This window comes from Hyperolius riggenbachi, chromosome 11 (assembly GCF_040937935.1).
Source record: "Hyperolius riggenbachi isolate aHypRig1 chromosome 11, aHypRig1.pri, whole genome shotgun sequence".
Classification (NCBI taxonomy): domain Eukaryota; kingdom Metazoa; phylum Chordata; class Amphibia; order Anura; family Hyperoliidae; genus Hyperolius; species Hyperolius riggenbachi.
The window spans coordinates 136,462,712-137,501,753 of NC_090656.1; the positions used below are offsets into that span (position 1 = coordinate 136,462,712).

Consider the following 1,039,042-nt stretch of genomic DNA (forward strand, 5'->3'; position numbering starts at 1 on the left):
AATTAATTTTCAAAATATAGTCAAACTTGGGAAAGTATTAGTATAGCTATTCAAGATATATGGGGTAACATTTTAACTGTGACTAGTAGTAGAATGTATTTTAGGGTGTTTTAGGGTTAAGGGCTATGTCTTGTGTATTCTTTTTAGTAACAAATTGAATCAAAAGCAATAAAGATTTTGTATATTCTGTACCAAAACCAAGACTTGTAAAATGAAAACAAAGTGAAAGAATATAAAAGAAAATAATGATATTGTTACCTTAGGAATTTGGCTTTTTAAATATGTATGCCATGAGGGTATATTCCTCTTATTTTGGCAAATAAGGTTTTGTAACCATCGATGGTGTACAATGAGAAAGCAAAAAACACAAAACAGTTGAAAGGCAGCTTTATTTCCAAATACAATATTGTCACCTTACATTGTACTAGGAACATAATCTAAATGTTCTAATAACCAGTATGGATAGGCAAATAAAATGTGTTAGTTAAACTTATAGTTTGGGTGGTTTATTGTAAAGCTATAATGGATGTAAATGGAGAAATGTTTTCCCTTATTTTCCTTTTAAAAGGCATAGAAATATAAGGTAATTACTAAACAAAAATATTACTCACTAAAAGCCTAATTTGTCCTGAAAAAAACAACAACAATAAATTGATCATTTAGGTGTGATAAGTAGTAATAAAGTTATTGGCAAATGAATGGGAGCAGCACTGGTATGTGAAAACTGCTCTCATTCTGAAGTGGTTAATATATCTGAAGGTCTACTAAAAGGTGACAGTTGCAGAGTATACAGCTCCCCCTAGCTTTTGACTCTACTCATTGCAGCTAGACTGTGACCAGAAGAACTACATCACATGTTGCTAACACTGCTTTTACATCAACCCACAGAGCTAAATTCTGGTAGGTTACAATGCCCACTGAAAGTGTGGCTGTAAAAAGCATCTAAATTACTAGAATTCTTTATTAACCTGCTCGCCACTGCTTTGAGTAAAGCTGTCAATCACTGAAGGTGCACTCATCAGCAATGTTAAGGTGTCCATTACCAGATAGTTACATAGTTATTTGGGTTGAAAAAAGACATACGTTCATCGAGTTCAACCAGAAAACATAGTACAACACCAGCCTGCTCCCTCACATATCCCTGTTGATCCAGAGCAGCGCTGTCCAACTGGCTGCCCGCGGGCCTCCTACTGCGGCCCGCTCTTCTCCCTGAGATGCGCTATGGGCAGCATGCCTGCTCCCTCATATAGTGCCCTCTCCTGTGTCCCTGCTGCAGCTGCCTTACAGCTCAGACCTCACAGATCGCGGCGACTGAAGCAAGCAGAGTGCGCATGGTACCCGCATACACTGAGTACGTCACATGCGGAAGTGACATCATTAGTCACTTCTGCATGTGAAGTTCAGCCGCTTGGGTGCCATGCGCACTCTGCTTGCTTCAGTCGCCGCGATCTGTGAGGTCTGACCTGTGAGGCAGCGCCAGCGGGGACACAGGAGAAGGCATTGGCGGGCAGCGCTCAGCAGAGGTAACGGGCGGGTTGGAGGCACTGGACACTCTCGCTATATAACTGGGGGGGGGGGGTTTCACCTGTCTCTATTTAACTGGGGGGACACCTGTCACTATCTAACTGGGGGAACACCTGTCACTATCTAACTGGGGGGGAACTGTCACTATCTAACTGGGGGGGGGGGGGGCACCTGTCACTACCTAAGCTGAGGGGACACCTGTCACTATCTAACTGGGGGGAAACCTGTCACTATCTAACTGGGGGGGCACCTGTCACTATCTAACTGGGGGGCACCTGTCACTACCTCAGCTGAGGGGATGCCTGTCACTATCTAACTGGGGGGCACCTGTCACTAACTGGGGGGGCACCTGTCACTACCTCAGCTGGGGGGGACACCTGTTACTATCTAACTGGGGGGGGCACCTGTCACTACCTCATCTGGGGGGGGACACCTGTCACTATCTAACTGGGGAGGCACCTGTCACTACCTCAGCTGGGGGGGGGGGACACCTGTCACTATCTAACTAGGGGGGAACCTGTCACTACCTCTCCACCCGTGGCCACACCCACATTCTGGTCCATGGCCACACCCGTTTTTCGGCCGCACGACGGAACCCTCATGTTTTTCAGCGCACTGCTTCACCGAAATCTTGAATTGCATTTTGTGGAAAGTACTGCCAATCTAATTGTCCTGTAATTGCATTTTTTTTTCCGCTGGGGGCAGTGTCTGAGGCTCTGGCAAGAACCTTTGGCCCTCCACCATGGGGTCTGAAAAAAAAATGGCCCTCCATGCCCGTGAAGTTGGACAGCACTGATCCAGAGGAAGGCGAAGAAACCCTTACAAGGCAGGGTCCAATTATCCCCAAAAGGGAAAAATTCCGTCCCGCCTCCAGATGGCAATCAGATAAAATTCCTGGATCAACACTACTGGGCAATTTCCAGTAATTATAGCCATGGATGTCTTTTAACGCAAGGAAAGCATCTAAGCCCCCTTTAAATGCAGATATAGAATTTGGCATAACTACTTCCAGTGGCAATGCATTCCACATCTTAATCACTCTTACTGTAAATCAGAATCAGAAATCAGAATCAGAAATCAGAATCAGAAAACTTTATTTCGCCAAGCACGACTGGGTCGTGCCCGGAATTGGGCTTGGCACGTACAGGGTACTGATACACGGTATACAGTAGTTACAGATACAGGACATGCAGTAGTAACAGAACATTATACAGAAAAACAGAACATTATATAACATTTATGCAGAGGGAGACAATGGCATAAGTTACAATACAATAAAAAACAACCAAAAAAGTATGCTTGAGCTGGAGCGCCCTCTATGTGCAGAGTGCCTCAGTGCGTCATGGTATTGTGGGGTGGGGATGGGCATTTCCGTGGCGAGAGTTCAGGAGGTTGACAGCCGAAAGGAAAGAAACTGTTCTTATGTCTTGAGGTCCTGGTGTAGATTGATCGGAACCGGAGCTTCCGGCTCGAGGGGAGCTGATTAAAGAAGAGGTAGCCTGGGTGTGAGGGGTCGTTGGCGATCTTTAATGCTCTGGTGTACAGCCTGGAGTGGTAGAGGAGGTCCAGAGTGGGAAGGGATCTCCCGATGATCCTCTCTGCAGATTTGATGACCCTCTGCAGTTTGAGCTTGTCGTTGGCGGAGGAGCTGGCGTACCAGACCAGGATGGACGAGCATAGGACGGATTCGATCGTGGCTGAGTAGAAATTTGTCAGCAGTTTTTGGGCCATACCGAACTTTTTCAGTTGGCGGAGAAAGAAAAGTCTCTGTTGGGCTTTCCTCTGTGTTGAGGCAGTGTTGGTGTTCCACCTCAGGTCATTGGAGATAGTTGTGCCCAGTAGGCGGACACTGGGGACTCTTTCCACTTCCATGCCATCCATGTGGATTGGAGGCGGGGTAGAGGCGCGCCTCCTGAAATCAACAATCATCTCCACCGTTTTTGCTGTGTTCAGGACCAAACCGTTCTCTCTGCACCAGCGGCATATGCTTTCGACCTGGTGGCAGTAAAGAACCCTTTTCTAAATAAATGGCTATAACGTTTTTCCTCCATGCGCAGATCATGTCCTCTAGTCCTTTGTGAAGGCCTAGGGACAAAAAGCTCATCCGCCAAGCTTTTATATTGCCCTCCAGGGGCATTGCTAAGGCCCTAGGAGATCTGGGGCACTTTTGGGCAACAAGGACACACAGAGCTGCAGCACTCCACGTGCACCGCGACTAGAATGGTCTTAACCTTGTGTCAAAAGTTGGCGTGGTCATGGGTGGGGCCAAATGTGCACAATATTAACAGCAGTGTAACTTGTAGCTTTCTCGCTTTGCAGTACTGAGTTCCCGATTCAAATTCCAGCCAGGAGAAAATCTGCAAGGAGTTTGTGTGTTCTCCTCGTGTCTGCATGGGTTTCCTTTGGGCACTCTGGTTTTCTCCCACATCCCAAAACACAGAAACGTTAATTGGCTTCCCCCTAAAATTGACCCTAGACTACCATACATACACTACACCATACATACATAGACATATGATTAGGTCAGGGATTACATTGTGAGCCCCTCTGAGGGACAGTTAAGTGACATGACTATAAGCTCTGTACATTGCTACAGAAGATGTTGGTGCTATATAAATACTAATTAATAATAATACTTTAAACATTATTTGTTAAATATTGTTATTTACAGTGGCTTGCAAAAGTATTCGGCCCCCTTGAAGTTTTCCACATTTTGTCACATTACTGCCACAAACATGAATCAATTTTATTGGAATTTCACGTGAAAGACCAATACAAAGTGGTGTACACGTGAGAAGGGGAATGAAAATCATTCATGATTCCAAACATTTTTTTTTTACAAATCAATAACTGCAAAGTGGGGTTTGCGTAATTATTCAGCCCCCTTTGGTCTGAGTGCAGTCAGTTGCCCATAGAGATTGCCTGATGAGTGCTAATGACTAAATAGAGTGCACCTGTGTGTAATCTAATGTCAGTACAAATACAGCTGCTCTGTGACGGCCTCAGAGGTTGTCTAAGAGAATCTTGGGAGCAACAACACCATGAAGTCCAAAGAACACACCAGACAGGTCAGGGATAAAGTTATTGAGAATTTTAAAGCAGGCTTAGGCTACAAAAAGATTTCCAAAGCCTTGAACATCCCCCAGAGCACTGTTTAAGTGATCATTCAGAAATGGAAGGCGTATGGCACAACTGTAAACCTACCAAGACAAGGCCGTCCACCTAAACTCACAGGCCAAACAAGGAGAGCGCTAATCAGAAATGCAGTCAAGAGGCCCATGGTGACTCTGGACGAGCTGCAGAGATCTACAGCTCAGGTGGGGGAATCTGTCCATAGGACAACTATTAGTCATACACTGCACGAAGTTGGCTCTTATGGAAGAGTGACAAGAAGAAAGCCATTGTTAACAGAAAAGCATAAGAAGTCCCGTTTGCAGTTTGCCACAAGCCATGAGGGGGACACAGGAAACATGTGGAAGAAGGAGCTCTGTTCGGATGAGACCAAAATGGAACTTTCTGGCCAAAATGCAAAACGCTATGTGTGGCAGAAAACTAACACTGCACATCACTCTGAACACACCATCCCCACTGTCAAATATGGTGGTGGCAGCATCATGCTCTTGGGGTGCTTCTCTTCAGCAGGGACAGGGAAGCTGGTCAAAATTGATAGGAAGATGGATGGAGCCAAATACAGGGCAATCTTGGAAAAAAAAACCTCTTGGAGTCTGCAAAAGACTTGAGACTGGGGCGGAGGTTCACCTTCCAGCAGGACAACGACTAAACATAAAGCCAAGGCAACAATGGAATGGTTTAAAACAAAGCATATCCATGTGTTAGAATGGCCCAAAGTCCAGATCTAAATCCAATCGAGAATCTGTGGCAAGTACTGAAAACTGCTGTTCACAAACACTGTCTGGCTAATCTGACTGAGATGGAGCTGTTTTGCAAAGAAGAATGAGCAAGGATTTCAGTCTCTAGATGTGCAAAGCTTGTAGAGACATACCCTAAAAGACTGGCAGCTGTAATTGCTGCAAAAGGTGGTTCTATAAAGTATTGACTCAGGGGGCCGAATAATTACGCACACCCCACTTTGCAGTTATTGATTTGTAAAAAATGTTTGGAATAATGTATGATTTTCGATCCACTTCTCACATGTACACCACTTTGTATTGGTCTTTCACGTGGAATTCCAATAAAATTGATTCATGTTTGTGGCAGTAATGTGACAAAATGTGGAAAACTTCAAGGCGGCCGAATACTTTTGCAAGCCACTGTATTCCCTAAAATCTATAATAGATGCAGCCTCTGTGGAACCAAAAGGCCCAGCCTCATGTCCTACATTTCACTTCATGCTGAGGAGTTGCAGGTCCTTGTAGTTCCAGAGGCTTGTGAATCCATAGCAAGCAGAGGTTAAGAAAGCAGGGAGGAGGAGGATGATTACTAGCAGGACACAAGCTTTCTCTGCAAACAGACCTGAGGTCAGAGGCAAGCGGCTTCGCTGGATTGAGAAACTTCTTGTGAAGGTGGCTGCATTCTTAATGTTCCTGTCTGTGTACTCTGTGTGCGTCTTCCGGCAGCTACTACTTCCCCCCCCCCCTCTGCAGCTACTGAAGATGCCCAGGAGAAGTGATTAATAACCTCCCTGGTGTACTGATTTCCGCGGGTATTTTTTTTAACCTAATTTTTGTTTTTATCATGTAGCTAGCCTAGCGCTAGCTCCGATACCCCCCTCCCTGCTGAATCCCACCCACCCTTCCGATCGCCGCCGGCGATCATGCCCATCAGGATGATGTTGAAGGCCTTTGCAAAGTCCAAGTATATCACATCTACAGCATTCCCAATATCCACATTAGCGTTCACTACCTCATAAAAGCTGAGCATGTTAGTCAAACAGGACCTGTCTTTAGTAAACCCATGCTGATGCTGAGAAATAAGATTATTTTCTACTATGAAGTCATGTATAGTATCTCTTAGTAACCCCTCAAATAGTTTGCATACAACTGATGTTAAGCTTATAGGTCTGTAATTTCCTGGATCTGATTTTTTGCCCTTATTAAATAATGGGAAAACGTGGGCTGTACGCCAATCTACTGGAACTCTGCCAGTTGAAAGAGAGTTACAAAAGATAAGATAAAGGGGTTTATCGATAACTGAACTTAATTCCCCTAGGACCAGGGTCGGATTACCAACCAGGCAACAAAAGCAGTCGCTTGGGGCCCCATTTAGAGTCAAAGGGGCCCCATCAGCACATAAACCCGCCCTCGCCATCCTGTCAGCGGTGGCTGGATGGTATAATGGTTAAAGGGACTCTGAGCAGTGCAGTAACTATGGAAAGATGCATACCATTTTAAAGCTCTCTTTCTCTTTCCAATGATATATAAACCGCCGCCCTATGCCTTTTATTTTTCGCTATTTTTCCAATTGAAATCGCGACCACGCCAATTTCGATCACGAAAATAGCAAAAACTAAAAGGCGTAGGGTGGCAATTTATCTATCATTGGAAAGAGGAGAAAGAGACCTTCAAAATGATATGCACCTTTCCATAGTTACATTGTATTACACAGGACGACTTTTCTCCAAAGTCGGCAGCTCGATTCAACACAATGCAATAAAATATAAGGAACCCAGGGGGATATAATTACAAACATCATGCTGGTTGGTGTGAGGATGTAATAAATTAGTTGTGGGTATGCTTAAAGGCATACCCACAGGCACTGCTCGGAGTCCCTTTAAGGGCTCTGCCTCTGACACAGGAGACCAGGGTTCGAATCTCGGTTCTGCCTGTTCAGTAAGCCAGCACCTATTCAGTAGGAGACCTTAGGCAAGTCTCTCTAATACTTCCACTGCCTATAGGGCGTGTCCTAGTGGCTGCAGCTCTGGCGCTTTGAGTCCGCCAGGAGAAAAGCGCGATATAAATATTATTTGTCTTGTCAAATGATGCCGTGCGCTGCTGATTGTCTTCAGAGCCAGGCTCTCCTCCTAGGTCCCCCTCCTGCTACTGTGCGCTCTGCCGCTGCCCACCCCTCCCTCCCTTCCCACAGAGAACCACAGCTGCAGCAAGAATGATAGCAGCAGATGGCAAACTCTCACTCACCTATCCATGATCCAAGTGATAGAGATCCCGTCATCTAAAACCCATCTGTCTCTTCTACAGTGCAGCCGCTCCCTCTCAACTTCCTGATTCTCAGATCAGACAGGAGGTAGGAAGTAGTAATAGTAGTAGTAACAGAGCGGCAGCACTCTAGAGAAGACAGATGGGCTCCGGATGACGGGACCTCTATTGCTTGGATCGCAATAGGTGAATATGAGTCATCTGGTGCTGTCATTCTCCCCCGCTGCGGCTGCCTTCTCTGCTGGACTATCGTATTCACTGGGATGGAGGCTGCATAGTGACTGTCTAGTTTGGGGGGAAATCGGTTGTTCGGTGGTGGTGGAGGGGGTGTTATGTAATTCTGTCTGGGGAACGGCTTCCATTTTGGCGGTGTCCAGAGCTTTCTGCTATTGCCAGACTGGAGATGCAGGGGGAAAGTGCTGCTGCTGTGATATCTGGCGCCCTCTTCACAGGAGTGCCCCAGCCCCTGAGTGCAAATGCCCCAGCCATTCATCTCTCACTCTGCATTTTGCCGCTGCTATTCCCTGCGTTGTGCACCCACAGAGGAAAGCGGGCTGTTGCCCATAGCAACCAGTAGCTCGGCTGCCCCGGTGTGTGCGACATATTGCTGTGCAGCTGCATCTTCTGATTCTATTACGACATGATGGGGGGCCCAAATCAGTTGCTTTGCTTAGGGCCTCATTTAGCCTTAATCCGGCTCTGCTTAGGACCCGAGGATGCATGCCATCTGGGCCAGGTGCCTTGTCTATTTTGAATTTATTTAGACTTGCCTTCACTTCTTCCTGTGTTAAAGAGAACCTGAGGTGGGATTTAATTATGTTACTGGGGCACAGAGGCTGGTTGTGCACACTAACACCAGCCTCTGTTGCCCCATGGTGTGCCTCCATGTCCCCCCTGCGTGCCGCTATACCCCCCGCAGTGCTGGCAACACGCAGCGTGTCGCCAGCACAATGTTTACCTTAGCGCTGTCTGTCAGCGCCGCTCCCCTGACTCCTCCGCATCGGCGCTACCCGCCCGTGTCCCTTCCCTCCCGCTGATAGGAGGGAAGTGACGCAGGCGGGTAGCGCCGATGCGGAGGAGGTGGGGGAGCGGCGCTGACTGACAGCGCATAGGTAAACATTGTGCTGGCGACGCCCTGCGTGTCGCCAGCACCGCGGGGGGTATAGCGGCGCGCAGGGGGGACATGGAGGCACACCATGGCGCAACGGAGGCTGGTCCTAGTGTGCACAACCAGCCTCTGTGCCCCAGTAACATAATTAAATCCCACCTCGGGTTCTCTTTAAGTATTTAATATTACAATTGGAAGATTGAGACTCTTCTGCATCTGTAATTTGCAATAGTTACATAGTTATTTTGGTTGAAAAAAGACATACGTCCATCGAGTTCAACCAGTACAAAGTACAACTCCAGCCTGCTCCCTCACATATCCCTGTTGATCCAGAGAAAGGCAAAAAAAAACCCACAAGGCATGATCCAATTAGCCCCAAAAGGGAAAAATTCCTTCCCGACTCCAGATGTCAATCAGATAAAATCCCTGGATCAACATCATTAGGCATAACCTAGTAATTGTAGCCATGGATGTCTTTCAACGCAAGGAAAGCATCTAAGCCCCCTTTAAATGCAGGTATAGAGTTTGCCATAACGACTTCCTGTGGCAATGCATTCCACATCTTAATCACTCTTACCCTTTCCTAAATAAATAAGAACCCTTTCCTAAATAAATGGCTAAAACGTTTTCCTCCATGCGCAGATCATGTCCTCTAGTCCATTGAGAAGGCCTAGGGACAAAAAGCTCATCCGCCAAGCTATTATATTGCCCTTTGATGTATTTATACATGTTAATTAGATCTCCTCTAAGGCGTCTTTTCTCTAGACTAAATAAACCCAGTTTATCTAACCTTTCTTGGTAAGCGAGACCTTCCATCCCACGTATTTTGTAGCTCGTCTCTGCACCTGCTCTAAAACTGCAATATATTTTTTGTAATGTGGTGCCCAGAACTGAATTCCATATTCCAGATGTGGCCTTACTAGAGAGTTAAACAGGGGCAATATTATGCTAGCATCTCGAGTTTTTATTTCCCTTTTAATGCATCCCAAAATTTTGTTCGCTTTAGCTGCAGCAGCATGGCATTGAGTACGATTATTTAACTTGTTGTCGATGAGTACTCCTAAGTCCTTTTCCAAGTTTGATGTCCCCAACTGTATCCCATTTATTTTGTATGGTGCTAGACCATTGGTACGACCAAAATGCATGAGTTTACATTTGTCAACATTGAATTTCATCTGCCATGTATGTGCCCATATAGCCATCCTATCCAGATCCTGTTGCAATATGACACTATCTTCCTGAGAGTTGATGATTCCCCTGTGAAGACAGAGGCAAAGAAAGCATTTAATAACTCTGCCTTACCTTGGTCATCCTTGCGGGAGAGGCTCTCCTGAAAAACGCCCACTGGGGTATTTCACTGGGCAGCTCTGCCTCTCTTCCACCTCTCTGCACTCAGCTCTGTGATGAGATACATAAAGCAAAGCTTGCAGAGTCGAGACTCAAGGGATCACTGAATACAAAGTACTTTATATCTGGCGACAGGAGCAGCAGTAATTGAGGCTACCTGATCCAACTAGCCCCCCGGATCAGGTAGCATGTTTTTTCAAAAATGTCCACCTCGGGCTCTGTTTAATTAAAAAAAAAAAAATAACCCTTAAAGATGGACATTTATCTCAGTAGTGAGAAGCCTCTGGATAGGTTCCAGTGCTAAATCCCTCATAGACAAGCATAGATATCAGCACTGGGTATGTGCAAGTTCATGCATGCCCAGTAGAGGAAATCGCTAATGCAAACCTTCTTTCCTCTGTGCATGTGTACTTTCCTCTACCAGCATGGGCGGACTTTACTAGCATATGCCTGGTTGTGCTCGTCCACGGCCAAGCTTGTGCCTGGAAGAAACCTATTCCATAGCTCCCAACTGTCCCTGTTTTGGAGGGACAGTCCCTCTTTTGGAAACCTGTCCCTCTTTCTCCCTCATTTGTCCCTCTTTCAGGAACGATGGACAGATCTATGTAAATATGTATCTTCTACTGAAAAAAAAATGTGTTTATTTGACCTTTAACTTTATTCCCATCCTTTAAATTGATATATTTATAATATTCAAATGTTAATATAAAAGAAAATAAACCAGGATAAAAAGGACCAGTGTGGTTTGAATGCTAAAACAACATATTTTTCTTATGAAAGCTGTATGGTATGCATTACTAGGGGTGTTCCAGAAGTGTAATTAGGGGTGTTGCAGGAGTGTGGCTTCAGTATCCCTCTTATCTCAAAAAGTTGGAAGGTATGCCATTCAACCCAATGAGTCGAATAGGTATAGAGATACACAACACTAAAATTGCACCATATAAGATCATTTGGGAAGCCTCTGGACTACACTGCTGAGGTATCAATTCCCCGCTCGATTCCAGGGGCGATTCTCTTATCTTCCGCTCGTTTTTCTTATCTTTTTCCATTGTGTTCAATGCAGAATCGAGCGTCGAAACTATCAAGCCAGAGATCTGACATGTTGGAAATTATCTATCGAGCCATCTAAATGGCTCAGAATCGAGCCGTCTATTCCCAGCATCAGAGATGAGTCACGTGGCCTTTTTGTTTTTTCAGTTAGCCAGGGCTTCCTCGACCCCCATAAGCATGGATGCATTACTCACCGTCCTCCCGCAGTCCTCACAGAATCCTCCGTTCATCCGCAATCAACTCCCGGTACACGGGAGTTGATTGCGGAGTGACGGCAGCCAGGGTCTTCTCCGCGCATGCTGAGGCCACTGAGCCGTATACCGGTGAAGATTGCATGGAGGCACGCGGGAGAATGGCGAGGGACACATCCATGCTTAAGGGGCTGGAGGAAGCCCCGGGTAAGTAAAAAAATGGCCACATGACTCATCTGAGTCTCTATAAAGGTGGCCACACATGATACAATAAAATGATCCTATTTTATGGCAATTTGAAAGCTTTTTTTTCATTCGACTGAAAAATCCGATCGGATTTCCTGTTTTTTTTTTTTTTATTTTTATCGATCCAGAATGCTGGAAATATTTCTTCAATATTTCTAAAGATTGTATGGTGTGTGTTAGATCGTCAATTTATTAATATACACACCATGCCATTTTATCAGAGTTTCCAATCATTTTTATCATAATTGAGGAAAAATTTAACATAGGTATGTGGTACATTGGTCATATTTTTTAAATGTTACAATCAGTCAGAAAAATTGATTGCAATTCTTAAATTGAACAGATATTAAAAAAATGTAGAGTGTGTGGCCACCTTAAAAGAGGAACTTCAGCCTAAACAAACATACTATCATTAAGTTACATTAGTTATGTTAAGGTAATATCATCTCTTACCCACCCCTGTTTTAAAAGAACAGGCAAATGTTTGTGATTTCATGGGGACAGCCATATTTTTGTTTGAAAGGAGGTGACAAGGAGCATGAGACACAGTTCCAACTGTCCTGTGTGCTGATCACCCCGTCCAGTTGCTAGGCAACGATAACAACATCAGCAATCCCATCATGCTTTGCACAGCATCAGGGGAAAAATGCCCAGGCAGTTTTCTTTGATGGGGAGGAGCTTAGCTTCTGTACAGCAAAAAATAAGACTTTGCTGTAAAACTGTTAAAGAAACACCAAGCCTTTTCAGTGCTGAAGAGTAGATTTTTAGTCTGAAGGCTCCTACAGAGCTTAACCACTTTGTCCTCATTGACGTAGTTGTACGTCAAGGAGGACATGTGCGCTCCCGCTGCCGATGGCGCGCGTGCTCCCGGCCGCGGATCGTTAGCCCAGGAATCAATGAATCGGGCCATGGTGCCCGATCACTGATTCCTCTCCCCCACAGAAAAAGCGACAGCTTCTCTCGGAAGCTTCACTTTTTCTGTCTCCTATGTCCCTCTAAGCGTACATTGTACGCTTAGAGTGACATCATGTAAACAAACTCAAGGTTGCACTCTTGTGGCCAAAAAGTAAAACTACATCTAAATGTAAAAAAAAATGAAAATACACATATATTTACCCCAAACAAATACTCCCCCCCCCCCCCCCCCCCCCAAAAAAAAAAATACCCACATAAAATGTTTAATAATAATTAAAAAAAAAAAACATTGCAATAAAAAAAAAAATAAAAAAAAAAAACCCCACATAAATATTTACCTAAGGGTCTAAACTTTTAAAATATCTATTTAAAGATGAAATATTTCTATTATTTTTTTTATAAGCTTGTAAATAGTGATGGATGCAAAACGGAAAAAATGCTAATTTCCAAATAAAATATTGTCGCCATACATTGTGATAGGGACATAATTTAAACAGTGAAATAACTGGGACAAATGGGCAAATACAATACGTGGGTTTTAATTATGGAGGCATGTATTATTTTAAAACTATAATGGGCGAAAACTGAGAAATAATGAATTTTTTCAGTTTTTTTCTTATTCTTACTGTTAAAATGCATTTACAGTGAAGTGGCTCTTAAAGCGGAATATAACTCTGCATTTCAACTTTGCTCTAAAACATTATTTACAGCATATTATATGCAAAAAGCATTTTTTTTACTAGACCAGCATTGGAAGGGTTAAACACAGAGGTTTTAAGTTCCGTGGAGAGATATGCAGACGTTTAGATAGTTACATTCTATTTAGTTATATGTATATATTTAGAAATGTTACACACTCTTTGGCTGTCCTCCAACTCCTTCTCAGTGAGAGAGATGAGTCACATTCAACACTAATGCCACGTACACACATGCGACAACGATCGTTCATTGAGAACGACGAACGAACTTTTAATTGATGAAAGAACGACCTAAGTAAAGTTAGTTTTAAAAGGTGTGTAACGATCTGATCATTAGAACGAACGTTACATCATGCAAAGCAACTATTGCGCCTGCGCATAAAAATGAGAAGTTTCAGGGAGAAATAGTGAAATGCGCATGTCAAGCCTAGTACGAACGACCGTTTCCAACGATGTACTACTTTTGCAAACGATCGTCGTTGGTTAAAATCTGCCGAGACAGAACTTTCTTTTGTAGCGATTTGGCTCGTTCGTCGTTTGCCTTAATAGTCGGTGGTTCGTTTTTTTTAACGATCGTCGTTGGTAAAGATCGGGGAACGATCGTTACAAACGACTATAGTCGCATGTGTGTACGCACCTTTAGATACATTTATGTAAACAAAATGTATCTATCTCAAGTTCGGATGCGTCTGCAGAAATCTCCAGGAACTTTAAGACCCTGTGTAACCCTTCCAATGCTGGTCTAGTAAAAAAAAAAATGCTGGTTGCATATAATATACTGTAAATAATGTTTTAGAGCAAAGTTGAAATGCAGGGTTATATTCCGCTTTAACAAAATGTACCACCCAAAGAAAGCCTAATTGGTGGCGGAAAAAAGAAGATATAGATCAGTTAATTGTGATAAGTAGTGATAAAGTTATAGGCTAATGAATGGGAGGTGAACATTGCTCGGATGCATAAAGCGAAAACGACCGAGGGCTTAAGTGGTTAAATAACTGTTGCTAATGGTGCCCATATATGGTACAATTTTTTTCATCCAATCTTACTATTTCTATGTAATATAAGGAAGCTGCCTAAATGATCCTTTCCAGTGGTGTAGCTAAGGAGCTATGGGCCCCGGTGCAAGGTTTACATGGGGCCCCCCAAGCGCTCTATACATAACAATTGATACGGCACACCAAAACCTGCCAAGGACAGCCAGTGTCAGAGGTGCAAGAAGGGGATGGGGAACAGTTTGGTAATGATTACTACTAATAAAAGCACCTATAGAAGTGATTATTACCAGCATAGGACCAATATAGAGCTAATACTGTGGTTGAGGGAGGGCCCTTCGGGGCCCCCCTGGCCCAAGGGCCCCGATGCGGTCGCTACCTCTGCACCCCCTATTACTATGCCCCTGAATTCCTTTCAGTATGTTCACTTAATTTACCCTTATACTACATAGAAATGGTAAGATGTTAGTTGAAAAATATTGTACCATGTATGGGCACCATTATAGAGAGATAACCATTTATTTCGGAGACAGTTTTAGGAGTAGTTGCTAAACAGACAATGCCGTACAGCCTATCCTGTTCTATGGAGAGAGAAGGGGAAAGCAACGAGCAAAAGAATAGCAGGTGCCAACTTCCAAGTAATCTGTAAATGACGTTCTGGAACACGATCACACACTCTGTCATATAATCCAGCAAAATGCAGAACCTGTACATCAGTCATCTCTCAATTAAACCACGCTCCAATGTCGTTGTTGACCACCAACGTTGATGGCCACCAATGGTAATCAACCGGATTTGCAGCTCAGAGAACAACCGCATTCTGTAGCTTAGGAGCGGTGTATCACACGGTGTATCTATTCCGAACGTTCACCACAACCAGTGCAGTTTCTACAGTTTCTGGGCTAAAATGCACCCAGGGCGAGGGTGTAAAAATTGCGCCCACCCCCCGAAGCAAGGTATGGGTGCCCGCAGTGTAGGTTAGCCAGGTCTAGTTGCACTCAGTATAGATTCCCCCAGAATAGGTACCCCAGTATAGGTAGCCAGCTATAGGTCCCCCCAGTATAGGTAGCCAGGCATAGGTGAGCCAGTATGGTTGCCTCCGGTATAGGTTAGCCAGGTAGGTGCCTCCAGTATAGGTAGCCAGTATAGTTGCCCACAGTATAGGTTAGATAGGCAGGTGTCCCCGGTATAAGTTAGATAGTTAGGTGCCCCCAGTACAGGTTAGCTAGGTGGGTGCCTCTAATATAGGTAGCCAGAATAGTTGCCCCCCGCATAGGTTAGATAGGTAGATGCCCCCAGTATAGGTTAGTTAGGTAGGTGCCTCCAATATAGGTAGCCAGTATAGTTGTCACCTGTATAGACTAGCTAGGTAGGTAGGTGCCCCCAATACAGGGTAGATAAGTTAATGCTCCCACTATAGGTTAGATAGGAAGGTGCCCCCCAGTATAGGTTAGATAGGTAGCTGCCCCCCAGTATAGGATAGGTAGGTGCCCCCCAGTATAGGTTAGATAGGTAGCTGCCCCCCAGTATAGGTTAGATTAGGTAGCTGCCCCCTCAGTATAGGTTAGATTAGGTAGCTGCCCCCTCAGTATAGGTTAGATTAGGTAGCTGCCCCCTCAGTATAGGTTAGATTAGGTAGCTGCCCCCCAGGTTAGATAGGTAGCTGCCCCCCAGTATAGGTTAGGTAGGTGCCCCCAGTATAGGTTAGATAGGTAGCTGCCCCCAGTATAGGTTAGATAGGTAGCTGCCCCCCAGTATAGGTTAGATAGGTAGCTGCCCCCCAGTATAGGTTAGATAGGTAGGTGCCCCCCAGTATAGGTTAGATAGGTAGGTGCCCCCCAGTATAGGTTAGATAGGTAGGTGCCCCCCAGTATAGGTTAGATAGGTAGGTGCCCTCCAGTATAGGTTAGATTAGGTAGCTGCCCCCTCAGTATAGGTTAGATTAGGTAGCTGCCACCCAGTATAGGTTAGATTAGGTAGCTGCCACCCAGTGTAGGTTAGATTAGGTAAGTGCCCCCCAGTATAGGTTAGATTAGGTAGGTGCCCCCCAGTATAGGTTAGATTAGGTAGGTGCCCCCCAGTATAGGTTAGATAGGTAGCTGCCCCCCAGTATAGGTTAGATTAGGTAGCTGCCCCCTCAGTATAGGTTAGATTAGGTAGCTGCCCTCTCAGTATAGGTTAGATTAGGTAGCTGCCCCCCAGGTTAGATAGGTAGCTGCCCCCCAGTATAGGTTAGGTAGGTGCCCCCAGTATAGGTTAGATAGGTAGCTGCCCCCAGTATAGGTTAGATAGGTAGCTGCCCCCCAGTATAGGTTAGATAGGTAGCTGCCCCCCAGTATAGGTTAGATAGGTAGGTGCCCCCCAGTATAGGTTAGATAGGTAGGTGCCCTCCAGTATAGGTTAGATTAGGTAGCTGCCCCCTCAGTATAGGTTAGATTAGGTAGCTGCCACCCAGTATAGGTTAGATTAGGTAGCTGCCACCCAGTATAGGTTAGATTAGGTAAGTGCCCCCCAGTATAGGTTAGATTAGGTAGGTGCCCCCCAGTATAGGTTAGATTAGGTAGGTGCCCCCCAGTATAGGTTAGATTAGGTAGGTGCCCCCCAGTATAGGTTAGATTAGGTAGGTGCCCCCCAGTATAGGTTAGATTAGGTAGGTGCCACCCAGGATAGGTTAGATAGGTAGCTGCCCCCAGTATATGTTAGATAGGTAGATGCTCCCCAGTATAGGTTAGATAGGTAGCTGCCCCCCAGTATAGGTTAGATAGGTAGATGCCCTCCAGTATAGGTTAGATTAGGTAGGTGCCCCCCAGGATAGGTTAGATAGGTAGGTGCCCCCAGTATAGGTGAGATAGGTAGGTGCCCCCCAGTATAGGTTAGATAGGTAGGTGCCCCCCAGTATAGGTTAGATTAGGTAGGTGCCCCCCAGTATAGGTTAGATTAGGTAGGTGCCCCCCAGTATAGGTTAGATTAGGTAGGTGCCCCCCAGGATAGGTTAGATAGGTAGGTGCCCCCCAGGATAGGTTAGATAGGTAGCTGCCCCAGTATAGGTTAGGTAGGTGCCCCCCATGATGGAGGGGAGAGCCGCAGCCGCGGGGAGGGCAGCCCGACCTCTCCCTCCCTCTCCCCGGGCCGCCCTCCATGTATAGAAAACTACTCACCTCGCTGGCTCCAAGCGCTGCTCTCTCGCCGCCAGTCTCATCTCTGCCTACACGCTGATACACACACACACACTGCTAAACAGGAAGCAGCGTGTGTGTGTATCAGCTTCCCTTCGCATTACTCTGCACTCCGTCCGAGGGGGGATCGCATGGAGGGCGGCCCGGGGAGAGGGAGGGAGGGCTGCCCTCCTGCCCTCCCCGCGGCTGCGGCTCCCCCCTCCATCACAGCGCCCCCTCCCAGCAGCGCCCCGGGCGGCGGCACGCCCCGCACGGCCGTAGAAACGGCCAGTCCACAACTTCCGAAACAAATTGTGTCATGTGACTACTTACGTCACTTCACAGTTCCAGCGTGCTGCCGTAATGCTTCATGTTAGGCCTCGCTGATTGGTTGTCTGTCATCTCCATGCTGTGCTGTGCGCGCCACCACAGTACATGGCAGAGAGCGGGAGTTTTCAGGGGACAGAAACTGTATTGTTACATATTCGGGTGCACTTGTACCGGGTTTTGCAGTGAAGGTCTTTGAGGACTAGTATCCGGATTTACTCCTCAGGTTCGTTGCTAGCTGCTACAGTTCGGCTTCTGTACTGTATGATTCGTATTATCTCTGAGCTCATTGAATTTGTGTGTTTGTCTATAGTGTCCCTAACGTTTGTTTCTGCCCTCTCTTTAGTCAAGCAGAGTGATCACTGTGTATCTGTAGATCCTGTGTGGACCGCATGATTCATCGGCAATAGGCACCCGTTTTTCTTCTGGATCAGCAGACTGGTACCATGCCAATCTCTGAGAAAGCTATATTGGAGGAGCTGACAGTCTTCGGTGTCAGTTTTGAGGATGAAGTACCAGAAAAATGTAAGCTTAACCAGATTAACCTCTTGCTAACTTTGACTCAAAATATCTGGTGCTAGTCTAGTTTAGTTTAGGGGAGCCAGCAGGACACCTCATAGGGAAATTCTGCTCCTCATAGGAAAAAATTGGGTGGAGAGCACCCTCTCGAACTGCTAGTTTCAGGTTGCAGTAAACTACGCCCACACTATTTGGCCAATCACAATGCTTTAGAGGGTGCTGTGATTGAAGAACTGCTCCGAATGAAGTTTCCTGCTGTGTCACCTAAACAAGACTAGCGCCAAATAGCCATCAATTGCAGTTGTAAAGATGATGTTTATTATTTGTATTAATTATTATTTAACCCTTTTGGACCAGACAGCTCTTGCCTCAGAGCTGTCCTTTCCTTGTTGTGCCCTGTGATTACTGTGATTGGCTCTCCGTAATCACAGAGTTAGGTGCCAATAAAATTATCACTGAGACAGCAGAGTGAGTTGTTGCGGCCATGAATATTTCGAATCTACGTCCTGTCAGAGCTGCTCAGCCACCAGCAGGATGTAGATTCCAACTGCAGTATGTCAGTACAGAACCAGCTAAAGAGTACCTAAGCTTGAAATAACAGAATGACAGGCTATGTCTTAATGTGGACTGAAGGGAGGGGAAGGGGGGTGGGGTAAATATGCACCTGCCCTGATGTCTTCAGGCTACAGGTGATGCTCTACTCTCCTCCTCGGCTGCACAGTTGCAGCTGTGTTTCCAAAGACTGCCAAAGCTCCTTGGAAACCTCCACCTGCATTGCCCGGCCTGCCCCCAGTTTGGCAGCCACCAATTTGGCAGCGGTTGTACTGCGCATGTGCGGCCCCTGGCAGAACACCCCTGGCTATGGGAGCGTGTGCTACTGGACAAATTTAACAAGGCAGTGGAGGATTGGGGAAGCCCACAGCTTGAAGGGGGCTGAAGAAAACCCCAGGTAAGTATCAATTCTTTTATTTACTTGGTCTTGGGTACACTTTAATACAGAGCATGACATGAAACCTGGATGTTCAAGAGGGTGCTGTCCTCCCAATCATGTTAGTGGAATTTCCCCATGGATTTTCTCACTTGCTTGCCTCAACCATACTAGCGTCTAAGTGTGCACAATTTTATGTTGCTTTGCAGAGTATGCTGAAAATTCACTTCAGATGTTCAGCCTTCTAGACTTTTTTTTTTTTTATGTGTGTAGTAAATATGCATTATTTAGCAATGTATAATGGTTTGGGAATTGCACATCTGTACTTTTTACGATATTTATTACAATTACCATGGTTATTTCATGCTCACTGTTGTGCGGCATCTGGTGTCTTGCAGCACTCATGGGCTTTGCTGTTTACTTCCTGGTTGTCCTCGGAGGTCTGGGCGCATGCGTGTGCGGGTACGCAATAGCTTGCATGGGAAGGTACGCGTTCACGCTGGTAATGTGGACGTGTATGTGCATGCGTAACTTTCAAATCTCGTGCTCAAACGAGCAGCCGTCTATTTAAGCCAGCCCCATCTTGTAACCAGTGCTGACAATTCGTTTTCAGCTCTGGTTAACATTAGCTTGTGCTTACCTGCCTTCCTGTTTGATTACCTGTGTTTGACCCGACTTGTTCCTGACTATCTGTGATCTCTGGTATCCTGACCCTTGGCTTCTTTCACCCGACTAAGGCTGCTATCCGCCTGCCCCGATCCCTGGCTTGTTCACTGACCTCGATTGCTTGCTGCCTGTCCTGACCTCTGGCCTGTTTACCGACTACGATTTACGTCTCTTCCTGTGAAGCTTGTTCCTTCTGATCCTGAATACCATCTCCTTACTGCAGTGTCAATTGTTCTCCAAACCACTGTGGGGTTATCTGGGGCACAACCTGGTGGGCACTAGGCAGCTCAAAGTCCATCGGCCCTTACGGGCCGTTTTGGTGAAAACCCGTGGTCACTTAGACTCTGTGCCTGTGTGAGGATCTATGTGGTGATGATATGTACGGTAATATGCAGAACATGGCAGCCATATTGTAGCTTGTGGAAGCCATATTTTCACATTTTCTTTCTGTGTCATGTGTATGTCTGCTAAAACCCAGTCTGGCTTTGGGGGGGAAGCTGTGATTGTCTGTATGTCAATGACAACTACATTTGCATTTAGTCCCTCTGGTAGCAGGGTGCTGCTAATTAGCAGCCACTTGGCAAAGAATAGTCTGGGTCTGCATGGCTTTTGAACTCTGTGTACATGTAGACAGCCCATTGTCCCAATATACAAATCAGGACCAACTGAGTCTGGAAACGTCAAAGGGTAACAGGAAAACTACTATTGTCTGCATTGAATAGATCAATTAGGGACTGTCTACCTAGCCTCTAATTAAGAGATGACTTAGTCAATAGCCAGTCAGGCCCTTACCTTTGATCCGTTAGGAAATACTGTCAATGTGTTTGTCACCTGGAGTAGGGAAGTCCATTTGATGTGTGTTAAGATACAAATGTCTGTGGTCTGAATATTGGGCTGGAAGCGTTTGAGTGTTTTGAAGTCGGCAAAGATCAAAAGTGGGATAGGAAAAACCTTTGAAGTTGCGTGTCACAGCCAGAGAGGATATGACAGGCTCCTGGATCTGGACATTTGAGTGGCCCCGGGCCACATATTTTGCTATAAACATCAGCTAGGATAGTCACAACTTGTAGTTCTTTGGAGATAGCAACGACGCTAGGACTAACCTGGTTCCTGACCAGACCGCGTGCTCCACGCAAACAACGCTCTGTTTATGCTGGTAACGTTTATTCCCGTTTTTATTTTATGCAAACTGTCTTGTGGTGTATCTTTGTAACTTTTATTTTGTAATTTTTAATTTGTTTTTTGTAAATCTTGTGTATATATTCTTTTCTGCATTGTTCCACCTTTTTCTGGAATATTAAATCGTTATTTAATAAGTTTGACTTCTGCTGTACTAAGCCAACGCTCATAGCCTAGAGAGCCTGCAGTGTAACTTGCGTTACAAGATTCAGTGCCTGATTGTGCCTTGCTACTGTACTATTGTACTGTGTGTGTGTGTGTGTGTGTGTGCGTGGCGTTCCCGTATTCGTCCTAAAGCGCAAAGCTGACCCAAATATGAAAACGCGGACTGCGTGTAGATTACTCGACAGCAGAGTGGAAGTGTCTAGCGGCAGATAGTGGCGGCAGTGAGAAGTGTTTGAGGGGTCACAGACTTGTTTTTAGCTTGAATAAGGCTGCTTCCCGCTTGATCTGGTCAAACCCGCAGTCGGGAACCGTATCTGTAGGCTTGCCGTGGGGCCGGTTACTGACAACCACCAACCCCCGACTCCAGGTACCCAAAATGGCTCCGACTCCGTAGTCTAATACTTACCAGGATTGTGGATTTGGTACAAAAATCCTCTGACTCTTCAGTTTATGGAACCAATGACTCCGACTCCAGGTACCCCACATTTCTCTGACTCCACAGCCCTGTCCCTTTCCCAGGCTAAGTGAGGGAAGTGGTTTTAGCTGGCCTCTAATAATTCTATGAATGGAAGTCAGAAGTTTAGTGTAAACAAGAATTTCTATAATTGTGAATAAACACAGTGATGTCCTGGTGGTATCAATTGTCCATTTATGACACCACTAGTCTACTTTAGGGGACCCAGCAGGAAACCTCATAGGGAGATTGGGATTGGGTGGACTGTTCCCCCTCAAACTTATAGGTTCAGATAGTAACTACGCCCACACTATTTGGCTAGTTACAACAACGCTTTGTGCTGCAAGAGGGTACTGTGATCGGAGAATGGTTGCCTATGAGGTTTCCTGCTGGGTCCCCAAAAGTAGATAAGCTCCTTTAACTGCACAATCATGGTATAACATGCCACAGCTGGAATGATGTGCATGCACTTAAGATCATGAAAGATAAACTCCGACCACAGTAAATTTCAGTGGGAATGTACAATATAATTTCAGTGCATGTCAGAGCTTACCATCAGCTAGTTGATAACAATCAAACGTAGGGGCATATGCAATTCACTTTTTCTCCTTAAGGTCAGTACACACGCCGGACTGGAGGCAACGACGGGTCCGTCGTCACCTCCCGCTGGGTGGGCATTCCAGCGACAGTCCGGCGTGTGTACAGTCTGTCTGCAGACTGATACGGCTGTTTCTGAGCGATCCGCCTTTAGTTTTCTCCTAGGTGATATTTTCACACCTTATCAATAACATGCCTTTTAAGCAACGAGCAAGCAAGAAAATATTTTTGACAGTACTTTTTCACCTACTTAGGCATTTTTCAATTGCAGAGTGCTGAAAGGTAATTTTAAAAGATGGTCTTGTAGGAGAAAACTTAAGAGAAAAAGTGAATTGAATAAGGGCTGTAGTGTGCTCTGGTGTCCTTTTGATGACAAGCTCCATCCGTAATTTAAATTCATCTGGTCCAGTGTTTGCTCTGTCTACAGTGGTAGTCTGTGCTCTCACGCTGCGCATCTTCAGCACTGATGGCCTCAGCCTTAGTGCACCTTCAGTGGTTGACTGGTGGCTGGCAGCTCATTTATTTGTACAGAACGAGCAAGGGAACACTGTAGTACATGCTATGTAGCTGGCTTACACCAAGAAGTATGCTGATTCAGAAATGTTTCTTGTTAAATCAAAACTGGTCCCAAGGGTACATACACACATGCAATTTTGATTGGCCATCTTTTTTGGTTTGTTTTAAAGGACAACTGAAGGTAGGGGGATACGGAGGCTGCCATATTTATTTTTAAGCAATCCTAGTTACCTGTCTCTCCTGCTGATCCTCTGCCTCTAATACTTTTAGCCATAGACCCTGAACAAGTATGCAACAGATCAGGCGTTTCTGACATTGTCAGATCTGACAAGATTAGCTACATGCTTGTTTCTGGTGTGATTCAGATACTACTGCAGCCAAATAGATCAGCAGGGCTGCCTGGCCACCGGTATAGTTTTAAAAGGAAATAAATATGGCTGCCTCCATTTTCTTCTCAATTCAGTTGTTCTTTAAACCTCTGTGTCCTCTTACACATATTTTAGACGTTTTGTTGACACTGAAAACTAATTGTATTTATGAAGCTGATAACTGTTTTCTTATATAACTTTAATATAAAAATCAATTGCTTTAACAAGTGTTGCACCAGACCTTAATATAACTGCAATTCTTTTATGTATGTAGTGGTGGAGCTGTGTTCCCTTCATCGACTCAGTGAGGAACAGATTGTCAATGAATGGATGGCCTTCAGTGCAACTCGAAAGTTGGAACACCTAACAGTTAATAATCTTAGTCTTCTGGAGCATGAGGTAAGCTGTGTGGATGTAGGAACAAGATAAATAAGATACTTAAACAGACTCTGAAGTCTCAAAAAAAAATCTTTTTATTTAAGAAATCTGTTTAATATGTTAGCCCTAACTAAACCGCCGCATTCCCGCCTAGGGTTGCCACGATATACCGGTATTACGATATATCGCGGTTTTATTGTGCACGGTAACAATACCGTGCACAATCACGTTTTAAGGGGCGACCGGGAGGGCGGGGACACGACGCAGCGACGAGCGAAAGAACAGCGGCGGGGATAAAAATACTCACTTGCGAGAAGCCAGCTCGGTCCTTCAAGATGTACCCGGGCTTCATTGTACTTCCTGTTCTTGCATCACATTTCCTTGAAACAGCGGCCCCTGGGTGCTATTACAAGATGATGCAAGAACATGAAGTACAATGAAAGCACGTACATCGGTGAAGGACCTGGCTGCCGGCATGTGAGTATTTATCCCTGCTGCTGCGTCCCCTCTCCCTCCCCCCCGGCTCTCTGTGCTGCAGCCACCTGTTTCTGGCTACACCTATCTCTGGCTACTTATGCTGCAAGCACCTTCTACTGACTACACCTATCTCTGGCTACCTATGCTGCAAGCACCTTCTACTGACTACACCTATCTCTGGCTACCTATGCTGCAAGCACCTTCTACTGACTACACCTATCTCTGGCTACCTATGCTGCGAGCACCTTCTACTGACTACACCTATCTCTGGCTACCTATGCTGCGAGCACCTTCTACTGACTACACCTATCTCTGGCTACCTATGCTGCGAGCACCTTCTACTGACTACACCTATCTCTGGCTACCTATGCTGCGAGCACCTTCTACTGACTACACCTATCTCTGGCTACCTATGCTGCAAGCACCTACTACTGACTACACCTATCTCTGGCTACCTATGCTGCGAGCACCTTCTACTGACTACACCTATCTCTGGCTACCTATGCTGCAAGCACCTACTAGCTACACCCATCACTGGCTACCTATGCTGCGAGCACCTACTACTGACTACACCTATCTCTGGCTACCTATGCTGCGAGCACCTACTACTGACTACACCTATCTCTGGCTACCTATGCTGCGAGCACCTACTACTGACTACACCTATCTCTGGCTACCTATGCTGCGAGCACCTACTAGCTACACCCATCACTGGCTACCTATGCTGCGAGCACCTACTACTGACTACACCTATCTCTGGCTACCTATGCTGCGAGCACCTACTACTGACTACACCTATCTCTGGCTACCTATGCTGCGAGCACCTTCTACTGACTACACCTATCTCTGGCTACCTATGCTGCGAGCACCTACTAGCTACACCCATCACTGGCTACCTATGCTGCGAGCACCTACTACTGACTACACCTATCTCTGGCTACCTATGCTGCGAGCACCTACTACTGACTACACCTATCTCTGGCTACCTATGCTGCGAGCACCTACTACTGGCAACACTTGTCCCTGGCTACCTATGCTGCGGCCACCTACTACTGGCTACAAGGGGGGGCCCGGGTCCAAATAATTGTACAATTCCATATACCGTCATACCGTGGTATTTTTTTTGACGGTTATCATACTGTGGAATTTCATACCGTTGCGACCCTATTCCCGCCGATGTACACTATCTAAATTCCCCCTAACTCGTCGGGGGGCAATCCGGGCAGCGCTTCAGTGAGAGGCAGAGTTCTGAGCCGCAGCTCTGCCTCTCAGCGCGTCTGTCAGCCCGGATAGCTGCCTCTCCCCCGCCCCTCTCAGTCTTCCTTCACTGAGAGGGGCGGGGGAGAGGAGGAGATCCGCCGCTGACAGACGCGTGTGAGGCAGGGCTGCAGCTCGTAGCCCTGCCTCACACTGAGGCGCACAGGGCAGCAAAATCCACGACCAAGAAAGTTGTGGATTTTGCAGGGGAGAGGGAGGGCGAGTTAGAGGGGGATTTAGATAGATTACAGCGGCGGTTTAGTTAGGGTAAACATATTAAACACATTTGTTATATAAAAAGATGTTTTTTGTTTTTTTTTTAAACTTCAGTGTCTCTTTAAGGGCTTGATGCAGTAAACTCTGGTAAATTTACCATGCACAGGGAGCGCAATGCAATTTTGCTGTTTCTAGCACCGGGGGAGCATCGGCCATTAATCCATTAGAGCTAGGGGTATTCCAGTATAATGTCGTTAAAGTAAACTCTGAAAAACATTCGGGTACAGTACCTTCCGCTCCAGATCCCAACCGATCTCCATAAGTCTATGGGAGCAACGCCTGGTATAGTAGACTCGGATATAATAACATTTCTATTATAGTAAACCTGAATTTTGGCTCCTACGTGATGCTGACTCTGGATATAGTAAACAGTGGGCAGCGCATGCATCATATGTCAGTGTAAAACCCATGGTTGGCTGCTCTTTTCATGCTGATTGCAGGTGAGATGATGCCTGATAACATTGTAAGACAAGAAGAATAGCACGGGCTCTGGATATACATTACTGTACTTATAAGCAGCCCCGGGAAATGGAATAATGTGAACATAAATAAAAGGGGATGCAGTGTTTTCCAATTCCACTTTGCAATCATCGATTAAAAGTATTGTCACAGTCCTTTCATGGGATTGTATGGACTACCAGGTATCTCTTCCCTTGTTAGCGATGATGCTCCTGGTAGCGTGTGGAGTGCAGTAAAGGCTACTTTCACTTGTAGTGCAGATCAGAGCGGGCCTACTCGCTGGAAAACTAAGGAGAGTGGAGAGCTACTGAAAGTATCGCCCGCGGAGGTATCAGTCACCTGCATTACAGATGTAAGTGGCTTATTATGATAAGCTGCATTTTGAAGAGAGGCCTCATGATTGGCTCAAATGTGAGAAGAGTTTTTCCAGGCCACGTCTTGCAAGTCCCTCCCATGGAGGTATCCGAGCCACTCACAGGAAGCAAGTGGCTGCCTCTATCCAGTGACGGCTAGAATTTTTAAGGAGCCCTTGATACTGTACAAGCAATTTGTCCAGCCTGGCCATGCAGCCCTCAGGTATTTCTTGACCTTGTAGTCCACCAAATGTGCTTGTGCTGTACCCCCAAAGGGATGAGTTGCTCCTTTGCAGCAGAGAATGTACCAGGGCATGCTGGGCCATTTCTAGGACAATTTCTGATATAGTAAACCACTTTTCCTGGTCCCTTGGAGTCTACTATAACAAGATTACACTGTACTGGGTTAACATGTGCGTTGCTATGGTAATGTACGGGGTAAGTCAAAAGACGCACTAATAGGTTAATGGCCGGTGTTTTCCTGTGCTAGTAACGTTAACATTGTTGTGAAGTATTCATTTCTGTCCTGTTTTTTCCTGGTATTTGTAGCTGCTCAGTTTTTCTCCAATTACGTTATTGGTGTCTTGTTTTTGAGCACCTTGGAGGTTCCAATTCACAACTGTTTCCCCCTCCTTCTCAGTGGCCCCATCTCATTTGCATAAACCATGTCCTATCCGATGAAGTTCTATTTTATTTCAGTTATTGTTCATTACAGCAATCCATTCTTGAGTTGTTAAAATGGTCATTTTATATGTAGAACTCTAAATTTTTTACTCTTTTCAAACTGGGTAGAATTTAAAAAAACTTTGTCTGCTTTCTCCTAGCTTATACATCTTCTTCAGCTCCTTCTGTTTAGGCTAACACACTCCCCAGTCTGGTGAAGAAGGCCACACTTTCTATTTCCTTTCCTGCCATCTTGAGACTCATATCTGTATTTACATTATACCTCGACTGATGCTTCTTCCTCAATTATCCATTTATTTTTCTGAAGTGTTGTTGCAGCCCATCATCCACCCTCAATTGCATTTTTCTTTCCCTTGCACCAATCTGTTCCATAACTTGAACACCTGAAATAGTAATGTCAGTGAGAGAGCAGTGCTGGGTAGCCCGTAAGTTTACAGTAATCGAGTTACTCTCATGTGAGAGCTTCACATTTAAAATAAACCTTTGTACAATTCTTCGTTTGTGGTCTTTATTGGGAAACCAGCGGCGTATAAGACAACTGGGCGTATAAGTCGACCCCCCCAACTTTTCCAGTTAAAATATAGAGTTCGGGATATACCGTATATACTCGAGTATAAGACGACGAGGATACAAAAAAATGCCACAACTACAACACCACTCATAGTCATGACCTGTCACAACCATACATGGGAAAAGTAGCATAAAGTCAGCAGGTAGCAATATGGGTAATATTTTCAGCCATTTTTGTGATTTGTGCACCTCTGCTACATTACACAGGCAAATCATTATAACTGGCCCGTTAATCATAGTAATGCATTGGTACATACACTGTGAGCCAACAGTTTAAAATCATCATGCTTATTAAAAATGGCACAAGCAAGGCTAAAATAAAGATGTCCCCCGACTGTGTCCCCATCATGTATGCGTTATAATGGTGCATCTTTAGTTCCCCCCGAGTCTCTTACCAGTGCCAGAGCAGAGTGATGTGCTGGTTCCAGGCCGGGGTTAGAATGGTCAGCGCTGCGTGCATCTTTGAGCTGTGCCCCTCCCGAGTTTCTTATCAGTGCCAGAGCAGAGTGATGTGTTGGATCGAGGCCGGTGCGGCTATAATTGTCAGCGCCGCATGCATTTTATCTGCCCCGACTCGGAGTCTCTTACCGAATGAAGGGAAGTGTTGGTTCCAAGCTGGCACAATGCATTGCGGAGCACAGCATTCACTCACAGGACCACGCTGGTTTAGGAGTCTCTATGACGCCCTGCAGTGGAGCACGTAATTAAAGGCGACACTGCAGGGCGTCATAGAGCTCAGACTCCTAAACCAGTGTGGTCCTGTGAGTGAATGCTGTGCACCGCAATGCATTGTGCCGGCCTGGAACCGAAACTTCCCATAAGAGACTCAGTCGGGGCAGCTAAAGATGCACGCGGCACTGACAATTACAGCCACGCCGGCCTCGATCCAACACATCGCTCTGCTCTTTCACTGATAAGAAACTCGGGGGGACAGCTCAAAGATGCATGCGGCGCTGACCATTATAGCCACGCTGGCCTCGATCCAACACATCGCTCTGCTCTGGCACTGATAAGAAACTCGGGGGGACAGCTCAAAGATGCATGCGGCGCTGACCATTATAGCCGCACCATTATAATGCATTCATATGGCGAGGGACACAGGCGAGAGATGAGGAGGCACTCCAGAGCGCCTTAGGGGACACATGTGACTCGAGTATGAGCCGAGACCCCAACTTTTTATGCACTTTTTGGACCTAAAATCACGGCTTATACTCTAGTATATATGGACCTCGCTGTATAAGACTACCCCTGTTCCAACTCACACCAAATGAAAATAAAAAATAAATAAATCATATACTGGTGCTATGTATGAACAGATACTGGTGCTATGTATGAACAGAAACTGGTGTTGTACTGTATGTGGTACCCAGTATATATAGGGGATTGACTGGTTGGATTGGTCAATTCTTCCTCTCCCTAAGCAGATTGGTCAGTTCTCTCTGTTTATCAGAGAGGTATGCCCATAAAACACGCCTCTTTCACCCTTCTGGCCTGCCGTGTATCCTATTTACCTCCTTTTCTGCCTCTCAGATCTCGCACGTGATCGCCTGCGCCGCTTCACTACAGTCCTCAGCAGCGAGATCTGAGAGGCGGTAACAGGATTGGGTGTATTGCCCGGCATCAATGACACCCAGCATATAAGACGACCCCCAACTTTTTAGAAGATTTCAAGGGTTAAAAAGTAGGCTTATACACCAGAATATACTGTAATCCATTTTGCCATTCACTGCTTTTTTCACTATTTATGTGGAATACCTAAATCCCATGCAAACACCTGTGATGTTTTTAATGGACAACAGAAATGAAAAGAATATGGAGGCTGCCATTTATTTCTTTCCTTTTAAACAATACCAAATGCCTGGCTGCCCTGCTGATCTATTTGGCTGCAGTAGTGTCTGAATACAACCAGAAACAAGCACGCAGCTAATCTTATCAGATCTGATAATAATGTCAAATGCCTGATCCGCTTCATGCATGTTCAGGGTCTATGGCTGAAAGTATTAGAGACAGAGGATCAGCAGGATAGCCAGGTAACTGGTATTGCTTAAAAATAAATATGACAGCCTCCATATCCCTCGCCCTTCAGTTGGCCTTTAAAATTCTGCTTCTTGTTCCCGAATTTTTAAGCAAACCTGTGGGAAATTGAGTTGAAAAAAAAGATACCTCGGTGGATCCTCCAGAGGCATCCCCTTCCACCTTGCTATTCCAGCGCTGGGAGCCACACAGCTCACAACAATGCTCCTGTACAAGAACAGGCATGGCCGCATTGTGCAGATGCATGATGGCTTATGCTTGTGCAGTAGCACAGAGCCACTGCCTGGGCTCAGGGGAAAAAGCCAAGCTATTTCGCCCCCATGCAGCTGAGCTCAATCGACAAGCCCTTGTTGACGAGCTTCTGAGTGTTCCAGCGCAGGAACGGCAAAGTGGAGGGGGCTGACTATTCAAAACCAGATAGTGGCACAGCAGTTGAGGCTGCCAAATACAGCCTTCTGTCCTAAAAAAAAGTAGAGAAGGTAAAACATTTTGTATATGCTGAGAAAACACTGCTCATACTATTTTAATATTATTATTAGTTGTATTTATAAAGCACCAACATATTATGCAGCACTGGACAATAAATAGGGATACATACAGTACATTGTAATAAGGGGTGACAGACAGAGTGGTAGCAAACGGTTTTACAACATAGCGCAAGGTTATACATACAATCAGGGTATAAAATGCGTTTTACAGAGACCTAGCAAATCAAGTCCGAGTTAGTCCATGAGAAGGGTGTCATTGCTGGGGTAGCAAAATTAAGGACTGCCCTGCCAAAGGCTTACAATCTAAAGGGTGGGGGAGGGACACATAAGGTAGGGTTGTGGAAAGGTTGGCTGACTGAGAGAGTTAGATTGTGGTAGATGTGAGTTAGACCATTTTTAAGGAAATGTGTTTTGAGGGCTTCCTTGAAGGAGTTGAGGGAAGGAGCGTGTCTGAGGGGGGGGGGGGGGTGGAGGGGAGTTCCATAGGGTGGAGCAGCTCTTGAGAAGTCTTGTAGGCATGCTTGGTATTGAGAAATGCGCGGGGGGGGGGGTGTCAGGCGGAAAACGTTGGATCATTTTAGAGCTGAAAAGTTCAGAGTCATTTGCAGCTGAAGGAAACAGATTTTATATCAGACTGTCATGGCTGCTATTTAGAACGCAGTCCGAAAAATTCAGCCGTTAAAATAAAAATAGACGCTGCTGTATGTCACTTATGTTCTGTCTATCGTTCGTACTACACATACAATTAGTCAGTAGTTCATAGGTTCATAGGTTTTGTCACAGGGCCCCTAGTGGCCGGACCGCAAAGTGCCTTCCAATCGGTTTCAGCACACAGACCATGCAAGCTGTGGTCGCAATTGGTGCGCAGAAACCGCTGGAATTTTGGTAGCAGACCGACTAGAAGGGAGCCTGTGAGTTACGGTAATTACAAATTACACACTATTTCAGGGTAGAACTGCCACCACCTCTGTTACCATGGGACAGAGGAGCCCACTGACTGGCTAAGTCTAGACCTGCAAATAAAAACGGTTAAACACACTCTATTCTGTCTAGCTAGTGACAATAGTAGCGACTCTGCAGAGACCAGGTTCAGTTTGTGCGGCTGAATAGCAGGGTAGCTGAATAAACAAAATGACATTAGCGTTGTTTTATTAAAATGCAATATAAATAATATATACAGAATTATTAAAATCAACAATTAAAGAAACATTAATAGCCAGTATGAAAATAAAAAGGGAGAAAATACTTAGTTCATGGAAATATGTCCTTCTGGGAAAACTCATAAAGTTCTTTGTTTCAGTTCAGTAGCAAAGTCCAAACAAACCAGGTGCCAGCATGTCCTCAAGCTGGCAAGGATAAAATCAGGATGATGTTCAAAGTGGAGGACACTGAGTTTGGCTCCTCTGCCATATGCCCGTGATCCAGTAGGAGGGAGTGAGGGCGGGAGCCACACACCCCCTTAGAATATGAGAGGAGTCCTCCCCTTGTCCTGGAGACCGGAAATCATATCTAACCATATATGGGCTCTATCTCACTGAACCGTACAGGTCAGGGCAGATTTACTAACATTTTCAGGTCTGTCTCGATTTACCCAGCAGCCTGATACCAAACATTAGGGGTAGGACCCCTGTGGTATCATCAGGGCACTTTCGAACTGCCTAACTGGCAGTCTTTACCTCAGAATGTTCTGAAACTTTTTCAGCACCAACGCCAGACCAGGCCCAGCATGCTCTGTGAGTTTGGGGGGCCTGCCAGCCTGGCAATACAGGAAATATGACACATATAGCAGTTTATGGAATATTATATACATCTAGGGATAACAGCAGGTCAGTTCTAGGTGAAGTCTCTTTTGAAGCTCAGGGCAGCAGGCTACGTGTCAGCTCCCCTGCTGGGATTGTAGCCAGAGAGTCTGACTCTTGCTCTAGTAAATTGGTTCTGTCAGGCTGCTTATCAACTTCATCTGATGGATGGGCCCTTAGCACAGCTGGGGGTGCCTGGGACACTTCTGCTGAAGGCTCCTGCCTTTTGGTGAAGGAGAAAAAAAACTGTCTTTTAAAATAAGGAAAGTAATTCTCTGATCGCTGCAATGACTGGCAAATCTAACCAAGGAAGCAATCAGAAAATTGACTGTGAATCTTCCAGATTCGCCTGTGTTTCTCTCGGCTGTTCCGTGACAGGTTTAATTTCAGTTCAGGTTTGCTTTAAGCACTTGTGAGGCTCCCTATGCTGATCAACTTTTACTAATCAGCACTTGTATTGGCCTGAGGAAGCGTGCTATGACCCGTGAAACGCGTTGCCTGTGCTTAATGAATTCTTTGTTCACTCAAAGATTTCGTCATTGAGGTAAGCTACCTCATCTTCCAATTTTATTGTGATTTTAATCCATTTTATATACGCTTGGGCTCCTCTTTTCCCATAAATAATGGTTGGGCTGTTGCTACAGTAGAATATATAGAGCATTACATATTTATGCTTGTTAAATAGAGAAATGTTTTATACAGTTCAGAATTGGATGGTTATTCTCTAAAGTAGTACTGTTGTATTTACTGTTCGGCCATCCAAATTAGTATGGGCCTGTTGAATCAGTGGCTATCTTTTTGCATTGAGATGTCGGTTGTAAAGCATGCTTTTAGTACATTCTTTTATGCCTCTAGAATTGAAACTCTGTTGAATATGGAGTCTTGCTTACAGGTACATGCCGAGAAATGTAGAGTAACGTTTTTCTTTCGGTCGTTTTGGGTCCCAAGGTTTTCAAGTGATTCCCTTTTCCCCACTTCTTTCACTCCTGTCTGTCTGTTTTAAATTGCTTGTGCGTATCTTGAGTGTGGCTCCATGGAAAATTCATGAGAGGTTTATTTGTATTGCTCTACTAGAATAACAGCTTTGGAATTTTTCAGCTTTTAAATTAACTAAGGTGTGTGTTGGTTTGTTACTTAGTTTACTCTTGCTACCAGTTTCTTGGAATTACATATTATATGGAAATCTCTTCCCTTTATATGTAACATATTGACTGTAAATATGGTATACATTATTATATACAGTTTAGTGTAGTTACCCTGTACCAAGATGAGATATAAAGGTTGACATACTTTTAAGTTACAGTGATGTGAAAAACTATTTGCCCCCTTCCTGATTTCTTATTCCTTTGCATGTTTGTCACACTTAAATGTTTCTGCTCATCAAAAACCGTTAACTTTTAGTCAAATATAACATAAATGAACACAAAATGCAGTTTTAAATGGTTTTTATTTTTTAGTGAGAAAAAAACTCCAAATCTACATGGCCCTATGTGAAGTGATTGTCCCCCTTGTTAAAAAATAACTTAACTGTGGTTTATCACACCTGAGTTCAATTTCTGTAGTCACCCCCAGGCCTGATTACTGCCACACCTGTTTCAATCAAGAAATCACTTAAATAGGAGCTATCTGACACAGAGAAGTAGACCAAAAGCACCTGCCAAGAGCCAAAGAAATTCAGGAACAAATGAGAACAAAAGTAATTGAGATCTATCAGTCTGGTAAAGGTTATAAAGCCATTTCGAAAGCTTTGGGACTCCAGCGAACCACAGTGAGAGCCATTATCCACAAATGGCAAAAACATGGAACAGTGATGAACCTTCCCAGGAGTGGCCGGCCAACCAAAATTACCCAAAGAGCGCAGAGAAAACTCATCCGAGAGGCCACAAAAGACCCCTGGACAACATCTAAAGAACTGCAGGCCTCACTTGCCTCAATTAAGGTCAGTGTTCACGACTCCACCATAAGAAAGAGACTGGGCAAAAACATTATGCATGGCAGATATCCAAGGCGCAAACCACTTTTAAGCAAAAAGAACATTAAGGCTCGTCTCAATTTTGCTAAAAAACATCTCAATGATTGCCAAGACTTTTGGGAAAATACCTTGTGGACCGACGAGGCAAAAGTTGAACTTTTTGGAAGGTGCGTGTCCAGTTACATCTGGCGTATAAGTAACACAGCATTTCAGCAAAAGAACATCATACCAACAGTAAAATATGGTGGTGGTAGTGTGGTGGTCTGGGGTTGTTTTGCTGCTTCAGGACCTGAAAGGCTTGCTTTGATAGATGGAACCATGAATTCTACTGTCTACCAAAAAATCCTGAAGGAGAATGTCCGGCCATCTGTTCGTCAACTCAAGATGAAGCGATCTTGGGTGCTGCAGCAGGACAATGACCCAAAACATACCAGCAAATCCACCTCTGAATGGCTGAAGAAAAACAAAATGAAGACTTTGGAGTGGCCTAGTCAAAGTCCTGACCTGAATCCTATTGAGATGTTGTGGCATGACCTTAAAAAGGCGGTTCATGCTAGAAAACCCTCAAATAAAGCTGAATTACAACAATTCTGCAAAGATGAGTGGGCCAAAATTTCTCCAGAGCGCTGTAAAAGACTCGTTGCAAGTTATCGCAAATGATTGATTGCAGTTATTGCTGCTAAGGGTGGCCCAACCAGTTATTAGGTTCAGGGGGCAATTTCTTTTTCACACAGGGCCATGTAGGTTTTGAGGTTTTTTTTTCTCACTAAATAAAAACCATCATTTAAAACTGCAGTTTGTGTTCAATTATGTTATCTTTGACTAATAGTTAACGGTTTTTGATGAGCAGAATGACAAACATGCAAAAGAATAAGAAATCAGGAAGGGGGCAAATAGTTTTTCACATCACTGTATGTCTTGTAGTTGCCTGGTAGTCCTACTTCTCTTCTGCCACCAATGCTTAAAGTGGTCTGAAACTCTGACATAACATGCAATAAAAATGTGTTTTCCTACGTTTTATTACTCATACAGATATCATTAGCTTTTGTGCACAAGTAATATTATCTGTTTACAAATTACAAGTTTTCAAAGTATCGTTTTTCTTACCCTGAAATAGGGCTGCACGATATATCGTTTCAAAATCGATATTGCGATTTGCGGCAAGGCGATTTCCTAATTGTCAAAGTGATGATTTTTTCATGCGTACAATTTTAAGTGTGCGGGCTTCTTACGCGTACTTTTTAAAGCATTCCATGCGTAAAATTGTTTGTGTTGGCCGTGCAGCATGCGCACTTTGCTTGTGGAGGAGAAGGTTCTGCACATCTCCTGTTCTGCACATCTCCTGTTCTGCACATCTCCTGTTCTGCACTTACACCCTGTCTCCCGTGGTCACAGTGTACTGTACATTTGCTCACTGCCCAGGATCTGTTATCTCTCCAACTGTCACGCAAACAAATTGGATCACCACCACTGCCCAGTAAATGGCCACTGCCCAGGATCTTCTGTGATACTCAGCTTTACATTTATTATTGTTTTGGTAAATTCACAATGCAGTAACATTTATAAACATGACAGAAAATGACATCATACTATAAATTTGATAGTATGTCATTTCCTGTCAATGCATTTTTGTAAATGTTACTGTACATTGTAAATTGAATGTTAAAGCTTGATTTGAAGAAAATTGTGAAAACATTGAAATTGCATTTTTTGACAGAAAAAAATCGCAATTAAATTTTTTCCTAAAATCGTGCAGGCTTACCCTTAAAGAGAACCCGAGGTGGGGATCTTAGAACGAAATCTATACACAGAGGCTGGGTCTGGCTATAGTGCCCAGCCTCTGTTGCTATTTGAATCCCCCCTAAGTCCCCCCTGCGCTCCACTCTCCCCCATAAATTACAGCCGCGCTGGCGACACGCAGCGTGTCACAGCGGACTGTATTTACCTCCCTAGTGTCACTCACGCCGCTTCCCCGCCTCATGCAGAGCGCCGGTCCCCGCCCGCGTCCCTACCCTCGCCGCTGATTGGAGGGAAGGACGCGGGCGGGGACCGGCGCTCTGCAGGAGGCGGGGGGAGCGGCGTGAGTGACATTAGCTAGGTAAACATTGCCCGACAGCGCGGCTGTAATTTATGGGCTAGAACGGAGCGCAGGGGGCACTTAGGGGGATTCAAATAGCAACAGAGGCTGGGCACTATAGCCAGACCCAGCCTCTGTGTGTATAGATTTCATTCTAAGATCCCCACCTCGGGTTCTCTTGAAAGCTGGCATTGCATATTATTATTTTTCTATTATAACTGCTTTTCATTATATATTAAAATCTTCTAATGAGCTATTCTGAACACTTTGTGTGCCTGAAGCAGAGACAATTTCTCAGTGTGTTTGTTTACATTCCAGTGTTTATACATTTTGTGTTTTAACAAGTGAAAAAGATACTGTTATCTCCAGTTTGCATGGGGATTTGAAGCTGAATAGCAGGAGAAAGTGCTTTGTTTAACCATTTCAGTGATGTTCTGCTAGAATTTTTTTTTTCTTGGATAGTAGCTTTCAAGTTTTGAGGAATCTCAAAGTAGAAATGCTGGCTTTCAGACCACTTTAAAGTAAACCAGAGATCATGACATAAAAAGAATCGATACTTACCTGGGGCTTCCTCCAGCCCCATAAACACATGCGCGTCCCTCGCTGTCCTCCCACGGTCTGCAGTTCACTTGTGGTCAGCCACTGTAATTGCTACAGTCATGCCAGTTTGGGTCTTCTTGCATGTGCAGAAGACCCAGACTGGACCCGACTGAGCCATTTACCGGGGCTGATCGCGGCTGAACGGCAGACCGCGGGAGGACGGCGAGGGACTTGCACATGTTTATGGGGCTGGAGGAAGCCCCAGGCAAGTATTGATTATTTTATGTTCTCATCTCTGGTACACTTTAAAGTTAACAGAGCACCAGGATTTTTTATATAATTTTAATCCCCGATGAGGGAGGTTCGTAATGAAAGTGTGGTTGGAAAGGTGGGGATGGGGTAAGCTTCATTACTTAAGAGTTGCTGGTCCTATATAAAAGTTTCATGTGTACACATCAAATACAGTCACAATCTGAAATGTATATCTGACTTGAAAATATGGTGACTGCTTTATTCCAGTTGCACAAATAACTTGTTTTTTGATTGGTTTATTTTTGTTGACTTAGCACTGCTATTGCTGTGCATATACACTCACCTAAAGTAATATTAGGAACACCTGTTCAATTTCTCATGAATGCAATTATCTAATAACCAATCACATGGCAGTTGCTTCAATGCATATAGGGGTGTGGTCCTGGTCAAGACAATCTCCTGAACGTCAGAATGGGGAAAGAAAGGTTGTGTGAAAGAATGGTGTGAAAAGGGAAAAACATCCACTATGCGGCAGTCCTGTGGGCAAAAATACCTGGTTGATTCTTGGGGTTAGAGGAGAATGGGCCGACTGATTCAAGCTGATAGAAGTGCAACGTTGACTGAAATAACCACTTGTTACAACCGAGGCAAGCAGCAAAGCATTTGTGAGGCCACAACACGCACAACCTGGAGGCGCATGGGCTACAACAGCAGAAGACCCCACCAGGTACCACTCATCTCTACTACAAATAGGAAAAAGAGGCTACAATTTGCACCAGCTCACCAAAATTGCACAGTTGAAGACTGGAAAAATATTGCCTGGTCTGATAAGTCTCGATAGTCAGAATTTGGCGTAAACAGAATGAGGACATGGATCCCTCATGCCTTGTTACCACTGTGCAGGCTGGTGGTGGTGGTGTAATGGTGTGGGGGATGTTTTCTTGGCACACTTTAGGCCCCTTAGTGCCAATTGGGCATCGTTTAAATGCTACGGGCTACCTGAGCATTGCTTCCGACCATGTCCATCCCTTCATGACCACCATGTACCCATCCTATGATGGCTACTTTAAGCAGGATAATGAAACAAGACCTTCAACCTCTCTGTGATTGCCCTCACTCCAACCTGTGAGTAATCCTTTATCCAAGGCATATGCACCAAGTGACTATGTTCCACATTTATTTTATCATTTATCATCTAACTCTAAAACAAGGAACTTTACTTAAAATAAATCTATGATCCAACTCTGTGTAGGAATGAAAGCATCTTGCACAGATCCCCTTTGATCTCAGCATGATTCCAGAAGAAAAAGCTATCTGAACAAGTCTATTGTCTCTAATGTCAACATACAAATACTCATCAAAGGACCTTTTCTCTGCCTGCCCTCTCAAGGAACAATTACAAATTAACACCTCACTAGCTCTCCTCTTAAAATCCTTTGGGATACTCAGGAAACGCAGAAGGGGGCGGAGAGGTAGTGGATCCAAACATAAACACCAGGGAAGCCACACCAGGCAAAGGATAACAAGTTTGACAGTGAAGCCTAAAAAACATAGCTGTCCCCAGCAAAGCTCAATCACAGCCACACTCTGCAATGCCAGATTGATAAATAATAAGACTGCAACTATACATGACCTAATAGAGCTCTCTGATTTGACCTTTTTGACAGAGACCTGGCTTGGGAAACATGCAGGCCCAACTCTTGAAGCAACCGTGCCGTCCAATTATTCAGTCTTGCACTGTGAGAGACAAGTCCACAAGGGTGGGGGTGTTGCCATATGCTTCAGATCCTCTTTGAACATAAGGCCCCTGGCCATAGGCCCCACTGAAACCTTTGAATGTCTTGCAGCCCAACTGTCAGCAGAAGTAAACATCAACATATTGCTCATATACCGCCCCCCAAAAAATGGTCCAGCCTTTCTTAAAGAAATCTCTGAACTCTTATCCTGCCTTACAGTGGAACACCCTAGATGGATCATTCTGGGAGATTTTAATGCATGGGTGGAAGATAACTCCTCACGTCTAGGAAGTGAACTAGTTCTCATAATGAGTGAGCTGGGTTTCTCTCAGGCTGTCTACCTCCCCACCCACAAGAAAGGGCACACCCTGGATCTTATATTTCATTGTGGACTTTTAATATCACACATGGATATAAACCCAGTGGTATGGTCTGACCACCACACCATCCACTTCTCTCTGACAGCACCAGCGATAAAACACAGAGGGAAAGAACTAATAAAATACCGTTCTCTGAAAGATGTCTCACCCCAGCACGTTCAGAATATCCTCAACTTCGACACATTAACCAATCATTGCGCAGACCCAGACTCCATGGTCCTGATGTACAACCATGCAGTGTCATCTGCCTATGACGCCCTTGCTCCAGTTCGCATTAAACGGTCTACACCACTTCACCATGCACGGTGGTTTGACAGCTCACTAAAGGACCTAAAGAAAGAAATGCGCAGACTAGAAAGGAAGTGGCGAAAATCTCAGAATCCAAAAGATAAACACACCCTTGTCTCTCACCTGGAAAGCTACCAAAAAGCGATCACCAAAAAAAAAATCCTCCTACCTATCACAGGAGATCGCAAAGGCCGCCAACAGACCAGCCCAGCTATTCCGCACAGTTGATAGACTATGTAACCCATCCTGCCTAAAGCCTACTATAACTCCCTCAAAGGAGCTATGTGAGAAATTTGCTTGCTACTTTGCTGTCAAAGTATCTTCTATTCTGTCTCTCATTCAGTCCACAGCACCCAAGACTCATGCAACTCCTGGAAATAGCTGCAAAAACAACCTAACACCCTGGACTGACTTCAAAAGTATTAGTGAGGAAGAGATCTCAGACATCCTCTGTCGTCTCCGCCAGACAACCTGCGACCTGGACCCTGGACCAACTAAACATATGCTGAAATGCCCTGACCCGCTTGACCCAGCATTTCACAAAATAGTAAATTGCTCTCTGCAAGCAGGGAGGTTTCCTACCTCTTTAAAAGAAGGAATTATCAAGCCCCTTCTTAAAAAACCTTCCATGGATCCAGATGCAATGAGCAGCTACAGACCTGTCTCCAACCTCCCCTTCTTAGGTAAAGTTATTGAAAAGGCTGTCTATCTGCAACTTGAAACCAGGCTGTCAGTAAACAACATCCTGGACCCTCTACAATCTGGCTTTAAGAAACACCACAGCTGTGAAACAGCCCTCATCCAAGTCTGCAACGATCTGCTCATGGCAAGGGACATAGGGGAATGTTCCATCCTAATCCTGTTGGATCTCTCAGCGGCTTTTGATACAGTTGGCCATGAAATCCTGCTTAACAGACTGCAGGAGTACTGTGGCATCAGTGGATCAGTCCTCCAGTGGTTCAGATCATTCCTGGCTGATAGAACACAGAGAGTATCCCTAGGACCTAAAGGCCTCGATTCATCATTGTCTTTGAGATAACTTTTTCCAGTTTGTTAAATTACCGAATTCGAAGTTTAGCGATTTCTAGTTGTATTCATCAAGGTTTTTCGGCATTCGGTGTGAATTCGATAACAATTCGGTAAACATTCGGTAACGTGTCTATTTCCATTTTACAGCGGTAATTTAACACAAGGCCATAAGATTCCCATGGAATTGTGGGTAAAAGGCAGTCCTTTGAGCACTACGTAGCAACATTCTAAATAGGGTGTAACACCTGGACCAGGATTCTGGAAGTGGTTGGGACAATCCCACAATTTGATAGGAGCCTTTTCTAAAAAATTATAGTGCAGCTAGCAAAATTAGTTAACCCTGGCACTGCCTGTGTTCTCTTACAAGATGATTCAAGAGAAATGCAGATGTCGTGTTATAGCAAATAAATCTATTCTCTTACAAATTTATATGGTTGCAGACCTTATTCTTGCCCTTCTGCGCCTTTGAATCACTCTCAGCTGATACATAACCACTTCAAATGGCTCCATCTTCTCTGTCAGCAATGATCTGACAGGAATAACGACAGAGCAGTGAAGGAGATAACTAATCCTAAATGTAACGCTAAACCACGCCCACTTTCTTTTTCATGAATTGCACTCTCTTCCGTTTTAGCGAATCGTTACCGAATCGTTAACGAATGTTCGCTGACAGCTGTAGATAACTTTGATGAATCCTGAAATGAAGTTAACAAATTCGGTATTTTACCAAACTGTTGTTAACAAATTTGCTAAGTGTTGATGAATCGAGGCCATAATGTCCAAACCTGCACCTCTACAATTCGGAGTGCCACAAGGATCAATCCTATCCCCTCTGCTGTTTGCAATCTACATGTTGCCACTCGGTACACTTATCCAACGACATGGCCTGACGTACCACTACTACGCCGATGACACACAGCTATACCTGTCCTTCAAACCTGGTGGAACAGACCCTACTCTAAAAATAAACTCTTGCTTAGCTGAGCTACAGGCAATGATGAATAACTGGTTGAAACTGAATACTGACAAAACTGAGGTCCTCTTTGTCCAAAGCCAGTGCTCGCCATCAAAACCGCTCTATCCTAAAGCAACACCAATCAGGATTGGGAATTCAGACATAAACAGCTCCAACCTTGTGCGCAGCCTTGGCGTACTAATCGATGGGGATTTAAGTTTCAGAAACCAAATTTCATCTGTAGTTAAATCTTCCTACTTTCATCTGAAGAACATTGCAAAGATTAAACATCTGATTCCCCCAGAGGATCTTCCAACCCTAGTTCACGCCTTCATCACATCACGGCTGGATTACTGCAATGCCCTTTATGCTGGCCTCCCCAAAAAGGACCTGCGTCGACTGCAATTAGTGCAGAATGCTGCTGACAGATTGCTAACAAACCAGCCTCGTCACTGTCACATTACACCGATCCTTCGCTCACTGCACTGGCTACCAGTAGAATGGAGAATACTCTTCAAGATTGGACTGCTGACATTCAAATCCCTGCACAATCTGGGCCCTGGATACATGAAGGACTTGCTGAAGCTGCACCACACCTCTCATAACCTCAGATCAGCAAGTTCTATAAACTTGGTCACTCCCAGAGTGCACCTCAAAAAATCTGGAGATAGAGCCTTCTGTCATGCTGCCCCTACTCTTTGGAACTCCCTGCCACACCCAGTAAAGACAGCACCATCCCTGGAGCTATTCAAATCCAGACTGAAAAGCCACCTATTTAGCCTGGCATTTCCGGACTTTTAAAATTCTTCCTCTGTACCACGATGGTCGGAGCCATGCTTATGCGCTTTGAGTCCTGTGGGAGAAAAGCGCTCTACAAATGTTATTTGTTGTTGTTGTTGTTGTTGTTGTAATGCACCATGTCATAAAGCTTGAATCGTTTCAAATTGGTTTTTTGAACATGACCATGAGTTCACTGTATTCAAATGGCCCCCACAGTCACCAGATATCAACCCAATAGAGTATATTTCGGATGTGATGGAACGGGAGCTTCGTGCCCTGGATGTGCATCCCACAAATCTCCATCAACTGCAAGATACTATCCTATCAATATGGGCCAGCATTTCTAAGGCATGCTTTCAGCACCTTGTTGAATTAATGCCTCAGAATTAAGGCAGTTTTGAAGGCGAAAGGGGGTCAAACACCGTATTAGTATGGTGTTCCTAATAATCCTTTAGGTGAGTGTATGTTATTTATGGTGACCATTATCTGAGAAATAGACTATTTGATCATATTTTCTCTTTTAAAGAGACTGAAGCCTAGAAAATAAACAGGTTTTTAGTTTAAAAACCTGTATAACATAATTGCCCCACCTAAAACGCTGCATCCCACGGCTGAAAACTCCATAAATCACCCCAAACTCCCTGGGGTACATTGTTGGGGCTCCTTCCTTGTAGAGGCAGAGCTTTGGGCTGTAGCTCTGCCTCTACTCCTGTCAATCGGCACGGATTTCAGCCTCTCCCCGCCCCTCTCAGTGAAGAAAGACAGAGGGGCGGGGAGAGGTGGAGATATGCGTGGATTGACGTGCATGGAGGCAGAGCTACAGCCCAAAGCTCTGCCTCCCCCCGGGCACTGCTGGCAGCAAAATCCACGACCAGGAAAGTCGAGAATTTTTGCCCAGGGAGTTTGGGGTGATTTAAGGAATTTTCAGCCGCGGGGATATGTGGCGTTTTAGGTGGGGCAATTATGTTAAACAGCTTTCTAAAGTAAAAACCTGTTTTTTTTTTTTTTTTTTTTTCTAAGCTTCAGAGTCTCTTTAATTAGGCCCGGTTCACATTAGCGTTCCCTGTCCGGATCCGCATGATCGGATCCGGACCGTATACTGTACAAACGGAACGTACGTTCCGCATATCAATGCAAAGGCTATGCGGACGTTCACACGCGTCCGTTCCGTACAGTATGGAGCCGGACCGGATCCGGACTCCGGACACTTTTCCAACATGCGCTATTTTTTGGTCCGGCTCATCCGGCCCACGCACCCGGACCGGAGCCTGACTGCACCATCCGGATACAGAAAACCAATGGGAAACGGAAGCACAGAACACACTGGAGACAACACCGGACGTTCTACCCCACTTCCTATGAGGATTTATAGCGGCCATTTCGGATGGGGACACATGAGCCCAGGATATCTGGAGTGGAGCAGCAGTGACACACGTGCTGGAGCTGTTTTGGCAGTATGTCGGAGGTGGAGGTGAGGCCTACAGCGGAGGACCTGATTCTACAGGTGCACCTTCTGCAGACCCCAACAAATTTTAAGTTTTTTTTGTTTTTGTTTTTTCCCCACGGATCCGGATGGCAGCCTGAAGCAGTCCTGATGCAAACGGACCGGATCCGGATCGGAACCGTACGGTTCCAATCCCGATCAGGTCCTGATACGATCCGGTCCGTTTGCATGCCAAAACGCAAGTGTGAACGGGGCCCTACGGTCTACATTTATTAGGTGTCTCTAGGTACCCAAAGATTGCTCCAACTTCGACTCCACGGCCCTTTTGCAGTTTGAATATTGGAGTTTTGGGGACTTGAGGTGTACTTTAAAATCTCAGTATTTAATATTGATATCAGTATTTAATATTATTTTAAGTTTTTTTTTGTTAGAGCTCATAAATAATAAAGTATTCCAGCTCAGGTACAGTTTTTCTGTTTTTAAAGGACTTCCGAGGACAGATGGCCAAAAATAGATCAGTACCTGGGTGCTTTTTGTCCCCATAGAGGGGTGCCACCCGCACCCTCTGTTACATTTCACCACCATATAGTGGTGACTGAATAGTTTAGTGGTTAAAGTGGATCCGAGGTGAACTTTTACTCACTGCATAATTGTGTTCTTTTCCTATTGTTTATAGAGCATTCCTCAAGCCAATTACTTTTTTGTTTTTGTTCTAATACTCTAATTCCCTATAAACTAAATAAACCACGCCCACAGGTTTTCAGAGAGCATTGGCAATAGCAAGGGCTCATGGGAGCTCAGTCTGGGCAGGAGGAGGAGGTGTTACTAGCCATTGATTTCAGAGGCAGAGGGGAGGAGGGGGGGATTAGGTTTTTTTCACAGGCTTAGTGATCAAGATACAGATAAGCCTGCCTCTGTGTAATGTTTACAAACAACATGGCTGCTGTCATTGTATCTGTGACGCCGGGCGACGCCCAGTTGGCCAAAACGCAATTGCGGTCGCTTTGCGACACAAATCGTTAAACCAAGATTTGATGTGTAGTCTCCCTCTGCCTAGGAACAGCTGGGGGATTTGTCTTAGCTGAGTAAAAGCCTGGGGGGAGGTGTTAATTAGCTTGGACATATTCCCTGTGGAAGGCAGAATAACATGGAGGCATGAATTCTATTTTCTGTTCTGGGAACCAGGTGACACCTAGCTGATCTCATGTAGATGTTAATTAACCAAAGGGTGATAAGGAGGCCTAGGTTCAGCCAGGCAGGCTACGAATCCCCGGGAGGTCTTGACACCTTGCTCCCTGGTAAGGATCAAAGGGAAGCCAGCTGCTAGCAGCTAGCACACATCCTGAATAACCTGTTCTCATAGCATAATCAATAACTTCCCAGATCTGTCATATTTCTGTGGTTCCTGAGATGGCAGCTTCGCCAAATGTGGGGGAAGTGTAGCATGAGTCCCGGTGCTGGTTCTGAGGAAGTTTCAGAACATTCTGAGGTAAAGACTGCCAGTTAGGCAGTTTGAAAGTGCCCTGATGATACCACAGGGGTCCCACCCCTCATGTCTGGTATCAGGGCGCTGGGTAAATCGAGACAGACCTGAAAATGTTAATAAATCTGCCCTGACCTGTACCGTTCTGTGAGATAGAGCCCATGTATGGTTCGATATGATTTCTGGTCCCCAGGACAAGGGGAGGGCTCCTCTCATCTTCTAAGGGGGTGTGTGGCTCCCCGCCCTCACTCCCTCCTACTGAATCAGGGGCATAAGAATGGCAGAGAACCCAAACTCAGTGTCCTCCACCCTGAAACATCATCTTGATTTCATCTGTGCCAGCTTGAGGATATGCTGGCATCCACCTGGTCGGAACTCTGAACTTTGATTGAAACCAAGAACTTTACAAGTTTTCCCACTAAAGGACATCTTTCCAGGAACTAAGTATTTTTTCTCCCTTCTTTTATTTTTCATACTGGCTATTACTGTTTTAATTGTTGATTTTAATAATTGTCTGTATATATTAATTATTTATATTGCTTTCAATAAACCGACGCTATCGTCAGTTGTTGTTCTAGCTACCCTATTATTCAGCACACACACCGAAACTGATCCCAGATCTCTGAAGAGACGCTACTATTGTTTGTTGTTGGCTAGACAGAATACAGCGTGTTTTAACCGTTTTTATTTGTAGATCTAGGCTCAGACAGGCAGCGGGCTCCTCTGTCCCATGGTAACAGAGGTGGTGGCAGATACCCTGGAATCGTGTGTAAGTTGTAATTACCTGTACCTCACAGGCTCCCTTCTGGTCGGGCTCCTGCCCAAATTTCTGTCGGTTTCTGCGCAAAGATCGCGGCCAAAGCTTGCATGGTCTGTGTGCTGAAACCGATTAGAAGGCAATTTGAGGTCTGACCACTAGGGGGTCCTGTGACAGTATCACAGGAAGAAATAATCATTTTCTATTACAGCTGTTTGCAGCTATATTTGCTGTGTTAACTATCTAAACTTTAGATAAAATATATAGACAAGTTACTTGTTACAGTTAGTTTTTCATCTCGGATCCGCTTTAAAGGGAAACTGAAGCGAGGAACATTATTTAAAACAAAGGCATGACATAGCTGCAAATGCATATTACATACTAACCTCACCGTCAGTTCCTCTCAGAAGCTCACCATTTTCTTCTTCCAGTGATCCCATCCAGTTCTGACAATATTTTGTCAGAACTGAAATATACCAGTTGCTGTCAGTTATATATCAGCAGCTGTCAGTTACAACTGAATGTGCAAGGTAATGTCCATGTTTCCCCATGGCTCAAGTGGGTGATATTACAGTTTAACAGTGTGCTGACCAGAAAACTGTTAGGGGGTAATGGCCATTTTCAAAATGGAGGACAAAGAAATCCATTGATCACAGTGAACAAACAGGATGCGGGAGAGGAGAAAGAGATTGAATGGTAGACTACACAGGAGGCAAGTATGACCTGTGTATGGTTATTTTGACTTTTTATTTTCAGTTCAGGTTCTCTTTAAGGGCTCTGCCTCTGACACAGGCGACCTGGGTTTGAATCTCGGCTCTGCCTGTTCAGTAAGCCAGCACCTATTCAGTAGGAGACCTTGGGCAAGTCACCCTAACAATGCTACTGCCTATAGAGCGCGTCCTAGTGGCTGCAGCTCTGGCGCTTTGAGTCCGCCAGGAGAAAAGCGCGATATAAATGTTCTGTGTCTTGTCTTGTCTTGCCATTGTTTTCATAGTACTGGCCCCAGGTCGGGTCCCACCTCCACCTCTCCCCGCTCTTCTCAGTGAAGGAAGACAGAGGGGTGGGGAGAGGGGGAGAGACATGCAGTACTCATGAACGCAAGTACGGCTGCTCAGCTCTCTTCCAGCTGCGTGAAGTGATCGATGTGAGCACTCCCGATGGACGCATAGGAGGACGCGGCTGGAGGAGGGCTGAGAGCTGCGCAGCCGCACTCGCATCCATGCGTACTGCGCAGCTGCGGCTCAGCTTGGCAGCCATTTTTTTGAGGGGAATAATGAAATAACCCGTGCGGTGGGGTCGGGACCCGACCTGGGGCCAGTACTGTGAAAACGATGGTGGCCAAATGTAACGGAGGGTGCGGATGGCGTCCTCTATGGGGACAAAAAGCACCCAGGTACTGATCTATTTTTGGTCGTCTGGCCTCGGACGTCCTTTAAGAGAAAACCTACCTACTACTTTTTGTTTAAAGACAGCATACACTGGTAGTTGAATCACTGTTTGCAAGTAAACTACGTATGGGGGGAAAAATAACCGGTGTAACAATATGTGTATTATTATTTTCAGGTTTTCAATAAGAAAAATGTAAAACGCCAGAATGTGAAGAAGGAGAAACACTGTGGCAACAGGGATATTAACAGCATTCAAGAACTGTATCCTTCTTATTCATGTTTCCAGATTTTATATGATTTGACATGTACACTACTGTGGCAAGGAAAGGTGAGATTTAAAGTGAATCCGAAGTGAACTTTTACTCATTGCATACTTGTATTCCTTTCCTATTGTTTATAGAGCATTCCTCAAGCCAAATACTTTTTTTTTGTTTTTGTTTTAATACTATAATTCCGATAAACTAAATAAACCACATCCACAGGTTTTCAGAGAGCCTTGGCAGTAGCAAGGGCTCATGGGAGCTCAGTCAGGGCAGGAGGAGGAGAAGGTGTTACTAGCCATTGATTTCAGAGGCAGAGGGGAGGAGGGGGGATTAGGTTTTTTTCACAGGCTTAGTGATCAAGATACAGATAAGCCTGCCTCTGTGTAATGTTTACAAACAACATGGCTGCTGTCCTTGTATCACAGGAAGAAATAATCATTTTCTATTAAAGCTGTTTGCAGCTAGATTTGCTGTATAAACTATCTAAACTTTAGATAAGATATATATAGACAAGTTACTTGTTATAGTTAGGTTTTCATCTCGGATCCGCTTTAAAGAGGAACTATAGTAAAAATAAAGTAATGAATAAAAATTTGTTTCTTTTTTTTTGTCCTTTTTTTTTTTTTTTTTTTTTTTACTATATGCCTTTATTTACTCACTGTTTGCCCATTGTAAAATCTTTTCTCAGCCCGCTTTACATTCTGAAATGTAGCACATGTGGCGACCTCTTTAGTTCTGCCAGATGATCTCTGTAAAATGTTTGTCTGCTGAGCGTTCTTTGCACAGATGGAGATACTGCTTGCTTGGCAGTTGGAAATAGCTCTTTTTTTCCACAATGCAACAAGGTTCACAGACAGCAACATTTTAGGGTCATGGCCCTGACTTCACACTGTGGGGGGGGGGGGGGGGTTATCACAATGTTAACAATATAGATGTCCTGTTTATTCGAGAAAAGGTAAATATTTCTCATGGGAAATGGGTATTGGTTGCTGTTTGGATTGACGTTCAATACTGGGTACACTTACATTTTGTTTCTTGTATTTGCAATTAAAGGAGTTGGAGGTACCATAAATAAAAGTGGGAGGTGAAGGTTTTATGTACTAATTTCACAGTCTTGGTATAAACATAAATGAATGATATGCGGGCACCCAGAAAGCAATCCCGTGCTAAAACAGCATGGCGCCGGTTTAAGTGTTTCCAGGTCAGAGGATAGAGTTATTAGATGAGGTGTTGGAAAGTTAACCGGCCTGGACACTATAAGGTGGGAAAATAAATTACGGGTGGATGCGTAAGGTAATATGGTGTGCAAGTCATGAGTGTTAAGTAGGTGATGATGGGTTTGAACACAGTACGGTCAGTTAAGATATGGTTGGTGGACAAAGTGATGTAAACGGTTGGTAGGTGAGTGAAGATGAGGTAGCATAGTGGAGTGAAATTATAGATTGGGGTGGATGGGACTCCGGAGGGTGGAATAAGGGAAGTGTGGAGGATATATGAGGGGGAGGAAAGGTAAGATTTTAGGAGGTTTGGATTAGATGAAGTGTGGGTAGGTAACGGTTATAAAATGTGACATGTTGACACATTTGGGTGGAATGGAAGAATACATTAGAGTTAGAGTAAACATGTTGGACACAGTGCTATTGACGGGTATGTAGTTTAGATGAGGGGTGCTATCATTTGGCACTTTCTATGCAGGCATCCCTCTTCCCTACCTACACTCGTCTGTCTTGTGACAGTTCCCGCTAATCTAAGAATCCTTTCTGCTGTGGTAACATCGTTTTAATGCATTGGCTGAAACCATACACTTGAGCTACCGGTAGTTTAAGATGATGGCTGCTTGCCAGCTCTGAATATGGCTACAGGATATGTATGATTTGGGGAGGTGCAACAGCATAACAAAGGAGTTGTGCGGTGATGTGGTGTGCACTTTGTAAACCTTTAAGATTTAAAAGTGCCCCTATGGGGTACTTTCCTCGGGAGGGTGAAGCCTCTGAATTCTAAAGAGACTGGATCTGCAGTTCTGCTTAGCAGTGAGGTTGCCATATATTTGCTACCTGTATGTTTGTGTGCCCAGATTTGGAAGTTGTTTGGGGTACATTACATTATAAGCTCTGTTTTTACAGCTGGAAGAATGTGTCTGGCATTGTATACATCCTTTACTCTTCTTACAGTATTGAGGTAGAAACTGAAGAGGAAAACCTGCTGGATTCTTATACCACACCTTCAAAGGTCAGTATTTGCCCATTAAACACTTGAAATTGGAGTAAATGTGTAAAATTGTCAGGCTTGCTCTTAATTCATTGTGCCGGTAGTTTGATGGCTACAGTGAGCATGAACTTTCTAATTTATGTGAAATGCAGATATCAAGAGGTGTATCCACACAAAACAATAACATTTCTATAACGCTTTTCTCCCATATGACTCAAAGCGCTTAGGCTCTCTCACATTCAGTAATTGGTTGTAGGATGAAGTATTCAAACAACAAAAATTATATTTCTGCAAATGCCAAACTGAACAGGTGCGTTTTCAGTCTGGATTTAAACACGTCCAGAGATGGAGCTCCCTTGATCTGCTGAGGTAAGGAGTTCTATAATGTAGGAGCGGCATGACAGAAGGCTCTGGGACCAAACGTTTCCAGGTGGACTTTGGGTATGACTAGATTATTAGAACCTGTGGATCTGAGATTGCAGGGATTGATACGCAGCTGCAACATTTCTTTCATATATCCAGGGCCCAGATTATGTAGTGATTTAAATGTCAGTAGGCCGATCTTGAATAGGACCCTCCCACACATAATTTAGATGCCTTCCTGAGTACCTGAGAATTCACAAATGGAGCACAACAGAAGTCCTGGTCTTTACCTAGCTGTCCATGAGCAACCGTTAGTCCTGTGTTGATGACCTTTCTGGACAGTGAGGCTCGGTTCCCATCTGTAGCATGATCACGAGAGGCCAGCGGGAGCGGACAGTGTAGTGTCCGCTCCGATTGTCCACTGTCATCCGGCTGTAGCCTGGGACAGATGCATTACCTCCTGTAAAGATCTGTGCATGCAGATGCTTATCAAGGCAAAACAGGAATAAGAGATCACTTGTAAAGAAATACTGAGGTCTGCACAGATTGAATTTAAAGGTGAATGAATGTGTTTATTCTCAGAAGTGCAAATTAACATGTATACACATACAAACAATATGCATGTAATCGTACAATATGACCACAGTGCCCCGATATCACCCTGACTAATATTTACAGTAAATATGCAAAAACACGGGTCACACAATATGTACAATAGCAGCAATCAGGAACACTGATTACACAATATATACAGTAGCCACACACAGGAACCTGGATCACACAATAGCCACACACAGGAACCTGGATCACACAATATATACAATAGCAATAATAATACAATATATACAGACATGTATCAGCACACAGGAGAATAGTAGTACAGGCCAGGATTAATGATCAGAATATCAGACGTATACAGACAGTGGGCAAGAGAAAAGTCAGACAAGGCAAGAGGTTGATACCGGGAGATCAATACAATATACAGGAGGCAAGGAGCTAGGAACAAGGATGGGTGACCAGAGCACAAGGCCTACAGCACAAAAGGATCTAGTGATGTTCTTCTGCTAGAGGCAGCGTTAAATACTGCACAATGGTCAGGTGACCGTTCACAGAGTTCTAGAGATGAGGTGAGATCTCTGCTGGTGGACAGCAGACGTTCATGTAAAGTCTATAGTGTGACACCAGCAGGAATTCAAACAGCAAGCAGCATGACATTACCCCCCCCCCCCTTTAAGAGCAGCCTCTGGACGCTCCCCCAGACCTCCAACTTACACCCACCTGGGTCCCAATAATCAGGCAAAACGGTAGGCAGCAAATACCATGGCAGAGCAGGCAACAGGTGCCAATTCTGGGTGGGCAGGGAGGGATATAATTCAAAAACAAAACCACAAATCTTTGGAGACTGAGCAGCTGGACACTGGAGAACCTGGACAGTAAGTGACTTGAAAGAGTCATGCAGAATCACCCATCCTTGCTCCTAGCTCCTTGCCTCCTGTATCTTGTATTGATCTCCCGGTATCAACCTCTTGATAGACTGCAAACCACCAGGCAAAACTGTAGACTTGGCAACAGGCTGGAGATCATCAGATGTAATGGGCTGGGCAGCAAATTGAGCACCACCAGGAAGAACACTGAACTGGATACCATCGGTAGGGACAGCAGACTGGAAGTCATCAGGAGCAGGAACAGCAGACTGGAAGTCATCAGGAGCAGGAACAGCAGACTGGAAGTCATCAGGAGCAGGAACAGCAGACTGGAAGTCATCAGGAGCAGGGACAGCAGACTGGAAGTCATCAGGAGCAGGGACAGCAGACTGGAAGTAATCAGGAGCAGGGACAGCAGACTGGAAGTCATCAGGAGCAGGGACAGCAGACTGGAAGTCATCAGGAGCAGGGACAGCAGACTGGAAGTCATCAGGAGCAGGGACAGCAGACTGGAAGTCATCAGGAGCAGGGACAGCAGACTGGAAGTCATCAGGAGCAGGGACAGCAGACTGGAAGTCATCAGGAGCAGGGACAGCAGACTGGAAGTCATCAGGAGCAGGGACAGCAGACTGGAAGTCATCAGGAGCAGGGACAGCAGACTGGAAGTCGTCAGGAGCAGGGACAGCCGACTGGAAGCCATCGGGAGCAGGAACAGCAGAAGCAGGAACAGCAGACTGGAAGCCATCAGGAGCAGGAACAGCAGACTGGAAGCCATCAGGAGCAGGAACAGCAGACAAAGTGTGTGATAGCTGTGCCGCAGTAGAAGTCCATAATGTCCAGGTAGCAGTAGGAACACAAGTCTGTAACAACTGGACAGCAGCATAAACGGGAGGAAACTGAATGCCAGCACGAGCATGTAGTAATTGAGCATCATCAAAAGTCTTTGCAAACAGGATGCCAGCAATAGCTTGCGGGAGCAGGGTGCCTAAAGTCTTTAGGGAATGCATGCCAACCAAAGTTTGCATAAATTGGGGGTCAGCAGAGAACCATGAAACTGGCTGGATCCAAGGCTGAGCATCAGGAAGCTGGACGGCAGGAGGCCAGAAAGCATCCGGCAGAACATCAGGCTCAACAATGACCTGAAGACCAGCAGGCTGGGAAACATACTGTTTAGTTTGAGGCAGGACAGCAGCAGGCTGAGCAACTTCAGACAGGGAGGCAGCAGGCTGGTGAGCTTCAGACAGACAAGACAAGACTAATAACATTTATATTGCGCTTTTTTCCTGGCTGACTCAAAGCGGAAGGCAGCAGGCTGGTGAGCTTCAGACAGGGAAGCAGCAGGCTGAACAACATCAGGGATCTGGACCATTGGCGGAGCACCTGGCTGGGCCCATTGGCTGAAATCCCAATGAAGCCTGTGCGGGCTGGAGCGAAGACTGTGCGGGCTGGAATCAACACTCTGTGGGCTGGATGCAACACTACCGGCTGGATGCAAGTCTCTGAGGGTTGGATACAAAGCTCTGGGGCTGGATGCAAGTCTCTGTGGGCTGGATGCAACGCTCTGCGGGCTAGATTTCTTGCTGGCACAGGAGGAGATTTGGAGTACAACATTCCCTTCCAGGCTGTTAAGAACACTCAAGCCTTTTCAGATTTGCATACTCGTGAATCAATTAATGATTGCAGGGAATTGACAGTGTAATGGTTAAGGGCTCTGCCTCTGTCACAGGAGACCTGGGTTTGAATCTCGTTCTCTGTTCAGTAAGCCAGCACCTATTCAGTAAGGAGTTCTTTGGGCAAGACTCCCTAACACTGCTACTGCCTACTGAGTTCGCTCTAGTGGCTGCCTCATAAGCGCTTTGAGTCCGACAGGAGAAAAGCGCTATACAAAAAAAGGAATTATTATTATAATACAAGCTTGCATAATACTTTTTGTCTTTCTTGAAATAAAAGTCAAAAAGAGACCCCCTGTCATCTTTCAGAATAGTAGTCAAAACTGCAATATCAGCAGGGCTAAATGGTGGATCAAGAAAATTATCCTGGGAAATGTACTTTTCAGCAACCAATTAAGGACCTGCAGCAGATCCTGCACATCTTCTGCAAACAAGATTTTCTGTTTTACATATTTTTGCAAAATTAGATCTAGAAGGTTGTGTTCCCACTTGAGCTGAGAACGGACATTCTTTGTTCGTTCTCTGCTCATCACAGAACTGACATTGAACGGCTCTGATTTTATATATAGAAGCTATTCACATTAGTCAGTCTGCATATATGATGTGTACACAGGAATCTCATATATACGAAATAACATCTATGCTGTAAGTATAAAGCCTAATGTGTAGCCGTGTCACTAATAGAGATGGTCAATGAGATGGAAATAATTCTGCGTTGATTCTGATTTACGCAAATGTACGCACTCTCTTTGCTCATGAAATCAAATAATTTGATATGTTGTTAAAATTTGGTTTGGTGACTACGAATTAAAGGGTACCTGAGAAGGATGAAAAGAAAGTTTTATACATACCTGGGGCTTCTTCCAGTCCCCTTCAGGCTAATCAGTCCCTCGCTGTCCACCTCCACCACCTGGATCTTCTGCTATGAGTCCTGGTAATTCAGCCAGTCAGCGCAGTCCGGCCGCATGCCGCTTCCACAGCCAGGAGCGCTCTGCACCTGCGCAACAGTGCTGCGCAGGTGTAGTACGCTCCCGGCGGCGGAGTGTGTGCATGCACACTACGCCAGACTGGCTCAAGTACCTGGACTCATAGCAGAAGATCCAGGTGGCGGGAGGACAGCGAGGGACTGATTAGCCTGAAGGGGGCTGGAGGAAGCCCCAGGTATGTATAAAACTTTAATTTCATCTGTCTCAGGTTTACTTTGTTACACAGTAGTACTATACTCTACATATGCACTCTCCACAAAGCTGCAGGGAATCCACTGAGAATGTTGTGCACATTGAACACAGAGGTGTTGTTTATCACCCATAAACCTGGTTCAGATTGTGCATGAAGAATGTGTAATAGAGGAAGAATTTGCTTATTCCCCTGCAGAGTACCTGCGCATCACTCTTACATGTACCCACAGTTACATTGCCTATGGCCTGATAGATGTTCTTTGTTCCAGCCTGTACCTTTTACAAGTACGCTTACCAAGGACTAGTTTTAGTCTATGACTAAAGGGAATAAATATGGCAGTCTCCATATCCTTCTCACTTCAGTTTTTTTTTTAAATTCCTAAGGGTTGGCAGTTAAGAGACGAATTTCATGTTACATACTTTCAATCAACAAGATTGTAATATGCAAATTAGAGGAGTCGGAGTGGGTGGAATCCTAAACCGAGGAGTCGGAGTCAGTGGATTTTTGGACCGACTCCACAGCCCTGGAAATAAGGCTGAAAATTTTGTTACAGAGTCTCTTTAACCAACAACTGTAGACTGATATGGAGTCTGACATATTTATTTCCTTTTAAACAATACCAGTTGCATGGCTATTATGCTGATCCTCTGCCTTTAATACTTTTAGCCCTAAACCCTGATCAAACATATGCAGATCAGCTGTTTCTAACATTGTCAGATCTGACAAGATTAGCTGCATGCTTATTTTTGGTGTTCTTCAAAAACTACTACAGCCAAATAGATCAGCAGTAAAGCCAGGCAACTGGTATTGTTTTAATGGAAATGCATAAGGCAGCCGCCATATCAATCTCACTTCAGTTGTCCTTTAAAGGATATACGAGGTGAGGCATTAGAACTATATATACCTGGGGCAGAGCCGGCCTTTGGGGGTGGCAAGTGGGGCAATCGCCCCAGGCCCCGCGCCTGAGGAGGCCCCGCACCCTCTGCAGTGCTGGGGAGAGCGGGCGTAGTTGTTAAAACTCAAGTGTCTTCACCGATGCTCCCAGCTACCATCTATTTCCTCTCCCAGCATCTGTGCATTGGTAACAGCGCCCTCTATGATTACGTGACCGCATGTCACCACAGGGGGGCACTGTTACCAATACACAGATGGCGGGAGAGGAAATAGATGATAGCTTAGCTGGGAGCATCGGTGAAGACACGTGAGTTTTTAACAACTATGCCCGCTCTCCCCAGCACTGCAGCCACCTTATCTAACCTGTACTGCAGGGCGCCTACCTATATAATCTATACTGCAGGGCATCTACCTATATAATCTTTACTGCGGGGCACCTACCTAGATAATCTATACTGCGGGGCACCTACCTATCTAACCTATACTGCAGGCTGGCACCTATCTAACCTACCGTATACTGCAGGCTGGCACCTATCTAACCTATACGGCAGGCTGGCACCTATCTAACCTATACTGCAGGCACCTATCTAACCTATACTGCAGGCTGGCACCTATCTAACCTATACTGCAGGCTGGCACCTATCTAACCCATACTGCAGGCTGGCACCTATCTAACCCATACTGCAGGCTGGCACCTATCTAACCTATACTGCAGGCACCTATGTAACCTATACTGCAGGCTGGCACCTATCTAATTTATACTGCAGGCTGGCACCTATCTAATTTATACTGCAGGCTGGCACCTATCTAACCTATACTGCAGGCACTTATCTATCCTATAGTGCAGGCTGGCACCTATCTAACCTATACTGCAGGCTGGCACCTATCTAACCTATACTGCAGGCACCTATCTAACCTATACTGCAGGCTGGCACCTATCTAACCTATAATGTAGGCACCTATCTAACCTATAATGTAGGCACCTATCTAACCTATACTGCAGGCTGGCACCTATCTAATCTATACTGCAGGCACCTATCTAACCTATATATAAATTATCTCCTAGGAGAAAACTCAGGACAAAAAGTTAATTGCATATGGGCCTCACTGTGAATATGTAGCACAAAACCTTAAAGAGACTCTGTAACTTCAAAAAGATCCCCTGGGGGGTACTCACCTCGGGTGGTGGAAGCCTCCGGATCCTAATGAGGCTTCCCACGCCGTCCTCTGTCCCACGGGGGTCTCGCTGCAGCCCTCTGAACAGCCGGCGACAGGCCCGACTGTAATTTCAATATTTACCTTTGCTGGCTCCAGCGGGGGCGCTGTGGCTGCTTTCGGCTCGGAAATAGACGGAAATACCCGATCGCCATCGGGTCCACTCTACTGCGCAGGCGCCGGAGACTTGCGCCTGCGCAGTAGAGCGGACCCGACCCGACAAAAATAACTAAATCTCTTCTTTCTGAGTTTTCAAATGCTTAATGACCTTATAAAATGCAGTATGTGAAGAGAGATGAAAGGGGAGGGGTATAGAAAGGACAAAGGCTACCATTATAAGTAAATTGCATTGCCATTAGAGACAGTTGATCAGAGCTTGCCCAGTCTTTTCTGCAGAGCAAAGCATGTGATTTTACACCCAATAACTCCAGATCTAGTTGGAATTCTTCTGAATGTTGCAACTAGTGTATGTGAGGTCATAAGTTGCTATGTGGGGTCATCAGTGGGGAGGGTTGCTTGCTCCAGTGTAAGAGAATCTCACCTCTTGGATAACAATGTTTTAGTTGGGTCTGTCATTACAGGCTTTAACTTTTAAGCAGGCTGAGGGTAGCCTTGTTTACTGCCCTTAACCTCTCTGGCAGGGCATTTCTGTCTGGAAGTCAAAAGGGGTACATTGTTTTTCCAGAATTGTAGGCTTCCAATAAAAATTATGGAGTAGTCAAAATCCAGGCAGAGGTGCACACACACACACACACACACACACACACACACACACACACACACACACACACACACACACACACACACACACACACACACACACACACACACACACACACACACACACACACACACACACACACACACACACACACACACACACACACACACACACACACACACACACACACACACACACACACACACACACACACACGTTCTTCAAAGTAGCCACCTTTTGCTTTGATTACTGCTTTGCACATTCTTGACATTCTCTTGATGAGCTTCAAGAGGTAGTCACCTGAAATGGTCTTCCATCAGTCGTGAAGGAGTTCCCAGAGATGCTTAGCACTTGTTGGCCCTTTTGCCTTCACTCTGCGGTCCAGCTTACCCCTAACCATCTCGATTGGGTTCAGGTCTGGTGACTGTGGAGGCCAGGTCATCTGGCGCAGCACCCCATCACTCTCCTTCCTGGTCAAATAGCCCTTACACAGCCTGGAGGTATGTTTGGGGTCATTTGTCCTGTTGAAAAATAAATGCTGGTCCAACTAAACGCAAACCGACTGGAATAGCCTGCCGCTGCAAGATGCTGTGGCAGCCATGCTGTTTCAGTATGCCTTAAGTTTTGAATAAATCTCCAACCGTGTCACCAGCAAAGCACCCCCACACCATCACACCACCTCCTCCATGCTTCACGGTGGGAACCAGGCATGTAGAGTCCATCCGTTCCCTTTTTCTGCTTCGCACAAAGATGCAGTGGTTGGAACCAAAGATCTCAAATTTGGACTCATCAGTCCAAAGCACAGATTTCCACTGGTCTAATGTCCATTCCTTGTGTTCTTTAGCCCAAACAAGTCTCTTCTGCTTGTTGCCTGTCCTTAGCAGTGGTTTCCTTGCCGATATTCTACCATGAAGGCCTGATTCACACAGTCTCCTCTTAACAGTTGTTCTAGAGATGTGTCTGCTGCTAGAACTCTGTGTGGCATTGACCTGGTCTCTAATCTGAGCTGCTGTTAACCTGCGATTTCTGAGGCTGGTGACTCGGATGAGCTTATCCTCCTTCCCTCTCCTTAGGTAAGTATCTGTTTTGGGTTTTTTTTCAATTAACATTGACTTTAAATTTATCATATGTAGCGACATCTTTATTTTTGGCAAGGTGCACCACTGCAGAATGTTTGTGTTCCGAAGTGAGCAGAAACAACTGGCTAGTCTCCCAAAGTGTACTGGAAAGCTTGTGACTGCTTAACCTAGGCTAAGCATCACTGGGAAAATGGGGTTACATACCAATATACAGCAATATATACACTTCTCAAAAAAATAAAGGGAACACTTAAAGAGACTCTGTAACATTCAAAAGATCCCCTGGGGGGTACTCACCTCGGGTGGGGGAAGCCTCCGGATCCTAATGAGGCTTCCCACGCCGTCCTCTGTCCCACGGGGGTCTCTCCGCAGCCCTCCGAACAGCCGGCGACTGTGCCGACTGTCATTTCAATATTTACATTTGCTGGCTCCAGCGGGGGCGCTGTGGCGGCTTTCCATTCCGAACTACACGGAAATACCCGATCTCATTCGGGTCCGCTCTACTGCGCAGGCGCAGGAAACTTGCGCCTGCGCAGTAGAGCGGACCCGACGGCGATCGGGTATTTCCGTGTAGTTCGGAGCCGACAGCCGTCAGAGCGCCTGCGCAGGAGCCAGGAAGGTAAATATTGACGTCACCGCTGCCCGGACTCCACGGAGGGCTGCAGCGAGACCCCTGACGGATGGAGGACGGCGTGGGAAGCCTCATTAGGATCCGGAGGCTTCCCCCACCCGAGGTGAGTACCCCCCAGGGGATCTTTTTATGTTACAGTTCCTCTTTAAACAACACAATGTAACTCCAAGTCAATCACACTTCTGTGAAATCAAACTGTCCACTAATGCTGGGAATACACGGTTCGTTTTTGCCTTCGTTTAAACCTTCGTTTCGATTGTGCCTTTTGTCCTTTTCGATCCCGAAATAATCAGTCATACGGTTAATATCACCACCCACGGTTTAGTTTTTTTTTCCGATTCTGATGGTTTCGTTTTTCCAATGATCGAAGGCTGCAAAGAAACGAAACGAAAATCCCTTTTTACAGGGACGGACTAGCATAAACGAATATATAATCGATCTGAACAGCCATCAAGCCTACCAATGGCTCGATTAGATGGATAAAGAGAGATAATATCAAACATGTTCGATCACTAGTCGTTCGTTTTTGGGGTCTATTAATCGAAACTATAATGAGATTATGACTATTTTCACATACGTTTTCAACACTCGATTCGTTTACCGAACGAATCGAAGGTTTAAACGAAGGCAAAAACGAACCGTGTATTCCCAGCATTAGGTAGCAACACTGATTGACAATCAATCTCACATGCTGTTGTGCAAATGGAATAGACAACAGGTGGAAATTATAGGCAATTAGCAAGACATCCCCAATAAAGGAGTGGTTCTGCAGGTGGTGACCACAGACCACTTTTCAGTTCCTATGCTTTCTGGCTGATGTTTTGGTCACTTGAATGCTGGCAGTGCTTTCACTCTAGTTATAGCATGAGACGCAGTCTACAACCCACACAAGTGGCTCAGGTAGTGCAGCTCATACAGGATGGCACATCAATGCGAGCTGTGGCAAAAAGGTTTGCTGTGTCTTTCCGTGTAGTGTAGAGCATAGAGGTGCTACCAGGAGACAGGCCAGTGTATCAGGAGACTTGGAGGAGGCTGTAGGAGGGAAACAACCCAGCAGCTGGTCCGCTACCTCTGCCTTTGTGCAAGGAGGAACAGGAGGAGCACTGCCAGAGCCCTGCAAAATGACCTTCACCGAGCAGCAAAGGTGCATGTGTCTGCTAAGGTCAGAAACTCCAGAAGGAGGACTCAATGAGGGTGGTATGGGGGCCCGGTGCCCTCAGGTGGGGGTTGTGCTTACAGCCCAACACTATGCAGGACGTTTGGCCTTTGTCAGAGCACACCAAGATTAGCAAATATGCCACTGGCACCCTATGTTTTTCACTGATGAAAGCCGGTTCACACATGACAGATGTGACAGAGTCTGGAGACGCCATGGAGAATGTTCTGCTGCCTGCAACATTCTCCAGCATGACCATGCACAGCCCTCCATGTGCTCACCAGTGGAAGCGTGACTGCCGTTAGATACCAAGATGAGATCCTTGTGAGACCATATGCTGGTGCGGTTGGCCCTGGGTTCCTCCTAATGCAAGACCATGCTAGACCTCATGTGGCTGGAGTGTGTAAACAGTTCCTGCAAGATGAAAGCATTGATGCTATGGACTGGCCTGCCCGTTCCCCAGACCAGAATCCAATCGAGCACATCTGGGACATCATGTCTTGCTCCATCCACCAATGCCACGTTGCATCACAGACTCTCCAGGAATTGATGGATGCTTTAGTCCAGGTCTGGGAGGAGATCCCTCAGGAGAACATCTGCCACCTCATCAGGAGCATGCCCAGACACTGTAGGGATGTCATACAGGCATGTGGAGGCTACACACACTACTGAGCCTTATTTTGTCTTGTTTTAAAGACACTATATCAAAGTTGGATCATCCTGTAGTTTGTTTTTTCCACTTTGTGAGTGTGACTCCAAATCCAGACCTCCATGATTTGATAAATTTGATTTCCATTGATAATTTTTGTGTGATTTTGTTGTCGGCACATTCAGGTATCTAAAGAACAAAATATTTTCTTGTAATAAGAATATTTTATTCATTCAGATCTAGGATGTCTTATTTTGGTGGCCCCTTTTGAGCAGTGTAGATTTCAGTACTGTTTCTGATGCTGAAACCAGGATAATTATAGTAGAATGTAATACATTATTCAGTATACCCAATTTTACTTTGTTGTTACAGTGCCTCTTAGTTTTAGAATGTTGGGGTCTCTGTCTTCCTTACATGCCAGGATACATGCATGTACTGTACTATTGAAACAATTGAGGAAAACAAAATAGCCTGGCACTGCTGTTATGCGATTATAAAAACAATGTGCTTTCTTGATAAGGCATGGATATGGTTAGTCCTTCCAATTAGAGTGAGCATGCACAGCAAGTGAAAACATACCAGTGATGGTGACAGAGTTGGTCAGCGGTGGGTGCAGGGCCATTCACATATTCAGTAGATCTAACCAGGACTAGTCATCACCTCCAAATAAATCTGTGTGGCTTGGCATCTGCACAACCATATTATCAATGATTAGGGACTGTCACTCTTCATTCCACAAGTCACTTTAACCCTACTCTTTTAATGTATGCAAGCGTTTATTAATGCTTGGATCAGTAAAGCTAGTTCATTTGAATAATCCAACCTTTATTATTTTTTTTCCTTCTCTACAGGGGTCACAAAAACGAAATTTATCAACTCCAGAGAATCCTCAATCGAAACGGATCTCCATAAATCGAAACATTCAGATTCTATTTTCACCAACCAGCTTCTCACCTAGGTATCACTTCTGCATGAATTATAAAACGGCAATGCATCCACCCAGCAACCTTGTTAAACTATTGTTATGGAATGAAAATGAATACAGCAAACAATAGCTGAATGAAATGTCTGCTCTAGATTGTAAATGCAGGGGTGGGTGCAAGAGAATATTGTGATGGGGACCGGAACTCTATGAAAATATGTATCATACAGCAGGCAAAAGCAAAAAATACCTCTGTGATACTTGCAGTGTTCTTTTCTCCAGAAAATGATGCCTTCTAGGAGCTGTAGAGCCACCAGTCTTTTTCAAATAATTTACAGTACAACGTAAGTCTTAGCTAAAGTGTCAGAGTATATGTGGTCAACATGTTAAACTAGGTCCCTGATCAATAATGCAGTATACTCTATTGATTTTAGCCTGAAATGGTGCCCACTAATGATACTATCTTGATTGTTAATCTTACCAGATCTATGTATTAAGACTCATACACATGTACCAACTACCTGTCCAACAATCTTCCAAACTTGTCCGTTGGAAGATAAGTTGGGTGTGTACGGCTGGCAAGATCCAATCAGAGGATCAACCTGCCCAACTATAATGCAGGTTGGAACGTTTGTACAAGCCTTTTGAACATCTTTGTTTTTGAATGTGGTCATGTTGTGAAGTTTGTCATGTAGCTTGCAGGGCCGGTTTAAGCAACAATGGGGCCCCAGGGCAAAATAAACCTGGGCCCCCCCCAACATATACCCCGGAACCAAAATCGGCATTAGGGGACCTTTTTTGCAGCTGGTATAACACGGTGTGAAGTCCCAATCGGTCGGAGCTCTACATTCTGGCTATCCCAGCCTGCATGGGGGACAAGGGGTTAAAAAGTTTCAGGAGGGGGGACCCCACATAATTGTTTTTAAAAAAAAATTCGCACACTCTAAACATAACATTTTTTTGGGAGAAAATAGAAAAAAATGACTGGGATCTTCATACAGCCATATTGCGGCTGTATAGCGATCCCTGGCCAAAGCGTTGCAGCTGCGTATAGACCCCCTGGAAACCCCGTCAGGAAATTTATTGCGCTTTCGTTTGATGCATGTAAAATTACACTACCGTTAGGTTTGCTACTAAAAGTGACATTTACCGCATTTAAAAGTATACTTTTTTCCTTCGATACTTTAAAATCGATTTTCTCAAAAACTATAAGGTCTTTTTGAAAAATTGTTTTTTTCCTCTTATTCATAATGATCTCCTTAACATATCCTGCAAATTTAGGGTTTCTAGCATTTAAGGTGGATTTGCTATTAACCATTAAAATCGGCAGGTTTTTAAATGTGTATTTTTTTTCCTTTGAAACTTTAAAATCGATTTTCTCAAAAACTATAAGGCCGATTTGCAAAATTTTTTTTTCCTCTTGTAGCCACTGGGGGCCCCTACAAGCTCTGGGGCCCTGGGGCAGCTGCCTTCTTTGCCTTAATGGTAGCGCCGGCCCTGGTAGCTTGCATGCATAATATTTAAGTGAGTTGGTTGTTTAGTTGGTTAGCATGTTTGTACGTACTTGACAGGTAAACAACTTGTGTGGCTGGTCAGGTTGTACGGTTGGTTGTGCATTGAGTTGTACGTGTGTATGAGCCTTAGGCCACATACACACATCAGAACATAGTCTTTTGAAAATGAAAGATCACAGACCAATTTTACCCCCTTCCATGTAGTATGAGAGCCATACCTACACAGTCTTTTCTATGGAGCTGAACTCCCCATCAGAAAAAATGCACACACAGATGCTGTACAGACACAAAAAGATCATTATCTGCAAAAGATCTGTTCCTGCCAAAGATCCGTTCCTGCAAATTGCATTCATAGTCTATGAGATCTGCAGATCATCATACACACCTTGCTTAACTGACATTCATCTGCAGATTAGGCAATCATCTGCAGATCTGAAAATCCATCCTGGTGGATCTAATCTGCAGATGAATGTCTGTTAAACAAGGTGTGTATGATGATCTGCAGATATCATAGACTATGAATGCATTTTGCAGGAACAGATCTTTTGCAGATACTGATCTTTTGAATGTCTACAGCATCTCTGTGTGCAGCATCTTGCAAAGATTTTTTTCTGATGGGGAGTGCAGCTCCATAGAATAGACTGTGAAGGTATGGCTCTCATACTACATGGAAGGGGGTAAAATTGGTCTGTGATCTTTCATTTTCAAAAGACTATAGTCTGATGTGTGTATGAGCCTTTAGAAGAGTAAAAGCAGTGAACATACTTTGTATGGATACTTTAGGTAATCCCTCATATTACATAGAAGTGGGAAGATTTTACAATCAAGATTGTATTAGTGGGCAATATACTGCTATGTCACCCACAGCATGCAAAGTGCTGTTACTTTGTGACTGTAGTGAGTCTGGTGATATCACCTCTGCTTGAAAACTGGATTCTAAAATGTTTCCTCACAACTTTTAAATTGTCCTCCCTGCTCTCCTTACCCTCCATTTGCAGATTGTTTTCAGCACTGTAGCATATACGGCAGATGATATATGGGTAAGGCAGTAGTCAGGTTTTTTTTTACTACGAATGTCCTTCAGTCTCTTAAAACAGGACTATAATGTGTTGCAATGCATGTGTGTTGCATTAGTCTTCAGTTACTTTCTAAGGGACTAATCCAAATCTTCAATCTGGGCATCTGTTCCAGTCTTACAGCAGTTTTTTTTTTTTTTGGGGGGGGGGGGGGGTGGCCCTGGTTTTGATAAATCTACATCACTATTCTGATGATTCAGTTGTATGTGTGCAGTTGCATATTTTCCCCCACCCATGTCATTCCCATTTTCCCATTAATTGCACTTTTACCATGCTACCAAGTTAAATAGATTTATCTTGAATTCCATCATTTGATTTGCATCCTATCTGCATTTCTAAAAGCTTTGTTCTCTTTTGTCTGATTCCAAAATCCACCAAACCTATGACGAGTGTATATTTATTTTTTAACTTATTTAACCTTGTTTATGGACTGTGATGCATATTTAGGCTTACTATGGTATATAGTACATAAATAAAAAAAATTTATGGAATGAATTGTGGCTAATTTGATATATCAGCTACTTTGAAGCTATCAGTATTCCTGTCATAACTGTGATATTGGGGTGAAAATTTTAAAATTGTCTCAAACTATTTGCAGAGCATAATTTACCTACAAAGGTACATAGCTGTGTCTCCTGTAGACATGGCCTAATGTTTAGGGCTTTTGGTTGGAAATTATAACTTTAAATAAGATCTTTAAAGAGCAAATCAAGTTATATATGGAGGATGACAAAATTGCCATTTTATTTTCGAATTGGCTGTTTCAATTTTGTATAGGAAATAAATAGGGATAGGACTATTCAGTGCATTGGGCATACATCACTAGGGGGTGTGCGCTACCTAAAGGAGTTATCAGGCATTTTAAAAGAAAATAAGTGCTACTTACCCGGGGCTTCCTCCAGCCCCAAGCTCCCAGCATGTCCCTCGCCGCTGCTGCCTACCGATCCCCAGGACGCAGCGCCGGAAAACGGCTGAAGGCGGAGCTGCAGCGAGGGACATGCTGGGAGCTTGGGGCTGGAGGAAGCCCCAGGTAAGTAGCACTTATTATTTATTTTCTTTTATAATGCCTGATAACTCCTGATACACGCATTCAATTTTGATTAACCAACTGCTGGCCAACTTTACCAACACCATGTGAGCTTACCTACACAATCTGTTCATAGTGCTTAAAATATGTTGGTTCTCGTACTACATGGATGTGGTAAAATTGGATGTGTTTATGCACCTTTAGTCTGTGTGGAGGTAGGACATGAGGAAGTAAGAGGCTACATAAGGCTTGACAGAGAAGAACACAAGGACACCGAGAGCCCAATGGTGTAGTACGTATGGGAGGCGCTTAGTACAGACCCGGACAACTAATGATATGTACTCCTTTTTGAATTAGGTGAGGTGAGAGTTATGAGATGGTGATGTAGTCGGCACTAATCTGGGCTCTTTTTTTCCTTCATTTTTTTTTAAATAAATGTTCTGTTGATAGGTTTAAATACTTACAAATGTGATGCATCAACCTGCAGGATTAAATTAAAAAAATGGCTTTTTCTTCATTTAGTGCCACCCCATCCCAAAAGTACAGCTCTCGAGGGAACCGTGGTGAAGTGGTGACATCATATGGAGAGGTGCAGGGTACGTCGTGGAGTGGTGGAGGTGGCGAGTACACATCAGTAGAACTGCTCACACCACAAGAGGAGTCGCTGACCAAATCTTACAAATACATGTTCCAAAAGCTCATGGACATCCGGGATGGCAAGTACAGAAAGACTTTCAGTTTAGAGGGAATATTCTATGTCTGTGAGCCAAAATTGGTTTTCTTACTTACTTATCGTTAAAGGTAATCAGACAGGCTACACCTTTCAAGTGTCCATAGTTCTGAAGTGCAGCGACCTGTGTAAGGGTGCAATAGATTTGCATTGTCATACCGAATGGAATATGAATACAGTACACATCTTAACTGCTTAAAGAGAATCTGTACTCTAAAATTCTTACAATAAAAAGCATACCATTCTATTCCTTATGTTCTCCTGGGCCCCTCTGTGCGGTTTCTGACACTCCCTGCTGCAATCCTGGTTTGTAATTAAGTTTTAGGCAGTGTTTACAAACGAGACTGGCTTCTAACCAGAGTATCATAGGCTGAGAACTAGCTTACTGTGTGACTCATGCAGAGCTTTGAGGGGGTGTGTAAAGCTTCTGCCAATGACAAGCAGTGCTGCACATTCCACACATTCCAGCCTCAGCCCGACAGACACGACAGAGGAAAGGAGATAAGATTTATTACAGAGACAGTGCAAGTAGGAAAAGCTGCAGTAAGACAGACCACATTAGAACAGTAATAGGAACTTATAGGACAGAAGAAATAAGGCTCAACATTTTGTTACAGAGTCTCTTTAAGAACAGCCATCAACCGCACAGTGGATGTGTGAATGTCTCTCTCTTGTGGATTATTGGAGGGTGTTATTTGCCTTAAAGCTTATTCTGTTTTTTTAACCTCTAGTTATGAGCTGCAAGATTGAAGAGCTTGGTGAAGTACTGAAGGATCATTACAATATTGAAGAGTTCACCTCTGTATCTTTTCCAGCTCAAGTAAGTCTGTTCTTTACTGTAATGCTCTAGATTTTCTTATTAGTATTATTATTAGCATTAAATTGGGCAATACCATCCTACATAAGCCATCCACATTAAGCCAATAGATTAGAAATTATTATGAATTATCATCGGTAAGCATGAGCGAGTGAAACTGAAATGGAGCATTGGCCACTGCCTCTGGCAGCAGCGCTCTATACCCCGCTCCTGATATTTCCTCCTTCTGGCTGTGAAGGAGGAAGTATCGGGAGAATGTAAAGGGTCATGAAGCAGTGGCGTAGCTAAGGAGTTGTGTGCCCCGATGCAAGTTTTACTTGGGGCCCCCCAAGCACTCTATACATAGCAATTGATACGGCGCACCAAAACCTGCCATGGGCAACTACAGTGTCAGAGGTGCAAGAAGGGGTTGGGGAACAGTTTGTTAATTATTACCACAATTCAAAGTAGCTATAGAAGTTATTATTATGAGCACAGGACCAATAGAGAGCTAATATTGTAGTTGAGGTAGGGCCCTTCGGGGCCCCTCTGGCCCAAGGGCCCCGATGCGGTCGCAACCTCTGCAACCCCTATTGCTACGCCCCTGTCATGAAGCACTGTGGCCAGAGGCAGCAACCAACAAACTGTAACCCCCTCTGCATAGACCCAAGTCCACCGATGCTCATTTTAAATTATCCTTAAACAAAAAATGAATTTCGCTTTCACCCGCTCATCCTATATTAGTACAATTGTCCTCTGTGGTGTTGCTCAATTCATTGGAAAAAATATGTAAGAAACGCATGGGGGGGGGTTTTCCACTTTATTTTTAAAGGGACCCTGAGGTGACAGACATATGGAGACTGACATACTGTATTTGCTTCCTTTTCAACCATGAGCATTGCCTGGCTGTCCTGCTGAACCTCTGCCTCTGATACTTTTAGCAATAGACCCTGAAAAAGCATGCAGATCAGATGTTTCTGACAAGATTTGTTACATGCTTCTTTCTGGTTAGTAGAGTCTGAATCACACACCAGAAACATCAGCAGGACTGCCAGGCAACTGGTAACTTTTAAAAATAAATAAATATGGCAGCTTCTATATGTCTCTCACCTTGGGTTCCATTTAAAATGGAATACAATTAAATTACAAACTTCCTTAATTCTTTATGACAAGTTGTCCATAAGATGTCGAAAGCAATTTGAGATTCTGGTCATTTTGACATGAGTGCGTCTCACAGTTTGTGCAGATTTGTTGTCTGCACTTTCATGCTATGAATTTCTGGTTCTGCAACATCCCAAACCTCCATCTGCCTAGAATGTTTACACAAGGCATATTAGGTCAATGATTTTGTACTGGTGGTGTCAAATTCTGGCCAATGGAGTTTATGCATGAAGCTGCAGTAATATTGCTGTGTGCAGGCAGCGCATGGCAATATTACTGTTACTACCCACAGCAGGTCACCGCGAGTTGCGCGATTAATGTGACCTGTGTTGCTACGGTAAGGAGTTACTGTACCAATGTTCGTGGTACTCTAAAACTGTGGTTTGTGCGGTAATAACGTAACTCGTGGTAACCTGCTGCTGGTAGTAACAGTAATATTGCTGTAGGTTTATGCATCAACCTCTAAATCATTTGTGCAGTGACATTTCAGTATGCAAACTTTATGGTATCATATGGAGAAAACACCCTAACTTTTTCATTCCCACTGACCTGAAGGGGTGTTTGAAATACATGCTATGTGGCATTATACATTCTTATTATTACATTTGCTTACGTATATTTTCATCAATGGTATATTTGAATGATTTACCACTTCATCCCAAGGATTTTTACCCTAATGGACCGGGGCAATTTTCATCTGTCAGCACTCCTCCCTTTCATTCGCCAATACGTTTTTCCATACTTATCACAACTAAATGATCTATACCTTAGGTTTTTTTGCCACAAATTAGGCTTTTGTGGGAAATATCTGTTTTTCAGTAATTACCGTATTTTTCGTGGTATAAGACGGACTTTTTCTCCCCAAAAAGTAGGGAGAAAAAGTTCCTGCGTCTTATACGGCAAAGGCAGGGAATCCCCGACTTAAGAGTGCCCGCTAGTATGAACCGTGACCCGTCGCCACTTGGGGAATTCCCTGCCTGTCTGTGTATACTGTGCCTGCTCCCGATGTGTGCCTCTGCCCTCTACCCATGTCAGCTCTATGTGTCCGGCGGCGTGTCCCTCATGAGTGTATAATATGCTCGCTCCCGCCGTGTGCCTCATCTCCCTCCACCTTGTGGTTGCTGGCCCCTCGAGTGTTAATCTGCAGCGGGTTTACCTCTCCGCCATGCCTGCGAGGATTTTAGACCTCCTTCACAGCCGTGTGACTCCCCCCAGTGATCGGCATGTGATGGTTGCGTCATTATCACATGCCGATCACTAGAGCAAGCTGCGTGGCTGTGAAGGAGGTCTCCAATCCTCGCAGGCATGGCAGAGATGTAAACCCGCTGCAGATTAACACCCGGGGACCAGCAATCACAAGGTGGAGGGAGATGAGGCACACGGCGGGAGTGGGCATATTTTTCACTCGAGGGTGACACCCGGCTGGACACATAGAGCTGACATGGGGAGAGGGCAGAGGCACACGTCTGGAGCAAGCACAGTATACACACATGGGGGAGGGGGAACACATGCACATGGGGTATGCATGAGGGACACACGGAGAGGACACATGGGGCAGGCATGGGTCACACAGAAAAGATTGTTGCGATTGGACATCACTACCTTGGCTGTGATGGGACTCTATACATTCAAAGTTTTTTGTTCACTGGATCGATACTACCATATGGGCCCTCCTTTTTTTGATCTATGGTTACTCTTTTTCATCTTTTATAGTGGCTGAACATGGGGTGCTGTGCATTACTATACCGTGTTTCATACTGCCTTTTTCAGGGTTTTTTTTTTACACTGTTAAAAATGTTTTAATAGGTTAGTAAATATTTTCTACATTTATAATTTACATGACTCATTGAATGCTTTGTTCTGCAGATTGGCATCTGCCTTTGTTTGTTTTCTACTTCCTTGCTCAAACCACTCGGAGTCATGTATGCTTCAGTAGTTATTTAATTATCCTGTAGTGGTTGTTGTTGTTTGGAACACACGTTTTTTCTTAAAAGTTAGGCCCGAAAGCCTGGCCAAGTCGTGCTTCATCTCGCATGCGCGGCCCAGGCCGGTGCGCTTCCCCATCACACTCCCTCCCTATGAGCGTTTGGCCAGGCTTTCGGGCTTCATTGCCAGGGACCGAAGGCACCCGGGGAGATGACGAGGGACGAGCGGCCCTAAGGGGGCTTAAGGAAATCCCAGGTAAGTATGGAACCTGAAACGCATCTTGTCCGAGGTTCCCACGAATGCATAAGCTTTTTCAGCGGTAGATGTTTTAAAACCATTTAGAGGGACCAACAGGACGTTTTAATACTACTGGCAGTCCAGTAGTGGTTAGTAAGAATCAGTCTCAGTAAGATAAATAGAGCAGCATCACTTATATTTGGTTAAATTGGCAGAGGGATAACATGTTACTGTCTTCTGGCAGCTTTGAATAGTATGTAGCACTTTAGGCAGGCTTATAGGGTTTAGGTAAATTGACTGTTCTCTGTTAGAAAAGAATAATCTTCATTGCTTTACTCCTCTCTTAGGAGACTGTGACAGTGCTTGGACAGATCGCCTGTGACAGTAATGGGAAGATGAATGCTAAATCAGTGATTCTGGAGGGTGACAGGGAGCACTCATCAGGGATGTTTGTCCCAGTGGATTTGTCAGAACTTGAGGAATATTCACTATTTCCTGGACAGGTAACTACACAACTCTGAGAAAATAAGAGTACTCCTTGGAAATTATTGACGTTTTCATACATTCATATATTTTGGTTTCTAATTCAACAGTTTTGATAAAGGTAACAAAATAAATTTGACACAATTTACATTTTGTAGTCTTTTGTGTAACCTACCTAAACAGGAATGGAGATTTTGTATGTGGTTAAAAAAATAAAATAGCGCAACTTCATTTATCACTTCCCCATGAACTTTGTCCAAATGTATTTACCAATTTGTTCCAGTTTTGGAAACTGTCCCTATCTGAAGGTGAGCGTTTTTTTTTTTGTTTTGTTTTTTGTATGCCAGGTGTGGTGTATAATCACTTTAGGTTCCTTTCGTATTTTGAGATAGCAACTCAAAAATACTTAGTTTGCCAAATGATTCCCTTAAAAAGATACTTTGGCCCAAATTATGTGCATATATTGAAATGAATATTAAAGGAAATCTAGAGTCAAAATAAAAAAAATCAGTTTAGCTTACCTGGGGCTTCTTGGAGCCCCCTGGAGTCTTCCTGTGGCGTCTGTCCTAGTCCCTTCGGCCAGCAGCGACGACCCCCGCAAAGCTGTCCAGCTACGCACCTCCTCACTGTGCTCCCGCGGCCGGGAATGTTCTGCGCATTCGCAGTACATAATCGCTGCTGCGCATAGGCTAAGTGCACTCAGCAGTAGGAGCATGATCAGGGGGCGTGCGGCTTGGTGACGCTCAAGTGCAGTACTCTCTGACTGACCACGACCGGCTAGCTTTCAGGGTGACTCCGCTACTTCATGTAGGGACTCTGCTGGTGCAGGCACAGAATGAATCCAGATGGCTGCAAGAAGCCCCAGGTATGTTTAAACTTTTTTTTATATATTACTTTAGTAACCCTTTAAGGTTTGTCTCCTAGTTAGGCTAAACTATATAATGTATCTACTATTTGAATATATACAGTATAGGATTTCAGCAGATGAATGGTAATATGTGCCAAAAAAATATTGCTGCCCCTTTTTTTGTTATATATTTTTTTGTTATATTTGCTTGTAAAATATGAAATCTTAGTCTGATTTGTGATAATATTCAGGATGGCTATGCTTGCTGAAATGTCTCCTCGAGGTGAGCATTACATCAGCCCCACATTTCTTTATACCATGGAAAGCATATCTTCATTTTACCTGGTGAGTTAGAGGAGCTGTTAGGTATAAGGTCTCAGAGAAAATAAACACATATATCAGTAGCTAAAGATTGGCTGTACTTACATTACATATGCATTTCACTGTCCACGTTTGTACTTCACAGAATTTTTATATAGTATATGCAGAGATTGATGCTCCTGACAGCTCATGGCAGGTTCCATGTTTTTCTGTCAAATGTGTCGTCATGTCCTGCCTGCTTCCTGATCACAGAAAAGCTCGTACTGAATAACACAGTGTGCAGTGAATATTAATGAGCCATGTGGCTAGGAACAATAGCTGACTCCTGCAGTGTACTCTGCCCGGAGATTTATCAGTGCTACGCGCTGGGCTGATTACAAGCTGCTGTAACGTCTCATTAGCAGCCGAGGGGAGGGCCCCAGAATGCTTTGCAGTATAGTATGCGGCTTGCGTCCTCTTAGGTCTAACAGCTTTTCTGATAAGAACACAACAAAGGTAAGAGAGATTTTTATCTTCAATAATGCCTTTATGGCTTCCTTCTAAACTGTTTAACACAGGAGAATAGAGGTTTAAATTAGCTTCTGCAGCCTGACAGTTACTCTTTAAGGCTTCTAGCCTTATAGTACTATTAGAAGCTGGATATCAGTTTGCAGAACTGCAAAACTAACATTTCTGCACCTTCCTGTGGTGTTTTAGTATTCCAGAACATTGTCCTCAATGCCTGCCATACAAAATCTGCTACATATCATGCCATGGGAATATTCTTCCTAAAGAAATGCACAATCACAATAAATCCAAGCCTCCATTTTCTCCATGTTGTAGAGTTACAGAGTACCCAACAAGCTCATGGTGAACCAGAACTCCTAGGAGTGTGTATGGGGCTACAAAGGACCTAAAAGCCCTCTTACTAAAATGCTATGGAAAACAAAAATTTGCTTTCTTAAAATAGAAAGTGTTTGCAATAAGTCAGGTTGGAGTGAGCTCAGAAATGTCTCCCAGTGCAACACTTCTGATATTTGCAAATCGCCCATTGTTGTCCCTGTAAGCTAGCCACACATCCAGATCTGCTGGAATGCAATGATGTCAGCTTGTTAAATATACAAAATATACAGAGCCACACTAATCCAACATGCAGACAGACTGTTCCGGATTATTTTATACTCATCAGTATATGGCATGGATTAATGTAGCTCTATGGGGTAAGACTTGAAACACTGTTACAGTGTACCTAGCAAGCTCATGGTGAACCAGAACTCCATTTTGTACATATATCCTTTACTCCCTTCATATAAGCCTCCCCAAAACCCTTCAATTTTAGGTTTTCTCTGCATCTTAGGTTACTGCAACTATCAATTATCAAACTCATAACCAAATAGTGCTTTCAAAACCTTCAACCTATTTCTGTACAGTACATTTCTTCTGATTTATAACACTGGCTGTCTGCAACACTCATCTATTTACAATATATTTTTATTGTCCCTAAAATATACTAGTGTTAGTTTGCATGTAACCAATGCTAGGCTAAACAAATGCGTTTCCTAACTGCTGTAGTTGTTCCAGGGCTCTACATAGTTCCTGGATATCTTTAGGTCTAGTATAATGCTACTGCCCTCTTGTGGCTGTAACGAATATGCTCTGTACACATTCAAACACATTAACTGCTCAGGAATTAACTTTGTACAGTAGAATTCCTTTATAGTAAACTCCAAGGGAGCTGGCTATGTACTTTACTATATCAATCAAAATTAGTCATGCATTGTGTATTCATACAGGCAAACTTTTGGGACTTGGAAGACTGAGTTTACTATAGTCAGAGGTTTACTACATCAGAGTTTAATATAACTAGATTCTACTGTAGTCTTATGGTAACCCAAAAACAAAGATTCCTGTGGTTGTTTTATAGAAATATACCATCCAACCCATTGTCAAATAATAATTGTTACATTATTCATCAATTCATATTATTTTCATAGGGAAGTTAGAATTTTTATGTTTAAAGTGCCATACGCATAGATCTGTGCTATACAAGTCTTTTTTTTTTTTTTATTAACTGTTAATAAAAATTATTTCTATGATAAACTGTAGTCAAGTAATCTATTCCATACCTGACAATACGCTCAACTTGCATATCTTTGCAAGCATGACAATAGTACAGTATAACCTTGTTATAGTGAACTCCAGGGGAACAGGAAAAGTAGTTCATTATATCAAAAATTGTCGTAGAAATTGCAGCAGAGAATGTACCAGGGCGCATGCTGGGCTAAGGAGCAACTTTGTCCTCCCATTGGAGGTACAGTACAAGCACTTGCACATTTGGTGGACTACAAGGTTAAGTATGCCTTAGGGCTGCATAGCCAGGCTGGACAAATCACTAGTACAGTATCCAGGGCTCCTTAAAAATTGCAGCCGTCACTGGATAGAGGCAGCCACTTGCTTCCTGTGAGTTGCTACGACACCTCCGTGGGTGGGACTTCCAGGACATGTACTGCAAAACTTTCTGCTCACACTTGATCCATTCATGAAGCCTCTCTTCAAAATGCAGCCAATCATAATAATCCACTCTCATCTGTAATGCGAGTGGCTCTGATACCTACACGGCGGGACTTACCACTCTACTCTCCACTCTCCTTTATCTGTACTACAAGTGAAAGTAGCCTGTACTGCGCTCCACATGCTGCCAGGAGCGTCACCGTTAAAAAGGGGAGAGATACCAGAGAGTGCATTTATGTCCACATTTTGTTTATGTTCACATTACTAATTTTCCCTATTTATGTTCACATAATTCCTCATTTTCCCCAGGCTGCTTCTGTGTACAGTACTGTATATCCTGCGCCAGTGCCATTGGTCTGGTCTTACAAATGTTACCAGGCAGCAACTCGCTTGCAACCAGCCTGAAGAGAGCAGCCAACCATGGTTTTCACACTATGACGCATGCACCGCCCACTGTTTACTATATCCAGAGTCAGCATCATGTAGGGGCCAATAAAACAGGTTTACTATAACAGAGGTTTTATTATATCCGAGTTTACTATACCAGGCTTTACTCCCATAGACTTAGAATGGAGGTTGGCCAGGATCTGGAGAGGTAGCTTTACTATACCCAAATGTTTACTTTATCAGAGTTTATTATAGTGAGATTATACTGTGCTATGTTTGGAGTACAAATAGCCATTCATGTTCAATAACTGCACTAGTCTTTAGATTGGCGACTTTGAAACTTCCGCCTGCTGTGGAATGGCTGTGTTTAATATATAAACATATTTCTAGAACATAGAAACAAAATAAAGCAAGCTGACATATTTGCCGTTTATTCTTGCACTATACAGAGCTGAACTGAATGGATTGTGTTTCACTCATCAAAATTAGGACGTTCTCTTTGAAAAGGGACTGCAGATGTTTCTTACAGCTGATAATTTTCACAGTTAGAAGTAGTAAAATATAGTCTGGAAACTCTGAATAAATGTAGTTTTTCTGATTCCCAGATGGGGAAATGTTTTCCCTTGTAAGCTTGCAAGGGGGTTCTCTCACCCATTTGGGTCTTGGAAATCTGTACACATTTTGTTAGTCACATTACATTTGTCACTGCAATTGCTGTGATGTCTATCAATTCTGTATTATGCATCAACATCAAGATGTTTAGTATACTATTATTATGGGTTATTATGTACCCCATCTATGTTTCCTGCTCTGTACAGGTTAAACTGACTGCTATATAGCAACTTCCTTTAGTAGCTTTGGCTAATTGAAAACATTTTTTTGAGTAATGCCATGTTAAATACATTTCGGAAATAGGAAGCTTATAGAAAGTAATTTCTTTGGCTGACAGCTTCTGATATGGCATATCAGATATGCTATAAATTATTATTGTAGATAAAGAATGAGGAAGCCGTGGTTGGCAGCTTCTCTCTTATATAGTATAAATGATATAAAGAATGAGTGTAGATAAAGAATGAGGAAGCATCAACACCGTGAGTCCTCCTGCAGTACTTATTTATGCTGTATCCTTGTCTTGCTTCTTAACCCATAGTGTATTTAAATAGGATTCTTCTGTATTAGTAATTTTCTCACTTTAGGTTTTTAATTTAGGGATCATGTCAACTTTTTTATGTTTTCTTCAGGTTGTGGTTATGGAAGGTACCAACAGCACGGGTAGAAAATTTGTTGCCTCAAAGCTTTATGAGGTAAGAATGCCGTAAATGGACCATTGCGACCATAGCGTCCAATGTCATGGTTTTATAGCACCAGGCACTTGCAGATATAAGCAGGAACCATGAAGTTCAGCTTACTGCAACTTTGTTGTTGCTGAATTGCCAAGAGTAGTATACCTCTATGTCACATTATATACAAAAGTATTTTCTGCCTGAAGGCTTCTTCTTTTTACGCTGAAATGTACTTTATAATATGCTTCATAATTCTCACCTGATAAAATAATTCCAGGTGACTAGTTTTTTCATATTCAAAATTTTTATCGAAAGTTTTCAAGATAAGGATACAACACCAGTATGGGATCAATATTCACCCAGAACTGGGCAGCATGACCGTAACCATGTTAGCATAACATTTTCACAAAAGCGGAAGGTGGCATGCCGCACAGTGTCAGATAACGAGATAGGGGGGCTAATTGCCGGCCCTTAATTCAACCAACCGAGGATTCCGGCCCAGAGCGGCCGAGTTCCCCTAGAACCTGTGAACTTAGTCCCAAATCTGGCCCATACCCCTCCCCAAAAGCCCACCCACCCTTTACCCACCCCCCAACCCCAAGAAGAAGAGTAAGGACAAAGGGGAAAAGAGAAAAAGAAGAGAGGGATGAAAGGAGAAGAAAAGAGGTGGGAAAGAAGAGGGAAAGGGAAGGAAAGACTCAGGCACTAGAACCGCAACCATACATTCTCGGGCACCTATGGACTCCCTAGCATCACTGGACTTATCTTCTACCCGTTATGGTCAAATTATCCTTCCATGGCTGCCAGATCTTATCGGTCTTAGACGACCTATCCAGAAGAATCCCTGCTAGCTTGGTGACTAAGTTTTTTTTGACTGAACATTGCATAGACATGATTTTTGGCCACAACCTAGCAGCTTGTTCTGTTTGAAGAGAAGGGGCATGACAAGCAGGGGTTGGCCACCCTGTGACTGGAAAAACAATGAAACACGATATTGATCATCATTTATTAATTTTGTCTTGACTGATTACCCACAGCTGTATGGATGTTAGCATTTTACACAGGAAAATCAAGAATGATAGGTTATCATAATACGTTGTTAAGACATAATTAATGACACATTAATAAACCTAAATATATTAGTATGTGCTGTGTTAAGAGTCAGGACCCACTAGCAGCACTTTCCATGCGCTTGCTATGTGCCGGTGATTTGCAAAGCGCTAGGACCAGGGGATCCTCATTAGGGTGACTCCATTACAGTGATTGCAATTTGTTGAAATCCTGAAAGTACCGCCAGCAGTGCATTTGGAGCCATTGTGATTAAAGGAATGCAGGACAAAAATCACATTTCTTTAAAACGCTACAAAAATTGCTTTGAAAATGTTTAACCGATCACAAATGGTTAAAAATTGATAGTGAGTTCCAGCCCTTAGGCCACATACACACATCAGACCATAGTCTTTTGAAAATGAAAGATCACAGACCAATCTTACCACCCTTCATGTAGTATGAGAGTCCTACTCTACACAGTCTTTTCTATGGAGCTGAACTCCACATCAGAAAAAAAATCTTTGCAAGATGCTGCACACACAGATGCTGTACAGACACAAAAGATCAGTATCTGCAAAAGATCTGTTCCTGCCAAAGATCCATTCCTGCAAATTGCAATGATAGTCTATGAGATCTAAAGATCATCATACACACATGATTTAACTGACATTCATCTGCAGATCAAGCACTCATCTGCAGATCTGAAAATCCATCCTGGTGGATCTGATCTGCAGATGAATGTCAGTTAAATCATGTGTGTATGATGATCTGCAGATCTCATAGACTATCATTGCAGTTTGCAGGAATGGATTTTTGGCAGGAACAGAACTTTGCAGATACTGATCTTTTGTGTCTGTACAGCATCTGTGTGTGCAGCATCTTGCAAAGATTTTTTTCTGATGTGGAGTTCAGCTCCATAGAAAAGACTGTGTAGAGTATGGCTCTCATACTACATGAAGGGTGGTAAGATTGGTCTGTGATCTTTCAATTTTCAAAGACTATAGTCTGATGTGTGTATGAGCCTTTAGTCAGTGGGATTCAAACAGAGTAACCAAGCAGCTCAGGGTGACCCAAACTACTAGGAATGTGTAGGGGGATAAAAGGGACCAAAAAGCCCTCTTACTAAAAAAGCAAAGCTTGGTGTAATTGCCTTCTTAAAACAGAAGGAAATTTGCAATAATTCAGTTATAAATGAACATTTGTGGTTACCCACAATGCACTACTACTAAATATGCAAATTATCCCTTTTCGCCCTTGTTAAGCCAAGCAAACATCCAGAACCGCTGGTATATAGCAAGCCTATAGCTTTAAGTTTTACACAGCCATATCAAACCCACATGTAGACAGCCTGTTTTGAAACAGGCTGTCTACATGTGGGTTTGATATGGCTGTGTAAAACTTAGCTATAGGCTTGCTATATACCAGCGGTTCTGGATGCTTGCTTGGCTTAACAAGGGCGAAAAGGGATCATTTGCATATTTAGTAGTAGTGCATTGTGGGTAACCACAAATGTTCATTTATAACTGAATTATTGCAAATTTCCTTCTGTTTTAAGAAGGCAATTACACCAAGCTTTGGATTCAAACAGGGGTGCTTATTAAACACTAGCTCTCATAAGGGATGCAGTATTTAACTACTTAAGGACCAAGGTGATTGAAATCTACGCCCTGGTTTTCTGGTTACCTAGCTGACAGGGCGTAGATTTCAATCACCGCCACAACACGCATCTGCCGTTTTCTGAATCCCCGCAGTGTCCCATCGCAGCTCACTTGCTCTGCCTGTCTCTATGGCGGCAGAGCCGGCCAGGAGCCGATTTCAATGGCTCCTGGCCATGTCTTAGTCTAAGCAACTCCCATAGGCTTACATTGATAGACACGGTCAGGAGCCAATGAAAGCAGCTCCTGACCGGCTCACATGACTCTGTCGTCATAGACATGGCAGAGTGGATGTCCTGAGGATCCCGGCGTGCGGCGGTGATGGTGGTTGCGGCGGGTATATGCATCGATTCGTCTGGATTCTGTCATTGTACCAGCAGTCTCTGGTCCTTAAGGGGGAAGAGACCACTGGTACTTAAGTTGTTAATAAAGACTTCCCTAGGTCATCTATGCTAAGCTTTTACAAACACTGAAGTGAAGGCAGGTTCACTAGAAGCTAAGACTTACCTAGGTCATCTATTAGTGCTAACCTTTTACAAACACTGAAGTGAAGTCAGGTTCACTAGAAGCTAGTCGCACACTTGAGACGACATTTAACTGTTAACATCTCACGACCACAGCTGGTTTTTTGGTATAAACATCTCACAAAAAGTTTTCCCTTGTTTTAGGGACTCCCTCTTCCTTTTTACCAACCTGCAGAGGTTTTGGAAGGTAAGTCCTGCATGTGTTCTTTGCTTAGTCAAAGCACTGGATTTTTCATTTTTAAATTGTTTATTATGGGTCAGCACTATATAAATGAATGATGATTTACACCGTAATGGGAGTACACACATGCAACCATGAGAAAGCCACTTAAAAAAATACTTTAATGTACATATTTACAATATGTAGTTAGTATAGCAACTTTTTTGAATGGGATATATATATATATATATATATATATATATATATATATATATATATATATATATATATATATATATATATATATATATATATATATATATATATACATGCATAGATTTTCTGAGAGTTTAGTGAATCAGACTGTGCCAGTGAATGTCACAATTCTTTGATAAACTGTGGCGCTATCTTTCCAAGATAGTTCTCTCATCCTATGCAGTTATTGATCCTGTGCTTGTGCAGATGAATACCCAATAATCACTCAGAGTGTGGGAAATGAAGGGATACGCTCTAGTCAGAATCAGTCGAAAACCTTACGTAAACGTATAAGGTATTTAAGTACAAAATTCACATCCATGCCCTAATGTAATTAATATAATTAGGATCCTGCAGCTAAAATTTGCCTTCTACAACCCCACCCACTCCACGCATTGTTAACTCAATCCTAGGCTAACCCTACCCACCATACTTGTGCCCGACCTTGTCCACCAGACTCTCACCAGTTGCAGAATGGAGGGCACATAGGGCAGCATCTAATAACCTTGACTCCGCCCACATTTCCTGCAGTCACGATTGTGTTGGGACGAATTGCAGGGAGGAGCCCAAACACATGGAATCTTCATAAATTAATTTAAAAACATAAATCTCCACTGTAATCAGTCTGAATGTATGTTTTTATTGTATACTAGGTGTTTTTTCTTCTACTATAGCTGATCAAGCTGCAGAGCTTCATCAGAAATTCCATGCAGGAGCCAATGCTATTGAAAAGCAGGTGATGAAAAGCATCCTTTGAAACACAGGAAGAAGTGTTCTGATATAACTAGAATATGTTAGAAAATAGAATTGTGGAAAATGTGTTTTTGATTGGTTGTGCATTATTCTTGCTGTATGGCACATGCTTTTTTTTCTCATTTTTGAGCAAATCATGAAATGTAATAATTGATCTTATGCCAGTAAAGTTCGTGTACGTTGTTAGTGGAAGCAGGAAAATCTATAGATAATGGATATTTTTTATTGACTGAGCAGACTGCAATTGAAATATTTTGAGGCAGCTCGGATTTCGTCTTCAGAGCTGATGTAGATTTTGAAATTCCTCATACATGGTATACAGTACACTAGAGCTAGTACAGTAATAAACTTGTGTTCACAGGACATTATTTTCCATAATTAAGCTGTATCCCCAAGAACAGAAAGAACTAGTATGTTCTGGTTATACAATGAGCATCAAAAGCCAGTTTCTTTTGTGCTTCTACTCTGCATTTTTGTAACATATATATGTTACGTGGTTTCATTCTTCGGTCTTACCTGTAAAATGCTTCCTCTTGCGGCTTGGCTGTCATAGCTACAATGATAAGCAAGCTTTTGTGGCTTTTTCTCTCGATGTACAGAGTATATGCCTGCCTACATTCAGTCTGTCACTTTCTGCTTTGAATGACCCAGATTCGTAGCTGAGCTTTGCTCAAAGTCATACTACAAAAAAGTCAGTAAAACGTGAAGCAGAACTGCACAGTTTACATTAGTGAGTTTCCTTTCATAGAGCATCTCTACAGTGGCTCTACAGATAGCTAGCATCTAATCAGGGGTACTTCTATCCTTTTTGTCATTCCAGGCAAGAAATCCTGTCTTCCCCCCCCCCCCCCCCCTCCCCTCCTATTGTTAAGAAAGCAAAAAGCTTTTTTTTTTTTTCCTCTCCAGACCCTTAAAACGTTCTCCTAGGACAGGGAAAATATTTTTTACCTGGACTGACAGTAATTTATTGTGCCTTTCCCCATCATTGCGCTGCAAGCCACCGCCTGGACTGTCTATAGGTTGAAGCGCCTCTGCATCTAATACACGCATGGGCTATTGCTGGTCTCATGGATGCTGTGAAAACTATTGGAGTGATCCAACACAACTTCCACAGCCCCACAGGGAGGGATAGGGATATCATAAATAATGCTAACCCTTGAGTGGTGACTTTTTTTTTCTTGTACTCAAAGCGCTTCAGAGCTGAAGCCACCATGGACATGCTCAATAGGCCACCCTGCAGTATTACAGAACATTGCCCAAGGAATTCTTACTGAATAGGTGCTGCCAGGATTGGTGCCATAGATAGATAGATAGATAGATAGATAGATAGATAGATAGATAGATAGATAGATAGATAATATCAGCAGGTGTATTAACCTTCCTCGGGCTATGCCACGCAGGAAGATATCTCAGCCCCTGGTGGGGCGATTTTCACAATTTAAAGTGCTGTGATCGCCCGCACGCAGCGGCAGAAGAGGGCCCCCCCCCCCCCGCCAGAGCCCTGCGCTGCCCGGACCAATGAGTTCCGTGCAGCGCTATGGGCTGGATCGGAGGCGTCTTGACGTCAGGACGTCATTCCGATTGTCGCCATGGCGACAGGAGAAGCCAAACAGGGGAGTGCGTTATATATGCATTCCCCTGTTTGCTATTGATGCCGGCGACGATCGCACTAGAGGGACACATGTGCCCTCTAGTGGTGTTTCATGTAGCTACCACTCTGGTAGCTTTACATGAAACAAATTTTTTTTTTTTTTTTTAAAAAGGATTTTTGCCTATTTGGCAAAAAAAATTAACCGCCAGGGAGGTTCACCTGCCTAAGCCTGCACTGTACTCAGTTAAAAGTAACCACAATTCACTTTTACTTGTTTTTGACAGGTATTTATAAAGAAATCTAAAATAAGATTATCATTTTGTAGTGCTCCTATGACAGGAAACATGAAACATGGTCTGTCCATATTTCCCACTGGTCTCAAGATTCCCAAGAAGACTTTAAACCCCTGACATGCTGACATCAAACCAACAAACATTGATTTGTGTAATACCTTTTTATGACTAACTATAAATGGTTAGTTGCAAGCTTTCGTAACCTTAAGTTTCTTCATCAGGCATTATACACAACTGGATCAGAATGCCTGAAAAAGAAACTTGACATTTCAAAATCTTGCAATAAACCATGTACAGTTAGTCATTAAAGGTAATACCTGAATCAACCTTTATTGGCTTGATGTGAGCATATCTGCTCCATAACCAGCATTATATCATACTTCACCTAATTTACAACCCCAGCAAACTCTAACATCCGTGTTATGTATAAAGTTCCTGAGGATCAGCTGTGCCCTACTCCACTTGGATTCTGCACCTGTTTTTTCATGTAAGGATTGCTTGGCGCCAGGGGCGTAACTGGAAATCACTTGGCCCCTCCCCCCCTCGCTTTCTGCACAGGTAAACTGAGAACCAATGTTATTAAATTGACTAGTGCACACGTGAATGTGTTTTCCCCATGCAGAGAGAAAGACAGACAGCAGTGAAGCACTGGGAGTATTTTCTCTATCAATTACATTAGCTTCTGGGATAAAATGTGCATGTTTTCACACATACAGACACATATGGTATGCAGAAAACGCATAAAGAAAACTGACAGACAAGTGTGCTCCCAGCCTCAGCTTATTACTTGCTCTGTCCATCCCTAATGGAGCAGAACTGGCTCTGCAGACTTCTCCAGCATCACCACAGTACACAGCACTTGAAGAGTGAGTAGAGAGGCTGGGGCATGGCACCATACACAAGATCCTGTTGAACACTAAATAGGGACTGTCTACAAATCTTTGTCTGCAAAACTTTGATTCCTTATCAGTGGCTGAACAGATGCAGTCATTAGAACCATTGTGCAGACAGCAGAAAGGTTTTTTTTCTCTCTGTGCCCTTAGTTGTCAGTCTCTTAGAACAGGGAAAATAAACTTCTAACCCCACAGGGCCCCTTGGGGCTTCTGGGCCCCCCTACAGCTGCATCTCTTCCCGGGGCTATTGTTACGCCCCTGCTTGGAACCTTTGTCATCACTCTGCAGTGATGACCCATTAATGAGGCAGGAGAGGCTGAGCCATGGCACCAGTTTGGGGTTACATCATTTGTATAATGTATGGTGGAATATTTGAGGTTTTAAAATTCTGGTGGTGTCCTGAAAGTTGTTGAACCACTGCACCTCCAAGGGTTTTTCCCCTTAAAAAATCAGAGCAATTTTCACCTGTCATCGTTCCTTCCATTCATTCGCCTATAATTTTATTACTACTTATCAAAACAAAACAATCTATAACTTGTTTTTTTCACCACCAATTAGGCTTTCTTTGGGGGTACTTTTTGCTAAGAATTACTTTATTCTTGTGGTGGCTGGATGGTGTAATGGTTATAGGCTCTGCCTCTGACACAGGAAACCAGGGTTCAAATCTCAGCTCTGCCTGTTCAGTAAGCCAGCACCTATTCAGTTGGAGACCTTGGGCAAGTCTCCCTAACACTGCTACTGCCTATAGAGCGCGCCCTAGTGGCTGCAGCTCTGGCACTTGAGGAGAAAAGCGTGATATAAATGTTATTTGTCTTGTCATTTTTGTCTTGTCTTATTCTAAATGTGTTTTAACAGGAAAAATAGGAAAAAATGTATTATTTCTCTGAATTTGGCCATTATAGTTTAAAAATACCTGCCATAATTAAAACCCACACATTTTATTTGCCCATTTGTCCTAGTTATTGCAGCTTTTAATTTTTTTCCCTAGTACAATGTATGGCACCAATATTCTATTTGGAAATAAAGGTGCATATTTTCAGTTTTGTGTCCATCCCTAATTACAAGCCCATAATTTATAAAGTAACCGTAATATACCCTCTTGACATACATATTAAAGTTCAGTCCCTAAGGTAACTATTTATGTATTTTTTTTATGTAATTTTACTATTTGGCCACAAGATGTCTTCACGCATAACTTCCCTATGTGTAGTATTATGCAGAGAGGAAGTAATGTGTGGCTGTGTAAGTATCGGCTTTTGTGAATGGCAGCGCAGTCTCATAGATGTCGGCGGTCATTCACATGGGGACTTAGATCAATGCATGGGAATTGTGTTCCCATTCATTGATCTCCTGGCTAAGGATTGGTGTTGGAAATGATTGTGGGAGCACCGGCGAGCAGGAGGGGATGAAGTAGCTACGTCCCTGCAAGGAGATATGGGATTTTGCAGGGGGTCCTGCTGTAAGTATCACTGAAAGCTTGGCTTTGAGGGTTCTGCTGTAAGGATTACTGAAAGCTTGGCTTCAAGGGGGACTCCTTATGAGCACCATTGAAAAAAAACATGTAGATAATGGTGTTTGCTGTCAGTGAAATTACAACACCCACTTGTTTCATGTTAACTGCCCAAGTCAATTACTCAGATCATTGAGGCTTTCAATGTAATAGCTAAATAAGTAGCATTTATCAGAATTAGATCGTATCAACCTCTCCATAACTTTGTGTCAGCACTGGTTAATGTGGGGGAAAAGGGTGTCATGAAGATGCTTAAGAAGGAGCTTTACTAAGGCTTGAACTTCATCCTAATCAATAGCTGATACCCCTTTTCCCATGAGAAATCTGTCTTTTCTCTAATAGATCATCAGATGGCGCTGATATTCTGGTGTAACGCCTCCCACAGTGTGCTGTCATGACTATGGTCCTGACAGTTTGCTGTCTGTGAACCTCGTTGCACTGTAAGAAATAAAAGCTTTTTCCAACTGCCAAGCAACCTGTATCTTTCTCTGTGCGTAAAACTCTCAGTAACGAATATTCCGTACAGATCACCTGGCAGAACTGAAGATGTCACCACCAGTGATACATTTCAGAATGTAAATCAAGGAGAGGAAAGATTTTCCAATGGGCAAACTCTGATTAAATATTTTCACTACAGTTCCTCTTTAATAACTTTTCAATGACTGTACTCACTGGTAAGATCGGAAAGTGTATGAATATAGATGAGAGGCATTCAAAGAGCTTGTTCAGTGTTATTCAGGTATGCAGATACTATTAAACATCAGAAAGAGTTTTCTCTTGAGTGCTCTGTTTGGCTTCCTAAGACTTGATGTCTGCATACTGCTAGACATGCCAAGTCAGTAAATGAAGGTGCAGTGTAATTTACACCATTATATGCCAGAAGGCAAACTGCTATAAATCATCCAGAATAAATGCTGTGAAACGTAATGAAGTTTTCTTTTCATAACTACTGTTCATAGCAGCTTAAGCGCTAAAATCTGATAAAATCAGTGTTATACTTCTATACTTAAATACTGAAAAAAAAATTAAACTAGATTATAGCAGCTAGAATCCATCACTGATTTTCTCTACTTGAAAAGAAGCTGGGTCAATACGCCTGCAATTATGGGGTTTATAATATGTAAACAATAGTATATCGTATAATCACTCATAGCATTTTGTTCTACATTCCAGAGACGAACTAGAACTAAATGAATTGATGAACTAGATGAACTAAAATTTTACAATGTTACTGTAATAGTTTAGGAGTTGGGACTGGTGTAGATGTTTAAAATCTTTAATATGTAAACTGACCATTATACTGCATACTGATCATTAAACCCTAAGCAAGCCCAGTTGTGTATCGCTGTGTACGTAATATTCAACCTACATCCAGAGTCTTATAAACCAAAAATCGTGTTTTACATTTCGTGTTTTGGGATTTTCACTATGTTGGCCTCAATGGAAACGCAGGAAAAATGCAGCAGAACTACGATTACCTTTTTAGAAAATTGGAAACCCATTCTGCTGCATTTTTCCTGCGTTTCCATTGAGGCCAACATAGTGAAAATCATGAAATGCAAAATGAATTTACGATTTGCGTTTTGCGATTTTTGGTATGAAAGATGTATCCAAAAGCCTGCAGAACTGTTTGATGCATGTTTTGTGGCCCTCATCGCTGCCATAGTGGCTCCACTATGTTTAGTCTGCAATTCAGAGAAAAACATACTAGTTAAGGGCCTGTTTCCATTGCATTGCTGTCGAATGCATTTTTCACATGCAGAAAACAAGTTTGAACTACCCCATTGATTAAAGGGACCCTGAGCTGTCAATAAAAATGAAATTGTCAGCCTACAGTTGGGCTTCCTCCAGCCCACTGTAGGCTGACCGGTCCCGTTCCCACTGGCGGCTCTGTTACCAGTGACTTTTGGGCTGAAAGTCGGCAGTACACTTTTTCTAACTCCGATCCGTGCATGCGCAGGACTGTCACGCCAGCCGGCGTGATGATGAGTAGCGTGCCCATCCAGGAAGTTTACTGCCGACCTTCATCCCAAAAGTCACTGGTAACGGAGCCACCAGCGGGACCGGGACAGGAGCCAGGAGAATGCCGGGGGACCTTGCAGCCTACAGTGGGCTGGAAGAAGCCCCAGGTAAGTACCAATTTCATTTTTGAAAGTTCAGGGTCCCTTTAACATTGGTTGCAGTTTTCCTGTGCAGAAAATGCACAGAAGAACGGACAAGCCGAGACAGGCCTTTATACTGGTCTTCTTATTGGTCAAAAATAATACAGGTCTTGTAAAGATATTGTGCAGGCAGGAGAATGTATGCCAGTTAAATGCCTCAAAATGTGTGTCTGGCTCTTTTGTAGGTTTTTGGATGCATGTATATTAGCCACGAATAATCCAATTGAGTTGCTGATCATACTAAGTGGATCTGTGCCCAGATTGGCAATTTTATGGACAGCAATTGTATGTCACATAGGGCCATATCCTATTAATAAACTTGACAACGATGAGCGCTGGTGAGTTCCTAAACTAGGTGATGGGAGCAATCCAATAACATTTAACACCCTCCCAGGCCGTAAAGAACTAAGCAAGTCTAAACCATTTAACGCAAGTGTTGCAACACTGCATGTGGAGGTCTCCTTTAATAATTAGTCTGGCTGTCTGTAATCACCGTAGGCCTCCACAGCTGAGGCAGGCACCCCTGAGTAATTTTCCATCAGCCGCCAGACATCTGCCGCCTCTTGCCGCAAGTCCTGACACTGTAATTGCAGTACTTCGGAGCCCCGACAACTTTGAATCTCTAATCGGGGCTCCCCATTGTCCCACTGTCTGGACCATTTTCATTGGGAGATTAAGTTTTCAGCATTGGCAGGTGGATGGTTGAGGTAGAAGTAGGGTTCTGTGTGAGAATAGGGTTTGGTTTAGTTGTAGTAAAATATCAGCAGTATTTACAGATATTTTACTATCGTAATTGGCAATTTAAAAAGTAGAATATAGGTAAATTTGCTGAATTTGGGCGCCAAAATTTCCCGCTGCTTCTTTCTTACGCATGCCGGTTACTCTTCTGTCTGATTTGTTGAGCCCAAGCAAGTTCCTATGGGTTCCTGTTCTTATTACATTACATTGATGGACTTCTTTCACATGCACAGATGCATGAACAGTCAGTATTCACTGTCAAGTCTTATTGCTCAACAGCTAATAAAAAAAATGCTTATATTGGTCTGCAAAAACAATTGCTTCCAGTGCTCAGACAATCCAGTAATTTAATTGGCGTGTATGTCATGACTGAATGTTGCCTTGTGTGTACTAGGCCAGTGTTTCTCAACATTTTATTGTTATGTACCCCTTTTAAAACCCTGTATTTACCAAGTACCCCATAGCATAGTAAACATTATCACAAGTACCCCTTGACAAATAAATATTTAATCGTAGTACATAATTGGTTCCAAACAATTTCCAACCATTTAATATAGCTTATAAATGGCTAAAACACAAATTTGATGTTGTTTAAATAAGATTTATAATTTTCTAAAACTCTAAATTTGTTGTTCTTGGTGAAGTATATCAAGCCCGAGTACCCCCTGGAACCATCAGAAGTAACCCCTGGGCTATGTGTATTACACGTTGAGAACCTAGGTACTAGGCCTTCACTCATCAAAGGGCAAACTTGATAGACGGTGCTGGTACTGTGCTACACCTACATCACCACAGTATAGAAAATGTATGTGAAATATCATATAAGCAATACAACTGATATGCCATATGTTATTTTGTTATAGGTATATGAGCACTACTAAAAAATATAGTGAGCAGTTTGAGAGCATTTTTATTTTTCTGGTCTGGGGAAAAAAAAAAGTAGTTTTACTTAGCTCTGTTATCAATTATTGCTTAACCACTTCCCCTCCCCCAGGATGAGTAACTACGTCCCTGCAAAATGCCATATCTCCATGCAGGGACGTAGCTACTATGTCCCTTCCCGCTCGCAGTCCCCTTGTGGCTGACCGCAGCCGTCTGAGACTGCGCCGCCATTCACAAACACGGATCCTTACACATCCACGCATTACTTCCACTTTGCGTAGTACTACTGCGCATACAGAAGATATGCGTGCGGACATCTTGTGGCCAAAAAGTAAAATTACATCTACACCCTTTTCTTTTTTTTCTTTTTTTAAATCAAAGGACGTTTTTTAACATTTAAAATTAACCCCTTACCTCCAACACTCCCTAATAGTTACCCCAAAAATTATATATATATATATATATATATATATATATATATATATATATATATATATATATATCTATCTAAAAAAAATATATATATCTCTAAAAAAAAAAAAATATATTTATCTATCTCAAAAAAACTAGTTACCTTAGGGACTGAGCATTTTTGAGATGTATATCAAGAGGGTGTATTACTGTTACTTTATAAATTATGGGCTTGAAATAAAATATTGGCTACATACATACATACTAGGGAAAAATTTTAAATGTTGAAATAACCAGGGCAAATGGGCAAATAAAATGTGTGGGTTTTAATTACAGTAGCATGTATTATTTTAAAACTATAATGGCCAAAAACTGAGAAATAATGAATTATTTTCCATTTTTTTTTTATGATCAAGCACATTTAGAATAAAGTAATTCGTAGCAAAAAGTACCCCCTAAAGAAAGCCTAATTGGTGGCGAAAAAACATGATATAGATTGTTTTGTTGTGATTGGTAGTAGTAAAGTTATAGGCGAATGAATGGAAGGAGCACTGACAGGTGAAAATTGCTCTGGTTTTTAAAAAAGGGGAAAAACCCTTGGAGGTAAAGTGGTTAATTTTTTTTTATAACATTTTTGGGTCTGTGAAGGCTGATCTGTATAGATACTTCAAAGTGCAGAATACATAGCTCTAGCATATATACAGCATAGAGAGAAATATGCAGCAGAGGTTAGAGAGGCAGATTCAGAGAAGAGCAGCTCCAGGCAATATCCAGCTTTCCAGTAATTGTAAATGTCTGACTGACCTACTGGCCCCCTCTCCTGTCCCTGCAAGTGAAACACCTGGTGTCAAACTAATATGTCTCCAAGATCAGTCATGTAAGGGCGTCATGTAACATTCGGGTTACCAACATCAGATTATATTAAACCGGAGACCACACATGGGCTGATCCAGACATTCAATCCTGAGCAATCATACTGGGTGGTCAAATTGGAGCGTATGGACACCTCCAACTCATTACACTGAGAATTGGATCTGAAAGTACCCCTAAACTCAGGTTAAACATCTCCAGCTGACCACCAGGCTAATTTAATAGCTGTAAAACTGTTCTAAAATTGAGATGCTCCAATGGCTTGATGGGTCCACACTACAGCAGAAAGATACCCTTATATTCTCCCCCAAATTCTCCCCCACATTCAGGCCTCTGAACTGAGGCATTGGGGGAAGAGGTCACTAGGTGGCATGCCCATACTACAGCTGTCTCCAATTTTGCCAAAAGTATTTTTCTGTTTTTGGATAGTGTGGAAAGGTTTTAGAACATTTAGGAGATTTTATTTCTGTCTGTGTTCATCTGGAAAAAAGTCATTCACTTTCTGTTCTAATAACAAATAGGGTAAATCTGTGACAGAGCGCAATAAATTACATATATTTTGTCCCTGCTCTAGAAAAAAATAGAACGGCTATCCTTGTTTTTTACCATTGACCCTGTTTTACAGGGTTGCCAGTTAGTTCAATTGGGTGGTTGACCTGCGGGGTTACCATGATATTCAGCTGCGCAGCAATTGTTGAACGAATTCTTACTCGGTTGTTATGTGATTATCCTCACAGATGATTGGGTTCAGTAGTTGCCAGTTACTGATCATCATGCGCTTACTGCACATATAAAACCACCTTTTGTTATACCTGCTGGCCAGTTACCACCTGGATGCCTAGAGTCTGCTCATTTGGCTCAATGTTGTAGCAAGTGCTGTACCATCACTAGCCACTTGCCGAACAAACATCTAAACACACATGCTTGTTTTCTTGGCAGATTATAATGCTGTCAGCCACCTGTGTGAGCCTACTCAAGGTGAAAATAAACTGATGAGATAAACAATTATATCTATCCTCCTCCTAAAAAAATGACTTTTTCAGATATGCCACAGTTTTATTTTATATTTGAATCTAGTTTTTACTGTTTCATTGTCTCTGCTCAATGACACATGTGTTGATGTATACCACAGCTCAACTCTATTAACTATTGAACCTTTTATCTCTTAGAAGCCATTTACTGACAGGAAAGTGTTTTATGCTGGGCATACACGGTTAGATAGTTCTTATCAATCGAGCCGCTGATGGCTCGATTGATGAGATCCAACCTGTCCAATCACCGCGGCGGATTAATACCGCGCTCGATCCAAAATGAAGCGCTGATAAGAAGCGTCCGCGGGGACGAGCGGGAATCGATCCGCGCAGACGACCGGTGACGCGTCCGCATCGAGCCGCTGGCTCGATACCGGCGCATAAACGAACCGTGTATGCCCAGCATTATGGCTGTAATTTCTTATCAACGAGGGTAACACTATAGTCCGACCTGGTCCCGACCCAGACAGAAACTGTTACTTGCATCCCTGATGATCCCTTTTAGGCAGAGAAAGAAAAAAAGGAACACAGCATAGTAATGTGTGTGCTTGGCACTGTACGTACATATGTCTATCTCATTATTTCACGTCCCCTCGTTTGTTCTTTAAGCACCTGATGCTTCAGGAACAGAAAGTAAGAGAAAATATTCCCAGTGGGGTCTCAGACATCAAGAACAAAAGTCATAAATCTTCAGCTTTCTATCCTTAAACATTCTAGTACAATTAAGGAGAAGCAGCGCTGAAATAAATGTAAAGGGAGTCAATGATACCTTTTTAATTAATTTTTTGCCTGTCATACTTCTGCGGCTTTAAAGGACAACCGAGGTGACATGTGACATGATGCGATAGACATGTGTATGTATAGTGCCTAGCACACAAATAACTATGCTGTGTTCTCTTTTTTCGTTCTCTGCCTTAAAGAGTTAAAGGGTCACTTAATTCACACACAAAAATGAGTTTTACTCACCTGGGGCTTCCACCAGCCCCCTGCAGCTGTCCGGTGCCCTCGTAGCCTCGCTCCGATCCTCCTGTCCCCGCTGGCGGCTACTTCCGGCTTCGGCGACAGGCGCCGACAGGCTGGGAACACAAGTGATTCTTCGCGTTCCTGGCCACAATAGCACCCTCTATACTGCTATTGCGGCCTTCCTTGCCGCAATAGCAGTATAGAGGGTGCTATTGTGGCCAGGAACGCAAAGAATCACTTGTGTTCCCAGCCTGTCGCCGAAACCGGAAGTAGCCGCCGGCGGAGACAGGAGGATCGGAGCGAGGCTACGAGGGCACCGGACAGCTGCAGGGGGCTGGTGGAAGCCCCAGGTGAGTAAAACTCATTTTTTTTTGTGTGACTTAAGTGACCCTTTAAACATCAGGTATGCAAGTGACAGTTTCTATCCAGCTTGGGACTGGGTCAGACTGGATCAGACTATAGCATAACGCTCACTGATTACTAATTACAGCCATAAAATACTTTCCCGTCAGTAAATGTCTTCTGAGAGCAGAAGAGAGATAAAAAGGGTCAATAGTTCATAGCTTGCTCTAGAATACTTCAATGAAGGTGTCATTGAGCAGAGACAATGAACACTAAAAACGTAAAAATTATATTTAAATATAAAATAAAACTGTGGGATGTCTTAAAGTCATTTTTAGGAGGAGGATAGATACAATTGTTTTTCTCATCCTTTTATTTTCACCTCGGATGTCCTTTAACCTCTTGCCGACCGCGTCACGCCGGTGGGCGTGGCCGAGGCGGCAGCCCCAGGACCGCCTAATGCCAATTGGCGTAAAGTCCTGGGGCTCTGTTTTGCAGGAGATCGCGCACAGGCTGCGCGCGCATCTCCTGCTTGGGGGGGGCGGAGCTCCGCCCCGCCTTCTGTCTCTGAGCGGCAATAGCCTGTTAGACGGCGTGGAGACTGTTAGACGGCGTGATCGCCGTCTATTTACATGGTGCAGCGCTGCGATCAGCAGCAGCGCTGCACTGGGGACAGCCGTGTGACACGGCTGTCCCCCTGGGGGACAAGAGAGCGATCGGCTCTCATGGGCAGAAGCCTATGACAGCCGATCGCCACAATTGGCTGGCTGGCTGGAGGGAGGGAGAGAGAATTTAAAAAAAAAAACAATAACATTGATTAAAAAATAAATAAACATAGGGGGAGCCATCAGACTCCACCAACAGAGAGCTCTGTTGGTGGGGAGAAAAGGGGGGGGGGGGAATCACTGGTGTGCTGTGTTGTGCGGATCTGCAGCTTAGTCTTAAAGCTGCAGTGGCACATTTCACTGAAAAAGGCCTGGTCACTAGGGGGGTTTAGCACTGCAGTCCTCAAGAGGTTAAAGCGTAACTGTCAGGCATAAAATAAAAAAATCAATTCTTTATTTTTATCTGGTAAACGAGTAATAAGGATGCTAACCAGGCAATCCAAAAGTTAAAAATCATTCTTAAATTTCTTCTTCATAAAAAATCATTGCCCAGTTTCACTGGCTCTTATTTGGTATATCTGCCTTAGGCCTCTTGCACACTGCAAGCAAATCAGATTCAGATTTTTAATCTGTTTTTACATCCGATTCCGATTCAGATTTTTAATCTTAACTGCATGCTGCGTTTTTTGATCCGTTTTTCTATTGAATGTATTCAAGGAAAATCGGAAACGGAATCGGAAACGGAATCGAATTCGGAATCGGAAAACTGATTTGCAGTGTGCAGGGAGCCTAATAAAGTTAGTTGCAGGGCATGCTGGGTTTTCTTTTTTTTTTCCTTCTTTACTTCCCCTCAGACATAACTAATGCAGCCTGATTGGCTGAAGCCTCTTTCCCTCCCGTCCCACTGACGAAAAATCACTAAAATCAAAATGTGGACAGTGCAATATATGTTATGTAAGTAGAGCAAGTATTTATTTACTTAGGGGTCGTTTCCACTATCGCGAATCCGCATGCATCCAATGCATGCGGATTCGCACATGGTATGCAAGTGAATGGGCCTGTTTCCACTGTTGCGTTGGTGATGTGCGTTTTTTTGAGCGGTGAAAAAACGCACAAAAGAGCCAACGAATTCGCCTGAGAGTGGAATGCATGCGAATCGCATGCAATGTATTTAATAGGGAAATCGCATGCGTTTTCCCCATGCGTTTTTGCCGCGAATTCGCATAGGTACCGATGTAAATTCACACAGGCAGTGACATGGTTAAAATCGCATATACCCTCACCTATGCGAATTCGTGGCAAAAAATGCATGGGGAATCGCATCCGCATGCTAATTTATCAGCGGTGGAATCCAGGCGATTCCGCACCGCAATAGTGGAAACGAGCCCTCATACATTTTTCTGAGATAGTATCGCTGACAGCTCCTCTTTAAAGGACAAATGAAGGGAGAGGGGTGTGGAGGCTATCATATTTATTTCCTTTTAAGCAGTACCAGTTGCTTGGCTAATCTGCTGATACTCTGCTTCTCAGGGCTCGTTTCCACTATTGCGGTGCGGAATCGCCTGGATTCCACCGCTGATAAATTAGCATGCGGATGCGATTCCCCATGCGTTTTTTGCCGCGAATTCGCATAGGTGAGGGTATATGCGATTTTAACCATGTCACTGCCTGTGTGAATTTACATCGGTACCTATGCGAATTCGCGGCAAAAAACGCATGGGGAAACCGCATGCGATTTCCCTATGAAATACACTGCATGCGATTCGCATGCATTACACTCTCAGGCGAATTCGTTGGCTCTTTTGTGCGTTTTTTCACCGCTCAAAAAAACGCACATCACCAACGCTACAGTGGAAACAGGCCCATTCACTTGCATACCATGTGCGAATCCGCATGCGTTGGATGCATGCGGATTCGCGATAGTGGAAACGAACCCTAAGGCCTCGTTCACATCAAATGCGGTGCTGTACGTTTTTTCCCACTGCGGATGTGTGCGTTTTTTTAGTGCAGGGCAAAAACAATGCATTGCTATTCGTCTCGTTCACATCTATGCGTTTCCAACGTACGCGTTTTTGAAACGCATAGATGCATGCATATGTGTGCGGAACGCGAACAAACGCATAGCAATGAAAGTCAATGGAAACGCAGATGGCCGCATGACCATGCGTTTTTTTATGCGTATTTGGCGATGCGTTTGGGGATGGACAACGAGAAATGTCCAGGTGTCCAAAAACGCATACTAAATAAAGACGCACACAAACGCATTTAAAAACCGCATACAAACGCGTACAAATGTACGCGTTTTGTCCATGCGTTTTCTGATGCGTTTCCCAAGCACACCAAACGCAGAATATATGAACGAGGCCTAATACTTTTAGCCAAACACCCAGAACAAGCATTTGCAGATCAGGTGTTTCTGACATTATTGTCAGATCTGGCAAGATTATCTGCATGCTTGTTTCAGGTGTGTGATGCAGATACTACTGTAGTCAATGAGATTATCAGGGCTGCCAAGCAACTGGTAAGAAAATAAATATATAGCAATATATAATAAACTTATATATGATATATAAGTAATAACATGTTATGTTAATAAACTTATATATACGGTAACTTTATTAGCAATGGCATACTGGCATACTGATAAAGTGATATCATCGAATTGTTTGCAAAGAAAATATATCCGCCTCAATATTCTTCTCACTTGTCCTTTAAGGCTACATTTACACTAAACCTCGGAAATTCACAAAAATTAGGGTGACGTGTGTCACAGCATATGATACCTTGTTTTCAGCCATTTAATAAGTTTCATAAGGCACGCTGTGTCCAGTACTGTGCATCTTTTATTATTATTATTATTTAGTATTTATATAGCGCCGACATCTTTGTGACTGTTACTACGACGGAATGCGAAGCACCACATGCGACAATGTGAATGCACCAATTATGGAATCAGTGAGCACGTTGCTATGTGGTTACACATTCTTTATACAGCAGTGCACATAGTCAGAACAAGTCTCACAGTGTCTGCATTACTGACTTTGTATGTAGCTCAGGTGCTCTGATTGCGGCAGCATGCATGTTCCAGGTGGGTGACTCTCAAAACTGAAGCCAAAAAGATTGGCATGACAGACAAGCAGGCTTCTGTATCTACACAGACAATTTAAACTCTCATTGCTTCAAAAGAAAACATTGTTTTTTTCTGTCATTGTTTATTTCTTCTGATAACGTGGAGAAGTCTGCATATCTGATCCTGATCAGCTGGAGAAATCAGCTGTTACCACCGCACTGTGATGTCACTGGATGCATGCATGCTGCAGATCTGTGAGCCATTGGTCTCACTAAGCTTATCTCCTGTCTTTAATAACTCTTCTAGAGTTGTTACCATGGTGATGAGGCATGTAGCATTCAGGAAACATTTTACCTCAGGCAAACCTAAAGTTAACTTTTCTGTCTTTAAGTTAACTCTTTAATCCTTAAAATAACTCCAGAGTTAAAGACAGGCTGTTCATTAACTGCGTGTGAAAATAACTACAGAGGAAGTAAATTAACTACAGAAGAGGTAACGTAAGGAATGAAGAGATAAGATAACTCTTTTACTGTGTGGAGGTAAGTTTTCTCTTGCCTTATTATCTCCAGCATGATCTTAGTGAATTGAGGCCATGTCTTGCAAGCCAAGGATTAGCAGAACTGCTGACAGCATTACTAGAATGCAGACTCTACGTAATTCTCTCAGCATAGGTTGGCCATAAACATAAAGTAATTTGTGACCCATGGTCTACCTTGCTGGAGTTTCCGGCTTGAGTTTTCATCATTTAATTCTTGTTATGTGAATTTTCAGCTTCTGCTAAAACAGCAACGGCTGTTCTAATGCAATTACAAAAATAGACATTGCATACAGCCATGGAAGTTCCAAATGCAATGCTATATCCTGTTAGAATGGATATAATAAAAATGCAGTGTGAATATGACCAAATCCCAGTTTCCCCTTTGATACATTCTGAACACTTCTTTGTTACTGTTTTTCTATTGCAGAGTATCCCCCGCAGATGATAATCACAGCCTGCGGCCCTTTCACCACATCCGACACAATCGCTTATGATGCCCTTAAGGATCTGATTGATGTGATCAATCGAGACCGACCCGATGTTTGCATATTGGTGAGGACATAACAAAAAGAAAATAAAAAGATAGAAAAGACAATAAAATGTTAATGCTTATGTGTAACTTCTATATATGAAGTCATTTGTGCTATTTTGTTTTCTTCAGTTTGGACCCTTTTTGGATGCAAAGCATGAACAGATTGAGGTAAATGGTCCATTTTGTTTGCCCTCTATTAGGTTCCCTGTATAAACTAGTGAACAGCCTTCTAATTATTTACACGAATAAACAGCATCACATAGCAGGCTCTTTTTATTAACGTGCCTGTCAAGCCAAATACAATAAAATGTGATTGCAGTAGGTGTACAGGATACTGAATATTTCTGTCTGCTGTAGTAATCTGGTTACCGGTATAAAGATGGTGGTAACCTCCCTCCCTCCAAAAATAATAGTGGTAATGCTGTGATTAGCCCTGCAGAGCTTCTTCCCTTGTGGTCAGGCCCACAAGGTAAGGCCGGTTTTGCTGGCTGGTGCAGTGATATTAATGTGAGTCATAGCTTCTGGTGCACATCCTGTTCCTATGCCACCAACGTGATTTGTGTTCAATACAGACATATTACATTAATCAGCCAAGAAGACCAGTATTAAGAATTTAGCTTTTTTTAGGAGTAGGAGGATAGATATATATGTTTATCTCATCAGAGAAAAGTTGGAAAAACCGCTCGCTCTACTCCAGGACAGTGCCAGGACAAGGACAGCCAATCCAATTGCAGACAGGTACAGAGAAATGCCCACACGATGTCCGTAAAATCAATTTCCTTTATTATAGACGTATCCAAAAGCCCTCACACATCAACAACTAACATGTTTCGGACCGATTGGTCCTTAATCATAGCTTAAACATGTTAGTTGGTGATGTGTGATGACTTTTGGATATGTCCATAATACGTGACATCGTGCGGGCGTTTCTCTTCATGTCATCAGTTTAATTTAACCTCGAGTTCACTTTAACTTGCTAAATGAACAATATTAGATTAAACATCGGGACAGAATCTTTCAGCTGCAGGCACGTGTGTGTGTGGGGGGGGGGGGGGGGGGTGGACTCTTGGATTTTTTTTATTTGCAATAAGTGTCCCTTTTGCCGCAAAAAAGAAGCTCTGACTGCAATAAGCCCAACTAATGGGAAGCTCAGCCCACTACTAGGACACTTAAGAGTTGCGACGCAGCCCTAACAGGGATAATAAAGCGGCCAAGCTTAAAGAGAACCCGAGGTGTGTTTAAAGAATGTTATCTGCATACAGAGGCTGGATCTGCCTATACAGCCCAGCCTCTGTTGCTATCCCAAACCCCACTAAGGTCCCCCTGCACTCTGCAATCCCTCATAAATCACAGCCGTGCTGTGAGGCTGTGTTTACATCTGTAGTGTCAGTCTCAGCTGCTCCCCCGCCTCCTGCATAGCTCCGGTCCCTGCCCCCGTCCCTTCCCTCCAATCAGCAGGGAGGGAAGGGATGCAGGCGGGGACTGGAGTTCTGCAGGAGGCGGGGAGAGCAGCAGACTGACACTATAGAGATAAACACAGCCAGCTCTGACAAGCTGTTTGTCAGCAGCATGGCTGTGATTTATGAAGGATTGCAGAGTGCAGGGGGACCTTAGGGGGGTTTGGGATAGCAACAGAGGCTGGGCTGTATAGGCAGATCCAGCCTCTGTATGCAGATAATAATCTTCAAACCCACCTCGGGTTCTCTTTAAGGGTGGTGTAGCAAATCTGCTATCTAGGGGGTCGGGTCAGGACATAATGTCTGCCTGATACAGCTATCAAGAAAAGGTGGTGGTGGGGCAACAAAGACTGCCTAATACTGCTTTACGGGGAAAGAGAATTACATACTTAATATCTAACTATTGATTGGTGCCCCTTTTTCAAATTTGAGAACCCCCACCACCACCTCCTCTTCCCCTTTTAGGATCCTTTGCATGGCCCTATTCAGCAGACAGGCATTACTCTGCATTGTCTGTGCCCTTGCTACCCTATGGTCTGCGGAATAAAGTTTTATGTGGCCAGCTTTAGAGTCAAACCAGTAGAGTTTAAAGTGTGAGAGGCCTATTTTGGATAGGACTATAATAAATGGAATAGTGTGCTCAGAAACAATCAGTGTATAGTTTTGGAAAACCGTAGCATGGTAATGTTTCCCTGTGCTGTATTATAAAACTTTTGCCTTCTTAGGCATGTGAGGACTTGTCTGAAGAGCTCTATAGAACAGAGAAGACCAGAGAATGAGGCATCTCAATGCATGTCCTAAACTTTTCCTTTTTTTTTTTTCAGAACTTACAGCTGATGGTGACGTTTGAAGAGGTGTTCAAATCATGCCTGAAAATGATCACAGAAGGAACACGTCTGTAAGTTGTACTGTCAATACAGGTGATATAGAGCATGAACAGAGTTATCTTGTAAAACAGGCCACAGGCATGTGAGAGAGGCTGCATGATCTGCGATCTTGTTTACACAAGCTGGGGCTTCAAACTCCAGTACCTGGCTCTGCTGTTTGTGCTGTGGAGAGAGCAGGGAGACTTGCTTTATCCATGGCATCAGGAAAAACTGCCTGCAGGATAATATTGAGTGTGCGGAGGATTGAGTTTGACAAACTGCATCTGCCCTAATCCTCTTTTGTTATAAATAGAATCAATTATCAATATTGATTAGGCCCAAAACTGCCAAAGCATCTGCCTAAGCAGAACCAACAATGATCAAATAATAATAAATAGTTGGTTATTTTATGTTATTGCTGCTCACCCACATTGCAGCCCCGTCTGTACACCAGCACGCTAGTAGTGTTATATTAAACACCTTGATTAGTAAAGACTAACTGGCATGTTGTCTAAGGGCCCGTTTACATTACAGTGGAAATCGGGCCAAATCCACAGAGTTTCCCCGCAGGCAAATCACGCGGGGAAACTCTGCCATAGGGGACAATGCGGCAGCCGTCCGAATCACAGAGATTCGGCTGAGCATTTTTCTGTGCGAGTGGCAGTGAATCCCATAGTCTCTGAACCCAAGGGTACTGTAATATTCTGAATATTTTGGCAGATTGAATCCCAGCCAGGGCACTATCTGCATGGATGTTCTCCCACTGTCTGTGTGAGTTTCCTCCTGTCACAGTGGTTTCCTCACACATCCAAAAACATACAGATAAGTTAATTGGCTTCCCCCTAAATTGGCCCTAGACTACAATAGGTTCACACACTACACCAGTGTTTCTCAAACCTGTCCTTGTGACTCCCCAATGGAGCATTTTTTCAGGCAACCTCACCTATGCACAGGTGGGGCAGTTAGTGTCTTAGCTACATGGAATCCACCAAGCAATACACCAATTACCCCACCTGTGCATAGAGGAGGTTGCCTGCAAAACATGCAGCATTTGGAGAGTCACGAGGACAGGTTTGAGAAACACTGCACTGCATAATACATACATAGACATGGCTATAGTAGGGATTAGATTGTGAGCCCATCTGAGGGACAGTTAAGTGACAATATACTCTGTACATCGCTGGGGAAGACTGTGGTGCTGTATAAATACTAAATAATAATAATAATGTTTGGTAAGTTTCCCAAATGTTTTCATCCTCTATTTCTTTCCATCTGCATAAGGTAGATGGACTATATCAGAGAATAAAAAACAAATGTACCGTAAATAATGTCTTCTGTAGCTCTGAATTTCTTTTCTGCGACCTTGGCTGCCATTGTGTTTGATAGTGTCTTGAATTTTGACATCAGTATTGAATAGGCCATTTAAATTGAGTCTAGTCACACTGAGAATTGTGCTACTCCTACTGGAGCTTGCCACATGAATGGGTATCTTTATTCCCAAGAAGCTCTCCTTGTAGATGTACTTGTAAAATGTTGACAGTCCTAATATCCAAGAATATCCAAGACATGCCCATTCCGAGCACTGTTCTCTCCATTCAAGATGCTAGCATTCTAGCGCTGAGTAAAGAGTGACACATGCCAATAAAGTGTTGTACTGTGTTACGTTCTGTAATATTGAATGATGTGCTGCAGCTCCAGCTTGAGCCAGTGTGGCTTGTCGCTAACCACTAGCATGTGTGTTTTCAGTAGTGATGACAACAGTACAGAGATAAATACCAGAAGGCACATGTCAGTAGCAGAGAAAAATGTTTCTGTACCGTTAGCCAAGAGTCATACGTAGGGGCATTTTAGAAAGCCGATTATTTGATGCATCTGTTGCAGAAATCTTGTTGTTGGTGAAACTTTAGTGTGGAAATAGTCACTTTGCTGCATGTAAAATGCATTAAAAAAAAGAGGAAAATACAGAAATCTGTCCAAACCAGAAGTCCTCTTTTACTTCCTAGACTGATGTTTCCAGATCAGAGATCTTTCTTTTTTTTTTGTTTCTATACTTTGCATTTTATACCTGGTTTACACAATGCTCCTTGATCTGGTTTCCAATCATCATTTTTCGGATGCTTTTTTCGATCACTTCTATACAAAATCGTTCTAAAATCAGATCGGACCTGTCAGAAATAATCGATTCGACCGTCAATCTGAAGGAAAGTTTGCATCATGCACACTAATAATCCAATCTTTTTTGTCCAATTTTACCATTTTTATATAGTATAAGTGACTGCCTAAAGTATCCATTTATATCCACTCAGTTTATTCTTCTACTACATAGATTTGGTAAGATGGGACAAAAAAAGATTGGATCGTTAGTGGTCAGCATAAAGCTATGTACATATGGTAGGTTTTTATCACCCAACACAATAGCTTGTGCACAACTCATGTCTAGCATGAGTACTAGTGTCATGGCACCAGTCATTGGTAATCCCATTCATGATGGTAAGATCCTGAAGTGAGGTACTCATATTGGTCCTCCCTCACATCCCTTCTCCATAGATCAGAAGCCAAACAGCATGGCTGTCTGTACGGTGATCATTCCTAAACTGTCACCTAAAATAATCACCAAAAAAATAATTTTAGGGAATGCCACTCTAGTGTCTCTGCATAGCTTTGCTCTTTGTTGTTCCTTTCAGATAGATATTCTACAAACTTAAGCAGCAGAACCTGAATGTGTGACCCAGTAATTTATTGAGATAAGTTTGTATTTAGTGAAAATTGGCATCTGCACAATAAGTGCTGACTGCCAAAGTAATGTGCAAATTTGGCTTTTCTTTTGAGGTTGAGTTTCAACTTATGCCATCTCCCTGCTGATCCTTTAGGGCCTACTTCCACTGAGGCCGAATTTGGCCAAATCTGCAGCGTTTCCCCGCATTGGAGAGGGGCGGGGAAACGCTGCCTATCTCTTCAGTAGCTTTTCATTTAGATCACACTGCGATACGATTGTGTAAGGCATGCTGCATATTTCGTCTGGGGTTTCTGGATGGCTACGCAGCAGCATGGGAGCTGCAACCGAATTGGAAAAGGCCATGGCTCCTAGTAGAAACCCACCCTATATGAGATGGTGGCTCATCTGGTAAGCTACAGCTGTTCAATTAACTGCGCTTTCAATATACCCCCACCTCCCCAAGTAAAGAAAAACATAGGATGTCTCCTAACCTCTAATTTAGTGGTGGTTGGTGTAGGGATGGGTGTGGCGGGAGGAGTGCGTAATCTTCAGAAATGGCTTTCTTCCAAATACACCTAAAAATAAGGTTAAAGTAACCAGTATAGCATTTGTGTGGGGAATAGAAATGGGCCAGGTGTTTTAGGAGAGTAGAAGTGAGGACTGGGACCCACTAGCAGCGTTTTTCTAAGCGCTTGTGATTTGAAAAGCTCTTGCTAATGCAATGCAGTGTGTTTGTGATTCCACTTGAGGGATGTGATTTTTAAAAATTCCCCCATAGCATTGCATTAGCAAGAACTTTCCCAATCTCAAGTGCTTAGAAAAGCGCTGCTAGTGGGCTCACAGCCAGAGAGGTTATAGTGTTGCTTCTTTAAGTATGATATTTGTTCTCACCAGGTCTGGGTCTCATTTAGTTTTCGTTCCCTCTATGAGAGATGTTCTGCAGGATCCTGTGTACCCTCAGCCACCTTTCTCCCGCTATGAGCTGGCTAAAGAAGATCAGCAAGTAAGTACAGATCTTCTATTAACGTTCTTTTTTTTGGCTATTTGGCTAGAATTAATAAACTTCTTTCTAGTTATCTGTTTATCTGTCTGCCTAGCTATCCAATAGTCTATATAGTATGTATCAGTAATATAGTACAACATAATACAAGCACAAGTATTAGCTGTTTATATCTCTGTTACAAACAAAATGACCACAAATAGAACTGCACTGTCCATTCTCAGATTCATGTGAAGTTTTAAGGTAGCCATACATCTAGGGATTTTGGTATACCACTATTTGCCGCTAGTCACGTGGGGCCGAATGTGGAACTGGGGTGTGGACAGCAGCAGGTAAAGTATAACTGGGCTGGCACTTTTTTGGTGGGGAGGGAGGATAGACAGCGGCCAGGGTTTAAATTTCCTGTTCACGGCAATGTGCCAGTGCATCTGAGAGACATTTTAGAGATTTATGTTTTGGATGAGTATTTTCACAGTACATGGTTTGCATCTTGGACATCATCCGCGTGCATGAACATAGTAAAACTAGTGTAAACCTGGCTAAATGTCATGTGTTCAACTGTCTAATTTGCCCCGTAACCAAACCCTGGTCTCCTATGTCAGAGGCAGTGACCAACCAGTGCACCATCCGGCCTCCAACATTATAATTGTATGGAAGTATTCAATAATAATAATAATAATTAAGAAACAGATAAATGGTTATTGGCCAATCTATAAATTGTTTTAACTGCACTCTTCACCATAACACCAGGAAACGTATCAATCCATCAAAACTCACCTCTATATGACCACAAAAACCTCTCCATGGTCCATAGCTCTCAAAGCATATTTATTACCTGCAAAATTAGTTACCAATTAACTTTGGTTGCACACATCTTAATCCAGGTGAATGGGAAGATTATGTAGTAGGTAACTGCTACTTCGTTACGGCCTACCTAGTGGAGAGAAGGAACCCTGGCAGCAGTTTTGCTTCCAGGGTTTTATTGGACTAGCATTTGTATATATTAGGAAACCAAAAAACATATCTTTAGTGGTGCACCACTACACCAATATTCGCCAGTGTGGATACAAGGGTGTATGCATAAATAATTTGAAGAGACAAAAAAAGTCCTTTTAAAGAGAACCAGAGACGAAGCACTGATAAATGTATTACATTTATCAGTGGGAACATGACAGTAAACACCTACCCTGCTTTTAGTTTCATTCTTATCTGCTTAATTAGTCTATTAGCAGCTGTGATAAGAATACCCGACTGGCTCAGTCTAGGTTTGACCTGGAATCATTATAGCTGAGTCACTCTTCTGTGGAGTCTTTTCAAGCCTAAAGCCTCATCTACACGCGTAGATGAGGCTGCGATCCGGCGGCTCGATTAGCCGCCGGATGGCTTCTTCCGCGCGTGCCTGCCGCGTCCCCGCTCGCCGCGCGTGTGCCGCATACGATTCCCCGTTTGTCCCCCCCCGGCGCCGCTTATCTTCCGCTCGATTCCCTGCCGTTGTCCCCTCGCGGGGAGCGAGCAGGGAATCGGCGGAAGCAAGATCCATCCTGTTGGATCTTATCAATCGAGCTGCATCAGCGGCTCGATTGATAAGGAGCATCGCGGCCGCATCTACGTGTGTAGATGCGGCTTAAAGGTCCGTACACACGTCGGACTGCAGGCAATGACGGGTCTGTCGTCACCTCCCGCTGGGCGCGTTTTCAGCAGACAGTCCGGCGTGTGTATAGTCCGTCGGCGGACTGATACGGCTGTTTCTGAGCGATCCGCCGGGCAGATCGCTCAGAAACAGCCGTATCAGTCTGCAGACAGACTGTACACACGCCAGACTGTCGCTGGAACGCCCACCCAGCGGGAGGTGACGATGGACCCGTCGTTGCCTGCAGTCCGGAATGTGTACGGACCTTAAGCCTGCCACCTCCTGGCTCAGATTTCCTGCTTTGCATACTGAGAGCTGTGATGACATGGGAGGGGCTACTCCTGCTGAGAGAGAAGCTCTGAAACAGACAAGTTTTCAGAGCAATATGATCTGTGTGCACTGACTGCATAGATACTGATGATGACTGCAGTTTCATTCCTATGAGAGACACTTCCTACAGGCAGCTGCACATCATACCAAAATTAAAGCACACAGATGAAAGGCTGCAGCAGCCTTTCTCATATAGCCTAGATAGCAGCCTAGTCTCATATAGCCTAGACAGCACATCCAGAACAACTCATAACCCGGAAGCAGAAGGGATATGAGCCGGCGACCATATTTGATTTTTCCTGGAGCAATAATGGATAAAAAAAACACTAAAAAAGGCACACCAGAGCGGCGAAATTATCAGGTAGAGCATTTATTCTTTACAAGCTATCGACTGATATGTTTATTTTGTGTGAAACGTTCATCTCTGGTTCCCTTTAAAGATGAGCTTAAATATTTAATGTATCAAAATGTGCAAAAATTGATTCACAGATCTCCAGAAAGATTAATCAAACATCATCCCATAAAAAGGTGCAAAAAATCACATAGTGAGATCAATTGTTTAATAAGGCGACAATGTCAACGTGTTTCAGGTAGACCCTTCTTCAGGCCCTCACAGTAGGTACATCTAAAATATAATATACGAAAATACAACATTAAAATACATCGACCAGAGAATGAATGGTTCCAGCACCAAAGAGAAATTGATGAACAATGCCACCAATATAGAAATGAAAGCAGAAATATACAACTGTATATAATTCCAGGTACCGAGAGGATGGAAAAGAGCAGTGAGACTAAGAAACCATGTCGCAGAAAAAACTGCGATAGTGAAAAATAAGAGGGCCCCCTTGAGTAAACTGCAAGGGAGGGATAAAGATGTAGATAATAAAATACCTACACTGTATATAGTAAACAGATGAAACAGATGGAGCAACATCTGGACAACAGCTAAGCCAGGAATCACCACCTTAGATAATATTAATGTATGTAATATATATCAATTAATATATCAATTAAACTCCGCCCAGTAAAATATAACGGCACAGAGCCAACAAGATAGTGAACAACTGTCAGGGACCAAATAGACCAACAAAGCAATGTATACTCGCTTTCACTGTAAAAAAGACGCCGCACACAGGCAGGACGGACCAGGAGAGAGTGGCGACTAATTGTAACTGAGACCACATTATATTATTAAACTAATAAAAAATGATCAAACCCAGCTGTTGAGCGTGTAACTTTTATTGGACTAGCACAGTTCTCTAATAATTATAAAAACAATTTACAACTTCTATAACAATTTCTTGAGGAAGGTACCATGACCAATGGAGCAAATGTGACTTATATTTGCCAAGAAATGTTTAGATAGGCTTAATTATTGCTTGAGTTGGAGCTGAGGGTGTCGTCATTACCTGAGGATTTCATTATTTGGGAAATTGTTACCGAGGTCGGTGTAACATTTGGGCTCCCAGCCTGTGCAATAGGTTGTAGGATCACTGTGGGATTTTGCAAGAAGGGCTAAACGGGTTAGACAAAGATGATGAATAATTGACGGTTACCATATTTTTCTTAATGCCTTCACTGTACTCAGAAAGTGGTTTTTGAGTGGAGAACTGAGGTGGTGAATTTGGGTGTGGCTTTTTGAAATGGACTTTGGCATTGTGATCATGCGGCATCTTTAGTCACTGAGAATATGACATGGCCTCAGGGAACTGCTGGCATAATTTCCATTTTGCATGTAAATAATCTCTGAATGGAAGTGAACATAGATCACAGAAAATAATCTTCTTATGGAATGCAACAATACTATCATCTCCCCTTCCCTTTATTTTGCTTGACTGCAAGGTCTTGTTCCATGTTTTTTGTAAAAGACTGATAACACTAGTGGCCACTTCTGGGTTGCTTGTAGTTTCTGTATATTTTCTAGAATTGCCAGTCTGTAGAAACGTCTTCAGTGTTAACTAGGCACCAGTCTGCCCATAATATTTTATGAAAAAAATATAGTACATTACAGTACAGTAGTTGTTTTGCTGCTTACCAGCTATGTTTTGTGCCCAGCTTTCCCTGATGCCAGGAATGCTTGTGCAACTTCTGTTCTGTACAGCAAATATGGGAAAGTGTCATTATCTCCTGCCCCCACATGCCAGATCCTTGTACAGATGTCTACTTTGCTAGCTGTGTTCCATGGGAGAGGCACATTGGTGGGCACTTCTCTCTTAGACCTTCCGGAAATGGACATGCATCGAGGTTCCTCTGCCTCTGTAGTGGGCCGAGTATCGTACATTGGGTACTTTGTGATTAAAGAGGAAAGAACCTGATTCCAAAGTTGATTCATGACTGTTAATTTTGATTGATGTTATACCAGCTTTTTGATCGTATATCTAAATCCAATTCATGCATGCTGGTCTTTGCAGATGACTCACACAGGAGACAAAAATGCTCTATAAGACTGTCATCACAACCACAAACTCTCTGCTGAGTGCACAGGAAATCCTGTTACGTGTCATCATTTAGCCAAGTTTTAGAACTGCGTTCAATCATGAGACTAAACCTGAAATAAAAGTAGCAACACAGAGTATGTCATAAGCCTGGGTAATAATGTGTTTTGTTATGCCTTTGTTTTATTTTCATATGTTTATTTTCTTTTTAAGGATGAAAAAACTAAACCGAATTACAAACACGACTACCCAGGAAATGAATAATTAAAAATGTTGTTTGCTTTTAGAGAGTCCATTTTGTGGCGGATCCCTGCACATTGTGTATCAATGGTGTAGTTATCGGATTAACATCCACAGACTTGCTCTTTCATATGGGTGCAGAAGAAATTAGCAGGTACAGTTCTTAACTAGTTACATTCTAGTATGTTGGCAGGATCAGTAATGCTTACTGGTCCCATGATTCCAGTAATTTCCTAGTATTCAGTGTGGACTTTCAGCCAATACAGTAGGACATGTTTTTATTGCTGTATTTTCAATTGAGAGATTATCCTCACTCTCTTAAGCTGATCGGAAATGAGTGAATATCTCCCAATGAGACACAGACAACAATAAGGGCCCGTTTCCACTACGCGCAGTGCTATGCGGAAACTGCTTGTTTCCATTGACACAAATTTACTTTACACATTGAGGTTCTATGCTGTTAAAACCCGCTATCTTCATTCCTGCATATTGCACTGCAAAGGAGATTTTCTTAATTTTCTCCAGTGTTGCCTCAGGATGTGATGCAAAATCTCCATAAGATGTGAACAAGGAGTGAGCAAACCGCAATAAAACCAGACGTGATATACAACTTAAAAAGAGAGCATTTTGGCAGGAGTTCCACTTGAAAATTTACACTATGCAGCTATAGCAAGCAATGATTGAATTCTTACTTGTAGCAATCACATAGTACCGTATATCCCTGGAGTAGAAGAGGAAGCTACATGCATATCAGTCTTGGCTACATTAAAGAGGAACTTTAGCGAAAAGGGTAAAAATAAATCAATACATTGCAAAGTGAGAAGTTAAAAATAGAGCGATCAAGAAATAATTTATATTTCCTGTGTAATTTGTTTATATTGTTTGACTCACAATTTTTTTTTATTACAAAGAGGGGGAAGGAGGCTGGCACTGCTGATATATACTTTAATCACAAATTGCGCTGATGCATAACATTATACATTTTATACAACATACAAGCTGTGTATATATTTAAAGTTCCACGTACCAGCATGTGTCCATGGTGTCAGTGGGTGCTGGGCACTAAAGCCATTTTTTTTTGTTTGTTCTGAATGCTGCCATGTCATACAGTCTATCTTTTCACTTTGGTGTGTGGAAAATAGTCATGTAAACGGTTTGTCGTGGGGTCGGTCATGTCATGGAGTTGGCTGTGCACTTTGAGCCTATAGACCCTGAACAAACATGCAGGTCAGAGGTTTGCCTGGATTAGCTGCATGATTGTTTCAGCTGTGTGATTCAGGACACTACCGATGCATGAAAGATCATCAGGATTCCAGGCGATTGGTATTTTAAAAGGAAATACATTTGGCAGCCTCCATATCACTCTTACTTAATTTGTCCTTAAAGTCATGATGAGATGCATAATAATATCCTGAGAGGAGCCATAAGGATAGCCAATCAGCATCTCTTAGATGGAGGCTGAATGTTGATTGTCACCATTGGCCATCTTAGAAAATGATCACAAATGACCATGTATTATAGTGAAGTATAAGATGTGGTTATTAAGTCTGGATGTCAGATAATTATAGACTTCAAATGTACCTCCATTTCTCTCAAATGCAGCAGGTATGACATTATAATGTAGAGTGAAAAAGTAAGCCTTGTGTATGGATAGAATTATGAAATAATGTTTTTTGCTTTTATTTTGTAATAATTCCAGTGGCTCAGCGGGCTCTCCAGATCGGTTCAGTCGGCTTCTCCGGCATATCCTCAGTCAGAGAAGGTAAGCGAATTTCGATGAAACTTTCGTGTGGTCAAAATTTTAAGTTATTTCAGCAAATTAGTATCGATTGGGCATTGGTGCAGGTAGAACATTGGAATTACATTTGGACAAATGAGCGGTGTTGGCTGAGGGTGAAGGAGCACTGATGAGGCTGGGAAGCACATAGGGATGTTGGGTTGGAAGAATTAGTAATGCCTCTGGTAGTATAGTAGTTGCTGTCTCTAGAAATGTCCCTCGTGGTGGTTAATGTCTTTAGAAATTCTGGAATATTCTGGTTAATAGCTCTGGAAATGTTCTTGAACCTGGCCATACACTCATCGATTTTTCTGATCGTATTCTGACTGATTTGATCACCTTGAATGAATCTGCCATGAATCTATCGCTTCAAAATATCTGTCTAATTGACTTTCAATCAATTTTGGGCAGTTTATCATTTGAAAGTCTGATTGGATGTGTTGGAAAATCCCTCTGTGATGGTACACAGAGTAGGGACACCAAGAGCCAAATATAGTGTAGTATGTACTGGTGGTTGAAATGAAGTATGATAGAGTAATAAGCTATACTCACAAAGCAGGGTTACCTCAAAGGCAACCATTGTATAGGCAGGTGGGGAGATTAGACCTGACCCCACTCAGGATTAAGAAGTCACTCTCTGTAGATGAGGGAAAAAAGGGGGTAACACCCCTCCACCAAGGGTGGACTTAATATAGCATAGTATGGATACAGAGGTGCCAAAAGGATAAAAGTGTCTAAAAAGTTTAAAACCTGAGGAGGTAGTGGTGGACTTGCCTCCTCTAAACAGACACAAAAATTGCCAATGTGTTTGTCAAATAAAACAAGTTTATTTACATACTCCGGGGGACAATGCAATGCATTTCGCAGGTTTGATCTTGCTTCATCGGGCAATAACAATGGAGCAATAGCATATGTGGTCAGTAGAAGAGCAAGGCACCTTTTTTAAAGCGCTAGTGCTTTGTTACCCATTGGCAGTGTTCTCACTGACGCAATTGGCACCGATCGTGGGCGTTTTGCGATTAGTGCCAATCGCAAACATGTTACCAGCAGCATTTTGGGGGCGATTCTGGAGTGATCACGGTACAGCGCTTATAAAGCACTGACCACAATCACTCTAAAATCGCGGAAGTGTCCAGTGATTTTTACTGCGATAATCGTGGTAAAATCACTTGCGCAAAACTTTAATATTTTCAGATGTGAACGGGACCTCATTGGACATTCCCAGAACATATGCAAAGCCGGTACATTTTAATGAAGGCAGAATATTGTGAGATATGGGGAAAATAATCCAGTGCTTTGTGGAATGAGATTTGGATTTCAGCTGATGTTTGTCTGCATCCATGTTGTATTTTATCATGATAAACCATATTTATCAGTAATAACTTTGTTTTGTAGCTACTATCCCTTGTACCCACCAAGTGAGGAAATAAATATAGACTATGAAGCAGTTTATAATTACGCTATGATGACAGTCACGCCGGATGTCTTTATCGTACCATCAGAGCTCCGCTTTTTCATAAAGGTTTGTAATAGTGTTCAGGCTTTTTGTTTGTTGTGTTTTGTAACCTTATGATGGATGAAAATGCAACTGTTGAACACTACAAAGTGTGTACAAGGAGACCTGAAGGTTCATTACAAAGGCTGCCAGTTCGAATACTTCACTAATTAAGTCATACGCTCTTACAAGAGTACATCTCGTGTGGAAAAACATTATATCTGTGACACCTGTATGCATCTGTCATAATTGCCCAACCATCTTTATGCTGCACACACAAGTGTCAGTGTAACACATTTTGGGACTTGAAGATGGCTAGCCTTGACACTTTTGCAGCCATGGGATTTCTGTAATTTTTCACTTGAATTTATAGAACACAAAATCCTCCAACACTTGAGTTCATCTATATTAGGTCTCTTGCACACTACATGCCGATTTTTTTATTTATTTATTTTTTCAATACGATCCGATTTTTGGTTCCGATTAAAAAAGTACTGCATGCTGCTACTTTTTTTTAATCGGAATCAAAAATCAGATCGTATAAAAAAATTGGAATCGCGTGTAGTGTGCAAGAGGCCATAAAAAAAGGAGGATGTGTATATTTAAAAATAAAAATACTGATTTTATACATTTTTTCCATACTTTTCAATCATGTCAGTAAGTGTTTCTCAAACCTTTCCACATGACTCCCTAGCGGTGCATGCTTTGCAGGCAACCTCACCTATGCACAGGTGGGGTAATTAGTGTCTCCGCTACATGGAATACACCTAGCTGACACTAATTACCCCACCTGTGCATAGGTGAGGTTGCCTGCAAAACATGCACTGCTAGGGAGTATTGTGGACAGGTTTGAGAAACACTGAATTATGTGTATCAAAAAGATGTTCCGTAAAACAAAATAGTTTTCAATGTACCTAAATGCAGTGTGATTTTCCAATGTCTTTCTAAATAAAAAAGGTAATTTATGAATGTTATGGAAGTGTTACCTTTATTATTTTACCAAGGTAGTAAAAAAGCCTCACTCATTTAATAATGGGCACTAGTCAAGTGGGCTGGTTTCTGGCAGCAGTTGTGGACAAGCATGGTCACGGGGTGGCCCGTGACCACGCCTGTCCACAACTACTGCCAGAAACACTCCCACGTGTCGCCCATGCATGTTAGGCAGCTGGCATGGACACAGGAATAGGGGAATTACTATATAGGACTTGGTTCAACACTTTGGGCTTGATTCACTCAGACAAATAGCATGCCTTATCTGAGTTAACACACCTTATCAGAGATAACACTCCTTATCTGAGTTAACACTCCTTATCAGAGATAACACACCTTATCAAAGTTAACACGCCTTATCAGAGTAGTATAGCGAGCGCTACGAACCAGGAGGGGCTCAGGGCAAGACGAGTGGAGCTCTCTTCATTGCCAATTAGCAGGCATAAGTTCGTAGTGCTCGCTATGCTACTCTGATAAGGTGTGTTAACTTTGATAAGGTGTATTATCTCTGAATAGGAGTGTTAACTCGGATAAGGCATGCTATTTGTCTTAGTGAATCAAGCCTTTTGATATGAGGTGCCTGATGCCGTGCTGGAATAAATCCAGAGGCGGCACAGGCACCTCTAATATACTACACTACATAGGCTCTTGATTATTCTTGTGTCTTTCTAGTTACTGTAGACCTAACCATAGTACCCAGGAACCCTGTTTCTCACACAATCCAACTATGGGCTTGACTACTAAGCCTTTCTTCCCTTCCCACCTTACATCTGCCTAGTCTAGGCATTGGTGCAGAGGCCAAGTGATTTTGCAAGCAGAAGGCCAGGAGATTGGCTGGAATTCTTCTCATCCCAATACCGGGACTTGCTGGGCCTTAGCAGAGCCTTGGCATTGGTCTGTGTTACTACAATAGCACCAGTTTGTTATCTTGTGATCCAGTACAAAATTACCTGGTTTAATATAACATTCATGTGATTAGTCTGGTTTAATATAATGTAATGCCTGCAATTGCTCTGGTTTAATATACTTCACAAGCAGCCAGTCTGGTTTAAGGCTACATTTCCACTAGTGCGTTGCCTTTCCATTGCGGAAAACTCGTAAACGAATTTCCATGCGGATGCGAATGTATGTGAATTTTAATGAGAAATCTCACAAGTTTTCGTGTATTTTTGTAATTATGCGAGCCTTAGAGTGGGGCAGAATGGGGCAATCCTGTTTTTTTCTGTTTCCTCTGATGCCTAGTACTATACTTGAGTGACTCTATTGTCACTTGTGTCCTCTGCACTAATCAGGTAGTGATTGACCAACTCACTCTATGGCCTCGATTCATAAAGCATTACCTCATGCGGTAATGCTGAAAACAGCAGACTTTACCGACCACTTAGCAAAATGTCAATTCATAAAGGCTGTTACCGCATGAAAAGCTGACATTACCGCCCAGGGAGATAAATTACCGACTTGGCTGTAGTTACCGCCAACACATGTCAGTAAATTGTCAGCAAATGTCAATTCATAAAGCCTGCAACAAGCGGTAAACCTGGCGGTAGTTACCGACACCTCTGGTGAAGTCTTAACAAGTTACCGACAGCTCTGACAGCTCTGATGAATGCAAAGTGCAGAGAGCCGAAGTCTGTTTGATTCATCTGTGGAGAGAGCCAGAGAGCCCTCTGTGTGAATCATTTCAGCAGGCAGGGAAAGACTGTGTGACTCATCTGTCAAAGTCATCAGTGGAGAGAGCCAGAGAGAGCCGTCTGTGTGATTCTTTTCCGCAGGGCAAAGAGAGAATCGAGACACTGCTCTACTCTACCGCTCAATGGGCTGCGGTAATTTACCGACCTCCAAGGGCAGCTGGGGAAATCTTTATGAATTAGCACACAGACCGTGAAAATACCGAGTGGGGTATTTTCCCGACAAGATTTTTTTATCGCACTGCTGTTTATGAATCGAGGCCTATGCCTACAACTTTCACAACATGTGGAACCTCTGGACATTGCAACATGTGGACAGTGCAACCTGGTTGCACTGCCACTATCTCTCCAGAGGGGCAGTAGTTGCTGCCTCTGCTAGGTGGCTGGTTAGTGCATGAAGTGACTGTGTGGCTTTTGCACCATGTTACTTGACATGGAACACCAGAGAAATATAATTTACATTCACACTCATTCCATCTTAATTGTCAAACAGAGGGAGGCATTGCCTATATTTTGCAGACCAAACCCAATGTATACAGGTAAAGCTAAAAGGCTGCAACACAGGGTTGACACACAAAAATGATCTTTTAGGCTCCTTTCCCACTACATCTGTTTCATCACGAAACAGCGGATGATATAATCGCATCAAAATGTGATAAAGTGCTAAACTCTGGTACTGTATTTTCTAGGCTTCCAGTCTACAAAGTTTGTTATAGCCATGGTCAAGGGTCAGACAAATGGTTATAAAGCTACTTCATTCATGTGTTGTCAATTCCATGCCTCCATATCCCGATTACACAACGATGAATAGCCTTAGTATTCTTCAGATGCTTGCATCGTGGCTTAAAACACAGATGCCATTATTAGTATCAGTGAGGCTGGGTGCAAGCCTGAAAAATGCATGCAATTGTGCAGTGTGCTCCCAGCTTTAGACTAATACACATGGGTTGCACAGCATGGAAGACACAGATTAATCTCACCCATATATGGATGGCGGTAGCTTGTTACAATAAGCTTGGCATACTATACAGAGACCTGCAGCAAAGTTATTTCTAGCCAGCGCACACACTCTGAGCTATCTCCTCAATTGTTGCCGCTGGTATATTATAACATACTGTGTATACAGTAAGCCTGTGGAAGTAGAAAGCAGATGATACATGAGAGGTTTATTTTGAGCCAATGCAAATTTTGTTCATTACATGCAAATTATGCAGCATGGACCTGGAGCAATCAGAATTATTACATACTACATTTAATTGGCTAACTCCAAGCTACATAAAATGTGCATCAGCTTGAAATTATTAGCATTGCACTGATAGTCTGCAGTAGGCAGTACAAGGAGCTGTGTGCAGAAAGCATAGTGGCATGCAAATGAAGGTAGGGTGGGGATGGCCACAAATTCCACTCCAACTACTTTCAATTCGTCTCTTAGGGTGCGTACAGACATGCGACTATAGTCGTTTAAAACGATCGTTACCGACGGCATTGCCCGACGATCGTTCGTAAAAAGTGCACTAACGATCATTAAAACGACCGGCCAACGAGATATGTCGTTGGTAAAGAACGATCCATTCTGCCAGATCTTTTCCAACGACCATCGTTCAAAAAGTAATGTCTGTACAACGATCGGTCGTTGATCGTTCGTTCTCAAAGCTTTGCACATGCTCAAACAGTTCTTTTTGACACTTGTGTTTGAAATCAGTTTATACATTATGTTGCGTACGCAACGCTCGTTCCAAGATCGTTCGTACACGAACAATGTTCAAAGTAGCCTTTCTTCAAACGATCATCGGCCGATACCTCCTTTAACATCGTTCGTCGTTCAGAACGAACGATCGTTATCGTATGTCTGTACGTACCCTTAGAGACTTGATCACGTCTCCAGGTGGCCTGCATGGAGTACTGCAATGACTAGGGCTATCATTCATAAAAGTGTTGTCGGTAAAGTAAATGCATGCGGGAAAACACAGCTGGCGGTATTTTAGACTTCTGGGTGCTTGCGATAGCAGTGCGGAGATTTCCCAAACTAGGCTGGCAGTAGGCTTGCGGAAGCACAGAAAGCTGCCGAGTTGATACATTTCTCTGTGTTCCGCTCTACTGCAGCTGCCTGGGAGGTCTGTGTCTCCATTAACTTAACACTGTTATCGCCACATCCAAGGGAGCTGTACTTCCCGACCTCACACAGCTTGCGGTAATCTTTATGAATTAACATATTGTTAAATTTTTTACGATAATCACCGCACAAGGCAGTGATTTATCGCTCTGCTCGGTAATGTCAGCTTTTCATGCAGAAAGAGCCTTTATGAATGCAGAATTTGCTAAGTGTTAAGTGGTCGGTAAAGTCAGCTGTTTAAACATTTCCGCATGCGGAAATGCTTTATGAATGATAGCCTAGCTCTTACATATATTTAAGCTTTGAGAATTTTTTTTTTTTTTTGCTGTAGGTTTACCCTTTTTTGTAGATTCTCGGGAACCACACTGCATTATGAGTGTGAAGATGTGTGCAGGCAGCTATCTCTTGGTGCTGACTGGTACACACTAGATTGGCAGGATCAGCCACTTGGTCGTCCTCTCTGAGGTGGAGTGGAGCTAGTAGCTTGTGTAGCACCAACAAGGTTATTTAATTGTTTTAACATAAATGTAGCTTTATTTTAAACCTGTCCAGCCAATATATCCACCCAGGTATGTCTGCTTCAGAAGTGTCCACATACTGTATGCCTCTCCTCGTAGTCAAAAACTGGAATGATTCCCTGATCCAGGTTTTCATGTTCACTGTAAAAGCCTGATCTCTAGAACTCTTCATGGGATCATAATACAATGTCCACTGGTGTCTATAGCCAGTTTAAAATACCTGTAGATATGGTAGTAGTCTGATTGCATTTGGATCAACCAGGCAAGTGTTGTATCTATAGCTTGTCTTACACATACCACCACTGAATGCTTTTGAGGGAAAACCCTTTACATTATATTGTTTCCAATAGTAGGCTGGCAATTTCTAAAGCTATGTACAGGTAAGCAATATTTCATTGTTGGCCACTCAAAACACTTATAGGAATGATTGATATGGCAGGCTAAGCACTTCGCACTCAGCAATAAGCAAGCTTTCCACTGTGCTGAATACATTCAGCTCCAGTGTAGTTGGATGCAGAAGAGGGAAACCCAGTAAGCGTGATGGTTGCCCCCAGCTTGCTAGTCTACCCTACTTGCAAAACATCATTCCTGCTGTTAGACTCTCCTGAGACCCCTTCCACATTGGTTTTATTATTATTTTAGTATTTATATAGCGCCAACATCTTACGCAGCGCTGTACAGACTATATTGTCACCAGCTGTCCCTCAGAGGGGCTCACAATCTAATCGCTACCATAGTCATATGTCTATGTATGTATCGTGTAGCGTATCTATCGTAGTCTAGGGCCAATTTAGGGGGAAACCAATTAACTTATCTGTATGTTTTTGGGATGTGGGAGTAAACCGAAGTACCCGGAGGAAAGCCAGGCAGACACTGGGAGAACATACAAACTCCTTGCAGATGTTGACGTGGCTGGGATTCGAACCGGGACCCAGCGCTGCATTGGTTTAAATTGTATTAAAGTTAGAATTGATACCTGAGCTTGTGGTAATATTTTAAGTCTTTGGAGGGTCTTCCCCAGGACCCCTTCTTCATCAGCTACCTTGATTGCAGTCTGGTGCATTTTTAATTGAATGCAGTCTTCTCCCTGTGCTGCTGGCATATTTCTACAAGAGGTCTGTAAGAGCGCTTCTGCTCAGCCAATTTCCCCCTGCCATCTCAACCTCTGTCTACAGGTTCAGTGGTTCCTTCTGGTGATGATGGTTACTCTAGCCATGGTGGTGGGAAATTCAAATTAAATTTCATGCCATGGCCAACTAGGTTAGCCCTAGTTGGCCATGGCATGATGACACTTTTTTTTTGTAATCAACTTTGTAGTTGCAGTACACATAAGGAGGATGTATATAAATGTTTTGTCTGCATCATATTCTGTGTGTATTTATAGAAACCTTGAACCTTTTTTGTCCCATAGGACGTCTGTGGGTGTACCTGCATTAATCCTGGTCGTATAACAAAAGGACTAGTTGGAGGAACATATAGTCGATTTTTAGTGAAGAAAGAAAACGCAGACACAAAGACAAGGAAATCCCCATGTATATCTGCTCAAGTAGTAAAAATCTAACAAAATTACTACGAAGAGGTTTGAGGGTAACAGCCCTTTATAAAAAGTGGACTGAACATACAAACTAAGTAAACATGGATACAATGAAATATATCTGAATAATGACTGGGTAATATCACTGCTGCTTGGATGAAATAATACCTACAACTTTTCTGTGGGGAAAATGAATGTTCATTGTTTTGATAACCTGTTGAACTAGCTATGTACAATAAACTAATGACATGAACACAACCTGGTAGCACATTTTGATTTTGCATTTTGTAAAGAATGTTCAGAACAAATACAGCCACTTTTGTGGTTAGGGAAGTTGCCAGTTTTGAACTGCTTAAAAGAAGTGGCTGTGACACCAGTCATGTGAACAAATCATTTAACCTCCTCTAAAGACTCGTACACAAGCTAAAGGAATCCACCAAAACAACTGTGCATTGTCTTGGCTGAGAATCTAGTGTGTAACCCATGATCCTATTTATTGATCCACACTAAACCACGTCACAAGACCACGCTGCTTGCTTCTGTGCAACCCATTCTCCCCTCCAAAGATAAACAAGGACCCTGTAGCTTTTGGGATATCATAAGCATGTGTGGTGCTGTGATATTATTTTTATCATTTTGAATGTTTTACTCACTGATTTTTGTGCCAAAGAAGGGAAGGCGTGATGACATTTAATTACTGTATTAAAGGGATACTTAAGTCAGGTTAAAAACTGCAGTTTTACTTACCTGGGGCTTCTACCGGCCCACTGCAATCGGCCTGTGCCTGCACCGGTACTTTAAGATCTTCCAGGTCCCCCGCCGTGGCTCAGTTTCGGTGACTAAGCCTGTCACCAGCCCTGTCCATGTATGTCCTCGTTCACGCTCCCGTGGCTGGGAACGTTCACGCGCAGTAGAGCTTTTCTTGTATTGGATCTGCACAAAACGCTTGCAGCGATGTGAGCATGAACGAGGACGTACTGGCTAGCGATATGCTGGAAATACACGGTACGTTTCTGTACCGTGTATCGACCAGCTGATCCGGCCAGCTGATAATATTCAGCTGGCCCGATCAAGCCGCTCGACTCCTGCCCGCTCGATCCCCGCCGGCGGACAATGGCAGGGAATCGAGCGCTGATAAGGAAGCGCCGGCGGGGACGATCGGGGATCGATCCGCACGCACGCGGCTGGGGTCTAGCCGCCAGATCGACCCATGTATTTCCAGCAATAGGCTCAGTCTCCGAAACTGGGCTGCAGCAGGGGACTGGAGGATCCTAGTGTACTGGTGCAGGCACAGGCCAAATGCAGGGGGCCGGCAGAAGCGCCTGGTAAATAAAATTGAATTTTTTAACCTGAAGTATCCCTTTAAGATGTTAATATCTCATAAGGTAAATTGCAGTAGCCATGCAGAAGAAGAAACATTCTCCTAGGAGAAAACTTGGGAGAAAAAGTGAATTGAACAAGGGGGTGGACAAAATAATGGAAACGCCTAACATTTTGGCATCATAATCTTTGAACATGTTTTAAGCAATCAAAACTTGACATATGTTAATTTTTTTTTGGGTTATTTTTGTTATTTTGATATGTTTAATTAAAATAATTGTTTTTACAGATATTTAAAAAAAAGTTGGTTATAATTTATAAAAAAACGCCGATCTCTCAGACTTTTAAAGAGGCCAAATTATTGGTGTTCGTATGGCAGGCGCTACCGTAACAGAAACTGCCCGAATGCTTGGCATTTCAAGAGGTACTGTCTCAAAAGTAATGGCTGCCTTTGAAAGAGAAGGAAAAACATCCTCAGCACAGTTGTGGCCAAAAGTCGAAGTTGTCTGAGAGAAACAGTCAAGACTCTAAATTGAATTGTTAGAAAAGCTTGCAAGACCACGGCTCCTAAAATCACTGCAGAGCTGAATGAACATCTACAGAACCCAGTTTCCACAAAAACTGTTTGTCGGGAGCTGCACAAATCTGGATTCCACGGAAGAACTGCAAATAGAAAACCTCTGCTCTCAAAGACTAATGTTTCAAAGCGTTAGAGTGGTATAGAAACCACCAGAATTGGTTCCTTGAGCAGTGGAAAATGTGATTTTCTCTGACGAATCATCGTTTTTCATCCAGACTGCCTTCTCCCAACCGTAAAACATGGCGGGGGTTCTGTGATGATCTGGGGTGCAATTTCTTGGAAATCTGCCGGGCCAATGATTTCCCTTCATGGAAGAATTAACAGCCGAGACTATTTAGGAATTTTGGGCGACCAAGTTCATCCTATGGTTCAAGAACTGTTTCCGGAGGGGAATGCCATCTTTCAAGATAATGCCCCAATCCATACAGATAGAATTGTTAAAGAATGGCACGAGGAACATTCTAATGAAGTTGAGCATCTCATCTGGCCACCACAATCCCCAGACCTCAACATTATTTAGCATTTATGGTAGTTTTTAGAGATTCAAGTAAGAAGTCTATTTCCGCCGCCATCGTCTCTAAAAGAACTGGAGGGAGTTTTAACTGAACATTGGGCTAAAATTCCTTTGGAAACAATTCACAATTTGTATGAATCAATACCTCAGAGAATTGAGGCTGTATTTGCCACAAAAGGTGGACCTATACCATATTAAAATATATTTTGCAATTTTTCAGGCTACGATAAATACATGCAGTTTTTACGTGCATTGTTTGCTCTGCATTGTGTACAGAATATAACGCTTGCATAGTGCAATTTTGTGGTCTGAGGGAACTGCAATTTTTTGGGGTTTGAACTGGAACTTTGCATGGAGCTTATGCATGGAAACACACATCCACACATAAAGTAAATTGTAAAGTAGAAAAGTACTAGGAGTGTTTTGTGAGTAAATTATTAATAGTTTCTGAGTTAGAGATTGAAATTCAGTTTAAAATGGAAGAACTTTTTTTTTCAGTTTGTTCTTCCACGAACCAAAGTTCCTGAATCCTCCCTAACCTGGCTCCGTCCCTTGTGGCCTGGCTGTTGCTGTTTTTTTTTTTCTTTTATATAGACGTCGGTGACATTGCGCAGGTGACATGCTGGAGCTTCTGCACCCCGTCAACTGTAATGGCACCATTGGGGGAAGGGAGATCTACATTGCAATTATTACAGTACACTGAGGGGTCGGATTTGTGTGCTGCTGTGGGCAGGCCAATGAAGCAGACACGGAATTGGGACATTTCTCAACACCGCTTTACCCACAGCTTGGGACATTTTTGTACCTTTTGGGGACACTGGGATGGGGGACCCTAATTCTGGGACTGTCCCAGGTAAACTGGGACATTTAGTCATCATTCTACATACACGATAGATTTAATTTGCCCGATGTGGTGAGAATTCTGTATGTGTACAGCGCCCATGTTCCCATTCGACAGGTGATCCTTCACATGATAGATTTAACTATTTTACAATCCAAAATCCTCACACTTGCCTACAAAGAACTTTACAACCAAGCTCCTTATCTAAATTTATTTTTAGATACCATCCTACACGCAATCTCCACTCTACCAACAATATTCTCCTGTCTTCCTCCCTGGTCAGTTCTTCTCACTCCCGCTTACAAGACTTGATGGACGAATGTCTTTTTTCAACCAAACTATGTAACTTATCTCGATCCTCTCCGCTCTTCTGGAACACCCTCCCTCAACACTAGGAATGAGATGCAAATAATTTTGAGTTGATGCAGTATTATGCTAATTTATTCTGCTAGAAAATGAACCAATCTGGTGAGGTAAAAATGTGGTTGGTAAATGTTTAAGCTTTAGAAATTTGCATAAAAAATTAGCATAATCCTGCATAAACTCGAAATTATTTGCACCTCATTGATCATCCCTCTCAACACATCCGCCACACACTCACAGTCAAGGTAGCCACACACTTTACAACTAAAACATTCCATTTTATGCCAATTTGATAAAAATGATTGAAAAAAATCTGTTTTTTTGTTTTTTTTTATTCGATCAAATTTGATCGAAATAGCCATTTTTCTAAATAGTTGTTGATCAGGAAGAGTGGAAAAATCAGATTGATTTATTCAACGATTGAGGCTACATTCACAGTGGGATGTTATGGAACGACGTTAGGGAAGCATTTCAATGCGGAAATCTGCACTGCAATAAGTCTGTGTGAAGTTCATGTTGCGATGTTAACGTAGCGGTGTTAAGATGTTGCGTTATGGTAATGCATTGCTGCAGTTTGCTACTGCTAAAAGCACACATTAAAGTGGTCTGAAAGCCAGCATTTCTACTTTGCTCTAAAAGATTTCTCACAGCTTGAAAGCTACTATCCCAGAATTCTTTTTAGCAGAACATCACTGAAATGGTTAAACAAAGCACTTTGTCTTGCTATTCGGATTCAAATCCACATCCAAACTAGAGATAACATTATCTTTGTTTACAATGTGTGTAAACACAGTGTAACAAGTGAAAATGAGCTCTCTGTGAAGCTCTCTGTGCTTTAGGCACACACCGTTCAGAAAAGCTCATTAGAAGATGTTAATATAGAATAAAAAGCAGTTTGAATAAAATGCAATGTCAGCTTTCAGGGCAAGATAAACTACACTTTGGAAACTTGTAATTTGTAAACAGACAATATTACTTATGCACAAAAGCAAATATGATAACTGTATGAGTAATAAAACTTAGAAAAACACATTTTTATTGAATGTTATGTAGGAGTTTCAGACCACTTTAACGGGTTAAGCATTCTTTTTTATGTTTTGCATGCTGCACTGTACCTCTCTGTATGTGATGTAACACGTAGTATGACTGGTTGAAGTTACGGGACCCGGTACTGGAGCTGCAGAAGGCTGAGGACGGTGGCGTGGGAGCGATCCGTGCGCATGGGGCTGGAGGAAGCCCTAGGTATGTATAAAACTTATATTTTTAATAGTCTAGTATTTTGAATAGCTTGACTGAGAGGAGCAAAAGAGGAAGAGTGAAAAGAAAGATAAATGAAGCTAGCAGCCAAGTTCAGTACAGATTGGAGCGGTGCCAGGCTGTTGGTAGTCCACAAAGTAGTATGTCCAGACAAGATATTATAAGAGCATGTATTAACAATTTAGTTGTGTCCTTAGTGAGAAAAGGTTGGAGGTGCGAGATATGTTTTTAAGTTAGAGAGGACAGGAGCTGGTTAGGGAGTAAATGTGAGGAATAAAAGCGAGAGAGCAGTCAAATTATTACCCCTAAGCACTGTGCTTTGCGAACGGAAGCCATAGAGAGGTGTTCTTACCATTTATTGTTATATCAGGTAGAGAAGTGGACAGAGAAGGTGGGGAAATTAGTTCTGTTTTACTCCTATTAAGTTTTAAGAAGTGAGATGTCATGAAAGAGGATATAGCAGACAAGCAGTCAGGAACAAGTCAGGAGGGAGTTTATGTATGGGGCCCAAGACGTACAGTTGTGTATCGTCCATATATAAGTGGTATTGAAACCCAAATGAGTTAAGATGCCAAGACTGTGCGTGTAGATAGAAAAGAGGAGGGGGCCAGGGACTGAGCCTTTAGGTACCCCCACAGACAAAGTCAAAGTCTTCAGAACTCCTTGGAGGGCGCTTCACAGTGCAGATGGACAATGACCCAAAGCATACTGCAAAAGCAACCAAAGAGTTTTTGAAGGGACAGAAATGGATTGTTATGCAATGGCCAAGTCAATCACCTGACCTGAATCTGACTGAGCATGCAATTCACTTGCTGAAGACAAAACTGAAGGAAAAATGGCCCCAAAACAAGCAGGAACTGAAGACATTTGCAGTAGAGACCTGGCAGAGCATCACCAAGGATGAAACCCAGCGTCTAGTAATATCTATGCGTTCCACACTTCAGGATGTTATTGACTGCAAAGGATTTGCAACCAAGTATTAAAAAGTGAAAGTTTTATTTATAATTTGTATTCTGTCCCATTACTTTTGGTCCCTTAAAAACCACTTAACGACCGCCTAACGCCGATAAGCGTCGGCAGGTCGTTAGTGGTTTAGCATGGAAACGGCTGCTCATTCGAACTGCCTTTCCATGCCAGTTCACAGAGGGTGTCTAGGTGAACAGTCTGCGAGCTGCCGATCGCGGCTCGCAACGCTAATTGTAAACACGCGGGGAAGAAATCCCTGCTGTTTACATCATACGGCGCAAAAGGAGATCGCCGATCCCCGGCCTCTGATGGGCCGGAGATCACCGGCATATGATAGACTGAAGCCTGTCAGTGCCGGCGCAGGAAGGACATCCGTCCTGCGCCGCCCAGGGAAACGAGGGGAGGGAAAGCCAGGGAGGGCGGAAAACGCTGCGGAGGGGGGCTTTGAAGAGCCCCCTCGCTACCCACAAACAGCTGGTGGCGATCAGACCCCCCCAGCAGGACATCCCTCTAGTGGGGAAAAAAGGGGGGGACGTCTGATCGCCCTGCTGATCTGTGCTGTGGGCTGGAGAGCCCACGCAGCACAGATCAGCCAGAATGCCCCTGGTCCTTAAGTGGTTAACAGGTGGAAGGCACATATGCATACTGTTGTAATTCTTACACTGTTCACCTGATTTGGATGTAGATACCCTCAAATTAAAGCTGACAGTCTTCAGTTAAAGCACATCATGTTCGTTTCATTTCAAATCCATTGTGGTTGTGTATAGAGCCAAAAATGTTTGTTGATGTCCCAATATTTATGGACCAGACTGTAAATCAATAATAGAAGGAGCCTTTATTAAGGTTTAGGTAATATCAAAGTAATAAATACTAATGATTAATCATAGAATGTACATTTATTATAATGAACCACTTTGTATTCCTGGGTTTTTACCCCTTATGATTCCTGACAAATTTAGCATATCAGCTATGTCGCTTTTGATACAGCAATACCTATACCATCAAAGAAATACATATGTATATTCTGTTTTTTAGGACAATCTAGACTTTCTATGAGTAATATGTTTTCCAAGTATTGTTTAATTTCATAGGCATTTTGAGGAAAATTAGGTGTAAATGCAAACACTACACATTTTTCATCCCTCCTAATTTTTACAGGACAAGTGACAGTTTTAAAACACCTCATAATTATTATTATTGATTTATAAAGCGCCAACATATTCCGTGGCACTGTACAAAGAAACAAACGAACTTGGTGTACAAAATAATACTGACAACGATAGACACCAATCCACAAAATATAGAGTTGGTACAAAATACAGAATCAGTACAAAGTAGAGTCTGTAAGAACAGTGACAGAATTACTATTTATTTATTGTATTTATAAAGCGCCAACATATTACGCTGCGCTGGACATTAGTTAAGGTTACAGACAATATTTAGGTGTTACATACAGCAATACGACAATACAGGAATACAATAAAAACCAGATCACTCAGAACAGTAGGAGTAGAAGAAGGTAATGCTTAGTCAGTCACTGGATGGGAGCATGGGGATTAGGCAAGTTGAGTTCACTCAAATACATAGCATGGGTGTATAGTAATTTGAAGTGCATGATCAGGTAGGACACAAAAGGAGGACCCTGCCCGAAGACTTACAATATAAAGGGAGAGGTAGTGACACGAAAGGTAGGGACCAGAGTTCAGCTGCGGGGTTTAGAGCACTAGTGAGGGGTGGTAGGCCAGAGTGAAAATGTGAGTTTTGAGGGCTTTCTTGAAGGTGTTGAAGGAGGGGGCTGCCCTAATGGATGGAGGTAGGAAGTTCCATAGTGTTGGAGCAGCTCTTGAGAAGACCTGGAGGCGTGCATGGGACTGGGTGATGCGGGGGGGCGGTCAGGCGAAGTTCATTGGAGGAGCGGAGTGAGCGACTAGGTGTGTACCTCTGAGTAAGATCGGAAATATAGGTTGGACAGATTTTGTGAACAGATTTGTAGGTCAGACACAGTATCTTGAATCTGATTCTGGACTGGATAGGAAATCAGTGGAGGGATTCGCAGAGGGGAACCGCTGTGGTGGAGCGACGGGAGGAGTGGATAATTCTGGCTGACTCATTCATGAAGGACTGCAGCGGGGCAGTTTGGGTCATAGGGAGACCAGACAAAAGGGCATTGCAGTAGTCAATCTCTAGTTTGTATATAGATAGCGCTCCGCTTTCGGTCATATATCACTCTCCTCAGTTAGTGGAAAAAATCCCCTTAGGGACTGCACTCACCCCTCAGGTGTGACCACTGCTAGATTGGTCAATAGTCGCTTGTTGTTCTCCTTGGCCGACTGCCCGATCCTGGGATGTGATGTCTTCACTGTACAGGCTCCACTGGTGAATAGTATCGATGTTCCTCAGATGAAATAAAACCTCACATAGTGTGACTCCGTAAGTTAAAATCACTAGTTTATTATAAATGGGTACTCACAAATGTGTGTGCATTACAGGGCATAGAGTATTGACGGGCTTTCCCCCGTGCCTCTCCGGATAGGCTCGCCGGTAAGCTCCGTCAGCGCCGCTGTAGTTCTTCCTGACCGTCCTGTTAGCTCCTCCCCTACGCGTTTCGTCACGTACGCGTGACTCATCAGGGGCGTGTCTAGCTTCCAGGACGTCAGGTGTATTTGTATGGCTCCAGGGTTATCCCCCTCCTCCGTGCGCAGTTGGTGCGCCATTTCCCGGCGACATCTATTTCCTGGTGTGTAGGGAGCGTCATGCGCTCCATTCAGCGGAAGTGGTCATCCCTCAGTGCGTCCTAGTCGTCGCCTAGGTGACCGTGTGCGTACCAGTGCAGTTTGCGCCGTTGTCTACCACTAATGACGTTTGCGCTCCACCCGTATGAGCTTCACACTAAAAATTCCAAAAGTTTAAAACCGCATTAGAACACACTTTCAGATAAGGGGAAAGCCCGTTTCACATAGTATCTCAGTGGTATTACCTTATGCATAATCAAATGTTTCCTTCTCCCTTATACATCTTTTGATTGCCATCTTGTTGTTATATTTCATATGGCATTTGTTACAAAAACTAAATCTGCTCGATGTGTAAGGCATATCAAATCACTAGGGTTTATATCACATATTGAACAAATGCACTAAATGGAATTAAACATAATAAAAATAATAACATAGAATAGATAAAGTAAAATATACGGAATACATCACATGTATATAAAATGTATTACACCCTTCTACAGTACACCTCTATTGCACAGGGCCCTACTCATGGTATTCAACTATTGGCAATATAACAATTGAGATCTATCTCTACATTAAGCCCCCTACGGTTGTAGGGTGCCCAAAGGACAGTTGATTAGAATCAGAAGAAACTGTAGCTATATGAGAGACTACACAGAACAAGCACAGAGGCTGGCTGACCAATTTATAGACAAGGGGTATAATGAGGTCGATATTCAGAGGCAAATAATGGAAGTGGGAAGGATTGATAGATCAGAACTGATCAAAAAGGGACCGAGAACGCAAGAAAATGGACAACAAATAGATAATATCCCCTTTCTGAGTGATTTTAATTGTCAGTATAAGCAAGTGGAACATATAATAAGAAAGCATTGGCCCATACTAAAAGAGGATGTACAGTTAAAGAGAGCACTACCAGATCGCCCAAAATTCATATATCGCAAGGCAAAAAACCTCAAAAACTACTTAGCACCAAGCTGTGTGAATCCCCCAAGAGAAATAACCCCCTTCTGGCAACAGAATGGCTTCTACCCATGCAGGGGATGCACAGGGTGTAGAGAAGCCAATCCAACTAAGTGCAAAGAAGTGACATCAACTTCAAAGAGGAGCTCCTTCAAAATAAAACAGAATATCACATGTAACACCAAGGGGGTGGTGTACATGGTCTGGTGCCCGTGTAACATACAATACATAGGCAGAACCACCAGAAAACTGAAAAAAAGAATTGGAGAGCATATAGGCAACATAAGACGAGGTCTGATAGGACACAGTGTATCAGACCACTATAGAGTTCATCACCAATCTGACCCTAGCTCTCTTAAGTTCTGTGGAATGGAAAAAACCCCGTCACTGCCACATAACGCCAGTCCTGCACTCCCTTCACTGGCTACCTATAGAATGGAGGGTCCTATTCAAGATCGGCCTACTGACATTTAAATCCCTGAATAATTTAGGCCCTGGATACATGAAAGATATGTTGCAGCTGCGTAGCAATCCCCGCATTCTCAGATCAACAGGTTCTAATAATCTAGTCATACCCAGAGTCCACTTGGAAACTTTTGGTCCCAGAGCCTTCTGTCATGCTGCCCCTACGTTTTGGAACTCCTTACCTCAACAGATCAGGACAGCTCCATCCCTGGACGTGTTTAAATCCAGACTGAAAACCCACCTGTTCAGTTTGGCATTTGCAGAAATATAACTTTTGTTGTGTGAATACTTCATCCTACTAATTACTGAATCTGAGAGAGCCTAAGCGCTTTGAGTCCTATGGGAGAAAGGCGCTATAGAAATGTTATTGTATAGAAATGTTATTGTAAAATGAACTACTCCTGGAGGGGGTGTAATAAAATTCGGGAGATTTCGAAAGCGGAGACGAAATGAATATATCATATGGGCACCCTACAACCAGGGGGGGCTTAATGTAGAGATAGATCTCAATTGTTATATTGCCAATAGTTGAATACCATGAGTAGGGCCCTGTGCAATAGAGGTGTACTGTAGAAGGGTGTAATACATTTTATATACATGTGATGTATTCCGTATATTTTACTTTATCTATTCTGTTATTATTTTTATTATGTTTAATTCCATTTAGTGCATTTGTTCAATATGTGATATAAACCCTAGTGATTTGATATGCCTTACACATCGAGCAGATTTAGTTTTTGTAACAAATGCCATATGAAATATAACAACAAGATGGCAATCAAAAGATGTATAAGGGAGAAGGAAACATTTGATTATGCATAAGGTAATACCACTGAGATACTATGTGAAACGGGCTTTCCCCTTATCTGAAAGTGTGTTCTAATGCGGTTTTAAACTTTTGGAATTTTTAGTGTGAAGCTCATACGGGTGGAGCACAAACGTCATTAGTGGTAGACAACGGCGCAAACTGCACTGGTACGCACACGGTCACCTAGGCGACGACTAGGACGCACTGAGGGATGACCACTTCCGCTGAATGAAGCGCATGACGCTCCCTACACACCAGGAAATAGATGTCGCCGGGAAATGGCGCACCAACTGCGCACGGAGGAGGGGGATAACCCTGGAGCCATACAAATACACCTGACGTCCTGGAAGCTAGACACGCCCCTGATGAGTCATGCGTACGTGACGAAACGCGTAGGGAGGAGCTAACAGGACGGTCAGGAAAAACTTCAGCGGCGCTGACGGAGCTTACCGGCGAGCCTATCCGGAGAGGCACGGGGGAGAGCCCGTCAATACTCTATGCCCTGTAATGCACACACGTTTGTGAGTACCCATTTATAATAAACTAGTGATTTTAACTTACGGAGTCACACTATGTGAGGTTTTATTTCATCTGAGGAACATCGATACTATTCACCAGTGGAGCCTGTACAGTGAAGACATCACATCCCAGGATCGGGCAGTCGGCCAAGGAGAACAACAAGCGACTATTGACCAATCTAGCAGTGGTCACACCTGAGGGGTGAGTGCAGTCCCTAAGGGGATTTTTTCCACTAACTGAGGAGAGTGATATATGACCTCTATATACAAACTAGAGATTGAACTTCGGTGCTTGCTGGACCCAGCATAGAGCGCATACGCAAAGAAGGATCTTGTTGTTTTAAGCACCTAGATCCACATGGAACTGTGAACTTTACAACCAATATTCTTTTATTTATTTATCCATGTAATAGCTCTGGTTAAGCATTTGTTTTTATGCAACTGTAGCGCTGCACACTATATACACATTGCAGTAGTCAAGGCAGGAAATTATGAGGGTATGGATGAGGAGTTTGGTGGTGGTAAAGGTCAGGAAAGGGCGAATCTTGCAGATGTTACGGAGGTGGAAGTTGCAGGACTTTGTGAGGTTTTGGATGTGGGGAGTGATAGAGAGCGGAGTCCAGGATGACACCCAGACAGCGGGCTTGAGAGGTAGGGCGAATGGTAGTGTGGTTAACAGTGACATGCACATCTGGGAGGTTCATGGATGGCCGGGGACAGAAGATCATAAATTCCGTTTGGTCCAGATTTAGTTTCAGGAATCTAGTGGACATCCAGGAGGAGATGGTTGATAGGCAGGAGACCTTGTCCATGGTCAGATAGGTCAGGGGTGTACTATAATCATAATACATTATTTGGCTTGTCCTGGTTAAAATGATACAATATACGGTATGCCATATTCCATCATCAGGTGAGGGGGGAAAAAAAAACTTTGCTCACCTGGGGCTTCTTCCAGCCTCTTAAAGTTTTTCAAGTCCCACGTTGTGGTTCCATTCTCATCCAGCCAGCTGCTTTCGGTTTCGGAAGCTCGCTGACCCAGCCCGGGTTGTGATCTTATGTGCATATGTGGATGAGTGCTCTGCGCATGTGCAGAACGCTCACGCTTATCGTGGATTGGAATAATAATCCACAATAATTTTACTTTCAATACAGTTTGTTTTATTCAATCGTTTTTGGAGTGATTGGCTACAATTCACAAACACGTGTTCGGTATAAAATACCTGTTTGGGAAAGTACTGCATGCGGTAACTTTCACTTTTTCTCAATTCACAAACATTTTGCTGCATGCGGTAATTTCCTTAGTGCGGTAATGTGCTGGTGTTCCTCGCTGCCTGGATTGGTCTGTAAGGAGGTGTGCCTGATGGACTGCGTCTGCAGCACAGGCTGTCGGGGGCATGCCATGTCTGTGTGTAAGGGGGCTAGTGAGTCTCCTGTGCTGTCACCTAGTCCAGTCTCCTGAGGGCGCTGCGATTCCCTTTTGTTTATTTATGTAAGTCCCACAGTGCAGCCTCCTTTGAAGTTCTTTCTCTCCTACAAGCCACAGGATTCCATGTTTGTTTATTTAGTTAAGCCCCGCTGGATATCCTCCTGTCTTTCTGCTGCTGTTATTACATTATACCGCACAGGGATAGATAGCTAACGACAGCTTACAGCTGGAGGTAAACACCGAACCCTTTTATGTTTACTGAAGGATTTAAATTTTGTGAATTAACATTTACTGACATTTCTTGAGGTATTTACCGCACAAGTCGGTAATTTTCCTTTTCAGTGCGGTAATAGGTTTAGTGAATTAAACGTTGACAACCTGTTTGGTAAAATCAGCTGTTTAGTGCATTGCTGAATGCGGTAATGTTTAGTGAATTGTAGTTATTGTCAAAATCAAATGTGTGCCGATAACCGCCTCAACCATTAATCAGGCGTGTGTACGGCAGCCGGCGACCCCCAAGCGATCAGCCGAACGGATCTACTCTACCTCAGCGATGCCAATTCCATTGTTCGCTACATGACGTCACACGCGCTACTCGTTGGCCCTCCGTTGTCGCTCCCCGCATAGCAACACAGCATGTCAACAGCTACACAGCTGACACGTGTGTTCGGCCCAGCCCAGCTACTGATTCCCAATGGGCGACGAGAAGTGAGTGGTGTATGCGGCTTAAAGCGGACCTGAACCCAGAACTTCATCTCAGCTCTAAAACATAAGCAACAACATAATAACCTTTAAAGAAAAACAATTATTTGTTACAGCTGATACAAAGCCTGCAATAAATCTGCAGTTTGTCTACATTCTGCTTTTATGGAAGCAGACATATTAACACCCTGGGTCTACAAATGAGCTCTCTGCCGTGGCAGTCAGCTGACACAGCTAAGGGATCAAATTACAACTTGTGCTTAGTCACAGATGAGAGGGAATAAGGCTCCCTGCACACTGCATGCAATCCCGTTTTTTTAATCGGTTTTTACATCCGATTCCGATTTTTAATCGTTACTGCATGCTGTGTGTTTTTCCTCCATTTTTTTTAGTTGATTGTATTCAGGGAAAATTGGAATTGCAAATCGGAAAACGGATTTGCAGTGTGCAAAGAGCCTAAAGCCCCATCTACACGATACGATCCTTTGTGCGATTCGATTACGATTCTATTTACGATCCAATTAAATCCGACATGTCCGATCGGGATTCGATGCAATTTGCCATTGTATTGCGATGGCAAATCGAATTGAATCAAATTGAATCCCAATCGGATCGTAATTAGAATCGTAATTGAATCTCACAAAGAATCGTAACTTGTAGATGGGGCCTAAGACAGGTTAAGCTAAGTACATACAGGGTGCATTTCTATACATTTTCCTTCTGTCCAGTGCAAGAGTTCAACTCCAATTGGCCAAGGCTCTCCTCTGCCTTTGTCTCGCAATGCTGTGTAATGTGCATGCATATCTTCCACCATTTTGTAAAAACCTGTACAGTATAATCTCATTAAAGTAAACTCCAAGGGATGGGGAAAAGTGATTAACTATATCAGAATTTTACTATATCAGAAATTGTCATAGAAATGGCTCTGCATGCCCAGGTACATTCTCTGCTGCAAATAACCTACTCTGTCCTCCCATTGGAGGTACAATACAAGCACTTGCACATTTGGTGGAATATAAGGTCCTTAGGGTTGTATAGCCAGGCTGGATATATTGATGGTACTGTATCCAGGGCTCCTTTTTTCAAATTTAACTTTTTATTGGTACTTGTTAGAAAACAATTACAGCATATGCATTATATTGTATCGGTAGAATTTCCTTAAAGAGAATCTGTATTGTTAAAATCGCACAAAAGTAAACATACCAGTGCGTTAGGGGACATTTCCTATTACCCTCTGACAAAATTTTGCCGCTCCTCGCCGCATTAAAAGTGGTTAAAAACAGTTTTAAAAAGTTTGTTTATAAACAAACAAAATGGCCACCAAAACAGGAAGTAGGTTGATGTACAGTATGTCCACACATAGAAAATACATCCATACACAAGCAGGCTGTATACAGCCTTCCTTTTGAATCTCAAGAGATCATTGTGTGTTTCTTTCCCCCTGCATCTCTCATGCACTGAAGTTTCAGGCTGCTCGTTTCTTCCTGCAAACAGCTTTGCCCTTGTCTAATTCCTCAGTATGTGAAAGCCCAGCCAGCTCAGAGGACGATTTATCCAGCTTGTAAAAGATAAGAGAGAAGCTGCTCTAATCCTAAATAATACACAGGCAGTGTGCATAGAGGGGCCTGGAAGGGGAGTTCATAGCAGAACCACAACACTGAAGAACTTGGCAGCCTTCCAGACACAGGCCGACAAGTCTGACAGGGGAAAGATACATTGATTTATTACAGAGACAGTGATAGTATAAAGTGCTGCAGTAAGCCAGAACACATTAGAATAGCTTTTTGAACTTGTAGGATGATAAAAAACAGGATGCAATTTTTGTTACGGAGTCTCTTTAACATCAAACATTCGATGAAAAATACAAATAAAGAACAAAGTAGTACAATGCTTACAGTACTCGCTATATAACATTGTTACTAAATAGCTAAACCTTTACACATAGCTTTAGCTGATCTGAAAATTGCAGCCGTCACTGAGTAAAGGCAGCCAGTCACTTCCTGTGAGTGACGCTGATACCTCTGCGGGTGGGAATTGCAGCAGCAGCAGAACCATGGGTTTCAAATAAAACTTCTGTCAGGGCTTGTTCACACTAGGGGTGTTTTTGGACTTTTTTCAAGCGCATGCAATTTTTAAAATTTCCCCCAAAACGCTTGTGCAGTGAATGTCTATGAGAAGGTTCATAGCGCGGTTCCTGCGCTGTGCGTTCAGCAAAACTGTGCCTGGACCATTTTTGGGGAGGTTTTGCTATAATGGAAGGTATAGGAAGAGTGCTAAACGCTACCGAAATTGCATTGTGGGGCGATTGCGTTTTATAGAATCAATACATTGTATTTATTTTTTTCCGGGTCAAGTTCACCTCCTGACTTGAGTTAGGGAGTGAATTAAAAAAAAGCTCGGAAAAAGAGCTTACAAAAGTGCATTTCACAAAAACGGAACACCCACCCAAGCACCGGGAATCAGAAGAATAAATTGCGACAAAAAAAAACAAACGCTAATGCGAGCGGAAAGCAATGTGAATGAGCCCTCACAGTAAACATGTTTTCTGGCTTCTACATGACGCTGACTCTGGATATAGTAAAATGTGGATGCTTTGCACCACCCACTTTTTACTATATACAGATTCAGCATCATGCAGAGACCAAAAAACATGTTTACTAAAGCAGAAGTTTTATTTTATCCGAGTTTGCTATACCAGGCATTGCTCTCATAGATGTATAATAGACATTGGCTGGGACCAGTTTACTATAACCGAATGTTTACTATACCCGAGTTTATTATAACAAGATTAAACTGTATTTGTTCTGTTCACTGCAACTCACCCACCACTGTCTTGTACTGTTAACTGTAGTGCTGTATTGTTACACCTTGTAATCTATTCTACGGCACCACAGAAGATGCTGGTGCTACTGTATATAAATTAATATTAATGATTTAACTTGGCCGATGCCTTGGGTGAGAATCCCGCATGTGTACAGGGGGCATGTTCCTTATCGGCACTTCATCTGCCTGGAGAATAGATTTGGCAGAGGGCATTATTCTCACTTTATCGTTCGCCACTCCCATCAGCCCTTCTCCCACTGCATAGCAACAAAACATGTCGCTAGCCTGCATGATAGTGATACATCTTTACAGCCTCATGCTCTCACCTGACAGATCGAGTCCCAATCCCGATCGGACATGTCAGATTTAATCGGATCGTAAATAGAATTGTATCGTGTAGATGGGGCTTAAAGGGGCTAAAAGCAAAAGGACCAAAATGCCCTCAGAATGTTATTTTGCATAGATTTCTAGTTGTATTTCAGTTTCCTGGAAGGTGGGAGGATATCACTGATTTCTGTTTAAACCTCTGCTACGCTATCAAACATTACAGTATTTCACCTAGCCTCTCCATAAGTGCCCAGATTCTCTGCGACCCGAGCAGCGCCCCCTTCATCAGTTCCAGAGAACAGGAAACGTTGCCCAGTTGAAAAGTTTTTTTTAGCTTTGTATCAACGTTATACGTCCTCCCACACACTACAGAAACAGAGCGGTGTGGCTCGGGCAAGAAGCCTAGGCTCTCCCCTGGGCAGTGCACCTCCTGCATCCGATTCCGATCGGATTTACTGTCTGTGTGCCGCTCAGTAGTCAGTAGAGCCCGCCGTGAGTTTGTGCTCCACCCCTCCTGTGTGAGAGCGCTGCTATTGGCTGTGGCATGTACTGTGATACGTCGCTCTGCCTTGAGTCTTGCTGAGCAGTCAGTCACGGCTGTGCTTGCTGTAGCTAGAGGAGGGCGGTGTGTTTTCTGCCTCGGACTCCTGTGCCTGCCATACCGTACTGGGTGGGTGACCAAGAACCGGAAGTACTGGCCACTCCCAACCACGTCTTCATCTGTCTAGGACCAAATCTGGAGTGGGTACCAGCAGTGAGTGCCCTATAGGTCAGTGTTCATATGGCTGAAAGTTACATCTGTGGAGCTGCATTACTTTAATGAGTATAAGCAAGAATACGCGTGATGCTGGCAGAGCATGCAGGCGATGCCAGCGGGGTGGCATAGAAGTGGGTGTCACCAAGACCTGAGCTAAATACATTGAGTAAGCTTACAATTGTTTTCTGTTTCCGTCTGACTATAATATTTTTTGTGACCGACCCTGCCTCTTCTCTCCTGGCCAATGCCTACAGGCTGTGTGAGAATCACATTTCACAAGGTCAGTCCACACCCTGATTTGTCTTTAAACCCAGCTAATTAAAACGTGTCTGATTACTATCTGATAAAACAGTCCTGGTTGAAAGGTGTTGCATCACATGCTAGTGGGGGTTCCTCTGTATGTTGTGGTATAACAGCTGGGGGCTGTTTTCATTTGAATGTGGCTACTACCCTCTACCTATGTGATACAGTGGGATTCTGCAGTCTGCCAAGTTAAGATTGAGCAAAAATGTGCCCATGCATAGAGGTGCACTACATCCAGTATACACTGTTGTTTGGGTATATAATCAATATCTTTCTGATAACCGTTGTTAATCTGTTCTGCCACCTGGCTTACACCAGTACATTTTGCACAAGATTTTAATGCTTGTGTATTACAATAAACACAGTATAGCTGCCTGGACTTAAAGTGAACCTGAACTGACTTCAAAAGTTATGAAGTGAAGATGGCCCAATGTAGTAAGTTGATTACACATCTCTCTCCTTTTTGGTATAGTGCTGTAGTGCTGTAATCTCTTCAGTCAAATTGTGCATTTCTGCCAAATGTTCCTTGCCAGTTCCCATGAGGACATGGTGAGCAGGGATTTAAGTTTCTGTGGGTGGAGATGGGAGGATAACACTGCTTCCCTGTCAGGCATGGGTAGCTTCTCTGACAATCTGGTTTGAGAGAGGCAAACTACTGAGAGAAACACAAACTACTATTGATTTTTAAAGCACCAACATATTCTGTGGCACTGTACACTATAAGTGAAGTCAACCCTCCTATATGGGTTGTAGTCACACTATTGCTTTTATAGTCACTTCAGGTTCAGTTCAAGTGCTACACAAGTATATATAATTTTCCAAGACTGGATGTGAAGTGAAATGTCAGTTTTGCAAGCATCATATCTGTTATCTTTGGAATAATGTCCATGTTTCCGTGTGCTTAATTTTTTTTTTCATTGTGTTTTAGGCCTCTTTTCCACAGACTGTTGAGCTGTGTGCTCAGCAAGCAGTTATCAGGCAGCAGTGAGCAGTTGTGAGAGTTTGAGAGGCATTTCACTGCTTATCTACAGTCTGTGGAAAAGAGGCCTTAAAGTACCCATTGTAGAGAGAACATAGAGAAATCCACCCTGTATGAGAGTTTGGCCTGTTTAATGGCAAAAAAAAATTAAAATATGTGCAAACATAAACAAATAAGTACGTTTTTTTTACAGAGTAAAATGAGCCATAAATTACTATGTTGCTGTCACTGACAGTGGGTAGTAGAAATCTGACAGAAGCAACAGGTTTTGGACTTGTCCATCTCTTCAGGGGGGATTCTCAGGGATTTATTTATTTTCAAAAGCACTTTGGTGAATCCAAAAACCTGTAGCAAGCAGGTAGGCTGGCCAGCATCATTGTTTAAATACTTTTTAGGGAATATCTTTATAAAGAATAAAAGCCTTGCTGAGAATCCCCTTTGAAGATATGGAATAGTCCAAAACCTGTCGCTTCTGTCAGATTTCTACTACCTACTGTAAGTGACAGCAACATGGGAGAAAAGTAATTTATGGATCATTTTACTCTGGAAAAAAACGTACTTCTTATTTGTCTATGTTTGCACTTATTTTACATTTTAAACTATTTCACCATAGTGCCTCTTTAATTCCACCTCATCTGTGACTAGTCACAAGTGTAATTTGATCTCTCAGCTGTGTCAGCTCAGGAATCTCAGAGCAGCTAATTTGAAAACACAGGATGTCTGTGTCCGTGAAAGCAGGAAGTAGACACACTACAGACTTATTGTAGGATTTCTATCGGCTGTATCAAGTAAATGTTACTTAAAAGGTCATTATACTGTTACTTATCTTCTAGAGCAGAGAAGAAGTTCTGAGTTCAGGTCTGTTTTAACTGCCAGGCTTCCTTTCTATATGTAGTTAATGGACCCCACAAGGTTCTCCATCCGCATATCTGTTACCATGCTCGGCGTCTGGGTTCCCGTCCTAGGAATCCTGCGTCCACGCGCGAGCGTGCGTTGTTATAACTTCTGGGGACGCCGTGGTGGAGTACGTCTGTGCACGCGCATGCGTACTCATTTACGCGGCTAACGCACACGCGTTAACACGCATGCGCGTACAAGCTGACGCGAAATCTGGCGCAGATTCAAAATCACTATATAAGGATACTGGTGACAGTCCTTCAGTGCTGTTACTTCATTGCAGCTTGTTGGTGTGTGTCACTAGCGTTATTTCTGTTCCTGATCTCTGGTATTGCCCTCGGCTTGTTCCTGACTTACGATTACTCCTGTCTGCCGCCTGCCTCGACCTGTGCTTGTTCTGTTTACCAGATTACGCTTGTCTGCCTCGACCTGTGCTTGTTCTTCGACCACTCTTCCAAGTCTCTCACAGCGGACTCGGTTGTTCTCTCTGCCTCCGGTGGGACGATCCTGGGGGTCGCGACCTGGTGGCTAATAGGCAGCTGAAAGTAGTCCGTTGCTCACTAGGGGTAGCGGCCCATCATCCCTTGCGAGGTGCTCTCGTGAAGACCCGTAGCCACTTAGACTCCGCTCCCTGGGAGAGCCTACGTCAACCATTGGTGTCAGGGCAACAGCCCATCAGTCCCTGTAACAATATCACAATAAAGATATTACGATACAAGCACTAAAAACCTAACATAAATCCTTTTTTTCCAAGCAAGCTTGTCCTTGTCAATTTCAGTTGGTTATTGAAGTGTCAGTGAAGGTGGCCATTCCTTAGGTGACTTCATTCGATTATCGAATCTGATGAAAATTGGTGCCGCCAAGTGCATGCCTGATCGGCTTGAAATTGATTGCATTGATCGTCGGACATGCTACAAGATGTTGACCCATCATGGTTGGTAGGGTGCATGGCGTGCGATTTCAGATAAAGTCAGAACCCCCGGAAGCTGACCCCCAATGGTCATTGTGCTCCCCCCGCTGCCCAGTGGTACATTACCTGCTCGTGGCTACTGCTGGCTCCGGGCTCCTCTGTCCATACATGCGCCCCATGTGGTTGCTGGTGTACACGTAGGGGCGTGACGTTACAACGGTAACCACGTGGGGTGCGTGTATGGACAGAGGAACCCAAAGCCATTGGTGGACAGGTAATGTATAGTGTATTGGGCACATTGACCAATAGGGGCCGTGGATGTGGTGTAATAAAGCAGATTCTGGATCGACTTTAGCATGAAATTGATTGGGAATCGGCCTGTCATGTATGGGCAGGGAACGGATCTCACTCTAATCAGAGAGATTTGTCTCTTGGTCGATCTGCCCATACATCATCTGGTGTATGGGCACCTTCACTGCTTTCAACTGACTATGCTGTAATAGCATGGTTCTATATCATCTTACTGCCATCCCCAACAACCATGTCATTTCTGCATTTATCCCTTAGGCCTCTTACCCACATACTGCAATTTCAGGTGCATTTTTGGGAACACAATGTGACGGTTACTATTTCTAATGCTGGGAATACACAGCTCTATTCTGAGCCATTTAGATGGCTCAATAGATCATTTCCAACACGTCCGATATCCCGCCCGATCGTTTCGCCGCTCGATTCTGCATTGAGGACAATGGAAAAATATAAGAAAAACGAGCAGAAGATAAGAGATTCGCCTGCAGAATCGATCGAGTGGGAGAATCGGGCAAATCGAGCCGTGTATGCCCAGCATAAGTGTTATAAGCAGAGCAGATTGAACCCATTGTCAGTGCAGGAATTTCTAAGTGTTCAACAGTTGGGGTCTGAGTCGTCTATAGATGTGTTGCAGGTCTCCAGTAATCTGTCAAAAAAAAAAAAAAAAAAAAAAAAAATCTGACTCATCAAAGAAAAGTATAGGGTGTCGACTTGTCCACATGCCAGACCTACATTTCTAAAGGGGGAGGGGGGGGGTCAGATCCGCCCCTCTGAATAGTAAGGAATTGGGAGGATTCTGGCTGCACTGACTACTGCATGCACAGTACAAAGCCACCCCTCTTTGGGAGCACTGGGGGACATGAGTGCTCCCGAAGCCTTCCAAGCTCTCCCTAAGCAAGAATACATTATAACATCTACATCTTTATAGCTGCCTGCTTTACCACTACAGAGATTCAGCCACTACTTGTTCTCTATGGCAGTGTTTCTCAACATTTTATTGGTATGTACCCCTTTTAACACTCTGTATTCACCAAGTACCCCCTGGCATAGTAAACATTACCACAAGCACCCCTTGACAAATTTATATTTAATCGTAGTACATGATAATTGGTTCTAAACAATTTCCAAGAATTTACTATTGCTTTTAATTAGCTAAAATACTAATTTGGTGTTGTTTAAATAAAAGTTATTTTCTAAAACTCTAAATTTGTTATTGTTGGTTAATTATATTAAGCCTGAGTACCCCCTGGAACCATCAGAAGTACCCCCTGGGGTACGCGTACCACATGTTGAGAACCTAGGCTCTATGGTGTGGAGTTTCCTCACTTCTAAGTTTTTATCCATAACTCTCTGCGATTCCATAGTGCCTTCCCGGTCCTCACTCCACCCTGTTGTTCCTGCACTATCCCTGGTTGAAGTTACTTGCTAGGTACATATGCACTTGTCTTTGGGACTACTTTGGTATGTAAATAGTTCTGAAGTCTGCCCGAAGAGTGCTGAACAGCTTTTTGACCTGCAGCTTGAAAATGAACCAATCAAATTTTACCTCAGCAGTATTTGATTTGTTCATTTTCAAGCTGCATAAATTCAACTCGAAGTTATTTATTATTATCTACTTGACCATCACTAATTGGAATGATGGGACAGATCACGGACCAGGAAGGCTCTATAATATCCAGAGCTTTCCCTCTACTCGGGTGTGCATCTAACCTGGAGTGAGTCTCCTCACTTCAGTATACCTCCTTAGCGGTAACCCAGAGTCAGGCTTGGAATGGAAATCCGCAGCTCAGAGCAATAATCCCGAGTCTGAGTGAGATCTGCTGCGTGATGGTTCAGGATCTGTAACTAAATGTATTTGAGGCAATGGATCAGCAGGACAGCCAGGCAACCAGTATCGCTTAAAAGGAAATAAATATGGCAGCCTCCATATCTCTCTCTCTTCAGTTATTCTTTAACCAGAGAATGGAGGAAGATCCGCACAATGTCTCCAACAGATATATAAATTTTATTCAGGACGTATCCAGACCCACATAAAAGCACTCGACTAACATGTTTCAGACATAAAGTCCTTAATCATAGTCATCCTTACAGCCCTCTGTGTGAGGTTTAAAAAAGAGAGGATGGTGCAGTGAAAGGCGGAGTGCGGACCACCCACTAAGGGAGGGGTAAATCAATGTTTGCCACTCGCCACCAGGCACTGACACATCCATAAAACACTTTTAAAATCATACAGAAATTAAAATTAATGTTGTCATACGCAATGCTGACAAGGGAGGGGCTGTGGTCAGTTTAGACTACAGGACAGAGGCCTTGAGACAGGTTGAGGATCCCCAGACATACCTCAGGTTGCCAGGAAATCCAACCCAGGAATATCAAAACCAGCTCTTCAGTCTTCTTAGTTATGGTCGGAGTCTTGGAGTTCTGGACCATAGACTTGCTGACTACTTGAGGGTTGATTCACCTACTATTCCAGTATTCCACCATCTTCCGAAAATACATAAACCAGGCGCCCCCCCCCCCGGAGGGTAGGTCCATTGTTGCCGGCATTGGCTCTCTGGGGGAGCGTCTTAGTGATTGGGTGGATTCCATGTTGCAGCCCCTGGTGAGGAGGCTGCCTGGATACCTTAGAGATTCTAAGCATTTGTTGGCCAGTATGGAGAGCTTTAGGTGGGAGGATACTTTTAGTTGGCTCACAATTGATGTTAGAGCCCTGTATTCGTGCATCCCACACCACCTAGCCTTAACTGCCCTCCAATATCATCTTGCTAGGTATTCAGGGTATTCCTCTGATCTATGTATCTTCATTTGTGCTGCCACAGAATGACTATGATTAAGGACTTTGTCTGAAACATGTTAGTCGAGTGCTTTTATGTGGGTCTGGATACGTCCTGAATAAAATTTATATATCTGTTGGAGACATTGTGCGGATCTTCCTCCATTCTCTTGCTGTCTTTGGGCTTGTCTGCCCGTGATCCAGCACTGTCCCATACGGTGCGGTGGAGCGGTACCTCCAGATTTTTGTTTCCTATCCTTTAACCACTTGAAGACCGTAGGCTTACACCCCCCTAGTGACCTGGCTATTTTTTACAATTCAGGCCTCTGCAGCTTCAAGGGCTCGCTACAGGGTTATACAACTCAGCACACAAGTGATTCCCCCCCACCCCCCTTTTCTGCCCACCAACAGAGCTTTGTGTTGGCGGGCTCTGATAGCTGCTGCAGGCATCTGTTTGTTTTTTTTAATGTATTTTTTTTTATTGTCCCTCCCCCTGCCTGCCAATTACTACAATTAGCTGTCATAGGCATTAGCCTATGAGAGTAGATCGCTCTTGTGCCTCCCCAGGGGACAGCCAAGTGACACGGCTGTCCCCAGTACAGCGCTGCCGTAGATCGCAGCGCTTTACAATGTAAATCTCCTAGTGGCGATCGCTCCTGGTAGACTGATGACGCACAAGCAGGTATGCAAGCGCGATCCCTTGCAAACCACACCCCAGGACTTAACATCAATTGGTGTTACGCAGTCCTGGGGGAAATGCCGCGTTCACGCCTATCGGCATGACCTGGTTGTTAGGTATTTAAACATTGTTTTTTTTAATCCACCTAATGGTGGCTAGTAAAGCACAAGTACAAGTAGTTTGTCAGCTGTCATCAGTGGAAAGCAGCACTAGACATATGCTTCGGAGGACCCATTGACTTTAAGCCTCATCTACACAGGTAGATGAGGCTCCGATCCGACGGCTCGATTAGCTGCCGGATCGCCTCTTCCGCGTCCCAGCTAGCCGCGCGTGCGCCGGATTCGATTCCGCCGGCGCCGTTTATCTTCCGCTCGATTCCCTGCCATTGTCTCCTCGCGGGGAGCGAGCAGGGAACCGGCGGTGGGGAGATCCGTCCTGTTGGATCTTATCAGTCGAGCCGCATCAGCGCTCGACTGATGAGCCACATCGCCGCCTCATCTACGCGTGTAGATGAGACTTTATAGTTACAACTAAGGAGACAAGTGTGCACTACTTTCCCTCTATATTGGGCTAGGCTACCTCTCTACTGCTTTTGCTGTCAGAAATGGGGTAAGACCACTCTCTTCCCTTCTATCTAAGTATGGAAGCCTTCATTCTATATACTTCTCAATTATGGTTATAAGGCTAAATGATGAAAGATGAAGCTTGGATATCTGTGGACACAAGTGTGGTCCAAGCCTAAATAAGATAAAGCTAGATAAGGTACCTGGCCCAGATAGCATCCAACCCCAGGTATTTAAGGAATAGAGCTTAGTGACAGGCCACTATAGGCTCAGTTCATAAAGAATACATTATTAGATGTGCTTTATTTCTGCTCTGGATATAGTTTTCCAGCAGACAAAACAAATAACACATTTAGTATGTCAATTCACAAACGTTTATATCTCATGCATTATTTTAAAGTAAACCTGAGCCGAAGCTCGGGATCAAAATCTGATACATTCCTTTAAAGGGAAGGTTCAATCAAAATAAAAAAATGAGTTTCACTTACCTGGGGCTTCTACCAGCCCCATGCAGCCATCCTGTGCCCTCGCAGTCACTCACTGCTGCTCCAGTCCCCCGCTAGCAGCTTACCGACCTCGGAGGTCGGCGGGACGCATTGCGTACATTTTTACGCATTTCCACTAGTGCGGGAACATTAACACATACATTTTTACGCGTTACTGGTTCAATGCGTACATTTTTAAATGCTTGTAGAAGCCCCAGGTAAGTGAAACTTATTTTTTTAATTTTGCTTGGACATTCCCTTTAAAGTGTACCAGAGCTGAAAACAGTAAAAAGATTTATACATACCTGGGGCTTCCTCCAGCCCCATCCGCTCGGATCGTTCCCACGTTGGTGTCCTCCGCTGCCCGCAGCTTTGGGAACCATCACTTATGTCATTCGGCTCCAGTTTACGCAGGAGAAGTGCGCCCTCTACATATCTCTCCAGCGATCAGAGTGGATGGGGCTTTAGGAAGCCCCAGGTATGTATAAATCTTTTTACTGTTTTCAGCTCTGAGTCCCTTTAAGAGGGGGAAGCCTCAGGTTCCTATTGAGGCTTCCCTCGCTGATCTAAAGCCCCCTGCTGCTGAGAACAGCCCCCCTCCACATTGGGGCCGCGCAGCTCTTCCTGAAGTGGAGCAGCCCCGATATGATTAGTGACAATGCCTTGTTGCTTATCTTCCGGGGGGGCGCTCTCAGCGACGGGACAGCAGGGAGGGAAGCCTCAATAGGATTCTGAGGCTTCCCTCTCTTTAGGTAAGGATTTAATTTTGTACTGATTTGTTATTCAGTATTTTACGGACTCCTGCAGAATTTTATTCATTATAGTAGTGCAAGGGAAATGGAAGCCAACTTTGTAGAGTAAAATCCACTCCTAGTAACCTTCAAGGGACCTGGCGGGCTGGTGAAGTAGTTTACTATATCAGAAGTTTATTAGGATTGGTCATACTTTGTACATTCATACAGGCGTATGGTCGGGACCTGGGGGCGGCATTTACTATAGCCAAGGGTATACCACGTTTGCGTTTACTATAAGGAGATTGTACTGTGATTACCATTTGTTGTTATACCGACACAGGAAATGCATTGCTTTTGGCCTGGTTCACACGGGCGATTGTCGCTTAAGTTTTGCCTATTCTATTGAATTGATGGTGCTTTTTAAACATCTGTACCAGCTTATCCCATCCGCTCAAACGTTGGGCTCAATACTGTCTTGTTTTTGTTCTGGGTGCTGCATGTAGCTTCCAGGATCAGTTATGCTCTGTGCTTCCGTGTGTGTTCTGGGGAGGGCACTGGTCCTGTGGATTTTTTATCATACAATATGAGTGAATTTATTACACATATCCCTCCCAACCCTCGCTACAACCTCACAAATGGTTGGTAACAACAGTCCTAGAGCAGAGGTAAAATACCAAACATCTTACTTGTAATACTCAGGCTAAGTTCACAGTGGGAGATGCATTCCCTGTGAAAACAGGAATGTGATGTGCACACGCTACGTACAGTGCAGGGCTGTGGAGTCGGGGCAAAAAATACTCCCGACTCCTAATAAATTTAAACTGTAATTAAAATAGAAAATATGATAAAATGTTCTATTTCTCAGATAATAGTCATCAAATAATTTATACATACAGTAATAGCTGTGCTTAGTCCACACAAATGAAATTAACCAATCAAAATGAGTTACTTGTGCTGCTTCAGTAAAGCAGTCCCCGTAGTTTTAAAGTCAAATACCGTATATACTCGCAAGCAAGCCGACCCCCAACTTTTGCCTGAAAAAATGATAGACCCTCATATAAGCCGGGGGTAGGAAATGCTGGCCGCATGATTTCCCCCCCCCCCCCCAGTGTGTCCCAGTATAGCTAGTATATTGCCCAGTATGGGTAGGTAGTGCCTCAGTATAGTTAGTAAAGTGCCCAGGATAGCTAGTATCATGCCCAGGATAGTGCCCAGGATAGCTAGTATCGTGCCCAGGATAGCTAGTATCATGCCCAGGATAGCTAGTATCGTGCCCAGGATAGTGCCCAGGATAGCTAGTATCGTGCCAAGGATAGTGCCCAGGATAGCTAGTATAGTGCCCAGGATAGCTAGTATAGTGCCCAGGATAGCTAGTATAGTGCCCAGGATAGCTAGTATAGTGCCCAGGATAGCTAGTATAGTGCCCAGGATAGCTAGTATCGTGCCCAGGATAGTGCCCAGGATAGCTAGTATCGTGCTCAGGATAGCTAGTATCGTGCCCAGGATAGCTAGGATCGTGCCCAGGATAGCTAGGATCGTGCCCAGGATAGCTAGGATCGTGCCCAGGATAGCTAGGATCGTGCCCAGGATAGCTAGGATCGTGCCCAGGATAGCTAGGATCGTGCCCAGGATAGCTAGGATCGTGCCCAGGATAGCTAGTATCGTGCCCAGGATAGCGAGTTTAGCGGCTTCCTGGTTACTATGGGAACCTCTCTCTGCACTTCCTCAGTCATCACGCAGCAGCCACCGTGGGGCGAGCTGCTGTTTAATTAAGAGCAGGACAGGGGAATAGGAAGCCGCGGAGCTAAGGTAATAGCAGCGGCCACGGGGGGAGCGACCCTCAGGCACATCACTCGCAAGCAAGCCGACCCCCCAACTTTTGACCCACTTTTTGTGGGCCCAAAATTCGGCTTGCTTGCGAGTATATACGGTATACACATCTGATTGTGACTGTATACAGGATCTTCTCAAAAAATTAGCATATTGTAATAAAGTTCATTATTTTCTATAATGTACTGAAACATTAGACTTTTTTATATACTTTAGATTCAAATACACACAACTGAAGTAGTTCAAGCCTTTTATTGTTTTAATATTGATGATTTTGGCATACAGCTCATGAAAACCCAAATTTCCTATCTCAAAAAATGTGCATATTTCATCCGACCAATAAAAGAAAAGTGTTTTTAAAACAAAAGTCAATCTTCAAATAATTATGTTCAGTTATGCACTCAATACTTGGTCGGGAATCCTTTTGCAGAAATGACTGCTTCAATGCGGCCTGGCATGGAGGCAATCAGCCTGTGGCTCTGCTCAGGTGTTATGGAGGCCCAGGATGCTTCGATAGCGGCCTTAAGCTCATCCGGAGTGTTGGGTCTTGCGTCTCTCAACTTTCTCTTCACAATATCCCACAGATTCTGTATGGGGTTCAGGTCAGGAGAGTTGGCAGGCCAATTGAGCACAATAATAGCATGGTCAGTAAACCATTTACCAGTGGATTTGGCACTGTGAGCAAGGTGCCAGGTCGTGCTGAAAAATGAAATCTTCATCTCCATAAAGCTTTTCAGCAGATGGAAGCATGATCCCACTTTTGAACCAGATTTCAAAAGTGGCACGCGGAAGAGGCGATCCGGCGGCTAATCGAGCCGCCATATCGCTGCAATGTCCCATAGTGTAGATGGGGCTTTATATACACTAGTATACTACTACTATGTCTATGCTGTAAGTATAAATCCTGATGTGTAGCCGTGTCACTAATAGAGATGGTCAATGAGATGGAAATAATTCTGCGTTGATTCTGATTTATGCAAATGTACGCACTCTTTGCTCATGAAATCAAATAATTTGATATGTTGTTAAAATTTGGTTTGGTGACTACGAATTAAAGGGTACCTGAGAGGGATGAAAAGAAACATTTTATACATACCTGGGGCTTCTTCCAGCCCCCTTCAGGCTAATCAGTCCCTCGCTGTCCACCTCCACCACCTGAATCTTCTGCTATGAGTCCTGGTAATTCAGCCAGTCAGCGCAGTCCGGCCGCATGCCGCTTCCACAGCCAGGAGCGTTCTGCACCTGCGCAGGTGTAGTATGCTCCCGGCGGCGGAGTGTGTGCATGCGCACTACGCCACACTGGCTCAAGTACCTGGACTCATAGCAGAAGATCCAGGTGGTGGAGGAGGACAGCGAGGGACTGATTAGCCTGAAGGGGACTGAAGGAAGCCCCAGGTATGTATAAAACTTTAATTTCATCTGTCTCAGGTTTCCTTTGTTACACAGTAGTACTATACTCTACATATGCACTCCCCACAGAGCTGCGGGGAATCCACTGAGAATGTTGTGCACATTGAACACAGAGGCAGGGCTGTGGAGTCGAGGAGTCGGAGTCGGGGCCATTTTGGTTACCCGGAGTCGGAGTTGGAGTCGGCGTCGTGGCTTCATAAACTGAGGAGTTGGAGTCGGAAGATTTTTGTACTGACTCCACAGCCCTGCACAGAGGTGTTGTCTATCACCCATAAACCTGGTTCAGATTGTGCATGAAGAATGTGTAATAGAGGAAGAATCTCCTTATTCCCCTGCAGAGTACCTGCACATCACTCTTACATGTACCCACCGTTACATTGCCTAGGCTCTGTACCTTTTTACAAGTACTCTTACCAAAGACTAGTTTGTCTATGACTAAGGGCTCGTTTCCACTAGAGCGATCTGCATGCATTTCCTGCATGCAGATTTGCTCAACCAATACAAGTGGATGGCGCCGTTTCCACTTGTCAGGAATTCTGTGTGGCTCGCTAAGCAGAAAAAATCTGCACAGCAGAGCCGTCAGAATTCGCTCGACGCACACCCGCATTCGAATCGTCGGTCATGTAACTAAATAGGAAAACCGCAAGCACTTCGAGTCTGGCGGTTTTCCCAGCATTTCCGCGTGCGATTTCATTTGAAAAACCCATGTCAATGCTTGCCGGCATTGACGGTTAAAATCGCGAACGATTCCGCATGGAAACGCCAACGAATCCGCAAACGAATGCGGATTCGTTGACTCGTTTTCCGCGAGCAAATCGCGCCGCACAAGTGGAAACGTACCCTAAAGGGAATAAATATGGCAGCATACATATCCTTCTTACTTCAGTTGTCTTTTTATTTCAATCGTTTTTATTGGATTTTATAAGATAAAACATTAACATAAGTCTGCACAGACTATAAAGACATTGGCATTTGGTTAGGCTGTAGGAAAGTTTACAGTCATGTACAGGCTTTAACATCAATAACAGTCATAACAGGAGTAATAGGGATAAACATAATCAAGTATCAGTGGTATTGTCGACTGGCATATATAAAGCAACCAAAGGGTTGTGGTAGTTTAGGGCATTGCCTTCGTTGTATTATGTAAAGATTAGTCATGGTGGCTATAATTGCGACAAAATGTCTCTTGCCCATTCATGGAACCAAAATTTTGGCTGGGCATGAGCCTATTTTGTTCTGATAGTGTGGTTAGCTAATGCTACCTGTCTCCCAGTGGAGGCAGGGATAGATATCTGGAGGGCCTGTCTAACAATAAGTAAGGAAAGTAGTAAAGGAGGAAAGGGGGGAGAGAGAAAAGAAAGACGTGAGGATAGAAAGAGAAGTGAGGTAGAGTATGGGACGAGGAGAGAGTCAGCTGTAGCAAATCAGCCTGGGCAGTGAGGGCCAGGGTGGCTCTTTTAAAGAGACACTGAAGCGAAAAAAATATGATATAATGAATTGGTTGTGTACTATGAATAATTACTAGAAGATTAGCAGCAAAGAAAATATTCTCATATTTTTATTTTCAGGTATATAGTGTTTTTTCTAACATTGCATCACTCTATAATATGTGCAGATAACACAACACTCAGCATTCAAAATGAGTCTTTCAGAGCAGTCTGTGAAGTAATGAACTCTCCTCTAGCAGAGAAAAAGTAAACAGTTCAATTACAGTTGAGATAATAAAAGTCAGATAACAGCCCTCTCCACGAGAGCTTAATAGCTTTTTTGCATAGAGATAACTGGAGTTTCTCAACTCTTCCTGTACTGGAAACAATTAGACTGATGTATCTGATCTTAGGGTCCGTTCACACTGCACGCGTTTCCAGCCGCGTTTTGGAAACGCGTGCAGGTGGCCAAAACGCACGACATCAGACATTGCATAGAGTGCAATGTCTGATGTTCACACTGCATGCGTTCCGGACCTGTGCGGTCCGGGAACGCATGCTGCACGCAGATTTTGCAAAAACGCGTGGCTGTCCCATTCACTTTTCAGTGATGGGATCAGCCACGCAACGCACACAAACGCGGATGGCCATGTGTTCGTACGCGTTGCGGCCCGCACGCGTTCCGCACGCATGGCCATCCGCATTTCTGATCTGAACGGGCCCTTAATGTTTTTTTTTCTTAGCTGTACTACACATACAAATCATAATATCATCATTTTTTTTTCGCTTCAGTGTCTCTTTAAAATTCCTAAGCGTTGGCAGTTAAGAGACGAATTTCATGTTACATACTTTCAATCGACAAGATTGTAATATGCAAATTAGAGGAGTCGGAGTCGAGGAGTCTGAGTCGGAGGAATCCTAAACTGAGGAGTCGGAGTCTGTGGATTTTTGTACCGACTCCACAGCCCTGATACAGTGAGGGCCTGTTTCCACTTGAGCCGCACGCATCTGCGAGACATGCGGCGGCACTTCCAGGTCTGCGGTTACGTGTCTGCATGCATGGCACGGCTGATGGGATTTGCAGCCTCCCGCACCATTTCGGATGGCAATGTCAGCCAAATCGCTAGCGCAAGTGATTCGGCGGGCGGAACTATGGCAGAGTTTCCCAGCGCGATTTGCCTGCGGGGGAAACTGTGCGGATTCGGAGCGGAATCCATGCCAGTGGAAACGGGCCCTGAAGGAAACTGCCAATAAGTACACTTCAGTGCCACTGCTATCGTGCACGTTATGTGGAAACTACACACGCTGTTTTGGAATACTGTAGACCATTGGATCGCATTGCACCAGATGCTCGCTGAACTTCGCATAGCTTTACAATTGCAGTGCGACTTTCTGCGTTAAAATGCCTCCATTACATTGCACCGCAACACCATTGTGAACGTAGCCTGAGGCAGGGAACACACTTGACTGTTTTTGCAGAAAAGAACTCCTGTTAATCAATGGGCTAGTTCACACTTAATATGTTGTTTGTGCACAGAAAAAAAACTGACATTCTGCATCATGATTCTGCACATTTTGTCTGTTTTCTCTATCAATTACATCCGCTGCTGTGAAAAAACACGCATGTTTTCCTGCAGAGAAAAACACTTGGTGTGCAGAAAATGCGCACAGAAAACTGAAAGACAAGTGTGTTCCCTGCCTAAATGTTTACCTCTATTTTTTTTTTTTTTTTTATTTCTCATGCATTGCAGTCTTAAAGTTGCCATACATCAGGCTACTTAGCGACCCATCGACCATCCGATTCGATTATTATAATCGAATCGGATGAAAATCTGTGCTGCCAAGTGCATGCCAGACCGACGATGCGACCAATTTCGGTCCTGAAATTGGTTGCCTAGTTGATCACGCATGCTGAAAGATGTTGGGCCGACTTGCTCGATCGGGTGCACGACAGTAATGGCGTGCAATTTTGCAACAATTAAACGCCCCCGGTGCTGTCCCTCCTAATAATAAATGTACTGCCCCGGTGCCCCGTTCATGGTATACAATGTGGCCTCAGTTCTGGTAGAGTTATCATACAAACTATCTCATATGAGGTAATTTACCTCATGAGGTAATGACATTAAGCAATTCTGGTAGGTTTAAAGGTACATACACACATCAGATTTTTCCAAACGACTGGTTGTTAGGACTGGTCGTGTGGACGTCAAATTGTCAAATCAGCCGAACGACCTTTTGTATACACTCCCGATTTGACGTCCGAACAACCGGTCGTTTGGAAAAATCAGATGTGTGTATGTATCTTTCATAGCTTTCATAGGTTGCTACATAATCAAGTACACCTTCCGCCCTCAAAAAAAAAAAAAAAAACTCTTCCAAAGACTAACCTAACTTATGGAAGACGATTAAAGACTTTTTACACTGGGCAAATCATATACAGCAGGAAGTGAATTTAATAGCCCTTATTTAGAATCAGAATCCTTAGGGCTAATTCACACTGGGGGCGCTTTGCTGATAGCCGGCGATCAGCAAAGCGCTGCTGCTAATGTATCCCTATGGATACATTCACACTGCTTGCAGAGTATTGGAAGCGTTCGTGCTGTGATTCTTGTTCTATTGAACAGGAATCACAAGCGCAAAACGCGGAGAATCACAAGATTTTGCCTGTGAATCGTGATCCCGAATGCGATCGCGGGCAAGCGCTGAGTGTGAACCAGCCCTTATTTCACCAAGCATAACAGGGTCCTGCCCGGAATTGGGTTTGGCACATACAAAGCTCACCATCCACAAAGCATGGCAATAATGCAAAATACAGAACGATACAGGATTAAACTTAAAGAATACAAGATAATGATAATAGTCTGTGTATACTAAGCACTTGAGAGCAGCCAGTGAAAGTACAGTTACAGTCCCATGCAGATAGAATAACTATGACAGGGCCAAGTCTGTGAACCTAAGAGGGTGGTGGTGGTACGTGGGTGGAGTTCAGGAGGTTGGCGACTGAGGGGGAAAAAAAGAGTTCCTGTGCCTTTTTAGTCTTAGTGAAGATGACCTGAACAGAGGCGACTGAAGTAGTAATGGCCATGGTGAGAGGGGTGATTTGCTATCCTCAGCGCTCTAGAGCGCAGTCTAGAGTTAGGCCTGGTGCACACCGAGCGGTTTTTGAAGCGTTTTGCAAACCGCTTCCGCCTGTGAAAATGCTTTCATTGTATCTCGATGGGATGGTGCACACCAGCGGTTTGAGGTTTTTAGCAAACCACAAACGTGGGTCCTGCAGCACTTTTGCGGTTTGCAGAAGCGTTTCTGCCTCAATGTAAAGTATAGGAAAAGCGCAAACCACTCGGAAAAACGCTAGATCAGAGCTGTTTTCCAGGCGTTTTTGTTACAGTAGCTGTTCAATAACAGCTTGACTGTAACAATATATGAAATCTGCTACACAAAAACGCTCCAAAAAACGCTAGGCATGTTTAGAAAACATCTCTAAGGGCCCATTCACACTAGAGCATTTTGCCCCGATTTCGGCAAAACGCTGAAATGCTAGCGCTGGTACTTATCCGTTAGCCGGGCGCATCCGGCAGGTGGCGACAAAACTCCACCAGAGTTATGTCTTTCCCTACTATCCATGGCGGCCTGGAGGGGGAATAGTAATTAGCGCCACCTGCCGGATGCGCCCGGCTAACGGATAAGTACCCTAGCGCTTTTTAAAAGCGCTAGTGTAATAAAACTCTTATGGGCCCGTTCTTACTTGGGCGATTTGTGATAATCGTTGTAAATCGCACAAAAACGCAATCGCGGAAAAATCGCCACAGTGTTCAGTGATTTTCCGCGTGAAATCGCTGGAAAATCACTCCCGCAAAGATCGCTGGCGTTTTGCGCTTTTAAGTGTGAATGGGCCCTAAACATGCCTAGAATCGCTCTGATAATCTCCTTTAAAAACCTCTAGCATTTTGTGGATCTGCTAGCGGTTTTGATGTGCACTGGGCCTGAGGTTTTCCGATTATTTTACCTGCTGATCTAATGACCCTCTGGAGTTTGTGTCGGTCACTGGCGGAGGAGCCGGGGTACCAGACCAGGATGGAAGAGCAGAGGATAGATTCTGTGGTGGCGGAGTAGAATCTTTTTAGAACCTGATGGGGCATGCCAAACTTTTTCAGCTGGCAAAGGAAGAAGAGTCTTTTCTGGGCCTTCGCTTTTCTGGTCTTATTCCAATGGTGTGTACACAGTTGAAAGATTAATGAAAGATATCAGACTAATTTTACCCCCTTCCATGTAGTATGAGAGCCATACTCTACACAGTCTATTCTATTGAGCTGAACTCCCCATCAGATAAAACACTTTGCAAGATGCTAAACACAAAGATGCTGTACACATTCAAAAGATCAGTATCTGCAAAAGATCTGTTCCTGCAAAATGCATTCATAGTCTATATCTGCAGGATCTTCATACACACCTTGTTTAACAGACATTCATCTGCAGATCAGATCCACCAGGATGGATCTTCAGATCTGCAGATGATTGTCAGATATGCAGATGAATGACTGTTAAACCAGGTGTGTATAAAGCTGGCCATACACTGGCCCGATTTGCCGCCGTTTCGACAGCAGATTCGATCACTGGGATCGAATCTGCTGCCAATCGTTCACGCTACACGCCGAATTTCGATCCATTCCGTCCAATCCCGTAGATCGCACCATGCGGAAAACAACCGTCAATCGCCCGCGGGTAAAGAGCGCATCGCTAGCGGCATTCGAGTGCCCGACGACCGACGCAATAGAGACGCATACATTACCTGCTCTGCCGGCACGACTCCCGGGTCTCCGCTCTTCTTCTCCGTCTCCGCTCTGGTCTGGTCTGGTCTCCGGCATGCTTCCCTTCTTCCTGTCCCGGCAGGAAGTTTAAACAGTAGAGGGCGCTCTACTGTTTAAACTTCCCCCAGACAGGAAGAAGGGAAGCATGCTGGAGACCGGAGCGGAGAAGAAGAGCGGAGACACGGGAGTCGCGCCGGCGGAGCAGGTAATGTATGCGGGATGGGGGGGAAGCGGCGGCAGCACCACCACCACAGATTGTGAACGGTTTCAGGCTGAAATTGGTTCACAATCTGTTTGCAGTAAAGGTAGCCATACGATCCCTCTCTGATCAGATTCGATCAGATAGGGATCTGTCTGTTGGTCGAATCTGATGGCAAATCGACCAGTGTATGGCCACCTTAAGGATCTGCAGATATCATAGACTATGAATGCATTTTGCAGGAACTGATCTTTTGCAGATACTGATCTTTTGAATGTGTACAGCATCTTGCAAAGATTTTTATCTGAAAAAAAATCTTTGCAAGATGCTGCACACACAGATGCTGTAGACATTCAAAAGATCAGTATCTGCAAAAGATTTGTTCCTGCAAAATGCATTGATAGTCTATGATATCTGCAGATCATCATACACACCTTGTTTAACAGACATTCATCTGCAGATCAGATCCACCAGGATGGATCTTCAGATCTGCAGATGATTGTCAGATATGCAGATGAATGTCTGTTAAACAAGGTGTGTATGAGGATCTGCACATATCATAGACAAAGGCCTGGTGTACACCAAAACCCGCTAGCAGATCTGCAAAATGCTAGCAGATTTTGAAACGCTTTTTCTTATTTTTCTGTAGCGTTTCACCTAGCATTTTGCGGTTTTGTGAAGCGTTTTTTGGTGTAGTAGATTTCATATATATTTACACAGTAAAGCTGTTACTGAACAGCTTCTGTAACAAAAACGCCTGCAAAACTGCTCTGAACTGCCGTTTTTCAGAGCGGTTTGCGTTTTTCCTATACTTTTACATTGGAGGCAGAAACTCCTCCGCAATCCAAAAAATGCTTCACCTCGGGAGTATGCGTTTCAGCAAAACGCCTCCCGCTGTGGTGTGAACCACCCCATTGAGATACATCGACCAAGCATAGCCGCAAGCGGCTGCAGAAGCTCTCAAAACGCCGCTCGGTGTGCCCCAGCCCTATGAATGCATTTTGCAGGAACAGATCTTTTGCAGATACTGATCTTTTGAATGTGTGCATCTTTGTGTGCAGCATCTTGCAAAGAGTTTTTTATCTTATGGGGAGTTCAGCTCCATAGAATAGACTGTGTAGAGTATGGCTCTTATACTACATGGAAGGTGGTAAAATTGGTCTAAGATTTTTCATTAATCTTTCAAGTGTGTATGTAGCAAAAGGAAAGGTGACTATACAGTCCTGGCCAAAAGTTTTGAGACTCAAAAATGAGTTTTCACATTGTTTGCTGCTAAACGGCTTTTAGATCTTTGTTTCAGTTGTTTATGTGATGTACTGAAACGTAATTATAAGCACTTCATACGTTTCAAAGGCTTTTATTGACAATTACATGAGATTTATGCAAAGAGTCGGTATTTGCAGTGTTGGCCCTTCCTTTTTCAGGACCTCTGCAATTCGACTGGGCATGCTCTCAATCAACTTCTGGGCAAAATCCTGACTGATAGCAACCCATTCTTTCATAATCACTTCTTTGAGTTTCTCAGAATTAATTGGTTTTTGTTTGTCCACCTGCCTCTTGAGGAATGACCACAAGTTCTCAATGGGATTAAGATCTGGGGAGTTTCCAGGCCATGGACCCAAGATTTCAAAGTTTTGGTCCCCAAGCCACTTGGTTATCACTTGCCTTATGACATTGTGCTCCATCGTGCTGTAAAATGCATTGTTCTTCACCAAACTGTTGTTAAATTGTTGGAAGAAGTTGCTGTTGGAGTGTGTTTTGGTACCATTTTTTTATTCATGGCTGTGTTTTTTGGCAAAATTGTTAGTGAGCCCACTCTTTTGGATGAGAAGCAACCCCACACATGAATGGTCTCAGGATGCTTTACTGTTGGCGTGACACAGGACTGATGGTAGCGCTCACCTTTTCTTCTCCTGACAAGTCTTTTTCCAGATGCCCCAAAAAATCGGAAAGGGGCTTCGTCTCAGAATATGACTTTGCCCCAGTCCTCAGCAGTCCATTCACCATACTTTCTGCAGAAGTAATCTGTCCCTGATGTTTTTTTGGGAGAGAAGTGGCTTCTTTGCTGCCTCTCTTGACACCAGGCCATCTTCCAAAAGTCTTCGCCTCACTGATGCGCTCACACCTGCCTGCAGCCATTCCTGAGCAACCTCTGCACTGGTTGCACTCCGATTCCTTAGCTGAATCCTCTTTAGGAGACGATCCGGGCACTTGTTGGACTTTCTTGGACGCCCAGTAGCCTTCTTAACAAGAATTGAACTCTTTCCTTGAAGTTCTTGATGATCCTATAAATTGTTGATTTAGGTGCAATCTTAGTAGCCACAATATCCTTGCCTGTGAAGCCATATTTATGCAACGTAATGATGGCTGCATGCGATTCTTTGCTGGTTATCATGGTTAACAATGGAAGATCAATGATTTTAAGCATCAACTTCCTTTTAACATGTCAAGTCTGCCATTCTAAGGCCTCATACACACATCAGACTATAGTCTTTGGAAAATGAAAGATCACAGACCAATCTTACCACCCTTCATGTAGTAGGAGAGCCATACCAACTCTTTTCTATGGAGCTGAACTTTACATCAGAAAAAAATCTTTGCAAGATGCTGCACACACAGATGCTGTACAGACACAAAAGATCAGTATCTGCAAAAGATCTGTTCCTGCCAAAGATCCGTTCCTGCAAATTGCATTCATAGTCTATGAGATCTGCAGATCATCATACACCCCTTGTTTAACTGACATTCATCTGCAGATCAGACAATCATCTGCAGATCTGAAAATCCATCCTGGTGGATCTGATCTGCAGATGAATGTCTGTTAAACAAGGTGTGTATGATGATCTGCAGATCTCAGACTATCAATGCATTTTGCAGGAACAGATCTTTTGCAGATACTGATCTTTTGAATGTCTACAGCATCTGTGTGTGCAGCATCTTGCAAAGATTTTTTTTCTGATGGGGAGTTTAGCTCCATAGAATAGACTATGTAGAGTATGGCTCTCATACTACATGGAAGGGGGTAAAATTGGTCTGTGATCTTTTATTTTCCAGAGACTGTGGTCTGATGTGTGTATGAGCCTTAACCCAATCAGCCTGACATAAAGATCTCCAGCCTTGTGCTCGTCAACTTTCTCACCTGAGTTAACAAGATGATTACTGAAATGATCTCAGCAGGTCCTTTAATGACAGCAATGAAATGCAGTGGAAAGGTCTTTTTGTGATTCAGTTAATTTTCATGGCAAAGAAGGACTATGCAATTCATCGGAACACTCTTCATAACATTCTGGAGTATATGCAAATTGCTATTATAAAAACTTAAGCATCAACTTTTCTAATTTACAATATTTTTGACAAAACTTTTGGCCAGGACTGTAGTACACTGTAAATTGTGATGGGCTACATGGATGTGGAGGTAATTTATAGACCATATATGGTAACTGTGAAACGGCTGGTAAGAAGCTGAAGGAAGTAGCTGTTGTAATTGATTGTGAAAGTCATGCAAGATGTCTGAATAAAAACAGGTTACTTGCCATGAACTTGTTTTGCACATTGGTAATGCATGTGACTTGTACATTTTTATGTTTCTCACCACTAAACAACTAAAACAGCCGTGTTTCCCCGAAAGTAAAACCTACCCCTAAAGTAAGCCCTAGCAGATATCAAGCAGTATGCTTGAAATATAAGCCCTCCCTGAAAATAAGCCCTAGTGGCAGCGGCAGTACCGACCCCCTCCGAGCTCCCGCTATGTCGCCGCATTACCTCCTACTGTCCCCGCTTTCAGAAAGTCTCATCCCCGTGCTTGTAGTCAGACCCCCAGCGGCAATTATTCCAAACCGCAGATCAGCTGGGATCTGTGGTGAAGGCAGCTGCAGATTCAGTGTAACAGTACTTCCGTATGCAGGAAGTAAACAGAGAAGCCACTTCCTGTATACGGAGGCGCCGTTACACTGAATCTGCAGCTGCCTTCACCGCAGATCCCAGCTGATCTGTGGTTCAAATTAATTGCCGCTGGGGGTCTGACTACAAGCACGGGGATGTGACTTTCTGAAAGCGGGGCTAGTAGGAGGTAATGCGGCCACGGTGGAAGGGGTGGGGGCGGGGGCTGGCGTAACGTCTTCACAAGTGGAATCTGGCTATACAGTTGGGGGGGGGTTATCTGGCCAGCAAGGGGGTGTCTGGCCATAGACAAGAGGGGGATTTAGCTATACATTGGGGGGGGGGGGGGCTGGTTATACACTAAGGGGATGGGGATCTGGCTGTACAATTAGGTGGGTCTGGCCTAGCTATACTTAAGGGGGGATCTGGCCATAAACAAGGGGATTGGGGATCTGGCTATAGACTTGAGGGATCTGGCTATTCACAAGGGGGTTTTCGCTACCCCCACAAAATATAAGACCTCCCCGAAAATAAGCCCTAGCACAACTTTTGAAGGAAAAAATAATATAAGACAGTGTCTTATTTTCGGGGAAACACGGTAACTGCTGAGCTCTGCAGAAAATACCCGAGTCATTCAAATATGAATATGTACTTAAGAGAAACACTTGCACAGAAAGTACTATGATCGTTTTTAAATAAGATAATATTCAGTGATGCCCTTTTTTATTTTATTTTTTTAATTTTATTTATTTTCTTCTATCCAGCTCAGTGTTAATTTACTACTTATTTTACAGATTATAACACTTTACAATGGCACAGTGCAGACTCAGCTGCCAGGGATAGTCAATGCAGAATGAATGCAAGGTTATCACTCAGTCTTACCACCGTCCGGCGGGTGTATCCCGGCAATTCACGCTTCTTTCAAAGTTCCTACTGCACCTGTCAGTGCTGTGACTCAGACTGGCATCCATGCGGTGGATAGCTGGATGATCGGTTGCGTGTTCCCCCAGGCTGCATGGCTCATCTTCCTCCTAAGTCACTCTCAAGGGCAGACTAGCCGCATGCTCCAAGGAAGTGAAGGGGGGGGGGCTAGGGGGAGCGCAGACTGTGCAAATAGTTGGTTACGCGTAAGGTACCCCTGACAAAGGTCCTAAAGCCGAAACCCCTGGATTGGGAACAATTTTGATGTGCTAATAAACAAGCTAACTTTTAGTGAGTATTCTGTCTACTCGTGTGTAACCAACTATTGGTGCAGTCTGCACAATCCCCCCCCCCCCCCCCCCCCCCGGCTTATGTGCCCTTGAGAATGACGTAGGAGGAAGGAAGGCCATGCAGCTTGAGGGAACACGCTGGACTTGAAACCAATCATTCAGCCTTCCACCGCGCGGATGCCCGCCTGAGTCACAGTGCTGACAGGCGGAGTAGGAACTTTGAAAGGTGCATGAATTGCTAGCATACACGTGCCGGATGGTGGTAGTATCGTGACTATTATAGTGCCAGGATAACCTATATCGTATTTATTTTAGATTACTGTCCTCTCACAGCAAACATCACCTATAATGCTAGGTACACACAATACAATTTTCTGGCAGATTTACCTGCCAGATCAATTTTTTCCAACATGTCCTATCTGAATTTGATCGATTTTACGATCGATTTCCATAAAAGTTAATGGAAATCCATAGAAATTCAGATCAGACATGTTGAAAAAAATCGATCTGGCTGGTAAATCTGCCAGAAAATTGTATCCTGTGTACCCAGCATAATAGGCTTAAGCCCAATACACACGCTCAACCACCGTCTTTTACAGTGAACAAAAATCAAACATTTTGGGCTAATTGAACAGTCTTCACATGTAGACGTGTGGACGACTGAGCGAGAACGACAGATAAGAAGAGGTTGAATGATTCCGGTGTCGGATTGATTTTGGAAAAGATGGTGAGAAGACGTCTGCAAACTGTGAATGTGTACATGTATCTAGTACAATTATGCTATATGCACTATGGTGAAGAGACGTCGCTGTGGGGTTTTAACGATATGGTTAACACGTCTTAAGGAATTTGCTCGTTTTGTTGTGCGATAGGTATTATGGTGTGCACGTCATGGCGTATCTTTTTATCGCTTAAATTTGTCTTCTCTTTTGTACTGAGTGTCCTTGGTTGAGCGTGTGTATGGGGCTTTAGATCAAAGGAAGGGTGGTTTCAATTACCTTCTGGTCATTGTGTCCTTATCTTATCTGAAATGGAAAGTTTGTTATTTACATTTTGAGGTTAAGCGTGTTACTGTAGCATAAAAAAAAATCCCACAGTCCTGTTGACACTGCACAGTTCAGCTAAAGGGGCTCATACACCTAACGATTTTCCCGCCGATATACAGCAGATTCGATCACAAACTCTGACAGAACGATCGATTTCTGTCCAACATCAATCATTCCCGTCGATCCGTCCGTGCAGGAGATTTTTCTTGATCGCTGGCGGGTCGGGAGTGTGTCGATATCGGCGTTCAAATGCCCGACAACCGACGCAATACAACGGAGATACATTACCTGTTCCGGCCGGCGCGACTCCCCCGATCTCCACTGTCTTCTTCTTTGCTCCGGGCTCCATGGCTGCAGCTTCACTGAACTTCCCGTTCCGGCAGGAAGTTTAAACAGTAGAGCGCCCGCTACTGTTTAAACTTCCCCTGGACAGGAAGTTTAGTGAAGCAAGCAAACCGGACAGGAGACCAGCGCGGTGAAGAAGACAGCGGAGACCGGGGGAGTCGCACCTGCCAGATCAGGAAATGTATACTTGGCGGGCAGGCGGCAGCTCCACAGATTGTGATCGGTTTCATGCTGAAATCGATTCACAATCTGTTTGCAGTAAAGGCAGCCATACGATCCTTCTCTGATCAGATTTGATCAGAGAGGGATCTATCTGTTGGTCGTATCTGATGGCAAATCGACCAGTGTGTGGCTACCTTTAGGCACACAAAAGAAAAAGGGGTTTACATATATATTTGGGGCATTAACTATTTTCAGGTGTGGTGTTGTGGGTTTTTTCTTTTTTTACAACCCCATTGTTTGCTACAGAACATGTGATAGGATGTTTTAAAAGAGGCAAGATGAGTAATGCTGATCTGCAGATGTTTTCTTTTAGTTTTGGTTGGAGCAGTGAAGGCTTTGTCTGGCTTTTATTTTTGACTACGGTTAGGGCTGGTTCAGACGGACGTTTGGAGGCGTTGCGTTTGCTGGCGTCGCGTTCAGCAGCGTTCGTGTGCGTTTGGATGCGGTCGCGTTTTTTCTTCCCCTAGGGGGACATTAGCCGTCGCGGTTAACCTCCCCTGGAAGCTACATGTAGCTTCCAGGGGCTCCTTGAACGCCAGGGAAAATCGGGACCCAAACGCCGCGTTCGTGTAAACGCGCTTGAACGCTTGGTACAAACGCTCCCATTCACTTGAATGGGAGCGTTTAACACCAAGCCCTGAACGCTGGCTGTAAACGCTCTGCAAGCGTCCGTCTGAACCAGCCCTTAAGGTGGCCATACATCAGACGACTTGGTGGCCAATCGACCATCCAATTCGATTGTAATCAAATTTGATTAAAAATCTGTGCTGTCAAGTGCATGCTCGACCAACAAAGCAACCAATTTGGGGATGGAAATTGGTCGCACTGTCGATCACGCATGCAGCAAGAAGTCGTGACAAAGTTGGCTGGTCAGGGGTGCAGCAGTACAGCAGCCAATTTTGGAATGAGCGACGACACCCTCGCCGCTGCCGCCGCAATGTATACATGTGCCCCAGGTGTGCATTTATACATTACCTGTCCGGTGTCAGCCTCCACGCGGTGACCGTCCATCTCACTGGGTTCTGCATACACGCTAGCGGCACATAGCGTCTGACGTCAGCCGCTATGTGCCGCTGGTGTGTATGGGGCTGCCCGGCAAGATGGACTGTCACCGCACGGAGGCTGCTACCGGACAAGTACCGGGGGGGGCAGATTTATACATTTGGGGAGCAGCGGCGGTGCAGAGATGGCGGGCTCAGCCGATACCTTGAAGATTTAATGCTGAAATCAGATGGGAATTGGCCTGTAGTTTATGGACAACGAAGAGACACATTTATTTGATTAGAGATACATTTTTCTCTTTGCCGAATCTGCTCATAATAGTCAGGTCTATGGCCACCTTCAGCCAGATTGCTGTTACAAGCCCCCTAAGCCCCACCCCCACCCCCATTTTTTTTTTTTTTGATTATTATTATTTTGCTCATCTATTGATTAATCAGTTCTGTGCAAATATAATTTATGCGTACACACGGCTGTAAATGTAATGTTTTGTATTTGTATTGGATAACCTGTATTTAATCTGCATTCCTTTAGTGGCCTGCGGCATGTTTCCGTGAACATGTACAGGAATGTCAAAATAGGTTGTGCTTGTTCTTGACTTGTGGCTTTACATATCTGATATGATACATCAAGTAGCACACACCTAATATACAATCCCATAGAATACTTTACAGATAGTGTTACTTGGCACATGAAATGTTCTCAAGTTTGTAAGCTGCACCCCTTGCATAGCACAGTGTTGAAAGTATACTGGCATTTTATAAAAATAGGATTACCGTGATAAGGATACAATGGAACAAATCTCAAGTGTGACATTCTGGTTGTCTTATCACCTTTCCAAGCAATAAACTTTGAAATCAGTTACCACTTCAGAGGTGACTGTTGCATTCTAACAAGCCCCATACACACACTCAACAGCAGTCTTTTATGCTGGGTACACACGGTGCATTCCCGCACTCGATTCCCGGCCGCTCAAATAATTTCCGACATGTCCGATTCACGTTTCGATGGATCGTTAGGTCGATTTGGCATATTTTACATGAGAATCGACCTAACAATCATCGAAACGGGATTGGAAATGCTCGGAAATAATCGAGCAGCCGGGAATCGAGCGGCGCATCGAGTGCGGGAACGCACCGTGTGTACCCAGCATTAGGCTTTCACAACTTTTCTTGCCTAAAACAATCTCTTGCTATTGTTCAAGCAGCTGATAAGACTGATAGGGCAGCACGGTGGCGTAGTGGTTAGCTCTCTCGCCTTGCAGCGCTGGGTCCCTGGTTCGAATCCCAGCCAGGGCACTATCTGCAAAGAGTTTGTATGTTCTCTCCGTGTCTGCGTGGGTTTTCTCCGGGCACTCCGGTTTCCTCTCACATTCCAAAAACATACGGATAAGTTAATTGGCTCCCCCTAAAATTGGCTCTAGACTACAGTACTTACACTACATAATATAGACATATGGCAATGGTAGGGATTAGATTGTGAGCTCCTTTGAGGGACAGTTAGTGACAAGATATATATACACTGTACAGCGCTGCGTAATATGTCGGCGCTATATATATATATACTAAATAATAATAATAATACTAAATAAAACCCAAATGTTTTGTGTGTGTGTGTATATGGGGCTTAATGCTGGGTACACACTGAGATTTTCTGGCCGATTTACTGTCAGATCGATTATTTCCAACATGTTCCATTTGCTTTCCGAGCATTTTCCTACCTATTTCCGTTAACTTAAATAGAAAATCGATTGGAAAATGCTCGGAAAGCGATCGGAGAGCAAATTGAACATGTTGGAAATAATCGTTCTGACAGTAAATCGGCCAGAAAATCTCAGTGTGTACCCGGCATAATGCTTGTGTCTTATCACATAAATATCTTTCATGAAGGTGTTCAAAGACGTGTGTGTGTGTGTGTGTGTGTGTGTGTGTGTGTTTTAAAATTAATATGTCATGAGGCTGTAAGGTACATACACACGTCAGATTTTTCCGAACGACCCGTTATTTGGACGTCCAAACGACGACCGGTCGTTTGGAAAAATCCGACATGTGTATGTACCTGTAGTTACCTTGATACATTTGTCACCATTTCCTTTTTATTCCCTAGACCAGCCTTTCTCAACCTTTTTACCTTGGAGGAACCCTGTAAATAACTTTTGTATCTCAAGGAACCCCTGCAAACAATTTTTCAGTCTCGAGGAACCCCTACATTTATTTTTTAGGAGGCATGGTCTTTAAATAGGTTAGGCTGCTAATTTTACTATCTCCTATTACACTGCCACTCATTTATACTGTCTCCTGACCCCCCAATTTAGTGCTTCTTGTTACAGTACCACCTATTATAGTGTGCTCTATTATACTTCCCCCACGATGGGGTAAAATGCCAAGGAACCCTTGCAGAGTCCTCAAGGAACCCTGGGGTTCCAGGGAACCCTGATTGAGAAAGCCTGCCCTAGAAGCTACATTCTAAACTGCTAGGGACTGAAACATTCAGTTGTGCTAATAAGAGGTTGCATGTACTACAGTTTCTGTAGTAGGCAGGTTTTTTTTAACCTGGTAAAGCTATAGATTGTTGCAAAAATGAATATGTAACTCTCTGGAACGTATCGTGCACGTGCAGCAGCTCTAGAAGAAACTGTTCCCAGAGTACTATTGGCTGCATGTCAGTAACTGTAACCAAAACTCTCCCTGAATCAGCACATTGTGTTTTGAAGCAAAACAGAAAGGCATGGGTACTCTGCAGTGCAACGCATGATGTGTGCTTTACAGGGTTTACTTGCTTAGTGTCTGTATGCTTTGCTTATTTTTCTATATTTTATCTGTGGTTTTTGCTGTCACAAATAAGGTGTTGTGTGTTTTTAATGTTTTCTCTCATGCTGGGAATACACCGTTCTTTTTTTAAGTGATTAGATGGTTCGATAGATAAATTCCGACATGTCCGATCTCCCTTTCGATTCCATCGCCGCTTGATTTCTAATAGAAGTGAATGGAAAAAGCAATCAGCGATCAGCAAATCGCTGCTACAATGTATCCCTATGGATACCTTCACACTGCAGCGTTTGTGAATTCGATTAATTGCAAATGCGCTGCATGCAGTGCAGTGTTCTCCCCAGGGTCTTTTAGCCGGGTGCTCCACCCGGCTAGTTTTGGTGAGAACCTGGCTGTCATCGGCTCACCTCCTATGCTATAAGCAGAATTGCGCTCGGAAGCACCAGCCCTGCATTCTCTCATATTGCCCCACCCGGCTACTTTTTCATGCCACCCAGCAGAAAAAAATTTCCAGGGAGAACACTGCAATGTTTTGGGGCCAATTGTGCTGTGATTGCCGTTCTATTGAACGGGAATCACAAGTGCAAAGCGCGCAGGAATCGCAAGACTTCATTAAATTTGCGATCGCCAGCCGAACGCGATCACAGGCTAGCGGCGCTCTGAGCGCCGAGTGTGAACTAGCCCACTAGCCCTAAACAAGCCCTATGGGAATTTAAAGTGGACCTGAACTCTTGCACAGGACTCAAAGAATAGACAGAAATGAACCCTGTGTGTTTTTAGAGAGTAGAGCCTGTGTAGATTCCCCTCTTCTGTAAGTAATCACAAGTATAATTTGATCTCTCAGCTGTGTCCGCACAGAGATTCGGCAGTCTTTGGCAGACACAGCAAATATGCAAACACAGGATGTTAACCCTTTGTCTGCTTCCAGAAGCAGGAAGTACACACTGAGACACTCTGCAGATTTATTGCAGGCGTTCTGTAAGTTGTAACAAAATAAATTGCCTTTCCCTGCACTGTACATTCCGTATTTTCCTGTTTTTTCTAGACAGACATCCACTGTGAACCGACTCTTTCATTGTGGTGATCCGGATGATTCGACTCACAAAAAAAGATCCGGATCAAATGAACGATTTGTTCATGATCGGACAAGACTAGGAGTCCCACCACGAGTCACCACAGTGCAGTGAATATTAATTAGCCATGTGGCTAGTCACTGCGCATGTGCATACAATCTAATCAGCTCTATAGGGGTAGAACGTACAGCATGCTGCACTTTCATTTAACGTGCAGCGTTCTACCCTAACGCAACGTGTGCACTGTGAACAGCAGATTGATTTTACAGTGCTGTGAGTGAGGCTGCGTTACTGGCTGCTGTAACGTGGGACTTTAACGTCCCACTGTGAAACCAGCCTTAAGGTCCTGTTAAGGGCCCGTTTCCACTATCGCGAATCCGCATGCGGGCAACGCATGCGGATTCGCACAGTCAGTACAAGTGGACAAGTGTTTCCACTTGTGCGTTTCCCCGCACGTTTTTCTGTGCAGAAAAAATCTGCAGGGTAGGGGCCTCAGAATTCGCCTGCGTGTGGAATGCAGGCGAATCGCACGCAATGTATTTAATAGGGAAATCGCATGCGTTTTTTGCCGCGATTTCGCATGCGATTTCGCATAGGTACCCATGTTAATTCACACAGGCAGTGACATGGTTAAAATCGCATACAGCCTTACCTATGCGAAATCGCGGCAAAAAACGCGTGCGGAATCGCACCCGCATGCGATTTGCCTGCGGTGATTCGCCGGCGATTTCGTAACGCTATAGTGGAAACGGGCCCTCACAGTGCTCACTTGTGTTGCAGAATAATTATGCATGTCAACTCACTGCCCATACAATTCTATGGGGCTATTCAGAGTAGTGCGTTGTAACTGATAGTGTTATTCTAGCTCGCTGCATGCAGGGTTTATATTAGTCTATGTCCACTCTCCATTACAGTTCACATTATAACACGTCACGGGTTATGCAACTGACCACTGTAAACCTAGCCTAAAGATTATTCTACTGTTGCATATCTTTTAGAGCAGAGAGGAAGTTCTGAATTCAGGTCCGCTTAAAGGGAAGGTCCAAGCAAAATAAAAAATGAGTTTCACTTACCTGGGGCTTCTACCAGCCCCATGCAGCCCTCCTGTGGCCTCATAATCACTCACTGCTGCTCCAGTCCCCCGCTGGCAGCTTGCCGACCTCGGAGGTCGGCGGGCCGCATTGCGTACATTTTTACGCATTCCCGCTAGTGCAGGAACATTAACACATACATTTTTACGCGTTACTGGTTCAATGCGTAAATTTTTACGCATTGAACTGGTAACGCGTAAAAATGTATGTGTTAATGTTCCTGCACTGGCGGGAATGCGTAAAAATGTACGCAATGCGGCCTGTCGACCTCTGAGGTCGGCAAGCTGCCAGCGGGGGACTGGAGCAGCAGTGAGTGACTACGAGGGCACAGGATGGCTGCATGAGGCTGGTAGAAGCCCCAGGTAAGTGAAACTCATTTTTTAATTTTGCTTGGACCTTCCCTTAAAGAGTGGTGATAAAACCCTTATTTCTAATTTCACCCTCTTCTTGCAGGGTTCACACTTATTAAAATTTGCATGCGAATGTGCCAAACATGTAATGAAAGTCAATGGAGAATTGCACTTTTTTGCTTAAATTTACAATATTGAAGCAAAATGCGCACATCACTGCGATTTTCCTTCAAATTGTATTCGCTGTGGGTAATAAAAAAAAAAAAAAACCGTGAAACTTCACTAACGAATGTGAATTTTAATGAGGAAAAAAAGCATGCAAAAACTTTTGTTTGCGATGTGTGAACTCTGCCTCACAGAAACCTTTATAAATTCATAAGAACCTTGCAGCAGTGTGCAGCTACTTTGTCTTCTATCAGCCCGTTTGCTACACCTGAAGTTTGAACATCATGTGATCCTAGCTGAAGAGTAAAAGGATGCATGAATATTCTGACCCCCATAGTAAACAAAGACTACTAGTGTTGGGTGGGATTGAGCATAACTCAACCCCCTGAGTGGGAAGGGAATTATGACTATCTCTAGTGTAGAGCAATGACTTCACCAGCCTGAGGCCTCATTCATACCTAAAATCGAAACGCAAACGTTTTGCGTTTTTGTGTGCTTTTTTTCCCCCCTCCTGGCGCTCCACTGCGTGCTGCGTTCCTGGTAAAAGCGCTTTTCCAAAGCGGTTTTGTAATTCACTTCCTGGCGCAAGTCAGTAAGTGAACTCTTTGAACCGGAAAATAATAATACAATGTATTTATTCTTACAAACGCAATCGCTGCACAAAGCGAATTTGTGAGCGTTTTTCCTATACCTTCCATTGAGGCAAAATCGCCTCAAAAATGGTACAGGCAACGCTTTGCTGAGCGGATCGCAAACGAACCGCTCAGCTGTGAACTCTCTCATAGGGAATCCTTGCACAAGCGGTTTTAGGGGGATTTTGAAAATTGCCTGCACTTAAAAAAATGCCCTTAGTGTGAATGGGCCCTGAAGGTGGTAAAGCTATCTCAGCAAGATGAACTGTTTATAAAGAGCAGGCAGTGCAGAGATGCGCAATTACATTTTATACATCTTCATAAATGGGCAACCTGGTGATTTATAGTACCAGCAAAGGGTGCCATTAGGTCTTGAAACTATAATGAATAATTACATTAATTAAAATGGTGTGGTTTCATATACTCATATGCTGAACTTCCTGGCTGTACTTAAAGTGGATCCGAGATGAAAAACTAACTATAGAAAGTAACTTGTCTATATATCTTATCTAAAGTTTAGATAGTTTACACAGCAAAAGTAGCTGCAAACAGCTTCAATAGAATGATTATTTCTCTAATCGCATTCCGGGACAACAGGAGATCCGGTCCCTCCTCCGGATCTGGGGAAACCATAATCAAGAAGGATTAAAAGCTCCCGCCCTCCCTCATCCCTCAGTTCATCTGTGTTTCCCTCCAGGAAACACCTTCAAGAAGAAGCTCCCATTTTTTATTTTTTACCTTACCGGAGGGTGAGGTTTTTTTCTGTGGAAGCCAGGTCCGAGAGGGGTTCCAGAGGGGATTCGGAGGACCCAGGTTTCCAGTGGGGGAGAGAGCGCCTCAGTAGGGTATGGAACAGCACTGCTCCCCGGCCTCCCGCACGCAACGCCGGCTGAGCTAGGCGCGTGTGTCGGCCGCAAAGACTTCCGGGAGGCGTAACTGCGGAGGTCGTGACGTCAGACGCCGGAGTATTTCGAGGAGCGTGATGACGTCACATGCGGCGGAAGGGGAGGTCTCTAAATACGGAAGACCCAGAGAGGAAGAGTGGCTGGCGTCTTCCGTGCATAGGAGGCAGCATGGACACACAGCAGGGGACAAAGTCTTCCAGCCAGCCTCAGCCCCAAACGACAGCAGCAGTTTCTGGTGGGGTGAGTCCTCCGTTGGAGGAGGTTTTTTCTAATCTTCTTTAGACTGAATTAAGAATCAGTGGTTTGTCTTTCATTCTCCATTTATAGGCAAAATCTGAGCCCAAAACTTCAACTACAGCCCCGGAAAGGAAATACAAACGTTGTGGGTTTTGTAGTGTAAAGATTCCTATTGAGGCCCCTAAAAACGCTTGTCAGACATGCATAGATGCCTTGATAGCCTCTGAGACTTCCAGCATTTTAAAGGGAGTTATGGAGTCAGTTAACATTAAAATGCAGAACACCTTGGATAAATTTAAGGAGTCCTTTATCCCTCCACCCGCAGAGGTTAGGCCTGGTCCTTCCTCTGTTTCTCTCCCGGGCCCTTCGGGGCTTCCATCACGTCCCTCCGCTATGTCTGATGTTTTGAGGGGAGAGGGGGAGGAGGATTTGGAAGAGGAGGAGGAGGGGGAAGACATGTCTGAGATCATTTCTTTAGAGGAGGGGGAACAGGTTCAATCTGGGGAGTCGGACTCAGAGCAGTTAGTCCGAACCCCTAGATTTTTGTTTTCCCCAGATGAATCTTCTGAGTTACTCAAAGCGGTTTATGCTACGGAGCAGATTAAAGAAACTGTGTCTGAGCCTACCCCCCAGGATCTCGTATATTCGGGTTTAGCTAGGCCCGTGGGACGGGTTTTCCCTATCCACAAATCTTTGCAGGAGATTATTTCTTCGCAATGGCAAGACCCTGAAAGGCGTTTGTTTATACCGAAATCGGCCAAGAGGAAGTATCCTTTTGCTCAAGAGGAGATTGATAAATGGATCAAATGCCCTAAACTAGATGCAGCTCTAGCCAAATATTCAAAGGATTCTGACTTATCCTTTGAGGACGCAGGCACCCTAAAAGACCCTATGGACAAAAGAGTGGAGGGGCTTTTGAAGAAAGCCTGGGAGTCAGCAGCATTTGCTTTCCTTCCAGGGATTTCAGCCACATGTATTTCTCGAAACTTGCGAATTTGGATGGATAACCTAATTTCTCAGATCTCAAAAGGGGCGCCTGCCAAAGATTATGCAGCTTCCTTACCGGTAGTTCTAAGGGCAGTAGCTTTTTTAGCGGACGCGATTACGGAAATGGTCAGAATTACGGCGCGCACTACGGCGCTCATTAATTCGGCCAGACGGGCAATATGGCTGAAAACCTGGGAGGGGGATTTAACCTCAAAGAATAGGTTATGTTCCATCCCTTTTGAGGGGGACCTTCTCTTTGGAGCCGAATTGGATAAAGTCTTATCCCGGTCGGCTGAGAAGGGTAAGCAGTTTCCGAATAAAAAGAAAGTACTGAAGGGGAAGAGACCTTTTGTGGCTAAGAAACAAACTACTGATCAGTCTTCTTCCTGGCCTGTAAAGAATAAGAATGTGCAGAGAAAGTGGTCCTTTCCGAAAGGAAGGGGAAGGGGGGGGTTTCACTTTGGGAAACCCCAAACCTTCCAGTCAAGACAAATGACGTCTTTCCAGTGGGGGGCAGACTAACCTTTTTTTCATTTGGAATGGGAGAAATTGAATCCCGATCCCTTTGTGTTGCAAATTATAAAGCGGGGTTACCGCCTTCAATTTTCCGTTTGTCCTCCCCCCACAGAATTTTTGTGAATCGGATTCCGAGAGATCCAGAGAAGGCTCTGGGCCTAGAATCGGAGATCCACAGGTTTTTGGAGAAAAGTGTAATAACCCAGGTCCCTCGGTCAGAGGAGTTCCAGGGTTATTATTCCCACGTGTTTTTGGTAAAAAAGGCAAACGGGGATTTCCGATTCATTCTGAATCTGAAATCCCTGAATCCATTTTTGGACTACAAAAAATTCAGAATGGAGAGCATTTATTCCGTGAGAGCTCTCCTTCAGGGTCAGGAATTTTTCATTTCAATAGATCTGCAGGACGCGTATCTGCACATACCCATTTTTTCAGGCCATCAAAAATATTTGAGATTCGCGATCCAGGATCATTCCCGGATTCGCCATTTTCAATTCCAGGCTCTGCCTTTCGGCATTGCATCAGCCACCCGCATCTTTACCAAGGTGCTGGCGGAGGTGATGAAAGAGCTGAGACTGCAACAGATCTCAAATGTGCCATATTTGGACGATTTACTGGTGTTTGCCCAGTCAAGAGAACTTTTACTGGCTCACAAAGAGATCGTGATACAGTCTCTCACTCGGGTTGGGTGGATTATAAATCATGCCAAGTCTTCATTAACCCCAATTCAGCAGATAACCTTCCTGGGTTATCACATAGATTCCGTGAGGCAGAAGATTTTTCTGCCTCAGGAAAAGATTCTAAAGATTCAGAAACGGGTAGAAAGGCTTCTGACGCCGAAGGATTGTTCCCTTCGCCAGATCATGAGTCTTTTGGGTCTTTTTACAGCCGCAATCCCGGCCGTGATATGGGCTCAGTCACACGCCAGGCGATTGCAGAATCATCTTTTATCAAACTGGGACAGGTCCCAGACCTCTCTAGACCTCCGGACAATCATTCCGGAGCAGGTGAGAACAAGCCTATCCTGGTGGTTGATTCAGGAGAATCTACATCAGGGGAGATGGTGGAGGCAGCAGAACCCAATACAGATCTTCTCAGATGCGAGTTCATGGGGCTGGGGTGCGACAGTTCAAGGTCAACATGCACAGGGCTCCTGGGATCCTGTCGTAAGGAGAAAGTCGTCCAATTTCAGAGAGCTGAAGGCAGTCCAGGAAGCTCTCAGATCATTTCAAGGAATGATAGAGAGCAGACACGTTTTGGTTTTTTCCGACAATATCATGACGGTGGCTTATCTATCGAAACAAGGGGGGACGAGATCCAGAGATCTCATGGCCCTTTCCTCAGAAATATTCGATTGGGTAGAGCTAAAGGTTCTGTCTTTAGCTGCTATCCACATAAAAGGAGTATTGAACCGGGAGGCGGACTTTTTGAGCCGCCACCAAGTAAATCAGTCAGAATGGAGCCTCCATTCACAGACTTTTTCAGAGGTAACAGAGATTTTCGGAGTTCCGGACATAGATCTCTTTGCCTCCCCAGACAATGCAAAGGTGAGTCTTTTTTACTCCCTTTTCAGGAGCCCAGGGTCTCTGGGATTGGACGCACTCAGTCTCCCATGGAATTTCAGTCTATGTTACGCCTTTCCTCCACTGATTCTCATTCCTCAGGTACTGGTAAAACTTCAAAAAGAAAGAGTAAGGATGATTCTAATTGCCCCTATGTGGCCAAAGAGGTCATGGTACGCAACCCTGCTAAGATTATCGGAGAAACCTCCGTATCCTCTCCCAGAGCGAGAGGACCTACTGATGCAGGGGCCCCTGAAACATCCCAAGCCCCACTTATTCAAACTGGCAGCTTGGATCCTGAGAGGGTAATTTTAAGAGGGAAAGGTGTCTCGGAAAAGGTTATCGAGACTCTTATGAAATGTAGGAAGCCGGTGACTCAGAAAATTTATCGGAAGGTTTTTCTGGCATGGTGTGCTACTAAAGATAGAAACAGGGAATTAACTAGCTCAGTATTAGATTTTCTTCAGGATGGCTGGGAAATGAACCTTGCGCCTAGCACCTTGAAGGTTCAGTGTTCGGCCCTGTCTATTTTATTAGATAGACACCTAGCTCAGGAGGAATTAGTTAGGAATTTCTTTAAGGCTATTCAAAGATCGACTCCTATTAAACAGAAGATCTTCCCACAGTGGGATCTGTCGTTGGTTCTAAACAACATTATGAGGTCTCCCTTTGAACCCATTGAGGAGATCGACATCAAACTACTTTCCTTTAAATTGGCCTTCCTGATTGCTATCACGTCGGCAAGGAGAATAGAGGATTTGCAAGCATTGTCCATTAAGGATCCGTTCTTAATTATTTGTCCCGATAGTGTTCGACTAAGGTTAGACCCAGCCTATCTTCCTAAGGTCTCTTCAGAGTTTCACCGCTCTCAGGAGATTATTTTGCCATCATTTAGCAACAATTCATCCCATAGTAAAGAGAGGGAGTTCCACTGTTTGGATGTAAGACGTACACTTCTGGTATATTTATCTAGATCTAGAGAATTTAGGAAGTCTAGTAATCTGTTTATACTGTTCACGGGCAAGAATAGGGGTCAGCAGGCATCGAAACAGACAATAGCCAGGTGGATTAAGCATGCCATAGTTCTGGCCTATCAAAATAGTGATTGTCCTATACCGAATGATATTAAAGCCCACTCCACACGTTCTTTGTCTACATCGTGGGCGGAAAGAGCAGGGGCAACGATACAACAGATCTGTCAAGCAGCAACCTGGTCGACGGCATCTACGTTTATCAAGCATTATAGAGTGGATGTGTTGTCTCAACAAGACCAGTCGTTTGGCAGAAAGGTGCTCCAGGCAGTGATCCCTCCCTAGGTGGGTCTTTTTGTTTAAAAGACTTCTTGTCTATCTCTCCTGTTGTCCCGGAATGCGATTAGAGAAAGACTCCTATTAGACCTACCGGTAATGGAGTTTCTAAGCGTATTCCGGGACAACGCCTATAACCCGGCCCTGTCTATAGGGCACCTTTCTATGGGGGAGTCAGTATGGAGCACTTGTTGGTGTATAGATTTCTCTCTTCATTTCCGGTGGTTTTTTGTCGGTTCTACTTTTAAATGCACTGAGGGATGAGGGAGGGCGGGAGCTTTTAATCCTTCTTGATTATGGTTTCCCCAGATCCGGAGGAGGGACCGGATCTCCTGTTGTCCCGGAATACGCTTAGAAACTCCATTACCGGTAGGTCTAATAGGAGTCTTTCTTCCTGTGATTCAATGACAGCAGCCATGTTGTTTGTAAACATTACAACCAAGCATGCTTATCTGCATCATAAGCACTCAGCCTGTGAATAAAACCTAATACCCCCTCCTCCTTCCTCCTCCCCTCTGCCCCTGAAATCTCTGGCTAGTAATACCTCCCCCTCCTCCTGCCCAGACTGAGCACCCATGAGCCCTTGCTACTGTCTGAAAATGCCAAGGCTCTCTGAAAGACTAGGGGCGAGGCTTGTTTATTTTATAGGAAATTAGAGTATTAAAACAAAAACAAAAAAGTATTTGGCTTGAGGAATGCCCTATAAACAATTGGAAAGGAACTCCATTATGCAATGAGTAAAAGTTCGGATCCACTTTAAGACATCCATTCCACACGCCTATAAAAATGTCACACATCCTCAGTCTGTAACATAACAAGGCAATATGGTAATTGTATCACTGTTTATATACTTTATCGGTTAATTGATTAATACTATTTAAAGTATAGTTGTGAATTCCTCCTCACATTATAGCATTTTTTTTAGAAGTGCCTATAATGCTAGGTACACACCATGCAATTTCCCGTCAGATCCATGGGTCAAGCCAATAATATCCAACATGTCCGATCATTTTTGTGCAGTAGTGATTTGAAAATCTATCCTGTTATTGATTGGGTTACAGGTCGGACTTGCTGGAAATTCAGTTTGTCTATCTGATGGGCAATTGCATGGTGTATACCCAGCATAAAACCTTTACCCAGTACTGCATATACCACTTTGCCATCTCGGGTCTATTATAAAAAGGATAATGTTTTCTTTTAAACATTTTTTAGATGTAACTTGAAAGAGGTTGTGTGAAATACAGAGCAGAGAAATGATACAGAGGATTGGCATCTTGGCATCAATTAAAGGAATACTATCAATGCCCAAATGTTCTGAAATTCCAATGTACAAATAATGTCTAAGTAGCATTGTAAACATTTTCCTACTTTTCATGTTAACTATCAGAGGCATACGATTTAATTTATTGAGTAGGATTTAGCTATATTGGGACAAATCAATTGCAGAAGGGTTGTCTGCTTCAATGCACAGCCAGTGTTACATATCAGACTACAGAGTATTTTTCTCTGAAAGCAAAAACAGTATCAAAAGCTGTGACAATTACAAATGTTAACAAGTTACATTTCCTCTGCTCTCTTCAGACACTTCAGTCAGAACACAGGAGCTGCAGCTGTTGGGAGCTTTCTCTCTCTCACACAGTTACACACAAAGATAACTGATCAAGTGTGAGGGGAATTTCCCCCCCCCCCCCCCCCCCCTCATGGCTCATTCTGCTGTCAGGCTGCTTTCACAGTGGGACGTTACAGGCGCACGTTAGTGCAGCCTGTAACGCAGCCCAACTCACAGCAATGTAAAAGCAATGGGCTGTTCACAGTGCCCACGTTGCGTTACATTGTAACGCTGCACGTTCTGTGAAAGGGCAGCATACTGTGCGTTATATGCGGCTTTAGCCGCGTTAGACTGCTTGCCCATGCGCAGTAATTAGCCACATGGGTAATTAATATTCACTGCACTGCTGACGTGCAGTGTTTTCTTCCTGGAGCGGCTGCTTTGTGCGCTGATTGGCTGGCGGTACCACGTGATGCGGTGTGGAACACTCGGCATCACGTGGTCCCGCCAGCCAATCAGCGCCACAGAGACGCAGTACGCACAAAGAGGCGCAACGCCTGGTGGTGTTCAAAGAGGACGCCAGAGTGAGCCGGCACGTGAGGGGCACGTTATGCGACCATAACGTCCAGTGTTCTCCCCAGGGCCAAACAGGTGGGCGCGCCGCCCGGGTAAGATCAATTACCGCCCGGCTGTCACCAATGCAGTCAGCCGCCCTGTCAGCCACCCCAGCGCATAGTCACAATCCATGTCCGTGCACGCAGCCAGCCCTAAATGGCTGTCGGCTTAGCCTCACACTATCACCGCAGCGTGTCCGGCTGTTACGACACGCCGGGATCTCTAGCAAACAAAACAAGCCGCGCTACTCCTGAATCAGTCTCTTTGCATGAGATCTCGCGCTTCCCAGCGAGCCCGTGCATTCATTGGCTCAATGCACGGGCTCGCTGGGAAGCGCGAGATCTCATGCAAAGAGACTGATTCAGGAGTAGCGCGGCTTGTTTTGTTTGCAAGACATCCCGGCATGTCGTAACAGCCGGACACGCTGCGGTGATAGTGCGAGGCTAAGCCGACAGCCATTTCAGGCTGGCTGCGTGCACGGACATGGATTGTGACTGTATGCGCTGGGGTGGCTGACAGGGCGGCTGACTGCACACCTTAATGTTCTTTCATATGCAGCATGATATTACCAGCGGTCATGGTGTTGGGGGTGGCGTGGTGTGGTATTGAAGACAGTGCGCAGGGTCTATATATGATCATTATATACGGCCCCTGCACACTATCTGCAATACCCCACGAACACCCCCCTCCGAGGGGGAAATCGTGCATATGAAATAGCATTCAGGAAATATAAAAAAAAAGTAAAAAAAATGCTAAAAATATAACTGGAAGGATATAGTGCGAGCAATCTCCTGTTGCTCGTGCTAATAAATCAATGCAGCTTAATTTTGTTTCCATGCACAATACGCGCTAGTGTGCGTAACTAAATAACGGCCGCAGCTAAGAAAAGCTGTGCCGTAGTGATGTATAAAGCTGTGCGGTAGTGATGTATTGCTACCACGATACTTCACTAGTTCGGCCACTACTATAACTACTGTGCACCTTTTGTAAGCAGCGGCTGTTGTTTAGTTATGCACACTACACTAACACTAGAGTACGTAATTGGTGCACATTAAATTTTCCACACCGCCAAATTTCCCTGTGCCGTGCCATCCCAACCCACCCGGCTACTTTTTTATGCCACCCGGCTGGAAAAAAATTCTGGGGAGAACACTGATAACGTCCCCTAAAACGCAACGTCTTACTGTGAAAGCAGCCTGAATTTAAGTTTGAAAGTATTTTGATAACAGTAAACAAAGAGGTTGCCAGTGAAATGTATACACCAGTACTTAGCAGCACTTTCCAAACAATTCCTATCTTAATTGAAAAAAATATGTAGATCGATAGTGTTCCTTTAAGACTAATCTTGCAAATATCTGGTACGTTGTAAGTGTTCTTAAAGGAAAATTAATTTTTTTTATTTTTTTTACATATTTTGATTTGGTTTTGTAAGGTTTGGGGTAAAGCTGTCTCTTTTTACTGTTAGGCCTCGTTCACATCAATTAGCACAGATGGCTGTTCGATCGGAACGCAACGCGTGCAATCGCACGCCACTTGCGCTGCACTGCTGATCCCATTCACTACAGTGACTGGGTCAGCGCTGCAATTCTTGAAAAATGCATGCAACAGTACGATTGCGCATCGCACTGCTGTGCAGAGCATATGATGGGAACGGTAGAACGGCTGTCTAAGCCCTTCTACTGTTCTTGCGTGTCACACACTATACGCACTGCGAAAATGCGCACGGCAGCGCGTATAGTGTGAACGAGGCCTTAAGGTCCTTTCACGCTGCTTCATTTGCATTGCAGAATAATTCTACAACTCAACTCATTGCCCATACAATGTAGTGTACAAGATACAGAGGCGCCAAAAGAATAAAAGGTAATTAAATGAACTTAAAAAACCAACTGGTTAAACAGAGGAGGCAGCGGTGGTCTTACCCCCTCCAAACAGACACAGGCAAGGACTGCGATTCAGACAGTCAACAATTTATTCGGAACTCCAAAAAACAATGCAAGAGAGGCGCCGAGCTCGCTGATATAATACAGATGCTGTGACTCCTACTGTATTTTGCCTGAGGAAGCGGGATGTATGGCCCGTGAAACGCGTTGCATTGTTTTTTGGAGTTCCGAATAAATTGTTGACTGTCTGAATCGCAGTCCTTGCCTGTGTCTGTTTGGAGGGGGTAAGACCACCGCTGCCTCCTCTGTTTAACCAGTTGGTTTTTTAAGTTCATTTAATTACCTTTTATTCTTTTGGCGCCTCTGTATCTTGTACACTACATTGAGTCCACCCTGGGTGGAGGGTTGTTACCCTATCTTCCTGTCTACAGAGAGCGACTTTTTATTCCTGAGTGGGGTCAGGATTGTTCTCCCCACCTGCCTATACAGTGGTTGCCTATTGGTAACCCTGGTTTGTGAGTATAATTTTAACTTCTCATTTATTTTGTTGTCCCCAAGACGAATTACACTATTGGGGCTCTTGGTGTCCCTCTGCTTCATTGCCCATACAAAGCTATGTGCCTATTCCCATATTAGCGTCATAACAGCATTATTCTAACTCGCTGCATGCAGGCTTTGGATGAATGTCTATGTTCAGTCTCACACACATTACATTCAGGGCTGTGGAGTCGGTCCAAAAATCCTCCGACTCCGACTCCTCAGTTTAGGATTCCACCGACTCCGACTCCTCTAATTTGCATATTACAATTTTGTTGATTTAAAGTATGTAACATGAAATTCGTCTCTTAACCACTTGAGGACCTAGGGCTTTCTACCCCTTAAGGACCGGCCACTTTTTTTCCATTCAGACCACTGCAGCTTTCACGGTTTATTGCTCGCTCATACAACCTACCACCTAAATGAATTTTGGCTCCTTTTCTTGTCACTAATAAAGCTTTCTTTTGATGCTATTTGATTGCTCCTGCGATTTTTACTTTTTATTATATTCATCAAAAAAGACATGAATTTTGGCAAAAAAATGATTTTTTTAACTTTCTGTGCTGACATTTTTCAAATAAAGTAAAATTTCTGTATACATGCAGCGCGAAAAATGTGGACAAACATGTTTTTGATAAAAAAAAAACCCATTCAGTGTATATTTATTGGTTTGGGTAAAAGTTATAGCGTTTACAAACTATGGTGCCAAAAGTGAATTTTCCCATTTTCAAGCATCTCTGACTTTTCTGACCCCCTGTCATGTTTCATGAGGGGCTAGAATTCCAGGATAGTATAAATACCCCCCAAATGACCCCATTTTGGAAAGAAGACATCCCAAAGTATTCACTGAGAGGCATAGTGAGTTCATAGAAGATATTATTTTTTGTCACAAGTAAGCGGAAAATGACACTTTGTGAGAGAAAAAAAAAAAAAAAAAGTTTCCATTTATTCTAACTTGCGACAAAAAAAAATGAAATCTGCCACGGACTCACCATGCCCCTCTCTGAATACCTTGAAGGGTCTACTTTCCAAAATGGATCATTTGTGGGGTGTGTTTACTGTCCTGACATTTTGGGGGGTGCTAAATTGTAAGCACCCCTGTAAAGCCTAAAGGTGCTCATTGGACTTTGGACCCCTTAGCGCAGTTAGGCTGCAAAAAAGTGCCACACATGTGGTATTGCCGTACTCAGGAGAAGTAGTATAATGTGTTTTGGGGTGTATTTTTACACATACCCATGCTGGGTGGGAGAAATATCTCTGTAAATGACAATTTGTTAATTTTTTTTACACACAATTGTCCATTTACAGAGATATTTCTCCCACTCAGCATGGGTATGTGTAAAAATACACCACAAAACACATTATACTACTTCTCCTGAGTACGGCGATACCACATGTGTGGCACTTTTTTGCACCCTAACTGCGCTAAAGGGCCCAAAGTCCAATGAGTACCTTTAGGATTTCACAGGTCATTTTGAGAAATTTCGTTTCAAGACTACTCCTCACGGTTTAGGGCCCCTAAAATGCCAGGGCAGTATAGGAACCCCACAAATGACCCCATTTTAGAAAGAAGACACCCCAAGGTATTCCGTTAGTAGTATGGCGAGTTCATAGAAGATTTTATTTTTTGTCACAAGTTAGCGGAAAATGACACTTTGTGAAAAAACACAATTAAAATCAATTTCCGCTAACTTTTGACAAAAAATAAAATCTTCTATGAACTCACCATACTCCTAACGGAATACCTTGGGGTGTCTTCTTTCTAAAATGGGGTCATTTGTGGGGTTCCTATACTGCCCTGGCATTTTAGGGGCCCTAAACCGTGAGGAGTAGTCTTGAAACGAAATTTCTCAAAATGACCTGTGAAATCCTAAAGGTACTCATTGGACTTTGGGCCCTTTAGCGCAGTTAGGGTGCAAAAAAGTGCCACACATGTGGTATCGCCATACTCGGGAGAAGTAGTACAATGTGTTTTGGGGTGTATTTTTACACATACCCATGCTGGGTGGGAGAAATACCTCTGTAAATGGACAATTGTGTGTAAAAAAATCAAAAGATTGTCATTTACAGAGGTATTTCTCCCACCCAGCATGGGTATGTGTAAAAATACACCCCAAAACACATTGTACTACTTCTCCCGAATACGGCGATACCACATGTGTGGCACTTTTTTGCACCCTAACTGCACTAAGGGGCCCAAAGTCCAATGAGTACCTTTAGGATTTCACAGGTCATTTTTGTTTCAAGACTACTCCTCACGGTTTAGGGCCCCTAAAATGCCAGGGCAGTATAGGAACCCCACTAATGACCCCATTTTAGAAAGAAGACACCCCAAGGTATTCCGTTAGGAGTATGGTGAGTTCATAGAAGTTTTTATTTTTTTGTCACAAGTTAGCGGAAATTGATTTTAATAGTTTTTTTTCACAAAGTGTCATTTTCCGCTAACTTGTGACAAAAAATAAAATCTTCTATGAACTCACCATACTCCGTACGGAATACCTTTGGGTGTCTTCTTTCTAGAATGGGGTCATTTGTGGGGTTCCTATACTGCCCTGGCATTTTAGGGGCCCTAAACCGTGAGGAGTAGTCTTGAAACCAAATGTCGCAAAATGACCTGTGAAATCCTAAATTGGACTTTGGGCCCCTTAGCGTACTTAGGGTGTAAAAAAGTGCCACACATGTGGTACCGCTGTACTCAGGAGAAGTAGTATAATGCGTTTTGGGGTGTATTTTTACACATACCCATGCTAAGTGGGAGAAATATCTCTGTAAATGACAATTGTTTGATTTTTTTACACACAATTGTCCATTTACATAGAAATTTCTCCCACCCAGCATGGGTATGTGTAAAAATACACCCCAAAACACATTATACTACTTTTCCTGAGTACGGCGGTACCACATGTGTGACACTTTTTTGCAGCCTAGGTGCGCTAAGGGGCCCAACATCCTATTCACAGGTCATTTTGAAGCATTTATTTTCTAGACTACTCCTCGCGGTTTAGGGCCCCTAAAATGCCAGGGCAGTATAGGAACCCCACAAGTGACCCCATTTTAGAAAGAAGACACCCCAAGGTATTCCGTTAGGTGTATGGCGAGTTCATAGAAGATTTTATTTTTTGTCACAAGTTAGTGAAAAATGACACTTTGTGAAAAAAAAACAATAAAAATTAATTTCCGCTAACTTTTGACAAAAAATTAAATCTTCTATGAACTCGTCATACACCTAACATAATACCTTGGGGTGTCTTTTTTTTCTAAAATGGGGTCACTTGTGGGGTTCCTATACCGCCCTGGCATTTTACAGGCCCAAAACCGTGAGTAGTCTGGAAACCAAATGTCTCAAAATGACTGTTCAGGGGTATAAGCATCTGCAAATTTTGATGACAGGTGGTCTATGAGGGGGCGAATTTTGTGGAACCGGTCATAAGCAGGGTGGCCTTTTAGATGACAGGTTGTATTGGGCCTGATCTGATGGATAGGAGTGCTAGGGGGGTGACAGGAGGTGATTGATGGGTGTCTCAGGGGGTGGTTAGAGGGGAAAATAGATGCAATCCATGCACTGGGGAGGTGATCGGAAGGGGGTCTGAGGGTTTGGCCGAGTGATCAGGAGCCCACACGGGGCAAATTGGGGCCTGATCTGATGGGTAGGTGTGCTAGGGGGTGACAGGAGGTGATTGATGGGTGTCTCAAGGTGTGATTAGAGGGGGGAATGGATGCAAGCAATGCACTGGCGAGGTGATCAGGGCTGGGGTCTGAGGGCATTCTGAGGGTGTGGGCGGGTGATTGAGTGCCCTAGGGGCAGATAGGGGTCTAATCTGATAGGTAGCAGTGACAGGGGGTGATTGATGGGTAATTAGTGGGTGTTTAGGGTAGAGAATAGATGGAAACACTGCGCTTGGGTGGTGATCTGATGTCGGATCTGCGGGCGATCTATTGGTGTGGGTGGGTGATCAGTTTGCCCGCAAGGGGCAGGTTAGGGGCTGATTGATGGGTGGCAGTGACAGCGGGTGATTGATGGGTGGCAGTGACAGGGGGTGATTGATGGGTGGCAGTGACAGGGGGTGATTGATGGGTGATTGATAGGTGATTGACAGGTAATCAGTGGGTTATTACAGGGGAGAACAGATGTAAATATTGCACTGGCGAATTGATAAGGGGGGTCTGAGGGCAATCTGAGCGTGTAGGCGGTCGATTGGGTGCCCGCAAGGGGCAGATTAGGGTCTGATCTGATAGGTAACAGTGACAGGTGGTGATAGGGAGTGATTGATGGGTGATTGATGGGTAATTAGTGGGTGTTTAGAGGAGAGAATAGATGGAAACACTGCGCTTGGGTGGTGATCTGATGTCGGATCTGCGGGCGATCTATTGGTGTGGGTGGGTGATCAGATTGCCCGCAAGGGGCAGGTTAGGGGCTGATTGTTGGGTGGCAGTGACAGGGGGTGATTGATGGGTGATAGGTGATTGGCAGGTGATTGACAGGTGATCAGTGGGTTATTACAGGGAAGGACAGATGTAATTAATGCACTGGCGAATTGATAAGGGGGGGGGTCTGAGGGCAATCTGAGCGTGTGGGCGGGTGATTGGGTGCCCGCAAGGGGCAGATTAGGGTCTGATCTGATAGGTAACAGTGACAGGTGGTGATAGGGGGTGATTGATGGGTAATTAGTGGGTGTTTAGAGAAGATAACAGATGTAAACGATACATTTGGGAGGTAATCTGACGGCGGGTTTGCGGGCGATCTAATGGTGTGGGTGGGTGATCAGATTGCCCGCAAGGGGCAGGTTAGGGGCTGATTGATGGGTGGCAGTGACAGGGGGTGATTGATGGGTGATAGGTGATTGGCAGGTGATTGACAGGTGATCAGTGGGTTATTACAGGGAAGAACAGATGTAATTAATGCACTGGTGAATTGATAAGGGGGGGTCAGAGGGCAATCTGAGCGTGTGGGCGGGTGATTGGGTGCCCGCAAGGGGCAGATTAGGGTCTGATCTGATAGGTAAAAGTGACAAGTGGTGATAGGGGGTGATTGATGGGTGATTGATGGGTAATTAGTGGGTGTTTAGAGGAGAGAATAGATGTAAACAATGGATTTGGGAGGTGATCTGATGTCGGATCTGTGGGCGATCTATTGGTGTGGGTGGGTGATCAGATTGCCCGCAAGGGGCAGGTTAGGGGCTGATTGATGGGTGGCAGTGACAGGGGGTGATTGACGGGTGATTGACAGGTGATTGACAGGTGATCAGGGGGATAGATGCATACAGTAAACAGGGGGGGTGGTCTGGGGGGGGGGGGGTCTGGGGAGAATCTGAGGGGTGGGGGGTGATCAGGAGGGGGCAGGGAGCAGGGGGGGGGGATAAAAAAAAAAATAGCGTTGACAGATAGTGACAGGGAGTGATTGATGGGTGATTAGGGGGGTGATTGGGTGCAAACAGGGGTCTGGGGGGTGGGCAGGGGGGGGTCTGATGGGTGCTGTGGGCGATCTGGGGCAGGGGGGGGAGAAATCAGTGTGCTTGGGTGCAGACTAGGGTGGCTGCAGCCTGCCCTGGTGGTCCCTCGGACACTGGGACCACCAGGGCAGGAGGCAGCCTGTATAATACACTTTGTAAACATTACAAAGTGTATTATACACTTTGTATGCGGCGATCGCGGGGTTAACATCCCGCCGGCGCTTCCGTATAGCCGGCGGGATGTTGCGGCGAGCGGTGACAGGCGCCGGCGGAGGATCGCGTCACGGATGACGCGATCGCTCCGCCCATGCCCTTAAATGGACCGCCGCCTCTGTGGGTGAGGCCGTCCTGCAGGGCTCCACTTCCCCGCCGCCCCTGTGTAGTGGGCGGTCGGGAAGTGGTTAACTGCCAACGCTTAGGAATTTTACAAGACAACTGAAGTGAGAAGGATATGTAGACTACTATATTTATTCCCTTTAGACTAAAACTAGTCCTTGGTAAGAGTACTTGTAAAAGGTAAAAACCGGAACAAAGAACATCTATCAGGCCCTAGGCAATGTAAGTGTGGGTACATGTAAGAATGATGTGCAGGTACTCTGCAGGGGAATGAGGAGATTGTAAACAGACAACACCTCTGTGTTCAATGTGCACAACATTCTCAGTGGATTCCCTGCAGCTCTGTGGGGAGTGCATATGTAGAGTATAGTACTACTGTGTAACAAAGTAAACCTGAGACAGATGAAATTAAAGTTTTATACATACCTGGGGCTTCCTCCAGCCGCCTTCAGGATAATCAGTCCCTCGTTGTCCTCCTCCACCACCTGGATCTTCTGCTATGAGTCCAGGTACTTGAGCCAGTCAGGCGTAGTGCGCATGCACACACTCCGCCGCCAGGAGCATACTACACCTGTGCAGCACTATTGCGCAGGTGCAGAATGTTCCTGGCTGTGGGAGCGGCATGTGGCCGGACAGCGCTGACTGGCTGAATTACCATGACTCATAGCAGAAGATCCGGGTGGTGGAGGACAGCGAGGGACTGATTAGCCTGAAGGGGGCTGGAGGAAGCCTCAGGTATGTATAAAACTTTACTTTTCATCCGTCTCAGTTTCCCTTTAATTTGTAGTCACCAAACCAAATTTTAATAACATATCAAATTATTTGATTTCATCAGCATTTGCATAAATCAGCATCAATGCAGAATTATTTCCATCTCATTGACCATCTCTATTAGTGACATGGCTACACATCAGGCTTTATACTTACAGCATAGATGTTATTTAGTATATATGAGATTCCGGTGTACACATCATATATACAGTCACAATCAGATATGTATATCTGACCTTAAAAATACGGGGACTGCTTTATTGAAGCAGCACAAGTAACTCATTTGATTGGTTTATTTCATTTTTGTGGACTGAGCACAGCTATTACTGTATATATAGTGTATATATACATTATTTTTAATGACTTTTATCTGAGAAATAGAACATTTTATCATATTTTCTATTTTAATTACAGTTACAAATTCATTAGGAGTCGGAGTCGGTGCATTTTTTCCCGACTCCGACTCCAGGCACCAAAAATTGCCCGACTCCACGACTCCGACTCCACGACTCCGACTCCGACTCCACAGCCCTGATTACATTACAATCCCTTTCTAGTAAACTCCAAAGGACCAGGAAAAGTGGTTTACTATATCAGTTTACTATAGTTTACTATACCAGAATTGGTCGACAAGATTCTACTGTATAACTAACAAACAAACACAGAACATTTATATCGCGCTTTTCTCCTGGCGGACTCAAAGCGCCAGAGCTGCAGCCACTAGGACGCGCTCAATAGGCAGTAGCAGTGTTAGGGAGTCTTGCCCAAGGTCTCCTACTGAATAGGTGCTGGCTTACTGAACAGGCAGAGCCAAGTTTCGAACTCAGGTCTCCTGTGTCAGAGGCAGAGCCCTTAACCATTACACTATCCAGCCACATAATGCATGCATTATGCTCATGGAAAAACATATGATTTGTTTGATCAGGTGACAGATATCTAAGGTTCTGATTTGCTGTGATCAATTCCTTATTTAGCCTACACAGGAAACAGATTTGTAAGGCATGATTTGCCTGATCATGTGTCACTTCTATTACCTGTTCAAACTAATTTAGTATGTTACTTCAAAGGCCTCAAAATGTGTGGCACTCTCAGGGCTAGCATTTACTGTCACAGGGGCCCTTGGGCAAAGGTAAGCTGGGGGCACCTTAGTCTTTCCCACCAAGAAAAATCAGCCTCTGGGCCCCCAAGCTGGCATCCACCCCGACTTCCCTGGGTGGTCTCCCTGTCTGGGGCCTCTGCACAATATGTTGCTGTGTTGTAATAACTCACCTGTCATGCCGCACTGCTCTGTCCATGCTCTTTATCCTTGTTGCCTGTCTCTTCTCCATGCGGCGTATGTTATGCTAAATAAACAGCGCTAGATCATGGAGAAGAGGCAGGCAACAGGAATGAAGACAGAGCAGCGCGCCGAGACAGGCAGCCACACATTATGCAGGGTACTCGGGAGCAGTCAGGGGAAACCACCTGGGGGGTCTGGTGGGGTCCTGACAGGCTTCAGGGGCCCTGGCGCAATTGCCCTTTTTGCCTTAGTGGTAGCGCTGGTCCTGCACTCTGTCGGTACTAGCTTTCAAAGCAAACTACAACCCAAGGCTTACTATTGTTCAGTCAGTTAGTAAGTATAATGCCTAGTACACATCATACAATTTTCTGTAAGATTTTTCTGTGATGCTGGGCATAGAAGAGTCGACCCGGCGGCTCGATTAGCCGCTGGATCGACTCCCGCTCGTCCCTGCGGGCGCTCCTTATCTTCCGGTCGATTCCCCGCTAATGTCCGCCCGCGGGGATCGAGCGGGGAATCTATCCTGCGGGTCATCGGACCTGTCGGATATTATCAATCGAGCCATTAGCGGCTCGATTGATAAGGAAGAATCCTACCATGTATGCCCAGCATTAGATTTTATGTAATTAGATTTTTTGTAAAGTACTGGTAGAGAATGGTCGTTATCTCTGGTGCATTGTCTTCTGGCTATCTCCTGCTGACTAGAACAATGCTTAATTGCTAGGCAGATAGATGGTTAAAATAATAAAATGAAAATCTAAAGCTCAGTACAAGCATCGTACTTGCCTCCAATGTAATGACTCAAACATTACTAAGAATTTACTACACTCCATACACGTGTGCTGTGGTCACGCCCACTTCCATTGAAAAGTGCTGCAAGGTTGGGTAAGGAGTGTGTGAGCTGCGCACCTGACCTTGCACATTTCACCTGAAGAAACCGTGAATCACAAACTGGTGTATAGATTGTTAGGACTGGTGATGCAGGCTCACCCAGGTCCAAGGACCCCACCCTGCAAAGGATGATTGACCATTATGAATAAGTATAATAATAAATAGTAAAATGGTATAAAGCACTTGCAAAAATTAACAAAACCTTTTGATACAATGAAGTTGAGATCCCATGTGCACTGCTGAAACATTTTCCAATCCAGTCCAGCATCCTAAACCAATGAAACTCAAACCAATAAAAAAAAGTTGTGGATCTGCATGGGGTGCAGCATGTGCATATAGAGTGACTTGTATCAAGACATACAGTAGCTCTCAGAAAGGGTGTATACACACACTCCCTATGACAACGTAGCAAAAAGGATTACAGTTGTGCTTACAAGTTTACATACCCTGGCAGAATTCGATTTTTTTTTTTTTTTTTTTAAACCATTTTTTATAGAATATGAATAACAAAAACTTTTCTTTCACTCATGGTTAGTGGTTGGATGGAGCCATTTATTGTCATACATAATTACTACACAAACTACCCAAATGACCCTGTTCAAAAGTTTACATACCACGGTTCTTAAAATACCTTAGTCTTAATTCTCATTCTGATTCACCAGCGGTTCTTTGTTATCCGCACTCCGCTGGTGAGCCGGCTCACGTACGAGCGCATAACAAAGAACCGCTGGTGAATCAGAATTTGTATTCTGATTCACCAGCGGTTCTTTGTTATGCGTTCGTACGTGAGCCGGCTCACCAGCGGCTCCTCAGTGACTCTCTGCTCAATATGAGCCAGCGGCTCTTCAGTGACCGCATGTCAGCATGCCAGAATTCCTCCGAAAAAGAGGGTAGAGTAGATGTGCTGGCTGCTCGGCGGGTGGGGGAAGGGAGGCCGCGGCGTGTGAATGGATGATACCGGCAGGGCTGCCTACTATAGCAGCGGCTCCCTCCTAGCAGTGACTCACAGCTGGGGAGGAGCCGCTATGTGACAGCCACGAGTGTAACACATTGCTATTTAAAGCGGCAATTCTTATCTCATCAGTTCAGGCGACCCTGCAGAGGATTTAGATAACAGAGCACCTGAAACTGACAGGGGAGGCACTGATCGTCTGCCCTGAGGTCTGATATTGCAATAAGGTAACTAACATTTTTTCTAATATTCGCCTCGTAAGTCCTTTAAAGGAGTTATCGGGCAAAAAAAAAATAGTTTCACTTACCTGGGGCTTCTACCAGCCCCATGCAGCCATCCTGTGCCCTCGTAGTCACTCACTGCTGCTCCAGTCCCCCGCCGCCAGCTAGTTTCGTTTTTGCTGACCTCGGGGTCGGCGGGCCGCATTGCGTACATTTTTACGCATTCCCGCTGATGCAGGAACAGCAACACATAAATTTTTACGCGTTGGTGGTTCAATGTGTAAAAATGTGCGCATTGAACCACTAACGATTAAAAATTTGTGTTGATGTTTCTGCATCAGCGGGAATGCGTAAAAATGTACGCAATATGGCCTTGCCAACCCACAGGTCAGCAAAAACAAAACCAGCTGGCGGCGGGGGACTGAAGCAGCAGTGAGTGACTACGAGGGCACAGGATGGCTGCATGGGGCTGGTAGAAGCCCTAGTTAAAGTGGACCCAAACCAAACATTTTTTTTTATTCAAAATATTTAGTTGCACCACTCTGACACATACAAAGATAAATAAACACTCCTTCAAACCTATGAGCATTTCAATGCATGCTTTTCACCCTTCTCTTTTCATAGCTAGGGTTATACTGGGGGCAGCCATTAGCAATTTCTCCATTGCCGGACACCATCTACTCCACCAGTTTGCCGGAAAAATCCCGGCAATTTGAAAGGAAGGGAGGGGTTCCTCCAATAAATGTAAAATTTTATATTTGTCATCATGCAGCTGAAAAAAGGCTGCTATTTATTATTAGAATTTAGAAAATGGATTTTATTTCTGAAATCTTGTATTTTTAATTTGGGTCCACTTTAAGTGAAACTATTTTTTTTTTTTTTTTTTGCCTGATAACTCCTTTAACCACTTGACCTCCAAGGGTTTTTAAAAATAATGAAAATGTATTTCATTTTTCTATGGTAAGGTGAATAATAGGGTATTTGGATGTGGTTTTACTTTTTGGCCACAAGATGGAGATACAGAATTGTGTGTTCTAAAAATAGAAACAGAGCCAAGTGTTTATTATTTGTTTAGATTTATGTATAACAGGTGTTTGTAAACAAGACGTAGAAAAGCGTAGCAAGGGAGGCAAAGTGGTTAATACCATATATTGCCCCTTTAAAATCAATGACAGCTTGAAGTGGTATTTGTGGATGAGGCTCTTTATCTTCTCAGACAGTGAATCTGCCCATTCTTCCTAGCAACAAGCCTCCAGTTCCTGTAAACTCTTGGGCTGTGTTGCATGAATCTCCCAAGAGTGACTCAATAATATTGAGGTCAAGAGACTGAGATGGCCACTCCAGAACCTTCACTCTATTTTGCTGTAGCCAATGACAGGTCAACTTGGTCTTGTGTTTTAGGTCATTGTCGTGTTGTAATATCCAAGCACGTTTCATGCTCAGCTTCCTGGCTGATGAGTGCAAATTTTCCTCCGGTACTTTTTGATAACTTACTGCATTCATATTGCTATCAATTCGGACCAAATTTCCTGTGCCTTTGTAGCTCACAGATCACCAAAATCTCAGTGATCCACCACCATGTTTCGCAGTAGAAATGGTGTACCTTTCATCACAGTCCTTGTTGAGTCCTCTACAAATGTAGCTTTTATGGTTATGGCCAAACCATTCAATTTTTGTCTCATCACTCCAAATGACTTTGTGCCAAAAGGTTTGAGGCTTGTCTCTGTGCTATTTGGCATATTGCAAATGGGATACTTTGTGGCCTTTGCGTACTAATGGCTATCTTCTGGCAACTCAACCATGCAGCCCATCTTTCTTCAAGTGCGTCCTTACTGTGCATTTTGACACTGCCACGTGATATTTTTTCACGAGTCCTGTTTTTTCACCTGATGTTATTGGTGGGGTTTTTCCTTGCATCCTGAACTGGCAGTCGTGGCTAAAATTTTATTTGGTCTACCGGACCGTGGATTGGTTTTAATAGAACCTATAATTCTCTTGGCATCTTCAATTCCTTGGATATTTTCTTATATCTCTTCCCTGTTTTATAGAGTTCAATTACCTTTTCCACAGATTCTTTGACATTTCATTTGCTTTTCCCATGACCTAAGGTGCGTACAGGCGCACTATTGTATCAAACGACGGGTCTGTCAGATCCTCCCACGGCGCGGTCATTCTGCCGACAGATCAGTCAAACACAGTCTTATCAGTCTGCCGACAGCCTGTACTCACGTACTACTGTCGGCAGAACGACCGCTCCGCAGGATGGTGTGACGGACCCGTTGTTTTTTTTACAATAGTGCGTGTGTACGCACCTTCAGAAGAATTCAAAAAACATCAGTGCAGCACTGGATGAAAGGGTCTTGTCAGGAGTAAAAAAAAATGCATTGACACACCCACTAATTACAAGCAAATAGATCACAGGTGAAGATGGTAACCAATTTGTGTTAAGTTGACCATACATTAGAAGATTATGGGCAGATTCGACCAAGAGACATTTATCTCTGATCGAATCTAATTAGTGATAAATTTGTCTTTTGGTCGAATCTGCCCATACACTACAGGCCGATTTTAGCATGAAATAATCAGGGAATCGGCTGAGCCCGCCATGTCCACCCGGCCGCTGCCCCAAAAATGTATAAATGTATTCAGTGTGTGCATTTATACATTGCCTGTCCTGTAGCAGCTTCCGCACGGTGTCCGTCCATCTCGCCGGGTAACAGCCGCATACACGCTAGTGGTTCATTTTAATATAAGAAAGTCCCGGCAAGTTAATGGCTGCAAGTGGGCACTAGGAGGGGGTTAACATCTGCACTGCATAAAGAATTGCAGCCATTAACCCCTCCTGATCCCCAGTTGCAGACATGGACCCCAAGTGCAGCCCCCTCCCCCTTCATAGTTAGAGCAGCCAGTGTCTGAACCCCTCCTCCCCCCTTTTGTTAGATAGTGCAGTCAGTATCCTCTCTTTATCCTCTTGTTTTTCTGATTGATTCTGTATAGAAGTGATCGGAAATCAGATCTGACCTTTTGGAAGTAATCGATTTGACCATCAGTCTGATGGAAAATTGGATCATTGGTACCAGGCATTAGATTTCTGTATGACTAGTATCTTTCCACCACCACCCCTAAGGCCTAGTTTAGTAAAGTAAGGGCTTATTAAATCAGGCCCTGTATATCAGGCTTTGGTTGCTGGACACATGGTGAGTTTATACTTCTTTTAACACCCCTGCATATCTTACACAATGCTTAACACCCCTGGCAGTAAGCCCGAGCTCAGGGTAGCTAAAATAGCTGCTACAGCTGCTTACCTGGGTCCCGCATGCGATCAGCGCCTTTCAACCGGACTCCAGGACTCTCCAGCCGGCAATCGGGATCTCAGTGGCCAATCAGCGTTGGTTCGGTTTGCAGCGGTGTGGCATGATGTTGGGGGCAGTCCGGAAAAGTTAAAGTGGACCTGTACTCTTGCACAGGACAGAAGGAAAACAGCACCCAGCATGCATATGGAGAGTTTTGCCTGTCTAATTCCTCTGGACCTAAACTTGCACAGGGTAGAAGGAAACTGAGAAATGCACACTGTATGTACATAGAAAGTTTAGCCTGTCTAATACCCCCTCATTTGAGTCTAATCACAAATTGTAATTTGATCTCTCCCGTGTGTCACATGACATGGCATGGCAGATAAGCTCATTTGAAAGTACAGGATATTAAAGAGAGTCTGAAGCGAGAATAAATCTCGCTTCAGACCTCATAGATAGCAGGGGCATGTGTGCCCCTGCTAAACCGCTGCTATCGCGCCGCTAAACGGGGGTCCCTTCACCCCCAAATCCCCTCTGTACAGCCGGGGTGCCCTTCCGCATTGGGGCAGGCCTAACCACCGCAGCCCTGCCCCACGCGCGTCTGTCAGCGCGTATCTCCGCCTCTCCCCCGCCCCTCTCAGTCTTCCTTCACTGAGAGGGGCGGGGGAGAGGCGGTGATGCGCCGCTGATAGACGCGACTGGAGGCAGGGCTGCAGCCGTTAGCCCTGCCTCCAGGAAGAAAAAATACACGACCAATTTGCGACCAAGGTTTGCGGGGGTGGGGTTGGGGGTGAAGGGACCCCCGTTTAGCGGCGCGATAGCGGCGTTTTAGCAGGGGCACACATGCCCCTGCTAACTATGAGCTCTGAAGCGAGATTTATTCTCGCTTCAGAGTCTCTTTAACAATATAGCCATTTGGTTCCCAACTGCTTCTGAGCTCAGTGCTTCTGCTGATCTGCCTAACTGTTAAAAAATTTTTCCTGGATTTTGACTACTCTCTGCCTGCCACCTTAGACTGAGAGCAAAGGTGAAAAAAAAGTCAGAAAGGAATCGCGCTTCTACTGCCCCGATTGTGATGTCGCCCTCTATGCCATTCCGTTTCAAATTTTACCATACGCGAAAGGTGTATTAGGTATAGATGTACATACTGTATAGTATTTTGCCTTATTTGTACAGTTTCACAATTTTTTTTTAAGTTTATTCGTAAATTTTTATTTATTTCAACAATTTTGTGTTCCAGTCTCTTATTATAAACGGGATGTCTAAAAGACCTTTAGTCTGACATATTTTGGTGAGTTATGACTTAAGAATTGGAGGCCTAAAATTCTTGAAATTTTTTTTACCACTTTTAGACCCATAAATCCAGACAGAAATGTACCGCCAGGGAAGTTAAGTTTAGTTCACTATTTCTATTATAAAGATCGTTTTTGTGTTTCTTTCCAAGATCTGACCACCTTTTTTATACATTTTATATAATGCTTCCTTGCGTTCTGATAGGAAAGATAAGCTTATTTTTGTTTATGGGTAGTGCATACCACTGGTGTATCAGGAGGGAAACCGTGTTCTCATACCACCCTTCTAGAATAACTTTATGAAAGCTCTGCTCCATATTGCAGTCTATGCACATTTATAACCGGACATCAGTTTATTTAATGTTTACCATTATGTGAATGAATATCTTTACTGTATATATGCTTTGTATTTTAATCACATTCATTGTTCTTTTTTCCATAGGACATTAGAGCTACGATGTGAATGAAGCTGTTTTTTATTCCACTTTACTACTCGAGTCTGAAAACATGTCTACAAAAGCTCCAATCTACCTAAAAAGAGGCAGTCGGAAAGGAAAGCTTAGAGATGTGTTGTCACCAGACATGATCAGTCCTCCTCTTGGTGATTTCAGACACACTATTCATATTGGCAGTGGGGAGGGAGATGTTTTTGGGGATGTTTCCTTCCTTCAAGGTAAATTCCACCTCCTGCCTCAAAAGAATCCTGGATCTTCCACTTCATCTTCGCCAGATGCAACCCCACCTCTCTCCCATGCTGACGTGCCATCACCAGTCCTGAAAAATGCCATCTCCCTTCCCGCTATAGATGAACCACAAGCACTTTCTCTTCTGCAATCACCACCACCACCAAAGCCACCACGTCTTCATTTAGAAGAAAAGGGAAAGAGTCCAATTAAAGAAATGGCTTCTTGTTTCTCAGCCGAGGAAAGGGAAGAAAGATTTCTTGCTCATGCCGGCTCTCTCCTCTCTCTGCATGTGGATTTAGGACCTTCCATCATGGATGACGTGCTGCAAATCATGAACAAAGAGTAGATCACGTCCACCTTGGTCTAGAACTAATATTTTCAACCAGTTTTTGCCTTACACACTACAAAATGTTTTCTGAATGGACGTTAAAAAAAAAGCCTTTGCTGCCTGAGTATTTGTACAAATGTGAATTTGTACTGTACAGGCTGATGTTGAGCATCTATGTGGACATGCTGCAATGTATAGTCTTGGGACCTTCACTGGAACTGAACTGTTTGAATTGTCTATAGTATATTTGGTCATCATATATATGATGATATACTTTATTCTGTTAATCTGTGAGGTTACCGTATAAGTGCCTTCTTGCCATGAAATGACACTTTATTTTTTTATTTTTTTCCTTCTTATTTTTTTTAATTGTGTATTGGACCAAATACAGAAGAAAAAAAACCTATTTTAAGTTCTGTTTATTTCTGCAATATCATAAAGGCTATTGCTGCTCCAAATGTAACCCTAAGCATTCTGATGGTTTCTTACCCTCCTGTATGAATGTGAATGGTAAATCTATGACTATTGTGACATGGGCCTCAATTCACTAAGCTTATCTCCTGTCTTTAATAACGTTTCTAGAGTGATCACCATGGTGATGAGCAATGTCGTATTCAGGAAACATTTTACCTCAGGCAAAACTCTTCAATCCTTAAAATAACTCCAGAGTTAAAGACAGGCTTTTTATTAACTGCCTGTGAAATTAACTACAGAGGAGGTAACTTAAGGAATGAAGAGATAAGATAACTTTTACTGTGTGGTGGTACATTTTCTCTTGCCTTATCTCCAGCATGATCTTAGTGAATTGAGGCCATGGTCAAAGAGTAGGTTCACACTAGGACCGGGAACATATCCGTGGTTGTGTTTTTTAAAACCTAATGAAAACCGGAGCCACGGATAGCAATGTTCAAAATAGCAGCTATCTTGACCCAAACAAAAACCAGATCCATCTGCGTTTGCGGGGCCCCGTTTTCAAAACCTGACCGGAAGGTCCGGATCTGCTTCATTTTCCCGCACTGCATATGGATCCTGATACACATGGGTAGTGGCAAGCAATAGAAAATTGGATCCCCCTCTACACAGGCACATTTGGACACAGAAACGGATCAAATTCTGTGTCACAGCCTGGGGGGGGAGAGGGGGCTGCCATGCTGGAGGGGAAAGTAGGCAGGGCGGGGGTGGTAGCGGTCGGCGGGGAGGGGGGTCGCCACCCCTCACCTGGGTCCCCCGTCCCCGCTCCTCCTCCAGCTACTTGCACAAATTCTTAAAATATGTCTGCAGCGAGCGGGGAAGATTACCTTCTCTCTACTTCCTCAGCTCGCCGCGTCACTTCCTGCAATGCCACCCTCCGAAGTATAGAGGGCGGCATTGCAGGAAGTCTAGCGGGGAGCAGTGGAAGTGGAGAGAAGGTAATCTTCCCCACTCGCTGCGGACATTATATTTTAACAATTTGTGCAATTAGCTGCAGGGGGAGCGGGGACGGGGGGACCCAGGTAAGGGAGGGGTAGGCCACTCCCCCTCCCCACCGCTGTGCCCGCAGCCCCCAGTCCTGGCTGCTACCTCCTCCATCATGTTTGTTTTTTGTTTTGTTTTTCTCAACATGAGAAATTTTGTCCAATCAGAGAGGAACAGAGGTGTGGGAGGGGAAAACAGGAGGAAAAGAGACTTCAGCCAATCGGGCTGCATTAGTTAAGTCTGAGGGGAAATAGACAAGCAAAAAAAGACAACCCAGCATGCCCGGCAACTTCCTTTTTGCGCACCAAAGAAGAGTTGGGTTAACTGGGAAATGATCATTTATTAACAAGAAAAGTAATAGTGATTTTAACTTTTGGATTGTTGGTCAGCATCCTTATTGTTTACCAGATAAAATAATTGATTTTTGATTTTATGCCCGACAGTTACACTTTAAAAGGGGATAAAATTCAACTTCAGGTACAGTTTTAGATAACCATACACAATATCTGATGCGCTAGCTGTCTCCGTTTGCCCCTTGGTCAGCCTGCTGTTGATGTACCTCCTGCTTTTTTTTTTTTAACAATAGTACAATTATACTCTGTACAGGAGCCACTAGTATTCCAAATAAGTCATTTTGTGGCAATTAAGTCTCACAAATTACTTACGTACATAACATGAAGTCATTTTCCTCCTCTGCAGATATTTCAAGGTCCCTCTTCTTGCATATCACAGTACACCTCCACCACACCCAATCAGAAGACACTCACCAGATGTGATGACCACCAGGTTCTAGTAGCAAATTCTGAATAATTCCATCCGCCGACCTCCACGATCAGATACAATCCACTTTTTTATTCCACCTTCAATATCCCATTCATGACCAATGTGATAACTTCAAATACAAACCTCATACTAATACTGTAAAACTATTTAATAGTATAAAAGGGTATTGTACTCACATAAATTGACTTGTAAAACAGTGTTGAGTTTTATATAGGGCTCCTCCCCGTTCAGGTGGTCTTGACTGGCTCTTTCCGATGTGCTGTCCTCTGAGTGTATGGGCAGCTGCTGAGTGCACAGCCTCTATCTCACCGCTTCCCCACTCACTGCACTAGTACTTATGCACTTCCACATCAGACAGACCCTGGATGTGGAAGTACACGAGTGCTGTCCCATAAAAGTATCGATGGCTTCAGACTGCATAAGAGCCCACTGCTTCACATGGCCCGCCACTCTGTAAAGAAATGTGTAGCACAACAATCCAATTACTGGTCCCCCTACCCCCCCCCCCCCCCCCCCCCACCATGTTCTGCAAGCCCTGCGGAAGCAGCAAGACAGTGACCTTGCTTCTCTGATGTTCACAAGTGCTGTAATGTGCACATGCGGGAGCAGAGCCCTCTGACTGGATGTTTGCATCATCCAGTCTCAGGGCTCTGCGTGTGCATTACAGCATTTGGGCACATTAGAGGTGCAAGCTGGCTAATTTGCGTCCATACAGCCTGCAGAGCGTGGTGATCAGTATTTGGATTCTGCCACACATTTCTTTAGCGAGCGGCATCCTCTGTGCAGCAGTGGTCTCTTCTGTTCTCCGACACCATCAGTACTTTATGTAACAGTGTTCTGCAAGTATAGCGAGGGGAAAGGAGCCACTCATTTTTTTAAAGCTACAGTCTTTTAGTACAAAGTCACTCCCATTTATTAATGGCATCCTGAGAAAAAAAATGTATTCTTTGATAGTTAACCCTTAAAAGAAACCAGAGCTGTTCTAAATAAAACATTTTTATACATACCTGGGGCTTCCTCCAGCCCCATACGCACGGATCTCTCCCACACCGCTGTCATCAGTCTTGAAGCTCCGATACCGGTTTCCTGCTCTTCTGTCAGTAGGAGCCAGTCTGACGTAAGTGAAGTGTGCTGTTTGCATATCTCTCTAGCAGCCGCTGGAGAGATACGTAGAGGACGCACTTCTGCGTAGACTGGCCAGACCGACTGAAGTGCGGGTACCCGGTATCGGAGCTGCGAGAAGACCGAGGACGGTGGTGTGAGAGCGATCTGTGCGTATGGGGTTGGAGGCCCAGATATTTATAAAATGTTTTATTTGGAATAGCTCTGGTACACTTTAAACGTAGCGCCCCACTTTTTATTATAAACTAGACTTTTGAAGATGCATACCTCCTCCTTGACAGCACCGTGTAGGAAGATGCAAGAAGTTGGTGGGCAGGGCCCTGACCATTTTCTAATGTTCTTGGCACTCTAAAATCTGTTTCCTAAAGTGCATCAGAAGTGTATAAATATAAGCTGTGCCCTTTAAAGGATACCCGAGGTGACATGTGACATAATGTGATAGACATGGGTATGTACAGTGCCTAGCACACAAATAATTATGCTGTGTTCCTTTTTTTTCTTTCTGCCTGAAAGAGTTAAATATCAGGTATGTAAGTGGCTGACTCAATCCTGACTCAGACAGGAAGTGACTATAGTGTGACCCTCACTGATAAGAAATTCCAACTATAAAACACTTTTTCCTAGCAGAAAATGGCTTCTGAGAGCAGGAAAAAGATAAAAAGGATCAACAGTTCATAGATTTTAGCTCTGGCGTACTTCAATGAATGTGTCATTGAGCAAAAACAATAAAACAGTTAAAGCTTAAAAAATAGATTTAAACATAAAATAAAACTGTGGAATATCATAAAAAGTCATTTTTAGGAGAAGGAAGATAGATGCAATCATTTATTTCATTCGTTTATTTTCGCCTCGGGTGTACTTTAAAGAGAACCTGACGTGGCTTCCTAAGAATGAAATCCGCACACAGAGGCTGGGTCTGCCTATACTGCCCAGCCTCTGTTGCTATCTCAATCCCCCCTAAATTCCCCCTGCACTCTGCTATGCCCCATAAATCACAGCCGTGCTGTCGACACGCAGCGTGTCGCAGTGGGCTGTGTTTACCTCTGTAGTGTCACTCTGTGTGCTCCCCCGCCTCCTGCATAGCTCCGGACCCCGCCCGCGTTCCTTCCCTCCCCGCTGATTGGAGGGAAGGGATGCGGGCGGGGACCAGAGCTATGCAGGAGACGGCGAGAGTGACACAGAGGTAAACACAGCCCGCTGCGTGTTGACAGCACGGCTGTGATTTAAGGGGCATAGCAGAGCGCAGGGGGGATTGAGATAGCAACAGAGGCTGGGCAGTATAGGCAGACCCAGCCTCTGTGTGCAGATTTCATTCTTAGGAAGCCACCTCGGGTTCTCTTTAAAGGCTACATGGGACTAAGGAGTACACTTGTGCTCAGAGGTGGGCATTAAAGGTTGATTACACTTATGTAAAAAAAAGTAAAAATATACAGAGACACATGTACGTTCACAAGACTATTTTTTACTTTGTTATTAAAAGTTGCCGTTTTGTTTTATGCTTAGGCTGCAATAATTTTCAAATGATTGTAATTCTAAACCATGCCAAACATATATAGTTTTCTATAACAGACTTTACAGAATGTTTACCTTTGTATTATAGGTTCAGGCTTTGGCTATAAATCTTCACAAAGTGGAAGTACAATATCAGACAACCTGGCGACTCTAGGTTTACTGTAATGGCCCATTCATTAGCAAATGAAGAAAAAGATCCGAACCACCTTCAAAGAAAAGCTTAGTCTATTTTATTGGAAAAAGACATACACAAGTTAAAAAGAACTATAAGGCAAGACAGTCCACTGTTTCGGGCTCCTGCCCATCTTCATGCTGCCTAGTTCTAAAATGGCATACAAACACACCAACATATATACAGAAAAACAACCAATCACTGATCATATATTAATAAGAGGACCTGATGGGAAACAGCCAATTTAAATATCTAGTCACACCTCCAACTCCCCCATTGGTGGATCCAACCCAGATCCAAACATTCAAAAAATGACAATAAATAAAGGCTAAGGAAGTGATCAGGCATACCTCATGAATGTGTTGGCAGAAAATCTGCCAGAACACCATGATGGCATAAGCTAAATGACAATAAAACGTCCAAAAAGTTACATTATACTAAGGAAAACAAAACGCCAAATTACGCATGGAAATGACGTATGTACGCGTCAAACACAACGCCATAACGTACGCATACAGATGACGCAATTGCGCATACCGTCTATCTGGGCCACTAACGGACAAAAGTACGCATCAAAATGCCGTACCTACGCATAAGCGCGATGCATCAATATGACGTGTACATGCATCAAACGTATGCCTAAAATTGACGCATAAACGCGTCCCTGCTTTACGTAGCCATAGCAACCAAAAGTACGTATCAAAATGACGTACCTACGGCGCGTTAAAAAAACATATGCATCAAACGTACGCCTAAAAATGACGCATGAACGCGTCCCAGCTATACGTAATCATAGCGACCAAAAATACGCGTCAAAAAGGTTAAAAAATATATTATAAACGCATACCGTCAAAATGGCACCATGCGTCAAAAAGGTCGTGAAAAATTAATTTAGAAAAAATTGTCAAATCGGCATCTCCCACCATAGAGTATATATAAAATATCATCAGGAAATTGATTGTATAATAAAAATACCCAATAATACTGATAACTTATAGGTACATCTATAGGCCTTATTGGCTTTTTCTTATTGGGTATTTTTATTATACAATCAATTTCCTGATGATATTTTATATATACTCTATGGTGGGAGATGCTGATTTGACAATTTTGTCTAAATTAATTTTTTTCTAAATTTTTCACGACCTTTTTGACGCATGGTGCCATTTTGACGCATGGTTTTGACGGTATGCGTTTATAATATATTTTTTAACCTTTTTGACGCATATTTTTGGTCGCTATGATTACGTATAGCTGGGACGCGTTCATGCGTCATTTTTAGGCATACGTTTGATGCATATATATGTTTTTTGAATCCGCCGTAGGTACGTAATTTTGATGCGCACTTTTGGTTGCTATGGCTACGTAAAGCAGGGACGCATTTATGCGTCATTTTTAGGCGTACGCATGTACACGTCATATTGATGCGTTGCGCTTATGCGTAGGTACGTCATTTTGATGCGTACTTTTGTCCGTTAGTGGCCCAGATAGACGGTATGCGCAATTGCGTCATCTGTATGCGTACGTTGTTATGGCGTTGCGTTGTTTGACGCGTACATATGTCCTTTCCATGCGTAATTTGCCGTTTTGTTTTCCTTAGTATAATGTTACTTTTTGGATGTTTTATTGTCATTTAGCTTATGCCATCATGGTGTTCTGGCAGATTCTCTGCCAACACATTCATGAGGTATGCCTGATCACTTCCTTAGCCTTTATTTATTGTCATTTTTTGAATGTTTGGATCTGGGTTGGATCCACCAATGGGGGAGTTGGAGGTGTGACTAGATATTTAAATTGGCTGTTTCCCATCAGGTCCTCTTATTAATATATGATCAGTGATTGGTTGTTTTTCTATATATATGTTGGTGTGTTTGTATGCCATTTTAGAACTAGGCAGCATGAAGATGGGCAGGAGCCCGAAACAGTGGACTGTCTTGCCTTATAGTTCTTTTTAACTTGTGTATGTCTTTTTCCAATAAAATAGACTAAGCTTTTCTTTGAAGGTGGTGCGGATCTTTTTCTTTTGCTACAGTTTAAGTCCCATGGTGTCTGGGACTATTTGATCTGCACACCTGACCATCTGAGATCGATGGAAGCCAAGTGAGTGCGACTCCATACCAAAAAATGGCCCATTCATTACACTTTTAACAGGGTATAGGTTTGAAGGGATGCCAGGTCTGCCATATTTTTCTACCAATAAGTTATTCCAACACATTATGAGGACAAACTGGTATCGCTATAATACTGCTTATTGTAGTGTAGAGAACTCAAGTGACATGAAAGTGTGAGTGGCTGTGCCAGAGAGGAATTATCGTGTATGTGTCACGTGTCTCCCATATATGGGCTTTTTCCCATCCCAAGATTTAATGTTTTCTGGGAATATGACTTTAGTGTCCTCAAAGGACATGTATGAATTGTCACCATTTTCCACTCCACCAACAGAGGAAAAGGATCTATCTGAAGCATTTATGATTGCATAAGTGTTCTTTAGTGGCTACAGTTATGAAGTGGTTTATTTGTGTGAGCCTGTCCTGACATGAAATGCTATGGGCAGAATCCATCTTATTTCTATTTCTGCCTTTACTGGAGTCATATGACATATCTGATTGATACTGTAAAGTCTGCTGCTGTTCCAAATGTTCACTGAAAACACCTAACCAATCCGCTGGCCTATTTTATGTTTACATTCGTTGTCACTGTTCCAGATAAATATGAATTTTAGATTTATCTCTGCTGTGACATGGCCTGGGGTAGTGAAACTTGGCAGAAGGACTTAAAGTAACATTGAAGCGAAAATAAAAATGAATTGTACATGCAGTATGGATAATTATTAGAACATTAGTTGCAAAGAAAAGTCTATTTTCAGTTCTATAGCTTTATTTATAACATTACATTCTAAACTACACTATGCTTTTTAAGCTGTTAAGCCTCGTACACATGCCTGACTTAAAGAGAAACCGTAACCAAGAATTTAATTTCATCCCAATCAGTAGCTGAGACCAGACCCTCTTTCCCATGAGAAATCTATTCCTTTTCACAAACTGATCATCAGCAGGCTCTGTATGGCTCATCTTGTGGTGAAACCCCTCCCACAGTGTGATGTCAGGACCATGGTCCTGACAGTTTACTGTCTGTGAACCTTGTTGCAGTGTGGGAAATAACAGCTGTTTCCAACTGCCAAAAAAGCAAGCAGCATCTCCTTCCAGTGATATCACCTGCCAGCAGTAAAAATTTCACCATCTGATAAATGTCAGAATGTAAATCAGGGAGAACAAAGATTTTACAATGAGCAAACACTGACTAAATCATTCATACATAATTATTGTAAAAATAATGCACTTTTTTTTACTACTATAACAACTAGGTCCAAAATATCTCTTACTGTTGTATAAACTTCCCAGGTCTAAGACCTTACATTGACATTTTATACACAAGCAAGGATGGGAAGGAAAACTAAGTCCACTGGAATATTATAAAATTATCAAAATATGTATTTATAAATCCTTAATAAAAGGTTAAAATTTAACCTCAGCACAAACACATGGTGAAAGATACATCGATTTAATATCCACTGTTTTGGCCACCCGGACTGAAGTTGGTAAGTATCTATGACTCGTCAGTCAATTAGATGATATAATAACAGCTGTTCAAGAAAAACACAATAATCTACAATCTTCTAAAGCCTTAAGAAAGTTCCAGTATTCAATCCAATATTGGTACTTCACTCTTGTAATTGCTAAATAACATTGCAAGATTTTATAGAACACAACAGAAGGGGATATTGTACTCCACTAAGATTTCTCCTTGTGTGGTGGACACCTGAAAAATGGTTAGTCAGTCGAACAAAAGAGTCCGCCAGGATGCAATCTTTGTGCAAATTTGACTGTATGAACTTGTTATTGCTGGAGTTGTTCCTCTGCAATAGTCATTCAAACATAGTCCGCCAGGATAGATCCTTATGCAGCTTAGACCACATGGGAACAAGTTTCATTAAAGATATTGTGCTTGAACTTCTGTGCAACCACTCGCAAAGGTCCCAGAGCCTTTGGCCATATAGACTTGTTATTGCTGAAATTGTTACTCTGTATTGGTCAATCAAATTTAGTCCACCAGGATAAATCCTTGTGCAGGTTAAACCATATGAGGACAAAGTTCATTAGAGATATTGTACTTGGACTTTTGTATAAAGTGCAACCATTCGCAAAGGTCCCAGAGCCAGCTCACACAAGACAATGTCATAATATCACAATATATTAGACATAGTATATTTCTCCATCTTAATTAAGATTGTATATTGCATTACTTCATAAACAGTCCGCCAGGATATAATCCTTATGCAGCAACATCCCCAAAAGTGACCACTTAAAGGGATACTGTAGGGGGGTCGGGGGAAAATGAGCTGAACTTACCCGGGGCTTCTAATGGTCGCCCGCAGACATCCTGTGCCCACGCAGCCACTCACCGATGCTCTGGCCCCGCCTCCGGTTCACTTCTGGAATTTCTGCCTGCGTTGCCGTGTCCTCAATCCCGCTGATGTCATCCTGGTGACATCAGCGGGAGCGAGGACACGGCAACGCAGGCGCAGTGATTTTCTGACTTTAAAGTCAGAAATTCCAGAAGTGAACTGGAGGCGGGGCCGGAGCATCGGTGATTGGCTGCACGGACACAGGATGTCTGCGGGGGACCATTAGAAGCCCCGGGTAAGTTCAGCTCATTTTCCCCCGACCCCCTACAGTATCCCTTTAAGGGATTTTGGTCGTGTTTTAGGGAGTGGCAATATATATATATATATATATATATATATATATATATCCCTCTGGGTCTCTTATAGGCATCAAGATCACTGTGTCATGAAGATAAAGTGCTGTATAAATCAAGTTCATAGCATGGCAATAGATGTCATATACTCATCCAGAGCAGATTGCGCCATAAACTCCTCAGATCCAGAAGCCGTACACAGTGCAATCTCCCGTGTGTTGTGCTGGGCCTATAGCGTGAGCCCAATAGCCAACTGGTTTCACTGGTAAGCCACCAGCATCGTCAGGACAGGCTCAAGGTGTGCTGGCTTGTAGTCCGGTGTCAGCCTAAAAATGGAGCAGGGCAGTCAGGAGATGCCAAAGCCGCACCATAGCCCCTCCCCCCCAGCGTGCCGTCCGCGTCACCATGTGGGTGCGCCTGGGCTCTCAAGGAGGGAGGGATATAGAGCGCTGCTGGCCATGCTCACCTAACGCTCCTGACTCAGCGCCTCCCGGAGGCCAGAAGGATTGACCATCCAAAGGTGCGCTGCTGCCCGGAGCGCATATGGAACGCAAGACCCGGAAGTGGCAGCCAGCAGCGTCGGCTGGTTGTTATGGAAACTTTGAGGGCCCCCGGCCACCCATACGCGACTCCACCTTAGCCAGGTCGAGCAAGGACACCCTGCCCGCACCCGCAAACTAGGAGAAGGCACCCCAATCGGGCAGTCCAACCCGAACAGGAGGATTCCCTCATTTCAGATCGGGTGGCCGCCCCAAGGGCGTTCCCCGGTCCAGCCCCAGTAACAGCGTCATGCCGGGCAAAAGGTCAGTGCACACCCATAAGACCGAGGGGGCCATAACACCAAAACCACCAACCAGCACCATTTATTAATTGAAAACATAATTATAGGTTGGACTTATCCTAAATTCCTAAATCTTTAATGCAGAAAATCAATAAATCAATCTTTAAATAAACTATAAATTCAAAAATACAAAAAAAAGTTTTTATTTAATTAATTAAATAAACAGTGTAATCAACCTGTCCTTGCAAAGGGTCAGATCTAGTGGGAAACTTTTACCCTCCCTGATGTTACCAGAATTCAGCCCCACCAAGATAAAGGAGGGGGAGGGGAGGGACTAGAGGCGGGGCCAAACATCGAACCAGTCCACCCCACCACAGTCAAATATCCAGAAACTATGTATACATAATCAACATCAGTATCAAAAGTCACAGAAATGATACTTGCATATCAAAGTAAATCAAAAGGAAAGGACAATCGACCTGGTAAGAGGGCACTCGGCAAGAGGTAGTCAACCAGCCTAAACTCACAAGAAGGGGGCAAAATCTATCCCATCATTTAGGCCTGGTGTTCTAAAGGCTAATAGTTTATATATCCAGAAGGCCTCGCATTGAAGTAGTTTACCATCCCAATCGCTGCCCCTGGGGTCCCGATGTACCCTATCCAATCCAAAAAAAGAATTTTAGACAGGTTTGCATTTTGGCACTTTTCAAAATGTCGAGCAACATGGGTTTGGTGTCGTTCCACAATATTATATGTATGTTCACATATCCGCCTGTTAAAAGTTTACCCGTTTTTTTACTACATTATTTTCACTGGAGTTCCTCTTTAAGTTGGCTGAGGCAGGAGATAACGACCACCTCAGCCGACAATCGGACGTGTGTATGGCACACGACGACTCCCACCCCACAAGCGATCTGCTAGACAGATTTACTCAACCCCAGCTGATCCCATTGTTTGCTTTGGTCCCCCCTCATACCAACACAGCGCATTGTCAGCTTCACAGAGGTGCCAAGCTATCAATATACTCAGAGCTGTGAGATACTCCGTTCGTTTATTGCCTGATGAAGCGGGATGTTTGCCCGTGAAACGCGTTGCACTTTTATGTAGGAGTATGTGAATAAATTGTGAATTTTTTTTCTACAATCAACAGCGATTTTTGTCTGTTTGTGTGTGGACGGTCCACCACCGCCACCTAAACCGTTTTAAACCTTTTATCTTGTTTTATCCTACTGGCGCCTCTGTATCCTTGCATATTAAGTTGTCCACCCTTGGTGGAAGGGTGATATACCCTCTTTTCCTATCTACAGAGAGCGACATCTTAGTCCTGAGTGGGGTCAGGCTTAATCTCCCCACCTGCGTATACAGTGGTTGCCTTAGAGCAACCCAGGTTTGTAAGTATAATACTTACTTTTAACATTTTTCTCTATTTATACAACATACTACACTATATTGGGCTCTCGGTCTCCCTTTTCTCATTGTCAGCTACACAGCTGACACGCATGTATGCAGGCTGGCCCAGCAATGTTGCCCAAGGGCCAAGGGGATCAGCTCCAGATCCCCAGCAGGTGATATCAGTTGGGCATGTGTACAAGTCCTAAGACTAGTGACCAGAGGCGGGACAAGGTCCTCCAGCGCCCAAGGCTGAGACACCAAAGTGCGCCCCTCCATCACTGCCACCCCAGCCGTCACACACTGATTGCTATTAGACTAAGAGGTGCCACAGGGCCCACAACCTCCCCAACACCTCAATATCTAGTTATCTGGCTTGCAGCCACTGCTATGTATCCCCTTTTCTTATTTATCTCTGCTTCAAACACAATTAAGAATTACAGCTGAATGAATTGTGCGCCCCCGGGGCGTGGCTAAGCACGCAGTGAAGATGGACGCTTAAGAGCTGAGCTCCGGACCCAGAGCTAAATCAAACGAGCAGGACTAAATATACAGCTCACATCCTAATACCTGGGCATGCAGACCCGTATCAGAACCAACAGCGGGGCTCAAAGAGACAATTTCGGCCCGGCGGGCAAGACGGTTCCAGAGTTATTCAAGTCACACCAATCCCGGAGCCAGAGCAACGCGGCAGGCAAGATGGCGCAGACCCGCAGTGAAACAACAGCCCCCTCCCCGATACCCTCGGGAGGCTCTCCAGACAAAAGTAAGGGCTCGCCTAACGCCATTCAGACAACTAGAACAGATCTGCCCACAATGGACGATATGAGGGCACTAGCAGAAGAAATCAAAGCTACCATAACATCAGCCGTGGGAGGAGTAAGAGAGGAAGTAGCCGCCATCAACATCAGAATACAAGACATAGAGCAGGCCGGGAGGAAGAGGGACACTAAACTAAAATGGCTGCACAACACAGCGGTCGCTCACAACAGACGTCTGATAGACCACTGCAGGCACCTGGAAGATTTAGATAACAGGGGGAGAAGATCAAATATAAGAGTAAAGGGCTTACCAGAAACCGTTACTGCGGACTCCCTAGTAACCGCCCTTACTGCAATTTTCAACGAACTCCTCAACAGAGCTAAAGAGACACCAATAGAGTTCGTCAGAGCTCACAGAGCCCTAAAACCACGCGGCTCCGACGGAGACCCCCCGAGAGATGTGGTCTGCTGCCTCTCCTCGTTCCAACTAAAGGAAGACATAATGAAGGCAGCCAGAGCGCAGGACGAGATTTTTTTCAACGATACGTCCATCTCTCTCTATCAAGATTTATCTTTAATCACCCTCACGAACCGAAGAGCGTTAAAACCCCTCACAAAGGTACTTCAGGAGAGAGGCTTCCAGTACAGATGGCGATTCCCTTTCGCCCTAACGGTTCTACACAAAGGCCGCACCGCCATCTTGCGCACCCCACACGACCTGACGGGCTTTCTGAAGATCTTAGGACTGCCCAGGGTCGCCTTGCCCGACTGGTATGAGGAATACCGCCTTGCAGATCCCAAACCCGTGAACATAGAGGAAAATGAGGATTTGCCTCAATCCCCGGCAATGTCACACAGGAGCAGGGGATCACCTCCTCACAACGAGGCAAGCCGCTCGTGCTCAGAAGAAGGAGACGTGGCCTAACAGATCTAGCGAACTGTAAGTTTTACCGCTCAAGCGATTTAGCCCGCTCCCGTATCCGCAGAGGCTTAATCCTCATTCCCTTCCCCAAAATTTAGCAATAATCCTCGCCCTCTGCATCATCCCCAGAGCAAACTATTAAGACATAATGAACACCTCTTATAGTCCCCCGCACTGTTGGGCTTTGGAGCTACGGACATGCGGAAACAACCAACACAAAGGGACGACTCTTATATTCCGTAAAGAAGCCAACATGCGGCTGAGGCCTCAGCATCATAATAGACTGTAAGCCATAAACCCCGCCGCAAAAAGTGACAGTCACCTCGGCCTCTTCATAGGCTGTGGCCGGGCCCCTCTCCTCTCACAATCCACTCATTGAACGCAAACTATCCATCCACGGATGGACACCATGAGAGAGGCCCCTACCCCCTGCGTACCCCTATACAGATTATGTAACTAACACATTCTCTGATGAGATGGTATGTTTCATTAACTTTTCTACTAGGGGATACTAACACAAAGATGCAATGTAAGAATTATTATATGATATCTATGTGTGGGTTGCTGCTGGGGGAGGGGGGAGGAACTGGGCTGCAGCGTGGGTCAATAAGACTAAGCAATACCTATCAAGTTGTCCCTGAAGCGACTAGCTGGTAGAGCCTCTCAGAAAATAGAAAATAAACACTATCTACACTAATAACGCTAACACGGAGAGCCCTGGATCGCTGCACCCCCGGAATCCGCCCTGTGCGGAGACCGGGGACACCTCCAACACTGCTACACTAAAGTGACTCAATAGAAAGACAATCTAGTGAAGGTTAGAATGATCAGCACACATATACATACCAACACCCATACACCTAGCAAGGAACTACAGATTCCTACAAACCCTAAAGTACAGAAAAAAGAGGTGACATCCCCAATATTGAGCAACACCATCCATCTGCTCAATATGCATAACAGCAGGGCACTCCACTCCGCCACAGCAATTACACAGCCAGGAGTTAGGAAACTGCAGTATACATTCTGGGCCAAAATATCTCGTTCAAATAAGGGTCCTATAGTTAGTTGCTCTTATTACAAAAAAACTTTCCACCTCTCACTTGCGAAGTGTCAAAAATACACCATCACCACCCCACACCAGAGAGCCTGCTATACAAGCTCTCTGACAACACCCCTAATTGAATTTGAGTAGGTACTTGGGGGTGGGTACTGGTTGCCCACCTCAAACTACCTCTCAAAGGGGATTCCACTCTTATCCACCGTACAGATAGTTTGTACTGAAACTCATCGTGTGACAGTGAACCTTTGCAGGAGAACCGGTCCGACCGAACCCCTTAAAACAAGCAGAGGCCACAACCAAAGACAAGCAACCCACCAAACCCTTTAGGGAATAATGCCATCTAAACAGGGGGACCTCCATGCTGAGGGAAAGGGAGTAAAATGGAAGGTGACATCATGGAACATAAATGGCCTAAATACGCCTGAAAAACGCTCGTCCCTATTAAAATTCCTACAAAAACAAAAAACCTCTATTGCTATCCTCCAAGAAACGCATTTCAAAGAAAACAAAGTCCCAGTCCTGAGAGACGGGAACTTTACGCAATGTTACCATGCCACTTCAAAGGAAGGTAAAAATAGAGGGGTGTCCATTTTAATCCACAAAAACTGCTCATTTACAGCCACAGACTGCAAAAAGGACCCAGAGGGCAGGTATCTCCTCATTAAAGGCAACCATGGAAACAGAGTAATCACCATAGCAGCCCTATACGCCCCAAATGAAAAACAAGAAGCTTTCATAAACAGAACCACTAATATACTACATGATTTCGCACAGGGCATGATTATTCTAGGCGCAGACCTGAATACACCACTAAATCCCAGTATAGACACATCAAACGGCAAATCCTCCCTACCCTTCAAAGCCATTAAAAACATCAAGCAAAACCTACTCTCTCTAAGACTCATGGACGTCTGGAGACTCCAACACCCACAAACAAAAGACTACACTCATTACTCAGACCCCCACGCCAAGTACTCTAGAATAGACTACCTATTTCTAACACAAGCAGACCTGGAATGGGCAATTGATACCAACATAGGACAACAACTAATATCCGACCACGCGCCAATCTATCTAACACTACAATTCCCCACAGTCAGATCAAACCAATTCATATGGAGACTTAATCCAGATCTGCTAGACACTGAAAAGTCGCAGGCAAGGATAAAGGACTCGCTAAAGGAATACCTACAAAACAATACGACCCCAGACAGTACACCTTTACTGATATGGGAAGCACATAAACCAGTGGTTAGAGGAGAATTCATTAGATTAGGGAAGGAGAAGAAGATAGAAAAAGAAGCAAAACTAAACTCTCTAATCTTAAAACTCCAACAACTGGAGAAAAAACATAAAATGAAACAAGCGGCACAAATCCTCACTGAACTTACTACTACCAGAGAGGAAATTAAACATTTATTGCACTTATCAGCAAAAAAGAGAATATTGAGGGCTGAAAAAACAATCTATGAATGGTCCAATAAAGCAGGAGCATTTCTGGCTAGGAAACTCAGGAAGAGGCAAGCCCAGCAGCAGATAGACATGATAATAGATAAAAAAGGCCAGAAACACACAATCTCCAAATCCATTTTAGAAACATTTAGACAATATTACGAGGAGTTGTACAATATAGACCAGGGAAACTTGTCTGCCCAACAAAAAACTACCAGACAACACAAAATCCAAAAATTCCTATCCAAATATGGCCCCACCCCTCTAGAAAAGATCAAAGCAGAGATGCTAGACGCACCAATTACTAGAGAAGCAAAAATCTATTAACCCTTCGCACACTCACATGCAAATGTTCACACAATTGCATTCACAGATTCACTCATCCAGGCACAACTGTTATCCCTACAGCTAAATTAAAAGCCAGGGTTTTAGTTCACAGAAGAATGCATTCTTATGCTTAATCACCTATACTGCGCAGAAGTCCTAACTCTGGCCCTGTAACATGCATAGTGCAGACATGCAAACACATTCATTGCATCAAACCTATCAATGGATTAGGAGCACACATCCTAACTTCCTCTCCTGGGAAAGACAGTGCATCTTACCAATCGCACAAGGGAGCTAATGTTATGTGTCCATGTGCACAATGCGCATACACCAGCATAAGCTGTCTGCATGCTGACAAACATACAGGGGAAGGGGGAGTGCACTGAATTGGACCCTAGCCACAGGGGTCAATGATAAGAATAAACATACATATATCCAGGCACATCGCCTCTAGTTAGGACATTAAATAAATTATTAGGGAAAGGGAGGTGCTGAAGGGGGTGTGGCTAGAAAACAGCAAAAATCTATTAACCCTTCGCACACTCACATGCAAATGTTCACACAATTGCATTCACAGATTCACTCATCCAGGCACAACTGTTATCCCTACAGCTAAATTAAAAGCCAGGGTTTTAGTTCACAGAAGAATGCATTCTTATGCTTAATCACCTATACTGCGCAGAAGTCCTAACTCTGGCCCTGTAACATGCATAGTGCAGACATGCAAACACATTCATTGCATCAAACCTATCAATGGATTAGGAGCACACATCCTAACTTCCTCTCCTGGGAAAGACAGTGCATCTTACCAATCGCACAAGGGAGCTAATGTTATGTGTCCATGTGCACAATGCGCATACACCAGCATAAGCTGTCTGCATGCTGACAAACATACAGGGGAAGGGGGAGTGCACTGAATTGGACCCTAGCCACAGGGGTCAATGATAAGAATAAACATACATATATCCAGGCACATCGCCTCTAGTTAGGACATTAAATAAATTATTAGGGAAAGGGAGGTGCTGAAGGGGGTGTGGCTAGAAAACAGCAAAAATCTATTAACCCTTCGCACACTCACATGCAAATGTTCACACAATTGCATTCACAGATTCACTCATCCAGGCACAACTGTTATCCCTACAGCTAAATTAAAAGCCAGGGTTTTAGTTCACAGAAGAATGCATTCTTATGCTTAATCACCTATACTGCGCAGAAGTCCTAACTCTGGCCCTGTAACATGCATAGTGCAGACATGCAAACACATTCATTGCATCAAACCTATCAATGGATTAGGAGCACACATCCTAACTTCCTCTCCTGGGAAAGACAGTGCATCTTACCAATCGCACAAGGGAGCTAATGTTATGTGTCCATGTGCACAATGCGCATACACCAGCATAAGCTGTCTGCATGCTGACAAACATACAGGGGAAGGGGGAGTGCACTGAATTGGACCCTAGCCACAGGGGTCAATGATAAGAATAAACATACATATATCCAGGCACATCGCCTCTAGTTAGGACATTAAATAAATTATTAGGGAAAGGGAGGTGCTGAAGGGGGTGTGGCTAGAAAACAGCAAAAATCTATTAACCCTTCGCACACTCACATGCAAATGTTCACACAATTGCATTCACAGATTCACTCATCCAGGCACAACTGTTATCCCTACAGCTAAATTAAAAGCCAGGGTTTTAGTTCACAGAAGAATGCATTCTTATGCTTAATCACCTATACTGCGCAGAAGTCCTAACTCTGGCCCTGTAACATGCATAGTGCAGACATGCAAACACATTCATTGCATCAAACCTATCAATGGATTAGGAGCACACATCCTAACTTCCTCTCCTGGGAAAGACAGTGCATCTTACCAATCGCACAAGGGAGCTAATGTTATGTGTCCATGTGCACAATGCGCATACACCAGCATAAGCTGTCTGCATGCTGACAAACATACAGGGGAAGGGGGAGTGCACTGAATTGGACCCTAGCCACAGGGGTCAATGATAAGAATAAACATACATATATCCAGGCACATCGCCTCTAGTTAGGACATTAAATAAATTATTAGGGAAAGGGAGGTGCTGAAGGGGGTGTGGCTAGAAAACAGCAAAAATCTATTAACCCTTCGCACACTCACATGCAAATGTTCACACAATTGCATTCACAGATTCACTCATCCAGGCACAACTGTTATCCCTACAGCTAAATTAAAAGCCAGGGTTTTAGTTCACAGAAGAATGCATTCTTATGCTTAATCACCTATACTGCGCAGAAGTCCTAACTCTGGCCCTGTAACATGCATAGTGCAGACATGCAAACACATTCATTGCATCAAACCTATCAATGGATTAGGAGCACACATCCTAACTTCCTCTCCTGGGAAAGACAGTGCATCTTACCAATCGCACAAGGGAGCTAATGTTATGTGTCCATGTGCACAATGCGCATACACCAGCATAAGCTGTCTGCATGCTGACAAACATACAGGGGAAGGGGGAGTGCACTGAATTGGACCCTAGCCACAGGGGTCAATGATAAGAATAAACATACATATATCCAGGCACATCGCCTCTAGTTAGGACATTAAATAAATTATTAGGGAAAGGGAGGTGCTGAAGGGGGTGTGGCTAGAAAACAGCAAAAATCTATTAACCCTTCGCACACTCACATGCAAATGTTCACACAATTGCATTCACAGATTCACTCATCCAGGCACAACTGTTATCCCTACAGCTAAATTAAAAGCCAGGGTTTTAGTTCACAGAAGAATGCATTCTTATGCTTAATCACCTATACTGCGCAGAAGTCCTAACTCTGGCCCTGTAACATGCATAGTGCAGACATGCAAACACATTCATTGCATCAAACCTATCAATGGATTAGGAGCACACATCCTAACTTCCTCTCCTGGGAAAGACAGTGCATCTTACCAATCGCACAAGGGAGCTAATGTTATGTGTCCATGTGCACAATGCGCATACACCAGCATAAGCTGTCTGCATGCTGACAAACATACAGGGGAAGGGGGAGTGCACTGAATTGGACCCTAGCCACAGGGGTCAATGATAAGAATAAACATACATATATCCAGGCACATCGCCTCTAGTTAGGACATTAAATAAATTATTAGGGAAAGGGAGGTGCTGAAGGGGGTGTGGCTAGAAAACAGCAAAAATCTATTAACCCTTCGCACACTCACATGCAAATGTTCACACAATTGCATTCACAGATTCACTCATCCAGGCACAACTGTTATCCCTACAGCTAAATTAAAAGCCAGGGTTTTAGTTCACAGAAGAATGCATTCTTATGCTTAATCACCTATACTGCGCAGAAGTCCTAACTCTGGCCCTGTAACATGCATAGTGCAGACATGCAAACACATTCATTGCATCAAACCTATCAATGGATTAGGAGCACACATCCTAACTTCCTCTCCTGGGAAAGACAGTGCATCTTACCAATCGCACAAGGGAGCTAATGTTATGTGTCCATGTGCACAATGCGCATACACCAGCATAAGCTGTCTGCATGCTGACAAACATACAGGGGAAGGGGGAGTGCACTGAATTGGACCCTAGCCACAGGGGTCAATGATAAGAATAAACATACATATATCCAGGCACATCGCCTCTAGTTAGGACATTAAATAAATTATTAGGGAAAGGGAGGTGCTGAAGGGGGTGTGGCTAGAAAACAGCAAAAATCTATTAACCCTTCGCACACTCACATGCAAATGTTCACACAATTGCATTCACAGATTCACTCATCCAGGCACAACTACTAGAGAAGAGTTTACCAACACTGTCAACAAACTAAAGACAGGGAAAAGTCCGGGTCCAGATGGACTGACTGACCTATATTATAAAACTTTTGTGACAACATTAGCAGACCCTTTCTTGGCAGCGTTCAACTCAATAGGGCCCAACCCCAACCCATCTCCGCAGCTCTTGGAAGCCCATATCACAATCCTACACAAACCAGGCAAAGACCCCTCAAACTGCGCAAGCTACAGACCCATCTCCCTACTAAACAATGACCTAAAAATTTTTGCCAAAATTATTGCAAACAGAATCTTCCCCCTCCTACCAAGCCTAATAGAGCAGGACCAGGCAGGATTTGTCCAGGGAAGAGAAGGAAAGGACAACACCACTAAAGCCATAAATATCCACCACTGGCTTTCTCGGCGTGCCGTGGAGGGCTGTTTTGTCTCCACGGACGCCGAGAAGGCGTTTGATAGGGTGGCCTGGGACTATATTTCTGAAACAATCAGATACTTAAGTTTCGGACCAAGCATGACCAACTGGATCAACTTATTATACTCCAGGCCCACAGCAAGAATTAAGGCTAATTATTTGCTATCTGATCCCTTCTCCCTCTCAAATGGAACCAGGCAGGGCTGCCCCCTCTCTCCCATAATTTTTATTCTCACACTAGAGCCCTTTCTAAACCAAGTCCGTCGAAACCCCTTAATACATGGGGTCACAATAATGCAAAAGGAACACAAAATAGCCGCTTTTGCGGATGACATGCTCTTCTTTATTACTGAACCCTTGGTCACTATCCCCAACCTAATTAAAAGTCTGGAAGACTTTGGGACGATCTCAAACCTAAAGATAAACTTCTCCAAATCTAGCGCACTTAACATCTCTTTACCTCAGGCTACATTGAATCAATGTCAAATATCCTTCCCCCTAAGGTGGGAGCTGATAGCCATCACTTATCTGGGAATCAAAATCCCCTCAGATCTACAAAACATATTCGCCCTAAACTACACTTCCCTTGAAACAAAAATAACTGCAGATCTGGAACAATGGGGTAAATTGCAAGGAATCTCGTGGTTTGGGAAAATGTCAATAATAAAAATGAACATTCTGCCCAGATTTTTATACGTGTTTCAAAACCTTCCAATCAAGATTCCCAAAGCGTATTTAAACAACATGCAAAGGAAGCTCACTGAGTTCATATGGAACAAACAAAGACCCAGACTGAAGTTTGACATCCTCACAAGACCTAAGCTCTCTGGAGGGACAGGCCTCCCAGACCTATCCAAATACCATCTGGCCACACACTTAGTTAGGATCCTGGGTTGGACAGAATCTAATTCTAAAAAGGACTGGGTCCAAATAGAAAACGCTAGCATTCAACCCCAGATCCGAAATATACAATCCCTCTTGTGGGATCCTATCCCCTCCCGCTCCAAAGCTACCCAACACCACCCCCTAATAGAGCCAACTCTGAAAGCCTTTTGGGCATGTAACAAAAAATACAACTTAACAGGTAGGGGAAGCCTGTTGACCCATTTACTCAACAATAGAGACTTTCCCCCTGGTTTAGAGAAGAACTTCTTAACAGGTTGGACTAAAAATTCAGCTCCGAGAATAGCGGATTTTACACACAGAGGCGAGGTCCTACCCTATCTACAAATAAAAGACTACACTACTCCAAACAGCATTCCAAAATGGCAGTATTTTCAAATAAGGCATTACATAAACTCTCTAAAATCCAAGAAAATACTAAAATGCACTACCACAGCCTTCGAAGAGAAGATTCTCTCCGATAAAACACAAAAACATCTACTAGCCTGGGCATACGCTATCCTACACACAAATAAAACCAATGAACTCCTACATTATCAAACAAAGTGGAATCTGGCCCTAAAAAAGAATATCACACCAGAACAATGGGAGACTATAGCGGCCAATACTCACAAATCATCTAGAAGCGCGTGGGCGCAGGAGCAGAACTTTAAATTCCAGTCCCTGTGGTACAAAACACCTGAGGCCATCCATAGATTCGCTCCCGAGACACCCAACAACTGCTGGAGATGTGGAATGAACGATGGGTCCTTCATCCACTTAACTTGGCTTTGCCCGGCACTGCAAACATACTGGACCAATGTCCACAATATAACGCAAAAAATAAATGGCTCGTCTATTCCATTTGAACCCGACACATACCTGCTGCACAACAGCAACATACACCACAAGGAGTATAAAAATTCAATCCTACCGCACTTGATAAATGCAGCCAGATCTCAGATACCTGCCCTCTGGAAACAAAAAGCAGCACCCTCGATCCAAGGCTGGCTACAAAAAGTGAGCAAAATCCAAAAAATGGAGGAACTAATACACAGTACCCAATATTCATTGGATACATTTCACCAAATATGGGACAGATGGACAGATTTCACCCAAACAAAGGACTGGCTAACTTATCAGACACCACAAGACTAGAGCAGCAACTGGTAGGGTAGATTAATTTCATACACATAATAGCACCCCTAGGCCACACTAGATGCTAAACTAAAACGAGTCAAATCACCTCAACTAGGACATCCTAAGGTCTTGCTGGATACCTCCAACTAAAGGTATTCAGGAAGAATTATGACACCGGGGCGTTCGGTTCGGAAACTTAGGGCACTGCGTAGGTTCACAACATAAGGTCACAATATGAGGTCACAAGTTGGGTCACTAGAGTAAGTTAACTCAACTTAACAAGATTTATTCTAGACCCGAGAAATGACATCGTAGGTGGAAACAAGGTTAAAGATTAATGTTTATAAAGTTTCATAGACGTTTAACATGTTTTTTAAAGTTTCTAGCTTGTTCACAATAAAATAAGCTGTTAAGCTCAGGTTAAGATACAAACTACAACAAGCAATTGTACCAAAAGTGTAACACATGCTCTTATGATGTATAACTCAACATTATATGTACTTGCACCAAAGAGATGTAACATCAAGCATGTCCAATTTATCGGTTTGTATGTATGCTTAAACTATGTTAATGCTTAATAAAATATTGAAACAGAATTGTGCGCCCCCTCCTACACTGCGCCCTGAGGCTGGAGCCTCTCCAGCCTATGCCTCGGCCCGGCCCTGCTAGTGACCCTTTGAACTTTACTGCAGTAATATCTCATAATCGGTGCAGAAAACCGATTGCTACTGCGTTTTTTCACTGCTCCTTCCGTGACACTCACCTTACACCTGTAGGGGAAAAAGTACCCCTGGGGGGGGGCTTACCTCAGCCGATCGGGTTCACTCTACCGTGCAGACTACTGACACCTGAGCAGTAGAGTGGGCAAGATCAGGCCCGGCTATTTCTGCCAGAGCCTGAGAGGAGAGGCGCTACTGCGCATGCACACACGTTGACAAGCGCCAACAAGGAGATCTTCCCCCTCCCGAGGTAAGCATTCCCGGGAGCTCTTTTTTCCCTTACAAGTTTACTTTTATCTAAAGCTAAAATAAACTTAAGAGATATATGCCTCAATTCACTAAGCTTATCTCCTGTCTTTAACCACTTTACCCCCGCCCGTACGGATTTCTCCATCCCTTTTTCCATCCTTTAACCCCCAGGGACGTGAGAAATCCTTACTTTCCGCGCTCCCGCCGCTGCCCGCGCTCCCGCTTGTAAACCCGCCGCCCGCCGCTAGTAAACACGCTGCCGCCCGCTCGCCCGGAGATCAATGAACGGGAAAATCCATTCCCGTTCGTTGATCTAAGCCCCGCAATGATCCGCTGCTCTCCGATAGGCAGCGCGATCATTGTGGAAAAAAAAAAAAACCACTCACAGCCTCCTACTACTTCCTGCGAGCTCGCAGGTCGCAATAACCAAAAAGTTACTGTTGCCATCTTGTGGCCAAATAGTAAAACTACACCCTAAGCAAGGACCGCCGCATGCACAGAGGCGGCGGTCCTTGTACGGGCATGGGCGGAGCGATCGCGTCATTCGTGACGCGATCAGCCACCGGCGCCTGGCTCCGCCCCGCTCGCACTGTAACCCGCCGGCCGTTCGGAAGCGCCGGCGGGTTACTAGCACCCGGATCGCCGCATACAAAGTGTATAATACACTTTGTAATGTATATAAAGTGTATTATACAGGCTGCCTCCTGCCCTGGTGGTCCCAGTGTCCGAGGGACCACCAGGGCAGGCTGCAGCCACCCTAGTCTGCACCCAAGCACACTGATTCCCCCCCCCTGCCCCCTGATCGCCCACAGAACCCTTTAGACCCCCCCCCCCTGCCCACCCCCCAGACCACTGTTTGCACCCAATCACCCCCCTAATCACCCATCAATCACTCCCTGTCACTATCTGTCAACGCTATTTTTTTTTATTCCCTTAACTGCCCCCTGCTCCCTCCTGATCACCCCCCACCCCTCAGATTCTCCCCAGACCCCCCCCCCCCTGTGTACTGTATGCATCTATCCTCCTGATCACATGTCAATCACCCATCAATCACCCCCTGTCACTGCCACCCATCAATCAGCCCCTAACCTGCCCCTTGCGGGCAATCTGATCACCCACCCACACCAATAGATCGCCCGCAGATCTGACGTCAGATCACCTCCCAAGTGCAGTGTTTACATCTGCTCTCTACCCTAAACACCCACTAATTACCCATCAATCACCCATCAATCACCCCCTATCACCACCTGTCACTGTTACCCATCAGATCAGACCCCAATCTGCCCCTTGCGGGCACCCAATCACCCGCCTACACGCTCAGATTGCCCTCAGACCCCCCCTTATCAATTCGCCAGTGCATTATTTACATCTATTCTTCCCTGTAATAACCCACTGATCACCTGTCAATCACCCATCAATCACCCCCTGTCGCTGCCACCCATCAATCACCCCCTGTCACTGCCACCCATCAATCAGCCCCTAACCTGCTAACAAATTAGCACCCCCCAAAATGCCAGGACAGTAAACACACCCCACAAATGACCCCATTTTGGAAAGTAGACACTTCAAGGTATTCAGAGAGGGGCATGGTGAGTCCGTGGCAGATTTTATTTTTTTTTTGTCACAAGTTAGCAGAAATGGAAAATTTTTATTTTTTTTCTTGTCACAAACTGTCATTTTCCGCTAACTTCTGACAAAAAATAATATCTTTTATGAACTCACTATGCCTCTCAGTGAATACTTTGGGATGTCTTCTTTCCAAAATGGGGTCATTTGGGGGGTATTTATACTATCCTGGAATTCTAGCTCCTCACGAAACATGACAAAAGTAAAAATTGCATCAGCAATCAAATAGCACCAAAAGAAAGCTTTATTAGTGACAAGAAAAGGAGCCAAAATTCATTTAGGTGGTAGGTTGTATGAGCGAGCAATAAACCGTGAAAGCTGCAGTGGTCTGAATGGAAAAAAAGGGTCTGGTCCTTAAGGGGGTAAAGCCCGCGGTCCTCAAGTGGTTAACTGCGTGTGAAAATAACTACAGAGGAGGTAACTTAACTACAGAAGAGGTAACGTAAGGAATGAAGAGATAAGATAACGCTCTTACTGTGTGGAGGTAAGTTTTCTCTTGCCTTATTATCTCCTGCATGATCTTAGTGAATTGAGGCCAATGAATTTTATGTGTAGTACAGATAACAAATATAAAAGTCTCATGTTGTTTTCCAGTACAGGAAGAGTTAAAACACTTGAGTTGTTACCTATGCAAAAGAGCTTCTCTGAGCTGTTTGAGCAACTTTGTTGAACTCATTCCTTTTTTCTAAATTGTTTAAACAGCCAAGAAACAGTGAGAGATAAGGTTCTACTGCAGGAGAGTTCAAAGGGTCATTGGCTCTGCTCGGTTTTACAGCTTAACCAGCAGCTGCAATTGTGGCAGTATATCTACGGCCTGTGGGAGTACTCTTCCCATTCCAGGGTCTTCGATACTTCACTTTTGAAGTGTATGCCCCCCCCCCCCCCCCCGCGGCAACAGTTAGAAGACAGATTGGTGAATAGAAGCATATGTTCCTTTAGCCAATCTAAGTGCTTTATTATCAAATAATCTCTGCTGTAAACAACAGCAGAGCTTAAGAGGCCCATACACTGAGCCGATTTTCTGGCCGACCGATCGATCCAGATCGATTGAAAATCGTTCGATCGATTTCGATGGATTTCTGTCGAACTGGCAGGGTGGAAAATTTAGGTCGATCTGATGAGATTGCTTATCATTTTGCATTGGCCTTAATGGAAATCTGATGGCAAAAAAATGCCATCAGATTGAATTTCAATAGATTTCAAACTGAAATCTTTTGGAATTCTATCCTGGTAAAAAATGTTCTAAAAACGCATCAGATAGATCATCAGATGCATTTCTTATCTATCTGCTGCCAATCTGACGAGTGTATGGGCACCTTTATTCATTGAAAGTGTATAAAAAAAAACAACTTGGCAAAGAAAGCTGTGATTCCATCTAGTGGACAAATTTAAAATTGCACACAAACAAATCCTACACACAAAAATTAAAATTATTTATCCCTTTTGGACAGTAGTGCATCACTCACATAGCTAACAAAATCAGTAACTTGTAATAAAAAAAAGTAACAGCATTTAAAAAATGTGGGGAGGTGTGTAGTCCAGAGGAGTCCCAAGACTTCCTGCGGATACAGCAAAAACACAGAGAGAGACCAGGAGTAGTATATTAATGTCAGGTTCTGGATAAATACTAAGTTATGAGGTACTCACAAAGGTGGGTTGCAAAACCAGCAACAACAGTATAAAAACCAGTGAGGAATTCCCTTCCCAGCTCGGGTTCTTTGTCTTCAAATGTATGGGTCGCACTCCAGAAAAAACGATTGTTTGAGTACACAAAACAAACAATCGACGGCAACCTCTAATAGCTAAGGGGCTATAAACAACATCACTGGGATGGAGAAGGCACCCAAAAAAATAACCATGGATGTAATAAATAGGAAATAGCTTACCTCTAAGGAGATGGGGTAACACCAATATAAGAAAGAAATTTTAATAATCACACACAAAAATAATGCGTTTCGCAGAGCACAGTCCACTTCCTCAGATCAAATAAAGCAGTGTCTGGGTAGCCAAGGTGCAGAGCTTGTAGTGCCTAAAAAGGCGCTTTTTTTTAGGCTCTCCAAGCTCTGCCCCTTTGCTACCCAAACACTGCTTTATTTGATCTGAGGAAGCGGACTGTGCTCCGCAAAACACGTTATAATTTTTGTGTCTGATTATTAAAATGTCTTTCTTTTATTGGCGTTGCCCCTTCTTCTTAGAGGTAAGCCATTTTATATTTAATACATCCATGGTTATTTTTTGGGGCGCCTTCTCCCAGTAGCATTTCAAAAAGAATACATAAATTGTTACGTTAGTGACTTAACTTTTTATATACAGATGCTATAAAGGTGTATTATTGTTATATTAAATTAGGGATTGTAGTTATTAATAAAGAACTTTGAGAAAACCAAAAACCCAAAATGAAAAAATACACCCCTGTTGCCAAATACCGTAATACATTGTCACCATACATTGTACTAATAATTTCAATGTTGTGATAACTGGGACAAACTGTCAAATAAAATGGGTGGGTTTTATCTACAGTAACATAATTTTAAAACTATAGGGGTTTAAAATGGAGAATTAGGGCATCTTTTTCAATTTTTGCTTATTTTCCACTCTAAAACGCTTATAATATGAAATAACTCTTAGCAAAAAGTAACCAAAGAAAGCCTAATTTGGTGCCGCCCCCCCCCCCCCCCAAAAAAAAAAATATGTCTGTGTGATAAGTAGTGATAAAGTTATTGGTGAATAAATGGGAGGAGCACTGAAATGTGAAAATTACTCTGGTCCATAAGGGGAAAAAACCCTTAGTGGTGCAGTGGATTAGATGCAGAGGGGTTGATTTACTATAACAAATAGCAAGTGTTACCTCCTGTAACGCTCGCTATCTCCTTTTGCTCCCCTTTGCACGCTTAACGTGCTTTATCAGAGTTAACTTGCCCTGCCTGTCAAGTTTCCTGTTAAGTGACAGGCAGCCTATTGGGCCAATCAAAGTGCTGGGATAATGTCCTTTTAAAGAGACACTGAAGCGGGAAAAAAATGATGATATTATGATTTGTATGTGTAGCACAGCTAAGAAATAAAACATTAAGATCAGATACATCAGTGTAATTATTTCCAGTACAGGAAGAGTTGAGAAACTCCAGTTGTTATCTCTATGCAAACAAGCCATTAAGCTCTCCGACTAAGTTAGTCGTGGAGAGGGCTGTTATCTGACTTTTATTATCTCAACTGTTCCTGGACTATTTACTTTTCCTCTGCAAGAGGAGAGGTCATTACTTCACAGACTGCTCTGAAAGACTCATTTTGAATGCTGAGTGTTGTGTAATCTGCACATATTATAGAATGATGCAATGTTAGAAAAAACACTATATACCTGAAAATAAAAGTATGAGAATATTTTCTTTGCTGCTAATCTTCTAGTAATTATTCATAGTACACAACCAATTCACTATATCATATTTTTTTTTCGCTTCAGTGTCTCTTTAACCTCCCTGGCGTTCTATTAAGATCGCCAGGGAGGCTGCGGGAGGGTTTTTTTTTAATAAAAAAAAAAACTATTTCATGCAGCGAACTGAAAGTTGGCTGCATGAAAGCCCACGAGAGGGCGCTCCGGATGCGTTCTTCTGATCGCCTCCGGCGGCCAGAAGTAACACGGAAGGCTGCAATGAGCGGCCTTCCGTGTTTCGCTTACCTCGTCGCCATGGCGACGAGCGGAGTGACGTCATGGACGTCAGCCGACGTCCTGACGTCAGCCGCCTCCGATCCAGCCCTTAGCGCTGGCCGGAACTTTTTGTTCCGGCTACGCTGGGCTCAGGCGGCTGGGGGGGCCCTCTTTTGCCGCTGCATGCGGCGGATCGCCGCGCTGCAGCGGCGATCAGGTAGCACACGCGGCTGGCAAAGTGCCGGCTGCGTGTGCTGCTTTTTATTTGAGCCAAATCGGCCCAGCAGGGCCTGAGCAGCAGGCTCCGGCGGTACTGGACGAGCTGAGCTCGTCCAGACCGCTCAGCAGGTTAAGGACTACTGTAGGGGAGGGGGGTTAAGGAGAAAATGAGTTGAACTTACCCAGGGCTTCTAATGGTCCCCCACAGACGTCCCGTGCCCGCGCAGCCACTCACCGATGCTCTGGTCCCCGCCTCCGGATCTCTTGTGGAATTTCTGACTTTAAAGTCTGAAAACCAGTGTGCCTGCGCAGCCATGCCCTCGCTCCTGCTGAGGTCACCAGAAGCGTACTGCGCAGCCCCAGTACGGTCTGGGCCTGCGCAGTACGCTTCTGGTGACGTCAGCGGGAGCGAGGACATGGCTGCGCAGATGCAGTGGTTTTCCAACTTTAAAGTCGGAAATTCCAGAAGTGAACCGGAGGCGGGACTGGTCCAATCACTTCAAAGGACTATTATAGGGGGAAAAAGAAAAAAAAGAGTTGAACTTACCCAGGGCTTCTAATGGTCCCCCGCAGACATCCTGTGCCCGCGCAGCCACTCAACGCTGATTGGCTGCGCGGGCACAGGATGTCTGCGGGGGACCATTAGAAGCCCTGGGTATGTTCAACTCTTTTTTTTCTTTTTCCCCCTATAATAGTCCTTTAAAGTGATTGAACCCGTAGGGGCTTAGGGCAGAACGAGTGGAGCTCTCGTCATTGCCAATTATCAGGCATAAGTTTGTAGCGCTCACTATGCTACTCTGATAAGGCACGCTAACTCTGATAAAGCACGCTAAGCATGCAGTAAGGGGAGCAAAAAGGAGATGGTGAGCGTTACAGAAGGTAACGCTCACTATTTGTTATAGTGAATCAACTACAGTGGTTTCTGAACTGCAAATATGGCAGAAAGATGTAATGTTATAAATAAAGCTATATAGCTGACAATAAAAATTACTTTTCTTTGCTACAAATGTTCTATTCACTATTCGTACTTCACATACAATTCATTATCTCATAAGTTTATTTTTTCTTCAGTGCCAATTCAGCCCACAGGCGTTTTCACCTCTAGGACAGAAGCAATTTTCTTCTGTCAGTGCTCCTTCCATTCATTCGCCAATAACTTTATTACTACTTATCACAACTAAACAATCTATACAGTGTTTTTTTGGAAATAAAGGTGCATTATTTAGTTTTGTGTCCATCACTAATTACAAGCTCATATAGGCAAAATATATATATATATATATTAAAAAAAAGTTTAGTCCCAACCTTCTTCAAGTTATGAAATGTCACACCAACCATTCCAATACTCATGACACATCACATATGTATAGTAGGGGACAAAACAAATAAAAATGTCAGCTGGTAATTAGTGGCTACTGCTTCTGCTGGCACAGTAGTGGCTGCTACATCTGCTAGCACATTGGTGGTGAGAACTGAGTGATAGTAAGGCCTGGCTTAAGGTTCAAGTTGGGGTGAATGTGCTGAGTGGGTTTGCAGAGGCAATTGAGGGTGCGGGCTTGGGATGAGAGGGTACTGGCAGGAAAGAGGCAGGTTGAGAAGGTTGAGGGTGCTGGCTGGAGAGAGGAGGGTGCTGGCTGGGGAGAAGAAGGTATTGGCTGGGGAGAGGAGGGTGCTGGCTGGGGACATGAGAGTAAGGGTACTGGCTGGGAAGAGGAGGTGTTGGCTGGGGAGAAGAGGGTGACTGTGCTGGCTGGGGATGAGAGGGTGCAGGCTGGAGACAGGAGGTTGAGAGTGCTGTGTGGTGATGAGTGCAGGCTGGGGACAGGAGGGTGACTGTACTGGCTGGAGATGAGAAGAGGCATGCTGGGGACAGGAAGGTGAGAATGCTGAGTGGAGAAGTGAGGGTGAAGACTGGGGACAGGAGGGTGACTGTGCTGGCTGGGGGTGAGAGGAGGCAGGCTGGGGACTGGAGGGTGGGGATGTAAAGGTTGAAGGCTGGGGACAGGAGGGTGACTGTGCTGGCTGGAGGTGAGAGGAGGCAGGCTGAGGATAGGAGGGTGAGAATGCTGGGTGGGGATGTGAGGGTGAAGGCTCGGGACAGGAAGGTGACTGCTGGCTGGAGGTGAGAGGAGGCAGGCTAGGGATAGGAGGGTGAGAATGCTGGGTGGGGATGTGAGGGTGAAGGCTCGGGACAGGAGGGTGACTGCTGGCTGGAGGTGAGAGGTGGCAGGCTGGGGACAGGAGGGTGGGAATGCTGGGTGGGGATGTGAGGGTGAAGGCTCGAGACAGGAGGGTGACTGTGCTGGCTGGAGGTGAGAGGAGGCAGGCTGGGGATAGGAGGGTGAGAATGCTGGGTGGGGATGTGAGGGTGAAGGCTCGGGACAGGAGGGTGACTGTGCTGGCTGGAGGTGAGAGGAAGCAGGCTGGGGACAGGAGGGTGAGAATGCTGGGTGGAGATGCGAGGGTGAAGGCTGGGGACAGAAGGTGACTGTGCTGGCTGGAGGTGAGAGGAGCAGGCTGGGGACAGGAGGATGAGAATGCTGGGTAAAGATGTGAGGGTAAAGGCTGCTGACAGGAGGGTGACTGTGCTGGCTGGAGATGAGAGAAGGCAGGCTGGGGACAGGAAGGTGAGAATGTTGGGTGGGGATGTGAGGGTGAAGGCTCGGGACAGGAGGGTGACTGCTGGCTGGAGGTGAGAGGAGGCAGGCTGGGGACAGGAGGGTGACTGTGCTGGTTGGAGGTGAGAGGTAGTGTTGGGCGAACATCTAGATGTTCGGGTTCGGGCCGAACAGGCCGAACATGGCCGCGATGTTCGGGTGTTCGACCCGAACTCCGAACATAATGGAAGTCAATGGGGACCCGAACTTTTGTGGTTTGTAAAGCCTCCTTACATGCTACATACCCCAAATTTACAGGGTATGTGCACCTTGGGAGTGGGTACAAGAGGAAAAAAAATTTAGCAAAAAGAGCTTATAGTTTTTGAGAAAATCGATTTTAAAGTTTCAAAGGGAAAACTGTCTTTTAAATGCGGGAAATGTCTGTTTTCTTTGCACAGGTAACATGCTTTTTGTCGGCATGCAGTCATAAATGTAATACATATAAGAGGTTCCAGGAAAAGGGACCGGTAATGCTAACCCAGCAGCAGCACACGTGATGGAACAGGAGGAGGGTGGCGCAGGAGGAGAAGGCCACGCTTTGAGACACAACAACCCAGGCCTTGCATGAGGACAAGAAGCGTGCGGATAGCATGCTTTGTACCACCATGCAGTCATAAATGTAATAAAGATAAGTGGTTCAATAAACAGGGACCACGCGGCAACGCTAACCCAGCAGCAGCACACGTGATGGAACAGGAGGAGGCGCAGGAGGAGAAGGCCACGCTTTGTGAGACACAACAACCCAGGCCTTGCATGAGGACAAAAAGCGTGCGGATAGCATGCTTTGTACCGCCATGTAGTCATAAATGTAATAAAGATAAGAGGTTCAATAAACAGGGACCACGCGGCAACGCTAACCCAGCAGCAGCAGCAGCAGCAGCACACGTGATGGAACAGGAGGAGGCGCAGGAGGAGAAGGCCACGCTTTGTGAGACACAACAACCCAGGCCTTGCATGAGGACAAAAAGCGTGCGGATAGCATGCTTTGTACCGCCATGTAGTCATAAATGTAATAAAGATAAGAGGTTCCATAAACAGGGACCGGCAACGGTAACCCAGCAGCAGCAGCAGCAGCAGCAGCAGCACACGTGATGGAACAGGAGGAGGCGCAGGAGGAGAAGGCCACGCTTTGTGAGACACAACAACCCAGGCCTTGCATGAGGACAAAAAGCGTGCGGATAGCATGCTTTGTACCGCCATGTAGTCATAAATGTAATAAAGATAAGAGGTTCCATAAACAGGGACCGGCAACGGTAACCCAGCAGCAGCAGCAGCAGCAGCAGCAGCAGCACACGTGATGGAACAGGAGGAGGCGCAGGAGGAGAAGGCCACGCTTTGTGAGACACAACAACCCAGGCCTTGCATGAGGACAAAAAGCGTGCGGATATAGCAGCAATGCTTTTTGCCGCCATGCAGTCATAAATGTAATACAGATGAGAGGTTCAATAAACAGGGACCGGAAACGCTAAACCATCCCAGATGTTCATCGGTCATGTTACTTGGTTGGGGTCCAGGAGTGTTGCGTAGTCGTTTCCAATCCAGGATTGATTCATTTTAATTTGAGTCAGACGGTCTGCATTTTCTGTGGAGAGGCGGATACGCCGATCTGTGATGATGCCTCCGGCAGCACTGAAACAGCGTTCCGACATAACGCTGGCTGCCGGGCAAGCCAGCACCTCTATTGCGTACATTGCCAGTTCGTGCCAGGTGTCTAGCTTCATGCCCGGTTTCAGGTCCAGCGGTGCCAGCCACAAATCCGTCTGTTCCTTTATTCCCCTCCAAATTTCCTCCCCTGTGTGCTGCTTATCCCCAAGGCAGATCAGCTTCAGCAACGCTTGCTGACGCATGCCAACAGCTGTGCTGCACTGCTTCCACGATCCTACTGCTGCTGGTGCTGGGTTAGCATTTCCGGATGAGGTACAGCTTTGAGATGCGTTGGAGGAGAAGGAGTCAGAGAGGTAGGTGCTGCTGTTGTTATCCAGCTGTTTGCGGCGTGGGCAACACCCGCGCCGTAGCAGGTGAGGAATCGCTGCCAGGCTCCACAAGGTTCACCCAGTGCGCGGTAAGGGAGATGTATCGACCCTGGCCGAACGCACTCGTCCAGGTGTCAGTGGTGAGGTGAACCTTGCAGGCAACGGCATTCTTCAAGCTTCGGGTTATTTAGCTGACCACGTGCTCATGCAACTCAGGCACTGCAGAGCGCGCAAAGTGGTAGCGGCTGGGAACAACGTAACGTGGGATGGCCACTGACATCATGCCCTTGAAGCTGTTTGTCTCCACCACTCGATATGGCAGCATTTCGCAGGCCAGAAGCTTGGCTATGCTGGCTGGCTGTTACTGCCACGGCCCGGGGGTCATTTGCTGGCAATTTCCTCTTGTGCTCAAACATCTCAGAGACAGACAACTCAACCGTAGCGCTGCACACCGAAGGGCTGTTGGTTGTTGTGTTTGATGAACACTGGGAGACCTCAAGAGCACTAGTCCGGAAAGTGACAGTGTCAGCATCGTCTGATGTTTGTGAATGTTGTGAACCACGCAATGGCTGGGCTACTGCTGCTGCTGAGGCGGGTCTGGTGGTGAGTCTGGTGAACCCAAGGGAGGCAGTGTTGCTGGTGGTACCCTGTCCTGCCGCGTTTGCCCACAGAGTGGGATGTTTGGATAGAATGTGGCGGCTCATGCTGGTGGTGGAGAGGTTGTTAATACTTTTCCCCCTGCTCAGGCGGGTCTTGCACACCTTGCAAATCGCCATGGTAACATCCTCAGTGCAGTCTTCAAAGAAAGCCCAGACTTTAACTGGCTGAGGACTCGGACCTCGTGCGTGATGTGCTGGTGCTGCTTAACCCACTGCTGGACGCTTGAGAGGTCATCCAAGTAATTATCTGGTCCTGTTCTTTTGGATCTGTGAGGGTTGTTGTCCTGGACAACATGGGCAGTATTGAGTGGGTTTTCTTGGGTGCTCCCCTGTGGCCTGTACGTGAACCGTCAGGGGAAACACCTCTTCCCTTGCCCCTCCCTCTTTCACCGGATTTCTTCCTCATTTCACTTATCCTTAAAGTACACGCTGACTGGCAGCAGTACAGTGGCAGTACAGAAATGCTATACAGTGGTGGGTGAGCGGTGTACCACTATTGTCAGCAGTGACACAGAGCACAATGCTATACAGTGGCGGGTGAGCGGTGTACTACTGTTCCCAGCAGACACAGAGTGGAAGTAAACACAATGCTATATAGTGTGGCTGAGCCGTGTACACAGAGTGGCATTAAACACAATGCTATATAGTCTGCTATATAGTCACCCCGAACAGGGTGATGTTCTGCAGAACCCGAACAGTGGCAAACACTGTTCGCCCAACACTACTGGGAGGGAACGCAGATTTTAGTACCTAAACACACGATACAACATGTTTTCCGGGGTCGGACTCTGAGGCACATACAGATGGTCCCGATCATCATCCTCATCATACAACTCTTCTCCTGAGTCTGACCCACCCACCACCTCTGCCACCCCAACATCCCCAGACACAGACCCCTCATCGTCCTCAACATTAACTTGGGATGCTGGCCTGAGCCAGACCTCCTCCTCCACATCAGGCCCCATCATCTCCTCAATGGCAGCCCTCATTAATCGCTCTGGCGACGGACTGATGGACACAACGTTCTCCTCCGGGGAGGGCTGCTGCTGACCACTGGCTGCTGGGGTGGATGTTATAGCTTGCGTGGGGCGTTGGCTGTTGCTGTTGTTGGGAGTGCTGCTCACAGCGGAGGTCTCTGGGGAACTCATGTTGAGCTCATATAGTGGTTGACGGTGAGTGGAGTATTACTGATCCCAGCAATATACACACTGACTGGCAGAGTACGCAATGCTATATAGTGTGGCTGAGCGGTGTACACAGAGTGGCAGTAAACACAATGCTATATAGTCTGGCTGAGCGAGCGGTGTACTACTGTTCCCAGCAGAATCAGAGTGGCAGTAAACAATGGTATATAGTCTGGCTGAGCGGTGTACACAGAGTGTCAGTAAACAATGGTATATAGTCTGGCTGAGCGAGCGGTGTACTACTGTTCCCAGCAGAATCAGAGTGGCAGTAAACAATGGTATATAGTCTGGCTGAGCGGTGTACACAGAGTGTCAGTAAACAATGGTATATAGTCTGGCTGAGCGGTGTACACACAATGCTATATAGTCTGCTATATAGTGTCAGTAAACAATGGTATATAGTCTGGCTGAGCGAGCGGTGTACTACTGTTCCCAGCAGAATCAGAGTGGCAGTAAACAATGGTATATAGTCTGGCTGAGCGGTGTACACAGAGTGTCAGTAAACAATGGTATATAGTCTGGCTGAGCGAGCGGTGTACTACTGTTCCCAGCAGAATCAGAGTGTCAGTAAACAATGGTATATAGTCTGGCTGAGCGGTGTACACAGAGTGTCAGTAAACAATGGTATATAGTCTGGCTGAGCGGTGTACACAGAGTGTCAGTAAACAATGGTATATAGTCTGGCTGAGCGGTGTACACAGAGTGGCAGTAAACACAATGCTATATACTCTGGCTGAGCGAGCGGTGTACTACTGTTCCCAGCAGACACAGAACAGTGAACAGAATGCTATATAGTGTGGCTGAGCGAGCGGTGTACCACTATTCCCAGCAGACACAGAACAGTGAACAGAATGCTATATAGTGTGGCTGAGCGGGCGGTGTACCACTATTCCCAGCAGACACAGAACAGTGAACAGAATGCTATATAGTGTGGATGAGCGAGCGGTGTACCACTATTCCCAGCAGACACAGAACAGTAAACAGAATGCTATATAGTGTGGCTGAGCGAGCGGTGTACCACTATTCCCAGCAGACACAGAACAGTGAACAGAATGCTATATAGTGTGGCTGAGCGAGCGGTGTACCACTATTCCCAGCAGACACAGAACAGTGCACAGAATGCTATATAGTGTGGCTGAGCGAGCGGTGTACCACTATTCCCAGCAGACACAGAACAGTAAACAGAATGCTATATAGTGTGGCTGAGCGAGCGGTGTACCACTATTCCCAGCAGACACAGAACAGTAAACAGAATGCTATATAGTGTGGCTGAGCGAGCGGTGTACCACTATTCCAAGCAGACACAGAACAGTGAACAGAATGCTATATAGTGTGGCTGAGCGAGCGGTGTACCACTATTCCCAGCAGACACAGAGTGGCAGTAAACAGAATGCTATATAGTGTGGCTGAGCGAGGTACACAGAGTGGCAGTAAACAGAATGCTATATAGTGTGGCTGAGCAAGCGGTGTACTACTATTCCCAGCAGACACAGAGTGGCAGTAAACAGAATGCTATATAGTGTGGCTGAGCGAGGTACACAGAGTGGCAGTAAACAGAATGCTATATAGTGTGGCTGAGCAAGCGGTGTACTACTGTTCCCAGCAGTGACACAATGACAGGGGGGACCCTGGCTAGCGTGGCTGGAGCGCGAACTACCCTGCCTGCCTACCCAAAGCTAAACCCACAGACAAATGGCGGAGATATGACGTGGTTCGGGTATTTATTTACCCGAACCACGTGACCGTTCGGCCAATCAGAGCGCGTTCGGGTCCGAACCACGTGACCCGTTCGGCCAATCACAGCGCTAGCCGAACGTTCGGGGAACGTTCGGCCATGCGCTCTTAGTTCGGCCATATGGCCGAACGGTTTGGCCGAGCACCGTCAGGTGTTCGGCCGAACTCGAACATCACCCGAACAGGGTGATGTTCTGCAGAACCCGAACAGTGGAGAACACTGTTCGCCCAACACTAGTGAGAGGAGGCAGGCTGGGGAGAGGAGGGTGACTGTGCTGGCTGGAGGTGAGAGGAGGCAGGCTGGGGACAAGAGGGTGACTGTGCTGGCTGGAGGTGAGAGGTGGCAGGCTGGGGACAGGAGGGTGGGAATGCTGGGTCGGGATGTGAGAGTGAAGGCTGGGGACAGGAGGGTGACTGTGCTGGCTGGAGGTGAGAGGTGGCAGGCTGGGGACAGGAGGGTGGAATGCTGGGTGGGGATGTGAGAGTGAAGGCTGGGGACAGGAGGGTGACTTTGCTGGCTGGTAGAGATGGCCCGAACGGTTCCCGGCGAACTTCGGTGGTGGTTCGCAAAGCGAACGTGAACTTTTCCGGGAAGTTCGATTCGCCCCCATAGTGCATCATTAGGGTCAACTTTGACCCTCTACATCACAGTCAGCAGGCACATTGTAGCCAATCAGGCTACACTCCCTCCTGGAGCCCCACCCCCTTATAAAAGGCAGGCAGCGTCAGGCATTGGACTCGCTCGTGTGCCTGCAGTAATTAGAGAAGGGGGAGCTGCTGTGCAGAGACCTATAGGGACAGCTTAGTTAGGCTCTTGTAGGCTTCTTAGAAGTGCAGAGGGAAACCTCTGAATGCTCTAGAGGCTTCCCCTATCCTCATTGATCCCTCCCCTGCTTGCCGGGACCCCCCTCTTAATGGCCAGGCTGTCCTCAGTGTATGAGCCTGGCTGCACAGCACCGCTGCCAGAAGGGTTTTCACCTGCGCATGTAGCCAGGCATATAGGTGTCCCCAGTATATGTAGCCAGGGGTATATGTCCCCAGTATATGTAGCCAGGGGTATAGTAGTCCCCAGTATATGTAGCCAGGGGTATAGGTGTCCCCAGTATATGTAGCCAGAAGTATATGTCCGCGCAGTATATGTAGCCAGGTGTATAGCTGTCCCCAGTATATGTAGCCAGGAGTATATGTGCCCAATATATGTAGCCAGGCGTATAGGTGTCCCCAGTATATGTAGCCAGGCGTATAGGTGTCCCCAGTATATGTAGCCAGGGGTATATGTCCCCAGTATATGTAGCCAGGGGTATATGTCCCCAGTATATGTAGCCAGGGGTATATGTCCCCAGTATATGTAGCCAGGTGTATATGTGTCCCCAGTATATGTAGCCAGGTGTATATGTGTCCCCAGTATATGTAGACAGGTGTATATGTGTCCCCAGTATATGTAGCCAGGTGTATAGCTGTCCCCAGTATATGTAGCCAGGCGTATAGGTGGCCCCAGTATACATAGCCAGGCGTATAGGTGTCCCCAGTATATGTAGCCAGGGGAATATGTCCCCAGTATATGTAGCCAGGGGAATATGTCCCCAGTATATGTAGCCAGGGGTATAGTAGTCCCCAGAATGGGTAGCCAGGTGTCCACCCAGCAGGAGGGAAGGCAGCGCAGAGAAGGGGAAGCGGTAGGCACAGCGGCACGGCATCTCCCCCCCTTCCCTCACCTTAGGGCTTCCCCTCCCTTGCTCTCCCCTCCAAATATGAGCGGCGGGCGGCAGGCCGGCAGCAAAACACTTACTATATTCCCAGGGCGGGAGGGAGATCTGTGCGTCGCTACTCTGGTCTAGACTAGACCAGAGTAGCGGCGCACAGATCTCTCTACTGCGCCGGGAATAGAGTAAATGTTCTGCCGCCGGCCTGCCACCCGCCGCTCATATCTGGAGGGTAACGCGTGGGAGGGGAAGCCCTAAGGTGAGGGAAGGGGGGGGGAGACGTCCCCCTTCCCCACCGCTGTGCCTACCGCTTCCCCTTCTCTCGCCACTGGGAAATCAAATAAATATTAAAAAAAAGAAAAACTCACAGGCACGACTGGGCACCCCTAGGGACCCAGCGCCTGGGGGCACATGTCCCACCACGCCCCCCGCCCTCAAAGCTATGCCCTTGCCTGTGCCGGGACAAACCGATCCTCCGGTCCCGCAGCAAGTTAGTTTTGCTTCTGTCCAGTCGGTGGCCAGTGCATTTGTGTGGCCCTGGCCGTGCACGTTCTCGTTCATGCTCCTGTCGCCATCCTGCGCATGTGCAGTAGGAGAAATATAGGCAACTATGGGAGTATAAACAAGGACGCGCATAGCCAGGGCCACACGGGGCAGTACCCCACCAACTGGCCAATCGCAAGAATTGAAACTGGCTCGCTGCAGGGGACCGAAGGAACGGTTTGCCCCAATGCAGGCACATGACGTTTGCAGGGGGCCAATGTGATGAAGGATTTTGCAACTCATAACATTTTGCAACTTGAGCATAACTGCGCTCGCGCCATCTTTCCCTTATCCCAACAGTAAGATATTGCAACTGTCGGGGGTGGGGTCTTAGTAGCTCAACAAGGGAGGGAAGTTATTAGTTCTCTTCGGGGGAATTATTAGTTGCCTGCCAAGGGTGTGTTACTCTCTCCAGGGGGGGTTATTAGTTGCCCGCCAGAGGAGGCTTCTGTATGAGAATAGGGTTAGGTTGGGTTTCATTTTCTGACACTAATACATTAAAGTCAGTGGTTGGGTGGCACTTTATGATACGTACAGCATACCTATAAATTAATGCAACAGTTGCAAAAAAATTTCACCACAGTGGTAGAAGCCCAAGGTAAGTTAAAGCTGATCCGAGATGAAAAACTAACTATAACAAGTAACTTGTCTATATATGTTATCTAAAGTTTAGTTTACACAGCAAATCTAGCTGCAAACAGCTTTAACAGTGTATGAATATTTATTCCTGTGATACAATGAGGGCAGCCATGTTCTGTTAGTCACATTGTCACAGGCTGAGAGCTGGAGATGCTATCAGCTTACCTGTGAGTAAATTCAGTCCCCTCTCCTCCTCCCCTCTGCCTCTGAAATCAATGGCTAGTAACACGTCCTCCTGCCCCTGCCTAGACTGAGCTCCTATAAGCTCTTGCTACTGTCTGAAAATGCCAAGGCACTCTGAAAAGATGTGGGCGAGGCTTGTTTAGTTTATAGGGAATCATAGTATTAAAATAAAACAAAAACAGTTTGGCTTGAAGAATGCCCTATAAACCATATGAAAGGAACACAATTATGCAATGAGTAAAAGTTTATCTAGGATCCACTTTAAACTCCCTGCCCCCCCCCCCCCCCCCCCCCCCCTCAGTTAAAGTTCATTCTAAAGCAGGGCTTTTCAACCTTTTCACTAATTGATTGTACCACTTTTATCGCCTGAAATTTTTCTAGTACCACCAGTGTGCCTGCACAGTAGATTGGATGCGATCAGGCTGGGCTGTTTCTGCTGGAGCCTGAATGGAGAGCAGCTACTGCGCATGCGCACACACCGACGAGGAGAACTATGGGGCTCCCAGCACTGGCTTCCCTCTACTGTGGAGGAAGGGGGAAACCTCTTTAGGATGCAAAGGCCTCCCCTACCCTAAGGTAAGTAACCACCGGGGCACTTTTTTCTTACAGGTACACTTTAAGAAAAAAGGGCATATGGGATAATAGTAGGAGGCATTGGTGGGGGGAAAAGACTACAATTAGATTGCTAGCCTACAGATTGTCAGTATTGGCAAAATGGAGGTAGATTGCCAATATAGGTAGCCTTACAAGTTCTCCCCCCCCCCCCCCCACCCACACTTAATTATAGGTAGCCTGGCCCCACCACCAGAGAGCTGAGAGCTAGGCAGTGAGTCACACCTCAGATCATTGGTAAGCCAGCCGCAGTGAAGAGACAGCCAGGCAAACGGTGCACGGTGACGGCGTGTATACTTCAAATACAGGAAGTGAGCAGTGATGTCACTTTCTGTATCTGCGCCATTACTGTGCACCATTTGCCTGGCTGTCTCTTCCCCACTGATCTGAGGTCTGAGGTATGCCGCAGAGTAGCACAGCAAGGAGCAAGGGAGGAGGAGCCAAACTTTGTGGAGACAAGATAGGACCAGGACAAGTGGCATGCGGGCAATAAAGTGGCAGGCAAACCTGGTGTGTACCACCTGGCCAACAGCAAAGTACCACCGGTGGTACCCGTACCACAGGTGCAAAGCCCAGGTCTAGGGAGATTAGCCTGTCTAATTAGGCCTTATCAACAAGTAAACAGCAAGTGTGCCATTTTGTGCCATAGTTTGGGCTAATATTTAAACACAGGAGGTTAACCCTTTTGTGCTCCTAGTACACCAGAAATTAAACACTGCAGGGTTTTTGTAAGATTTCAGTTGTAACAAAGAAATGTTTTTCTTTAAAGTTATTATGCTGTTGCTTATCTCCTTAGAGCAGAGAGGAAGCTGTGAGTTTAGGTCCGCTTTAAAATCTGACAGGACCAACAGGTTTTGGACTAGTCCATCTCCTCACGATGGAGTCTCAGGGTTTCCTTTGCTTTCAAAAGCATTTGCTAAACGGCCATTGTTAAGTCTAACTGCCAAAATAGTGTGCAAGCGAGTAGGAAGGCTGGCTGGTATCTTACTATTTTGGCAGTTAGGGTTAGCAACTGCCATTTAGGAACTTCTTTTAAAAACAAAGAAAATCCCCAATGATGAGGTAGACTAGTCCAAAACATGTTGGTTCTGAAAGCATTTAACTGCTTACTTTTTCACTATAGTGGGCCTTTAAAATGGTCATTTGATAACAACCGTGAAGGTCAGGATGTACTGCTGCATTGCTGAGCTTATTTCAGTAATGTGTCTCAGGCTCTCGAGTTGTGCAGCAGTGTGTTCTGACAATATACTGCTGCATGCATGTCTGTGCCAACACACTGCTGTCTCATTTCAATTAATACTGCAACGCAGAGCAACACACGTGCCATACATTTTTGTAAAGAGAAGTAAGTGGTTGGCACTCCAAAACATTGGTACAGAAAGATCTGTAAATTCATGTTGCAATTAATATAATCCAGCGTTTCAAAGCAACAAAGTACCTCTTTCATCAAGAAATACAGTGCAAGTTCATCTGAAAAACAACTCAGCAACAATAAATCACCACAATGCATAATAAATAAATACATTTGAAGTAAACCAAGAAAAAGAGAGTCACCATCGTGGAGGAACATGAGTACCAAACACTGTACAGAATGTGTGGACAAAGGTGGCTAAAAGTGCTAGCCCGGAAACAGGGGCGTAACTAGGCCCCACCGGGCCCCCCTGCAGATTTTCTGAGCGCCCCCCCCCGGGGCCCGCTCGCGGCCGTTTTGTGGGTGCTGGAGGGGTGGCAGCATGAGGGGAAAGCCTTGCCCACAGTCGGCGGGGAGAGGGGTAGTTCCCCCCTCTCCCTCACCTCGGGGCTCTCCCCTCTGCGCTCCCCTCCAGCTCGTAAGTGTCTGTGGGGCTGTGGTGGGCAGCGAGCGGCGGGCAGATACATACCTGCTTCCGTGCGTTCCATCGGAGACTTCTCCCTCTAGCGGCTGACACTTCCGGAAGTGACGTCAGCCGCTAGAGGGAGAAGTCTCCGATGGAACGCACGGAAGCAGGTATGTATCTGCCCGCTGCTCGCTGCCCACCACAGCCCCACAGACACTTACGAGCTGGAGGGGAGCGCAGAGGGGAGAGCCCCGAGGTGAGGGAGAGGGGGGAACTACCCCTCTCCCCGCCGACTGTGGGCAAGGCTTTCCCCTCATGCTGCCACCCCTCCAGCACCCACAAAACGGCCCCGAGCGGGCCCCAGGGGGGGGGGGGGGGCCGGGCCCCCCCGCGGGCGCAGGGGCTGCAGGGCCTATTCCTACGCCCCTGCCTGGAAAGAGAACCACTATGAAAGTTGAAGCCAATAAATGAGTCATTGGGAGAAAGATAGGAAGATAAAAAGCCAACATAGGCTTTTTCTTCCACTCCCTCTTCACAGTTATTCATATCTGACACCTGTGACTGTTTCATCTGGTTATGGACTTTGTGGAGATTGCCAGTTTTAAATTGTGCAAATCATGATGCAAATCTATCCCCAAAACATAAAATGTGGTAGCAAATCAACATTCAACATTGAGGATGAGGACCTCAAGGCTTGTGTTTGCAAAATAAATAAAATAGGGAAGGAAGAAGGAAACAGTTGGAAATAGTTGAAAAATGGAAGTTGAAAAATGACAGCTGGAAAATGACAGTTGAAAACAACAGTTGAAATTTGGCAGTTGGAAAAAGACAGTTGAAAAATGGCAGTTGAAAAAAACTGTTGAAATTGGGCAGTTGGAAAATTACAGTTTTAAAATGGCAGTTGAAAAATGACAGTTGGAGAATAAGTGTCAAAAACAGTTGAAATTTGGCAGTTGAAAAATGACAGCTGGAAATGGCAGTTGGAAAATGACAGTTTAAAAACAGTTGAAATTTGACAGTTGGAAAATGGTAGTTGAAAAATGACAATTGGAAAATGACAGTTGAAAAATGGCAGTTGTAAAATGACAGTTAAAAACAGCAGTTGGAAATTGTCAGTTGAAAATGGCAGTTGAAATTTGACAGTTGGAAAATGGCAGTTGAAAATGGCAATTGGAAAATGACACTTGGAAAATGACAGTTTAAAACAGCAGTTGGAAATTGGCAGTTGAAAAATGGCAGTTGAAATTTGACAGTTGAAAAATGGCAGTTGGAAAATGGCAGTTGAAAAATGGCAGTTGGAAAATGACAGTTAACATTTGGCAGTTGGAGAATGACAGTTAAAAACAACAGTTTAAATTTGGCAGTTGGAAAATGACAGTTGGAAAATGGCAGTTGGAAAATGACAGTTGGAAAATGACAGTTGGAAAATGGCAGTTGGAAAATGACAGTTGGAAAATGACAGTTAGCATTTGGCAGTTGGAGGATGGCAGTTAAAACAACAGTTGAAATTTGACAGTTGACAAATGACAGTTGGAAGTTGGAAAATGTCAGTTGGAAAATGACAGTTGGAAAAATGGCAGTTGGAAAATGGCAGTTGGAAAAAGGCAGTTGGAAAATGTTGTTGACAGGTCATTTTCCAACTGCCATTTTCCAACTGGCATTTTCCAACTGCCATTTTCCAACTATAATTTTCCAACTGCCATTTTCCAACTGCCATTTTTCAACTATAATTTTTGAACTGTCAAATTTCAATTATCATTTTTCAATAGCCAAATTTCAATTGTTTTTAAACTGCCATTTTCTAACTGTCTTTTTTAAACTTTAATTTTCCAACTGTCAAATTTCAACTGTTTAAAGGACCACTACTGTGAAAAAAGTGAGCTGTTAAAAGAGAATTGAAGTGAGAGGGATATGGAGGCTGCCATATTTATTTCCTTTTAAGCAATGCCAGTTACCTGGCTATCATGCTGATCCTCTGCCTCTAAGGGCCCGTTTCCACTAGCCCGAATTCGCATGCAGACAACGCATGCGGATTCGCATAGGCAATACAAGTGGATGGGACTGTTTCCACTTGTCAGTTTTCATTTGCGTTTTTATGTGCAGGATTTTTCTGCACGGTAGACCCTGCAGAATTCGCCTGCGTGTGGAATGCAGGCGAATCGCAGGCAATGTATTTAATAGGGAAATCGCATGCGTTTTTTGCATGCGGTTTTTCCCGCGATTTCGCGTGCGATTTCGCATTGAAAGTAATGTAAATTGACACAGGCAGTGACATGGTTAAAATCGCATATACCCTGCCTATGCGAAATCGCGGCAAAAAACGCATGCGGAATCGCATCCGCATGCGATTTTGTCAGCGGTGATATGCGGCGATTCCGCACCGCACTAGTGGAAACGGGCCCTAATTCTTTTAACCACAGCCCCTGAACAAGCACATGCAGATCAGGTGTTTCAGGAAACAAATATGGCAGCCACCGTATTCTTTTCACATCAGTTGCCCTTTAAAGAAGACATAAACTTAAGCACTGCAGTCAAGGAAAACAAATATAGTTTCTGAGAACGTGTGTGGTGTGTGTGTCTAAAGCAGGCCTTTTCAACCTGTTCACTAATTCTACCACTTTTATCACCTAAAAAGCACAACCAGTGTGCCTGCACTGTAGACTGGATGTGATTGGGCTTGGCTGCTGGAGCCTGAATGGAGAGCAGCTACTGCGCATGCGCACACACTAACAAAGAGAGCTTTGGGGCTCCCAGCAGTGGATCCCATCTACTGAGGAGGAAGGGGGAAACCTCTTTAGGATGCAAAGGCCTCCCCTACCCTAAGGTAAGTAACCACCGGGGCACTTTTTTCTTACAGGTACACTTTAAGAAAAAAGGGCATATGGGATAATAGTAGGAGGCATTGGTGGGGGGAAAAGACTACAATTAGATTGCTAGCCTACAGATTGTCAGTATTGGCAAAATGGAGGTAGATTGCCAATATAGGTAGCCTTACAAGTTCTCCCCCCCCCCCCCACCCACACTTAATTATAGGTAGCCTGGCCCCACCCACCAGAGAGCTGAGAGCTAGGCAGTGAGTCACACCTCAGATCATTGGTAAGCCAGCCGCAGTGAAGAGACAGCCAGGCAAACGGTGCACGGTGACGGCGTGTATACTTTAAATACAGGAAGTGAGCAGTGATGTCACTTTCTGTATCTGCGCCATCACTGTGCAGCGGCCGCCTGGCTAGCTCCTCCCTGAGGTAATTACCCCCCCCCCCCCCCCCCGGGCACTTTTTTCTTACAGGTACACTTTAAGAAAGAGGGCATATGGGAGGGGAAAAGTAGGAGGCATTGGTACGGAAAAAGGACTACAATTAGATTGCAAGCCTACATATTGTCAGTATTGTCAATCTGCAGGTAGATTGCCAATATAGGTAGCCTTGCAAGTTCTTTCCCCCCACCCCCGCTCAATTATAGGTAGCCTAGTCCAACCACCAGAGAGCTGAGAGCTAGGCAGTGACTCACCACAAGCTCGGCTCCCCACTTGCTCACTCCTTGCTGTGCTGCCCCGGTGGCGTAGTGGTTAGCTCTCTCGCCTTGCAGCGCTGGGTCCCTGGTTCGAATCCCAGCCAGGGCACTATCTGCAAAGAGTTTGTATGTTCTCTCCGTGTCTGCGTGGGTTTCCGCCGGGCACTCCGGTTTCCTCCCACATTCCAAAAACATACGGATAAGTTAATTGGCTACCCCTAAAAAATTGGCCCTAGACTACAGTACTTACACTACATAATTTAGACATATGGCAATGGTAGGGATTAGATTGTGAGCTCCTTTGAGGGACAGTTAGTGACAAGATATATATATATACATTGTACAGCGCTGCGTAATATGTCGGCGGTATATAAATACTAAATAATAATACATAATATATATATATATATATATATATATATATATATATATATATATATATATATATATATATATATATATATATATATATATATATATATATATAAAACAATGACCATCACAAAAATAAGAAGTTTCTGAATCTAATTAGGGTATTTATCCGTTAGCCGGGCGCATCCGGCAGGTGGCGCTAATTACTATTCCCCCTCCAGGCCGCCATGGATAGAAGGGAAAGATGTAACTCTGGTGGAGTTTTGTCGCCACCTAGAGGATGCATCCGGCTAACGGATAAGTACCCTATTTAGCTCTTTGTAAAATTCTGCATCTGCCCACTTTATTTCTGCTTCCAGAGCTGCAAAAAAAATCAAATTAATTCCTATGTTTGAGCTCATCTCTATTTCCATATAACCAACAATCAGTGAAAACGCTCTTCATACAATATGGCTGGCCTGGAACTGAAGGGGGCAGACTTTCACCAAACAATACGGGACAGCTATTGTATGGTTGTACTGCGCCTGCGCTATGTGAGCAGCAGACCTTTCTCAGAAACTTTGTATCGCATGCGAGCGTCATGCCGTATGTATACGTGTGACGTCACAGCGCAACTGCGGCGGCGCCGAGACTGCGTGTGTCGCGGGAGAGACCGAGAAGATGGCGGCGGCTGTAGAAAAGATGTGAGTAGAGGAAATTGGAGAAAGTGAAGTGGAAAAACTCCGAACGCTGCAATCTGTGAGGGAGTTGTGGCTGTAGGGCAGACACCATTCCCTTAAATGGCCAGTACTATGAGGGACAGGGACTGCTTGTTAGGATAATAGGCTGAAATGCTTGTATTGGGAGTTCTGCTAATTGTGCCTCTCTGGACGAGACTACAATACCCAGTGTGCTAGTTGGAGCGGATGAGGCGGTCTAGGATCATCTGCCTATGAGTTTACAGTATATTATGCTTAGAACAATTATAACAAGTGTCTTATTTAAATCAGTGCCCTGCCTCTGTGGGTATAGAAGTTTTGGTACTTCTGAATGTAACATCAAAACAGAAGTCCTTATCTGAGATAACAGTGTTTACTATCAGGAAGCAGAGATCATTTGTTTCCTGATACTGTGAAAAGAAGCCTCCTGGCCTGCTTGTTATGTGCTTGCTTTCTTTGTTTGGTTGGCTTCTGCTAGCTGAGTGAAATGTTCTGTTATATCCAACTAATAGATGTAATTGGTCTGAAATATTGGTGTGAAATATCAACTGTATATATTCATGTAGATTAAAAGAAAATAAAACCTAGTTTTAAACGATTCTTCACAGGAGTTGATTGAAACTGGCAGTTCCTTTACTAGTTTGTTTAGTTTCTTGTAAGGGACTTTTTTTTTTTTTTTTTAAGAAAAAGTTGACTGGTTTAGCAAGAGGTTGGTCGGCACCTGTTTGCAATAGGTCTGATGGTGGCTGGTAGGTAATAAGCACCACCAAAATATCTGCAGCAGTAATTTTAGGATAGTTAGTGTTAACCTTGTAGTGTGAGCTGGTATCCTTGAGAACAAAGAAGTTTTCATTGTCCTGGCATTTTGCTAATGTTTAAGAAAAAAAATACTAACAAACTAGCTCTTAATATTTTTGTTCAATTTCATTTTTGCCCTTTTATGTGAAATAGCCTTAAAGAGACACTGAAGCTGAAAAAAGAATATGATATAGTGAATTGGTTGTGTACTATGAATAATTACTAGAAGATTAGCAGCAAATAAAATATTCTCATACTTTTATTTTCAGGTATATAGTGTTTTTTTCTAACATTGCATCATTCTATAATATGTGCAGATTACACAACATTCGGCATTCAAAATGATTATTTCAGAGCAGTCTGTGAACTGACCTCTCCTCTGGCAGAGCAAAAGTAAATAGTTCAATAACAGTTGAGATAATAAGTCAGAAAACAGCCCTCTCCACAACTTTGAAAGTCGTAGAGCTTAATGGCTTTTTTGCATAGAGATAACAACTGGAATTTCTTAGCTCTTCCTGTACTGGAAACAATTAGACTGACTGAAACAATTAGTATCTGATTTTAATGTTTTATTTCTTAGCTGTACTACACATACAAATCATATCATAATTTTTTTTTCGCTTCAGTGTCTCTTTAAAGCGGACCCAACCCTTTTTTTTTTTTATTATTTTTTTTTTTTAATTCAAAATATTTAGTTCCACCACTCTGACACATACAATGATAAACACTCATTCAAGCCTATGATCATTTCAGTGCATGCTTTTCACCCTTCTCTTTTCATAACTAGGGTTATACAGGTGGTAGCCATTACTTCTGAGCTTAGTAGGAGGTTTTAGATCATGGGTGTGTTTGTCATCAGCTACCCTCCCTCACAGGGGAGTCGTCTATGTGAAATGTCACACAAGCTGAGATCACTCCCCTGTGACATCATCAGTAGCAGCCTGTGTTTTGTTTTTTATCTCCTCCACCAGTCTGCCGGATTCTGTCCCGGCAATATGAAAGGAAGGGAGGGGTTCCTCCAATAAATGTAAAATACTTTATATTTGTCATCATGCAGCTGAAAAAAGGCAGCTATTTATTATAAGTTAGAAATGGATTTTATTTCTGAAATCTAGAATTTTTAATTTGAGTCCACTTTAAGTTTTATAGTCCTGTGTGAGTTCTTCTTAAGCTGTTTACAGGCATCTAATGGTACTTTGTGCATACAGGATTGTAGTCTTGGGTTGCCTGCTCCTGCATGTTAAGGCGCGTACACACGCCATACTTTAGCAAACAGGTCCGTCAGACCCTCTCGCTGGACGGACGTTCTGCCGACAATAGGTCGTGGGTACACGCTGTCGGCAGACTCATAAGACTGTTTCTGACAGATCCACTCAGCGAATCAGTCTGCCGACAGACTGTACACCAGTTCTACTGTTGGCAGAACGTCTGCCCAGCGGGAGGGTCTGACGGACCTGTCGTTTGCTAAAGTATGGGGTGTGTACGTGCCTTTAAACTACTTGTAGACTTTAAAGATTTGGCTGTTAATGGTAAGTTGACAAACAACTTTGGCTTAGCCAAGGTCTGCAGATACAATGAACCTTGGAAAACCAACACGGAAACAGGAGCCCAGATGGTGTATTACGTAATGTAAATGTAATGTGTGTGGCAGCCCCGACCCGTCATCAATTCGCCTAGCAGATCCACCCCCATGGGCTGGCAACTCCTTTGAAGACACCGCTCCTTCGTCTCTCTGCTCTACATCCCCGCACGCATATTAACAATCAGGGCTATGGAGTCGGTACAAAAACTTTCGACTCCTCAGTTTATGAAACCACTGACTCCGACTCCAGGTACCCAAAATGGCTCCGACTCCTTAGTCTAATACTTACCAGGGCTGTGGATTTTGTACACAAATCATCTGACTCAGACTCCTCAGTTTATGAAATCTCCGGCTTCGGGTATCCAAAATGGCTCAGACTCCACAGCCATGTTAACAATACACATTGTCAGCAGCATAGCTAACATGCATCTGTACTGGCAGGCCCAGTGATGTTGTCCTAAGGGCAACATACATCACAGGTGTGGCCACACTTTAAAGAGGACCTGTAACTTTAAAAAACGTCCCCTGGTGGGTACTTACCTTGGGAGGGGGAAGCCTCTGGATCCTACCGAGGCTTCCTCCGTTACCTGGTGGCAGTGCTAGCGGCCCCTGAACGGCGGCCATGTAAATATTAGCAGCCAACTTTCCTTTGGGCTGTGGTTTCAGGGGGCCCAGTGAGACCACAGTGGGATGGAGGGGGTAGGCCTCAAAAGGATCCAGAGGCTTCCCCCTCCCAAGGTAAGTACCCCCCAGGGGTATACTCTAGTACTATAAGCGCTTTTAATAACACTTTAATCCACACTACAAGAGCTTTTGTAAGTGTTTGTTTAGCGCTTTTAAAAATTGCTCCCATTCACTTTCATTAAAATCGGGGTAAAAATCACGTAAAAATTGCAGCAAAGGCGATCACAATGATTTTTACCGCAATTTTAATGAAAGTAAATGGGAGCAATTTTTAAAAAGCGCTCAGAAAGCTAAGCAAATGCTCCCTAAAGCGCTGATAGTGTGGATCCGGCCTAACCAAGGATTGAACTTTATCCCAATCAGCTGATACCCCTTTTCCTATGAGAAATCCTTTTCCTGAATAGATCATCAGGGAGGTCTGTATGGCTGGTATTGTGGTGAAACCCCATCCACAATGTGATGTCAGGACTAGGGATGACCAATGATATGCAAATATATATTTCTGAGTTTATGCAAATGTATGCCGCTTGAAATTGTACCAGTCAATTTAAATCGGGGAAGGCCTTGCTTGGCCTATTTTCAAGCTGCATGTATTTGCATACAAATGTACGTACATTTGCATAAACTCAGAAATATTTGCATGCCTTTGATCATCCCTAGTCAGGACCTAAGGCCTGACAGTTTTCTAGCAAACAATATAGACTTGTGCTCCACTGAAGCAAAAAGGTCCACGCTTAAAATATCCTGGTATGGATTGCTAGGGCAGCTCTCAATGTTGGGAGTATAGTGGAAATCTAAAGAAAATAATAGCTCTCCATAGTTTACCAGGGGATATTTAATACGCACAGGTTAAAATCTACTTACAAAGCCTTACAAACTTTAAAACCCATCAGCGCACGCAGTCAGTCCTGGAGGCATCTCCTCTCTCAAAGTGCAGGCGAATTCACCGATGGCACGTTCCAGACCAGGACACGCGTGTCCGTAGTTTCTCCCATCTTCCAGCATCTTCTCTTCACTTCCTGTCCCGTCCTGTGAGAAAGTGAAGTTCAAACATTAGAGGGCGCTCTACTGTTTGAACTTTCTGCTTGTGACAGGACAAGAAGTGAAGTGAAGATGGGGTATGCTGGAAGAAATGAGACTGCGGGGACTCGTGCCGGCAGACAAGTAATGTATTGCAGCTGGCCAGGGGAGCAGTGGCGGCGAGCAGGCGGCAGTTCCACAGGTTGTGAATTGATTTTTCATGCTGAAATCGATTTAAAATTTGGTTGCAATGTATGGGCAGCCATTAGATCACTCTCTGATCACATTCGATCTGTTGGTCGATCTGGTGACAATTAACCAGTGTGTGGCTACCTTTTAGTTCCTCCTTTAACTACTTCCCGACCGCCGTATAGACAAATGGCGGCCGGGAAGCAGACGCCGCAAGGACCGCCGTATTGACAAATGGCGGCGGTCCTTGTTTGGGCATGGGCGGAGCGATCGCGTCATCCGTGACGCGATCCTCCGCCTGTCGCCGCTCACTCGCCGCAACATCCCGCCGGACATACGGAAGCGCCGGCGGGATGTTAACCCGACGATCGCCGCATACAAAGTGTATAATACACTTTGTAATGTTTACAAAGTGTATTATACAGGCTGCCTCCTGCCCTGGTGGTCCCACTGTCCGAGGGACCACCAGGGCAGGCTGCAGCCACCCTAGTCTGCACCAAGCACACTGATTTTCTCCCCCCCCCCGCCCCAGATCGCCCACAGCACCCATCAGACCCCCCCCTGCCCACCCCCCAGACCCCTGTTTGCACCCAATCACCCCCCTAATCACCCATCAATCACTCCCTGTCACTATCTGTCAACGCTATTTTTTTTTATACCCCCCCCTGCCCCCTCCTGATCACCCCCCCACCCCCCAGATTCTCCCCAGACCCCCCCCCCCCAGACCCCCCCCCCCCATGCACTGTATGCATCTATCCCCCCTGATCACCTGTAAATCACCCGTCAATCACCCATCAATCACCCCCTGTCACTGCCACCCATCAATCAGCCCCTAACCTGCCCCTTGCGGGCAATCTGATCACCCCCCCACACCAATAGATCGCCCGCAGATCCGACATCAGATCACCTCCCAAATCCATTGTTTACATCTATTCTCTCCTCTAAACACACACTAATTACCCATCAATCACCCATCAATCACCCCCTATCACCACCTGTCACTTTTACCTATCAGATCAGACCCTAATCTGCCCCTTGCGGGCACCCAATCACCCGCCCACACGCTCAGATTGCCCTCAGACCCCCCCTTATCAATTCACCAGTGCATTCATTACATCTGTTCTTCCCTGTAATAACCCACTGATCACCTGTCAATCACCTATCACCCATCAATCACCCCCTGTCACTGCCACCCATCAATCAGCCCCTAACCTGCCCCTTGCGGGCAATCTGATCACCCACCCACACCATTAGATCGCCCGCAAACCCGCCGTCAGATTACCTCCCAAATGTATTGTTTACATCTGTTATCTTCTCTAAACACCCACTAATTACCCATCAATCACCCATCAATCACCCCCTATCACTGTTACCTATCAGATCAGACCCTAATCTGCCCCTTGCGGGCACCCAATCACCCGCCTACATGCTCAGATTACCCTCAGACCCCCCCCTTATCAATTCGCCAGGGCATTATTTACATCTATCCTTCCCTGTAATAACCCACTGATCACCTGTCAATCACCTGCCAATCACCTATCACCCATCAATCACCCCCTGTCACCCCCTGTCACTGCCACCCAACAATCAGCCCCTAACCTGCCCCTTGCGGGCAATCTGATTACCCACCCACACCAATAGATCGCCCGCAGATCCGACATCAGATCACCACCCAAGCGCAGCGTTTACTCTCCTCTAAACACCCACTAATTACCCATCAATCACCCCCTATCACCACCTGTCACTGTTACCCATCAGATCAGACCCTAATCTGCCCCTTGCGGGCACCCAATCACCCGCCTACACGCTCAGATTACCCTCAGACCCCCCCTTATCAATTCGCCAGTGCAATATTTACATCTGTTCTCCCCTGTAATAACCCACTGATTACCTGTCAATCACCTGTCAATCACCTATCAATCACCCATCAATCACCCCCTGTCACTGCCACCCATCAATCACCCCCTGTCACTGCCACCCATCAATCAGCCCCTAACCTGCCCCTTGCGGGCAATCTGATCACCCACCCACACCAATAGATCGCTCGCAGATCCGACGTCCGATCACCTCCCAAGTGCAGTGTTTACATCTGTTCTCTACCCTAAACACCCACTAATTACCCATCAATCACCCCCTGTCACTGCTACCTATCAGATTAGACCCCTATCTGCCCCTAGGGCACTCAATCACCCGCCCACACCCTCAGAATGCCCTCAGACCCCAGCCCTGATCGCCTTGCCAGTGCATTGCTTGCATCTATTCCCCCCTCTAATCACACCTTGAGACACCCATCAATCACCTCCTGTCACCCCCTAGCACACCTACCCATCAGATCAGGCCCTAATTTGCCCCGTGTGGGCTCCTGATCACTCGGCCAAACCCTCAGATCCCCCTCAGACCCCCTTCCGATCACCTCCCCAGTGCATTGATTGCATCTATTTTCCCCTCTAACCACCCCCTGAGACACCCATCAATCACCTCCTGTCACCCCCCTAGCACTCCTATCCATCAGATCAGGCCCAATACAACCTGTCATCTAAAAGGCCACCCTGCTTATGACCGGTTCCACAAAATTCGCCCCCTCATAGACCACCTGTCATCAAAATTTGCAGATGCTTATACCCCTGAACAGTCATTTTGAGACATTTGGTTTCCAGACTACTCACGGTTTTGGGCCCGTAAAATGCCAGGGCGGTATAGGAACCCCACAAGTGTCCCCATTTTAGAAAAAAAGACACCCCAAGGTATTCTGTTAGGTGTATGACGAGTTCATAGAAGATTTTATTTTTTGTCAAAAGTTAGCGGAAATTGATTTTTATTGGTTTTTTTCCACAAAGTGTCACTTTCCGCTAACTTTTGACAAAAAAATAAAATCTTCTATGAACTCGTCATACACCTAACAGAATACCTTGGGGTGTCTTCTTTCTAAAATGGGGTCACTTGTGGGGTTCCTATACTGCCCTGGCATTTTAGGGGCCCTAAACCGCGAGGAGTAGTCTAGAAAACAAATGCCTCAAAATGACCTGTGAATAGGACGTTGAGCCCCTTAGCGCACCTAGGCTGCAAAAAAGTGTCACACATGTGGTACCGCCGTACTCAGGAAAAGTAGTATAATGTGTTTTGGGGTGTATTTTTACACATACCCATGCTGGGTGGGAGAAATTTCTATGTAAATGGACAATTGTGTGTAAAAAAAAAATCAAACAATTGTCATTTACAGAGATATTTCTCCCACTTAGCATGGGTATGTGTAAAAATACACCCCAAAACGCATTATACTACTTCTCCTGAGTACGGCGGTACCACATGTGTGGCACTTTTTTACACCCTAAGTACGCTAAGGGGCCCAAAGTCCAAAGAGTACCTTTAGGATTTCACAGGTCATTTTGCGACATTTGGTTTCAAGACTACTCCTCACGGTTTAGGGCCCCTAAAATGCCAGGGCAGTATAGGAACCCCACAAATGACTCCATTCTAGAAAGAAGACACCCAAAGGTATTCCGTACGGAGTATGGTGAGTTCATAGAAGATTTTATTTTTTGTCACAAGTTAGCGGAAAATGACACTTTGTGAAAAAAAACTATTAAAATCAATTTCCGCTAACTTGTGACAAAAAAATAAAAACTTCTATGAACTCACCATACTCCTAACGGAATACCTTGGGGTGTCTTCCTTCTAAAATGGGGTCATTAGTGGGGTTCCTATACTGCCCTGGCATTTTAGGGGCCCTAAACCGCGAGGAGTAGTCTTGAAACAAAAATGACCTGTGAAATCCTAAAGGTACTCATTGGACTTTGGGCCCCTTAGTGCAGTTAGGGTGCAAAAAAGTGCCACACATGTGGTATCGCCGTACTCGGGAGAAGTAGTATAATGTGTTTTGGGGTGTATTTTTACACATACCCATGCTGGGTGGGAGAAATACCTCTGTAAATGACAATCTTTTGATTTTTTTTACACACAATTGTCCATTTACAGAGGTATTTCTCCCACCCAGCATGGGTATGTGTAAAAATACACCCCAAAACACATTGTACTACTCCTCCGGAGTATGGCGATACCACATGTGTGGCACTTTTTTGCACCCTAACTGCGCTAAAGGGCCCAAAGTCCAATGAGTACCTTTAGGATTTCACAGGTCATTTTTGAGAAATTTCGTTTCAAGACTACTCCTCACGGTTTAGGGCCCCTAAAATGCCAGGGCAGTATAGGAACCCCACAAATGACCCCATTTTAGAAAGAAGACACCCCAAGGTATTCCGTTAGTAGTATGGCGAGTTCATAGAAGATTTTATTTTTTGTCACAAGTTAGCGGAAATTGATTTTAATTGTGTTTTTTCACAAAGTGTCATTTTCCGCTAACTTTTGGCAAAAAATAAAATCTTCTATGAACTCACCATACTCCTAATGGAATACCTTGGGGTGTCTTCTTTCTAAAATAGGGTCATTTGTGGGGTTCCTATACTGCCCTGGCATTTTAGGGGCCCTAAACCGTGAGGAGTAGTCTTGAAACGAAATTTCTCAAAATGACCTGTGAAATCCTAAAGGTACTCATTGGACTTTGGACCCTTTAGCGCAGTTAGGGTGCAAAAAAGTGCCACACATGTGGTATCGCCGTACCGGAGTGGGAGAAAGATCTCGCCGGAGTGGGAGAAAGATCTCTGTAAATGGACAATTGTGTGTAAAAAAAATTAACAAATTGTCATTTACAGAGGTTATTTCTCCCACCCAGCATGGGTATGTGTAAAAATACACCCCAAAACACATTATACTACTTCTCCTGAGTACGGCAATACCACATGTGTGGCACTTTTTTGCAGCCTAACTGCGCTAAGGGGTCCAAAGTCCAATGAGCACCTTTAGGCTTTACAGGGGTGCTTACAATTTAGCACCCCCCAAAATGTCAGGACAGTAAACACCCCACGAATGACCCCATTTTGGAAAGTAGACCCTTCAAGGTATTCAGAGAGGGGCATGGTGAGTCCGTGGCAGATTTCATTTTTTTATGTCGCAAGTTAGAAGAAATGGAAACTTTTTTTTTTTTTTTTTTTCTCACAAAGTGTCATTTTCCGCTTACTTGTGACAAAAAATAATATCTTCTATGAACTCACTATGCCTCTCAGTGAATACTTTGGGATGTCTTCTTTCCAAAATGGGGTCATTTGGGGGGTATTTATACTATCCTGGAATTCTAGCCCCTCATGAAACATGACAGGGGGTCAGAAAAGTCAGAGATGCTTGAAAATGGGAAAATTCACTTTTTGCACCATAGTTTGTAAACGCTATAACTTTTACCCAAACCAATAAATATACACTGAATGGGTTTTTTTTTTATCAAAAACATGTTTGTCCACATTTTTCGCGCTGCATGTATACAGAAATTTTACTTTATTTGAAAAATGTCAGCACAGAAAGTTAAAAAAATCATTTTTTTGCCAAAATTCATGTCTTTTTTGATGAATATAATAAAAAGTAGAAATCGCAGGAACAATCAAATAGCAGCAAAAGAAAGCTTTATTAGTGACAAGAAAAGGAGCCAAAATTCATTTAGGTGGTAGGTTGTATGAGCGAGCAATAAACCGTGAAAGCTGCAGTGGTCTGAATGGAAAAAAAGTGGCCGGTCCTTAAGGGGTAGAAAGCCCTAGGTCCTCAAGTGGTTAAAGCATTACTTTTGTTTAGTTTAGCAAGGCAGGTTTGTCACAGTTGATGTTTAGAATTAAAACTGTGTACACTAACTCGATTAAGCTTAGCTTATAGTTGGCTGATAAGAACCGCCTCTGTAGGAAATCTAGCGAGAGTACAAGGACCCCGAAGCCTCAGCTAGCGATGAGCCAGGCAGATGGATTGTACCTCACACACCACCAGGGCTGTGGAGTCGGTACAAAAATCCACCGATTCAGACTGACTCCTCAGTTTAGGATTCCTCTGACTCCTCTAATTTGCATATTACAATCTTGTTGATTGAATGTTTGTAACATGAAATTCATCTCTTAACTGCCAACGCTTTGGAATTTTAAAAGACAACTGAAGTGAGAAGGATATGTAGACTGCCATATTTATTCCCTTTAGTCATCAACTAAAACTACCCCTTGGTATGAGTACTTGTAAAAGGTACAGACAGGAACAAAGAACATCTATCAGGCCCTAGGCAATGTAACTGTGGGTACATGTAAGAGTGATGTGCTGGTACTCTGCAGGAGAATGAGGCGATTCTTCCTCTATTATACATTCTTCATGTACAATCTGAACCAGGTTTATGGGTGATAGACAACACCTCTGTGTTTAATGTGCACAACATTCTCAGTGGATTCCCCGCAGCTCTGTGGGGAGTGCCTATGTAGAGTATAGTACTACTGTGTAACAAAGGAAACCTGAGACAGATGAAATTAAAGTTTTATACATACCTTGAGCTTCCTCCAGCCCCCTTCAGGCTAATCAGTCCCTCGCTGTCCTCCTCCGCCACCTGCATCTTCTGCTATGGGTCCAGGCACTTGAGCCAGCCGGGGGTAGTGCGCATGCACACACTCCGCCGCCAGGAGCGTACTACACCTGCGCAGCACTATTGCAGATCGCTCCTGGCTGTGGAAGTGGCACGTGGCCAGACTGCGCTCACTGGCTGAATTACCAGGACTTTTAGCAGAAGATCCAGATGGTGGAGGAGGACAGCAAGGGACTGATTGGCCTGAAGGGGGCTGGAGGAAGTCCCAGGTATGTATAAAACTTTTATTTTTATCCGTCTCAGGTACCCTTTAATTCGTAGTTACCAAACAAAATTTTAACATATCAAATTATTTGATTTCATGAGCAAAGGGAGTGCATACATTTACATAAATCAGCAACAACGCAGAATTATTTGCATCTCATTGACCATCTCTATTAGTGACACGGCTACACATCAGGCTTTATTCTTACAGCATAGATGTTATTTAGTATGTATAAAAGATTCCTGTGTACACATCATATATACAGTCACAATCAGATGTGTGTATCTGACTTTACAAATACTGGGACTGCTTTATTGAAGCAGTACAAGTAACTTTTTTTGATTGGTTTATTTCATTTTTGTGGACTAAGCACAGCTATTACTGTATTTATAAATAGAGAAATAGAACATTTTATAATATTTTCTATTTTAATTACAGTTTAAATTCATTAGGAGTCGGTTAATTTTTTTCCTACTTCGACTCCAGGTACTCAAAATTGCTCCGACTCCACAGCCATCAGAATCCCCCACCGCATAACGCAGCCTCGGCCCCACAATGTCACCTGAGGGATGGGTTACATACTTGCCTAAGTGGGGGGAAGGCTCAGGGCGTACGAGAGGAATCGGCGCGGGAGACTTGGGCGCAGGATACAGCCGGTATATGGCTGATCCTGCTGCTGCACAAGTTCCTGGCCGTGTTAAATACTATTCCCCCTCCAGGCCGCCATGGATGGTGGGGAATTAACTAATTTGGTTTCCAGCAATTGCTGGAGGCCGAATTATTGTGTTTTAAAAGTAACTTCAGCTCCGTCTTCTGACGGAGAAGCCATATACCGTATCCTGCGCCCAAGTCTCCTGCGCCGATTCCTCTCGTACGCCTTGTCGGATATGGTCTTCTGGCTGCACTCCCCTCCATGTACAAGTGCAGGCTGTGATATATGGATACAGCAAAAAGGACAAAACAGTATATGCAGCTCAAAAAAATGCACAGTTTATTGCAGGGTTGTGGAGTCGGACTCGGGGCAATTTTGGGCACCCGGAGTTGGAGTCGGAGTCATTGATTTCATAAACTGAGGAGTCAGTTGGGAGTCGGAGTCAGATGATTTTTGTACAAAATCCACAGCCCTGTAAAGTATAAGACTAAGGAGTCGGGGCCATTTTGGGTACCCGGAGTCGGAGTCGTGGTTTCATAAACTGAGGAGTCGGAGTTGGAGTCTGAAGATTTTTGTACCGACTCCACAACCCTGGTTTATTGGACAATTCCTAATACCATCACCAATAAAATAGCAAAATGGCGTCAGTGGTAAACCGACACAATGGCAAACTGTATAATTTATAGTCGATAGTAGGATTACAAAAATGAGTACAGTATCTCACAATGAATATGAAAATGGTAGCATGTCCTGAAGAAGTCCGGGGCGAATGGCGTAGACGTCATGCTAACCTGCACGCACTTTTAGAAGACACCACACTGCTCTGCCCGCTGACCTTATGACGCATCTCTAATCCACCTTACCGCTTTGCTCTACTACGCCAGCCTGAGTGTACAGATACAGCCAGCCTTTGGGGACGGATGCAGCGCCATACACTGCACACTGCACAGATAAATGATCAATTTTCTGTTCGCTGGAGGACAGTACTCCCCTCTTGTTTTGCTACAGCGCTTATGTGCGCAATTGGCCACGTTGCTGCTAAGCACCGCTCCAGCGGACATCTGTTTACTGCTATATCACTGCTACAATACACTGTGGTTTACTCAAGCGATTTATGTTTGACTGGATGCTTCACAGTGTTACTTGACTATGGAGCTGGCTTGCTATGATTGCTGCTGAACTTAATGTGCTGACCTCACGCGATGCTTAATCAGCCCAAAGGATCGCTATCATCTTCGATATCACTCGCCATATGAATTATCTGCTCCACCACGCCCCTTAACTGTATAAGGGGCAACGTTGGTGATCTACGTTGTGGCAGTTATGCAATACTTTGGAATGTACGTCTACTGCCTATGAACTTTTTGCTGTACCACGTCCCTTGACAGTATAGGTGGCAACGCTTTGCTTTTACAGTGTGGCACTTCAGCATTATGAGGACTTCATTCCTATTACATTAATTATGGGCTATGCTATTTTCAGCTATGGACATTGACTTTTTGTCTGAAAAGCCTTCAAGTTCATTTTTGGTGGTGCATTCATAAATATTGCCTCTATCCTCTGTTATATTACTACATCCTTGGACGATCTACACTCATCTTTAGCAACTGATCTGGCGTTTCCCTACCTATGTTGAACTTTGCAGCAGGCAGTGGTATACCCTTTAGTGGTCATGTTGATGCCTTTTATTTATGTCATAAGGATATCTTTCAGCAACATGTTTTTGGGCAGTACATGTGTCAGATGTGGCTCTCCTATTATTCTATGAATGTTATTTAATTGATCATATTGGTCGTACCCTATTATCCACTGTGAGTGGTTATAATCCTTGAATTTATTGCTAACATATGGATTACCTCCCTAAGTGATGATTGAGTACTCCCAGTATGTTTGTACTATGGCGCATAGTGTTCAACTTTGATTTGATGATAATTTGTATCTATGCCCAGCAATTATATTTTGATATACATAGTGGGATTCTGTACTCATTTTTGTAACCCTACTGTCGACTATAAATTATACAATTTGTCATTGTGTTCGTTTACCACTGACACCAGTTTGCTATTTTATTAGTGATGGTATTAGAAATTGTCCAATAAACTGCAGTTTTTTGAGCAGCATAGATTGGGTTTGTGCTCCTTTTTTTCCTGTATTCATGTTTTTTACCAGTGCTGGTACCTGCACCATACCGTCCCTAGTGATATTTATTCATTGTTTTTTGTGATGTATGGATTACTGTTCCAAGGTAGAATAAGGCTTCTTTTCCATGAGCAGTTGTACTGTGTGCTCAGGAAGCAGTTACCAGGCAGCAGCCAGCAGTTTCCAGGCAGAAGTAAGCAGTTGTGAGAGTTTGAGAGGCATTTCACTACCTATCAACTACTCGTAGAAAAGGGCCCTAAGTAAAGCAAACCTGTCAGATGCAAAAACAGAAAGTTGCATACATTAAGTGGAGGGAGGCCGCTCGTCAATTTGCGGCTTCATGCAGTACAGCTGTGCTTGTACACAGAGGCACACTTCTGCAAATTCTTTAGCAGCTACAGTAGGGGTGCAATGGAATTTGCAAAATGTTATTTCCTGCTTTGTGCAAACGTCTATACCACTGACACACCAAGCCATGTAAGGTTTCTAGAAAGTAAATGTTTTTCAAGATTGAAAACTTAAAAAACAACTAACGAGGGATATGGTGGTTTCCATATTTATTGCCTTTAAAAAAAATACCAGTTGCCTGGATGATCTATGTGGCTGCACTAGTGTCTAAATCACACCAGAAGTAAGCATGCAGATAATCTTGTCAGATCTGACAGTCAAACACCTGATCTGCTGCATGCTTATTCAAGGTCTATGGCTAAAAGTATTAGAGGCAGAGGATCAGCAGGATAGCCAGGCAACTGGAATTGTTAAAAAGGAATTAAAGGAACACTATCGATCAACATGCGTTTTTTTTAACATGGGATTGAGAGTTCCTGAAGTGCTGGTAAATAATGATGTATACATTTCACTTGCTTATCTCTTTTGTTTACTTATCAAATTCTTTTCACTCTGATGCCTGGTGCACACCATGCAATTTCCCATCAGATAGATGAGACGATAGATAATTTCAGACAGATACGATCGGATTTCCGATCGTTTTTTTGATTTTTTTCTGATCACTTCTATGCAAATCGATCAGAAAACCGATCGGAAATCAGATTAGACCTGTCAGAAATTATCTATTCGATCCATCTAACTGATGGGAAATTGCATGTTGTGTACCAGGCTTCAACTGACGGCAAGTCTGCTCAAATCTGATGGCAGCGTGAACCATGAGGGGGCAGGGGGAATTCCCTCATAGTGCATCTGTTAACCCTGTGTGTGACTGAAGTGTCTGAAGAGAGCAGAGGAAATGTAACTTGTTATAAACATTTGTAATGATCGGTGACACCACAGCTTTTCCTACTTTCTCTGAAAGCAAAAAATAAAAACATAAAAAAATACTCTGTAGTCTGATATGCAGAAAAAACACTGGCTGTACATACATTGAAGCAGACACCCCTTTGAGAACAATTTGTTCCAATAGAGCTAAATCCTACACACTATGAATAAAAGCTTTTGCCTTTGATATGTAAAAAAAAGTAGGAAAATGTTTATACAGCTACTTAAGGTGGCCATACATCAGGCGACTTGGCGGCCGATCGACCATCCAATACGATTATTATAATCAAATTGGAGGAAAATCGATGCCGCCAAGTGCATGCCCAACTGACAATGTGACCAATTTCGGGACGAAAATTGGTCGCATTCTCGATCGTGCATGCTGCAAGATGTTTCTCGATCGGGTGCGTGGCAGTAATAGCGTGCAATTTTCAGACGGTCAACAAGTGCAATGAAACCCCCAACGCTGTCATCCCCTAATATAAATTCCACCCGTACCCCATGTACATGTATACATTACTTCTCCACAGCCTCCACTTGTTCCCCGCTGGCTTCCGGGATTCTGTCTGTTGATCGGGAATTGACCTGTGGTGTATGGGCACCTGACAGATCTCTTTCTAATCAGATTCGATGAGAGAGATCTGTCTCTTGGTCCAATCTGCCCATACATCGCTAGATGTATGGAGATATTATTTGTACATTGTCTTTTTAGAACAGTTGGTTTGATAGTGTTCCTTTAAATATTGCAGCCCCCATATCCCTTTCATTACAATTATCCCTTAAAGTGTACCCAAAGGGAACCTCAGGTAAAAAAAAAACAAATACTTGCCTAAGAGGTAAGCCTCTGGTTCCTGCAGAGGCCTCCTACGCTGTCCTTTGAACCACCGTTGCAGCTTGCGAACCTGAAAGAAATCCGACGAGCTTGCATGTTTGATCGCGACTGTGCTCCTCTTCACAGTTGTACTGCGCCTGCTTATTTACGGCTGTGCCTGCACAGTGAACCGGAGCCGCTTGCACTCAAGTAGCTCCTTGCTACAGTGCAGCCGTGGCCATGTTCATGCAGGTGCGAGATCCAGAGGCTCCCCTCTTCTATTCTTATTATAGAATATAATCTATATATTCTTATATTTCAACAAGTGTAAAAAGCACAATAACATTTTTTCACTTCAAGTTTACTTTGTTTGTGCTGTGCTAAATGTGTCTGCACTGTTTTCCCCTGTTAATTGTATAGTATTTTTTTTTCATGCAGACTTGGTGAACAATATTACAGGGATGCCATGGAGCAGTGCCATAATTACAACGCACGCTTGTGTGCAGAGCGTAGTGTTCGAATGCCATTCTTAGATTCACAAACTGGAGTGGCTCAAAGTAATTGTTATATTTGGATGGAGAAAAGACACAGAGGTCCAGGTAAGACATACAAAAAAAAATTAGACAATTTAACTGTTGAAAGCAAAACTTGTTTTGTCAAACCTAGTTGCTTATTGGACTTTGTTGTTGAGCTGAGGTCTCCAAATGTTAGATTAACCACTTAAGTACCAGCGGTCTCTGCCCCCTTAAGGCATAACGACGAATCGCTGCACATACCCGCTGCACGTCAGGAACCTGGGCCACCCACTCTGCCATATCTATGACGGCAGAGTTCCTGGGAGCCGGCCAGGAGCCACTTTCATTGGCTCCTGGACGTGTCTTTAAATGTAAGCCAATGGGAGTTGCTTACATTGAAAGACAGGACCAGGAGCCAATGAAATCTGCTCTTGACCTGCTCACAGGGCTCTGCCGCCATAGAGAGCGTCAGAGCGAGTGAGCTGTGACGGCAGACGGCGATTCAGCGACGAAAACGGAGCATGCGCACAGTGGAGTTAAGTTGAAATCTACGCCCTGGCAGCCAGATAGCCATCAAAAGGTCGTAGATTTCAATCATTTAGTAATTATTTCATAACTATTTCGTAAGTAGTTAATTTCCAAGCATCTTGAGTAATGGTCTCCTACCCATTGGAAAGGGCAAACTTCTCTGCCCCAGTGTATATAAGTGAGAAAAGCTAGCAAATAATCTTTGGAGGCACATTTTACTAATATACTCTTTTTTTTGTGACATTGGGGTGTATGTAGTGAACTGCGTTAAGCAGTATTACGTGTAAAGTCTTACCACACAATGAGTAGAGCAGAATGCAATACATTACGTGCAGTGCATTACACTCTACTCATCATGTGGCAAGACTACGCACGAAATTCTGTATAAAGTATTAAGTAACTTATTGCATACACCCTATTGTGTTTAACCAGCCCGGGCGGTATGGACGAGCTCAGCTCGTCCATCACCGCCGAAGGCTGCCGCTCAGGCCCTGCTGGGCCGATTTTAGTGAAATAAAAAGCAGCACACGCAGCCGGCACTTTGCCAGCCGCGTGTGCTGCCTGATCGCCGCCGCTCTGCGGCGATCCGCCGCGAGCAGCGGCGAAAGAGGGTCCCCCCAGCCGCCTGAGCCCAGCGTAGCCGGAACAAAAAGTTCCGGCCAGCGCTAAGGGCTGGATCGGAGGCGGCTGACGTCAGGACGTCGGCTGACGTCCATGACGTCACTCCGCTCGTCGCTATGGCGACGATGTAAGCAAAACAAGGAAGGCCGCTCATTGCGGCCTTCCTTGTTTATTCTGGGCGCCGGAGGCGATCGGAAGAACGCCTCCGGAGCGCCCTCTAGTGGGCTTTCATGCAGCCAACTTTCAGTTGGCTGCATGAAATAGTTTTTTTTTTTATTTAAAAAAAACCCTCCCGCAGCTGCCCTGGCGATCTTAATAGAACGCCAGGGTGGTTAAAGGGGTTTTGAAGTGGATAAAAGTGCCCCTAGGGGGGTACTTACCTCGGGAGGAGGAAACCTCTGGATCTTAAAGAGGCTTCCCTCGTCCTCTGCAGTCAGTTGATACAGTGACTGGAAAGTCTGCTTGTCAGCACTTTGCGCAGGCGCAATAGTTTTGTCTTGCTTGGCTTTCCAGCCAGGCTGGAACGGGTCTACCCCATGTTACTGTGCAGATGCAAACTGCCTGCACAGTAACGCGGCCCTGTTTGGGCTAGGCTATTTCTGCTGGAGTCTGAGTGGGATGGTGGTAGTGTGCACATGCATGGAAGCCACACTTCAGCAGTCCCAGCACTGGAATGGGGCCACGGAGGATGGCGAGGGAATTTACTTACCATCTTCAGGTAAGTATCCATAAAGGTGCATTGCAGACCTCCTGGGTTTGCTTTAAAGGAAGGCTGATGTGAGAAGTATATGGAGGCTGCCATATTTATTTCATTTTAAGCAATACCAGTTGCCTGGCTATCCTGCTGATCCTGTCTCTAATACTTTTAGCCATAGGCCCTCAACAAGCATGCAGCAGATCAGATGTTTTTGTCATTTTTGTCAAATCTGACAAGATTAGCTTCATGCTTGTATCTGGTGTGAGTCAGGCATTACTGCAGCCAAATAGATCAGCAGGCCTGCTAGGCAATTGGTATAGTTTAAAAAGAAATAAATGACAGCCTCCATATACTTTGCAGAAGATCCCAACCTGGCGAGGTTGGCATCTCCAAAAGAGTGGATCCTGGGACACCGAAGCTGGGGGGAGGGACAGATCAGCGGCCAGGGGCTGGAGGAAGCCCTAGGCAAGTACAGTAGTCAGGTCCATAAATATTGGGACATCGACACAATTCCATTTTTGGCTCTATACACAACCACAATGGATTTGAAATGAAACGAACACGATGTGCTTTTAACTGCAGACTGTCAAGTTTAAAGAGAAACTCCAACCAAGAATTGAACTTTATCCCAATCAGTAACAGATACCCCCTTTTACATGAGAAATGTATTCCTTTTCACAAACAGACCATCAGGGCGCTGTATGGCTGATATTGTGGTGAAACCCCTCCCACAAAGTAATTCTGAGTACGTACTCTTGGCAGTTTCCTGTCTCTGAACTCTGTTGCATTGTGGGAAATAGCTGTTTACAACTGTTTCCAACTGCCAAAACAGCAAGCAGCAGCTACATCACTTGCCAGCAGTAAAAATGTCACCATGTGATAAATGTCAGAATATAAATCAGGGATTTAAAATATTTTACTATGGGCAAACACTGTCTAAATCATGTATACAGTACATAATTATTTTATAAATGAAGCACTTTTTTTATTACATTATTTTCACCGGAGTTCCTCTTTAAAGAGACACTAAATTCTATTTTTTTTACCTTATTTACGTATGCATTCAGCTTTGGCATTTAATTCCAAGCGGATTCGCCGCATTCCCGCGGCAGAACGAGGTGTTTATGCCCAAGAAATAGCACAGCAAGGTTCCACAACTTTACAAGTTGCATAATTTGCTGCCTGGGGGAGGCAGAGTTGTGCGCAGTAGCTCTACCTTTAATCCAGTCAATCTCCGCCCCTCTCAGTGAAAGAAGACAGAGGGGTGGGAAGAGGCAGAGATTGACTAGATAAGAAGCAAAGCTACTGCGCACAGTTCTGCCTCTTCCAGGAAGGAAGATCTGCAAGCTCCTGGAACTTTGCAATGCTATTTCTTGGGCAGAAATACCTTGTTCTGCCGCGGGAATGCGGCAAATTCGCTTGGAATTTAATGCTGAAGCTGGCTGCATACGTAAATAAGGTGAAAAATAGACTTCAGTGTCTCTTTAATTTGAGGGTATTTACATCCAAATCAGGTGAACGGTGTAGAAATAGAAATTGCAAGTTTGCATATGTGCCTCCCACCTGTTAAGGGACCAAAAGTAATGGGACAGAATGAAAGTCCTGAATCAAACTTTCACTTTTTACTACTTGGTTTGCAAATCCTTTGCAGTCAGTTACAGCCAGAAGTCTGGAACGCATAGACATCACCAGACGTGGGTTTCATCCCTGGTGACGCTCTGCCAGGCCACTACTACAACTATCTTCAGATTTCTGCTTTTTCTTGGGGCATTTTCCCTTCAGTTTTTTCTTCAGCAAATGAAATGCATGCTCAATCAGATTCAGGTCAGGTGATTGACTTGGCCATTGCATAACATTTCCCTTCAAAAACTCTTTGGTTGCTTTTGCAGTATGCCTTGGGTAATTGTCCATCTGCACTGTGAAGCTTCGTCCAATGAGTTCTGAAGCATTTGGCTGAATATGAGCAGATAATATTGCCCGAAACACATCTGAATTCATCCTGCTGATGTCCCAATATTTATGGACCTGACTACTTTTTGTTTGTTTTTGTTTTTTGTTGTTTTATCCTCGGATGTATCCTTTAGGCCAGTTATACCTTGGGGATTCTCCACCAGTGATACAGTTGTTAATGAGGAATAGGGATGCTCAATTTTCAAGCGGCATACATTTGCATACAAAATTTGCATAATCCTGTATCAATTTAAAAATTATTTGCATCTCGTTAACCATTGCTAGTAAGGAACTGCTCAAATGAACTACGTTGTAGTTAATTGACTGATTTGCAATGCCATCAAAGTATTTCCTATGCTGATAGCGTATCAGCTTCTGTTGTTAGCGTATCAGCTTCTGTTGTTAGAGAGCCTATTCCCTGCAATAATAATGGATTCTGACCATTCCTCACAATGTGAAATCCATGCATATAACATAGGCTTAGTGTTTTAAAGGGATACTTAAAGAGAACCCGAGGTGGCATTTCATTACGTTAGTGGGGCACAGAGGCTGGTTGTGCACACTAACACCAGCCTTTGTTGCCCCATCGTGTGCCTCAAAGACCCCCCTGCTCGCCGCTATAGCCCCCGCAGTGCTGGCGACACGCAGCGTGTCGCCAGCACAATGTTTACCCTAGCGCTGTCTGTCAGCGCCGCTCCCCCGCCTCCTCCGCATCGCCGCTACCCGCCCGCGTCCCTTCCCTCCAATCAGCGAGAGGGAAGGGACGCGGGCGGGTAACGGCGATACGGAGGAGGCGGGGGAGCGGCGCTGACAGCGCTTAGGTAAACATTGTGCTGGCGACACGCTGCATGTCACCAGCACTGCGGGGGTATAGCGGCGAACAGGGGGGTCTTTGAGGCACACGATGGGGCAACAGAGGCTGGTGTTAGTGTGCACAACCAGCCTCTGTGCCCCACTAACGTAATGGAATGCCACCTCGGGTTCTCTTGAAGTCAAAGAAAAAAAATGAGTTTTACTCACCTGGGGCTTCCCTCAGCCCCCTGCAGCTGTCCGGTGCCCTCGCAGCATCGCTCCGATCTTCCTGTCCCCGCCGGCGGCTCCTGCCGGTTTCAGCGACAGGCTGGGAACGCGAGTGATCCTTTGCGTTCCCAGCCACAATAGCACCCTCTATGCTGTTATTGCGGCCTTTTTGCCGCAATAACAGCATAGAGGGCGCTATTGTGGCTGGGAACGCGAAGAATCACTCACGTTCCCAGCCTGTCAGCGCCTGTCCCCGAAACCGGAAGGAGCCGCCGGCGGGGATAGGAAGATCGGAGCGATGCCACGAGGGCATCGGACAGCTGCAGGGGGCTGAGGGAAGCCCCAGGTGAGTAAAACTATTTTTTTTCTTTGACTTCAAGAGAACCAGAGACGAAGCACCCTCATGTATTTTATTACATGTATCAGTGGGAACATGACAGTAAACACCTACCCTGCTTTTAGTTTTATTCTTCTCAGTCTAATCTATCTGTTATCAACTGTGATAAGAATCCACCGACTGATTCAGTCTAGGTTTGACCTGGAATCATTATAGCTGAGTCATTCTTCTGTGGAGTCTTCAAGCCCAAGCCTGCAACCTCCCGGCTCAGATTTCCTACTCAGAGCTGTTGACATGGGAGGGGCTGCTGCTGCCGAGAAAGAAGCTCTGAAACAGACAAGTGTATCAGTGTGCAGCCAGTCATTATCTACTGTATGCAGTTTCATTTCTTTGAGAGACACTTCCTACAGGCAGCCACACAGCATACCAGAATAATAAAGTTGAAAGCAGACAGATGAAAGCCTGCAGCAGCAGCCCTGCTTGTCTATAGTCTCATAGAGGCTCAGGCTAGACAGCACATCCAGAACAGTTTATAACCTGGAAGCAGAAGGGATATGAGCTGGCGGCCATATTGGATATTTCCTGGAGCAATAATGGATAAACACTCAAAAAGGCACACCAGAGTGGTGAAATTATCAGGTAGAGCATTTATTCTTTACAAGCTATCAACTGATGTTTATTTTGTGTGAATCGTTCATCTCTGGTTCCCTTTAAGTATCCCTTTAAGGCCTGAAGGTGCCTTGGGAAAGAATTCTGTAATACATAGTTACATAGTTATTTGGGTTGAAAAAAGACATACGTCCATCAAGTTCAAGTACAATGTTTAGTGAACAATTGTATTTTTGATCAAATTATTCAGATCGTATTACATAAAGGTTGTTGGACCAAATCAGTCCTAAACAATTCAGCGCAGGTCTATAGTAATACAGCTTTCATCATTTTTTGGTATACAGGATCTTCGAACAAAAGGGTAAAGAAGCAAGGCTCACCAGATTCCAACAACCCAAATTATAAGGTTGTAAACGAGTTTGATAGGTGGTCCGCAGAACTTTCAAATGGTGTCGTTTCACCAGCGATGTTGCACACTACAGATTCCTCCGGAATATAGTAGATATCCTGAGATCGCAGAGACTCACCAAAGGGGAGTCCAGTAGGATAGTGACATGAAAGAGATGTACGGCACATCTAAGTGTAAACCATCTTTATTACATAACAAGTAAAACAATTAAAAACAAGGATAAAAGAAAACTCACATACGGGGCCCGTGCACTGGGAACCCCGAAAAAGTAGCGCGCATAAAATGGTCAATAGAAGACCTCAAATAAAATGGTGCCGCCTGTCGCCTTCCCTGCGCTGACTTTATATATTCATTGCTTGTGTGGACTTTTGGACATTGTCCTTCTCGGCTGCGGTCGCCTTCTGCCTTGGCGCTGACACTTGTTGTTTATTTTAGTCCTAAACAATTGCAATCGTTTATGTAAAAAAACAAACTAAAAAACCCTGTTTGATCGGCATAGTAGATTTTCTCATTCACCCGACCTCAACTGGTTTTCAGATTAGTAATAGTTGGGGTCCTATAATGCTACAGTGTTCTCCCCAGGGCCAATTAAGTGGGCGGGCCGCCCGGCTGGTTTCAGACCCCGCCCAGCTGTCAATCACCCACCCAGCTGCAAAAAAACCCAGGCAGGAGCGCTCCATTGCCTGCTAGCAATCAGCGTCCAGCTCTCGCACAATAGGGAGAGCTGACGCTGTACACTGCAGGAGCTGAGGAGCGCTTCTCTGCCTGTCACCTCACGCTGTCTGGTCTAGTGGAGCAGGGATTGGCTGGGCGGGTTGTAAGGGGCGGCACCATGCATCTAGCTGGAAACTCTGCTCTGTCTCTGCCTCCCGCACTCCAATGAAACAGGCATTATTTTATGCTGGCAGCTCTCTGGCCAATGGAAAGAGAGGCAGCCAAGCAAGCACGCCCACACATCTTTCTCAGCAGCCTGCAGAAGTTATGCGAGGAGAGAGACCATGTGCGTTCCTTCTGCAAACAGGGACAGTCAGTCAGAAGCGACTTCTTCATTCACCATCCCCGCAGACAGCAGATAACAATGCCGTTCAGATAAGGAGCTGCTGGTCTAATCAGCTAGAAGAGGTGATATAACTTCAGAGCTCAGACGTTTGCTTTACTTTTATGTTCAGTTCGGGGGAGGATCGAGCATTACAGGGCATGTAGAGTGACAGGGTGTTTCCGAGGCAGCCTCCTCTGCACTCAGCTCTTTTCTGCTCCGGAGTCCCAAACTTAAAGTTTAAAAAAAAAAAGCAATCTTCTCTCCTGCTGTGTCTGTATCTACCCCCCAGCTTGCATCCTATCAGTAATGCTCCACCTCCCCCTTCAACAATCACTCTGCATGAACAAAGTGGACCTGAACTCTTGCATAGAAGGAAAACGGTGAAATGTACCCTGCATGTATTTATAGAGCCTGGCCTGTCTAATTACCCCTCTTGTCTAATCACAATTTGTAGTTTTTTTTTCCCTGTGTCACCTGACTGCTATAGCAGATAAACTATTTTGAAAGCACAGGAGGTTAACAATGTCTGCTTCCTTGAAAGGAGGAAGTAGAAACAGTGCAGATTTATTGTAGAATTTGTATCAGCTGTAACAATGAAATGTCTTCCATTAAAATGTATTATATTGTTGCTTATCTTTTAGAGAAGAGAGAAAGTTCTGAGTGCTGGTCTGCTTTAAAGTAACCTGAGCACCATAATCTGAAATACTTTCTCCCTAATGCTAGGTACACACGATTAAATTTTCTGACAGATTTACTGTCAGATGGACTATTTCCAACATGTCCAAGTAAACGGAAAATCGATTGAAAATCAGATTAAACATGTTGGAAATAGTCCATCCGACAGTACATCTGTCAGAAAATTGCATCGTGTGTACCTAGCAGGTACATCGGCTCGTCTCCTCATCCTCCCCCTATGCTGTAAGCAGAGTTGCACTTGTCCTGCACTTCCCCGTCGCACGCCACCCGGCTACTTTTTCATGCCACCCGGCTGGAAAAAAATCCTGGGGAGAACACTGTGCTATGAATCAATTAAATATTTTTATTTCAGGTCTAAATGATCTGATGGAAAGTACAATCATTTGTTAAAAAAAAAATCCCAGTTAATGGGCACACTGCAATAAAAAGTCTATGCGACATTCGCATTGCATGGTAACGTGTTGCGCTAGGGTAACGCACTGCTGCAGTGCATTACCTCTAAACGCACACGTTACCAGGTACAGAAAAGCATACTTTTCATTGGCTGTATGTGTTACTGTACCTACTTAATGCGACAGTAACGCAGCGTTAATCTGTGTTACCGGTTTTTTTTTTGTTGCATTGCAACTTTACAACCCAACCTCCCCCTGTGAACCTAGCCTAATAGTGCTTCCTTGATGCGATTACTACTATAAAACAACTGCAGAGCAAATGCAATCCATGCACAGGAACTGAGCAGTGTCCTTACAGTTATAATCAGGGAGGCTGTGCTCCATCTGCCCTATGCCTTTTACATTTCTACAGCTAAACATTAATGTAGGTATACTGCACACGTAGCAGCTTGACTCTGGCTAATGAACCTCTACAGAAGTTGCAAGTGCTCTATCAAACCTGAACTTGATTGCTTATAGCCTAACCGGAGGTGTTTGGAGATCCCTGAAGATGTAATAGTGAATAAAGTCCTTTGACTTTCATGGGTTGACACGATAGCTAGCAAGTGGTTAAAGCTTTGACAGGCATTAAAGGAAACCTAAACCAAAAAATAAGTTTCACTTACCTGGGGCTTCTACCAGCCCCATGCAGCCATCCTGTGCCCTCGCAGTCACTCATGGCTCTTCCGGTCCCCCGCTGCCAGCTAGTTTCGTTTTTGCCGACTGGGAGTCGGCCGGCCGCCATGCGTACCTTTTTATGCATTCCCGCTGGTGCAGGAAGCTATCGCGGGCATTAACACATACATTTTTACACGTTGAACCCATAACGCGTAACATGTATTTGTTAATGTCTGCCATAGCTTCCTGCACCAGCGGGAATGCGTAAAAAGGTACACATGGCGGCCGGCCGACTCCCAGTCAACAAAAACGGAACTAGCTGGCAGCGGGAGACCGGAAGAGCCATGAGTGACTGCGAGGGCACAGGATGGCTGCAGGGGGCTGGTAGAAGCCCCAGGTAAGTAAAATTCATTTTTTTTTTTTCGGTTTAGGTTTCCTTTAAGACAAAGCTTTAATGAGAACTAAAAATGTACTGGAACTACTCTGTAGATTTTCCATGCAGAAGATAATGGAATTATTTTCTTGCACTAATAAAAGCCATGTTTGTATCTTGGCATAAAATACAGCACTTTCACAATGTATTCAGCGCCCTTTACTTTTTAGTATGTTGCAACATCATCCCAAACTCATTTAAATGTGCTTTTCCCTGACCAAGCAACACACAATTCCCTATAAGGTAGAGGGAAGCCTAAGGATGGTACACAGGCTTCCTGTGTCCGCTCTGAGAACTTGCTGGATATGTTCTCGTGGCCATGCTCCCCGCCATGTACAAGTGTGACCATACTGCGCCTGCACGAGCATGGCCACGCTTGCACAGTAAGCAGAAGCTGCTTGTCCATGAACAGCTTCTGCACAAGTGCTGCCATACTTACACTGGCACAGTATGGCCATGCTTGTGCACAAAGAGCGACTTTAAAACAGGAGGTGTCGGGAGGATGTAGCACTGACCTCCTGGTACAACCCTGTCTGCCATGGCCCCCTCTCTACCTAGAGGGTACAGTTTCCCTTCTTGCAAAAATGCTCGCTCATCCCTTATTCAGTAGAACTGGAAATCTCCGTTTTAGTGCAGTTAAAGAAAACCTGTGATATTTAGGGTCAGAAAAATGATACCTCGGGAGTGGGGGGGGGGGGGGGGGGGGGGGAGGAGGAAGTCTCTTCCACCAAGCGGTTCCAGAGCACAGATCCACGAGGCACAACCATACTGTGCCTGTGCAGTAGCATGGATCTGCTCTGGATTTGGTGGAAATGGCTGACCCTGATCAGGTCCATGTATGGCTTGCACATGAGCAATGGCACAGACTTGATCGGGCTTGGCTTTTTCTACCAAAGCCAGAGTGGGTCCATGCTACTTCGCATGCGTGAGACATTGATGAACCCTTTTCGATGGTGCTGCTGAGCGGACAGTGCTGGAGTGGCCTGGTGGAGGACGGGGAAGCCTCTGAAGGATCCAGAAGCTTCCTTCTCTTAAAGTGAGGGACCCCTTTAGAGTAATTTTTTTTTCCCTACAGGTACACTTTAAGAAAAGCTTCTGAAGAGCCATTTGTATTTCCGTTTGCTGGAAACTCCTGACTTGGGACAGCTGTAGGGCTTTTTTTTCCTCTCCTAAATATATGATCCAATCAACTCTTCTGTAAACTACAGTGCTATATATGCATAGTTTGTTGTTCTGGGTCATCTAAATAAGGGATGACCATATTTGATTTTTCTAAATGGCCACATTCATTCTTATGGATTACAGGTTACATAGTTACATAGTTACTTTGGCTGAAAAAAGACATACGTCCATCGAGTTCAACCAGTACAAAGTACAACTCCAGCCCGTCCCCCACATACCCCTGTTGATCCAGAGGAAGGCGAAAAAAACCCCACCAGGCATGGTCCAATTAGCCCCAAATGGGAAAAATTCCTTCCTGACTCCAGATGGCAATCAGATAAAATCCCTGGATCAACATCATTAGGCATAACCTAGTAATTGTAGCCATGGATGTCTTTCAACGCAAGGAAAGCATCTAAGCCCCCTTTAAATGCAGGTATAGAGTTTGCCATAACGACTTCCTGTGGCAATGCATTCCACATCTTAACCACTCTTACTGTAAAGAACCCTTTCCTAAATAAATGGCTAAAACGTTTTTCCTCCATGCGCAGCTCATGTCCTCTAGTCCTTTGAGAAGGCCTAGGGACAAAAAGCTCATCCGCCAAGCTATTATATTGCCCTCTAATGTATTTATACATGTTAATTAGATCTCCTCTAAGGCGTCTTTTCTCTAGACTAAATAAACCCAGTTTATCTAACCTTTCTTGGTAAGCGAGACCTTCCATCCCACGTATCAATTTTGTAGCTCGTCTCTGCACCTGCTCTAAAACTGCAATATCTTTTTTGTAATGTGGTGCCCAGAACTGAATTCCATATTCCAGATGTGGCCTTACTAGAGAGTTAAACAGGGGCAATATTATGCTAGCATCTCGAGTTTTTATTTCCCTTTTAATGCATCCCAAAATTTTGTTCGCTTTAGCTGCAGCGGCTTGGCATTGAGTACGATTATTTAACTTGTTGTCGATGAGTACTCCTAAGTCCTTCTCCAAGTTTGATGTTCCCAACTGTATCCCATTTATTTTGTATGGTGCTAGACCATTGGTACGACCAAAATGCATGACTTTACATTTGTCAACATTGAATTTCATCTGCCATGTATGTGCCCATATAGCCATCCTATCCAGATCCTGTTGCAATATGACACTATCTTCCTGAGAGTTGATGATTCTGCACAATTTTGTATCATCTGCAAAAATAGCAACATTGCTCACTACTGCATCTACTAGGTCATTAATAAATAAATTGAAGAGCACTGGACCCAGTACAGACCCCTGTGGGACCCCACTGCTAACAGTCTCCCATTTTGAGTACGATCCATTGACCACAACTCTTTGTTTTCTGTCCATTAGCCAGTTCCCTATCCATGCACACAAACTCTTCCCCAGTCCTTGCATCCTCAACTTTTGCACCAGACTTCTGTGGGGAACAGTGTCGAAGGCCTTTGCAAAGTCCAAGTATATCACATCTACAGCATTCCCAATATCCATATTAGCATTCACTACCTCATAAAAGCTGAGCATGTTAGTCAAACAGGACCTGTCTTTAGTAAACCCATGTTGATGCTGAGAAATAAGATTATTTTCTACTATGAAGTCATGTATAGTATCTCTTAGTAACCCCTCAAATAGTTTGCATACAACTGATGTTAAGCTTACAGGTCTATAATTTCCTGGATCAGATTTTTTGCCCTTCTTAAATAATGGGAAAACGTGGGCTGTACGCCAATCCACTGGGACTCTGCTAGTTGCAAGAGAGTCACAAAAGATAAGATAAAGGGGCTTAGCTATAACTGAACTTAATTCTCTAAGGACCCGAGGATGCATGCCATCCGGGCCAGGTACCTTGTCTATTTTTAATTTATTTAGTCTTGCCTTTACTTCTTCCTGCGTTAAGTATTTAATATTACAGTTAGAAGATTGAGACTCTTCTGCCTCTGTAATTTGCAACAGTGCTGTTTCCTTTGTGAAGACAGAAGCAAAGAAAGCATTTAATAACTCTGCCTTACCTTGGTCGTCCACCATTGAGTTCCCACCCTCATCCTTTAGGATTCCTATACAGTCAACCTTTCTTTTTTTTAGAGTTGATGTACTTGTAAAACTTTTTTGGGTTAGATTTGATATCCCTAGCGATTTGATTTTCAGCTTCGATCTTTGCCAGCCTAATTTCTTTTTTACAATTTTTATTGCACTCCTTATAATTGCTTAGTGCAGCCTCAGTCCCCTCCTGTTTTAGGACCTTATAGGCATTCTTTTTCCTCTTCATTTTATCCCTAACCTTTCTATTCATCCATAGAGGCCTTTTTTTATTCCTAGACATTTTGTTTCCATATGGGATATACATACTACAATATTGATTGAGAATACGTTTAAAAGCTTGCCATTTCCCTTCAGTGTCGTCCCCTTGTAGTACATTATCCCAGTTCACCAAACTTAGTGCCTGCCTAATTTGATTCAACTTTGCTTTTCTAAAATTCATAGTTTTAGTGGTCCCGCTGCCCGGTGGCCTATCAGTCACCAGATCAAATGTTATCATGTTGTGATCACTATTTCCCAAATGTTCTTGAACCTGCACATTTGATACATTATCTGGTCTATTAGAAATGATCAGATCCAGTAACGCATTCCCCCTAGTTGGTTCCGTTACCATTTGAGTCAAGTAATTGTCCTGTAGTGCTGCAAGAAATCTGCTGCTTTTACCAGAATGGGTAGCCTCAATACCCCAGTCAATGTCTGGAAAGTTGAAGTCGCCCATAATTATGACCTCGTTTTTACTTGCAGCTTTTTCAATCTGCTGTAGTAATCGCAGTTCTGCAGCTTCATTAATAAGAGGTGGTCTGTAGCATACCCCAATAAGCAATTGGCAACTTTTATTTCCACCATGAATATTTACCCAAACGGACTCCACATCTTCGCAATCTTCCTCCATCTCATCGTTGAGGACAGCTGTAAAAGAATTCTTAACAAAGAGACAAACCCCTCCACCTTTTTTCCCTGTTCTATCCCTCCTAAACACATTGTATCCTTTTAAATTAGCTATCCAGTCATGGCTTTCATCCATCCATGTCTCTGTTATTCCCACAATGTCATAGCCTTTGTCATTCAGAATGAACTCTAGTTCGTCTATTTTATTTGCAAGGCTCCGAGCATTGGTTACCATGCACTTTATATTTTTACCAACACATTTACCAATTTTGTTTACACGAAATGGGCTACTTGAAGTTTTACCAACCTCCTTAATCTTTACACTGTCTCCACCCCCCATAATGTTAGGCTCCCACTGTCTTTTTACCTTATCTTGTCTACATATTGAGACTTTATCCTCCCGCCTCCCCCCAGATCCTAGTTTAAAATCTCCTCCAACCGTTTAGCCATCTTCTCCCCCAATGCAGCTGCACCCTCCCCATTAAGGTGCAGCCCATCCCTGCTGTAGAACCTGTAGCCGACTGCAAAGTCTGCCCAGTTCTCCAGGAACCCAAACGTGGTGATTGCTGTGGCAAGGACAGTAATATGTGGCATTAGGGAGGGAAAATTAATACTGAGCTGGGTTGAAAATAAAGAGATGGCAGTAGTGATGTCACTTTTGGCATCCCAGAGAAACAGAATGGGAACCAGCAGAAATGTTGTTTTTTTTCACATAACATTTTTCCTAAATCTGATGGTAAATACTAAAAACAGGAAGTTTCACCCCACTTTAAAGGAAACGTTAGGAAAAATAATTAAAAACAGTGTTACTTAACTGTGCAAAACGCTACTGGTGATGAGAGGGTGAGCGGCACGCTTGCGCAGGCGCAGTAGCTGCCGACCTCGCTGCATTGGCAGCTACTCCCATAGAGGGTACCCCGGGTGACCCATTGAGAGCGGAGCTGCGGCAAGGGACACATAGGCTTCCAGGGGCTGGAGGAATCCCCAGGTAATTCCAGGAATCCTCTAGATTGTAAGCCTTTGGCAGGGCCCTCTCCCCTTGTGTATCATACTTGACTGTGTGCACTTTACCCAGATTTATTGAACTTGTATTTTTACCACTACCACTCCAGTGTATGATCTGGCATTGTATTACTATCTCTACGTTGTGTTGAGTATCTTATTGCTTATTACCTGTATTGTTGTATCTATTGTCTATTACCTGTATTGTGCTGTCACCCCTGTTATCATTGTCTGTAATCCTATTTATTGTACAGTGCTGCGTAATATGTTGGCGCTATATAAATCCAATAATAATAGGTAAGTCGATCTGTTTTTAATGTTTTTCATTATTTTGCCTAATGTTTCCTTTAAGCAGGTGGAAGGTTTTATACCGACCTGACGGTCTACTAACATTGTTGAACAATCTGAGGGTAGATCATAGGCATGTTTTGCATGAAACAAGGTCCAAGAATATATTGGAATTAAGTGATATGAAAGATGGAAAAGTGGGCAAAAATCCTTACACGTTGCTGAATTTAAAAAGATATGTACAAGCTATGATATGAGCCAGAGCGTACATACTGAATAGTCATTTATTAGGGTGTTCAAACTTTACACATGCCACAATTACATTAGTTTCTATGGTCGAAAGAACATGATTAGAGAATCCGAGGCAATGTTTGAAAAATAACAAAAGAAACATATTACCTGATGTAGGTAGTCCTCCGTGTCACAATGCACCGCTTCTCTCTGTTCTCTGCTGCTCTGTTCCCGTGCTAGAGACATTGGAAAAAGAAATCTTTGTAAAATAAAAATGGCCTTGACCCCAGAAGTACCGCATATACTTCCATGTCATAGCACGTCTTCATGTCGCAGCTCGCTCTCCTTCAGAGCTGGGATGCTGTCCGCCTCAGGAGGGACACTATGGAGGCTGGAACAGGGCGTTCCAGAGGCTGGAGTGGGCATGCAAGGGGAAAGCCTTTCTAGCTAATGATGCCCCTGCTGTTCACAAAGTACAGAAAAGCCACTTGTTGGCATATAAGGGGAGCTGGAGTAGAGGAACGAGGGAACACTGAGTGGCGCTGAGGGGACACAGAGATAGGCAGTCAGCTACGGAGCATGCCTCTGGGTCCCATTTCATTGCTAAATCTGTCTCTGGTACCCTTTAAAGTAACTGTACATTAACATATGAAAAATAGTGAAAATGCCTTTTTTCCTGCAGTGGTTGTTTACCATTGGTTGCCTACAAAATGTACTCTATATGTTTGGCTTGCAGTGCAGAAACAATCATTTACATACAACTGGATATATAAAAATGAGAAAATTGCTTTTTTTAAAGCCGTATTTACTTTCTTGTCCACACTTGTAAATAGGTACAGCTCCTGGTCAGCTTTACAGCTATCCTTCCCGACGCTGGCGAAAGAGGCGGAGAGCACATCCACCTGAAGACCCAAGACTAACTTTCCCTTCTCTAAAACCAGGTAACTGCCTTTTTCTTATTTTCTTCTTCTGCTTTTATGTAATAATTATTTTAGTGAGCTTATTTTGTCAGAATGGTAATCCTCTCTTGATATACAGGGGATGTTTGCTGCTCTCACTGTGCATAATGGTGCTCATACATGTAATAACTTGGTCAGCCCAAAATGGCTCATATGAACCAATCAATTGCTGCCTCTAATAAGAATATCTACTTGACTGTAAAATGGTTGCAGGAATGCAAACTCCTTGTGTAATTTATTTGGGGTTTCTTTATAAAGCATTCTCTGAAATAAAAATGCATACATTTGTACTTTTATTGCCTTAAAGTGGATCCGAGATGAACTTTTACTCCTTGCATATTTGTGTTCCTTACATATAGTTTATAAGGCATTCCTCAAGCCAAATACTTGTTTTGTTTTGGTTTAATACCCTAATTTCCTATAAACTAAACAAACCACACCCACAGCTTCTCCAGAGTGCCTTGGCACTTGCATGGGATTGTGGGATTTCAGTCTGGGCAGGTGAAAAAGGTGTTACTAGCTATAGATTTCAGAGGCAGAGTTTTCACAATCTGAGAGCTGCAGTGCAGATACAGATCAGTTGCCTGTGTAATGGAAGAGATAAGAGTGGAGTTTTCACAGAATATGCAGATTAGCATGCCTAGATACAGATAAGCTTGCCTGTGTGTGTAATTGTGTAATAGTGACAAGCAGAAAACATGTCTGCTCCCATTGTATCACAGGAAAAAATATTAATATACTGTTGAAGCCGTTTGAAGATAGATTTGCTGTGTAAACTATCTAAACTTTAGATAAGATATATAGACAAGTCACTTGTTATATTTAGTTTTTCATCTCGGATCCGCTTTAATGGTGCCTTTATTTTTTCAGGAAAGCTTTGAGAAAATAAATTGACAGGTTAAATTTGCATTTAATTGCAGCTGACTCAGAGCAGGTTTTGAAGAAGGAAGGTCTGATTCCACAAGATGGCAGCAGTCTAGAAGCTCTTCTGCGAGCAGACCCCATTGAGAAGAGAGTAGTCCCAGACCCTCGTGATGACGACAGCCTTTCAGAGTTCCCCTCTGTTGTTGGCCGACCACGGAAGGTACAGGCCAGCAGCGACAAGCAGCGTTACGTAGCGAGCGGAATAATCACGGTAAAGTCAGGAAGCTGACCAGCAGCCTGGGGGAGGAAACTCTGCAATATGCTGTCAGCTTTATCAGTACTGTAACTATCATTTATTTTAACATACTATATACACTGATCAGCCACAGCATTATAACCACCGGGGGATGAAGTAACATTGATTATCTCTGTACAATGGCAGTTGCCAAGGGGTGGGATTTATTGGGTAGCAAGTAAAGTTAATTCATGAATGTGAAAAATGGGCTGTTTTCAGAACACATTGTGCATTGTAGCTTACTGGATATGGGGCTCTGCAGCTGCAGACCAGTAGGAACGTCCTATGGTGACCTTTGTCACAGCTGAAAGCACCTAAAATAGACATGTGAACATCAGAACCTGAAGCAAGGGAAGCTGGCCTGACCTCACAAATAACTTTTTTCAGATCGTAAAAATGGCCAGGTGGGTGTGAGTTACTTATGTGTGATATACTGGAAAAAACAAGTCTGATCCATAGACGACCAAAAGGATCTGCTGGTAATGTCCTGGTGGCCTGGAGGCCTTGTGGAATCCATGTCTTAACAGATCAGAGCTGTTTTGGCAGCATAGCTTGGTGCTACACAATATGATGCAGGGGGTTTTAATGCTTAGGCTGATTGGTGTATGCTAGGAACATAGGACTTTGCAATGTTCTAAATTTAGACTAGTACATATTTAGTTAATAAGAAAATCAAGTTTCCCGGCTAAAATAAAATGGTAACTTGGAAGCATTTTTTTTTAGCTCCTCGTAAAGCCCTCCCCCCCCTCTCTTAACAGGGACAAGTGTTGCATGTAAATTTGATTTTAAATGTTTTCTCCATAAATATGTGTTCTCCCCAGAATTTTTTCCAGCCAGGTGGCATGAACTTTTGTAAGTTTATGAGAGCAAATCCCCAGAGAATTTGATACGCCAGAAACATGATAAACTTACAGTACAACTGAGAGTTTAAAGGACCACTATCGCAGTTTTTTGTTAAATATCAGTTACCGGTACTTGTGTATGCGTACATATAAAATGTACATTTGTCCAACTGTAAAATGCACTTTAAATGAATTCCTATGTCACTGTCACTTGCAGTAGGTATTACAAATCTGACAGGTTTTGTCCTAGTCCATTTCTGTGGGAGGTTTCTCATGGTTTAATTTTATTTTCGAAAGCACTTGCTTAACGGCAGTTGCTCGCGCCAACTGTCAGAAATGTGTGCAAACGAGTAACAAGTCAACCAAAACGACTAAGTAATCAAAAGAGAAGATGGACTAGTCCAAAACTGTCAGATCTGTCTAATATTTACTACCTATTGTAAGTCACAGCAACATGGGAGAAAAATCATTTATACAACAATGTACTTTTTACATAAGCATGTGCACACATGTTTTAAATTCTACAATTTTTTTTGCAATAGTGGTCCTAAAAGCAAACCTGAAACCAATCAAAAATAAAAATACAGATACTTAAAGGAATCATCAGGCAAACAGTGCTATGTAAAACACGCATGGCTGCATGTTACTCGTGTTTTTTGAAGGTGGATCGCATGCTCTGTTACTTTGTACAGCCGCTCATTTAGCTGTATATCACTCCGGTCTCCCTCACAACCCAGAAATAATTGGAACCCGCAGGTGCAGAATACGTTTTCAGTGTGGAACGCTGGTGCTGTTGGCTCACATTGCGTGCATACATACACTTGCGTACGCCTGCTCTTGCTTCAGTCTCCGCACAGTGCTAGGTGGAGGCTGAAGAGAAAGTTTGGTAGGTGGAGAATGAAGCAGAGGGTTTGACCGGAGGGTTTGGCTTGCGAGAGAGGACGTGCATCCGGCGGCTCTATTATGCGTGCGCAGACGTACGTAAGCACGCAATGTGAGCCAACAATGCCAGCGTTCCACACTGAAAAGTTATTGCGCCTGCGTGGTAACTTTCACTTCTGAGGCACGGGGATCTTGCGTCCCGAATTACAGGGAATCTAAAGGTTTCTAAGGGAAATGGAGGTGGCGATCCAGCAGCAAAAAAAAAGTGAGTAACGCAGCCATGCGTGTTTTAACTACCAATGTTTGTTTGATGACTCCATTAAAGGGGCACTATGGCGAAAAATGGAGAATCCCCCCATGAAGAGATGGACTAGTCCAAAACCTGTCGCTTCTGTCAGATTTCTACTACCTACTGTAAGTGACAGCAACATGGGAAAAAAGTAATGTAAGGCTCATTTTACTCTGGAAAAAACATACTACTTATTTGTCTATGTTTTAAAATTTTTTACTATAGTGCCAATTTAAGGAGGGGGAAGGCTCTGGGTTCTATAGAGCCTTTCCGTTCCTCTCACTGTCACCTCGTTCCAGCGCTGTCTCCTCTGTTCAAATCTCCCGCCGCGGGAGGCTTTGGGAGCCCGAGTGCTCCCGAACATGGGCGGCTCCGTACTTTCCTGTGCACGCACGCGTGTGTGTAAGAGAACGCACTATGGAGTTGCCTGTCTTTGGGAGCAATCAAGCTCCTGAAGACTTCCAATGCCTCCTGCGGCAGAAGAGAGCAGCCTCCCACCTATCGGACGGAGACTAACGGGAGAGCTAGCGCTGGAATGAGGTAACCAGGAGATGAACGGGAAAGTTCTTTAGGACCCAGAGCCCTTCCTCTCCTTGGGTATCTTTTTTTTTTTGGGGGGGGGGCTTCAGGCTCACGTTAAGGTAAGGTAATGTAATGAGCTAAACATATAGAAATGTAATGGTAACAATATTGAAAGACCTCTTTATAAAATGGAATTTTGTAAATATTGTTTGAAGATTTTTTTTTTTCCTCAGATCTGTCACTGGAGGGCAGTACAGTATTGTAGGGACACAAAAAAATCATACCTACAAAGAGGACAAGGAATGTTTTATTAAGGGTTCCCATTTGCAATAAGAACTCTAAAGGTGGCCACTAATTGTCCAATTTCTGGCGAAAAATCGTTTGAGCGATCAGAAATTCTAATTGGATTGGTTTTAAATTATCTCCATTGATGGGCACAATCAATTACGATAGATTATAAAAATAGTCTGATTAGATTTTCATCAAACCAAAATTTGGATTTTCTTGTTGGTTGTGATAGGAAGCAAAGATTGGTTCGTTGATGGTGTAGTGAACGATTTTTCTCTAGAAGTTGGAGCGTTAGTGGCCACCTTAAGTAGTGTACATGTACTGACTTTAGTTTTATATGTGTGAAGTTAACAACTCTAGTTACTTAGTAAGAAATGTTATTAGATTAGAGCAATGGTTGCAAAGTAATAACCGTTATCTGGTGCAAAATCTGCATTGTGATACCAGCCTTTTTATACTTAGTTACAGGGAATGATATTCTACATAATTACGGTAAGATGGCTTGGGAACTTATAGTGAAGTTAGGAAAGAGACTTGCCCCCAGTATGCAGAAGGTTTCAATCTGTCTTTTGCCATTTCAGCATTTTGTGATGAACATTTGCATGCACTATTTCTGTGTGAAGGGAGTGAATGCAATGCAGATTGGTACACCATTACACCCAGGGCTGTGGAGTCGGTACAAAAATCCACTGACTCCGACTCCTAATTTGTTGATTGAAAGTATGTAACATGAAATTCATCTCTTAACTGCCAACGCTTAGGAATTTTAAAAGACAACTGAAGTGAGAAGGATATGTAGACTGCCATATTTATTCCCTTTAGTCATAGACTAAAACTAGTCCTTGGTAAGAGTACTTGTAGAAGGTACAGACAGGTACAAAGAACATCTCAGGCCCTAGGCAATGTAACTGTGGGTGCATGTAAGAATGATGTGCAGGTACTCTGCAGGTGAATGAGGAGATGCTTCCTCTATTACACATTCTTCATGCACAATCTGAACCAGGTTTATTGGTGATAGACAACACCTCTGTGTTCAATGTGCACAACATTCTCAGTGGATTCCCCGCAGCTCTGTGGGGAGTGCATATGTAGAGTATAGTATTACTGTGTAACAAAGTAAACCTGAGACAGATGAAATTAAAGTTTTATACATACCTGGGGCTTCCTCCAGCCCCCTTCAGGCTAATCAGTCCCTCGCTGTCCTCCTCCGCCACCTAGATCTTCTGCTATGAGTCCAGGTACTTGAGCCAGTCTGGCATAGTGCGCATGCACACACACTCCGGGAGCGTACTACTCCTGTGCAGCACTATTGCGGAGATCCAGAATGCTCCTGGTTGTAGGAGCGGCACGCGGCCGTACTGCGCTGACTGGCTGAATTACTGGGACTCATAGCAGAAGATCCAGGTGGTGGAGGACGACAGCAAGGGACTGATTAGCCTGAAGGGGGCTGGAGGAAGCCCCAGGTATATGTATAAAACTTTTCTTTTCATCAGTCTCAGGCACCCTTTAAATCGTAGTCACCAAACCAAATTTTAACATATCAAATTATTTGATTTCATGAGCATAGAGAGTGCATACATTTGCATAAATCAGCATCAACGCAGAATTATTTCCATCTCATTGACCATCTCTATTAGTGACATAGCTACACATCAGGCTTTATTCTTACAGCATAGATGTTATTTAGTATATATGAGAATCCTGTGTACACATCATATATATATACTGTACAGTCACAATCAGATATGTATATCTGACTTAAAAAATACGGGGACTGCTTTATTGAAGCAGCAAAAGTAAATAATTTTGATTGGTTTATTTCATTTTTGTGGACTAAGCCGAGCTATTACTATATATATATATATTCTTACAGCATAGATGTTATTTAGTATATATGAGAATCCTGTGTACACATCATATATATATACTGTACAGTCACAATCAGATATGTATATCTGACTTAAAAAATATAATATTTATGATGACATCATCTGAGAAATAGAACATTTTATCATATTTTCTATTTTAATTGCAGTTTAAATTCATTAGGAGTCGGTTCATTTTTTCCCCACTCCGACTCCAGGCACCCAAAACTGCTCTGACTCCACAGCCCTGATTACACCAGAAATCAAATTTCAGTTAAAGGACTTACGAGGCCAGTTTAAAAAGAAAAGAAACCTGCATCCGTTTGTAAGGCACGGATGACGCCGTCCGCGCCCTCCGTGCCGTTTGCTGGGTCCCCGCCGCTCAGTAGCCCCCCGAACCGCACCTGACTGCACTGCCCGGGTCGGGCTCTCCAGCCTGCAGAAAGATGGCCACCGGAGCTGGCTGCGGCTGCGCAGTCCGCATAGCTGCGAGTGCGGCTGCGCAGCTCTAGGGCCAACCCCCCGATCCACGTAACAGGCTTTTTCCTGTAGCGTGGATCGGGCGGTTGGCCTTAGAGCTGCGCAGCCGCACTCGCGGCTATGCAAACTGCGCAGCCGCACTCGCGTCTATGCGGACTGCGCAGCCGCAGCCAGCTCCGGTGGCCATCTTTCTGCAGGCTGGAGAGCCCGACCCGGGCAGTGCAGTCAGGGGCGGTTCGGGGGGCTACTAAGCGGCGGGGACCCGGCGAAACGGCACGGAGGGCGCGGACGGCGTCATCCGTGCCTTACAAACGGATGCAGGTATCTTTTCTTTTTAAACTGGCCTCGGAAGTCCTTTAAGACCTCAAACTAAATAACCTGTTGTAATAGACAGCTGTACAGGTCCTTTGTTACATGGGCCAGCTAATTAGTTTTTTTTTTTTTCAGATTTAAACATCACTTGAACAAAGAGGCAAACTATTTAAGTTTGCAGTCAGAAATCAGAAACACAAGCTTTGGTGGTTAGCAAGCCAGTTCCCATTTTATCTAGCTAGCTAGTGTTGAATTCAAAATAAGATGACAAATGCATTGCATGTTGCTATAGAGTCTGAAGTTATTAAGATGTTAGAACTTCAAATATTTAAAGTAGTTCTTTGGACATTGTTTTAAACCACCCTTCAGTGTGGCAGGGCAGTTATCTCATTTTCCAATTAAAGCATTACACAATGCCCAAAATTTCCCTAGTTTGCTTAAGCAATTAATGGCTGATCTTATTCTTATCTGTAACCTCCTGATACTAAATCCGCCCGGCGGATCGCTCATAATCAGTCTTATCACCCGAACGACAGTCTGTACACATGCCCGATTTAGCGTGCGGACGACTGGACGGGACGTTCAAACGACCCGTCGTTCACAAAAGTCCGACGTGTGTATGGGCCTTAACAGTGGAACGAGAAAGGGGCGCCGCATGTTACATTGCGTACAATGGGGCATACAGTCAATGAAAAGTATGCTTCACTGATAACACAGGGGTTATGTGGTAAATGTAGTGCGTTAAGGTGCATCGACTGGTCTGTCTGCACCTCCCGCTGGGCGGGTTTCAGCAGACTGCTAGGTTTTTTTTTTCTCCACCTATGATTTAGAGGAAGGGAATGTTTATCCTGTGCCAGCTTGGTTCAAATATGTAATAGTAAATGCTTATCTGTAGTGAAAACCCTGTATTTAAATCAATCGCATGTAAATCCTGTGCCTGTATTAAATAGGACAAAGCAGCTTGGAATAAGTGATTAGCTCCAGTCTTAAAGCGGATCCAAGATAAAAAAACTATGGCAAGTAACTTGTCTATATATCTTATCTAAAGTTTGCAGCAAATCTAGCTGCAAACAGCTTCAACAGTTGATGATTATTTATTCCTGTGATACAATGAGGGCAGCCATGTTCTGTTTGTCACATTAAACACAGGCACGCTCCAGCCTGTGACAAATTCGGTCCCCTCTCCTCCTCCTCCTCCTCCCTCCTGCCTCTGAAATCTCTGGCTAGTAACCATCTCCTCCTCCCCAGACTGATCTCCCATAAGCCCTTGCTACAGTGCCAAGGCACTCCGATAAAGCTGTGGGCAAGGCTTGTTTAGTTTATAGAGAATTAGAGTATTAAAAAAAAGTATTTGGCTTGAGGAATGCCCTATAAACTATGAAAGGAACACAATTATGCAATGAGTAAAAGTTTATCTCGGATCCACTTTAAAGGGACTCTGTAACAAAAATGTCATTGTGTTTTCTACCATCCTACAGGTTCCTAAACCTATTATAATGTGCTCTGGCTTACTGCAGCACTTTATACTATCACCATCTCTGTAATAAATCAGCTTATCGTTCCCCTGTCGGACTTGTCATCCTGTGTCTGGAAGGCTGCCAACTCTTCAGTGTGATCTGCTATTCATGCCCCCTCTATGCACACTCCCCTGTGTGTGTTATTTACATTAGCCAGCTTTTCTCTGCTCTCTTATCTTTTACAAGCTGGATAAATCCTCTGTTCACATACGGATGAGTCACTTACTGCAGAATTACAGACAACCTGGCAGAGCTGTCTGCAAGAGTAAACAAACAATCAGCTTGTAACTCTTCAGTGAGATGGAGGGGGAAAGAAACAGACAAATGAGCTCTTGAGATTCAAAAGGAAGGGTGTATACAGTCTGCTTGTGTATGGATGTATTTTCTATGTGTGGACATACTGTACATCAACCTACTTCCTGTTTTGGTGGCCATTTTGTTTGTTTACAAACAAACTTTTTAAAACTGTTTTTGACTACTTTTAATGCGGCGGGGAGCGGCGAAATTGTGACAGAGGGTAATAGGAGATGTCCCCTAACACACTGGTATGTTTACTTTTGTGTGATTTTAACAATACAGATTCTCTTTAAGATACACAAATATAAATCACCTTGTGAAATCAATAGCTCTTGGATTCTCCACACAACTCATATGGTGGGTGGAGGGCTACATGGTTAACAATCTTCAGACTACATCAGGTCACATGATAAATTGTATGTACGATCCCTACAATTTGAGCAGTTCTGCAGTTTTGGACAAAAGAATTGATGCATTGATGTAAACTAAACTTGTGCTGATTTGTATGCCTGAGGATTTATCACTTTAGTGAGCTGGTGGAAGTCTGATTTGTATATCATACCACCTATTTGGTTTCCTTGAGATCCTTAACCATTTCCTGCATTAGGTATTTTAAGGTGGCCACTATTGATCCATTTTTTTTCATCGAATTTTACCGAATCTATGTAGTATTAAGGGTAAATTGAGTGAATATATTGAAAGGCTAATTTAGGCAGTTACTTTATATTACATAGAAATGGTAAGATTCGATGAAAAATTGGATCATTAGTGGCCACCTTTAGACATTTAAAACAGTACAGCTAAACAGGTAACAAAGATGCCTGATTTAGTTTATATAAATACATATTTATACTTTAACCACTCCACATTCCTGGGTTAAAACAATACCATGTTTCATCACTAGTTGGGCATGTTGCATACCATTATCACCAGCCTGTGCATCTGTAGAAATTGCATGTGATCGCTAGAGAACACAGTTTGGGAGCCCCAGTGTTGTATAAATGCATTGTTAGGAAACAACATAGCAATCTATACAGCGTTGGGCCCCTGAAATGTCACCCTAGTCATCGCATCTGATTGCTATGGCAACAGCCTTTAGAGCTCTCCTTGAGTCTTAAGGCCAAGTGTAGGTGACACAAGGGGTTAATTGGTCTGATAGGGATCAACACTTAACAAAAAACGTTTATTTTTTAATGGGACACTGTCACTTTTACATTAAAATCCTTTTAAACTTTTTTTTTACTGTGTAATCTTCTTTGAATAATTGCTGCTATGGCAGCAATCATTCACTATAGAATGTGTGCACGAGTGGCCAGGGCACACTGTTTTAGTGCTGGACTGGAGTCCCACGTCCAGGTATCTGTAAAAATACCTGGACGTGTATCTGATGAAAACAATCCAGCAACGGAGTGTTAATGCAATCAGCAAATATCTGTTTCTGAAAATCACATTTTCAAGTTTGTTGCAGTTCCTCTCCAGTTTCGGACCGAAAGCTTCTGTTACCATGGGGAGGAAGAAAGAGTGGTAACGAGGCTCTGTCCAGGTGATCCAGCAGGCCGGGTCTATTGATCATGGATCGGGTTGTCATACACACACTAGATTTTTGGCAGGGGCGGCTTTGGCTTGTGTATGAAGCCTATAGCTTACCCCATAAACTGCTATTGAAGTTGCAGAATGAAAGTTACAGGCACTTAAAAAAAAATAAGGGTTACAGGACAGGGTTTTGGATAGCTACATGTCTGGAGCCTGAGTGGACAGAGACTTTGGTGAAAAAAATCTGTTAACTGTCTACCGTAATATAAAGGGAGGGTTACGTTTTGATTTAAAAATTATGTGCAGAATCTTAGGTTTTGCCTGATTGATTTGATTGGCTATCCCTTGTTCATCTAGATGTCTTTCTGAATCCTGCAGCGTATTATAGAGCCTGAAGACTTTTTGGATGATCTGGATGATGAAGACTATGAAGAAGATACACCCAAAAGACGTGGGAAGGGTAAAGCTAAAGTAAGGGGTTTGTTTCTGTTACTCTCATTGCTTTTTACCTTAATTTTTTCAATCTAGATAAGCATTACATTTAGGAGAAATGGCATAATGCTGGCCTTATATTGGTAGATTAATCTGGCAAATATGGGTCAGGTCGACAGAATCAACCAGCAGTGTACTTGATAAAAAAAAGAGGGGGAAAAAAAGCGGTGGATTTGGTGAAGTGTGACCAGCATAGTCCATATAGAAATGTTACCCAATCAAATGGTATAATGTTGGTCACACCCTGGAAGTCTTGATTTGGTATATATCTGCGAGATCACAGAATGTAACAACAATGCCTATGTGTTAAAAGCATGGTTATACCAAGGCCCACTCTGATTTGTTGAAGGTGAGATAGTAAGACAAGACATATAACATGTACACCAGTATATTGCACTTTTCTCCTGATAGACTCAAATCTCTTCAGGGCTGCATCCACTTAGGGTGCTTTCCATGAGTGACCAGGATCATTGGGGGCCTTGCCCAAAGGCTCCTTACTTTTTTACAAGCTGGCTTGAGACAGGTTTTGAAACTGGGTCAAAGGTTCAAACCCTACATCAAACAGCACCCTTAACCAGTATGTTATCTAGCAGTTATTGTTGGATTAGAACCTGAGGTGGCATATTGTAATCCGAATAGGACCCAGAGGCATGTCATGTGCACATTGACATGCCTCTGGGTTATTCTATCTCAGCTGCCAGCCCCCCCCCCTCCCCCCTGCACTTTGCTGTCTCTCCCCCCCCCCCCCCCCCCCCTTTAAAAGATCGACAGGCTAGTGACAATCTGCTTGTCGCTAGCCTGCTATGTTTATGTGAGGCTGTCAGTCAGCGGCGATTGAATGACCCAGAGGCATGTCATTGTGCAAACGACATACCTCTGGGTCCTATTAGGATTACAATATGCCACCTCGGGTTTTCTTTAAGTAATTTTTTTTTTCATTGCTACAGTAACTAGAGGTTGTCAGGATGATGTGTAATTCCAAGTTAATGAGTAAGCATCTCATTGATCATCCCTACTAGTAACCGTTAAACCGTCATGTAGCTCAATCTATGTTAAACTGTGCAGGACATGTTTTGTACATGTAGAGAAACTTTGTAAGGAATAAATACAGGTTCTGTTGTAAGAGGGATGTTCAGGCTAGCTTATTTACTGCCTTTTAAAAACTTACTGCTGTCCTGCTGATTGTTCTGGTTTCAATGGTGTTTTAAATTACACACACACCCCAAAAACAAATATGCAGCTAGTGGAGACTTTTAGAGCACCTAATACTTGTTCTGGGTGAGTGGCTAAGGGGTGCATACATGCATCCAATTTTGAATGGCTAATTTTACCACTCCCATGTAGTATGAGTGCCAGAAAAACTTGAATACTATGAAAAGATTGAGTAGGTAAGCTCTCATACTACATGGAAATAATTGTCCAATCGAACTTGAATGTGTATGTACTCTTAATGGGAACCCTAACTGAGGTCTTTAAAAAAAAAAAAAAAAAAAATTTCATGTACCTGGGGCTTCTCCCAGCCCCTGCAGGCGTCCTGTGCCCCCACCGTCTTAAACCGATCCTCTGGTACCCCGCAGGCAGCTAGCTTAGTTTTCTGCAGTGCACCTGCGTGGCTCTGGCCAAGCGCGTACTTGATTGCGCTCCCACCGCCTTGGCTGTCCTGTGCAGGTTGCGCACGTATGTACGTAGTACACGTACTGCGCCAGACTGCCATGGCTGCGAAGCGCTATTGAGAACACGCAGGTGCACTGGCCAGTGACTGGTCAGTCGCCGAAAATGAATCTAGCTGACTTCAGGGGCCCAGAGGATCGGTTTGAGACGGCGGGGGCACAGGACATCTGCAGGGGGCTGGGGAAGGCCCCAGGTTAGTGATACCTTTTTTATTTTTATTTTTTATATATACCTCCAGTTAAGATTCCCTTTAATGTATTAGAGTTAGAGAATCAGCAATATGGTCAAGCAGCAGGGCTGTGGAGTCGGAGCAATTTTGGGTACCTGGAATCAGTCGGTGGTTTCAATAAACTGAGGAGGCGGATGATTTTTGAACCGACTCCACAGCCCTGTCAGGCAGTTGGCAGTGCAGGTTAGCCCTGGACCTCTCACCACCAGGGAATTCACCCCCACTGCCTCTGAACTGAATGCTAACTGCAACACACACAATTGCTCACTCCCAGCTAGAGCAATTTCCTACCTCTATTTGGTCAGCAGGCGCCAGTCAGCCAATCAGGTGTACTGTTATACACCCTTTGGCTGCCGTACCAAATCTAGCAGGAATTGCATAAATTGGGTAGCATTCCGGTCGGACGGGCTTCGGTTGGACGCAATCGTAGATTGCATTGCTAGCAGGGACTCCCCCCTCTGGGTATCGCATAGTGGTGTGGGGGCCCCGGCCAGTGAGAGTCCGGGGCCCCCGGATGTCATGCCAACCAGTGTTTGTGATTTTAAATTTCTTTTTTTTTGCAGCTTGACAGGTGAGTGGTTAGGGAAGGGACCATGTGGGAGTCTGCTAGCAATGCAATTTACGATTCCGTCCAACCGAAGCCTCCCACCTGAATGCTACCTAAGTTTTGCATTTCCTGCTAGATTTGGTACGGCAGGCAAAGGGTGTATAACCGTACACCTGATTGGCTGACTGGTGCCTGCTGACCAAATAAAGGTAGGAAATTGCTCTAGCTGGGAGTGTGTTGCAGTTAGCATTCAGTTCAGAGGCAGTGGGGGTGAATTCCCTGGTGGTGAGAGGTCCAGGGCTCGCCTGCACCTTCCTCTGGGTATCGCATGGTGGTGTGGGGGCCCCAGGCAGTGAGAGGGTCCAGGACCCCCGACTGTCATCTGAACCAGTGTTTATCATTTTAAATGTGTCTCTTGCAGCTTCCAGGATGCGGTTGACAAGTGAGTGGTTAGAGAGGGGGACCGTGTGGGAGACCTGCCTGCACGGGGCATCCCTGCTAGCGATGCAATCTACGATTGCGTCCAACCGAAGCCTCCCAACTGAATGCTACCTAATTTGTGCAATTCCTGCTAGATTTGGTATGGCAGGCAAAGAGTGTATAACAGTACACCTGATTGGCTGACTGGCGCCTGCTGACCAAACAAAGGTAGGAAATTGCTCTAGCTGGAAGTGGGCAATTTGAGTGTGTTGCAGCTGGCAGTGTTTACAAGTAAAAACATGTGCCAGTGTTCATATTCCTCTGATTAGAGGAAGTCTTTCTGACTAAAATAGTTTTGTGGAGTAGAACTGGAGTATATTTGGAAATGTCACAAGGTCTGCCTATCTTGTAGGAAGACTACATTTTGGTTTGTTTTTCGTAGAGCCCATTATTGTAGCTGTGGGAATGGTTGATTGGCAGAAGCCGCTAAACAAAAGCAATACCGGTAGTCTACCTACAAGATCTCTATGAAGGTTAACACATTTTCATACCTTGCCACAGTCAGCTGCTTTGTTTATATCTATATCTATTCCGCAATGTCTAGCAGATAGAAGTGTGGAGATATTTAAACATTATAGTTGAAGTTGTCATACTTTCTTATAAGGAAACCCTTTTTAAAGTTGCTAATTTTAGTATGAAAGCTATTACAAAAGGTTTTAGTAAGTGGAAGGGGTACCGTTATATATTTGTAACTACCAATTCCATTTCCAAAGTTTGCAGCAAATAATTTGCGTAATTTTGCTGCTTTTAGACATTGGCCACTACACAGTTTGCTGAACCACTTGCCTTGTTATGCTTTTATTCAGCTGTTGTGAGCTAAGATGTTCACAATTATTTTTCATTGACCTATTCAAATAGTGTAAAAAGAACCAGAGGTCTGGTTGTTGATAATGCATGCTCTGAGTTCATGGACTAGATTCAGGCTTCTTTGTACCTTACCACCTAGTGGGTTATTCCATGACTCATTAAAAATAAGTATATAGAGGGGGAAAGGGTCCACACAATCTTTATTGTTCCAGACTAGCTTTGCAGGACTTGCATTACAATCTAGTGTGCACAGAACCTATGAAGGAATCTACCTGAGCACCCTGCCCATCTGGTTAAAGGCCCAGTATTTCACCCTCTTTCAGCAAAGTAGGAGGGTACAGCTAGCCTCTAAGTGTCCAGTCACCTTTAGGTATGGCGATACCCCATTCGTCGAAGCGTTTCCTGTAATGAACTGACTGTATCCTGGGTCCTCCGCATCAGCCTCCTCCACCTTTCCGTCAGCTGAGAATCAAGAGTTGCAAAGCACTTTGGGACATAGTGATAACAAATGAGTGAGAATGGAAAAGCAAATCATATTATTCACAGCATGCTCCATGTGCAAGGGTGTAAAGGAGGATCAGACATTACTCATACGTAAAAGTGTTTTGCTTTTGTGGTATGTAAACGTACATTCAGTAATTACTTGTCTTGTCTTTATTTGTAATCAGTGTTTGGATCTTTGCTTTCAGGGAAAAGGCTTGGGCAGTGCCAGGAAGAAACTGGATGCAGCTGCATTGGATGACAGAGACAAGCCTTATGCCTGTGATAGTGAGTCTGACTTGCTGATTTTAATAAGTGTTCTAGCTACTCAATTTGTGTCATAATTTACTTTGTGCATGTATGGACTCCATCACCATATTCCTTTCACTGGTCAATAACCTTCCCTTTTACTTTCCAGGATTTATGTAGAATGTTATTTTTCACTGGACCTTCTGTGTCACTATTGTGAATAAGTTATAACTTTTCACACTTTACCAAGCAAGTTGGTATTGCTTAGGTAACTTTAGGAGAAAGTATTCCAGGAAACACATTAGAATTGCTCTATTTTTCTCCAAATTTATTTTATGACAGGCTTTATCGATGGATAACAGACTAAAATGCTTCCTGCACGCAGGTCTGTCCGTTGTGGCCTGTAAAACTTATATGAATCACTGTGTAAAGTAGAACAGATATCTCTCAACTACTCTTCTCTCTCCTCCCAAAGTGTATTCATGCCATGTCTGTTTCATGTAACAGCTAATTGAGATAAGTCAAGATCTAGGGAAATATTAAAGTCCTTTAGGCCCCTTCCCCACATGCGTGATTTCAGCTGCATTTTCCGCATTGCAATTTGTTCTGCAGGGACATCAGAAGTGCATAGACTGCACTGTCTGATGTCCACATCCATGCACTGCAATTCACTGGTTATAATGAATGGACATCACAACTGCATTGGCATGAATCGCACAGAAATTCAAGTGCTGTGCGTTGGGATAGGGTCTTATGCTGGGAATACATGGTTCGTTTTTGAGGTGGTGAAGCTCGGGTACAAAATTGCATACTTGCCTAAGTAGAGGGAAGCCTCTGGATCCTAATGAGGCTTCTCTTCCTAAAAAAAAATCATTGAGCTTGAATTCTTTGCTTGTTAAGCAATCAAATGACACCTGGAAGCCACAGAGATAAAATAGTGTACAGAATTAGTCAGAATCGTGGCTGTGGCATGTAAAAGTTCATGTGTATTTAACTTTTGTGCTGACATTCCACTTTACATTTCTACAGGTTCAGGCAACAGAAAACATTACTAATCTCATTAATTATATTCTTTTTTTCTTCTATATTTAGGTTTGATATCTGATGTAATAAACTTTTACCTGTTTTCTTTTCCGTTTACATTTTATTCCAGAAGCTTACAGGGTGCGTTTTTTTTTTTTAGTCAGGAGGATGCAGAAACCAGCAAACATTACATTGCTCTTGGTTTGGTGTTCCTGTCCTCAGCTATCCCCAGAAGGTCATGTTTTCATGATCTCACCTCCACGGCTTATGTAATCAGCACAATAATTCTGATGTTTCATCAGATCATCAGGCAGGCAGTTCACTTCAAACCCACTGACCTCACCGGTGGTGCCTGGCAAACACTCTACAGGGCAACACATACAGATTCAACAAGAAGCCCACAGCTAACGTGTTTCAGACACACAGTTCCTTAATAATGGTGTCGACTTGTGGATGTTTAACATGGCCTGTCAGGAGCTATTTATCAAGGATTACTTATAAGTTCTACGTCATAGAAATATAGACATGGAAACATTACCTTTGAAATTCTGTGTTTGTGGTTAATACCTATTTCTGAAGTGTTTTAGCTTGGTGGTCTTAAAAACCTCCCCATCCAGTGTGTCATGCAAATAGAAGAAGCACTAGCCTATTTTGCCTCCCTGGTGATGGGCTGTATCATCTTTTTAGTAATTCCAGTAAGGCACAAACTAACTGTTGCATTACAATTGACTGGAGTTGTTAAAGATCCAGTAGCCAGTTGCAATCATTGCGGATAAACTAGCAGCTCCCTAATGCTATCTGTTAACTGGCTGAAATCTGGAAGGGCACCAGTCTATTTAGGGATAGTTCATGATAGTTAATGATATCTTAAACATAAAGCTTAGTTTTCCTGGGTTGATTTGCTAAGGTCTAGAAAAGCGCTGGGCAAACTACATCCTGCGTGCGCTGTAAGTCCGGTCCGCTAATCCCCTGAGGCCCCCCCCTGCAGACTCGCAAGTGGGTGATAAGAGTGGGTTAAAACTCACCTAATCGCCAGTTCCATTGTCTTGACTCCATGGCAACAGGGCGTTACGTGACAGCAGTCAGGACACGCTTGCACATCCTGACTGCTGTCACGTGATGCCCTGTTGCATGGAGACTCGACACTGGAATCGCAAATCAGGTGCGTTTGAACCCACTCATTGCCCTCTTGCAACTCTGCAGGGAGGAGGGACACAAGTATTTTAGGAATGCAGCCAGGACGCGTAACGTTTGCCCAGGCCTGGTAGAGAACCTGCAAAATGAATTTATAGTACTTTTCACTGTTACTGGCATTACAGTAATTGCTTACACATTCTATTACCTTATTTGAATAGGGTAAGATAGGGGATAAGATGTCATTTAATGCTGTTTTTATAGCAGGAGATCTTACTCTGTTGTTTCAGAGCACTACATTTTTTTTTAGTATGTTGCCGACTTATGCAAAATGAGGCATAAGGAAGCCTCTAGAATGAAAACTAGCTTACAAAAGGCACCTAAAGGACGCTGCAAGATTCTTTAGCCTAGAGGAAACAAAATAATCAATTATTTGGCTTAAATTCTAAGCAGGATAAGTGTAATGACAAAATTACCAACAAGTGTTTTTGAAAGCCACTAAAGCTGAATTGTGAGGTTAAACTTTGACATTTGTTTTTCAGCCTATGGGCACTCTCTCTATAGCACTCTCGCCTTGCAGCGCTGGGTCCCTGGTTTAAAGCCCAGCCTGGACACTATCTGCATGGAGTTTAGTTCTCCCTGTGTCTGCATGGATTTCCTCCCACATCCCGAAAACATACATAACATGAAAGCGAACTGGGTCCTCCTAAATTGGCCCTAGACTGCGATGGTGATATGCCTATGGGAGGGATTAGACTGTAAGCCTCTGTATTTACTTAAGTAAATACGCTGAATACGTGTCTATTTTTTGTCCCGTTTTTTTATTTTTAGATATTGCTTAACTATTGTTTTCTCTATATCTCTATTCCTCTAAAGGTATAACTTTTCAGCATTCTGCAATTGTAAAGCTGTTCTAAAGTAGGTCAAAAAGTCCTGTCAATGATTTTGAGTATTTTTTTGCTTGGTAGGGGCTTCTTATAGACAAGATGTGAAAATGTCACCTAGGAGAAAGCTCAGGATAGAGTTAATTGCATAAGGGTCCTGGTAGCTAAATGGTGTCTATCCCCACTTACAACAGTGTGGCTTGTTATGAAATATGGTAAACTTATTTTATGTGGAGTAAAAAAAAATCCAACTCTTACTTTCTCATCAGATTCAATTCAACTTCTGTACTCCTGTTATAGGATTATTTTTATGTATAGAGGAAACAAAGCTGGTGTGTAAACATTGTGTAATACACAGTAGGAGGTGTATGCCGCCTTAACAGTATGTTTTCCTGCATATCCCCCAGCCCAGTAACTGCCAGTGGCCTATTTAGAAGCTGGGAAGTAGATTCTCTGAGGGTCTGTTAATGTTGTATGTTTTATGAATCATTTATCTTACTAAGCAGACAAATGGTAAGTGCTTTTGTGCTCAAGTTCTTTAATTGATTCCATTAGACTAAAAGAAAATTGTCTGATTTAAAGACAAATTATGCCCAAAAGTAAATTGAATACCAATAATCTAATTGACTGTTTAAATACAGTGTTGTTTTATAAGACAGGGATGCAGTGCCCAAACACTATGTATAAGGTCTGCTTAAACTGCGATGGATGCCAATGGGTTACGGGTTGCTTTCTAATGTGTCAAAATGAGATGCACTACAGCTTTGTTTTCCTGATCTGATGTGGACGGTTTAAATATTATACAAAGCTGTTTTCTACTATCATACCTTGAGCTTCTCGTGTTCTGCACTGCACTTGTCTGTTTTCTCGCTTGCACTGTTGTGTGCATTTACCAAAATTGCTTCTACCACTCCTGATATAATCAGAGATCTCAGATAATTGAAACAGATTCATTTAAAACACTTCTGTGAGACACCAGTTACCTCCCTCTCAGCATCACCACCTAGTTCCCCTTCCACCTGCAGTCTCTTCTGTCTCAGCCATCCTGAAACGTGTGGCCTTTCATCATCCTTACAGTGAATCCCAATCATATGGCTCCTCCAACCTTTCCTAAATGGAACTTCACATGGAAGGTTACTGGGCAATTATACTTCAGATCGTAAAGCAGAGGGACACCAAGAGCCCCAATAGTGTAATTCGTCTTGGGGACAACAAAATAAATGATAAGTTAAAATTATACTTACAAGCCAGGGTTACCAATAGGCAACCACTGTATAGGCAGGTGGGGAGAACAATCCTGACCCCACTCAGGAATAAAAAGTCGCTCTCTGTAGACAGGAAAATAGGGTACCAACCCTCCACCCAGGGTGGACTCAATGTAGTGTACAAGATACAGAGGCGCCAAAAGAATAAAAGGTAATTAAATGAACTTAAAAAGCCAACTGGTTAAACAGAGGAGGCAGTGGTGGTCTTACCCCCTCCAAACAGACACAGGCAAGGACTGTGATTCAGACAGTCAGCAATTTATTCGGAACTCCAAAAAACAATGCAACGAGTTTCACGGGCCATACATCCCGCTTCCTCAGGCAAAATACAGTAGGAGTCACAGCATCTGTATTATATCAGCGAGCTCGGCGCCTCTGTGAGAGGCGTCGAGCTCGCTGATATAATACAGATGCTGTGACTCCTACTATATTTTGCCTGAGGAAGCGGGATGTATGGCCCGTGAAATGCGTTGCATTGTTTTTTGGAGTTCCGAATAAATTGCTGACTGTCTGAATCACAGTCCTTGCCTGTGTCTGTTTGGAGGGGGTAAGACCACCACTGCCTCCTCTGTTTAACCAGTTGGCTTTTTAAGTTCATTTAATTACCTTTTATTCTTTTGGAGCCTCTGTATCTTGTACAATACTTCAGATCGTATCTCTCATAGCAGTATGATGATGCTCTTTCATAAAACATCTTAAATTAATGCACTTACTAACATTAAACATTTGTTTGCTTGTCATTTATTAGTCCTCTGGAAGATGGAAATGTTACCTAGTCTGACCTTGGCTTCATATTGTCAGCCAGCGAATACACTCACAACTTAAAGGGAAGGTCTGAGCAATTTTTTTAAAAAAATCTACGTACCTGGGGCTTCCTCCAGCATATGGCAACTGTCCTGTGCCCTCGCCGCAGCTCCGCTCCCAGCTGGTGGCCCTGGGTCCTCTGTTGCAGATGTCGACATTGCCAGGTCAGCATCGCCTGCGTGAGCGTCGCAGGCTATGTGAGCGCGGTCGCTCGCACATGCGCAGTAGATGCCAGTTGACCTCTACAATGGAGGGGACTCTGGGCCACCAGCTGGAAGTGGAGTTCCGGCGAGGGCACAGGACGGCTGCCAGGGGCTGGAGAAAGCCCCAGGTAAGTAGATGTCTTTTAATTCACCCCGGATCTTCCCTTTGAAGTGGCACTGGCGAAAACTGTAACATATTTAAAATGCAAGTATACTATCTCACAAAAATGAGTATGCCTCTCACATTTTTGTAAACATTTTATTTCTTTTTGTTGGACAACACTGAAGATATGACACTTTGATACAATGTAAATTAGTCCGTATACAGATTTTATAATGGTGTAAATTTGCTGTCCCATCACAATAACTGAACACACAGCCATTAATGCCAACATTTAATTTACTTTAGCTGCAGCATTTTTTGCCTTGAATATGGTCGCTTACTTTATTGTTCACCAGTACACCAAAGTCCTTCTCCAAGTCAGATTCCCCAACTGTATATAATTTAGTTTATTTGATGATTTGCCATTGATTTGGACAAAGTGCATGACTTTACATCGTTTCATCAGTATGTTACCTGCCCATTTAGCCATGCTGTGAAGACCCTGCAAAGGTGCTGATAATTTAACATGAGTTTGTATTCTCTATATCTTTCTCTTTAATCTATTGGGTCAGTGCTGCCCACATGGAGGGCCAAACCTTTTTGAGACCACAAGGTAGAGGGCTAGCTACACTAAATTGAGTTCTCATTACGCCAAACACCATTTGCTAGAGCTTCTTGCACTGTTTCCCCCTCCCAAAATGCACATGCCGTATATACTCGCATATAAGCCGACCCGTGTATAAGCCAGTACCCACTTTTCCATCAGAAACCAGAAAAAAGTGATTGACTCGTATAAGCCCCCTCCCCAGTATAGCCCCCTCCACATTAGCCAGATGTGCTCCAAGGATGACACAGCTGTGTCTCAAGAAACCACTAGATGGTGTCATATATATGAGACACAGCGATTGCTACACAGGAAGAATCCCTGACCATTGCACCACTTACACGTTGCTTACACGCTTTACAAGGCACGGGACATGGGTAATCTTGAGCGACACACTCTGCTGGCAAGAGCAGGATCACTAGTGCACGATCCTTATGCTCCTCTGCCAGTAACAAAACCTGCTCCACCATTCTGCTCCACTGACTCGCATATAAGCCGAGTGGGGTAACTTTTCAGCACATTTTTTTGTGTGCTGAAAAACTAGGTTATACGCGAGTATACAGGAGGAGTTGGAGGAGATTTTTAAACTAGGATCTGGGGGGAGGCGGGAGGATAAAGTCTCAATATGTAGACAAGATAAGGTAAAAAGACAGTGGGAGCCTAACATTCTGGGGGGTGGAGAGGGGGGTGGGGACAGTGTAAAGATTAAGGAGGTTGGTAAAACTTCAAGTAGCCCATTTCATGTAAACAAAATTGGTAAATGTGGTGGTAAAAATATAAAGTGCATGGTAACCAATGCTCGGAGCCTTGCAAATAAAATAGACGAACTAGAGTTCATTCTGAATGACAAAGGCTATGAAATTGTGGGAATAACCGAGACATGGATGGATGAAAGCCATGACTGGACAGCTAATTTAAAAGGATACAATGTGTTTAGGAGGGATAGAACAGGGAAAAAAGGTGGAGGGTTTGTCTCTTAAGAATTCTTTTACAGCTGTCCTCAACGATGAGATGGAAGAAGATTGCGAAGATGTGGAGTCCGTTTGGGTAAATATTCATGGTGGAAATAAAAGTTGCCAATTGCTTATTGGGGTATGCTACAGACCACCTCATATTAATGAAGCTGCAGAACTGCAATTACTACAGCAGATTGAAAAAGCTGCAAGTAAAAATGAGGTCATAGTTATGGGCGACTTCAACTTTCCAGACATTGACTGGGGTATTCTGGTAAAAGCAGCAGATTTCTGGCAGCACTACAGGACAATTACTTGACTTAAATGGTAACGGAATCAACTAGGGGGAATGCGTTACTGGATCTGATCATTTCTAATAGACCAGATAATGTATCAAATGTGCAGGTTCAAGAACATTTGGGAAATAGTGATCACAACATAACGTTTGATCTGGTGACTGATAGGCCACGGGGCGGCGGGATCACTAAAACTATGAATTTTAGAAAAGCAAAGTTCAATCAAATTAGGCAGGCACTAAGTTTGGTGAACTGGGATAATGTACTACAAAGGGAGGACACTGAAGGGAAATGGCAAGCTTTTAAACTTATTCTCAATCAATATTGTAGTATGTACATCCCATATGGAAACAAAATGTCTAGCAATAAAAAAGGCCTCTATGGATGAATAGAAAGGTTAGGGATAAAATGAAGAGGAAAAGGAATGCCTGTAAGGTCCTAAAACAGGAGGGGACCGAGGCTGCACTAAGCAATTATAGGGAGTGCAATAAAAATTGTAAACAAGAAATCAAATCGCTAAGGATATCAAATCTAACCCAAAAAAGTTTTACAAGTACATCAACTCTAAAAAAAGAAAGGTTGACTGACTGTATAGGACTCCTAAAGGATGAGGGTGGGAACTCAATGGTGGATGACCAAGGTAAGGCAGAGTTATTAAATGCTTTCTTTGCTTTTGTCTTCACAAAGGAAACAGCACTGTTGCAAATTTCAGAGGCAGAAGAGTCTCAATCTTCTAACTGTAATATTAAATACTTAACGCAGGAAGAAGTGAAGGCAAGACTAAATAATTTAAAAATAGACAAGGCACCTGGCCCGGATGGCATGCATCCTCGAGTCCTAAGGGAATTAAGTTCAGTTATAGCTAAACCCCTTTATTTTATCTTTTGTGACTCTCTTGCAACTGGCAGAGTTCCAGTGGATTGGCGTACAGCCCACGTTTTCCCATTATTTAAGAAGGGCAAAAAATCAGATCCAGGAAATTATAGACCTGTAAGCTTAACATCAGTTGTATGCAAACTATTTGAGGGGTTACTAAGAGATACTATACATGACTTCATAGTAGAAAATAATCTTATTTCTCAGCATCAACATGGGTTTACTAAAGACAGGTCCTGTTTGACTAACATGCTCAGCTTTTATGAGGTAGTGAATGCTAATATGGATATTGGGAATGCTGTAGATGTGATATACTTGGACTTTGCAAAGGCCTTCGACACTGTTCCCCACAGAAGTCTGGTGCAAAAGTTGAGGATGCAAGGACTGGGGAAGAGTCTGTGTGCATGGATAGGGAACTGGCTAATGGACAGAAAACAAAGAGTTGTGGTCAATGGATCGTACTTAAAATGGGAGACTGTTAGCAGTGGGGTCCCTCAGGGGTCTGTACTGGGTCCAGTGCTCTTCAATTTATTTATTAATGACCTAGTAGATGCAGTAGTGAGCAATGTTGCTATTTTTTCAGATGATACAAAATTGTGCAGAATCATCAACTCTCAGGAAGATAGTGTCATATTGCAACAGGATCTGGATAGGATGGCTATATGGGCACATAAATGGCAGATGAAATTCAATGTTGACAAATGTAAAGTCATGCATTTTGGTCGTACCAATGGTCTAGCACCATACAAAATAAATGGGATACAGTTGGGGACATCAAACTTGGAGAACGACTTAGGAGTACTCATCGACAACAAGTTAAATAATCGTACTCAATGCCAGGCCGCTGCAGCTAAAGCTAACAAAATTTTGGGATGCTTTGAAAAGGGAAATAAAAACTCGAGATGCTAGCATAATATTGCCCCTGCTTAACTCTCTAGTAAGGCCACATCTGGAATATGGAATTCAGTTCTGGGCACCACATTACAAAAAAGATATTGCAGTTTTAGAGCAGGTGCAGAGACGAGCAACAAAATTGATACGTGGGATGGAAGGTCTCGCTTACCAAGAAAGACAAAACAAGTTTGATTTCCTAAAACAGAAAGAATTTGTGATAATTCAAGTTGGAGTGAGCTTGAGATGTCTCCCAGTGCAACACTGCTGAATATATGCAAATTAACCATTGTACCCTTAGAAGCTAAACACACTTGCAGAACCGCTGGAATGCAATGATGTGTCAGCTTGTTAATTTGTACAGAGCCATAATAATCCAACAAGCATACAGACTGTTTCGGATTGTTTGATCCTCATCAGTGCATGACATGGATTAATTTGGCTCTATGGAGTAGGGCTTGTAAATCCGAGAGGTACAGACTAACCAGCGAGTTACCAAGAAAGGTTAGATAAACTGGGTTTATTTAGTCTAGAGAAAAGACGCCTTAGAGGGGATCTAATTAACATGTATAAATACATCAGAGGGCAATATAATAGCTTGGTGGATGAGTTTTTTGTCCCTAGGCCTTCTCAAAGGACTAGAGAACATGATCTGCGCATGGAGGAAAAACGTTTTAGCCATTTATTTAGGAAAGGGTTCTTTACAGTAAGAGTGATTAAGATGTGGAATGCATTGCCACAGGAAGTCGTTATGGCAAACTCTATACCTGCATTTAAAGGGGGCTTAGATGCTTTCCTTGCGTTGAAAGACATCCATGGCTACAATTACTAGGTTATGCCTAATTATGTTGATCCAGGGATTTTATCTGATTGCCATCTGGAGTCGGGAAGGAATTTTTCCCTTTAGGGGCTAATTGGATCATGCCTTGTAAGGGTTTTTTCGCCTTCCTCTGGATCAACAGGGATATGTTGAGGGAGCAGGCTGGAGTTGCACCTTGTACTGGTTGAACTCGATGGACGTATGTCTTTTTTCAACCAAAATAACTATGTAACAAGGTAACTATGCAGAGTTTCCCACCAAAAAATACACATAGGCAGTGTTTCCCCCGACAAATGCACATAATTAGTGAGTGGTTTCCCCCAAAACACACATAACTAGCTAACCTTCCCCCCCAAAATTACACCTAATTTGGCAGCGACCCCCCCCAAAGTTCACATAATTGGGCAGCGTTAACCTAAAAAAAATAGACATTAGACAGCGTCTTAGGCTAAGTTTCCATTAGCCACCACATGTGGCTGCGAGATGTGCGGCGGCACTTCCTGGTCTGCGGGTATGCAGACTATTCCCAGAAGCCATGCACGGCTATGGGACTCTCTGCCCCCCGTACGGAAACGAATGGCAATGTCGGCCGATTCGCTAGGGCGAGTGATTCGACCAGAGGCGCCATTATTTCCTATGGCAGAGTTTCACTGTGCGATTTGCCTGCTTTTTGTTCCCATAACAAATCATTAATATGTTAACATTTTTGCAATTTACATTCAGTATTTGTACCCTATAGTTTTCGGTTTTGGTTAGTTTGAAATGACCAGTCTAGTGTAGAGTTTCCCCCCTGGTTGGCTCAGCTTCTACTTGAGTCCGTTTGTCTTGTAGCATCCTTACACATCACTGACTTGTACTAGAATAGATAGCACTAATATCCCAGAAAACCCTGTTTTCTTTTGCTTTTTCAGTTTGCTGCAGCAATAGTACTTGCTACCATTTTTTGTGTGGTGACTTCTAACACATCCTAATAATGATTAGTTTGCCATACCTCTATCATGGATATTTACTAGTACAGACACACAGTTTTCACTCATTTCTTCATTTATAGGAGGCATAATACAGATTAACCCTTCCACATTTTTTTTGTCGGATTCATCCTTTCGTAACGCACTGCAACCTACTCTATTTACTATCAAATCAAGGCTGTCTTCCATCCACATCTCCATTATTCCCAAAATCTCATAATCTTTTTCACAGTTGTTTAATTGTATGTGCATTGCTGCTTACGTTAATCACCATACGTCTTGTTTTTTCAACCTCGCACATTACCTGTTTAATGACACTTAAAGGGAATCTGAAGTGAAAATAAACTTATGATATGATTGTATGTGTAGTACTGCTAAGAAATAAAACATTAGATGCACAGATATGAGTCTCCTATTGTTTCCAGTACAGGAAGAGTTAACAAACATCAGTTATCTATGCAAAAAAAGCTTCTGCGAGCGTGGACAGCACTGTCTGTTGAAGCACTTCTCTCAACTGTCTCTCATTGTTTCTTCTTTGTTTATGGGTTTTCAGCAGAGAAGTTCAAAGGGTCCGTAGCCTGCTCTGTGAAATAATTTAAAATTCTGAGTTTATTGTGGAAACTGCAAATATTTGAGAATTATGCAATGTTCTAAAAAAAAGTTATATACCTACAAATAAAAAGGACTCTTTTCTTTGCTACTAATGTTCTATTAATTATCTGTACTACACAACCAATTCATTATATCATGAGGTATTTTTGTTTTCTCTTTAGTGTCACTTTAATGTACATAAAGGTTTACTACTTCCTGTATGCCACTCTGTATACTGTTACCATAGCAAGTTTACACTGGACAATTTTTACCCATATTGAAAGCAATAAGCAGTCCATGGGTGAAAGTAAACTGAACAGTTTGGAATATAAGAATGAAACCCAGTGCCAGCAGTTTTCTCCAATGCTCTAATATCCCTTTTCTCTCCTCCCTGTTAATTTCATGTTCACTCTATTTTGACAGGAGATGGCTCACATAAGATATGAGGCTATTTCACAGCACATTTAAGCTGGGCGCATACTAGGAGATTTTACCTGAGACAGATCTGTAAGATCACAGCATTTAACAGCAGTGCAGGTGGTTATTGTGCAGTGAAAATAAGTGACATTTCACTGCAGTAGGTTTAACCACCTCACGACCGTCTAACGCCGACAGGCGTCGGCGGGTCGTTAATGGTATAGCATGGAAACGGCCGCTCATTCGACTGGCCTTTCCATGCCAGTTCACGGAGGGTGTCTCCGTGAACAGTGTGCGAGCCGCCATTTGCGGCTCGCACGTGTGATTTTAACACGCGGGGAAGAAATTCCCGCTGTTTACATATAAGGCGCTGCTGCGCAGCAGCGCCGTAAAGGAGATCGGCGATCCCCGGCCTCTGATTGGCCGGGGATCGCCGGCATCTGATAGGCTAAAGCCTATCCGTCCTGCGCAGCCCACAGGGAGGGAAGGGCAGAGAGGGCGGAAATCGCTGCGGAGGGGGGCTTTGAAGAGCCCGCCCCCCCCCCCCCCCGCAAAGCGCAGCAAGCCGGTGGCAATCAGACCCCCCCAGCAGGACATCCCCCTAGTGGGGAAAAAAGGGGGGGGGGGGGGAGAAGTCTGATCGCCCTGGCTTAATCCTGATCGGTGCTGTGGGCTTTAGAGCCCACGCAGCACTGATCTCAGGAAAATAGGCTGGTCCTTAAGTGGTTTTAAACATGCTTCTGCGTGCAATAAATATTTTGCCTATTTTACAGCACCTGACTGGCCATTTCCATTCAACACAGTGAAGCTTTGTAACCCATCTGCATTGTTGGTAAAGTCTGTAATTTTTCAGATCTCTCCCTCCTGTGAGGCCAGCATTAGAGCTGGAAGCAGCCATTTGTATTTTAGCCATTTCTTGGGAAAATTATTTATATTTATTATTATTATTATTTTTTTTTTTTATTTATTTATTTATTTTTTCCAAGTGAAAATGTTGCTTAGTCTTCTTAGTTCTAAACACAATGCAAGAGAAAGGATTGCCTTAAAGAGAACCCGAGGTGGGTTTGAAGAATATTATCTGCATACAGAGGCTGGATCTGCCTATACAGCCCAGCCTCTGTTGCTATCCCTCCCTCCCTCCCTAAGGTCCCCCTGCACTCTGCAATCCCTCATAAATCACAGCCATGCTGCTGACAAACAGCTTGTCAGAGCTGGCTGTGTTTATCTCTATAGTGTCAGTCTGCTGCTCTCCCCGCCTCCTGCAGAACTCCAGTCCCCGCCTGCATCCCTTCCCTCCCTGCTGATTGGAGGGAAGGGACGGGGGCAGGGACCGGAGCTATGCAGGAGGCGGGGGAGCAGCTGAGACTGACACTACAGATGTAAACACAGCCTCACAGCATGGCTGTGATTTATGAGGGATTGCAGAGTGCAGGGGGACCTTAGTGGGGTTTGGGATAGCAACAGAGGCTGGGCTGTATAGGCAGATCCAGCCTCTGTATGCAGATAACATTCTTTACACACCTCGGGTTCTCTTTAAAGAGACTCTGTAACAAAGAAAAAGTTCCCCTGGGGTGTACTCACCTCGGTAGGGGGAAGCCTCTGGATCATTGCATCTTTGACATTTTGGTCATACAAATAAAATTTCCTCCTCTGTATCTTTAATGAACAAAAGCTTCTTTTTCAGTGGTAGAGCTGCAGAACACTTCCTGTCCATCTATTCACATGATAACCTTCTAAGAAAATCAAAGGTCAACATTCGTATTTTGTGTACTTTTTAACACAATTCTGTTTTACTTTTTGAGTTTATAATGATCTTACAGATCATGTGGAATAGAGGGGGAATTTTGACCGCAGTTGTCCTTTTAGAGACAACAGAGGCTTGTTGGAAACATCCATATCCCTCTCAGTTAAGGTTCCATTTAAAGAGAATCTGTATTGTTAAAATCGCACAAAAGTAAACATACCAGTGCGTTAGGGGACATCTCCTATTACCCTCTGTCACAATTTTGCCGCTCCCCGCCGCATTAAAAGTGGTTAAAAACAGTTTTAAAAAGTTTGTTTATAAACAAACAAAATGGCCACCAAAACAGGAAGTAGGTTGATGTACAGTATGTCCACACATAGAAAATACATCCATACACAAGCAGGCTGTATACAGCATTCCTTTTGAATCTCAAGAGATCATTTGTGTGTTTCTTTCCCCCCTGAGGGGGGAGTTCATAGCAGAACCACAACACTGAAGAACTTGGCAGCCTTCCAGACACAGGCTGACAAGTCTGACAAGGGAAAGATACATTGATTTATTACAGAGACTGTGATAGTACAAAGTGCTGCAGTAAGCCAGAACACATTAGAATAGCTTTTGGAACCTGTAGGATGATAAAAAACAGGATGCAATTTTTGTTACGGAGTCTCTTTAAAAACAAAAAACAGATACTTAAAGAGACTCTGTAACAAAATTTTCAGCCTTATTTCTTCTATCCTATAAGTTCCTATACCTGTTCTAATGTGGTCTGTCTTACTGCAGCCTTTCCTAGTTGCACAGTGGCTGTATTATCTCTGTTATATGATCTAATCTTTCCTCTGACGACTTTGTCGGGCCCAGGCACTCAGGCTGGAATGTGCAGCTCTGCTTGTGATAGGATAGAAGCTATACGCACCCTCTCCATGTCCCCTGCAAGCTCTGTGTGGGTCACAGACAGAGCTTCTCAGAGCCTATCACAAGCTTTAGCAGCCATGTATTTTGTTTGTAAACACTGCCTAAAACTGGCAATTACAAGCCAGGATTGCAGCAGGGAGTGGCAGAAACAGCACAGAGGGGCCCAGGAGAACATAATAAATAGAATGGTATGCTTTTTATTGTAAGAATTTTAGAGTAGAGATTCTCTTTAAAGAGGAAGTGTCTCGGTAAAATGAGCCATAAATTACTTCTCTCCTATGTTGCTGTCACAGTAGGTAGTAGAAATCTGACATTACCGACATGTTTTGGGCTAGTCCATCTCTCCATAGGGGATTCTCATCATGGCCTTTATTCTTTATAGAGACATTCCCTGAAAAAGATTTACGTAAAGATGCTAGCCAGCCTCCTTGCTCGCTGCACACTATTTGGCAGTTGGACGGAGCAACTGTCGTTCACTAAATGCTTTTAAAAATAAAGAAAACCCTGAGAACCCCTTATAAGAAGATGGGCTAGTCCAAAATCTGTCAGTAATGTCAGATTTCTACTACCTACTGTAAGTGACCGCAACATAGGAGAAAAGTAATTTATGGCTCATTTTACTCTGGGAGAAATGTACTTCTTATTTGTATGCGTTTTTAAATTTTAAAATTCTCGTAAACAGTTCCTCTTTGAGAGGGGAGGCTACAGTCACCTCTTTCCCCTGCAGGCGCCTCCATTCAAATCTCTAACCTTGGGAGGCAGAGTCCTCCCGAAGACAGGTGGCTTTGTACTGTACATGCGCAATTGCGCGAGAGAGACTGTGCGTGCTTAGTACAGAGCCGCCTGTCTTTGGGAGCCCGAGTGCTTCTGAAGCCCAGCCAAAGCGGAAGAGAGCAGTCTACGACCGATCGGTTGCAGACTGCTAATGGGGGGAAGGCGGGGATGGTGAGGAGAATGGGAAGGCTCTATTGGACCCAGAGCCTTCCCTCTCCTTAGGTAAGTATTGGGAGGCAGAGTCCTCCCGAAGACAGGTGGCTTTGTACTGTACATGAGCAATTGCGCGAGAGAGACTGTGCGTGCTTAGTACAGAGCCGCCTGTCTTTGGGAGCCCGAGTGCTTCTGAAGCCCAGCCAAAGCGGAAGAGAGCAGTCTACGACCGATCGGTTGCAGACTGCTAATGGGGGGAAGGCGGGGATGGTGAGGAGAATGGGAAGGCTCTATTGGACTCAGAGCCTTCCCTCTCCTTAGGTAAGTATTGGGAGGCAGAGTCCTCCCGAAGACAGGTGGCTTTGTACTGTACATGAGCAATTGCGCGAGAGAGACCGTGCGTGCTTAGTACAGAGCCGCCTGTCTTTGGGAGCCCGAGTGCTTCTGAAGCCCAGCCAAAGCGGAAGAGAGCAGTCTACGACCGATCGGTTGCAGACTGCTAATGGGGGGAAGGCGGGGATGGTGAGGAGAATGGGAAGGCTCTATTGGACCCAGAGCCTTCCCTCTCCTTAGGTAAGTATTGGGAGGCAGAGTCCTCCCGAAGACAGGTGGCTTTGTACTGTACATGAGCAATTGCGCGAGAGAGACCGTGCGTGCTTAGTACAGAGCCGCCTGTCTTTGGGAGCCCGAGTGCTTCTGAAGCCCAGCCAAAGCGGAAGAGAGCAGTCTACGACCGATCGGTTGCAGACTGCTAATGGGGGGAAGGCGGGGATGGTGAGGAGAATGGGAAGGCTCTATTGGACCCAGAGCCTTCCCTCTCCTTAGGTAAGTATCTGTTTTTGGTTTTTAAAATCGCTTCAGACTCCCTGTAGTAATTATATATTGGAAAAACAACAAACTGTTGGGCAACACTAACATGTTTGTAGCAAATCTTTAGTGAGAGGATAAGCATTACAGCCAGTAAGTGAGAGCTCACTGATGACCGCTTCCACATTACTTGTCATAACCAATGCACTTTAATAAACCAATACAAATTACTCCACCATCATTGTTTATTTCGGTAATGCTTTATTGTGTAAGTCGTAGATCATCACTGCTAAAGATTTGTGTTTATAATAGTCATTAACTTTTTGCTACCCAGTATGTACATTAGGGTTTAGTTCAGTACTTTGATTCTTGCAGTTGCTCAGTATTCTGTACACGCCTGTACTGTGTGGCAGAGGTATACAGTGTAAAAGAGCAGCTCCTATCTGTGCCCACACATCCAGAAACCAATGAGATGCGCACAACAGCTGTGAAACAGAGGGCACCATCTGTGCCATAGCATGCAGCTGCATGAAAATCTGTCACACCGAGCTGTAAGGCGGCTGTGAATTGCCAAACATAAACTATTACATATCATCTTCTTTATACCATTTCAGCTTTGTATTTCTTTTAGGATGTAAAATTCAGATTCTCATGTTGTGTTATGGAAATAAATTCAGGCAATCCTGTACACAAAATGAGAATGGACTAAAAAAAATAAAGATGGGAAACTATCATTGGTGAAACATATATTTGGAAGTAGCTAAAGAAGCAATCTAATTGTGAAGAAAGCGATTGCTGTTGAAACTGTTTCAGCTTGGTAAAGGGGGAGTAAAATATCGTATTGCTAAATACGTTCTATATAATGAAGTGATTGATATCTTTCTGTCCTCCATATTTGATATCATGGAAGATTGGTAACTTTATATAGTAACTGATAAAGCAGGTGTGTGTATATGTACCATGAATGAGCCAGTGGGATGCTTATATTTACAGCTTGTATGCAAATTGTCTGCAGCTGGGCCAGTAAAATGTGCTTCCTTCTGCTTCTGATTGTTGCTTTTCCAGGCTGCAGACAATTTGAAGTCATCTCATTGACAATCTCTAATCATGAAGTAGTTGATTCCTCCCCTCTCCACCCTATTTGTTGTCATGAAAGGTTTATTAAAGTTAGCATTACAAACAGCATTGAATCCTTTCTGTAAATGACTGTACATGACACACCATCCTGCCCTGGTATTTGGCAGGGTCCCTTTATTTCACTCCATTGTCTTTTTTGTTTTTTGTTCCTATGTTTTACCTGTTATATTAATGTCAGTTTACAGATTTTTTGTGTCCAGTCCACAAAGTGTAACTGAAAAGTCACAATCTATAAACTATGTAGAAATGTATTGTTTCTCTGAGAGGATCTGAGCAATCGGAGTTTGGCAATTCTTCATGTTTTGCAGGCGAAACACAAAGGAGGTTTGAGTTGGCTCTTTGTATGCTCCTCTCCCTCTTGAGTTGCATAATTTGTGTTCAGTGCTCCTTCATATCTATTGATCATTTCTGGAATGCTGCTGTCTCTCTATTCCCTGCAGGGCCCTTTGCAGTCAGTATATCTTTTGCTTCACTTGCTCTTTCTGCTGTCTTTGTGTAGTTAGTCAACTCACTCCTATCTTTCTTTTTCTCTCTCTCTCTTCGTTTCAGACAGTTACAAACTAAAGCAAACTTCGAAATTCTCCGAAAGAGGTAGTTGAACTTGCTTGTGGCGCAAATTTGCCATGACCCCCTGCTCTGCCCATGTTCCCCAGCACTGCAGCTTAGCATGCTTTGTCTTCTATCCTCCAGCCATACCAGTCGCCATTACTTTGGTGTCTGTAAACTTATGTCCTTCATACCCTGATTTTATTAATACTCTCCTTCCTGGTACAATTATTTCCTGTAACTTGCTGATTGCCATTATTTGTGTTCTTTATACAAGAAACACTGATGGTAGGTCCCAGGTGGATGATCTTGAATGTACCTCTCACTTGCCATGTAAAACTACTGAATTATTGCTTCATTTTATTAGTCTGAGTTTTGCAATTTGTACCTTTTTTCTTTTTCTGCTACTAAGCAAACATGGCTTTCAAACTCTCTTCAAGCAGCCGAACGATTGTCAGAACCATTTCAGAAATATTTTACAGAGAACGCCTGGTAAAACCAACTGATGTCTGTATTGAGAACAGCCTACTAATGAATAATGTGAAGAGCACTTTGTATTCCTTACTGCAAGCTTTTTGTGACATACCACAGAACTTCTTCACAGTAGCTCAGAAATCCGATAATTCTCAGTTTTGCACTCAATAGAAAGGTTAATGTAGAGTAAATATTTGCAGCATAGAATCGTTTGATTTAACTAGCAGTGTAATTATTACAGTCTAACTTCCCAGAACCCCCAAAGACCATGCATGGGGAAGTTCATAATTTACAAATTTCACCACTTTCATTATCTTTTGTGTGTTGTACTCAGTTTCTCAATTTCCTTAATCTCGTTTTCAATTCTTATATAGTTAACACTTTTAAAGACGTGAATTTCAAAATTGTTCATTTTTTAAAGCGGAACTATAATCAAAATTTTTTTATAAAATTGCTTATTTTTTTTGCAATACTACTCTATAAATTATTTAGTCAGTGTTTGCCTCTTGTAAAATCTTTCTTCTCCCTGCTTTACAGCAAGGTTGACTTTTTTTTGTTTTAAAAACACTTTTCTTTTATTGGTCGGATGAAATATGCAAATTTTTTGAGATAGGAAATTTGGGTTTTTATGAGCTGTATGCCAAAATCATCAATATTAAAACAAAAAAAGGCTTGAACTACTTCAGTTGTGTGTATTTGAATCTAAAATATATGAAAGTCTAATGTTTATCAGTACTTTACAGAAAATAATGAACTTTATCACAATATGCTAATTTTTTGAGAAGATCCTGTAGGTTTTGCGATGTACAAGTATTTCATACCAAACCAGCCATTAGGCCCATTTCAGATAAACAGGTGCTAGGTTGTGCCTCCCTGCTGCCCACTCCTTTTCTACCATACCACACACAGCCATGGCTTTGTGCATGCACAGTATGCTGGTACACGCAAACAGCAGGATGCAGAAACCAGGCATTTTATTGAGGATGCTTTTCCAGTATCCGTGCCATTGAAAGTGGTGGCTCTGTATAATGCCTAGTACACATCATACCATTTTCTGTTCGATTTCACCATACAATTTTCTGTTAGATTATTTTCTGTAGAGACTGGTCATTATCTCTGGTGCATTGTCTTCTGGTTATCTTCTGCTGAGTAGAACAATGCCTAATTGCTAGGCAGATAGATGGTTAGATAGATAATTTCCATCATGTTGGAAATTATCTATCTGACAGGTAAATCTAACAGAAAATTGTATGGTGTGTACCTAGCATTAATCTTGAAAAACTGAACATGTTGGGCAGATAAGACCTGTCCAGTTGATTATGTAAAGAGGGTTATTCTGTGTTCAGCTTCAAATGAGCAAGAAGTGACTTCCATAATGCACTGTTTCATGTCAGTGGAAATAAAAAAAAAACTTTTTTTTATGATGATTATTTTCCTGGTGTAATGTTGAGAACTATTGACATTTTTGCAAGTTAATAATTCATAAAACTTGCATTAAAAAAGCTATATAGTTGCTTTAATATTATAGTTATTTTCCACTGTTTACATTGTAGGTGATTGTTGTCTTCCGTTGCTGTAGAGAACAGGATATACTAAGTAGTAATAAAGGAAATGTGATTTACTTTGTGGAGTAATAGTTCCCAAGTAATTGAATGGAGTGGTAAATGGCAGCCAGTGATCTAATTATAGAAGACACAAAACGCTTACAAGAATTAGACGTAGAGTATTCCTTAGGGTTGATGGGAATAGGTTATAAGCTTGCAGTCTGTGCACTCCTCACTCCCATGCCCAGTTCTATCCAGGCTTTGCTATTATGTGTTAACACTTCTGTTGCTGGAGTGGTTAGAAAATGGTTTGTTTATCCAGCTTTTTCATTGCACCTTCTCTGTTCAGTTTGTCCTCCATTTTTCATTTCTTAATCTAATTTCTGTCTTGTTTTTCTGGTCTCTCATTTTACTGTTTCTTTTCTTTTTCCCCAGTCTGTGGAAAACGATACAAGAACCGGCCTGGCTTGAGCTACCATTATGCACACTCTCATCTGGTTGATGAAGAGGGTGCAGGAGCAGAGGATAAGGAGGATTCCCAGCCACCTACGCCTATCATGCATCGACCTGAGGAGCAAAAATGTGAGTTTTCACTTAATCTGCTCTCTGTAGTACTACGTTGATATAGGAACTTTTGTTTTTCATAAAGAACCGTATGCGCCTGTTTCCATATAATGTACAGAATAGTACAACGTTACCAGACTTGCATTTATTTTTCATATCAATCTTCTGTTTCTTTACATTACTCAAAAATCTACATGTAGTTATTTTTTGGTTATCTAGCTTGAAATGGAAGAAGGTAAATTTACCTATAGATGTGACAAATCATTTTCAGTAGGCAAAGCTATGAAATTCATTCTTGTGGGTTCATGCAGATGCCTTTAGCCAACTTTTGAAAGGGATTTTCAATAAGGAAAGCTAGAACAGCTATTTCAATTGCAGTAGAGCATCCCTCATGAACCATTATCGGCAGTGTCTGAGCTATCTCCTGCATTCTTTCCTATCCTATATAATAATCTCCCTGTGTCCCTGCATCGTCCTGTGTCTGTGTGGCACACAGTCGGACTTGGGATAGCACAGGAGGATGGGTGCAGGGGCAGGCTTGTGTGCGCTTGGTGGTGCTTGCACGCTGACTGTGCAGACATTGCATGGGATGGGGGGGGGGGGGGGGGTGAGGGGCGTAGCAGCCGAGGCCTACAGGTTCTAGTTCTTGATAAATAACAGAACTGTAAACTGTTTGCCTTCATGGTAGTTGGTAGCACTTAAATGCCCAACTGCTCACTGCTTTTCTGCAACTTTAAGGCAGCATTCACAAATTTCCAGGTCAGGACTTCACTTCAACACCCGACTCTTGCTCACCCCAAGAAATAACTCTCCAACCGTTTTTCTGAAATTACGTGCCTTTCAGGCCCTGGAATAGCACTCCAAAAGCTTCTTCAAAACTTGGAAAAAGTACATCCTAGGACCTAGGGACTTTTCCCCCTGCAGAAATAAATGCTTTGGTGGGATCCTTTTTGTTGACCAAATGGTATTGCTTGGAACAGATAGGAGGCACTCTGGGCAGGTTAGAGAAGTGGCTCAAAAGATTATTTGAGATGTGGATACTGAATTTGTGTTCACTCTGTGAAATCAGGCTCTCCAGTTGGTTAGTCATATCTAATGTATTTTATGTGTGTTACATTTTTTTTAGCTACAGAATACTTGATACTTTAGGTGCATACACACATCAGACTATAGTCTTTGGAAAATGAAAGATCACAGACCAATCTTACCACCCTTCATGTAGTATGAGAGCCATACCTTCACAGTCTTCTATGGAGCTGAACTCCCCATCAGAAAAAAAAATCTTTGCAAGATGCTGCACACACAGATGCTGTACAGACACAAAAGATCAGTATCTGCAAAAGATCTGTTCCTGCCATAGATCTGTTCCTGCAAATTGCATTCATAGTCTGAGATCTGCAGATCATCATACACACCTTGTTTAACTGACAATCTTGCAAAGATTTTTTTCTGATGGGGAGTTCAGCTCCATAGAATAGACTGTATAGAAATGCTCTCATACTACATGAATGGTCTGTGATTGGTCTGTGATCTTTCATTTTCCAAAGACTATAGTCTGATGTGTGTATGCACCCTTAGACCAATAGTACAAAATTCTCTGATCTTAAACCAGTCCAACTAAAACCGAGAGAGGGAGGGGAGGAAGGAGATCTATTCTTGTATTTTTGTATCTCATGTGTTCCTTTACACCTCTTTGCTGTTTAAGTGAGAGATGCATGTGTTTGTTACATGTGAGGAACAGAATAATAAAGGAACTGTGCCTGTTTATAAAATGAACATTTTAAAATATATTTAGAAAGCTAAATAAAATCTGTACCTCTTACCTAGGATATCTAGATACAGGTATCTGTTCACTGCAGTTCCTTCCCCCAACCCTATTCTGGCAAGTGTAGTGAAATAATTTTCTGACTATGCAAAGAAGTCAAATAGAACAAAAAAAGTGGGTTAGTTAATTGCATCAAGGCTCTTCCTTCTCCACTCTTACCCTCCGGTTCCAAGGGCCCATGTGCAATTCACCTTTTCTCCCAAGTTTTCTCCTTGGTGATATTCTGACACCATATTAATAAAATGGCCTGTAAAGTGTAACTGTCGGGCATAAAATCAAAAATAAATTCTTTATTTTTATCTGGTAAACCAGTAATAAGTATGCTAACCCGGCAATCCAAAAGTTAAAAATCAATAGTTTTCTTATCCATAAAACAACATTCTCCAGTTTTCCTGGCTCTTATTTGGTACATCTGCCGCATACAACAAGTTGCAGGGCATGCTGGGTGGTCTTATTTTGCTTCTTTACTTTCCCCTCATTCTTGACTAATGCAGCCTGATTGGCTGAAGCCTCGTTCCCTCCGGTTTTCCCACCCACACTGCTGTTCCTCTCTGATTGGCCAATATTTCTCATGCTGAGGAAATGCACTTTCTATTGCAGAGCTGAGTGGCAGTGCCTTAAGACTGGGAGGTGGGCTGGCAATGCATACACAATCAGGAGGGAGAGTAAGGGAGGAAATGACATCAGGATTGGCTTCAAGACAGACTGTTAAAATGGAGAATTATTAGAAGGATTTTCTTTTTTTTAACTATATAAAAATTCTGAGGGGGTTCTGAGATAGTATGGCTGACTGCGCCTCTTTAAACCACCAGCAAGAAAGGAAATACTCTAAATAATTTTTAGTACTTCTTCACCTACTTTTTGGTACTTTCTCAACTTGAAAGTGCTGAAAAGTTATGTAAAAGAGAAGATGAAAAATTATATCCTAGAAGAAAACTAAGGAGAGGAAGTTAAATGCATATAGGCGAATGTCCCAGATCATGGATACTCAAGCTTACAATTATGGGAGGGGAGAGGCCCAGATTTCCACTGAGACATCCTAACACTGTGTGGGAGGTGACATTGCCCAGATTGCTGATTACTCTCCAATGCCAAGCTCCTTTCTGTTTTTCCTGTTTGACTTGCAGTTGTCACATGACTGTCAGGTTTGCAGCTTTGCTGCAGTGAGATAATCCATAGATCACTGTTTAATGGATTTTTAGGTTGAAACATTTTCATCCTTATTTTAATAAATAAATGTGCAAATAAATGTGCATGAGTGGTTCTATATCTAATATATTTTCTTTTTATTTAGCCAAGAAAGGTCCAGATGGTCTGGCTTTGCCCAACAACTACTGTGATTTTTGTCTCGGAGACTCTAAGATCAACAAGAAAACAAGCCAGCCAGAAGACCTGGTGTCTTGCTCAGACTGTGGTCGCTCTGGTATGAGAGACATGGGGAAAAAGGAGGGTGACTCATTGAAAAACACTTGACATGAGAAATCTAATATTGTAATGCTCAGAGAATGCATGTAATTAAAGCTACGGTAGATGAGCTTTATAGATGGTCTTCAGTTTAAGGGTTACACTTTTTTGAACGTAATACATGCCCCTAACTACCTCTCCCACATTTTAACCATCATTTCGCTGTCAAATAACTAATAATTGTACAGAAAATTTATTTATATGGATCTTAATTATTTTCCAGTGCAATAAACTTGTAAGACAATCTTTTCTAATCGCCAGATATTTGCAAGTACTGAAATTCAAAAAATATTGCAAATATAAAAATAAAAGTGAATACCATACAACTGGAATCAGTCTATGTAAAGTCTTCCCTAATGGCATGTCGAGAGCTACTTGACGCATAGTTATAAAGAAGACAAACTGGATAGAACATGTAGGTAATGGTAGCTATGTTTAAGCACTGCCAGCATGTACAGCTTCTAAAGTAAGGTTTACGGAACTGTATAAAGATTCAGTCCTCTGCTTGTCTACACTGCTTCGCCACCTGTGTCTCTCCTATATATACGCATTTTTTTTATACAGTCCCTACCTATATGCCTACAGGAAGCTACTTACTTGGATGCTTGCTGGGAAAGAAATTTACAGCTTGTTAATACTACATTTTTCTCGCAGCGTCTTTCTAAGTGGGCTTATTCCTGTAAGCATAACCCTGTGACCATACAGCAGGGAAGATTAAAAGTTAGACTTTTTAGCTTAACTTCTTTGGCGGTAACCCTGAGTCAGGCTTGGGGTGGAAAAAATAACTGAGGAGTGGTAACCGGCGGGAGACAGCACAGCGTGGCAATGTTTTGTACTTTCCTTCCCTTGCTATCCAGACACTGGCAGCAATCCTTCCGGTCCTCAGAGGCTTTGAATCCCTTGGGTGAGATCACCGTTCGTTGTCATGACGGGAGAGGGCAATCTCACTACAGGGGCTCAGCGCCACCCGGAGGAGAGAATTGCAGCGCTGGATCCCAGGGAGGTAAGTGCTGGGCTGCCACAGATCTCACTGCGGTATGATTTTTTTTCCCCCTGCTTTTATGGCATAAAAAAAAAGAAAAAAGAAATTAGCACCGCTTTTACATCCTAAAATCTGGAAATAATCATACTTTAGCAAGGCTATAAGCAAAATCCCTGTTATCTGGAATTCATTCAACTGGAAGTCTCAACTAGCCAGCATGCCTGGGAGATAACGGGGAACTCTTCTGGGGTGCTTCCTTTGGGTCCTGGCAGGCTTAAAAATTCTTATTGAGGCTCCTGCGGCGTCTAGCATTCTCCCTGAACCTCCTCGCGGGCGTCTAGGAGCTTCCAGCATCTGTGATTGGGAGCTGGCCTGACCCAATGCGGGTCAGCTGACACCCTGGCTTCCATGCACTGGGGGAGCCAGAAAGCCCATTGGAGCATGCGAAGAGGTTCAGGGAGACTGCCAGACATCGCTTGAGCCTCTGTAAATATTTCAGGGGGGAGGTTTGTGCTATTTCGCCAGTTGCTCAAGCAACCAGCAAGCATGTGTATCCGGCATCGGGAGATCCCCGCTGGTGCCAGATACTGGGGACTTTGCTGTATTTTGTGCTACAGGATGTGTAGTGCCTTACAGTATATGTATTGTCTATACAATATCGTTTCTTTTAAAGTGGTAAAGTTTTTTCATTAACAATTAAGTGAATATAATTTTCAGACTGTTCTTCCCTATATGTAAGCAACAGTTGCTCCTGTACAGCTAACGTCTACTTCCCTTAGCACCTGATGCATAGAATGGTCATAGTTATATCCTTGTATGGGAAAAAATGCTATGCAATGCACATGATCATTTGACCAGACGGACTAATAAGAGGACAGATACATATTGTGCCCATACACTGGATTTGGAGTACTCTGGACAATGGGGTTATAACTGGGGGCAAGGATAGAGGTATGTGGAGGTGAACATTCCATGAATTGCAAAACTCATTTGTCAGTTTGTTAAAACATAATTTTTACATTTTAAAAAGCAAATCCTGCAAAATGTTTCCTAAATTTGTGTTAGTACGGATTATGTAGTCTGTACAATGTCAGAACTATACCACACATGGAGTTTTTTTGTGTCACATGGTAAGCAAGGTTTTCAAGGCCTAATTTTAATATGCAGAAATTGGTTGACATGGAATTTTTTTTTTAAAAGTTTGACTGTAGCACCATCATATATAATCACTATAATGTAGAACCATCAGCAGGGGTCTAGTCCTGGGAAAAGAAGTGAGTGGACTCACTTGGAGAACTCCTGCGCGGCGCGCAAAAAATGGACGTGGTCAAGCACACCGTGGGCGTGGTCATGGGTGGGGCCAAATATACATGACCTTAGCAGTGATGTAAAAGGTCTGCCGAGGAAGTTTGAGCTCTGCCGTAGTGTATCCCCCCCAAAAATAGATGTAATCTGACAGCATTTCACCAAAAAGACACATAATCTGGTCGAAGTTCCTCCAAAATACAGATAATATGGAAGTGGTTCCCCCAAAATAGACAATGTGGCAGCAGCAGTTCCACCAACATACACATAATTTGGAAGCAGTTCCCCAAAATACGCGAAACCTGGCAGCGGATCACCCAAAATACACGTAACACCCAAAGGACATATAATCTGGCAGTAGTGGTCCTCCAAACATACACAATCTGGCAGCAGTTCCCCAAAATACACGTAATCTGGCATCAGCAGTTCCCCTAACATACACATAATCTGGCAGCTGGTCCCCAAAATACATAACAGCGGTTCCACAAAAATGCAGATAATCTGGCAGCAGTTCCCCCAAAATAGGTACCCCCAGGTAGCCAGGTCTATAGGTGTCCCCAGTATAAGTAGCCATGAGTATAGTAGTACCCAGTATATGTAGCCAGAGGTATAGTTGCCTAGTATATGTAGCCAGGGGTATATGTGCCCAGTATATGTAGCCAGTGGGATATGTCCCCAGTATATGTAGCCAGTGGGATATGTCCCCAGTATATGTAGTCAGGGGTATATGTGCCCAGTATATATAGCCAGGGGTATATGTGCCCAGTATATGTAGCCAGGGGTATATATGCCCAGTATATGTAGGCAGGGGTATATGTGCCCAGTATATGTCGCCAGGGGTATATATGCCCAGTATATGTAGCCAGGGGTATTTATGCCCAGTATATGTAGGCAGGGGTATATGTGCCCAGTATATGTAGCCAGGGGTATATATGCCCAGTATATGTAGGCAGGGGTATATGTCCCAAGTATATGTAGGCAGGGGTATATGTGCCCAGGTAGCCAGGGGTATATGTCCCCAGTATATGTAGGCAGGGGTATATGTGCCCAGGTAGCCAGGTGTGCCCCCACCCGGAGGGAGCAGAGCAGAGAAGAAGAGCTATGGGGACAGCGGGGATGGGTGGGCATCTCCCCCCATCCCTCACCTTCGTGCTCCCCTTCCTGCCTCTCCCCTCCAGTGTTGTGAAGTGTCGGGCCCGGCGTTCCAGCCGCAAGGGACGCTCCGCTCTGTGTGCGGCTAGTCTGGTCTTCTAGCCGCACACAGAGCGGAGCGTCCCTTGCGGCTGGAAGAAGGCGGAAAGTCTCCGCCCACTTTCGCCGCCGGACCCGACATTTCAAAACGCTGGAGGGGAGAGGCAGGAAGGGGAGCACGAAGGTGAGGGATGGGGGGGGGGGAGATGCCCACCCATCCCCGCTGTCCCCATAGCTCACCTTCTCTGCGCTGCTCCCCTCCACACAAGCCAGGGTGAACGGCGTACACTCTGAAGAAAAAGTGGGTGGACGCCGTTCACCCGCGTCCACGCAGGACTCGACCCCTGACCATCAGTACAATTTTTAAGTCTTATTGCATAAGCTTCGGTGGCCTACAAGTCGACTCTATGAGAATTATCAAGAAAATGCCTTTTAAGCCATGAGCAAGCTAGTGAATACTCAACATTTTCATAGTACTTTTTCACCTACTTTTTGGAATTTTTTTATTCACGAAGTGCTGAAAAATTATTTTAAATACAAGATGAAAAATTATCTCCTGGGAGAAAACTCAGGAGAAAAAGTGAATTGCATATGGGCCTGTATGTCTTGCAGGAGAGAGAAAGAGAAGGTGGGGAGAATGGCAGGAAAAAAATTACATCATATGAACTGTTAAATAGAATAAACCTACAGGTCAACTTTATATAAATTAGGGCACTGTATAACATAGTGGATTAATTTGTAAAAAAAAAAAAAAAAACACAATTTCCACCCTATTTCTAAATATTTTAAATTTGGCCTGAGCCATCTTGCTTACTCCATAGCACAGAGGTATGTACAGCGTAATGTTGACAATTGTAGCCAGTGCGGACTATGCAACATGTGCAAATATACATTTTTTTTTTTTTTTTTTTTTTACTGTTTTACATGATTTTAAATCACATCACTTAAACAATGAATACAAATAAGGTTTTCAACTAACACAGACATGAGTTTGGCAATTCCCGCGATATTATGTCTATATACCTTGACCTCGGTTAAACTCCATTGTCAACACTGGCTACTATTGGTCATGGAAGGAGCATCTGCTCACTGCAAAATGCAAACTTAGAACTGAACCAAATTCACGTAGGAGGTAATGACGCTCTTCCATGAATAGCGTGTCGCAGCAAAGACTAACACCGCAAATTGGATACTAATCATGAATTTGTAGTATGAATATGTTTGTACCTTTATGCTAGCTGTTACTGGGTAAGTTCGTTTTTTTTTCTCCTTAACCACATTTCTTTGTACAGTATCTGAGATCACTTTTAATTACACCATCCACATAAGCTTTGAGATAACACAATAGACATGTGTAATGGTTAAAGTAGAACTCCGGGTAAAATGTATTTTAGTTTTGTGTTAAGTGGGGCACCAAAAACACAGGAGTGGATTTCTCTGTCAATAGGCAGCATTAAAAACACCTTTTTACTGCTATAACACAAAGAAGTATTTCTGCTGCAAGTTTTACTGTTGATGATATCCTGCTCTCGCTCAAAATGAAATTTATAAAGGGACAGCAATAAAAAGTCTAACAAGATTTAACTTATGCACTCTATACAAAACTGCAGGTTTAACTGGAGCTCCACATTGATTTAGAACTGTGAAAAATATTTTACTTTGTAGTCTTTTCTAGATTTTTGTTTTGCATCATGCATTATCGTACAGCTGGCTTTCAGGTCCTCTCCTCATCTGCAGGACCTGCTGCAATGAAGTAAAATCTAAGCAATGGAAATGTAAAATGTGGTGATCCAACAAATGAAATTTGTTACTTCTGAAAATGTCATTCAGATTGCAAAAACAAATGCAGCATCTCATTGGACTTAAATAAGAAATGTTTACTGTAGTCTAGCTAAGCACCATGTCTGGGAGGTGAGACCAGATTTTTTTCAGGTGACCAGTCAGATTTAGGAACTGCCTATTAAACCGCCAGCTAGTCAAACCTGAGCTAAAAATAACATGATAAAGAATTGTATCTATGGTCCTACTCCTAAATAGGATTTTCATGTACTCTCGCAGTTCACTTTGTGTTTAAAACCTAAAAACACAAGATTAAAGTTTTTATTTTCTCAGTTGAATGATGATCTGGCTGGTATTGGAAATTGCACTTGTCTGGATATTTGCACTATTCACATTTTCATTGTGAAGATCACTTCGGCTGGGATAACACAATTGCTACAATGGATTATGTAACCCCTACTGTTGAATGGAAGAATGAATGATCTACGTATCGGGAGAAGGCATCTGGCCAACATTGTTTACACCCACAGCTGACTGGCATGTATTTTATGGTAGATGTGATTTTGGGTGCATGTTATCCAGCCAATGCCATTATGTACCGTGAACCTGGTGGACTTTAATTGGAGCCATTATTTGACTATTTAGCACTTTTGTTATAATTTAAAACTGCATACATTATAAACATATCCTTTATAGACCATTAGTTTTTGCACACCTATATTTAGTTGCTGTTGCGATATGACCACACAAATTAGAATTTCACAGGAAGATCACACTTTTTTTGTTGCGGTGGCATTTACCTAGAGGTGGGGTATATTAACAAGCAAAGCAAATAGTTCTTGAGTGATGTGTTGTAAATCCAGCAAGTTTAAGGATTGGCACAAGGGCCAGATTGTGTTAGCTAGTCTAGTGGGATGGAGCATCTCCAAAAGGGAGGATTGTAGATTATAGGAAGATTACCTATATTCAGTAGCAAGTCATACAAGGAAGGAAAACCTAATGCTGATCATGCCTGAAAGGTGTCTGGACACCCAGTCCATTGCATCTTGCTATGTATAGTGCTGCATAACTACAGACCAGTTAGTGTCCATGTTTACTAGCGTCCACTGCCAACAATGCCTACAGAGGTTCATGTGACCATCAGAACTGAACCATGTAACATTGGATGAAAAGAACCTGGTCTGCGGAATCCTATTTTTTTTTTTTTCCCTAGCCTCCAAATTCTCCAGATCTCAGTCTGATCAAGGATGTATGGAGTGGTGCTGGAAAAACTGGTCCAATCATTGGAGGCCCGTCGACACAACTTCCAGGATTTAAAGGATCTTCTGCAACACCTTCAGAGGATTTGGGATAGTCCAATCTTGGATGGGTCAAATGGTTTTGGTGGGGGACCTACGCAGTTTAAAGAGAACCCGAGATGGGGGTCGTACAAAGAAATCTATACACAGAGGCTGGGTCTGGCTATAGTGCCCAGCCTCTGTTGCTAGGTGAATCCCCGCTAAGTCCCCCCTGCGCTCCGCTCTCCCCCATAAATTACAGTCACGCTGGCGACATGCAGCGTGTCGCAGCGGGCTGTATTTACCTCACTAGTGTCACTCACGGTGCTCCCACGCCTCCTGCAGAGCGCCGGTCCCCGCCCACTTCCCTTCCCTGGCCGCTGATTGGAGGGAAGGGACGCGGGCGGGGACTGGCGCTCTGCAGGAGGCGGGGGGAGCGGCGTGAGTGACATTGGTAATGTAAACAGCGCGGCCGTAATTTATGGGGGAGAGCGGAGCGCAGGGGGCACTTCAGGGGGATTCAACTAGCAACAGAGGCTGGGCACTATAGCCAGACCCAGCCTCTGTGTATAGATTTCTTTGTACGATCCCCACCTCGGGTTCTCTTTAAGGCAGTTGGTTATATGCTTTTTGGATGTCCACTCTGAAATGGTTGGGAAATTGTATCCACCCGGGTTAACGGTCTATCCTATCCATGTGAAATTCCTATCTCAATTGAAAATGTTACTTATAAAAAATTAGTTCAAAAAGGAGTACTACTGTAAATAGAACTTATTTCTAAAAGCAGATACTTTAAAAATTGTGTAATAGGTGGTGTTTGAAATATATAAAATAAAACCAGGGTTTCATTATTGTGAAGATCGTTTCACGATGGAGGGACTTGTTTGTTTTATTTCATATTTTTAACACCTTTGATATTTTGATAATTTTACAAATGTCTGTTGTTGGTAGTAATTTTGAGGAACAGAAGCTACAAGTGGCCCTGATCAATACCTTTTTCTCCTAATTTTTCTAATTTTTTCATCTGTTACTAAATACCTTTTCAACCGTGCAAAATTACTATTAAAAAAAAGTAATAAGGTAATATCAAACTTAAGTTCATGTTTTGAAAACATATTTTGCATGTTGAGAGCTGAAAGACATTTTATTGATAATGGGTAAAAATATTTCTGAAAAAACTTGAATCAATATGAATGTTTCGTAAGGGGAAACTTCTTAAGATGTCAATAACACTTAAAACTATACGCAAGACATTTTAGTGGTGATTCAAATGATTACAAATCGCCATGTGTGACAGTTATAAGTAGCACCAAATAGTATAATTAGCAAATATTTATTTTACTCAGTTACCGGTACTTACTTACAGTTCTATACTTTATTTGTTTGTTTGTTTAATCCTGGAATTTGATATTTGTGTGAACATGTTTTTGTACATTTTGAGGCTATTTTGTAATGTTTTGTCACGTACATTGCATAGGCTTTCTTTAAAACAAAATCTACACTTTGGGTTTTGTTAAGCTAACAGTTCTGTGATGTTTGGTTTATTAGTGTTTGGGCTAGCTGGAATTAAGTGGTTCTACTAGATGAGATTGATCCTAGCATTGATCTAAAATAATGTTGCTTAAAAGATTTTGTTAAAAGGGTTCAAACAGATCTCTTAAATGGACATTGTGGTTCAGAATGTTAGAGCATGATACCACAAAGTCTAAGGAAAGGGTTAACTCTTAAATGTGGTATGCCAGAAAGTTGTATTAATTGGAACCAAATGATGAATAGGTATAAAATGAAACTGTTAATAGCAGTCTTAGACCCATATGCAATTAACTTTTTCTCCTGCGTTTTCTCCTAGGTGATATTTTTACACTTGGCAATAAAATGCCTTTTAAGCCTCCAGCAAGCAAGAAAATACTCAAAATAATTTTTATAGTACTTTTTCACCTCCTTTTTGGTACTTTTCGATTACAAAATGCTGAAAATCTATTTTAAAAAGACATTGATAAATTATCTCCTAGGAGAAAACTCAGGTGAAAAAGTGAATTGCATATGGCCCTTAGTATTTGATGACTTGCATTGCCTAAGTTAAAATAGAGAAGGCTTAAAGGAAGGATCAGGGAATATTTAAGAAAAATCTAACTTACAGAATTGCTTACCTGGGGCTTCCTCCAGCCCATGGAAGCCTATCTGCCTCTTGCAACAGCTCTGCTTTAAGACGGTTTCCCAGGGTCCCCTCCGTAGCAGCCGTCGACATGGCCAGATCTCCCGTAGCCAGGAGCGTTCTGCGCAGCAGTTCTACCATGGGAGTGTGCGCGGCCACGCGCATGCACATAGGCTAATTTTATAAATATGCCCTGATGGTATTTTTTAAAATATGTATTGTCTAGTCTGTTTTTTTGTTTTTTAAACTGTTTTATATGCCCTACCGTAACAATGGGAAAATCCACATGTTCCAGTGGTGTCTATTTTCAGACTGCGATGGGTTTGGTTTGTGGTTAAAAAGTCTTAAAAGGTTTTTGGATAAGTCAGTCCTCTTTAATTAGTGAATCAGGAGGCCAGTGTAGTGGATTGCCTTGCAAAGCTGAGTCCTTGTTTCGTATCCCAGCCATAGCACTATCTGCACAGAGTTTGTGTGCTCTCCCTGTCAGTGAGGGCCACTCCAGTTTCCTCCTGCATCCCACAACTTTTCAGTTAAGTTAATTAGTTTTCCCCTAAATTGGCTCTAGCATACAATGTAGATATGCTTATGGTAGGGATTAGATTGTGTTCTCCTTTGACAGACCGTTAAATGACAAGACTGCTTACTCTGTAAAGCACTGCGGAAGATGTCTGTGCTATATAAATACTAAATAGTAATAATGCCGTCATAACACAATATAGCTTCTATTGATACTAGAAGATAAATTGCTGTCACCAATCAATTTTATTAGATTGTGCAGAAATTTTTTTAGCATTGTAGTCCTTAATCCATGACACTGCAATCAACATACTTACAATTAAGAAAGTGGTGCTAGTGACATGGTTTTCAGTCCTTTGGAATTGAATCTGAACCTCATGTCTCTCCTTGTGATCTTAGGGCACCCGTCGTGTTTGCAATTTACACCTGTGATGATGGCTGCCGTGAAGACTTACCGCTGGCAATGCATCGAGTGCAAATGCTGCAACATTTGTGGGACATCTGAGAATGATGTGAGTTAATGTTTGTTTTGTTGTTGGCTATTGTAAGATTTTATCAAACTTTTCACTGGTTATTGCATTTCTGCACATGCAATCCAGGATGGCAGGCTTACATAGAAAAGTCATCCATTTTTGTGATTTGCTCTCTGAATCATGGGTGATCAAAAAAGCAAATCGCAGGAAGTTGTTACTTCTGACAGGGATTACCGTCGACAATATATGCAGACATACAATAACCTGTGTGAAAGTTAATAATCCATGTTTGGAGGATTCTGGTGGGTAATACAGGTTTTGAAGTCACGTAATGTAAATTAATAAGACTTAATTTTCATGCTTAAAGGACACCTGAGGCAAAAATAAACTAATGAAATAAACTATTGTATCTATCTTCCTTCTCCTAAAAAAGACTTTTTAAGCTATTCCACAGTTTTATTTTGTTTTAATCTACTTTTTAAGTTTTAACTGTTTTATTGTTTTTGCTCAATTGAAGTAGGCCAGAGCTAAAATCTATGAACTATTGACCCTTTTTATCTCTTTCCTGCACTCAGAAGTCATTTTCTGCTAGGAAAGTGTTTTATAGTTGGAATTTCCTATCAGTGAGGGTCACATTGTAGTCACTTCCTGTCTGAGTCAGGACTGAGTCAGCCACTTACATACCTGATATTTAACTCATTCAGGCAGAGAAAAGAAAACCACCGCATAGTTATTTGTATACTAGGCACTGTACATACCTATGTCTATCTCATCATGTCACCTCGGGTATCCTTTAAAGTTGGCTTACATATGTTCCATTTCCAAGCTGTTTTAATCTGTCCCCATAGGATCAGTTGCTGTTTTGTGACGACTGTGATCGTGGATACCATATGTACTGTCTTGCTCCACCGATGGCTGAGCCTCCTGAGGGTGAGACTTGCTAAGGATATATTTTTATTGTGCAAATGTTTGAATTACATTTTTTTTTGGTCAGTTTCCTTTTTTACATATATCCACAAGCCAACGGAGCACAAAATGAGTAGAAAGCGAGATGTAAAATATATGCAAATGCATTATAGGAATACAGAGACCATGTATCTGTTCCAGGGGGTAGTGTTGTCCAAGCCTGTTTTCAAGTGCCACCAACATATGTTCAGCTTGTAGCCATACATATGCACAAAAAACTGACAGTGCTTGGTCTCCCCCCCTCTCTCTTTCTCTCTCTCTCTCTCTATCTATCTATCTATCTATCTATCTATATATATATATATATATATATATATATATCTCCCGTGTATAAGGCGAGGTACCCTCTTTTCCCTCAGAAACCAGAAAAAAGTGATTGTCTCGTGTATAAGCCCCCTCCCCAGTATAGCTATCTCCACAGCAGCCAGATGTGCCCTCAGTACACATCAGGCCCCCTCACCATAGCAGAATGTGCCCCAAGGATGATACAGCTGTGTCTTAAGACGCCACTAGATGGCGTTATAGATATGACAGCAATTGCCACGCAGGAAGATTCCCCAATCATTGATCAGCTGACAATGCTGCTAACGCATTCTGCTCCACAAGCCATGGGACACTGGTAGTCTTGAGCAACCCACTCTGCACATCATGTTGCAGGGGATGGGGGGCACAAACATTGCAGCTGGCAAGAGCAGGATCACTAGTGCACGATCCTTAAAGGGAACCTGAACCGAGTAAAATTATTTAAAATACACACGACGTAGCTGCAAATGAACATTAAATACTTACTTCATCGTCAGTTCCTCTCAGAAGCTCACCATTTTCTTCTTACAGTGAGCCCTTCTAGTTCTGACAATATTTTGTCAGAACTGAAACATACCAGCTGCTGTCAGTTACAACTGAATGTTCAAGGTAAAGTCTATGTTTCCCTATGGCTCAAGTGGGCGATATTACAGTTTAACAGTGTGCTGACAAGGAAGTTGTTATGGGTAATGGCCATTTTCAAAATGGAGGACAGAGAATTCCATTGATCACAGCAGACAAATGTGTGACGCAGGAGAGGAGAAAGAGATTGATGAGTAGACTACACAGGAGGGAAGTATGACCGGTGTATGTTTATTTTGACTTGTAATTTTCAGTTCAGGTTCTCTTTAAGCTCTTCTGCTAGTAACAAAACATGCTCCACCATTTACGGTGTTCCAGTGACTCGTATGTAAGCCGAGGAGGGAACTTTTCAGCACAGTTTTGTGCTGAAAAATTAGGCTTTTACACAAGTATATGAGAATAAACAAAACACACACACACACACACACACACACACACACACACACACTCACTCTTGAGTACAGGTTTCGATAATCGTGTAATCCTATAATGGACTTTATTGCCAAGAAGTATTACTTTGGTAAAGATTCGGGTGAGATTAAAATAAACCTAAGCAGAAATGAGTACCGTATATATACTCGAATACAAGTCGACCTCATGTATACAAGTCGACTCCAATATTCAACCCTCTTAAGCTGTAATTGTTTATTTACTCAAGTATAAGTCTACACAGCACAGTTAGTGGCTGCACTTGGGGACGACCAGGAGTGATTGACTGCACTGCATACAGTATTGCAAACATTCCCACCTCCTGTCCCTGCAGCCAATACCTCCTTCAGGCCCCCAAGTGCAGCAATTATTCACTTCCTTTTATGCAGCCCAGTATTTCCCCTCTGCCCCTTTCCTTGTTAATTGTTGTGGCCAGGACTTTCACACCTGTGTTTTCTTGGCATTTCCTTTCCTCAAAGTATCACTTACCACTGGATAAATTGCTGCAAAGGGGAATGTCACTATTTGTACACACTACTCGGTGTGCTCAGTGTTGCCCATGACTTGTGTATAAGTCGACCCCTATACTTTTATGAAGGGAATCGGATCTAAATGTCTAGACTTATACTCGAGTATATACAGGATTTAAGTTGCCATCTTTATTACTTTAAATGAAATACAAGCTTCCTGCTCATGCTGGTTTTTTTTTTTTTTAGCTGCATTGGAGTCGTGCATTCAATTTTCATTGGACAATTTTACCACTTCCATGTAGTATGAGGGCCAACAGATTTTGAATATTGTGTACAGACTAGCCAATTAAAATTGGATGTGTGCACATACCCTTACACCTGGAACAAGCATTTAGCCACTCGAGTCAACACCTGATCTGCATGCTCAATCGGGATCAGTGACTAAATATGACCGAATGTCAGCTAAGCAGCTGACGGGTAGCATATTTTTAAACTGGTGTTTGCATAACCTTTTATATTCCTTTTAGATAGTTTTGTTAAAGAGCATAAATGGGCAGGTGAATGACAGCTGGGTCACATTCTGACTTGGCTGCGGCTCCCGTTCTGCTGTGTAGCCACAGCCTGAATCGCTAAGCCACACCATACACAGCTGTAGGGATTCATCAGCGTGCTGGATAAATCTGAAGCATGCCGTCCAGATTCACATTACAGTGCAATCTGGATGGCAAGCCATTAGATGGGCATCGTTTCCCCACCCCACTCGTATCGGGCGTAGTGGAAATGGGCCCATAGGGAAACAAATTGCATTGAGTAATGAAGATCGTAAATATAATCTTTGTATGTATGTTCATGGTGCTTAGCCTTTGTATTTGAGAATTCTTTAAGCATTGTTTTCTCTGTTTCTTTAGGGAGCTGGAGTTGTCATTTGTGTCTCGATTTGCTAAAGGACAAGGCCTCTATTTACCAGGCTCAAAACTCCTGACAGGGCCTTAATTGGCATCGACGCAAGATGCCAGCAGTGAAGAAAACTCAGAGAAATTGATTGTAGATCATCTTCTAGTGGAGGGGTTTTTCTATTTTCTATTCACAGATAGTGTATGAGTGTGAACATAGACACATACATATAAACACTGTGTTTGTGTCCTGGATTAAAACTTAAAAAAAAAAAAATAGCATCTTAACTAATGTAAATGTGATATGGTTTTATTGATGGATTTCTTAATCCATGAGCTCTCATGGCTGAAATTTTCTATAAACGGTTTGGATGGTAGCCTTAAAGCACACCTCATTTTAGGAGGTGAAGAGGACAGCCTCTAATACTGTCTAAAGACACAATGGCTTTATAGAGTACCACGCTCCTGGAAGCTTTTATTTTAAGGTGAAACTGTGTCATGTATTTAAAAAAAAAAATGTGAGGAGAGGGGGGGGGGGGGGGGCACTCAGGGTACTGCAGCCTAGGCATTCCTGCCTGTACCACGTCTTTTTTAAATAAGGAGGCAGCACAAAGAAATGACAGGTCTTTGTGTGTCTGTGCCTCCTGGTATTGGCGTGCCATCACAGAGACCATAGTCATGCTTTTTGCATTACCAGCTGCAGGCTGGGTTTTCAAGTGAAATTCCATCTTTTTTTTATTATTGTTTTCACTTTTTTTTTCCAGCCTCCTTTTGCTTAAAGAGCCTGGATGCTCAAATAGCAATATTTTTCAAGAAAAAAGAAAACTACATTTTAGTGCTATGCATAAAATAGTCTGCCCAGAAAAAAAAACTTTAGACTTTCCCCTCTTCCTGAACATATCAGACTGCTTTGCACTTGTGGAGAAGCATCACCAGTACTAATAACAAAACGGACACACCCAAACCCTACTTTGCTTTCAGGAAGGCTGAGCTGTGTGGCTGTCTGTGATGCCTAATGCAAGTAAACAGATTGGAAGTAATGTATGGAAACTTCCTGGTGATAGTGCTTAAAGGGTACTTGAAGTGAGGAATACGGGAGCTGTCTTCTCCATTTCCTTATAAACAATGCCAGTTGCATGAGTGTCATGCTGAGCTTTTGGCTTTATTAAATCACGTTCTTAAAACACGCATGCAGCTAGTGGAGTCAAAGTATCTGACCTGCATGCTCATTCTGGGCCAGCAACTTAGTTTTAGAGGCAGACAGAACATCTGCACAGCATTAAAGTAGAGCTTAAGTTATAGTAAACTGATGAGATAAACAATTTTATCTATCCTCCTTCTCCTAAAAATGACTTAGATGTCCCACATTTTTATGTTATATTTAAAACTTAAAAAAAGTAGATTTATTGTTTTGTTTCAGCTCAATGGAACGTCTGTACCATGTCTCAGTGCTAAAATATATATACTATTGGCCTTTTGTATCTATCGCCTGCCTTCAGAAGCCCAGTTCTCTGCCAGGAGAGTTTTATGGCTGCAATTCCTTATCAGTAATGGACGCTGTAGACCGACTGGGTCCTGGCTGGAGAGAAAGTCAGTTGCATAGCTGAATATTAACTCTTTCAGGCAGATAAGAAAAAGAGCAACCCAGAATATGTATTGTTGTGCTTGGCACTGTACATACACGTCTATCTCATCATGTCAAATGTCACTTAACCTTCCTGGCGGTAACCCTGGGTAAGCGGCGCAGGAGGTTTTCTCAGGCTCTGCTGGGCCGATTTGCTTACTTTTTTTTTTGCTCAGTGCCAGGCAGCGCTGAGGGGTGGGTCGGGACTCCCAATGACGTCACGTCGTCGGTGACCTCATCCCGCCCCATCGCCATGGCGACGGGGGGGGGGGGGGGGGGGTCCTCCAGGAAATCCCGTTCTTTGAACAGGATTTCCTGATCGGAGATTGCCGAAGGCGATCGAAGCGGGGGGATGCCGCTGAGCAGCGGCTATCATGTAGCGAGCCCAGGGCTCGCTACATGATTTAAAAAAACAAAAAAAACCTGCTGCGCTCCCTCCTGACGAAATTAATTAGACCGCCAGGAGGGTTAAGCTTCCATTGTTTGAGAATGAAGGGGACAGCCCCGTATTCCTTTCAATTCGGGTTACAACCCCTCCCTTTTTTTTTTCTTCCTTTTCTTGTTGTTCTTTTAAAAAATGATGGAATATCACTTCAAAGCTACATGACATATGGATCCTCATACTTAGTTCACTTGTTAACATGTATGATCAATATTCACATTATGTCTGTACCCTTAAAAGCAGATGACGAGTGTTCAAAGCAAATGCTGGACACAGTGATAAAACATCCTTTCTCTTGTACCGACATTCTGATCAGTGTTTACTCTGAAGGCTCCTCAATAAAGATGGCCAGTGAGATGCTAAGAATTCCTGCTTGTATGCAAGCTGACGGCAGCTTGGAACTGGGGCAATTACATGCACTTCCTGCCTATTTTGATCGGTCCAGTTCCAAGCTGCATACAATTTGCAATACATTTGCATGCGAGATGACATTTTTAGCCTCTAATTGTTCCTCAGTATTGCTGCTGCTACCTCCATGATCTTTAGTTTAAGCGCTGTCCATTCAGTACAGGGGAAGTAGTCTGCACAGACCCTTATGGTAGATTAGAGAGCTCAAGTTTTTTTCATCTGCAGTATTGCTGAGATACAAAGACTCTTGGCACATAAACAATATAGGTGGTAATCATGTTTTTATGGATAATTTATATACACATAGACCCAGAAACACATGGTCACTTACCTATATTGCATGCAGACCCATGTATCCTGTCTTTAACCCCCAGGGCAAACCAGGGCATAAAGCAGTTAAATAGATGTATGTAGAAATCCTGCTGCATGAACGATAAGCGAACGTAAAAGTCGTCAGCCCCTTCCCAAAGCATTTATTTCCCACCACCAATCCCATAACTGTGCTGCTTCTCTGGGGTCTGGAATCCACAGGTCTTTGTTCTTTATACTGTCTGCTGAGGCAATATTCATTATTTTTCTACAGTATACATATATATATATATTTTAGATATGTTATCTGGAAGGGGACATGGCAGTGAACATTACACTACAGCCTCATATATTGACAGATTTAAAAACCAAACAAAACCTAGTGTAAATGGTGAACTGATAATCGTGTTAACACACATGCTTTCTTTTTGCTTGGCATACTCAGTGAACTGCTAGGCATTTATTTTGCCTTTTTGATGTATATTGATGTATTGTACTACATTATTTGACAAATGTTACTTTAAAATACATGTTCGCTAAAAGAATTGAGTTTTAGCACCACAACAGATCTGTGTCTTAATGAACCCATCTCATAAAACCATGGAATTAAATGGTGTTTCTTGTGAACATTTTTATGTTTTTGTTTTGTTTTTTTGTGTGAAATGGAAGACCAAAAACCTGCCACATTTACTCATAGTAGGTTGACCATGTCTGGAGCAGTGTCATTATTAGAGTGCATACTTTCTCTTGGTTTCACTCGTCACTGTGTGTCATCAAGAGAGAACAAAAACCAAAGGGAAATTTTTAATTGCTTCTAATCAAGCTTAATATTGGTAATCTAAACAAGCTGTTGGTCAAAATATGCTGACAAAATGGGATGTTCTGCACATCGTATACAGAGCTTTCTACCTTAATGCACTGTCTGTGGTCCTGATGGCCTGCTACGCTTTACACTTCCACTTTCATGCTCAAGACCTTGTGACGACAGAAATATGCCAGCTACTTTGGCCAACTTTTCCCTGCATTTGTAAGCTCTGGCTTTCTCTATTGGTACTCATACATAAAGCGATGTAAAGGCAGATCTACCAAGAGACACATCTCTCTGATCGGATCTGATCAGCAAGAGATCTGTTGGCTGCCCATACACTGCATGCCGATTCCTGATCGATTTTAGCATGAAATCTTTTGCGAATTGATTTCCTGCCTCTTCTGTCACTGCCCCTCACCCCCCCCCCCCCCAAATGTAAATGTGCATTAAAATAATTTACCTGTCTGCTGTCACCTTTAGTGTTCAGCTATGCACCGCATAGGTGTCCCTCATGACTACCAGCGGTACTTATCCGTTAGCCGGGCGCATCCGGCAGGTGGCGCTAATTACTATTCCCCCTCCAGGCCGACATGGATAGTAGGGAAAGATGTAACTGGTGGAGTTTTGTTGCCACCTGCCGGATGCTCCCGGCTAACGGATAAGTACCACACCAGCATATAGCACGTGGTCACACACCCACCCCACATGCTATGCGTCGGCAGCCACATGGAGCATCAATACGGAAGATGGAGGGCTGGACTTAGCAGACAGCGGAGATATAGAGTATTTTAATGCATAGGTGGCACACTTACATTTGGGGGGGACAGTGGCTAGGGGTTCTGTAGTGTTTGTTGCTTATCCCGATATCGCACATTGTTACCGCCACACACTTGATCACCCATGTCGGTCGAGATTTCCCAGCATGTCCAAATGATATTGAACCAATTTGACACTACTTGCAACACTATTTATCCGATTTGATCAGCAGATGTTTGGCCTTTTACCTTTGTATGTGACTTGATTATCTAATGGTCACAAGAAAGTGAGTTTAGGGACGATAAAGCTGGCAGAACTTGTGTCCACAACAGATTGTATAGCCCATTAGGATCCTCAGATTTAAAATTCTGGAAAAAAGCTGTTTACGCTTGAAAAAAAAAAAAAAAAAAGGCCTTAAACCCAATAGTCTTCAAAGTATAAACAAACATTTAAGAGGCTTGCAGTTTTTAACGGGAAACTGAGGTTAAAGGGATATGGCTGCCATATTTATTTTCTTTTAAACAATACCAGTTGCCTGGCAGTCTGTATATCTTTCTGGCTGCAGTAGTGTCTGAATCATGATGCACCTGAAACTAGCATGGGTCTAATCCAGTCAGAGTCAGAACACCTGATCTGCATGCTTGTTAAGCGCCTATGGCTAAAAGTATTGGACGCAAGATCAGGACAGCCAGGCAACTTGCATTAACTACAGCTTTAGCCCCTTAAGGACCAGAGATGTACTTTTCCTATTTTGCTGAGTGATTACTGTGATAGCCTCACAGTACAGTAATCATGGGGCCAGGATCCCAAAATTGGCTTTGAGATACTGAAGATCTGTTTCCGCGTGACAACCGAGCCAGTGGGTATAGCGTCGAGAGCGATAAGACCGTGCAGTGTGGCTGATTGAAATTTACACCCTGGCAGGGATAACAGGATGTAGATTATGTCAGCCTCCATATTCCTCTTGCTACAGGTGCCCTTTAATAAGCATAAAAGTGGGATTCCACAAACTGCACCTCACAAATGTATTATAGCTTGCCAGAGGAGCTGGACCTTAAGAGTACAAAAAAGGTCACAATAAGCAAGCATGCTACAGCAAACGTTTTCTCCATCACAAATGGTTCCAGAATTAGCCTATGTATACAAGAAGATATGAAGAAAAAAAAAACACTTCTAAATAGTGCATGAAATCTCTATTTAATCTTTTTTTTTTTTATTAATATAAAAATTGATTTTATATAAAATCAAATTCCATACTGTAGATCTGCAACATGGTGTAATCTTACTTTGTGAGCTCATTGAAACATTTATTGTATGCTATTAAGAAGGAGCCAGCAAGTTTGAAACTCAAGTTTGCCGTACATGCATCTTGGTAGGTGCGGGTTGTGACCCAGTGTCACCTCACCTATGTCCCTGGTCCTTAGCGACACCCTGCTCTCCATCTTTCGTACACTTCCGCCTTCACAGATGGACGCTCCGCTGTGATAGCAGAAAATGGAGAGCAGCATGCAGCACGTTGGCGACAGGCAACACAGGTGAGTTGACACATTCTGCTGTGGCCTATGGGCATTCAGTTTCACTGCAGGCAAAACTAAATTTCATACTTGCCGGCTCATTCTTAGCATGTAGTGCTGTATATACTATTGTGATTATTGTTTATGGTTTTATGTTAGTGCTACATACAAAAAAAAAAACACTTCCAATAATGCATTATCGTCTTGCATGGTGCTGTACATAGTAACAAACGTGTACATAAATTCAGACAGTATTTAATAATGCAGAGTTGGTAGTCTCTATATATATGTGATGGTGACTAATGTATTGTGATGAACATGCACAGCAAGTTACAAGAAACAATGAGGTGAGAATCCTACCCCAGCGATCTTATTGTCTAAAAGTAGAGGGATGGAACAAGGGGGGGCAGAAGTGAGGCAGGTATCTGGAGGCAATGCACGAGCGAGCAGAGATGGCTTTTATGCTGGGAATACACCATGCGGTTTTTCGGCAGATAGATTGTTCGATGGATCATTTCCGACATGTCTGGTCTTACTTTCGATAGTTTTACCACTCAATTCCTGATGGAAGTAAATGAAAATTGATAAAAGATAAGAAAATCGAGCGGAAAAACAAAAAATCGTTTGAATGGTAAATCGACTGAAAAAACGCATAGTCTATTCCCAGCATTAGTGCAGGACATGTCTCACGTCCAGGAACCTACAGGAACACTAAACTGGATGCGAGACTAAAACCTTTAGTGGTTAATAAATTTAGGGGCATCCAAAAGGTAACAGCCATTTTCATTTAATTATATCAATCAATTAAGAAAACTACAATTTTTCAGATTGGCACACTGTATCCTTTGATTGCATCTCCACATAATCACCTTTATTTAAGCATTTATATATATTTTTACAAGCTTCTTAATATTTGTTGTAGTAGCATCACACTCATCACCTGTGGGTTGGTGGAATGGAAGAGGAAGGGGTCTTAGTGGTAATGCTGCTGAACAAACTTACCAGCATTCTGCAGTCATGGGACAAGTGGTGCAGGGAGAGAAAAGGTCAACCTGACAATTACAGGTTAAATGACACAGAAAAAATACCTTTGTTGGCAGATGCAAGCAAATGGTTACTTTCTGGACAACCCTTGTACTTGCATGAAGGCTTACATGCATCTGATGTCATGTCACAGGCTGCTTTTTGAGCTTCCTTCCAATGTATGGCTAGAGGGTTCCCCCAGCCAGCTCAGTGTCTGTGTAGCCAATCATACACTTAAGTGTGGGGCATGAGGGTTCAAGTGCAGTTCTTATAACCGAAATATTCTGAATCTTATAAAGCTCAGGCAGTGCCTCCCTGTATTCCCTCATTGGCTGGCAGTGTCTGCTGCTTTATATAGAGCTGCTTAAGAGATGCAGGAGAACATATCGGGTATACAGTATAAGTGGAATACTTTCATTTGGAAAGTGTTAAAGTTAACGTCTGTAGCATGTTAGGAAAAATGTTCTCAGAAATGTAACATTTGCTAATTAATAAATGTGATCGTGTTACAGTATTTTATTATATGACATAAATTCTATGTGCCGGCTGACTTTTGTAGAAAAGTTCATATAATGCATTTACCATTTTAGTAGCAGATCCATAGCTGCTTAGCTCTTTGCTCTGTTGCTTGGCATAAATGTCTGTCTCAGATGATGCCTGCTTCACAAATATAAGCATGGGATGTTACTTGAATAGTGATATCCTTTAAACAGTAGCATACCTTTGCCATTGCTGAGATTTCCTTTCAGTGTTGGAGTCTAGTTGCAAAAGCAAAGCCAAGAAAGCTCTTTAAGGCTGGGACTTGAACACTAAACATGGTAGCACACAGGGAAACCAAGAGGTCTTTTCTTACTAACAAGGATTTACATGGCTTACTTTTTGATATATAGCTTATTTTAATATGTTAAACCCCAAAGTTATTAAATTACAAAAAACAGGTTGCTTTAATTTGCTGTAGATTTACTTTATTAAGAACATAAGTGGTGTGTGCTAGTTTTATATATTTTTCCACTGAGCTGCTAGTTAGAAATCCTATAATGAAATTTTAATCATAGTGGATTTATCTATATTACTTAATAAGGAAAGACAGTGGCCAAGGGAAATGCCTAGGAAATCTCTGGATTTAAGACACTGCTCCAGCCACTGTTTGTGGATGCCAGTGTTATCCACAGAGGATATTTTAGGGCTCCCAGGTATAAATGGGATACTAGGAACTGATTCTTTTAACAAATTAATTCTAGTGCATGATTGCACAAAATGCTGAGCTCCATTATCTTCCCAAAGAGCTATGGATTCACTATGATGTAGAATCAGGTGCACACAGGACTGCGGTATGAGGTTAGTGTTGCAGGCAGGAATGTCATATGAAGTAAGCGTTACAGACAGAGCAAAGGTCATATAGAAAGCTGTGTTATGTATGCATCTGCCTATAACAGAAGATGTAGGTTATGTTATTTCTATCATATTTTAAAGTGTTGATTTTCTTAAATTAAAGGAACACTATTAATTAAAACAACTTTTTTTTTTTTAACGCTGTATGTTAGGGCACATAATACCACAAGTAGTGGGAGCAATTTTGTTCTTCACACAGCTCTGCCTTTCTGATGTAAAAACATGCCTCAGTTTTAGATACCAAACATGTAAAGGTAGTCATACATCTAGCGATTCTGATTCAATCGACAAAACGATCAACTTTATTAATGAATCGACTTCAGTGTGGTTGATTGAAAGTTGATCGAATAGTGACCCACACGCTACAAACGATATCCTATGGAATTCACCTTCACTAATAAATCTGTCCAATATTGTGTCTCCATGCTCTGAATGCAAAAATTGATTCACAGTCGATCTAATGACATGTGAACAGTAGCCGATTCCTGTGTGATCGACTGATATCTTGCATCCTGCTCAATCGACTAAGCTGGTCAAATCGACATGAAATCGACCACTTTTCATCGATTGGGAATTCTGTAACACACTCGATTCCCGCTCTATTCTATAAAATGATCAAATTGAATGGTCGAGTGTACAGCCAAATCGCTAGATGTATGGCTACCTTAAGGCTTTGCCAGACTAGGCCATGTTCCTGCGCAGGAGGGTTGCTATCAACTCCTCAGTGTATTGTTTACTAATCGCCTTGCTAAAAGAATCTTATTTGAGGTGGCCATACACTTATAGTTTTGCAGCAGATTCGACCGTCAGATATATTTGTCAGATGCCTGTCAAGTTGAATCTCACCGGAATCTATCTGATGTGTGCTACACACTAGGAACAGATTTCCAATAGACTGGAAATCTATCTAAATGCATTATTGGACCCAGGAGGCGTAGCTAGAAATGACTGGGCCCTATAGCAAAACATTTTTATACCCCCCCCCCCCCCCCCCACGACCTTCCAACCCCATGGACCTCGGACCTCCCACCCTAACATTCCTCCAGGACCCTCCACCCCAACATTCCTACACCTTTCTAAGTACAGTATAAGTAGCCAGGTCTATAGGTGTCCCCAGAACAGGTAGCCAGGGGGGGGAGATCTCCCCAGAACAGGTAGCCAGGGGGGAGAGATCTCCCCAGAACAGGTAGCCAGGGGGTAGAGATATCCCCAGAACAGGTAGCCAGGGGGTAGAGATATCCCCAGAACAGGTAGCCAGGGGGTAGAGATGTCCCCAGAACAGGTAGCCAGGGGTATATGTGACCAGTATATGTAGGCAGGTGTACAGGGTCGGTTCTAGACTGGCACATATGAGGGGGCAGTCAAAAATGGGTAGGGGGCAACATGTTAGGAATTTTTTTAAAAAAATGGGTGTGGCCATGTCATGTGGGTGGGGCTAACTGTAATGTAGTTATACTAGCTAATGTAGTAAATAAGTTATTAGGATCCGCACCAGCTAAAATCACAGAATTTATTTAGTTTTCTTTAAAATCCATCAGAGGCATAAGCAAGTGTGGGCCGGGTCACCATGACGCACGGCGTTTCTGAGTATAGCTCTTTCTTCAGATGGTAAAGGCAACACACTCCTTTACCATCTGAAGAAAGAGCTATACTCAGAAACGCCGTGCGTCATGGTGACCCGGACCACACTTGCTTATGCCTCTGATGGATTTTAAAGAAAACTAAATAAATTCTGTGATTTTAGATGGTGCGGATTCTAATAACTTATTTGATACAATACCCTGTGCACTCCAGGGTTGATCACTGCACATCAAGCTCCAGTGGTGCTTTCACAATTGGAATACTAGCTAATGTAGTGACATAAAAAAAATGAAGTAAATGCACATAATGACAGACAGCGTTTCCCCAGTAAATGCAAGTAATGAGAGAGCGTTTCCCCGCTAAATGCACATAAGAGACATCGTTTCACCAGTAAGGCCTGGGGCACACCAGAGGAGTTTTTCTGAGCGTTTTGAGTTTTTAAATCTGCTGCTAATGTTATCCTATGTGTCTGTGCACACTGGAGCAATGAGGTTTTGTAAAAAACCCCATAGCATTACATTGGGAAGAGCTTTTGAAACCTCTAAAAGCTCTTCCCAATGTAATGCTATGGGGCTTTTTACATAGCTCCAGTGTGCACAGACACATAGGATAACATTAGCAGCAGATTTAAAAACTCAAACCGCTCAGAAAAAACTCCTCTGGTGTGCACCAGGCCTCAATGCACGTAATGAGAGACAGCTTTTCACCAGTAAATGCACATCAGACAGCTTTTCACTAGTAAATGCACATAATGACAAACAGCCAGTGTCCCGAGTATATGTTGCCAGAGGTATATGTCCCCAGTATATGTAGTCAGGGGTATATGTAGCCAGGGGTATATGTGCCCAGTATATGTAGTCGGGGGTATATGTCCCCAGTACATGTAGGCAGGTGTATATGTCCCCAGTATATGTAGGCAGGGGTATATGTCCCCAGAATAGGTAGCCAGGTGTGTCCCCCCCCCCCCCAGCAGGAGGGGAACAGCGCAGAGAAAGAGAGCTGTGGGGAAGGGGGGGCCATCTCCCCCTCCTTCCCTCACCTTAGGGCTCTCCTCCCCTCACTCTCCCCTCCATAACTAAGTCTTGTGCGGTGGCTGGGCAGTGGGCGGAACTTACCTGCGTCTCCTTGCAGCGTGGGATGATTTGCCGCTAGTCTGATCTAGACCAGAGCAGCGGCACCAGATCAGAACTTCCGGCGCTGGAGCGAGACTGAGGTAAGTTCAGCCCCTCTGCCAAACGCCGCACAGCACTTAGTTCCGGAGGAGAGAGCGAGGGAGGAAGAGCCCTAAGGTGAGGGAAGGGGGGAGAGATGGCCCCCCTTCTCTGCCACTGCCCACTGCTCCACTGCGCTACGCTCCTCCTGCTCAGAGGGGCCCGTGGCAACACTGCTGTGGGCCCCCTGTGATGTAGGGCTCGGGCGAGCCCCATAGCAATGGCTATGGTTGCTATGGCGATTGCTACGCCCCTGATTGGACCATTAGATCCAATGCAAGTCTTATGGGCCATCGATCTGCTGCCAGCAACAAATCGACCTAGATTTTCCAACCTGTCAGATCAAATCGATCAAAATTGGCCACAAATCGATTGATAGATTTGATAGAATCGATTTCTGATCGAGATTTGATAGAATCGATTTCTGATCGATCAATTTTATAGAATCAATCAATGGCTGAAATCGACCAGTGTATGGGCCCCTTTAGATGGTGGTAAGGGGGTTAAGATTAGAGCATGTGTTTGTCTTCACTTCTCTGACTGTTTACAAAGGTATTATCAGGATCTTTATCAGTGTCTCTCCCTCCCAGCATGGACAGCACACAGCAGCCTAGGAAGTAGATGTTTCCAGGAGTGGAACATCACAAGCGGCTAGGAGTAGTGTATACATATCTCCCTGACTGCTAGTTATGTTACAGCAACAAGCTACCTGTTACCTCTTCAGATCAGCCTCCTCAGACTCTCCTGCATGTTGTGACACTGTGAAATATATTTGTGCTCTAACTTAGTTTGGCCTCCTGGGAACATCAGATTTGAAGAATGACTTTAGAATACTGATCAGTAATAATTTAACCAACCATATGTCAAACAGCAACAAGAGCAAATAAAGTGTTGAGATTCGTTAAACAGGAAATAAAAACATGAGATGCTAGTATACTACGAGTACTTGTGTATCAATCTCTAGTGAGGACACATCTGGAGCACCAAACTCGTTTTGGGCACCATACTTCAGAAAAGTGTAATTTGCCTTGTTAGAACAGAAGCTTTTTGCGATAATTCAGCTTTGAGTGAGCCGCTGTGGTTTCCCATGATGCGTTACTCCTAAATATGCTTTCTTTGCAAGCCCTCATTTATTTAAATTTACTGCAGTGGCTTCTGTTCCTCTTGTTGTGAATACTTACAAATCCTTGCCCATTCATTGGTCCATTTGTATTGTGCACTTTACATTATCCATAGTTGCATAGTTATTTAGGTTGAAAACAAGACATACGTCCATCGAGTTGAACCAGAAAATAAGTACACCAGCCTGCACCCTCACATATCCTGTTGATCCAAAGGAAAGCAAAAAATTCTAGGCCTAGTTCACATCTAAAATCGCAAGCGTTTTGCGATTTTATGCGGCGGGTTTCTCCCCCCCCCCCCCCTTCTCGATGCTCCACTGCACGCTGCGGTTTTGGTAAAAGTTATTTTCTAAGCACTTTTCCAGAGCGGTTTTGTCATTCACTCCCAGACGCAAGTCAGGAAGTGAACTCTTTGACCCGGAAAAGAATAAATAGAAAGTATTTATACTAAAAAAATGTGAATGTAATCGCCAAATAAAGCGGTTTTGTGAGCGTTTTTGCTATAATGGAAGGTATAGAAACATAGCTAAACGCCCCAAACATGGTACAGGCACCAACGTACTGATATGAACCTTCTCATAGATATTCAGTGCGCAAGCGTTTTGTGGGCAATTTTGAAAATCGCCTGTGCTGGAAAAAAGGGCATTAGTGTGAATGAGCCCTTACAAGACATGGTCCAATTAGCCCCATAAGGGAAAAAATTCCTTCCCGACTGCAGATAGCAATCGGCAAGGAAAAAAATAGCAAAAAAGCAAGGAAAGCATCTATCTAAGCCCCCCTTAAACGCAGATATAGAATTTGCCATAGCTACTTCCCGTGGTATTTTAATCACTCTTATGGTGGCCATTCATGGTACATTTTTTTCATTTTTTTTTTTTTGGGATTAGGTAATTTAGTTCGATTATTCCGTTAGATCGAATAAAAAGATTTTTCTAGCATGTCCAATCAGATTTTTCTCGAAAAAATGGGATAATCGTTCAAATTTCTTGATCGAAAAAAATATATTTTCAACTTTCATTCAAATCGATCATTTAGATCGAATAAACAGTGAAATCAAACATTTTGATTGTATCGTGTATGGGCACCATTAGGGCTCAGACACACTATAAGCACTTTTTTGAGCGCTTCTTTGGCCTCCACAGCTTTCTGATTCGCTCCCATTGACTTCCATTAAAATCGCATGATTTTACAGCAATTTTAATGGAAATTAATGGAAGTCAATGGAAGAGGTGTTTTTAAAAAAGCTCTCAGAAAGCTCTGGAGGCCAAAAAGTGCTCAGAAAAGCGCTTGGTGTGTCTGAGCCATTACTTTCTATCCTTATCCACAACTCCACAGCCCATCTGCAATGACTTTTTTAGTTTCTTTAAATTGTGTTTGGGGTACGCACCTTGAATACATTTCTGGCACCATTAATGCTCATTTCTTTGGGTTAGATATTTTCTTTTGTAAAATGTTTTTCCTATCCCCAGATTGGTTTATTAATTTATCTTGAAACTGATAGGTGACTTCTGATGTGTGAAAAACACAAAAAAAAAGGTGCATGGGAAAATTGGTTTTCTGTGAATTCAAGTGTGATCCCTGCCTTAGTGATTGAGAAATTTGCTCATAGTATCAGCCTGTGTTGCTTACCATATTAGATGTATAGATTTACTATCCCATGATTTGTGAATCTTTGATCTAGTGTATAGCAAAACTTTTACGTGGGATAGAGTTTCAAGGCAACTGGATTTCAATACCACCATGGATGGCGTTTGATGCTTGTATTCTCCTCGTGTGTGCAAAGTATTTCTCTGAGAGTCCTGGTTTTTGCCTTACTGGAGTGTTTATCAGACATAAATGACACAGGAAGACTACTGCAGCAGCTCTGGAGTACTTGGGGAATAATAATTTGTCAATCATCAGTTTGGAAACATTTTACTTGGCATTTAACAGAACAAAAGGGAAAACCGTTTAGAAACTAAGGTTTGCAGATTGGAATATAAAAAATTGGATACGAAAACTTACAGATAATTTCTAGAATAAAGCAGGTTCAAAATAGTACTTGTAATAGGTGAGATAGCAAAACTGAATGTGGGAGTTTAACCCTCCTTGCGGTATGAAAAATTCCGCCAGGAGGCAGCGCGGCAGTTTTTTTTTTTTTTGTTAAATCATGTAGCGAGCCCAGGGCTCGCTACATGATAGCCGCTGCTCAGCGGCATCCCCCCGCTCGCTTCGATCACCTTCGGCGATCTCCGATCAGGAAATTGCGTTCAAAGAACGGGATTTCCTGGAAGGCTTCCCCTGTCGCCATGGCGTGACGTCATTGGGAGTCCCGATCCACCCCTCGGCGCTGCCTGGCACTGATTGGCCAGGCAGCGCTCGGGGTCTGGGGGGGGGGGAGGCGTGCGCCGCAACGGATAGCGGCGATCGGGCGTGGGGCGGCGGCGATCGGTGTGCTGACGCAGCTAGCAAAGTGCTAGCTGTGTCCAGCAAAAAAAAATTTAAAATCCGCCGAGCAGGGCCGGAGAAAACCTCCTGCGCGGCTTACCCTGAACTACGTTCGGGGTTACCGCCAGGAAGGTTAAACTAAACCAGAGTTTTCAGACAGGGAGACGTCTCTGTGTCATAATACAGTTGTGGTTTGTTCCCAGTCTACCACATTCCTCATCAATTGCTTAAAGGAACTCCGAGCTCTAACTAAAATCAAAATCTGAACTTACCTGGGGCTTTCTCCAGCCCACCGTAGGTTGGGAGGTCCCTCGGGGGCCATCTGGCTCTTCTCCCAGGCCTTGGTCAGAAATGGCTCCCCGGTGACACTGGGCCCGAGTGTCAAGCTGCTCTTTCCTGAAAGCTGACGTCAGTCGTCACCATGGCGGCCGGCGTGACGACGCGAGGCGGCCGGTGTAATATCACAATGTGCAGCCCGGAAGCTCCCTTCCTCACTGAGTATCACGCATGCTCAGTGGGAAGTTAGATGGTATTTTCCTGAAATATCTCCGCTTCTACAGCACGTACACACCTGAAATTTTCAGGGTAGGGAGGGGACCCCCCGATCTAGCTCTGTGCCAAATTGCAGCCCCCGAGCCCCGCTGGTTCCCGAGACTGATTACAGCAAACCTATCTCGGGAACTAGCGGGGTCGGGGGCTGCAATTCGGCACAGAGCTAGATCGGGGGCTCCTCTCCCTACCCTGAAATTTCGGGTGTGTACGTGCTGCGGAAGCGGAGATATTTAGTACGTTTTACGTGGCTGCACAATTTAATGGGGCGCAGGCTCCTACTGCGCATGCGAGGCTGCTCATTCTGTCACTACACCGGTGTGGTGACGACTGACGTCAGCTTTCAGGAAGAAGGAGCCTGACACTTGGGCCCGGAGCCGCCGGGGAGCCATTTCTGACCAAGGCTTGAGAGAAGAGCCAGATGGATGCAGAGGGACCTCCCGACCTACGGTGGGCTTGAGAAAGCCCCAGGTAAGTTCAGATTTTGATTTTAGTTAGAGCTCGGAGTCCCTTTAACATAGAAAGGTGTGCAGGTGCATTTAAATAAAATCCAAATTGGTAATATACCAAGTACAGATGGCATCCACCCCTGGAATTAATTAGTTATTGATAGGCTAATTTCTCTTCATTTCTCTTAGGCCATGTTCACAGTAGCTGTTGCATTGTGTTCCCTGTGAAAACAGGAATGCAATGCAGTGAGTAAGGAAAGTGATGATGCACGTTACAATGCCTTGCGTTGGGTGGAGTGAAACATACAGTGAGTGCAAAGTATGCTTCACTGCTACTGTTAACTGTTAACACACATGTTTACTGGTAATGCAGTGTGTGCAGCTCTTGATCCCTGAGATGGCATCGCGGTTTGTTCCCCGGAAAGGTAGTTAGGTATAGGTCCCTTCAGTATAGGTTAGTTACGAACCATTAGTATATGTGCCTCAGTATAGGTAGCAGGGTATATGTGCCTCAGTATAGGTTAGCTGAGCATCTGTGCCTGTAGTATAGGTTAGCAGGGCATATGTGCCTTTAGGTTAGCTAGGGGTAAGGCCGGCACACATTATAACTTACCTGCCTCCAGCTCCAGCAGTGGCGTCCTGGTCTTCACTCCCAATTCAGCGGCTGAGAGGTGCTGCTGGAGTAGGTTGCGGCGGGCAGTAAAAGTGGAGGCGGAAGTATTGCTTCCAGCGCCACCCCCAGCCATGACACTGGTTCATGGCAGAGCTGCCCTGGCCTCTCAGCCGCGCCTCTCTCCTCCCCACGAGATCAGCGGCCAGCAGTAGAATCTGATAGACCGCGGCTGCAAAAGTCAATGGGATGAGGCCGCGATCTACCGGTAGATCGCGATTGACCTATTGGGCAGCCCTGAGGTAGAGGGACACCAAGAGGATGGGAGGAAGAATAGCCGTACTGGATCTTGAGGAGGTAAGTAAAGTGTAGGGGCTGCTGCAGACTCTCTGTGGTATGATTTTTGTCCTGCTTTTTGGGTCTAAAAGCACATGAAAAAAATTGTACAGCTTTTAGACCCTAAAATCAGGAACAAATCATACTGCCAGGGAAGTTAAGAGCGTATGAGAGCAATCGGTGCAGGAGGCTTGGGCGCAGGATACATCCTGTATATGGCTAATCCTGCTACTGCACAAGTTCCCGACCGCTTAAATACTATTCCCCCTCCAGGCCGCTATGGATAGTGGGGAATGAAATAATTCGGCTTCCAGCAATTGCTGGAGGTTGAATTATGTTTTAAAGGACTTACGAGGCCGGTTTGCTCAAAAAAAAAAAGTTAGATACCTGTGTCAGTTTGTGAGGCACGGAGGACGCCGTCCACGCCCTCCATGCCGTTCCGCCGGCTCAGTATCCCCCCGAATGTCGCCCGGGTCGGGCTCTTCAGCCTTCACAAAGATGGCCGCCGGAGTTGGCCGCGGCTGTGCAGTCCGCATAGCCGCGAGTGCGGCTGCGCAGCTCTAAGGCCAACCCCCCGATCCACGTAACAGGCTGTTTCCAGCTCTGGCGGCCACCTTTGTGAAGGCTGAAGAGCCCGGGCCATGCGGTCAGGGGACGTTTGGGGGGATACTGAGCGGCGGGGACCCGGCAGAACGGCACGGAGGGCGTGGACGGCGTCCTCAGTGCCTCACAAACTGACACAGGTATCTAACTTTTTTAATTTTTTTTTGAGCAAACAGGTCTCATAAGTCCTTTAAAACTAACTTCAGCTCCGTTTTCTAACAGCGCCCAAAGTTACTATCTGTGCGCCCAAGTCTCCTGCGCTGAAGTGGCAGTGTTCGAGGTTAAGAACAATAGATTATGACTATGGTTGGAGTTAGATTTCCTTTTTGTGACTGTTAATGAAATCACTAAATAATCGTACTCAATGCCAAGCCGCTGCAGCTAAAGCGAACAAAATTTTGGGATGCATTAAAAGGGAAATAAAAACTCGAGATGCTAGCATAATATTGCCCCTGTTTAACTCTCTAGTAAGGCCACATCTGGAATATGGAATTCAGTTCTGGGCACCACATTACAAAAAAGATATTGCAGTTTTAGAGCAGGTGCAGAGACGAGCAACAAAATTGATACGTGGGATGGAAGGTCTCGCTTACCAAGAAAGGTTAGATAAACTGGGTTTATTTAGTCTAGAGAAAAGACGCCTTAGAGGAGATCTAATTAACATGTATAAATACATCAGAGGGCAATATAATAGCTTGGCGGATGAGCTTTTTGTCCCTAGGCCTTCTCAAAGGACTAGAGGACATGAGCTGCGCATGGAGGAAAAACGTTTTAGCCATTTATTTAGGAAAGGGTTCTTTACAGTAAGAGTGATTAAGATGTGGAATGCATTGCCACAGGAAGTCGTTATGGCAAACTCTATACCTGCATTTAAAGGGGGCTTAGATGCTTTCCTTGCGTTGAAAGACATCCATGGCTACAATTACTAGGTAATGCCTAATGATGTTGATCCAGGGATTTTATCTGATTGCTATCTGGAGTCGGGAAGGATTTTTTCCCTTTTGGGGCTAATTGGCCCCATGCCTTGTAAGGGTTTTTTCGCCTTCCTCTGGATCAACAGGGGTATGTGGGGGACGGGCTGGAGTTGTACTTTGTACTGGTTGAACTCGATGGACGTATGTCTTTTTTCAACCAAAATAGCTATGTAACTATGGACCCTGAACATGCTGTGGATTATGTCATCTTGTAATAAATGCACAATAATTACATAAATAACTGTTAATGTGTTTGATGGACTATTACCCACTACAGGACCATATGTGGGGGTGCAACCAATACACCTGAAGATAAACCCTGGTTTAACCAGTCCAGGACCATAGGCTTACACCCCAGGCTATTTTTTTTTTTAATTTATACAAATTAGTGCTCTGCAGCTTTAAAAGCTCTCTGCAGAGCTATGCTACTGAGCACACAAATGAATCTCCCCTTCCTTTTCTACCCACCAACAGAGCTTTCTGTTGGTGGGCTCTGATCACTGGTGCCCTGTTTATTTTTTATTTGTAAGCATTTATTTTTTAACTAAATTTTAGAAATCGCCCTAAAAGCGCTTGTGCAATGATTCCCTATGAGAGTGTTCACATATGAGCGGTTCAATTACGATCTGCTTCCAAAAGCGCTGCCTGTACCATTTTCTGAGTTCTTTGGCTTAAAGGAGAACTGTAGTGAGAGGTATATGGAGGCTGCCATATTTATTTCCTTTTAAGCAATACCAGTTGCCTGGCTATTCAGCTAATCCTCTGCCTCTAATACTTTCAGCCATAGGCCCTGATAAGCATGCAGCAGATCAGGTGTTTCTGACAAATTAGACAGATATGACAAGATTAGCTGCATGCTAGTTTCTGGTGTGATTCAGACACTTCTTTAGGCAAATAGACCATCAGGGCAGCCAGGCAACTGGTATTGCTTAAAAGTAAATAAATATGGTAGCCTCCATATCCCTCTCACTACAGTTCTCCTTTAATGGAAGGTATAGGGAAATTGCTAAGCACTTGCAAAAGCCCATTGTATAGCGATTCCCTGAGCGCTTTTAAGAATACATTGTATTTATTTTTTTCCGGGTCAGAGTTCACTTCCTGACTGACGTCAGGAAGTGAAAATCTCAATAGCTCATCAAAAGCGATTACACAAAATCGCCCAACGCTCAGAACACGCCGGGAATCGCTTGAAAAAATTGTGCACAATAACGTGCTTGCGATCACGCTTGCGATTTATAATGTGAACAAAGCCTTACTGTTCCTTTTTAAAGTCTATTTTGTCTGTAAAGTCTATAAAGTCTGTTTCTTAATTGAACAGCCAACCACACCATTTGAGACCTGTTCATGTGGCCATTCGGCCGATAAACGTATACATAGTGAGCGCTGTCTTTTGTCTTTATAGTGGAATAATACAGCTGCACCAGTGTGGAAAAGTCTCCTGATTGCACAACACAAGAGGGAGATTCCACTCCTAAAATTAACCAGGCATGGGCAAACTCAGCCCTCCAGCCGTTACGGAACTACAATGCATTTGCCTTTGAGTCATGACTGTGGCTGTCAGACTCCTGCAATGCATTGTGGGACTTGTAGTTCCTTAACAGCTGGAGGGCCAAGTTTGCCCATGCTAAACTGACACAAAAAAAGTTTCATTTACCTGGGGCTTCTACTAGCCCCCTGCAGCCACCCTGTACCCGTGCCGGGACAGAAGCGAGTCAATTTCATTTTTTGGGCGACAGTCGGCCACTGCCCCTGCGCAACGGGGGGCATGATCAAGGATGTGCGCAGCTAGGGACGTGCAGGCGCAGTGGCCATCAACTGGCCAGTCGCCCATAAACAAAACTGACACACTGTGGGGGACAGGAGGATCAGTTTGTCCTGGCGCAGGCACAGGGAGGCTGCAGGGGGCTAGTAGAAGCCCCATGTAAGTGAAAATCTTTTTTGGGGGGTCAATTTAGGTTCACTGTAATCTGTAGTGACACAAAAAAAATATACTATCTGGCTGAGCTTTTCGGTAGTTAAACTTGTTCAACAAACATTCTGTCTGCAACCTACATCTGTCCATAGAGTTATTCCCCTTTCTTTTATTACTTGTTTATAGCTACCTTAGGCATTAGGCCCCTGTTTATCACATGGTTTATTTTGGATGTATTATTGTATTATTATTTGTTGTAAAAATGGTGTACTGTGTGTGTATATCTATCTATCTATCTATCTATCTATATATCTATCTATCTATCTATCTATCTATCTATCTATCTATCTATCTATCTATCTATCTATCTCCTGCAAAAGGACACTTGGCTGAAAAATGTCTGTAAGGTGCTATTTATAAATAGAGCAGTTACAGCATTGATTGTAGACTGCACCACCAACCATGCAGCAAGGACAATTCTAGTGACCAACCATATTCTCCGGGGTGCAGTCTTGCACTCCCCAGCAGATGTTCTACTCCTTTCTGTCTGTTCACTGATGCTTAGTAAATAAACTAGGTTAATGATAATAGTCCTTTAGGGGATACTGTAGGTAGTGAATGGGATAAAAGTGGACAAAATATTAAGTAGCATCCTCTTCACATTGCTCTTGGCCAGCCATGGCACACTTTTCAAAGAACAAAAATATAAAGCCCTTGTTAAACTTCTTAAAGGACCACTATCGCGTAAATGCTAAAATTTAAAATACTTGTAAACACATTCCAAAGAGAAGTACGTTTCTTCCAGAGTAAAATGAACCATAAATTACCCTTTTTCCTATGCTGCTGTCACTTACAAAAGGCAGTCGAAAACAGACATTACCGACAAGGTTTTGTACTAGTCCATCTTCTCATGGGGGATTCTTAGCATGGTCTTTATTGTTTATAATGACACTCTCTGCAAAAGATGTATACAACTGCTCAGCCTCCCTGCTCACTGCCCACTTTTTTGGGCAGTTGGACGGAGCAACTGCCATTTACTAAGTGCTTTTGAAAATAAAGAAAACCCTGAGAATCCCCCTTGAAGAGATGGGCTAGTCCAAAACTTGTTGGTTCTGTCAGATTTCTAGTAACTGCTATAAGTGACAGCAACATAGGAGAAAGGTTATTTATGGCTCATTTTACTCTGGAAGAAACGTCTTTCTCATTTGTTTGTGTTTACATTTATTTTAAATTTTAGCTTTTTCGCAATAGTGGTCCTTTAAGTTTTGATGCATAAGATAGTGAATTTGCATTCATTATCACAGTACAATATTTTGTGCATATCTGTACTTTTTTCAGTAAATATATTCAGAGATCCTGCCTGGAAGCAGCCAGTATTACCTTATTGCCAGTGGAGTGGGAGTTCCCTACTTAACATATAGGAGAGCACCTGACCAGCCCACTTTATCCCACTGCAACACTGAATCTTTGCAGTTCCTCCCTGTGCAATAAAATATTTAACCTGTCTTATGGCCTCCCAGTAGGATTATAAAAGCCATGTGGGGCTCCTATTACCCTGCCCAGCCTGTAATAAGATTGAAAATGGTTGGAGTGTACCACAAACTTGTGTGTACCAGATATATGAAAACAATATATACCTGCTCAACTGCCCAACTATAGAAGTAGAACTAAATCTAATAATCATTATTGTATAAACAACTTGTGTATAATCATGTATAAGTATAACCTGTGCAGTGCATGAGTATATGGGAAACGGGGGGGAGTGTAAACATCACAGAGATTTTTTGCTAAACTCTTTGACTGACATTACAAACGTATGAGGCGGGTGCAATAGATGCAGGTAAATTGTCATTGTAACATATTTTCTCCAATACCGCTATCAAAAACTCTAAGGCCTCTTTCACAGTGGGACGTTAAAGTCGCAAGTTATAAAAATGTATAACGCAGACTAACGCACAGCAATACAAAGTCTGTGATAAATTTGCTGCGTTGTGTGTTGCACATGCTCAGTAATGTTTTTTTTTTTTTTTTAAACGTAACGCATGCGCCGTATTCGTTCCATCAGTATGCGACGAAAACAGCGCACCAAGAGACACAACGCAATGCAAAATAACGTCCAATTTCATAACCTACCTGCGCTTTGTTAGGGGCATGTTGTGCGACTTTAACGTCGCATCAAACGCACCGTCCCACTGTGAAAGAGGCCTAAATAAAAAATGATTACTGATCTTTTCCATTTACTTTTTATTTACAATTGTTGCTGCTGGACTGCTCTTGATTTTACTCATGAAAAAGGATAAGAAAAAGAATAACGGAATAATAATAATAAGCTGGAAGAAAGCAATCTTACCTCTGTTAACATGAAGAACTGCATTTGTTTTTATTGAAGAGGGGGCAAGTGCACGACCTGCACCTTACTAGCTACACTCATGCACAGTATCCAAAAAATAAGGAAAAAAAATATATTAAAAGGTGAAAATAATCCTTAACCACTTCAGGACAACAGGCTTTACCCCCCTAAAGAACAGGCCATTTTTTTTAAATGGGCCACTGCAGCTTTACAGCCAAGCTGCAGGGCTGCACAACACAGCACACAAGTTATTCCCCCCCCCCCTTTCTCCCTACCAAGAGAGCTCTCTGTTGGTGGGATCTGATCCCTCCCCCAGTGTTTGTTTGTTTTTGTAAATATTTTTGTATTTTTAAATAAATTTCCTTTTTTTATTTTTTTTTAGCTAAACCCTCGCTCCCCAGCCAGCCAAACACTGTGATCGGCTGTCATAGGCATCAAGGGGACAGCCTGCTGTACATTGCAGCGCTGTACACAGTAATTAGACAGCGTTTCCCTGTCTAACAGTCTCCGAGCGGCGATCGCTGCTGGGAGACTGAAGGTGGAGCAGAGCTCTGCCTATCAAGCAGAAGATGCGCAATCTGCTGCAAAACAAAGCCCCAGGACTTTACGCCAATCGACGTTAGGCGGTCCTGGGGCTGCCGCCGTGGCCATGTCAATTGGCGTGATGTGGTAGTCAAGCAGTTAAGCCTTGGTTCAGTATAGTCAAACTGTCCAGGTTGCCAAGTTTAAAGGGAACCTTAATTGACAAAAAAAAAAAAAATGAACTTGCCTGGGGCTTCTTCCGGCGCCCTGCAGGCATCCTGTGCCCGCACCGGCACAAACCGATCCTCCAGTCGCTTGCAGCGAGCTGGTTTTGTTTGAGCCACTGCGTCCTCGCTCACGCCACAATTGCCACCATCCTGCACATGTGCAGTACGAGATTTTCTTGTACTTCGCATGCACAGGACGGTGACGTGAGCAAGGCCGCATGGCCAGGGCCACATAGTGGCCTGAAAACTTAACTATCTTGCTGTGGGGGACCAAGGATCGGTTTGTCCCGGCATAGGATGTCTGCAGAGGGCTGGTAGAAGCCCCAGGTAAGTTAACTTATTAAAAGTTATTTTTAAGGCCAGTTAAGGTTCTCTTTAAGTTCAGCTTTTGTTCTTAGTAATGTTACACATTAGGAGAGATTTGCAGAAATGTCAGTAGGATATAAAAAGTTTAAAGGGCAACTGAAGTGAGAAGACTATGGAGGCTTCCATGTTTATTTCCTTTTAAACAATACCAGTTGCCTGGCAACCCTGCTGGTCTGTTTGGCTGCAGAAGTGTCTGTATAACGCCAGAAACAAGCATGCAGCTAATCTTGTCAGATCTGACAATAATGTCAGAAATACCTGATCTGCTGCATGCTTCTTCAGGGTCTAGGGCTGAAGGTATTAGAGGCAGAGTGTCAGCAGGGCTGCCAGGCATCTGGTATTGCTTAAAAGGAAATAAACATGGCAGCCTCCTTAAACCTCTCTCTTCATTTATCCTTTAAGGAGAAATTCCAGCCTACAACTGTGCATTTGTGTCAAGCTAAAGCGATGCTCTGACTTGCAGCACTGGATGTGTATGTGCTGTAGTAGTTTACCGTATTTCATATATGTTATGGCCAGAACCCGAAGTCTGGCCACTTCGGGTTCTGGCCGTCCAGAATGCGAAATGGCCATGTTGCAGCGGCCAATGTGAGAAACTAAGCTCCGGCTTCTCCCCAGCCCCTCCTCTCACCACTGGCCGTGTTACAGCGGCAAATGTTAGAAATTAAATCGATGCCAACTCCGGCTCCTTCCCCTGCTGTTGATAGTGTCCTGCTGCTCTGGCTCCTCACCCGCCCCTCGTCTCACCACTGGCAGCTGGTATCCCTATCCACCCTGTATCTCCCCCCCCCCCCCTCGTCCACTTTACCACTACTGTTCGTCACTGCAGGGAAGTACCGCAAGTGCTTGCCTGCGGCAACGAACGACTCGAATGTGCGAGGGGCGACAGAGGGTGGCTAGGGGATAGCGGCCGCCAGAGGTTATAGAAGTGGTCAGAGGGAGGAGCCAGAGCCGTTGAGGGGAACAAGGAGCTGGATTGCCGTTGCCTGCATGACAGACTCGTGAGAGGGAGGAGGCAAGGGGAGAAGCCGGACCCGGCATCAATTTCATTTCTAACATTGGCCGCTGCAACACGGCCACTTCACATTCTGATCGGCCAGACTTCGGGTTCTGGCCATAACATATACTTTATACTAAACATTTTTGCATGCTAGGTCATCTGTAGTATCTATAAAAGACATGAAATAAAACTGAAATATTTTTCAATTTATTAATGATCTAGTTAATTTAATAAAACATAATGTTGCCATTTTTGCATATGATACAGAATTATCAACAATAAGCACCATAGTGACACATTGCAACAGAATCTCAACTGCATGGCCATACGGGCAAGCAGATGGTAGATTAAATGTAATGTTGATAAATGTAAAGTCATGTACCTTGGACGTGCCAATGGTAGAGCACCATATAAGATAAATGACATACAGCTGGAAAGATCAGATTTGGAGAAGGACTTGGGAATACTGGTTGACTACAAGTTAAAGAAGGTTTGGATGTTTGTTTTTTGTGTTGAAGGTCATCCATGGCTATAATTACTAGGAAATTCCTAGCAGAGTTGGTCCAGGGATTTTATCTGACTGGCTGCCATCGTGAGTTGGGCTGAAACTCTTTCCCTTTTTAGTTTTTTTTTTTTTTACACTTCGGGTGGTGTGATGCGGAATAGAGATGGCCCGAACCTCCGATTTTAGGTTCGCGAACCTCCCGCAAAAGTTCGCGAAACGCAATAGACATTAATGGGGAGGCGAACTTTGAAAACTAGAAACATTTTTGCTGGCCACAAAAGTGATGGAAAAGATGTTTCAAGGGGTCTAACACCTGGAGGGGGGCATGGCGGAGTGGGATACACACCAAAAGTCCCGGGGAAATATTTGGATTGGACGCAAAGCAGCTTTTTAAGGGCAGAAATCACATTGCTAAATTGCAGGCCTAAAGTGCTTTAAAACATCTTGCGTGTGTATATGTTACGGCCAGGACCCAAAGTCTGGCCACTTCGGGTTCTGGCCGGTCAGATCTAGAAGTGGCCGGCTCATGCGGCCAATGTTCAAAATGAAGCTTCCCTGCGGACTTTGGCCGGCCAGAACGCGTTTTGGCTAAGTGTGGCCGACTAAGTCCCGAAGTCCCCTCACCTCTCCCCCGCTGCCTGCACTTTTCAGACCTCACATCAGGACGACTCGGACCGGAGAGGCAGAGAAGCGCACACACGTGACCCGCAAGACGCATGCACTTCCATGCTGAAGTGACGTCATTGCTCACTTCCGCATATGAAGTGTATGGGTCAGGGCGGGTAGCGTGCGCGCTGCTCTGCACCTCTCCGCCGCTCTGGTCGCCCTGATCTGAGGTCAGCAAATAGCGCAGGCTGCCCCCCCCCACCCACCCCACAAGCCATGCAAAGCGCACAGCAAATCTCTTCAGCCATGCAAAGCACCCTGAAAAGCCCCCACCCCCCACAGCCATGCAAAACTACCCAGCCATGCACAGTGCCCAGCAAAGCCCCCCAGCCATGAAAAACGCCCAGCAACCCCCCCAGTCATGCAAAGCGCCCAGCAAATCCCTCCCCCCCAGCCGTGCAAAGCACCCAGCAAATCCCCCCAGCCATGCAAATCGCCCAGCAATGCCCCCCCCCTCCAGCCACGCATAGCGCCCAGCAAAGCACCCCCCAGCCATGCATCCCCCCTCATCTGTGACTAATCGCCACATTTAATTTGATCTCTCCCCTGTGTCACCTGACTGCCACAGCAGAGCAGCTAATTTAAAAGCACAGGATGTTAACAATATGTCAGATCCCAAGAAAGCAGGATGTAAACACACTGCAGATTTATTGCAGGATTTGTAACAGCTGTAACTAAGTTAAATGCTTTTCTTTAATAAAAAGATTATTATGCTGTATCTTTAAGAGCAGAGAGGAAGTTCCGAGTACCATTCATGATGCAGGACAGGACTCGGGATGCTCTGGGATTTGTGCGTTTTGGACTTTGGCTGACTGACTTTGGCCATTTCTAGAACTGGCCGGCCAATGTCAGAAATTCCCAGCATTTTGGACTTTGGCCGACGTCAAATCGGCCAGTTCTAGAAACGGCCGGCCAATTCTAGAATTGGCCGATTTCTGGTTTTGGCCGTAACATATACATGGATCAGGGAGTGTAATTAGAGTACTGCTTCACACTGACACACCAAACTCACTGTGTAACGCACCGCAAACAGCTGTTTGCGCAGTGACAGCCGTGCTGGACTGGTGCGCACCATGGTGAGATTGCGCTTCCTCACACAGTGATGTCAGGTAATGTCTGACTGTCTTATCAACTTTCGATGGTTCTTTCTCTACCATTGTTAAAGCTTACATCTGTTTTTTTTTTTTAAATACTTGTTCTGCTTGCTGTTCAGTACCTGCAACAAGAATCTCTTATGGAGGGCAAGTCTGCCATTGCGAGTGACCACGGGTAATGGCCGGGGAATTCTGGTTCGACTCCGATCCGGAGTGGGAGCCTAAAAAACGGCTACCACCACCACACATCCAAGGAAGGCAGCAGGCAGGCTGTGGGCAAAGGAGCAGGAACGGCTACCACCACACATCCAAGGAAGGCAGCAGGCATGGCATGCACGTCCCGAGGTAGTGACCAAAAATTACAATACAGGAGGACTTTCGAGGCCCTACTGTATATGTGAGATGAATCAACATTAAATCCTTTAACGAGAATCTGTTATGGAGGGCAAGTCTGCCATCCATTTAAGTGAAAGGTATGCACTGACTGCCAGGTATAATACAATGTGCAGTCAAAGATGCAGTGAAAGGTATGTTTGTGTAGTGACGGCCGTGCTGAACTGGTGCGCACCATGACGAGAGTGCAGGTGATGGCGGCTTTCCAGCCCATATGGTCGTCGGGCTGAGGTAGCTGAATGACAGAACAGTGACTGTCTAGCTGATCAAATTTGGTCTGTCCACAATGAAGCAAAGACCTTATTATCCTTGGTGTGCCACCCCCCGAGACACTCATATAGCCGGTGGTCATTGCTTCATTGTGATACGCAAGCCCCTTCACTGCGACAAGGTAATGATCATGAAGGTGAATGGGCACATGTACATGCCATTTGTTTTGCTGTTGCAGCCGCAGTGCAGCCAGAAAAATTAGGCAGGCATGTACACGCACCAGAAAAATTATTATAGTGGCCGCTGCTAGCAGTGGCCTAAAAAATTCAGGTATCTGCCTGGAGTCCCGGACCCTGTTGGTGGTGGCAGAGAAGGCAGTCAAGCGGCCTGCGGGCAGAGGTGCTGTGTGGGGAGCGACTTAGTCTTGGGGCAGGCAGCCAGTCTCACGGCATGCAGGCAGAGATGCTGTGTGTGGGGACTGACTTAGTCTTCGGGCGGGCAGTAGCCCTCCGGGATCCATGCCTCATTCATTTTGATAAAGGTGAGGTACTGAACACTTTTGTGACTTAGGCGACTTCTCAGTGACAATGCCTCCAGCTGCGCTGAAGGTCCTTTCTGACAGGACGCTTGAGGCAGGGCAAGACAGAAGTTGGATGGCAAATTGGGACAGCTCTGGCCACAGGTCAAGCCTGCGCATCCAGTAGACCAAGGGTTAATCGCTGCTCACAGTGTCTACATCCACACTTAAGGCCAGGTAGTCAGCTACCTGCCGTTCCAGGCATTGGTGGAGGGTGGATCCGGAAGCACTAAGACGAGGCGTTGGACTAAAGAATGTCCGACATTATCATGAGATCGCTAGAGCGTCCTGTCCTTGCCTGCGTGGGACATGGGAGGAGGATTACTGGCAGTGGTACCTTTATTGCGTTGTGCTGTGACATCACCCTTAAACGCATTGTAAAGCATAGTTGCCAGCTTGTTCTGCATGTGCTGCATCCTTTCTGCCTTCTGGTGAGTCGGTAACATGTCCGCCACTTTGTGCCTATACCGAGGGTCTAGTAGTGTGGCCACCCAATACAGCTCATTCCCCTTGAGTTTTTTTATATGGGGGTCCCTCAACAGGCTGGACAGCATGAAAGACGCCATCTGCACAAAGTTGGATCCAGACGTACTATCCATCTCCTCTTGCTCTTCCTCAGTGACGTCAGGTAAGTCCTCTTCCTCCCCCCAGCCACGAACAATACCACGGGAACGTCGAGCAGCACAAGCCCCCTGCGACGCCTGCTGTGGTTGTTCTTCTGCCGTCGCCTCCTCCTCCAAAGAAACACCTTCCTCATCATCCGAGTCTGACTCCTCCTCCCCCCTCTGTGCTGCCGCAGGTGTTGAGGAAACATCTGAATCTGATGAAAATTGCTCCCACAACTCTTCCTGCCGTAACTGTTCCTCTTCATGCTCCTCCACAGCTTGATCCACCACTCTACGCACGGCACGCTCCAGGAAATAAGCGTACGGGATCAAGTTGCTGAAGGTGCCTTCACTGCGACTCACCAGGTTGGTCACCTCCTCAAACGGCCGCATGAGTCGGCATGCATTTCGCATCAGTGTCCAGTTGTTGGGCCACAACATCCCCATCTCCCCAGATTGTGTCCTTTTACTGTAATTGTACAGGTACTGGGTGACGGCTTTCTCCTGTTCTAGCAGGCGAGAGAACATGACCAGGGTCAAATTCCAGCGAGTCGGGTTATCACATATCAAGCATTTCACCGGCAAGTTGTTTGTCCGCAGAATGTCCACAAAGCATGCCATGGCCGTGTAAGACCGCCTGAAATGCCCACACAACTTCCTGGCCTAGTTTAGGACGTCCTTTAAGCCTGGGTACTTTGACACAAATCTTTGAATGACTAGATTCAGCACATGTGCCATGCAGGGTACGTGTCAGCTTTCCCAAATTCAAATCGGAAATGAGATTGCTGCCGTTGTCACACACCACGTTGCCGATCTCCAGCTGGTGCAGGGTCAGCCACTGATCCACCTGTTTGTTAAGAGCAGCCAGGAGAGCTGGTCCAGTGTGACTCTCCACTTTGAGGCAAGACATGTCTAAGATGGCGTGACACCGTCGTACCTGGCATGCAGTATAGGCCCTGGGGAGATGGGGCTGTGTAGCTGGAGAGGAGATGGCAGCACCAGTAGAGTTGAACTGCCACTCAGCCAAGGAGGAGGAGGAGGACGACGACAGCGAAGAGGATGTAGCAGAAGGAGAGGAGGTGGCAGGAGGCCTGCCTGCAAGCAGTGGAGGTGTCACAAGTTGGTCTGCTGCACAGCCACGTACTCCCTGCTTGCCATCAGTCACCAGGTTGACCCAATGGGCTGTGTAAGTTATGTACCTGCCCTGACCATGCTTGGCAGACCAGGCATCCGTGGTCAGGTGGACCCTTGACCCAACGCTGTGTGCCAGAGATGACACCACTTGCCTCTCAACTTCATGGTAGAGTTTGGGTATCGCCTTTTTAGAGAAATAATTGCGGCCTGGTATCTACCACTGCGGTGTCCCAATGGCCAAAAATGTACGGAAGGCCTCAGAGTCCACCAGCTTGTGTGGTAACAGCTCCGCCACACCAGCTGACAGCTGTCAGACGCCGAGCAAGGGGGTGACTGGCAGAAATTTGCTTTTTCCACTCAAAGATTTCCTTTACGGACACCTGGCTGCTGTGGGCAGAGGAGCAGGAACCGCTCAAGGGCAAAGGCGGAGTGGAGGAGGGTGGCTGTGAAGGTGCAAGGGAGAAAGTGGCTGAAGATGCTGCACCTGAAGGAGGAAGCGGAGAAGGAGGGTGGCTTTTCTTTTGTGTGCTGCTTTTGCTCAGGTGCTCTCCCCATTGCAGTTTGTGCCTTTTCTCCATGTTCCTTTTGTAAGGCACTTGTCCCTACGTGAGTGTTGGCCTTTCCACAGCTCAATTTTTGGAGGCAGAGAGAACAGATGGCATTGCTCCGATCTGAACACATTAAAAAATTTCCAAACTGCTGTGCCCCCCTGGGGTAATGGTACTATGGTGGCATCATCAGCTGACGTTGAAGGGCATGTTGGCTGGCTGTACATAGGTGGCAATACATGGCGCCAGACACTGCCACCAGCTGTTTCTGATGATGAGCTCCCCCTGCTTCTTTCAGCAACTTGTCTCCTCCTACTCCTCTCTGACTCTTCCTCTGAACTGTCCCCCTGTTCATCTCCTCTATTGGGAACATACGTGGAATCCGTATCATCGTCATCATCATAATCATCCTGCCCAGCTTCGCTTGGCTCAGAAACCTCCAAAACTGCACCAACAGCAGGTACTTCATCATCTTCACGCGTTACGTCCATAGTGTCGCCGCCTAACTCAGACATATGAGGTGGTGTAACTTGCTTAGCGCCTTCATCTGGTTGTAACAGTAATGGCTGTGAATCAGTTAATTCCCCACCAATTAACTCCTGCGAAGTGTCAAATGCAATGGATGTGGTGCTTGTAGTAGCGTTGGTGGCTGCGGAATATGAGGTGTTCTATATTAAATAGTCAACCATGTCCTGACAATCTTGGGAGTTGATGGGATGTGCCTTCTTCTGAGCATTGTACTTTGGGCGAGGGCCGCATGACATCACATCAACACGACCTCGCACAGACCTGCCGGGTGGCCTACCTCTGGGTCTGCCTCTACCTCTACCTGTTTTGTCCGTTTTGTCCATATCGGGAGGGGGGGGGATGAAGTGAAAGGTATGCACTGACTTGACTAATACAATGTGCAGTCACGCAGGTGCAGTTAACAAGTATGCACCGAGTGGTATATCACACTGCGTGCACGTAGGTAGGTGGGTGCACTGAACACAACAGGTAGTATATGCAGTGATGAAGTGGGTGCACTGAACACAACAGGTAATTATATGCAGTGATGGGTATTACAATGTGCAGCTGTCACACACAGACAGGTAGCGGACAGGCAGAGTGACACTGCTTGCGCTCAAGTCACATAGTTAGGTGAGTGCACAACAGTGAACAACAGGTAGGTAGGTATATGCAGTAATGGTGCTGTAATATGTATGAACAGAGGCGCCAAGCAGAGTAAAACAATGTTCTAAAAATGATAAAAAGAGGGAAGTCGAGGTGGACTTACCTCCCTCTGGTAGTGGACATATACTCAAATGCAGAGTAAAAAATATACAATTTATTCACAGCTCCATAAAATCGCAACGCGTTTCGCGGTTTATGTAGTAATGGGTATTACAATGTGCACCTGTCACACACAGACAGGGTAGCGGACAGGCACAGTGACACTGCGTGTGCTCACGTAGGTAGGTAGGTGGGTGCACTGTGAACAACAGGTAGATAGGTATATGCAGTGATAGGTATTACAATGTGCACCTGTCACACACAGACAGGTAGCGGACAGGCACAGTGACACTGCGTGCGCTCAACTCACGTAGGTAGGTGGGTGCATTGTGAACAACAGGTAGGTAAGTATATGCAGTAATGGGTATTACAATGTGCACCTGTCACACACACTGGTAGTCACTGAATGTGCTGGGCCTGGCAGTGGCACACACACAGTATAAATTATCAAGGCTGTCTATGCAACACAAGTGTCAGTGGGACACACAGGAAAAAAAATAGATCACAAGAACAAGATTAGCTCTCAAAAGAGCTGTTGTGGGGTGCTATTCTAGCAATAAGAATCAGCAAGTAGCAAACTAAACAAGCCTACAAGAGCCTAACTAATCTTTCCCTATGATAGTCTGCAGCAGCAGCAGCTGTCCCTTCTCTATTTACTGCAGGCACAAAAATTAATAAAATGGCCGGCGGTGCCTGCCTTTTATAAGGGGGGAGTGGCTCTAGGAGGGAGTGTATCCTTATTGGCTACAATGTGCCTGCTGACTGTAATGTAAAGGGTCAAAGTTGACCCTAATCAGGGCCGGTTTAAGCAACAATGGGGCCCCAGGGCAAAATAAACCTGCCCCCCCCCCCCCCCCCAACATATTCCCCGGAACAAAAATCGGCATTAGGGGACCTTTTTTGCAGCTGGTATAACAGGGTGTGAAGTCCCAATCGGACGGTTGGAGCTCCACATTCTGGCTATCCCAGCCTGCATGGGGGGCAAGGGGTTAAAAAGTTTCAGGAGGGGGGACCCTACATAATTTTTTTTTTTAAATTCCCACACTCTAAACATAAAAAAAAAATTGGGAAAATAGAAAAAAATGCCAGGGATCTTCATACAGCCATATTGCGGCTGTATAGCGATCCCTGGCCAAAGCGCTGCGGCTGCGTATAGACCCCCTGGAAACCCCGTCAGGAAATGTATTGCGCTTTCGTTTGATGCATGTAAAATTACACTACTGTTAGGTTTGCTACTAAAAGTGACATTTACCGCATTTAAAAGTATACTTTTTTCCTTCGAAACTTTAAAATCGATTTTCTCAAAAACTATAAGGTCTTTTTGAAAAATTGTTTTTTTCCACTTATTCCTAATGATGTCCTTAACATATCCTGCAAATTTAGGGTTTCTAGCATTTAAGGTGGATTTGCTATTAACCATTAAAGTCGGCAGGTTTTTAAATGTGTTTTTTTTTTCCTTTGAAACTTTAAAATCGATTTTCTCAAAAACTATAAGGCCGATTTGAAAATTTTTTTTTTCTCTTGTAGCCACTGGGGGCCCCTACAAGCTCTGGGGCCCTAGGGCAGCTGCCTCCTTTGCCTTAATGGTAGCGCCGGCCCTGACCCTAATGGTGCATTATGGGGACGAACTGAACTTCCGGAAAAGTTTGCGGTTCTCCGCAAACGCGTACCACCGGAAGTTCGCCGGGAACCGTTCGCCGGCGAACCGTTTGGGCCATCTCTAATGTGGAATAATCAAAACAGCAGCAGAAAAGTCACAGTGCACGTTATAGCCGGGGTGTGACTGAAGGAAAAAAATATCATAGCTTCCAGAATTACTGTGGAAGTCGCACAGTAATACACTGCTACTTATGCATTACCCGGAGCATTTCCATCACACTGCATCACATCGCAGGTATTGTGTTAAGTTCTATTGCCTGTAATGGCCATTGAGACAAGCTGTAGTAGGAGATGGTACCACAATGCAACACACCGCACTAGTGGACCCTTGGCTAATTGGCCCAAGCCTTGTCAGGGTTTTTCACCGTTCTTTGGCTCAACTGTGATTAGGGATGGTCATTGATATACCAATAGTTCAAAGTTAATGCAGGATTAGGCAAATGTATGCCGCTTAAAACTGGACCAATCAAATTCTGCTAAGGTCGCATTTGAATGGTCCATTTTCAAGTTGCATATATTTACATTACATTTTCAAAATTCTCCATCAATTTGAAATGATTTGCATCTGCTGTGCCATTGTTTACTTTTTTTTTTTTTTTTTTTTTGTAAATTCTGGTTGGATTTAAGTGGATGATTTTTATTTTTTCAACCAAACTATCGAACTATGAAATTTGCCTGTTTTGACCAATATGAAAACTGCTTACTTCCCCTCTCGTTCCTAATTGTAATGAACTTATTTATAATACATTATTATTTTACTAAATAGTGCCACAAAGCCATTTTGTTTCCTTAGATGTATTGTCTTATCTCATCAGCCATTTAAGCTGCATCTGCTCTGTTAACATTTTAATTTCCTGTACTAGGAAGGTGTTTTTTTAATGACTCAATAAATATTATGCAGAGTAGGGCTTTGTCATGTAAAGTGTTAGATTCGAAAGTGATTATGATGAATTGTTTTCCATCTTCCCTCACTGTTACAGTAGTTTTCCTATAAGCTGCATTAGTAAGTTATTCTGGCCCCTTTCCAGTAACTTCAGAGTGCTGCTTTGAAATAGATCATAATTGTATATTGAGATAAGTTTATGTAATGTTTAGCATGGCAAAAGTATTTATGTGTCGCATTGATGATGCGTGCAAGGTAATGCACAAATGCACCAGTAGAGGTCATGCACTACCTACTGTGCATTATAGTCTTCCAAAGGCCAAAGGACTTGTGGTTGCTGTCTGACTAAAACTGGCTTATGTGAAATCAGAAGAAAGTCGTTTATTAAGATTTTCTTTAAATGGCAAATCCAGTATGCCATCCACTAGAGGAGGAACTGCGTATCTGTGTCCAATACTTCAGCTTTTCACCTAGGTGTAGATGCAGTGTACCAAATGACCCCTATTCTACTAAAGGTAACCCAACATGAGAAAAATACAGACACTGACTGCTGTTTAATTTAAAAAGAAGTCCCAGTCACCTGTGTATCATGTTAACCATCTGGATCCAGCTTTTTCTGAGTCATGCACCCAAGCATGCAGCCTGCGCAGGCTAAAGCTATGTACAGACATTAGGGGCTTGATTCACAAAAGAGTGCTAACTGTTAGCACGGCTGTTTTCGTGCGAATTTTCGCATCGCACGCGATCTCGAATTTTCGCATCACACGCGATCGCGAATTTTCGTGCGAAACGATAACGGTTTTGCGCGCAAACGCGAATTTTACCACGAAATCGATATCGTTTTCGCGCGAAAATTCGCATTTGCGCGCGAAAACGTTATCGTTTAGCACGAAAATTCGCGATTGCGCGCGATGCGAAAATTCGCGCGAAAACGGCCGTGCTAACAGTTAGCACTCTTTTGTGAATCAAGCCCAAGGTGTATTTTGTCCTAAATGATTGCAAACCTGCTAGGGCTCATTTCAAGTGACAGTTTAGTAATAATTGCTGCACAGACACACTGCTTCTGAGCAGCCTGTTCTGATATAAATGGCCCTCCTTTACATGGGAGATTTTCTGATGCTGGAACTACAATGGGACAACAATAGTGGTTAGGTGGCAGAATTCATAGCTTAAAGAGAAACCGTGACCAAGAATTGAACTTCCTCCCAATCAGTAGCTGATACCCCCTTTCCCATGAGAAATCTATTCCTTTTCTCAAACGGATCATCAGGGGGCTCTGTATGGCTGATATTGTGGTGAAACCCCTCCACAAGAAACTCTGAGGACCATGGTCCTGGCAGTTTCCTGTCTGTGAACCTTGTTGCATTGTGGGAAATAGCTGTTTACAGCTGTTTCCAACTGCCGAAAAAGCATGCAGCAGCTACTTCACCTGCCAGCAGTAAAAACGTCACCATCTGATAAATGTCAGAATGTAAATCAGGGATTTAAAAGATTTTACAATGGGCAAACACTGACTAAATCATTTATACATAATTATTGTAAAAATGAAGCACTTTTTTATTACATTATTTTCACTGGAGTTCCTCTTTAAAAGGAACTTGAGGAATAAGACATATGGAGGGTGACCTCCATAAACAATACCAGTTACCTGTCTGCCCTGCTGATCTAATACTCTAATGCTCTGATACTTGTAGCCACAGACCCGCTTTCAGCGCATGCGCAGTTGCAATTTTTACAGGCTGCGCAATTGTGAAATGCTACGGGAGGATGATTGAGCAGGCACGCAGCTTTTTGGAGGAGCACAGCTGATGCATGGATCATAGCGGAACGATGGCAAGGGACCAGAACGATTACAGGGGACTAGAAGAAGTCCCAGGTAAGTTAAACAGGGTACATTTTTTTCACTTGAAATTTCTTTTAAGTGGAACTTGAATATCAGTTCTTGAAACTGTGATCAGTTATCAAAAAATATTAAACAGCGGATCAGCACAACAAGCAGTTTCTGAATGGTTTGTTAACGTGTTCATTGCAGTATTACAGCTTTTCATGATAATTTAAAAGAGTAAAATATCCTAATTTGTAAAATTGTTATTATTAAATATACGCTCGAAGCATATTCAGATTTTAATGCACCCTTTAAAACTGTTTAGGTGTACAGCTGTATGTAAGAAAGCTCTGTTGTCACAACGCTAAAGTACAACTTGTGGATGGTAAAACTAGATTTTTGCTTTCTCACTTTAAACGGTATATAATAATGCCAAAAAGAATTTTCGTTGACCACTGGCACTTCAATAGACACCCACTATACCCAACAAGCAGTTTCTGTGTGCCGAAGAGTTGAATCCACAGTTTGATTGTTTCCTGTAAGGTTAGCATCCACTGTCAATAAAAATAGCAAACGGGGCTTTAGTGGACTTTACTCATTTACCATCACGCACTTGTGCAGTGTTTGCTGAAACAGCGTTACTAACATTATTTTGTCAGACAAAAGTCTGCAGCATTGGGGACCAATAAAGAGAGTGCTAAAGAAATGGCCAGACTACTATTGGCTAGCTATAGTAATATATAGTTTATTATATACTATAATATTCACCTATGCCCTCTCAACATTTGTAGTTCTTACTTTAAGTTGATTTGTCCTTGAAAAGCTATCAGCGGGAAAATTAATATTCCCTAGGTCTTGGCTAGCTGCCCAGGAAATAGGCTGATGTTACACTGAAGAATTAAAATGTCTGATTGACAGCTCTAGCGTTGTTAATGTCAACTTGATAAACAATGGAATGGGAGAAATTGATTATCATTGCTGAAACAAGCGAGGGGGTAGGATAATTCCTTAAGCCATTCATTAAACTCGTGAAACAATAAACAAACATTTTATTAGCAAGAAAGGCAGTTTTTGACATCTTTTAAAGCAGACTCTGCAAAGAAAAGGAATGTTTTAATCATAATGGTTACCTGACCCAATGTTCAACTATGTTCAGTCCGCTGGTGCGTATGTATGTGCGCTGTCCATTGTCCTGTATGCTCTTGCCGGTCCTCATAATCCCCAACAGAAAAATATTACCTTTCAGAGAAAGTCACATTTTTTAAACAGAGATAAGAAAAGAAAAAAACGCTCTCAGCTATTGTGTAAATATGGTGTAGGGCCCTATGCAGGACAGGTCTCACCCTTAAGATGTGGCTGTGCTTGGATAACAGCCTGTAGTAGCGTTTGTACCACTTGGTAGCCAGGACCAGGCTCTCAGGCTGCAGCAGTGAAGGTCGGCGTCCTTCCCTCTGGCAGCCGTGATGATGGTATCCCCAGCATGTATTCCAGGCTTGCAAGGAGGCAGGAGGCCCCAATGGTGAGCAGTACGCTCTACTTAGTGGTCACTAGCACACAGAGTGGGGAAGTTGTAAAACCCCAGGGAGCGATAGCTGCTGAATGAGAACACTGCACTGCCGCTTAGAGATGAGCGTAATGACCTAATTACGATTTCGCGAAATTTCGCGTAATTAGTGTAATTACGATTATGGGCGTAAGTACATAATCGTAATGAAGAAGGATTTCGCGAAATTTCGCGTAAGCGTAATTTTCGCTTAATTTTCGCATTACAATGGGTATTTGTTCATGCCGTAATTTCGCATTAAACGCTACCGTAATTTCGCGTTAATCCGCAACGCTCCGTATAATATAAAAAAGCCGCCGACTTTAAGGGTTAATAGCAAAGCCCCCTTAAATGCTAAGAGCCTCAAATTTGGAGAATATATTAAGGAGATCAGGAGGAATAAGAGGAAAAATTTTTTTTTCAAAAAGACCTTATAGTTTTTGAGAAAATCGATGTTAAACTTTCAAAGTAAAAATGTATACATTTAAAAACCCGCCGACTTTAACGGTTAATAGCAAAGCCTGCTTAAAGTTTAGGAACACCAAATTCCTAGGGTATATTAAGGGGATCAGTGGGGATAAGAGGAACATTTTTTTTTTCAAAAACACCTTATAGTTTTTGAGAAAATCGATTTTTAAGTTTCAAGGGCAAAAATGTCTTTTAAATGTGGAAAATGTCAGGTTTTTTTGCACAGGTAACAATAGTGTATTATTTTCATAGATTCCCCCAAGTGGGAAGAGTTTTACTTACTTCGTTCTGAGTGTGGGAAATATAAAAAAAAAACGACGTGGGGTCCCCCCTCCCAGACCTCTTTAACCCCTTGTCCCCCATGCAGGCTGGGATAGCCAGAATGCGGAGCACCGGCCGCGTGGGGCTCCGCACCCTGACTATACCAGCCCGCATGGTCCATGGATTGGGGGGTCTCGGAAGGGGAGGGGCAGCCAAGTTTTCCCCTCCCCCTCCGAGCCCTTGTCCAATCCAAGGACAAGGGGCTCTTCTCCACCTCCGATGGGCGGTGGAGGTGGAGGCCGCGATTTCCTGGGTGGGGGGTTCATGGTGGAATCTGGGAGTCCCCTTTAAAAAGGGGTCCCCCAGATGCCCACCCCCCCTCCCAGGAGAAATGAGTATAGAGGTACTTGTACCCCTTACCCATTTCCTTTAAGAGTTAAAAGTAAATAAACACACAAACACATAGAAAAAGTATTTTAATTGAACAAAAAACATAACCACGAAAAAAGTCCTTTAATATTCTTAATTAACCATTAATACTTACCTGTCCCTTTAAATAAATGATCCCACGCAATATCCTCGGAAATGTTCTATTAGTTACAATGTAACAAAGTTATTACAATGTAACAACTTTGTTACATTGTAACTACGCCGCACCCGACGTCACTCGCCGCTCACCCGCCGCACGGACCCGACAGAGCTCTGAGCTATATAGCTCAGAGCTCTCTAAGCATCTTTGTATTTGGACTCCAAGGAGCCCCATTGGTCCTTAGCAGACCAATGGGGTTCCTTCTGATTTGAAGGAACCCCATTGGTCTGCTAAGGACCAATGGGGCTCCTTGGAGCCAAAATACAAAGATGCTTCTCAGAGCTCTGAGCTATATAGCTCAGAGCTCTGTCGGGTCCGGACTCCGTGCAGGACGCTAAGTCCCCGCCGGCTCCGCTGCCCTCCCCGCCTCTCCCACATGTCACCCACATGTGGGTGACATGTGGGTGACAGATGTGGGCGGGGTGGACAGCGGGAGCCGGCAGGGACTTAGCGTCCTGCAAGGACGCGTAAGTGTATGCGGCGGCTGAGCGGCGAGTGACGTCGGGTGCGGCGTAGTTACAATGTAACAAAGTTGTTACATTGTAATAACTTTGTTACATTGTAACTGATAGAACATGTCCGAGGATATTGCGTGGGATCATTTATTTAAAGGGACAGGTAAGTATTAATGGTTAATTAAGAATATTAAAGGACTTTTTTCGTGGTTATGTTTTTTGTTCAATTAAAATACTTTTTCTATGTGTTTGTGTGTTTATTTACTTTTAACTCTTAAAGGAAATGGGTAAGGGGTACAAGTACCTCTATACTCATTTCTCCTGGGAGGGGGGGTGGGCATCTGGGGGACCCCTTTTTAAAGTGGACTCCCAGATTCCACCATGAACCCCCCACCCAGGAAATCGCGGCCTCCACCTCCACCGCCCATCGGAGGTGGAGAAGAGCCCCTTGTCCTTGGATTGGACAAGGGCTCGGAGGGGGAGGGGAAAGCTTGGCTGCCCCTCCCCTTCCGAGACCCCCCAATCCATGGACCATGCGGGCTGGTATAGTCAGGGTGCGGAGCCCCACGCGGCCGGTGCTCCGCATTCTGGCTATCCCAGCCTGCATGGGGGACAAGGGGTTAAAGAGGTCTGGGAGGGGGGACCCCACGTCGTTTTTTTTTTATATTTCCCACACTCAGAACGAAGTAAGTAAAACTCTTCCCACTTGGGGGAGTCTATGAAAATAATACACTATTGTTACCTGTGCAAAAAAAACTGACATTTTCCGCATTTAAAAGACATTTTTGCCCTTGAAACTTAAAAATCGATTTTCTCAAAAACTATAAGGTCTTTTTGAAAAAAAATTTTTTTTTTCCTCTTATTCCCACTGATCCCCTTAATATACCCTAGGAATTTGGTGTTCCTAAACTTTAAGCAGGCTTTGCTATTAACCGTTAAAGTCGGCGGGTTTTTAAATACATTTTATACATTTTTACTTTGAAACTTTAACATCGATTTTCTCAAAAACTATAAGGTCTTTTTGAAAAAAAAAAATTTCCTCTTATTCCTCCTGATCTCCTTAATATATTCTCCAAATTTGAGGCTCTTAGCATTTAAGGGGGCTTTGCTATTAACCCTTAAAGTCGGCGGCTTTTTTATATTATACGGAGCGTTACGGTTTAAAGCGAAATTACGGTAGCGTTTAATGCGAAATTACGGCATGAACGAAACGCGAAATTTCGCGTTGAAAATTACGCTTACGGTATTTTCAATTACGATTTTAATGGCAATTTCGCTACGCTAATTTCGCATCGTAATCGCAAATTTCGCATGCGTAATTATAGTAATGCGAAATTACGAAAATTTCGGCTCAACTCTACTGCCGCTAGGTCGTTGGCAGCATACAGCATATGCTATGGACAGTGCAGAAGCATAGGTAAAGTAAATCGCTTTTATTCACAGACAATGTTTCACTGAGGTCCTCTCTCAGTTTCATCAGGTCTTCAATTCTCACATTTTTAAACAGGACTCTTCCAGTATCCATTTGTCCTAATCGCGCCCCTTTCCCGCCCCTTTTCTTCTCCTTTCAGTCAACCCCTTACCCTCATCTTTCCTGAAGGTAATTAGTGTCACTGCCTCATCCAGTCTGTACTTAGTGCTTCTGTGCACCACAGTTTGTAGTGTTCCTGTTCCCATGCCAAGATTTGTACTTTTTGCCACCCAAGGCCTGTTTTCACCAACCAGCCTTCCCAAATACATAGGTGGGTAGTACATATGTACAATAATTGACACTCATAGCAATCGGGATCTGAGCGCTAGGGCATATACTGACATGTCGCTTAGCTACACCTGCGCAATGTGTAGTGCTTCTGTGGAGAGGAGCATGGGGCAAAGCTTCTGACAGACAGGGAAGCAGGTGAACAATATGCTTGTCCATCATTGTTTATCAGGGGACAGCCGTACAGACACTAGATTCTCAGCTGAGATATCCCTAATAGCCACCAAAACTAAGTTCTGCATAGCATGAGTGTGCTGCTCCTCCCCTGTGCATAGCTGGCAGCAGAGCATCTGTTCCATAGTTAGGTGACAGTATTGTTGTCCTACTCCAGACTTCTTTGTCTGCGTTGCACTCAGGATCGGACTGGGACACTTAGGGCCCACCAGGGAAGTTTCAGCCATGGTAGGGAATACATTGTGAGCTCTTCTGAGGCAGGAGAGGACTGGGACCTTTTGGCCTGGAGGGAAAACACAAACTAGAGGCCCGTTTTCATGGCAGCTCCAACCCAAATGACGTCACACAAGCGACCCACGTGCTTTATACCGGTACTCACGTGGGGCGCCAATGCAGAAATACAGCAAGAACACTTGAGGAACAGCGTGGCAGGTAAAGTATAATGCACTGGCACCGGGGGCCACATAATAAACTTTGAGGGACAACGGACTTGGTTTCCGTCATGTTCATGATTATTGCACTTGATCGACCACATCGACCTGAGATTTCCCAGCATCTCAGATCGATACATTCAACTAATTTCCACCCAAAATCAGTCAAATTGTTGATTTATAATAATAATTAGTAATAATAATTATTGAAACAGTTGGATCTGCCAGCCCTAAATCATAAAATGAGAGGCAGCCTGGGGGGAAATCTCCCCCCTTCCCCCCTGGCCAGTCCTCCCCTGTTCTGAGGTCAGTCCATGACATGACTATGTAGGGGCTGCACCAGAAATGATTTTGTGAGGGTGGCAGGGAGGCTATGCAAGTGCTGGATTCACTGGCTGGTGAGCTGGTTATATGCGGGTGCACAGCGTGCACCACAGCAAAAAAGGGGTGTGGCCATGCGTTGGAACATGAGCGTGGTCATGATGGGTCATGGGCAGACACAAATGTATATGAAGTAAGTAGCTGTGTTATTCACAGAGAGTGGGTCTGTCCAGAAAAACTGTAGATATAATAATCAAGTAATTACATGCCTTATGATAATTCATCAAGTAGTCACATGCCGCTAAATAAAAATATTAAAGGATACCCGAAGTGACATGTAACATGATGAGATAGACATGTGTATGTACAGTGCCTCGCACACAACTAACTATGCTGTGTTCCTTTTTTTCTTTCTCTGCCTGAAAGAGTTAAAATATCAGGTATGTAAGTGGCTGACTCGGTCCTGACTCAGCAGACAGGAAGTGACTACAGTGTGACCCTCACTGATAAGAAATTCCCCTTTTTATCGCTTTCTTGCTCTCAGAAGCCATTTTCTGCTAGGAAAGTGTTTTATAGTTGGAATTTCTTATCAGTGAGGGTCATGCTGTAGTCACTTCCTGTGAGTCAGCCACTTACTTACCTGACACTTAACTCTTTCAGACAAAGAAATAAAAAAAGGAACACAGCATAGTTATTTGTGTGCTAGGCACTGTACATATATCATCTGTACGTATATCATCATGTCACATGTCACTTCGGGTATCCTTTAATACTAAATAATAAAGGTGGGACAAATCCACTATTTCTTTGAATCCAAATCCAAAAAGGTTCTCGAATATCTTGAACCTTTCGAATATTGAATCTCACAAATCCTGTAAAAAGGAATTGTGTGATCTGTGGTATAGTTGCCCCCAGTATAGGTAGTCAGGCATAGGGGGACCCCAGTAGAGGTAGCCAGACATAGGTAACCAGGTACAGTTGCCCCTAGTATAGGTAGCCAAGTATTGTTGCCCCCCTCCCCCATATAAGTAGCTAGGAAAAGGTGCCCCAGTTTAGCTGGCCAAGTATAGTTGCCCCCGTATAGATGGCTAGGTAAAGGTACCCCCAGTATAGGTAGCTACAGTGGATTGCAAAAGTATTCGGCCCCCTTGAAGTTTTCCACATTTTGTCACATTACTGCCACAAACATGCATCAATTTTATTGGAATTCCACGTGAAAGACCAATACAAAGTGGTGTACATGTGAGAAGTGGATCGAAAATGATACAGCATTCTAAACATTTTTTACAAATAAATAACTGCAAAGTGGGATGTGCGTAATTATTCGTCCCCCTGAGTTAATACTTTGTAGAACCACCTTTTGCTGCAATTACAGCTGCCAGTCCTTTAGGGTATGTCTCTACCAGCTTTGCACATCTAGAGACTGAAATCCTTGCCCATTCTTCTTTGCAAAACAGCTCCAGCTCAATCAGATTAGATGGACAGTGTTTGTGAACAGCAGTTTTCAGATCTTGCCACAGATTCTCGATTGGATTTAGATCTGGACTTTGACTGGGCCATTCTAACACATGAATATGTTTTGTTTTAAACCATTCCATTGTTGCCCTGGCTTTATGTTTAGGGTCATTGTCCTGCTGGAAGGTGAACCTCTGCCCCAGTCTCAAGTCTTTTGCAGTCTCCAAGAGGTTTTCTTCCAAGTTTGCCCTGTATTTGGCTCCATCCATCTCCCATCAACTCTGACCAGCTTCCCTGTCCCTGCTGAAGAGATGCACCCCACGAGCATGATGCTGCCACCACCATATTTGACAGTGGGGATGGTGTGTTCAGAGTGATGTGCAGTGTTAGTTTTCTGCCACACATAGCAATTTGCATTTTGGCCAAAAAGTTCCATTTTGGTCTCATCTGACCAGAGCACCTTCTTCCACATGGTTGCTGTGTCCCCCACATGGCTTGTGGCAAACTGCAAACGGGACTTCTTATGCTTTCTGTGAACAATGCCTTTCTTCTTGCCACTCTTCCATAAAGGACAACTTTATACAGTGCATGACTAATAGTTGTCCTATGGACAGAGTCTCCCACCTGAGCTGTAGATCTCTGCAGCTCGTCCAGAGTCACCATGGGCCTCTTGACTGCATTTCTGATCAGCGCTCTCCTTGTTCGGCCTGTGAGTTTAGGTGGATGGCCTTGTCTTGGTAGGTTTACAGTTGTGCCATACTCCTTCCATTTCTGAATGATCGCTTGAACAGTGCTCCTTGAGAAGTTCAAGGCTTTGGAAATCTTTTTGTAGCCTAAGCCTGCTTTAAATTTCTCAATAACTTGATCCCTGACCTGTCTTGGACCTGTCTTGTGTGTTCTTTGGACTTCACGGTGTTGTTGCTCCCAATATTCTCCTCTGAGGCCCTCACAGAGCAGCTGTATTTGTACTGACATTAGATTACACACAGGTGCACTCTATTTAGTCATTAGCACTCATCAGGCAATGTCTATAGGCAACTGACTGCACTCAGAAGAAGGCCGAATAATTATGCACACACCACTTTGTAGTTATTTATTTGTAAAAAATGTTTGGAATCACGTATGATTTTCGTTCCACTTCTCATGTGTACACCACTTTGTGTTGGTCTTTCATGTGGAATTCCAATAAAATGGATTCATGCTTGTGGCAGTAATATGACAAAATGTGGAAAACTTCAAGGGGGCTGAATACTTTTGCAACCCACTGAAGGTAAAGGTGTCCCCCAGTATAGTTAACTAGGTAAAGTTGTCTTCAGGATAAGTAGCTAGGTAAAGGTGCCTCCAGTATAGGTAACTAGGTATAGGTGCCTTCAGTATAGGTAGCTAGGTTCAGTGCCTTCAGTATAGGTAGCTACGTATAGGTGCCTTCAGTATAGATAGCTAGGTACAGGTGCCTTCAGTAAAAGCAACTTGGTATAGGTGCTCTCAGTATAGATAGATAGGTAAAGGTGCACCCAGTATAGGTAGCCATAGACCTGTCCTCCTCCACTCTCCCGTCCTCTGTTCACCCCCCGCACAGGTACAAGCCGCAGCTTACCTAGTGCCTCGATTTCTTCATGGAGCACAGGGGGGGGGGGGACCTCTCTTCTCCTCGCTGTTTTCCCGATGCTCGGCTTCTACTGATAACACGTTCAGGGTCATCAGCAGAAGCTGGTCACTAGGGGAACAGGAGGAAGAGAAAGGTCTGTGCTCCACGCTGGAATCGAGACACTAGGTAAGTGGCTGCTTGTACCTGTGCGGGAGGGGGAGGGAGAGTGGAGGAGACGCGGGGGGCTGCTGTGATCTGAGGTCTGATTGTGAGTGGGGAGAGGGGGCGCCATAAGAGAGGGGCGCCGGTGCAAGAGGGCCCCAGCGGGCCAGTCCGAGCCTGGCTGCTCTCCACCCCTCCTGTATTCTAAATTGGCTCCAGGCACAGGACCGTAACAATGGGGGATGCCACCCCTGCCCCTCTTCAGGGCCTTTTTGGGAGGCAGGAGGGGTCGCAACATAAGAGGAGAGCGTGGCACAGATCAGCGGGGGGGGGGGGGGGGGGGGGGAATCCCGCCCTCACCTCAGGCTCTCCTCTCAGTGCTCACCCTCCTGAAATCATTAGTGGCAGCAGGCGGGCAGCGACAGGCTGAACACATACCTCCATCACGTCGGAGGTTCCGATTAGTAAGTGCTTCATGTTACTTCCTGTGTAAACAGGAAGTAGCATGAAGCTCTTAGATATCGGAGACCTCCGGCGCGATGGAGGTATGTGTTCAGCCTGCCGCTGCCCGCCTGCTGCCACTAATGATTTCAGGAGGGTGAGCGCTGAGAGGAGAGCCTGAGGTGAGGGGGGGAATGCCCCCCCCCCCGCTGATCTGTGCCACGCTCTCCTCTTATGTTGCGACCCCTCCTGCCCCCCAAAAAGGCCCTGAGTGGGTGCGGGGGGGAACCTAATTTTTTTTTTAATTTTTTTGTTTGCAGGGGGGATTTCTAGTTGCCCCCCTGCTCCGGCAGTTTTGGTGGATTCCTGTACATATAATTGAGTCAGCTGCACATGTACCAAATGTGACATGCATAACCAATCAATTTTACTAACATATCCAATCATGTGATGGCTGAGAAAACAAGCCTTTCTTTATCACTTCCATTCAGTTTGCTGCATAATACCCTTCTGACCAATGGACATTCCAATTCGTTTGATCAAATGGTTTGTGAATCAGGATTGAATTGAAGTTTTTCATTACATTAGCACAGTACAGTACAGGCTAAGTGATCCCTTTCATGGAGTTTCTGACAATGTTCCCTTTTCCCCAGTGTTTTCTTCTGCCCCCAAATCTTGAGGCAGTAGGCTCACTTTATCGAAGATGCAGGCCTTTATGTATGATGAGTTTGTAAAGTTCAATACTTTACAATCTACGGCTTTCTTTAACATAATACTTTGACTTTATCACTGTACATTGTTAGAAGCAAGGACACATGAGAAGTGCATTTGCACAGCTGAAGAGGTAATTTATTCATGAAGCTGAATGCGTAGCGGACTGCAGTGTGAGTCATCTATGAAGAGACCATTAACATAGTTACAATAGTCCAGCCCACATGTAATAAGTGCATGAATTAAGATCTCAGTGTTGTCATGCTTTAGAAAGAACTAGATCTCCTATTGTTTCTTCGTTTAGGCCTTGAACACATTGTCGTATTGCTGTGCTGATTTCAGTTTTATATTCTATCCAAAAAAAATTACCTAACAGGTCAAATTACTTAGTATATTTTTGATGAAAATGATGGAGACTTCAGCATGTAGTGATCATTATATTATTATTGATTTATAAAGCGCCAACATATTCCGTGGTGCTGTATTATATTTGGACCTTTGAATGATGGTTCATTAACAAGGCTGTTATGATGGCTAGCACTGGAGTTCATGAATATAGGTAGGAGCTAGGAAGACCAGTGAATTCGAGCTTCATTAGAGAGGAATGAATACTAGACCCTTTGTTGGGCAGGTGACCACAAACTTTGGGCAATCAGAAATTGCATGGATTCTCTGATGTTGTTTAAAGAGACCATTCAGCTGCTGGCTGAGCAGGACAACAATCCACCTTGAAGAGAACATGGGCAAAGTGACCTAGGTGAGAGGCTGTACAGTTATAGTTATTGCACTGTGAGAAGGGGTCTGTGGATAGGATGAATATGTGAGGAGTGAGAGTCTGCGGTGTTGAGGGGGTCAGTGGAGTAGCCCAGAAGGTGAGTTTGCACTAGGAGGCTTCCTGCGACCACAAAACTGTTCAGTGGAGGGGGGAGCATGGAGGGGGCCCTGAGAAGAGGGAGGGAGGAGTCGATCCCCCCTCCCCATGGTGTCCCTGTTTGCCCGCTGCTACCCGCTCCTTCACTGTATACCTGGCTACCTATACTGGGGCACCTATACCTGACTACCTATACTGGAGGCACCTATACTGGGGCACCTATACCTGGCAACCTAAACCCAGCTAACCTATGCTAGGGCACCTATGCCTTGTTAACTTATACTGGGGCACCTATACATTGTCTACCTATACTAGGGACACTTATACCTGTCTACCTATAGTGGGGGCACCTATATATGGCTAACTTATCAGAATCACAAATCTTTTAATCGCCACGCACGACTGGGTCGTGCACGGAATTGGGTTTGGCACATACAATTGCTCAGAGAGAGATTGAGAGTAGTAACAACATAAGAAATTAGCATAGTCAACATAAGTAAAAAAAAGCGTAATCATACAGTATAAGGGCATAGTCATACAAAAACACACAGTATAATCGGTAGTACATATTAATAGTTATATGTGCAGCGGTATAGCGGTAGTCTGCAGGGTGCAGTTTAAACAGTTTTACACTAGACAGTCCTTCAGTCGGCAACTGTAGCATTTGGGGGGGGGGGGGGTGGCGTTAGAGATGAAGGGAGTTCAGAAGGTTGACGGCAGAGGGGAAAAAGGAGTCTCTATGCCTCGAAGTTCTGGTGTAAATGGCTCGAAACCTTCGGCCTGAATGGAGCCGGCTGAAAAAGCGGTGTCCCGGGTGTGAGGGATCACTGGCAATTCTCAGTGCTCTAGATTGTAATCTGGAGTTGTGGAGGAGGTCGAGCGGGGGGAGAGGCCTGCCGATGATTCTCTCCGCCGATCTAATGACCCTCTGCAGCTTGTATCTGTCGCTGTTGGAGGAGCCAGCGTACCAAGCTAGGATGGATGAGCAGAGGACGGACTCAATGGTAGCTGTGTAGAAGTTCATCAGCAGCTCCTGGGCCATGCCAAACTTCTTCAGTTGGCGGAGGAAAAACAGCCTCTGTTGTGCTTTCCTCTGGGTCAAGGTGGTGTTTGCCTTCCAGTTCAGGTCCTTAGAGATGGTAGTGCCCAGAAGGCGGACGCTAGCCACTCTTTTGACCTCTGTGCCATCAATGTAGATTGGTGGTGCCCCGTGGAGTGGGCGCCTTCTTCCTGAAGTCCACTATCAGCTCCACGGTCTTGGCCGTGTTGAGGACCAGCCTGTTCTCCTTACACCACTGGCAAATTCTGTCAACCCCAAGACGATAGTCCTGCTCGTCATTGTTTATTATAAGGCCAACAATGGTGGTATCATAAGCGAATTTGATGACTTTTACCGAGTCCACAGTGGATCTGCAATTGTTCGTTTAGAGGGAGAACAGGATCGGTGACAGGACACAGCCTTGTGGAGCCCCTGTGTTTGTTGTCCTGGGATGAGACGAGATATCCCCCAGTTTGACAGCTTGGGACCTGTTGGTCAGAAAGTGTGTAATCCATAAGTGAAGGGTGGGGTGGACATTCAGTGCCATGAGATTGTTTTAGAGCATGCGGGGGCAGATGGTGTTAAATGCTGAGCTGAAGTCCAGCAGGAGGATTCTGACATATGAGTTCGGTTTGTCCAGGTGGTTGTTTGTAAGCTCCAGGCAGATGTTGATGGCATCATCAGTGGATCTGTTCGTTCTATACGCAAACTGTAGCGGGTCCAGTAGCGCCGAGGTAGAAATCTTAAGGTGGGACAGGACCACCCTCTCAAAGGTTTTCATGATGACCGATGTTAGTGCCACGGGCCTGTAGTTGTTCAGGTCGGAGATGCCCTGCTTCTTGGGGACAGGGATGATTATACTGGGGCACCTATACCTGGCTAACCTATAGTGGGGCAATTAAAAAATATACATTCACAGTCTGCTTCATATATTGACTACTTGTGACAAAAACCCCCTACAAACAAACTCCCCATTAGAAACAACGGCAGTGTCATACGTGACCATAGTGCTCACAGCCGGCTGTATACATGCAGTCACTCACACCACACACACACCAATCATTGGCCAATGTCACTCAGTTGTCCACTTGCCATGACCAAGGGCTTAAGTTGTACTGGCTGACAGTGCGTAGGACGCTGGCTGCTGTGTATTGTTACTGTGTGAATTCAGGCTGCAATAACAGACTTTAACAAGCCTCACACAAAACGTGGTCCATATTTGGTATAAACAGTCTTATCACACGTAGCTTTGTCCAAGTGGGCTCTCAGCACTACTTGAAAAATTTACCACCGCTTCCCGCTAGGCTGCAGGTTAGTTGTCAGGCAGTGCACCTCTATGTGTAATTCCATCCGCGTTAACATGCATTGTTTGTTTAATTCTGTGCCACATGCTGAACCACGGCAAACCGGGCAAGTTTGGAGCTACTGGGAAAAGTCACACACCGACCTCCACGACTAGTATTGCCCTCCAATCAGCGCTTCATCAGGTGACATACAGGCGGCATACAATAGGTTTGGGGAGTTTTTAGTAGGGGTTTGTTGTTACAAGTAGTCAATAAATTATCCTTTGTTATATGAAGCAAACTGTGAACATATATTTTTCAATTGTATAGCATTTCTCACAGATCAACTCCCCATATTTTTGGATTCAACTGGATATAATAATTAGCTAGCACTCTCTACCTATCATTGTTATTCTGTAACGTATAGTGGGGCAATACATAGGGGTAGCCATGTACAATACTTGTACATGGCTACCTATACTGGGGGCATCTACAGTGGGATGAAAAGTGTGGGCAACCTTGTTAATTGTCATGATTTATAAATCATTGGTTGTTACGATAAAAAATGTCAGTTAAATATATCATATAGGAGACACACACAATGATATTTGAGAAGTTAAATGAAGTTTATTGAATTTACAGAAAGTACGCAATAATTGTTTAAATAAAATTAGGCAGGTGCATAAATTTGTAATGTTATTGATTCCAAAACCTTTAGAACTATTTATTGGAACTCAAATTGGCTTGGTGAGTTTAGTGAGACCTGACCTACATACACAGGTGAATCCAATTATGAGAAAGAGTATTTAAGGGGGTCATTTGCAGTGGCGTAGCTAAGGAGATAGGGGCCCCGATGCAAGTTTTACAATGGGGCCCCCCAAGCACTCTATACATAAAAATTGATTTAACTCACCAAAACCTGCCAATGGCAACTACAGTGTCAGAGGTGCAAAAAGGGGATGGGGAACAGTTTGTTAATGATTACCACTATTCAAAGTATCCATAGAAGTGATTATTATGAGTACAGGACCAATAGAGAGCTAATACTGCAGTTGATGGAGGGCCCCTCGGGGCCCCTCTGGCCTAAGAACCCCGATGCGGTCGCAACCTCTGCACCCCCCATTGCTACGCCCCTGGTCATTTGTAAGTTTCCCACCTCTTTTTAATTTTCTTTAAAGAGTAGCAACCTGGGGGTCTCAAAACAACTCTCAAATGTCCTGAAGACAAAGATTGTTCACCATCATGGTTTAGGGGAAGGATACAGAAAGCTGTCTCAGAGATTTCAGCTGTCTGTTTCCACAGTTAGGAACATATTGAGGAAATGGAAGACCACAGGCTCAGTTCAAGTTAAGGCTCGAAGTGGCAGACCAAGAAAATTCTCAGATAAACCGAAGCAACGAATGCTTAGAACAGTCAGAGTCAACCCACAAACCAGCACCAAAGACCTACAACATCATCTTGCTGCAGATGGACTCACTGTGCATCATTCATCCATTCGGTGCACTTTACAAAAGGAGATGCTGTATGTGTGAGAGAAGCCTTTTCTCTGCCCACAGCACAAACAGAGCCTCTTGTGGTATGCTAAAGTACATTTGGACAATCCAGCTTCATTTTGGAATAAGGTGCTGCGGACTGATGAAACTAAAATTGAGTTATTTGGGCATAACAAGAGGCGTTATGCATGCAGGAAAAACAAAACAGCATTCCAAGAAAAACACCTGCTACCTAAAGTAAAATATGGTGGTGGTTCCATCATGCTGTGGAGCTGTGTGGCCAGTGCAGGGACTGGGAATCCTGTCAAAGTTGAGGGACGCATGGATTCCACTCAGTATCCGCAAATTCTGGAGACCAATGTCCAAGAATCAGTGACAAAGCTGAAGCTGTGCCGGGGCTGAAACTTTCAACAAGACAACGAGCCTAAACACTGCTCAAAATCCACTGAGGAATTCATGCAGAAGAATAAATACAACGTTCTGGAATGGCTATCTCAGTCCCTAGACCTGAATATAATTGAAAATCTGTAGTGTGAGTTAAAGAGAGCTGTCCATGCTCGGAAGCCATCAAACCTAAATGAACTAGAGATGTTTTTTTTTTAAAGAGGAATGGTCCAAAATACCTTCAAGCAGAATCCAGACTCTCATTGGAACCTACAGGAAGTGTTTAGAGGCTGTAATTTCTGCAAAAGGAGGCTCTACTAAACATTGATTTCATTTCTTTTTTGTGGTGCCCAAATGTATGCACCTGCCTAATTTTTTTTAAACAAATATTGCACACTTTCTGTAAATCCAATAAACTTAATTTCACTTATCAAATATCACTGTGTGTGTCTCCTATATGATATATTTAACTGACATTTTTTAACGTAACAACCAACGATTTATACAAAAAAATCATGACGATTAACAAGGTTGCCCAAACATTTGCATCCCACTGTATACTGGGGGCTCATACTGGGGGCACCTATAAGTGGCTACCTATACTGGGGGCACCTATACCTGTCTACCTATACTGGGGGTATCTATACCTGGATACCTATACTGAGGGCACCTGTAAGTGGCTACCTATACAGGGTGGCTAAATGACACATCCAAACAACGTTCTCGAGCCCATGGGGGGGGGGTGCAATTTTTACACCTTTGCCCTGGGAGCAACTTAGACTAGAAACTACTACTGGATGGTCATAGATTGCCATAATCTCTGCAAGAGTCTGTCCAGAATATCTGGGCATAAATATCAGAATAAGTGTTGTCAATCCCTTGCTCCACATTAGTGTTTGGACTACAAGCTATATTAGCTGTGCTTTGGTGTGCATCACAAATATCCTTTATTTCAACAGTAGCAGTGAACAGGCGCGGAGCTAGGGGGGGTCGGGGTAGGACAAGTGCCCTGGGGCGCCTGGTCCCCAAGGGCGCCCTCCGCCTGGCTGAGCTGCGGGTTTTTTTTTAATTTTTTTTTTTTTTTTGGCGGGTGAGGGGAGCAGCGCAGAGAAGAGGGAGAGCTGTGCGGATGGTGGGGTAGGGGGGCCATATCCCCCCTCCTTCCCTCACCTTAGGTGCTCTCTCCCTCCCTCGCTGTCCCCTCCAATGTCCGGGTGGCTCTTGGCTGGCAGCGGCGGGCGGAACTCACCTCCGTCTCGCTCCAGCGCCGGGCGGAAGTTCGGGTGCGCAGCGGCTGCTCTGGTCTGGACCAGACCAGAGTAGTGGCAGATCCATCCGGCGCTGCGACGAGACGGAGGTAAGTTCCGCCCGCCGCTGCCAGCCACCCGGACATTGGAGGGGACAGCGAGGAAGGGAGAGCAGCTCTTCTCTGCGCTGCTCCCCTCCTGCTGGGGAGGGGGACACCTGACCTGGCTACCTACTCTGGGCACATATACCCCTGGCTACCTACTCTGGGCACATATACCCCTGGCTACCTACTCTGGGCACATATACCCCTGGCTACCTACTCTGGGCACATATACCCCTGGCTACCTACTCTGGGCACATATACCCCTGGCTACCTACTCTGGGCACATATACCCCTGGCTACCTACTCTGGGCACATATACCCCTGGCTACCTACTCTGGGCATATATACCCCTGGCTACCTACTCTGGGCACATATACCCCTGGCTACCTACTCTGGGCACATATACCCCTGGCTACCTACTCTGGGCATATATACCCCTGGCTACCTACTCTGGGCACATATACCCCTGGCTACCTACTCTGGGCACATATACCCCTGCCTACATATACTGGGCATATACCCCTGGCTACCTACTCTGGGCACATATACCCCTGGCTACCTACTCTGGGCACATATACCCCTGGCTACCTACTCTGGGCACATATACCCCTGGCTACCTACTCTGGGCACATATACCCCTGGCTACCTACTCTGGGCACATATACCCCTGGCTACCTACTCTGGGCATATATACCCCTGGCTACCTACTCTGGGCACATATACCCCTGGCTACCTACTCTGGGCACATATACCCCTGGCTACCTACTCTGGGCACATATACCCCTGGCTACCTACTCTGGGCACATATACCCCTGGCTACCTACTCTTGGCACATATACCCCTGCCTACATATACTGGGCATATACCCCTGGCTACCTACTCTGGGCACATATACCCCTGGCTACCTACTCTGGGCACATATACCCCTGGCTACCTACTCTGGACACATATACCCCTGGCTACCTACTCTGGGCACATATACCCCTGGCTACCTACTCTGGGCACATATACCCCTGGCTACCTACTCTGGGCACATATACCCCTGGCTACCTACTCTGGGCACATATACCCCTGGCTACCTACTCTGGGCATATATACCCCTGGCTACCTACTCTGGGCACATATACCCCTGGCTACCTACTCTGGGCACATATACCCCTGCCTACATATACTGGGCATATACCCCTGGCTACCTACTCTGTGCACATATACCCCTGGCTACCTACTCTGGGCACATATACCCCTGGCTACCTACTCTGGGCACATATACCCCTGGCTACCTACTCTTGGCACATATACCCCTGCCTACATATACTGGGCATATACCCCTGGCTACCTACTCTGGGCACATATACCCCTGGCTACCTACTCAGGGCACATATACCCCTGCCTACATATACTGGGCATATACCCCTGGCTACCTACTCTGGGCACATATACCCCTGGCTACCTACTCAGGGCACATATACCCCTGGCTACCTACTCTGGGCACATATTCCCCTGGCTACCTACTCTGGGCACATACCCCTGGCTACCTACTCTGGGCACATATACCCCTGCCTACATATACTGAGCATATACCCCTGGCTACCTACTCTGGGCACATATACCCCTGCCTACATATACTGGGCACATATACCCCTAACTACATATACTGGGTACATATACCCCTGGCTACATATACTGGGCATATATATCCCTGGCTACATATACTGGGCATATATACCCCTGGCCACATATACTGGGCACATATACCTCTGGCTACATATACTGGGGACACATACCCCTGCCTACATATACTGGGCACATATACCCCTGGCTACCTGTTCTGTGGACATCTCTACCCCTGGCTACCTGTTCTGGGGACATCTATACTGCTGGCCACCTATTCTGGGGACACCTATAGACCTGGGGCTACCTATTTTTGGGGAAGCACTGCTGTCAGATTGAGTGTATTTTGGGGAACTGCTGCCAGGTGAGAGGTGTCTACCATATTAAGGGGGCATTCTGCCTATTTATGTGAAATGCTGTCTATTTATGTGCCTCATGACTGCTGAATTTGTCTTGTTGGGGGCCTCATGGTTACTGAATTTGTCTTGTTGGGGGCCTCAAGATCGCTGAATTTGTCTTGTTAGGGGCCTCATGATTGCTGAATTTGTCTTGTTAGGGGCCTCATGATTGCTGAATTTGTCTTGTTGGGGGCCTCAGGATTGCTAAATTTGTCTTGTTGGGGGCCTCATGATTGCTGAGTTGGTCATGTTGGGGGCCTCATGTTTACTCATGATTGCGGAATTTGTCTTGATGGGGGGGGCTCATGATTGCTGAATTTGTCTTGGAACATGCTGGAAGGTACATACTGAGGGAGGGTGGGTGAGCGTGAGCCTGCTAACCTCCATGTACATTTGAAGGGGCGTGACCAAATGTGGAGCACCCATAACCACGCCCACATTTGGTCACGACCCTTCACCTTAGGGGGCGCATTAATAGTCTTTGTCCCCGGGCGCTGAAAACCCTAGCTACGCCTCTGGCAGTGAACAAAAAATGTTTCTGCTTAGAAAAGTTTAAGAAAGCCCTTTGAGTAAGTTTCTCATCAAAGAATTAGCCAAGCCTCAGAGCTGAGGCCTAAAGTCCCCAATAAATTAAGACAAATAGCTCTCCAAGGGTTTTCTATCTTTGCTCTGAGGCTTTTGTTCTTGGGGAAAGACCCTTCCAAGTCCTTTATGCCACTGTCTCAGATCAATGCTACAATACCAACAAGCCTGTCACTGGGCTTGTCACTACATGTAATGAAATAGGAGTTTGTAGCATGGTTGCAAAACCAAACATTACAATATTAAAATAAATACTGAAAGATTAAAAGTATTAGATTAAGTAATAAAAAATGTATAATATTACTGTATACCAATATTATAAAAGATTGCAACAATATTAAAGACCAGTGGTGCTCATCCGGATTCCGGATATTCGGGTAACCCGGATATCCGAATATTTTTACGCTATCCGGATCGGATAGCTATCTGCGGATATTTGGCCGCATAACCCGGATATTGCGGATATCCGGATCCGAAATACTGTAACTGAGGAGATGACTTCCTGGAGCCGATCAGAGGGCTCCCAGCAGTAGCCCTAGCAACCAATCATAGAGGGGAACCCTGGCCAGCCCCACCTGACCTCATTGAGCCAATCAGATGGCGCCCAGCCTAAGCCCTGGCACCCAATCACAGAAAGGAACACTGGCCAGCCCCCCTGTATAATAAAGAAGGCTGCCATGATGAGTCATATCGTCTTAGCTTGCTAAATGCTCACTGAGAGACATGCTCCAGTGCTGGTGGCCTAGCAAGGGGACTGTACACAGTTATAGTGTGTCATAATGTGACAGTCAGATTGTGTGCTGCTGGGCCTAGTAGCAAGGGCTGTACACAGTGATAAGCTGTTCAGTGATTAACCCCTTCACTATCACTACACTATTGTTAAAACGTTAATTAGCTTGATTGATGTCATTGTATGACAGTCAGTGTGTGCTGCAGGCAGCTGCTATGTGTCTGTGTGCGTCCTGTGCACAGACCAGGCCAGCTGCTGCCTGCTGGCCAGCTATTAGCCTTAGGTATAGGTTAGGTTAGGGATTAGGGGATAGGAGGATTACTGTGTTATTGTGTAGTTAGTACTGTAGTACTGCAGTCAGCGTGCTAGTAGTTGTTAGAGTAGTAGTACTACTGTGTTAGCTTTCTACAGAACTGCTGTGCTGTGAGCAGTGCCAGTGTGATAGTTAGTGTGCACTAGTGTCTTCTTCTCTACTGTCACTTAAATGGCACTTGCCACGTGTTACGTGGCACTTGGCACTTGTCACGTGTCACTTGCCACGTGTCACTTGCCAAGTGTCACATGGCACTTTCTATGTGTCACATGGCACTTGTCACGTGGCACTTGCTAAGTTCCACGTGACACTTGGCAAGTGCCACGAGACACTTGGCAAGTGCCACGTGCCAAGTGACATGTGCCAAGTGCCAAGTGACATGTGCCAAGTGACACGTGCTAAGTGCCAATTGCCACGTGCCACGTCCAGCATGCTCCTGGCACACGTTACACCTGCTGCTGCTGCATTGCCCTGCTCCTGCTGCCTGTGCAGCTCCCACCGCCAGGCAGCAGGAGCTGCACAACCGCTGTCTGGAACCTAGGCCTAATGTTAATTGACAGCCATTTTTTTTGGCATGGGGAATTTTAAGTCCCCACATTATCAATTAGTGTTCCCCTTTAAAAAATGATGCTACATGCCTCATTTACCCTTAAAAATGTTTTTAAAGCAATTTAAAGGGTGGATAGCCCGGATAATGCTTTCAGAGATCCGCATGAACACGGATATCTGATCCGGATATCTGGGTATCCGGATCTGGATATCTGGGTATCCGGATCCATTCGGATTTTAAAAAGTGGTACCTTAGCACCCCTGTTAAAGACTGTATCAGAAAAATCAGAAAATGTTGTCTTGTACAATCACAATGTTCTTTTCCTTGATCTTGATAATGCCAGATATACACTTGTAAATGTGGAAAACAACCGGTGTAATATAAGCACCCAAGTAAAATTACTTAATGCCTGGTACACACAATGAGATTTTCTGGCAGATTTACTGTCCGATATAATGTCCGATCTGATTTTTGATCGATTTTACATTCAAAATCGATTGGAAATCAGACTGGATATGTTGGAAATAATCAATCTGGCAGTAAATCTGTCAGAAAATCTCATCAATCATGTGTACCAGGCATTAAGTACTCTTGACCCAATATACTCAAGGTAAGCACAGAGGTATGTTCATTCAGTATAATGCAGTTCATACCTCCATACATTGGCTGTTCATATGGATCATCCTCTACTCCTCCAGTCCCTCCAGTCCATGGGCATTCATGACCTTGCCCTGGCCTGGTTCTCATCCTACCTCTCCAACTTTTCCTTCAGAACCTCCTTCAGTGAGTCCTCATCCACCCCCAACCTCCTTTTGGTGGGAGTACCCCAGGGCTCGGTCCTTGGCTCTCTACTGTTCTCCCTATACACACCCTTCATTGGCAAGGTTATCTCCTCCATGGGTTTTAACTATCATCTGTATGCAGATGACAACCAGATCTACCTCCACGCTCCTGACCTATCCACCACTACCATGGACAAGGTTTCCTCCTGCCTATCAGCTATCTCCACCCAGATGTCCACAAGGTTCCTGAAACTAAATCTGAACAAAACGTAATTTATGATTTTCCTGCCCCGGCCATCGTTGACGCTTCCAGATGTGCATGTCACTGTTAACCACACTACCATTCGTTCTATCTCTCAGCTTGGACTCCACACTCTCCTTCACCCCCACATCCAAAACCTCATGAAATCCTGCAACTTCTACTTCCGCAACATCTGCTAAATCCGCCCTTTCCTGACCTCTGCCACCACTAAACTCCTCATCCATGCCCCCATAATTTCCTGCCTCGACTAATGCAATGCCCTTCTTCCTGGTCTCCCTATCACCGGAATTGCCTCGCTGCAGTCCATCATGAATTCGGCAGCCAGAATCATCTACTCCTTCCATTGCTCCACCACGGCGGCTCCCCTCTGTGAATCCCTCCACTGGCTTCCTATACAGTCCAGAATCAGATTCAAGATACAGTTTTCGGCCTGCAAATCTGTCCCCAAAATCTGCCGACTTACATTTCCAATCCTACTCAGAGGTACACACCTAGCCGCTCACTGCTCCTTTAATGAACTTCGCCTGACTAACACCCGCATCACCCAGTCCCATGTACACCTACAGGACTTCTCAAGGACTGCTCCAACACTATGGAACTCCCTACCTCCCTCACCCATCAGGGTTGCACAGTCCTTCAACATCTTTAAGAAGGCCCTCAAAATGCACCTCTTTACTGTGGCCTACCCTCCCTCAGTGGTGCTCTAAACCCTCAGCTGAACCAGGGGGGGCACGCTCAGGGCCGTTTTGGGGGGCAGGAGGGGTCGCAGTATGAGCGGAGAGCATTGGCCCCCACATTGGCGGAGAGGTGGGGGCCACTCCCCCCCTCCCTCACCTCGGGCTCTCCCCTCAGCGTGTTCCCCTCCTGCATTAAATAGGTGGCAGCAGTGGCAGCAGAAACACAGGCATACCTCTGTGTTCCACCGCTGAGGTCCGATCTCTAAGTGCCACAAGCTACTTCCTGATAAACAGGATTGAGGTCGCAAATGATAGGAAGTCAAAGCCATCTCTGTAGATGATATAAAACCATGTAGAATTATCAACATCCAACAGGATAATGGCATATTGCAAATAACACAAGATAGTTATATCCGCATGCAAATGGCAAATCAAATTTAAAGTGAACCCGAGGTGAGAGTGATATAGCAGCCTCCTCCATATCCCTCTTAATTCTGGTGTGCTTTAATGGGATACAGCTGGAAATATGGGACTTAGGAGTACTGGTTGATGATAAGTTAAGAAACAGTAGAAAAATCAAATAACATTTTGGGATGCATATAAAGAGAATGCAAAGTTCTGTAGGGTTCTTCTATTCTGTACAAAGAATGACGAGTGAAGAGACAAAAGGAAAAAATTACAACAAAACAGATGTTCCAGGTAAAGAGAAAAGAAGACCTGACATCCCGACTGGTTCTTTCTAAATGCTCGTTCTTCTTGGCCCATCAGGGCTCATTCACACTACAAGTGCTTTTCTAAGCACTTTGTGATTTTAAAAGCTCCTGCTAATGTAATGCTATGTGTGTGTTCTCACTGGAGCGATGTGATTTTGTAAAAATCCCCCATAGCATTGCATTAGCAAGAGCTTTACAAATCACTAGTGTTTTCCAAAAGCTCTTGTAGTGTGCATCTGCCCTAGGGCTCAGACCCACTATAAGCGCTTTTCTGAGCAAGTGCAATTGATTCGCGCTTTCTGAGCACTTTTGAAAAATAGCTCACATTCACTTTCATTAAAATTGCGGCAAAAATCATGTAAAAATTGCCCCAATCATGTACGTTTTTACAAGTATGCGATCATGCCGATTTTTTTCGCTATTTTAAGGAAAGTAAATGGGAGCGATTTTTAAAAAGCACTCAGAAAACGCTAATCAATCGCAAGCGCTCAGAAAAGCGCTTATAGTGTGTCTGAGTCCGTAGAGCTGTTCTGAATGTTCATTAGCTGAATAAAGTATAGTTAGTTACAAATGTTAGACTGAAGTGGCTTGGCTCTCTGCTTGGGAGCAATTGAAATAAGATAAAAAAGATAAGAATAGAACCAAACAGGAAATTCCTGTTGTTTGGCTGTTTCATAAATAAAATCATGGCACAGCATGTAATGATGCATTTTTGTACATGACAGAGCTGAAGCCAAGGCTGCATCTGTAGTGAAGGTGGATATTCTGGAAAAATATGTCTTTGTTGACTGGTGAGATGTTTGGTATAATTTTCCATCAAGCACACAAAAGTATAACAGAAATATTGCCCCTCCAGGTTGTTGTTGTTGTTTTTTTTTTATTCTAGTTACTTTGAAAGGAAATCTGAAGTGGGATAAAGGCCACCCTTTTAAAAAGTGCCAGTTGTTTAACTGTCATGCTGATGTTTTTTGGCTTCGGTAGTTGTTAAGTCACACCAGCACGAAGAATGCAGCTAAAGAAATGAAACTGAGGTCAGAACACACCATATCTGCATTCTTGTTTTGGGTCAGAGGGTATTAAAGCTAGAAAATCATCGCAACAGCCAGGCAAGTAGCCACCTTAGAGCATATACAGTTTATTTGATGTGAGGGCTTAAGTCACCTGGTGAAGTGGGAGGGTCTGGAAAAGCATAGTGAGTGACATCATACCTCGGAGTTACGTGTTGATGCAGTCTGATGGTGGCAACTTTGAACCAGGATGAGAGAACTTTCTGTAGCGGTACCCCTGGCCATATGAGTCCACTTCGGCTCTGTTTGGCACAGGTATTCGGCAGGGAAGTGCTTTTTCTGTTTGTCTTCCTTTTAAATAATACGTTTTTTCCTTTATGTCGTCAAGTTTCCTTAAAGCCCTTGTAAATGAAAGTAGGAAAAACACGCCTGTGGTAGTGTTCACTGGTTCAGCACTAGCACATAACTTTCACTGTTCCTCCTCATGTCCCAGGTATGCCTCTTCTTTATCACTCACCCTCTAAATTGCCAGCACAGCATGACCGCTATTTATTTCCTGTGGTCCTTGCTCCCCATTCACTAACATTAAGTGGAGTGCACAAGATGGCCTTTGCTACAGCTACTGAAATGCTATAAGTCAAAGGCACAACATACATAGTAGATGGAGGGGCGCACTTTGGTGTCTTAGCCTTGGGTGCTGGAGGACCTTGTCCCTGCTCTGGGTATACCCTCCAATCAGGGTCGGAAACAAATACCCATGTGGTTCAGAAGCACCAAAATAAACTAAAATATTTAAAAACAGTATAAAAAGGGGAGATAAAGGTGGGCTACCTCAAAGGAAACTCAGAGACGATACAGTTTTTTTTAAATATCCAAAAAACACAACTCTCATAAAAATGTAAAGCGTTTCTTGGGACTAGGATTCTGCTTCATCAGGCAAGGATAGAGAGTGAAATATTGTATGAGCTGTGATCAAGCTCAGCACTGGGCTAGATCACAGCTCATATGAGATTTCACTTTCTATACTTGCCTGATGAAGAAACATTTTAATCCAGAAAAACGCATTGCATTTTTTTGAGACATGTATTTTTGGACAATTGAGAGATACAGTTTCCTATATCATCTCTGAGTTTCCTTTGGAAGGAGGTAAGTCCATCTTTACCTCCCCTTATTTAAACTTTTAAAAAAATATTTAAGTTCACTTTAGTGCCTCTGAACTGCATGTGAAAATGGAGTCCAAGATGATCTTACAGCCAAAGTCTCCTCATTATTGCGTTTCTTTGCTTCTTTGCCATTCATAATATAGATTACCATCAGAAACCTTTTATCTATGGAGTCATTAAGACTCAGACTTTTGTGATTGTTATTGTGGATCTGGGAGTGGTGAGAATATTATTGCCTACAATTTATGCAATTCATCTTAAATATTATCTTAATGAAAGGATACAGCTGAATATATGACAATAGCTTGAATTAGTGGCACAAATAGCTCTGCTAACAATTTATTGGTCATATAATGGTCTGCATACAGTCCATCCACACAGCAGAGCCATGGTCTAAGTTTCCTTTCTGCTCTGTTTGGAATCTATGCAATTTTTTGGTCTTACCTTTCCTTCTTTTTTAGCTTTTGGGGCCTCAATGTGTGTTTATTGTTATATTTCAAATTTAACTATGTGAATGTGTTATTTCTCAAATTATGTAAATGTGTTATATTCCTGAATTTTATCTTTATACAGTATATTTATGAGCGCTCGTCACTCAGTATAGTGTATTGTTTATCTTTAGTTTTTAATATTTTTAGCAACTCTCAGCTGTGTCACCTTTAAATTTTAGCAATAATACATGACTGTTATGATGCAGGCACACATCCAATCTTGATTGGCCAATTTTACCACAGCTTACCCACACCGTCTTTTAAAAGTATTTAAAATCTGTTGGACCTCAAAATTGCTTCTGGACCAGCGCAGTTGAAATCTATCTCCTGCTTGTGGCTTAGCTGCTCTGACAGGACGTAGATTTCAACAATCATCGCCGCACGGTCCCGCCGCTCCCAGCAATCGTGCTGCTCTGTCCCTGCCGCAACCCACTCACCCTGCCATTAGTATGACGCCAGAGCTGTGTGAGCCAGTCAGGAGCCGATTTCATTGGCTCCTGACCCTATCATCACTGTAAGCCAATCCCATTGACCTACATTGATGGGCAGTGTCAGGAGCCAATGCAAGCGGCTCCTGACCTGCTCACACAGCTCTGCCATCATAGGGACGGCAGAGAGAGAGAGACCTGCGGCGGGTACAGAGCAGCGGATCATTGCAGCGATTCGTCGGTAAGCAACATTTTACCGTACCAGCAGTCTCTGGTCCTTAAAGAGACACTGAAGCGGAAAAAAAAAATTATGATATTATGATTTGTATGTGTAGTACAGCTAAGAAATAAAACATTAAGATCAGATACATCAGTCTAATTGTTTTCAGCACAGGAAGAGTTAAGAAACTCCAGTTGTTATCTCTATGCAAAAAAGCCATTAAGCTCTACGACTTTCAAAGTCGTGGAGAGGGCTGTTTTCTGCCTTCTATTATCTCAAGTGTTAGTTAACTATTTACTTTTTCTCTGCCAGAGGAGAGGTCATTAGTTCACAGACTGCTCTGAAAGACTCATTTTGAATGCTGAGTGTTGTGTAATCTGCACATATTATAGAATGATGCAATGTTAGAAAAAACACTATATACCTGAAAATAAAAGTATGAGAATATTTTCTTTGCTGCTAATCTTCTAGTAATTATTCATAGTACACAACCAATTCATTATATCATATATATTTTTTCGCTTCAGTGTCTCTTTAAGGAGGCAGAGACTGCTGGTACGCAAGTAGTTAATGTAAATTTTTGTTCCTGATTTTAGTTATATTTTAAAATAAAGACTTGCCATTCCTATTGTTTACATTTTAATTTCCTATGCAGTATACAGGTGATAGGGAGTGGAGGGGGAGTACTTGCAGAGCAGTGAAAATAACAGAGATTACAACTCACTGCTATAGTAACCACAAAGTGGCAGTTTATACTGTCCATATTAGGATTGTCATGACAGTATCTTAAAAGGGTTTGGGTAAAATCAACTATGCAAGTACAAGGCATTGTCAAAAGGGCTACATTTTAAAGAAGAACTGTAACCAAGGATTGAATCTCATCCCAATCAGTAGCTGATACCGACTTTCCCACAAGAAATCTTTACCTTTTCTCAAACGGATCATCAGGGGAATAGGTATGGCTGATATTGTGGTGAAACCCCTCCTACAGCGTGATGTCAGGACCTAGGGCTTGACATGTAGGTGAACAGTGTTGCATTGTGGGAAATAACGGCTGTTTCCAACTGCCAAGCAAACAGTATCTCTCTCTGTGCATATGTATATATCTATAAAAAAACAACATCAGTGGATGTGGTTATAGATAATGGCAGTTGGTGCTGTCTGTTTTTTTTTATGTCTCCCAGTAGTAAAAATGATTACATGCAGGCTTATTGTGGGTCAAAAAACATGAACAAATTACATGGCGAATGGCAATAATTTTGTGATCTGTCATCTATTTTTTAACTTTTCACTTTGTAATTTATATTCTTTCCCTCTTTAAGTAGAGATTAACTAGAAAGCTTGGGACCTCATAGCAAAATTGTGATAGGCACAGGCCTATGCATGCTGGTGCAATGCCATCCTCCATCTCCCCTCTACAATGGGCATGGCAATGTTAGAACATACAGTGCATCCAGTGAGAGAACAGAGATGTACAGTATATGCACCCCATAGTTACTTTCTATTCCCTGTAGTCTCTGCATCTGTGTGTGCTCAGCAAATCCCATCACTTTGTACTTGTTGCACCCCTTTCCCTGACATCCTTCTCTGGGGGCCACATGGTAGAGAAAAATACATATGCCAGTGTGGATATACTAGGGATATACTGACCCCTAGCCACCCCATCATTCCTGTAGCGGCTGATATGCTACTGCTAAACCTCTGCATGCACGCACACGTAAGTATTAGGCTAGGCCACTGCTCTTGAAGCAGAAGCTTTCTCCTGGCAGCACTACGGCAGCCAAGCTGCGTACGTCACACAGGAACACATAAAAGCTGTCCATCAGCTCTGGAGGCAGAAAGAAACAACCATATGTTTCTGCTAGAGGACTGCTTTGATAAATTGACTGCAGGAGCACAGTGATCTTTTGTCAGCGCAAATAAAGGTGACGCTAAATATATAATGCAGTGTTCAGCTGTTCATGTTAGCATTACTTGTAACTGTACTTCCTCTGTTCCTGAATCCATAATATTAATTCATAATTACTGGAGGAAGTGAATCTGGGCGACTTACAGATCAGTCAATCAGAGGCTCCGATTTGCTGATCTGCAGCAGAATGACGACGGCTTTAAATTTCACTTTTCTTTCCACCAGGTGCAACACAACAACAGCAGTCTGATAATGGAGGATCGTACATTACAGTGTGTATTAAATGATTACAAATGGCTCTCTCATTTAGAACAGCACAATATCTGAAAGCAAATCTAAAGCAAAAGTAACCTCATGAGATAATGTATTTTATGCGTAGTACAGATAACAAATAGAACATTGGTAGCAAAGAAAAAAGTCTCATGTCGTTTTCCAGTACAGGAACAGTTAAAAACACTTGCAATGTTATTTATGCAAAAGAGCTTCTATGAACTATTCCACTAATTTGGACGAACTAAGCCCTGTTTTCTAAATAGCTTAAACAGCCAAGACACAGTGAGGGACAGCTAGAGTTAAGATTTTCCTGCAGGAAAGTGCAAAGGGTCATTAGTTCTGCTCTGTTTTGCAGCGTAAAATACAGAGTGTGGTTTCTAAACAGCAAATATGACAGAATGGTGCAACGTTATAAATAAAGCTATATAACTGAAAATAAAAATATGAGACTCTTTTCTTTGTTACTATTATTCTAATAATTATCCATACTACATATATAAAGCGTTATCTCATAAGTTTATTTTCGCTTCAGTGTCACTCTAAAACAGCATCCTTTGCACACTGTTATTAAAGGCATATGACACATAATGAGTGAATGTGCGCAGGTCAGAGGTATAGTAGCTGTGGGTACCCATTTGTGGTGACAGCTAGGGAGGTGTGCATTTGAGTTTTAGTTGTGGGAGACACCCTTTCACAGAGCAATCTGCTCCCTGGGGCCTTGGATACATACACACAAACACGCACTCAAACATGCCCAGATCCATGAGCAAACACTCAGTCCCTTGTCCCGTGTGAAAACTTTGTTTTCTGACACCACCTCCTGCTTGGTGTTTACAAAGTGAATCAAGAAAGCTACCTATGCTAATGAGATAGCTAGCTGTGTAACTCCAAAGGTATTTCTGCATCATCCAACACTCTACGCTTACAAGCTAGTTTCATGTGAATGAACGCACAATTTTCCAGGAATCATCCAGTGTGTTGAAAAGCTAAAAACTAAATAACAGGCTTTGCATACAGAGTGTGTTGGTGTGACCTCATCATCAGCCCATATTCTATGAAAGGCAGACAGATCGCTGCAAGATATGTATACAGAGATCTTCAGATGTGGTGTAAAGGCCCATACACACGTCGGATTTTTCCGAACGACGGGTCGTTTGAACGTCCCGTCGTTCAGTCGTCCGCACACTAAATCGGGCGTGTGTACAGACTGTGGTTCGGGTGATAAGACTGATTTTGAGAGATCCGCCGGGCGGATCGCTCAAGACCAGTCTTATCACCCGAACAACAGTCTGTACACACGCCCGATTTAGCGTGCGGATGACTGAACGACGGGACGTTCAAACGACCCGTCGTTCGGAAAAATCCGACGTGTGTATGGGCCTTTAATCGATGCAAATATCTGCTGAGTATCATTAATGTGATAAAACTTACCAAAGACAGACGTGCAGGTGTTGCTGCGATAGTTTGCTTTTCTGTGGGTAATAATCCCTAAATCCTATTTGAGCAGACAGAAATGTGCAACTGCCATTACACAACCAATAATTATCTGACCATTTAGCGATCCTATTTTCTGATATGACGCAGGTTATTTTTTTAATCCATGCAAGAGTTACATGGTCATTCATAGTCTTCACTCAAGTGCAGCCCTGGAGAATCCTTGTAAATTATGCTCAGAAATAGTTATGATCCACCCTTTCTAGTAAATTTAGAAGATAGTAATGCATCATTGTCAGCACTGTACAGACGCTTGCAATAGTTTAAATGTTGTATAGTTTGACTCAGCACCAAAATATGAAAATATATTAAATGAACCTGCCCATCTGGGAGGTTTCTAAAAGTGTGCCATTGGAGGTCCTCCTTCATCCATCTTATTTGCTTTTTATTGGTGTTGCATAGTCGTAATCCTTAAAGAGATACTGAAGTGAAAAAAAAAGATATAATGATTTGTATGTGTAGTACAGCTAAGAAATAAAACATTGGGAGCAGAGACATAAGTCTAATATGGTTTCCAGTACAGGAAGAGTTAAGACACTCTAGTTGTTATCTATGCAAAACAAGCCATTCAGCTCCATGACTTTCAAAGTTGCAGAGAGCTCTGTTATTTGAAGTTTATTATCTCAGCTGTCAGGCTTTTTCTTCTGCAGAGAACAGTTCAGGACAAGTCAAAAGTTCACAGCCTGTTCTGTAAAAAATCATTTAGAATGCTGAGTAGTGGGGAAACTGCAAATATTAGAGAATGATGCAATGTTATAAAAACACTATATAACTGAAAATAAAATTATGAGGATATTTTCTTTGCTTCTAATATTCTAGTAATTATCCGTACTACACAACCAATTCATTATATCATAATTTTTTTTTCGATTCAGTGTCTCTTTAACAAACTGCTTCTTTAGGGCTCATTCACATTGCGCTCCAATCGCGTTCGCTTTGGCTGTTTTTTTGACACTTTTTTTGTCTATTTCTGTGCGTTGGACGTTTTTGTTAAGCGCTTTTCTAAGTGATTTTGCACAGCGATTGCGTGTGATCTGGAAAATAATAAATACAATGTATACTGCTCAAAGCGATTTTGTGAGCATTTTGCGTTTTCCGAAGCCTTCGATTGATGCAAAATCACCTCAAAAATGGCCCATGCCCCGCTTTTCTGAGCGGTTTGGAAACGAACCACTCAGATGTGAACTTTCTCATAGAGAATCATTGCACAAGCACTTTAAGGGCGATTTTGAAAATCGCCAGCGCTTTAAAAATGGCAAAAACGCCCCTAGTGTGAACAAGCTCTTACACTGATTACACCTCTCTGACACTGCAGCTGTAATGATAGGTTTTTGGGCTCCAGATCATTAGAGTGCTTGCTGCCCAATGTAAAACTGGCACTGGGGCCCCAAGCTCCTTAGTTACTCTACAGGGTGTGGGGCACTGCCGGGAGTTTCAAAATGCTGCAACTGCGGTCTCTCCATGGAGAAAATGGTGGATCCCATAAGGACATACAGGCCTGTACACAATTTGGCTGTGTTTCCAATTAACTTTGTATCTAACTTTTTTCCAGTCTCTTCAGTAATGCTTTAACTATGTACAACATGTGCTGGTGCTATGTGTGTGTATTTGCCTGTGTATGTGCATGTGTGCCAGTGTATGCAGATGTGAATGTGTATGTGTGTTCATGCACTACACATTAGTCACGTTTGATACTTAAAGAACTGGTTATAAAATGTTTACCTATGTGAACTGTGTGAGGTCATTATATTAACACAAAATTGCTGTAATGTGGTATAAGAAGATACACTGAGAATCTACATTTAGTAATCCAAAGTTCTGGAGCACCCAGCTGGCATAAAGAAACAAGTGGAGTGCTAAGACTTAGTCCTCGTACCCCAAGAGGACCCAACAATGGTATGCAGCTTAAATTGGACCTGAACTCTTGCACAGGACAGAAGGAAAATATAGAGAAATATAGATAAATATAGAGAAATGCACCCTGTATGTGTTTAGAAAGTTTAGCCTGTCTAATTCCTCCTCATTTGTATCTAATCACAAGTTGTAATTTGATCTCTTCCCATGTCACATGACTGCCATAGCAGAGATGGCAGATAAGCTCATTTGAAAGCACAGAATGTTAACAATATGTCTGCTTTCATAAATAAGGAAGTAGAAACAGTGATTTATTTTTGGATTTGTATCGGCTGTAACAAAGTAATGTTTTTTGTTTAAAGGTTATCAGTTGCGTATCTTTTAGAGCAGAGAGTACGTTCTGAGTTCAGGTCCGCTTTAACAACGGAGTGGTCTGTCGCTGCCTTATTGCCTCTGTCTTATCTCCTGTAATGATACAATAAAATACCTGATTATACATCGGTGGTGCTGAATCTACGCTGAACTTAGATACTGTGCCTTGTTGATGTTATATATGATATACTGCTATATAAAGAGTTCAGGCCATTTCATGCCAGGTCACATTTTCCTACTGCTGGAAAACGTTAGCTTCTTCATGAAGATCATGGCACCTAAATGCTGCTGAATAAATAAAATGCTGCACAGCAGGGTGTTGTGTAGTGTCACTTCAGGAAGATCACAGACAGGAGTTCTGCTCGGTAATGATTTTTTCATTACACATCAAGCTCGGCAGACACCAAACTAAAATGAGTTCTCCACATCATCACAGCTTCTGGGTCAGTGGAGCTCTGCTCTGCCTATTACTGCTGCATTACTTTAGTCCCATTGGCTGCAGGACATACAGTACATTTTGCAATGACACCTCCTTGTCTGACAGGCATAGACTTGACTCACCTTCAGGCCAGTCTTGCAGCTATTCATGCGCTGTGATGTTTGTCGAGTCTTATAAGGGCTCTGGAAGTTTTAAATCCTCAGTCTATATTCCTTTTACTGATTCTTGTTCGTTTATGAACATCTGTAAACTGTTCATTGGGGAAATGTATGTTGCCTAAAGCTACTTACAGATGGCCAATGTAGGTTCCTTTGAATGATCATTGTTTTCCATTCTGAGTGATCGCTGTACAGATACACTATAGCTATAGCTGAGCAGCTTGTTCTATTGTAGGAAGAGGGGAGTGGGGGAAACAACCAATCAGTGCCCATGCTGGTAAGCTCAGGGCACTCATTTGTCCTTTGTTGTTTAGCATCTAGCTAATGGCTGAAAAGTGTCCTGGTTAAGGGCTCTGCCTCTGAGTTCACATCTTGGCTCTTCCTTCAGTAAGCCAGCACCTATTCAGTAGGAGTCATTGGGCAAGATTCCCTAACACTGCTACTGCCTTCTGAGTGTGTCCTAGTTGCTGTAGCTCTGGTTCTATGAGTTTGTAAAGTGTAATATACATGTTATTTGTCTTGCAAAAAAGGTATTTGTCTTGTATTTGTGTAGTGGAGTCAGGTCATATTTTATCCATATTTGTTGCGACTAGTGATTCAGAAAATATTAAAGGCAAAAGATCAGCTTGATAGACAGGCAACTAGCCTTTTTATACAGGTAATGGCCTCCATTTCTCTCTCACTTCAGTTTTCTTATATGACTCAGCGCGGTTTACGGTTAAGGTTTGACTAGGGTTATCAGTAAATTTACCCTTGTCCCCTTATCCATCACTTCAAGTGAATTTGATGTAACAGACAAAAAGTAGAACTGCAGGAAAAAAAATCTTTATTTTAACTTTGAATGTTGATTAGGATGAGCTTGACATTTATACTGTATCAAGATGTTAGCGCTGTGTGGATCCTTGTTGGGAAACATCATCATGTCCTGTGCAATCAAGCATTGTCTTTGAAATCAGAAAATGAGGAGAAATTTTCACAAATGGAATCCAAACAGCTACTGATGAAGTCCTGCTGGAAGTATCACACTGGATGGGCAGAAATTACATTGTTTTCTATGCTATACTCACCAAATGATATGCATGTTTATTTTTTGCATCTTATGTACTACACTGTGAGAAGACATCTGCTCTTATTTTGTTATGGATGAGTCCTGAAATGTTGAAAAGAGCATTTAAGAGCTTTGGAAAGAGGAAAGAGTACTGGAGCCCTCCATAATATAAGTTTCTGGTAGTTTGGTGAGTGCTATGTAATGTAATGGTGATAGATATAGAAAGAAGTATGCTTTCTGCACATGCTATCATGGTTTAAATATTAAAACCCTCACCAAAGCTGGAAGAAAACACAGAGTGGTAGGACCACATTTATACTTTTTGCCCACCAACTTTCTTGCCTTCCTCTGGAGTCTCCAGTTTTATGTGCAGCAGACACTCCCTTCCAAGTGCAACCACCATGTGCAGCAGGACCTATCTTTAATATACACTTACCCTCCTTGAGCAGCAGTTTTCATCTTCCCTATACAGCAGACCCTCCCTCAAATTATCTAGTTTCTCTTTAGCAGCAGATCCAATAGGCCATCATGACCTATGTAAGCTCTGCAGAGGTGTGATTCTGGCTGAACTTCTGGATATTCAAATTAAGCAACAACAAAAATTATATACCAGCGTAATCAACCTTTGCACCACTATAGAGGCCAGAGAATGATAATAGGAAGCAAATGGTGAAGTGTCAGCATCAGATTCTAGTTGAATCAGTATACCGTAGTTCTGTCTTTGCATCCCCATTTTCAGAAAACTAAGCTCTTATGAAAAAATACACCAATCTTCTTGTCCAGGCTCTCTGCTAACTCCCATGATCTATGTGTTTGTTCCAGGTGAGTGGTTCAGAAAGTATCATATGCTTTGGTGTTACAACCAGGAAGATAGAAGTTTCTGCAGAAGTTAAAGGGGCACTATGGCGAAAAATTGTAAAATTTAAAATAAGTGAAAACATAGACAAATAATAAGTACTTTTTCCAGAGTAAAATGAGCCATAAATTACTTTTCTCCTATGTTGCTGTCACTTACGGTAGGTAGTAGAAATCTGACAGAAGTGACAGGTTTTGGACTAGTCCATCTCTCCATAGGGGATTCTCAGCAAGGCTTTTATTCTTTATAAAGATATTCCCTAAAAAGGATTTAAACAATGATGCTGTCCAGCTTCCCTGCTCACTACACATTTTTTTTGGCAGTTGGACAGAGCAACTGCCATTCACTAAGGGCTGGTGCACACCAGAGCGGTTCTGAAGCGTTTTTTAAAATGCTTGCAGGGGGAAAACTGCTTGGCTAATGAAAGTGAATGGGACGGAGCACACCAGAGCGGGTTGTTTTTTCCACAAACGCAAACTCAGGGGCTGCTGCATTTTTGAGATTTCTGAGACGTTTCTGCCTCAATGTTAAAGTATAGGAAAGTGGAAAACCTCTCTGAAAAACGCTAGATTAGAGCGGTTTTCCAGGCGTTTTTGTTACAGAAGCTGTTCAGTAACAGCTTTACTGTAACAATATTTGTAATCTGCTACGCAAAAACGCTCCAAAAAATGCTAGGCATGTTTAGAAAACTTGCCTAGAATTGCTCTGATATCTGCTTCAAAAACCTCTAGCGTTTTGCAGATCTGCTAGAGGTTTTTGGTGTGCACTGGGCCTTTGTGCTGTTGAAAATAAATAAATCCCTGAGAAACCCCTATGAAGAGATGTCCAAAACCTGTCAGATTTCTACTACCTACTGTAAGTGACAGCAACATAGGAGAAAAGTAATTTATGGCTTATTTTACTCTGGAGAAAGTGTACTTCTTATTTGTATATGTTTGCACATAGTTTAAATTTTTCGTCATAGTGCATCTTCTTTAACTTAACCTCCAACACCCTCTATTCCACCCCCCCTCCCCCCCCCACACACACACCTTTTGCCCTCAGGACACGTAAGATCAACTATCAAGTGGTGGCTATGAAAGACGCTAACCCTTACTATTTCTGTATGACCATCCAGGATTTCTTAGAACTCATATACGAACCTTAGAGTTTCCAGATTTGCATACCCAACCACCCTCAGGTCTGCAGGCTTCCACTCAGAAATTGGAGAACTGGAGCACTCTACATATAACCAGGAAGTGGTGAAGATTCAGGGTCCATACAGAGTAGTGTGGGAAGGTTGAGTATCTAACACCTGACACAGCTGACAGTGTAAGAGGGTTTTGGGGGTCTATTTTACCTTTGAGTAAAGTTTACTTTAACCATGACAAGTCAGGAGTTTCACAAACAATGCTTGACCTGGCTGCATCATTTAGCAAATACTGACCTTTAGGTATGAGGTATGAGTTAGGTCATCTGGATCATTATAAGATTTATCTGCAAATATATTGAGATCTTGTAGATTACTGTATTACATAACACTCTGGTACAACTTATAATTCATTTTGTAACAGATCAGGTTTACTCCATTGAACATTACAAGCTCTAAACTCTGTTTTCTGTACGTAACATTTAATCTTCAGACTGCAATAGACTCTTCATAGCAACAATTCTTATTAGCAGGTTAGCAGCAGATGTAATGACTGGAAGAGGCCGAGTTGTGTGCAATTGTACAGTCCTTTTCTTTTTATTTATTTGACTTCATAATAAATACACAGCCCTTTCCCACAGTCTTTTTTTTGTAAACAGTAGAAAGCTGTATCATGTTCTTTGGCCTGCCTTTGTTTGGTTTGGCACGTCAGGGGATACCCCAGTTCGATCAATGAGTATCGCCCCTGAAAGGGTTAGACCAGCCTTCACTAAACTCCCCGTCTTCCCATAGTTTCAAATAACATATAACATGTATAGCCCAAGACAGTCATTCATCAAGGAAAATGGTAAATGGATATTTTATAATGTCCCAGTACGGGCATATACCATTGCTTTTTCCTTCTGCCCCCATTTTGGTTTCTAGGACCAGTTCCTCATTGGCCCACTCATCAGCACATGCAGGGGACTTCACGTCTTCTTAGGTTCTGATGACAGAACTTGTGTCCTTCAAGATACTGTGTCCTGGGAGAGAAGAAAAGAATGATTGAAAAAATTGCCCTGAACAAAAATTTCTGCTAATGCTCATCCCCTGACCTCTCAATGGTCTGAACTCCAGGCAGATATAGTAGCTAAATACAGGAGGTTCTGGATTTACGCTGTTAGTAGTCTGTTGGAATTACACACGTTGTTTAACTAACCAAAGCTACAAAGGCTTTTTGAGGATGCTGGAATAAGTGTAGAAGCATTAAAGAGGAATATTAACCCAATATTTAAAGAGAAACTGTGACCAAGAATTGAACCTCATCCCAATCAGTAGCTGATACCCCCTTTCCCATGAGAAATCTGTTCCTTTTCTCAAACGGACCATCTGGGGCTCTGTATGGCTGATATTGTGTTGAAACCCCTCCCACAGTGTTTTGTCAGGACCATGGTGCTGACATCACACTGTGGGAGCCTGTTTGCATTGTGGGAAATAACAGTTGTTTCCAACTGCCAAAAAAGCATGCAGCTACGTCCACTGACACCACCTGCCAGCAGTAAAAATGTCACCATGTGATAAATGTCAGAATGTAAATCAGGGAGAGGAAAGATTTTACAATGTGAAAACACTTACTAAACCATTTATACATAATTATTGTAAAAAATTAAGCACTTTTGTTCATTACATTATTTTCACTAGAGTTCATCTTTAACAAACCATTCTAACCAGTAGCCAATGCCACTTTCCCATGTGAAATCTTTACTTTTTCTCAAATAGATGTCTGTGTGGCTGATAATGAGCTAAAGCCCCTCCCACAGTGTGATGTCATGTCATGACAGTTTCCTGTCTATGAACCTCGTTTCGGGAGATAACAGCTGTTGCCAACTGCTAAGCAAACAGTATCTCAAGTTGTGCATATATATTTAAAAACAAACCAAAAACTTTTTAGCTTAACACATTGTTATTCGGTTTATTTATAGATATGGGCAGTTTCTGCTGTTTGGTTTATCATGTTTGCAGAAGTAAATAAATTGACCTGCAGGCTCACAGTGGATCAAACAACATGAACAAATTACACGCCCCGCATCAATAATTTCTTGATCTATCCTATATTTTTTTAACTTCTTTGCAATGTTATTTTTCCCCCCTACTACATTTTGGTAAAGTTCCTCTTTAAAGCTGGCCACTAACGGTCCAATTTCTAGCGAAAAATCATTCGAGCGTTCGAAAATTCTGACCGGACGAAAAATCGTTCACTACACCATCAACTAACCAATCTTTGCTTCCTATCTATCACGACCACCAAGAAAATCCAGATTTTCGTTCGACCAAAATTCATTCGGGCGACATCTTTTTCACTCGTTCATAATTGATTGTGTCCACCAATGGAGATTATTTACAACCAATCCGATCAGAATTTCTGATCGCCCGAACGATTTTTTTGCTAGAAATTGGACCGTTAGTGGCCAGCTTAAGGCTAGATTCACAGTGGGGAGTTGCATTGCCTAATGACACATGAAGGTCTTATCTCTCATGAACTCATTACTACTATTTATATACAGTGGATATCAGGGTATATACATCCCTGTTAAAATGTCAGGTTTTTGTGCTGTAAAAATGAGACCACAATAAATCATTTTAAAACGTTTCCCACCTTTAATACAACCCATAACTTGTTCAACACAATGGAGTAATAAACAAACTAATCTGTTTCCTCTGTAGAGGAAAAAATAAAAAGATAAACGTACAGTAAGCTGATGGATATGTATGCACACCCTTAAACTAACATTTTGTTTAAGCACCTTTTAGTTTAATTACAGCATTCACTCTTCTTGGGTACACACCTGCCATCAATTGACAAGACTGAGTAAATGTGAGGAACTTTATTTGGAGTTAATCAGTTGTCTGCTACAGCAAAAGCCAAGGTTCACAGAGAGCTTACAAAGCATCAAAGTGTCTCATTGTTGAAAGGTGTATCAGTCAGGAAAAATGTACAAAAATGTCTACAGCTTTGAATATGTCATGGAACACAGTGCAGCCTTTCATCAAAAAGTGGAGAAAAAAATGGGAAAACAATGCTGTTGTCAAAAACTGGACTCTAGAGTTAATGAAAAAAACAAGAGGAAAACTGATCAGGGAAGCTGCCAATAGACCTACAGAAACACTAAAGGAGCCCAGCGAATTTCTATCAAGTACTGGTTGTGTACTACATATGACAACAATCTTCCGTATTCTCCCTAAGTCTGGACTATGGGACAAGCTTACAAGATGGAAACATCCAGGCCTGCCCCAAAAAACCTTTCAAAAAAAAAAAAATCAAGTCTCCTAAAAGCACATGAGAAATTTGACACTTAATTTGCACAAAAGCAACACTTTGCACCACCATTAGAACTTTGTATCCTTAGTGAGGCACGGTGGTGGCAGTATCATGCTTTGAAGTTTTTCCTCTTCATTTGGACCTGGGAGTAAATCAATGTTGAAGGAATTATGTACAGTTCCAAATACCAGTCACTTTTGGCCCAAAACCTTTGGGCATCTGCTAGATAGCTGCAATGGCTCAAAGCATACATCCAAATCAACAAAAAAGTAGCATCACCAGAAGAAAACAATAAAAGGCTAGAGTCCAAACTAAAATCCAATACAAAATCTGTGGGGTGATGTGAATAGAGCTGTGCAAATAGATGCCTTTACCATATGATCGATTTGGAGCACCTTTGTGAGGAACAGCAGAGTAACCAAGCAGCTCAGGGCGGCCCAAACTACTAGGAATGTATAGGGGGATAAAAGGAACCAAAAGCCCTCCTACTAAAAAAGCAAAGCTTGGTGTAATTGCCTTCTTAAAACAGAAGGAAATGTGCAATGCTTTGTGAGGAAGGGAGGCCAAATACTATCAAATAAGTTAAAAACAAAGTACTATTTTAAGGATGTGCAACCAGCTTACTGTACATTTTATTTTTTTTTATATTTTTTCCCTTTGTATTTTTTTGGTTCAGACTAACCAGCAAGCTCATGGTGAACCAGAACTCATTGGAGTGGGTGAGGGGCTACAATGGTCCTAAAAGCTGACACATCATTAACAAGCTGACACATCATTGCATTCCAGCGGTTCTGGAGGTGTGTTTAGCTTCTAAGGGTAACAATGGTTAATTTGCATATATTCAGCAGTGATGCATTTGGGAGACATCTCAAGCTCACTCCAACCTAAATTATCGCAAATTATTTCTGTTTTAAGAAAGCAAACTTTTGTTTTTATTTTTTTGGTTTACAGATTTGTTTTGCTTTTCATTTGCATTGATAAAGATCACATTAAATGTGGATAAAGTTTTAAAATTATTTATTGTGGTCTTACAAAAAACTTTTATCTGAACTGGAGTCTGTACACTTTAGTAGACAGTAATGTCGCCGACGGCGATCGGAAGGGGTGGGGGGATGCTGCTGCACAGTGGCTATCATGTAGCTTTGTGGTGTTTGACTGGTATCTCCTCCTAGTCCTTGTGCTGATGATGTTGATCAGTGTCATCGCCTTACATACTGAGATCTGACATTTCAAAGGCCAGGGTTGATTTACCTTCCTCAAGAGCTTTGTTCAAAAATAGTACATTTCCTTTGAATTGACAGGATTTGTAAGATTGAAGATTCAAAAGGTTCGAGATATCCGAGAACCTTTTTGGATTTGGATTCAAAGAAATTTTGGATTCGTCCCATCTCTACATGGCCAATATATCTCCCTAATGAAATCTGATTCACACCAGCTGTTAGCATGACCCCAATAAAATCACCTTTATGCTATAGGACAGTGCACCATCCTCCCCTCATTTGCACATTGGTGAGATAGTTGGAAAATACAGTGGCACAATATTTGTCTGAACCAAAAGCTTCACAGCAGGATGGCAGCGAAGTGTGAAAAAGAACCCAAAGCTCTGTGGGGAAAATGGAGAGGGAGTGTGGTGCACAGTCCACCTATTTTCCCAAAATTCAAAAGTTGCTAAAAACATACATTAAAAATCTTATGTCTGTGCTTGTCTTACCCTTTATAAATAAGAATGAAAAAAGTAAAGCTTCTTTAGGAATGCAGAGGCATTATAAACCTGAATTAGCTCAGGCTACTTTAAATTAGGCCCTGATAAGTCCACTGTAAAGCTGTGTTGTATAGGCTGGCACACAGTTTAGGTATAAATATAATGGGAACTGCTAAATCTAAAGGCCTCTACTCTACTCTTATCCTCCTAGAGCTCTCTTCCACTTTTTTGGCACAGTGGACCACCCTCTACTCTTTTCTCCACTCAAGTACCACCTCCCCTCCACGTCCCCTCACTGTTGGTGTTCCCCAAAGCTCAGTCCTTGGTCCTTGGACCTCTCCCTTTCTCTACTTTCCCTTTCTCCTATAGGCTGACAATACCGAGATCTACATTTCAGCACCTGACCTGAATATCTTAATAGCTTGTGTCTCTGACTGTCTCAATGCAATCGCCTCGTTCATGTCCTGTTTTCTAAAAACTCAATATGGACAAGACTGAAATGGTTATCCTCCCACCTCACAATTCAATGCCCCTGCCTGACATCACTATTTCTGTTGATGACACTTCCATAACACCTGTCTCCCAGGCTCGCTGCCTAGATGTAATACTGGACTCCAGTGTCTCACTCAAACCACACATTGACAAACTATCCTCCTCTTGTCAACGCCAACTAAAAAACATCTCCCGCATCCGCCCTTTTCTCACACAGGACAGTCACAAGTGGTGGGCTGAAATTTTGCATATGATCAAAATTCGCAATTATGCATCATAATCTTAATGTGAAATTTCAGAGAAAATCGTAATTCATTTCTTATGTAATAGTAGTATTTCAAAGTTTTGCATAATTTTTTGTGAAATGTTGCATAATTTTGTGCCGAGTTTAGAGGTTAATAGCAAAGCCTCCAAACATGCTATTGCTACCAAAACTGCTACATATGACTGAAATAGTGGGTACAAGTCACAAAAATAATTTTTCAAAAAGACCTTGTAGTTTTTTAAGAAACTTGATTTTAAAAATGCAAAGAAAATGGTTTTTAAACTGTAATTTTTCTAAGTTTAAAAACCATTTTTGACTTGCATTTTTAAAATCGAGTTTCTCAAAAACTATAAGGTCTTTTTGAAAAATTATTTTTTTGACTTGTACCTACTATTCTTAACATATGTAGCAACTGTGGTTTCAATAGCATGTATGGGGACTTTGTATTCACTGCTAAAGTTGGCATGAAATTACACAAAATTTCATGCAAAATTACGGATGACTACATGAAATCAAATGAATTTGCAAATCGTAATTACATATAAGCATAATTGTGAAAATGTACTGTTTGCAAAATTTAGCTAAATCGTAATCTGTTGGTTACGATCATCACTAACAGTCACTACAAAACTTCAGGTGCATGTCCTGATTATTTCAAGACTAGAATATTGCAATGCTCTGCGGCCTCCCTCCCAACCGTTAAGTCCTGTTACAATCCATTATGAACTCTGCTGCATGACTCATCCACCTCTCCTACTGCTTCTCCAGCCCAATCCCCCTCTGACAGTCCCTTCACTGGCTGCCAGTTACACAAAAGATACAAATGAAAATCCTTAAGGCCCATACACACGTCTGATGTTTTTAAACGATGGGTCGTTTGGACGTCCCGTCGTTCAGTCGTCCAGACGTCAAATCAGGCGTGTGTACAGTCCGTCGTTCAGCTGTTAAGACTGATCTTGAGTGATCCGCCAGGCGGATCGCTCAAGACCAGTCTTATCAGCCAAACGACGGACTGTACACACGCCTGATTTGACGTCTGGACGACTGAACGACGGGACGTCCAAACGACCCGTCGTTTAAAAAAATCAGACGTGTGTATGGGCCTTAACTCTTGCCTACAAAGCTCTCCACAACCTAGCTCCTTCCTATCTAAATCAACTTATTTCCAGATATCATCCTACACACAATCTCCGCTCTACTAACAATAACCTTCGGTCTTCTTCCCTGGTCACCTCTTCACACTCCCGCTTACAAGACTTCTCTCAATCCTCTCCCTCGTCTGGAAAACTCTCCCTCAACACATCCGCCACTCACCCACACTTACTCTTTTTAGGAGCAATCTGAAAACTCACCTCTTCAGGCAAGCATACTCCCCTACCTGGGACACCTTGCCCACTGACCACCATTTCTACCACCCCATACACAGTTTCCCTTTACCTATTGTCCTATACCTTAAAACTGTAGACTGTAAGGCTTTTTGGCCATGGCTCTCCTCCCCTTTTGTCTCACAATGCTGTGTAATGGGTGTACATACCTCCAACCCCTGTGTAAAATATGTAGTTAATTTGTTCACTGCATTAGCTGTTATCCACTCTCGTCTTGTATTCATTGTTGTATTGTTTATTTTGTATTGTGTATTCCCTGTATGTTGTTGTACAGTGCCACGAAAGATGCTGGCGCTATATAAATTAATAATATTAATAAAAAATAATAATGATAATAAATATAATGGGAAGCTGGTTAAAACGCCACAAAGTCCACAAATATGCATTTGTCTACAGAGCCAGAGTTACATTGATAAAAATTGAAACATTGCAGTAAGAGATAATACATAAGTATATCAAAAGGTTCAGACTGTAGGACTGTTAGATTGCCTAGAACAGCCTTTCTCAACCTTTTTACCCTGGAGGAACCCTGCAAATAACTTTTTGATCCCAAGGAACCCCTGAAAACAATGTTTTGATCTCAAGGAACCCCTGCAGTTATTTTGCAGGAGGCATGGTTTTTAAAAGTATGTGTAGCTGTTTATTTCACTACCTCCTATTACACTGCCACTCATTATACGGTCTCCTGACCCCCCAAATTAGTGCTTTTTGTTACAGTACCACCTATTGTAGTGTGCTCTATATACTTCCACCACGATGGGGGGAAATGCCAAGGAACCCCTGTAGAGTACTCAAGGAACCCTGGTTGAGAAAGCCTGGTCTAGAAGAATTGCAAGTCACATACATGCCATGTTTGATGTCTATTAACTCATAATTTCATGCTGATAAATTATATGCTGTTTTACAGATTGAAAAAAAACTTGTCCTATAGAAATATAGACTTACCCAGGATAACTGACATTAATGCCCGGTACACACCATGCACTTTTCCCATCAGATCAATGGGGAAATTTCCCATCATTCAAAAATTCCAAACCTGTCCAATCTGCTTCCAATCAAGAAAGGGATCGGTTTTGTGCAGTACTGATCTCAAAATCGATTCCTTTCTTGCTTGGAAGCAGATCGGACATGTTGTAAATTATCGAACCACTGGAAATTTCCAGTCGATCTATACCAGGCACATGTATTTGCTGGACATCATAAACACTCCAACATGCCTACAAAACAACCCACAGACTTTCACTATGGGCAGAGGATTCCCATCACACTATCAGCGGGCTGAACAGATGCCGAAAGCTCTCCTACTTTCATTAGACATGTTAATGATTACTGGGAGACAATTCATGAGCACCAAGTGGCTCTTGTACATCAAAATGGATTCATTCATTGAGTGATTGGGATTCTGAACTGTACCAAAGTGTAGGAGGGCTTTCACTTGTGATCCCTGTTTGTTTTGATGTTGCTTGTGTATGCTTTATAATACATTGGCGTCAATTCACCAAAAGTTACCAACCTATTTATCTCTTGGGAGGTAATTTACCTCCTGTGATATCTCCAAATAGCAATTCTCCAGAAGTATAGGGGAAAATATCGACAGAGAGAAATGCAAGAGATAAATGTGAGATAAGTATGAGATAAATAAGTGATAGTTAGTAGTTAGTTTTTCTCCAAATCACAATTCACCAGGGAAGAAAGGGGGTGTGGCCATTCGTTATTTTTTCATCTCTTTATCCCCTGAATAAACCTGGAGATATCGTGGTTTTCACACAGCAGCTGCTGCTGTGGAAGATGGAGCCTTTTGAGCTTACTCTGTTAGGCCTGGTGCACACCAAAAACCGCTAGCAGATCCGCAAAATGCAAGCAGATTTTGAAACGCTTTTTCTTATTTTTCTGTAGCGTTTTAGCTAGCATTTTGCGGTTTTGTGAAGCGTTTTTCGTGTAGTAGATTTCATGTATTGTTACAGCAAAGCTGTTACTGAACAGCTACTGTAACAAAAACTGCCTGGCAAACCGCCCTGAAGTGCCGTTTTTCAGAGCGGTTTGCGTTTTTCCTATACTTAACATTGAGGCAGAAACGCCTCCGCAATCCAAAATCTGCAGCAGCCCAGGAGTATGCGTTTCTGCAAAACGCCTCCCACTCTGGTGTGCACCAGCCCATTGAAGTACATTACCCAAGCGTATCCGCAGCGGATCGCAAAACGCAGCCGAACCGCTCTGGTGTGCACTAGGCCTTAGAGCTTGCTTCTATTATGAGGCGAAGGTGCAGGAGGAGGGTCTGTTTAATCGCCCCTCGTATTTTTCGTGAGAGAACAGTTCTTGATAAATTTACTGAGACAGAGGTGGTGAAGAAGTTCAGACTCACTTGTGATATGATTTATGATATGATCCGGCAGTAAAAGGCAGGAATACTCTGGTCAGGTAGTGGTAAAACTCCGCCTCCTACCCACAATGCTTCCCTTTCAAGCTTACAGAGAGGAAAAGTATCCCATGTAAATCATTAATACCGATTACCTAACTCTCTGCTTTCTCGCACTTTCCTTATGCATATCTCTCCATTATCCCCTGCTATCGAACACTTTTCTCTCTGTCCTCTCACACTGGTGAATTGACTCCAGAGTGTTAAAATACCTCATGAGATAAACTGCCTACCTTTTTTCTCTTAGTAAATCCTCTCTGGTGAATTGACGCCATTGTGTGTGAATATCCCTGGCTTAATTTTTAGCTTATCTTCTCTACTGAAGCATCTCATTTAGCTACTCAATGACCTAGAAATGTACATGTATCTAGCAGACAGTGATTCACCTCCACTTTCCATAATAAGAAGTGCTTATGCTGATTTGTTCATGTACATTTGTGTTGTAATATGTATGTTATGCATGGATCTCTGTCTGCCCTTGCAGAGATGAGTAAACACTAAAATATTCCCTCTGCTGGAGATCTGCCAGTTTACTGCAATGGATTATGATGGAACCCATTTTTTTCCTGTCAAGTTAAGAAGCCAATGGGACTGTCTTCTCTAATTGGCACAGTAGGTGGCACCATGTTTTGCACCTCATCATCATTATATTATGGCCCTAGTATAAACATGTTGTATGGTGTAACGATGACTCAGCATATTCCATACATATGTAGGCCACACCTCTCAGGGCAAATGGGCTTATTGGGTTTGGACAACATTCTTGCCAGACTTCTGGTTGCTATATAGCAGCAGGCTGGAAGCACACATTGGAGGCAGAATTGCACGCGTTTTCTGCATAGGACTATATTTCCACTGGGGTTCGGGGTCTGTTTCTGTGCTGATGCCATACACTGCTATAGAGATTTGGATGTGTTGTGCAGAAAACCTGCAGCATGTTTTTTCCACAAATGGGATTCGGATCCAGCCTATTGATTTCAATAGGCTACATTTCTGCATATGAATTTGTGTGCGCAAAACAGTCACAATTTGCATGTAGTGGAAACAGGCACTAGCAAAAAAAAACACATGCAACATGTTACTCTATGGGCCCATTTCCACTACATGCGAATTGTGGCCGTTTTCCGCACACGATTTCGGATGTTGAAACACAGCCTATTGAAATCAATATGTTGATTCCGAATCGTGGGTGGGGGAAAAAATGCTGCATGCAACTTATACATATAGGGGCTGCACAAAAATCACATCGGGATCGTTATGAGCATTTTAAAATCACACAGCAAGTTTCTTCTTCCCGCATACTGTATGCTAATTACATGCCATGTGCATGAAATTCTGTCCTATGGGAGATGAAAAAGGCATCCAATGCGCATGTATTTTTGATGCATTTTTGAAAAAGATGAGTAAGGAGAAATGTATTTTTTCACTGGAAACACACATGGCAGAAGGTTTTCTGCACAGACAAGTGTCCTCGAAGCCTGATCTGTTAAAGAGACACTGAAGCGAAAAAAAAAATTATGATATAATGATTTGTATGTGTAGTACAACTAAGAAATAAAACATTAGGGGCAGAGACATAAGTCTAATAGTGTTTCCAGTACAGGAAGAGTTAAGAAACTCCAGTTGTTATCCATGCAAAAGAGCCACTGAGCTCCACGACTTTCAAAGTCGCAGAGAGCTCTGTCTTCTGAAGCTTGTTATCTCAAGTGTCTGGCACTGTATTTTTTTTCTGCAGAGAACAGTTCAAAAGTTCAGTTCAAAAGTTCACTAGCCTGCTCTGTAAAATCATTTAGAATGCTGAGTAGTGTGTAAACTGCAAATATGAGAGAATGGTGTAATGATATAAAAAACCCTGATATAACTGAAAATAAAAATATGAGAATATTTTCTTTGCTACTAATGTTCTAGTAATTATCCAATTCACAACCAATTCATTATATCATTATTATTTTGTCACTTCAGTATCTCTTTAAGCCTGATACACACTTTCAATTATGATTGGGCAATCACTGACCAATTTTACCACCTCCATGTAGTATGAGAGTCAACAGATATTAAATACCATGCACAGATTGTGTAGGTAAACCCTCATATTACATGGAGATGGTAAAATGGTCTGTGACTGGCCAATCATAATTGAAAGTGTGTGCCTGGCTTTACGGATCTAAAATTAGTTTAATTTGTCTGCTTATTTCTGCTCTGTCTTGAAATCCAGTGCAGGTGGAACAGTTAATGACCACTTCCATCTTCTTTACACGCACAAAATGATGTTGAGGTATACAACAGGCATAATTACACATATGCACTAAAGATGATAAAGCTAAGTGGCATTAGGATTGTCATCACCACCTGATGTTGACTAAGTGACAAAAATGCGGGGGAGGCGGGGAAAGCAGGTGGAGGTAAACAGGAGGCTAGCGACAATCAGATTGTTGGTAGCCTGTCGCTAGTTTTGGGGAGGGGTACAGCACAGCCCGGGAGGACTGGCAGCGGCACCAGAAGGACACAGAAGCATGTAATTGGGCAGAGAACATGCCTCTGTATCCTATAATCTATATCCGGCTCAGATACTCTTTAAAGGAATTTTATTGATACGGTGTGAAAATATCACCTAGGAGAAACCACAAGAGAAAAAGTGAATTGAATAAGGGCCTCTCTCTCTCTCTCTCTATGGCCCCATAAGATGCACTGTGTAAGGCTAGGTCCACACTACATTTGGTAATTTTTCTTTTTTCTCCCGTTTTATACTCTGAAATGTATTTGCACGGACTGGAAACGTATGCCCTGGCCGTGGGGGCACCGAACTGGAGGGGGAAGCAGCCCGGCCCAGAACGAGGGTGGCAGCGGTCGGCGGGGAGGGGGGTTGCCCCCTCCTCACCTGGGTCCACCGTCCCTGCTCCCCTCCAGCTATTTGCTCAAAAAGTTTTAAAATGTATCAGCGAGCAGGGACGCTTACCTCCCTCTCTTGCGTTCCCCCATTCGCTGCTTGACTTTCTGCAATGCCGCCCTCTATACTTTGGATGGCGGCATTGCAGGAAGTGAGGCGGAGGAAGTAAGAGAGAGAAGGTAATCTTCCCCGCTCTCTGCCACATTTTAAAACGTTTCGCGCAAATAGCTGGAGGGGGAGTGGGGACAAGGGACCCAGGTGAGGGATGGAGGGTGACCCCCCTCCCCGCCAACCACTGCCAACCCCATCCTGGCTGCTTCCCCCTCTAGCCTATACCTGGGGACACCTGAGGTGAGCAGGCAGTATGCAATCTGGATCTCCATCTGTGTCTGTGTAGAGGGAGATCCGTTTTTGCATTGCTTGCCACTACCCCTCCGTGTATCTGGATCCATGTGCGGTCCGTGAAGTCCTGACAAGTCCGGACCCTGCATGTAGTTTTTCATAACGGATTGCCCGGAATGCACGGGGATCCATTTTGAAACTGAATGAAGACTGCTGCTATTTTTAACATTTGTATCCGTGGCTCCGTTTTTGATCCGGGCAAAAAAAACAAAGCCACGGATACGTTTTTAAAATAAGTGTGAACCTATTCTAACATATATTTTCCCTTTGGTATTTGCATATGAATTGTGACTGCACATGACAACACTCAAGGTGGCCACACACCATACAATTTTTTAAATATCTGTTCAATTTAAGAATAGCAATCAATTTTTCTGACTGATTGTAACATTTCAAAATATGACCAATGTACTAGGTGTATCTGTGGGATGGCTGCCCTGTGCCTTTCACCTTTTGGAGGATTACTATACAGCTTTTGAGGCTCCTGACATACAATGTTTATCATAACAATATAGTATTACTGGTGCTGATCATGTGACTTTAGCAGGTAGACCTTCCTCATTATTTCCTGGTTGGTTCTCTCTGGAACAACCTTCTCACTGGCCTCAATTCACAGAGCCTTATCAAACACTTTATCAATTGTTTGATAATTTACCTCATGGGTAAAATCTAATATTGAATTCACTGAGGTGTTATATATTTATTGAAAGTTTTATCGGTAAAACATTTGATAAATATATAACACCTCAGTGAATTCAAAATTAGCTTTTACCCATGAAGTAAATTATCAAACGTTTGATAAAGTGTGTGATAAAGCTCCGTGAATTGAGGCCACTGTCTACAGATTGGAATAGAAGCAGGTTAGACTGGAGTAAACTAAAGAAACTTGCAGTGCAATTAACTCACCTAAGTAAGGCCAACTCTAGACACAAATCTAAATATATCATCTGCTCCCTTGGTAAGCAAAGTTTCCTAGACAAACATTTTGAGTGAGAATCTCTACTGTCATAGTTTGTAGTGATAACCCACCATTGGACAAAAATCCCATATGCACATTTAATAAATAAATTGGGCTGTGCACGTGACTCAAGAAAGGCGCAATGGGAATTTATTATGTTCTAAGCAATGGCTGTCAGTGAAAATATTTATAAAACTTCCCTCCAATCTGAAGTAAATATTAATACTTTAAATGTTATATTTGTATGAATTAAGAAAACAAATTAACCAATCCTCCAACAAGATTTGTTAGCTCATTCATTAACCAAGCAGTTTGGGTGGTCAGGAAGGCAGAGCCAGTGAGTGTGGGTGTCTGTCCCCTGTCAAATACCAAGCCAAGGGGTATGTAGCAAGGGAGTGGGATATCTAATCCTCTCCCTCCCCCTTGGAAAGTGTCTTTGTCCTACTGTTGATGTGTTAAGCAGAAGGGGCTGTTCCTCACCTTTGTGTGACCCCAACAGGAGGTAGGTAATTACAATATATAATAAAAGTTGGCTTATGGTTCACATCCCCATTACTAAGGGAATGACCAAGCAGCCACCCCCGCTGGAGCCTCGTCCTTCCAACTCTATAAACATAGGCAGAGTTATATTAAGGGGCTCGCCCTTTCAATTGGGGTGACCATATAGAACCGAAGCCCTTTTATTATCCCCCTTAACTGATTGATAGCGCATGCAGCCACCCAGGCAGTAGATGCCTGGTAATCAACAGAGGATGTGCATGTGCATTTATTTTTCCATAGTCATTTCAAGGGAGCCTGTCATGGCTACTGATGTGTAGAAAGTTGCAATAGCCTACAGTTACTGCACATAGTGGCCCCATCACTGTCTGGGCAGGGTATGGCTTCATCCTGCCTGGCATCACAGCCACAGTTGGCATTCTAAGCCAGGGTTTTCAAACTCAAATACAAAGTGGGCCAAAATTGTACACTGGGACCAAGTCAAGGGCCAACCTCAATGTCTACTGGCCACCTCCCTCCCTTATAAAGTTCCCTGGTGTCTAATGGCCCCCTCCTCTCCAACCCCTATACAGTTCCCTGGTGTCTAGAGGCCCCCACCCTCCCCTATACAGTTCCCTGGTGTCTTTTGCTTTCCCCCTCCCTCCCCATATGCCTTCCCTGGTGATCTAAGGCTTCACCTCCAATGTGGCTTCCCTGGTGGTCAAGAGTGGGCCAAATATAATGCAAAGTGGGGAAACCACCTAAGGGCCAAATTGAATGGCTCCGAGGGCCAGATTTGGCCCGTGGGCCGGAGTTTGACATGTATGTTGTAAGCCAAATGGTCAAAAACGTCAATCCTTAGTTTTTGTAAATAACTCACTCTGTGTTTGAAAAGAGCATTCTGCAGATTAAAATCCTATTTTAAAAACCAAAGGAATTATTGGCAGGTTCTGACGGAGGGGCTTCTGCTGCTTCACTATCCATAGTTACATAGATACATGCTGTTGAGACTACAAAGGGGTAGGCCACAGACTGTAATCTATATCCAGAGAACAGTCTGTAGTTGTAGTGCAAAGTGCTAATAAACAGATTAATATAAATTCTGGCAGTGAGTGCCTACATAGTGCTAGGATTACATTTGTGCCTGAAGCGGGCTTTAATAAAGTTAGAGTCTGTCATTAATTATAGTGCTAAGTTTCAAATGTAAGCTCGGTGCTTGGGAGTAATATTCAACTCATCTCTCTCTTTTATTCCTCATGTTCACTCCATAACCAGCTCTTGCCATCTCCAACTCAAAAACATATCTCGCATCCGTCCTTTTCTCACTCAAGACACAACTAAAATGTTAATACATGCTCTTATAATTTCTCGTCTGGACTACTGCAACATACTTCTTTGTGGACTACCTTCTAACAGACTGGCCCCGCTCCAGTCGGTACTGAACTCAACTGCTCGTCTCATTAATCTTTCTTCTCGATCTTCCTCTGCCGACCCTCTTTGTCAAGCTCTTCACTGGCTGCTAATTAACCAGAGGATTCAGTTCAAACTCCTAACCCTAACCTACAAAGCTCTCCACAATCTCTCTTCCCGGTACATATCCTCACTAATTTCCAGATACAAACCCAATCGCAATCTCAGATCGGCACATGATCTTCTGTTGTCCTTCTCTAGAATCAACTCCTCACATTCACGTTTACAAGACTTTGCATGCGCTTCACCCCTTCTCTGGAATGCCCTCCCACAGCACATCCGTCACTCGCCAACCTTTGTTACCTTTAAACGCTCTCTAAAAACACACTTGTTTCGTCAAGCGTATGCGCTACCTTAGGCCACTTCCCTTTGTCCTAAGACCAAATTGCACTCCTACTAGGTATCCTAATACACACAGCCTCTATATATTTGTTGCATACTACCCCTCCTCCTGTTTCCCCCCATTCCCTTTAGATTGTAAGCTCACAAGGGCAGGGCTCTCTCCCCCTTTTGTGTCTTGGTAACCATTATACATTTTATTCATCATGTTACTTTTATCACTGTCATTACCAATTCTATATTTTGTATCATTCTTTGTATTTTGTCACTAATTATGTATCTTGTATTCTGGTGTACACCATTGTCTGTATTATTATGTACCCCATGTTTGTTTCTTACTTTGTACAGTGCCACGGAATATGTTGGCGCTTTATAAATCAATAATAATAATAATAATAATAATAATTATATTAATAAATAATAATAAAATGTATATTAAAGCATCAGTATGGTTTCTTTCCTCGGCAGGTAACTATCCTGCTAAAGTCCTATACAGCAAACCTCCACTGTACTGGCTTAACAAAAGTACTTATAAATATTTGGGATGGTGTAACTATAGCTTGACAGATTGAAACCTGCATCCTGCTTTACTGATATCAGCATTTCTACCAGAATAGAAATAATGATGATTTTGTCACCCACCCGATCACTGTGATGGGGTCCTGAAAAAACCTGGTTGGTGCCTGTGGGTCCGCCATTTACGTTTGTCCCACCGACAAAGTAGGAGCATTTTGAAGGTACGCCTGAAGGAGCGATTGCACAGTGCATAACACATTGGGTTGACAGTACTGTTCACATAGCAGAGCCAGTAACCCAGCTCCCAGAGTTTTGTTGGGATACAGTTCTTGCAGAATGTGGAGACTAGCACCATAATATTATAAGGAGTCCAAGTCAAAATAAAAGCCAGCAATATAGCACTCAGTGTCTTTGCTGCCTTTTTTTCCTTGATGAGTGTATTGCTCTTCCTCTTTCCGTGCCGAGTCTTATCAATCTTAGCTTTAATTAGAGTTGATGGTAAAGCTGCAGCCAAGACCTTGGATGGTTTTCTAGATACCTCCTGTTTTCCTCCATTGGCTTCATTTTCAGTTTCCCCTTTTTCAAGAGTATCATTGGATCCACGAGAACCTGTAGGAGTCCCAACCACAGAGCTGACCATTGGTAAACGCATAACAGCAGAGCATATGCTCTTCATCTCATATGGGTTGTCTTCTGCATCAGAGGAGGAAGAGACAGAGTCTGCAGAAGCAGCATCTTCCATGGTGTTCCAGCTCCCATTACTTCTGTGCTGTGGATAACTTCTGAGGGATGGCCCAGCAGCAAGAGCACCAGGAAAACAGCATGCTCTCTTTATTCTGGGCACAGATGTTTGTGATCTGGGTAGACGGTCAGAATCACCCACGCCACCGCTACTGCCACTTCTAAGACTTCCTAAAGGCCGTACTATATTTTCTGTTTCTGAGCCCTGCAGGCCAGCCAGTTCTCTGCTTCTGTTTTCTGTCTCTCTATAAATCCTCCAATACAGAATAATCATGATGGTGACTGGCAGGTAGAAGGCAGCAATTGCGGTGCCAAATGTTATAGTGGGTTCTGACAAGAACTGGATGTAGCATTCATCAGGCTCCACTGTCCTCTCCCCCACAATGTACTGCCAGCATAAGATGGCCGGAGCCCACAAAACAAATGAGATAATCCATGCTAATCCAATCATGATGGCTGCTCTTTTTGGTGTCCTCTTAGCCCTGTAAGTCAGTGGCCTTGTGATGGAAAAATAGCGGTCAAAGCTAATAATGAGTAAGTTCATTACAGAGGCGTTGCTTGAGACATAATCTAGTGCCAGCCATAAATCACAGGAAACATTGCCAAGGGCCCATCGGCCCATTATAATATAAGTGGTATATAAATTCATAGATATTGCACCAATGATGACGTCAGCACATGCTAAGCTGAGAAGGAAGTAGTTGTTGACCGTCTTTAGGTCGCTGTTCACTTTGAATGCCAAAAGAACCATTAAATTTCCAACCACTGTGATGAGGGACAGGGATCCTGTTGTGATGACAATCAGCACCACCTGCCAGATGGCATGGTCTCCAATTGCAGACCTGACTGGCTGCTCGGTAGAATATGAGGTCAGCGGGTTGACAGTAGTATTGTTCATGGTTAGAAGCCAGTTGGTCACCGTTTCTTGCCCAGCATTCTGATGCAAGGCTAACATGGCATTTTCAAAGGAAGACAGGAGATAGGATCACTTTCCGATCAACTTCCTAAATCCTTTATCGACGGCAGTGGAAGTCTGCAACAAAAGAAAAGCAGATGTCAGTGCCATAATTGGCAGAAATTGCAAAGAGCGATGCTTTAAATCAATTTTAATACAACTAGGGGATTGTTAGTAAAAGCTAATTTGTTGCAGGAGAATGATGAATAAATGTAACAGTGAAGAACAGTACATTACTCCTTCAAATTGTCTTACATGCAGAATCAATGCTATGCTGAGATTACTGGGCATTCACCTGCATCTTTCTCTCATCTTTACTTTTGTTTGCAGCTTCTTAGATTTCTCTGTGTCTCCCATTATGTCAGTGCGTGCTTCTCACCCGCCTCTATCTCTCTCTTTCCCTGCTACGTGTGTTTCTGTAATCTGTAACTAAACAAAGCCGGATTTATGATTTCTCTTGTTTGAGTGTTGGAGGAAGGAGCTGTGTTGCTGAAGGAGGCACCCCCCCCTCCCCGGCGTGCCAGCAAACTAGGGGAGACAGAAGTGGTTGGACAGGTTTGGTTTTCGCAAGTAAAATGATTAAAGGAGGAGGAAGTGCAAGAATGAAGAAGAAAACAGTGACAGAGCAACGAGTATGTAAAAGCAAGCCATATGTTACCCAAACACCTCCTCTTTCTGTGCAGCCACTCCTTACAGCTCCGCCTGCCATTGCATCTATCTCTTACCCATGTATCTGTGTACCTGCTCCACCTTGCACTCCCTTGTGACACACTCTGTGCCTTTAACTCTCCCTTCATATAAATCTCAATTCATTAGATTACTATACATACTTGGGCTGCCCTCCAGTTTTAGGCCCTCTACTGTTTGAATTCTGAACCACCAAGCATAGCTATGAATAACTCTATTATCAATAACTGTGTTTTGTAAATGTTAACAGTAGACTGACAAATCACATCTCATTTGCAGAGGAATCCCGGCATGAGAATATCAACATTATTAAAGTATTATTATTAATTACAATATTCCTTTTTCTTCACAGAAATGGAAACAATTCATTACTTTTGATGTGGTCTGTCTGTTTAAGTCTGGAGCACACTTGTGTGTTTTGCATGCGTATAATGTTAGTCTATGGGCCACACAAAAATCACATTTATGTGTGATTCCCAATTCAATTTTATGTGAGTTTAAAAATTCCCACAGGAAGTCCCTTCTTCCCACATACTGTATGTGACTCATATGTGATTTGCATACAATGCTTTCCTATGGAGACGCAAAAACGCATGCGTATTTGTAAAAAAAATATGGATACTATATTTTTTCTCTTGTTGAAAAGGAAGATTTATTAAAAATGGAAACTCGTGACAAATGCAAGTTAAATGCAAACAAAAAAAAAACAAATGCAGAAAATCGTGGTTTTCTGCACAGACAAATGTGCTCCCAACCTAAACCTTTTACAACCATTATAGGGCCAGTGACTTGAGTTAATTCACCAAGTGTATCTTATAAATGATCTCTTATCTGTCTTAACTCCTGATGTATCCCCATTATCTGTTTATCTCATGGAATTACCCCTCCATATCTATTTATCTCACACTTTACCTCCCTTTATTTGTTTTATAAATAATCTCTCCTCAATGAGATAACTACAATGGCACTTCTTTACAGAGGATGAGAGGTTGACGAGCTGACACCTATATACAGAGACATAACGCCAAATCATGAGGCCCCCTGTAAAATCTTGATGGGGTCCTTCCAACGTTCACACCCCTTTCTTTGATTCCTCTTGGTAATCTACACAGCCTGGAGAGCCATTATAATCCCCACCCCCTGTATCAAGTGCAACTACAACAACACTTAATGTGGAGGCGGGACCTCTGTATTGTAGGGAGGGCAAGTAGTTGGGGGACCCTTTAATGCTCTGGTCCCCTTATGGTGGAGGGCTGCACCACTATAGTTACGCCCTTGATTGTTTATATTGTCATGACCATATATAATCTAGTGTCTGTTAGTTTCATGAGAGAAGGCACCCTAGGCTCAGGTGTTTGAGGAACTCATAAAAGGGCACTTTTCCAACAATGTTTTTCTGCGCATGACAAAATGAAACAAGTCACAGCGAGAGTTATGTGTCCTGTCCTGAATCAAGCTCCCGACCGACTGACTGACTTTGCAGTCATAGACATTCTTCTGCCTTCATGTTGAATTTGGTCATATAAAATGCCTCTGACTGCCATTCTGTGATGGTTTGTACTTGATTGGAAGCAATAGACACATAGGAGAATAAAGTAAGGATTGTCAAATTACAATATACAATAAATATTGTATATTAAACGAGCAGTCAAAGTGAACCTGAACAAAATGTGTCCTTAGGAAGCAAAGTATTGCTACGCCATATTAAAGACATGCTATGGCAAATAAAAAAAAAAGTACAAAAAAAAAAAAAAAAAAAAAGGATTATTTTCAGAAGAGAAACATCACTCCTTGTTCAGCTGGTCATTTGATACAGCATTATTCAATTAACCTTTTCTGCTAAGTTTTCTCCTAGGAGATAATTTTCATCTTCTGTTTTAAATAACTTTTCAGCACTTTACAATTGGAAAAGTGCCAAAATGTAGGTGAAAAGGTACTGTCAAAATTATTCAGAGTATTTTCTTGCTTAATGGTTTGTATTGATAAGGCGAAGTATCACCTAGGAGAAAACTTAAGAGAGAAAGTGAATTGGATCAAGCTCTATGAGGGGTGTTACTAGCCTTGACATCTGACAGCAATTCCGATCTGATTTCCGATTGATTTTCCATTCACTCCTATGGAAAATCGATTGGAAATCAGATCGGACATGCTGGAAATAATTGATTTGGCAAGAAATCTACCAGAAAATCTAATTGTGTGTGTTAAGCATTAGGCAAAGTACTGAGTGGATAAGCTTTACCCCACTCATACCCACAGGTATACCCCAATTCACTTTTTCTCCTTAGTTTTCTCCTAGGTCAGTGATGGCTAACCTTGGCACTCCAGCTGTGGTGGAACTACAAGTCCCATGAGGCATTGCAAATACTCTGACAGCTCTAAGCATAACTTGGGGAGGCAGATGCATGATGGGATTTGTAGTTTTGTCACAGCTGGAGTGCCAAGGTTAGCCATCACTGTCCTAGGTGATATTTTCACACCTTATAAATAAAATGAATTTTAAGCCACCAGCCAGCAATAAAATACTCTTTATTATTTTGACTGTTCTGTTTCACCTGCTGTCTGAAATGCAGAAAGCACTGAAAAGTTATTTTAAAGATAAGATGAAAATATATCTCCTAGGAAAAACTTCAGGAAAAAAGTTAATTGCATATGGGCCACAGATTTTTGAATAAAATCTAAATCACAATAAAATGTTATTGTGCCTATTAAAAACATTAATGTTAACACTCACACTACTGATATATAGCACGCAATACTGTTGCTTTGCTTTAAAAAAGCTGTCAATATAAAACCACACATACAATTCTGTAAAGTTATAGCAGATTGTCAAAATAAAACGGCTGGACTGTAACAAGAGTTTTTTTCAGCATGTAACTCTGTAGATATTAATGCAACCACATCTGAATCCTCTGTTTAAGGACTGGTTCACAAGGATGTCTACCCAGCGTCTCATTCGGCGTGGCATTCAAGCTTTCAGCGGGCTTTCATTGGTTTCCCATTGCGGTTGGCGGTTTTTGCACTCATAGGGAGACACTAGACGTGGCGGTTAAACGACCACAATTCTGCAGCACACTTCTGATCTCTAGCACAACTGAATTGTTAATGCTGAAGACAGACAGGCTGCTCCAGACAGACAAATGTTCATATGAAATACAGTTTATGGCAATTATCGTGTCGCTGTCCCCTCTGTACACACATCTTAAAGAGAATCTGTACTCTAAAATTCTTACAATAAAAAGCATACCATTCTATTCATTATGTTCTTCTGGGCCCCTCTTTGCTGTGTCTGCCACTCCCTGCTGCAATCCTGGCTTGTAATTGCCAGTTTTAGGCACTGTTTACAAACAAAAAACATTGCTGCTAACCAGCATGTAATAGGCTGAGAGAAGCTCAGTCTGTCACTCATTCAGAGCCTGGAGGGGGCGTGGAGAGGGTGTGTATAACTTCTACCTATCACAGCAGAGCAGCACATTCCTGCCTGAGCCGACAAAGGAAAGAAGATTACATTATATAACAGAGATAATACAGCCACTGTGCAACTAGGAAAGGCTGCAGTAAGACAGACCACATTAGAACAAGTATAGGAACTTATAGGATAGAAGAAATAAGGATGAAAATGTTGTTACAGAGTCCTTTTAAGGTGGCCATACACTTATAGATTTGCAGCAGATTCGACCATCAGATACATTTCTGTCAGATACCTGTCAAGTTGAATCTGACAGGAATCTATCTGATGTGTGCCATGCACTAGGAACCATTATTGGACCATTAGAGCCAATGCAACTCTATGGGCCATCAGCAGATCGGCCTAGATTTTCCATCCTGTCAGATAGATCAAATCGATCGAAATCAGCCACAAATTGATTGATCGATAGATTTGATAGAATCGATTTCTGATCGATCAATTCCATAGAACAATCGATTGCTGAAATCGACCAGTGTATGGGCCCCTTTACACTGAGGAAAAAAATCCCCTGCTCAGCGTACTCTCTGTGCAGGGCAACAGGCAACTGATGAGCTAATTATTCTGCTCTCCTGTTGAAGTTAACCTCACATTTTTAAACTAATTCTTTAGTACAATGAAGTAGAGCCTGATTGGCTCAAAGTGCAGCCCTACTACTTAAAGCCTTCAAATTCAAACAGTTACAGGAAGCAGATAGGGACATGTTCTGATCATGGTATGGACATGATATGAACAGAGATATGGACATGATACGTCAGGTATTACTTGTGCATTGGTGTAGTATGACTTTTTTTTTACCTTGGGTTATGGTAGTCTGTGATAATGTAGCTCATTTCTAAGCACCTGCAGCACATCTACACAGTGTAGAATGTAGCCATATACTGCTATATACTGAGAGGTAAGTAGTTCTTGCTATCCTTTTTCACATTGGTTTTACACATTTGAATCCTTATTGTGCACCTCTTTACCAGTCTAATCTCACTATATATCTCATGGAGGCTGCTTTTTGTGTTTTGCATACTCCCCTTTCCTATTTTTGGAGTATAGTCTGCAAGATACTAAAGGGACCCATATACCTTAGTGGCAACTGGATCATGCTCTCCAACTGCCAGCATAGTGGTTGTCTCAGGTTTGTGAGTACCCTTTTATCTTTCCTACTCTTCACTTCCCATTGCTCAGATATACTATACCATTGGTTCTTGGTTGTCCCTCATATCCTTCTCTCTACACGAGTCAGTCATCCAGAATTGCTTATTGGCCCACAGATTTGTACAAAACATTCCCCAACAACAGCCAGATGGATAGAGAAAAAAATCCATAGGCGGCTTGTGCCCTACATTTTACAGCTGTCTGGAAGCACACCGTTATGGGGTAAACCACCTGAGCCTGGTACACTGTTTAAATATTAGACACCTCAAACATTTTTTATACCTTTTATCTCTTTCTTTACTTCCTCCATCGTTCACAATTATAATTTCTTATTACTTCTCTGTATACTCTTTTTTTCTTTAAACAGCATAAGTTCTGTTGGAAATAACCATACTCATATCACATTATGACACCTTTGAAAGTTCCACCTTGTATTAGCTTAGCTATAGCTGCTCACATGGCTTATTGAGTACTTATGATTAGCGTCTGGTGTGGCTGAGAGTTCCCTCTGGTCATTTTTGCTTATTTAATACAAATATGTATCACCAGATATTGCCTACTGTTTACAGTATATGCTACTTTATGACATTTGTCAGTGATTGCATACTTTGTACAATTCTGTCCAAAATTCTTTAAATTTACTTAAAAAAAACAAACAAACAAACAAACAAACAAACAACTCTTTATAGATCTTTACAGGTGACATCTTTAGATCTAGCACTGTACAGGGACATTGCTCAGCTTCTATCCAATTAACATGTACTGCTTCTTCAATGGATAGGGGAAAGTTGATGTGCAAACAGTACCTCGCAGCAGGAACTTCCTGTGAGAACAAAAGTGACATTGTGTGAGGGGATCCATGTTGGTGGATGGTTGAAAAGGGGGTCAGTGATGTCAAGGGATGCTATGCACACACCGTATTCCTGACTGGAATAATCATGTTGCCTGGAGGAAATCTTAAAGGGAACCTGAGGTGAAAGGGATATGGAGGCAGCCATATTTGTTTCCTTTTAAACAATGCATATTGACTGGCAGTCCTCCTGATCCTGTATTTTAATACTTTTAACCATAGACATTGAACAAGCAAATGCAGATCAGGTAATCTGACTCAGATGACTCAAGTTTTATTGGATTAGCCATATGATTGTTCCAGACACTACATATGAATGAAGATCAACAGGACTGCCAGGCCACTGGCATTGTTTACAAGGAAATATATATAGCAGCCTCTATATGATGTAATTGTAAATTTGTTTCCAAATACCAGTAATTGACCTAAACATGCATGTGGGGCAAGAGCTCAAAAGTGTCAGACTTCACTGGTTACATACTTGTTCCAGGTCATACATGGCTCATTTATCTTATCCATGCTTGTGACCATGGTGTACACGGGATTATGACAGCAGTAATAGTTGGAAACTTGGTAATCCAGCAAAATTTAAGGTGTACCCTTCTCAGTACAAATTTTATAGGAGGACTTTTGGGAAAATGATGTTCCCCTCCTCATAAATTGCTGTCAATGGTTGGTGATGTTGTGGGTAATTGCAATATTCTCATTCAGGGCACCATTGGAGTGGAGACGTTTTGGGGCTAAGTTTGGGGTTTTGGGACCTATCTACTCCAAGAACTGTGGCCATACCCCCCTTTACTCTGAGAGAGGACAGTAAGGCAGTTTTCACAATGGAACACGCAGAGTAAGGGAGCGGACCTGAGAAAACAATAGAGTAATATAACTGGCATGTTCTTGTAATGCAGTGTAATAAAATATTTGTATAGAGATGATTTGATAAGGATTGCTTTTTATCTTGAGAACTAGAGATACAATTTCATTTGTATAAACACTCTCAATGTCTGTCTTTTGAGACAATCCTTTGTGATAGGCTTTAGTAAAAATCCTGCATGAGTAAATGTATCTCCTAAAATATCTAGCCTCGCCAATAGCGGTCTGCAGTGCTGGATCCAGCTTATGCTAGGTACACACCATACAATTTTGTGTTAGATAGATGGTTCAACAGATCATTTCCAACATGTCCCATTTTATTTTCGATCGTTTTTCTGATTGATTTCTCATAGAAGTGAATGGAAATAGATAAGAAAAGATAACAGAATCGAATAGGAAAATGATTGGACAGAAAATCAACCAAAACAAAACGCATTGTGTGTACCCAGCATTAGCTTGTCAGTGGTCACTACCGTAGCATTACTGTATTTCCCCCAGTGGGCTGTTTCCTGCTCATCCTCCCACTTCTCTCTCCATTGTGGAGTATAAGCTGCTTGGGAGACAGTATGTCTGAACAGTGATCTATTCTAAACTGTCACCTAAAGCAATCACAAATGATCATTTCAAATGACTATATTCTAGTGTCTATATGTAGCTTTAACTGTCTGCCAATGCATTCCAAACACTTAATAATATTTTGTTATAGAGTGTTCGCTTTCATGATTAATCATTTATAATACCAAAGCTTATTATAATGAATTGACTTTGACGAGCAGAAATATTCCCTGAGGTGAGCATCCCATATGCTGAAGGCATATGATCTACATTGAACCTGCATCACTGCATCACAGGTATAAAGATCAAGTTTTCTGGCTGGGTTCAGTGTGCATGTTACATAATGCACTCGTTATAATGTATGTGAATGGTAATGGAGACAGGACACAGACTTTAATTCAAATGCTTGCATGCAGCGAGTTAGAATAATGCTATCCAGTACAATGCAATACTGTGAACAGGCCTATAGAACTGCATGGACAGTTAGTTGACATGCAGAATTATTCTGCAACACAACTGATGCACTGTGACCAGAGCCTCGGACTTCCCACATAAGCATACCTGCTAAACATGAGGCTGTGAACTGCAAGTGCATTATACCACACACATCAATTCAAAGCCTGCAGTCAGCGAGTTAGAATAACGCAATCCATTACAACGTAGAGATGTGACCAGCCCCTTACCGTTGTATGGGCAGTGAGCTGACATGCAGGATTATTCTGCAATGCAATGGATTCAGTGGGAAAGGAGCCTAAGAGACTGAACGTACTAGACTAAATTACAATTGCCAGCGCTAAATTACTAATCACATGGTTTAATTGTAAAAAAGGGTTTGCTTGTTGATTTTTTTATTTTATTAATTAAAGGAAATAATGTTAAACATTTAAATAATATTCAGTTAGTTACACACTTAGTTGTGCTGAAGCAAAAGCATTAGAAATCACACAGCAATACGCCTAACCTCAACTTTCTAACGTTTAAAGAGAAACCGTAACCAAGAATTGAACTTCATCCCAATCAGTAGCTGATACCCCCTTTCCCATGAGAAATATGTTCCTTTTCACTAATGGGTCATCAGGGGGCTCTGTATGGCTGATATTGTTGTGAAACCCATCCCACAGTGTGATATCAGGACCATGGTTCTGACATCACACTGTGGGAGCCTTGTTGCATTGTGGGACATAACAGTAGTTACAACTGCCAAAAAAGCATGCAGCATCTCCTTCCACTGACATCACCTGAAAATATAACCATGTGATAAATGTCAGAATGTAAATCAGGGAGAGGAAAGATTTTACAATGGGCAAACACTGACTAAATCATTTATACATAATTATTATAAAAATGAAGCACTTTTTTATTACATTATTTTCACTGGAGTTCTTCTTTAAGTCTCTTAGTTTAACATACCAGGCAGTTTGGAAATAACACACTGATCACAATAGCTAAAGTGATAACTGAATTAGCTGGTAAACTTATGTTGAGCGGGGAGGGAGATTAGTAAACTGGCTCGCAGCATGTTTTTTTAACACTTGCAGTTGACACAGACCCAACGTATTAAATCCAAATCCACCATTACAGTAAATTAGCATTTTCAGAGGAAGGTCAACAATGGCAGCTTCTGTGCTTTTCTGGTGGCAGCTTACGTTTAGCAGCAAGCGTGGTGTACTGTTTTGCTTAAAGTAATAATGTGATTTGATGAGGCTGACACATGCCTAAATTGATGCACAGAAAGTGTGAACTTCGTGATTGATCTGCTTTTAATGTCTGAAAGCACATGAAGGTACGGTGCTGGTTTTCCCTGCCCTTGATTTACTGCAGGGAGAGCAGACTATAATTATGATGCATACATGCCTTCATTGGTCCTGGGGAACCTTCCGCTTCTTGACAACACATTCACTAAATTACATGTCAGATGATCAGCTGCACAATGCACACTGTGCTGCTACAATCAGGGCATTTGGGGTGATGCTATTTAGCTACATCTATCAAGATGAATGAAGACATATTCTTGCCTTTTGCTTTCATGGGACTGAACTGGAAGTCACAGCTTTCAATGCATACTTATTTGTATTCAAACCTTCTGTTGTTGCACAAAAAATCCTCTTACTTGCTGAGTTTGCAAGAGCTCTGCTTTTCATTATTGTATGTTAATAGATTGAATAACTTCTCCTCCTCCTTCTAAGCCTCATGTCCTAAAGTCTCCGTAGCAAGGAAAGGGTTATGGCGTACACTGCAGAATTCTGGTTTATGCTACACTCCCATTGCTTCCCTTCACCAGTGTGAGTAAACAGGTGATCTAGTGGCAAACAGTGATAGGAGACAGGTGTACACAGAACAGGCACGCAATCAGCCAGTAACTACAACACAGAGACCTGCAGAGCATGACATCATTTAACCTTTATTTTACCAAGGTCCTGGACACCACCCATTAACTGCTACTCCGTCTGCTATCTGCTACGAAGTACCTTTTGCATAAGAACGAAGTTAATCTTATCCTTTCCTGTCTGTCAGTTATGTAAATGTTTCTGTAACTTAAGCAGAAGTACTGAACATATAAAACGTCTCTGATGGAGATCAGCTGATAGATAGACAAGCAGCACTTAACATGCATTCTCAAAGCCCAGTAAAGCTACAATGTTGTTTTACTAAGGCAAGGGATTGCACTTCACAGTGTCTGATCATAATGCTGCAAGGAACTTCTATGCAATAAATAATGTGTAAGCAAGAGGTGAGCAGCAGTAGAGAGGCAAAAGTGAGAGCTGCTGCTCTTTTGGAGCCATGCCCGGCTGCCACTGCAGGGCTCTGTTGAAAGACATAGGGAACAGAGCACAACCCCAGACCAGAATACAGGCAGCCCAAACATTAAAGGACCTCTGTCGTGAAAATCATAACATTTAAAATACTTGTAAACACATAAAAATAAGAAGTCCGTTTCTTCCTGAGTAAAATGAGCCATAAATTACTTTTCTCCTATGTTGCTGTCACTTACAGTAGGTAGTAAAAATCTGACATTACTGACAGATTTTGGATTACCCCATGTTCTCATGGGGAGGAGGGGTTCTCAGGGTTCTCTTTATTTTTAAAAGCACTTAGTAAATGGCAGTTGTTCCATCCAACAGCCAAATAAAATGTGCAGCGAGCAGGGAGGCTGGACAGCATCTTTATATAAATCTTTTTCAGAGAATGCCTTTATAAAGAATAAAGGCCATGCTGAAAATCCCCCATGAAGAGATGGACTAACCCAAAACCTGTCAGTAACTACCTACTGTAAGTGACAGTAACATAGGAGAGAAGCAATGTATGCCTCAATTTACTCTGGAAGAAATGTACTTCTTATTTGTATGTGTTTTAAATGTTAAGATTTTCGTGACAGTTCCTCTGTAAGTAAATGTCTAGATGCTGGGCAAAGTTATATCCTGTAACGCCACTATTGCCAGCACTGTGCATGTGTGAGACCATGAGTAGGCATAGTGTGCCCGGTCCAATTCACTTTTTCTTCTAAGTTTTATCCTAGGTCATATTTTTACATGTCCTCAATAACATGCCCTTTCAAACCATCAGTAAGCAAGAAAATACTTTTGACAGCACTTTTTCACCAACTTTTTGGTACTTTTTCAATTGCAGAGGGCTGAAAAGTTATTTTAAACAGAAGGTTAAAAATTACTTCCTTAAACTTAAAGGTCATCCAAGGTGAAAATAAAGTGATGAGATAAACAATTGTATCAATCCTCCTTATCATAAAAATTACTTTTTTTTTTTTAGATATCTCACAGTTTTATTTTATATTTAATAATATAATAATAGTTTTTAGGTTTTTATGATTTCAATGTCTCTGTTCAATGACACAGTCATTAAAGTATGCCAGAGCTCAACCAGTTCACCCCCAAGTGGTTTTTACCCTAACGGACCAGAGCAAATTTTACCTGTCAGTGCTCCTCCCTTTTACTCCCTAATAACTTTATTACTACTTATCACAACAAAATGATCTATACCTCGTTTTTTTCGCCACCAATTAGGCTTTTTGTGGGTAGTACATTTGCTAAGATTTTTTTTATTCTAAAAGCGTTTTAACGGGAAAAATAAGAAAATAATGGAAAAAATTCCTTATTTCTTAGGTTTTGGCCATTATAGTTTTAAAATTAAACGTTCTCCTGTGGTTAAAACTGACACATTTTGTTTGCCTAGTTGTCCCGATTATTAAACCGTTTAAATTATGTCCCTATTACAATGTATGGCGACAATGTATTATGTGGAAATATAGGTGTTATTTTTCTGTTTTGTCCGGTCCATAATTACCAACCCCTATGTAGTAAAGTTGTAGCAATATTCCCTAATAAAATACAAAAGCTGAGTCCCTAAATTCTATTTATGTATTTTTTTAAACATATTTTTTTTACAAGTGTTTTTTTTCTTTTTTTTGGGGGGGGGGGGGGGGGGGGCTTTGGAATTTTAAGTTATTTATTTTATTAATATTGTGTATAAGTGTATGTGTATGTATGTGCCTGTATGTGTAATTTTACTTTTTGGCCACAAGATGGAGCTAGGGAACACATTCCCATTTAATAGGAAGGGTTCACTTTTTGTTTACATTTGGTTACACTGTGACGGCTTCCTGTTTTATGAATGGACGCGGCCGCTGTTCGTGGTCACGTCCATTCATTCCAGGCATTGCGATTGGCTAGAGGACCCCCAATCCGAAGGGGGTGATCCGACAGTAAACTGCGGCGGGAGCGGTGTGCACACGTGCGGATCGGCGGCGGGAGCGAGCGACTTATTAAAACCTCCTGTTGCAGTTAACAGGGTAAAACAGGACGTTTTAATAAGTCAGATTGCCATTAATAGGTTAAATCTATGAACTATTAACCCTTTTTATTTTTTTCCTGCTTTCAGAAGCCATTTACTGACAGGAAAGTGTTTTATGGCTGTAGTTACTTATCAGTGAGGGTTATGCTACAGTCCGACCCAGTCTCGACCTGAATAGAAACTGTCACTTACATACCTGATGTTTAACTCTTTCAGGCAGAATAAGAAAAAAAGGAACACAGCCTAGTAATTTGTGTGATTGGCAATCTACATACACATGTCTACCTCATCATGTTACATGTCACCTCAGCTGTCCTTTAAGAAGAAAAAAAACTGGATTGGGCCCAGTGTGTCTAAAGCGTGATTTTGAATTAAAAATTCAGGTGGTCCCTTACTAATAAACAGGTTTTATTCCAGGAGGTTCTTTGTAAGTTGAATTTGTTTGTAAGTTGAGTCATGTTTTATACATACTGTAAAGTCTGGATAAAGGGTTTACATTCAGACAACTCTGAATCTGGACATACAGTATAAATAATGTCTTCAATGTGATTTCATCTACTTTACAACAATTTATACAATACCATAATGTAACAACAAAAATGTGACAACAGTATAGGATAGTATATTCTGTACAAGAGGTTAACTTTGTATGTATAAGATGTTTGTAGCTCAAGTGAATTTTAGTAGGGGGCAATATGAAAAAAAAAATGAGCAAGCACCCCAAGCTTCTTTAAATTGTACCCGAGGCGATATGTGACATGATGAGATAAACATGTGTATGTACAGTACACAACCTATTAATACCCAGGCTATTTTACTCGATTTATTTTGCTGCCTGAAAGAGTGAATTTCTAGGAATGGAAGTGACAGCTTCTGTCTTGTCGGCAGCTTTTCAGGAATATAGTAAACATCACTGATAAGTAAATTACAGCCATAAACGTTTTCCTGGCAGAATAAGACTTCTGAGTGCATGGAGAGATAAAATACATGAACTTTTGACTGTTTTCTAATTCTGGGACACTTAATAGGCTGCCACTGATTAGAAACAGTAAAACATTCAGCCTACTTTCTAAATGTTTACATTTAAAAGAAAACCCTGGGATACGTAAAAAAAAAGTAATTTTTTAGGAGTAGGAGGATAAATATAATTGTTTATCTCATTAGTTTATGTTCACCTCAGGTTCACTTTAAGTCTTTTTCCACTCCCTGGGCCATACCATCCGTAATAGTCCAGACTAGGTGGAGAAGTCATGGTCTCTCTCGTACATTTGCAAATTGTGCAGTGCTTTGGAAAAAGGGCTCATCCTTCCCTTGTGCTGTCAGTGTGTGTATGTTTGTATGTATGCGTGTGTGTGTGAGAGTGTGTGTGTGTGTGCGCGTTTGTGTTGGGGGTTATTTTAGGGTCTGTTCCCTCCCAGGTAAATAAAGCACCAATACCTACTTATATTAAGCAAGAGTAATTAACCATTTGCACACTCACCCAGGAAGCCACTGCACACCAGAGTACAGCTACTGGCAGCTAAGTAAAAGTCAAATGTATTAGTTGTAAAAGCAACAAAAGCATGCACTGTTCTGTACAGTCACATTCACCAGTGTAAATGGCCCTCTGGGTTAGGATGTGTCCTAACACTAGCCTTGTAATATGCAAAAGGTTATTTGAGTGTGCAAAGAGTTCATAAGATTTGTTATTTGGCCACACCCCTTTAGCAGTCCAGTCTAACTGATCTTATTAGAGTGTCCCCATCTGGGAGAAGTGCATGGACTTTGTGTCTTGCTACTTATTAGGAATAGCAAGCATTGAAAGTAAACTTTATTTAAAAAATGTGCTATAGAGTATTAAAAAGGAATAAAAGAAAATTTTTCTTTTTTTTCATCTTTATCCTTTATTTGTTCTGTAGCCCTATTTCCTCATCTGTATACATAGTGATGGCATCTTCTACTGTATACTTCTTTCTTCTGGTTTATTTCTTTCTGATTTCTTTTCTAAACGTCTTCCTGTTTCATTGATACTTTGCTCTTGTACTCTTCCATCTTTTGTTCTCTAATTCTTCTGACTTCCAGTCTTCTTTTTGTATATTCTTTTGTTTTCCTAATATCTTGATAGCAGTTCATCCGTTACCACCCACCACTACAATTTAATTTTTTTACCGTTATTCCCGGTTCCTCCATAGTGTGGATCAGTGGGTAATTAGCAGAGAAATTTGAATAAACCCCTTGAGAGGAAATTATATTTTTTAAATTCGATGCAGAGCATTCCTATTGTTCTATATAAATGTGAGGGGTTTGGTGTTGGTGGTGGTGGGTGAAGGGGGCGGGGGAGGGGGGTTATCACTAATAAAAACCAGTGGAACGCCCAATTTTCTCAGAGAGTGTACAGTATTTCCATTCATAGATGAAAGACATGCCTCTGATATAGGGAACATTTGAGGTAAAATAGGGCACCGGGCAAAAATGAATGTGTAGCTCCTTACATCTTCATACTGTACTGACAGTAAACTTGTGACTTCTACAGTCCATGACTTCTGGGGCCGCAAAGGAGCTTGGGGCCCTGGGCAATTGTCCACTTTGACCCTATTTGAGCACAGGCCCAAAGGATTGCCAGTGAAGATGATCCATCTGTCAAAATGGGTGTGCTACTTTCTGGCATAGTGTGAAAATAGCCTAAGGACAGAATAGAAGAAGATCATATATATCGTGTATGTGCTTTTGTTTTCAAGGTAATTTTAAATAGCAGTACTGTTTAAGAAAAATGTTTAGGAAGTTGTCTACAGTCTTCATCTTTTCTCTGACATTGTTAAGTTCCATTTGATGATAGATGCAAAAAGCTGATTGTAAGCAAATTATCAGTAACTTTATGTTTGGTGTCGGCATAAACACTTTACAAGTATTTAATACTAAATATATATATATATATATATATTTTTTTTTTTTTTTTAATTATATTATAAAACATGGCAATACAACTTTAATATAGCACATTCATAAGACAAACATGCATTAGGCAGGAAAGCATTGTCTAATTTTTAGGGAAGCTGCCACAGTCTTGGATCTACACTACCATTTAAACATGACCGGTTCATGCCACCACTTGTGATGGAATAATAGTCCATAGTATTCCTGTAAAAGAAAATATTACAGTATTACAAAAAATAGTACAAAATGAATATAATGTGAAATAATGAAGCAATAAAGTTAAAGAAATGAGGGCAATGTCAAGTTTTCAAAATGGAACACAGAGGTGTCAATGGATACAAAATAATTAAAAATAATTTAAAAATAGAGGTGAGGTTGGACTTACCTGACAGAATAGCCACTGTCAGAGGATTTCACATATATCTTATTAGGACAATCCTGCTTAATCAGGCAAAATACAATGTGTGGATTATCTTCAGTCTGCCAAAAGCAAGCCAGGCACCTCCATTCACCTCCTTTTTGTCTCTGAGTGTCAAGGTTTAGACTGGGTTCCACGAACATCTCAGATACCCATGCTGCCTGCAACACAAAAATGGTTGTTCCTTGCCCTTGGTTTCCACTTGTAACTAAATAGGAACATTTTACATTCTGTAGAAGGAAACATTAACAGTTTTAGCCACAAAGTATTTGGGTGATGTGCAACTTGACAAAAACACAGAGACAACTGGAGCCCAATAGAGCAATATTTCACTAGATTTGTAGAGGAAAGGAAGGGATCGAAAATATACTCACAGAGGTGGGTTACATGAAAGGGCAACCAGCCATATGAAGCAGGTGGAGAACACAAGCCCGTCTCCACTTTAGAACCTCCAGGAAGGGCTGAATGCCAGGTGGTCGCACTCTTGGAAAAAAGGCGAAACACAGTCCTAACAGTGACTACGCCACCTTAGCTTGTATCTTCCTCCTCCCTCTGAGAAGCAGGGGAGGTAAGCTTCCACAACACGAATGAAGAGGCGCCCAGATGAGATGAAACTAAGTTAAAAACAATGGTAAAATCAAGAAAAAATAGAGGTGGCTTACCTCTCAAGACGACACAAAATTTTTAAAAGTAGGATAAAGACTTTATTTGCACTGGGATCGCGTTTCGTGAGTACACACACCCACTCCATCAGGCCAATCAGTGCCACAATTTTACAGCCATAAAGCTCAAAGCACCTTGGGCTTTATGGCTGTAAATCTGCTGCACTTGTTGGCCTGATGAAGTGGGCCTGTACCCACGAAACGAGTTGCCAGTGCAAATAAAATCTTCATCCTTTTTAAAAATGTTGTGCCATCTGGAGAGGTAAGCCACCTCTATTTTTTTCTCGATTTTACCATTGTTTTTAACTTAGTTTTATCTCATCTGGGTGCTTCACCCATTAACAGTTTTAGGTTAACTGATAAAAAAAAGTAAAACCAAAAAATAAAAGCAGACCTACAGGGACAGAGCAGTGCTTTTCAGCGCTGCTAGATTTGGGCGCAGCTGGCGTCTCCACAGACTACAATAGGAATCATTCCTATTGCAGCGCTCAGTGAGTAACGTCGGCTCCGTCAGAAGACGGAGCCGAGGTTGCTTAAAAACATAATAATTCGGCCTCCAGCAATCGCTGGAAGCCGAATTATTTCATTCCCCCACTATCCATGGCGGCCTGGGGGGGGGGGGAATAGTAATTAAATCGGCCCGGACTTGTGCAGAAGCAGGATCAGCCATATACCGGCTGTATCCTGCGCCCAAGTCTACCGGGGCCGATTTCAAATGTACTCTACAGGGAGGTGCAGTGACAAAATGTTGGCCAGGTCCCGCTAATGTCTTAGATCTATGCTACAACACCACCATGCACATTGTGCATAGCTTGCTCCAATGATAAAAAAAAAATTGGTAGCCATCTATGATTAATTTTTTTTTATTTAACATACTGGAGAAGAAAACATTGAAACATAAAATATATTTGCTGAAATAGTAAAAGTATCATATTACATAATAAAAGAATTAAGATAAAGGCAGACCGAAAAGGAGGGGCAGTGTCAAGATTTGGGGAAGATTCAGCCTTCTACCATCTTGCAATCACGTTATTACATAGGATATAGCCATTGCTTGGCTCAGTGCACGACACCTGGTGGCCACCTTTATTTATTTATTTATATAGCGCTGACATATTACGCAGCGCTGTACAGAGTATATTGTCTTGTCACTAACTGTCCCTCAGAGGGGCTCACAATCTAGTCCCTACCATAGTCCTATGTCTATGTATGTATCATGTGGTGCATGTATTATAGTCTAGGGCAATTTAGGGGGAAGCCAATAAACTTATCTGTATGTTTTTGTGATGTGAGAGGAAACCAGAGTGCTTGGAGGAAACCCACACAGACACGGGGAGAACATACAAACTTCTTGCAGATGTTGACCTGGCTGGGATTAGAACTGGGGACCCAGTACTGCAAGGTGAGAGCGCTAACCACTACGCCACTGTGCTGCCCACTTGTGACTGAATAAGGATTTCTTTTCTCATCCTGTAGAAAAGAATATCATAATATTAAAATATGATCTAAAGTATTAATAGTATTAGATTAAATAATCGTAAAATTAAAAAAAATATAAAATGCAATAACAATATAGTGTCAGTTTTATTCCATTGCTATTATTAGTCATATAAATAATAGCGTAAATGATATTCACCATACCTTTTGCCAGCAATGTCTTTGAGCAATCATATGTACTGGTCTATGCTTCACCACACATAAAAGCAGGTGGAACTATGTGTTGCTGTAAGCCCCGGGTTTACAGGATCTCAGTCCATGACACGCCCCTTCACCTTCTGCTGAGTGATAGGTTGGGTACTGTTACAGATGAGGAGGAGATAAGAGCAGACAAATCGGTAGTTTAATCTTCCTCTATTTCGACACCTGCCACCACCAAGATGTGTGAAGTCCATATTCATATTCATACCAAGTGCTGATTGTTTTTCTTTTTCATGCAGTTACTGTAAAGCCCCATCTACATGATTTGCAATGGCAAATCGTATTGAATCGAATCGAATCCCGATCGGACGTCAGATTTAATCGGATCATAAATAGAATCATAATCGAATTGCACAAAGAATCGTATTGTGCAGATTGGGCTTACAAAATTGAATCTTTGTAATAGACAGTTGTGTTGCTTGGTAACAAACACAGTTATGTTGCCTTTTATTCAGATCTGTGATCAGGGGTCTAGTCCTGGGAAAAGAGGTGAGTGGACTCACCCGAAAACCCCCTGCGGCGTGCCAAAATGGGCATGGCCAAGCATAACATGGGCATGGTCATGGGTGGAGCCATATATACATTACCTTAGCAGTGGTGTAAAAGGTCTGCCGGGAAAATTTGAGCTCTGCCCTAGTGTATCCCCCCAAAATAGATGTAATCTGACAGCATTTCACCAAAAAGACACGTAATCTGGCAGAAGTTTCTCCAAAATACAGATAATATGGCAGTAGTTCCCCCAAAATAGACAATCTGGCAGCAGCAGTTCCCCCAACATACACACAATCTGGAAGCAGTTCCCCAAAATATGCGAAACCTGGCAGCGGATCACCCAAAATACACGTTACACCCAAAATACATATAATCTGGCAGCGGTCCCCCAAACATACACAATCTGGCAGCAGTTCCCCAAAACACGCATAATCTGGCAGCAGCCATTCCCTTAACATACACATAATCTGGCAGCTGTTCCCCAAAATACACTTAATCTGTTAATAGCGGTTCCTCAAAAATACAGATGATCTGACAGCAGTTCCCCCAAAATAGGTACCCCCAGCATAGGTAGCCAGGTCTATAGGTGTCCCCAGTATAAGTAGCCATGACTATAGTTTTCCCTAGAATATGTAGCCAGGTGTATAATGTCCCCAGAATAGGTAGCCAGGTGTATAGATGTCCCCAGAAAAGGTGGCCAGGTGTATAGGTGTCCCCAGTATATGTAGCTAGGTGTATTGGTGTCCCCAGTATATGTAGCCAGGTCTATAGGTGTCCCCAGTATAACCAGGTCTACAGGTGCCCCAAGAATAGGTAGCCAGATGTCCCCACAAGGAGGGGAGGCAGCGCAGAGAAGAGGGATCGGTGGGCAAAGCGGCAGGGAAGGGGGGACTTCACCTTGGGGCCTCACCTTGGGGCTCCCCCTTCCTCCCTCTCCCCCTCCAGAACTAAAATTTGCAGGTGGCTGGCAGCGGGTGGGACTTACCTCTTCCTTGTTCCAAGCGCCTGGTAAGTAGTGATGTCCGATTCATTTGAGCCGGTTCTTTCCTGTGAGTTGAGTGATCCGGCTCATCAAACTGAACCAAATCAGTTCAGTGGATGAGACAGGAACTGCAGCTGCACACTGTGTTCTCTGTGTTCTCTGTGTGTTCTCTGTGTTCGAATCACACTGTGATTCGGTTCTGTGTGATGAGTTGGATCACTCAACTTACAGGAAAGAACTGGCTCAAATGAATCGGACATCACTACTTACCCGGTGCTTGGAACAAGACGGAGGTAAGTCCCGCCCACTGCCAGCCACCCGCAAATTTTAGTTCTTGGGGGAAAAGAGTGAGGAAGGGGGAGCTCCAAGGTGAGGGGGGGGGACGTCCCCCCTTCCCCACTGTGCCCATGCATGCTCCCTCTTCTCTGCGCTGTCTCCCTCCACACATGCTAGGGTGGACGTCGTCCACCCTCTGAAAAAAGTAGGTGGACGTCGTCCACCCACGTTCACTCCCAACTCGACCCCTGTCTGTTATCATTGTGATTGGCTCACAGCGATCACAGGGTCAGGAGCCAATTAATTGGCTAGCGACTGACGCACAAAGCTCAGCTGTCCAGAGGCTTCCCACTACTGAGATAGGTATCTATTGTTTATTTCAAAACCCACTTCAGGTAAGGCCGTTACCTTTATCATAGTAACTAAAGTATATAACCATTAATCCATTTACTTCCATGGAATTAACCATAGACGTGCCCTCTTATGCTGGGAATACATAGTTTGTTTCTGCTGTGCGCTTCTGCTCTCGATCGTTTTTGCCACTCTATTTCAGCTCTCGATTTAGCTCTTGATTCTTATCTTCCTCTCGTTTTTCTTATCTTTTTTCATTCACTTCTATCAGAAATAAAGCGGCAAAAGAATCGAAAGGGAGATCGGACATGTCGGAAATAATCTATCGAACCATCTAATCAGCTACAAAATGAACTGTGTATTCCCAGCATTACTGGGTTGGGAACTGTAGTACAAACATTTTGATCAGCTTTGCCTGTGTTGCAGATGATGGTGTATTATAGATTTGGCAGAATTGAAGAACATTGAATGAGCTTGAAACTAAGACATGAAACCTTGTCCAGAATTTTCACATTGTTAATCACAGATAAATTGTTTTTAAGATTCCTTGTTTTGACCAGTTAAGCTATACCATGTTGAGGAGGAGGGTTGGTCAGCAATGATACTGTTATATACTTAAAGTGAATTTGAAGCGAGATGTGACATGATGAGATAATCATATTAACATATGATACTAGCCCTGCTAAGAACTTATGTGAAGTCCCTTTCTGTTTTCTAGTATAGGAAGAGTTAAAAAAACGTTTTTCTCTATGTAAAAGAACTTCTCTGAGCTAATCTGCCAACTTGGTTGAAGTCAGCCCCACTCTCTTAAGAGCTTAAACAGTCAAGAAACAGTGAGAGACAGCTTATGTGACGAATATTACGGAAAGTCGTGCGCAAAATCGCCATCGATTTTCGCATGGTCGTGCACAGTTCCTGTCAGTCCTGGGTAAATGCACAATAGATGTCAATTTCCCTCTCTCTTACTGAGAGAAGCAGCCCTCTCCCACATCCTGTGTCAGGAAAGAATGTCACAAGTGGCTAACTCCTCTGCCGAGAAGCCATTTGGTCACCCAGCTCATGTTCCCCAAGCCAGCTCAAACTGGTTGAAATTCAAAATTCCCTCCCAAACTCATAAGCTTCAGACAAAGAGAACTTTATGTATTAATAATTCAAAATGAGGTTGGCACAGCAAGACAAAAATCACATTTCCTGATACCTAGGAATCAGTTCTATCCTACACAGGAAGTGCACTTTTCTAGCTATCAGGAATCGGTAGAGAAACCACTTTATCCGGCATGCCTAGAGCGAATTCGTTAGACTAGGCATGTATAGCCTCGTTTAATACAGAGTCGCATGCTGCTCATGAATATAGTCTCGGATCTGCGATGCGCCATTCTAGGGCCGAGTCACACAAATTATTAATAATTGGTACATTCTTTGCTCTGAGTCTGTGGGTGGCAACCTGACTGCCAGGAGGTAACCCTGCCTTAAACACACCTACTTTCCAGGTAGTGACCGCCCCAAAACTCAGGTCAATAAAAAGTGTTTGCGAGAAACTCCTCCTCAGTTCTTCAATTTCCATCGACCAGGGAAGTCCAGACATGTGCTCAAGGAGAACCGGGCGCATGTTGTGTACAAAGGACTTTTAACCTGAATGCCTACCTTTAAACTGGACTATTTTTCTTCATGCTTCAAATGGACTGCTCAGCTAACTAAGTAAGAACTTTCTGATTTTATTCCTTTTTATTTTTAAGCTGTAAATGTTTATATGTTAATAGGTGTATATAACTGTATGTAATGCATTTTTGTTATTAAACGTTTTAAAAATCGTTTAGCGGTTATGACCTGTTGCTGAACATACACAATCGTACCTATTCTCCTGAAATCCCTACCCTGTGTTTAATAGAAGTGTACACTTATAACCCGTATGCGCGAATCCGACTCGGATAGTCAGATCTGACCCAGATTCCTGTATACCGCAAAGGGTTAATAGAGCGTTCTCGAAGTCCTAGTAAAATTACAGTAGCGGGCTGTGTAACTCGCTTGGTGGCAGATCTTTGAATTGTATGTGTGTGTGGTGAATCGGTTGCTATCAGAACGCTCCCTTCGCGAGTCAGTTCATCAAATTGCGAACGCGGGTTACCCTTCGTGATGAACAAATGACCGTGTAAGAGGATTTCTGACACTGATCGACTGACCCACCCGCAGACCGGCCTTGCGGTCTGTGACATTGTTTGGCAGCTTATTGGGATTTGTGTATGTTCAGAACATTAACGGCAACGTTATTTGATTAACCTGCCAGAACAGATCAAAAATCTGTGGTCGATAACCGGTGCATTACCATTTATATAGACTAAACGCGTAGCACAGAGTCCCCCCCCCCCCCCCCCCCAATCTCTTTTCCTATCCTATCTTTTATTTGGCAAAAATGGCTGCAGCAAGATACAAGAAAATGTCAGTGGCAGACCTAGTAAACTTGTGTGAGGAAAAAGGCATTATGACGTATAGAAAAAAGAAAGCGCAATTGATCGACGACTTATTGCGACTGGATACCCAGCCGGAGCAGATGCTGGGAGAGCACACTCCTGGTTCAGACGGTGCTGTAACTGGGGCAGAGGAAAGAGAGCGGTTGGAGCAAAGCAACCCACTTCTAGACCCAGAGGAAAACGGGACCACGTCTGAACCGGTCGCTGTAACTGCTGAGGAGCATGGTGGCCGGCATGCTGGAATGCAACCTGGATTACAAAGGCTGTTAGAGACAAATCCTGAGCTGTACCTGCAGATTGTCAGAGAAAACGCTGACAGAGCAGAACGAGACGCTGACCGTTTAGAACGCCGGGAGCAGGCAGAAAGGGAAGCGGCAGAGCGCCGGTGGCTTGCTGAGAAAGAGGCGGCAGAGAGAGAATCTGCCCGCCGACATGACCTAGAAATGGCCAAACTGCGAGGGCAAGGCCAAAATCCCTCGCAAAGTGCTCCGGGAACCTCGGCCCACAGCAGGCCCGTTTGGGACTCCAAAGTTTAAATTCCCAGAAATGGAGAAGGGAACCGACCCGGACACTTATTTACACTCATTTGAAAAGACTTGCCGTCAGCATCATCTGCCCCAGGAGCAGTGGGCGAGATATCTGACACCCAACTTGCGGGACAAAGCGCTTGAGGCGTTTGTGGACTTACCCGCTGAGAAAAACAATGACTATGAGGCGATAAAAGCTGCAATTATCGCCAAATACCAGCTGACCCCAGAGGTCTATCGCAAAAAGTTTCGCTCCCTGCAGAAAGGCCACACCGACTCTTACACCGACCTGGAGAGTCGCCTGCTGACTGTGTTCAGGCAGTGGTCGCGGGGCCTCAAAAAAGACTCTCACCAAGGTCTGGAGGACCTCATCGTGCAGGAGCAGTTGCTGAACTGCTGCACTCCAGATGTCCGGCAGTTTGTCTTGGAGCGGAAGCCTGACTCCGCCAAAACTGCCGCAGAACTTTCAGACACTTTTGTGGCCACCCGTGTGCCGGACAGCCGCAAACCTCCAGCCCAGAGCTGGAAAGGGGTGAGACCTATGCAACCCAGCTCTCCTCCCTCTGCTAACCGTGGGAATCGAGTCCCACAGCCACAGAGGCCGGATGCTGCACCTGCTACTCATCCGCCTGACGCCACATATGTTCCGAAGTGTTACCACTGTGGACAGCGAGGACACCTCAAGTCTGCCTGCCCCGAGGTGAAGACGCCATCTCCAGAGCCTAGCGCAGAAGTGGCTAGCGCATCCTCTACTGCACACGCCTACCTCGTCATGGGAGCAGCAAATCCTCGACTTTCCGGAAATCATCAAGTTGTGGAAGTTAACGACCAGATCGCTGTTGGTTTCCGCGACACAGGCGCAGAGCTTACCTTGGTTTGCTCTCATCTTGTAGCCAGGGAGAATTTCCTGCCTAATGAGTGTGTCACACTTGTGGGAGTTGGTGGCACACACGCACGTATCGCCAAAGCTCGTGTTGTTCTCAATTGGGGAAGGGGACCCCAGACAAAAGTTGTGGGAGTGACAGATGACATCCCAGTGCCTGTGCTGTTGGGCACCGATCTTGGCACCCTACGATCCTTTTATGAGCCTTTTATGACACATCCTGTGTCAGGAAAGAATGTCACAAGTGGCTAACTCCCCTGCCGAGAAGCCATTTGGTCACCCAGCTCATGTTCCCCAAGCCAGCTCAAACTGGTTGAAATTCAAAATTCCCTCCCAAACTCATAAGCTTCAGACAAAGAGAACTTTATGTATTAATAATTCAAAATGAGGTTGGCACAGCAAGACAAAAATCACATTTCCTGATACCTAGGAATCAGTTCTATCCTACACAGGAAGTGCACTTTTCTAGCTATCAGGAATCGGTAGAGAAACTACTTTATCCGGCATGCGTAGAGCGAATTCGTTAGACTAGGCATGTATAGCCTCGTTTAATACAGAGTCGCATGCTGCTTATGAATATAGTCTCGGATCTGCGATGCGCCATTCTTGGGCCGAGTCACACAAATTATTAATAATTGGTACATTCCTTGCTCTGAGTCTGTGGGTGGCAACCTGACTGCCAGGAGGTAACCCTGCCTTAAACACACCTACTTTCCAGGTAGTGACCGCCCAAAACTCAGGTCAGTAAAAAGTGTTTGCGAGGAACTCCTCCTCAGTTCTTCAATTTTCATCGACCAGGGAAGTCCAGACATGTGCTCAAGGAGAACCGGGCGCATGTTGTGTACAAAGAACTTTTAACCTGAATGCCTACCTTTAAACTGGACTATTTTTCTTCATGCTTCAAATGGACTGCTCAGCTAACTAAGTAAGAACTTTCTGATTTTATTCCTTTTTATTTTTAAGCTCTGTGTTTATATGTTAATAGGTGTATATAACTGTATGTAATGCATTTTTGTTATTAAACGTTTTAAAAATCGTTTAGCGGTTATGACCTGTTGCTGAACATACACAATCGTACCTATTCTCCTGAAATCGCTACCCTGTGTTTAATAGAAGTGTACACTTATAACCCGTATGCGCAAATCCAGCTCGGATAGTCAGATCTGACCCAGATTCCTGTATACCGCAAAGGGTTAATAGAGCGTTCTCGAAGTCCTAGTAAAATGACAGTAGCGGGCTGTGTAACTCGCTTGGTGGCAGATCTTTGAATTGTATGTGTGTGTGGTGAATCGGTTGCTATCAGAACGCTCCCTTCGCGAGTCAGTTCATCAAATTGCGAACGCGAGTTACCCTTCGTGATGAACAAATGACCGTGTAAGAGGATTTCTGACGGTGATCGACTGACCCACCCGCAGACCGGCCTTGCGGTCTGTGACAGCTTAAGTCAAGTTTTACTGCAGGAAAGTTCAAAGGGTCATTACTTCTGCTTTGTTTTACAGCTTTAAAGACAGGCGCCCATATGCAATTATCTTTTTCTACTGAGTTATCTCCTAGGAGATCATTTTCATTTTCTCTTTAAAATATTTAAAATATTTTTATTGAGTTTTAAACAGCAATAATAAACATGTCAAACAGTCGTACATGGTTGATACAACAATCAATGTGGCCCCCGAGAGGGCACTGCATTAAACTGGGTTCTGGTAGAGGGTCAACCCGGCAGCACGCGGCATCAGGTATCGGGGGGACCCGAACCAGGGGAATGGACATGTACAAATCAGAACATATAACCAAATAACATGGGCGCTTCAACATAGTCGGTTACTCGACGACCAGTGTCGAGAACCAGTAGTCACGGAAAAGGATATTCGAGGGGAGAGGGGGGAAATCTTTCCACCCTCTCCCAAGAAGGACCCCCTACCTTGTACCCAAAGAGAGAGCAGGCAAGAAAAACAGCCGAAAACAAAGAGGGAGGAGGAAAGAAGAGGGGGAGGAGAGAAAGGGGGAGAGAGAGGGGGGAAAGGGATCCCATGGAACATATATAGATTCAGCAGGTAGTGTACACGTCAGTATCTAGCCCCGGGAACTCGAAATCAATCCAAGGCTGCCAGATGTGGAGGAATTTATCGTGTGTATTTCGAAGGACACTGGTCAATTTTTCGTTAACCATAAAGTTGGACGTGCGTGCTTTAACTTCTAAAAAGCTAGTGGGTGTTTTCTTCCAATTCTTAGCAATCGTCATTTTAGTGGAGAGGAAGAGGAAAGAGGCGAGCTTGTTTTGGTTTTCTGTGAGCCCATGTATTTTACCATGGAACAGAGCTATCCATGGGTCCCTACGTATAGTGATATGGAAAAGTGATTGCAGAAGGCCGAATGTTCTACTCCACAAGCGGGTAAGCCGGGGACACTGCCGCCAAGTATGTAACATGGTGCCCTCCCTTCCACAGCCCCTAAAGCATTTGGGGTCAAGAGCAGGGGATAATTTATTTAATCTAGCTGGAACTAAATACCAGCGGGTTAGGACTTTATATGCTGATTCCTTGGCGAAAACGTTTGTCGAGCAACTCGCCACCCGTTGCCAGCAATCAACCCAATCTTCCCGGTCTCTATGTATCCCGAGCTCTTTTTCCCAACTTTGAATATAGGAGTGTGACCTAGCAGACTCGGGGCGAGAGATTTTTGAATAAATTGCAGAAATTGAACCAGGCCCAGACGGATTTCTCAGGCACATACCCTCAAAGGTAGTAGGGACTAGCGGAAAATCTTTGTCGCGTGTAAGGGTAGAGATCCAGTGATGTATTTGTCGGAACTTAAAGTATTCTGAGGATGGGGGATCATGTTTGTCTTTAATCTCTTGCCAGGAGAGAAGGCCTCTGTTGTTAATGAAGTCTTTGACCATAGTAAATTGATGTTCTGACCACCATTTAAAGGAGTTAGGGTTGTCAAGACCAGGTGGGAAGAGGGGATTGTGGATGATGGGACACAAATGTAGGTGGGAAGACTGGAGACCACCGGAGTACCTAAAGGAGTCCCAAACGGACAGGTCTGAAGTAAGGAATGGGCTAAGGTGCTTAGGTCTGAGGTGTTTAGGTATCCAGAGAAGGGTATGAAGTTTGATAGGGTGACTATGTGGGATATCCAGAAAGGTCCATAGAGGGGCATCTAGGGATTTATAGAGGGTCAGTAGACGAGAGGCTACAGCGGCTCTGTGGTAAAGGGAGAGATTGGGCATGCCCAATCCTCCATCGTATCTGTGTGCTAGTAGAGAGGTTTTACTGATACGAGGTCTCTTACCTGCCCAAATAAAGGATTGCATCATATTTTGGAGGGTGCGCATAAAGTGCGGTGGGATAGGGATAGGAAGCGTGCGGAAGAGGTACAAGATTTTGGGAAGGATGGACATTTTAATTGTGTTTATTCTACCAATTATGGATTGAGGGATATTGGTCCATGATGTCAACATGGCTGAGATCTGTTTCAGGAGGGGGGGATAGTTTTTACTGAATATGGTATCTAGATGGGGGGTTAAGGTTAGACCTAAATAAGGAATGGAATTGGACCACTGGGTGTTCAGTATTGAGGATGTCTCTTCCTTAGTGATAAGGTCTAAGGAAATGTTCATGGCGAGAGATTTTTGATTATTAATTGTAAGACCAGAAATGTGGGAGAAGCCATCAAGCAAGGCAAGCAGATTAGGGATGGAGGTTAAAGGTCGAGTGACGGTCAGGAGCATGTCGTCTGCAAACAACAGGACTTTATGTTGAATAACTTTTAAGCAGTTTGCAATTGAAAAAGTACCAAAAAGTAGGTTAAAAAGTACTATCAACATTATTTTGAGTTTTTTCCTGCTTGCCAGTGGTTTAAAAGGCATTTTATTGACACGTTTGAAAATATTACCTAGGAGAAAAACTCGGGAGAAAAAGTTAATTACATATAATCCAGTGGCACATATGCAATTCACTTTTCTCCCGAGTTTGCACCGAGGTAATATTTTTACAACTTGTCATAAAATGCTTTTTAAGTCACCATCCAGCAAGAAAATACTCAAAATAAAATTGATAGTACTTTTTCATCAACTTTTGGTTACTTTTTCAATTGTAAAATGCTGAAAATGTAGTTTAAAGAGAAGATGAAAAGGATCTTCTAGGAGAAAACTCAGGTGAAAAAATGAATTGCAGCTCCAGAGTGTGGATTCTAAACTGCAACTGTGACAGTCTGGTGCAATGTTATAAGTAAACTATATAGCCAAAAATAAAAACATGAGACTTTTCTTTGCTACTAATGTTCTGCTTATTATCCATATTACACATAGAAGTCATCATATCATAAGTTTATTTTTGCTTCAGAGAGTGTTTTATATACTTGAAGAGCCCCTCTTGGTCTTAAAGGGAACCTAAACTGAGAAGGATATGGATTTTTCCTTTTAAAATCATACCAGTTGCCTGACTCTCCTGCTTATCCTGTGCCTCTAATACGTTTAGCAACAGCCCATCAACAAGCATGAAGGTCAGGTGCTCTGACTGAAGTCAGACTGGATTAGCTGCATGCTTGTTTCAGGTGTGTGATTCAGACACTACTTCAGCCAAAGAGATCAGCTGGGCTGCCAGGCAACTGGTATTGTTTAAAAGGAAACATCCATACCCCTCCCAGTTAAGGTTCCTTTTGAAGAATGAGTGAATGCATGACTACAGAAATTTGGGAGCCTCAATTGATGGACAATTGTTTAAGTAGTAAGCTCTGGGATTGTAGTTGTGATTTAGGGTTAATTACTTACTTTTATAAAATTCACTGATTTCCTACCTAAACAGGCTGTACTCTGCAAGCTTATTCCAGGCCACTGACTATTTAGGTGGGGAAGTCAGGAGGAAGGACAGAATGACAGGCTTATAGCTTCCATTTGTAAAAGACAGTTCTGACATGACAGTCCCCATATTTTTGTTCTCACAGTTTCACTGTTAATGATGTGTGAAGAAGCTCTCTTTATTATTGGATGACTGCTGAACTGGATGATCAGACAACCAAAGGCCTATGCTGTCTTCACCCACATTAATGAAATCATTTTTCTGTTACCTATTTTTTGCTGTCTGAGCCTGAAAACCTTTTAGACGCATAACTGGTTAAATTATTCATTGCTTAGCATCAGAGAAATGGGGTTATTTGTTTAAAGACGACTTTGTGCAGCGCTGTGTCTGTAAGGGAGTTAAAATCCTGCTTTTAATGATAAGGATTAAACAGTGACTTGCACTGCACATTGTGGCCTCAGAAGGGGTTACGTGATATTCTTTAAACAAAAAGTTGAGTGAGAAAGTGGGAGATGTGCAGCAGCCATGCAGAAGGAAAGATGACAAGCTGCTGGGTGGGTTGGGCTCAGTCATTAGCATTCCAACTGAGTAAGGGCTAAAATGACTGTTTACACAAGGAGAGAGAGTGTAGATAACCTGCTGCCTCAGACAACTACATTTGATGAAGAGTTAACTAAAGAAGGGTTAAGTGGTACTCCGTTTCACACAGTGACACAGTTCTGCCAGAGCACATCTTGTTTTACATGACAACTCATGTCAGCTACAATAAGAGACGTGGAGCCAGGGAGAGGGACAGTCCTTGTGTCGCCCCGAAGAGGAAAGAATATTCTCAGCTTTTCTTTACATCTCATTCCTGGCTGAAGGGACAGACCCAGTTTCCTTCTAAGTGTGTTACTGTCATCCTTAGCATGGAGGGACAGACTCGAGTCGGAACATTGGTTTGTTCGCCCCAGTTCTCAGCAACTGCTACCTTCAGGTCAGTAAGGCCTTCTTCTTACGGGAAGCAGTTGTGTTACAGTAACCTTGTCATGCAAGAGACACATTCTCATCTCTATCTTCAACATAGCTAAATGTTATGGTTTTCCCTGCCAGTGTCAAATGGGTTAATCCCTTCTTCTTGCCACACAAACTCTATCTATACATAATTAATAGAGATTTCAGTTCGTATCAGTGTTCGCTTAGCTGCACCGTGAAATAATGCTGTTCCTTTCAGATGTTTTACGCTAAGCAGTGACTTAACACATTTACAGCGCTCTCCTAAAATACTCGGCCATGCAAAGCAACACTGACATCCTAATGGTTCTTTCATAATTCAAGGCCAAGCAGGCTGGAGCCGGAGTTCTGCAAATAAACCTAGAGTGTTAATTTCGGTAAAGCTGCACATGCTGGTTGTCTCACATTATAAATACACAAAATTTACATGTTTCCATGTGGAAGTTAAAAAATACAGTTGGAATTTGTAATATGCATTTTACGGGTATTTGCAAGTGACAATTTATCAAGATGTGTGCAAGCAAAGCTCGAGCAAAACTAGAATGCTTGTCCAGAGCATCCAATCACAATCTTTAGTTGGCAAAGGCTCAAGTTTATTTTGCACCTAAATAATCTCCACTGTAGGAATAGATCACAGATATGTAAATTGTTCTGAGTTGATGCAAATTTATGCAAATTCTTATGCAAATGTACGCAGCTTGAAAATGGCCAATCAATTTCAATCTGGGTTTAAAATGATTGGTCCATTTTTTTAAACTGCAACATTTGCATAAAGTTTTGCATAATTTCAGAACAATTTGCATCTCATTGATCATCCTTACTCCATAGTGAACTCTTTTCTAATGGTTTTCATGTTATTTTGCCTCGGAAGCTTTTGGTACACTAAAGAGAGCTTAGATGCTCTCCTTGCACTGAAGAGCATCCATGGCTGTAAGTAAAAAGGTAATTCCCAGCGGTGTTGATCCCAGGATTTTATCTGACTACCATTTGGAATCATGAAGGAATTTTTCTGTTTTAAGGTTAATTGGCCCAAGCCTTGTAAGGCTGGATTCACGTGCACATTATGAGTGTGAACTGCAATGGAGAGTACTGTAGTCATTGACTTTATTACAAATCCTGCATGCCGCGAGTTAGAATAATGCAATCCTTTCCAACACAATACTGCAAATAGGTCAATAGAATTGTAGGGGCAATGAATTGTCATACATTATTTTGCAAAATAACTGATCACTGTGAATGGAGCAAAGGTTTTTTTGCCTTCCTTTGGACCCATTTTGGTTGGGGATGAATTTGATGGATAGATTCCTTTTCTCAACCAAACTATGTAACTGGGTCAAGCTGCCTTCCTCTAGGAAAACAACCTGTGAGTAATTTGAAACATAGGTGTATCTCAATAAGCACAATAAAGTATTGGTCATTTTATTATCATAGGGTTAAAGTGGACCTGAACTCAGAATTTCATCTCAGCTCTGAAAGATAAGCAACAGCTTGATAACCTTTAAAGAAAAACATTTCTTTGTACCAGTTGATACAAATCCTCCAATAAATCTGCAGTTTGTCTACTTCCTGCTTTCATGGAAGCAAACATATTGTTAACATCCTGTGTCTACAAATGAGCTCTCTGCCGTGGCAGTCAGCTGACACAGCTAAGGGATCAAATTACAACTAAGTATAGACAGGGTGCATTTCTAATGTTTTCCTTCTTTCCAGTGCAAGAGTTCAGGTCCACTTTAAAACTGATGCTATAATGTATCTTTACATGACACAATCCTGCTGATGTAGAACATTAATGCCATGCATCTGTTTATCCAGATGATAGTCCTTTTTGGTCTGGATATAAAAAAGAATTGAAGTGATCTACTTGTAAAAATGATTCAGAAATTCTTTAGCTTGCTCAGAATGCCTGAGGGGTCTCATGCACTGATACAACTTGGTAGAAAATAGCAGACAATTCAATAAACAACCCTGATGGACAGGCCACTAAGAACCATACGCTTCGTCTGCTAGTTGGATAATGCAAAGCTTATGTGAAACAAAGATCTTTCTAACAACATCATTATCCCCAAATAATCAGGCTTTGCGTATTGCCAGATTCAGGATATTGGCAGGATGGAGCTTTTCCACACACAGTGTATAATGTATCAGCTACAGGAACCTGCTTCCTATCTCCTACTTATATCCTTGTATGTACATGAATTGTAAACAATGAGTCACATGACTGGGGATACAATTTATAAATTCTTCAGGCACGGAAAGCCAGACCAAATTCCCATTACAGAAAAAAACGATGTTCTAATATGGAATTCTACCATACTTTTTTGCTTTCTTAACGCACAAAATATTTTCTAATATTCATCTTTACATGGGCAAAAATTGCTGATTAGGACATTCTTCATTATAACAGTAAAAAGAGAGAAAAAAAGCTTTTATAATAAATTATATATCCATAATAAGTGCAAAAGGATGTACTAAAAACAAGAAACAAAAAACCCATATTTGTAGCACCAGTCAAGTAATAGCAAATAAACACATTCATTATTATTATATATATTCTAGTAAATATATCACACAAAGGCATTAATCCGCTAACACAATCTTATGTACAACTACCATGCTGAAATTCATTGTTGAGAAAAATGAAATGCAACTTTAGGACCCGTTTATAAAAATGAGAGTACTACCCAGCCTTTATCTGTCCCACATTTGTCCACAAAATATTTTTAAAGCTAGTCAATGATATTTGAGAGAGCACATTAGTTCCAACTGGACAGTTTGGTAAACTTGTGAGCAAAGTCATAAGCCAACATAAATAATAATTAAAAAAAGTAACTGAAGAAAAATAAATGAAAAATCAACAAAACAACAATTCTAATAAGGGAAAAATTAACATGCACGGAAACCATCAGAACGAGATTCCTAGAAGGTCTAAGTAAGTAAAAATAAATAAATAACTAGCTAGGAGGGCCTAGTATCTTCTGACCGGTACATATTAATGGGGTTCAAAACGGAAGAATTCGATACTATCCCAATAGCGATCCAATCCTCCCCATAACCAAGCAAAGATAGAAAGGGCTACCAATAAGTCACGAGGGGGCAGCAGAGAAGATTTTAATATCCAGTTTTTCTGAGGTGGACAATGGACCACATTACCCAATGGTTCCACATCTCCGAGAACTTGTCGAGTTTCTCTTTAAGGGACGAGAGGATTTCCTCACATAAGTACACACCTTGTACTCTTGTGATGATAGAGGCTGTGGTGGGAGAAGGGGAGGGACTTCCAAGAGCCAGCTATGAGGGCTTTACTAACATAGCTCCCAAATCTCCCCCTTTTGGAGGGACAGTCCCTCTTTTGGGGACCTAGTCCCTCTGTCCCACTTTCTTCCTCATTTGTCCCTTTTTTTAGGACTGATGTGAAGATCTGTTTAAATATATGTATTTTTCTACTGAAAAATGTGTTTAAGTGACTCTAAACTTTATTCCTATCCTTTAAATTGATATATTTCTTATATTCATGTGTTAATATGAAGGAAAATGAATCAGGATATACAGGACCAGTGTGGTTTGAATTAAGCATAATTGTTTTATGAAATCTTTATGCTTTGCGTCACTAGGGGTGTGTTGAGGGCATGATTAGGGGTGTGGCAAGGATGTGGCCTAAGTGTCCCTCTTTCTTATCTGAAAATGTTGGGAAATATGTACTAATCAGACAAACCTGGCCCAGGAATTTGTTTTGATACTTTGTTAGAGAGGTCACTGATTTATGAAATAGGGCCACCCAGTGATCCGGGTCCACCTCCACCTCCAAAATTTCTGAAGCCAGTAGAAAGCTAACCTTCCAGAATTCCTAGATAATGGGGCACGTCCACAAGCAGTGCAAATAATCAGCAGGGAGGCCACACTCCGTAAAGTATAAGTCAGAAGTCACACGTTTTCACTTATAAAGTTGTGCAGGCGTTCTGTACTAACCTTAAAGGGAACCTAAACTGAGGAGGATATGGATTTTTCCTTTTAAAACAATACCAGTTGTCTGACTCTCATGCTGATCCTGTGTCTCTAATACTTTTAGCCACAGCCCCTGAACAAGCATGTAGATCAGGTGCTATGACTGAAGTCAGACTGGAATAGCTGCATGCTTGTTTCAGGTGTGTGATTCAGCCACTGCTGCAGCAAAAGAGATCAACAGGACTGCCAGGTAACTGGTATTGTTTAAAAGGAAACATCTATTTCCCTCTCAGTTTCGTTACCCTTTAATAAATCTTATAACTCCTCTCCATTATAACAGAATTAAGAGAGGACAAGACCATATTACTTAACATCCCAATCTTCTTCCTTCCATCTCTCCTTGTAAGCTATTCTGCAATTTATCAATAGGAACTATAACCTGGGGGAGTCTATTATACCAGAGGAGCTCGTAGAGGTGGGAAATCAGGCCAGGTCTTGAGGAGAAGTCAATAAACTCAGCCTCAAGTATAGCTAGTTCAGGTGCCACTCCAACTCTGATAGCTCGCTAGGCAAACCCCTTCACCTGCAAATATCAAAAAAATCTCAGAACTCAGGAGTCCCCTGCTTGCTGACAGGGAGTCCCAGGTGGGCATTATACCATCCACCAAAAAATCTTTCAAACCCAGTATACCTCTAGCCTTCCACTCCAATCAAGTGTCATGAAGGTAGCCAGGATAAAATCAAGATTGCCAAAGACGGACGCCAAACTGGAGCGCCCTCTCGCAATCCTGAATTTCTTAAGCAATAACGTCAATATCTTCAATGAATCCCATATATTTGGGGGAAGCTGAAGGAAGTTAATTGTAGGCCTTTGTGAGTATATGTTTGACCCCTTCTTTTCCTCTACAAATCCAGTGACATACTACGCTCAGGGCCGGCCCGCCCATGAGGCGGGGTGAAACTTTTGCCTCAGGCGGCACTTCTGGAGGGGCGGCAGCCGCCCGTCTGTGTGTGTGGGGGGCCGCCCGAGCTGGAGGGGATAGCGGGCAGGAAGGGGGTATTGGGCCTAGCGGCGGGGAGGGGGGTCGGACCCCCCCCTCCCTCGCCTGGGTCCCCCGTCCTCCACTCCCCTCCAGCTTTAGAAGTGAGGTCGCTGGCTGCAGCTATATTGTAAGAGGCAACGGGCGGGGAGGACTCACCTCTTCCTCGTTCCAGCCCGAGCCTGCGCTCCACTGACGTCACTTCCTGCTACGCCGCAGGAAGTGACGTCAGTGGAGCGCAGGCTCGGGCTGGAACGAGGAAGAGGTGAGTGATCCCCGCCCGTTGCCTCCTACAATATAGCTGCAGCCAGCGACCTCACTTCTAAAGCTGGAGGGGAGCGGAGGACGGGGGACCCAGGCGAGGGAGGGGGGGGGTCCGACCCCCCTCCCCGCCGCTAGGCCCAATACCCCCTTCCTGCCCGCTATCCCCTCCAGCTCGGGCGGCCCCCCACACACACACGGCTTGGGGGGGGGGGAGGGGCGGCGATTTTTTTGAATTTTGCCTCAGGCGGCAAAAAGTCTAGGGCCGGGCCTGACTACGCTATTAGACTCCCACTGTCTTGTTTTTTTTTTCAATGTGCGCATTACCCAGATTCTTTGTGTATGTATAGTAGTCTGGGGGCAATTTAGGGGGAAGCCAATTAATTTATTTGTATGTTTTTGGGATGTGGGAGGAAACTAGAGTTCCCAGAGGAAAGCCACACAGACACAGGTAGATTATTTTATTTTTTTTGATGGTGAGGGGTAAAAGGAAGTGGGTGCATGCTTTGGTCACTTAGGTCAACCGTAGGTTCGAACTAATTATTAAATAAAACATGAAGAAGTTTTTTAAATGTATTATTATTATTGTTTAGTGCTAAATATCATAATGTATTTTATAAACACTATATATTCCTTTTCAGATACCATGTATGGTGAATGTAGGAATTTACGCTGTTGGAACGTATTGATGGATCTCAATTGAATTTAGCCTGTAGGTCTGGCACAAACATCATGTTCCCTTCAAATCTGACAAAATCTTCAAATGTAAAATAATCTATAATCCTTTTAAGCCCAACTCCAGGCAAGAACATTTAGAATATGAAATGTACATCTGTTGTCAACATTGTTAAGTATCTTTTTTTTTTGCTTATAAAGCTTTAACTAATAATTTCATCATAGTTTCCCCAATGTCTCAACAGCTACCTGGTCCAAACTTCCAGAATTCTGACACTAGTATTTATTGGCTACTCAGTTTACTATATTAATCTCAGATGTGTGGCTGTTACTTTGAAAAGCATATGCACAACTTTTTGTTGTGGTTGGTTCCTTATGAGTCAAAGCTGAAAAAATTCCACTCAGCGATTGGTGCTGGGACTGACAATGGTCTCAATTCACTAAGATCATGCTGGATATATTAAGGCAAGAGAAAACTTGCCAGACATAGTGGGCGTGATGCAATTCACTTTTTCACCTGAGTTTTCTCCTAGGAGATAACTTTTCATTTTCTATTTAACCTCCTTGGCGGTATTGACGAGCTCAGCTCGTCCATTACCGCCGGAGGGCGCCCTGGTGGGCCGATTTTCTTCATTTTTTTTAAAATCACGCAGCTAGCACTTTGCTAGCTGCGTGCTTAGGACGATCGCCGCCGCTACCCGCCGATGCGCGCTAACCGCCGTGTTACAGGGCCCCCCCGAGACCCTGTGCGCAGCCTAGGCCATCAGTGCCAGGCAGCGCTGATGGGTGGATCGGGACTCCCAATGACGTCACAATGTCGATGACGTCATCACGATCGTCGCCATGGCGACGGGGGAAGCCCTAAAGGAAATCCCGTTCAGAACGGGATTTCCTTATGGGCATACGTGCCGGCGGCGATCGGAGGGGTGGGAGGGACGCCGCAGGGAGGGGGAATCATGTAACTAGCGCTAGGCTAGCAGGACGCTTGCAGGAAGTACTAGGAGGCTGAGAACGTTTTTTTTTCACAATGATCGCGCTGCTTATCGGATAAGCAGCGGATCATTGCGGGGCTTAGATCAACGAACGGGAATGGATTTTCCCGTTCATTGATCTATGGGCGAGCGGCCGGCGGCGTGTTTACTAGCGGGAGTGCGCGCTAGAGCGAGCGGGAGCGCGGGCAGCGGCGGGAGTGCGGAAAGTACGCATTTCTCTGTCCCTGGGGGTGAAAGGATGGAAAAAGGGACGGAGAAATGCGTACGGGCGGGGGTAAAGTGGTTAATATTAAAGAAACACCATAGAAGTTGTTATTGTTGTTGTTTTTTTAAAAACAAAACCGAAGTTTATTGAGAACATAAACAAATGAGACATACATATAAAAGGTGCAGTTACATACAATGTAATATGTTCAAATCAAGGAAATAGAAGAAGAGCTGTGATCAAAACCATAGTGCACATATAATCAATATACAGTGGCTGGATATAATGCATGCAATATATCAATGAAACAATCAGAGTGGAAATGATGTAAGAATCAGGGCGACATCGCAGTTGTAGTTCAGTATAAAGTAACTATGTTACTGGAGTTCCAAATCTGGAAGTATTCAAAAATTGAAGTAGGTCAAATTGCCAGATATACAGTACGGGTCACGGGTTTACACAAAGATGTGAAACTAAGTTAGGTTGAGGCAATTTTTCCAATGTTCCCACATCAGATGGAAGCTTTTTTGAGCACCCCTATGTGCGTATTCCAACTTCTTGCATGGCAGAGAGTTATTCACACGCTTTAACCAAGTATTAAAAGTGGGTGGCGCGGGCGAACATAGAAGTTGTTACTCAGTTTGTAGTACATATGACCAAGTGTACAAAAAAAATTCCATTCAAATTCCTCTCATTATTTTAGGAGACGTAAGGAAATGGGATTCAGTCACACAAACTTCTTGCAAGGAACCTCTGGATCAACAGGGGTATGTGAGGGAGCAGGCTGGTGCTGTACTTTGTTTTCTGGTTGAACTCGATGGACATATGTCTTTTTTCAACCCAAATAACTATGTAACTATGTAACCAGGAAGCCGCATTGAAAAATAAACTGAACATACAATTTCTACTATTTCCTTGGGACTTTTGCCTATTAGGGTTCAGAAACCTGTGGAATGCTTAATTTCACATAATTTTGCTGCTGCAGGATGGGTGATTGCAAGCGCTTGGAAACAAAAAAAAATTGTAAATGGAAGACAAATCTTACTGCAGATAGTATCAGAGAAAAGATTACTGCAGATAGTATCAGAGAAATTTGATCAAATTTGAATCAAATTGAAGTCAATAGACAGGCTGTCTTATGCTGGATACACACGTAGAGATCTCCAGTTCGATTCCTGAGATCGAACAGATCGAATCGATTATTTCCAACATGCTCGATTCGGATTTCAATCGTTTCTGCCGTCGATTTTGCATACTTAACATGCAAATCGATGGCAGAAACGATCGAAATCCGAATCAAGCATGTTGGAAATAATCGATTCGATCTGTTCGATCCGAATTGAACGGGAAATACATTTATATAGATATATACTCCTTGTCTCCTGAAGTACGATAGACTTTCCAGGAAAAACTACATCGCTATTACCTCCAAAGGAGGTCTGACTGGTAATGGGTACGGAGGAGCCCAATGTGTGTTCTATTTTAGTATTTTAAAATAAAAATAAAAAATGATATCCAGAAATTATCCTCTCCAGAAATTATAGACACCAGATTAAGTGGAAAAAAGGTTTTATTCAAAAAGCAATCTGACAATATGTTTCACAGGTCATGGCCCGCTTCCTCAGGTCAATACAAAATGCCTTGATAGCATAGGGATAGAGACGCCTACACTCTATCCCCTATGCTATCAAGGCATTTTGTATTGACATGAGGAAGCAGGCCATGACTCGTGAATTTGAATAAAAACTCTTTTCCAGTTAAACTGGTGTCTATATTTTCTGGAGAGGTAAGTAATTACTGTATATTCCGGCGTATAAGACGACCTGGTATATAAGACGACACACCCACTTTTTCAGTTAAAATCTAGAGTTTGAAGATATACTCGCTGTATAAGACTACCCCTCTTCCAACGTACACCTAATAAAAATAAAAAAAAAAATCATATACTGGTGCTATGTATGAACAGATACAGGTGCTGTACTGTATATGGTACCCAGTATATAACAGTATATAGGTGATTGATTGACTGCTTGGTTAACTTTCCCTCTCCCTAAGTGGATTGGTCAACTCTGCTTGTCTACCTGTTTATCAGAGCGGTATGGAAGAAAAGATCATGCTGTGCCCAGAAAACATGCCTCTATCACCCTTCTGGCCCACCCTTGTATCCTATTTACCTTCTTCTCTGCCTCTCAGATCTCACACATGTGCACCTGCACCGCTTCACTACAGTCCTCAGCAGAGAGATCTGAGAGGCGGTAACAGGATAGGGCATATCACCCAGCGTCAAGGACACCCAGCGTATAAGACGACCCCTGACTTTTCAGATGATTTTCAAGGGTTAAATAGTAGTCTTATACACCAGAATATACAGGACCTCTCTTTTTATTATATAATTTTTTTATTTGTATTTTAAAATACTAAAATAGAACACACATTGGGCGCCTCCATCCTACCCATTACCAGACTGGCTGTAGAACAGAGACATTATTTTTGCCCTTTTCTTTCCTTGTACTTTTTGTCCCCTTATTTTCTTCAGCTTTAAGAAGCTATAAAGTAGTTGGCGGGACAAATCAATTTATTAAGCAAATGTTTGCAGTGTACTAAGAAAAGATGACACACTGTAAGCACAGAAAATTGAAAGCTAAACTGTTTTTTATTAATGCTGAATAAAATGTTTATAAATGGAAGATATATTTACTATTTACGTTACTTTAGTGGTGCTCGGATACCTCTTTTTGATATCTGGGTTGTTCCAGATCCAGATAGTAAAAAAATCTGGATAAATCCAGATATCTGGATACCTCTTTTTGATATCTGGGTTGTTCCAGATCCAGATAGTAAAAAATCTGGATAAATCCAGATATCTGGATATGAACCAAAATGGCTGTAAACTAACATCAGGAGGTTCCAGACAGCGGTCGTGCAGCCCACATTGTGTCCAATGCACGACTGGGACATCACAGTTTTCAGCCCAAACATCTCAAAAAAATTAAACAGTTTTTTTTTACTTCAACAAAATACAGCTATTGTAGTGGCATAATAGCAGGTGGCAGACTGGCAGCAGAAGATTTGTTCTGTGTGGTGGGTAGAGATCTCTGTTGTAGAGCTGATGGTGGCCTGCTCATCCACCATCATCTCCATCACAGACTCGGCGTCTTTCTCCTCCAATGTGCGCCGACGACCCTGCTGGAAAATGGGCGCTACATGCTGCTGCACCTCTGCAATGTGACTCCCCCTAACAGCTGGGCATCCAGTGCGTCCACGGCCAGTGGCTACTGGCTAGTGGCGAAATGGACACTGACGCGGCAGAACTGCCGACAGTGGCGGCAATGCTGCTCCCTCTCCTCTTGCCCTTGCTTTTCATGCTGCCCCTCCCCCTGCTGCCAATGCCAGCAGACATAGTACAACTTTATATGTGTCCAAATGAAGTGGGGTACTTGTACTTTATTCAAATCAGTAATACTAGTAATACTAGTAGCAGTAGTAGAACTTCAACTAATGGAGTGACAGCAGAGTAGCACACACTGACACACTAACTGTCTGTCTATCTGTCACACTGTAACAGCACTGCAATTAAAGTAAGCTAATTCAATACAAATTAACTATATATAACTGGTAGTAGTAGAATAGTTGTAGTAGTACTAGAAAAAATTAACTGACAGAGTGACAGGAGCACACACTAACTGTCTATCTGTCACACACTGACTGACTCTAACAGCAGCACTGCAGTAACTATCTGTAGTAAATAAAGCTAACACAGTAGTAGTACGCTCTCTAACAACTAACAACACAATATAAGACTAGTAGTAGTACAGTAATCTAATCCCTAATAACCTACAAGCTATACTGTAGCTAAGGCTGGCAGCAGACCTAGCCTGTGCACACAGCAGGCCCTAACCTAGCCTAGCAGCTGCAGCACTGAGTCTGACTGTCACATTGACTAAAATCAAAATACAAGCTAGCTAACTAAAAAACAATAAAATACTGGTGTAGTACAAGTGTTTAGCAGCAAAAACGCTAGGTTTAACTCAGTAATACAGCATTTGCTTAGCCAACAGCACTTGAGATGTCCCTCATAGAGCAGTCACAAGCAAGGAGGAGATTCTCATCATGGCGCCTGCCTTATATACTGGAGGGGCTGGCCAGGGTTCCCCTCTGTGATTGGTTGCTAGGGCTTCGGCTGGGAGCCCTCTGATTTGCTCAATGGTTCAATGGTGGTTACGCTATCCGGATCCGGGTACCCGAACTAGGTGTCTGGAATGATTTCCAGATACCTAATAGGTATCTGAGTTAGCTCGGATAGTGCATTCCGGATTTATCCAGGTATCAGGAATCCATATCCGGGTTCGGATACCAGAAAAAAGTTCGGATATCTGGATAGTTCGGGTATCTGGAATCTGGATGAGCATCACTGCGTACAGCCAATTTGAGTAATATAATAACTGCAAACAAACTCATATATTGGTCTCCTTGTGATGGTTTGGAGCAGCTTCTCTGCATATCACTTTTTTTTTTAATAAAGTTCTTCACAAAGACATGCTCTGATGTATGTTCCTCATCATGTCACATAGATAGCGTTAAAACAACTTCAAGAAAATAAGCTATTTTAGTTTGTTAGTTGTGGAAGTTATATTGCTATCTGTGTCCCATCTGGGAGAATTTTCCTTACTTCCTGTTCTGCCAGGAAGTGGGCAAACCTCTGTAACAAAGATACAGGTATACACAGGACTTTTTTTGTAGAAAAGTTAAAACCCCCATTCATTTTTTACTTCTGTCTGTCATTTCAGGCCCATAGGACCACTAAAAACTACATAGGTCCATTAAAGTTCCAAGGAACAGGCAGTAAGGTAACATCTTGCCAATGTAGACACAAGACAACTGTGGACAAACAAAAAGCCTGTAACCCTTTCCTCTAATAAAAAAAACTACAAATAATGTTCTGAGTTGGGCTTTCATCTGTTGATTAGCACATAGCCTTTCATGTGCTTATGTGCTCAACACACATTTCATAGCTATTGTAATATATGCAGGGATATAGCTAAGAACTAACCAATGGATTCATATACCAATCTGTTAGCTGGAAGTGTCTCTTAAAGGAATACTTAACTGAAAGAAAAATGTGCCAGTTACTTACCAGGGGCTTCTTCCAGTCACTTGAAGTCTTCTTGGTCCTTCACCAGCATTAGGGGAGCCGAGCAACATTGAATCACGGCAAGAGACCGGGAAGACTTGAGGGGGCTGAAAGAAGCCCCAAGTAAGGAACTGGCCAAATATTTTGTTTTCAGTTAAAGTTTCCTTTAAGCTGTGCTTTATACAGTAAGGTCCATAAATATTGAGACATCGACACAAGTCTAACATTTTTGGCTCTACACAGCCACAACGTGTTCAGCGTGTTCCTGCTTTTTCTTGGGGCATTTTCCCTTCAATTTTGTCTTCAGCAAGTGAAATGCATACTGAATCGGATTCAGGTCGGGTGATTGACTTGGTCATTGCATACCATTCCACTGCTTTCCTGTAAAAAAATTATTTCATTGCTTTCGCAGTATGCTTTGGGTGATTGTTCATCTGCACTGTGAAGCGCCGCCCAATGAGTTCAAAAGCATTTGGCTGAATATGATCAAATAATATTACCCGAAACATTTCTGAATTCATCCTGCTGCTTTTGTCAAAGTCAACAATCAAGAGAAGACTTCACCAGAGTGAATACAGAGGGTTCACCACAAGATGTAAATCATTGGTGAGCCTCAAAAACAGGAAGGCTAGATTAGAGTTTGCCAAATGACATCTAAAAATCCAGCTCACTATCTGCACAGAGTTCATATGTTCTCCCGATGTTTGCATGGGTTTCCTCCTGCCAATCCAGTTTTCCTCCCACATCCCAAGAACACAGAGAAGTTAATTGGCTTCCCCTAAAAATTGGCCCTAGACTATGATGTACATGTGACTATGGTAGACTGTGAGCTCCTCTGAGGTCTTGTCACTAACTGTCCGTTAGTAAAGCACTGTGATAGATGTAAGCTCTATATAAAAATTAATGATGCAATTGTTTGTGCACAATCTTACTAAATCTATGTAGTAGAAGGATAAGCTGAGCAAATATACTTCAAATAGATATATGGTAGTCCCTCATATTACATAAAAATAAGATTTTTCAGAAAAGATAGGCTGACTGGCTGCTTAGAAGCTCGGAAACTTTTTGCCAATATACCTTTTACTTTTGAAGTGTTTCTGTGGTTAGGAGAATATAGTCCCCAGTATCTGGCACCGGCAGGGATCGCCTGATGCTGGATACATGTGTTTGCCAGTTGCTTGAGTAACCGGCCGAAAAAGCACAAACCTCCCCCCCCCACCGCCCTCTGCATAAAATACTTACCAAGCCTCAAGGTGGCATCTTTTAGCCTTCCTGTAGCTCTTAGTGGCTCTCCAGCATCCTCTGTGTACGGCTCCTGCCGTGTCACATGACCAGCATTGGAAAAGGACGCTGGAAAGCTGCTAGGAGCTACAGGAAGACGTCTCCTGAAAGCTTGGTAAGTATTTTATGCCCTGCAGACCTTCCCAAAACCCCCAGAATCACTGTCCTCATATCCCCCTCAGGCATGCTGGTTAGTTTAGACTTTTGGTTGCAGATAACAGGGACTTATGTAGTATTCTCAGCCCTTCTATAGTCTGGTACACACCATGCAATTTCCCATCAGATATATGGGTCAAATCAATTATTTATGGCTGGTCTGATCTGAGTGATTTAGATCACTGCTATACAAAATCGACCAGAAAAACAATCGGAAATCAGTTCAGACCTATGCAGGGTGTGTACCAAGCATAATGCCTATGTATCTATGTATTAGATACTGTTGCTTGTGGTTCCCTCAACAATGCAATCACATTTTCCAGAAAAGCAGAATAGAGAAGTACGGGAGGACTTTATGCATTAGGGAAGGTTTTTACACGCACCATTTGTTAAGGCTCACAAATCTTACCAGACATTTGACATCTTTATTCTACACAAAGCACTGAAGACCAACATCCAACCACATGCATTGTCTGCTAAATAACTAAAACCACACAACATTATTCTTTACATAAAAAATAAATAGAGAGTTAAGGGCCAAAGAGGACGAATCCCTCCATCCTTAAAAAAACAATACCATAAAGGTTTGCCTTCTTAACAGAGATAAGGCATTAGTAAGCCATAATTTTCACCTCTGATCCAAAAAGCAAGAGGTAATAATTAGTTCTAAATGTAAAGGTTTTTTTTCCCCGGTGATATGCATTACAGGAATGTAATGTAAACTGTATTTTTACAGTACTGCATATTATGCTGGCACTTTAAAGAATAATAACATTGTAATGAATGGATTGCTTTGTTTCTACTCTTGATCTGAAGTTTATGCAATGATGGAAGCCCTGTGTATATAACCTTGTTTCCAAAACAGAGGCGACACTGTGTGAAATTTAAATAAAAACAGGATGTGATGATTTGCAAATTATGTAAACCCTAAATTTAAAGGGAAATCTAGTGCTATTCAAACTTTCCAAAGCTGACAGTAAGCTGAAATTTGTTGCATTTAGAACACTGCTCTCTGTACTCTGTGAAAGCACACCTGAAGCTAAATTTGGATCAAACTACAGATACTTTCCTCAGTAGCTCCATGATCCTCTTACACCCCCCATTCCAGTTTTGACTCCCTCGAAACATATTTGTCAAGGGCTTGTCGAATATGCTACTTAAGGCCACGCTCTCATCCGAATATGAACCTCTCCATACTGGGCATGCACGTCTCAGGTCCACCCATGCCCTGTAGAATCAGTTGGCTTGTGCATAATATTATGTATGGTGCCATTTTGATCATATTGGTCACGCCTATTTGTGCCCTCTGTGAGTGGTTATGACCTTATTGACATTCCCTTTATGGGTCTCCTCACATGAATCAGATATAGGCATTACCAAAGTATATATCTCTTAAAGTGGCAGACACTGGTTGTGCTGCTTGTTGTAATTGCTTATAGCACTACTTGATTGATTCGGCTACGCCTATTTTTATCCCCTATGAGTGATTATGACCTTCAATACTTCAACAGTAGGTTTCCTCATAGTGATGAAATGTAGGCGTCACCAAAGGCATACGTCATAGATTATATTAGCAGTGATGTAGGGATTCATACTATTCTTATTGGGATTTTCTTTACTGTCCTGAACAGTTGCAGCACGTTGTATTGCAAAGCAATAATTTCTAATGTCAGTTGATTTCCTGACATTTACAATATAATACATGTGTGTTTTTTAATACATTTTTCAAATAAATTGCAGTTTTTGAGCAGCATATACTGGTTTGTGCTTTTTGGTTTAGTATATTTGCTTTAAAGTGTACCTGAGGCAAAGTTTGTGTGAAAAAACAGATAGTTACCTAAGAAGGAGGAAGCCTCTGGATCGTATAAAAGTCTCCCACACCATCCTCCGGACCACCGTTGCTGCTTGTGGACCTCCAAAAGAAATCTGACAAGAGCTTGTCTGATTACTGACCATAACTGAGCTACTCCTCATACATAAGCGCAGCCATACTGCCCCTGTGCAATTACGGGCAGACTTGAGCAGTACAACAGAGACACTTGTGCACTAGCGCGGCTCCATGCTACCTCACAGACGTGGTTCTCATGCAGGTGAAGTACGGCCACGCTCCTACATGAAGAGGAGCCCACCAGATCTTCCAGAGGTTCCCGTCAGTGGCAGTAGGGTCGAGGAAGATGCAGGAAGCCTCTGGAGAATCCAGATGCTTCACTCTTCTTAGGCAAGTATTATTTTTTGGGCCCTAGGTTCGCCTCGGGTTTATTTTCAGACCTATCACACTTGTAATATCTGAAATGATTGTTTTTATCATTTTAGATGGTGCTTTACCATACATTTCTCAACTGTCTGCCAACCAATGTGTACTTTTCTATGAAGAGGAGGAAGTGGTGGGAGTAATGTATATGACCCTGTCGGCTCACTCTGCTACAGAGTCATATGTTTGCATGGCTGTTTCTAGCCTTTTTGTCACTCCAGACAAGAAGTCCTTTGTCACCCCCCCCCCCCCCCCCCCCCCGGAGAAAAAAACATGTACGTCCTAAAGAATATAGGAACCTTGTGATTATAAAATGGATGCTTAATACAGGGAATCTCCAAGTTACAAACAACCCACTAATCCTTTTCGCATTTCATTGCACAACCCCTTCCTGCATTCCCTCAGCTTAGAGTGTAAATTAAGAGTATAGCACAACAGAAGCTGTGCACTCAGCAGTGCTGTGTTACAGCCTGGGACAGAAGAAGTCTAGGCACAGTGGGACAAAGGGATGCATGGGGAGCAGAGGTAGCACAAGGGGACAGAAGCAGGCACAAGAGGACAGAAGGAGGCACAAGGGGACAGAGGCAGCAGAAGGGGATAGAAGGAGGCACAATGGGGGACCAAAGGAAGCAAAAGGGGCGACAGAAGGAGGCAGAGGGGGACATAAGAAGACACAGTGGGGCCAAAGGAGGCACAGGGAGACAGAAAGAAGCACATAGGTGGACAGAAGGAGGCATAAAATAGGACAGAAGGACGCAGAGGGCTACTGAAGGATGCATAGGGGATAGAAGGAGGCACAGGGGGACCGAAGGAGGCCAAAAGGAGCACAGAAGGAGGCATAGGGGCACAGAGGGATGAACAGGACTACAGATGTGGCACAGGGGCACTGAAAGCATACATGGAGACAAAAGGAGGCACAGGGGGCGGAAGGAGGCACAGAACATCCTGTTGCTGCACACACGCAGCAGAAGGAGGTAATAGAACACCCGTGGGGCTGGGCTTGGTCCGAGGGTGGGGCTTTGTTCAGGGGTAGGGCTTTATCCAGGGGCGTATCCCCCCTAGGACCAATGGTACTCCAGGCAATGACCTGTAATGCCTATGCCTAGAAACGCCCGGTATGTTTGTGATTTTGTGCCTTTCCGCATTGCAACGGAACACACACCTCAAGTGTATAACCGGCCTCAATTTACACTGAAGAATGTTACAGTATTGTTAAATTGTTGCATTATTAGTGCAAGGAATTAATTTTTCATAACCTATGTTTTTTTTTAAACCAGGTATGTTACTGACCTATTATCAGTTAATCCATTTAGTTGTTACATGTTTTTTTTTTCCTTAGCATTAGATCCAAAGTAGTTGTACAAGTACCGGTATATCAACTTAAAAAAAAAGGAAAGGTAGACTATATGGGACTCCTGGAAGATGAGGTAGGAAACTCAATGATGGATGACCGAAGTAGGGCAGAGCTATTAAAAACTTGCTTTGCTTCTGCCTTCACAGGTTGACATCTTTATTGCATAATACAGATGCGGAATGGTCCCAGTCTTCCAATTTGAATATTAAATACTTAACACAGGAAGAAGTTAAGGCAATAAAAACAGAACAAAATACAAAACTGATAACACACAGGGCCCAGATGGCATACATCCTTGGGTGTTAATGGAAATAAGTTCAGTTATTGCTAAACTCCTTTATCTTATCTTGTATGACTCTCTTTCAAGTGGGATAGTTCCAAGTGAGCGTACATCCCATGTTTTCCCATTATTTAAGAAAGGCAGAAAAGCAGAAAAGGGTAATTGTAGACCTATAAGCTTAACATCAGGGGTGTGCAAACAGGGGCAGCTCCAGGAAATTTTCTTAGGGGGTGCTATGCAGGTGCTGGATCTTTTCTAGGGGCAGCTGTGAACTTGTGGCGCACGAAGCCGGAAAAAAACAGGGGGCGTGGCTAAACACAGCGGGCGTGATCAAAAAAGGGGCGTGTCTATGCAATGGAAAGTGGGCATGTATAGGTAATATAGTTGCCCCAGTATAGGTAGTATAGTTCCCCAGTATAAGTAGTATAGCTGCCCCAGTATAACTGCCCCAGTATAGGTAGTATAGCTGCTCCAGTATAGGTAGTATAGCTGCCCCAGTATGGGTAGTATAGCTGCCCCAGCATAGGTAATATAGCTCCCCCAGTATAGGTAGTATAGCTGCCCCAGTATGGGTAGTATAGATGCCCCAGTATGGGTAGTATAGCTGCCCCAGCATAGGTAGTATAGCAGCCCCAGTGTAGGTAGTATAGCTGCCCCAGTGTAGGTAGTATAGCTGCCCAAGTATAGGTAATATAGCTGCCCCAGTGTAGGTAGTAGATCTGCCCCAGTATAGGTAGTATAGCTGCCCCAGTATAGGCAGTAGAGCTGCCATAGTATGGGTGGTAGAGCTGCCCCAGTATAGGTAGTAGATCTGCCCCAGTATAGGTAGTATAGCTGCCCCAGTATAGACAGTAGAGCTGCCATAGTGTGGGTGGTAGAGCTGCCCCAGTATAGGTATTAGAGCTGCCCCAGTATAGGTAGTAGAGCTGCCCCAGTATGGGTAGTAGCTGCCCCAAGCTCCCCCCTCCGTTTCCGTGGCTGCCGCTCGTGTACCCTTCTGAGCTGGCGGCCGCTACCTCTATGCCCGTTCCCGCACTGCTGCCTCCTCTCCTGCATCACTCACTGCTTCTCCCCACCTCCTCTCCCTCTGTAGCTAGATAGCTACAAGAAAATGGCTGCCAATGTCCGCATTTGTGGACATCGGCGGCCATATTCTCGCAGCACTGCTCTAATTAAAGAGTGGGGCGGCGAGCGGTTACACAAGGCTGCTAAGGGGGTGCTTGGACTATTTTTGGGGGTGCTTCAGCACCCCAAAGCACCCCCCTGGTGCTGCACAAGTGTGCAAACTATTTGAGGGCTTCCTAGGAGATGCTATACAAGACCTCATAACGGAGAATAATCTATTTTCTCAGCATCAACATGGGCTTACTGAAGACAGGTCTTGATTAACATGCTCAGCTTACAGTATATGAGGTGGTGAATGCTAATGTGGATATTGGGAATGCTGTAGATGTGATATACTTGAACTTTGCAAAGGCCTTCGATACTGTTCCCCACAACAGTCAGTTGTGGTAAATGGATCATATTCAAAATAGGTGATAGTTGGCAGTGGGGTCCCACAGGGATTAGTGCTGGGTCCTGTACTCTTCAACTGATTTCATTTTAATAATTACATTTTTATTTTAAGAAATCTAGTGTACATAAACAAGATAAGGCTTCAATGTATTTATTAATGACGTAGTAGGTGAAGTAGAAAGTAATATTGCTATTTTTGTAGATGATACAAATTTGTGCAGAATTATCAACATATGGGAAAATGGGCTCAGTGGGCGTGTTTTAAGTTGATGATGCTATTGGCTTTGCAAATAACGTCTTTACACAAAAGTCTGGTTAGCACTTGAGAAAGGTCAGATAGACTGAAACGCTGTGCTTTTGTACTGTGGCACTCTTCCAATAAAATGGTTTACCAGGCCCAAATCCAGGTGGAGACCCAGTCTCTTCTTTCATTTGGTTGGACCCTGCACCTTTGGTGGATCCAGCTGTTGGCTGTTTGCAGGGCCGTTTCTAGGCTAAATTGCACCCAGGGCGAGGGCGTAAAAATGCACCTCCTCCCCCACATGGAGCCAGGTATAGGTGCCCGCAGTATAGATTAGCCAGCTCTAGCTGCCCCCAGTATAGGTAGCCATCTATAGGTCCCCCCAGTATAGGTAACCCGTATAGTTGCCCCCAGTATAGGTTAGTTAGGTAGGTGCCCCCATATAGGTTAGATAGGTAGGTGCCTCCAATATAGGTAGCCAGTATAGTTGCCCCAGCATAGGTTACATAGGTAGGTGCCCCCATATAGGTTAGATAGGTAGGTGCATCCAGTATAGGTTAGATAGGTAGGTGCATCCTGTATAGGTTAAATAGGTAGGTGCCTCCAATATAGGTAGCCAGTATAGTTTCCCAAAGTATAGGTTAGATAGGTTCCCCCAGTATACTTTAGTTAGTATAGATGCCCCCAGTATAGGTTAGATAGGTGCCCTATATAGGTTAGATAGATAGGTGCCCACATATAAGTTAGATAGATAGGTGCCTCCAATATAGGTAGCCAGTATAGTTGCCCCAGTATAGGTTAGATAGGTAGGTGCCTCCAGTATAGGTTAGATAGGTAGGTGCCTCCAATATAGGTAGCCAGTATAGTTGCCCCCAGTATAGGTTAGATGGGTTCCCCCAGTATAGGATAGCTAGTATAGTTGCCCCCAGTATAGGTTAGATAGGTAGGTGCCCGCAGTATAGGTTAGATAGATAGGTGCCCGCAGTATAGGTTAGATAGGTTGGTGCATGCAGTATAGGTTAGATAGGTAGGTACCCCTAAGTATAGGTTAGATAGGTAGATGCCCCCAGTATAGGTTAGATAGGTGTGTGTCTCCAGCATAGGGGCGTGGAAGATTGAGGAAGGTGAGTTGAAACTTTGCTCTGCCCACTCCACCCGCCCCCCTTCTGCTGCTCTGCCTGGCGTCCCATGGAGCCGCACCACTTGCACACCTGTAAAAACGGGCCTGGCTGTTTGAGTCGCTAGTTCTGCAATATTAGGGTTACAGCACTGAGGCGCTCTTTGCATTGTTCTTGTGTTTGAGACTCATTGGACAAAAATGTTTTCTGCTATTTTATTGTTTGCTGGTGCTTGCACTTCCCAAACACAGGCTTTTTCCCTTTAAAACCAGAGCAATTTTCACATCACAGTCCTGTCATTCATTAGCTAATAACTTTATAGTTACTTGGTACTTTTTACTAAGAATTATTTTATTTTATATGCATTTTGAAGGGAATAATAATAATAATAAAAGAAAAAGAATCTGTATTTCTCAGTTTTCAGCCATTATTGTTTCAAAATATAATGTGGTATGACAGATTAAACCCACACATTTTATTTGCCCATTTGTCCTGCTTGTTACAAGGATTAAATTGAGTCCTAGAACAATGTATGGCAATATTTTATCTGGAAATAAAAGTGTATTTTTTTCCAATTAGTGTTTTTTTCTTTTTATACCATATCAACAATTACAAGCTTTTATTTACAAAAATAACAGTAATATACCCTTTCTGACATAAATATTAAAAAGTCCCAGAAATAACTATTTATGTAATTTTTTTTAAACAATGTAATTTTTATTTATTTATTTATTTACAAGTGTTTCATTTTGGTAACTCTGAGGTAGGAATTAGAGGGGTTAAAGGAAACCGAAAGGGAAGACGAAATAAAGAAAATATTTTATACATACCTGGGGCTTCCTCCAGCCCCATATGCACGGATCGCTCCCACCACCGTTCTCCACTGCCTGCAACTACGAGAACCGGGTCCCGTCACTCACGTCATCGGAGCGGCTGCTGGAGAGATACGCAAAGAGCGCACTTCTCCTACGCTACACTGGCTCCGACTGACGGAAGAGCGGGGAGCCAGTTCTCATAGCTGCGGGCAGCAGAGGAGGGTGGTGTGGGAGTGATCTATGCGTGTGGGGCTGGAGGAAGCCCCAGGTATGTATAAAATATTTTCTTTATTTAGTCTCTGGTTCTCTTTAAGAATTAATTTTAAAAAAGTATTTATTTTTCTAGATAATAGTGTATGTGGGTGCATTTTTACTTTTTGGCCACAAGATGGTGCCACACTTAATTAATTAGCATTATATGTATCTGTTTACTTTCACTTTGTTAATGAATGATGGTGTCTCGCTGACGCATGTTTTCATTCATCACAGGCACTGTGATTGGGTTTGAGAACAAGCTGTTCTCATTCACTGATCACATAATGGCGGGATTGTGACAAAAACGAATTACAGGGGCACGGTGATCGAAAACAGCAAGGTAAATAAAATAGTACGCATAATATGCCCCTGGTGTTGAAGTGAAGTTTCCAGGGACGTAAATATGCTTACCAGTGGTACAGAACTGGTTAATATTATAAAAGTACTATGGACCTTAGCCTTAGTTTAACAACGGGCTCTAGTTCTGTCACAGCCGCCACCTGTCAGTGCACATGCGCGCCCGCGTGCACATGCCAGCCCGGCCGGCCCCCTGGCTGTCCTGCTCCTGTCCCAACAACGGCTGTCCCTCTGGCACTTGCGCAGTGGCGCAGACGTAGGGACACACACAGACATAGGATGCAGAGACACGGGGGTTTTATTAGGTAGGATTCTATTGATTGGGTTTAGACCCTCTGGTTTCGATAGCCCCATTGATTAACCTATACTACATGGTGTCAGTCTAGTCGGCTTAGCTAATGATACCATGTTAGGTTTCATACATTCTATGTGCCCAGAGTGATGTTATATACAAGATCACTATACTATGTATGACCCTCTTTCTTTTCGTCTGTTATGATGTAACCTTTCACAATGTACATACAATATGCTGTTTTATAAGGTATTGTTACCAGACTATTTCACTTTTACCATTTGTATGTTTCTAACTCCCAATAAAAATGTATTATAATGAAAATGAATATTATAAAAGTAAAATAGATTTTGATGGGTGAGGTCAATTGCTTTGCTGAGAAAGAGTCCAGAACTGCATTCCAGTTTGGACGTGGGCCAGAGCACCATGCAGTCCACATGCTCTCACCGACTTTGACTGGGTGTACTTTGAGAAAACAGTTTCCTCCTTTATCCCAAAGACGTACTGGTAGGTATTGAACTTGACTATGTTACACTGTAGTAACATAGCCAGTTTGTTTGAAAAAAGACATTTATCCATCAAGTTCAACCAGTAACTATGTTTATGTTAAAGACATTAAACTTTGAGCACCTCAGTTAGTGGCATGAACTGTTTAATTCACAACACTGCAGATTATGTGTCAGCACTTTATAAATGTATAAGAATATTAAACACAAAAGAAAAGGTTGATGCTAGCATCTACTGCAGGCATACTATGAATAGCCCACTGTGTGAGTCTCAAATTATGCACTGAAGCCTGATCTGAGCATTGAGGGATCAAGTGGTTATATTAAAACAAGAGGACCCACTGGGCACGGTTCCTTTTGCACTGCCACTTTATTGAAACAAACTACACATAAACCATGGTTTATATGATCACAGGCACTCCCTGCCCTGGACACAACACAGTCACGTAAGCCAATGTTTACAAACAGTTTGTTCTTTACTTGTGTATGAATAAAGTGCTACACCACAACTCTGGGGAGACTAGTTAACGGCAATGGGGAACTTTTCTAAGACAGTAATACTGGATAATATGCAGCTTTGCCACCCACTAGGATTGTGGCGAGTTAAACTTGCGTAAAGTGAAGCCGAGGCGACATAATGAGATAAACATATATATGTACAGTACAAAACATAATAATAACCAGGCTGTTTTACTTGTTTTATTTTGATGCCTGAAAGAGTTCATTTCTACGCATGGAAGTAACAGCTTCTGTCTTGTCGGTACCTTGTCGGGAATATAGTAAACATTACTGATAAGCAAATTAAGGCCATAAAAGTTTTCCTGGCAAAATGCAACTTATACAACTTCTGAGGGCAGGGAGAGATAAAATACATGAACTACTAATCTTTTTCTAGCTCTGGGACACTAAATAGACTGCCACTGATTAGAGGTCGTAAAACATTCAACCTATTTTTTAAATGTTTAAACATAAAAGAAAACCCTAAGATACTTAAACAAGTCATTTTTATGACTAGGAGGATACATATAAATGTTTATATCATCAGTTTATTTTTACCTTCACTTTAAACAACCCTTATTCCCTTAGCTGTCTGCTCTTTTTTATATATATATCTTTTTGTTTTTAGAATTATTTTGAACAAATTGTAGAACCTTGAGCTGTTTAAAAACTACATGGAAAAGTTGATCCTTTTATGATTCATTTTGTAATTGTTATGCCTTTGAAAATATCTGTTGACATGCTTTCTTGCTAAACTGTATCCGTTTTGTGGGGACAAGAAAGGCATAAGCCATGTGAAATGCTCCGTAGAAAGCAGATACCATTCTTCTCTGCTCCAGAGTAGCTGGCATGGCACTGGTCCGAATAGTCCCCAACAACATTTCACGGCTCGCAGATACAGAGAAAGGCGCCACAAAAAATAAACACCTATTCAAACTGGCACAGAAATTCCTAGCTTGGCACTTCAGAGAAAATATTGCTCTGTAATTGGGAACAGTGACAAACAGCTTTAGCACTTTTCCTTTTATATTAGCACCAATCTGAGAAATGTTACTACCAAGTTGTCTATGCACTAAGTGCTTGTAAAAACCCCATACAGCTCATGGACACCATTGCGTATTATTACTGCTGTATTATCTGCCAGATTAGAAGGAAATGAAGAAAATGTTTTGTTATCTGCCCAAAGAACTTGACATTTGTTAACATGGTGTGGCAGGATCTGTGCCTTCTTTTGGGATATAAGAAATATTTTGAAAAGTGAAATTTGTTGATTGATTTACAATCCTCACAGGTACGTCACAGGAGACTTGGGATTTCCCCTGTGTGGCAAGAAACTGAGTGACAACTGCCATGTCATAGGTAGTTGAGTAATTACAGCATGTCACAGGTGACTATTGACTACCTCCGCATTTGAAGAAACTAAGAGATAACTGCCATATCCCAGGTGGCTGTGTAAGGAACTCACCTTCTGTACACTCCCAGGGAAGGTTTGGTCCCTCTCTGGTTTGGGTGACCAACTTCTGCCGCGAGTTAGCAAGAGCCGTGCAGGTGTGCCAGCGTGTATGGCTAGGACTTCCTATAGACTAGGGTGTGCAGCTCATCCCTCGTCTTATTCTGTCAGCGCCTTTAGTGGTTGTAAGTGGGTATTACACGCTTGGCGGCAGTATCACAATAATAGCCAATAGGATGTCAGGATTTTGGTTCCATCATGATATGCTCCTATTTAAGCCTGCTGTGATCATTGTACCCTTGACCATGTTTGCGAAAAGTTGCCTTGTGCTACGTTGCTGGTTGTGATTTCTGTGGATTATCTGTGTACAACCCTTTGCCTGATCTTGGACTGTGTTATTGGATTGCTGCCTCAACCAATTCTGTATCTCTGATTGATCTGCTCTTGTCTACTCCCTGGTACCATGATTATCTGACCTCCTGTGTAAGACCCCATGTCTGTTACTGGACTTGCTATGGATTACGTTTTTGTACCCCGCTATCATATCCCACATTGCTGTCTACTATACTGCCCAACTGTACCTGCCTAGTGTGGTTCCGGTGGCACTCTGGCCTTCCAGGCTTCAGTCTCAAAACTTGTGCACTTAAAGGCCTGGATGTAACCGAGTGCTGAGACAACATGATCAGTCGTCTCTCGGGTGAGCAGGGATACACCACAAAAGGTGAAGGATGCAGAGGAGATTGGGGTATTGGGATTCAAGGAATGCCAGAGATCTGTCTGGCCTCACGGGTTGAATAACCACAGCATGTCACTGGAATCCAAGGGCATCCTCTGTGGGGTAAGAAACAATGTGACAACTGACATGTCCCAGGTGGCAGAATTACCACAATATTTCACTGGAGTCTAGTTAAGGGCACCATCTTTGACATGGGAGACCAGGGTTTTAATCCTGGCTAGGGTCAGTACCTATTCAGTAAGGCGTTCAAGGCAAGACTCCCTAACACTGCAGGGTGGCCCCTTGAGCGCGTCCCAGTGGCTGCAGCTCTTGAACGCTTTAAGTCTGACAGGCAAAAGCGCTATACAAATGTTCCAATTATTATTATTATTAGTGACTTCCTCTGTGTGGCAAGAATCTAAGTGACCACTGCCATGTCACAGATAACTGAGTAACTACAGCATGTCATAGTAGACTAGTGACTTTGCCTGTGTGACAAGAAACTAATGGATTACTGCCATGTTACAGAAGGCTAAGAAAGCTCAGCATGTCACAGGAGACTAGTGACTTCCTCTTTGTGGCAGGAAACTAAGTGACTATTGCCATGTCACAGGTGGCTGAGAAACCACAGCATGTCCCCGGAGATTAGTGACTACCTCTGTGTGAAAGGAAATTAAGTGACCACTGCCATGTTACCGGGGCCTAAATAACCACTTCCATTATACAGGAGAATAATGATTGTAACTTTAGGGAATTTTGCATACAACACACACTGAAGCAGGCATGCCATATTGGCTGACAAACTCTTATTCGTTTCAGTTCAGCGTGGAAGCAATAAGAGTGACAAGTGACCATATTCAGAAACGGATTTAAGGAAAGTTCACACAGGCCCAGAACTAGGGCAGCTTCTGCCCAAGGATTTAGGTGGACAGGGAAGAGCAGTTGCTGCACATGGAAGAAGAGGCTGCAAATGGAGAGCAACACACATAATGGTAGGGCTGGCCAAAGGATCTGCACATGAAGGTGAGGTTCTGCTGTACATGGATGTTACACATGTTAGCAGTGGCTGCTAATAGAATGATTTGGGAGCTGCTACATGTGGAAGGGAAGCCATAAGAAATTCGGCCTAGGGGTGGAATAAGTATAAATCTGGCCTTGACCACTTTAACAAACTCTGTGGACTTTCTCTTCAAATGATTCATTGGTTCACAATGCCTACTGGACAAAGCCTACCCATAGCCCAACACTTCATATTCATTACATAGCTACGTCAGTGCTGAACCTGGTGGCCCCCATGGGACATTGTTAACCTGAGACAATAAATCTTCTTACACAGCTGCCTTGTGTGCTCTTCTGTCCTACCTTAAAGGGACACTGTAGGGGGGTCGGGGGAAAATGAGTTGAACTTACCTGGGGCTTCTAATGGTCCCCTGCAGACACCCTGTGCCTGTGCAGCCACTCACCGATGCTCCGGGCCCACCTCCGGTTCACTTCTGGAATTTCAGACTTTAAAGTCTGAAAACCACTGCGCCTGCGTTGCTGTGTCCTCGATCACGCTGATGTCACCAGCAGCATACTGTGCAGGCCCAGTATGGTCTGTGTCTGCGCAGTACGCTTCTGGTGACATCAGCGAGATCGAGGACATGGCAATGCAGGTGCAGTGGTTTTCAGACATTAAAGTCTGAAATTCCAGAAGTGAACCGGAGGCGGGGCCGGAGCATCGGTGAGTGGCTGAGTGGGCAAAAGATGTCTGCGGGGGACCGTTAGAAGCCCCGGGTAAGTTCAACTCATTTTCCCCTGACCCCCCTACAGTATTCCTTTAAGTGTCAGACCTAACAGTATAGAATATATGTTTCCCTTCTTTATTTATATTAAAATTGGTTGCAGAGTGGGATGTGACTCTCAGGTGATATGTTGGCCGTCCAGGGATGAAACATCTAGTCAGATTTTATTGCAGTCTTTGTGTAACGATCGTGGTCAGCAACCAGAGAGAGAATCTGATCCTTGGCGATCCGCAGTATCCCCAAGAATACAGATATACCCGATTATTGAGGATCTGCGGAATCGTCAATAATCAGATATGTCTAACCTCTAGACACCTGAGAGAGTGTAAGTGTTTGGTGCAACAGTAACAACTCTGAGTGAAGACCACCAGAGGAGCTGGCGGCCTAAGACTCCTCAGGAATTCACCCCTGATTGTGGGTGATATTCCTGTAGCCTGTGGACCCCTGAGCGAGGAACCAAGGCTGGGATGCAGGAAGCCCTGCTGCTAATATGTAAGGTTTTGACCTGAACTGGGCTAACGTAATACAGTAGTAGCACAATCCTAGTCTTGGGTGTGAGGTCCGTAGTCACAACACCCTGGAACTAGCCTGGAGCATAACATAAATGATAATACAATTCCCTAGTCTTTGGTGTGAGGTCCGTGATCATCAACACCCTGGAACTAGTCTGGAGTAAGTATAACATAAATGATAATACAATTCCTTAGTCTTTGGTGTGAGGTCCGTGATCATCAACACCCTGGAACGAGTCTGGAACAAAACATAAAGACAATACAGTTCCCTAGTCTTGGGTGTGAGGGCCTTGATCTCAACACCCTGGAACTATGCTAGAGAATACACAGAAGATACACAGTATTCCTAGTCTGGGGTGTGAGGGCCTTGATCTCAACACCCTGGAACTGGTCTAACAAATAATACAATTCAATTAGTATTTTAAGCTATCAACAGAATCTGGCTAAGTGTGAATTCCCAGGTCCACCTAGTTTAAACACACTGTAAGGATCTGACTATGGTCTGAGTGCCTTCACATAAGTGTTAGCAATGGCAGACAACCAGCAACTGACAAGCAGCAGAATATATAGTAGCTGGACTCTGCCGCTACGTTGAACGCGGAGTCAGCCGCCTTGCTCTTGACACACGCGGCGGCTTTTCCGCGTTTTCTCACACTTTGTCCTTGTTGGGGATATTGCCGCTCACTGCCTCTCTCAGTGACATTGTGCTGAATCTGTTTCCTCTCTCTAGCGAATTCTCCATACATAGATGAGGTATGGATAAAGTTCTTTAATACTAGACAGTGGTTATTTTTAAGTCATAAAAAGAAATATAAAGTATGCATATGGGCTCTGCAGTAAATTATTAACAAGAAGAATGTATAATGAAATCAGAACACAACCACATGTTATTGTACAGAATGCTCTTGACATGTTTTATAGTACATGAGTCTTGTAAACTATCAGTTTACTATCGCTATGAATGTACAGAAATAAGATTTAGAAGGTCTATTAAAGGAAAATGTAAGAACTATACGAGACATAACAAAAGCGCATGAAAACAATAATTGGCAAATGTAACATTATTACTGAGTGACAAAAATACCATCTTCTCAAAATCTTCTTTTGCCAAGAAACATTGGCTCTGATTCACTGGGGCTATCCACAGATCTCTCAGCACCAACATGAACTGCGATCTTTCAAAACTGTCTGCTACTATATGGTAACATACTGCAGCCTTTACTGGGTTGTATTGGAACCTAACTGGGTTCACTGAAAGGTTAGTAACTTAGTAGTTGTGTGATTGTACTGTACTGCAAGCATACACATGAAGAACATTTTATTGAGCCTAGGTTTATCTGGCTTTATTTTATTTTTAAACCTTGCTGTAGATGTTGTATGTGACATTGGTCTCACAGACTTACAGGTAAGCAAAAGACTTAGGCTGCCTGTACACCACAGGCCGCTTCCCGATCAGTTTCAGCACAAATTCTCTAGGGTTTCCTCAGCCTCGCTGCATCCAAAGCTGTCCTCCAAAGCTTAATGAGACAGGGAGTCTTCGCAGCTGGAGCAGGTGAGATTGACAATGCACGGGCACTGGGGGGAGACATTTACATTTGCATTTGGTAGGAGAGCGGCCAGGGGTATTGCTGCAAACCTGCCTGTCCCTTCTGACCGAGATTTTCCAACTTGCTTGATCAACCAATTTTGGACCAGAATCGGTCAAATCGTTGATCAGGCATGCTTGTTGCACACTGAGTTGCATCCGATTTAATACAATTATTGAGTCGTATAGTCTAGCGGGCTGCAGTATTGCTAGACGTATGGCCAGCTTAATGGTCCTTACTCAGATTGCTTCTGTGTCTATATCTGGAAGTAGTTAAGATTATGCACAGTAACCAGCGAGTGATAAGTGAAGTTAGTCACTACTAAGTAGGATCTGGTTTGCTAGATGAGGGGTTGAAGGGCACCATAGTGTACAAATGTTTTTTTCGAAATTTGTTGGTGTAGTTGGCACTTACTTATTTTGATTTATGTAAGACCATGGACTGCAATGTTTTTCACTTTTCTTTTCTTTTTTCTGTAATATATCTCCCAATCAAGTACAAAGTTATGGATTACTTATGTTTCCTTTAAACTAAAAATGCCAGTAAACCAGCAGTAAATTAAAAAAGTTATGTTTTTTTCTTTTTTTGTAAATAGGCAAAAGGGTTAGATTTAACAAGAGCAAAGAACAAAAGACAAACGTTAGCGCTCCCCTTAATAAGTAGGTCCCACTGATTCTCACAGACATCTAGCTGTCACAGCTCTGGAGTGCTGTGACTCTGAGCTCACAACTGTACAGCCACCTTTGTGTACATTTCCTAATGTACACATGGCTGGGAAATAGGAATATAGAACATTTACATTAATGTCATGTTAACTCAAAAACTACTGGTGCTAGAAAAAGAAACTGTGTTTAGAGAACTACATTACTTTAGTGATAATGGGAGATTGCATTGCACATGTTATTGATCTGCTTTGTGAAAACAGAAAGTATTTGCAATAATTCAGGTTTTTGGTCCATTGCAGCCACTTACACACTCCTGGGAGTTCTGGTTTACCATGAGCTTGCTAGGTACTCTGTAGTATTATGTAGAATAGATACAAATTATATGGTTCTTTACACTGAAAAAGGTGATACTCCAGAACTTTTAAAGCAAACCTTTGCAGGTCTGTATGCCAGAAAACTGCTCTCGAAGCTGTATCATTACCACAGGCACCTACAACAATGCCAAGGCAAGGCTGCAGTTAGCTGAGGAGGAAGAAGGTGCTGGTAGTCAGGTCCATAGTGGGAATCTTATCCAGCTGATGCTGTTGAGGTAGAAAGGTTGCCTATTGTGCAGGCATTACTGTTTGCACAGCACACAGAGCATAAAGACAATAGCTTTTACTGCATAAAGCATTACAATATAGCTTTCACAACACCCCTTTCCCATTAGGGAAACATTATCTGTAGGTTATATCTGTAAATTACAAGAGTGCTAGTAAAGTTAAATTTCATATCTAGCCACATATACTGTATACAGTATATATTTTTTACTTTTACTGTTACACAGAGTGGTGGAAGGTTAGAACCAATGTGGAATTGTCACTACTGCTTCCCATGTAAACACTGGTGAGAATTCTCCTTAAAGAGACACTGAAGCGAAAAAAAAAATATGATATAATGATTTGGTTGTGTACTATGAATAATTACTAGAAGATTAGCAGCAAAGAAAATATTCTCATATTTTTATTTTCAGGTATATAGTGTTTTTTCTAACATTACATCATTCTATAATATGTGCAGATTACACAACACTCAGCATTCAAAATGATTCTTTCAGAGTAGTCTGTGAACTAATGACCTCTCCTCTGGCAGACAAAAATACATTTGTTTACTTACAGTTGAGATAATAAAAGTCAGATAACAGCCCTCTCCACGACTTTGAAAGTCGTAGAGCTTAATGGCTTTATTGCATAGAGATACCAACTGGAGTTTCTTAACTCTTCCTGTACTGGAATCAATTAGACTGATGTATCTGATCTTAATGTTTTATTTCTTAGCTGTACTACACATACAAATCATAATATCATAATTTTTTTTTCGCTTCAGTGTCTCTTTAAGTTCCAGCAATACCCAGCACTTTTAAAGGGACTCAGAGACAAAATAAATAAATAGAAAAATAGATTTATACATACCTGGGGCTTCCTCCAGCCCCGTCCGCATGGATCTCCCACCACGTTGCCATGCTCCGCCTCCTCTATCACCGGTATTGAGTCTCGTAACTTCCGCCAGACTTGGCCAGTTGTATGCATGCGCAGGGACTCCCTCCGTCTCGCCAGTGTCAGCTTTACGCATGCGCTTGTGCAGTACAGAGGGAGCGCACTGCGCTTGCGTCGACTGGCCCTGACTGGCCAAAGTGACAGGACCCGGTACCGGCGATGGAGGCGGGTGGCATGGAGGCGATCCATGTGGATGGGGCTGGAGGAAGCCCCAGGTATATATACATTTATTATTTTTTTCGTCTCTGATTCTCTTTAAAGAGGCACTGTAGTGACATATAGTAGAATGCAGTAAACTATTCAGGATACCCACTTTTATGGTAATTTACCTGGTTTCAGCATCAGAAACACTTCCTATGCCTATATATTGCTGTATATTGAATGTAGCCCTGTCCTCCCACTGATGTGTAGCCAAGGCTGATTAGCTATGCGGAATTCTCCCCCACAGCATTCTGGGAGACCAGGTATTTTTTTTGTAAGAGATCACCTGACAGAAGTAAAGATGTCACCATCTCTGACAAATGTCCTCATGTGAATAAGGCAGAGGAAAGATTTTACAATGTGTAAACACTGACTAAATAATTAATTAAAAAGTAATTAGTACAAAAAATAAGCAATTTTATTTTCACTACAGTTCCTCTTTAATGTAGTAATAACAACATAATCCCCATATATTGAGATTGAGGTTAATGATACTCTTATTAAATAACTTGCATGCCTTCGGACCAGACAGGATTTACGCCTGGGAAAAACACGGCAATAAATATCAGGAGGCTATTTACTAATATTCAGGCCCCTCATTTAAACTGTGGATCCCGTGCTATTGCATCACTGGACATGGCTAAGGCCTTTGATACGGTTGAATGGCCCTTCTTATACGCAGTCCTTTCCAGGTTCGGTATAGGAGAAAACTTTCAAAGATGGGTACGCATATTATACTCCCAGCCTACGGCCAGGGTTAGTACCAACTCATGGATTTCTCCCTCCTTTCCTTTGGGTAGGGGCACGAGACAGGGATGCCCACTATCTCCATTGCTATATGCCTTAGTTGCAGAACCCCTGGCCTCCCGTATTCGTAGCTCACCTGAAATTATAGGATTTAAAACTAAATCATCTGAAGATAAAATCAGTCTCTATGCAGACGACACGATCTTATATCTTGCAGATTCTGGCCCATCCCTGTCTCGTGCCCTTGAAATTATAGAAGGATCCGGCTTCTATTCTGGACTGCAAGTAAACCGATCCAAGTCAGTTCTTCTACCTTTAGACCCCCTGCCCACTACATCAGTTGATAATCCCCCTCCGCTAGAAATTGTCAATGCCTTCAAATATCTTGGAGTCCTGATACAGGTCGATCCCTCTCAATACTTAATACAGGAAGTATATCCCCTACTCTCTTTAGCACACTCACGGTGCAATGCTTGGGCAAAGCTACCCCTAACGATAATCGGCAGGAATAGTCTAATTAAAATGATACTCCTCCCCAAAATTTTATATATCATTCACCATTCCCCGATATATATTCCACGCGCCTTTTTTTATTAAACTGAAGTCAGCACTTCTAAGCTTTCTCTGGGGTAAAGGCAGGGCTAAGCTGAAACACTCACTTCTACAAAACCCGACCAACTTAGGTGGCATTGCTTTCCTTGTGTTCCAGAAATATTATTTGGCGGCACAACTACAGCACATCTCAGCCTGTTTCCTGGTCCCTCCCTCCACAAACGTTGAGTCCCTGAGTTATCCATCTGATCCTACAATTGAAAGCCCAGCTTTAGATACTCTCAAGTGTTTTATTCCTAGCGAGAAAAAACACAATACTATTCTGTTACAGGCCGCACAAGTTTGGATAAACAAGGGAGTGATTTTCCTTGGGTATATTGCCTCAAAAGGACAGATCCTTCCTTTCTCCGCTATTGCAGCTGCCTATTCCATCCCACTAAATCAAGAATTCAGATATTGGCAAATTAGGCACGCCTTCCAGAAACAATTCCGCACAACCCCAGTTCAGATATACAACTCCCCTATTATAGAGATGATTAAAAATGGGCCCATCAGACACATGGTTGATAAAATATATAAGAGACTCCTAGAATACGGCGTAGAGGATCTTACTACACCCTCACGGAATAAATGGGAAGCTTGTGGTTTAGACATTCAAGACGATGACTGGGACGAGGCACTCTCTGTTCCTAAAAGGGTCTCTCCTTGTATCCGTGAGCGCACTTCGCAAATTTATATACTACATCAAACCTACTTGATTAGCAAATAACTAAATACAACCCACAACAATCTGACCTATGTCCCAAATGCATAGCCACCTCACCTACTTTTTTCCACTTGATATGGGAATGCCTATCCATTCTGCCCTTCTGGGCTCAAATTACATGATAAGATGGGCTGCCCCTTGAACTCTGACCCTATTCTCTGTCTCCTTGGTGTAATACAAGACGAGGCCCTTGATAACTCGCTAAAAACCTTTTTATCTGAAGTCCTCTTCATGGCTAGACAGGAAGTGGCACTCAGATGGTTATCCCCAATAGCACCCTCTTTCGAAAACTGGGTCAAAAGAGTAAACAATGCCATTCCATACAAAAAGCTTGTGTATTTGCACAGAGGTTCAAGCAAGAAATTCCACCTGGTTTAGGATAGGTGGAAGAATCGGTAATGCATGTACTCTCAATAATAAGGCTTGTAATCAGGGACACGGGTTGAATCTCTGTTTATTTTAAAATACTTGTTGACTTTTATTTGCAAATCCTGGCTTGTTATTCCTTATAAAGATTATATCTCCCACTGCTCTCTTACATACAGTCAATTGCAATTTCTTCATGTATTATTCACCCTATACCTGTAATACAGCCATGCATGTATTTTTAAGATCTATGTACATATACATATGCCTTGTAAAATGCAAAAGTCTGTTCAATAAACTTCTTTTTGTTTAAAAAAAATAACTTGCATGCCACTAAGGGTTTTTACCCCTTAAAGTTCCTGACATTTTTGGCACTGTGTTATTTTTAATACAGCACTAACTTTTTAATTACTTTTACCATCTAAGTGATTTATATTTTATTTATTTTTCTTTTAGGACACTCTGGGGCTTTTTCTGGGCAATATTGTTTTCCAAAAATGTTTATGAGGAAAAAGACATAGACATAATACATTTTAGGCAAATACAATTTTTCTCATTTTTCACCCTTCCTAATTTTCATATGACAAGTCCAACAGTTATAAACCCCATAAAAATATATTCTTTGGCCCTTTCCGGTTAAAATGTTACCACATATGCCTTATTTCTTGACTAGCTGGGCATGTGACAGACCATTATCCCTAGCCTACCTGTCTGTAGTGATCAGGTTGCTAGGGCTACAGTTCAGAGGCCCCAGTGCTGTACAAATGCATTGCTAGGCATAGCAGAGGAATGCATCTGTAGAGCATTGGGGCCCTGAACTGTCGCCCTAGAAATCGCATCCAATTGCTACAGGTGGCAGTCATTAGAGGTATATGAACAGGTATTACAGGGGTTAAAAAGGTGCTAGATAGGGGTTAAAACTTAGCTGAAAAAAACACCATAATTTTTAAACTTTTATTTAACTTGTAAAAAATGTTTCCACCCCTTACTTTTAATGAATGATTGCTGCTATTTGCTGTAGCAGCAATCCTTCACATTTAAACAAGAATGCACACATTCACGCGCATGCATGTGCACACATGCTGTCGGACAGCGGCTTTCGATCTTCTACAGGAGCACTTTTTTGGACATTAAAACTACATCTAAAATTGAAAACTAGTTACGTTTGTTGCAGAGCCTCTGGGCCAAATGGCCCACCATGGGGCCTGCTTCAACTGCTACAGTAGTTTTTCATTGGTGCTATGCTGGCAATGATCACCATACATGTCTTATGAATAGTAGTAATCATTAACAAACTGTTCCCTTATCCTGGTTACACCTCTCTGACATTGGCATCAATTCATCAAAGGCTGTTCAATAAAATAAAATAAAAAAACAAGTCGGGAAAATACTGCATTCGGTATTTTAGACTTTTGCGTACTAATTCATCAATATTTTCACAGGAGCGGTAGAAGTTTGGTAATTCACCGAAGCCCATTGTCGGAAACAGCAGAAGAGTGTGAGTTGTCTGTGTTTTTACATGCTGTTCTCCGTGCAGAGACAGCATTACAACAGTAAGAGGCATCCCAACATTCCTTTAGATGTGCATGTTTGTTATACTTATAGTCTTTCTTAATATTTTATTTAATTGTCACAGCTTAGAAGAACTTCCAGGGGACATTACACATGCCCTGCTTATGTGATTTCCCCACTTGCTCCTCCGCATCTTCAAACAGGAACCTAAGGGGTTAAACTGCCGAAAGGGTGGCAGGGGAAACCTGTTTTGTTACGATCTCTCTCTGCTTGCTGCCTGTGAGGTAGAAAAGCTGGACCCACCTAAGTTACTCCTTTAATATGGAGACCCCCAGAGTCGCTGCACATTGCCAAAGCCCCCCATAGCTGAGCAGGGCACCTGTCAATTTACCTTTCAGCGCCACCAAACACCTGTCGTCCCTTGCCGCAAGTCCAAAAGCTGTAATTCTTACAGAGCCCTGGAAAAGCATCGTTGATGCTCCCGCCAGGGCTCCCCAAATGTCCAATGTCTGGCTCAGCTACGGGGGCTTCGGCAATGTGTGGCAGCCCGACGGGGAGCTCTGAGGGTCTTCTTTCTAAAGGAGACCCCAAGATGCAGCAGCAATGAAGTGCATTAGCATGTTTAGACCTGTTCTTTGCAGGTCTAAACTAACACTCATGACTGACTGGAAGCATCCCTTCCCAGCAGCATGCAAAATGTAATGGATAGAGTGTAGAGATGTTGCTGGGCGATAATATTGCCCAAGCGAGTTCTTTACCACCTGAGGGTGTGTGTTAAATTTAATTGGATTAGGCAATGCTCCCATCACCTAATTTAAAGTGAACCTAAAGCCGGTTAAAAAAAATGAGATTAACTCACCTGGGGCTTCCCTCAGCCCCCTGCAGCCGATCGGTGCCCTCGCAGCTCCGGTCCGATGCTTCTGGACCCACCGGCGAACACTTCCGGTTTCGCCGTCACCTGCCTCCTTGCCGCAATAGCAGCATAGGGGGCGATATACAGTCGGCCGGTGACGGCGAAACCGGAAGTGTTTGCCGGCGGGTCCAGAAGCATCGGACCGGAGCTGCGAGGGCACCGATCGGCTGCAGGGGGCTGAGGGAAGCCCCAGGTGAGTTAATCTCATTTTTTTTAACTGGCTTTAGGTTCACTTTAACCCATTCAGGTTCCGTCGTTTTCACGTGAGAAATGTTCACCTCCCATTCATTAGCCTATAACTTTATCACTACTTATCACAATGCACTGATCTATATCTTGTTTTTTCTGCCACCAATTAGGCTTTCTTTGGGGGGTACATTTTGCTAAGAGCCACTTTACTGTAAATGCATTTAAACAGGAAGAATAAGAAAAAAATGGAAAAATTCATTATTTCTCAGTTTTCAGCCATTATAGTTTTAAAATAATACATGCCTCCATAATTAAAACTCACGTATTGTATTTGCCCATATGTCCTGGTTATTACACCGTTAAAATTATGTCCCTATCACAATGTATGGCGACAATATTTTATTTGGAAATAAAGGTGCATTTTTTCCATTTTGCATCTATCACTATTTACAAGTTTAAAATAAAAAAAATATAGAAATATTTCATCTTTACATTGATATTTAAAAAGTTTAGACCCTTAGGTAAATATTTACATGTTTTTTTTTTATTGTAATGGATTTTTTTTTATAGTAAACATTTTATTTGGGTACTTTTGGGAGGGTGGGAGGTAAACAATAGATTTATAATGTAAATGTGCGTTAATTCCAGGAACCAAAATAGGTTAAGAACTCGTCAGTGCTAATCACTAGGGAGTATGTAATTGGATATGGCCTTGAGACTTGATCCCATGATGGTAGCCAGACAGTCAGAAAAGTACACATCTATTTCCTTTCAAATTGATGAACTGATCTGTGAATTCTCTCTCAGCAGAAATTCTCTAAGAAGAACTGATCATTTCTAGTAATTATTAGCACACAAGAGGTCTTATGTGCACATTCAGCAAAAGACGCAGGCAGATGCTTAAAGGTCCTACTGAAACAGAAAATAATTTTCCTTTTGTAGAATTTTTCCTGAAAGAACAGATTATATCTAGTAATTGCCTCCAGCATATTTTGGAGAGCTCAGAAAAGCTACAAATTGGCTGAGCAAACTGAGAGATATAGATACTAGAGGAATCTCCAAAACAGGAAAAAAGAAGACATCCAATGGTCAATATACTTTGTTGTTCTGATAATGATAAAATAATAACAATACAATAAAAAGGAGAATAAATGTTGGCCAACTTCCAAACAATATTCTTTGCATTGTATTTTAATTATTTTATCATCTTGGTGCCTCATCTATCTTTCCTCCAGTTTCTTGCCTTTAGGCCCGGTTCACACTTGCGGTGGCCCTCCGGAATCGCCGTGCCGGAGCCGCACCGCTTGCAGAACGGACGGAACGGACGCACGGCATAGCAATGAAAGCCTATGCGTCCGTTCACATGCGTCCGTTCTGCCAAACCGGAGCCGGGCCGGATCCGGACTCCGGCCTCCGTTCCAACATGCGCTATTTTTTCATCCGGCTCCTCCGGCAGCCGTATCCGGGGCGGAGCCGGACTGCACCATCCGGCCAATACAAACCAATGGGAACCGGAGAGCGCACAACACACTGGCTGAGAAATCCAGATGTTCTACCCCACTTCCTATGGGGATTGTTGCGGCGATATTGGATGGGGACACATGGGCAAGCATTTTGGAGTGGAGCAGCACAGCTGGATCCGGATCCGGAGATGTTGGCAGCATGTCGGAGGTGGAGGTGAGTGCTAAACAGCAGAGGGCCTGATTCCACAGGTCCCCCTTCTGCTGACCCCCCAGACCCCAACATTTTTTTTGTTTTTAACGTAACTTTTGCCAAACGGATCCGGATTGCATCCTGATGGACACCTGATGCAACCTGACCGGATCCGGATCGGATCCGGATCAGAAACGTACGGTTCCGATCCGGATCCGGTCCGGATCCGGTCAGGTCATCCGGTCCGTTTGGCAAACAACCGCTAATGTGAACCGGGCCTTAGCATACAGTCTCCTTGTATCCATTATCCAGCCAGAAACTTTGTTTGCAATTATGTAAACCCTACCAGTTCTGACCTTGCTTGACCTTGTTTTTAGGGGACCAGTGACTGGGGGGATAATCAAAAGGGGGGGGGGGGGATTGTAGGAGTAATATGGGACTTGAGGCAGTAGGGATCAGTGACTGCAGATTTTTATGAGACAGAAAGTGAGGGGATCAGTGACAGTGAACATGAACTGTACAGGAGGCAGTGGGATCAGTAATGGTGGAGTGAAATGGTACAAGTGGTATCCAGTGTCAGTGAAAGTAGAGTGGGATGACATAGGAAGCAATGGTGATCAGCCAAGTCATAGCAAGATGGCAGATGAAGCAGTGGGATTAGTGACGGGAAATAAAGCAGCAGGGATCGGCCATGGTGGTTGTTTGCCTGCCAATTATACTGGTAATTTTAAAGACCCAGCAGTTGTATTTCCTAATTCAGTTAGTGATGTGAGAAGTAAAGCTTTGTTCAACGTCCAAAATAGGCTTAGAGTTTGCCCCATGGTTTACTCCTAGGGCTAAGACATATCACTCTGCTCAGACTGGTTACTTTTTTTTTTTGCATCATTGAGTTTAATCTTTTTTAAATCTCTAAAAAGGTTTAAAATTGGACTTTTCCCTCCCGAGTCTTTTTTTTAACTCCCATGCAGGCTTTTATTGCCAGGGCCAATGTGGCACACAATAACTAAATAACAGGTTCTTTATAGGGAGGCTGCTCTTCAATAATTCATCCCCCCCTTGCCAAACACCATTGTCCATGTCATAGACAAGGTCCTCATCCCCACTTCTGGGGCCTTAGGGTGGGGTGAGGGAGATAACCTTGTCCATACACATGAAGTTAGTCCCTATGATGGAATTTCGAAAGCCCCAGATACATGGCCCCTTTGCAGGATTATGGAATGATTATAAGGATATTTTAGTACGTCTTAACCATTCCTTCAGTGCGTTAAATGTAAAACACCAAATCCCTGATATAAAAGGATATTTCCTAGTTCCAGACTTTGTAATCCTCTTCTTAAACCTTGACTTAAGACGCAGTGAGGACTGTCCACACTGACGTTTTATTTACCACTGCATTAACCTCCTTGGCGGTATGATTACTGCTGGAATTACTTCCTAAAAGCGGTACAATTTTTGTGATGGAAATGTGTAGTTTTCTTTTGACCTGTAATTGTTAGCAAATAGCAATAACCTACTCATATCTAATTTTAACTAGTGCTAAGAATTTATATAAATAAATAAATAGACAGACGCAACTACTTTTTTTTTCAATGCAAGGATTTATAAACTACCTTACATTTCAAAAAATGCACAACATAAAAATCAGACATATTAATAAATAACAAGATCATAAACACAGTACTGCAGTTAATTTACCATGAAAGGGTAATAAAAATAAACTCATACTTTTTTGCATGAAAAAATAATGCAAATCAGAAAAAAAGCTAATAAAGCTCCCGGATATAATATATCTGCACATCCCCACAGATAATTTAGCATGAAAGAGTAATGCAAATAAATTCATACTTTTTTGCATGAAAAAATAATACAAATAAAATAATACAATGTAATGAATGTAATGCTAATCAGAAAAAAAAAACTAATAAAGCTCCCGGGTATGGTAAATTTTGAAACATGGGACTGCACAAAGACCCACGTCACAGTCAGGACAGTGGAACCTGGTTTCTTTTCTTATTTTTTTGCCACTGCTGTCCTTCTTTGAGCAGCAAACGACGCACATCCGACTTGGTGTTGCCTTTTTTTCTGTCGGCGGGACGTATTCCACAAAGTGACGTGCAGTTAGGCGTTCTGGATTTACCACTCCAGCACCATGACGTCCAGGTCTCCTCGCCGCTGTGGGTGAACTTTGGTGTGTAACAAATATGGACTCCACAACTTTCCAAATAAAGTCAGCATGAATCCCGGGCTGGTCGCTATATTTTTTGAAGAGCACATAGGAGTTCCAAAGACACTGCTCCAGAAGATGCCGAAAAATTTTCTTATAATATTTTTTTTGTTGTTTCCGCATCGCTGGATAGAAGGTGGTCTCCTGGTCAGATTTGTCCACGCCTCCCATAGTGTTGTTGTAATCCAACACAAGCTGTGGTTTGACGACCTCTTTCCCACCTCTTGTGTGGACTGTCACTGTGGCGGTATTGTGCACGGTGCTCATCAGACACACGTCTTTTTTGTCCCGCCATCTCAGCGCCAGAATTTTGCCTTTTTGCCAGGCCACAATGTCTCCAGGCTTAAGCTTTTTGGCGCCAAATGACGTTGGCATGTCGCGCCTGTTAGGCCTAACTGTGCCATAGCAATCAGTTCGGTTATGCAAAAGGACCTCAATTAGCTCAGGAGAGGTATAAAAATTGTCGGTTGTGACACAGTAGCCCTGATTTAGAAGTGGCTCGAGAAGTGTCAGGACAGAGGACGTGGCCAGACCATAGCTGCGGAAAGTCTCGCTAAATGTTGTCCCCTTTCCTGTGTAGATAACGGCATTCCATATATATCCAGAGCTGGATTCACACAGGCGATAAGATTTTATCCCAAATCGTGCCCTTTTAGACGCAATATATTGTATCCAGCTGAGCCGTCCTTTATATGCCATGAGGCTTTCATCGATGCTGATGTCTCGCTCAGGCACATAGGTCTGCTTGAAGTTCCTCAGTATAAGTTGGCTTACATCCCAAATTTTACGAAGTTTCGGTGCCGGATGTGTGTTTTCGTCATATTCCTCGTTATTTGTAAAATGTAGGAACTTCATAATCAAAGAAAATTTATATTCCGACATGACGCATCCAAAGAAAGGAGTAGCCAGTAAATGATTGGTGGACCAATACATTTTCTGCATTGGTTTCCCCACAACTCCTTGTAAGATGATTAGGCCCAGGAACTGCCAAATGACATCTGAGGTCACCGGTTCCCATGCTCTGACTCTGGAACACCTCAGATGTGAAGTCGCCATTTGCTGCTCTGCGTACCTGTTTGTCTCAGAAACAATTTTGTCGATGACGTCAGCTGTCAGAAACAATTTCAGGTACGTCAAGGGGTCGCTGCCTTCCACCTCCACCTTCAAACCTGATGAACCAGTGAATGGGAATCTCGGCGGCGGAGCTTGAGGCGTACTGCAATCAATTGCGCACCAGGTGCGCACATCTCGGACATCAAGCGACGAATCCTCACCGCTGTCGCTTTCAGCATCAGACGACGAACTTTGCCAGGATTCGCTATCGCTTGCATCAAGTGCGTCAAGTTCGCTGTCACTTTCCTGCAGCTGAAGAACAGCTTTTGCGCTGGACGCACGCTTGGACGCCATGGACGCAGATCAATGAAGCAGAGAGAATCAAATCAAATCTCTGAAATCTCTCTGAGGTAAGTTTGTAACAAGTGTAGCTTGTATGTAACTTTATTTATGTGTACATTGTTTTTTTTTGTGTGTGTGTGGTCATTTTTTTTTTTTTGTATTGAAAGTATGTAGCTTTATTTGTGTGTGTGTGTGTGTGTGTTACTTTATTTTATATATGTGTGTGTATGTGGGTGGGGGGTGGGGGGGGGTGTTTATTTTATTTACATTTTATTTTATTTTATTTACATTTACATTTTAAACTTATAACTTTTTTTTTTTTCTTTATTGATTTTTTTTTTTTTTGTTACAAGTGCCGATCAGGCACTGATGACGTCATCACGCCGATGACGTCAATGAGCGGCGGGGCAGGGGCACACGATCGGAGGGAGGAGCGGAAATCAGACCGGGGGAGACCGGCCAGCAGATGGGGAGAGGAGGGGAAGCAGCCGCTGATGTCTCCTGCGGGAGAGGGGAGCGCCGATCGCCGATCCAGCCAGGGAGGTGAGCGCATTGCTACCCCAGCCAGGGAGGTCAGCGCATTGCTACCCCATGCAGGGGGGGGGGGGGCCCAGAAAACGGGGACATAACGGGGAGAGGACGGACGGGAAGCTGCCAGAGCTGCAGCTGATGTCTCCTGCGGGAGATTGAGCCAGCGGGGGGAGCGCCGATCACTGCTGGGCAGAGAGAGGTGAGCCACATGGCTACCCCGTGCTACACACGGGGTTACCGTTATTTGCTGTGGCTTTCCACCCCGTCTCTGAGACGGGGTTACCGCCAGGGGGGTTAAAGGAGCGCTGACAAAAGTGTCTTTATATCGTCTACCAAGGCTCTAAACTGGTTTATTGATCTTCTTGTTGGGTCTTATTTTTGATCGGATCAAAGCACCAATATGGAGCCCTGACTAAAAATTCAAAGATGATTTTGCCTGGGCTCCATTCTATCTGTCCATTCTGGAAATACTAAGGTAAATGTTAGCTCTGACAATAACGTCTTTGAATCTTCAACAGGTAGGGATTTAATTGGTTTAGATAAACAGAGCAATGGGAAGGCTTGACATAAGATTTAGTTTTAACCACTTGAATACCACAGGCTTACACCCCACTAGTGACCAGGCTATTTGTTACAATTCAGTACACTGCAGCTTTAACAGTGTGCTGCAAGGCCATACAACTTAGCCCTCAAATGAACCTGCCCCCACTTTTTGCCCACCAACAGGGCTTTCTGTTGGTGGGCTCTGATCGCTGCGCAGACTGTATTTTTTTATATTAATTTAACTTTCTTTTTTTTTTTTATAAAAATGACTATTTGTTTTCCCTCCCACCCCCGAGGTCCAATCAGGGTGATCCTCTCTCATAGGCATCAGTCTATGAGAGGTGATCGCGTAGTGAGCCAATCCAGGGGACAGCCAACTGACAGGGCTGTCCCCAGTACAGCGCTGCACTAGATCGCAGCACTGTACAATGAATAAAGTTGGCCATTTTTTTTTACAGTCTGCCAGCTGGCAGTCTGTTGATGGAGCAAAGCTCCATCACTCAAGCCGGGATGCGCGCCTCCAGGACTTGACACTGATCGGCGTTAGGCGGTCCTGGGGGAGCCACCTACCCAATGCCTATTGCCGTTCGGAAGTTGGGAAGAAATTAAAATATCTCTGTCAATAAATTTAAATAGTACAACATAAGAGTAAAATAACAAAGTGTGCAATAATGTAATAGTCGACGGGAAGTCAACTCTTAAAGAAGTTAAACAGCATTAAGGAACAAATGTTAGAAGTAAAGAAGCATTAAAGGTAATAGATACTGCAGAACAGTGAGTAACTAGCGGGTCAATAGGTTACAATATAGAACCTATACAATGTAGGTGGGAGAGATAATTCTGGCTGGCATCAGGGAATGAGGCATAGGTAAGCAACAAGAAACTCAGCGTATTAAAGTTGAAAGAGCACATCCTCTATATTCAATCCAGGGTGTCCAGGTCTTTAGGAAACCCTCCAATACAATCTATGTTGTACTTTGGCATTGGTCTTTTCTGACACCATTGTTGAATCAATCCTATCAATAGTAACAGTAACTGACAAGACTCCGGGTTGCCAGTTAGCTGGTAATTAGGATAGTCAGAAGGTTCTATGTACCCTTGGGGATGCCCAAAGAATATTTAACGTTTTCTGAGGTACTCCTCTCTTGGTATTGGGGCAATATGAATGGACATCAGGAAGAAGACCCAGAGGATTACAAGCATTGGGACAAATAATTAGAAATGAATCAATAAGAAGAAAGGTTATTTTTTTAAGTGGGAAAGTTCCTTTGTCCCTGTTGTGGACAAGTGTATATTTCATGGGGGGAGTATTTCTGCTTCCATCTTGTAAAGCACTTTATATGTCAAAAACATGTGGGCTGGTATTGTTCAGACAGGAGCCCCATGCTGGGCTTCTCAACTGCAATGGCAATATCAGCCTGCAGGGAGATTGGGGGTCAAAAGAGGTCAGAAAAAGAGGGAACACCATTTCAAAAAATGTAATAAAGTTTATAAAACTGAAAAGTTGCATGGAGACCGTAGCTATGATTTTGGTTGATAATTATGTTGCTTTCTAACCAACTATAAAGTATTAACATGCACTTCAATAACAAAAACAAAAGACCGAGAGCCCAAATTGTGCAATATCTTCAAACAGTTGGATTGTTAATTATTGATAAAGGTTATACTCACAAACATAGGTTGCCCCTAGGCAACCACTCCATATGCCAGTGGGGAGAATTAGTACCTGACCCCACTCAGGTATAAGATGTCGCTCTCTGTAGATAGAAACCAGGAAAAAATCCTTGCCACCACAGGTGGATCACTTGTTATTAGGATGCAGACCAGAGGCGCCAAAAGAGTAAAAATGTAACAGGATTTAAAAATGGGGGGAGATTGTTTGTCACGACTCACCACCCATAAAACCAAGAACCAGCATAAGACTCAGTGTTCAGATGAACAAAACAATTTATTGGTACTCCCAGGTGCCACGCCTTTCACGGGACAATCCCGCTTCCTCAGGCAATCAAACAGGAGTACAAGCTATTAGTATTAGTATTAATATGCTTATGGAGAACAAATTCAACACTGTGCCTCTTACAGTTAAAGTCTATATTACACTATGATAGATTTGTACTACGGTAGATTAGAAATTTAATTTAATTAAGATATCATGTCAAACAAAAATTAAGAATGAGGGCAGTCTAGACCAGTTGTTCAAGCTATATCAATTGATCGTTGTTCAGGGAGGGTTGATCTTCAGCTATTGACTGAGCATTTGCAGAATGGGGGGTATATAAGGATGAGTGATGCGTGATTAATGGTTGCATTGGGCAGACCACCTTGAAGAGTTTTCTGACATTTGCCCTCTCCACAATTACAATTTTAAAGACATGAAGTCCACGGTAAGAGAACGGCTGGAAAAATACAATCCAAGCCAAAGATGAAAATGGAAGAAAAGAAAACTAAAGATATGCTATTGGGCAACAGAAGAAAGCAGTTAATTATGTTTAACAGCATGAAAATAGAAATAGTGCCGCTAATCTGCTATTTGAAATAGTAAAAGAGAGGAAACTATCAGCATTCAAAGGATTACAGGCATCATTAAATCGAATCAGAAGAGGTAGAAACTGTTATGCCATATGTTATGCCTTGCTGTTACCCTGAATGAACTACGCACTGATCTCTGCTTTGGACTGTAACACAGTGTGTTTCTCCAGTACAATATTTATTCTCGATGATATATTTTCCTATTTGGCCATATGTGAAGATGCCAATGCCAGCGCAGAAACAGAAAGCAGGATATGAAAGCCCAGAGCACCATTTGGCCAACTATAACTAGCCAGGAGATGACTTTACCTCAACAAAAGAGTAAAGGTGCATAGGTGTCAGAAATGGAGTCAAAATTATTTCCATGAATCCTTTAGTAATTGCCCTCTGGTTATCTCCAGAACAGATTTACAGGCACTAACAACCACGCAGCCACCAGTGATAAAAATAAAGCCCAGTGGAGTGGACATCTATTTTACATGCACAATGCGAAATCAAAAACAATATAGCAAACATTTAACTTGGTTTTCCCCCCATGGCCCTTATTCAGTTAACTGTTCTCCTGAGTTTTTCTCCCAGGACATAATTTTCCATCTCCTCTAAAAAATACCGGTAACTTTTCATCTGTCAACTGAAAAAGTACTAATAGAAGCAGACTATAAATGAGTATCAAACTTACTATGAGTATTTTCTTGTTTGCTGTGAGCTTACAAAAATATTTTATTAATAGAGTTTAAAATGGTCCTGTGAGAAAACTGAATGAATGTGTTTTATTCTGCATTCTCTACAAGTGTACAGTACATATCCAGAGCATGCTGGAGTTTATTTCTTTTTTGAAAGCTCAGCATATTCAGCAAGTGTAGTGTTGCGGCTGCATGCTGTGTCCCATATTCATTTGTAAAACAAGTTTCCTTCATATATCTGAAAATAATATATAATAGTTTAAAGAAACTAAACAATAACTATACAAGGCCTTATCAAAAGTACTTTAAAGCAAAACGGAAGTGAACATAAACTTATGAGATAATGAACTAAATGTGCAGTATGGATCATTAATGAAATATTAATAGCAAAGAAAAGAGTCTTATATTTTTATTTTCAGCTACATAGCTTTCTTTATAACATTGCATCAGAATTTCACAGTTGCTTTTTAGACTCCACATTCTGTATTTTAAGCTACAGATTACCCGGCAAGCTCATGGTGAGCCAGAACTCCTAGGAGTGTGTAATAGGCTGAAAGGGATCAAGAAGCCCTCTTACTAAAATGCTAAGCAAAACAGACATTTGCCTTTTTAAAACAGAAAGTGTTTGCAATTATTCAGGTTGGAGTGATGCTTGAGGTGCTCCACAGTGCATCACTGCTGAATATGCAAAAAATAATGCTTTGTTGTCTCTGTAAGCAGGGTCGGACTGGGACACTAAGGGCCCACCGAGGACGTTTCAGCCTGGGGTCCGCCCGCCTGCCTGCCTGCCTCCCTCCCTCCCTCTCTCTCGCCTCCCTTCCTCTCACCTCCCTCCCTCTCGCCCCCCTCCCTCCCTCTCGCCCCCCTCCCTCTCGCCCCCCCTCCCTCCCTCTCGCCCCCCCCCCTCCCGTCCCCTCCACCCACCCACCCCATTTTGGGCTCACATACACATGTACTCCCGAAATTTTTCATGATTTTATGGTAGGGAATAGATTGTAAGCACTTCTGAGGACAGTCTCCAATAGGAATATGCCCACATAAAAAATAAATGGGTGTCATCATGCACTGGAACATCGGCGTGGTCATGATGAGTCATGGGCAGACTTAAAAAAAAAAAAAAAAAAAAAAACACAAAATAAGTAGCGGTGTTATTCACAGAGATTAGGTCTGACCAGATACATTTTAAGTAGTTACATGCCTCATGATAATTCATAAAGTAGTCAAATTGCAGCAGATTTTCCGACAAAATGCAATCAGATTGGCGGCAGATTCCCCACAAAATGCAATCAAACTGGCAGCAGATATCCCCACAAAATGCAAATAGATTGGCGGCAGATATCCACACAAAATGCAATCAAATTGGCGGCAGATTTCCCAACAAAATACAATCAGATTGGTGGCAGATATCCCCACAAAATGCAATTAGATTGGTGGCAGATATCCCCACAAAATGCAATTAGATTGGCGGCAGATATCACCACAAAATGCAATCAAATTGGCAGCAGATATCCCCACAAAATGCAAATAGATTGGCGGCAGATATCTCCACAAAATGCAATCAAATTGGTGGCAGATTTGCCAACAAAATACAATCATATTGGTGGCAGATATCCCCACAAAATGCAATTAGATTGGTGGCAGATATCCCCACAAAATGCAATCAGATTGGCGGCAGATATCCCCACAAAATGCAATTAGATTGGCGGCAGATATCCCACAAAATGCAATCAAATTGGCGGCAGATTTTCAAACAAAATACAATCAGATTGGTGGCAGATATCCCCACAAAATGCAATTAGATTGGTGGCAGATATCCCCACAAAATGCAATTAGATTGGCAGCAGATATCCCTACAAAATACAATCTGTTTGGCAGCAGATATCCACACAAAATGCAATGGCAGATATCCCCACAAAGGCAGGTCCCCAGTTAGTGGGGGCCACCATGCTGGAAGGGGGTGCAGTGGGCACAGAGCGGCCGGGAGAGGGGAAGCCCCCCCTCCCTTTACCTGGAGCCCCCTCCCCCAGTTTAGGGAGGCAGGTCACAGGTGTCCCCAGTTAGGTAGGCAGCCAGGTCTAAGTTCCCCCCCAGCTTGGTAGGAGGCGCAGTGGGCACACAGAGCGGCGGAGAGGGGGGAAAGCTCCCCCCCCTCACCTAGGGGTCCCCCCTTCCGCGCTCCCCCTCCCTCCAAAACATAACATCATAACGTCTTTTTGATATTTAGGGATAATTATTTCAGCTGACCCACTGCAATTTGAATGTCTCAATATTGCGCCTCTCATAGAACGTTCTAGGACCAAGATTAAAGCGTGGCTGAAGTTGCCCTTGTTGGTGGTTGCCAGGGTCAATTTGCTCAAAATGGTTCTGATGCCTCAAATTTTGTATTTTTTACATAATTCCCCTGTGTGGCTTCATGCTAAACTGTTCAAAATATTTCATAAAATTTTTCGTGATTTGGTGTGGAATAAAAAGCAACCAAAGGCTTAAGTTGGAAACTTTACAATACCCAGACGATGAGGGAGGACTGGCACTCCACAGTCCCTGGATATATTTCCTAGCTGACAGCTCCAGCACCTGGCGGGATGGGAATAGGAGGAGTTAACAGAGCCTACACAGCTGAACCCTATGTTGGGAATGAAATCCATTTACATGGCATTGGAGGGAGGTATCTTTTGCAGACTAGCCTCTGGCAGACTGACGTTGCTCCTTTTGCATAGGGTTTAGCAGAAAACCTGCGCATTGCAGGGAATTAAGGGGTATACTACCACTATGCCTTTACGGAACAATGAGTATTTACCAGTGCTGAGCTGCTTAGACTTTGGGGAGCAGTGGGCACACCTGGGAGTGGACAAACTCAGTATGTTATTTTTTTCATAACAGATAATAGTCTCCCTGCATTCTTTACGCCAATTATTGCCAACACTTCCTGAGGGACAGATTACGTTTCAGTACATTCGATTGCTCTTAGATTATTAGCTGCTACATTTACTGTGTTTTTCGGAATATAATACACACTTTTTCTCCCTCAAAACTTGGGGGGAAAAGTGAATGCATCTTATATTCCAAAGGTACAGAAACATATTATGCAGAGTGTGCAGGGAAGCTTTAATACTATACCTGCTCCTGCTGCTGCAATCTTCTCCCTGTCTCTGGGTCCTGCTTCCTATGTGGTCCTCTTCAGCTTCCTCCACGATCCTCTCCTGGCAGCAGCAATCCTCTTCCCCAGGCATTGCGATCCTCTTCTGCTGCTTGATGTGCAGGGAACACCGGCCGCCTTCCGCTTCACAGATCCGTCAGGTCCTCCATTCTATGCACGCTGCTCTGGGTCCTCCATGACCCCCGGTGCACGTGCTCCACTAGTGTACAGGCAGGGCAGCGCGCACAGAAGTTGGAGGACCCAGGGCAGCGTGATTAGTGTGCACAGAATGGAGGACCCGGATCTGTGAAGCAGAAGGCTGCCGGTGTTCCCTGCACATCAAACAGCAGAAGAGGATCGCTGTGCCAGGGGAAGAGGATTGCTGCTGCCAGGAGAGGATCATGGAGGAAGCTGAAGAGGACCATGTAGGAAGCAGGACCCAGAGACAGGGAGAGGATTGCAGTAGTGTTGGGCGAACAGTGTTCGCCACTGTTCGGGTTCTGCAGAACATCACCCTGTTCGGGTGATGTTCAAGTTCGGCAGAACACCTGATGGTGTTCGGCCAAACTGTTCGGCCATATGGCCGAACTAAGAACGCATGGCCGAACGTTACCCGAACGTTCGGCTAGCGCTGTGATTGGCCGAACGGGTCACGTGTAGTGTTGGGCGAACATCTAGATGTTCGAGTTCGGGCCGAACATGGCCGCGATGTTCGGGTGTTCGAGCCGAACTCCGAACATAATGGAAGTCAATGGGGACCCGAACTTTCATGCTTTGTAAAGCCTCCTTATATGCTACATACCCCAAATTTACAGGGTATGTGCACCTTGGGAGTGGGTACAAGAGGAAAAAAAATTTAGCAAAAAGAGCTTATAGTTTTTGAGAAAATCGATTAAAGTTTCAAAGGGAAAACTGTCTTTTAAATGCGGGAAATGTCTGTTTTCTTTGCACAGGTAACATGCTTTTTGTCGGCATGCAGTCATAAATGTAATACATATAAGAGGTTCCAGGAAAAGGGACCGGTAACGCTAACCCAGCAGCAGCACACATGATGGAACAGGAGGAGGGTGGCGCAGGAGGAGAAGGCCACGCTTTGAGACACAACAACCCAGGCCTTGCATGAGGACAAGAAGCGTGCGGATAGCAATTTGCATTTTGTTGCCATGCAGTCATAAATGTGATACAGATGAGAGGTTCAATAAACAGGGACCGGAAACGCTAACCCATCACAGATGTTCATTGTTCAGGTTACTTGGTTGGGGTCCGGGAGTGTTGCGTAGTCGTTTCCAATCCAGGATTGATTCATTTTAATTTGAGTCAGACGGTCTGCATTTTCTGTGGAGAGGCGGATACGCCGCCGATCTGTGACGATGCCTCCGGCAGCACTGAAACAGCGTTCCGACATAACGCTGGCTGCCGGGCAAGCCAGCACCTCTATTGCGTACATTGCCAGTTTGTGCCAGGTGTCTAGCTTCGATACCCAATAGTTGAAGGGTGCAGATGGATTGTTCAACACAGCTATGCCATCTGACATGTAGTCCTTGACCATCTTCTACAGGCGATCGGTGTTGGAGGTGGATCTGCACGCTTGCTGTTCTGTGTGCTGCTGCATGGGTGTCAGAAAATTTTCCCACTCCAAGGACACTGCCGATACCATTCGCTTTTGGGCACTAGCTGCGGCTTGTGTTGTTTGCTGCCCTCCTGGTCGTCCTGGGTTTGCGGAAGTCAGTCTGTCGGCGTACAACTGGCTAGAGGAGGGGGAGGATGTCAATCTCCTCTCTAAAGTCTCCACAAGGGCCTGCTGGTATTCTTCCATTTGACCTGTCTGGCTCTTTCTTCAAGCAGTTTTAGAACATTGTGTTTGTACCGTGGATCCAGAAGGGTATAAACCCAGTAATTTGTGTTTTCCAGAATGCGCAAAATGCGTTGGTCACGTTCAATGCAGTCCTAGGCCGAAGAGGTCATAGCCTAGGGTCACAAAAACCTGTTTATTTGGGCAATTTCAATGGTGGCGAGTCTGACGTACATAAATCGCAGCAATGGCCGTTAGCAACGTCTGAATCTCACGAAATGTCTCATGCAGGTAGAAGAAATATTGTTAGACTTGGGCTCCAAAGATGGGTTCCCTACATCTCTGCAAACCAGAGTTACAGGGCTCCAAATTTGGTAAAATCCCCCATAGGCTTTCATTGGGCCTCCTATTTACAGTTCCAAAATCTCACTTCTTTTCAAAGGGCAATTGCTCAGCAGTGGCAAATTTTCTAGCATTGTAGGGACCCTTAGGGGGAACATGACTGGTGAGTTTCGAGCCCCTAGGCCGAAGAGGTCATAGCCTAGGGTCACAAAAACCTGTTTATTTGGGCAATTTCAATGGTAGTGATGGTGACGTACATAAATCTCAGCCATGGCCGTTAGCAACGTCTGAATCTCACAAAATGTCTCATGCAGGTAGAAGACATATTGTTAGACTTGGATTCCAAAGATGGGGTCCCTACATCTCTGCAAACCAGAGTTACAGGGGTCCAAAATTGGTAAAATCCCCCATAGGATTTCATTGCCTCCCTATTTCACTTTCCAAAATCTCACCTCTTTTCAAAGGGCAATGGCTCAGCAGTACCAAATTTTCTAGCATTGTAGGGACCCTTAGGGGGAACATGACTGGTGAGTTTCGGGCCCCTAGGCCGAAGAGGTCATAGCCTAGGGTCACAAAAACCTGTTTATTTGGGCTATTTCAATGGTAGTGATGGTGACGTACATAAATCTCAGCCATGGCCGTTAGCAACGTCTGAATTTCACGAAATGTCTCATGCAGGTAGAAGACATATTGTTAGACTTGGATTCCAAAGATGGGGTCCCTACATCTCTGCAAACCAGAGTTACAGGGGTCCAAAATTGGTAAAATCCCCCATAGGATTTCATTGCCTCCCTATTTCACTTTCCAAAATCTCACATCTTTTCAAAGGGCAATGGCTCAGCAGTACCAAATTTTCTAGCATTGTAGGGACCCTTAGGGGGAACATGACTGGTGAGTTTCGGGCCCCTAGGCCAAAGAGGTCATAGCCTAGGGTCACAAAAACCTGTTTATTTGGGCTATTTCAATGGTAGTGATGCTGACGTACATAAATCTCAGCCATGGCCGTTAGCAACGTCTGAATTTCACGAAATGTCTCATGCAGGTAGAAGACATATTGTTAGACTTGGATTCCAAAGATGGGGTCCCTACATCTCTGCAAACCAGAGTTACAGGGGTCCAAAATTGGTAAAATCCCCCATAGGATTTCATTGCCTCCCTATTTCACTTTCCAAAATCTCACCTCTTTTCAAAGGGCAATGGCTCAGCAGTACCAAATTTTCTAGCATTGTAGGGACCCTTAGGGGGAACATGACTGGTGAGTTTCGGGCCCCTAGGCCGAAGAGGTCATAGCCTAGGGTCACACAAACCTGTTTATTTGGGCTATTTCAATGGTAGTGATGCTGACGTACATAAATCTCAGCCATGGCCGTTAGCAACGTCTGAATTTCACGAAATGTCTCATGCAGGTAGAAGACATATTGTTAGACTTGGATTCCAAAGATGGGGTCCCTACATCTCTGCAAACCAGAGTTACAGGGGTGCAAAATTGGTAAAATCCCCCATAGGCTTTCATTGCCTCCCTATTTCACTTTCCAAAATCTCACATCTTTTCAAAGGGCAATTGCTCAGCAGTGGCAAATTTTCTAGCATTGTAGGGACCCTTAGGGGGAACGTGACTGGTGAGTTTCGGGCCCCTAGGCCGAAGAGATCATAGCCTAGGGTCACAAAAACCTGTTTATTTGGGCTATTTCAATGGTAGTGATGCTGACGTACATAAATCTCAGCCATGGCCGTTAGCAACGTCTGAATTTCACGAAATGTCTCATGCAGGTAGAAGACATATTGTTAGACTTGGATTCCAAAGATGGGGTCCCTACATCTCTGCAAACCAGAGTTACAGGGCTCCAAATTTGGTAAAATCCCCCATAGGCTTTCATTGGGCCTCCTATTTACCGTTCCAAAATCTCACACCATTTCAAAGGGCAATGGCTCAGCAGTGGCAAAACTCACCGTCCATGATCCCCCTAAGGGTCCCTACAATGCTAGAAAATTTGGTACTGCTGAGCCATTGCCTTTTGAAAAGATGTGAGATTTTGGAAAGTGAAATAGGGAGGCAATGAAAGTCTATGGGGGATTTTACCAATTTTGGACCCCTGTAACTCTGGTTTGCAGAGATGTAGGGACCCCATCTTTGGAATCCAAGTCTAACAATATGTCTTCTACCTGCATGAGACATTTCGTGAAATTCAGACGTTGCTAACGGCCATGGCTGAGATTTATGTACGTCACCATCACTACCATTGAAATAGCCCAAATAAACAGGTTTTTGTGACCCTAGGCTATGACCTCTTCGGCCTAGGGGCCCGAAACTCACCAGTCATGTTCCCCCTAAGGGTTCCTACAATGCTAGAAAATTTGCCACTGCTGAGCAATTGCCCTTTGAAAAGATGTGAGATTTTGGAACTGTAAATAGGAGGCCCAATGAAAGCCTATGGGGGATTTTACCAAATTTGGAGCCCTGTAACTCTGGTTTGCAGAGATGTAGGGACCCCATCTTTGGAATCCAAGTCTAACAATATGTCTTCTACCTGCATGAGACATTTCGTGAGATTCAGACGTTGCTAACGGCCATGGCTGAGATTTATGTACGTCACCATCACTACCATTGAAATAGCCCAAATAAACAGGTTTTTGTGACCCTAGGCTATGACTTCTTCGGCCTAGGGGCCCGAAACTCACCAGTCATGTTCCCCCTAAGGGTCCCTACAATGCTAGAAAATTTGCCACTGCTGAGCAATTGCCCTTTGAAAAGATGTGAGATTTTGGAACTGTAAATAGGAGGCCCTATGAAAGCCTATGGGGGATTTTACCAATTTTGGACCCCTGTAACTCTGGTTTGCAGAGATGTAGGGACCCCATCTTTGGAATCCAAGTCTAACAATATGTCTTCTACCTGCATGAGACATTTCGTGAAATTCAGACGTTGCTAACGGCCATTGCTGCGATTTATGTACGGCAGACTCGCCACCATTGAAATTGCCCAAATAAACAGGTTTTGTGACCCTAGGCTATGACCTCTTCGGCCTAGGACTGCATTGAACGCGACCCACGCATTGTGCGCATTCTGGACAACACCAATTACTGGGTTTATACCCTTCTGGATCCACGGTACAAACACAATGTTCCAAAACTGCTTGAAGAAAGAGCCAGACAGGTCAAAATGGAAGAATACCAGCAGGCCCTTGTGGAGACTTTAGAGAGGAGATTGACATCCTCCCCCTCCTCTAGCCAGTTGTACGCCGACAGACTGACTTCCGCAAACCCAGGACGACCAGGAGGGCAGCAAACAACACAAGCCGCAGCTAGTGCCCAAAAGGGAATGGTATCGGCAGTGTCCTTGGAGTGGGAAAATTTTCTGACACCCATGCAGCAGCACACAGAACAGCAAGCGTGCAGATCCACCTCCAACACCGATCGCCTGGAGAAGATGGTCAAGGACTACATGTCAGATGGCGTAGCTGTGTTGAACAATCCATCTGCACCCTTCAACTATTGGGTATCGAAGCTAGACACCTGGCACAAACTGGCAATGTACGCAATAGAGGTGCTGGCTTGCCCGGCAGCCAGCGTTATGTCGGAACGCTGTTTCAGTGCTGCCGGAGGCATCGTCACAGATCGGCGGCGTATCCGCCTCTCCACAGAAAATGCAGACCGTCTGACTCAAATTAAAATGAATCAATCCTGGATTGGAAACGACTACGCAACACTCCCGGACCCCAACCAAGTAACATGAACAATGAACATCTGTGATGGGTTAGCGTTTCCGGCCCCTGTTTATTGAACCTCTCATCTGTATTACATTTATGACTGCATGGCGACAAAATGCAAATTGCTATCCGCACGCTTCTTGTCCTCATGCAAGGCCTGGGTTGTTGTGTCTCAAAGCGTGGCCTTCTCCTCCTGCGCCACCCTCCTCCTGTTCCATCACGTGTGCTGCTGCTGGGTTAGCGTTACCGGTCCCTTTTCCTGGAACCTCTTATATGTATTACATTTATGACTGCATGCCGACAAAAAGCATGTTACCTGTGCAAAGAAAACAGACATTTCCCGCATTTAAAAGACAGTTTTCCCTTTGAAACTTTAAAATCGATTTTCTCAAAAACTATAAGCTCTTTTTGCTAAAAAATTTTTCCTCTTGTACCCACTCCCAAGGTGCACATACCCTGTAAATGTGGGGTATGTAGCATGTAACGAGGCTTTACAAAGCACAAAAGTTCGGGTCCCCATTGACTTCCATTATGTTCGGAGTTCGGCTCGAACACCCGAACATCGCGGCCATGTTCGGCCTGTTCGGCCCGAACCCGAACATCTAGATGTTCGCCCAACACTAGATTGCAGCAGCAGGAGCAGGTATAGTATTAAAGAGACAGTGTACAGTGTAGTGTAGTGCATTGCTGTGTAGCTTAGTTGGTTGGGGCAGCAGGGTTAAGTGTAGTGTAGTGTGTAGTATAACTGGTAGGGGCAACAGGGATTGGTGTAGTGTAGCTGGGCAGTGTAGTATTAGATAGAGTAGTTTAGACACCATTTTGGAGGGTTAAAATGTTCACAAGATGCCGCTGCAGTATAGATGCACCTAGGATTTTTTCCCCCTTGATTTTTGCCCTCTAAACCTAGTTGCGTCCTATATCCCGGAGCGTCTTATATTCTAAAAAATACGGTACTTTGATTCTCAGTCAAGTAAGCAAGGCCTAATCTCTACATGCTATAGCTTGTTACTTGAAAGGTATCATTTGAAATTTCTGTTTAAATGCAAAACTTGGTGGGAAAGCGAGTTACCGGATCTTACAGAGACGGACTGGTTGGAAGCTCTTCAGGTAGTGCCCCTGCTGCCAGTCAATGCTACCCAAAAATTCTCCCAACTCCAGATAATTCACAGAACTCACTTTACTCCCAAGTGGTTATATCGTGCGGGCCTACTTGATTCTCTTGATTGTCCCAGATGCAAAAGAGATCATGGAGATCTTTTCCATATGCTGTTGAATTGCCCTAAGCTGCATAGGTACTGGTCCAGCATTCTGGATGTGGTGGAGAGGCTCTATCAGATGCAGGTCCCTAGGACTGCTCTTGTGTGTCTTCTCGGGGCCTATGGAGATGGGAGTGCATCTGACCATGTCAGAATTACTATTATTCAATCTCTTTTCATAGCCAGGAAATTAATCCTCCAATTATGGGAAAACACTGTTCCCCCTGCATTAGCTATGTGGGTTAAAAAGGTTAATGTCTCCTTAAAATTAGAGAAAGTGATCTATGCAAACAGGCGCCCCTACTGAATTTCAGAAGATTTGGGGGAATTGGCTCTCAGCCTATAATTATGTGGATGCTGATTGCCAATATGTGATATTGCATGTTGTGAATGCCTGAAAGTTCTCACTGTATTTACTTTTTGCTGTGGTATTCAATAAACAGTGTTTGTGTTGATTAAAAAAATGACACACATTAAAGTCCCTCTTTAATTTTAGATCTATTGTAAGCAGGGCCGGATTTACCATAAGGCACTGTAGGCACGTGCCTACAGGCGCCTGATGATGGAGGGGCGGCTCACTCCCTTCTCCTAGTGCCTTCCTCCTTCCCTATGCTGAGTCCCGAGCGGAATGTAAATGAGGGTTTAGTCACCTGGCTCTTGGCATTCCACTGACAAGATCTCCCTTCAGTAAGGGCACCACTAGCTACTTAATACTGAGGGTACCTCTGGCTACCTAATGCTAATGGACACCTGTAGCTACCTATGACGGGTAAGGGAGAAGTGACAGCTGGGACAGCCAGCACACTTGCGGTGCGAGTCAGTGGGGGTTATGGGTTCCTGGAGGGTGAAGTTTAGGATGCCAGGACATCTGTGCCTATAGGCTCCTGTGATGTAAAACCGGGCCTGATTGTAAGACATCCTCACAAATCCTGTCCTCCTTCTGACTTTTAAAGAAGGAATTATACTCCAATAATAAACCAATGAAACTGTCATAGGGTAAATAATTAAGAGGGAAGGGTGGTGACACAGCCACACGATGATAAAGTCGTAGTGAGTTCAGCGATCAGTAGACTGCAGCCATACAGCAGCACTATTTGCTTTGTGAACAGTGACGCCCTTATAAAGTCAGCGCTGGCAGTATCTGTTTTATGAGCCTGGATGGTTTAGAATAGGAGGGAGGCAATGTGAATATCAGCCAAAATACCACCAGGGTATGAGCACTGAAAGAAGCCAGCATATTTAACCATTTGATCAGCGAATAACTGAGGCATATTCTAATTTTGTCAGCTGCTCAACCATTGTGTACTGTGAAATATAGAGCTAGAGTTTTACATTTTGAGTTCTTTTATGTGAATGATATTTTTTGGCAGCGTTAAGAAAAAGTGAGAGATTTATCATTGCTTTTCAAAATATAAATCAGTACTTCTCTTTTGTTTGTCCTACAAAATGGGACTTCTTTAAAAGGCAGCATTGGAGCTATTGCATAGCTCTTAGCAGTCACTGTTTTGGACTAAAACCTCTAACACTCGCTGTTCTATAGCTGTCGCTTTTTTATTTAGATGTATAGATCCATAGAAATGAATGGTATATTTTTTTTTACAGTTAGTTTGGTTGAAAAAAGACATCCGTCCATCAAGTTCAACCTTAATAATAATACTACTAATAATAATAATACATAAATAAGTACACATAATATACCTTTCTGTCCTGAACCCTCACATATCTTAGTTGATCTAGGTGAAGATACAAAAGCCCTTACAAGGCTTGGGCCAGATAACCGTTAATAACTCTCCTGGGAATGAACTAGTAATTAAAGCTATGGCAGAGTCCCAGTGGATTGGCGTACAGCCCACGTTTTCCCATTATTTAAGAAGGGCAAAAAATCTGATCCAGGAAATTATAGACCTGTAAGCTTAACATCAGTTGTATGCAAACTATTTGAGGGGTTACTAAGAGATACTATACATGACTTCATAGTAGAAAATAATCTTATTTCTCAGCATCAACATGGGTTTACTAAAGACAGGTCCTGTTTGACTAACATGCTCAGCTTTTATGAGGTAGTGAATGCTAATATGGATATTGGGAATGCTGTAGATGTGATATACTTGGACTTTGCAAAGGCCTTTGACACTGTTCCCCACAGAAGTCTGGTGCAAAAGTTGAGGATGCAAGGACTGGGGAAGAGTTTGTGTGCATGGATAGGGAACTGGCTAATGGACAGAAAACAGAGTTGTGGTCAATGGATCCTACTCAAAATGGGAGACTGTTAGCAGTGGGGTCCCACAGGGGTCTGTACTGGGTCCAGTGCTCTTCAATTTATTTATTAATGACCTAGTACATGCAGTAGTGAGCAATGTTTCTATTTTTGCAGATGATACAAAATTGTGCAGAATCATCAACTCTCAGGAAGATAGTGTCATATTGCAACAGGATCTGGATAGGATGGCTATATGGACACATACATGGCAGATGAAGTTCAATGTTGACAAATGTAAAGTCATGCATTTTGGTCGTACCAATGGTCTAGCACCATACAAAATAAATGGGATACAGTTGGGGACATCAAACTTGGAGAAGGACTTAGGAGAACTCATCGACAACAAGTTAAATAATCGTACTCAATGCCAAGCCGCTGCAGCTAAAGCGAACAAAATTTTGGGATGCATTAAAAGGGAAATAAAAACTCGAGATGCTAGCATAATATTGCCCCTGTTTAACTCTCTAGTAAGGCCACATCTGGAATGTGGAATTCAGTTCTGGGCACCACATTACAAAAAAGATATTGCAGTTTTAGAGCAGGTGCAGAGACGAGCTACAAAATTGATACGTGGGATGGAAGGTCTCGCTTACCAAGAAAGGTTAGATAAACTGAGTTTATTTAGTCTAGAGAAAAGACGCCTTAGAGGGGATCTAATTAACATGTATAAATACATCAGAGGGCAATATAATAGCTTGGCGGATGAGCTTTTTGTCCCTAGGCCTTCTCAAAGGACTAGAGGACATGAGCTGCACATGGAGGAAAAACGTTTTAGCCATTTATTTAGGAAAGGGTTCTTTACAGTAAGAGTGATTAAGATGTGGAATGCATTGCCACAGTAAGTCGTTATGGCAAACTCTATACCTGCATTTAAAGGGGGCTTAGATGCTTTCCTTGCGTTGAAAGACATCCATGGCTACAATTACTAGGTTATGCCTAATGATGTTGATCCAGGGATTTTATCTGATTGCCATCTGGAGTCAGGAAGGAATTTTTCCCTTTTGGGGCTAATTGGACCATGCCTTGTGGTTTTTTTTTCGCCTTCCTCTGGATCAACAGGGGTATGTGGGAGACGGGCTGGAGTTGTACTTTGTACTGGTTGAACTCGATGGACGTATGTCTTTTTTCAACCAAAATAACTATGTAACTATGTAACTATGTCCTTCAATGCAAGGAAAGCTTTCAAGCCTTCTTTAACAACTTCTGGACTTCGGTAAGTGAAATCTATGCCTTGTTTATGACTGCTTATTCCTGCCAGGATGTAGATTTCAATTACCGCGCCGCACGGACCTGACATAAGGCCAATTGCGGTGCTCTCCTATCTCTGAAGCTCACTTGCCCTGCCGTCAGTATGACAACAAAGCTCTGTGACCTGGTCAGGAGCCGATTTAATTGGCTTCTGACCAGTGATCACTGTGAGCCAATCTCAAAACCTAATAGCTAGTAAGGCTTGTTCTTTCTTTACTAAAAAAAAAACTAAAACACTTCAGTCTTATTTTAAAGTGTATGTCCAACCATCGTTAAAACCTGTAGGGTAGTGTATACGAACCCCTTCAGTTACATGTAACAGCTGGCAGGACTCCTGGTGCTCACATCTAGCTCTGCTCTCTGTTGACAACCACTGCTTTCAATGCTATGCGACTCTTTACATTCTGCTCCATTTACTTAGTGGGGTGAATGGAGTAGTGGTTGAAAGAAGAGACTGTGGCTGAATCAGTAAGGGTTTGTGTCAGGAACCGGCGCCACGGCACTCCTGCAGAGATGGGTCCTGATGGGGTTTGACCAAACAGAGAGGAGGAATAGCCTTATTTAATTTAGAACAAGTCCGTCGCCCTCAACCACACTCTGCGAGACTCAGCCACCACTAGCAGCAGTCTGCAACAATACTTCTAGACACTATACACACACAGATTCCTGTACCGAAGGAGATCTGTCCCTGTATATGGCAATTATGACAATTTCATGCACTGCTGTCGAGCTGCACGTACTCAGGCTGGTGTTCACATATCCTGGGTCAGCCACAGGCTTTAGGCCAAAACTACGGAAACACTACCCACACACACAATGCAATCTCACATGGTAGCAACGAACAATCTGAGCATACAATACGGCACTGAACTGTAACACAATACACTGCAGTCTCTCTCTAGGGGCCATATGCAATTCACTTTTTGCATAGGAGTTTTCTCCTAGGAGATCATTTTTCATCTTTTAGGCTGCTTTCACGGTGGGACGTTACAGGCACACGTTAGAGCAGCCTGTAACGCACCCCACCGCACAGCAATGAAAAATCAATGGGCTGTTCACAGTGCCCACGTTGTGTTACACAGGAACGCTGCACGTTCGTTTGAAGTGCAGCATACTGTGCATTCTAGCGGCTTAAGCCGCGTTTGACTGCTTGCACATGCTCAGTATGGGTGTTTTTTTTTTATTTTGTGGGAGGAAAGGAGGCGGGGAGAGGCCGCTACGTAGCCAGACACATGGCTACTTTATATTCACTGCACTTGCAGTGTTTACTTCCAGGAGCGGCCGCTGATTGGCTGGCGGGACCACGTGATGTGGAGAGCTCCGCTCACGTGGTCTCCGCAGCGCATCCGACAGAGCAGGAGCACCAAGAGCTGCTTGTAACTCGGCTCTTGGTAGCGTCCTGCTCCATCACCACCAGCACGTGATGCGCCCTATAACGTCCCCTAAACGCAACGTCCTGGTGGGAAAGAAGCCTAAAAAAGTAGGTGAAAAAGTAATATTAAAATTATTTTGAGTATTTTCTTGCCTTCTGGGGGCTTAAAAGGCATTTTATTGACAAGCTTAAAAATATCACCTAGGAGAAAACTCAGGTGAAAAGGTGAATTGCATATGGGCCATGAGTTTTAAATCTCTGCTTAGTACACAGAAAACTAACTTATTAAATAATAATTTAATATTCCAAAAAGCGGAACAAATGAAGAAAGAATATATACAAAAATATTTACAAAAACAAAAGTAAAAACGACAATGACACACAACAAGACATTTGCTTATAAGGGAATAAAACAGAAATAAACATTATCCTGTGTAATATCTAATTTCTGGCTGTGGAAATTCACACAAGTTCTGAATAGATCAGGAACTTCTCAGGCTCAGGAAGCCACCTTCAGGGGAAGACACTTACTGGCTCTGAGAGATGTTTTTTTGATAGGAGGGAATGTAACCTGGGGCTAACCAATTTTCAAATCCCAAAATTTTAAATGTCCTTCTATTCTATAAAAAAAAGTGTGACACCATCTTTGGTACATCCAGGCTTACTTTTACATGCAAACATGAGAGCATGGGGACATCTCTCCACACTGGTCTTGTCCCACCTCAGACCTGGCCAGTCTCTAATTCTGCCTGGTGTGGGTTTTAGTAATCTCTCACTAGTATAATGTATGGAGCACACTTCTCACTAGTATAATGTATGAGAGCACACCTCTCCCTAGTATAATGTATGAGAGCACACCTCTCCCTGGTATAATGTATGAGAGCACACCTCTCCCTAGTATAATGTATGGGAGTGCACCTCTCCCTATAATGTATGGGAGTGCACCGCTCCCTAGTATAATGTATGGGAGTGCACCTCTCCCTAGTATAATGTATGGGAGTGCACCGCTCCCTAGTATAATGTATGGGAGTGTACCTCTCCCTAGTATAATGTATGAGAGCACACCTCTCCCTAGTGTAATGTATGAGAGCGACCTCTCCCTAGTATAATGTATGGGAGTGCACCTCTCCCTAGTATAATGTATGAGAGCGCACCTCTCCCTAGTATAATGTATGAGAGCACACCTCTCCCTAGTATAATGTATGAGAGCACACCTCTCCCTAGTATAATGTATGAGAGCACACCTCTCCCTAGTATAATGTATAGGAGTGCACCTCTCCCTAGTATAATGTATGGAGCACACTTCTCACTAGTATAATGTATGAGAGCACACCTCTCCCTAGTATAATGTATGAGAGCACACCTCTCCCTAGTATAATGTATGAAAGCACACCTCTCCCTAGTGTAATGTATGGAGCACACTTCTCACTAGTATAATGTATGAGAGCGCAACTCTCCCTAGTATAATGTATGGGAGTGCACCTCTCCCTATAATGTATGGGAGTGCACCGCTCCCTAGTATAATGTATGGGAGTGCACCTCTCCCTAGTATAATGTATGAGAGCACACCTCTCCCTAGTGTAATGTATGAGAGCGACCTCTCCCTAGTATAATGTATGGGAGTGCACCTCTCCCTAGTATAATGTATGAGAGCGCACCTCTCCCTAGTATAATGTATGAGAGCACACCTCTCCCTAGTATAATGTATGAGAGCACACCTCTCCCTAGTATAATGTATGAGAGCGCACCTCTCCCTAGTATAATGTATGAGAGCACACCTCTCCCTAGTATAATGTATGAGAGCACATCTCTCCCTAGTATAATGTATGAGAGCACACCTCTCCCTAGTATAATGTATGAGAGCACACCTCTCCCTAGTATAATGTATGAGAGCGCACCTCTCCCTAGTATAATGTATGAGAGCGCACCTCTCCCTAGTATAATGTATGAGAGCGCACCTCTCCCTAGTATAATGCATGAGAGCGCACCTCTCCCTAGTATAATGTATGAGAGCGCACCTCTCCCTAGTATAATGTATGAGAGCACACCTCTCCCTAGTATAATGTATGAGAGCGCACCTCTCCCTAGTATAATGTATGAGAGCACACCTCTCCCTAGTATAATGTATGAGAGCACACCTCTCCCTAGTATAATGTATGAGAGCGCACCTCTCCCTAGTATAATGTATGAGAGCACACCTCTCCCTAGTATAATGTATGGGAGTGCACCTCTCCCTATAATGTATGGGTACGCACCTCTTCCTAGTATAATGTATGAGAGCGCACCTCTCCCTAGTATAATGTATGAGAGCACACCTCTCCCTAGTATAATGTATGGGAGTGCACCTCTCCCTATAATGTATGGGTGCGCACCTCTCCCTATAATGTATGGGTACGCACCTCTCCCTAGTATAAAGTATGGGTGCACACCGCTCCCTAGTATAATGTATGGGAGTGCACCGCCCCCTAGTATAATGTTTGGGAGCACACCACTCCCTAGTATAATGTATGGGTACGCACCTCTCCCTAGTATAATGTATAGGAGTGCACCTCTCCCTAGTATAATGTATGGGAGCGCACCTCTCCCTAGTATAATGTATGGGTATGCACCTCTCCCTAGTATAATGTATGGGTGCACACCGCTCCCTAGTATAATGTATAGGAGTGCACCTCTCCCTAGTATAATGTATGGGAGCACACTTCTCCCTAGTATAATGTATGGGTATGCACCTCTCCCTAGTATAAAGTATGGGTGCACACTGCTCCCTAGTATAATGTATAGGAGTGCACCTCTCCCTAGTATAATGTATGGGAGCGCACCTCTCCCTAGTATAATGTATGGGTATGCACCTCTCCCTAGTATAATGTATGGGTGCACACCGCTCCCTAGTATAATGTATAGGAGTGCACCTCTCCCTAGTATAATGTATGGGAGCACACTTCTCCCTAGTATAATGTATGGGTATGCACCTCTCCCTAGTATAATGTATGGCAGAGCAGGGACAAGGTCCTCCAGCACCCAAGGCTGAGACACCAAAGTGCCCCCCTTCTCCCTCCTACCCCAGCTGTCAAACACTGATTGCTATTAGACTAAGAGGGCCACAGGGCCCTCAACCTCCCCAACACCTCAATATCTAGTTATCTGGCTTGCAGTCACTGCTATGTATCCCCTTTTCTTATTTCTTTCTGCTTCATACACAATTAGGAATGACAGCTGAGTGAATTGTGCGTCCCCTCCTACACTGCACCCTGAGGCTGGAGCCTCTCCAGCCTATGCCTCGGCCCGGCCGTGATGTATGGGTACGCACCTCTTCCTAGTATAAAGTATGGGTGCACACTGCTCCCTAGTATAATGTATAGGAGTGCACCTCTCCCTAGTATAATTTATGGGAGCACACTTCTATCTAGTATAATGTATAGGAGCGCACTTCTCCCTAGTATAATGTATGGGTGCACACCGCTTCCTAGTATAATGTATGGGAGTGCACCGCTCCCTAGTATAATGTATGGGAGCGCACCTCTCCCTAGTATAATGTATGAGAGCGCACCTCTCCCTAGTATAATGTATGGGAGCGCACCTCTCCCTAGTATAATGTATGGGTGCGCACCTCTCCCTAGTATAATGTATGGGTATGCACCTCTCCCTAGTATAATGTATGGGCGCACACTGCTCCCTAGTATAATATATGAGAGTGTGCCTTCTTGGTCATCTATAACTACAGGTCAATTATTTCACGTATACCTGAGGTATGTTTGATCGCTGAAATAGTTTGAGGCAGATTCCTGTTTCATGCCACCGTGTTTGTCTGCCTGTGTGACATTACCCTTAAGTACTGGCACCATACATTTTATGCTCTTATTCACCTTTACAAAACTGTTCTTGTTTACAGGTATTTGTATATGGCTCAGCTTATCTTGTAGTCATATTACGCATGGACTTAGTTATTCTCATGGTTGTTTGAATGACTTAAGTGAAGAGTGAAATGGCACCACTTACAATGATACACACAAAGGAACGCTTTTCCTCAGAGCAGTCTGCAGGAAGTCAGTACTGTTCATGCTGGATTAGGCAGGACAGGAAGCCCAGTTTTGCAATCATCCTACCTGATCTAAAGAGTTCTGGCACATAGTCAGCAATCACCCCCCACTCCACAGAACACTGTCAAAGAGCATGTTCATATTCTTATATGTACATCTAGCTGCTACTGTAAATATAGGATGATCCTTGTTGCTAAATCCAGTTTCATAACCTGTACGTTGCTTTACATTTTAGTGACAAGTAAAAGATTTTAACATTACTTTTAACAGATGTGTGAAAATATTTTCACTGGCTACTATGTTTAAAAAAATCCAGCCCATATGAAGATTGTTTAATAGTTTTAATGGATGTTTACATTTCTAAATATAGTCCATTAAACATGATTTTCAGGAATTCAGCAACACTGGGATATCCTCCCTAATCCATCCCACAACCTGCACAACAAGCGATTACTAGTGAGTTTTAAAAATGATTCCCGCAAATATCAAATGTACTAGCTAACCTTCTTATCATGTGACAGCTTATCTGCTGATCTGTTGCCACCACTATGCCAGGCAAGGTCCAGCCCCCCGATAGCTCCCACCCATCATAGATTTCTCTCACAGATTTCCCTTTTCTGCCAGGTTTCTTCTGCCTTTCTAAACTTTCATTGTAATTTCCAGGCAGCCCCCCATATACTGGAGTGAGCATTCCATCCCCTGCATTGTAGACAGGCAGCTTCTTCATAGTAGCCATCATTTCCTCGTCATCAGATCACCACACAGGACCACATGATAAGCAAGCAATAGAGGCAGTCCTGGCAAGTAGCCCCACAAAGCTACAGTGGCTTGCAAAAGTATTCGGCCCCCTTGAAGTTTTGCACATTTTGTCCCATTACTGCCACCAACATGAATCAGTTTTATTGGAATTCCACGTGAAAGACCAACACAAAGTGGTGTACACGTGAGAAGTGGAACGAAAATCATACATTATTCCAAACATTTTTTTTTTACAAATCAATAACTGCAAAATGGGGTGTGTGTAATTATTCAGCCCCCTTTGGTCTGAGTGCAGTCAGTTGCCCATAGACATTGCCTGATGAGTGCTAATGACTAAATAGAGTGCACCTGTGTGTAATCGAATGTCAGTACAAATACAGCTGCTCTGTGATGGTCTCAGAGCTTGTCTAAGAGAATATTGGGAGCAACAACACCGTGAAGTCCAAAGAACACACCAGACAGGTCAGGGATAACGTTATTGAGCAATTTAAAGCAGGCTTAGGCTACAAAAAGATTTGGACTCGGTTCGGAGGTGAGTCTGAACCGAGCGTTGGACTCGGTTCGGAGGTGAGTCCAACACTGCTGAGGGGACATGCGCCGACACACGGGGAAGTTGGAAGCCGCTTCTTCAAACTTCCCCACGTGGAAATTACGGCATCGCGGCGGGATCGTATCGGCAGGTCGTTCGTATATCGGGCGTTCGTAAACCGGGGACTACCTGTATATATATATATATATATATATATATATATATATATATATATATATATATACTGTATACAGTGGCTTGCAAAAGTATTCGGCCCCCTTGAAGTTTTCCGCATTTTGTCACATTACTGCCACAAACATGAATCAATTTTATTGGAATTCCACGTGTAAGACCAACACAAAGTGGTGTACATGTGAGAAGGTGAGAAGTGGAACGAAAATCATACATGAATTTAAACATTTTTTACAAATAAATAACTGAAAGTGGGGTGTGCGTAATTATTCAGCCCCCTGAGTCAATACTTTGTAGAACCACCTTTTGCTGCAATTACAACTGCCAGTCTTTTAGGGTATGTTTCTACCAGCTTTGCACATCTAGAGACTGAAATCATTGCCCATTCTTTGCAAAACAGCTCCAAATCAGTCAGATTAGATGGACAGTGTTTGTGAACAGCAGTTTTCAGATCTTGCCACAGATTCTCGATTGGATTTAGATCTAGACTTTGACTGGGCCATACTAACACATGGATATATTTTGCTTTAAACCATTCCATTGTTGTCCTGGCTTTATTTTTAGGGTCATGTCCTGCTGGAAGGTGAACCTCCGCCCCAGTCTCAAGTCTTTTGCAGACTCCAATAGGTTTTCTTCCAAGATTGTCCTGTATTTGGCTCCATCCATCTTCCCATCAACTCTGACCAGCTTCCCTGCCCCTGCTAAAGAGAAGCACCCCCTGAGCATGATGCTGCCACCACCATATTTGACAGTGGGGATGGTGCGTTCAGAGTGATGGCCGGGACAAGGTCCTCCAGCACCCAAGGCTGAGACACCAAAGTGCGCTCCTCCTCCCTCCTACCCCAGCCGTCACACACTGATTACTGTTAGACCAAGAGGTGCCCCAGGGCCCCTACCCCTCCTAACATCTTAATCTCTAGTTATCTGGCTTGCAGTCACTGCCATGTATCCCCTTTTCTTATTTCTCTATGCTTTAAATACAATAGGAAAATGACAGCTGAGTGAGTTGTGCGCCCCCTCCTACACTGCACCCTGAGGCTGGAGCCTCTTGCGCCTCCGCCTCGGCCCTGTATTAGTTTTCTGCCACACATAGCGTTTGGCATTTTGGCCAAAAAGTTCAATTTTGGTCTCATCTGACCAGAGCACCTTCTTCCACAGGTTTGCTGTGTCCCCCACATGGCTTGTGGCAAACTGCAAATGGGACTTCTTATGCTTTTCTGTTAACAATGGCTTTCTTCTTGCCACTCTTCCATAAAGGCCAAATTTGTGCAGTGCACGACTAATAGTTGTCCTATGGACAGATTCCCCCACCTGAGCTGTAGATCTCTGCAGCTCGTCCAGAGTCACCATGGGCCTCTTGACTGCATTTCTGATCAGCGCTCTCCTTGTTTGGCCTGTGAGTTTAGGTGGACGGCCTAGTCTTGGTAGGTTTACAGTTGTGCCATACTCCTTCCATTTCTGAATGATCGCTTAAACAGTGCTCCGTGGAATGTTCAAGGCTTTGGAAATCTTTTTGTAGCCTAAGCCTGCTTTAAATTTCTCAATAACTTTATCCCTGACCTGTCTGGTGTGTCCTTTGGACTTCATGGTATTGTTGCTCCCAATATTCTTTTAGACAACCTCTCATGCCGTCAGAGAGCAGCTGTATTTGTACTGACATTAGATTACATACAGGTGCACTCTATTTAGTCATTAGCACTCATCAGGCAATGTCTATGGGCAACTGACTGCACTCAGACCAAAGGGGGCTGAATAATTACGCACACCCTAGTTTGCAGTTATTTATTTGTAAAAAAATGTTTGGAATCATGTATGATTTTTGTTCCACTTCTCACGTGTACACCACTTTGTATTGGTCTTTCACGTGGAATTTCAATAAAATTGATTAATGTTTGTGGCAGTAATATGACAAAATATGGAAAACTTCAAGGGGGCCGAATACTTTTGCAAGCCACTGTATATAAATAAAGCTGAATTACAACAATTCTGCAAAGATGAGTGGGCCAAAATTCCTCCAGAGCGCTGTAAAAGACTCGTTGTAAGTTATCGCAAACGCTTGATTGCAGTTATTGCTGCTAAGGGTGGCCCAACCAGTTATTAGGTTCTTTTTCACACAGGGCCATGTAGATTTGGAGTTTTTTTTTCTCACTACATAATAAAAACTAGGGATGGTCGGAATGCCAATTTCCGATTCCGCGGTAAATCCACATTCCGTCATGTACCAATTACCGATTCCGCTTTCCGCTACCAATTTCCGCATTCCAATGAATTAAAGTCTTTTTGAAAACTTTTTTTTGCATCTTGTTCAGAAGATTCTGTTTAATAAACCCTGAAAATGTGGTGTTTGTAGGACTTACGGGGGCTTTGCTATTAACCGCTAAAGTCGGCGGATTTTTACTGTACTGTAAAATGCAGGAAATAGGCAGATGCGGGCTTTCTGCATTTTACAGTACAGTAAAAAAAAGTTTTCAAAAAGACCTTATAGTTTTTGAGAAAATCGATGTTATAGTCGGGTGGAATTTCCGCGATTTCCGGAAATCCGCCTACGGCACTAGCATTACCGATTTCCGCATTCCGATGCGGAAATGCAATTTCCGATCGGAATTTCGGAAATTGCATTTCCGCGGAATCCGAATGAGCATCCCTAATAAAAACCATCATTTAAAACTGCATTTTGTGTTCAATTATGTTATCTTTGACTAATAGTTAACGGTTTTTGATGAGCAGAAACATTTAAGTGTGACAGACATGCAAAAGAATAAGAAATCAGGAAGGGGGCAAATAGTTTTTCACACTACTGTACATACACACAGTATATATGAATATCAATAATTATTCAAACGCTCTGGTCTCCTATAAAAACATAGACAGGGTGCGCTCTCAACTAAGTATAGCAAATACTTTACACAATCATGTATGTACAGTCCCCTAAATGCAGTTCCATCTATAGTCCATTATTGCACAATTGCAAAGTCTCTAATGCTGTTGCTTCTCAGTGTTCCCCCACCAAACACCCAGGAGGAAATGCACTCACCAAATACAGTGTGACCACTGTGAGACTGGTCAGATAGCGCTCTATTCTAGGGTACCCCGGCACTTCAGGTTCTGGCTTCACTGCCACTGTGCATACTTCGCATGTCCTTGTACCTCAAATAAAAGCCTCTCATAGTGTAAATCAGTTTAAAAACACTTACACTTTATTAAAAATTTGCCCTCACATGCCACCAGATGTTAAAGAGACTCTGTAACAAATTTTCAATCCTATAAGTTCCTATGCCTGTTCTAATCTGCTCTGGCTTACCGCAGTCTTTCCTAACTGCACTGTCTCTGTAATAAATCAATGTATCTTTCCTCTGTCCTGTTTGTCGGGCTAAGGCTTAATTGTGTGGAATGTGCAGGGCTGCTTGTGATTGGTAGAAGCGATACACACCCTCTGCAGGCCCCCTGCACACTCTGAATAACTCACACACTATGCTTAGCTGAGCCTATTAGAAGCTGGTTAGTTTGTTTGTAAACACTGCCTAAAACTGTTAATTACAAGCCAGGATTGTAGCAGAGAGTGGCAGAAACAGCACAGAGGGGCACAGGAGAAAATAATGAATAGAATGGTATGCTTTTTATTGTAAGAATATTAGAGTACAGATTCTCTTTAATAGGTACAGAGTTTTTTCCACGGGCTCTCCCCCGTTTGCCAAGCTGGGCTATGCTGCGTACCGCCACGGCCCGCGTTCTCCGCCGTCAGCGACTTCCTGGTACATCCAATCCCCGCCCGACTACCCCGGAATAGAGCGCTATCTGACCAGTCTCACAGTGGTCACACTGTATTTGGTGAGTGCGTTTCCTGCTGGGTGTTTGGTGGGGGAACACTGAGAAGCAACAGCAGAATATATGAATAAACTAGTCTTTGTTTGGGAAGTTTTCCCCCAAATAATTATTGTACTTTTTATGGTTTTTAATGAAAAAAAGAAGTAAAAAACTGAAAAAAATATATTCTTAGTTTTTACCCATTATAGTTTTAAGATAAAAAAGTTTACTGGAGATAAAAACCACAAAATGTATTGGGCTAGTTCTCCCATTAATCACAAATTTAAATTATGTTCCTGTCACATTTTATGGTGATGATATTTGATTTTAAATAAAGGTGGATTTTTGCTACATTGTTACTTTTTCGCCTTGAACTGAAAAAATAATACAAGTATTTTCAATGATAAAAATAAGAGATAAAGGGTTAATGGAAAAGATGAATTAACAATTTTATTATGTAGAGGGTGTCGTCTTCAAAGTGAGTGGGGTTAAATGTATATTTTATTGAATAGTTTTCACTACATCCTCAATATTATGAGCGTGATGGGGGTGTGTGAGTCAGTGATGCACATGCGCAGTACAGCACGCCATGGAACAACTAGAGAGAGAGACTGGGCCAGCCAGAGGAGGATAGGAGCATCCTGGCAGGATGGCAAGGGAGCCCACAGGGCTGGAGGAAGCCCCAGGTAATTATAAATTATTTGATGTGGGTACACTTATATTCCTTGGTGGTCCAGTGGCAGGTCCCCTTAATTCTCTGGTCGCCCAGTGGGTCCATTTAACTCCCTGGTGGTCTAGTGGAAGGTTCTGTGCAGGGGCTTAACTAGAAATCACTATCTCCCCCTTGGATGAGGCCTCCACTCCTCACCCCTCAAAACAGAAATTGGAAAGGCAGGCCAGGTATAGGTGCCTCCCGTATAGGTAGCCAGGTATAGTTGCCCCCAAGTTGCCCTCAGTATAGATAGCCTGGTATAGGTGCCTCCAATATAAGTAGCCAGTTATAGCTGCCCCCAATATAGGTAGCCTGGTATAGGTGCCCCCAGTATTGGTGGCCTGGTAAAGTTGCCCCAGTATAGGTAGCCTGGTATAGGTCCCCCCAGTATAGTTAGCCTGGTATAGGTGCCCCCAGTATAGTTAGCCAGGTGTAGGTGCCCCCAGAATAGGTAGCCAGGTTAAGGTGCCCCAGGTATAGTTAGTCCAGTATAGGGGCCCCAGTATAGGTAGCCAGGTTAGGTGCCCCCAGTATAGGTAGCCAGGTATAGGTGCCCCAGTATAGGTAGCCAGGTATAGGTGCCCCCAGTATAGGTAGCCAGGTATAGGTGCCCCAGTATAGGTAGCCAGGTATAGGTGCCCCAGTATAAGTAGCCAGGTATAGGTGCCCCCAGTATAGGTAGCCAGGTATAGGTGCCCCAGTATAGGTAGCCAGGTATAGGTGTCCACAGTATATGACAAACAAGCAAATAAAGAATCCTGTACATAAAGGCTGCACCACCAATCAGTAAGCTTTGATGAACTACAAAAACAACATGAAACCGATTAAAAAGAGGTATAACGCACTAGAAAAAACCTTTTAGGACACATGATAATGTCAAATAAATCACAAAGGTGCCTCACCTCAAAAGTATATGTATTGATTCCCTGAGCTGCAATTAAACTTCACTTGGGGTTCGTAAATGAGCCCCCATTGAATTGTGGAGACCATGGTCTGATTATAAAGTGACTGATGCCTGATGACAATATGTTCGGTGCCCGATGCCTGATAACAATACAAAGTGCTAGTGGCGTAACTAGACATCACTGGGCCCCCCTGTGAAACTTTGGATGGGGCCCCACCATGAAACTTTGGATGCCCAACCCCTCCTGTAAAGCTTTGGATGTGGCCCCCCACCCCCCTCGCTTTCTGCACAGGAAAACTGAGGACCAATGTGTTTTCCCCATGCAGATAAAACAGTTAGACTTAAAGGAAATGTCAGGCAATCTATGCTACCCCCAGATCTACTTAGCCGGGGCTTCCTCCAGCCCCTTGCAGCTGACAAGTCCCTGGTTGCAGCTCTGCTTCCAGTACATACAGTACACACACAGCCATATTATTTTACTACATGAGAGCACATGCTATATGGAGGAACAACAATGACATGCTGAACATAAGATATAGTATTCTCTGTAACTTTGGCAAAACATTCAGAATGTCACTGATTGATACTCTTATTATGGTAACCTGGACTCAGTGAGACAACAAGCTCTCAGTGAAGCAACAACAGTAAGACATCAATCTCCACTCTGCTGTGTTGTAAAAGTAATTAGAGGCCATAAGGTCATTTGCCTGTGTGATAAGAATCTAGGATTCCTTTCAGAGTGAATAAGGGAAAGTCTATAAGTTTTTTTTTTAAATGTGACTCGTTTCTTTGTTAGGTTGTACAGTCAGTCATCAGATCTTTGCAGCAGCGAGAGACAGATGTTTTTTACGAACCCTAGGGAGCAGGGACAGTGTGTATGCGTCCTTATCTGTGTGGTGGACACATGCAGTCAATATAACAATGGTGAGAGCAGAATACGTTTTTTTTTTCTCCTGCCCTTAGCTGCCAGTCTCTCAAACTTTTCCCCCCACGGGCCCCCTGTGGCTTCTGGGCCCCCCTGGGGAGGCAGCCCTTGCAGGGTCTATTGTTACTCCCCTGGGTCAATCGAAAAAGCTATGAGAAGTGAAGTGTGGCATAGAAAGTGCAGAGGGTAATATGCTCATAGTTAAACCTGAATAAATACATAGATAAATGAGCAGATATGATGAGCCAGGCATACAAATGAAAATTAGGTGAATGAGAAGTTAGTGGCATACATACTGCACCGACCCAGCGTTCTACAAATGAAAGGGAATGAGGCAGCAATCCATCTGGGCAGAGGGAGGCATGAGAATGCTCCACGCGTGGTGTGGTCTACGTGACCACTCCGTCAACTCACTTAGTGAGCTCCTGAAGAAGTGGACCACACCACACGTAGAGCATTCCATGCTTTCTATGCATGGAATGCTTCTCCATTAAGTAGCATGGAAGCATTGTGGCAGCTCGGGTATACAATATACTGTGTATTGCAAACTGGCACTGCTCTGCTTCTCTTTTCCCACTCTCCTCTCTAAGATAGGCTGTCTCCAAGGCACAGGTAGAAGCAGAGCACCCCTCAGGCCACACTATGAGGCATCTCTCACTCACAGATGCCACAACCTCTTAGCAGTCTTTGCAAAAGGCTGAGAACTGCCATGGCAGTTTTTCAGAAAGTGGATTTTATAGCTCAGTTGGTCAGTGCTTAGATATTTTTTCCTACTACATTGCTATGCTGTGTTTCCACAAGGATATTTCATTTTGCACGAATTTTTCCATATGCAAATTTTTACATTATGTCATATGCAAATTTTTATGCAAATTTTCACATGGGTCTCACATAATTGACAATCATTGAAGGACCACTATCGCGAAAAATGTAGACAGTTAAGATCTGACAGAACTGACAGGTTTTGGGCCAGTCAATTTCCTCATGGGGGATTCTCAGGGTTTTCTTTGTTTTCAACAGCATTTCCCGAGGTTTAACTGCCAAAATAGTAAGTTACCAGCCAGCCTCCCTACTCACTTGCACAGTTAGACTTTGCAACTGCTGTTTAGGAAATGCTGTTGAAAACAAACAACCCCCCCCCTGAGAATCCCTATGAGGAGATGAACTGGCCCTAAACCTGTTGCTTCTGTCAGATTTTAACTGCCTACTTTTTTTTTTTTTTTCGCAATAGTGGTCCATTAAATAGAAAAGAAATTCATGGTGCAAAAATCTGCAGCAAGCTGTCTGTTTAGCTGCTTTCCAACTGGAACAGACTAGAAAAAAAATACATTCAATTCAATGGAAACTATTTAATTGAAGCTGTGTTGCTTTCAGTAATAATGCGAATTCACACTTAGTGGAAATGGGCCCTTATAGCTTCTGCTGTCTGTGCTGATGGTGTGGGTGTTATTTGTACACAGGAGGTCTGCTTTAAGTTGTTACAGTGTTGCTGTCTGTACCACAAAAGAATCACAAGTCTAGTTTAGAACTGAATCACCAGAAGTGTTGACTTTCTACTCCTGAGGCTTCCAATTCCCCCCAAAACTGATATTTATGTAACGTGTTAAACACAAATAGCACTTACTAACCTCAAATAATATTAACAAAACCATACAGTCCTGAATAGCAGGGTTAATATTTGGTATCATATTTACTTTGGCAGTTTCCTGAGAACAAATGATGTTATTACGTAGAAAAGGTAGCTTACATAGCCCTATGGCACATTCTTTGTAAATTAGTCATTTTTTTGTGATAGCAGTAACTTCCATTGATAGGAAGCTGCCATTCTAAATCCCCTACAAACTGATTTTCACAGATCTGGTCAAGTATGATCACCTCAGATGTCAGGGAGCTTTGTGAGAAAAAAGGCAAGAAGGCTCTCACCCACATACAGTATCTGCTCCATCATGCCATCTTCACAATGCGTATAGTTGTCCTGAAAGGCATTGTTATTCATCTCCCATGAAAATAGAGTTACACCTTGCAGTCCAACTTGCAGGAAAATAGTAAAAAAAGAAGAAAAAAGAAAAGTCTAATCCTGAATAGTGTGGAAAGAGTTCAGAACCTCCATAAACCATGCCTGAAGTGAAATAAAGGTTGGACTTTACTGGAAGCCCCACGATTTGTAGTTCTGCGCTTGCTCCAACCACAGTAACAAATCTTAGTAGAAGAATCCCTATGCAGTTTTTATGTCTGCTCCACCTTTCCTACCACTAGGGTTCCTGATAACACCAAGACGGCCCATTGACATTTAAGAGGCAAAATGTGAGATTGAAATGACCACCCGCCTGCAGGGGTGGTCGTTCTGATGACAGTTCCACGTGAGTACAGGTTGTCGTCAGACGAGCGATTCAGTCAAAATCAGTCTTCTCAGTCTCACGACACCTTGTACTCATGTGAAACTGTCGTCAGAATGACCACCATGAGGACCCGTAGTTTTAAAAAAAAAATTGGATGTGTGTAGGCGCCTTAAAAGAGGTTCTAATCCTCCCTCCACACTAAAATGGAAGTCACATTTCCACTGAAACTGGGATCAAAAGTGGCAGCTGTCTTTTTTCTTTTTTTTCTTTCAAATAAGCAAACTGAGACAACAAATTACAGGACCTATTTACTGCAGTCGTGGGATGTCTGCAGTGTCCTAAACACACCTTTACAGGTCCACTTTCACAAGGGTGCATTTTTGTGGGAAAAAGATGAACAAATGTGAATGTCTTCCTCTTGCTCTTATCAGTTCATGTGTGTTGTCTAGCATGAGATGAGGTGAGAGGGCCTAAGAATAACTGCTACTTCCTCTCTAACCAGCTGTGTGTTCCCATTATATCCTGAGCTGAATACATCAGCATTTTTCTTTCCTTCACATGTGCTATTAGACTGACAAAGGAGATATTTCACCACGTTTTATTAAAGCAAACCTAAACCTAACTTTCCTTCACTATGATTCTGTGTCATGTGGGCAGCCAAGTGGCCATCTTGCTCTCTACAAACTTCTGCAATTCAGCATCACATGCCACAGAGGTGCTTGGGTTGTTACACATTCAAAGTAATTATCTTTTACTTCCCACCGGCGGTAATACCGTTAATGGGTATCTCTGCACATAAACTTAACCACTATACCCCCGCAGCCTGCATTATATCAATTTCTCCAATTGCTCCTCCCACACTCCCTGCAATTTCACCTTTGATCTACCAGGTTCATTTGAAACCGTTTTCCCTCACTTCTCAGCCCTCTCCAGATTAACTCTCTCTCTCTCTCCATCTAATGTAGATTGCTTTATTTTGATGCACACACTATATTTTCCCTCTACTGTTATTCCTCCCTCCATTCCTACAGCGTACAATGCAACTATATATATATATATATATATATATATATATATATATATATATATATATATATATATATATATATATATACTGTATATATATATATATATATATATATATATATATATATATATATATATATACACACACACAGTGGGATGCAAAAGTTTGGGCAACCTTGTTAATCGTCATGATTTTCATGTATAAATTGTTGGTTGTTAAGATAAAAATGTCAGTAAAATATATCATATAGGAGATACACACAGTGATATATGAGAAGTGAAATGAAGTTCATTGGATTTACAGAAAGTGTGCAATAATTGTTTAAATAAAATTAGACAGGTGCATACATTTGTGCACTGTTATTTTATTTATTCCAAAACCTTTATAACCAATTATTGGAACTCAAATTAGCTTGGTAAGCTGTGATCTCTCACCTACATACACAGGGGAATCCAATTATGAGAAAGTATTTAAGGGGGTCAATTGTAAGTTTCTCTCCTCTCTTAATTTTCTCTGAAGAGTAGCAACATGGGGGTCTCAAAACAACTTTCCGTCCCTGGCGCCTCCCACGATGCGGTCCACGTGGTGGTCACATGACTACAAACACTTCCTCCTTCCAAGTTGAGGGAGGAAGTGTTTGTAGTCACGTGATGCGCGTGGAACGCATCATGGGAGGCGCCAGGGATGGACGAAGAAGACGTCAGACAGGTAAGCTTGACCCCCCCCCCCCCCCCCCAGGGTTAGTGGGAGATATCCGGATAGCAACTATCTGGGTTTCTCCCGGATCTGGATTTGAGCAGCCCTACTTTTGAATATTGAATCTCACAAATCCTGTAAAAAAGAATTGTGTGATCCGTGGTATAGTTGCCCCCAGTATAGGTAGCCAGGCATAGGTGGACCCCAGTATAGGTAGTCAGACATAGGTAGCCAGGTACAGTTGCCCCTAGTATAGGTAGCCAAGTATTGTTGACCCCCTCCTCCCATACGATATAAGTAGTTAGGAAAAGGTGCCCCAGTTTAGCTAGCCAAGTATAGTTGCCCCCGTATAGATGGCCCGGTAAAGGTACCCCCCAGTATAGGTAGCTAGGTAAAGGTGTCCACAGTATAGTTACCTAGGTAAAGTTGTCTTTAGGATAGGTAGCTAGGTAAAGGTGCCTTCATTATAGGTAGCTAGGTAAAGGTGCCTCCAGTATAGGTAACTAGGTATAGGTGCCTTCAGTATCAGGGCCGGTTTAAGCAACAATGGGGCCCCATGGCAAAATAAACCTGGGGGGCCCCCCCAACATATACCCCGGAACAAAAATCAGCATTAGGGGACCTTTTTTGCAGCTGGTATAACAGGGTGTGAAGTCCCAATCGGTCGGAGCTCCACATTCTGGCTATCCCAGCCTGCATGGGGGACAAGGGGTTAAAATTTTTCAGGAGGGGGGACCCCACATAATTTTTTTTTTTAAAAAATTCACACACTCTAAACATAAAAAAAAAAATTGGGAAAATAGGAAAAAATGCCAGGGATCTTCATACAGCCATATTGCGGCTGTATAGCGATCCCTGGCCAAAGCGCTGCGGCTGTGTATAGACCCCCTGGAAACCCCGTCAGGAAATTTACTGCGCTTTCGTTTGATGCATGTAAAATTACACTACCGTTAGGTTTGCTACTAAAAGTGACATTTACCGCATTTAAAAGTATACTTTTTTCCTTCGAAACTTTAAAATCGATTTTCTCAAAAACTATAAGGTCTTTTTGAAAAATTGTTTTTTCCTCTTATTCCCAATGATCTCCTTAACATATCCTGCAAATTTAGGGTTTCTAGCATTTAAGGTGGATTTGCTATTAACCATTAAAGTCTGCAGGTTTTTAAATGTGTATTTTTTTTTCCTTTGAAACTTTAAAATCGATTTTCTCAAAAACTATAAGGCCGATTTGAAAAAATGTTTTCTCCTCATGTAGCCACTGGGGGCCCCTACAAGCTCTGGGGCCCTGGGGCAGCTGCCTCCTTTGCCTTAATGGTAGCGCCGGCCCTGTTCAGTATAGGTAGCTAGGTTCGGTGCCTTCAGTACAGATATCTAGGTATAGGTGCCTTTAGTAAAAGTAGCTTGGTATAGGTAATCTCAGTATAGATAGATAGGTAAAGGTGCACCCAGTATAGGTAGCCATAGCCCTGTCCTCCTCCATGCTCCCCGTCCTCTGCTCACCCCCCGCACAGGTACAAGCCACGGTTTACCTAGTGCCTCCATTTCTTCATGTAGCACAGACCTCTCTCTTCTCCTCGCTGTTTCCCAACAAGCTCGGCTTCTACTGATAACGCGATCAGCGTCATCAGCTGAAGCTGGTCACTAGGGGAACAGGAGGAAGAGAAAGGTCTGTGCTCCACGCTGGAATCGAGACACTAGGTAAGTGGCTGCTTGTACCTGTGTGGAGGGGGAGTGGAGGAGATGCGGGGGGCTACTGTGATCTGAGGTCTGATTGCGAGGCAGTGGGAAGAGGGGGCACCATAAGAGAGGGGGGCCGGTGCAAGAGGTCCCCAGTGGGCCAGTCCGAGCCTGGCTGCTCTCCACCCCTCCTGTATTTTAAATTGGCTCTGGCACAGGACCGTAACAATAGGGTATGCAACCCCTACCCCAGCTGGGAGGGGGGGTGGGCCAGGCCACCCTAGGGCCCGCTCAGGGCCTTTTTGGGGGGCAGGAGAGTCGCAACATAAGAGGAGAGCCTGGCACAGCTCTCTTCTCGGGGTCTCCTCTCAGCGCTCCCCCTCCTGCAATCATTAATGGCAGCGGGTGGGCGGCGGCAGGCTAATCACATACCTCCATCACGCCAGAGGTTCACCTCAGTAAGTGCTTCATGTTACTTCCTGTGTAAACAGACCTCTGGCGCGATGGAGGTATGTGTTCAGCCTGCCGCCGCCCGCCTGCTGCCACTAATGATTTCAGGAGGGTGAGTGCTGAGAGGAGAGCCCGAGGTGGGGGGGGGGGGATGTCCACCCTCCCCGCTGATCTGTGCCACGCTCTCCTCTTATGTTGCAACCCCTCCTGCCCCCCAAAAAGGCCCTGAGCGGGCCCGGGGGGGAAACTGATTTTTTTTTTTGCAGGGGGGATTTCTAGTTGCGCCCCTGCTCCGGCAGTTCCGGTGGATTCTTGTACATATAATTAAGTCAGCTGCACATGTACCCAATGTGATAAGCAGAACCAATCAATTTTACTAACACATCCAATCATGTGATGGCTGAGGAAACAAGCCTTTCTTTATCACTTCCAATCAGTTTGCTGCATAATACCCTTCTGACCAGTGGACATTCCAATTCATTTGATCAAATGGTTTGTGAATCAGGATTGAATGGAGGTCTTTCATTACATTAGCACAGTACAGTACAGGCTAAGTGATCCCTTTCGTGGAGTTTCTGACAATGTTCCCTTCCCCAGTGTTTTTTTCTGCCCCAAAATCTTGAGGCAGTAGGCTTACTTTATCGAAGATGCAGGCCTTTATGTATGATGAGTTTGTAAAGTTCAATACTTTCCCATCTACGGCGTTCTTTAACATAATACTTTGACTTTATCACTGTACATTGTTAGAAGCAAGGACACATGAGAAGTTCATTTGCACAGCTGAAGAGGTAATTTATTCATGAAGCTGAATGCGTAGTGGACTGCAGTGTGAGTCATCCATGAAGAGACCATTAACATAGTTACAATAGTCCAGCCCACATGTAATAAATGCATGAATTAAGATCTCAGTGTTGTCATGCTTTAGAAAGGACTAGATCTCATATTGTTTCTTCGTTTAGGCCTTGAACACATTGTCGTATTGCTGTGCTGATTTCCGCAATGTGAGTGAGTAAGTGACAGTGATCCGCATTGCACAACGAAGGAACTGTATTCAGGCCCTAAGTAACAGGTTGTCCTGAAGACAAAGATTGTTCACCATCACGGTTTAGGGGAAGGATACAGAAAGCTGTCTCAGAGATTTCAGCTGTCTGTTTCCAAGGAAATGGAAGACCACAAGCTCAGTTCGAGTTGAGGCTCATAGTGGCAGATACACACACTGCTTCCTGTTACAGGAAGCAGCGTGTGTATACGCGTCTATGCAGAGAGGAGACCGGCGGTGAGTGAGCGGTGATTGGAACCAGGGAGGTAAGTAGCTATTTACAGTGAGCACTTCCCTGCACTCACTTTGCAGTCTGGAGTAAGGAGCATGGAGGGCGGCCCTGGGAGAGGAAGGGAGGGAGAGGTCGGGCTGCCCTCCCCGCGGCTGTGGCTCCCCCTCCATTACAGCGCCCCTCTCCCAATAGCGCTCAGGGCGCCCACACGGCTGCTCGGCCCCTAGAAACGGGCCTGATTATTGCATACTTTCTGTAAATCCAATGAACTCAATTTCACTTCTCAAATATCACTGTGTGTGTCTCCTATATGATATATTTAACTGACATTTTTTATCGTAACAACCAACGATTTAGACAGGAAAATCATGACGATTAACAAGGTTGCCCAAACTTTCGCATCTTACTATATATATATATATATATATATATATATATATATATATATTTTAATTATGGTACTGACTGTTCCCCTATGATAGCTTCCCACGAAATTCAGTCTAATGACCGAAAAGTAATAACTATTGTGTAAATTTAAGTAAAAATTGACAGGTCAGATTTTTGCAGTACTTACCTGTCCGGTTTATATAATTTGATAATTTGATTATTACTTACTGATGTTACTACTAGAATGGACTCTTAGCCTATTGTTTTATACCTCCCAGTACTCCTTTTACTGTCTGATGAAGCGGAACATACCTGCAAAACGTGTTGCATTGTGGTGTTTTCAATATACAGTAGTTCCTTTCTTTACCTTAACTGGACAAAAATCGAGTCATCATTGTCAAGATAAGTCCACTACTACCTCCATTTTTAAACAGTTTTTAGTGTATATTATACTATCTGGTGCCTCTGTTCTACTATGATATGCTTTATATAGACTGTTTGCCACTTTGCAGATGATTGGCACTTTTAAGAGAGGTGATTCATGGCTGCGATATGAGATCATGGCTTTGATGAATGTTTTGTTTCCCACAGTTGTGACTGGTAGCTCTGGTAGCTCCATAAATTTCCCCTTTATGGAGACTGCGGTAGACAATCCAAGTACTGATTGCCACAGTAGAATAAAACAAAACAACAGATTTTCCTTTATAAATATAGCAATCTAAAAAGGTTAATCTGATTATAAAATGTGTTGATCAAAGAAGTGCCTATCTGTTGGCAGATCACCCTTTCTTAACAAACAGGGCTCCTAGTGGGCAAAAAAAAATAAAAAAATACAGTACATAGTATACATAGTTACATAAGTCGTTTGATTGAAAAAAGACATCTGCCCATCAAGTTGTACCACAAAAAAAAAAAAACACTATCTGAACCTGCACATATCCCAGTTGATCCAGGGGAAGGCGAAAAACCTTACAAGGCCTGGGCCAATTAGCCTTAAAAGAGAAAAATTCCTTCCCGACTCCATATGACAGTCAGATAAATCCCTTGATCAACTCTCCTGGGAATCATCTAGTAATTATAGCTGTGGATTCCCTTCAATGAAAGGAAAGCATCCAAGCCCTCTTTGAATGCAGATATGGGGTTTGCCATAACTACTTCCTGAGGTAAGATATTCCAGATTTTAACCACTTTTACTGTGAGAGATGCCTTTTTAAATAGATAGCGAAAACTTTTTTCCTCAATACGCAGATCATGTCCTCTTGTCCGTTGTACAACCCTAGTGACAAAAAGCTCATCTGCCAAGCTTTTGTATTGCCCTCCTATGTATTTATACGTGTTAATCAGGTCACCTATCAGTCGCCTTTTTTTCTAAGCTAAATAAGCCCAGTTTGTCTAACCTTTATTGTTAAGTGAGATCTTCCATCCATCTGATTAGTTTAGTTGGTCGTAGTAGTATGCATAAAGTGTAACTCCGGTAACGCACTTTGTTTCAGTTTTGTGCTTTTTCCCTGTGTTCCCATCTGTGAGAGTGCCCATTTCTTTATGTCCAGACTGGAAGTGGGGAAACAGAGATAGCCAATGAGATGCCAGTAATCACTGACTTGCTTGCAGATGTAATGCAAACAGTATACAGCCTGGAACTGGGCCAATTCAATTGGGCTGAATGTGAAATTGAGTGGCTTAGTTCTGCTACATCCAATTTTAATTTTCCTTTCCAGTCTCCAGTTGTCACAGGATTGCACATCTGACAGTGATTTTGTACCTCTTTATGCAAAAAGATAAAAGTAAATTACCTTTTTTCTCCATGACAAAAATGTGTGTTATCTAGTGTCAAATGAAGGCAGAGGGCCCAAATATAACTCATTCCTCTCTGAGCAGCTGTGTGCTCGCATTACATTCTGTGCAGAATCTAGCAGCATGTCTCTTTTCTTTACATGCAATAGAAGACTGAGAAAAGTGACATTTCATTAAGTTTTATTAAATGTTATGTCTGAACAGGACGGAACTTAGGCTAAAGTGACAGTGGGCTTCTACTTAAAAGCCTGATTCTGGGAAGAATCAAATACTTTAGTTCTGGGTAGTGTTACAAAGGGTTAGAACCTCTTTTGGATTTTTCTTTTGGGGGGGGGGGGGGGGGGAATAATTTTTATAACATTTTAGCAATAGAATTAAGAACTGTATACAGTATATACAGTAAAAACCGCAAAGGTTTTGCAGCGATATAAAACATTCAGATAAACCTAGATGTCATGTAAAGGCAAACAGTGTCAATAAAAGGGATAGTGCTTCCATAGGGTAAGCTGGGAAATTGCCCATGGCTCTGAGCTACTTAGCGACCCCAAATCAAAGGCCAAAAACTATACTGTCAGCACAGCGCTGAAGTGTAAAGGACCCTATGTTCATTTTTGTCCTGTTTGCCTCAAACTGTCCCATAGTAATTATGCACAGCACACCTCTCTCTTTATACTCCCTGAAAAAATATCAGATCATTTACTAGTATATACCATCCCTTAGCTGCTCTGCATCTAAATTAAAGATTGTGACTTACCAACATGAGAAACATAAGGAAAAAAGTTTTTAGACACCAAACACCTGGTACAAGATAGACTGAGATGAGAGTAAGAAGGGTTTACTTAACTACATTGAAAGAGCTTAGGGTAATCACTGTAGGACTCCCAGAATAGCTCAAATCCTGTCCTGGGAGCTGTTTGCTGGTGCACTCCTCCAGGCAGGTACACCACTCCTGTGTTCACTGGTATAACAGAAAAAGGTACTCCAATGGCTCGAACTTGCCTTTTGTTTATTGGCACGTCTGCACACTACATGTTACGGGCTATGCCTTACATCAGATGTGGAGGACAAAAGCAAACAGTTGAGGTCTTGGCACTTGGTTTAAAGTTGGAGTAAATTGACCGTCTAACATCGCTCACCTTTCTGTAGTGGATAATATGGTCATAGGTGGACATGCTTACAACAGATTCAAAGAGAAGGGTCTGCTGTTGTCAGTTAAGAGACTAAATCCAAGCACTAGCCAACTATAGGGCTTTTTATTCCGATTTTAGTCCACAAACATCAAATGCATAGAGTGCAAAGTGCATACGCTTGAGATGAGAAACAAGACAAGCACGTGAGCAAACGCCCTACTGACGCAAACAGCTCTTGTGCCGGTCTGTCTCATCCCTTCACACCCGCTCATTCCCCCCTCAACCTCCTTGTACTAAATTGGAATAAAAAGCCCTATAGTTGGCCAGTGCTTGGATTTAGTCTTTTGATTAAATGCAGCAGATCCTTCTCTTTGACTCTTTTGTAAGCACATCCACCTGGGACCATATCTTCCACTACAGAGGGGTGAGCACAACACACACCATACAATCTTGGTTGTTCAATCTCACCACTTTCATTTAGTATAAAGGTGGCCACACACGATACAATAAAATGATCCGATTTTATGGCAATTCAATAAAAACCATCGGATCTCCCGAAAAAATTAAAGCTTATTTTTCATTCTACTGAAAAATCTGATTGGATTTTCCGTTTTTTTTTTTTATTTTTATCTATCCGGAATGCCAGATATTTTTCTTCAATTTTTCTAAAGACTGTATGGTGTGTGTTAGATTGTCAATTTATTAATATACTGTACACACCCAAGCAATTTTCTCAGAGTTTCCAATCATTTTTATCACAATTGGGGAAAAATGTAACATAGGTGTGTGGTACATTGGTCATATTTTTGAAATGTTACAATCAGTTAGAAAAATTGATTGCAATTCTTAAATTGAACAGATATTTAAAAAATTGTATGGTGTGTGGCCACCTTAAGAGCTTATTCAATAAATCATTCAAGGTATTTTCAATCTGTTGGCCCTGATACTACATAGATTTGGTAAATCTGTACAACCAAGATTGTATGGTGTGTGTTGAGCTTTAGGACTGTAAACCTATAACAAGACCTATATGGAAGCTGCCATATGTCTTTCTGTAATGCTGATCCTATGCATCTAGTACTTTCTGAATCATCCACCTGGAACTGGAACGCAGATCTGGAAAGACAGAGCTCTTCATCTGCATATCTGTTCCCAAAGAAAGATTCAGAGCATACAGTATAATCAATTGAACAAGTACAGCTGGTCACTGATTGGTTAATGCTTCAATGCTTTAATACAAACATCAGTTGCAGCAAAAGGGGTGACAAAGTGGGGTGTACCCATGAAATGGCTGTCAGGCTGACCTTCAACCCCTTTGCTGTAACTGATGTGGCACCATAGCCCAGCTCTACTTCTTCTGCTTTTTGAATAATTGGTACTGTTGACAGCTCGGTGGGGCTCTTGCTTCCCTTCCCTTGTGAGTTGGTGCCAGCCTGCCTTAAGTGCTGGCCACCTCCTTACCTCTCTTCCTCGGAGATATAATCAGTGGACCAGTATTACTGACAGGAAACTATATTTTTTTATAGATCTTAAAGAACAGCCTCAAACATTCCTTCATGAAATATTTTCTTTAGTAGTTATGAATATACTTAATATACTTATGCACAGCATTAACAGAAAGCATATGGAACTCTGGGTATAGAATCCATGCAGTAAGTTTTAATCACTATATATAGAAAGCAAAGAGTTTTGCATACACTCTAACAGGTGCATACTGATGTGTGTATATATAGCTTAGTCTCTGCTCTGTGTATTCCCTTGCTATAACCCAGTCACCTAGATAATGATCTTATAAACTCATCTTGTTACAGAGTGCATAGATAATAGTAAATGAGATTATTACCAAAGTTGGTGGAATACAGGAGTAAAACGCAAGTTGATGTTTATCACTGTCACTGGCAGTGAATATTTGCCAATAATGAATATTACACAAAGTTTAAATCTAACACGTAATTGGGAATATTAAAGTACCAGTGAATCAAATCCGTTAGATCAGCACCAAGTTAAGATTGTGGAAGCTAAATCGTCCTATCTGGAAAATGAAAAATATATACTGTATATAGCTCAGTTGTTGTACAGGCCGCTAAGTTGGTTCATACACATGGGTGGTTGGGATCCACAGCATGTGTGGGTTGGTACTTCCTATATCTGCCTGCCCGACCTTAGCCTGATATTCACCAGCCCACACTTTTAAAACTTCGATAGTACCTTGCTGTTAAAACCTGCTAATGCTGTTGTGATGGGCAACATGATGTAGGATGTGTCTTGTTTAATTGACAGTGGGGTGAGCCTGGGGCCTGTGACCTGGTATTCCTTGGAAGCAAACAAACCATTAACCATTAGGATTACTGGCCCATCATCTCTTGTGCTCTGGTGAAGACCGGGGAGCTACTTGGACTCTGGTCTATAGTTGAGCCCTTGTCACCTGCTGTCAACTGGCCTTGCAGATGTCCTGAACCTATTAGGAGATATTCTAACTGCAAATGAGCCTGAAAGAACTCACAGAAGAGTCATATGTTATCGGCTCCCAATGCAATACGTCACCATCACACAACAAATACTTTTTTTTTATTTTACAAAGCATAATAGCTCCTTCTGGTAAGAGCACTTAATAAAGAAGTATACTGTAGTACTTCCTTATTGAAACAGTTGCATCACTGTGGTTGAAACAGAAAGTTTTGAGAAAGGATGATACAATTTACAGTCTGCACCCAATCAGTAAAACATGATATCCAATAAATTCTGCTCATTCAGATCCAGAACACCTTCCCCTCAACGATGTCACTTGGGGAACTAGCAATCTGCAGTGAACAACAAACCTAGCCAAACTTAATTTCACTTTGATAAGTCATTCAATTTACCATCCTGATACTTTCACATTTTTGCAGGAATTCTGATAGTAATGATTTATACAGTATGAGGGGACTTATCACTGAGATTCAATTCCTACTGACATATATTACTTTCATACCACACTGCATGATAAAAGTATTATTTTGCCAATAACAGTATGTTTGGCAACCAGGAACCCTAAGGCCTCTTTTACACTATACGCTGAAAAACCGATGCTAAAAATCAGTTGTCCTATCAGTTATAACTAAGAGCAACTGATACAGTGTAAAAGGACCCTAAGGGCTGTTTCACAATGACGGCTGACAGCAGTAAATGAACCTTCCTTTCAGCCGCTCCTATTTATTTCCCGGGTGGTTGCAGCTGGCTGCCAGCGCTCAGCAGTGAAGGTCATCTCATGCATTCATATAAGTGGGCGGCAGTCATCCGCTAGACATGACCTGACGTTTTCTTACCGGGTGGGCAGTAACTGAATAAAATTTCAAAAAGTGAAAATTGCTTAAAGGGACTCCGAGCAGTAACTCAATTCAAAATCTGAACTTACGCCGGCCGCCTCGCATCATCACGGCGGCCGGTGTGACAGTACTGCACATGCATGATTAAACCACGCATGCGCAGTACGGCGTGGTGACGACTGACGTCACCTTTCAGGAAGAAGTTGCAACAATAGGGTTAGGAGCGGCACACCTTTCCGTACATACCAGGGTGCTGAGCCTTGGATGCCAAGCAAACATCTAACAATTGTAGTAAAGTCCAAAGGTAGGCTCGCACACCAGCTTCTCAAGTAGAGCAAAAGTGTTGTTTAATAATCCATAATATGTCAAACACAAAGCATGACAATTGTTTCGGGGCCACTGAGGGTCCCCTTCATCAGATACGTAGAAGCTTTCCAGAGGCTCCAATAGAATAAAAGTCACTTAAACGAGCTTAAAACCGATGGGGCAGTGGTGGGCCTATCCCATCCATGCAGACAAAGCAAACAAAGGAAGGACTGTGGCATCAACATTCAAACAACAATTTTATTTATACTCCATGGTAAAAATAGGCAACGCGTTTCACGGGCTCAATCCCGCTTCATCAGGCCAATCAAAGAGGAGCATACAGCTTAACAGCATCAAAACCACACTGAGCGCCTCTACCGAGGCGTTTAGTGTGGTTTTGATGCTGTTAAGCTGTATGCTCTACAGAGGCGCTCAGTGTGGTTTTGATGCTGTTAAGCTGTATGCTCCTCTTTGATTGGCCTGATGAAGCGGGATTGAGCCAGTGAAACGCGTTGCCTATTTTTACCGTGGAGTATAAATAAAATTGTTGTTTGACTGTTGATGCCACAGTCCTTCCTTTGTTTGCTTTGTCTGCATGGATGGGATGGGCCCACCACTGCCCCATCGGTTTTAAGCTCGTTTAAGTGACTTTTATTCTATTGGCGCCTCTGGAAAGCTTCTACATATTGCTAAGTCCACCCTTGGTGGAGGGTTGTACCCATCTTCTTCCCATCTACAGAGAGCGACTTTTAATCCTGAGTGGGGTCAGGTTAATCTCCCCACCTGCCTTCACAGTGGTTGCCTAATGGTAACCCTGGTTTGTGAGTATTAAATTGTTATATTACTCATTATTAATTATCATCTATACAATATCACACTATTGGGCTCTTGGTGTCCCCTCTCCCTTTACCTTCATCAGATACTTGCAGACAGTTTGTCTGCACGTATCTGATGAAGGGGGCCCTCAGTGGCCCCGAAACAATTGTCATGCTTTGTGTTTGACATATTATGGATTATTAAAACAACACTTTTGCTCTACTTGAGAAGCTGGTTTGCGAGCCTACCTTTGGACTTTACTTTCAGGAAGAAGGAGCCCGACACTCAGGCCCAGTGTCGCTGGGAGCCGCCGGGGAGCCATTTCTGACCAAGGCCTGGGAGAAGAGCCAGATGGACGCCGAGGGCCCTCGCGACCTACGGTGGGCTGGAGAAAGCCCCAGGTATGTTCAGATTTTGAATTGAGTTACTGCTCGGAGTCCCTTTAGGGCTAATTTCTTTTTACAATTTTCATTTATACATTTTTTATCCTTTGCCCTTTTCCAATTACCACTGGACATCCTTTGGGTTCTCTGTAGATGCTTTTAGTAGATCAAACATTTGAAGCACCATACGTTCACCACAATCAAAGAAAAGATAATATTTCTAGCAAAAAATGCTCCTATTGTAGTGACACCACAAAAGTATTTTATCATCTGCATATCCAACCAAGAAGAATTGTGGATAGTAAGGATGTATTAATTTTCTCCCCTGTGCAGCTAGGTCTGCCGGATTGGCAATGCAGCTTATCCAATTTATGTTTTTAACAGAGCCCGTCATATACTTTTTTTTTATCCGTTGATAGTGATGATTGTAATTTACTAATTACGATTATGTGAAATTTTGCATACGTTTTAGCAATTACAGCCATACGTAATTACGATTTGGACATTCAATTGATTTTATGTAATCCATTTGTAATTTTAGTGTAATTTTTGCGTAATTTCTCACCAAATTTAATGGTTAATAGCAAATCCCCCATACTTTCTATTGTCACCAAAACTGCTACGCATGTTAAGGAGAATAGTGGGAATAATTCAAAAAAGAATTCTTCAAAAAGACTTGGTCATTTTTTGAGAAAATCTATTTTAAAAATGCAAAGAAAAATGGTTTTTTTTTAGTTGTCATTTTTCTGATTGTCTCAAAAACTACCAGGACTTTTTGAAAAATTCCTTTTTTGACTTGTTTCTACTTTTTCTTAACATATGTAGCAATTTTGGTAACAAGGGTATGTATGGGAGGTTTACTATTAACTGCTAAAGTCAGCACAAAATTACACAGAAATTAAGTGAAAATTTGAAATTATGGTTCCTGATCACGTTTACGAATGAAATGAATTATGATTTTTCCTGAATTTTCACATTACAATTGCAAATTACGATGCTAAATTACCATTATGCTAAATTTGTGCTCATCACTAAGCGTTGGTTTCTGTCGTATAATGTGTTTGGTTTTTCTGACAACTCAAGGGATACCTAATTTTGGGAAGGTATGGGGTGGATTCTTAAGTTTTGCTTTATTTTATTCTACCAGCAATTCTTTTATTTAATTGCTGGCTAGTATTGATGTCTCTGATAATTTTAATTTGTTGTGCCCTATTTCCATTGAAGGCACTAGTGAGAACAGATGTATTCTGTTTTCATAGTCTTTATTTACACCTATTAACATTGTGATCAGCCGCATGCGGTGTCTGAGAAAGTCATCTAAGATGAGACTTTGTGATCCACTGTCAGAACATAAACAACAGATACCTTGAAAACCGACATGGCTGGATCCTGTAGATAACATAGAATCCTTTGACACGTCCCTTTATCCGCTTGCCTCTATTTTGTAAAAATTGGCCTTTTTTTGTCTAGTGTGAATCAGTTATACATGTCTGGTTTTAAGTTTTCAGTTTATGTCTAATTTTAAGGATACCACTAGTCAATTTTTAAAATCCTACTTTAATGTTTTGCAAAATGCAAATAATGACAATATGTACGGTATTTAGTAAATTGTCTTGTACCCCCTCTATCTATACATCCCCTGTGCTGCCTGCAAGCGTCTGGGATACTGGAAGCATTCTAATTTCTCTTGTTTAGGACAAGGATGAGCAGAATATTTCAGTGTCTTCATGTAATTCACAAAGTAACATATCAATGTAATTCACATGGCAGCTGATCACAGGCAGCTCCAAAAAGTTTGAAACATCTTTTAGAACATTCTGTCAGTACCTGTGCCAGCTCCACTGGGATGCCGAGAATAAGGAGTATATATATTATGTGCATAAAAACATTCCAAATGATCTGCAGGAATTTCCCAAAGAGCAAGTGATCAAACCCGCTTCCTACACTTGCTCTAATTTTGATATTCAATTCTCCCTCTCTTTTCTTGTCCTCCTTTTTCCTTTCCCCCAAGACTTTTTCTTTTTTTACAATTCTCAGAAGCTCCAGCTGACATCCTCAGATACTCTAAACAAATCCCATATATACATATACAGCTCCCTGGCAGAGCCTCAGTTCTCTCCACACCGTCTATGTCCTGAAGTGTCTCTTCTAAACCTCTAAGATTCCGCTCACAACTAGGTTCAGCTCTTACACTTAACTAGGTTTGGATTGAAACTAGAGAAAACAAACAACTTCAGATTGACTTGCCAATAACTTTTGTGTTGTTTTTCAAGGCTACAAGTCTCTTCCGTGGGATTCTGCAGCGCAGCTTTGGCCTTTCAGTGCCCAACAAGCGTTTTACAGAATGATAACATTCTACTTGAATGCGAGCTGCTCCAGAGTCACACGGTTAGTGAAAAGCTTTCAAGTATATTTACAGAATCTCTCAGCAGATATTCCGCACTAGATTTATCTGATACTGCCTCAAGTAAACCAGACATTTTTTGCTCTGCTAATCTTGATTTAATAAAGGACTTTCCACTATGACTGTGTTTGGTTCACATTACAGATGGAAGTAAATCTTTTCTTAACACTGCTGTGAGCTGGGGCACAATAGAATAACATTTTTATAAAGCAAATGGAGGTTAAATTGCCGGAGTTTTAGTCTATCCCCAGTCATGTATACTGTGAGTACATTATTACTATTTTTATTTAGTATATATATATCACTGACATCTTCTGCAGCACTTTATAGAGTATATAGTGTTGTCATTAACTGTCCCTTAGAGGGACTCACAATCTAATCCCTACTATAGTCCATTATAGTCTAAGGCAAATTTAGGGGGAAGCCGATTAACTTATCTGTATGTTTATGGGATGTGGGAGGAAACTGGAGTGCCCAGAGGAAACCCACGCAAACATGGGGGGAACATATAAACTCTGTGAAGATAGTGCCCTGGCTGAGGTTAGAACCAGGGACTCAGCAAGGCAGTAGTGATATCCACTACACCACTATGCCACCCATCAGGCAATAAAGTAAAAACAACAATAATAGGTGCTGGTCACTGTCTCATTCACCCATTTATGCATCTTTGCCAACAGCCCCATGCAGAGGTATTCGCAAGTTGTTTAGCAATGCAACGCCGGTCTGTCCCTCTGACAGAACAGTGCTGGGTAGGATATTGTGGGAAGAGTTGGATGTGATGTTCAGAGGAATCTCAGTACTTTTAAAATCCCGGGGTCATGGAGAGGGCTGAAGGTGGCAAAGGGATGGCAGTGTTTCCGCCAATGAGAATTTGCTGGAAAAAAACAGATGCTTTAGCTTATAGGGCAAAATGTTTGGTGCCAGCATGCCTGGTCTTGAACACTAATCCCATTATTCATTACTAGGGATGGTCAGTAAGATGCTAATAATTCTGGGTTCATGCCCAAATATCAGCAGTGAACTCCTAAAATGTGAGGAGCCCCTTTACCAGACCTCAACACTAATGGGGCTGGAGTTATGTGATCTGTGGAACCGCCAGGGTAAGGCAAAAAGGGCCATTGCCTCAAATAGCAGAAGATGGTTGAATACAAATTTTCCGAATGACACAGCAGACATACTGACTAACATCAAAGATCCAGGCTTTGGACACTGGGCAGTACAATAAGAGATGCATCTTTAGCATTACTTATAGTCAGTGTAGTGTGGGTTTCTCCTTATTCTGTTGAATGAAGTGGTAGCATTGTTTTAACGCTTTAACAAAAAATAATTTTTTGGGGAAAAAACATAAATATAAAACTCAATAACCATCAGAAAAGAAAGATACCTCGCACTCAAACTGCCACCAGCAGATACAAAACATCCTATCTGAAAGTTCCAGCAGATGACATAACCTGCTGGTGGACCGTAATTATTTGACCCATCTAATTTGAGAGATCCACTAGTTCTTGTAAGCTGTTGGAGGAGTTTATACCAGGATAATTGCTCTACATTATGGCCAAGTCTCCCTGTCAAGGGCCAGAACTTTTAAAAATAATTCTGCAAGACAAAACCCATGACAGGAGAGAAAATGTCACACAAAGAGCAAGACTGAACAAAAAATGTGCTATTTACTCAAATAATAAAATAAGCATAACTGCTATAAATATCTCTAGAAATGCAGTGCATTCTCTTATACGTAGCTTGAAACAATGCTCAATTAGTCTTGTATTCCTAAGTATTGCACTCCAAAACATCTGTCTTATGCTAAGTGACTACTGTATAGACCTTTTTATGAGTTCAAATCCCAAATCACTGAAAAGTATGTTGTTCTGAGATCCTCCTTCCCCTACATCATTTAGCAATATGTACAGAGCTGCCTGTGAAGTTTATTTTAACATAGACCTGAACTTTTGCACAGGAAAGAAGGAAAACATAGAGAAATGCACCCTGTATGTATTTACAGAGTTTAGCCTGTTTATTTCTCCCTCATTTGTGTTTAATCACAAGTTGTAATTGATCTCTCCCCGGGTCACATGACTGCCAAGGCAGAGATGGCAGATAAGCTGATTTGAAAGCACAGGCTGTTAACAATATTTCTGTTTCCATGAATCAGGAAGTAGCAATAGCGCAGATTTATTTTAGGAGACTCATGGCTGAAGATATCTCAGCGCTGAGAGGTGAGGTGAATAGCTTTTGCAGCATTTCAACAGCACTCCGCTCATGACTTTGCATGGGGTGATACCTAATACAGAAGGTACATCAGGCTACCTAACCTGGGGAGGGGGGCTGCCTAATACCGGGTGCATATCTGGTTACTTATGCTGGGGAGGGGGATGCCTAAATACTGGGAGAACATTTCTTTAAACTGGGGAACGAGCTACCTGAATTATGGGGAACATGTGGCTATTTAAACTGGGTAGGGGGCTACCTAATACTGGGGGCACATCTGGCTACCTATACTGAGTGGAGGGCATGCGTGATACTAGAGACACATCTGGCTACCTATACTTGCGGAGGGCCTGCCTGATACTGGGGGCACATCTGGCTACCTATACTGGGGCAGGCACAATTTTGGGATGGTGGGGTACCTCTATCTCTAGTGCTGGAGAACCTTGTCCCAGCGGTTGCCACACGGCTGTGGAGTGAAGATGGTGATCTAGGTGAGAATAGACCTACGCTGACATTTGGGGATTTTCATGTGTTGGAGGGAGGGAGTGATTTTTTTTAAGGAACCTGGATACTTGCTTTAATATAAGGGCAATGGTATGGTGGTAGTGTCATACAATGGATGTCCTTATAACTATGACACATAAAGCAGCTTGTCAGTACACAGACATGCATTGTAGACAGCTGTGTGCCACATGCATAAAGCCAACTGTTGTAACTGTACGCTGTTCCCTATATGCACCGTGGGGTTGTCATGAAAAGTAATTTCGTTGTGTTACACAATGACAATAAAGTACTTGAATTAAATTGAATTGAAGAACATTTTAAGCAAAAGCAAGACATTTTCCCTTTACACATTTTAGCTCCCTAATAGGTTCGGCGTCCAGCTTTTAGCAACCTCTAGCCTGTATTACTATTTTGCAAGATGCTATGCTCGGAAGAATTTTTTTTTTTGGTTAACGTCAAATTCAGAAAATTTTATTAAGAAACAAAAGTAACATTTCTTTTAACGGAACATTATCGATTAACATGTTTTTTTTTAACCTGGAATTGAGAGAGTTCATGAAGTGCTGGTAAATAATAATGTATACATTTAATTTGCTTATTTCTTTTGTTTAATGTAACAAATTCCTTTCACTCTGAAATGACAGTAGTCTACTCTAATCTGACAGCAGAATGAGCCATGAGGGGAGGGGGAATTCCCTCACAGTGCATCTGTTAACCCTGTGTGTGTGAGAGAAAGTCTTGTGTCCTGTGTCTCTAGCTGAAGTGTCTAAAGAGAACAGAGGAAATGTAACTTATTATAAACATTTGTAATTGTCTGTGACACCACAGCTTTTCATACTTTTTTTTTCTTTCAGGGAAAAATACTCTGTAGTCTGATATGCAAAAAAACCAACACTGGCTGTGCATTGAAGCAGACACCCCTATTGAGAATGATTTGTCCCAATAGAGCTACATCCTACACACAATAAATTAAAGCGTTTGTCTCTGATATTTAACATGAAAAGTAGGAAAATGTTTACACAGCTACTTAGACATTATTTGTACATTGTCATCTTAGAACACTTGGTTTGATAGTGTTCCTTTAAGTGTAACTCCCAGAAACAGCTAGGCTGTAATTCAATGGTCTGTTATTATTGGAAATAATTCTAAATTCTCAATTCTAAATCTTATCCTGTCTGGCTCTTATTCCTGCTTAAAGCTCAGAATTTAGAAAATCATAAGAATGGCCCATAGACTCTCCTGGCCAAATAACTTTCATGAGGAAATAAATTAAGAAACATATAGCACTGGTCCTACTAAGAGTTTGTTTCAAGTCCCTGCTGTTTGCTTTCCTGTACAACAAGTGTTACGCCTCTTTTCCACAAATGGCTGAACTGGTTGTTTGCTGAGTAGTTTAGCCACATGGCTGACGACTACGAGTGGTGTTCGGGTGAAATTACATGCAGCCGAATGGCAGCGTCTGTTAACATTGCGCATGTCAGGTTTGTTCCACTGGGTTACTGTGTGGCCAAAAAAGTCCTGTACATGGGGGGGGGGTGGGGAGGGGGAGAAGTGCCACCGTGCCAAGTGCTTGGCCTGTGGACGTGAGCAGCTGGCAGGCGGTGAGTTCCCCACCTTCAGCTGCTCATGGAAAAGAGGCCTCAACTAGAATTGCTGTTTATTTTTATCCAGCTGATAACATTTGTTTTTTTAAACGTTGAAATGGTCATTATTTCGTTTTCGTTTGTTTTGCAACTGAATGGAGCAGATTTTACATCAGACTGTCATAGTTGCTGTTTAGTATTCAATCTTAAAAATTAAGCACTTCAATCTTAAAAATTAAGCCCTTAAAGTGAAAAAAGATGAGTCTGCTGGATGTTATTAATATTCTATTTACCATTAGTACTACACATACAATTAATTACACATTTATTTTTAGTTCCGCATTGCTTTAAGAACAATCGCATACGTCTCTGACATCTACAGAGTCTATTTCTTTTTTTTACAGAGTCAATCTTGATAATCAACTGCTCCAGCACAGGTGTGGTGAAACGTGACAGTAAACTGATGCTCTTGATCTACTGTACATCATAACTTATACATTCTATAAACAACCTGAATGTGTTTCAATGTTAATCTAAAGAGACCTACAAACCTTTTATTAGAATTTTTATCATTCCTTTTTCTATCTTTATCTTCTGAAGGATGAAAGTGAGTTGTCCCACATTACTACCATTAGAATGCAAGCATCATGTGACATTACCATGCTACTAAGACTCCACAGAGGTTCTGTATTAGCTTAAGCCTGATCATGGCTCATGCATCCTAAGATCCTCAGCATTGGATGGTTGGTCTAATATTAAGAATCCCTAGCTGCCCTTCCAGCTGTTACATAGATGCCAACTGCAGTTCCCTCACTTTCCTGCCACCTCTTGCTTGACCTCCTTCTTGATGTCTTTCTGGCCAGATGGAAGTCACTTTTATCTACAACATTGCACTAAACTGAGAATGTAATTCTACTTTTTACTCACCTAATCCTAATCAGGCTTAGAATGTTGTACACAAGATAATTTGTTCAAGTTCAGCTTGTCCAAGGTGTTGCTGTTGTCTAGATACAAGAACGACTCACTTAATATTCAAATATTGTTCATCCATCTTGACGATTAAGTCATCAGTGGGGAATGATGAGTGAAATCATTGCTGGCATGCTTGCAAGATTTTCACAAAATTCCGACTGGTCAGTAAAACTTCAGCAATCAATTCTGGGAACTTGTATTGAAGTAAAGGGCACCAAGCAGACGATGTCTTCGGTTATTTGCAAAGCCCCATTCATGCTATATTGACCAAATTTGCTCTGCCCTGGTCCCCTAGACCATTCAATCATCTTGAAAGAAATGATAGTTTTCCTAAATCTAGCCCTAGCATGACCACCAAGTATCAGGGCATACCCGGAAACCTCCAGGTGAAGGGAGGATTCTGGTAGTAAGCGGTGAAAGTGCGATGGGGGCTCTTCAGTCAAGGTGTAGTGGATACTGGTGTTGGATCATTTAATAATTAGGTATTTATGTGTGTTTTAGAATAATAAAGTCCTCTTTTTTAACTTAAACCTTAATCCCATTTCCCCTTGCGGCGATCATCTTGAAGGGGGCTCCCAGATCTCACAAAAGCTGCCCTCCTGGGCCTATACCCACAGGAATAAGGGCACAACCCTCATCCTTGAAATGGACAAGGGCTGTGGGGAGAGGGGCAGGCTCTGCCATCTTCCTCTTCCACTGCTCCTCATGGACCATGCGGGCTCATATAGCTGAAGGCACACAGCCCCATGCGGTCAGGGCTCAAAATTCTGGCTATACCAGCCTGAATGTGAGACAAGAGGTTAAAGGATCTTGAAAGATGGCTGGACCATTTTTTTTTGCCAAGGATCCTTCTACACGTACTATTGTGGCTGTACAGCTGAGCCCGTCAAAAACATTAACATTTGGCCCGGGTTTTCCTTACCAAGAGGAAACCCCAGCTGCTGCTTTTCCTAGGCATCTACAGAGGGTTGCAAAAACATTCAGCCCCCTTGAAGTTTTCCACATTTTGTTATATTACTGCCACAAACATGAATCAATTTTATTGGAATTCCACATGAAAGACCAACACAAGTGGTGTACACATGAGAAGTGGAATGAAAATCATACATGATTCCAAACATTTTTTTACAAATAAATAACTGCAAAGTGGTGTGTGCATAAATATTCGGCCCCCTTTGATCTGAGTGCAGTCAGTTACCTATAGACATTGCCTGATGAGTGCTAATGACTGAATAGAGTGCACCTGTGTGTAATCTAATGTCAGTACAAATACAGCTGCTCTGTGATGGCCTCAGAGGTTGTCTAAGAGAATATTGGGAGCAACAACACCTTGAAATCCAAAGAACACACAAGACAGGTCAGGGATCAAGTTATTGAGAAATTTAAAGCAGGCTTAGGCTACATAAAGATTTCCAAAGCCTTGAACATCCCACGGAGCACTGTTCAAGCGATCATTCAGAAATGGAAGGAGTATGGCACAACTGTAAACCTACCAAGACAAGGCCATCCACCTAAACTCACAGGCCGAACAAGGAGAGCGCTGATCAGAAATGCAGTCAAGAGGCCCATGGTGACTCTGGACGAGCTGCAGAAATCTACAGCTCAGGTGGGAGACTCTGTCCATAGGACAACTATTAGTCGTGCACTGTACAAAATTGGCCTTTATGGAAGAGTGGCAAGAAGAAAGGCATTGTTAACAGAAAGCATAAGAAGTCCCGTTTGCAGTTTGCCACAAGCCATGTTGGGGACACAGCAAACATGTGGAAGAAGGTGCTCTGGTCAGATGAGACCAAAATGGAACTTTTTGGCCAAAATGCAAAACGCTATGTGTGGCAGAAAACTAACACTGCACATAACTCTGAACACACCATCCCCATTGTCAAATATGGTGGTGGCAGCATCATGCTCGGGGGGGTGCATCTCTTCAGCAGGGACAGGGAAGCTGGTCAGAGTTGATGGGAAGATGGATGGAGCCAAATACAGGGCAAACTTGGAAGAAAACCTCTTGGAGACGGCAAAAGACTTGATACTGGGGCGGAGGTTCACCTTCCAGCAGGACAATGACCCTAAACATAAAGCCAGGGCAACAATGGAATGGTTTAAAACAAAACATATCTTCGTGTTAGAATGGCCCAGTCAAAGTCCAGATTTAAATCCAATCGAGAATCTGTGGCAAGATCTGAAAACTGCTGTTCACAAATGCTGTCCATCTAATCTGACTGAGCTGGAGCTGTTTTGCAAAGAAGAATGGGCAAGGATTTCAGTCTCTAGATGTGCAAAGCTGGTAGAGACATACCCTAAAAGACTGGCAGCTGTAATTGCAGCAAAAGGTGGTTCTACAAAGTATTGACTCAGGGGGCTGAATAATTACGCACACCCCACTTTGCAGTTATTGATTTGTAAAAAATGTTTCGAGTCATGTAGGATTTTCGATCCACTTCTCACATGTACACCACTTTGTATTGGCCTTTCACGTGGAATTCCAATAAAATTGATGCATGTTTGTGGCAGTAATGTGACAAAATGTGGAAAACTTCAAGGGGGCCGAATACTTTTGCAACCCACTGTATGTACAGCTGCAATACCGATGGGTAAGGATACATTATTTAACTGCAATTATAAAAATAAAATAGTTTTACTATCATAACTTTTTTTAAAAGTGGTTTGAATTTCTTTTTTTTTGTTCTTGCTTTTCTCCCTAACATATTTGGTGAAGAGTTTCTCGGTAACTGAATGTTTGGCCAATTCGCCGTGAGACCGAAATTAAACATTTTGCTTGCTCATCCCTAGTTCTCAGTAGCCCGGAACTCTGAGCTTCATCTGGAAAATAACTGCAGATTCAGAAGGCATCCATGTCCAGCGAAGACTTGCTTGGACATTAGTTACTGTTACTTCTCATAGAAGCAGTCTTACAGATTTGTATGAAAGTAATGATTCATAGGCCCCAATTTAATTAACGTTTTCTCCAAACTTTTCTCCTAGTTAATATTTTTACACCTTTCAATAAAGAGCTATTTAAGCCACCAAGAAAGCAGGAGAGTACTTGAGTAATTTTAACAGTACTTTTTCACCTACCAGTACTTTTTGGTACTTTTTCAGTTGCAAAGTGCTGAAAAGTTATTTTAAACAAAGGATGAAAAATAGTCTCCTAGGAGAAAACATAGTCGAAACAGTTTATTGAATACGGCTCATAGCACTGGCTTTAACTTACACTCTCACTGAATCACATGTCTATTCATCCTCTGGGCGTCCACTTTGCTACTCTCTCCTCACTGCTTGCCAATGACTTAACCCATACATGCTGTTGGTTGCTCTCTCCAACAACTCTCTAATCTATGTTACAGTTTGCAAGTACCTCCAGACGGCAGCTGGTAAACGGAGCAAGGATGAACCTCACACTTGTGGGATCTCTTGCAACTCATTATCAGCAGCTCCTTTGCTGTAGGAAAGGGTGCAAGAGTTATGCTGGGTACACACAATACAATTTTCTGTTAGATTTACCTGCCAGATCAATTTTTTTCAACATGTCCGTTCTTAAATTCGATTGATTTTCTGATCGATCAGAAAATCGATCGTAATTAAGATCGGACATATTGAAAGAATCGATCTGGCAGGTAATTCTAACAGAAAATTGTATCGTGTGTACCCAGCATTAGTATCAATGTTCGGGAACACCCTCGTGATTACCCTAGCACTTTTATATATAATATACATATCCTATAATGGTCTCTGAAATACTGGTGGCCCAAAATTAAGGTATGCCCTTGTGTATTTTCTACCACATTTATTGAAACAGGTAATACCATTTCCATAGCTTTTACATTCAATGAGACTGGTCTATTAAAGAGAAAAAAAAATCACCTTGCCTGGCTTAGCTTCTGCGGTGAACAGTATGCCTGGTCTGGAAAACTTGTGATGATGTTCTACCAGTGGAGCTGGTGAGTGCTCTTGTTATGCAGTGGTCAGCTTGTTAAGCAGGAGTGTCTGACTCACATTCCCTATTTGTATGCTTCTGTGTGGCACTCCTGGTTTAGGTGTTTATATCAGAGAAGATATAAGCCTCTACCATTAGTGCATGAGTAGCTCTGGAAGAAGACTATATTAATATATGGCGCAATACCTAAAAGCGATAAGGAAGAGATAAGAAGAGTGACTGGGGACTGTTAAATATACATACTACTGTCATGCATAATTTGTAGTCTCTATTGGTGTTCAACCAGTATAGAGTACTTCTACTCTTAGAACCAAGTGGATCCGGTTGACAAAGTGTAATTGGGAAAGTGAGTGGAGTGCTCCACTATTAAGCTGAGGGGATGTCCTGAGTGAATAGGGGGAGTTGATGAGCAAGTGCTATTGGTACGTATCATGATCTGCAGTGATTACTAATAAAGTCTGTGTTATTAAGGTCAGGTTTTTGAGCGGCTGATTTTGACTGATCTCTAGGCAATACAGTTGGCCTTGTTACTACAATCAGTGAGCCTGGTCTATTAAAGGGAAAAATTGTAACCTTGTCTGGCTTAGGTTCGAACTAACACCCAGTCAAATTCACGAGAATTAAAAACAAAAAGAAAAAAGACAACCAGAAAACCCCCCCAGAAATCTCTACAAATCTGATTAGTTATTTAAAGCAAAAACCAGTAAAGTGAAAACGCCTCATTTTAATGAGCTGGGACTCATCTGCTGTATATTTGCAGATGACCCCATGACTCAACCCAATGAGGCTTTTTATTAATAAATCCATTTTTCATGCCTAAGACTCATTCGCTGAAATAGACTGTAAAATATGTGTGTGCAGCTCTGTGTAAAATTGAGTGTGCAATGCAGATAACAGTACATAATGTGACGGCTCCTTCGATGGATAGAGCTGTTTTCCAACATTAGATGATTTGTGAGTCACCATCTATTTTCTCCATGAAATAAAAGCATACTCTACCAGGGCTGATTCACATAGCTGGAAGATGGAGAAAGAAATCATGCTACATGTTAAACTGCATTCCTAAAATACAAGTTCCACTGATATATAATTTTATGCAAATGTACTTCTGTAGTTAATAATAGTGCCCTAAATATTTCACATTGTAAGGATAATTTTACTTTAAGCTTCTTTTTATAATATCCTAATAAGTGTGACGTCTAAGTATCTACAGATTTTTTTTTATAATTAAAAAGCTCTTTCCATATATCCTATTAAACAGTGCTAGATTAAAAAACTCTTTTCTTCCTATATTTCTAGCCTGAGTTGACTTTTACCTTAAATTAACATATTGTTCTTGAAATGCAAATGAATTAAAAAAAGGGGGTGAAAAAGTATGTGACCCTTTCTGATTCATCTTATAGTTTTGTCCATACACTGATTGGCTTTTGATCACAGCAAGAGATTGACCACTGTCATGTTACAAGAGGCAGTATGATCACATACAGGAGATGTACTGATTATTGCAATGTACAAATAAACAGGAGACAGAGTGACTGCTGTTACAATCCAGAGACTGAGGGACTACTGCAATAGTCCTGAAAACCCTTATCCATTCCCAGGTCCATGCTTTTTTCCCTGTTTGAAAACCTGCAGGACAGGTGCTTTTGTAATAAGAAAAAAACAGTATGATGCACCATGTGGCTGCTAATGGAGCTAACAAGGCATTTACCAATAAGCATTATTAGATGGACATTCAAGCAGAAATAACATGTTTTCATGCTTAAACCTGTCACCTCGGGCTTGATTCACTAAGACAAATAGCATGCCGTATCAGAGATAACACTCCATATTAAATTTAACACACCTTACCACGCACTACGAACTTATGCCTGCTAAATGGCAATGACGAGAGCTTCACTGTCCTGCCCTGGACCCCTGCGGGTTTGTAGCACTCGCTATGCTACTCTGATAATGAATGTTAACTTTAATAAGGAGTGTTATCTCTGATAAGGCGTGTTAACTCGGATAAGGCATGCTATTTGTCTTAATGAATCAAGCTCCATGTGTTCTCCCCTCCTCTCTATCTGACTCCCTCCGCCGGACAGGGTGCAGCAGGAACTGCTCATCTGCTGCTGTCACTTCTATTAGTAAATATTTTTATAGAAATGTACAGATTTGAGTAAATATGGGAAGAGAAGACTGAGCAGGAGTTCATAGGCTGCTATGTGGGTGCATCCAATCATAGCAGGTAGGCTGTGGGGTAGGTAAAGTTGGTAAACCCTACAGATGCACTCATGGTGGATGTATCTAGTGCTTACCCTTGGTCCATCCCTGTTATAGAGTGAAAGCGACCACTGCCTATCTCTCCACACCATAGGTAGTAACAAAGTAAGCTTGAATTTAAGCACCGCTGATCTTGTTGTCCAAAGAGACTGCAAGGTGTTAGTAGCAACAGTGACAGTAAATTCATGGAGGTGCTGCTAAGAACATTCATACAGGATGAGAAGACCCGGCAAGTTCCTCATTAGAGATTCACAGGGAGCGGTGACTAGCTGCACTATGGTTATGCATTAATATTATATTTAATCAAAAACAGAACATTGTAATCTCCAGTTTCAGGATAGACAGATGCACAGCATTGCAAGGCTCGACATGTGAAAAGGGTGCCGGGAAATTTGGACGCAGGGTGAAACCGATAAAGTCTCACCCTCCTGTGACAAATTTCAACATTAATTACTACTCCCCCTCTAAAGCGTTGTACAGTGAGGTAAGACACAATTCCCCTTCCAGCTCACATTCCAATTGCGCTTTTTTTTGTAATTTCGGCTCCGTCTCTTGCCAACACCCAACTTACTCACTGAGCACCGCTAAATCCGTAATTCCCATTATGGCCTATGGCAGCACACATGACGCACTTGGAGATCCTTGCTAGTGTTGGGTGAACACCTGGATGTTCGGGTTCGGGTCCGTTCGGCCGAACATGGGCCAGATGGTCGGCATGTTTGGGCCGAACTCCGAACTCCCCCCGAACATGCCGCTTTTGGGGGCCCTATGGGGTCGCAGGCATAAGGGGGGAGCATGCCCCGATCATGGGGGGGGGGTGGGGGGAGGTCGGAAATTCCCCCCACCCCCTCCGCTAGCGCCCCCCCTCTGCCCGCTTCCCCATAAAAAAAGTTTGATGAAAGTTAAATAGTACCGGTGGCTGGCAGTGGAGTGAGTGAGGAGGAGGAGTCCGACTAGGAGAGTGACGCGTTGAGGCCGGGCAGAGGGCGGTTCAGCGGTAGTACCCTTATGGTACTTCCGCCCTTTCTCTGACCTCATGTCCTCTACGTGATGACGCATACGAGGGTACGCGTGACGCGTACCCTCGTATGCAGAGGATGTGAGGTCAGAGAAAGGGCGGAAGTACCACAAGGGTACTACCGCTGAACCGCCCGCTGCCCGGCCTCAACGCGTCACTCTCCTAGTCGGACTCCTCCTCCTCACTCACTCCACTGCCAGCCACCGGTACTATTTAACTTTCATCAAACTTTTTTTATGGGGAAGCGGGCAGAGGGGGGAGCGCTAGCGGAGGGGGTGGGGGGAATTTACGACCCCCCCCCCCCCGCGATCGGGGCATGCTCCCCCCTTATGCCTGCGACCCCATAGGGGAGCCATATTCGGGCGAACAGGGCCCTGTTCGGCCGAACAGGGGCCCTGTTCGGCCCTGTTCGGCGGGCATTCAGTAGTTCGGGCGAACCCGAACTAAAAAGGCCGAACACCATCAGGTGTTCGGCCGAACTCGAACATCACCCGAACAGGGTGATGTTCTGCGGAACCCGAACAGTGGCGAACACTGTTCGCCCAACACTAATCCTTGCCTGCAAGAAAAAGTGCCAGGGCTTAACTTGGCCATGGTTTGGCAGGATGACACCCCTATGCTTAAAGAGAATCTGTATTCACAAAATGAAGTATAAACAAACATCCCTGCCTGTTTGGGGTCATCTCCTAGCCCCTCTGTAATATTTTTGCTGCTCTCCGCTGCAATAAAGAGGGTAAAAAAACTATAAACTGTTTTGTAAACAGAAAAGATGGCCACCAAAACAGGAAGTACATCAGCAGAGCAGTGAGCAGTGAACTCAGTTAATACACAGTAAGTACACAGAGAATTCAGTAAGTTACACATTGAATTCAGTCTCCAGAGGTTACGTGCAAGTTTTGAAAGAGCTCTGTGTCAATGAAGCATGACAAGCTGTGTTTTTAGAGCCTGGAGTCATGTCAGCCTGACAGGCAGCTTCCTCCTCAGCCAGCTATTCTTTGTTTAGTTTATCAGTCTGTGTTTATCAACCTCACAGATAGCAGACAAGCTGACAGTGAGAGCAGGACATTGTCTGTGAGGAATAATCATCACAGGAGCACTGGAGGGGCTTGGAAGGAGTTAACTTGTTCACATTACTGAAGAGTTGGCAGCCTTCCAGACACAGCCGACAAATCCGACAGGGGAAAGATAAGTTGATTTATTACAGAGATGGTGCAAGTATAAAGTGCTGCAGTAAGCCAGAGCACAATAGAACAGCCTTAGGAACTTGTAGGATAGGAGAAATACTGCTAAAATTTTTGTTACAGAGTCTCTTTAAATTAAATGTATATTGTCTGTTTACAATATGGTTCAACTGCCTCATTTTGATAAGAATGAGAAATCAAATATAATGTGGATCTGAATAGGATGGCTATATGGGCACATACATGGCAGATGAAGTTCAATGTTGACAAATGTAAAGTCATGCATTTTGGTCGTACCAATGGTCTAGCACCATACAAAATAAATGGGATACAGTTGGGGACATCAAACTTGGAGAAGGACTTAGGAGTACTCATTGACAACAAGTTAAATAATCGTACTCAATGCCAAGCCGCTGCAGCTAAAGCGAACAAAATTTTGGGATGCATTAAAAGGGAAATAAAAACTCGAGATGCTAGCATAATATTGCCCCTGTTTAACTCTCTAGTAAAGCCACATCTGGAATATGGAATTCAGTTCTGGGCACCACATTACAAACAAGATATTGCAGTTTTAGAGCAGGTGCAGAGACGAGCAACAAAATTTATACGTGGGATGGAAGGTCTCACTTATCAAGAAAGGTTAGATAAACTGGGTTTATTTAGTCTAGAGAAAACACGCCTTAGAGGAGATCTAATTAACATGTATAAATACATCAGGGGGCAATATAATAGCTTGGCGGATGAGCTTTTTGTCCCTAGGCCTTCTCAAAGGACTAGAGGACATGATCTGCGCATGGAGGAAAAACGTTTTAGCCATTTATTTAGGAAAGGGTTCTTTACAGTAAGAGTGATTAAGATGTGGAATGCATTGTCACATGAAGTCGTTATGGCAAACTCTATACCTACATTTAAAGGGGGCTTAGATGCTTTCCTTGCGTTGAAAGACATCCATGGCTACAATTACTAGGTTATGCCTAATGATGTTGATCCAGGGATTTTATCTGATTGCCATCTGGAGTCGGGAAGGAATTTTTCCCTTTTGGGGCTAATTGGACCATGCCTTGTGGGGTTTTTTTTGCCTTCCTCTGGATCAACAGGGGTATGTGGGGGACGGGCTGGAGTTGTACTTTGTACTGGTTGAACTCGATGGACGTATGTCTTTTTTCAACCAAAATAACTATGTAACTATGTAACTATGTATGGCTGTATTCTTTTCAGCTAGTTTTACAATAGCCCCAAAATGAGATTGTCTTCAGAAAAATAAAAGCAACTTAACTTCAGGATAACCTAAGCAGCCATTATGTGCTATCACACATTAGGACAGGTATAATATACACGGAAGTAAAGTAATCCTTTGTACAGTGCTATAATGGTGGACCCAGCCAATAGTGGGCCCCTGTCCAGCACTGATTCTGGTCACATCACACTTTCCCTTAGTGATGTTTCACTGGAATAATTAAACTCTTCCATTCTCCATTAATGTACTGACTGATGTAGTCATGTCCTGTTCACCCTTCCCCTTAAAGGGAATTATTATTATTATTATTATTTATTGTATTTATAAAGCGCCAACATATTACGCAGCGCTGAACATTAATTTAGGTTACAGACAATATTTAGGGGTGACATACAGCAATATGACAATACAGGAATACAAGAAAACCAGATCACACACCATAGTATGAGTACCAGGTAATGCTAAAATGGTGCCCATACACGATACAATAAAAACGTTCGATTTTCCCGTTTATTCGATCTAAATGATCGAATTGAATGAAAGTTGAAAATATTTTTTTTTTCGATCAAGAAATTCGAACGATTATCCCGTTTTTTCGGGAAAAATGATCGGACATGCTGGAAAAATCTTTATATTCGATCTAACAGAATAATCGAACTAAATTATCTAATTGAAAAATTGTACCATGTATGGCCACCTTTAGTCAGTCACTGGATGGGAGCATGGAGATTAGGCAAGTTAGGTTCACTCAGATGCATAGCATGGGTTCACAGTAATGGAGGTGCAATATCAGGTAGGACACAAAAGGAGGAGGACCCTGCCCAAAGGCTTACAATCTAGAGGGAGAAGTAAGGACACGAATGGTAGGGGAATAGAGTTCAGCTGTAGGTTTAGAGCACTTGTGAGGGGTGGTAGGCCAGAGTGAAAAGGTGAGTCTGAAGCAAGAAGTATATGGAGGCTGCCATATTTACTTCCTTTTAAACAATACCAGTTGACTAGCAGCCCTGCTGATCTATTTGGCATCAGTAATATCTGAATCCCACCAGAAATAAGCATGCAGCTAATCTTGTCGTATTTCACAAAAATGTCAGAAACATCTGTTCTGCTGCATGCTTGTTCAGGGTCTATGGCTAAAAGTATGAGAAGCAGAGGATCAGTAGGATGCCAGGCAACTGGTATTGCTTAAAAGGAAATGCATATGGCAGCCTCCATATACCTCTTGCTTCAGGTTCCCTTTAAATGACCCTCAACATATTGCAACAGACTTCTGCTTACATCATATGTACATTAAATGCCCCCCCCCCCCCCCCACACCTTCTATCTTAAAGAATGCAGTCTTTATCTCCCCACATGACAAGTATCATCATTAAATATTTTTTTTTAACTAATGGACGAGGAAAGGTAGGAGCAGCGTACCATCAACCCAGTGCGTGACCAACAGTGCTTGGTATTCCACTTAGAGACCACAGCAGTCTACAACAGTCAGCATACTAATTAAAACTTTAATTTACTCTTTCCATCAGTTCAAAAATCAAATAATACTTTTGAGGTTAAGCAAGGGTCCCCTTTTATCTTGGCAATAAAATGGAAAGTAATATACAGTGCTCTCAACACCAAACCTTATACACAGTATCTCAATAATCACAAAACCATCAATTGATGTTAAATAACTGTGCATCATATTCCTACCAAGTTAACCAAATACACACCATGCACAAAGGGCATGAAAATATATAAAAAGTAGTTATGGCAAATTTAAGTAGTTAAAGGACCACTATCGCGAAAAAAGTAGGCAGTTAAAAAATGACAGAAGCCCCAGGTAAGTGAATTTTTTTTCTTTTTTTTTTTAAATAGCTTCAGGTCCACTTTAAACGCATTTTTTTTAAATAGCTTCAGGTCCACTTAAAACGCAGATAAAGAATTTGCCTTAAAGGACCAATATCGCGAAAAAAGTAGGCAGTTAAAAAATGTGACAGATGACATGTTTTGGGCCAGTCCATCTTTTTAAGGGAGATTCTCAGGGCTTTTTGTTTTCAACAGTATTTCCTGAACAACAGTTGCAAAATCTAACACATAATAGTGTGCTAAGTGATTGGGGAGGCTGGCTGGTATCTTGCTATTTTGGCAGTTAAACTGCTGTTCAGGAAATGCTGTTGAAAACAAAGAAAGCCCTGAGAATCCCCCTTAAAAAGATGGACTGGCCCAAAACCTGTCATCTGTCACATTTTTTAACTGCCTACTTTTTTCGCGATATTGGTCCTTTAAGGCAAATTCTTTATCTGCGTTTAAAGTGGACCTGAAGCTATTTAAAAAAAAAAAAAGAAAAAAATGCACTTACCTGGGGCTTCTGCCAGCCCGGTGGGGGAATGAAGGATCATTTGGTAACTTTGCGGGCACAGCTGCAAGGGGCTGGCAGAAGCCCCAGGTAAGTGAAACTCTTTTTTTTATATGTATCTTCAGGTCCGCTTTAAAGAAAACCTGTAACTAAAAAAAGTACCCCTGGGGGGTATTCACCTCGGGTGGGGGAGACCACCGGAACCGATTTAGGCTGCCCCCGTCCTACTGTGTCCCATGGCGGTCTGGCTGTGCCCCTCCGAATAGCGGGGATGTAAATATTTACCTTCCGCAGGCACAGTATCTGCTCTCCGCTCGGAGATAGGCGGAAATAGCCGATCGCTGTCGGTCCACTCTACTACGCAGGCGCAAGTCTCCTTTTTCCGCCTATCTTCGTGCTGAGAGCCGAAACAGCGCCCTTGCTGGAGCCAGGGAAGGTAAATAAATCAGCGCTTATCATGCTTGTCGGGGGAGGATTCCGGGACTCTTTGGGGAGCCAAAACTGGACTGCCTGCAGCTACAGGGATGGGGAAGCCTCATTGGGACTCAGGCTTCCCCCTCCCGAGGTGAGTACCCCCAGGGGATGTTTTTTATGTTACAGAGTCTCTTTAAGAGGGGCTTAGATGTTTTCATTGCATTGAACGACATCCGTGGCTATAATTACTGGTAAATCCCAATGAGATCCAGGGATTTTATCTGATTGCCATCTGGAGTCAGGAAGGCATTTTTTTCCCTTTTGGGGCTTATTGGACCATGGGTTTTTTCGCCTTCTTCAGTAACCTTACCTAAATTATGTCTAGAATTAAAGGACTTCTGGCACATTGGCCACACAAAGTTTAAGTACAGTGCATGCTAGTATATTTTCATGCTGTCTGATTTTTGACTTGTATATTTGAATTATTTTGGCCAGAGTATGATGTAATTTCAAAGGTTTTAGTTTGGGGACTATTGTGTATCACTATTCCCTTTATGGCTTTAAAAAACAGGGACTGGACATGGCTCTAAAACAGTTGTTGGATTTTGGAACGGATGTAAAATGATGAAAACAACTGACAGTGCTGGTTGAATATACACAAAATTTTAACACATGTTAAAGTTACATCAAGAGGGCGTAGCCAACCAACAATGTGAAAAGACGTGACTCACAATGCTACCTGCTCAATCTTGTTTATTCCACTCCACAATCCTGGCATATCACCACACTAGAAACACTAAAGAGAAGGTCCCCAGTGCTAGGCCAGCAGCAATCTTCCCAGTCGCACTGCATCTGATCCGGCAGAACTGAGAGGAAGTGACCATAACAAAGTTAGCAAAAAAAAAAAGATAGCACTAATGCTTCTACTACAGAATGACTTCCTAAACCTGTGCTCAAGTACCACCAACAGTGCATTTTTTGTTGGAAATCCCCAAAGGTAGATAATCAGCTCTGCTGAGACAGTTATTACCCCACCTGTGAACTGTTGGTGGTACTTGAGGACAGGGTTAGGAAGCCCTGCTCTACGGCAAAGCAAAACAAGTTGGGGGACAAGGGGAAAGATGTGGCTGCCCAACTGGAATGCATTGCTGTACACCTGCAAAGCATGAAGATACCCTAGATGGCATGGAGGAGGTGAGCCGTGTATAGGGGAAGACACAGCAAAAAAAGGGTAAGAACAGCAGTATAGAAGAGACATACAGCATCTATATGTCTATACAGTCACCCCTGCACTAACTGAGCAGAAAGGAGGCCTAAAGGAAGAAACACTGAATGTTTGTTGTGACAAGATCCGTCTAATATTAAAGCTGCATCACATCAGCAAACTGTCCTCTGCCCACTGCTGCCCTCCATGCTTACATACTCCTGGGCCACACTATGGGTTTGATTGTCTAAAGCGTAAAAACTTCAATCACAGCAGTTATCACGCGAGCTGCCGCGCACAAAGGTTAGCTCGCGAACAGTGTTATTACTTTCCATGATAAGCAAAGGTTTGCGCACGATCACGTGCGCTTTTCACGTGAAAAGTGCATGTGATTGTGCGCAAACCTTCACTTATCATGCAAAGTAACGCTGTTTGCGCGCTAACCTTTGCACGCGGCAGCTTGCGTGATATCTGCTGTGATAGCAGTTATCACACTTTAGAGAATTGAGCCATACATGTGAGCGACGAAGCAGGTAATTTGGGCACCAGTTGCCATTGGGTAAAATTAGCACTGCATAGATCGCAATGTTAATTGCAGCCTCAGCAGCGCCCAGGGAGTAATTTGAACCAATCCAGAGGGTTCGCACATTGAGTACAAAGTAAGCATCTTTTATTGTGTCATACACCAGATAGCCATCTAATCACCAACGACTATTTCGGAGCCACGGTGGGTCACCTTTGTCTAGGTACAGATCAGAGTGGTCGTTCCGGAATGGAAGTAATTCAAATTGAAATAATGTACCTTTATTGACACACAATATGTTTCACCAGCTACAGCCAGCTTCTTCAGGTGATTTCTTAAAAGATTATAGTTAGCGAGATGAGCGCTTCTCTCACTAACCATCTTGCCTTAATAGGTAGGTAGTCCTTGCTATATTACTGGTGCTCCAGTGTTTCCATGTTTCTGACCATATTCACAGATGACAGTCTGCACTCCTCTACATCAATATAAATCATAATGCTTTATTCAAAAGGCCATAAAAGACACTAGTTACAGACACTATCGCTGACGTGTTTATGACCCTGCTGGGTCCTTAGTTGTAGCCTGAGTGGCATTCCTTTTGCATACTTTTTCTGACTTTATTGCCTAACTACTAGGAGCACTACCCACTGTAAGAAGACCAGAAGGAGTGATGGATGTGGAGGACCTGCTTAAAGAGAAAATGTAACCAAGAATTGAACTTCATCCCAGTCAGTAGCTGATACCCCCTTTCCCATGAGAAATATTTTTATTTTCACAAAGGGATCATCAGGGGGCTCTGTGTGGCTGATATTGTGGTGAATACCCTCCCACAGTGTGATGTCACTTAGGACCATGGTTCTTCTGACATCACACTGTGAGAGCCTTGTTGCATTGTGGAAAATAACAACTGCCAAAAAAGCAAGCAGCATCTCCTTCCAGTGACATCACCTGCCAGCAGGAAAAATGTCACCATGTGATAAATGTCAGAATGTAAATCAGGGAGAGGAAAGATTTTACAGTGAGCAAACACTGACTAAATCATTTATACATAATTATTGTAAAAATTAAGCACTTTTTTTTATTAGATTATTTTTACTGGATTTCCTCTTTAAGACATACGTGTAGAGACATACTGCAAACATTCATGGTGAATGAAGCTTTCTTCTGACAACTTTCACTGCTAAGTTCTGAATTTATAATGAGCACTGTTCTAGTGACCATTAAGATCTAAAATCACTTTGGACTCTTTAATTCCTAATGCAGATTCTTTATGCTTATCCCTTGGTGAACACACATAAAAACCTGCCATGCAAATGCAACTTGGAGGGTCAATAGGATTTGCAATTTTAGTGTTGTCCTAGATACATTTCATTAAAATATTCCTAATGCAGTGTTTAAGTTATTTGACAATAGTATAACGTTACCTTAAAAAATCTTAAACTGCACATATTGCTTAAGTCAAGCTTAAAGAGCCTCTGAAAAGCAATGTTTTAATGTTTGCATGCGTAAACCCAGGGCAGCCAGCTTAATGACTCATGTTTGTACAAGGAGAAATGTTTCCTCTTCACGGTTACTAGTACAAATTACAATTGCTAGAAAAACCAACAATATTACAATCCCCATAAGGTGAAAAAGAAAATAACAAACAGCTTTGTGGTGTATTCAGTGTCACTTTATGTCACGACATGATACAGTATAAATCTGCAGGTTTTTAAAATTTTTGTATTTGTAGGTATGGGAAGGGACATCCTGTGACAATGACAGTGTTTAAGGTCTTGCAGCAGAAAGGGGTTAAGATTCTCCATGTGTCTGATTGCCAAATCTCCAAAAGCCTCGAGGAGTTGAGGATAAACAGAAGCCGCTGCGCTCATTTATCAGTGTATATATACATATACATACATATATATATATATACACAGTGAGAGAAATATCAGCTCTTGTCTCACTGGGCACACAGCTTGCCAAAGAGAAAGAGACAGAGGGTACGGGCACCAGCATTTCCGTCTGAATAAACACTGAAATATTACCCCTAAAGAACAACGAGTAAGCAGTGTGTGACAGGGCATGGGGCTGGCACTGACTATTTAATGCAGCTTTACCTACTGTGCCCTTATACTGTCAACTATAAATGTTAATATAAGAGCCTTCCAGTTCGGCGTGTCTGGATTAGTGCCATCTCCTACACCCTTGGATCAGAGGCCGTACACTTCCGTCCCTGTTCTCTAGGAATCTGGGTCCTCCCCAGCTGCTGTTTCCAGCAGAAAGAGGCAAGCTGCTTTTAAAAGAGGTGAGCTATCCCTGTGCTGTATTTCTGCTAAATCACAAATTCAAAAGAACATGTTTTGATGGACTGTGCTTAGCTGGTTGAGAGACAATCTGCTTCCTTTTAAGAAATAGACATAGCGTTTTCTTGAAACCAAAATATGATTTACAAGCCAAGACTGGCACTTTGGCAACTGTTGCTTCTGCCAGAAACACAGCTCTGTTTGAGTATATCGGTACACATGTGTGAGCTTCTCATCCACAACCAGGTTCACCAAAACCTGTGTATTTGGGATGCTCATTTGGATTTCGCAGAACTGACATTTCTGCATTTCCGGATCGAAAATCAACATACTCCGGATCGAAAATACCGAAACTCTGTAATTTTAGCCCAATCACAGAACTCAGAAGCATTGTACCAATCAGAGAATGCAGGGGCAACTCGGAAATATTTGGCCAATACGAGAATGCAAAAAATAACCTAGCTATTCGCATGTATCCTGAGCGATTGCCGACTCGCTGAGCGATGAAAAGCAAAGTATTCATGCCATGGAGCTGCACTGCTATCCTGGTAGAAAAGCAAGAGCCGTCACTGTCATGCAGTGTCCATTGCTAGAGTCAGCAGGCTCCCAAGTACCTACCCAATGCGCGCTGGACCATGCTATGTTGTGCTGACACCATCACTCACTGTCGCTCTGCCTCCTCCCCCACACACACTATGACCACTGCCACTGGCTGCTGTCCTCTTCTCCTTCTTGCGTCCTTGAAGCTTCCCCAGTGCTCTCCGTTCCTCCACCTAGTGGAGTAACAAGGAGCCCCGGAGGAAGCTTCAAAGGTGCTTTTACTGGGGCTCTAGTGATGAAGGAGAAGTGGACTGCAGCGTCGGTCACAGTTGGTTCAGCGGGCAGTGCAGAACAACAGTGCCAGCAGAGCCTGGCATGCTGTGCCAGATGTCTGGTCAGCAGCGAGTGGTGATCAGTAAGAGGTTTGTCTTTTTATAATTTTATGTATAAGCTGCACACACCACAAGTGGGTCCAAAACTGTGTTGGTGTTGTAGGCCCTCGATACAATATTTTGTGGCCCTCGCCAGCAAAAAGTTCCTTATAGTTCTCTTCAGTGCTCCCAAGTAATCCGCCACATCCCGCTGCTAAACGAGGGCTGCAGAGCCCCCAAATCGCCCGGGGGCAATCCGCCGCCATTTCCTGGAAGGGGCAGAGCTTTCAGCTTCAGCTCTGCCCCTCCTGACGTCAATCGCCGCACGGATCGCCGCCTCTCCCCACCCCTCTCTGTGAAGGAAGAGTGAGAGGGGCGGGCAGAGGCGGCGATGCGCCACGATTGTGAAATTCCTTATGTGGCCCAGCCTCATCCTGACTTTGCCTCCTGCGGCCCCCAGGTAAATTGAGTTTGAGACCCCTGCTCTATGGGGTAAAACCACTGCAAATCATCCATCACTGTTCAATTGTTTTTACAGAGAAAACCTCTGCATAAAATCAGAGTATCATCTAACTTCTGTGAAGGGCAGGGATTGTATGGAGGGTTACCGTATATACTCGCAAGCAAGCCGAATTTTTGACCCCCAAAAAGTGGGCCAAAAGTTGGGGGGTCGGCTTGCTTGCGAGTCACGTTGGTCGGTGGTCGTAGGCCGCCCCTCCCCTCCGTCCGCCGCTGCTATTGGCTTACCCTGTGGCCTCTAATATTCCCCTCTCCGTCTCCCGGGCATGTAAATAGTTCACAGCAGCTCGCTCCACGGCGGCTGCTGTGTAAATGACAGGAAGCTGTAGGCAGAGCGGTTTCTATAGTAACGGCGATACACATCGCCGTTACAGGAAGCCGCTCTCCCTACAGCTTCCTGACATCATGCAGCAGCCGCCGTGGAGCGAGCTGCTGTGAACTATTTACATGCCCGGGAGACGGAGAGGGGACTATTGGAAGCCGGCAGCCGCAGGGTAAGCTAATAGCAGCAGCGGCCGCGGGGGGGGGGGGGGGGGGGGGAGGGTCGGGGTCTAGCTATACTGGGCAATATACTAGCTATACTGGGGCACTATACTAGCTATACTAGGCAATATACTAGCTATACTGGGGCACTATACTAGCTATACTGAGCACTATACTAGCTATACTGGGCACTATACTAGCTATACTGAGCACTATTCTAGCTATGCTGGGCAATATACTAGCTATACTGGGGCACTATACTAGCTATACTGGGGCACTATACTAGCTATACTGGGCACTATACTAGCTATACTGGGGCACTATACTACCTATACTGGGGCACTATAGTAGCTATACTGGGCACTATACTAGCTATACTGGGGCACTATACTAGCTATACTGGGCACTATACTAGCTATACTGGGGCACTATATTAGCTATACTGGGGCACTATACTAGCTAAACTGAGCACTATACTAGCTATACTGGGCACTATACTAGCTATACTGAGCACTATACTAGCTGTACTGGGCAATATACTAGCTATACTGGGGCACTATACTAGCTATACTGGGGCACTATACTAGCTATACTGGGGCACTATACTAGCTATACTGGGCACTATACTAGCTATACTGGGGCACTATACTAGCTATACTAGGCACTATACTAGCTATACTGGGCACTATACTAGCTATACTGGGGCACTATACTAGCTATACTGAGCACTATACTAGCTATACTGAGCACTATACTAGCTATACTGGGCACTATACTAGCTATACTGAGCACTATACTGGCTATACTGAGCACTATACTAGCTATACTGGGCACTATATTAGTTATACTGGGCACTATATTAGCTATACTGAGCACTATACTAGCTATACTGGGCACTTCACTAGCTATACTGGGCACTACCTACCCATACTGGGCACTATACTAACTATACTGGGACACACTGGGGGGGATCACACGACCAACATTTCCTACCCCCGGCTTATATGAGGGTCAATCATTTTTCCTGGTTTTTCAGGAAAAAGTTGGGGGTCGGCTTATATGCAGGTCGGCTTGCTTGCGAGTATATGTAATTTGCAATGGTTTTGGTAATGTAACTTGGTCGTAAGGTATATAAATGATGACAGCTACGAGCACAATCTGTTTTGTTTCTTTAGCTAGTACTTTCCCACAAAGCAGCTCCCTCTGTAGTTTGGACAGCCCTTGTATATACGAATTTAGACTTGTCAGAAGACATAATCCCATATACCTACATATATTGGTCTACATACTTTAAATGTTAGCAGCTAGCTTTTGGCAGAATGTTTAGCAAATCACTACGCACTGTATATTTATGGTAGTAACTGTGCCAGGAAAAGTGTCACAAAGTGTACTAGATTAATTACAGAGAGAAGTCAGGACAAGGAATTAGTGAGTGGAGTATGGCTATGAATATCTAAAATCTGTATGCCATTTATTCATGTCTATTTGGAATTTTTTTTGCACTGCCAACTGAGGGTGTGTGTTTAATTTACTGTTGTGCATATTTACAGACTGTATTGTTTCCTTTACACATATCTAGGCATAGGGCCACTTTTCCGTTTTTAGACTGTCCCCTCGGGAGGATGTACATGCACTTCTGCCTTTTGACCTGGAAATATACATGGAGTAAAATGGAAGCACTTAAGAGAAAATAAAATGAATGATGCTTTTCAAAATAAATAGTTCAGCCAAAATGGGAAAAACACAATTAGCCTTTCCTAAAATTAAGTTTCAGCATTTAGAACATGAAACTAGATTAAGGCGGTCATTCAAAAAGTCAATGTTCTGACCCTCAAAGAGGTAGATATTAGCAGATTGTGGTCCACTCTCTCAGCTCATTACTGAGATCATGCCACAGCTGACTGTGAGCTGGTGATCAGTTAGGTGAGGAGGGCAGGTCTGAAGTTTATATTTGCCTAATGTTTCCAGGGTTTTTTTATGCTTCTTCTGGAATCTAAAATGTTTATGCTAGTATATCTAAGGCCCTGCTTGTTGCTTTATGGTGAGGAGTTTTACTAAAACTGTTGACGAATTGGGGCATCTTAAGGTACATACAGAAAAGAGATATTTGGCATGCATGGTATACCAAAGTCATGTCCCTAGTGTAATAATACCCTGATCCCCAGAGATATGCAATGTCCTTTATGTAATGGTCTTTCTGCAGGTCTCTGCAAAAGCACAAACATTATTTTCCCCCATAACAGTGCTGCTATCACACCCCCATATTAGCTATCACCACTGTTTCCTCTCTTTAAAAAGTGCAACTATCGTGTCTCCCCTATAATGTGCCACATTCATGCTCCCCATGTTACAAGTAAAGCCATAGGCCTTTATACAGTTCCTCTTTTCTTCTAAGTTTCCTTGTAGGTCACTGGCGAACTGAGGGGGCTATTCCGGGTGTCTGGAACCTCCCCCCTGCACTGAGCTGTGTATTCAGCCAGGGAAGCCCGCATAATATAAACAGCCTCATTCTCCCTCCCTTCTAACTTCTGGTGCCTCCCTCCAGCTAATAGAATGAGAGAGGCAGCCCAGCTTCCCTCACAAGAAGATGCAGCCTGCAGTGAGAGAATGTTGATTATGGAGTCCTGGACTCTCCACAGCACATAGGTGTCAGACATGATGAAATTAGAGTGCAGGCAAGCTGGTAAATATGCACAGCATGATGCAGAGCTTGCCTGGACTCAGGGTCTGTGGGCAAACATCTGTCTGGTCTCTCCCCATTGTTATAATGACTGCATGTGTGGGTAAGGTGTTTAACAAGCTGAAAAGTTTTTGACAGTCCCTTGACTCCAGGAGGGCTTCTTTCTGACTTGTGTGAGAGACTGACAGGGACAGGAGTCCGATTACAGGCAAGTAGCCTGTGTGATGTGGGACTGCAATACAGATAAGTTCTCTGCTCCATCTCAGGCTATTCTCAATTTCTCCACTCCTCTCTCTGGGCTAGTGCACGCCAAAATGACAATAGCAATCGCTAGCAATTTGTGAGTGTGATTTTGTGAAGTGATTTTTCAGAGCGATTTTTGAATGAATTGCTCAAAAACATGCTACATGCAGTATACCTGCGATTTTGAAAAAATCACAACGCTGCTGTGGGAACCACCACATAGGGTAACATTAGCCAAGCGCTTTTCAAATCACTGTTGATTTGAAAAACGCTCAGAAGCACTCTTGGTGTGCACCAGCCTCCTTCATTCACCTTTGTTTCCCTCTTCCCCTAGAGCTGGCTGTGTGTTCTTGTCATACAGGAAAGCTAAATAAAAGTGCAATCCTGGTGAGGCAAAATATTATTATTTAGTATTTATATAGCGCCGCCATCTTCCGCAGTTGCATATATCCCTGCATCATATGGGTATCGCTTGCGCTATGTGACACTATGTAGCATATTCCACTGAATTGTCCAAACTAAGTCTATCTCCTGTTCCTCTCTTGGGGAGTTGTTCCAGCGCTGTACCCCGTTCACATTTGCTGCTACCAAAAGCCCTCAGAAACACTCGTGTCCTTGAGTACTTCCAAAGATAGGCAGCTCCGTAATACGCCAGCGCACTTTTGTGCATGGGCAGTATGGAGCCACCTGTATTCGGAAGCACTCGGGGACATACGTGCTTCTGGACCTTTCAGGAACCCCCCCCTTAAAAATCCTGCGTTTGCCCCTGTAGGTGATATTTTCACATCTTTTCAATTTAGCCTTTTAAGCCCCCAAAAAGTAAGACAACACTCTGAAAGTTATTTTAAACAGAAAATGAAAAAATGATCTCCTTGGAGAAGAGTTATAATGTTCTCCCAATTACAAATGCAACAATATCCATAAACAGTAAGTGCTTTTCTTCTTATAAGTGCAGCGATGTCCCCAATATAACAAGTGCAACCAAATACCCTTTATAATAAATGCAGTCATGCTCTTCCATTATTTTTAAAACCAAAACAAAGTTTATTGAACAAGAATGCCAATGCTCTTCTATTATTAATTCAGCCATTGCCCTATATAACAAGTGTAGTCATGTATCTTGTATACAAATGCAGCCATACTATTCCCCATAGGCAGAGGAATAAGGTGTGGGTTGAGCTTAACCACTTGCCGACCGCACACTCATACCGTGCGGCGGCAAAGTGGTAGCTGGAGGACCAGCGACGCAGATCTGCGTCGCCAGGTGCCTCCCTAATTAATTTCCTGTTAGATCACGGAGCGGGTCTCCGTGAATAGCCTGCGAGCCGCTGATCGCGGCTCGCAGACTAAATGTAAACGCAGGAGACATTTGTCTCCTTTGTTTACATTGTATGGCGCTGCTGTAAGGCAGATCGGCGATCCCCGGCCAATCAGCGGCCGGGGATCGCCGCCATGTGACAGCGGACATCCTGTCACAGGCTGCATAGGACGGATAGCGTCCTGTGCAGCCCCGATCACCGGGGGGACAGGGAGGAGAGGGAGGGGGGGAATGTCGCCGCAAAGGGGGGCTTTGAGGTGCCCCCCCCCGCAACATGCCACCAGCAGGAGCGATCAGACCCCCCCTGCACATCATCCCCATAGGGGGGAAAAAAGTGGGGCGATCTGATCGCTCTGCATGCACCCTGATCTGTGCTGGGGGCTGCAGAGCCCACCCAGCACAGATTACAAAAATCAGCGCTGGTCCTTAAGGGGGGGTAAAGGGTGGGTCCTCAAGTGGTTAAATACCTGCACATTCAGCAGGCCCTCTGTAGTGCTTCTAGCTTCACATCTGTCCTCATCTCATGGCTTTGCTATAGTCATGTCAGGAGCGTTTAGAGAGACAGACCAACCCAAGAGCTAAAGTGCCAGAGAGGACACACTGAAGAAGTAGAATGGTACATCTGCAATCCAATGCTGTTGCCAATTTATTGTAACTGTATATAACAGTACTTTAGTGCCAATATCAATATTTATAAAGTGGCAAACAGACCTGTTTGCCACTTTATAGGGAGCCCAAGGTATTTGCCACATGTATGTTATTATTTTAAAAAGACCCCATAATAGCTTCGGCAAATGTAAACCAATGCAGTTGCTATCTACTATGGAACACCAATTACAAACACAATTCGAAGCATTAAACAAAGTAGAACTTAATTCAGATTGTCAAAGGCACTACAAGGGATTTCCCGTTAAATTACCACTCATTAGTTGCAGGATGTATTTGAAAAGTAAAAATGATCTCTGCTGTCTATGAGACTTATTTTCAACAACATATGCTGTGTGTGGCAAATCCACTGAAAGATGAAACACTCCCGTTAAAACAGTAATGTAAGCAGAGAGATGGCCTACCTGAGCAGAGCTTGTGTTTCTCATTTAGGCTTTGTTGTAGTGAACCAGGATCCCTCCTTCCGAAAATCTTCTACTTGCTGTTATTCTGGTGTTTCAGGTGTACTTCTGTAGATGAAAGGATCAATTTACCATGATGTCAATGTGGAAATCATAGTGTCTTAACTATAGAATTGCCATGCATTAATCATTGTTCACTTTGTTCTAGCAGTAAAAAGTATTCTGCACCCTTACACACTACCAAATTTACCTCTTCCAAAAAAACATTTACCCAAGGTCTGGATTCATTAACTTTTTGATGTACTGTAATATGTTACTCCTGTAGCATTTGTCCAATTGTGTTTTCATTGGTTGGGCTCATTTATCACTGACCACTCCTTCACACAGCTCAGGGATTCCCTTTTTTTTCAAAAGCACCCCCTGGACAGTAGTGGCTCAGTCCACCAGCCCGCAAAATGTGAACACAAATAGTAAAGTGTGGATAGCATCTTTATTTGGGGGGCCTTTGCAGAATGTTTTAAAATTTTAAAGCGAATCCCCATGAGAAGTTGGACAAGTCCAAAACCAGTTAAAACAAAAACTGTTAGATTATTAATACTTACTGTAAGTGACAGCAACATAGGGGTTAAAAGCAATTTATAGTACTTTGTTTGATGGAAGAGATACATTTTTTCAAAATTGTAATATTGGTCATTTAGGAAGTGAAGAAAGTCAGAGCCAGGAACTATAAATCTGTAAGCTTAATATCAGTAGCTATTTGAAGTTAATGAAGAGGTCACTTTAGAAAATTAAGATAGCAGAGAAGAATCTGACTTTGGAAAAACAACATCAGCTTACTAAAGATAGGTTTTTCCTAACAACCTCCATTTTTATTAAATGGTGAATACTGAATACTCTTTAGAATTGAAAACTATTTTGGCACTGTATCCCACAGCAGCCTAGCATAGAGGCCAAGGACCCAGAGACTAGGGCAGCATTAGTGTATGTAGATAAAGAACTGGCTTAAGGGCGGACGGCAAACAGCAGTAGTAAATGGATCACACTTGTAAAAGGCCAGTTTTAGCAGTGGAGTCAAACAAGGGTCGGTATTTTGTCCACTTACTTTCAATGTATAAAATAATAAACAAAAAAAAGTCATACTGCCATTTGTACAGAAAATACAAGATTATGTACAATTACCAACACTCACTAGGATGGTAACATACCGCAGACTATTTGATCAGGTAAATGGCCAATGAAATTTAATGTAGATAAATATAACAACATGCATCTTGGCAAAGCTATTGACATTGGGCAATATCTGTAACACAGACATACATTTGTGAGCACCACATTTTAGAACAGGCATTGGAGTTTTAGGGCTCAATTCACAAAGCAGTGATAACCCAGTTATCACGCCTAAAATACTTTTTTAAGTGTGATAACCATTGCACAACGCTGGTGAAAAGCCCCTTATCACGCCTAAACTCAGTTTAAGCATGATAAGTTTAGGCATGATAAGTTTAGGCGTGATAAGCAGCACCATTAAACTCTATGCGCACCAGACTTTGCTACCGCTAAACTTTTGATCAGCTGTGCACTGCGGTGCTAACTCAGTTGGTGCTATAGTTATCAGCCTAAACTTATCACACCTAATCTGAGTTTTGGCCGTGATAAGGGGCTTTTCACCAGCGTGCTAACTGTTAGCACCGCTTTGTGAATCAAGCCCACAGTGGTTTTAGAGCTACACAAGTGGGCTGCTAAATTAATAAATGTAATTGAAGGTCTCATAAACAAGGAAAAACAAACTGGGCTTATTTAACTTGGAAAAAAGACACCAATTTAACACATATAATTACATCTAAGGGCAATATAAGGAAGTGGCAAACAAAATCTTATCTCTAGCTAGGTAGAAAGAACAAGCAGACATGAACTGTACATAGGGAAGGTAGATTCCACTGGTACTTTGGAAAGAGGGATTTTTTTTTACAGAGGCTAAGATGTGTACTATCTTAGAGCAGGAAGAAGTTATGGTAAATTATATATCTCCATTTTAAGAAGGATAGGAGGCGCCCGTGTAGTGTATTTGATGTTCCCTTATACAAGGAGACGTCACTTCGTACAGGATTAGATTATTTTATTGATATATTGCACTTTTAGACAACGCGTTTCGCGGCTCAATCCGCTTCTTCAGGTCAAAATAAGGTGCTTAAAAAAGTAAACAAATAAATAAAACTAATTGGACGCTTGGCAGCATTGTTTAAACTTAAAACATTACAATAAGTAAAAAAAAAACACTGGTAGACATAATAAATAAATATAAACATGAATGATAAAAGAATTGTGCAGATGATAAGCCCTAAAAAAAACCTTTTACTTTATCGAGTTTTAAGACATATAAACATAATCAACCAGGTGTGTATACATTGGTTGTGACGTATCAGGGAGATCTAACTAATGAATTAAAGAATATATATATTAAAAAATGTATATATGTGTGTATCCGGTGTAAATAAGGGGGGGGGGGGCAGGGGAGACAATAAAACAAGGCATGTAAGTATAGGTGGCCAGGGAGCTGAAGATGTGTGAGGGTATGAGAATAGGGGCAGTGGAAGGGTTTAGGAAGGGCCCGCTGTGGGCATACTGTAACACAGGAGTTACCAGACCATGCGGCTCCTGTTGGAAGGTTAAACTAGAACTGCATATATAGTTATACAGAGATTAGTCTGTATGTGAAAACCCAATGCAGACGACGCTGCTCTTAGGGTATGTTGGAAAAACTGGATGCAGGCAGTACAGAACTGCGCTGTCGCTTCCAGGTATAACAGGAGGGGAAAAAGAGGGAATAAATGGTCCAGGTGCTTACCTTAGCCATATAGACAAGAGATGCCAGGGCGCCAAGCCGATCATTAGCTAGACCGGCGCTATATGTACCTCTGAGGATGTAATGGGATGTAATGGAGTCCAGGCGGGAAGGCACGTGAGTGTGGAAGCGGAGGGGAGGTCCCCCGGACTAGATAGGGGCGTGGCTAAATTCCGTGGCTACCATCAGAGGGGAGGAGAGGCCAGGTCGCAATAGTAGTTGCGACCCTCTGGTCGCGTCCAGCTGACGTATCAGCCGATCTGTCAGGTGGGAGGTGCGACAGGAGGAGAACAGCGTAGTCTAGTACGTTGAGGATACTACGGGCCCATGCGCCAATGTCATTCTGCGCCTCCACACTCACGTGCCTTCCCGCCTGGACTCCATTACATCCCATTACATCCTCAGAGGTACATATAGCGCCGGTCTAGCTAATGATCGGCTTGGCGCCCTGGCATCTCTTGTCTATATGGCTAAGGTAAGCACCTGGACCATTTAGTCCCTCTTTTTCCCCTCCTGTTATACCTGGAAGCAACAGCGCAGTTCTATACTGCCTGCATCCAGTTTTTACAACATACCCTAAGAGCAGCGTCGTCTGCATTGGGTTTTCACATACAGACTAATCTCTGTATAACTATATATGCAGTTCTAGTTTAACCTTCCAACAGGAGCCGCATGGTCTGGTAACTCCTGTGTTACAGTATGCCCACACTGGGCCCTTCCTAAACCCTTCCACTGCCCCTATTCACATACCCTCACACATCTTCAGTTCCCTGGCCACCTATACTTACATGCCTTGTTTTATTGTCTCCCCTGCCCCCCCTCCCCCCCCCTTATTTACACCGGATACACACACATATACATTTTTTAATATATATATTCTTTAATTCATTAGTTAGATCTCCCTGATACGTCACAACTAATGTATACACACCTGGTTGATTATGTTTATATGTCTTAAAACCCGATAAAGTAAAAGTTTTTTTTTTTTAGGGTTTATCATCTGCACAATTCTTTTATCATTCATGTTTTTATTTATTTATTATGTCTACCAGTGATTTTAATTTTACTTGTTGTAATGTTTTAAGTTTAAACAATGCCGCCAAGCGTCCAATTAGTTTTATTTATTTGTTTACTTTTTTAAGCACCTTATTTTGACCTGAAGAAGCGGGTTGAGCAATATATCAATAAAATAATCTAATCCTGTACGAAGTGATGTCTCCTTGTATAAGGGAACATCAAATACACTACACGGGCGCCTCCTATCCTTCTTGAAATACGATTTTGTATCACCCCACTCGTGGGGTTCTTCACGACTATCCAGGAGTGAAGTCTTTTTTCCAAAGGAGCAGCGACCAACTCTCTAAAAGGCCGAGTGGGGACGGTACTTCCCTACATGCTATACAAAGTGGTTGCGTGGATAGCAACCCACACTTGTGAGTATAACTACTACTCTTATTTTTAATTCATTTTTCTTGAAGATAATACACCAGAAGGGCTCCTGGTACCTAGTGTTGGGCGAACAGTGTTCGCCACTGTTCGGGTTCTGCAGAACATCACCCTGTTCGGGTGATGTTCGGGTTCGGCCGAACACCTGATGGTGTTCGGCCAAACTGTTCGGCCATATGGCCGAACTAAGAGCGCATGGCCGAACGTTACCCGAACGTTCGGCTAGCGCTGTGATTGGCCGAACGGGTCACGTGTAGTGTTGGGCGAACATCTAGATGTTCGGGTTCGGGCCGAACATGGCCGAACTCCGAACATAATGGAAGTCAATGGGGACCCGAACTTTCGTGCTTTGTAAAGCCTCCTTACATGCTACATACCCCAAATTTACAGGGTATGTGCACCTTGGGAGTGGGTACAAGAGGAAAAATTTTTTTAGCAAAAAGAGCTTATAGTTTTTGAGAAAATCGATTTTAAAGTTTCAAAGGGAAAACTGTCTTTTAAATGCGGGAAATGTCTGTTTTCTTTGCACAGGTAACATGCTTTTTGTCGGCATGCAGTCATAAATGTAATACATATAAGAGGTTCCAGGAAAAGGGACCGGTAACGCTAACCCAGCAGCAGCACACGTGATGGAACAAGAGGAGGGTGGCGCAGGAGGAGAAGGCCACGCTTTGAGACACAACAACCCAGGCCTTGCATGAGGACAAGAAGCGTGCGGATAGCAATTTGCATTTTGTCGCCATGCAGTCATAAATGTAATACAGATGAGAGGTTCAATAAACAGGGACCGGAAACGCTAACCCATCACAGATGTTCATTGTTCATGTTACTTGGTTGGGGTCCGGGAGTGTTGCGTAGTCGTTTCCAATCCAGGATTGATTCATTTTAATTTGAGTCAGACGGTCTGCATTTTCTGTGGAGAGGCGGATACGCCGCCGATCTGTGACGATGCCTCCGGCAGCACTGAAACAGCGTTCCGACATAACGCTGGCTGCCGGGCAAGCCAGCACCTCTATTGCGTACATTGCCAGTTTGTGCCAGGTGTCTAGCTTCGATACCCAATAGTTGAAGGGTGCAGATGGATTGTTCAACACAGCTACGCCATCTGACATGTAGTCCTTGACCATCTTCTCCAGGCGATCGGTGTTGGAGGTGGATCTGCACGCTTGCTGTTCTGTGTGCTGCTGCATGGGTGTCAGAAAATTTTCCCACTCCAAGGACACTGCCGATACCATTCCCTTTTGGGCACTAGCTGCGGCTTGTGTTGTTTGCTGCCCTCCTGGTCGTCCTGGGTTTGCGGAAGTCAGTCTGTCGGCGTACAACTGGCTAGAGGAGGGGGAGGATGTCAATCTCCTCTCTAAAGTCTCCACAAGGGCCTGCTGGTATTCTTCCATTTTGACCTGTCTGGCTCTTTCTTCAAGCAGTTTTGGAACATTGTGTTTGTACCGTGGATCCAGAAGGGTATAAACCCAGTAATTGGTGTTGTCCAGAATGCGCACAATGCGTGGGTCGCGTTCAATGCAGTCCTAGGCCGAAGAGGTCATAGCCTAGGGTCACAAAACCTGTTTATTGGGCAATTTCAATGGTAGCGAGTCTGACGTACATAAATCGCAGCAATGGCCGTTAGCAACGTCTAAATCTCACGAAATGTCTCATGCAGGTAGAAGACATATTGTTAGACTTGGATTCCAAAGATGGGGTCCCTACATCTCTGCAAACCAGAGTTACAGGGGTCCAAAATTGGTAAAATCCCCCATAGGATTTCATTGGCTCCCTATTTCACTTTCCAAAATCTCACATCTTTTCAAAGGGCAATGGCTCAGCAGTACCAAATTTTCTAGCATTGTAGGGACCCTTAGGGGGAACATGACTGGTGAGTTTCGGGCCCCTAGGCCGAAGAGGTCATAGCCTAGGGTCACAAAAACCTGTTTATTGGGGCTATTTCAATGGTAGTGATGGTGACGTACATAAATCGCAGCAATGGCCGTTAGCAAAGTCTGAATCTCACGAAATGTCTCATGCAGGTAGAAGACATATTGTTAGACTTGGATTCCAAAGATGGGGTCCCTACATCTCTGCAAACCAGAGTTACAGGGGTCCAAAATTGGTAAAATCCCCCATAGGATTTCATTGGCTCCCTATTTCACTTTCCAAAATCTCACATCTTTTCAAAGGGCAATGGCTCAGCAGTACCAAATTTTCTAGCATTGTAGGGACCCTTAGGGGGAACATGACTGGTGAGTTTCGGGCCCCTAGGCCGAAGAGGTCATAGCCTAGGGTCACAAAAACCTGTTTATTGGGGCTATTTCAATGGTAGTGATGGTGACGTACATAAATCGCAGCAATGGCCGTTAGCAAAGTCTGAATCTCACGAAATGTCTCATGCAGGTAGAAGACATATTGTTAGACTTGGATTCCAAAGATGGGGTCCCTACATCTCTGCAAACCAGAGTTACAGGGGTCCAAAATTGGTAAAATCCCCCATAGGATTTCATTGCCTCCCTATTTCACTTTCCAAAATCTCACATCTTTTCAAAGGGCAATGGCTCAGCAGTACCAAATTTTCTAGCATTGTAGGGACCCTTAGGGGGAACATGACTGGTGAGTTTCGGGCCCCTAGGCCGAAGAGGTCATAGCCTAGGGTCACAAAAACCTGTTTATTGGGGCTATTTCAATGGTAGTGATGGTGACGTACATAAATCGCAGCAATGGCCGTTAGCAAAGTCTGAATCTCACGAAATGTCTCATGCAGGTAGAAGACATATTGTTAGACTTGGATTCCAAAGATGGGGTCCCTACATCTCTGCAAACCAGAGTTACAGGGGTCCAAAATTGGTAAAATCCCCCATAGGATTTCATTGGCTCCCTATTTCACTTTCCAAAATCTCACATCTTTTCAAAGGGCAATGGTTCAGCAGTACCAAATTTTCTAGCATTGTAGGGACCCTTAGGGGGAACATGACTGGTGAGTTTCGGGCCCCTAGGCCGAAGAGGTCATAGCCTAGGGTCACAAAAACCTGTTTATTGGGGCTATTTCAATGGTAGTGATGGTGACGTACATAAATCGCAGCAATGGCCGTTAGCAAAGTCTGAATCTCACGAAATGTCTCATGCAGGTAGAAGACATATTGTTAGACTTGGATTCCAAAGATGGGGTCCCTACATCTCTGCAAACCAGAGTTACAGGGCTCCAAAATTGGTAAAATCCCCCATAGGATTTCATTGGGCCTCCTATTTACCGTTCCAAAATCTCACACCATTTCAAAGGGCAATGGCTCAGCAGTGGCAAAACTCACCAGTCATGATCCCCCTAAGGGTCCCTACAATGCTAGAAAATGTGGTACTGCTGAGCCATTGCCCTTTGAAAAGATGTGAGATTTTGGAAAGTGAAATAGGGAGCCAATGAAATCCTATGGGGGATTTTACCAATTTTGGACCCCTGTAACTCTGGTTTGCAGAGATGTAGGGACCCCATCTTTGGAATCCAAGTCTAACAATATGTCTTCTACCTGCATGAGACATTTCGTGAGATTCAGACTTTGCTAACGGCCATTGCTGCGATTTATGTACGTCACCATCACTACCATTGAAATAGCCCCAATAAACAGGTTTTTGTGACCCTAGGCTATGACCTCTTCGGCCTAGGGGCCCGAAACTCACCAGTCATGTTCCCCCTAAGGGTCCCTACAATGCTAGAAAATTTGGTACTGCTGAGCCATTGCCCTTTGAAAAGATGTGAGATTTTGGAAAGTGAAATAGGGAGCCAATGAAATCCTATGGGGGATTTTACCAATTTTGGACCCCTGTAACTCTGGTTTGCAGAGATGTAGGGACCCCATCTTTGGAATCCAAGTCTAACAATATGTCTTCTACCTGCATGAGACATTTCGTGAGATTCAGACTTTGCTAACGGCCATTGCTGCGATTTATGTACGTCACCATCACTACCATTGAAATAGCCCCAATAAACAGGTTTTTGTGACCCTAGGCTATGACCTCTTCGGCCTAGGGGCCCGAAACTCACCAGTCATGTTCCCCCTAAGGGTCCCTACAATGCTAGAAAATTTGGTACTGCTGAGCCATTGCCCTTTGAAAAGATGTGAGATTTTGGAAAGTGAAATAGGGAGCCAATGAAATCCTATGGGGGATTTTACCAATTTTGGACCCCTGTAACTCTGGTTTGCAGAGATGTAGGGACCCCATCTTTGGAATCCAAGTCTAACAATATGTCTTCTACCTGCATGAGACATTTCGTGAGATTCAGACTTTGCTAACGGCCATTGCTGTGATTTATGTACGTCACCATCACTACCATTGAAATAGCCCCAATAAACAGGTTTTTGTGACCCTAGGCTATGACCTCTTTGGCCTAGGGGCCTGAAACTCACCAGTCATGTTCCCCCTAAGGGTCCCTACAATGCTAGAAAATTTGCCACTGCTGAGTAATTGCCCTTTGAAAAGATGTGAGATTTTGGAACTGTAAATAGGAGGCCCAATGAAAGCCTATGGGGGATTTTACCAAATTTGGAGCCCTGTAACTCTGGTTTGCAGAGATGTAGGGAACCCATCTTTGGAGCCCAAGTCTAACAATATGTCTTCTACCTGCATGAGACATTTCGTGAGATTCAGACGTTGCTAACGGCCATTGCTGCGATTTATGTACGTCAGACTCGCCACCATTGAAATTGCCCAATAAACAGGTTTTGTGACCCTAGGCTATGACCTCTTCGGCCTAGGACTGCATTGAACGCGACCCACGCATTGTGCGCATTCTGGACAACACCAATTACTGGGTTTATACCCTTCTGGATCCACGGTACAAACACAATGTTCCAAAACTGCTTGAAGAAAGAGCCAGACAGGTCAAAATGGAAGAATACCAGCAGGCCCTTGTGGAGACTTTAGAGAGGAGATTGACATCCTCCCCCTCCTCTAGCCAGTTGTACGCCGACAGACTGACTTCCGCAAACCCAGGACGACCAGGAGGGCAGCAAACAACACAAGCCGCAGCTAGTGCCCAAAAGGGAATGGTATCGGCAGTGTCCTTGGAGTGGGAAAATTTTCTGACACCCATGTAGCAGCACACAGAACAGCAAGCGTGCAGATCCACCTCCAACACCGATCGCCTGGAGAAGATGGTCAAGGACTACATGTCAGATGGCGTAGCTGTGTTGAACAATCCATCTGCACCCTTCAACTATTGGGTATCGAAGCTAGACACCTGGCACAAACTGGCAATGTACGCAATAGAGGTGCTGGCTTGCCCGGCAGCCAGCGTTATGTCGGAACGCTGTTTCAGTGCTGCCGGAGGCATCGTCACAGATCGGCGGCGTATCCGCCTCTCCACAGAAAATGCAGACCGTCTGACTCAAATTAAAATGAATCAATCCTGGATTGGAAACGACTACGCAACACTCCCGGACCCCAACCAAGTAACATGAACAATGAACATCTGTGATGGGTTAGCGTTTCCGGTCCCTGTTTATTGAACCTCTCATCTGTATTACATTTATGACTGCATGGCGACAAAATGCAAATTGCTATCCGCACGCTTCTTGTCCTCATGCAAGGCCTGGGTTGTTGTGTCTCAAAGCGTGGCCTTCTCCTCCTGCGCCACCCTCCTCTTGTTCCATCACGTGTGCTGCTGCTGGGTTTGCGTTATCGGTCCCTTTTCCTGGAACCTCTTATATGTATTACATTTATGACTGCATGCCGACAAAAAGCATGTTACCTGTGCAAAGAAAACAGACATTTCCCGCATTTAAAAGACAGTTTTCCCTTTGAAACTTTAAAATCGATTTTCTCAAAAACTATAAGCTCTTTTTGCTAAATTTTTTTTCCTCTTGTACCCACTCCCAAGGTGCACATACCCTGTAAATTTGGGGTATGTAGCATGTAAGGAGGCTTTACAAAGCACAAAAGTTCGGGTCCCCATTGACTTCCATTATGTTCGGAGTTCGGGTCGAACACCCGAACATCGCGGCCATGTTCGGCCTGTTCGGCCCGAACCCGAACATCTAGATGTTCGCCCAACACTACTGGTACCCCTGCAGTTTTTTTTTCTTTTCTCTCCTCTCTGTACTTGTTACAGCCTCCATTTTAAGTGACTTTCCTTACATTGAATAGCAGCACCCCACAGCTATCGTTATACATGGGAACAGGACATTGAACTTTTCATCCAGCAAGAGGAAACATTTATGAAGCAGCACCTGATGTATTTTGGCTCCTTCACAGACTGCAATGCAGCTATGTGGTGGCTGGGCACTTGGATATAGTGTGGGCACTGGGCAGTGGTGCAGATGCTTGGCAATGATATAGCCGAGGGCACGGAGCAATAGGGAGCGCTCTAATCCGTAATGAGTTTGGCTGTATTATTGCCGAACTCCTGTTGCTGCAGAAACAAGCAAACCTGTTAATATTGAGTTTGGCTACCCTGTAACCAAATCAAATAGCACTGGTTAGGCCTGAAGAGCAGAAAGGTTAGTGTTAGGAGTGGAGAGAGGAGAGGCTAGTGTTAGGACAGGGTTGGTAGTGACAGGGGAACAGTTAGTGCTAGTATAGGAAAAGGACGTTTGTGAAGATATTACCAGTAGTCTAATTAGTGGTAATACCCTACGCCAAACCTCCAAATGTATATACTAAATGTACACAAAGTTTACCATTGTGGCTCTTCTCCATCTTGAAATAGAGAAGTTTAAGATGCAAAATCTGATGCACACATCATTTTTTAACCTAGGTAACTATGTAAATATATAATCATTTATCACTGCTTTTTCTGTCATTTTACCATCTCTTACTTTCAGTGGTGTCATTAAACAGTGCAGACCACACTGTACCACCACACACTACATCTTGAGAAACGGTTTAACCAATATTACGGTGTATACACTTTCTTGTGCAGAGTTTCAGCTCCACATACTGCTGTTTTCATTGTTGCTAGTGTTTTCATAGTTATATATCTTGTCAAATTTTCTGGCGTCTGACTTTAATATTTTGGTAATTAATATTTCTGAACCTACATAAGGAACTTTTTTTAATGAATTAAGTGGTGATTAAAGGTAAGCTAAATGCTAAAATGACAAACTGAAAGCAGGGCTAGTACTCATTAGTTAAGCACTGCCCTACCTCCCTTCACCCCAATTTTCCATAGTACAGGGTATTTGCAGACAACTCTGGCAGTAATCCTTACCAACAAGATACCACATGGGGTTGATTTACAAAATGTATCTAATGAATGTATTTCTTATTTCTTGCCTTACATATAAAATATATTTTCTGCAGTTTCTAGGCAAAAAAATATAAATGACATTTTCTGATTAATATCTAGTATGGCTAAATCCTGCCAGTCTAGATTTGACCGTCCTGGAACGTATTTTCACAAAACGGCCTAAAGTATTTTTTTTAGGCTCTCTAGATGACAGGGGGATGCTTACTGGTTTCTGAATGATTGCTTTAGCAAGAGGTTGCTGATTCTGTGGTCTGCGAATGGAAAATGGGGAAATGCGGTATGAAAATGCATATTAATGTTGCTGCTATGGTAAGTCATACAGGTCTTTAAAACTGCTCTTTTTAGAGGGGTTTTGTAAACTCTTGGTGCCCATGCAACTTACTCTACTAACTCTGCTGTTGGCCTGGCCTGTGCTTAGGGTTATGACCTCTTGGAATATACATTTTGATACGGTCCTTTGAGGAGACCACTGAGCTGAACTCATGCTGTGTACCTTACTGCTATGGACTTGTACATTTGGTCACTTTTTTAATACTAGCAGAAAATTTGGCAAATTAAAACAGGTTGAGTGGACTCTGACCTCTTGATCTATGTATTTGCATATACCCAGTAGTCATGTTAAAGTAGAGCTCTAACTTGCAGCAGTGTGTGTGCTTGATTGCCCATCATATGTATGCATGTAGATTTGTCATGCATCACAATCCATCTATGACAAAGATAAAACTAACCTCAGCGTTCTTGCCTGTAGTGGGTCTTTAACCCTCCTGGCGGTCTAATAAATCACGCCAGGAGGCAGCGCAGCAGGTTTTTTTTTTTTTTTCTTATAATCATGTAGCGAGCCCAGGGCCTTCGGCGATCTCTGATCAGGAACTCCCGTTCAAAGAACGGGATTTCCTGGAGGGCTTCCACGTCGCCATGGCGACGGGGTGGGATGACATCACCGACGTCAGCGACATCGTGACGTCATTGGGAGTCCCGATCCACCCCTCAGCGCTGCCTGGCACTGATTGGCCAGGCAGCGCACGGGGTCTGGGGGGGGGCGTGGCGGATAGCGGCGATCGAGCGCGGGGCGGCGGCGATCGGTGTGCTGACGCAGCTAGCAAAGTGCAAAAAAAAATTAAGCAAATCGGACCAGCAGGGCCTGAGAAAACCTCCTGTGCGGCTTACCCCGAACTACGTTCGGGGTTACCGCCAGGAAGGTTAAATATCCACAACTATTAAGTGTAAAACATATGCAGTAATAGCTAAAATCAAGACGGTCCAAATACTTTTCACAGCATTAAATTCTCCTGAAAAGTAAATAGAAGGCAAAGCCCTTTTAACTGGCTGAAAAAAAGAATGCTGATAGCATTTAAGTGCTGCAAAATTAAAAGGGCTATTACTGGTTTGCAGCTGAATGAAGCAGGATTTACATCAGACTGTCATGGCTGCTGTTTATAAGTCAATGTTAAACATGAAACTCTATGTTGTGTCCTATTTGAACCGTATTCCATTTAATCAAGTATTGTTGATACATGTTGGGCTAAGCCCATGACCTTGGGAAACTACTGAAGAGGGGCTGGGAATGGGGGTAGGTTACTCTTGTCTGTAATTTTATTTTTTACATGTTGAAAAACAATAAAAATTGTTTTCCACAAAAATAAAACTCTAAAAATCCTGAAAATAAAAATATGAGACTATGGCCTCAATTCACTAAGCTTTATCAAACACTTTATCAAACGTTTAATAGTTTACCTCATGGGTAAAATCTAATTTTGAATTCACTAAGGTGTTATAGATTTGTTGAATGTTTTATCGTTAAAACATTCAATAAGTATTTAACACCTTAGAGAATTAAAAATTAGATTTTACCCATGAGGTAAATTATCAAACATTTGATAAAGTGTTTGATAAAGCTTAGTGAATTGAGACCTATGTTACTAATGTTCTCTTTACAATTAGTAAAACACTTACATTTACTTAATGCATATGTTTATTTTCAGTTCAGGCTTGCTTTAACCACTTCATGCCATGGGATGAAGGGAACAAATGTGCGTATGCAGGTGTACTTCGACAGAATAATCAGACATGTCCTATTTTTTCCAAAGATCCGCACCACCTTCAGAAAAGCTTAGTCTGTTTTATTGGAAAAAAACATACAAATTTAAAAAGAACTTTAAGGCAGGACAGTCCACTGTTTCGGGCTCCTGCCCATCTTCATGCTGCCTAGTTCTGAAGTAACATACAACACCAACATATATACAGAGAAACAACCAATCACTGAGTATATACTAATTAGAGGACCTGATGGGAAACAGCCTATTTACATATCTAGTCACACCTCCAACTCCCCCATTGGTGGATCTGAGCAAGATCCAAACATTCAAAAAATAACTGTCAATAATGGCTGAATAAAAAAATATCAAAATCAGGCATGCCTCTAAGATGTATTGGCAAGATATCAGCCAAAACGCCATGGTGGAATATGCTGAATAGCAGAAAAAAGAAAAAATCCAAAAAGTAACATTTTATTAAAGAAAACAAAACATCAAAATCCCCATGGAAATGACACATAAACGCATCAATACGACGCGACGCCATACCCGCATACGCGTATAGATGACGTAATAATGCATATCCTCTATCTAGACTACTGACGATCAAAAATACGCATCTATGCCGGACGTATATACACATGAGACAAGCGCTCAAAAAATGACGCATAAACGTATAAAAAATTACGTATCAATAAAACAATCGCCTAGAAAGTGCCACATGAACGCGTCCTAACTATACGCAATCTTTGCGACTAAAAATACGCGTAAAATTAACCAAACACCAAAAAATGCCGAAAAAAGCCAAAAAAATGCCGAAAAAATGTCAAAAAAAGCCGAAAAAATGTCAAATAAATGCCAAAAAAATGCAAAGAAACTGCTGAAAAAATGCCAAAAAATGCCAAAAACATAAAAATGCCATATATGAAAAAATCATGCCATATATGAAAAAAATCAATTCAGCACTTTCCACCAATGGTATATCAGATGATTGGTAGTATAATAAAAAATATCCAATAAAAGAAAGCTAATAAGGCCTATAAATATCTATGAGTCTATCAGTATCACCAATCTAGTCTCAAATCATACTCTTTATTTAACCCACTATTCACAGTGTCAAGTTCTCTGATCCATTTAGATTCTAACTTCAATAATCTAGACAATCTATCACCCCCTTTATTATCCTGTTTAACCCCATCGATGACACAAACCCTAAGCTGACTAACATTGTGTCCAAAGGTAGTAAAATGCTCTGAAACGGCCTGATCCATATTCTTTTTGCGAATGGTAGATTTGTGCGAGGCCAAACGATCTTTCCATCTCTGTGTCGTTTGGCCAACATAGCACTTACCACATGGGCATTTAAGCATATAAACCACCCAACGAGAATCACAAGTGTACCTATCTCGTATGGCATATCGTTTACCACTCATAGGGTGAAAAAAGGTATCACCCTTAATGAGGCTATTACAAATATGACATTGTAAACAGGGAAAAATGCCACATTGCTTTGGTTGTTTATTAATACTGATATCAGAATGAACCAATTTACTCCTAAGGGAGGGTGCTCTTTTGTAACAGAACATAGGGGGCGATTAAATTCCTTAATATAAGGTAATGAATCCCTAAGAATATTCCAATGTCGTTTAATACAACGTTCCACTTGACTACTGACTACACTATAAGTGGAAACAAATGCAACCCTATCTTGTTTGTCTTGTCTACCAGAGCCTCTCCTTCTCCTACCCCCACCTGGTCTATTATCAAGTTGGTTAAGAAGTAATTTGGTAGGGTATCCCCTTTGCTTAAAGCGTACCACCATTTCGGACAACCTCAAGTCTTGTTTGCCCTCCTGGCTGACAATTCTGTCAACCCGTTGGAACTGTCCACCAGGGATATTATGGATCATGTGCTGCGGGTGAAAACTCCTGAAATGTAAAATAGCATTCCTGTCGGTCTCTTTACGAAAAAGATCGGTCACCAAGTGTCCATCTTCCTTGATAACCATGGTGTCTAAATAAGAAATCATTAACTGATGATAATTGATGGTCAATTTAATGAAGGGACACTTCAAATGCAGGGAACTGACAAAATCAACTAGGGCCGAGTGTGGCCCCGCCCACAGACAAAAAACATCGTCTATGTAACGAAGCCAACATCTGGCATATTTCTGAAAAAAAGAATTGGTATAGACAAAGGCTTCTTCATAAAGACCCATAAAAAGGTTAGCATAGACAGGGGCCACACTTGACCCCATCGCTGTTCCCCTGCATTGAAGATAAAAAGACCCATCAAAAAGAAAATAATTTTCTCTCAAAATAATATTCAAGAGCGCCAGCAGGAAAGCCCTTTGAGAGTCGTCAAAATCAGACGATGTGAACAAATAATGCTCGACAGCCTCCACACCCCCATCGTGTGGGATGGAGGTGTAGAGGCTCTCAACATCCAGGGTCACCAACAACCAATGATCTTCAACATCAGTAAACTTACCGATCTCTTCCAAAAAGGCCCCAGTGTCTTTAATAAATGATGGCAGGCTACAAACAAATGGTTGGAGAATTCGATCAAGAAAAGAGGCTAAGGGAGAAAAAACAGAATTAGTAGCAGCAACAATAGGTCGTCCTGGGGGAAAAGGAGTATTCTTATGTATTTTTGGTAAAGTGTATAGCAATGGAGTGGATGGGCACCGATTGATAAGAAACTTAGATAAATCATCACCAATTAATCCACTATCATGGGCTTGTTTAACTAAAACATCAATTTTGCCCATGATGGAAACAATCGGATTACCATCCAACCTGCAATACACTCTAACATCAGATAATTGTTTCTCAATTTCCTGGATATAATAATCCCTATCAAGTATGACCACTGCTCCTCCCTTGTCCGCTGGGCGAATAATGATTTGTAAATTCTGTTCTAAAGATCTAATGGCATTCCTTTCATCTGAACTCAAATTATGATTCACAACTAGCTTTCCCATTCTCACTATCTTCTCAACCTTACCAATATCCCCCATGACCCTTTTAGAAAATAAATCAATGGCCGGGTGACTATTTGGGGTAAATGCACTTTTATTCCTAAGGCCCAAACCCTGTAATGTAAGACATTCATCTCGGGCAGGAGCAGTGAAGTGAAAAATACTCTCAGATCGGGGAGTCCCGAAAAATTTTTTTAGTTTCAGTGTTCTGAAAAAACGATTTAGTTCGACATCCAGTGAAAAAAAGTCCGGAAAACTAGTTGGGCAAAAAGAAAGTCCATATTCGAGAACCTTCTTCTCAGAATCTTTTAATGGATACTTAGAGATATTCACGACCAGTGAGGGTGTCAAGGTCGCTTCCTGAGTTGCATTGGACTCTTCTGTTTGATTGTATTTCCTCCTGTGTTTCTTACCACCTCGTCTGTTCTTACGTTTGTTGTTTCTGGAGAGTGGTCCCGGGAGGATAAAAAATCAGAAGATGATCCTCCAGATGTATCTACACCAGATTGATGCTGTGGTCTACGGTTCTTTCTAATGTTACCCGGTCTACCTCTCCCTCTAGGGGATGGTTGGAACGGTTTCTTGCCGGGAAGGGTCCGCCTCTGCCAGCTGTAAACATAGCCATTAGTATAGTCATTTCGGTCCCTTTTAAACTTAGATCTCTTAGAGTCCTCCAGACCAACAGCAAAAGACTTCATTTTGGTGTCTAAAGTCTCCAGATAAACCTGAAAGTCATCATCACTGAGGATATCTTTAAGCTCAGATTCCAACATACTCATTTTAATCTCCAGTTAAAAGGGCTTTCCTGCTGGCGCTCTTGAATATTATTTTGAGAGAAAATTATTTTCTTTTTGATGGGTCTTTTTATCTTCAATGCAGGGGAACAGCGATGGGGTCAAGTGTGGCCCCTGTCTATGCTAACCTTTTTATGGGTCTTTATGAAGAAGCCTTTGTCTATACCAATTCTTTTTTTCAGAAATATGCCAGATGTTGGCTTCGTTACATAGACGATGTTTTTTGTCTGTGGGCGGGGCCACACTCGGCCCTAGTTGATTTTGTCAGTTCCCTGCATTTGAAGTGTCCCTTCATTAAATTGACCATCAATTATCATCAGTTAATGATTTCTTATTTAGACACCATGGTTATCAAGGAAGATGGACACTTGGTGACCGATCTTTTTCGTAAAGAGACCGACAGGAATGCTATTTTACATTTCAGGAGTTTTCACCCGCAGCACATGATCCATAATATCCCTGGTGGACAGTTCCAACGGGTTGACAGAATTGTCAGCCAGGAGGGCAAACAAGACTTGAGGTTGTCCGAAATGGTGGTACGCTTTAAGCAAAGGGGATACCCTACCAAATTACTTCTTAACCAACTTGATAATAGACCAGGTGGGGGTAGGAGAAGGAGAGGCTCTGGTAGACAAGACAAACAAGATAGGGTTGCATTTGTTTCCACTTATAGTGTAGTCAGTAGTCAAGTGGAACGTTGTATTAAACGACATTGGAATATTCTTAGGGATTCATTACCTTATATTAAGGAATTTAATCGCCCCCCTATGTTCTGTTACAAAAGAGCACCCTCCCTTAGGAGTAAATTGGTTCATTCTGATATCAGTATTAATAAACAACCAAAGCAATGTGGCATTTTTCCCTGTTTACAATGTCATATTTGTAATAGCCTCATTAAGGGTGATACCTTTTTTCACCCTATGAGTGGTAAACGATATGCCATACGAGATAGGTACACTTGTGATTCTCGTTGGGTGGTTTATATGCTTAAATGCCCATGTGGTAAGTGCTATGTTGGCCAAACGACACAGAGATTGAAAGATCGTTTGGCCTCGCACAAATCTACCATTCGCAAAAAGAATATGGATCAGGCCGTTTCAGAGCATTTTACTACCTTTGGACACAATGTTAGTCAGCTTAGGGTTTGTGTCATCGATGGGGTTAAACAGGATAATAAAGGGGGTGATAGATTGTCTAGATTATTGAAGTTAGAATCTAAATGGATCAGAGAACTTGACACTGTGAATAGTGGGTTAAATAAAGAGTATGATTTGAGACTAGATTGGTGATACTGATAGACTCATAGATATTTATAGGCCTTATTAGCTTTCTTTTATTGGATATTTTTTATTATACTACCAATCATCTGATATACCATTGGTGGAAAGTGCTGAATTGATTTTTTTCATATATGGCATGATTTTTTCATATATGGCATTTTTATGTTTTTGGCATTTTTTGGCATTTTTTCAGCAGTTTCTTGGCATTTTTTTGGCATTTATTTGACATTTTTTCGGCTTTTTTTGACATTTTTTCGGCATTTTTTTGGCATTTTTCGGCATTTTTTCGGCATTTTTTGGTGTTTGGTTAATTTTACGCGTATTTTTAGTCGCAAAGATTGCGTATAGTTAGGACGCGTTCATGTGGCACTTTCTAGGCGATTGTTTTATTGATACGTAATTTTTTATACGTTTATGCGTCATTTTTTGAGCGCTTGTCTCATGTGTATATACGTCCGGCATAGATGCGTATTTTTGATCGTCAGTAGTCTATATAGAGGATATGCATTATTACGTCATCTATACGCGTATGCGGGTATGGCGTCGCGTCGTATTGATGCGTTTATGTGTCATTTCCATGCGGATTTTGATGTTTTGTTTTCTTTAATAAAATGTTACTTTTTGGATTTTTTCTTTTTTCTGCTATTCAGCATATTCCACCATGGCGTTTTGGCTGATATCTTGCCAATACATCTTAGAGGCATGCCTGATTTTGATTTTTTTTTATTCAGCCATTATTGACAGTTATTTTTTGAATGTTTGGATCTTGCTCAGATCCACCAATGGGGGAGTTGGAGGTGTGACTAGATATGTAAATAGGCTGTTTCCCATCAGGTCCTCTAATTAGTATATACTCAGTGATTGGTTGTTTCTCTGTATATATGTTGGTGTTTTTGTATGTTACTTCAGAACTAGGCAGCATGAAGATCGGCAGGAGCCCGAAACAGTGGACTGTCCTGCCTTAAAGTTCTTTTTAAATTTGTATGTTTTTTTCCAATAAAACAGACTAAGCTTTTCTGAAGGTGGTGCGGATCTTTCTCTTCATTTGCCACAGTTTGAGTCCCATGGTGTCCGGGACTATTAGATCTGCACACCTGACCATCTGAAATTGATGGAAGCCAAGCAAGTGCGACTCCACACTCAAAATTACTGTTGATTTTTGACACCAAGGAGCTTGCACCATGGCAGAAGAAGGCCTAGAGAAAAGGGACAATGTGTTTTCCTATACCTATGAGCAGATCAGCACTATTCTGGCTCGAGCAGAAGGAGGTTCAACCTATCTCAATAAAACGGATCCGAAACTTATTAAACAGGACCTGGAGATGACTAGGAAATCGTGGGTGACATTGGACCTGCATGCAAAGACACTGGCAGAATATCATCGAGCAGGTGTTATCCCACGGTCAAGTAGATCACATGTGGCTCCTTTCCTTTTTTCAGATGATGTGGAGTTTACCAATGTGTGGGCGAAAATATGGAATAAAGCCTCTTTTGACTCGATGGTCCATATGGTAGCTCGTATACACCGAGAACTTCCTAAACTGGAGATTAAAATGAGTATGTTGGAATCTGAGCTTAAAGATATCCTCAGTGATGATGACTTTCAGGTTTATCTGGAGACTTTAGACACCAAAATGAAGTCTTTTGCTGTTGGTCTGGAGGACTCTAAGAGATCTAAGTTTAAAAGGGACCGAAATGACTATACTAATGGCTATGTTTACAGCTGGCAGAGGCGGACCCTTCCCGGCAAGAAACCGTTCCAACCATCCCCTAGAGGGAGAGGTAGACCGGGTAACATTAGAAAGAACCGTAGACCACAGCATCAATCTGGTGTAGATACATCTGGAGGATCATCTTCTGATTTTTTATCCTCCCGGGACCACTCTCCAGAAACAACAAACGTAAGAACAGACGAGGTGGTAAGAAACACAGGAGGAAATACAATCAAACAGAAGAGTCCAATGCAACTCAGGAAGCGACCTTGACACCCTCACTGGTCGTGAATATCTCTAAGTATCCATTAAAAGATTCTGAGAAGAAGGTTCTCGAATATGGACTTTCTTTTTGCCCAACTAGTTTTCCGGACTTTTTTTCACTGGATGTCGAACTAAATCGTTTTTTCAGAACACTGAAACTAAAAATTTTTTTCGGGACTCCCCGATCTGAGAGTATTTTTCACTTCACTGCTCCTGCCCGAGATGAATGTCTTACATTACAGGGTTTGGGCCTTAGGAATAAAAGTGCATTTACCCCAAATAGTCACCCGGCCATTGATTTATTTTCTAAAAGGGTCATGGGGGATATTGGTAAGGTTGAGAAGATAGTGAGAACGGGAAAAATAGTTGTGAATCATAATTTGAGTTCAGATGAAAGGAATGCCATTAGATCTTTAGAACAGAATTTACAAATCATTATTCGCCCAGCGGACAAGGGAGGAGCAGTGGTCATACTTGATAGGGATTATTATATCCAGGAAATTGAGAAACAATTATCTGATGTTAGAGTGTATTGCAGGTTGGATGGTAATCCGATTGTTTCCATCATGGGCAAAATTGATGTTTTAGTTAAACAAGCCCATGATAGTGGATTAATTGGTGATGATTTATCTAAGTTTCTTATCAATCGGTGCCCATCCACTCCATTGCTATACACTTTACCAAAAATACATAAGAATACTCTTTTTCCCCCAGGACGACCTATTGTTGCTGCTACTAATTCTGTTTTTTCTCCCTTAGCCTCTTTTCTTGATCGAATTCTCCAACCATTTGTTTGTAGCCTGCCATCATTTATTAAAGACACTGGGGCCTTTTTGGAAGAGATCGGTAAGTTTACTGATGTTGAAGATCATTGGTTGTTGGTGACCCTGGATGTTGAGAGCCTCTACACCTCCATCCCACACGATGGGGGTGTGGAGGCTGTCGAGCATTATTTGTTCACATCGTCTGATTTTGACGACTCTCAAAGGGCTTTCCTGCTGGCGCTCTTGAATATTATTTTGAGAGAAAATTATTTTCTTTTTGATGGGTCTTTTTATCTTCAATGCAGGGGAACAGCGATGGGGTCAAGTGTGGCCCCTGTCTATGCTAACCTTTTTATGGGTCTTTATGAAGAAGCCTTTGTCTATACCAATTCTTTTTTTCAGAAATATGCCAGATGTTGGCTTCGTTACATAGACGATGTTTTTTGTCTGTGGGCGGGGCCACACTCGGCCCTAGTTGATTTTGTCAGTTCCCTGCATTTGAAGTGTCCCTTCATTAAATTGACCATCAATTATCATCAGTTAATGATTTCTTATTTAGACACCATGGTTATCAAGGAAGATGGACACTTGGTGACCGATCTTTTTCGTAAAGAGACCGACAGGAATGCTATTTTACATTTCAGGAGTTTTCACCCGCAGCACATGATCCATAATATCCCTGGTGGACAGTTCCAACGGGTTGACAGAATTGTCAGCCAGGAGGGCAAACAAGACTTGAGGTTGTCCGAAATGGTGGTACGCTTTAAGCAAAGGGGATACCCTACCAAATTACTTCTTAACCAACTTGATAATAGACCAGGTGGGGGTAGGAGAAGGAGAGGCTCTGGTAGACAAGACAAACAAGATAGGGTTGCATTTGTTTCCACTTATAGTGTAGTCAGTAGTCAAGTGGAACGTTGTATTAAACGACATTGGAATATTCTTAGGGATTCATTACCTTATATTAAGGAATTTAATCGCCCCCCTATGTTCTGTTACAAAAGAGCACCCTCCCTTAGGAGTAAATTGGTTCATTCTGATATCAGTATTAATAAACAACCAAAGCAATGTGGCATTTTTCCCTGTTTACAATGTCATATTTGTAATAGCCTCATTAAGGGTGATACCTTTTTTCACCCTATGAGTGGTAAACGATATGCCATACGAGATAGGTACACTTGTGATTCTCGTTGGGTGGTTTATATGCTTAAATGCCCATGTGGTAAGTGCTATGTTGGCCAAACGACACAGAGATTGAAAGATCGTTTGGCCTCGCACAAATCTACCATTCGCAAAAAGAATATGGATCAGGCCGTTTCAGAGCATTTTACTACCTTTGGACACAATGTTAGTCAGCTTAGGGTTTGTGTCATCGATGGGGTTAAACAGGATAATAAAGGGGGTGATAGATTGTCTAGATTATTGAAGTTAGAATCTAAATGGATCAGAGAACTTGACACTGTGAATAGTGGGTTAAATAAAGAGTATGATTTGAGACTAGATTGGTGATACTGATAGACTCATAGATATTTATAGGCCTTATTAGCTTTCTTTTATTGGATATTTTTTATTATACTACCAATCATCTGATATACCATTGGTGGAAAGTGCTGAATTGATTTTTTTCATATATGGCATGATTTTTTCATATATGGCATTTTTATGTTTTTGGCATTTTTTGGCATTTTTTCAGCAGTTTCTTGGCATTTTTTTGGCATTTATTTGAAATTTTTTCGGCTTTTTTTGACATTTTTTCGGCATTTTTCGGCATTTTTTCGGCATTTTTTGGTGTTTGGTTAATTTTACGCGTATTTTTAGTCGCAAAGATTGCGTATAGTTAGGACGCGTTCATGTGGCACTTTCTAGGCGATTGTTTTATTGATACGTAATTTTTTATACGTTTATGCGTCATTTTTTGAGCGCTTGTCTCATGTGTATATACGTCCGGCATAGATGCGTATTTTTGATCGTCAGTAGTCTAGATAGAGGATATGCATTATTACGTCATCTATACGCGTATGCGGGTATGGCGTCGCGTCGTATTGATGCGTTTATGTGTCATTTCCATGCGGATTTTGATGTTTTGTTTTCTTTAATAAAATGTTACTTTTTGGATTTTTTCTTTTTTCTGCTATTCAGCATATTCCACCATGGCGTTTTGGCTGATATCTTGCCAATACATCTTAGAGGCATGCCTGATTTTGATATTTTTTTATTCAGCCATTATTGACAGTTATTTTTTGAATGTTTGGATCTTGCTCAGATCCACCAATGGGGGAGTTGGAGGTGTGACTAGATATGTAAATAGGCTGTTTGCCATCAGGTCCTCTAATTAGTATATACTCAGTGATTGGTTGTTTCTCTGTATATATGTTGGTGTTTTTGTATGTTACTTCAGAACTAGGCAGCATGAAGATGGGCAGGAGCCCGAAACAGTGGACTGTCCTGCCTTAAAGTTCTTTTTAAATTTGTATGTTTTTTTCCAATAAAACAGACTAAGCTTTTCTGAAGGTGGTGCGGATCTTTCTCTTCATTTGCCACAGTTTGAGTCCCATGGTGTCCGGGACTATTAGATCTGCACACCTGACCATCTGAAATTGATGGAAGCCAAGCAAGTGCGACTCCACACTCAAAATTACTATTTTTTCCAAAGAACAGCAAGAAATAGGCAGCGTTCCTAGGCTGAAAATTAAATGAAACAAACAGAGATGTGCAGCAGCACCCAGGGACTCATACACACCTTGAATGCAAATCAGATGCAAACTATGCACTAATCCCTAATCTAAATAAATTGAATGCAAACTGATACACATGAATGCAGCTAGCCGCAAGATTTACATTTTTGTACAACAGGAGGAAATGGCAGCGCTTTCAAATATAAGCTGCACCCGAATTAATCAGCTGCATAGATGTGCAGAGCCCAAACATGGGCAACTTACACAACTTGCATTCAAAACAGATGCAGCAAAGGAGGCTGTTGGCTTCAAAAAAGGGGGAAAAGTCTAGTATTGAACAATCTGTGCACAGGCTGTTTTTGAAGCCAACGTCCTCTTTTGCTGCATATGTTTTGAATGCAAGTTGTGTAAGTTTCCCATGTTTGGGCTCTGCACATCTATGCAGCTGATTAATTTGGGTGCAGCCTATATTTGAAAACGCTGCCATTTCCTCCTGCTGTACAGATATGTCCTATTTGGATTAAAGCTAAGGTGCACCCATAGGACATTTATAAACGTCCATATTGTAGTAAGCTCTGCAGAGCCCTAGTTGGTAGGTTCTATTTCTTATCCTATATAATAAATACTGTGTCCCTGCCTCATCCTGTGTCGCTGTGTCCATGTGTTTTGCATGCGGGTGGACTTGGGACAGCAGGAGGATGGGGGCGGGCGTGTGTGCATGCATCGGGGAGCACGGGCGTGTGCACGCATCAAGGAGTGCACCGTGCACGTGTTGCACGGCCGTTGAGAGGGGGGGGGGGGGAAGTAGGGGGTGAGGGGGGTCGCGGCAGAGCCCGTTTCTAAATGGGCAGGCTTATTTCTAGTTATTCAACAATGAACCTTTCACACAGCACTGGATACATAGTACAGTGAATCTTCTTCCATGGGTGTTGCTGGTTACTGTGTGTACAATGATATGTACTCTCTGTAAAGAAGTCATTGTGATTAAAGTGCTTGCTGCCCACTGGGTGGTTTGGAAACAGTTCTGACTGTGGACAGTCCCTTTTTGGTCGCTGAGTGACACTTGGAGACTTTTTGTCCCAAGGATCAGAGAATGACAGACAAGGGAAGACTTAATGGCCTGGTATTTGCTGAGGGTAAACAGCACAGTTTGCTCAAAAACATCCCCTCCTACCTCCTCTCTGCATCTATTAACCATTGTATTTCGAGCTTGGTATTAATTGTGTTCTACGATTCCCATGGCAAGTATGAGGTTAAGTTTTATTTTATCCTCTCAGGCATGCTGCTTCAGTATCCTATCTCTTTCAAAAGAATCATTAACAGTCATGCAAATAAATAGGTGTTTAAGTCGATTTCTCATGCTTGAATTGCTCCACCGTCTCTGAAGTCTTACGATTACTGAGATATTCAAACAGGCTATACACGAAGGCTTATGATTATTCCATTAGGAAGAATCAGACACTTGGGAAATCATTTTTTTCCATCCAATATTCAAATCCACTGGATGGGAAAGCATAATGGCGTTAGTTCAGTTTCCCTTTATACCATTTATAAGTTTATAAATTGGTGATTTGTTTTACAATTTTATTTTTATTTTACAAGTAAACCTTTATAGCAGGCTACAGTTTGCCACAAAAGTTAGGATTTCTCAAAGCTGTCTATAGGCTTGGAGCTTTGTTTACTCTGCTGCCAGAGAAGGAGGAATATGTCTTTCTTTGGTCATTAAGGGTAAATACACACATCCAATTTTGATTGGCCAATCACTGGCCAATTTTACTACCTACATGTAGTTTGCGAGTATAATATTCATAATCTGTTGGCCCTTATACTATATGAAACTCATATAATTTGATGTGTACCAGGTTTTAATTAATATTAAGCAATCCTTGGTAAGCTGCTGTAGTATGGAAAGGAACAGTTTGCAATACTCACAAAATAAAGTGTCCTCATGAGCCAATGACACATCATGCACTTACTACCCATTACACATTACCTATTATATATAAAGTTGGCCATACACTCATAGGTTGCCACCCGAGCAGTGCAACGCCATGGTCCATCGATCTACTGCTGCTCCTACTCCCCCCCCCCCCACCCTGAACAACAGAGATTTTCCATCCTGCTTAATTCTTATTTGTTTATTTATAATTGATTTTTGGCTAAAGCTATTGGAATTCTGATCAATTGGACATGTTGTGCAATAGATGCATGAACTGCTGGGAATCGAATGGGAAAATTGATGTGTGCATGGCTACCAAAAGGATTTTGCTTACCTGGGACTTGCTCTAGCCCCCCGTAGTCTGTGGACTCCCTTGTTGTCCTATGTACTGTGTTAAGGGGCCCATACACTGCTCGATTTCAGCCATCGATCGATCGATCGATCGATTCTATAGAATCGATCAGAAATCAATTCTTTCAGATCTATTGATCGATCAATTTGTGGCCGATTTTGATTGATTACGATGGATTTGATCTATCTGACAGGATGGAAGATCTAGGTCGATCTGCTGCTGGTGGCAGATACATGGACCATAGAGTTGCATTGGATCTAATGGTCCAATAATGCATTTAGATAGATTTCCAATAGATTTTATTCTGAAATCTATTGGAAATATGTTCCTAGTATGTGGCACACATCAGATAGATTCCTGTCAGATTCGACTTGACAGGCATCGGACAGAAATCTATCTGATGGTCGTATCTGCTGCAAATCTATAAGTGTATGGCCGCCACCTTGAGTATTAAAAAGCGAATACAGTGGAAACTTGGTTTGCGAGCATAATTTGTTCAGGATACATGCTTGAAATTTAAAGTGAATTTCGCCATAATGGAAACTCAGATGATTTGTTCCAACATCCAAAACATTTATAAAAAAAATATTTAACACAAAATATTGTAGTGCATAACGTAAAAATACAAACAGTAAAACAAACCTGCAGTGTAACTGTAACAAGTATTAGGTAGCGGAACCTTAGTATTAAATAGCTAGACATGTCCTTGACTGAAAGGAGATCTCGTCAGTGAAATGCAGAGAGCTGGGAGAGTAACCTCTCATTTACTCTCTGCTAGGGACTCTGCATAGGGAAGGAGGCAAGCAGGCACTAGGGGAGGGAAGTGAGCCGCCTTTCCATCATCAGGCGCCTGTAGGCACGTGCCTACAGTACCTTATGGCATGCACTATATAACATGTCTTTTCAGAATTTAACAACTTTACTTTTGGACTTAGTTGAGCTCTAAGCAACCGAAACCAATGCAGAGCAGATGCAGATCAAGCAAATACAATTTGAAGATTCATAAAAATGGGAAATGAGATTAGGTAATACTAGTTTATTAGTGTCCCTATTTAAATCACTTGTAAGGCCACAACTGGAATATGGAGTACAGTTCTGCATCATGTTACAATAAAGACACTGAGGTTTAGGACAGGTGCAAATGCAGGCTACTAAAGTAATCAATGAAATAAAATGTCTCACTTACAAAGAAAGGTTAATAGGGCAGTTGAAAAGCTTGGCAAATGAGCTTTTAATCCCTAGAGCTTCAAGAAGGACAAGATGACACGATATTTATATGTAGGAAACACAATTATACCACCTTTATAAAAAAGTGTCCTTCACAGTAAGATGTGGAATATCATACCACATGAAGTAGTTACAGAAAATATTATACATATATGCAGTTAAAAGGGGCCTGGATGCCCTCCTTACATTGTTGAGTATTCACTCCTATAATTATAAGTGGAATGCAGATTCCAGCATGTCTGATAGCTCAGCAACAGGAGATGCAATTTTATGTCCAGCATAACTGCAGGATTTGAATGTGCACCCATCTCATTGTGTTCAATATTCAAGCATCCCTTTAAGCTTTTAAAGATAGCTGTACAATACCTGATCTACACAAGATCAGCTCTACCTACGCAGTCCCCATTATGTGCTTTTGAATGTCACAACTGCAGCTTATAATGGAAAAATAATGTAGTGGAGATATGCAACAAAGTCTTCAACAATGAACCCGCATGTAATGGTAGAGATTGTAATATAGGGATAAAAAGGAAAAGGAATTTTGCTTTATCTTTGCTGCATCCTAAAGTGTACTGGAACATAATGTTTATTTAACATTACTATCTGTATAGAGACAATTTCTTTGACACAGAAATGCTGTAGGAAAGAAAAAAACACCAAGGCAAAGGATATGTGCAGATGAACCACTTTAAACTCGTAACTCCCTTAGTAACAGGTACAAACCTTTTTGCAGACCCATAGGTAAGGTTAGCAGTCTGCAGTACTGTGTACAGCAATAGTGGCCAGTGATGGTACAGATACAGTAGAATTCTGATACTACACAATTGGTCTGGTAAGTTGAAAGTTGCTACTGACTGTATCTCATATTTTCAGTCTGCACGTGTCATGATTCATTAACATTAACATATGACAGAAACATTTATGGCAAGTTTTATAGTACGAAATTTTTAATGTGTGATAACTAACTCAAAAGCTATCTCATTTTCTGTATTCATGATGTTTTTTCAGTTGCTGGCAGGGTGTTACTTTTACAAGTAACACCCTGATGTGGATGTCTGTGGAAGGAGATTTTTTGGCAGTTGGAAACAGCTGTTATTTCCCACAATGCAACAAGGCTTCCACAGACTGACGTCAGTACCCTGGTGCTGACACTGTGGGAGGGGTTTCACCACAATATCAGCCGTACAGAGCCCCCTGATGATCCGTTTGAGAAAAGAAAACAAGTTCTCATGGGAAAAGGGGTGACAGTTACAGATTGGGATGAAGTTCAATCCTTTTTTCCAGTTTCTCCTTAAGCTTGATATGTGTTTTGGAGAGGCCAGTGCTAAAGCATCATACCGAAGCAGACTGACTGCTATGGTCACGTACCCAACACATTTACATTACAGATGGTGGGGGCTATTTACACCCCATTAAGGAATGAGTGGTCTTCTGGAACTGACTGAATTTGATGAGTTCTGGAAAGATCACAGTATCTGGTGGCTAGGACAACTTTTGTGGACTCAGTGTTCTCAGTGTATATTCATATTCATATAGTAATGTTTTTCTTACCAGCATGAGTGCCTATTCTACAACTGTAAAAAAAAAAGTTGTTTTGATTCCTTGCTTTATGTGCTGATCATGTGGCCAGGATGATACAGTCTAATAATTTAAATTTATTTTGTAACATAAGTGCAGATAGAATCTCGGTGTTGAAATCTTACAATACAATTACATTTAAAATACCAATACAAGAACAGAGATAACCTTGTTTTCAATGGGAAGCAGGCCACTAAAAACTCTAAAATCTCCTTAATAGGGAAAAGCTACATCTCCCAAGGCACAGTTCAGAAGAAGCAAATTGATTACAAAGTCCACCACAGATTATAGAGCAACTCAGATGGCCTCATAATTAGGGCTATAATTATCACCAATAGAAAATAGTCTCTTGGCTCACCACACTTATCGGGATCATGTGATAGCCAGTGTCAGTTTAGAAGCCATAGCGCATAGTTTTTTCCCCATTGCCAGCTTCAGTCCTCCTAGTTTCCAGGGCACCTTCAAAACTAATAAACAACTTATGCTACCTCAAGAAGGACCAAGACACATATTATTGACTTACTATGCATGCATGTTATTTCTTTACTTGCATGTCTAAAGCAGTGTGCTTTCAAGGTCATCAAATTTGCAGATGACACCACCATCCTTGGCCTCATAAGTAGTAATAGAGAGAGAGCATACGTAACATGATTGAGCGTATTTGCACATGGTGCAAGGAAAACAAGCTTCTGCAATACACAGCAAAAACGGTGGAATTGGTTTTGGACTTCAGAAGACAGGCCGCCGTACAGAATACAGATGAGGATGGCCCCATGAACACTACATGAAACAGGAACTCCTTCTTCCCAGAGGCAGTTCTTCTCCTGAACTCTAGCTCCCACCTCTGCCAAATCCCCTAGATCCCCACATTCACCTCCCTTGTGCCCTTTAAGTTGCAGATTCTGAATTGTTTGGTCATCTCTGTATTTCTGAAATGTTTAAATGCTTGTCCTTAACGTTTGTTAATCGCACTTTTATCATCAATGCCGTGTGTAGCATAAATAATCCTGAGTGAGACTTCTGTAGTTCTCGGCAAATAAAGCCAATACAGATTCTGATTAATTTAATCTATTCAGGAGGAGGATGCTATTCAAGGTCTTAATATTAGAGAAGCTGACAAAGTCAAACCATTCCATTTCATGGGACAGACCACAAAGGACCACCGGATATGTTGATGGATCCTATGTTAAACACAGAATCCATTCAGACCTATGTTGACATTTCCGTTCTGTCTTTCCTGTCTAACACAACGCACACTAACTGCATGCATGATTTTCAGGGACAGCTTTACATACATTGAGGCACTGTGCCAAAATCAATGTGGGGTCCCTTATATTTTCACACTGTACTGAAAGTAAACTTGCGGCCTCTATAGTCTCTGGCTTGGTGGCCCCTTAAGCTTGCCCAGTTTGACCCTATGGAAGCACCAGCCCTGAAGAATTTTACAAACATTGAATCAATGTTGGACATGTCAGAATAATAATGCCATTGTGGCATGTGCAATGCAACGGACATGTCTGAATGGGTGTTTCATTCCATTGACAGTGACAGCGTATGCACTGTCAACATCAATGGCACCGAGCCCATAGTGTAAAACACTGACGACAACTACAGATTCCACTACCAAAGCCTACTGTCACCAGTCTTATGCTGCGGGGGATTTCTACTGGAACAGGGAACATTACCAGGCCATTGAAAATAGTACGTGTAATGAGGTCCTAAAAAGGATGCACTGCGCTGACTGGTTCCTTAGACTGCCAAGCATTTTCTTGAGCACACGCTGACATGTTCCTGAAAAAGTTTTATAAGAGATGAAAATGATTCCTTCTCAGACACAAAAAGGGCCTTAACATTATGTAGAGAGGCTAACCTGGAGCAGATATACAGCAAGCTGAAGCTGTGCAGGACATACTGGAATGCTGTGCATGAGACAACCAGGACCATATGAGAAGCAGATATATGGCGAGTAAGAGTAACATTTACAAGATGTGTCCCACTAGCACATGGAGAAAGGGGCCTGTACACAGCAAACTAAAATACAATGTGGACAGGCAGTTAGCTATTCATAACGTACAAGAGTAAACACAAAAGCATTCAAAAGAATGGATAGCTTCAAGTACTGAGAGCATCATAGGAAATTAATTTTACAGGAAGTGCAGAAGTTTTCTCAGAGCTTAAATTCTCATACAGACTAACATAAATGTAGTACAAAAGCTCTGCCCATAGATGCCTTTTAGGTCCACTTAGATGCAGGATACAACTTAATAAATGAGTTCCTCTTTGCCTTAAAACACAAATACAAAAGGATAAATAAAATATAAATACAAAAGGATAAATAAAATCAGCTTTGACAGTGATAAATGCAATTATAACATTCTGAACAATGACAAAGTCTAACTACAAATCATGCCCTCCACGGCAATACAATGCCCATTTGCCAGTGGTCTTCCATCATTGCAACCAACATGACATCCCCTACTTATAACAGTATGGCCACAATACCTGCTCTGGAGTGGGGTCTCTGGAGGCAGGGTAGAAGTTGAGGCATACCACCACTCCAGCACCCCTGTGACTGCAAGGGCCGCTTCCCCTATTCTTACCCTTTTGTATTAAGAAGAAAAAGCTTCAAGCCTGCTGACTTGTGTTGAATTTCCCACTTTCACATAGTTACATAGTTATTTTGGTTGAAAGAAGACATACGTCCATCGAGTTCAACCAGTACAAAGTACAACTCCAGCCTGCTCCCTCACATATCCCTGTTAATCCAGAGGAAGGCGAAAAAACCCTTACAAGGCATGGGGCCAATTAGCCCCAAAAGGGAAAAATTCCTTCCCGACTCCAGATGGCAATCAGATAAAATCCCTGGATCAACATTATTAGGCATTACCTAGTAATTGTAGCCATGGATGTCTTTCAACGCAAGGAAAGCATCTAAGCCCCCTTTAAATGCAGGTATAGAGTTTGCCATACCGACTTCCTGTGGCAATGCATTCCACATCTTAATCACTCTTACTGTAAAAACCCTTTCCTAAATAAATGGCTAAAACGTTTTTCTTCCATGCGCAGATCATGTCCTCTAGTCCTTTGAGAAGGCCTAGGGACAAAAAGCTCATCCGCCAAGCCATTATACTGCCCTCTGATGTATTTATACATGTTAATTAGATCCCCTCTAAGGCGTCTTTTCTCTAGACTAAATAAACCCAGTTTATCTAACCTTTCTTGGTAAGCGAGACCTTCCATCCCACGTATCAATTTTGTTGCTCGTCTCTGCACCTGCTCTAAAACTGCAATATCTTTTTTGTAATGTGGTGCCCAGAACTGAATTCCATATTCCAGATGTGGCCTTACTAGAGAGTTAAACAGGGGCAATATTATGCTAGCATCTCGAGTTTTTATTTCCCTTTTAATGCATCCCAAAATTTTGTTAGCTTTAGCTGCAGCGGCTTGCCATTGAGTACGATTATTTAACTTGTTGTCGATGAGTACTCCTAAGTCCTTCTCCAAGTTTGATGTCCCCAACTGTATCCCATTTATTTTGTATGGTGCTAGACCATTAGTACGACCAAAATGCATGACTTTACATTTTTCAACATTGAATTTCCTCTGCCATTTATGTGCCCATATAGCCATCCTATCCAGATCCTGTTGCAATATGACACTATCTTCCTGAGAGTTGATGATTCTGCACAATTTTGTATCATCTGCAAAAATAGCAACATTGCTCACTACTGCATCTACTAGGTCATTAATAAATACATTGAAGAGCACTGGACCCAGTACAGACCCCTGTGGGACCCCACTGCTAACAGTCTCCCATTTTGAGTATGATCCATTGACCACAACTCTTTGTTTTCTGTCCATTAGCCAGTTCACTATCCATGCACACAGACTCTACCCCAGTCCTTGCATCCTCAACTTTTGCACCAGACTTTTGTTGGGAACAGTGTCGAAGGCCTTTGCAAAGTTCAAGTATATCACATCTACAGCATTCCCAATATCCATATTAGCATTCACTACCTCATAAAAGCTGAGCATGTTAGTCAAACAGGACCTGTCTTTAGTAAACCCATGTTGATGCTGAGAAATAAGATTATTTTCTACTATGAAGACATGTATAGTATCTCTTAGTAACCCCTCAAATAGTTTGCAAAAAACTGATGTTAAGCTTACAGGTCTATAATTTCCTGGATCTGATTTTTTGCCCTTCTTAAATAATGGGAAAACGTGGGCTGTACGCCAATCCACTGGGACTCTTCCAGTTGAAAGAGAGTCACAAAAGATAAGATAAAGGGGTTTATCTATAACTGAACTGAATTCCCTTAGGACCCGAGGATGCATGCCATCCGGGCCAGGTCCCTTGTCTATTTTTAATTTATTTAGACTTGCCTTCACTTCTTCCTGCGTTACGTATTTAATATTACAGTTAGAAGATTGAGACTCTTCTGCCTCTGTAATTTGCAACAGTGCTGTTTCCTTTGTGAAGACAGAAGCAAAGAAAGCATTTAATAACTCTGCCTTACCTTGGTCATCCACCATTGAGTTCCCACCCTCATCCTTTAGGTGTCCTATACAGTCAACCCTATACATGTTCCTAACAAAAACAATATATATATATATATATATATATATATATATATATATATATACACACTTCTTAAAAGAGTAACATTATTTTTTGTTGTTTTAGAAATAGCTGGAGCTGCTGGAAATAGGAGACTGGTGATGTATCCACCTTATCTTATTGTGCCTTTAAAATAAGTAAAATAAAATACAGTGTTAATACTATGAAAAAAAAGATCACATCATTGTTTATACACTGCTTTTTATATATGCTCCTAGTTTGTGCCAAAACATTTGAGCCACTGCTTCCATCCAAGCAACCATCACATTTTTTAGAATCCAAAACAATGCCCTGAGACACAAAGGAACCTTATGTCAGTTTTGTTTTATTACTAAAGGAAATGGGCTCTTCAGCTTTCATTGGTGTTTCTAAGTATCTAAACTGACTGAAAATGTAAGTTTCTGATAGGTCTGTGCATATTGTTTGCCTTAGGTAGTATTAAGTACTTTAACTTCTGTATATTAAATTCACAGCTTCTTATTAAGCACTATAAAACTCACCACGAAACAGAGTTAGACATGGTGTGGGAGAAGATTAGAGTTAGGCAGATGATGGCTGGATGGGGGGCTAAAAGTAAGAAGCAGCGCAGGTGTGTGATTAGAGTTAGGAGTATTGGGTGGTGATATGGTTAGTATTCGGCAGAAGGTTGGAGTAGGCGGTAATAGTTGTAAAGAGGGTGACATGGTAAGTGTGTGCGTGCATATGTGTGTGTGTGTGTGTGTGTGTGTGTGTGTCCAAAGTCTTCATTTTGTTTTTCTTCAGCCATTCAGAGGTGAATTTGCTGGTGTGTTTGGGGTCATTGTCCTGCTGCAGCACCCAAGATCGCTTCAGCTTGAGTTGACGAACAGATGGCCGGACATTCTCCTTCAGGATTTTTTTCCAGACAGTGGAATTCATGGTTCCATCTATCACAGCATGCCTTCCAGGTCCTGAAGCAGCAAAACAACCCCAGACAATCACACTACCACCACCATATTTTACTGTTGGTATGATGTTCTTCTGCTGAAATGCTGTGTTACTTCTACGCCAGATGTAACGGGACATGCACCTTCCAAAAAGTTCAACTTTTGTCTCGTCGGTCCACAAGGTATTTTCCCAAAAGTCTTGGCAATCATTGAGATGTTTTTAGCAAAATTGAGAAGAGCCTTAATGTTCTTTTTGCTTAAAAGTGGTTTGCGTTTGACTATGTTGCACTCCTGTAAACATGCTCTTATCATTGATGGTCAAAGAAAATTCAAATAAAGTTTGTTGTAAAAAAAAAAAAAAAAGTGGTTTGCGCCTTGGATAGCTTCCATGCAGGCCATTTTTGCCCAGTCTCTTTCTTATGGTGGAGTCGTGAACACTGACCTTAATTGAGGCAAGTGAGGCCTGCAGTTCTTTAGATGTAGTCCTGGGGTCTTTTGTGGCCTCTCAGATGAGTTTTCTCCGCGCTCTTGGGGTAATTTTGGTCGGTCGGCCGGCCACTCCTGGGAAGGTTCATCACAGTTTCATGTGTTTGCCATTTGTGGATAATGGCTCTCACTGTGGTTTGCTGGAGTTCCAAAGCTTTAGAAATAGCTTTATAACCTTTACCGGACTGATAGATTTCAATTACAGTACTTTTGTTCTCATTTGTTCCTGAATTTCTTTGGATCTTGGCATGATGTCTAGCTTTTGAGGTGCTTTTGGTCTACTTCTCTGTGTCAGATAGCTCCTATTTAAGTGATTTCTTGATTTAAACAGGTGTGGCAGTAATCAGGCCTGGGGGTGACTACAGAAATTGAACTCAGGTGTAATAAACCACCTTTAAGTTATTTTTTAACAAGGGGGGGGCAATCACTTTTTCACACAGGGCCATGTAGATTTGGAGTTTTTTTTTCTCACTAAATAATAAAAACTATCATTTAAAACTGCATTTTGTGTTCAATTAGCTTATCTTTGACTAATAGTTAACGGTTTTTGATGGGCAGAAACATTTAAGTGTGACAAACATGCAAAAGAATAAGAAATCAGGAAGGGGGCAAATAGTTTTTCACACCACTGTATAGTTCAAGGGATTATGTAAGTCGTGATCTCTTCAAATGACGGTAATAAAGCATCCGCACCTAACCGCTTAGAGAACAGCAATCTGTGTGAATGGATTTTCCAGGTGATTTCTATTGCATTTCCACACTGCAGGTGTGGTTAGACTTTTTCCCTCCAGAATAACACAATTATGTCCCAGTAAAACAGATCCTATAACAGTCCCTAGTAGCAGATAATACTCATATTATCTGTTAAAAGATCTTCAGATACAGCCCATCATGACCGACTCCATATTACAAACCTCCAGTAAAAGACTGCCCCCCCCCACAGTAGACCTCCTGTTACAGATTGCCCCAGTGACAAACAGCACCACCAGTAACAGACAGATCCACCATGACAGACCCACTTGTTATAATATTCCCCTTTAACCCCTTGCAAGCAGTACTGGCAGCACTGATATAGCTTACCTGTCTCCACACTGTCACCTCAGATCGGCTCTGCTCCCCAACCTCCATGTCACATGAAGCCAAAGAGCTTCAGCGCTCCAGTTGGCTGCTGCCATCTCTGGGGGAGAGAGGTGGACTCTGTATGTGGAACATCAGGGATCCCTGTGGAACAGCAGCCCCAGTTACTTAACCACTTGAGGACCCACCCTTTACCCCCCCTTAAGGACCAGCGCTACTTTTTATGATCTGTGCTGGGTGGGCTCTGCAGCCCCCAGCACAGATCATGTTACATGCAGAGCGATCAGATCGCCCCCCTTTTTTTCCCCCTATGGGAATGATGTGCAGGGGGGGTCTGATCGCTCCGGTCTGCAGGCATGTTGCGGGGGGGGGGGGGGCACCTCAAAGCCCCCCTCCGCTGCGAAATTCCCCCCTCCCTCTCCTACCTGCTCCCCCCCAGTGATCGGGGCTGCACAGGATGCTATCCGTCCTGTGCAGCCAGTGACAGGCTGTCCCCTGTCACATGGCGGCGATCCCCGGCCGCTGATTGGCCGGGGATCGCCGATCTGCCTTACGGCGCTGCTGCGCAGCAGCGCCGTGCAATGTAAACAAAGGAGACATACGTCTCCTACGTTTACATTTAGTCTGCGAGCCGTGATCAGCGGCTCGCAGGCTATTCACGGAAACCTGCTCCGTGATCTGACAGGAAACGGCCGCTCGCGCGAGCGGCCTTTCCTGATTAATTAGGGAGGCACCTGGCGACGCAGATCGCCGCTGGTCCTCCAGCTACCACTTTGCCGCCGCACGGTATGAGTGTGCGGTCGGCAAGTGGTTAAAGTAAGAGGCACCCATGGCACATCCCATTCATGCACCCCTCTAGACAGGGCTCTGGGTAGGGTTGCACTGTAGGGTTGGAGGGGTAATGTGAGGGCAAGCTGAATGTGGAGGTGGTTGTACGGAGCATGAGGTAAAGGAGGCATTTCAGTGGGCAAATGGCACTGAGAGAGATCAGATTCAGCAGCTGAGGTAGGCTAGTGTTAAATCTGTGTATTGTAATCAGGAGGTGTTGTATATTGTACTCAGAATATACAAGTAATGAACAGAGATTAATTAGGTAGAGTAATGCAGGAAGCCATGTAATGCTATGAGTGGAAATATTACCAAAATCAGCACTCAAAGTGTGTAGGATTATTACGTTGAAAGCAAAAAAGCAAAGGAAATCATGAGATTATAGATATAAAAATGTGCTTTATAATACAAAGTGCTGCTCCACAGATTCAACAGGAATCTAAAAAAAAATATCTAACACATACACACATTAAATGAAGCAAAGCATATTAAACATAGGTCAATTAGCTCCTAGCTGTTCAGCTATGTTACGGTGACATTTTCTATGGACACACCTCTGGCAAAAAAGTGAAACTATTCTATGTGATTGGCTGAATTAAGTGAAAAGGTTACTAATGATTTTTAAAAATTATTTGTTAAAATAGAAAAAATGGAGGAAGGCTCAACGAGCCATCAGCAGTACAGGCCAAGATCAACCACAAAAGAAGGGCTACCATAGATTCTGATATGTAATACAGTGAAGTCATTGTAACAGTGACAGCTAAGATGTGCAGTTTCTAAGCCTCTGGAGTTTCTGATATCAGAAGTAGGGAGATGTAATTCCTCAAATGGAAATCCTTACAGACACAAAGCAACTGGCATCACCTATGCTTCCATCAAACAGTTCACAAGTTGAAGGCCTTGCCAGTCTTTGTGAAGCAGTTACTTTGAATTGTCTCTCTTTCAGCAAGACAGGTTTCATAACATTAACCAGAGAGCTAGGCTGGAAGAGTACGTCTCTGGCACAATGCTTCTGATCACTACACATCTTACTTTTGTCTGCTTGGCATTTCAAAATCTTAACAAAAGATGACTTCAGAGGCGCTGGTTTTTGTGCAAGTTGTATATCAGTTGTTGTACTGTACATATTCAAAATGTAACTTAGGGAGCATTTGTCCAACTTGTTCAGTTGTTAATGATGCCTATAGTAAAAAGCTTTCAAGATTATCCGGAGACGTTTACGGACTGCATTGCTTCTTTCTGATAAATCTCCTATGTTCTTCATTTGCTTGTTGGTAATAAATTCAATATGTATCTCTCTCAGGAAGGATTCAGACTCAGACCAAACAGTGATATATTGCCAGATACTAATCACTTTAGGTTACCTTCCCTGCTAAACAGGGCTGGGGAGTCAGTACAAAAATCCTTCAACTCCGACTCCTCGGTTTAGGATTCCACCGACTCTGACTCCTCAACTTCATCTCCTCTAATTTGCATATTACAACCTTGTTGATTGAAAGTATATAACATAAAAGGCATGTCATCGCTGCCAATGCTTAGGCATTTTAAAGGACAACTGAAGCAAGGGGGATATGGAGGTTGCCATATTTATTCCCTTTTAAACAATGCCACTTACCTGGCTATCCTGCTGATTCTCTGCCTCTAATACTTTTAGCCATAGACTCTGAACAAGCATGCAGCAGATCAGGTGTTTCTGACATTATTGCCAGATCTGACAAGATTATCTGTATGCTTGTTTCTGGTGTTATTCAGACACTGCTGGAGCCAAATAGATCAGTAGGGCTGCCAGGCAACTGGCATTATTTAAAAGGAAATAAATATGGCAGCCTCCATATTCTTCTCACCTGAGTTGTCTTTTAAAGCTATGCTAAGATGGATCTGCTTTTGGGAACAAAAGCTCCTGGCCAGGAGGATGACATTTACTCTGTCAGCCATCCTGGCCTGTCATTGTCAACGTGAATGCCCCAGTATGTTGTCTGTATAATAAGATTCAACCGAGTCCCATATCTGTTGGGTTCCAACATGTAGCCCTGCCACCTTGCAGAAAAAGGCCTCTACCTTCGCTATATCTGATATAGAAAAGGCCAGGGACATTTTCTGCAAGGTGGCAGATCTATGCATCAAAACCCAGCTGATACAGGGTTCCAGTGAATCTTATTAAACAGACAATGTATTGGGATACTCTTAACTTTTAAGCATTAGCGTACTTCTGTGTTTTTTAATGTATGCCAGAAATGCATTTTAACTAAACATAGGATATTGTTGAAACAAAGAACATGGATCAAGCCCGAGGAAATCTAACTGTGTGTACATGTAAGAGTGATGTGCAAATAAAGAGTTCTGGGGTAGTGAGCCCCTCAAAGTGCGATCTGACCACCCGACAATCACTCGGCTGCTCCCATAACAGTCACTGAAGCGAATATGCAAAAAAAGAGAAAAAGGAGCGCTCTGAGATTTCCAATAGTATAAAAGCAAGTTGCAATAGGAAAGGTCTCACCTAATAAAAATGGCCACAATAGTGCATCCTTGACTTGAGAAAGCGGAGGATGTTCCTCCGTGAAACGCGTTGTCCTTTTATTAAATAATTTTATTTTTAACAGTCCCACACGTGTATTGTGTCATATTGCACTATTGTGGCCATTTTTTTCCCTGCCTTACCCCCACCCTTTGCGGAGAACTAGACGCCGCTCACCACGCTCTCTAGCGTGTGTTAGAGCAAGCGTCTTAGCTCCCATAGTAACCATCGCAAGGAGGTCTGGAACCAGTGACGTCACCTCCGCTCTCGCTACGGAGAGCCCGGTCCCCGGCTGCCTAAGAGAGACGCACGCTAACCGCGGCTGAGTACGCTGTACCAGCCACACTAATACTAGGTGAGACCTTTCCTATTGCAACTTGCTTTTATACTATTGGAAATCTCAGAGCGCTCCTTTTTCTCTTTTTTTGCATAGAGTGATGTGCAGGCACTCTGCAGGAGAATGAGGCGATTCTTCCTCAGTTACACATGTGAACATGGATCAGGCCCTAGGCAATGTAACTGTGGGTACATGTAAGAGTGATGTGCAGGTACTCTGCAGGAGAATGAGGCGATTCTTCCTCTATTACACATTCTTCATGCACAATCTGAACCAGGTTTATGGGTGATCAAGTCTGGCAACCAGGAGGAGTATAGGAGGGCAAAAAACACCCTAAACAAGGAACTGAGGGCCGCTAAAAAGAACTACACGGTAAAACTGGAACAGAACCTCTCCTCAAGAGACACACGAACTGTCTGGAAGGGGCTCAAGGCTGCCACGAACTACAAGCCCCCTCCGCAGCATGCAACTCCCAGCACCGAGCTCGCTGAGAACCTCAGTGAGTTCTATTGCAGATTTGAGAATCCAGCAAGGTCCCCCGAGCCTCCGGCCACCTCCTCTGACTTAGAACCCCCACATCCAAGCCCACCCCCCCTTGAGGTGTATGAGGATGACGTCAGGAAACACCTGTCAAGGATTAACGCAAGGAAAGCCTCAGGCCCAGATGGAGTGTCACCAGCCTGTCTGAAAACCTGCGCACAGCAGCTTGCTCCCATTCTCTCATCCATCTTCACCAAGTCCATCCAGGAAGGCAGGGTCCCTGCTTGCTTCAAGAGGTCCACAATCATCCCGGTCCCCAAAAAACAGGGCGTCTCAGACCTCAACAATTTCAGGCCGGTGGCTCTCACCTCGGTCATCATGAAAGCCTTTGAAAGCTTGGTTTTGCCTTTCCTCAAGAAATCGACCGAATCCCTGCTGGACCCGTTTCAGTTTGCATATAGAGCAAACAGGTCTACTGACGACGCCATAAATATCTGCCTGGAGCTTGTAAATGAACACCTGGACAGACCTGACTCATACGCCAGGATCCTTCTACTCGACTTTAGCTCGGCGTTTAACACCATCAGCCCCCTAATACTTCAAGAAAATCTTGCTGCCCTCGGAGTCCACCCCACCCTCTGCCTCTGGATCACAGACTTCCTAAGTAATAGATCCCAAGCCTATCACTATCATCTCCCAACCAAGGACCACCAATACAGGGGCCCCCCAAGGTTGCGTACTGTCGCCGTTCCTATTCTCCCTATACACTAACAATTGCAGGTCCACCGCAGACTCCATCAAAGTCCTCAAGTTCGCTGACGACACCACCATCGTTGGCCTCATCTCTGGAAATGATGAGCAGGAGTATCGCCACCAGATTGACAGAATTTGCCATTGGTGTAGGGAGAACGGGCTGGTCCTGAACACTACAAAAACGGTTGAGATGATTGTCGATTTTAGGAAACGCGCCACCACCCCACCCCCGATCAGCATTGACGGCACGGCAGTTGAGAACGTCCCCTGTGCACGCCTCCTTGGCACGACAATCTCTACGGACCTATTAAGTAGAAAGGTACAGAGCGGCACACTTGTCCTTGTAGTCCTCCGGGTGCATGACCTTGGGCGCTAAGCAACACCCCAACGTATTCAGAGTAGTAGAGATGATAGGTCAGCACACCAGCTTCTCAATGAGCATAGTTTATTTCCAGATCACATGTCAACACAAAGTTAACAATTGTTTCGGGGCCACTCAGGGTCCCCTTCCTCAGAACAGTGCAGACAAACAGTGTCACAAGTAATGCACCAAACATAAATACACACCAAGTGCTAATCAGTAACACCCCTGGTAATAGGAAACACCCCTTTCAATTAGATATAAACATTTCCTGATTATGCCATCTAAAATGAATCAAGGCACAAATCAACTATATACGGAGTAAATACAGCATCTGTTGGTAAAAGTAATCATGTATACTGAAATGCCTCAATTCTATACCCACATATAGCACCAACATTAGTTGGTATTTCACTGTCACTCACCCACAGGTTTAAATCCATTGGTGCAGGAGATCCGCGCTGCGACACCCCATTCCGCCGCTATAGCCGTTGGACTCCGTACAGGCAATGGTTACCATGGTAAAAGCGGAGGATGTTCCTCCGTGAAACGCGTGAAATTAATATACCCCTGAATTTTCTTTTCCCCTCATTTTCTGTTATCCTTACCCTCACCCCCTTTACACTTATTTTGTCCCTCTTTTTCTCTTCCTTTTTTTCCTTTTTTCTTCCTGTTTCTTTTCCTTTCCTTTCGATATGGGTATCAGGACATTGGTTGTCAATGCCATCTTTCCCACTGATTTTTATTGTATCCATTGTGCAGGAGAGTAACGGGATGGGTGGTGTGTAACTTACTTTGTTGCACATTACCATCTCAGGGTGAGTCCTTTATGGGCCTTGGCAGCTGAGGATTTATATCCCAGTTGCCCATAGAGCGCGGAGCCCTGGATGCAGGGAGATTGGAGGTTTCTTCCAATCTCCCTTGCAGGGTCGCTTAGCATTCCGCGTTACCATGGAGTGATGGGCGGAGCTTTCGGGCGCCGCGCGTTGCTGTGGTCACGGTGACATTCGCTGGTGACCATATTGTTGAGTTACCATGGAGCTATGGGCGGAGTCTTTAGGCGTCATGCGTTGCCATGGCCACGGCGGCATACGCTGGTGACCATGCAGGTGCGCATGACGCTGATTGACGTCGGAGTTGCGCGCGCATCGCACCGAGCTCTAATTGGTGTGCTGTGATTGGCTAGATACGCGGATTGGCTTCTGGGTAATAGGTTACCATGGTAACCATTGCCTGTACGGAGTCCAACGGCTATAGCGGCGGAATGGGGTGTCGCAGCGCGGATCTCCTGCACCAATGGATTTAAACCTGTGGGTGAGTGACAGTGAAATACCAACTAATGTTGGTGCTATATATGGGTATAGAATTGAGGCATTTCAGTATACATGATTACTTTTACCAACAGATGCTGTATTTACTCCGTATATAGTTGATTTGTGCCTTGATTCATTTTAGATGGCATAATCAGGAAATGTTTATATCTAATTGAAAGGGGTGTTTCCTATTACCAGGGGTGTTACTGATTAGCACTTGGTGTGTATTTATGTTTGGTGCATTACTTGTGACACTGTTTGTCTGCACTGTTCTGAGGAAGGGGACCCTGAGTGGCCCCGAAACAATTGTTAACTTTGTGTTGACATGTGATCTGGAAATAAACTATGCTCATTGAGAAGCTGGTGTGCTGACCTATCATCTCTACTACTCTGAATACGTTGGGGTGTTGCTTAGCGCCCAAGGTCATGCACCCGGAGGACTACAAGGACAAGTGTGCCGCTCTGTACCTTTCTACTTAATTGTTCGTTTAAGCAACGGAGCAGAGCACCCCTGTGGAGGCTTCAAGTCTGATGACGATTGGTGCCTCATCTTTACCACACCTTTACATCAACACTGCAAGACGTGTCAGCTGATCCCTGTGCATCAGGGCTGCAAGATCTACTTTCCGTTTTCCCCACTGGAGTGGGTACGGGCTTGTTTTTAACTGCCACATCAATGGAGGAGAATAATGGTGAAGAACCTGTGTTTAGCTACACTACCGAGGAGATACAGAATATACTGTTTTCTGGAGAGAGACGGGTAGGCTTTGGCTCTGACTCTCCCACTGATCTCTTGGGCGAGTTGAAACGGCTCAAGAAACGACAGGTGGACTTAGAACTTCATGGCCATACCCTTTCTGAATACTATAGAAACAAGAAAATTCCGAAGGGCTTTCGTCTTGGCATTCAGCCAACCATTAGCCGCAATAAGAAGGAATTCTGTGAAAGATGGTGTGCTATGTCCACGCAACACTCGATGAATTATATGTTGATGGTCATTGAGGAGGTGAGAGTTTTGTTACTCCAAGTGGAAAAGGAACTGGTACCTATCCAGACTGGAATAGGAGAATTGGTTGAGAGTGACAGGAAAATCGCGGACCAAGTAACCAATATTAAAAAAGAAATTGAAACTTATAGGAATCAAATGCAACAAAAGAAAAGACAAAAATATAGACAGATCTGTCAAGATCACCAAGAAGGACGTATATATCCGTGGATTGTGGGAGCAGGTCAAAAACGGGGACCACCAAGGCGTTGGCCCAAACCAAGAGGTGGTAAACCTAAACCGACACCAAGACTACAACCAGGTAATGACCCTGGCTCTGATGTCCATACGGAAAATCCTACATCAGATAGTGACGCGCAGGGAGCATCGGGTTTTCAAGGGGGCCGAGGAGGAGACGACTCAGGAGGGGTCGCTCCAAAAGGAAAAACATCTCGCCAACCACAACAACAACCACAACGACCATACACACGGAGTCTGAACCAACATCCCCAATTATAAATCTGAGTAATTATGCTTTAAATAAACACGAAATGGCGGTATTATCGAAAGGACTATCCTTCTGCCCATCATCCAGGTTTGATGCTTTTAGCTTTGAAGTTGATTTATTTAAATATGAAAGATCAATGAAATTGAAACAATTCTTTTTCACTAAACCAAGTACCGAGATGACCTCACAAATCCCCGCTTTTAAACTGAAAAGCACCTTTGTTCCACCAGGACCCTTCCCCAGCATTGAGAGCTTTATCAAAACAGTCCGCTATGATGTCTTGAAGGAGAAAGAGAGGAAACCAATGAAATACAATCTTACACGTAACGAAAGGACTGCTATATCAACATTACAAAAGAATAAAAACATAATTATAAAGCCAGCTGATAAGGGGGGAGCAATTGTGGTGCTGGAGTACTCTGAGTACAGTAAGGGGATGAAAGACATGTTGAGTGACCGGACCAGCTACAGTGAAATCCAAGGTGACCCTACATTGTCCATTTGTGGAAAACTCAAGGAGCTCCTTAGACTGGCATTAGCGAATAAATGGATTACAGAGAAGGAAATGGACTTTATGCTCTTGGATTACCCTCAGAGACCGGTACTGTATGGCCTTCCCAAAGTACACAAAGGTACTTCCCCGTTGAAATATCGCCCTATTGTCTCTGGAACTAACTCGGTGACCCAACCCATTGCTCAGTTCATTGATTTCCATCTTCAACCAATAGTGCAATCACTACCGGCCTACTTGAAGGACACACAACATTTCCTTACCAAGTTGAATGGACTTACTATCGATTTGCAGGGAACATTACTATGCACTATGGACATAGGATCTCTATATACATCCATTCCTAACAACGAAGGCCTCAAAGCGGTAAGACACTTTTTGTTAAAACAATCAAATGAACTGTTGCCATCTGAATTTATCTTAGCAGGCATGGAACTCATATTGACAAGTAATTGCTTTAAATTTGAACATATATGGTACAGACAGTGCAAGGGGACGGCTATGGGCAGTTCGGCCGCTCCTGCCTATGCTAATTTGTTTGTTGGGTACTTGGAGGAGGAATTCATCTTCCGATCGTCAATGTATCTTGAACACGTTTTTGTGTGGACTAGATTCATTGACGACGTGTTTCTGATATGGAGGGGCAGCAGGGACACTTTAACAACGTTTATTGGATTCCTAAACTCATTGTTTCAGGGTATCGTCTTCAATGCAGAGATCTCAGACAACTCAGTACCGTTCTTGGATGTACTGGTGAGTAAGACAACCATGGGGCTTAGTACCACACTATACAGAAAACCCACTGACAGAAATACACTGTTATTGTATAACAGTGCCCATCCAAGTCATCTGATGAATGGACTACCAGTATCCCAATTTTTGAGAGTACTGAGGATTTGCACTGATACTAAGGAAGTTGAAACTGAGATTAATATAATGAATATGAGATTCACGGAACGAGGATACCCTGAGAGGATATTGAAAGAGGCCATTGTGAAGGCACGCAGTATCTTTGAGGGTAGAGAACCCAGGAAAAGTAAACCGTCCATTCCGTTTGTACAAGAACATAATGCCATGTCTATGGTTGTTAAGAAATCCGTTGAAAAGAATATTTTGATTTTACAATCAGATAAAAACTTGAATCCCATACTTAAAGAGAAACCGCTCTTCTCGTACAGATCCAGTAGGAGCCTTAGAGATACTTTAGTACAAGCTGACCCATATGATAAATACATCAAGCAGCCTTTCGTTTTTTCTGAAAAAAGAGGGTGTTATAGATGCTATAACTGTAATGTTTGTAATTCTTTGATTACAGGTACCCACTTTGTGCATCCCACTACGGGTAAGAAATTCTTGATTAGAGAGTATTATAATTGCAACACTGAATATTGCGTCTATTTATTGAAATGTCCATGTGGATCTGGATATGTTGGAAAAACGACTGGTGCCTTTAAAGTTAGGTTCCAGAAACATAGGAGTGACGTACGGTTAGCGATTGAAGCCTCACGTGAAGGCAAACCGCTGGATCTTTCCAAACCAGTGGCAGCACATTTTGTTCAAATGGGTCACCGGGTTAGTGAGCTGAGGGGTCTGGTCATCGATCAAGTCAAAAAACCGAGGAGAGGTGGAAATCGGGATAAACTTTTATTACAAAAGGAAGCATATTGGATACATATATTGGACACGGTGGCCCCTAGAGGCCTTAACCAATATAACTCTTTTTCCTGCTACCTTGATGATAGATAAACATGTGTACCTCTGTATTATCTAACAGTATAAATGTTTTTCATGTTTTTTAATTTTTGCGGTTATGCTTTTCACTGTTATCTTAATATATCTTAATATGTGGTAACAACTGCACGTTTTTATTAATATACCCCTGAATTTTCTTTTCCCCTCATTTTCTGTTATCCTTACCCTCACCCCCTTTACACTTATTTTGTCCCTCTTTTTCTCTTCCTTTTTTTCCTTTTTTCTTCCTTTTTCTTTTCCTTTCCTTTCGATATGGGTATCAGGACATTGGTTGTCAATGCCATCTTTCCCACTGATTTTTATTGTATCCATTGGGCAGGAGAGTAACGGGATGGGTGGTGTGTAACTTACTTTGTTGCACATTACCATCTCAGGGTGAGTCCTTTATGGGCCTTGGCAGCTGAGGATTTATATCCCAGTTGCCCATAGAGCGCGGAGCCCTGGATGCAGGGAGATTGGAGGTTTCTTCCAATCTCCCTTGCAGGGTCGCTTAGCATTCCGCGTTACCATGGAGTGATGGGCGGAGCTTTCGGGCGCCGCGCGTTGCTGTGGTCACGGTGACATTCGCTGGTGACCATATTGTTGAGTTACCATGGAGCTATGGGCGGAGTCTTTAGGCGTCATGCGTTGCCATGGCCACGGCGGCATACGCTGGTGACCATGCAGGTGCGCATGACGCTGATTGACGTCGGAGTTGCGCGCGCATCGCACCGAGCTCTAATTGGTGTGCTGTGATTGGCTAGATACGCGGATTGGCTTCTGGGTAATAGGTTACCATGGTAACCATTGCCTGTACGGAGTCCAACGGCTATAGCGGCGGAATGGGGTGTCGCAGTGCGGATCTCCTGCACCAATGGATTTAAACCTGTGGGTGAGTGACAGTGAAATACCAACTAATGTTGGTGCTATATATGGGTATAGAATTGAGGCATTTCAGTATACATGATTACTTTTACCAACAGATGCTGTATTTACTCCGTATATAGTTGATTTGTGCCTTGATTCATTTTAGATGGCATAATCAGGAAATGTTTATATCTAATTGAAAGGGGTGTTTCCTATTACCAGGGGTGTTACTGATTAGCACTTGGTGTGTATTTATGTTTGGTGCATTACTTGTGACACTGTTTGTCTGCACTGTTCTGAGGAAGGGGACCCTGAGTGGCCCCGAAACAATTGTTAACTTTGTGTTGACATGTGATCTGGAAATAAACTATGCTCATTGAGAAGCTGGTGTGCTGACCTATCATCTCTACTAATCTTTAAGGACCTGACGTGGAAAACCAACACTACCTCAACCCAGAAAAAAAGCCCAGCAGAGGCTATTTTTCCTACGCCAACTAAAGAAGTTCGGTATGGCCCACGAGCTTCTGTCGAGCTTCTACACTGCCACAATTGAATCTGTCCTTTGCTCCTCCATCCTGGTCTGGTATGCTGGATCCTCCGCCAGCGACAGACACAAACTGCAGAGGGTCATCAGATCAGTGGAGAGAATCATCGGGAAACCACTCCCCTCTCTCGCCCAGATCTTCAACTCTAGACTGCGCTCCAGAGCTCAAAAAATCGCTAATGACCCGTCCCACCCAGGTTTCCGCTTCTTTAATAAGCTCCCCCTAGGCCGGAGATTCCGATCCATCTACACCAGGACCACAAGACACAGGAACAGTTTCTTCCCCTCAGCCGTGAACTATCTGAACTCTTAGATCCCTCCTCATCCTACCACGACAAGTGGTGCCTAGTAGCACCCAGCCTGACCGTATGGCTGCACACTTCATATATACGTGTTCAAATGTGTTCAAATGCTGTAACTGTACCCTTTATATTGTCTGTCTGCTTACATATATGTATCGTTATGTCTGCTTGTTCTCACCTAGCCCTGTACTTGCCAAACCCAATTCCGGGCACGGCCCAGTCGTGCTTGGCGAAATAAAAGATTCTGATTCTGATTCTGATTCTGATAGACAACACCTCTGTGTTCAATGTGCACAACAGTCACAGTGGATTCACTCTGTGGGTAGTGCATATGTACTACTGTGTAACTTAATTAGTAGTCACCAAACACAATTTTAACAACATATCAAATTACTGTAATTGATTTCATGAGCAAAGCAAAGCATACATTTGCATAAACCTGCATCAACGCATAATTATTTGCATCTCATTGACCATCCCTACTAATGACAACTACACATCAGGCTTTATTATTACTGTAGAGATGCTATTTATTATGTATAAAAGGTTCCTGTGTACACATCAGATATACTGTCACAACCAGATTTGTCTATCTGACTTTAAAAATATGGGAACTGCTTTATTGCAGCAGCACAAGTAACTACTTTTGATTGGTTTATTTCATTACTGTGGCCTAAGCATAGCTATTACTGTATATATAAGTTATTTATGATGACTATTACCTGAGAAATAGAACATTGTATTGTATTTTCTCTTTTAATTACAGTTTAAGTTCACTAGGAGTCAGAGTCAATGGTAGCAAAAGTAGTCAGGAGCACCAAAGTAGGCCAGTAGTATGGGGTGCCTTGGTCCTACCCCAGTACCCAAGGGGTCACCACAATGTCAATCTTCAAGGACCGGCACCACACAAAGAGATGTAAGCTCAATTACTTTATTCCAAAATCATGATAGCAACAACAGACGCTGTTACAGCCTCACAGGGCCTTTCTCAAGTTGCTCAAGAGTCATAAAATACACTGTGCAAAAAACACCAATATATACCCAAATGAACACACCCTTAGGGTGTGAATCAACTAATCCTGGCAGCAGACAAACGGCGGACCTGATGGGAAACAGTCAACGGTCTAAAATGACCAATGGAAGACCAACATTAAATAGGATTGGTGAGTTTTAGACCGTTGACCGTTATGAGTTCTCTTTATGTTGCTACAAATTGTTCTATGGATCAGCCATAGCATTAGCTATGTTGTCCAAATTTATATTATCCATATACTACATTTACTTTTGCTTAAAAAAAAAAAAAAGCAATGATGCAGCTACAAATATGTCATATGTATCATCTGCCATATCATCTGCTGCTGAGAGTGTATAGAAAATGCACTGTCCTTAAACTTTCAGGATGTAAGTACAAAACACTTACGAGTAATAGACAGCACATCTTGACTAGCAGCAAATATGTAATGCTCAAATGTATTAATCTGAGCAGTAAACATCATTGCTGGGTCACCACGGTGTGGCAGAATTGGTGCAAACTGCTGCACAGGAAGAGGAATCATCCCATTCTAATCACTAATCTGCTGTGTATTAAACTCAGGAAATACAAATACTGAAGAGTCCTTTAATACACAGAGTAAGGGCTGGTTCCCACTTGTGCAGATGCACAACTGACATGGTAAGGCTAGGTTTCCACTTGTGCAAAAACGGGCCGATTCCCTGCCCACGAATTCGACATGCATTTGGCAGCCTATAGAAGTTAATGCAAAGCATCCGGAATTCGTGGGCGGCGAAAAATCTGACAGCATGCAGTATAATTATGGCGTACCTGTCCGAATCCCAAAGCCGTGCATAGCTGCATCGTGTCTCGCAAGACACATCCCGGGCACAGTGGAAACGTAGCCTAAGTCCTCCGTCCATTTTGCATCCGCTTGGAGCTATCTGCTCCATCCACTTCACTGTCCATCTGTCCCCCTGTCCGCTTTGCCTGTCCTTTAGGTTCCGCCGCATGATTGCTCTGCTCGGTCCCTGTACACATATCAAAGGCCGGCAGGAGCATGGGTCTCCCCATAGGAGACTACCATGAACCAATAAGAATCCTCTCCGCTGCTGAGGATTCCCATTGGTCTTTTGCTCCCCTGCACTCCCCAGGCACACAAGGGCGCACATGCGGCCACATGCGCAACAGAGCGCATCTGAGCAAATATACCAATGCGGCCTGCCGACGATCGGAGCGGCCTTCTTTGGGAGACGGCGAGGGAGCATACAGCCTGAAGGAGGCTGGAGGGAGCCCCAGGGAAGTGTAAATGCTTTACATTTATTCATCTCAGGTACACTTTAAAGGACTTATGAGCCCAATTTAAAAAAAAAAGTTCTATACCTTCATTATTTTTGAAGGCACGGAGGACACCATCCGCTCCCTCCGTGCAGTTCCGCTGGGTCCCCGGTGCTTAATTCCCCCCCGGGCCGGCTCCTGACCCCACAGCCTGGGTCGGGCTCTCCTGCCTTCACAAAAATGGCTGCCGGAGGTTGCCGCGGCTGCGCAGTCCGCACCGACGCGAGTGCGGCTATGCAGCTCTAGGGCCTCCTTCCCCGATCCACGCTACAGGCTGTTTTCTGTAGTGTGGATCGGGGGGTAGGCCCTAGAGTTGCGCAGCCGCACTCGCGTCTGTGCGGACTGCGCAGCCGCGGCAACCTCCGGCGGCCCAGGCTGTGGGGTCGGGAGCCGGCCCAGGGGGAATTAAGCAGCGGGGACCCTGTGGAACTGCACGGAGGGTTGCGGATGGCGCCCTCCGTGTCTTCAAAAATCATGCAGGTATAGAACTTTTTTTAATTTATTTGGGCTCGTAAGTCCTTTAACCTCCTGGGCGATAATCCTGAGCTGAGCTCGGGATATATCGCGCAGGAGGATTTCTCAGGCCCCGGTGGGCCGATTTGCATAATTTTTTTTGTTACACGCAACAGGCACTTTGCTAGCTGCGTGTAACTTCCGCCGCCGCTCGCCGCCACCCACCGTGCCATGCCTCTCCCCCCCCCAGCCCCCTGGCGAAGCCTGGCCAATCAGTGCCAGGCAGCGCTGAGGGGTGGATCGGGACTCCCTCTGACGTCACAACATCCATGACGTCAGTGACGTCATCCCGCCCCGTCGCCATGGCGACCAGGGAAGCCCAGCAGGAAATCCCATTCTGAACGGGATTTCCTGCTTACTCTGATTGCCGAAGGCGATCAGAGTGTGTGGGGGCTTGCCGCTGCGCAGCGGCTATCATGTAGCGAGCCCTGGGCTCGCTACATGATTTAAAAAATAAAAAATAAAAAAAAGTGCTGCGCCCCCTCCTGGGCGATGTGATTGTATCGCCCAGAGGGTTAAGAGTGTCCTCCATGCCTTCAAAAATCATGCAGGTATAGAACTTTTTTTTTTAATTTGGGCTCGTAAGTCCTTTAAGAGTGTAACATAAAAATCTGTGAATAAGTGCCCTATGTAGAATTTACATATTCAAAGGATTTGCAGGCAATCCAATGGATTTCCTTGCAAATAAATGACTGAATCTGTACAGTGTCCAAGTAAGGCCTCGGATGCCTGAACAGCTACAGAAACAAAGCATAATTTCTGGATACAAATTTTACATATGAATAAAAAAGCAAAAAGAATGAGGATTGGCTCTTAGGTGCATGGAAAAGAGTAAAAAATGTTTTTCTTTATTGTATAAATCACATATATAAGACCACTACAAACACATCCCCCCTAAACATACATACAAACCCACAGACATAGAATTAAATACTCCTCCTAACCACCTATACCACCTGAGGGGGCTGCAGTCCCCCAAAAAACAACTAGTTGTTAAAAGATGCAGAGTCCACTTCCAGACCACAAAAATTGATAATCATCACAAAAAATCCGACTGTGGGATCCCAAGGGGCATAACAAACTTGTTACTGACTGATGCATAAATGGCAGTTATGATGAATATAAATGGATATGCAGTGTGTGGCTTCCACATAAACATAAAGCGATGGATGTATAGTTCACAGTATCTCCAAGCAAGTTGCAGAAAGCTTGTTAGTAGATGCAAGCAAGATGGGCAAAATGATGTGCACTATTATCCATAACCCTCACTCGCAGGGCGATAAGCACATAAAGCAATAGCAATGGCAGAAGCAGCATACACTATAATGGATGTCCCTCAATCGCAGGGCAAGTGGCGGCCATCAGCAAATTCCTAGTGCCCACATCATGCAAAAACGGCAATTGCAACAGTATGGAATACATGCAGTGTTCATCAAATGTATATCCCTCCGTGCAAGAAAATTGAGGCAATGTGGGAAGCAGTTGAATCAATTGATGTTGTCAGGCATGCCACATAGTTACCAAACCAAGGTCCGTGGTCGGATGAATGTAGGAAGGCTCCTGGTATAATCCTGTTGGGTCAGGTGGATGGAGGTGGAGAAGGAGATCTGCTGCCAGGATTGCCTGACATGTTTCGCCGCAACTAGCGGCCTTTTCAAAGGCAGGCAGCGTAGATAGCATCCAGACGCCATTACCGCGTCTCTAAATATGTACCCAGGCAGCGCCGCTTCGCCCGCCCAGCGTCCCGCCGCCCCCACGTCACCACTGCACGCCCACAGTATCACGCAGGCGTGTGAGCGCCAAGTCGCCGGAGCGCATTTGCGCTCCAACTCCGCATACCCGGAAGCAGCAATCTGCGCCCACCAGGAAGCGGAACGGGGACAGGCGGCCAATAGCGAGGACGGGAGGCGGCGAGGCAAGGGCGGGACAAGGCGGAACCGCCCCCAAACATCAAACTATAAACATACCCATTAGGCTGAAGCCCATTAATTTGAAGATAAATATATCCCTCCCCCCGCCCTCAGGGCAGAGGGATTGGTCATCAACATTTATCCTGGGACAACGTGGAGGCCCATGCCCGCAGACGCAGGCCAATGAAGAGGTCCCATCTGCGGACAGGGGCCGCCACATCCCCCACCATTATCACATTGAAAAAAATGTATCACAAAATAAAATAAAAGCTAAGAGAGGAGGAGGGTCCAGCTCAAATGAACATATCATCATAATAGTTGGGGGAGTGTGCTATTTGTAATAGCAGCACCGCCCTCCAAATAGAAAGGCCAAACGAAATGCCACAGTACCTAAAGGTTGGGACGGATGGCAAAGAGAGTGCAACAGGCAAGGAACCGGGGGGCCGTAATGGGAGACCCCCCACACAAATTGGTGCCCACACTGAAAAGGGGGGCCACGGGAAGGGAACAAGAAGGGATAGGAGGGGTAAGAAATGAAAGGAATACGGGAAGTGTGAAGTGGGGATGGGATAAGAGGAACAGGCTGAGGGGAATAAAGGAGGAAAGGTACAATAGGAAGGAAGAAAAAGAGAGTGAAGAGAACCGGGCAGTAAGGCAAGAATCAGGAATAATTGGGAAATTGCATGGGAAATCATATGCATAACAGCATACATTGCAGCATTATCTTGGTAGAAAGATCCTATAGTTAATGCTATCATTCAAACCCTTAGGTTCAGTAGCTCTCAGGTTGAAAATCCATCGGGACTCAAGTTGTAAAAGTGCTCTATCAATGTCCCCCCCTCGGGGGTGTATATGAATTCTATCTAGCCCTATAAATTTGACAAAACTTGAGTCCCCTCTATGTTCCAAGTGTACATGTCTGGAGATGGGTGATTTAAAATTGCAGTTTGTAATGTCACCCACATGGTTTTTAATCCTCTCCCTGAAAGCTCTTTTAGTTTTGCCAACATAAAAGCATCCACATCTGCAATATAGTAAATATACGACACCAATGGTGTTGCAATTTACAAAATGTTGTAGTTTCCAATTGCGGCCATTGGGTAACATGACAAACTTACCAATCTGTAGATAGCGGCAATAGCTACAACCCCCACAACTATATGTTCCAGTAACTGTGCAGTGTTTCTGGGGGCCGTTAGGACCCCAGAAATGACTCGATGTTAAGGTATTGCGCAGTGTATTACTGCGTTTGTATGTTACCTGGAGGACAGGGGATACAAATTCCCCTATGGATCTATCATTTGTCAGCACGTGCCAGTGTCGGCGGAGGATCCCCTCAACTTCCTTATTTTGATCATTAAAGCGGGTAATTAATCTCGTCACCTTATTATCTGCATTGGCTTCGGTCTTTTTAGACAGAAGTGTCTTCCGATCAGTTGATTTTGCCCGTTTATAGGCCTTTTTCAACCATCGGTCCTTATACCCCCGTTCTCTAAAACGAGAGCGTAGCAATTTAGCTTCCCTCTCAAAGGTGATCTCATCACTACAATTTCGACGTGCCCTTAAATATTGGCCCATGGGGATTCCCCGAATCGTATGGATCGGGTGTGCGCTCTTAGCATGCAAATAGGCGTTGGATGCCGTGGGTTTACGGTATAGATTAGTTGAAAGGGATCCATCCGTATCGACACTGACCATAAGATCAAGAAAGGAAATCGACTGGTCACTGCACTCCATCGTGAATTTGAGATTCCAATCATTCCGATTGAGTACAGTGACAAACTCATCCAATAGGTCCCTGTCCCCCGTCCAAAATAACAACACATCGTCAATGTACCTGTGCCATGCCACAATATGGCACAGGTACACAACGAGAGAGTCATTTCCAAAGATGAAACGTTCCCACTCTCCCAGGTACAGGTTAGCCAGCGAGGGGGCACACGTTGTCCCCATCGCGGTTCCCTGCACCTGGAGGTAGTGGACTCCATCAAACATGAACACATTGTTCTGTAGAATGAAAGTAAGTAAATCGAGAACAAACCGGTTGTGGGCCGCCTCCCCCATCTCCATCTCCGAGAGGAACCTACCCACAGCCTCCACCCCTCTATCCTGTGGGATACTGGAATAGAGGGCCTCCACATCCAGAGCCACCAACAAAGAACCAGCGGGCAGCTGTACCCCGTCAATTATTTCCAGAAGATGCAAAGTGTCCCGAACATATGACGGCAAACGATGCACGTGTGGTTGTAGATGTTTGTCCACATAAATACTTATCTGTTCGGTTAATGACCCATTGCCAGAGACAATGGGTCGTCCTGGTGGTCTCGATGAATTTTTGTGCACTTTAGGTAAAGCGTAAAACGTGGGTGTAATAGGGCTCTCGACTTTAAGAACAGATCCCACCTCCGCCGTGATTATGCCGCGACCAATCGCCGTATCGATTAAATCAAAAAGCATACGCTGGTTGTTGATGACCCTGGATGCAGACACCCTCCGGTACCAGTCCCTATTGTTCAAAATCCTGTGACACATGTACATATATTGATCGACTCGCATAACCACCACGTTCCCCCCCTTATCCGAGGGCTTGACAACAATATCCTTGTTATTGCGCAACTCAACCAATGCGTCCCGTTCATCTTCAGATAGATTATGTGTATGGCCATTTGTTAGCCATAAAGTACGAATGTCTCTCTCAACCAGAGACACAAAAGTATGAACGCTAGGACACAGGGAAAAGGGGGGGAACGAGTTGGACCTAGGTCTAAACTGTCGATTGATCTGTTCACTGACTGATCGTTGAGGACTGGCAAAACCAAACAGATCACCCTCATCAACAACATCGGATTCTTCACTCAACTTGACCAAATCCATAAGTGCTCTATAATCCTGATTGGACCAGTCTTTCCAATCTGAAATGGCGCCCCCTAAGGGAGCATCATTTTTTCTTTTGTGTAAAGTCTTCAGGGTGAGGTTACGGCCAAACAGATGCAGATCCTTCACAAACTCGAATCTATCTAAATTGCTATTAGGACAGAACCCAAGACCCTTTCCCAAAAGGTCTATAGTGCCCTGGGTTAAGTCATAGCCTGATATATTGATAACTTGTGAATTGTCAGACTTCATAGATCCACCTTGAAGTGAAGAATCTACCGCACCTGTGCCGGCGGCCCCTCGTCCTCCCCTAAAAAACCAGCAGAAGATGACTGAGAGCTGGAAGGCCCACATGCTCCCAGATCTGACTCACTCTCCTCTCCCTGAGAATCTGTGACACTTGTTAGATATTTATTAATGGGACCCACCTGTTTGTCCTTCCCCTTATTTGGTTTATCTCTTTTTTTCTTAGTATCTCTGTCTTTCACAGTGTCAGGCAACTTTTTGCCAGTGGCCGATCTCGTTACAGGGCGATGAGGTGTATTTGAGTGTAGCTCTACAGAGGACACAGAAGTATGGATGGACGAATCAGAGTCGTCCACCGCACTGGAGTCAGCTGGAGCCTCAGCAGGTGCCTGTGGTATCGGTTTTCCCGGGGGGGGGGTCTTCGGGGCACCGGTTTTTTAGGTGGTGCCTTACCCCACTTATATGCGTATCCAAACTTGTACGCAATTTTATCGCGCTCAAGTTTGTTGTCTTTTCTGTTAACAATCTCCTTATTGTATTTTGCAATATGGATTTTTAACTTGTCGTTCCTTGTTATGTAGAGAGGGTGTTCTCTAACACTATCCAGGGACTCTAGAATTTCATTAATTTTTTTCTCAACAACCGCCAAATCGTCCCGCTCCAGTTCCTGCATCAGCTCCAGCATAACCCCAGAGCATTTTTCAAAATTCTCCTCCCACCTCTGTTTAAAGCCGTCAGGCAAACTTCTCTTAAAAGGGAAGATCTGAATGCGTAGCCATAGAGGGACCTTGCTCTCAGATAAATAGGTGTCATTGAATTTAATATTCCACCATATTCTGCTTTTATATTCATACAATTTTTCCAATTTCCTGAAGCTAGATTTGATGAGTTGTTCAGCCCCCCTAGCCCCCCTCTCCCGTGCGCACTCCTCCCCTACCTGTTGCACTATCTCGTCCCACTGTAGCATGGCCAAAAGATAGAGCTGGTGATTAATTACCTCCTCGTCTCCTCAGAATAGACCCTTGACTGCCGTTTCCAGGGGCTAGTGCCCCTACGTAATTGTGTAAAGAACTTTCTCAAGAAAAGGAAACGGCATCAAATGGGAAACTAAATAGATCCAATCATGTAGCTAAACAAATGTGGAACAGTGTCTATTCCATGCACATGCCAACAAAAATATCAATAAAAAAGCAAAAAGAATGAGGATTGGCTCTTAGGTGCATGGAAAAGAGTAAAAAATGTTTTTCTTTATTGTATAAATCACATATATAAGACCACTACAAACACATCCCCCCTAAACATACATACAAACCCACAGACATAGAATTAAATACTCCTCCTAACCACCTATACCACCTGAGGGGGCTGCAGTCCCCCAAAAAACAACTAGTTGTTAAAAGATGCAGAGTCCACTTCCAGACCACAAAAATTGATAATCATCACAAAAAATCCGACTGTGGGATCCCAAGGGGCATAACAAACTTGTTACTGACTGATGCATAAATGGCAGTTATGATGAATATAAATGGATATGCAGTGTGTGGCTTCCACATAAACATAAAGCGATGGATGTATAGTTCACAGTATCTCCAAGCAAGTTGCAGAAAGCTTGTTAGTAGATGCAAGCAAGATGGGCAAAATGATGTGCACTATTATCCATAACCCTCACTCGCAGGGCGATAAGCACATAAAGCAATAGCAATGGCAGAAGCAGCATACACTATAATGGATGTCCCTCAATCGCAGGGCAAGTGGCGGCCATCAGCAAATTCCTAGTGCCCACATCATGCAAAAACGGCAATTGCAACAGTATGGAATACATGCAGTGTTCATCAAATGTATATCCCTCCGTGCAAGAAAATTGAGGCAATGTGGGAAGCAGTTGAATCAATTGATGTTGTCAGGCATGCCACATAGTTACCAAACCAAGGTCCGTGGTCGGATGAATGTAGGAAGGCTCCTGGTATAATCCTGTTGGGTCAGGTGGATGGAGGTGGAGAAGGAGATCTGAAATGAAAGGAATGGCCTGCGTCTGCGGGCATGGGCCTCCACGTTGTCCCAGGATAAATGTTGATGACCAATCCCTCTGCCCTGAGGGCGGGGGGAGGGATATATTTATCTTCAAATTAATGGGCTTCAGCCTAATGGGTATGTTTATAGTTTGATGTTTGGGGGCGGTTCCGCCTTGTCCCGCCCTTGCCTCGCCGCCTCCCGTCCTCGCTATTGGCCGCCTGTCCCCGTTCCGCTTCCTGGTGGGCGTAGATTGCTGCTTCCGGGTATGCGGAGTTGGAGCTCAAATGCGCTCCGGCGACTTGGCGCCCACACGCCTGCGTGATACTGTGGGCGTGCAGTGGTGACGTGGGGGCGGCGGGACGCTGGGCGGGCGAAGCGGCGCTGCCTGGGTACATATTTAGAGACGCGGTAATGGCGTCTGGATGCTATCTACGCTGCCTGCCTTTGAAAAGGCCGCTAGTTGCGGCGAAACATGTCAGGCAATCCTGGCAGCAGATCTCCTTCTCCACCTCCATCCACCTGACCCAACAGGATTATACCAGGAGCCTTCCTACATTCATCCGACCACGGACCTTGGTTTGGTAACTATGTGGCATGCCTGACAACATCAATTGATTCAACTGCTTCCCACATTGCCTCAATTTTCTTGCACGGAGGGATATACATTTGATGAACACTGCATGTATTCCATACTGTTGCAATTGCCGTTTTTGCATGATGTGGGCACTAGGAATTTGCTGATGGCCGCCACTTGCCCTGCGATTGAGGGACATCCATTATAGTGTATGCTGCTTCTGCCATTGCTATTGCTTTATGTGCTTATCGCCCTGCGAGTGAGGGTTATGGATAATAGTGCACATCATTTTGCCCATCTTGCTTGCATCTACTAACAAGCTTTCTGCAACTTGCTTGGAGATACTGTGAACTATACATCCATCGCTTTATGTTTATGTGGAAGCCACACACTGCATATCCATTTATATTCATCATAACTGCCATTTATGCATCAGTCAGTAACAAGTTTGTTATGCCCCTTGGGATCCCACAGTCGGATTTTTTGTGATGATTATCAATTTTTGTGGTCTGGAAGTGGACTCTGCATCTTTTAACAACTAGTTGTTTTTTGGGGGACTGCAGCCCCCTCAGGTGGTATAGGTGGTTAGGAGGAGTATTTAATTCTATGTCTGTGGGTTTGTATGTATGTTTAGGGGGGATGTGTTTGTAGTGGTCTTATATATGTGATTTATACAATAAAGAAAATTTTTTTTTACTCTTTTCCATGCACCTAAGAGCCAATCCTCATTCTTTTTGCTTTTTTATTGATATTTTTGTTGGCATGTGCATGGAATAGACACTGTTCCACATTTGTTTAGCTACATGATTGGATCTATTTAGTTTCCCATTTGATGCCCTTTCCTTTTCTTGAGAAAGTTCTTTACACAAATTTTACATATGAATGTAAGAAAATGTTTCTTCAGTTACCACCCTAAATCATGTCTACACAAACATCCTTAAATCAGAGCTGTGGGTACAGTATAAAATAGTATTTGTAGGGAAAAAACACAACACTCTTCTAAAGCTTTTTTCTCGCCACCCTCATTTTGCTTTTTCTTCATGAGCATTTAAAAAAATGTGACACCATCTGTATCTTGAATAAATTCATAGGATATTTTTGCTATTCCTTTTTTACCATAGGTAATTTCTGCTGCCTGTTTTCTGTGTACATAAGCATTACCAACTTAAGGTGGCCATACATCAGACGATTTGGCGGCCAATCGGCCATCCAATGCGATTATTATAATCGAATTGAATGAACACCTGTGCCACCAAGTGCATGCGCGACCATTAATTGGACCATTTAGCAACAAATTTCTGGATGAAAATTGGTCACATTCTCGATCGTGCATGCTGCAAAACGTTGCTCGATCTGGTGCGCAGTGGTAACGGCGTGCAAATTCCTAACAATCGCCGAACGCGACGTGTAAAGTGTATACATTAACTGTCTGCTTTCTCCGCTTGTCCCTCCGCTACTCTGTGCACATTCTCCTCTTCATACACGCACGCTCCACATGGTTTCCTACTAAGGACACGTGTGTGACATGTGACATCACATGCGAGCCCTTACTAGGAAACCACATGGGGCGTGCATGTATGCAGATTGATATATGATTGGTATTGGTTGTTTTACCTGGGTACACTTAAACACTACTCTGTAATATGGCAAGGTTAGCTAGCTGTAGGCCTGTAGCTGACTACCTTAATTTTAAATATATTTGACTGAGTATACATTATGTGCTACATTTATTTGAGGTTTAAATGTTATCAAAATATACCACTTCACAGTTAGCTACTGAAAACAATGTAATAATGAAAACAATTTCCATGCTGAGTTGGTGCATTGACATTTGAATTTCTCTACAGCAAGTAACCAGCGGGGACAGGTGTGAGATTGAGCAACTTTCAATCTCTGTGCTATATTCCTCCCCACAACACCCATGGAGGACTGCCCCTACCAGAAAAACCTCTCCATTCCCGTTTGCCAGAAAACTTCCTTTCTACTCATTGGGCTTAATTCTGGTAGTGTTTAGTAAAAAATTACCTCATGGAATTGGGTTTACCTCATGAGGGAAATCAACTTTTGAATTCTGGTAGTTAAGTTTTACCTCATGTAATTTCATGAGGTAATTCATGCGGTAATTTTCTACTAAAATGTGTGGTATTTAGTAGTGAAATACCTCACACTTGAATTCTGAAGTAAAATAAGGTGCGTGTTTGCATGTCTTTTACCTCACATAATTAGACCCACCTCTACCACATGATAAATGCAGTGCTGTGACAGAATTGTGATATCAGTCACATAACATGGAGCCTTTTTAGCTTGTTCTGGGTTCAGGGCCCCCATATTTTGCTGAAATAACTAAAAGTGATCTGACCAACAATTCCCCCCCAGCCCCAGCTTCCATTTTGTTTTAACCACTTGAGGACCCACCCTTTACCCCCCCTTAAGGACCAGCGCTGGTTTGATTGATCTGTGCTGGGTGGGTTCTGCAGCCCCCAGCACAGATCAGGGTGCAGGCAGGGAGATCAGATTGCCCCCCTTTTTTCCCCCCTATGGGGATGATGTGCTGGGGGGGTCTGATCTCTCCTGCCTGCTGTGGGTGGCGGGGGGGGGCACCTCAAAGCCCCCCTCCGCGGCGAAATTCCCCCCTCCCTCTCCTACCTGCTGCCTCCCCCGGTGATCGGGGCTGCACAGGACGGCTATCCGTCCTGTGCAGCCAGTGACAGGACGTCCCCTGTCACATGGCGGCGATCCCCGGCCGCTGATTGGCCGGGGATCGCCGATCTGCCTTACGGCGCTGCTGCGCAGCAGCGCCGTACAAATGTAAACAAAGCGGATTATTTCCGCTTGTGTTTACATCTAGCCTGCGAGCCGCCATCGGCGGCCCGCAGGCTATTCACGGAGCCCCCCGCCGTGACTTGACAGGAAGCGGCCGCTCGTACGAGCGGCTGCTTCCTGATTAATTAGGCTGCAGCTGGCGACGCAGTACTGCGTCGCTGGTCCTGCAGCTGCCACTTTGCCGACGCACGTTATGAGTGTGCGGTCGGCAAGTGGTTAAAAAAGAAAACGTGCTCCAAACCCTGCACAATCCTTCATCTGCCGGGCCACCCCCCCCCCCCCCCCAATCAACATTGCCATTCCCCTACCTCTGGTTGGAAAAATGAAGTAAGAATGCTCCAACCCACAGCCTCTATTTTAAAAGAAAAATTAAGTAAAACTGTGGCAAACACCGATTTCTCCTCGCCCCTCCTCCTCTGGTTAAAAGTGCTCAGAGGCCCCCCCCCCCCCAGCAGCCTCTAAAAGTAAAAGTGCTGTAACCCCCCCTCCAGACCCCCAGCCTCTAAAAGTAAAAGTACTCACACCCCTAGTCTATAAAAGTGCTGACCTCTCCCCCAGCCTCTAAAAGTGCTCCAACCCCCCCCCCCCTCCCCCCAGCCTCTAAAAGTGCTCCTACTACCCCCACCCCTCCCCCCAGGCCTCTAAAGGTAAATGAGCTGGATTTTTTTATTTTTTTATTTTTATTTTTGTAATGGATGCCTATAAATTTACTTTTCATAGGTTGCTACATACACCTTCCCTTCTCAAAAAAAAAAAAAAAAAAAAAACATCTTCCAAAGACTATCCTAACTTATGGAAGACAATTAAAGACCATTACTTATTTGCTGCAGGCTTACCACTGAAATACCTCATGTTTTACCTCACTCTATGCATTTACCTCACTCTATGCATTTACCTCATGTTTTACCACATGTTTTACCTCATATTCTGAAATGGAGAAAAATCTTTCAGAATTGATAAAAGAAGAGGAAAATACCTCATGAGGTATTTTATCTACCAAAAAATATTTACCTCACAGAGCTACCAGAATTAAGCCGATTGCCTCCTTAGTCTCTTAACCACCCTGGCGTTCTGATTAAATCGCCAGGGTGGCTGCGGGAGGGTTTTTTTTAAATAAAAAAAAAACTATTTCATGCAGCCAACTGAAAGTTGGCTGCATGAAAGCCCACTAGAGGGCGCTCCGGAGGCGATCTTCCGATCGCCTCCGGCGCCCAGAATAAACAAGGAAGGCCGCAATGAGCGGCCTTCCTTGTTTTGCTTATATCGTCGCCATAGCGACGAGCGGAGTGACGTCATCGACGTCAGCCGACGTCGTGACGTCAGCCGCCTCCGATCCAGCCCTTAGCGCTGGCCGGAACTTTTTGTTCCGGCTACGCTGGGCTCAGGCGGCTGGGGGGACCCTTTTTCGCCGCTGCTCGCGGCGAATCGCCGCAGAGCGGCGGCGATCAGGCAGCACACGCGGCTGGCAAAGTGCCGGCTGCGTGTGCTGCTTTTTATTTCATTAAAATCGGCCCAGCAGGGCCTGAGCGGCAGCCGCTGGCGGTGTTGGACGAGCTGAGCTCGTCCAGACCGCTCAGCTGGTTAAAGACAAAAAGACAAACACTTATATAGCGCTTTTCTCCTGGCGGACTCAAAGCGCCAGAGCTGCAGCCACTCTATAGGCCGTAGCAGTGTTAGGGAGACTTGCCTAAGGTCTCCTACTGAATAGGTGCTGGCTTACTGAACAGGCAGAGCTGAGATTCGTACCCTGGTCTCCCATGTCAGAGGCAGAGCCCTTAACCATTACACTGTCCAGCCAGGAACTGTCGCGAAAATCTAAAAATTCAGAACACATACAAATAAGAAGTACTTTTCTTCCTGAGTAAAATAAGCCATAAATTACCTTTCTCCTATGTTGCTGTCACTTACAGTAGGTAGTAGAAATCTGACATTACTGACAGATTTTGGGCTAGTCCATCCCTCCATAGGGGATTATCAGCAGGGCCTTTATGCTGGACAGCCTGCCTGCTCGCTGAACTCTATTTTGGCAGTTGGACGGAGCAACTGTCATTCACCAACTGCTTTTAAAAATAAAGGAAACCCTGAGAACCCCTCTATGAAAAGATGGGCTAGTCCAAAATCTGTTGGTAATGTCAGATTTCTACTACCTACTGTTAGTGACAGCAACATAGGAGAAAAGTAATTTATGGCTCATTTTACTCAGGAAGAAATGTACTTCTTATTCGTAAGAGTTTTAAATTTTAATATTTTCGTGACAGTTCCTCTTTAGGAATTGGTGCATTTAATCTCAATAATTTGATTTGGAATTTGTATATTTTTGGAGTTTTCTATGGCATTATTCTGACATAACTATTACTAGCAATAGTCATGTAAACAATTATTCTATAATCTTCTATTCATTAAATACATTTTTCAGTATATGCTGTAATTGTTTAACCATCATAGCGGATTATTGTTTTGGGAATGTTTGGTTATTCCCTATAAGAACTTATTGCTTCAACCGGTTTCTTCAACAGCAAATATTACATTACCCATACATAATGTTCACTGCTACAAAGATTTCTTGTGTTTTTTCAAATGTTTAAAGATTAGGTCACTTTGTGTGTTTTTGCTTTGTTAAAGTATGATCATTCCAAAAATATTGTTTCCCCCCCCTATGTTTTGCTTATTTTCCTTTATGTATGCTGCAAACTTAAGAACATATTCAGATTATTTTGGCACTAATAAGAAGCCCCATTTTTCAAAAATAAATAAATATGAAGCTTAGACTTTCAGATCATAATTATTTGATGAAGGACCTTTCCATTGCAAATGGCCTTAGTACTGAAAAGTAAACTTTTCTATAAATGCCAAAGTGGTTAAAATAAACATTACATAAAATCTTGAGCTCACTACAACCACTATCAAGAAAAAAACACATTTCTTTTAAAACTCTAAAATTTGGGATTATTTTTTGTAAAAAATGTAGCCTGGTGTCCAAAAATCAATCTGCCATATTCTGCATTAGGCCTCTTTCACAGTGGGACGTTAAAGTCGCACGTTAGAAAATGTTCCAATGCAAAGTCTGTGCGACATTCACAGTGCACATGTTGCGTTGTGTGTAACGTGTAGCAATATTTAGAAAGTGCTGCATGATGTGAATTTAGCAATACATTTGCTGCGTTATGTGTGTTGCACATGCTCAGTAATGGGTTTTTGTTTTTTTTAAATGTAACGCATGCGCGTTTTCGTTCCATCAGTATGCAACGAAAACGGCGCACCAAGAGACACATAACACAGTGCAAAATAACGTCCAATTTTATAACCTACATGCGCTGCATTATGGGCACGTTGTGCGACTTTAACGTTGCATCAAACGCAACGTCCCACTGTGATAGAGGCCTTAAGGACAAAGAATGTTAATGGTCCATGTGCAAGATGAAAGATAATTGTCTTCTTGCTGATTTTTTTTTTGTCTTCTGTGGTTTCAAAAATCGAAATGCTAGTAGGAATGCATTATAAAGAATAAAAGAAATCTTTAGGTTCCCCCATGAGAAAGACTGAAACCTGTCCACTTAATGTACATGACAGCTACATAGAAATAAAGTTGTCAACACTGCATTTCACTCTGGTACAAATGTATATCTTAAATATACCAGTATGTATACATACTGTATGTATGTTAAATTTTATAGTTTTAGTCATAGTGTCCCTTTAAAGGAAACCTGAGACTTTATAAACGTAAGCATTTATACTTACCTAGGGATACCGCCATCCCGTTTCCCATGGGCTCCCTCGCCATTCTACGGAGCTGCTCCATTCTTCTACAATCTTCTCCAGTAATTTCCCCAGCCTCTGTCAGTTGCGCTCCAATGCGCATGCGTGGTCCTAGCGCATCCCACAATTGCTCTTCTGTGACCGAGAGGATTCTGTGCCTGCACAGTTGCGGTCTTCGCAAACTGCAAATGGGAGCGGCCGGGAGCATGCATGCGCAGTGGAGCGCAGCTGACTGATTGGGGAAATAACCGGAAAAGATTGCAGGAGAACAGAGTGGCCTGGGAGGGCGATGAGGGAGCACACAGCCTACAGAAGACTGGCAGAACCCCTCAGTAAGTATAAATACTTAGGTTTATAAAGTCTCAGGTACACTTTAATCCTATGCAGACTACTTATATTTTTAGGGCACTTACTCAGATCCAGTAAAAAAAAAAACAAGATATAAGCTGGATAGTTTACTAGTTAAGGGCACCACCTTCAACATAAGAGACCAGCGTATGAATCCTAGCTGGAGACAGAACCTAGCCAGTAAGAAGTCTTTGAGCAAGACTTCCAAACTCTGAAGAATGGTCCACTGAACCCGTCGCAAGTGGCTGCAACTCTCAAGTTCTTTAGTATGATTTTGTTTAGCTGTCTAGATAGAAAGCAGAACACAGCTGCATGTGCTGTTGCATGGTCATTCTGGTGGGTTTCACTTTCACATCAAATTGATGTGGAATAATGAAGATACATTTTGACTTGACCAGACAATTAATTATGTCATTTTCCTGTCAATATCTCTTTTTTAGAGCAAGGAAATGAATTAAAAAAAGTTGAAATGACTGTTCCAAGCAACTAATAGCAGTAAGCTAAGCCTAAAAATTATAATAAAGTTGATTTATAAAACGTGAAAATTATAACAGCTGGACATCTAATGCAAATGGTGTTGAGTCCAGCGAATGGATTCAAAGAGCCAATAAGAGACCAACAGAGGAGATTAGGAAATTTGAATAAACAGCTACAAGCAGTCAATGTCTGCAGAGTGCAGATATTGTAATGTTGTAATACTGGACTGGAATTTAAAACCACAAATATCCTGATGCTGGGCTAGTAAACAATAATAAGCTCCCATTACTGAGATATCAATGTACATTGCCATGTTTACTGATTATATACTGTACTTTGATTGAGCACTGCAAGTGATTTTCTTTGTTATTTTTGTTTTAGCATGGATGTCCTGGTGCACTGGATGGGTATAGCTACCTTATCCTGTGAAAGCCAGGTCCTCTCCTGCAGTTCAGTTCTAATGTCCTCCAAGCACTTTAAATGGCCATGTAAAGTCAAATGACACACAAGTGGGAAAAGTCATATATACTGAATGTAAGAGCTGAAAGGACCTCTCCATCTCAGGATCAGCTAGCTATATAAATGCATCATTTTTCTATATTTGGGAAGGTGAAGGACCTGCAAATTATCATTCCTTACAGTTTTAATTGGGGGAGGGGGCAAAGAGTGGCATTTGGTATATAGAGGGAATATGAGATGTGGTACGAGACAGGGGCGTTCCTAGGGTCCTTGGAGATCGGGGGCACCTGTGGGCACTAGGTGGGGGTATATGCGGCGCGCGCCGTGGCAAACATGCGCATGGCCATGCACTTAGCTGGCGTGGCCATGGGTGGGGCCAAATGTACATGAACTTAGCAGGGGTGTAAGCTACAGATAACGGGCCTGCCCATCAAAATATTGGATGGAGCCCCCTGTCCTTTATTTAGATAATTTACAATCAGTATAGGCATAGATCAAAGATGTATATGCACATACAATTTTGATTGGTCAATCACTGACCAATTTTACCACCCCCATGCAGTAAGTGGGCCAACAGACAATGAATTTGATAACAGAGCTAAAATTGGCTAATCAAAATTGTATGTGTGTACCAGGCTTTACAGCTAATACTGTACATACTGAAAGTAGCAGGGATCAGCATACAATACAGCTGGTTTACAATGAGTAAAGGCACAGAGTAACACCTTATACTGTACACACTGGAGGTAGATCAGCACACAGTGCAGGCACTAGAGAACAGCTTATACTGTACATACTGTAGGCAGCAGAATTCAGCACACTGCAGCTAGCGCACCGAAAAAAATAAGGGTTACGTTGTGTAGCGCGTGTAAAATGGGTGGCCCATGGACCAGAATGTGGGTGTGGTAACGGGTGGAGACAAATTTACATGAACTTAGCAATGGTGGGACATTAGATTAAGACAGTGGTGGCAAACCTTTTGGAGGCCGAGTGCCCAAACTGCAACCCAAAAGTCACTTATCTATCGCAAAGGGGCAACAGCAATTTAAACTAAATACTGTACAAACATTTTAACTCATACATGAACATTATGGAAAATCCAAGTTGAAAATAAACTGTGAAGATAAACAATTTCATCCATCCTACTCCTGAAAAATGTAGGTTTAACCACTTCCCGACCGCGATCACCACATACAAAGTGTATAATACACTTTGTAATGTTTACAAAGTGTATTATACAGGCTGCCTCCTGCCCTGGTGGTCCCAGTGTCCGAGGGACCACCAGGGCAGGCTGCAGCCACCCTAGTCTGCACCCAAGCACACTGATTTCTCCCCCCCTGCCCCAGATCGCCCACAGCACCCCTCAGACCCCCCCTGCCCACCCCCCAGGCCCCTGTTTGCACCCAATCACGCCCCTAATCACCCATCAATCACTCCCTGTCACTATCTGTCAACGCTATTTTTTTTTTATCTCCCCCCCTGCCCACTGCCCCCTCCTGATCACCCCCACCCCTCAGATTCTCCCCAGACCCCCTCCCCAGACCCCCCCCCCTGTGTGCTGTATGCATCTATCCCCCCTGATCACCTGTCAATCACCTGTCAATCACCCCTCAATCACCCCCTGTCACTGCCACCCATCAATCAGCCCCTAACCTGCCCCTTGCGGGCAATCTGATCACTTACCCACACCAATAGATCGCCCGCAGATCCGACATCAGATCACCACCCAAACGCAGTGTTTACATCCATTCTCTCCTCTAAACACACACTAATTACCCATCAATCACCCATCAATCACCCCCTATCACCACCTGTCACTGTTACCCATCAGATCAGACCCTAATCTGCCCCTTGCGGGCACCCAATCACCCGCCTCAGACCCCCCCCCCCTTATCAATTCGCCAGTGCAATATTTACATCTGTTCTTCCCTGTAATAACCCACTGATCACCTGTCAATCACCTGTCAATCACCCATCAATCACCCCCTGTCACTGCCACCCATCAATCACCCCCTGTCACTGCCACCCATCAATCAGCCCCTAACCTGCCCCTTGCGGGCAATCTGATCACCCACCCACACCAATAGATCGCCCGCAGATCCGAGATCAGATCACCACCCAAACGCAGTGTTTACATCTATTCTCTCCTCTAAACACCCACTAATTACCCATCAATCACCCCCTATCACCACCTGTCACTGTTACCCATCAGATCAGACCCTAATCTGCCCCTTGCGGGCACCTAATCACCCGCCTACACGCTCAGATTGCCCTCAGACCCCCCCCCTTATCAATTCGCCAGGACATTATTTACATCTGTCCTTCCCTGTAATAACCCACTGATCCCCTGTCAATCACCCATCAATCACCCCCTGTCACTGCCACCCATCAATCACCCCCTGTCACTGCCACCCATCAATCAGCCCCTAACCTGCCCCTTGCGGGCAATCTGATCACCCACCCACACCAATAGATCGCCTGCAGATCCGACATCAGATCACCACCCAAGCGCAGTGTTTACATCTATTCTCTCCTCTAAACACCCACTAATTACCCATCAATCACCTATCAATCACCCCCTATCACCACCTGTCACTGTTACCCATCAGATCAGACCCTAATCTGCCCCTTGCGGGCACCCAATCACCTGCCTACACGCTCAGATTGCCCTCAGACCCCCCCTTATCAATTCGCCAGTGCATTAGTTACATCTGTTCTTCCCTGTAATAACCCACTGATCACCTGTCAATTACCTGTCAATCACCCATCAATCACCCCCTGTCACTGCCACCCATCAATCACCCCCTGGCACTGCCACCCATCAATCACCCCCTGTCACTGCCACCCATCAATCAGCCCCTAACCTGCCCCTTGCGGGCAATCTGATCACCCACCCACACCAATAGTTCGCCCGCAGATCCGACGTCAGATCACCTCCCAAGGGCAGTGTTTATATCTGTTCTCTACCCTAAACACCCACTAATTACCCATCAATCACCCCCTGTCACTGCTACCTATCAGATTAGACCCCTATCTGCCCCTAGGGCACTCAATCACCCGCCCACACCCTCAGAATGCCCTCATGCCCCAGCCCTGATCACCTCGCCAGTGCATTGCTTGCATCTATTCCCCCCTCTAATCACACCTTGAGACACCCATCAATCACCTCCTGTCACCCCCTAGCACACCTACCCATCAGATCAGGCCCTAATTTGCCCCGTGTGGGCTCCTGATCACTCGGCCAAACCATCAGATCCCCCTCAGACCCCCTTCCGATCACCTCCCCAGTGCATTGATTGCATCTATTTTCCCCTCTAACCACCCCCTGAGACACCCATCAATCACCTCCTGTCACCCCCCTAGCACTCCTATCCATCAGATCAGGCCCAATACAACCTGTCATCTAAAAGGCCACCCTGCTTATGACCGGTTCCACAAAATTCACCCCCTCATAGACCACCTGTCATCAAAATTTGCAGATGCTTATACCCCTGAACAGTCATTTTGAGACATTTGGTTTCCAGACTACTCACGGTTTTGGGCCCGTAAAATGCCAGGGCGGTATAGGAACCCCAGAAACGGACCCCATTTTAGAAAAAAGACACCCAAATGTATTCTGTTAGGTGTATGACGAGTTCATAAAAGATTTTATTTTTTGTCAAAAGTTAGCGGAAATTGATTTCTGTTTTTTTTTACAAAGTGTCATTTTTCACTAACTTGTGACAAAAAATAAAATCTTCTATGAACTCGCCATACACCTAACGGAATACCTTGGGGTGTCTTCTTTCTAAAATGGGGTCACTTGTGGGGTTCCTATACTGCCCTGGCATTTTAGGGGCCCTAAACCGTGAGGAGTAGTCTAGAAAACAAATGCCTCAAAATGACCTGTGATTAGGACGTTGGGCCCCTTAGCGCACCTAGGCTGCAAAAAAGTGTCACACATGTGGTATTGCCGTACTCAGGAGAAGTAGTATAATGTGTTTTGGGGTGTATTTTTACACATACCCATGCTGGGTGGGAGAAATCTCTCTGTAAATGGACAATTGTGTGTAAAAAAAATCAAACAATTGTCATTTACAGAGGTATTTCTCCCACCCAGCATGGGTATGTGTAAAAATACACCCCAAAACACATTATGACCCCACAAATGACCCCATTCTAGAAAGAAGACACCCAAACGTATTCCGTTAGGAGTATGGTGAGTTCATAGAAGATTTTATTTTTTGTCACAAGTTAGCGGAAAATGACACTTTGTGAAAAAAAAACAATTAAAATCAATTTCCGCTAACTTGTGACAAAAAAATAAAAACTTCTATGAACTCACCATACTCCTAACGGAATACCTTGGGGTGTCTTCTTTCTAAAATGGGGTCATTAGTGGGGTTCCTATACTGCCCTGGCATTTTAGGGGCCCTAAACCGTGAGGAGTAGTCTTGAAACAAAAATGACCTGTGAAATCCTAAAGGTACTCATTGGACTTTGGGCCCCTTAGCGCAGTTAGGGTGCAAAAAAGTGCCAATCATGTGGTATCGCCGTACTCGGGAGATGTAGTATAATGTGTTTTGGGGTGTATTTTTACACATACCCATGCTGAGTGGGAGAAAGATCTCTGTAAATGGACAATTGTGTGTAAAAAAAATTAACAAATTGTCATTTACAGAGATATTTCTCCCACCCAGCATGGGTATGTGTAAAAATACACCCAAAAACACATTATACTACTTCTCCTGAGTACGGCAATACCACATGTGTGGCACTTTTTTGCAGCCTAACTGCGCTAAGGGGTCCAAAGTCCAATGAGCACCTTTAGGCTTTACAGGGGTGCTTACAATTTAGCACCCCCCAAAATGTCAGGACAGTAAACACACCCCACAAATGACCCCATTTTGGAAAGTAGACCCTTCAAGGCATTCAGAGAGGGGCATGGTGAGTCCGTGGCAGATTTCATTTTTTTTTGTCGCAAGTTAGAAGAAATGGAAACTTTTTTTTTTTTGTCACAAAGTGTCATTTTCCGCTTACTTGTGACAAAAAATAATATCTTCTATGAACTCACTATGCCTCTCAGTGAATACTTTGGGATGTCTTCTTTCCAAAATGGGGTCATTTGGGAGGTATTTATACTATCCTGGAATTCTAGCCCCTCATGAAACATGACAGGGGGTCAGAAAGTCATAGATGCTTGAAAATGGGAAAATTCACTTTTTGCACCATAGTTTGTAAACGCTATAACTTTTACCCAAACCAATAAATATACACTGAATGGGGTTTTTTTTTATCAAAAACATGTTTGTCCACATTTTTCGCGCTGCATGTATACAGAAATTTTACTTTATTTGAAAAATGTCAGCACAGAAAGCTAAAAAAATCATTTTTTTGCCAAAATTCATGTCTTTTTTGATGAATATAATAAAAAGTAAAAATCGCAGGAGCAATCAAATAGCACCAAAAGAAAGCTTTATTAGTGACAAGAAAAGGAGCCAAAATTCATTTAGGTGGTAGGTTGTATGAGCGAGCAATAAACCGTGAAAGCTGCAGTGGTCTGAATGGAAAAAAAGTGGCCGGTCCTTAAGGGGTAGAAAGCCCTAGGTCCTCAAGTGGTTAATGCTATTGTCTCATATGATGATGATTCAGCTTTTCCCATAGTTTCGCAGTTATCAATCATGTGACCCCCAACAAGACAAATTCAGCAATCATGAGGCTCCCATCAAGACAAATTCAGCAATCGTGAGGCCCCTATCAAGACAAATTCAGCAATCCTGAGGCCCCCAACAAGCCAAATTCAGCAATCATAAGGCTCCCATCAAGACAAATTCAGCAATCGTGAGGCCCCCAACAAGACAAATTCAGCAATCATGAGGGCTCAAAAAATCATGAGGCCCCCCACAAGACAAATTCAGCAATCATGAGGCCCCAACAAATCATGAGGCCCCCTACAAATCATGAGGCCCCAACAAGACAAATTCAGCAATCATGAGGCCCCAACAAGAAAAATTCAGCAGTCATGAGGCACATAAATAGACAGCATTTCACATAAATAGGCAGAATGCCCCCTTGATATGGTAGACACCTCTCACCTGGCATCTGAATTCTCCTCTACTGGCTGCTGTGCCTGGCAATACTGTTTTTGGCTGGATTGGGGATGATGTGTGGGCTGAAAGGCCCAGGCCTTTCAGCCCACACATCATCCCCAATCCAGCCAATGTGCTGTGGCCGGGTTGGCTGGCAGTGATGCTGTGGCCAATACTGTGGCTGGGTTGGCTGGCGGTGATGCTGTGACCTGGCTGGCGGTAATGCTGGGCTGTGCTTGGCTGGTTGATGTAAATGCTGGTCTAAATGGTGGTGATGCTGTGGCCTTTTTGACAGTGATTATGGGCTGTTTGGCTGGTGGTGAGGCTGGGCTGGCTGGCCTAGATAGTTTAGGTAGTGACAAGTGCCCCCTAGTTAAGGTAGCGCCAGGAGTCCCCCAGTTTAGGTAGTGACAGGCGCCCCCCAGTTTAGGTAGTGACATGCGCCCCCCAGTTTAGGTAGTGAGTGACAGGGACCCCCAGGTTAGGTACTGAGTTACAGGGACCGCCAGGTTAGGTAGTGAGGAACCCCCCAGGTTAGGTAGTGAGTGACAGGCGCCCCATTGGTTAGGTAGTGAGTGACAGGTGCCCCCCAGGTTAGGTAGTGACAGGGACCCCCAGTTAGGTAGTGAGTGACAGGCGACCCCCAGGTTAGGTAGTGAGTGACACGGACCCCCAGTTTATGTGGTGAGTGACAGGCACCCCCAGGTTAGGTAGTGAGTGACAGGTGCCCCCAGGTTAGGTAGTGAGTGACAGGGACCCTCAGGTTAGGTAGTGAGTGACAGGGACCCCCAGGTTAGGTAGTGAGTGACACGTACCACCAAGTTAGGTAGTAAGTGACACGTACCACCAAGTTAGGTAGTGAGTGACAGGGACCACCAGGTTAGGTAGTGAGTGACAGGGACCCCTAGATTAGGTAGTGAGTGATAGGGACCCCCAGGTTAGGTAGTGAATGACAGGGACCCCCAGGTTAGGTAGTGAGTGACAGGGACCCCCAGGTTAGGTAGTGAGTGACAGGGACACCCAGGTTTGGCAGTGACAGGGACCCCCAGTTAGGTAGTGAGTGACAGGTGCCCCACAGGTTAGGTAGTGACAGGGACCCCCAGTTAGGTAGTGAGTTACAGGGACCGCCAGGTTAGGTAGTGAGGAACCCCCCAGGTTAGGTAGTGAGTGACAGGCGCCCCACAGGTTAGGTAGTGAGTGACAGGTGCCCCCCAGGTTAGGTAGTGACAGGGACCCCCAGTTAGGTAGTGAGTGACAGGCGACCCCCAGGTTAGGTAGTGAGTGACAGGCGCCCCTCAGTTTAGGTAGTGAGTGACAGGGACCCCCAGGTTAGGTAGTGAGTTACAGGGACCGCCAGGTTAGGTAGTGAGGAACCCCCCAGGTTAGGTAGTGAGTGACAGGCGCCCCACAGGTTAGGTAGTGAGTGACAGGTGCCCCCCAGGTTAGGTAGTGACAGGGACCCCCAGGTAGGTAGTGAGTGACAGGTGCCCCCCAGGTTAGGTAGTGAGTGACAGGCGCCCCCCAGGTTAGGTAGTGAGTGACAGGGACCCCCAGGTTAGGTAGTGAGTGACAGGCACCCCCCCAGGTTAGGTAGTGAGTGACAGATGCCCCCAGGTTAGGGAGTGAGTGACAGGGATCCCCAGGTTAGGTAGTGAGTGACAGGGACCCCCAAGTTAGGTAGTGAGTGACAGGCGCCCCCCAGGTTAGGTAGTGAGTGACAGGCGCCCCCAGGTTAGGTAGTGAGTGACAGGGACCCTCAGGTTAGGTAGTGAGGGACAGGGACCACCAGGTTAGGTAGTGAGTGACAGGGACCACCAGGTTAGGTAGTGAGTGACAGGGACCCCTAGATTAGGTAGTGAGTGATAGGGACCCCCCAGGTTAGGTAGTGAATGACAGGGACCCCCAGGTTAGGTAGTGAGTGACAGGGACCCCCAGGTTAGGTAGTGAGTGACAGGGACACCCAGGTTCGGTAGTGACAGGGACCCCCAGTTAGGTAGTGAGTGACAGGTGCCCCACAGGTTAGGTAGTGACAGGGACCCCCAGTGAGTTACAGGGACAGTGAGGAACCCCCCAGGTTAGGTAGTGAGTGACAGGCACCCCACAGGTTAGGTAGTGAGTGACAGGTGCCCCCCAGGTTAGGTAGTGACAGGGACCCCCAGTTAGGTAGTGAGTAAAAGGCGCCCCCCAGGTTAGGTAGTGGGTGACAGGCGCCCCAAGGTTAGGTAGTGAGTTATAGGGACCGCCATGTTAGGTAGTGAGGAACCCCCCAGGTTAGGTAGTGAGTGACAGGCGCCCCACAGGTTAGGTAGTGAGTGACAGGTGCCCCCCAGGTTAGGTAGTGACAGGGACCCCCAGTTAGGTAGTGAGTGAAAGCGCCCCCCAGGTTAGGTAGTGAGTGACAGGCGCCCCCCAGGTTAGGTGGTGAGTGACAAGCACCCAGGTTAGGTAGTGAGTGACAGGGACCCCCAGGTTAGGTAGTGAGTGACAGGTGCCCCCCAGGTTAGGTAGTGAGTGACAGGCGCCCCCCAGGTTAGATAGTGAGTGACAGGGACCCCCAGGTTAGGTAGTGAGTGACAGGCACCCCCCAGGTTAGGTAGTGAGTGGCAGATGCCCCCAGGTTAGGTAGTGAGTGACAGGGACCCCCAGGTTAGGTAGTGAGTGACAGGGACCCCCAAGTTAGGTAGTGAGTGACAGGCACCCCCCAGGTTAGGTAGTGAGTGACAGGCGCCCCCCAGGTTAGGTAGTGAATGACAGGTGCCCCCAGGTTAGATAGTGAGTGACAGGGACCCCCAGGTTAGGTAGTGAGTGACAGGTGCCCCCAGGTTAGGTAGTGAGTGACACGGACCCCCAGTTTAGGTGGTGAGTGAGTGACAGGCATCCCCAGGTTAGGTAGTGAGTGACAGGTGCCCCCAGGTTAGGTAGTGAGTGACAGGGACCCTCAGGTTAGGTAGTGAGTGACAGGGACCCCCAGGTTAGGTAGTGAGTGACACGTACCCCCAAGTTAGGTAGTGAGTGACAGGGACCACCAGGGTAGGTAGTGAGTGACAGGGACCCCTAGATTAGGTAGTGAGTGATAGAGACCCCCAGGTTAGGTAGTGAATGACAGGGACCCGCAGGTTAGGTAGTGAGTGACAGGGACCCCCAGGTTAGGTAGTGAGTGACAGGGACCCCCCAGGTTAGGTAGTGAGTGACAGATGCCCCCAGGTTAGGTAGTGAGTGACAGGGACCCCCAGGTTAGGTAGTGAGTGACAGGGACCCCCAAGTTAGGTAGTGAGTGACAGGCGCCCCCCAGGTTAGGTAGTGAGTGACAGGCGCCCCCCAGGTTAGGTAGTGAATGACAGGTGCCCCCAGGTTAGATAGTGAGTGACAGGGACCCCCAGGTTAGGTAGTGAGTGACAGGTGCCCCCAGGTTAGGTAGTGAGTGACACGGACCCCCAGTTTAGGTGGTGAGTGAGTGACAGGTGCCCCCAAGTTAGGTAGTGAGTGACAGGCGCCCCCCAGGTAGTGAGTGACACGTACCCCCAAGTTAGGTAGTGAGTGATAGGGACCCCCAGGTTAGGTAGTGAATGACAGTGACCCCCAGGTTAGGTAGTGAGTGACAGGAACCCCCAGGTTAGGTAGTGAGTGACAGGGACCCCCAGGTTCGGTAGTGACAGGGACCCCCAGTTAGGTAGTGAGTGACAGGTGCCCCACAGGTTAGGTCGTGACAGGGACCCCCAGTTAGGTAGTGACAGGTGCCCCTCACTCACCTCGCAGCAGCCCAGCGTCAGACCTCAGTATCAGCCGGCGACCCGACCAGTTAGAGCGGGCGCACGGACGCACCATGCTCTATATGGGGAAGTGATGTCACTTCCGCATATCAGTGTGGTGTCCGCTAGGTCCTAGCGCCAGCACTAGTGGTCGCCGGCTGATCGAGGTCTGATGCTGGCAGCGGCGGCTAGCGGGGGTGGGGGGCAGTGGTGACCGGGGGAGACAGCGGGGCACCCGCGGCCATGTTGGGGGGTACATACCTGTATATTTCTAAATTCCTTTTTTTCCTCCCTCTCTCCATATACAGTATATGTAGAGACAGAGGAGACACAAACAAAGCCAAAATATGTTGCCTCATGTGAAAGCAAAGCCAGAGACTGGATTTACAAATTTCATGAAAAATGTATAAACAAACCGTAATAAATAGTATATGAGCCAAAACAAGAACTCTAGTAGAAAACATAACATTGGAACTTCCTCAAAATTATCTAACCATGGAACTTGTCCTTGGAGACTTGAAGTACTGTACCGTGCTAGTCTATCCCTGTTGTTTAAGGCATAAGAGTATCCTGCGGTAGCTGGCTAGTGATGCCAATTATTCCACTATCTGGAAGATCATATAAGTGAAGAACATTTATAACTGCCAACTTAACCGTGCTATACTGTCCCACCAAACTAAGCCCGACAGCAAAATACAAGATGGTAAAAGGAGTCTTAAGACCCCAGAATCATAAGGGAGAGTATGGTTTGCTCAAGAACACCTAGGCATTGTTCAAAGTCTCTTGAATAATAGTTTGAACAAAGTACGTGAAGATAGTTATTTGGTCACAGTACCAGAGCATTCACAGTACCAGAGCATGCTTGGTGGAAGACAGGATTTCACCCAAAAAACGCTGATACCAACTGTAAATGATGTCCATGGTGGAGAACATTTTACGGTTTTGGATTCTTTGCAGCAGAAGGGCATGGACAGCGCACCTTCATAGAAACTCTCTTCTTTATACCAGAGGTTGGTGGAAGATAATGTAAAAATTTACCTTGCAACATGCCGATAATCCTATAGAATCCAGTCTCCAAAAAAAGTTGGGGCACGGTGAAATGTAAATAACAGAGAGTGATAATTGGCAAATCATTTATATACTGCATATAGTTTACAAATGTATTAATCCTAATAAAGTCTATTGTTTTCTTAAAAAAAATAAAAATGGTCATTTTAAATTTGACACCAGCTAGTTTTAAAACAACTGCAAGGGGCGTAAGAAAAGACCGGACAATGGGCTTGATTCATTAAAACGCGATAACTGATATCACATTTTTGTGCACGTTATAACATGCGTAATGTTTTTCGCGTGCAAACGTGGCCATTTTCATACGAAAATTTGCGCTTGAGCACGGAAATTTGCAATTGCACGTAAAAAAACATTAGCGTTTCAATTATGACGGTTTAGTGAATCAAGCCCATTGTGTGCAATGCTAACCCACCCCCCAAAAAACAACAAAAAACAAACAATTGGGTTAATTAGAGTAGGTGGTGTCCAGCAAAGGAGGAATTGCTAATGGCTGCCACCTGTATAACCCTAGTTATGAAAAGAGAAGGGTGAAAAGCATGCATTGAAATGCTCATAGGCTTGAAGGAGTGTTTATTTATCTTTGTATGTGTCAGAGTGGTGCAACTAAATATTTTGCATTAAAAAAATGTTTGGTTTGGGTCCGCTTTAAGGGCTCATTTCCACGGGCAGTTGAACTGTGTGCTCAGTAAGCAGTTACCAGGCAGCAGCAATCAGTTGTTAGGCAGCAGCAAGCAGTTGCCATCCAGCAGCAAACAGTTGAGAGAGTTTGAGAGGCTTTTTGCTGCCTATCAACTGCCCGTGGAAAAGGGGCCTTAGGCTAATTTCCCCAAAGTGTGTAAGATATTTTTGCATTCTTCTGGATCATTTGGTATATGTGAATGTGCAGGAGAGTGTTGTACCAAGGGTTGCAGATGAACTTGATGGACTTTTCAAAGAAACAATAGATGAACTTGATGGACTTTTCAATGAAACAATGTAACTATGTAATAAAAGCAGTATCTTTTATAAACCGGTAGGAATTCTTTTTGAGCAGTTTTATGATGGCACTGCGTCACTCACTCCAACATACATTTCTGAACATAATGGTACATTATTGGTACAGCAGTTGCTTTTATATATGAATAGCCCTTCTATGCTCTCTACATTCTTTACAGTATACAACATGTTCAGTATACGAGAAATGCTTCACAATAAAAGAGAACTATTTAAAAACATAATTAATTTTCTTGGTTATAAAGAGCCGTTTCTATAGGCCTATGTACTTTGCAAGGTCACTAGATGAATTAACGTGAGACTTTGAATGTTGTACCTAGACACTCTAACTACAATTATTCACACAGTGTGGATAAACAGACACAAGCACCCACAAGGTTGCTTTTCCAAAGAAATTACCTTTAGAAATGATATAAAGGCAAAGGGTATGACTGGTGACTAATGCACAAAATCTGATCTGCAGAATATAACACAGGAAATCAATATTATGCATATGGAAAACAGAATATGCTAGTTCATTCAAGCAGCAGTAATGGGGAAGAGTAACAGGGCTTGTTGCCATTAGGGCTGATAAAATAGGCTGTGAAATAAACAGCATCAGGCAGATCCAGCCAGGGCTGGGCCAACACAGAGGCTGGGGAGGCTGCAGCCTCCAGTTCCAAAAGACATACAATTTGGCTACAAAGTGTATGCATGTTAGAATAATTTCTCATTAATAATCTGTACACAAGTTAACTGACAGGCTACCTTGTCTTTACTTCCAGGGCTGATTTAAAAATCAAACAACACTTTTAGTGAACCATATACAGAACTTGAATTACAGACTGTAGCGCAGAAATCAGTGTTCAGCATAAGACTGTAACATGTGCAGCGAGAAGCAAGTGCTAGCTACAGATAACAGTCTAGAGGAGCTGACCCAGGGCTGGGTTCCAACCCGCTTTGTTGGGGAACTAGGGAAGTAGGGTTGTCAACACAAACACATGTATTGCTGACCTGGAGGGTCCTTGGCTGTAATTATCGGTGTTGACATGATCGGTGTTCTGGGATGTGCAGTGCAACAGCTATGGCAAACTAATAAGGCTGGGATCACGCATGTTTTTTTCAGCATGTGAAAACGCATTTTAACTGGAAACCAATGTTTAGCAATGGGATAATTCTTAGTTTAATCTTTAATCTTAGTTTTTCTCATGCAGGAAAAATGCATGATGTTCAAAATGTTGCACATCTCTTGCAGTTATCCACTGAAAATCATCAGCTGCTGGCGGGAACCGTGTGTTTAAACACACAGAAATGTGCAGCATGTGCAAAAAATCCTATGTGGAAAAATGTGCACATTTTTCACATGATATCTCACTACCGAAATAATGTGTACAGGTATATTGAATCTATCACACCTTGCCAAATACAGCTTGACCTTATTGTACAGTAAAAGTTTGTTAAAACATCTCCCTGTTAGGCAGACCGATATATTTGATACGTACAGACTGACTCAGCGGTTTGCTAGGAATATAGATTCTGTCACATACATTGGTCTAACCAGACATACTACCACTTGTTGGTTACTACCTGGTCTAATGGTGAAATACTACTGTAAGGGTCTTTGCTGATCCCCCATCAATTGTACAACGGGGTGTAGCTATCTCACAGATATTCCACCTAGAAACTGTCTACTCCATTATCTTTCGCCACCAGTGTCGTTTATACCTTACTTCGGGGGACAAAGTGCCAACTACAACTTCCTGTGTGCACAAACACATCAATTCAGATATGACAGAAATTACAGACCATCTTTTAGATGTTTTTACACAGTAAAACAACAAAAAGTGTAGCCTCATTTTCATCATACAGTATTGCATCCCCCATTAAAGCAATGCAGCATCATGACTGTTCTATGCACATTCAGCATCGTATTCCCTTATAGCACATGTAGAATCATATGGTCCCAACCATAGTTGGTCTTGCTCCTCTCATTTCTGGTGCTTCGGGCTGCAGCCTGTCAGCAGTCTCTATTCCTCTGTGTACCCCATGTCATGCTTCTGATCTCTGCACACTTTTCTTATGTACCTTGCTATGAATAACTACACCCGTTCAGACATTTATTCAGTACTGCTACTGGCTTACAAATGTCAGCAACTACTCAGAGTCTGGCATACACATTCACAGTCCAGAGTAGTTTTATGAGAAGCAATCTTCAAGAGCCCTCAAAATTGTATTTCTCTGAAGCTGAAACAAAACCAAATGACTCACTTATGCATGGAAACACAGGAGCTGGGATGGAGTAAAGCTGCAGCTGGCACTCTGAACTGATGAGTCAAAATCTGAAATATTTGATTCAGATTGAACACAAGGCAGTTGCCTGCAGAAAGGCAACATAACAGAGACAAGAAAGTGTGGAGGCAGCAATGAAGCACAATGGGGGATCTTTGCAGGTTTGGTGCTGCATTTCTCTTAACAGGCTTGATAATGTGGTCAATCTGCTGAGATGTACAGGCATAAATGTTTCCATTATGCAGTACCATCTGCATTTGTTTGCTTCTTACTTTGTTTTTTTCAGGATAACAATGAGCCCGACACACGACTAAATTAATAAAGATTATATGTACCAAAAGGTTGAACAAAGAATTGTGCAACAGATGTTATGGCCCAAAAGAGCCGTTATTTCAACATGAATACAGTCCTGGATAACTTGAAGCGACAGAAGTAAGACACCTAAAATCTGTTGTGGAACTATGGCCATTTCTCTGTAATGCCTGAAATAACCAGAAATGTAAGTACTTTCAGCCTGCAATGCAGCCATGTAAGTCTACCCAAAAGATTTGCTTCTGTGTTAATGGTCAACCTACATTTTTATAACACCGATCAGCTTCATCAAACCTAATGACAGGTGCATTGAGTTGGTAAATGGGGGAGAGGGCATATTAGGCAGTTAGTGAACAGTCAGTTCTTGAAGAATTGTAGCGACAAATTATGATGGCATCCAATTAGTTCAAAGTTTCTAGAAAACATCAAGTATCCCCAGCATGCAGTAGTTGGTACCTACTAAAAGAAGTCCATACAATGATGGTTTAATGCCAAATGTCACAGGATATCTTCTGGGTTTTGGTGGAGTCAATGCCTTGACAAGTCGGAGTTATCTTAGTTACAGAAGGGCTTTTATCGTTTTGATCTGCTAGTATATATGTATGAAATGAAGCAGCAAACATGCAGGAAACCTCTACTGTTTTACAGTATTTCCTGCAGACACTCTCCCAGAGCCATTCACAGCTCAAATCTGATAGCAACTAGCATTGGCGCAGCTAGGAATTATGCATAGCGACATTTTCATGGCTCCTTCAGAACTAGGCACTCTTGATCAATGCCACCCGCCCTATGGATATGAGGTGATTGGGCAATTTGCATTCCTGGGCAGTGTAGACTGTGTATAGTCCTTGGGCTAAGAGACCAAGTTAAAGGGTGGAGAAACAAAGGAAAGTTAACAGTGAACACATCAAATACAACCTGGGCCCACTCTGCTCCAGGGCCCTATGGAAGTTGCTAGCGCTGCTATGGCTTGCTACGCCCCTGGCAGCTAGTGGGGCGTTGCCCCTGGCAGCTAGTGGGGCGTTGGTACACCCACCACCACAGTCAGAAGGACACTTACTAGAAGTGATTTCCACCATGGAAGAGTTACAACCAAAAATCCATTGCTCTGTGGCTGACAGACAAAACGTGAAATATTTAAACCTAAAAAAGGTGTTTGCCTAGACACAACAGGAATGCTTCTGCCGGCGCCAGGGCAGGTAGGGCCCACCAATTTCTTAACCCTTCTTTTCTTTGCAGGTTTAAAGACACAACATTTTCATTATGAGTAGCAAGTGTGATTTTAGACAGGCAAAGGTACATTATTAGAAGCTTCTGTGGCACATTGGATTGCCTTCTCTTGTGTGTTTTTGTTGAATGCGTGCAAGCTTACCTAAGGACATTACTGCTATGGTAGAAAAAAATGGGTGGGTACACCAATTATGTTTTGTTTGTTTTTTCATTTGGTTTTACTTTTTCTGTTTAGTGCACTTTTTAGGAAGTATTTTCCTGGGAACAATACTAAGTACTATTTATGACATAGCAGGCTGTTCCCTACTTACAAACAGGTTCTGTTCCAATTGTTTGTAAATTTAATTTGTTTGTAAGTCATGTGTTATACATAGTGAAACTTGGATAAATGATTTACTTTTAGACAACTCTGGATTTGGACATATAGCATAAACAATGTTTTTTTGTGTGATTTTACAACAGCTAATACAATACTGTAACATGTAACAACAAAAATATGTTATAGAAATAACTTTGTATATGGGGAAAACTGTATTTGTATGTCTGAAATGTTGTAATTCGAGTCATTTGTGACTCTCTTCCAACTGGCAGAGTTCAAATAGATTGACGTACAGCCCACGTTTTCCAATTAATTAAAAAGGGCAAAAAAATCAGATTCTGGAAATTATAGACCTGTAAGCTTAACGTCAATTGTGTGCAAACTATTTAAGGGGTTACTTAGAGATACTCTACAAGATTTCATTGCAGAAAATAATCATATTTCTCAGCATCAGAATGGGTTTACTAAGGACAGGTCCTATTTCACGAGCATACTCAACACTGTTCCCCACAAAAGTCTGATGCAAAAGTTGAGGATGCAAGGACTGGGGAAGAGTCTGTGTGCATGGATAGAGAACTTGCTAATGGACAGAAAACAAAGGGTTGTGGTCAATGGATTTTATCAAAATGGGTGACTGTTAGCAGTGGTGTCCCACAGGGGTCTGTACTGGGTCCAGTGCTCTTCAATTTATTTATTAATGACCTAGTAGATGCAGTAGAATGCAATGTTGCTGTTTTTGCAGACGATATAAAAGTGTGCAGAATCATCAAGTCTCAAGAAGATAGTGACATATTGCAACAGGATCTGGATAGGATGGTTATATGGGCACATAAATGTCAGATGAAATTCAATGTTGAAAAATGTAAAGTCATGTATTTTGGTCATACCAATGGTCCAGCACCATACAAAATAAGCCAGATACAGATGGGGACATCAAACTTGGAGAAGGGCTTAGGAGTATTCATCGACAACAAGTTAAATAATCATATTCAACGCCAAGTCGCTGCTGCTAAAGCAAATACAATTTTGGGATGCATTAAAAGGGACATAAAATCTCGAGATGCTGGCTTAATATTGCCCCTGTTTAACTCTCTGGTAAGGCCTCATCTGGAATATGGAATTCAGTTCTGGGCACCACATTACAGGAAAGATATTGCAGTTTTAGAGCAGGTGCAGAGATGAGCAACAAAACTGGAATGGAAGGTAAGCACGCAAACTACAGCATGACCCGCTACTAACCTTCTGGCAACATACTACAGTTTCTTTGCATGTTTGACAGCAGTTGCAGTGCCGGTTCTGTGTTATCTACTTTAGTGTCTTTATCAATGGAATGGAAGGTCTCACTTACCAAAAAAGGTTAGATAAACTGGGTTTATTTGGTCTGAAGAAAAGGCGCCATAGAGGAGATCAAATTAACATGTATAAATACGTCAGAGGGCAATATAAAAGCTTGGCAGATGAGCTTTTTGTCCCTAGGCTTTTACAAAGAACTAGGAGACATGATCTGCACATGGAGAAAAAATGTTTTAGCCATTTATTTAGGAAAGGGTTCTTTACAGTAAGAGTGATTAAAAAGTGGAATGCATTGCCACAGGAAATAGTTATGGCAAATTCTATATCTGCATTTAAAGGGGGCTTAGATGCTTTCCTTGCATTGAAAGACATCCATGGCTATAATTACTAGGTACTGTCTGGTGGTGTTGATCCAGGGATTTTATTATTACCATCTGGAGTCAGGAAGCATTTTTTCCCTTTGGGACTAACTGGACCATGCCTTGTAAGGTTTTTGTCACCTTCCTTTGGATCAACAGGGATGTGTGAGGGGGCAGGCTGGTGTTGTACTTTATTTTCTGGTTGATCTCAATGGACGTATGTCTTTTTTTCAACCCAAATAACTATGCAACTTTATTTGCAATTAGGAGACTGCTTGTATTTCTTATCATCATCCAAGCAGTATGTAAAGTTGGAAGTAATGTATTTTCACTAAAGAAAACGTGAAACAGTTCTCCTAGAATGTCGGTATATGATGATGCTGTTGTGCTACCAGTATTAATTTGAATTGACTGTGAAAGTTTCCCTACCTTGTGTGGGGTCAAGCATACCTTGAACTCCTATGTTTTATATGTTTGGAAATGTTCCATCTTGTTGTCAAGCCTGTAGGAATATCCACTCACGAATCAGCTCCAATGCCCCACTCTACCTCCACACACTTCACCCTATGTGGCGGGCCTCGCTTGAACCAGAGGTGAGAAGATAACACCTACCCGACTTCAATTACACCCAGGCCTTTAGTGTGCAAGGTATTGGAGCTGAATGCAGGGTGAGCAAATAAACTTCCAGGCCTAAACAAGAACACAGAGTAGCAAAGTCCAGGGTCATACACGGGTAAACAGACATATCGCAGTACAGGAAGGCTAGGCAGAAGAGAGGTCAAATAACGTATCCAAGGTCAAACCAGGCAGCAAACAGTTGTAACGATAATCCAGGCAATAGGTCGGTTCAGGCAGCAGACAAGGGAGGTCCAGTATACAAGTGGAGGTCAAAATCCAGATAATCCAATATAACAAGAGCAGGTATACAGAGCACCCAGCAAGCTAGAGCTATCACGGGCAACATGCAACTGTCACAGCAAGGTTTAAATACTGACAGCATGCAATCAGTGGCCGGCCACATACACACAACAGCCAATCATGCGCAGGCATTAATCCTGTTAAAGTGTCAGCTGACAGAGAGATCAGCTGACACAGGTGGCAATACATCTCAGCTGACTAACCAGTACTGACCAGCAAAACATCCTGACTGTGTGTCAGTAATAGCATACTGGTTAAGGACATTTCCTCCGACGTGAGAGACCAGGGTTCAATCCTAACCAGGGTCAGAATCCATTATATTTATTAAATAAATCCCTGCCTAAGTGTCAGCTGACTATCCTGTCAGCTGACACTACCTTTGTCACCGCCTCAGACCATACTGCGGCCGAGAGAAGTGAGACATCCGCCCACCAGTATGCACAGAGCGATCCCCAGTGCGCACGTCACCAGCAGAAGATGGCTGCCGAAATGCGGAAGTGCCAGGACGTGACCCGCTCTTGGCAGAGATGGCTGCGTCACTGGATCCTGAAGGTCCCTTACATTTGTACTATGTTGAACATTTGAATAACATTGTTTTGAAAGAAAAAATGTGAAACATTGACTGTGCAATAACTTATTTAACAAATCAGTAGCAGATACACTGTTTCCTTTAGGGAAAAAAGTGCACTCTTGACTTTAATACCTGTTATTGCTACATTTGGCAAAAATAACTTCAAGTAAACATTCCATATAACTGCCTGCCAGTTGGTGATGACCAATGGGAGAATTTTTTCCCCATTTCTCCATGTTGAATTCTTTAAGCTGTGCAATGCCTGAGATATTTCTTGTGTTCATTATTCATTTTGTCCCTCTCCATTGCATTTATTTAGATTCAGATTTTTGACTCATTCCAAAAACCTCTACCTATTTTTGACATTCCTTGGAAGATTTACAGAAATCTTTCAGGTTATCGTTATATTGCAAAGTCAACTTTCAGGTGAGTTTCAATATTCTGGCAGATCAATGTAAAATTCATAGAGGTTTGTTAGATGGTGAGTTAAGAATAGCCTGATCCAGCAAAGCAGCTCTAAACTATCACATTTTTACCACCATGCTTTAAAGTTGTATCAGGCTATCCGGTGAAATGCTATCTTTGCTTTTTGACAAACATGCCTTCTGGTACTACGGTTACATATTCCTGCCACATCATTTCAGAGAATACTTTTTTAGGACAACTAAAGTGAGAGGGATTTGGAGGTTGACATATTTCCTTTTAAACAATGCAAATTACTGAACATGACTGTTCTGCTAATCCTTCACCTCTAATACTATAAGCCATTGACCCTGAACAAGCATGCAGATCAGATGTTTGACTTAAATATGACAGCATTTACCACGTTTGTTTCAGGTGTGTGTTTCAGGCACTACTGATGCATGAACAATCAGCAGGACTGTCAGGAAACTGGTATTGTTTAAAATTAAATAAATAAGGCAGCCTCCATATTCCTCTCACTACAGTAGTCCATTAAAAAGCCCTTGTTTTTGTCTGGAAGTTAAAGGCTCGTACAGACGCTTGATATTATGGAACGATGGGTCCGTCGGACCCTCCCGCTGGGTGGGCGTTCCAGCGACAGTCCAGCGTGTGTACAGTCTGTCTGCAGACTGATAAGGCTGTTTCTGAGCGATCCGCCTAGCCCAGCAGGAGGATCCGACGCACCCGTCGTTCTATAATATCAAGCGTGTGTACGAGCCTTAATGATGAAACCTCAAACATTGGTGCACTGGGTAGATTCCCATTAATGCTAGAGATACAAAAAAGAGTGCTGACCTACTGTACCCACCTACAGAACGGTAGTCCTGATTCATTCCACTATAAACCCATGATACACAATGAAGGCCAGGAAAAGCCATGTGCCCTGAAAGAAGTAGCTGGTCAGCTCTACGCTCCCCCCAAATCTACATCACCAGGACCTAACAAGAGTGCAGATAAAACACACAACAAGCGAGGAGCAAAAAAGACATATGGATAAATGGAGGAGTTAAATAAAACAGTCACAAAACTAACCAAATGTAACACCATATAATGTGCTGTTATTGTTATGTTATGTACTGCTGCCTTTAGAGGGCATAGTTCCTTTAAGACTGCAGAGAATTCTGGAAGAGAGGCTGGAGTGAGCAGAGGCTGCTGGGAGCTGAGGTGTGGCTGGTGTGCCTAGAGCCTGGGAGTGAGGTCTGGAGTGACTGGGACTGGATCTTCAGGCCTAAATCCATAGGACTGGCTTCCATTTGATTGCTGAGTGTGAAGAAGGGATCCTGTGACACAGATTTGCTGCACCCTGAGCTGAATCTTGCTGCTGGATCTTGGTGAAAGGATACAGCTGCCGGACCAGAACTGTGTGAACCTGTGAGGTTGGTGGAGTCTGGATTGTACAAGCCGCGTGGACTTCAGAAGGAACCATTTTAGCTGGATTACAAAGTTTGTGAATCTCAATCTCCTCAAAACTTCTGCCTGTGAGTTCTGCACCTGCTGAGTGACCATTATCAGGGACTGGCCCTGCACCTCATGGTAGGAACCATCTTTGCAGTGATAGAGGGGCATTAACCTTGCTGAGAGGTTTGGGAGTCATACCACTCCTCTTACAACAAACTGTGGACAGTGTATGTCAGGACTGTTTGCCATAGCCTGCCATTCTGAACTGTAGCCTGGTTAACCTGTCCCCTCTCACATCACTGGCATCTATGCTGTTGTTGCTGAGTGCATCAGGAGTCTTCTTGCTGCTGCACCTTCTTCACAAGGCGCCCAACTGTGCACATAATGTTCCTTAAAGGGGTACCCCGAGTGCAACTGCACTATAGCCCACTGGCCAGTCGGGAGTTAAATAAGATTGTGCTACTGATTGCATTGTCTTAAGTTTGTTTCTTTGCTATGGTTGTGCGTCTTTCGCCAGTGTAGTGTGCACTCCTTTAAAGTGACACTGGAGGGGCGCAAGAGGTTACTACCGTGTGTTGATTGCAGTTTATTAAGCTTGTCCCTTTGCTGCGGTGCGTTCTGTGCCAGTCTAGTGTACACTTGTTTCGAGTGACACTGGAGGGGCGCAGGAGGTGGCTACCTTGGACATACACTTTCTATGCACTTTGAATGTGTGAAGCGTATTACTGTTACTGTTATGATCTTGCTGAGTTAACAAGTGTTTGATTAGTGCTATATTTTCTATTGCTTACTTCACCCCATTAGATCACGTTGGTCAGTGGGGAATAAATATATTGCATTGATACTGGTGTCTGCATGATTCTAGGAGGCAGGGTGCCACTGGAGGCGGTATCCACTAAGAGGCCCTGTTACATTCATTAGCGATCCAGTCTGTCTCGCTACATTTGGCGCCCAACGTGGGGCTCTCTTTGGTTCCGCCCGGTGACGTCTACGCCCCTTATCCCTTGAAATCAGACACAGTATGGAGTCAAGAGCTGCAGGAAGATGGTGTGAGAACCACCAAGCTGCCGTGGGACACTGTTTAGTCCTAGAGTTGCCAGGGCATGACTGGACTGATGCACAGATTAAGAAAGTGGCTGAAAGACTACCAATATCTGGTCGGGGGTTCCTGTTAGATAGTACAACAGACCCAAGTGGACCAACTCAATTTGCCCTGCTGGAGTGGAAGACCCATGTCCCCCATGACAAGATGCCTATGACCCTCACAACTCCAGGCGGTCAGTTAGTTCAAGTGACCATTCCAAAAGGTGCAGCAGAAGTGGAAGCTGAAGTTATGGGGCCATTATCTGAGCCTGCCATTGATCAAGAGAAGAACTGTATTGGACCAGAAGTCCTTGAAGCATTAAGAAACCTACTGACAAAGTGTAGATCTCCTGACTATTCGATAGCAAGCTGGGGGTACAGAAAGTTACGGTTGTTCTCTGGTAAAGTACCCACTCCCCCTGGTGAAGAAGATTTTGAGGCATGGATGGACCAAGCCACTCAGGTACTGGAAGAATGGGATGTTCCTGAAATAAGCAAGAAGCAGAGGATTATAGAAAGCTTGAAAGGTCCAGCAGCTGACACTGTCCGAAATTTGAAGATGAGACAATCTGATTGCACTGCACAGGATTATCTTGATGCATTGCATAGTGTGTTTGGGAAGATTGATAAGCCCGCTGATTTACTGTACCAATTTGAACACACCTACCAGAGGGTTGGAGAAAAGCTGTCAAGTTATGTAAGGCGACTAGACCGCCTCCTGCATCAGTTAGTGTTAAGTAAAGGAATAGACCCAAAGCAGGTGGATCGGGCCCGAATCCGTCAAATCCAAGAGGGATCACAAGCTCTTGACCCAGTGGTGTTCAAGTTACACTTGGGGGATCAAGTGGAGGTGCCAAGCTATCCTCAACTGATTAAGAAAATTCGAGAAGAGGAAGCATTACAAGATCTAAAGTCTGGGTATACTAGTGCAAGGCCCGTGAAGATTTCTCAAGTCCGTACAGTGGAGGCAGAACCAGTGTCTCAAAACAACTTTCCGGAGGATGCATCATTAACCAGTCTGTGGAAGGTGTTGACCCAAGTAGTACAGACACAATGCGAAATGCAGAAGACACAGTTGCGAGTCCTGCAGGCTCTGACATCACAGAAGACAGGAAGGTCCTCTTCTGATGTATCCAAGTACCAGACAGAAGCAATAGTCCCGTCAAGGGGAGGACCACAAAAAAAGACTGGTTATCGTGGTGGTGAGTTGGGTCACATCCAGCAGGAGTGTAGCTGGCAATCAGATTTCAACAGCAGGAAGAGGAAGACCAACCAGCTTGTGGAAAACCACTTTGGTAACAAAATCTCCAAAGACTTTGCCAGTAAGAAAGTGACTGAGCAAAAAGAGTCATTGGGAGCTGCACCCACATCAGGCTTTACACGTACCCAATGCCAACAAATGAGGAAACGAGAGAAGAGGCCGAAAGCTTTGGCCAAATCTGCTTCTGAAACAGGAGCCACCACATTCCCTAAAGATCTTTTGGGACCATCACCAGTGGTGCCAGTACAGATAGAAGGTGTATTCACTCATGCATTACTGGACACAGGGGCACAAGTGACATTGTTGTATAGAGACTTTTATGAGAAGCATTTAGCTCATTGTCCTTTACAGGCACTGGATAAGCTGGAGATCTGGGGAATCAGTGAGAAACAGCTACCATATGATGGATATGTGAACCTTCAGATTCAGCTAGGATATAAAGTGGCAGGAACTCAAGAAGTCCTGGATACACTAGCAGTAGTCTGCCCCCGACCACCAGGGTCCTCACGGTACTCAGTGATCCTTGGAACTAATAATCACCTGGTTAGACGAGTATTGGAGCCCATCATGGACCGTTATGGGCAGCCACCTAGTCCATTGCACCCTTTGCTTCAAGCCGCATGGGAACAACTGTTGGTGGAGCGGGAGGCCCCAGCCCATGGGGTTGGAAGTGTATGGTTATCTCAGCGAGAAGACTGTCAGTTGATGCCTGGACAAGTGGTATGTCTGAAAGCTGAAGTGAGAACGACATGGAAGGAGTCAGTCCCGTTGCTGTTGATCGAAGGGGAGGAAGGATCTGGATTGCCGCTAGGGGTGGAAATTATCCCTGAGACTATCCCCGCAGAGGATTTGCAACGCAAGAATGGCAGAGTGCTTGTAGGAATCAGAAACACCTTACCACAACCAGTCATGTTAAGACCTCGGGCAAAACTGGGAACGGTGTTTGTAGCAAGCCGAGTAACGACCCCTTTTCAAGTGGGGGGAGAGGCAGAAGAGCTGGAGAACAAATTGGAGATCTCAGTTTCTCAAAACTCCCTTTTGCCTTCAGAGTGGAGACAACGATTGCTCAACATTCTGCGAGGACAAAGTAAAATCTTTGCACAACACGAATATGATGTCGGATGTGCAAAAAGTACACAGCACCGTATTCGCCTTCAAGATGACCGGCCATTCCGGGAAAGGTCAAGGCGGCTAGCCCTTGGAGACATTGAAGATTTACGGAAACAGCTGGAAGAACTCAAAAGAACTGGAATCATTAGAGAGTCTCGAAGTCCCTATGCTTCACCAATTGTAGTGGTGCGGAAGAAGAATGGTACTATTCGAATGTGTGTAGACTATAGAACTTTGAATCGACGTACTATTCCAGATCAGTATACCACACCACGAGTGGAAGATGTATTGCAATGCTTGGCTGGAGCTAAGTGGTTTAGTGTGCTGGATCTTAAAAGTGGATATCATCAGATTCCAATGCATCCTGAAGACAAGGAGCGAACTGCCTTCATTTGTCCTTTAGGATTCTTCGAATTCAATAGGATGCCCCCGGGACTCATGGGTGCTCCAGCCACCTTTCAGAGGTTAATGGAAAATACAATGGGAGATATGAACCTGCTGGAGGTGCTTGTGTATTTGGATGATGTCATTGTGTTTGGAAGAGACCTGGAAGAGCATGAGACTCGGCTAATCAAGGTGCTGGACCGGTTGAAGAAGGAAGGGTTAAAGTTGTCGCTGGAAAAGTGCCAATTCTGCCTTCCATCTGTAACGTACCTGGGACATGTAGTGTCGGCTGATGGTGTAGCAACAGATCCTTCAAAGGTTGAAGCACTAACAACTTGGCCAAAACCTAAAACAGTTTCTGAGCTCCGTTCATACTTGGGTTTCTGTTCTTACTATCGAAGGTTTGTCAAAGGCTTTGCACAGATCGCAAGACCCCTCAATGATTTGCTCCAAGTGAAAGAAAAGGTGCAGGCTCCAGGGTCTAAACAAGATCAGAAGAATAACGTTCTGCAACGTGCAGGAAAAGAGTCTGTCATTGAGCAATGGACAGAGGAGTGTGACTCTGCCTTTGAGAAGCTTAAAAGTTGTCTAACCAGCACACCTGTTTTAGCTTATGCAGACCCTCAGAAGCCGTATGTCTTACACATTGATGCCAGCAGAGATGGGCTAGGGGGTGTTTTGTACCAGGAGCAGGAGAGTAGACTGAAGCCGATAGCCTTTGTGAGCAGGAGTCTGTCACCAACAGAGCGGAATTACCCAGCACACAAGCTTGAGTTCCTGGCACTGAAGTGGACTGTGGTAGACAAGCTTCATGAGTATCTATATGGAGCCGAGTTTGAAGTACAGACTGATAACAACCCTCTCACTTATGTGCTGACCACAGCTAAATTAGATGCTACAGGACATCGATGGTTGGCGGCCCTTGCTAATTACAGATTCAGTCTCAAGTACCGTCCAGGCATAGCAAATCAGGATGCAGATGGGCTTTCTAGAAGACCTCATGATGTGTTGCAGCCTGAAGATGAGTGGCTAGAGGTTCCAGCCCCAGGTGTGAGAGCCATGTGCCAAGGTCTACAATGCGAGATTCGGACAATCTGTGCTGCTGAAAAGCTAGGACTATCACATGAAGCAATTCCTCAGAGGTACTGCAATATGGTGACATTGAAAAGCACTTCATTACCTGCACTGAGTTTGTCAGATCTGCATCACGATCAAGCTGAAGATACACTGTGCCGGGGTGTCAAAAAGGCTCTACATGAGAATAACCAAAACAACCTAAAAGATATCAACCATCCACTGTTTGGATTATTGCTTAGAGAGTGGAGTCATCTGAAAATGAAGAATGGTTTGGTGTACCGGTTAGCACCAGCTGCTGAGAACACAGAGAAATGGCAGTTACTGCTACCTGAAAAATACAGGGACATGGTCTGTTCCTCCCTTCATGATGATCATGGGCATTTGGGTGTTGATCGCACCCTGAAGTTGTTGCAGGATCGCTTTTACTGGCCGGGTATGAGACAGGATGTGGAGAATTACTGCCGGTCTTGCTCCAGGTGCGTACAACGGAAGACACAGCCAGTGCAAGCTGCACCATTGGGACATCTACAAAGCCAAGGACCAATGGACTTAGTGTGCATTGACTTCTTATGTATCGAGCCTGATGAGGGTGGGTTTGCCAATGTCTTGGTGGTCACCGACCATTATACCAGGTATGCCCAGGCCTTCCCTACTAGGGACCAGAAGGCTATGACAGTAGCAAAGGTACTGGTGGAGAGATACTTCGTACATTATGGCCTCCCGCAACGCATTCACTCAGATCAGGGTCGAGATTTTGAAAGCAAGTTGATACGTGAGTTGCTGAGTTTGTTGGGTGTAAAGAAGACCAGAACTACACCTTATCATCCTCAGGGAGATCCACAACCAGAGAGATTCAACAGAACATTGTTAAATATGTTGGGGACCTTACCCAGTGAGAAGAAGGCTCAATGGAGCAAACATATTGCTGCTGTTGTCCATGCCTACAATAGTACTGAGAATGATGCCACTGGATTTTCTCCATACTTTCTGATGTTTGGGCGAGAGGCCCGGTTGCCAATTGACACTGTTTTTGGGACTTCTTGTGATGATACAACAACAGTCTCTTACAAGGGGTATGTGGAGCGTCTCCAAAAGAGCCTGAAGACTGCTTATGAAAAAGCTCAAGAGGCTGCAGAAAGGCGGGGACAGCAGAATAAGGCCAGGTACGACCAAAGAATCCGGATTCATGATTTAAAGCCAGGTGATCGTGTGTTGTTAAGAAATCTGGGGATCCCTGGAAAACACAAGCTTGCTGATCGCTGGAGTTCGCAGGTGTATGAGGTGTGTTCTCAACTGCCAGGTATTCCTGTATATCGGATTCGGCCAGAAGGTCAAAGTGGGCCTGTGAAGTCATGGCACCGCAATAACCTGTTACCACTGGGACAAGCAGTGAGAATGCCTGATCCTGTGGCAGCTGAGCATGATCAAGGTCGTCAGTTGAGGAGGTCACAGCGGTTAGCCACACAGAAGGGGAGCATGGCAGCATCACCTGAGTGTGACCACAACACTGAAGAAGATGATGAAGAGTGGGGATGGGACGCACCCCCAGTAGGAAGATTTGTTTGGGGTCCTCTTGAGAATGGCTTAGATTTGAGGCCCGAAGATGTGAGTGTGCCACAGACTAGTCCAGATGTAGTGGAGAAAGATGCTGAGGAGAGCCAACTCAGAATAGAAGCGCCCGAGTTTGTCCCATCGAGTAGTCTGGAACAAAATGCTTCAGGCAATCTAGAAGACCTGGTGACTGAAAGTGATACAGATGGTACTCTTCTTTCAGACAAATTTGAGGAAGAATTGCTACCAGTGGATATTTTGAAGGATAAAGAACCAGAAAGTCATACAATAATAGAACAAGAAGTTCAGGAAGAAAATGTCCAAGAAAGTCCATTGGAGAAAAGGGAGCCTCGACAAATTAGAGCTCCTAAAAGATTAACTTATGATTCTTTGGGGAACTGCAGTGAAGAGAGAGTATGTGCTTCACACCGAGAGATCAACGCCCATGTTCCCAAAACCATGAACTCAGGTCTTTCAGGTGGCACCCTGTATCCCTGTGGAGCCAAAGTACCTAGTGCTAGTTGGTGGGTTCCATTTAGTTATGGTCAGTATATCCAGACCATTTAGGTATGTCTATGTCTGTGAATTAAAGAAAAGTTTGGTAACTTTCCGTACTTGGGAGGACCCAAGCTTTTCAAGTGGGGGGAGAATGTAACACCATATAATGTGCTGTTATTGTTATGTTATGTACTGCTGCCTTTAGAGGGCATAGTTCCTTTAAGACTGCAGAGAATTCTGGAAGAGAGGCTGGAGTGAGCAGAGGCTGCTGGGAGCTGAGGTGTGGCTGGTGTGCCTAGAGCCTGGGAGTGAGGTCTGGAGTGACTGGGACTGGATCTTCAGGCCTAAATCCATAGGACTGGCTTCCATTTGATTGCTGAGTGTGAAGAAGGGATCCTGTGACACAGATTTGCTGCACCCTGAGCTGAATCTTGCTGCTGGATCTTGGTGAAAGGATACAGCTGCCGGACCAGAACTGTGTGAACCTGTGAGGTTGGTGGAGTCTGGATTGTACAAGCCGCGTGGACTTCAGAAGGAACCATTTTAGCTGGATTACAAAGTTTGTGAATCTCAATCTCCTCAAAACTTCTGCCTGTGAGTTCTGCACCTGCTGAGTGACCATTATCAGGGACTGGCCCTGCACCTCATGGTAGGAACCATCTTTGCAGTGATAGAGGGGCATTAACCTTGCTGAGAGGTTTGGGAGTCATACCACTCCTCTTACAACAAACTGTGGACAGTGTATGTCAGGACTGTTTGCCATAGCCTGCCATTCTGAACTGTAGCCTGGTTAACCTGTCCCCTCTCACATCACTGGCATCTATGCTGTTGTTGCTGAGTGCATCAGGAGTCTTCTTGCTGCTGCACCTTCTTCACAAGGCGCCCAACTGTGCACATAATGTTCCTTAAAGGGGTACCCCGAGTGCAACTGCACTATAGCCCACTGGCCAGTCGGGAGTTAAATAAGATTGTGCTACTGATTGCATTGTCTTAAGTTTGTTTCTTTGCTATGGTTGTGCGTCTTTCGCCAGTGTAGTGTGCACTCCTTTAAAGTGACACTGGAGGGGCGCAAGAGGTTACTACCGTGTGTTGATTGCAGTTTATTAAGCTTGTCCCTTTGCTGCGGTGCGTTCTGTGCCAGTCTAGTGTACACTTGTTTCGAGTGACACTGGAGGGGCGCAGGAGGTGGCTACCTTGGACATACACTTTCTATGCACTTTGAATGTGTGAAGCGTATTACTGTTACTGTTATGATCTTGCTGAGTTAACAAGTGTTTGATTAGTGCTATATTTTCTATTGCTTACTTCACCCCATTAGATCACGTTGGTCAGTGGGGAATAAATATATTGCATTGATACTGGTGTCTGCATGATTCTAGGAGGCAGGGTGCCACTGGAGGCGGTATCCACTAAGAGGCCCTGTTACATTCATTAGCGATCCAGTCTGTCTCGCTACACATATACCAGGCCCTAAAGAAAGAATATAAATTATTGGAAAATCTCCAAAGCTCTCAAGATAGGCAAACCCTAAGTTTCTACAGACTGAGTACTAACAATCTGGAAATTGAGGCTGGGACACACAGACAGACATACACATCCTGGGAGAATAGACCATCCCAACACAAGAAGGCCCTTGAAGAGGATACAACAAATAACACAGACACAGAAAAAAAGGTGCACAGTAGCGTAGTTAGTAAAATATCGTCATGAAATACTGATATTTTGCTATAAAACATAAAATATCGATATTAAATAACAATATTTTACTATAGGCAAAGCTTAACTTCCTCACCCCCATGTCTCTCTCCATTGCCCGGAGCTCCCCCCTCCTCCCGCAGAGCCTGTTCCACAGCAGAGTTCAGGCAGCCTCCATTCATCCCTGTGTTGGGCAGATGCAGCAGCAGCGGCAGCAGAGAAGCAGTCTCAGCCTCCCTCCTCCTCTTCCATCAGCCCCGTGAGCCGGACAGACAGAGGGATGGAGGTGGCTGCCTGAAGTCTGCTGCGGGAATGGACTCTGTGTGAGGAGAAGGGAGCTCCGTGAAGGGAGGGAGAGAGGCACGGGGGAGTGAAGCAGCAAGTGGACTTATGGGTGGCCGCGATGCCAGATATATAGCGGGCGTTATATCAGTGCCCGCTATATATTTGGCGCTGTATCAGTGCCCGCTATATATCCGGCGCCCAAATTTCTGCTCTGGAGCCCAAAATTCACTATTTTGTATTGGCGCCTATGACAGCGCCCAATTAGTCCACTTGCCGAATGCGCCTTTTTTTCCTGCTCCTCGTGAAGATGATGCTCACTTCCTGCTGCACTGCCCCAAATATACTACAACCCGGGACACCTTCTTTAAGATATTACTGGACATATTTCCAGATTTTCATGCTTTAGACCAGGAGTCCCCAAACATTTTGGGTCGAGGGCCTGGTCAACATAGTTCAGACTGCTGGGGGGCCAGAGTATACATAATATGATGTCTTTGTGGGCCAGACAGTGAAGCATACCCAGATGACAACCTGCAGTCCAATTGGACAACAGTGTCACCTGATGTGGAATTTAATTGGAAACCAACGAATTACTGCTTTCTGGCTCCGTTCTATATGTGGACCACCAATATTTAAAGATGTAGCTGACCACATCTATAATACATTTTGTGTGTGTGTGTGTGGGGGGGGGGGGGGGGTAAAAAAGCCTCAAGAGGCCACATTCGGCCCGCAGGCCTTAGTTAGAGGACCACTGCTTTAGACAATGAGAGAAATCTGTACATTCTATTGGTATCCCACAGTGACAATTGCTACTCACTATGTCACAGTATGCCACAGACTGAGAGGAGCTTGGATGAACTGTAAACCTAAAAATGTCCACAGACCGTAAAACCATTGTACTTCTATCCCACCGCCAGCCCCAGGACAAATACACTTTCATGTCCCTATTTTTCCCTGCTTTGGCAATGCCTGTATGTATCTTGGGCATGCCAATAAAGCTATTTTTGATTTGACTTAAGTCTTGTCTTGGTGTTCTGGAGAGAAAAGATTTCCTTCTGACACCAGCCCCTGAGATTCTTTGCACATTGTTTAAGTTTGCATGCTATGCACAGATGAAATTATGTCTTGCCTGCTCAGTGTAATTTAAGGGATGATACAAGCTGAAGGACTGCTATCTGCAATCCTGAGGCTCAAAAAATAAAGCTTGGACATTCTCTGGCAGGAAATCTGAACTAAGGAATCATTGCAAAGAGAAGTATAGATCCACACTGATTTGTAGAACTATTCCCCTCCCTTTAATACATGTATTATTTGTTTTTGAGTTTTATTACATATTTCATGAATTGGTCTGAAAGCTCTGCCATTGTTTACTTACAGTTATGGCCATTGTGTTAAGTATTACAGGGCACCTTTCCTTGGCTGCTGGCAGGAGGGTGGTGTTTCTTTCCCGCTACCTGATGTTAGTGTTTTCCATTCCTGCATCCTCAAGCTGACCGAGGCTACTTTAGCCCCAAGATTGCTGGTACTCTGTACTGTGTTAGTCATCAGTTAACCTATTTAGCTAATATATGGTATCATCCTGATTCATACTTTTCAGGCTATGTTGTTTAGCTTCATCCCTGTTATTTGGTTGTTATGAATGGCTGATTCTGAATTAATTCCCTATCGGAACATGTTGCATTAATGTCACACTGAAGCGCTCCATGACAGCAGTAAAAAGATGGAGTTTTTTTATTTTGTTTGCATAAAATGTAACTGCCTGTCTACCTTAAAGTGTATGCACAGCCGTCTCAGCCATTAGGCAGCTATACATTTTTGCCTAGGGCGACAGGAGGAGGGAAGAGCGCTGTTGCACTGAGTAGTGAGATAAGAAATGCCTCTCAGCTCACTCAGAGGTCAGATTACAACAGCAGCTAAAAGCAGCTCCTGACTCCACTCATAGCTGATTAATTCAGTTCCTTCAGCTCAATGATTCAAAGAACCACAGTAATGAATGGGTCAGTGAGAGAAGGCACTGGTCCCAGCTCACTCAGTTCCAGCTCACTCAGTCAGGGATCCATGGGAGTACAGCATCAGCTTCTGAGTCCTGACTGATTAAGTCAGTTCCTCTCTCTTTCTGCTACTGGTAACTCGTGGATTTAGAGAGACTTAAGTGTAGCAGCCAGGCATGGACTGCCCCCCAGGTCGCCTTTCATTCAGTGATTTAGGGCTGGTCCAGTGCCTGGTGTATTCAGGTTTGTTGTTGTAAGGCAATGTCAAACACTAAGCTAGCAGCTAAAAGTGCAATTAGAGGGCAGGCAAGCTGGTAAATATACACAACATAATGCAGAGCTTGCCTGGAGGGTCTGTGGGAAAACATCTGTCTGGTCTCTCACCATTGTTAAAATGACTGCCTGTGCAGATAAGGTGTTACACAAGTGGAAAAATGTTGACAGTCCCTACACTCCAGGAGGGCTGCTTTCTGACTTGTGTGAGAGACCACCAGGGACAGGAATCCTATTACAGGTAAGTAGTCTTTGTGTAATGTAGGACTACAATACAGATAAGCTCTCTGCTCCATCTCAGGCTATTCTAAGTTTCTCCACTCCGCCTCTCTCTGGGCTACTGCACGACAAAATCGCAATAGCAATCGCTAGCAGTTTGCAAATGCGACTTTGTGAAGCGATTTTTGAAAGAATCGCTCCAAAAAATTAGAAAAAATCCCAACACTGCTGTGGGAACACTGTCATAGGATAACAATAGCCCAGCGCTTTTCAAATCACTGTCGATTTGAAAAGCGCTCAGAAGCACTCTTGGTGTGCAGTGTGCACCAGCCTCCTTCATTCACCTTTGTTTCCCTCTTTCCCTAGTGCTGGCTGGCTGTGTCTTCTTGTCATACAGGAAAGCTAAATAAAAGTGCAATCCTGGTGAGGCAAACATCTTCTTCCCTCTCTTTCAGCTTTTCTCTCCTCATTATTTCTCTGCATAAGGGCTCAGACACACTATAAGGTAGCGAAAGCAGGGATTAGTAGAGATGGTGCTGAAGGGGAGGACATAGGTAGGTGTGTGTGTGTGTGTGTGTGTGTGTGTGTGTATAGTGTAGTGTGCAGTGTGCGTGTGTATAGTGTGTGTGTACTGTGCGTGTGTATAGTGTGTATATAGTGTGTACTGTGTGTGTACGTGTGTATAGTGCTGCGTAATATGTTGGCGCTTTATAAATACAATAAATAAATAAATAATAGTGTGTGTGTATGTATAGTGTGTGTGTGTTTGTATAGTGTGTGCGTGTGTATAGTGAGTGTGTAGTGTGCGCATGTGTATAGTGTGTGTGTGTGTATGTATAGTGTGTGTGTGTGTGTGTATAGTGTGTGTGTGTGTGTGTGTGTGTATAGTGTGTGTGTGTATAGTGTGTGTATAGTGTGTGTGTATAGTGTGTGTGTACTGTGTGTGGTGTGTGTGAGTGCATGCCGCAATAAGTATATTTTATGGTGAAACGCTGTGCTGCATTACAACTATTTTCTGGTGAACCCATGCCGCAATAAGTGTATTTTCTGATTTTCTGGTGACATGCTGCTGCATTATGATTATTTTTAGGGGTTTTGGGGGTGGGGGGAATGGGGCTGGGGGGCAATCACGGGGGGCGGGGGGGGGGGGGGGGGGGGCCACAGGATTTCTCGCCTGGAGTGACAAAATGGCTAGAGGCACCCCTGAGTGTATGCACCATGACTTGCAATGTGGGAATGTTTACTACAGCTATAAACTATGGAGTGTTGTTTTCTGTTTGCTTTAAACATCATGAGTTGGTTCATAGGGTGGTGCACACCCTTTATAGACAGTGGTAAAGAGTCCAAATAAAGATAGGGAAATGCATGAAAAGCATTTACTTACTGTGATCCAAGGCTTATGACTGTATTACCTGAGGATTGTGTCCTTAAAGAGCACCTCTAGTATAATAGACAAAGCCTGTCATTCCAGACTCTGTCTTAATGATGCAGGATTGGGTGGGTCTCAGGTTTAATTACTTATCTGATTGGTTGTAAGGTGTCGCTCTACCCCCCCACAGCAATGCAGTCACGGCCATGTTTCCGAAGCTCCTCAGACAACGCCATCTGCATTGCCGCAGCCCGCCCCCAGTTCGGCAGCCACCAATTAGGCCAAGGCTGCCGAGCTGGAAGCGGGTTAGGGCAATGCAGATAGGGGGGGGGGGACAGAGCCTCGCAGAACTTTGAAAAAAAAACTTAAAAAAAAGCCACATTTCCGAGGGGGGAGAAGGCAGAGCGCTTACCTGACTGAATGAATTACGGCCAATCAGGTAAGTAATTAATCCTGAGACCTCTCCAATCTCGTATCATTAGGACAGAGCCTGGCATGACAGGCTTCTGTCTTTTATACTGGAGGTACAGATACAGATAAAGAGAATGCATTATTCATTCATGGCTGTGATTACCATACTATGCAACAGTGGCAATGCAGGACATTTAAATCCATGGTGGATGTTCTGTTGCATGTGCAGTCATCGACGTCATGCGTTCCTGCCTCCTGTTGCCATGGTAGCAGCACTGGTATGTTACAACTAATATTCTTACGCAATATAATGTACAGTGGGATGCAAAGGTTTGGGCAACCTTGTTAATCGTCATGATTTTCCTGTATAAATCGTTCGTTGTTATAATAAAAAAATGTCAGTTAAATATATCATATGCGAGACACACACAGTGATATTTGAGAAGTGAAATAAAGTTTACTGGATTTACAGAAAGTGTAAATCCAATAAACAGAGAAATATTTTAAACGTTGCAATAACCGGGGCCGATAAAATGTGTGGGTTTTATCCACAGTAGAAGGTTTAATTTTAAAACTATAATGGTGGAAAACTGATAAATAATTATTTTTAAATCCAAAAAAGAATGTGTGTGGCGAGTGCACTCTATGCTGCAAAAATGATACTATATCACATCCTTAACAGGTGGTGCAACATCCAGAGTACAGTAGAATATCCATTGTTAAACAGGAAGAAAGAAGAGAAGCTCCAGGAGCAACTCACCCTTGCGTATAAAACATCACTTTTAATTATCTTCAAGAAAAACGAAGTTCCGTGCAGCTTAAAAAATACACTGTACAGACAAGATTATACTTACCAGGCACTTGGAGACACATAGAGGTGCGGAGGATAGTCAAATAATTATTTTTTAATTCATTTTTTTCTTATTTTTCCCATTAAAATGCATTTAGAATAAAATAATTCTTAGCAAAATGTACCACCCAAAGAAAGCCTATTTGGTGGCGAAAAAAACAATATATAAATCATTTTGTTGTGATAAGTAGTGATTAAGTTATTGGCGAGTGAAAGGGAGAAGTGCTGAAAGGTGAAAATTGCTCTGAACCTGAGATGGGGTCACAGCATAAAAACATACAGAGAGAAGGCTGCACGAGCCGTCCCTGTTAACATGCTCTGCAGCGTGGAACAGATGTCTCTCTCAATAAGAGAAGGGTAAGGTCCCCGGATAATGTGTAACGCATGGATTTGCTTCCATTGTTTGTATTGTGAGATGCATTAGTTCTTAATGCACCTGTTTCACTGTAATGAGCACACTTGTGCCTTTGAGAGGCTTTTTAGCCCTATGCAGTGAGTATCTATCAGGTGCATCTTGGTTAGATGCGCGACCATTTCATTTTCTCCCCATTGCATAAAAACATACATACCTGGGGCTTCCTCCTGCACCCTCCGGCATGACCGCTCCCACGCCATCCTCTTCTGGCTCCCTGTTCACCTGCAATTGGCCCCAGAAAGTCCTTTGGTCCGGGGCCAATTGCGCATGTGTGGCAAGGCCAGGCACTCAATCCTGCACGTCCCTGTGGGTGCTCTGCACCTGCAGACATAGAACGCTCCCAGAGATGGGAGCAAGACAGGGGAGCCCGTCTGGCCAGACTGTGCCGCTGACTGTTGGATTTTACAGGGCCAGGTGTGGGTGAACAGGGAGCCAGAAGAGGATGGTGTGGGAGCAATCATGCCAGAGGGGGCAGAAGAGAAGCCCCAGGTATTGCATATTTTTATGCTGTGGTCCCATCTCAAGTACATTTTAACGGAAAAAAAACCCTTAGTGGTTAACTAGTATATTTTAGTATGGTGCTCAATGAAACAACACTGTATCCAAATCCACATTGAATGTTGTATATTTTTGAAGCTCTGCCTGCTACTTTGAGAGGCATAATTGTAAACTGAAAATCATCATTTTTTTGCTGCAGTAATAAACAAGTTTCCAACATCACAGCAGTCACATCTTTCAACTTGGTGGCTGGTAATTAAATCATATTATTTCTTTATGGAATCGCCTTATCTTTACTGTGCAGCACACTGGAGTAAAAGAAGATCCTGTCCTGGTACAACAGATGCAAAACTCGCCAATCAAACAAAATACATATTTTTATCTATTAACTTTATAAATAAATAAAACAGCCGCCCATTCAAAAAAACTAAACAAAATCACTTAAAGTTTCTATTAAAGGCCAACTTCATAGAAAGCTTTAAAAGCAGCTGCCAGCTTCTAATCAATAATGCAAAAACATTACATTATTGATTTGGTCTGTTTACAATTTCAAAGTCAAGCTTGTTGCCTGGCGTATCAGTTCCTAACCCTCCAAGTAGCATGCACTGGCAACACTACACTCACCAACAATAGACTAAGATTAACCGAATTACAGTTTCTCAGAACTGATCCAGAAACTCTTCTGTGTTCTCTGTTTCCATATTTTTTCCTCACTTTTCTACCCTGGAAAATTATTTCCTGGAATTCAGGCAAGATAAGGGAAGGTATGAAAATGTTGTCATATGTATGAAAGGTGATCCCAGTTTACTACGATGATCAGTGTACTTTTCATACAGGATATGAACTTACGCTGCTGGTATTCAGTGCAGACAGGGTGTATATAAGTAAACAAGTTACTGGCTTGTTAAATCCTTTTTGTAGGAGCAGAATCAATAAAGCAATATGTCTGCATTATTGATTACAGACTTTCTGCACAGGAAACTTTGAAAGGGCAGTTATTATAGGATGGCCATAGGGCAGTAAAACAGCAAAACATCACCATGAATAAGAGAGAGATAACTTAATAAAATTTGAAGGGAATGACAGTGTACATTTCACAGCTCCCAATACTGAGGGAGAAATCTAGTCTACAATTTTAAATGGACGAGGGTGAGAAATATATATGTATACATTTTTTGCTGTGTTGTAGATTAGGAGAATAAACTACCAATTCTTATATATACCCGTATTTCGCGCCGTATAAGACGCTCCGGAATATAAGACGCACCTAGGTTTAGAGGGCAAAAACCAGGGAAAAAAAAAATACTAAACCTGGTGCGTCCGTATTCCAGGAGCGTCTTGTACATAACCTTGTGTGTCCTCATGTGTCCTCCTGTGCCCCCCACATCCTCATGTGTCCTTCTGTGTGTCCTCCTGTGCCCCCCATGTGTCCTTCTGTACCTCCCATGTGTCCTCCTGTGTGTCCTAATGTGCCCCCATGTGTCCTTCTGTGCCCCCCATGTGTCCTGTGTCCTCATGTGTCCTCCCACCTGTCCTTCTGTGCCCCTCCTGTGTGTCCTCATGTGTGCTCCTGTGCCCCCATATGTCCTCCAGTGCCCCCCATATGTCCTCCAGTGCCCCCCCATATGTCCTCCAGTGCCCCCCCATATGTCCTCCAGTGCCCCCCCATATGTCCTCCAGTGCCCCCATATGTCCTCCAGTGCCCCCCCATATGTCCTCCAGTGCCCCCCATATGTCCTCCACTGCCCCCCATATGTCCTCCAGTGCCCCCCCATATGTCCTCCAGTGCCCCCCATATGTCCTCCAGTGCCCCCCATATGTCCTCCAGTGCCCCCCCATATGTCCTCCAGTGCCCCCCATATGTCCTCCAGTGCCCCCCCATATGTCCTCCAGTGCCCCCCATATGTCCTCCAGTGCCCCCATATGTCCTCCAGTGCCCCCCCATATGTCCTCCAGTGCCCCCCATATGTCCTCCACTGCCCCCATATGTCCTCCAGTGCCCCCCATATGTCCTCCAGTGCCCCCCCATATGTCCTCCAGTGCCCCCCATATGTCCTCCAGTGCCCCCCATATGTCCTCCAGTGCCCCCCCATATGTCCTCCAGTGCCCCCCATATGTCCTCCAGTGCCCCCATATGTCCTCCAGTGCCCCCCCATATGTCCTCCAGTGCCCCCCATATGTCCTCCACTGCCCCCCATATGTCCTCCAGTGCCCCCCCATATGTCCTCCAGTGCCCCCCTTATGTCCTCCAGTGCCCCCCCATATGTCATCCAGTGCCCCCCAGCCTTCCTCCCTCCCACCTGCGTCTCCTGGCCCCCCGGATGGAGTGTTACTAGCGGCAACTTACCTTTGGCAGGCTCCCGCGCTGATCCTATAGCATCGCGCTGCCCCCCGCTAGCCTCCTCTGCCTCCCCCCTCTGTATCTGGCCCCCCGGGGTAAAGGAATAAGTATCGGCAGCTTACCTCCGCAGGGCGCCCGCGATGACTGCAGACATCCGTCTTCAGGGCACTTCTCGCTCTAGTGGCCGGCTTGAACTGATGACGCGCAGTTCAAAGCCGGCCACTAGAGCGAGAAGTGCCCTGAAGACGGACGTCTGCAGTCATCGCGGGCGCCCTGCGGAGGTAAGCTGCCGATACTTATTCCTTCACCCGAGGGGGCCAGATACAGAGGGGGGAGGCAGAGGAGGCTAGCGGGGGGCAGCGCGATGCTATAGGATCAGCGCGGGAGCCTGCCAAAGGTAAGTTGCCGCTGCTATTAACACTCCATCCGGGGGGCCAGAAGACTCGGGCAGGCATGGGGAAAGCAGGCAGGGAATCCCCAACATGGCGGCGGGTCGGCGGTTCGGAACGGCGGGCGTTATTAAGTTGGGGATTCCCTGCCTTTGCCGTATAAGACGCAGGGACTTTTTCTCCCCATTTTTGGGGGAGAAAAAGTGCGTCTTATACGGCGAAAAATACGGTATGTGTGATGTTGCACACGTACCCACGTTACACCGGCAACCATGTGGGGCACATGTATGCGGATGGAGCCCAGAGCCAGTGACGAACAGGTAAACTATACTGCACTGGGCACCGGGAAAGGGGGGAGATGACATTTCACATTAGGGGGACAGTGCAGGGGGTTCCGTTGCATTTAACGCTTGTCCTTGCATCTGCTGTGCCCCCATCAAGCAAGTTGGCCCTACATCTTGCAGCACGTCTGATCAATACATGTGATCAATTTCTCTTGGTGGCACCGATTTTTATCTGAACCAATTATAATAATCCAATCGGATGGTCGATCAGCCGCCAAGCTGCCTGATGTATGGCCATCTTAAGTTTATCTGGAGATAAAAAGAAAAATATATTGCAGATAAAACACTATTTTATTTAAAGCAAATATGAGGTATGTCTATCCTTAATCTGAAAAAAATATTAAATTGGAGCCTAATTACCCCAACTAACAGTAGTAGAGGTGGGTCTCATATTGCCTCATTATGGGTAGACAATGAAACAGAACTCGTCAATCCACAAACCTGGCAGGCTTAATATTGCTAAAACTATTTCCAAACGAATAGTTCTTTAGCAAATAAATGAATAAACCCTATGATACTATTCCTGGAAAGAAAACCAGACACAACTAGCTACCATCATAAGATGCACCAGACCATAAGACGCACCTAGATTTAGAGGACAAAAATCAGGGTAAAGTTTAAGGGAGTTCAATGATTGGCCCAGTGTTGGTGCCTTTGTCCCTCCGGAGACACCATCGCTGCCAGTCACTTAGCGGCAGCCGTGACTGACAGGGGCTTCCCACCAGTCAGAAACAGCCCTGTCAGGGGTGACAGCGCTGCCCACCACTTAACAGCGGCCCTGTCACGAGCTTCTCTCCACTGACTCATCAACTTTCTATGCATACTGGAAGCCTCAAGCACTGTCTCCCAGTCTGCACCTTTTTTCTCCACTGCTCCTCTGGGATCTCACAAGCCACAGCCTGCCCAATGCCCCCTCAGCCTGGTCAGCTGCCAAGTCACACTAGCAGTGACTGGTGGCAGGGACCTCTGAAGGTATGTGACTAGTAACACAGGAGAAGCAGATACTTGCATTTTTGCAGTCGCGTATACACGTTTGGGATGTGTTTGGGGGGAAGTGTATTAAATTGTTGTATTCGGACCATAAAACGCAGTGGACCCCCCCCCACACACACACACACTTTTGGGGGGAGAAAAAGTGTGTCTTATGGTCTGAAAAATACGGTATTGGTCACAGACTGGTGCAACATACAGCTATAGCAGTTGAACACCTTATCAAAGATAAATGGGACACTACAGGTCTGTCGGTGGCAATACAAAATCTTACAAACATACTCATTTTTAGGACAAAGATATTTAGAAAAAATGAACCCATCAGTTCTAGAATCTTAAGTTCATAAAACATGACTACTCTGGATAACTTATACTGATGTCAAATGCTTAATTACTGAAGTAGGTAATTGGGCCGTGATTGATGGGCCAGAAATTGGGTGCTGCCATAAAAGTCAGTGAGTTCGGTAGCAGCACTATGTAGCGACACCGCTTAGCAGCAGGGCAGTGGAAATAGCAGTGGTGTAGTGGCAGGGATAGTTGAAATAGTGGTAGTGGAGTCAGGGACGGATCTAGGGGGGGGCAAGCGGGTCTCTTGCCCCAGGCGCAGTTTGTTGAATTCTTAAAAAGGCGGCAAAATTTGAATGGGGAATGGCAGTTTAGGCGCCAAAACCTGACCTTGCCCCAGGCGCAACTTGTGCCAACTTGGTCTAGATCCGTCCCTGAGTGGAGTTTGGCTACTGTGCAGCTGAAGTCTGTAGTAGTGAGGACAATGGAAATAGCTGCAGGTTAAATCATTGGAGACAGCGGAAATAGTGATGGTGGAGTTGGGTAGCTGCGGTGGAGTGTGGCTACTGTGTAGCTGAACTTTATAGAGGCGAGGACAGTGATGACGGAGTTTGACTACTGAATAGCTGAACTCCAGGTAGCAGTGGGGACACTGGTTAGCGGCATTTCATACCAGCAGTGTTAATGTTTGGCAGGGTGGGGGTAAGGGCTAGAATAGTTTAAGTGTAGGTAGTGGGTAGGATAGTGTTAGGCATAGATTAGTGAGGATAGTGTGAGGGATAGAGTGAGATAGACAGATAGTAGAATAAATGGTAAAATACCATTACCATATATGATATTCTACTACTTGCAATATCTCAAACCCAAATTAACATGCAGCACTTCTAAATGTAAGCATAATACTAATTACTCCCTAACAATACATCCACTGAAGAAACAGAGATTCACCTACCTGTCAATCTCTGGGTAGAGGATAATTTTAAAATTGATTACATTGCAATAGCTAATAGCAGCACAACTACATGGAGCTCACTTCTCCCACATACTCTCCATATTTTATTTATGTAAATTAAAACAAAGAGGTTTTTTTTTAATTCTGTATCAGTAAAGTACAATAGATTTTCTGCAGATTTTACATGCTGTAAACATACAGACTTGACAATAGTTTAATAAGGAACATACTTTTACACTGCTTCTACCTCATTGTTTCCTCCTTATTCAGGGTTTCAAATTTCTTCTACCTAACATACATTTGATCTAACTACAGGATCTTATATACTTGAACCTTAGTAGCTTTGGTAATATCCTAGTTAACTTGAATTCCTCAGTGGGTTTCATCCTTTGGCTTTCCACTGAGCTCTGTCTATCTCTAAGACAGTGGAAATTACTCCTGTTATAAACATCCCATGCTTGGAAGCTATCCTGCTCTCTGGTTGTTTTAAAGAGTACATCAGCTTTTAAACATTAATCCCTGTGCTAGGCTTACTAGGAAACTTACATCTACCTCATTGCTTCCTTGCATTCCTCTCTTTTCAGTAATGTACCTAAGCAGCCTAATATGTGTAGAACTGGTAAACTCCTCTTTGGTGTAATATACAGTATTATTTCATCACACTTATTAAGGGAATCCCTATTGAGAAAACATTCTTTTGTGAGGAAGTCTCCTGTCATTTCCAATACATTGAGCCCATTTCTAAAGTTAACTTTAAAAGAAGGGGTGTAATCTTTTTTATATTTCGCCCTGGGAGGAGAAGTATCATGGATAGCCCAAGCCTCTAACTCCATACTCTTCTACATAAGTTTATTAACTATTATTCATTCCATTTTCAAGTAGGGTACTATCTGAGGACACTGTCACTAAATGTGTAAATGTGTTCCCCTCCATTTGCATTGTCATAGGTCAGAACATCTAGGAACACATCTGTTTTATGCTACTCAGTTGTCAATTTGTTATGGGCTTTTGTATACTGAACCCCAGTGGCCAGCTTATCTCGTTTTCTGAATCTGTTTAATACTCTGGAGGATGTTGTCAATTCTCTCAGCATAAGTTTGTACAGATGTGAGATGTTGTGCCAAAATTGTTTTTATTTCCTTTTTACAATATTCATTTTATTGAATGATTTAGTCATTGTTTGCCTATTTTAAAATCTTATCTCTGATTTACATTTTAAATGTATCACAGATGCTGGCAAGGTGAATCACTGTGGAATCCAGCCTCCCCCCCCCTCCCCCCCGTGAAATGAGCATGAACATCACATGATCTCCCAGAATGCTCCATGGGAAAAGGCTTAATGACATCATAGCCTAGGCTACACATCACTGGAGGGGCACAGTTACATACCAATGGGGAGCCCGGCTAGAGCTATGAAGATCCTTTTGCTGAGGTTCTAGTGTTTAGTGTTACCACAGAAAGCCAAAGAGAGCACCGGTGTCAGTTCTCTTGGGTCCAGTGGGTCAGTGGTGTTGCCAGGGAAGCATGGCATATAGCGGGCAGATAAGTGCCAGGAAGCTTAGCATGTAGTGTCGGTGAATGTCGGTTGCATTGGTAGTAGATGTGCTGTCCATGGGCAGATACTTCAACCACAGAATAAAGAAGAAGACAGAAAATAGTGACAGATGAAACAATACAGAAGACATTTTTTTCCCTTTTGATTAACTTTGGCTTCACTTTTTATACTAAATAGGTAGAGGGGCAAAAAATAAACATTTATACCTATGTATCTGGAAGGAGATGGACATCTGGGGGTCCCCTAATTAAAGGAGGTTTTTAAGTTGCATCATAATTCCCCTCAAGACCTATCCACATGTGTGTTTGAGTAGTTACCCCTCACCTCCTCCTGGGCACCAGAAGTGGAGATGTACCCTTTATACATGATATGCACAAGGACTTTGTTGCCCCTCTCATACAGAGCCCCTCGTATCATGTACCATGTGGGCTGGCATAGCTTGGTATGCCGGAGCCCAACACAGGTTTACTCAGCCATCCTGGTTACACCAGCCTGCATGGGTGAGAAGAGATTAATTAAAGCTTTGGAAAGGGGAGATCCATGTTCTTTTAACTACTTAAGGACCACAGTGATTGAAATCTATGCTCTGTTTTGGCCGTTACCTGGCTGGCAGGGCGTAGAACTCAATCACCGCCACAGCGAGCATCCGCCATTTTCGTCGCTTCCCGCCGATCTCACCGCTGAATCCTGACGTCTCTCACCACAGCTCACTTGCTCTGCCTGTCTCTATGACGGCAGAGCCATGTGAGCCGGTCAGGAGCCGATTTCATTGCTTAGATTTCTCTGCTTAGAAAGCGTCGGTATTTCTCCGGGGGGCTTAGATCGGTGAATGGGAATTATATTCCCATTCACTGATCGGGGGGCTAGCGGCAGGCAGCGGGAGCACGCGCGCCCGATCACGCGCACCATGCTGCAGGAGCAGCACAGTCTATCTGGACGGATATATCCGTCCAGATAGGGCCAAGTGGTTAAGTAGCAATGAAAAAAGTCTCATATTTTTATTTTCATTTATATAACGCTTTTTTTTGTAACACTGCATCATACTTTCACAGTTACAGTTTTAAAACCACAATCTGTCTTTTAAGCTATAAAACAAAGCAGAAATAATTATCTTTTGAACTTTCCTACAGTAAAACCTTATCACAAGTCATCACTCACTGTTTCTTAGCTGTTTAAGTGCTTCAGAAAACAGAACTGTATTTGGCCCAGTGGGTTGAATAACTCAGAGAACATCTTTTGCATAGATAACAACTGAAGTTTTTTAACTCGGTACTGGAAAACAATACGAGACTCTTATTTGCTTCTAATGTTCTTTTCAACAATTCATTACCTCAGAAGTTTATTTTTGCTTCAGGTTTGCATTAAGTTGGGTTTGTAACAGGAACTCTTTGTGCAGCAGATACACAGTGGAATTGTAGGCGGATACTCCTGTCTTTAAAGGAACTCATTCAGGCCCGGATTTACATCACAGGAGCCTACAGGCACAGATGTCCTAGCACCCTAGACTTCCACCTCCATGAACTCACAAACCTCCACCAAACTGTACCACAAGTGTGCTGGCTGTCCCAGCTGTCACTTCTCCCTTACATCCCTTGCCCATCATAGGTAGCTACAGGTTCCCCTTAGCACTTAGCCAGAGGTACCCTCAGTATTAAGTAGCTAGTGGTGCCCCCGACTGAAGGGAGATCTCATCAGTGGAATGCTGAGAGCTAGATGAGTTACCTGGCATTAACACTCTGCTTGGGACTTCATGAGGAGGTAGGGAGGCACTACTTTATATCTTCAGCCGCCTGTAGGCACGTGCCTACAGTGCCTTATGATAAATCCGGCCCGGAACTCATTGCTGACTGATTTTAATAAGTTGTTTGGATGCTGTCATCATTATATTTATTACAGTTTACATTTTGGTTTTCCTGTTAAAGTTTTTGTGGTTTTTTTTGTATTTACCTTTCTAGGATATATGGACACTTCCTATCTTACATTTTTACAAGTTAGACATTACTTGGCGAAAGCCGCACACGGTAAACCCAGGGGACATAAGGATTACTAAAGATCCTTATGAGTCTGACCATTTTTTAATAATTTTCACAATATTTTGTAAGGTTTTCTGTATTTTTAGCCGTGACTGCTTGATCACAAAATCTGTTGGTACTGAGGATCCAGGCTTAACTTTGAAAGCCCTCTTTATCTCTATCGTGTTTTGGGACTATCGTATTTTTATTTGAGGGATGTTGACTATGGCTTATGCCTTACCAAATGAGGCAGAAGCAGAAATGAAAGCTTACTTGGCAGCAAAAGCTGACATTTTAGAAAATAAGAGATATAGGAAAGTTCTGTTCAAACTACACAGATCATTGGTTATAAAACATTTGGAACAGAAGAGACAACCTTGAGGCCCTGTTCACATCAGCAAATGCGGATGCCCGTGTGTTCGGAACGCAACGCCTGCGAACGCACGCCATCTGCGTTTGCATGCGTTGCGTGGTTGGCCGCGCGTTTTGTTAAAAAATGCGTGCGGCATGCGTTCCCAGACCGCACAGGTCTGGAACACATGCAGTGCGAACATCAGACAGTGCAGTCTATGCACTTTCTGATGTCCTGCGTGTCTGCCTCCTGCACGCGTTGCCAAAATCCAGACGGCCACGCGTGAAGTTTGAACGGGGCCTGACTGTTGTTACAAAGTGGCAGGCATATTTTCACAGCGATTATGGAAACGTCATTTCTAAAATTTGCAAAATGCATGTTTCCTACCCATATGGTGGGAAGAATATGCAATGCATTAGGGTAATTGTATTAATAATGTGAGGAGAAAGCAAGTAGAACAACAAGAAATTCCAGTTTTGTTGAGAGAAATTTGGTTTAGCTTTATTGATTGTATGGATTAATGACAGATAATATTTCAGCTTGCTTAAAGAGAAACTTTACAAAATATAACACAATGATTAAAATTGCTTGTATTTTACATGATTCATTTATACATTCTGTAGTCAATGTTTGCTTATACATTCCTGAGTTTATAAAAGGTGGCAAAATATTTACTGCTGGCAAGCCCATCATTGTGGAATGTCTGTTCGGTGTATGTTCTGAAGTGAGCAGAGACAACACCTCATCTTTTAGACTGCTCTGGGGCAGAAGGCTGTGTAACCTCACAGTATAGGCTAAGCATCACTGAGAGGGTGGGGTTACATACTAGTATAGTGCAATACAGTGGGATGCAAAAGTTTGGTTAACCTTGTTAATTGTCATGATTTTCCTGTATAAATTGTTGGTTGTTGCGATAAAAAATGTCAGTTAAATATATCATATAGGAGACACACACAGTGAAATTACGTTTAATGGATTTACAGAAAGTGCGCAATAATTGTTTCAATAAAATTAGGCAGGTGCATACATTTGGGCATTGTTGTCATTTTTGTGATTCCAAAACCTTTTGAACTAATTATTGGAACTCAAATTGGCTTGGTAAGCTCAGTGACCCCTGACCTATATACACAGGTGAATCCAATTATGAGAGTATTTAAAGAGGTAAATTGTAACCTTTCCTCCTCTTTTAATTTTCTCTGAAGAGTAGCAACATGGGGGTCTCAAAACAACTCTCAAATGATCTGAAGACAAAGATTGTTCACCATCATGGTTTAGGGGAAGGATACAGAAAGCTGTCTCAGAGATTTCAGCTGTCTGTTCCCACAGTTAGGAACATATTGAGGAAATGGAAGACCACAGGCTCAGTACAAGTTGAGGCTCAAAGTGGAAGACCAAGAAAAATCTCGGATAGACAGAAGCAATGAATGGTGATAACAGTCAGAGTCAACCCACAGACCAGCACCAAAGACCTACAACATCATCTTGCTGCAGATGGAGTCACTGTGCATCGTTCAACCATTTGGCACACTTTACACAAGATGATGCTGTTGCAATGTCAGGCTTGGCAAGTTATCAGCTCACAGCTTAGCTCCTATGCCCCAATCTATCCCCACCTTCTTCACCCTTTGTGGCGCATCCCCGCTTGAATGGGAGGTGAGGAAACAACACCTGCCCGACTTCGGCTACACCCCCAGCCTTGTAGGTGCAAGGTATAGGAGCTGAATGTAGAGTGAACTATGTAACTCACCAGAACCTAACAGGAGATAAGCAAAGTCCAGTAACAATCCGAGGTCATACACGTACAATGAAAAAAGTATCAAGGTATACAAGGAGCAGGCGAAATCAAGGTCAGGTAATCCTAGGTCGGTCCGGGCAGAGATCAGAGAGTAGTCAGGGATCAGGCAGAAGGTCGGTTCAGGCGGCAGGCAGAGAGTAGTCAGATTCCAGGCAGAGGTCGGTTCACAGGTAATCAATAAGCAGTAAATCACACCCAGCAGAAGCACACAGCCAAGCTATCACAGGCAATGACAGAAAACACTCAGCAGGCTTAAATGGTTTAAGCAACCAATCAGTGGTAGACCACATGCACACCGCAGCCAATCACACGCAGGCAATAATCCTGTTTAAGTGTCAGCTGAAGAGATCAGCTGACACATGTGGCAACAATACATGTTCGCTGACTAACCACTCAGCTGACCAGCAAAACCTCCTGACTGTGTGTCAGCTATAGCATACTGGTCAAGGGCATCGCCTCCGACTTGCGAGACCAGGGTTTAATCTCGGTCAGGTTCAGCATTCATTATTGTATATTTATTAAATAAACCCCTGCCTAAGTGTCAGCTGACTATCCTGTCAGCTGACACTACCTCTGTCGCCGCCTGTCACGGTCAGTTACCTGTCCAGGCGAGGCGGCTGGCACACACGAATGTCGGCAGGCGTCTGGGAGCATTGCGTTGGATCTCCACTGTTGGGGGTCTGGCGTTGTGCGCTCACGCACTCACCCCAACGCCTTACGGCGCCAACGTTTATGCCGCGCAACGCGACACGCGCGAGCACACAACGCCAGACCCCCAACAGTGGAGACACGACGCAATGCTCCCGGACGCCTGCCGACATTTGTGTGTGCCAGCCGCCTCGCCTGGACAGGTAACTGACCATGACACCGCCTCAGACCATACTGCGGCCAAGAGGAGCAAGACATCCGCCCACCAGTATGCACAGAGTGATCCCCAGTGCACGCATCACCAGCGGAGGACGGCTATCGACATACGGAAGTGAAGGACCCGACGCGACTCTCGTCAGGAGCGGTCACATTGCGGGAACCTCCAGGTGAGTTCCTAACAGCTGTATGCGAGAGTGATGTAGAGGAAGCCTTTTCTCCACTCACAGCACAAACAGAGCCACTTGAGGTATGCTAAAGCACATTTGGACAAGCCAGCTTCATTTTGGAATAAGGTGCTGTGGACTGCTAAAACAAAAATTGAGTTATTTGGGCATAACAAGAGGCGTTATGCATGGAGGAAAAAAAACACAGAATTCCAAGAAAAACACCTGCTACCTACATTTAAAGATGGTGGTGGTTCCATCATGCTGTGGGGCTGTGTGGCCAGTGCAGGGACTGGAAATCTTGTCAAAGTTGAGGGACACATGGATTCCACTCAGTATCAGCAGATTCTGGAGACCAATGTCCAGGAATCAGTGACAAAGCTGAAGCTGCAGCAGGGCTGGATCTTTCAACAAGACAACGACCTTAAACACTGCTCAGAATCCACTAAGGCATTCATGCAGAGGAACAAGTACAACGTTCTGGAATGGCCATCTCAGTCCCTAGACCCGAGTATAATTGGAAATCTGTGGTGTGAGTTAAAGAGAGCTGCCATGCTCGGAAACTATCAAACCTGAATCAACTAGAGATGTTTTTTTTAAAGAGGAATGGTCCAAAATACCTTCAACCAGAATCCAGACTCTCATTGGAACCTACAGGAAGCATTTAGAGGCTGTAATTTCTCAAAAAGGAGGATCTACTAAATTATGATTTAATTTTTTTTTTGTGGCATCAAAATTTATGCACCTGCCTAATTTTGTTTAAACAATTATTGCACACTTTCTGTAAATCCAATAAGCTTCATTTCACTTCTCAAATATCACTGTGTCTGTCTCCTATATGATATATTTAACTGACATTTTTTATCGTAACAACCAACAAACTTTCACATCCCATTGTATATAGATATGGGAAGTGTTTCTAATGCTTAAACCAGGAAACTTAAAGATAACCTGAACTGAAAATAAAAGATCTAAATAACCATACACTATACTTACCTCCTGTGTAGTCTACTCTTCAATCTCTTTCTCCTCTCTTGCGTCCCATTTGTCCACTGTGATCAGTGCATTTCTCCGTCCTCCATTTTAAAAATGGCCATTACCCCATAACAGCTTCCTGGTCAGCACACTGTTAAACTGTAATATTGCGCACTTGAGCCATAGGGAAACATGGCATTACCTTGCACATTCAGTTGTAACTGACAGCTGCTGATCTATAACTGACAGCAACTGGTATATTTCAGAACAAAATATTGCCAGAACTGGAAGGGATCACTGTAAGAAGAAAATGAGCTTCTAAGAGGAACTGACGGTGAGGTAAGTATGTAATATTCATTTGCAGCTACGTCATTTGTTTATTTTAAATAATTTTACTCGCTTCAGGTTCCCTTTAATGTAAAATAGGGCATCCTGAACAATGTAGTACATACAATTAGGCATCCCGAACAATGTATCAATCTACTGATCAATCTATTGATTGCAAAGGAGTGCACCTTTAGAGCTGCAAAGATTTTGATTATCAAAATAACAGGTTAAAGTCAATGCCCCAATAAGGGCAAACAAAATCTTTTTGCATTTGTTTAATGTTCAACAACCTATGTAACTATGTAACTATGTCACAATAATTGGTGTAGTCCATAGGTAGAAAACCACACTTTTGGGTAAAAAAAAACAAACTTCACAAAATCTACAGAAAAATCATGAGTTGCAAAAAAGACTAGAGTTCTGTACCAAAAAAGTTTTTCATGAGTGTATCACCCTGTAAATCTAGTACATACACAATGTGCTGGTGGTGTGGAGGGAACATGGCCGGCTATACGTTGGGGCAAGAGGGGGCATCGCCTCCTCAAATAAATACCTTTCCCCCTCATTCGAGCACAGCGGCAGGGAGGAGCGGCGAGGGACAGCAGAACAGCAGGCAGGGGATGTGCCCATCTTACCCCGCCGGCTGTGGGACCCCCGTGGTGAACTGGCTGCGGCGTCTAATAGATGTCGCACCAGTTCATCCCTGAAGCCCGCAGCTCACCGCTCCATCCTGCATAGTCTTCCGGCAGGCAGAGCAGAGCTACAGGAAGATGGCGCCATCTTCCCGTAGCCCTGCTCTCTGCCTGTCAGCATGGGACTTTCGCAGGCTGGCTGCACCGCTGCAGCCAGGAAGACCATCGGGGGAAGCTGCGATCAGGGAGAGGAGTCTTCTGCAGGTGAGTAAATGCTTTTTTTTTTACAGGTAATCATTAGTTTTTGGTGAAACACTCTCTACATCAATGATTATTTTATGGTGAAACATTGCTGCAGTATGATTATTTTATGGTGAAATGCTGGCCACATTAGATTATTTTGTGGTGAAACGCTGGCCACATTAGATTACTTTATGGTGAAATGCTGGCCGCATTATGATTATTTTATGGTGAAACATTGCTGCGTTACGATTATTTTGTGGTGAAAGATTGCTGCATTACGATTATTTTATGGTGAAACACTGCTGCACTGCTTGCATTTCACGTGTCGGAGATAACAGTTGTTGCATTTTATGTGCTGGAGGTATTGGTTCTTGCATTTCATGTGTCGGAAGTAATGGTTCTTGCATTGCACCCTCACTGTTACGCGTTACATTACAGTTAGCCCCACCCACATGATTTCATGACCACACCCATTTTTTTGCCGCATTACTAAAAAATAATGTGCTCAAACATGATGCCCCCTTCACATTTCTGACTGCCCCCTCATATGTGCCTTTCTAGAACCGGCCCTGGGAGGGAACGCCTTTTTGAGGAATTATTCAACAATCAGCCTACCATATGACTTCCCTATGTAACCAATCAGATAGCCTTTTTTTAATTTGAAGACACAGTAACTAAGGAATTTGTCTGTCTTTTAACACATACTTGTGGAATCCTCACCACTGACATATCCTGCTGTATACCACCAGCCATCACAAAGATACATAATTACAGGGATATCAGTAAGACTTTCTGTAAGCACACAGGAAAGAAGTGAGTGTTTTTGATATATCCTACAGGCAAGACTAAAAGTTGTCAGTGAAATAATGATTATATCACAGGGAGATGGCCAGCTTCAGACGTAACGGACAGGGTCGTTTCTTGGGCAATGTGGGCAGGGCGACCTCCCTGGGCACAGACCGACGAGAAGAAGAAGGGGGCGCAGGCAGAAGGACATAACCACTAGGGAGCTGGTAACGCACCTTCTGTCAGGAACCGGCCCGCGGCACGCCTGCGTATACGGTTCCCGACTGCGGGTTTGACCAGATCAAGCGGGGAGCCGCCTTATTCGAGCTAAAACAAGGCTGGGACCCCTCAGAACACCTCTCACTGCCACCACTAGCGGTTCGCTAGACACTTCCACTCTGCTGTCGAGTCCTCAGCGCGCAATCCACGTTTTCGTATTCCGGTCAGCTTTGCGCTTAGGCCGAATACGGGAACGCCACACACCCACACACACACACAGTTGCAATCTTACACTGTAGTGAAGCAAAACCACTAACAGTCGTTCTGAACGATACTGTTAGCCACTCAGCTGTTGAGCTACTCGCACTGGTGTTTTTGTACGTTGGGTCAGCTGCGCGCTTTAGGCCAACGTATGACAAACGCCCCACACACAATGCAATTACAATCTTATACGGTAGTGTCGCTCAATCATACAATCAGGCACGGACTTATACACACTTCAATCTCTTCTAGGCTATGAGTGTTAGTTTAGTACAGCAGAAGTCAAGCTTATTAAATAATAATTTAATATTCCAGGGAAAAAAGTGGAACAATGCAGAACAGAATATATACAAAAGATTACAAAAACAAAGTAAAAAGTTACAAAGATAACAGTTACAAAAATACACACAAAGCAATTTGCTTACCAAAATAAATGGGGAAATAAACGTACCAGCGTATCGATCTGGCGTTGTTGCGGGAGTACGCACTCTCTGGTCAGGAACCAGGTTAGTTCTAGACGTGTGTGCTATCTCCAAGAACTACCAGTTGTGGCTATCCTAGCTGCTGTTTTATACTGTGAGATACGCCTGGAGGCTGCAACTTCCTTGGGGAGGGGAGGAACTATTTTTTAATTAAATCTCAGACATAATTCCATTTCCAGGTAAAAGTCTATACATCCAAAGATTGTGAAGTGAGGCTTTTCAACTCCAGGTGAAAACTTGATTAAGGCTTTTTCCTGTCTCCGTTTTTAAAGTCTGCAGAGATTTCCAACCCCTTCCCATAGATGTAATTTACAGGGTTAGTTTGCACCTCCACCAATAATTCAATTTCCTCACAATGAAATAGTGTTTAACACACATGTCAACTTTTGGTGAAGAGACTCTTCCTGACTAGTCTAGAGTTCTTCACAATGCTTTAACAGCCTTCATCAACAGAAGTGTAAATGTTTCAAGTGTCAATGACTTCAACACTTCACTTCTGCCATTGTCTGATTACCCCAGCTCTATTCACTGAAGTCCTCTTTAGATGCAAATGTAGGTCTATTGACCCACACACACAATCACATGAACAGTCCATGAATCTAGCCTGGCATATCTACACCTTTGACATAACATAGCAGATATAGAAATGGGAAAATGAAAGAAATATGTTCCTGTATTCCTCACATCATCAGCCTCATAACTAGCTGCTATATTCCTGACACCTTCCTTGACTCCTCCTAGGCTGCCTGCGTCAGACGTCAAGTCATCATCACTTCAGTGATGACACCTGATGTCCTGATGTCCTGTAGCAGCACTGCAGGCTGTTAGTGCGCGGTGTCCATGGAGGAGTCAGCTTTCGGGGCACTCTTCACCTGTGTGTTTTCCTGGTCCCTGCTTCCTCCTGGATGAGTGGCTGGTCACTAGTAATAGGCAGATCTACTTGTGACCTGTGGCTGTGTGACTGTCCCTAAAGAGTAAGGGTTTGCAAGTCCACAGGGGTGGGGGGAGTGGGCACAATTTTTACACCCTCACCCTGGGTGCAATTTAGCCTAGAAACTGCCCTGGTGACTGATCATTGGAAATTTGAAATAACAAATTCCAATATTGGTAGAAATAATAGTCTCCATGCCATCCATAAGGTAGATATTCAATCTAAGTTATTTTTAACAAATATTTAAAAAACCAAAACAGCAAATCTATTCAAAATCCAGTAATAATTTGGGCATACTTAATCATATTTATGATCCTTGTATTTTTTGCATACTGATCAGCCATGCTTAATCCTGGTAAACGTTTGCCTAGTTTTGTACTGCATCGAGCCATATAAGGCTCCCTGCACACTGCAAATCCATTTTCCGTTTCGGATTCCAATTTTCAATTCCGATTTTTCCTGAATACATTCAACAGAAAAACGGATCAAAAAACGCAGCATGCAGTAAAGATAAAACATCGGAATTGGAATCGGATGTAAAAAACGATTAAAAAGCGGAATCGGAATCGCATGCAGTGTGCAGGGAGCTGTAGTGATATGATTAATATTAGGCAAGATTTCTGCTGAGATCTTCAACATTATCTAGAGAGTACTGTAGTCCAAGTAAATGATTAATATCAGTGAGATTAGGATTGTTGCCCAGTATACCAAATATTGTATTTGTATGTTTATCTTTACAGCAAATGTGGTCTAAATTTTCAGAAGTTCATTACCAAATTCAAATATATCTATTGAGGAAAATTGTAAAATACATGTCAACATATACAAATAATTGAATAATTTCTTCCAGAGTAAAATTAGCCATAAATTACTTTTCTCCTATGTTGCTGTCACTTATAGTAGGTAGCTGAAATCTGACAGAACCGACAGAATTTGGACTAGTCAATCTCTTCATGGGGGATTCTCAGCATGACCTTTATTCTTTTTAAAGACACTCCCTGAAAAGGATTTATACAAAGATCCTGGCCAGCCTCCCTGCTCGCTGCATTTTTTTGGCAGCTGGATGGAGCAAATGACATTCACCAAGGGCTTTTGAAAATAGAGAAAACTCTAAGAACACCCTCCCCCCCCCCATGAGGAGATGAGCTAGACCAAAACCTGTCTGTTCTGTCAGATTTTTACTACCTACTGTTAAGGACAGCAACATAGTAAAAAGTAATTTATGGCTCATTTTTAATCTGGAAGAAACATCCTTTTTATTTGTATGTGTTTACATGTATTTAAAATGTTATGATTTTCCTGATAGTGGTCCTTTAAGGCTATAAAGTAAGCCCTTTGACCTGTTCAGGTGTGCCCAATATGTCAAAAACCAATACTTTTTGTTTTGAATCAGTACACAAAAATAAATTCAATATACTGTAATATATTCTATAGATTGCACCTCTATGTTGGTATTATCAATTAGAAAAATATACTGGACATAAGAAACATTGTTTAAAAAGAGTTTCTGTGCTGCGTTAGACAAACAAATTATGTAGGTAGACAAAACAAGGTTTTATAAAAGTAATACCTTTTAATGCCTAACTGATAAAGTTAAATTATACAAGCTTTCAAGGATCGAGTCCCCCTTCTTCAGGCATATTTCCAGATGTTAGCTGAAGTAAAACACTGTATCCAGGTAAATAATAAATACAAAGCTGACAGTTGTACTAGTTACTATTTAGCATACTCTTATAAACTTACTCACATAGTGATGGACTTAAAATTAAACAAATGTTTGCCTTGTTAAAACAGAAGGTATTTGCAATTATTAAGATTTGAGTGAGTATATGATGTTTCCCACGATGCATCACTGCTGAATATGCAAATCATCCTTTGTTGTCCATGTAAGCTAACCACATCTCCAGCACATCTGGAATGTGATTATGTGTCAGCTTCTTAATAGTACAGAGCCACAATAATCCAACATGCATACAGACTGTTTTGGTTGGTTGATTCTCATCAGTGCATGGCATGGATTAATGTGGCTGTGTAGGGTAGGACTTGAAACACACAGTTACAAATTACCCAGCAAGCTCATGGTGAACCAGAACTCATTGGAGTGTGTAAGAGGGCTTTTTGGTCCTTTGTAGTCCCTTACACACGCCAATGAGTTTAGGTTCACCATGAGCTTGCTGGGTGGCCTGGACCCAAAATAATATCAGTGAAATACAGTGATGGCTGGGCATGACCTTCCTAATGATGGTTATTAACTCTGACAAATGGCCAAAGTCCTGGCTACATTGAAGGTGCAGGAGTATAGCTGCTGGCAAATCAGATGTCTAACTTCAATCTCATCGGATATAATGGGGCACCTGGAATACGCTTGGGGAGACCTACATTATATCATATGTTTCAGGGTGAGATCATTCTACATTGGCATACTCCTTGTACTGTATATGTCTCATGTTCCTGGGTAATTCCTTTCATTGCAGTTATAACACTTGCTACCAAAGAGCTGAAATCTATTATCTATTTAGGCACAAACAAGATTTTTATGGTTGGCATATACATCAGCACATGCTGCAGCAACCTCACCTGTTGTTGCTCCAGGTGGCATCATTGCAGATGTTGGGTGCTCATTTTATATAGCCCTAATTAGGGTTCCAAGTAGCTACCAGGGGCTAGGGGGTAGTCCAATATGAAATGGCTAGTGGAGCATCACTAGAGCATTATTCTGTACACCTTACCCTAATTAGGTTTGGGTTAAAGATTTGGCATGGAAGCAGTTAAACAAAGGCATGGAGGAGGTCCCCTCTCTTGGGTGTGAGATATAAGATGGGAGGCTGTGAGAGGAGGCCTTATATCCTACACTACAAAAAAAAAAAATAGCAGTTGATGGAGGCAAAGTATGCAGGGCAGTATTTAAAGTGGTCTAACACCCAGCATTTCAACTTTGCTTTAAAAGATTGCTTACAGCTTATAAACTATTATGTCAGATTTTTTTTTTAGCAGAAATTCACTGAATGGATTAAACATGACATTTTAGTGCTGCATTTAGCTAGAAATGCTCCTCGTGCTTGCTTGTTTAGTTACAAATGTATCTATCTACAATGTAACAAACAAACACTGATCTGAGAGAACAAAGAGGGCTTCCCTGGCAGGCTTTTCAAAGGTCTATTTGTATTACAAATAAAGATACATTTTGTAACTACAGATAAGAACGGATGCGGATTCCTAGTTAAATCCAACACTAAAATGTCATGTTTAACCCATTCAGTGAATTTCTGCTTAAAAAAAAATCTGGCATAATAGTTTGTAAGCTGTAAGCAATCTTTTAAAGCAAAGTTGTAATGCTGGGTGTTAAACCGCTTTAACTAGTCAGAGCTTTTCATATTGTCCCTCAGAAGAGCTCAAATCAATTTTAAGGACTTGCTTAGAAGATATAATTTTTTTAAATTACATTACAGATCTTGCTTTAACCAGCTGAGCGGTCTGGACGAGCTCAGCTCGTCCAACACCGCCAGCGGCTGCCGCTCAGGCCCTGCTGGGCCGATTTTAATGAAATAAAAAGCAGCACACGCAGCCGGCACTTTGCCAGCCGCGTGTGCTGCCTGATCGCCGCCGCTCTGCGGCGATTCGCCGCGAGCAGCGGCGAAAGAGGGTCCCCCCAGCCGCCTGAGCCCAGCGTAGCCGGAACAAAAAGTTCCGGCCAGCGCTAAGGGCTGGATCGGAGGCGGCTGACGTCACGACGTCGGCTGACGTCGATGACGTCACTCCGCTCGTCGCTATGGCGACGATATAAGCAAAACAAGGAAGGCCGCTCATTGCGGCCTTCCTTGTTTATTCTGGGCGCCGGAGGCGATCGGAAGATCGCCTCCGGAGCGCCCTCTAGTGGGCTTTCATGCAGCCAACTTTCAGTTGGCTGCATGAAATAGTTTTTTTTTTATTTAAAAAAAACCCTCCCGCAGCCACCCTGGCGATTTAATCAGAACGCCAGGGTGGTTAATGATGTTTTCTTTGTATTTACTTCATTAACATCTTTATTTCCTACTCCCAAGTACAAAATCAGAATCCAATTGAAAAAAAATAATGAAATGGTTAATATCTTTGCTTTCATTTCCCTGGAGCCTTATCACTTAATTATGCTGACAGGGCTCTCTCACTTTGAGGAGATGCCACTTTGATGTAAAGGAAACAGGAGGGGTGCTTCTGTGTGACAACTAAACAAAAGAGTAATATTATCTAAATGACTGACTGTGACACACTGCCAGCCAGGGGATGACATATAAATGCAAATGACAGATTGTATCTCTATAACTATGATTGCAGTAATGCTGCCTAGGGTAGATTAGTGGATGAACCCTGTAATTACAGCATGGCTTAGCTGCCTAGCAACCATTCATGTACTACTCACTCAGTTGCTGCATTTGCAACTGAGTGTGGATATCCACATGGGTGACTGGGGTCAAAAATTGCTGGATGGTGATGAAATACCATACACTACATCTAGTGGATGATTACCATCTGTGTAGACTTAGATCATTTGGTACTGTAGTTTGGTAAACACCAAACCACTTTGACCTCCAACAGTAAATGCTCTACACACGGCTGTAGCTGCTCAGTCAACCCTGTGAACCTAACTTAATTTTGTGGTAATAGCACTGACAGCATATTCTACAGCTCTACAGATAGTACTGGATGGTATCCATAGATGTATGATGAAATAGGTTTTAAACTTTTGAGAATGGGCTCTCTCACTTTTTTATTTTTCCAAACAGGTGTGTTTTTGTCATTAACATATGTATGTATTTACATTACACAAATTACTAACCCATACCTGTGTCTTACTCTGTACAGGCAGCATCAGGGAGAGATAGCAGCGCTTCCCAAAACAGGCTGCATCTGAATGGGAGCGCTGCCACCTCTCCCTTCTGTCTAAAAAAATGAAGTTTACCTCATGGCTAGCTGCTCCCATTTGATATTTTTCGTTTGCATTTTTTTCAGAAATTAGGGCTCCAGTGCATAGTTGTAGCATCTATTTTGAATACAGGGTATGAGGGTTGCCTCTAGGGGGCTCTGAATTTCTTTGTTGGTAGTCACTCAGATGCGGCCTAGGATGCACTGCCATTTCTACCATTACTCTGTAAAACACCCGAAAATTGGGGAATTCTCTGAGTTACAATAGATCTTGTTTGCGTTTTTGGCCACCCTTGTTCAATAGCTGTACAGTTTACAGTGAAACTTTCAGAGCTGGATGAAAAGTGGATATTGTTCTGTGAAACATGCTAAATATGGGATGAGAGTGAGGAAATGATATGGAAACCATCAGAAAGGGATTTATAGTGAGTGAGAGAGCATATAATTTATGGCAACGTCTTACAGAATGTTGGAACTCGTGCTGTACTGTCCAGGAAATCTCTCACACAGAGAAAGGCCGTTTATAAAGTGTGTGAAGATTACAAGGAGAGGATGGATTTGATGAAAAAATGTACACAAGAATTACTCAGGCCTTGTGAAACCATTTTTCTCTTCTGTCATTTATTTTTGCTTTGGATGTCCTACTCCTGCTTGCAGCTTCAAGCAAATCCGAGGTGATCAGAATAAATAAAACCAGATACTTACCCAAGAAGAGAAGAGCCTCTGGATCCTCCAGACGATTACCGTGTTCTGCAGGAGACCACCATCACTGCTTGGCACCATGCTTCAACCAAGTATGGCCTCGCCTGCACAGCAGCACGGAGCCGCTCGTGCATGAGTAGCGCTTGTGCATGAAGAGGAGTGGGGCCAAGTAGTATATCCAACAAGATACAACAACGGGGCGGGGACCAGGAGAATGTGGGAAGCCTCTGCAGGTTCTAGAGGCTTCCCTCTTCTCAGGTAAGTATTTGTTTTATTTTTTTAATTTATTTTCCCTTGGGTACACTTTAACCGCTTCTGGACTGCAGTAACTGAAATCTACGCCCTGTTTATGGCTGCTTATTCCTGCCAGAGCATAGATTTCTATTACCGAGCCACACGGACATATCGATACCGCCGCTCTCCTTTTAATGCAGGCCACTTGCTCTGCTATTGCTATGACAGCAGAGCTCTGAGCCGGCGGCCAGGAGCCAATTTCATTGATTTCAATGAGATTGGCTCACATTGATCACAGAGTCAGGAGTCAATGAAATTGGCTCCTGACCGCCTCACAGAGCTCTGCCATCATAGCGACGGCAGAACGAGTGAGCTTCAGAGCGAGACGTCGGTAAGCCCTGTTTTTTTGGTACCAGCAGTCTCTGGACCTTAAAGCGGATCCGAGATGAAAAACTAACTATAACAAGTAACTTGTCTATATATCTTATGTATAGTTTGGATGGTTTAAACAGCAAATCTGTCTGCATACTGCTTTAATAGAGTATGATTATTTCTTCCTGTGATACAATGACAGCAGCCATATTGTTTGTAAACATTACACAGAGGCAGGCTTATCTGCACCATCAGCACTCAGACTGAAAAAAACCTAATCCCCCCTCCTCCTCCCCTCTGCCTTTTGAAATCTCTGGCTAGTAATACCTCCCCCTTCTGCTGCCCAGAATGAGCTTCCATGAGCCCTTGCTACTGCCAAGGCTCTCTGAAAACTGTGGGTGGGGCTTATTTAGTTTATAGGGAATTAGAGTATTAAAACAAAACAAAAAAAAGTATTTGGCTTAAGGAATGCCCTATAAACTATAGGACAGGAACACAATTATGCAATGAGTAAAAGTTCATCTCGGATCCACTTTAAGGGGTCAGAGACTGCTGGTACGTACAGTAAGTGGTTAAAGCAAACCGGTCCCTAGCTTTTACTATAAAATTTTAAGTAGTAGCTACATCTTGAAGGAGCTGGCATGCTCACTACAGTGTATTCTCACTATAATTTCTTTGCCATAGGTAATATCTGCTGCCTCATTTTTCACTTAAGTTACATGGGCAGTATCATCTTGATTGGGATGTGATACACCCTCTATATACATATAATAAACACGTTATAGTTATAGCAAGCAATTCTGGAATGGCCTACATCGCAGGATAGATGGAGTCTAAACTCCATTTATTTACTCTATTATCTACAGGCTAAAAACTTTTTGAAGCAACTCGGAAAAAATGGAGGGACCAATCATCAGATTAAGGTATAACGAATTTGAAAAACACGGTCTATCAAGGACTAGGCCACGTAAAGGTTTGTTTTGGCTATATAATTTTCTTAGAAATCAATATTCACCCTCCATACTTACAGCCCACCAAAATGGGAAGATAATCTTCAAGTATCAATTAATGGCTGTACCCGGCAAACTATTTTAACCACTTCAGTGTTTTTTCACCTTATGCATCATTTCATTGCTCCTCCCATTCATTCACCAATGATGTATCACTACTAATCAAAATAAAATGATCTATATCTTGTTTTTTTTCCACTACCAATTAGGCTTTCTTTGGGTGGTACATTTTGCTAAGATTTATTTTATTCTAAATGAATTTTAACGGTAATATTAAGAAAAAATGGAAAACATTCTTTACTTCTCAGTTTTGGGGCCATTATAGTTTTAAAATAATACATGCTGCCATAATTAAAACCCATGTATTTTATTTGCCTATTTGCCCTGGTTATTAAACCATTTAAATTATGTCCCTATCACAATGTATGGTGCCAATATTTTATTTGGAAATAAAGGTGCATTTTTTTTCAGTTTTGCATCTATCACTATTTACAAGCCCATAATTTAAAAAATAACAGTAATATACCCTCTTGACATACATATTAAATAAAGTTCAGTCCCTAAGACTCAGTGTTTCTCAAACCTGTCCTCGTGCATTTTTTGCAAGAACCCTCACCTATGCACAGGTGGGATAATTAGTGTTTCAGCTAGGTGGATTCCATGTAGCTGAGACACTAATTACCCCACCTGTGTACAGATGAGGTTGCCTGCAAAACATGCACCATTGGGGAGTCACAAGGGCAGGTTTGAGAAACACTGCCCTAAGGTAACAATTTATGATTAATTTTTGAATTTTGTTTAATGCAGAATATTTATTTGGGTACTATGGGAGATTATGGGAGGGAAGGAGTTCATTAAAAATGTAAATGTGGGTCTGTTTATTTAAAAAAAATGTATGTAGGTGCAACTTTACTATTTGGCCACAAGATGTCTCCATACATTTTTCTTCCTGTGCGTGCTTTTAGCACATGAGCAGGAAGTAAAGCATGTAAGTGTAAGTTACAAGTTAAACAGTGACGCAGGCATCTCATTGATGCCGCGATCATTGACACGGGGACCATATTTTTGTGTTTGGATAAGTCCGCAATAAATTTACCTTACTTTGCATCATATTGAAACGTGATGAGTTGTGATTCAGTTACATATAGGTCTTTAGATTGGGCATCTTTCTTTGTGGTGTATCAATTGGTATTAGCCCATTGGAGACACAATACCATGTGTAAGGTCCCATGCACAACATTATGCATGGGACTACAGCTTTAATCTTTATAGTGTTCTTTAACCCGAACATGACCACCAGATATGTATATAACTGTGTGTGGCTGACCCACGACATCAGCATGTTTTCTCAGTTTGTCTGCTCCCAGAGCAAGATGTAAGATACTACCTCTTAATACATTTATGGTTAAGATATTGGTAGGTATGGTTCTTGGGGAACCAGATATTTTTTTTTACTACTTTAGCCTTTTGGACGTAGCTCCTATATACACCTATGCATCTTGGACATAGGAGCTACGTCCATGAAAAAACGCTGCTGCGGCCAGTTGTATGCACTCCCGCGTTCATTCTTAGAGCTGTAGGATACATCAGCACACCAGTCTTGATTATGATGCAACGCACATTTATTGTGCACTATTCCACATATAGTATATTTACATGGAAAGTACATATTTAATGTTTATTATTGGGCTTTGTATCCTTTGTAACTATTTTTATGTTTTTAAAGAGGAGCTGTTAGGTATAAGGAGCGATCATGTCGGGGGGGTTGCATGCGATCTCGCTGTCAGTTGGGGGGGGGGGCAGAGGGCGTGGCGGATCACGTTGTCAGTCTGCGGGGGGGAGGGGGGGTGCATGCAATCGCCCTGTCAGTCTGCGGGCTGGGGGGGGGGGGATGCGGGCAATCTCGCGATCTAAGCTCGGGTGATTGCAGATTGCTGTGTTCGCACAATTACATTGCGGCAATCAAAGCACTGATCATCAGCAAATAAAATCTGATCACTGTTTTATAAATCTGGTATTATAAATCAGACGACCAGATTTTGCAAAGTAGAGACTGTAAAAGTGGAGATCTGCTTCCAGATTACTGCAAGAATATTATAAATAAGCCCCTGGCTAACTAGATTACTATTTGTCAATGTATGAAAAGGTGTAAGAGACTGTCTGTCTATGTTGTCTGTCACTCAGTGAGGGGGAAGAGGTGGTGCGGGCGATCGCGATGTCAGTTTTTTCGCGGGCGATCGCGCTGCCAGTCACAGGGGGGGTGTGCGGGCGATCACGCTGTCATTCGCGGGGGGTATGGTGCGGGCGATCGCGCTGTCAGTCGGGGGGGGGGTGCGGGCGATCGCGTTGTCAGTCATGGTGGGGGTGCGGGCGATTGCGCTGTCAGTGGTGGGGGCGTGCGGGCATTTGTGCTGTCAGTCGCGGGGGGTGGGGTGCTGTCAGTCGTGGGGGGTGTGGGTGCGGGCGATCGCGCTGTGAGTCGCGGGGGGCGTGTGTGCGGGTGATCGCGATGTCAGTCGCTGGGGGGGCTGTGGGTGCGGGTGATCGCGCTGTCAGTCGCGGGGGGGGGAGTTGTTGCGGGCGATTGCGCTGTCAGTCGGGGGGTGGGCGATCGTGCTGTCAGTCTCTGGGGGGCGGGGGGGAATTAGGGAGGGATAGGGAAGTGAAGGGGAGGTACAGGGAGGGCAGTAGGGAGAAAAAAAACCCTCCCAGTATGCTCTGCAGGTTCTGTTATGCGGCCTGCGGCCTCCTTAGCTGCCTGGGGATAAAGAGGATTCCTATTCAGCCAACAAAAGAGTAAGATAGCTTTTTAACTTCAGTATTGCCTTTTTGGCTTCCTTCTAAACTGTTTAACACAGGAGAATAGAGATTTAAATTAGCTTTTTTTGCCTAACAGTTACTCTTCAATCTTTATATGGTGTACAATAAAAACGTATGTCATTGATTATACTGTTGTGGTGCGGTTTCCTTAGGGCCAAGCTCTTGTCCTCTCCTTTAGTGATTTCTAGTAATTTTTTGGCCTTTTCGGCACACAACTAGATTGACTTATTGATTTATTTTGTTAAGTCTTGATATTTATGATGGTGATTGTCCTCTGTTTTTTGGTGTTAAACGTGCGACTCAGTGAGCTGCAGCGTGGAACGCAGCAGGATGAAGGAAGATGCCGACCTGGCGAGGTCGGCCTCTTCACCGGAGGGGACTGGGAGCCAAGTGAACTGCGGCGAGGGCACAGTTCGGTTTCCGGGGGCTGGAGGAAGCCCGAGATAAGTGGATTTCTTTTTTTTTTCCTCTTTGGACCACTCCTTTAACCCCCCTGGCGGTTTGCAAAAAATCCGCCAGGGGGCAGCAAATCTTTTTTTTTAATTTTTTTTTTTTTTCATGTAGCGAGACAAAGTCTCGCTACATGATAGCCGCTGCTCAGCGGCATCCCCCCAGCCCCTCCGATCGCCGCCGGCGATCGGAGATCAGGAGATCCCGTTCAAAGAACGGGATCTCCTGGAGGGCTTCCCCCGTCGCCATGGCGACGGGCGGGATGACGTCACCGACGTCATCGACGTCGTGACGTCAGAGGGGACTCCGATCTGCCCCATAGCGCTGCCTGGCACTGATTGGCCAGGCAGCGCACGGGGTCTGGGGGGGGGGCGGCCGCGGCGAGAGGAATTGCGGCGGATCGGCGGGTAGCGGCGGCGATCAGATGCTACACGCAGCTAGCAAAGTGCTAGCTGCGTGTAGCAAAAAAAAAATTATGCAAATCGGCCCAGCGGGGCCTGAGCGGTGCCTCCCGGCGGCATAGCCCGTGCTCAGCACGGGCTTACCACCAGGGAGGTTAAACAATACCAGTTGCCTGGCTATCCTGCTGATCATGTCTCTCATAGCCATAGAATGGAATGAGCATGCAGGTCAGATGTTTGACTGACGTTTGAGTGGATTTGCCACATGCTTGTTTCAGGTGTGTGATTCTGACACTACTGAAGCATGAAAGATCAGTAGGACGCCAAGCAACTGGTGTTGTTTAAAATGAAATAAATGTGACAGCCTTCCACTCCAGACATTCTTTAATTTTGTTATAAATATAGTGTTGCAACATCCTGATGAAAGGCAAGATGCCATAGTAATTTCTAGGAATTGCTCCTATTTATTTTGTTACTAGATGAAGACCTGGCATTTTGGGTGTGTATTTGGTTGCTGTTGGCTCCTCTCACTTTTTCTATCCTTGACACACGGTCATTCGATGACCAAGTTTGTGAGTTTTGGGGTCCTTGGAATTAATAATGTGAGAATTGAAGCAGCTTAAATTTTCCCATTGAAATTAATCAAACAAATCTGATTGGCTGTTTGTGGCTCCGCCCCTTTTTTGAATTTAAACCCCAGTCACCCAATAATCAGCTGTACCAGGTTTGAGGCCTCTGTCAGCAATCTAAATATTCCCCTTGAAAATCAATAGGTAATTTTTTATTGACTGTTGTAGGCTCCACCCACCTTCCTGAATATTAACCCCAGTCACTCGGTGACCAACTGTGCCAAATTTGAGAACCTTGCCATTAACAGTGTAAGAATGGCTGAAATCAATCAAACAAATCTGATTGGCTGTTTGTGGCTCTGCCCCCTTTTCTGACTTTGAATCCCAGTCACCCAATGGCCGACTGTACCAGGTTTGAGAACTCTGCCATTAACAGTAGAATAATGGCAGCAATTTAAAAATTCCCCTTGAAAATCAATAAGTGAATTTTGATTTACTGTGCTATGCTCCGCCCACTTTACCTGAATTTCTAACCTCAGTCACCAAGTGACCAACTATGCCAATTGGCTCACAGTGATGACAGGATCAGGAGCCAATGAAATTGGGTCCTGACCAGATATCTCAGAGAGCTCTGCCATTAAAGGAACAACAGTGCAAGGGGGCTACAGCTATGGGCAAGCAGCATGACCAGTGGTAGAGGCGGATTAGTATAGTGTGCCGTCGGTAAGCGCCGTTTTTTCAAATCAGCAGTCCCTGGTCCTTAAGCATTGTAAAATTTTAAATATGTGCAAACATAGACAAATAAGAAGTACATTTTTTCATTGTAAAATGAGCCATAAATTACTTTTTTCCTATGTTGTTGTCACTTACAGTAGGTAGTAGAAATCTGACAGAAGAGACAGGCTTTAAGCTAGTCCATCTCTTCATAAGGGATTCAGAGCAAGGCTTTTATTCTTTATAAAGATATCCCCTAAAAAGGATTTAAACAATGATGCTGGCCAGCTTCCCTGCTTGCTACATAGTTTTTTTGGGCAGTTGGACAGAGCAACTGCCATTCACTAAGTGTTTTTGAAAATAAATAAATCCCTGAGAATCCCAACATAAAGAGATGGACTAGTCCAAAACCTGTCACTTCTGTCAGATTTCTACTACCTAGTGTAAGTGTCAGCAACATAGGAGAAAAGTAATTTATGGCTCATTTTACTCTGGAAAAAACATACTTCTTACTTGTTTATGTTTGCACATATTTTAAATTTTAAAATTTTTCGCCATAGTGCCCCTTTAAGCACACAGGTTTAATGGCCCTATGAAAAATAGTTTGCATCCCTGTAATCAACCAACCATACAAGAACTACAAGTCAGTGAGACATGGGGAGAATAGAATAAAGAGGAGCAGCCTAATCCTCTTGTTCTGTTCTGGTATTTGATGCATATTTAGACAAGTGAAGTCCTTCCTGAGCTTGTAATTAATTTTACGTTCATAAAATAAAGCATCCAGCAGGAAATGTAACAAACAACATGGTAAATACTTGTTATCTACACATTCATAACCAAACATTTAGGAAACAATTTCTTAATTTAACTTTTAATTAGGTCATAAATACCCTGTAAGGCTGCCAGAGGTACTCATGAAAATGCCTATGCTGGCACTGCTAAGTCATTTATGAAGGCGTTTAGGGAGAATTTCCTCAACAGCATCCTGGTTTCATAAATCTACCTGGCAATTTTACAAGATGTCAAAGACATGCCCGTATAAACTGGATGGAAACTACAACAAGGACAGGGAACATTTTACAAGCTTACAGAAGCCATCGCTGCTCAGGAACTAGAAATGTTTCAAGAATGTCTCTTGGAGACATAGAAATAGAAAACTGAAAGATAGCGACAATGGAAAGATGGGAACCAGAGCTGGAGGAGATGTTAGAAAAATAGAAGCACGAGCAAAAATAGACAACTGCATTCACTGCCATAAAGTTACCATAGATTAAAATAGTTACATCAGTTTAATCATTACGCACAACATATTTCTGTTTCTGCTCATAGGGATAATCCACCATCATGATTTTTTTTATATAGGCATATACTGTATGTAAAATACACTAAGAAATGACTGAGATACCTGCACACTTGAACAGAAATGTGACATCTCTGCGAGTATCGTTATCTTTATTCATGAGTTACTTTACCTCTTCTACTCTAACCAAATTTCTACTGTATTTTTACTGGAAACTTTCTATTCAGAAATGCTGCAGGAAACAGTTGGATGCCTAAGGAAATACATTGGCTCAAATAATTCGCACTGCAATAGAAGAAAATGGTTTAAAGGAAAATAAATATGGCAGCCTCCATATCCCTCTCAGTTCAGGTGCCCTTTAAAAACTTGGAGGGAGATAGTTGGTACTTGCTTTACTGCTTTGAACACTGCTACAGTATGGGTACTGAAACTCATTATTTCTATATGAAAAAATGGCAAATCACAAATGCAACATCTGGCTAAAATTTTAATTTTATCTGATGTTTTTGTGAGGTCCGTAAGGGCTTGTTCACACGTAGGGTGTTTTCACTATTTTTTTCAGCTCGGGCAATTTTTAAAATCGCCATAAAAGCGCTTGTGCTATGATTCCTTGTGGGACAGTTCATATCTGCACATTTCATCTACTTTCCGCTGACCAAAGCACTGCATGCACCATTTCTGGGACGATTTTGCTATAATGGAAGGTATAGGAAAAAACGCTTTATGCGGCAATTGTGTTCGCACTTTCATGAATAAATACATTGTATTTATTCATTTCTGGGTGAAAGAGTTCACTTCCTGACTCACTTCAGGAAGTGAAAAGGCAGAATCGCTCTGCAAAAGCGCTTTACAAAAAGTCGTCGGAGAGGGAAAAAAAAACACTCACAAAATCGCAAAACGCTGGCCTCAGCGATTGCGATTTTAGATGTGAACAAAGCCTTAAGGAATTAAAGTGAACCTAAACCGAAGTAAAGAAAAGAGTTTCACTTATCTGGGGCTTCTACCTGCCCCTTGCAGCCGTCCTGTGCCCGCGCTGGTCGTCAACCATCCTCCACCGTGGCTTAGTTTAGTCTCTGCCGACTGATCAGTTGGCAGGCCACTGCGCATGAGCAGCCCTGGCCGCGCGCGTCCTAGTTTGTGTTCCCGCAGGCGAAATACGAGGTTGTCTCTTACTGCGCAGGAAGCTCTCGCCAACGGAAACGCAGGCGAGGATGTGTGCGGCCAGGGCCGCGCAGGCGCAGTCGGCAGAAACAAAACTAAGCCATGGCGGGGGACTGGAGGATCGTTGAATACACGTGCGGGCACAGGACATCTGCAGGGGGCTGGTAGAAGCCCCACGTAAATGAAACGCTTTTTCTTACTTCGGTTTAGGTTCACTTTAAAAGGGAACCTTAACTGAACGGGGGGTAAAGAGTTTCAACAGCGCAACAGCGCTAACTGCAGTAGGGAATGCGTCCAATAATACGCATGGCGGCCGGCCGACTGGTGAGTTGTCAAAAACGAAACTAAGTGACAGCGGGGGACTGGAGGATTCCAGAGCGGCTCTGAGGGCACAGGACTGCTGCAGGGGGCTGGTAATAGCCCCAGGTAAGTGAAACTCTTTACCCACCCACCCTCCCCCCCCCCCCATTCAGTTAAGGTTCTCTTTAAAGTATAGTTTCTAGCATTCTCCTTACTTGCATGTCATCAGATGCAGGAAGTCAATTTCTCCTCTTTGATTTTAGGTTTGGTTATGCAGAGAATCCTGTTACAAATATTTAACATACAAGTACTAGAGAATGAAACTGAAATAAGCTGCTGTCTCCTCATTCCAAAGCTCTTTGATATCAAGCCCAATCTAATCAAAATCAGCTTTTTTCCTTGGTCTCCATGTAAATCAATGAATTAATTATTTGATTTGTTACTGTTTTTAAAACATAAGTTAACAATATCCCCAAAATATTTTTGGGAAAGACACAACAAATATAATTTCCCTGCCTCCACTTAGCCACCAAAATGTACCTGCATGAATTCACTGATGAGCAGTTTCACTCAATTTCTGTTTTCAGCTTGATGCCAGCACATTGCTTCGCAATTGGAGAATGGGGCATGTTTACCACTGTGGTACATCACCTCTTCTTTGAACAACATACTGTAAATGATTGGAAATTAAGAAAAATAGTCGCTTTAATTTGGACAGTAAAATGCTGTATTTATTTTGCCTGGAATAGGAAATATATTGCTCAGCAGTTAGGAGTTCTCCATGTTCTGATTTTATTCTCATAATGCACAAAATGTTTTCAATGGCTGTCAGGCGTGAAATTCAGGAAGGCTGGTTTTGCACCCACATATTTGTACCATGCGAGTGAGAGTGTTCTCCATAGGTGAAGTATGGGAATTAGAAATGTCTCACTGAAATAAGCAAGGCCTTCACTTAACCCTCAGACTGCCACGGACATCTATAGGTGTTCTGGCATCCATATGCCACGGACGTCTAAAGGGATTTTAGTACAAAACTACTTATGGCTGCAGTGGATGTCTTTTTTTATTTTTTTTATTTTTTTAACAAATCAAATTTTATTTTTGAAAACAACAGGCAGAAACAGATACTGTAAAAGGAATACCGAGCTCCCACACACGGGAGAGTACATCATAGATACATTATCATCACAGTGGGTATTACAATCACAAGTAGGACAAGAAGTAATGTTGCCATGAGCAAATCCGGGGAGAGTTCCTACAATCTCATGCACAGTGTTAATTTATTGTTTCCGATATACAGGATCTTCTCAAAAAATTAGCATATTGTGATAAAGTTCATTATTTTCTGTAATGTACTGATAAACATTAGACTTTCATATATTTTATATTCATTACACACAACTGAAGTAGTTCCAAGCCTTGTATTGTTTTAATATTGATGATTTTGGCATACAGCTCATGAAAACCCCAAATTCCTATCTCAAAAAATTAGCATATTTCATCCGAACAATAAAAGAAAAGTGTTTTTAAAACAAAAAAAGTCAACCTTCAAATAATTATGTTCAGTTATACACTCAATACTTGGTCGGGAATCCTTTTGCAGAAATGACTGCTTCAATGTGGCGTGGCATGGAGGCAATCAGCCCGTGGCACTGCTCACGTGTTATGGAGGCCCAGAATGCTTCCATAGTGGCCTTAAGCTCATCCGGAGTGTTGGGTCTTGCGTCTCTCAACTTTCTCTTCACAATATCCCACAGATTCTCTATGGGGTTCAGGTCAGGAGAGTTGGCAGGCCAATTGAGCACAGTAATACCATGGTCAGTAAACCATTTACCAGTGGGTTTGGCACTGTGAGCAGGTGCCAGGTCGTGCTAAAAAAATGAAATCTTGTTCTCCATAAAGCTTTTCAGCAGATGGAAGCATGAAGTGCTCCAAAATCTCCTGATAGCTAGCTGCATTGACCCTGCCCTTGATAAAACACAGTGGACCAACACCAGCAGCTGACATAGCACCCCAGACCATCACTGACTGTGGGTACTTGACACTGGACTTTAGGCATTTCCCTCTCCCCAGTCTTCCTCCAGACTCTGGCCCCTTGATTTCCGAATGACATGTAAAAGTTGCTTTCATCTGAAAAAAGTACTTTGGACCACTGAGCAACAGTCCAGTGCTGCTTCTCTGTAGCCCAGGTCAGGCGCCTCTGCCACTGTTTCTGATTCAAAAGTGGGTTCATGCTTCCATCTGCTGAAAAGCTTTATGGAGATGAAGATTTCATTTTTCAGCACGACCTGGCACCTGCTCACAGTGCCAAAACCACTGGTAAATGGTTTACTGACCATGCTATTACTGTGCTCAATTGGCCTGCCAACTCTCCTGACCTGAACTCCATAGAGAATCTGTAGGATATTGTGAAGAGAAAGTTGAGAGACACAAGACCCAACACTCTGGATGAGCTTAAGGCCGCTATCGAAGCATCCTGGGCCTCCATAACACCTGAGCAATGCCACAGGCTGATTGCCTCCATGCCACGCCGCATTGAAGCAGTAATTTCTGCAAAAGGATTCCCGACCAAGTATTGAGTGCATAACTGAACATAATTATTTGAAGGTTGACTTTTTTTTGTTTTAAAAACACTTCTTTTATTGGTCGGATGAAATATGCTAATTTTTTGAGATAGGAATTTGGGGTTTTCATGAGCTGTATGCCAAAAACATCAATATTAAAACAATACAAGGCTTGGAACTACTTCAGTTGTGTGTAATGAATGTAAAATATATGAAAGTCTAATGTTTATCAGTACATTACAGAAAATAATCAACTTTATCACAATATGCAAATTTTTTGAGACGATCCTGTACATATAATCCATTCATGTATGTCAGGATTGACACTTCTCAAAGATGTGATGGTAGACACACAGATTGTGTGCAGGAGACCCAGCATCCCAACAAGGGGAGAGAAGCGTAAGTAGGAAAAGAAGAAGAAAAGAAGGAGTAGGAAGAGGGAAAGGAAAAGGAGGGAGAAAAAGGAAAGGGATTGGCTCCAGGCTCACCCCCAGCCACCACACAGACAACATTGGCTTACATAGGCCCGGCCATTATCCTATAGGAGGGAGTGGGAGATTAATCAGACTCCAAGTTTGAACCAGTCGTGGAAATATTGGCGCACCATGGTGTCCATATTTTGTGAAATCGTAATGGACAATTGCGATTTTTATATGTCATTTGATATAATGGGAGAGCTTGATTTATAGTGCGTTTCCACATATTTATTGAAGGTACAGCCTCACCTTTCCATACTCGTAATATTTCTTTACGTGCGTAGAAACATAAAATGCGGATCAAGTATTGTGTAAATTTATTATAAGACGATTTCTCAAACAACCCCAGTAGCGCAAGTTTGGGTGTACATTCAACATATGATTCTAGAATTTCATTTATAGTATCGAATATACTTTTCCAAAATATCCTGATTTTGTCGCAACTCCAAAACATGTGATAGAACGTGCCATCTGCAGCAGAGCACTTCTGGCATAACGCACTATTAGTATTGCAAATATTATGCATTCTTGTTGGGGTAAGATAAGTTCTGTGCAAAAATTTGACCTGAATTTGCCTGTCTCTAGCTGAGAGTCTTCAAGGATATCTTCCCAGTCAGTATTGTCTATTCCTGGGATGTCTATGTTCCATTTTTCTTGACAGCTAAGGATTTTTTCATTGTTTTTAGACATAAGAACTGAATAAATCACGGATAAGGATTTTTCTAAATGCATTGTCAAGAGAGTGCGTTCAAGGTCATGCACAGCCAATACAGGTGCGCTGCCAGAGAACTGAGCCGCAAAGGCGTGCCAAAGTTGCAAGTAGCGAAAAAAATTTTTGTTTGCAATGGAATACGTTTGTTTTAACTCATTAAATGTTAATAAAGAGCCGTCTTTGACGATATGTTGTAGACTTTTTATTCCTGCCTTAGCCCATACCCTAGGATCTGGAATCTGGGTAAAGTGTGATAAATTAGGATTATCTCATATGGTAGTGTATGGAGAAGTGTAATTGTCTACGCCTAAGTATTTAACCGTCTCAGACCATACCTTTCAAACTGTTTGCATTGGAATAGTACAACGTTCGTCGTTGGTAGTACCTCTATACAGCAGGAGAGTGAGTCTTTCGTAAGATCCCAAGCATGCCGCCTCTGTAACTACTGCAGGATTATATTTATCTTGAGAGAGCCACCATCTAGCTGTGACTAGTATTGCAGCATAATAGTAAAGTTGCATATTGGGAAGCGCCAAACCACCCTGGTCTGTATCTAATTGTAGCTTGGTCAGGGCAATTTTGGGGGTTTGGCCTGGCCAAATGAATGTTGAGATTAAGGAGTGCAGAGTTTTAAAGAATTTTTTAGGGATCATAATTGGTGAGTTACGTAGTACATATAAAAATATGGACAGAAAGATCATTTTGAGTATATTTATTTTCCCAATAACTAAAAGCGGCAACTGTTTCCAGGTTTGGGATTTCTTTCGAAAGGCTTCCACAACTGGCATAATGTTAAGTTTAGTATAATCGCGTATAGAGTACGTTATTAAAATGCCTAAGTACTTAAATTCAGAGACCCATTGTAGTGAGTTAGAAGGTGTTTGGGGCTGAGAATCGTCCAGTGGCATGATGACAGACTTATCTTTATTGACTCTAAGGCCCGAGAATGAGGCAAAAGTTGTAATAATATCTAAAGCCGAGGTCAGAGAGCTCTCTGGGTCATTTAAATATAGCAGAGCATCATCCGCGTATAATGATATCTTTTCTTCAATACACCCCACTGGAATCCCCCGAATTTGTTCAGAGTCTCAGATTAAAATGGCCATGGGCTCTATTGCAAGGGCGAAAAGATATGGGGACAGTGGACACCCCTGCCGGGTACCGTGTTGCAATTGAAATGACTCAGAAATGTTGTTTCCAGTGCGGATTTTTGCCCTGGGAGCTTGATACAGAGCTTTAATCCATTTGACAAAATTATTACCGAACCTATATCGGTTTAGGATTTCCCAAAGATAAGGCCACTCTATTGAATCAAATGCCTTCTCGGTGTCCAGCGAGGCAACTACCCTATTGCTGGGAACCGAGGAGGACAAAGAGATGTTAGTAAAAAGCCTGCACAAATTAATATTGGTGCCTTTGTTGGGCATAAAGCCGGATTGGTCACCATGGATCAGGGAAGTTATTATTGGCTTAACCCTGTTTGTTAGTACTTTGGCAAGGATTTTAGCATCTGTGTTAAGTAATGAGATCGGTCTATATGATCCACATTGTGTTGGGTCTTTCCCTGGTTTCAGAATAAGAATGATGATTGCTTCTGAAAAGGACTCAGGCAGGGGATGCCCCTCTAGGACTCCATTAAAAAGTGAACGCAGTTTAGGAGCTAAGATATCGGTATAGCATTTATAAAATTCAGAAGAAAGACCGTCTGATACAGGAGTTTTGTTAGGTTTAAGCTCGGCTATGGCTTCCTGTATTCCCTCAATGGAGATTGGTTTGTCAAGAATCGTTTTATTTAGTTCAGATAATGTTGGTACGTCTATATTATTAAGGTAGTTGTTTAGTTCCTCTGTGGAGTAATGGGCCCTTTAAGAGTATAGTGTTTTATAGAAGATAGAGAAGACCTTATTCATTTGTTCCGGGTCTATATGGGTGACATTACCTTGGTCTACTATGGCATAGTGGTGCTCAAATACCCCTTTTCAAAATTCGAGTTAGGTCGAATTCGAATAGTAAATTATTCGAGATCAGTCGAATATTCGAGTCGAATAATTTTTACTATTCGATTCGACCTCGGAATTCGAGCTCACTATTCGAGTCGGTATTCGAGCTCATTATTCGAGCTGACTATTCGAAATGGCCTTAAATAGCTTCCAACACTTGTTTTGAGGGTGAATGATGCAAGAAACCTCTTTTTTTCCAAGTAACAACAGCAAGTGATTATGTGGGGATGTTCCTTTAAAAAAAAAAAGTTGAAAAGAGAAGTTGTGTCCAGAAATTTGTTCAGTACTGTATATACTTCTTCTTCTTCTTCTTTATCTTCTATATCTTCTTCTTCTTCTTCTTCTATATCTTCTTCTTCTATATCTTCTTCTTCTATATCTTCTTCTTCTTTTATATTGTCTTCTTCTTCTTCTTCTTCATCTTCTTCATCATCATCTTCTTCTTCTTCATCTTCTTTTTCTTCATCTTCTTCATCTTCTTCTTCATCTTCTTCTTCATCTTCTTCATCTTCTTCTTCATCTTCATCTTCTTCTTCTTCTTCATCTTCTTCATCTTCAACTTCTTCATCTTCTTCTTCTTCTTCATCTTCTTCATCTTCTTCTTCTTCTTCATCTTCATCTTCTTCTTCTTCTTCTTCATCTTCTTCATCTTCAACTTCTTCATCTTCTTCTTCTTCTTCATCTTCTTCATCTTCTTCATCTTCTTCTTCTTCTTCTTCTTCTTCATCTTCAACTTCCTCATCTTCTTCTTCTTCTTCATCTTCTTCATCTTCTTCTTCATCTTCTTCATCTTCTTCATCATCTTCTTCATCTTCATCTTCTTCATCTTCTTCATCTTCTTCTTCTTCATCATCTTCATCTTCTTCTTCATCTTCTTCTTCTTCATCATCTTCATCTTCTTCTTCTTCATCTTCTTCATCATCTTCATCTTCTTCATCTTCTTCTTCTTCATCTTCTTCATCTTCTTCTTCATCTTCTTCTTCTTCTTCATCATCTTCTTCTTCTTCATCTTCTTCATCTTCATCTTCTTCATCTTCTTCATCTTCTTCTTCTTCATCATCTTCATCTTCTTCTTCATCTTCTTCTTCTTCATCATCTTCATCTTCTTCTTCTTCATCTTCTTCATCTTCTTCTTCTTCATCTTCTTCATCTTCTTCATCTTCTTCTTCTTCATCTTCTTCTTCTTCATCTTCATCTTCTTCTCCTTCTTCTTCTTCATCTTCTTCTTCTTCATCTTCTTCATCTTCTTCTATATCGTCTTCTTCTTCACTTATTTCTCTTTTCAAATTTTTTTTTTAAAGAAATGCAGCTATTTTTGAGCGTAACAAATAGCTGGTGGCGCACGCATGTTGGAAGCGCCATTGTATGTGCTCCCTGGCAGTGGAAACACACAGACAGCAGGAGGTAAATTCAGCAGCAGGAGGAGGAGGATGAGTGTGTGGCAGCAGGCAGTCAATGAGGCAGGCAGCGTGACATAATAGCCCTGGTACCTAGCGGTGATACCAGGGCTGTAAATAAACACAGCAGGCAGGAGGTCCCAGACAGCGGTCGTGCAGCCCACATTGTGTCCAATACACAACTGGGACAACACAGTTTTCAACCCGGGCACCTCAGAAAAATTAAACCTTTTTTTTTTTTATGGTTTTGTAGTTTTGTTTTTACAACAAATTACACAGACAGATATAGCTATTTTTTGACGTAATAGCTGGTGGCAGAGTGGCAGCAGAAGGTAAATCTGTGTACCCTGGCGTTGGGAAACACAGACAGACAGACAGCAGCAGCAGCAGCAGGAGGAATGGAGGAGTAATGTGAGCAGCTATTGTTTGACGTAATAGCTGGTGGCAGAGTGGCGGCAGAAGGTAAATCTGTGTACCCTGGCGTTGGGAAACACAGACAGACAGCAGCATCAGCAGGAGGAATGGAGGAGTAGTGTGAGTGTGGCAGCAGGCAGGCAGCGTGACATAATAGCCCTGGTACCTAGCGGTGATACCAGGGCTGTAAATAAACACAGCAGGCAGGAGGTCCCAGACAGCGGTCGTGTAGCCCACATTGTGTCCAATACACAACTGGGACAACACAGTTTTCAACCCGGGCACCTCAGAAAAATTAAACCTTTTTTTTTTTTATGGTTTTGTAGTTTTGGTTTTACAACCAATTACACAGATATAGCTATTTTTTGACGTAATAGCTGGTGGCAGAGTGGCAGCAGAAGGTAAATCTGTGTACCCTGGCAGTGGGAAACACAGACAGACAGCAGAAGGGCAGTACACAGCAGCCCACTGTAGGTGTAAAATGTGTGGCTGCAGGCGACGTAATAGTCAAAGTGAACCAGGCTGGCTTAGTGAGCAGGAGCCAGGAGGTGGTAAAGGGTGGTAAGGCACATTAACGATGGTTCTTAGCCAGTTCATGTCCCCCTCTCGCCGACAACAGGGGCCAGGAACTCGCCTTCCACCCACGCCTGGTTCATCTTGAGAAACGTCAGTCTGTCCACAGACTTGTGAGACAGACGTGAGCGTTTCTCGGTGACCACACCACCAGCTGCACTGAAGCAGCGCTCGGACAGCACGCTGGAAGGGGGGCAGGACAGCACTTCCAGGGCGTACTGCGCCAGCTCGCTCCAGATCTCCAGGCGCTTGACCCAATACTCCATGGGATCAACAGGGGCATCGCTGTCAAGCCCGCTGTAGGACCCCATGTAGTCAGCCACCATGCGGGTCAGGCGCTGGCTGTGACCGGTGGAGGATGCTGCTGCATGCACCTCCTCTCTAGTCACTGCTGCCGGAGCCTCTACAGTCCTGTAGAGCTCGTGGCTGAGAGACAGCAGGTCTGTGGGGCGCTTGCTGCTGGATGCAGGCACCTGCTGCTGCCTCTGTGCTGGCTGCTGGACAGTGGGGGTGGAAGGCTGGGGGAAGGCTTCCTCCAAGCGCTCAACAAGGGCCTGCTGCAAGCTCCTTATTTGTTGCGCTGGGTCTCCTCCTGCAGGCGGCAGGAACTGGCTCAACTTCCCCTTGAGGCGTGGGTCCAACATCATGCTGATCCAGATGTCCTCCCTCTGCTTCATCTGGATCACCCTGGGGTCTCTGCGCAGGCACGTCAGCATGTGCGCTGCCATTGGGAAGAGGCGGGCCACGTCTGCTGGCACATCGACGTCAGTGCTGTCCTCATCCTCCTCCTCTGCCTCGTCAGCCTCATCCTCTCTCCACCCCCGCACCAACTCAGCTGCACTGTGCTGCTCCCCCTCATCAGCAGCAAGGTCAGGGACCTCCACCAAGTCCTCCTCCTCCTCCCCCTCAGAGGTGGACTGTGCAGCTGCTTGCCGCTCCTGCTGGTCCAAGGCTGCCGCTCCCTGTTCCAGCAAAGCATCGAGGGCCCTGTTCAGCAGACAAACCAGGGGCACCCACTCGCAGACCATAGCATGGTCCCTGCTCACCATGTTAGTGGCCTGCAGAAAGGGAGCTAGCACTAAGCACACCTGCTGCATGTGCCTCCAGTCATCATCGGGGACGATGGACGGGATGTTGCTGGTCTTGTCCCTTCTCTGAGCGGCGGAAACAGTGGCCAGGGCAAGGTACTGGTTGACAGCGTGCTTCTGTTCAACCAGACGCTCCAACATCGCCAGGGTGGAGTTCCAGCGAGTCGGAACGTCAAGGATCAGCCGATGGCGTGGCAGATCCAGCTCCTTTTGCACGTCTTCCAGGCTCGCACAGGCTGCAGCCGAGCGCCGGAAGTGACGCACAACGTTCCTTGCCGTTTCCAGCAGTTCGCCCATCCCCTGGTAGGTGCGCAAGAACTTCTGCACTACCAGGTTCAGCACGTGGGCAAGACAGGGGATGTGGGTCAGGTTTCCCCTGTCTATTGCGGCAACCAGATTGGCCCCATTGTCGGCCACCACCTCTCCGACTCTGAGGCCTCTGGGGGTCAGCCAAATCCTCTCCTGCTCCTGGAGTTTGGCCAACACATGGGTTGCCGTCAGCTTGGTCTTCCCAAGGCTGACCAAGTGCAGCAGCGCTTGGCAGTGGCGGGCCTTCACGCTGCTGCTGAGGCGGGGGGTTTGGCCAGGTGTGCCGGAGGATGGCAGAGGATCGGAGGAACCTGCTGCAGTTCCCCTGACCCTGCGGGGTGGCACCACCCACTGTGTTGCTGCTGCTGCTGTGCCCGCTGCTGCTCTCCCATCCTCACCCCCTTCCACCAAGCTGACCCAGTGGACAGTGAAGGACAGGTAGCGGCCTGTCCCGAAGCGGCTGCTCCAGGAGTCCATGGTGACGTGGACCCTTTCACCAACCGCGTGCTCCAGCCCTCGCTCCACATTGGCCATCACAAAGCGGTGCAGTGCAGGAATGGCCTTGCGGGAGAAAAAGTGTCTGCTGGGGAGCTGCCAGTCTGGGGCTGCGCAAGCAAGCAGCGCACGAATGTCGCTCCCCTCCTGCACGAGCGTGTACGGCAGGAGTTGGGAGCACATGGCCCGTGCCAGCAAGCCGTTCAGCTGCCGCACGCGACGGCTGCTGGGAGGCAGAGCCCTAACCACCCCCTGGAAGGACTCGCTCAAAAGGCTCTGGCGTGGCCTTTTGCTGGCACGGGAATCAGCAGACACAGCGGAGGAGGCCACTGAGGACTGGCTGCCAGAACAGGCCTCAGTGTCGGCGGCAGGAGTTGCAGAGGGGGGAGGAGCAGTGTGTTTCCGCACTCCTGCTGGTGCTGCTGGAGGAGCAGGAGGGCGGGTGGCTGCTGTTGCTGCTGCTGCTGAAGGCTGTGCAGTGATGGGTGTGGTGCCACTGCCAGCACCAGATGCCTTCAGCCTCTGGAACTCCTGATGCTGGTGGAAATGTTTCGCAGCAAGGTGGTTGATGAGCGAGCTGGTGCAGAACTTTAAGGGGTCTGCACCTCTGCTCAACTTCCGCTGACAGTGGTTGCAAGTGGCGTACTTGCTGTACACTGTGGGCATGGTGAAAAAGCGCCAGATTGGTGACAGAAACATCCCCCTACGGCATGGAAGCGCTGCTGCCTGTCTCCCTGTGGTGGTTGGGGGTGGGGCTTGGGGGGCTTGGGTGCGGCTGGTGGTGGTACTGGCAGATGCTGCTGCTGCTGAGCCTGAGACACCAGCAGGCTGTGGGACCTGCCTACTGCTGCTGCCAATGCTTGCAATGATGCGCCTCCTTGCAAGGCCCACAAGAGCATCCTCCTCCTCCTCCTCAGAGCTGCTGAGGACGACATCCCCTGGAGGTGGTGGCACCCAGTCTCTGTCTGTCACCGGGTCATCAACATCCTCCCCCTCCTGAAACATGTCCTGCTGGGATGAGGACCCCCCAAACTCCTCTCCTGATGCATGGATGGGCTGCTTGACTGTCGCCACAGTCTTGCTGTCCAATCCCTCATCCCCCAAAGTGCCCATCAGCATCTCCTCCTCAAGATCGCCAACAACAGCAGACAATTTACTCATGATGCCTGGGGTCAAAAGACTGCTGAATGACAGGTCGGCGAGTGACGGTGAACTGGCCTCCTCCCCAGACCCTGCTGGGCGGCTGCTGCGAACAGGGGTGGTGGTGGTGGTGGTGGTGGTGAGGGTGGAGGCCTCAGATGCAGAGCTGATGGCGGGCTGCTCATCCTCCGTCATGAGTTGCACCACAGTGTCTGCATGCTTTTCCTCAATGGGACGTTTCCGACCCGGCTGGAGGAAAATCGGAGCAGGTGCTACACGCTGCTGCTGCTGTGTCTCTGCAGCGTGAGTTGCAGATGCTCCTGCTGGGCGGCGCCCAAGGCGTCCACGGCCAGTGGCTATGGGAGGAATGTTAGCCACTGACGCTGCTGCTGCTGCTGCGGAACTGTGCATGGTGGCGCGCCCGCGGCTTGCCACAATGCTGCTCCCTCTCCTCCTGATTCCCTTGCTGCCCTTCCCCTTGCCCAAACCGCGCTGGCTGCCACTTCCAGACATCTTCGATGTTTTGGGCGTATAGACAAAAGTTTTTTTAAAAGGGCGGGTGAAAAGTGGGGTACTTTAATGGAGTGGGTTGGTGGGTGAGGTGACTGAGTGAGTGTCCCTAGTACAGTAAGTAAGTAGTAACAGTCAGGAAGTACAACTAGCAGTTACAATAATCAGTAGTAATCACAAGTAAATTTAGTGTGTGTACACTACAGACAGTGAGTGCACGCACGCGCAAACACGCGCAGGAGCTAGCCTATGAACAGTGACTGAGTGAGTGTCCCTAGTACAGTAAGTAAGTAAGTAGTAACAGTCAGTAAGTACAACTAACTAATTACAATAATCAATCAGTTATCAGAAGGAAATAGAGTGTGTGTAGTGTGTACACAGACAGTGAGTGCACACACGCAGGAGCTAGTAGCCTATGAACAGTGACTGAGTGTCCTAGACTCCTAGTACAGTAAGTAGTAACAGTAAGTACAACTAACTAATTACAATAATCAATCAGTTATCAGAAGGAAATAGAGTGTGTGTAGTGTGTACACAGACAGTGAGTGCACACACGCAGGAGCTAGTAGCCTATGAACAGTGACTGAGTGTCCTAGACTCCTAGTACAGTAAGTAGTAACAGTAAGTACAACTAACTAATTACAATAATCAATCAGTTATCAGAAGGAAATAGAGTGTGTGTAGTGTGTACACAGACAGTGAGTGCACACACGCAGGAGCTAGTAGCCTATGAACAGTGACTGAGTGTCCTAGACTCCTAGTACAGTAAGTAGTAACAGTGAGTACAACTAACTAATTACAATATTCAATTACAATAATCAATCAGTTATCAGAACTTGGAAATAGAGTGTGTGTAGTGTGTACACAGACAGTGAGTGCACACACGCAGGAGCAGCTAGTAGCCTATGAACAGTGACAGTGAGTGTCCTAGTACAGTTACAGTATATAACTACAATACTAATACAATCAGTAGTAAAGGACAGCAGAAATACTGGTATAGAATAGAGAGAAATAAACAGAGGACAGGAGGACAGCTGCCCACACAGGCAGGCCCTGAGGCCTAAAGCTGTAAGCCTGCAGCAGCTGGCCTGTCTCTATGTAACACAAAAGCTACTAACTAAAATACAATGTCTAACTAACTAACAACAATATAGGTGTGTATAGGAGGTGTATGTGAGCAAAAACGCTAGGTAAATGACCACAATAAAGCTCTTGCTAAGCCAAAGCACAAAGGAGCAACTCTCTCTCTATGCAAGTCTCAGGCAAGGACGGAGAAACGTAACATGGCGGCCGCTATTTATAGGGTAGGGGCTGGCCAGGGTCCCCCTCTGTGATTGGCTGCCGTCAGAGGGCCTGGGAGCCCTCTGATTGGCTCTAAGGACATCAATCTGGGCTATGACGCTATTCGAGCTCGGTACCGAGCTCGAATAGCGCCGTTTGCTCGAATAGCTCGAATAGTGAATGGGCTATTCGAGTGTACGCGAATAGCCCATTCGAATAGCTACAGCTATTCGGAGCTCGAATACCGAGCTCGAATAGCTGGAAAAGAGCTCGAATATTCGAGCTACTCGAATATTCGAGCTCTGCTGAGCACCACTGCTATGGCAGGAATAGCTGTAGGTAGACTAGAATCCTTAGACAACCAGGCCAACAATTTACTATTTTTGTCCCCGAACTCAAAGATGCGCTGCGTTTGATGTAACATAATATTCTTAGTTAAGGATATTAGAGCAAGCCTCCATTGCCTAATTAGCTGCTTCCAGGATCTCCAGGACTCAGGGGAATTAGATTGTATATAGGTATTTTCAGCGTCTTTTGCCTTGTTTTCAAGGCTCAGTATATGTGCCCTGGAGTTTGCTTTTTATGCCTTAAGTTCTGTCATATACTGCCCCCTGATAACCGCTTTCCCCGCGTCCCACTACACTGGGTCAGATGTGGATCCAGAATTTGTGTCCCAATAAACCCGTAAGGCCTGAGATATTTGAGGTTGTATAAGGGGTTCGTTGATATAAAAGCGTGATATTCTCCATAGCCGGTTTTTGGGTTTAGTGGAAATGGTCACTGTAAGTAGAATAGGAGCATGATCTGATATACCTGATGGTAGTATGTCCATTGACTGTATTTGGGGTAATATAGGTGGGGTAGCAAAGGCTAAGTCTACCCAGGACATAGAGCGATGCGCAGAGGAGAAACAGGTAAAGGCTTTGTCTGTGGGATGTTTCCACCTCCATATGTCTTGTAGGTGGTTACCATCAGCCCAGGTTTTAAGGTCTGCAGTGGATGTCTATAGGCATTTTTGTGTCTCCATATTCCTTTGCCACAGAAGTCTAAAATAAAGTTTAGTACACGGTTTTGGCTCATAATAAACATAATAAAAATTAATAAACAGACAAACAATTACATTTAAAATTAACTGTTTACCTCCCACATTCTCCAAAAACTACCAAAATATTTTTTTTTAATAAAAAAAAAAAAAATAAAGTTACCTAAGGATCTGAACTTTTTTTTAACCCTTTCCACTCAGAGTTTTTTCCTAAAGGGAGTCGTTTCTACTCTGAGTTTTTTTTTACAGAAATACACTCTCCCTCTTACTCTCTCTCCCATTCGTACATGGAACGTAACACAGTAACATGGTATATCTTATTTTAAAGAACACATTATAACGTTTAATTTCATACCTTATTTGGACAGTTTGGTGTCTTCCATTGGCTGGTAGCAGAGAAGTTGGCCAAAGTATGGTACACTTTAAAACAATTTCCTGGGTGTAATCCTGGCCTGCGTGAGCAAATTTCGCAACTATAGGTGGTTTTTCGCCTGTCACCTGGTGTCTTCCTGTCACTGCACAATCTTTGGTGATTATTAGCAATAAAATGCTGGATGCCATTTAGACGCTCCTCCATGTCCAATGAAAAAGGGCGGCCATATCTCCGCTGAGGCCTAGAGGCTCGTTGTTTGCGAACCAACTCAAGAATTAGGTTCTTGCAGTAGCTGATATTATCCTTTTGTTCATGTGGATGCAACTGGTTGTAAATTATGAAGCTATTCACTACTGCCAGCTCCCAACAACCAAAAAAAGGTCTTCCTCCACCACTTCACTGATGTACTTTACTGGTGTAATGATCAAATCGGTCAACTGCTCCCGTGTGTTTAGTATTTTCTACAACTGCTGTGGGCTTCTCATTTTCAGTCACTCTACCTTTCATTCTTCTCTGCTGTGTTGTTGTAGTAGCAGGGTAGAAAGTGCTAAACATGTGTATAATACGCTTATCCTTCCATGCCAATACAACCTCTTCACTGTCAAGTTTCCAAGCACGAACTTCACAACTCTTCAGTTTCAGTTTTTTTATTTCACTTGGTAGATCTTTACGATTGGGCATGACCGTTCCAGTTATGTGAATTTTTTCTTTTACTAACTCTTGAGCCAATATGTGACTGGTATAAAAACGATCTGTAAATAAATGGTATCCATGTCCAGGAGTGGCTCGTTTCAGATTTGTACAAAGATGAAAGACAATGCGAGCTGAAAAGGGCAAGTCTGGCCTTGGCAAGCTTTCCGTAGTTGCAGATCCATAATACGGTTCAAACGCAAAGAGGTATCCAGTCTCACAATCAGCCATAGAAAACACTCATAGGCCCCACTTGCTTGGTTTCTGAGGGTTGTACATCTTGTACTTTGATCTTACTTTGAAACTAATTGTGCGTTCATCAATCACTACATTCCTATCGGGTATAAACAGACTTCTGCATCTTTTTTTCATATGCCCTGTCAAGTTCCTGACCTTCCAACCCCTAGTTTGAGGGTCTTCAGGACCACTGATGGGTGGAGAAACATGTAGCATCCAATGGATCTGACTAAATCGCTCACAAGAAAAAATATCTCCAAAAAAGGGGGTGTAATTGATCCACCAAGTAGAGAAAAAATCCTGGATAGATCCCCTTTCTTGCAGTGCCATCCTAAGAATTACTCCAAAGTATGCCTTTATTTCCTGCCTAGTAAGAACAGTCCAGCTCTTCCAGGTGGATCTGGGTGAAGGAGGGTTATTTTCTAACTTCCTTTTGGCATAATCATTTGTTTCATTAATAATTTCTTCTAAAAGGGCTGGTTTAAAAAAACGCTTAAAAAACCCACTGACAGTTTCTGGAACATTAGCTGCAGGCAGTTGTACCCCTGCATTACACACAGTAAAGAAAAATTATGCAGCAAGCAGTCATTGGTAGGAGAGAAGCTTGCCCATTTTCTGTGATCACCATAACCCTCCCCACTTTCAGCAGGCTCCTCACTTTCATCAGCTTGCCCACCTTCATCAGCCTCGTCAATATCAGTGTCATCACTGTAGCAATAATGTCCATCATCAGTGACAGTATAGTCATTGTCATCACCAGAATCCTGCACATCTGATTCTGAGCTGCTGTCATTCATAATCCGCTGTGCCACCTCAAACGCTGTCATTTTTCTTTTACGTGCTGCAGAGGATGCAATTGCTCCGCTCTGTAAGGAATTTGCAAGGAATCTTCAAAAAAATAACCGTAAGGGATCTGCAAGAAGGAACATGCAAGGGATCTGCCAGGAATCTGTCGAATGTAATCTGCAATGGATCAGCAAGAAATCTGAATGAAAAAACCTACAAGGGATCTGCCAGGAATCCACCAGAAGTAATTTGCCAGGAATCTGCTAGGAATCTGCCAGGAATCTGCCAAAAAGGCCATGCAGAAAAGCAGGAACAATCAGCAACAACAAAGCAGAGTTGATGCTGCTACTTCCTGCCAGCACTGATCGCCCACTTCCTGTGTAGGGGAGTGGGGCACCACCTGTGTGGGCAGAGATCAGGCTTTCTGTTCGGCCAGATGCGCCGCAAACCGCCGCTGAAAAAATGTCCCGCATAGCGGGACATACGACTGGAACATGGATTTTGCGATGTCCCGCTATGCGGGACATACGAGTAGAAAGGGTTAATATTATGCATGTCAAGAAGGTATATTACTATTATTTTTTAAATTATAAGTTTGTAAAATATTGGTGCCATACATTGTGATAGGGACATCATTTAAATGGTGTAATAACCGGGACAAATGGTCAAATAAAAAACGTGGGTTTAAATTATGGTAGAATGTATTATTTTAAAGCTATAGTGGCCAAAAACTGAGAAATAATGAATTTTTCAATTTTTTTCTTAATATTGCCATTAAAATGCATTTAGAAAAGAAAAAAATAATTCTTAGCAAAATGTACCACCCAAAGAAAGCCTGATTGGTGCCGGAAAAAAACAAGATATAGATCATTTCATTGTAATAAGCAGTGATAAAGTTATTGACAAATGAATAGGAGGTTAATAAACACAATACAAACAGCTGGCACTAATGTTTACCTTTTTTTTTTTTTTAAATAGCTGACAGTCCAAGGGTTAATTAAGGCCTGGATGGCAGCATATGTTTTTTTCCCAAATCCTGTATACAGTATAGTGTTTTTTTAAAGACTTAACCTTTTGTGAGAATGGGAAAGATATACTAAAATACCCCTATGCTCATTGCCTGTCGGGAAAAAATACATGGGCGCTCCATTATGATCCACATGCATGGGGTAATCACCTCTACTGACTGTTTGGCAATGGAGTTAAGGGTAAGGCCCATCTCAGGGATGCTCCTGGATAGGGGGAACCCCTTGCTGTTTTTATCTTTTTTCTTTCTTTAACTTTTCTGGCACATGATGTAAATCAGAGTCAGACAGTTTGAAAAGTAAAACTATGGTATATTCACCCGTATTCCCCATACAAGCTGATAGTTCCCACAGAATTTGGAGCTTGCAAGCAGTTAAGATGTGACTGTGGGCTGGTTCTCCAAAACAATGATACCACTGCCTGATCACTAACATTATGGGTGATGGGCCACTCAGACGTGGAAAGTGGAGATTTGGGGGTGTGGCTTGGTCGCACAGTGTAATGGACGCTGCCTAGTGAAGCTCCGGCTCACAGCCCACATTTATCAAACACCCCAGAAAGCGGAGAAAATACTACCAACATCTTCACCAGCCGCTCCTGAGCAAAATGAACTGTGGCAAGAGGGTTACTGGGCCACATCTCAATCACAATCACCTACTTCTTACAATGGCAGATCCCCACAACATCTTAACGATGACTGGAAAACTGTCCCTATCAACAACTGAAAAAGATCAGAAGATGGAGCCTCACCCTCCTCAACCCCACCTGATGAAACTTAATTTTCACTCTAAACCCTTTCATTCATATAGTAAAGGGAGTGTTTAAACCCTACAAGGGCTATAAGGGAGTCAGGATGTGTATCATGACCTCTTAATTTGTGCTGAATCTACTATCCCTGTTCTAAATTTGATATTCTCTTCTTTGATCTAATACTCTAATTAAGACACCCGCAGTTAATTAATCGCTTCTCCTAATTAAAGATGGCCCGAACAGTTCGCCCGGCGGGTAGTTTGTGCGAACTTCAGCTGTTCGCGTCCGCAGCGAAACGCGATTTTTTTCGCGTTTGCATTTTTCCTATAGACTTTCATGGCGCCGACTTTAACGGTTAAAAGCTAAGCCCCCTTACATGCTATAAACACCAAATTTGCAGGGTATGTAAATAGGGACAGTGGGTATAAGAAGAATTTTTTTTTTTCAAAAATACCTTATGGTTTTTGAGAAAATCAATTTTAAAGATCTCGTACTGAGTGTAGGAAATGTTTCAACCGCCGCTGACTTTAGTAGTTAATAGCAAAGCCCCCTTACATAGTATAAACACCAAATTTGCAGGGTATGTGGAGGTGGACAGTGACTACAAGAAGAAAGAAATGTTTTTCAAAAAGATCTTATAGTTTTTGAGAAAATCAATTTTAATATTTCAAAGGACAACAGTATACATTTAAATGCGCAAATGACAGTTCTTAGGGAAACAATTCCCACCGACTTTAGCAGTTAATAGCAAAGGCCCCTTACATCCTAGCAACACCAAATTTGCAGGATATGTTAAAAAGATAACGGGAAACAATATTTAAAAATAATAAATAATTTTTTTTAACGTGCTGAGTGTGGGAAATCTGAAAAAAAAAAATGACATGGGGTCCCCCCTCCCAAGCCTCTTTAAAGGTCTTTTTGAAAAACATTTTTCCCTATTGTTCCCACTGTTTTACTTAAAGAGGAGCTGTTAGGTATAGGGTCTCAGAGAAAATAAACACATATATCAGTAGCTAAAGATTGGCTGTACTTACATTACATATGCATTTCACTGTCCACGTTTGGATTTCACAGATTTTGTATATAGTATATGCAGAGATAGATGCTCCTGACAGCTCATGGCAGGCTCCATGTTTGTGAAGCCAAATGTGTCGTCATGTCCTGCCTGCTTCTGATCACAGATAAGCTCGTTCTTGAACAACACGGTGTGCAGTGAATATTAATGAGCCATGTGGCTAGGAACAATAGCTGACTCCTGCAGTGTAGTCTGCCCGAGATTTATCAGTGCTTCGCGCTGGACTGATTAGAAGCTCCTGTACCGTCTCATTAGCAGCCGAGGGGAGGGCCCCAGAATGCTTTGCAGTTTAGCTGCGGCTTGCGTCTTTATGGGTCTATAACAGACTTTAAGATAAGCACACATCAAAGGTAACTGAAATGTTTATCTTCACTAATGGCTTTTGAGCTTCCTTCTAAACTGTTTAACACAGGAGAATAGAGGTTTAAATTAGCTTCTGCAGCCTGACAGTTACTCTTTAACATTCCCATGCAAATTTGGTGTTTCTGGCATTTAAGGGGGCTTTACTATTAACCGCTAAAGTCGGCGGCAGTTGAAACATTTCCCACGCTCAGTACAAGATCATTAAAATTTGTTTTTTTCACAAAAACTATAATGTCCTTTTGAAATTTTTTTTCCTCTTATACCCACTGTCCCTATTTAGATACCCCACAAATTTGGTGTTTGATGTAAGGGGGCTTAGCTATTAACCATTAAAGTCAGCAGCCATTCGCCTGCCACTAAAGTCTATGGTGCCCGCTGCGAATAGTCTGTTCACAAACTTTTACAAAAATTTGCGTTGGAGGTTCGCGAACCCAAAATCTGAATTTCGAGCAATAACTACTCCTAATAGGAGTACTCAAGCAACCAACCCCATTAGATTTGATCATCAAGATCCCCACAATATCTGTGTGTTTCCATAATATGATCATGGATGTATGGATTTATTTCTCACTTATATGTTGATTCGTTACTTGTTCACGTTCAATGTTTGATGTGTTTTACTATTCATATCATATGTTCACCTACTGAAACAAACCTACCTAATGACTAACTTAACTTCCAAGCTACCCAAGATGTCTCACAACCCTTACTTATTAATACACTCTATAGATGAGAATTTATTCACTTTTTTTCCCGCCTTGACTACTGCAATGCCCTTCTGTCTGGTCTCCCTATGACCCGCATAGCCCCACTGCAGTCCATCATGAATGCGGCAGCCAGAATTATCCACTGCTCCCATCGTTCCACCACGGCGGATCCCCTCCATGAATCCCTCCACTGGCTTCCTATCCAGTCCAGAATCAGATTCAAGATACTGTGTCTGACCTACAAGTCTGTCTACAAAACCTGTCCAACCTACATTTCCGATCTTACTCAGAGGAACACACCTAGCCGCTCACTCCGCTCTTCCCAAGGAACTTCGCCTGACCCTCCCCCCGCATCACCCAGTCCCATGCACGCTTCCAGGACTTCTCAAGTGCTGCTCTAACACTATGGAACTCCCTACCTCCACCCATTAGGCAAGCCCCCTCCTTCAACATCTTCAAGAAGGCCCTCAAAACTCACCTTTTCACTCTGACCTACTACCCCTCACAAGTGCTCAAAACACACAGCTGAACTCTGGTCCCTTACCTTTCATGTCCTTACCTCTCCCTCTAGATTGTAAGCCTTTGGGCAGGGTCCTCCTCCTTTTGTGCCCTACCTGATCATGCACCTCCATTACTGTGAACCCATGCTATGCATCTGAGTGAACCTAACTTGCCTAATCTCCATGCTCCCATCCAGTGACTGACTAAGCATTACCTGGTACTCATACTGTGCTGCATTGTTTGGTCTTTCTTGTATTCCTGTATTGTCGTGTTGCTGTATGTCACCCCTAAATATTGTCTGTAACCTAAACTAATGTCCAGCGCTGCGTATTACGCTTTATAAATACAATAAATAAATAAAATAAATTCACTTAATACTAAGGGACTAAATTCACTATATGAGAGATCTAGACTGCCATTAAGGAAAATGCAGATATAGTCTGCGTGCAGGAGTCACACTTTAGCTCAGAAGCCACTCCAAAATTATTTACTTATTATTATTATTATTTAGTATTTATATAGCGCCGACATATTACGCAGCGCTGTACAGTGTATATATATATAACTTGTCACTACCTGTCCCTCAAAGGAGCTCACAATCTAATCCCTACCATTGCCATAAGTCTATATTATGTAGTATAAGTACTTTTAGTCTAGGGCCAATTTTAGGGGGAGCCAATTAACTTATCCGTATGTTTTTGGAATGTGGGAGGAAACCGGAGTGCCCGGAGGAAACCCACGCAGACACGGAGAGAACATACAAACTCTTTGCAGATAGTGCCCTGGCTGGTATTGGAACCAGGGACCCAGCGCTGCAAGGCGAGAGAGCTAACAACTACGCCACCGTGTTGCCCACTTATTAAAGATTTCCTCACATCTATTTAGCTTCAACTAACAAAAAGAAAAAAGGAGTTGCAATAGCAATTAGCTCCAAAATCACCTTTACTCACATCAAAGGTATCTTAGATCCACAAGGAAGTTGCAGAACTGAACAACAAACCCCTAACCCTAGTAAATATATATGTTACGGCCAGAACCCGCAGTTTGGCCTCTTCTAGTTCTGGCCGGCCACTTCGGGTTCTGGCCGGCCAATGTGCGAAGTGGCCGCTGCGCTGCGGCCAACGTGAGAAATGGAATTATTCCTGTAACATTAATGTATCTTCTGGCCGCAGCGCAGCGGCCAAATGTATCACAATTTAGTTAATTTAATGCAATTAAGCCGGCGGCAATGTAACAGATCAAGCCGCCGGCTTTTTCTCTGCCTCTCTCTCCTCCCTCCCCCCCGCCTCTCTGAACCAATAAAATGGCTCACACAGCGGACCAATGGGGAGCCCAGGCTGCAGATTCAAAGATGCTTTGTCCGGGCTCCTTCTATGCGCACAGTAATTATAGTGTCAGATACACTGTAATTACACAACGGATTTTGCGCCGAGAGGCGTCGGGTGATCTGCAGCGGTATGTATGCCAACAGGGGTGCCGGTGCAGCTACATGGGGGCTTCTACAGTGTGTGGCGACCCGACAGGGAGCTCTGGGGGGGTCTCTTTATTACAGGAGACCCCCAGATGCTGCGGCGGAAGATGTCAGCGATGTACGGTGGGCGAGTGCGCATGTGTGGGGAGTGAGGCCGTGGTGCTGATGGACAGCACCACAGCGTAAACCTCACTCCCCATCGCCCGGTAATAGGGAGCATCGCTCAGGCTTTCGCCTGAGTAATGCTCTTTAACGGTCGGCCATCGCGCGAAAGATATGGGCAATAGGATTTGCCAGTAATCCTCGTGCGATGGCAAGGTGATAAGTAGCTCGCATTTGCAAGCTACTTATCACCTTGAATAGGATATGGCCCCAGATGTGCAAAGCTGGTAGAGACATACCCTAAAAGACTGGCAGCTGTAATTGCAGCAAAAGGTGGTTCTACAAAGTATTGACTCAGGGGGCTGAATAATTACGCACACACCACTTTGCAGGTATTGATTTGTAAAACATGTTTGGAATCATGTATGATTTTCATTCCACTTCTTACGTGTACACCACTTTGTATTGGTCTTTCACGTGGAATTCCAATAAAATTGATTTATGTTTGTGGCAGTAATGTGACAAAATGTGGAAAACTTCAAGGGGGCCGAATACTTTTGCAAGCCACTGTATCCTTAGACACAACTAACCGCAACAGGAAACAATCCAGATCCTTTAAGAAATATATAGACTTTTATGATATATAGAGATGTCAACACGCATCAGAAAGAGACTATACTTATTTCTCACACACTCATCAATCATATTCCCGTATAGACCTAGCCTTAACGGATACTTACTACAAGATGTTATAAAATCTAAAATTGGCCTAATAACGTGGTCAGACCACGCCCCTCTCATTACTGACCTCCTAGAAACCAATAAAAAAAACACCTTCCTTAGTGGAGACTTAATAAAACACTACTAAATCACCCTGACACAAAAGAACAAATCAAAAAAGCCCTAATGGAATTTTTCGAGCTAAATGTGACTCCTGATATCAATGCTCAACTTTTATGGGTTACACACAAAGCCTTTATAAGGGGGGTCTGCATCTCGTTATAGGCAAACAAAGAGCACTAAACCACCAAAACTAAAACATCTACACGACTACAAATAAGATCATAAAGTGTGGGATGCGATAGTTTGGGCAACCTTGTTAATCGTCATGATTTTCCTGTATAAATCGTTGGTTGTTACGATAAAAAATGTCAGTTAAATATATCATATAGGAGGCACAAACAGTCGTATTTGAGAAGTGAAATTAAGTTTATTGGATTTACAGAAAGTGTGCAATAATTGTTTAAACAAAATTAGGCAGGTGCACAAATTTGGGCACTGTTGTAATTTTATTTATTCCAAAACCTTTAGAACTAATTATTGGAACTCAAATTGGCTTGGTAAGATCAGTGACCACTGACGTACATACACAAGTGAATCCAGTTATGAGAAAGAGTGTTCAAGGGGGTCAATTGTAAGTTTCCCCTGCTCTTTTAATTTCCTCTGAAGAATAGCAACATGGGGGTCTCAAAACAACTCTCAAATGACCTGAAGACAAAGATTATGCACCATCATGGTTTAGGGGAAGGATACAGAAAGCTGTCTCAGAGATTTCAGCTGCCTGTTTCCACAGTTAGGAACATATTGAAGAAATGGAAGACCACAAGCTCAGTTCAAGTTAAGGCTCGAAGTGGCAGACCACGAAAAAACTCGGATAAACAGAAGCGACGAATGGTGAGAACAGTAAGAGTAAACCCACAGACCAGCACGAAAGACCTACAACATCATCTTTCTGCAGATGGAGTCACTGTATATCGTTCCACCAATCGGCGCACTTTACACAAGGAGATGCTGTATGCAAGAGTGATGCAGAGGAAGCCTTTTCTCTGCCCACAGCACAAACAGAGCCGATTGAGGTATGCTAAATCACATTTGGTCAAGCCAGCTTCATTTTGGAATAAGGTGCTGTGGACTGATGAAACTAAAGTTGAGTTATTTGGGCATAACAAAGGGGCGTTATGCATGGAGGAAAAACAGCACAGCATTGCAAGAAAAACACCTGCTACCTACAGTAAAATATGGTGATGGTTCCATCATGCTGTGGGGCTGTGTGGCCAGTGCAGGGACTGGGAATCTTGTAAAAGTTGAGGGCCGCATGGATTCCACTCAGTATCAGCAGATTCTGGAGACCAATGTCCAGGAATCAGTGACAAAGCTAAAGCTGCAGCAGGGCTGGATCTTTCAACAAGACAACAACCCTAAACACTGCTCAAATCCACTAAGGCATTCATGCAGAGGAACAAGTACAATGTTCCGGAATGGCCATCTCAGCCACCAGACCTGAATATAATTGAAAATCGGTGGTGTGAGTTAAAGAGAGCTGTCCATGCTCGGAAGCCATCAAATCTGAATGAATTAGAGATGTTTTGTAAAGAGGAATGGTCCAAAATACCTTCAACCAGAATCCAGACTCTCATTGGAACCTACAGGAAGCCTTCAGAGGCTGAAATTTCTGCAAAAGGAGGATCTACTAAATACTGATTTAATGTCTTTCATGTCCTGCCTAATTTTGTTTAAACAATTATTGCACACTTTCTGTAAATCCAATAAACTTCGTTTCACTTCTCAAATAACACTGTTTGTGCCTCCTATATGATATATTTAACTGACATTTTTTATCGTAACAACCAACGATTTATACAGGAAAATCATGATGATTAACAAGGTTGCCCAAACTATCGCATCCCACTTTATGATCTTATTCATAGTTGTGTAGATGTTTTAGTAAGATTTGGTGGTTTAGTGCTCTTTGTTTCCCTGTAACGAGATGCAGACACCACTTATACTCCTACATGATATATTTAACTGACATTGTTTATCCTAAAAAACAACGATTTATAAAGGAAAATCATGAGGATTAATAAGGTTGCCCAAACTTTTGCATCCCACTGTAAATCTAATCCCAACTCACAAAATCTATACAAACTAAAGAGAGCCAGGAACGAGCTGCAGACATTTTACTTGTTCAAATACGAGCAAAATTTTTCAGAATAAAAATCTAATTTTACACACAGGGGAACAAAGCAGGTGCCTTACTAGCCAACCAGGTAAAAAATAAACAAGGACGGTCAATCTCATCAAAAATCTATACTCTCATCCCACAGCTTTACCCCCGCTTCCTTTTCTATCCTACGTGGGACCCGTCAAGGATGCCCACTTTCCCCCGCCCTATTTGCACTCTCCATAGAACCTCTAGCAGAGCATATCCGACGCCACCCTAACATTCACGGCTTTCATATAGGAAAAACAGAACCTAAACTAACACTTTTTGCAGACGACGTTCTTCTTACATTAACAAACCCTACAGAATCAATCCCCTTTACTCTCGCAGCAATGACTAAATTTGGTCACCTCTCAGGCCTCAAAGTTAATGTCAATAAAACTGAAATTATGTTCTGCCAAACCCCCGCAATTATTGGGAAGGACCTAGCCACTAAATTCAATTTCCAATATAGAGACCACTACGTACAATATTTAGGGATCAAACTTACTAACAACTACCATACGCTCTATAAATGGAACTACACTCCCCTTATCGCCAAATTACAACAAGACCTGATTGATTGGGATGTCCCCTCCATTTCTTGGTCTGGACGCATCACAGCAATTAAGATGACCCTGCTCCCTCGAATTACCTATTACTTTAGGGCCCTACCTATCGCTATCAAAATGTCAGACATACATAGGCTTCAAAAACAGATATTTCAATATGTGTGGAATCATAAAAAACCACGTATCAAAAAGAGTCTAATGATGAGACATAAAAGTGATGGTGGACTCTCAGTACCCAATATAACGGGGTACTACAAAGCCTCCCAACTTGCTCAACTTCCCCTAATCTATGCAAACTTCTTCACCCCCTCATGGGCAGAGATAGAAAATAACATCCTAGCCCCCTACTCACTGGAAGGTCTGCTCTGGTCGCATAAGCCAATCCCACAACGGGTGGTTTCAAACTCACCAATCACATCACATACTCTCCGGGTCTGGAGAAAATCAAGACTTAAATATAAACTACAATCTACCATTCCTCCTCTCACTTGCTTCACAGGCAACCCAGATTTCCCAGCAGGCCTGGAGACGGGAGCCTTTCACTGGTGGAAAAACAAAAATGTACACTTTCTCAGGCACATTCTAGTACACAATAAAGTCCCCACTCTGGAGAATCTAATCTCTTCATTTCAACCTCCCTTATCTGAGCATTTCAGATGCAGACAAATACACCACTTCGCATCTTCCCTGAACAACCCCCTAACAGGCATTAAGACCTCCACCTTTGAGAACTTCTGCCTAACGGATCCCCTAATGAAGGGAATGGTTTCATACCTATACTCCACCATAAACGCTCCACCCAACAACTTCACGCTTCCCTATAGAACTGCATGGGAATCAGACCTAGGCATCCAATTTGATGACGAGGATTGGAAACAGTCTCTCGAAGTCCTATCCAAAGGAAGCTTGCAATCTTCCACTATGGAAGTATCCATTCGATTACTCCACAGAACATATCTTGTCCCCTTGAGGTTGGCTAGAATATATCCCTCTCAATCCCCCCACTGCTTCAGGGGTTGCACTTCCCCAGGCTCTATGTATCATATATGGTGGGAATGCCCAGTAGCCTCTGAACTGTGGTCCAAAATGGCTAGGCTAATAGGCAGAATCTTCCATGAATCGTTTACCAAAGACCCCCAGATACTCCTCTTAGGCCACAGACCGGACTCAATGCTGCATTCTACCCATAAAATGATTCAACACATAGCCTCATCTACTAAGCTTTTTATAGCATCCAAATGGAAACAACCCACATTATGCTACCAAGAAATAATCGCAAGAATCGATAAAAAAATGATGTATGAAAGAATCAATGCTAGAGTTCAGGATACAATGCAGCATTTTGAAAAAGTCTGGGGACCATGGGTAGATTACAGAGGGAATATCCCCATGTACAACATCCTCAATGACTAGCTCACCAAGGGACAAACCAAAAATAACCTTTAATGTGGTAGACAGGTTGGTTGAGGTTTGTCCTATGGAACCGCTAGCTGCAGTCGAAAACTAGATAAAACTGTAATAATGTTTGCATACTATAATCTGAAATATGGGTTTGTGTAATATGACGCCAAACTGTACCACAACTAGTTGCAACGTCCCCCATCCCCCTCCCCCTCCATGTTGCCGATTCTCCCCCTCTATAAGTATTTTTATGTACCAAAAGCGTACTACTCTGTTATTGTACTGTTTTCTCTGTACATGTTCTCCAAATACCAAAGTACATTGTTTATTATAATTGTTAACCTCTGTAGTATTCAATAAAGCTCTTTTTGAACACTAAAAAATAAACAAGGATGGGCTATTCTTCCCTGGATTTGGAGTAAAGACCACAAAACTAAAATCATTGATCCAAAAGCTTTAGTCAACCGTTTTGAAGATTATTACTCTGAATTACAAAAAAATCAAACTACCCAAAGTCAAACAAGATGACATAGAACTAATAACAGCCTTGATTTCAACTTCAGAAATAATACAATTAATTAAATCTTCAAAACAAAATAAATCTCCAGGACCAGATGGTCTAATAAATGAATATTATGCATCATTCTTCCCCCAACTCCTTCCATTTATGGACAAATTATATAACTCCATTAAAACTTACGGCCTTGCTCTCAAAGAAATGCTACAAGCAACCATAGTGGCCATCCACAAAGAAGGCAAAGATTTTTCCCTAGCTAGTAACTTCGGGACTATATCATTGTTAAATACAGATATAAAAATATACGCCAAAGTTTTGGCGGGTAGGTTGGGAGACTGCCTTATCTGGTTGAGAGTGGCCACTAGCAATCCAATCTTTTTCATCCAAACTTACCATTTCTATGTAATATAAAGGACTGCCTATAGTATCTATTCAATATATTCACTAAGTTTACTCTTCTACTACATAGAATTGGTAAGATTGGATGAAAAAGATTAGATCTTTAGTGGCCACCCTAATGCCTAGTACACACCATACAATTTTCTGTAAGATTTTCTGTTAGATTTACCTGCCAGATAGATAATTCTTGGAAATGTTGGAAATTATCTATCTAAGCATCTATCTGCCTAGCAATTAAGCATTGTTCTACTCAGCAGGAGATAACCAGAAGACAATGCACCAGAGATCTACCAGTACTTTACAGAAAATAATCTAATTACAGAACATCTAACAGAAAAATCTAAAAGAAAATTGTATGGTGTGTACTAGGCAGAGAGATCAGGTTGGCTTTGTTAAAGGCAGACAGGCCTCAAACGCCACAAGGAGAATAAAAAACATTATCCAAATAGCTGATAGCTCCCGAAGGCCTTCTCTGCTCCTAACTTTGGACGCGGAAAAGGCCTTTGATAGAATCAATTGGACTTACTTTGAAAAATATTAGCTTACCACACACCTTTTCAACTGCCATAATGGCACTATATAGTTCACCGTCTGCTACAGTGTACACTTCAGAAATGTCATCTGTCATTTAGTATCACTAACAGTACAAGACAGGGGTGTCCATTTCCCCCCCTCATATTTAATTTACTAATAGAAGCATTAGTTGAATCCCTAAGAATAAACACCAACATTTCAGGAATTCAACATGAAAAAAGACTATGCACATGGTGGGTTTATACGCAGACAATGTCATCATATCTATCTCTGAAATAGCAAAATCTCTCACAGAGACACATAAAACATTAGAAGATTTCAGTAAAGTCTCATATTATAAGGTGAATTTCACAAAATCACAAATGTTAGGAATAAATATCGATGAAGCACTATCCAACAAACTGAAATTCATGTTTCCCTATAAATGGGCCAAGTCCTCAGTACCATATCTTAGAATAAATCTATCCACCCCTAGTAATCTTCTATACACTGAAAATTACCCTGCTCTACTAGTAAAGGTACAACAAATATGTAACCAATATAACCAATTCATGATTTCATGGTCAGGGAAAATTGCTTAAGTTAAAATGAAGATCCTTCCCATAGTTTTATAACTATTCAGGACAGTCATCATTCAAGTCCCAAAAAGCTTTTTTAACAAACTCAACTCAATTGTTAGCATTTGGTTAAACAAACAAACACATTAGGCTTAGTAAAAAAAATCATATCCACTCACACGTCAAGAGGAGGAATGGGTCTCCCTGACTTTCAGACATACTACATAGCAACAATCTGAGATCAATCCCATATATTCTTCACAAAGCCATATGATACAAAATAGGGAGATATAGAAAAACGAACCAATAGGCAATCATTTATCTCCACTATAATCACATTACTATCTAAAACAACATACAATTCTCCATTTCTACTAGCACAGAAAGCCACCTTAAAGGGGTTCTGTGGAGTCCTGCAATAAACATAAACAGACACTTACCTGGGGCTTCTATCAGTCCCCTGTAGCTGTTATATCCCACCCCATCCTCCTCTGATCACTTGTTCCCCGCTGCCGGCACTGGGCAATTATTCGTCTAACAAGACTAATAATGTGTTCTCCCGCTGGCGTCTCAGGGAGCTTACTGCGCAGGTGCAGTGCAAGGTTTTCTTGTACTGTGCCTGCACAGTAAGCTCCTGAAGACGCGAGCAGGAGCACGCACGCACGTGGCCATAGCCATGCACCCGCAGACGCGTGACATGCATAATTAGACCGGGACCGGTGGCGGGGAATGAGTGATCGGAGGAGGACGGCGCGGGACAGTACAGCTACAAGTGCCTGATAGAATCCCCAAGTAAGTGTCTGTTTATGTTTATTGCAGGACTCCACAGAACCCCTTTAAAAGCTTGGAAACACTATCTTAACACTTCTAAGTACACTACTGTGATGAACACTACGGAAAGTCGGACGTAATCGCCAACAATTTCCGTATTGTCGAGCAGAATGTCAGTTTTGCTTTGTCACTTTCTGTTTAAACGTACAACAGATGTCTTTTCCCTTCAGTCTGAATTAGAGCCCCTCACCCCTCCACTTTCTTCCTAGCTTTTCACACATAGGTGCTACGACCAAATACTAGCCTTGAAGCAGGAGCAGCAGATATAGTCTGTGTTGCAAAAGGAAATTATCAAGCGCTACTCGTAGGTGTAATAAATCGAGCTGCCAGAGGTAGTTCCAATACAAAATGGAGCTGCATAAACTGTATACGTGAACCTCAGCGCTGTTCTATTGCCCCAATCCTTCTCCTGCAGCCTGCAGGCACCCAGTGCTCAACAAGGGTACACAGTGTCCACCACCATAGGACAAAACAATATGCCAGGCTCAGTAGGATTTTGTTCACAGGGGGTTAAAATTTTATTTCACACAATAGTAAAAGTATAAACAAAACAACTTACATTGTGGGCCCATGCACACTGGACCCACTTGCATAGAGATCGCTCATAAGGTTCTTGCACTGAATAAAAATTCTAAGTGCACCTTATTACTTAAGGATGATTTGTTTGGAGTTAGCCCGTCACTCCTTCCCTACCAGGTTTCAGCTCTATGCCGTCATCAGGGGATATGGAGAGCAGGCTCAGTAGTTATACCATACATCCACAACTGCTCCATAACGCAGCCACTCTATCCAGCAGGATGCACCTTGCTGGATAGAGTGGCTGCGTTTAGGAGCAGTTGTGGATGTATGGCATAACTACATTCCCCAGAAGCCTTAGCGCTATGGCGCATGCGCACCTCGCCTCCACATACCTCCGATTCTGATGTGGGACGTAGGGAGGCGAGAAAATAGAATTAGAAATCTCAACATCTGTGCTGGGTCCATTAGAGTTGGACCTGAGCGCTTCCCAATCATACAGTTTGTAACTGCCCATTTTTATTTATACGAGTAAATCTATCACTCCACCAAGAAAACTACATTTCCCAAAACCCTATAGCGCTGTGGCGCATGGGCATCACCCCACTGTACTACGGAGCTGGTGCACGGGATCCAATGAGAAGGGTTCTGATTCACAGCCAATAATGGAGTTTAGTGGAGCCGGTCAGCTGACAGTGCTCCACCAATGAATGATATTCAATGCTGGTGGATGGGAATGAGCGGGACATGTGACACCACTCTACCCAATCAATCACGCTTAGTGTCACTGCACAGGAATCACCCTGGAATAGCGGCGATGAGAGTCCATCAGTGAATTACTAGAGCATTAAGGTAATTAAAGTGTTTGAATTGCAAATAAAAGTTCGTTATATATTAGCCCTGACTCAGCCTGCTCTCCATATCCCCTGATGATGGCATAGAGCCGAAACCTCGTAGGGAAGGAGAGACGGGCTAACTCCAAACACATCATCCTTAAAGGGGAACTTCAGCCTAAACAAACATACTGTCATCAAGTTACATTAGTTATGTTAATTAGAATAGATAGGTAATATAATCTCTTACTTACCCTGTTTTAAAAGAACAGGCAAATGTTTGTGATTCATGGGGGCTGCCATCTTTGTCATGGGGGCAGCCATCTTTTTGGTTGAAAGGAGGTGACAAGGAGCAGGAGACAAAGTTCCAACTGTCCTGTGTCCTGATTACCCCTCCCAGCTGCACACATTAGGCTTCAAAGGCTTTTTAGGCTTCAAATGTCAAATTCAAAATGTAAACAAAACAAAAAATTGCACCAAAACAGCAGAACGAGAACAACAACATCAGAAATCCCATCATGCTTTGCACAGCATCAGGGGAAAAAAGCCCGGGCAGTTTTCTTCTGTGCAGCTAAAATGAGGCTTGTATAAGAGAAACAAAGTTCTGCTGTGAAACTGTTAAAGAAACACCAGGCCATTTCAGTGCTGCTGAGTCGATTTTTAGTCCGGAGGTTCACTTTAAGTAATAAGGTGCACTTAGAATTTTTATTCAGTGCAAGAACCTTATGAGCGATCTCTATGCAAGTGGGTCCAGTGTGCATGGGCCCACAATGTAAGTTGTTTTGTTTATACTTTTACTATTGTGTGAGATAAAATGTTAACCCCCTGTGAACAAAATCCTACTGAGCCTGGCATATTGTTTTGTCCTATGGTGGTGGACACTGTGTACCCTTGTTGAGCACTGGGTGCCTGCAGGCTGCAGGAGAAGGATTGGGGCGATAGAACAGCGCTGAGGTTCACGTATACAGGATCAGCAGATAAAGATCAGTCCTTCTGGTTCCCTCTCAAAACTTCCCTCCAAAACTGTGAACAGACAATAGACAAATTTCATGTATTAATAATTCAAGATGTGGGTATCGCAGACAAATGACAAATATATTTTCTGGTTCCTAAAATTCAGCCTAATGACTAATCCAAATTCTAGCCTGCTAGCTGCCAGGGGGACTCAACTACTTATCACTAGCAGACCACACATGCTAATCTAACAGTATTTGGTGTCATCAGATCACACAACGGCCGCAGGTTACGAATCTGCCCTCGGATTCACTGTGCGCCAATCCAGACAGAAATGGCGCAGGATATTGGTAAATTGTGTCTTTTTAGGCTTGTACAGAAATCCTGCCTCTCATGCTCCAGAGGAGGTAAACACACCTACTTTCCAGGTAAAGCCAGCCCAAAACTCAGATTCTATAAAAGTTGTTGCAGGAACAACCACTCCCAGTTCCCCAAATTTCACCGACTACAAACTGTCCATGCATGCGTTCCAAAAGGAACGAGCGCATGCTTTGTTTAAAGGACTCTTTTATTTTATATCAATGCCTGCATTTGAACTGGACTTTATTTGCATCTATTCCACACAAACTGCCTTCAGTTAAGTAAACTTTTCACCATTATCCCCTTTTATTTTAAGCTTTGTGTTTATATGTTAGTTAGTGTATATAAATGTGTGTTATGCATTATTGTTATTAAAATGTCTAAAAATCATTTAGCAGTTATGACCTGTTGCTGAACATACACAATCGTACTTACTCTTCCAAAAACATTACCTTGTGTTCTAGAGTATCTTGCATTTACAACCCGTATGCTTGAATCGGGCACAGATAGACAGATCTGGCAACGATCCCTGCATACAGCTAAGGGTTAACTTACAGTGTTCACAGTGTGCTAATATATTTACAGTCCTGTGCTGACTCACATGTGGTGGCAAGCATTTGAATTGTATGTGTGTGGTGAATCCTTTGGAGTCAGAACACTCCTCTCGGCTAGTCGGTTCATAGATTGTGAATGCACATATGGGCATCTATGTGCAAGGCGACAGCGAGACCAAGTTTCTGTCTCCGAGCGATTGACCCAATCAAGGATCGGCCCCTGCGGTTCTTGACAACTACAATAGAAAATCTCACCTCTTTCCAGTTTGAATGTATAAACTCATTAATTCCAGACTTTAAAATAAATCATTTCAATATTATATGCTCTCTACACCAAATCTCACAAAAAGAACATTTTAATTATCTAAGATTACAACATTTTCTTCAGAAAAAAAATCTAATATCCTTCTCAATACACAAGGATATATTAAGATTACTTGACCCAAAATGTAAACACATTAAAGGTATCTCGATAATATATAACATCCTTTGGGGAAATCATTTTCATAAATCATGGTTTATCCACAAAAGAGGTCTAAGAACTAACTATACTGATACTCAATGGCTAAAAGCCATACACTTCCTAATGAACAACACTGTGTTAATTATAAAGAACTGAATCATAAATTATTATATACAATACAATACAATAAAATTTCTATAGCGCTTTTCTCCCATAGGACTCAAAGCGCTTAGGCTCTCTCAGATTCAGTAATTAGTAGGATGAAGTATGCACACAACAAAATTTATATTTCTGCAAATGCCAAACTGAACAGGTGGGTTTTCAGTCTGGATTTAAACACGTCCAGGGATGGAGCTGTCCTGATCTGTTGAGGTAAGGAGTTCCAAAACGTAGGGGCGGCTTTTGGCACTGGGACCAAAAGTTTTCAGGTGGACTCTGGGTATGACTAGATTATTAGAACCTGTGGATCTGATAATGCGGGGATTGCTACGCAGCTGCAACATATCTTTCATGTATCCAGAGCCCAGATTATTCAGGGATTTAAATTTCAGTAGGCCGATCTTGAATAGAACCCTCCATTCTATAGGTAGCCATTGAAGGGAGTGCAGGACAGGCGTTATGTGGCAATGACGGGGTTGGTTGGTTAGCAGTCTGGCAGCAGTATTCTGTATCAGCTGTAGGCGGTACAAGACCTTTTTTGGAAGGCCAGTGTAGAGAGCATTGCAGTAATCCAGTCGGGATGTGATGAAGGCATAGACTAAGGTTGGCAGATCTTCTGGGGGTATGAGGTGCTTGATTTTTGCAATGTTCTTCAGGTGAAAATAGGATGATTTTACCACAGCAGAGATTTGAGTTCTGAAGTTTAAATCCCCACCAATCAGAACTCCCAGGCTACGCACATGATTAGAGCTGCGTAGATCCGTGCCTCCTATTCCCAGTGGTGAAGACTGCAAGTGGATTATATAGATTGAAACAACACCCCTAAAAACTTTCTTTGTTCTCACAAACCCAAACAGATAGATGTTGGAGAAAATGCCAACAAATAGGCTCATTAATCCACATCTGGTGGTATTGTCCATTAATAAAAAAAATCTGGCAGCAAACATTTGAGCTGATAAGCTCTATAATAAATAAAAGAGTCAAAATGAATCCTGGCTTGGCCCCTTTTGGTCTAGGCCTAGAATCATACATACCACCACACCGAAAGATTAAATCCAATATTACTCTTGCCACAAAGGTGGCAATTTCTACACACTGGAAAGAAACCAGGTCACCCACAATTGAAGAAATTGTACACACAATTAATATGAATTTCAAATATGAAGAAATGTTTGCTAAACTGCACAATACAATCCCTAGATTTATCAAAGATTGGGAACAATGGGACAAAAGATATTCTCTTAAATAATGTATAATTTAATAAGGCATCAAAAGAGTCCATCTCAACCCTTAGGTGAACACATGGTTGAAAATTACTAATATGAATATTATTCAGTATGTTTAAGTTTTATTTACTATGACTGAGTATATAATACTATAATACTACATTCCTACTATCAGTATTATCTCCAGATCTCTCATAGTAATGATTTACTGTTTTTGACTATCTTTATTAGTTTTCTTTTAGCTGTTTTCTCTTTCTTTTTCTTCGACACTTGCTCTTGTTTCTCCAGGGACATAAGAAATAAGTGGTATGTAATTGCATATTTCAATTTGCATTGTTCATATTACTAAATTCCTTTGGCTTCTACTTCTGCTAAAGTCTAATTTTAGTGCTCAGAGTGGCCAAATGGCCCTGGAGCCAAATTAAAGCACGCTCAAGCAGCACTGGAGGTGCTTACTAATGGGCAGGGCCGGTCCGCCCATGAGGCGGGGTGATGCTGCTTCCTCAGGCGGCAGAAGTGGGGGGGCGGCGCCAGGCCAGAAGCAGGAAGTATAGAGTGCACCTGGCCGACTCTCGGATTACCGCCGCTTGCTTGGATACCATGACAACCCTTGGCCTCTGCCGCACCTGACGATGATGCAATGGTGACCCGGGCAGGTGGAAGCTTCAACCGCCGCCTGACAGAACATAATTTTTCTCCCGTGAGCAGCTTCCGATCCCCACATGCGCATGCCTCCCATACACTCCCCTCTCTGAGTCTGCCCCCTGACAGCGGCCCAGCCAATAGGCAGCTGGGAAAGCTCTAGCCCACGGCTCTCTGCTCTCTCCAAACTCTAAGCAGCCACAGGCGAAGCTTTTAACTTTGTGCAGACCTGCTTCTAGCCCAGCTCCCCGTCAGTCAAACCAGGAATTCGGACATGAGGATGGACGCTGCTGACCCCCTTGACCTTTGAGGCTTTCCAGACGATGCTCCCTGCATCCCCTTTGACGCAATGAGAAAGCAGAGAGAGGTGGGCAAGTGGCTAAGCTGCATGTGCAGGGGAGAAAAGATAACACACGGGCTGCCAGACGAAGTTATGAGGCAGTAACACTCTGACGAGGAGAGACGTATCCTGGACCTAAACGGCTGTCCTGTGAGAGAAATAGGTACTGTCAGGGCCTTTTTCCACTAGCCTGTGATTTGCGATTTGCTTCTGATCGCAAATCACAAGGTACATTAAACTAATGGAAACTGCAGCAGCAATTTCCATTAGTGCGATCCAATTGTGATGCGATTTTGGTCAAAGGGCAATCGTCGTCCTGCCGCGTTTTGTATGCGATTGAGCTGGACTAAAATGAGTATAGTAGCTCAATCGCAATCGCAATCGCATGGTGGAAATTGAAAGGCGATTGCGATCGCGATCGCATTTCATAGTGGAAAAGAGCCCTGAGTGACACTGACTGTCCTGTGATGCATGCAGCAACAATCCTCGTGCAGCATTGCTGCTGAGCTGACTTTAACTAATTTGAAAATAAAACTTGCAGTTTCTTTCTGCAGTTTTTCTCCTATAGGTGATCTATATACATGGGTGGTGGGAATTTCTGGAGTCATACATCGTGGCATGATATTGATAAACTGCCTGACTGTTTATCAACATCATGCTATGACCCCAGAAATTGCCTCTTTCTCAGTGGGACACCCATGTATATAGTAAACACTGAAAAAAACCTTTTTTTAATTTTCAAATCATCAGTTTGCATCAGCAGAATGCATCTTTACTATATGCCTATATCGATAGTAAAGTAGCTGCAAGCAGTGTGTGCTGATCTCTGCTACTTCCAGTATGTACAGTATAAGCTGTTACACTGCACCTGTACTGATAGGAAATTAGCAGCAGTGTGTGCTGATCTCTGCTACCTCCAGTATGTACAATATAAGTTGTTACTCTGTGCCTGTATTGATCCGAAACTAGCTGCAGTGTGTGCTGATCTCTGTTGCTTTCAGTATGTATAGCTGTTACTCCTAGCTGGGCCCTCATTGTCGCAGTGGTCACAGGGGCTATTGTAAAGCCGAGGGGGGCGGGGTGGCAGCACAGCACCACAGCACACACAGCACCAGGTGACACCAATGCTAGTGACACCACTGCTGTGCTGTGACTTCTGTCAATCAGGCATAATGCTTGCAGCAACGCAGCCGCAGGGAAGATCAGGATGGTGGCTGGAGGAGGAGTGACTGTGAGAGTGACAGCATTCAGGCCTGGGGTGACTTGGTAGTCAGTGACTGTGGGGGTCAGGGCAATTATACTACCTATACTGGGGGCAACGATACTAGCTACCTATACTGGGGGCAACTATACTACTACACTGGGATTACTATACTGACTACCTATATTGGGGGCAACTATATTAGCTACCTATGCTGGGGCAACTATACTGGCTACCTATACAGGGGGCACTTTTACCTGGATACCTGCCTACCTATACTGAGGTTTTTTTTTCTCTTGGTCGCACCTCATCTGTAATGTGCGGTGAAAATTGGCGGGGGGCGCATCCTCACAAGTTTGCCTCAGGCAGCAAAAAGTCTAGGACCGGCCCTGCTAATGGGTTTACTTTTGTGGAAATAAATTATTTTTTTTTATTTTGTTTTTATTTTCTTTAAGTACCAGTTGTTAAAAAGTGTTGCTGTATTTGTGTTTTGCATTTAACCTTTAACCTCCCTGGCGGTAAGCCCGAGCTGAGCTCGGGCTATGCCGCGCAGGGGGAGATCTCAGCCCCTGGTGGGGCGATTTGTGCGCTGTAAATTGCTGTGCGCGCAGCCAGCACTTTGCTAGCCGCGCGCACAGCTTGATCGCCGCCGCTCTGCGGCGATCGGCCGCACGCAGCGGCTGAAGAGGGCCCCCCCCGCCAGAGCCCTGCGCTGCCCGGATCAATGAGTTCCGGGCAGCGCTATGGGCTGGATCGGGTGTGCCTGACGTCAGGACGTCGGCTGACGTCCATGACGTCATCCCGATCGTCGCCATGGCGACAGGAAAAGCCAAACAGGGGAACGCGTTATATACGCGTTCCCCTGTTTGCTATAGATGCCGGCGACGATCGGACTAGAGGGCCACATGCGCCCTCTAGTGGTGTTTCATGTAGCTACCACTCTGGTAGCTTTACATGAAACAAAAAAAAAAAAATTAAAAAAAAAAGGATTTTTTTAAATTATGAAAAAAAAAATTAACCGCCAAGGAGGTTAAAATGTGTGAGAATTCTGTTTGCCTGCTTATTCACATGAGTAGGGTGGAGTTTAGTTCACACCTCTCTTATTAATGCGGTAGACAGAGACCCCTTCCCCCATTGTTACCCCACCTACTTGTTGGGGGGGAGGGCACAGATGTGAGAAAGAGCTTCTAGTCCCTCAAAATTGAAACAAGGGTTCATTGAAAGGGAATAGGAATGGTCTTGCGAGGAAACAGTAGCCCCCCCCCCATACTGAATTTAGGCTGGTATAGCTAAGGAGCCACATGCTCTTGACCACTTGTTGGTCAATAGGAAATATATAAAGGACTGTATAGGGTGAAGCTCTCTATGATATACTGTATATACGTAAACATTATTTGTCTTTTGCACAGTTTAAGCAGCTTTGCCAATCTCACTTGTTTAACCCAAGTCATAAACAAAAGAAACTGATTGAATACTTAAATAAAAGGTAATCTCAAGTCCAAACTTAACCACTTAACATCTCAGTCGTTTTCAGCTTATGCATCCGAGCAATGTTCACCTCCCATTCATTAGCCTATAACTTTATCACTACTAATCACAATGAACTGATCTATATCTTGTTTTTTCCGCCACCAATTAGGCTTTCTTTGGGGGGTACATTTTGCTAAGAGCCAATTTACTGTAAATGCATTTTAACAGGAAGAATAAGAAAAAAAATGAAAAAATTCATTATTTGTCAGTTTTCGACCATTATAGTTTTAAAATAATACATGCCTCCATAATTAAAACCCACGTATTGTTATTGCCCATTTGTCACGGTTATTTCACCATTTAAATTATGTCCCTATCACAATGTATCGCGACAATATTTTATTTGGAAATAAAAGAGCATTTTTTCCGTTTTGCATACATCACTATTTACAAGCTTATAAAAAAAAAATAGAGAGAAATATTTCATCTTTACATAGATATTTAAAAAGTTTAGACCCTTAGGTAAATATTTATGTTTTTTTTTTTTTTTTATAGTAATGTTTTTTTTGTTTTTCTTTATTAAACATTTTATGTGGGCATTTTTGGGAGGGTGGGATATAAAAGTGTTTTATTTGGGGAAATATTGGTGTAGTGTAATGTTTTTGGGTATTTGCTTGTAGTTTTACTTTTTGGCCACAAGATGGCAATCTCGATTTTTTTTACATGACGTCACTCTAAGCGTACAATGTACGCTTAGAGGGACACAGCTTCAGAAAGAGCGAAGCTTCCGAGAGAAGCTGACGCTTTTTCAGCGGGGGAGAGGAATCAATGATCGGGCTCCCCAGCCCGATACATTGATTCCGTGGCTACCGACTCCGCGGCCGGGAGTGCGCGTGCACGCGCGCGATCGGCCGCGGGAGCGCGCGGGAGCGCGCCTGTCCTCCTTGACGTTTTTATACGTCAAGGAGGACAAAGTGGTTAAAGAGTAACTCCGACCAAGAATTGAACTTTGTCCCAATCAGTAGCTGATACCCCCTTTTACATGAGAAATCTATTCCTTTTCACAAACAGACCATCAGGGGGCGCTGTATGACTGATATTGTGGTGAAACCCCTCCCACAAGTTTCCAACTGCCAAAAAAGCATGCAGCAACTACATCACCTGCCAACAGTAAAAATGTCACCGTGTAATAAATGTCAGAATGTAAACCAGGACTTAAAAGATTTTACAATGGGCAAACACTGACTAAATCATTTATACATAATTATTGTAAAAATGAATGAATAATTACATTATTTTCACTAGAGTTCCTCTTTAAAACTTTTTTTCACATATGGTAAACAAGAAAACAAGGGTGCGCTCCTATGGCGCATTAACTTTTTATTTCAAAATTCCACGCTAAAAACAATTGCACTTACAGTGTTTGTGCAGATTTTGCACATGTGGGGGGCCGCCAGCGAGTATCACCCACGTCTTGAGCCTGGCCAGGGCATCAAGGATCCGTCTGCGATGGAAAGCAGGGGGACTTGGGACAAACCGCTGGCTCCTACACCACTCGGCAAGCCGTCTGATCGTCACAACGCGTTTCGGCGCTTAGCCACGCCTTCTTCCGGAAGAAGGCGTGGCTAAGATTTCTGGCACCACCCAGTGGAGGGAGCAGCACCGTGGGCATTACATATATTTAAAGGGCCATACCTAGCTGAAGCTAGCGCAGGATAAACTACTTTTCTTTTTCACATATGGTAGCCTGATTTTGTATTTTTGCATCATATGTTCAGCTGAATTACCTGCGTTCATAACAGGTGACAGGACAACAGGTGATTCACCAACTCAGGATATTATTCACAGATGGAATTGGTCCTTTGTGTAACTCATTTATCTCACTGCTGGTCACTGGGCATCATTCTGCTACTGTCAGATCTATGTGATATCTATGTGTTGGATGTGGGAATCTCCACTGTCATAACTGAAAAGCTAAACCACAGAACGTCTATTTACCATATGCTAAATTGCTATTAAAGCAGACCGGAACTCAGAACGTCACCTCAGCTCTAAAAGATAAGCATAATAAACTTTAAAGAAAAACATTTCTTTGCTACAGCAGATACAAATCCTGTAATAAATCTGCAGTTTATGTACTTCCTGCTTTCATGGAAACAGACATATTGTTAACATCCTGTATTTACAAATGAGCTCTCTGCCATGGCAGTCCGGTGACACTGCTAAGGGATCAAATTTAAATTGTCATCGTCACAGATGAGGGAGAATTAGACAGTTAAACTCTCTAATACATACAGGGTGCCTTTCTATATGTTTTCCTTTTGTCCTGTGCAAGAGTTCAGGTCCACTGTAACATTTTGTCCCTTACAAGGGAGTGGGCAAGACTGGAGTTTGGGGAAAGCAGTGGCTGCCTTTTGAATTACAGAGTAGTGAACTGACAGGGAGTCCTTTGTAACCCTCTGCCAGTTTACAACATAGACAGAAATGAAAACATTAAGCCTGAATATTATGGAGGAAGAAGAAGCATGATTATGAGACAAGAAATCTGAAGGAGGTCCGATAGATCTGTCAGATTTTATGTAGTTATTAGTTAATTGGTAAAAAGTCCAAAGGGCACTACTACTAACCCTTGGAGTAAATAGCTATTCACACCAGAAGAATCAACTGATTAACAGGAAACAAGGGGAGCAAACTACTTAAAGGGACCCTGAGCAGTGACTGAAATTAAAAGATTTCACTTACCGGGGGCTTCCTCCAGCCCACCGTAAGCCGCGAGGTTCCCCGGCGTCCTCCTGCCTCCTCTCCGTCTGCCTCTGCCAGTTCCCGTTACTGGCGACACCCCGGCCAGGTGTCGGGCCGGCTCTGCCTTGATCCTCACGCACGGTGTCATCACACCGGCGGCTTCGCGTCATCGCGGCAGGCGGCATGACAGGTCTGTGCATGCGAAGTGTGCTAACGGTAAACCGCGCATGCACAGACCTGTCAAGCCGGCCGCCGATCCAGGAAGAGACACCCGGCCCGGGTGTCACCGGTTATGGGAGCCGGCGGCGGCAGACAGAGAGGAGCCAGGAGGACGCCAGGGGACCTCGCGGCTTACGGTGAGCTGGAGGAAGCTCCAGGTAAGGTTCAGTCATTGCTCAGGGTGCCTTTAATGCATTTGTTATTTCACTTGTATGCCACAGTACTATTAGTACTACTACTGCTATAACTACTACAACTGTTAATAATATATAACACATCCTGTCCTGACCTGTGGTCCAGTATAGAAGAAAACTGGTTGTTAAAGTATGCAGAATACATATTTTACCTGCCAAAATAGACTGATATATTAATTGTCCTCATATCTGCCCCCTCAAATGACTATTGTGGAGATATGATTATGGGCTCCTCTGAGGGACAGTCAGTGATGTGAGTTTGTACTCTGTAAAGTGCTGCAGAAGATGTCATCAATAGATATATGTATTGATAAGAGTACTACATATATTAATACAGGCAAACAAAATCAGCACAGTTGTAAATGAACGTGTGCAATAGTGGCACGAAAAAAAAGGAATAAAGGTGACAATTCAAAAGGAAAGTAGCTTAAGAAAACAAGTTAAGGCAAAGAATAAAATGTAGCTCCGATGACTTTAAAGAGAAACAAGTACTCATAGGAGTTATATCAACAGATGCAATCTTTATGCTTCAAGCAATGTTTGTAGTAAAAATCTTAGCAATCCAGGCATGTCCTGTAATGCATACATGAGGCCACTCCATTTCCATATGTTCTAATTAGCACTACAACACTAGATCCTTTTGGGTCTTATAACCCTTTGTCAAGCACATAAATACCAGAATCAATGGACTATATGCCAGTAAAAGTGGAACTGGAGCCAAAGCCAAGTGGACAGCCATACCTTGGCAGCTTTTCCAGAAGAAAACAAATTAATTGGATTAGTGTTTGAAAAGTATAACTAGGTCAGGTTTTATTTTTGATTAAGGAGATGAGTTATATGTGAACACTTTAAGATTTCAGGGATGACAAAATTATGAATAGGGCTTAGAAGGAAAATAAAATTGTCAAACACCCAATGGGGATATGACGTGTGCTTAGCAGATATATGACCCTGACATTTAACTGTCCCCCGCACGTACCCCCTTCCTGATAGCTAACCCTTCATCCCCCCACAATAAAAACTATGAAAAAGATACATTTCATGTGTCTGATTCCCCGCTGCAAAAAACTGGCAAAAAAAGATCAATACCAGAATTTCCACTTTGGCTCGGCTTGCTGATAATTTAAATGAAAATCAATGGCAACGGCCGATTTGTCCAGGGGTCTCATGCTCCCGATTTGTGTGATGCCCCACAAACTATTAATTGAGTGCTGCACCAGTACATATCCATTCCTGGTAGCTGTTACAGTCAAAAAATGCATCTTAATTAATAATCCCCAGGCAATAACTTTATTCCATACGAAGGTAAGAGGCTGTAGTTACTGAAACAGGAAGACCACACAAGTTTGGCAGAGGACAGCAGTATAAAACATTACATCCAATGCAATTCATGTATAGCACTGTATACAATCTTGAAAGTGAGAGTAGCCTGATGTGGATTGTATCGATGAGCGGATCATTCTGCTTGCTGGACTTGGCTTCTCTTCTGTGTCTACTAGTGGGTATCATGTAGTAGATATAGGAAGCTAGCAAAGCAATGCGGGGATGTGAGGAGGAGAGTAAATCCACAACCAAAAACTCAGTAAACAAGCAATATAAGTGTGCAGATTTGACTATTAACATGATGCATGAATTAACTGTAATTCCAATGACAGCCTGCATGGGGTTAAAAGAGGAACTGTAGTGAAAATAACGTAATTAATGAAAATGTATTGGCCAAGTAGTTTACTATATAAGGATTTGTCATACATTGTATATTCATACAGGCACATGGCTGGGAACTGAGGACTGAGTTTACTATTGCCAGAGGTTTACTATAACAAGATTCTACAGTATTCATTTATAAATTATTTAGTCAGTGTTTGCCAATTGTAAGATCTTTCCTCACCCTGATCTATATTCTGAAATTGATGGTGACAACATCTTTAGTCCTGTTAGGCGCATCTCTGCAGAATGCTTGTTTGATGAGAGTTCCAAAGCAAGTGCAAATAATACCTGGTGTCCCAGAATGCTCGGGGTGTGGGGAGCAGAGTGGTGGATACTGCATAGCTAAACAGCCTAGGCTAAGCATCATTGGAAGGGCAGAGTTATATACCAATATATAGGTATAGAAAGTGTTTCTGATGCTGAAACCTGGAAAAGGACTGTAAAAGTGGGTATCCTGAACTACAGTACAGACCAAAAGTTTGGACACACCTTCTCATTCAAAGAGTTTCCTTTATTTTCATGACTATGAACATTGTAGATTCACACTGAAGGCATCCAAACTATGAATTAACCCATGTGGAAGTATAGTACATAACCAATAAGTGTGAAACAACTGAAAATATGTCATATTCTAGGTTCTTCAAAGTAGCCACCTTTTGCTTTGATCACTGCTTTGCACACTCTTGGCATTCTCTTGACGAGCTTCAAGAGGTAGTCACCTGAAATGGTCTTCCAACAGTCTTGAAGGAGTTCGCAGAGATGCTTAGCACTTGTTGGCCCTTTTGCCTTCACTCTGCAGTCCAGTTCACCCCAAACTAACTCGATTGGGTTCAGGTCTGGTGACTGTGGAGGCCAGGTCATCTGGCGCAGCACCCCATCACTCTCCTTCCTGGTCAAATAGCCCTTACACAGCCTGGAGGTGTGTTTGGGGTCATTGTCCTGTTGAAAAATAAATGATGCTCCAACTAAACGCAAACCAGATGGAATAGCATGCCGCTGCAAGATGCTGTGGTAGCCATGCTGGTTCAGTATGCCTTCAATTTTGAATAAATCCCCAACAGTATCACCAGCAAAGCACCCCCACACCATCACATCTCCTCCATGCTTCACGGTGGGAACCAGGCATGTAGAGACCATCCGTTAACCTTTTCTGGGTCGCACAAAGACACGGTGGTTGGTACCAAAAATCTCAAATTTGGACTCATCAGACCAAAGCACAGATTTCCACTGGTCTAATGTCCATTCCTTGTGTTCTTTAGCCCAAACAAGTCTCTTCTGCTTGTTGCCTGTCCTTAGCAGTGGTTTTCTAGCAGATATTTTATCATGAAGGCCTGATTCACACAGTCTCCTCTTAAGCTCTTTTTGAGACTGCACTTGGGGACACTTTCAAAGTTTTCTCAATTTTTCGGACTGACTGACCTTTATTTCTTAAAATAATGATGGCCACTCATTTTTCTTTACTTAGCTGCTTTTTTCTTGCCATAATACAAATTCTAACAGTTTATTCAGTAGGACTATCAGCTGTGTATCCACCCGACTTCTCCACAATGCAACTGATGGTCCCAACTCCATTTATAAGGCAAGACATCTCACTTATTAAACATGACAGGGCACACCTGTGAAGTGAAAACCATTTCAGGTGACTGCCTCTTGAAGCTCATCAAGAGAATGCCAAGAGTAGGCAAAGCAGTAATCAAAGCAAAAGGTGGCTACTTTGAAGAACCTAGAATATGACATATTTTCAATTGTTTCACACTTTTTGGTTATGTACTATACTTCCACATGTGTTCATTCATAGTTTGGATGCCTTCAGTGTGAATCTACAATGTTCATAGTCATGAAAATAAAGAAAACTCTTTGAATGAGAAGGTGTGTCCAAACTTTTGGTCTGTACTGTATTTACTGCATTCTACTATATGTCACTACAATGTCTCTTTAAAAAGAACCTGAACCGAAAATAAAAAGTCAAAATAACCATACACAGGTCATACTTACCTCCTGTGTAGTCTACTACTCAATCACTTTCTTCTCTCCTGCATCCCATTTGTCCACTGTGATCAGTGGAATTCTCCGTCTTCCATTTTAAAAATGGCCATTAACCCATAACAGCTTCCTGATCAGCACACTGTTAAACTGTAATATCACCCACTTGAGCCATAGGGAAAACATGGACATTACCTTGCACATTCAGTTGTAACTGACAGCTGCTGATAAATAACTGACAGCAACTGGTATATTTCAGTTCTGACAAAATATTGTCAGAACTGGAAGGGATCACTGTAAGAAGAAAATGGTGAGCCTCTGAGAGGAACTGACAGTGAGGTAAGTATGTAATATTCATTTGCAGCTACGTCGTGTTTATTTTAAATAATTTTCCTCGCTTCAGGTTTCCTTTAAGTTGCTCTAGGTGTCCCACAAAACTATGTAAAAATAAATATATCTGAATGACTTTCTTACTTTGAAGGAAGACTCTGTTGTATTAGCTATGCTGTGCTGTAGCTGTGCTTTGTGACGTATTATGGATGTTATAGCGCACTATAAATTCAATCTTTCTTACAATTTGTGTATGCATGGCTTTAACAGATGTGTCCTACTGTATGCTGGCACTAGCACTCTTTTATATCTTGTGTCTCGGAGCTACGCGTGAAGAAGATATTTTTTAAATGTCAACTATAACAACTCACCTGTCAGTACCTTTTTTGGTGTGTTTAGAGTTTGATTTGCAGACTGTTATAATGCAATAAAGAGCAAAAGGCACAGAATGCATAAAACACTGTTTAAAGATTTACTAGGAACAAGGGGCAAAGCAATTCACATTGTGACCTACACTGTGCTAGACGAAGTACAGGACAAGTCTGGGGATATGCTGCATGTGTAGGGAGACATGTATAGTATGAGAAGAATGTGACAGGATCACGCATGAAGCCAAGACAGTACAAGGAGGCCTGACCTGGCTCTTCACTGTACAGACTAGCTGCAAAGAGGTTGGTAAAGAGATGGATTTTGTTCCCCTTTTTTTGAGTCAGTATAGCTGAGCAACTACACAATGAAGGTAACTAAATGAATTGAAGGGAAAACACTCTGTGTGAATCCTCAGCATGTTCTGTATATGCCCATGGTACCCAGACATGTCACACAGTTCAGATTATCTATACCAAATATTAGGCTGACCAGGCGTCCTCTTTTGCCCGGACAGGTACACTTTTTCTGACTTGTCCGGGCCGTCCTCCTGGGTTTTTGAAATGTCCGGGTGAAGAGAGCCGAACACGAGCGAGCTGAGCAATTAGCCACTTCATTGCGGCTCTTTAGTGAGCCGGACTTTCCATCACTAACCTAACCACTATTCTGGGCTAGAGACAGTCTCTGCCAGAGAGTCTCTGGCAGGCTGCTCCTTTGGCTGCTCCTATGAGTCAAGAATCTAGGCCAGCAATCTTTGACTCATGAGTCGACTTATGGGAGCAGCCAGAGGAGCAGCCTGCCAGAGACTCTCTGCAGCGTGTGGAACCAGAGATAGCGGAGAGCGGAGGCAGAGAAAATCAGCGAGGAGGGAGTCAGGAGGTGGGACTGGGAACACTCCGAGGAGCAGAGCAGGAGAAGGGTTGTCTATGGAGGGGTGAGTGCGAGATGAGCTCAGAACATCCTCTCTGCCCTTAAAGATAGACAACAGCATGATAACCGTTATTAATTAAAATGGACCTGAACTCAGAACATGCTTTCTGCTCTAAAGATCCACAACTACACAACAGCATAATGTCCTTTATTATTTTTTTCTCATTTTTTTTTTATTGAAGCTTAATGTGTGGTACAGGGTAACAGTCATAGGATTGTTAAGACTATATATTACATTGAGTTTAAGTCAGTAAATCAGCAATAATTACAGTCTTATCTCAACTATTATCTAATGAGTACAATGTCTTGGAATAATGCCCTTTATTAAAGTGGACCTGAACTCAGAACATGCTTTCTGCTCTAAAAGATACCTCTGCCAGAGGTAACGGTTCGTGCAGTTATGTGTCAGAGGAAACTGTTGTTGCATTTCATTCGTCAGAGTTAACGGTTGCTGCATTTAACATTTTGACAGTCATTGTTGTCTGATTGCATTTTGTGGTCTGCCGGGCCCTCCACTATGTGGTCTGTAAAAAAAAACAGCCCTCCATGCCCGCAAAGTTGGACAGCACACTGCTAAGGTCTTGTATATTTGGCCCCACCCATGACCATGCCCACATGCTGTTGTGATCGTCCTCTTTTTTGGAAATCAAAATATGGTCACCCTACCAAATATATCACTTGCAGCATAGGTTGCCCAATACAATGCTTTGTGATAATTGTTTGTGCCATTTTCATGTGTTTGCAGGTGTCCTCTGATGTCTGCTGACTGCACATTAGTGGTTCGCAATGCTGGATAACCATGGTAAACTTTTAAGAGGAACTGAACTTGTCATAATACAGTGTCAAACACTTTGCTTTGCAACGTTACCGTGGCGACTCCAGGAGCCAGTCCGTACAACTGGCTCCTTCTTCGACTCAAGACGGATGTGGGTGTGGTCGCGGTTGGAGACAAGTTTACATGAACTTAGCAATGGTGGGACGTTAGATTAGGACAGTGGTGGCGAACCTTTTGGAGGTCGAGTGCCCAAACTGCAACCCAAAAGTCACTTATCGATCGCAAAGTGCCAACAGCAATTTAAACTAAATACAAACATTTTAACTCATACATGAACATTATGGAAAATCCAAGTTGAAAATAACCTGTGAAGATAAACAATTTCATCCATCCAACCTCCCCGTTTCATTTTTTGTTTTAAAAAACTGAAAAAGTAGGTTTAATGCTATTGTCTCATATGATGATGATTCAGATTTTTCCATAGTCTCGCAGTTAGCAATCATGTGTCCCCCAACAAGACAAATTCAGCAATCATGAGGCCCCCCATCAATACAAATTCAGCAATCATGAGGCCCCCAACATGACCAACTCAGCAATCATGAGGCCCCCAACAAGACAAATTCAGCAATCATGAGGCCCCCCATCAATACAAATTCAGCAATCATGAGGCCCCCAACATGACCAACTCAGCAATCATGAGGCCCCCAACAAGACAAATTCAGCAATCATGAGGTTTTAGAGCTGAAAGGTGGAAGCAGTAGATTGTTCTGAAATGTTCAAAGAGTCATTACTTCTGTGGGGGTTTTTTTCAGCTATGCAAAGCCGATTTGTCGTGGATGCTGTTTAGAGTTCAGTCTTACAAGTAAGTCTTTCAACTAAAAATAAAAATATAATCCTTAGTTCTATGTTACATAACACATTACAGAGTTAGTTTGGTTGAAAGAAAAAGCCCCTGTCTATCAAGTTCAATCAGGAAATATGGTACAACACTGTACTGCACCTACACATATCCCAGTTGATCAAGATAAGGGTGATGTTCTATTTACCATTAGTAAAAGACATACAATTATTCATCAATCTCATTAGTTGATTCACATTTCAGGTTTGCTTTAAATAAGGATAACTTCAAGCACTGATCATATTTTTGCCAAATCTTTTTTATCTAGTCATCCATATATAGGCCTTACCGAATATTATAAATCAAAATATGAACAACCGCAGGGGTTTATGTAGACACCACTATCAAATCTCGATGGGATTCCCACCTGGATATCCCTGTACAGTGCTGCACAATGAACATAACATTTCTTCAACCACTGTCTCCAGTGAGTGGTGCGTGACTGAGAACAAGTTGTATGGTAGCCTCTGAACAAGGAGGAGAATAACAGTTGGAGCAGATGCAGTCAGTGAGTTGTCTTTGTGAGCCACATACAGTATGATTACTCTTAGCTCATTGTACTGTGCAGAGATTACAGGTGGGTGAGGCACAGTGGGGGATGAGCGGTAGCCCCTGAATTTCAAAGCTACATTTTTCCTTTTTGTTTAATAGTTTAAAATTAAATACTCCAAAAAGTGTAAATGTCCTGTAAATAGCAAACACTTCAGAATTTTTTTTAAGTCTTATTAACCACTTACTGATGGGCATGGACGCAGCGGGAGCCCCAGGACCGCCTACTAGAGATGGGCCGAACGGTTCGCCGGCGAACGGTTCCAGGCGAACTTCGGTGGTTCGCGTTCGCCTGGACCAGGCGAACTTTTGCGAAAGTTCGATTAGACCCATAATGCACTATGAGGGTCAACTTTGACCCTCTGCATCACAGTCAGCAGGCACATTGTAGCCATTCAGGCTACACTAAGCCCTGGAGCCCCACCCCCCCTTATATAAGGCAGGCTTGCCGGCCATTACACTCACTCGTGTGCCTGCTTGAGATAGACTAGGGACAGCTGCTGCAGACTTGTTCTCCTAGGGAAAGATTAGTTAGGCTCTTGGCTTGCTCCTGGCTGATAGTTATTGCTAAAATAGCACCCCTCAACAGCTCTTTTGAGAGCTAATGTTTTCCACATGTGTTTTTTTTTTTGCGTGTGTGTTGCTCACTGACATTATACAGCCCTATCTGTTGCAGCTGGACCTTGGTAATTGTTATTACTGTGCCAGCCAGGCCCTGCCTAACTATCTATACTGTGACACCTACCTATGCCTACCTAACTACTGGGGCACCTACTTACCTATACGGGGACACCTACCTACCTACCTATACTAGGGTACCTACCTATGCCTACCTACCTATACTGGGTCTTATACCTATGCCTAGCTAACTACTGGGTCTCCTACCTATGTCTAGCTAACTACTGAGGCTCCTACCTATGCCTAACTACCTATACTGGGACTCCTACCTATGCCTACCTACCTATACTGGGACTCCTACCTATGCCTAGCTAACTACTGGGACACCTACCTATGCCTACCTACCTATACTGGGACTCCTACCTATGCCTACCTACCTATACTGGGACTCCTACCTATGCTTACCTACCTATACTGGGACTCCTACCTATGCCTACCTACCTATACTGGGACTCCTACCTATGCCTACCTACATACAAGAAGATAATAAGGTTGTTGCTTCATTGTGGACAGACCAAATTTGATCAGCTGGACAGTCACTGTCTATCATTGAGCTACCACAGCCCGGCGACCATATGGGCTGGAAAACTGGCATGGCCTGCACTCTGGCCATGTTGCGCATCAGTCCAGCACGGCCGTCACTACGCAAACAGCTGTTTGCGGTGCGTTACACAGTGAGTTTGGTGTGTCAGTGTGAAGCAGAACTCTAATTACACTCCCTGATTGATGTATACACATGCAAGATGTTTTAAAACACATTCAATGTGATTTCTGCCCTTAAAACGCTGCTTTGCGTCACATCCAGATTTTTCACCGGGACTTTGGGCATGTATCCCACTCCGCTATGCCCCCCTCCAGGTGTTAGACCCCTTGAAACATTTTTTCCATCACTTTTGTGGCCAGCATAATTTTTTCTATTTTTCAAAGTTCGCATCCCTATTGAAGTCTATTGCGGTTTGCGAACTTTTCCGCAAACTGAACCTTCCGCAAACCTTCGCGACATCTCTACCGCCTACCGCCGATCGGCGTAAGGTCCTTGGGGCTTGGTTTGTGGGAGATCATGCACGCCGATGCGCGTGCATCCCTGCTCTGATGACAGAGCTCTGCTCTGCCTTCATTTTCCCAGCGGCGATCGCCGCTCGGAGACTGTTAGACGGTGAAACCGTCGTCTTTTATTGCTGTACAGCGCTGCGATCGACAGCAGCACTGTACTGGGGACAGCCGTGTGACATGGCTGTCCCCTGGGAGGCACTACAATGATCCACTCTCATAGACTGAAGCCTATGACAGCCGATCACACTGATTGGCTGGCAGGGGAGGGAGGGAGGAATACAAAATAAATTAAAAAAAAATAGACAATTTTATTTAAAAATAAATAACATAAATATTTATAAAAAAAATAAAAATAAACAATGGGGGAGCGATCAGACCCCACCAACAAAAATCTCTGTTGGTGGGGAGAAAAAGAGGGGGGAATCACTTGTGTGCTGAGTTGTGCGGCCCTGCAGCTAGGCCTTAAAGCTGCAGTGGCCCATTTAGAGAAAAATGCCCTGGTCTTTAGGGGGGTTTAACACTGCAGTCCTAAAGTGGTTAAAGTCATATTTCAAAACAGTCTTGCGTTAATTACACATAGCTACTGTATAAAAAGCATTGTCACGCCTCTCACTTAAACAATGTTTACAGCAGTGATGGAGCAACCAGGAACCCATAAACCTTCTTTCTTTATCTTTTGTTTGAACAGTTTACTTTTACTTTCACGTATTTCTTTTGTTACATAGAAGATCTCATTCTACAGCAACCGATTGCATACTGATAAAGAAGAAAGTATTTTGTATGCAGGATAAGTTCTCGGTTACCTCCTGTGTGTATTGTAAACAATAAAAGTAAGCTTCTTTCTTTGTGTAGGAAATGACAGACAGTAATCAAAAGCTAATCTAACATTGAGTGAGCTACACATGTAACTTTAAAGAGATCCCTCCTTCTTCAAATAGTGCAATTCATAGTGGGAGTGAAGAAAGCTTGGAACATTCACACCAATAACCTTTACTTTCATTCACTTTCATACTATTCTGAGATCTACTTACATAAAGTGGGAAGTAACTTAGATAGGACCGATACATTTTTCCCTATATATAACATATAAATTATAGAAGACTTTGTCCTATTTAGATGTGTTAGAGAAAGCACATCTCAGAAAAAGAGAGATGCGGATATTTGTTATTGAATGCTCAGGATGATTGGCATAGCCACTTGGCTAGGTGCCATCATTCATTCTCTAATGCAACTTGCCTGGCTTCTGTGCTGCCTCTAATACTTCAAGTCACAGAATGAGCATGCAGATCACATCCTTTGACACTGGTCTGACTCCACTAGCTGCATGCTTGATGCAGGGGTGTGACTCAAAAGCAACTGAAGCCAAAAGATCAGCATGACAGCCAGGCAACTGGCTTTGTTTATAAAAGAATGTAGATGGCAGCCTCCATATTCCTCTAACTTCAGGTTCTCTTTAAATATTTATTTGTAAAATGAAGGTTCAACAATTTCTTAACTTGAATTTTTTTACCAGGAAATATTTTGAAATTAAACTTACTAAACTAATTCCACTTTTTCCTTTAGGCAGTGTTCGCACTTGTCTGTGTGGAGAACATGCACATTAGCAACAGATGTCAAATATAAGCCAAAGACATTTTTACAAGTATATCAACTCTAAAAAAAATAAAGTTGGAGTATAAAGGATGAGGCAGGGAATAAAATGGCAGCCAAAGTAGGACGGAGCTATTGAATGTATTCTTTGTTTCTGAAACATCATTCTTGCATATTACAGGTGCGGAGGGGCCCCAATCTCCCACTTTCAATATTAAATACTTAATGCATGGATGAGTAATGCAAGGAGTGAAGGCAAGGCTAAATAAAATCAAAACTGATAAGGCACCTGCCCTGGACGGAATCCTTGAGTGCTAAAAGGTATCAAGTTCAGTTATTAAAGGGAACCCGAGGTGAGAGTGATATGGAGGCTGCCATATTTATTTCCTTTTAAAACAATACCAGTTGTCTGATAAGGTACTCTGACTCAGCTGACTCAGGTTTTACTGAATTAGCCATGTGCTTTTTCAAAGGTTTTGACTCAGAAACAACGTATACCAGAAGAACAACAGGACTCCCAGGCAACTGGCATTGTTACAAGGAAATAAATATGGCAGTCTCCATATCCCTTTCACCTCAGGTTCCCTTTAATAAATCCCTTTATCTTATCTTTTGTGACAATCTTTCCACTGGGATAGTTCCAATAGATTGGCGTACAGCCCACACTCTCTCATAATTTACAAAGGTCAATAAATCAGATCCGAGAAATTATAGACCTGGAAGCTTAACATCAGTTGTGTGCAAACTATTTGAGGGGTTCCTAAGAGATACTATACAAGACTTCCTAGCAGAGAATGATCTAATTTCTCAGCATCAGCATGGGTTTACTAAAGACAGGTCCTGCTTGACTAACATTCTCAGCTTTTATGAGGTAGTGAACACTAATGTGGATTTTGGTAATGCTGTAGATGTGATATATTTGGAGTTTGCAAAGGCCTTCAACACTGTTTTCCTCTCCACAACAGTCTATGTGCATGGATAAGGAACTGGCTAATGGGCAGCCGATAGCGGGTGCACAAATTTCCCAGATCCGTATACAGCATGTCTGAGATGTTAAATCCCCATAGGAATATCATTGCATCTGTCAGATTTTTACTACCTACTGTTACAACATAGAAAAAATATATACTGCATTTTACATTGGGAGAAATGTACATTTTATATATTTTAAGTTTTACCATGTTCCGTAAAAGTGGTCCATTTTTGCTCGAGCCCCTACCATTAATGATAAAATGTTACCTAGTGTGAGAGATCATCATAGTTACCTTCTTAGATTTTTTTTTTTTACAAATGCAGGTAATGCTTTTTTCTTATGCTGTTAACAATATTTTTTCATTCAACAAGTTTTAACATGTGATACTGCACATGTAGAGGGTAAAATCATTTGCGCAGAAGATAATGGGCCACATCCTATTAACTTTTATCCTTAGGTCTCGTTCACATCACGACGTGCAGGTGGCCGTGTGTTCAGCGGAACGCAACACGTACGAACGCACGCCATCTGCATTTCCATGTGTTGCGTGGCTGATCCCATTTACTGAAGTGAATGGGTCAGCCATGCGTTTTGTCCAAAAATGCGTGCAGCAGTGCGTTCGCGCATTGCACTGCTACGCAACGCATGTAATGTGAACATCAGACGTTCATGCTTGTATGCCTCCGCACGCATTACCGAAATATGGATGGGAACACGTCTAATGTGAACGAGACCTTAGTTTTCTCCAAGTAGATTTTTTCAAACCTTATCAACAAAATACTTTTAAAGCTCCTGTCAAGGAAGAACATACTTGAAATGAGTTTGATATTACATTTTACCTACTATGTAATGTACTTTTCCAATTGCTTAAAATGTAAAAAAAAATTCTGGGGGGTTATCTCCTTGGGGAAAATGTAGGAGAAAAAATAATAGGATATGGCCCAATGTGCTTTTACATTACAGGAACATGCATACAATACTATGAGAGCCTCCGTGAATCAAACTTTTTGAGGCTCATAATAATCTTTTTGGAGGCTCATAATATTCTTCTCTGTTAAAACTCCATATTCATTGTATGGATGGTAAAATGACCAGGTGAATATCCAAATGTAAATTACTGTAGATGTTTTACACTTGATACTATGGGCCATATGCAATTCATTTTTTCTCCTGAGTTTTCTCCTAAGGGATATTTTCAAACTTGTCAGTAAAATGCTTTTAAAATAACTAGCAAGCAAGAAAATAATTAAAATTATTTTGATAGTACTTTTCCACCTACTTGTTGTTTTTTTTCAATTGCAAAGTGCTGAAAAGTTATTCTAAATTATACATAAAAAATAATTTATCTCCTAGGAGAAAAAAGTCAGAGGAAAAAGTTAATTGCATATGGGCCCATGAGTCCTCACATATAAGTACTGATATAAGTATTTTACTAATAATTCTAACTTTTTTTTAAAATTTATCATGTTTTATAAACGCTTGGAAATTACCCTTTAACCATTTCACCACTGAGGAGTTTTTCCCCTTGTGGACGAGAGCAATTTCACACCTTTCAGCACTCCTCTCTTTCATTCACCAATAACTTTATCACTACTAATCACAATCGTTACCAATTAGGCTCACTTCGGGTGGTATGCTTTGCTAAGAATTATTTTATGCTAAATCCGGAATAATAAGAAATACATTTAAAAACTCATTTTTCTCAGTTTTTGGCCATTATAGTTTTAAAATAATACATGCTACTGTAACTTAAAGCAGAACTGAAGAACGTAATAAAACAAAGTGTTTCACTTACCTGGGGCTTCTGCCAGCCCCCATGCAGCCTTCCTGTCCCACGCTGGTACTCCACGATCCTTTGTTCTTCTACCGCCAGCTAGTTTCATTACCGTCAACTTGTAAGTTGACAGCAGCTGCACCTGCGCGCCCCGAGTAGCTTTTTCCACGTTACAGCTCGCAATAGCGTCCTGCGGTAATACCATTAATTTTAATGGTATATGTATGTAGTTTTATTTAAAGAGTGTATGCAGGTGTAATTTTACTATGTGGCCACAAGATGTCCCCCCACGTTATCTTCCTGTTAGTACGCTAACAGGAAGTAACACTTGTATGTGTTGCTTTCGTTTTATCAATGGCCATGGCATCTCATTGATGCCAGTGACCATTGATCACAGGCACTTAGATCAGTGAATGGAAACTGTGTTCCTATTCACTGATCGGTGAACTAGTACACCACCATGGAGGGGGGGGGGGGGGGGGGGTCACAGGCATGTGCATTCGCATGCACCACGCATAGGGAATAGAAGACGACTAAGTTTCTGGAGGACTGCAGGGCGTAGATATTTTGCCGCAAAAGCGGCTAGTGGTTAATTATGTATTTTATGAATTTTAGGTTTTCAATTAGAAAATGTATGAACTGGTAATATATATTTATACATTAAATCTCATATGCTGATACCAACAGAGGTGCCCTTACTTGTTGCTATGTAATAATGTAATTGATTATATTTTAGAGTTTGGACTTTGCTGAGTGTGGGCAATGCATGTAGAAGTGCAGCATGTCTTGCACTACACAAGGGTTTGCCCAACTGCAGTCGGGTCTAAATATAGTGTAGATTTGCAGAAGCTGGCGAACAAGATGGTGACCAGGGGAGGACTGGCCCAGGGGGACGGGGGGCAATTGCCCCCCGGGCTGCCCGAATCTTAAGTAATTAGGGCTGGCCACTGCTATACGCAGCGGCCGCAGACATACCACAGGTGACAGGTTCGCAGTGGGGATCGCAACCTCGCGCGATATTTCCCGGCAAGTTGAAGTATCCAATCAAAGAAGGGGCTGAGGCGGCCGGCCGTGGTGTGCCCTTGTGCGTGGCTGCGCCTGCGGTGGATGTGAGCGGCACAAGGACACAAATAGCTTAGGTCCTCTCCGGCCAGGTGGGTTGAAACTGCTTGACTCCGCCCCCCGCCTGGAGCCATTGCCGCCCGCAACGTGCTGCTGTGCCTGCGGTGTCATCGGAGTGAGCTGTCTCACTCTTCAGCTTTCTGTGCTGGGGGGGGGGGGGGGGGGGGGCTGGGGGCCTGGAGCTGTGGCTACGAGTGGCTGGCTGGAGGAGTCGGACACAGTCCTCCCCTGTGCTGCTGTGCCTGAGGTGTCGTCGGAGTGAGCTGTATCACTCTTCAGCTTTCTGTGCTGGGGGGGCTGGGGGCCTGAAGCGGCAGCTATGTGTGGCTGGCCTGGCTGGAGGAGTCGGACACAGTCCTCCCCTGTGCTGCTGTGCCTGAGGTGTCGTCGGAGTGAGCTGTCTCACTCTTCAGCTTTCTGTGCTGGGGGGGCTGGGGGCCTGGAGCTGCGGCTACGAGTGGCTGACTGGCTGTCCTGGCTGGAGGAGTCGGACACTCTTGGGGCTGGGAGTTGGAGATGCCACCTATAGCTGCTTGCTGCTGTGGAGGAGGAGGAGGTGTAGGACTGAGGAGACAGGAGGATAGAGGAGGTCGGGTCCAGGTTGCCAGAGGAGAAGGTGGTTTTTATAAATTTTGTTTCTGTACTTCTTCTCCCTTCTTGTCACTGAGTTACTCACACTTTGCTGCCTGCCTGCTACTGCTGTCAAATTCAATTCTCTGCCCAGGCCAGTGCCCTCTGAGTTTTTTTTGTGTGATAATCATCCCCATTCTGACCCTGGCCTGAGGGGGAACGTTTTTTCTTCTTGTGGTGTGATTGGCGGCAGGGGAGGGGGGAGGCAGGCAGTTAGGCACTGTCAAACAGGTAGTTGGAGGGGGGGGGGGGAGTAGGTGTCAGACAAGTAGTTTGTATGGTGGGTGGGCAGGAGTGGGGTTAGGCATCACCAGGTAGGTAGGTTTGTGTGTGTGTGTGTGTGTGTGTGTGGGGGGGGGGGGGGTTGTTTAAAGGAGTTATCAGGCATTTTTAATGAAATAAATGCTACTTACCCGGGGCTTCCTCCAGCCCCACGCTCCCAGCATGTCCCTCGCCGCAGCTCTGCAGTCAGCCATTCGCTGCCTCTGCCTCCCAGTCCTTGGCGATGGCACCAGTCCGACCTGGTTATCGGCCTGTACTGCGCCTGTGCGAGCAGCACTGTCAATCACCGCCACTTGGACCAGAGTGTACTGTGCAGGCGCAGTAGTTCTGCGTCTGCACAGTACGCTCTGGTCCATGTGGCGGTGATTGACAGCGCCGCTCGCACAGGCGCAGTTGGCCTGACGTCATCGCCGGGGGCTGGGAGGCAGCGGCAGCGAACAGCTGACTGCAGAGCTGCGGCAAGGGACATGCTGGGAGCTTGAGGCTGGACGAGCCCTGGGTAAGTAGCACTTATTTTCATTAAAAAAAAAAAAAGCCTGATAACTCCTTTAAGGTTAGGCATCAGACACAGACAGGTAGATTGTGCGGAGAAATGGGGTTAGGCATCAGGTACATAGTGTGTGTGTGTGTGGCTGGGGCTGTTAGTCATCACAATTTGAAGATTTGCACACAAGAAAGATATGGCTTTAGGCTGGGGATGCCGTGAAACGGGCCTCTAGTTTGTGTTGTCCCCCCAGGCCAAAAGGTCCCAGTCCTCCCCTGATGGTGACCACTTCTGATATAGTGGATTTTTGGCAAGGATGGTGGTGAGCCATGCTAATATAACAGGCTACACTATGGGCCTGATTCACAAAGCGGTGCTAACAGTTAGCACACTGGTGAGAAGCCCTTTATCATGCCTAAACTCAGTTTAGGTGTGATAAGTTTAGGTGTGATAAGTTTAGGTGTGATAAGTTTAGGCATGATAATTTTAGGTGTGATAAGTTTAGGCATGATAAGTTTAAGCGCCAACTGGGTTAGCACCGCAGTGCACAGCTGATCAAAAGTTTTACGCTAGCAAAGTCTGGTGCACTTCGTATAAAGTTTAATGGCGCTGCTTTGCGTGCGGGACTTTGCAAGCGATCTAAACTTATCTAAACTTATTATGCCTAAACTTATCACACCTGAACTTATCATGCCTAAACTTATCACACCTAAACTGGCTTTTCACCAGCGTGGTGCAATAGTTATCATGCCTAAAGTCTCTAACTGGGTTAGCACCGCTTTGTGAATCGAGCCCTATGACTCTTTCACTTGATTATCTGGTATTTATATATATATATATATATTCCATTTGTGAGTTGATGTGTTGTACCTTGATTTTGGACCTCATGTTTTAACAGATTTTGGAGCATTCTTGTCTTTACTGGCCTTTGAACCTGTGCACTGTCTATATATAATAACTTGTGTCTAAGAGCTGCAGAGTTATCTCATACTTGGTGTGGTTCTGGCTGCCCTGAATTTATTTCGTTTCCTTTTGAAATGGGACTTTTTTATACTTGGATTGCATTAATTCCACACTTTCATGCCTGATTATACTGTGTTGATTTATTGCTTATTCATATGAATCAGTAATGAGGCTCTTGTGATTTGATGTTAATTTCTGTTTTGCCAAATAGAATTCCACAGAGGAACTGAACTGCAGAGGACATGGTATGAAGAGGGAATATTCCACTGTAGTGGGATGGTGTGTCTATCATCTGTCTCAAACTGATAGATCTATAACAGTTTGTAATATTACTTTTCAGCGTTCTTTTGTTCTCTCAAGAGTCTACACTTTTTGAGGTCCTCTGTTTTGAGTATCCTCCTAGATTAACCTGTTAGATTTAGACAGTTTGACTGGCCTCAGGGCCTTCTGTCATCAGACCTGCACAGTATCATGAACACTTGGGCTATACTGTTTAATAAGGAGGGAAGGAGCGACTCACATGAGCAAGTAACATCTGGAGGGGGCAAGGCAATATGAACTCAATGGCCTAATTTGTTGCTTGCTGTTTAGCAATCTGCCATGCTTGATTGCCAATCAACATTGTGGGTCTGCTTTACACATCCAATTCTCAGCCAGGATGGTGCTGAATGACTATATGTGTCCGAGACTTTATGTAAATAGCCCATCCCATCCTTAAAAGTGCCCGATACTGTTATGATGCTAGGGGGACCCGAACTTTACTTCACAGGAATCTCTACTGTGCACATTACTTTTCCTCTTTGCGAGACAGCAAAAAGGAAGATTAGAAATAGCTGGACTGCACTTTCACGTAATGAGCAGCTGGTGTTGCTAGAAAGCCAGATTATCATTAATAAAGCAATTTCAAAGCGGATCTATTGTTGGAAAGTAAGTGCATTAAAGTCAAATAAAAGGGTAACTGAAGGTTAGCAAAAACTTACCATTTATAGAGAAAATAAGAAATCTGGTTCTGCCTGGCATTCAAAGCTATAATTAACTGATCTCACATGTAGGTTTAGGTTACTTGTGTTGCAGTGGTCAGCTGGAAATTCTGTCTGAAGAGTGAAGTAAAACCACAAGCTGTTTCGGGCTCACCAGTGTCCCCACTAGAGAGGGAAAATGGGAAAATCCGTAGAGGAACTGAGACATGAAATGTAGGGAAATCTCTGCAACAGAAATCTTCAGACAGTCCAACCCTTTTAAAGCCTACCTAAAACCACAACTTCCCTTTTAGGATAGGAGGTAGGTCTACTTTAAAATGGAAAGTATACCATGCTTCAGACACGATCATTTAAAACCGTAACGTGTAAAAATGTACTTGTTGATGTCTGCAATAGCTTCCTGCACCAGCAGGAATGTGTAAAAACCAACGCATGGCGGCCGGCCGACTCACAGTCGGCAAAAACGAAACTAGCTGGCAGCGGGGGACCAGAGGAGCCATGAGTGACTGCGAGGGCACAGGATGGCTGCAGGGGGCTGGTAGATGCCACCGGTAAGTAAAACTTTTTTTTTTAGAGTTAAGGTTCCCTTTAAAGCATTTTGAAGTTTCATGCATCCACTGAATATTACAATATTACTGTTCAGTAAATATTTTGAAGGGTATAAGCACTGAAACACAGTCCGTACTCTACTGTATCTTGAAAGAGAAGTGTTTACTAAAAGTAATGTCACTGTTTCTCACTTATATTTTCCTCTATTTAAAACATCTAGTTAAAAAAGTGTTCAAATTTGACCGCTACCACAGTATGGTTGTGTCGTTATATCTACCTTGTCTCATTCCCTTCCTTTTGATGAGCCATCCGCTTTGAGTCCTATGAGAGAAAAGCGCTTTAGAAATGTTATTGTATTATTGTATCCTGCCTTCTATGGTGTGTGCAGTCCTCTGCAGCTCACAGTCTCACTCTGGTCTGCATTCAACACACAGAGCAACTGTCTTGTCTCTGTACACACATAGCAGAAACCATCATATATCAGAAGAGGGAGGGGAACATTGGTAGATAGAATTGGCAGAGCATGTAGACCAGCATAAGGTTATCGCAATTGCTTGTGTTTTGTTGCGCAGGATAATGCTGAATATTGTTTTTCAGCAATACATGTCTCTATACATGTCTCTTAATCCCTTTCCACCTCTTAATCCTATTCTCTTACTAACCTCCCCCTCTTTTTGCCCCCTATTAACCTCCTGTCTCTTCTCCTAACAGTAACCTTCCTCCTCTCCACTAGTAGCATTAACTTTCCCTCTCATCTCCTAACGCTAACCTTCCCCTGACCATTACCGCTTTTTTAGTTCGGCCACACAATCTGCGGCTGCATCAAGTGGACATTCAGCTACACAATCTATTAGCCGAGTGCCGTATCATGGCCAGAATTTCAAGTCCCCTGCACCCAATAGCAATAAGCTTATATTGCAGTTTATGGAGAGGCCAATCTGAAGCAAGGGCCCATGCATCAAAAACCCTGCTTTGTGCAGACCAAACCATGATATAATTGAATTTCAGCACAAGTTTCAGCTGGATGAAACGGGAAGAGGGAAGATTTTACAGAGTAAGAAACAGCAGCGGTACTTTTAGTAAACACTAGAGATGGCCAAAAAGATACTAAAAATTCTGTCTTATATACTTACTTAATGCAGCTTGGAATTGGCCAATCAAATATACTTCCTGACAGTTATGATTGGCTCACCTCCAAGCTACATACAATGTCCATACAAGCTGAAATTATTAGCATTTCATTGACCGTCCCAAGTAAACACTTTTCTCTTGAGATACAGTACTGGTTTCATACATTATAGGTTCCCCTCAAAGAGGCGCCTTAATGACTAGAGATGGCCGAACCTCCGATTTTAGGTTCGCGAACTTCCGCAAAAGGTTCGGTTCACGTAAACTTCCACGAACCGCAATAGACTTCAATGGGGAGGCGAACTTGGAAAAGTAGAAACACTTATGCTGGCCAGAAAAGTGATGGAAAAGATGTTTCAAGGGGTCTAACACCTGGACCCCCAGGTGGCGGAGTGGGATACATGCCAAAAGTCCCGGGGAAAAAATCTGGATTGGACGCAAAGCAGCGTTTTATTGGCAGAAATAACATTGAATGCAAAATTGCAGGCCTAAAGTGCTTTAAAACATCTTGCATGTGTATACATCAATCAGGTAGTGTAATTAGTGTACTGCTTCACACTGTCACACCAAACTCACTGTGTAATGCACTGCAAACAGCTGTTTATGTAGTGACGGCCGTGCTGGACTACTGCGCACCATGGCGAGATTGCTCTTCCTCACTCAGGGATGTCAGGTTAGGTAATGTCTGACTGCCTTATCAACTTTCCATGGTTCTTTCTCTACCATTGTTAAAGCTTACATCTATTTTTTTTTAAATTACATTTTCTGCTTGCGGTTTAGTACCTGCAATGAGAATCTATTATGGAGGACAAGTCTGCCATTGTGACCACGGGTAATGGCCGGGGAATCCTGGTTCTATTCCGGTCCGGAGTTGGAGCCTAAGAAACGGCTACCACCACACATCCAAGGAAGGCAGCAGGCAGGCATGCACGTCCCGAGGTAGTGACCAAAAAGAACAATACAGGAGGAGGACTTTTGAGGCCCTGCTGTGTATGTGAAATGAATCAACTTTAAATCCTTTAACGAGAATCTGTTATGGAGGGCAAGTCTGATGGTGCCTTCACTGCGATTCACCCTGGCTGGTCTCCTCCTCAAGGAGGTGAGAATCTTTTATGGAGGGCAAGTCTGCCATTGTGACTGACCACAGGTAATGGCCGGGGAATCCTGGTTCTATTCCGGTCCGAAGTTGGAGCCTAAGAAACGGCTACCACCACACACATCCAAGGAAGGCAGCAGGCATGGCATGCACATCCCGAGGTAGTGACCAAAAATAACAATACAGGAGGAGGTCTTTCGAGGCCCTGCTGTATTTGAAATTAATTAACTTTAAATCCTTTAACGAGAATTAACGAGTTATGGCGGACAATGATGACACCACTTGCCTTTCACGAGAATCTGTTCTGGAGGGTAAGTCTGCCATTGTGACCAGTGGGTAATGGCCGGGAAATCAGGGTTCGATTCCGGTCCGAAGTGGGAGCCTAAGACCCATGTTGTATAAGTAATGTACCTGCCCTGACTGTGCTTTGCAGACCAGGCATTTGTGGTCAGATGGACCCTTGACCCAGCGGAAGACAAACCGATTTGAACGCATTTGCCAAGAATGTGTTATGGAGGGCAAGTCTGCCATTCATTCAACTGTGTGAAACTTTTGATGGTACTTTTTCAGTACCATGGTGACTGACCAGGGGTAATGGCCGGGGAATCCTGGTTTGATTCCGGTCTGGAGTGGGAGCCTAAGAAACGGCTACCACCACCACACATCCAAGGAAGGCAGCAGGCACGCTGTGGGCAAAGGAGCAGGAACAGCTACCACCACACATCCAAGGAAGGCAGCAGGCATGGCATGCACGTCCAGAGGTAGTGACCAAAAATAACAATACAGGAGGACTTTTGAGGACTTGCTGTATTTGAAATGAATTAACTTTAAATCCTTTAACAAGAATCTGTTATGGTGGACAATGATGACACCACTTGCCACAACAGCCAGGTATATGCAGTGATGAGGTGGGTTCACTGAACACAACAGCTAGGTAAGTATATGCAATGATGAGGTGGGTTCACTGAACACAACAGCTAGGTATATGCTGTGATGAGGTGGGTTCACTTGCCACAACAGATAGGTAAATGCAGTGATGAGGTGGGTTCACTGAACACAACAGCTAGGTAAGTATATGCAATGATGAGGTGGGTTCACTGAACACAACAGCTAGGTATATGCTGTGATGAGGTGGGTTCACTGAACACAACAGCTAGGTATATGCAGGATGAGGTGGGTTCACTGAACACAACAGCTAGGTATATGTTGTGATGAGGTGGGTTCACTAAACACAACAGCTAGGTATATGCTGTGATGAGGTGGGTTCACTCAACACAACAGCTAGGTAAATGCTGTCATGAGGTGGGTTCACTGAACACAACAGCTAGGTATATGCTGTGATGAGGTGGTTTCACTTAACACAAAAGGTAGGCATATGCAGTGATGAGGTGGGTTCACTGAACACAACAGCTAGGTAAGTATATGCAGTGATGAGGTGGGTTCACTGAACACAACAGCTAGGTATATGCTGTGATGAGGTGGGTTCACTGAACACAAAAGGTAGGTAAGTATATGCAGTGATGAGGTTGGTTCACTTAACACAAAAGGTAGGTATATGCAGTGATGAGGTGGGTTCACTGAACACAACAGCTAGGTATGTGCTGTGATGAGGTGGGTTCACTTAACACAAAAGGTAGGTATATGCAGTGATGAGGTATGTTCACTCAACACAACAGCTTGGTATATGCAGTAATGGGAATTACAATGTGCAGCTGCCTATCACACACACAGGTAGTCACTGAATGTGCTGGGCCTGGCAGTGGCACACACACAGTATGAATTAAAAAAGCTGTCTATGCAACACAAGTGCAGTAATGGGTATTACAGTGTGCAGCTGCCTATCACACACACAGGTAGTCACTGAATGTGCTGGGCCGGGCAGTGGCACACACACAGTATGAATTACAAAGGCTGTCTATGCAACACAAGTGCAGTAATGGGTATTACAATGTGCAGCTGACACAGGTAGTCACTGAATGTGCTGGGCCTGGCAATGGCACACACTCAGTATGAATTACAAAAGTTGTCTATACAACACAAGTGTCAGTTAGATCAGTGGGACACACAGAAAAAAAATAGATCACAATAACAACATTAGTTCTCAAAAGAGCTATTGTGGGGTGCTATTTTAGCAATAAGAATCAGCCAGGAGCAAGCTAACAAGCCAAGAGCCTAAGTAATCTTTCCCTATGAGAGACAGTCTGCAGCAGCTTGCCCTTCTCTAATTACTGCAGGCACATGAGTGAGTGTAATGGCCGGCGCACCCTGCCTTATATACGGGGGGGGGAGTGGCTCCAGGAGTGAGTGTAGCCTGATTGGCCACAATGTGCCTGCTGACTGTGATGTAGAGGGTCAAGGTTGACCCTAATGGAGCATTATGGGGCGAACCGAACTTCCGTGAAAGTGCGCCTTCGCCGGCGAAGGCGAACCACCCAAAGTTCGCCTGGAACCGTTCGCCGGCGAACCGTTCGGGCCATCTCTAGTAATGACATATAGTAGAATGTAGTCAATTACTCAGGATACCAACTTATACGTAAATTAACTGGAACACTTCTTATATCTATATATTTCTGTATATTGGTATGTAGTTCTGCCCTCCCAGTGATGTCACAGCCTAGGCTGTTTAGATATGTATAATTCTCCTTCTAGAGCATTATGGGAGACCGGGTATTTTTTAACTGTCTTCAGAACAGAGAGCAAACAAACATTCCACAATGATGTACCTGCCAGCAGATAGAGATGTCGCCACCTGTGATACATTTACAAATATAAATCAGGGTATGGAATGTAAGGAAAGAATTTACAAGGAGCAAACAAATTTACAAAGCAATATTGTAATAAAAAAAATATTCATTGCATTATTTTCAGTACAGTTCCTCTTTTAGAAACACTATCGAAACACCATTAAAATTGCACTGTTTCTCTTCCTAGCAAACCCTCATCACTATATGACACACTGAGTGTGTCTTGATTGTGACACTTTCCACTACAAACTCCGATAGCATAAAGAGTTAAAGAAAACCTGGAATGAATCCTGCTCCTGCAGATGACATGCTTAACATGTCTGCACAGGATAGGTGACAAGAGCTATACACAAGTACACTGGATAAATGAACCTGCTGTCTAGAAACCTGTGATATAATTAATACTTTCACTAAGTGTTGCAGGCTAGCTGTCGTACGAAAAAAAGCAAATGCAATTTATATTTTTTAGTAAGTGTTACGGATCTGCTGTTTAAAACAGGAATTCCATATAGGCAATTCCTTAACACAATACTTTCAAAAATATATATACATTTTTTGGCAAGTTCTAGCAATGTTAATGTTCAGGCCTACATCTATGGAACATTTGCAGTCAGTCCTACCCTTAGTAGTAGGGTGTAAGACGCTAGCAAAAACAGCATAGACTGAGTGGCACAACCAAATAGCTGTTACTGTGTACAGGAACATCTGTGCAGTGTATAGGGGATTAGAACCTCCAAAGTCCAGATGGTAGATGCTGCAGAAGGTCAAGGAGAATAAGAAGGCTGCACACTGGATTTATCCTGTTAGAACACCTGTCCAATTCCTTTTACTCTTCTAGTTATGTTTGTACAGTCACACTGAGTTCTCTTGGTCAACCATATTTAGAAAAGAAAAAAAATAACTTTGATTGAATTTAATTTTTTACCTGGACAATGGCTAGCATAGGGATCTTTCTGCCTCTTTTTCAATTACAGTGGCACAAAGTATAGGGACAATTATGTATTATACATATAATATCCTTATTTATTTATTATTTATTTATTTATTGTATTTATAAAGCGCCAACATATTACGCAGCGCTGGACATTAATTTAGGTTACATACAATATTTAGGGGTGACATACAGCAAAATGACAATACCTGAATACAAGAAAACCAGATCACACAGCACAGTATGAGTACAAGGTAATGCTTAGTCAGTCACTGGATGGGAGCATGGAGATTAGGCAAGTTAGGGTCACTCAGATGCATAGCATGGGTTCACAGTAATGGAGGTGCAAGATCAGGTAGGACACAAAAGGATGAGGACCCTGCCCAAAGGCTTGCAATCTAGAGGGAGAGGTAAGGACACGAAAGGTAGGGGACCAGAGTTCAGCTGTAGGTTTAGAGCACTTGTGTGGGGTAGTAGGCCAGAGTGAAAAGGTGAGTTTTGAGGGCTTTCTTGAAGATGTTGAAGGAGGGGGCTGCCCTAATGGGTGGCTTGAGGCTCCCTGCACACTGCATGCGATTCCGCTTTTTAATCGTTTTTTACATCGGATTCCGATTTTTAATCTTTACTGCATGCTGCGTTTTTTGATCCGTTTTTCTGTTGAATGTATTCAGGGAAAATCTGAATTGAAAATCTGAATCGGAAACGGAATTGGAAAACGGATTTGCAGTGTGTGGCGAGCCTTAAAGCATATTGAGTCAAAGCTCAGGTACAAAATCTCATACTTACCTAAGTAGAGGGAAGCCTCTGGATCCCAATGAAGCTTCCCTCTCTGTCCTCTGGTCCCTGGTTGCCAAACACAGAACCTCCAAAGATTACTGACAAGAGCTTGTCGGTATTCTGATTGGGGCCACGCTCATCTTAAAGCATGAGTTGAAACCACTTGTGCACAAGCGGCTCCGTACTACTGCCCAGGCTCGGCTGTGGTCACGTGGCTGCAGCACACCCGTGCTCATGCTAGAAGTGGAGCACGGCCCTGATCAGCTGGAGGGTCCGCGAACAGCATTGGGAGACCAGAGGACAGCGAGGAAACCCTCATAAGGAACCAGAGGCTTCCCTCTCCTTAGGTAAGCACGTATTTCTAAATCTCTGCTTCTTTTTAAAGACTACATATTTATTGAAACTCCCTTTATACTATTGATCTTTCAGCAGTTTGTTAGTATACCCAAATACTGTCTACAGTCTTAAGGTGAGGTAGACACAAAACAAACAGCATCACAAGCCTACTGATATCTCCTCAACCAGCTTTTTACTATAATCATCAGTTTATGAGTGTCTGTGGGTCCCCTTCTTAGCTGTAGTGGAAGTACAGTCACATTTATCATTTTCTCATGCTTCAACCTCTGCACCAATGCACAGCATGGACATAAGGTCAAACACTAAGGCGCTCTCTGGTTCTCTTATGTAATGGGTAATAATTAAAAAATCACAGTAGACTTATTTTAGAAATCGGCCTGCAGAGGAGATGCCTAGTAAGGTTGTGCTTATGTTGCTTAATGATGTTTTGTTTTCTTTACATAAGTTCAGATACACCTTCAAACCTTGTACAGATATTAGACTTGTGTCAACCAAAACAATTATTCATAATCATATTAGGTGTCTGATACATACATAGGAGCTTTCCCCCACTTGTGCCCATCTCACTTGGCTGGCCAGAGCTGCAGTGTCTGGGTATCTCTGTGTCATGGTGGCAGCCATCTTGCTTTAAGGACATTCATTACTTTTACTTGCTTATTTTACTAATGTTTCTACATTGGTGCTTGGCAGTTTTTGTATCATTTGAATTTCCAGTAATTCTGCCCAAATCTAAAATGTTTTTTTTCCAGCAAGTCCTAAAACTAGATAACGTTTTTCTTAGTTAAACAAGTGAGTTCAATGCACTATGTTTGTTCATTCTTTGCTGAAGAAAATCATACAAAGTTACATTTCTGTGTGTAGGAAAAACTGCATTCCGGCATAAGAACTTAATCTATGAAATATGGTGACGCAGCATCATGGTGTGGTTTTTCTCAACTACTTGGACTAGACTGGCTTGTCATCATTTATAGAACCATGAACTCTAAACTGAACCAACACATTCTGCAGGAAGATGTCACAGTATCCATCTCGTAACAGAAGCTCAAATAGGACTATGACCCTAAGCACACATCAATCCACCAAAGCATGTATAATGTAAAAGAAAGATAAAGAGGCACTGTAGTGACAAAATAGAATGCAGTAAATTATTCAGGATACCCGCTTTTTCCTAAAAGGTTTCCCTGTTTTCTATATTGCTTTATATTATTATGTAACCCCACCCTCCCAGTGATGTTTAGCCTAGGCTGTTCAGCTATGTGCAATTCTCCTCTCAGAGAATTCTGGGAGACCAGGTATATTTTCTACAGGCAGAACAGTCAAAAAAAAAAAACATTCCGCAGAGATGCACCTGCCAGGATTAACCCCTTTTTTTTAAATCATGTAGCTAGCCTAGCGCTAGCTACATGATAGCCGCTGTGCAGCGACATCCCCCCACCCACTCTGATCGCCTTCGGCGATCAGAGTAAGCAGGAAATCCCGTTCAGTACGGGATTTCCTGCTGCGCTTCCCCGGCCGCCATGGCGGGATGACGTCACCGACGTCATGTACGTCGTGACGTCAGAGGGAGTCCCGATCCACCTCTCAGCGCTGCCTGGCACTGATTGGCCAGGCTGCGCAAGGGGTCTGGGGGGGAGGGGCTGCGCGGCACGGCGGGTAGCGGCGGATCGGCGGCGAGCGGAAATTACACGCAGCTAGCAAAGTGCTAGCTGCGTGTAACAAAAAAAATTATGCAAATCAGCCCACCAGGGCCTGAGAAATCCTCCTGCGCGACATACCCCGAGCTCAGCTCGGGATTATCGCCCAGGAGGTTAAAGATGTCACCACCTGTCAATCTGAAGAGGGCAGATCATGTAAGGAAGCCCACCAACATCCCCGAGTTGAATTTGTTCTTTGAGATGGAAAGATCTAAAGTCCTTCCAATCCAATGTAGAGGAATGATTAACAGTTACTAAAAACATCCGGTGCTCATTTTCACTAGATGTAGCTACATGTCAATTTTAGGGGTGGAGGTCCAGGGGGTGGGGTACACCTTTCCCCTCCATGCCCATCTCTCTTCCTTCAATTGGTGGAGTAGCAGTACCTATTCCAGCACCAGATCAGTCCACTTTGCTCTTCACCAAAGTCATGGTGTGCTGCATATGTCACATCAAACGCATCAGAAGCTGAGCTTTTGGTGAATAGAAGGTGTGTTCAAATTCCACACTTGAGAACCATTTCCGTACCGGATAAACTGACAGGGTCAGGAGGGTTTCACTTACTTGCAGGGCCAGCGCTACCATAGAGGCAAAGGGGGCAATTGCCCCAGGGCCCCAGAGCTTGTAGGGGCCCCCAATAGCTACAAGAGGAAAAAAAATTCAAATCGACCTTATCGTTTTTAAGAAAACTGATTTTAAAGTTTCAAAGGAAAAAAAATACACATTTAAAAACCCGCCGACTTTAATGGTTAATAGCAAATCCACCTTAAATGCTAGAAACCCTACATTTGCAGGATATGTTAAGGAGATCATTGGGAATAAGAGGAAAAAAACAATTTTTCAAAAAGAAAATCGATTTTAAAGTTTCAAAGGAAAAAGTATACTTTTAAATGCGGTAAATGTCACTTTTAGTAGCAAACCCAACAGTAGTGTAATTTTACATGCATGAAAAGAAAGAGCAATAAATTTCCTGACGGGGTTTCCAGGGGGTCTATACGCAGCCACAGCGCTTTGGCCAGGGATCGCTATACAGCCGCAATATGGCTGTATGAAGATCCCTGGCATTTTTTCCTATTTTTCCAATTTTTTTTTATGTTTAGAGTGCGGGAGAGTCCCCCCTCCTGAAACTTTTTAACCCCTTGTCCCCCATGCAGGCTGGGGTAGCCAGAATGTGGAGCTCCGACCGATTAGGGCTTCACACCCTGACTATACCAGCTGCAAAAAAGGTCCCTTAATGCTGATTTTTGTTCCGGGGTATCTGTTGGGGGGGCCCCCCAGGTTTATTTTGCCCTGGGGCCCCATTGTTGCTTAAACCGGCCCTGCTTACTTGAATTTCAGCTCCGTGAAGCGTAAGCAGTAAACTCCCCCTGAGCCCGTCCAGTTGTTCGGTACTGATTGGTGCTGAAGTGTGGTGTTCTGCAATATTTGGGTGTTAGAAAATATTTGGGTGTTTTCTGACTTAGATATGCCAAAATCCAGCACTAACATTTTTGGTGAACAGCAGAGTTAACCATGCTGGCGCTGGAGTAGGTAAAGATACTCGGAAAGGATATGAAAGGGGTGATATGAGGTGGTGATGGGAGATGAGGTACACTGTCCACATTCTCTAAAGGAAGAAGGGAAAAGGGCTGTTTATGTAGCTCCCCTTTGTTGTGGGGAGCTGTGAGTAAGGGAAATCCAGATAGCCAAACATTTTATGGGGGGGAGGGGGAGGTTGCAGCCCTTATTATTTATTATTGGGGGAGGGGATTGGTGGCTTTGTGTGTATGTGTGCAGAGGGGGGTTGTGATGGAAGTGCATGACATTTTCACCCGGGCAGCCCATTGATTGTAGTCATTCCCCTGGGGAGGAGGTTGGAGTTTGTGGACAGCTTTAGGGTCCTAACTGAACTTGAAGAACACAGAAGGCAAACAGCAGACTAATATATGAAATACTCTCATGAAAATGTGTAGGCCTCGTTCACATCATTTAGCGCAGATGGCTGTGCGATTGGAACGCAACGCGTCCAATCGCACGCCATCTGCGCTCCTATGCGCTGCGCTGCAGATCCCATTCATTACAATGAATGGGATCTGCGCTGCGATTCCCAAAAATGCGTGCAGCACGCGATAGCGCATATGATGGGAACGGTAGAAGGGCTGTCTATGCCCTTCTACCGTTCTTGCGTGTCGCACACTATACGTGCTGCCAAAATGCGCACGGCAGCGCGCATAGTCTGAACGAGGCCTAACAGCAAAACAATATAAATCTGCAAGCCACATTTGCTTCCAGGTAAAATACAATATTGACTTTAAATAAGTAGCCGCGGCGCTGAACACAACAGAATAGTTCTATTAAGATTCATTGGCACTGTTTTATGTCTTAAAGTTACTACTAGCCTCTACTAGCCTGAAGAAATGTAAGTAGCACATAAAAGTCAGCAGTTGCCGTTCAATTATCGTTACTATATAATATAGTACACAAGACCATATCTGGAAACCGTTTCATTTCTCAGCTGCTGGCTTAAGGAAATTTCACAGCACAGTAGTTATTTTTACACATTAAATCCTGCATGCAATGTAACCATTATATAAAATATAAAAAACATTACTGTGTCATACTTGGCCTGGGCCTATATTTGGACAAAACTGATCTTCTGTGCTTATGTTTAGAGAAATTTAACATCCTATCAGTTAAGGGGACCCAGAAATCAATGCTGTTTCCTTGCAGATCCGTAATTATTTATCTGATCTGACCATTATTACCAGGAATGGTTACCAGGAACATAAACAGATCCCTTCATTGCACTTAAAGCTGAGAACTAATTATTCCCCTCATATAGCGGCACGTTATGGGGCTTGTGAGTAATATTATGTCTATAACACTTTTAACGATCTCAGATATTCTCATCTCGGCCACTCAAATACCAATAGTATGCAATGCAGGTTTGGCTTTGCATTATCATACCCATCTGCACCTATCATCATGGGCAATGGGATTACTTTATTTTTTGCCCCTGAGCCACCCTATTGGACAAAAGGTTGGCAAAGTTACAAGCTTTGGAAACAGACTTAATGCAAGGCCAAACCAGAAGTGTGTTTTGGACTATTAAATGATTTTTGAGTCACAAATGTGATGTGAAACTACCATACTACTGTTACGTCTGACTTTATACGGCACTATAAAGAGGGTCTAAATAAAAAGTGTATGTACCCACTCTTAGGTACATAAACACACATTTGAAAGCATCCCCTGTGTGTAAAAACATTTACTTTCAATTCAGAGAGCAGTCAAAGTTTGTACTGCTCTGATAATTGGCAAATGTCACATAAAGGAAACCGAGAGCCCACTACCTACTCTTTTAAATGGATTTTAACCACTTTGTCCTCCTTGACATAGAACTACGTCAAGGAGGCCATGTGCGCTCCCGCGGATCGTTAGCCTAGGTATCAATAAATCGGACCATGGTTCCCGATCACTGATTGCTCTCCCCCGCAGAAAAAGCGACAGCTTGTGTCGGAAACTTCGCTTTTTCTTACTCCAATGTCCCTCTAAGCGTACTTTGTACGTTTAGAGTGACGTCATGTAAACAAACTCAAGGTTGCCATCTTGTGGCCAAGAAGTAAAACTACATCTAAATGTAAAAAAAAATAAAAATACACATATATTTACCCCAAACAAATACTATTTACATGACACCCTCCCAAAAATACCCACGTAAAATGTTTAATAATAAAAAACAACAACATTACAATAAAAACAACACATAAATATTTACCTAAGGGTCTAAACTTTTTAAATATCTATGTAAAGATGAAATATTTCTATTTTTTTTATATTAGCTTGTAAATAGTGATGGATGCAAAACAGAAAAAATGCTCTTTTATTTCCAAATAAAATATTGTCGCCATACATTGTGATAGGGACATAATTTAAACGGTGAAATAACCGGGACAAATGGGCAAATACAATACGCGAGTTTTAATTATGGAGGCATGTATTATTTTAAAACTGTAATGGCCGAAAACTGAGAAATAATGAATTTTTTTGTTTTTTTCTTATTTTTACTGTTAAAATGCATTTACATTAAAGAGACTCTGTAACAAAAATTGCATCCTGTTTTTTATCATCCTACAAGTTCCAAAAGCTATTCTAATGTGTTCTAGCTTACTGCAGCACTTTCTACTATCACAGTCTCTGTAATAAATCAACTTATCTCTCTCTTGTCAGACTTGTCAGCCTGTGTCTGGAAGGCTGCCAAGTTCTTCAGTGTTGTGGTTCTGCTACGAACTCCCCCTTCCAGGACCCTCTATGCACACTGCCTGTGTTTTATTTAGATTAGAGCAGCTTCTCTCTTCTCTCTTATCCTTTACAAGCTGGATAAATCGTCCTCTGAGCTGGCAGGGCTTTCACATAGTGAGGAATTACAGACAAGGGCAAAGCTGTTTGCAGGAAGAAAAGAGCAGCCTGAAACTTCAGTGCATGAGAGATGCAGGGGGAAAGAAACACACAAATAATCTCTTGAGATTTAAAAGGAAGGCTGTATACAGCCTGCTTGTGTATGGATGTATTTTCTATGTGTGGACATACTGTACATCAACCTACTTCCTGTTTTGGTGGCCATTTTGTTTGTTTATAAACAAACTTTTTAAAACAGTTTTTAACTACTTTTAATGCGGCGGGGAGCGGCAAAATTGTGACAGAGGGTAATAGGAGATGTCCCCTAACGCACTGGTATGTTTACTTTTGTGTGATTTTAACAATACAGATTCTCTTTAAGGTAACTCTTAGCAAAATGTACCAACCAAAGAAAGCCTAATTGGTGGCGGAAAAAACAAGATATAGATCAGTTCATTGTGATAAGTGGTGATAAAGTTATAGGCTAATGAATGGGAGGTGAACATTGCTCGGATGCATAAAGTGAAAACGAATACATTTTATACTTGGACTGGTGCCTCTGTTACAACTTACAGTTCATAATTGGCAAATGTAATCATTGCCGGGCAGAAAAAGCTCTCTGCCTGGTCTATTCACTCTTTTCCCTTCCCTCCCCTGCTGAATAGACACAATGTTGTGGCAATATCTGGGGATCGGCTGGCGACAGTGGCCTTGGGTGGTAAGGAGTACAAACAGGGCCGGCCCTGGACTTTTTGCCGCCTGAGGCAAATTTTGAAAAAATTATTCCTGACACCGCCGAGCTGGAGGGGTAGCGGGCAGGGCGGGGGTATTGGGCCTAGCGGCGGGGAGGGGGGTCGGACCCCCCCTCCCTCGCCTGGGTTCCCCGTCCTCCGCCCCCCTCTTGCCTTAAATACATCAGAAGCGCAACTCTCGTAAGAGGCAGTGGGCGGGGAGGACTCACCTCTTCCTCACTCGATCCAGCGTGCGCTCCACTGACGTCCCTTCCTGCAGCGCCGTCCATTTACAATACAGTGGGTGGCGTTGCAGGAAGTGACGTCAGTGGAGCGCACGCTGGATCGAGGAAGAGGTGAGTCCTCCCCGCCCACTGCCTCTTACGAGTTGCGCTTCTGATGTATTTAAGGCTGGAGGGGAGCGGAGGACGGGGGACCCAGGTGAGGGAGGGGGGGGTCCGACCCCCCTCCCCGCCGCTAGGCCCAATACCCCCGTCCTGCCCGCTACCCCTCCAGCTGGGCGGCCGGCTCCCCGCACCCACCGACGGGCGGATGCCGCCCCTAGAAATTTGCCGCCTGAGGCAAAAGTTTCACCCCGCCTCATGAGCGGGCCGGCCCTGAGTACAAATCCCGCCCTGGCTGATTCACTTCAGCAGAGAATGAATGGAGCAGACTGAGGAGACCAGGCAGAGAGCTTATCCTGATCATCAATGATTACATTTGCCAATTAGCAGAGCTTTACAAACTTTGACTGCTCTCTGTACTGACAGTAAAAGTTTTTACACACAGGAAATGGTTTCATATCTGTTATTTTATGTACCTAAGAGTAGGTACTTAAATTTTTATTTAGGGAGTTTAATCCCTCTTTAAGCCATCGTTCCATGGTATGGTAATGAGAGGACACTGTAAACAGGTGTCATTATACACTGATATAATAATATCTTTTGTATTCTGGTCTTTGCAAAGTGTGCAATTTCCCAACACCCAGTGGCAGGCAAGTAAGAATAATAAGCTTGTGAGGTATTATTACATTATCATATTTCCTAGGGGTAATTGTGTAAATTGTTCTGTTACTTCCACATGCTTAACATTCAATAGATATAGCAAAATGATAATTAAATTAATCGTTCCATTCAGAATCACAAGTGCACCTGTCAGCTAATGTACAACAATGTAAAATGTGATATATTTGTTGCAATTAATAAATGTTTCCAGTACTAGCAAGAGCGGCTTATACAATGTTAACATTATCTAAACTTGGCTGGCTTATGTCAGAGCAGAAGATGCTTGCATCTCTGATCACTTTTTCATCTTTTGACTCAGCTTACTGTCACAGAATTCAGAGTTAAACCTTTTCTAACCCTTGTTTGACTTCTGTTTTACACATGTGCACCTCAGCTGCTGATTCTAAGATTTAGGTTGCCTACAAACACCAGAGGAGTACAATCCAACCATAAATAGACAGATTGGGCAACTACATACCGGATCACTTCAGAGGATTGTGCCAAGCTCCCTATGTAACAGGACCTGAGAAAAAGTGATTAGCCAGATTGGATTGACTCTGCTAGTCAATACTGTGTTCTCTGAGACTCTCTGGTGCCAAACATTGCTCATGTCACTCAAGGAACACTTCTGTGCAACAACAGACCTGCACACTCTGTGCATGTTAATAGCTCTGTTAGCAGTAGCTGCAGTGCCCAGAGATTGTTGGATTGTAAAATTAACAGTGAATCAGTTGTTCTTACCTTTACCATTTCGGTGTTTAGCCTTCAGTGCTTTATAAGAATTAAAAGAGAATATCTGCTGCTGTTGAGATGACCTACACTGAAGTTACACATCAAAAGTGAACTTTTTGGATTAGTGCTGAATTTTTCGCTTTCCAGCCCAGCACTATGAGTTATAGTGACTCTAGAGTTCTGCTGCTCTTTACGTTAATGAGAGCTAAAGCTTAGTACTCACTGCAAGACTCAATCGCTGGAAACTGCTGAAGAAGGAAGTTTCCATGATCTGTATACAAAAGATGTTCAGCAATGGGATGTGAACGCCAGCAATAGACCGCAAGAAGAATGCCAACGATAAGATTCTTAAATGATGAAGGGTGAAAGAGAAAGTGCCATAGACTTTAGTGGACACATTGTTTAAAGTGATCTGTCATGTCCGTTGTTTAAAATGCCTGATCACCATCCAGGCTCGCTCGCGCATCGTTCAATTCAGCCGTTGTTTGTGCTACAGATTTTAAAACAATGTCAGTAAGAAGACCCTGCACTGGTCTGTATATACCCCTCTCTCTCCTATGCACTAATAGGATATGCTTGCCTATACACACCTTCAAATGTCTGTGATTTTTTAATGAGTGGATGTGCACTCTGCTCTGCTTCTTATCCTTATCTATTGATATATGCTGATTTTCAGAGTAGCGCTCTACCGTGTTTTTTTCCGCATAACCTGTGCACCCTTCTGCTTTGCATTGTGTAATGTCAGTAAGAAGAGTTGTTCATCGGCTGTTTGGATCGATTTTTTGCTCCCTGTGTGCATGGGCTTCAAGGTTGAGTAGAGTTAGAGTGAGGGGAAGATCTAGATATATAAGACTTTCAAAGATAAGCAAGTATTCAGCACTATTTGGTAGGTACTCATAGCCAACTAAGTTTTCTTCTAGGAGATAATTTTCCGCCCTCTGTTTCAAATAATTTTTCAGCACTCTGCAACTGAAAAGGTACCAAGAAGTAGGTGAAAAAGTGCTGTCAAAATTATCATCTTATTTTCTTGCTTGTTGTTGGCTTAAAAGGCATATTATGAATAAGATGTGAAAATATCACCTAGGAGAAAACTTAGGAGAAAAAGTGAATTGGATCGGACCCCATGTTTTATTGACCTGACGAAGTGGGTGGATGCTCACAAAATGCATTGTCCAGTGTTTTTGACTAAATTATTTTAGTATCTTGTATCAGTCCTTGTCTTGGTGTAAGTTTTTCTTGCCTTTTAAATTGTTTTTAATACCATACCTATTTTCTCTGAACACGGTGAGGCTGATTTACTAAACCAAAACATTTCAAATTGTGACAATGTAAGGCAAAGAACACGATTACATACGGCCCAATTTGCGATGCGACTGCAATCTGCATTGAGCCATAAATTATCGGGCTCTCTGTATATTAGAAGCCATTATAAGCTGCATTGAAATAAATGGGGAACACTGCACTCGTGTGTATGCTTCCCTACTCATCGTCGGGTATTTTCCTGCAATGCACTTAAAAGTTGTGCTGTGGCCATATAAGGCAATGCCTTATTGTAATGATCGGTGTTAGTAAGCAGAGAGAATCTGATTATTAGGGATCTGCAGTATCACCAATAATGCAGATGTTACCTGATTATTGATGATCTGCAGAATCACCAATAATGCAAGTGCAACTAACCTCTGGATACCGTAGCAGAAAGAACAACAATCAACAAAGTACAATATACAAGACTGTGGAAATATCCACCACGCGGTGATTCCTCAGAGGTGTGGTTACCTCTGAATCTCTAGACACATTAATTTAATACATGGCGGAGATTCTAGCTTTGTCCATTTTGTGGGTTTGGATAGAATACATCCACATGAAAGAGGAGGAAATATAGATAAAATTCTATTGCAGAGAGAATTAAGGTGGATTTTTACCCTGGATGCCACCAGAGGCAGGGGTCTTAACGATGCAGTTAACTATGGAGCTTTTCTCCCTAGTTAAGGACACTCCCTATGTAAGGACACTTCCCCTCCTTCTCCCTTCCCTCTTTCTTTAATTTTCCCCTTTTTACTCTTTTTTACTCTTGTTTTCTCTCTTTTTTCCATCTTTCTTTTTTTCTCTCTTCTTTTTTCCTTCTTTCCCCCTCCTCTCACCATTTGCCCTCCCTTCTGCGGCCCCCGTTCTTGTATTGTCCATCATGACCCTTTATAGGGTATTATTAGTTGTTTGGTTTCTTTATGATACTTTATAACATTACGAATTTATATTATTAATTCATAATACCTTTTCTAGGCAATTGGTTAATTGATGAGTTTGTACCTGTATGTGTATAGTGTGGGCGGAGTTCGCTCTGCTGCATTGTTTAAAGCAACAGTATTCATTGGTCATGTATACAGGGTATCTTAAGAAAGGTTTATTATAGAATTTTGATTTTTGGGCTCCCTCTGGAGCATGAGTATAATGCCGTTTAATGTTTGAATAGTTAGTTCAATTTAATCGAATTTGGCAAATGGATGCGCCATCCTCGGAGTTCGGGACCTTCCGCAGTGGCGCCCCTCTCCCCATAGTCAGTGGGACGCTTCCTGTTTGCGTCCCACTGTGAAGCGCTTGTCACGCATACGCCCCCGCCGCTATGCGCGGCGTGTGGTGGGCGGAGTCGGGCGCTTACGCTGGGCCAAATCCTATTGGCCACAGCTGTTAGGTGGAGATGGGCGGGCTCCGGCGGGACGCCTTGAATATCCGTTGTTTGGCGTCTCCATGTATCAGATGCTAATCTCCGAAGAGGCTGTTAGGGTAACAGCGAAACATGTCAGATGAAATAGCGTCTGACGCCATCTCCCATACCCCTTTAATCATCTACCAGGATCATCTGGGACTTGGAACTCTACTTTCATCCTCAGTCCGTATACCAGTGGTGTGGTAACTATGCTCCTATGAACTTACCATTCAGTATCCATACTGCGGGCTGCATTTCATCCATTGCATGTGGACGCTGCTGGGCCTAATGTGCATCAGCCTTGCATACATTCAGATTTCAAGCAACCTCTCTTTGCTATATTGAGGACAGTTACTGTATAGCCTTTGCAATATACCAGCATGGCTTCATACTTCTGCTTCACTGCCAAGCTTCTGCATCATACCAGCATGGCTTCATACCTCTGCTTTGCTTAAACTAATCGACTCTGATGTGCATGCCTCAAATAAATTACTGCTCGATATATAGCAATTGGTAATTACTGGAGATCTTCCATGTTCCATGTTACATCGAGGACTGCGATTGGGTCCAATTAATTTAATTTATTCAGTCTATGGATTCAGACATTACATATGATTGAGTCAACCTGTTCTAACCATCATCTGACCAACAGGAGGGGGTCGTGTATTGTATTTTGTTGGAATAGTCACAGGCTCCTTTTGGACTAGGAGAAACTGGATGCACATAAAGTTTTTTTGATCATTAGTTTTTTTGATCATTAATTTTTTGTTCATCAATTTTTTGCTCATCAGTTTTCCTGGCATGCATACATTTTTGGTTCAACAGGACTGATTAATATAGAGTTTCCTCACACCAGGTGTCCTGGCATTTATCCTTTAGGAGGACTGCAGCCTCCAAGGGATCACAAGTGTGGTTATGGGAGATTTGGCTTTTTTCTTCAGGGCTCCTCTGGTTGTCCCTGTTTTAACTCTGTTTATGTAATATGTGTTATTCATGTTTTTATAATATGATTATGTGTATTTTGTATATCCATTTTCTAAAATTAAAATGATCTAGCATGCACCCAAGAGTCAGTTGTTCTCTATGTAATTTTGCTACCTCTGAATGGGAACCCCGTGTGTGAGATCCTCGGCCCAAATGAAGATTGGGATCTCAGCCCCTGGCAGTAACCGTCTGCTAGGGCAGGCGTCTCAGAGAGGCAAGCCTCAGAGATATCCCACCAGTGGGAGACGTGCCACTGTGGAAAAGAGATAGGTCAGACAGGCAGAGGTTCGGCAACAGAGAGACGGTAGCAGTACAACAGAAGGCTGATTCAGAGTCCGTTTAACAGGCAGGGTCGGCAAATAAGAATCAGATAGGCAAAGGTACAAAATCGAGAAGAGGAGAGAGTAGTCAGGGATAGCCAAAGTCAAGACACAGATAAATATGCAATACAATCCTAAACTGAGGTGTGATGTCCTTGATATCAACACCCGGGAACTGAGGGCTAAGGTCTGAGCGTTTACACCTAAGTATTCACGACAGCAGACAGTGAGCAAATGACATCTGTGGGCTTAAATGCTGAAGCCCAGTTCCACCAGCCCGCCCAGGGGACTGGAACCGAAGTCAGCATGTGATTGGCTGGCTAAGGTCAGCTGATCACCGGATCAGCTGACCTGTCTTCTCAATGAATAATTATTCTGCCGCCTCGCGCGCGTGCGCATGACCCTCTGCTTCTGCATCTCAGAGAGGCCAGGTTCCCGGTCAGCGCACACGCCCGCACACGGAAGTCCGCCAGCTGACTAGCGGGACCTGCCGCCATCCCATCAGCCGCGGCGGAGACTGCCCCGCTCTGCGCCGGCGGCTCCGTGTGGGATTCGGAAGCCACCGGCTGGGAAGCGGAGGCCGCCGCCATGCTGCCCTGCGCGGCAGCGGCTCCGCTATTGTTCATACTAAATATGTTGTTTACACTGAGCACATGTGCCTAGTGTGTAAAAATGAGATATAGAAAGAAGCTCTCTGCTGGCCATTTCTGCACTTGATGTATAAAGCGCGGTGGCGTAGTGGTTAGTGCTCTCGCCTTGCAGCGCTGGGTCGCTGGTTTGAATCCCAGCCAGGTCAACATCTGCAAGAAGTTTGTATGTTCTCCCCATGTCTGTGTGGGTTTCCTCCAGGCACTTTGGTTTCCCCTCACCCCCCCCCCCCCCAAAACAAAAATACAAATACGTTAATTGGCTTCCCCCCTAAATTGGCCCTAGACTACAATACATACACTACACAATATAGGCATATGACTATGGTAGGGACTAAATTGTGAGCTCCTTCAAGGGACTGTTAGTGACTAGACTATATATATTCTGTGCAGTGCTGCAGAAGATGTCGGTGCTATATAAATACTAAATAATAATAATAATAATAATAAAGCCTTGTTACGATGGTCCGGAAACACTTTCTGAATATTTCAAGTGACATCAATGGTTTCAAGACCTTTTGTGCTGATAAATTTGGAACTGGGGGTTAGTTCCTGATCACAGGTCAGTACAGTATTGATAAATCAGACCCAAATTGACATATTATACATTTTGTAATGATTTTGTAATATTATTATGGTTAAGGCAAATGCAGATCAGCTGCAATTGTAAAATCAAATGCATCAGAAAGCTAGACTACTCAGGGCTTCTGTTAGCCAGCAGGAATACATAATATAATAATATTCCATTCACCCTCAGTGACACAGATCTCCACTTGCAAGTTTCATATAGACTGCTTAAAGCAGAAGGCTTCACTCAAGCAGATTCAGTAAAGGACACTTACTGTACATGTAACATGACTTTATAGGAAGAATGCTGCACTACTACTGGACAGTGGAAAGTGGAAGGTGGCCACACAGTGCAAATTAAATAATTTTGTATCAGATTCAAGGTTTTTGATGGAATCGGCCTTAAATCTGCACTTGATCAATCACTTATGATCTATTTGAAGGTTCTGATGGTTCGGGAGCTAATTAATATAGAAATCAGATCAGAATCTCACAGATGTTTCTGCAAAGTAACCAAGCAGCTCGGAGTGACCCGAAACCATTAGGAAAGTATAGGGGACTAAAAGAGACTGAAAATCCCTCCTACTAAAAAACAATTCTTAGTGCGATTTGCCTTCTTAAAACAGAAGGTATTTACACAGATGTTCATTTAAAACTGAATTATCGCAAATACCTTCTGTTTTAAAGGGACTCCGAACACCTACCAACAAAGTCGTGCTATGACCCCTCTGGAGGCGCCTCTTTCAATGGCCATGCGTGTCACTTCCTCTTTCTTCTTCATTTAGTGATGCACTTCTCTAACAGCGAAGACAGGGGTGACCTGGAAGTTTTAACATAGCCAAGATGGCAGCCGCAAATTTTAAATTGAAATCGAACAAAAACTATTTGGTGTAGAATGGCATCAAATGAAAGAAGAGAGCACAAGCTACAGAATGGTATGCATCTTTATGGGGGGGGGGGGGGGGGCTGAGGATAAAAAACGCCACTTACCTGGGGCTTCTATCTGCCCCATGTAGCAGTAATGTCCCATGCCGTCCTCCTCCGATCCGCCGTTCCCCGCTGCCGGCACCATGCAATTATTCATTTCACAAAGACGAATGATGCGTGCTGCCGCTCGCATCATCGGAAGCTTACTGCGCAGGCGCAGTATGAATTTTTCTTGTACTGCGCCTGCGCAGTAAGCTTCCGATGATGCGGACAGGAGCGAGCAGGCGCGCAGTTGGATGGCATGCTCCACTAGACCGGGGCTGGTGGCAGGGAACGGCAGATCAGAGGAGGACGGCGTGGGCCATTACTGCTACAGGGTGCTGATAGAAGCCCCAGGTAAGTGGCGGTTTTTATCCTGAGCCCCCCCCTACAGAACCCCTTCAAGTAGTTTGCAGTACTAGTCGGCGTCTTAAAGGCATGTCCATGAGAGGTGCTCGGAGTCTTTTTAAAAACGCAAATGACACTAAGCTATTTCTGGTATGATTCAACTTAAAATTGATCATTTTTCATTTTTGAAATGATTCAATCATACAGGGCAAACTTCTTATTTCAAATACAGATTGTAGCTGACGGCAGTGGGTGAATAAGGCACTATATTTTCAGATATTACTTGGTAATATACTTTTTCTGCAGTTGAACCCTTTCCCTGCCAGCCGATTTGTCCTAAAGGAAACATCTACAACCAAGCAGTTTTTAGACATTTTGCACTCATTAGGTTTACTTAGGATTTTTGACAAGAAAATGTACATGAAACATTGTATATTGTTTTTTCCATAATGAACTGGGCATGAGCACTGAAACAAAACTTTGTACTTTTTCTAGCGATATAACAACATTTTTAAGTGAAATATGTTAAAGAAAAGTGAAATAAAAATACAAGATTTTTCTATTGCGTTCTTTTTTCAAAAAACAATTACATTTACTGATAAAAATGTTACTGTTTGTAAAAGCCCTGATTCTGCTTAATCCAACGATATAAGATATGTATAGGTAGCCAGGTATAGGTGCCGTCAGTTCAGGTAGCCAGATATAGGTGCAGCCAGTATAGGTAGTCTGGAATAGGTGCCGCCAATACATGTAGCCAGGTATAGGTGCCGCCAGTATAGGTAGCCAGGAGTAGATGTCCCCAGTACAGGTAGCCAGGTATAGGTGCAGCCAGTATAGGTAGCCAGGTATAGGTGCCGCCAGTATAGGTAGCCAGGTATAGGTGCAGCCAGTACAGGTAGCCATGTATAGGTGCCCCAGTACAGGTAGCCAGGTATAGGTGCCGCCAGTACAGGTAGCCAGATATAGGTGCAGCCAGTATAGGTAGCCAGATATAGGTGCAGTCAGTATAGGTAGCCAGGCATAGGTCCTCCCAGTATAGATAGCCAGGTATAGGTGCAGCCAGCAAAGGTAGTCAGATATAGGTGACACTGGGGGAGGCGGCCAACATCATCCTCCCTCCCTCTCCATGGGCCCCCTCCTCTGCCGCCCTTCAGAGCTGGAGCAGCGGTGCAGTGTGTAATTAATTCACATTAACAATCGCTCCATTCGATGTGTGCACGATGCACATAATCGCATGTTATGCAGGGAAACCGGAAGTAGAGAGGAGATGGCTGTCGGCAGGGACACATTGCATGGAGCGAGCAATCGGGTGAGTTAATTACACACCACACCGCTGCTCCAGCTCTGCAGGGGGCACATGAGGGGGGCCCATTAGGAAGAGGGAGGCAGGGATGATGTTGCCCCCCCCCCCCACACACACACACACACACACTTCTTCCAGGGTGTGAAAATGCAAAAAATAGTATTAGGTATTTTTTTGGCAGTAGGAGCCTTTGCCTGCCAGAATGTACCAGGTACGTACTTGGCAGGCAAAGGGTTAAGTCAGTGACTTGAGTGCCCTGTTGTTAAAACTAGAATCAAACTCTTTCATTAATCAAGCAACAAAGTATTGAACCGCACTAAAATCTCCTAACTTAAATATGCTCAAAACAAGCTGTATAGTCCGGTGGGGCGCCACAGTATACAAAACCTCCTCAGGTCACAAGTCAGTATATTCCACAATACTAGCGCTCAATGTCCCATAACTGCAACCATCCTCAGGTGCTTGGATCTTCAGACATGTGTACACCTTTAAATAGAAATCATCACAAGAGACATATCATAGTGCAGGATGCTTAAAGAGACTCTGAAGCGAGAATAAATCTCGCTTCAGAGCTCATAGTTAGCAGGGGCATGTGTGCCCCTGCTAAAACGCCGCTATCCCGCGGCTAAACGGGGGTTCCTTCACCCCCCCAAACCCCCCCCCCCTGCAAAATCAACGACCAACTTGGTCGTAAATTTTGCTCTTCCTGGATCTATCAGACGCACATCGCCGCCTCTTCCCCGCCCCTCTCAGTGAAGGAAGACTGAGAGGGGCGGGGGAGAGGCGGAGGTACGCGTCTGATAGACGTGCGGGAGGCAGGGCTGCGGCGGTTAGCCCTGCCCCAATGCGGAAGCGCTCCCCCGCTGCACGGAGGGGATTTGGGGGATCAGGGACCCCCGTTAAGCCGTGGGATAGCGGCGTTTTAGCAGGGGCACACATGCCCCTGCTATCTATGAGGTCTGAAGCGAGATTTATTCTCGCTTCAGACTCTCTTTAAGTTCTGCTTATTCACCTATGTGAATAAAAAAATAAAAAAAAATACTAAATATGTGCTCCCACAGCCGCACACTAAAGACCACACAGGTAGTGTAAGCATTCACTTCCACCAGGGAGTAGGGATCACACACCCCCCTTTGATTCCCCGCTCACCAGATAGTTTCTTTTCTGTTCAAATATCTCTCAATGTCGTTGCCTCCATGTATTTTTACACCTCATAAAACAGAAGGGCCAATCATGTGTAAAATCGTTTAATAAAAGCTTCTCGCTTAAAAATGTATGTGCGTACATTAAATATCTGTTGATAAAAAGCCCATCACATAGTCACCGTTGCCTCCAGAAGAGTTCCGGTCTCGGCTGCGTGTGATCTCCTTCCTCCCTCAGCGCGTCGCTCTAGGCTCTGCCCTACCGGTTTCCTCATCAACGGTGCTGCTGTACAAATCAGAACGTTGGCATGTTGCAAGAGCCAGAACTAGGAGTGTAACTTCAAAATATGGGACTCCCTAGCAAAACATTTATGGGCCTCCAAATATCCACACCCATTTACTGTATAGTGCACCTCACAAGCTGGGAATCCATCTGTAAGAAGTGTGACCATTATGACTTCTTCCAGCCACAGAAAGCGTGAATACTACAACCCCTTCTATAGAGGGGGACCCGGTACTGAAAGGTGAGTGAGTAGGTGCTCCCCTCTTCCCACACACATACACAAACCTGCGTCTAAAGGGGTTTCTCACACAATAGTTATGTTTCTGGCCAGGACTAGAGCTCCTCTGAGGATTGAGCTATGCTGTTATTGGCAGCATATGGAATGTCTTGCTAAGATGAATAAGATACACTTTTACCGCTATCATAACCAGACAGTATTACCAGTAATATTACCAAGTGTCAAGTCATACAAAAGCCAGAATATTGCCGTGCAACCACAGGTATTATATTACAAAAGCTAGGCTGCTACTATGTCAGCTGTGATACTAACAAGGCATGAATCATATAATAATAATGGTAATCATAATAATAATCTTGGCAGGCATGCCATATTGCCATTAGTTCTATATTGCCAGAATGAGCTTGCCACAGAGTTTCCATAATGTTGTACAGAGCATAATATTTGAAATGCTATTTTCCTAGAGGACCTGCAAGTACAGAAGCTTGATGTGACACAACCAACTACATACCAATCCATCCTAAATGTGTGTGCCATTATACCACATGTTCAGTGTGCCCAGGCTGTTTAAAAAGGTATCTTGTGTGTCTGGGGTAAGGTCATGTAAATCTGTGTCATTCAGAGGCTGCACTGATGATGAGGGGTAACAGATCAGCCAAGGAAAGATTGCGGAATGTCCCAGCCCTGCTTCTCAGCATTAGCAAATAGTAGCTAAGACTACTACTGTATATGTAAAAATAAAAATCTTGACTATCTTGAATTATCTACATTACTGCTTTATGTGAGCTGCTACATGCAACTACCACCAGCATTTTTATGAAATTTAAGCACATCACTTTGAACACTGAATCATCCAAATCAGTTTGTTAGGAACCATCTATTTCCACACATGCAGTCAAACTAATTTGCGTGCACAGTTGGGTACATTTTGGAGCCTAGTACTTTATTTATTGTGTTTTTAGGACTCTAAGAGGAAATCCATATAGTCTAATAAAACTCTCTGAAGAGTTTCCTTGGTGGGATCTGAACCCAGCATCAAAGCCCTACAAGGATACAGGAACAAAGGAGTGCAGAAATTGAAGCACTCTAGGCATGGGCTGCACTAAACACCACTAACACATCTAGCCCAGTAAGCTGGCTCAGTGGTGTACTCCCACAGGGTGCTCAGTCAAATGAATTTCAAGAAAAAATAGATCTCTTAAGGATTCACCCATTCCTCATGGATAAATCAAAGACTCTCATCTGTAACTTTATATTAGCGATGTATTTATGTGTAAATGAACCAAGCGCAGTTTTAGACTTATGCCATTGAGCATGAATATCTTCCGTCCATTAACAAACAGAAAGCTTGCCCTGGGATCTGACACTCCATAATAACAACTGGGTAAGTAGATAAGTGACACAAAGTTTAGTCACTATATATTTGCAACCTATGTATGTCTTTCCCAGTATGTTGTTAGAGCAACTGCTGAGAGTAGTATCGCACAGCACCTGAGGTGGCTGATAACACGGCCCCTCAGACTTATCTACTCACCCAGTTGTGTTACACTTTCCTTGTGCTACCTATGCGATGGATAGCTACACCCCTCCCTGAGACGTACACACAGGGAAGTGGGGGATCAGCAAGGACCCCAGCACACCGGTGTGGTTCACAATAGTACCTCCCACATAACCCGGTTAAGGAGGTTTTTATTTTAATATTGATACATTGCTTGTTGCTACCTGAGCAAACATTTATATTCCTGCACTGCACTGGGCTGTCCTTAGGACCCTATATATTATATTTCTTTCCCCTCAGTACAATATTCGGACAATGTATAAACACAGGGCAGTTTCTAGGCTAAATTACACCCAGGGCGAGGGTGTCATAAATTGCACCCCCCAACCCGTGGAGCCAGGTATAGGTGTCCACAGTATAGTTTAGCCAGATCTAGTTGCACGCAGCATAGGTAGCCAGCTATAAGTCCCCCCAGTATAGGTAGCCAGACTTAGGTGCTGCAGTATAGGTAGCCAGGTAGCCAGTATAATTGCTCCCAGTATAGGTTAGCCAGATAGGTGCCTCCAGTATAGGTAGCCAGTATAGTTGCCCCTAGTATAGGTTCGATAGGCAGTTGCCCCCAGTATAGGTTAGATAGGTAGGTACCCCCAGTATAGGTTATCTAGGTGGGTGCCTGTAATATAGGTAGCCAGTATAGTTGCCCCAACATAGGTTAGATAGGTAGGTGCCCACAGTATAGGTTAGCTAGGTAGGTGCCTACAATATAGGTAGCCAATATAGTTGCCACCAGTATAGGTTAGATAGGTAGGCGTCCTCAGTATAGGTTAGATAGGTAGGTGCCCCCAGTATTGGTTAGATAGATAGGTGCCCCCAGTATAGGTTAGATAGATAGGTTCCCCCAGTATAAGTTAGATAGGTAGGTGCCCCCAGTATAGGTTAGATGGGTAGGTACCCCAGTATAGGTTAGATAGGTAGGTGCCCCCTGTATAGGCTAGATACATAGGAGCCCCCAGTATAGGTTAGATAAGTAGGTGCCCGCAGTATAGGTTAGATAGGTAGGTTCCCCCGAGTATTGGTTAGATAGGTAGGTGCCCTCAATATAGGTTAGATAGGTAGGTGCCCCCCATAATGGAGGGGGGAGTCAGCCATGAGGAGGGCGACCCGACTTCTCCCATCCCTTCCTCTTCCTGGGGCCACCCTCCGTGCTCCCCCCTCTGCTGCGGAGTTAGCGCAGGGAAGCGATGTATAGAGTAACTCACCTCCCTGCATTCCAATCGCCGCTCACTTGCCACTGATCTCTTCTGCATAACCACTGATACACACTCTATTTCCTGATTAGCAGGAAGAAAAGCATGTATCAGCGGTTATGCAGAAGAGACCAGCGGCAAGTGAGCTGCAATTGGAACGCAGGGAGGTGAGTTGCTTTATACATCTGCTAACTCTGCAGCGGAGCGGGGAGCATGGAGGGCGGCCCCAGGGAGAGGAAGGGAGGGAGAAGTCAGGCTACCCTACCTGCAGCTCCCCCCTCTATCACGGCGCTCCCCTCCCTCAGTGCTCAGGGCGGCCGCATGGCCTGCACGCCCCTAAAAATGGGGCTGTATAAACATGTATGTTTCATATTAAAGGTACATTATACAGAAGTTGTAATCTAGTTAATGTCATATTCCTAGTGCCCTAATAGTCTGTGCTACTACATCTTTCAAGGGCATGACCCTAATTATAGGCATATCACTAGTTAAACTCTGAATGCTAATTAATGCATAAAGTCTTTTCCACAGATTTTGTATAAATGTTTGTCTGTTGGTTCTAAATACTGAGAAGAAAACTGTAGATTAGTGAAAACTGTAGACTATGGAGAGGCTGATATTGGCCAACCTATGCTGAGCATACAATACATGTAAGTGTCACATCACTCTGCATGTTTAATACCAGCAGGAAACATGCATTTCCAAGTCATTTCCCTTCGTGTTCCCTCTTCTGTTCTTGCACTCATCCCCATGGGATGCAACATAGGAAAGCCTGACCTTGTGTGCTGGAACAGATAGCACCAAGTTAAGATGGCTATTATAACAGCTTTCCGGATCCCCTCCTAGCATGAGATCACTTGGGGAACCCAGCACCTAAGCTGAATAGGCAGTTCTTGGTCCAAAGGGCATGTGGAAAATATATTCAAAGGCAATTATATTATCGTTTTTATATTCTAATAATGAAAGCACTTGCTTGTGTAAGAAATAGTCTGGAGCCGTGGTTGGGGATTCAAGCCATGCTTTTAGCTGCTACTACTATTACTAATAATAATTTTTGTTTTTGATGTTACTTATGTAATAATAACTTTACCCAGATTGCTGAAATAAGAAATTAATTGGGTAGCTATGGATCATTGCACTTTAAGAGTTGTGCCTTACTGAATAAGCTTATTGCTGTAACTAATAGAATTCCTGTCCATTTCAGAGGACATCACTGGGCATCTCTGATTTTTAGATCTAGTTAGACCTTATAAAAGCTTTAATTCACCTAGCATGTGCTATCACAATCACTCCCGTCATCCCCTCTTTTGGCCCTAAAGGAGGAGGGAACAAGCATTTTTTAGTTTGATCCACTCAAGTGACCACATTTCTCTCCTTGATGGAGTTCAAGCAATCATTTTCAAAATACAGTCGAGTTCTCGGATATCCGGCACCGACAGGGATTGGCTGATGCCGGATAAGTGTACTTTTTTGTTGCTTAGGACTCAATGTTAAAAATAGGTCTAGCTATTACAGTACTATACTATTAAATGTTAAAATACTGTAACTGAAAGTATATTATCCTTGGTAGAGCCATGGAACCAAGTCTTTAAAGGAATACTTAAAGAGAACCTGTACTGAGTAAAATTAATTAAAATAAACACATGAGGTAACTTCAATTGAACATTACATAGTTACCTTGCCATCAGTTCCTCTCAGAAGCTCACCATTTTCTTCTGACAATGATCCCTTCCAGTTCTGACAACATTTTGTCAGAACTGAAATATATCAGTTGCTGTCAGTTATATATCAGTTGCTGTCAGTTATAGCTGAGAGGAGAACTGATGTGTCCATGTTTCTCTATGGCTCAAGTGGGCAATGTTACAGTTTAACTGTGTGCTGACCAGGAAGCTGTTATGGTGTAATGGCCATTTTCAAAATGGAGGACGGAAAATTCCCTTGATCACAGTGGACAAACAGGACGCAGGAGAGGAGAAAGAGATTGAGGAGTAGACTACATGGGAGGTAAGTATGACCTGTGTATGTTGATTTTCATTTTTCATTTTTAGTTCAGGTTTTCTTTAAGTCACGTAAAAAAAATGACTTTTACTCACCTGGGGCTCCCCTCAGCCCCCTGCAGCTGAAAGGTGCCCTCGCCGTGTCCCTACGATGCACCAGGACTCGCCGGCGGCCACTTCCGGTTTGGCCGTCACCGGCCGACAGGCTGTGAACGTGGATGATTATCCGCGTCGCCAGGCGCAATAGCATTATAGAGGGCGCTATAGAGGGACACGGCGAGGGCACCATTCAGCTGCAGGGGGCTGAGGGGAGCCCCAGGTGAGTAAAAGTCATTTTTTTCACGTGACTTAAGTATTCATTTAAGCACAGCAGAGCCCACAAACAACCTAAGAAGTTGGCCTTCACCACTGTGAATACTGCTGACACTTTGTGCAGGACTCTACTGTATCGTAATTGAGTTATATATGATGTGCAAATGTTTATGTTTTGTTTTGGTTTCAGATGTTTTGTTGCAGTTACAGATGAGCAAAAATTTGAAATTTCTACTTTTTTTTTTAAAAAAACAGAAACGTTTTCTTAAAGCTGGACTGAAGATTATAATAAATTAAAGTGCTTCACTTACCAGGGCTTCTGCCAGTCCCGTGCAGCCTTCCTGTCCTGCGCCGGTCATCCACGATTCTCCGTTCTCCCTCCGCCAGCTACTTTAGTTACCGGCAGCTTGTAAGTCGATGGCAACTGCGCCTGCATGGGGCTGGCAGAAGCCCCAGGTAAGTGAAACACTTTGATTTATTATAATCTTCAGTTGCGCTTTAAAGGGGAACTGAAGTAAGAGGTATACGGAGGCTGCCATATTTATTTCCTTTTAATCAATACCAGTTACCTGGCAGCCCTGCTGATCCTCTGCCTCTAATACTATTAGCCATAGCCCCTGAACAAGCATGCAGCAGATCAGGTGTTTCAGACTTTAAAGTCAGATCTGACATGACTAGCTGCATGCTTGTTTCTGGTGTTATTCAGATACTACTGCAGAGAAATAGACCAGCAGGGCTGCCAGGCAACTGGTATTGATTAAAAGGAAACAAATATGGCAGCCTCCGGATACCTCTTACTTCAGTTCCCCTTTAAAAATGTTTATGCAAAATGCATTAACCTCCCTGGCAGTATGGATGAGTCTGACTCGTCCAGAGAAAAATAGCTGAAAACAGTGTGGACAAGTCAGGTTCGTCCAGCAGTTCTATGGTCCATTTTTTGTAATATATGTTATACAATAAATATTATATTACAAATATTATGTAATGATAATAATCATTAAACTTTTGTATAGCGCTTTTCTCCTGACTAACGGTGTTTAAGAGCTACAGCCACTAAAGCCACGCTCAAGGGTCCACCCTGCATGGTTAGGAAGTCTTGCTTGGAAGTCTATGTTTCGAATGCTATGTGAAAAAATGTATGGAAAAAACTGCACATTTCTGCCTAAAAGCTGAAGAGTGGGGAAATTGAGCCTGGTAGAAAGTAAAAATTCAATGACATTTTTTTTTTACATGATTTTGTGTTTATACTCAAAATGTACTCTAGATCCTTGTTTGACACATTTTGGTAAGCTACAGGCAAACATTTCATAAAAATGAATTGAACCACTTTTTGCACAGAAATCCAGGGAGGTTAATTGTACAAGGAAAAAAAAATATTTTTTAAGACGTGAGAAATGCAGTTTTATAGGAATGTACAGTGCTTTTGGTATCATTGGTATTCATTATATTTTGTGTTAAAGAGACTCTGTAACAAAATTTTCAGCCTTATATCATCTATCTAATAAGTTCCTATACCTGTTCTAATGTACTCTGGATTACTGCAGCCTTTTCTAGTTGCACTGTCTCTGTAATATATCTAATCTTCTTTTCTTTGTCAAGCTTTGTTAACCCAGAAAGGAATGCACTGCCTCTGCTGTGATAGGGAAAAGTTATGCATGCCTCCTCCACGCCCCCTGCAGGCTCTGTGTGTGTGCTTTGTTTTGTCAACCTTCTGGGTCAAAGAATCCTGAAACATCCTCTGTTTAGTGCTCCTTGAACCACATTTGATTTACATAAAAGAAGAAGCAATGGTAAGAGTCACTGCCAGAATCCCAGCCAAAGATGCTAACAACATCTGAAAGCAGAAATTGGGATGCTATATCCCCTGCTGAACACCCTAGAGGCATTATAGGTAAAATCTGACCTCTATATAACACATATTTACAGTAATACCACATTACAGGCTTATGAATATTACAAACGTTATTACAGTATAAGATATACGCGGGAAGTAATAAAGATTTTTACGGTATCACATCAAGTTTGAAGTCTGTGTATTTATGACTTTTGCTTTTTTAGGAAAAATGCACATTTCAAAATGTGAACATATTTGTTACTTATCATTAATGTCATATGTTCTGTAGGAATTTTCAATATTCTGCTGCACTTAATTGTGTTAATACTGATTTTAAAAAACATCTACGCAAATATGATGAAGCCTAAAAATTCTGTAATGTTTTTAATCTGTTTCTCCTTTGCTCAAAAAAATGCAGGTTGGGAATGATTGATTAACTTTTATGTGTGCAATTTGTGTTTTGTGAAAGGGACAGGAGGGGAAACGGTTAAGATGGCCTTTGGTGCTTCAAGAATCCCCCCCCCCCCCCCCAATCACTGTAGAACTGGAAATTGTAACCCTCCCTGTCACTGGAAATCAGCACCTTTATTCACAGTCCTAGTGTCAATCAGTTGCTTTGTGTACCTGTTGGACGCCACTTCAATGTATAAAAAGGCATTAATTCTCCAATCAGCGCTGCCCAGGACATAGCTATGAGAGTGGGACTTCACTGCTTGCTCGGAGTGCAGGATCTTCCCGTTATATATTCACAAGAGACTAGTCACTTCTTCTGTCCCAAATAATATTTTACTTTATACCAAGTATTAAAACATTTACAAGCTTAGAAAGTAAAATGGCAAGCCTGTCATGGAACTGCTCTCATTTCCAATTCCAACAAAAAATTAACATTCTTTCTGGGTGTCTACAGTGGTATCAACAACAAAGCTCCATTTTTCAATACAGTAGATTAGCTATTGCCAGCTGTGTGATATGTACATACTACATAAATATGGGTAAAAAATGAATTATACCACACATTACAAAGCACATACGATCATTCATATTAGGCTCATCTCAAACATCTCCATCAGACAAAATTGATCTCAGATTCTCAATTCCCGTATGCTGATACCTTCAGATCGATAGCCAAAGAAAAATAATCGGGACATTATCTTTCTGTATCTTTGAGAATGTTTCACCATGAGCCGCACTATATGAAAGGGGGGGGGGGGGGGGGAATAAAGAGAGAGAGAGAAAGTCCCTTATTCAATCCACTTTTTCTCCAAAAATTTCTCTTAGGAGATAATTGTTCATCTTTTGTTTAAAATAACATTTAAGCACTCAGCAATTGAAAAAGCATGAAAAGTAGGTTTAAAAAGTACAGTAAAAATCATTCTGAGTAATTCTTTGCTTGCTGGTGGCTTGCAAGCCATTTATTGATAAGGTGTGAAAATATCACCTTGGAGGAAAAGTTAATTGATCAAGGTCCAAAGGTAAAAAAACTGGTGAACTCTTCATACACTTTAAATTAGAAGTTTGAAAGTGGGTACTGTTGTTAATGCAAGACACAGTACATTTATATCATGCTTTTCTCCTGGTTGACTCAAAGCACTTCAGGGCTGCAGTAACTTAGGGTGCTGCGCTCCAGGATCACTAGGGAGCCTTGCCCAAAGATTCCTTTCTGTTTTACTTACTGCCTTGAGCTGGGATTCAAATCCTTGTCAAATCCTATATCGCTGCATTACCAGTACGCTTACCAGCTGACCCGTTAATATGGGTAGAGATGTTAAAGTGTACCAGAGATGACATGTGACATGGTGATATAGACGTGTATATACAGTGGCAAGCATACAGCCACTTACTGTATGCTGTGCTCCTTTTCTTTTTTTCCCTGCCTGAAAGAGTTTATAATTAGCTATGGAACTGACAGTTTTGCTCCAGTCGGCTCACTGATAACAAATTGCAGCTATAAAACACTTTCCTACGCAGATACCTGGGCTTTTTACTGTGAGAGGAAAAGATAAAAAGGTCAATAATTCATATATTTTCACTCTGGGACTCTTGAGACACTGCAATTGAGCAGAGACTATGAAACATTAAATCTGCTTTGTAAATGTTTATAGATAAAATAAAACCTTTAGATATCTAAAAGAGTAATTTTTAGGAGTAGAAGGACAGATCCAATTGTTTAACTCATTCTGGTTCACTTTAAAATGGCTATGTAGGTTGCTATTAAGTCTGATCAACAGAGGCTGCTTATGTCAAACTATAGCAAAAATCCATTAGAGGGTGTGAGGCCTTTGCCATCACTTATCCATGACTTACAAAGCCATTTTATCATTAAACAATTTAATAACAATACCCAACTTCAGCTGTGCAACTTGAATAAATAACATTTACATAATGAGTTTCATGATACTATGATGATGCAGTTTTGCTTATTGATGGTGAGGATAGACTTCAAAGGTAGCTCAGCTAATTCAATCTAGGCAAGACTTCCTGGTGCCTGAAGAAAATACCATCTCCCACGCATATAAAGACCTGGGTATTCCTCCACTTCATCAGACTTAAAAAAGTCACTAGGTCAGAGGTGAAATGTTTTCAAGGATACAAAAATAAAATGCACAACTAAAAGTGCATATCCCATGACCTGGATAAATGGTAACTTTACAGATATACATCAGATCTATAATATTATGAAATGGCTTACATTTAAGGACAGTCAATTCAGAAAGTCACATTGGGGAATTTGAGAACATACAACGGCACCTAAACTTACATTGCTTTTATTATGATATTTTTTATTAGTATTATTTTTGTCAAACTTTTTTTTTTTTTTTTATCAAGACTTCTTTTCATAAGTCGTTGTGCTATAAAATTTACTATCTAATAAAATCAGAGCAATGCTACTTTCCCTGCAGAGTCATAATCTGCTAGAAGATTACAATGTATTACCAACAATTACGCCTTTGTCTTACTAGATAAATATAAACATGCAAGCCGCAGTTATAAATAAAAACACTAATTATACTCCTATTAATAACAATATCAAGAAAGAGGCATATATTGTCTATTGTTATAATTAGAAACCCCATTATGCAGGCTTCTTGGCTGCAATACAGTTTATTCCATGTTTCTTTGCTGCGGCATAAAGAAAACTGATACTCATTACTGCATAATATATGAAGAATCAATATTTTTATTTCTATAGGACCATACCATGAGTATTACATAATAAACATGACCAAGAGCAATACATATTCTTTTAATAAATATATTTCTTAATTCAGTACAAAGCTGGACTAGTTAAAGTGACCCTCGAGGTCTCTTTTATATGTGTCAGACCTGTAGGAATATCCACTCACGAATCAGCTCCAATGCCCCAATATACCTCCACACACTTCACCCTATGTGGCGCGTCCCCGCTTGAACGAGAGGGGAGAAGACAACATCTACCAGACTTCGGTTACACCCAGGCCTTTAGTGTGCAAGGTATTGGAGCTGAGTGCAGGGTGAGCAAATAAACTTCCAAGTCTAAACAAGAACACAGAGTAGCAAAGTCCAGCAACAGCACAGGGTCATACACGGGTAAACAGAGATATCGCAGTACAGGAGGGCTAGGCAGAATTGAGGTCAAAGAACGTATACAAGGTCAAAAAAGGCAGCAAACAGTCATAACGATAATCCAGGCAATAGGTCGGTTCAGGCAGCAGACAAGGGAGGTCCAGTAAACAAGCAGAGGTTGAAATCCAGACAATCCAATATAACAAGAGCAGGTATAAAGAGCACCCAGCAACCAGCAAGCTAGAGCTATCAAGGGCAACATGCAACTGTCACAGCAAGGTTTAAATACAGACAGCATCCAATCAGTGGTCGGCCGCATGCACACAACAGCCAATCACACACAGGCATTAATCCTGTTTAAGTGTCAGCTGACAGAGAGATCAGCTGACACAGGTGGCAGTACATGTCAGCTGACTAACCAGTACTGACCAGCAAAACATCCTAACTGTGTGTCAGCTATAGCATACTAGTTGAAGGCAGTACCTCTGACCTAGCCAGGGTCAGCATCCATTATATTTATATTTATTAAATAAAACCCCTGCTTAAGTGTCAGCTGACTGCGGTCAGCTGACACCACCTCTGTCGCCGCCTCAGACCATACTGCGGCCGATAGGAGTGAGACATACGCCGACCAGTATTCGCACAGCGATCCCCAGGGGGCGCGTCACCAGCAGAGGACAGCTGCTGACATGTAGAAGTGCCAGGACGTGATCCGCTCTTGGCAGAGATGGCCACGTCGCTGGATCCCGGAGGTAAGTCTCTTACAATATATTACAGCAATTCCAGTGAACATAATTTAAAGAGTACATCCAGTATAAAAGACAGAGCCTGTCATATCAGGCTCTGTCTTAATGATGAATGATCGGGGGGGAGGGGTCTCAGGGTTAATTACTTACCTGTTCACCTGTAATTCTTTACACAGGTGACACTCCGACTCCCTCCTTGGCAATGTAATTACGGCCATTTTTCTAAATCTTCCTAAGCTCATTGCCTACCATAGTCTGTGTTGCAGTGACCCATGGCACCAATTAGGCTGTGGCTGCCAAGATGGGGGTGGGCCAAAGCAAAACAGATGGGCATTGGTGACTTTTGAAAAATGTATGCGTAGTACATGCGAGTCGGGGACAGATGCACACAGGTTTCCACAGAAGATCTTGCTAAAGTGCCAAGGGCCTCAGAGCTCTTTCACACTCGGAGCTGATCCGTGTGTTTTGACAGATCGCTCCTAGGATGGGGTTAGAAAGGTAATACTAAAGTCTATTTGACTTCCATGTTACCTTTCACATTAGACAAAGTGTTTCAGAGCATTATGTTGTAACGCATCTGAGAGCTTTTAATCGTCCAGCGCCGGCGTTTTCCCGCCGGGTGAATTAGAATTAGCGCCGCTGATCAGAGTCAAACTGCAACTTTCCAACGTCACTACATAGGTCATAACGCATGCACGAAATTGGGTTCGTGAAAGAATCCTTAGAAAAGCTACAGCAGCGTAGCTAGAAAGGTCATCAGCAGCGTGAGGGAGATGAAGGTAGGATTAAACCACCATTCCTACCTCATACTTATAGGGAGAGAAATTCTGCGCTAAAAGGGCACTTACTTTTGTTGTCCCCTACAAGTGGATGAGCTGATCGGCCTCTCTATCGTTAACTATACAAGTGCGGGATGCCCAATGTTTAGGCAAATAATGTGAATGTTGTGCTTGTTTTTTTCTCAATACTATATTCTTGTTTGATTATTTCTACCAATTAAGAAATGCCTAATGTCCTTTTAATTTCACTTCACCTATACTGAAAAACTGCCATAAACTTTGTAATGAAAAAGGTTTTGGCCAAATGCATGGTTATGGCATAATTGCAATAACAGAGATTATCTTCCTTAAGACAGAGGCGCTCTACCTGGTTCATGACCTGATTTTGCACCCTCCAAAAATCGTTTGCCTGAGGAAGCGGGACTGTTACCCGTGAAACGTGTTGCACTTTTGGAGTTACTAATAAATGTTACTTTAGACTGTAAGTAACCTGTCCATTGTCCGGCCTTTTTTTCAGAAGGGTGGTGAGTCCACCAACTTCCCCCTTTTTAACAATTTTAACTAATTTTATTCTACTTGGCGTCTCTGTTATTGTATTTCAATATTATCTAGTCCACCCTTAGTGGAGGGGTGTATCCCCATTTTCTCCTATCTACAGAGAGCGACTTTTTAAACCTGAGCGGGGTCAGGTTACAATTCTCCCCGCCGGCCTGTCCAGTGGTTGCCTTTGTGGCGACCCACCCTTGTGAGTATAATCATCACATTTATTCACAACAGATCTCTCCATATTAACATACTGCACCATATTGGGCTCTCGGTTTCTCCCCCATTTTTCAATCTTCCTTTAGAGTTATGGTGTATCCTCTTGTATCCTCTTTTAAAAACAATATCCAAACTTAACTATCAGATTAGCGCTGGATACCTGCGTAAATATGCACAAACTGTTCATACAATCAAAGGGGTTAGAAACTCAAACCAGCCTAAACACAACGTGTTCTTTTCTTTGCTTTTACATTTGGGCATTTTGCCACTGCAGCTAATTGACTGTCCTCCATGTTTACAATAAGAGGTCAATTGCTCTTCATCTGACATGGAAAACTGGTAAATGCTGTTGAATGGTAATGCAATACACAGTTCAAGTACAAAAAAGGGCAAGCATAAGGGCTCTTATCGTGGCTGCCATCTGATGACTTTCGCAATCAACTGTATCATGTTTGATCTGTACATACAACTCAAATTATGACCAGTTCTTCCCCTCCCCTCCCACAATACGTATCAAATGAAAAAATCCACTTGAAGACTTTTTAATTGTTTAAAAGGTTCTTTTCTCCTGATCCAATAAGTAAGAATTGTTGAACAGCAAAAACGAGGGTAGATGAGTGTTAAACGTTTCATCTGTCCTACCTAGATAAAATAGATCACTGAGCTGAGAGTGCATTTTTTACCTTTTATTGCACCAAATTAAATGCTTTTTTTAAAGACATTTTTATTTAAAACTTTAAAAGATCAGCATGTAATCCTCCCATTATTTAAATTTATTTTAACCCCATGTCTCCCACACAAGCTAGTATTCCCATTCAATGGCTGAGCTGCCAATGTGGGGCTCTGCCACCTGAATAATACCAATACCATGGTCTATGATATGGGAGGTGATATGTGGCTTCTTCAAGACAGGGCCAAAAATCTTCCTCTAAAAACTCCCCATCCCACAAAGTCCATGTGTTTATATCAGAGACAAGGGTCTCCATCTTTGTGCTAACCCCCCCCCCCCCACACACACACACACACACACACACATAGTGATGCTGTTCTGCCCATACAAAACTGGAAGTAGTTAATAGTAGATGGGAGGGGCACATTAATATTTATTTATTTTTTATAAAAAGAAACTTATATGGGGCTAGTGAAGCTCTTCTGTGTACTGAAGAAATGTCAGCAAAAGCCACTTTTTAATGCTTAACCTCCTTAGCAGTAATCCAGAGTCAGGCTCGCGATGGAAAGCCGCAGAACAGGGTGGCAATCCCGTGCCTGAGTGAGTTTCATGCAGGCGCTGCTGCAGACTCCCCTGAGGTATGTTTTTCTTCTTGTTTTTAGGGTCTAAAAGCTTATGAAAAAATTGCACGGCTTTTAGACCCTTCATCTGGAAATAATCATAACGCCAGGGAAGTTAAAGAGGAACTAAAGTGAAAATAACGTATTTAATATAATTGCTTATTTTTTTTACAATATTAATTTATAATTGAAAAAAAATTATTTAGAGTTTGCCCATTGTAAAATCTTTCCTAACCCTGATATCCTGAAAGTTATCCTAGGTGGCACCATCTTTAGTGCTACCCGGTGATATCTGTGCATAGAACTCTTAGCCGAGCCTTGTTTACATCATAAATCGCAATCGCTAACGCCAGCTTTTTGCGTTTTTGTGCGTGATATTTTTTAGCGCCTCTGGGGGCTTACCTGCACGTTAGCTTTTTTTTGTACAGCACTTTTCTAAGCACTTTTGCAGAGCGATTTGTTTTTTCACTTCCTGATGTCAATCAGGAAGTGAACTCTTTGATTCGGAAAAGAATAAATACAATGTATTTAATCTTAAAAGCGCTGGGGAAATCGCTATACAAAGCATTTTTTCAAGCCCTTTGCAATTTCCCTATACCTTCTATTGAGGCAAAGCGCTTTGGTGAGCTGATCGGAATCGAACCGCTCATATGTGAACACTCTCATAGGGAATCATTAGGGCAATTTTAAAAATCACCAGAGCTTAAAAAAAAATAAACGCCCTAGCGGTGAACAAACCCTCGATGAACATTCCGCAAAGGAAGATACTGCTTGTTTGGCAGTTGGAAATAGCCGTTACCGGTGTTTTTCCAAAATGCAACAAGGTTCACAGACAGGAACTGTCAGGATCATGGTCCTGAAATCACGCTGTGGGAGGCGCTTTACCACAATATCAGCCATACAGAGGTCCATGAGGATCTATTTGAGAAAAGATAAAGATGGGAAGAGGGTTATAGGCTACAGATTGGGATATAGTTCAATTCAAAGTTAAAGTTTCTTTTTAAGTCAGTTTAACACACAAGGGATTTGAAAACTGCACAAGCATCAAAATTTGACTACTAAATCAGCTGGAAAACTGTATGAGATGCAGGGTAATACCAAACTTACGTGTAATTTCTGCATTTGAATCAGAACTTTTGCATCTAAGGTCATCATTGTACATGCATCCAGTAACATAGCATTTCAATACAAGGGTCTGTGAAGTTTAGTCTATAAGGTAGCATAAGTTTGCAAGCGCTACCTGTGTCAATTAACAGTAAGTTTTTCTGAAAGGTTAGTGAGTTAGCATGTGGTTTATTTCACACAATTTCACAAACATTTTTTTAATAAACTAGCTGATGACACGGCGTTGCCCGGGTATGTATTTGGCTGATGTCAGCTCCGCCCACTTTTTCCAACCCTGACACACAAACACTCAATGACCAAGTTTGTGAGCTTTGGCATCAATAATTTGTATATGCCCATAGAAATTAAATAAATCAAATTGGTGGTTTGTGACTCTGCCCCTCTCCAGTATTTGAACCACAGTCACCCAATGATCAACTGTACCAGGTTTGTGGCATCTGCTATTAACAGTTTAAGTATGGCAGCAATTTAAATATTCCCCTTGAAAATCAACAGGTGAATTTTGATTGGCTTTTGTAGGTGCCAATCATTTTCCTGAATATTAATCCCAGTCACCCAGTGACCAACTGTGCAAAGTTTGAGAACCCTGCCATTAACAGTGTAAGAATGGCTGCAGTTTATATTTGACCAGTGAATTTTGTTTTTGGCTCCGCCCACTTTTTGCAACCTTGACATACAGTCACTCAATGACCAAGTTTGTGAGCTTTCAGGTTCCTGGCATTAAACATGTGTGAATGGAAGTAGTTTATACAGTAAAGAAATCTGATTGGCTGTTTGTGGCCCTGCCCCTTTAGTGAATTTGGACCCCAGTCACCCAATGACTGACTATCAGGTTTGAGGCCTCTGCCATTAACAGTGTAAGAATGGTAGCAATGGAAATACTCCCCTTGAAAAATCAATAGGTGAATTTTGATTGGCTGTTGCATTCTCCACCCACTTTCTAAATATTAATCCCAGTCACCCAGTGGCCAACTATGTCAAGTTTGGGAACCCTGCCCTTAACAGGGTAAGAATGGTCGCAGTTTATATTTTCCCATGTAAAAAATGTAGTTGTTGGCATCGCCCACTTTTTCTAACCTTGACATACAGTCACTAAATGACCAAGTTTATGAGCTTTGGTGTCCTTGGTATCAATGATTTGTATATTCCCATTGAAATTAATCAAATCAGATTTGCTGTTTGTGGCTCTGCCCCCTTTCTGAATTTGAACCCCAGTCACCCAGTGACCAACTGTACCAGGTTTGAGGCATTTGCTATTAAGGCCTCTTTCACAGTGCGACTTTAAAGTCGCACGTTAAAACAACATTTAACACAGAATAACTCACTGCAATGTAAAATCAATGCCCTGTTCACAGTGCACACGTTGCATTGGTGTCTAACACTGTACGTTAAGTGAAAGTACTGCATGCATTGCATTATACACATTGTTAGCCGCGTTTGACTGTTTGCACATGCTCAGTAATGACTTGGAAGCATACTTTTCATTGCCTGTATGCTCTACTGTATGCGACGATAACAGGGCATTAAGTTGCGTTGCGACATTTTTGGGGCATTGTGTTGTAATTTGTGTTGCGACTTTAACGCCACATCAAAACGTAACATCCTATTGTGAAAGAGGCCTAACAGTTTAAGAATGGCAGCAATTTAAATATTCCCCTTGAAAATCAACAGGTGAATTTTGATTGGCTGTTGTAGGCGCTACCCATTTTCTTGAATATTAATCCCAGTCACCCAGTGACCAACTGTGCAAAGTTTAAGAACCCTGCCTTTAACAGCGTAAGAGTGGCTGCAGTTTATATTTTCCCAGTGAATTTTGTTTTTGGCTCCGCCCACTTTTTGCAACCTTGACACACACTCACTCAATTACCAAGGTTGTGAGCTTTCAGGTTCCTAGCATCAAAAATGTGTGAATGGAAGCAGTTTATCCAGCAAAGAAATCTGATAGGCTGTTTGTGGCTATGCCCTTTTAGTGAATTTGGACCCCAGTTATCCAGTGACCGACTGTAGCAAGTATGAAGCCTCTGCCATAAACAGTGTAAGAAAGGCAGCAGTTTAAATATTCTCCTTAAAAATCAATAGGTGACTTTTGATTGGCTGTTGTACGCTCCACCCACTATACTGAATCTTAATCTCATTCACCCAGTGACCAAGTGTGCCAAGTTTGAGAATCCTGCGATTAACAGTTTAAGAATGGCTGCAGTTTACATTTTCCCATTAAAAATTAATGGCTGAAATTTGATTGGCTGTTTTATGCTTCGCCCAATTTTCCTGGATTTGTAACCTCAGTCACCAAGTGACCAAGTGTGCCAAGTGTGGACTCTGGCTTGATTACTGTGAAAATGGCAGCCTTTTACATTTTTCCATTGACATGAATGGGTGAAATCTGAATAGCTGCTTGTAGCTCCGCCCAGGTGTGCAGGGGGGGGACGTGAGACCCCCAGAACATATCATCCCTAGGTAGTAAGGGATCTGTATACCAAGTTTCGTTCAAATCGGACAAGCCGTTTTCGAGTGATAGCGGCACACACACACACACACACACACACACACACACACACACACACACACACACACACACACACACACACACACACACACACACACACACACACACACACACGTTTTTATATATATAGATCAAGATCAATGTAAAAAAAGGCAACATGGGGACATATAGCACCATGCAGAAAATTATTCAGGATACCCACTTTTACGTTGATTATCCTGATTTCAACATCTGAAAGATTTCCGTTTGCTGTATTGCTGTATATTACCATGTAGCCCTGCCTTCCCAATGATGTTTAGCCTAAGCTGAATTCTCCTCCCACAGCATTTTGGGAGAAAAGTTTTTATTTTCATTTGCTTTGGAACTCTCAATAAACAAACATTCTGAAGAAATGCACAAAAGATGTTGGACTTGGATACATTTCAGAATGTAAATCATAGGCCCATATGCAATTCACTTTTTCTCCCGACTTTTCTCCTACGTGATTTTTTTACACCTTGCTATAAAATGTCTTTTAACCTTCCTGGCGGTAACCCCGAAGGCGATCGAAGCGGGCGGGGGGATGCCGCTGAGCAGCGGCTATCATGTAGCGAGCCCGGGGCTCGCTACATGATTTAAAAAAAAAAAAAAAAAAAAAAAACTGCCGCGCTGCCTCCTGGCGGAATTTTTCATACCGCCAGGAGGGTTAAAGCACCAGAAAGCAAGAAAATACTCAAAATAATTTTGATAGTAATTCTTACCCAAGTTTTGGGTACTTTTTCAATTGTAAAATGCTCAAAAGTTATTTTAAAGAGAATATGAAAATTATCTCCTTGGAGATAACATAGGTGAAAAAAATAATTGCATATGGGCCATGGTGAGGAAGGATTTTACAATGGGCAAACACTGACTAAATAATTTATAAAGTGATATTGTAAAAGATAAGCAATTTTATTCATTAGATTATTTTAGTACAGTTTCTCTTTAATTGTTTTAAAAAGTTGTCACTGCAGAAGACTTCTGAGTAATTGCAGACAGTGTTTCAGACATTAGTCACTGACAAGTTTTAGGCCCCTTCCCCAATTGTGCATTGTTAAAATAAACAGTCTATAGAAGAAAGTAACAATCCAATTTCAAGCAAAAATTCATTTGAGCGTTCAGATAATTATGATCAGATGTAAAATTGTTCACTACACCACCAATGAACCAATCTTTGCTTACCATCTATCACAACTAACAAGAAAATCGAAATATTGGTTTGAAGAAAATCCAATCGGACGACTATTTTTATACTTGTTTGTAATCAATTGTGCCCATCAAAAGAGATCATTTACAACCAATCCGATCAGAATTTATGATCGCTCGAAAAAAAATTCGCTAGAAATTGGACCGTTAGTGGCCACTTTTAAGGTGGCCACTAATGATCCAATCTTTTTAATCCAATCTTACCACTTCTATGTAATATAAAGGACAACCTAAATTATCCATTTAATATATTTACTGAATGTAACTTTTCACAACATAGATTTGGTAAATTTGGATGAAAATGATTGGATCATTAAGGTGGATCTTTAAGGTGGCCACTAACAATTTAATTTCTAGCAAAAAATCGTTTGAGCGATCAGATAATTCTGATCAGAAATGAAATCGTTCACTACACCATCACCGAACCAATCTTTGCTTCCTATCAATCACAATCAACAAGAAAATCCAAATTTTGATTTGACAAAAATCCAATTGGCAACTATTTTTTATAATCATTCTTAATCGATTGTGCCCATCAACTGAGATTATTTACAACCAATTCAATCAGAATTTTTGATCGCTCGAATGATTTTTTGCTAGAAATTGGTCCAATAGTGGCCACCTTTGGCATAGAGCAGCAATACAACATATATTCTCTTTTTTCCCCTTGATTCAAGTGTTGGGTGGATCAATGAGGTGTGACCTTAAGATGCATTAAGTAGTAAAAACAATGGATATTTACTCCTTTTGCCACATTTAATGAATAGCAGCAGAAACAATATACTGTATCTATATGAGATGGGGCTCAGCAGTTCACAGGAAGTAGGTGTGAGGAATTTTAAGACCTCATCTCTGGTGATAGGAATTAACAGGCTCTAGAGCGGTGGTGCTCACACTTTTTTGGCTTCCGAACTACTTCAAAAATTTCCAAGTCAAAATGATCTACCTATGGTTGCAAACCACAATTAACCACTTAAGCCCTCAGTCGTTTTCACTTTATGCATCCGAGCAATGTTCACCTCCCATTCATTAGCCTATAACTTTGTCACTACTTATCACAAAGAACTGATCTATATCTTGTTTTTTCCGTCACCAGTTAGGCTTTCTTTGGGTGGTACATTTTGCTAAGAGCTACCTTACTGTAAATGCATTTTAACAGTAAGAATAAGAAAAAAACTGAAAAAAATCATTATTTCTCAGTTTTCAGTCATTATAGGTTTAAAATAATACATGCCTCCATAATTAAAACCCACGTATTGTATTTGCCCATTCGTCCCGGTTATTACACAGTTTAAATTATGTCCCTATCTCAATGTATGGCGACAATATTTTATTTGGAAATAAAAGTGAATTTTTTCAGTTTTGCATCCATCACTATTTACAAGCTTATAGTACAAAAAAAAAATTGAAATATTTCATCTTTACATAGATACAAAAATTGTTAGACCCAGCACTCTAATTGGAGACCAGCGTGCTATAGCTGATTAGAACTCGTTGCTCATCAAGTTCAAAAATAGCAAAAAAGAAATGTCAGCAGCACCGCTGAAGTGAAAAGATAGCTCTTTTTATTTGTGCAATAAAATCACATGACAAAAATTGAGCTGGAGGCAACCAGCTCAATTTTTGTCATGTGATTTTATTGCACAAATAAAAACAGCTATCTTTTCACTTCAGCGGTGCTGCTGACATTTCTTTTTTTATCTTTACATAGATATTTAAATAGCTTAGACCCTTAGGTAAATATTTATGTGTTTTTTTTATTGTAATGTTTTTTTTATTATTATTGAACATTTTATGTGGGTATTTTTGGGAGGTTGGGATGTAAACAGTAATTTTTTTATGCAAATATGTGTTGATTTTTTTTTTTTTTTTACATTTAGATGTAGTTTTACTTTTTGGCCACAAGATGTCAATCTTGAGTTTGTTTACATGATGGAGATAGTACTGCATGCATGAAGGAGAGCGGCGCCTGGGAGAATCCGGAAGCGGCCGCCCGCCCGCTCATAAGGTAACAGAAGCGGCGGCCGCGGGGGCACCACCTACGCATACTGGGCACTATACTAGCTATAGCTGGGCACTATACTAGCCATGCTGGGCACTATACTAGCCATGCTGGGCACTGTACTAGCCATGCTGGGCACTATACTAGCTATAGCTGGGCACTATACTAGCCATACTGGGGCACTATACTAGCCATGCTGGGGCACTATACTAGCCATGCTGGGGCACTATACTAGCCATGCTTGGACACTATACTAGCCATGCTGGGCACTATACTAGCTATAGCTGGGCACTATACTAGCCATGCTGGGCACTGTACTAGCCATGCTGGGCACTGTACTAGCCATGCTGGGCACTGTACTAGCCATGCTGGGCACTATACTAGCCATGCTCGGGCACTATACTAGCCATACTGGGGTAACCATACTAGCCATGCTGAGCACTATACTAGCCATGCTGGGCACTATACTAGCCATGCTGGGCACTATACTAGCCATGCTGGGCACTATACTATCCATGCTGGGCACTATACTAGCCATGCTGGGCACTATACTAGCCATGCTGGGCACTGTACTAGCCATGCTGGGCACTATACTAGCCATGCTGGGCACTATACTAGCCATGCTGGGCACTATACTAGCCATGCTCGGGCACTATACTAGCCATACTGGGCACTATACTAGTTATACTGGGCACTATACTAGCCATGCTGGGGCACTATACTAGCCATACTGGGCACTATACTAGCCATGCTGGGCACTATACTAGCCATGCTGGGGCACTATACTAGCCATACTGGGCACTATACTATCCATGCTGGGACATTATACTAGCCATGCTGGGACACTATACTAGCCATGCTGGGGCACTATACTAGCCATACTGGGGTAACCATACTAGCCATGCTGGGCACTTTACTAGCCATACTGGGGCACTATACTAGCTATACTGGGGTAACTATACTAGCCTAGCCATGCTGGGCACTTTACTAGCCATACTGGGGCACTATACTGGGCACTTTACTAGCTATACTGGGGCACTACCTACCCATACTGGACACTATATTAGCTATACTGGGCACTATACTAGGGCACAACCGACCCATACTGGGACTATACTAGCTATACTGGTCACAATACTAGCTATACTGGGGCACTATACTAGCTACACTGGGGTAACTATACTAGCCATACTGGGGCAACTAAACTCCCTATACTGAGGCAACTATGCTAGCTATACCGCCGCACCCCAGCCCCTCCCCCCGTAACCCGCTGCGCACGACACTGTCCACTAGGTCGCGCACACAATAACCCCCCCCCCCCCCCGGGCCCCGGAGAAGAATTTGGTCAGTAAGTGGTCCCCGGGCCGGAAAAGGTTAGGGACCCCTGGTGTAGAGGATGTGGGAAGACTCTGGAGGATCCAGAGAGAAGAGGTTTCCCTCTATTGAGGTAAATTATCTAACTTTTCCCTCCATTAAAGTTACAGGTTTTCTTTAAAGAGAGTCTGTAACAAAATTTTAAGCCTTATTTCTTCTATCCCATAAGTTCCTATACCTGTTCTAATGTGGTCTGTCTTACTGCAGCCTTTTCTAGTTTTCACAGACTGTAATATCTCTGTCATATAATCTAATCTTCTTTCCTGGCAGGAATGTGCTGCTCTACTGTGATAGGGAGAAGCTATGCACACACCCTCCACACCCCCTGCAGGCTCTGTATGCTGCGTGTATGACTCACAGACAGAGCTTCTCTGAGCCTGTCACATTCTGGTTAGCAGCCATGTTTTTAGTTTGTAAACACTGTCTAAAACTGGCAATTACAAGCCAGGATCGCAGCAGGGAGTGGCAGAAACAGCAAAGAGGGGCCAGGAGAACATAATGAATAGAATGGTATGCTTTTTATTGTAAGAATTTTAGAGTACAGATTCTATATAAAGGAGTTATAGCCGCGTACAACGTGGGCTTGATTGACAGTGGTGGTTCGCACAGGCGTAGTAAGGACGACCTCTGGGTCAGCCTCTGCACCGTGCACGGAGACCGGGGCATCGGCGGAGAGCGGAGCGGTCGGTGTTGGACAGTCGGCTACAAGGGGCTGGAGAAAGCCCCACGTGAGTAAAGCTCATTTTTTATTTTTTTGTTGATAACTCCTTTAAGCAACATAACTCATCTAAGCAGGTATTTTAAATGTATTTAATGCAAAAAGTTCAGAAGTGCGCACAAAACAGTGCACAATGATAATAAATGCAAATTTGCTATCATACGTATATAAAAAATGAGAGGCTGTATTAGGGCTTTAAGCTTTTTATGGCTCAATACCACTTTTACAAATGATTTTATGCTTGAAGGGCATTGAATTATCCTGCAACATTTTACTGTGGCATTTATTACCACATTATTGTTCATTCATTAGTGAGCTTTTATCCAATTATCCCCCAAAAGTCTAGAATCTGCTTTTCTCTTTTTTTTCATCAGGAGGAAAGCTGTAATAATGTACCTTAGGGGGCCATTGGCACTTTTCCAATCTAGAAATTGATTCCCATGTTTTGAAAAGCACCTAACGTACATAAAGAGTTCTACACTGTTTTTTTTTTTTCTCTTGGCCATGGACTTCACTAGAGCTTCACAGGTTATCATTGGAATTCTCATCCACTCTTCCATAAGGAAGCTGGTGGATATTAGAGACCTTGTGCTCCTCCACATTCTGTTTAAAGCGGATCCGAGATGAAAACTAACTATAACAAGTAACTTGTCTATATATCTTATCTAAAGTTTAGATAGTTTACACAGCAAATCTAGCTGCAAACAGCTTTAATGCTGGGCATACACGAGTCGATCCGGTGGCTTGATTAGCGGCCGGATCGACTCCCGCCGCGTCCCCGCTCGTCCCCGCTTGTCCGCGCGTTCGCCCGGATCGATTCCTTCTCATCCCCGCCGGAGCTTCTTATCTCCCGCTCGATTCGCCACTATTGTCCGCCCACGGGGATCGAGCGCGGAATCGATCCCCGCGGTGATCGGACACGTCGGATATTATCAATCGAGCCATCAGGCTCGATTGATAAGCCAGCGTGACTGCCGTGTATGCCCAGCATAACAGTTTATGATTGTTTATTCCTGTGCTACAATGAGAGCATCCATGTTCTGTTTGTCACATTACACACAGGCAAGTGGATAGCATCTCCAGCCCTCAGCCTGTGAAAACTCCACTCCTTCCTCCTCCCCTCTGCCTCTGAAATCTCTGTGCTAGTAACCTCCTCCTCCTCCTGCCCAGACTGAGTTCCCATAAGCCCTTGCTACATGAGTCTGAGAGTGCCAAGACACTCTGGAGAAGCTGTGGGCGAGGCTTGTTTAGTTTATAGGGAATTAGAGTATTAAAACAAAACAAAAAAAGTATTTGGCTTGAGGAAACTATATGAAAGGAACACAATTATGCAATGAGTAAAAGTTTATCTCGGATCCAGTTTAAAGATGATACACAGATGCTCAATAGGGTTTAGGTCTGGATACATGCTTGGCCAGTCCAGCACCTTCACACTCATCTCCTTTAGCAAGGCAGTGGTCATCTTGGAGGTGTTTGGGGGCATTATCATGTTGGAATACTGCCCTGCAGCCCAGTTTCAGAGGGAAGAGGATCATGCTCTGCTTTAGTATGCCACAGAACATGTTGGCATTCCTTGTAGCTTCCAAGTGCCAGCAACACCCTTGCACCACCAAGTGGAAGGAACACTCATAACAAGCTGTTGCAATCATTCACTGCCCACCGCTGCACGCTGGCTCGGTAAATGCCACATAAGAAATGTCGATAGGGACCAACCCAAATACACCCAAATGCAGCTGTTCTTTATGCTGCAGCACGGTGGCGTAGTGGTTAGCTCTCTCGCCTTGCAGCGCTGGGTCCCTGGTTCGAATCCCAGCCAGGGCACTATCTGCAAAGAGTTTGTATGTTCTCTCCGTGTCTGCGTGGGTTTCCTCCGGGCACTCCGGTTTCCTCCCACATTCCAAAAACACACGGATAAGTTAATTGGCTCCCCCTAAAAAAAAAAAATTGTCCCTAGACTACAGTACTTACACTACATAATATAGACATGGCAATGGTAGGGATTAGATTGTGAGCTCCTTTGAGGGACAGTTAGTGACAAGATATATATATATGTACACTGTACAGCGCTGCGTAATATGTCGGCGCTATATAAATACTAAAAATAATAATAATAATAATAAAAACTGTAGTGACACAATGAGTAAAATTACGTATTTTTTTTACAATATTCATTTATATATTATTTAGTAAGGGTTAGCCCATTGTAAAATCTTTCCTCTCCCTGGTTTATTTTCTGAAATGTATCACAGGTGGCAACTTCTTTAGTTCTGCCAGGTGATCTGTGCGGAATGTTCATTTAATGAGCATTCTATGCACAGAGGGAGATATTGCTTGCTTGGCATTTTGAAAAGTCGTTATTTCCCACAATGCAACAAGGTTTAAAGTCAGCAAACTGTCAGGACCATGGTCATGACATCACGCTGAGGGTGGGTTTTCACCACAATTTCAGCCATACAGACCCATCTGATGATCTATTTGAGAAAAGTTAAAGATTTCACAAGGATAAAGGGGTATTGGTTACTGATTGGGATGAGGTTCAAGCCTGGGTTAAAGTTCCTCTTTAAAGAGCCTTCTAAAATGTCTCTTTTTATTTAACATTTATCTTCAGCAATATCAGCCTACCTAAAACGCTGCATCCTTGCAGCAGAACAATGTAATTAAACCCCCCAAATCCCCAAGGCAAAATGCGGGGGTCGCTTCCTGGTAGAGGTAGAGCTTTGTGCAGTAGCTCTGCCTCTACTCGCGTCAATCCCCACCTCTCCCCGCCCCTCTTAGTCTTTTCACTGAGAGGGGTGGGGAGAGGCAGAGATTCGCGCAGAGATTGACACTAATGGAGGCAGAGCTAAAGCGCTAAGCTCTGCCTCCACGGGCAGCAAAATCCATGACCTGGAAAGTTGTGGATCTTTGCCACGGGATTTGGGAGGTTTAAATACAGCGTTTGGCCGTGGGGATGCAGCATTTTAGCTAGGCTGATATTGCTGAAGATACATGTTAAATAAAAAGAGGAATTTTAGAAGGCTTCAGACTCTAGTTAAGACCACCCACGTTCACATCATGAGACGCAGATGGCCGTGCGTTCGGAACGCAACGCGTACGAACACACGCCATCTGCATGTCTATGCATTGCGTGGCTGATCCCATTCACTGAAAGTAAATGGGTCAGCCGCGCATTTTGGTAAAAAATGCATGCAGCATGCGTTCCCAAAATCCGGACGGCAACGCGTGCAGTGTGAACGGGGCCTACGTGTGTAATGTACATACTTTTTAATAAATATGAGCTGCATAGGGTGCTCCAAACTCACCAGGATTGTGCATGCTGTACCTTTTGTTCAACCTTTGCTCACTGAGTTTACCCACTGTGTTGTTAAACTACCACATAATGGAACTTATTGTATATTAATTCTAGTTATGATACTGGCTGAACATTGTACCTTCTTTGCCTGTATGCCTTTGTTGTATGATGTGACCATTTTTCTCTTTGCTCAATACAAACCCTTTTGGTTTAAAAAAAAGGTGTCGTATCTTCAGTGTTGTCCCATGAAAACATATAGTAAAAAATTTACAAAAATGTTACAGGTCTACTCACTTTTGTGAGATACTGTATATAAAACTAGTCTACAAGCATTTTACATGTATGTTTCACACAATTCTAATGTCTCAAAAAACACAAACAATGCACATCATACATAAATCATCATCATACATAAAATACCCAAGAAAATACTATATGTATTTTTTAAGACAATAACAACCAATTGCTTAAATGAAACTTATAGTGACATAAGTCCGATCTGAGTCAAAAAAGATGATTGCAACCTATATACAATACTCATTTTTGGTCAGTGTATGAAAAGTTATGATAAGCTTGCTTTAAAGTAAAGTTAAAGTGAAAATAAGTGAATAAGATAACCAAAACACTTGAATAGCACTTTTCTCCTGTCTAACTAAAAGCGGTTGAGAGCTGCAGCCACTAGGGCGCGCCATTAAAGCAACCCTGCAGTGTTAGGGAGTCTTGCCCATTGAGTCCTTACTGAATTGGTACTGATCTCATGTGTCAGAGGCAGCACCCTTAACCAGTACAATATCCAGTCACAGTTGTATCTATAGACCTATTTCCAAGCAAAACTTTCCTGGAATGCCATAGCCTTAATTTTGTATCTAATATGTGAAAATGTAATTTAAAAGTTGATAGTTTTTTAATGGTTTTCCGGTCCCGAAAGGACAAATCTTGAACTACTGATTTTTTTTAATCCGTTCCCTGCGCAGGGTGCAGGAAATGCTTTTGAAAACAAAGAAAACCCTGAGAATCTCCCATTAGAAGATGGATTAGTCGAAAACCAGTCGGTTCTGTCAGATTTTCACTGCTTACTTTTTTTCGCTATAGTGGTCCTTTAACTTGAATTATTATGAAGAAAACTGTTTAGTTGTCATAGCTTACATTATAGCTGTTTGCAGTGCATCACTATAAATAGATTGGCAGTGCAATGGTTAAAAGTCATACTTTCTAGCTCTATTAGTCTGACTTTAAACCCCTCAGAGGTATGTTTTTTTCTTTGCATATTCCACATGTATTTCTCCATAGTGAAAATTAGGTTGGCATTAGTCTAAACAGGCGTAAGCCGCCCTGTTGGCATTATATTTATTTTGTATGTAGAACAGACAGATTAAACATCACTTTATAGCTCTCATAACATATCACCAAAACATCTCTGAACACAAGACTGTGTTCTGAGGGGCGAGCTCAGCGCCAGAGGAGGATATACATATATCACTGTCGTACAATAAAAGCATTGTTCCGGGACTCCTTTCTTCTAAAAGGAAACTTCAGTGACAGTTCTTCCTTTATTGCAGGTGAAAAGGAAGCATGCCGCCGTTGGAAGCCCTGGTTGTACAGCGCAATCACAGCTGTTCTCTTCAACTCTAGGGCTTGCTAGTGGCTTCTCTGTCACTTTCCCTCTTTCTAAGCCACTGAGTGCCCTAATAGAAGAAACAGGGAATAGGGAAAATCCACAGCTATTAAAAGCTATTTCCCCTCCTCCTATTGCCCATATGTGACTGTCATCCTCAGTAATCTGTTCTTCTCCCAGGAGCTAGTGTCACCTCTGCAGTATAAATGTTCAGTGAGCCAGAGAGTAGATGTATACGTGTTTGGAGACGACAAATATGTTACACTAATTCCCAGCTTGGAGAAAAAAAATATCAGTTCTATTTTCATGTACATGATGCATTTATAATCCAATGGCATGCCTTGTCTCATTGTCTGTGCATACATGCATACACTACACAGTATTGCTGCAGGTGCCTGTTGCCTCCTCCATGCTTCCCTCTCTATTTCCCTCGCTATGTAATTATACAATGATCTCAGACTCCGAGTGTCTGTTTGCGGGGGAAGTTGATTACAATATGCGAGGACTAGTCTCAGAAGGAGCATTTTGAGCTGCCACTCATTCCCAAACATCAAAAAGCCTCTGAACGCCTGTATCCTGAAGGAGTTAAACCTTTGTTCACAGTTGAAATACTTCTAATTTCCCCCGTAACCAATGCATCCAAGCAGAATCCCATTTTCATAAAGCATTATGTATAGGAAGGGAGGTCTGGTCCATCTGTATATTGCTGCAATATAAACATATCCCTCAGGAAGTCATTGCTGACAATCTCTGAAGTATTCTGACCTCGTTAAGGGCTGATCCCATAAGTGCTTCCAGCGTGTAATTTAATGTGCCGTGTTTCTGTTTGGGATTGGGGATTATTTTTTGCATAAAACAGAATGGAAGACAATCCTATAGTATAAATAGGATACACAGATTAATCTCCATAGCACAAACAGAGGCAAGTCCATAAAATAGCTCTATTCTTCCCTCATTAACTATTATATACCCATGTTATACAAAACTTAAATCAGTTTTATATTTCTGCAGTAATTGGAAGGAATTGCGCACATATTACTGTTGTTCAGATTATGTTCTTCAGTTGATGATGATAATAATTATTATTGTGGTTATACGGCAGGTTAAGTCCCCCTTAAACTGCTTTGTGCTGAATGGGAACGTGCCAAAGAATGCAATGTAACCCTCATTTCCTATTAACTCCCATGCTGGTAACTAAATATGTAGGCTAATTCCAGGCATGTTAGCTCAATTTCCCTCTGCCTGCAGAAAGGAGGATACAAAAAAACAATTTTCTTTTTCAACAAAAATAGGCTAATAATAAAATCACTCGACTGAGAAACAATGTTATGATTGCCGGTAGCTTTAGTAAAAAGCACTGCAAAGGATCCCTGCTGGGTCAGGTGTGATAGCTGCACTTGTTTATCATAAAGTAAACCAATCTGGGGATCTACGTGACCTCCAGTGGTCATTGGACAGCTTCGGGTCATCTATTAATAGGCAAAAATGTTTTTTTAGGAAAGAATTGGGCTAAATATAGTTCTGTGTAGACCAACTTGACTTTGGACCTGAATCCTTCTACACACACTAGACTGCTCTTGACCAAGGCAGGTGTTCTGACATCTGACACTCCTAAATCTACATACCTATTCCAGGTGGGGGCTGTGAAAGTATTATAGCCAGAAGAGCAGTACTTACCATAAGTTAAAAAATACATATATCCAGGCACATCGCATGTAGTTAGGACATTAAATAAGTTAAGGAAAGGGAGGTGCTGAAGGGTGTGTGGCTATAAAACAGAAAAAATCTATTAACCCTTCGCACTCTTTCGCATGCAAATGTTCAAACAAATGCATTCACAGATTCACTCATCCAGGCACAACTGTTATCCCTACAGCTAAGTTAAAAGCCGGGGTCTTAGTTCACAGAAGAATGCTTAGTCACCTATACTGCGCAGAAGTACCCAGGTAAACATAGGTGTCCTAACTCTGGCCCTGTAACATGCATAGTGCAGACATGCAAACACATTCATTGCATCAAACCTATCAATGGATTAGGAGCACACATCCTGACGTCCTCTCATGGGACAGATAGTGCATCTTACCAATCGCACAAGGGAGCTAATGTTATGTGTCCATGTGCACAATGCGCATACACCAGCATAAGCTGTGTGCATGCTGACAAACACATACAGGAGAAGGAGGGAGTGCACTGAATTAGACCCTAGCCACAGGGGTCAGTAACAAGAAAAAAAAATACATATATCCAGGCACATCACATCTAGTTAGGACATTAAATAAGTTAAGGAAAGTAAAATAATTTAGGCCCCATCAGCAAAAGGTAAGCAATGATAGACATTTATTATTAATAATTGTTTTTATAAAGCTACAACATAGTACATAGCACTGAACAATAGATACATAGGGAGACAGACAACAAAGTACAAGGTACAGGATACAAGATCATGCAATGGAGTTTAAAAGAGACCACATATATCTAGTCCAAGTCAGTGTGCAGTAAAGGGTATCCGATGAAGGGGATGTATGATAAAGTTGGATACATTAAAAGGAAGGACCATAACAGAGGCTTACAATCTCGGAGGGGGTGGGGAGACAGTAGGTACGGGTTGAATAATAGGTGCTCAGCCGAGGGAGTCATAGCATAAATGCAGGTGGGAGTAGGCGATCTTGAAGAGGTGGTTTTGAGGATTTGTCTGAAGATGTTGTGAGCCTGCCGGGAGGAGGCAGATCTTTAGAAGTCCTGCAGTCTAGCATGGGAGTGGGAGACTAGTGGGGTGGTCAGGCGCTGGTTATTGGCGGTCAGGTGTGGCTGCCATTTGTATGTCTGCAGATGAGTTTAGAGATGTAGTTTGGGCTGGTCTTGTGTACAGATTTGTAGGCCAGGAACAGAATTCTGAAGGTGATCCTGTAGTGGATAGAGAGTCAGTAGAGGGATTTACAGAGTGGAGTTAGGGAGGTGGAGCGATGGGAAGACTGGATTATTTCTGATCTTGCTCTCTCTTTTTTGGATGATGTATCATCATACAATGACAAAACCAGAATAGAGTCTGAAGAAGGCTGATCAGCTTAAAGCTTAATCTTTTTATGCTAAGTTAGCCAATAAATGGTATCATCCTGATTCAAAAACATTACTAACCCTTCACTTATTATTATTTAGCCTTTTCCAGGCTTTTCCCTTCTTTTTCCATAGAGGGAGGGGAGAGTGGAAGAATGAGTAGTGTCTCCACCCAAAAAGTATTGTGGGAGGTCAGTTCTCCATGACAAGCTCACCTCCAAAAGTCCTCAGAACCCAGGCAGGAAGAATCCGAATGATGTTACTGTGCCGCTTTGGAAAAGGAGTTTGTGAGTGTGGGCTTTTTGGGGGGCGGGTGGTGAAATTGATAGAATGTTTATTTTGGGGTGAATTGTTGGAATGTTTGGCCACGAAGATATGAAGCTTACCATACACTTTAAGTCCTTTAAATAAACTTTGCTAAGCAAAACCACATAATTCCAAATTTGAATAATAATTATAGTATGATGAAGATATTTACATTACTTTCTTTGCAAGGTTCCAAATGATAGAAAAAATGGCAGATAGAAAGAAAGTAGACACATGCTAGACATATACAGTCAGCACTTACATATATACAAATTATATGACTTTTTATTATTCCCACTTCAAATCATCAGTTGGCTCCAGCCATGTCATAAAATGGTTATGGCACCCTCCGAGTACTATTTTGTGTCCAACATTTGAGAAATAGCCAGAACTTTTGCTTCTGTCAACTGTTTCCTGAAGAAAATACAGCTCTGTGGCAGTCTGGGAATGAGTTTCACACGACAGATAAAATGATAAATCTCTCCACAGGATGACAGCCATTGCTCAGGCAGCACAGCTTCCAGACACTTATTCACATCACACATGGCCTCTAGGGTGAGTTGTGACCTTTTAACCAATGTGCAGTCCAGTACCCAGCAGGCAGGTAAACAGGCATTTATTGAGGATTGTGCTATTACCAGGAAACATTAGGTATGGCCTGTTTTGGTACATAAATCTGTATTAAAGCGCCAGCAGGAAGACATTACACTACAGAAGAACCGGCTTCAATAAATATTGCCTTATGAACACCAAAGATGCACTTTGCTTACACAATGTAGCTGTATGACAAATTATTCACATTCTGTATGCAGTCTATAAATTATTTATTTTACTTTTTAAATTTGATGTACAGAGTTGTATCATGAATACTAGATAATATTCAAGTCAAAGTACAGGCACAATTTTTCTAAATGTATTTATTAGAACATTATTTTAAATGAACTACCAATAGAAAAAAGTTTTGCAAAATAAAATTGAAAATACCCTTAGCCACCAATTTATAGTTCCTAATGCCTTCCTTAGCAACCTTAAGCTGCCTGTTAATGGGAACCCGAGGCGAGAGGAAAATGGAGGCTGCCATATGAATTTCCTTGTAAACAATGCCAGTTGCCTGGCAGCTCAGTTGATCTACTGGTATAAGTAGTGTCTGAGTCAAAACCCTGGAACAAGCATATGACTAATCCAGTAAAAGCTGAGTCAGACTACCTGATCTGCTGCATGCTTGTTCAGGGTCTATAGCTAAAAGTATTATGCTAGGAATACACGGCTCGATTCTGAGCCATTTAGATGGCTTGATAGATAATTTGCCGACACGTTCGATCCCGTCCGATCGTTTCACTGCTCGATTCTGCATTGAGGACAATGCAAAAAGAAAAATGAGCGGAAGAAAAGAGAATCGCCTGCAGAATCGAGCGGGGAATCGATTGAGCGGGAGAATCGAGCCGTGTATGTCCAGCATTAGAGACACAGGATCAAGGGGACAGCCAGGCAACTGGTATTGCAATAAATCTGGCAACCTCCATATCCCCCTCACCTCGGGTTCCCTGTAACTCCAATTCCCCAAACAGTCTAAAGTTGTGTCATCCTAAGAGAAAGTAACATCTTCCTTCCTCCCTTCCATCCTTTCAATCTCCCTCTCTTCCTTTCTGTCTTCCTCCGTCCCATCCTTCTTTCCTCCCTCTGTTCCTTCCTCAGCTATAGTTACTTTCTTTTCATACTTTTTCATAAAGTTGGAAAAATAATAGTATAATTATATTACTGTGAGAGAAGACCAATGAATAATAATAGAAAAATACCCCCAAACAATTAAAAACATAAACATGGGACAAGAACCATAGGACAATTTACTCAATTTCAGTTTCAGCCTTAATAAATCTACACACCTTATGGTTCTGCCCTATCCCTAGCATAACAGTTCTGTGCCTAAGCTCACACAGATGTGTCCTTTGGATACAGCAGAGTGATGTGTTCTGTTGCTCTGGACGAGGATGCGAGATGCTGGTGCACTGGGCGATGAACTGGCTTCTGGTGGAGGGTGTATGGAGGGGAACAATGTGCTCAAGTGTTATTGTCGCTTAGATTTCCAATGCTGGGAGTGTCTTGCGCAAGCACAGTTCAAGATTTCTGAGTACTGCGTCTCCGCAGAACGCACACGGCGACGGGAGCATGATCAAGGACATGGGTGGCCAGGGCCACGCAGGCACAGTGGCCATCGACTGGCCAGTCAGGGGAAAACAAAACTTAGCTGTAGAGGGGACTGGAGGATAGTTGAATTACGGCGCGTGCACAGGATGGCTGCAGGAGGATGGTAGAAGCCCCAGGTAAGTGAAACTCTTTTTTTCCGTTTGGTTTAGGTTTCCTTTAAAAAATACCACTGTTTGTTGAGCGTAACAATGTCATGGAGATGTCAAAGGTGAAGGATTAGTTCAAAATAGCGATAGTTCATCTAGACATGCCAAAAATGATTATCTGCTTCTGAGATCCTGCATACAGTGAAGGCAACTTCTGTCACTACCATCAAGAGGGTTCCTGGGCCACAAGAAGCCTACACACAGCCTTTGCTAGAGTATGTTGTGAGAAACAGTTCATTTGGACATCTGATATCCAGGTATTACACCAGGAGAACTACAATGTCAGCATTCTCCAGGATTCCAAGTCCTGATAAGTAAAGGTATTCCCAGCAGATTAAGGTTAAGGTTACAGTTTTAGAAGAATAATGTAAAGGTTTTTTGAATCATTAGGGTCAGAGTAAGGTTTGAGATGTGTTACTGTTACAGGCTAGGCTTAAAGGGAAGGTTCAGGGAGGGGATTAAAAAATTAAAAATAAATTTCCACTTACCTGGGGCTTCCTCCAGCCCGTGGCAGGCAGGAGGTGCCCTCGCCGCCGCTCCGCAGGCTCCCGGTGGTCTCCGGTGCCCGACCCAGGTCGGGCTCTTCTGCGCTCCATTTCCTGGCACTTCTGCGTCCCACGCCGGCGCGCTGACGTCATCGGACGTCCGCCGGGCTGTACTGCGCAGGCGCAGTAGTTCTGCGCATGCGCAGTACAGCCCGGCGGACGTCCGATGACGTCAGCGCGCCGGCGTGGGACGCAGAAGTGCCAGGAAATGGAGCGCAGAAGAGCCCAACCTGGCAGCCGGCCTGGCCAGGTCGGGTCGGGCACCGGAGACCACCGGGAGCCTGCGGAGCGGCGGCGAGGGCACCTCCTGCCTGCCACGGGCTGGAGGAAGCCCCAGGTAAGTGGAAATTTATTTTTAATTTTTTAATCCCCTCCCTGAACCTTCCCTTTAAAGTGTACCTGAGGTGACATGATGAGATAAACATGCACATGTACAGTGCCAAGTATAGAAACAACTAGGCTGTGTTCCTTTTCCTCTATTTCTGCCTGCGTTAATCATTCAGATATGCAAATGACCTGAAAATAAAATGTTTATTTTCTCCAGTGGGGACCTAGTCAGACTACCACACAACCCTCACTGATAGGGAATTACATCCATAAAACTTCTTCCTGGCAGAGAACAGCTTCTGAGTGCTGGTGATAGAAAAATAAGGATCAATCTTATATTGGTTCATATATTTTAGCTCTGGTGATGGCATAACATTAGGTTAAAGGACAACTGTACTGAGAGGTATATGGAGGCTGCCATAATTATTTTCTTTTAAGCAATAACAGTTACCTGGCAGCCCTGCTGATCCTCTGCCTCTAATACCATTTGCCATAGACCCTGAGCAAGCATGCAGCAGATCAGGTGTTTCTGACATTTTTGTCAGATCTGACAAGATTAGCTGCATGCTTGCATCCGGTGTGATTTAGAGGCACATCTGCAGCCAAATAGAGCAGCAGGGCTGCCAGGCAACTGGTATTGCTTAAAAGGAAATCAATATGGCAGCCTCCATATGCCTCTCACTATAGTTGCCTTTTAAAGGCTAATGATGGTTTAGCCAATTGGATAGTGTTAGGGATTGTATAAAAGGTTAAGGTTAGGCTTAGTAGTAAGTGTTGGGTTTACATTGTGCAAAAGGGTTATGGTTAGTCAGATTTAGGTTAAGGCTATCAAAGAGGCAGGGGAGGGGGAGTATATATGATTCTGAATCATCTTAATTGCAGCCTTTTGTAAATTCCTGACACTGATCTGTAGCTCTAATCATGAACTTAAAGTGAACCTAAACTGAGAAGGATATGGATTTTTTCTTTTTAAATAATACCAGTTGCTTGACTCTCCTGCTGATCCTGTGCCTCTAATACTTCTAGCCACAGCCCCTGAACAAGCATGCCGATCAGGTGCTCTGACTGAAGTCAGATTGGATTAGCTGCATGCTTGTTTTAGGTGTGTGATTAAGCCACTACTGCAGCCATGGAGATCAATAGGACTGCCAGGCAACTGGTATTGTTTAAAAGGAAACATCAATATCCCTCTCAGTTTAAAGGGACTCTGAGCTCAGAGTAAAAATAAAATTTGAACTTACCCGGGGCTTTCTCCATCCCAGCCCTGGTCGGGACGTCCCACGCCGGCCTCCTGGCTCTTCTCCCGGCGGCTGTCCGCATAGCGCAGACAGGCCGGTCCCCCGGGCGACACTGGCAAGTGTCGGGCCTTCTCCTTCCCTATACGTCACGAATGACGTCACACGCCGGCCGCCGCGCGTCATGACGGCGGCCGGCGTGACAGCACGGCGCATGAGCGGTTTAATCGCGCATGCGCCGTGCTGTCACGCCGGCCGCGTGTGGTGTGGAGAAAAAGAGGCACAGCACACCAACATCAAAACCTCCTCCCAACTGTAAAGTTTGGTGGTGGGGGCATCATGGTTTGGGGCTGCTTTGCTGCATCATGGCCTGGACGGATTGCTATCATCAAAGGAAAAATGAATTCCAAAGTTTATCAATATGTTTTGCAGAAGAACTTAAAGCCATCTGTCCACCAGCTGAATCTTAGCTCAGCAGTAGATGGGTGTTGCAGCAGGACAATGACCCAAAGCATAGAAGTAAATCAACAGCAGAGTGGCTTACAGAAGAAAATACGCCTTCTGGAGTGGCCCAGTCAGAGTCCTGACCTCAAACCGATTGCATTGCTGTGGCATGACCTCAAGAAAGCGATTTACACCAGACATCCCAAGAATATTGCTGAACTGCAACAGTTCTGTAATAAGGAATGGTCAAGAATTACTCCTGACCATTGTGCATGTCTGATCTGCAACTACAGGAAACATATGGTTAAAGTTATTGCTGCCAAACAAGGTTCAATCAGTTATTAAATCCATCTGCACTGTGAATGTTTACATAGTGTGTTCAATAAAAACATGGAAAATTTCATTATTTGTGTGGTATTAGTTTAGGCAGACTGTGATTGTCTATTGTTGTGACTTAGATGAAGATCAGATCACATTTTGTGACCAATTTATGCAGAAATCTATATAATTACAAAGGGTTCACATACATTTTCTTGCTGCTGTAGATGTGGAAATGTAGATAAATGTCAATATTATTACTTACAGAGATGAAATGTCTATACTTCCATAACTGGTATGTGGTCGCTAAGCTCTGTGGAGCTGCTTTAGACCAGATAGTAGCAATATATCCATCTTCAACATTTATTATACACTTGGTAGTGTACTTTGTTTCTTTGTTTCATCAAGGACACCATTTACTACAATAGCTGAATCTGTTGCTATGGGTATTCAATTAACAGGCCAGGTACACCTGATTTAGAGCAGCACATAGCAGTGAAAGGAACCATTTTTACTGGAATTGGTCTGTTTATAAAGAATTTGGGGGGCAACTCTGCCATATGTAAAAGTGACTTTGTGTTCTTGAAATTTGATTTCTTAAATTCTGGATTTTATTCATCTCTATGTCCATAACCTATTCCTGTTCATTTGTCATTTTGTATACTACATAAACGCTTTCCTGCATGCAATTCACTAGTATACGCTAAAACGTAGCTCTTAGTAACCATGTTGATACATATTACAGCTGCATAGAAAAAAGTTTGTATTACCTGTGTACAGCAAGCATTATTTTACTATCACAAAATATATGTAATTAGATGCTGCAGAGCAGACGTGTCCAGCATATGGGCCATGAGTGACATTCTAACCACAAGCCCTTTTTAAAATGTAATAAGAAACTGTACCCACATAGGTCCTTTGTATTTCAACCAATTCCTCAATGAAAACTCTCCAGATATAACAAATCAAAGGTACACCCTCTAAATTCCAGGGATGAGCAGAAACTACACCAGTGCGAATTTACGCATCGTAGTTCGCATCTACGCATCGTAGTTCATAGGCGAAGTTTCAAACCTACGCTTACGAATTTACGCGTAGCGAAGTACCGCTACGCGTAGCTTACGCCCACTATGCGTAGTTAACATGTGTAATGCGTAGTGAACTACGAATGCGTTACTCGCGTCTAATTTTCCGCATGCGATTGTATGCATACAAATTTACGCATTGGAAAGGGGAATGTACGCATAGAAGGGTTCCCATTATATGCAGTTCTAAAGAAATTAATGCGTACAATTTTCTGCATACGGGCATAAGTATCCGCATACACTACGCTTCGCACTACGCGTAATTGCGTATTTTAACGCGTATTCTACGAAATGCATACGAAGTGAATATTTGTTTTCGAAGCCGTAGTTTGGCGAAGCGTAATTGCGTAAAACTACGCGTATTTCCAGCGTAGCGAAGTTGGCTGACTACGACCATCCCTGCTAAATTCACATCTAATAGTTCCTATCTATGTGAGCATGAAAAGTCAGAAGTGTGTTCAGATAATGAGCAGGGGCTGAATGAAAAGGGCAACTACCAATTAGAAGGGGGGAGGGTAGTGAATCAGCAATTCTGGGCATTAAATTAAGGTATTTAGAATGCATTTTTATCCTCACATTTGCCATAAGGGCCTAATATTGAGGAGGGAAGAAAGGGTGAGAAAAGTCTATGCATAATCCATGTGGCCAATCAGCACCCAAGTGTGCCCAGTCTTCCAATCACAACCCTTGAAGTTACATTGTGAAGTGTTCTGCAGTCACTAGAAGCCTACTATACACAGACTTTCTCACTAACCTTTATGGGTCAACTATACCCCATAAACCAGCCCCCTGTTCAGAAAGCTTTCTCAGCCCAGCTCTAGGGCAATAGAGTCTTTCTCTTTCATAGGGAACTTTATCTCATATTGAAGCGAAGTAAAACATGTCAGTGCTGGCGTGCCAATGGAATCTGCAGAAGTACCACTGCATTATAACAGGGCCCAGTATATTTAAGAGCAGTAGCATAACTAAGGAGATAAAGGTCTTCAGTGCAAATTTTATAATAGACACATTTAAGCATTTTACACATGACAATTGATATGGACCACAGAAACTTGCCAAGGACAGCCCCAGTATCAAAGAGATTGATTCAGAGTATGGGAAGTTTTTTTTAATGATTGCTAATTACTACTATTCCAAGACCATACAGAGGTGATAATTACCAGCATTACTAGTGGTTGGGAAAAAAAGAAGAAAGAAAGAGGGCCCCTAATAGGTCCCTCTGGTTCAAGGGCCCTGGTATGGCTGCTAACTCTGAATTCCCTATTGCTAAACCACTTTTTAAGAGATAGTGTCCCTGATGCCGCCATTTTCTCTCTTTCCCTCTCTTCTTTAACCACTTCAGGACCATAGGCTTAACACCCACCTAGTGACCAGGCTATTTTTTACCGATTAGACCACTGCAGCTTTAAGGCCTCGCTGCAGGGCCGTACAACTCAGCACACAAGTGTTCTCCGCCCCTTTTCTGCCCACCAACAGAGCTTTGCTGGGCTCTGATCCCTGCTGTGATGTTTGTTTATTTTTTTACAAATATTTTTTTTTTAAATAAATTCACCCCTTTTTGTCTTATTTTTATTTCACTCCCTCCCCCTGCCAGCCAATCACAGCGATCGGCTCTCATAGACATCAGCCTATGAGAGCCGATCGCTCTCTGCTCCTCCAGAGGAGACGGCCATGTCACAGTCTCCCAGCTTTCGCCGTCTAACAGTCTCCCAGCGGCGATCACCTCTGGGAGACTGATGACGGAGCGGAGCTCGGTGCGCCTAATCTCCTGCAAAACCCCGCCCCTGGCACCAATAGGTGGACCTGGGGCTGCTCATCGGCGTGATGCGGTAGTTAAGAAGTTAATGCTTTGGATTTCAATCCCTCCAGTACTTTTTTCCACATCTTCCTTTTCTCTTATCTACCTGCTACCATGACCAGGGAATTTTTTACTGGTCTCCTTTCCCCATGGATAGCAGACTTGGGAGCTTACCAGGGACTTAGTATCCCTTTTACCATGCCCCAGGTCTTAGTCATATATAGGCTGTTGAACAGTTCTGTTATATTGGTTGTTTTACTGGTTATTTAATTATTGTCTTGTTCATGGACAAATGAGTCCCTGCGAGGACACCAGATGTTTGAGACTTGCCAAGAATGTAATGTTACATTTTGCTCTTATGTTAAAACCAATAAAAATATTGGAAAGAAAAGAGCTGTGTGTCCTGATTGCGTCTGGAAAAGGGCCATCATATCATAGCAGCAGCCAAGCCTCCCACAGTCCCTTCTGGAAGGGAGCTTTTCACCACCTATTGGTCTATTTAATTGCAACTATCTGTTATCTTATTTGCCATTAAATTAAACTGGATCAAATATAGAAAAGTGAATTTCTGAAAACAAGCTCTACTGTATGTCCTACTAGCAGATTCACTGCAGATGGACCAGCAGAGAGGTGGGGATAACACTCTACTGCACTCTCAGCATAGAGCTTACTATAAAGAAGATTTGAGAATATATAGGGAATTGTGAATCTGGCACTCTGAATTATGCAATTGCCATTTTAAAATTAATCCGCATAACTGGTAGTAAGGCTATATAGTGTACAGCCTTAAAACCTGAGGAGTGTTGGCTGCTATCACACATGGGGCAACAGTCCAAAGACAAAGAACCCTATACTATAAGTCATATATTATAACATCATATAATATGTTCATCTTAAAATCAAGATTATAATGCATCACCCATTATTACCTATAGAGGACATGTTCAGGAGCAGCTCCAATTTGGGGGCTTGCCGGGGCTGGAGCACCCCCTAGCCGCTCCATAGCACCTGCAAAGCACCCTCAGTAATCTTGCTAAAATACCTGGTGCAGCCAGGCCCGTTATGCAAAATATTATGGTGAAGTGCTAGATACGGTGCAGCAACCCCATCAGTGGATCCAGCATCTGCATAGCAACCTCACTAAACATTTCTGGAAACACCCCTGGACATGTTACAGATTATTCCAACAGTGGAGGTGAAGGACAGTCCAGAAGGCAGGAGAAAGCAGAAGTAGAGGCCAATGCCACTTTTAAAACAAACCTGCGGGATTGCTAGGCCACGAATTTAGATACTTATCTCAGTAGAGGGAAGCCTCTGGATTATCCAGAGACTTCCCTAGTCCATCCACCGTCTCCCTGTTCTAGTGCTGGGACCTCCAAAGTTTGTGGCCATGCTTCCGTACAAGAACAAGCAGGTGTGCATTGCACATGTTCAGGTTGGCTTGTGACTGCACAGTAGCAATAAACCGCTACTCCTGCATTAAAAGCCAAGTCCATTTGGCTCCGTGCTACTGCACAGGTGGGAGCCATCTGTGTCTGTGCAGTGCAACTGAGCTCCATCAACTTTGAGGGGGCCTTCGGTTCCCAGCGCTGTAACCAAAGGCTTCCCTCTACCAAGGTAAGTCCCAAAACTGGGCACTTTTTGTCTCTTCAGGTACACTTTAAAGAGCTGGCCATACTTGTGGGTTCTTCAGTACCCCCATAACATCAGTGACTCTTCAGCTTAGTCAGCCTCTCCTCAACCTTCCTGTTTTCCCCCTCATTTAGAGCTTCGACTGAGCCTTATCGGAGCAAGTGTGCATGCTTTTTCCTCTCTGCTCAACCCCTTCAATCATGCCCCTGAACTGCTGTGCACAGCAGCTACGGCCGGGAGCATTCTGGGCATACACAGTCCTGAAACATTTGAAATTGCAAATGTCCAGGATGCTCTTGTTCACAGCCATTTGAAGACATCGGTGGCTAGATAGTGTAATGGTTAAGGGCTCTGCCTCTGACACAGAAGACCTGGGTTCAAATCTTGGATTTGCCTGTTCAGTAAGCCAGCACCTATTTATTAGACCTTGGGCAAGTCTCCCTAACGCTGCTACTGCCTATAGAGCATGTCCTAGTGGCTGCAGCTCTGGCGCTTTGAGTCTGCCAGGAGAAAAGCGTGATATAAATGTTCTGTGTCTTGTCTTGAAAGCATGCATGAAAAATACACGAGTGGATTGAGTATGAAAAAATGGGGGAAAATCACAAAGATGGAAAGGAGGTGGGTGAAGCTGATGGGCTACTAAGATTATGGAGGCAATGAAGAAGGTGTGGCCACCACTTACTTTTATGTTGCATAGTTTATTAATGTACGTGGGCAACGTAGTGGTTAGCACTCTCGCCTTGCAGCACTGGGTCTCCAGTTCAAATCCCATCCAAGGCACTATTCGCACAGAGTTTGTATGTTCTCCCCGTGTTTGCATGGGTTTCCTTCGGGCGCTTCGGTTTCCTCCCAAAAGCATACAGATAAGTTAACAGTCTTCCCCCTAAATTGACCCTGGGCTATGATACATATACTGCACTCCAAATTATTACGCAAATTGTATTTAAGTGTCATAACGATTAAATATTTTGTTTTTCAATTAAACTCATGGATGATTTTGTGTCTCAGTGCTATTTTGATCAATGAAATCTCGGACACCACTAGTTTGCCAGGTGAGCCCGATTAAAGGAAAAACTACTTACAAAGGGCATTCCACATTATTAAGCAGACCACCATTTTCAAGCAATATGCGAAAGAAAAGTGATCTCTCTGCTGTGTGAAATAATTGAATGCCTTGGACAAGGTATGGAAACCTTTATATTTCACAAAAACTTAAGCATGATCATCGTACTGTTAAAAGATTTGTGGCTGACTCAGAGCACACATGGGTTTGTGCAGATAAAAGCAAAATGAGGAAGGATTCTGCCAAACAAATACATTAGATTAGGAGAACAGCTGCTAAAATGCCAGTACAAAGCAGCAAACAGATATTTGAAGCTGCTGGTGCCTCCCACAAACATTCAAGTGCAAAATTCTCCAGAGGATTTCAGTGGATAAACCATCTATTCAACCACCTTAAACCTGGGCTCACAAGCAGAGACAGCTGCAGTGAGCCCATAACTACAAGAATTTTCAAACAGTCTTGTTTACTAAGTGCCGTACAACTTTTCATGGTCCAGATGGATGGAGTGGTGGATGGTTGGTTAACAGCCACCACTTCCCAACAAGGCTGCAATGTCAGCAAGGAGGTGGCGGAGTAATGTTTTGGGCTGGAAACACGGGAAGAGAGCTGTTCAGCCACTTTAGGGTCCCTGAAGGTGTGAAAATTACATTTGAAAAGTATGTGGAGTTTCTAACTGATCACTTTCTTCCATGGTACAAAAAGAAGAACCGTATTATCCATTATAAAATAATCTTCATGCATGACAATGTACGATCTCATGCAAGGATTACCTTTCTGTCATTGGCTGCTATTGGCATTATAGAAAAGAAACTCATGGTGTGGCCCACATCCTTCCCTGACTTCAATCCTATTGAGAACCTTTAGAGCAACCTCAAGCAAAAGATCTATAAGGGTGGGAGGCAGTTTACATCCACACAACAGCTTTGGGAGGCTATTCTGATATCCTGCAAAGAAATTTAATCAGAAACTCTCCAAAAACTCACAAGTTGGATGCATGCAAGAATTGTGAAGCTGCTATCAAATGTACCTTGACCTGTTAAGAAGTTTCTGATTTCAGTAAATATGACCTCCTAATGCTGCAAGTTCATAAAATGATTATTTTTAGTTCTTTACAACCCATAAAATGTTTTGAAACTCTATGGCGCATAATAATTTGTAACAGTGCATTTTCAATTTTTTATTTTTGAAAGAGGAGCTGTCAGACATAAAAAACACATATAAAAGTAGATGAATTCTTGCTCTACTACATATGTATTGCACTGTCCACATTTTGATCTATAGTAAAAAAAGAGAAAATCCTTCTCAGGATTTTCCATTTTGACTGTGTCCATCTTGAAGCCAATCCTGACATCATTTCCTCCCTTACTCTGTCTGTGTATCATTGCCCACCCTCCTCCCAGTCTTCAGACACTCCCACTCAGCTCTGCAGTAGAAAGTGCATTGTCTCAGCATGATAAATATTGGCCAATCAGAGCAGAACAGAGGTGTGGGAGATGAAAATGGGAGGAAAAGAGGCTTCAGCCAATCAGGCTGCATTAGTTATGTCTGAGGGGAAAGTGAAGAAGAAAAAAAGAAAACTCAGCATGCTCTGTGTGACGCTCACACGGTTCCCAAGAAAACCGTGTGTGTGCCATTCAAGATGCAAACGCAAATTCCATTGCAAAATAGTAGAAATGTCATTTTCTTTTTAAAACCACTTTTTTTTTCTCTTACTCTCTGGCTGCTAGCAAACCCTGGCTCTAATTACATAGCTTCTCTCACCTAAGTGTGACGAGCGGGTTTCCTGGCCTCTAGGACACCCAACCAGGCAGAGAGAGAGAAATCTCACACCTACCCTGCTCTTCTCCAGACTGATCAGCCCCGACCCAGCTGGTGTCCGACACATAGCAGCCTTTTGGAGTTGAAAGAAATACAGGAGTGATCCTTATCACGCCAGATGGGGATGCCCAAAAGTTCAACAAACCTTACAAGCTATATTTAATAATAGGTACAGTTTTGTAATATTTCTGGTGTTCCCAAGATCGCAGGTCCCTCAAATTCACAGAGTTTATTAAATTCCACATGCCACTGGTTCTGAGAGGTTTCCTTACCAATCGGACCCCCAGAACTGAAGTAAGACTGTTTTAAAATAACCCTCTAATACCCCAGGGGTCTGACCCCTCAAGTTTGATATCATTGTTATCGATAAATTCTGATTGACCTAAAAATGTTATTAGATTTAACATAACCTGTATGGTTTTGAAGATTAGCACACCTATCATTATTCAGGTATATTCCTGTGTCCATGAGAAGGGGCGGGCACATCTCATGTTCCAAAGAGGTGTGTGATCCATGCCCCTAACTCCTCCTTGCTGAAGTGAGGGGTATAACTTAACTGGGCCCAGTTTGTCCAGGGTCCATCATCTGAAATCTTTGCCTAACAACATCCTGGCAGCCAGCTGGACACTGGCGAAAAACCTCCATCTTGGATTATGCTTGGAAAAACAAAGAGAAATCGAGAGCCCGATATGGTGTAGTATTGTTAAGTTGGTTGTGGTTAAAAGCAAAATATTTAGATATACTCACAAACATGGGTTACCCATAGGCAACCACTTCAAGTGCAGGTGGGGAGTATTAGAACCTAGGTTTTTAAGATGTCGCTCTCTGTAGATAGGAAACGGGGTAGCACCCCTCCACCGAGGGTGGACTCAAGATTTCAGCAAGGCTTGGTGTACAGAGGCGCCAGAGTAGAATAAAAACGTTTAAAAACCGTCTAAAAGAGGGGGATGTTCAGGTGGACTAACCTCCCTCAAAAATATAAAACTCAATTGAGTCACAATATATCAATACAAAAATGTTTTATTGAACTCCACTTAGTGCAAGGCATTTCGCAGGTGTGGTCCTGCTTCTTCAGGCAAACAGGAGTATAACTCAATGGGTCTAGATGCAGAAGTGAGCGCCTCTGTGAGACGCTCACTTCTGCATCAAGACCCATTGAGTTATACTCCTCTGTGAGGCGCTCACTTCTGCATCAAGACCCATTGAGTTATACTCCTGTTTGCCTGATGAAGCAGGACCACACCTGCGAAACGCGTTGCACTAAGTGGAGTTCAATAAAACATTTTTGTATTGATATATTGTGACTCAATTGAGTTTTATATTTTTGAGGGAGGCAAGTCCACCTGAGCATCCCCCTCTTTTAGACGGTTTTTAAACGTTTTTATTCTACTCTGGCGCCTCTGTACACCAAGCCTTGCTGAAATCCATCTTGGATTAGTTCTCACAAAGGCCTCCGGCCGCATGGCAACCGCCATTTTGGACTTCCTCCAAAGACTTGCGATTGTCGCATGGACTACCAATAACGGTATTTGAGCTGTATATTAAGACATTCTGTTTCTTTTCATCTCTATTCTCTTTCTATCAAACCAATCTGTTCTGTCGGACAGGTATATCTATCTGTGGGCTAAATTAAGCTGTGTGTATGTAGTTTTAAAATAAAACTATCGATTTTATCGTTCAGTCTTGTGTCTGTGCTGGTCATCTGATTGCTGCTATAACGAATCTGCACTCTGAAGAGTCAGTCGTACTACCGCATAGTTTTATTATTTGCTTATAAATTGTTGATTTGCTAGCTAGTTTGTAAATAACCGTTTCTTCCTTCTAGGATCAGCTAGTACCCGATTTCCTGTGCGAAACCGATAACTTTAGTTTCTCAATTGGACATACAATTCGAGATTGCATCATATGTGGACCCAGTAACCTTTCTTTAAACGTCACATTGCTCACAGTCGTTAAGCCTTCGAAAGTGACTATTCCCCGAATGGTGACTGGAGCATGTCGAATGCGATTGAGCTGGCTACCGTATTATGATAGCGAGAGTCTCTCTCATCCCTACAGAACACAAGAGAGTGGTGGCAGTGAATTTACCCGATTTCCAGCGTGAAATCGATATTTTTAGTTTACCAATTGTATGTACAATCGGGATTGTAAATGTATGGGCACCTCCAACCAATCTTAACCGTTTACTATGCACACAGTTAATTTGCCTCCAGCAGTCTCTAGGGCATGAGACCTGCATGGCAACAGTGGCCTAGTAATACGGGATTGGTGAGGGTTTGTCCCATTACATATTGTCGGCAGCTGCGCGATCAATCCTCATTGTCAGTCTGTTCACCGTACTTCCTTCGTATGCTAACAGGAGCAGATTAGACGGGATTGGCACGCTCTGTCGCATTAACCTTCTTCCTCTGACGATCCAGCAACTGGTCTTCATTGTCTGTCTGCACCCGTACTTCCTGCGTACGCTAACGGGAGCAGATTGGATGGAATCGCGGGGCTGGATTGTCACACTCTGCAACTTCCTTTGTGCAGCAGATGTACCAAATAAGAGCCAGGGAAACTGGGAAATGATGTTTTACGGAAAAAGAAAAGTAAGAGTGATTTTTAACTTTTGGATTACCTGGATATCATCCTTATTACTTGTTTATCAGACAAAAATAAAGAATTGATTTTTGATTTTATGCCTGACAGTTACACTTTAAAAACACCATTATCATTAGGAGCTTTATTCAATAGCATTCAAATTATACTCTAACGTTTTCCTGAAACATTCCATCACATAATAGTAACAAGGAGATAATGCAAGAACAGGAAGTAGAATGAAGCAAGTACAGTGTGCAGGACCCAGCAAGTGAGTATTTACTTATCCCCGCCGCTGCGTCCCCCCTCACCCTCACCCCCCGGCTCTCTATACTGCAAGCATCTATCCTGGCTACACCTATCCCTGGCTACCTATGCTGCAGCCACCTAATTCTGGCTACACCTATCCTTGTCTACCTATGCTGCAGGCAGCCACCTATTACTGGCTACACCTATCCCTGGCTACCTATGCTGCAGCCACCTACTACTGGAGTGGGGGGGCACATTATTTAATGTAAGGGGGGGGGGCGGTCCAAATAATTGTACAATACCTTACACCATAGAACAGTCATACCGTGGTATTTTTTTACGGTTATCATACTGAGGAAATTCATACCGTAGCAACACTACAAGACATTATATTCTCTATAGCCTAAGTTCTCAACATGCGGTACACGTACCCCAGGGGGTACTTCTGATGGTTCCTGGGGGTACTCGGGCCTGATATACCTAACCAAGAATAACAAATTTAGAGTTTTAGAAAATGATACATCTAATTTAAACAACATCAAATTAGTATTTTAGCTAATTAAAAGCAATAGTAAACGCTTGGAAATTGTTTACAACCAATTATCATGTACTACGATTAAATATATATTTGTCAAGGGGTACTTGTGATAATGTGTACTATGCTAGGGGGTACTTGGTGAGTACAGGGTTTTAAAAGGGGTACTTACCAATAAAATGTTGAGAAACACTGCTCTATAGCACTGCAGAAGATGTTGGCACTATATAAATAATATTTTTTTAGTTTAGGGGTTCTTTAATCTTATTTACGGTATTTATTTGTAAATTCCATTCAAATGTCATTAACATTGTAAAGCCTGGAGTTTTGCCCAATTTCTGCATGCATACTCTTGTCATCTAAGTCAGTGCTGTCCAACTTCGTGGGCATGGAGGGCCATTTTTTTCCAGACTACATGGTGGAGGGTCGGCCGACCAATTCCCCCCACCCACTCAAAGAAAAAAACAAACTAGCATTAGTTTCCCCACAAAATGCAATTTGAGTGATAGCACATTTCCCCACAAACTGCAATCAGTTTGGCAGCACCTGTCCCCACAAAATGCAATCAGATTGGCAGCACAAGTCCCAACAAAATGCAATCAGATTGGCAGCACATGTCCCCACAAAATGCAATCAGATTGGCAGCACAAATCCCCACAAAATGCATTTAGATTGGCAGCAGAAGTCCCCACAAAATGCATTTAGATTGGCAGCACAAGTCCCCACAAAATGCGTTTAGATTGGCAGCACAAGTCCCCACAAAATGCATTTAGATTGACAGCACGTCCCCACAAACTGCATTTAGATTGGCAGCACATGTCCCCACAAAATGCATTTAGATTGGCAGCACAAGTCCCCACAAACAGCATTTAGATTGGCAGCGTTGCCCCCCCCCCCTTCCTCTGGGCCCCCCACCCTCCAATATACATTTATGTGGCCAGGAACCTGTAAATATCAATATAATCAACTCACCTAGCAGATGACTCCTCCAGCGCTGATTTTGTCACGTTCGCAGCAGCTCAATCTCCCACCTCACGATGAGCCAGCCTGTAATGAGTTCCGGGTGATGCGGTTGGAGTACGTATCACTCCGCATCATCCCAGCTCAGCGCTGCAGCCAGCCCAGCATGGGCTAAGATCGCTTCGCTCCGCTGCCACTCTCTGCGCAGCTTCTGGTTCTGCATCTGAGAGAGCCAGCGGCTGGTGGGCTGCAGCAAGAGGCTTGGCGGGCCGGATGCATCCCGCAGGTCGCCAGTTGGACAGTGCTGATCTAAGGAAATTAACAATTGGACAGACAATATTTTGTCTTAGAGCCCCATATTCAGTTGAAACTGATGCACAGCATAAATATACTTTTCAAAAAAGGCTGTGCAATTTATCTTTTTGCACAGGCCTGTCAAAATAAAAATGTGTATACATTTATTACATTTCCAAACTGTTATAAATCTTATCTGTTCAGGCAACTCAAAGAAACCTTTGATATAATTTATTTACAGCCTTACATAGCCTCCCCTTTCTTTGTAAATCGCAGAATAGAAGGTCAGTATATACTAGCGTATAAGTTAAATTTTTCAGCACCCAAAACGTGCTGAAAAATTACCCCCTTGGCTTATACGCGAGTCACCTACTTTGTGCCAGCGGATCAGAAGGGAGTGCAGCAATGATTGCTTTAGAGCTGAGCATTGCAGAGTTGGAGTGCAGAGAGAGTTGGATCAGAATAGAGTAATGCCTGTTCCTGCGCAGATCAGGGTAGTTATGGAGATGGGTTTTGTCAATACTGGGACACATCTGGCTATGGGGATGGGGCTGCCTAATACCAAGGCCACATCAGCTATCTCTACTATGGAGAGGGATATACATGGAAGGGGGCTTTAACGTAAGATTATCACTTTTTACTGGTTTCTGGTGGGTACCCCGGCCTATACATGGGTCGGCTTATACGCCAGTATATATGGTACTACTTCTACTGACTTCTGTCATTGCTATATGTTTTCCTTAGACAACTGTCTATATAACTAGTACCCTTCCCACTGTGTTACATATTAACAGGGACTGTTAATATGCGATATACTATTAATTCTAGTAATAGTAAGCTGAAAGTCATGCTCTGGTCCCTCTGCAGTTTTATTTAAAGCTAATGGGAACCCATTTATAAATAAAAATGTCAGATACTCACCTAAGGAGAGGGAAGGCTCGGTCCTAATGAGACTTCCCTCTCCTCTCCCGGTGCCCGGTCCCACTCAGGATCCCCTGTAGCAGTATTCGACCAGTTCGGTCAAATACTGCCACTTCCGCCGCCGAAGGGAGGTTTCGGAAGTCTTCGGCAGGACTCGGGCTCCCGAAGACGGGCCGCTCCATACTACGCATGCGCAAGCGCCCTCTATGATGCACTCACGCGTGTCTATGACGCACTCGCACGTGCGCAGTATGGAGCCGCCTGTTTTCGGGAGGACTTGGCTCCTGAAGACTTCCGAAGTCCCCCATGGCAGGGGATTTGAACGGAGGATCCTGAGGGCACCGGGAGAGGAAAGGGAAGGCTCATTAGGACTCAGAGCCTTCCCTCTCCTTAGGTGAGTATCTGACTTTTTTTTTTTTAGGAGGGGTAACATTAGCTTTAACAGCTGACAATCTATCTGGCTCCTTTCCAAGTGATATCTGTGATCATAGTCCAGATGGAGGAAACCCCATGGCGTTTTTCAGTGGAGAGGGTTATGTGCCTGAAGTCATCAGACAGAGGACCCCGTGACTACTAGTGATAACTTTACATGAGAAGAAGATTTGTAGAATATGTGTTTCCTACTGGATATCCACTTTAAAGGTATTACTTAAGCAACTTTTGGACCGGATTTCCTCCATGACTAACACTAGACCACATACAACTGGGAGCAAGTCTGTCATGTCACAGACAAATGTTGGGGATAGAAAGCAACAATGCAGCCACCAGAGAGCAGGAGCATAGGAGTGGGGCATATGCTGAACAGTATGCATGATAGTAATACATATAAGAAAGGAGTTATCAGGATATCAACATTTGTTGGGGGGAGGGAGATACTGATAGCAGCACATGTTGGAGAGTGGGAACATGATGGTAGTACTTGTTGAGGTGAATGTTGGACGTACTTGTGAAGGGGGTGAGATCAGGAACAGGATGGTAGGATAATTCTCACAAACATAATAGATGCTCTTGTTATGGGGATTAGGAGGGTGTCAGATATCTCTGTTTCAGGAGTACATAATAATAAAGACAAGGACACTTATTACAGGGGTATTTTATCTTCTTTTCTTGGTAGTTACCGTAAGCTTATTTATGCACTCATTGGATCCAGACTGCAGACATGACACCCAGACAATGGGCAGCATGGTGGCATAGTGGTTAGCGCTCTCGCCTTGCAGCGCTGGGTCCCTGGTTTGTATCCGAGCCAGGTCAACATCTGCAAGGAGTTTGCATGTTCTCCCTGTGTCTGTGTGGGTTTCCTCGGGGTACTCCTGTTTCCTCCCACATCCCAAAGAACATACAGATATGTTAATTGGCTTCCCCCTAAATTGGCCCTAGACTACAATACATGCACTACACGATACATACATAGGACTATGAAAGGGATTAGATTGTGAGCTCCTCTGCTGGGCATACACGGCACGATAGTTGTTATCAATCGAGCCGCTGATGGCTCGATTGATAATATTCAACCTGTCCGATCACCGCAGAGGATCGACTCCGCGCTCGATCCCCGCGGGCGGACAATGGAAGAAACGAGCGGCTGATAAGGAACTGCCCGCGGGGACGAGCGGGAATCAATCCACATGTCCGCGCGGACGAGCAGGGATGCGCCGGCATTGAGCCAGCGGCTCGCTTCTGGCGCAGAATTGCACCGTGCATGCCCAGCATGAGGGACAGTTAGTGACAAGACTATATACTCTGTACATCGCTGTGGATGATGTCGGTGCTATATAAAGCCTAAATAATTATAATAAATAATAATAATGTGCCTCCAACTTCAACTCCTTGTAGCCCATAGTGTCCTCCAGAGAATGATCAAGGTATCTCCAGTCAGGAAAGCAGCCAGCAATCCACCTGTAATGATCGCTGCTGCAGCAGCTATTACTGGAAGTAGTAGTGCTGCAGCTCAGGCAGTTCTGATCTATTTCCATGCAAGCTGCATAGCTTTGTCTGTCTTTCCCTGCTGTCAGCTTGTGACTGATTATCATTCACCTGTGTGGGAATCTGCATGTCTGCTCCCATTGGATGACCTCAGTATAAAGATCTGCTTCCTGCAGGGTTTCCTTGGGTTTTCATAGCTTCAGCCTAAGCCTGTCTTGCTGTCGCTTTAGCCCCCGATCGTGTTTCTTGTTATAAAGATACTTTGCTGGTCTTTGCATCATATATTGGTTCATTGCCAATATATATGCATACCAGCACGTTTATTATTTTCCTTGTATTTGTGTTACGTGATACATCAGTGTCGCTGATGTATACGTACACAAACTGTTTATATCCTGTGTGCAGTTAGTCAGCTTTCCAGCACGTTTTGGTAGGTTGCGCGTACCGTGACCACCCGTGCTGAGGTAGTTACCCTGCTCCTGGTTCTGTTTGTGGATTGCGTTCATCTCTGCTTAGAGATAACGAATCCTTCCGAATCCTGTCCTGTTACCGTTTGTGGATTGCGTTCATCTCTGCGAAGAGATAACGAATCCTTCTGAATCCTGTTCTGTTATTGTTTGTGGATTGCGTTCATCTCTGCGAAGAGATAGCGAATCCTTCTGAGTCCTGTTCCCTGTGTTACTCCATTCCTAGTCAGCGTTCCTGCTTATGTCATATATCGGTTCATTGCCGATATATACATATGTTAGTCAGACGTAACAAATAGTTTCATTGATAGCTGTAATTGTAATACGCTAGGAAAACATACTTATTGTATATTTATCTGTGTTACGTTCTTCTATCTCAATCCTGCTATTTCCTGACCATCCTGTCCTGTCTTTGTGAGGCACGCCATCGCCGCAACGCATTGGCTGCCTCATTCCAGTCTGTCTGGTTTTGGACGCTTGCTGTCGCTAAGTAGCCGCTAGCTAGCAAGCGTTCATTCTGTCTACCTGTCCTGATCTCCTCAGTTCTGGTTTATGCGCTCAGCGCTACTTTGCGCTGAGACGTTATAACGAAAGCATTGTTTGTGGCTGTCAGATCTGCACCGGCTCTGTGCGCCACAATCTCCTATTGGAGTCAGTCCTCCCCTCCACTATACTAGGGATAGCCTGTTTCCTGGTGCTAGTGTGTGTACCTCCTCCACGCCAGCTCATGCGTTGCATGCTGACTGTGGAGAATACACCACCAAGCCTTACACCACCAAGTGTGTTCTGAGTTAGGCCTCTCCAAAGGTATTGAGAAAATACCTCAACATCTTCATTTGGCATTATTTTTTGTAAAAGATCAGAGAGTTGCCCAGAGACTAAGTCAACCATCTGTATTCCCGGCCAGAAGCTGCACCACAACTTCTGCTAGGATGTTGTGATTTCTTTCAGCAGCTTTGGTTACCCCAGCCAGCTGTGCTGCCAGCATTAGTCTCTTGTTGTGTGGCTGCACACTGCACTGGTACTGCACTGGTTATGCATTGGTAAATCTCTGCTGCACTGGCTTCCTGCTGGTTAGCGTTTGCAATAAGCAGCTGTTTTATGACCTCTTCCATGTCTTGACAAAAATGTAATCAAGCAAAACCATTCCAGGCAGATATGTGGCACCAGACCTTTAACAGTCTTTGCATCATTAAATGCTGCAGTCTCTCCAATAAATATGCCTGTATCCTTCACTGTGTGTAAACGCTGAGTGGGGCTCTGGAATCAGAGACAGCAGGCTTCTGTAAGTGAGAGGGAATGGCAGCTCCTGCCTCTGTGGCTTATTTAAAAGTATGAAAAATAAAAAATATAAACGGTGCTCAGCTGAGCTCTCACTAGCAACACTGAGTGCCTAAAGCACCTAGAGCAAAGGCCACTCTTTACTGGAACAAGTTTAGCACTTGCAGTGTTGATGAAATTAATTCGGAGTATTTGCTTCAACACATGTCCAGAGAGCTTTGTCCTCTTTACAGCTTGCAAACAAAACCAACTGAGCTCCCCCCCCCAAGCCATACAGTTAAATGCATCACCTGTGTTTTGGTAGCTAGGGAACCCATCCACTCTTCCCAAGCCGACCTCAGAATGCCAATGCCAGAAATTGTGATGAGCAGTCTACACACTTGCTATAGCTGTTGCCCAAAATCATAATTAGAGGTTGTTTCAGACTGCAGTGAAGGAACAAGAGCTTTGTGGACATCCTCCCAGCTGAGTAGTGCATTATGTTCTATGGAGAGAGGATGAGAGAGATTGTGCATGCAGCAGCCTGCAGAAAATCCTTTGAAATTCGCACACTAAGAAAATGGCAAGAATGTTCTGTCCCACCAGACCACTAGAAGGGAGCTTGGCTCACGCCTGTGCAGTAGCTCAGAGACACCACTCAGGCTTAGAGAAAACAGCGGAGCCCATTCGGCTCCATGCTAGTGTGCATGTGTGAGGCAAGCGCCTTGTCACCAGACTTGCTGGGGTGTCAGCACTGGAACGGTGAGAAGGAGGGCGGTGGGGAAGGCTCTAGAGTAGTGTTTCTCAAACCTGTCCTCGCGACCCCTCCCCCCCCCCAACCATGCATGTTTTGCAGTCAACCTCACCTATCTGTCAGCTACATGGAAACCACCTAGCTGAGACACCAACTACCCCACCTGTGCTTAGGTGAATTTGCCTGCAAAACATGCATCCTTAGAGGGGTACATATTATTTAGGCGCCTCTCAGTTCGGTGCGTGGAGAGCCAAATGACGGCTTTCCCCGCTGCTGCTAAACTCCAAGGCGGCGTTAAATACTATTCCCCCTCCGAGGTGCCGCAACTCGGAGGGAGATGTAATTCAGAGTCTGGCAGCCACCAGAGCCCCGAATTACCGATACGCGGGGCGCGCATCATAGCATTGCTGCTATGACGGCGCCCAGTTTCGGCGCTCTCAGAGCCGCGCACCAAAATGAACTGATCTGCCCTTAGAGGGTCACAAGGACATGTTTGAGAAACACTGCTCTAAAGGTAAGTAGCCAAATTGGGCACTTTTTCCCTTCAGGTACTCTTTAAATTTGCGTGGAAGGACTGTTGTTAATCCTGGAAAACAAACTGTTTTTCAAATCTAATTTGAAGGATTTTGATTCTCAGAGGACAGACAATGACATGCCACTCTCTGAACTGTATATTTACTGAAGTGCCACTGTGGCTTCCACTAAGCCCTGTTACACGACTAGCATCTTCTATGGGATCTGGATACATCCAATTGTGCTATACTGAAATTATATAGGTTTGTTAAGTTGTTTTATTTTTATGGGTATTGTGATTTAGATATTAGATACTATATTGTTTCTCCTGGCCTAAAAATAGAGTTTGTGATACTAATCAGTGTGTTAATAATTGCTAATTTATTCTTAGATTGACCTTTTTATCATGTTTGTTTTATGTGTGGACTACATTTACGTATGTTATCATGTAATTTGTGCAATATGGTCTCTATAAAGAAACTCCTGATGATTACATATGAGTTTTGTATATATATATATATATATTATAATTTTTTTTTCATGTTCTACATGTTTTTATTATGATTAGGCTTGTCAGGGCCAGATTTCTGGAAAGACCCCAAAGGCCTGGGCTTTGGGCACTTGCTGCCCGAGGGGGCGGCTGGACATGGAAGAGGGGCTGCTACATGTGGGAGAAGAAGCTAGGGGTTGAAAAAATTGTTGTATGTTACCTGTTTTACTCATTCAGATAGTATACTCTACCAGATAAGGTCCATGTAAGACTGCAGCCCTGCATTTGTCATGAGGAATGGCAGAAATGCAGTATTTTCCAGTATCACTGGATGCTTAATATCCTCTGCATATTAGCTGAGATGGATGTACTAATAGCTTGCTACTTCCATCACTAGCAGTCAAAGGTTGAAGAAAGTTCGATCTCACACTCAGGGTGACAGCTTCTGGAGGAGCCACTTGTGTGGAACACAGGTAGCCTGTGAGTCCAACTGTGATTTGTTCAGATAAGTTTCTTTTTATTAACTTATTACTATGTAATCTGTAATGTGGCTAATATTGCTTTTACCTTTCATTGGATTAGTAAAATGTTTAAGGTAAAACCAACATGCAAAGCTGTTTATATTTATAATCCACAAGTTGAACTGAGATTTGCTGAGCGGGGGTGAGTGTATTAAGAAGATGCCATAGAATGATAGTCTCTTTGTACTAAGTGTATTCTGACCTCTTCTACTGTATACGTTTCTTCCACAGGGTAATGCACGAAAGGCATGGGGGGCTTCTAAACTGTCACCATAAATATTTATACATACAGTAGCAAGAAAAAGTATGTGAACCCTTTGGAATTATATGGATTTCTGCACAAATTGGTCATAAAATGTGATCTGATCTGAGTCACAACAATAGACAATCACAGTCTGCTTAAACTAATACCACACAAATAATGAAATGTGTCCATGTTTTTATTGAACACACCATGTAAACATTCACTGGGCAGATGGAAAAAGTAATTACATCTCCAAGAGCTAATTGGAGTGAGGTGTCAGCCAGCTGGAGTCCTATTATAGAGATGAGTTTGGTGGTATTTGTTACAGCTGCCCTGCCCTATAAAAAACACACCAGTTTTGAGTTTGCTTTTTCCAAGAAGCATTGCTTGAAGTGAATGATGCCTCGCACAGAAGACCTCTCAGAAGACCTACAATTAAGTATTGTTGACTTGCATAAAGCTGGAAAGGGTTGTAAAAGTATCTCTAAAAGCTTTGCAGTTTATCAGTCCACGGTAAGACAAATTGTCTATAAATGGAGAAAGTTCCGCACTGCTGCTACTCTCCCTAGAAGTGGCGGTCCTGTATAGATGACTGCAAGAGCACAGCGCAGAATGCTCAACGAGGTGAAAAAGAATCCTAGAGTGTTAGCTAAAGACTTACAAAAGTCTCTGACATATGCTAATATCCATGTTAGCAAATCTATGATACGTAACACACTAAACAACAATGGAGTTAATAGGAGGATACCACAGAGGAAGCCACTGCTGTCCAGAAAAAAAACATTACTGCACATTTAAAGTTTGCAAGAGAGCACCTGGATGTTCCACAGCAGTACTGGGAAAATATTCTGTGGACACATGAAACCAAAGTTTGGAAGAAACATACAACACTAGGTATGGAGAAAAAGAGGCACAGCACACCCACATCAAAACCTCATCTCAACTGTGAAGTATGGTGGCGGGGACATCATGGTTTGGGGCTGCTTTGCTGTGTCATGGACTGGACAGTTTGCTATCATCGAATGAAAAATGAATTCCAAAGTTTATCAAGACATTTTGCAAGAGAACTTAAGTCCATCTGTCCACCAGCTGAAGCTCAGAAGATGGGTGTTGCAACAGGACAACGACCCAAAGCATAGAAGTAAATCAACAACAGAACTAAAAACTTAAATTAAAAAAAAATACGTCTTATGAAGTGGCCCAGTCAGAGCCCGATTGAGATGCTGTGGCATGACCTCTAGAAAGCTTTTTACACCAGACATCCAAAGAATATTGCTGAACTGAAACAGTTCTGTGAAGAGAAATGGTCAAGAATTACTCCTTACTGTGCACATCGGATTTGCATCCACAGGAAAAGTTTGGTTGAAGTTCTTGCTGCCAAAGGAGGTTCAATCAGTTATTAAATCCAAGGGTTTACATACTTTTCCCACCTGCACTGTGAATGTTAACATTGTATGTTCAATAAAAACATGGAAACATTTAATTATTTGTGTGGTATTAGTTTAAGCAGACTGTGGCTGTCTTTTGTTGTGACTTAGGTGAAGATCAGATCACATTTTTGACCAATTTGTGCAGAAATCCATGTAATTCCAAAGGGTTCGCATACGTTTTCTTGCTACTGTATATCCTGTATATTTATATATATATATATATATATATATATATATATTCTTTTCAAATGTGTGCCTAAAACATGATCAAACTTGCAAGGATATGATCACTTGCAAGGCCACAACTGGAGCACAAAATACAGTTTTGGGCAGTACACTCTAGAAAGGACATGAATCTACTAAAACAGGTACAAAGGCAACTGAATTAATCGAGGGGGGGGGGGGGGGGGGGATGGAAGGACTTACTTACCAAAAAAGGTTGGACAAACTGGGTTTAGTTAGCTTGTAAAAAAATAAATCTAAGGGGTGACCTGATTATCATGTATAAATACATCAGAGGGCAATGCAAAAGCTTGGCAGATTATATTTTTTGCCCCTTGTATAAAGGACAAGGTGACATAATCTGCGTATGGAGGAAAAAAGGTTTAGCCATCTAGGAAGGTTTTTTTTACAGTAAGGATTGTTAAAATGTGGTATATTTTACTACAGGAAGTAGTTACAACAAATTTTATATCTGTATTTAAAAGAGGATCGGATGCTTTCCTTGCATTGAAGGACAGCCGCAGCTATCATTACTAATTAATTCCCAGCAAAGTTGATCCAGGGATTTTACCTCCTGCCACCTGGAGTGGGGAAGGAAAATTTCCACCCTTAAAGGTTAATTGGCCCAACCCTTGTAAGGGTTTTTTTCCTTTCCCTGGATTAACTGGGATATGTGAGGGTGTAGGAGTGAAAGCCATCCAATGTTTACTTATTTCATTCTATTTATTTTTTTCTGGTTGGATTTAATGGACACATTTATTTTTTTTCAACCAAACTATGTAACTATATTCCTCTACAGAGTATCCATATCCAAATTTGTCTTGATTCCAGATTTGTTTTGCTACTCTGCTTCTGGTTGAACTCGATGGACTTATGTCTTTTTTCAACCCTATGTAACTATGTAACTTTGCATAAGCAGGGTTTTTTTATGTAAAGTAAATTAAATTAAAATATTAGCAATAGTTTATATGTTTCTTTAATCTAAACATGTGGTGTAGGGATTTTTACATTGCTTTAAGTACTATTATTATGGTATATGGCTCTGTGATCTAATTGTCATTTGTTTATGAGATTTTCCAGAACAGCTGTGTAATTATTATGCAGAATCATATTTGTGTATGTATATTAGTCCCATGTAGTTATAGGTTATTTTCTGCGATAAATACCTTCATGTGTATAAGATTTGGGCTGATCATTGATAATTTCAGTTATATTTGGAATTTTACATTTTTGCACTATGTTCCTTAATTAACACGATTTCATTAATGTAAATGTGATCTGTGCTAATTATTTCAGAGAATAGTTATTTTGTTTGTTAGTATGCTATGCCATATTCCATGATCATATTTTCTATACATATTTCTAAGTTACATAGTTGGCTTAGTTAAAAAAAAGATGTCCATCAATCAAGTTTAACTATAAAAACAAAAATGAATCAAATAAAATAATTTGTACAACACTGTACAGCTCCCTCACATATCCCAGTTGATCTAGAGGAAGGTGAAAAAACCCTAGTAAGGCTTGTGCCAATTAGCCTTAACAGGGAAAAATCCTTCTCAACTAGACTAGATAGCTGTCAGATAAAATCCCTGGATCAACACCGCTAGTTTAAAGAGAACCCGAGGTGTTTAAAGAATGTTATCTGCATACAGAGGCTGGATCTGCCTATACAGCCCAGCCTCTGTTGCTATCCCAAACCCCACTAAGGTCCCCCTGCACTCTGCAATCCCTCATAAATCACAGCCATGCTGTGAGGCTGTATTTACATCTGTAGTGTCAGTCTCAGCTGCTCCCCCGCCTCCTGCATAACTCCGGTCCCTGCCCCTGTCCCTTCCCTCCAATCAGCAGGGAGGGAAGGGATGCAGGCGGGGACTGGAGTTCTGCAGGAGGCGGGGAGAGCAGCAGACTGACACTATAGAGATAAACACAGCCAGCTCTGACAAGCTGTTTGTCAGCAGTGTGGCTGTGATTTATGAGGGATTGCAGAGTGCAGGGGGACCTTAGGGGGGTTTGGGATAGCAACAGAGGCTGGGCTGTATAGGCAGATCCAGCCTCTGTATGCAGATAATATTCTTCAAACCCACCTCGGGTTCTCTTTAACTAGTAATTTTAGCAGTGAATGTCCTTTAATGCTAGAAAGCATCCAAGCCCCGCTTAATCAGAATCAGAATCAATTTATTTCACCAAGTAAGTTTGCACCTACAAGGAATTTGTCTTGGCAGTTGCTTAACAAATGCAAACACAAACAAAAAAAAATACAAAGACATATAGTATGTATATTACAAGTCAAGGAAAGTATGCGAGTATAGTGGCAGTAAGCAAGGTGAGAATTGTTCATTTTCAGTTCTGTGCTGATTACTTTCAAGTCCTAGCAGCTCTAGCATGATTCAGCATTAAGTATGGCTACCATCTGAGGAAAAAAGCTGTTCCTGTGTCTAGAGGTTTTAGCTGCTATTGACCGGAATCTTACTCCTGAAGGCATGCGCTGGAAGATGGAGTGAGCTGGGTGAGAGGGGTCAGAGGCAATTTTGGTTGCTCTCTTTCTGCACCTGCTAGCGTAAAGATCCTGCAGGGAAGGTAAGCTACAGCCAATTATCCTTTCCGCTGATCGGATGATGCACTGCAGCCTCTCCTTTTCTAATGCTGAGCAGGAGCTGAACCATACAGTCATAGATGATGTTATGGTGGATTCGATGATTGCAGTGTAGAACTGCACCATTAGATTTTTAGGTAGGCCAAACTTTCTCAGCTGCTGTAGATGGTACATCCTCTTCTGTGCTTTCTTGATGATAGTGGCCGTATTGTTATCCCATTTTAGGTTGTTTGAGATCGTGGACCCGAGAAACTTGAATGACTCTACCTGGGTTATTGTGGATCCATTTATGGTTAAGGGGAGTTGCTGGGGGGGTAGATCTCCTAAAGTCTATTATCATCTCCATGGTTTTGAGAGTATTTAGTTCCAAGTTGTTGCTGCTGCACCAGGAGGAAAGCTGTCCCACTACATGCCTGTATGCAGACTCATCCCCGTTTTGAATGAGACCTACTACTGTTGTGTCATCTGCAAACTTCAGAACCTTAACAGATGGATCTGTGGAGATGCAGTCATTGGTGTAAATTGAGTAGAGTAGAGGGGAAAGCACACAGCCCTGGGGAGTACCAGTACTGACTGTCAGGGAGCTTGATGTGTGTTTCCCAAGTCTAACATGCTGTCTCCTATCGGTTAAGAAATTGGTTATCCATTTGCAGATGGATTCAGGTATATGTAGCTGGGAGAGCTTGCTGTGTAGCAGGGATGGTATTATGGTATGAAATTCCAAGCTGAAATCTATGAATAAAACCCTGGTGTAGGTTCCTGGGGTGTCTAGATGCTGTAGTACATAATGCATACACATGTTAACGGCGTCGTCTGCCGATCTATTAGGCCTGTAGGCAAATTGCAGAGTGTCCAGCAGGGGATCTGTGATGGATTTCAGATAAGCCATTATGAGTTTGTCGAATGCTTTCATAACCAATGATGTCAGGGTGACTGGTCTGTAATCGTTTAAGCATGTAGGTTTAAATTTTTTTGGAATTGGTACAATGATTGAGCTTTTAAAACAGGCAGGGACAATTGAGAGTTCCAGAAAAGATTTGAATATGTCTGTGAATACAGGCGTTAATTGATCGGCACAGAGTTTCAGACATTTCGCAGTTACAGAGTCTGGTCCTGGTGCTTTGGTTGTTTTCTGTCTTTTGAAGCGTTTGTTTACATCTGATTGGTGTATTGGTAGAGCATGCACATCTGGGGACAGGTTAGCAGATTGTGTCTGGCCTCCTGTGTTGTGTAGATAGATGCTGAGGCACCGCAGGAGGTGGAGATGTTGGCTGTCTGGAGGAGTGCTCAGTTTGCCTGTTGCAGAGATGCAAATTATGCAAATTGACTTGGTGTGTTTGGCTTTTGTTGGTAGTGTCAAACCTGCAATAAAATGTATTCAGTTCATTTGCAAGCTGCAGGTTGTGTAGTGATTGTGGAGATTTCTTTCTGTAGTTGGTAATTTCATCAAAGTCGGCCGTGGAACATTTTTCCTCAAGTTTTTTAGAATAATCTTTTTTTGCATCAGTAGTGGCTCTCTGCAGTTTGTATTTCGCAGCTTTGTAGAGGACTTTATCGCCTGTATGATATGCCCTTTCTTTGTCGAGGCACAGCTTCCTAAGATGTGATGTAAACCAGGGATTATCATTATTGTACCTGATGCCCTTTTTAGTGGGGATACAGGACTGTTCGCAAAAGGTAATATATGATGTCACAGTGTCAGTGTATTCATTTAGGTCACTGGTGGATTCTTTGAATATATTCCAGTGGTAACACTGCCTAAAACTGGTGATTAAAAGCCAGGATCGTGGTGGGGTGCTGCGGAAATGGCAAAGAGGGGCCCAGGAGAGCATAATGAATAGAATGGTATGCTTTTTTATTGTTAGAATTTGAGAGTACAGATTCTCTTTAATAAACAGACTGAATTAATTAATTGAACTGATTATTGCATTGATTATATACTTATAGCACATAGCACTTTATTCATTTTTTGTATTTTTAGTGTACCCTACTGAATTGAACATTGAATTAAAATCTATAGTTATAGCATGTAATACTTTATTTATCCATGTATTTCTGTGCAGTTTAATGAATTGACTTATTTGATGGACATTTATTCATAGCGCACAGCACATTGCCCAATTAACTCAATACACTTATGCCTCCCATCTGTGTCTGAATTGTTGAAGTGATTTTTTTTTCTTACTCTTTGGGTATAGCCCAGCAATAAGATTGTTACATGTTTCGCATTCCAGTGTCATTCTTTATTTCTATTAAATGGATTGGAAAGGTATAAATTGTTGCACTATTTTGCCGATCTGTGCCTATCTGTGTCTTAATTATTTTTAAGTGATTTTTCTTTCTTTTCTCTTTGGGTATATCACAGCAATACGATTGTTACACATTTTGCATTGGAATGGATTGGAAAGGTGTAAATTGTTGCAGTATTTTGCCTATGTATTATTACAGAGTGGTGCACCCCTTCTTATCTTTAGTGTTACTTTTATACCCAATCATTTATTGGCCATTGGCCAATTAATCTCGGTGGTTCTAAAATGACTGCCAGTTTTATTCTGAAACTTTTTGGGGTGCATTACCAGCTCTTTTAACATGAGCTACTGGACCCATTCAAAATGAACATATATTTTTCAAAAAAGTAATACAATTTTTCAGTTTCAACATTTGATATATTGACTTCGCCCAATTTTTAAATTAAATGATTGGCAAGTCATTGCATCCTTCTTTTAGTTTCACTTAACATAGCATGTTTCTTTTCCATAATCTTAGGGCTTATTCACAGTGGGACATTGCTTGCTATGCAACGTTAAAGCATTACAATGCAACGCAAAAAAAAAAAGGTGGTAACACACATTAATGCTGCGTTACCGTTGCATACAGTAGGTACAGGAAAGCATACAGGCAATGAAAAGTATGCTTTCCTGTACCTGGTAACATGTGCATTTAGAGGTAATGCACTGCAGCAGTGAGTTACCATAACACTACTCGTTACAATGCGACGCTAACGTCGCACTGTGAACATCCAATAGGATTATCATTGCAGTGTGGCAAGCTTATAAGATAAGATTTTATAATGCAGCTCCGCAACGTCAGACTGCGAATGTAGCCTGAGATGAATAAATGTTGTCATGCTATAGAGACTTTGATTGCTTGTACTTCCAGTGGGAAATGCATTCATTTCTTGATACAGATATATGGATGAATATTTGAAGGTCAACCTATCTTATGCAAAATGCTCATGTGTATCGTATGCCAAAAGTCAATAAAAACAGTAAAACATTTGTATCTAGGCTATGTATGGTACTGTTATCAACAAATTGTAGGATAAATTACTGTAAATACTGTAAAATAATGTTTTTTTCCCGAATAATTATCATAAATGAAATACTTCTTTCCTAAACTTAAGAAGCAGAAGAAAACCCATCAGCCTCTTAAAAAGTGGTGCAACTGTTTGAATGGTTGAGGTTAAGTGGAAATTATGACAAAGCTTGTTCTCATTCACAGGCATGCTATGAAGGAGTTAACTTTACAGTATGAAGCTTTAGTATATAATGAAGCAATAAGGTTTATTACATATCTGCATTATGGTGCCTGTTAAAGTAACTTAAGGCCCCCGTTCACACTGCACGCGTTTCCAGCCGCGTTTTGGAAACGCGTGCAGGTGGCCGACACGCACGACATCAGACAGAGCATAGAGTGCACTGTCTGATGTTCACTGCATGCGTTCCGGACCCGTGCGGTCCGGGAACGCATGCTGCACGCATTTTTTGTAAAAACGCATGGCTGTCCCATTCACTTTTCAGTGATGGGATCAGCCACGCAACGCACACAAACGTGCTTCCGCACACAAACACATGGCGTGCGTTCGTACGCGTTGCGTTCCGCACGCATGGCCATCCGCGTTTGTGATGTGAACGGGGCCTTACTATTAAAGTAAAGTCAAACTCACTACTGCAGTAATCCTGCAGTCAGTACCTACACTTCTCATCGACTTCCTCAGTTCAGGTGCATGATTGGTACACAATCCTGTATCGGTAAGTCGGTCTTTTTAGTTTAGACACCAAGGGATGTGGAATGGTTAAATGGGAGATGAGATTTTCCAAGTACAAGGCTGAAGGTGTAAAACTCTAATGACTCTGACCTAGTCACCAAGGTGCTATGAAACCTCATTAAGGAAAAAACAACAAACAACAACAACAAAGGAACACGTCTAGGTGAAACATCATTAGAATACAGGAATGATGTATGTTTGCTGTCTGGAACCACTCATCTTCAAAACCAGCAGCGATACCCTACGGCTGTACAGGGCTAGTAAGCTTTGTCCCTGTTAGTGAGACGGGACCTGAATAGGAACTCCTGTGCACTCAAACTCATTCTGGCTATGAAGTAGTATTAGATGACAAGCAGAATCGTGATCATGTCTCCGCTGGAAGGAAGGTCTGCCAGTCTGTCATATACTATGACATACTATGTCGATGCAAACAGTTAAATAATTTGAACATGTTCATTTCACATAACAGTCGGGCACAGATAGAACACATTTTCTTAGGGAACCAATTGTACTTCTTGAGGGCAATCAACGATAATTAAGAAAAATATACAGAATCTTAATTTTCCCCAATTCTCCTCATATTTAGATGAACTTCTGGACTGAGCAAGAAAATGGTTCCGTACAATGGTCATTAGCACCCTCAGTTGCAAAGGTGGATTAGAGGATTTACCTGTATCAGAAATTCAATCACACTAAAGGAAACCTGAAGCAAGATGTATATGGAAGCAATACCAGTTGCATGGCTATCCTGCTGATCCTCTGCCTCTAATACTTTTAGCCATAGACCCTGAACAAGCATGCAGCAGATCAGGTGTTTCTGACATTATTGCCAGATCTGACAAGGTTCGCTGCATGCTTGTTTCTGGTGTGATTCAGACACTTCTGCAGCCAAATAGACTGACCAGCAGTAAGGTTTATTTCTTTGGTGATTCTTGTAAGGACCAAGAATACCTAGGTGAGAAGAAGGGAGAGACCGGGAGCCCAATGGTGCAGTATTGTTAGGTATAGGGAGGATAAACTCATCTAAATATATACTCACAAAGGTTTGTTGCAGTTTCTGCAACCACCATATAGGCCTTCTGGAAATTAGCCGTGCCTGCTCGGTACTCAAGGTTCTGCTGGATACTGGATGGTCGCTCTCCTGTTGTATGATAGACTTTCCAGAAAAACTGCAAAGCTATTACCTCCAAAGGACATTAGAGGAGCCTACACTCTATCCCCTATGCTATCAAGGCATTTTCTATTGACCTGAGGAAAAGGGCCATGACCCATGAAACGCGTTGTCAGCATGCTTTTTGGATAAAAACTTTTTTCCAGTTGAACTGGTGTCTATATCTTCTGGAGAGGTAAGCAATTACCTCTCTTTTTATTATATAATTTTTTACTTGTATTTATTAACCACTTCAGCCTACAGCTTCGAAAATCTTATGCATCCGAGCAATGTTCACCTCCCATTCATTCGCTAATAACTTTATCGCTACTTATCAAAATTAATTGATCTATATCTCGTTTTTTCCGCCACTGATTAGGCTTTCTTTAGGTAGTACATTTTGCTAAGAGCCACTTTACTGTAAATACATTTTAACAGGAAGATTAAGATAGAAATGGAAAAAAATCATTATTTCTCAGTTTTTGGCCATTATAGTTTAAAATTAATACATGCTACAGTAATTAAAACCCATGCATTTTATGTGCCCATTTGTCCCGCTTATTACACCATTTAAATTACATCCCTATCACAATTTATGGCGCCGATATTTTATTTAGAAATAAAGGTGCATTTTTTCAATTTGCGTCCATCACTATTTACAAGCTTATCATTTTAAAAAATTTTATAAGATACTCTCTTGACATGTATATTTAAAAAGTTAAGACCCTTAGGTAACTATTTATGTAGTTTTTTTTTTTTTTTAATTGTAATTTTTTTTATTTTTTTTTTAATACAAAACTGTATTTGGGTAATTTTAGTTTGGGAGGTAAATAGCCAATTTTAGATGTAATGTAATGTATTTTTTTATTCAGTACAGGTATGTGGGTGCAGTTTACTATTTGGCCACAAGATGGCCACATTCAAAAAATTCCTAGATGCGAACGATGTCGCATCTAGGAACTAAAAAGAAGAGAAGAAGTTTCCTGGGGGCAGAAATACCACGCTCTCTGATGAGAAAGCGTCGGTATTTCTGCCAGGGATTTAGATCGGTGAATGGGAATTATATTCCCATTTACTGATCGGGGGGGGGGGCAGCGGGAGGCAGCGGGAGCGCGCGCGGGCGCGCGCCCGATCGCGCGCACCACACGGCTGCAGCACCACTGCCTATCTGGACGGATATATGCGTCCAGATATGGCGAAGTGGTTAAAAATACTAAAATAAAACGCATATCCTAGCCACTACAAATAGACCAGCAGGGCTGCCAGGCAACTGGTATTGTTTAAAAAAAAAATAAGGCAGCCTCCATATACTTCACACTTCAGGTTCCCTTTAACCACTTGCCGACCGCGCACTCATACCGCGCGTCGGCAAAGTGGCAGCTGCAGGACCAGCGACGCAGTATTGCGTCGCCAGCTGCAGGCTGATTAATCAGGAAGCAGCCGCTCGCGCGAGCGGCTGCTTCCTGTCAAATCACGGCGGGGGGCTCCGTGAATAGCCTGCGGGCCGCCGATGGCGGCTCGCAGGCTAAATGTAAACACAAGCGGAAATAATCCGCTTTGTTTACATTTGTACGGCGCTGCTGCGCAGCAGCGCCGTAAGGCAGATCGGCGATCCCCGGCCAATCAGCGGCCGGGGATCGCCGCCATGTGACAGGGGACGTCCCGTCACTGGCTGCACAGGACGGATAGCGTCCTGTGCAGCCCGGATCTCCAAGGGGGGGCCAGGTAGGAGAGGGAGGGGGAGGATTTCGCCGCGGAGGGGGGCTTTGAGGTGCCCCCCCCCCGCAACACCCGGCAGGCAGGAGCGATCAGACCCCCCCAGCACATCATCCCCCTAGTGGGGAAAAAAGGGGGGCGATCTGGTCGCTCTGCCTGCACGCTGATCTGTGCTGGGGGCTGCAGAGCCCACCCAGCACAGATCAGCTACAACAGCGCTGGTCCTTAAGGGGGGGTAAAGGGTGGGTCCTCAAGTGGTTAAGGAGGAACGCTGGTGACATATAGTAGAATGTAGTCAATTATTCCGAATACCCACTTTTATGTTAATTTTCCTAGATTCAGCAATATAAATACTTCCTATATCTATATATTGATGTACTGTATATTGGTATGTTATCTTGCCCTCCCAGAGACCAGGGGCCTTATGCAATTCACTTTTGCACCTGAGTTTTCTCCTAGGAGATAATTTTAAACTTGTCAATAAAATGTGTTTCAAGCCACCAGAAAGCAAGAAAATACTCAAAATAATTTTGCTAGTACTTTTTCACCTACTTTTTGGTACTTTTTTTAGTTGAAAAGTGCTGGAAAATTATTTTAAATCAAAGATAAAAAATTATCTTCTACAAAACTCAGGTGAACAAGTAAATTGCATAAAGCCCCAGGTGTTAGGTTTACTGACTTTGGAACACACAGTAAGCAAACTTTTTGCAGTGATGCACCTGCAAACAGTAAAGATGTTGCCCCCTGTGATGAATTTCAGAATGTTAATCAGGGTGAAAGGTTGGAAAGTGTGATAGAACGCCCACTTGACACTGCAGCTTGAAAAAGGAATTTGATAAACCATTAAATAAAAGCTTACATGATGGCACGCTTTCATTTGTTTGATGTCTGTTTGAAGAAATGTGTATACCATTTTATGATTAGCAGCACTAGGAAGAAATCATGTTTTTATCATTAGACTAGCGGTAGGTTTTCCCCGAGAGAACCCATCATTCCCGTGGGGAAGTCCAGTAGGGAATAATTTGTGCACATATTATTTATACTGAAGCTAACGTCCTCCTTTGCTGTACCTGTTTTGAATGCAGGTTGTGTATTTTAGTCCACATTGTGGAGCTCTGCACATCTATTGCAGGTAGTCAATTCGGGTGCAGCCTCTGTTTGGAAGCGCTGCCAAGGTCTTCTGCTGTACAAAACTCATGTAAGTATACCTATGGCTAGCTGCATCCATGTGCTTCAATTTGCATTCAAATTATAGATTAGGACTAGTGCATGATTTGCATCTGATTTGCATTCAAGGCATGCATTTAGCCCCTGTGGGGCTCTGCATGCCTCTGTTAGTCTACAATTCAGTTGCAGCCTATGAGCGCTGTCATTTGTTTGATGTCTGAATAATTGCAGTATATTTGTTTTTAATAAATGCTTTCCCCGTTTATAATCTACTTTGAAAGATTACTTAAATATGCTTTTCCTGCCCCGGAAGAGCAGAAAGTGACTTTGACTAAGTTTAAATGACCTAGTAGAAGACATTTCTATACTTCTTGGTGTGCTAACAATGATAAGCAAGATAAGCATGTTCTCTCAGGCAGAGTCTATTGTTTCACAAGAGATTAACTTTGGACCTGTCAACCAAGAAATTTGCCTTCCTAGTTATTTTTCAGATGAATAAGTAGAAATTACCCAGATTTCTGACTAAAGAGTCTGAATATTTCTTAGATGATTTGCTGTTGTGAATTTATGAAGGACAAAAAGTCAATAAGTATAAATTACAAATTTCCAGTCCAGTGATTCTTCATGGAATTCACCTTTAACACACCTCTGCCACACAAAGATACATGTCCACCGATGTAAAGGGGGTTATTTTGGCACACCTATGACAGTTTTCAAAATGGCAAATATACCTGGTTTTGCTGCCGTAAAAATATCAAACTGAAAATAAATGCTTGATAAGCATGTGACAGACTACATTCAACTACTGCATGAACTTTTCAAGGAGTCTTAAAAATATCAATGTAAATGAGGCCTAAGGCAGGTTGTAGGTGTTAACTGTAAAGGTTATATCTGGAGGTATGAACTGTTGGTAAACAATGTAAAAACAGCACTGAATGTAAATTATGGGTTTTGTTGAAGACTCATACTAAAGAAACAACCATTCTTCAACAAGGGCATTTAAAACACTCCTGAAGTGAGAATAAACTCAAGAGATAAATAATTGTATGTGTAATAGTGGTATATAAAACTCTCCTGGAGGCTTGTTATTCTTAATCTGAAGAATTAACTGAGCCTGAGAGCCCTCTTTTGTTATCAAGATGATTTGCAGATCCAGATAGAAGTGGTTTGGCTTCTATTTACTTTTCAGTAGAGCCCTAGTTATGTTTCATTGCAGTTCAGCTGCCTTCTTCACATACATTAAGTACTGGTCTATTATTTCTTGCAATGAAAAAAATAAATACATGTTAAAAGTGGACACAGGTAAATGCTAAATAGGACTGGCACCCATGTTTATCTCATCAAGTCACAAATCAATTCAGGTATGCGCTAAGGCAAAGCTGAAGTGGGTAGGGGGGTGTTAGATACAGTGGCTTGCAAAAGTATTCGGCCCCCTTGACGTTTTCCACATTTTGTTACATTACTGCCACAAACTTGAATCAATTTTATTGGAATTTTACATGAAAGACCAATACAAAGTGGTGTACACGTGAGAAGTGGAATGAAGATCAAACATGATTCCAAACATTTTTTACAAATAAATAACTGCAAAGTGGGGTGTGCGTAATTATTCAGCCCCTTTTGGTCTGAGTGCAGTCAGTTGCCCATAGACATTGCCTGATGAGTGCTAATGACTAAATAGAGTGCACCTGTATGTAATCTAATGTCAGTACAAATACAGCTGCTCTGTAACAGCCTCAGAGTTTGTCTAAGAGAATATTGGGAACAACAACACCATGAAGTCCAAAGAACACACCAGACAGGTCAGGGATAAGGTTATTGAGAAATTTAAAGCAGGCTTAGGCTACAAAAAGATTTCCAAAGCCTTGAACATCCCACGGAGCACTGTTCAAGCGATCATTCAGAAATGGAAGGAGTATGGCACAACTGTAAACCTACCAAGACAAGGCCATCCACCTAAACTCACAGGCCAAACAAGGAGAGCGCTGATCAGAAATGCAGTCAAGAGGCCCATGGTGACTCTGGACAAGCTGCAGAGATCTACAGCTCAGGAGGGGGAAACTGTCCATAGGACAACTATTAGTCGTGCACTGCACAAAGTTGACCTTTATGGAAGGGTAGCAAGAAGAAAGCCATTGTTAACAGAAAAGTATAAGAAATATCGTTTGCAATTTGCCACAAGCCATGTGGGGGACACAGCAAACATGTGGAAGAAGGCTCTCTGTTCAGATGAACCAAAATGGAACTTTTTGGCCAAAATGCAAAACGCTATGTGTGGCGGAAAACTAACACTGCACATCCCTCTGAACACATCATCCCCACTGTCAAATATGGTGGTGGCAGCATCATGCTCTGGGGGTGCTTCTCTTCAGCAGGGACAGGGAAGCTGGTCAGAGTTGATGGGAAGATGGATGGAGCCAAATACAGTGCAATCTTGGAAGAAAACCTCTTGGAGTCTGCAAAAGACTTGAGACTGGGGCGGAGGTTCACCTTCCAGCAGGACAACAACCCTAAACATAAAGCCAGGGCAATAATTGAGTGGTTTAAACCAAAACATATCCATGTGTTAGAATGGCCCAGCCAAAGTCCAGATCTAAATCCAATCGAGAATCTGTGGTAAGATCTGAAAACTGCTGTTCACAAATGCTGTCCATCTAATCTGACTGAGCTGGAGCTGTTTTGCAAAGAAGAATGGGCAAGGATTTCAGTCTAAAGATGTGCAAAGCTGGTTGAGACATACCCTAAAAAACTGGCAGCTGTAATTGCAGCAAAAGGTGGTTCTACAAAGTATTGACTCAGGGGGCTGAATAATTACGCACACCCCACTTTGCAGTTATTTATTTGTAAAAAATGTTTGGAATCATGTATGATTTTTGTTCCACTTCTCACGTGTACACCACTTTGTATTGGTCTTTCACATGGAATTCCAATAAAATTGATTCCTGTTTGTGGCAGTAATGTGACAAAATGTGGAAAACTTAAAGGGGGCCGAATACTTTTGCAAGCCACTGTACTTACCTTAATAGTTGGAAGCCTCTTGATGGTCCAGTGGCTTCCCATATCCATGTAGAGCCCACCGTTCCAGCACAAGGGTTCCTCTACTTGCCCAACTTCTGGCCATTGACAAGTGCATCTGTGCTGGGCATGAGTAAGCTCTGGGCACACCCAATAGAACAAAGGCACTCTTTTTTCCTCCGAGTGCTTCATTCTACTAGGTATACACAGACATTACTTGTGCATGTCCAGTCCAGATGCACGCTGCTAGAAAAACCCTATTCAACAAGCTTTGTTGAATAGGTATAGACTATAGAGTAACCCTGCACTGAACCAGCAGGCTATAGGATGTTCTGGGAAGCCTCTGGACCATTGAGAGGCTTCCAACTACTGATGTAAGTATCTAATTTCACCTGTCATGTACAAACAACAATGTCATTGTTACAGTGTTATGCCAGTGGGTTAAAAAATCATACCTTTAGCCATGTAACTTGCACAGTTAACATTAGAAATGGTAATAAATTCACTGCCAGTTCTATGAAAAGTAAACCATAAAGCGAACAGGAACCAATACGTAGATTCTACAAGACAAATTGATTAAAGGGTGCCTAAAATTGCTTCAAAACAGTTATAAATCATAGCTGGCTTAGAAGTTTAAATGGCTTCTAGCCTACGAGCTAATTAAATGTAACCTAAGTGGCTGTTTGTACTGATGCTAATTTGCTGCTAATTTGCTTTAAATCACAGCTTGTCCGTTGTTGTGGATCCCCAGTCACCTATTACATGTTGATACATGTTTGTGAGTTCTGCTCGCCTATAATGGTTAGGGAGCTCCCGGTCCCAGCAACATGACTTAATGTTCAGTTGAATGGGGATTCTTGGTCACAGATAAGCGGAAACTTTGTTTAGAGAAAATTAATAGTTTCCTTGTACAATAATCCACAGATGCTAGGATGGAATACGTGCTTTGCAGTTTACATGTCACGCAGGCCCCTAAGTCTTCTATAGAATATATGTTAGAACAGACACAAAAGAGTCTCGTACTGTGGAGTTTAAGGGAAACTCCTGTCTGATATAGGGTTCAAATCCAACAGATAAGTTCACTACAGGACAATAAATTGTGAAGCTCTAATTACTGTGGGACAGTGTGAGAAAACGCGGAAAAGCCACCGCTAGTACTCAGAGTAAGGCGGCTGATTCCGCATTAAACATGGCAGCTTGCGCGCAGACGGAGCGCGGGGAAACCGCCGCATGCCCAGAGAACAGGGCGGCGGATTCCGCGTCCGACGCGGCAGGTTGCACGCATAGGCCTACCACTGTCAGTACTGCTGAATGCGGAGAAAACGCCGCACGCTCGGACAGCAGTGCGGCGGATTCCGCATCCAGAACAGCAGAGGCATTGCAACACATGTCTGGTGTGGCTGGGACTGATAGTCCACACAGATTCAGAAGGACGCACGCGTGCATAGAGAGGCAGAGCATTTATGACGGCCAGAAGGGTGTCAGCTGACCAGGCCGGTCAGCTGACAATTCTCTCACTTTCCATTGGTCCAGCACTTAGGGGAGGCGCAGGTGAGCGCTGGTGTATATATACTGGGTGCTGGTCATTCCTCTGTTGTCTGGCGTTGCTATCACTACGTGGTAGCACTCAGACCTTGTCAGTATCTGTGTTTATTAGACCAGTTTCCAAGGTGTTGATGACCAAGGAACTCACACCTTAGTCTAGGAATTCTGTACCATCTGTATTATTTGTATTATATTATCTAGACTAGTTCCAGGGGTGTTGAGGATTTAGGAGCTCACACCCAAGTCTAGGCATTGTTGATTATCTGTTATGACCTTCTGCTTTCCTGACCATTCTTCTGATCTTTGATTTTGTACCTTTGTCATTCCTGATACTCCGTTACCAAACTCTGCTAGTCTTAGGATTCTGCATCTGTCTCCTGTCTCTGTACTTTATCTGTCCGTGTGTTAACGGCCTGGCCTGTCCGACCTCGAGAACTATCTCTCCTGTTAAGAGATAGTTCACAGATCTGTCAGTGACATTTGCTCATTGGTGTCACTCACACTCTGTCCTTCCTACTCCTCGCCTGACCCTCTCTCGGGTGAGCCTCAGGCTTGCGGAAGGAACGTGTTATTGTGCAGTACTCCTTACTGCTGTGCACCTGCTCCTCAAGTGCAGTCCTCAAAGTATTACTGTTGCACCAAACACTCTTATTATCCTGGTGTCCAGAGGTTAGAGATATATCTGATTATCGGTGATACTGCAGATCATCAATAATCGGGTATATATCTGTATTCTCGGTGATACTGCAGATCACCGGTAATCAGACTCTCTCTGTGTTACACCGATCGTTACAGACAGCAGTAGCAGAATGAGCGCTCAATTGAGTATTACCTCTTTAAAGGAAATCTAAGGTAAAAAAAAAATGCCCATTTACTTACCTTAGGCTTCTTCCAGTCCCCTGAAGTCTTCCTGGTCCCTCCCCATCATCACGCACTATGCTGTTTCACCGCTGTCCCCTCCAACGCTGGATGCGCAGCCCCATGCCACGCTCCTCCTTCAATGTGTTCCCGTGGGTGGGAGCACTCTGCACTTGCACATGCGTAGAACACTACCGGCTGGGGGAGGGAAATAGAGGACACGTGTGGCCAGCCCCACACATTAAGAGTTGGACGGATTATGGAAGGGGCCCGCGTAGGAACGGCTAAGAGGGGAGTCTCGACGAGGGAGCAGGAGGACTTCAGGGGGCTGGAAGAAGCCCCAGGTAAGTAAATGGGAAATTGTTTTTCACTTAAGGTTTTCATTAATGTTAAAACAACCAATAAAATTGCATTTACAGTCAGTGCTCTAAGTATTTTACCATCCTGTTGACCAAGAAATGACCAGGCTATAATTGTAATGGTAAGCTTACTGTAGCTATAAGAGACAGAATAATAACAAAAGAACGAGTAAGTACATCTCTGTGACGGACTCACCTGCGCTAAATATGCCCAGCATATGAAATATGTACACCTCCAGTCTGACTTAAAAACAAAAAATATTCTGTCAGTCCAAACCACTCACTCTCTATAGGAAATGGTGTGTAGTTTATTCCTCCCTGGAGAGGGTGCCATAAAAACTTCCCACCCGATTCAGACCCCTCATAAAACATTTATGTCTTCTCTCCAGAAAATCTTAAAGGGGAACTGAAAAGAGGGGTATATGGAGGCTGCCATGTTTATTTCCTTTTAAGCAATACCAGTTGCCTGGCAGCCCTGCTGATCCTCTGCCTCTAATACTATTAGCCATAGCACCTGAACAAGTATGCAGCAGATCAGTTGTTCAGACTTTAAAGTCAGATCTGACAAGACTAGCTGCATGCTTGTTATTGGTGTTATTCAGATACTACTGCAGAGAAATAGACCAGCAGGGCTGCCAGGCAACTGGTATTGATTAAAAAGAAATAAATATGGCAGCCTCCGTATACCTCTTACTTCAGTTCCCCTTTAAGCCCCATCTACACCATACAATTTTTGTCTGGTTCGATTTGATTCATTGATTCGATTCAATCTGACATGTCCGATCGAGATTCGACTCGATTCAATTTGCTATTGTTCAATTTGATTCAATCCGACATGTCCGATCGAATCCCGATCGGACATGTCGGATTGAATCAAATTGAATCAATGAATCTAATCGGAAAAAAAAAATTGTATGGTGTAGTTTACACATTCACATTTACATGGGCTTTACACATTCTCTTATGCATTGTCAAAGGATCTGATAAGAAAAGGCCAGAGACCAAAACACCAGATCGAGGAACAGGGGATCCAATGCCCTATAATTAACCTTGGAATAAAAAAATTGTCATTTTACTAAACTAATAAGCTTTCCTATAGATGCCAGGCATATCAAAATTATCAGATATGCACTAGATCTGATCTGCGGGTTGTTTGAGGCACAACGCGTTTGTCTAATAACTCATATGTGTTTAGTCTCTGAATAAAGTAGAGAATGCCAGGAAAATGCATATATCATTACCTGCGGACTCTGATCCACTGACGCCGTGATATGATCATTTCAGGTATTTCATATTTCGCTCTGCCTGTCTTAACAGAGGGTGGCAAGCAGACAAAGATAGCAGGAAAGCTGGCACTGCTGCAAGTGTTCAATTTATTGTAGCAAAGATAAAGTGCAAACGTGCAGCATCTTGCAAAAAGTATGGCATGAAGAAACACATACCCTGGTGAGAAGAGGCGTGGAGGATGGTGGGTGCTGGGCACAGGATGCCTGACGGCCGTTTCGCGCTAAACAGCGCTTCTACGGAGGCTGCAGCCTCCGTAGAAGCGCTGTTTAGCGCGAAACGGCCGTCAGGCATCCTGTGCTCAGCACCCACCATCCTCCACGCCTCTTCTCACCAGGGTATGTGTTTCTTCATGCCATACTTTTTGCAAGATGCTGCACGTTTGCACTTTATCTTTGCTACAATAAATTGAACACTTGCTGCAGTGCCAGCTTTCCTGCTATCTTTGTCTGCTTGCCATTTGATGTTGTTGCTTGAGCACGCTGAAGAGGTTTAAAGAAGAGGTGTATGTGTAGTCCTCCTGTGCAAACTGCCTGTTGTCGCAGCTGATGTGTGCATGCCATTTCACTGTAGTGCCAACCATCTGCTTTTCTATTAACAGAGGGTGGTGCTGGAGCATGTAGCAGACACTGCCCATCTCCCATTACCATCTCCACCCTCCAGCGGCGAAAGAGTTAAAGCTGCTTGACAAAGTCTGTCAGGGGGTCCCAGCCAGCCTATCCATACCATCAAGGATTTGGGCTGTTTATCTATGGACTATTACCTACAGATCTTTATATTTTCTGTTTTGGACTTACAATTTCAAATTACAAGGTAATTCTACAGACTTCCCATTATTTTATACACTATATCGATCTGTTCATTTGCTGTATTTAGTTTATGCATTATTTTATTATAACATAAAAGATTAAAAATCATTTGTCTAAGTGCTTGTTCTGAAATCTCTTCAAAGAGTTCCCTGCTTCTCTGAAGAGAACGTTACCATAGCGGTTATTGATATTGTTATATTTTGCTATCTCTAGTAAGGTTGTTGAACTAACCCCTTTTCCTTAGAGAACTATCTAGAGTTAGCATATTTGCACACTAATATATGAATTTGTGGCAGCGACCCGATCTCTATATGACTTTGCAGATTGTATTGATTGTACGTAAAATCAAAATTTTACTGTGTGTGGACTCACCAACCAATCCAAAAGGTTACTTTGCCTGCAGTGCTGAATGCCTTCAGGATTCTCTCAGGGTCTGAGGCTGAATGGTAAACCCTGGCAAAGGAAACAGGAATTGGAGGGTGACATCACAACCTCGGCGCCAAGCAGTGCCTGATTTGGGTACCCGCATAGGCCATAATGTTGATTAAAGTTATAGCGGCACAGTGTGCATTACAATTGCAATAGCCGAAACCCAGAATTATGTGTCCAAATGAAGGAATATATTTATTATATTTAGAAAAAGTGGGTAATTGGGCATGGCGTACACCTGCACTGTAAAATCAAAACCAGCACTCTGAGTACCACATATACAGTATATAGACAAATATACAAAATTCCTTTATTAGAAAACTAAACACAGGTTTAAAATACTAGCGTACCATATACACAATAAAAACAAATATCAGGTAGCACGCCAGACATGATCCCTGCATGATCCCTGCTGTCTATAAATTCCACCTGGAAAAATTCTAGTTTAGATTTGAAAGTAAAATAAAATATCCAGTTAGTTGTTGAGCTAAACAGACTTTTAGGCCCCTTACTCCTCCTTAGGCTTTGCAAAATGAGTTACACTTATTGTTTATGTAGCTGTGCAAAAGCGGGACCAAGAAAAAATATATAGTATCTATGGTACCTTTATTAAAGCTGAAATGAGCACTGTGTTCGTAGATAATGACTGCATATGATGTCAGAGGTCATATCCCCTGAATGTGGTTGAATAGAAGGAAATTAACACACTATAAATGTCCACCCTCCACAGCCCATGAACCCACCTACACACTCTACACTGTACACACTGTGAAGACACGTACATTCTCTACACTGTACACACTGTGAAGACACGTACATTCTCTACACTGTACACACTGTGAAGCCACTTACATACTGTACACTGTACCACTGTGAAGCAACCCACATACTCCATCCCCCCCTAAACTCACACCTTCTACACACTACAATAAACACTCAGCACCTACACACACAGTTCACCACCGCACATACTCAGCACCCTCCCACTCACTTCACCCACACATACTACCATCACTAAACTCTGCCTCATGTACAACAGCCATGATCACTAGACACTGTAACAGCCGGACAAAGGCAACAACAACAACACACCAGCTATTTTCCGATAAGTACATTCCGATTGTGTTACGATTCCAAAACTGTAAGTACTCACTTCACTCATTATCGATAATGCCACTGAACTACCATCACCTGAACTCTTGTATAAGACTTTCTGTATGAGAAGGGCCAAAAACATTATCAAGGATAACACTCACCTTGGAAACACCTTGTTTGAGCTCCCACCATCAGGTAGACGTTTGGTCAATCTGCATACACACAAACATACTGAAAAACAGTTTTTTACCATCTGCCATAAAGTTGTTAAACTCTGAATCTTCTCTAAAATAATTAACATTGTGTTCAACTTTTTTTTAAATAGTTGAAATACCTGGCATACTGGTATATTTCCTCTATTTCTACCTTTGTTACTATCACTATATTACTTATATGTACCAAGGGGCCTTAATGGAAAGTAATTTAGTTGAGTTACACAATAACAATAACGTGCTTGAATCTTGCATCTACTCATAGAAGCCACTCGGGAATGTTTTCATTAGTGTGCTGCGTTTGCGGTGTGATTTTTCCTGATTGCAATCCTCGAGCCTGCTGCGAGCGATTGTCCTTCTATGCAAAGTATAGGAGTACAAGAAAATAGCATAGCAATTGCACCGCTAAGCAATTTTTCAACGAATCAAAATATTTTCCCGCCTGCTTTTTGTTCTCCCGTCGCAAGTTGCAAACGCATTGCAATCGCATTGTACACCTGATGGATTATAGCGAAATTGTGGTAGTGCAGAACAGAACAAACACGGTCACATCGCAGCACGATTGCGTTTCTTAGTGGAAAACAGCCCTAAGGCCTCTTTCACATTACATAATATGTTATAACCTGCGGCATGACGTTGGATAGTTGTGGTGCGACGCTGATTAGAGGCGGTAGTTCTAATTCACCCAACGGGAAAACTCTGTGGCTGGACGATTAAAAGCTCCCAGATGCATTACAATGTAACGCTCTGGAACGCTTTGTCTACTGTGAAAGTTAACATGAAAGTCAAATAAGACTTCCATGTTACATTTGTAAACAGATTCTAGGAGTGATCCGCCAAAACGCACGATTCAGCTCCTACTTAGAAAGAGCCCTTAGTCCATACAGAGGTTAGAATCAAACTCATACAACAAAACAGAGTCAGTGCTCCACACGCATGCTGCACCAAGCATATAATGGCCATGATGACTGTACTCGGTAAACAGATTGCAGTAATTCAAACACAGCAGGACAGCAAACAACAACAGAGTTCATAATAGAGCCATGCCTAGCACCTACACACAGCACAGACTCAGATACAAGCTGCTGCCACAACACACACCCATATACACACCTTCTTACAGTGAACTCTTAACACTGCATATGCTTTTAACACTCATCCACTACACATAACTCAAAAACACTGCATGAATCCTGAAACAGTACATCACCATGTACTCACTCCATAACACATAACACACAGGTAAAATCACAGTACATAATGAGCTGTATTTCAATTCTCATTTCAATTAGTTAAACATCAGTATAGCAAGTCACATACATAAGCACACATGCATACAAACTCTATTATACACACAAAGGAGCTAAGGAGCTTTGCTAAGGAGCTTTGGGCCCCAGTGCATGTTTTTTGTTGGGCCCCCCAAGTATTCTATACATAGCATCCATTTGCCGCAACAAAGCCTGCCAAGGACATCCACAGTATGAGAGGAGTAAGCAGAGGAGGGAAACAATTTGTTAACGATTGCAAGTATTCAAAGCATGTTTAGAAGTGATCAGTATCAGCATAGCACCACTGAAGAGCTAATACAGCGATTGAGGAAGGGACCTTAAGTGGGCCCCTCTGGTCAAAGCTCCCCAGTGCAGTCGCAACCTCTGCATTCCCTATTGCTATGCTACTGTACACTAGAGATGTGGCGAACGGTTCCCGAACCGTTCGCCGGCGAACATCTCCAAATCCCTGGGGATCTTGCTACTTCCGGTCGCACTGACCCGGAGTAGTACGTCTGCGCTGCCCGGCGGAGCGCATCCTAGATCACGCTCCTGTTGCCGGGCACTCATGAACGACGTCACGCTCATGCGCAGAGAGTGCCCGGCTACAGGAGCGCGATGGAGGACGCGCTCCGCCGGGCAGCGCAGGCGTACTACTCTGGGTCAGTGCGACCCAGAAGTAGTAAGAGCTCCAGAGATGTTCGGCGGGCGAACAGTTCGCCGCATCTCTACTGTACACACAGTTTATTAAAACAGCCACCATTGGTAAGCACAGAATACTTATTAATTTACCATATATATATATATATATATATATATATATATATATATATATATATATATATCAGCCTAGCCTCTCCGTAACATTTATACACCCAAAATTCACTGCAGTACGTAACACAGCTCTGTGACTGAAGTAACGGGGAGAGGAAAGGTACACAGCACACTTCAAAACACACAGATATACTGTATACACACATCCACAATGTACTACAATAATAAAACACATACAGGCAGCATACATGGAATTATGGTGCACAGGGCTTTTTGGCGCAGGGTGAGGCGAATGACGGCTGACCCTGCTGCCATAAAAATGTGGGTGTTGTTAAAGTGGATCCGAGATGAACTTTTACTCATTGCATAATTGTGTTCCTTTCCTATTGTTTATAAGGCATTCCTCAAGCCAAATACTTTTTTGTTTTTGTTTTAATACTCTAATTCCCTATAAACTAAACAAGCCTCGCCCACAGGTTTTCAGAGAGCCAAGGCATTTTCAGACAGTAGCAAGGGCTCATGGGAGCTCAGTCTGGGCAGGAGGAGGGGGAGGTATTACTAGCCAGAGATTTCAAAGGCAGAGGGGAGGAGGAAGGAGGAGGGGGATTAGGTTTTTTTCACAGGCTGAGTGCTCAAGATGCAGATAAGCCTGCCTCTGTGTAATGTTTACAAACAACATGGCTGCTGTCTTTGTATCACAGGAATAAGTAACTATATTCTATTGAAGCTGTTTGCAGCTAGATTTGCTGTGTAAACTATCTAAACTTTAGATAAGATGTATAGACAAGTTACTTGTTATAGTTAGTTTTTCATCTCAGATCCGCTTTAAGGCTGCTTTCACAGTAAGACGTTACAGGCGCACGTTAGTGCAGCCTGTAACGCAGCCCAACGCACAGTAATGTAAAATCAATAGGCTGTTCACAGTGCCCACGTTGCGTTACAGGATAACGCTGCACGTTCTGGGAAAGTGCAGCATGCAGTACATAATATGCGGCTTTAGCCACGTTAGACTGTGTGCACATGCTTAGTAATGTTTTTTTTTTTCATATATGCTGCCGGGGAGGAGGTGGGGAGAGTCCGCTAATGTAGCCAGGCAGGGGCGTAACTAGAAATCACTGGGCCCCCCTGCGAATATTTGGATGGGCCCCCCCCCCCCATAGGTGCCAAATAATCGTAATGGGGCAGCGTTTCACTGTAAATTAATTGTAAAGTGGGCAGCATTTTACCAGACAATCGTAATGTGGGCCAGAAAATCGTAATGTGGGCAGAGTTCACCAGAAAATCGTAATGTGGGCCTTTAGAAAATCATAATGTGGGCAGAGTTCACCAGAAAATCGTAATGTGGGCACCAGTCACCATAAAATTGTAACATGGACAGCATTCACCAGACAATCGTAATGTGGGCAGCGTTCACCAGAAAATCATAATGTGGGCAGAGTTCACCAGAAAATCATAATGTGGGCAGAGTTCACCAGAAAATCGTAATGTGGGCACCAGTCACCAGAAAATCATAACGTGAGCAGCAGTCACCAGAAAATTGTAACGTGGACAGCATTCACCAGACAATCGTAATGTGGGCAGCGTTCACCAGAATATCGTAATGTGGGACAGCAAATCGTAATGTGGGCAGAGTTCACCAGAATATCGCAATGTGGGCAGCAGTCACCAGAAAATCGCCATGTGGGCAGCAGTCACCAGAAAATCGCCATGTGGGCAGCAGTCACCAGACAATCGCAATGTGGGCATCAGTCACCAGAAAATCCTAATGTGGGCAGCAGTCACCAGAATATCGTAATGTGGGCAGCAGTCACCAGAAAATCCTAATGTGGGCAGCAGTCAGTCACCAGAATATCATAATGTGGGCAGCACACACCAGAAAATCCTAATGTGGGCAGCAGTCACCAGAAAATCCTTATGTGGGCAGCAGTCACCAGAAAATCGCAATGTGGGCAGTAGTCACCAGAAAATCGCAATGTGGGCAACAGTCACCAGAAAATCCTAATGTGGGCAGCATACACCAGAAAATCGTAATGTGGGCAGCAGACCCCAGAAAATCGCAATGTGGGCAGCAGACACCTGAAAATCGTAATGTGGGCAGCAGACACCTGAAAATCGTAATGTGGGCAGCAGACACCAGAAAATCATAATATGGGCAGCAGACACCTGAAAATCGTAATGTGGGCAGCAGACACCTGAAAATCGTAATGTGGGCAGCAGACACCTGAAAATCGTAATGTGGGCAGCAGACACCTGAAAATCGTAATGTGGGCAGCAGGCACCTGAAAATCGTAATGTGGGCAGCAGACACCTGAAAATCGCAATGTGTGCAGCAGACACCTGAAAATCGTAATGTGGGCAGCAGACACCTGAAAATCGTAATGTGGGCAGCAGACACCAGAAAATCGCAATGTGGGCAGCAGTGACCAGAAAATCGTAATGTGGGCAGCAGACACCAGAAAATCCTAATGTGGGCAGCATTCACCAGAAAATCGCAATGTGGGCAGCAGTGACCAGAAAATCGCAATGTGGGCAGCACACACCTGAAAATCGCAATGTGGGCAGCAGACACCAGAAAATCGTAATGTGGGCAGCAGACACCAGAAAATCGCAATGTGGGCAGCAGACACCAGAAAATCATAATGTGGGCAGCAGTGACCAGAAAATCGTAATGTGGGCAGCAGACACCTGAAAATCGCAATGTGGGCAGCAGTGACCAGAAAATCGTAATGTGGGCAGCAGACACCTGAAAATCGCAATGTGGGCAGCAGACACCAGAAAATCGTAATGTGGGCAGCAGACACCAGAAAATCGTAATGTGGGCAGCAGACACCAGAAAATCGCAATGTGGGCAGCAGACACCAGAAAATCATAATGTGGGCAGCAGACACCTGAAAATCGTAATGTGGGCAGCAGGCACCTGAAAATCATAATATGGGCAGCAGGCACCTGAAAATCGTAATGTGGGCAGCAGGCACCTGAAAATCGTAATGTGGGCAGCAGACACCTGAAAATCGCAATGTGGGCAGCAGACACCTGAAAATCGTAATGTGGGCAGCAGACACCTGAAAATCGTAATGTGGGCAGCAGACACCAGAAAATCGCAATGTGGGCAGCAGTGACCAGAAAATCGTAATGTGGGCAGCAGACACCAGAAAATCCTAATGTGGGCAGCAGTCACCTGAAAATCGCAATGTGGGCAGCAGTGACCAGAAAATCGTAATGTGGGCAGCAGATACCAGAAAATCGCAATGTGGGCAGCAGACACCTGAAAATCGCAATGTGGGCAGCAGACACCTGAAAATCGTAATGTGGGCAGCAGACACCTGAAAATCACAATGTGGGCAGCAGACACCTGAAAATCGTAATGTGGGCAGCAGACACCTGAAAATCGTAATGTGGGCAGCAGACACCTGAAAATCGTAATGTGGGCAGCAGACACCAGAAAATCATAATGTGGGCAGCAGTGACCAGAAAATCGTAATGTGGGCAGCAGACACCTGAAAATCGCAATGTGGGCAGCAGTGACCAGAAAATCGTAATGTGGGCAGCAGACACCTGAAAATCGCAATGTGGGCAGCAGACACCAGAAAATCGTAATGTGGGCAGCAGACACCAGAAAATCGTAATGTGGGCAGCAGACACCAGAAAATCATAATGTGGGCAGCAGACACCTGAAAATCGTAATGTGGGCAGCAGGCACCTGAAAACCGTAATGTGGGCAGCAGGCACCTGAAAATCATAATATGGGCAGCAGACACCTGAAAATCGTAATGTGGGCAGCAGACACCAGAAAATCGTAATGTGGGCAGCAGACACCAGAAAATCGCAATGTGGGCAGCAGACACCAGAAAATCATAATATGGGCAGCAGACACCTGAAAATCGTAATGTGGGCAGCAGACACCTGAAAATCCCCCTGCAGAATTTCAGAGCGGCCCCCCCCCCCCCCCGGGCCCGCTCGTGGCCGGTTTTGGGGGGCTGGAGGGGTGGCAGCATGAGGGGAAAGCCTTGCCCACAGTCGGCGGGGAGAGGGGAAGTTCCCCCCTCTCCCTCACCTCGGGGCTCTCCCCTCTGCGCCCCCCTCCAGCTAGTGAATGTGTGTGGGCAGCGGGCAGCAGCGGCGGTGGGATACATACCTTCTTCCTTGCGTTCCATCGCCGCCTTCTCGCTCTAGCGGCTGACGTCACTTCCGCTTCCGGAAGTGACGTTAGCCGCTAGAGCGAGAAGGTGGCGATGGAACGCAAGGAAGAAGGTATGTATCCCGCCGCCGCTGCTGCCCGCTGCCCACACACATTCACTAGCTGGAGGGGGGCGCAGAGGGGAGAGCCCCGAGGTGAGGGAGAGGGGGGAACTTCCCCTCTCCCCGCTGACTGTGGGCAAGGCTTTCCCCTCATGCTGCCACCCCTCCAGCCCCCAAAAAACGGCCCCGAGCGGGCCCCAGGGGGGGGCCGGGCCCCCCCACGGGCGCAGGCGCTGCAGGGCCTATTGTTACGCCCCTGTAGCCAGGCACATGGCTACTTACCCTAACTAGAACACAAGTCCCAGTTTGCACAAATGTTCATATATCACTGCTCTGTGACAATAGCTGAATTTTCCAAAGTCCTCTTTTCCGCTTCAACAATGACATGCAGTTAGCATATTGATAGGTATCACTCTCACCAGATCCATAGGCTGATTAGTTATAGTCAGCAAACTCGCGTTATAAGGTGGATATGGCCCCACGTGCCCAATCTCTTCCTCCTAGGAGCCCCTGATGAGTCATATGACGAAACCGGTAGGGTGTGGCCTCGTGGCGAGAGCGGAGACGCGTGAGCGGCGGTGGTGAGGACGTCCTGGAGCTTTTCATTTATATGCGCATGTTGTTAAAACTAAATGTGAGTGTTTTACTACTGTTTTAATCTTTTAAATAAACGGAGTTACGCTATGTCACCTCTCCTTTGAGCTTTACTAAGGGAGAAGGCTGCGGATTAAGAATTAAGAGGTCTGACGAAATGCTTTAGCTGAACTGTCATGGTCAGCCATTATTTCTGGTAAGCTTTGAGTTCTACTGTTTGCGGACGCACAGAGAGGCGGTGTTTCCTATATTTCTGGCAAGGGCTGGTGCTGCTACTTTTGGTGGAGGACTTGTAATGTATGGCCCCAACAGTATTACGCTATCTATTGTTCTTTTCATCTGAGTGTAACTAGGAAGAAGAGATTGGGCACGTGGGGCCATATCCACCTTATTCCCCCTTCAAGTCATCGCAACTTGGAGGGAGAAGTGATTGGGGATCCGACAGTCTGGATTACCCATGCACGTGGCGCAGACTATAGCATTACTGCTATAGCCACGCCAAGCTTTGCGCTACATGGTGCAAGGCGGGCTCCAAAAAGCCCTGCATTGATACAGGCATTCCCGTACTTACAACATCTCAGAGATACAAACAAAGCTGTTTTCATGTACAAATGATATAATACTGCTTTTTTATTAAATACTTTTTGTTATAAAATGTTACAATATTGTATAAACTGTTGTAAGTACTTACATTACAAGCATATTGATGACAACCAAAAAACACAGTTATTACTAGGGCTGTGGAGTTGGTACAGAAATCCTAAGACTCCTCAGTTTAGGATTCCACTCACTCTGAACTCATCTAATTTGCATATTACAATCATCTTAATTGAAAGCATGTAACATAAAAGACATCTCATCACTGCCAGGAATTTTAAAAGAATTTTAAAAGACAACTGAAGCAAGAAATATATGGAGGCCATGGGTGTCCGCACATCGGGCAAAATGGGGCACCTGCCCCGCCCCTTGGCAAGCGGCAGCCCCCCAGCGCTGCCCCCCAAGTATTAAGCCGCCCACCCCGTGGCCGCCATTTGCTCTCAGAGTCCGGCTGGATGATTGGCGATATAGCTGATCGCGGGGGATGGGCAGCCGTGGCGTCACTAGCGTGGTCACTCACATGGTGCTGGTACGATTGATGGTCATGTGGTATGAGTGTGACTTCAGGAATCGGGACCTGCGGGCACTGCGGCAGCACAATCTGACAGACGGGTCGCTCCTGTTGGTCTTCCTGGCTGTCAGTCACAGTGATGTCATGATCACATTCTCGCGGGGAGGGGACACGACGAGAGCCCAGCCCAGAGGCAGATCAGAAAAGGAGGTAATCTCTGATGTCAGCGAAGAGGCGGGCATGGCCAGGGAGACAAGGGAGTTGGCCAGGGCAGGCCCATGTGCAACTGTTTAGAGGGGGGGGGGGGGCAGAGTAGAGTGAAAACAGCACCATACTGCTGTGGTAAGTTCTGCCCCCCCCTATTTTGGCATTGGTGCAGCCAGTCTGCTAGAAAGTTCCAGGCCAGGTTCGCCTCATCCAGTTTTAGCTGGTCTGGGTAGTGAGTGGACGCTGAGCTGCCTGCGGGGTCTGTTCCTGAATCTTGTAAGTTTGCCTGTTTAGGCTGTTGGCTGTTGCTTATGACCCTTACACTCTAAGACAGTGACACCCCAACAGTTGTGTGTCTGCTGCCTGCCGAAAAAATGGTGGGGCTGCGGCGTCGCGCCGAAAAATGGGCGTGGCCATGACATTGTATCGGTGGGGCTAGCATAATGATGTAACAGCGAGGCATAAGAAAGCAGTGTTTACGCCATGATGTGGTCAAACGAGGATTCGCATGGGTGTGCAGAAACTGTGTGATGCTATTTAATAGTATACCGTAACCCCAAAGCAGCAAACATAGCCAACTATGACCATTAAATAATAAATGCAGCAACAGTTACCCCAGACACCAGAAAATAATGTGGGCAACAAGTCAGCACAAAATAAACTCAATGGGCAACATGTCAGCACAAAAATAAACGCAATGTGGGCAACATGTCAGCAGAAAATAAACGCAATAGGCAACATGTCAGCACAAAATAAACGCAATGTGAGCAACATGTCAGCACAAAATAAACGCAATGTGGGCAACAGTCAGCACAAAATAAATGCAATGGGCAACATGTCAGCACAAAATAAACGCAATGGCCAACATGTCAGCTGAAAATAAACGCAATGGGCAACGTCAGCACAAAATAAACGCAATGTGAGCAACATGTCAGCACAAAATAAACGCAATGTGGGCAACATGTCAGCACAAAATAAATGCAATGTGAGCAACATTTCAGCACAAAATAAACGCAATGTGAGCAACATGTCAGCACAAAATAAGCACAATGTGTGCAACATGTCAGCACAAAATAAACGCAATGTGAGCAACATGTCAGCACAAAATAAGCGCAATGTGTGCAACATGTCAGCACAAAATAAATGTAATGTGGGCAACATTTCAGCACAAAATAAACGCAATGTGAGTAATATTTCAGCACAAAATAAACGCAATGTTTGCAACATGTTAGCAGAAAATAAACGCAATGTAGGCAACATTTCAGCACAAAGTAAACGCAATGTGGGCAAAATTTCAGCACAAAGTAAACGCATTGTGGGCAACATTTCAGCACAAAGTAAACACATTGTAGGCAACATTTCAGCACAAAGTAAACGCAATGTGGGCAACATTTCAGCACAAACTAAACGCATTGTGGGCAACATTTCAGCACAAAATAAACTCAATGGGCAACATGTCAGCACAAAATAAACGCAATGTGAGCAACATGTCAGCGCAAAATAAACGCAATGTGGGCAACAGTCAGCACTAAATAAACGCAATGGGCAACATGTCAGCACAAAATAAACGCAGTGGCCAACATGTCAGCTGAAAATATACGCAATGGGCAACGTCAGCACAAAATAAACGCAATGTGAGCAACATGTCAGCACAAAATAAACGCAATGTGGGCAACATGTCAGCACAAAATAAACGCAATGTGAGCAACATTTCAGAACAAAATAAACGCAATGTGAGCAACATGTCAGCACAAAATAAGCGCAATGTGTGCAACATGTCAGCACAAAATAAATGTAATGTGGGCAACATTTCAGCACAAAATAAACGCAATGTGAGTAATATTTCAGCACAAAATAAACGCAATGTGTGCAACATGTTGGCAGAAAATAAACGCAATGTAGGCAACATTTCAGCACAAAGTAAACGCAATGTGAGCAACATTTCAGCACAAAGTAAATGCATTGTGGGCAACATTTCAGCACAAAGTAAACACATTGTAGGCAACATTTCAGCACAAAGTAAACGCAATGTGTGCAACATTTCAGCACAAAGTAAACGCAATGTGGGCAACATTTCAGCACAAAGTAAACGCAATGTGGGCAACATTTCAGCACAAAATAAACGCAATGTGAGCAACATTTCAGCACAAAATAAACGCAATGTGAGCAACATGTCAGCACAAAATAAAAGCAATGTGTGCAACATGTCAGCAGAAAATAAATGTAATGTGGGCAACATTTCAGCACAAAATAAACGCAATGTGAGTAATAATTCAGCACAAAATAAACGCAATGTGTGCAACATGTTAGCAGAAAATAAACGCAATGTAGGCAACATTTCAGCACAAAGTAAACGCAATGTGGGCAACATTTCACCACAAAGTAAATGCATTGTGGGCAACATTTCAGCACAAAGTAAACACATTGTAGGCAACATTTCAGCACAAAGTAAACGCAATGTGTGCAACATTTCAGCACAAAGTAAACGCAATGTGGGCAACATTTCAGCACAAAGTAAACGCAATGTGGGCAACATTTCAGCACAAAATAAACGCAATGTGAGCAACATTTCAGCACAAAATAAACGCAATGTGAGCAACATGTCAGCACAAAATAAGCGCAATGTGTGCAACATGTCAGCAGAAAATAAATGTAATGTGGGCAACATTTCAGCACAAAATAAACACAATGTGAGTAATAATTCAGCACAAAATAAACGCAATGTGTGCAACATGTTAGCAGAAAATAAACGCAATGTAGGCAACATTTCAGCACAAAGTAAACGCAATGTGGGCAACATTTCAGCACAAAGTAAATGCATTGTGGGCAACATTTCAGCACAAAGTAAACACATTGTAGGCAACATTTCAGCACAAAGTAAACGCAATGTGGGCAACATTTCAGCACAAAGTAAACGCAATGTGGGCAACATTTCAGCACAAAGTAAACGCAATGTGGGCAACATTTCAGCACAAAGTAAACGCAATGTGGGCAACATTTCAGCACAAAGTAAACGCATTGTGGGCAACATTTCAGCACAAAGTAAACGCAATGTGGGCAACATTTCAGTACAAAGTAAACGCAATGTGGGCAACATTTCAGCACAAAGTAAACGCAATGTGGCCAACATTTCAGCACAAAGTAAACGCATTGTGGGCAACATTTCAGCACCAAATAAACACAATGTGAGCAACATTTCACCTGGAAAAAAAAACATTTACTCACCTGACAGAAGTCTCCGGCCTCTGGTACGCTGCTTCCAGGACCATCTTGCTCCTGCTGCAGTCTCCCGTGCTGACAGGCAGAGCAGGGCTACGGCAAGATGGCGCCCGAAGCCCTGTACTGGAGGAGACACAAATAGTCTCCAGTACAGGGCTTCGGCAGCCATCTTCCCGTAGCCCTGCTCGGCTGCCGGAACGGAAGAGTATGCAGGCTGGAGCGGGGCTGTGGGCAATGAGCTGGCACGGCGTCTATAGACGCCGCAGCCAGTTCATGCAGATACGGTGGCCAGAGTCCCAAGGCCAGGACGTCCCGCGGCTAAAAGCGGGACGTTTCCCGGGACCTCATGCAGCCTGGGACAGCGGACCCCGAAGGCGGGACGCGTCTCGGGTAAATCGGGACATATGGTCACCATACAAAAGGGCTAGAGGCGCCCCTCTGCCTCCAAGTAGATTCACCACCCCTCCACAGTGTGATAACAATAATATCTAGGAGGCACTCCACAGGCTGGAAACTTGCATTCACTTTTTTAATAGTAATGTCCGACACGACATGTTACGGGCTCTGGCGTCTTGCTATTAAAAAGTGAATGCAAGTTTCAGCCTATGGAGTGCCCCATTAAGTGGACCTGAACTCTTGCACAAGACAGAAGGAAAACATAGAGAAATGCACCCTGTATGTATTTAGAGAGTTTAGCCTGTTTAATTCCCTCTCATTTGTGTCTAATCCCAAGTTGTAATTTGATCTCTCCCCAGTGTCACCTGACTGCCATGGCAGAGATGGCAGATAAGCTCATTTGAAAGCACAGATTGTTAATATGTCTGCTTCCATGAATCAGGAAGTAGAAACACTGGAGATTTTAGGATTTGTATCCGCTGTAACAAATGTTTTTGGTTACAGGTTATTATGCTGTTGCCATGTGGCTGTGGTGTATCCTTTAAAGGACAACTGAAGTGAGAAGCATATCGAGGCTGTCATATTTATTTCCTTTTAAACAATACCAATTCCCCTGCTACCCTGCTGATCTATTTGGCTGCAGTAATGTCTGAATAACACCAGACACAAGCATGCAGCCAATCTTGTCAGATCTGACAATAATGACACGTGATCTGCATGCTTGTTCAGGGTCTATGGCTGAAAGTATTGGAGGCAGAGCATCAGCAGGACAGCCAGGCAACTGGTATTACTTAAAAGGAAATAAACATGGCAGCCTCCATATACCTCTTACTTCAAGTTCGCTTTAAGCCTCATCTACACTGTACAATTTTCCATCAGATCGGATCTATTAGATGATTTCCAGCCAGTCCAATCGGATTGCAATAGATTTTGCAATAGATTTGGGTACTTATTATTGCAAAATATATCGCAATATTGATCTGAAACAATTTGCATGTCTACACACAATGCAATTTCTTATCAAATCACCATTTGATCTGATGTAAAATACTACCATGTAGATGAGGCTTTAAGGTAGCCATACACACACATGTGTGCCCTTACTAGGAGACCACATTAGGCGTGTGTGTATGGCGAAGAGGAGAATGCGCCAGCGAGTGACAAGCGGAGGCCGCGGACAGGTAATGTATCACTTTGGCACGGCGGTGAGGCAGCACACAGGGACGATTCCGGATCAATTTCAGCATGAAATTGATCAGGAATCGGCCTGTGTTGTATGAGAAGCTGACAGATCTCTCTCATCAGATTCGATAAAAGAGAGATTTGTCTCTTGGTCGAATCTGTCCATACATCGCTAGAGCAGAGAGGACGTTCTGAGTTCAGGTCCGATTTAACATTAACATTTTACATGGCCCAAACTGGTGTCAGAAGGCTCCTGATAGCTGGATGAAAAATCGCGGCTTTTCAGAGAAAGCTGTCGGTTTTTCTTACGGAGACACAGATCAATGATTCATTGATCTCCGGAACAGTGGAAGGCGGCGGGAGCACGCGGGGCCAGCAGCAGTCAGTGCAGTCTATCTGGACGAATATATATGTCCAGATAGGCTGAAGTGGTTAAACCAAACACTGAGTACTTTGATTTTTTTAGTAGACATGACAATGTGAGCAACAACGCAATCAAGCCAATGTGGTCTCCATTCACCACCACCATCTCACCAGAAGAGAAGTTGTTCTTTAACTTGCAGTTAATCACTGGTAAGAGGAAGAAACTCAAGAGAAAATAGACCAGGTACAAGCTTAGCCTGTCCTAATCTTTTTTTATTGCCTCTACAGATAACTGGTCAAGCCCCGGAAATTGCATCGTCTACTAGCTGGGAGATACTTTCAACATAGAGCCCTATGTGGAAAACTCTGATACATGTCGGTCTGATCCTGTTGACCGCTTTGTGCCCCTCCCCCCCCATGTCCTGATCTCACCTCCGCACCAAACTTTACCATTATCATCTCAGCAAATGGGTACGTTCTAGGCAAGTAACTATGTTGGTCACAAACTGGTTTAAAGACTGTACAAGTGTTACAGCAAACCTGAACTGGGTCATCAAGTCTTAGATGGGAAAAGGTAACTTCTTACCTGGGGCAGTGGCAAATACTTAACAGTTGTGCATACTAGCAGTGAGATTTTTAACTTGTGCACTCCTGCATCCAATCTCCATTAGTAAAATAAGGCATGGGTTTTTATTTTTTTCCTGAATTATTTCTTTGTTTGAGGCTCAAGTAACTAAGCATTACTGCATCTGGTAATGCAGAAAACAGCTTATTTTCATATCTTGCAAAAACCTCACTAAGGGCCCTTTTCCACTAGCGCGTTTGCGCTAGCTGAATCGCAAAACCGCAAACCGCTAGCGATTTTACAATCGCTACGGTTTGCTTTTTAACATAGGAATCGCGGTAGGTCATTTCCACTACCGCGATTCGTTTTTTACTTGATCGCGATCGCGCCGCGGAGCGACTTTTGCCGCGATTTTGCTATGCAGTGCATAGCATAGCAAAATCGCGGCCGCAAACGTCGGGAAAACGGCGGAATTGCGATTCAGCAATCGCTAGCGTTCAGCGCGAACGCTAGCGACTGCTAGTGGAAAAGGGCCCTAAGTCTTCCCCATGGAAATGGAAATTACTGACTTGTGTAATAAATGCATCAAGTGTCATATTCAAAGATAAGAGCATATGGTGAGATGTCTAATTTCTGACCTCCAGCCTGGAGCTGTCAGTAAATAACAATCAGCTAGTCAGTAAAATGGACAGGCAAAGAGGTGTCATATGTGCCACTTAATCCATTGCTTCGTCCTGATGTCCCACCCAGCAGCACCAAACAAGATGTAGGGCATATTCATAAAGGCCTATCTATGCCTTTACAGTGGCTGGATAGTGTACTGGTTTAGGGCTCTGCCTGACACAAACGACATGGCTTTGACTCTCCGCTCTTCCTGTTCAGTAAGCCACTATCTAGTCGGCAAGGAGACCTTGGGCAAGACTCCCTAATAACAGAGCTACTGCCTATAGAGCGTCCTAATGGCTGCAGCTCTGATGATTTGGGTCCACAGGAGAAAAGCACAATATAAAATGTTCTGTGTCTTGTCTAGATTGAGGCAGAGCTAAAGGGAAGCTTGGGATGGCTTTTATTGTGTGCTTCACACGCAACTCTTGGAAAGTAACAGCTCACGTGTTATGCTTGGAATATCCCATGCAATTTTCCATCAGATAGATGGGCTGACAGATCATTTCCAGCAGTTCTGATCTGACCTTGATCGTTTTTTAGATCACTTCTATACACATTCTATACACTAAACACATCGCAATCAAATCAAACTTGTCGGGAGTTATCGACCCATCTAACTGACAGGAAATTGCATGGTGTATTCCCAGCATAAATCAGCACAACTCTGGCGAAGAATATCACTGTACCACCACTACAGCTTGTTTACAAGACATACTCCACAGCTGGTTACAGGTCTTGGTGAATTGAAGGCACATCCTTCAGTAAATTACAAACTATTACATGTTTGAAAGGCTTAGCAAATACAGAAAATTCTAAAATGTCAAATGCAGCTTTTTACTGAACCTTTTACTACAACAGGTCTTGGTGAATTAAACCCTAGTTCTGCATTTAGCTACAATCAGGGGCGTAGCAATCGCCATAGCAACCATAGCGTTGCTATGGTGCCCGCCCAAGCCCTACGTCACAGGGGGCCTGCAGCACTGTTACCATCGGGGCCCTCTGAGCAGGAGGAGAGCAGCGCAGTGGAGGGAGAGCTGTGGGCAGCGGCGGAGAAGGGGGGCCATCTCCCCCCCCCCTTCCCTCACCTTAGGGCTCTCCCTCCCTCGCTCTCTCCTCCAGAAGTAAGTGTTGTGCAGCGTTTAGCAGAGGGGCGGAACTTACCTCCGTCTCGCTCCAGCGCCGGAAGTTCTGATCTGGTGCCGCTGCACTGGTCTGGATCAGACCAGACTAGCGGCAAATCATCCCGCGCTGCAACGAAATGCAGGTAAGTTTCGCCCACTGCTAGCCACCCGCATAGCACTTACTTCTGGAGGGGAGAGCAAGGGAGGGAGAGCCCTAAGGTGCGGGAAGGAGGGGGGAGATGGCCCCCCTTCCCCACTGTGCCCATAGCTCTCCCTCTTCTCTGTGCTAGTCCCCTCCTGCAGGGGGGACACCGGGCTACCTATTCTGGGGACATATACACCTGCCTACATATACTGTGGACATATACCCCTGACTACATATACTGGGCACATATACCCCTGCCTACATATACTGGGGACATACCTCTGGCTACATATACTGGGCACATATACCTCTGGCTACATATACTGGGCACATATACCCCTGGCTACATATACTGGGCACATATATCCCTGCCTACATATACTGGGCACATATATCCCTGCCTACATATACTGGGGACATATACCTCTGGATACATATACTGGGCACATATACCCCTGCCTACATATACTGGGGACATATACCACTGGCTACATATACTGGGCACATATACCACTGGCTACATATACTGGGCACATATACACCTGCCTGCATATACTGGGGACATATACCCCTGACTACATATACTGGGTACATATACCCCTGGCTACATATACAGGGCACATATACCCCTGGCTACATATACAGGGCACACATACCCCTGACTACATATACTGGGCACATATACCCCTGGCTACATATACTTACTGGGCACATATACCCCTGACTACATATACTGGGGACATATACTGGGCACATATACCCTTGACTACATATACTTGGGACATATACCTCTGGCTACATATACTGGGGACATATACCCCTGACTACAAATACTGGGCACATATACCCCTGCCTACATATACTGGGCACATATACCCCTGCCTACATATACTGGGCACATATACCTCTGCCTACATATACTAGGGACATATACCCCTGCCTACATATACTGGGGACATATACCTCTGGTTACATATACTGGGCACATATTTCCCTGGCTACATATACTGGGGACACTGGCTGTTTGTCATTATGTGCATTTACTGGTGAAAAGCTGTCTCTTATTATGTGCATTTACTGGTGAAAGGCTGTCTCTTATGTGCATTTACTGGTGAAACTCTGTCTCTCATTATGTGCATTTACTGGTGAAAAGCTGTCTCTTATTATGTGCATTTACTGGTGAAAAGCTGTCTCTAATTATGTGCATTTACTGGTGAAAAGCTGTCTCTTATTATGTGCATTTACTGGTGAAAAGCTGTCTCTTATTATGTGCATTTACTGGGGAAACGCTGTCTCTCGTTACGTGCATTTACTGGTGAAAGGCTGTCTGTCATTACGTGCATTTACTGGTGAAACGCTGTCTCTTAAGTGCATTTAGTGGGGACACGCTGTTTCTCATTACATGCATTTACTGGGGAAACGCTGTCTGTCATTATGTGCATTTACTTCATTTTTTTTATGTAACTACATTAGCTAGTATAACTACATTACAGTTAGCCTGTACCCCTGCCTACATATACTGGGCACATATACCCCTGGCTACCTGTTCTGGGGACATCTCTCCCCCTGGCTACCTGTTCTGGGGACACCTATAGACCTGGCTACTTATACTGTACTTAGAGGGGTGTGGGAATGTTGGGGTGGAGGGTCCTGGAGGAATGTTTGGGTGGGAGGTCCGTGGGGTTGGAAGGTTGTGGGGGGGGGGGCATAATTTTTTTTTTGCTATGGGGCCCAGTTATTTCTAGCTATGCTCCTGGCTACAATCTTTCTATCTTCTGCTGGTGCCTAGTGGATGGGATCCTGGATGACTCCTCTTCAACTTTTGTATCTCCAAGAAGCTGCAGTACACTGTGGATGCATTTCGCTTTGTGGATGCTGCTCAATCTGAGGTGAGGACTGCCCTTGAAGTTTCCTGTACTGGAGTTTACCTCAAGGTCTAAGATCAGACTTCCTAATGCTACAATCCCTCATAGGTCTACATCAATTCCCCCCCCCCCAAAAAAAAAATCCCTGCTGGCTAAGGCCACCACTAGGCCAGACCAGCCGCAGTATATGTAGTCAGGGATAGGTGGCCAGGGATAGGTGTATGCAGTAATAGGTGGCAGAAGTATAGGTAGCCAACATGAGTGTAGCTAGTAATAGATGGCTGCAGTATAGGTAGCCATGAATAGGTGTAGCCAGTGTATATAGATAGGAATAGGTGCCCGCAGTAAAGATAGGTGGGGAGAGGGGACAGAGCAGCGGGGGTAAACAAATACTTACTTGCCAGGTCCTTCATGCACGTACTTCTTTCTTCTTCCTGACCTTGCCTTTCACCTCACTGTAACAGCATCCAGGGGGCGTTGTTACAGGGAGATGGAACGCAAGAAGAGGAAGTAGGAAGTAGTATGTAGTACACGTGCAGGACCCCCGACGAAATGAGTATCTTTTTTACCCCTATGCTGTTCCCGCGCCCACCGTTGCGTCGCCCTGCCCCTTCCCCACCTCCCCGGAACCTGGTTTAACGTGATTATGTATGGTATGATTACCATGCACAATCAAACAGCAGTATACCGTCATACCGGTATACCACCGCAACCCTACAGTAGACCCATTCTGGATGCAACTGAGACAATTACCGGGGCTGACTGCAGCTGAACGGCAGACCACGGGAGGACGCCGATGAACAATACCCTACTGCTACTACTATGTTTATGTTGCTGCAGGAAGCAGCGGGTAAGTATCGCTTATTCTTCTTTCTTCAGCTCTGGTACACTTTAAGGAAGCATGCAGAATAGATTGATTCTACACAAAACAAAAACGCATTTCTATGGATTTTTCATGTGTTCCAATGCTGTACATTAAAATGCATCGTAATCGTGAAGACATGCGTTTGCGTTTTTTTAAAAATCGTAACGCAGCAGTGCAGAAGGCCACCTATGGTTCTTATTTTAAACAGGCTGCACTTGTGTTTCAGCAAACACATGCATGCTGCATTTTTCCAAAAACGCAGCTAGTGGAAAAAGGCCCTAAATCAGTGTTTTTTTTTTGTTTTAGTTTTTTTATGTTTTCCCGGAATGTAGTAATGCATTATGATTGTGACTTGAGTCCATAGTCATGTCAATGATTGCCCTTGGAGGAGCTCTGTTCAGAATGTAATCCCTAGCCTCTAATCTCTCCGCAGCGGAGACATCAACTTTAACTTGAGGGAAGCAGCCCACCACAGTCTATACAGTTGTCATCCACTCAAATGGATATCCACAAGTACTTAAGTCCAACAAAGCGGAAACTGGAAAGTTCAAAGCTGGATGCTCCAAAAGAAAGAAAAAGGCATAAAACCCAAAGCTTACACGAAGAAGCACCTGCTGAATGTAGACATGAGGATTCAGATACAGTTGTTAAGACTGACATTGGCTTATTTATGCAATCATCTGTAACCATTACAGATGATTGCATATATAAGCCAATGTCAGTCTTAACAACTGGCTGCTTTACGTCTCATGAAATGTATAATTTAGAAAATGATTCTAAAGGCCAACGCAGATTTAGGTTTTCATGGCTCCATCAGTGTTCCCCTTGTCTAACTTATTCAAAACATCTGAAAAAAGCCCTTTGTAAATACTGTGTGCTTTTTCCACAGCCTGTTTGTCGTGGTATAAAAGGAGCATTTATCACTACTCCCTTTACAAAATACAAAGACTTTCATGACAGCGCTCGAAAACATATCACCACTGCGTGGCACAGATATGCACAAGTGTGAGCAAATCATTTTCTGCATTTCAGAAACTACCCTGGCACAAGTGTTGCAAGTCAAATTGATACAGCCGTACAACATCAAAAACAAGAAAACCGAAAAAAGTTAGTTCCTATTGTGTCGACCATCTTATTTTGTGGAATGCACGATGTTGCACTACATGGTAAAGAAAGTTCCAGTGGTAATGTGCAAAGCCTCTATGCTTTTCGCATTAAAGCTGCAGATGAACTATTGATACAACTTTTGGACAGTTCGCCGGCCAATGCCAGATACACATCTGTTCGTATTGAAAATGAATTAATTAAGATTTGACAATCAACAATATGGAAGGAAATTGTTGTTAAGGTCAAACAGGCACCTGGCTTTGCTATTATTGCTGACGAAAGTTCCGACATTTCTGGACATGAGCAATTGTCACTCTGTGTATGTTTCATAGACATGAATAGTAGCAACACAATTATTTGTGAAAAATTTCCAAGGTTTTACACGTCTAACTGCCTTGGCTGCTGCTTCTATTGCCAACACAATTCTTGCACATTGTTTAAACTTTGGTTAAATCTAGAAAAGTTGTATGGCCAGGCATATGATAGATGTTCTACAATGGCTGGAAAAGAAAATGGTGTACAGTCGAAATTAGAAGCAAGTTCCCAAAAGCTGCATTTGTCCATTGTGCAGCACATAAGCTTAATCTTGTAGTTCATGATTCCAATGGTGTGCCTGATATCAGAAATACAACTGGCACTGTGAAAGCTATTATCAAATACTTCTGTGACAGTCCAAAAAGGAGAAATATGATTCCTAATGTACCACTCCTAAGTGACTGCAAAATACAAGAGTAATAGAGTATTTTCTTTTAACTTTGTTGATATATTTGAACAGTTATATCAATTAGCGACTATAGCAGCAAGCAACACCCGTCAGGATGCATATCAACTTCAGTGTGCTTCGAGGAATTTTGTTGTGTCTCTTATTATAATTTCCACCTACTCAGCAATGCTGGAACCTGTAACACAAGCCCTTCAAGCTGTTGAACTTGATATTCTTGCAGTGTCTGGCCATGTACAAAAACTATTAGCTATATTTTGCAGTCACAGAAAACATGCAGAAGATCACTTCAAAATTACATTTGAAACAGCTGAGGACGTGGCCAAATTGATAGGTACAGAACTACTAATTCTTTGAAAGTGTGGCCACCAAGTACATAGAGCAAATTTTGACAGTTGCAATAAGCAAGAATATTTTCACCGCACAATCTTTGTACCATATCTTGATTCATTAATTACTTTACTGGATAACAGGTTTGGGGAACAAGACAGAGGAAATTTTAGTCTTTTTGCTCCATGCCCTGTACAGATGTCAAAAATGAACCGTGTAGATTTTGGCTGAACACATTATGCAAGTTAATAAAGTTTATGACATTGAAAATTGAAATACTGAAGCACTCACATGGTTTGATATGTGGTAAAACAAAAATATTGTCAAACATACAGAATATGTACTCAAGAATGGACTTGCAGGCTTTGAGCTACACTGATCTTTTTCCTGCTGTTCGTGAACAGTGTCGGACTGGGTGGTGGAAAAACTGAGGAAATCCACCCGCTGGTCAAGCAGCAGTAACCCTGTGTTACGAATCCCAATAGAAACCTGCAGCAAGCCTTCACTGTGAGCAGCAACATCTGATTACTGCTGCTTGGCCAGCAAATTGATTTCCTCAGCTTTTCCTGCTCCCAGTCCGACTCTGTTCGTGAAGCTCTTCTTATTGCTTTAACATTACCAGTAACAACTTGCAAAGTGGAAATGTCATTTAGCACCATGAGAAGAGTGAGAACTAGGTTGAGGTCAACCATGACAGATGGCCGGGTATCTGAACTCTGTATCATGAATGATCACAGAGCTAAGATTCTGGAGCACAAAAGTGAACTAATTGAAAAAGTTATAAACCATTTCACACAGAATGAGCGACAGGTGCAACTGCTATTCAAGTAAAAGGACTACACCGGAAGCACATGAGCTGAGGATATGATAAAGAGGTCTCGCTCATAGATCCAACAGCTATCCTAACTGTCTTTACCTGCTGCTTCCACATACCAATTAGCTGTGCATAGCAACTTACTTTACATTTATTCCTTCTGACATGTGCTCTCTCTGTGTCAATCTTGCTTTGCCTATTATTCCTTGCCTATACCCCTGAGGTGCCACGGGGCGCTTACCTGTCACTGGGCTCTCCTCTTCTTTTCATCCTCTTATCTTCATTTGCTGTCCTGCATCCTGGCCTTTTCAGACTGTCCTGCTGTATCCGGGTACACAGTATGTTGTTCCTGGTCTTGTCCTGGTCGAAGTGATTTTTTACAGCCCACAGAACCTGCGGGTGTCATACCTCAAGTAGTCAAGTTACGAACGGGACGGCAGGGAAATAGGGGATGGCTTCTTTCTGGCTGCCCCCCTTTTCCCTGCCGCCTCTCTGTTAGAACAGTACTTACTGGTTTTGGCTACAGCAGGCTGGTGTAGCCTCCCAGCAGCAGGGGGGGTTCATATTACCCTATTGTTATTCCATCAGGACTTCTACAGAGTATCCCCAGCAGGCAGCAACACAGACATCGCTGTGCTGAGCAATAACACTTTTGCATTGGGTTTAAGGACTTGTCATGTTAGAGTGAGTTAGAATGGGTTAGGGGCTCTACAGGGTTGTTATGTTAATGTTTTGTTAATCTAAATATGAAAAATCCATGGTCACAATTTCAACTATTTCGTATGTGAGCACTCAAAGTGGACCTGAACTCTTGCACAGAACAGAAGAAAAGCAGAGAAATGCTCCCTGTACATATTGTACATATGGACGTACTAACGTTCATAAAAATGAACAAGTCATGGATCAGTGATAATTACAAGGCCCCTCTCACTGATTAACGATGAAGATTGGACAGACTAAATAAAAATTTTGCTGTAATGACTGGAGTGGAACCACTTTTAGGTCCCATGGCCTACGACAACTCCTACTGCTCCCCAAAAAAATTGTGATGACTGCTGTGAAACCACCTCTAGGTCCCATTCCCTACGACAACTCCTACTGCTCCCCAAAAAAATTGTGATGACTGCTGTGAAACCACCTCTAGGTCCCATTCCCTACGACAACTCCTCCTGCTCCCCCCAAAAAATTGTGATGACTGCTGTGAAACCACCTCTAGGTCCCATTCCCTACGACAACTCCTACTGCTCCCCAAAAAAATTGTGATGACTGCTGTGAAACCACCTCTAGGTCCAATTCCCTACGACAACTCCTCCTGCTCCCCCCAAAAAATTGTGATGACTGCTGTGAAACCACCTCTAGGTCCCATTCCCTACGACAACTCCTACTGCTCCCCAAAAAAATTGTGATGACTGCTGTGAAACCACCTCTAGGTCCCATTCCCTACGACAACTCCTACTGCTCCCCAAAAAAATTGTGATGACTGCTGTGAAACCACCTCTAGGTCCCATTCCCTACGACAACTCCTCCTGCTCCCCCCAAAAAATTGTGATGACTGCTGTGAAACCACCTCTAGGTCCCATTTCCTACAACAACTCCTACTGCTCCCCCCCAAAAAATTAAAATGACTGCTGTAAAACCACCTCTAGGTCCCATGGCCTACCACAACTCCTCCTGCTCCCAAAAAAAAATTGTAATCAGGATTGTGATTCAGCCACCACTAAAGCCAAAGTTATCAGCAGGACTGCCAGGGAACTGGTATTTGTTTAAAAGGAAACATCCAGATGGAGATGGTTCCGCCGGAATGCGGAATTCCGTGGAACACCACGGGGATCCGCCGGAATGTAGCGGTTACGGAATTTCGTTACCGCAGAGTCCGGAATTTCCGCGATATCGGAAATCGCCTGTTTCGATCATCCCTACTGTTGAGTAGCTGTTAAATAGAAATCAAAACTAGTCCTTGGTAAAAGTACTTGTAGAGGGTACAGGCAGCAACAAAGAACATCTATCAGGCCCTAGGCAATCTAATTGTGGGTACATCTTAGAGTGATGTGCAGGCACTCTGCAGGAGAATGAGAGGATTTTCCCTCTATTTCACATTCTTCATGCACAATCTGAACCAGGTTTACGGGTTATAGACAATACCTCTGCGATCAGTGTGCACAACATTCTCAGTGGATTAACAACAGTTCTGCCAGGAGGGCATATGTAGAGTATAAAGTGTAGAGAAACCGAGAGCCCAATATAGTGTAGTATGTTAAGCATAAATGAAGTAAAGGTTATCGTGAGAAAATTATACTCACAAACGTGGGTTACCACAAAGGCAAGCACTGTATAGGCAGGCAAGTGAGGAGATTAGACCTGTCCTCACTCAGGGATAAGAAGTCGCTCTCTGTAGATGCGAAAGGGGGTAGATCACCCCTCCACCAGGAGTGGACACAGTATAGCAGTAGGAGAACAGAGGCGCCAGCAGGATAAAAGCGGATAAAAACTTTAAAATTTGCTGGGAGGAAGCGGTGGACTTACCTCCATAAAGCAGACACGAAAGACTGTCTGAATAGTAGCAATCACATTTATTAACTAGTACCCCAAAACAGTGCAACGCGTTTCGCAGGCCCAGCCCGCTTCATCAGGCAATAAACATGGGGACAAGACAGAATTTCAGCAATAGCAGGTGTAGCGCCTCATGTACTATACGTCCATAAGACTTATACAGGGTGGGCCATTTATATGGATACACCTTAATAAAATGGAAATGGTTGGTGATATTAACTTCCTGTTTGTGGCACATTAGTATATGTGAGGGGGGGGGGGGACTTTTCAACATGGGTGGTGACCGTGGCGGCCATTTTGAAGTCGGCCATTTTGAATCCAACGTTTGTTTTTTCAATAGGAAGAGGTTCATGTGACACATCAAACTTATTGGGAATTTCACAAGAAAAACAATGGTGTGCTTGATTTTAATGTAACTTTATTCTTTCATGAGTTATTTACAAGTTTCTGACCACTAATAAAATGTGTTCAATGTGCTGTCCATTGTGTTGGATTGTCAATGCAATCCTTCTCCCACTCTTCACACACTGATAGCAACACAGCAAGAGAAATGCTAGCACAGGCTTCCAGTATCCGTAGTTATTTTTCCATCCTTTAAAAACCAGGGACGGAGAAACACGTACTTTCCGCGTTCCCGACGCTGCCCGCGCTCCCGCTCGTAAACACGCCGCCCGCCGCTAGTAAACACGCCGCCGCCCGCTCGCCCAGAGATCAATGAACGGGAAAATCCATTCCCGTTCGTTGATCTAAGCCCCGCAATGAACAGCTGCTCTCCTATGGGCAGCGCGATCATTGTGAGAAAAAACTCACGTGTCCAGCCTCCTTATTCTTCCTCCAAGCTTCCGGAAGGAAGCTTGGAGGTCGCATTAAAACAAAAAGTTACTGTGGCCATCTTGTGGCCAAATAGTAAACTACACCCTACACATTTTTCACATACAAATAAATGACTTTTACACATAAAATTAACTCATTACCTCCCACACTCCCCATTTTTTTTTTTTTGTAATTAAAAAAAAAATTAAAAAATTTACAATTAAAAAAAATACATAAATAGTTACCATAGGGACTGAACTTTTTAAATATTTATGTCAAGAGGGTATAACACTGTTACTTTATAAACTATGGGCTTGTAATTAGGGATGGACGCAAAACTGAAAAAAATGCACCTTTATTTCCAAATAAAATATTGGCGCCAAACATTGTGATAGGGACATAATTTAAATGGTTTTATAACCGGGACAAAAGGGCAAATACGTTTCATGGGTTTTAATTACAGTAGCATGCATTATTTAAAAACTATAATGGCCGAAAACTGAAAAATAATTATTTTTTTCCCCACATTTTTCCTATTTTCCCATTAAAACACATTTAGAAAAAAATTATTCTTGGCATAATGTCCCACCTAAAGAAAGCCTAATTGGTGGCGAAAAAAAACAAGATATAGTTCATTTCATTGCGATAAGTAATAATAAAGTTATAAACGAATGAATGGAAGGAGCGCTGAAAGGTGAAAATTGCTCTGGTGCTCAGGGGGTAAAACCCCTCAGTGGTGAAGTGGTTAATCAGAAATTCGAGTAGCTACCTACTTGTGAGCCCATCTCTGGATTGGATGAAAAAGATTGAATCATTAGTGGCCACCTTAACAAACAATCTCCCAGAATGGAACCTGTTTGTAAGTAGGGGACCAACTGTACTACACATCATTCATTAATTCAAACAAAAACCTACTACTGAAATATCATAACAGAGGGACATGGAGAAATAATACACTGACAAAATCACAGCCCTAGCTCCAGAAAGAACAATACAAAAACATGTGTAGTGAAGAGCACTCTGTGCTAGCAGTACTCTGGTCCCCGGTTCGTATATGGACCAGGACACTGACCTGCATAAAGTTTGCATGTTCTTTGCATGTTTGCATGGGTTTCCACCATATATTCTGGTTTCCACCCACATCACATAAGCATACTGAAAGGTTAATTTGTCTCCACCAAACAGTGGCCTTTATGGTAGGAATTATGCTGGGAATATGCCATGAGTTTTTTTCGGCAGATAGATGGCTCGATTGATAATTTCTGACAAGTCTGATCTAATTTCGATCATTTTTCTAATCAATTTTCTCATAGAAGTGAATGTAAATCGTTTAGACAAACGATCGGAAAATTAATTGGAAAAATGATCGGAATAACGATCAGAAAGTAAATCTGCCAAAAAACTCATAGTTTATTCCCAGCATTAGATTGGAAGCTTGGACCCATTGCTGGTGAGCAAAAGTTCAAAAACGCATTAAATGTAGGATGCCACCAGCTGGTAATACAGGGAGTTGCAGGAGTCCTAACAAAGCTCCTCATGACTGTTTGCACTATGCAAAGCAATGCAGAAGATGGCAGAACTACGGCTCACGCGGAGATTGACTGATGTGTTCTTACCGGTTGCTTGAGAAGTCAAACAACCAGCGTTAAATATAACGCTAACCTCCCCCCACCAGATGACAGGCAGAGTGGGTAGCGCAAATCACTTACAAATCGTCCAGGCCCTGGTCTTCTTCACTCCTGTAGCTCTCTGAGGCTTTGCGTCATCCTCCAAGCACAGCTCTGACAACCCAGGTCACGTGACACGCCGGAGAGCTGTACGAGGACACCGCAAAGCTGCTGGGAGCTACAGGTGTGCAGAAGACTGGCGCACTACTCTGCAAATGCCTGCATTCTCCCCGCCAGGCATGCTGGTTAGTTGAGGTTAGTTGAGACTGCCAGAGTTGCAGTTAAAGGGAAACTTAAATCACCTATACAAAAAAAGTTTCACTTACTTGGGACTTCTACCAGCCCCCTGCAGCCATCCTTTGCCCACACCGGTCCTCAATGGTCCTCCTACCCCCCACCGCCAGCTAGTTTCATTTTCGCTGACTCGGAGTCAATAATAATAATCTTTTCTTGCAACTGACAGAGGATTCATGCAGCACAGCACAGACCCTAGCACACACTCACACTACACAACATGTTTTTCATCATCTACTTTAAAAATAAAACCCACACTATCAGCACAGGCAGCAGAAGTTATAACATAGTAAAAGGAAACAAATAAAAAACTGACCACTTATGCCATAAAATCCAGATTTTGTTTGGTGAGCCACGCCCCTTTTCTGAAAAACTGCCATGGCAATCAATTTGATGTCCACTTATTAATGGTGAATTCTGCTGCTGACTGTGTTAGAAATAATTATTAAAGTGAACCTCGGGACTAAAAATCGACTCAGCAGCACTGAAAAGGCTTGGTGTTTCTTTAACAGTTTCACAGCATCAGAACTTTGTTTCTCTTATACAAGCCTCATTTTTAGCTGCACAGAAGAAAACTGCCCGGGCTTTTTTCCCCTGATGCTGTGCAAAGCATGATGGGATTTCTGATTTTATTGTTCTCGTTCTGCTGTTTCGGTTCAATTTTTTTTTTTTTTACATTTTGACCTTGACATTTGAAGCCTAGTGTGTGGAGCTGGGAGGGGTGATCAGGACACAGGACAGTTGGAACTGTGTCTCCTGCTCCTTGTCACCTCCTTTCAACCAAAAAGATGGCTGCCCCCATGACAAAGATGGCAGCCCCCATGAATCACAAACATTTGCCTGTTCTTTTAAAACAGGGTGGGTAAGAGATTATATTACCTATCTATTCTAATTAACATAAGTAATGTAATTTGATGACAGTATGTTTGTTTAGGCTAAAGTTCCCCTTTAAGCACCATTTCCTTGGTTTCAGTGCTGGTAAATAACAACCGGTACAATACATGCCATACATGTACATGTAAACCAATCAATGTATATGAAACCCTCACAAACTTGTTACATAGTTATTTGGGTTGAAAAAAGACATATGTCCATCGAGTTCAACCAGAAAATGAAGTACAATACCAGCCTGCACATACTGTATCCCTTTTGATCCAGAGGAAGGCAAAAAACCCTTACAAGGCATGGTCCAATTAGCCTCAAAAGGGAAAAAATTCCTTCCCGACTCCAGATGGCAATCAGATAAAATCCCTGGATCAACAGCACTGGGCATTACCTAGTAATTATAGTCATGGATGTCTTTCAACACAAGGAAAACATCTAACCCCCTTTAAACACAGATATATAATTCGCCATAACTACTTTCTGTGGCAATGCAATCCACATTTTGATCACTCTTACTGTAAAGAATCCTTTCCTAAATAATTGGCTAAAACATTTTTCGTTCATGCGCAGATCATGTCCTCTAGTCCTTTGTGAAAGCCTAGGGACAAAAAGCTCATCCGCCAAGCTTTTATATTGCCCTCTGAAATATGTATACATGGTAATTAGATCTCCTTTAAGACTAAAAAAAACAGTTTATCTAACCTTTCTTGGTAAGACAGACCTTCCATCCCTCGTAACAATTTTTGTTGCTAGTCTCTGCACCTGCTCTAAAACTGCAATATCTTTCCTGTAATGTGGTGCCCAGAACTGAATTCCATATTCCAGATGTGGCCTTACTAGAAAGTTCGACTTGATGATTCTGCACAATCTTGTATCATCTGCAAAAATAGCAACATTGCTTTCTACTGCATCTACTAGGTCAGTAATAAATAAATTGAAGAACACTAGACCGAGTACTGACCCCTGTGGGACCCCACTGCTAACAGTCAACCCATTTTGAATAAGATAGCTTATGTCGATGGTTCCTGTGATTATAACTACCTCAGGTTCATTTAAAAGACAAAAGGAGACCAGGAGCCCAATGGTGCAGAATCGTGTAAGATTCAGGAAAGCAAATTGCCAAGGATGTATATACTCACAAAGATGGGTTGCAAATCCTTGCAAGCACCGTTAGAGCAGGCGGGAAATTAACTGTTCCCGCTCGGTTTCCCAGGTCTGTGACAGGAACTGGGTGGTCGCACTCCGGAAGTTCTTTAGGACAATTAAAAAACTATCACCTCTAAAAGAGGTATGACAAGACACTTAAAATAGGGGTGGAGGCGCCCAATGCATAAAAGATAGGCTAATAAGCTATTCATCTTATAAACAGAGAGGGAATCTTACCTATCTTGAAGAATTTGGACCAGTTTATTGAAAAAAGGTCTTTTATTCAAGCACATAAAATTGACAACGCGTCTCACGGGTACTTGCCCGCTTCCTCAGGTCAGTGAAAAAACAGGTGCCTTAACTGCTATGGCTGTGAAGCAAGCATGAGCGCCTCTCTGTCTGACAGAGAGGGGTGTGTGACACGGCCGTCCCTCTGGGAGGCTCAGGAGAAATCGGCTTTCATAGGCTGCCTGATGCCTATGACAGCCGATCGCTGTGACTGGCTGTAAAAAACCCAAACAAATAAATATAAAAGAAATAAACAAACATGAGAGCCCACCAACAGAGCTTTCTCTGTTGGGGAATCACTTGTGTGTTGAATTGTACGGCCCTGCAGTGAGCCCTTAAAGCTACAGTGACCTGAATTGTAAAAAATAGCCGGGTCACTAGGGGGTGTAAGCCTACGGTCTTCAAGTGGTTAAAATCTCCTCCAACGGTTTAACCATCTTCTCCTCCAATACAGCTGCACCTTCCCAATTTAGGTGTAGCCCATCCCTACTGTAGAACCTGTAGCCGACTGCAAAGTCTGCCCAGTTCTCGAGCAACCCAAACCCCTCCTTCCTACACCAATTTCTCAGCCACTTATTTAACTCCCTAAACAAAAAATCAGTTGGAAAAGCTATGGTACACACGATTACTGGGTTTTCACTTTTTCAATCCATCACACATTACAGAAATTCCATCATAATGATAAACTGCCCAAATAAACTGTCTACAAATCTATTCTTATATACACAGCCTAACCTCTCATTCATTCATCTGGCCTATGCTGGACATATAGTATGAAATAGATGGTAGATTAAGTAAACAATCTATATCTCTGCAATATCAACCATTTATCATCAGCATCACTAGATATTTCATTACATTTCTGCAGAAATCTGATCAAATGCTGATTGGAAAGCAGTGCCTCTGGCTGTACTGCTCAATGCACTGCAAAGTTATGCCACCATCTGTCATATGTCCCTTCTAACTGTTCTCCCATTCCCTGCTATGGCAGCTCAGTCTGCAACAGAATGGTCTCAGCCTATCAATGTTTGATTAAAAAAAATCAAATAGGAATATCTTACTTTTTAATAGATTTTTAGATCAATTCAAACGTCTAATCTTTAAAAAAAAACACAACATTGTATGACCACCAACATATTATCTATCTGATATGGATCTTTTCCTCTGCAACAGTAAAAATCCAATAAGGTTTCATAAGAAAGCTAACCAATCAGATCAGTCAGGATGACGCCAGCACAATTTTTTTGTTTGATGCAGCATAAACTATGGAGTCGTCAGTTTCACAGCACTGCCACAGTGCCTCACCTTGCTCTTCCTGTGCTTGATTTGTACATTTGACCTTTTCCAAAATGGCCAACACTGCCTCCGCATGCGACTGAGCATGCTCATGATGTTTCAACCCCTCATTGGTTAATTAAACCCCCCCCCCCCCCCCACACACACACACACACAGTATATAAAGCACCTCTGTTCACTAGGACACTCACAACTCACAGAGGCGCTGGTTTTTTTCTTGTTAATATTTTGACTTAATGTTGTGATTCAACTATTTTATTACCACCATTGTTTCTTTAAATTACACCATACTTGTTCCCTACTTCCTTCCTTTCTTTCTTTACTCCCCCGTTTGCTTTTTTTCTTCTCCCAATTTGCGTTGTAGATAAGAATTCCGCTGCACCGATCTCAGGATAAAAGTCCAATTTTTATTGAAGCAATTGTGGACATACAGCAATACAGCTCACATGTATCAGAGCAAACTTATCGCTCCTTAGTCATAGCACCAATTTGTGAATTTGTGTTATCATGCTTGCAATATTGCTAAATAAAGTAATTTTATTTTCTGACTTTAATGCCTGATTATGTATATGTGTATTTATTTTACTTATATACTGTATAATATATATATATATATATATATATATATATATATATATATATATATATATATATATATATATATATATATATATGTACCAATGCAACCTATATTTGAGCCTTCTATCTCTGGCCCACAGCTGTATGCTCCATCCCCTATTGCCTGATGAAGCAGGGCCTTAACTGCGAAATGCGTTGCTTTGACCCACTGGAGTGTATTTATAAATAAATTTGTTTGTTGATGTAATATCAAACTCTTTTTGTGTCTGCTTGGAGGAGGTAAGTCCACCACTGCTTCCCCAGTTTTTTTTTTAAGTTTTAGCTACTTTTATCCTTTTGGTGCCTCTGTTCATTTCCACATTGATTTGCATAATAATGACCTCCACCTTTCAATACTCAATTGATTTAAAAAAAAGATGACCTGAGTTTCTTAAACTGTTAAGTCGCCATTGATGGTTTTATGAAATCTAATATCTAATGTATCAAAAAAAGAACCAAAACATAATGTATGGCTGGTTTTACTCACTGACATTTAAAGCATGGTACACACCTTCAGTTTCAATTGTATCATCACTAACCAATTTTACCACCTCCACACAACCTGTTCATAGTATTCAAAATCTGTTGACTCGAATACAACATAAAGGTGGTAAAATTGGCCAATTATTGGCCAGTCAAAATTGAAGGAGTGTACCAGGCTTTAGGCCTTCTAACCTTTCCTACACACCATAAATCACCCCCCCCCCCCCACCCCAACTATCATCAATGGTAGGTGGGTGGATAGGCCCGTTGCCTATCCACCTACTGTATCTTTCTGACCCCGCTGTCTGTCTTCCCTCCCTTCTCAAGCTGCCCATGCCCAACAGGCACCAATTTGCTTGTATTAAAAAAACCACAGGGGGGAATTAGACCACACATTAGACTAAAGGTGGCCACACACCATATAATTTTTTAAATATCTGTTCAATTTGAGAATTGCAATCATTTTTTCTGACTGATTGTAACATTTCAAAAATCTGACCAATGTACCACACACCTGTGTTCAATTTTTCCCCAATTATGCTAAAAATGATTGGAAACTCTGACAAAATTGCTAGGGTGTGTATATTAATAAATTGGCAATCCAACACATAATACATTGGCAATCCAACACACACGATACAATCTTTAGAAAGATTGAAGAAAAATATCTGGCATTCTGGATCGATAAAAATCGTAGAAAACGGGAAATCCGATCAGATTTTTCAGTCTAATGAAAAAAAAGCTTTCGATCTTCGAGAGATCCGATCGTTTTTATCGAATTGCTGTAAAATCGGATCATTTTATTGTATCGTGTGTGGCCGCCTTAACGTTTCAAAAATCAGACCAATGTACACAACACGTATGTTCGATTTGTCCCCAATTATGATAAAAATGATTGGAAACTCTAACAAAATTGCTAGGGTGTGTATATTAATAAATTGGCAATCCAACACACACCATACATTCTTTAGAAAGATTGAAGAAAAATATCTGGCATTCCGGATCGATAAAAATCGAAGAAAACAGGAAAAATGATCGTATTTTTCAGTAGAATGAAAAAAAAGCTTTCAATTTTTTCGGGAGATCCGATCAGATTTATCGAATTGCTGTAAAATCGGACCATTTTATTGTATCGTGTGTGGCCACCTTAAGCTATACATAAGAATACAGTAAGCTGTTGAAGTTATTGTCCAGATCCTTCATCTGCATTTTCCCCAGCAAATGAAGGGGAGTTTCATCAGTTGTCCCAAAATTATATTCTTTATACTCGTCATAACTTCAAACTTATACACCTGCCTAAGCAGCAAAAACAGGACACTCACCTCCTCTGACTTCCACAAGTAAATGCAGAGCTAACATGGCCCCTGGTAACAGAACGTGAATCACAGTGTCTGCTTCAGGGCAGTAGAATATTCAGTTTAATCTTTAAAGAGAGGATTGACTCTGCTTCACATGAACGATGAACAGGTGGATGAAGTTCAGTGTAAAGCAAAAATGTAGCAAGCACAAACTGGGAAAAATTCTGCTGAAGCCACAGCCTGTAAATGTGCACCTGTACTGACCCCCCAGCACCTATTGTGCATCATCTTCCTGCTGCCTTCCCTGCTATTTTCATTGCTACAAACTCTGCTAGTCCTCTATTGCCCTGCTGACAATGCTTGTACACATAGCTTGATATTGTGCATGTCCTCTAGTATTCCCGTACTTACATTCCATGCCTTAATTGTGTACAGATTCTCTCCTGTTCCAGCTGTCATATTTTTTCTTTACTGAGATCGATGACAGTCTCCTACTGACACTGCGTATTGCTACTGTGGATACTAATTTTTTATGTTGAGATGCATTTTCATTGTAAAGAAGCTGATTTGATGATGGTAAGGAACTGATTGTTATGAAGTCTACACCTCTTGGGGCTCTGTAGTCCCCTCTGCTACAGGAACTTCTCTTTGTTATTTAATTCCTTTCACACTTTTCTGATGGCAATTCTGACGGCAGACTGAGCCATGAGGGGAGGGGGAATTCCCTCACAGTGCATCTGTTAACTCTGTGTATGTGAGAGAGAAAGCTCTGCCTGTGTCTCTGACTGAGCTCTCTGCAAAGAGCAGAGGAAATGTATTTTATGTGCAGCATAAACATTTGTAATTGTGTGTGTGAAACCTGACAGGCTTTTAATATAACTCTGCTTCAATAGTATACTGTTTCTAGCATGTCAGACTGCTGTGATTCATCTATGCAAATAAGACATTCCAAATGTAGCTAAAATCTACACATGAATTACAGCCTCTGATATTTAACATGAAAAGTAGGAAAATGTTTACACAGCTACTTAGACATTATTTGTACATGTTTATTTTAGAACACTTGGTTTGATAGTGTTGACAGTCTTTAACTGGCCAATTTACATGGTCTTGCAATCTACACAGCACATAGTTCATGGGCACTGAAACAAAGTCAGAGGGTAAATTAAAACAATAAAGTTAATAGTGAATACATCAATTACCATTGGGCCCCCTCTTCTCAAGTGCCCCATAGCTGCTACTATGGTTGCTATGGCTATTGCTACGCCAACTCACAAAATAACCAAAGTCTGACCTAACCCATTACAGCTGCACTGGCTTATTACTGTACTTATTACTTTACTTAGTACTGATTCTGTGTTTTGTACCAACACTGTATTCTGTATACTGATGTATATCATTGTCTGTATTATTATGTACTCCGTGTATATGTACACACATGCATATTTGGTTTAAATGAACTCATTGTTTTTTAAAAAAAATAATTACTAATTACAATCAGCTTGGTCTTTTGACCAACATCTCATGTCTATGGGTACGTTATTTTCATTTATAACGAAGAGCACACACCAGCCAACAACAGACTGAACATTAAATACCTATTTTAATTCCAAGGGTACGGTACCAATGTTTACTTCCATGTATTTTACACCACCAGTTTTAAAGGACAACTGAATTAAGAGGAATATGGAGGCTGTCATATTTATTTCCTTTTAATCAATGCAATTTGCCTGGCTGTCCTGCTGATCCACTGCCTCTAATACTTTTAGCCATAGACCATTAACAAGTCAGATGGTTAACTCTAATTTGACTGGATTTGCTGCATGCTTGTTTCAGATAGGTGATTCACACACTACTGATACATGAAAGATCATCAGGATGCCAGGCAACTGGTATTGTTTAAAAGGAAATAAATATGGCAGCCTCCATATCTCTCTCACTTCAGGTGTCCTTTAACAGATATATGGGTCCATACCTGATCCACTTATATAGTAAAGTCTTGTTTACATCTGTTTCATATGCAGAGCTGTACAAATTGTGTCATTACTACAACAAAGCTCTATATTCTCATATTTGTTATATAACACTAGTTACATTAGATTTGAGATCTTAGGAAGATCAAGATCATTCACTTTTTGGGTTAGAGATAGTCAGATAGATCAATGTATGCCATTCTGCTTTTATTCAGACATTAGTGCACATTCTTTATTCAGACATTAGTGCATATTCTTAGTAACGCCTCCTATTTATACTGTGTTCCCAAATTCCAGAATGTTAAGAATATTTGGTACTTTTCCGTTAGCCGGGCGCAACCGCTAGGTGGTGCTAATTACTATTCCCCCTCCAGGCCGCCATGGATAGTAGGGAAAGATAGCGATTGCTGAGGTGGAGTTAATTACTATTTCCCCTCCAGGCCGCCATGGATAGTAGGGAAAGATGTAACTCTGCTGCCAGCTGGAGTTACATCTTTCCCTACTATCCATGGCGGTCTGGGGGGGGGGGAATAGTAATTACCGCCACCTAGCGGTTGCACCCGGCTAACGGAAAAGTACGGAATATTTTTTTTAGCACATATAGAATGCTAGGAGTACATGAATTAACAACTAAAATATGCCCCTTGCCAAAAGAGCTTGCAGTCAACAATTCTGGTGCGCAATTTTACTTACATCTGTGGTTATTCAGCCTTCTCCTAATGGTAACTTTCAGTGAAGAATCGCTCAAGCGATCGGATAAATGTGATCTGATTGGCAGAAAATAAACCTTGTTGATGTTCCAAATCAAATGAGAACAATTCTACAGGTGATCGTTCAACGACAATTTTATTTTCATTGTGATGGAAAGGAAGTAGGGATTGGTTTATTGATGCTGAAATAATCAGTACATTTCATTTAATTTCCGGTCACATTTATCTGATTGTTCGGGGCGATTTTTCGCTGGAAATCGTACTGTTAATGGGCACCTTTAGTCTGTTTCAATAATATCTCACTAATACTCACCTTAAACCAGCTGATTTACAATGAGGCGTCTATTACTAAAATATAACTTCACACACACACACCCTTGTACGAAAATATTAGGCACTGTAATTTTACACTCCTCACATGCTACACCCCTTATTACCCTCCAGCACCCACTTGTGGTGCTGACCCACCACACCCTTCTGTGCCCTGCCTTGGGCACCCCCTGCGCTGACTTCGCTGTCTGTGCAGAGGGGATCACCTCCTAGAAGAGCGCTACTCTCCTGCACCTGTAGCTGGGGACACACACAGAGGGTTACCAGCAGCACAACACGCCTAGACACTTCTCTATAAAACCACAATAAAAGTCCTGCCTGACATGTGTTGTGCAGTTTTTTTCCCCAAGGCAACCAGATCTCCGTAATTGTTATTAGCTACATCGCAGATTGGAAAATAATATTCTTTGCCCATCGATTACAGCACATCCTCGCAAACGATCTACAGTAAATAAAGTTTTCAAAGCAAAGCATATTGAGTTGTAATTAACAAATCACACGCACCTGACACGCGATAGATCACCTCTACGTTTCATCAAGCTTTCTATATAAATATCAATCTTTTGAAAAGGTTTGAACACGCTAGTGAGTCACAGCGCACATAAGGAGCCAAGTAGCGCAAGTGCTCCTTATAAGTGTATGATGATGACTAGTAGTGTAATAATATTATCACTGACAGCAAGTGAAGAAGCCACTGCTACGTTTCACAAATACTCATTCCTCAATTCAGAAAGAAATCCAAAACAACACTAATGTTTTCACGCACTTACCTTGAGTTTCCTTCAACCAAAGTAGTTCGGAGTTAAAATCCCATAGCTGCTGATATTCCTATAGAGCCGGATGAATGTATAGGTATGCGTGCACAGGCAGCCAGTCTCTAGTAGCTGCTCCAGGATATATAGGATCGTGATGTTCTCTTGTGCTGCATGCCCTATATACACTGTCACTGAGTACGAGTTTCCAAGACTCGCTCAGTACACTAAACAAGTTCCTCCATTTGCCCCCTTGTGGATAGAAAAGAAAACTACAAACTACAGGTTCAGTCAATAGGATATGATGGAGAACATTTGGCAAACGTGTTGCTACAGCTTAGGTGATGTGTTCCTAACATTTTAGTAGCACATAAGTAGAAGTATGGGCTGGTGTATACTACTAGGGCTCTAGCAGCGATTGCTGGTGATCGGCAAAGCACTGCAACAGTGGTAGCCAAGGAGGGTGATTGCACTAGGGAAATCCCTCTGCCTGCAGCATTTTCAGAGCAATTGCCTTTAAGGCCCGGTTCACATTGGCGGGCGCCGTCCGGAATCGCCGTGCTGGAGCCGGACCGCATGCGGGACGGACGGAACGGACGCACGGCATAGCAATGAAAGCCTATGCGTGCGTTCACATGCGTCCGTTTCGTCCGGACCGGATCTGGACCGGATCCGGACTCCGGCATAAGACTCAACATGCGCTATTTTTTGATCCGGCTCCTCCGGCAGCCGTATCCGGGGCGGAGCCGGACTGCACCATCCGGCCAATACAAAGCAATGAGAACCGGAGAGCGCACAACACACTGGCTAAAAATCCGGATGTTCTACCCCACTTCCTATGCGGATTGTTGCGGCGATTTTGGATGGGGACACATGGGCAAGCATTTTGGAGTGGATCAGCAGTGACTTTAAACGAGCTGGAGATGTTGGCAGCATGTCGGAGGTGGAGGTGAGTGCTAAACAGCGGAGGGCCTGATTCCACAGGTCCCCCTTCTGCTGACCTCCCAGACCCCAACATTTTATTTGGTTTGTACTAACTTTTGCCAAACGGATCCGGATCGCATCCTGATGAACACCTGATGCAACCTGACCTGATCCGGATCGGATCCGGATCAGAACCGTACGGTTCCGATCCGGATCCGGTCCGGATCCGGTCAGGTCATCCAGTCCGTTTGGCAGAGAACCGCAAGTGTGAACCGGGCCTAAGTGTCGTTTTCCACTAGGAGCTGCTTCTAATTCGGCCACGGCTCACATTCTGCTGCGTAACCCCAGCATGAATCGTTACTTCCGTAGTGATTTGGCTGCAGCATGCCATCCAGATTCACACCAATGTGTGATTTGAATGGCAGGCCATGAAATAGATAGGCAGCGTTTCCCTGTGCAGCTCGCATTTGGGGGAAACACTGCAGATTCGTTCCAGATTCACGCTTAGTGGAAATAAGCCCTAAAGGAATGCACGGGTGAAATCAGATTCCTTCAAAGCTCTGTGGAAATTGCTGTGAAATTGCAATAAGAAACACTAGCATTTGCGACTTCTGGTGGGTTCCAGGCCTAAACGGTATAGTTTACTGTAGGGCTTGTTTCCACTATGTCCGAATACGCAGTGTTTCCCTGCATGCAAGCCAGATGGGGAAATGCTGCCTATTCAGACAACAGCATGCCTTCTGAATTGCTTGCTGGTGCTATTCCGGACAGTATGCTGCAGTTTTCCGTAACATGCATCCAAAGCCCCATGGCCGTTCATGGCACGACTATAGCGATTCAGCTGCGGCTTTGCAGCAACTCGAATGCCACGTCCATTTCTTCATTTGATTTGGCACCCAATGGAAATAGGCCTTAACAAGCTAAATGTAATGGATTTTCTCTCTATAGATGGGCAGTACAGCATCTATCTGCTCTAATTGGTTTGTTTATTTAATCTTATCAATGTGTTTCTGTTAACAAAAAATGTTACTATTAATAGGTACTTACGTAGTGCTCACATCTGAGCATGTTTTTGTAATGTAAGAAACCCAAATAAAACAAAAGTTGAAGAGAAATCGAGAGCCCAATATGGTGTAGTATGTCAAAATTGATTGGATAAATGAAACAGTGAGATGGTAATACTCACAAACACGGGTTACCACCTAGGTAACCACTCATTAGGCAGGTGAGGAGATTAGACCTGTCCTCACTCAGGATTAAGAAGTCGCTCTCTGTAGATAGGAAGAAAGGGGGTAGATCACCCCTCCACCTGGGGTGGACTCAAATATATTGGTAGGTGAACAGAGGCGCCAGAAGGATAAAAGTACATAAAATTTTTAAAAAATTGCTGGGAGGAAGTGGTGGACTCGCCTCCGTTAAAGCAGACACCAAGGACTCTGTCCCAGAGGTGCTCTGCTTGCTATAACTGAATTGCTGTTGTTTATCCCCTGCTTATTGCCTGAAGAAGTGGGCTGTGCCCGCGAAACGCGTTGCATCTTTGGGGTATTTTCAATAAATGTGTATATCTATACATTTACAGTCCTTGGTGTCTGCTTTAACGGAGGCGAGTCCACCACTTCCTCCCAGCAATGTTTTAAAAATTTTATGTACTTTTATCCTTCTGGCGCCTCTGTTCACCTACCAAATAAAACAAAGACAACTTACAAACTCCTTGCAGAGATTCAAAGATTCCAGTACGGGACCCTAGTGCTGAAATGAAGAGATTGTGTTAAAAAAATGCGTCAGTTGCCTCATAATTTTATGCAATCATTTTGTTCACCCCACTGAATGAAAGATGAAAGCCTACACTTTAAAGAGAATCTGTATTGTTAAAATCGCTCAAAAGTAAACATACCAGTGCGTTAGGGGACATCTCCTATTACCCTCTGTCACAATTTCGCCGCTCCTCGCCGCATTAAAAGTGGTTAAAAACAGTTTTAAAAAGTTTGTTTGTAAACAAACAAAATGGCCACCAAAACAGGACGTAGGTTGATGTACAGTATGTCCACACATAGAAAAATACATCCATACACAAGCAGGCTGTATACAGCATTCCTTTTGCATCTCAAGAGATCATTTGTGTGTTTCTTCCCCCTGTTCTCATGCACTGAAGTTTCAGGCTGCTCTTTTCTTCCTGCAAACAGCTTTGCCCTTGTCTGTAATTCTTCAGTATGTGAAAGCCCAGCCAGCTCAGAGGATGATTTATCCAGCTTGTAAAAGATAAGAGAGAAGAGAGAAGCTGCTCTAATCTAAATAATACACAGACAGTGTGCAGAGAGGGGGGAGTTCATAGCAGAACCACAACACTGAAGAACTTGGCAGCCTTCCTGACACTGGCCGACAAGTCTGACAGGGGAAAGATACATTGATTTATTACAGAGATAGTGATAGCAGAAAGGGCTGCAGTAAGCCAGAACACATTAGAATAGCTTTTGGAACTTGTAGGATGATAAAAAACAGGATGCAATTTTTGTTACGGAGTCTCTTTAACTGCATCTGAGTTGTTTCATTTAAAATTCATTGTGGTAATGTACAGAATCAAAATGAGAAAAAAATTGTCTCTGTCCAAATATTTATGGACCTAACCATAACAGTGTTCATCCTTACACTTTTTTTGTAACTTTTTTTCTGTAAATACATGCACCCTTCCCATCTCCCTTTGGGATTGGTCATTAGGGTCATTGCATGCACACATTTACAGCACACATTTAGAAGCATAGCATCTTTGCCTGCCCATGCCGCCAAAAACTGTGATCAAGCATTCTTTTTAACTGAGACAGCTGTTAGCTGCCTGGAGATGCCACCCCCTCTACTCCAACCCCATACACTGGCTTGGGTATCTACAATACACATGTAACTTACGGTTTGCTGTAAGCAGATGTTTGGAACACAGTATACAGCATTGGTTCCTGCTCTCCATTCTCACCTTTCTTTTACTGCAGATTACAGCACACTGCCTTCTCATCCAAAGAATCACACCAGTGTGGGGACCACATTCATATACATCATGGAGCCATACTGTACTCCAGCAACATAATGGATCCTATTTTAATACTGAAACTGTATGAGTGCATAGCAGATGTGCTTTTGGAAAGCTGTACAAGTAGCAGTAATGTTTCATACACAATTACAATCCTTAATCACTTATGGACCACAGGCTTTTAATAGCAGCAATTGCAACATTTTGAAAAGAAACGTCAAATGGCCCAATGGAAACATACTGAAACTTTGCATAGGGTACCGTGAATTCTGAGGTCACAGTTGCAGACATTATATTAATAATGTCTATACTAATGGAAAATAACTCTGTGCTAAATTGATTATAGCGTGTTTAAAGGGAAGGTTCAGGGACAGTTGAAAAAAAATAAAAATCCGAATCCACTTACCTGGGGCTTCCTCCAGCCCGTGGCAGGCAGGAGGTGCCCTCGGCGCCGCTCCGCAGGCTCCCGGTGGTCTCCGGTGGCCGACCCGACCTGGCCAGGCCGGCGGCCAGGTCGGGCCTCTTCTGCGCTCCATTGTGCGTTCCACGCCGGCGCGCTGACGTCATCGGACGTCCTCCGGGCTGTACTCATTATGACCAAAATCTGAAGGAATGCCATAAAGTAGGAGGCAGTTCTGAAGGTAAAAAGGGGTCCAACTCAGTACTAGCAACCACTGCGCCACATGAAAAATACAGAAACCATTAATCCAGATGTCAAATGCAGAAACCATTACTTAAAATGTCAAATGCAGAAACAATTACCCCAAATGTCAAATGTAGAAACCAAAACCATACATGAAATGTAGAAACTGTTACATCACATACTACAAATGCATGGATGTGAAATGCAGAAAATGTTACCACAGATGTGACATGCAGAAAACTATGCCTCCGACATGTGAAATGCACATATTACTCCACATACAGTATATGAAAAACAGCAAATGTTACCTCAGAAATAAATGCTTGTTCCCCCTGCTGGGTGCTAGTGGAGTGGGATGGATAAAGGCTGGGTACATGTGGGCTGGGAGGGAGAAAGGAATAAATGCTGGGTGCAGCTGGGGTGGGAGGGAACAAGGGATAAATGCTGTGTGCAGGTGGAGTAGGAGGGAGGAAGGTATTAACACTGGGTGCTGGTGGGAGAGAGGAAGGTATAAACACTGGGTGCTGGTGAGATGGGTGGAAGGAAAGGATAAATGCTGGTTGCTGGTGGGGTGGGTGCTGGTGAGGTGGGTGGGAGGAAGCATTAAACGCTGGGTGCTGGTGGGATAGGTGGGAGGAAGGGATAAATGCTGTGTACTGATGGGGTGGGAAAAATGCTGGTGGCGGGTGGTAAAGGCCGATAGAATGGGAGACGCAGGTAGGGTAGGAAAGACTGGTAGGGTAGGAAAGGCTGGTGGGGTGGGAGGCTTGCGGGGTGGGCCACACTGGTGGCTGGTGGGGTGGAAGGGGGGCCCACACTGCTGGGGTGGCAGGGTGGCCCATGCTGGTGGGGTAGGAGGGTGGTAGGGTGGTCCATGCTTGTGGGGTGGGAGGGTGGACCACACTGGTGGCTGGTAGGGTGGCCCATGCTGGTGGGGTGGAAGGGTGGTCAGGTTGGCCCATGCTGGTGTTTGGTGAGTTGGGAGGTGGCCCATGCTGGTGGGGTGGGAGGGTGGCAGGGGAGCCCATACTGGTGGCTGGTGGGGTGCCAGGGTGGACCATGCTGGTGAGGTGGCAGGGTGGCCCACACTGGTGGGGTGGCTGGGTGGCCCATGCTGGTGGGATGGGAGGGTGGCCCACACTGGTGGGGTGGCAGAGTGGCCTATGCTGGTGGGAAGGGAGGGTGGAAGGGTGGCCCACACTGGTAAGGTGGCAGGGTGGCCCATGCGGGTGGGTTGGGAGTGTGCCAGGGTGGCCTATGATGGTGGCAGGTGGGGTGGGAGGTTAGGCAACTTATCTCAGGGTCCCCCTACCTTCACTGTACCCAGCAGAAGATACTGCGAGACACTCACCAGGCTCCATCCAATGCTAGAGCACCAGCCGCCAGGTCCATGCTGTCTCTTCTCTGCATTGCTGCTCACGCTGAATCGGAAAGTAGTGTGAGTGGCAATGCAGAGAGGAGACAGCTTGGATCCGGCAACTGGGACTCTAGCATCGGATGGAGCCCGGAGCCTGGCTATCGATACTGGGGCAACTGTACCTGGCTAACTTATACTGGGGACAACTGTACCTAGCTGTCTATACTGGAGGCAACTGTACCTGGCTTACCGATACTGTGGGCAACTGTACCTTGCTATTTATACTGGGGGCAACTGTACCTGGCTGACCTATGCTGGGGCAATTGTACCTAGCTCTCTATACTGGGGGCAATTGTATCTGGGTAACCTATACTGTGGGCAACTGTACCTAGCTGTCTATACTGGGGCTCCTGTACCTGGCTAACCTATACTGGGGACAACTGTACCTAACTGTCTAGTGTCTAGTGTCTTTACTTGGGCAGCTATACCTGGCTAACTTATACTGGGAGCAACTGTACCTGGCTAACCTATACTGGGGGCAACTGTACCTAGCTATCTAAAAATAGGCTTGTATGTTCGCTTTTTTTTCATGAAAACAACGGTTCTTTTTACCGCAAAAACACTGTTTATAAATTTGATTTTTTTTTTTACCAGGAAAAATCGTGAAAAATGTGACAACGCAGAAAAACTGTATTTTTACTGTGACAATTTGTACTGTGAAAACACTAAAACAAATTTTTTTGTGGGCATTTTTGCTGATAAATTGATTTTAACATTATTTTCACAAAAATAAATGTGAAAACAATATTGGCATTTTTGCTCATCACTGCTTGTGATGCCACATCTGCCACCTCCATGGCTGCCCCCCCCCCCCCCCCCCCCCCCCATGGCTGCCATAGTCTATGGTGCATCTGTAATGTCGCACACATTTTTTTTTTTTTTTGCTATGCTATGCTATGATCATAATTCACGTGGGACAAGAATGCAGAAGCACAGCTGGTCACTCGGGGGCAGCAGATAGGTGAGGTTTTAATGTACAGGCACGGGGGTACATTAAAATTTAGGGTGACAGCCCCAGATGTGGTGGATGCAACACCACAAGGCTGATTCCCACAAGATTTCCTGCTGAGCCCATTACATTATCCTCAGAGTCATATTGATCCATGCTATGCACTGATGAGGACCAACCAGTCTGAAACAGTCTGTATGCATGTTGGATTACTATGGCTCTGTACAATTAACAAGCTGATGCATCTTTGCATTATAGCAGTTCTGGAGGGGTGTTTAGCTTTCAGAGACAACAAAGGGACCATTTGCATATTCAGCAGTGGTGCATTGTGGGAAACCTCATATGCTCACTCCAAACTGAATAATCGCAAATACCTTCTTTTTTTAAGAAGGCAAATTTCTGTTTTGTATAGTGTTTTTAGTAAGAGGGCTTTTTGGTCCTTTTTAGCCCCTTAAACTCTCCTAGGCATTCAGGATCACCATTAGCTTGCTGGGCAATCTGTAGCTCTGTGATTCTAAAATCTTTAATTCTTTTTTTTGTTTTTGTTTTACAACACTTGACCTTGTGCTGCTTTTATCCGCATTACAGAATATGGAGGACTTATAAGTAATTCTTAAGTTAAACAGTATGAGTCATATGACAATGGCCTCAATTCACTAAGATCATGCTAGAGATAATAAAGCAAGAGAAAACTTACCTCCACACGTGAGAGAGTTATCTTACCTCTTCATTCCTTAACCACTTGCCGACCGCCCACAGCCCATGGGCGGCGGCAAAGTGGACGCCTAAAGGACCGCAATACGCCTTCAGGCGGCGCGTCCTTTAGGCATGCCGGGGGAGCGATCGCGTCATTGATGACGCGCGCTTCCCCCGGCAACTGGCTCCGCCCACCCGCCGTAACATCCCGCCGGCCGTACGGAAGCGCCGGCGGGATGTTAACCCCGCGATCGCCGCATACAAAGTGTATAATACACTTTGTAATGTATACAAAGTGTATTATACAGGCTGCCTCCTGCCCTGGTGGTCCCAGTGTCCGAGGGACCACCAGGGCAGGCTGCAGCCACCCTAGTCTGCACCCAAACACACTGATCTGCCCCCCCCCGCCCACTGATCGCCCACAGCACCCCTCAGACCCCCCCCTGCCCACCCCCCAGACCCCTGTTTGCACCCAATCACCCCCCTAATAACCCATCAATCACTCCCTGTCACTATCTGTCAACGCTATTTTTTTTTTATATCCCCCCCTGCCCCCTGCCCCCTCCTGATCACCCCCCCACCCCTCAGATTCTCCCCAGACCCCCCCCCCCAGACCCCCCCCCCCCCCCTGTGTACTGTATGCATCTATCTTCCCTGATAACCTGTCAATCACCCGTCAATCACCCATCAATCACCCATCAATCACCCCCTGTCACTGCCACCCAACAATCAGCCCCTAACCTGCCCCTTGCGGGCAATCTGATCACCCACCCACACCAATAGATCGCCCGCAGATCCGACATCAGATCACCTCCCAAATCCATTGTTTACATCTATTCTCTCCTCTAAACACCCACTAATTACCCATCAATCACCCATCAATCACCCCCTATCACCACCTGTCACTTTTACCTATCAGATGAGACCCTAATCTGCCCCTTGCGGGCACCCAATCACCCGCCAACACGCTCAGATTGCCCTCTGACCCCCCCTTATCAATTCGCCAGTGCATTAATTACATCTGTTCTTCCCTGTAATAACCCACTGATCACCTGTCAATCACCTGCCAATCACCTATCACCCATCAATCACCCCCTGTCACTGCCACCCATCAATCAGCCCCTAACCTGCCCCTTGCGGGCAATCTGATCTCCCACCCACACCATTAGATCGCCCGCAAACCCGCCGTCAGATTACCTCCCAAATGTATTGTTTACATCTGTTATCTTCTCTAAACACCCACTAATTACCCATCAATCACCCATCAATCACCCCCTATCACCACCTGTCACTGTTACCTATCAGATCAGACCCTAAGCTGCCCCTTGCGGGCACCCAATCACCCGCCCACACGCTCAGATTGCCCTCAGACCCCCCCCCCCCCTTATCAATTCACCAGTGCATTAATTACATCTGTCCTTCCATGTAATAACCCACTGATCACCTGTCAATCACCTGCCAATCACCTATCACCCATCAATCACCCCCTGTCACTGCCACCCAACAATCAGCCCCTAACCTGCCCCTTGCGGGCAAACTGATCACCCACCCACACCAATAGATCGCCCGCAGATCCGACATCAGATCACCACCCAAGCGCAGTGTTTCCATCTATTCTCTCCTCTAAACACTCACTAATTACCCATCAATCACCCATCAATCACCCCCTATCACCACCTGTCACTGTTACCCATCAGATCAGACCCTAATCTGCCCCTTGCGGGCACCCAATCACCCGCCTACACGCTCAGATTGCCCTCAGACCCCCCCTTATCAATTCGCCAGGGCATTATTACATCTGTCCTTCCCTGTAATAACCCACTGATCACCTGTCAATCACCTGTCAATCACCCATCAATCACCCCCTGTCACTGCCACCCATCAATCACCCCCTGTCACTGCCACCCATCAATCAGCCCCTAACCTGCCCCTTGCGGGCAAACTGAACACCCACCCACACCAATAGATCGCCCGCAGATCCGACGTCCGATCACCTCCCAAGTGCAGTGTTCACATCTGTTCTCTACCCTAAACACCCACTAATTACCCATCAATCACCCCCTGTCACTGCTACCTATCAGATTAGACCCCTATCTGCCCCTAGGGCACTCAATCACCCGCCCACACCCTCAGAATGCCCTCAGACCCCAGCCCTGATCACCTCGCCAGTGCATTGCTTGCATCTATTCCCCCCTCTAATCACACCTTGAGACACCCATCAATCACCTCCTGTCACCCCCTAGCACACCTACCCATCAGATCAGGCCCTAATTTGCCCCGTGTGGGCTCCTGATCACTCGGCCAAACCCTCAGATCCCCCTCAGACCCCCTTCCGATCACCTCCCTAGTGCATTGATTGCATCTATTTTCCCCTCTAACCACCCCCTGAGACACCCATCAATCACCTCCTGTCACCCCCCTAGCACTCCTATCCATCAGATCAGGCCCAATACAACCTGTCATCTAAAAGGCCACCCTGCTTATGACCGGTTCCACAAAATTCGCCCCCTCATAGACCACCTGTCATCAAAATTTGCAGATGCTTATACCCCTGAACAGTCATTTTGAGACATTTGGTTTCCAGACTACTCACGGTTTTGGGCCCGTAAAATGCCAGGGCGGTATAGGAACCCCACAAGTGACCCCATTTTAGAAAAAAAGACACCCCAAGGTATTCTGTTAGGTGTATGACGAGTTCATAGAAGATTTTATTTTTTGTCAAAAGTTAGCGGAAATTGATTTTTTATTGGTTTTTTTTCACAAAGTGTCATTTTCCGCTAACTTGTGACAAAAAATAAAATCTTCTATGAACTCGCCATACACCTAACGGAATACCTTGGGGTGTCTTCTTTCTAAAATGGGGTCACTTGTGGGGTTCCTATACTGCCCTGGCATTTTAGGGGCCCTAAACCGCGAGGAGTAGTCTAGAAAACAAATGCCTCAAAATGACCCGTGAATAGGACGTTGGGCCCCTTAGCGCACCTAGGCTGCAAAAAAGTGTCACACATGTGGTACCGCCGTACTCAGGAAAAGTAGTATAATGTGTTTTGGGGTGTATTTTTACACATACCCATGCTGGGTGGGAGAAATTTCTATGTAAATGGTCAATTGTGTGTAAAACAAATCAAACAATTGTCATTTACAGAGATATTTCTCCCACTTAGCATGGGTATGTGTAAAAATACACCCCAAAACACATTATACTACTTCTCCTGAGTACGGCGGTACCACATGTGTGGCACTTTTTTACACCCTAAGTACGCTAAGGGGCCCAAAGTCCAATGAGTACCTTTAGGATTTCACAGGTCATTTTGCGACATTTGGTTTCAAGACTACTCCTCACGGTTTAGGGCCCCTAAAATGCCAGGGCAGTATAGTAACCCCACAAATGACCCCATTCTAGAAAGAAGACACCCAAAGGTATTCCGTTAGGAGTATGGTGAGTTCATAGAAGATTTTATTTTTTGTCAAAAGTTAGCGGAAAATTGATTTTTATTGTTTTTTTCACAAAGTGTAATTTTCCACTAACTTGTGACAAAAAATAAAATCTTCTATGAACTCACCATACTCCTAACGGAATACCTTGGGGTGTCTTCTTTCTAAAATGGGGTCATTTGTGGGGTTCCTATACTGAACTGGCATTTTAGGGGCCCTAAACCGTGAGGAGTAGTCTGGAAATCAAATTTCGCAAAATGACCTGTGAAATCCTAAAGGTACTCATTGGACTTTGGGCCCTTTAGCGCAGTTAGGGTGCAAAAAAGTGCCACACATGTGGTATTGCCATACTCGGGAGAAGTAGTACAATGTGTTTTGGGGTGTATTTTTACACATACCCATGCTGGGTGGGAGAAATACCTCTGTAAATGACAATCTTTTGATTTTTTTACACACAATTGTCCATTTACAGAGTTATTTCTCCCACCCAGCATGGGTATGTGTAAAAATACACCCCAAAACACATTGTACTACTTCTCCCGAGTACGGCGATACCACATGTGTGGCACTTTTTTGCACCCTAACTGCGCTAAAGGGCCCAAAGTCCAATGAGTACCTTTAGGATTTCACAGGTCATTTTGCGGAATTTGATTTCCAGACTACTCCTCACGGTTTAGGGCCCCTAAAATGCCAGGGCAGTATAGGAACCCCACAAATGACCCCATTTTAGAAAGAAGACACCTCAAGGTATTCCGTTAGGAGTATGGTGAGTTCGTAGAAGATTTTATTTTTTGTCACAAGTTAGTGGAAAATGACACTTTGTGAAAAAAACAATAAAAATCAATTTTCCGCTAACTTTTGACAAAAAATAAAATCTTCTATGAACTCACCATACTCCTAACGGAATACCTTGGGGTGTCTTCTTTCTAAAATGGGGTCATTTGTGGGGTTCCTATACTGCCCTGGCATTTTAGGGGCCCTAAACCGTGAGGAGTAGTCTGGAAATCAAATTCCGCAAAATGACTTGTGAAATCCTAAAGGTACTCATTGGACTTTGGGCCCTTTAGCGCAGTTAGGGTGCAAAAAAGTGCCACACATGTGGTATCGCCGTACTCGGGAGAAGTAGTACAATGTGTTTTGGGGTGTATTTTTACACATACCCATGCTGGGTGGGAGAAATAACTCTGTAAATGGACAATTGTGTGTAAAAAAAATGAAAAAATTGTCATTTACAGAGAGATTTCTCCCACCCAGCATGGGTATGTGTAAAAATACACCCCAAAACACATTCTACTACTTCTCTTGAGTACGGCAATACCACATGTGTGGCACTTTTTTGCAGCCTAACTGCGCTAAGGGGCCCAAAGTCCAATGAGCACTTTTAGGCTTTACAGGGGTGCTTACAAATTAGCACCCCCCAAAATGCGAGGACAGTAAACACACCCCACAAATGACCCCATTTTGGAAAGTAGACACTTCAAGGTATTCAGAGAGGGGCATGGTGAGTCCGTGGCAGATTTCATTTTTTTTTTTGTCGCAAGTTAGAAGAAATGGATTCTTTTTTTTTTTTCTTTTTTTTGTCACAAAGTGTCATTTTCCGCTTACTTGTGACAAAAAATAATATCTTCTATGAACTCACTATGCCTCTCAGTGAATACTTTGGGATGTCTTCTTTCCAAAATGGGGTCATTTGGGGGGTATTTATACTATCCTGGAATTCTAGCCCCTCATGAAACATGACAGGGGGTCAGAAAAGTCAGAGATGCTTGAAAATGGGAAAATTCACTTTTTGCACCATAGTTTGTAAACGCTATAACTTTTACCCAAACCAATAAATATACACTGAATGGGTTTTTTTTAATCAAAAACATGTTTGTCCACATTTTTCGCGCTGCATGTATACAGAAATTTTACTTTATTTGAAAATTGTCAGCACAGAAAGTTAAAAAAATCATTTTTTTGCCAAAATTCATGTCTTTTTTGATGAATATAATAAAAAGTAAAAATTGCAGGAGCAATCAAATAGCACCAAAAGAAAGCTTTATTAGTGACAAGAAAAGGAGCCAAAATTCATTTAGGTGGTAGGTTGTATGAGCGAGCAATAAACCGTGAAAGCTGCAGTGGTCTGAGTGGAAAAAAAGTGCCTGGTCCTTAAGGGTTAGAAAGACTGTAGTCCTCAAGTGGTTAAGTTACCTCCTCTGTAGTTAATTTACCTCCTCTGTAGTTAATTTACCTCCTCTGTAGTTAATTTACCTCCTTTGTAGTTAATTGACCTCCTCTGTAGTTATTTTCACATGCAGTTAATTAACAGCCTGTCTTTAACTCTGAAGTTATTTTAAGGATTGGAGAGTTAATTTAAAGACAGAAGAGTTAACTTTAGGCTTGCCTGAGGTAAAATGTTTCCTGAATACTACATGCCTTATCACCATGGTAACAACTCTAGAAGAGTTATTAAAGACAGGAGATAAGCTTAGTGAATTGAGGCCAATATCCTATATAATAAAATCGGTGTCTCTGCGTTCGTGTGTGTGTCCCTGCTCATAATGAACTGCGCATGTGCGCAGAGACACTGAAGGGGATTGACGTGCGGCTTCAAGGGGCGGACTGGGCCAGAAGGCGGGCGTGTGCGCGAGTGGCGTTTGCAAGCGGCTTGAGCGTGACATGTGGTGACAGACCTAGAGCCCGTTTTAAAAAGGGCTTAGGTCAGCTAGTTTTTAAAATAAGGCTGAATCAGTTATACAAATATATTGCATTTCTGAGCAGAGCTTTATTTTAAAATATTTTAACCACCCTTAAAGGAATACTATCGATTCACATATTTTTTTCAATTGACACAGGAATTGTTTGGGAAGTGCTGCTAAGTACTGCTGTATACATTTTAGTAGCAACTTCTTTGTTTACTGTTATCAAAATACATTTAATCTTTACTGACGCCAAAACTGACGGCTGACTGAGCCATGAGGAGAGGGGAAATTCCCCTCACACTTAATCAGTTAACTCTGTGTAGCTCTGTGTGTGACAGAGAAGAGAGCTCGCAACAGCTGCAGCTCCTGTGTCCTGTGTTTCTGACTGACGTGTCTGAACAGAGCAGAGGAAATGTAACTAATTCTCACAGCTTTTTCATACTGTTTTTGCTTTCAGAGTTTGATATGTTTGATATTTGCTTTCTGTAGTCTGATATGCAACTCTGGCTGTGCATTGAAGCAGACACTCCTTCTGCAATTGATTTGTCCCAATATAGCTAAATCCTACCCTCAATAAATGACAGCTTTTGCCTCTGATATTTAACATGAAAAGTAGGAAAATGTTTACACAGCTACTTAGACATGATTTGCACACTGTCATTTTAGAACACTTGGGTATCGATAGTATTCATTTAATTATAAAGTTGAACCTGTAGGTAGAAAACATACACCAGTCACTGCTAGGTTACAGCAGCATTGTAAAGGATAGCGGAGATACCGCCGCATGACCAAGCAGCATGGCGGCTATCTCCGCGTATCAGCCGGCGGCTTCTGCCGCGCAGCTACATGCTGCTGCTTTGCCTGGTCCTTCTAGTGCACATAGATTGAGAGCTGCGTGCGCCAGGCGACAGGACCTTTATGCAAGTAAAAGAGGAGTCAGTTGATCAGCCAGTCAGCTGACTACAGTTGTGCTCCGGATTGGCTGAGTGACTGGGGCGGCGCTGTGGAGCACTCTGAGTATATATAGGACCTGTCTGTCAGTTGCTGGTTGTCTGCTGTTGCAAACGCTAACGTGCTAGCGATCAGACCTTAGTCAAATCTTACAGTGTGTTAGAACCAGCTGGAGCTGGGAATTCACACTTAGCCAGTTTCTGTTGATAGCTTAAAGTACTAATTGCATTGTGATATCTGTGTACTATTCTTTAGTCTAGATCCCAGGTGTTGAAACCAAGGACTTCACACCTAGACTAGGATATTGCTATATTGCTACTATTTATCTGTTATGATCTTCTGCTTTCCTGACTACTCTCCTGTTTGCTGATTCGGTACTTCTGCCTATCTGATTACTGTTGCCGACACTGCCTGAACCTTACTCTGAATCAGCCTTCTGTCTTTGTACCTTATCTGTCCGTACATTGCTGACCCTGCTTGTCTGACTTTCCTACCCTCACTAGTGGGTCTAGCCATTAGTGAGGAATTCCTGAGAGCTGTCACCTACTCCATAGGTGATCGGTCTTTACATCCCTGTCTGCAACACTTGCTCCTCAAGTGTCTGCTAGCTGCAGTTGAGTCTTAATCATCCGCTCCTCGGGTGATCATCCTTGCAGCTCAGTCAGTGGTCCCTGCTCCTCAGGTGTCCACTGGCTGCAGTACAGTCTGAATCCCCTGCTCCTCAGAGGATCCCTGGCTGTAGTATAGTCTTAATCACCTGCTCCTCAGGTGATCATCCTTGCAGCTTGGTCAGTGGTCCCTGCTCCTCAGGTGCTCACTGGCTGCAGTGCAGTCCGAATTTCCTGCCCCTCAGGGGATTCTTGGCTGCAGTATTGTCTGAATCCCCTGCTCCTCAGAGGATCCCTGGCTGTAGTATAGTCTTAATCACCTGCTCCTCAGGTGATCATCCTTGCAGCTTGGTCAGTGGTCCCTGCTCCTCAGGTGCTTACTGGCTGCAGTGCAGTCCGAATTTCCTGCCCCTCAGGGGATTCTTGGCTGCAGTATTGTCTGAATCTCCCGCTTCTCGGGAGATCTCCTCTTTTATTACTGTCGCACCAAAACACAATTCCACATTGGTTGTCCTGTGTCTAGCTATACTAGTATTATTGGTGATTCTGCAGGTCACCACATAATCAGGTATAGCATCTGTATTATTGGTGATTCTGCAGATCACCAATAATCAGAAAAATCTGTGTTGCTGACACCAATCGTTGCAAGCATCATTATTTTTTTTTTATTGTTTTCAAATTCTTTAAATTATTTTTTTTAACATATTCTGTGCTGGCATTTGCCAATGCAGCCCCTCAAAATTATTATTTACAGTTTGACAATTCTTTTGAACACAATTTGCCTTGAAATCACACCTTTTAGTGCTTTGACATTGCAGTCAGTTTTATTGTGTGCCAGAGGGTGTGACTAAGCTTTCTACAACTTGGAAGCTCATAGGAATTGTCATAATCTGAGGAATATTAATCTGTTATCAGCGCAAATGTGGCATTTATCGGTTTTGAATTACAGCATTTTACAAGTTTAAACCTAAATCTCTCTCCGAGGGAATGAGTGGTGATTGGTTTGTAATTCAGAGGGGGCAGGCGTTGCCACACCCCAAACCAGCTTCATCAAAAGCATATTGCCAGCAGGCGGACCTCAGTCCTCCCCTGTGTACCATCACCTGATCAAGCCAGCCAGAGGACCATGTGGCTGGAGGCCATTTTCCTGAACTGAAACAAAGGACATTTTCCATGTGCTCAGATTTTCCCAGAAAGGACATATTTCCACGAACTTAAGTATTTTATTCCATTTTTTATTTCATACTGTGCTATTATTTGTCTCTATAATTGTTGATTTTAACGATTTTCTGTATATATTAATAATTTATGTTGCATTTTTAATAAACTACGCTAACGTAATTTATTTGTTCGGCTACACCTATTATTCAGCAACACAAAACTGAACCCTGGCTTCTGAAGAGTCACTACTATTGTTGATAGCTAGATAAAATAAAGTGTGTTTAACCGGTTTCTATTTGCAGGTCTAGAGTCAGTCAGTGGGTTCCTCTGTCCCATGGTAACAGAGGTGGTGGCAGTTATACCCTGAAATAGTGTGTAATTTGTATTACCGTAACTCACAGGCTCCCTTCTAGTCGGTCTGCTGCCAAAATTCCAGCGGTTTCTGCGCACCGATTGCGACCACAGATTGCATGGTCTGTATGCTGAAACCGATTGGAAGGCATTGTGTGGTCCGGCCACTAGGGGGCTTGTGACAGTGTTTGGCAGCATTTGGCATTTTTGTGTTGTGCTGAAAATATCTCAGATAGCGCTATCAAATTAGCCCTGTCGAGAAACGAATTAATTTGTTGGTTGTAGCTGAATGCAATATATTTTTTATATATGCAGAGAGACTGTGTAGCCAGTACCCCTCCCCAAAAGTTTTATTTTATTTGGCGTGAACATGTCCGGGAACTACAAGACCATGTGTCAAGCAGATCTGGCAAATCTTTGTCAAACGCGGGGCATTGACACCTTCCGCAAGAACAAACAGGACATGACAACAGACTTGTATCAATAGGATGCCCAGCAACTGCAGGAGCAGGATGTGTCTGCTGAGGTGGACACCAGCCCATCTGACTCAAGTTGAGGGGAACCAGAGACTGAAGATCCTATGCGTACAGAGGTTGAGCATCCGGGGGGCCCTGCTGCAACAGTTACGCAGGAAACTGTCAGTATGGACCGCAGTCTCAGAGCTCCTCCAAGTACTCGCCCGGAACCGGCCAGTACTGGACTGTCCATTTGTGCTGACCCGGTAATGCAGCTGGCATTACAAAAGCTGATGGACACTGACCTGGGAAAGTTCCTGCAGTACATGGCGGAGCGCGTGCGAGAGGAGAGCCAGGCTGCAGAAGCGCGTGAGGAGCACCAGGCTGCAGAACGGGAGCGCCAACAGCATGAACTGAACATGGCCAAGGTTCAACAGGCCAGCCAGAGTTCATCGCTCAGCCTCCCTGCTGAAGGAGCCGCATCACCGGGCCGTGAGTGCAAAATTTAAATTTGATAATATTGAAAAATACACTGACATTGACTTGTTTTTGCGATCTTTTGAAAAAGTATGCCGTCAGTATCGTCTGTCCCAAGACCAGTAGGCCAGACATCTGACGCCTTTGCTGCGCTACAAAGAGTTTGATGCTTTCGCAGAGTTACCTGCTGAAAAAGATAATGATTATGCTGCTATAAAAGACGCTATAATTACTAAACATCAGCTGACGCCAGAAGCTTATCGCAAAAAGTTCAGGTCCTGGCAGAAAAATCTACGGACTCTTATCGAGATGTGGTCAGCAGCTTACTCACCACACTCCGCCAGTGGACTCTAGGCCAAAGGGTCTTATAATGTCCTGGAGGACTTGATAGTCCTACAACAGTTTCTGAACATTTGCCCTGCTGATGTACAACAGTTTGTGTTGGAGCGCAAGACGGCGTCAGCAACTGTCGCTGCAGACCTCGCTGAAACCTTCGTGAATACCCGGGTGCCTGACGCACGCAGAACTGCACCATCCAGCTGGAGAGGAGGTCAGCCCAATACCCTGGCAGACTCTCCTGCCCCTGTGAGCCGTCCACCACAGAGGCCACCCAGCGCAGCTGCTGCGCCCAGGCCTGCAGCACCTGAAGGGGTCACCTGTCACTACTGCTGCAAGCACGGACACCTGAAATTCAACTGCCGGAGCGGAGGCAGACAACGTCAGCCCCTGGACCGCCTGTACCTTGCCCTCGGCAAACGCAGCCAGCAAGCGCACCCCAACCTGGAGTACCCACTAATATGTTTGCTGGTGGGGAAGGGATCCACTCCACCACGAGCAATCACCAGCTGGTTACGGTCAATGACCAGCTTGTCACCGGGTTCCACAACACTGGAGCGGATGTCACTCTGGTGCGTGTACACCTGGTCCTAACGGAAGACATCCTCCCTGACAAATACCTTACCCTCACTAGAGTGGGAGGCACGCTTTCTCACATTCCCCAGGCTCGCGTGTCCATCAACTGGGGGTTCAAAAGAAGGTTGTTGGGATCCTGGACCAACTGCCGGTCCCAGTTTTGTTGGGGACCGACCTGGGCAAGCTGGTGTCTTATTATGAACCTGCCCCAAGCCCCTCGGAATGCCAGGACGGAGACGGACCCTCTGCCCCCACCCAGGTACTGTGCACACAGGGGCAAAAACAGGGGGGAGGTGGGTTGAATGTGCCTAGTTCAATCTGGCCATGGCCAATCTGACGGTTAAGCCGAGTAAGTGTCAGATTGGCATGCCCGAGGTGCAGTACTTAGGTCACAGGGTTGGGAGTAATACCCTAAAACCTGACACGGGAAAGGTAGATGCCATCCTGGCATGGCCTCGGCCTATCACGAAGAAACAGGTCCAGGAGTTCCTGGGGACTGCTGGCTACTATAGGAAATTCGTTCCGGACTATAGTATCCTCGCCAAGCCCCTGACCGATGCCACTAGCAAGAAACACCCCAAGATTGTTAGCTGGAACCCCGAGTGCGAGAATGCCTTCCAAGCCTTGAAGCAGGCACTCACAAACGCCCCTGTGCTTCAAGCCCCGAATTTCAGTCGTCGGTTCATTGTGCAAACCGATGCCTCTGACTACGGGCTTGGCGCAGTCCTCAGTCAAGCGGATGGAAAGAGAGATGAACACCCTATCCTTTACCTGAGCCAGAAGCTCCTGCCCCAAGAGGTAGCCTACTCCACTACTGAAAAAGAGTGCCTAGCGATCGTGTGGGCCCTACAGAAGCTGCAATCATATCTGTATGGCCGCTCCTTCACGATCATTACCGATCATAATCCCCTGAGTTGGCTGAACCGCACTGCTGGGACCAATGGCAAGCTCTTAAGATGGAACCTGACATTGCAGCACTACAACTTTACAATTCAACACAGGGCAGGCAGCCGACACCAGAGCACCGATGGGCTTTCCCGTTGCAATGGGGAACTAGTCCAGATATCGCAGGTTAACGCCACACATCTTGCGGATGCCTGACTGAAGCCGTTATCCTTGGGGGGAGGTGTCACGGAAGAGAACGCAATCGCAATTGGTTTGCTGCACCGATTGCCGTTGATATGCCAGATCCGAATTTGATGTTTATGGATACCAGGCAGTCAAGCTTGGGGTCTCTGTTGTCTCCATAGGTGTTAGCAAAGTTATTTAATAAGTCAAGTCAAGTATGCTTTCTGATAAGGCCTGTGTGGTTAATTAACTGGATCAAGAGTACCTTGCCAGTGACACTGAGGTGTGAAAGCTCTCCAGCAGTAAGCCCCCAAATGGCAAGTGTTACTGCCTTTTGAAGAGACAGGATAAACTCAGCATGAGGCTAGACTGTCTGACTCCATCAGAAGCAGAGAGTAAGTGAATGCTGTATATTTTTTTTGCCTCTCTACGAAATATAGCTTCTAGGATAATTATGAGAGTTGTATCATTGGGTTTGTAGAGTCTTGCTGAATCTTTTGCTACCAATCTTGAGGGGCAAGGGGTACTCTACAACCAAGTTATTAAACTTCTCAGGAACTGAACCCTCTACCCTAATCAAGTCTGATGTCATATGAATTGTCATAATCTGAGGAATATTAATCTGTTATCAGCGCAAATGTGGCATTTATCGGTTTTGAATTACAGCATTTTACAAGTTTAAACCTAAATCTCTCTCCGAGGGAATGAATGGTGATTGATTTGTAATTCAGAGGGGGCAGGCGTTGCCACACCCCAAACCAGCTGCATCAAAAGCACATTGCCAGCAGGTGGACCTCAGTCCTCCCCTGTGTACCATCACCTGATCAAGCCAGCCAGAGGACCATGTGGCTGGCGGCCATTTTCCTGAACTGAAACAAAGGACATTTTCCATGTGCTCAGATTTTCCCAGAAAGGACATATTTCCACAAACTTAAATATTTTATTCCATTTTTTTTATTTCATACTATGCTATTATTTGTCTCTATAATTGTTGATTTTAACAATTTTCTGTATATATCAATAATTTATGTTGCATTTTTAATAAACTACGCTAACGTCATTTATTTGTTCAGCTACACCTATTATTCAGCAACACAAAACTGAAGAAGAACGTAAATGTAAGGAAAAAGGAGGGTTGGGGAGCATATGTCACAAATAACAAAATCCAAAAATAAGTGAAAATTTACAAAAATTTATTAATATTATAATTAAACATATAAAAAAAGCACCAATGTAACCTGCCAAGAAGCCACGCTCGGCCACCAATCACACATCAAACACACCACTGCCTGAGACCACCTAGTGTGGTCAGGGATCCCAAATAACATATAAAAATAGGCCTAGACAAGTCTGTCTTTAGACTCCCTGGACCCTCTAGAGGCGTGATGGCCCTCAGAAGAATGCTGGCTACCTTCCTGGGCATCGAACTCCATATCTTTACAACAAAATGGCGCAACAACCTTAACACTGTTCAACACCACAGAACCTCCTATGCTTGCCGAGCTATGCCTTTAGCCGCTGAATCTCGTCCACGCTGCGCATCAGCTGCCACGACCGCGCTGAGCAGGATAGCGTACCCCCACAAAACTGAACCCTGGCTTCTGAAGAGTTGCTACTATTGTTGATAGCTAGATAAAATAGAGTGTGTTTAACCGTTTTTTATTTGCAGGTCTAGAGTCAGTCAGTCAGTGGGCTCCTCTGTCCCATGGTAACAGAGGTGGTGGCAGTTATACCCTGAAATAGTGTGTAATTTGTATTACCGTAACTCACAGGCTCCCTTCTAGTCGGTCTGCTGCCAAAATCCCAGCGGTTTCTGTGCACCGGTTGCGACCACAGATTGCATGGTCTGTGTGCTGAAACCGATTGGAAGGCATTGTGCGGTCCGGCCACTAGGGGGCTTGTGACACCAACCAGTTGTCAATTCCAGGCAAAGGGTTAGTCCAGACAGCAATCAAAAGAGCAGTCAGAGTCCAAGCAAAGTGTCATGACGATAGAACAAAATCAGATACAGCACACCCAGCAACTAGAGAAGCTAATGCTATCATGGCCAGTGAATTCTGAGTACAGATAAAGTTTTAAATCGGCACTCACCAATCAGTGGCAGGTCACACACAGCCTTACTTCCTGGTATGCTCTCATAGCTGACAGTACACTACGTATGCCTGGATGCACAGGTTGAGCGTATGCTCTTGTCTCTCAGAGCTGTCAGACCGCCAGCATGCACACACTCCTGCAGAAACGCCAAGGCTGCTGAGACGGGCTGCAAGTCACGCAGCTGCATCACCCAGAAGTGACTGGACTGCCGCAGGCATGTACAATAGGCGAGTTCATGGTAACAGCAATACATATACTGTATATAGGAAGTGTTTCTGATGCTGAAACCAGGATAGTTAACATAAATTGGTATATTGAATAATGTATTAAATTCCACTGTATGCCATTGCAGTACCTCTTCAAATAAAGGAGCAGTGAAAATGGGCTTCTTAACCTCCTTGCCATTCCAATTGTGTTGGCAAGGGGGCGGCGCAGCACTTTTAAAAAAAAAATGTTTTTAAATCATGTAGCGAGCCCAGGGCTCGCTACATGATAGCCGCTGACAAGCGGCATCCCCCTACCTAACCCGATCGCCGCCGGTGCCCTCTGAAAGCAGGGAATCCCATTCAGAACGGGATTTCCTGCTGGGCTTCCCCTATCGCCATGGCAACGGGGCGGGATGACGTCACCGACCTCATGGACGTATGAGGGAATCCCGATCCACCCCTCAGCGCTGCCTGGCACTGATTGGCCAGGCTGCGCAAGGGGTCTGGAGGGGGGGGGGCGGCGTGGCGCGGCGCGTAGCGGCGAATCGGTGGCGATCGAAATATGCACGCAGCTAGCAAGGTGCTAGCTGCGTGCAATAAAAAAAAATTATGCAACTCAGCCCGGCAGGGCCTGAGAAATCCTCCTGCGCAGGTTACCCCGAGCTGAGCTCGGGATAACCAGCAAGGAGGTTAATAGGGCAGAGTGATGAGAGGTGACTTTTTAAAAAGTTATAGTGTTGGCAATATACAGTTAAACTCTCCTTGCAGAGGGAAGGGTGGTTGGTCAGGTAATCTGTACTGGATGTAGCCTGCTAGAAGCCAGGCAAGTACTATCATTTTCTTGTATTTATTACAAAAAGTACAGAATTCAGATAAAAAGGAAGGATATTAATATGAAATAAGATATCAGAATTCATATTTCTGCTTTACTGGCCTTGGTTGATCATGTGCAGACTGTCTTGGCTATGGGAACAAACAAACATATGCAGTGCTGTATATATACCAGGGGAAACATTTTTGATTCATGCAGGCTACTAAATGTAGTCTTTTTACGAAGGTGACCCCTCCCAGTGCCTTCTGCCGTGCTCTGTCGCATAAATTATTTACATTTATAACTACAAGGATGCCTCCAAAGTACCTTCTGCCTCCACTCTGTGGTCTGCCAAGTTTATTTTTATTTTCATTTCATTGAGGAGGACCCCACCAACAGCCTTCAGCCTCTGTTGTCTGACCTACCTAATTTATTCTTCGACGTATGAGGATCCCTCCTCTATGGAATCCATTATTTTTAGTTATTAGGACTCATTCCACCTCTACTCTCAGGCCAGTATTGTTTTTTTTTTTTTTTATAAACAAACAACTCAAAGGCTTTCTGCCTCTAGGCATGGATCATATTTGGCTGGATAGTGTACCAGTTAAGGGTGCCACCTCTGACATAGAAGCCTAGGTTTTGAATCTTCTGTTCTGTAAGTCAGTACCTATTCAGTAATGAGCCCTTGGGCAAGACGCACTAAAACTGCAGGATGGCCTATTGAGCACGCCCTTAGTTGCTGCAGCTCTCAAGCACTTTGAGTCTGACATTAGAAAAGTGTTAGAATTATTACTTCCGCCTATGCTCTGTAAGACCAGGCACATTTTTCATTATACATCCTCTGCATTAAAGGAAACCATAGATGAAAAATCGAAAAGATTTTATACATACCTGGGGCTTCCTCCAGCCCCATCCGCCTGGATCGCTCCCACGCTGCCATCCAGTGCTGCCCGCAGCTACTAGAACCGGGTCCCGTCACTGACGTCATCGGTGCCAGCATATGCTGGAGAAGTGCGCCCTCTACGTATCTCTCCAGGGCTGCTGGAGAGGTACGCAAACAGCGCATTTCTCTTACGCTAGACTGGCTCCGACTGACGGAAGTACGGGGTCCCGGTTCTCATAGCTGCTGGCAGCGGAGGATGGCGGTGTGGGAGCGATCCAGGCGGATGGGGCTGAAGGAATCACCAGGTATGTATAAAATCTTTTCTGTTTTTCATCTCTGGTTCAGTTTAACGCTGAAATATAGCAAATATGGGCTGCCAAAGTAATATGCCACTACTGGGACAGTCCAAAAAAAACCCACTATGATGTCAGCAAGGTTATGTGACCTCACTAAGCTGTAAAGTAACAATTGTTGTCTCTCCCAAATTGGCCTTAAAGATGCATAAAAATGCCCCTCCCCATTAAATACCAGTGAATTGAAAGATTTTTCCTCCTCTTTTTTTTTAGTACTCGTGCCTTTTTCTGTTGCATGTGACTGCTGTATAAGGTGTCCATAGACCCTAACACAAACCAGAATATTTATTCTGACTTCAATGGGATTTGAATTTGGGTCCTGAATGAACCAGAACATTAGGGCCAATTCAGGCGGACTGTTGTTGAACCAAACAGGGAAATTCGGGCTGAATTACTCTCTTGGATGCAATCCCAGCCTCTATCAGGTACTTTCTCATCTTTACTGCCCACAGTGGAAATTCTCTCCTTCTCTCAGCAATGGCAAGGAGATATTCTCTTGTCTCACTTCAGTGCCCTCTTTGTCTGAACTTAGTCAGTTAGTTAAATAGTGAATGTGAAGTGTGCAGAAAGTCTATATAGGTGCTACACACTGAGCTGGTGGTCATTTCAGATGCAGCCTTAGTGGTATGCGCTGGCGTTCTCCTCGTAGTTAAATAGTTAGTTAGTCAGTCAGTCAACTTGCTGAGTGAGCCAAGAAATGGCAACATTCTCTATTTTCATTGACATGCTCTTTGAGATTTGCGGCAGAATTTGGGCAAGTGTGCCAGTATGTAATATGTCTTTTGTAAGATGTTAAATCACCTTGTTCTGAAACTTTGCCAGCTGCACAACTCACCTTTGTTTTTGTGTCAATAACTTGGCTCTGTCAGTAAAGAGCTGGAGAGTATGATCTGTAGACAGCCTCAAGCATTCAGTCAGATGCTCAGCAGCTATTTAGACTTCTCGGTTATGAGCCAGACTGCAGACAGCAGCTCTAATGAGTCAAGCCCAGGAATGTCTTCTACTTCAACAGAAAGGGGTCTTCACAGGGGTGGAAACAAGCAGATATGTGCAAAACTGTTATGTATATGTAGTAAGCAACAATTCCACATTTGAGCTACCGAAAATCAACTGATAGGTTTAAATTGTCATCACATCAGAACCATAGCAGTTGCTTTTCTACTGTGACGCTCGTCCAATTTACTGCCTGCTTATAGCTGCTTCTGATAATGGTAGGAAATAACACAGACTTAGACTACCATTAAGAGTTTTGAGATAATCAAATTGACCCAGCATACATGAGAAGTACCAAGTAAGCTGGTATCTGGCTTGTCTATGCTTTAGACCAGTGTTCCTCAACATTATATTATATAAAAAAAAGGCTGAGTATTGAACGTGATGTTTTTTATTTCCACTAACACATTTTGTTATAGAATTAGCTCAGATCATCTGAATCATGACATCCCAAAAAAATACTGGCACTCTAAACGCTGCCGCTGGTGTCTTATTACCATTTGTCTATTAAAGGAATACTGTAGGGGAGTCGGGGGAAAATGAGTTGAACTTACCCGGGGCTTCTAATGGTCCCCCGCAGACATCCTGTGCCCGCGCAGCCACTCACTGATGCTCCGGCCCCGCCTCCGGTTCAATTCCGGAATTTCAGACTTTAAAGTCTGAAAACCACTGCGCCTGCGTTGCCGTGTCCTAGCTCCCGCAAATGTCACCAGGAGCGTACTGCGCAGGCACAGACCATACTGGGCCTGCACAGTATGCTCCTGGTTACATAAGCGGGAGCGAGGACACAGCAACGCAGGCGCAGTGGTTTTCAGACTTTAAAGTCTGAAATTCCAGAAGTGAACAGGAAGCGGGGCCGGAGCATTGGTGAGTGGCTGCGCGGGTACAGTATGTCTGTGGGAGACCATTAGAAGCCCCGAGTAAGTTCAACTCATTTTCCCCCGAACCCCCTACAGTATTCCTTTAAGCCCTTACTAAAGTAAATGTGCTACTGCCAAATAAAAAGCTTAATTACTGCAACATTTCTGCTAAGAAATATTCTGACTATAAAGAATTCTGGAAGCAAAAATCTGCTGCTTTTGGAGCTATACTGCCACTATTAAAGCTAAGCAGGGCCCTGACAAAAGAAGTTCTGGCTACAAAGTGTTAACGAGTCTTGTTAGTGTCTTTTTTACATTGTTTTATTCATTACAAAAGTGTAGTCTTAACTGTAACTATAATCAGAAAAAAACGGTTCCTGATAATTGTATACATAAGCTGTGTCGGGGGTAAAAGGGACCCTGTTAAAGGGATACTGTAGGGGGTCGGGGGAAAATGAGCTGAACTAACCCGGGGCTTCTAATGGTCCCCCGCAGACATCCTGTGTTGGCGCAGCCACTCACCGATGCTCCGGCCCCGCCTCCAGTTCACTTCTGGAATTTCTGACTTTAAAGTCAGAAAACCACTGCACCTGCACGCCCGTGTCCTCGCTCCCGCTGATGTCACCAGGAGTGTACTGCGCAGACACAGACCATGCTGGGCCTGCGCTATGCGCTCTTGATGACATCAGCGGGATCGAGGACACGGCAATGCAGGCGCAGTAGTTTTCAGACTTTAAAGCCTGAAATTCCAGAAGTGAACCGGAGCGGGGCCGGAGCATCGGTGAGTGGCTGCGCCAACACAGGATGTCTGCGGGGGACCGTTAGAAGCCCCGGGTAAGTTCAACTCATTTTCCCCTGACCCCCCTACAGTATCCCTTTAACTAGTCTGGAATAAACTCCTCCTGGCACTATCCTGCAGATAATTGTTATGCTAGAATCTGGTCCTGCCTATAGGGGGCACTGCTACCAAAAATCAAAAGAGCTGTTGGTATAAATGCCTAGACATTTACTAAGCAGGTCTGACAAAAAAGGATCTGCTAATTATTTAAAATGTTACTTTTGCTTTATTGCTGGCACAATTTTGAATACGTGAAGGCCCTGCTGCTAGTTTCTTGCTCGAAAATGGAAACAGAAAATGTTACTGCTCAAGGGCTCTTACTGCTGAATATACCACTAAGTATGTTTCTGCCTAAAAGGAGTCATACCTATAGCTGTCACAAAACTGTTGTTGTTTGGCAATGTCAGTGCTCCAATAAAATAAAATAAATTACCTTGAAAAAAAGGCGTGCGTCAAAAGGTCGCCGTGAAAAAAGGGTCCGGCTGGATAATAAAATGGTGCCGGTGGACAATGAAATCTGATAACGATAAACATCGTTGTTAAACTTGGTTAACGATAAACACTGTTGTAAAAACAGACAGGAAATAATAACGAAAAGAGATTAACGTTAAAAATTGTTACGTAATTCAACAACGATTCTACTCTCACACAATACCCTCCCCTGGTGGTGCCTAAAACTAACCACTCCCCTGGTGGTGCCTAACACTAACCACCCCCGGGGGTGCCTAACACCTAACCTCTCCTGTGGTGCCTAACCCTAACCACTCCCCTGGTGGTGCCTAACCCTAACCACCCAACCACAGCCCAGGTGGTGCCTAACCATAACCATTCCCCCTGGTGGTGCCTAACCCTAACCACTCCCTCTGCAGAAACACCCTTTTACACATAGAAACGATAATATCTTTGATAACTTAAAATCTGTACATACAAACAAAATAATATGATACAAACTAGAATGTTGCAAGCTTCTAAAACGATAACATACTTCAAAAACTTTAATGTTCTAATATTGTTAACAATATTTATGGCGGTGCCCTTTTTTCTGCTTTTTTCGCTGTATCAACAATAATTGCATTAGAGTATATGGTGGCGCCCTTTTTGTCCACCCTCAGCCAGCTGCCCTTTTTCCTGCTACCAAACAAAGAGTTATCCTCATGTAATCTACTGAATATTATGGGGCCTTGCTCTAAATATGTGTTCTTACTTGTGTACTAAATTTTAATCAAAAGAGACTAGTTGATTCATCTAATTCTACGGGGAGAGGCATGATTTTGCTCTAAATATAGGGCTTTGCCATAAACTGCATTCTACAAAACTCTCCAGCAAAAAGGAGCAATCATCCTGCGTCAGGGTGTGGCTTGTGGGGTTGGCTGCACCTTGCTTTAAATTTGGGACTCTGGCATTACTGGTATTTAACCACTTGATGACCCACCCTTTACCCCCCCTTAAGGACCAGCGCTGTTTTTACTGATCTGTGCTGGGTGGGCTCTGCAGCCCCCAGCACAGATCAGGTAGCAGGCAGAGAGATCAGATTGCCCCCCTTTTTTCCCCCCTATGGGGATGATGTGCTGGGGGGGTCTGATCTCTTCTGCCTGCTGGGTGTTGCGGGGGGGGGGGGGGGGCACCTCAAAGCCCCCCTCCGCGGCGAAATTCCCCCCTCCCTCTCCTACCTGCTGCCCCCCCGGCGATCGAGGCTGCACAGGACGCTATCCGTCCTGTGCAGCCAGTGACAGGACGTCCCCTGTCACATGGAGGCGATCCCCGGCCGCTGATTGGCCGTACAGCGCCGTACAAATGTAAACAAAGCGGATTATTTCCGCTTGTGTTTACATTTAGCCTGCGAGCCGCCATCGGCGGCCCGCAGGCTATTCACGGAGCCCCCCGCCGTGAATTGACAGGAAGCAGCCGCTCGCGCGAGCGGCTGCTTCCTGATTAATTAGCCTGCAGCTGGCAACGCGCTGGTCCTGCAGCTGCCACTTTGCCGACGCTCGGTATAAGCGTGCGGTCGGCAAGTGGTTAATACAATCTCCTGCTTAGGGCCTGAGCACACTTTTGCATTTGTGTCTGCTTCTGTCCACTTTTCAGCATCTTTAAGATTGATGTGTTGCTGAAAAGTGGACAGAAGCATGATAGTGTTATTCTACTGGACAATGTGCGACTTTGGCTTTCACTGGTTTAAAAACCATTTAGAATTAGAATGCACATTCTTCTAATACCAGTTATTCTTTTATCTTGTACACTTTATACAAGCTCTCTGTGTGCTAAACCTTAATTGTAATGCTAAATTATTAGAACCAGTAATCAATTCCACATACAACATGGTAGTAATCAAAAATATTGATAAAATGGAAAAAATATAATAAATATATAAAAGGGCAAATATTTCTACTGTAGATGACAAGGGGAGATTTGCAATCTGTATTCCACTATTTCCAGTGAAAAAATATGCTTAAAGTGAACCAGAGACGAAGCACCCTCATGTATTTTACCATATAGATCAGTGGGAACATTAGAGAAAACACCTACCATTCTTTCTGTTTCATTCTGCACCACACAGCTTGTTTCTTATCAGACCTGATAAAATCCCCGACTGAGCATTTAGTCTGGCTTTGCTATAATGACTCAGCTATAATTATTCCTGAGCAGAGCCACAAGGGGGCAGGCTTAGACTTGAAAAGACATGAGAGAACACAGACTGAGCTATAAAAATTCCTGAGCAAAGCCAGACTGAATGCTCAGTCGGGGATTTTATCAGGGCTGATTAGAAGCAAGTTGTGCAGTGCAAAATGAAACAGAAAGCATGGTAGGTGTTTTCTCTAATGTTCCCACTGATCTATATGGCAAAATACATGAGGGTGCTTCGTCTCTGGTTCTCTTTAACAATAGCTTACAAAACTTCAGTTACTTATATGGACTCTTTAAAGTGTTTACAACTTTCAGTTGCCATCCTGCCATAGATTCTTTTTTAAATTCCAAATTCTTACTCATGTATAAATAAACTCAGTTCACAACATCCGGCTAAGAGAAGAATTCTCTTGTACTTGAGCAAACAACAGAATAAATGTTACTTCTCTATTGACTTCTATGGATATTTGTTGAATTAGTCAACATCAATTAAAATTGACTGACCAATTTTTATGAAATCAAACAGTGATAGCGCATGCATGTTTGGTTTGGATGAGTTGTATGTATTTGTCCATGGAGAGGTTAGGGGTAGATCAGTGAAAAGACTTCCTGCAGTGCTCTTGGGACAAGGAAATCAAATAAAAAAAATCCACCATGTCTTCTGTGTTTTGATCAGATGGGGATGAATATAAAGCCAACAAACTGACACAGAAGAGATTGATGTCACTGATAGCTCCTGACTATTGCCCCAACATTTGTGGATATGTCACATTGTGTCCTGGAAAAAGACATCTCATTGGGGGTGGGGGACACACCATCTCAGGGACCCATCCATCCAAGTATATTTCTCCATTACCTTCTGCAGGTAGTAACTTTTGCTACAGATGATGATGATGATGATGATGAACACATTGATCCCATGGCTTTGATAGATCAATTGCCTTATAACCTTGGACTTACGATACAACAGTTCAGTGGTGTAGCTAGATATTATGGGGCCCCATAGCAAAATTTGTGGGGCCATCATATTTCTAGGCACGCTTGAGCAATGCTACCTGCCCCTACCGTATGAATACAGGTTGATTGGTCAATTTGCATTATCACGCAATGGATACTGTTTATAGTTCATAAGCACCGAGACAAAGTCAGAGGATGCAGCAACAAAGCAAAATTAATAGGGAACACATCTGGGCCACCCTTCTTCTCCAGGGCCCCATAGCAGTTGCTATGGCTGCTTTTGCTATTGCTAAGCCCCTGCAGCAGTTGTCAAGTTTTCTTTTAGGGGTGAGTATCTAGGGTAGAAATATAGCCCATATATAATTTGCACCTCTTGTCCTGAGATCACTGTACAGTCTGAGGAGACTTCCGAATCTTCACTGCTGAAAGCAAGAGAGCAAGCAACGATGCCTATTATTCTCTCCGGTTTTATTGATGATGCAGGTGTTTTTTATGTTTCGATTATCTGTGCATCTTTCACTCTGCTGTGGTCAGCATCTGTTACCTGGTGAGACTCCTCAAGGAGATTTGTGGACTACCTATGGTGAACCAGATGTGCAGTACCAGAGCATTTAATGTTGCATGGCTGTTGGTGCGCATCGCGCACGTCCAGCGCATGAGTGCAAATGTCCGCGTGAGAACGCGGATGTTTTGTACTCGTGCGCTGGTGTAACACGTAAGCATGTACGCGTACATCAATTTGGCACCTAAAGGCCTATTTAAGCCGAGATACAACACTGACAACTTGCTGTAGTATTGCAGCTAGTGTCTGTCCCTGTGACTCTGTTACTCTGCCCTGTTCCTGTACCTGAATGCTGACCCTGGCCTGTATGCTTACCCGATCTGTTGCCGACCCCTGCTCCGTCCGACTATCAGCCTGGTTACCGATATTGGCCTGTCTGAGAACCTGATCTGCTGCCGACTTCTGCTCTGTCCGACCACCCACCTGGTTACCGACATTGGTCTCTCTGAGGAACCAACCCGCTGCCGGATCCTGTCCTGCTCAACCAACGGTTCCGTTGCTAGTTTCTGATCATCCGGAATCCAGAGCCAGTCTCCGCACTTCACAAGTTTCTACTGAGTTGCTGTTCCACTTCCAGGAGAAGCCTTCATCTATAACTGAAGTACTGCACTTAATTACTACAACAGCAGCTCTCCTGCCACTTACTGCCCAGCGCTTCCTGTCTCAAACTCGGGGCAATTGGAGGTGAGCCACAAGGGTCACTGCACTCCACACGCCGGTATCCGAAGAATCAGGGACGTGATCACTAGTGTTGGGCGAACAGTGTTCGCCACTGTTCGGGTTCTGCAGAACATCACCCTGTTCGGGTGATGTTCGAGTTCGGCCGAACACCTGACGGTGCTCGGCCAAACCGTTCGGCCATATGGCCGAACTAAGAGCGCATGGCCGAACGTTCCCCGAACGTTCGGCTAGCGCTGTGATTGGCCGAACGGGTCACGTGGTTCGGACCCGAACGCGCTCTGATTGGCCGAACGGTCACGTGGTTCGGGTAAATAAATACCCGAACCACGTCATATCTCCGCCATTTGTCTGTGGGTTTAGCTTTGGGTAGGCAGGCAGGGTAGTTCGCGCTCCAGCCACGCTAGCCAGGGTCCCCCCTGTCATTGTGTCACTGCTGGGAACAGTAGTACACCGCTTGCTCAGCCACACTATATAGCATTCTGTTTACTGCCACTCTGTGTACCTCGCTCAGCCACACTATATAGCATTCTGTTTACTGCCACTCTGTGTCTGCTGGGAATAGTGGTACACCGCTCGCTCAGCCACACTATATAGCATTCTGTTCACTGTTCTGTGTCTGCTTGGAATAGTGGTACACCGCTCGCTCAGCCACACTATATAGCATTCTGTTTACTGTTCTGTGTCTGCTGGGAATAGTGGTACACCGCTCGCTCAGCCACACTATATAGCATTCTGTTTACTGTTCTGTGTCTGCTGGGAATAGTGGTACACCGCTCGCTCAGCCACACTATATAGCATTCTGTTCACTGTTCTGTGTCTGCTGGGAATAGTGGTACACCGCTCGCTCAGCCACACTATATAGCATTCTGTTCACTGTTCTGTGTCTGCTGGGAATAGTGGTACACCGCTCGCTCAGCCACACTATATAGCATTCTGTTTACTGTTCTGTGTCTGCTGGGAATAGTGGTACACCGTTCGCTCATCCACACTATATAGCATTCTGTTCACTGTTCTGTGTCTGCTGGGAATAGTGGTACACCGCTCGCTCAGCCACACTATATAGCATTCTGTTCACTGTTCTGTGTCTGCTGGGAATAGTGGTACACCGCTCGCTCAGCCACACTATATAGCATTCTGTTCACTGTTCTGTGTCTGCTGGGAATAGTGGTACACCGCTCGCTCAGCCACACTATATAGCATTCTGTTTACTGTTCTGTGTCTGCTGGGAATAGTGGTACACCGCTCGCTCAGCCACACTATATAGCATTCTGTTTACTGTTCTGTGTCTGCTGGGAATAGTGGTACACCGCTCGCTCAGCCACACTATATAGCATTCTGTTTACTGTTCTGTGTCTGCTGGGAACAGTAGTACACCGCTCGCTCAGCCAGAGTATATAGCATTGTGTTTACTGCCACTCTGTGTACACCGCTCAGCCAGACTATATACCATTGTTTACTGACACTCTGTGTACACCGCTCAGCCAGACTATATACCATTGTTTACTGACACTCTGTGTACACCGCTCAGCCAGACTATATACCATTGTTTACTGCCACTCTGATTCTGCTGGGAACAGTAGTACACCGCTCGCTCAGCCAGACTATATAGCATTGTGTTTACTTCCACTCTGTGTCTGCTGGGAACAGTAGTACACCGCTCACCCGCCACTGTATAGCATTGTGCTCTGTGTCACTGCTGACAATAGTGGTACACCGCTCACCCACCACTGTATAGCATTTCTGTACTGCCACTGTACTGCTGCCAGTCAGCGTGTACTTTAAGGATAAGTGAAATGAGGAAGAAATCCGGTGAAAGAGGGAGGGGCAAGGGAAGAGGTGTTTCCCCTGACGGTTCACGTACAGGCCACAGGGGAGCACCCAAGAAAACCCACTCAATACTGCCCATGTTGTCCAGGACAACAACCCTCACAGATCCAAAAGAACAGGACCAGATAATTACTTGGATGACCTCTCAAGCGTCCAGCAGTGGGTTAAGCAGCACCAGCACATCACGCACGAGGTCCGAGTCCTCAGCCAGTTAAAGTCTGGGCTTTCTTTGAAGACTGCACTGAGGATGTTACCATGGCGATTTGCAAGGTGTGCAAGACCCGCCTGAGCAGGGGGAAAAGTATTAACAACCTCTCCACCACCAGCATGAGCCGCCACATTCTATCCAAACATCCCACTCTGTGGGCAAACGCGGCAGGACAGGGTACCACCAGCAACACTGCCTCCCTTGGGTTCACCAGACTCACCACCAGACCCGCCTCAGCAGCAGCAGTAGCCCAGCCATTGCGTGGTTCACAACATTCACAAACATCAGACGATGCTGACACTGTCACTTTCCGGACTAGTGCTCTTGAGGTCTCCCAGTGTTCATCAAACACAACAACCAACAGCCCTTCGGTGTGCAGCGCTACGGTTGAGTTGTCTGTCTCTGAGATGTTTGAGCACAAGAGGAAATTGCCAGCAAATGACCCCCGGGCCGTGGCAGTAACAGCCAGCCAGCATAGCCAAGCTTCTGGCCTGCGAAATGCTGCCATATCGAGTGGTGGAGACAAACAGCTTCAAGGGCATGATGTCAGTGGCCATCCCACGTTACGTGGTTCCCAGCCGCTACCACTTTGCGCGCTCTGCAGTGCCTGAGTTGCATGAGCACGTGGTCAGCTAAATAACCCGAAGCTTGAAGAATGCCGTTGCCTGCAAGGTTCACCTCACCACTGACACCTGGACGAGTGCGTTCGGCCAGGGTCGATACATCTCCCTTACCGCGCACTGGGTGAACCTTGTGGAGCCTGGCAGCGATTCCTCACCTGCTACGGCGCGGGTGTTGCCCACGCCGCAAACAGCTGGATAACAACAGCAGCACCTACCTCTCTGACTCCTTCTCCTCCAACGCATCTCAAAGCTGTACCTCATCCGGAAATGCTAACCCAGCACCAGCAGCAGTAGGATCGTGGAAGCAGTGCAGCACAGCTGTTGGCATGCGTCAGCAAGCGTTGCTGAAGCTGATCTGCCTTGGGGATAAGCAGCACACAGGGGAGGAAATTTGGAGGGGAATAAAGGAACAGACGGATTTGTGGCTGGCACCGCTGGACCTGAAACCGGGCATGAAGCTAGACACCTGGCACGAACTGGCAATGTACGCAATAGAGGTGCTGGCTTGCCCGGCAGCCAGCGTTATGTCGGAACGCTGTTTCAGTGCTGCCGGAGGCATCATCACAGATCGGCGTATCCGCCTCTCCACAGAAAATGCAGACCGTCTGACTCAAATTAAAATGAATCAATCCTGGATTGGAAACGACTACGCAACACTCCTGGACCCCAACCAAGTAACATGACCGATGAACATCTGGGATGGTTTAGCGTTTCCGGTCCCTGTTTATTGAACCTCTCATCTGTATTACATTTATGACTGCATGGCGGCAAAAAGCATTGCTGCTATATCCGCACGCTTTTTGTCCTCATGCAAGGCCTGGGTTGTTGTGTCTCACAAAGCGTGGCCTTCTCCTCCTGCGCCTCCTCCTGTTCCATCACGTGTGCTGCTGCTGCTGCTGCTGCTGCTGGGTTACCGTTGCCGGTCCCTGTTTATGGAACCTCTTATCTTTATTACATTTATGACTACATGGCGGTACAAAGCATGCTATCCGCACGCTTTTTGTCCTCATGCAAGGCCTGGGTTGTTGTGTCTCACAAAGCGTGGCCTTCTCCTCCTGCGCCTCCTCCTGTTCCATCACGTGTGCTGCTGCTGCTGCTGCTGGGTTACCGTTGCCGGTCCCTGTTTATGGAACCTCTTATCTTTATTACATTTATGACTACATGGCGGTACAAAGCATGCTATCCGCACGCTTTTTGTCCTCATGCAAGGCCTTGGTTGTTGTGTCTCACAAAGCGTGGCCTTCTCCTCCTGCGCCTCCTCCTGTTCCATCACGTGTGCTGCTGCTGCTGCTGCTGCTGGGTTAGCGTTGCCGCGTGGTCCCTGTTTATTGAACCTCTTATCTTTATTACATTTATGACTACATGGCGGTACAAAGCATGCTATCCGCACGCTTTTTGTCCTCATGCAAGGCCTGGGTTGTTGTGTCTCACAAAGCGTGGCCTTCTCCTCCTGCGCCTCCTCCTGTTCCATCACGTGTGCTGCTGCTGGGTTAGCGTTGCCGCGTGGTCCCTGTTTATTGAACCACTTATCTTTATTACATTTATGACTGCATGGTGGTACAAAGCATGCTATCCGCACGCTTCTTGTCCTCATGCAAGGCCTGGGTTGTTGTGTCTCAAAGCGTGGCCTTCTCCTCCTGCGCCACCCTCCTCCTGTTCCATCACGTGTGCTGCTGCTGGGTTAGCATTACCGGTCCCTTTTCCTGGAACCTCTTATATGTATTACATTTATGACTGCATGCCGACAAAAAGCATGTTACCTGTGCAAAGAAAACAGACATTTCCCGCATTTAAAAGACAGTTTTCCCTTTGAAACTTTAAAATCGATTTTCTCAAAAACTATAAGCTCTTTTTGCTAAATTTTTTTTCCTCTTGTACCCACTCCCAAGGTGCACATACCCTGTAAATTTGGGGTATGTAGCATGTAAGGAGGCTTTACAAACCACAAAAGTTCGGGTCCCCATTGACTTCCATTATGTTCGGAGTTCGGGTCGAACACCCGAACATCGCGGCCATGTTCGGCCTGTTCGGCCCGAACCCGAACATCTAGATGTTCGCCCAACACTAGTGATCACCACACACCTGACAGAATACTACAGCCACAGAATGGATACCGTGGAGGCAGCTTCCATCCTCTCTACCTTATGCAACCAAGTTTCCGCACTCACGGACTCTATCAAACAACTACAAACCGGATATACTCACCTGGAAAACCGATTGGATTCACTCGCTTCTGCCCCTGCTGCTCCAGCCAATCCGCCTGCGGTCACTCCTCTGCCATCAACACCCGCAGCAACTCCCATCTTGGTCCCTGCACCAGAACCACATGTTCCCCTGCCCGAACTATTCTCTGGTGACCGCAAGAAATACAGATCGTTTAAGAGTGCTTGTCTTTTGTACTTCTCTCTGCAACCCAGGTGTAAGGCTTGGTGGTGTATTCTCCACAGTCAGCATGCAACGCATGAGCTGGCGTGGAGGAGGTACACACACCAGCACAAGGAAACAGGCTATCCCTAGTATAGTGGAGGGGAGGACTGACTCCAATAGGAGATTGTGGCGCACAGAGCCGGTGCAGATCTGACAGCCACAAACAATGCTTTCGTTATAACGTCTCAGCGCAAAGTAGCGCTGAGCGCATAAACCAGAACTGAGGAGATCAGGACAGGTAGACAGAATGAACGCTTGCTAGCTAGCGGCTACTTAGCGACAGCAAGCGTCTAAAACAAGACAGACTGGAATGAGGCAGCCAATGCGATTGCAGCGATGGCGTGCCTCACAAAGACAGGACAGGATAGTCAGGAAATAGCAGGATCAAGATAGATGAACGTAACACAGACAAATATACAATAAGCATGTTTTCCTAGCGTATTACAATTACAGCTATCAATGAAACTATTCTCTATCCTCGCAGAGATGAACGCAATCCACGAACAGGACCAGGAGCAGGATACTAGCTCAGCACGGGTGCTCACGATACGCGCAAACCACCAAAACGTGCTGGAAAGCTGACTAACTGCACACAGGATATAAACAGTTCGTGTACGTATACATCAGCGACACTGATGTATCAACGCAACACGAATACAAGGAAAATAATAAACGTGCTGGTATGCATATATATGGGCAATGAACCAATATATAATGCAAAACCAGCAAAGCATCTTTTAGAACAAGAAACACGATCGGGGGCTGAAGCGACAGCAAGACAGGCTTAAACTGAAGCTATGAAAACCCAAGGAAACCCTGCAGGAAGCAGATCTTTATACTGAGGTCATCCAATGGGAGCAGACATGCAGATTCCCACACAGGTGAATGATAATCAGTCACAAGCTGACAGCAGGGAAAGGCCGACAAAGCTATGCAGCTTGCATGAAAAGAGATCAGAACTACCTGAGCTGCAGCACTACTACTTCCAGCAATGCCTGCTGCAGCAGCGATCATTACACCAGGATATTTGCTTCTGAGGAAACTCGTGTTTGTTTCATCATCTCGCTATTATTGGAAGAACCACAGTCATGGGCTCATAGTCTCATGGAACGAAAGGATCCTGCTCTAGCCTCAGTAATAGAATTTTTAACGCGATGTCAGTTCTTTATGATGACCCACAGAAAGAGATTACAGCGGGAACCACATTAAGGCACCTTCGTCAGGGCCGTAGGCCCGTTGAGGAATATACGGCTGAGGTTCATCGCTGGGCAATTGACACAACCTGGAATGATTCTGCTCTTCATTTTCAGTATCGGATGGGTCTCTCCGAAAGCCTTAAAGACGAGTTAGCCCGAGCAGGAATTCCAGACCCTCTAGAACTTTTGATTCAACTAGCAATTCAGATCGATCAAAGATTCTGTGAGCGACAATTAGAAAAGTCTGGTTACACCAGACCACCCTGGGCTTCCGCCCCTGGTACTGCTCCATTAAATGTCTCAACTAAGCTTAATCTCAATACCGTGGAACCAATGCAATTGGGAGTAATCTGCCCTTCTTTGTCTCCCGAAGAACGTGATAGACGAAGAAGAGATAATCTTTGCATGTATTGTGGGAATACTGGACATTATGTGAGATCATGTCCCATTAAATCCACAGGTAAGAAAATGACTTTAGTGAAGGATCTTTATTTCCCAGTTCCCAGTTCTGAAAATAATTTTCTTGTTCCGATTGTTTTGCAGTTCCCAGGAGGGATCGTTAAAACTTCTGCTGTTCTGGATTCTGGAGAATGTAGTTGCTTCATGGATTCAACGTTTGCAATCTCACATCACAACCCATTACAAAATCGTTCCTCTCCTCTACATATGCATCTTGCTGATGGAACATCAATCAGCTCAGGACCTGTCACCTTGGAAACACCTCCAATCTTTTCCACCATACAAACTCATCATTCTGAACTATTGACATTTGATGTTGTTACCTCACCATTGTATCCAATCATTCTGGGTCTGCCCTGGTTCAAAGCGCACAATCCACTTATCGATTGGAATACTAAGGTGGTTACTTTCACCTCAGACTATTGTTCTAAAAATTGCCTGCAATCCTGTAATCACGACCAACCCAATTCCATATTAATGGTTTCAGATGTCTCGGCATATGTTCCAGCCAGTTATCACAATTTCCTGGACGTCTTTGATAAACAAAAAGCAGATCAATTACCCCCTCATCGTTCGTATGACTGTCCAATTGATTTACTTCCGGGTTCTCAAATTCCGTATGGTCGTACTTTCTCTCTTTCAGAACCTGAAGAAAAAGCCTTAAAAGAATATATTACAGAAAATCTGGAAAAAGGATTTATCAAACCCTCCTCATCTCCAGTGGGTGCCGGAATATTTTTTTGTAGAGAAAAAAGACAAATCCCTCAGGCCCTGTGTGGACTACAGAGAGTTAAATAAGATAACTGTTAAAAACCCACTACCACTAATGTCGGTAACCAGGTGGGTGGTCAGACAGAGCAGAAGTCGGCAGCAGATCGGGTTCTAAGACAGGCCAATATCGGTAACCAAGCGGGTAGTCGGACAGAGCAAAAGTCGGCAGCAGATTGGGTTCTCAGACAGGCCAATATCGGTAACCAGGCTGATAGTCGGACGGAGCAGGGGTCGGCAACAGATCGGGTAAGCATACAGGCCAGGGCCAGAATTAAGGTACAGGAACAGAGCAGAGTAACAGAGTCACAGGGACAGACACTAGTTGCAATACTACAGCAAGTTGTCGTGTTGTCTCTCGGCTTAAATAGGCCTTTAGGCGCGAAATTGATGTGCGCGTACGTGCTTACGCGTCATGCCAGCGCACGCGCACAAAACATCCGCGTTCTCACACGGACATTTGCAAGCATGCGCCGGACGTGCGTGATGCACACCAACACACCCCCCAGAAGAGGAACGTGGTGATGCGCACACGAACGCTCCGGACAACCGTAAGTATGCTGCCGCCTAGCCGATCACTCAGTGACTGTAACATATATTCCCAGGAGAAGGGGAAAACAGAGACTATTGTATGTTCTAAATAATATCAAAAAATATATAAATAAAGATAAGAATACTCAATTAGTTTCATCCTTTACATTACAGTAGCAAGATTCAGTAAGCCAGCCTAGGCCAACACACTACAGAATCACCTTTAGATTCATGTCCAAATTTAATCCAGCAGGGCTTAAGGTACCAAGGGCATGAATCCCAAAAACTTTCATAGTTAATTGTCTATCCAAGTCAAAATTCCCTAAATTTGGTGTTAATCTACAGTATAAATGCCTCTGACCCTTAACCCTGATGGTTTCAAACCATGACATTTTTTAAAATGTACCAATACTGGAGTAGGCTTCTTTTTTCTCTCCTCTTTTGGTTGTTTTGCATCCCAGATACTGCGCACATCCTGTATGTGCACCTGTAATTACCCTAGTGGTCTTTCCCACATAGTGTTTCATACAGGGACATGTGAGCTGATAAATCACATACTCACTATTACAGTCAATATGGGATTTTATCTCATAATCTCTGCTATTGTCAGCATTTGTAAATAATTTATCCTCACCAACAAATTGGCATATCGAGCATTTTTCACATTTATACATTTCCCATTTTGGCTTCAACCATGCTCAGAATGCACCAACGAATTTGATACGTTTTTATTACGTTTAGCAGTAATGATAAGTTTTGGGCCCACAACATTTTTCATCCCTCATTAATACATGCCAACATAGTTTAATTCAAACAAGACCAATGTAGTTCAAAAGGAGTAATTAACCTTTGATAATTTAATTCAACCGTATCTTCCTGCTTCTTCTTGTGCTTAGGGCTCTATGGTACACTGTCTTCAACAGGCTACTAGGATACCCTCTCATTTTTAATCTCGCCCTCAATTGTGCAGCCTCCTTCTCAATCCCATCCAGCATTGAGCAATTCTTCACATACGCAAGAACTGGCCAATGGGAACAGCCCTTATTTGTGCAACAGGAGATTACCAGCAGTCTCCTTCCAGTATGTGGATGTGACCAGGTCATTATCCCTCCTGACAATGTCCACATTCAAAAACTGCAAATGCCTCTCTGAATGTTTACATGTCAGGAAGATATTGTAAGTATTCACATTTAATCTAACCACAAACCAATTCAAATCCACCTCAGACCCATTCCAAATTAAGAACACATCATCTACATAGCAGAGCAATATAGCGGTATGCTCCCGAAATGCACTATCCATCCACCCCACTCCCATGGTGTAGACAGGGGTACGCCAGGGAACACGCTGCTCCCATGGCCACACCCCTTCCTTGTCTATAATAACAATCTTTAAACATAAAATAATTATTCTCCAAAATAAATTTGAGCAAGTCAACAAACTCATTGTGTGGATCCAAATTAACATAAAATCTTTCCAGGTATTTTTCAATGGCTCTTAAACGCACCTGATTAGGGATCGAAGTATACAGAGATTCAATGTCTAGATTTACCAAGATGGCATTCTCAGGTAATTTAATCTTATTAATTTTATTCAAAAAATCCATAGAATTTAATACAAATGATGGGAGTTTTTTTGTTTATGGGTTTTCATTTCTCATCAATCCATTGACCAATTTTTTTCTAAATGACTTTGTACCACAGATATAATGGGTCTGCCAGGAGGGTTATTTTTATTTTTGTAGACTTTTGGGAGGAGATATATGGTAGGTACCACACATTCCTCTACTATTAAAGCCAATGGGAATCAGATAAAAAAAACAAACAAAAAAACACATGGTTGCTTTTTACACGTACATGCAAAAAGGGCGTCGGGAAAAAAGGGCGCCTGTGAGAATCCGCTCAGCTGCCTGCGCAGGCAGGCAGCCTTTTGACCATTGTTTAGGTTTGCTTGCTGCAGGACTCTGGAAAGGAGACCTTCTGTCAGTTGTGCAGCTTGTGTTGCTGAGGGATTTGCATACATTAGTCATGCAAATCCCTTACCTGCCTTCTTTTGATGACTGGCACTATAAAAGCATTCTGCTCCCAGAATGCTTGGCTAGACATTTCCCTTCCATGGTCTGTTCCTGATGGACACTGCTGGAGTGTCAGCCATTGCTATCTAGTATAGTTAATTCCTGGGGGTTGCTTTAGGCTCCCCTTCTAGTCCAGTCAGGTTGTATTATCTGTTTTGCCTGTTCCGTCTGTCTTGTGTTTGGATCGTACAAGCCCTAGCGTTAGCGGCTGTGGATCCTTCTGATTGAGTCTGGAGTGTAGGTTGGAACAGCGGTTGTTTCTGCCTACCTCATCTGTTTTGTCTGCCGTGTGTTTGGATCGCACTCGCCCTAGCGCTAGTGCTGGGGATCCTTCTGTTCTGTCTCCTGGGATCGCGCTAGCCACTTTTCGCTAGCGCTGGGGATCCTTCTGTTCTGTCTTCTGGGATCGCGCTAGCCACTTTTCGCTAGCGCTGGGGATCCTTCTGTTCTGTCTTCTGGGATCGCGCTAGCCACTTTTCGCTAGCGCTGGGGATCCTTCTGTTCTGCTACTCTGTCTCCTGGGATCGCGCTAGCTACTTTTCGCTAGCGCTGGGGATCCTTCTGTTCTGTCTTCTGGGATCGCGCTAGCCACTTTTCGCTAGCGCTGGGGATCCTTCTGTCGCTTGTCCCTGTTTTCGTGTGTCTGTCTTGTCTGCTGCGCTTGCTGGAGGCTCGGTAAGGTAACCGTTAAGCAAGCGCTCGCGTCCTCTGTTTCATGTTTGTCTGTTAATGGTTAGTTAGGCGTGCTTGTCTCTATTGTGCTTATCACGTGGAGACCGCGCATAACCGCGTGCACTGTTGCGAATGAGTGCGGTGTTCGCGGTTAGCTAGCGTTTGTTATTTTCCGTATTTCCTTATTGTATTTGCTGTGCCTTTGCTACTCTCGTGCTCCGCCTTGCTGTACCTTGTGTCACGTCTGGCAATCGCACCTCTCGCGATTGCGTTCCTGCTTCTTATCTGCTGTGGTGTGTGCACAGTCGCGGGTTGGCGACTAATTTTATGCACACACACACACACAATCTGTCTCTGTGCTCACTCTCAATCGCTTCTCTTGCGATTGCGTTTCTTCCCTTCGTACAATTCCTGTCTGGCGTGTGTGGTAGGGCAGAGGAGCTGTTCCTCTGCACTCCACAGCTCCACCTGCCGACAGGAATTTCCCTCTGCAGGTGCATAGCACCTAGCCTGGGTGTCCTCAATTATACGCTTGTGGAGGAAATCCGCCGCGTCAGCGCACGTCTGGTGCGCTGACCATGGAGACGATTCCGCAATCGTTACAGAATGTCCAGCCCAACCAAAATTCCCAGGGCAGAGGGAACCTTCGAATTGTTTCAGATGTCATTGCCTGAGGCAAAGGCATATGTGGATCCTATTATAGGTAGGATCGCACACTACATTAACCTCTTGAGGACTGCAGGGCTAAACCCCCCTAGTGACCAGGCAATTTTTAGTTTAAAAGGCCACTGCAGCTTTAAGGCCAAGCTGCAGGGCCGCACAAAATAGCACACGAGTGATTCCCCCCCCCTTTTCTCCCCACCAACAGAGCTCTCTGTTGGTGGGGTCTGATCGCTCCCCCCATGTTTATTTTTGTTTTAATAAATATTATTGTTGCCTTTTTTTAAAAAAAAAACCCTCTTCCTTTAAACCCCTTCCCTCCCTCGCTCCCTCCCTCCCCACAGCCGGCCAATTACGGCGATCGGCTGTCATAGGCTTCTGCCTATGAGAGCCGATCGCTCTCTTGTCCCCCAGGGGGACAGCCGTGTCACACGGCTGTCCCCAGTGCAGCGCTGCTGCTGATCGCAGCGCTGCACAAAGTAAATAGACGGCGATCACGCCGTCTACCGGTCTCCCGAGCGGCAATAGCCGCTCGGAGACTGAAGGCGGGGCGGAGCTCCGCCCCCCAAGCAGGAGATGCGCGCGCAGCCTGCGCGCGATCTCCTGCAAAACAGAGCCCCAGGACTTTACGCCAATTGGCGTTAGGCGGTCCTGGGGCTGCCGCCGCGGCCACGCCTACTGGCGTGACGCGGTCGGCAAGAGGTTAAAGCAGTTAAAAAGTCTGTCCTCGTTCCTGACCCCAACCCATATGGAGATTACCTAGATACTGGGTTGTTTGAACCGCCATTTGCCTCATGGGAGATTGGGGCCTTGTTGGAAGAGTTTGATTTCGATTGGAAAGCCTTTTGCGATTTTTATATCGCAAAGAGCGCAGATGACCTGAATGATTGTCTCGACTCTATGTACCTTTTGATCGATTCTGATGAATGTGATGAGTGTGATGTGGATCTGGTGATTTATGTGTGGCAGACTATTTTGGACGAATTGCACACACACCAACCAATTATTTCCAATAAAGAGACACCATTGTCACATGATTATTCCTGTCTTTCTGGGGTAAAGCAAGTGAGTTTGGACACTGTGCGACCTGAAATGAATGGGTGTGCCTTGACTGTGGACACCTGCGTGAATTCTGATGGAGTTTCTCCCGTTTGTTTAGAGGTTAAATCTGTGCGATCTGATGCCGGTTTCTCAGATGTTCCTGTCGATTGTGATCGGCGTGAGTGTGTCAGTTTTGTCAATGATTTGTATGTGGAAAATGATTCTGAATGAACTACGTGTACGTCATTCAGGTGACGTTTGTAAAGGTACATTGTCAGCTGGCGTTTCTGAGATCCAGCAATCCAGCTTGGAGACCTCAGAATCCCTGTCTTTGGAGTGTTCGGTTTCGCAACCTAAAGCGATTGTGGATTCGCAAATTTTGCGTTCTGTCTCCTCGGATTCGACATCGTTGGCCGAGTCTAGGAGTGAGACAGCACTTTGGTTTTGTGAACCTGATACTGAAGCACCTTTGCTCTGTCCAGAGAAGATGTCTCTGAGCCTGCCCTGTATCATGAATAAAGACATTAGGCCTGATTCACAAAGCGGTGCTAACAGTTAGCACGCTGGTGAAAAGCCCTTTATCATGCCTAAACTCAGTTTAGGTGTGATAAGTTTAGGTGTGCTAAGTTTAGGTGTGATAAGTTTAGGCATGATAAGTTTAGGTGCGATAAGTTTAGGCATGATAAGTTTAAGAGCCAACTGGGTTAGCACCGCAGTGCACAGCTGAGTGCACTAGCAAAGTCTGGTGCACTTCGTATAAAGTTTAATGGCGCTGCTTTGCGTGCGGGACTTTGCAAGCGATCTAAACTTATCTAAACTTATCATGCCTAAACTTATTACACCTGAACTTATCATGCCTAAACTTATCACACCTAAACTGGCTTTTCACCAGCGTGGTGCAATAGTTATCATGCCTAAAGTCTCTAACTGGGTGAGCACCGCTTTGTGAATCGAGCCCATTATGTCCACTCGCATTGACATTTGCGAGTCTGATTCTGAAGTAAGTACTGACTCTCCACCCAGTAATCTGGATGAGTCAATATTACCTTGTTTAAAATCTCCTGCAGTGTCCCTAGAGGCTCGTCTAGGTATTGTAACCATTGTTACCTGTTTTTCTGCTATTTTGGAATTGCAGTCTGGTTTGACTGCTATGGAGGAATTTCCCTGCAGTGAAACGAAACTCAGAAAGCCAGAGTTAGTTTCACTAGATATTTCTGTGTATCCCTGTCCTGATGATGAAATTCAGTCTCAGTTTATGGTGGAACCTTCCCTGGGACATCTGCCCGGTTCACAAAATAAAGTTTAAGCCTTGCCCTGTAACATGGATAGTTCAGAATCCTTCTTAGGAAACTTGAAAAATGATGTTCCTGAGGTCCTGTCTGACCTCCTGGAGATCTCCGAGTTCCTCCCAAAGGGTGCAGAACTTGTAGGAGACGTCTCCTGCCCCCCAAGTCCTTCTGAGGTGTTGCCCACTTCAGTAGGCATTGCTGCCTTGCTGGCTACCTTTTCAGCTCTGATGGAGCTTCACGCCTGTGTAGTCAATGATGATATTATTGTCACAGAAATTTCTGAATTTGTATCCGAGTCTTCTTTTGAAAGTCCAGTGCCTGTGACCTTCACTCATGATGATTCTCTGCCCGGTACTAGTTTTGGTCTTGACGTGCCGGACTCTGAGGTTGGCAGTTCCCCGACATGTCCTGAGGTTTCTCCTGTGCTGGTGTACCCCAGTGTGCTCTGTGACCCAGAAAGCCCAAGTGTGCCTCGGTTACCAGCGTACTCAGATGCTTCCTCGGTGGAGACATGCTCTGATATGGCCTGCCTGCTTGCATGCCCAGAAGTGGTCCCTGAAAGTCTTGATCTTGATGTCTTCTGTTAAAGTGGTTTGGAGATATCAGTTTTGAGGGTCGTCTGGAATTCGACCCTAGGAGGGGGGGTACTGTGAGAATCCGCTCAGCTGCCTGCGCAGGCAGGCAGCCTTTTGACCATTGTTTAGGTTTGCTTGCTGCAGGACTCTGGAAAGGAGACCTTCTGTCAGTTGTGCAGCTTGTGTTGCTGAGGGATTTGCATACATTAATCATGCAAATCCCTTACCTGCCTTCTTTTGATGACTGGCACTATAAAAGCATTCTGCTCCCAGAATGCTTGGCTGGACATTTCCCTTCCATGGTCTGTTCCTGATGGACACTGCTGGAGTGTCAGCCATTGCTATCTAGTATAGTTAATTCTTGGGGGTTGCTTTAGGCTCCCCTTCTAGTCCAGTCAGGTTGTATTATCTGTTTTGCCTGTTCCGTCTGTCTTGTGTTTGGATCGTACAAGCCCTAGCGTTAGCGGCTGTGGATCCTTCTGATTGAGTCTGGAGTGTAGGTTGGAACAGCGGTTGTTTCTGCCTACCTCATCTGTTCTGTCTGCCGTGTGTTTGGATCGCACTCGCCCTAGCGCTAGTGCTGGGGATCCTTCTGTTCTGTCTCCTGGGATCGCGCTAGCCACTTTTCGCCAGCGCTGGGGATCCTTCTGTTCTGTCTTCTGGGATCGCGCTAGCCACTTTTTGCTAGCGCTGGGGATCCTTCTGTTCTGTCTTCTGGGATCGCGCTAGCCACTTTTCGCTAGCGCTGGGGATCCTTCTGTTCTGCTACTCTGTCTCCTGGGATCGCGCTAGCTACTTTTCGCTAGCGCTGGGGATCCTTCTGTTCTGTCTTCTGGGATCGCGCTAGCCACTTTTCGCTTGCGCTGGGGATCCTTCTGTCGCTTGTCCCTGTTTTCGTGTGTCTGTCTTGTCTGCTGCGCTTGCTGGAGGCTCGGTGAGGTAACCGTTAAGCAAGCGCTCGCGTCCTGTTTCATGTTTGTCTGTTAATGGTTAGTTAGGCGTGCTTGTCTCTATTGTGCTTATCACGTGGAGACCGCGCATAACCGCGTGCACTGTTGCGAATGAGTGCGGTGTTCGCGGTTAGCTAGCGTTTGTTATTTTCCGTATTTCCTTATTGTATTTGCTGTGCCTTTGCTACTCTCGTGCTCCGCCTTGCTGTACCTTGTGTCATGTCTGGCGATCGCACCTCTCGCGATCGCGTTCCTGCTTCTTATCTGCTGTGGTGTGTGCACAGTCGCGGGTTGGCGACTAATTTTATGCACACACACAATCTGTCTCTGTGCTCACTCTCAATCGCTTCTCTTGCGATTGCGTTTCTTCCCTTCGTACAATTCCTGTCTGGCGTGTGTGGTAGGGCAGAGGAATTGTTCCTCTGCACTCCACAGCTCCACCTGCCGACAGGAATTTCCCTCTGCAGGTGCATAGCACCTAGCCTGGGTGTCCTCAATTATACGCTTGTGGAGGAAATCCGCCGCGTCAGCGCACGTCTGGTGCGCTGACCACGGAGACGATTCCGCAATCGTTACAGCACCTGGTGTAAACGTTAATCTAAAATATTGTTTATAAAACAATTATATTTTAATGTTTTACAAAGTCCGCTTCACATAAAGGACCGGCACCACACCAGGTATTTTATAGCTCTTCAAGGTTTAATCAAACAAACATGTTAGCAACGACAGACTGCTGTTTCGACCCTCCTGGGCCTTTGTCAAGTTGCAAGAATCATATAGCACCAAATGACATTCAAACATACATATATAGTGAAAAAACACGCCCACCTAGGGCCCAGTGACCAATCCTGAGAGCGCACTTGTGGAGGACCTGATGGGAGACTGACTGCCATCCTGCAAACCAATAACAACCTGGCATTTCAAAAAGTCACTCACCAATCAAAATAAAGACGGCGAGTTCCCCGCTGCCAGAGCATCTAAAGTGCGCATCATAGCAAAGCCGCTACCACCATCGGAGCGAGCGATGTGACTTCCTGGTCATGTGATCAAATCACATGACTTGAGTCAGCTGACAAAATTCAGCCAATCATATGCGCACCTCTTCGCAACATACGCAGCCTCCGCATCATAGCGGTGGGAGGTGCCCAAGCGGCCCAGGATACCGCCCATGTATCCATGCCTACATAGACACTCCACAGTGTACACAAGCCGCCGCACTCACCCCACCACGCGAAGTTAAAGGGGAACTCTGCCAGTCTCTCCTATTGCGCTCTTCATATTGGTCTGAAAAATATAAAAGATTAAAATATCACTTATCAAACATTAAAGAGTACAAATCCTAATTACAAAATAACAAGACAAGTTAGCAGAAGACACTTAATGACTAAACACAAAAACCCAGATCTAACTCCCTATTGAGTCCTGCTCTCCCCCTTGCGTCCAATCTTCTGATCCACCCCGCCTCCCTGCGAAGCAATTCTTTTAGCTTATTACCCCCCCCGCCACTGTGGTGATACCCCATCAATGGCCATGACCCTCAACTGAGACACATTATGTCCAAAATTGATAAAATGATCCGATACTGCCTGTCCTGTAGTGCCATTCCTAATAGCTGATTTGTGGGCTGAAATCCTAACCTTAAGGCACTGAGTAGTCATGCCAACATATATAAAACTACAGGGACACTTAATCAAATACACCACGTGATTTGAATCACAGGTGTAGTGGCCCCTGACATGGTACTCAGTGCCCAGGGTAGGATGTCGAAATGTATTACTCCTAATGACACTGTTACACATATGGCAGGACAGGCAGGGGAACATACCAGTTCTCGACGAACAGGACTGTGCCAGTGGAGCCGACTTAACACGTAACTTGTCTCGCAACGTCGGTGCTCGTCGAAAAGACATCATGGGAGGGCTCCTAAATTCAGGTACCCTTGGAAAACCATCCCGTAAAAGATGCCAATGCCTCCGCAGTGAGCGCGCCACGACGTCACTGCAGACATTGTACGTAGACACAAAGGGAATACGTGGTATCCCCCTGGTGTTGCGCCTCCGTCGTTGTTTTTGCCCCTGCGAGGCCTCCAATGGATACCCCCTGGAGCGAAACTTATTAATCAATTCACTCTTACGTGTAACACATTTGTCAGGCTCACTTACAATCCTGTCTATCCTAGACAGTTGACTACCTGGAATTCCATCCTTCACCCCAGCTGGATGAAAGCTTTTATAGTGAAGGGTGGAGTTCCTGTCCGTCGGTTTGGTATATAAATCAGTCCAAATAGTTCCCTGTCTGTTACACACCAGAACATCAAGGAATGGAATACACTCCAAGTCCCAATTTGCTGTGAGTTTGATGTGTGGGCATTGAAGGTGAACCTCCCGGATAAAATCATCCAGGGTACAACGTGGCCCCCTCCATATGCAAAACACGTCATCTATGTACCGCCACCAACAAAGGGCATGTCTGCGATACAGCGGGTTCAAATATACGAAGGTCTCCTCGTATAATCCCATAAATAAGTTTGCATAGGAGGGGGCCACGTTAGAACCCATGGCGGTCCCTCGTAGCTGTCTATAGAACCGCCCACCAAACTCAAAATAGTTCTCCTGCAAAACAATTTCCAGTAACCGTACCAAAAATCTACGTTGAGCATTGCTACAGTCTGTCTGTGTCATGACATACCAGTCTACTGCCTCTACACCCCCATCATGTGGGATGGAGGTGTAGAGGCTTTCGACATCCAATGTAACCAAAGCCACACCCTCATCAAGGGATGGCAGTGACCTCAACTTGGTTAGGAACATACTGGTGTCTCTAAGATAGGAGTCAAGAGTCTGGACTATAGGCTGCAAGAGTCTATCAAGATACTTGGCCAGTGGAACAAATACCGATCCCACACCCGCCACAATCGGGCGTCCAGGAGGGGAAAGTAAAGTTTTGTGAATTTTTGGAAGTATATATATATGTGGCGTGGTGGGATTAACTTGCTGTAAATAATTGAATAATGGTTCATCAATTAAGCCACTGGCCAAAGCATCTCGCAGAACAGCCAAAATTCGTCTCTGTATCCTAGGTAAAGGATCATGCTGTAATACTTCATATACACACTCATCAGAGAGCTGCCTCTCAATTTCTCCATTATAATGACTCCTATCCAACACAACCACTGCTCCTCCCTTGTCTGCAGGACAAATAACAATATCAGCATTATTCTTTAAAGCTTGCAAAGCAGATCTCTCACTTTTAGATAAATTGTGTGAAACATGAAATACTCCATCCCTGAAGTCCCGCTCAATCACAGACATGTCCTCCGTTACCCTGGCAACATAATTGTCAATGATGACATGGCTAGATGGAGTGAATGAGCTCTTATTGCGTAAACCTGCATCTTTTAATCGTAACTCATCATGTTCTGCATTCACAGAAACACTCGGAAAAGCAGGTATTGCACTAAAGTAATGTTTTAGCTTCAGGGAACGAAAAAACCGGAACAAATCCTGATCAAGTTCAAAAAAATCAGGAAAAGAGGTTGGACTAAAAGAAAGACCAAAATTGAGCACATGTTCCTCAGTCTTAGATAGTGTATAGGAGGATATATTTACCACTAGATTGTCATTGTTCATCTGCCCCTCCTGGGCCTGAGGTTCATCAAGTTCCTGGGCGGTTTGTTTTTGATTCCTCCGCCGGTACCGCCAGCCCCCCCTCCGCTTCCTCCTTCTTGGGGGCGAGCCGGGGAATTGTCCCTTGATGTAGGTATATCCTCAGAGCCAGATGATCCAACACCCGAACCTGCAGCACCAGATTGACCTCTGCCAGGGATTCTCCTTTGACGTCGTTGTGGTCTATTCTGTATAGGAGTGACTTGTTTCTGCCATGGATATACATATCCGGACACGTAATCCGTCTTATCCCGATTGAACTTCAGACGCTTGGCCTCCTCCTGGGCTTTAAGGTAGTCGGCCAACTTTTTATCCAAGGCGTCCATAAATTTGATATAGTCATCCTGTGGCATCAAATCGTTAATCTGCTTCAGGACTGGCTCCATCTTATCATCAAGGATCGGCAACTCTTGCTGTATCCTCACAATAGTGTGTAGCATCGAATCATAAGAAGCCTTGTTCCAAATTTTTACCCATACATCACAGAAATCTGTATCCTTGGGAAAAAGCAGAGGAGCCACATGTGCACGAACTGCACGAGGTATTCTCCGTGCCCTGCAGTATTCAGCCAATGTTTTGGCATGCACCTCCAGATTGATCTTGGATCTCCTCAGGGTCTCATATTCAACCTGAAGTGGTTTCACATCTGGTTTCAGACCAATATGAAGAGCGCAATAGGAGAGACTGGCAGAGTTCCCCTTTAACTTCGCGTGGTGGGGTGAGTGCGGCGGCTTGTGTACACTGTGGAGTGTCTATGTAGGCATGGATACATGGGCGGTATCCTGGATATACCTACATCAAGGGACAATTCCCCGGCTCGCCCCCAAGAAGGAGGAAGCGGAGGGGGGGCTGGCGGTACCGGCGGAGGAATCAAAAACAAACCGCCCAGGAACTTGATGAACCTCAGGCCCAGGAGGGGCAGATGAACAATGACAATCTAGTGGTAAATATATCCTCCTATACACTATCTAAGACTGAGGAACATGTGCTCAATTTTGGTCTTTCTTTTAGTCCAACCTCTTTTCCTGATTTTTTTGAACTTGATCAGGATTTGTTCCGGTTTTTTCGTTCCCTGAAGCTAAAACATTACTTTAGTGCAATACCTGCTTTTCCGAGTGTTTCTGTGAATGCAGAACATGATGAGTTACGATTAAAAGATGCAGGTTTACGCAATAAGAGCTCATTCACTCCATCTAGCCATGTCATCATTGACAATTATGTTGCCAGGGTAACGGAGGACATGTCTGTGATTGAGCGGGACTTCAGGGATGGAGTATTTCATGTTTCACACAATTTATCTAAAAGTGAGAGATCTGCTTTGCAAGCTTTAAAGAATAATGCTGATATTGTTATTTGTCCTGCAGACAAGGGAGGAGCAGTGGTTGTGTTGGATAGGAGTCATTATAATGGAGAAATTGAGAGGCAGCTCTCTGATGAGTGTGTATATGAAGTATTACAGCATGATCCTTTACCTAGGATACAGAGACGAATTTTGGCTGTTCTGCGAGATGCTTTGGCCAGTGGCTTAATTGATGAACCATTATTCAATTATTTACAGCAAGTTAATCCCACCACGCCACATATATATATACTTCCAAAAATTCACAAAACTTTACTTTCCCCTCCTGGACGCCCGATTGTGGCGGGTGTGGGATCGGTATTTGTTCCACTGGCCAAGTATCTTGATAGACTCTTGCAGCCTATAGTCCAGACTCTTGACTCCTATCTTAGAGACACCAGTATGTTCCTAACCAAGTTGAGGTCACTGCCATCCCTTGATGAGGGTGTGGCTTTGGTTACATTGGATGTCGAAAGCCTCTACACCTCCATCCCACATGATGGGGGTGTAGAGGCAGTAGACTGGTATGTCATGACACAGACAGACTGTAGCAATGCTCAACGTAGATTTTTGGTACGGTTACTGGAAATTGTTTTGCAGGAGAACTATTTTGAGTTTGGTGGGCGGTTCTATAGACAGCTACGAGGGACCGCCATGGGTTCTAACGTGGCCCCCTCCTATGCAAACTTATTTATGGGATTATACGAGGAGACCTTCGTATATTTGAACCCGCTGTATCGCAGACATGCCCTTTGTTGGTGGCGGTACATAGATGACGTGTTTTGCATATGGAGGGGGCCACGTTGTACCCTGGATGATTTTATCCGGGAGGTTCACCTTCAATGCCCACACATCAAACTCACAGCAAATTGGGACTTGGAGTGTATTCCATTCCTTGATGTTCTGGTGTGTAACAGACAGGGAACTATTTGGACTGATTTATATACCAAACCGACGGACAGGAACTCCACCCTTCACTATAAAAGCTTTCATCCAGCTGGGGTGAAGGATGGAATTCCAGGTAGTCAACTGTCTAGGATAGACAGGATTGTAAGTGAGCCTGACAAATGTGTTACACGTAAGAGTGAATTGATTAATAAGTTTCGCTCCAGGGGGTATCCATTGGAGGCCTCGCAGGGGCAAAAACAACGACGGAGGCGCAACACCAGGGGGATACCACGTATTCCCTTTGTGTCTACGTACAATGTCTGCAGTGACGTCGTGGCGCGCTCACTGCGGAGGCATTGGCATCTTTTACGGGATGGTTTTCCAAGGGTACCTGAATTTAGGAGCCCTCCCATGATGTCTTTTCGACGAGCACCGACGTTGCGAGACAAGTTACGTGTTAAGTCGGCTCCACTGGCACAGTCCTGTTCGTCGAGAACTGGTATGTTCCCCTGCCTGTCCTGCCATATGTGTAACAGTGTCATTAGGAGTAATACATTTCGACATCCTACCCTGGGCACTGAGTACCATGTCAGGGGCCACTACACCTGTGATTCAAATCACGTGGTGTATTTGATTAAGTGTCCCTGTAGTTTTATATATGTTGGCATGACTACTCAGTGCCTTAAGGTTAGGATTTCAGCCCACAAATCAGCTATTAGGAATGGCACTACAGGACAGGCAGTATCGGATCATTTTATCAATTTTGGACATAATGTGTCTCAGTTGAGGGTCATGGCCATTGATGGGGTATCACCACAGTGGCGGGGGGGTAATAAGCTAAAAGAATTGCTTCGCAGGGAGGCGGGGTGGATCAGAAGATTGGACGCAAGGGGGAGAGCAGGACTCAATAGGGAGTTAGATCTGGGTTTTTGTGTTTAGTCATTAAGTGTCTTCTGCTAACTTGTCTTGTTATTTTGTAATTAGGATTTGTACTCTTTAATGTTTGATAAGTGATATTTTAATCTTTTATATTTTTCAGACCAATATGAAGAGCGCAATAGGAGAGACTGGCAGAGTTCCCCTTTAACTTCGCGTGGTGGGGTGAGTGCGGCGGCTTGTGTACACTGTGGAGTGTCTATGTAGGCATGGATACATGGGCGGTATCCTGGGCCGCTTGGGCACCTCCCACCGCTATGATGCGGAGGCTGCGTATGTTGCGAAGAGGTGCGCATATGATTGGCTGAATTTTGTCAGCTGACTCAAGTCATGTGATTTGATCACATGACCAGGAAGTCACATCGCTCGCTCCGATGGTGGTAGCGGCTTTGCTATGATGCGCACTTTAGATGCTCTGGCAGCGGGGAACTCGCCGTCTTTATTTTGATTGGTGAGTGACTTTTTGAAATGCCAGGTTGTTATTGGTTTGCAGGATGGCAGTCAGTCTCCCATCAGGTCCTCCACAAGTGCGCTCTCAGGATTGGTCACTGGGCTCTAGGTGGGCGTGTTTTTTCACTATATATGTATGTTTGAATGTCATTTGGTGCTATATGATTCTTGCAACTTGACAAAGGCCCAGGAGGGTCGAAACAGCAGTCTGTCGTTGCTAACATGTTTGTTTGATTAAACCTTGAAGAGCTATAAAATACCTGGTGTGGTGCCGGTCCTTTATGTGAAGCGGATGTTGTGACCCCTTGGGTACCGGGGTGAGGATTTTGGCACACCTATACCTTCTACTTGGAGCCTATAGTGGTGCTCCTGACTGTTTGAAGTATAATGTTTTACAAAGTCAAATAAATAATGTCTATGAAATGTTGTATTGGTAAAACACTATTCTCTGTAATTATAGACGGAAACGTACAATAACGTTTGTATATTTACAATGATGATTATAATTATTATGATTTAAAACGGATTTTACATAAACAATGTTTAAGTACTGTTTCTTCATTTTTTTTTTTATGATTTAACCAGATCCAAAAACATATCTTTACATTTTATACTACTATAAAGTTTGTAAATAATATTTTGATCATTTGTTAATTTTTATTATAAAATTGATAAACCTTTAAAAAGTCATTTAGTACAGATTAAAACTTAATTCACATATTTAAAAAAAAATGAAATCATAAAAAAATATAAGTACGTTCGTAATAACTGTAGTAAAACATTAGTAAATATGACTAACATTTTACTACAACTAAACCTAACCCTATTCTCATACAGAACCCTCCCTCTACCTATCCCTAACCCCTAAAACCCTCTGGTGGTGCCTAACCCTAAATCTCCCCTGGTGGTGCCTAACCCTAAATCTTCCCTGGTGGTGCCTAACCCTAAGCTCCCCCCTAGTGGTGCCTAACCCTAAATCTCTCCTGGTGGTGCCTAACCCAAAGACCCCCCTGGTGGTGCCTAACCCACGGACCCCCCTGGTGGTGCCTAACCCTAAGATCCCCCTGGTGGTGCCTAACACTAAGACCCCCCTGGTGGTGCCTAACCCTAAGACCCCCCCTGGTGGTGCCTAACCCTAAGACTCCCCTGGTGGTGCCTAACCCTAAGACCTCCCTAGTGGTGCCTAACCCTAAATCTCAAAAATCTATTAACCCTTCGTACTCTCGCATGCAAATGTTCAAACAAATGCATTCACAGATTCACTCATCCAGGCACCGCTGTCATCCCTACAGCTAAGTTAAAAGCTGGGGTCTTAGTTCACAGAAGAATGCATTCTTATGCTTAGTCACCTATACTGCGCAGAAGTATCCAGGTAAACATAGGTGTCCTAACTCTGGCCCTGTAACATGCATAGTGCAGACATTTAAACATTCATTGCATCAAACCTATCTAGGGATTAGGAGCACACATCCTGACGTCCTCTCCTTGGACAGATAGCGCATCTTACCAATCGCACAAGGGAGCTAACGTAATGTATCCATGCGCACCATGCACATACACCAGCATAAGCTGTGTGCATGCTGACAAAAAAACACATACATGGGAAGGAGGGAGTGCACTGAATTAAAACCCTAGCCACAGGGGTCAGTAACAAGAAAAAAAACACATATATCCAGGCACATCGCCTCTAGTTAGGACATTAACCACTTGAGGACCTAGGGCTTTCTACCCCTTAAGGACCGGCCACTTTTTTTCCATTCAGACCACTGCAGCTTTCACGGTTTATTGCTCGCTCATACAACCTACCACCTAAATGAATTTTGGCTCCTTTTCTTGTCACTAATAAAGCTTTCTTTTGGTGCTATTTGATTGCTCCTGCGATTTTTACTTTTTATTATATTCAGCAAAAAAGACATGAATTTTGGCAAAAAAATGATTTTTTTAACTTTCTGTGCTGACAGTTTTCAAATAAAGTAAAATTTCTGTATACATGCAGCGCGAAAAATGTGGACAAACATGTTTTTGATTAAAAAAAACCCATTCAGTGTATATTTATTGGTTTGGGTAAAAGTTATAGCGTTTACAAACTATGGTGCAAAAAGTGAATTTTCCCATTTTCAAGCATCTCTGACTTTTCTGACCCTCTGTCATGTTTCATGAGGGGCTAGAATTCCAGGATAGTATAAATACCCCCCAAATGACCCCATTTTGGAAAGAAGACATCCCAAAGTATTCACTGAGAGGCATAGTGAGTTCATAGAAGATATTATTTTTTGTCACAAGTAAGCGGAAAATGACATTTTGTGAAAAAAAAAAAAAAAAGTTTCCATTTCTTCTAACTTGCGACAAAAAAAAATGAAATCTGCCACGGACTCACCATGCCCCTCTCTGAATACCTTGAAGGGTCTACTTTCCAAAATGGGGTCATTTGTGGGGTGTGTTTACTGTCCTGACATTTTGGGGGGTGCTAAATTGTAAGCACCCCTGTAAAGCCTAAAGGTGCTCATTGGACTTTGGACCCCTTAGCGCAGTTAGGCTGCAAAAAAGTGCCACACATGTGGTATTGCCGTACTCAGGAGAAGTAGTATAATGTGTTTTGGGGTGTATTTTTACACATACCCATGCTGGGTGGGAGAAATATCTCTGTAAATGACAATTTGTTAATTTTTTTTACACACAATTGTCCATTTACAGAGATCTTTCTCCCACTCAGCATGGGTATGTGTAAAAATACACCACAAAACACATTATACTACTTCTCCTGAGTACGGCGATACCACATGTGTGGCACTTTTTTGCACCCTAACTGCGCTAAAGGGCCCAAAGTCCAATGAGTACCTTTAGAATTTCACAGGTCATTTTGAGAAATTTCGTTTCAAGACTACTCCTCACAGTTTAGGGCCCCTAAAATGCCAGGGCAGTATAGGAACCCCACAAATGACCCCATTTTAGAAAGAAGACACCCCAAGGTATTCCGTTAGGAGTATGGTGAGTTCATAGAAGATTTTATTTTTTGTCAAAAGTTAGCGGAAAATGACACTTTGTGAAAAAACACAATTAAAATCAATTTCCGCTAACTTTTGACAAAAAATAAAATCTTCTATGAACTCACCATACTCCTAACGGAATACCTTGGGGTGTCTTCTTTCTAAAATGGGGTCATTTGTGGGGTTCCTATACTGCCCTGGCATTTTAGGGGCCCTAAACCGTGAGGAGTAGTCTTGAAACGAAATTTCTCAAAATGACCTGTGAAATTCTAAAGGTACTCATTGGACTTTGGGCCCTTTAGCGCAGTTAGGGTGCAAAAAAGTGCCACACATGTGGTATCGCCATACTCGGGAGAAGTAGTACAATGTGTTTTGGGGTGTATTTTTACACATACCCATGCTGGGTGGGAGAAATAACTCTGTAAATGGACAATTGTGTGTAAAAAAATCAAAAGATTGTCATTTACAGAGGTATTTCTCCCACCCAGCATGGGTATGTGTAAAAATACACCCCAAAACACATTATACTACTTCTCCCGAGTACGGCGATACCACATGTGTGGCACTTTTTTGCACCCTAACTGCACTAAGGGGCCCAAAGTCCAATGAGTACCTTTAGGATTTCACAGGTCATTTTTGTTTCAAGACTACTCCTCACGGTTTAGGGCCCCTAAAATGCCAGGGCAGTATAGGAACCCCACTAATGACCCCATTTTAGAAAGAAGACACCCCAAGGTATTCCGTTAGGAGTATGGTGAGTTCATAGAAATTTTTATTTTTTTGTCACAAGTTAGCGGAAATTGATTTTAATAGTTTTTTTTCACAAAGTGTCATTTTCCGCTAACTTGTGACAAAAAATAAAATCTTCTATGAACTCACCATACTCCGTACGGAATACCTTTGGGTGTCTTCTTTCTAGAATGGGGTCATTTGTGGGGTTCCTATACTGCCCTGGCATTTTAGGGGCCCTAAACCGTGAGGAGTAGTCTTGAAACCAAATGTCGCAAAATGACCTGTGAAATCCTAAAGGTACTCATTGGACTTTGGGCCCCTTAGCGTACTTAGGGTGTAAAAAAGTGCCACACATGTGGTACCGCCGTACTCAGGAGAAGTAGTATAATGCGTTTTGGGGTGTATTTTTACACATACCCATGCTAAGTGGGAGAAATATCTCTGTAAATGACAATTGTTTGATTTTTTTACACACAATTGTCCATTTACATAGAAATTTCTCCCATCCAGCATGGGTATGTGTAAAAATACACCCCAAAACACATTATACTACTTTTCCTGAGTACGGCGGTACCACATGTGTGACAATTTTTTGCAGCCTAGGTGCGCTAAGGGGCCCAACGTCCTATTCACAGGTCATTTTGAAGCATTTGTTTTCTAGACTACTCCTCGCGGTTTAGGGCCCCTAAAATGCCAGGGCAGTATAGGAACCCCACAAGTGACCCCATTTTAGAAAGAAGACACCCCAAGGTATTCCGTTAGGTGTATGGTGAGTTCATAGAAGATTTTATTTTTTGTCACAAGTTAGTGAAAAATGACACTTTGTGAAAAAAAACCAATAAAAATTAATTTCCGCTAACTTTTGACAAAAAATAAAATCTTCTATGAACTCGTCATACACCTAACAGAATACCTTGGGGTGTCTTTTTTTCTAAAATGGGGTCACTTGTGGGGTTCCTATACCGCCCTGGCATTTTACAGGCCCAAAAACGTGAGTAGTCTGGAAACCAAATGTCTCAAAATGACTGTTCAGGGGTATAAGCATCTGCAAATTTTGATGACAGGTGGTCTATGAGGGGGCGAATTTTGTGGAACCGGTTATAAGCAGGGTGGCCTTTTAGATGACAGGTTGTATTGGGCCTGATCTGATGGATAGGAGTGCTAGGGGGGTGACAGGAGGTGATTGATGGGTGTCTCAGGGGGTGGTTAGAGGGGAAAATAGATGCAATCAATGCACTGGGGAGGTGATCGGAAGGGGGTCTGAGGGGGATCTGAGGGTTTGGCCGAGTGATCAGGAGCCCACACGGGGCAAATTGGGGCCTGATCTGATGGGTAGGTGTGCTAGGGGGTGACAGGAGGTGATTGATGGGTGTCTCAAGGTGTGATTAGAGGGGGGAATAGATGCAAGCAATGCACTGGTGAGGTGATCAGGGCTGGGGTCTGAGGGCATTCTGAGGGTGTGGGCGGGTGATTGAGTGCCCTAGGGGCAGATAGGGGTCTAATCTGATAGGTAGCAGTGACAGGGGGTGATGGGTGGTGATCTGATGTCGGATCTGCGGGCGATCTATTGGTGTGGGTGGGTGATCAGTTTGCCTGCAAGGGGCAGGTTAGGGGCTGATTGATGGGTGGCAGTGACAGCGGGTGATTGATGGGTGGCAGTGACAGGGGGTGATTGATGGGTGGCAGTGACAGGGGGTGATTGATGGGTGATTGACAGGTAATCAGTGGGTTATTACAGGGGAGAACAGATGTAAATATTGCACTGGCGAATTGATAAGGGGGGGTCTGAGGGCAATCTGAGCGTGTAGGCGGGCGATTGGGTGCCCGCAAGGGGCAGATTAGGGTCTGATCTGATGGGTAACAGTGACAGGTGGTGATAGGTGGTGATAGGGGGTGATTGATGGGTAATTAGTGGGTGTTTAGAGGAGAGAATAGATGTAAACGCTGCGCTTGGGTGGTGATCTGATGTCGGATCTGCGGGCGATCTATTGGTGTGGGTGGGTGATCAGATTGCCCGCAAGGGACAGGTTAGGGGCTGATTGTTGGGTGGCAGTGACAGGGGGTGATTGACAGGTGATCAGTGGGTTATTACAGGGAAGGAGAGATGTAATTAATGCACTGGTGAATTGATAAGGGGGGGGGGGGGGTCTGAGGGCAATCTGAGCGTGTGGGCGGGTGATTGGGTGCCCGCAAGGGGCAGATTAGGGTCTGATCTGATAGGTAACAGTGACAGGTGGTGATTGATGGGTGATTGATGGGTAATTAGTGGGTGTTTAGAGAAGATAACAGATGTAAACAATACATTTGGGAGGTAATCTGACGGCGGGTTTGCGGGCGATCTAATGGTGTGGGTGGGTGATCAGATTGCCCGCAAGGGGCAGGTTAGGGGCTGATTGATGGGTGGCAGTGACAGGGGGTGACAGGGGGTGATTGATGGGTGATAGGTGATTGACAGGTGATTGACAGGTGATCAGTGGGTTATTACAGGGAACAACAGATGTAATTAATGCACTGGTGAATTGATAAGGGGGGGTCAGAGGGCAATCTGAGCGTGTGGGCGGGTGATTGGGTGCCCGCAAGGGGTAGATTAGGGTCTGATCTGATAGGTAAAAGTGACAGGTGGTGATAGGGGGTGATTGATGGGTGATTGATGGGTAATTAGTGGGTGTTTAGAGGAGAGAATAGATGTAAACAATGGATTTGGGACGTGATCTGATGTCGGATCTGCGGGCGATCTATTGGTGTGGGGGGGTGATCAGATTGCCCGCAAGGGGCAGGTTAGGGGCTGGCTGATGGGTGGCAGTGACAGGGGGTGATTGACGGGTGATTGACGGGTGATTGATGGGTGATTGACAGGTGATTGACAGGTGATTGACAGGTGATCAGGGGGATAAATGCATACAGTAAACAGGGGGGGGTGGTCTGGGGGGGGTCTAGGGAGAATCTGAGGGGTGGGGGGTGATCAGGAGGGGGCAGGGAGCAGGGTGGGGGATAAAAAAAAAAATAGCGTTGACAGATAGTGACAGGGAGTGATTGATGGGTGATTAGGGGGGTGATTGGGTGCAAACAGGGGTCTGGGGGGTGGGCAGGGGGGGGTCTGATGGGTGCTGTGGGCGATCTGGGGCAGGGGGGGGGGGAAATCAGTGTGCTTGGTGCAGACTAGGGTGGCTGCAGCCTGCCCTGGTGGTCCCTCGGACACTGGGACCACCAGGGCAGGAGGCAGCCTGTATAATACACTTTGTAAACATTACAAAGTGTATTATACACTTTGTATGCGGCGATCGCGGGGTTAACATCCCGCCGGCGCTTCCGTATAGCCGGCGGGATGTTGCGGCGGGTGAGCGGCGCCAGGCGGAGGCGGAGGATCGCGTCACTGATGACGCGATCGCTCCGCCCATGCCCCTACAAGGACCGCCGCCAATTGTCAATACGGCGGTCCTTGCGGGGTGCACTTCCCGGCCGCCAATTGTACATACGGCGGTCGGGAAGTGGTTAAATAAGTTATTAAGGAAAGGGAGGTGCTGAAGGGGGTGTGGCCAGAAAACAGAAAAAATCTATTAACCCTTCGCACTCTTGCATGCAAATGTTCAAACAAATGCATTCACAGATTCACTTATCCAGGCACCACTGTCATCCCTACAGCTAAGTTAAAAGCCGGGGTCTTAGTTCACAGAAGAATGCATTCTTATACTTAGTCACCTATACTGCGCAGAAGTACCCAGGTAAACATAGGTGTCCTAACTCTGGCCCTGTAACATGCATAGTGCAGACATGCAATGCATGTTACAGGGCGAGAGTGCGAAGGGTTAATAGATTTTTGCTGTTTTCTGGCCACACCCCCTTCAGCACCTCCCTTACCTTAATAACTTATTTAATGTCCTAACTAGAGGCGATGTGCCTGGATATATGTGTTTTTAACCCTAAGACCCCCCTGGTGGTGCCTAACCCTAAGACCCCCCTGGTGGTGCCTAACCCTAAGACCCCCCTGGTGGTGCCTAACCCTAAGCCCCCCTGGTGGTGCCTAACCCTAAGACCCCCTTGGTGGTGCCTAACCCTAAATCCCCCCTGGTGGTCCCTAACCCTAGATCCCCCCTTAGTGATCACTTTATTGTGTGAATAATAATGCTTTACAAATAGTGACTGTAAAAAATATATTACAATGTACTTACTGATCGCTCGATTATGTGGATAATGTTTTACAAAGAGTAAGTGATAGCATTTTAAATAATGTTTTAGTTAAATACAACAGATATGTTTAGTTTGTTTGTAAGCATTATTCGTCAGATTTAGCTATTGCTCGGTTTATCAGATGGATAATAGTGTTTTATAAGTATTAAGTGTGAAGAACGAGATATTATGATTTTGTTGTTGCGCAGTTTATTTGGTGGATAATAATGTTTTACAGAGTGTTAATAAAAAAATAAAAAAAGTATATTACGATTTATTTGTTGACAGTTTTATATGTTGAAAATATTGATTTATAAAAAGTGATTATTTAAGTAGGAATACAATTTAACTCAAAACTATAAATAAGTATTTTCTGTGTTAACGTTACGACGAAGTTGGGAAACATGAATTATCACGGATGCAGTTTGAAAACATAAATTATTATGGGCGCCCTTTTTTCCTGTTCGGTGCCTGTTAAACAATATTTATTTTTATGGGAATCAATGGCGGCGCCCGTTTTGTCCACCTGCCTCATGCACCCAAATTTCCAGTTTCCGCTTTTTATATGTTACATACTTGTCACTGGAAACATTTTCGCTGTTCCCCAACCTCTGGAATCGGTTAATTCTTCCCCAAAGATCAGTGCCAGTGACATCAAAGATAGCCGCTGACCTTTACATAGTTTCCAGGTCACCAAGCCTCTTCCTGCTCACGTAATCCTAAGCGCTGGCAGAGTAGTGCTGGAGCATCATCAGGAGTGTGGCTCAGAGGAGCAGAGAAAGGGGAGGAGGTGTCCCTGCATGACGGAGGAGAGGCAGATCAGGGAAAATGATTTCCGCCTCCTCCTGCTCCACCTAACTTTTTTAACCAAAATGGTGTGCAGGGATGCATCCAGAGGAACGGGATAGGGACAGATAATCAAGGCTCCCTTATAGGTAAACAAACAGCTATTACAAAAAAACAAACAAACAAAAAAACAATTCTTATTGACTTTAAAGTTTTTAATTCATTTTCTGTAAGGACATGGACTTAGTAACCACATTGCAATTTAAAATTCAAAAATTGTATTGGGGTAATGGATTAAATCTAATTTTCTCATAACACTCAGCATCGTTTAGTTGTTGATACACCTCATCCACATACATCTTTTTAGGCATGATCACACTGTTACCCCTTTTGTCACTTCTCTTTATAATAATTTCCTCATTGTTACTTCATTTTTTCAAAGATTGTTTTTCAGCATACGTAAGGTTACTTGGGGCATGTATTTTATCTTTCCAGGTTTTAATTTCATCCTTAACTAATTCATTTAACAAGTATACTGACCTATTTTGTTGTATTGAAGGAATAAACTCGGATTTTGGTTTCATTTTTGTGTAGACGGGTAGGGACTCATTTAAACCCAACTCTTCTTCCTCCAACTCCTCTATGCTTTCAAAATCATTGATGTCTGTGTGTAACCCACTTCATCACACGCGGAGCCTATACTTTCCTGAGAAACAGTTGTATGCCCTTATAAACTTCAAACTCCCCCACCTCCTGTGTTGGACAAAAAGTAGACCCTTATTCAATAGGGATAGATCATTAGTATCAAGGACAACATCAGACAAATTAATGATATTCTCCACCTGCGGGTCCCCAGGAACAGATATCAGTGTAGTTATTTCTGCTGCTTGCTGTTTTTTGGGGGGTTTTTTCGGAGTGTTCCCGATCCTGCCTACTTTTTCTTGATTTGCATTTGGTAAAAAACCTTTTTGCCTAGTCACTACCCCTTCACCGTTTTTCAAGATGCTTTTAGGGTTTATATTTTTCTTCTTTTGTTTAATTTTTTGTTGGTCATCATTTCCTGAGCCGAAACGTAACCCTGTGAGAATGAGACCTAACTAACACGTCTACATCTGCTACAACTTCTACCTCTTTGTTTTTCCTTATAATTAACAAATACATCACCGTTTTTGAAATCCTGGATGTCTCTTTAAATTTTTTGTTTACTAGTTTTTACCTTCTCCTTTTTAACATCTAGTTTCATTTGCATTCTTCCATTTAGATGTGTAAAGTCTGGATACTCTGTACACATTAAATGCCTTCTCAGATGTCTTTAACAATTTCTCCATCTCAATAAGTTATATTGTTTCCTCCACAGCCATAATTTTCATTGTTGTTACTCCAGTTCCTATACAATGTTCCTTCCAAACTGGTGTACGCCTTTCATTTCTCAAATATTCAGCAGGAACTATGCATTTGTGCAGACCATGTGGTATAATCTCCTTATCAATATATCTTTTTAAGGGGCCCATACACCTAACGATTTTCCCGCCGATATATGGCCGATTCGATCACAGTGATCGAATCGGCAGGGAAATCGCCACGCACACCGCTGAGAGAACGATCGATTTCCGTCCGAAGTCGATCGTTCCCGTCGATTCCCGTCGGTCCGTCCGTGCGGAAGATTTTTCTCGATCGCCGGTGGGTCGGGAGTGCGTCGATAGCAGCGTTCGAATGCCCGACGGCCGACGCAATACAGCGGGTATACATTACCTGTTCTGGCTGGCGCGAGTCCCCTGGTCCCCGCTGTCTTCTTTCCGCGCTGGGTTCCGGACCAGCTGCAGCTACACAGAACTTCCTGTCCTGGCAGGAAGTTTAAACAGTAGAGCGCCCTCTACTGTTAAAACTTCCCCTGGACAGGAAGTTGAGTAGCTGCAGGAACGGTCTGGAGCCCGGAGCGGAGAAGAAAGCACACTGCCCACTCATCTCGGGAATGCGACTGGAGACTCGCGCCGGCCGGAACAGGTAATGTATGCAGGGGGAGGGGGGGGGGGGGGGGGCGGCAGCAGCTCCACAAATTGTGATCAGTTTCAGACTGAAATTGATTCACAATCTGTTTGCAGTAAAGGTGGCCATACAATCCCTCTCTGATCAGATTCGATCACAGAGGAATCTATCTGTTGGTAGCATCTGATGGCGAATCGACCAGTGTATGGCCACCTTTAGACTTACAATGTTCCATTTACCTCTGATCACTTTGATAGCCAAATCCTCATGACTTTTAAACAGATTTACCAACAGATTTACTCCACAGGCCACATCCGATGCTCCAGTGGCCTGTTCCTCCTCCTCCCCCCTTATCTAGGAAAGCAATATCTATTTCTAACTCCATACCAATTCTGGGTACATATGTCAGGATGTAACACACAACACCGAAATGTATAGAAAGAATGACATAGGAAATGCTGATCATAAAGGGAATAGACTAAGTTTTCTTGGTGCTAGCACTGGTAATCTGACATAGCAAAAAAAGAAAACAAAACAAAAAACGGACAAACCAGTATAGCTACAATCAAGCAATAACCTGTATTACAACAATATGCATAGTCACTTAGTCAAATGAACAGCAACCCCAAAAATAAGGGTACTCTTGCATACTTTTCAGAACATGAAAGACCAGATTAAATCCACACCTAAATCTAAACCTGGGGGGGGGGGGGCTCCAGTTCAAGATAGCAATGAAAATGAATCACAAACCAGGTACCTTGAGAACAAATCCTCTAAATCTTGCAAATATCAGTCCATCCCAATTGAAATTCACTAACTGGAGGTGAATCCTTACACGCATGGTAAACAGAAACTGATCAGCAGATGCATACTCAACAAAATCGTACAAATCGGAAATTCCGTCTACACTGGGGTTTTGGGTTTGGGCTGGTCATACTGTAATGATTGTGGAACTTCCTCCGTGATCAGCGCACAACGCGTGCGCTGACACGGCGGAAATCCTCCACAAGCGTATAATTGCAGGAACCCAGCAAAAGGTGCTACGCACCCATAGAGGGAAATTCCTGTCGGCAGATGGCGTTGGAGAGTGCAGAGGAACCAATCCTCTGTACCTCCACAAATGCCAGACAGGAATTGTACGAAGCGCAGAACGCAATCGCAAGAGAAGCGATTGCAAATGAGAACGAGCAAAGGGACAGGTTGTATGTGTGTGCACCAAACTAGTCGTCAACCCGTGACGGTGCACACACCACAGCAGATATGAAGTAGGAACGCGATCGCGAGAGGTGCGATCGCCAGACGTGACACAAGGCTACAGCAAGGCGGAGCACGAGAGTAGCAAAGGCACAGCAAATCTTACAATGAGGAGACAAGGAAAACAACAAACGCTAACTGAACGCGAACACCGCACTCATTCGCAACAGTGCACGTGTTCATGCGCGGTCTCCACGTGATAAACACAATAGAGACAAGCACGCCTAACTAACCACTGACAGACAAACATGAAACAGAGGACGCGAGTGCTTGCTTAACGGTTACCTCACCGAGCCTCCAGCAAGCCTTCGTAGCAGACAAGACAGACACACGAAAATAGGAACAGGCGGGAGATAGGATCCACAGCACTAGCGAAAAGAGGCCAGTGCGATCCAGGGAGACAGAACAGAAGGATCCACAGCACTAGCGCAGGATGCTAGTGCGATCCAGGTACAAAGTAGCAGAACAGAAGGATCCACAGCACTAGCGCAGGATGCTAGTGCGATCCGGGTACAGAGTAGCAGAACAGAAGGATCCACAGCACTAGCACAGGATGCTAGTGCGATCCAGGTACAGAGTAGCAGAACAGAAGGATCAACAGCACTAGCGCAGGATGCTAGTGCGATCCGGGTACAGAGTAGCAGAACAGAAGGATCCACAGCACTAGCGCAGGATGCTAGTGCGATCCAAGGAGACAGAACAGAAGGATCCACAGCGCTAGCGCAAGATGCTAGTGCGATCCAAATGAAACAGATCAGAAGAGATAGCTGGTAGCAACCGCTGCACCAGCTATACTCCAAGAACAGGGATCAGAACGATTTCCTGTCGACCGCCGCTGGGACAGGACAATCGCAACAGAACAAACAAAACAGATAAGCAATCCTAACTGCACTAGGGAAACCTGCCTAGCGCAGTTTCAGGAATTACTCTAAGCTGATCTTCAAACAAAGAGTAAGGCTGACACTCCTCCAGGAGTGTTTCACAGGAAGGAATCCTTATGACCAGCCAAGCATTGTGGGAAACACATAGTACTTATAGTACACACCTCAAATGAATGTGGCCAGGCAATTTGCATGAGAACGTATGCAAATTCCTCAGCAAGCACAAGCTGCAAAACTGACAGAAGGTCTCCTTTCCAGAGTCCTGCAGCATGCAACCACCCTAAACAATGGTCAAAAAGCTGCCTGCCTGCACAGGCAGCTGAGCAGATCATTACAGACATTTTTCAAAATGTACCAATACTGGAGTAGGCTTCTTTTTTCTTTCTCCCCTTTTGGCTTTCTTTTTGCATCCCAGATACTGCGCACATGTTCCTATATGCGCACATTTAATTCCCTAGTGGTCTTTCCCACATAATGTTTCATACAGGGACATGTGAGCTGATAAATCACATACTCACTATTACAGTCAATATGGGATCTTATCTTATAATCTCTGCTATTGTCAGTATTTTTAAAGAATTTGTCCTCACTAAAAAATAAAACTCTGTAAGTGTATTATTATTATTAATACTGTACATATTTAAAGTGTACCAGAGACGAGAAGTGTCTCTGGTACCAGGGCAGTTTTTAGGCTATAGAGTTCCCAAGGCAAGAGTGCATACGTTTCTACCCCCTCCCCACAGAGACTGGGTACACTATTGGAATGCGGCAGCCACTAGCCAGAGGTGCCCCCCTGTATTAGCCACAATATAGCTAGCCAGAGGCGGCCCTCAATATTAGTTACCCAGAGGTAGCCCGCCCACCCTGTGTGTGTAGCCAGATGCAGTCTCCAGTATAAGATGCTCCCTGTATAGGTAGCCAGGGAGCCCCCCATGTAGGTAGTCAGGGAGCCAACCATGTAGGTAGCCAGAAAGCCCCCTTTTAGCCAGGCATCCATATGTCAGAGTCTGAGAGCCTCCATTTAGGTAGCTAAAGAGCCCCTCATGTAGCCAGAGACCCCCATATAGCCAGAGTCCCTTTTTAGCCAGCGAGTCCTCCATTTAGGTAGTCACAGAGACCCTATATAGCCCCCTTAGCAAGAGGACCTTGCCACCTTATTTAGGTAGCCAGAGAGACACCTGTATAACCAGGGAGCCCCCGTTTAGCCAGGGAACCCCCCATTTAGATAGCAAGAGAGCCTATCCCCATTTAGGAAGCCTGAGAGCCCACCCCTTTAGCCAGAACCCCCCCCCCTTGTTTAGGTAGGGAGAGATAGCCCCCATATAGTCAGAGACCCCCCACTTAGGTAGCCAGAGAGCCCCCCATGTAGTCAACAAGCCCCCCTCCCCCCATCTAGCTAGAGTCTCCCTTTAGGTAGCCAGGGAAAGGACCCATTTAGCCTGAGAGCCCCCCCCCCCTTCAGGCAGAGTCCCCCTTTAGCTAAAGCAGAGGGGGCGGGGGGTGCAGCAGCAGTTAGTGCTTGTAGTTAGCGAGATTGCAGGAGGGTGAGGAGAGAGCTTGCAGAGTGTCGGCGGGAGCATAACTCCCTTGTCCAAGACACACACATGTGGTCCGCATCTCCTTTCCTGCTTCTCGACTTCCCATATCACTTGTAACAGCGCTCCCTGTGGTCATGCTTTTATTAGTGAGACGGGAACCAGAAGAGCAGGAAGGGAGATGCGTGCAGAGCATCTCAGACAGTGAGTCATGCTCCCGCTGCCACTCTGAAAGCTCCCTCCTCACCCTGTGCTGTTGCTCCCCTCTGTTCCCACCATAGCAGTGCTCCAGGCGAAGTCCCGGTCTGCCCGCCCCTAGAGGCGGGCATGTCTGGTACAATCCTTACCTGGAGCTTCCTTAAGTCCCATTAGGGCTGCTTGTTCCTCGATGTCTGCCTGGGGGCCTCCTGTCACCCGCAATTGTCCCAGAAAGCCTGGCCGAGTTTCACTCCATCGCGCATGTACAGCCCAGCCAGGTGCGCTCACCAGCTGCACTCCCGTCCCTGGGAGCGATCTGCACCTGAACACTTCTGGAAGCTCCAGGTAAGTATGGAACTTGAGACGCTTTTCGTCTCAGGTTCACTTTAAAATTGATAGTTAGCTAACAGTAGTGCATTGTGCTCAGGAAAACTAAGAAGTGATGATATTATATTGTAGATGACAAATTACATTTATAAAGAGATAGAATGTTGCAATGGGTGAATATAAACATAGGTATGATGAATATTGGGTAATAGTTACTGAATGTAAATAAGGGCTAAAGGGCCATACACACACTAGATAAAACTTGATTGAGGCGGTCAATAATGACTGCCTCTGCTAAGGATCCAGCGTGTGCACAGCAGCCCCGACTTCCGATGCCTGCCCAGCCAACGATCCAACTGGGGGATCACTTCAGCCAAGCAACAGCTGAGAGCTTTGTTCTCCACACTCATCCTGCCTGCTGAGTGATGTCACACCTGCGCCGCTCCATCAGCCCTCCACAGCCCCTCACATTGCAACAGAACACTCTGTATAGCCTCGGCCCTGCAATGTCGCTGAAGGGATCAGGGCCCCAAACCCCGTCGGGCAACGTTATTTGACTGTGTGTACGGGCCTTTAGGTAAGTACTAGAATGAAGCAATCCCACTGGTCCTCTTCTGACTTAAATGTGTTCCCATTTGTAAATAGCAGTCTGTGTGAAAGTTGAACTTGACAAAGGTGGAACTTATGTTTTTTTCAACCTTGATAACTGTGTTACTGTAAGAATCATGCCCACACAGAAACAAAATGTTCTTATTAGTTAGTAACATTGGCTTTCCTATGGTAGTGTAAACTTGCATAGTGTCAAAGACTTGTTTACCAGCTTATAGGCTTAAATGTACATAGTAACAGAGTGGGTTAATGGCAGAGACACATTTAGAGGATTAGACTGAGCCCCAGGTAGACCAGAGTTCAGGTAATTGTGATTGCATCTTTCTAGTCGTGCTACATGTTTGTTTTTTGTTGATTTATTTTTTTAATTACAGCTGACATTTTATATGTAAGGGGATTTCTGTTTCTTTTCAGGGCTGCAACTAACATAACACATTGGATATCTCTCCATAATAGTTTCATAAATGCAGTATCTGCTTTTGTTAAAGTTCCATTTTTGAAAGTAATGTTTCTTGCAAAGATGTGAAACTCAACCAACGCCAACCTTCTCTAACTTATTATGCAATATAATTAACAAAATAAGGAATTAGATAAACAATGGCTCAGAGAGGTTTGAGTTTATTTATATGCACCAAAAAACAGAACCCATCTGTACCCAAATAAAAATGTGCCATGTATGAAATGTAATCAAAAATACACATTTATTGATATACCATATCAACTGACTTGGCTTCATGATCTTCAGAAACCTGCTAGATTTCATGTTTGCTTGCATGAACTCACTGGCTACAGCCTGCTGATCGCCTGACATCTAACTGCTAAACAGTAACCAGCACAACTGCCATCTACGTGTTTACTATTTACCTGCATCAGTGTTTTACTTCAGCTAACATCTGGAAATATGCCTGAAGAAGGGGGCTAGATCCCAGAAAGCTTGCATTATTTAACTTTATCAGTTAGCCATTTAAAGGTATTACTTTTACAAGACTTTTTTCTAACTTGATAAACCATAAAAACTTTTTAAAACCTAATACTGTCTAGAGGTCTGAGAATGTCAGGGCAGCTGAGGGAAAACCATAAGAATAAATATCCATGGATTGTATCATTATATCATAAGACAGTTCAGCATCAGCAATAGAGTAATCCAGAAATACATGGACTGTTAGCTGTAGATGTAAAGCAATATATCCTTTGCTTATCCATAGTCTGGACATCCAAAGCACATCATAACAGTTTGAAGCAGAACAGCGAATGATGGTTCACAGAAAGTTCCTTATGATTGTACCTTGCAACAACATATACTATATGTAGTATCAAAAGTCCAGATCCAGTTGGTCACAAACAAAATTCACCTCGACCAGCCATCAAGGCTACAAGCTGTGAGTGAATCATGCAAAGAAATGTCAATCCAGGACACACTAGTGCACACTGTGTCGTATTAAACTGAGGATGTACCACTCAGCTTGATAGTTGCAATAAAGACTGTAGGCAGGTGTAGTCCACGTTCTAAGCACACATGAATAGTGCATACCAATGTCACTTGCAGGTGATGAAACGCCATAAGTGGATGTGCAATTTGCAGTAAATGATATAAAACTCAATATGAACTGATGCAGATCAGTCCCAATATGAGGCAGCAACAGTCCAAAATCGCACATGCATCTATGCTAAAAATATAGCTTACGTGTCCTAGGCTCAGTCAATTAAGGCCTCCATGCTGAAAAACTGCTGTACAATGGATGGCCAAAAGAACCAAGTGTGATCCTTCAATGAGAGGACTGGTCCTGCTAGCTGCCTATGACTCGTCTACTGGTTTTGCCAAATTAAATGGCTCATCAGGACACAGACCGCCAGGTATGTATGTCAGGCATGTATCTCCGTGCAAATGTTCAATCCAAGTTCCTAAAAAAGAGAATGCAAATACATAGGGGCCATATTAAAGTAACGTTTTTATGCTATGAGGAGCACTTTCATGCTTTATTTATAGAGTTTGGATCAAAGGATGATATATTGATATGTCTATTCGCAAGAAGTGCAGCTGGTGAGCAGGGAACTTAAGGGGGGCTGGCCCCTATCCTGCATGGGGTGGAAGCATCTCCCACACAGTGTGTGTATATGCACAGGGTGTACTGTTGCTGGAGGTTACCCGCTATGCATTTGCACTCTCTTTTTTAGGAACTTAGATTGATCATTTGCATGGATTTATAAGAGAGTTCCAGACTTGCAGCTGTGATTGATAGAAGTTTGTAAGTGAGAAGGAGAACCCTCTGGCAGCAAGCAGCAAACTGGATACGAACTTTGTGATAAAGGTGGTGAGCGCTGTATCATTCAAATAATGTATCTCCGTGCGCCATATATGGTGCCTACGCCAGAAGAGCTTCTGCCGCGTCATGAAAGAGAGGGCGTGGCTTCTGCACTCTAGCGTGGTCCTTCCACCCGCAAACTCTAGCGTGGTCCGTCCTTGCCTAATGCGCCCGCATGGTACAGGGTGGTAGCCTAGCAACAAATGGGACACACACCCCAGTCAGTAAAAATACTAGCTGTGCAGTGCCCCTTGCCAGGCTAAGTGACATAGACAGGGCCAGGGAATCAACCAAGTTTTTATGGTATATCAATAAACATGTATTTTTTTTTATTACATTTCATACATGGCTCATTGAGTTTTGTTTTGGTACAGATGGGTTCAATGTTTCCTGCATGTTACGTATATCATTTCTGAAATAATAAGCAATCACAACTGACTGGTTTGGATACTTTCTCTAATTGCCTAAGAGCTACAAATACATTCTAATATGAATATTTTTGGCCGTCCATTACAACACAATTTGCACTATTTTCTGAATACATTCTTTAATTTTCTCCCATAGCAGAGAGGATGTATGGGCACACTCAATATTACTTAAAAAATAATATGAAAATAATACCAGTTATGTATGTTAAGAAAGCACCATACAAAATCCACCATGTTTCAAGTTTTATTGCAGCATTACACATCCCTGATGCAGGTGAAGTGATGTGGGTGTTGGTGGTAACCGGGACAGCCAACAGCTGTTTCACATTTCCCTAGGCTTGCTCACAGCCGTGCAAGCACTTTCACGGGCATATTGCTGCCTTCTTTCTCTACATACATTTCCTGCAATCTGTAGCTGAGCACAGCCTCATATTTCCACTCCTGTATCTCTGCTCTAGCTTTCAAAGTTGGTGAACAGCCCCGTTTCTATGGGCGTGCAAAAAGTGCAGCCACCTGGGGAGCCAGATTAAGCAGCAGGAAGGGGGGATGCTCCTTGTGTCACCGATCCCCCACAGCCTCTATCTGCTTACTCTACCAAGCCAGGCGCCCATTGCATTGGTTACAGTGCCTTCCTGTGATGATGTGACCGCATGTCATCACAGGGGGTGCTGTTACCAATGCGACAGACGCCTGGGATAGGAAGGAGATAGAGGCTGCAGGGATAACAGAAGGAAGTGAGTTGTAACTACGCTATACCCACTCCCCTCGACGCTGTGGGGCACCTACCTATCTAACCTTTACTCGGGGCATCTCCCTATCTAACCTATACTGCAGGCACCTACCTATCTATCCTATACTGGGGCACCTACCCATCTAACCTATACTGGGGACACCTATATTGGATATCTATATTGGAGGCACCTACCTAGCTAACCTGTACACGAGGCACCTACTTATTTAACCTACACTCGGGTCACCTACCTATCTAACCTATACTGGGACACCTACCTATCTAACCTATACTGGTGGCAACTATGCAAGCTACCCTATACTGGATGCATGTGGAGTGCAATTTTTACACCCTCGCCCTGGGTGCAATTTAGCCTAGAAACTACCCTGTTGATCAGAAAGGGAAGGGGGAGGAGGTGCGTCATGACGTAGGCGCGCTCGTGCACGTACCCGCTGACCCGCGTCCTCCGACCCCTCCGATGTAGCGTGGTAATGCTGGCGTGAGGTGGATCCCTGGACGGCCTATGGCCTGCACTGCCGATGCCTCTGCTCTCTGCATCCTCTGCATCCTCTGCATCCGCTGCCTGTGCCCCCTGGATCCGGTGTTTGTGAGGTGGACTCCCTGGGCGACTAGCCGCTGGTGCTGCCGATGCCCTTGTTTCCGGAGGAGGAATCGAGAGACCCGCTCTGTTAAGCGGAACAACTGATGGCAGGAAAGAACAGGAAGAAGGGCGTGGAGAACACTGCACCGGCCTCACCTCAGCAGACGGCGAGCACAGCGAATACAGCAAAAGGTACGCAGCGCTCAGCAGCTGAGTTCTTCTCCCCAGGCCCAGCAGTCAATCCAGCCAAAATGTTAGAGAAAAAGACCCAGCAGGCGGGGGGCTCTCCAAGAATTGCAGCGGCAGACAGAGAGGGGCACAGCTTAGAAGAGGTGTGGATGTATCTAAAAAATCTTCCCACAAAGCAGGACCTAACAGAACAAATGGACAGGATACTCGTGGCTACCACGCAGGAGGTCCAGGCTATCAGAGTAGAGGTGGAGGAGATTAAGACCAAGGCGACACAAATGGAAAAGGACTTTAAAAAGATGCAGGAAGAGGTTGCGGATATCCGGAGGGAAAGAGTGAAGCAACAAATGCTAACAGGGACATTGTGCACGCAGGTGGAGGACTTACAAAACAGATCCCGAAGAAATAATATTAGAGTCAGGGGACTAACTGAGTCGGTGGGACCCGACTTATTGGCTGACACGCTACAGAAAGTAATTAATAGTGCCCTAGGAAGGGGACCTGAGCAGCAAGTTTTGATGGACAGAGTACACAGAGCATTAAAACCGCCATCTAGGAACGTTGATCAACCGAGAGATGTGATATGCCGTTTGCACTACTATTCAGATAAGGAAAGCATTATGGCTGCATCACGCAAACAGATACAGTTCCTGTATAATGGTAAAGCATTACTTCTGTTCCAGGACTTGTCCCCAATCACGCTGAGGCAGAGAAGGGCATTGCGCCCGCTTTTACAGGCACTGCAAAAAGCTGAAGTGACATATAGGTGGGGGTTTCCCTTTTCATTGATAACACGTAAGGGACCGGTGACTTTTACTTTAAAACGTCCATCTGATTTGCCAGAGATGATTAGGACAATGGAGTTGCCAGCAATAGAACTGCCCGATTGGAACCCGGAGGATATATTCTTAGATAGGAGGGGGGGGGACACCCGGAGACTCTTAAGGGGGTGGATTATTTCTCTCCTTTTCTTTTCCTTTATCCCTCTTTCTTTCTTTTATTTTTTTATGTAATGTACAGTCACTATGTGCACGGAAATATGATGAATATGTGGTATTAAGAGAGGAATACTGTATGGTGAATTGATAGCATAATTTTACTAAGTGAACATGGATAGAAATGATGTAGAGATATAAAATAAGTGCACTAAGATGAATAGGTTGTAGATGAATAGGGGTGCACTTGGTGTATGATATGGTTATTAATGGGAGTTAAATCGAATATATTATATACACAGAATTAGGATGAAAATAAGGTATGAAGAGAAGAATACTGCAGGGTGAATTGCAATTATTAATAAATGAACACAGATTAAAATATCATATAGGTATAAAATAAGTGCACTTAGATGGGGGGGGGGGGGGAGGGGAAGATGGAGGGATAGGTTGGGAAAGAGGCGAGGGGGAAGATGATATGATAATATATGCACGTATATGTTTGATAAGTGTTAATAAGAATTTTTTTTTTTTTTTTCTCCCTCTCTTTCTTTTTTTTCCCACATGTATGCTTAATGGATAATAGTATATTTATAATTTGGAGGGATATGTGAGATGATGATCTCCGGTGGGGTGGGGGGTGGGCTTCCCCGGGGGGGCCGGGGGGGGGGGCCCTCCCCCCCCCCTTCCCGTGGTCCCTCTCCCCTGGGGGATGGTGGGGGGGGGCCTGTTGGGCCTCCCCCCCCCCTCCCCTGGCGCGGGAGAATTGTCCCGGCGCGGGTCGGGCGCGCGCCGCCGGGGGTCTGCTGCCGCCCCCTGGCGCTGGGGGCGGGGGGGGGGAGATGAGAAATAGCGGGGGGTGAGTTGGAGGAGCGGGTCTGGTAGGGTGAGCGGGTGGCCGAATCATGGGTACACTTCTACCCTCAGAAACCATGAAAATGGGTCTTGTGGGAGGATATGGAGGTCCTCCTATGGAGAGATATGGTCTCGAGTGTCCCCATAGGGGACAGAGTGGATGTGATCCACTTGGAATGGTTGTTTGGCTTTTGCCAATACTTGAAATGAATGTGAAGTGGGGTGAATGGGGTGGGGTTATGTTTTGGTATGTGTATACGACTAATGGGATCCAGCCCCCCATGCTTGCATTATCTCTGATGATCCATGGTGCGATAAATGAGCCAACTTAAGATGGTATCCCTAAATGTCTGTGGCCTAAACGTTCCCGAAAAGAGAACGATGCTGATGCAATATCTCCATAAAGCCCACATACATATTGCATTTATTCAGGAGACACATTTAAGGGGCCAGGTGCACCCTAGATTGACTGATAAAAGATACCCATACATCTATTATAGCAACTCCCAGGACTCTAAGACGAAGGGAGTAGCAATTTTGATCGCTAAATCAGTAAGAATTGAAAACATTGAAAGCTATGTGGATGGGGAGGGCAGAATATTATATATTAAGGGAAGTTTTAACTCCCAGAAATTAACATTGGGGAATATCTATGCCCCAAATATGGCTCAAATATCGTTCATGGACAGAGCTCTGGAAGCATTGGATGGGTTTGCAGAGGGCTCTAAGATTATAGCAGGGGATCTTAACTTTACTCTCGACCCTGGGGTTGATACGTCCACTGGAAGGTCTAGTCTCTCTTTGGCGGCTGTGCGCAGGGGAAGGCAGAGACTGATTAAATCCCAGCTGATAGATATTTGGCGTGTTCAGCACCCAAAAGAGAGAGACTACACCTTCTACTCGAACCCACATGGTACTTACTCACGATTGGACTATTTCTTGGTCTCACATAATTTGCTCTCTGAAAGAATAGACTCGGCAATAGGAGTAACTACCTTTGCGGACCATGCCCCGGTGTTTCTTGAAATGGGAAACACAGGTGGGAAAAAAAGAGGCAGTAGCTGGAGACTTAATGTATCCTTGCTGGGAAGGGAGGAAACAGCTAAAAGAATAACAAGAGAAATAGAGGAGTATTTTGGTTTTAATAATGTGGAAGATTCCTCCCCCACAGTAATATGGGAGGCACATAAGTGTGTGATTCGTGGGATATTAATTCAAGAGGGTAGTAGAGTAAAGAGGGAACGGGAGAGAGATATGTTGGAAAGTATACATAAAATAACTATTCTAGAGGGTGAGCATAAAAATATGCAGACTCCTGAGACTCTGGGCAATCTGACGGCGGAAAGAGAGAAACTGAGATCAATGATGTTCGTAAGAGCACGCTATGCAGCGCAGAGATGTAGAAGACATTTTTATGAACATGGAGATAAAGCGGGTAAGATGTTGGCTAGAGCCTTAAGGGCCCTTTTCCACTACAGCGTTTGCGATTGCTTAATCGCAAAACCGCAAACCGCTAGTGATTTGTCAAATCGCTACAGTTTGCTTTTAGCATAGGAATCGCGGTAGGTCATTTCCACTACCGCGATTCGTTTTTGACCGGATCGCGATCGCGCGGCGGAGCGATTATTGCCGCGATTTTGCTATGCAGTGCATAGCATAGCAAAATCGCGGCCGCGAACGTCGGGGAATCGCCGGTAATTGCGATTCAGCAATCGCTAGCGTTCAGCGTGAACGCTAGCGATTGCTAGTGGAAAAGGGCCCTTAAAGATCAACAGACAGCAAGCTATGTCCCATATATATGTGATCCTAAGGGAATAAAACATCACAGTAGTGAAGCCCAGGCTGAAGTATTCAGGCGATTCTATGAAAAATTATATAATTTAAAAACAAAGAAACCTAGTGAGGAAGAAATAACGCAGTATTTAGAAAGCTCAGGCTTGAAAAAAATAGATCAAAGTGAGATAGATAAAATGGAGGCGCCCATTACGGCTAGGGAATTAAGAATGGCCATACAGAGTATGGCGAATGGTAAAGCTCCTGGGCCAGATGGTTTTTGCTTGGAATACTATAAACAGTTTAGCAAGGAATTAGAACCTCACTGGTTAAGAGCTTTAAACTCACTGGTTGAGCAGGGAGGGAGACAGAGTAAGTGGGGTAGAGATTCACTGGAATCACATATAGCGGTGATACATAAGCAGGGTAAGGATCCCTCCTTGTGTTCTAGCTTCAGGCCAATATCTCTGCTAAACGTGGACTTAAAGATATATGCTAAGATACTGGCAAATAGAATGTCTCCCTGGCTGCAGGGGATTATACATGCGGACCAGGTAGGGTTTGTGCCAAATAGAGAGGCGCGTGACAATACCATTAGAACGTTGGATCTTGTGCAGTGGGTTGGGACCTCAGCTGACCCTGTCATGTTGTTGTCAACAGATGCAGAGAAGGCATTTGACAGGGTCAGCTGGGAGTTTCTGAAAGCGACATTGATACATATTGGCCTGGGGGAGAGCATGAGGACTTGGATCCTTGCCCTGTATGAGGGACTGTCAGCTAGGGTGAGGGTTAATGGGGTTCTCTCGGAACCCTTAATGATCCATAATGGGACACGCCAGGGATGCCCACTGTCACCAATGATTTTCGCAATTGTCTTGGAGCCATTTTTGAATTCAATTAGGAACAATAGGGATATAATGGGGGTAAAGGTGGGAGAAAAAGAACATCAGGTGGCGGCTTATGCGGACGATTTGTTGTTTTATTTACGAAATCCACACATCTCGCTTCCAAATTTGATGTTAGAGTTTGGGAGATATGGGGAGATCTCAAACTTTAGAATAAATTGGGAAAAATGCCAGGCTATGGGGATCAATTTACTAATGACAGAAATTGATAATATAAAAGTAAATTTTCCATTTAAATGGATGGGGGAGGCATTTACATATCTAGGAGTAAAAATTTCGGGTGAGATCCAAAAAATATATCAGCTAAACTATTGCTCTTTGCTGACCGATATAAGAAAAGATCTGTTAAGATGGAGAAAGATTAAACTATCAATGTTTGGAAGAATTAATATATTAAAGATGAACGTTATGCCAAGACTCCTATATGTGTTTCAAACACTACCCATCCCTATACCTATGAAGTATTTTATGGATATGAGAAGGGAATTTACAAGATTTATTTGGATGGATAAACCACCAAGACAAAAATTTACTAGAATAACTCAACCTAAGAACAAGGGAGGCCTGGCGGTCCCAGATCCATATCTATACTACAATGCAGCGGTCTTGGCAAGAGCAGTTGATTGGCATGGGAACCCTGAGGAGAGGAGATGGATAGATATTGAACAAAATATGGTAGAATTCCCACTATATAATATATTATGGTACACCTCTTCATATGAGAGTCAGCACCCGGCGAGTTTACTGGTGAACCATACAATAAAAACATTCAACAAATTTAGAGATAAAAATCTTTTAGCCCCCACCCCTTCCCCACTTATGCCAATTATAGATAACCCGGACTTTAAGTTAGGATGTGATAAGACAGGGGGAATAGAAGGGGGGGATAGACTTGGAATTAGAGCGGGAGCATTACTGAAAGGAGAGGATTGGAAAACATTAACAGAGGTGGGGGAGGAATTCCCATCCCTTAATTTAAGCTGGTGGAAATTGATGCAGTTCCACCATTTTGTGGTGTCAAAGGGGAAGAAGGGTGAGTTCTCCAGAAATCTAACAAAAATGGAACAGATGTGTGGATCAACGCAGAGAGTTAAAAAGGTGATGACAAAAATTTATAGAGAATTATTGGATAAAGAAGATCAGACGATCCAATTGAGACAAAAATGGCAAACAGACCTGAATTGCTCTTTTTCAGATGAGCAGTGGAGGAAAATAATAGAATTATCATATAGAACTTCAATCTCAGCAAGGATACAGGAATCCGGTTATAAGGTACTCTCTAGATGGTATATGACACCAACTAAACTGAATAAGATATATGGGGATGTGGATGGGATTTGTTGGAGATGTGGGGAGGAGGAGGGTACTTTCTTCCATATCTTTTGGGACTGTTCAAGGATAAGAGGCTTCTGGAAGGCTGTTAAAGAGTATATAATTAAGATAACAGACACAACAATAATAGACGAACCAGCCACTTTTTTAATACATCATAACGAGTACAGTGTGAATAAATATAGGAAAACTTTAAACTGTCATATGATTAATGCAGCAAGAATATTGATTGGGAGACACTGGAAGTCACATCTAGCACCCTCTTTAACTGAATGGTTCCAAGAGATTCTCCATATACAACGCATGGAAGGATTGACTTATATGTTGAGAGGTAAAGAACAACAGTTTAAAGCTATATGGGATAAATGGGAAGAATTTATTAAACTAGATGAATACAAATGGATAATGGGGGCCCTGTGACCACAGGCAAGAGGGAGGGATACAAATGTAGAAATATAACAGCATGCTGAGAAAAGGGGAACTGGACCCGGGTCGTGAAGTGTGAGGGAATAAATGGGAATGGAGATGGAAGTGTGATGTGAATGATAGGGTAGGTGTGGTAGTCTGCTTTTTCTCTTTTGTCTCTCTGTAAATTAGAGAATCTATACCTATGGGATGGAAACGCTTTGTTTTATTGGAATTTAGATTAGTTGATGGAATTTAGAGATGAGAGTAGATATGTATATTGTATATTGTATAATGAAGGTATACTGTTAGGAAGATTGATTATGTTTATTGACTGAGCTTAAGAGATGATTGATGGATTTATATTGCTCATTTTAGAATGTATGGGAATTTTTTGTACATGAATCTTTTTTCACTGTGAATAAATAAAGAATTTGAAAAAAAGAAACTACCCTGTTGGTGATATTTCCATATGCTAATTGCTAATACATAACATTAATTTGATCAGTTATGCTGGATTTCATGTTTCATGTCTCTAGTTGTTCCAAATACCACTTATGATGGCCACAATCGGTAAACTTGAGGTTGAATGACACTTAAATAGAATTAACTGATTAAATGTGGATATCAAGTGTGATCATTTTATTGAATATAAATAAGAGCCAGAATGCTTACAGGAGAGTGAACTGATTTTATGATTGTTAATCAGTTTAGCCTTTTGAACGTACCTGCTATGTCCAAGAGGCTGCTGCCGCACTGCGCACTCCAATGGACAATCGTGCGAGTGTGTCCGCACGCTCCCATGCCGCCGCCCGTTAGCCTGGAGATCAATGAATGGGAACGCAGTTCCCATTCATTGATCTAAGTCCCCATTAGAAAGACTATGAGAAGTCGCAATCTTTCTAAAGAAAAAAAAAGTTTCATGACCTCCCTACACTTCCTGTAAGTGAGAGCACTGGCTTACAGGACGAAAAAGAAAAAAATGACTGAAATAGTAAAACTACATCTACATACATTTTTTTTCCTAAACACAATAAATTACATTTAAAATTAACGGTTTACCTCCCACACTTCAAAAACTTACCCCAATAAGAATTTTAATAAAAAAAAAAATTACAATTAAAAAAACAAAACATAAATAGTTACCTAAGGGTGTGAACTTTTTTTTAATATGCATGTCAAGAGGGTATATTACTATTATTAAAGCTTGTAAATAGTGATGGATGCAAAACTGAAAAAATGCACCTTTATTTCAAAATAAAATATTGACACCATACATTGTGATAGGGACATAATTTAAATGGTGTAATAACCAGGCCAAAGAAGCAAATGAAATACGTAGGTTTGTATTATTTTAAAGCTATAATGGCCAAAAACTAAGAAATAATGATTTGTTTCCATTTTTTCCTTAATAGTCCCGTTAAAATGCATTTAGAAAAAAATTATTCTTAGCAAAATGTACCACCCATAGAAAGCCTAATTGGTGGTGGAAAAAGCAAGATATGGATCATTTCATTGTGATAAGCAGTGATACATTTGCCAGTTCACAGTGCCTTGTGAATACTGTTTGATAATAAGATAAGCAAATAAAATGATTGGATAACTAAAACAATCAAGATCTTAATGTTACGGTATATCTACGTCCTCAGTGATGTCATCTAAGCCACAAGGATGTAGATATAGGTTTTGTAGCTGGGGCTCAACTGTGCACGATCGGGCATGCTCCCAGCACTTATGCTGGGCATACATGGGTCGACCCGGCGGCCGATTAGCCGCCGGATCGACCCCCGCCGCGTCCCTGCTCGTCCGGGCGTGTGCGCCGATTAATTCCCCACTCGTCCCTGCCGGCGGTGCTTAACAGCCGCTCGATTCCCTGCCATTGTCCGCCGGCGGGAATCAAGCGGCCGCGGGTCAAGTGGCATGATTGGGCCAGCTGAATATTATCAGCTGGCCGGATCAGCAGGTCGATACACGGTACAGAAACGTACCGTGTATCCCCAGCATTAGAGCTCAATATATGTAGCCATAGCCAATTGGATCACCCCCCCATGAATAATTACTGCTGTAGCCAACAGCAGTAATCATTCATTCCTACTCCTCCCACTTGCGGAAGTACATTGGGCGACATTGCAGGAAGTGACGAGCGGCGGAACGCATCGCTGGAACGTAAGTAGGTGATTCATTTCAATGTTGTGGATTTGGAAGGTGGAATAGGATTTACTTATCACTCCAGTACATGAAACATATTAAAAATTAACCATCACGGTGTGTCATGGCAATAGGTACCAACGCTTATGGGGCTTGATTCACTAAACCGTGATAACTCAAATATCACACCTTATCAAAGATATCACACCTTATCAAAGTTAACACGCCTTATCAGAGTATCATAGTGAGCGCTACAAACGTATGCCTGCTAATTGGCAATAGCACTCATCCTGCCCTGAGCCCCTGCGGGTTTGTAGCGCTCGCTCTGCTACTCTGATAAGACGCATTAACTTTGATAAGGTGTAATATCTTTGATAAAGTGTGATATATTTGATAAGGTGTGATATTTGAGTTATCACAATTTAGTGAATCAAGTCCAAGTAGTGTACAAGTAGGGTGAGGTCTCAGAGCACTACTGATTGGGCCATACCATAATACTGATTTTTTATTTGTGCAGTTCTTCAACTCCTAAATCCTAAGTGTCCTCAATGCATGATCCACCCTTAACTACAGTACACAGGGAAGAAATCTGAACTAATAGTTGCAAAAGATAGTGTGTTTGTGTGGTGTGTCATTTAATCCTGAATGGAGCCAGAAAGACGGAAGATAGAGCATGTCCAAACAGTCGGGTTCAGAGTGTATGCTCCCTACTAGTGACCCTCTTCCGTAGTGCAGGTCTGAGAGAAAAAAAGCTCTGCATGGAGCAATATGTTCAATGCTCAATAAAGCTGTATGTACAGTATAAACTGGGGGGACTATGTATTGGGAAAATACCAGAATATTGAGAGTTAAGTGTCCAAAAATGTCCAGGGTTCATTGGATCTTTAGACCAGATTTCTAATGTCCTAATGGCCTGCTGCAGATTGGCCGGGAATTTCAGAACTATGAACTCTGTACTTTTCACTACTCAGTCTCTATGGACAGAGGTATACATGGCCCTTCACCATTGAAAGAGAGGCTTAAGTGGAATCCTTCCAATATGAAAAGGTCAACTTATGCCTGAAGTTAGGTTTTGACTGAAATTAGTAAAAGGGGGAATACTTTATATTGCATGTGATGATCCATGTAAATAAGAGGAGAGGCTCTCCATGAGAGGAGGAAGGTTTCTACAGAAATAAAGGAGAAACTGCAGATAAAGCTTTGTTCAGACTCTCAATTTCCATCAAATTAAATGACTATTAAGCCTCGTACACACACTAGATGAAACTTGGCCAAGGTGGCTGATAGTGACCGCCTCTGCTGAGAATCTAGCAAGAGTAAACTGGCTCCCAATGCCCCTGACACCTCCCCCATTGATTAGCCTGGTGGATCAATTCAGCCAATAAGTGGCAGAGAGCATTGTTCTCTACACTCACCCTGTCTCCCGTGTGTTGTCACTCGCATGCCGCTCCATTGGCCTTCCAACCCCCGCATAGCAACAGGACACGTCACTAGCCTGCAAGCTGAGGATGAACCTGTACAGCCTCAGCCATGCTATGTCACCCGAAGCAAAGGATCAGGTCCCAGTTCCCACTGGGCGACATGCCTCATATGTGTGTACAAGGCTTTAAATGTTTGTTAGAGGCACCGTTTTTGTAATGAGCACTGCACAGGCATGCTGCCTTGCTATGGTTGAGTAGATAGATTGTCCTCTTTTATGAAGAAATGTATGAGGATTGTGGATGGGCAGTTGGGCACACCATTTACTTCAAAGTCGGGTGCTTGGTATTATGGCATAGTCATGCCACGAGCAAAGTCAATCATCAAATATACCAGCACTCCGTAGTTGCAAGAAATCACACTATTGATTGAGCCGTCATATCCACAAATTAGCCGACAATTGTTTTGGAGGCCTCGCAGGGTCCACATGCCTTGATAAAGGGGGACCCTGCGAGGCCCCCGAAACAATTGTCAGCTACTTTGGTGCATATGACGGCTCAATAAAAGTGTGTACAAAAAAGAAGAGAACACAGAGAGCCCATTATAGTGTAGTATGTATTGGAATTGAGAATAATGAAGGTAAGTAAATAGTATACTCACAAATCAGGGTTACCTATTGTGACGCCGTCGATATGACATATCGAATGCGTCATGGAGTTACGAACGCCAGTTCTTCGCAAACCAACCAAACTGACAGTTTTTGGTTTAAATACACTTTTTTTTTCCCTTCGCCAAAGGGCTGGAGAAATCTTTTCATGGTCAGTTAATTAGCCTCCTGTGAAAAGATTCTCTGCCAGCACAGGGCACCCCCTGAGGTGTTTATGACCTCATCCATCACAGATAAGCCTGACAAAATCCAATAAAGGCCTCTTTCTGGAGACTTGAAGGCACCGATCTCCGCAGGTTTTGTCACCTGGCCCCATGTCCTGAGAGATCAGAAAGAAGCCATCTCCCAGCTGGCTTTCCCACTGACAGTTAGGAAACCTATCTGTGACCTCACAAATATGAAATTCATCTTTTGTCATAAAGATGACTTTCCAAATGGGCAACAGCCTTTAGAACCCGCTTATTCTGAAATTCAGGACCAACCACACGATTGGATGTTTCTGAATTCAAGGTAAGCCCTGCCAAAGCAGAGATATGCATTTTGGGGTCACCGTTCACTCTAAACCCCCCAAGTTTGGTATCAACGTTCTTGATGAATTCTGACAAACCTAAAAATGTTATTAGATTTAACAGAACTTGTACGGTTTGCAGATGAGCACACTTATAATGACTCAGGTAAATTCTTGCCTCTATGAGAGGGGCAGAGACCTCCTGTTCCAAAGAGGTGTGTGATCCACGCCCCCTAACCCCTCCTTGCTGGAGTGGGGGCTATAACCACAGAGAGCCCAAAAAGCTCTGGGTCCTTTACCTTCAATCTGATGCCTAGTAACATCCTGGCAGCCCGCAAGGACACGGGCCAAAATCTCCATCTTTGAACTATTTCTAACAAAGGCCTGTTGGCCGCATGGCAACCACCATTTTGGGACTTTCGCCAAAGACTTGCGATTGCCGCATGGACTACCAATAACGGTATTTGAACTGTATATTAAGACATTCTGTTCCTTTTCCTCTCTTCTCTCTGTCAATCAATCTGTTCTAAAATAAGCTGTGTGTACGTAGTTTAGAAATAAACTAACGATTTTTTGATCGTTCAGTCTTGTGCCTTTTCTGGTCATCTGATTGCTGCTATAACGAATCTGCCCTCTGAAGAGTCAGTCATACTACCGCATTGTTTTATGATTTGCTTATAAATTGTTGATTTGCTAGCTAGGTTGTAAATAACCGTTTCTTCCTTCTAGGATTAGCTAGTACCAGATTTCCTGTGCGAAATCGATAACTTTTGTTTCTCGATTGTAAATACAATTCGATATTGCAGCATATAGGGACCCAGTAACCTTTCTTTAACGTCACATTGCTCACAGTCTTTAAGCCGTCGGAAGTGACTATTCCCCGAACGGTGACTGGAGCGTGTTGAACGTGATTGGGCTGGCTACCGTATTGTGACTGCGGGAGTCTCTTTCCTCCCTGAACTGGAAGAGTGGTGGCAGTGTACTTACCCGATTTCCAGTGCGAAATCGATATTTTTAGTTTACCGATTGTATATACAATCAGAATTGTACATGTATGGGCACCTCCAACCAATCTTAACCGTTTACTATGCACACAGTGAATTTGCCTCCAGCAGTCTCTAGTGCATGAGACCTGCATGGCAACAGTGGCCTAGTAATACGGGATTGGTGAGTGATTGTCCCATTACATATTGTCGGCAGTTGCGCGACCAATCTTTATTGTCAGTCTGTTCACCGTACTTCCTGTGTATGCTAACGGGAGCAGATTAGACGGGATTGGCACGCTCTGTCGCTCTTTCTTCTTCCCTCTGACGATCCAGCAACCGGTCTCGTTGTCTGTCTGCGCCCGTACTTCCTGCGTACGCTAACGGGAGCAGATCTCGACGGGATCGCGGGGCTGGATTGTCACACCTATTTAGGCAACCACTGTATTATTATTATTATTATTATTTATTGTATTTATAAAGCGCCAACATATTACGCAGCGCTGCACAATAGATAAATGGGTTAACATACAGGTAGAACATACGGAAACTCACAACAAAACAAGATCATGCAAATGATTTGATAACAATACACTGTCATAGGTCAAAATAGAGACTGTTCGAGTCTACAAGAGGGGTGGTTGTGAGTAAGATTGCATAATCAAGCTGGATTCATTAGGGAGGAGGGCCCTGCCAGAGGCTTACAATCTAAAGGTAAATGCAGGTGGGGAGATTAAGACCTTTCCCCACTCTGGATTAAGAAGTCGCTCTCTGTAGATCAGGAAAGATAGGGTATATCACCCCTCCACCCGGGGTGGACACGGGTATCGCAGAAGGTAAACAGAGGCGCCAAAAGGATAATATTTCTAAAAATGGCTAGGGAGACAGCGATGGACTCAACTCCCTTAAGTAGACATGAAGCTGTTGGTTTACAAACAGATTAAATTTTTTTGCATACTCCAGAATACAAAGCAACGTGTTTCACAGGTATTTTCCTGCTTCCTCAGGCAATAACAAGAAGGAATATCACACAGCAAAGTGACATTTTATCCTTTTGGTGCCTCTATTTACCTTCTGCAATAAAAGAGCATGATCTCTTTTATGAAGAGAGTGACTGGGAAGAACTGTGGGGGGAAGAACAATATTAAACAATAGCACTTGCTTATGGCTTAGTCATCCCTCGTAAAGGATTGCTAAATGACCTCAAAGGACAGCAAATACTAGATTTTTTTTCTACATGGGAATGGAAAGATTGTGTTCTGCTGAGTAAGAGTATGGTGTGTGTTTGGGTAGCGGGGAGATACTATATAATGCTGTGCATGAGAGGGGAGTGCTTCTGAAACACTGTGCAAGAGTGGAAGGACATAATATGCAATGCTCTGCATGGATAAGGGATACATAATATTACATATTACACTACACTATTACACTAATGTAAGAAAGAGGTTATGTGATGATCTGCAAGTGTGAAAAAAGAGGTTATGTAAACACGCATTGCTTCCTTTTCCTGCTCCTGTTAACACCTCAGTAATTAACTATGCTCTGAGGACTCGCTACCGTATGAATCAGCACAGGAGGTCAGAAATCTTTCTCTGCATTGCTTGGATTTTACTTACTTAATTCTTCTGGCACTTCAAGTAAGTCATGATTGCAATAAGCAATGTTTGTGTAGTAAAACTGATAGTGTACACACATCATTCCTTAACACTAACATACTCTGAGTGCTATACCAGGCTAGTTTCAGTTACTATACGTCTCGCAGCTCGCTAAGCTTGAAAAGTGAATATCTGCTGCACTGTACCAGTGTACATGTCTTTCATTTTGTGCCTAAAGGTGGCCACACACCATACAATTAAAAGATCCAATTTTTTGCCAATCCCATATTTACGATCGGTTGTCTTGAAAAATAGAGAGCTTTTCTTCGTTTTCGATCGATAATTTAGATTGGATTTCCCATTTTTTTTCAATTTTTGGAGATTGGGCATGTTGGAAATTTCAAACCAACTTTATTAACTATTTCAGCCCGCGGGGATTTTTCACCTTATGCATCAGAGCAATTTTCACCTCCCATTCATTCACTAATAACTTTATCACTTCTTAACACAATTTATTGATCTATATCTTGTTTTATCCTCCACCAATTAGGCTTTCTTTGGGTGGTACATTTTGCTAAGAATTATTTTTTTATAAATGCATTTTAGCATAATTAATAAGAAAAAAATGGAAAAAAATCATTATTTCTCAGTTTTTGTCCATTATAGCTTTAAAATAATCCATGCTACCATAATTAAAACCTATGTACTTTATTTTCCCATTTGTCTCGGTTATGACACCATTTAAATTTTGTCCCTATCACAATGTATGGCGCCAATATTTTATTTGGAAATAAAGGTGCATTTTTTCCGTTTTGCATCCATCACTATTTTCAAGCTTATAATTTAAAAAATGTTCGTATACCCCTTCAAATGCATATTTAAAAAGTTCAGACCCTTAGGTAACTATTTATGTTTTTTTGTTTTTTTTTATTGTAATTTTTCTTTTTCCATTAAAAATTTTATTTGGGTAATATTTTGGTGTGGGAAATAAACAGTACATTTTTAATGTTATTATATGTGTAAATTGTAATGTAAAAAATATGTAGATGTAGTTTTACTATTTACTATTTACTTATTACCTTGAGATTTTTTTTCTCCTTTTGCTTCTCGCTAACTGGAAATACAAGGAGGACGCGGAAAATTTTATTTGCAGAAAGACTGAAGCGTCTAGTAAGAGCGCTTCGGTTTTTCTGCTGGGGGCACGGATCTGTGATCGGAAACCATGTTCCCATTCACTGATCCCAGGGCTACCGGGGGACAGCACGGGGGCGCGCCCGTGATTGCGTGCGGGAGCGCGCCGAAGCGCGGCACTGCAGCAGAGCAGCCGCCTGGATGTGATCATCACGTCCGGGTGGCTGAAATGGTTAAGAAGTGTATGGTGTGTGATGGATTGTCAATTACTTGATGTACAGTTCCAATGAATTTTTTTCTGAGCTTTCAATTATTGTATTCATGATTGGAGAAAAATTGAAAATAGATGTGTGATACATTGGTCAGATTTTTGAATTGTTACAATCAGTCTAAAAAATATATTGCTATTCTTGAATTGAACAGATATTTAAAAAAATGTATAGTGTGTGGCCACCTTTAGGATCCTTTTACAATGTATCAGTTGCTGTCAGTTGTAACTGAAAAAACAACTGATGTGCAGTCCAGTGTTCATGTTTCCCTATGGCCTCCCTATTCACTCTATTCTGAAGCTTTTTCACAACGCACTTCTATGGAGAAAAAAAAAACCATTAAAACGCAACAGATAGCAACACATTAAAAGGCATTACGTGCAAAAGGTCCCTTAGGGCAGGTTTCCACTGGTGTGCCACATCCATTTTCAAAAATGTTCATGCGAACTGAATTCGCATCTGAATTGCAATAGCTGACTATGGGGCTTCAGCACAGCTATGGGGATTCTGACGCCTTGTGCGAAAAACTGCAGCCACATCATTTTTTTCCCTGCACACGATTCGGATGCAGCCTACTGATTTTAATAGGCTGAATTTTTGCATCCAAAAATCATGTGCAGGAAACGTCTGCCATTCGGCTGCGGTGGAAACTGGCCCTTAATGGCTGGTATTGCAGACTTCACTATGCAATATTCCTCATGATTTTAGCAGCCAGTAAATGATAATATTTAAACTTGCTAGTCCTCTTATACTTGTTAAATAGATCTGTCTTTGTGTAAAGAAGAAAATAGCCCTACACACCTTATTGTTATCCAGGTGATCTAACTGGCCCTGCTGGAGCCACTATGCAGGGCCGGGCCGAGGCAGAGGTGAGAGGCTCCAGTCTCAGGGCGCAGTGTAGGAGGGGCGCACAACTCATTCAGCTATCATTCCCCTATTGTGTTTAAAGCAGAGAGAAATAAGAAAAGGCGTAACAAGGCAGTAACTGCATTCCAGATAACTATAGATTAAGGTGTTGGGGGCCCTGGGGCACCTCTTAGTCTAAGAGCAATCAGTGTGTGATGGCTGGGGTGAGAGAGATGGAGGGGGGCACTTTGGTGTCTCAGCCTTGGGTGCTGGAGAACCTTGTCCCGGCTCTGCCACTATGAACATGTTCCGCAGTTAACAAAAACGGGGGCGGAGGTGCCCAATACATAAAAAGGCTTATAAAGCTATACAATCACATAAAAAAACCTGGAGGCACCTCTACACATTTTTTTTTATTGCTCATGCAGCATGCTTGTCTAACAGCCAGGCCAGTACAGGCACTTTTTTTATTGACCTGACAAAGTGGGCAAGCACCCTCGAAATGTGTTGTCATTTGTTGTGCTTGAATTAAAACCTTTTCAGCTTGACTATAGTCTAGTCTTCCAGAGAGGTAAGGGTAATACTACCTCTCTTTTTTATGCAATTGTATAGCTTTATAAGCCCTTTTATGCATTGGGCATTTCCACCTTCCAAACCTCATTTGAGGTGTTAGTTTTTTAGCTTAATTCTAAATAATCCTGGGAGTATGACCAACCAGTTCCTGTACCACAGACCTGGAAAACCAAATGGGGTGGTTATTATCCCACAGGCTCTTATGGTGGTTGCAGGGATTTGCAACCCATCTTTGCGAATATACACTAATAGCAAATTGCTACATTGAATACAAAACTATTCTGCACCATTCTGCACCAGATAGTGCAGTCAGTGGAGCATGGTCACAAATAGAGGTATTCAGTGATAATTAAATAAATCCAGCTTGCATGCAAATTGTATTCAGTTTGGAATCAAGCCAATCAAAAGCGCTTTCTCTCAATTTGCATGAAATGTTCTTGAAAGCTGCAACTATTTGCACTTCATTTATCATGTTTTAAGGGATTTTTATTGTTTGTTTTTGTAGCACTGACTGCCAGTGGTGCTCAACAGAGCTTGAATATTCGAGTAGCTCGAATATTCGAGCTCTTTTTCAGCTATTCGAGCTCGGTATTCGAGCTCCGAATAGCTGGAGATATTCGAATGGGCTATTCGAGTAAACTCGAATAGCACATTCACTATTCTCGCTATTCGAGCTAACAGCGCTATTCGAGCTCGAATACCGAGCTCGAATAGCGTCATAGCCCAGATTGATGTCCTCAGAGCCAATCAGAGGGCTCCCAGGCCCTCTGACGGCAGCCAATCACAGAGGGGGACCCTGGCCAGCCCCTACCCTATAAATAGCGGCCGCCATGTTAGGTTTTTCCGTCCTTGCCTGACTTTGTACAGAGAGAGATCTGCTCCTTTGTGCTTTGGCTTAGCAAGAGCTTTATTGTGGTCATTCACCTAGCGTTTTTGCTCACATACACCTCCTATATACACCTATATTGTTGTTAGTTAGATAGACATTGTATTTTAGTTAGTAGCTTGTGTGTTACTAGAGAGCCAGCTGCTGCAGGCAAGCTTACACAACTTTAGGCCTCAGGGCCTGCCTGTGTGGGCAGCTCAGCTGTTCTCTCCTGTCCTCTGTTTATTTATTTCTCATCTATACCAGTATTTCTGCTGTCCTTTACTAGTACTGAGTGATTGTATTTTGTATTGTAGTTATATAACTGTACTAGGACACTCACTGTCACTGTTTGTTCATAGCTCCTGCGTGTGACCGTGTGTGTGTGTGCGTGCACTGTCTGTAGTGTACACACACTCTATTTCCTTCTGATTACTGATTATTGTAATTTCTAGTTGTACTTACTGTTACTACTTACTGTACTAGGGAGGAACACTCAGTCACTGTTCATAGGCTAGCTCCTGCGTGTGTGTGCGCGTGCACTGTCTGTAATGTACACACACTCTATTTCCTTGTGATTACTACTGAATCTGATTATTGTAATTTCTAGTTGTACTTCCTGACTGTTACTACTTACTTACTGTACTAGGGTAGGGACACTCACTCAGTCACTGTTCATAGGCTAGCTCCTGCGCGTGTGTGCGCGTGCGTGCACTCACTGCCTGTAGTGTACACACACTCTATTTCCTTGTGATTACTACTGATTATTGTAATTTCTAGTTGTACTTCCTGACTGTTACTACTTACTTACTGTACTAGGGACACTCACTCAGTCACTGTTCATAGGCTAGCTCCTGCGCGTGTGTGCGCGTGCGTGCACTCACTGTCTGTAGTGTACACACACTCTATTTCCTTGTGATTACTACTGATTATTGTAATTTCTAGTTGTACTTCCTGACTGTTACTACTTACTTACTGTACTAGGGACACTCACTCAGTCACTGTTCATAGGCTAGCTCCTGCGCGTGTGTGCGCGTGCGTGCACTCACTGTCTGTAGTGTACACACACTCTATTTCCTTCTACTGAATCTGAGTGATTACTACTGATTATTGTATTTTCTAGTTAGTGTACTAGGGGACACACTCACTGTTCACTGTTCACACTTACTGATTACCGATTATTGTATTTTGTATTTGTACTGTACTAATCAGTTAGCGATCTAATCACTTAGTGATTAGTGTCACCTCACCCACCAACCCACTCCATTAAAGTACCCCACTTTTCACCCGCCCTTTTTAAAAACGTTTGTGTTTACACCCAAAACATCTAAGATGTCTGGAAGTGGCAGCCAGCGCGGTTTGGGCAAGGTGAAGGGCAGCAAGGGAATCAGGAGGAGAGGGAGCAGCATGGTGGCAAGCCGCGGCCGCGCCACCATGCACAGTTCCGCAGCAGCAGCAGCGTCAGTGGCTAACATTCCTCCTATAGCCACTGGCCGTGGACGCCTTGGGCGCCGCCCAGCAGGAGCATCTGCAACTCACGCTGCAGAGACACAGCAGCAGCAGCGTGTAGCACCTGCTCCGATTTTCCTCCAGCCGGGTCGGAAACGTCCCATTGAGGAAAAGGATGCAGCCACTGTGGTGCAACTGATGACGGAGGATGAGCAGCCCGCCATCAGCTCTGCATCCGAGGCCTCCACCCTCACCACCACCACTACCCCTGTTCGCAGCAGCCGCCCAGCAGGGCCTGGGGAGGAGGCCAGTTCACCGTCAGTCGCCGACCTGTCACTCAGCAGTCTTTTGACCCCAGGCACCATCAGGGTATTGTCTGCTGTTGTTGGCGATTTTGAGGAGGAGATGCTGATGGGCACTTTGGGGGAGGAGGGATTGGACAGCAAGACTGTGGCAACAGTCAAGCAGCCCATCCATGCATCAGGAGAGGAGTTTGGGGGGTCATCATCCCAGCAGGACATGTTTCAGGAGGGGGAGGATGATGATGACACGGTGACAGACAAAGACTGGGTGACACCAGCACCAGGGGATGTCGTCATCAGCAGCTCTAAGGAGGAGGAGGATGCGCTTGTGGGCCTTGCAAGGAGGCGCATCATTGCAAGCATTGGCAGCAGTAGGCAGGTCCCACAGCCTGCTGGTGTCTCAGGCTCAGCAGCAGCAGCATCTGCCAGTACCACCACCAGCTGCACCCAAGCCCCCGCCCGAACCACCACAGGGAGACAGGCAGCAGCGGCTCCAGGCCGTAGGGGGTTGTTTTGTCACCAATCTGGCGATTTTTCACCATGCCCACAGTGTACAGCAAGTACGCCACTTGCAACCACTGTCAGCGGAAGTTGAGCAGAGGTGCAGACCCCTTAAAGTTCAGCACCAGCTCGCTCATCAACCACCTTGCTGCGAAACATTTCCACCAGCATGAGGAGTTCCAGAGGCTGAAGGCATCTGGTGCTGGCAGTGGCACCACACCCATCACTGCACAGCCTTCAGCAGCAGCAGCAGCAGAAACAGCAGCCACCCGCCCTCCTGCTCCTCCAGCAGCACCAGCAGGAGTGCAGAAACGCACTGCTCCTCCCCCCTCTGCAACTCCTGCCGCCGACACTGAGGCCTGTTCTGGCAGCCAGTCCTCAGTGGCCTCCTCTGCTGTGTCTGCTGATTCCCGTGCAAGCAAAAGGCCACGCCAGAGCCTTTTGAGCGAGTCTTTCCAGGGGGTGGTTAGGGCTCTGCCTCCCAGCAGCCGTCGCGTGCGGCAGCTGAACGGCTTGCTGGCACGGGCCATGTGCTCCCAACTCCTGCCGTACACGCTGGTGCAGGAGGGGAGCGACATGCGTGCGCTGCTTGCTTGTGCAGCCCCAGACTGGCAGCTCCCCATCAGACACTTCTTCGCCCGCAAGGCCATTCCTGCACTGCACCGCTTTGTGATGGCCAATGTAGAGCGAGGGCTGGAGCACGCGGTTGGTGAAAGGGTCCACGTCACCCAGAGGCGTAGCTAGGATTTTCAGCGCCCGGGGACAAAGACTATTAATGCGCCCCCGCAAAGTTAAGGTTGCGCCAAAAAGGGGCGTGGTCACATAATAAATGTGGGCACGGTTATGGGTGGAGCCAAATGTATATGGAGGTTAGCAGGCTCACGCTCACCCACCCTCCCTCAGTATGTACCTTCCAGCATGTTCCAAGACAAATTCAGCAATCATGAGCCCCCCCCCCCATCAAGACAAATTCAGCAATCATGAGGCCCCCAACATAACCAACTCAGCAATCATGAGGCCCCCAACAAGACAAATTTAGCAATCATGAGGCCCCCAACAAGACAAATTCAGCGATCTTGAGGCCCCCAACAAATCATGAGGCCCCCAACAAGACAAATTCAGTAACCATGAGGCCCCCAAAAAGACAAATTCAGCAGTCATGAGTCACATAAATAGACAGCATTTCACATAAATAGGTAGAATGCCCCCTTAATATGGTAGACACCTCTCACCTGGCAGCAGTTCTCCAAAATACACTCAATCTGACGTGGTTCCCCAAAAATAGGTAGCCCCAGGTCTATAGTTGTCCCCAGAATAGGTGGCCAGCAGTATAGATGTCCCCAGAATAGGTGGCCAGCGGTATAGATGTCCCCAGAACAGGTAGCCAGGGGTAGAGATGTCCACAGAACAGTTAGCCAGGGGTATATGTGCCCAGTATATGTAGCCAGAGGTATATATGCCCAGTATATGTAGCCAGGAGAATAATATGTGCCCAGTATATATAGTCAGGCGTATATGTGCCCAGTATATGTAGCCAGGGGTATATATGCCCAGTATATGTAGCCAGGGGTATATATGCCCAGTATATGTAGCCAGGGGGTATATATGCCCAGTCCACGTAGCCAGGGGGTATATATGCCCAGTATATGTAGCCAGGGGTATATATGCCCAATATATGTAGGCAGGGGGTATATATGCCCAGTATATATAGGCAGGGGTATATATGCCCAGTATATGTAGCCAGGGGTATATATGCCCAGTATATGTAGCCAGGGGGTATATATGCCCAGTATATATAGGCAGGGGTATATATGCCCAGTATATGTAGCCAGGGGTATATATGCCAAGTATATGTAGCCAGGGGGTATATATGCCCAGTCCACGTAGCCAGGGGGTATATATGCCCAGTATATGTAGCCAGGGGTATATATGCCCAATATATGTACGCAGGGTGTATATATGCCCAGTATATATAGGCAGGGGTATATATGCCCAGTATATGTAGCCAGGGGTATATATGCCAAGTATATGTAGCCAGGGGTATATATGCCCAGTATATGTAGCCAGGGGTATATATGCCCAATATATGTAGGCAGGGGGTATATATGCCCAGTATATATAGGCAGGGGTATATATGCCCAGTATATGTAGCCAGGGGTATATATGCCAAGTATATGTAGCCAGGGGGTATATATGCCCAGTATATGTAGCCAGGGGTATATATGCCCAGTATATGTAGCCAGGGGGTATATATGCTCAGTCCACGTAGCCAGGGGGTATATATGCCCAGTATATGTAGCCAGGGGTATATATGCCCAGTATATGTAGGCAGGGGTATATGTGCCCAGAGTAGGTAGCCAGGGGTATATGTGCCCAGAGTAGGTAGCCAGGGGTATATGTGCCCAGAGTAGGTAGCCAGGGGTATATGTGCCCAGAGTAGGTAGCCAGGGGTATAGGTGCCCAGAGTAGGTAGCCAGGGGTATAGGTGCCCAGAGTAGGTAGCCAGGGGTATAGGTGCCCAGGGTAGGTAGCCAGGGGTATATGCCCAGTATATGTAGTTAGGGGTATATGTGCCCAATATATGTAGGCAGGGGTATATGTGCCCAGAGTAGGTAGCCAGGGGTATATGTGCCCAGAGTAGGTAGCCAGGGGTATATGCCCAGTATATGTAGTTAGGGGTATATGTGCCCATTATATGTAGGCAGGGGTATATGTGCCCAGAGTAGGTAGCCAGGGTTATATGTGGCCAGAGTAGGTAGCCAGGGGTATATGCCCAGTATATGTAGTTAGGGGTATATGTGCCCAATATATGTAGGCAGGGGTATATGTGCCCAGAGTAGGTAGCCAGGGGTATATATGCCCAGAGTAGGTCGCCAGGGGTATATGTGCCCAGAGTAGGTAGCCAGTAGCCAGGGGTATATGTGCCCAGAGTAGGTAGCCAGAGGTATAGGTGCCCAGAGTAGGTAGCCAGGTGTCCCCCTCCCCAGCAGGAGGGGAGCAGCGCAGAGAAGAGCTGCTCTCTCTCTCCCTCGCTGTCCCCTCCAATGTCTGTCCGGTGTCTGGCAGCGGCGGGCGGAACTTACCTCCGTCTCGTCGCAGCGCCAGATGGATCTGCCGCTACTCTGGTCTGGTCCAGACCAGAGCAGCGGCTGCGCACCCGAACTTCCGGCCGGTGTTCCGACGCGGCGCTGGAGCGTGACGGAGGTGAGTTCCGCCCGCCGCTGCCAGCCACCGGACAGACATTAGAGGGGACAGCGAGGGAGAGAGAGAGCACCTAAGGTGAGGGAAGGAGGGGGGAGATGGCCCCCCTTCCCCACCGTCCGCACAGCTCTCTCTCTTCTCTGCGCTGCTCCCCTCAGCCTCAGCCCCGCAACAACAAAAAAACCCGAAGCTGAGCTGGGCGCCCTTGGGGACCCAGCGCCCCGGGGCACTTGTCCTACCCCGACCCCCCCTAGCTCCGCGCCTGACGTCACCATGGACTCCTGGAGCAGCCGCTTCGGGACAGGCCGCTACCTGTCCTTCACTGTCCACTGGGTCAGCTTGGTGGAAGGGGGTGAGGATGGGAGAGCAGCAGCGGGCACAGCAGCAGCAGCAACACAGTGGGTGGTGCCACCCCGCAGGGTCAGGGGAACTGCAGCAGGTTCCTCCGATCCTCTGCCATCCTCCGGCACACCTGGCCAAACCCCCCGCCTCAGCAGCAGCGTGAAGGCCCACCACTGCCAAGCGCTGCTGCACTTGGTCAGCCTTGGGAAGACCAAACTGACGGCAACCCATGTGTTGGCCAAACTCCAGGAGCAGGAGAGGATTTGGCTGACCCCCAGAGGCCTTAGAGTCGGAGAGGTGGTGGCCGACAATGGGGCCAATCTGGTTGCCGCAATAGACAGGAGAAACCTGACCCACATCCCCTGTCTTGCCCACGTGCTGAACCTGGTGGTGCAGAAGTTCTTGCGCACCTACCAGGGGATGGGCGAACTGCTGGAAACGGCAAGGAACGTTGTGCGTCACTTCCGTCGCTCGGCTGCAGCCTGTGCGAGCCTGGAAGACGTGCAAAAGGAGCTGGTGCTGCCACGCCATCGGCTGATCCTTGACGTTCCAACTCCCTGGAACTCCACCCTGGCGATGTTGGAGCGTCTGGTTGAACAGAAGCACGCTGTCAACCAGTACCTTGCCCAGGCCACTGTTTCCGCCGCTCAGAGAAGGGACAAGGCCAGCAACATCCCGTCCATCGTCCCCGATGATGACTGGAGGTACATGCAGCAGGTGTGCTTAGTGCTGGCTCCCTTTCTGCAGGCCACTAACATGGTGAGCAGGGACCATGCTATGGTCTGCGAGTGAGTGCCCCTGGTTTGTCTGCTGAACAGGGCCCTCGATGCTTTGCTGGAACAGGGAGCGGAAGCCTTGGACCAGCAGGAGCGGCAAGCAGCTGCACAGTCCACCTCTGAGGGGGAGGAGGAGGAGGACTTGGTGGAGGTCCCTGACCTTGCTGCTGATGAGGGGGATCAGCACAACGCAGCTGAGTTGGTGCGGGGGTGGAGAGAGGATGAGGCGGCAGAGGAGGAGGATGAGGACAGCACTGCCGTCGATGTGCCAGCACACGTGGCCCGCCTCTTCCCAATGGCAGCGCACATGCTGACGTGCCTGCGCAAGGACCCCAGGGTGATCCAGATAAAGCAGAGGGAGGACATCTGGATCAGCATGATGTTGGACCCACGCCTCAAGGGGAAGTTGAGCCAGTTCCTGCTGCCTGCAGGAGGAGACCCAGCGCAACAAATAAGGAGCTTGCAGCAGGCCCTTGTTGAGCGCTTGGAGGAAGCCTTCCCCCAGCCTTCCACCCCCACTGTCCAGCCAGCACAGAGGCAGCAGCAGGTGCCTGCATCCAGCAGCAAGCGCCCCACAGACCTGCTGTCTCTCAGCAACGAGCTCTACAGGACTGTAGAGGCTCCGGCAGCAGTGACTAGAGAGGAGGTGCATGCAGCAGCATCCTCCTCCGGTCACAGCCAGCGCCTGACCCGAATGGTGGCTGACTACATGGGGTCCTACAGCGGGCTTGACAGCGATGCCCCTGTTGATCCCATGGAGTATTGGGTCAAGCGCCTGGAGATCTGGAGCGAGCTGGCGCAGTACGCCCTGGAAGTGCTGTCCTGTCCCCCTTCCAGCGTGCTGTCCGAGCGCTGCTTCAGTGCAGCTGGTGGCGTGGTCACCGAGAAACGCTCACGTCTGTCTCACAAGTCTGTGGACAGACTGACGTTTCTCAAGATGAACCAGGCGTGGGTGGAAGGCGAGTTCCTGGCCCCTGTTGACGGCGAGAGGGGGACATGAACTGGCTACCGGAAGAACCATCGTTAATGTGCCTTACCACCCTTTACCACCTCCTGGCTCCTGCTCACTAAGCCAGCCTGGTTCACTTTGACTATTACGTCGCCTGCAGCCACACATTTTACACCTACAGTGGGCTGCTGTGTACTGCCCTTCTGCTGTCTGTCTGTGTTTCCCACTGCCAGGGTACACAGATTTACATTCTGCTGCCACTCTGCCACCAGCTATTAAGTCAAACAATAGCTATATCTGTCTGTGTAATTTGTTGTAAAAACAAAACAAATAAACCATAAAAAAAAAAAAAGGTTTAATTTTTCTGAGGTGCCCGGGTTGAAAACTGTGTTGTCTCAGTTGTGTATTGGACACGATGTGGGCTGCACGACCGCTGTCTGGGACCTCCTGCTGTGTTTATTTACAGCCCTGGTATCACCGCTAGGTACCAGGGCTATTATGTCACGCTGCCTGCCTGGCCTGCTGCCACACTCACACTACTCCTCCATTCCTCCTGCTGCTGCTGCTGTCTGTCTGTGTTTCCCACTGCCAGGGTACACAGAATTTCCTTCTGCTGCCACTCTGCCACCAGCTATTACGTCAATCAATAGTTGCTCACATTACTCCTCCATTCCTCCTGCTGCAGCTGTCTGTCTGTCTGTGTTTCCTACTGCCAGGGTACACAGAATTTCCTTCTGCTGCCACTCTGCCACCAGCTATTACGTCAAACAATAGCTATATCTGTCTGTGTAATTTGTTGTAAAAACAAAACAAATAAACCATAAAAAAAAAATTAAGGTTTAATTTTTCTGAGGTGCCCGGGTTGAAAACTGTGTTGTCCCAGTTGTGTATTGGACACGATGTGGGCTGCACGACCGCTGTCTGGGACCTCCTGCTGTGTTTGTTTACAGCCCTGGTATCACCGCTAGGTACCAGGGCTATTATGTCACGCTGCCTGCCTCATTGACTGCCTGCTGCCACACACTCATCCTCCTCCTCCTGCTGCTGAATTTACCTCCTGCTGTCTGTGTGTTTCCACTGCCAGGGAGCACATACAATGGCGCTTCCAACATGCGTGCGCCACCAGCTATTTGTTACGCTCAAAAATAGAGCTGCATTTCTTTAAAAAAAACAAAAAATTATATATACTTTTTATTAATACTGTGTGATATTATTTTTAGAGGTGTCCGGGTTGAAAACTGTGTTGTCCCAGTTGTGTATTGGACATGATGTGGGCTTCACGACCGCTGTCTGGAACCTCATGCTGTGTATTTACGGCCTGGTACCACCGCTAGGTACCACAGCCTATTATGTCTCGTCTCGCTGCCTGCCTCATTGACTGCCTGCTGCCACACAATCATCCTCCTCCTCCTGCTGCTGAATTTACCTCCTGCTGTCTGTGTGTTTCCACTGCCAGGGAGCACATACAATGGCGCTTCCAACATGCGTGCGCCACCAGCTATTTATTACGCTCAAAAATAGCTGCATTTCTTATAAAATATAAAAGAGAAATAAGTGAAGAAGAAGAAGACAATATAGAAAAAGAAGGAGAAGAAGAAGAAGGAGAAGAAGAAGAAGAAGAAGAAGGAGAAGAAGAAGAAGGAGAAGAAGAAGAAGAAGAAGAAGAAGAAGAAGAAGAAGAAGAAGAAGAAGAAGAAGATGAAGAAGATGAAAAAGAAGAAGATGAAGAAGAAGAAGATGAAGAAGATGAAGAAGATGAAGAAGAAGAAGAAGATGAAGAAGAAGAAGAAGAAGAAGAAGATGATGAAGAAGAAGAAGATGATGAAGAAGAAGAAGATGAAGAAGATGAAGAAGAAGATGAAGAAGATGAAGAAGATGAAGAAGAAGAAGAAGATGATGAAAAAGAAGAAGAAGAAGAAGATGATGAAGAAGAAGATGATGATGAAGAAGATGATGATGAAGAAGATGAAGAAGAAGAAGAAGAAGATGAAGAAGAAGAAGAAGAAGACGATATAGAAGAAGAAGATATAGAAGAAGATATAGAAGAAGAAGATATAGAAGAAGAAGATATAGAAGAAGAAGATATAGAAGATAAAGAAGAAGAAGAAGTATATACAGTACTGAACAACATTTTGGACACAACTTCTCTTTCCACCTTTTTTTTTTTTAAAGGAACATCCCCACATAATCACTTGCTGTTGTTACTTGGAAAAAAAGATGTTTCTTGCATCATTCACCCTCAAAACAAGTGTTGGAAGCTATTTAAGGCCAATTCGAATAGTCAGCTCGAATAATGAGCTCGAATACCGACTCGAATAGTGAGCTCGAAGTCCGAGGTCGAATCGAATAGTAAAAAAAATTCGATTCGAATATTCGACCGAACGCGAATAATTTACTATTCGAATTCGACCAAACTCGAATAATAAAAAGGGGTATCCGAGCATCACTACTGACTGCACATGCAGCCAAATTGGTGGAAGAGAAGGGTAAGGGCCGTTTCCACTAGAGCGAATCTGCATGCGTTTTCTGCATGTAGATTTGCATAACCAATATAAATCAATGGGCCTGTTTCCACTTGTCAGAAATTCTGTGTGGTGGACTGTGCAGAAAAAATCTGCACAGCAGAGCCATCAGAATTCGCACACCGCAAGGCTAGTGTGCGATTCGACTGTAATGTATTTAATAGAAAATTTCCTGCGTTTTCATTATGCAAATTTTCCATGCGAATTTGCGTACATTTTTGCTTAAAATCAATGTAAAAGCACACAGGCACTGACTTTGGTTAAATTCGCATACTTACAAACAGATGCAAATTTGAATGCATTTTGCGTTAAGATTTGTATATAATCGCATACGAATTTGCATCCGCATGCGAATTCGTTTTCACATTTATCCACAACGGAATTGCCCCACACTAGTGGAAATGGGCCCTAATAGCGTATGATTAGAAAATCAGCAAGGGTAAGTGGGAAAGAAGGGTGACAGTGACTGACCAGCAGGGATAGGGATGAGGAGAAAGGTGACAGTGATTGTTCAGCAGGAATGGGGTTGGGGGAAGGGTGACAGTGACTAACCAAAAGGAATGGGATGGGGGGAAGTGTGGCACTGACTAACAAGCAGAATTGGGGTGGGGGAAACAGTGACTGTGACTGACCAGCAGGAATGGGGTGGAGGAAGGGTGATAGTTACTCACCAGAACAGGTGAATGGGTGAAGGGGCACTTACACAGGCAGCCTACATGCTGACTCACCCACTCAGGGAATCACTGGGCAACTAAGTTGGCTGAGGGCTGAGGGCCAGACTAACAAACACAGACCTATTATTGTACCTTGTTATTGAAGTTAGTGGCCCGCTTGGGAATTTTAAACTAGTTGTGTTCATTTTTTTTCCATTTGGGTAGTTTTCCTGTATTTTAAAATCAGACAGCTCTCTGATTTTTTACTGTATGATGTCCGCGTTCCCAATTACAATGTATTTCACTGCAATACAGAAAATCATCACCATACCCGAAAAACAGCACAGAACAATTGCAATTGCCTTTAGAGCACCACAAACCCAGACTCCCAGAACAATTCCAAGAATCAGTCAAGCCACCCCCAGAGCCAACCTAAATGTTTTACTCTCCAGTCTGTGTGACTGGAGAGTAAAACTTGACTTTTAGTCTCCAGCCTGAGAAGTTCTTTATCGCAACTACCCCACGTGTGAGTGTGACTCCTTTAAGGTACGCCAATCAATATTATACTACGTCGAAAGTATCAGACTTAAGATACAGATTCCTTGCCCGGGCGCCTCCTAACTCCCTCTACCCCAGTTACTGAACCCCTACCTCAGGGGAAAGGACCCCTGAAATTCCTCCTGGTGTTCTATCTTTTCTCTGGAGTTGCGACCTACTAGAGCACTAGAAGCAAGGCCGAGTGAGGACGGTACTTCCTCACATGCTGAACGCCTGGTTGCTGCTTAGCAACCAGTATATTGTGAGTATATCTCCTTAAGTATTACATCTTTCCTGGTACCCCTTGGATAACACACCAGATCGGGCTCCCGGTCTCTCTGTGCCCCCCTTTTTTTGTCTTTTTTGCAAGAACCAGTCTTTCACATAGTCTTTCAGTGTCCCAGAGCTGAGCTAAAATATACGAACTATTGACCTTGTTTATATACCCCTGCACTCAGAAGCTGTTCCCTTCCTGAAAAGAGTTTTATGGCTTTAACCTGCCTGGCGTTCTGATTCCCGCTGCCCTGCGGCCACGGGAAAGTTTTTTGCACATATTTTTTTTTATTTTTCATGTAGCTAGCCTAGTGCTAGCTACATGATTCCCCCCTCCCTGCGGCGTCCCTCCCACCCCTCCGATCGCCGCCGGCGCAATGGCCCGTCCGGAAATCCCGTTCTGAACTGTATTTTCTGGAGGGCTTCCTCCGTAGCCATGGCGACACACGTCATGACGTCATCGACGTCGGCGACGTCGTGACGTCACAGCGAGTCCCGATCCACCCCTCAGCGCTGCCTGGCACTCATTTTAGCCAGGCAGTGCATGGGGTCTCGGCTGGGGGGGCCCTGCATCGCGGCGGGTAGCGGCAGATCGGCGGTGGGCGGCGACGATCGGGTAAGGCACGCAGCAAGCAAAGTGCTTGCTGCGTGTATTAAAAAAAAATTATTCAATTCGGCCCAGCGGGGCCTGAGCGGTCACCTCCGGCGTCTCTGGACGAGCCTAGCTCGTCCAGAATGCTAGGGAGGTTACTGTCACTACCTACAGTTAGAATAAGTAGCTTTTGTATCCCAAAGAGTAGGAGTACTATCTCATTTTCCCTCTTTCCTTCATAGGAATGATCAGATTTCTTTTCATCCCAAGCAGCACTGATGGTGGTTGGATTGTGTTCTTCAGGTGTAGCTAGCATAGTCTGCCTGCACCCAGAGTATGGTAAGATTTTGCTCATATCTTCATGAAAGGAAAGAATAGCCAAAATCCCATGGTTACTTTTACTTATACTTTGCACCACAATAAAATTAAAGTGGAACTCCATTTTCATTAAAAACATATTTAGGCCCTGCTCACAGTGGTCAGTGGCATTGCAGAATAATTATGCATATCAACTCACTGCCCATATAATCCAGTTCACGCAGTAATGGATCGGGTTATTCTAACTCTGTAATGCTTGGGGGTCAGGGCCGGTTTAAGCAACAATGGGGCCCCAGGGCAAAATAAACCTGGGGGCCCCCCCCAACATATACCCCGGAACAAAAATCGGCATTAGGGGACCTTTTTTGCAGCTGGTATAGTCAGGGTGTGAAGTCCCAATCAGTCGGAGCTCCACATTCTGGCTATCCCAGCCTGCATGGGGGACAAGGGGTTAAAAAGTTTCAGGAGGGGGGACCCCACATAATTAAAAAAAAAAAATTCCCACACTCTGAACATAAAAAAAAAATTGGGAAAATAAGAAAAACAGCCATATTGCGGCTGTATAGCGATCCCTGGCCAAAGCGCTGCGGCTGCGTATAGACCCCCTGGAAACCCCGTCAGGAAATTTATTGCGCTTTCGTTTGATGCATGTAAAATTACACTACCGTTAGGTTTGCTACTAAAAGTGACATTTACCGCATTTAAAAGTATACTTTTTTCCTTCGAAACTTTAAAATCCATTTTCTCAAAAACTATAAGGTCTTTTTGAAAAATTGTTTTTTCCTCTTATTCCTAATGATCTCCTTAACATATCCTGCAAATTTAGGGTTTCTAGCACTTAAGGTGGATTTGCTATTATCCATTAAAGTCGGCAGGTTTTTAAATGTGTTTTTTTTTCCTTTGAAACTTTAAAATCGATTTTCTCAAAAACTATAAGGCCGATTTGAAAAAAATTGTTTTCCTCTTGTAGCCACTGGGGGCCCCTACAAGCTCTGGGGCCCTGGGGCAGCTGCCTCCTTTGCCTTAATGGTAGCGCCGGCCCTGTTGGGGGTTATACTTTGACCACCCAGAGCAACAAGGCTAAGAGCTGGATAATGGAAGAGGTTACACAGGCTGCCCAGAGCAACTGCAGCTCTGGGCTTCCGTTATCGCTACAAATAAAACACAATGGCAGCGCAGTGCGATGTTGCGCTGCCTTAGCTCACACTGTGCTGCCTTAGCGATAGCAAGCATTCAGACAGGTACAAGGCAGGACTATAGATTGGAGCGTAACTAGTAGCAACCGCAGCTCACAGTCACGTCCACAGAAGCAGAGCAAGCAGGCCAACATCAGTCACCAGCAAGCATCCACCCAGGCAAGACTACAGGATAGAACGTGACTAATAGCAACTGCAGCCTATAGTTACATTCCCAGAAACTAGAGTAGCAGGAAAACTACCAGTCACCAACGTGGTGATGGCAGAATCCAAGCTATCTGGATAATCGACTTTACTGACCCACCGCGGATGCAGCGAACATCCATCAAGCATGGAACTATGCAATACACAATAATAAGAAAAATAACAAATGGCTCAACTAAAAGATAAATATATATTAGCACGTCTGCATATATATTTATCAAGAAACTAGCTAAAGCACAAGTAATAAGGCTGCATAGAACTACAATAACAGAACTATACAGAGTAACAAGGTGCCCAGCAGACCAGCGTACTGACCACTATGACGGGCAGGGTTTAAAATGGGAGGCAGACTTTTAAACCGGCATTAGCCAATGGATGCAAGTATGCAAATTTCCACACAGCTGAATGGTAATCATTCAATCCTGAGCTGGCTTGATTACCATTTGCTAGCTGGCTGTGAATGCAAAGGACTCCCATAAGAAATACATGCAGTATTATGTAACAACATGCATGCAGGAAATCCAGGGCTATCTGGCCACAGCTCAGCTGCAACAAGCAATTGGTGGAATGATGACAGCATCCTGAGCTACCCAGAACTGCAGAGCAATTGCAAATGACAATGAGACTTATTGCGAATGCACAACCGAATGCAAGCAGATAAGCCAGAACTGTCCATTTGCAGCTCCACTGCATACTTACAGTATCCCCCTCCTTTAAAGGCGGCTTCCAGACGCCTATAGAAACTGGCATAATTCTCCTGAACCACCCAAACCAGAAAATCAGATGCAGAAAATCCAGCAAACTGATCTGACTGACAACTCATGAAGGTCGGGACAGCCTGACAAGACCAAATTCCAGAATCAGTCAAACCAAGACTGAACCAATCGGAACTAGAACCTCCAGAACCATGCCCATCAGTACTACAAGCCCCAGTGTGATACCCATCAGATCTGTCATTTTCAGGAAAAAGCCCCCCAAAACTCTCTGAGCGATACCCACCACCTTCCAGGGACTGTCCAAAAATGGCAAAACTTTTAATGCAATGCCCACCAGAACTGTCCTTTCCAACACAGTACCCACTGTCGAACCAGTCCAAGGCACCAGGACAAGTTTCCTCAGAAATTTCCCAGAACAATTTGAAGCTCTATAGAGATCCCAAGAGGTTAGAACGCCCTTTAGGCTCACATGGAGAACTATCAAGAACCCCTATGGAACCTAGGGCAATTCCAGAGTCAGGGTTACAAGGACAAACATCAAGATCAGGCTTTCAGGGACCAGAACCATCTCTGGGCATGCAGGCAGATTGGCAATATCAGAACATGTCACCACTAAGGAAGCATCTGGGTACGCTGACACACAAGACACGCTTGGGCATTCTGGTACACAGAGCACATCTGGGCATATTGGTACAAGAGAAACTTCTGGGCATGTCAAGGAACTGCAGACCTCAGAGTCAGTCACGATAGGACCAAAACCAGGACTGGGCAGAAAATCATCATGACTAGACTTTACAGTTACTGGACTCTCACTAAAAAATGCTGAATCAGACTTAAGTGTCACTGATTTCACCAAGGTTATTAACAAGTCATGTTCAGGGGCATTAACAACAGGACAAATTTTCTGATGTATGCACTGAACTAGATAGGGTCTCCACAACTTCCTCTGGACTGGACAGAGACTCATCATCTATTACACTGGATTGGAGCTCCAAAAGATCTGCAAAACAAGTCAGTATTGCAGCAACCCCCACTGAACTGAGCAAGAGTGAGGAACTCGCTGGACAGGAAGGGGACTCTGGAACCTCTGCCACACCGGCCAGAGAGCCAGAATTTTCCAAGATACAAGGCAAGATTTCAGGAACCCTCACTAAACAGGACTGAAATTCTGAGACTTCTATTATTTTTACCAAAGAGTCAGAATTATCCATGTTACAGGGCAAGACTTCTGAAACATTCAGAGGACAGGGCTGGAGTTCCCTGGCTGCTACAACATCAGACATGGATTTAACAACATTAGCTAAATCAGACTGTGTACAGGGTAAGGTATCTAAAACACTTGCTGACGAGGACAATGCCTCCATGGCTTCTGCTTCACTGGACAGAGATTCATCAAGTTTTACTAGAGTGGACTGTAATTCTAAGACAGCTGCTAAAGAGGTGAATATTACTGCAACACTAACTGAAGTAAGCAGAGCCTGTGATTACTCTGCTAGAGACTCTTGAAGCATCCAAAGTACTGGGTGAAGCATAGGACTCTGCGACCTCAGCTTCACTGGACAGGATCACTGAACAATCCATGTTGCAGGGCAGAACCATGGAAGCACCTGCTGGACAGCATAATGATTCTGTGACCTAAGCTTCATTGGACAGAATCACTGAACAGTCCATGTTGCAGGGCAGAACCATGGAAGTGCCTGCTGGTCCTGGACAGCACAATGATTCTGTGACCTGAGCTTCATTGGACAGAACTACTGCGTAATTCATGGTAGAGGGCGAATTCACTGGAACATTTTCTGGATAAGGCAATGTTTCTGTGATTTCAGGTTCACATAACAGATGCTCTGAACCATTCGTGGAACTAGAGCAAGGTGCGGAAACAGAAGTATCAGGACACAGAGTTTGCGAATCTGAACCACAGTTCTTCAACTGGGAAGTTGGAGAATTCAGATGCTGGAGTTCTAAGGCTACAAAACATGATTGCTGAGACTCAGGAACTGATGCAGTGCATCTATTGGTGTCTGCTGGATCATATGGTTTGCAGGGGCAGAAAACAAATCAGTAGGAATTTGTTTGTATTTTTTTGCAAGACGTTTTGCGATCAATTTAACCAATTCCAGGGGGTCATCAAAAACCTCCTCGTTTTCATCAGCAACTTCCTCAGCCCAGGTTCTCATCTGGCTATCAAGCAGGTATAAGACAATAAACCTGGACTGCTGAAATGTTGTAGCTGATCTGAAAAAAGAACATGAATTCAAAATTTTGCAATTCTACAAGAAATTCAAAAAATACTTTTTGCCACCATTATAACGGGTTAGAGAAGCAAGGCGTGCATCTAGAGCAAGGCTAGCAGGTGATGTCGTTGCTAGGGGCAATACAGAGACTGAATTGGCATTGGTTACTGAGTGTTGCTCACACTGACTTCCAGAGCGATCATTCAAGATCTCATTCCATGCATTAATAAACGGAATCACAAAGTCATGCACACCCAGATTAATTTCAATCAAAGAAAAAGCAGACTCAATGCATGCATATAAAATTATGTTACTCTTAGCAGTGTAAAATTCATAGAAATATCTTCGATCATTCTCCAATTTATAAATCAAAGCTTCAATTTCCCATTTTTCAAACGGAGGATCCCATTAAGGCCCAGTGCACACCGAGCGGTTTTTGGAGCGATCCGCCGGCCGCATCCGCCTCTAAAAACGCTTGTCTAACCGGCGGTTTGCGGTTTTTGCCAAGCCGCAAACGTGCCTCCTGCTGCGCGTTTGCGGTTTTCGGAAGCGTTTCGTCCTCAATGTAAAGTATAGGAAAAACGCAAACCGCTCTGAAAAACAATAGTTCAGAGCGGTTTGCCAGGCATTTTTGTTACAGTAGCTGTTCAGTAACAGCTTTTACTGTAACAATATGTGTAATCTGCTACACAAAAACGCACGCAAAACCGCTAGGTATTTTTAGAAAACCTCTCTAAACATACCTAGAATCGCTCTGAAATCAGCTCCCAAAACCGCTAGCGTATTGCGGATCTGCTAGCGGTTTTGGTGTGCACTGGGCCGAATTCTTGTAGGGAACTAAACAATTATTCTGGGCATAATTTACAGTTGGACCAGTCTGCAGGAAGCTGGCTGGAGTGGACTTGGCTTGGTTTACTCCCGACAGAGAATCAACCCGATTAACTGGATCATTACTAGGGTATTTCCTATTCTTAAAAATGTCCAGGACTTGCAACAAGTGTTGAACTGCAGAATATGCAAATTTTTCTTGCTGCACAAACAATTTGATTTGCTCAATACTCTGTAATATTTCCTCATAAGAATATTTAGACAATTCTTTTAAGCAAAATCTTTATCTCCCTGGCTAGCAAGGAAAGTTCATTGATAGTTTCATAGGTCCATTTGACTCCCATAAATGACAACTGAATTTCATTATCTGCTAATGACAGAGTCTGACTATGGGTCTGATGCGCAGTTGCTATGGACAACGACACTGCTGGTTGTGAACATTTTCTGGAATGTTTACGTTTAGTTTTATGCAAGACTTTAGACTTTGCTGCATACAGATTGCTTTTTAGGGCTCGTTTCCACTATTGCGGTGCAGAATCGCCTGGATTCCACCGCTGTTGAAATTCCATGAATTAGCATGCGGATGCGAATTTTTGCGCGTTTTTTGCCGCGAATTCGCATGCGAATTCGCATAGGTGAGGGTATATGCGAAATTAACCATGTCACTGCCTGTTTGAATTACATTGGTACCTATGCGAATTCGCATGCGAATTCGCATGAAAATTCGCATACCATAGCCGCATGCGAATTTCCTATTAAATACATTAGCGGCGATTCGCATGCATTCCACTCGCAGGCGAAATCGTTGGCTCTTTTGTGCGTTTTTTCACCGCTGAAAAAAACGCACCTCAACAACGCTACAGTGGAAACAGGCCCATCCACTTGCATTACATGTGCGAATCTGCATGCGTTGGACGCATGCAGATTCGCGATAGTGGAAACGAGCCCTTAATGCTGCTGAAGAGACATTTGATTGACTAGCAATCAGGAGTTCATTAAGAGGATATGGTAATGGAGATATTCTTAACCAGTTATGGATCACAAAAGCTATGAATTCTAAAGGCTTTTCTCTCAGAGAAGTGTGATTCAAAACATCAACTGCCCAATCAAAAAGCTTGCCCTTGAACAGAGTGCAAACTATCTGATCAGCCCAGGCAGGAAATGCTGAAGCCTGATAATCTGGATTTAACAAATATCTAACCAATTCTGGCATAAATTTGCTTGCTGTTTCACAGTCAAGCTTTTAAAATCTTTCAAAAGACAGGGAACCATATCACACGGTGTTAGAGGCCTCCTCCATGTGATTTTGTGTTTGGCCCGTCATAATGTAATGCTGGGGGGGTCATACTTTCTGACCACCCAGTGCAACAAGGCTAAGAGCTGGATAATGGAAGAGGCTACACAGGCTGCCCAGAGCAACTGCAGCTCTGGGCTTCCGATATCGCTACAAATAAAACACAATGGCAGCGCAATGCGATGTTGCGCTGCCTTAGTTTGCACTGTGCTGCCTTAGCGATAGCAAGCATTCAGACAGGTACAAGACAGGACTATAGATTGGTGCATAACTAGTAGCAACTGCAGCTCACAGTCATGTCCACAGAAGCAGAGCAAGCTGGCCAACATCAGTCACCAGCATGCATCCACCCAGGCAAGACTACAGGATAGAACGTAACTAATAGCAACTGCAGCCTATAGTTACGTTCCCAGAAACTAGAGTAGCAGGAATACTACCAGTAACCAATGTGGTGATGGTAGAATCCAAGCTATCTGGATAATGGACTTCACTGACCCACTGCGGATGCAGCGAACATCCATCAAGCATGGAACTAGGCAATACACAATAATAAGAAAAATAACAAATGGCTCAACTAAAAGATAAATATATATGAGCACTTCTGCATATATATTTATTAAGAAACTAGCTAAACACAAGTAATAAGGCTGCATAGAACTACAATAACAGAACTATACAGAGTAACAAGGTGCCCAGCAGACCAGCGTACTGACCACTATGACAGGCAGGGTCTAAAATGGGAGGCAGACTTTTAAACCGGCATCAGCCAATGGATGCAAGTATGCAAATTTCCACACAGCTGAATGGTAATCATTCAATCCTGAGCTGGCTTGATTACCATTTGCTAGCTGGCTGTGAATGGATTCCCATAAGAAGGACTCCCATAAGAAATACATGCAGTATTATGTAACAACGTGCATGCAGGAAATACAGGGCTATCTGGCCGCAGCTCAGCTGCAACAAGCAATTGGTGGAATAATGACAGCATCCTGAGCTGCCCAGATCTGCAGAGTGATTGCAAATGACAATGAAACTTATTGCGAATGCACAACCGAATGCAAGCAGATAAGCCAGAACTGTCCGTTTTCAGCTCCACTGCAACGGACAGAACACACTACAGGAGGGATCCTTACAAACTCGCTGTATGTAAGCTTTGTACTTTGTCCAGTTTCCATTGCAGTTCATAGTCATTATAATGCGTGAGTTATGCAACTGACTACTTTCAACCCAGCCTAAAAGATGCACTGGGGTTGATTAACAAATTTTTCCCCTGAACCAGTGATGCTCGGATACCCCTTTTTATTATTCGAGTTTGGTCGAATTCGAATAGTAAATTATTCGAATTCGGTCGAATATTCGAGTCGAATATTTTTTACTATTCGATTCGACCTCGGACTTCGAGCTCACTATTCGAGTCGGTATTCGAGCTCATTATTCGAGCTGACTATTCGAATTGGCCTTAAATAGCTTCCAACACTTGTTATGAGGGTGAATGATGCAAGAAACATCTTTTTTCCCAAGTAACAACAGCAAGTGATTATGTGGGGATGTTCCTTTAAAAAAAAAGGTGGAAAGAGAAGAGAAGTTGTGTCCAAAATTCTGTTCAGTAGTGTATATACTTCTTCTTCTTCTTCTTTATCTTCTATATCTTCTTCTTCTTCTTCTATATCTTCTTCTTCTTCTATATCTTCTTCTTCTTCATTTTCTTCTTCTTCTTCTATATCTTCTTCTTCTATATCTTCTTCTTCTTCTATATCTTCTTCTTCTTCTTCATCTTCTTCTTCTTCTTCTTCTTCATCTTTTTCTTCTTCATCTTCTTCTTCATCTTCTTCTTCTTCTTCATCTTCTTCTTCATCATCTTCTTCTTCTTCTTCATCTTCTTCTTCTTCTTCTTCTTCTTCTTCTTCTTCTTCATCTTCTTCATCTTCATCTTCTTCATCATCTTCTTCTTCATCGTCTTCTTCTTCTTCTTCTTCATCTTCATCTTCTTCATCTTCTTCTTCTTCATCTTCATCTTCTTCATCTTCTTCATCTTCTTCTTCTTCATCTTCTTTTTCTATGTCTTCTTTTTCTATATCCTCTTCTTATTATTATTTTTCTATTTCGTCTTCTTCTTTTTCTATATCTTCTTCTTCTTCTATATCGTCTTCTTCTTCTTCACTTATTTCTCTTTTATATATATTTTTTTAAAGAAATTCAGCTATTTTTGAGCGTAATAAATAGCTGGTGGTGCACGCATGTTGGAAGCGCCATTGTATGTGCTCCCTGGCAGTGGAAACACACAGACAGCATGAGGTAAATTCAGCAGCAGCAGCAGGAGGAGGAGGATGATTGTGTGGCAGCAGGCAGTCAATGAGGCAGGCAGCGAGACATAATAGGCTGTGTGGTACCTAGTGGTGGTACCAGGCCGTAAATACACAGCATGAGGTTCCAGACAGCGGTCGTGAAGCCCACATCATGTCCAATACACAACTGGGACAACACAGTTTTCAACCCGGACACCTCTAAAAATAATATCACAAAGTATTAATAAAAAGAATATATATTTTTTTTGTTTTTTTAAAGAAATGCAGCTATTTTTGAGCGTAATAAATAGCTGGTGGCGCACGCATGTTGGAAGCGCCATTGTATGTGCTCCCTGGCAGTGGAAACACACAGACAGCAGGAGGTAAATTCAGCAGCAGGAGGAGGAGGATGAGTGTGTGGCAGCAGGCAGTCAGGTAGGTAGGCAGCGTGACATAATAGCCCTGGTACCTAGCGTTGATACCAGGGCTGTAAATAAACACAACAGGAGGTCCCAGACAGCGGTCGTGCAGCCCACATCGTGTCCAATACACAACTGGGACAACACAGTTTTCAACCCGGGCACCTCAGAAAAATTAAACCTTTTTTTTTTTTAAATGGTTTACTGTTTTTTTTTTTTTTTACAGCAAATTACACAGATATAGCTATTGTTGGACGTAATAGCTGGTGGCAGAGTGGCAGCAAAAGGTAATTCTGTGTACCCTGGCAGTGGGAAACACAGACAGACAGCAGCAGCAGCAGGAGGAATGGAGGAGTAATGAGAGTAGCTATTGTTGGACGTAATAGCTGGTGGCAGAGTGGCAGCAGAAGGTAATTCTGTGTACCCTGGCAGTGGGAAACACAGACAGACAGACAGCAGCAGCAGGAGGAATGGAGGAGTAATGAGAGTAGCTATTGTTGGACGTAATAGCTGGGGGCAGAGTGGCAGCAGAAGGTAAATCTGTGTACCCTTGGCAGTGGGAAACACAGACAGGCAGCAGCAGCAGCAGGAGGAATGGAGGAGAGTAGTGTGAGTGAGGCAGCAGGTAGGTAGGCAGCGTGACATAATAGCCCTGGTACCTAGCGTTGATACCAGGGCTGTAAATAAACACAGCAGGAGGTCCCAGACAGCGGTCGTGCAGCCCACATCGTGTCCAATACACAACTGGGACAACACAGTTTTCAACCCGGGCACCTCAGAAAAATTAAACCTTTTTTTTTTTTTAATGGTTTACTGTTTGTTTTTTTTACAGCAAATTACACAGATATAGCTATTGTTGGACGTAATAGCTGGTGGCAGAGTGGCAGCAGAAGGTAAAATCTGTGTACCCTTGGCAGTGGGAAACACAGACAGGCAGCAGCAGCAGCAGGAGGAATGGAGGAGAGTAGTGTGAGTGTGGCAGCAGGTAGGTAGGCAGCGTGACATAATAGCCCTGGTACCTAGCGTTGATACCAGGGCTGTAAATAAACACAACAGGAGGTCCCAGACAGCGGTCGTGCAGCCCACATCGTGTCCAATACACAACTGGGACAACACAGTTTTCAACCCGGGCACCTCAGAAAAATTAAACCTTTTTTAAATACAGGCAGCAGGGGCAGCTATTGTTTGACGTAATAGCTGGTGGCAGAGCGGCAGCAGAAGGTAAATCTGTGTACCCTGGCAGTGGGAAACACAGACAGACAGCAGAAGGGCAGTACACAGCAGCCCACTGTAGATGTAAAATGTGTGGCTGCAGGCGACGTAATAGTCAAAGTGAACCAGGCTGGCTTAGTGAGCAGGAGCCAGGAGGTGGTAAAGGGTGGTAAGGCACATTAACGATGGTTCTTCCGGTAGCCAGTTCATGTCCCCCTCTCGCCGACAACAGGGGCCAGGAACTCACCTTCCACCCACGCCTGGTTCATCTTGAGAAACGTCAGTCTGTCCACAGACTTGTGAGACAGACGTGAGCGTTTCTCGGTGACCACGCCACCAGCTGCACTGAAGCAGCGCTCGGACAGCACGCTGGAAGGGGGGCAGGACAGCACTTCCAGGGTGTACTGCGCCAGCTCGCTCCAGATCTCCAGGCGCTTGACCCAATACTCCACGCTGACAGTGGTTGCAAGTGGCGTACTTGCTGTACACTGTGGGCATGGTGAAAAATCGCCAGATTGGTGACAAAAACAACCCCCTACGGCCTGGAGCCGCTGCTGCCTGTCTCCCTGTGGTGGTTCGGGCGGGGGCTTGGGTGCGGCTGGTGGTGGTACTGGCAGATGCTGCTGCTGCTGAGCCTGAGACACCAGCTGGCTGTGGGACCTGCCTACTGCTGCCAATGCTTGCAATGATGCGCCTCCTTGCAAGGCCCACAAGCGCATCCTCCTCCTCCTCCTCAGAGCTGCTGATGACGACATCCCCTGGTGCTGGTGGTGGCGGCACCCAGTCTTTGTCTGTCACCACATCATCATCATCATCATCATCCTCCCCCTCCTGAAACATGTCCTGCTGGGATGATGAGCCCCCAAACTCCTCTCCTGATGCATGGATGGGCTGCTTGACTGTCGCCACAGTCTTGCTGTCCAATCCCTCATCCCCCAAAGTGCCCATCAGCATCTCCTCCTCCAAATCGCCAACAACAGCAGACAATACCCTGATGGTGCCTGGGGTAAAAATACTGCTGAGTGACAGGTCGCCAACTTGTGACGGTGAACTGGCCTCCTCCCCAGGCCCTGCTGGGCGGCTGCTGCGAACAGGGGTGGTGGTGGTGGTGAGGGTGGAGGCCTCGGATGCAGAGCTGATGGCGGGCTGCTCATCCTCCGTCATCAGTTGCACCACAGTGTCTGCATCCTTTTCCTCAATGGGACGTTTCCGACCCGGCTGGAGGAAAATAGGAGCAGGTACTACACGCTGCTGCTGCTGCTGTGTCTCTGCAGCGTGAGTTGCTCCTGCTGGGCGGCGCCCAAGGCGTCCACGGCCAGTGGCTATAGGAGGAATGTTAGCCACTGACGCAGCTGCTGCTGCTGCGGAACTGTGCATGGTGGCGCGGCCGCGGCTTGCCACAATGCTGCTCCCTCTCCTCTTGATTCCCTTGCTGCCCTTCCCCTTTGCCCAAACCGCGCTGGCCACTTCCAGACATCTTTGATGTTTTGGGCGTAAACAAAAAAGTTTTTTAAAAGGGCGGGTAAAAAAGTGGGGTACTTTAATGGAGTGGGTTGGTGGGTGAGGTGAGGTGACACTAATCACTAAGTGATTAGATCGCTAAGTGATTACTAGTACAGTACTAATACAAAATACAATAATTCAGTAATCAGTATAAGTGTGAACAGTGAACAGTGAGTGTGTCCCCTAGTACACTAACTAGAAAATACAATAATCAGTAGTAATCAGATTAAGTAGAAGGAAATAGAGTGTGTGTGTGTACTGAGTGCACGCACACACACACGCAGGAGCTAGCCTATGAACAGTGACTGAGTGTCCCTAGTAGTAAGTAGTAAGTAAGTGTACAACTAGAAATTACAATAATCAGTAGTAATCAGAAGGAAATAGAGTGTGTGTACTGACAGTGCACGCACACACACGCAGCTCAGGAGCTAGCCTATGAACAGTGACTGAGTGTCCCTAGTAGTAAGTAGTTAGTAAGTACAACTAGAAATTACAATAATCAATAGTAATCAGAAGGAAATAGAGTGTGTGTACTGTGCACGCACACACGCAGGAGCTATGAACAAACAGTGACAGTGAGTGTCCTAGTACAGTTACTACAAAATACAATCACTCAGTAGTAAAGGTAGGACAGCAGAAACACTGGTATAATAAACTAATGGCCCATACTCACGGGCAACTTTTTTGCATGTCGCAAGCACATGGGAGCGTGCTTGCGACATGCTGGCGACAGCTAGTAGCCAGGTCCCTCCGCATACACACGGCCGAGGGACCTGGCAACTGATGCGACGGAAGCTGTCGCCGTTGTCCCTCCCCCCGCCGGAAGCGCCGTTTATTTACTATCATGTTGCTGTCGCTAGTCCGCGTACTCACGCGGACTAGCGACAGTTGCGGCGGAGGTGCGGCGGCGACTGTTGCCATGCGATTGAAACTTTCAATCGCATGGCGACATGAGCGACGGGCGACAGTTCGGGGTGCGCGCGCGTGCAACGGCCCATACTCACGGGCGACCTGTCGCCGCAACACGCGCGCGCCGCGTGTTGAGGCGACAAAAGTCCCTCGTGAGTATGGGCCATAACAGAGGACAGGAGGACAGCTGCCCACACAGGCAAGGCCCTGAGGCCTAAAGCAGTGTAAGCTTGCCTGCAGCAGCTGTGTCTGTCTCTATGTAACACACAAGCTACTAACTAAAATACAATGTCTATCTAACTAACAACAATATAGGTGTGTATAGGAGGTGTATGTGAGCAAAAACGCTAGGTAGTTGACCACAATAAAGCTCTTGCTAAGCCAAAGCACAAAGGAGCAGATCTCTCTCTGTACAAAGTCAGGCAAGGACGGAAAAACGGAACATGGCGGCCGCTATTTATAGGGTAGGGGCTGGCCAGGGTCCCCCTCTGTGATTGGCTGCCGTCAGAGGGCCTGGGAGCCCTCTGATTGGCTCTAAGGACATCAATCTGGGCTATGACGCTATTCGAGCTCGGTATTCGAACTCGAATAGCGCTGTTTGATCGAATAGCTCGAATAGTGAATGGGCTATTCGAGTTCACTCGAATAGCCCATTCGAGTAGCTGCAGCTATTCGAGCTCAGTATTCGAGCTCGAATAGCTCAAAAAAGAGCTCGAATATTCGAGCTACTCGAATATTCGAACTCTGCTGAGCACCACTGCCCTGAACTATGTCGCTTTGGGGTTAACTCAGAGAACTTTTCACATTAATTATTTCTTCTTATGTATTTTTCATCTGCGATCCACAGCAGCTGAAGCCTATGACAGCGGATCACAGTGATTGGCTAGTGGGGGGGAGGGAGGGACTACAACGTAAATAATAAAAAAAAATACACATTTTTGTATTGTAAATATAAAGCAAAAAATTTTTACAAAAAAATAAATAAACATTGAGGGTGCGATCAGACCCCACCAACAGAAAGGTCTGTTGGTGGGGTGAACAGGAAGGGGGGATCACTTGTGTGCTGACATGTACGGCCCAGCAGCGAGCCCTAAAAGCTGCAGTGGCCATTTTAGTGAAAAGTAGCCTGGTCTTTAGGGGGGTTTAACACTGCGGTCCCCAAGTGGTTAAACTACTTAGAACAGTTTATACAATATTGTAACAGCACGGTGGCGTAGTGGTTAGCTCTCTCGCCTTGCAGCGCTGGGTCCCTGGTTCGAATCCCAGCCAGGGCACTATCTGCAAAGAGTTTGTGTGTTCTCTCCGTGTCTGCGTGGGTTTCCTCCGGGCACTCCGGTTTCCTCCCACATTCCAAAAACATACAGATAAGTTAATTGGCTCCCCCTAAAAAAATTGGCCCTAGACTATAGTACTTACACTACATAATATAGACATATGGAAATGGTAGGGATTAGATTGTGAGCTCCTTTGAGGGACAGTTAGTGACAAGACAATATATATATATATATATACACTGTACAGCGCTGCGTAATATGTCGGCGGCTCGGCGCTATATAAATACTAAATTATAATAAATAATAATAATAATAACATTTAACAACATAAATATATAATAAAAATTTAGTATTGTATATTTTGCACATCAGGGTCAATTTTGAAATGCTTGTAAGTAGAGACTGTCTATAGTAAACATTTTGGTTTTTATTTATAGTCTGCTACAATTTTATTACAAATTGCAACCATGATGACACTAATTTTTCTGCATGGGTAACTTGATGCACAGAGCTGAAAGTGACAATTTCTTAGCTTTCCTGTAGTCAGTGTTTCAGTTTATTTTATTTTTTTTGCATTAAAAATGACTCCTTGAAGGAGTTATCAGGCATATTCAAAGAAAATAAGCGCTACTTACCCGGGGCTTCCTCCAGCCCCAAGCTCCCAGCATGTCCCTCGCCGCAGCTCTCCCCGCAGCCGTTCGCCACAGCTCACTCCCGGTCACCAGCGATGACGTCAGGCCAACCTCCAGGTCGACCTGTACTGCGCCTGCGCGAGCGGCGATGTCAATCACTGCCACGTGGACCGGAGCGGACTGCGCAGGCGCAGTAAATATTATTATGATTATTATTAGTATTTATATAGCGGCACAATCTTCCGCAGTGCTTTACAGAGTATATATAGTGAAGTCATTGACTGTCGCTCAGAGAAGCTCACAATCGAATCACTACTATAGTCATATATCCAGTATTTATATCTATTACAGTCTAGGGCCAATTTTAGGGGAAAGCCAAGTAACTTATTTGTATGTTTTAGTGATAAGGGAGGAAACGGGTGCCTGGAGAAAACCCACACAGACACGGGAAAAACATATACAGTCCGTGGAGATAGTACTCTGGCTGGGATTTAAACCGGAGACCCACCACTGCAAGGCGAGAATGCTATCCTATGCGCCACTGTGCTGCCTGTGCTGCACATGTTTTTAAGAGATGCTACTAGAGGGCATCATAGAGAGATGCTGTACGACAGAGGCTGAAGCGGGATCCCCGAGGCGGTGGCACTGACAGGTAAGGAAGTACTCTCCACTCTGTATGTGGCCGGGTGAGAGGGGCATCCAGGAAGGCACAGGTGCAACCTCAGTGCCCTGTGCACAGAGGCTGGTGCCTCCTTAGCCTCTGCCTTGGCCCTGAACACAGGTTTGGCAGGGTAACTGTAATAATAGTATATTTATATCACAAAGGAGCATGCTTCATCGCGTGTGCCAGTGTAACAGTATACCTACAGTATCTCACAAAAGTGAGTACACTTTTCACACTTTTGTAAATATTTTATTATATTTTTTAATGGGACAACACTGAACTTACGACACTTTGATACAATGTAAAGTAGTCAGTGTACAGCTTGTATAACATTGTAAATTTGTTGTTCCATCAAAATAATTCAACACACAGCCATTAATGTCTAAACCACTGGCAACAAAAGTGTGTATACCCCTAAGTGAAGAATGTCAAAATTCTCCTGTGAAGAAACGCGGAAAAGCTGTCGCATGGACGCAGGATGAGGCGGCTGTTTCCGCGGCTGGCATAGCGGAACGCGGAGAAACCGCCCCGTCTGACGCGGCGGTTTGCGCGCACAGGCCTGCTGTTGACAGTCTGATCAGGCGCGGGGAGGCCACCGCATGTGCTGATAGCGGTGCGGCTCACCCCGCGTGCAGGCCAGGAGAGACATTGCAAAGCGTTACTGGTGTGGCTGGGACTGATAGTCCACACAGGTTCAGAATGACGCGCGCGCGCTGAGAGGCAGAGTTTATATGACAGCCAGAAGAAGGTCAGCTGACCAAGCTGGTCAGCTGACATTCCCACCACTTTTCATTGGTCCAGCACTTAGGCTAGAGAGTGCTAGTGTATATATACTGGGTGCTGGTCATTCCTCTGGTGTCTGGCGTTGCGATCACTACGTAGTAGCACTCAGACCTTGTCAGTATCTGTGTTCTAGCATAGTTTCCAAAGGTGTTGATGATCACGGAGCTCACACCTTAGCGTTAGGAATTGAACTGTATTGTTATGACCTTCTGCTTGCCTGACTATCCTCCTGAATTCTGATTCTGTACCTTGCTCTGATAACCTGTTGCCAAACTCTGCTCGTTCCTGGACTCTGTATTTGCCTCCTGATTCTGTACCTTGCTATTCTGATTCTCCGTTGCCAACCCTGCCTGTTCATTGGATTCCGTATCTGTCTCCTGAATCTGTACCTGATCTGTCTGTGTGTTAACAACCTGGCTTGCCCGACCTCGAGAACTGGCCTTGCTGTTAGAGGCAGTTCCCAGACCTGTTAGTGACACCCTCTCCTTGGTGTCACTCACACTCTGTCCTTCCTACTCTCAGCCTGGCTCCTCCCTCGGGAGAGTCCAGGCTAGTGAAAGGAACTTGTCTCTTGTGCAGTACTTGTACTGCCTCGCACCTGCCCCTCAGGTGCAATACTCAAAGTATTACGGTTACACCAAAATACTCTTATATCTCAGGTGTCCAGAGGTTAGAATATATATCTGATTATCGGTGATACTGCAGATCATCAATAATCGGGTATATTCTGCATTCTCGGTGATACTGAAGTTCACCGGTAATCAGACCCTCTCTGTGTTACACCGATCGTTACATCTCCTTAATTAAAATTTTCTCTCCCAGGGTTATGTTAGTGCTACAAGGTCTCAGGTGGAATTGAGGAGCAGATGTGTTAATTTTGGTACCAGGGATAGAGGAAGAAGAATCCGGGCACCATCAAACTGCAGCTTCCAAACTTTATTTCATCCCCACATACAGACAGATACAAGTATGCAAGGCTGGTCTAACAGCCGATTCACAAGCAGACACACTTGCTTCCTCAGAGACAAGCAGCCTCAGCATAATGACACATTTTATACATAATCCCCGTAGAACAATTGCACAGAGAAGAGGGAGGAGAAAGAAGAGGCGAGGGAGGGAGGATCGACTCACCATTCAGCAGAAGCGGCTCATTACCGGGCATGTATCGCCGCCGATAGTATGCCCCGAGCCTCCTGGCGCGCACTGCATGTAGGCTCCGCCCCTTTCGGGGTTGGTACAGCTAGGAGTTTCCTCCAATCCAGGTCACTCGCGTACGTCGCGTAGTGATGTCAATACGCGTGCAGCTGCCGGGGGTATCATTCAGCCGGCTTCCGCGTTCCAAGCCCAGTTGGTTACCTGGGGAACGCGTCTATGCTGTCGGTGAACTCCACTTCCTCCTATAACAAAATAGAGAATATACCAACATTTAATAAAAACATACATCAAAACAGTAAAACTAACAATAGAGCCTCACTTATATGTAGTGGAGTACATCTCTTGAACACCAGAGTTAGAGACACTCAAAATTTAACATTTAACATTTAACAACCCTAAACTGCAAGGCTATGAGGGACTTTTTCGCAAAGCGTCATCTACCCAAACTGTACATCAGGATAGTAAAAAATCCATCCATACGGACATCTACAAAAAATACTAGGTCTATAAAAATAGATGGTATAAAATAAGATAAAAAGTCCACCTATAAAGAGGTGCATAAATCTCAATTTGGGGTCATACAAAAAAAGACTTGAGCTAAATATTTATGAACAGTTCATTTTCATGTATTACATACCCATGCCACAGGGTTCTAATGTTTATCAAGAAAACAATGCAGTTCATTGCGTTCATTAAGACCCAAATTACCACAGGCATCCGTGGCAGATATTAATCTTGCCTCTTCCCTGCGTAAATTATTTTCCCTGTCCCCACCTCTATGGGGAATATCCACAGATCTCAGGCCACAGAACCTAAGGACATCAGCATTACTTCCATGAAATTCCCTGACATGGGAGATTAGTCTAGTGGCCCCTTTGCCAGTTTCTATGGAATGGTAATGTTCCTGAAATTGTGTACACATCTGCCTGGTGGTTTCACTGATGTGAAAATGACCACAGGGACAGACCACTGCATACACGACAAATTTAGATCTGCAGTGCATGAACTCCCTTATGCTCAGGGTAACCCCCCCCCCCCCCCCCGGCATATCGATTTCCCTGGGATAACTTGGCTACAATGAGTGCAATTAAAACATTTGTAATTGCCCTTTGGTCTCATCTGTTCTAGCCAATTCAATTTCCGTGGGACCCGAAATTCGCTACGCACAACTACGTCGCCAATCGTGCGAGCCCGCCGGAAGGAGATAAGTGGTCTGTCCCCTAAGGTCTTTCCCAGACCAGGGCTTTCCCTTAAATCGTACCAGTTTTTAAGAATACTGGACCGTAATTTCTCTGCCATTGGGGAAAAATCAAAGACAAAGGGGGCAACCTGTTTGGTGGCTCTATGTGTAGAAGAATTTCTTTTCCCTTCTTTTTTAGCGATCAATTCTGATCGTTGTAAGATATCAGTTCTATTATAGGCCTGAATCAGGAGGGGAAGGAGATATTGGAAGAAGAAGTAGAGGGTAACTCTCGAGAAGATGATCTCCAAATCATCAATATTTCAGGGGTAACTCTACCTAGTGGCTGCGAATCTCTGTTAAAGAAGGGGCTTAACTTTGCACCTAACTGTGAATTTGATAGGTTTGCCTTTGAGGTGGATTGGTTTAAGGCAGTCCGCAAATTGAGACACTTGGACGGCCCGGCGGGTTCTCGAGGCTCTTATGAACCTTGGGGAGAAAGTACCAAACAGGCTTCCTAGGATGATCAGGTAGGAGCCCCTCCCCCAATTTGCGGGACAACCATCCCAACTCGACCCCCTACGTAGGAGGCCTTGCAGGTTCCTTTTGTACTGAAAGGTAGGGTCTTTACTCAGTTTCACATAGAACCCGTCGGGACCCTCCAACTGCCTCAGTGCTTCCCTAGCATATCCCTCCTTGACATAACCACCAGGTTGCCCCCCTTATCTGCCCTTTTTAAAACCAGCTGGGGGTGTCTTTTAACCAGTTTAAGGCTTTCACCTCAACTGGAGTAAGATTGTTCCTGGCCTGTGGGTGAATCAGGGCCTTAAGGTCATTCCTGACCTTAGTGTCGAATTGATCAATTTTAGATCCAGGGATAGACGGAAAGTCCCTTGTATATTTACATGGGATAAATGGGTTCTTTTCCCCTTCATCAGTTCCTACAGGAGTATTTGTATCATCCCCGTTAGGTTAGATTCTTTCCAAAGAGATTCCAGATCCTCCAGCGCTTGAAGATCTGTAGGATTAGGAATAAAACCCAACTCTCCCATGAGTCCAGATGTCGGCACTGTAATAGTGTCCTTACCAATGGGGTTATTGTTAAACATAGAGGAGATATTCAATTTGCGGACCGCCTTAAACCAATCCACCTCAAAGGCAAACCTATCAAATTCACAGTTAGGTGCAAAGTTAAGCCCCTTCTTTAACAGAGATTCGCAGCCACTAGGTAGAGTTACCCCTGAAATATTGATAATTTGGAGATCATCTTCTCGAGAGTTACCCTCTACTTCTTCTTCCAATATCTCCTTCCCCTCCTGATTCAGGCCTATAATAGAGCTGATATCTTACAACGATCAGAATTGATCGCTAAAAAAGAAGGGAAAAGAAATTCTTCTACACATAGAGCCACCAAACAGGTTTCCCCTTTTTGTCTTTGATTTTTCCCCAATGGCAGAGAAAATACGGTCCAGTATTCTTAAAAACTGGAATGATTTAAGGGAAAGCCCTGGTCTGGGAAAGACCTTAGGGGACAGACCACTTATCTCCTTCCGGCGGGCTCGCACAATTGGCGACGTAGTTGTGCGTAGCGAATTTCGGGTCCCACGGGAATTGAATTGGCTAGAACAGATGAGACCAAAGGGCAATTACAAATGTTTTAATTGCACTCATTGTAGCCAAGTTATCCCAGGGAAATCGATATGCCTGGGGGTGGAGGGGGGAGTTACCCTGAGCATAAGGGAGTTCATGCACTGCAGATCTAAATTTGTTGTGTATGCAGTGGTCTGTCCCTGTGGTCGTTTTTACATCGGTGAAACCACCAGGCAGATGTGTACACAATTTCAGGAACATTACCATTCCATAGAAACGGGAAAGGGGGCCACTAGACTATGTCAGGGAATTTCATGGAAGCAATGCTGATGTCCTTAGGTTCTGTGGCCTGAGATCTGTGGATATTCCCCATAGAGGTGGGGACAGGGAAAATAATTTACGCAGGGAAGAGACAAGATTGATATCTGCCACGGATGCCTGTGGTAATTTGGGTCTTAATGAACGCAATGAACTGCATTGTTTTCTTGATAAACATTAGAACCCTATGGCATGGGTATGTAATACATGAGAATGAACTGTTCATGAATATTTAGCTCAAGTCTTTTTTTGTATGACCCCAAATTGAGATTTATGCACCTCTTTATAGGTGGACTTTTTATTTTATTTTATACCATCTATTTTTATAGACATAGGGCTTGATTCAGAAAAGGGTGCTAAGTGTTAGCACGCCAGTGAAAAGCCACTTTGCATGTGCTAACATGCTTTGCACGTGCTAAGTGGTTAGCACATGCAAACTACTTAACACCGTAGTTAGCACATGTAAACTACTTAGCACCGTAGTTAGCACATGTAAACTACTTAGCACCGTAGTTAGCACATGTAAACTACTTAGCACTCTAGTTTTTTTAAAAAAAATCAGTGTTTATTCAACAAAGAAAAGGAACATATGACAGAATATGCAGTGTAGCAGTTTGCCTCCTAACTTTTCCAACAGTAGCTTCAGCATCAATTATCAATGTGGAAGATGAGAGGTATTGTTAACAATAATATAATGATTGTCACATAATATATAGAGCTCAGATTGAATTTAAAATTCTAAATATTCTATCTTTTACAAGATCATAATTAGCAAGACCAGGGGTATCTAACCATGGAGCTTAACACCCTAGTTAGCACGGTGCTAAGTAGTAGTTTGCATGCCCTAACTACGGTGCTAAGTAGTTTGCATGTGCTAACTACAGTTCTAAGTTTGCATGTGCTAACTACGGTGCTAAGTAGTTTGTATGTGCTAATTACTTAGCACCCTAGTTAGCACGCCCAAAGCCTTTAGGCGTGCTAACTGGGTTAGCACCGTTTACTGAATCGAGCCCATAGTGTTTTTTGTAGATGTCCATATGGATGGATTTTTTACCATCTTGATGTACAGTTTGGGTAGATGACGCTTTGCGAAAAAGTCCCTCATAGCCTTGCAGTTTAGGGTTGTTAATTGTTAAATGTAAAATTTTGAGTGTCTCTAACTTTGGTGTTCAAGAGATGTACTCCACTACATATAAGGGAATAAGTGAGGCTCTATTGTTAGTTTTACTGTTTTGATGTATGTTTTTATTAAATGTTGGTATATTCTCTATTTTGTTATAGGAGGAAGTGGAGTTCGCCGACAGCATAGACGCGTTCCCCAGGTAACCAACTGGGCTTGGAACGCGGAAGCCGGCTTATTGATACCCCCCAGCAGCTGCACGCGTATTGATGTCACCACGCGACGTACGCGAGTGGCTGGGATTGAAGGAAACTCCTGGCTGTACCAACCCCGAAAGGGGCGGAGCCTACACGCAGTGCGCACCGGGAGGCTCGGGCAAACTATCGGCGGCGATACACGCCCGGTAATGAGCCTCTTCTGCTGAATGGTGAGTCGATCCTCCCTCCCTCGCCTCTTCTTTCTCCTCCCTCTTCTCTGTGCAATTGTTCTACGGGGATTATGTATAAAATGTGTCATTATGCTGAGGCTGCTTGTCTCTGAGGAAGCAAATGTGTCTGCTTGTGAATCGGCTGTTAGACCAGCCTTGCATACTTGTATCTGTCTGTATGTGGGGATGAAATAAAGTTTGGAAGCTGCAGTTTGATGGTGCCCGGATTCTTCTTCCTCTATCCCTGGTGTGATTAGTTGTAACCATCTGGAGGCACATCCAACCTTCCATTACTAACCCCCACTGGATTGTCAGCAGCAACTAGTGCCGATTCTACTTCTTCTCTCATTTACTGATGGAAGTGTTAATTTTGGTGTTACCGCTCTCATACTGGTCACTGGAAGCTCAACATGGCACCTCATGGTAGAGAACTCTCTGAGAATCTTAAAGGAAAATATTGTTGCTCTTCATAAAGATGGGCTGAACTATAAGAAGATTGTCTACACATTGAAAATGAGATGCAGCACAATGGCCAAGCTCATACAGTGTTTAACAGGTGCCTTGCAAGAAGGGATGTCAGAGCCTCCCCTTTGTAACAAATTATGATGCCTTCTGCCATTGCACATAGGACCTCTTTTGACATTTCCTCATCCTGATGGGTTGTCTGGTTATGTTTTTGTCTAAATGCTCCAACCTTCCCATCAAACTCAAGGATCTCTTGAGGCCACTTACATATTTCAATAATGATAATAGGTTGTCCAATCGCTCAACTAATATTGATACTTCTTTTTTTTTTTTTTTTTTTAACATTTTATTAGATTTTTCAAAAATAGTCACAGAATAACATGAACAGCAATGTTGTAGGAACATTTCGTACTTTCCATTACATAATGTCATTTGTGACTCCCTACCACCCGCCCCACCCCCAAACATCTAGTACCCCCCTCCCCCCTGTTGTTTCTCTCTTATAAAGTTGTCCTCTGTTACACCCCGCTCCGAGTCCTTCCATCAAATTGAAAACATAAGAAAATCAGCGGATGGTAAACAAACATTTGTTTGATCTATTTTTTTGGAATGTATTACTAGCGATCAGGTTGCTCAAGTTCTAAACTTCCCAGAGTACCCATAATATCCTCTGTACATTCAATACCAAGTTGGAAATCTAAATGGAATCATGAACTTTTGAATATCATGTGCAGATAATGTTTTTTCAATAAAAGGTCTCCACTTTTTGAAAAAAGATTTTGTTTTTAATTCTTTGTGTAATAGAGCGTCCAGTCTCTCCAAAGTCAGGATATGTAAAAGTTCCTCCTTAAGATCCCATGTAGTAGGAGTTGATGGATAAATCCAGCGATTATATATAGTTTTACGCGCCGCTATTATGATAAGATGGGCTAGGTCTGTTAATTTAGGACTTGGCGCACTTTGGGAAGTTTGGATTTCTTTATAATTAAAGAGACATAGTGAAGGATTCTTCTGTGGTTGTCTCCTGCATACATGGTTAAAGGATACCCGAAGTGACATGTGACATGATGAGATAGACATATGTTTGTACAGTGCCTAGCACACAAATAACTACGCTTTGTTCCTTTTTTTCTTTCTCTGCCTGAAAGAGTTAAATATCAGGTATGTAAGTGGCTGACTCAGTCCTGACTCAGATAGGAAGTGACTACACTGTGACCCTCTCTGATAAGAAATTCCCATTTTTTACCTCTTTCTTGCTCCCAGAAGCCATTTTCTGCTAGGAAAGTGTTTTATAGTTGGAATTTCTTATCAGTGAGGGTCACACTGTAGTCACTTCCTGTCTGAGTCAGGACTGAGTCAGCCACTTACATACCTGATATTTAACTCTTTCAGGCAGAGAAAGAAAAAAAGGAGTACAGCACTTATTGGTGTGCGTGGCACTGTACATACACATGTCTATCTCATCATGTCACATGTCACTTCGGGTATCCTTTAACATATGAGATAACATCATCCCAGTATTTCATTATACTGTGACAGAACCATAAACAGTGTACCATATCTGCGTTCTGCAACCCACACTTAGGACATGCTCCAACATAACCCACTGGAGGAGTTTTATATTTAATGTTAAATGCATATTTGGCGTGATATACCATCATAATGTGCGACCCTCTCCAAGTAACAATAAGCTTACGTAATTTATTGTTCCCTTCCAATATCTTATCTTCCAGTTGAGGAATATCAAAATATATACAGTGGTGTGAAAAACTATTTGCCCCCTTCCTGATTTCTTATTCTTTTGCATGTTTGTCACACTTAAATGTTTCTGCTCATCAAAAACCGTTAACTATTAGTCAAAGATAACATAATTGAACACAAAATGCAGTTTTAAATTATGTTTTTTTATTATTTAGTAAGAAAAAAAACTCCAAAATCTACATGGCCCTGTGTGAAAAAGTGATTGCCCCCCCTTGTTAAAAAATAACTTAACTGTGGTTTATTACACCTGAGTTCAATTTCTGTAGTCACCCCCGGGCCTGATTACTGCCACACCTGGTTTAATCAAGAAATCACTTAAATAGGAGCTATCTGACACAGAGAAGTAGACCAAAAGCACCTCAAAAGCTAGACATCATGCCAAGATCCAAAGAAATTCAGGAACAAATGAGAACAAAAGTACTGTAATTGAGATCTATCAGTCTGGTAAAGGTTATAAAGCCATTTCTAAAGCTTTGGGACTCCAGCGAACCACAGTGAGAGCAATTATCCACAAATGGTAAAAACATGGAACAGTGATGAACCTTCCCAGGAGTGGCCGGCCGACCAAAATTACCCCAAGAGCGCAGAGAAAACTCATCCGAGAGGCCACAAAAGACCCCAGGACAACATCTAAAGAACTGCAGGCCTCACTTGCCTCAATTAAGGTCAGTGTTCACGACTCCACCATAAGAAAGAGACTGGGCAAAAACGGCCTGCATGGCAGATATCCAAGGCGCAAACCACTTTTAAGCAAAAAGAACATTAAGGCTTGTCTTAATTTTGCTAAAAAAAAAAATCTCAATGATTGCCAAGACTTGGGAAAATACCTTGTGGACAAAAGTTGAACTTTTTGGAAGGTGCGTGTCCCGTTACATCTGGCGTAGGAGTAACACAGCATTTCAGCAAAAGAACATCATACCAACAGTAAAATATGGTGGTGGTAGTGTGATGGTCTGGGGTTGTTTTGCTGCTTCAGGACCTGGAAGGCTTGCTGTTATAGATGGAACCATGAATTTTACTGTCTACCAAAAAATCCTGAAGGAGAATGTCCGGCCATCTGTTCTTGGGTGATCTTGGGTGCTGCAGCAGGACAATGACCCAAAACACACCAGCAAATCCACCTCTGAAAGGCTGAAGAAAAACAAAATGAAGACTTTGGAATGGCCTAGTCAAAGTCCTGACCTGAATCCTATTGAGATGTTGTGGCATCATGGCATGACCTTAAAAAGGCGGTTCATGCTAGAAAACCCTCAAATAAAGCTGAATTACAACAATTCTGCAAAGATAAGTGGGCCAAAATTCCTCCAGAGCGCTGTAAAAGACTCGTTGCAAGTTATCGCAAACGCTTGATTGCAGTTATTGCTGCTAAGGGTGGCCCAACCAGTTATTAGGTTCAGGGGGCAATTTCTTTTTCACACAGGGCCATGTAGATTTTGAGTTATTTTTCTCACTAAATAATAAAAACCATCATTTAAAACTGCATTTTGTGTTCAATTATGTTATCTTTGACTAATAGTTAACGGTTTTTGATGAGCAGAAACATTTAAATGTGACAAACATGCAAAAGAATAAGAAATCAGGAAGGGGCAAATAGTTTTTCACACCACTGTATGCCATGCCCTCATGCTCTGAGTAGATAGACCTCAGGATCCGATATTGATACTTCTTAGTACCAGGGAGTCAATCATTCAGCATCCCCGCCTGTGGGATGCAAAGGTAAGTATCACACAATCAAAATGACTGGGTCTCCACCTGCATTTAATGCCTATAAAAGCTCAATTTTATGGTATCACAGTGAGAATGCACAACGTTTCGGAAAGCAGGCCTTACAAACATGACAGCGAGAATGCACAATGTTTTGGCAAGCAGGCCTTACAAACTCCACAGTGAGAATGCACAACGTTTCGGCAAGCAGGCCTTTGTCACTTGGCAAAGGCCTGTGTGGCGAAATTTTGTGTATTCTCACTGTGATACAATGAAATTATCCTTTGATAGGCATTAAATCCATATGGAGACCAAGTCATTTCCATTGTTTGCCACTTACATATTTGCCAAAGTGTAAAATCTTGATACAATGAACCATATTGGTGTTGTAACATTTGATTATCTGTTATTTTCTAGTAAACCGTGCATTCTTTTCTTTGACCACCACTTGACAGCAGTCTGGCTCCTGTCTTGTTGCTTGCAGACTTGAATTGTGATTGCAGAGCCAATGGAGGGAATCCCACCATCTTCAGTTCCTTATGCTCAACTAACGTTCTGCCACCAGCTATGTCTATATTTATAGACTCGACAAGGGCTTTCATTAGGGAGTAAGTGTTAAGAGTTTATGGTGCTACCCAACTGTCCTGAAAATAGAACAATAAGATAAGCAGTCCTGCCTCAACTAACTTGTACTATGATCTCCCATTGGACTTATTTGAATTTACTGTTGCAGCTATAGACTAGCTGTTTTTCCCACTGCAAGCCTTAACTGAATCTATAAACAGAGGATGGACAGGTGCCTGCCTGGATGTCAGTTAAGTGGACGAGCTTGAAAAGGATGAATTTCTCTTCAGTGGCTCTACTATCATTTTTCAAGACCAACATCACAGGAGCCAGAGTGTAATCAACTGTTAGTGAATACTGTGTACAAGCCTTAAGTTATTTGTTGAGCCAGTCATGCAAGGCAGCTTAAAAGCTGTCATGAATAATTTCATTTCACAGAATGTGGTGTATGTGCGATATTTGCATATGCGTCAATTTGTGGGCATAGCGAAGCTCTCAATGAATGCAAACATTTTTGTCATGTTTGTTGATTGTTTTTGAACTGTGAAAAGGAATAAGGCAGTTGGCTGATGGTGTAATGGTTAAGGGCTCTGCCTCTGACACAGGAGACCAGGGTTCGAATCTCGGCTCTGCCTGTTCAGTAAGCCAGCACTAATTCAGTAGGAGACCTTTGGCAAGTCTCCCTTACACTGCTACTGCCAATAGAGCGCGCCCTAGTGGCTGCTGCTCTGCTCTGGCGCTTTGAGTCCGCAAGGAGAAAAGCGCAATATAAATGTTATTTGTCTTGTCTTGTCTTGTCAAGAATACAAAGAAGTTTATTGCATAAACTCCCTGTCCCTTTTTGAAAAATTTTGCTCACTTTTTATACTGTTGACATGACTCTCCATAGGAATTGAAGAGACACTGAAGCGAAAAAAAAAAATATGATATAGTGAATTGGTTGTGTACTATGAATAATTACTAGAAGATTAGCAGCAAAGAAAATATTCTCATACTTTTATTTTCAGGTATATAGTGTTTTTTCTAACATTGCATCATTCTATAATATGTGCAGATTACACAACACTCAGCATTCAAAATGAGTCTTTCAGAGCAGTCTGTGAAGTAATGACCTCTCCTCTAGCAGAGAAAAAGTAAACAGTTTACTTACAGTTGAGATAATAAAAGTCAGATAACAGCCCTCTCCAGGACTAAGACTTAGTCGGAGAGCTTAATGGCTTGTTTGCATAGAGATAACAACTGGAGTTTCTCAACTCTTCCTGTACTGGAAACAATTATGGCTCTTTCACATCAGAGCTTGCGTTGGAGAACGCTCAAAGCATACGTTTTGTTGTATGCCTTTTAATGCGTTTTGATATGCGTTGCACTGCAGTGAGTGTGCGTTTTTAATCCGTTTTCAATGCGTTACAGCACATAGAAAAACGCAGGTAATTTTTTTTCCTTTAGTTTTCAACTTTCTACATTGTTCCTCTGTTGCATTCTGGGACTGATTGCCTGCGTTAACGGATTAAAAACGCGCATAGTGTGCGTTTTACATTGACTAACATTGTAACGCATAAAGCTAGCGTTGGCCGAAAAACTGCGCCTGGGTGCAGTGTAACGCAACTCACAAAAAAGCTGCGTTATATGTGAAAGCTAAAATGAAAGTCTATGGACTTTCATTTCACCTTGGGTAACGCAAACTTTATCCTTTGCGTTGAAACGCAGAAAATCTGCCCTAATGTGAAAGAGCCCTGAGACTGATGTATCTGATATTAATGTTTTATTTCTTAGCTGTACTACACATACAAATCATAATAGCATCATTTTTTTTTCACTTCAGTGTCTCTTTAAGAAAGTGTCACTCTAGAGTGGAGGAAAATAAGAGGTTCGGGTGAGGTGACAGCACAAGGAGTAAAGGGATATTTCATCATCTGTGTCGCCTGGTCAGGTGCTCGATTCCGGAACTGTGTAACCTTGTTAGTCATATCAATTTCATGCATTGTATCCCCAGGGTAGGATGACAACAACAACCATAAAAACCACTTAGAAGAATACTGTTGACTAAAGCAAAGCTGTATCAATGTGAATCTAAACAGAAAGGATAATTGTATTCTAGGTAAACTTTTTAGAGTTCAGTGAGTTGTATGGCCGATTTTGTCTAAGTTGTACAGGATTGTGTTGCTTAAGGAAATCAATTTTAGTATTTTCCATTCATTTTTTCAAGATCAGTGTCCCTCAGAGATATCTCCTCATCTTTCCTGGACTTCTGATTCCCATGACTTGTCCTGAAACCAAAAAAAATGTTAAAGAATATGAATTTAAAGGGAACCTAAACTGAGAGGGATATGGATGTTTCCTTTTAAATAATACCAGTTGCCTGGCAGTCCTGCTGATCTCTTTGGCTGCAGTACTGGCTGAAACACAGACCTGAAACAAGCATGCTGCTAATCCAGTCTGACTTCTGTCAGAGCATCTGATCTGCATGCCTGTTGAGGGGCTGCGGCTAAAATTATTAGATACACAGGATCAGCATGAGAGTCAGGCAACTGGTATAATTTAAAAAATCCATATCCTTCTCAGTTTAGGTTCCCTTTAAGGTAGCATAAAATAATTCTGTTTGCGACATAGTGACGCATTGCATACACATCCTGTTTCTTCCAGTAACTACTACGGCATATGCTGGAGCTTTACAAGCTGAGCTGATACTGCACACTTGAAAATTCAATTTTCCTCTTGTGTTCTTAATCTTAAGTCAATAAAGCTTTGCTAATGGCCACACTGCTGCTAATTCAGAATGTTTCCTCTAGCCATCTCTTTGCTTCTATGCTCCTGCTATCCTGTGTCTTAGCTCCCCATCATCACATCAGAAGACTGAAGTCAGCAAGGTAAAAGTGAAATTACACATTTTTCAAGGAAAGAAAATAAAATAATTCTTCCTGCTGCGCTCCATACATTGCAGGGATTTTAGCAAATGCTACTCAACTTACTTCGCTAACTTGTTTTTGTGTACTTCACCAAGTATAACTATTCAAAGGCTACCTAACAAAAATGCGAGATGGGAGTACAAGTCTCGAGAAATCACCTGCTTAGATCAGGGATGAAAATCTGGTTACTGCTCTGTATAGCAATAAATCAATCCAAAACATGGAAATTCAGGGGTGTTTTGTTCATAAAATGGTACAGGGATTAAAAATTCCATAGTTTCGATAGGTTTTCATTAGAATCAATGTTAATATTTAATCTAATGTCTAATCTATTGAATCAGTTATGCCGTGTATGGGTGCCTTAGTTATTCCTTACTGTCTGGAATATTAATTAAGGGACAGTTAAAGAATAATAATGGAAATAGTGTCCCTAATGCTTGCCCTTATAAGGGACCTAGTGGATTTTGGTTACTTAGTAGAAATATGAGATAAAAGGAAAGTTGATTAGATTTTTTTGTAACCTTCCCTTCCCATGTCTCTGGGAATGTGATGACTTTTACAATGAAATACATTTTACAGTATAGAGGGGTTTTTATACTTTCAGTTTTCCTTTATGTGAGAAAAGGCACTCAATGCCAATGGGTATTTCATCCGGTAGGTCAGTTCGAGGTCGTGCTGACGTGATTTCGTGCGGCCCTGGACCAAAGTACAGTGGTCAGAAGAAAGCACGTGCCATCAACTCCCAAGATTGTCAGGGCGTAGTTGACTATTTAACACAGAACACCTCTTCTTCCGCAGCCACCAGCGCTACTACAAGCACCACATCCGCTCCATTTGACACTTCACAGGAGTTATTTGATGGGGAATTAACAGATTCACAGCCATTATTGTTACAACAAGATTAAGGCGCTAAGCAAGTTACACTACCTCATATGTCTGAGTTAGGCATCACTATGGACATAAGGTGTGAGGAGGATGATGAAGTACCTGCTGTTGGTGCAGTTTATGATGTGTCTGATACAAGCGAAGCTGTGGAGGATAATTATGATGAGGACGATGATGATGATACTAACATAGATGTCACGTGGGATCCTAATAGACATGATGACCAGGGGGACAGTTCAGAGGGGGAGTAAGAGAGGAGTAGGAGGAGATGAGTTGCTGAAAGAAGCAGGGGGAGCTCGTCATCAGAAACAGCTCGTGGCAGTGTCCGGCGGCACGAATCGCCACCTATGGACAGCCAGCCAACATGCCCTTCAACGTCAGCTGCTGACGCCACCATAGTGCCATCATCCCAGGGCTCAGCAGTGTGGACATTTTTTTGTGTGTCTGCCTCAGATGAGAGCAATGCCATCTGTACTCTCTGCCACCAAAAATTGAGCCATGGAAAGGCCAAGCCCCGTGTAGGGACAACTACCTTACGAAGGCACATGACGAAAAAGCACAAACTGCAATGGGAAGACCACCTGAGCAAAAGCAGCACACAAAAGCAAAGCCACCCTCCTTCTCCTCTTCCTCCTTCAGGTGCATTATCTTCAGCCGCTTTCTCCCTTGCACCTTCACAGCCACCCTCCTCCACTCCGCCTCTTACCTTGAGCGGTTCCTGCTCCTCTGCCCACAGCAGCCAGGTGTCTGTGAAGGAAATCTTTGAGCAGAAGAAGCCATGTCTGCCAGTCACCCCCTTGCCCAGCATCTGACAGTTGGCTTGGTGGAACAGTTAGCTCGCCAGCTTTTACCATACCAGCTTGTGGACTCTGAGGCCTTCCTTCCACCCAAACTGTATCATGAAGTTAAAAGGCAAGTGGTGTCATCTCTGGCACACAGCGTTGGGTCAAGGGTCCATCTGACCACGGATGCCTGGTCTGCAAAGCACGGCCAGGGCAAGTACATTACTTATACAGCCCGTTGAGTCAACCTGGTGACCACTGGCAAGCAGGGAATACGTGGCTGTGCAGTGAAACTAGTTGTGACACCTCCATGGCTTGCAGGCAGGCCTGCTGCCGCCTCCTCTCCTTCTCCTCCTACTCCTCCTGCTACATCCTATTCGCTGTCATCCTCCTCCTCCTTGGCTGAGTGGCAATGCCACTCTACTGGTGCTGCGATCTCCTCTCCAACTACACCCCCCCGCTCCCCAGGACCTATGCTGCATGCCAGGTACGACGGTGTCACGCCATCTTGGACATGTCTTGCCTCAAAGCTAAGAGTCACACTGAAGCAGCTTTTGTGGCTGCTCTGAACAAACAGGTGGATCAGTGGCTGACCCTGCACCAACTGGAGATCGGCAACGTGTTGTGTGACAACTGCAGCAATCTCATTTCAGCTCATGGCACATGTGCTGAATCTACAGTAATAATTCAAAGATTTGTGTCTAAGTACCCAGGCTTACAGGAGGTCCTGAAGTAGTCCAGGAAGGTGTGTGGGCATTTCAGGTGGCCCTACATGGGCATGGCACGCTTGGCCGATATTCAGCGGAGAAATAACTTGCCGGTGAGGCGCTTGATTTGCCTAGGTCAAAAAAGTGTTCAGTACCTCACCTTTATCAAAATGAATGAGGCATGGATCCCGGAGGGCTACTGCCTGCCCGAAGTCTAAGTCAGTCCCTGCACACAGCATCTCTGCCTGCACCCCGGGTCAGGGACTCCAGGTGGATTCCTGAATTTTAAGGCCGCTGCTAGCAGTGGCCGCTAACAAAAACAATACAATTTTTTTCTGGTGCATGTACATGCCTGCCTAATTTGGCTGCACTGCGGCTGCAACAACAAAACAAAAGGCATGTTCATGTGTCAATTCCACTTCGTGATCGTTACCTTGCCGCAGTGACGGGGCTTGCGTATCACAATGAAGCAATGACCGCCGGCTATATGAATGTGTTGGCAGGCACACCCAAGATAATAAGGTCGTTGCTTCATTATGGACAGACCAAATTTGATCAGCTGGACAGTTACTGTTGTTCTGTCATTGAGCTACCTCAGCCCGGCGACCATATGGGCCGGAAAACCGCTATCGCCTGCACTCTCGCAATGATGTGCACCAGTCCAGCACGGCCATCACTACAGAAACCAGTGCTGGTCGTAATGGAAAAATCTACGCTTACGGATCATTACGCGTAATTTTACGCTATTATGCATTACGCAATTACGGTTACGGCGTAGGAAATTATCTACGGTACATCACTGTAATTACGCGTAAACTTTCGCAATTACGCGTAAGGATACCGTAATGAAGGCGCTTACACTACAATGTTACGCGTAGTGCCGTAATGCCCATTAATGCGTATTTTTTTACGCATGCGGACGATATGTACGCAATAGCCGTCAATGTGACAGTTATTGCGTACATATCATTCGTATGCGTCAAAACGTACGCTTATACTGAAGGGCGGGAGAAGATACTATTGGTTGCTTAGGATGTTGACTGATTGGCTACTCTTAGAAAATGGGAGATTTTACGTTAGCAATTACGCGTAAAATTACGCGTAAGTGTTCGTAAAATTACACATGCCTAGCAATTACGGTAGACAGTGTGATTACGATACCACTTACGGTCTTACGCGTAAATAATTACGCGTAAGACCGTAAGTTACGCGTAACGCTTACGCATAAATTTACATTGAATTACGATGCGTAATTACGCTCATGCGTAATTTCGGCCCAGCACTGACAGAAACAGCTGTGTGCGGTGCGTTACACGGTGAGTTTGGTCTGTCAGTGTGAAGCAGTACACTCATTACACTACCTGATTGATGTATACACATGCAAGATGTTTTAAAGCACTTTATGCCTCCAATTTACCATTGCAATGTGATTTCTGCCCTTAAAATGCTGCTGTATACCACTCCGCCATGCCCCCCTCCAGGTGTTAGACCCCTTGAAACATATTCTCCATCACTTTTGTGGCCAGAATAATGTTTGAAGTTTTGAAAGTTCGCCTGCCCATTGAAGTCTATTGCGATTCGCAAAGCTTGCGCGAACCCGAACTTTTGTGCAAGTTCACGTTCGAGGTTCGCGAACCTAAAATCAGAGGTTTGAGCCATCACTACAACTGAACTAATCAGTAGTACGTCATCGCCAAAACATGACACAGCTGTAATAGTTGCTGACAGTTTATGTAACTTGCACATTGACGTGCTTATGGCATGGCTATTTATCAGGATCCTCATGATGAAGAGGATGTGCTGAAGCCCTAATACATGATGAATGTTTCAACACAATTCAGTGGAATCAGTGCAATTCAATATAGTTCTGTGTTGTTTTCTGCTGACGCCTTCTCAATAGGTTTGGATAATGTCAATGTCATGCTATATTTCCCAGACAAATCAATTTCTTCAGTATGATTTAAGATTTACCTGGAACTTCCCAATCTGCACTGCACACCAATGACTTAAAGAGAATCTGTATTGTGAAAATCGCACAAAAGTAAACATACCAGTGTGTTAGGGGACATCTCCTATTACCCTCTGTCACAATTTCGCCGCTCCTCGCCGCATTAAAAGTGGTTAAAAACAGTTTTAAAAAGTTTGTTTATAAACAAACAAAATGGCCACCAAAACAGGAAGTAGGTTGATGTACAGTATGTCCACACATAGAAAATACATCCATACACAAGCAGGCTGTATACAGCCTTCCTTTTGTATCTCAAGAGATCATTATACACAGGCAGTGTGCATAGAGGGGCCAGAAAAGGGGAGATGCATCACAGAACCACAACACTGAAGAACTTGGCAGCCTTCCAGACACAGGCTGACAAGTCTGACAAGAGAGAGATAAGTTGATTTATTACAGAGACTGTGATAGTGGAAAGTGCTGCAGTAAGCCAGAACACATTAGAATAGCTTTTGGAACTTGTAGGATGATTAAAAACAGGGTGTAATTTTTGTTACGGAGTCTCTTTAATATCTAGGTCTGGTATTAGAGACTGAGTAGGTTCCGCACTAGCTGATGATTGAGTGGCAATACACACAAATACATATATAAAGTTGAATATATATATATATATACATATATATATATATATATATATATATATATATATATATATATATATATATATAGATGCACAAGGGATCAGCAGCTCCACGTGGATATCCCTTTTAATGAGGGTGGGTGTGCAAGCAAACGGAGGATTCCCCAGGTCCTCAATGCATACAACAAAGTTCCACAAAGGTTTGCAGCACACAAAAGCTCTTTATTGAGCCAACACAAAGTACAGAGTAGCAACGGTTTCGGGTGTCCCCACCCTTTATCAAGCTAACATTAAACAGGAAATCATTAAGTATATATAGCCACCCCTGCAGGAAGTGACCTCATGGTTGCCTGGACAACAGGCCAAACAAAAACAGGCATGGATCAAAACATATAAACATGCATAATCACACTTATCTGTGTGATGTCTTAAATAAAGAGTCAGTTTCCAAAGTGTTTCAGCGGATCCATATCGATGCGATCAGTGGTGACCTGAAAATCACAAGAACAGATGCAAATCATAGTCCCTATTTAAACCAGAGGGAGACAAAGTCCCTAATTTATCAATCCAAAAAACTTCACGCTGTTTTAATCTCATGATCCGGTCTCCACCTCTCCTTAGTTTAGGCAACTGATCTATGACCATGAATTTTAATTCAGAATCCTTGTGTCCCATTGCAGCACAGTGTCTAGACACAGGCAGCTCACTAGATGGAGTGCGTGCCGCGCTCCTATGTTGTGCGATTCGGTCGCGCACTTTCTGCGTCGTTTCGCCGATATAAAAAAGCCCGCAAGGGCATCGTAACAGATACACAACATAGGAGCTTTGACACGTAAGAAAATGTTTGATTTTATACATCCTACCCGTACGGGGATCCTCAAATGATTGGCCCTTGATCACATGTTGACACTCACTGCAACAGAGACAAGGGAAACAACCAAGGCGGGGAGTGCCCAAAAATGTAACATGCTCTCTTCTTTCAGGACAGAGGTCAGATCTCACCACTTTTTGACCAATAGTGGCATTTTTGCGAAATGCTGTGATCGGGGGAGAGGCAAAATCCGCAATCTCGGGGTATGTGCTCAATATGTGCCAGTGTCTCCTAATGATCGATTGGATTCTATGGGACTGGCCATGATACTGACAAACAAAGGGAATTCTCTTGCCTCCAGCCGCTCTCGGGCCCGAGGTGACAGATGACCTTATTTCAGTCGAACCTGCCACCTCGGACACCAGAGCAGACGGATAACCCCTCTCAACAAATTTCTCCATCATCTGTGCCCTCCGGACAGTGGCCAATTCAGCATTGGTGACAATCCTGTTGACCCTCAACATTTGACTCTTTGCCACTGAGCGGAAGACAGCAGGTGGATGGAATGATTCAAAACGAAGTAACTGGTTCCGGTCAGTTGGTTTGTGATATATATCTGTGGAAAAAGAAATACCTTCCCTCATCACGAGAGTGTCTAAGAAAGACAACCGTTCCCTCTCATACACAATATCAAACCTAATGTTAGGATGGAACTGATTTAGTTCCTCATGGAAGGACAGCAAGGATCCAATGTGGCCCTCCCACACCGAAAAGACGTCGTCAATAAAACGCCACCAGACTTTGCAATGCTGTCTAAACGACATGCTAGGGTACACGAAACGACGTTCAAAATCGTGCATAAAAGCACCTGCAAAGGAGGGGGCCACATTGGATCCCATAGCTGTCCCCCGTTGCTGTAGAAAGAAGGTGTCCTTAAATAAGAAATGTTTTGATCCATGCCTGTTTTTGTTTGGCCTGTTGTCCAGGCAACCATGAGGTCACTTCCTGCAGGGGTGGCTATATATACTTAATGATTTCCTGTTTAATGTTAGCTTGATAAAGGGTGGGGACACCCGAAACCGTTGCTACTCTGTACTTTGTGTTGGCTCAATAAAGAGCTTTTGTGTGCTGCAAACCTTTGTGGAACTTTGTTGTATGCATTGAGGACCTGGGGAATCCTCGGTTTGCTTGCACACCCACCCTCATTAAAAGGGATATCCACGTGGAGCTGCTGATCCCTTGTGCATCTGTTTATACTTCCCTGCATCAGCGTGCTTCACACCGTTTACTTGATGGAACCCCTTCCCAGCGGTACTATAGCTGGTGTATTCTCCTACACCGATGCCGAGACTACACGCATTCATACTGAGGTCACTGGATCACGGGACTTCTTGACCCAGAGGACACCCATAGTTAACTCCAGGACCTGGGAGAAACTATTGAAAAAGCAGCTGTCCTTGGAATTGCACAGTGTCACACTTGCAGAGTACCACCGTGTACATCACATACCCAGAGGATTACGTGTCAGATTACAACCGACCTTATTCAGCGAGGATGACCCGGAAGTGGGCACTGAAGATGTGCTGGGCGGTCGCTGTGTGCGTGACCCTCTCACGCCACGCGTGCCAGCGCCGCTCCAATTGTAGACCTGATTCCTTGCGTAGTCCTCGTTATCTCTTTCAAATTTGTGACGCTTGCGTTCCTGGATGGTGGAGCGCAAATCCCCAATCGACTTTTCCACTTTCTCCTTCAGACTGGTGAACTATATATCTTTTTCCACAGATATATATTACAAACCAACTGACCGGAACCAGTTACTTCGTTTTGAATCATTCCATCCACCTGCTGTCTTCCGCTCAGTGGCAAAGAGTCAAATGTTGAGGGTCAACAGGATTGTCACCAATGCTGAATTGGCCACTGTCTGGAGGGCACAGATGATGGAGAAATTTGTTGAGAGGGGTTATCCGTCTGCTCTGGTGTCCGAGGTGGCAGGTTCGACTGAAATAAGGTCATCTGTCACCTCGGGCCCGAGAGCGGCTGGAGGCAAGAGAATTCCCTTTGTTTGTCAGTATCATGGCCAG

At 43.7% G+C, this 1,039,042-nt stretch overlaps 5 protein-coding genes across 16 annotated transcripts; 3 read left to right on the forward strand and 2 right to left on the reverse strand.

Moving 5' to 3' along the window:
- Positions 1-17,523: 17,523 nt before the first annotated feature.
- On the forward strand, positions 17,524-117,444 carry POLA2 (DNA polymerase alpha 2, accessory subunit). The gene is made up of 19 exons (XM_068261128.1): positions 17,524-17,892; positions 18,013-18,191; positions 23,333-23,457; positions 47,090-47,175; positions 49,349-49,406; positions 61,218-61,324; positions 65,428-65,621; positions 66,367-66,455; positions 70,103-70,258; positions 75,525-75,587; positions 78,940-78,982; positions 96,290-96,414; positions 96,524-96,562; positions 98,676-98,749; positions 102,328-102,436; positions 107,119-107,225; positions 108,771-108,833; positions 110,244-110,370; positions 117,064-117,444. Exons 2-19 carry the CDS (start codon positions 18,113-18,115, stop codon positions 117,211-117,213), a joined length of 1,794 nt encoding a protein of 597 aa, XP_068117229.1. The 5' UTR covers positions 17,524-17,892; positions 18,013-18,112; the 3' UTR covers positions 117,214-117,444.
- Positions 117,445-134,357: 16,913 nt separating this feature from the next.
- CDC42EP2 (CDC42 effector protein 2) lies at positions 134,358-192,639 on the forward strand. Of its 3 annotated transcripts, none has more exons than XM_068261795.1 (2): positions 134,358-134,563; positions 191,661-192,638. In XM_068261795.1, exon 2 carries the CDS (start codon positions 191,726-191,728, stop codon positions 192,248-192,250), a length of 525 nt encoding a protein of 174 aa, XP_068117896.1. In that variant the 5' UTR covers positions 134,358-134,563; positions 191,661-191,725; the 3' UTR covers positions 192,251-192,638. The 3 variants fall into 3 exon arrangements, with proteins under 3 accessions (XP_068117896.1, XP_068117897.1, XP_068117898.1); XM_068261796.1 differs by lacking the exon at positions 134,358-134,563 and adding an exon at positions 134,580-134,717 and having other exon boundaries at positions 191,661-192,639; XM_068261797.1 differs by lacking the exon at positions 134,358-134,563 and adding an exon at positions 134,747-134,831 and having other exon boundaries at positions 191,661-192,639.
- Positions 192,640-239,599: 46,960 nt separating this feature from the next.
- Positions 239,600-324,336, forward strand: DPF2 (double PHD fingers 2). 2 transcript variants are annotated; one of them, XM_068261006.1, is made up of 12 exons: positions 239,600-239,675; positions 255,977-256,137; positions 271,878-271,985; positions 272,924-273,087; positions 282,368-282,460; positions 286,905-286,983; positions 304,856-304,897; positions 307,306-307,452; positions 310,554-310,682; positions 320,328-320,440; positions 321,250-321,331; positions 324,060-324,336. In XM_068261006.1, the coding sequence occupies exons 1-12, from the start codon at positions 239,653-239,655 to the stop codon at positions 324,131-324,133; spliced, it is 1,215 nt and encodes a 404-aa protein (XP_068117107.1). In that variant the 5' UTR covers positions 239,600-239,652; the 3' UTR covers positions 324,134-324,336. The 2 variants fall into 2 exon arrangements, with proteins under 2 accessions (XP_068117107.1, XP_068117108.1); XM_068261007.1 differs by lacking the exon at positions 304,856-304,897.
- Positions 324,337-396,576: 72,240 nt separating this feature from the next.
- CHRM1 (cholinergic receptor muscarinic 1) lies at positions 396,577-898,500 on the reverse strand. 9 transcript variants are annotated; one of them, XM_068261100.1, is made up of 5 exons: positions 627,775-627,909; positions 564,376-564,480; positions 540,711-540,787; positions 412,901-414,548; positions 396,577-397,189 (listed from the first exon to the last, which is right to left on the reverse strand). In XM_068261100.1, exon 4 carries the CDS (start codon positions 414,468-414,470, stop codon positions 412,905-412,907), a length of 1,566 nt encoding a protein of 521 aa, XP_068117201.1. In that variant the 5' UTR covers positions 414,471-414,548; positions 540,711-540,787; positions 564,376-564,480; positions 627,775-627,909; the 3' UTR covers positions 396,577-397,189; positions 412,901-412,904. The 9 variants fall into 9 exon arrangements, with proteins under 9 accessions (XP_068117201.1, XP_068117198.1, XP_068117200.1 ...); XM_068261097.1 differs by lacking the exons at positions 540,711-540,787; positions 627,775-627,909 and adding an exon at positions 898,336-898,500; XM_068261099.1 differs by lacking the exon at positions 540,711-540,787 and having other exon boundaries at positions 627,801-627,909.
- On the reverse strand, positions 484,542-486,254 carry LOC137537884 (piggyBac transposable element-derived protein 4-like). Its single transcript, XM_068259829.1, has one exon. The coding sequence runs from the start codon at positions 486,252-486,254 to the stop codon at positions 484,542-484,544; it is 1,713 nt and encodes a 570-aa protein (XP_068115930.1).
- Positions 898,501-1,039,042: the final 140,542 nt, after the last annotated feature.

Coding starts and splice junctions, on each gene's coding strand:
- POLA2 (XM_068261128.1), top strand. CDS start 18,113: ATGCCAATCTCTGAGAAAGCTATATTGGAGGAGCTGACAGTCTTCGGT. Junction 78,983..96,289: donor ACCTGCAGAGGTTTTGGAAG/GTAAGTCCTGCA, acceptor TTTCTATTGCAG/AGTATCCCCCGCAGATGATA. Junction 96,563..98,675: donor CAAAGCATGAACAGATTGAG/GTAAATGGTCCA, acceptor TTTTTTTTTCAG/AACTTACAGCTGATGGTGAC.
- CDC42EP2 (XM_068261795.1), top strand. CDS start 191,726: ATGTCTACAAAAGCTCCAATCTACCTAAAAAGAGGCAGTCGGAAAGGA.
- DPF2 (XM_068261006.1), top strand. CDS start 239,653: ATGGCGGCGGCTGTAGAAAAGAT. Junction 286,984..304,855: donor CAAGCCTTATGCCTGTGATA/GTGAGTCTGACT, acceptor TCTTCGTTTCAG/ACAGTTACAAACTAAAGCAA. Junction 307,453..310,553: donor TCGACCTGAGGAGCAAAAAT/GTGAGTTTTCAC, acceptor CTTTTTATTTAG/CCAAGAAAGGTCCAGATGGT.
- CHRM1 (XM_068261097.1), bottom strand. CDS start 414,470: ATGTTAGCCTTGCATCAGAATGCTGGGCAAGAAACGGTGACCAACTGG.
- LOC137537884 (XM_068259829.1), bottom strand. CDS start 486,254: ATGGCGTCCAAGCGTGCGTCCAGCGCAAAAGCTGTTCTTCAGCTGCAG.